This window comes from Elephas maximus, chromosome 17 (genome assembly GCF_024166365.1).
Source record: "Elephas maximus indicus isolate mEleMax1 chromosome 17, mEleMax1 primary haplotype, whole genome shotgun sequence".
NCBI lineage: Eukaryota > Metazoa > Chordata > Mammalia > Proboscidea > Elephantidae > Elephas > Elephas maximus.
The window spans coordinates 75,765,273-76,905,067 of NC_064835.1; the positions used below are offsets into that span (position 1 = coordinate 75,765,273).

At 43.7% G+C, this 1,139,795-nt stretch overlaps 6 protein-coding genes, 2 long non-coding RNA genes and 1 other non-coding gene across 22 annotated transcripts; 4 read left to right on the forward strand and 5 right to left on the reverse strand.

Moving 5' to 3' along the window:
• The first annotated feature begins 9,597 nt into the window (after positions 1-9,597).
• On the forward strand, positions 9,598-98,941 carry CHAMP1 (chromosome alignment maintaining phosphoprotein 1). 6 transcript variants are annotated; one of them, XR_007513593.1, is made up of 8 exons: positions 9,598-9,780; positions 13,698-13,815; positions 18,956-23,469; positions 31,526-31,641; positions 32,607-32,750; positions 44,045-44,165; positions 56,083-56,242; positions 61,051-67,132. XR_007513593.1 is itself a non-coding variant. In XM_049856616.1 (3 exons), the coding sequence occupies exon 3, from the start codon at positions 19,008-19,010 to the stop codon at positions 21,471-21,473; it is 2,466 nt and encodes an 821-aa protein (XP_049712573.1). In that variant the 5' UTR covers positions 9,598-9,780; positions 13,698-13,815; positions 18,956-19,007; the 3' UTR covers positions 21,474-30,947. The 6 variants fall into 6 exon arrangements, 1 of the variants encoding a protein (XP_049712573.1); XR_007513590.1 differs by lacking the exons at positions 44,045-44,165; positions 56,083-56,242; positions 61,051-67,132 and adding exons at positions 92,151-92,226; positions 98,689-98,941; XR_007513591.1 differs by lacking the exon at positions 61,051-67,132 and having other exon boundaries at positions 56,083-58,839.
• A 23,807-nt stretch (positions 98,942-122,748) lies between these two features.
• On the forward strand, positions 122,749-123,196 carry LOC126060472 (reactive oxygen species modulator 1-like). Its single transcript, XM_049856620.1, has one exon. It carries the CDS (start codon positions 122,852-122,854, stop codon positions 123,089-123,091), a length of 240 nt encoding a protein of 79 aa, XP_049712577.1. The 5' UTR covers positions 122,749-122,851; the 3' UTR covers positions 123,092-123,196.
• A 22,042-nt stretch (positions 123,197-145,238) lies between these two features.
• LOC126060473 (uncharacterized) lies at positions 145,239-165,334 on the reverse strand. Of its 3 annotated transcripts, none has more exons than XR_007513597.1 (6): positions 165,144-165,334; positions 161,295-161,396; positions 158,428-158,598; positions 158,195-158,237; positions 157,733-157,854; positions 145,239-145,730 (listed from the first exon to the last, which is right to left on the reverse strand). It is a non-coding gene; the product is annotated as an uncharacterized LOC126060473 (long non-coding RNA). The 3 variants fall into 3 exon arrangements; XR_007513595.1 differs by lacking the exon at positions 145,239-145,730 and adding an exon at positions 154,375-154,858; XR_007513596.1 differs by lacking the exons at positions 145,239-145,730; positions 158,195-158,237; positions 158,428-158,598 and adding an exon at positions 154,375-154,858.
• A 41,627-nt stretch (positions 165,335-206,961) lies between these two features.
• Positions 206,962-211,800, reverse strand: SOWAHC (sosondowah ankyrin repeat domain family member C). The gene has a single exon (XM_049856617.1). It carries the CDS (start codon positions 211,646-211,648, stop codon positions 209,927-209,929), a length of 1,722 nt encoding a protein of 573 aa, XP_049712574.1. The 5' UTR covers positions 211,649-211,800; the 3' UTR covers positions 206,962-209,926.
• A 577-nt stretch (positions 211,801-212,377) lies between these two features.
• On the forward strand, positions 212,378-276,538 carry SEPTIN10 (septin 10). 2 transcript variants are annotated; one of them, XM_049856619.1, is made up of 11 exons: positions 212,378-212,583; positions 242,218-242,283; positions 245,747-245,864; positions 246,270-246,465; positions 251,124-251,310; positions 257,661-257,822; positions 260,327-260,423; positions 262,757-262,925; positions 264,904-265,036; positions 273,519-273,700; positions 275,487-276,538. In XM_049856619.1, exons 1-11 carry the CDS (start codon positions 212,554-212,556, stop codon positions 275,500-275,502), a joined length of 1,356 nt encoding a protein of 451 aa, XP_049712576.1. In that variant the 5' UTR covers positions 212,378-212,553; the 3' UTR covers positions 275,503-276,538. The 2 variants fall into 2 exon arrangements, with proteins under 2 accessions (XP_049712576.1, XP_049712575.1); XM_049856618.1 differs by having other exon boundaries at positions 245,744-245,864; positions 275,487-276,537.
• Positions 215,893-215,977, reverse strand: LOC126061241 (U4 spliceosomal RNA). Its single transcript, XR_007513720.1, has one exon. It is a non-coding gene; the product is annotated as a U4 spliceosomal RNA (small nuclear RNA).
• Positions 276,539-347,240: 70,702 nt separating the features above from the next.
• Positions 347,241-840,477, reverse strand: SH3RF3 (SH3 domain containing ring finger 3). Of its 4 annotated transcripts, none has more exons than XM_049856613.1 (10): positions 839,859-840,477; positions 553,602-553,877; positions 535,288-535,383; positions 479,347-479,700; positions 449,673-449,776; positions 432,932-433,102; positions 427,550-427,803; positions 412,213-412,547; positions 361,492-361,766; positions 347,241-347,546 (listed from the first exon to the last, which is right to left on the reverse strand). In XM_049856613.1, exons 1-10 carry the CDS (start codon positions 840,474-840,476, stop codon positions 347,378-347,380), a joined length of 2,652 nt encoding a protein of 883 aa, XP_049712570.1. In that variant the 5' UTR covers position 840,477; the 3' UTR covers positions 347,241-347,377. The 4 variants fall into 4 exon arrangements, with proteins under 4 accessions (XP_049712570.1, XP_049712569.1, XP_049712571.1 ...); XM_049856612.1 differs by having other exon boundaries at positions 361,432-361,766; XM_049856614.1 differs by lacking the exon at positions 535,288-535,383 and having other exon boundaries at positions 361,432-361,766.
• Positions 840,478-995,264: 154,787 nt separating this feature from the next.
• Positions 995,265-1,122,294, forward strand: EDAR (ectodysplasin A receptor). 3 transcript variants are annotated; one of them, XM_049857053.1, is made up of 12 exons: positions 995,265-995,579; positions 1,079,525-1,079,584; positions 1,081,113-1,081,235; positions 1,082,235-1,082,416; positions 1,090,910-1,090,995; positions 1,106,130-1,106,216; positions 1,107,943-1,108,068; positions 1,108,190-1,108,264; positions 1,108,758-1,108,830; positions 1,112,279-1,112,438; positions 1,113,911-1,113,971; positions 1,119,395-1,122,294. In XM_049857053.1, the coding sequence occupies exons 2-12, from the start codon at positions 1,079,543-1,079,545 to the stop codon at positions 1,119,715-1,119,717; spliced, it is 1,338 nt and encodes a 445-aa protein (XP_049713010.1). In that variant the 5' UTR covers positions 995,265-995,579; positions 1,079,525-1,079,542; the 3' UTR covers positions 1,119,718-1,122,294. The 3 variants fall into 3 exon arrangements, with proteins under 3 accessions (XP_049713010.1, XP_049713012.1, XP_049713011.1); XM_049857055.1 differs by having other exon boundaries at positions 1,107,946-1,108,068; XM_049857054.1 differs by lacking the exon at positions 995,265-995,579 and adding an exon at positions 1,077,873-1,077,932.
• LOC126060778 (uncharacterized) lies at positions 1,097,580-1,108,737 on the reverse strand. Its single transcript, XR_007513644.1, has 3 exons — positions 1,108,142-1,108,737; positions 1,106,094-1,106,275; positions 1,097,580-1,097,686 (listed from the first exon to the last, which is right to left on the reverse strand). It is a non-coding gene; the product is annotated as an uncharacterized LOC126060778 (long non-coding RNA).
• Positions 1,122,295-1,139,795: the final 17,501 nt, after the last annotated feature.

The following is a 1,139,795-nucleotide window of genomic DNA, read 5'->3' on the forward strand; positions in this document are numbered from 1 at the left end:
GCACTGTACCATGTACTAGAGAGTGAACAGATATTATCAGTTCCTGCCTACCCTCACCCTGGCCAGCAGCAAAGACAGCACTGCCTGGCAAAAGAAAGAGTTCCCGCCCCACGAGGAGAGGATTCTGGGATCAGTCTACTACCCTAAGTCAAGTTTCTGGTGGGCCTGGGCACCCTCTTTTCCTCTCTTCACTAAGGTGAAGAAGCTTGTGAATGGCCTCAGGTCATGACATGTCATCTGGTTCTTTCCTGCTGAACCTCTGCCTGATCCACTAGAGTACTGACATTTTTCTAGCCCAGGAGGGTTGAATCCTGCTCCTTCTATTGTTGGTGTAGCCTGGAGTCCTGCTTCGATAACACTGATGCCCTCCTGATAGACTTCCAGGTGCCAGACTTCAACATGCTCATCACCTCAGCACCATGTACTGACCTGGTCCCTGGGTTCTAAAATCACCTTGAACCAGACTCAAGTTAGTCAGATCACCCTGGACAGGATGGTTCAGACCTGGCCACCTCCTTGGGGAACGGTCCTGCAAGGATAAGTCAACATCCTTACATTTGGCCCTAGCAACCTCTTGCTTTTTTCTCTCTTAACCAGTCAGTGAGGCCCCTTCCAAGGTCAAGCTTACTCACGTTTTGGTAATGACTTCAGGGGTTCCAGGTGACATCCATCAATCAGATAATGACCATCAACAGTCAAAACAGATGGTCTACTTTTCCCTTCTAAATGGGCTTTCTCCATTTTGTTTGCTGGGTTTAGGAAAGTGATAAATAGGATAGATGTGATTCCTCCTCAGAACTACCTTGAAGGATGCTAATCAGGTTTTGTTAAGTTTCTAAGAGATAGATAGCTGCCAAGGAGTCAATCTGACTCATGGTGACCTTTAGTACAGCGAAACAAAATATTGCCCATTGTCTTAGCTATCTAGTGCTGCTATAACACAAATACCATAAGTGAATGGCTTTTAACAAAGGGAAATTTATTCTCTCACAGTCTAGGAGGTTACAAGTCCAAATTCAGGGCATCAGCTCCAGGGGAAGGCCCTCTGTCTTTGTCAGATCTGGGGAAAGTGCTTGTCATCAATCTTCACCAGTGGAGAAGCTTCTCAGCTCAGGGACTCTGGGTCCAAAGTGTGTGCTATTCTCCTGGGTATTGTTTCTTGGTGGTATGAGGTCCCCATGTCTCTCTGCTCACTTCTCTTTTGTATCTCTAAAGCGATTGACTTAAGACAAAATCTAATCTTGTAGTTGAGTCCTGCCTCATTAACATAACTGCCACTAATCCCACCTCACTAACATCATAGAGGTAGGATTTACAACACATAGGAAAATCATATCAGATGACAAAATGGTGGATAATCCCGCAATACTGGGAATCATGGCCTAGCCAAGTTGATACATATTTTGGGGGGACACAGTTCAATCCACGACACCTATCTTGCATTATCCTCATGATAGCTGGCATGTGTGAGTCCAGCATTGTGGCTGTTGTGCCAATCCATCTCACTGAGGGTCTCCCTTTCCCTTGCTGGCCCCCTACTTCAACGAACGTAACGTCTCCTCCAGCGATTGATCCCTATTGATGACATGTCCAAAGCAATCAAGTTAGACGATGTTCTGTTGTGATCCATAAGGTTTTCATTGGCTATTTTTTGCAAGTAGCTCACCAGGTCTTTCTTCCTAGTCTGTCTTAATTTGGATACTCCATTGAAACCTCTCCACCATGGATGACCTGAATGGTATTTGAAATGCCAGTGGCATAGATTCCAGCATCACAGCAACACTGAAGCCACCACGGTAGACACACTGATAGATGGGTGGTAGAAGTTTCTAATAGGAGCAGTAAGTATATTGAGAACCAAAAAAATACCAAGTTTAATCTACTAATTTTTATAATAAGTAAGGGTCAGCAGGTGGGATTAGGAGCCGAACACAAGCGGGTTCTGCTCCTAACTCTGGCCCTTTAGTATTTGTGTGGATTTGGATATGTTTTCTCATCTTTAGCATGGGCTAATGCCTCAGAGGGTTTTTTTTTTTTCTTTTACTTTTTGTACTTTGGATGAAGGTTTACAGAACACACTAGCTTCTCATTAAACTGTTAGTACACTTATTCTTTTATGACATAGGTTAACAACCCCTCAACATGCCAACACTTACCCTTCTCGACCTTGGGTTCCCTATTACCAGCTTTCCTGTCCCCTCCTGCCTTCTAGTTCTCGCCCTTGGGCTGGTATGCCCCTTCAGCCTCATTTTGTTTTACGGGCCTGTCTAATCTTTGGGTAAAGGGTGAACTCAGGAATGACTTCTTTACTGAGCTAAAAGGGCATCTGGGGACCATACTCTCAGGGTTTCTCCAGTCTCTGTCAGGCCAGTAAGTCTGGTCTTTTTTTGTGAGTTAAAATTTTGTTCTACATTTTTCTCCAGCTCTGTTGGGGACCCTCTATTGTGATCCCTGTCAGAGCAGTCAGTGGAGGTAGCCAGGCACCATCTAGTTGTACTGGACTCAGTCTGGTGGAGGCCATGGTAGTTGCAGTCCATTAGTCCCTTGTGTCTTTAGTTTTCTTAATTTTCCCTTGCTCCGAAGGGGTGAGACCAGTGGAGTATCTTAGATGGCTGCTCACAAGCTTGTAAGACCTACTCACCAAAGTAGAACATAGAGCATTTTCTTTATAAACTGTGTTATGCTAACTGAGCTAGATGTTTCCCAAGACCATGGTCCCCACAGCCCTCAGCCCAGCAATTGGGTCTCTCAGGGAGTTTGGATGTATCTATGAAGCTTCCATGACCTTGCCTTGTACAAGCTGTGCTGGCTTCCCCAGTATTGTACACTGTCTCACCTTTCACCAAAGTTACCACTTTTCAGTTGTCTATTTAGTGTTTTTCCATCCTCATCCCTCCCCTCCCTTGTAACTATCAAAGATTGTTTCTTTTTTGCGTGTAAACTTTTCATGAGTTTTTAAAGTCATGGTCTCAAACAATATTTGTCCTTTTGTGATTATTTCACTCAGCATAATGCCCTTCAGAGCTCTTTGAGAAGCAAGGATGGCGAGACTATGTCTTACCTACTTTGGACATGTTGTCAGGAGGCATCAGTTCCTGGAGAAGGACATCATGCCTAGTAAAGGAGAGTGTCAGCAAAAAAGAGGAAGACCCTCAATGAGATGGAATGACACAGTGGCTGCAACAATGGGCTCAAGCATAGTAATAATTGTGAGGAATATGCAGGACCGGGCAGTGTTTCGTTCTGCTGGGCATAGGGTTACTATGAGTCAGAACTGACTCTATGGCACCTAACAACAACAACAATGCCTTTCAGATTCCTCCAAGTTGTGAGATGCTTTGCAGATTCATCATTGTTCTTTATCATTGCATAGTACTCCATTGTGTGTATGTACTATAGTTTGTTTATCCATTCATCTGTTGATGCGCATCTAGGTTGTTTCCATCTTTTTGCTATTGTGAACAATGCTGTAATGAACATGGGTATGCATATGTCTATTAATGGGTTAGCTCTTATTTCTCTAGGATACATACCTAGGAGTGGGATTGCTGGACCGTGTGGTATTTCTATTTCTAGCTTTCTAAACACCATATTGTTTTCCCAAACAGTTGTACCATTTTGCATTACCACCAGCGTGCATAAGAGTTCCAATCTCCCTGCAGCCTCTCCAACATTTTTTTTAATTGTATTTTAGGTGAAGGTTTACAGAATAAACTAGTTTCTCATTAAACAGTTACTACACATATTGTTTTATGACACTGGTTAACAACCCCAAGACATGTCAACACTCTCCCTTCTCAACCTTGGGTTCCCTATTACCAGCTTTCCTGTCCCCTTCTGCCTTCTAGTCCTTGTCCCTCAGCTGGTATGTCCCTTTAGTCTCATTTTGTTTTATGGGCCTGTCTTATATTTGGCTGAAGGGTAAACCTCAGGAGTGACCTCATTACTGAGCTGAAAGGGTATCCAGGGGCCACACTCTCAGGGTTTTGCCAGTCTCTATCAGGCCAGCAAGTCTGGTCTTTCTTTTTGAGTTAGAATTTTGTTCTACATTTTTCTCCAGCTCTGTCCAGGATCCTCTACTGTGATCCCTGCCAGAGCAGTCAGTGGTGGTAGCCAGGCACCATCTAGTTGTCCTGGACTTAGTCTGGTGGAGGCTGTGGTAGTTGTGGTCCATTAGTCATTTGGACTAATCTTTTCCTTGTATCTTTGGTTTTCTTCATTCTTCCTTGGTCCTGAAGGGGCGAGACCAGTGCAGTATCCTAGATGGCCACCCACAGGCTTTTAAGACCCTAGACGCTACTCACCAAAGTAGAATGTACAACATTTTCTTTGTAAACTATGTTATGCCAATTGAGCTAGATGTTCCCCAAGACCATGGCCCTACAGCCCTCAGAGGGTTATTTTAATGAATAGCATCACAGTAACACTGGTTGAAGACATGCTGTAAGCCAGGATTTTCAAACCAAGTACACAAGGGCATGTAAAGACCTTCCAAGGACACGAGCATGGTGAGTTAAGGGAATTGATTTTGGTTTTCTAGCATCATATACTGTTATTTCCATTAATTTTTTTGGAAAGCACTTGATAACACATCAAAAATATTAATGGAGTTGATCCTCATTTTTATACTTGATTCTTATTTAATCAACTCTAGTAGGAAAAAGGAAACCCTGGTAGTGTAGTGGTTAAGTGCTATGGCTGCTAACCAAAAGGTTGGCATTTTGAATCTACAAGGCGCTCCTTAGAAACTGTATGGGGCAGTTCTACTCTGTTCTGTAGGGTCACTATGAGTTGAAATCGACTCCACAGCAAAGGGTTATTTTGGTTTTTGGTAGGAAAAATTGTCCAAAGCATGGAAATAAGGCAAATGAATGATTGCATGGCCTTTTTATGTCATGCCCAACAGGCTCACCTAAGGATTGATTGGGAGTTTGACTTATTATTTCTTAACGATGTGGGCTTTCACACCATGAAGTTACATGTCTTGTAGATTTTTGTCCAGCAGAGATGCGAATGACTTCTATCAGATAGAAAAGATTACCCTAAAGGTTACAGTTTTATTTCACTGTAGAATGTTAACCACTTTTTTTATCTAACCTAGCAATCTGATTCCAGTGTTCCTTCTTCTAGTGATTAGATATACTCCGTCTTAGGAATTCTCTTTGACCTAGCTTTAGCTTCCTCTTGATTCCCTTATTAATGAGATAAATAAATCTTTGATAACTGTTCACTTTATATTTGTGTGACAGTCATGTTCTTAACTTTCTGAAAATTATACTTTGACATTATTGGAAACCCAACGGAAACCCTGGTGTTGTAGAGGCTAAGAGCTATGGCTGCTAGCCAAAAGATAGGCAGTTCAAATCCACCAGGTGCTCCTTGGAAACCCTATGGGGCAGTTCTACTCTGTCCTATAGGGTCGCTGTGAGTTGGAATCGACTCAACAGCAACTTTTTTTTTTTTGGGAAACCCAATACTAGAGCTTGATACACTCACACATGGAAAGAATACCCTTTTCCTTATACTCATTTAATAACTAACTTACCATTTTAGCTACACATTATTCTGCGTTATTATAAATTAGAGAGAAATAGAAACTAATTTGGAGTCCCTGGGTGTTATAAACGGTTAAGCACTGGATTAGTAGCCAAAAGACTAGAGGTTCAAACCTTCTCAGGGGCACCTCAGAAGACAGGCTTCAGAAAGGTCACAGCCTTGAAAACTGTATAGAGCAGTTCTACTCTGCACACATGGGGTCACAATGAGTCAGAATGCACTCGTCGGCAACTAGCAACAGCAGAGTAATTTGTTTTGTTTTTAGTATTTATAAAATAGATATGTTAATTATGTTGTTGTTAGGTGCCCTGGAGTCAGTTCCAACTCAAAGCAACCCTGTGTACACTGCCCGGTCCTGTGTCATCCTCACAATCATTGCTATGCTTGAGCGCATTGTTGCAGCCACTCTGTCAATCCATCTTGTTGAGGGTCTTTCTCTTCTTTGCTGACCCTCTACTGTCCCAAGCATGATGTCCTTCTCTAGGGATGGTCCCTCCTCATAACATATCCAAAATACATGAGTTGAAGTCTCGCCATCCTTGCTTCTAAGGAGCATTCTGACCGCACTTCTAAGATAGATTGGTTTGTTCTTCTGGCAGTCCATGGTACATTCAATATTCTTTGTCAACACCATAATTCAAAGGCATCAATTCTTCTTTTTCTTCCTTATTCATTGTCCAATATTCACATGCATATAAGGCAACTGAAAATACCATGGCTTAGGTCAGATACACCTTACTTCTCAAAGTGACATCTTTGCTTTTTAATACGTTCAAGAAGTCTTTTGTAGCAGATTTGCCCAGTGCAATACATCATTTGATTTCTTGACTGCTGCTTCCATAGGCGTTAATTCTGGATCCAAGTAAAGTGAAATCCTTGACAGCTTCAATATTTTCTCCATTTATCATGATACTGCTTATTCGTCCGGATATGAGGATTTATGTTTTAAGTTGAAGTGTAATCCATACTGAAGGCTGTAGTCTTTGATCTTCATCAGTTAGTGCTTCGAGTCCCCTTCACTTTCAGCAAGCATTTTAAAACCTATTTTACAGGAAATCTTTCTTAATTTATTTCTCAGTTTTTATGATATTCCTTGAAACATATACTAATAACGCTACAATCTATATTGAAAAACTAAGTCTGGCTCTTCTCCACAGAAAGTAAGTGTGATTTTGGCTGATTCATTTGACAATGGGGACTGACTTTGGCCATTTCATTCTATGTAGGCTTCAAGTATGCGCAGAGGTGTGGCATTGTTTTTCTTTAACATGCTAAGAAAATGACAAAATTTGACCTGTGTTTATATTTTGGGCTCCTCCTCCCAAAAGAGTATCAGGCTGTCACTTCTGGTGGCAGTATAGTTCACCTGCCTTCACACACTCCCTGAGTTGGGCCCTTAGAATCTTAAGGTAGGTTGCTGTAACATTCAACTAGGTTGTTAATTATATGCTAAACAAGAGCCTTAAATACAGGTTTGTTTGAAAATCTATAAAGGCCTAGTTTTAGTACATGATTTTGAGAGCATTGTCTCTTTCTTTGATTACTTTCAAGTTTAAGGTAATATTCTGATTGTAAAAAAGACAAAGAGTTCAATAATTGTGAGCCTATTTGCATTGTTCATCTTGAACTATTTATGTATTCTGTAACTGCTGCTTTGCTTATATAATTTCAGTTCTAAATAACAGCGGAGAATTTTTTTTGTCTTTTGTTGTTATTGTTTAACTGGCAGAGAAAACATCAATAAAAATGATGCGAAGTTTTTGCCCTGTCACAATCTAAGTTTTGGCTTCCAGGAGTTGTCTTATGGTAGAGGTTGGCTTAGATAGGTCTTTGGGATAATCAACACATTCAAACGCTTCAGGAAAGAACCAAGTAAAGCAACTCTTCCAATTTAGGCCTGCAGGTGCAATGAACCTTGTTTCTGAAAGTAATATTCATAGCAGCATCTTCAAAGGCTCCAAAGAAGCTTCTCGAAGAAAGGGAACCCAGCGCTCCTTGGGCTCAGGTGATTGAGAGACCCTGCTCTGCTCTGCTGAAGAGGTACCTACTGAGGTGGTCACACACTCTGCAACCACGTACTGACCTAAGAGGACTTCCTTTTGCAGGGAAAAAGCATGAAACACCAAAAAGACAGTGCTCTTGTACAAATTGACATTTCATTGAAAAGTCATCCTAGAGACAGCTGATCTTTGCCAGCTGAATAAATAATAAACTGGTATCTTGTTTACCAGTTTTTGGTCTCTAACCAGTTATTTAAATAGAAATTATGTGATGTGAGTGTCAAAGGAAAATACCTTCCAGGAAATGGCTTTAGGAGTAACAGCAACAACAATAATAGAGGGTTGCAAGTTATTTAAGTAATGCTGATCTAACGGCAACATTCATATTATAATCATTAGGAACTTTCTTAATACAGACTTAAGAGAAGACGAACAGCACACCATCTTTGCACATACTGAATTTCACAAAAGAACTTCACATTAAAGACCACAATCTCACTAATTCTTAACAGGTAAAAAACTTGATGTTCAGAGAAAAGAACCTCTCATGTCTACATTTAACATTTAGTTTGCAAAGCTTTTTTTAAAAATTGCATTTTTATTAACAAGGCTGAAGACTTTTGTTTTACTTGCTTATTGGACATTCATGTTTCTTTTTTTGTAAATTATCTGTGTCTTTGGGCCACATTTCTAGTAGAACGTTCAACTTTTTCTTTTTTACAAAGAGCTTTTTCATGAGAGGGGTTTATTACAGAAGTGAGCCTAGGAGAACGGGGTTTGACATCCACTTATTAGTTGATCATCCCAAAAATGTTGAGCATCTACTTATCTGTGCCAGGAAATGAGAAAGTAAGCAAAACTAGCGACACGCAATCCCTCCCGCAAAAAGCTTATAGTGTCCTTGGGCAAGTTCGCTCCATGTCGCCCCATGGAGGCGGCCTTCATTTGGGCAGTCTGAGTCCGGAGGGACAAAATGAGTTACAATTTTAAAAACTTTATGGAGAAAGCTGGAAACCCTGGCGGCTTAGAGGTTAAGTGCTATAGCTGTTAACAGAAGGGTCGCAGTTCAAATCCACCAGGCGCTCCTTGGAAACTCTATGGGGCGGTTCTACCCTGTCCCTTAGGGTCACTATGAGTCAGAATCAACTCGACAGCACTGGGTTTGGTTTGGTTTACGTGGAAAGTTTTTCTTTTTTCCTTTCTTTTTTTTAAACAAAGTTATCATATCAGATCAGATTTAATGAATCATTTTGCTAAAAAAAAAAAAACCGAAAGTCAGAAAATTCCCTAAAACACTTCCAGTGATTTGATTATTCGAAATAAAAAATCACCGTAAAATTGAAGACTGTAGGATCTTAAGACTGGAGATACCGACACAGAGATTAAATAAATCCTTGTTTATTCAAAGGTAAACTTGGCTTAGACAAAGTAGGGCAAGAAGGCTGGCCTAAGGATTTTTGTCTTCTTGTAATTAACAGGATCCACCCAAGCATATGCAAAGAACTTAAAACACGGAGTTTCCTATTGCAACCCCATTGCCTTGGTACGAAGGCACTTCAGGGTCAATGGGCCTATTAATTTTAAAGATCAGACAAAAGACAGAAACAAAACAAAGAAACAAAGGCTCGCGGGAGCGGTCTGTGGCTGCACCCAAGACCAGGCTCGGGTCCCTCGAATCCGGGTGGGGGACGCCGAGGCGAACGGCCGCCGCCAGCACCCCGGCCCAGCCCTGCCAACCCCGCAACCCGCTCCGCACAGCCGCCCAGGCCCCGCCCCCCTCATCCTGCGCGCGCCCGGCCCTCTCCCGGAGATGGGGCCCCGCGCGCGGAAGGCGGGGGCGGGGCGAGCGGACGCGCAGGCACTTCCGGTTGCGCGGCGGCAGATGCTGCACACGCCGGCTCTCTCTCGGCATTGGGGCGCCACGCGATCCGCCAGCTGATTGGCCCGCGCGGGGCGGCGGTAAACTCGCTTCCCCCTCACCCGCCAGCCCCGCCCCGCCCCCGGCTCCGCCCCTACACCCGCGGCCGCGCGCACGCTCGTGCGCCCGAAGCCCGGCTCTCTGCGTCTCGCGTCGCCATTCGGGAAAGCAGCCGCGCGCCGCAGGGGCCCCGCGGAGGAGCCTGGGCCGCCGCGAGACCCCGGCCCGGAGAAGCCGGCCCTCCCCGCCGTCCATCCCCCCTTGTCTCCCTTCGCCCTACGTGGTCGCCGCCCGCGGGCCCGACCGGTGAGAAACGTGAGCGGGACCGCTGAGGAGAGGCGGGAGGCGGGGGAGGGGCGGCCCTGGGGGCGGGGACGCGCGGCTGGAGGCGTCGTTCCGGCGGGCCCGCGCTAGGCCCGAGGGTCCCGGCCGCCGCCGCCGCCCCGGGCCGAGTCTGCCAGGGGAGGCTGTCGGCTTTTCCTGAGGAGAGGGCCCGGGGGAGGGTCAGCTCGCGCGGTCGTGCCCCCGCCCGTCCGGAGCCCAGCCAGGGGCCCGTCTGGGAGAAGCCGGTGATGCCGACCCAGCTTTGGGGCCCGGGGACCGGCCTGTCTTCGGTCCGAGCAGGCACTGCTTAGGGACGTCACCGAGGAGTGCAGGGACCTGGCCTTGGGTTCTGGCAAGGTCGAGCTTCTGGAAAGCCGGGCGTTTTGCAGAGCACTTCTGGAATGCTGGGGGTGTCAGTTGCATCGGAGACTGGAAACATTTTCTTAAAACCCGTTGGGAAGTTGGGGCCTGGCACAGGACGCAAGGCATTCTTTCTGTTTTAGCTCTCGGTGCCATCTTCTCTGCCTCTAGTCTGTCTCAGCTTCTGTTATTGTTTAAAAATCGGCTAGGGATGAAGAACAATACTGCAGGTAGTCCCCACTTCCGACGTCTTCGGGTTACCACAACCGCACTTAGGACCGCCTGTTTTGCTTTTTGCACATCTTATTGTTAGTAATGGAAACCCCGGTGGCGTAGTGGTTAAGTGCTACGGCTGCTGACCACAAGGTTGGCAGTTCAGATCCACCAGGCACTCCTTGGAAACCCTGTGGGGCAGTTCTACTCTGTCCTGTAGGGTCGCTAAGAGTCGGAATCCACTCTACAGCAACGGGCTTTTGTTGTTGTTAGTAATGTGTGCTATATGCAGTATCAGAGCATGTAATTTGCTGATATTCTCAGATATTCACTCCACTTGCAGATGTTCAAAGATAGGATTTATAAAGATACTGATAATAAAAGACAATAATAACACTATCTGTAGTGTGTATAGAGATTCATAGTACCCAATTAGCTCGAGATATACTCCATATATTGAAATTTCATTTTAAAAAGATGTATGTTAAAATGCATTTTAAAAGATGATTGATGATGATAGATTTCAAGAAGGAAATTGGATGAGAAAAGAGAAATAGGTGTGATACCACATGGCATAGTACTGCGTTGAAAAATACTGGATGACGAAATGACAAAGCGCCACTGATTTCAAATTTGTGTTTTTTAGAGACAAATTGTTCTGTAGAGGAGAAAAGTAGAATGGAGAAATTAAAAAAATTTTTTTTTAATCAGTCTGAACAATGTAGAGTTTTTTTTTTTTTTAATAGTTTCTGTCAAGTTTTAAGAGCTCTGAGATTTAGGGGGAAAAATTGCTAGAATCTTTAAACTGGGAGGAACTGTAGATATCTAACCTATGCCTGAACTCACTGAACAGCATCCCTGTGGGTGATCAGCTGCTGTGAAAAGATAGTGTGGTGTGTTAATATAGAACCAATAAGGAAACCAGGATCTCCTGTTGCTTCCTCTGACCTAATTGTGTGATCTTTGACCAGTTGCTTCTTTCCCTCAGCTTCGATTTTCTCAATTGTAAAATGAAGAGGTTGGACTCAGGTCCTCTGAGGATCCTTTCAGTCCTATAGTGATCATCGACTTCCAGTTAAGGGGAGCTTCTACCTGATAAGGCAACTTCTTCTAGTCCATGATGGAGTAATTTGTAAAACTCTTTTATGTTTGAGCTGAAATCGCTTTTTCTGCTGGCTTCCACTTGCTGTTTCTAGGACAGCTTACGTATTCTCAATAATTCTTACCCCTTTGAAGGTAAATATGTCTAGTTCTCATAAATGACATAAGACTACCTGGCATCCTGGTTGCTTTCTTTGAGTATTCCCCAGTTTGTTAGAGGCTCTTTTAAAGTGTTCTTCCTACCCAGAGCTGGACGCAATGATCCAGTGGGATACCCTGTCCAGTGCAGAATATGGGGTGCTGTTCTCTGTGGTCCTGTATTTCTGCAGTTGATATTTGGACTTTAAATGCTTGATACTTTTCACCTTGTTGGTTTTGGTCCATCTACTGGCTTTTTAAGATCTTGCCAAATTCCACAGTATTAGTTTGATCGTGATATAACTAGACAGAATGGGGGTAGATGGCAAAACTTTATTCTAGTCCTTCATCAGATGCTGGTTATTTACCTTTCTTTGGGTAAGTCTGGAGCCCTGGTGGCACAGTGGTTAAATGCTACAGCTGCTAACCAAAACGTCAGCAGTTTGAATCTACCAGCTGCTCCTTGGAAATCCTACTCTGTGCTGTAGGGCTGCTATGAGTTGGAATCAACTCGACAGCATTGGGGTTTTTTTGGGTAAGTTATTTAATGTTTAGACTTGCATTTCAGTAGATCATCCCTGAGGCTTTCTCCTGCCCTAAAGCCCCATGATTCCAAGGCTAGATGGTAGCTTAAGCCGCTTCCAGTTTTAAAATCCCGTCAATCTCTGATTGGGTTCCCAGTCTTAGAGTGAACAGATATTTCCTGAACACCTACTGTGTGCCAGGGATGTGCAGCGGTTACAGAGGTGAATAAATAGGTAGTCCCTGCCCTCCCAAGAGCTCACCACCTAACGTGGATCAGGTTATAGTGCCATAGGATAGTTGCTGTAATGGAGGTGTGTATACAGAAGGGGGATCCAAGGATGACTGAGAGGCAGTGGGAAACTGGGAAATACTTGAGGAGAAATACTGCCTGAAGGATGAGTACAGATTTGTCTAGTGGTTGAGTGGCACGATGGGGAACGTAAAGGAGAAGAAATAGCTTATGCAGAAGTATGGAAGCTTGAACAGTCAGGGAATTACATTAGGGAAGATGCAAGGCTGAAAACTGGTAATAAGGCAGGAGGTCAGCTTATGGAGTGCTTGTCTGCCATGTTTAAATTTTATACTGTAGCTGTTGATGAGCCTCTGAGGAACTGTGAGCAGGCAAGCAACACTAGATTTCTGTGTTTGGAAGATGACTTTGGTGGCAGTATGATGAACGGATTGGAAGGGAGTCTAGAGGCAGGGTGATCAGGTACCAGAATTAAAATAGTGGCAAGGTATAGGGAAGAGAGGGATAGATAGATGATGTACTAGAGTTTATCAGACGCACATTGTGTGCTGTTATCTAGCTTGTTTGCCCGCTGTATTCAGGGGAAGTTTATCCCAGTCCATTCAAGTCAACAAACTAACACAGACCGTGAAGCTTTCTCTTTGAAATTCATCCTGGAAGAGAAAAGGCCAGAGGAGTCACTGAAATGGATCTGTCCATAGTTTCTAGGTGTCAAAGTACTACCATCCTGTCTTGCCCAGAATCCTCTTCCTTTTTTGCCCTATATGGTCTTGTAAACTGTGTATTATTGTCCCTTTCTCTACTGCCTGTTAGCTTGGCACTGTGTAGTATTGATAATTGACAAAACGTCAGGTGGTCCTGTAGTCTGTGGTCACAGCAGCAGAGTTTTCTGAGTGCATGTCAGGGAAGTAAAAATTTGTATCAGTACCCTCTGAGGCTACATAAGCTAAAGTTGAATGGGTGAGTTTGAGAATGGTTTGGTTATACACATGGGCATTCCTTCCATAACCAAACTAAACCTGTTGTCATCAAGTCCATTCTGACTTACAGCGGCCCTATAGGACAGAACAGAACTGCCCCATAGGGTTTCCACCAGCCCTTAGGTCCGCAGATGAACAGTCAGGGAATTACATGTATTGCAGCTTCCCACAAATCTTCCCATCTTTGGTTTTGTTTCATTATTGATCAGACTTGTTTGATTTGATTGCTCTTACTGGTAAAGGAGGTGAGAGGGATAAGTAGAATTCCGTTACGGGGGTACAAGTTATTAAAGAGATGTCATTTTAATTACCCCCTTTTTTTTTCCCCCCAGGCTCAGCTTCTCATCTTTCTTCGTCATGTACTATGGCATTTTCTGTGGTTTAGTCAAAAAGCCATGTAAGTTGCCTGTCCTTTGAAGACCGCTTTTAAGGCCTCTGATAAGACAGCTGGTAAGTCTACTAGGAAAAAAAATGTTTGTCTTTGTTTCTTCTTCACTCTAGAAGCTCTTGCTGTGGATTTATAAAGTGGTATTCAACCAGTATTAGTTTGCATGTATTTTTTCGTTTGCTTTTAATATTTCTCATTTTTTAATGTTTAGGAGAATATTATAATGAGAAATTCTTTGAAAAGTGCTTGGAGTTCTTTGGAGGAAAAACTTCATATAAAAACATATACACCAAAACTTTCTATATAAAAGTATACATATCATACCACAATAGTTAATATATGAAAGTATGTATATAACTGTATATACATATCTGTGATACAATTTTGGGTCCTTGAACAGTGCAGATGGTTTGTGATCTTCTACTAGCCTAAAGGTGGCAGTTTGAACGCACCCAGGGATGCCTCAGAAGAAAGGCATAGCGATCTTCTTTCATAAAGATGCCAGCCAGGAAAACCCTATGAAGCAGTTATACTCAGTAATGCATGAGGTCTCCGTGAGTCGGAGTCGACTCATTGGCAATGAGTTATGATAGAATATGGGGTTTGAGAAGCAAATTCTGTAGTATTCTTTTAAGAATTTTTGTAAAGGTTATTAGAGTGCAGTAATGAGGAGTGGTAATACTAGCAGGCATGGGTATTAGAAACTTTTGAGATTGGCTAAAAGAGTTGGTGGTAAGAAGGAAGAAAAAGGGGGGGCAGTTGGAAGAGTTAGAGAATGATATAGAAGTCTTGAGGAATAGTTGGGATTTAATAAATCTGAAAAGGATGGGAATGAATGGTGTACCTTATTAAGCGGCTATAAATGAAAGGTGGGGGAGTTGGAGAATGGACAGATTTGACAGGCAGGAAGGAAATAGGGCGCAATTAAGGACAGGTGGATGCTGTCCAGGCAGAGAAGATGAGCTGGCTGGAGGTATTAGGCATCGGAGAAGCAGGAATTAGCCCAAGTGTTAATTCATTAGAAACGGGGACTAGTATAGCTGTGTGATGTAGCATTAGTATAATATTTCCAAAGGGAGAAATATAGTTAATGAAAACTACAAATACAGAGAAAAAGTAGGTAACGCTTTGCATACAGAAAGGGACCACAAGAGTTGGCTAGCAGTTGGGAAAGAGAAGGGGGGACCTCTAGAGGAAATTGGTTCTCAGCTCTTACAGTGCCCGTTTATGAGATGTGGATTTGTCAATGTGTTCAGTCATTCCTATGGGAATAGAAAAGGCTTTATCCTTACGGTTTATAAAATCTCCGTATTATACACTTAACTAAGTTCTTTGATGACCTATGTCTTATGAGGTAGTGTTAGTAAAAGTTGCTGAGTTAGTATATATGAAAAAATTATTTCATTAATGGGAACATACATTATGCAGGAAGAGGATGGTTGCAGCTCAGTAACCCTTAAATTGAAATAAGAAAACAAAAATATTTTATACCGAATTTCTGAGATGATAGGAAGTTTCTCTAGTTAATAGTTTGCTTAAGTGAGCTTAAGAAATCATGAAAATAATATCTTTCTGCCTGTCACAAACAGAACTTGGATGAAAGAGTGTCTTTTTTGGATGAGCTTCTGTGGAGTAGCCTAGGTGTTGGTCAGCCACAACTTTACCAAGGTGGTTTGGGATTATTTAATTATCAGAAGCTGAAGGTATATTTTTTTAGAGTCTACTTTATAGTTTCTAATATAATAATAATGACTAACATCGAATACTTATTATGTATCAGATATTGTTCTAAATATGTTACAAAGTATTTGTGTCTATAACAGAAGTGATATTATACCCATTTTACAGACGAGGAAACTTAAGCATGGAAAGGCTTAACTTGCCAAAACCACATACTAAGTTGTAGAGCTGGGATGCACACCTGGAAAGCCTGAACTCTTTACCTCTGTGCTGTACCAAAAAAACCCCAACCCGTTGCTGTCGGTTCGATTCCGACTCAGAGAGACCCTATAGGACAGAGTTGCCAAGACTGTCAGTCTTCTCAGAAGCAGACTGCCACATATTTTCCCATGCGGTGGCTGGTGGGTTTGAACTGCTGACCTTTTGGTTAGCATCCGAGCTGTTAACCAGTGCGTCTTTAATCTGATTGTCCCCCGGCTGCTCATCATTGCCACTTAGGGGCTGATGGGGTTGTTGAGACACGTCTTTCGTTTCCGCTGAAGTCTTCTGGTTTTAGAGATTTTTGTATTCAGTATTAAGTGATTATGTTTCTTTTGTTGTAGCCCTCCTTTCCACCACCACCACAAATTATAGAGAACAAGAAAGTCTGACAAGCAATTTTCCAAAAGGCAGTGTAATTGAAAGGTAATTCAGAAGGAGCTAATCCTTTCTGAAGAAAAACATTAGTTTTCCCAACTATCTATTGCCTTTTCTACCTTAGACTAAAAAAAAAGGGCAAGTGATAAGCCACTCATACAGATGATGTAAAACAATAGTTAATTAAAAGCAGATAGTATCAAAATTAGAAATGTTATTTTTTTTTTTTAATTAATGAAGGGAGACCCTGTGATTAGAAGTGCTTCTAATCTATCCTGTTCTTTGAGGAACAGTACAATGGAACGAGTATGTGTTTACACTGTTGTTACCATTAGTGCACAGCATATCTGATGCTCTGTAGTGGTTGGTGCTTTTGGTAAACAATGTGGCATAATTTATTGTGAAAAGATTTTGTAACCCACTTGGCGAATAAAATTTACTGTATATCAGCCACAATCTGTTTTAGCTGTTGTTGGATACCATGAGGAGAAGAGCCATACCAGATGAAACTGATAGAGAAATAAACAATAGAACGAAGTCCACAATAGGATCAGCCACACGAAATTTATGAAACATTACCAATCGGTGAGAAAAAAGATAATGTTGTTGAGAAACTGAATTAGCTGTTTGGGATGGAAAAATAGGCTGGATTCCTACCTCACTTGTACCAGATGGATTAAAGATACAAATGTAAAAAGTGAATGAAATTATCAAAATCATAAGAAAAAATAGTAACTTTAAAAAAGTGACGTTGGTCATCCATCCATGATAACTATAAAGGTTAGTAAGTGCAAGAGAAAAATGGTTACAATACGATGATACATGGAAAAAACCGAATCTCAGCATTGTATATTATGATTGCAGTACACTAAATTGTAGCTACCTCGAGACATTGATAAGAGCTGAAGGAGAAAATGTAAAAGTGACATGATAATCCGGTCATACTATGGATAACGTGTTTACATCCTAAAAAATCCTTCAACCTTGTTTCTACAATAAATTTTATCAAATTTGGTACTTACAGGTTGGTGATAGGGATTGTCTTTGGTGCTAATAAATTAAGTTAAAAAAAATAATGTTGACGTGGAAAGGCTTTTTACATATAGTTTAAAGCCCACAGTAAAAAAAGAAAACATTTTAAAGTTTTAAATCTTTATGTAAACCAATTATGTATGGTAAAAAATACTGCAAATGAAGTTAAAAAAAAAAACCATGATAAAGAGGAAAAAATATTCTCAGTAACATGCCTGACCTATTGTTCATACAAAGGCAGCTTATGAATTATTAAGAGGACAAAGGAAATGATCCTGTACTTCATAGAAAAAGAAATACAAATGGCTAATAAATGGAAAAAAAAGTTTACTCTTACACGTTAAAGAAAAGTAAATTAAGACAATAGTGAGATTCCAGTTTTAGCCTAACAAATAATGAGGGTTAAGAAGTTTAATAATAGTGTTTATGAAGGAGTGGGTAATTGTCCCCCATATTTGCACATTGATCAGTATGTAATAGTACTACAGGTTTTTGAGAATTTGATAAAACATCAATTTTAAATGCACATAGTCTTTGAACGAGATGATCTCTTAATAGAATTTTCCCTTCAGAAATATCCTCACATTCAAAGACATGTACAAGGGAATTGAACCCACCCACTGCCATCGAGTCGATTTCGACTCATAGCGACAATAAGGGAATTGAGTCCTTACTATATATGTGAAACTGTCCTAGATAAATTCTTAAATGAAAGTAAGTTTCAGAACAATATGTTTAATTTCTGTAAAATGTATGTGTGGATTTGTACATGCCCAATAAAATTCTACAATGATACATAAGTACAGTGGCTGTCTTTAGGGGGTGATACGTGTGAGTATGTTGGTACTGTGTAAGTAAGTTTGTTTTTCACTATGAGCTTAGATTAGTTTTTGAGCCCTGGTGTCATAGTGGTTAAGAGCTCGGCTGCTAACCAGAAGAGTGATGGTTGACTCTTTATCAGCTGCTCCTTGGAAACCCTACGGGGCGGTTCTCCTTTGTCCCGTAGGGTTGTGAAATCGACTAAATGGCAGTGAGTTTTAGGTTAACTTTACCACCTAAAAAAGACTGGCTTAAAAATTTAAAAAAAGAAATCTTTCCTGACCACCTTATCTACATTGCTTTCCACACTATCTCCCTAAAAATGTCTGCTCCATCTTGCAGGACAGCTGCTGAAAACCCAAGTACCTAGAATGGCATGGGATATACAAATAATTCATTTATTAAGTAAATGAATACAGTGTTTTGTATTAGAATAGATAAAACATTATATGTTGACATTAAATAAGCCAACAAGTAAAAAAAAAAAACAAAATAACCATCTTTTCATAGATAGTTTAGTAATTGCTTTCCGAAAAGTTTAAAAACTGCTTTATCTGAAAGTATAAAGCATATTATACTAGTGCTCAGCCTTAAGTAACCTAGATGTAATTGTGATTTGTCCTAAGGTTTGTATGCTTGTCGATTCAGGTTTCTGAGAGTCAAAATCAGGCACATACCGTAGATAATCCTGGAATCAGGCTTGGGTGTGAACCTCAGCTCTGTCATTTGTATTCTTGCAGCATCGGTCACTTCTCTCAACTTCAGTTTCTTCATCTGTAAATGAAAGCAATATGTCATAGTGTTAGAAGGGTTAAATGAGATAATGTATGTAAAACTCCTGGCAGAGTGTGTAGACCCAGTTAAAAATGAGTTCTGTTTTTCCTATCTCATCCCCAAAATCTTCATAGAGTTGTATTATCTAATAAATGCAGATGCCATTCTAGACTTAAAATCACACAGTCATAGAATGGATTAGAGCAGCCTTTTATTCAAAGTTATGTTCCATGAAAATAATTTATTTCTACTTTGTTGCAGCCATATTGAAAGTTTTAAAGAATATAACGTGTGTATTATAACAGAAGGAAAAATGGAAGTATTCCAGGAGCTTCGTAAGCCATCAGCACGTTTGGAGTGTGACCACTGCAATTTCAGGGGCTCAGATTATGAAAATGTACAAATCCATATGGGTACCATCCATCCCGAATTTTGTGATGAAATGGATGCTGGTGGCTTAGGTAAAATGATTTTTTACCAGAAAAGTGCAAAGCTGTTTCACTGCCATAAGTGCTTCTTCACCAGCAAGATGTACTCCAATGTGTATTATCATATCACGTCCAAACACGCAGCCCCTGAGAAATGGAATGATAAACCAAAACATCAGCTGAACAAAGAAATAGATCTTGGAAAAAGCCCTCCTCTTCCTGAGCAACAGAAAATACCCTCTAATTCAGCAGAACTGAAACCTGTACCCGTCCTTTCTGTAGAAACTCAGAAACTTGGCCCAGAATCCCCAAAGCCTACTCCTGTTACTCCCCTGGAGCCTCAGAAACCTGACCCTGTTGTTTCTTCTGAGCCACAGACACCTTCCCTTACTTCTTCTGAGCCTCCAAAACCCGCTTCTGTTTCTTCACCTGAACTTCCAAACCCAGTTCCTGTTGTTTCTGAATCTCAGAAACCTGTCCCCGTTCCTTCTCCAGAACCACAGAAACTTGCCCCTGTGTCTACTGAAGCAGTAAAGACTGCTCTTATTAATACCAAGTCCCAGAAACATTCTCATTTCCCAGAAACACTGGGGCCACCTTCAGCTTCATCTCCAGAGTCACCAGTTCTAGCTGCTTCCCCTGAACCTTGGGGTCCATCCCCTACTGCATCTCCAGAATCTCGGAAATCAGCCCAGACTGTCTCCCCTGAGCCCAGGAAGCCATCCCCATCTGAGTCTCCTGAATCTTGGAAGTCATTTCCTGCTGTCTCCTCGGAACCTAGGAGACCAGCCCCAGCTGTGTCACCTGGTTCTTGGAAGGCAGGGCCACCCGGGTCTCCTAGACCTTGGAAATCTAGTCCGTCAGCATCATCAGGACCTTGGAAACCAGCTAAGCCTGCTCCATCTGTGTCGCCTGGACCTTGGAAACCAATTCCTTCTGTATCTGGACCTTGGAAACCAACTCCGTCTGTGTCCCCTTCATCCTGGAAATCTTCATCGGTGTCTCCTAGTTCCTGGAAATCTCCTCCTGCATCCCCTGAATCATGGAAGTCTGGCCCACCAGAACTCCGAAAGACAACTCCCACCTTGTCACCTGAACATTGGAAGGCAGTTCCCCCAGTGTCTTCTGAGCTCCGTAAAACAGGACCTCCCTTGTCTCCTGAGATTCGCAAACCAGGCCCACCACTATCTCCAGAGATCCGTAGCCCGGCAGGATCTCCAGAGCTCAGAAAACCCTCAGGGTCACCCGAGCTTTGGAAGATTTCTCCTGATCAACGGAAAACTTCTCCTGCCTCTCTTGATTTCCCTGACTCCCAGAAAAGCTCCCGTGGTAGTTCTCCTGATCTCTGGAAGTCTTCCTTTTTTATTGAGCCTCAAAAACCTCCTGTCTTCCCTGAAACCCGGAAAGCAGGTCCTTCAGGGCCATCTGAATCCCCTAAAGCAGCCTCCGAGATCTGGAAACCTGTCCTTTCTATGGATGCCGAGACTAGGAAACCTGCCCTTTTTTCTGAGCCTGCCAAAACAGCCCCGGCTGCTTCCCCTGAACCAAGGAAGCGTGCTCTTTTCCCCGAGCCCAGGAAACATGCCCTTTTCCCCGAGCTTCCTAAATCTGCTATATTCTCAGAATCTCAGAAGGCACTTGAACTTGGTGATGAACTGCAGGTAGATGCCATAGATGATCAAAAATGTGATATTTTGGCTCACGAAGAACTTCTAGCTACACCCAAGAGACTTTTAGAAGATGCCTTATTTCCTTGCTCAAAGAAGCTTAAGAAAGACAACCAAGAGAACTCAGATGCCGAGCTTAGTAGTAGTGAGTATCTCAAGACAGATTTGGATGCGATAGATATTAAGGGCCAGGAATCAAGCAGTGATCAAGAGCAGGTTGATGTGGAATCTCTTGATTTTAGTAAAGAGAACAAAATGGATATAACTAGTCCAGAGCAGTCTAAAAATGTGCTTCAGTTTACTGAAGAAAAAGAAGCTTTTATCTCTGAAGAGGAGATAGCAAAGTACATGAAGCGTGGAAAAGGAAAGTATTATTGTAAAATTTGTTGCTGTCGTGCTATGAAAAAAGGTGCTGTTTTGCATCATTTGGTTAATAAGCATAATGTTCACAGCCCTTACAAATGCACAATTTGTGGAAAGGCTTTTCTTTTGGAATCTCTCCTTAAGAATCATGTTGCCGCCCATGGGCAAAGTTTACTTAAATGTCCGCGTTGTAATTTTGAGTCAAATTTCCCAAGAGGCTTTAAGAAACATTTAACTCATTGTCAAAGCCGGCACAATGAAGAGGCAAATAAAAAGCTAATGGAGGCTGTCGAACCACCCCTGGAGGAGCAGCAAATTTAACTTTTGAACACGGTGTGCATATATGCTCTACAAAGGTGTTTGTTAAAACCATTCTTTGAAAATACAGCTAATTAAGTAGCCTGCTCGGGTCAGTTAGATGTTGATGTGTACAGTCGTATTGTGTTCCGTTGTCTTGGTAGTGTTACAGAGAATAAGCGTTTGGCTATTTTTTTTATCATTTGTTTATGTGGCTGTCTTGCAAATCAAATTCTTATATATTCCAGATGGATGGAAAGTTCTCATTTCTTTTAAGTATGTTTGAATAATAATATGAAGAGGCAGGCATTCCATTTTAACAATCATGAGCAAGTTGTACTCAGTTTAAAACATCTAGTGTATCTTCTTGTGAAACTAACTTTGGTCAATAGAAGTTATTTGGATGTTTACAAATTAGGCTTGAAAAGTAAATTTCAGAGAAATTTTGTTCCCTTTTGTTGAATGTGTTTTCGGATCCTAAAAGTTATTTCGATCAAAGTTTCTATTTGATCATATAAAATTATTTATAAGTCTTGAACAGTTCTAGATGTTTATTAGCTTTTATGTCATGGAAAATTGGAGTCTCAGGGTTGCTGATTTTCTGCTAAAAGGGGGAAAATTGAATAAGTTTTATAAATAGTTTGCAGCCTTCTTTTGGAGGAGAGTACTTAGAAAAAGAGAGTGACTGCAGGAAGCTAAGAGAAAGGTTAATCTGATACTGAGTTTTTCTTGCCCTCAGTTGTAAAATAGACTTTCCATTGGAGTCTTCCATTCTGTATTTTATCCTAAGATCTGGCTCTTTACTTCCTTGCCAGCTCACGCCAATAAATGGTCCTTAATTGCCAAATGTGTTAGAGCTTGTACTTCCTACTGCTGGGTCTTGCATGTCACCTTTTGGGGCTTAAGATTGGAGGAATGAGTAGGAACTGAAAGTCTTCCAGATTCACAGTAGACAATTTTATAAATAGATGTTTCTGTTTGAAAAACATTACTTTTATGTTTTTTACAGTTCTGTTACTTGTGCCTGTTCATGGATAATTTTATTCTAAAATATTTTGTCAAATGTGTATCTATCAAATTAAAAGCAAAGTTTTTGTTTCAGCAAAGTCCGTGTCTTAAGTACTTTTCATTGCACGATATTGAGCTTCCATTATTCTTTCCTATTTCCACTTGTTTTCAGCATATTAGTTTTCACTCCTGGGAACAGCATTTTCTAAGCTGTGTCTTCTCTGAGGGGGAGAAAACAGTCATGTAAACTAAGGAAGCACTGTATGTTAGGCACCCCTTTGTGGAAAATCTCATCCACACACATTAGGATATTAAAGGTTCTGAGAAATTTAGCTTGTGGTTCTCAACCCTGGCTGTAATTAAAGACCTTTACAGACTGTAGGGGTACTTGGCGAGTGCTATAAGGGATTCCACTGTGTAGCCATGATTGAGATAACTGGGTTTAATTTAATTAATAAAGAATAGTTTCTCTTTTCATGGCATCCCTGTTAACATGCCAGTTTGAAAGACAATAGACAATGCTGGGTGAAGTCTTAGAAGTTTCAGGTCTAGCTCTTACTTTGGTGAGTATAGTCAAGGGCAAGGAAAGCACTACAAGTGGCCTGCTGCTATAATTGTTGTCTGTTTACGTGGGCACTTTGAGAATGAGCTCCTTCCAGTTCTGAAGTTTCTTCCTAGGCAATGATGCCATCAAGTAGAATGGGTAAGAAAACTTGGATATACAGTTGTCTTTTTTTTTTTTTTTTTCCTCCATTTACACTGACTTGACTAAGACAGATGGAGAAACAAGGGTCTCCGGCATCTAGAAACCCTCTTGAAGCCTGCATTCTCAAATCACTGTTAACACCTAATTCTTTTCCTTAGGACTTCACCCTTTTGGTGTTTGAGCCTCTCACAGAATCCTTCCTAAACCTTTGCTCAAAGTGGAGCCAGCTAGATCTCAGGACTTGCCATCTGATTTTTGCTGTATGTGGATTTTCTCATGCCCTAAAATGGGGAATCCTTTGCCAGAGTAAGTGGTGATAGCGCATGTGTAGTTTTGGCCTGTTGTCTTCTTTCACCTTGCTTTTGTGGTTTCCTTTTTTTTTGTCCTGTTTCTAGAGATCAGAGTGAGCCGTACCATTTCTTTAGAACTTAATGACTTCATTTAACCTTGATGACTTTCCCTCCTAAATGATAGCATCCCCTTCTTATCATTTTGACTGACTCAGTACATTTTTGTTTTTCAACAATTTTATATAATATGAAAGAAAATAAAATTATTGTACTGTTTTACTCCACATGGAATTTACCCTGATGCTTTGGGTGACCAATTTAATTTTCATTACTTTTACTATAAGTAGAAATGCTGGTGGCATAGTGGTTAAGTGCTATGGCTGCTAACCGAAGAGTAGGCAGTTCAAATCCACCAGGCACTCTTTGGAAGCTCTATGGGGCAGTTCTACTCTGTCCTATAGGGTCACTATGAGTCGGAATTGACTTGACGGCACTGGGTTTGTTTTTTTTTTTTTTTACTATAAGTACATGAATTATCATATGCCTGTAGCAGGTTTTGCTTTCATTTTTAATATTGGTGTGGATTCCATACATTTGTCTTGGATGAAGTTACTGAGGGATGCTTATTCAATCTACAAGCATCGCAAAACTGGTAGGGATACCTTTTAGGGTTAAAGTACGCCCCCAGATCTAAAAATCCTTGAAATTTTTCCCCTTTCCCAACTTTACAAATTCTGTTCATGTGTAATTCTGACTACATGGCATATTATTTTTGTATAGCTACTGTAATTATCACAGATTTTAATGGTTTAAACAAATTTTTTAGCAGTTCTGTAAGTCATTTGGGCCAGATTCCTCTTATCTGACACTGATCTTGAGGCTGCTCTTAGAATCAGTGAGACAATTTTTCAACTTTGATGAAGTTGTCGGGCAGCCGAGCCTAATTCATGAAAAGAAGTACAAGATTATAACGTAATATAGATTATTCAGACATTTTAAAGATGTCTCTTTATGCATTTCTTGGATTCTTAAATATGAAATGTTTTGGAAAAGTTAGGAATAAATCCTGTTTTGTTCAATGTTTATAGGTGGTTTTGAGGAATATAGAATAAAATGTATAAGGTGGTGCAGTGGTTAAGAGCTCAGCTGCTAACCAAAAGATCAGCAGTTCGAATCCACTAGTGGCTCCTTGGAAACTCTGTGAGGCAGTTCTCCTCTGTCTTACAGGGTCACTATGAGTTGGAATCCACTTGATGACAATGGGTGATGGTGAATGGTGTAAAATAAAACTTCTAGGGAGACCGCTAATTTGCATATACCCTTAAGAAAGCCTGAGTTTTAAGCAAAATTAGGATTGGGCAAGAATTTTAAAAAAGCACTATCATTGTGGGCTAAGCATCGTTCTAAGTGCTTTACATGAATCTCTTAATCTTCGCTGCAACCCTGTTAGCTTGATGCTAACACTATGTCCTTTTCAAAGTTTGAAGTTACACAAAAAATGCAAATTCAGTCAGCCTGATGTCAAAGCAGACAGCTCATAATTACCATGTTCTATAGCGACTTTTTTTTTTTTTTAATAACGACTAATGGGTTACTGGAGTGGATGAGAGTGGCTTAAGGAATCTAAAAGCCCCCCTCCTCCTGGGGGCCTCAGCATCACTTTCATATACCGCATTCACTCTTTGCACAGTGGTTAAGTGTGGCTGCTAACTGAAAAGTCAGGGCTCTGAACCCAACAGCCACTCTGCAAAAGAAAGATGTGGCAGCCTGCTTCTGTAAAGGTTACAGCCTTGGAAACCCTATGGGGCAGTTCTGCTCTGTCCTTTAGGGTCTCTGTGAGTGGAAATCAACTCCCATGGCAATGGGTTATTCACTCTTAACCTAAATCCTCTTTCTCCCTCTTGGGAATGATAACATTCTCCCACTCTGTAGAGATTTTCATTATTCCCCACCAGCCTTTAAGTTCATAGACAGTAATAAGGGCAACATTTACTTTCTGATATTTGTTTCTGCCGAGTTAATACCGACTCACGTTGACACCATGAGTCAACTGCTCCGTAGGGTTTTTATGGCTGTGACCTTTTGGAAGTAGATCGCCAGGCCTTACTTTTGAGGTGCCTCTGGGTGGGTTTGAACCACCAACCCTTTGGCTACTAGTCCAGTTCTTAACCATTTGTGCCACCCAGGAACTCCTGATATTTAGCAGTACTCTTTGTAGGTATAGATGCACTGTTTTCATCTATTACCATCTAAAAAAAAAAACCTGTTGCACTTGATTCCAACTCATAGCAACCGTATAGCCCCATGTAAATCTGATAACTTTCCATCATAACAGGATGGAGAGAGCCACATTGTGCTCTTTAATGTGGAAGTGGAAGTCCTGGATCCTGGTGAGGAATTATGGCAACCAAGATTCTGGGGCAAACGTGGGATGCCTACCTGTCTAGGTTGCAGGTGTGATGACTCCAGGCCATCGTCACAGAGATCTATGTAGTTTGTATTGAATCTATGTACTTCTCTCCACTTCTGTTGCTGCCAAGCAATGTCAGACCTCCTAAACTGGTATCCCTGATTTCATTTTTGCCTCTTTCCAACTAATATAATACACTAGGATAAAATATATCTCTTGAAACACTTATTAGTCTGTAAATTTCCTTCTTGAAATAGTCATTTCCCATTGCACTTAGGCTAAAATACAAACTTCTTAAAATGACCCTCAAGGCTGTGCACAATGCAGTGTCTCCTTATTTCTCCAGCCTTGTTTTGTCCCTCTTTGGGTCCTCTTCTGAGGCAGCCTTGTTTTCAGTTACCTACTCTGTCCTGTTTACTGTGGTGCTAGAATCTACGTCACTGGTATTTCAAATACCGGCAGGAGCACCCATGTAGAGCAAGTTTCAGTGGAGTTTTCAGACTAAGGCAGGCTAGAAGGACCTGGTGATCAACTTCTAAAAAAACTGGCAGTGAAAACCTTATAAATAGCAGCGGAACATTGTCTGATATAGTGCTGGAGGATGAGCCCCTCAGGTTGAGAGGCACTCAAAATACAACTGAGAAAGAGCTGCCTCCTCAAAGTAGAATCGACCTTAATGACATAGATGGAGTCAAACATTGAACACTAATGACCAAAGACCAGAAGAGTTACAGAATGACATTAAGGACATCATAGATGAAGAAAGCAAAAGGTCATTGAAAAGACAGAAAAGACCAAAATGGATGTTGGAAGAGTAGAGTAGCTAAAGCAAAAGGAAGAAATTGTGAAGTAAAAGAACAAGATTTCAAAGGTGGCTCAATAAGACTAAGTAAAGTATTATAACGAAATGTGCCAAGACCCGGAATTAGAAAACCAAAAGGGAAGAATGTGCTTTGCATTTTCCAAGCTGAAAGAACTAAAGAAAAAATTCAAGCCTTGAGTTGCAATATTGAAGGATTCTATGGGCAAAATGTTGAATGATGCAGGAAGCATCAAAAGAAGATGGAAGGAATACACAGGGCAACTGTACCAAAAAGAATTGGTCAATATTCAACCATTTCAGAAGTAACATATGGCCAAGAACCAATGGTACTGACGGAAGAAGTCCAGGCTCCTTTGAAGGCATCGGTGAAAAACAAGACTCTAGGAATTGACGGAATACCAATTGAGATGTTTCTACAAACGGATGCAATGCTGGAAGCACTCACTCATCTATGCCAAAAATTTGGAAGACTGCTACTTGGCCATCTGACTGAAAGAGATCCATATTTGTGCCCATTCCAAAGAAAGGTGATCCAACAGAATGCAGAAATGATCAAACAATATCATTAATATAACACACAAGTAAAATTTGGTGAAGGTAATTCAAAAATGGTTGCAGCAGTACATTGACAGGGAACTGCCAGAAATTCAAGCCAGATTCAAAGAGGATGTGGAACAAGAGATGTTACTACTGATGTCAGATGGATCTTGGCTGAAACTAGAGAATACCAGAAAGATGTTTACCTGTGTTTTATGACTGTGCAAAGGCATTCAACTGTGTGGATCGTAACAAATCATGGATAACATTGTGAAAAATGGAAATTCCAGAACAATCATGCTTATGCAGAACTTTGTACATAGATCGAGGGTCAGTCGTTCGAACAGAAAAGGGGAAGCTGTGCATCAGGTTTGTATCCTTTTACTATATTTATTCAGTGTGTATGCTGAGCACATACTCTGAGAAGCTGAACTACATGAAGAAGAACGAGGCATCAAGTTTGGAGGAAAACTCACTAACAACCTGTGACATGCAGATGATACAGCCTGCCTTGCTGAAAGTGAAGAGGACTTGAAGCACTTACTGATGAAGATCAGAGACTACAGCCTTCAGTATGGATTACACCTCCACATAAAACAAAAATCCTCACTACTGGACCAATAAGCGATGTCATGATAAACGGAGAAAAGATTTAAGTTGTCAAGGATTTCATTTTTACACAATCAGTGCCCCTAAAAGCAGCAGTCAAGAAATCAAGCAACTTACTGCATTGGGCAAATCTGCTGCAAAAGACCTCTTGTAAGTGTTGGAAAGCAAAGATGTCACTTTGAGGACTAAGTTGTACCTGACCCAAGCCATGGTATTTTCAGCTGCCTCATATCCATGTGAAAACTGGACAATGAATAATGAAGATTTGAATTATGATTTTGGGGACGAATATTGAATATACCATGGACTGTCAGAAGAACAAACAAATCCATCTTGAACAAAGTACAACCAGAATGCCTCTTAGAAGCGAGGGTGGCGAGACTTTGTCTCGTGTACTTCAGACATGTTATCAGGAGGGACCAGTCCCTAGAGAAGGACATCATGCTTGGTAAAGTAGAGGGTCAGTGAAAAAGAGAAATACCCTCAAGATGGATTGACATAGCAGCTGCAACAGTGGGCTCAAACATAGCAACGATTTTCAGGATGGCACAGGACTGGGCACTGTTTTGTTCTGTTGTACATAGGGTCGCTATAAGTCAGAACCGACTCAGAGACACACCAACAGCAACAACAGTGCTACTTCTAGGAATCCCTGGTGGCCCAATGGTTAAGCGCTCAGTTGTTGAAAGGTCATTGGTTCTAACCCACCAGTCTCTCTGCAGAAGAAAAGACCTGGTGATCTGCTCCCGCAAAGATTACAGCTTTGGTTATCCTATGGAGCAGTTCTACTCTGTCATATAGGGCCACTATGAATCAGAATTGACTCACCTGCACACACTACCAACAACAGCACGCTACTGCCTTCATACCAACCATTCCACCAGATGTTGACTGGAGAGGCCCGTCGTACCTTTTCTCTTCATGTTTCTTGACAGGCTATTTTATCATAAGTAAGATAGTTTCTTGTATGCTTTCAAATAGAATTTAAAATTAAGTAAGCCACAAATAATAAGGTAACTGTTACTTTGAGAGATGTTGATGTCTCATCTTTCTCATGATAAAAATAAAATTTTGTGAAGAAATTTACTGCGATCTTACTTGAAATATAGGTGCCAAAGTTACCATGGTCAGTGTAGACCATCAAAGAAGGAACATCTCTCTTACCAACAGGAATGCGGGGGGTGTGTCACCTGAAAAGTGAAGGGTTCTTGATCATGAGGCTTTGCCCTAGAGAAGGGGTCAGCAAAGCTAAGACCTGCCGGTGAAATCTAACCGTTGCCTGTTTTTGTAAAGTTTTATTGGAAGACTGCCATGCCCATTCATTTACATAGGGTCTATGCAGTAGAGTTGAGTAGTTGGGACAGTTTAGGCCCACAAAGCCTAAAATATTTACTGTTTGGTTCTTTGCAGAAAAAGTTTGCTTGTGTTTTATGACTATGCAAAGGCATTCAACTGTGTGGATCTGCCCTAGAGAATTAGCCACATTCCAAAGGGCTGGACCTTGGCCCTTGTCAATTTTGGTTCCTGGGGAAGCTGACTCAGAGATGGAGATGAGCATGTAGGATATTTATTAAGGAGAGCTCTTGAATCAACACCTGTGGAAGGGAAGAGAAGGAAGCAGGATTGGGCATAGGTAGGGACTGAGCTGTGATACAGTCCCATTGGAGGGTCCTTAGCTGACTCTATGGGGAGACCTGGAGCCAGGATAGCCCTTCAGTGATGATCAGAGTGGAAGCAAGAGTGCTGGGCTTTTATACCATGGCATCGATAAATGTGGTTATAGGCTAACTCTGGAAGGAAGCGAGTTCATGGGTGAGACAGATTTTTTTCAGCCGAGGCAATTCCCAAAGAGGGCTAACAATTGAGGGCCATCTTCAGCAGCTGGGGAACTAAGACCTTATTTCTGACAGGGAACCTGGTGGAGTATCACAGCACTCACCACAGTTCTGTAAGTTCAGAAACCTTGTTTGCTCAACACCCTAAGACTGGATCAATCTCTTGTGCAGATTCCTGTTAACCGAGTGCACAAGGCAGATATATAAAGTCAGAATGCCAATTTGTAATCTTACAATCAAAACCACAAATGTCAATGGGATTGGAACTATGAATTCCCTGGTGCATTTTCTTCTTGTGCCACATGGGAAGCCAAATTGTAATCAGAAGGTGTTTTAGAAAGCATTAGATTAGAATGAGGTGAGGTAGTTAATAGGATTTGAATGGGAGCTTACAACAAGGTTATAGCTGCCACCAGGAGTGACTAGTGGAGGCACTGAGCCTTGAAAAGGGCACTGGATAAGTAAGTCCCCAAATCTGGTTTCACACAGGATGCCATTATGTACCTTGAGCTGTGCTTGGATAGGTAGCAGGGACATTCTTGCCCAACTCTTCTTTCTCTCTGCCTGTCCTTGACTGGAAGCAGATCTTAGATAGGCCAATAATCCGCTCAGATTGGTGTCAACTGTTGTCAACCTGGGAGTCTTTCCTTTTCTCTTTTTTATTTTTAGTCCTCTACTCTGAATCACTGTGATGTTGAAGTTTAACTCTCAGAAGACAGTCTTACATTGATAGTCTTTTTATGCCCCCCAAGTACAGAAAACAAATAGCTATAAATTCAATTGTATAATAAGTAGAATGAAAAAAGGGCAAAGATCCAGTAGTATTTTGAAGGTCAACATTTCTATTCCTGATTCAAATTAAAGTGAAAACTACAAAATGTATGTTCTTACTAGGAATTTATGAGTGGACAGACAAACCTGTATCAGGATACCTTGGACATGCTTAGCTGCAAGATTTTAGTGTACAATAAAGCCTTTCTGCTCTAAACAGAACCGAAAGCTTTATTATAGTGCCAGCAAGACAACTTAAACTCAGGCCTTGGTTGCAGATAGAACATTCTCTTGGTAATACAGCCCCGAACATTCCTGAAATATTCAACTTCACCTCCAGGTCAGAGATAATTTCACTTGAAAAGTCTCAAAAACTTGAAGGCTTGCTGCAGATCCACTGAAGCAGATAGAGTGACATGAACCCAGGAGACCCAGAGTCTACTCTTAAATCTTATAACTCTCCCCCAGCCCCATCTTTCTACCTTGACTTTTTTTTTTTTTTTAAAGAACTAAGACTGTATATGGATACATTCTTATAAAAAATCAAACAGTACAGGCACGCAGAACAAAATGTGGAACTCCTCCTTCACCAGGAGTAATGAAAGGAAACCTGGATTTCAGTTTTGTGGTGGATCAAATAGAGATCGCACCTCGCAAAAGAAATGAAAGGGACTGATCTTTGGAAATAGGAGAGAGGGTATTTTGTCGTGGAGAGCACAGAACTAGCAGGAAGACTGGATGCTAGTTGTCTCTACTTCTTACTGGCTGGGTGACCCTGGGCAAGCTCCTCCGCCTCTGTGAGTCATTGCTGTGAGGAAAGCATTAATACCTTTACTGTCTGTGTCTTTCAGTGTTAGTATGAGAATTAAAATAGGTAAAGAGTAGGCAAGTGATTTGTGTTCTTCCATTCATGAGAAATTATTATGGCTGGAGGAAGAAACATTAGCAGGTCTTTGATCACAAACTTGAAGGCTTAGATGGTCTTCCATTCCAAAGTGCTACACCTTCTTGTAGCCTAGTAAATAGCGAAATTGAATATAAGAAGATCAGCCACTTTTTTGTTAACTCTTCCTTGGTTTTCTGACAGAAACTGGTTGGCAATATCTACTAAGTGATATGTTCCCATCTGTAGCAAAATGTGGAAAGAATGAGTACAACTCTCATTCATCTGGCTCCAAGGATAGCCTGAAGACAACTAGTCAAGTGAGTTTCTGGGTTCACTTTCTACTTCTTGCTTTATTCTTTGTACTGAGATCCCCATAATAAATGTTGCTCAAATGTCACAGTGCTGTGCACATTTCAAAGCCTTAGAGAAGAAACCAAACATTTCCAGAAACCTTGATAAGACAAGTGATCTAGCTCCATTTTGCTGTCAGAACCCCTCAGTGGAACTATCTTCAGTTATTTCCTCCATCATCCTTCTTCCAGCTCATAACCCTCCCACAGTTAATTAAAAATGATAGTTTCCTCCTGCTGCCTTGCAAATTTAGTGCCAGAAAATAGAAGTTGGCCTCCTTCACCTTCCCCTTTCCTTTCCCCTAGCCTCCCCCAAATGCTTTGGTGCCTTTAGAATCAGTTACATTTCTCAAGTTCATTTAACATAATTGATTTATTTTTGGTAAGTATAAAAATATGGGCTAGGAGGGAGATGGAAAATGACAAAAATAGCTTCATCTGCAAAGTTAAAATTAAATCTGACATTTCCCTCTACTATTCCATTTTTTTTTTTAAAGAATGCTTCATGACAGATTTCTCATATCTTTTCAAATTCCACATTGCCCTAGAGTTAGAATTAATTTTCCAAACTGTCAGCTAAACAGACAGCCCAGCAGCTTTATTACCATGAAGCTTTTCTGTGCCTGTGACAGCTCTGGAGACAGGTGATATATTACAAAGATAGTCAGAATTTAGAAAGGTTCACAAATGGTCTGACTTTTTTCTGAATTCAGTAACCCAAAGGTCTTAAATCCTCAATTATACCTGTTTGGACCTCAGCTGGCAATTAAATCAATACACAGGTTGGTTTGGGACAGAGACGAATTTTACGTGCTATCAAATCAGGACACCATTTCGAATTCCATTCTTATTATATCACGTACAGTAAAAAAGGACTAGGTCAGACATCAGCACAAAAGTGGCAAAGTTCTATTTTTGTTTTCCTCAACAAGGTATTTGTTCCAGTAACAACCCATGAAAATGTCAGCCTTCGAAAAGAGTCAAGTATTGGCATACCTGAATTAGGAAAGGTATCTCACTAAAGGGAGCTGTGAATGTTCTGGAGCAGGGGACTTGAAGCTGCTAGCAATGTCTGTGTAAGTAAAGTTCATGATTAATTATCTTTGACCATGGCCGAGGCATCAGTACTGGGCATAACTATATAGAAATGCCTTTACGTTTTGGGAACTAGTGGCAATGCCTCTCTGAAAGCAGAATTTAGGAAGTGGAAAACTGGCATCTTTATAAAGTGTTTTCATGTCCATGCTGTCATTCACCTCTGAAGAGCTTTGGGAGATGAGTCTAGTGGAATTGTTCCCAACTTACAAGTGAACCAAAGAGATTCAGAGGTGGTATCACTTGCCCAAATTCACGCTTGGTTTTACTGACTCAAGGCCTGGTCTTCCTTTATTACACCGTCCCTCCTTTTCCTGTGCTAGAGCCTCCCTTTCTATGACTAAAGTGAGTCACTACCCCCTTTTAACAGCTTTTGCTTGACAGTCCTTTACAGATACCAAGTCTTAGATGTCACAGTTACAGAAACCTTAAAAAAAAAAAAAAAAATTTTGTGGGGACAATCAGAAGCTTTTTCTGAAAAGAAGTGACAAAAGAGAGACTTGGGGCTCTGGAAAACCAGAAAAGAACAGCTCCAGAAAGGAGTTACTCCTAGTGTTGACTATAAATTTGTCTGCTCGTAATTTTGCTCAGCATGACTGGAAAAAAGGATTTGAAAATTTATCTTTATCTGAGTTGATCTGCCTTATTTTCCACATTTAATCAAAATATGGAACCAAAGTTTCCAGAGCAAGAAGGAACTATCTAAGTGTTTTAATTCAAACAGCCTTTTCTGGAAGCAGAATCTCTCATCAGCCTTCCAGACTTTGATGAACTATAGGATATAGTTGGAGTGGAACAGATAATTAATGATAAATCAGCATGATTGTTACATAAATGCCATTCAAGAATGTCAACAAAGGAGTGAGAAATACCTCCATCCTATTCTTACTCATGAATGCTTAGGCCCTCCTTTTCATGAGTTGATTGTCTTCTGTATCCCCTCGTCATCAGAATGTATGGCCTAGGTGACAGTCATGTTTCAGAACTTTATTATGTATGTGTGGTTGTGGTGACCATGAAAATGTGCCTCTCAGATCTCCTGCTGAGGGGAACAAAATTGATTGACAGCCTCAGTTGCTGTACTATGAATCCCTCACACAGTTTGTGCCAAGGCCACACTTCTCATGTCCGTCTCCCAGCCAGTGACTGAATGTGGCAGGGATACTAAGGCAGCCCCCTCCTGTTAGGCGGGAGGGGAGGGACCTCTCTGAGGGGCGACTGGCTTGAGACTTGGTATTGGTTTTGTTGAAACATCCTAGCACTGCACTGCAATCTAAAATCAACCTTCCTCCCTCCCTCCCTTTTTTACCTCTGCATCTCTTCATGACTGTGATCTGATGGTTCTCCTAGCCTCCTCTGGCTCCCTCTCCATTTTCCTTAATTAGCATTTTCTCCAATAAATCTCTTGCACTTTTGTCATGGATTGAATTGTCACCCCACAAAATACCTGTCAATTTGGCTAAGCCATTATTCCCAGTATTGTGCGATTGTCCACCATTTTGTCATCTGATGTGATTTTCCCATGTGTTGTAAATCCATGTTAAGTGGCAGTTTAGTTAATGAGTCAATGTTAATGAGTTAGTGGCAGTTATGTTAATGAGTCAGGACTCAGTCTACAGGATTAGGTTGTGTCTTAAGTCAATATCTTTTGAGACACAAAGGAGAGGAGGGAGCAGAGAGATGTGGGGACCTCATACCACAAAGAAACAAGAGCTGGGAGAATAGTGCATCTTTTGGACCCGGGGTTCCTGTGCTGAGAAGCTCCTCAAACAGGAAAGATTGATGACAAGAACTTTCCCCCAGAGCTGACAGAGAGAAAGCCCTCCTCTGGATCTGGCACCCTGAATTTGGACTTCTAGGCTCCTAAACTGTGAAAGAAAAAGTTTCTCTTTGTTAAATCCATCCACTTGTGGTATTTCTGTTATAGCAGCACTGGATGACTAAGATATACTTCTAATCCTGTCTTGGTATCCATTTCTTGGGAAACCTGGACTAACACAGTAGCTAATCAACACATCAAAATCTTGCCTTTTGTAAATATACCTTGTGAAAACTAATCCAAAAAGATGAAGATAACAAAGGTTTAAACCAATTAACAAAGTAACCTTTAAACATAACCTAGATTTTCACAAAGTATTTTTGTTGTTGAAAAGCTTATTCCTTCTCTGGTGAAATATGGTAATTTTCTCAGTGTGATAGGTTAAACTGAGTGTGGAGTAAAAACCACCAATATTAATACCCACCTTTGTGGATTGAATTGTGTCCCCCAAAAAGATCTGTTGAAGTCCTAACCTCTGGTACCTGTGAACTTACCATTGCTTGGAAATGGGGTCTTTGAAGATGTTATCAGTTAGCATGAGGTCATACTGGAATAGGGAGTGTCCTAATCCCTGCTGGTGATTGGTGTCCTTATAAAAGTAGAAGACACACAGAGAGAGACACAACAGGGAGATAGTCATGCGGAGAAGTGTTTACAAGCCAGGGAACTCCTGGGGCTACCAGAAGCTGGGAGAGACAAGAAAGGATCTCCCCCGAGAGTACACAGGGTATGGCTCTCCTGAAGCCCTGCGTTTGGACTTAATAGCCTCCAGAGCTGTCAGACAGTAAATCTCTGTTGTTTAAAGCCACCCACTTTGTGGTGCTTTGTTATGACAGCTTTAGGAGACTAGGACACCCACTATTGGTAAAGGTGCAGAGAAAAGAACACCGTAACACATTACCAGTGGGACCATAAGTTGGTGTGTAAGTTTTCTGAAAGGCATTGTGACACTACGTATCAAAAGCTTTAAAAACACACATAGCCTTTAATTCAGCAATTATAGGAAATTATTATAGGAAATAAGCTAAAGAAAGAGTTTGGAAGATGTACAAAGATATTTGTACAAAAATGTTTCACTATTCTAATAGTGAAAGTTTTTATAAAATGGTAAACATTCCATTATTTAAGACCTAGTATAACCGTACAATGGAATACCATCCAACTATTAAAAATATTGTAGATGAATACTTACTGACACGAAAAGATGTTCACGGCATGTTGTTAGCTTAAAGTGTAGGTTTTAGAATTTTTCATATAGTGCAATCCCATAAGCCTGGGTAGATATATATCAAAGTATTAAGAGCAGTGCTTTTCAGTGTTTTTCCCTTTTTTTATATTTGCGTTTTCTAACATTTTTGCCATAAACGTGTAGCCTTTGTAATAAAATGTAATTTTTAATTAAAAACATCCATTAATTGAATCTGGAGTAATTAAAGGATACAGGCTAATATCTCACGCAAAGACCTGTCTGAGGTGTGGCTGAAGCTGGACAGCAAATGCCTCAAATGGTGGCTTCCAAACCCAGGGAACTGGGGACTTGGGTTGGTTGTTGGGGGAGTGGAGTTGTGAAAAGGCTCAAAGAGGAAATGAAAGGAGAAAATGATAAAAAGTGGTGAAGGAAGGAGGGAAGGGTATTCAAGACAGAGGGAACAGAAGGAATGCGGAGCAGAATTGCTCAGAAAAGAGGACATATCATTCATGGAATTCGGTGTTCAGGGCACCTCCAGTGTGGAGCTTTCAAACTCACCAGGGGCTCACCCAGAAATGACCCTCATTCCATAGGGCCTGAGGGGAATGAAAGAAATAGCTCTCAGCTTGGGCTGAAGTGCAGAAATAGGGTGTACTGGGATGGAAGAAGTCACTATGAGTTGGAATCGACTCCATGGCACAAGACAACAACAAGAGGAATAGAAGGGCAGAGTGTCCCAAAGGATTTTGCCACCACAGGGGTTGGCTCACCTGAGTGTGAGACTGGACAGATCTGAGAGCCTGAGAAGTGCTAGAAGCCAAGTGAAACAAGAATCAAATGCCACTGGGTTCCTGAAACTGCCCTTATCTGTAGAGCTTGTCCCTGTGAATTCCATTCCACTCACTGTAACAAAGCTGGGGCACTTTAATCAACTTTAATCAGCAGAGAGTGTTGAACTGATAAGAACAGGTCAGAAAAGTCTACTGCAGGACCAGAGCCAAGAATGAAGTGCTCAGATTCTGGAAACTGCCTTTGAATGAGAGAAAAACCCTGGTTACCCAGGAGGTGGCAGTAGATAGTCACTTTAGCCTTGGTGGATTTATCTGGGAAGCTTTCTCTTTGGGTTTTTCCTGGTCAATACTGCCAGAGTGACATAAAGGGATAAAATTTCGTTCTGTTACCAACTCCTTGTTTGTGTCTATCCAGCAGCTGTTTCCTCCCTTCTTTTCTGGTAACAGCACCCTTTCATTTGGGCAACTGCTTCCTTCTCTCTGTAGTCACATTTTCCCAGAGAGGCTTTGAATCTCAGACTGCACCCACTAGCCTCAGGGGTGAGCACATGACACAGCCTGGCCAATCACAGTACACGGTCTCATAGTTGTTCCAGGGATGGGCATGTGACCTTAGTTGGGCCAAACAAAATCCTTCCCCAGCTGGTGGGGAAAAAGAAGCCCTTTGGAGAAACTTGATACCTCACCCACAGATATCCGGAGGCCCTTTTTTGACCTGAGATGAGACATGGACAGAAGGACTCCTGGGAACAGTGAGTCTTTTGACTCCTACCAAGGTTCCAGGGGCTGGTGCCCTGGTTCCTGCCTTTTTCCCGTTCTGTGGGCCACCTCAGTATCCTTACCTTAAACCTCTCTTTTGCCTAAAGCTACTTCCAGTTGTGTTCGTCATATGCAACTTAGAGAGTTCAGACTAAATCACTCTCCACGCTTGACTTTTTTTCCCATGATGGCTAAATTCCTTGCCTTCAAAAACAGGTTATAAACTTTTAAATGCGAATTTCCTCTTAAATAAATTGTAAACAAGCAAATATCACTTCATCAGACGTTCCCTTAATCACTAAGCCTGGTCAAAGCCTCTGTTTTCCACATCCATAGGAGGACTTTGGTTTGAATCCTGGCACCCTCCAGGACCCCTGTGTTACCGAACCCGGGAAGGTAGGTCCTTGTCTGGCATGCTCAGACTTGCCAATTATCTGGACACGGATCTTTGAGAAAGAAAGTTAACTTTATTGCAATGTGCAGAGCAAGGAGCTGGGAGAAATTCTCAGATCTGGCTCCTCAAGCAATGGGGAAGCGGGCCTTATATGTGATTTCGGCAGCAAGATGGTGGCAGTGCAGGTGTACTAAAAAACTAGGGAGGGAAAATTCTAGAAGGTGGCCAGGAAACAGGAGGTGACGTGGTTCTTGTTGGACCTCTTGCTTTGGAACAGGGCCCTGGTGATGAATTTTCCTTCTGATTTGTTTCTCCTATTGCTGCATCCTCTGTTGTGGTCAATTAGTGGTCACAGCTGGCCCTTCTATGCATGCAGGACAGGCCAAATCTGGCTTGGGCTAGTTTAAGGACTAATGGAAATTTACTGGCAAGTTTTATATCCAGAACGGCCTCTGCTGATGGCTCTCCCAGGTAAAGTACTGGGGGTGAGTTACTCCTGGCAGAACCCCAGGTGATGTACAAGGAGGCTGTGGACCTGAGTCTGCAGAGAGATACTAGGAGAGTGAAATGCTGTTTAAAGAAATAAATGGTGACAAATGCAACCAAAAGAACCTGCTCCCTCCAGAGACCCTCCACAGAGGCACACTTCTGAAGACAACTTGGTGGGCTAGAGATCAACCCCAGGGCAAACTTGGGGATGATCTGTGCTGAAGATGGCAGGGGTATGTGATGGAGGGAGCCTGGGTAACAGGCCCACCACCCCAGGAGAGTCTCCCCTCCATGAACGTTTGAACTGGTGCGAACTGGCTCCACAGGAAATCCATGAAATGTTGATATTGCCAGTTCTGATGGATTTCTCCTGAGTTCTTACGACTGATCTCTTAGCTAATGCCTTTGCTGGGGCCTGCAGTTCTCTGGCCCTGCCTGCCTGCACTGACCAAACACAACACAGAGAGAGCGTTCTCTGTGAGCTTTGTGGATTTTGTAGGATCTAGGTTCCATGCTGCAGAAGGAAACCTTGGATTGGGAGGGTGAGCTTCACCCAGGTGTACTCACGTCCCACTATTATGCCCTGACATGCTTTTGTGCAGAGAATGGGTTATGGCGTGATACTGCTTTGATCCCCTAAATTTGCTATAGGGCCAGGTGGGACCTGGAGTGGGCAGAGCTCACAGGCTGGTCTCCTCCAGCTGCAATCAGCCTTTTCAACTTCCTGCAACTCACTGTGCAATTAGTATCACTTTCTGTTTGTGCAATGAGTAGAGCAAAGTTAAAGAGCACTGTGTTATAGAACCTGGTCTCCCCTCATGCATCCCCTCTCATGGTCTCTCCTGTTTACTAGGAACTGCCAGGAATCATTTGGTCAGTTGTGGCCCGCAGATCACCGGCTACCAGAGGCAGAGCCGCGGTATCCTCTGGAGCCATGGAGGGCCTGCTCACTGCCACAAAAATGTTTCTTCAACTGGTCATGGAACAGCTGTGTGGTAGTCTGGCAGTGTTGTCTGAAGGCTTGAGACAAGGCCCAAGTCTCTTACGGTTTCCCTGGGAGATTCTAGTATGTGCTACTATGATTGTTTTTAGAGCAAAGAGCCAGCATACTTTAAGGAAGGAAAAAGAACTAGCTAAAAGATTTTCTGCCCTGGTTAAAGAATATTGAAAAGTCAGTGAGAACATCAGAGTGGTAACACAAGTTGATGGAGCCCTCGAGTCACTTGAGGGGAGCCAGTCCTCTGAAGTTACAAACTGTGTTTAACAGCAGCACTCAATAAAAATCTAAATAGGCCCATCCGTCACTTAAGGGTACAGTAGACCTCAACAGAACAGAAAAGCGAGCTCCTTAAACTTTCATTTCATGAAGTGATAATGCCTTGTCTTTAAGGACAGACATGGTTACCCGAAGATGCATCAAAATCCCTCCAAACACAAGTGACTGATGGCAAAAGCTTCTTACAAGTGTTACAGAAGAATAGATAGCAACTTCAGAGGAAAAGGTGGGTGGCTTGTAAGAAAATGCTCACCTCCAGGAATGCCTGAAACTGCTTTCCTGAGAAGCTGTGTGCTGGGAGGAAAGAGTGCAGGAGTGGAAGGAGCAGGAAAAGCATGCTTGAAAACTCCATCAGAAAAATGCAAAAGTTGTAAATGATGAAGACAGCCAGCGACCATCTCTGCCTGAAACCATGCTGAAGATTCTCTTTAGAGCAGATTACATGCATGATGGCAACTTAGAATTGGACAGAAAGTGTGGATCAGAAGACGGGGTCCACTGAGACTATATGTCAGAAGTAACAAACTTTTCCTTAAGAAGACTTGAAGGAGGAAAACAAGGAATATTTTTTAAATCGTGTGAATAAAATCAAATGAATGAAGAACTACAGGTCAAATGAAAAGCCTCCAAACTAGGAAGCGTCTTGGAAGTCTGAAAATTCAGGGTACCTAAGTGAGATCCAGAAGCTTCCACTGAAACTTGAAGTACTGCCTGAACCTCGTCAAGGACGTGCAATGCAACTTCACAGAATAGAGAAGTTGGCTTTCAATAGTATGTTGGCTCTTGGCATTACAAATAATCATAGCAGCACACACTGGAATCTCCCAGGGAAACCCAAAGAAACTTGAAATAGAGAAGAAACTTCCCAAAGTGTAGGAAACCATCAGCTGTACATATCACAAGTGCGACTCCTACAGGAAAATGGCTGAAGACGGGAAAGACCTGGAAAGAACCACTCAATTCCTTCCATCAAACTATTGCCCATGAAGAAAAAGATCAAGTAAGTTTGTTGGTAGCTCTGTTTGACTGAGAGAGAGTTCAACCAGGTAAGGAAAAAAAGTGGTCACAGCGGACAAAAACTGGCTGGAGCAGAGTCTAAATCCCAGCTTTTCCCAAGTACCCCTTTTGTGCATGCTCTGGGCAGAAACCAGAGAGGATGAGGGCATTCCCAGGGTCATCAAGTCCCAGGAAAGAAGGAGGGCTAAACTAAGGGTCCAGTGATCCAGGGCCAGGCACAGGTTTGATACCATAGCGGCTGGCCCCTGAAGAGCCACAACCAAGCAAAGCATTTGCCTGTGTTTTCTCTCCGTAAAAGTAATTTTGATTTTTCTCTTTGTAGTTTAACTGCTCTTATTTAACGGATGCCACCTTTACTCTTATTGAAGTTGGATAGAATTATAATTCCTAAGATAGTGTTTTTTGAATATAGATGATTGTAATATAATCCTTATGAATACATTTGGGTTTGGATATGTGCTAGTATTGGGCTAGGAAGCGTTGGGTGGTTGAGGTGGAAGGGTGGAGTTTTCAGTACTATGGCAAGGAAGGCCTCAAAGAGAAAGTGGTATTTGAACAGGGACTGAGGAGGTGAGGAAGACAGCATGTGTGCATATTTTGGAATAAAGAAAGCAACGAGTGCAAAGGACTGAGTGCAAAGGACCGAAGGTGGGAGCAAAGGGCGGGTATAGTGGGAGATGAAGTCAGAGAGGTGAGGAGGAGGAGGTGTCAGCCCTTGTTGCCTTGCTACATTGTTAACTTTGTCTTTGGTGAGTCCTTGTAAGGTTTTGACCTGATCTAATATGATTGCTGTCACTTCAGTGATGAAAACAGACTGTAGTGGGGACAAGGGTGAGAGCAAGACCATGATGGAAGCCACTCGGAAAAAACTTTCAGAGGCACCACAACAGCTTCTCACTCAGCCCCAAAAAGAAGATGAAGGCCTCTGGGTTCCTTTCTACTTCTCTGCACTTGCTTCCCTCAACCCCACTTTCCCACAGGGAGAAACCCCTGAGTAGCTGGGTTCTACTTCCCTTCCAGGTGACCCCTTCAATGGCCCAGCCTTCTTGTGCAGAACTCCTTTCTAGCTTCACCCCAGTATCCTCTAGAATCTGGGTTTCACTGCCAGGAACCTTCTGTAACTTTCACAGAATATATGCTCCTTCTCCTTCCTTTGACTGAAACTGGCTTTCCTTTGAAGAAACTTTGTCCTTCACAGTGTTTTTAAGTGAAGGCTGCTCATTCACCCACATCATCCTTAAAGTTGAGGGTCCAACCTTGAAACACCTCTTTTTCTTGCTTCCTGTTTTATCTTATTTCCTATCGTGGCTTCAGTTTATTTACAGATTATTCTCAAATGTATGCTGACTATCCCACCCTCTTACCTGAGATGCGGTACCATCATTCTAATTGCCTCCTGGAAACTCTCCCATTTTCCCCAACCATTTCTATTAGAATGTGCAGAGTTCGGTCATGGGCTTAATCTCTTTCGGTGAGTCTTGGGTCATAATTGTTAACACTAATTGATTTTTTTCCTGTGGTGCTAAAATTAGCTGTAGGTGTAGGACATTAGGATAAATTTGGGCTGACTCTAAACAGTTTTTTTTTTTTCTAAACATACTTTTTATATTGGAAATGGACTTGTGGGCTTTATGGGTTTTTGTTTTCATGTAAATCATCTCTTTCTCTGAAATACAAAAAGTATAGAAAGGCATGACCCGACAGTGAGATTTGGTTATATACTTTGTTGTTGTTAGGTGCCGTCAGGTCGGTTCCGACTCATAGCGACCCTATGCCCAACAGTACGAAATACTTAGTAGTCAATATTTTAATTGAAAAAGAGCGGTGCACAAGTGATTTGCTGATTTCCACAGACCATTGGTCTCTGGTAGTTTTATTTCAAAAGATTGCTTATAATAGTGGACAAGACCACTATTATAAGAACTCAAGAAAAGGTTTAAACACAAAAGAAAACATTCTTTGATCACAAGGATGGGGAGGGAGGGAGAGGGGATTCACTAACTAGATAGTAGACAAGCATTATCTTAGGTGCAGGGAAGGACAACACAATACAGGGGAAGTCAGCACAACTGGATTAAACCAAAAGCTAAGAAGTTTCCTGAACACAACCAAACACTTCGAGGGCCGTAGTAGCAGGGGCAGGGGTCTGGGGACCATGGTTTCAGATGACATTTAGGTAAATTGGCATAAAAAAGTTTATTAAGAAAATGTTCTGCATCCCACTTTGGTGAATGACGTCTGGGGTCTTAAAAACTTTCGAGTGGCCATCTAAGATGCATCAATTGGTCCCAACCTATCTGGAGCAAAGGAGAATGAAGAACACGAAAGGCACAAGGAAAATACTAGTCCAAGAACAAAAGGGCCACGTAAACCAGAGACTCCCTCAGCCTGAGACCAGAATAATAGATGGTGCCTGGCTACCAGCAATGACTGCTCTGACAGGGAATGCGACAGAGAGTCCCTGATGGAACAGGAGAAAAGTGTGGTGCAGAACTCAAACTCACGTAGAAAGACCAGACTTAATGGTCTGACTGAGACTAGAGGAACCCCAGAAGACATGGCCCCTGACTCTCTGTTAACCCAGAACTAAAACCGTTCCCAAAGCCAACTCTTCAGACAAAGATTAGACTGGACTATAAAACATAAAATAATATTTGTAAAGAGTGTACTTCTTATTCTTAGTTCAAGTAGATATACAAGAGACTAAATGGGCAGCTCCTGTCCGGAGGTGGGATGAGAATGCAGAAAGGGATAGGAGCTAGTTGAATGGACACATGAAACACCCGTGGAAAAGGGGGAGTGTGCTGTCACATTATGGGGGTTGCAACTAGGGTCATATAACAATATGTATATAAAGTTTAGTATGAGAAATTGAGCTGTAAACTTTCACCTAAAGCACAATTAAAAAAAAAATTAAAAAAGCCAAAAAGATTCCTTGGAAGGAAAAATGCAAGAAAACAAGTAAATGCTTTAGGAAACCATTTTCAAACTGCATCCTGCCATCCAAGAGGTTATCTAAAATAGCGATTTTTATTTATAGGTGACTTAAAGATCTGTTGAATCTTCATTTTTCTGAATAAATAAGAAAGATGCAACTCTGTGTCCATCTCATTAAGCTGCCATACCTGTGTTTGGCAATTGGAGCTCATTTTCCTAGTAACATAGGAACCCAGTGCCTGTCCTGGGCTTGAAGGAGCACAAAGGAAGTATTCACAGGAAACTGGCTGGACGATGGGGAGGTCCTGGTTGAGTGTAACTCTTCGGAAAGGCCCCCGGCTGGACACAAAAGGCAAAGAAGAAAATCTACAAACAGTGCTTAGGACAGTTCTCTGTCACAACAGAGGGGCCAGGCTAGTGAATCCACACTGGTAACTGAAGTGTTCACAATGTTAAAAGACATGCCAGGAAACTGTTTACAAACCCTTGCTAGTAGGGGGCATAATAACAAACAGCCTTGGAGCGAATGCTGTTGTTTGTGACTTCAGTTCCCAGTGAAGTTCATCAGCAATTTTTTTTTTTTAATACCCTCTTCTCACATAAGTGTTCCTGTGTCAACTTATTTAAGTGGAACGAGACCACATGCTGATACGAGTAAGAGAGGAGAGAGCACGTGGAACAGCAAGGGGTGAGCAGAGGCATTTCACAGTTTCTCCAAGATTCAGGTAAAACATCTCATTTTAAAAATAAGAAGAAAAAAGGTTCTAGCGATACGATTGACAGTTTTCATAGATAAAATTATTTGACAGTTAAAATTTTTCTCCCTCAACTTCAGTCCATTCTTCTTTTTTTCTTTTAAGCACTATCTCTCTCAAATTAAAACAAAAACAAAGCCTGTCACTTTAGCTGACAAGATCAGTACTGCCCGTGGTCAGTAGGATTGTGCAGGCTGAGGGTCTCTTTAGGAAGTGCCGATTCAAGGTCCCTGATCAAGCAGGCGGCAGTCTCTGCCCCAGGCAGAGTAGGGAACTGGTACTCTAGGAGGTCAGTAGAGGGGCCATAAACTGTAAAAACGGCCCCTTCCCACAGCCCTTCTCTATACCAGAAGAAACATGAAGACAAAGTCAATCACATTTGCTAAACTTATGAACAGAAAATGGAGCCTACATCTTGTTTGGCTTGGGGGTTGTTGCTAACTATGGCTCTACATGAGCTTCTAATATTGCTTGGCCCCCTAAACATGTTTTTAAATAGCTTTTTTTTTTTTCCTGATTATACAGGTAGTATGTGTTGTTTGGAAACCCTGGTGGTGTAGTGATTAAGAGCTACGTCTACTAACCAAAAGGTTGGCAGTCTGAATCCACCAGGCGCTCCTTCGAAACTCTTTGGGGCAGTTCTGCTGTGTCCTATAGGGTCGCTATGAGTCGGAATTGACTCAGCAGCAACGGGTTTATGTGTTGTCTGCAGTGGATTTAGAAAATAGAAGCCTGAAGAAAATAAACATTACTCTTCAGTTCCAATATCCACAGAAAACTAGTGATAACATTTTGTTATATTTCCTTTAAGTCTTTATATACATTTGTGTGTGTAGGTATGTGTGAGTATATGTGAGTTTGTGTGTGTGTGTTCTTAACTATTGAAACCATACTACATATATAAATTTTATATCTTGAGTTTTCTAACTTGTCACTTTAATAAAATTAATCACTACAAAGATTTTTAAAAAATTCAGTCTCCCCACCATCCATTCATCCAATAATGATTAAAAGCTTACCATGTTGGATGGAAAAATTGGGAAAAAGATAAGGGTGATGGTTGAACAACATGGTACACACAGTGTCACTGAACTGTCCATGCAAAGATTGTTGAAATGACAAACGTTTTGGTACATACATATTTACTACAATTAAAAAAAAAATTTAAACTCTACTATGTGGTGAAAGGAAACCCTGGTGGCATAGTGGTTAAAAGCTACGGCTGCTAACCAAAAGGTCGATAGTTCAAGTCCACAGGCACTCCTTGGAAACCCTGTGGAGCAGTTCTATACTGTCCTATAGGGTCGGTATAAGTGGGAATCAACTTGATGGCAACAGGTTTGGTTTGGATGTGGTGAAAAAACCCAACTATATCTATTGTTTTTCATTGGGTGTTATGGAGGAAACAGATTATAAGAGATTGATACATGGGTCCATTCAGCCAATATACATTGGTCACTTATTTTGTGCCGGACACTGTCTTGGCATGGGGGTGCCTGGTTCTTGCTCTCATGGAGCATACATTCTGGTGTGGGAAACAGACCTGAGGCAAGTAAATGAATCAATAGAAAAATTTCAGATGTGAAAAGGTATATTAAGAAGTCAAAACAGAGCTACATGACAGAGAAATATGCATTGGGGGGAAGTGACATAATGTTAGACAGGGTGGCTAGGACGTTCCTCTGGAGAGGAGCTGAGCTGAGACAGAAATCTCTAGAAGGAGGCACCGAGGGAAGATCAGGTGAGCAGAAGAATGTCATTCCAGCAGAGGGCACTGCAAGTGCCGAGCACAGCTGAGGCAGGAATGGGTTTTGGTGCTGGAGAGACAGAAAGAAGGATAGGGTAACTGAAGTACAGTGAGTAGGGAGAAAGCGAAGGGCCAAGATCAGGCTTATAGGCCACAAGAGAAGTTGTATTTAATTCAAAGTGCAATGGGAGGCCGAGAAGAGAGGTGATCAGATTCATTGCTTAAAATTATCATTTAGGCTACTGCGGAGAAAATGGATTATAGATGGCAAGGAGGAGTCGACAGATGAGAGGGTAACCTATTGCAGAAATCCAGGTGAGAAATGGTAGTGGGGCTGGTGGGGATAAAAGTGGGCAGGTTAGGGACATGCTCAGGAGGTAGAACTGGTAGGCTAGTGTTATGGATTGAATTATGTCCCCTCAAGATGTGTATCAATTTGGCTAGGCCATGATTCCCAGTATTGTGTGATTGTCCACCATTTTGTCATCTGATGTGATTTTCCCAAGTATTGTAAATCCTACCTCTAGGGTTGGTATGAGTACCAGGTATATATATTTTTTCTTTACATGGAGAGTGTATTCCTGTATAAAAACCAGTAAAGTGTAATGCAGCCTCTATTTCTAGGGCCTGTTACTCTAGAGGTGGAAACAAGTTATGAACACAGCCCAAATAATTATAAAGCAGTTGTATATCTAAAAGCAAAAGACTGAAAACAATCCAGTGTCCATCACTCCAAACCAAAAAGAAACTCACTGCCCTCGAGTCAATTCCAACTCATTGCGACCCTACAGGACAGAGTAGAACCGCTCCATAGGGTTTCCAGGTCTATAATCCTTATGAAAGCAAACTGCTACATCTTTCTTCTGTGGAGCTGCTGGAAGGTTTCAATCACTGACCTTTTGGTTAGCCACCGAGCACTTAATCACTGTGCCACCAGGACTCCCTAGAGATAAATAAAGCAAGGTGCAAAACGTTTTTATCATTCGTGTAGTATATATGCTTATATATGCATAGGCTATTTCAGGAAGCATGCACAAGAAATGAATGACAATGTTTGCTCCTAAGGAGGAGAATGGTGGGCTTGACGGCAGGGATGCTAAAGGGAAAGAGAGGCAGAGCCATATTTTTCACTGCAATACCTTTTGTATCTTTCAAATTTTTATCACACATGTATTACCTTTGTTGTTGTTAGGTGCGGTCGAGTCAGTTCCGACTCATAGCGACCCTATGCACAACAGAACGAAACACTGCCGGGTCCTATGCCATCCTTACAGTCGTTGTTATGCTTGAGCTCATTGTTGCAGCCACTGTGTCAGTCCACCTCGTTGAAGGTCTTCCTCTTTTCCACTGACCCTGTACTCTGCCAAGCATGATATCTTTCTCCGGGGACTGATCCCTCCTGACAACATGTCCAAAGTATGTAAAACGCAGTCTCGTCATCCTTGCCTCTAAGGAGCATTCTGGCCACACTTCTTCCAAGACAGATTTGTTCATTCTTTTGGCATATTCAATATTCTTTGCCAACACCACAATTCAAAGGCGTCAACTCTTATTCGGTCTTCCTTATTCATTGTCCAGCTTTCACATGCATATGATGTGATTGAAAATACCATGGCTTGGGTCAGGCGCACCTTAGTCTTCAGGGTGACATCTTTGCTCTTCAACACTTTGAAGAGGTCCTTTGCAGCAGATTTGCGCAGTGCAATGCGTCTTTTGATTTCTTGACTGCTGCTTCCATGGCTGTTGATTGTGGATCCAAGTAAAATGAAATCCTTGACAACTTCAATCTTTTCTCCATTTATCATGATGTTGCTCATTGGTCCAGTTGCGAGGATTTTTGTTTTCTTTATGTTGAGGTGTAATCCATACTGAAGGCTGTGGTCTTTCTTTGATCTTCATTAGTAAGTGCTTCAAGTCCTCTTCACTTTCAGCAAGCAAGGTTGTGTCATTTGCATAATGCAGGTTGTTAATAAGTCTTCCTCCAATCCTGATGCCCTGTTCTTCATATAGTCCAGTTTCTCAGATTATTTTTTCAGCATACAGATTGAATAGGTATGGTGAAAGAACACAACCCTGACGCACACGTTTCCTGACTTTAAACCAATCAGTATCCCCTTGTTCTGTCCGAACAACTGCCTCTTGATCTATGTAAAGGTTCCTCATGAGCACAATTAAGTGTTCTGGAATTCCCATTCTTCGCAGTGTTATCCATAGTTTGTTATGATCCACACAGTCAAATACCTTTGCATAATCAATAAAACACAGGTAAACATCCTCCACAATGTTATCCATAATTTGTTATGATCCACACAGTTGAATGTCTTTGCATAGTCAATGAAACACAGGTAAACATCTTTCTGGTATTCTCTGCTTTCAGCCAGGATCCATCTGACATCAGCAACGATATCCCTGGCTCCACGTCCTCTTCTGAAACTGGCCTGAATTTCTGGCAGTTCCCTGTCGATATACTGCTGGAGCCGCTTTTGAATGATCTTCAGCAGAATTTTGCTTGCGTGTGATATTAATGATATTGTTATATAATTTCCACATTTGGTTGGATCACCTTTCTTGGGAATAGGCATAATTATGGATCTCTTCCAGTCAGTTGGCCAGGAAGCTGTCTTCCATATTTCTTGGCAGAGAAGAGTGAGCACCTCCAGCGCTGGCTGCATCTGTTCATTGAAATATCTCAATTGATATTCTATCAATTCCTGGAGCCTTGTTTTTCTCCAATGCCTTCAGAGCAGCTTGGACTTCTTCCTTCAGTACCATCGGTTCCTGATCATATGCCATCCCTTGAAATGGTTGAATATCGACTAATTCTTTTTGGTATAATGACTCTGTGTATTCCTTCTATCTTCTTTTGATGCTTCCTGCATCATTTAATATTTTCCCCATAGAATCCTTCACTATTGCAACTTGAGGCTTGAATTTTTTCCTCAGTTCTTTCAGCTTGAGAAACGCCGAGTGTGTTCTTCCCTTTTGGTTTTCCCTCTCTAGCTCTTTGCACATGTCATTATAATACTTTACTTTGTCTTCTCGAGAGGCCCTTTGAAATCTTCTGTTCAGTTCTTTTACTTCATCAATTCTTCCTTTTGCTTTAGCTGCTCGATGCTCAAGAACAAGTTTCAGAGTCTCCTCTGACATCCATCTTGGTCTTTTCTTTCTTTCCTGTCTTTTCAGTGACCTTGCTTTCTTCAGGGATAATGTCCTTGATGTCATTCCACAACTCGTCTGCGGTCACTAGTGTTCAATGCGTCAAATCTATTCTTCAGATGGTCTCTAAATTCAGGTGGGATATACTCAAGGTCATATTTTGGCTCTCATGGACTTGCTCTGATTTTCTTCAGTTTCAGTTTGAACTTGCATATGAGCAATTGACGGCCTGTTCCACAGTCAGCCCCTGGCCTTGTTCTGACTGAAGATATTAAGCTTTTCCATCGCCTCTTTCCACAGAGGTAGTCAATTTGATTTCTGTGTGTTCCATCTGGTGAGGTCCGTGTGTATAGTCACCGTTTATGTTGGTGAAAGAAGGTACTTGCAATGAAGAAGTCGTTGGTCTTGCAAAATTCTGTCATTTGATCTCCGGCATTGTTTCTATCACCAAGGCCATATTTTCCAGCTACTGGTCCTTCTTTGTTTCCAACTTTCGCATTCCAGTCACCAGAATTTATCAATGCATCTTGTCTGCACGTTCGATCAATTTCAGACCTCGTCAAATAAAAAAATTAAAAGGCAAAACAACACAGTTATAATAAAGACTCAATGAATTCTGAGCATGGGGAGATCTGAGAAAGGGGACTCCAGTGTAGGTATGTGTCTTCAGCAAGGTTTTCATAAACAGTATGTCAGTCAAAACACTCCTCAACCCTCAATTATATGAATCTCTCTCATTTGGAGGAAGGAAAAAACGTTTTCTAGGTGTGGCTTGCAAAGTTTCCCTCTACCTTTTTTTTTTTTTTTCAATTAACCCAAGACCAGACCAGTGAGTTTCTTAGTGTCCCCCGCCTTCCTTTCTCCCTCCTCGTCCTTTCTCTCTCTCTCTCTCTTCTCTGAGCCCAAAGACTCCTGACTTAGAACTACCAATGCTTTCCTAAGTACACAGGAATCTAAGTATAGCGCTATTCTTTGAAAACAAATTTTGGCCCAAAATAGGTCTGATTTTGATTACTGAAGAAGGTGCCAGGGGAGAGATGGCATCCTCTCACTTACTCAAAAGTTCTCTTCAGTGTCCCCCCGTCACATAAAGAATAAAGTGCAAACCCATTTCATGGCCTTCGAGGCTCTTCACAGTGACTCTCGTCTCTTGATCTTTAACACCATCCTGTCTCCAGTCTTGCTCCCTTGTTTTCTCAAACACAGCTTCATGCTCATCTTCTTTCTTTCATTTATCAAAATTCTGTTCCTCTCTAATCCCAGTTCACAGGCCAGGTCTGCCCTGGTTTATCCCTCATCCTTCCTCTCTGAGGAGTGGGCAACCTGAAGAATTTTTAGTTAGTTCGTGTGTGTAAGTATTTCTCTACTAAATTTTAAGCTCTTTGAACTCAGAGACCAGATCCAGGAAGCCATTTAAAAAGAACATCGTGTCTGAATTCTTTGTTCATAGACATCAAAGTGAGATTTCTAGTTGATCTAATTGCTTCTTGACATTGTAGATGAAGCAAAAAACGTCCTGAGGGTCTTCAGAAACAACTGACTTCTAACTCAAAACTTACTGCTTCCAACATCCCTCTGTTGGGGACTTGTATGAAATCCTTGGGGGCTTCTTAAGCTTTCATATATGGTGCATGCCTTGGATGGCCTCAAGAGTGAAACCATAAAATATTACATAAAACCAGTAGTTTTACAAAAAATTACCAGATTGAGGACTTTCTTTTAAAGCAAAAAACAAAACCCAGAAAGACATATAGGGAAACTTTTATTTTGACTGCACGAAATTTAGAAACATTTCAACAGCAAAGAATATGTAAACAACATAAAAAAAAAAAATCACAAAACAAGAAAAAAAATGGTTGTCAAATGTCCAACCTCCTTAACTATAAATTTAGGACTAAACTAATAAAAAATAATACAAATTTTAGCTGGGGAGTCTTGTTGTTTTTAAGTATTTTGTTTATGTTCTTACTTCAGTTTAAAACCCATCAAAATTTCTTGGGGTAAATATTAAGTTACTTTTACAGAATTATAATAAAAGGTCAGAGCACATAGAAATGGTGTTGTATTTCAGAAGTCACAGCCAGGTCATGTCAAACTTCAGTGATGACTGTGGGCCTTTCATTTCAGTCAAAATACAGTACTTAAGTGATCTAATTCTAGGTTCGAACAGCCAAACTTTTGGTCAACAGCCGAGGGCTTTAACCACTTTGCCACCAGGGCTTCTAGCACATACCTGTTATACCCGTTGCCATCGAGTTGATTCTAACTCATAGCGACCCTATAGGACAGAGTAGAACTGCCCCATAGAGTTTCCAAGGAGTGCCTGGTGAATTCAAACTGCCAAATTTTTGGCTAACAGCCGTAGCACGTAACCACTAAGCCACCAGGGTTTCCTTCTAGCACATACTACCTTCTAAAATACTATCTTCTGAATTATTGTGTTGTTATCTGTCTGCCCTCATTAGGAGGGAAGCTCTGTGAGGCCAGGACTTTTGGTCTGTCCTGGGTATTGCTTTATCCCCATTGCCCAGCATAGCGCCTGACACATAGTAGATGCTCACTAGATGTTTGTGGATTGGATGAATTGCGGCAGGCAGACCTGGCAGTGCTAGTGGTGATGGCTGTACGCTAGATGCCCCCATGTTCTGTGGCTTTGTGTGGGTAGCTGGTGTGGGCGTGTGTGCTTTGCTTAGCTTCTGACTCTAGAAAAACGCTAAGGGGGCAGGCAGTGGGTGAAAGGGCAGGACAGATGCAGCAGCTGTTAAGGAGGAAATTGCGCTGCCTCCAGCCCAAGCAGAAGAGGCTGCCTAGACAGCCATGATTTGAGCTGCAAGGCCCCATTTCACCAAAGCTGATTGGGCCAGAGCGACTGGCTCACAAGGGCTGCCAATCCATAGGCTGACAACCTATGTGTGGTCTGGCTCACACAGATGAATGGCCAGGTTCCTTCATTCGGGAATTTGAACTGGAAAATAATGAACCAGTTTACCAGCTACGTTCCATGGAAAGTGGGAGTCACAAGCTAAAAAGTTGTGACTTCAGAGGCCATGCAGGGCTGTGTGCAAACTCAAGAGAAGAAGACACTAAAGGCCCTCTGTGGAAGCTGGCTGGTAGAGAGAGTGGGGTAGAGAGGTTTAAAGAGCACAGCAGAAAAGCTGTGAGAGTAGCAGTGCCCCAGGACTGCCTGGTGCTTGGCAGCCTTCAGTTCTAGTTCTGGGCTGCACTTATCTTTATAGTAAACTCTCCTCTTCTTGAAATAACTCCAGTGGGTCTGTGTCTCCTGTAATCAACAGAGCTGATTATAACAAGTAATACCTTACAGCTGTCTTACGAGTGGCCCTTTCTGTGCTAGTGTCAACAGTGATGTGGGAGAACAACTCTGAGAAAGCATGTATTAGATGAAGGCTGCCAGCTGAGTTGTGCGAACGCTTTTCTAGGCAGACACACTTGTTCTGTGGCATTTATATTCTGTGTCACTCTCCCTGGTTCCATGATACAACTGAATTTTATGGGAGAAATGGTATAGGATAGTGGGTACGAACTCCAAAGAGTTTCAGTCCTGGCTCTGCTGCATACTAGCTGTGTTACGTGTTGATGTTGAGTTGATTCTGACTCATCGTGGCCCCATGTGTTACAGGTTAGAACTGCTCTGTAGGGTTTTCCAGGCTGTAATCTTTACAGGAGCAGATCTCCAGGTCTTTCTCCCGTGGAGCCTCTTAGTGGGTTCAAATGGCCAATCTTTAGGTTAGCAGCTGATTGCAAACTGTTTATTATCACCCAGGCACCTCTACTAGCTGTGTAACCCTGGGCAAATTATTTAATCTCTTTGTACCTCAGTTTCCTAATCTGCTAAATGAAAATAGACATTTCCTTTTAGGGTTACGGTGAGAATTAAATAAATTAATACAAGTGTTTTAGACCAGTACTTGGGACATGGAACATAGTAAATGCTCAGTAAATGTCAGGTAAAATTAATAGACAAATCATTTATTTGACCTATCTCTGCAGCTAGACTAAAACCCCTGCATCTGAGGGCTAATCATTGTTCAGGGCCAAGTAGAAATAATACCTACTCAATAAAGCCTTGTGGTTAGATTTAGTGATGTGATTTTAAGAAGTGTGGAGAATGAAACTGATTATTCATGGACATGGGGTGATGGGGCCAGATAAGGTGGGTTCAAGCAGTGACGGAGAGGTTCAAAAACTGCTTTGGGGCGGGGATGCAGACATCCTGAATTGAGTAGGGCTGTCTCACATTAGGAAGAATTGTCTCACCCAAATGCTGATAGTGCCCCCATTTAGATGATTATAATCATTTGAACTAGTGATGTAATGAGACAAAAAGAGCTTTTGGAAAAAGTGCATGGAATGAAACACCAGATTCAGGAATAGCGATCACCTTGGTTGGAGGAAGGGTTCACTAAAGGAATTTACCTTATGTTGGCAGTGTTTTATTATCAGCTGTCAAAAGATGCATTGCATTGGACAAATTGCCTGCAAGAGATCTCTTTAAAGTGTTAAAACGTAAAGATGTCACCTTGAGGACTAAGGTGCGCCTGATACGTACAAAAGCTGGACAATGAATAAGGAAGACCTAAGAAGAATTGATGCCTTTGAGTTGTGGTGTTGACGAAGAATGTTGAATATACCATCGACTGCCAAAAGAACGAACAAATCTATTTCAGAAGTACAACCAGAATGCTCCTTAGAAGCAAGGATGGCGAGACTATGTCTCACATACTTTGGACATGTTGTTGGGAGAGACCAGTCCCTGGAGAAGGACATCGTGCCTACTAAAGTAAAGAGAGGGTCAGCAAAAAAGAGGAATACCCTCAACGAGATAGACTGACACAGTGGCTGCAACCACGGGCTCAAGCATAGCAACAGTTGTGGAGATGGCGCAGGACTGGGCAGCTTTTCTTTCTGTAGTGCATATGTATGTGTATATACGCATACATACATACATACTTTTTTTTTAAATTTGAAAGAATTCTGGGAGGACAGAAAGGTTGCAAGTGCCGGAGTGAATAACTTTTCCTTCTTGAACCATTTGAAAGTAAGTGACCGAAAGTGATGCCAATCATTTCTGAATTCTCTAGTGTGTATTTCTTACAAATAAGGACACTCTCCTATATAACCAGAATACAACCATCAAAATCAGACAGTTTTAAGTCACTTTATGAGTCCACCATAACACCAATACTAGAACCTGACAAAGATTCTATAAAGAAGAAAATTAATGAATATAGACAAAAATATTCTTAACATATTACAAATTCAAATCCAGTAATATAAAAAATGAGTACAGCGTGACCAAGTAGGGTTTCTCGCAGGAATGCAAGGTTGGTTAAACGTTCAAAACTCAGTCAGTGTAATTCACAATATTAACAGAACACAGGAGAAATGCAATATGATCATTTCAATGGATGCACAAAAATATTTGACAAAATCCAACACTTATTTATGATAAAATCTCCTAGTTAAACTAGGAAGTAAGGAATTTCCTCAAACTGATAAAGGATGTCTACAAAGACCTGCAGCTAATATAATGGCAAAAGACTGAATTGTTTCCCTCTGAGACTGAGAAAAAGGCAAGGATGTTCACTTTTACCATGTTATTCATCATGATACTGGAGGTCCTAGCCATTGCATTAAGGCAAGAAAAAGGAATAAAAGGCATAAAATTGGAGAGAAAGAAGTAATGTTTTTAGCAAGGTCACAATGCAGGTTAATATACCAATATTAATTGTATATTTATATATTAGCAGCAACCTAGAAAGAGAAATTAAAAAAAAAAATTCCACTTACACCACTTACAGTAAACCAAAAACCAAACCCAGTGCCGTCGAGTTGATTCTGACTCATAGCCACCCTATACTTACAGTAGCATGAAAAAATACTTAGAAATAAATCTAACAAAATGTATCCAAATCCTCTACACTGGACACTACAAAATATTACCGAGAGAAATTAAGAGAGACCCAAGTGTCACTATGAGCCAGAATTGACTCAATGGCAAAGAGTTTGGTTTTTGATTTAAGTAAATGAAGAGATACACAATGTTCATGGATCTGAAGACTCAAAATTATTAAGGTGACCATTCTCCCTAAATTGATCTATAAATTCAATGCAATCTCAATCAAAATGCCAGTAGACTTTTTTTTTTGGTAGAAATTGACAAGCTGATTCTAAAATCTGTATGGAAATCCAAGAGACCTAGAATAACCAAAACAACTTTAAAAAAGAACCCTGGCAGTAAAGAGAAACACTCTCATCTTCCTTAATATCTGTTACCTTTCCTTCATACCCTTTCACCCATTGCCTACCCCTACCCCTTTTTTTAGAGTCAGAAACTAAGAATATCTTAGGTAAAATTAATACATCAGTATCTTAGTTTCCTAGTGCTACTGCAACAGAAATAGCACAAGTGGGTGGCTTTAAAGAATAGAAATTTATTTTCTCCCAGTTCTGGAGGCTAAAAGTTCAAGTCAGGGTCTTGGCCATGTTGATTCCTTCCTTGATGATAAACCAAAAAACCAAACCTGTTGCCATCGAGTCAATTCTGACTCATAGCGACTCTATAGGACTGAGTAGAACTGCCCCACAGGGTTTCCAAGGAGCACCTGGTGGATTTGAACTGCCAACCTTTTGGTTAGCAGCTGTAGCTCTTAACCACTACACCACCAGGGTTTCCCCATTCCTTATTGATAGTCCCAGGAATTCCTTGGTTCCTTAGCAGTCCTCACATGGCACCTGTTTTCCCCACTTTGTGCTTGTTCTGTATCTAATCTGCTCTTTTTATAACTCAGAAGTAATTAGGTTTAGGACATACCGTATGCTGGTATGGCCTCACTAACGTAACGTTAGATTGCATTATGGAAGATGATTACATTACATTACATCCACAGGTATAGGGATTAGGAGTCTAGCACATATTCTGGGGGACACAATTCAATCCATAACAAAGAATAATTTTTTCTCTAGAATCTCTTTAGTGCTAGACAAGCCCTGGGAGAACCTAGCACTATGCCTGGTAGATTTCAGGTGCTCAACGACAGTTTGTTGAATTGAACTGGACAGTTTAGAAAGAAGGAAACTCTGTTGAATAAACCAAACTCCTCCAATCAGCTCTGGCTGCCAGTAGGTAAGTGTCCATATCACTCTCATAAGGGAAAGAGGACAAAGGTGTGTGTCTGAACAGTCAATGCATTTATATTTGTAGGAAGCAATATATAGATGTGTTGGAACAAGCATAGCATTTGCAATCGAATCAACCTAGTTCGAATCCTGGCTCTGTCTCTTCCTGTATGCGACCTCGGACATGTTTCTTAACATCTTTTGACTCCTGGTTTCCCCCCTAATATGATAGGAATAACTGTGCCTACATGCAGGAATGTTAGAGGGATTAAATGAGATGCTATGTAAGACCATCTGACAAAATAATCACTTGGTAAATGGTAGCTATTATTTTTTTTCTCTGCCTCCCACCTGATTACCTTCCCAGGTTTGTCTGTCTTAGAAAGATGGAGATTGTGGCCTTCTTTTGTTTCATAGCAGAACTAGAAAATAGGGCATGTGGGTTATAGACTATTTAAGGTCTGGCTCAGCTTTTCGAATTCATGAGAGCTTTCTTTCATTTTACTTCTTGTGTTTTATCATTAATGAACACATTAGGACAAATGAAAGCCATGTAACATGCAAGTCACTTTCAGTTTTAATTGCAGTAATAGCTAACATTTATCATTTTCTATGGGCTAGGCAAGGAGCCCTGGTGGTACAGTGGTTAAGTGCTCGGCTGCTAACCGAAAGGTCAGTGGTTTGAATCCACCAGCAATTCCACAGGAGAAAAGACCTAAGGATATCCTCCTAGAAAGATTACAGCCTTGGAAACCCTGTCCTACAGGATGGGTTGCTGTGGGTTGGAGTCGACTCAATGGCACATGACAACAACAGCATGGGGTAGGCATTGAGTGAAGGTCTTTTCAGGAATTCTCTCATTTAATTTTCTCACAACAACCTGTTAGGTTCATTATTTTTATTATTCCTGATTTTACTGATGATGATACTAGGTCAGAGTGGTTAGTTAGCCTGCCCAAGGTCCACAGCTTAGGTCTGGCCCGCTCTGAAAACGGTGTTGATAGTAAGTTACTTCTTACCAGGTTCAGAAAGAACAGTTAAGAGCTTGTGTGCCTTGTTCTCTCTTTTTTGTTTCTTCTTTACCTCCTCCTTCAGTTATCAGTCTAGTTAGTAAAGTGATGAACAGAGGCCACTAATAGCTAAAGTGAAAAGATTTTTTAGAGATTATTACGTGTATCTTTTCACCAGAAGATCTGCTTTTTCGTGTAAATGCATCCATTGTGTGCTGCACAAAATTTAATATCCCCTTGGAGCTCATTTTCGGCATAAATGTGCTTTCATATTATATGACTTCTTTGTCATTCGTCATGACTAAAAACAACCCAGTATTGTTTAGGGTGAGCTTACTGTGATATTAACCAAGAACGAGCACTGGTTTATATGAGGCAAGGTGGTTGTATAGCCTTTGGTTTACCTGGTGACCTGTTTAGTGTTTTAAATGTAAAAGGAAAACCAGTTGCCAAACTGGAAAATAAGCTCTCAGTGTGGGGTTTTCCACATGATGTGTTCTAGGAAGATCATAAAAAACCAAAACCAAACTCACTGCCATCGAGTTGATTCTGATTCATAACAACCCACTAGAGCAGAGTAGAACTGCTCCATGGAGCCGTAAATCTTTATGGAAGCAGATTGCCACATCTTTCTCCCTCAGACTGGCTGATGGGTTTGAGCCACTGACCTTTTGGTTAGCACCGAGCTCTTTAATCACTGCACCACCAGGGCTCCCAGGATTATCATAGGCGATTTAAAACAAACAAAAAAAAAAAGGTTGTATTGATGTTTCTGTAGTTAAATAAATTTGGAAAGTATGGGGTTATACAGAGATAAACCACTTCTCTCTGGGACTTTTCAGACCTTTAATATGTGGGCGCAAAATCTCCAGAAGGGGCCCAGTGTATCCATGTCCTAAACTTTTAGCCCAAAACCGCTTCCTCCTTCTCACCCCTAATACCTTCAGCATCTCCACTCTGGGAAATGGTGCCTTTGTTAATTATTTTTTCTTTTCAGTTACAACACGAGTTACTTGATTCTTTAAACATTTTTATTTGTATCCAAAACCCCAGATCTTTACTAGAGTCTGGTTTTGCAGGTAAGAAGCCACAAGGTCATTGACTATTTGACTTTAAGACACTTTCTACTTAGCATTTCAAGAGACTTCCTTTCCACAACTACCTTAATAGTGATTTATCTTCTATTCATTGTTGTTTTTTCTAAGGTAGTATATGCATAAAAGAATTATGCATGAAAAGCAGGTTTCCTCCTACCTCCAAACCAAAAACCAAACCAGACCCCAGTGCTGTGGAGTTGATTCCAACTCATAGCAACCCTATAGGACAGAGTAGAACTGCCACATAGAGTTTCCAAGGAGTACCTGGTGGATTTCAACTGCTGACCTTTTGGCTAGCAGCCATAGCACTTAACCACTAGACCACCAGGGTTTCCTCCAGCCTCGTAATTCTCCCCAAAGGCAAGCACTGTTATCAGTTTCTTGGGTCTGCTTCCAGATGTATTCTATACGTATAAACGAATGTATATATACATCCCCTTTTAATTTTCTTAAATAAAAAGGTAGTAACATAGTTACACACTGCTCAGCTAACTACATGTTTTTGAGTTAGTTGTTTCTATATCAACATACATTTTTCACATGCTCATTCTTTTCCGTGTATGCATTATAGTCTATATTCTATTGTATGGATGGTCCATAATTCACTTAATTAGACCCTATTGATGGACATTTAAGTCTTTCTCAGGCTTTTCTGACTACAAACAATGTGGTAATGAATAAACAAACAAACAAAACAAACCCATTGCTGTCAAGTCGATTCTGACTCATAGTGACCCTATAGGACAGAGTAGAACTGTCCCATAGGGTTCCCAAAGAGCAGCTGGTGGATTAAAATTGCCAACTTTTTGGTTAGCAGCCATAGTGCTTAACCACAGCACCACATAACTTTTATGTTGAGGCAAGTAGCCCTTTGGCAGTTAGGTACATTTCAAGTATTTTTCCTGCCTTACCTCCTATAGAGACAAATTCACAATGTAAGCACAATGACACAATGTATGCAATAGAAAAAAAAAAAAGTAATAGAGGTAGGATTTAATTACTACCTTTCTTCAAAGGGTAACAAGCCTGTTTTGCCTCTCAGAGTTTGCCTGCATCAGGATGGTCTGATGGGTCATTTGTTTTATTGCCTAGTAACTTAAGGGATAAAAATATTACCCTTAAGATGTAATATTACCCTGTAAGATACCCACACTGATGGAAATACGTCAACGGGGTATAGGAGCCAATGGCCAATGATGGAACAATTTGAGCAGAAAAATAAAGTACTACTGGATTATAACCTGAAGTATAAAATAAATATCCCTCAGTCTATACTGCCATAAATAAATGAGTGAAGCGACAGATCTCTCTTGTAGAAGAATTCCAGATAATTCAGGTAGAAACTACCCTCCTCAAGTAGGTGAAGCATAACTCTCCACTTTTTAGGTGTGGGCTCCATGTAGTGACTTCCTCCCAAAGAGTACAGTATGGAAAGGGGGTAAAAGAGTGACTTTTCAACAGAGAAACCTGACAAACACTATCTCAGCCAGATGACCAAGGTTAACAACAGTGATAAGTTACGTTGATACTAAGTACCATTGATATGATGTGATGAAAATGGCACTCTACCTCTCTGGGCTTCCTCCCCAAAACACAAAACTCCAGTTTAATCATGAGGAAAACTTCAAATTGCAAAAGAGGGACATTCTACAAAATACCTGACCAGTACTCCTCAAAACTGTCAAATTCATCATAAATGAGGAAAGTCTAAGAAACTGCCACAACCAAGAGGAGCTTAAGGAGACCTTATGACTAAATGCAATGCGGTCTCCCAAATGGGATCCTGGCACAGAAAAAGGACATTAGGTAGAAACAAAGGAAATCCTAATATAGTAAGGGCTTTAGTTAATAATAAAGTATCCATATCAGTTCATTAATTGTAACAAATGTACCATGCTAATATGTTGTTGTTGTTAGGTGCTGTCGAGTCACTTCTGACTCATAGCAACCCTGTGCACAACAGAACGAAACACTGCCCAGTATTGCACTTACTCACAATTGTTTTTATGCTTGAGCCCACTGTTGTAACAACTGTGTCAGACCACCGCATTGAGGGTCTTCCTATTTTTTGCTGACCCTCTGCTTTACCAAGCATGATGTCCTTCTCCAAATACTGGTCCCTCCTGATAACATGTCCAAAGTATGTGAGACAAAGTCTTGCCATCCTTGCTTCTAAGGAGCACTCTGGCTGTGCTTTTTCCAAGACATGTATTTGTTCTTCTGGCAGTCCATGGTATATGGACTTCATGAACACTATAATTTAAAGGCATCAATTCTTCTTTGGTCTTCCTTATTCATAGTCCAGCTTCCCCATGGGTATGAGGTGATTGAAAACATCATGGCTTGGGTCAGGTACATCTTAGTCCTCAGAGTAACATCTTTGCTTTTTAACACTTTAAAGAGGTCTTTTGCAGCAGATTGGCCCAGTGCAGTGCTAATGTAAGGTGTTAATAATAGGAGAAACTGAGTGCGGGGTATATGGGAACTCTCTGTACTATCTTCTCAAATTTTCTGTAAAGCTAAAGCTTTTCCAAAAAAAAATTACAGAAGGTTATCTTTCTTCTCAGGCCATTCCAGGTAAGAAGCGCACATTGTAGAGCAACCTGAAAAAAAGGTGCTTCAAAAAAGAAAACCCTTGAGAGTTAGAATATAGAACTGGCATACCAACTCAGGTCAGCTCAGCCGTTTCTGGTGTTCTGTCTCTGCAGGCGACACCAAGATTGGGAGGAGACCTTGGAAGACTCCATCTTATCACACTGAAAACCTGAAAAGGCTCATAATATGCCTGGCTTCCCCAGACAGCCGACTGAGGGCCAGTGGTTCCTCCAGGAATCCAGAATGCTTTGTGAAGAGGCATTTTCATTTCCTGTCAGTGGTATCCCTCTTGGAATACTGAATTTCAGAATTTTAAGAGACTCTGATTACATGTGCTCCTTGAGTAAGTGCCACCAGATGCTCAGGGAACTGAACCTTCTTTCACCAGTCTGATAAAGACCACGTGACTACCATCCCGGTCACAGGGGAGGGGCACCATCTAGGCTGCAGGCCACATATTCACTGTCCAGCTGCTCAGGCCTGAGAATCAAGGCAGCCTGTGCCGGGGCGTCCTGTCTCTCCAAACTCTGGGGGCCCTTCCTCCTTCCTCACTGTCCTAACTTAGACCCTGCATCCTTCCTCCTCTCTCATCCAGTCTCCCCAAAAACTCGGGAAGAACTAGGCTACGAGGGCTACTGGACTGTAATAGGTTTGCCTCACTTTGACCAGTGTGTATGTCCATGAATGCTGTGTATTATCTGCACTTTATAAACAGAATTATTTAAAAATAAGAGAAGTAATTGGTGTTGTAGTCGTGAATTTTTGTTGTGGTTGTTGTTAGTTGATGTCAAGTGGATTCCAACTCATGGCAACCCCATGCATGCAGAGTAGAACTGCTCCATAGGATTTCCAAAGCTGTGACCGTTTGGAAGCAGATCACCAGGCGTGTCTTCTGAGGCACCTGTGGGTGGGTTCACACTGCCAGACTTTCAGCTGGTCGTCAACTCGTGTCACCAGGAATTTCTCCCTGAATTGTACACGTGAAAAATGTTGAATTGGCAAATGTATTGTCTATATTTTTATAACATTAAAAAAAATAAGGGGGTGCAAATAATGAACGTTTCAAAAAATTTGTTGTTTTTGTTAGGTTCTGTCAAGTCGGCTCCAACTCATAGCAACCCTGTGTACAACAGAATGAAACACTGCCCAGTCCTGCACCATCTTCACAGTCATTGTTATGCTGAAGCCCGTTGTTGCAGCCACTGTGTCAGTCCATCTCGTTGAGGGTCTTCCTCTTTTTTGCTGACCCTCTACTTTACCAAGCATGATGTGCTTCTCCAGGGGCTGATCCCTCCTGATAACATTTCCAAAGTATGTGAGATGAAGTCTTGCCATCCTTGCTTCTAAGGAGCATGCTGGCTATACTTCTTCCAAGACAGAGTTATTCGTTCTTCTGGCAGTCCGTGGTATACATTCTATATTCTTCGCTAACACCGTAATTCAGAGGCATCAGTTCTTCGGTCTTCTTTATTCGTTGTTCAGCTTTTGCATGCATTTTTAAAAAAGAGGGTTGAAATAGTGCCTGTTATTGGGTTTTTGTTTATTATCCTTTTATCCCAAAATTTGGGAAAGCTCCTTATAAAACAGGAGCATCCAGGACAGTGACCCGCCATTTAGGTTCAAAGCCCATCTTTTCCTCTTCTCATTTAACACTTCTCTCCTTACCTCTCTACATCTCCTGCCTGCTAGCTACAATGCTGGGGATTAAAATTTGTTTTAGGTTAAGAATTTTGCGACACCCCCTCCATGTGGGTTTGCTAATCTCAGAATTGGAATTTTTGCCAGAAGCCAGGCCTTCGGCCCCTACTTTTCTCCCAGCTCTGTCTGGGCTGCTGAGGCTGTTGCTGGTAAGTGCATGTGAACCCACAGGGGTTTGTTCTGGTTTGAATTCCCAGCTCCTCAGGCCACCTCCTAGGGCCCTCGGGGCGCCTGATTCCTGTGGCGCTGCCCCCTGGGGAGGTGGGTGATAACAGTCACCACTTTGAGGAACGTTAGAAAAGAACAATCACAGTTTTACAGTCGCCGTGTCAGCATCTGGTACAAGTAAACCCTTCATAACTGACCTTTTCTGAGGAGTAAGAAAACAAACAGCCCTCCAAGCAGCTGGCTGGCTTTGGCAGTTCTGGGCTGCAGTCTGGCCTCCCTCAGGGCTGGGTTCCTTTTCTGCCGTTTCTAGTAGCCACAGAAGCCTTGACTCTGCCCTCAGTAAACCTTACACGCCCTAAGCTCTGGTTCAGGAGTGGTGCTAACGCTACCAGAAGTGCTACCTGGGAGTCCCTGAGTGGCACAAATGGTTAAGCACTTGACTACCAACCAAAAGGTTGGCAGTTCAAACCCACCCAGCGACACCTCGGAAGATGGGCCTGCCGATCTGCCTCCTAAAGGTCACGGCTAAAGGTCACGGCCTTGAAAACCCTACGGAGCAGTTCTGTTTTAGGGTCTCCATGAGTCAAAATCAACTCCACTCGAAGGCAATTGGCTTCACTGCTCGCTGTACGGAGCGCTCGCCGTGTGGTGTGGCAGGCACTGTGCGGTGCAGTGTCTGCCGTAGCTCAGTCAGCCTTTTCAGCAACCCTGGGAAGAACTGTCCTGTTGTTTTCACTGTCTTAGAAAAATGGAAAATAAGGCTTCCAGAGGTGAAGTAATTTACCCAAGGTCCCCAAGCAGAAAGGGGCAGAGCTGGAATTCAAACTCTGGGCTGTATATCTCCAAAGCCCTTAGCCATTTGACCCTACATCTTGAATATTTGCAATTGGAACTCAACTTGTGCCCCTACATTCCAGATAAAGAAGCTGAGAGATTTTTATTTTTTTCTAACCATTTACCAACATCATCTCCACCATGTTGCATTTCGTGAATTGCCGATATACAGGGTGCACAGAGGTCCAGCAGTCTCCACGCACGGGCGTCCTTGGGGCTTCTGTGAGGAAGGTGGCTGACTTCCCGTGAGGTTCTTCTGTTACTTTAGTAATGCCCACCCCCTCCCCCGCCCCTGACTCTAGTGAGCTTTTGGGTAAATAACATTCTATTCAAGATCTCAAATTTAGACTGTAAATGAGCAGAATCCAAATGTTCTGGTGTCCTCCCATTTATTCGTTCAACCAAGAAATATATATTAAACTCCTACCCTGTGGAAAGCACTAGGCTAAAAGAGAACATTTAAAATTGGACAATCATGAAGGGCTGGACAGCTGTCAATGGCCCAAACTGAGGAAAGAAAGTACAACAGGAAGAGCCAATCTCAGCAAATCCGTAAATATTTAGACTCACCAAGTACAGGATGAGTGCTGGGGCAGTTAGGTGGAGGGCTGGACCAGAGGGGTCTTGTGTGTGTGGCCATGCTATTCTGTCTCTCTAGGGACCACCCGCTCGCTCTCCGCAGGCCTCTGGCCAGCTTTCCACCCTTCTCAGAATTCCCACGCCTGGCCCTGCATCTTTTTGTGGGTGTGTGGGTTCTTTCCATGACCTGTGTCAAACAAATCGTTATTCGCTCAGCAGATTGGAGAGGAAGAATATTTTTAGGTTTTTCCCAAAAACCAGTCGGGAACAAACGCAAAGAAAACTGGAAGCCAGTCAGATGACAGCAGACAGATTCAGCTTAATGATTTTTTTTTTTTTTTAATTGTGGTATGATATACACAGAGCTGGTGATTGTGAGGTTGATGCAGGACCAGGCAACGTTTTGTTCTCTAGTACATAAAATAAGGTCATTACGAATCAGAGCTGACTTGACGGCAGCTAACAACATAAAAAAAAAAAAAATTTTTTTAACAACATACGTAAAATGTACAAATACTAAATGAGTATATCAATGAGTTTCTACACATGTATATACCCATGTAACCACCCTGTCCAAGTTACAGAATAGTCTTATCATCCCAGAAAGATTTCTTATGCTTCCCTCCAGTCAATACCCCTTTCTTCCTCCCAGAAGTAACTATTCTATCACCACAGACTGATTTTGCCTGTTCTTGAACTTCATATAAATGAAATCACATAGCATCAACTTTTCTGTATGTGGCTTCTTTTGCTCCATATATTGGTGAGGGTCATCCATGTCGTTATGTGTATCAGAACTTTGTCCTTTTTTATTGCTAAGTAGTAGTCCATTGTATGAACATACCTCAGTTTTTCCCCATTTTCCTGTTGATGGGCATTTTTGTTTGTAGTTCTGGGCTAACATGAATAAAGCTGCTATGAACATTTGTGTACAAGTCTTTGTGTGGATGTCTGCACTTATTTCTCTTGAGTGTACACCTAGGAGTGGGATTACTGGGTCGTAAAAAAAAAAAAGAGTTTTTTTTTTTTAAGGTAGACACTAAGCAACATCATGATAAACAGAGAAAAGATTGAAGCTGTCAGGGATTAAATTTTACTTGAATCCACAATCAACGCCCCTGGGAGCAGCAGTCAGGAAATCAAATGACATGTTGCATTGGGCAAATCTGCTGCAAAAGACCTCTTTAAAGTGTTGAAAAGCAAAGATGTCCCTTTGAGGACTAAGGTGCGCCTGACCTAAGCCATGATGTTTTCAATTGCCTCATATGCATGTGAAAGCTGGACAATGAACAAGGAAGACTGAAGAAGAATTGATGCCTTTGAATTATGGTGTTGTGACAAATACTGAATATACCATGGACTGCCAGAAGAAGGAACAAATCTGTCTCGGAAGAAGTACAGCCAGAATGCTCCTTAAAAGCAAGGATGGTGAAACTTTGTGTCACGTAATTTGGACATGTTATCAGGAGGGTAACGTAGAGGGTCAGCAAAAAAGAGGAAGACTCTCGGCGAGATGGATTGACACAGTGGCTGCAACAATGGGCTCAAGCATAACGATTGTGAAGATGACGCAGGAGTGCGCGGTATTTCATTCTGTTGTACATGGGGCTGCTGTGAGTCAGAACAAACTGGACAGCATCTAACAACAACAAGTGGACATTGGTTCCTTTTTAGGAGAAACCTCTAGCTTGATAATTTTATGTTTACCCTAAGCACAGTAGTAATCTCTGTCTCCCCAGTGACCAACCTCTGGTCCGGGACCTCTGTCCCAGCTTAGTGGGCTGGCATCCTGGTTTAGAAAAACCTGTCCTGATGGAAGATTTCGATATCCTGGACAGCCTAGAGTGAATTTATCTCCGTGGGATGTCTTTTCCAGAGTCACTTGCACATAGAGGGCTTTAACTCCCTGTTCAAAGCATCCTTCATATCAATGAGCACTGCAGGAAGACATGATGGGGAGGCGGGAGGCCAGGCAATGAATGTGCGTATTAGAGACCCGGCATACCGGACCAGCTTTGCCTGTAAACCAAAAAGCTGTTGCCATCGAATCAATTCCAGGACAGAGTAGAACTGCCCCGTAGGGCTTCCAAGGCTGGAATCTCTACAGAAGCAGACTGCCACATCTTTCTCGCGTGGGGTGGCTGCTGGGTTTGAACTGCTGACCTTTTCGTTTAGCAGGCTTGAACTTAACCACGGCATCACCAGGGCTACTTGCTTTGCCTATACTAGGCTGAGTTTTGTAAATACATTTGAAAGTTCTGCACAGAAAGAATTCTGTAGTTTACTGAGTTTCCTCAAGCATATGGACCAAATCCCCGAGCTGTATTTTCATGACCATATACCCCGTATTGTCCACTCTAACATGCCCACTGTGCATTTTGAGGGTTGTGGTCACTTTTGGATATTCCTGCCTGCTGTTTCCTTTAGCCTGTCCAGTGAGGTGATGCCACCAGGAAGGAGGAAGCTGTGCTCCCAGGTCCTGCATCTCACGTAAACCCAGATGTTTCTTTGTGACCTGGTGCCGGGGATTGTCCCTCTGGATTTCATTATGCTAGTGTCACTCTCCAGATTGCTCTTTTGTGAGCTATTCCATCCTGTGTTGTTATCCTGTACCTTCCTCTCTGGGAGCCCTTGACCTTTCCCTTTCAGAAGCCAGAAGCTCCTTTGTAGTTCATGTCATGCTCCGAATTCCATTTGTTTTAGCTCACAGGGCAGGCAAGGGAGGAGAGAGAGATGCTAAGGATGGAATTGTCTGCTCAGGGGCAGGGTGACCCAGGCCATCAGTAGTCTCTGTCCTATTGAAGAGACACTGTTGGGTGGAGCTGTCAGTCAGGCAAAGTTGAGTTGGAGGCTGTAGCTCATCCAGGTGGATTCAAGGCATATTTATATCTTTCTCCCTTCATAAATAGAGCTGAGACCTAGCAGGAAGTGAGTCAGAGATAGCTGATGGGAGGGTTTGCTTCTGTTGGTAGATAGGGCAGCCAGGTTTAAAAGAAAAAAAAAAAAATTTTTTTTTTTTTTTTTAATGAATCCCATAGAGCCTTGGGACACAGCTGTATCCTTCAGCTCTTGGTGTGCCATCCAGACAAAGTCAAAATTCTCGAGATTAAGCATTGGAATTTCTGAGATAGTTTTGCAAGCTTTTATGATAAAGATGCTTCAGCCACACTCATCTGCTTGCTTTCGTGATGATCTTTCTTCCTCCTTCCCTCACCTTCCTCCCTCCCTCCTTCCCTCCCTTCTTTCCTTTCTTCCTTCCTTCTATTGAACCATGGTTTACTGGTTGATAACTGGGCGTTTAGCAGCATGGACAAGTCTACCATTGAATCCATTGATTGGTAATATACCAATTCCTAGGCCTCTCCAAACCTGTATTATTTGTAAACAACAAAAAAAAAACAAAACCAAACCCAGTGCCGTCGAGTCGATTCCAATTCATAGCGACCCTATAGGGCAGAGTAGAACTGCCCCATAGAGTTTCCAAGGAGCGCCTGGCGGATTTGAACTGCTGACCTTTTGGTTAGCAGCTGTAGCACTTAACCACCACACCACCAGGGTTTCTGTATTATTTATGGAGTTACATTAATATGATCATATACATTCTTATTTTTTTTAGTATTGTGATAAATGCTGTTGTCGTTAGGTGCCGTCAAGTCAGTTTCAACTCATAGCGGCCCAATGCACAACAGAATGAAACACTGCCCGGTCCTGAGCTATCCTTACAATCGTTGTTATGCTTGAGCTCATTGTTGCAGCCACTGTGTCAGTCCACCTTGTTGAGGGTCTTCCTCTTTTCCACTGACCCTATACTTTGCCAAGCATGATGTCCTTCTTCAGGGACTGATTCCTCCTGACAACATGTCCAAAGTATGTAAGACGCAGTCTCACCATCCTTGCTTCTAAGGAGCATCCTGGTTGTACTTCTTCCAAGACAGATTTGTTCGTTCTTTTGGCAGTCCATGGTATATTCAATATTCTTCGCCAGCACCACAATTCAAAAGTGTCAATTCTTTGGTCTTCCTTATTCATTGTTCAGCTTTCGCATGCATATGATGCAATTGAAAATACCATGGCTTGGGTCATGCACACCTTAGTCTTCAGGGTGACATCTTTGGTCTTCAACACTTTGAAGAGGTCCTTTGCAGCAGATTTGCCCAATGCGATGCGTCTTTTGGTTTCTTGACTGCTCCTTCCATGGCTGTTGATTGTGGATCCAAGTAAAATGAAATCCTTGACAACTTCAATCTTTTCTCCATTTATCATGATGTTGCTCATTGGTCCAGTTGTGAGGATTTTTGTTTTCTTTATGTTGAGGTGCAATCCATACCGAAGGCTGTCGTCTTTGATCTTCATTAATAAGTGCTTCAAGCCCTCTTCACTTTCAGCAAGTAAGGTTGTGTCATCTGCATAACGTAGGTTGTTAATGAGTCTTCCTCCAATCCTGATGCCCCGTTCTTCATATAGTCCAGCTTCTTGTATTATTTGCTCAGCGTACATATTGAATAGGTATGGTGAAAGAGTACAACCCTGACGCACACCTTTCCTGAATTTAAACCAATCAGTATCACTTGTTCTGTCTGAACAACTGCCTCTTGATCTATGTAAAGGTTCCTCATGAGCACAATTAAGTGTTCTGGAATTCTCATTCTTCACAATGTTATCCATAGTTTGTTATGATCCACACAGTCGAATGCCTTTGCATAGTCAATAAAACACAGGTAAACATCCTTCTGGTGTTCTCTGCTTTCAGCCAGGATCCATCTGACATCAGCAATGATATCCCTGGTTCCACATCCTCTTCTGAAACCAGCCTGAATTTCTGGCTGTTCCCTGTCAATATACTGCTGCAGCCGTTTTTGAATGATCTTCAGCAAAATTTTGCTTGCGTGTGATATTAATGATATTGTTCTATAATTTCCACATTTGGTTGGATCACCTCTCTTGTGATAAATATGTAGGTAAAAAGTATTTGCCATTCCAACAGTACAGTGACATTAGGTATGTCATCATGTTCAGCCATCCCCATTAAGCATCCCCGAATTTTTCCACCACCTTAACAGAAGCTCCGTGTCCCGAAACTGTCTTCCTTTCCCCTCCTCTGTCCGCCCCTAGTAAACGCTGATCTCTATACACTTGCGTATTTTAGATATTTCATGTAAGTGGGATCATACAACATCTGTCCTTTGTGACTGATTTATTTCACTCAGCATAATGTCTTCAAGGTTATACATTTTTTTTTTAATATTATCCTTTTCCTTCTTTCCATTTTTGTCTCTTTCTTCCTACTTCTTCCTCCACCACGCCACCTCCTATCCATCTACCCTGCAAGATAATTCACATTCACAACCTAGCGTGTGTCCTTTCCAACCTGTTCTTATCTTTCTCTACGGACATACATAAAATTTATATGCATCGTCTTTGTTGCTGGTTTTACAAAATGTGGATCATACTGTACACACATTTCTGCTTCTGGCTTTTCTCAGTCAACATTAGCTTGTGGGAATCTCTCCAAATCCATTGGTATAACCAGTCTTCTGGTGGTTGCATCACCCTCCGTGGTATGGATGCATCAGTTTACCAGCCATTCCTCTGCTATAGACGTCCACTTTGTTTCCTGTGTGTGTGTATTCGTGTGTGTGTGTCTGTGTGCACACACCCACACACTACAAACGGTCCTTCAGTAAACATCCTGGTACATATGTCCTCACATACGTGTGCACTTATTTCTATGGAATAAACTCTCATGACTGAATTGCTAGGTAGAAATGTATATATATTTTTAATTTTAATAACCATTGCCAGATTGCTTTTCAAAAAGGCTGTTGACACTTTGTCCCTTCAAATTCTTACTAATTTTTACAATTATTTCCTACAAATCTTGGCTCAGCAGTCAGAAACAACTAGCATTAAAGTAAACTTTGGAACAAAGCCAGGAGGAGAAGCTTTAATGTAGTCCCAGGCAACTCAGCTAAGAATATCTTATGCTCAGAATAGGCTTCATCAGCTTCCTGGTGCTGCCCCGGGACATTGCCTGCCTCTAAGGTCTTGCCAAGCCCAGTCCCAAGATGGTGCCACCACTGTCTTCTGGCAACGATGCCGCTGCTGTCTCTCTGCCTTGGGGATAAAGGTTGTGCATGCTCCAGCTGGGGGAATGGTTAGTGTCAGATCTCCACTACTGCTCGTTCAATAGCACGCTCTCCCCAGAGATGCTCTCTCAGGCTTGCTCTGGCATGAGCTGACCTGTTTGCAGTGGTCAGCAATCCATCTTGTCCTTCAACCACTTATGCCCTGATTTGGTGGGATCAGGTTACTAGAAATGGGGACAAAGCAGGGTCAAGTTAGGACACCTGAAAAGAGTAAACAGTACTAGAAAGTGTCTTCAGGAATAGTGGCATGGTTTGACGTGAGCTAAGTCACTTTGGCCATTCACGGGTTAGATATCAGCAGCCTTGGTGCAGCCAGTACCTCCCTGCAATCCAGACTTGGGTTTGGCCACGTACTTAATTTGGCTAATGAATGAGAACACACTTGATGTGAGCAGAGACTTTAAATATGCCTATGTCATTTGGCTTGCCTCTTGTAGGCTGTGATTTACTCTGAAAAGGTAGTCGCTGCCCCTTTAGCTGGGCCCTGAGAATGAGACACCAGGAACAGATCTGAACTCAATTCCAAGCCTGGAGCCCAGCCCAGCCAACTCTCAGAGTTGTGACCAAGAAAAAAAAAGTTTTTTGTTGTAAACCACTGAGTTTCAAGTGATTTGTTATGCAGCATTATTGCAGCAATAGCTGACAAATACACCTCTGCTGGTTAGAGGTAGGTGAAGGCTAAGGCCTTCTCCCCAGCAACCTCATCATCAGAGGTCTTCCAGAGACAAACATTTTTTAACAAGCATACCCGAAAACACTGATACAGCCTGTCTCTGAGCTCAGGAAGGTTTCAACTCTGAGCTTTCAACACTTCAACAAGTACCTTGTATGAAAGATTCAACAGAGGCAGCTGTGACAATGCTCTGGCTGCAGGATTCAAGCTAACCTTTTTCTAGGAGTTGAACGATGAAATTCTCCTTTGATGGCTGGACACAGGGCCTGACTGTCTTTAGGCTTAGAGAACCACTTCAAAGAATATAGGCTTTTGTCTTATCTAGTGCTGCTATAACACGAATACCACAAGTGTATGGCTTTAACAAAGAGAAATTTATTTTCTCAGTCTGGTAGGCTAGAAGTCCAAATTCAGGGCATCAGCTCCAGAGGAAGGCTTTCTCTCTGTCAGCTCTGGAGGAAGGTCCTTGTCATCAGGCTTTCCTTGGTCTGGGAGCATCTCAGCACAGGAACCTCATGTCCAAAGGACACACTCTGCTCCCAGCACTGCTTTCTTGGTGGTATGAGGTCCCCATGTCTCTCTCTTTGCTTCTCTTTTTTATATCTCAAAAGAGATTGGCTTAAGACCAACCTAATCTTGTAGATCTCATCAGTATTAACTGCCACTAATCCGTCTCATTATATCATGGTAATGGGATTTACAACACGTAGGGAAATCACATCAGATGACGAAATGGTAGACAATCGTACAATACTGGGAATCATGACCTAGCCAAGTTGTCAGATATTTTGGGGGGACACAATGTCAATCCATGACAGCTTTGTATAAAGAATATAGGCTTTGTACATAGACTAAGGGGGCCCTGGCGGTGCAGTGGTTAAGCATTTGGCTGCTAACCAAAAGTCAGCAATTCAAACCCACCAGCTGCTCCTTGGAAACCCTATGGGGCAGCTCCACTCTGTCCTATAGAGTTGCTATGAGCTGGAATCAACTTGATGGCAACAGGCTGGTTTGACTGGTTGGTTATACAGACTAAAACTGTTTAAAAGAATTGTAAAGCAATTACAGATGTGCAACAATGGAAAATTCAAGTTGAGCATCCCACGCCAGTCGTGGGCATGATGCTAAAGAAAAAAAAAAAAAAACACCAAATCCATTGCTGTTGAGTTGATTTCAAATTATAGTAAACCTATAGGACAAAGCAGAACTACCCCGTAGGGGTTCCAAGGAGTGGCTGGTGGATTTGAACCGCTGACCTTTTAGTTAGCAGCCAACCCCTTATTCAGAGTGTATTATAGGTCGACACTGTACTGGGTGCTTTATATATGCTTATTCACTGTCACAACACTCATTCATAACTCAACAGATACATAAGTGCTTATTAGGTATCAAGTTTGAGCTTTTAGCCACTATGCCACCAGGGCTCCATTCTAGGCATTAGAATACTAATAAATAAGTAAGTTTGCTATTCTCTTGGAGTTCTCATCCTACACAAGCTTATACTGTATGGGGCTTCAGTTCCTAGGAGTAGATACCAAAAAACTAAAATGAAACCTGTTGCTGTTGAGTGAATTCTGACTCATAGCAACCCTATAGGACAGAGTAGAACTGCCCCAGGAGCAGCGGGTGGATTTGAACTGCTAATCTTTTGTTTGGCAGCCGAGCTCTTAACCACTGCACCAGCAGGGCTCCTGGAGTAGGTATTATCCTTATTTTACAGGTGAGAATCTGAAGTTTGAAGTTAATTTGTCCAAGGCCATCTCAGAACAGAGATTCCTTGAATGTTTGCCTGATTCAAGTCTGTGCATTCCTCTCTACTTTTTATTTTGAAATTATGATAGGTTCATAGGAAGTTGCAAAAAAAAAAAAAAAAGAAAGTACAGGGAGGTCCCATGTACTCTTCCCCCAGTTTCCTCCAATGGTACCATCTTTCGTCACTATAGTACAATATCAAAGCCAGAAAACTGACATTGGTACAACCCACATTCCTTACTCAGATGTCATCAGTTTTACATGCATGCACTTGTGTGTGTTTAGTTCTATGCAGTTTTATCACCTGTGTAGATTTGTGTAAGTACCACCACCACAATCAAGGCATAGAACTATTCCATCACGCCAAGGATCCTTCTTGCTACTCATTTATAGCCACAACCAAGTCTCCCCTATCACTAACCCTTATCTGTTTTTCATCTCTACAATTCTGTCATTTCAAAAATATTATATAAATGGAATCATAGAGTATACAACCTTCTGAGGTTGGGTTTTTTCCATTCAGCATAGTGACATTAAAACCCAGCCAAGTTGTTGAACGTATCAATAGTACATTCCATTTACTGCTGAGTAATATTTCATAATATGAATGTACCAGAGTTTAACCACTCACCCATTGAGGGTTTTCATTTTCTTGGTATTATGAATAAAGCTTCCATGAACACTGTGTACAGGTTTTTGTGTAAACCTAAGTTTTCATTTCTCTGTGATAATGCCCAACAGTGCAATTGCAGGGTTGTAAGGTAAGTGCGTGTGTAACTTTATAAGAAACCACCAAAGTGTTTTCTACAGTGGCTGTACCATTTTATATACCCACCAGCAAAGCATGAGAGTTCTAATTTCTCCATATCTTCACCAACACTTGTTATTGCCCCCCGCCTCCTTTTTTATTATAGCCATCCTAGTAGGTGTGAAGTGGTATCTCACTGTGGTTTTGATTTGCATTTCCCCGATGACTAAAGATGTTGAGCATCTTTTCACGTGCTTCTTGGCCAATTGTGTGTCTTTGGAGAAATGCCTATTCACATGCTTTGCCCATTTTAAAATCGAGTTATTAGCCTTTTATTGTTGAGATTTAAAAGTTCGTTATATATTCTGAAACACTAGTGGTGCAGTGGTTAAGAGCTTGGCTGCTAACCAAAAGGTCAGCAGTTCTAATCTACCAGCTGCTCCTTGCAAACCCTGTGGGGCAGTTCTACTCTGTCCTGTAAAAATAAATAAATAAATAACTTGTCTCTATAATTTGGAATCGACTCAATGGCATCAAGTTTGGTTTATGTATTCTAGATACTAGTCCTTTATCAGGTATATAATTCACAATATTTTCTCACATTCTGGAGGTTGTCACTTTCATGTTAGTGTCCTTTGAAGAACAAAGTTTTAAGTTTTTATGAGATCCAATTTATCTGTTTTTCCTTTTGTTGCTTGTCTTTTTGGTATCATATCTAAGAAACCACTGACTAATCCAAGGCCACAAAGATTTATATCTGTTTTTTTCTAAGGGTTTTATAATTTTAGCTCTTACCTTAAGGTTACTGATCTATTTTGAGTTAATTTTGTATATGGTGTGAGGTAGAGATCCAACTTCCTTCTTTTGAATGTGAATATCTAGCTGTCCCAGCACCATTTGTTGAAAAGACTCTTTCTTCTCCCATTGAATTGTCTTGGTATTCTTGTCAAAAATCAATTGGCCATAAGTGTAAGAGTTTATTTCTAGACTCTCAATTCTATTTCATTGATCTATATGTCTGTCATTGTTCCAGTAACATACTGTCTCGATTGTTATAGCTCTGTAGTAAATTTTGAAATTAGGATGGGTGAACCCTCCAACTTTGTTCTTATATTTCAAGATTGTTTTGACTGTCCTGGGACCCTTGCATTTCCATGTGAATTTTACAACTAGCTTGTCAATTTCTGCAAAAGAAGGAAGCTGGTATTTTGATAGGGATCGCGTTGTATCTGTAGATCAATTTGGGAAGTATTGCCGTCTTAACAACCTTGAGTCTTCTAATCTGCAAACGTGGAATTTCTTCACATTTATTTAGATCTTCTTTAATTTCTTTCAGTGGTATTTTGTAGTTTTCTGTGTACAAGTCTTGAACTCCATTTGTTAAAATTACTCCTAAGTACGCAAGACTGGAACCATTCCCAAAGCCAACTCTTCAGACACGGATTGGACTGGACTAAAAGACAGAAAATGATACTGGTGAGGAGTGAGCTTCTTGGCTTAAGTAGATTCATGAGACTATGTAGGTAGCTTCTGCCTGGAGGTGAGATGAGAAGGCAGAGGGGGACAGGAGCCAGCTGAATAGACACAGGGAATACAGGGTGGAGAGGAGGAGTGTGCTGTCTCATTAGGGGGAGAGCAGCTAGGCGTACATAGCAAGGTGTGTATAAGTTTTTGTATGAGAGACTGACTTGATTTGTAAACTTGCACTTAAAGCACAACAACAAAAAATTACTCCTAAGGGTATATTGCACCATTGCTGGACTTGTTTATTAGCTCTAATAGTTGTGTGTGTGTGTGTGTGTGTGTGTTATGTGTGTATATTCCTTTCTATATGTGATTCAAGTGCCATTCCATCAGGAAGCTTTCTTATCCATTAATCCAGAAGTCATATATGCCTCATCTGGCTTCATTCAACTCTCTATAGCCTTTTCACGTCTACCTTGTTTTATGGAGGAAGAAATATAGTGGTTTGAACCCAAGAAGTCCGGAGCCAGATTGCTGGGGTTAAAATCTCAGTTCTACTACTTACTGGCAGTGTGACTATAGGCACGTTATCTAATTTCCTTGTGCCTCCCTTTCCTCATCTGTAAAATGGGCAAAAAGAATAGCACTTACCCAGGGCAGCTCCAGTTTTACAAGGCCTGAGCCTTATATAGTTTTGGTATCCCTCTAATAAAATGAGTACAAAAGTACCACCACAAAATAAAGTACAAATGTGACTGTCAAGAATAAGAAAATATATAACAACTACAAATTATTAAAAGCTGAAAAATATCACAGATATAAAAAATATGGAAAAATAACATTTGTATAAATGTTACCTATCTGCTGCACCGCTGTAATACTTTTTTCTTTACATTATTTAAATATATGCTTTTGAATAGACTCTTCATGTGCATTGATTTTGTAATGGTTTATTCCATAGAGAATAGAAAGATAATTCAGTCTTACCTTTATCATGGTTGATCAAGGTTTGTTTTTCATTATTGATAGTTTGGAAATCATCCCAGTCACAAAGCAATGGCAGGGAGGGGGTGGCAGTGAATATTAACGGGTGAGCTGACTCCTTCAAAAAGGCACTCATCTACTTCCTTCCTCTTGATTTCTTCACTTTAAGATGTACTATAATGTGAGGAAGGAGCCCTGGTGATGCAGTGGTTAAGTGCTGGCTACTAACCGAAAGGTCGGCAGTTCAAACGCACCAGTGGCTCCACAGGAGAAAGATGTGGCAGTCTGCTCCCATAAAGAATACAGCCTTGGAAACCCGTGGAGCAGTTCTCCTCTGTCCTGTAAGACTGCTAGGAGTCAGAATTGACTTGACTGGCAACGGGTTTTGGTTTCTGGCATAGTGGGGGGATGATTCCCTGGACGGTGCAAATGGTTAAGGTGCTCAGTTGGTAACTGAAAGGTTCAAGTTTCAAGTTCACCCAAAAATACCTCAGAAGAAAGGCCTAGCAATCTACTTTTGAAAAATCAGCCACTGAAAACGCTGTGGAGCACAGTTCTAATCTGACATACATGGTGTCTCCACGAGTTGGAGTTGACCTGATACCAGCTGGTGGTGTAGTGGAGGAGAAAAGCACCATCAGGCCTTCACCATGCGGAAATGTGTCTGGGGCCTTGGTAGGGGAAGTTATTGTTAAAGCCATCGAGTAAAACTGTTTTATGGGAAAGTTAGCCAATTACTGGTTTGGAAAGATGAAGGTGCCCTTTCTACCACACAGCCATCTACTGCATACCTCAGTGCTGTATGTCCCGCAGTGTTCCTTGTAAACTGTGGTTAATTGCATATGGTAGGTGAGCTCTGGTCTTCCCTGGGCTGTTGCAAGGACACTGGTGTTGCAGGACAACAAGCATGAGCCTCCCACGTGGAACCAGGGGAACTTCCCCAGGGCTCATTGGTTACAGGCACCCTCCCCCAGGCGCATTCTCTGCTATCACTGACCCAAAGAGAAGAGTTCATGAACTCCTACCCATAATTACATTCCTGACCCAATTGACTTCCATCTCCCTCTCCCCACCCCAGCCTTTTTTTGAAAGGTATAAATTGAACTTAAAAGAACTTACCCAGCCCTGACAGAGGATAAGTAATTAACCCAGGAATCTATTTAACCCAGTCTTGTACTCTTGACTTAGCTGTAGGGAAATTTACAACCAAATTTTGAGAGTGCCAACTCTCAAAGAGAGGCAGAGAGTAAATGTAGAAGGAGGTCTACATACTACAAGGAAGAGAAACCTGCTGTTCAGTGGATTCCAACTCACAGCGACCCTGTAGGACAGAGTAGAGCTGCCCCACCGGGTTTCCAAGACTGCCACATCCTTCTCCCACGAAGCAGCTAGTGGGAGACCTTTCTGTTAGCAACTGAGCATGTAACCATTGCCCCATTAGGGCACCTCATGTTACACGGCAAGAAGAGGATTAATCTCCTTATTTTGAGGTCAGCTGATTAGAAATCTTAATTCCATCTGCAACTTTAGCCTCCCTACCCCCCTGCCGCCATGTTATATGGTAACCGGGGGATTAAGGTTGCTGGTGGAATTAAGGTTGCTAATCAGCTGACTTCAAGACCAAGGATGACGTAAATATATTTTTTGGCAAAGAAGAACTGAAAGAATTTCCTATCAAAAAAGGAATCTTGGGATTACCACAATAATAAGGCAGTAGTTTAGAGGCTTATAGGACATCTTTATGAAAATGCAGACTCAGAACTTCCGGGGTAATAAACAAACAACATGCCCAGCAACCTAGCCCCAATCACTAGCTGTGGGGTGCCGAGCAAGTTGCTAACTCTGTAGAGCCTTACCCACTGCCGTCAGCTCACTTCTGACTCATAGCGATCCATTAGGACAGAGGAGAACTGCCCCATAGGGTTTCCAAAGGGTGGCTGATGGATTTGGGCTGCCAACTTTTTGGTTAGCAGCCGAGCTCTTAACCACTGCACCACCAGGGCTCCCTGTAGAGCCTTCATGCCTGTATTGTAAATGAACATAATAATCCCTACTTCACAGAGCTGTTCTGAGCATTGGATAAGAGCAGGTATAATACACACAGCAGGCTCATCACACATGTACACGGAACCCGAAAAATGTGACTTGGAAGCCAAAGCGCCAGACTCTCAGCTGTGTAAAAGCCCCAGGTTCCCACACATCTGGCTTTGCTTCTTCCTGTCACCAGACCTGTCATCATTTTCTGGAAACACTGAGATAATGCTTAGTGCTTGGAGTCAAGGGGGAAGCCCAACTGACATTTTACTAATTGTTCTGCCTTGGAAAGTCCAGTGAGGTTAAAGATTCAAACTGCAGTTAGTGCCAGGACAGAGAATATAAGGTCTCGTCCTTGCCTCTGGTTCAGTCAGAGCCCCTGGGAGATCTCAAAGCTTTCCCAAGTTATCTGGAAACCCAGGGTTACAGCCACATTCCCCTTTCAGAGGTGTGCTCTCCAGGATGGAGAAGGGGCAACTGGCTCCCACCATCAAGAGCAGCTTGCACATTCATCCCGCTTTCTGACCTTCTTTTGGAAAATTAAAATAATGATAATAATATGTTAAGACTGTTTGTCTAGTAGGATCAGTGAAGTTAAATAGTCTTTGCATAGTCGTATAGCTTGTCAGGAGCCTAGTAACCAAGCAGCTAGGATCACATGACTACCTCAGAAAGGGTCAACTGTGTCATGGATTCTGTCTCTCTAACTTCCACAATTCACAAGGGTCCTGAAGGTGGCTGTCGTCACTGCCATTTTGCAGAAGACAAAAATAGCCTCAGAAAGATGAGGTTACCTGCCCAGGGTCATTAGGTTACTCTGCCCGCCCCTCCTTTTTTTTTAAAGGTCCAAACAACAAATCAAGTCATCTTGTGACATTGCTGCGGGCACCAAGAGGGTTTCCATGTGCGAATCACTGGCTAGCTAACTATCGGCAAGGCCAACCCAGAGGACAGCAAGTGGCGTGACCTCTACTCCAACTGAACTTTTATAAGCTATATTGAATATGGAAACATCAGGGACAAGAACGCTGGCATTTCTGAATAGGCAAGTCCGATCAGCTATATTTATTACCATCATATCAGACAGGCCTTTTGTTTTTAAAATCAGGCATTTAGTGGTTCAGTGATAGAATTCTCGCCTTCTGAATGGGAGACCCAGGTTTGACTCCCAGTCAGTGCACATCATGTCAGCGCAGCCTAGTGTATGGCTATGATGCTGAATAGGTTCGGAAGCGCTTCCGGACTGAGATGGACTAGGAAGAAAGGTCTAGTGATTTGCCTCCAAAAGTCAGCCAATGAGAACCCTCTGGGTCACAGCTGGCTGAGCCACACAGAACCCGACAGCCTTTAATTCCATCGTGCTTGGAGTCGTCCTGAGTCGGGGGCCAACTCAAGGGCCGCTTACAACAACAACGAAATGAGATGCAGACTCTATAAGACTGCTTTGTAAACTGCTGTGTGTCACAGAAATGGAAGCTTTACTGTGTTACAACTACCGATCTAACTACTATCACTGGTATGTTTCTTCTCCAGCTGGGCCACAACATAAGGTCAGATTTCTTTTAATGATCAGACTGTAACTACTGAGAGGCCACACCTTTCTGCAGGAAGTCCTGGCTTTCCCAGGGGTCTCTCCTCCAGGTAATGTCTGGCTTTGCCAAGGAAAGCATGTCTGGAGGTTCTACAGACCTATCCCCATGGTCATTTTTCCTCACCACCTCCCTTCAGGCTCCAAACCTTTGCTGCTTTGTGGCTTTTCACGTCACCCTGTGAAGTTCAAAGCCTATTTCTTCAGGCTGCTTGCCCTCTACATAGTACCTAGTTGCTCCAAGCTTGGACACAGGGCTCTCCTTTCACGCAACCCAGCCAGGGCCAAGGCCCAGCTGACTGACAAGCACAGAGCTGAGAATAACTTCCCCTGCTGCTGGCAGTGTTGACTCTTGGGCTCACAGACCATAAATGAAACCTCAGAGTCCCTGCCACATTTAGGCCACCTCCAAAGCCAGGAGGCCAGCTTCCACCAGGCTTGGCTCTCTCAGAGTCCAGAAGTCCCCAATCCTCACCCAGAGTAGGTCCCTCCCTGCAGGCCAGGACCTGTTTGTTCTCTTCCCAACACAGTTGAGAGCAGGGACATTTGTGCTTTTATGGGATACCCAGCAGGTGTAGCTAGAGGTGGGATACCAACAATCAGCAATACATTTCCCAAAGTCTGCTTTGTAGTCTGCTGTAATCTTAGTGTGTATGTGTGGTGCTTATGTATTCCACTGTAATCTCAGTGCCAGTGTGTTTGTGTGTGTTGTGCACACACTAAGAGTCCCATAGAAATGTATATTTGGGAAGAACATTTGCTAACTCCTCACTGGTGTGTTCTAGTTAATAAAGAGACGCCCAGTTCAGCAGTGTTTGTGTTAATGGTGTAATGGTTGTGACATAATTTGGAAAAGAATAGCCAGGATGGTTAACCAACTTGAAGAAGGTAATCAATGTCGCTGAATTGTACATGCAGAAATTGTTGAATCGGTATATGTTTTTCTGTGCTTATTTTTGAAGTAGTGAAAATGTTTTTTCTTTAGTGTTTTAATATTAGGGAGAATATATTTTCTCATTTGTTTTAGTACAGCTGTATAAGCTGTGATTAATCTCTAGTCCTTGGAAAATGGTGCAGGCTCTGTTCAAAATATAGCTGAGCAGCCCGTACCTCTCTTAAACATAACAAACACCCTAATACCTTACAACATATTTTCCCTTATTCGAAATAGGCGATTGAGAGCTTGACACGGCTAATGCCATAATGATGCTCTAAGTAATCTCTAAACGTTTTTTAATTGCACCAGCTGCACTGGTCTCCTCCAAAGGGGTGTGGAGCTATCTCCGCTCCTGTGGCCTTGATGCCTCCTTTCTTTGTTCTCTTGAGAAATGGCCTTCAGCCTGCAAAACGACAAGAAGGTTTGCTTTCTTGCTCCCTATCTCAGCCACAGTGGACTTGGCAAAACAGCTCCACTAGCCGAGAGACTTGGCTCTAATCAATATATTTATAACAAGGCTGAAAAACTCTCTTCTTATGAGAGTTTTTCAGCCTTGTTATAAATATACTGATTAGAGTCCAAGGTGCCTGACATGTTTACCTTTAGTTTAATAAAGAGTTTTTGTAGTTGTTTTGTGATGTATAAGACCGTCTGTGGACTACGTGCTCAAAACATTAGGTAATCCTGATCTTTCCCATATAAAACCCTCCCATCAACCCTTTAGGGCAGACAGAATTTGGGAGAAATTTAACCCCCTCTGACTCTTGAATACGGGTATTCAATAAAGCCTTCTTAAAAAAAAAATTTTTTTTTTTTTAAATTTACTGCTTGCCTCCTTACCTCCTCCTGTCTCAGTATTGGCTTTGCGGCAGGCAGCTCGAACCCGCAATTTGCGGTAGCATTTTCACTAGGAAAAAAAAAAAGACATCCAATTTACATAACTAAGTAAATCGCTTCTGTCTGCAGCAACTGTATTTTCATTTATGGTAGCTTGCTTTCCTCCAAAAGCAGTAGACTGATAATCTCTATCCCCTTCCCTCTTTTAGCTTGGGAACCATAAAGACCATCCTAGTGAATCCCCCCCAAACAAAGTCAGTCCATTGCAAATGTAATCAGTGTCTCTATAGCCAGAATCTAGTCACTGCCAGCAGTCAGAAACGGCAGTTCTCTCACTGGAAGTGGGATAATTCATGGTCTCTCCTCTCGAAGCCTCAAAAATAACACGAACCCCTGTGTGATTCTGACCCCTGCACAACGCTGGTTTCTTCTCAGTTGGTCTCAGAAGGTCAGCCCCAAGGACGGCACAGAGGTGGCAGGAAATGCCAGCTCATGTGGCTTATGCTGGTCAGTACAGAGGGCAGCTGTGTTAGCACAAAGTGCAAACGAGGCACGACTGAAATCCGAAAAGAGAGGTTGAGAAGCACCAATAGTTTCCGGCTAAGCATGAATGCCGTCACGGCCGCCGTGGCAGGCTGCATTTCACCACCAGGGGGCAGTGGACACAAGCCTCAGGCTGCCGCAGGGTCCTGTCCTGGGCAAGCTGGGTGACTGCCTATCACAGGCTCAAAGCGCATAAACAAGGTAAGGCACAGCCCCTCGTTACCTTTCACGCTTGGCACCTTCCAGCTGCCCCTCACCCCCGAAAGCTGGAAGAGCCCCCAGAATGGCAATTTCCAATCCCTGATCTTGTCTTGACTTGACAAAAACAAGTTATTTTTATTTATTAGTTTTTGTGTTCGTCTGTGTGCCTGGCACACTTAGTGAGGGAGTCAGGCAGGGCTCTTAGTGTTTTGCTGGGAGAAAACAAAGTATTTAACTGCTAGTGTCTGGCCTGAGGCAGGCCTCAGGGAATGGCACTCGAATCTGTGGTGGGGTCACAAGTCGAGCTGTCTTCTTCTTAGACACTTCCCTCACACTGGACTCCCCTCCCTGTCCCTTCTGCCTAATGGCCTAAAAAAAAACCATTGCCGTCGAGTCGATTCCAACTTATAGAGACCCTATAGGACAGAGTAGAACTGCCCGGTAGGGTTCCCAAGGAGCACCTGGTAGATTAGAACTATTCACCTTTTGGTTAGCAGCCGAGCTCTTGACCACTATGCCACCAGGGTTTCCAATGGCCTGTAGGGCTTGCCATTTCAGACTGAGAAACTGTAATCAACTTTATTCCTCTGGCCATTTCACACTTAGACAGTTATACACCTTGTACTTCACCCTCCTAAACGTCACCTTCAGAAACACCCAGTTCAACATCATTTTCTCAAGTTTATGCCGTTTACTATTTGCAGTCTTCTGCTGGATCTCCCGTAGCGGGTCGGTGAAAAGGACCTTCAGCGAGATGGACTGACACAGCGACTGCAACAATGGGCTCAAGCAGAGCAACAATTTTGAGGATTGCGCAGGACCGGGCAGAGTTTCGTTCGGTTGTGCGTGGGGTTGCTATGAGTTGGAACAGACTCGACGGCACCTAACAACAGCAACAACTGGTTCTCCCGGAGTCCCTGGGCGGTTATGGCACTTGGATGCCAACTGAAAGTTTGGAAGTTTAAGCCCACCCACAAGTGCCTCAGAAGAAAGGCCTGGGGATCTGCTTCCCAAAAATCTGCCCTAGAAAACCCGACGGAGCACTGTTCTACTCTGACACTTGCGGGGTCACCAGTGGTCAGAACTGACTCGGCAGCAACTAATTTACTGGTTCTCCCAGGGCCGGTGATTCAGACACCAGCCTCTGATATTGGTTTTTCAAGAGTCCTGTCCCTTTCATCAGAGCTCTGGTGGCGCAGTGGTTAAAAGCTCGGCTGCTAACCAAAAGGCTGGTGTTCCAAATCCCCTAGCCGCTCCTTGGAGCTCTGCTCTATCCTGTAGGGTCCCTGTGAGTCAGAATCAGCTGGACAGCAATGGGTTGGGTTTGGTTTTTGGTCCCTTTCATCTCGCCTCCCCAGCTCATGCGTGGGAATTCCCCTCTACATTGCTAGCTCTACTTACTTCACAGTGAATCCCCATGTGGTCTCCCTCAGGGTTCTGAACTTCTGCTTAAGATATCTTTCTGTGTGTTACCAGTAGGAGATGGTCCATAAATATTGGTCTGAAACAGCCTGCCTCTCCCCACTTCTTGTCCAGCCACAACCCAAGGTATACCTTTCAACAACTTTCCCTAACCTCAGTTTCTGCATCTGTAAAATGGGGGCACCGCTAAATGGGGAATGTTATGTAAGTCAAGTGAGAGAACACGTCAGGTAATTAGCACAGGGTTGGCAAGTAATCAATTTTAGCTGTAATTAATGAGCTCCAGCTGCTGGTACAGCACCTGAGCCCCTCCTTCCTCTCCACGCACCTGTCTCCCTCGTCCCTGTGAGTGCTTGTAACAACTACACTTAAGTGTGAAGTACACATCGGGAGGGATGACTTCTTTGTCGTATCTTCACCAGTCAGGGGGAAGCGCGTTCATCCACACATTCATCCGACACATTTCTGGGGCCAGGATCTGCTGCTGGATGTGGCTGCAGATGGGGGTCCACGCAGCTGCTCTTCCAAGGAGCTGACCCTCTGTTCGGGAAGGCTTTGTACAGGGCTCTCTAGGGATCCCAAGCAGGGAGAAGTCAGTTCTACAGGGGACAGAAGAGTCAGAAAAGGCTTCTTAGAGAAGATAACGCTCGAGCTGAGTCCGGCAGAGGTCTTTATTTGGGTCTTTACTTGGCAGATAAACCAAAAAACCAAACCCATTGCCATCGAGTCGATTCTGACTCATAGCAACCCTACAGGACAGAGTAGAACTGCCTGTAGGGTTTCCAAGGAGCGGCTGGTGGATTCCAACTGCTGATCCTTTTGGTTAGCAGCCATAGCTCTCAACCACTGTGCCACCAGGGCCCCACTGTGCAGTTAGCTGACAGGAAATAATAAATGTGCTTGGGCTTTTCCCCCCTAGGATCAAGAGAGCCTCAAATGCTTTCAGTCCCAAGGCATTTCCTAGAGAGGAGCTGGGATTGAAATCTACCTTCCTTGCCTTGTGTAGAATCCACCCTCACTGGTATTGCTGTTTCATCCTGTGTCCGGGAACATACGGATAGAATGTCCACTATAGGTGAGACCCTCTACGAATCTTAACCCTTTCCATCCTCTCCACAGCTCTGTGGAATTCTCGTTTAATAGGTATAGAGGCTAAGACTCAGAGAGGATGATTTATACACCGTCACCAGGATAGCAGTGGCAGAAGGCTACTGAGCCCACCAAAGTTTGTTCTTTGTCCACCCTTGAGCCCTGCACGCAGCTCTGGGAAACTGGGGCTGCTCTGTTTTATACTGTGTGCCTCCAGGATGCAATACAGCACTCTGTCCACAAAGACAGACGGTATTTATGTTTTCTTGCTAATTCAATCGAATACTATAAACTAAAGTTAAAAAATGGGTGGATGAGGAAAACTGGACCAAAAAAAAATAAAAAGAGATAAGATGAGCTGGCAGGATGCCTGCTGGGCATCCTGTGCCCTTGCTGGAGGCTGCAGAGCTGGCTCAGGGCTTGCTAGCACCCAGCATAAAGCTTGGACCTCACTTTTGTGACGCACATTGTCCATACCCAAAGCAGGGCTCAGAAGAAGCTCAGCCATTCCTGGCACTGTGAACAGCGACATTTCTTTTGAGAGTCCTCAAGCAGAGGACTTACATAATGAGGTGATCAAGGTCCTTGACTTTGTCCCTACTAAAAATACTAGAGTGCTTTTCACAGAGGCCCAGGCACAGCACAGAAGCTGCAGGAAGTGCCAGCCCATGGGACAGTATTCTTCTCCCTGAATAAAGTTGATGGCATAACACCAAAGTGGTTTAGATAAAATAGTTCTTGGGGGTGGGCAAGGGGAAAAGGGACAAATCATAGTCAAGGACAATGGGTTTCTGTTCTGTCCACACCTTGCCAAGACTGGGAGCTGGCGCTTTCTCTTCCACCCCAGCCCCACTTTCTGGGCATGGAGCCTTCACCTATGTTTGAAGTAGTGGGGTAGAGGTGGGGCTCACAGGTAACCTGGGCAGGGACAAGAGGGCACACATGGGCCCAGTGTGGTCTCTGGGCTCAGGTGGGAGGACTTCCTTCAGGTAGATGGGAAGCAGGAACCCTCTCATGGAAGGCTTTCCACCAATGAAGGAGATGGGGAACGGCTTAATTGTGTCTGTGTTTATTGTCAGTTCTTTCCATTAGAATGTAAGCCCCACGAGAACAGGGAATTTTTTCTGTTTTGTTCACTGCTGAATCCCCAGTGCCTAGAACAGTGCCAGGCACACCTATCCGGTAGTAGTTCGCTAAGGTTTGACTGAGTGAGTGGTTGGTCTCCGGAGCTGCTTGGCTCCCTAGCACTGGTCGCCAAGATGTTCTCGGCATCATCTCATCCTTTCTCCTCTTCCCTACCTGGCTCCCAACACCTCCTCACCTCCTCCAAGGTCATGCCGCACCCTCTTTCCTCCTGCCCCACTCTTTGGGGGTGGGGTCACCAGAGCCATCTGCCTCTGGTATGACATGGCTCAATGCTCTGCTTCCTTTTGGAATCTTGGAAGTAAAAAGCAACACACGCACACACAACAGAAACTTCCTTCACTTCATAATCTTGCTACAGTAGCCCTGATTCTGGCTGCCTCAGAGGTTCTAGAAGGGTCAGTGAGTGCTGGGGAGCAAAACAGGTGACTAATGTTTCAAGACCTTATCTTGTGCCAGGTGCACTGCAGGCTCAATCTGGGGCAAGGTTTAGATCAGTGATGGGGGACAGGACTCACCCCTGGGGCATGGCCTTTATAGAAGCACACAGGGCTCACCCCAGATTCCAACAGTGTCCTCAGGAAGAAGCAAATCCATAGGAATATACTGCACTTGGGCACAGTGTGGACATGGGTAGTTAGCGGGATGGATAGATCATACACCCTTCAGCCCGCCACCCCAGAAGGTAATCTCTCCATTCAAACTTTTAGGAAATATTGAGCTGGGCAGGAGTTCCAGGCTCTAGCCCAGCAGTGTCTGGCTATTTAACCAGAAGGTTAGCCCTCTTCTGAAAGGTGAGGCATCCAGCAAGCAGAACCAAGGTTCTCTTCTTGAAGTACATGGGGCATGGTCCAGGATACAGATGAAAGAGCTCCTAGCTCTCAGCTCAGCTCACACCATTTTAAAATCAGGTTTAACCAGGTGGCTTCTTTGACATCCTCTTCTCTATCTCATTTCAAACACCCTGCCAAAGAAATAAAAACTCACTAAAGCAGCCATGGAAGGATCCCTGGGTGGTGCAAACAGTTAAGCACTCGACTACTAGCTAGACAGGTTAGCATTTCGAACCCACCCAGAGGTGCCTTGGAAGACAGGCCTGGCGATCTGCTTTGGAAAGGTCACAGCCCTGAAAACTCTATGGAGCAGTTCCACACTGCACACACGGGGCCACCATGAGTCAGAATCGATTGGATGGGAACTAACAAGAAGAAAGCAAGCGTAGAGCAGTTAACCTTGGGCGGCAGACTTCTTTGCATTCCCTCTAAGGTAAATGTGTTGCAAAACAGAAGCCTAGCTCATTAAATGAGTGAACGGGCTGTACAGAATTCTTGAGTTGATTATATGGTGGGAGATGAAGCCTCATTGAGTTTGGATGAGCTGGTTTTCTGCCGTCTTTGGCCAGGATCGGGGGCGGGTCCGGTTGCTTTTTGCTAAAGGTAAACCACGTTTTCTGCATATACCCAAACAACCAAACCGAACCCAACCCATTGCCACCGACTCATAGTGACCCTATAGACAGAGGAGAACTGCTCCGTAGGGTTTCTAAGGAGCGGCCGGTGGATTCGAACTGCCGACCTTTTGGTTGGCAGCCGTAGCACTACAAGACTGTTAAATTCTCTATGACTGGGGGATGGCGATGAGCATTCAGCACATGTTACTGCCTGGTATCTATTTAATAGACGAAATGAAGTTCATGGTGAAAAAATTGAAATTAAAGGAAAGGTGGGTTGAGTTTTGGAAGGAAAACACTGAATGGGGAGACCAAAACAGCACCCACCAGCACCCCCACGTCTTCGTCCTGGTCCTGCCGCTAGCTAGCCGTGGGGCCTTGGCAATCCTGTTTGTCGTCTGTGGGACTTAAATGGACAAGAAGACGGTGCCCTCTGAGCAAATTCCACTGCTATCATTCTGATGCTATCTTTGCCCTAATACCTGCCTGCTGAGGTAGCCCTAATCTTATTAATTATTACCAACACACAGCATGTTCCTGCACAATCTTGTGCTTTTATGAGTTTGCTGCTTTGGTAACAAATCACACGTTTCATGTTCCATAAGCCCTACCAGTGTGGAATTTCTGGTATGACAGCTTTTAGCTGCTGAACAAACTTGTTCAGCTTTGCCTCTTTTAATGGGGGCATCAAGTCAAAAAAAGCTGGAGCAGGAAAAAATAAGTTTAAGTTCCAGCCACAGGGTATGAACACTCCTTTTTAATGATATCCGAGATCTACTCAAAAGGCTTGATTAAGAAGCCTCCAGAAATGAAATGAATTAATATTTTCATGTATCTATTCTAGCATTTAGATCACCCCCTTTTGTTTTCTGGCAGCTGACTTTTTTCTCTTTTTTTAACATTTTAGTGTGTTTTTGGTGAAAGTTTACATAGGAAATTATGTTCTCATTTGACAATTTCTGTACACATTGTTCAGTGACGTTGGTTACATTCTTTGCAAGAAATCAGCATTCTTGTTACTTCCATTTTGGCTGTTCTGTTTTCATTAATCTAGCTTCCCTGTCCCCCTAGCCTTCTCATGTTTGGTCTAGGGTAAATGTTAACCATTTGGTTCCATCTAGATGATTATTTTTGAGGAGGACAGTACTCACAGGGATATTACTTATTTTATGGGCCAATCTGTCATTTGACTGAAAGGTGACCTCTGGGACTGGTTTGAGTTCCAAGTTTAAAGAGTATCTCAGTACCATAGTCTTGGGGGTTCATCTAGTCTCTACCAGTCCAGTAAGTCCGGCCTTTTTTAAAGGAATTTGAGTTTTGTTCTACATTTTTCTCCTATTCTATCTGGGACCATCTACTGAGTCCCTAGTTGGAACAGTCCGTAGGGGTAGCTGAGCAGCTGACATTTTGATCAATTGTGGCAAATATTGTGCAATCTTAGCGCAGCTGTATCAGCCTCAAGGGCCACTGTCTGTAATCTGGGTGTTCATCACTGTAAACAAGGTCTCTCTGGTAGATGCGAAGAGGCATAGCTAGAAAGGAAGCCACATTCCCAAATCCTTCTGCAATGGCCACCTTCCTGTGGGGCTGGCTAGGGACAAGCAAGGAGGGGGAGGGCTGTTGGCAGCAGCACAGAGCCCTGTTTCAGCTTCCCAGGCTGGGGAAACTCCCGAGTCTTCTGGGGACAAGGGCAAAACCATGTAAGCTTGGGCAAGAACTCACATCCGTGGGGTCATTTACATACCTGAACACTAAGGAGACTGGATTAGATGGTGGATTAGGTCCCCTCAGTACTGTAAACAGCGGTGGCATTATTTGGTACCTGGATCCCTGGCTTGAGAATTTGCATTTGGGGTGCCAAATTTTTACAGACTTTCCATTTGGAGGAGGGGATGCATTCTCTCACTGCCTAGCTATGGTGATTCTCCACCCTCACACTGCATTAGAGTCACTTTAGTGCTTTTTAAAGGGGCCCTGGTGGTGCAGTGATTAAGTGCTCGGTTGCTAATCGAAAGATCGGCGTTTCAAACCTACCAGCCAGCCCACAAGAGAAAGATGTGGCAGTCTGTTTCCGTAAAGATGACAGCCTTGGAAACCCTGTCGGTCAGTTCTACTTTGTTCTGCAGGGTCGCTGTGGGTCGGAATCAACTTGATGGCAGTGGATTTTTTCGAGTGGGACTTTGAAAAGCTGCTGATCCCAAAACTTACCTCCGTAAGAGGTTTGGTTTGAATTTGTCTGGGCTGGGGTCCAGTCAGGCACTGCAGTTTTTATAAGCTCCTCAGGTGATTCGCAGGTGCAGCCAGGGCTCAGTACCCCTGGTAAGTGTCCAGAGCTCCTATGGTGATGATCACAGTGGAGTCAGCCTGGCTTAATGACGCACTGCTGCAGGGGTTTTTTAGAAATAAAGATCAGAATACCAAACAGGTCTTGGAAGGAGCCGGGGAGGATGTTTAGTATTTTATATTGGTCTCTCCAGGGCTTGTTGTACTGCTAAAAGCTGCTGAAGCCAGTGGAAACATCAAAGGAAATTTTATGTCAACCACAAATAGCTGCTGATGGAACAGAGCTGGCTGGCGAGCAAGCACAGTGACGGCTAAAGTCCGCCGGGAGTAAGGACTCATTCCTCGGGTACAGCAGCAGTTTCTAGTGGCCCATTTCCTCCCGTCCCTCCCAGCTTCAGGCTTGACGTCATCACGTTTTGAGCGATATAGATGCCTGTTTGGTGAGAAGAAACAAATGCACTTTTGCTTAAAGAATGATCTCATCTTTCTGGCCAGGGCTTGAGATTTATGATGCCCCAGGTGAGGTCCACCTGCCTCAGTGGTTCTGGAATGGTCTTTTTTAGGTAGCAGACACCTGGGGGAGTCTGATGTAGCTACGAACACCTCCCACCAGTACCCCTGTCCAACAGTGTCTAGGATCTCAGGACTCTGTTAAGAACCCCAAGACCAGGGTCACTGCTGCAGAGCTTGTCCTTGACATTCTCTTTATAGTTCACAAAACACAAATTCATGATCTCTGTTGATCCTCAGCCCAGTGAGGTAAGTGCAATTGTTAGTCCTGGTTTATAGTGGATACATGACCTGCCTTGTCACACAGTTTATAGTGACCTGTCAGAGCTGACACTCCAGCTCTCATCCCATGCTGCCACCCTGGTCAGCCTGACTGCTTGGTGGTTTTGAAGGAGTTGTCAATGCCTAAGTGATATTTGCAATTAGATCAGAGCAGAACTGCCCCATAGGCTTTCCTAGGCTGTAATCTTTACAGGAGCAGATTGCCAAGTTTTTTCTCTCATGGAGCCACTGATGGGTTCGGACCACTGACCTTTACGGTTAGCAACAGAGTGCTTAACCACCGTGCCACCAGGGTTCCTTATCCATCCATATAGGGTCAAGGAAATAGACAGGGGCAGGTAAACGGGGCCGACTTCCCCATTAGGCAGAGTTGGCACAGTGCCTGACACCAAATCACACCAAGTTGCTGTTGAGTTGATTCTGACTCATGGTGACCCGATAGGGTTTTCAATGGGTGATTTTTTGGAAGCTGATCACCAGGCCTTTCTTCCAAGGCCCCTCTGGGTGAGTTTGAACTGCTAACCGTTTCAGGGGGTAGTTGAGTGCTTCACTGTTTGTATCACCCAGGGACTGGCACAGTACCTAGGACCCATGATACTTGTTTTAGGGACCCATGAAAATGTTCTAATTTTAATTTCTTTAAAAATCAAAAGGAAAAAAAAAATCAACATAATAACATTGAGTATATAATAATGAATCCAGCCTGGATTCTATTTGTGTTTATACCAATGCAGTTGGAATATATAATTTTTTATATTTTGATATGAAGGAAGGGGCCCAGGAAGGCAGAAATGCCCAGGACACACAAAAGTCATATATGACCCTGAGGGTAAAAGTGCAGTTCAAGGGCTTAGGTGTCAGCCTGGAAAAGTGTAGCCCCAGAGCAGGAAGGACCAACAGGGGCCAATGTGGCCCCTGAACCCTGTTTTCCCCATTCCAGGCGTGTTCCTCGACACAGCCCAGCCAGGGCAGCCCTCAGTCAGCCAGGAAGAGATATCTAGGAGAGTTATTTTAGCAGTTTGGAACCTCCTGTTTGAGAAGGAAAGAAAAATCCAGCAGTCAGTGGGGATTTGTTCAAAGCTAAGACAGAACATAGTGTTGTGCGTTGTCCCCTTCATGATGTCCAAACCAGTTGATTGTATCAGCCACTGAGCTGAGAGGGAAGGTGCAGGCAAGGAAGGCTGTTGGACGACTTGCCACATGGATCCTGGCTCGAAAGCGGAAGGCACCCCCACCCTAACCCTAACCCTAACCGTAACCCTCAAGCCCGCCCAGGGTAGACGGGCGCAGCTCGAGCAGCTTAGCTCCAGCCTCGGAGCAAGTGAGTCAACGCAGGCCTGCGTCCGGCCTCAGCTCCCAGCCTGCCCTGCCTCCTCATTTCCTGTGTGCTCCCTGTCTGGAAAGCCATTCCCGCAGCTCAACTTACGGACACCTCTAAAAACTCTTGGGTTTAATTTTCTTTTCCAATCCTGCCAATGGCTTTTATCTTTTCTTTTTTGGTGTGGAGGATAAAGAGCTTACTTTTATATAACTTAGCATTGTATTTTACTCCAAAAAAGGAAAGGAAGGTGGACCAGAACCAATCTGTCCTCTAGAGAAGACGATCAGTTGAGGGTAAAGGACACATTTGTATTTTGAAACTGAGCAGTCCTTCGGAGGTGTGACTCAAGGACAGTTACTATCTCAGAATCAGCCTCAGAAGTAAATGTAGCTAGATGTAAGATTTTTGCTCGGCGTTAAAGTTAACTTTTTCAAATTGTTTTTTTCAGCTCCCAAGACTAGACAGGAAGGGATTTCAATTTAGCCAGCATTTACTGAATATATACTGTATGTGAAACTTTGTTCTAGGTGCTGGGGTCCCCAAAATGAAGGCAACATGGTTCCTGCCCCCCAGAACCCCACAGTCCAGGGGAAAAGCAGAAAGGTAGGTGCTATGGAAAGGGACGTGAGGGTGCTGGAGCTGGCCCACGCACAGTGGAATCAGAACGTTGTGACCCCCTGGGTTTTCAGTGGCTGATTTTTGGAGGTAGATCACCAGGCCTTTCCTCCTAGTCTGTCTTAGTCCGGAAGCTCTGCTGAGACCACAGCACCATAGCAACACACAGCCTCCACTGAAAGACGGGTGGTGAGTGCGCATGAGGCCCACTGGCCAGACATCGAGGCTGGGGCTCCTGGTATGGACGGCAGGAATCCTACCACTAAACCACGCTGCTTCCAGCACACCTCTACTTACCGTGGAGTTCCTAATGGAGTGCTCGCGTTCCGTTGGTGAAAACCAGTCACATGTCCACCCCCCCCACCCCCGGCCGGGTGCAAGGTGCCTGGGAAACCGGGTCCCTGGCTGGGTGGCCACTTCCCAGACAACTCTGCTGGGCTGGCTCTGCCACATGAATGTGGTTTTGGGCATTTTTTATAACAAACTCCTTACAGAAGTGCTTATTTAAGTTATTATTACATTAAAATTATTTCCCTTAAGGTGCCTGGGTAACCTCAGGGTTCGTAGGCTTCCCTCAGACATCCAAATTTTAGCCCTCGAAGTTTAATTACTCAGGTAATTGGAAATTGATTACCCAAGATGAGACCTCGTACATTTTAAGGATAGCATTTTAGGACAATTGCCATTTCATACAGTGGCCATATAAAGTAGGTTCCCTCCATGCCCAGGTCATAAGGGAGGAGACCATGACTCAAAGAGGTTGGCCAGCACAACCAACCACATGACAGTGTAAAGGTGGAGGCCCATTCCTACCTTCTGCGACAGGGCAGCATAACAAATGCATTGGGCATAGCGTCCCTCCTCAAGAGGAACGAAAACAAGCTTGAGTGCCTGAGGTAAGTGCACACTGACTAGGTGGTTAAGGTGGCCACGTAGTGTGGTGGGAGGAGCTCTGAGCTGGGGTTATTAGGCATTGTGAGTCAAGCCCAGTGCCAAGTCCTTCATACTGCACTGTGTCCTTTCATCCTGATCACGTTCCTTTGAAGTAGGGACAGTTGTAGCCCTAATTACAGCTGAGGAAACTGAGAAGCAGATAAAGAATGGACCAAGGTTTCACAGCCAGTAAATGACAGGGCTGTTAAGCCCTTCCCATCCCAGACTCCTTGCTGAGAGTTGGGAGAAGTCAGATCAGGTCCACATGCTCACAGAGGGCAGTTTATGACTGCTGATTGCTGGGCCTTGCTTTGGCTTTTCATCTGTGAACCAGTGGGCTGGGGGAAATCACCCATGCCAGCTCTTAGAATTTTCCTAAAAAGCTCTTTTCTTTCTGCATAGGCCAGGGATTCTTAACCTGGAAACTGTGGTGGTGGTGGTGTTAGGTGCCGTCAAGTCAGTTCCGACGCATAGCGACCCTATGCACAACAGAAAAAATACTGCCTGGTCCTGCGCCATCCTTAGAATCGTTGTTATGCTTGAGCTCATTGTTGCAGCCACTGTGTCAGTCCACCTCGTTGAGGGTCTTCCTCTTTTCCGCTGACCCTATACTCTGCCAAGCATGATGTCCTTCCCCAGGGACTGATCCCTCCTGACAACATGTCCAGAGTATGTAAAACACAGTCTCGTCATCCTTGCCTCTAAGGAGCATTCTGGCCACACTTCTTCCAAGACAGATTTGTTCATTCTTTTGGCAGTCCATGGTATATTCAATATTCTTCGCCAACACCACAATTCAAAGCCATCAATTCTTCTTCAGTCTTCCTTATGCATTGTCCAGCTTTCACATGCATATGATGTGATTGAAAATACCATGGCTTGGGTCAGGCGCACCTTAGTCTTCAGGGTGACATCTTTGCTCTTCAACACTTTGAAGAGGTCCTTTGCAGCAGATTTGCCCAATGCAATGCGTCTTTTGATTTCTTGACTGCTGCTTCCATGGCTGTTGATTGTGGATCCAGGTAAAATGAAATCCATGACAACTTCAATCGCTTCTCCGTTTATCATGATGTTGCGCATTGGTCCAGTTGTGAGGATTTTTGTTTTCTTTATGTTGAAGTGCAATCCATGCTGAAGGCTGTGGTCTTTGATCTTCATCAGTAAGTGCTTCAAGTCCTCTTCACTTTCAGCAAGCAAGGTTGTGTCATCTGCATAACACAGGTTGTTAATGAGTCTTCCTCCAATCCTGATGCCCCATTCTTCTTCGTATAGTCCAGCTTCTCGGGTTATTTGCTCAGCATACAGATTGAATAGGTATGGTGAAAGAATACAGCTCTGATGCACACGTTTCCTGACTTTAAACCGATCAGTATCCCCTTGTTCTGCCTCTTGATCTATGTAAAGGTTTCTCACGAGCACAATTAAGTGTTCTGGAATTCCCATTCTTCGCAGTGTTATCCATAGTTTGTTATGATCCACACAGTCGAATGCCTTTGCATAGTCAATAAAACACAGATAAACATCCTTCTGGTATTCTCTGCTTTCAGCCAGGATCCATCTGACATCAGCAATGATATCCCTGGTTCCACGTCCTCTTCTGAAACTGGCCTGAATTTCTGGCAGTTTCCCGTCGATATACTGCTGCAGCCGTTTTTGAATGATCTTCAGCAGAATTTTGCTTGCGTGTGACATTAATTATATTGTTGTATAATTTCCACATTCAGTTGGATCACCTTTCTTGGGAATAGGCATAAATATGGATCTCTTCCAGTCAGTTTTCCAGGAAGCTGTCTTCCATATTTCTTGGCATAGAAGAGTGAGCACCTCCAGTGCTGCATCTGTTTGTTGAAACATCTCAATTGATATTCCAGCGATTCCTGGAGCCTTGTTTTTCTCCAATGCCTTCAGAGCAGCTTGGACTTCTTCCTTCAGTACCATCGGTTCCTGATCATATGGCACCTCTTGAAATGGTTGAACATCAACTAATTCTTTTTGGTATAATGACTCTCTGTATTCCTTTCCATCTTCTTTTGATGCTTTCTGCGTCGTTTAATATTTTCCCCATAGAATCCTTCACTATTGTAACTTGAGGCTTGAATTTTTTCTTCAGTTCTTTCAGCTTGAGAAATGCCGAGCGTGTTCTTCCCTTTTGGTTTTCCATCTCCAGCTCTTTGCACTTTGAAACTGTGGTAGGCTTTGGATATTGTGTGCACCATCTTATATGGATATGGGCTTGTACTTGGGGTGAATGGGGGCAAGAAGGCAGTAGGGGGTTCTGGCCCCTAACTTTTATGAGAGTCTCAAAGAGTTTAAGGCCCCAAATCTGTTGAGAACCACCTACAGTGGTTACAGCCTCAAGTGCTTTAGTGACTCATCTTCCTGTAATAACAGAAAGAATGTAAAGAGAAAGCAAATGGGAGGGCTCGTACACATCCAGTATAAGATAAGTAGCCTTGTGGTACAGTGGTTAAATGCTCGGCTGCTAACCAAATGGTCAGTTGCTCTGCAGAAGAAAGGTGTGGCGGTCTGCTTCTGGAAAGATTCTAAAAAATAAACCCAACCTGTTGCTGTTGAGTCAATTCTGACTTACAGTGACCTTATAGGACAAGTACAACCCCCTGTAGGGTTTCCAAGGCTGTGATGGTTATGGGTGCAGAGTACCAAAGGCACCAAGACATTATTTATTTTTTGTGCTTCTTAGTGGCATCATTAACTTTGGCTGAGCTGTGCTCATTACACCCACATTCAGTGCTACTTTGCTCAACACCAAAAATAACAAGTATCTGCCATCCAGAGAGTGAGTCCCCCTCCCCTCCTGCCCATCCCTGGTAATCATCAATGAACATTGGTCTCTCTGTTTATATCTATGCTTGTCTTCTTATAAAAGCGGGCTCATACAATATTTGTCCTTATGTGATTGGCTTATTTCACTTAGCATTATGTCTTCCAGATCCATCCATGTTATGTTTTTTGAACTCATCATTGTTCTTCATGGTTTCGTAGCATTCCGTCGTATGTATGTACCATACTTTGCTTATCCATTCATCTTTTGAAGGGCACTTAGGCTGTTTCCACTTTCTGTTTTTTTTTTTTTTGCTATCATGAATAATGCTGCAATGAACAAAGGTGTACATACGTCTGTCCATGTCTCTTTTATTAGATCTCTAGGGTATACACCTAGGAGTGGGATTGCTGGATCATAAGGTATTTCTATTTCTAGTTTTTTTCAGGAAGTGCCATACTGTTTTCCATAGTGGTTATACCATTTACAGTCCCACCAGCAATGGATAAGAGTTCCAATCTCCCCACGTCCCCGCCAACATTTTTTGTTTTCTGTGTTTTTTTTTGAATCAGTGCCATTTTAGCAAGGTGAGATGGTATGTCATTATAATTTTGGTTTTCATCTCTCTAATGGCTAATGATTGTGAGCATCTTTTCATGTGTTTGTTAGCTGCTTGAATGTCTGGCACTGTGACATTTAAATGCACCTCAATCAGAGAAGTTATTCCCAATAAATTGCGCTATTTAAAAAAAAATTTACTGTTGTGAAGGCATCTTCGTATCTCAGTGATCACCAAATGTCTCAGTTTTTATGCCAACGCTGTTACTTCAACACAGCTAAAATGTCTGGGGTAGTCTGCCCATCTTTTCCCCAGTGTTCTTCTGGCTCTTGCTTTTTCCCTTCTACTTCTGACCTTTCTCCCTGACTGAATGCTTTTTGCCGATGGTGGTTGACTTTGAGATTCATCAGAATCACCTGAGAGACTTATCAAAAATATAATAACCAGGAACCCAGGAGTTCAGTCCCCTGTGGTGGGGTCTGCACAGCTTCTGTATCTTACCCTACCTCCAGGTGATTCTGATGAACATCAAAGCTTGAGGACCACCAGTAACCCACTGTTGTTGAGTGAATTGACTCTTGGTGACTCCATGTGTGTCAGAGTAGATCTGTGCTCCATAGGGTTTTTGATGGCTGACTTCTCAGAAGTAGACAGCCGAGGTGCCTCTCGGTGGACTCGAACTGCCAATCTTTTGGTTAGCAGCCAAGCATGTTACTATTTGCACCACCCACCGACCCCTTGAGAACCAGAGGTGTAGGCTTTTGGAGTGCTTGCTGGGCTCTTCTTCCCCTCAGGGAGCGCAGAAGCACCCCACTTGCAGAAACAGCCCTTTCTCCCCTTGCCTTTTGCTGACTCCAGGTTTGGCCCAGGTCTACTTTTAGACTCCTGCAAAGTTTGTCACTCATTCTTAAAAGTATTTTATGGTTAAGGGTAAGACAGTACACAATACTGGGGAAGCCAGTACAGCTTGCACAAGGCAAGGTCATGAAAGCTCCACAGACACATCCAAACTCCCTGAGGGACTGAATTGCTGGGCTGAGGGCTGTGGGGACCATGGTCTCAGGGAACATCTATCTCAATTGGCATAACATAGTTTATAAAGAGAATGTTCTACATTCTACTTTGGTGAGTAGTGTCTGGAGTCTTAAAAGCCTGTGAGCAGCCGTCTAAGGTACTCCACTCGTCTCATGCCTTTGGGATTAAGGGAGAATGAAGGAAAGTAAAGATACAAGGGAAAGATTAGTCCAAAGGACTAATGGACTACAACCACCACGGCCTCCATGCCAGACTGAGTCCAGTACAACTATATGGTTCCCGGCTACCACCACTGACTGCTCTGACGGGGATCACAATAGAGGGTCCTGGACAGAGCTGGAGAAAAATACAGAACAAAATTCTAACTCACAAAAAAGACCAGACTTACTGGTCTGACAGAGACTGGAGAAACCCTGAGAGTCTGGCTCCCGGAGACCCTTTCAGCTCAGTGATGAAGTTGCTCCTGAGGTTCACCCTTCAGCCAGAGATTGGACAGGCCCATAAAACAAAACAAAACTGAAGGGGCACACCAGCCTAAGGACAAGGACTAGAAGGCAGGAAGGATCAGGAAAGCTGGTAATAGGAAACCCAATGTTGAGAAGGGAGAGTGTTGACATGCTGTTTAATGAGAAACTAGTTTGTTTTGTAAACCTTCATCTAAAGTACAATTAAAAAAAAGAAGTATTTTGCTTCATCAATTTGACCATTGCTTATTATAACTTTTTGTTTGTTTAAATGTGATCAAAGACATTACTTCCATCTGTAAAGAATAATGTGTTAGCATGTGGCTGATAATTTTTACTGAGTGCGTCCTATGTGCTGGGCATGTTGCCAAGGATGCATTGTCTTGTTTAATCTTTACAATAACCTGATAGTGTAGACACTGTCAATACCTCCACATTATAAACAAGGAATCTGAAGCTCAGACAGGTTAAATAACTTGTCTAAGATGATAGAGTGAATAAGTGGTAAAGCTGGGTTATGCAGCCCAGGCTGCCTGGCTCCAATGCCCAGGCTCTTATTCACACATTCTGACTTCAGATTCTTTGCATTTCACACTAGACAGCAACGTTCCAACAATTCCACCCCCTCACAGATTCACTTAAACAAATACCTAGTAGCACTGTGTTGTCGTTGTTAGGTGCTGTCAAGTCGGTTCTGACTCATGGATGCCCCATGTACAATAGAAGGAAACCCTGCCCAGTCCTGCGGCGTCCCCACCATTGTTGCTATGCCTGCGCCCATCGTTGCAGCCACTGCGTCAATCCATCTCGTCCTGTGGTAGTGTAATTTTATGAGTAACCCGTGATCTGTTTTCTATTTGGAAACGCTACTCAACAATTAACCTTTGGACTCAAAAGTCAAAAATGTAAAAAATGAAAAATTAGAATTCTACAATTATAATTACTAAGCAGAATTAAAATTTTAAAATCCCTGTATGTCAAATAATCTTTTCTGTTTATAAGGTCCTGATATGTTAAATTGTCTCATTTCTTCCTCTTCCTTTTTGAAATTGCTTAAATATAGGGGTTTAAATTTTTTTTATTTTGTTTGCAGTGGTTCTTTTTTTCTGTTCTAAGATTGGGTTTTAAGAATTTTTAAATTGTTATCTTGTTAGGATAGAGGAAAATCTTTTGTATACACACGCATACAAAATACATATGAAATCTAGACTGCAGTATGTGATAGCTGATGTTATGTGTCAGCTTGGCTAGGCCATGATTCTCAGTGTTAGGTAATTATCCTTCATTTTTTAAAGTTAGGTTATTTCCTTCTGGCAGGTCCATTTGTGTCCAATGCTGAGGCTGCCCAGAAGGTGGCCTAGTTTTGTTCCATCTACACCCAAAAAGGTTATAAGAATAGATAGAAAAATCAAAGTCTCCAAAAAGTTGGCTAGTGTGAGGACTAGTGTGGTTATTCCGGGAGAACATTAAATTTGATGCTGAGGTTCTGGGTAGACATGGTGGGTTAAGTTCATGTTGCAGCATTGATAGGAAGAAGATGCCTGTCCATTTTTCAGTGAGAACTAGTATTTCCCTGGTTAACACATTTAAGAGAGACCAAGTCTATGCCAGGAGCACTGAATGTGGCATTAACCTATGCCTTCCACTATGATGTGACAGCAAACACACAACCAGTTGTCCCGTGGCTATTTCCTCTGCTGACACTTGATTAACTGACCGAGGGCATAACAGTCAACTCTGTATCAAGGAAGGCAATTCTGCTGTGAACTTGAGAAAAGGCTCCTGCTACTAGCATGTAGTAAGATATTTTGTGAAGTATAAACTATACACAGATTAAGAAACCATTCTAAATGTGGTCAAAGACTTATGTAAAGTTGTTCATAACAGTGCGCCAACAGTGGAGACCCTCTAAATCAGAAAATGATTAAATAGATTATCATAGTCACATGGTACCATTAGGCATCACTAATAGTTATGTTTCCTATGAATACTTAATGACAGAAAATACTCAGAATATAGAGTCAGAAAAGGAGGTGTCAAAACTGTGTATGTTACTCGGTTTTAGTTTTTTTAAATAAAAAATGTTATTTTAAAATAAAACATGTATATATTGTTAAAAAGAGGTTACAAAATTATGTATACATATAAACCAATTTATTTAAAACATATATTTATGATGTACATAAAAATACTGGTAATGGTGGCTACCTTTCAGTAAAATGATTATGGGTTGATTTACCCCCTTTTTATTTTTAAAATTTGTAAACACAAAAGGTTAAAAGAACACCAATATAGCCTTTAACCAGATTTGCCACTTATTTGCTTTATTTGTTTGTGTGTGTGTGTGTATATGTATGTGTATACACACATACTTTTTTCTCTTTCATTTCATATCTAAGAAAATTAACAATAATTCCATAATATCAGCTATTGATCCATGTTCAGATTGCCCCAACTGTCCCCAAAAATTACTTTTCTGGCTTTTTTTTTTTTAAATCCATGATCCAATCAGGGCTTATACATTACATTTGGTTGCAATGTTATCTTTACCTTTTTTAAATCTAGAACATTCACTCCACTTTTTCCCCCATGACACTGACTTTCTGAAGATTCCAGGCCAGGTGTCTTGTAGAACATGAACTATGGGTAACTTTTAATGTATTTTATCTTTTTTTCTAATTTATTGTCACAAGGACATTCTTTTCCCCAGAAAATAACAAAAGGTTAAAAAATAACGCATATTTCATTTCATTTCTTGGTGGCTTTGAGGGACCATTTCATGTAGTGCAGGGCAAGGAAATGGCTGGCGATTTTGGAAGTTGGCTAAAATGGTGAGCGTGGATCACCACAGACTTTTAGCCCCCAACTGTTTGACATTTTCTATGATTCTGAAGGAAGCTAGACAGAACACCGCCTGAAGACATCGTATACATTCTCAGTGTTAGTGTGCTGAGACGGGGGTTTGTAATAAAACATTTCTTCATCCTCAGAGGCTTGACTGTGTCGGCAATGGTAGCCTTTCTCCACATTTCCAGAGGTAGGATCTTCCACCTTCTTTCCAGTGAGGAATAAGTAGGGTGACCATAAAATTTCCAACTTAACAGGATACTTTTGAGAATAGGAAGACAGCGTAAACCGAGTGCCCCAGGTAAACGGAATGTCTACTCACTCAAAGAACAAGGGAGGTTGGGGTCTTGCCTTGGAGACACAAAGAAAGGATTTCTCAGAACTGACTCTAAGACACTAAGTAGATTTGTCTAAGCCCAAAACAATGTTCACTTAGTGCAGGATTGCGTTCACGTTGCTAAAGTGCCTGGGTATCAGAAGCCCATTGTAGACCCTCTGTCACCCTTTGCAGCGGATTCTATAGCCAGTTTCTGCAAGGGTAAACTAGTGTGGCTCTGGCCTCTATAATGGAGCTAAGTTGGGGTCTGGCTGGACTGAGAAGCTCAAACCAAGGAGTTTTAATTGCTCTATGCACATCTGAGCATTTAGATACCTATTCAACACTTTAAAGTCATGTGGTTGACAGAAAAAAGTATGAGACAGAAGAGGTTTGAGTTTTAAAAGTGCAGGGGGGCTATTCAAAATATTTAACACCCAGCGCAGCACAGGCACTGACCAATCAGAATGGACGCTGGCCTTAAGGTTAGGTTTTAAAATTAGCACCTGCCTGCTGGGCCAGACAAGCCCCCTTTAGTGGGGAGGGGGTGCCCCAGAAGAAGGGCTAGGGAATATCTGGAGGATTGAGGAGCCTCAATAAGTTACCTACTAAGCTGGAAAACCTAGTGCCGTCGAGTTGATTCCGACTCATAGCGACCCTATAGGACTGAATAGAACTGCCCCACAGAGTTTCCAAGGAGCACCTGGCGAATTAACAGCTGTGGCACTTAACCACTACGCCACCAGGGTAGCACGGAGTTATTTCGGCATTTTACAACCTGTTTGGCTGCGTGGATATTTAAGGGTTTTTTTTTTTTTTTAAGGGGTATATTCAGAAACCCTGGTGGCGTAGTGGTTAAGTGCTACGGCTGCTAACCAAGAGGTCAGCAGTTTGAATCCGCCAGGCGCACCTTGGGAACTCTATCGGGCAGTTCTACTCTGTCCTATAGGGTCGACTATGAGTTCGGAATCGACTCGATGGCAGTGGGTTTTTGGTTAAGGGGTATATTCAGAGCTCTGGTGGCATAGTGGATAAGCACTCACCAGCTAACTGAAAGGTTGGCTGTTTGAACCCATCAGCCACTCCGCAGGAGAAAGATGTGGTAGTCTACTTCCATAAAGATGACAGCCTTGGAAACCCTATAGGGCAGTTCTGCTCTGTCCTATAGGGTTGCTATGAGTTGGCATTGACTCCACGGCAATGAGCTTTTTTGGTTAAGGTGTATATCAGAGTCCCTGGGTGGTGCAAATGATTGAGGCATCTCAGAAGAACGACCTGGCAATCTACATCTAAAAAAATCAGATATTGAAACCTCTGTGGAGCACAGTTCTACTCTGACACACGTGAGGATGCCATGAGTCAGAATCAACTTAACGGTCACTGCTTTGGTTTGTGGTTTAAGGAATATATTTTGGGGCGGATTGATATCAAGCAGGTCCATAATCTTAGCACTGCTTTCCCTTGGGTTTACTTAGGAAGTGTAGGGAGAAGGAACGGTGCTGTGCCAAATCTAAGTGAAAGCAGACGTAAGTCATGGAGGATAGAGAGGCAAAGAACTAGTTGGGCTCCTTTTGTAGAAATTGTGCTACAACCTCTAAGTGGCTTTAAAACATGATCTTAGCTTTAGGAAAGCCCTCTAGAACATGTCATTGGCTAGGAAAATTTCCTGCAAGGGGTTAATAGGCAGTAGATCTAAAGTTAAAAATGTGTTTATGTAAGCACAGTTGTGGATTACCCCAGCAGACGTGTATGACTGCACCCTGATGGGCGGGAGAGAGACTCGGGTACACAGGGGAGCCCTAAGGAGACAAGCCTAGGTACAAGAATGAGACTATGGCCCTTCCTCACCTAGTCTGCACTGGAGTTGGAGGAACCACCCCCTGCATCTCCCTGTCCTTCACCGGCCGCATCCAACCTGTAAACAGCTCTTTCTCTTGGGATCCATTCTTCAAAACTCAACTCAGGATCCTCCTTTCAGGTACCCTTTCCTGAACACCTTCCTACTCCATTTGGGTGAGGGGACCTTACTCTGTGCTCCCAGATGACCCTGGGCCCCCTTCTACTACAGAGCTTAGGATGCTGAATTGAATACACCTATTCACATGCGTGTCACCCACCCCACCACCTCCAGGCTTCCAACTCCTAGTGATAAGGTCCTGACAAGGTGTGTGTGTGGTGAGGGGATGACACAGCAAATGTAGAGTGGACCTGAATTGAACTAAAGTGAGGTCCTGGGGCCAGTCAGGGGAGATAGTCTGGAAAGGTGGGGTTGAGGAAAGAGCAGAAGGCTGGACTCTGAAAAAAAAAAAATTTTTTTTTTTTTTTACTCTGAAGGAAGATAGAAATAAGAAGGTAAGGAGCTGAGGGCAGGGAAACTCCATCAGAAGAAGTGATGTGAAGCAAAGCTCAGAAATAGGGATGCTCAGGACCTGACTGGGAACAATTAGTAGACAGGCCAGTTTGGCTGGAACATAGGAGGATCCTGAGGCCAGCTGGGGCAGGGAGAGGGGGAGAAGGTGTGTAACGTAGGCAGGGGCCAGGCTGCCTAGGGCCTTCACCTCCCATTTGGTACTTGGGGGGCCAAAGAACTGAACAAGGATCTGCCTAAGGGGCCAACAATGCACTTTTTGTCCTTCCACCCATATCCCCTTCCTTTCTCTTCTCCTCTACCCCTCCCTTCTCTTCCTGATAACTCCTAGATAACTCCTTCTCTGGTCTTGTCATTCTCTTTCATCCCTAAGCTAAAGCCATCCTGCTCCTGGCTCTGGAGCACCGCCTTCTCTCCCCCACCTCCTTCCCACCCTGGATCCAGCACTTCCTCCTCACACCACAACTCCTGGGGAAGCCCCGCCGCAGGGGTGAATCACCTGTCACATATCCCTCCACACCCCTGGAGATGGTGTATTCCATTAGCAAGTTACAAAATGAGTCCAAAGGACCGTACCATCATAGAAGCACATTTTTCTTAAAAGATTAACTCCCCAACAGATCACCCAAAACACATGTCACTTTCAAACAGGGATTGTTTGATTTTAATGACCGAAACCTGTTTGTCACTGACCTTCTGCTGGTTCTTTTGGCAGCCTAGGCTATGAACCCCCTTTTTTGTTTGGCAAGTCCCCCACTATATGAGCTTTCCTTCCATTATGGGAGCTGAAAAAAATCAGGTACTCACTTTCCCAGCTTCCCTTGCAGCTAGAGGACAGGCAGTTAGGACAGGTCAATCAGATGTGCCCACCCCAGATTTTGAATCGAGAGCCAGTGATGCAAAGAAGCAGGGATGGGAGAACTCCTTGGTGATGGCAGTAACAGCAACAACATCCAGGTTCCAGAGTTGTAGCAGCAGCCAGGGAGTTCCTGGGTGGTGTACACAGTTAACATTTGGCTGCTAACCCAAAGTTTGGTGGTTGGAATCCACCCAGAAGCACCTCAGAAGAAGGGCTTGGTGATCTACTTCTGAAAAAATCAGCCATTGAAAACCCTACAGAGCACAGTTCTACTCCGACACAAGTTGGGTCACCATGAGTCGGAGTCAACTCAAAGCCAACTGGTAGCAGTAGCCAGAGGCAGCACCCTGCACCCCACGCTAGGCGTGCTTGGTCCACCTAGCAGCTCTGTGGTAGTGTTTCTGCTGAGGCTCTGGCCAAATTAGCTTCTGTTTGTTCCTGCTCGTTTTCCAAGCCTGAATCTGCGAACATCTTTGTGATAAGTTCCTTATCTACTTAATCAGCCGGAGTCAGCTTCTGTTGCTTGCATCTAAGAATATTCCCTGGAGTAGTTCATTAACTCAGGCAGGAAGTGCTGCCTGACCTCACAGGGCCTGGAACCAGGGGCTGGGGAACTACCGGGTCAAAGTAAACCCTCTGCCACTCTCTTCCTCTCTCTGGAGTCCTCATGCTCTCTGACTCCGCTTCTCTCTGCGCATTGACATTAAAAACAAAAGTCATCTAATTATAAAAGTAATATTTATAGTATGTGTAAAAATTTTTCAATAATTCAGAACCCTATAAAATAAGTAAAATTCCCCTCTTTGTCCTTCCAGCGCACCCTCTCCCCAGAAGTTATACTCTTGGTAGTTTGGTGTTATCTTTCTAGATCTTGTTTAATACATTTAAGAGCAGCCATATATACGCATCCCTGTTATGGCAGCTGGGGGATTAGCTCAAGGGGTAGAGTGCTCGCTTAGCATGTGAGAGGTAGCGGGATTGATGCCCACATCCTTCGTTCAGTTTTGGAGCCCTGGTGGTGAAGTGGTTAAGAGCTCAGGCTGCTAACCAAAAGGTCAGCAGTTTGAATCCACCAGCTGCTTCTTGGAAACCCTAAGGGGCAGTTCTACTCTGCCCTTTAGGGTTGCTATGAGTCAGAAATGACTCGATGGCATACAACAACAACCTTATGGCAGAGATTAAACTGGGTATCCTTTGAGGGAGTTACATCAAATGCAGTGTCCGGCTCTCCTTCTGGGAGGGAAGATGACGGATAGCCTCCTTGGAGCAAAGCGTCTTTGTTTGTGAAGAAACCTTGGGTGGTCCATCTTAGCTACTCATGTCAAAGGCAACTTGACTATCCCTTCGCCAGAAATTAAAGATGTAACAGATCGGATTTGATTAGAATTGCCATTATTTTTTCCTTTATTTGCTCATTCAACAAATATTTGTTGAGTGCCTACTATGTGCCAAGCATTGTGCCAAATACTTGTGAACAGAAAAAGATGTCTGGGGGAAGAAGGGATCGAACATACATGTAATAAATAACAGATAATAAGTACTATGGCAGGGGGACAGAGCAGGGTGAAGGGCATTAGGGATATTGGGGGAGGGTGGGTAGTCAAGGAGGGCCCTCCATGAGAAGGCGAGATTTGAGGGAAGGACTTAGCCATGTGGATTTCTGAGGGAAGGGCATTCCAGACAGAGGAAACAGCCAGTATGAAAGCCCTGAGGCAAGACCTGTGCCTGGTGAGTTCAAGGACCAGGAAGGGGCAGTGCAGCTGGAGTGGAGGGGAGGTCACAGAAGCAATGGGGAGCCAAGTCACCAGGGCCTTGTCCTCCGTGGACAGACTGGCTCTTACTCTGAGGGAAATAGAGCACCAATGCAGGGTTGAACAGAAGGCTGCAGTGATCTAATTTATGTCCTATAAAGGAACTCTTTGTCTGCTGTCCCTAGAACAGACTCCACGGGGTGGGGCAGAAGCAGGGGGAGCAGTTAAGAGGCCACTACCCAGCCCAGGTGAGAGATGACAGTGGTTCTCACCAGGGTGTTAGTTATGAGAAGGGGTTGGGTTTTTGACATATTTTGAAGAATTTCCTAGTAGCCTGGGTATGAGTTTGAGAAGCAGAATGTGGGATGACCCAAGAGCTTTTGTTTGTTTGGATGAGCAGCTGGAATCATTCCTTTTAAGCTGGGGCAGGCAGCCAGTGGCCAGGGTTATTTTTTACAGGGGGCTGACATTAGGAATTCCATTCTAGAACATTGAATTTGAGATGTTTATTAGACAATGATTCCCCTAAAACCTCAGTAGGCAGAGCTGGCTTCATTAGTATGAAAGCCTAACACCTCCTTGGGGACCAAGGCCTTGATTCCTGCCACAAACTTCAAATTTAGGAGTGTCTGCTGGCCTGAACCGAGGTTGCTCAGACTAAGGCCCAGAGGGAGCACAGGGCACAGAAGTGGCTCAGGATATTGCCCAGAGGGCCGGCGGGCAGCCTGGCTCGGGCCCAGCTTGAGGCTGAGGCCAGGACCCAGCTACCCCATCCAGGGCTGCTATGCTTGGAGAAAAATGGCTGAGCCAGGACCGTGAACTACAGGAGCTTTAACTCAGGGTTTGATTCTGGAATAGCACAGCAATCTCTGCCTAGCTGACAAGTACAATGGGGGACTCAGCTTTACCAGCAACCCCATGTGGCAACAAGAAAGCCCTCCAGCAGTGAGCTGATTGGGCATCCGTGCTCGCTTATCTTCCACCTCTCCGTCCATCCTCTCTACATATATTCAATTCTGTTTTAATTTGCAAATCTGATCGAAGGGGAAAAAAAAGAAGAAAAATACATCTCATTGTTCCATTTGTGGCGCAAACCCACCCAGTGGCTTCACGGAAGTAAGACCTGGCGATCTGCTCCTGTAAAGATTACAGCGTAGAAAACCCTGTGGGGCAGTTCTGCTCTGTCACATGGGGTCGCTGTGAGTCGGAATTCACTGACAGCACCCAGCAACAACAGTACAGGTCCTAGAGGGATTTGAACATCCTCTATGAGTATTGACTTATAGGAACTTTTGATACTTCTCATTGATTTTTGATGCTCTTGATGATGTAGGTTTTATTTCCATCTCCCCGGAGGACAGTTGCCTCTGCTGGAGAAGACTGTGGCCCTAGCAGCTCCATTCAAGGCTCAACATAAACTAGCTGGGATTTCTAAGTTCCGCTTCCAAGTTGGAAGAGAAGGTCTAAGTAACCTGATGAATCATGTTTCAACCCCTCAGCCAATAAGCTCTGGCAAGAGCAGTCAGTTAAGTTGACCCACTGCCCTTAGCCTGGATAGATTCTTTGATAAGGGAGTATGGAAGTAGTGAGAAAATGGTGGGTGGAAGAAATGCTTGGCAACTCTAGTACATTTCAGAGCAACGATATATCATTCGATATCGCCAGTGATGGAAATGTATCTTGTTATTTGTGGTCTTCACCGGTGCTAACCCAAAAGTGCCCAGTTATATGGTTTGGACTTTGTTGTTGTTGTTAGATGCCATCCAGTTGGTTCCAACTCATAGTGACCCTATATACAACAGAATGAAACACTCAGTCCTGTGCCAGCCTCACAATCGTTATGAGCCCATTGTTGCAATCCATCTCATTGAGGATCTTCCTCTTTTTTGCTGACCCTCTACTTTACCTATCAGGATGTCGTTCTCTAGGGACTGTCCCTCCTATAATATGTCCAAAGTATGTGAGATGAAGTCTCACCATCCTTACTTCTAAGGAGCACTCTGGCTGTACTTCTTCCAAGACAGAATTGTTTGTTCTTCTGGCAGTCCGTGGTATGTTCAATATTCTTCACCAACATTACAATTCAAATGCACCAATTCTTCTTTGGTCTTCCTTATTCATCGCCCAGCTTTTGCACGCATACCAGGTGACTAAAAATACCATGGTTTGGGTCGGGTGCACCCTTGTCCTCAAAGTGACATCTTTGCTTTTCAACACTGTGAAGAAGTCTTTTGCAGCAAATTTGCCAGAAGAGGTATGCATGGGAGCTGTATCCTTTCACCATATTTTTTTAATCTATATGCTGAACAAATAATCCGAGAAACTGGACTATAGGAAGAAGAATGCAGCATCAGGATTGTAGGATGACTCATTAACAGTCTGAGATATACAGATGACACAACCTTGCTTGCTGAAAGCAAAGAGAACTTGAAGCACTTGCTGATGAAGATCAAAGACTACAGCCTTCAGTATGGATTATACCTCAACATAAAACAAAAATTCTCACATCTGGACCAATAAGCAACATCATGATAAACAGAGAAAATATTGTAGTTGTCAAGGATTTCATTTTACTTGGATCCACGAACAACGCCCTTAGAAGCAGCAGCCAAGAAATCAAACAATGCATTGCATTGGGTTTGGACTTTAACCAACAGTAATTAGAAACCTTTACACGTTTTTGAGAAGAGGGAAGACAGGACGTTTGGGGAAGATTATTAACAGTGTGTGTTAGATGGAAAGAGGAAAGGAAAAAATAAAGGAGGAAGACTCAGCTGGAAAAATACTATCACAACCAAATGCAAGGCAACCCAGTTAAACTGTAGAAAATAGAAACAAATCACCATCACGTAATATTTATTTGGTGTCTGAGTGAATGTGAACATATTATGCTAGGTGCCAAGCATGACTCAAAAGACACAGTATTCTTTTATTAGAGTTTACACACCAGCTCAGTGGCAGAATGTAATATAAAGCAGCTAAAAACTCAAACCTCAGCAATTATCAAGATTAGCTGGCTAATCTCGACACTAGGTAAATGTCCAGGAATTTAGCAGTTTTGTCTGGCCGACTAGTATAAATATTTGGAATTTAATTATTTGGTTGATATGTAGCTCTTTCCCTCTCATTTTTGCTCTCAAGTGGTTATTTCTGCTCATTTTCACAGTAATCATCCACACTCCTCCCCCCGAAAAGCCCTCTACTCAGACAAATCTTTTTGTACATTCTATTTCTAGCCCCACTCCCAAATCCAGTGCAGATTGTTTGCTAGTTTTGTGGTGTGTTATGCTACTGTGTCTGAGGTTAGGGGCGTGGGTGGAAATGTGGAGAGACACATTCACACAGGGGAGAAGTCCTCTTGAAAGAACAGGACTTTAGAAGTCTTGAGGAAATGAAGAGGTTTCTAGAGCTCGAGGTCATCCCCTAAGTGGCCACACCCTTGTTGTCACACAACATAACACAGGAACAGCTACTGTATCTGTAACATGCCCATAATAAAGGAATGACTGATTCAGGACTCAAAGAATGTGGTTGAGAGGAAGAAAGATCTAGGGAACTGAGCTGGGCGTGTACCACCGAGCAGTATCAATCCTCTGACTTATTACTGATAAGACCACCAAACCTGTTGCCATCAAGTCGATTCTGACCCATAGCAACCCTATAGGACAGAGTAGAACTGCCCCATATGGTTTCCAAGGAGTGCCTGGCAGATTGGAACTGCCCACCTTTTGGTTAGCAGCCATAGATCTTAACCACTACACCACTGGGGTCTCCTATTACTGATAAAATAGGAACTCTAATAAGATTACATAAAGTTACAAGCTTAAGGAAAGTCAAGGTCAGAACAAGAAGGAAGGACTGTTCAGAATGACTCCTTTCTTGGGATAAGTTCCAGGCTCACTGTGCGGTTGGCAGTGTGTTATCTTTTTATGGGGTGTAGGAAAGGGGCAGGGCCTGGAAGAGGCATCTGAGATACACCCAGACAATGTTTGCACAGCCAGGTGGTGTGGGACATGCTCTGGCTTATTGCAGGTGGCCAAAGGGAGGATACTTTTGGCTTGGGTACCAGGTGGGTCATGGGCAAGTCAGTCCTTGAGCTGTAGTTGGACCGAAGATCAGTGAATGCAAACTGGTGATTAAGAATGAGGTCACTGCCCCAGGGCCTGCCCCAAGCAAGCTTACAGGTGGAGTTTTGTTTTTGCTGTCTCTTTGCCTCTTCTTTTTGATCTCCTGTTTTAATACTCTTTAACCCCGAGTTTTCTAACCCTCCAAGCCTATCCTCTCAAGAAAATTTTTCACATCCCAAGTCATACTCCTTTCTTTATCCTCCACTCAATAGCTATTTTCTCTGTGTCCTGGTCTTAGTCTTTTGTCACGAGGAAAGGGAGCTAATACATTATGTCACACAAAAGTGGGACTACCGGGCAGTCAGCTTGTGAGGTCTTCCTTCTTGGAGGCATTTACGTGGTGGGACTTCAAGCATTGTGGCAGATGTATGGAAGTACCATTTCAGGCAAGTAACCCTTTCTGGAGTCCCTCAGGTCACACTGTTTGGTGGTTGTTTACCGTAACTCCACAGGAGACTGTTCAAAGCTATGTTGTGAAATTGTACTCAATTATAGTCATTAATGAAACAAAAGGATCAGATTGATGCTCGGGGATTAATTGGCTTTTGTGATTTCGTAAGAAGAAAAAATCAACATATTTTTGATCAATTCAAGTAAAGGTTCAGATTTAAACTACTGATTTTCCAAAATAAGTATTTTGCATTAGTAGTTTCTTAGGGCTGCTGTAAAGTAACAAAATACCATAAGCTGAGTGGCTTTAAGCAATAGAAACGTATTCTCTCATGGTTCTGGAGGTCAGTCTGAAATCCAGGTGTCAGAGGCTCCAAGCTTCCTCAGAAGGCTCTAGGGAAGAATTCTTCATTGCCTCTTCCAGCCTGTGGTGGCTCCCAGCAATCCTTGGTGTCCCTGGCAGCTTCCTCATTCCAGTCTCTGCCTCCATCATCACACATTCCTTTCTGCTGTATCTCCTCTTGAGTCTCTGCATCCAAATCCCTCTCCTTTTTCTTACAAAGACACCAGCCATTGGATTTAGGGCCCATCTTAATTCCGTGTGACCTCATCGTAACTTGATTGTACCTGCAAAGATCCCATTTCCAAGTAAGATCATGTTCAAAGGTTCTGGGTGGACATGAATTTTGGGGGGACACTATTTAACTTAATGGAGCGCTAGTGGCACTAGTTTTTTTTTTTTTTTTTTAGTGGCACAGTGGTAAGGGCTTGGCTGCTAACCAAAAGGTCAGCAGTTCAAGTCCACCAGCCACTCTTTGGAAACCCCATGGAGCAGTTCTTCTCTGTCCTATAGGGTCGCTATGAGTCAGAATCAACTTGATGACAACAGATCTGGTTTGGTTATTCAACTAACTGTAGAAACCAAACACAAATTTCCCAGGAGATAAAGTAATCTTTTTTTTTTAACTTGCCTTGTGTAAAGAAACTACCCCCATGTAGAGATCATCGTGGGGTTTGGGCTAATTTGGTATTATTCTGGCACTGCAGCAGGTGAGTGATCACGGTGGCAATGCTGAGCCCAGGACCCAGTCTCCTGAGAACTTCTCTCCTGCACTTTGGGTCCCATGGCTTCACCTCAGCCACAAAGGTGTGTGGGGCAGAACCTATCTCCTTTGTTGTTTTTGAGGTTTCTGAGACCCTGGTGGTGCCAACTGTTAACACACTCGGCTGCTAACTGGAAGGTTGGAGGTTCATGTCCACCCCGAGGTGCCTCAGAAAAAAGGCCTGGCCGTCTGCTTCCAGCACTGAGAACCCTACGGGGCACGGTGCTACTCTGACACACACGGGGTTGCCGTGAGTTGAGGCTGACTTGACAGCAGCTGGTTTGGTTCTTCATAAATTCTCTTTTGCCCTGGCCTTTCCCTAGACTCCCAGCCTTCCTCCTGTGTCTTCTGATTTGCTCCTTAAGGTCTTGCTCCACATAACTGCCATTGCACTGGGCTGCTCTGAGCCAGAGTACACCTCGCCGTTCCTATGTCCTTAAAGGAAAGGAGTCAGCAAGCACCCGGTGCCCTCTAATTATGCCTACTCCCTCTGGCTCTGCTAATTTTTTCCTTATCTTTTCTGCTCACCGTATCCTTATTAGCCATACCAAAATTTCAGTACAGAAGTGCTTTATTGTCACAGGATGTACAAACAATAATTAATCTGTCCAACATCCTTATAGATTGTCAGGTATTCACACTAGGTTATGATTATGATAATTATTATTTTTATTTTGACATTGCATCTGTTACAGTGAAATATCACACACCATCATTAAACAATGGTTATGTTGAACTATATGTAACGACATGAATGGAAATAAGTTCATGTTATACTGTTAAATTTAAAAAGCAAGTCACAAAGCAGTATGAGGAACATGTCCCTATCTCTGGGATTGAAGAAATGAAAAAGTCTGTGTATATGTGCAGAGAAAAAGCCTGAAAAGCTATGGTGGGGTAATAGGTGATTTTTTTTTTTTTTCCTTTATTTGCTGAAGGACCAATAAAAGGGTCATTTTGTAACTGGGTTGGGGAATAATTCTCCCCCTCCTTCCTTGGCTTCATCACTCACCAGCAATGCATCAGTGATCCTAAGAACAGAGGCTGCCCTGACCTTCTCTGCAGTCTTCATCTGCCTCAGGCCAACACTTAATTTGCTTCTGTGCTCTGGGATCTGGTATCCTGTTCCCTCTTGGGATTTGCTGGGTGTAACTAATTATTCCACTTCCCAACCAGAACAATCGCAAGTGGAGGAGGAATTTCCTAAATGAAATGCTGTCAGAATCTTTGCTCTCCTGCTTTTGCCCATTATTCCTCTACCCCGCTACATCCCGTCCATTTTCCTCTGGAAAAAGTGAGTATCAAAGGCAGAAGGATGCCTTTGCCGTCCCTGAGAGTCAGTGGGCTTGTGGCTTAGGGAGAACCCTCATCAGCTTCCTTGGTGGGGTGTGTCTAGGAATTCAGACAATGTGTTCTCTGGCTGGTAAGACTGGGACAGGACAAGATACTGATTTCCAGTGTCTGGGCAGCCTCTTGCTGTCTAACCTTTGCAGCATCTACCCAGGGAAAGCCCCACTCCCAGCTCCTAACCCTAACGCCAGCCTGCCCCAGCCCCAGCCCCTAGCAGAGGACTATGGCTCTACCCAGTGCTTTAGGAGAAAGGGACTGCCCTTTTGCCACCTCCATCCCCAGCCATCCCATCTCTCCAAGGTCTTTCCTTATGTAAGATGGAATGATAGGAGTAAAACAAGGTATGCTTGAACAGGCAAAAATTCCAATTTATCCAAAGATAAATATTGCTGAGTGCTCAGCGCTATAGTAGAACTCAAAGGTTAAGATCCATGTGTGCCGAGATGAACTACACCTACTCCAGACTGGGGGTGGCTTGGGGGATGTCAAGGCAAGTTTCCTGGAGGATATTATGCCTGAGCTGAGTCCTGAAAAACAGAAGGGAGTGGGGAGAATAGGGGGTGGGGAAAAGGAACATTCCAGGCAGAGGCAGTGAGCTAAAGAAGTGTGGACACATATTCAGAGAATTGTAAATAATTCAGGTTAGTTGAAGCGGCAGGCATGAAGAAGAGGGAAGCCAGGCTGGGTTTGTAAGACTTTAAACACCATGCTAGGGACCCAGACTATTAGCAATGGGGAGCATAAAAGGGTTTTTAAGAAAGGGAGGGTCTGGTTATTCCCTTTCAAGTTTCCTACCCACTAATTATTGACATAGATTTTATTGATATATATGGGTTAAGAGGCCCATTTTCTGTCAAACACCATTGATCCAGAGGAGTGAAAGACAAAAACAAAACAAAAAATCTCAAAACACACAAAAGCAAAATAAGAGCAACTCAATGTGTGTTATCTTATTTTTTGAAACAAGAATTTCTAAATATTTTACTCTTAAAATTAGCATTTCTGTTAAAAAAATGCAGAAGATAGTAAAAGACACTGATACCCAGCTCAAATTTTGCTACCCATTCTAGCCATCATATTCTAGGGTCTGCCAAAATTAAGGAAGCCCTCTTCTCTAGATTAGACTACTTTGAATGCAGAGAGATCAAAGCTTCAGGACACCTAGGGCCAGGTGGCTTCACACCGTCCTTATTCCCCACAAGTCCTCTGCCTGAGGGGGAATCTGAATCATCGTAAGGTTCTCACTCCCATAGCTAGTGTTGAAAACACTTTCCAAATGGGAGGCAGATGATGGAGGGGCCTTGCCTGAAGTCTGCAGCCAAACCCTGGCAGGTGTTCTGTATCTTCTTATAACCTAACCCAAGGTACCAATTGTCATCCAATTATAAATGACTTCCTTTTTCCTAAAATCTGGCTTTCTTACTAGTCTACCTATGGAGATATACATATCAAAAAAGCAAGCCAACCACATCGACCTGGATCACCGTAGAGGGTCCTGAACGGAGCAGGAGAAAAATGTAGAACAAAAATCAAATTCATAAAAGAAGACTAGACTTACTGGCCTGATAGAGACTGGAAGAACCCCTGAGCCTATGGCCCTAAGACACCCCTCTGACTTAGAACTGCAGCCATTCCTAGAAACCACCTTCCAGCCAAGCAAGAGACAGGCCTATAAAGTAAACAATAACACCCGAAAAGAATGTGCTCCATAGAACAAGCAATTATGTGAAACCAAAATGGCAACATTGCCCAAAAGTAAAGAAAAGAATGCAGGAAAGGGTAAGAAAACCAGAGGAAATGGAACAGGGAACCCGGGGCAGAAATGGGGAGAGTGTTGACACAGCTGGGGATGATAACCAATGTCATGCAACACTTTGTGTACAATTTGTTGAATGGGAAACTAATTTGCTCTGTAAACTTTCACCTAAAACACAATAAAATATTTAAAAAAAAAAAAGGTAAAGCAAGCTGGATTTCTTAATAATAGGATTGTATGTTTTACTCATTCTCCCTCAGCCTATCTTTCTGGAAAGGGTGCACCAATTTTGGCATGCCTTATCTATCACTGATCACTTATCACTTAGGATGGACTTGCAGCTTTCTCAGTTGTAACAAAAAGCTGAACTTAAACTGACTTTAAAACAATAAGGTAATGTATTCGCTCACATATCAGGAAGTTCCAGCATAGGGCAGCTTCAAGCATGGCATGATCAAGGTTTCCTCTCCATTTCTCTGCAATTCCCTCAGCTCTGCCCTTATTCGTGTGCTGGCTTGGTACTCAGGCTTTATCATCATGAGATGGGCACCAACAACAACTAAGACAACCTGCTGCCTTGTTGACAGCCTCTCCTCCAACTGTTGGAGTAACAGTCTTTCCCTTCTGTCTTATTGGGCCAACTTAGGTCACTTGCCCATCCTTAGACCAATAATGGTTGCCCAAAAGATGCCATGCTCTGATTGGCTTTAGCCTGGATCCCTGGACCAATCACTGGCAAGGGGAGGTGGGTTTAGCAAGAGTGGTTTCTTTGGACTAATCAGGACCTACTCATAGAGCAGCATGAGCCAGCTCCCCCTGAGTCACGTGGTCTGCAAATCTGAGTTCTAATAAGAGGAAGGAAGGACAGATAAAGTGCTTGGCAGACAGCTAAGGGTATCTACAACTCCTTGCTTAAGCACAAAATTCACAGTCTGTTAATCCCCTTAGTTCTCAATTCCTGGCGGTGTCAGGGGTCTCTCGCCCCACTGGGGAGTTTCCTGACAGTTTCGCTAGCAGCTCCGTGACTTCCCTGTTCTAGTATTCCTCTAGGACTACTAGTCTCAGCTGAGCGCCGTCTTGTTTACTGTTATTTCATGTGTTCTAGTCTTACCTCCCGAGCAAAATGTAAGCTACCTAAAGATAGAGCTTGTGACATATAAAAATAAATCCCCTGGGAGCAAGGATGCTTTCCAGAGGTGGTCTATAATAACATGTAAGTCAACAACTTCATCCATCAGTTGGAAACAATACGAGGCATAGGGATGTACTCTAGAACAAAAATGCTACCCTTTTTGAGTCCGTGGGTGGTACAAAAAGTTAAAACACTCAATTACTAACTGAAAGGTTGGAGGTTCAAGCCCAACCAGAGGTGCTTAGGAAGGAAGGGCTGGCGATATACTTCTGAAAAAATCAGCCTTTGAAAAATCCTCTGGAGAGAGATGCAGACAAATCAAAACCACGATAATATATCGCTTTACCTCCACTAGGATGGCTAGGATCAAAGAAGTGGAAAACAACAAATGTCAGCAAGGATGTAGAGAAACTGGAACTTTTATCCATTGCTGGTGAGAATGCAAAATGGTGTAGCTGCTGTGGAAAACAGTTTGGTGGCTCCTCAAAAAGTTAAACATAGAGCTACCATATGATCCAGCAACTCCACTCCTAGGCAAGAGACTTGAAAGCAGAGACACAAACAGAAACCTGTACACCCATGTTCATTGCAGCATTTCTCACAATTGCCTAAAGGCGGAAACAACCTAAATATCCATCAAAAGTGAATGGATTAAAAAAATGTGATGTATACATATAATGGAGTATTATTCAGCCGTAAAGAGAAATAAAGTCCTCATACTAGCTACGATATGGATGGACCTTGAAAACATTATGCTGAATGAAGTAAGTCAATCACAAAAGGACAAATATTGTATGATCTCACTCATGTGAAATATCGAGAATAGGCAAATGTATAGAGACTGAAGTTTATTTGTGGTTACCAGGGGCGGAAGGGAGAGGGAGAAAGGGAGCCATTATTTAGGAAACTTTGAGTTTCTGTTTATGGTGAAGAAAAACTTGGCAACAGATTTTGATGATGGGCGCTCAACATGATTAATGTAATTGATGCCACTAAATTGTACACATAAAAAAAAAAAGTTAAATTGGCAAAGGTGCTAAACATATTTTTACAGCTAAAAAAGAAGAAAACTTTATGGAGCACAGATCTACTCTGACATACATGGGGTCGCCATGAGTCAGAATCAACTCAATGGCAACTGGCGACTTGTTAGGATACCCTCAAGAATGCAATCTTCTGGGTATATTTATGCCAGAGTAATCCTCTAATGTTCAGCTCTGACCATGGAATCCTCCAATGTTCAGAGTAATCCTCTAATGTTCAGCTCTGACCATGGAATCCTCCAATGTTCAGTAATCCTCTAATGTTCAGCTCTGACCATTGGAATCCTCCAATCGTTGAGCAGCCCTGAGCCTGGCACTAGGGACTTTCCGATCTGGTCCTCACTCATCATTCGAACCACTTCCATACGTAGATCCTACTGGGCCAAGCAGCGCTACTTACCGTTTTGCCTCTGAGCCCTCCCCAACACTATCCCCACTCTGGAATGCCTTCCTTTTCCATCACCGCTTCTTGACATTTTCAAAGCTTGGCTCACACGTCGCTTCTTCCTCACAGAACTGGACTGAGGCCTGAGTACGCCTTGGAAAAAATGTCCTGTAAATATTTATTCTATGCTTATTTTGTGGCGTCAGAAAGTGATTTTATGTAAATAAACATGAAAACGTTTCTTTTATATTTAATGTAAAGGATTTATCTCATGCATTGAACGTAAGATAATAACTCATTGGGAATGGCTTCCATTTTATAGTTTCCCTTACTCATAACTGGATAGCATTAGTCACAAGGGATAATTCAGGCACTTACCTGACAAGTCACAAAGAACCTTCGGACGTGAATTTGACGTGGATAATCACAAATACTTTTTAATGAGTTTATGTCTACTGAAACCACAAACCAAGTTTGTAAATAGGATTTCTCCTTAACTGACACTTTCTTTTTATAACGTCTTGAGTTAGAGAAACAGCTGTTGCTGAAGTCTCAGAGAAGTGATCTCAAAGTCTTATTGTACATTTATCTTGTGATATATTCTGATCGCAGTTCATCACATTAAGTGCAATGGGCTACCCAGCCACATCACTGGAGTAAATTTCCACAGCATTAATTCAGTGTAATTTAGCCACATGCTGGAGTTTTCATAAATGCAAAAATAGGTCTGCTCATAATTGACTTGCAGTAAATGAATCTTGAAATTAAGTTCACAACACAGCAGAAGTAAAAAAAAAAAATCCCATTTTATATTCCGTTTCGAACTCAGATAGTTAATCAACATTGTCACATGAAATGTCTTTTTCAAAAAACAGATAAACTTACTAATCAACCTGACTGGCTAAAGCAGAGTCAACATTCTGGGGCAAAAGAAATAGAAAAAGATTTCTCATGTTCCTGAAATTCTTCAGTCTTTAGTTATCTTTTCCCAGTTAGACACTGGGTTTTGGTTTTGGTTTAAAAAGGAGTTCCCAGGCGGTACAAGTGGTTAAGTGCTTGACAGCTAACTGAAAGGTCAGTGGTTTGAACCCACGCAGTGGTGCCTCAGAAGCAAGGCCTGGCACTCTCCTTCTGTAAGATCACAGCCATTGAAAACCTGTGGAGCACAGTTCTCCTCTGAAACACACGGGGTCGCCATGAGCAGGAACAAGACTTGACAACTGTTTTTTTGTTTTTTTTTTAATAATATTTTATTGTGCTTTTGGTGAAAGTTTGCACAGCAAATTAGGTTCCCATTTAATAATTTTTATACAAACTGTTCAGTGACATTGGTTACATTTTTCACAATGTGTCAACATTCTCATTATCTCTGTCTCGCTGTTGCATTTCCAACAATCTAGTTTCCCTGTCCCCCCTTACCGTGTCATCTTTGCTTTAGAGTAAATGTTGACCATTTGGTCTCATATGGATTTTTTTTTTTTTAATAATTTTTATTGTGCTTTAAGTGCAAGTTTACAAATCAAGTCAGTCTGTCACATATAAGCTTATATACACCTTACTCCATACACCCACTTACTCTCCCCCTAATGAGTCAGCCCGCTCCCTCCTTCCAGTCTCTCCTTTCGTGACAGTTTTGCCAGTTTCTAACCCTCTCTATCCTCCCATCTCCCCTCCAGACAGGAGATGCCAACACAGTCTCAAGTGTCCACCTGATACAAGTAGCTCACTCTTCATCAGCATTTCTCTCCAACCCACTGTCCAGTCCCTTCCATGTCTGATGAGTTGTCTTCGGGAATGGTTCCTGTCCTGAGCCAACAGAAGGTTTGGGGACCATGACCGCCAGGATCCCTCTAGTCTCAGTCAGACCATTAAGTGTGGTCTTTTTATGAGAATTTGGGGTCTGCATCCCACTGTTCTCCTGCTCCCTCAGGGGTTCTCTGTTGTGCTCCCTGTCAGGGCAGTCATTGGTTGTGGCCAGGCACCATCTAGTTCTTCTGGTCTCAGGATGATGTAGGTCTCTGTTTCATATGGATGTTTTTTAAAGGGGCATGGTACTCATGAGTGATAATCTTTATTTTATGAGCCAATCTGTTATTTAGCTGAAAGGTGACTCTGGCAGTAGTTTTGGTTCAAAGCTTAAAGGGTAGCTCTCAAGGCGATAGTCTGGAGGGGGAGGGAGGTACAACTGTTTTGTTTTATTTTAAATTAAATCACTCATTCTAGTAAAGAGCCATACTCTATGCACTACTTGGGCTTAGAACTTCAGCTGGCTGTGCTGTTGACTTGCAGCAACTGTGTCAGCTGCTGGTTCAGGGTCTGTGGTTACGCCACCAAACCTAATGTTCACTATGCAAAAAGCACCCAACCAAAAAACCTTGATATGGCCAAGAAATCTCTTTTCTACCCTGGATGCTTTCTACTTTAATGGGAGCAGGGTTGATACATTTCTCCAGTCATGAAGGGAGTCACATGAGAAAACTTAGGTTAACCTGTATTACATTTCCTATTTATTCCAGAATTATTTTACTGTGCACCAAATAGAGGGGAACTGGGACTTCTGCTTGGCTGGTCACCCCTTAACCAGCACTGTCTCCCTGAAGCTTTGTGAACCGTTGAGCTGGAGATGAGCGTCTCCATCCTCTGCACTTCCATCCAGCTTATACCTGTCACCAAGTGCTCTCCTGCGGTGGGCCTGCTGTGTCCCCTGTGTGAAGGCATAACCCTTGAAATCAGGGACCCTGTACTACTAACCTTACCAGAAGGACTCAGACTCCTTCCGTTTTCTTCACTCAGTTGCTCAAACCAAAATCCCAGGAGTAATCATGGTCCCTCTCTTTTCCTTACCCACCCCATCAATTTGCCAGCAAATCCCATGCACCAGTTCCCCCCAAATTACCCCCAAATTGTCCCTTCCCTCCCTATCACCTCAATCCAGGTCACCCTCTTCTCTGCCTGGATTCCCATAGAAATCTACTGCTCTTGGCCTGCTGTAGGATCTTCACTCACGTGCCACAGTGATGAATTTAAAATAATTTTTTTTTAATTAACTTAATTGAGGTAAAATGTATGCAATAAAATATATATGCTTTCAATGGATGTGACTTTGCTCATGAATCCCCCCTTCACAGTGCTTCTTAGTCTCCGGTGCTGGTCTTGTCTTCTTACTGATCTCTTAATGTTGGGGTCCCCAGGACTTCATCTTGGGAGCTCTTCTCTTCTCCATGGATGATCTTACCTGGCCTCATGGCTTTAAATACCCTCCTCTCCCATCTGCTGGCCACTCATATTATCTCCAGCCCAGTTCTCCCTCCACACTCCAAACTTGTATGTCCGATAGTTTATCAGACATCCCACTTGTTGGGTGCCTTCAAATTGATTCCGACTATAGCAACCCTGTGTGACGGAGTAGAACTGCCCCATAGGGTTTTCTTGGCTATAATCATTACGGGAACAGACCACCAGGTTTTTCTCCCTTGGAGCCACTATGTGGGTTTGAACCACCAACCTTTGGGTTAGCAGTCGAGCACTTAACTGTTGCACCACCAGGGCTCATCTAATAGACATCTCCAACTCAACACATCCAGAGCTAAAATCCTAATCATGTCTCCTCCCCCAAAACCTGCTCCCCACCACAGCCTTCTCCGTCTAACCTGATGCCAATGCCCGTTCTCCTTTGCTCAGGACAAAATTCAAGTAGTCATCTCGACTACTCTTCCTTTTATGCCACGTGTCTAATTGGTCAGATTCCACATTCATAATGTATCTAAAATGCATTTCTCGCCACCTCCATAGCTACTAGCCTGGTCCCAATGGTCACCCTCGTCTGTTACCAGGATGATGGCGGTAGCCTCCCAGCTGCTCTCCTGGATTTCATCTTTGTCCTGTAGTCTATTCTCAACACAGTAACCAGAGAAGTCCTTAGAAACAACTCAGGACATGTCCTGCCTCTGCTCGAAATGCTCCAGCGGTTCCCCACCTCGCTCAGAACAGAAGCCAAAGCCCTAGGGGTGCCTCCTGGAGCTGCAGCCCCGCCCCTGCGCCTTTCCTGTTCTCCCCTCTCTCCCTCTACTCAGCCAGCCAGGCATGCTTCTGCCTCAGGACCAGGGCCCGGGACCTTCCCCCAGATAACTTGGGGCTTACTCCCTCACCCCTTCAAGTTGTTGCTCAGGTGACCCCTTCTCAGTGAGGTCTGCTCTGCTCACCTTATTTTAAACTTGCAGTCTGTCCCACCCCCGTCCCACCGCACTGTGTTCCCAAGCCCCCCTAAACCAAAACGGGCTGCCGTCAAGTCGGTTCTCACTCACGGTGACCCCGCGTGTGCACAGTAGACCTGCACTCCATAGGGCTTTCAAGGTTGTGACCTCTCGGAAGGAGACAGCTAGGCCTTTCTTCCGAGGCAGTTCTGGGTGAGTTCCAACTTCCAGCGTATTGGTTAGTAGTTGAGTGCTTCACCATTTGCACCACCCAGGAGCTCCTCCCTGCCCCTCTCCCCTGCTTTGATTTTTCTTTCTTCCTTAGCATTTATTACCTCCTCATAGACACATAATTTACATACTTATTATGTTTACTGCTTTTCTGTCTTCCTTTACTAAAATGTAAGCTCCATGAATGGAAGAGCTGATGTATCCCAACTGCCTAAAACAGTGTCTGGCACATAGCTGGCACTCAATAAATATGTGTTAAATGCTAGCACAATCTCCGCCAGACTAAGCCCGGAATAACTAGATGGTGCCCAGTTACCATCACTGACTGCTCTGACAGGGATCACAATAGAGGGTCCCGGACAGATCAGGAGAAAAATGTAGAACAAAATTCAAATTCACAAAAGAAAAAGACCAGACTTGCTGGTCTGACAAGAAACTGGAGAAATTCTGCGAGTATGGCTCCTGGACACCGTTTTAACTCAGTACTGAAGTCACTCCCAAGGTTTAACCTTCAACCAAAGATTAGACAAATCTGTAAGACAAACAATAACACACGTGAGGGACATGCGTCATAGTTCAGTCATGTACACGAGACTAATGGGCACACCAGCCCAAAAGCAAAGACGAGAAGGCAGGAAGGGACGGGAAAACTGGACGAATGGAAACAGGGAACCCGGGGTGGAGAAGGGGAGAGTGTTGACACATATCGCAGGGTTGGCAACCAATGTCGCGAAACAATTTGTGTATTCAGTGTTTAATGAGAAACTAATTTCCTCTGTAAACTTTCACGTAAAGCACAATAAAAAAAATAAACACGATAAATGGATGAAATTAGATAAAGGACACTGAATGGGGTATATATGGACTCATTGCTAGGCAACTTTGGAGGTGAATTAATTCTGGCAGCATTTTAATTGCTTGTTAGCAGCCAAAAATTCTCACTTAGAGAAAGAAGAAATTGCAAAGAGGTAACACACCGTGTAAGGGAGATGCCAGTGCCCATGGGTCCCTATGGGCAGTCCCAGCCAAGCTGCTTCGGCCACTTGAAGATGGGCTTCGTGATGGATTGTACCGTGGGCATGGTGGCCGGGGCACTCTTTGGCACCTTTTCCTGTTTCAGGATGGGAATGTGGGGTCAGGAGCTGATGGGCGGCATTGAGAAAACCATGTCACAGCGTGGCAGCACCTTTGGCACGTTCACAGCCATGGGAATGGGCATCTGGTGCTGACCAGTGCAGTCATCCACCCCCTCCCATCAGTGCCAGCCCGTGTACTATAATAGAATGAGGTCTTTGACTAAAAACAAGGAACGGCAAAGGGCCAGTGCAGGGAGAGGGGAGAGGCCATATGTTTTAGGTTTTTCTCTGGTATGGCCGATAGCCTCTAGCCGAGCTTAAAAAAAACGTAAAAAATAAAATCCAGGGATGTTCTCAATGAGGAGAGATGCAAGAGGCCTCTTGGCTTTGATTTTGTGTGTCTCAATTCTACTGTGACATTTATTTTTTATTGAGACGATCCACTTACTGTAAAGCTCACCCTTTTAAAGTATGTAATTCAGCGGTTGTAATACAGTCACAAATTTATGTTCCCATCACCACTGTATAATTCAGACCATTCCATCACCCCAAAAAGAAGCCCGTACCCCTTAGCAGTCAGTCCTCATTCCCTCCTCTTCCCAGCCCCCAGCAACCACCAATCTACTTTCTGTCTTGATGGATTTCCCTGTTCTGGACATTTCACCCTAAATGGAGTATTATAATATGTGGCTTTTTGTGACTGGCTTCTGCCATATTTGATTAGCACCTGATCCAGAACATGAATGCCAGTTTACGCAGTGAGTGAGCTTGCAAGAGAAAGATTTCAGTTCAAGAAGCAAAAATTGCAAATTGATCACCAACATGTGACCGGAAAATACCAAACCCGTTGAGTTGATTCCAACTCATAGCGACTTTATAGGACAGAGTAGAACTGCCCCATAGGGTTTCACTAGGCTGTAATCCTTACAGAAGCAGACTGCCACATCTTTCTTCCTCGTTGCCACTGGTGCTTTTGAATCTCTGACCTTTTGGTTAGCAGCTGAGTGCTTAACCACTGCACCACAGTGCTTAAGGTTGGAAGTGGAAATAGGGCTGTGTGCAACTAGGACCCCCACAAAGCTTCCACTCTGACTACTTGTCTGTTCCCATGTCCACCCTTATCCCCCACTGAGGGGCACAGGAAGGAGCCAGAGACCACCTGAAGTCTAAGCAGGAGCACAGATTCTGGTCCCTGGGCAGCACAGTTTGTACCCGACTGCTAACCAAAAGGTTGGTGATTAGAACCTACTTAGTAGTGCTGTGGAGGAAAGGCCTGGCAATCTGCTCCTATAAAGAATATAGCCAAGAAAAGCTTATGGAGCAGTTCTGCTCTATAACGCATGGGGTTACCATGAGTTAGAGTTCCACAGCAATGGTCTTTTAAAAAAATTTTTTATTTGGGAGAACTTGCAAAATATTCTCTGCAGTGTGTGCTGGACTTAGATTGGCCCCTGAGGCTAGAGAGCCTAGCCAAATGTCAGGTCATTCTGGATGTTTCTGCTTTGATCCAGCCCAGAGCAGAGCCCTGGAAACAGGCCTGGGTGAGCCAGGAGCCCAGCCCCCAACAGGCCCCAGCCCTCCGGAAAAACAGCTCAGCAGTGGAGGAGCTAGTGATTGACCATTGGACTGTGGCTTTTGATGGCACTCCGCCAAGTCACCATTGATAGGCGGTGTCCACCAAAAACCTGTTATTTAAGGGAAATTTCTCTCCCGATAAGTAACAACCGGCTGTGACTGGTTCTGTTACTTGAAAGCCAGTTCTGTTTTTCTTTAAACAGGTCTGCTGGGCTTCTGGCGAGGGCTATTGTAAACACTTCCCATCATTCCTAAGTATTTTTAGCCCTAACTTTTGCAGTGCTGGGGAGAGACCCAAGGTCTTTGCTCCCTGTTTGTAAAGAAAGCCACCTGCTTTCCAGCAGGACCGAGCTGGTTGCTCTGGTGTTTATGACTGGATGTTGTAAAACCTGCAGAACTGGATGTGGCCTGACCTGCTGTGGTGCTCCCTCGTGGGTATGAGAAGCAGAGGACAAAGCTGTGCCTGGCCCAACAGGGAAAATCAGAGGGATGGTGTTCAGAATCCTCTTGTTATTGAGCTGGCAAGAAGGAAGAAGGTGGGGCAAAGGAAAAACCAAAATCAGGGAGGGGTGGGTCTGGCAAAGTTCTTCCCACCCCCACCCCCACCCCCACCCAAAGGGCTCTCATCCTCATGTGTTGATTTATCTTATTTTTTATTTTATTGTGGTGAAAACTTACACCATCTCACCAATTTCTACATGTACAATTAACCGCCGTTGGTTATATCCTTCAAGTTGTTTAACCATTCTGGCTATCCTTTTCCATGCATTGATTTATTGATGATAAAGCAGTAGATTGGTTCAAGGGCAGACCTGGCTTCAAATGATGGCTCCATCACTTACTCACCGTGTGACCTGGAGCAAGTTACTCTCAAAGGATGCTGCAAGTTCCTCTGTGTCTCGGTGGTCTCCTTTGCCACCTGTGCCTGCAACAGGCTAAGAATTTAATTAATAGTAGTATCATCATCAGCCCATTTCTACTTTTCTCTTTAGACTCCAGGAGACGAGGACCCAGACATCCTTTATCTTTGTACCCCTAGTTCCAGGCACATATTAGGGATATGTTGCCTTCGAGTCGATTCCGACTCATAGTAACCCTATAGGACAGAGTAGAACTGCCCCATAGGATTTCCAAGGCTGTAAATCTTTACAGAAGCAGACTGCCTCATCTTTGTCCCAAGGAGCTGGTGGGTTCCAACTGCCGACCCTTCGGTTAGCAGCCAGGCACTTTAAACCCTTCTCCACTAGGGCTTCTTTCCACATATTAGGAAATCTCCTAAATGCTCACTGCATTGAATAAAATTTTAAGTAAGGGGGAGAGAGTAGAAGGCAGATACTAATTTCTGGTGTTTAGATGTCACATTTTCTTGGAAAAGACTTTATGTTTGTTCAGAGACTCTTGGCAATGGACTAACTCTTACAAAATAGCCGTTTTTATGAGCTAAGTGTAACCAATCCAAACCATACGGATCAAATTTCCTTTTAAGTGTTTGACTTTGCTTTTAGAAATGGAAGCCGGGAGGAGGCTTGTGAGGAAGAGAGGGCTTGGCAGGAGGAATTCTAGAGTTTACTGACCCAGAATGGAGGAGGGGGGAAAGGCTGAGTCCAAGACCTGGCTGGGTTGTGTCATTCCTAATAGGAAGCAGGTACTGAAAGTATGCTGTAGCTCGTTAAAATCCCTCCACAAATTGTTTCCTGCTGACGTTCCTCCCCTTCTACCTGATGACCCCAAACGTTTGCAAGATAAAGATGTGCGCCTGAAATTTCAGTTCTACCCTGTCGTTTTGTGCTAAATGGACTTGAAAAGAGAACGCTGGAGCCACTTACACTGCTGGAGGGTCATCCCACGGCTGGGGCTTATGATACGTGGAATGTTCTCCAACCTGCCGGCCACCTATCTGGCAAGCTTGCCCTCCCTCTGTTCCCAAAGCATTACGTTCTGGGCCTTTCTGAAAGGCTGCCCCTAGGTCTAAAGGCGTTCCTAATGGTGCCGATGGGATTTTGGAGAGAGAGGTAACAGGTTCCTACAAAATATCCGTTAAGGAAAGGACGATAGGGACACAGTGTTGAGTAAGCGAAAAATATTTTGTATTCATTCTAAGAGGGAAAATGAGATCCAACCGGATGTCCACTTAAAGGAGGCTGACCCAGCCAGGGTGCTGCAAAGGTCACACTCCTGAGAGAAACTCAGCCAGTGGGGAGCCAGGGGCCCACTGGTGCCTGTGAGAAGAACTAGTGTTCAGCGCAAAAGAATCCTCACGTAGCCCTGAAGCTGCCGCAGGGCCTGCGGCTTCCTCAGCCGCCAGTCCACTGTGTGGCCAGAACAAGGCAAAAAACACACGTGCAGTTTAAATCGCAGCTCATTCAAGGAACTAGGTTACCAAGGGCTCCCTGTAGCCCGGCCAAGAATTGGAGCTGTGCCCCTAGATCGCCTGACCCACAGGAAACTGAGGGCTTTGGGGAGATCTTTTGCTCTGCTCTTGCCACCGTAAAAGCTCATGCGCCTCTACTTGAGGCTGAAAGCCAAAGAGAAAGCTATGGATCCGGTAAGGCCAAGAAGATGGTGTAACCACTACCGTTTAGGAACAGTTTCCCGGCATGGCATTTGTAATCAGAAAAGCTCTGTGGCTTTATTTGTCTTCTGCATCCTCTCCAGAAATCTGGATTCTGTGAGAATTAAAAATTCCATTCGTTCAGAATTTCAAATTCTCGTGGAATCCAGACTTTCTGGAGCCATGGAGCGAGGCTGGATGAACTTCTGAAACTACTGCCCTGAGATAATCTTTAAACTTTAAACCAAAATACCCTCTGAAGTTGTCTTAAAACCAAATATCAGTTTAGCTTAACTAGTAAAGAATGTCTATCTTGAGCACTGTGCTCTTTTAAGATCTATCTATATGGGATCAAACTGACAACAACAACTTGAAAGATTAGATAAGAAACTTAAGAGGCAGTGTGTTTATGTTAATGGAGAAGGAAAAACTCAGAAAAAGAGCGTGAGAATGGTTGCACAATTAAAAAATGTAATCGATGTCACTGAATTGTACGTGTAGAAATTGTTGCATTGGTGTAAGTTCTGCTGTATGTATTCTGAACAACAAAAGTTCTGCTGTGTATATTCTGAACAACAACAAAACAAAAATTCCATTCCTCAAACATGTATTTACTAGTTCTGTCCACTGAGAATGAAACAGGCTGCTTAGCCATGACACGAACAGGACCTACCCCATTTTTCTTTCTTCTAATCTTATTCTTGACTGCTCAGTTCCTTTTTCCTTGTTGAATTTTTAGTAATGACTAGTGTCTTTTTCAGACGGTAAAAACAAATGATATGATCTAAGAAAGTCTTATGACCGCCGAAATCACCCCAGAAGTCTAGTCACCCCCTGAACAGATGAGATGATAGCTTGGGACCCTGATCACTGGAACCACCCCAAGAGAGAGGGAGGTTCCACAAGTTCTTGAAACGGTGATTTTGCCCTATAAATCTTTGAGCCAGTGTCCATTTGGGGTAGATAGGCTTTGGAAGGGATCATTCCCCTCTGTCTCCTGTGTATGGATACACATTAAAGCTCTTGCTACTCACCTCACCCCTGTCTCAGGAATTGGCTATCTGTGGCAGGTGCCTCTGACCTGAGAAATTGCGGTAACAAATTTTGACGCCCAACGTGGGGCTCTAGCCGCCTGACGCATGGTGGCCCCGGGGCGGGGCTTGGGATCAGCAGCTCTTCCATCTAGCGGCCACTGGGTACTTCGTTCGTCCCCGTCCCCGAAGGAGCTGTTGGTCTGGCTCAGGCTCCCCCCGGCACCACCGCGTTCCCGGAAGTGAGTAAAAGGCAAGACCGGTTTAGGATCCTAAAATGGGTCTGCGACTCTCTCCCTGTTGCGCTCAGGGCCGGAGTGGACAGGGCAGACCCGTGTGGCTTCCGGAACTGGATCCTAGCCCTTGGTTTCTGGGGGTGAGTGGCGCCCTGGATGACCAACTCCGTGAGTAGGGCCCCAGAGGGGGACTCCGGGGAACATTAGAGTTGGAAGGTTGGCGTGGCGGCCATTGGAACAGGGGAGTCTGGGAGGTTGAGGCCCTCGAGATCACCTCCGTCACATCATTGGCTCGCCTGGGGGGTTGAGGCTTCCGGGATTACCTCTGTCGCCCTTGTCTGTTAGTCTTGTGTCAGTTTAAAGGTTCTTTGTGTGTCTATTTATGTGTACCTGTACCCTCGAATCCTTGTAACGTTGTCATAGCAATCTTTACTTGTATGAAACCCCCCACCAGATTCAGAAACTATTTTGGTCTAAGGAAGTTTACTATGCACAGGCTAGCTTGGAGTGGCATCTCCGGGGAGGTTGGGGCCCTAGGATAGGAATTCTGGGAATCCTAATAGAATTGAGTCACTCTTACCAAAAATTGCTATAAACACTTTAACATAGAATTCTCATATCCTCGTTTTGTGTGGTATTGTTCAGTGAGTTTATGTGAGCTTTCTGTTCTAAGAGCTTGCTTTGGTCTAGAGCATTGTATCTGAGTTTCTGTCTGGTATCAGGTTAGAGGCAATGGCTGACAACTGCTGGTTTTTTTAAGGCTGTCTTAGAACGTCAATTCTTTCCTCCTCCAGAAAAGCTGTGTCTTGTGTCTGTCTTAAGATTCAGATTTTTAGTAACAACTTAGAGAAACTTTTATATAAATTGGTCTATTTGAAAAATACACCAAGATTTTTATGTCAGTATGTCAATCTTAGAAGCAAAACCTTTCTAAGTAACTTAAGCTAGATATTACATGAAATTTAAAGAAAAAGGTAATTTTTTCTTAAAGTAAAAGTAACAGTTCCAGAGCAGTGAAAGGAAAAGAAATTAGTTATCTTTTGCCTTTCAAAAACGTTTAGATCAACTTAAACATATATAAATGAATTAGAATAACCTGATCTTGTCTTCTACCATGAGTTAAAAGGTAGGTAGGGCTGGGCAAGATCAGGCCTTCTCAGCCCCCAGCCCTGCTCTCCAAGGTTGTATAGCTCCAGGGAAGCTTTTGAAAGACTGTTTCCAACTAGGTGAAAACCCTTTAAGACAAGAGATAAGGAAAATAGCTGTTTTACTGTAGTTATCAGAAACTGGGTGGATCCCAGTCTTAAAAGAACTGTAAACAAGTTCTTTCTATTGTAGGAGAAGTTTAAGAAGCCAAAAAGAAAAAAATATATATATATGTGTGTATTTGGGTCTGCTAATGAGTGAGTTCATTTTTGCCATTTAAAGGGATGTACTCTATGAACATTTAAGAGGTTTATTGAGAAAAAAAGCAATTGATTTGATAATGGTCAAAAGTTTTATCTGTCTGACTAAAGTTTAATGGTTTAATTTATGAGATTTTTAAGAGCTTTACTGTTAAATAACATAGATAAAAAATTGAGTTTCTCGCTGTTAAAATAACAAAATTTTCTTTGATTACTGAGTTAAAGAGTTAATCTATTCTTTGTGTAATCTGCCTCAAAGACAAAGGTTTGATCTTTCCTTAGAATAAGATTCCTATATTGAAAACCAAGCCATATAAGTTTAGGACAAAAAAAAAAAACGAGCTAAGGTTTTTTTTTTTTTTACTTAAAGATCTTTGGTTAAGTAACTTAAGTATTGTTTCATGGTAACTTATGATAAACTCCTGATGAGTTTGAAAGCCATGAAAAATTTTTTATGAGGAAAAAGTGCTAAAAAGGTTTATTTAACATGTTATAAGTTACATGGAACATGTCGTTAAAATCAAGAGACGTGCCTGGTTCTTGACTGGGTTAAAATTCACATGTTAGTATTTCCTCTTATGTTTTTGCCTAATATTATACAGCAAATGCATAATATTATGTTGTAATTAAAACTTTAATTTTTTGACTCGAGCATCATAGAAGCCAATGGTTTAATTGAGGAATTCACATTATTTACCTGTGAAGTTTTTTTTTTTTTTTAATTACTATTCAGATATTTAGAGACTTGGTAATCTTCGTATATTCTTCGTAAAGACTATTATGCTTTATATCCGAAGCCCTTTAAAATAGTTAATAGCTATATTTAGAAATATTTTTATCTACAGTTTTTTTAACTGATTTTATTTGGCCTTTATGCTTGTAATTAATTTCTATCAGGTCTTTCACTATTAAGAGTTACGTTTATAAATTAATTATGGCCATATTAAGTTTTGTCATCTGCAGATAAGTTTTTACTTTGCTGATTTTCTGAAAACATTTGTCCAGAATATCTTAACAAAAAAGACGGACTATATTGGACTTAGGAACAGGAGTGTAACTAGACTCAGTGGAGGGTTCCAGAACGCTTGTGCAGATGCTGATACTTTCACAGACTGCGGTCAATCCAGAATCATTTTCACCTTTGCTTGCACTGTTCCTCTTTCTAGACAAGCTTATGTGTCTTTGTGTATGCCGTAATGAGTTGGTGCCTTCTCCCCGAAGGGTAGAGTCATTTCAAGTGGTTCGAAAGTTCTTGCTCCAGATGATGGTTGATCAGGGATTTCAACCCATCCCCCATCCAGAGAAGAGACAATAGCCCAACCAAGGGCCAATATAGATACAAGAGAGATATAACAGTTTAGCTCAGACAACACGAGGGTTCCACTCCTCTAACCTTTAGGGCTCTATACCTCCATCCAGAAGGAAACAGCTAGAGAGTCTCAACGCCCTGTTTCCCAAGATTGAGAAACTCACAACAAAAAGTGTGGATTGGAACAGGCTGCTCGGCCATGACATGAGCAGGACCTATGCCATTTTTCTTTCTTCTAAACTTACTCTTAACTGCTCAGCTCCTTTCTCCTTGTTGAATTTTTACTAATGACTAATGTCCTTTTCAGACCATAAAAACAAATTATATGACCTAAGAAAGTCTTATGACCACCGAAATCACCCCAGGAGACCAGTCACCCACTAGGCAGATGAAAAATGATACCTTGGGAGCATGATCACTGGAACCAACCCAGGAGAGAATGACATTCCACAAGTTCCTGAAATCTGTGATTTCGCCCTATAAATCTTTGAGCCAGCCTCCCTTTGGGAGAGACAGGCTTTGGAAGAGATCATTCCCCTCTGTCTCCTGTGTATCGATACACATTAAAGCTCTTGCTACTTACCTCACCCCTGTCTCAGGAATTGGCTGTCTGTGGCAGGCGGCTCTGATAACACTTAACCTTTTGCACCATCCAAGGACTCTAATGAAGGCCTATAAGTGCATGATTAACTATACAAGTAGCATAATTCTGATTAAAAAAAAGAATCAAATGATCCCTATGCGGAAAAGGAGGCTTCTTTTAAAGGACAAACATCTTTTATAAAACATTTATGGAGAGACCAGAAGAACTAGATGGTACTCAGCTACCACTACTGACTGCTCTGACTGGGACCACAATAGTAGGTAATGGACAGAGTGGGAGAGAAATGTAGAACAAAATTCAAACTCATAAATAAGACCAGGCTTACTGGTCTGATAGACTGGTGGAACTCCTGAGACTTGGAGCTGAAATCACTCCTGGAGATCACATTATAGCCATATAATAGACAGGCCTATAAAATGAGCAATAACACCAGTGAGGAATGTACACCTCAGAACAATCAATTATATGAGACCCAAAGGGCAGCATTTGCTCCAAAGCAAAGTTCAGAAGGAAGGTAGGGGCAGGAAACCTGGGTGAATGAACCCAGGGAACCAGGGAGGAAGGGGAGAGAATGCTGACACATTCAGGGGTTTGCAACCAATGTCATGAAACAAGCTGTTCATAAATTGTTGATTGAGAAACGAATTTTCTATGTTAACTTTTACCTAAACCACAAAAAAATATTCAAAAAAGTTTATGCGAATGCGCCCAAGTTTCTAATTGCATAGGCATATTTAAGATATAAACTCTTAAGCATTCAAACCAGCAAGTTTAGGATTAAAAATGTAAACCCATTTATCACATCTGCAGTGTATTTAAATTTAGGTGCTGAAATCACTTTGCTTAAATTAAAATTTGAGCTTGATGTGCAAATCTTACAGATAGTTAAGAATGTAGATGTGTGTGTATGTATGGATTTCACCTAAAATAATGACCAGCCTTCCTCCTTGACACTTCAAGTGGTCATTGGATCAGGGCTTGACTTGCTTCAGTGTAAACCCACGAGGCCCTCTCAAACCCTTCTCAGAGGTTACCCAAAACACTGCCAACGGATCCCCAAAATGCTTATATCCGACCTCTACAAGACTGAGCAGAAATGGTGAACCTAGTGCTGTGGAGTCAATTCCGACTCTTAGCGACCCTTATAATAAGAATAGAGTGCCCCATAGTTTCCAAGGAGTGACGGGTGGATTCCAACTGCCGACTTTTTGGTTAGCAGCCAATGCACCAATTTCGTCTCATGGTTTAGTCTGGACATTTTTTCCCCCCAAAAAGCCTTTATCTCTTCTCCTGGAGTTCCCTGCTCATCCAGCACCTCATAACCCTAGACATCATTTACTCCTTCTCCCATCTTCCTCACTCTTACTCTCTGAACCATTTCCGCCCAATCGTCTCTATTCTGAGTGAAAGTGAACAAGGAACTGTTGGCAAACTATACAAGGAGGGAAGCAGTGAAATTCCAAAATGTGATCCCCAAGCAGTAGGTATCAAGTATCAGGGAAGGCTTCAGGGCAGAACAGGGCTTTGGAGGATGAGCAGAATGTGCCGGGTCAGAGGGCAGCCGGCTCTTGGGAGTGCTCTGGACAGTGTTAGAGGGAGGCCAGCCAGAGCAAACCATGCATTCTGCCCCCGGGAGACCAGGCGTTTATTGCTCAATGGACAAGCATTTTTGTGAGAATGGTCATTCATTGACTGAATGATTCAATGCCAACAGCCTAACAGGAACACAAGGAGTGACTTGGTCTATGTCCTGGAAGGAATATTTATTCTGTGTCAGGTCACATTGTGCCAGTTGTTCACTCATGATGCACTTGTCGTAGTTGGGTGGAGGGATGCAAGTGCCGGGGGAACGTCATAAATTATAGAACCCTGCCCTTGTGACTCAGGACACATGAGTCAGTTTTTGAATGTTTCTATTTCTCCCTGATGTTCTGGATTTTCAGTGTCTTCCATATTCTGGCCACTGTCCCACAGCCAACTCATTCCTACTGCTTCCTTCACTCAGGCTGTCTTCCCCGCCCTCTGCCCTGCTAGGCTGGGTTCTCTGTGTCAACTTGCTCCGACTCTTCCTCCCCATCCATGTATGCTCCTCCACCTGGCCAAATCCTATGCACTTCTCAACAGCCAACTCAAGTCTTACCTTCTCCTTCTTTGTTGTTGTGTGCCATCGAGTAGATTCCGACTCATTGCAACCCTATATGACAGAGTAGAACTGCCCCATAGGGTTTCTAAGGCTGTAATCTTTACAGAATCAGATTGCCAGGCCTTTTTTCCTTTGGAACCACTGATGGGTTTGAACCACGAACCTTTCATTTAGCAGCTGAGCACTTAATCACTGCGCTACTAGGGCTCCTTTTCCCCTTCTTTAGATCTCCCAATTTCTATTCAGTGGTATTTATTATTAGCATTTTACAGTTTAACCCTTAATTATTTTTTAGTCCTGTTATGCAATTTAGTTTCCCTTCCCAAACAAGTTATAGGAACCCTGGTGGCTCAGCGGTTAAGAACTCGGCTGCTAACCAAAAGTCTGCCTATTCTAATGCACCAGCCGCTACTTGAAAACCCCGTGGAGCAGTTCTTCTCTGTCCTATAGGGGCGCTGTGAGTCGGAATCGACTTGACAGCAACGGGTTTAACAAGTTATAAGCTCTTTGAGGACTGGGCTAAGTATTATCCTACACTGATATCTTCTCCAGCACTTATTAGTTTCTCACTAAGTACTTTTTGAGTAAATGAATGAATGGTTTCTTCATCACCACCCAAAAGATAGGGTCAGCTGTCTCACTGAAACCACTGGGATTTTTAGGCACGTGAATCTGAAGAACCAAAACCCACTGCTGTCAAGTCGATTTTGACTCACAGCAAACCTATAGGACAGAGTACTACTGCCCCCATAGGGCTTCCAAGGCTGTAAATCTTTATGGATGCCGACCGCCACATCTTTTTCCCCCGGAGTGGCTGGTGGGTTTGAACTGAGGACCTTTTGGTTAGCACCGCTTTAGCCACTGTGCCATCAGAGCTCTTCACATGAATCTTAGGTAATCCTTAAAGGGAAGTTTAAAGAGAAAGAGTTATTTGCTTCTTATTTATGTAGGGAAAATAAAGAAGAAGGAGGGCCTGTCCCTAGTTACAATCCTTGTAGGCAAGTCTTCTATGAATTGGCACTTTTTCCCAATGAGGAGTGGCACGTAGGAATTTGCAGAGGAGTTTTATGGGTTAGTATCATCACCACCAACAGTAAGAGCTGTTGTCTTGGCTGACAGGGTAAATTCTATTGGCATCACACAGGGACCAGGATCTCCCCCCACAAGCTGTGTTTCTGTCTGTGATCTCGGTTTTGCCAGCTGCTCTGTTCTCGCTTTGTGTCCCCTTCCTTCCTCCTGAGGAATTGAGTTTTAAGTTCTCATCAAATCCATACTTCTAGATTTCATGGAGGTTGAATTAACCCACTTAGGCTATCATCCTGAGATAACCTTTGAACCTTAAGCCTTGAGAAGACTGGTTTCCTGAGGGCCATCTTTAGGTTGAACAATGGCTTAGCTTAATTGGTGAAGAATGTTCACCTTGGGCATTGTGCTCTTTTAAAAGAAATACCTCTGTGCAGTTTCAGTAACAGAAACTCCAAAGGTCAGACTTGGAGCTATGTTTTAGGGTAAATCAGTAATTACCTGACTTGGTCTTCCAGAAAAAAGTTGCATATCCACAAGTTATTGTGTAAACACTCTTCTGGTCCTGCCTTCATGGTAATATGTTATTACTAGTGTTACCCACTGCCACTGAGTCGATTCTGCCTCGTAGTGACCCTATACCGCCTCAAAATAGCCACTTGTGCTGAGCCTCTTGTCAGCGAACTGAAACCTAAATTTCTATTTCAAGTGAATGCCTAGCTTTCCCAGGAGACAAAATCAAAGGAAATCAGTTGACTCCCAGAAACAGAAGCCTAAGCTAGCCAAACAGTACTTGATCTATCAGTTTAACCTGGTTCAAAATTTCCCCTTAATCCCAAATAAGGAAAGAAAATACCCGCCAGCCAATCTGAAAATTGCCTGGTATGTCTGCCTTGTCCTTGTTTGTCTGCCATTACAAAAGCCTTCCCACTTGTACCAAACTTCAGAACTGTTGTCTGACATTTCAGACCAGGCGTTCCCGGGCTCATGACCTGAAAAGTAGAGCTGAAGAGTTAATACACAAATTTAATAATTTCACAATTTTCAGCACTGTCGATGAGCTGGAGTATAAGAATCTGTAAAAGATTTTTCTTCTTTGGAACAACTTTTACTTTCTAGTTGGAAATGTTACCCTGATTTGCAAATCGTATATTAAATAAACTTCAACCAAGTTCTGTTACTGGTGTAATATGATTTTTGTTTTAACGTTCCCCAGGCTGGCACACCACATCACAGTCTTTTTGTGCCTAAAGTTTAGGGAGCGAAGTTCACTTTATTATCATTTGGGGAGACCTCAGAGCACAAGCCACACACATAGTCACAAACTGGTCTCGCTGTGGAATCAGGCTCGGGACAGGTTCTCCCCTCAGTCAGGCTTTCAGTCACCAGTGGCGTTTCTTCCTGGAAAACCCTTCCTTCCGCCCACATCTAAGCTACTGTGCAAACTTCCATCTCCGCACCCCTACACCTCGCCACGCACTAGCTCTGATTGGTGAGATCATTTTTCTGTAAGGAAACGAGGTGACTGCTCTCTGGATCCCAGGTCCGCGGCTGGTCCTAGGTAGAAAGTGATTTCCTTCCAGCTCTAGCAGGCTCGTGTGAACTGCCACACTAATCCTCTGCAGACAGAAAACCCAGGACGAGAGGCATCTCGTCCGCTTGCTATTTTATACACTTTTTGGCTGAAGAGGCTTTGAAGCAGCTTCCAAATTCCCTTTCTTATCAGTCTTCTAGCATTACAGCACTCATTCTCAACTCTGACCTATAAAAAAAAAAACCCACTGCCCTCGAGTCAATTCTGACTCATAGTCAACCTTATAGGTCAGCGTAGAACTGCCCCATAAAATTTCCAAGGAGCCCCTGGTAGATTTGAATTGCCATCCTTTTAGTTAGCAGTAACCACTACACCACCAGGGTTCCCGACTCTGGCTGACGTTAAAATCACCTGGGAAGCTGTAAAAATTCCTGGTGCCTTCCCTTTACCCTGGACCAGTGAAATCAGAATATTTGGATAGTGGATCCAGAAATCAGTGTTTTGTTTTATTTTTTTAAGTTCCCTGAGTGGTTTCAATTTGTAGCCAGGGTTGAGAACCATTGCCTTGGAATATCTATCAGGTTTGGTTGCTTTTGGCTGTAAGGAACAGAAAACCCCAGATCAACCATTTAAACAGAAGGGAATGTATTACCTCATATAACAAGAAGTACAAAGCTAGAGCAGTTCCAGGGGTTGGTTAACTCCGTGAGGTAATGACATCATCGAGGATCCAGGTTCTCCCCATCTCTGCACCGAGATGTCCTCAGCTCATCAGCCACATTCTCAAGCTAGTTCCCAGGGTCAGCTTCTGACATCACAGCCTCACACAGCAAGCCCCAGAGGCAGAAAAGGCACCTTCCCTCGTTTGTGACTCTTTCAATTGGTGGAGAAAAAGCTTTCCTGGAAACCCTCCGTAAACCTCTCTCACAAGTCATTTATCAGATTACTTCTCATGGTCACCCATAAGCCAACCGCTGCAGGGCAATCAGACTTCAGGACTGGCCAGAGTGAACCAGGATCCATCCCTGGGCTGAGGACAGAAAGCTGCATCCCCAGATGAACAAAAGAGGGCTCTGACAGCCAAAGGAAGCGAGGGAACTCACTGGAGATGCAGCCAGCAGTGCCAGCCCCTTATCCCAGGCCACTCCTTCTGGGAGTCACCTTTCCATACTTGTCACCTTGCCTAGCCTCTTTTCAGTGATATCATTATCTTATCTGAAACTCATTTACATTTTGATCACTCTGGATTTAGGGAACTAAATCTGGTTATTCTAGGATTTGGTGCAGTTAATAGGCACCACTGCTAACGTAAAGGTTGGAGGCCCTTGGAAGAAAGGCCTGGTGATGTACTTCTGAAAAACCAGTCATTGAAAACTCTGTGGAGTACTGTTCTGCTCTGACACACCTAAGGTTGCCAAGAATCAGAATCAACTCAAAAGCAACCAGTTTTTACTCTCAAATTAAGAATAAAATTGATCCCCAAACCCATTGCTGTCGAGTCAATTCTGACTCATAGCGACCCTATAGGACAAAGTAGAACTGCCCCATAGGGTTTCCAAGGAGCGCCTGGTGGATTCGAACTGCCAACCTTTTGGTTAGCAGCTGTAGCTTTTAACCACTGTGCCACCAGGGTTTCCAAAACTGACCACAGTGGTCCTCAAAGATTGAACACCCAAAGTGGGAGGAGATAAAAAAATGGAATGAGTGAAGTGGTAGTCTTTGGGACATTGCTAGCCACTTTTAGTTAAAAAATCATATTAAAATAGCAACATCGGCACCAACTGTATGCAGCCATGCAGGTTATGAAGTGTGGTAGCCTGCCCTTTTCTACTTCCTCATTACCCTATCAACTGGCCTTTCTCAGCCCCTGGATGCATGTTATCTGGAGTGCTTTAAAAAAATATTTATGCTAGGCTCCACCTCCAGAGCTTCTGATTTAATGGAACTTGGGCATATATATAGATAAGACAGAGAGAGCCCTGATGGTGCAGTGGTTATGTATTTGGCTGCTAACCAAAAGGTCAGCAGTTTGAATCCCCCAGCTGCTCCCTGGAAACCCTATGGGGCAGTTCTACCCTGTCTCATAGGGTTGCTATGAGTCGGAACAGCAACGGGTTTTTTGGGGGGTTATATACATTTTTTTTTTTTTTATATACATATATATCGGAATCGACTCGACAGCAATGGGTTTGGTTTTTTTTTAATATACATTATATGCTTTTTTTTTTTAATCTCCCCAAGTGATTCTAATGTGCGGCTGGGTTGGGAACCATTACTCTTGATCTCGTTTGAGAATCAAGCTTTCAAAACACTGATGCCTGGGCTCCACTCCCAGTTACTCTGATTTACTTTATCTGGTGTGGTAACAGGTCATCCATACTTGTAAAGCTCCCCAGGTAATTCACACCCACAGCCAGGGTTGGGAATAGCTGATCTAGACCTTGCTCAGCTTCCAGGCACAGACACCAGGAAGGGAGGAGAGATGGCCTCACATTCCTGGAATACTTCACTTCTCTTTGTTATAAGCCCAAAGCCCATGAATGACAGTTTAACTGGTTAAAATGAACGCTGTTTAAAATGTAAAAACCTGGGGTGGGGGCTGGTGATGTACAGTTTAGCTTGTATTCCTTAGATTCCTTCCATTAGAATATCTTTCTGCCCAATACTTAGCCAAGGTCAATTACCCTCAAAAAGGAGAGTTCTGGATGAAGGAGAAGGGAGTTGTGAAGAAGTATAAAACAAAAAGTAAAAATATGCCTCTCTTTTTTTTTTTTTCTACCCTACTGAAACCACAAACTCATTGCCATCCAGTTGATTGAAAGTAGAACCGCCCCACTGAGTTTCCAAGGAGTAGCTGGTGGATTCAAACTGCCACCCGACAGTCTGGTTAGCACTGATAGCTCTTAACCACTGTGCCACCAAGGTTCCCCCACCTGACTACGTCTTCTCAAATGAACCACTATCATTAATTTCTTGTGTGTCTTTCCAGAAAAAAAGTTTTATGTCTATACCAACATGTGAATGGCCTTTAAAATTTTACACCAATGGAATTACAGCACACACACGTTTCTGCATGTATATATTTTTTTAATTTTAAAATACATTACAATTGAATTCCTCCCATTGGCTTTTACATAATTGAGTCTATTTCATTAAAAAAAAAATAAATCTCACTCGACCTTCATCCCCTTCTCACTACCACCTTATTTCTCTCTGTTTTAATTAGCTACTGCTGCTGTTTTTGCTGTAACAGAAACACCACGAGGGGGTGGCTTGAAAGAACAGAATTTTATTTTCTAGCAGTCAGGAGGCTAGAAGTTTTATTTCAGGGCTTCAGCTCTAGTGGAAAAACTCTCTCAGCTCTGGAGGGAGGTCCTAGTCTCTTAAAAAAAAAAAACCAAAACCAAACCCATTGCTGTCGAGTCAATTCCGGCTCATAGCGACCTTAGAGGACAGAGTCACAGAGTAGAACTGCCCCAGAGTTTCCAAGGAGCGCCTGGTGGGTTTGAACTGCCGATCTTTTTGTTAGCAGCTGTAGCTCTTAACCACTATGCCACCAGGGTTTCCTTTATAGCCACAGTGCTCCTCAATGCCCAGTGGTCCTCAGTCCCTGCAAGATCTTTACCTGCTGTCTATATCCACCCACTATCACTGTTGGTGCTTGCATTTGTATCTCATTTGCTTTTTTTATAACTCAGAAGTGATTAGGTTTAGAACACCCTACATGGATATGGCTGCTATGCCATCATTAACATAACAAAGAAAACCCTATTCCCAAATAAGATTACATCCACCGGTGTAAGGGTTAGGGTTCCAACACATATTTTTGGGAGACGCAATTCAATCCGTGATATCCTCCTTATGTTCATAGACATATTTTTCAAGTTATCCATGTTCAGAGTCTCTATTTTCTCACCTCATTTTTTACTCAGCCCCCTCCAGCCTGGCTTCTGTTCCCACTGACACAGCCATTCCTCAGTTGAGCCCACAGTGCTGTATTCTTTACCTGGCTTCCTCCCTCCCCTACAGTGTTGTGTTGCAAAAGTGTTTCCTTTGCTGGGCTCCTTCCCCTCAGCTTTGCATTTGAATCCTGCTGTTGCTTGGAGGTTATATGTAAACCCCATTGCTGACCTAACTTGTATGAACTCCAGACCTGTAAATCCTTTTAAAGTAACTTACCTGCCTCTGCTTAGTGAGCAGTCTTGGTAGGAGTAAGCTCTGACTGGCTCCATTTCCTTGTAAAATGAAATTAATGTGCCTTTTCTGTTCTCCCACCTCGGTCTCTCGTTTATTGGCCAATACAAGTCATGCTGAGTAAGAACCTGAGGTTTCCACCTGGTAACACAGCGACATTGAGGCGCTAAATGCAAAGAGTGTTTTCCAGTCCTCATCTAACAACTTGAGCATCATTTGACCCCCATGGCCACTCCTCCTTCCTCAATTCTCTACCCTTTCACACTCTCCTCTTTCCCTCACCTCTCCCGCTGTTTCTTTCCCTTCCTAAGGTATATCCTCTTCTCCTTAGCCATTTGTATTTAAGGTTCCTATTTTCAATTGCCTCATATGCATGCGAGAGCTGGACAATGAATAAGGAAGACCAAAGAATTGATGCCTTTGAATTATGGTGTTGGTGAAGAATGTTGAATATACCATGGACTATCAGAAGAATGAACAATCTGTATTGGAAAAAGCACAGCCAGATTGCTCCTTGGAAGCGAGGATGGTGAGACTTTGCCTCACGTACTTTGGCCGTGTTATTAGGGGGGATCAGTCCCTGGAGAAGGACATCATGCTTGGTAGAGGTCAGTGAAAAAGAAGGAGACCCTCAATGAGATGGATTGACACAGTGGCTGCAGCAGTGGGTTCAATCATAGCAATGATTGTGAGGATGGTGCAGGACCGGGCAGTGTTTCATCCTGTTGAGCCTAAGTTTGCTATGAGTCAAAACCGACTCAGCAGCACCTAAAACAACAAGAGGCTCTGAGCAAGGCTCTCTTTCCTTCTCCTGCTTGGTGACATAGTAATTACGGTAACTGTTTATTGAATGAATTATTCAAGAACAGATGAAGACGTGTATTTTGGAGACCTTTCCATGTCAGTATGTACAATTCTAGCTTATTTTTTAATGGTTACTTGATATTCAATTTAAAAAAAAATTCATAATTTATTTAACCATCCCCCTATTGAGAGCATTTAGGTTTGTTCTTTCCAACTTTTTTATTTACTGTTACACCCAGTACTGCAGTAAATACTTTGGGTAATATTGCAGGGTTCATTCCTACAGTGGAATGGCTGGGCCAAAGGGTGTGTGTATTTTTTCATTTTTATGGATATTACCGATTTGCACTCTAAAAACTGTGCTCTAATTTATTCTCTCACAACAGCATATCAAGATATCTGTTTTCCCACACCTCCAACACTGCAGATTATCACTCTTTAAAATGCCTCTCAATCTGATCTCATGGCATTGGTTTGAATTTCTTTAATTACGATCCTGGTAGTAATAATATTTACATGTCATGCTAAAAAACAAAAACAAGCAGCCTTAAATTGCTGCCTCGGGTCAAGGCAAAGTGAAGGCAGATGAAGAATGAAATGTTTTCCCTGTGTACCCTTTTAATTCAGTACTGAAGTCACACCTGAGGTTCGCCCTTCAGCCAAAGATTAGACAGGCCCATAAAACAAAAGGAGATTAAGTGGGCACACCAGCCCAGGGGCAAGGACGAGAAGGCAGGAGGGGACAGAAAAGCTGGTAATGGGAAACCCAAGGTTGAGAAGGGGAGGGTGTTGACATGTTGTGGGGTTGGCAACCAATGTCATAAAACAATAAGCATATTGTTTAATGAGAAACTAATTTGCTCTGTAAACCTTCATCTAAAGTACAATTAAAAAAGAGAAAAAAGAATGAAATGTTTTCCATGTCAGTTCTGTGAAGGCAAGGAGGAACAGCAGGCTGCCTGCTTGTGCTACCAGAATCCTTTCCCATGCAGCCTTCAGATGGGACTGAGAGAAGAAGAGCTCTTCACCAGGAAGGCCTGGCTTAGCCTGGAATGCATGTCTCAGGTAATCAGAAAAGGTGGGAAAAACCGCACTCACCCAAGACCAGGTTCTCCCAGACACGTCACACTTCTCTTCCTGCCTCTGTCCTGGACTGATGCCTGCTTTGCGGTCTTAGGCAGATTCCATCAGAACTGCTCCTCCCCTGACCTCCACTCTGAGAACTCCGCCCAGGGAATGCGCCGACCCAATGCCTCTTGCTTCACTGGACAAAGTTCAGTGACTTTAACAGTGTCATGAAACAGCAATGCAAGGCACAGGTGACAGGTGGGCCGGAACTGGGCAAAACAGCTATATGTTTGAGGAAGAGCCTGAGGGAGAAAGGAACCAGGCTGGTGGTTCTTATCTTTTAGGGAGGTGGGGAGAGGAATAAGGGCATAGTTGAGTCTCTAATGTGCAGTCCTATCTGAAGTTCTAGAAACCATTTCCTCCAGTAGGCTAATAGTGCATAAACTATATCTATTTTATTCACTATTATATCCCACAAGTCCTGGAACAGTGCCTGGCACATAATAGGTGCCCAGAAAACATTGGTTGAATAAATTAGTGAACTGTAGGGAGGGAAAGGGGCCCTGGTGGCGCAGAAGTTAAAATTCTTGGTTGCTAACTGAAAGGTCAGTGGTTTGAACTTACTGTCTGCTCCGTGGGAGAAAGATGTGGCAGTCTGCGTCCTAGGAAACCCTATGAGGCAGTTCTACTCTGTCCGACAGGGTTGCTATGAGTCAGAATCAACTTGACAACAGTGGGTTTTTTTTTTTTTTGTTTTTTTTGGTGTGTGCAATGGTTAAGAGCTCAGCTGCTAACCAAATAGTCAGCAGTTCAAATCCACTAGCCCCCCCTGGAAACCCTATGAGGCAGTTCTACTCTGTCCTGTAAGGTCGCTGTGAGTTGGAATGGACTTGACAGGTTTGGTTTGGTTTGTGATTATATATATGTGTATATAAAATATCTACCCAAGATTTTATATATACATGTTTATATACATATATATTATAAGAAAGACCGAAGAAGAATTGACACCTTTGAATTGTGGTGTTGGCGAAGAATATTGAATGTACTACGGCCTGCCAAAAGAACAAACACATTTATGTCTTGAAAGAAGTACAACCAGAATGCTCCTTAGAAGCAAAGATGGTGAGACTACATCTCACATATTTGGACATGTTATTAGGAGGGATCAATCCCTGGAGAAGGACACCGTGCTTGGTAGAGGGTCAGTGAAAAAGAGGAAGACCCTCAACGAGATGGATTGACACAATGGCTGAAACAATGGTCTCAAGCATAACAACGATTGTGAGGTTGATGCAGGACTGGGTAGTGTTTCGTTCTGTTGTACATAGGGCCACTATGAGTTGGAGCCGACTTGAGGGAACCTAAAAACAACGATATGTGTTGATATTTTTCCCAAATACTGATGAGCACCAGCTGTCCTTATGTGGATGTTTATGGTGGTTCTAACTGGCAAAGACCCTGAAGATGCTCAGATTTAATTCTCGGCCCTTCCCATGCCCCGCACACTAGTGCCAAACAGGCTCCCTGGGGCAGGGAGGGGTGCGTCAAAATGGAGGGACAGTGCCAGCTGGAAAAGCTGCCAAGGATAGGGAAGAGGGCTGCACCCACTTCAGATTCAAAGCACTACTGGTCCATAGAGCCTCGGGCTCGCCTCTGTAGGGCTTCAGCATAAGAGTTAAAAGTAGTGGTGGGGATTATCTCCCATTATCCGGTGTTAACTACGTGCCAGGCACAGGGCCATATGCCCTTTGCGTTTTTTTTTTTTTTTTAATCTCTAATCCCAATAGCCTTGAAAGGAATATTGTTAAACACATGTGTCTCCGTCTTGAAGTTCATAGACCATGGAGGAGATGAGGTTAATCAAGAAATCATGCAATTGCACCTATGACTGTTACGTAAAGGGAAATTATGGGGCACTCCAAGAGTTTCTAAGAAAGAGTTTATCACTGGGAAGTGATCATCAAGTAGCAAGTGAAATTTGAACTAGGTGAAGGAGTGCGGCGGGGGAACGAACAGCGTGGGGAAGCCCTTGAGGCCACAAGAGGTGGGCTCACCTGCATCTTCCCAGCCAATCTGCAAGCTCTGAGTTTGGACCACGCCTCGTCTCTGCCTTTGCAGCTCTGGTATCTTACACGGTGCCTGACACATGGCAGGTCCTTAAAAAGTATTTGCTGAATAAACGAACAGCTCTAGATATATTCTTTGATTTCACCCCTGCTAAAAAAATTTTTTTTTTATGTGCTGCGTGGAGCCCTGGTGGCACAGTGGTTAAGAGCTTGGCTGCTAACCAAAAAGTCAGCAGTTTGAATCCACCAGCTACTCTTTGGAAACCGTATAGGGCAGTTCTGCTTTGTCCTATAGGGTCACTATGGGTCAGAATCAACTCAATGGCAACGGGTTTGGGTTTTTTTTTCGGATATGTGCTGAGTGGCTTCCCAGGTGGTACAAACGGTTTACACACTCAACTACTAGCTGAAAGGTTGATGGTTGGAATCCACCCAGAGGCACCTCATATGAAAAGCCTGGCAATCTACTTCAAATCAGCAATCAAAAACCCTATGGAACATAGTTGTACTCAGACACATATGGGGTTGCCATGAGTTGCAATCTATTTGATGGCAACTGGCCTTTTTATGTGCTGAATACAGCATAGGTGATGACTGTTTTCAGGGAGCCCCCATTTCAGAGAGCACCATAAATGTACAGCAGTGGGTCCCCTCCTGCACCCACAGAGACATGTGGGGTGTCCTCCTCCTGATATCCTGGACTCACTAGTGTATCCTCTTGTTTGTCCAGGAGAGTGAGAAGTGGAGGGGAAGGAAAAACAGTCACAGAACGTATAATGTGTATTCTCTGGCACAAACTGAGGAAAACCTGGCCAACTAGCTATGATTATTTGACTCAAATGAGGCTTTCTCGGTGCAAATATTTCTAGGAACTTAAGTTCATACAAAGGTTTTCTAGCTTACAGATGGACAATAAATCCAAGGGTTCTTCTTTCTGGGCCAAGCTAGGAAGGGAAATGTCAACCACATCCAGAAGACATTTTTGTCCTTGGGGAGAAGACATGCTTTGTGATCCCTTGCTGTGACAAATGAGTGAATTATCTCTCTAAGTCTGTAGGAAAGAAAAATGTACCTCAGACCCAGAAACGTTAGCATCCAAAGCTAACTGAACTTGTCCCTTCAGGGAATAGGAGGCAGGCTGCGGTCTCTTTGAAATCCTTCCAATGTCCGTCAGTTAACCTTCTGCCGAAGTGGATTTCGAGGTGTGACTATTTGGGATCTTCAATATGTTTCTCTGTCATAGTCCTTTAAAAACAAAACAAAACAAAAAACTATGTATCCTGAGCGGAGACAAAAGGAAAGATCTTACCTATTTTTAGGTGAGATAGTTCAAAAGACCCAGTCTTACTCTAAGGATTTTTTGGTCCTGTCCATTCTGAGTGATAGGGCAGTGGTGAAATGTTGCTAAGCAACACTTCACATCTCTCCTCAAAACCCAGCACCTAGCAACACCACTGCCTGGTTCTCACTCTCACACAGAGAAGCAGAGCCAATGCAGACAGTGTTGTCCGATAGGCCTGTCATAGTAACCTAGTGCTGCTGTAACGGAAATACCTCAAGCGAGTGTCTTTAAAGAGCAGAAATTCATTTTCTCACAGTTTAGGAGGCTAGAAGTCCAAATTCAGGGAGTTGCTCTGGAAGGAGGTCCTTCTTTGTCTATTTCAGCTTCTAGTAGCTAGCAGTCCTTGGGGCTCCTGGGCTTGTAGATTCATTTGCCTTCCTCATTGCCAGATAGACTCTGTTTTCCCCCTGTATGTGCTTGCTTCTGGGTCTAATCTGCTCTTTTTATAACTCAGAAGTGAGTAGATTTAGGACACCCCCTACACTGATACAGCCTCATTAACATAACAAAGGAAATCCTGTTCCCAAATGGAATTCCATCCACATGTACAGGGGATTAGGATTCCAACACTTATTTTAGGGGACACAATTCAACCCATGGAGCCCTGGTGGCACAGTGGTTAAGAGCTTGCTGCAAACCAAAAGGTCATTGGTTCTAATCTACCAGGTGCTCCTCAGAAGCCGTATGGGGCAGTTCTCCTCTGTCCTATAAGGTCACTATGAGTCAGACTTAATTCGATGGCATCGGGTTAATTCAACCCATAACAAGGCCTATGTCGCTTTTCTCCTCTCTTCCCAGTGATTCACTGTTGTAACAGGAAGGGTTATGGCACCTACTAGACCCCTTACCAGAAACTCCAGTGGTATAGTGGTTAAGACTTCAGCTGCTAACCAAAAGGTCGACAGTTCGGATCCACCAGGTGCTCCTTGGAAACCCTACGGGAAAGTTCTGTTCTGTCCTAGAGGGTCTCTATGAGTTGGAACCGACTCAATGGCAGTGGTTTTTTTTGTTTGGTTTAGACCCCTTGCCAGGTGCTGGGGATGCACAGGAAAAGATGAGGCCCCTGCCTTCAGTGAGAGTACAGTCTAGTTTTAGGGAGAGAGATGGAAATAGGTTATTATACTACAACGTGGTCATTGCTAGTGTGAGGAAATGGAAAAATGTATCATCTAAGCAGTTGGTGGAGCCCTGGTGGCACAGTGGTTAAGCATTTGGCTGCTAATCAAAAAGCTGGCAGTTGAAATCCACCAGCCGCTCCTTGGAAACCCTATGGGGCAGTTCTACTCTGTCCACATAGGGTCGCTATGAGGTGGAATCAACTTGACGGCGATGGGTTTGATTTATTTTTAAGCAGTTGGCACCACATTTCCTCACAGGAAGGGAACTTTCTCTATTTGATAAATTTCTGGGGCAGGGTGGTATGCCCCTGAGGGGTATGGATATTGTTGTCAAGGGGAAAAGTTGGGCTGTGGAGTGAATGTTTCTAAAAAAGAAGGGAAGGTAAGGAAGGGTGGGCCAGCTATGAGAAATCCTAGCTGGAGGACGGTTTAAAGAGTAATGTGGATTTTCAGTACTTTGCTTTAATGACCCACTTCCCATGACCCATAAACCTTCAGCAAACATTCTGCTGCCCCAGTAGCTTCCTGTTCGCTGTTACTGTGAAGGGGGTGATCAAAGAGAAGGGGCTGCAACTCTTGTTTGAGTTGATGCCAAGGACTAGTCATAAATTACAAAGCAAGAACAATGTGGCCAAGGCTGGAAGTTGGTGCACAAGTGTCCTTGAGAATCTAAACCCCTTCCCCTGAAAATCCAGAGAAATCCTGGGGAGGATGCTGGCTTACACAGTCTGAGAAACTATGTGATAGGATCTGAGTCAGTCCTTGCCAAACTTGCAGGGGAGGTGAGACCCCAGCCACCACCGGGGCTGTCCTCTAATGGAGGTGAGAGGAAGGGGTGTTGATTCTCCTGGGGAACTAGGCCAGGGACACAGAGGAGGTGACTCCCAGAGAAGGAGGAGCTCAGAGGATGCTGATAAGAAGGGGCAGGAGTGAAATGGAAGGGATCAGGGACCTGGACCACCTGCAAATGAGGATATCAACCCTTGGAAAATAGGGGCTTTGCTATAAGACGATAGGGGGGAAGGAGAGGGCAAAAGTGGACAAGTAAGAGATGACATCCTATCTTCTGAAGAGACAACTACATTTTTCCTCTCAAATTTCAAATCTCACCATTAGTATAGCCCTATCTTTACGTTGACACCATGTCTAGAAATAGATGATAGATTGATGATAGCCAGATAGCTAGCCAGATAGATACCAAAGTAAAACCCATTACAGTCTGTCTAGAAGGAAGCCTCAATAAGAATGTAATCACAGATCTCGGGGGAGATCAGACTCAGATTACATGCACCAGTGCTTATAGTGTGATTAAACTACACAAAATGAACACACTGTGGCACCTCTCTTTCGGAAGTCAGGTTTTGGAAAGTATTTGTGTTGCGACTATCTTACTTGCCTCTTTACTTCGGGGAGGAAAAAAAATACCCACTTTTCTTTACATAGAAAGTTTAATGATCCCTCCTTTAGCTGGAATTTCCTGAGCCTGTGGTAACATGTTGGTTTTACTGCTTTTGCTTCGGACTAAGGTAAGCTCAGAGGAAAAGGACCTTTCTTACCTGGCAGTGCTGAATCTGTAGAAACTTTGCTTGATGGTATTAACAGCCCAGACCCTGGCGACTGGGTGTGTGACCTATGTCTGCACAGGCCTGACTGTGGGCTCCCTGCTTCTGTGCTCATCAAATTGCACTTAGCAAAGGTACTTATTTAGGTGAACACTTCACAGAGGGGTATGGGAGAATTCCTGAGGGGTGCGGGGAGTTAGAGACAGAGAGAGAGAGAGAGCTTGAACATTCAGTATGGCAGTGGGTGATGGTGCTGGGAGAGGTTGCACTTTTACCTGGTGGTGAAGATGATAACCAGGAGCCCGACTCTCCTTTCTACCCATGACTTCCAGAGTCTCCTGGGTGCAAGTGGGAAGGCAGAGAGTGCAAGGCGTGTTACCACATGTAGCGCATCCAAGTGGGCTGAGGTGAGGAGGAGGCCAGAGGAGAAGAAGCCAGGAAGGGAGTGTAGGGCTATTTGACTCTGGTCCTTTCGGCTTGTTGGAAAAGACTTCTCTTGAGTATTTCAGACATAAAGCAAGACTGTGATGAATATTAAACCAGAAGACCTGCCTTGTATGTGAATATTTGTGGAAGGAATAAATGCATGGGTGCACTGGCTAATTAAATCCAATCTTCCTCATTGGCCATGGCAGTCTCACTAATCCACACATACCCCATCTGGTCTTGTGTGAACCAAGCAGTTCATTCTTCAGAGAAACCTCAACAACAATTCTACTTAGTCTTTATAGATCATGGGCCGGGAAATAGGAGTGCCTGCCTGTAATTTTTTTTACTCCAGAGCGTTCGAACAGATCCCACCCTTGGCAAAGAGAGACAGGTGCAGGAAGGAAGGAGGCCCGGGATTAAAATGGGGCCATTAGGTTGCTACGGTGTTATCTCTGCTTTCTGGCCTCTGCTGATTCTGAACTCAGTGTTATCAGTTCACCAAGAGGGATGTGTCAACGGGAAATTAGTTCACACTCGCTGAACTTGTAGATGAGAACCTGGGTTACTCTATCAGCCAAGGTCCCTGTCCAAGCATTTTATACCTTGCCAAGTTGTCCTTCAAGTAGAAAGGTAGCAGACAGACATTCTCCAGCATCAGAGGAAAACAGCATCCCAGGATCCTTAAAAAGTGTAGTTCAAAATGAAGCCTAGCCAAGAGATGAATCAAAATAGAAAATGAAGGAAGGGAGAAGCTGTGGTAAAAAGACTGGTAAAGAAGGATGACTCCATTTAAACCAGGAGTTGAGACTATGAAGACCCATTGCCGTCAAGTTGATTCGGACTCACCGAGACCCTGTAGGATAGAGTAGAACTTCTCCATACAGTTACAAGGAGCGGCTGGTGGATTTGAACTGCTGACCTTTTGGTTAGCAGCCTGTACTACTGCAGAAATCATGGTTTTAGAATGAAATGTAAATAATAAATCTTAACAGTATAAACCCAGTAAATTTGGGAGGCTGAAAGGGAGGAGGGTGGAGGAAATATAAGAAGGTTAATTTCTTCTCTTTTATAACAAGGAATTAATAGACAATGTCTAAAGTTAAAACATGCTTTAAAATAAATAGTGGTTGTCATCAAGTCAATTCTGACTCATGGCAACCCTGTTCTCCACAGGGTTTTCAATGGCTGATTTTTTTCAGAAATAGATCGCTGGGCCTTTCTTCTCAGGTGCCTCTGGGTGGACTCAAACCTCCAGCCCTTCAGTTAGCAGCGAGCGCATTGACCATTTGTACCACCAGGGACTTCCTTAAGATAACAACTACTCATTAATACTTTTCATAAGCCCTTTCCTTAATTTTTGTGGGTTATTTTAGAAATTAGTATTTTTTTATGATGAGGAAACATTTATCTGAAATTCAGCAATTCCTTCAGTTTTACTTCTGTTAATCCAAGAACAATTACACTCAATATTTGTTATTTAAAATAGGATCTTTACACTAACCACAAAGTAACCACTGGTAAAATAAAAAAAATTGTCTATCACAAGACAGAATTAAGAGAGTGAAGGGCATACCACAGAGCATGAGAAGGTATTTGTAACATATAGTTAACAAAAGGCTCATGTCTAGAATATGTAAATAACCCCAGGAAATCAGAAGTAAAATAACAGATAACTCAGTAGAAAAACTGGGCAAAAGATTTGAACAGGCATAAAAGAGATGTCCCAAATGGCCAATAAATACGTGCAAAAGTACTCAACCTCATTAGTTTTCAGCGAAATGCAAATTTAAACCCCAATGAGCTACGACTTTGTACCCAGGATAGTAAAAAGAAAAATAAATGGACAAGTGCAGAAAAGGTTGGGGACTCCTGGAACTCTCAAACACTTCTAATAGCAGTGTAAACTGATAAAATTACCATGGAAAACTGGTCTTTTCTACTTAAAGTTGGCCACGTGCATGCTGTATGCCCCAACAATTCTAGTCCTGGGCAGTGTCTACAGAAATGTGTACATATGTGGCTCAAACAGATACAGGAGTGTTGATAGCAACATTATTTATAAATATCCCCAAACTGGAAATAACCCAAATGTCTGGTGACAGCTGAATGCATAAATAAACTGTGGAATACTATACAGCAATACTACAGGTGTGTGCAATAATGTTAATGAATCTTTCAAACATATTTTTGACCCAAAGAAGCTAGACATAAAATAATTCCTAATATAAGAAAAGAAAAGGCAAAACGAATCTATGGTATTAGAAGTCAGGATAATGTCATATTTAGGGAAGAAGGAGAGAATAATAATTGGAAGGTGTGATGGCTACGGTTATGTGTCAATTTGGCTGGGCCATGATTCTCAGTGGTTTAGCAGTTATGCAATGATGTAATCGTCTTCCATCTTGTGATCTGATATAATCACCTAAATGATGTGATATGATGTGATCAGCCAATCAGTTGTAAGGGGAGTTTCGTCAGGGGTGTGGCCTGCATCCAATATATATGGATGCTCCGGCAAAGCTTGCTGGCTTTTGCTCTGAATCCTGCATCTGGCTTGTCATCATCTAACCTCTGGTTCTTAGAATTTGAGCTAGCGGCCTGCCTTCTTGCCTGCCAGTCTTGGGATTTGTCGACCTCCTCAACCTGTGAGCCAGCAGTCTGCTGTCTTACTTGCTGATCTTGGATTCGTCAGCCCCTGCAACTACATGAGTGAAGAGAAGCCTCCAGCCTCATGCCTGACCCATGGTCTTGGGATTTGCCAGACTCTAATTGTGTGAGCCATTTCCTTGAGATAAATCTCTCTCTCTCTCTATGTGCTTCACTGGTTTTTCTTCTCTGGAGAACACAGCCTAAGCCAGAAAGACTCATGGAGGAGGGTGAGTGGGCTTCTAGAATGCTGGAAATGTTCTACTTCTTGACCTGAATAGACGTTACACAGATGTGTTTACTTTGTGATAACTCATCGAATTTACAATTTTGATTTGTTTCTTTTTCTGTGTATATGTTATACTTCGATTAAAAGCTTATTAATACTAGAATTCAAATTAAGAAATTTATAATAATTTTTATTTATGTTTATATTTCCATCAGAATATCTCTTTTATAAAGATGGTCTCTAAATATTAACGAAGGTTATTCTGGATGGAGGGATTTAGGGTGATTTAAATTTTTCTTTGTACCTTTCAATATTGTTTGAATTTCTATAATGCATACATCATTTCTTTAGAAATACAGTGAAGGCATTTTGCTACAAAACAAAAAGATCTGGCTTAATGGGAAACCCGTTGCCATCAAGTTGATTCCAACTCATACCGACCCTATAGGACAGAGTAGAACAGCCCCATAGGGTTTCCTAGACTATAATCTTTATGGCAGCAGACTGCCACATCTTTCTTTCACGAAGAGGCAGGTGGGTTCGAACCACTGATCTTTCAGTTAGCAATGGAGCACTTAACCTCTGCACCACCACGCCTCCTTGCTTCATGGGAACGATGGGCTAAAACCAAGATGTGTTAGAAGAGTAATAAATGTAATTAGGACTGCCCAGCAACAGAACAGTCTACTTTACAAAATAGTAGTCCCCTCGCTTCAGAAGTGCTCAAGCAAAAGAGGATGAAGCGTTGTCTTTGGTGATTTCTTCACTGCTGAATGACTTCTCGCTTTCAGAATTGTTGAGTCCATGGCTGTGCTTTCATTGGCCGCTGCCCAACGGCACTTGGGAGGCACCTCATTCTCAGCAGAGCATTTCCCAAAGCCAATTGGAGGTGGGGCTATTTCTGGAAATGATTCCTAGACACATCTGGTCCCTCTGCTGACTTGTGGATTCTTGTTAGTTTCAAGTACAGAGATCGTTCCCTTTAGTTTGGGCGTTCTATCAGCCTTCCTACCTTTTGCCTCAAGTGATTCTGGCCTAAATTTGGGGCTCATCTCACTTTGATTTGTGTAGATCTTCTCCAATTTCTGCAGACTTTCCAAGCTTATAATTTCATTTTCCCCTCCTAATGTAGTTGTTCCTTTCGGAACCACCATGTCTATTAGCTACATATTTGGTCAATGTTATTGTTTAAGGAGACCTGGTGGCACAGTGGTTAAGAGCTATGACTGCTAAACAAAAGGTCAGCAGTTTGAATCTACCAGTGGCTCTTTGGAAACCGTATGGGGCAGTTCTACTCTGTCCTTTAGTGTCGCTATGAATCAGAATCGACTCAACAGCAATGGGTTTGGTTTTGTTTCTTGGTTGTTGTTAGGTGCCATCAGTTAATTCCGACTCATAGTGACTCCATGTGATAGAGTAGAACTGCCCCACAGAGTTTTCTAGGCTGTAATCTTTACAGAAGCAGATCGCCAAGTCTTTTCTCTCACCGAGCCATTGGGTGGGTTTGAACTGCCAACCTTTCAGTTTGCAGCCAACCACTTAACCCTGGGCTCCTTCATTTGGTCAGTAGGAGATTTAAAATAAGAAGATCTCCTTTTTAGTTATTTAACAAACATTTAGGCACTTGCTACAAGCAAAAAAAAAAAAAAAAAAAAAGGAGAAAAAACTCTTTTACACACAAGCAAGGGTACCACTTAACACAGGGTAAATTTTTTTTTATATGCTAAAGAGAAAATCCATGGGAGCAGGGATTTTTATCTGTTTTGTTCTTTGATTATCCCCAGCATCCAGAGCAGGAATTGGCACATGGAAGGGCCTCAATAACTATTTGTTGAGTGAATCTCTGGCTAGTCGAAGAGATAGACATGCACTTAAAGAAAGATATGCAAGGTAGAAGATATGTGCAAAGTGTTGTGAAAACCTAGAAGAGGAAATAAAATAGGTCTTTGAGGATCAGGGAAGATCTTGAGCTGGCCTTTGATAAATCAATAGGGTATTGATAGAATGAGAAATGAGTGGAAGCCATTTCGGGTAGAAGGAAGAACCCAGGCAAAGGCGAATATTGTATATTCAAGGAAAGGCAAGTAGTCTGGATGTGGGAGAGGGGAGGATGGTGGTAAAAGGCAAGGCAGGAGAATGAAGGTTTTTGAATGACGTTCTAAGAAATTTAGGTAGATTCCATAAATGACAGGTAGGAACCATTAAAGGTTTTTGATCGGGGAATGACAAGTTAATATCTATATTTTGGAAAATTAGCTCAGGTGGCAGTATAGATGCTATGTTTGGGAACTAGACTAGAAGCAGGGAGATCATTAGGAAGGTATTACAATAGTACAGGAAGGCATATAATCACCCAAACTAGGGCAGTGGCAGTGGGAACAGAAAAAAGAGGACAAATTATTTTAGTTAGGGTTTTCTAAGAAGCAGGAAGGAAACATGGTGGTGCAGTGGTTAAATGCTTGGCTACTAACCAAAAGGTTGGTGGTATGAACCCATGGGAGAAAGATGTGGCAGTCTGCTTCCCTAAGGATTACAGTAGTCTTGGAAACCCTATGGGGCAATTCTACTGTGTTCTGTAGCGTCAGTATGAGTTGGAATCTACTCAACGGCAGTGCGTGGGTTAAGAAGCAGATGTCAACATTGGATTAGATGTGCAAGAGATTTATTTGGGGGAACATGTGGAAGGATAAAGTGGGAGGAACCAGAGAAGTTGGGGGTGAGCCTTCAGACCACAAAGGGGGTCTGACCCCTGTAAAAGAGAGAAGGAAGGAGGACTAGGGAGGAAATTCTCAGACTTAGCACAGGTCTAAGAAGTTTCTGCCTGAGGGGGAGTCCTGGTGCCGAAGTCACCCTTTAAAGCAGTCCTGAGCTCATACAGGTAGACTTGCGTATGGGCTTAGTCACAGGTGGGGTGCAGCTCGTGGGAAGCAAAGTCTTAGTGGAAACACAGTGATGGATCCAGAAGGGCAGCAGATGGGAACTTCAGTCAATTCGGCTCCCCGAAGCAGGAGATATGAACTGCACATTTTCGTGGGCATCAAAACTTCCTGAAAGTTCGATGTGGGGAAGAGGGAAGAGCTGAATTTACTCAGAGGTTTGTAGCTAGGCATCTGACCCGATGCTAATACCATTAACGGAAGAAGGGAATGTGGTAGAAGGAACAAGTTTTATTGGGGACATTAATGAGTTTGACTTTGGATATGTTTAGTTTGAGGTTCCAATGAGGTATCCAAGGGATATATCCTGAAGACAGTTGGAAATTCAAGAATGAACGTGACAGAGACTACAAGCTGCTCACCAAACCTTGCTTCTGCTACTTTCTGGGCACCCTGTCTACATTTACCAGCCTTCCTTGCAGTGAGGTGTGTAACCGTGTGACTGAGTCCTAGCCAGTGAAATATGAGCAAAGGTGTGTTTCACTCCCAGACGTGGAGCTTAAACCTCTTACTTATACTCCCGCATGCCCCTTCCCCTTCCGCTAATTGGCACTGACAGGGAAACCATGAAGCTGCATGCTGAAGGTGGCAGAGCCTCCATCAGCTTGGATCCCTGAATGACTATGTGGAATAGAGCCCTTCTGCCCACCTGTAGAGTCCCCTGATGGTGCAAACAGTTAACATGCTCTGCTGCTAACCAAAAGGTTGGTGGTTTGAGTCCACCCAGAGACTCCTCGGAAGAAAGGCCTAGTGATCTACTTCTGAAAAATCAGCCATGGGAACCCTGTGGAGCACAGTGCTACTCTGACACACGTGGAGGTGCCATGAGTCAGTATTGACTTGATGGTGACTGGTACTGGTTTGCCCACTGTCTTAGTTATCTAGTGCTGCTGTAACAGAAATTCCACAAGTGGGTGGCTTTAGCCAACAGAAATTTATTTTCTCACAGTTCAGCAGCCTACAAGTCCAAATTCAGGGTGCTGGCTCTAGGGAAAGGCTTTCTCTCTCTGTCAGCTCTAGGGGAAGGTCCCTGTCTCTTTTCAGCTTCTGTTTCTCTGCATGTCATCTATCTTCCCCCATCTCTGCTTGCTTGCGTGCTTAATCTGCTCTTTTATATCTCAGAAGAGATTGGCTTAAGACACACCATACAATAATACTGCCTCATTAACACAACAAAGAAAACCCTTCACCCAATGGGATTATAACCATAGGTATAACCAAACCAAACCTGTTGCCCTTGATTCTGACTCATAGTGGACATATAGCACAGAGTAGAACTTCCCTTTAGGGTTTCCAAGGCTATAATCTTTACTGAAGTAGACTGCCACATCTTTCTCCCCTGGCGTGGCTGGTGGATTTGAACCACCCACCTTTTGGTTAGCAGCCAAGTGCTCAACCACTGTGCAACCAGGACTCCTCAAGCCACTGGTTTGAGGGTTAGAATCTACAACACATGTTTTGGGGGATACAATTCAATCCATAACACCCACCTAGCATGGCCTTGGGCTGTTCAACTGAGCAAGAAATTCATTTCTATTATCTTTAGGCTGATCATCAACCCTAACAAACCCTAACTAGTACACGGAGGTTCAAGAGGCCATGGCTAGAGATGCAGCTGTGGGAGTGTTGTTGTTGTTGCTAGGTGCTGTCAAGTTGGTTCTGACTCATAGCAACCCTGTGTACAACAGAAGGAAACATTGCCTGGTCCTGAGCCATCCTCACAATTGTTATACTTGAGCCCGTTGTTGCTGTGTTAATCTATCTCGTTGAGGGTCTTCCTCTTTTTTACTGACCCTCTACTTTATCAAGCATGATGTCCTTCTCCAGGGACTGGTCCCTCCTGTGGAATAGACAAGGGAATCAAGGGAGGGAATATAGAACAAGAGAAGAGAGCTGAAGACAGACTCTAGGGTAATACCTTCCCTGCACCCAAAGGCCAGGTGGTTGACAAAGAGCCAGGGAAGGAAACCAAGACCATGACCCAGACTGTCAGGAGGGACTGGTGTTATTACTGCTCTTTTCAGAAGAGGAAAGTAAAATGTGGAGAGATTTACCTAAGGTAATTTGGTGGCAAAACCAGAACCAGAATTCTGTAGCTGAGGCCCCCAACAGCCTCCCTCAGCCCATAAACCGGGTTTTTATTCTCAGTAGCACCAAGTGACCTGACCTGGCTGCTCCTTGATCCCTCCCTCCTCCTTCTGGCTATGGGGACTAGCTGATCCCTCACTGCAGGCTCAGCTCTTCCTCCGTTTCCCAGAACCAATCCTGAGCTGAGACAAGAGGCCAGTTCCCACTGCTCGTTCTGCGACTCAGCCTCAGGTGACCATTGTCACTACTCTGTTTAGCCAACTGGGCCTCTGCCTTGTTCCTGAGACTCAGTCCCCAGCTCGTGTCCCAATTCTCATAGCTTGACTGTGGTCTGGTTCCTGGTCTGGTCCCGAGTGTCCTGTTCAACGAATCTGCCTAGAATATCGGCCATCTTCAAACTGGAATGTTGCTTCGTTGTTGTTCGCGCCTTAGTACAGAGCCCTGGCCCGAGGACTGGGGTCCCACAGACAGACTCCTTGTTCAGGTTTCCTGGCTCCTGTGTCTCCCTTATGCTTGAGCCCCATCACCTCATCTGGAGCCCCTCACCAGCTCATTTTCTAACCGGGGATCTGTGTTTGCTCTCACCCTGCCTAAGCTTTCGTGCTTTGTCTGCCTGACAAAACCTTCTTTCCATTCAGCACCTGCTGCAGGGGCTGTGCCCTCCCCCCCCACCAGGACTTGCCATCTGTCCCAGCCCACAGCCCCTCCCACCGGGTCCATCCAGCTGCCAGCCGCTGACCACACTCACAGCAAGCAGTCCCGGGTAAATCGCAGCGCCCCCCCCCCCCCCGCCCCCAGCCGAAGACAGGGCTCTGATTGCCATTCGCCAACATTCACGTTTGGAATGGCGCCAAGGCCTCGGGCTGCTGTTACCTGAGCCTGCTTGGATTTTCTTACCTAATTTTCTTCTTGGGGTATCATTGATGCCTTCTGTGAATCTTTGAATAGCCTTCATAAGATCTTTTCAACATGACTCAGGCTTGTTCTGAAAGGATCTTGTTACTAGATATCACAGTGGTCTGTATACATAAGGAGAGAACGTTCACTGTCTTATTTATGTTTGTTATGAACGAAATGGTTTTATTCAGAAAAAAATAATAATAATAATAATGAGGATCAGCTTATATACCATACCCTGATTTGGGCTCATTTCAAAGTTGTGAACTTGAAGTGAGCCCTCCACCTCAAGTCACTAATGACAAATTCAACGAATTTATGCTTCTGGAACTTTCAGCGGACTCGGATTCCCTCCTGAGACTGTACTACCCCTTCCTCTCCCTTTAATAAAAATACTCTTCTTAATAATTATTAATGGTGAGGTGTAACCGACATAAGTGTGTAACAAATTTAAATATTTACTTCAAGTTGGACTTCACTCAGCATACTTGGAAGGTTTTCTTCTCTGTGGGAATACAAAGAACATGGTTGGGAGTGTCCTGGGTCTGTTACAAACAGCTGCTTGGCTGGGTGAAACGCAGGGATGAGTGTGAGCTCCCTCCTCCCCCAGCATGATCTTTTATCATTTAGCAGTTAGGTAATGTCTAGGCTTGGGCCATTCGTGAAGGCAGGGATTCTAGAAATTTCTCACTAACCTGAAATGACTTCATCTTTCAAATCATAGTCAAGATTTTCTTGATCCAGTTGCTGAAATAATAGGTTAGCCCATCATCTTCACTCTCTACCATCAGCACTTTTTCTTCTCTTTTGGGGGACCTTGATTGTGCCTGTGAAGCTTTCCACTGTTTCTAAATTCTTTCTGTTACCTTAGCAAAATCATAGAAGACCTTGCTTTATTTCTTTCTATATCCTTGAGGCCTTCTTCTGCATTCGCTAAAATTTTAGCTGAAGAGAACTTGGAAGACTCACATTTATTAACTCCAAATAGCAAATTGATTTTATTATTGCCAACCACTGAATTCTCATAGGATGTACTTCAGAAATGATTACAGATGATAAGCACCTGAACCAATGAAAGCTGGGTTTCCTTTGGAATTCCATTTTTAAGGAAAACCAAACTCCTGCCTTAGAGTTGATTCTGACTCATAGCAACTCTACAGGACAGAGTAGAACTGCCCTATAGGGTTTCCAAGGAGCAGCCGGTGGATTTGAACTGCTGACCTTTTGGTAGGTGGCCAAGCTCTAGACCACTGGACCACCGGGAAGCTGCAACTTAAAAGAAAAAGAATGTGGGTTGTATGGACAGTACATGCCTCACTCATTCAGGAACCGTTTACACACTACCTCCTCTTTAGAGGCTCTCTGAGTGTAAGGGATTTAGGTGATTGGACACGGCCCCTGGCTGTAGGAGACTTACAGCCTGGTAGTAGAGATGAGGCAGGTATCCCTGGGTGGTGCAAATGCGTAAGCCCTGGACTACTAACCAAAAGCTCAGCAGTTCAAACCCGGCCAGAGTCACCTTGGAAGTAAGGCCTGGCCATCTGCCTTTGAAAGGTCACAGCCTAGAAAACTTTATGGGGCAGTTCTACACATGGGGTTGCCATGAATTGCAATCGACTTGACAGCAACTAACAACAACAACATCATACAACTTGCTGAAGGAGAGAAGGGAGGTAACTTGTCTCAGGGCCTTGAAGAAGCATTTGTGGAGATGTCATCTGAGCTAGGCTTTGAAGAATGGGTAGGAGTTCCTCAAGTTGGCAGCTCTGAAAAGGCATTTCGAATGGAATTACTATCTTCATTTCACAGTTGAGGGAACTGAGGCTCACTGAGGTTAAGCCGCCCAAGGCCATAGCTAATAATAAGTGATAGATCTAGAAATTGAACCCTGAGCCCAGCTGGCTTTGAGTACAAGTCTTTTTCTAGTACACACAGGTTTTAACACAAATCACCTCATTTAATGTTCACAACAATTCGTGAGGTAGATGTTACTGTTGTTCCCAGGTCAGGGTCTTTTGGTTTTAAAGAAGAGAGTACTCAGACAGTTCAAGTGAAGGGAGGTTTTTGTTTTGCATTTCTATTTTGGAAATAAAGATATAAGGGCATCTCAGGGAACTCAACAGAGGAAATGGAGCAGAACCTTATGCAAACTGAATTATTTGTTGCTCTTGTGTGTCTCTTTTGTTTGTTCCTTCTCTTGTTGTGAATTAGCCACCATCGTTCTACCTCAGCTTGTACACGGCCCCCAAACTTCCCCAAGCCCAGGCACTTAAGGCCTTACTCATGTTAATTCTCAAATGAGAGACTTGATTACATCCATTCTTGCCCTGGGCAGAGCCCCTCGCTGCCCGTCATTGATAGACTGCTGGTCTGGTGTCCTCCTCACCTCCACAGAACTGTGGCTGGAGTGGTAGGAGTAGAGACGGATGGTTCCTGGCCATGCAGCAGAGTGTGGTAGGACCGAGAAATAATAATCACCTCCGTTATGCAAATGAGAAAACTCCCAGAAAGATCACGTAACGTTCCAAAGGTCACACGGCTACTAAGCCATCAAGAACAAACTATTGTTGTTACCTGCTGTCAAGTCAGGCCCCCAAATCATGGGGACCCCGTGTGCAACAGAGCAAAACACTGCGTGGTCCTGCCCCATCCCTGTGATCAGTTTCCAGTGGGATTGTGTGACCCATAGGGTTTTCACTGACTGATTTTTGGAAGTAGGTCACCAGGCCTTTCTTCCTAGTCTGTCTCTGAAACTGGTTCAGTATCATAAGCGACACCAGTTCTTGTAGACGTAAACCGACTAGACCTAGAATTTGCCAATGATTTTGGTGCCAGAATCAGTGCACCCACAACCTTGCACGATGCTGTCTCCAAGCTGGTTCCAAAACGGCTGCTTTGAGCCAGGTAGCCATATGTGGTACCGTTTCTTCCATAGTGAGAATGCACAGATCAAGGAGTGGAAATGGTGGTGAACCCTTTCACTATTACCTAATAACCCACTTTCCTTCTCAAAAACTGGGTCTCTGGGGTTTAGGGGGCATGGTTCCCAAGGGGGACATGCTTTCATGTCACAATATTCCCGTTGAATTTCATCCTGTGGACTGGCTATTTGGGGGCTCTTTATACATTAAACCTGTGACAGCCAGAACTCGACGGGACTGCCTTGTTTTTCCAGGTCTCACACAGGTTCCAGCTTTCACAAGCTTTACTGTACCACTTAACCAACAGGCAGATAGAGAAGGGGAAGTTACTGAATGGGCTGGGTAATACAAGGGGACATTGGGATGCTATACAGTGAGGATAGAGAGGACCAGGTCTGGCACTCAGGGGATTCAGCGGACTCTTAGTAATTCCACGCCCAAAAGTAAAACTTAATGGAAAACTATAGCTACCCGTTAAGTGTAGGACCACTAAGAATTCAGAACTCAGAAATAAAGGTCTCTGTCACCTCAACAGATAAAGAACCCCCAGTCAGTTCATGGAAAAAAGAATCAGGAACGGGCGGTATTATGGATTGAATTGTGTCCCCTAAAAAGATATGTTGAAGTTCTAACGCTGGTACCTGTGAATAAGCCGTTGTTTGGAAATAGGGTCTGTGAAGATGTTACTAGTTAACAAGGTCACACTGGGGTGGGGTGGGTCCTGAAGCAATCCGAGTGGTGTCCTGGCAAAAGGGAAGAAAAGACAAGTGAGTCAGACAGGAAGATGAGTGTGTGGTGATAGAGTACTGCTGTGGCCGCAAGCCAGGGCACAGCTGGGGCTACCAGACAGAAGCTGAGAGACAAGGAACGGTCTTCCCCGGAGTCTCTGGAGGGAGCATGGTCCTGTCCACATCTGAATTCATTCTAGCCTCCAGAACCACAAGACAATAAGTTTCTGTTCTTGTAAGTCACCCGATTTGTGGTATTTTGTTATGGCAGCTCCAGGTGGTGGAAAAAGAAGTGGTAAGTATCAACCTCAGGACAGTTACAGAAATGAGAACTGTGGTTTTAGTAGTTTTAAATAGTAAAATATTATAAATATTTTTTATTTTAAATATAGAATTATATATATGTATGTACCTACAGCCATCGAGTTGATTCCAACTCTTAGCGACCCTATAGGACAGAGTAGCGACTGGTGGATTTGAACTGCCAGCCTTTTGGTTACCAGCCAAACTCTTACCACGGTTTCCATATATGTATGTATGTGTATATATGTAGTACTTAACTTTACAGTTTAGTTCATATAAAAAGGAGTGGATCATGCCAGTTATTTGTCCGTTGCTGTCAGATACACTCCCGCATTTCCAGCTGCTCTGCTCTGTGTCACAGGAGACTGAGCCCTGCAGACCACATTTCCCAGGCTCACTTGCCAGCTGACTTCCACTTAGGTTTGGCCAGTGGGAGGCCCTGGCAAGAGACAGTCAGAAAAGGAAAAGGAGAGAAGCCAGGATAGGCTCCCCTTTAGGCAGCATCCCTGGCTGTGTGCCTTCTCTGCAGTTCAGCCCTGGCAGGGCAGTTGCTCCCCTCAGAGCCCCAGCTCCAGCCCGGCAGCTTTTGTGGGTCCAGCTCACACTGGCATTCCTGGTGTTTGGACCGCCTTCGTCTTCTTTGTCCTTTCTTCCCTGGGGGATGTAGCACCTTCCTGCCATTACTAATCTCTGGTGTGCCTCACCTTCCCCTGCATGCTCTATCAGTTTCTCTAACACAGTACTTCTTAATTCCCCAGAATAAATCCCTGCTGTTGATCTACATGGGTTAAACTCTATTTTCTGAGCCTGACTAATACTATATATTATGGATTGAATTGTGTCTCCTCCTCCCCCCACCCAAATATGTCCTGATCCCTGTACCTGGGAATGTAATCCTGTTTGGGAATACAGTGTTCTTTCTTATGTAGGGTGTGTCCTAAATCTAATCATTTCTGAGTGATATAAAGAGCACCACAGACGGAGAAATACGCAAGAACAAAGAGGTGAAGTCGGGGGTGGTGGGGAATAGATGCCACATGAAGATGGCCAAGGAGCTGGGACCGCTAGGGCTACAGAAGCTGAGACAAGGATCTTCTCCCAGAGCCAACAGAGAGAAAAACTTCCCCTAGAGCCAGTGTCCTGAATTTGGGCTTCCAGCCTCCTAAACCATGCAAACATAAATATCTGTTCTTTAAAGTCACCCACTTGTGGTATTTCTGTTACAGCAGCGTTAGGAACCTAAGACACCGTGTCTCTGTGCCATTACCCCACTAGAATGCGTTGTTATTAGCCTATACATTTCCATCATCGCAATGACTTCTGCATCCCACAGAATCGATATGAGCACAAATGTATGTGACTGAGTTGAAAAAACAAAGTCGCACTCATCAGTGCCTTGCAAGGAACATCAAGAACTAAGACTGTTCTGGGAATTTTAGGATCACAGCAGCCTTGCCCTGAGACAAGGTCACAACTGTTTTCCAAGAAGTGGTTGCATCCCAGAATTATCATTTTAATCATGTCAAGTATGACATGGCGATGAGGGAGGCGTCATGGCTTCCAAAGGCTAACATGGCATGGTGACAGCTTTCCCAAGCCAACTCTTGTTTAACTAGCCACTTAAACCCATAGGGGGAGAACTTTCTTAAAGACATTCTGAAACAAATGTTGTATTCCTTGTGATCCTGGAAATCAGGTCTTAAGACAGTGGAATGTAAAAAACTTGGAACTTTCAAGAGCAGATAGATGAGAGGGTAATCAGACGCTTTCCACAAAGGACTCTTCACTTTAAGAAAGGGCACAGCTCATAAGGCCTTTAAATACTAAATCCCTGTAATACGTTTAAAGCCCCACCTCACATTTGAAAGCTTCAGCTTTAGCTTCATTCTTTTGGCCTGGAGCCAGGTGGATTTCTCTTGCATTCTCACCAGCTTCTAAGTGTTGCAGTCATCAGTTTATACAAGCTTGCTCTTCATTTTTTTCCTCTTTCTATTTCAATGATAAGATAGTTAGGTGTTTGCCTCCTAAATTTTGAATTCTAGGAAGCGTTTTTTTTTCTTACCCTGTTATTTTTTGTGTGGGGTCAAGGTGATAGTTAACTAGCACCGTGTTTAGGTGAAATAGCAAAAGCCGACTAGCTCTGACCAGTATACAGGTGGTCACAGTCTGAAGTCAGCATGGCCTTGTTACTCAGTTTGTGGTTTGTGGTCCCCCATTGCTTGGGAGCTTGTTGGAAGTACAAGGTCTCTAGCCCCACCTCAAATCCAACTAATCAGAACTTGCATTTCCCCAGCTTCCTGGTGCTCTGCGTTCTCATAAAAGTGTCAGAAGCTCTGCTCTGTGGTGTTCAGGTTTTTACTAAAGCAACAGGAAAAGTCCGAAGAGTTGTGGCCAAGAGCACAGACTGTCAGCTCTGAATGTCAGCCTCAGCACTGCCTTGGGGAAGTCTCTTAAGGACAAGCAGAGAAGGAGGCTGTGGTCCCTGAGGGCCATCACTTAGGTGGTGAATTGGAAGAGAGAGCGAATGTGAATGCTTTGAGTCAAAGGCATCGCCTCCTATCTCCCCCACCTGTGGCCCTTCAGGAAACCCTAGTGGCGTAGTAGTTAAGTGCTCAGGCTGCTAACCAAAAGGCTGGCAGTTTGAATTCACCAGGCGCTCCTTGGAAACTCTAGGGGCAGTTCTACTCTGTCCTATAGGGTCACTGTGAGTTGGAATCGACTCAACAGCAAAAGTTTTGGTTTGGTGGCCCTTCAGAAGGTGGCTGTGTCTGCAACAGACTTTGCTGGTATCTTCCTGACATCCATTCTCTCCTTCTTCTTTCTTAACAAGGCGTCCCCTTAGGCAGGTGACCCTATTCCCAGCTCTGGGATAACTACTGGTGTGCACCTTTATTTAAGAGTGAGGGACTCTATCCAGAAGCCGTCCATAGACTCTCCCACAAGTCTCATCAGCCAGGATCGAGTTACTTGCCCTGTAATGGGCTAAGGATTTATCTCTATGCAGGGGAAAGGGCCACCTTCCTAAAGGGTGGACTCTGAGCAAAACTTGTTAACAAGAAGAGAAGGGATACTTGGGCTGGGAAGGCAGCCAATGGTATCTGCCACAGAGACAGACGACCTCAGGTGTCTGAGGGCAGAGGTGATCTCCTGGGCCAGCCTGAAGTGGAGGGAATTGGGGAGGAAGCAGGAGCATGTTATAGGAGGTCCTGATCCGGCCTTCCCCCAGCATGCCCCTGTTTGGATCCACTGCTTCCTTGTCTGCTTTTTCTGGGGCAAGGATGGAAGCCAGCAGTTTGGGAAGCTGCCATCTCTGAGGCTGAACATTTCCTGCTGGGCCGGAGCCCGGAAGAAGCTGTTTTCATCTTTCTGGTTAAGTGAGTGGTATTCCCCAAGTCCATGGGGTCAGAAACTGTGGCGGCTGCAGCAGAGGAGGGGGTCGGGCATCAGGAATGTTCTTACCTCCTCTTCAGTTCTGTCTCCTCACCTCACCCCTGCCGGGCCATCCCAGGTGCACAGGTCCAGGAAGGCCAGCAGTGGAGTCCAAACTGTTTGGTTCCCCAGCACACCAGATAAGCACCTTCCCCTCTGGTGCTTATCACCCAGGCCACTGGCCCTAATAGGAAGAACGACAAGCAGGAAAACAGATCAGCCTGAAGTACCTTCCTGAGATGGCTGAGTACAGGCCCTCCCATTTAAGCAGCCAGTCTCAGGCCCTGAGAAGAGGAGGGCCCTGGAATGACAGACAGACACCCAGTCCCTGGTTTATTTAGGGACTGGGTTCCTAAAGCCATTGCCCTGCGCCCCGCATCACAAAGGACTTCAGGGAACCACTGAACACAGCCACCTCATGAGGAAATAACCAGGACCTGGATGGCAGTCCCCGCATTCTGCTGTCTGTGCCACGGAGCTGCTTTTGTTTCATTTCCATCTGCACATTTTTCTCTGTCTTTGCAGACCAGCTTTCTCTATTCTGTTTACACGGCCAGCTATAGCCGTCCCCTCGTTTCTAGATTACCATGTCCCCTGGTCAGTGACCAGCAGAGGCTGGCATCTCTCCTTCCCTATTCTCAAGGAAGATATATTCTGACTGATCTAGCTTGGGTCAAGTGAGGGTCATATGGTATAAATATCACCTCTAGGGACCACTGCTGTGGGCGCAGGAACAGTGTTTAAATAGGAGAGTCATTGGTGACAATGACACATGTGTGAGCAGTGGTTCAGTGGTAGAACTCTTGTCTTCAGTGCAGAGATCCAGGTTGATTCCCAGCCACTGCACCTCAGGCTTCCATGTTGCTATGACCCTGAATAGTTTTCAGCAAAGTTCCCAGAGTAGAAAGAAAGGCCTGGTGATCTACGTCTGGAAGTCAGCCAGTGAAAATCCTGTGGATTGCAACGGTCAGGTTCACAACTGATCATGGGCTTGGTGCAGAGGCAGGCCGTGTTTTGCTCCATTGTGCACGGGGTCACCATGAGTGGGGCACTGACTTCGTGGCAGATAACAACAACACACATATGTGTACCTGACTGGGTCCCTGCAGAGCTATATTGAAGCCGGAGGCAAAAGGAGAAATGTGTTTGTCCCATCTACATATTTTATGTATTTTTTTTAGTGATTACTTTTTTCTCAAAACTTTAAGGTAATAAAAAATGTTGAAAAATAGGTTTATTAAAACTCACAGGATTATTTTAAGTTTAAATACAGGCTGTCCTTGGGTTACAAACATCTGACTTATGGACAACCCATACTTGCCCTAAAACCAAAAAAACACAAACCCATCGCCATGGAGTCGATTTCAATTCATAGTTGGCCCTGTAGGACAGAGTAGAACTGCCCCATAGAGTTTCCAAGGAGCGCCTGGTGGGTTCGAACTGCTGACCTCTTGGTTGGCAGCCGTGGCATTTAACCGGTACACCACCAGCGTTTCCTTGAATCCTTCATCACAGTCACCTTCGCTTGCTGCACGTGCAGGTTTTAAATCATCAAAAGGCCTTCCATCTATTGCCATGGAGTCGATTCCCAGTCATAGTGACCCTACAGGGCAGAGTAGAAGTGCCCCACAGGGTTTCTAAGGAGCGGCTGGTGGGTTCCCACCAGGGCTCCATTCTTGTAGTAACACCGAAAACCACACCCACTGCCACTGAGTTGATCCCGACTCATCGCGACCCATAGGGTTTCCAAGGCTGTAAATCTCTACGAAAGCAGACGGCCACATCTTCCTCGAGGGAGGGGTCGCTGGTAGTTTCAAACCACTGACCTTTTGGTTAGAAGTCGATGGCTTTAACCACCGCGCCACCAAGGCTTCCTTCTTATAGTAAAGTAAGGCTGAGTAAGAACCACGTGTACCCATTACCGACTTACAAATTTGGCTTAAAGGCACTGTTAGGAACGGATCTCGTTCGTAAGTCGGGGACTGCTTGTATTTTACTTATACCAAAAGCAGAACTTATTATATTTATACTTTCCCAGCTTTTATGAAGGCAAACCCTTCAATCGATTTTTATAAAAATCACTAACCATTAAAAAATTACACAAAACCATGTGTACAGGTAAGCACATTATTCTCTTTGTCTCAGGCTCCAAGATGACTTGGCTGTTGGATCTTGTCTTCATTTAACATTGTAATATTTTATTTATCATGTTTTTTTTTTTTTCTTTTTGCATTCACTTGATTTTTTAAAATAGTGTATCAAAATATTATTTATCTTGATTGCTGAGCTGTGGGTACCCTTTACAGTTGTTCCTGAGGTCAGGGCCTCACTTGCCTCACCCTTATTCCTGCCCAAAGCCAACTCCTGGGGAAAAGTAGTCAGTCAGGTCTCACCTAAAGGTTGAGAGTCAGTCACCTGGATGAAAACCAGGAATATAACCAACAGGACAAAACCTGGGGAGAATGTGTCCAGGAAGCTGAAGATGTCCTAGGAGAAAAGAATGGAAGTCAGGAAGCAGGCTAGGTACCTGGGATGATAAGCCAGCCCTTTGGGGCAAGTGGAAATGTATGCCAGGTGCTGGAAACTCCACTGGTCTCCCGCTTCAGGTTTTCTTTGAGCTTATTTCCCTTTGGTTCTTCCTTGTGTCTTAGTGAAGTTTTAGTGAACGTTGCAGCCTTTCTTGGCTGTACCGAGAGGGAATAGTTGTGTCTGTACCTGGACCAACCAAACACCATGCACGTTGTTGTCGAGTTGATTCCGGCTCACTTGGACCAGAGAGTTTAAAATGGGAACAGTGTACCCCTAGGAGCCAGCGTGGAGGTGACAATCAAAATAAAATGGTTATGACTAACAAGCTATGTTTACTCTGTGTAGACACAGTTCTAAGGGTTTTACCCATGTTAATGAATTTTAGACTCAAAACAGCTCTACCAGGTAGGCACTATTATTATCCCTCTTTGATGAGGAAACAAAGGATAATTTGCTCAGTACTAATCCACACAGAGGGGGCAGTGGTGGTTCAGTGGTAGACTTCTTTTCATGCAGGAGACCTGGGTTCAACTTCTGAAAACCAGTCAATAAAAACCCTATGGATCACACAGTGGTGCAATCCCATTGTGAATGGGGTCACCGTGGGGGGGTGGAGGGGGGTGAAGTGGCTGCAGTTAACAACAACAATCCACACTGTTACGTGGTGGATCTGGGATTCAAATCCAGGCAGTCTGTTTGACTGCAGAGTTCAGGAAAAAACACACTTCTCAGTGAGCTACCTCTGAGAACAAGCTGCAGCTTGAAGGCACATTTCTCACCTGGAAATTCTCCTTTCAGATAGAAACTTCAGAGGGCCCGGGTTGATTTTAACGAGGCATGACTAATGACAGCAGTAGTTGGCTCTACACAGAGAACAAACTCTCAGGTGGAAACGGTGAATGTCAGACATCGTCCATCAAGGATTTGCCCAGTAGGCATTGGGTACCTGGTCTACGCCAATTCGCAGACTCTGCTTGCTTGCTTGCTTGCTTGCTTGCTTGCTTGCTTGCTGGCTCTAGCTCTAAGTAGCTTGATTTACTTACTGAATCAGTGGCAATTTGCAATGAACATCCCCACTCTCACCTCCTCTTCCAATCTATCTTTAAATTCATTTGCAACATACAATTAAGCCTCAACTGTATTGGCAATCAAACTCAAGGAAAGCAGTCAAAGACTGAAGTTTGCAGGGCATAGACAGGCTTGCATTAGAAATATAAATACCATCTGCTGGTGGGAGAATTTTGGCAATGTATTGAAGGGTAACTTTGGTGCTGGCATTAGCACTGACATTTAGGATCCCACTGGCTTGTGAATTGTGGCATTGTTGTTTGGGGCCACACAGTCTGGGAGCCAAACAAAAGCGGCTCAGAGTTAGTGCTGCATTGCTATTCTGGGGGGGGGGGGAGGGGGGTGGGAACCAGCAGGAACAAACCAATGAGGGAAAAGTCCCTGAAAGTACACAATTTCACAAGAGAGCTTATTGTTGACTTCCTTTCTGTTTGTTTTAAGTGAGGGGCCTTGGGGCTTGGTAACGGATGGGGTCCTGTGATCTGTAAATCAAATATCGACAAGCCGCCTGGGGGAAGCAGGGACAGAAAATAAGGTCCAGGTTTAGATGACAGCTCCGCTTCTTTAGAAAATGGAGTGCGGGCTGCAAGCTTAAATTCCGGTCCAAGGCTGCATCCAGGCAACATTGCTGCAATTTCCTGTGGGAAGAACTGAGCAACAGTTTTATAAATGCCCTGGGGTGTAAAAAGACAGCAGGATCCAACTCACAGATCTTGCAGTTTGAATTTAGTTACTGTAAAGACTGTTTTTTTTTTTTTGTGCCTTAGAGAAATTTTTACAGATGGTTTCTTCAATTTCTAACTCTAACTCAATACTTTTCTTTAACTACACTCTCTCCCCGAGTGATCTGATACAGTCCCATGGCTGTAAATACCATCTATTCCTAACCAAAAGGTCGGCAGTTTAAATCCACCAGGTGCTCCTCGGAAACTCTATGGGGCAGCTCTACTGTCCTGTGGGGTCGCTATGAGTCGGAATCGACTCGAAGGCAACGGGTTTGACTTTTTATTAGCTGATGGGCGTCTCTGGGTGGTAAATTTGTTTAACAGGCTGGGCTGCTAACTGAAAAGTTGGAAGTTCAAGTTCACCCAGAGATGCCTTTGGAAGGAAGGCCCAGTGATTTACTTCTTAAAAAAATCAGCCATTGAAAACCCTATGGAGCACAGTTCTACTCTGACACGTAGGGGGTCACTACGAGTTGGAATTTACTTGATGGCAACTGGTTATTGGCTGCTGACTGCTAAATGTATGTCCCTCGCTCTGACATCTCTCCTGAGCTCCAGAGCTGAATGCCCAACTGTAGACTTGACATTTTTACTTGGCTTTCTAATAGCCATTTCAAGCTTAATATGATCAGGACTGAATTTCTGAGTTCTGTCTATCTCTCCCCAGTTTCTGCCCACCCTCCCTTCCCCCGGTTTCTTCTCAGTAAGTTCATGACTATCCTTGTTGTCACTCAAAGTCAAAATTTTAGAAACCATAATTTGTTTATCCTTTTCCTAACTCGGAAACCCTGGTGGCGTAGTGGTTAAGTGCTGTGTCTGCTAACCTAAAGGACAGCAGTTCAAATCCACCAGGCGCTCCTTGGAAACTCTATGGGGCAGTTCTACTCTGTCCTATAGGGTCGCTATGAGTCGGAATCGACTCGGTGGCAATGGGTTTTTTTTTTGGTGGTTTTCCTAACTCTACTAGTAAACTTCTCTACTGCCCAAACACATCCTGAATTCATCCAATTCTCACCATCTCACTGATAAAACTGGGGTACGAGACAACTTCCCTCACCTAGATTATTGCAAAAGCCTCTCTCCCTCCCTCCCACTTTTCTCCCTCATTTATTTATTTTTACTTTTTTATGCTTTAAGAATTTTTTATTATGGAAAATTCCAAATGTATAAAAAGTAGATAGAATAATATAATAAGCCTACATGTACCTACCGCCTAGCTCCAACTATTATTAACATTTCCTCCATGTTATTTTATCTGTTCTCCCACATACACTGGTATTTTGTTTTGGAATATTTAAAAAATGTCATGTCAGTTTTACCTGTAAATGCTGTGCTATGTACCTCTAACTGATAAGGAATTTTAAAGAAACAAAACAACCATACTGTTTTCCTATCTAACAAAATTCATAATAATTATTTCATATTATATGTTTTGTCTCAAAATGGATTTTTACAATTGCTTTGTTGGAATTGGGATCCAAATAAGTTTCACATATTGCGTTTGGTTAATGGGTCCTTTAAGTCTCTTTTATTCTATAATCATACCCCTTTTTTATGCCATTGATTTGTTGTAGACCTGGTTATTTGTCCTATAGAGTTTTCTACATCTGGATTTGGTTGATGACATCTTCATGGTGTCATTTAAATTGTTTTGCTATCCCCTGAATTTTCTAAAAGCTGGTAGCTAGTTCTACAGAGCTGATTAGATTTAGGTCCCATTTTTATGGCAAGATACCCCATAGGTGGTATTGAGAACTTCCTATTTATCATACCGTCTTCGTGATCGCTGGTGTGTTTGAGTCTATCGTTGTGGCTATGGTGTCAATCCGTCTAATTCAGGGTTTCCCTTGTTTTCACTGACCTCTGCTTTACCAAACATAATGTCCTTTTCTAGCAGTTGACCTTTCCTGATGATGTGTCCAAAGTAAGAGAGCAGAAGTCTCTCCATCCTTGCTTCTAAGTAGCATCCTGGTTGTATTTCCCCCAAGAATGATTTGTTCATTCTTTTGATAGTCCATGGTATAACCAATATTCTTCACCAACACTACAATTCAAATGGATCAATTCTTCTGTCTTTCTTTTTCATTGTCCAGCTTCCACATGCATATGAGGCAATTGAAAGACCGTGGCTTGAGTGGGCCGCACCTTAGTCATCAAAGTGACATCTTTGCTTTTTAAAACTTTAAAGAGGTCTTTTGCAGTAGATTTGCCCAACACAATACTTCATTTGATTTCTTGACTGCTGCTTCCATGTACATTGATTATTAATCCAAGTAGAATAAAATTGTTGACAATTTCAATTGTTTCTCCATTTATCATGATGTTGTTTATCGGGTTCAGTTATTTTCATTTTCTTTACATTCAGGTGTAATTCATACTGAAGTCTAGTTTTTGACCTTCATCAGTAAGTGCTTCAAGTAGTCTTCATTTTCAGCAAGGAAGTTTCTGTCATCTGCATATCGCAGGTTGTTAATGAGTCTTCCTCCATTCCTGATGCCATGTTCTTTTTCTTCTCAGATTATGTGTTCATCATACAGATTGAATAAGTGAGGTGAAAAGATAAACCCTGCCGCATACCTTTCCTACACGGTATCCCCTTGATCTGTTCAAATGACTGCCTCTTAATCCATGAGCACAATTAAGTGTTCTAAAATTCCCATTCTTCATAATATTATTCATGATTTTTTTATGATCCACGCAGTCGAATGCCTTCATGTAGTTGATAAAACACAGGTAGACATCTTTCAGGTATTCTCTGCTTTCAGCCAAGATCCATCTGATGTCAGCAATGATATCCCTTGCTCCATGTCCTCTTATGAATCCAATTTGAACTTCTGGCAATTACCGGTTGATGTATGGCTGCAGCCGTTTTTGAATTATCTTCAGCAAAATTTTGCTAGAATGTGATATTAATGATATTGTTCGATATTTTTTGCATCCCATTTGATCACCTTTCTTTGGAATGGGCACAAATATGGCTCTCTTTCAGATGGCTGTCCAGGTAGCTGTCTTCCAGTGTTACATCCGTTTGTTGAAGCATCATAATTTTTTTCAACAATACAACCAATGACTATTCACATGGACCTGGCTAGATGGATTACACAAGAATCAAATCTGTGAAAAGAGATGATAAAGAAGTTCAATATCATCAGTCAAGACAAAGCCAGGGGTTGACTGAGGAATAGACTATCAATTGCTCATGTGTAAGTTCAAGTTGAAGCTGAAGAGGGTCAAAGCAAATTCATGAGGGCCAAAGTAGGACCTTGAGGGCCAAAGTAGGACCTTGAATACAATAGATTTGCCACACTGAACACCAGTGACCAGAGACCAGAAGAATTATGGCAAGACATCCAAGATATCACACATGAAAAAAGTGAAAGATCATTAAAAAGACAGGAAAGAAGGAAAAGACCAAAACAGATGTCAGAAAAAACTCTGAAACTTGCTTTTAAACGCAGAATGCAAAAGCTAATGGAAGAAATGATTAAGTAAAAAAGCTGAATAGAAGATTTCAAAAGGTGGCTGCAGAAGACAAGGTGAACCTGCAATGACCTGGGGTTAGAAAATTCAAGCCTTGAGTTGTGTTGCTGAAGGACTGTATGGGCAAAAAATTCAATGGCACAGGAAGCATCAAAAGAAGATGGAAGGAATACACTGAGTTACTGCACCGAAAAGAATTGGTCGACATTCAACCACTTCAGGAGGTAACATATGATCAAGAACTGCTGGTACCTAAGGAAGAAGTTCAAGCTGCACTTAAGGCACTGGCACAAAATAAGGCTCCAGGAATTGACAGAATATAAACTGTACCTCAGGGTAACCAAATAGTTGATGAGAAGGTTCTCTTTAAAGAAGTATTCTGGCTAATAATTGAAGAATGGTAGAATTACAATATTACCATTTTGTAGCCCCTAATGAAATAATGGGAACCCTAGTGGCGCAGTGGTTAAGAGCTTGGCTGCTAACCAAAAGGTCACCAGTTTGAATCCACCAGCTGTTACTAGGAAACTCTATGGGGCAGTTCTACTCTGTCCTGTAGGGTCGCTGAGTCGGAATCACATCGATGGCCACGGAAATGAAATGAGTGGTGCAAACGGTTAAGCACTTGACTACTAACTGAAAGGTTGGTGGTTCAAACCCATCCAGTGGTGCTTCAGAAGAAAGGCCTGGCAATCTGTTCCTGCAGGCTCACAGCCTTGAACACCCCGTGGAGCACAGCTCTGCTCTGACACATGCTGGATCCCCACGAGCTGGGATCAACCGGATGGCATCAGGTTTTAACAAGCAGATAAAATAAAGGATCTGGGCAGTGGTCTTCAGTACCTGACAATACCACACACACAAACACAAACAACTACAGATACTATATGTCTCCTGGTAAAAATATACAAAACCACTTTTGGAATATTCTTACCAAAAATGGGACCCTGATGAAGAACACCAAAGACACAAGGAAAATATTTGCGAGAGAGACAAAAGGAGCCACATAAACCAGAGACTTCATCAGCCTGAGACCAGAAAAACTAGATAGTGCGTGGCTACTGCCAACGACTGCCCTAGCAGGGAACACAACAGAGAGCCCCTGACAGAGCAGGTGAAAAGTGGGGTGCAGAACTCAAACTCTAGTAAAACGACCAGATTTAAAGGTCTGACTGAGGCTAGAGGAATCCCAGAAGACATGGCCCCAGACTCTATATTAACCCAGAACTAAAACCATTCCCAAAGCCAGCTCTTCAGACAAAGAATAGACTGGTCTATAAGACGTAAAATGATACTCTTGAAGCGTGTACTTCTTAATTCAAGTAGATAACATGAGACTAAATGAGAAACTACTGTTGGGAGGCAAGATGAGAATGCAGAAAAGGATAGGGGCTGGTTGAATGGACATGGGAAATCCAGGGTGGAAAGGAGGAAATGTGCAGTCCCATTACAGGGATAGCAACTAGGGTCACATAATAATGTGTGTATAAATTTTTGTATGAGAAATTAGCTTGAGCTGTAAACTTCCACCTAAAGCATAATTAAAAAAAAAAAAAAAAGATTACAGCCTAGGAAACCCTATGGGACAGTTAGTTCTACTGCTTCCCATGGGGTCACTATGAGTCGAAATCGACTTGGTGGCACCTGACAATAACAAGGTACTGTTACTGGAGAATAGCCTCAGTTCTTGTCTTCGGTGTAGGAAAGAATTCAAATACTGAGACAAATAGTGTCAAGTGAGTAGAGGTTTATTAGCTAGCAGAGGGTTAGTAGCAAAAGTAGGGACTAGGGAGCATCAAGTGGGCTACTCAGAGAAAGAGTCTAAGTGCCTCAATACAGTCCTGTCTTGGGGCTTTATACCCCTTTTCTCTTACCTCTCCCTGTTAACGTTTAACTGCCAAGTCAGGGACCCCTGTAGAGACTATTTCTTTGGCCTATCAGTTAATTATCAAGTTAGGGATCTTATTAAGTTAGGGACCTCTGTAGGGACCACTTCCTTGGCTTAACATTTGACTACTAAGTCAGGGACCCCTGTAGGGACTATCTTATTGAGGAATGTCACCACCCCCGTCTCTTCCTCTTCTCGAGTGTGAGCTTTCCCCCTCCCCCTTACAGTACCAGTGTCAGCTTCTTAATTGTGACAAAGGTACCACAGTAATATAAGATGTTAACAAAAAGGGAACTCAGTGTGAGGTGTATGGGAACTCTCTGTGCTATCTTTGCAAGTTTTCTGTAAGTCTAAAATTATTACAAAATAAAAAGTTTATTAAAAAAAATGGGACCTGAATTGATCAAGACTCTAGATATGAATACCAAATTACAGGACATACAGGACACAGAAGAATATGTTAAATGACGCCAAGGGGAAGCAGTCAGCAAAATCTAGACTGTGGGAAACTACTGCAAAAATGACCCAGTTTTTTCAACAAATAAATGGAATTAAAAAAAAAAAAAAAAAAAGGGTGGTTGGGTGGGGAGATGGAGCCATCAATTAAGAGAGACGTAAGAGCATTCAACATTTATAGTGCACGAACCTGGTTTGTATTCTACTTTGAAAACTACTTATTTTAAAATAGGGAAAATTGGGGAAATCTGAACCCTCTGAACATTTGATGATGTTAAGGAATTACTCTAATTTTTTAAGTGTGATACTAACATTGTGGTTATGTGTATGTGTGTTTTTTAAAACATGCTTATCCTTTAGAGAGGTTTTTTTATCCTTTAGAGACACAAACAAATATTTACAGATGAAATTATTTGATGTCTGCAATTTGCTTCAGAATACCATGGAATAGGGGAAAGTGGGTGGGGAAATAGGTGAAAAAAGATTTGATCAAAGTGGTGATCATTGTGGCTACACTGGAGTTCATATGCTGTTCTAAACAACTTTCTATGCTTTTGAAAATTTCTATGATGAAAAGTCGACAATAACAACACTAAAACCATGAAGAACTAACCATATCCTAAAAAGCAAGACCTTTAGTTGTCAAGGCCCACACTCCTGTGACAACCTCTATTTCCGTCCTTATCTTCTACTCCTCTGCAGTCTACACCTTTTGTTCTAGCAAACTTGTCTGTTCTTGGTCTCCCAATATGAGATGCATATTCCAGACTTGGAGTATATGCACTTTACTGTCCTGTTGCTCAGCCATCTGATTCCAGTCCTTCTGTCATCATTCCAAGCATACAGTTTCCACAAATCACAAATAATTTAGCCTAAATCTCATCTACTTTAATCCTTCCCATTTTAGGATAATATCTTCACCAAACATCAGTAACACAGTATGAGGTGTCTCACCTTCAGCTAGCTGTACCTTTTTGTGTACCTATGACTTTACCCACCTTATGAACACCTGAGACCAAGGGCCTTATCTTGTGCTTTTTAGTACACACAGAGGTGCACCGTGGTAAGTGGTCAAAAAATATGGTTGAATCGAATGGCCACAATTAAATGCCCTGAAAGCGTGGGAGAAAAAAAATACTGGCATCTGAAAGTAAAGTTAGGACAAAGAGAAGTTGGAAGTGAGGCAACCCGCCCAAAAGAGAGGAAAATTACCTGGTGTTGTTGTTGTCGTTAGCTGCTATCGAGTCAACTCTGACTCACGGTGCCCCCACATGGGCAAACTAGAATGGCTCTGTAGGGTTTTTAAGGCTGTGACCTTTCGGAAGCAGATTGCCAGGCGTGTCTTCCATCTGGTGATAGTTTTCTGAATATTCTGGGCCTAGTGTGGGAAAATTTTGTCTTATCGACCTAAGCAGATGATATTAGCAGATTTCCCCCTGGACTCTACGTAAAGTGTTATTTTGTGCACACTCAAAAAAAAAAAAGCTTTTATTTCCTCCTTGCAGCATAACGCTTCTGTCTGTCCCAAATGTTCAGCAGCACACCATCTGGCCCAAATATCCTGAACTACTCATTAAATGGCCATTACTCAGCTCTCTTCTCATGCATTTCAAAGGGCCAGAGGAAGAAAACGAAAGATTATTAGAGAAGCAAAAAGCTCATCTCTGCCACTTCCATGACTGGCCAGGATATGGTCCCTTTGTTTTCCAAATCGTCTATTTGGAAGCCATTGTTTGCAGTTATACTTCTTAGGCATCCCAAATTTTCCTTTCCCCACCTTATTTTTCTCTAAGTAATTCTAGGAGATGTGCCCTCAATTTCCAATCATTGGCAAGCCCCACCATCAAAGCAACAGCCTCTGAGTGGCAGGAGCTCTCGGGAGGCGGGGCAATGAGTGTGGATGGGCACTCAGCCATCTGATTCACTCCTTCCTGTTACACCTGGGCTTGGTTTAGAACAATAATTGCTTTGGTCTCCAGGCTGGGGATTTGGAATGACTGTTCAGTAAACAAGAATCAGACAGGATGAAAACAGAGCCCAAGAATCTGAACCTCCGTTTTAGAAAGGCTGACTATGACAGTGATTCATACAGGGCCAGTTGAAACCCGGGCAATCCTGAGTGGGTATCACAGTAACACACTGAGGGATGCAGTGTTGTGGTGGCCCTTGGTAAGTAACGTACTCTGCTCCTGCTTGAGTTTAGCTGTTTTTAGAAAAGCTATCCTGTGATGCATGCTCGCTGTTCAGAGCTATTGTGAGGAAAAAATGAAGTATTAAATGAGATTCAGAACTTTGAAAACATAATTTCTAAGCATTCAATGAATGTTCCATTCTGCTTAGTGCATTCTTTTAGGAAAAAAAAAAAAAGAGATGGCAGAAGAAGGAAAGAGAAATCCCTAACCCTTTCTGAGAAAGTAGTTCCTTTGATTCTCTTTTACTTTTAATCTGTTGTTGTTGGGTGCCATCGAGTTGGTTCCAACTCATAGCGACCCTGTATACCACAGAACGAAACACTGCTCGATCCTGCGCCACCCTTGTTACGCTTGAGCCCACTGTTGCAGCCACTGTGTCAATCCACCTCATTGAGGGTCTTCCTCTTTTTTGCTCACCCTCTACTTTTTTTTTTTTCCTACTTTACCAAGCATGATGTTCTTCTCCAGGGACTGGTCTCTTCTGTACTGTTAAGAACATGAATGACCAGTAGTAACCTTTTGTAAAAGGCAGGTCAGAGTCTCAATATTGAGACCCCTAACATGATTTCCACAGCCAAATAACTATGTAATTGACACCTGTGGGAGATTCTAGAAGCATTCTATCTATCACAATGTCCAGTGTGTCTGAAGGAAACAGCTGCTTTATTCTGAACATAGATTCGGCCTAATGCTTAAATCCATCACTGACTGCTATTAATTTCTCATTTCTGAAAATAGTGGAGAATGAAAGAACTTGAAAAAATTTGATTCTCAGCAAACGAGTGGCTGCTTCTGATCAAACTACCTTGACATATGAAACCTAAAAGAAATCCAAGTATTAGGCAACTAACCTCATCTTTCAAATAACATTCAATGGGAAATCCAGGCAACATTTCTTTTAGATTGCCCTCATATCCACTGGAATGGAATTTGGCCAGTAGCAACATCTCCTGGGTGTAGGCTTTATTTTGGAGCATAGCCAGGCCACTACTAGAGGCTGGAAAAGGTTCCAATCTCCATTGAATTTCTCCATGAAACATCTCGGGGGCTTGGCAGAAGAACCAGGGAATGTTGCAAGATCAGCTCAGAAATACAATTTTCTAGCCATTTAAACAGTTTTTCTTTCCTCCACCCTAATCGTGGAGATCAAGCCCTCATGAATGAGCCATTAAGAGAATCAAAAAGATAATTGGGTAAAGGGAGCACTATTGCTGATGTTCCATTGAAAAAAAAAATATATTTTTTTGAACTGCTGTTTTTTGGGTTGGGTTTATACAAACCATCTTTGAAAATATCTTGCATGGTATGATGGCCAAACGCTAGTCTAGTTGAGTTCCGTAGTGTAAATTGTAATATAATTTCCTTAAAACAATGTAACCTAATGCAATGCTATCAATCAATCAGTTAAAAAGGACGTTCCTCTAGGGTGTGTTGTGCCTCCAAAATATAAATAGATATTTTGGCAGAACTTTACTCTGCACCCTTCTCATTGCTTGATCTAGAGATTTTGGAATGAAAGCCTATAGGAGTCTCCACTTGGGCTACCTGTGAGCCAATTCCCTGAGGTAAATCTCTGTCTGTCTGTCTCAGTATCCAACCATCCTTCTATCCATCCATCTATCTATGAAGGTCCCTGGGTGGCCCAAGTGGTTTATGATTGGCTACTAGCCTAAAGGTTGGCAGTCTGAACGCACCCAGTGGTCCTGGAGAAGAAAGGCCTGGTAATTTGCTTCCATGAAGATTACAACCAAGAAAACCCTGTGGAACAGTTCTACTCTGTAATGTAGACGATCGCCGTGAGTCGGTACTGACTCAATAGCAACAGAATATATACACACACATCTGTCACTGGTTCTGTTTCTCTAGAGAACACTGACTAAGACATATGGGCAGTCAGGAATTGATTCTATTGACATATGTTTGAAAGCTAAATCTAACTGGATTGATTTTTAAACTAGTCACTTAAATGAGGTCACAGACAGCTGGTAATGACATCGCTGTTATCCTCTGATGGCTCAGTCACACTCAGGAGGTCACCTTTAAAACCAGGTTCGGGACGGGGGACAAAACAAAACAGAAAACAGCCCAAATACATACAGTCGCACACCTGGTGGGAAACCTGGGAGTTGACCTTGCTTTTATGGGAGAGAATCAAAATGAAAGTTTCAAGAGAAAGCTAAACCTCATCTGGAAACTTTTCAAAGAGCCATCCTAGTGCTTACCCTTTTCTTTAAATGACCATAACTTGCTCTTAGTAAGTGCCGGGAGTCGTATTGAAAAGCCTGTATCTTAACTGTTGCTTTTGTTTTTTTACCCTTTTATTTTTATGTAAATTGCAATAATAGTGTTAAGGATTCTCTTACATCTTTCATCCAGATTCCTCAAATGTTAACGCTTTACCACCTTTGCTTTATCCTTTTCTATTCTTTTTTTTCTGGATCATTTGAGAGTCAATTGCAGAGACCCTGCCCCTTAGCCTAAATAGTTTAGTGCGTATTTCCTAAAAGCAAGGACATTCTCTTACATAACCACAGAACAATGGTCAAGATCAGGAAATTAGCTTTGACACAATACTGTTATAATCTACAGAGCTTATTCAGACCAATTGTCTCAATAATGTCAAGCAAAAGAAAAATCTGAATGTGTGTATATTCAGTTGTCTTGATTCTTGAGTCTCCTTTAATCTGGAGTACTTCCTCAGTCTTTGCCTTTATGATATTGACACTTGAAGGCAACATACCAGTTTGTAGAACCCACTGCTGTTGAGTTGATCTCGACTCACAGCAACCCTATAGGACAGAGCAGAACTGCCCCATAGGGTTTCCAAGGAGCTGCTGGCAGATTCGAACTGCTGACCTTTTTAGTTCTCAGCCAGACTGTGAACCCCGCTGCGCTACCATGGCTCCATATGTGATAGAATGCTGCTCAGTTTAGGCTTGTCAAATCTCTCCTCATCGTCCAGCTCAGGTTATGCACTTTTGGCAGAGAGGTCTTAGAAGTAATTTGTTCTTTTCGGTGCATTGTATCAGGATATATGATATATATGTTGATGTACAATATTTTTTAAAAGGAAAAATATATATATCTTGACATCTCTTCTCAGTGGAAAAAAAAAATCTAAGCCATCATCAGGCTCTCAGTAATACTGTACCAAATTCTGTGTTTTCTTACTACATCCCAGGGCCAGCCTGTAAGTATCTTGGAATGAGGAGCATATCTTATTCGGGTTTATAACTTGGCACTGAGCAAAGTGCATGACATCTAATTGGCACTCAATGAGTACTGATTGAATGAATTATTATTTTAAAGAAGAGCACTTTCACTTCATCTTCACAAGTCATCTTTACTGATTTCCAGCTGCTTCTCCTTCGTCTTGGCTTCTTTCAACCCAGCTTAGGGAGGGTTGGACAACTCAGTTTGGCTTTGACCTCAGCACCCTTTTAGGGTGTGACATCTGATTCGACTTTTGAACAATGGGTAAAATATCCTTAAGATGTGGCTCTGCCAGTCACTCGAGCACTCCGCGAATGTTTGATGATTGAATGAATGGATGATGAAATACAGCATGCCAGTATTTCTCCCACTTCTGATAAACACTGGACTTCCATAAAGTGGGTAGAGACGTAGATCACTAACATTCAAAAACTGTTCTTTTTGCCACTTATTGTTAGGTGCCCTGGAGTCGATTCCGACTCATAGTGCCCCTATAGGACAGAGTAGGGTCTCCAAAGTTTCCAAGGAGCAGCTGGTGGAATTGAACTGCTGGCTGATTTGTTAGCACTGAGCTCTTAACCGCTATGCTACCAGGACTCCAACATATAATACTACTAATTATTATAGTAAACATTGATCATTTTTTAATGATCATCTTAGTTTAATGTCTTAGCTTCCGAGTGCTGCAGAAACAAAAATACCACAAGTGAGTGGCTTTAAAGAACAGAAATTTATTTTCTCACAGTTTAGGAGGCTAGAAGTCCAATTCTGGGCACCGGTTCCAGGTGGAGGCTCTCTCTGTCAGCTCTGTTGGAAAGATCCTGTCTCAGCTTCTGTAGCCCATGTCCTCAGCTCCTTGACGACCCTCACATGGCATCGATCTTCTCCCCACTTTTGCTTGCTTCCTGTGCCTAACCTGCTCTTTTCACAACTTAGAAGTGATTAGGTTTAGAACAAGTCCGACACTAGTATGGCCTCATTAACATAACAAAGAAAACCTTATTTCAAAACAGGATTGTATCCACAGGTATGTTGTTGTTATGTGCTGTTGAGTCAAGTCCTACTCATGCAAGCAACCCTATATGACAGGGTAGAATTGCCCCATAGGGTTTCCTAGGCTGTAATCTTTATGGGGCACCCTGGTGGGACAGTGGTTAAGAGCTCGGCTGCTAACCAAAAAGGTCAGCAGTTCCAATCCACCAGCTGCTCCCTGGAAACCCTATAGGGCAGTTCTACTCTGTTCTATAGACTAACTAGGAGTCCGAATCAACTCGATGGCAACAGATTCGATTTGGTTTTTGTAAACTTTATGGCAGCAGATCTCCAGGTCTTTTTTCGTGACAAGTCTCTGGTGTGTTCAGACTGCCAACCTTCTAGCTATCAGCTGAGTGCTTAACCATTGCGCCACCAGGGCTCCTTTCCACAAGTATAGGAATTAAGATTCCATACCAGTCTCCTTCCTATGTTAGTTCTCTTAATTTTTAACGTCACAAGTCATTGTTATTATTGTATTACGCAGTCAAAATACAGTATTCTTTTGACTTGCCCAAATATACACACCAACATACACATCACCACTTGCATCTCAGACCTTCTCCTACTTGGAATTCCTTTAGTTCTTCCTGAATACTAGTATTTTCCTTAAGGCGCAACTGTGTTGGAGGCAAACCCTCAGTTTTTATTTGTCTGAAAGTGTCTTTATTTTGCCCTTATTCCTGAAAGACATCTTAGTTTCATTTATAATTTTAGCTGACAGTTATTTTTGTGAGCACATTGAAGCTATCATCCCACTGCCTTCTAGTTCTTATCAAGAGATCAGCTGTCAGCCTGATGGTCCTTTTTTTTTTTTTTAAGAAATAATGTGTCTTTTCTCTATGGCTTATTTTACTATCTCCTCTTTGTATTTGATGTTCTGCAGTTTTACTATGATGCATGTGGGCCTGGGTTTCTTTTTTTTTTTTTTTTATGTGGGCATGGGTTTCAATTTATTTTTCCTGCTTGTTTTTCATCAGTTCAGGTAAATTCCCAGCCATTATTTCTTTGAATATTGTCTTTTACCCTTTTCTCTATTTTCTCCTACTAGAACTCCAAACAGATGTATGTTTGATCTCATTCTAGCCTTCATATTTCTTAACCTCATATATATATAAAAATATGATTTTATTAATTTTTAAAAATATTATTTTATTATGTTTTCAGTGAAGGTTTACACAGCAATTTAAGTTCCCATTCAACAATTTCTATACAAATTGTTCAGTGACATTGGTTACATACTTCACAATGTATGAACATTCATATTATTTCCATTCTGGTTGTTGTGTTTCCATTAATCTAGTTTCCCTGCCTCCTTACCTTCTCATCCTTGTTTTAAAGTAATTGTTGACTCATATTTGGTCTCATATAGATGATTGTTTAAAGGAGCACAATACTTATGGGTGATATTTTTTATTTTGTGAGCCAACCTGCTATTTAGTTACAAGGTGACCTCAGGGATTAGTTTCAGTTCAAGGTTTAAAGAGTATCTCCAAACAACAGTCTCAGGGAGTCCTCCAGTCTCAACTGACTCATTAAATCTGGATTTTTTAAAGAATTTGAGACTCTGTTCCACATTTTTTCTCCATGCTGTGAGGACCCATCTATCGTGGCGCTGATCAGAATGGTTGTTAGTGGTAGCCAGGCACCATCTAGTTCTCCTGGTCGCAGGGTAGATGAGGCCATGGTTTGTGTAGAATGTAGTCCTGTAAACTAGTTTCTTGAGTCTTTGGTTTCCTTCTTCTCTTTTGTTCCAAATGAGTTGTATCTTAGATGGCTGCTCACAACCTTTCAAAACCCCAGACACTACTCACCAAACTAGGATGCAGAACATAAATTTTATGACCTATATTGATAGAATTGTCCCACAAGACTATGGTCCTAAGCCTTCAAACACAGAAAAGTTAATTCTGTGAGGAGGTTGGCTATGTCTAAGAAGTAGCCGTAACTGTGTCCCCTATGTGCTTTATTATATATATGAATTAATGTACATACAGTAGCATACATGCATATACATATGCATATACATAATACATATACACACATGTATTTTTTGGTTGTTGTTGCAAAATTATATATACCATGGCAATGACCAAGAGGCCCTTTTTTCTTGTGTACCTCTTTGTGACATAGTTTACCTTTGTCAAGATGTGCACACTGCACCCTCTTTTGGTGTCCCCTTCTCTTAACCTCTTTTAACGTTAAAAGATCTTTGTATTTCTGAGCTGCATTCTAGGTAATTTCTTCAAATGTATCTTCCTGTTCATTTTTCCCTTCTTCTGGTTAAGCTAGTTTTTTAAAGTTTCAGTTATCATACAGGTCGTTTATAAAAGTTTTGTTCAATTCTTTTTCAAAACAGCTTAGTCAGCTTATGTTTCTTGTTCTTTGTTCATATTTTTAATTCCTAAAACTATTAAATGTATTTTTTAATATTCTATGTCAGATAATTTCAGTATCTGAATTTGGGGTCTGATTGTACTCTCTGTAATTTCTGCAGGCTCTTATACTTGGTGTCTTGTTTTCTTGTGTTTTGTCAAAAGACTGTGAGCTCAGTTACCTGGATATGGGGTGAAGACGAGTTCCTTCTGAAATGATTTCCATCTGGTCCTTCAAGCACGTAGGGTCATTATTACCCAGATCCATTTTAAACTCAATTTTTGGCTTAAGGTTTTTGGACCAAAAAGATAGTAGGAATTTGGGCTGCAAACTGCTGGGAGGCCTGGCTTATGAGTCACGGTCACAGGAGTAGATGTCCTTCCCCTGAACCCAGTGTCAAGATTTGAGAAAAACAATATTCCTTGTTGTCCTTTGGGCAGCAGGTGTATTTCTAGTTGACTTTCCCTAAAAGGAAACCCCATTGGCTTTCCCACTTATGAGAAGGGCCTCCTATTTGACTTCCCACCTAAAATGTGCCTGAAGCTTTGTCTTCTGTCCCCTCTGTCCTGCTAGGCCATGCAAATTGTAGCTAAAGGTTACCTGGGTTCAGCAATAGCCCTCAGGGTGAAAGCTGGGTTCAGTGTTCTACTTGTCTCTCAAGATTTCTTCTTTCATATATTTTAGCCATGTTTTTAATGGACATTTGACCAGCACATTTCCAGAAATTTAAGTATACCTGCATTTCAAAATTACTGTGAAATATTATGTGCTTTAAAAGTATGTATTCAGCATGTATGTAGAGTATAGAGTATTTTTGAAGTTTAAACCTGTCTAACCACCACCTATGAGACTAAAAACCCATTGCTGTCAAGTTGATTCCAACTTATAGCCACGCTATAGGACAGAGTAGAACTGTCCCATAGAGTTCCCAGGGAGCACCTAGTGGATTTGAACTGCCTACTTTTTGGTTAGCAGCCAACCTCTTAATCTAGGTAGTTAGAACACTACCAATATTCCAGAAGACCTATGTTTGCCCCAGCTTGGTTATCATCCCTCCTTCCTTCTGGGAGGTAACAAATACCCTGACTTTTATTTTAAACTTTACTACATACGTATGTGGAAACCGTAGTGGCATAGTAGTTAAGTGCTATGGCAGATAACCAAAGGGTTGGTAATTCAAATCCAACAGCCGCTCCTTGGAAACTCAATGAGGCAGTTCTCCTCTGTCCTATAGGGTCACTATGAGTTGGAATTGACTTGACAATGGGTTTGGTTTTTTTTGGGACCTACGTCTGTGTCCTCAAGCAGTATAAGTTAGTTTTACCAGGTTGTAAACTTTATAAAAATTGAATTATACTGTATGTATTCTTTTTTGTCTGTCCTTTTGATCAATATTATGCCTTTTAAGATTTATCCATATTATGTGTTAGTTTAGTTTGTTAATTTTCATTGCTTAATAATATTTCATTGTATGAATACCCTCAAATTTATTTACCCATTCTACTATTTGGCAAGTTAGATTGTTTCTAGCTTCTTTTTATTTTTATTGTGCTTTAGATGAAGGTTTACAGAGCAAACTAGTTTCTTATTAAACAATTAATACACATATTGTTTTGTGACATTAGTTGCCAACCCCACGACATGTCAATACTCTCCCTTCTCGATCTTGGGTTCCCCATTACCAGCTTTCCAGTCCGCTACTGCCTCCTCGTCCTTGACCCTGGGCTGGTGTGTCCACTTAGTCTCGTTTTGTTTTATGGGCCTGTCCAATCTTTGGCTGAAGGGTGAACCTCAGGAGTGACTTCATTACTGAGCTATAACGGTGTGTTTCTAGCTTCTGATGATTGTAAACAAGGCTGCTGTGAATATCCCTCCCCGCACAAGTTTCCTGGTTCGTATACGTAGTGGTTCTCAAAATTTTTGGCTTCAGGATCCTTTTAGCATTCTTAAAAATTACTGAGGACCTCAAAGAGCTTTTGTTTATGTGGATAATATTTACCATATGATAAATTAAAACAGAAACTTTTAAATATTTATTTAATTTATTAAAAATAACAACTGTAAACTCATTTTATATTAAAATGCACAAGATATATTTATGAAAAATAAGTACAGTTTCCAAAACAAAACAAAATAATGAGAAGCATTGTGTTGTTTTCCTTTTTTTGTATTTTAATGAAGATAGGTGGGTTCTTATATCTGTTTCTGCATTTAATCTATTTGCAATACTTTGTTTTGACTGGAGTTTGTGAAGAAAACTCAGCCTCGTTCAGATGTGTAGCTGGAAAAAGGAGCCCAGTGGCACAGTGGTAAAGAAGTATTTTAATAGCCTTTTCAGTTAATTACGGATACTCTTCTTGATACTGCACCAGAGCTCGCTTAGAGGTGGTTTCTTAAAGGTTTGTTGCAATGCGTAAGCCAAAATCACATCAGTGAGCTTTTTTGTACTTTGCTGTATTAATATCCATTTGTCTCTCACTTTAAGTGGATCTTCCACTCATGCATGATTTTGTACCATCATGCCTTGGTCATTTGTAAACTATTGGTTCACTGAGTTATGCAGATCTTCCAAATGTTGGCCATTTCATTATATAATATTTTTAAAAATCATAGTTATCAAAATCACTACTGAGTTCATCAGAAAAGTCTAAGCATTGGGAAACTCCCACGCTCATAGTGGCTGATACAAGTTTCCCAAAATTCTAATTTTCACTTGCAAGATTGAATATTATCAAATACTGTCAGACAAATACTGTCAACAAATACGGTCAGATGTTTTTCTTGGCAAGCTCACATCATTCCTTTTCAAGAAAATGTCTGCCAGAAGGCCAAGCCTGATTAACCATAACTTGACTGTTGGTCATTCAAGTAAAAATGGCGTTCCATGGAAAACAGTGACAGTTGAGGTGGCGACTCAGGCTCACACGTGCTTTTCTCTGAGACAGCCACCATTCTTCAGGGTGCAGCAGACGCGCTTTATGTGTACTTTCCACTGTGTCACACAGACTATTAAGAAGGCACGTACTCAAGGATAAAGATTTAATAAAATTAATATTGACTATTTTATCAAGGACATTTTAAAACAAAGCTAGCTTTTTGTTTTAACTTTACTGTGAGTGCTTATCATGGACTGAATTGTGTCCCCCCAAAATATGTATATCAATTTGGCTAATCCATGATCCCCAGTATTGTGTAATTGCCCACCATTTTGTCATCTGAGGTGATTTTCCTGTGTGTTGTAAAGCCTATCCCTATGACAATAGAAATCCTGGTGGCGTAGTGGCTAAGAGCCAAGGCTGCTAACCAAAAGGTCGGTAGCTCGAATCCACTGGGCACTCTTTGGAAACCCTATGGGGCAGTTCTACTCTGTCCTATAGGGCTGCTATGAGTCAGAATTGATGTGCTGGCAATGGGTTTTTTGGGTTATGATGTTGATGAGATGGGATTAGCAGCAGTTATTTTAATGAGGCAGAACTCAGTCTACAAGATTAGGTTGGGTCTTAGGCCAACCTCTTTTGAGATATAAAAGAGAGAAGTGAGCGAAGAGACATGGGGATCTCATACTATCAAGAAGGTAGCACTGGGAGCATAGCGTGTCCTTTGAACCCGGGGTTCCTGCGTGGAGAAACTCCTAGATTAAGGGAAGGTTGATGGCAAGGACCTCCTCCATAACCGACAGAGAGAGAAAGACTTCCCCTGGAGCTGATGGCCTGAATTTGGACTTCTAGCCTACTAGACTGTGAAAGAATAAACTTCCGTTTGTTGAAGCCATCCACTTGTGGTATTTCTGTTACAGCAATCCTAGATAACTAAGACAGTGCTGGACAGTGAAGAATACAATAGCCTCTGTTGTTAGTTGCCCTCAAGTCAATCCCGACTCATGGAGACCCATGTGTGCAGAGTAGAACTGTTCCATAGGGTCTTCTGAGATGCCCCTGGGTGGGTTCCAACAACTAACCTTTCAGTTAGTAGTTGAACTCTTAATCGTTTGCAAACCCAGAAACTTCTCAATGGCCTCTATTACAGTTTAACTCATGCTAAGTACCATTTTCTCCACCACTGCGTTTGCACCAAATCAATGCAAATGTCTGCATGGAGAAAAAGGCAAACATCATCTTAATATAGTTAAGAAAATAGTTTTCACCTTGCAGACCTCTTAAAAAGGTCTTAGAGCTGCCCAGAAGTATGGAGACCTCGCTTTTTAAGAACCCCTGCTGTATCATTCATGTTATACCTACATTCAACTTTATTAACCATTGCTAAATGGTTTTCCAAAGAGGTTGACTCAATTTACCCTCCCACAAACCAGAGTATTAGAATTCATCCCTTTACATCCTCGTCAGCACTTGGTTTTATCTTAGTTTCCTAGGTCTGCCATAACAAAATACCACAGGGTGGGTGGCTTTAAAGAACAGCAATTTATTTTCTCACAGTTCTGGAGGCTAAAAGTCCAAATGAGGGACTTGGCTGTGTCAGATCCTTCTGCAGGCCTCTTTCCTGGTTTCTGGTGTCTGCTGGCGATCCTTTACTTTGGACAGGTCCTCACTTGGCATCTTTCTTCTCCCTGTGTGTGTCTCTATGTCTATTCTGCTCTTTTTATAAGGTACCACTTAGAAGTGATTAGTTTTAGGGCCCACAGTGTTCTGGTATGACCTTAACATAACAAAAGAAAATCCCTATTTCCATATAGGGTCATATTTATAGGTTAGGACTTCGACACGTATTTTGGGGGAATATAATTCAATCAATAACAGTATTATCAGTTTTTTAAAATTTTGCTAATCTGTTGGGTGTGTAATGATTTATCATTGGGGTTTTAATTTGCATTTTCATGAATACTAACGATATTGTACACCTTTTCATATGCTTATTGTCCATTTGGAGCCCTGGTGGCACAGTGGTTGAGCTACGGCTGCTATCAAAAGGTCAGCAGTTACAATCCACCAACCTCTCCTTGGAAACCCCGTGGGGCAGTTGTACTCTGTCCTGTAGGGTTGCTATGAGTTGGAATCAACTCGACGGCAATGGGTGTTTCAGTTATTGTACATTTGGATTCCATCTATTGTGAAATTCCTTACAAAGTCCTTTCCCCATTTTTCTATAATGTTATTTGTCTTTTTCGTATTGTTTCTTGACAGCTCTTTATGTATTCAGTATACTAATCCTTTGTTAATTACATGTATTGCAGATATCCTCTCCATTCTCTCTAAAAAATAAAGTCTTTTTATTCTCTTTGTTATCTTTCAGCAAACATAATTTTAGAAACAGAATATTAATTTTAATATAGTCAAAAGTATTAGCCTTTTCTTTTATAAATGGTGCTTTCTGGGGAGATCTTACTTAAAAAATATTTCCCTACCCAAGGTCATGAAGTTAGTAATCTTCTAAAAAGCTTCAGTTTTGCTTTATATATTTAAGTCTTCAATTTAGTTGGAATTGATTTTTATGAACAGCATGAGGTAAAGATTCAATTAAAATTTTTTTTCATTATGACTCTCCGATCGTTAAGCACAATTCATTAAAAGTTTGTTCACTGATTATTTCCTTACTGCTCTGCTTTCTCCCTTTGTCATATGTTAAATGTATACATATGAATAAGTCGGTTAGTGGGCTATCTAATGTATCCCATTCATCTGTTTGTGTTTGCCTGACTCAGTGCAACGTAGTCTCAATTACTACAGCTTTCAGTTTTGATCTAGCAAGGGAAGTCCCTCATTTTTTTTTTTTTTCTACTTTAAGAATCTTGGCTTTTCTTAGACTTTCACACTTCAGTATAAATTTTGGAATCATATTGTCAAGCTTCACACCAAAAAAAAAAAAATCCAATTTCATTACATTGAATCCATAGATGAATTTGATGTGAGTTTGAGACTATTTATAACACTTTCAATTCATGAACATGATGTATATATAATTTATTATTTATAACATTTTATAATTTCTCCAAAAAGTTCTCATACATTTTTTATTAGATTTATTCTTATTTAATTTATAATTTCATGATTTTATATATACTATCATCCTTTTAAATACTATTTTCTAAGTGATTATTTCTGGTATGTAAAATACAATTGATATTTTAATATTGATTCTGTGTCCAACAAACTTGCTAAATTCCCATATTAATTCAAATAATTTATTTGTGCATTCTTTTATACTTTCTGGAAACCTTGGTAGCATAGTGGTTAAGAGCTATGGCTGCTAACCAAAAGGTCAGCAGTTCAAATCCACCAGGCGCTCCTTGGAAACTCTATGGGGAGTTCTACTCTGTCCTTTTGGGTCGCTATGAGTCAGAATCAACTCGATGGCAATGGGTTTGGTTTTATACTTTCTACATACATAATTGTATCATTTATGAGTAATAACAATTTGACTTCCTCTTTATTAAGCTTTATGTATTTCTGTTTCTTACATGTCTAGGACCTTTGGTTTATCGTTATTTACCATGCTTTATTTCAATATTTAATCCCCTAATATTTATATTGGTCAAAATGTTTACTTAACTGATATCATACCTTTCACATAATAGCAAAAATAAAAAATCCTGTATGAAGATAATACTTGAGTGATTTTTATTTGTCCATTGATAAATTATAAATGAATATATTTATTTATAAAATATGACACCAGAAATATTGGGAGCAAAATGTAATGGAAATTCAAAAAATCTGATGTATTTATATTATCGATGATATCTCTGGTAATATTGGGCATATTTTAGTTAAATGTTATATAACTTATAGTCCGATGCATACTTATCAGTTGGCTCTCTGTTCTAGTTGCTGGACTTTCAGAAAAGAAGAAAAAGTCCATGCCCCAGAGAGCTCATAGTACAGTAAATAGGTTGGTGGAAAAACTAAATAATAATGTCATGGAGAAAATGCATCAGAGAACATAGACTGCTTGAATGTAGCCTAGAAAAAAAAAAAATTTTTTTTTTTTTTTTTGTAAATCATTCCCAGAGAACATGACTAGCTACAGATTATACATGAGATCACCAGTTAATCCAGACCCCTCTTGTGCAATAGTATTTATGTGATACCAGCTGTTCTACACACTAGATTTTTGATGGAAGTAAATGGAATTTATGCTACATGAAACTACAAAGGCGAATGGGCTTTTTAAAAATCAACACATCTGTGACACTCCTGGAATCCACTAGTCTCTTATTTTGAGCCCTAGGCTGATTTCCTATGCTAAATGTTATCCATGCACCCCCAGGATTTTTCTCAACCTGGAAGGATGACTTCTATGGACTGAATGATCTGGGCTCCCTTTTCATTTTTCTGTCAGTTCCATTCACCTGCAGAGAGGCACAGGCCAGAGATGGGAGGATGGGAGGACAGAAACATCAACAATCACACCTGTTGCCGTCAAGTCGATTGATTCTGACTCATAAAGACCCTATAGGAGGGTTTCCAAGAAATGGCTGGTGGATTCGAACTGCCAACCTTTTGGTTAGCAGCCAAGCTCTTAATCGTTGCGCCACCAGGGCTCTAGAGAGAAGGTTTACTGCTTGACTTTGGTTCTGCAGTGGCCGTACACTTCTGTGACTATAGATCTTGTCAGGCAGCCCCTTTCTACAACTCTCTATCAACCAGGCAGGCTCTGGTAACGCCTCAGCTTAAGGGTGGTAACAGTTTCCTTCTGTCACTAACCCTTAAGTGCCTCAACATTCTCTGTTGGTTCCCTCAATGCTCCCTATTCTTTTAAAAATAGCTCCTTCATTCAGAAGTCTTTTTTTTTAAAATGCCAGTTGAGTGTCTGTATTTCCTGTCAGGGCCCTACCTGATACAGTTCCCCAAAGCATGCTGTTTTCCAAAGAGCATGACTAATAATAAAAAAGGGAGTGACAACATGTAAGATAACTCATAGAAGTTTGGAGCTGAAAGGAATTCGATAATCTTGTACTCCGTCTTGGACATCCAGAATTGAACAGATAATATGATTATGAGATGCCTGAATGAATACGTAGCTTCTCGCAGGAGAATTTGATTTTCAAACCTTGTATTAGTGGGGGGTGGGGGGGTGCTTAGGTCACACATCAGTATATAACTTAGCATTGGACGTTACTTGCAATTAAGGTTGCAGAAGTTAAGAACTTGACAAGTTATGACGGATGTCATTGTGAGAACTATGAACTGATATCTGTATATTTAACTCACTTTCTAGATAATTTGGGATTATGAATAACAAATTCTTTTCAAAATATTCCATTATTAAAAAGTAAAATTGGTCCAAGTCACAGAGAATAGTGCATGTGGAGGAAATAGGGTTGGGCTGAGAGTCTGCAGATTTAATCCAAGTCCTGGATCTGCCACAATGTGACCTCAGATTCATCCCTTATCTCTGTCATTTCATCTGTAACACCAGGGGTTGAACTAGATGACATCTATAATCCTATGACTGTCACAAGTCAACGTTCAGTTGATACAACAATGACATAATGTCTATTTAAGTATCAAATAACTAGGACTCTTTTGTAATGGAAATTATCTTCAATATTTACTTTTCAAATTTTCGTCTTGGAAGCCTTCTATCCTTCATCTGTATGTCCTTTAATGTTTCCTCCACAAAGAACTCCAGCTGGAAGTTTTCTGTCATGTCCTACACCTTAATATTACCTTGTCTGTATAACCCCCATGGATTTTTTCTTTCTTTTTTATTATTTTATTTTTATTGTTGTGGTTGAGAATATACACAGCAGAACATACACAATTCAACAATTTCTGCGAGTACCATTTAGTGACACTGATTATATTCATCAAGTTGTGCAACCATTCTCACCCTCCTTTTCCAAATTGTTCCTCCCCTATTAACATAAATTCACTGCCCCCTAAGGTTCCTGTCTAATCTTTTGAGTTGTTATTATCAATTTGATCTGATATAGATAGCGCTTAAAAGAGCACAATGCTCAAGGCAGATGTTCTTTACTAGTTAAGGCTATTTTTTTTATTGTTTTGGTTTTAAGAAGACTTAAGGGGATATTTTTGGTTTAAATTTTAAAGATTATCTCAGGGTAATAGTTTAGGGGATTCATCCAGCCTCCATGGCTCCAGAAAGTCTGAATTCCATGAGAATATGAAATTCTGTTCTGCATTTTCCCCTTTTTGATCAGGATTCTTCCATAAAATCCTTGATCAAAACATTCAGTAATGGTAGTCGGGTGCCATCAAGTTCTTCTGGTCTCTGGGCAAGGGAGGCAGTAGTTCAGGGAGACAGTTATCCACACATTCCATTTCCTCCTCCTATTCCTGACTCTCCTCTGTTACTCCAGGTGAATAGAGACAAATTGTACCTTGGATGGCCACTTACAAGGTTTTAAGACCCCAGGCACTACACAACGATGTAGGTGGTAGAACAGAAGCGCCAAACACAATATTAGGCCAATTAAGTGGATGTCAGGCCATTAAACTATGACTCTAAACCTCCAAACCAAGCCACATGGATTTTTTCTTATTCTTTCTTGCACTGCAGCTATTTGTGGGCATGTTCTGTTTTGCTCTTGACTAGAAGCTCCTTGAGGGGAGAACCTGGCACATCTAGACCATTGTTTTCTCTACATGGTGAAGCATACTGCTCTTCTCCTTGTCTGGGCTCTAGAGTTACTTTTTAGTGAATAACCATTAACCATTAGGTACTGTAAAATGCATGTATATATATAAAAGTATACTCATACACATATTTTGATATTTACCATTCATATTAGTGCAGAATGGTACTGAGATTTAAAAACAAATTCTCAATTTAGTAAGCATATGTCAAGCTATCATTTTTATATTCAGGTGGATAGTTATCATTTTTTCAAGCTTGTGGTCATAAGGTCTAGAAAAATGAAACTTCAATATTATTTATTAAAAAAAAAACTTTAGGCCAAGTAATGTTCGTACTTGCATGATTATCCATCCAAGAAGTATTTTATGTTAGTCAGACACTTACAATTAAATGATTGCCAGACTGCTTGCCAAGGCTTGAGCTTCCTCTATAAAGAGAAAGGAATAACCACCAGAATTCACTTAAACACCATTTTTTGGTAAGGCTAAAAAAAAAAAAATCCACTGTTTAAAAGCAGATTGGATTTGTTACTTGAGTTGTGCTGCTTTGAAAATGTAGCATGCTGCCATATTGGTAAAAGGCCTTGAAACAAAATAGGATAGATTGAAACAGACATAAAACCAGCAGGCAGCTTTGGAGAAAAGAGGAGCTTAGCAGAAAAATGCGTCCACCTAGAATGACAATCTAGAACAGGAACCCATGAGACTATAATGATGGGCACTTCAACTAGCAAACTGAAGGTGGCCACACTGGAAAAAATGGCAAATATCTTTTTTAATGGTTTGTGATCAGTTGCATATAACAAAAACCAGGAGAAACAGATTTACTAAAGTCCCTTAGGTGCTTAGAGCACCTTTACAAGTTTTGGAGAAGCAGGCTTTAGGCTGAGTTTTTAGGAATGACTTCTGGAACAACTCCATGGAAGTGGGCCACTGGAACTGCCATGTCTGTAACCATCTGGAAATGGAGAATCAAGAAGTCACTGCCCTCGTATCTACCATGCATGCACGACCATCCAGCAATATCATACCTGTACTCACCAAAAGCCATCCGCTAAAATGTTCTTAGCAGCACTATGTGTAAAAGCCCAAAATAGATCTACTCAGATTCCCAGAGCAGTAAAACCCACTGCTGTTCAGTCGACTCCGACTCATAGCGACGCCATAGGACAGAGTAGAACTGCCCCATAGAGTTTCCAAGGAGCGCCTGGCAGATTCGAACTGCTGACCTCTTGGTTAGCAGCTCTAGTATTTAACCACTACACCACCAGGGTTTCCCCATGAGCAGTGGGAGAGGTAAATAACCTATGGTATCATGGAGTCCTGGGGTGGTGCAAATATTTAATGTGCTAGGCTGCTAACGGAAAGTTTGGAAGTTCGAGACTACCCAGAAGCACCATGGAAGAAAGGCCTAGTGATCTACTTCCAAAAAGTCAGCCACTGAAGACTTTGTGGGGTGAAGTTCTGCTCTGACACACGGGAGTCTGGACTCCACAGCAGCTGGTTCGTGGTCTGGTTGTCATGCAGCTCTCGCAATAACAATAAACAATCTATAACGATAAGCAACGACATGGATGAATCTTACAAATAATGTTGAGCAAAAGAGCCAGACATAAGGAATACATATTAGATGGTTTCACTCAAATAATGTACAAAACCAGCCAAAATTAATCTATGATATTACAAGTCAGGACAGTGTTACCCTCATGGGGAGTTACCCTTGACTGGAAGGGGGCACGAGAGGGACTTCTGGGGTGCTGGAAATGTTGTTTCTTGTTCTGGGTGCTAGAACGTAGGTGTGCTCAGCTCCTGAAAATATATCATTATATACTTGTAATAAGTGTACTTTTCTACATGTATATTATGTACTTCCATAAACGGATTTTTTTTTTTGGTCACTACTTAAAAAAAAAAAAACTTCAACTACTGAACCACACTGCCCCAGCTGCAGTCCACACAGCAAATCAGATGCCTGCACACTGGCTCTATGCATCAGTGAAGCTAAGGGCTAAACTAAGGCCGCTACTGCCAAGGAAAACCCCGCCCCCCCGTCATCTTTTTGCTGGCAGAAACACAGAAGCAGCAGCAAAACCGCCTGCTCCTTGCTTCCACGGTCTGCTCTGGCAAGGCAGCACGTTGGCGGAAGCTAGCCTATGTAACAAAGCTCACGTGTAAAGGTCTGAGAAACGTAGTGTGAGCTTTCCAGGTTCTGCACTATGGCAAGGGCCAGGAGGGTTGGCATGGAGTTGAGTGACCAGTCTACAATCTGCCAGGCATTCACCTTTTTGGTTTAATTCCATCTAGGCTGTTAATAGCTTAAAGATAGCCCTATCAGGGGCATTACATTTTATCATTTAGAGGTTTCGTGAATGAGTTCAGATACTTTCCACAGGAGAGAATTTGATAGAGGGGAGCATACTAGGAACCCAGAGATGTAGGAGAAAGACCATTAAACAGCAAATTGGAGAAGAGTGGAGAAGCCGTGACAAGGAAGACACAGTTCTGTCTGTCTTTTCATATTCTTTTTTCCTTGTGAACTCTTTCAAACATATAGAAAAATATAGGGAATAACATAGTAAATAAATGTCTGCCCATCTCCCAAATTTATCGTATCTTAACATACTGCTATGTTTGATTCTGAAATTTTTAAAGCAACAAAACATCATAGCTATCTTTGTTTTTCAAAATTCTTTCTCTGCTTAATTCCCCTCCTCTCCAGAGATAACCCAGGCCTTGAATGTGGTGTGTATCCTCACATGCCTATGGCTACGTAGGTATGGATTCCCAAATGAAACAACGTATTGTTTTGTTTTTAATCTTCAAATAAAGTGTGTTGTACTCTACCTTTCAGTCTGCAATTTGCTGTTTTTCATTTAACATTATGCTTTGGAGTTTAATCCATGTTGATATATGACTCTTTTTAATTTTTGATAATATGTTATTGTATGATAGTACCAAAATTTACCTGCTTTCCTGATGCTGGTATTTGGGTTGTTTTCATTTTTTTATTAGACATAATGCTGCAATAAACACACATGCATACAACATGTCCTCATATGCACCAGGGCTTGTGTCCTCCAGGACCAGGGCTCGCAAGTTCCTGGGGGATCTTGTTAAAACACAGATTCGGCAGACCTGGGATATGGTCTTAGATCCTGCATTCTAACAAGCTCCCCAGTGAAGCCGATGGTCCAAAGGCCACATTGCCAATAGAGTATATAGCTAGAAGTGGAGTTGTTGGGTTAAAGGGTCTGTGTATCTTCAACTTTATTATATTATATTTTTCTAAATTACCCTCACCAGGGGTACTAATTCACAGCCTCAATGCTATGAGCATTCCTTTTGCTTCATATCTTCACCAATCCTTGATTACATACTTTTTCTCCATACCTACGTGTGTCATGTATTATGCTAAACCTCCTTCCTGATTTTGAACCAGCTTTCCATTGCTGGAGGAAGGACGTCACTTGAATTTACTGAATTTGATATGCTATTTTAAAGGATTTTTACATCTAGGTTCTTAGGTGAGACTGGTCTACAATTTTCTTTTCTTTTGCTGTCCTAGTCTGATTTTGGTATCAAGATTACACTAACTCACTGTTTACAATAGCAAAAACATGGAAGCAACCAAGGTGTCCATCAATGGATGAATGGATAAATAAATTACAGTATATTCACACAATGGAATACTACGGATCAATAAAGAACAGTGAGGAATCTGTGAAACATTTCATAACGTGGAGGAACCTGGAAGGCATTATGCTGAGTGAAATTAGTCAGTTGCAAAAGGACAAATATTGTATAAGACCACTATTACAAGAACTTAAAAATAGTTTAAACTGTGAAAACATTCTTTTGTGGTTACGAGGCGGGGAGGGAGGGTGGGAGAGGAGTATTCACTAATTAGATAGTAGACAAGAACTACTTTAGGTGAAGGGAAAGACAGCACACATACAGGGGAGGTCAGCACAATTGGACTAAACCAAAAGCAAAGCAGTTTCCTGAATAAACTGATTGCTTTGAAGGCTGGCATAGCAGGGGCAGGGGTCTGGGACCATGGTTTCAGGGGACATCTAAGCCAATTGGCATAATAAAGTCTATTAACAAAACATTCTGCATCCCACTTTGAAGGGTGGAGTCTGGGGTCTTAAATGCTAGCAAGCAGCCATCTAAGATGCATCACTGATCTCAACCCACCTGGATCAAAGGAAAAGGAAGAACACCAAGGACACAAGGCAATTACGAGCCCAAGAGACAGAAAGGGCCACATGAACCAGAGACTACATAATCCTGAGACCAGAAGAGCTAGATGGTGCCCGGCTACAACCAGTGACTGCCCTGACAGGGAACACAACAGAGAACCCCTGAGAGAGCAGGAGAACAGTGGGATGCAGACCCCAAATTCTCATAAGACCAGACTTAATGGTCTGACTGAGACCGGAAGGACCCCGGTGGTCATGGCCCCCAGACCTTCTGCTGGGCCAGGACAGGAACCATTCCGAAAGCCAACTCTTCAGACATGGATTGGACTGGACAATGGGTTGGAGAGGGATGCTGGTGAGGAGTGAGCTTCTTGGATCAGGTGGACACTTGAGACTATGTTGGCATCTCCTGCCTGGAGTGGAGATGAGAGGGTGGAGGGGGTTCGAAGCTGATGAAAAGGACACGAAAAGAGAGAGTGGAGGGAGAGAGCAGGCTGTCTCATTAGGGGGAGAGTAATTGGGAGTGTGTAGCAAGGTGTATATGGGTTTTTGTGTGAGAGACTGACTTGATTTGTAAACTTTCACTTAAAGCACAACAAAAATTATTTAAGAAAAAAAAGATTACACTAACTCATAAAGTCAGTATCTCTTTTTATATTCTCTGAAACTATTCTTATCGAAAGGAAGTGTCTGCTCCTGGTGTTTTTTGTTTGTTTCGATGGGTACAGAGTTGGAGAGAGAAGATAACTTTTAATTGTCAGTTAATTCAATGGTTAGTTGGTTGTAAAAGGCTTTCTGTTTGTTTTTCAGTAATTTTTTTCTAAAACATTGGCTACATTTAATATTAGTTTTCAAATTGTTAGTATAAAGTTATTCATTGCTATGTTATTTGTTTCTTACTACCATTTTTAAGTTTACAGTTTTTTAATTCTAGTTTGAGGTGAATGTTGAACTTACTTATTTTCAAATTATTTTGGTAAAGAATTTCTTTAAAGCTATAAATTTGATTCAAATACCACTTTAGATCCATTCCACAAGTTTTGACATATACCACTTTCAACGTAATTCACTTCTAGGCCCTGGATGTTGTCATTCCCAATGTGATTTTTTAAAAATCTCTTAGCTTGAAACACCAAAGACACAAGGTAATTTTGAGCCCAAGAGACAGAAAGGGCCCCATAATCCAGAGACTGCATTGGCCTGAGACCAGAAGAGCTAGATGGTGCCCGGCTACAACCAATGACTGCCCTGACAGGGAACACAACAGAGAACCCCTGAGGGAGCAGGAGAGCGGTGGGATGCAGACCCCAAATTCTCATAAAGAAACCAGACTTAATGGTCTGACTGAGACTAGAAGGACCCCAGAGGTTATGGGCCTCATACCTTCTGTCAGCCCAGGACAGGAGCCATTCCCAAAGCCAGCTCTTCAGACAGGGATTGGACTGGACTGCGGGATAAAAAATGATACTGGTGAAGAATGAGCTTCTTGGATCAAGTAGACACGTAAGACTATGTTGGCATCTCCTCTCTGGAGGGGAGATGAGAGAGCAGAGGGGGTCAGAAGCTGGCTGAATGGACATGAAAATAGAGGCGAGGGAAGGAGTGTGCTGTCTCATTAGCAGGAGAGCAATTAGGAGTATATAGAAGGTGTGTATACATTTTTATATGAGAGACTGACTTAATTTGTAAACTTTCACTTAAAGCACAAAAAAATTTTTTTTTAAATCCATTAGCTTTTAGGAATACAATTTTAGAGTTTCAAAGAAATGATTGTTTAAAAACTATTACTGTTGATCTAATTTAATTGCCTCATATGCATGCAAAAGCTGGATGATGAATAAGGAAAACCAAGGCAGAATTGATGCCTTTGGATTGTGGTGTTGGCAAAGAATATTGAATATACAATGGACTGCCCAAAGAATGAACAAATCTGTCTTGGAAGAAGTACAGCCAGAATGCTCCTTAGAAGCAAGGATGGCGAGACTACATCTCACATACTTTGGACTTGTTAGGAGGGATCAGTGCCTGGAGAAAGACATCATGCTTGGTAGAGGATCAGGGAAAAAGAGGAAGGCTCTCAAAGAGATGGATCGACACAGTGGCTGCAACAACAGACTCAAGCATAACAACAATTGTTAGGACGGCTCAGGACCAGGCAGTGTTTCTTTCTGTCATACATAGGTTTTCTTTGAGTCAGAACCGACTTGATGGCACCAAACAACAACAATTTAATTGTGCTGCAGTAAGAGGACTGGGTCTATACGGTATTCTTTGAAATTTGTTGATCCTGCCTTTGTGACCTATAAAATGCAGTGTATAATGGAAAATAATACACATTCTCAATTTGTTAGGTGCAGGGGTCATTTAAAATCAAATATTAAGTAGTTAGTTTGGTTATTCAGCTATCCAGTAGCATTTTCAATGTTTGGAATGCATGATCAACTTCTGAAAGACATATTAGAATCTTCTAACCACGAATTTATTAATTTCACTTTGAAATCTGTATGCTTTTAATTTTACCGACGGACAGCTAGGGATATATAATGGCAGTTTTAGAAGAGAAAACAGCCAGATTTTGTGAGCGAGGAGAGAAAATAAACTCTGACACTAAACCTCATTCCATTCTTTATGCGCTTAGAGTTTGTTATTTTTAACCATCCACATGGTGTCTCATTTGAATCTCAAAACAACTGTGAGTGATGGGCTGTCCAGGATAGATCATTTCCAATTTATAGAGAAATTACTGAAACTCAAAGTACATAAAATAGTTTGCCTATGTTTAGATGGCAAGTAAATGGTAGATCAAGATATAGATAGTGATCACTTTCAGGGAGAAAATGAAGACTCTGCTTTTTGCATGAGGTCATTATATCTAAGCAAATTTTTAAAAATATCATAATCAGTACTGATTGGGAGTCAGGTCACCTGAATTGGTGAAAAACATGAATTATAAGATATTATAAACACAGCCCATTTCTGAAAGGTAAACTCCAACCAGGTTAACAAATCTTGGCTTCAGCGTGGGCCCCAACATGAATGAATGCCAAGAGTGACCTGAGCGAGGGTTCTGGGGCGGGAGAATAAGCATCTGTATCATGGAATGCTCTAGTTAAAAGAACCTGAAAGGTCATCCTATCCAACTTTTCACTCAGTTCCGGAATTCTCTCTTGCATACTCTACACTAATGACAATCTTAGGCTCTGTTTACATGTCAGTGAAAGGCTTGTGGTTGTGGTTTAAAGTCCTCAAAAAGAATTTATTTACCTTGTAAACATTTCCCTTGAATACTTCTTTATTCTGTACTTCTGCCTACCAAAATCTCTATATGATGGGTTAAGACATTTATTTCAATTTAGCCCAAAACCTAAAGAATAGGTTTTCTGTTTTAAACTAAGAGCCTGTAAGAGATGAGGGAAAGGACACAGGAGAGAGAATCTGCAGCAGTCAGATAGAATTCACATATGCCTAGGCTATACCCAGAAACCCTGGTGGAGTAGTGGTTAAGAGCTTGGCTGCTAACCAAAAAGTCGGCAGTTTGAATCCACCAGCTGCCCCTTGGAAGCCCTGTGGGGCAGCTCTACTCTGTCCTATAGGGTGGCAATGAGTTGGAATCGACTCGATGGCAACGGGTAGACTATACCCACTATCTCCTCGTGAGGGAAGAAAAAGAAGAGCAGACTTCAAGTAAAGTTCTAAAGGCAATTTGAAGAAGCCTTCAAAGTGAAAACTCGACAAAAACAATGAGATAACGTTTGTGAGATAGGACAAGATGGGTTGAAAGTATATGAATATATCATGGTCCAGAACAAAAGCAAGTTATTTGCCAGTTTCTTAAAATACGTGTCATGTTGCTTTCCTGCTCAAAAAACTTTCCAGAATCTCTTTATGGACAAACGTCCCAGTCTGGCATTCAAAGGGTTCTACCAGATGACTCCCTATCTGTTCCTGTATGCTGATCTCCTATTAGTCATCCCAGGAGCATCCCCAGTGTTGAGGTTATCTCAAAGCCCTTATCTATGATGGGCTGAACCAGGGCATTCATTATCATCTTAGTCTCAGACTACCATCCCATGCATGCTCTGAACACACGTTAAGAAGCACCTACCATGTGCAAAGCACTGGGTGTAGAGTGGCGAACGAGACAGACCCAGCCCCTACCCTTACGTAGCCTAGACACTAACAGGCGGCCATGCCTAAAAGCACACAGAAAGGAAACCATCACGTTCTTGTAGAATTCAGTTGGCACAAAGATGAAATAGGTGAGGGCCTGTGTCCAGCACCCCCCTTGGCGGTTTCGCCCAGGACTCTTGTGAACATCCCATCTGGTCCTGACCCCGCCTCAGGCTAGCCTCCTGTTCAGAGCTCTTCTCTCTTCTGCTTCCCTTCCTCCACCCCAAATTCACCAACCTTGTTTTTGTAGTTCTTTTAGGAGATAGATTTGTGGCTTTTGATAAAGGAATTCATGATTTTTCAGTGGTTGATAATGGGTTAAAACTTTACCTCCCCAGGAAGGACTTTTGCTACAGTGCCCCTACACAGGCTACCTTAATCCATGCACATGTTCCCTTTAGGGTAAGACACTGGGAAAGATAATTAAGGTGGGATAATTTCTAAATGAATAACATCATACCATACAGATACATCCTCTCGAGGTTTACCTGGCTGGCCGACTCACCTGCCAAAAGCCATCCACTGGGGGTGCTACTCTAGGTTTTGGTTTAAAAAAAAAAAAGCTCCAGGTATCCAGATATCTTCCTCTTAGAGATTCAGAAGTTGCCAGACAAATTATAAACTGTGGGAAGATGGTTGGCAAGATTTGTTCATTCCTTTGTGCCATAGACAACCACTGAGTGCAAGCATGTGTCAGGAATGGCTGGGTACTGGGTACAGAGATGACTGAGACATGGCATCTGCTCTGAAGGACAGTCTAAACCCGGGCAAAGAAAACAGTGGTTCATGCGAGAGGGCTGGGCAGGGTGCGTAGGAGCACAAAGGAGAGCACCCTCAACTGTTCAGCCTTAGTAGGGGGTGGGCTGTCAGAGAGGAGGGGACCAGGAGTTTCCAGGCAGCCAAGAGAAAGAGAGTTCCAGCCATTGGAACAGTTTGAAAAAGGGCACAGAGGCTTCCAAGAGCACTGTGTGTGCTGAAAACTTCAAGTAGTTGGGCATGTGCGAAGTATAAGGTGTGTGAGGGCAAGTGGCAAGAAATGAGGTCAAAAAAAGGCAGGGGCTCCAAAAATATGGCCCCTGGACACCCTTTTAACTCTGTACTGAAGTCACGCCTGAGGGTCACCCTTCAGCCAAAGATTAGACAGGCCCATAAAACAAAATGAGACTAAATGGGCACACCAGCCCAGGGGCAAGGACGAGAAGGCAGGAGGAGACAGGAAAGCTGGTAATGGGGAACCCTAGGTTGAGGAAGCTAGAGTGTTGACATGTCATGGGGTTGGTAACCAATGTCACAAAACAATATGTGTTATTGTTTAATGAGAAACTAATTTGCTCTGTAAACCTTCATCTAATGTACAATTAAAAAAACTATTAAAAGAAAAAAGGCAGGGGATGGATCAGGGAAAGTCTTTTCTGTGAGTTCAAGGAATCTGGATGGTATGATCAGATTTTCATTTTGGAAACCTCCCTCTGGGAATGGCATATATACCGGTTCAGAGGCTGTTGCAATGAACACCTTCAGATGGAATGAGGACCTGAACTAAGCTTCCAGAGGAATCTAACCTGTAACAAATTACACTCTTATCTCAAAGTTTTAGATTTAAGTGTCCTTTAGATAAGAATCTAAATACTGGCTTTTTTTTTATTGAATATTTACATTAGCTATAATCCAGTATACACTGAATAAATTAGTTTAACTGAAAGAAAGAAGCCAGCCTAAATTAGAGGAAAGTGTAATGAGGAAAAGGGTGGAAGTTATACTGGTGAATGAAGATAGGGGGAGAAATGAGTAACTTACTTTTCACCCTCTCTGCTTCTACATTGTCATTTGTTTAAAACCATGAGCCTATATTAATTTTTTAATACAAAGTATTCTTCATAAAAAACAAGGCACTTTTATTCATTTGAAGTACACACATAGTTAACTGGGCATCAAAGTTGTGCCAAGTGACTCATTTTAAGAGCAGTTGGTAAACAATGAGCTAATATTCGTAATGATTCAGTATTTTAAAACATTCAAAGAGCACCCTTTAAAACAAAGGAAAGCTTCTGCCTATTCTGACATGAATTATCAAAATTCTGATTCAGTGGGTTATACATTTTTTAATTTGACGGGATGGAAAATGGATGTGGTGTTGATGCTTCTCTTCCTGGTCTGCCTTTAATCTCAGGATCATGTGGAAGCCGGCCTGGACCCTTCCATCAACGTATAAGTGCTCAGACAAGGGCTGGGGAGAGGGTAGGTGAGCCTAAAAAAGAAACATAAACACCCCACAAATTTTAGCAGCTCCTCCACAGGTACATATTCTTTTCCAAACCAAATGCATTTTATCCTCAGTAAGACTAAAAGAACAAACACTTCAAAATCCAGATCTAATCCTATTCAAACTCAGCAGTGATATTAGCGTGCTAAATCCATTATTTGTTGTAGCCATCAGGTTTGCTTTACCCATTAGTGGTCTTTAGTTTGATCTCTTTTCCAGGTACTGTGGTCAACAATTTTCTGCATCATTAGGTGGTAGCTCTGTAAGCTGAGGGCCAGTTGACTGTCTTAAGAGACATTCCCAGAGAAGTGGCATAGCACAGTGGTCAAGTGCACAAACCCTAGAGCCAGGCTCTGCTATGAACTAGCAACATGAACTTGTAAGCAAGTAGCTCAGTGAATTCAGCAAATAGCTGAGTCGCTGTACCTCAATGTGCTATCGATACAATGCATACCAAAATCGAATGAGTAGATGAGGGTCATATTAAAAGGCTTACTTTTTGTAAAGTGTGCTTTCCTAATGCCAAAGAAAATCCTTAGCCAGATTTAGAATCTCACATAGCATTGAACTGTTGACTAGAGCCAGACTGATTTCCTCTTAAACGCTACCAACTTGAGGATCACATTGATCACTATCCGAAACTTCTGGACGAATCTCAGGGATGTTCGATTATATTTCTAGACTATTAAATTCAAAGCTTCTTAGAGACCTAGGAGAGTATTCTAACAGGGGCTTCCAGGTTTTTTGTTTGGGACAGCATAATGTTGGGTTAAAAAAAAAAAGTACATGATCCTACTTTACTCCAGTAATGAAGGGCTGATTAAATCACGTCATTCTGTGGTTGTGTTAGCGCCATTTTTGGTTAAACCTTTGGTCAGAACGGATATGGCCTAGAGCAGTGGTTCCCAAGACAGAGCTGGTCACAAGGGTGCTTTAAAATGATCTCTTTTAATCTTTTATGTGCTCATGTAACCTCTGACATTATTTTCAAAGGTTGACTGTTCTAGATCTAAGGAGGCAATCATGCCATGTTAAAATGATTATTAGAAAATTCAGTAGGCTAAGCTAAACTTCATCTCCCTACTCTTTTTGATTTTTAGGATTTCACATAATAGACATTTATATACGTGACAGTACGTAGAATATTTAAAGCCAGTTAGAATCTCCTAGGGGTTTTATACTTGAGTCAGCTTCTAGGTAAAATTTAGTCTAATTTACTTCTGAAAATTTCTTAAAATCATTTACAAACTAAAATCTCATTAAAAGCAATTTTACTTCCAGAATTGGAATCAACTGCTGTTCTTTTGTTTGAGCTGTAGATGAAGTGGCTGACTGGCAGTTAGGAGGTATGTTGTATGAAAAACACCTTTACTCACTTGGCATGAGTGCAAGCTATTGAATTTATCCATGTTAAGTATATGATGTATTGCTACTAAATATTTCTTCAGTATTTTCCATAAAACAACACCACTTATTGAGTACCTTCAATGTGCCAGGCATCGTGCCAAGAGGCTTTTGTCACACATTCCTCATCAATACATCAAATAGGTAATTACTAACGGAATGGGGAAGCCACTTCCTAGTTGAAACTGACATTTAAAGAGAGAGTTAAGGGGAAAGCGTATGATAACGTGAAGGTTATTTCTTTATAATGTTAGGGGAAAAAAAGCAAATAGGAACATAACCAACTCTACTGCTGTATCTAGAGAAGCAAGTTCCATCTTCCAGCTCTCTACTATTTAGTATTTTCTGAAAATTTATGACTCATCGCTGAAGGAACACGGGTTTGCAGCAAATTCCCATTTACTTTTAGAGTTAACCTTAGGAGGAATCCCAAATAATGTCATTTCTTTAACAAAATAAAAACCTTTCACTAGGAAAAATGTGAAAGAGATCACCAATGAGTCCTTTTAAGATACATACTTCTAGGGAAAGAAGCCATTCTAGAAATAAACTAGGTTTCCCTAGATATTCAGTTATACTAAAAAATGTTGTATGGGTTGTCATAAAATGACCAAAAGCCAGCAGCAATCACAATGCACTCTCCCTAAGAGAGCACAATGGTGGGAAGCTACACCAAGGATTGCCACATTCCTGTGCCCTCTTATACAGGTGAATTTTGTTAAAATATAGATCAAAGGAAGGCTTGATGAGATGAATTTGTTGATGTCTAAAGCTGGACGGATGCTGAAGAAAACGGAAAAATCTATTCCTATACCTATCTAAGATCAAGTTTGGGTAGGGAGGATTTATGGCAGATGGTGTGTGCATTTTTTTTTTTTTTTTAAGGTAGTGGCTACCCTCTCTGCAAGCTGAGTCCTCTATCATTGAGACCAAACTACAGAAGTTTTGCCAAAACTTGGCAATCCGCAGTGTAGAAAACATAATACGGAAAAGCACTGAATCAAAAGACCTTACTAACAGCCATTTACTTCTGACCCTGAACAACCATCGATCTTCAGCTTCATTTCCTCATCTGTAAATTAGGGATATATGGCCAGGAACCCTAAAGGATAGCGAAAGGATCAGATAAGTTGGAACTGCAAAAAGCATTTTGTAAAATGTAAAGCACTGTACAAAAAAGTGAAAAGTATAAAGAATTACAAAGGAAAAATGAACTACAGACAGAAAAACTCTAGTGGGCTTCTTTTATTTTGATAAAACTAACTTTATAAACAAAGTTTACATTCTCAAACTCTCAAAGCTTCACTTATTTAAAAAATAAGACAAGACATCCTGGACTCCAAGTTTTCAGGCATGACAATGAAATAGTACCAAATTTTCAAGTTATGTAAGCTAGCTGCATTTTACATACCATAAAATCTTAACAAAACTGTGACATTTACGAGTTTCAAGTGCACCTGTAAGAAACACATATGATCACACAGTTTTATATTGATAAACACCTAAATATCTGATGTACACATTTCCATTAATGGTAGGCACAACTCTATAAATATCAAATTACACAAATTATTTGCTTTTTATAATCTCTTGCTTTTGAAATGGAAAAAATAAGAGGAATGTAGAGCTGCGTAGCTGAAAATGCTACACTTTACGGCACACAACCACAAGGTAAAAATGAAGGTTACAAGTAGTTTCCCTCAGGAATGATTTTTTCTGTAAAATTTAAAATATATTTTAATAGAAAAGTCAAAGCTTTTCAGGTGAAAAACAAGTAAATGAAGTATTGATTCAATTGGTAAAGATCTAGGAAGTTATACATGTTGTGCAGTTAGTTACTAACACACAGTTCAGAGATTAATACTGACTGTTCAGTAGAACATCTAGGTGGTTCTGAAGCGTCCACTCTTTATAGTTCACCTTAGCGTTACACGTCGGTGTAATTGAAGAGTCTTCCCCTGGAAGTCATAGCTCGTCTGCACTAGATGCATGTGATGGTAATATAATTTCAGGACAAACGACCACTTTCACCTTCAAGGAACCTATCTTTATACAAAATTAGACTGGTTCTTCACCCACCTGTGTGGATGAAAGTGCTTCCCAGGTGTTCATGCCCTATTTCCATAATCCTAAGACAAATGTAAAGGCACAAATGTATAATGCTTCATATATTTTATGTGATTTTTTTCATTCATTTTTAAACAAATCCAATTGCTACCTAGAGAAAGGCATGATGATAAACTTGTCACAGATTTCCGACCTGGGAAATAAAAAATCTAAGAATTCTAGATGCTGCTGCCCTGTGCAGTTCACAGCTCAGTTCATTCCTTCTGCAGGCTGTTACTGCACCTACTTTACCTCTATAAACCCACTGCCGTCTAGTCAATTCTGACTCGTAGGGACCCTATAGGGCAGAGTAGGACTGCACCATAGTTTCCAAGGAGTACCTGGCGGAACCGAACTGCCGACCTCTTGGTTAGCAGCTATAGCACTTAACCAGTACGCCCGCCACCAGGGTTTCCTTACCTCTCTCGGCTGTAGGTAATTATGTTTCAGCAACAATGAGACCAAGAAGGCTCAGGGATAAAGACTGTTCAAATTAGTCCCCCACAAAAGTTGTTTATAACCTCCTTACAAGCAGATTTGTTTGTGAGTTAGATATTAAAGCAATTACAAAGCCATTTACCCTAACATATTTGAATGAAATGTAATTATGAGCCACTTAAACAAGTCTTTAATTAATGGGTAGTACTTTCCACTTAAATACAAAGAGTCAATAGTCAGCAGCATGTAAGTATAGAAATAGTCCCATCTCTTTTTCTTTCCTTGTTTATAAAGTGCTATCTTTAACTGGGTGGGTTTACTACCCAGCTTTTCAGTAACTTTACCATAGGTCTCTAATAAATTCAAAGAAACATTGGAAAATTCAAAGGATTTATAATTTTAAACATTTGCAAACATTGCTACAAAGTATAGAGGCTATGAATGTTATTTTATTAGTAAAATAAAAAGTGTACCTTAAGTGAAAGTCATTGAGTTAATCATTACTTCACAGAAGTGTAGGCCTACTAACATTTACGCCAATTTTGCTAATCGTCTAAATGAGAAATGGTTTCTCGGTGCAATTTCAACTCTAACCCACTGCCATCAATTCTCACTCATGGTGACCCTACAGGGCAGAGTAGAGCTGCGCCATAGGGTTTCCAAGGCTGTAATCTAACTTTATGGCAGTAGACTACCACATCTTTCTCCCTCAGAGTGGCTGGTGGGTTCGAACCACTGACCTTTTCGTTAGCAGCCAAGTGCTTAACCACTGTGCCACCAGGGCTCCTTAAGTCAATCTAAGCACCACCAAATAGGGTCATGCCAAATAAAACCAATGGTTATATGGCCGCCAGAATAAAACCCCGGCAAATTTAGACTTTTACAACAGCAAAATAAGTAATGCGAATCAGGAGAGGCAATGTTTTATTTACACGGATTGCAGGATGCTGAGTATTCTTAACTTTTAATAAAAAACTGTGTATTTATTAATAATGTACCTTAATACCGAGGGTAGTGGTGTGAGAGATAAACAGAAACCAGACTACAGATTAACTCCAAGTGAATGTTGCCTTTTTTCACATCAGTGATTAAAACTGAAATTGCTTTTTTCAAAAAGTTGCACTGTTACTTGTAATACAAACAGGATTCCCATTTTTATTCACATTATTCTACTGAGAACTTCTGCATTTCAATTTGACCTGACCTTCAGTCGTACCTTAGTAATCAACTGCAATTAGTAAATCAACAGGGCTGCAGGCAGTTTTGTTCACTCTTAATAAAGACTACCGGTCACAATCTGCATTTCTTGTTGCTTTTGGAAGAGTCACCAACTTTTAAAAACAGAGAAAATTCCTTCCTTCTCATGGCATCAGGCAATGGTTACAGCAAAGAATGCTCGATGGTCCCGCCAATTCAGCCACATTTCTAGTCCACAGAAAGAGGGACTCCAGGGCAGAAGGAAGAGTGGGCAAAGAGGCACAGGTCAGGGTATGATGAACCAGTTTAAAAAGAAAGCCACTTCCCCAGGAAGGCTAGCCTGCAGACGGCACGGGCACACGCACAGAAAGCCAGGTGTTTTTACCTGTTACTTCTTCCATCCCACCTGCTCCATTACAGAATTTAGCCTCGGTCTTTTCTGGTTTCACTTCCTGGCCCACGCCCCGTATTCTATTCCCGAAGGCAAACGAACCTTACAATTGTCTAGAAGAAATTACTTTTACCCAAATACGTTGGACTTCGGTCTCAGTTTGAATGAGGAGGATGTGTGGCCTTTCAGGGGCCGTTCGTCTTCCTCCTCCTCCTCTAGTGGTTGCTCCAGGTCCCTGAAGGAGGGTGTGGTGTGGATGATCTGGGTTCGAAAACGGATTTTGTTGAGTCTGGGTTTTAACCGCCCGCTAGAGCCGACTGAGGCCTTGCGACCTGAATCCTTTGCTTTGCCTCCTCCAGCCCACGCCTCGGCCAAGAGGTGGTGGTGGTGATGATGGTGGTGATCCCCTCCGTCCTCTAGGGTGTGCGACAGTTTGTGGGTGATGATATGCGAGGGGAGCACCTTCGAAAAGCTCCAGCGCCCACCTCCACTGCCGGCTGCGCTCTCCGCGTCGGTCTCGTCCAAGGCTCCCACCAGGTTCCTGATCTCCTCGGCGACGCTCTGATTCAGATACTGCGACGCCTTTTTCCCACTGTAGTCCCTGACGTCCACGTCGGCGTCGTAGGCCCCCACCAGCAGCTTCACCACCTCCCCGTGCCCGTGCATGGCCGCCAAGTGCAGGGCCGTGTAGCCCCCGCTCGTCCTGGCGTTGATGTTCACCGGGAGCTGGTGTTTGTTGGCGAAGTTGACCAGCCTGGCCAGGATCTCCGGCCTGCCGTGCTTGGCGGCCCAGTGCATGCAGGTGAAGCCGGTGATGAAGTCCCGCTTGGCCAGCAGGCCGGGGTCGCAGGTCAGCAGCCCTTCCAGGCTGTCCCACTTGCCGTCCGAGGCCGAGAGCATCCAGGCGTGCTCCAGGGGGTCCAGCGTCACCGAGCCCCCGCCGCTGCCCTCCTCCTCCGCCGACGACGAAGCCAGGGAGGCGCTGTCCGAGTCCCCTCCGCCCTTGCCGCGGCCTCCCCCGGAGGAGCTCCCCGGGCTACTGCCCCCCGGAAAGAAGCTCCTTTTCAGTTGCGGGGAGCTGCCCATCACCAGGTCTCGGAAGTTCTTGCGGGTAGACCGCGGGGTGGTGGCTCCCCCAGAGGAGCTGCTCCCATCCGCGTCCTCCCAGCTGTGAGGCGGGGGCTCCAGCTCCTCGCAGAGCCCTGGGGGCGGTGCCCGGGGCAGGGGCTGCAGGTTGCGCCCCGAGTTTCTCCTCCGGACCCCGACGCTCAGGGCCGGCACCTGCCCGGACCTGGGCGGCTCACTCCGGCTCTCCCCGGCCGGGCCCTCCGCCGGGGGGTGCTCGGCCGCCTCTGCGGGGAGCGGGTCGCTCTCCCCAGGCTGGGCCAGGTCCTCTGGGGTCCCCGGATCGTCATCGCAGGGCTCCGCGGTCACTGAGATGCGCGGCAGATCTCGGGGGGGTAGAGGAGGGGCGGCGACGGCGTCGTCGGGGGGCGGCGGCGGGGGCTGCTCGGGCCTGGCCCGGGGCTCCCCGGCGCGGCGGGCCTCCCGGGGGCTGGGAGGGCGCGCCGGGCCGGCGCCGGGGACCGGGACCTCCTCGGGCGGCGGGAGCCCCGCGCTGAACTTCTTCTTGAGGTGCACGTACTTGGCGCCGTCGGCCGGGTCGGTGCGGACCGTGGCTACGGCGTTGACCAGCTGCTTGAAGTGCTCGCGGGCGCGGGCCCGCTGCTCGGGCTCTCCGCCCAGGGCGCCCCTGAAGTGCTCCACCAGCTCGGCGTTGCGGACTCGGCCCCCGTGCTGGCCGAGGAAGCGCAGCACCGCCTCCTGGCTGAGCTCCGCCGTGCCCTCCATCCCGGCTCCTACTTGTCCGGCCGGCGGGCGGCTCAGCCCGGCCCCATGGCGGGCGCCGAGAGCGGCCCCGCTCGGAGATGCTGGGCTTGGGCCGGCGGAGTCTCCTCGCGGGCTCTCCTGCGCCGGCCCCGCTCGCCCGGGCGTCTGAGGCGGGAGGATGCCGCCACCACCTCACCGAGGAGCCGCCGCGGCGGACACGCCCCCGCCCGCAGCCCGCGTCGCCAGGCCCCGCCCCCGCCCCGCCCCACTTCCGGTCTCCGCGGCCGGCCCGCAATCTGTGCTCGGCTCGTCAGGGGCGGGGGCTGAGGAGGCCGGGTCGTCCCTCCTTGCGCTTCTTCCTCACAGCCCAAGTGTCCTCCACTCACGCTCCCCGTGTACTTATGTCTCATTCTTTAGAACACAGAGGTCCCACCTACACTCCCCGAGGGGCTCGCTCCACACGCGCGCTAAAGGACTTGGCGCGGCTCATGGCTCGCGACCCCGACTGGCGGAGCCTGGCCCCTCCGGGGCCCGCACCGCTTAGTCACCGAGGTCGCTAGGTTTGACCCCTCCCATGTTCCGTACCGGAGCGACGGGCCCGACCCCACACCCCTGCCCCGCTCCGGTCCTCGGGCGGAGGTTCCGAATCCAGGCCTCGGCTCCTCGGGCGCCCCCTCCCGGGCCGCATGGCTCCACTGGCCGCGTCCCGCCGCGTCCGGGCCAGCCTCCGCGCGCTCGGTGGCCGCCCTCGCGCCGCCGGTTACATCCCTTCCCTCAGTCCTCCCAGGCCCCGCCCTCTCCCCTCCTTCGGACTCCCCCGGCGGCTCCACCTCTCCCGCCCGGACCGGCCGCTCGGGGTGCGGGCCCTGTGACCGCGGCTCCGGCTGGCCCCCGCCCCGCCCTTCGCTGCCTTCCCGCTCGGGGCCATGGCCTCCTCCGAAGTGTCACGGCACCTGGTGAGTCCCGGACCCTCTCTAGCACCCACTCCCCCTCCAGAATCCCTGTCGCCCCGACCTTGGGGCCCTCGGACGCCGTTCCCCAGCGCCGCCCCCCCCGGGGAGCCCACGCCCGCGGACCCCCTCCTGGGGTGCGCTTCCCGGGCTTCCGACCGTAACTTCCTTATCTCGGGGCGCCGCGGCCCTTCCCCCCGCCCCTCGAGCTGCCCCCGGCGACCCTCCCCTTCTCCCTCGGCCCCGTTTGTTTCGGGCTCGCACTGTGACGCGCGCCCTCCGCGCCGCGCCCCTCCCGGTCTGGGCCCCCCTCAGCCCCGTCCCCCGGGCGGGCGAAGCCTGGTTCCCGGACCCGGGGTCCTCGATCCCCAGCCGGGAAGCGGGGGCGGTTGTCTCCCGCTCTAGCGGGAAGGGCGGCCTGAGTCAGTCCCGCTCCCGCGCGGGAAGCGCGCGGCTCCCTCCGCACGGGTTGCCCCCACTTCGCCCCTCACCCCCAAACTCGGAGCGCGAAGGCGGACCCCTCGCAGCTTGCAGAGCGAGCCGTGGAGGAGGAGGCTGGAAGGCCGGGACTTCGGGGAGGTTTCCTTTTGCCTGATTTTCTGGTCGTTGCCAAAAGTTAGATTTAAAAGCGATGTGTGTTCCTTATTTTTTATAACGGTTTTGAACACCTAGTGCAGGCTTAGTACAGTAGTAGTGATTTTACGGCTTGATTACACTTCCGTGACTCTGGATTCTCTGGGTGAAGTCCCGCTCCCTTGGCCTTTCAGAAGCTCTCCCGTTGTTACCCAGCTGTGGTGTTGGTTGTCCAGGCTGCTCCCTCCTCTTTTTTTTTTTTTTTTTTGCCGTGGCACCGGTACATTAAAAGAAAACACATGATTGATTTGTCTGGTGTTTTTTATACCTTTCGAATCGTTCTCATATACACATTCCATATACATATAAATATGCATTCTTTTGAGAGCCAGGGGTTTTCAAAGTGTGGTCCTAACTATTTGCGTAACAATGAAACCAAACCAAACCGGTTGCTGTTGAGTAGATTCTGCCTTCCAGTGACTCCATGTGTTTCCGTGCAGACCTGTGCTCCACAGTTTTCAGTAGCTGTGACTTCCAGAAGTAGACCGCCAGGCCTCTCTTCTGAGGCACCTCTGTGGATTTGAACCACCACCTTCAGTTAGTAGCTGAGCAGTTAACCAGAGGCTACATAACATGTAATGACATCGTGCTGAATGCTAATGGAATATGTTCTTATATTCTTGTGTTGTAAAAATGTGTTTTAATTCCTGATACGGTAGTTATAAATGGTTATAATCCATGTGGAAACTCTGTTGGCCTAGTGGTTAAGAGCTACCGCTGCTAACCAAAAGGTCGGCAGTTCAAATCCACCAGGTGCTCCCTGGAAACTATGGTGCAGCTCTACTCTGTCCTATAGGGTCTCTATGAGTCGGAATCAACTCGATGGCAACGGGTTTGGTTTTTTTGGTATCCATATAAACAAAATCTTTTGCCTGAAACCAAAAGGTTTGAGAACTGCTAGTCTAAGCAGCCTTCTAAATTCAGATTGTGAGAACAGGCTGAGAGGTAAGGTGATCTGTCCAAACCTACACAGCTCATTTGTTTTGTACAAGCATTTTCCTTCTCTGATTCTGATAGTATGTAGAAGTATGTATCAGGTACTTGGAAACCCTGGTTGCATAGTGGTTAAGTACTACGGCTGCTAACCAAAGGGTCGGCAGTTTGAATCTGCCAGGCGCTCCTTGGAAACTCTGTGGGGCAGTTCTGCTCTGTCCTATGGGGTTGCTAGTCAGAATCGACTCGACGGCACTGGGTTTGGTTTTTGGTTTTTATCAGGTACTTAGTAAAGTCTCACTTGTCTTGTCAGAACTGCCTCCTTAAACTTGCCGTGTTTGAGTGTATGTATGGGAGAGGAAGAGTATGTCTTATACAGTTGTCGATTCTCAGAGTAATCTTTAGTATTATACCAGACTTTGGCAGACGAGGACACTTCATTTATTCACTATTAGATTTCTTCATTTGTTTTGACGCCACTTTCGTTCTTAAAACTTTTTATTTTGAGATAATTGTTGTAAGAAATAATAAAGAGACCCGCTATACTCTTTACCCAGCGTCCCCCTTGGAAACATCTAGCAAAACTATAGTGTGATAGCACAACCAGGGTATTGACAATGATACGGTCAAGTTACAGAATGTTTCCATGACCATGAGGATCCCTCATGTTGCTCTTTCATAGCCATACCCACTTCCCTCCTGCCCCCACCTCCTCCTTAACTGCTGACAGCCACTAACCTGTTCTCCATCTAATTTTTTCATTTCAAGAACGTTACATAATGGAATCGTATAGTATGTAACCTTTTGGGATTGGGTTTTTTCACTCAGCATCGTTTTCTGGGTGCCTGGTCAATGCACATCAAGTGCAGCCACCATTTGTCTGTCCATGGAGGCTTGCGTGTTGCTATGATGCCGAACAGATTTCAGTGGAACTTCCAGACTAAGACTAGGAAGAAAGGCCTGGCAGTTCCGAAAAACCAGCCGGTGAAAACTATGGATCACAATGGTCTGGTCGTGTGTATGGGGTTACCATGAGTGGGGTGCTGACTTAACAGCAGCTAACAATAACAACAATCATTTTCTGGAGATTCATCCATGTTGTTGTTTGTTGCTTTTAATTGCTAAGTAGTATTTCATGGTATGGATGTACCACAGTTTGTTTGAAGGACACCTGGGTTGTTTCCAGTTTTGGGCTATTAGGAATGAAGGAGCTCTAAACATTCACGCAGAGGTTTTTGTGTGAGCGTAAATCTTCATTTCTCTGGCTAAATGCCCAGGCATGCAATTGCTGGGTTGTGTGGTAGCTGCATGTTTAGTTTTATAAACCAAAACAAACCGGTTGCCATTGAGTTGGTGACGACCCATAGCGACCCTATAGGACAGAGTGTAACTGTCCCATAGGGTTTCCAAGTTACAGCTGGTGGGTTTGAACTGCTGACCTTTTGGCGACCAGCCGATCTCTTAACTACTACAATACCGGAGCTCCTAGTTTTATAAGAAACTGCCGAACTGTTTTCCAGAGTTACTGTACCATTTTACATAGCCACCAGCGATGTATGAGTGACCCAGTTTCCCCGCATCCTTACTGGCATTTGGTGGTGTCACTATTTTTTGTTTTAGCCATTCTGATAGGCGTGGAGTGGTATATCATTGAGGCCTTAATTTGCATTTCCCTAATGGCTATTGATGTTGAACATCTTTTCGTGTGCTTAACATCTGTATGTTGTCTTCATGTCTTTTCCTTGTTTTCTAATTGGATTTTTTTTTTTTCAAGTAACAATAATCACGTCTTGGATAAATCTCACTGGCTACGATATTGCCATTGCACAAAGCTGGTTTTTTTTTTTTAAGTGTTGAGTGTAGAGTTTCTTTATAATTTCAAGATAATAGTCTTTGTTAGATGTATGTCTTTTCAGGGTCATTACAGGGTCTTTTGCAGAGCAAAAGCTTTTAATTTCGATGAAGTCCATTTTATTAGTTTTTATCGTTCATGCTTTTGGTGATGTGTTAAGAACGCTTTGCTTAACTCTAGATTTCAAAGATTTTCTCATGTTTTCTTTTTCTAAAGGTTTTGTAGTTTTACACTTTACATTTAAGTCTGATTCATTTTGAGTTAATTTTGTGTAAGACCTGAGGCTTCGGTTCATTTTTGGCCTGTAGGTGACCACCTGCTTTGGCACCATTTTTTGAAAAGGCTGTCCGTTGAATTGCTTTTTCATTTCTTCTAAAATCAGTTGAGCATATTTGTGTGAGTCTATCTCTGGTTTCTGTATTCTGTTTTATTGATCTGCATGTCTGTGTTATTCCTCTAATACCACACTGTCTTAATTACTACAACTGTGTAATAAACCTTGAAGTGGAAAAAAAACCCAAACAAATCAACCAACCAACCAGCAAACAAACAAAAGTTGCCATCAGTCAGCTCCGACTCCTGGCGATGCTGTGTGTGCCAGAGTAGAACTGCTCCATAGGGTTTTCGTGGCCGTGACCTTTCAGGAGCGGATCGCCAGGCCTCTCTTCCAAGGCCGCTCTGGGTGGGCTCGTACTGCCAGCCTTTCAGTTAGCAGTCCAGTGCTTAACCGTTGGTGCCTGCCAGGCTCTTCTTTCTCAGATGGGCTTAGCTGTTTTAGTTCCTCCGCCTTATAACTTTGAGAACAATCTTGTCTATAGCTACAAAACGTCTTGCTAGGATTTTGATAGGAATTATGTTAAACCAGTGTATCCGTTTGTGGAGAACTGACATCTTTACTGTATTGAACCTTCCGGTATTTGACCACAACGTGGCTCCCGTTTCTTTAGGTCTTCTTTGGCTGATTTCATAAGTCTTTTGTAATTTTGAGACTGCAGACCATATGTGCGCATGATCCATACCTAAGCATTTCATTCCTTGGTGGAGAAGTTGCACGTGGTATTGTGTTTTTTTGTTTTTGTTTTTTTTTATTGTGTTTTTAATTTTGGTTTTCACATGCTTATCGTGAATGCCTAGAAATGTGATCAGTTTTTGCGTGCTCATCTGGTGGTGTTGCAGCTTTGCTGAACTCACTTATTCTAGGAGTTTTTCTACAGATTTCTTGAGACTTTTTATGTAAATAATCATGTCTTCTGCAAATAAGGACAGTTTTATTCATTCCTTTCTAATTTGTATGCTCCCCCCCACCCCCACACACACTTCTTGCCTTATTGAACTGGTTACAAACTTCTAGTACTATGTTGAATCCAAACTTGTCACCGTCCAACTCACAGCAACCCTATAAAAAAAAAACCCTATAGGACAGAGTAAAACCAGATCACAGCCTAGGGTTTTCTAGGCTGTGATCTTCATGGAAGCAGGCTGCGGTGTCTTTCTCCTGCAGAGTGGCTGGTGGGTTTGAACCAGGGGGACCTTTTGGTTAGCAGCTGAGCGCTTAACCACTGTACCTCCGGGGCTTCTTTATTCTACTGAGTAAAAGGAGTCAAAGCGGACGTCCTTGCCTACTTCTGATCTTAGGGGGAAAGCATTCAGTGTTTCACCAGTAAGCGTTATGTTAGCTGTAAGTTTTTTGTAGATGCTCTTCAAGCTGAGGAAGTTCCCCTTGACCCTTATGTTTCTGCGAGTTTTGTCACGAATGGCTGTTGAGTTTTGCCAGATGCTTTTTCTGCATCTGTTGATATGATAATATGGTTTTTTTTCTTTAGCGTATTGATACGGTAGAATATATTGATTGATTTTTGAATATTGAACCAACCTTTTATCCCTGGAATAAGGCTTACTTGTCGTGGTGTATGGAAACCCTGGTTGCATAGTGATTAAGAGCTATGGCTTCTGACCAAAAGGTAGGCAGTTCAAATCCACCAGGCGCTCATTGAAAACTGTGGGGCAGTTCTACTCTGTCCTATAGGGTCGCTATGAGTTGGAATCGACTCGACGGCAACAGGTTTGGTTTTGGTATGGTCATGGCGTATAATTCTTTTTATATATTGCTGAGTTGTATTTTGCTAATATTTTGTTAAGGATTCTTGTGTATGTATTCTTAAGGAATATTAGTCTGTTCTGGTGAAACCATCTGGGACTGGATGTTTCTTTATGGGAGTTTTAAAATTACAAATTCAATTTCCTTAATAAATTACGAGGCTATTCATAATGTTTGATACTGGGTGAGTTGTGGTAGTTTTTGAGTAATTGATCCATCCTTTTCAGTTTGTCAGATTTATGTGTGTAGAGTTGCTTGTAGTATTCCCTTATCCTTTTGATGTTTTCAGGGCCTGTTTATCCCCCGTTTCATCCCTGGTATTGGTAATTCTGTTTTCTATCTTTTTCTCTTTGTCAGTTCTGCTAAAGACTGTCAATTATATTGATTTCAAAGATCCAGCTCTTTGTTTCATCGATTTTCTGTTTCCCACTTCACTGATACTTGTTCTGATCTTTGTTATTTCCTTCCTTTTGCTTTTCTTTTTCTTGGTTCTTGAGGTGTAAGCTTAGATTTGAGACTTTTCCTTTTTTTGTAATGTATGCATTTAGGGCTATGAATTTCCCCTTCAGCATTGCTTTAGCTGTCCCATAAATTCTGATATGTTGTATATTTTCATTTTCATTCTACCTTTATTTTTTTCAAAGTTCTTACGTTAAATGTCATTTGATACTCTTAACAGATTTTTAAACTTTTTTTTCTTTTTCAATAGAAGAGCAAATTAAGGCTTAGGGGGTTTAGTGTCTTGCTCGAGGAAGCACAGCTACTAGTGGTGAGACTTGCTATACTATATTGTCTCATCCATTGTCTCCAGTATGTCCCTTACTAGTAGTTACAACAGTTTCATGCCTCAGGAGATCTTGACATATAATTACTTATTGCTGACTGCAATAGTGGTTTGTAATGTTGAGTACATTCCACCAACTCCCTTTTCCTGTGCCCTGAGAAGCACACCCATAATTTTCCACTTGTTCAGGTTACCCTTACCAAACACTTTGTAAATGGTATCTAAATCTTTTCAATTCCTAGCCATGTTTATCATTTCCTGTTTCAGCTGTGATGCTTCTGAACTCTTTTTAGTTACCCTTAAGTGAAGATCTGAAAATCTTAGAGGCTTCCATCATTTGTTTTGCTTTCTTTCCCAAAGGTGTGATTCTTAATTTTTTCCTTTCGTGTCCTGGAGTTAACACCTCAGTGCCTTTGGATATTCCCATCTCTCCATCTGGAGAGACATCTTTTTTCCCCCACTGATCCAGATTCCGTAATCATTATAGCATAATGAAAGACCCAACTCCCCGTCCCACCTGCATTGAAGCTTTCCCAGAGAATCCCAACCCTCAGTAGTCTCTCCTGCTGTCCTTTTGGCACTTAGTTCCATGCTACCTTGCAAGACCTCTTAATTTATGCTTTGTAATTTTTTTTTTTATTGTTTTTTACTTAAGGTTTTGAATCAATTAGCTTTTAATGAGGCTTCCATTTTTTTTCGCCTCAAATGATCTTTCTTCAGAAAGAGGTAACTCGTGTTATTCCTTGTATCCTTCATAGCCCTGACCTTGTATCTTTGAGGACAGGTATTGATTTTTTTTTTTTTTAAGTATGGAAAATATTCACCTTGAATGGTTTTATTCTTGTTGAATGTTACATGAATAAATTGTAAACTGTTCTAGGCAGCCAGGAGCTGTTTTTCAGTGTATGTTTATGTTCTCGTGAAGCTCCACCATCCCCAGACTATAACTATTTGTATCTGTATTTATTTATTTATAATTTTGGTGTGTTTGGGAGAAGAGGAGAAGGGTCTTCTTATTATATTCCACTAAAGACAGGATAGATTTCCTTTCTTCAAGAATACGTATTGGCCCCTCATTTTCAATCATATTCTATCTGATTTTCTTTGCTTAAGATTTTGAGTATTCCTGATTTAAAAAACCTGGTTCTGAAAGCTTTTTCACACTGAATTTTAATTCTTACTCCTTCTTCTGATTATGTTTGGGAGAACGTTTGATTTAGATGATGCTTTATTTTAAAAATTTATTTAACACTTTGTAGGATTTCTATCTAAGGCCGACAAGATCACGGAAGTAGAAATCACAGCTCTCATGGTCACAAAACATAATTAAAAGGTGAAAAACTCAGTTAAGTATATTTAAAACAAATGTCATGATTTACTAGGCTAGAATGTTAGTGCTACTTTTTATAAATATACATATTTTTCTCTAATAGTTTTCCTGACTTTGAAATTTTGCACCTGGCAGTTGTTGTGTGTTGCTGAGTCGATTCTGACTCATAGTGACCCTATAGGACAGAGCAGAACTGCCCCCATAGGATTTCCACGGCTGTAATTTTTTTTTTTTTTTAATCTTTCTGGAAGCAGACTGCCATTTCTTTGTCCCACAGAGCAGCTGGTGGGTTAGAACTGCGGACCTTTTGGTTAGCAGTAGAGGCCGTAACCACTATACCACCAGGGCTCCTATACCTGGCAGTTACACTTATTTAAAATTAACTGTTTTCTATTGTTCAAAAAGTCCAGTGACTTTTAAATGTAGCAGTTTAGATATAATGGAACTCAAAGTTCATTTATGTCATGTGATTAATTCCAGAACATCTTCTAGGTGAATTTTTGTTTGCTACTCTTAAAGTTGTTCAGAATTACATGGGCATCCAGTATTTGCTGATTTGTTTGTTGTGGTTTATTTGAACAATGCCACATCAAATGTATGGGTTTCCCTTGTGGCTACCTGAAGCCCTTACTTCACAAATAAATGAAGGTACATGGTTGGATTTTCACCTAGTTAGTGCAGTCCTGAGTCCTGGGTTTTCTGGAACAGCTAGTTGTCTTTCCAAGTACCACGATTCTTTTAGACCATGTATCTGGAGCTTCTGTTTTGGGGTACATGGTCACAGTAATCTGTCAGTAACCATGAGTCGACAATACTCAAACTCTGGAATTTGTAGATTTCCTTCAGGCTACTTTTTCAGACGCTTGTTGTTAGTTGCTGTCCTGTTGATTCCAACTCATGGTGACCCCGGAGTAGAACTGCTCCACAGGGTTTTCAAGACTGACCTTTCAGAAGCAGATCGCCGGGCCTGTCTTTTCAGGCACCTCTGGGTGGATTCGAACCACCAGTCTTTTAGCTAGTAGTCAAATGTGTAACAGCTTGCATCACCCAGACAATCCTTTTCAGACACGAGAAGATTTTAAATTGTGGAATAAATGGTTTGTTGGGGAGAATTTTAAAAAGTGAACTGGGTGTTGAAACAAGAAAAGGAAGGTAAAATCAGAGCAGGGGACAGATTTTTAAGTACAGCCTTAGAAAGGAAGCTGAGCTTCACTCTTGCTTCTGTTTGAAGGAAAGGTGCTTAGAGACCCAAGTAAGGAGAATGAATAGCGTGTAGCTTGTCTAACAGGAATGTCCTCGGGAGCTGAGACTACAGAACATTTACTAAGGGGGAGGGAGCGAGGTACACCCTCTCAGCCATAGTCTGTAAAGTTGCCCAAATCTCTTTCCATTTAAAGAATCCTAATTACTCTGATACGTAGGCCGGAGACAACGGACAGATGTAAGAGTAAGTATATGGCAGATTAGTAGAGATTGTATAGCAATCGTTGAGCTAACAAAGGATGTATTCTAGAAATGTTTATTACCAGAAGGAGAAATTATATAGGAGGTAATTTTCTGAGATGTCAGATCTGAGTAATACAATTGAAATATGAATTTGAATTATGCCATATGTTGAAAAAATAAAATACACATCTTGAGGAGTAAGAAGGGGTATTTGTTAGGGGGATGGGAAAAGAGACTTAATTTTTGTTTGATGCTGGAGGTGGGGAGAAGGGAGGGACCAGGCGGACAGGTAAACTAGCTGGCCCGGCAGGTCTGTACCAGGTATGTGCCCAGTTCCTCCACACTAGTTTCAGGCAGCTTAGCGTAGATGACCAAGGGGCTTACCAAAGATGAGGTGGGAGAACTGCGGGGGAGGAGAACATCTTGTCTGATCTCTTTTACCTTCTTCTCTTAAGAACCAGGTCAAGTTTATTCTCTCCTCTCTGGGACATATTTATGGGAACAATGGGAAGTCCTATTGTTCTAATATGAGAGCATGGTATGTGTAGGAAGAGGTCATAAGCAGTGAAACATAGGTACAGAGTATACTGGCGGATACCTTAAGTGTTTTGTGAGTGGTCTGTGCTCCAGTTTCTTCATGGACAGTAGAAGTTGTGTACAGTGATATTTTTGCTTAGCTGAGTATTATCCACCCACTTCCAGTATCATTCCCAGCATTTTCCCCACTTACACTCATGAAATCCTTTTACTAGAAAGTCTTTTCCCTCTTGTAAAAGTAGAGAGGAGCCCTGGTGGCACAGCAGTTAAGAGCTCGGCTTCTAACCAGAAGGTCAGCAGTTAGAATTCACCAGGGGCTCCTTGGAAATCCTATGGGGCAGTTCGCTCTGTCGTATGGGGTCACTAGGAGTTGGAATCGACGTGATGGCAAAAAGTAGAGATTCTCCATGGGGAGGTTAGTCAGTGGGTCACTTTCTTAGCACCTAGTGAGATCTTGGTAACCAAGAAAGTAGAAGTTTTGTAAGGGACAAACAGGGTGGGTAGATTGGATTTAGTGCAAGACTGGGTGAGGTGGCGGGTGGGGGTTATTAGGGCAGCATGGGAAAGGACTTCAAAAAGGGAGGTAGGAAAATGCTAAATATAAACTCTGACCGTTTCAGGGTTTATCTAGAACAGTGTTTCTCAATCTTTTCTTCATTACGGTCCCAGGAGAAAAAGTTAGTTTAAATAAAATTTGATTAATAACAAACTTAATGAAAAAAAAATTTAATGCATAAAAAATGAATACATATGGTTAAGTAAGTTAATTTATGGTTAAGTAAGTTAAATTAATTAACCCAATTTCACTTCCGGTTCTCCCTAATGAGAGAAATACAATAAGAGGAATAAGATTTTATCTGACAGAGCTGAGCTTTGAAGGCCACAGACCATTGTAATATCTGATTTCTTTTGTCCCCCAAGAATTCGTTTTTGCCCTCTTGAGGGATTATACTGTCCCACTGAGCTTGCATGGTCTAGAGTTAGCCTTTCTAGGACGAGAGCAATAAATGTGCTTTCTTCTTATTGTTCTTCCAGACTTGAAAACTTAGTCCAAGTTTGTAAATACGGATTTTCCCCAGTATCTGGGAAAAGAGAGTGTTCCTCTAAAGCCTTTTGCAAGCTGAAATGACATAAGTGAAGAAGCAGTTACCATTAATTTACACGGGAAATTTTTTTGAGTATTCCTGTACCCGAAAAGTAACCTACCAAAGCATACAAATACCACATATAACCCTCAGGAGCTGCCTTAGGCTTTTCTGACACCTCAGGACACGTCTTGCTAACGGATGCACAGAATAAATCCAGATCAAAGCACAGATGCTCACAGACACAGCTCACAGCTTTGGAGACTTGATGGTGAGACTGAGTGTGGTCCTGGGGAAGGAGCTTGGTGACGCCACTCTTCGCTGCTCGGGGCATGTGCTGCCTCTTTACCGGCTTGCTGCAGATACAAACGCTGAACGTTATTTCCACTTTTTGCCCTTTTTTTGGTAAAAGCAAATATGGTCTTCTGATTTATTTAGTTAGTGAAAACAGGTACTAACATGGGTCTTTTATGAAAGCGTAGGGGTGTAAAGTGAACTTTCCAAAAGTGGGGGATACCTGTACTCAATAAATTATGGGTTAAATAAGTAAGGTGTTTGTGAACCTACTTAGTACCTTAATTTCATTTATAGCGTTGCTTCTGTGAAGAATGCATTCTTACTCTAAGCAGCCTACAAAATGAGCTTTTGGGGTAAAACCTATTTGAGAGGGTACGGTTAATACTAGCTTTAAATATGTAAAGAAAGAAGGCTTTTTGCAAAAGCTCAATGTTAACCTAATATTGAAGAGGTGAACCTGGGTTAGCAGAGAAGAGCTGGCTGAATGTTTTAGGCAGGAAGAGGATTCATCATCCTAGACTCTGTCTATACACTCAGTCTTAAAATAACATCAGAAGCCTTTTATTTACCAATCGTGAAAAAACAGCTTAAAATTTGTCTTTAATGCATATTTTAAAGACAGTGAGCTTTAGCTGTTACATTAAACTCCTTTGGACATATTTTTACTTTTTTAGTGGTCTAGTAATCTCTAAAGATCTTTGCAAATGTTAAAATATTCAAGGTATATTTTTGTATGGATTTTTCCTTTGAAGCTTTAAAAATATCCACTGCTCTAATGGAATGCTAGTAGATTTACAGGCTTGGAGACCCTGTGGGGCGGTTCTGCCTTGTTCTGTGGTGTTGCTGTGAGCTGGAATAGACCGGACAGAAATGGGTTTGGTTTTTGGTTTAGATGCCAAGTGCACACACTGTGGCAAGTGCTTTACCTGCTTTATCACATTTGTTCTCCTGACCCCATGAGCTGATGGGTACTGTCATCTCCATTTTGTTGGATGAGGGTCAACTTTCCCAAATTTCGTTGAACAAAATAGCTCTTGTTCTTGTTGTCATTGTACCTCCTTGCCCCAGGTCCTTATACATGGCTTTGGCAGTTATTTAGTGTGACAGCAGTTTGCATCTGTTGCTGCCCCCAAGCAGTTAATTCTAATAGCCTTTTTAAGCCATACATTTATACTGATGTCATGTTCATTCTCCATTGTGACATGGGTCATTGAGATAATTTCTAGGGCCTCTCTGTTTTGAGAGAAGATAGGCTGCTTGTCATATAGTAACAGAGATCCTGTTGTATAGAAAAGAATTATAATTTACAGTTTTCACATAACAGGCCTTAGAGAACTGAATACTGCAGTGCAGTTTGAACAGTTGGAGAAAATAACTTCATCTTGTTTTGTATTTAATACATGTATTAATCACTTGGAAACCCTTGTGGCGTAGTGGTTAAGTGCTATGGCTGCTAACCAAAGGGTCAGCAGTTCGAATCCACCAGGCACTCCTTGGAAACTATGGGGTAATTCTACCCTGTCCTATAGGGTAGCTATGAGTTGGAATGGACTCGTCGGCACTGGGTTTGGTTTTGGTTTTTTATTAATCAATTAGTTAGTCCTCAGATGTCCTATTAAGTTTTTGTTAGCTACTGCTTTCTCATATATTGATTAATTATCTTTAGTCAGAAAATCTTACATCTTTATGGGTTAACTTTTTAAAAATGATACATATAGTAAAGTTTACTTTATAATATAAAGTTCTGTGGGTTTTGATGAACACATATAGTTGTGTAACCCCAAACACAATCAAGATAAAGAACTGTTCGATCACCCTCCACCCCAATTCCCTTTTGTTTCTTGGTGGTTAACCCCTCCTCTCACCCTCAGTCTCTCCCAGCCACTGATAAATTTTCTGTCCGTATTGTTTTGCCTTTTCCAGAGAGCCGTGTAAATGCAATTATATACAGCCTTTGAGCTTACTTCTTTGATTAAGTGTAATACTTTTGAGATTCATTCATGTTGTATGTGCTTCTTTTTATTGCTGTGTACTATTCCCTTGCATGGATGTACCACAATTTAGTTTATCCTTTTTCTTGTTGAAGGACTTTTGGATTTCCAGTTTTTTGATGATGGTGAATAAAGCTGCTATACACATTCATGTACAGGTTTTTGCATGATTATATGTTTTCATTTCACTTGGGTAGATATGTAGGAGTGGCATTACTGGGTGGTATGACAAGTGTGAGAGTCCCTGAGTTGGCGTAAACAAATAACAGCTTGGCTGCTAACTGACAGATTGGATGTTCAGATCCACTGATAGGTGCTTTGGAAGAAAGGTTTGGTGATCTATTTCTGAAAAAGCAGTTATTGAAAACCCAATGGAGCACAGTTCTTCTCTGACACATACTGGGTTGTCGAGAGTCAGAATCAACTTGATGGCAACTGCTTTGGTTTTTTTGTTGGATTTACCTCGAGGGCAACTAACAACAACAAATTACCTTTTTAGTGAGGCCATCCCTAACCACCCTGTTCAAAATGGCAACTCCCCCATGCCACCTTCACATTTCCTGTTCCCCTTTCCCTGCCTTATTCTTTTTTTACGGTAATTGTATTTATTATTCTCTGACATAGCATAGGCTTCACTTAGATTTTTATCTCACCCCCCTTCCCCAATTAGAATGTATGCTCCATAAGGACAGGAATTTTTTTCTATTTTATTAAATTATGTATCCCCAGTGCTTAGGACAATCCCTGGAATACAGTAGTTACTCAATAAATATTTGTTGAATACATGCCTTTTTGTAGAAATTTCAGGAAGACTCATATTCTTTTTTCCACTGTAGTTTTTGTTAAATTCACATAGGTGATAACTGGAAAAAAAAAAAAAAAAAGAAAGCCAAACCCGTTACTGCCGAGTCGATCCTGACTCATAGCCACCCTATGGGACAGAATAGAACTGCCCCATGGGATTTCCAAGGAGCGCCTGGTGGATTTGAACTGCCAGCCTTTTGGTTAGCAGCCAGACTTTTAACCACTACTCCACCAAGGTTTCTTATAATATTAATGGATATCAAAAAGAAAGGCGAATATTTATTTATTCTCTCCCTCCGATGAATGAGACTCTGAGTTTTCTATATTAGCTTCTAGGGCTTGCACATACACATAAATATTTTTACCTATAACCGTGGTGTTGAAAAGATCTTGAATCCTCCTTTTTGCCACTTAACAGCATGTCGTACCTATTTGTCTTAATTTTAATAATAATTGCTTCTCAGCTTTGTAATTATATTCCCCGTTCCCAGTATTTCAGTATAGACTCTTCATATATGCAACTTTTTTCTTTTAAAGATTTTTTTCTGAGTAATAAAAGTGACATAATAACTTTTTTTGAATTGTGCTTCAAGTGAAAGTTTACAATTCAAGTCAGTTTCTCATACAAAAACTTATACACGCATTGCTATATGATCCTAGTTGATCTCCCTACAATGTGACAGCACACACCCTCTCTCCACCCTGTGTTTCCCCATGTCCATTCAACCAGCTCCTATACCCCTCTGCCTTCTCATCTCGCCTCGGGACAGGAGCTGCCCCACATAGTCTCATGTGTCTGCTTGAACTAAGAAGCGTACTCCTCACCAGTATCGTTTTATGTCTTGTAGTCCAGTCTAAGCTTTGTCTGAAGAGTTGGCTTCGGGAATGGTTTCAGTCCTGGACTAAGAGTCCGGGGGCCGTCACCTCTGGGGTCCCTCCAGTCTCAGTCAGATCATTAAATCTGATCTTTTTACTAGAATTTGAGGTCTGCATCCCACTGTTCTGCTGCTCCTTCAGGGATTCTCTGTTGTGTTCCCTGTCAGGACAGTCATTGGTCGTAGCCGGGCACCATGTAGCTCTTCCAGTTTCAGGCTGTTGGAGTCTGTGGTTTATGTGGCCCTTTCTTTCTCTTGGGCTCATATTTTTGTTGTGTCTTTGGTGTTCTTTAGTCTCCTTTGCTCCAAGTGGGTTGCAACCAATTGACACATCTTAGATGGCCACTTGCTAGCATTTAAGACCCCAGATGGCACTCACCAAAGTGAGATGCAGAACATTTTCCTAATACACTTTGTTATGCCAGTTGACCTAAATGTCCCCTGAAACCATGGACCCAAACTCATGCCCCTGCTGCTCTGTCCCTTGAAATGCGTGGTTGTATTCAGGAAACTTCTTAGCTTTTGGATTAGTCCAGTTATGCTGACTTCCCCTGTATTGTGTGTTGTCCTTCCCTTCACCTAAAGTAATTCTTGCCCATTATCTAGTTAGTGAATTCCCCTCTCCCTTCCTTGCTACCCTCGTAACCATCAAAGAATGTTCTTCTGTGTTTAAACCTTTTCTTGCGTTCTTATAATAGTGGTCTCGTACAAATATTTGACTTTTTATGGCTGACTAATTTCACTTAGTGTAATGCCTTCCAGGTTCCTCCAAGTTATGAGAGGTTTCACAGATTCATCATTGTTCTTTATCATTGCGTAGTATTCCATTGTTTATCCATTCATCCGTTGATGGGCACCTTAGTTGATTCCCTCTTTTTGCTATTGTAAACAGTGTTGCAGTGAACATGCGTGTGCGTATATCTATTCGTGTGAAGGCTGTTGTTTCCCTAGGATATATTGCAAGGAGTGGGATTGCTGGATCGTATGGTAGTTTTAAGGAAGTGCTAGATTGATTTCCAAAGTGGTTGTACCATTTGACATTCCCATCAGCAGTGTATAAGTGTTCCAGTCTCTCCACACCTCTCCAACATTTATTATTTTGTGTTTTTTGGATTAATGCCAGCCTTGTTGGGGTCAGGTGGTATCTCATCGTAGTTTTGATTTGCACTTCTCTAATGGCTAATGATCATGAGCATTTCCTCATGTATCTGTTAGCTGCCTGAATGCCTTCTTTGATGAAGTGCCTGTTCACATCCTTTGCCCATTTTTTAATTGGGTTATTTCTCTTTTTTCTTGTTGAGGTTTTGCAGTATCTTGTAGATTTTAGAGATGATGCTGATCGAATTTGTTGTAGCCAATTTTTTTTTTTTCCCAGTCTGTAGGTTATATTTTTACTTTCTTGGTGAAGTCTTTGGATGAGCATAGGTGTTTGATTTTTAGGAGATCCCAGTTATCTAGTTTTTCTTCTGGTGTTGGTACATTGTTAGCAATGTTTTATATACTGTTTATGCCATGTATAAGGACTCCCTATTTTTTCTTCCATGATCTTTATTGTTTTAGATTTTATATTTAGGTCTTTGATCCATTTTGAATTAGTTTTTGTGCATGGCGTGAGGTATGGGTCTTGTTTCATTTTTTTGCAGATGGATATCCAGTTATGCCAGCACCATTTGTTAAAGAGACTGTCTTTTCCCCGTTTAATGGACTTTGGGTCTTTGTCAAATATGAGCTGCTCATAGGTGGATGAATTTATGTCTGGATTCTCATTCTGTTCTGTTGGTCTGTGTATCTGTTGCTGTACCAGTACCAGTCTGTTTTGACTACTGTGGCAGTATAATAGGTTCTAAAATCAGGTAATGTGAAGCCTCCTACTTTGTGCTTCTTTTTCGGTAATGCTTTATTTATCCGGGGTCTCTTCCCTTTCCATATGAAGTTGGTGTTTTGTTTCTCCATCTCATTAAAAAATGCCATTTGGATATGAATTGGGATTGCATGAAATAATAACTTTTAAACTGCAACCTGGTACTAGTAAAGTATAGTAGAACTGCGTTCAGTTTATAAAGTAAGCCTGCCTGGGTCAAGTGAGTTGGGCTGGGCCTTTAGTGCTCTTATTGATTTGGAAGAATTCAAGTCTTAGGGAATCAGTAGAAGCTTCAAGAAAAATGGGAATCACCACTGGGGTATATATATTTATGTTTGATAATCATGAAAAATTATTCTAGATTAACTATACACTTGACTAAACTTTTAGAGGGTTAGGAGTCTCCTTGAGGTATCCAAGGTGTCCACAGGAAACTTAAACTCAGTGTTTCCAAAATTGAACCATACCTGTGCCGACTTATCTGATATTTTCTCTCTTGTTTCATAGTACCATCTCAGTTTAAGATATCCTTCAGTTTAAGACTTTAGAAGTCTCTCGTGACATCGCACTAAAGCATGATGTGTGTTCAGCCTCTCCTGCTGTCCTTGTTCCTTTAGGCTTAAGTATTAGTGAGTTTACTGCAGTTTTCTAACCACAGAAAGCATACATGCATGCTTTTGTACACATTGATTCCTCTCTCTTTCTTTTTCTGCTAGGATAATTGCTGTTACTCTTTCAAGTCTCAGCTCAAGCCTTTCCTTGGCAAAGCCTTCTCTGGCTTCCTAGCAGAGTTCATTATACCCTGAGCTTCTACTGTGTCTTGTACATATTTTGAGTTGTGTGCATATCCCCCACCTGTACTAAAATTTAAACTGTAAGGAAATGGACTTACTCATCTCTGATCCTCAGTGCCTGCAGTCTGTTTTTCTGTCCTTAAAATGTAATGTCTTTTAGTAAATAGAGAGTATATTTGTGGAATAAATGAAAACCAATGTTTATTGTTAGACTTCATACTGGTTCCTTAATATTCTTCTTTCCCAAATGCTCATTGTCAATTTTAAGTCTTTTTAATGAGTGCTCATCTCTTCTGCCTTCCCTTTTTCTTCAGTTCCTGTTATATTTGCTTTTCCTGTGTTCAATAAATGACCTTGCATTTAATTGGCCTTTCTACCCTCTAGTGCTCTTGGAGTTTGCTTCCTCTTCCAGGATTTTAAGCCATCTACTACTTTTCATATAACCAGGACTTGAAATTTCAATTCCCTGAAGTCTTCCCATAAAAACTAGGTACACAAAAGAAGTAGATGGTACCTGGCTACCATCAGTGATCACCCTGACAGAGAACACACTAGAGAGTTCATGATGGACAGGAGAAAAGTGGGGTGCAGAACTCAAATTTTAGTAAGAAAGACTAGATTTAATGGTCTGACTGAGACTGGAGAAACTTCAGAAGACTTGGTCCCCGGACTCTCTCTTAACCCAGAACTAAAACCATTCCCGAAGCCAACTCTTCAGACGAAGAATAGACTGGGCTGTAAGACATAAAATGATAATTGTGAAAAGTGTGCATCTTGCTTAGTTCAAGTAGATACATGAGACTAAATGGGCAGCCCCTGTCCAGAGTTGAGATGAGAAGGCAGAAAGGGATAGAAGCTGGTTGAATGGACATGAGAAATTAGGGGTGGACAGGAGGAATGTGCAGTCACATTATAGGGATAGCAACTAGGGTCACATAACAATGTGTATGTAGATTTTTGTATGAGAAACTAACGTGAGCTGCAAACTTTCACCTGAAGCACAATAAAAAGAAAAACTGGGTACAATTTTGTTGTGTCTTTCCTTAATCCAGCCTGTCAGTACATGCAGTTTCCATTACTCATTCTTTATCCTCTGCCACATCACATACTTTTTCCTCTTTGCTTGCTCAGAGGTATACAGTCATAAAGTCTGACTTGAAAGGGGCTTTAGAAGATCATTATTCTAGCTTCCCGCTCAGTGCAGGAATCAGCACTATAGCATGCCACCTGACAGTTACTGGGCTTCTCTGCTTGAGTATTTCCAGTGATGGGACTCTCACCTCTTCAAAAGGCTGGATTCAGTTTTTGTTAGATAGCTCTAATCCTGAAATAAAATATCTTAATTCTGTCAAAATATGCCTCTCTGTTACATTCACTGGTCCTCATTTTTCTCTGGAGATTTATATCCTTATGACAGACTACAGATATTTGAATATGCTTTGCTGTCCCTTGACCCTCTGATCATGCAATAGGCTAACAGTGTTGGGGAAAAAGTCAGATTTCTTTAACTCACAGAGTATTGGAAAATAACTTCCAGAAGGATTGGAGACATAAATATAAGACATGAAACCATAAAAAAAACTTGGAAAAAAATTAGATGCTTTTTTTTTTTTCTTAACCTCAGGGTGTGGAAAGATTTTCTAAGCTTTAAAATTAAGAAAGAGGCCGTAAAGGAAAAGATCGATGGGGCTATGTAAAACTTGAAAAGATGAGTGGCAAATTAGGAGAACGTTTGCAGTACTAGGAAAATACATTTGCAGTACACATGACAATCAGCGTATATCCAGCAGCTCTTGTTAATAAAGAGACTGCAACAGCAACAAAAATACCCTGACACACAAATGGGAGAGAATCATGAGTTAGTGGTTTGTGCAAACGTCTTAGAAATGGCCAGTAACCTGAAAAAATTGTTCAAAATACCAGAAGTCAAATTAAGATGTTAGTTTTGCCCATCTAATTGACAAAAACTTAAAAGCTGTTAACACCCTGTGTTGATGACTGTGTAATGAAATGGGCACTTTCATAGACTAATATTGGAAATGTAAGCAGGTACAGTTTTATTGGACAGCAGTGATGGTTCAGTGGTAGAATTTGCGTCTTCCGTGTGGGAGAGCCAGGTTTGATTTCCAGCCAATACACCTTATGCCCAGCCACCACCTGTTTGTCAGTGAAAGCATGTGTGTTGTTATGATGCCAAACGGGTTTCAGTGGCACTTCCAGACTAAGGCAGACTAGGAAGAAAAGCCTGGCGATCTTTTCCTGAAAATCAGCCAGTGAGAACCCTGTGGGTCCCAACAGTCTGATCCGCAACCAGTCACGGGGCTGTCATAGGACCAGGCAGTGTTCTGTTCTGTTGTGCCTGGGGTTACCATGAGTTGCAGGCCAACTCATTGGCAGCTAACAACAGTTTTTTTGAGGGACAGTTTGGCAATATGCTTATAGCTTTGACAGGTTATTACACTTCTAGGAATTGGTCATAAGGAGATTATCGGATGTACAAAATGATTTATGCCTATACAGCTGTGTCAGTTTCGGAAGCAGATGCTGAAAAGGATTTATTAGGACAAGAGATTTATTGACGGACAGGGAAGGAGACCTAACACCTGTGAAGAAGGAAAGATGAAGGGAATGGAAGCAGGATTGGGCATGATGCAGGTACTTAAATCTGTGAAAAGCAGCAGGAGTGTCATGAATTGAATTATGTCCCCCCAAAAATGTGTGTATCAATTTGGCTGGGCCATGATTCCCAGTATTGTGTGGTTGTCCTCCATTTTGTGATGGTAGTTTTATGTTAAAGAGCATTAGAGTGGGATGGGAAACCCTGCTGGCTTAGTGGTGAAGAGCTACAGCTGCTCATCAAGGGGTCAGCAGTGTGAGTCTGCCAGGCGCTCCTTGGAAACTCTGTGGGGCAGTTCTACTCTGTCTGATAGGGTCGCTATGAGTCAGAATCAACTTGACAGCAATGGTTTGGTTTGTTTTTTTTTTGGTGTAACACCCTTACTAAGGTCACATCCCTGATCTACTGTAAAGGGAGTTTCCCTGGGGTGTGGCCTGTACAACCTTTTATCTTAGAAGAGGTAAAAGGAAAGGGAAGCAAGCAGAGAGTTGGGGACCTCATGACACCAAGAAAGCAGCGCCAGGAGCAGAGGGTGTCGTTTGGACCTGAGGTCCTTGCGCTGAGATGTTCGCAGACCAAGGGAAGACTGATGACAAAGACCTTCCTCCAAAGCAGACAGAGAGAGAGAGCCTTCCCCTGGAGCCAGCTTCCTGAACTCAGACTTCTAGTCTACTGAACTGTGAGAGAATAAACTTCTTTGTTAAAGCCATCCACTTGTGGTATTTCTGTTACAGCAGCCCTGGATGACCAAGAGAAGGAGTAAGCAGAACTGCACAGAGAGAGCCTCAGATAGCAATGTGGATCTGATAGTCTTATCCAACCCTGTGGAGAGCTCTGGGGCAAAGATTGCCAGTTAGAAGAATCCTGTGTTGGGCAGAAAGGCCAGGCTTTATCTAATACCTGCATTGTGCTTAGTTGTTGATTAGGGCTTCGGATTTCTGACAAGTTCCCAGGAAGTTATACATAAGAATCACCTGGGAATCTAGTTAAACTGTAGATTCTGATTCAGTATATCTGGGGTGGAAATGCAAATTTTTGGCAGGGAGCTTATTAAAAATGCAAATTCTCAGCAGGGTTCAAAACAGAATGAACTCATTCTAAGTCCTGCTTTATATAAAGGTAAAAACTGTGGAAAGTGAAGTTAAATTGAAGCCAAGTCAGGATTCTGTTCCTCTGAAGCTCATTGTTATATCATCTAGGGAGAGGATATGAGACAGTTTCAGGAATGTCTGTGCCCATGCCCCCAATGCTGAAATTTCAAAGACAGTGGAGAACTTGATATTCCTCCAGCTCTATCCCAGGGTGCTCGCAGAATTTTTTCTGTTGTTGTTTGCTGTGGCCTAGTAGGTTCTGACTCATGGTGACCCTGTGTACAACAGAATGAAACACTGCCTGGTCCTGCACCATCCCCACAATCGCTGCTCTGTTTGAGCCTACTGTTGCAGCCGTTGTGTCAGTCCATCTTGTTGAGGGTCTTCCTCTTTTTACAGACCCTCTGCCAAGCATAGCATCCTTCTCCAGGGACTGGTCCCTCCTGATAACATGTCCAAAGTAGGTGAGACAAAGTCTCGCCATCCTCTCTTCTAAGGATCATTCTTCTTCCAGGACAGACTTGTTCATTCTTCTGGCAGTCCATGGTATATTCAGTATCCTTTGCCAGCACTGTAATTCAAAGCCATCAAATCTTCTTTGGTCTTCCTTATTCATTGTTCAGTTTTTGAATGCATATCAGGTGATTGAAAATACCATGGCTTGGGTCAGAGGCACCTTGGTCCTCAAGGTGACATCTTTGCTTTTTAACATCTTAAAGAAGTCTTTTCAGCAGATTCGCCCAGTGTAATATGTGGTTTGATTTCTTGACTGCTGTTTCCATGGGCACTGATTGTGAATCCAGGTAAATTGAAATCCTCAACAACTTCAGTATTTTCTCTGTTTATCATAATGTTGCTTATTGGTCCAGTTGTGAAGATTTTTTTGTTCTCTTTATGTTAAGATGTAATCCATACTGAAGGCTGTGGTCTTTGATTTTCTTCAGTAAGTGCCTCAAGTCCTCTTCATTTTCAGGAAGCAAGGTTGTGTCATCTGCATATTGCAGGTTGTTAATGAGTCTTCCTCCAGTACTAATGCCCTGTTCTTCATGTAGTCCAACTTCCTTGGATTATTTACTCAGCATACAGATTGAATAAGTATGGTGAAAGGATATAACCCAGATGCACGCCTTTCCTGTTTTAAACCATGCATGCTATACCCTTGTTCTGTTTGAACGACTGCCTCCTGGTCTATGTACATGTTCTGCATGAGCACAGTCAGGTTGTCACTGATTGAATTGTGTCCCACCAAAATATCTGTCAACTTGGCAAGGTCATGATTCCCAGTATTGTATGATTGTCTACTGTTTTGTCATCTGATGTGGTTTCTCTGTGTGTTGTAAATCCTATCACTATGATGTAATGAGATGGATTAGTGGCAGTTATATTGATGAGATCTGCAAGATTAGATAGTATCTTAAGCCAATCTCTTTTGAGAGAGTAAAGAGAGAAGCAAGCCAAAAGACACAAGGGGACCTCATACCACCAAGAAAGCAGTGTCGAGAGCAGAGTGCGTCCTTTGGACTTGATGTTCCTGTGCTGAGATGCTCCCAGACCAAGAAAGACTGATGACAAGGCCCTTCCTCTAGAGCTGACAGAGAGAGAAAGCCTTCCTCTGGAGCTGGCTTCCTGAACTCGGACTTCCAGCCTACTGAACTATGAGAGAATAAACTTCTCTTTGTTAAAGCCATCCACTTGTGGTATTTCTGTTACAGCAGCCTTAGATAACCAAGACTCGAGTGTTCTGGAATTCCCATTCTTTTCAATGTTATCCATAATTGTTGTGATCTGCATAGTCGAATGCCTTTGCATAGTCAATAAAGCACAGGTAAACGTCTTTCTGGCACTCTTCTGCTTTCAGCCAAGATCCATCTGTTCTCTTCTGAGTCTGGCTTGAATTTCTGGCAGTTCCCTGCTGTATCTGTTTTTGAGTTATCTTCAGCAAAGTTTTACTTGGATGTGATATTAATGATATTGTTCAATAGTTTCTGCATTCTGTTGGATCACCTTCCTTTGAAATGGGCACAGATATGGATCTCTTCTAGTCGATTGGCCAGATTTCTTGGCATAGACCAGTGAGTGCTTCCAGAGTTGTATCCATTGAAACATTTCAGTTGGCATTCTGTCAGTTCCTGGAGCCTTATTTTTTGCCAGTGTCTTCAGTGCATCTTGGACTTTTTCCTTCAGTACCGTCGGTTCTTGATTATATGTTACCTGCTGAATGGTTGAATGTTGACCAGTTCTTTTCGGTACAGTGGCTCTGTGTATTCCGTCCATGTTCTTTTGATGCTTCTTGTGTCATTCAATATTTTGCCCGTAGAATGCTTCTCAACTCAAGTTTTAGAAATTTTTCCTTCAATTCTTTCAGCTTGAGAAATGCCAAGCGTGTTCTTCCTTTTTGGTCTTCTAACTCCAGTCTTTGTACGTTTCTTTATAATATTTTATACTTTGTCTTCTCCAATGAATGACCTGTTTTGCAAGACCAGTGACCTATTTCCAATGAATAGGTCATTGGTCTTGCAAAATTTTATGATGCTATCTCCGTTGTCATTTCTATCACCAAGGGCATATTTTCCAACTACTTATCCTTCTTTGTTTCCAACTTTCACATTTCAATTGCCAGGGATTATTAATGCATTTTCATCGCATGCTTGATCAAGCTCAGGCTGCAGAAGTTGGTTAAAATCTTCAGTTTCTTCATCTTTGGCCTTAGTGGTTGGTGCGTAAATTTAAATAATAGTTGTATTAACTGGTCTTCTTTGTAGACATATGGATATTATTTTTCCCTATGATTTTTCTATTTTTCAGATATTCTCTGTGATTCATTAAATACTACAACTCTTGTTTTTCAAAATTCGTAAGCATGTGTTAGGCTTTGTTAGGAGTTAAAGGCATTGTATTAGTTTTTCCCTTCTGCATAGTAGGTATGTAGGTGTAAATACATATCTGTTTTGCATATGTATGATGTATATATGTATTTAATAACTACATAAAAAGAAAATTGACTAATTTTGGATGTTGATTTTCTCAGTCGCCTTTTCCTTTGAAATGAGATTGTGAGTGCCTGGTATGAATTAGTGCTTCTCTTTGGATAGGCCTTAAGGTCAAGGGTCATGTCTTACTGCTCTTGAGATCCCAGTGCCCCAAAATAGTCATTTGCTCGTAGGTAGTCAGCGATGGAGTGAACCTGAATTCCCCTTGTAGATTGTTTTTTTTTTTCGTTTTAAATGTAGAGTTTCTTAACTCTACACCGAGCTCTTTTGGCTGCTAGAGGGACTCTGTCCACTCTTATCTTTGTGTTATTTTACCTTAAACACCGTCCTGTTAATTAACTGAAAACTGTTTTTGTTCTAAAACTTGTTTTGAAATTTTGACCAGTCATGTAGTACTAGTAGGAAATATTAAAAACATCTATTTATATTACTTTTGTATGACTCATTCAAGCTTCCTAATCAAAACATTTATCCACAGAGTTTTTAAGTAGGCTTTTTGGCAGGTATTCAGAAACATCGGAAGTAAATAAACAAAAGCCATGTTCGATATGAACTTACACAATTGACAGAAACTTAGCCTACACTTGATTAGTGAAACTTTGATGGCAAATAAGCACAAAACCTATATTTTTTTCTAAGCAAATTTTCGTTATCAACCAAACTGTTTATTAAGCAGCATTTCAGAAAATTTAATGAAATTCTATCCATTATAGTAAAACCAAATACTACTTCTTACAAGTAATTTTTAAAAAGTTTAGTTTTCATTAAAGTTCTATAGTTGATTGGTCCAAATAAAATAAAAACCAGTTGGTGTCAAGTTGACTCCAATTCATGGCAGCTTCACGTGTGTCAGAGTAGAGCTGTGCTCCGTAGGGTTTTCAGTGGCCGATTTTTCGGAAGCACGTGACAGGCCTTTCTTCCTAGGCACGGCTGGGTGGACACGGACCTTCAAACTTTCAGTTAGCGGCAGAGTGTGTTAAATGTGTGTGCTACCCATACAAGCCTTCGTTAGCCTTCAGTTAATTAGATGTGTGGCGTATCACAGTAGACTCAGATACCCTGACGTGAGTAAATATACCTACTTGTCACTTATTGGCTATCTCGTTATCTGACATTTTGCATTTATGACAATAGTAAAAAATATGCTATCTGTTTTGCTCATTAACTACATACGCCTGGTAGTAATAAACGCTGAGGTGTGCGGCACAAGTAACCCTGGCTGTGATGGTTAAGGTTATGTGTCAACTTGGCTGGACCAGGCTTCTCAGTGGTTTGGCAGTTATGTAATTATGTAGCCCTTTTTCATTTTGTGATCTGATGTGGTCATCTTCCATTTTTTCATAATACCGATTTTTGTATAATGACCTGGTCTTTGGAACCTACCCATGTCTGTGAGGACTGCATGTAAATGTTACATGGGGAAATAACACTGCTAGGCCAGGTCTCTGGGAAGGATAAATGGTGACTTGAGCATGGAATGCTCTATTGTCTTGTTTAGTTGAGCATTTCTCAGCTAACAAGCATCATGTTAGAAAAATGTGTTGGTAACTCCTCAGTGTTTGGAAATGATGTTACCTGTAGTGATTAAGCATAAGACCAGCCGGCAAAAGCTTATTTTACCCATAATGTACCTGAGGAAGAATGTTCTTACATTCTGGAAAAACCAGTCGTGATGCACACTAGGCTGTTTGTGTGGGATTGTATTCATAATTCTAATGGGGTGGGGGTGGGGTTTCCAGGAACATCACACCCCGTGCTCCTCTCGTGGACAAAACTGTTAATTGCTGCATAGTTCATTGATTGTAATTAAAAACTAGGGGAGCGCTTAAATATTATTTTTGTTTTGTGCTATTGAGTTGATTCCAACTCATAGCAACCCTATAGGACAGAGTAGAACTGCCCCATTGGCTTTCCAAGGCTATAATCTTTATGGTAGCAGATTGCTAGGACTTTTCTCATGTGGAGCTGCTGGTGGGTTTGAACCGCTGACCTTTAGTTACCAGCTGAGTGCACCCATATATATATATACTATAAAGCATAGCTTAGCTGCTAACCAAAAGGTTGGCAGTTTGAATCCACCAGCCGCTCCTTGGAAACCCTATTGGGGTAGTTTTAGTCTGTCTTCTAGGGTTACTATGAGTCAGAATCTATTCGACAGCACAGGGTTTGGTTTTTGTTTTTTTACTGTGGTACAGTAAAGACTGCAAAATCCGGAACCTCTGTAAGGCGGAAACCTGTCAGAGAAGGAAAACTCAAATATTTTCTTTTAATAGAGAGTTATAGAAAAGTGTTGACAGCACCCTGACAAAGGCGGAAAACTTGCAAGACCTGTAACAACAAGGCAGTCTTGTCAAATTCTGAATCTCACAGGTTTCACTGTATACGTTGAATATTACGTATTATTTATTTATGCAGATACCTATCCAGCAAGGAAACTACAATTTTAGACTTGAGTGAGTAGTGTAGACTTTAAGTCAAAACTTGATGATAATGACAGTATTTGAATATTTTATTAATGTAAATATATTATTTAGATTTAGACTTTTTCGAGGTAGTGCTTGTACAGGCAAACCTTGAAGATATTGTGGGTTTGGTTCCAGACCACGGCAGTAAAACAAATATCACAATAAAGTGAGTCACACAGATTTTTTAATTTTTCCAGTGCATGTAAAGTTATCTTTATACTGTAGCCTATTAAATGCGTAATAGCATTATGTCTAAAACAATGTACATACCTTAATTAAAAAATACTTTATTGCTAAAAAAATGCTAACCATCATCTGAGTCTTCCACAAATAGTGATTTTTTTGTTAGTGGAGGGTCTTGCCTTGATGTTGATGGCTGCTGACCGATCAGGGTGGTGGTTGCTGAAGATTGGGGTGGCTGTGGCAATTTCTTAGAGTAAGACACCATTGAAGTTTGCTGCATCGATTGACTTTTCCTTTCATGAGAGATTTCTCTGTAACATGCGATGTTGTTTCATAGCATTTTCCCCACAGCAGAATGTCTTTCAAAATTGGAGTCAGTCCTCTCAAACCCTGCTTTATCAACTAAGTTCATGTAATGTTCTAAATCCATTGTTGTCATTTCAACAATGTTCGCAGCATCTTCACCAGAAGTAGATTCCACCTCAAGAAACCCACTTTCTTTGCTCATCCGCATGAAGTGAGTCCTTATCCTTTAAGATTTTATCATGAGATTGCAGCAATTCAGTCACATGTTCAGGCTCCACTTCTAATTTCCAGTTCTCTTGCTTTTTCTACCACATCTGCAGTCACCTCCTTCACCGAAGGCTTGAGCCCCTCAAAGTCATCCGTGAGGGTTGGAATCAACTTCTTCCAAACTCCCATTTATGTTGCTGTTTTGACCTCCCTTGAATCATTAATGTTCTTAATGGCATCTAGAATGGTGAATCCTTTCCAGAAGATTTTCAATTTACTTTTTTGCCCAGATCCATCAGAGGAATCATTACTGTGGCAGCTATAGCCTTATGAAATATATATTTCTTAGATAATAAGACTTGAAAGTTGAAATTACTCCTTGATCCTTGGGCTACAGAATGGATGTTGTGTTAGCAGGCATGAAAACAACATCAATCTTGTACCTCTCCATCAGAGCTCTTGGGTGACCAGACGCATTGTCAATGAGCAGTAATATTTTGAAAGGAACCTTTTTTTCTGAGCAGTAGGTCTCAACAGCGGGGTTAAAATATTCAGTAAACTCTTTTGTAAACAAATGTGTTGTCATCCAGGCTTTGTTGTTCCATTTGTAGAGCACAGGAAGAGTAGATTTAGCATAATTCTCAAGGGCCCTAGGATTTTCAGAATGGTAAATGAGCATTGACTTCAACTTAACCTTCTGGAGATTTGTGAGACATACTTCCCAGTCAGTTTTTATGCCTCTGGAGTTTAATGCATTTAGCCTTAAGGCTGGAGCCTTTTGAAATCCCTGAAACTCAAAAATCCTGAGTGGGAGCCTCATTTTTGTGTAGTTTGAGCATTGTCATAGGTGCTATGTCCTGAATATGTGAATTTTCTAAACTTTTGACAGGTTTGCCATTATTTCTGTAAGATAAGCTTCCTCACTGTTTCCCAGTCACTGTGTTCTGGAGAGAATGTGCTTACTGTGAGAATGAACTTCGTTCAGTCATAGTGGCCATTTTCTCCTTTATGCCATTCATTGTTTCCAGGTGTTACTGGCTCCCTTCTTTTCTAGCTTCTGAACAGTAAATAATGCCTTTCTAATGAGGACTAACACATTGCAGTGGTCCTTTTCAAAAGACTTGACCTTGTATAAGTTATTCTTACCATGCTTTCGTTGACTTATATTGGTAGGATTTACTACATCCATAATGTAATCCCAGATAATGGATATCAAAATCCATAACTCATAGCAAAAATTCTGAGTTGGTCCCTTAATCGGCATGCCTTCCATTAGTGAAAATACATGGTATGGACAAAAAAATTCAAAGGCGAAAATAATTGGGTTACCAAAGGGTTAAAGTCACAAGCTGCATTAGCCACTAACAAAAGTCAGCCTGTCCTTTGACACTTTGAAGCCAGGCATTGACTTCTCCTCTCTAGCTATGACAATCCTAGATGGGCGTCTTCTTCCCGTATGAGGCTGTTTCAAGTACATTGAGAACCTGTTGTTGAGTGTAGCCGCCTTCATCAATTATCTCAGCTAGATCTTCTGCATAACTTGCTGCAGCTTCTACATCAGCACTTGCAACTTCATGTTGAACTTTTATGATATGGAGACGTCTTTCCTTAAATCTCATGAAACAACCTCTGCTAGCTTCAAACCCTTCTTCTGCAGCTTCCTCACCTCTCTCAGCCTTGATAGGATTGAAGAGAGTTAGGGTCTTGCCCTGGAGTAGGCTTTGGCTTAAGGGAATATTGTGGCTGATCGTCTATCCAGACCACTAAAACTTTGTCATATCCGTGATAAACCTGTTTTGCTTTCTTATCATTTGCGTGTTTGCTGGAGTAGCACTTTTCATTTCCTTCAAGGACTTTTCCTTTGCATTCACATCTTGGCTAACTGTTTGGTGCAAGAGCTTTCGGCCTATCTCAGCTTTTGCTGCGACTTTCTCACTAAGCTTAATCATTTCTAGCTTTTGATTTAAAGTAGAGACATGCGACTCTTCTTTCACTTGAACACTTGAAGGCCACAGTAGGGTTAATAATTGGCCTAATTTCAATATTGTCATGTCTCAGGGAATAGGGGGCCCCAAGAAGAGGGAGAGAGGGGAGCAGCTGGTTGGTGGAGCACTCAGAGAACACACATGTTTATTAAGTTCATTGTTTTATATGGGTGTAGATAGTGGCACCCCAAAACAATTACAATAGTAACATCAAAGATCACTGATCACAGATCACCATAACGGATACAGTAATAATGAAAACAATTTGAAATATTGTGAGAATCAACAAAATGTGACACAGAGACATGAAGTCAGCACATGCTGTTGGAAAAATGGTGCTGATAGACTTCTGGGACACAGGGTTGCCACAAACCTTAAATTTGTGAAAAATGCAGTATGTGTGAAGTACAATAAAGTGAAGTGCAATAAAACCAGGTATGCCCGTATTTTAAGTTTTTATTTTTTTCTTTTTTCAGCTTTTTCAAACTCACATGGCAGCGAAAACTTGTATATCCTCTCCAGTATCTGATGATGAACAGGGAGTAAGTATATATTTAGATAGAAGACTGCATATTGTACTCTAAATGCTTCTGTGATTTCAAAATAGCTACTCAGAGAACGAACTGACAGAAACTTCTGTGATAGAGGCTTATGTGTGTACTTAGCTTGAATGTGAATCAGCTTTTATATCGATTGAATTTATAACAAACCAGTGGTGGTTAATTGTGGAGTATCCACATGTCTCTGTCCTACTTGACATTAAAGGAAAATAAGTGAAAACTCCAAGAACGTCAACAACATGTGGTGGGAAGATGACCACTGCTTTTGATGGACATACTTGTAGAAGTTTGTGGATTGTAGAAAACTCTTATTGACAGAGTTTAAGGAAGGAGCTGGATGGGCACCTGTTAGGTGTTGCTGAGTGGGAGGTTTTTATGTTTTTAAGATTCCTTCTGAAACGTTTCTGTATGTGAGGGAAAGTTTTTTGTAATTCACATTAAAATTTATATTTAAAATGAAGTAGCAAACTTTGAAAGAGGTGAGTTGTATATTTTTTAAAAAAGAAAATTCAAATACAAACATAGGTAATTTAATAAGATTAAATAATGTCTCTTAGTTCTGTGTTCGGTTAATTATAGTCTCTTGTTTTTTCCTCTACCTCCGTACATGCAAGGATTCCTGCAGTTTCGATAAGACTTAATTTTACCACCAAACTACCATCTTTTTTGTTTCTTTCTCAGACTGGCAATTCTTTTAAGTCAACAGTCTATTGCATCTTTATTTTATCACTGTCCAGACTTTTTGAGTTACTCTAAATCTGCTTCCTAACGCATTGCGTTGCAGAAACTACTGGCGAGATCACAGGAATCTCTCAGTGACTAAGCTATTGAGTGGCTGTTGCTCGTTCCGCGTTTTCTCTGGCCTCTCTTCTGCATTAAGTCATGGTGACCACACCTTTTTAAAAATGCTTTCTTTATTCCCATGACGTTAAAATCTTACATCTTTAGAACCAGAAGGGATCCTAGAGGCTATTTAATTCAGCTTTCATCTGATAAGCGGTGCTTTCCATGGAAACTCTTAATGAATATTTTTCTCATCCTTTCTTGAAACTTTCATAACTTGAAAACACAGTTTTCTTCCCACGCCTCTGAACTGGTTCATTCCAGTTCGCACCCCTGCTGAGAATTTGCACTTCCATCCCAGATATACTAAATCAGAATCTACATTTTAACTAGATCCCCACGTGATTTTTATGTATAATACGTTTTGAGAACCACTGCTCTACTAATGATTGTCAGGATTGGTCCCTGACTGGCAGTGTTAGCATTGACTGGGAAATTGTTAGAAATGCAAATTCTCAGCAGGCAGAAGGAACTGGTTCAAAGCTCTAGTTTCTTCACAATCTTTTTTCCGTTAACCATAAAAAATAACACGCTTACATGAATAAAAGGGACTCAAGGGCACAGAAGAGAATACAGTGTACTAGTTTTCTATTGCCGCATAAGCCATTGCCACAAATTTAGCAGCTTAAAACAACACCTGTTTTTCTTCCTGTAGGCCAGGAAGCGAGGCACAGTGTAGCTGGCTCTTTCTGCTCAGAGTCTTATACTCAAGTATCAGCTGGGCTGGGTTCTTATCTGGAGGCTGTGGGGAAGAATCTGCTTTCAGACTCCTTCATGTTGTTGGCAGAATTAAGTTTCTTGCTGGGAGTTGACTGGGGAGTTACTGTCAACTCCTAGAGGCAGTTCTCAGGTCCTTGCCATGTGGCCCCCTCTTTCTTCAAAGCCCAGCAAGGAAAACTTCTTGTATTTGAATCCCTCTTATACTTTGAAACTCATTCTTAAGCGCAGAGTAGCTAAAGTGAATAGAAGAGATGATGATGGTTAGAAAATGGGAACATTTTCAGTTTTACTACTTAGATATATTTTCTGTCCTACTCTCTTTTCCTCCTAGGATTCCAATTATAGGGATGTTAGACCATTTGATATTGCCCTACAGGTCATTGCGGCTCTCCCTATGCTTTCACTTAGTAATTACTATTGGACAAATCTTTCTTCCATTATTTGACCTGCTGTTAATTTAATCCAATGTATTTTTTATTCCACTGTGGAATTCCATTTGTTGCTTTTTAAAAAGAGCTTTATGTATCTCTTATAATTCCTTGTCATCTCATCGCATTATATCCTTCTTTATCCTATAGATTTTTTTAGCATATTTGTCATAATTATTTTAAAGTCTTTTTCAGCTAATTCAACATCTGCTTTTCATTTGTGGATCTCTTTGTGTTGACCCTTTTTTTTTTTTTTTTTGATTATGAGTCACATTTTTTGCTTCTTCCTATCTAGTAAGTTTTGATTATACAGTAGATATTGTGGATGGTACATTGGAGAAATTCTGGATTATGTTTTCTTCTTTGGAAGTGTGTTGAATTTTATTCTAGCAGGCAGTTAAATTGTCTTTTGTTCATGTTGTGCTTTGGTTTTAGGCTTTGTTTTGCAGGTCTCTTTCAGCTTGCCTTCAATGCTAGAGAGCATTCCTAATTCCTGGGATGTGGTCCTTTCTCCTAATATGTGGCTTATACAGGTTTTCAGTAGAAAGCCTATGGTGTTTACCAAGCCCTTTTTACTTAGAAAACTTGCAATTCAAACTCTGTCTCCCCAGGATGACACTCTTGACAGCTCTGGTTGGCACCTTCCACTTCTCATTTCCCTCCTGCTGGGCTCTTTGTATTCCTTCTGTACATGTGCAGTTCAGCAGTCAGTCAAATATTTAAGGGGAGCGTGTCTGCAGACTTCAGATTTCCTGCTTTCTGGAATTTTCCCTGTCAATTTCTAGCGGGAATGCCTGCACCAATCTCTAACTGACTTCCCAGCCCAGTAAGACTCCACCACTTTCTTCTTGAGCATCATTTTTCTTGTGCTGCTCTGACAGTGAAGTGCCCTCAGGGAAAAAGTGAGATAAATGTGCATCCCACTTCTTTCCAAAGTCCTGTTCTGTCCAGTGTCTACCTGCCTTTGGTGACTTGAAGGCGTTGCTTATAATTGTTAGTTAGGAAGGTTAGTTTGACATAAATTACTGTTTCTGGGAGTTGGAACTGTATATGTAATTTTGTAGTACATTTTTTTTCACTTGACATTTTAATGTAAAAGTTTTCCAAGTTATTAAAAATGTATCATAATAAACATCGGTAATGATTTTACATGCTCCATTTTGTGAATGAGTTTACCATAGTTTACTTGGATATTTTTTTACTTTTGGAAATCAAATGTTTTGATGCTATAAATCATACTGCACTGTTAGAAATAAGAAATATGTGTTTGGAGTGTCTGGACACAGAATTCTTTTATTACAGATTTACTTCTATCTTGGGTGAAGATAATTGTAAAATCTTTAGTTTCTTTGATAAATTATATTTGTCCTTTCAAATGTGCCTATTTCCTACTTTAATAAGAGTTTTTTTTTTTTTTTTTTTCTTTCACTGTTGTTTTTGTTTTCCTTCAGCAGAAGAAAGAAAATATTCGTTCTTTAACTATGTCTGGCCATGTTGGTTTTGAGAGTTTGCCTGATCAGCTGGTCAATAGATCCATTCAGCAAGGCTTCTGTTTTAATATTCTCTGTGTCGGTAAGTGCCACACTTTTCCTCTATATCATTCCTTCTTGTTTCTTGTGCTCACTTCCCACTTGTCATAAGCAGTTTGATGCTGATGTTACCAGTTTGAGGTCATGACCCCAAGTTTTTTTCAGTTATTTAAATTCTGTCCGTTTTGGCTTTCTTGGCCAGACCGCATTAAACTTTTTTTTTCCCCAAACTTTTCAGTGCTTTCTTCAGAGTGCTGAGTAACTTATCATACGTACCCATTTAAACGCTCTGCTCATGACTCAGTGGACCAGCCTTACCATCTGTACTTTCAGAGACAACCCGGCCTTTGAAATATTTGTGATCCTTGAAATGACCATGAGAATTTAGAGTTACGTTTCTTCTTAGCCATAAAACGCACCTGTGAAGATGTGTCTTTGTTTATTTCAGGGGAAACTGGGATTGGAAAATCAACACTGATTGACACATTGTTTAACACTAATTTCGAAGACCATGAATCCTCACATTTTTACCCACACGTTAGACTTAAGGCTCAGACCTATGAACTCCAGGAAAGTAACGTTCGATTGAAGTTGACCATTGTGAATACAGTGGGCTTTGGGGACCAAATAAACAAAGAAGAGAGGTTTGTGTTTTCTTTTTTTAATAAAACAAGCTTTTGTTATATTGAGAAATTTCCTTTCTTGTTCCAAGGGCTGTGATTTAATTTTCTACTACAGTAATCCATGGTTTTCCTCCCAGACTTTATTACTTTTTTAAATAATTAAGTAATGTTCCATTCTTATTAGAAAATTGACATTTTTTTCTATCCGGTTGTCTAATTTCTTTAGAATAATTTGAATCACATTACTAAAATACATATTTCAGCAAAAATAGTTTTAATTATTTCCCAGTATGCGTGTCAGTCTGTATTAAGTGATGTGTACTGATTTTCAGACAGGATCTTGTCTTGCTGAGGAAAGAACAAAAGACATATGAGGGTAATCATAAGCAGCGACCAAATACATGGTGTGTGCATTTTTTTTGTGTGTGTGAAATTCTAACCAAAACAGCCAGATACATTACTCAGCATTGCAGGGGAGGTTTGATAATGAAATTTTTATTTATATTCTATCTTATGTCATTGTTTCTCCTATTATAAAGGATTGTAAAGACTGGTTATAGACTATCAAATGTAAGCTATGAGAGGGGGAAATAGATTGGGACAAAGCAGTAATGTAGTTTTTTCCTTACCAAAATGTATATATTTTTATCATAAGTAATTTTTCTAGATTCTTAAAGTATTCTTTAGAAGGAAAATATTTTGCAAAAATGACTCTCCGTGACTTATGTTGGCATAGTCTTTTCAGTGCATTTGTGTTCTACATTAAATATGAAGAAATGATTTGTGTAGGCCTTATGAAAGAAGTCAATGATGAGTGGCAGAGGCAAAGCCTGCAACACATTGATTTAAATGTTATTAATACTTACAAGATAGGTACCAACTTATAACTAATTAGTGTATAATAATGAAAGTAATTTTAAATGAACTTAAACATAGGGTGAATATGCTTGACCTGCTGAATAAATTTCATTATATTGTGGAGTAAGACTCACAATAGGTATAACTTTCTATGTAACTTCGTCCCGGAAATAAATTATAACTTAATTTTTCCCGTTTGTGTGTTGAATTGTTTGTTTTCTATCAATTACCAAAATAATACCTATGTTTTATTATATATTTCTGTGAAAATATCAAATAATACAGAGAAATTGCAAACCCACTTTAGCCATCCCCTAGGATGAGTTTGGGTAGTTTTTTTTTTTACTGTCTTCCTAGTCTCTAGAAAAATTTGTGTAAAATTATACCTGTTACAGATATTTTTCCCTGGAATGTTTGGTGGAACTCAGCAATAAAACCATTTGGGCCTGGAGTTTTCTTTCTGAACAGATTTTGGATTATTAATTCATTTTCTTTAATGGTTTTAGGATGGTTCAGAAGGTTTTTTTTGAGACAATTTTCATAAGTTATAATTTTCTAGGAATGTGTCCATTTCATTCATATTTTTGAATTTATTGCCTTAACCGTTGTCTTAGTTATCTAGTGCCGCTATAAGAGAAATAACCGCAAGTGGATGGCTTTAACAAAGAGAAATTCATTCTCTCACAGCCTAGGATATTAGAAGTTCAAATTCAGGGTGCCAGGTCCAGGAGAAGGCTTCTCTTTCTGTTGGTGCTGAGGGAAGGTCCTTGTCATCAATCTTCCTCTGGTCTAGGAGCTTCTCAATGCAGGAACCCCAGGTCCAAAGGATGCTCTCCCCTCCTGGTTCTGCATTCTTGGTGGTAGGAGGCCCCCCTGTCTCTCTGCTTGCTTCTCTCTTTTATATCTCAAAAGAGGTTGATTTAAGACCCAACCTAATCTTGTAGATTGAGTCTTGCCTCATTAACGCAACTCTAATCCTGGTTCATTAACATCACAGAGCCAAGGTTTATAACACATAGGAAAATCGAATCAGATGACAAAATGGAGGGCAGTCACACAATACTGAGAATCATGGCATAGCTACGTTGACACACATTTTGGGGGGGGGGGATACAGTTCAATCCATAACATGATGTGAACAGCATCAATGAATAACATAATTTGCTTATGCTAGGCCCTTCTGCACATTAATAGCCTAGAGGTCCCTAAACCTATTTCATGGATTGAGGGTCCCAGAATCAAAGAGGCAATGTGAACCTGGGCTATAGATATGTGCAGGGGCTAGCTCTGTGGCCACGGGTTGTCAAGAATGATCCACCACCCCGTTTTATTGTCTCTATTTAGTGTCAAGAAAACCTTCCCTGCAGGTCCTTAGAGGGTAGGGAGGAGTTGTAGATTTCCTTCTGGTTCACCCTTACCCTGGACGGTGATCAGGGTATCCGCTTCAGGATATCAGCTCAGTATAGGGAGGGTCTCATTAGATTCCCCGACTTTGTGTGGGTACTGGGTTTAGATTTTTTCATATTTACCTTGTGTGTCCTTCAGAAGCAAAGCCCATGAACTGTATTGTCAGATGCCATCAGGGTGAAAGCAGCCTTGATGCTTTAATGCAGGTGTTGGCAAACTTTTTCTACAAAGGGGTAGATAGTAAATATAGTAAACTTTGTGGGACATGTGGTCTCTGTTCCAACTGTAGGCAGTCCCGGGGTTACAAATGTCCAACTTAAGTACAACTTGTAGTTACAAACCTATCCCTGTAAAGCCTATGATATTAAAAATTCAAGGTACATACAATGGTTTATAATAACAAATGGTACTACTTTGTGAACGTGCATCAAAATAATATTATTACTATATTGTTAAAGATGTTTTAGTGTATCTGGAATTTTTTTTTATGCATAGAAAGGTACACTATATACTATAAACCGTACCCGTTTCAATTTACATACAAATTTGACTTAAAGGTGGACTTAGGAACTGAACTCGTTCGTAATTGGGGGACTGCCTGTACTCAACTTTGCCATTGTGGCACGAAAGCAGCCATATACAATACATAAATGAATGAAGTCGCCGTGTAGCAGCAAAACTTTATATTTACAAAAGTAGGCTGTGATTTGGATTTGGCCTGTGGTTCATAGTTTACTGACCCCTGCTCTAGTGCTCTGCTTACAGTTATCAGTTCCTCTTCTCCAATTTTGGCCTGGTTAATTCCATGTCACCTTCTGAGGTCTTTGATGATTTTAAGGAGGTGATTTTTATATTTTAAGCCAGTGTCCTTGTTTTTGCTGGAAAGGAGAGTCTCTTATTTACTAGAAATGGAAAACTTGGGCAAATTCCTATGGAAGAATTCCTATGGTACATAATGTATTTTACAGAAGATGTTTATGGCTTTTACTTTTGAAAAGCATGAAACAAAGCATTCAGATAAACATTTATGGCTTTTTATTTTTAGATGATTTGTTTATATTTAATATCTTGGTAAGCCTGAGTGACTAGTAGCATTTTAAAATTTCTTACTAGGATTCTGCTTCACTTTCTGGGAAAAGAGAATCATATTAGTAACCTGTCTTAAGTCATAAGTAAGAACCTTCATTGGCGTTTTTGTGTTAAATTTGTTCTTACAAATTAACTTTTACTATTTTATAGTTTTGGGGAGGGAATCATGTTATCTCACGTTTAGACCAGTTTCCCAAGGGTCATTTACTGGTACTCCTAATAATAGCCACCGTATAATCAATTGAGTTCTTATAGTGTTGAAGGTATTAGGGTAGTTCTTTTGAAAAAAAAAAAAAAAAAATTCCAAGATCCTGTCTCTGTCCTCAAATTGCATGCCATCTGGGTAGGGAGACAGTGATTTGTATGAGTTTAAAAGAATTGATGCTACTCAAGGACCAGAAGGGTCAGACAACTTTATGTAAGAATTCACTTCTGCACACATTAATTGAGTGCCTCATAAGCACAAAGTGCTGCTCCATTTTGGGGGCTCAAGGATAATTAGGAAGGTGTTCATGAAATTTGACATCAGCACTATTTGCTGTTATTTTCACTTGGCAACCCATAGTTAAGTAATGAGAATAGTTATGAGTGGAAAGGCAAGTTGCGTAGGTAGTAATTTAGCATATCAAAATGAGGTGATATGTTTAGAAACAATGTTAGCAAAGGGCTCTTCATATAGACTGAGATGTGATTTGGATCTTGAAGGATGAATAGGATTAGAAAGCCAGAGGGAAGAAGATATTCCAGGGAGGCGAAACAACACAGAGCACAGGATGTGATGCTCCTTTCCTTATAGTTAAACAAAAATAAAATTGTGGCAGCATTACTAGTTAGATACTTCCACTTGATGTGTGCCTTTCCTCTTTATTGTGTTAAGCCTTTTCATGCCTATGAATCTGACTTAAGAGGCAAGGAGTCATGGAATGTGTCTTAAATATCTTTTTAAATTATTCATGCCCATGCCTTTTTTCAATTAGTTGAGAAATATGCCATACACTAATTAGGTTACAAATTAGACGCCTATCAGTCTGCCAAATGGGAACCTTTGTCAGAAAGGGACTCAGGATGTACATGAATGCAGGAATGAGTCAATGCCAAGTCAGTATCATTTCTATAAAACAATTTAAAGTACAGGTGGTTCTGATCACTTTGAAGTAATATCTTTGTATGCGCAGGTTCTGAATGTTAATGTTTTATCACTCAGGTTATCTGTTGAGTATAGCTATTTACTGTTTGTTAGTGAAAATGCAGACCGCAGACTTTATAAAGTTGCACAGATATCTTAAGGTAGCATGTTGTATTAAATATTTGAATTACTTTTTCAGCTATCAACCAATAGTCGACTACATAGATGCTCAGTTTGAGGCCTACCTCCAAGAAGAGCTGAAGATTAAACGGTGTCTCTTTAACTACCATGATTCTCGCATCCATGTGTGCCTTTACTTCATTTCGCCTACTGGCCACTCTCTGAAGACACTTGATCTTTTGACAATGAAAAATCTTGACAGTAAGGTACTTTGGGGAAAGAAATCGACTCATCATGCTTGAGTATTTATTTTGAACTCTTAGCACACCTTTAAGGTATTCGTATATACAGGCAGTCCCCGGGTTACAAACATCTGACTTACACACAACTAGTAGTTATGAATCAATTCCTGTAAAGCCTATTATTATACATTTGAGATACCTACAATGGTTCATAATAACAGATGGGTGCTACCTTGTGACGCACATGAAAACATTGTTATGACTGTATTATTATGGTAAAGATGTTTCAGTGTATCTGTTTAATTTTTTTATGCATAGAAAGGTACACTATATACTATGTACTAAGATAAACATTTGACTACCTGATGTTAGATATGAACCGTACCTAACTGTTCTGATTTACGTACAAATTTGACTTGAACACAGGCTTAGGAACGGAACTCGTTTGTAATCCAGGGCCAGTTTGTATCATATTATTTTTTTTCCTGTGCATCTTAAAACGCTGGATATTTCAGTCTCAGCTTATTTTCCGGAGAAATTCAGTCTGGAAGATCAGATGTAAAGTAGGAACACTAAAATAAAATCGTAGTTCCCTTTTTAGTGATTAAATTGCATGCCAGAACATGGGACTTCATCTATATTTTTTATATAGACTTTAGTTGACACCGATTTCACTTTATGGCACTATTAGGTAAGAGGTGCTTCATGGAAAAATGTTTCATATTATAATAACAGTATTTTAATGTAGACCATACCAAGAAAACCGACTTCTGAATTTTTAAGCCAAGAAACTGTATATAAATTCAAAGAGCTATTAAAAAAAATACAGAATAACTGATTTCAGAAGTTTTTATTTGTTTATTTTTTTAAAGATGGTTAAGAACTACTTACGCTAAATAAATAAACTCTGGGGTTTTCCTGTAACCTTCTGGCTATTAATTATGTAACGTAGGATTCAGAATGGAAGGGTGTTCTGGCTGCTACTGCTGTCAATAGAAATAGGTATGGAAAGCATGAAAGCCTTCTAGTGAAGGCTTGGTGCATACATAGGTTGACTTCTGACTAGCTGCACAGCCCCCTGGATTTAGCAAAATCATGATGGGGCTTATATGATAGTCTATTCATTTGATTGATGCTCAAACCATCTAGCCAGTTATTTCCATAGTTTAATCTGATTATATGGAAATTTAGATTTATTAAAGGAATATAAAAATGAAAGTAGTGTTAGACAGAAGTAACATGATACAGTATGTCTAAAGATGATAGAATTTGATATCAGGAGAGGCTGGTTTTAAATGTTGGCTCTATCACTTATTAGCTCTGGATCTTGGGCAAGTTTGTTTAGCCTTCTGAGCCTCAGTCTCCTTACCTCTAGAGTGAAAACTTGGGAGATTACCTTCCTAAGCGGTAGATGTGAGGAGTAGTTAAATTGATGCATGTAAAGGGTTTAGTAAAGTGCATGACAAACAGACGTGCCCAGTCAAAGATAGCTATTATCATTGTCTTGTGAGGACTAAATGAGATAATGTATTTAAAGCCTTTATCACATATATGTGAAATTCAAAACATGTAAACATGCACAGTCACCCTTCTGAGTAGCCAGAATATAACTACAGGTAGCCACCGACTTACGACAAGGTTCTGTTCTGATGACTCCGTTGTAAGTTCTGACGTAAGTCAAATACCTCTTTGTTTTTTTTTTAGTTTTCATTATTATTGCCCTTTATTATCAGTGTCTTTATAAATCCACTCTTTGTCTTTGAAATCTGCTAGTGAACATCTGAAAATGATAACATTGGAAAATTACACGCTACAACATTGTATATAGTACATAGTACTAATGATAAGATGTACAAAAAAAAATCCTGGACAGTTGTAAGTGCAGTTTATCATAAGTCAGGGACTACCTGTAGTTATATTAACAGGGACCACCTGTATATGGCATAGAGCAAAAGTTTGGTTTAGTACAACGTGTAAACATACACTCTGTAGGCTTCTCTAGAATTGGTGATTTAAAGATACTTTTTATTTTTTATGATAAAATGTAAACTACCTGGTAAAAAGCATTCTGCCTCTTATGTCGTGCAAGAATGTTTCAGAGTTAGGTGAGGCCTACCCAGCTCAGTTCTCTAGGGTGGAATAAAATAAGCAGAACTGAGGGTAAAAGCATGGCTGTGTGTCAACCTGCCTGGATTCAATGTCTTACCCTGCCACCCGCTAGCTGTCGTGACTGTGGGCAAATTACCTGAACCGCACTTTCTTCATCTGTAAAATGGGGACAGTGAGCGAACTTTAAGACGTCAGTGAAGGTTAACTGAGGTGAATTACAGAGCACTTAGTACAATGCTCAGCACCTAGGAAGTACCCAGCAAGTAACTTATTCTGTTATTTTAAAACTGTTTTGTAATTAATAGGCACAGTCTTATTCCAAATGTTTAAATATTGATATTTTAGTTATTGGTTTATGTTAGCCAGCTTTTGAGTCGTCAGTCTTTGAGCAGAGCTAGCTAGGAGTAATTTATATTGATAAAAGTAGATTTTTCAGGAAATTAATGGAAGAGATATTGAGCACTTGGTTAGTGCTCATCTTTGGAGGAGCAATAAACCATATATGCTACCAACCCTACCAACAACTAGAGTTACAGGGCAGGGCTTCCCAGCTTGGGACTAAGCCCTGCTTCGGTTCTTACCTTCTTCTGACCAAGAATGACCAGGAGAGACCCAGAGGTTCCACACGAACAAAGGTTTATTAGGAAAAGGCTCACGAGGAAGAAATGGAGAGGGGTTTTCATCTACGCTAGCCTCCAGTCTCTGAACGAAGGATTTCTTAGGGCTTATAAAAAGACATTGGAAACCCTGGTGGCATAGTGGTTAAGTGCTACGGCTGCTAACCAAAGGGTCGGCAGTTCGAATCCGCCAGGCGCTCCTTGGAAACTCTATGGGGCAGTTCTACTCTGTCCTATAGGGTCACTGTGAGTCGGAATCAACTTGATGGCACTGGGTTGGTGGGGTATAAAAAGACATTATCTTTATTCATTGGAAGGGTGGAGATTTCTTAGGAGAAGGGGAGGGATTATGAAAATCAAATGCCCACAGTTAGAATTCAGGATGGATTTCCTCACAGAGGTTGCTGGAACTAAGATGGAGTCTGTCACAAAGGCAGCTGGGATGTCAAACAGGACTTATTCTGGGATGTTGCGCAAGGATCCTGGTCCAAGTCTTGGCAAGGGATCTTTGCTCATAATTATCTCATGTGGAAAGTCATTCATAGGCCACCTTGATTTTTACTGCGTATGCTCTACATCTGGTGGGGGACTTGAAAAACAACTCAGGAGGGTTATCAGTAACTTCTAGCTAGTCAAGCATGTAGGGATAGGGAATGTGGCCCCTTATCTTGTCTAAGCACCTAGTTTGTTAGTCACAAGTAGTCTTCAAGTGCCAGCAATAAAAGTTATGTGGTGGTCTGCACTTAGGTTTAGATTCCAAGAATACTGAATTAGAGGTTATTTAACTATAGCTGGTCAAGCACACAGGGCCTTGGAATGTAGCCCCTTATCTTGTCTGAGCACCTAGTTTGTTAATCACAAGTAGTTCTTGGGTGCTGTCAGTAAAAGTTAATGTGGTGGTCTGCACTGAGGTTCAGATTCCAAGAATACTGAGTCAAAGGCCTTTTAATTATAGCCAGCCTGATCTCTTGCCTGTCTCACTAGCTTGAGATGGAGATTATACATTACCACAAGACTTTGAATAGTATCACAATATTTTGTTACTTCACTCAAACTCTAATGTTTCATGGTAACAGTAAAAGATCATGAGTATTGTACACTTATTTAAAGACTGTCACCACCCTCTTCTGCTTTATTCAGTTGATGGGATACCATTATCAAAGATGCCTTGTCTTCAGCTTTCAGTTTTACAAACCAGAAAGGAATGTTACAGCTAAGCTTCATTACTTGTTTAATGAGATTTAGATTTCTAGGTAAAATGAAGGTATTCTTCAGTTGCTTGATGAGATGTATATAAGGATACACAGCCTTTCTTGTGGAGACAGCTGTTAACCCACAGCGAACTGGAAGATAGAAAAACAAACCAGGGCCATTGCCGTTGAGTTGATTCCGACTCACAGTGACCCTATAGGACAGAGTAGAACTGCCCCATATGGTTTCCAGAGAGTGCCTGGTGGAATCGAACTGCCGACCTTTTGGTTAGCAGCCATAGCTCTTAACCACTACAGCACCAGGGTTTCCTGGCAGGTACAGGAAGATCCTAATTTACACCACTCGCTGACAAGTTGGCAGTTTGAACTCCCCCAGAAATACCTCGGAAGAAAGGCCTAGTCATCTGCTTCTGAAAGGTGACAGCCTTGAAAACCCTATGGAGCGCAGTTCTACTCCGCACACTTGGGGTCTCTGGGAATTAGAATCCACTGGTCAGCAACTGGTTTGTTTTGTTTTGTTTTTAATTACATAAAGATGGGAGATGTCCTGCTGGCTTCTCCTCCTAGTTTCCTCAGCCGCCTTGGGGATGGTTATCTTTTGTTTCTAAAAGCAGAACACTTGAGAAGTTATTGACATGGAAAGTTATGGAAATAGTGACAAGTTACCTTCATTGAGAAACCTTTAACTTTACCTCTCCCTGCCACAGAAACATTTTTTTAACATTCAGTCGACTTGTAGTTACTGTAGAGGCAATTATAAGTTATTCACTTGGCATAATTTATGGGATAGCTAAGTGTGATATTGAACATGTGAACTTGGCATCAGATTTTTTAGGTACTTTAATTTATCATGAAAATTGTTTACCCATAATCATTGGGAAATTTTCTAGCATTAATTTCATGAATAGTTGGAAAAATTTTTTATCTTTTTGAAGCATATGGGAGACTAATAAATTTAAATGCACACAGTCAATCAGTGGGGCCCTGGAGAAGAGAAGAAACGGAACAGGGATTATGATTTGTACTTTTCACTTTTGTCTGAAAATTACATTGTGAGCTCACTCCCTTCACACATGTCACTGGTTAGCCTGAAATATATGACTAAAGACAAATAAGGAAATGGGGAAAAAGAATACCAAAAAAACCAGCCCCCAAATTGTGCAGACATCAGTCTCTCGTGGAGATGTTAGTCTTTTACAGGACTAGACTTAGGAATCAGTTGGTCTTCATGGCCCCAGATCTCCTCCTTCTGGCCACTAACAGACCTTAAATAGTGCTGAGAAAGTTACTGCTTTGCATCATGAATACTTTCAGTTGGTATTTGTAAAATTTCCTTCCTGCGACATCTAGGTAAGAGTCTGACAGTGAGTCACAGAGACGGATTCATTGGGGGTGAGGAAAGGGACCTGCTGAAATGAGAGAAGGACAGACCATCTGTTTCTTAGTTCTGCTGAGAGGTCAGTCACCCTGATGATTTAGCGCTCAGGTTATTGAACAGGTCGCCGCTGAGGTGATTTGATTCGTGACAGCCTCATACGCGTCAGAGTAGAAATGTGTCTATGGCGCTTTCAGGGGCTGGTTTTTCAGAACCAGATTGCCAGGCCTTTCTTCTGAGGCACTTCTGGATGGACTCCAACCTCCAACCTTTGAGTTAGCAGCCAAGTGTGTTTACTGCTTGTACCAACCAGGGACTCCTACTTAGATTTTTAAGAAATAAAAATTCTTAGTGAATTAAGCAGGCTATTTCAGTTTACTGCTTACATTTTAGTTATTTTGTGTGTGATGGAACTGTAAGAGACTTTGAGGGAGACAGAAGAAAAAGTGAGATTTCTAAGCCTAAATCAGGTAGAAGAGTAATCTTATGCAAACTCTGCTTTTTAAAAGTAATCATTATAAAGCCAGCATTTGTAGGAATGATTGTATATAGCACGTGTAAGAATGATTATCTAGGTCAGGGACTGGCCAGCTTTCCTGTAAAGGGCCAGGTACTAACTACTTTAGGCTTTGCAGGCACATGGTCTCTGTTATAACACTCATCTCTGCTGTCGTAGCATGAAAGCAGCCATAAATAATATGTAAATGAATGGACAAGACTGTATTCCAATAAAACTTTATTAAAAATAGACAGGGAAATGAACCTCTCCTGACCTCCTGATCTAGGTTGAGGAAATTGTCAGAGACTGATAGCTCTAAGGAAACCCTGGTGGCATAGCGGTTAAGAGCTACAGCTGCTAACCAGAAGGTCTGCAGGTCAAATCCACTAGGTGCTCCTTGGAAACCCTATGGGGCAGTTGTACTGTGTCCTTTAGTGTTGCTATGAGTCAGAATCGACTCAACGGCGCTGGGTTGGTTGGTTGGGTAGCTTTAAATGTGAAAGCTTATAGGATTAAAAACAAATCCTCAGTTATGAGATTTCGTTTTTCTTTATTCTTAATAGGTGAACATCATACCCGTGATTGCCAAAGCAGATGCAATTTCTAAAACTGAATTACAGAAGTTTAAGATCAAGCTCATGAGTGAATTGGTTAGCAATGGCGTCCAGATATACCAGTTCCCAACAGATGATGAAACTATTGCTAAAATCAATTCTTCAATGAATGTAAGCTCCTGCTGACTATTAATTCTGTTTTACATGTGAAAATAAAAAGATTATTTGTAAGTAACACTGCTACAATATATTTTCACTTGTATCTTCCAAAAAGACTTCAAACAAGGTGAATTTTCAAAAATGTTTAATTTTCTTGAGTTGGAAAAAGTATAATAATATATTTTTAAGCATGTTTTCCTTCCTCCCTTCTGTCACCCAAATAAAGCAGTACATTTATGTGAATGGGATAGACCTTTTGTGGAAATAAATTGCCTCAGAAAGATGACTTTCTATTCTGTCTTTCCAGCCTCGTTTAGAATGCTTCAGAAACTTAAAATCTTTAGTTCAAGTGGATTTTTCTAATCTGGAATTTAAGCTCATTCTTATAGTGTCTCATATACCTATTAAATATTCACATAACTTTTAATTTATTGGAGCCCTGATGGCACAGTGGTTAAGAGCTCATCTGCTAACCAAAAGATCAGCAGTTTGAATCTATCAGCCGTTCGCTGAAAACCTATGGGACAGTTCTACTCTGTCCTACAGGGGTCGCTATGAGTCAGAATTGACTTCATGGCAACAAGTTTCATTTTTTTTTTTAGTTTATTAATACAATTGAAAATTGAAAATGACAAAGTTCTTTGTTTTACTTTCTTCAGGCTAACAAATTTCTTAAACGTCTGATTATGTTTTGAACAATCAGGAATTCTGGAGCTGGACTTAACCGTCTATTGTGGGCATTATTCTCTGATACTGTGAACTTGTCTACACCTGGGGTTAACAATACTCATCTCAGGTGTTTTGAGGATTAAGTGATACAGCCTTTGTTAAGTGCCTGACAGTGCCATTCAAAAAATGTTAATTCCATTTCTTCTTTTTTTCTTTTATGATTTTTTCATACTTTGTTTATATTAAGTTACCTAAACTAAATATATAAAAAGCTGACTAATCTAAACAAAATGATTTTAATTCCTTTGTGTTAAATTGTCTTTACATCTAAGTTTATTCCTTGTACTCACCTGGAAGAATTTTTCAGAAAGAAGCAATTAAGAGACTAAACAATGTTAATTATTAAATATTAAACATAGTCCTTAAAACTTTGTACGTTAGGCTTTTCCCCTGTATTAATCCTCAACTTCAGACAGGGAATCTGCTCACTGCCCCTGAATCTGCCTTTTGCATGTTCCTGTTTCTGTATGGTTGTTCTGTATGGTTGTTCTGTATGGTTGTTACCTAAGTTGGTCCTTCCTGCTCTTCTCGATCGATCTCAATCTAATTCTTTTTGATGTAGCTTGGGTTGTACTTTCTTTTCTTTTTTAAAAATTTTATCATGTTTTAGTGAACGTTTACAATGCAAATTAGTTTCTCATTAAAAAATTCATACACAAATTGTTTTGTGACATTGGTTGCAGTCCCCACCTTGTGTCAGCATTCTCCCCCTTTCCCTTTCTACCCTGGGTTCCCAGTGTCCATTTGTCCAGTTTTCCTGTCTCCTCCTACCTTCTTGTCTTTGCTTTTGGGCAGGTGTTGCCCATCTGGTCTCATATACTTGATTGAACTAAGAATCACGTTCCTCACATGTGTTTTTGTTTTATAGGCCTGTCTAATCTTTGGCTGAAAGGTAGACTTCAAGAGTGGCTTCAGTTCTGAGTTAGCAGGGTGTCCGGGAGCCATAGTCTTGGGGGATCCTCCAGTTTCTCTCAGACTAGTAGGTCTGGTCTTTATGAATTTGAATTTTGTACTACGTTTTCTCCTGCTCTGTCCGTAACCCTTTACTGTGATCCCTGTCAGAGTGGTCGGTGGTGGTAGCGGGGCACCATCTAGTTCTTCTGGGCTCAGGCTGGTGGAGGCTGTGGTTCATGTGGTCCCTTAGTCCTTTGGACTAATATTTTCCTTGTGTCTTTGGTTTTCTTCATTTTCCTTTGCTCCGGATGAGGTGGAAACAAGAGATGTATTTTACAGGACTGCTTGAGTTGCACTGCCTTCTTCAACCTTTCCCTCATTCTTCCTGCTCATAGTGATCAGTCCTCTAAATTTTTGTAGCATTTACTATCTTTAGCATTACTTCGGGGCTTGTATATTACTTTGTATAAGTATCACATAGCTGTATGCATACACTTCAGCTCTGTATACTATATGGGTATGCGTGCCTGTGTCTGCATGCGTGTGTGGGTAATTTCCTCAACAGTATCTTTTAGGGCAGTGATAATATTAAGGGAAATGATATGGATACTAGAATTCTTTGCTTTTTTACATTCCCAATAGCATGGTGCCTTGCATTAGGTGATGCTCAGTAAATAATTTTTTAATTTTTTATAGGGTCTGAAAATAACTTTTGTTTTAAAAAAAATTTTATTGTGCCTTATGAAAATGACTCTTGTAGAAAAATGAGCACATGTTCACTGCCAAGTTTTAAAACCTGAGAATGAATTATTCTCTGTTGGTTTCATAAAACTTTCTTAGTTGATGATCCCATTGGTATGAGAAGATTGATTGATACTATGGTTCCTTTCCAGGCACATTTACCATTTGCTGTTGTGGGAAGTATGGATGAGGTGAAAGTCGGAAATAAGATGGTCAAAGCTCGTCAGTATCCTTGGGGTGTTGTACAAGGTAAATAAGATAAATGTGAACTGTTGGGAATGATTATTAGAAACGCGCGTCACCTAATAGTCTCAAAGTTGCATTTAATGCCTTCCTTGAGGTGACACTTATTTTGGATTATGATTGGTTGTCACAAGAGTTTGCCGTGTACTGTTTTAGGCCAAAGCCTGTAAAGGCCAGACAGAGCTGCCTCATTTTCTGCACTGTGCCACACACCTAATCACCTCCCTGGGTGTGCCAGGACACTCAGCAGGTGGGAAGCACTGGTGGGGCACTTGGAACAAAAGGAGCCCTGTAGAGAGGAGGAGTGTGCTGTCTCATTGGGGGGAGAGCGACTAGGAGTGCATAGCAAGATGTATATAAGTTTTTGTGTGAGAGACTGACTTGATTTGTAAACTTTCACTTAAAGCACAATTAAAAAAAAAAAGATTAAAAGGAACCTTGGTGGCGCAATGGTTAAGTGCTCAGATGCTAACCGAAAGGTTGGTGGTTCAAACCAGCTAGCTGCTCCATGGGAGAAAAGACCTGGTGAGCTGCTCCCATAAAGGTTACACACACAGCCTTGGAAACACTGTGGGGCATTTCAGCTCTTTCCTAAGGGTTGCTGTGAGTCAGAATCGACTGCAGCACACAATAAGAACAAAGTAGTATTTAAACATGATACACAAACTACTTAATGTGGGGCACAGTAAGCCATCTTGTAAATTTATATATTTTCACTGATCAACAGGACAAAGTATTGCTGCCTATTTCCAGTACAAACCAGTCAACTAAAAAACTAAATCCACTTGACAGTTAGGTTATTTATCTATCATTATAATGACAAAGTAGTTAGTACTTCTTTAGTACTAACTACTTTGTCATTAGTACTTCTTTATTTACTTGAGGCCAACTAATGGGGAATGGAGTACCCCCACCAGTACTGGTTTCCAGATGCTCCTGTTTAAAAATTGACAAATTTGGTAAATAATGAAAAATATTGAGAAAACTTCACATTTTTAATGTGTAAAGAATATAAAAGTACTAATTGTACTTAAAACCATTGGCCACAGAAACACATACTGTATTTACAGACTTCTGGTCACCATAAGGGGCCCTGGTGGCGCAGTGATTAAGAACTATGGTGAGCTACAGCTGCTAACCAAAAGGCCGGCAGTTCGAATCTACCAGCCACTCCTTGGAAACCTTGTGGTGCAGTTCTACTCTGTCCTGTGGGGTTGCTATTCATTGGAATCGACTTGACGGTAACAGGTTCGGTTTTTTTTTTTTGGGGGGGGTCACCATAAACATGGAAGAAGGATCATATATGTTTACTCAGTAATTTTGAATAATTTCTGTCTTAAGTCATCTAGTACTGCTATAACAGAAATACCACAAGTGGATGGCTTTAACAAAGAGAAATTTATTCTCTCACAGCCTAGTACGTTACAAGTCCAAATTCAGGTTGTTGGCTCCAGGCGAAGGCTTTCTCTCTCTGTAGGCTCTGGAGGGAGGTCCTTGTTCTCAGTCTTCTCCTGGTTAAGGAGCTTCTCAGGCGCAGGGACCCCATGTCCAAAGGGTGCGCTCTGCTCCCAGCACTTTCTTGGTAGTATGAGGTCCCCAACTCTCTGCTTGCTTCCGTTTCCTTTTATCTCTTGAGAGATAAAAGGCGGTGCAGGCCACACCCAGGGAAACTCCCTTTACCTTGAATCAGGGAGGTGACCTGAGTAAGAGTGGTGTTACAGTCCCACCCTAATCCTCTCAACATAAAATTACAATCACAAAATGGAGGACAACCACAGAATACTGGGAATCATGACCTAACCAAGTTGACACATATTTTTGGAGGGACACAATTCAATCCATTACAGTGTCTAACACAGAATCATAAATGTGGTATTGTATTAAAAAAATTTGGTAATTGTAGCATGCACAGACGGTACTCTTTGAGTCCGCAAAATTTACAACATTGAAGCTTTAGTGAAATGCTATTAGATACTCTTTTTAAGCACTATGTGAAATATCCGGAGGCTGGATTGTAAGCTGCTAACAAAATATTAGTCAATAACTAGAGCGTTCGGTAATATAATGTATTTCTTTGCTATGTCCTCTTTATCCATTGGCTACTAAATTTAAAACAAACTTCCTGGTCTATTTATTAACCTGGTTTATAATGTGGTGTGTATAACACAAGAGTTTCTTCCTTGGTTACTTGCGTGAAATAATCATAGCTGTCAATCAGACTGATCATCTGGCTGTTTGTTATTTTAAATGTGTTTTCATTTATTCATCCATTCAACAAATACCAATTGTGTGTCAGAACTTAAAAACTAGTGTTGCTGTTTCATTTGTTTTCTGGGTAGTGGAAAATGAAAACCATTGTGACTTTGTAAAGCTCCGGGAAATGCTGATTTGTACAAATATGGAAGACCTGCGAGAACAGACGCACAGTCGACACTATGAACTTTACAGGCGTTGCAAGCTGGAGGAATTGGGCTTCAAAGATGTCGGCCCAGAGAACAAGCCAGTCAGGTAAGTGGGGATTGCTCTTGGACAAGCTGCTGCTGAGAGGAAGCCAGCAAAGTGGAAGTCAGAAGGAGTTGTAGCCTTTTATATATCCAGGATGATGGAGAATAAGTTTATGAGAAGTTGCTCAAAATCATGAAATAGAATCACTGAATAATGATTAGTTATTGTGCTTCTTGACTATTTAAAGAGCCTACCTTCGGAGGCTCTTTAATAGCCTTCTCACTTAGATGGAGTTAGATACAAGGAACAGCATACGGAAGGGCTTACCTTATTTCAGTAAATGCTGAAATGAATATCTGAAGGAATAAAAACCCTGTTGTTTGGTTTATTTTTATAGTTCTATAAAGAAAATGAAAGTACATTTAATTATTACCAAAGAAAGTTGGAACATGAGCCGTTACCGGTTGCTGTCTGGTCGATTCTAAGTCACGGTGACCTCGTGAGTGCTTCAGAGTAGGGCTTCCCTAGGGCTTTCGTAGCTGCACCCTTTTGGAAGCAAATAGCCAGGCCTTTCTTCCGAGACACCTCTGGATGGATTTTAACCATACTAAGTGAGCTTAAAACATTTTTTGTTGGTTTTCACCCTGCGGAAAGTTTTAGAGTGACTGAAACTTAGCAAAATATATTGTAAAGAAAGAAGGTACTTGTAAACCAAACCTGCTGCCATCAAGTCAATTCTGACTCATGGCAACCGTGTAGGACAGAGTAGAACTGCCCCGTAGGATTTCCAACGCTGTAATCTTTACGGAAGTATCTTTCTCTCTCCCAAGGAGTAGCTGTTGAGTTTGAACTACCGACCTTTTGGTTAGCAGCTGAATGCTTAACCACTGCACCACCGTGGCTCCAGAGTACTTGTAGGGAGTCAGAAATTGGATTGTTTCTTATAATAGTTTAATTTTAAGGATTTTAGGACCTGATGACCTTGCTCATCAATTAGAGCATTTAATGATGTTGTATTATAAACTTACTTGGTAACTTCATATGGCGCTACATTTCTGACTTTTTTTGAAAAATTAAAACACATTACACCTGAAACTCTCTAATCCTTAACATAGTAAATCAAATTTGATTTGATGTAGCATTCCAGAACAAATTTGCATGGAAGAAAACGTGAAATCCTTAGGACAGACACTGTCTTAAACTCTGTCACGGAGACTGAAGATGCTTATTCTGTTTTGTTACTTGCATTGCCGTCCTTTCTGGTTATTAGTCCTTCTCAGAAAAGACACAAAGGGACGAAGGTGAGGAGAACGTCAGATCAGTGCTGCTATGGCAGGAAGTCCTTTTGCAAGATTTAACAACAGATGAGGTTAAATTTTTATATTTCCTCAACCTGTGTATCTAACTTCTTCGTGTTTCTTAAACGTCTGGTAGCATAATAAACTAAGAATTGCATGTATTAACCCCTTCCGGAGGACTCCTGGTGGTGCAGTAGTTAAAGTGCTTGGCTGCTAACGGAAAGGTTGGCAGTTCGAACCCACCAGCTGCTCTGGAGAAGAAAGATGTGGCAGTCAGCTTCCGTAAAGATTGTTGTTGTTGGGTGCCGCTGAGTTGATCGTGACTCAGAGTGATCCTGTGTACGACAGAATCAAACGTTGCCCGATCCTGTGACATCCTCAAAATTGTTGCTATGCTCGAGCCCGTTTTTGCAGCCACTGTGTCAGTCTATCTTGTTGAGGGTTTTCCTCTTTCTTGTTGACTTCTACATTACCAAGTATGATGTCCTTCTCCGGGGACTGGTCCCTCCTGATAACATGTCCAAAGTATGTGAGGTGGAAACTCACCATCCTTGCTTCTAAAGAGCATTCTGGCTGTACTACTTCCAAGACAGATTTATCACTTTAATCCATGGTCTATTTAATATTCTTCACCAACGCCAACAGGTTTCACTTATATACGAGGCCTAACATGAAATGTATGAGTTTCTGCCAGTTTGTTATGTCATCTTTTTAACATGAGAGTACCACAAATAACTTTTTAGTCTTCAAGAGACTTACGAAGCCAAAAGACACGAATTCTATGGCGAACGTCAGAGGAAGGAAGAAGAAATGAAGCAGACGTTTGTGCAGCGAGTAAAGGAGAAAGAAGCCATATTGAAAGAAGCTGAAAGAGAGGCAAGTACTGTTGGTTTGATGTGATTTGCATGTATTTTTCAGGTGTCCTCTTAATTTGGAAGCTTTATCTCAAGAATTTAGTTGAGATGGTAATTGTTCTTTAAAAGTTAGCTATTTTAACACATAGTTCTTGAATATAGATTAAAAAAAATCATAGTCCAAAATCAAAATTAAAATTTGAAGTGGTTTACCAAGGACTTGTGATGGACTGGTTTACTAAGCAGTGTTTTAAATATCTTAAAGATGAACATAGCGTCCATTTAAAATACCTTGCTAGTTTTATAGCATCTTCAGTCGGATGGCACACGTCAGCTTGGGCCCGCCCTTTCTGTTTTAGTTTTTGAACCAGGGTTCAATGCCGGATCACATGTTGCATTTGGATGTTACGCTTCTCTAGTTTCTCTTACTCAAGGACGTCCCAGTTTGAAGTTATTTTTATTTATTTATTTATTTTAAATTAATTTTTATTGTGCTTTAAGTGAAAGTTTACAGATCAAGTCAGTCTGTCACATATAAGCTTATATACACCTTACTCCATACTCCCACTTACCCTCCCCCTAAAGAGTCAGCCTACTCCCTCCTTCCAGTCTCTCCTTTCGTGACAATTTTGTCAGTTTCTAACCCTCTCTACGCCTCCTATCTCCCCTCCAGACAGGAGATGCCAACACAGTCTCAAGTGTCCACCTGATACAAGTAGCTCACTCTTCATCAGCATCTCTCTCCAACCTATTGTCCAGTCCCTTCCATGTCTGATGAGTTGTCTTCGGGAATGGTTCCTGTCCTGGGCCAACAGAAGGTTTGGGGACCATGACCACTGGGATTCCTCTAGTCTCAGTCAGACCATTAAGTCGGGTCTTTTTATGAGAATTTGGGGTCTGCATCTGCTACTCCCTCAGGGGTTCTCTGTTATGCTCCCTGTCAGGGCAGTCATCGGTTGTGGCTGGGCACCATCTAGTTCTTCTGGTCTCATGATAATGTAAGTCTCTGGTTCATGTGGCCCTTTCTGTCTCTTGGGCTCATAGTTATCGTGTGACCTTGGTGTTCTTCATTCTCCTTTGATCCAGGTGGGTTGAGACAAATTGATGCATCTTAGTTGGCCACTTGTTAGCTTTTAAGACCCCAGACACCACATTTCAAAGTGGGATGCAGAATGTTTTCATAATAGAATTATTTTGCCAGTTGACTTAGAAGTCCCCTTAAACCATGGTCCCCAAACCCCAGCCCTTGCTCCGCTGACCTTTGAAGCATTCAGTTTATCCCGGAAACTTCTTTGCTTTTGGTCCAGTCCAGTTGAGCTGACCTTCCGTGTATTGAGTATTGTCCTTCCCTTCACCTAAAGTAGTTCTTATCTACTAACAAATCAGTAAATAACCCTCTCCCACCCTCCCTCCCTCCCCCCGCCTCGTAACCACAAAAGTATGTGTTCTTCTCAGTTTATACTATTTCTCAAGATCTTATAATAGTGGTCGTATACAATATTTGTCCTTTTGCCTCTGACTAATTTCACTCAGCATAATGCCTTCCAGGTTCCTGCATGTTATGAAATGTTTCACAGATTCGTCACTGTTCTTTATCGATGCGTAGTATTCCATTGTGTGAATATACCACAATTTATTTAACCATTCATCTGTTGATGGACACCTCGGTTGCTTCCAGCTTTTTGCTGTTGTAAACAGAGCTGCAATAAACATGGGTGTGCATATATCTGTTCATGTAAAGGCTCTTATTTCTCTAGGGTATATTCTGAGGAGTGGGATTTCTGGGTTGTATGGTAGTTCTATTTCTAACTTTTTAAGAAAACGCCAGATAGATTTCCAAAGTGGTTGTACCATTTTACATTCCCATCTCTCCGCAGCCTCCTCAACATTTATTATGTTGTGTTTTTTGGATTAATGCCAGCCTTGTTGGAGTGGGATGGAATCTCATCGTAGTTTTAATTTGCATTTCTCTAATGGCTAATGATCGAGAGCATTTTCTCATGTATCTGTTAGCTGCCTGAATATCTTCTTTAGTGAAGTGTATGTTCATATCCTTTGCCCACTTCTTGATTGGGTTGTTTGTCTTGTTGTGGTTGAGTTTTAACAGAATCATATAGATTTTAGAGATCAGGCGCTGCTCAGAGATGTCATAGCTGAAAATTCTTTCCCAGTCTGTAGGTGGTCTTTTTACTCTTTTGGTGAAGTCTTTAGATGAGCATAGGTGTTTGATTTTTAGGAGCTCCCAGTTATCTGGTTTCTCTTCGTCATTTTTGGTAATGTTTTGTATTCTGTTTATGCCTTGTATTAGGGCTCCTTACGTTGTCCCTACTTTTTCTTCCATGATCTTTATCGTTTTAGTCTTCATGTTTAGGTCTTTGATCCACTTGGAATTAGTTTTTGTGCATGGTGTGAGGTATGGGTCCTCTTTCATTTTTTTGCAAATGGATATCCAGTTATGCCAGCACCGTTTGTTAAAAGGACTATCTTTTCCCCAATTAACTGACACTGAGCCTTTGTCAAATATCAGCTGCTCATATGTGGATGGATCTATGTCTGGATTCTCAATTCTGTTCCATTAGTCTATGTGTCTGTTGTTGTACCAGTACCAGGCTGTTTTGACTACTGTGGCTGTGTAATAGGTTCTGAAATCAGGTAGAGTGAGGCCTCCCACTTTCTTCTTCTTTTTCAGTAATGCTTTACTTATCTGGGGCTTCTTTCCCTTCCATATGAAGTTGGTGATTTGTTTTTCTATCACATTAAAAAATGTCATTGGAATTTGGATCAGAAGTGCATTGTCTGTATAGACGGCTTTTGGTAGAATAGACATTTTTACTATGTTAAATCGAAGTTATTTTTAAATGTGAATGTTGGAAAGGGAGTTGTAATGGAAGTAAGGGTGGTGATTTTTTTTTCTTCTTAAATTAGCAGATTCATCTTAGGGTGATATTAGGGTAAAACTTTTAAGAGTTTACTGTATTTTACATAAGTAACATGAGCCTTCTGCATTTGTTTGCCGACTACGCCCTCCCTTTGTGAGGTATTTTCATAAGCACCATTAAGCCAATTTTTCTTACTTGTTACTGTAAAAAAATTAGCCTAGTGCGCTTACAAAAAAAAAACTTCACCAGGGGGAGGGTGCAGTTGGCAAACAAACAGAGAAGGCGGCCATTATTTGCGTTAAAATTTAGTGCTGTCGCATATATCATGATCCTTAATTCACCAGTGAGAAGTGAGAGATTTAAAAGTGGTCTATAGTCCATTTTCAACTTTTAAAATCGTATAGACGCGTCAGAATTGACTTGATGGCAATGCTTTTTTTTTTTTTTTTAATAGAAGAATATTGTATTTAGTTGTGATGTGTTATTTAAAAGGAAAATTGAAAATTCAGTGAGACCAAATTATCGAAAGGAAAAATTTGTCATTAGATGGTTTGTGAATTTTTGTTTGTTGTTTTGGGTTTTTGGTTCAAGTGCCCTTTTTAAACCTAAAGTACCAAAGTCAAAAGTTATTCAAAGCATTCTAAGCTTTTAACTTTATAGCTTTAGAGACATCGATTTCAGTGATCCGTTTTGTTAATATGAAGGGGCACTTCGTGACCAGTTTCCATAGTTTATAGCCAGCATTAGTAATACCTACAACCAGGGCCCGTCTGTGTAGAAGGGCATCGAGTCAGTGATCATCCCTCCTGTGAGACCAAGAATTATTGATGCAAGGACTCAGGGGGACTGTATAATTTACTGTCTTAATTAGGACAGTTTTAGAGGGAAAGGAGGTGTTATGGATTGAATTGTGTCCCCCTAAATTATGTATCGTAAATCCTAACCTCTGCGCCTGTGGTTATCATCACATTTGGGAATGGGTTGTCTTTGTTATGTTAATGAGGCAGGATTAGTGTAGGGTATACCTTGAGCCAGTCTCTTTTGAGATATAAAGGAGATTAAACAAGTGAGCAGAGCAGAGATGGGGGGAGAGAGAAGCCAAGATTGCCCAGTACCAGAAGCTCAGAAGAGACAAGCACCGTCTTCCAGAGCTGACAGAGAGAAAGCCTTTCCCTAGAGCTGGCACCTGAATTCAGACATCTAGCCTCCTAAACTGTGAGAAAATAAATTTCTGTCTGTTAAGAACCATCCACTTGTGGTATTTCTGTCATAGCAGTGCTGGATAACTAAGACGGGGCTTAATAATTATACTGGAACAATAAACCAAACCCAGTGCCGTCGAGTTGATTTCGACTCATAGCAACCCAGTAGGGAAGAATAGAACTGCCCCATAGAGTTTCCAAGGAGCTCCTGGCGGATTCAAACTGCCGACCCTTTGGTTAGCAGCCGTAGCACTTAACCACTACGCCACCAGGGTTTCCAACTGGGACAGTAAAAGGTAGGTGTAAACCAGGTCTCTTGTGGGCATACAGGGACATTTCGTTACCTGATACTGGGCTCTTAGCATTTTAAAGCTATTTATATCAGTAAAAAACTCGCAGCAGCTAATAAAATAATTTTTGGTAATCCAAAACATTGTTAAAGTGTGTATTAGAGGACCCTGTTATTTATGCTACAAATATCCCTTATTTATGTTTTGTATAAATCTAGATTTTCATAGATCATTTGCTTAAAGTAACGTGCACTTAGATGGCAGTATGTGAATGCTGGATAACCACAGTAATGAGAAGCACTGGACAACTGGTATCTTAACTGGAAATACTGCTTAAATGTTACCTTTTCTGCTTCTTTATTACCATCATTCTAAATGAACTAATGAGGAGGCATCTTATCTATGACAGATTTCCCTCAGCCCCTCCCCACTACAAGAAAAAGGACAGTGTATATCCCTCAAGTAAAGCACGTAGCCATCATCGAAATATTAAAACTTCCCCATTTTATATGTAAGTCTGTTTCTTAGTATAATGTTAACTTAATATTTATGCCCCCATACTTCCAAAAAATATGCTAGACGATTTACAGTTTAAAAAAACAAGAAACCTTCAGATGTATTATAACCATGGGAACGGAAGAGAGCAGGAGCCATATAATACAGGGCCAGGAGAGCGGGCTGCACAGAAGTGCAGCTGAGGGGCCTGGTCAGGTGACTTCTTAAAGGACACATAGCCTTTTGCTCTGACTTTTAGGTGGTCAGGGCAAAAGGGGCCACAGGGAGCTACAGCTCAGATTAAAGACGCCTGTGCGTTCAACAGGAGAGAAGTGTTTTCTTTGGCGTTCATTTCTCATTTCTAAGAAAGGGTGTTTTTAGAAGGATCATTGAACAATAGTCTCATAAGTAGTGTGTACTAAAGACCCAGCGGGGGCGCCCTGTCAGTGATCCAAGCATAAGAGCATTGACGACTAGTCATGAACAGCACAAAAGATCCCTTGGTTTTTAATTTTTTGAGTATTTGGAAATGTGTTTGAATTTACGCCTGTTGTAGGAACCACGTTGTTACTCTTGTGTGCCTCTTGTGTTACTCTTGTGTGCCGTCCAGGTGATTCTGACTCATAGCACCCTGTAGGACAGAGTGGAACTGTCCCATACCGTTTCCTACACTGTAATCTTTACGGGAGCAGCTCGCCAGGTCTTTTCTCTCAGGGAGCAGCTGACGGGTTTGAACTGCTGTTCTTTTGGTTAGCAGCTGAACGCTTAACCAGTGTGCCACTAGGGCTTCTGAACGGAACCACGAGTGAGTGGTAGTATGCTTCATGTATGTGGAACGGGCTGCTGTTGTCAAAGCTATGAACTCCACATGATGGAGTTATAGTCACATCTGAACCCTCTTCCTCCTTTTTTTCTTTAGTTTTTGTCTTCACAGTGTTCCTGGAATTTATAGTCAACTTCATGAATGATATATGAAGTACTCTGTATCTTTTTAAGATACTCAAGCATGAGCCTCCATTTAAGCAGTCGGAGGTATATATATATCTGCCCCCGTGTCCTCCCTTTGCAAAATTCACCCTTCTCTCTGCCCCTCTCCCACATGTACAGGGGTGCACACGTGCTCGGAGTGCGCACATGCTCCCCTCTTTTTATTTACACCCCTGGTATGCGTGAGAGCTAGGTGAGACCACCCTCTAAACACACAAATACATTCAGTATCTATTTTTGTTAAAAGCAGGAACCGAACAGAACTAAGGAAGTGGTATTTCTCTGGAAGGGCAGCCTCTGGGATAAAAGAGTCTTAGGTTGGAAGGAGCTACCTTTGTCATCTGTTTCAACTCTGTTTGGTTTCCATCTGAATACATGTCCTATCGGGGGCTCACTGGCTCCCGTGACAACTAGTCCATATTTTGCACATGTAGTTTTTATTAGGCTGCATTTTAGCTCTCTGCTATCCACCCTCAGCCTCTTAGTGGAATACTTCCCCCACTATTATGTGCCGTCTGTTCTAGACTCCGAACCCCGCTTTCTGCATCAACGCTAGGTTTCTGCCCAGAACTGAAATTACTCATCTTACGTGTATCTGACCCTGCCAGAGGACCAAGAGAAAAAAAAAATAACTTTCTTCATCTAGTTTCTAGACACTGTGCTTGTGTTCTTGGCAGGCTGTCACTCAGCTGATGAGTAGTGAGTCAGCTGAAGCCCCTGGTTCTTATTAGGTAAACCATAATTAAACCAGGTAACATTCTTTCTTGTAGAATTGATTCTTTGGATTTAAATGCAGGACTTCACATACATTTCGTTTACATTTCATCTTGTTACCAGTCCTTCAACATCTTTCAGAATCTTTTCCTGAGCATTTGTGCCTGTTGTAGTGAATAACGGACTGCTAGGTGCCGGGGGTATGTAGAGGGAAAAGGCATAGCTCCTGTGCTGAGGCAGCGGTGGTCATGTGAACAGTTACCCAGCACTTGCTGTTCTTAGGGCTTCTTTTATGGTCCTAATGGAGCACAGGGGAGGGAGCCCTTATCCCAGGGCAGGGGTTGGAGAAAGGTGAGCTTTTTTTTTCTTAATTTAAAAATAATGACTAATATTTATTGGGTGCTTACTATATGCAAAAAAAAAAAAAAATTTTTTTTTTTTTTACTATATGCCAGGCATCATGGTAAAAATGTAAAATAGCTTTTCTTTTTTCTTATAAGCCATTTTTTTTAACTTCCTTTGTATCTATTAAGGAGCCCTGGTGGCACAGTGGTTAGAGTGACCAACTGCTAACCAAAAGGTCGGCAGTTTGAAACCACCAGCGGCTCCTTGGGAGAAAGATGTGGCAGTCTGCTTCCATGGAGATTTACAGCCTGTAGACCAGGTGAGTCAGAATTGACTCAACGCCAGTGGCTTTAGGAGTTTTATCTATTAGTAATTTCTGAGCTTTATGCCATTCATAACCGAAACCAAAACCAAACGCGTTGCTGTGCAGTTGATTCCGACTCATAGTGATCTTATAGGACAGAGTAGAACTGCCCCATGGAGTTATGCCATTCATAGCTTTGATAAACATGATTTCCATGATACATACAAGATGTTCTTTAACATGTGGAAAAAAATAAAGTCAAACACAGGCCTGTCACTGCTGGCATCCAAGGTGACTTTGTTCCCTTCTTATGGTTTATCAAGATGATTTCGAGCCCCAGGTACATGAAAATATGCTGAATGATGTCTTTTAACTATTTTTTCTTCTGCATTTCTGCTGTTTTTACTTACAGGGGAAATCTCATGTAATGTTATCAACTTCTGTAGAACTCGTTTTAGTGGCTTCATTGAGTATTTCGCATAATTTTTTTTTTTTACTTTATCTTTTGGACACTTAGTTTTTTTTCATTATGGTGTAAATTCTCCTACAGTGAGTTCTTATGTATAAAGCTTTCTCTGAATTTAGGGTTTCCTTATTTAGTTTAAATTTCAAGAAGTAGAATGACTGTAGAAAAATGTAATAGATTTTTAAGGTTCTCGACATTAACAGTTGCTTTCTAGAGGATTTTGGAACCCTAGTGGCACAGCGGTTAAGAGCCTGGCTGTTAACCAGAAGGTCAGCAGTTCGAATCTGCTAGCTGCTCCTTGGAAACCTTATGGGGCAGTTCTACTCTGTCCTATAGGGTCGCTATGAGTTGGACGTGACTTGACGGCAGTAGACTTTTTTATTGTTGTTGTTCTAGAGGACTTCAGCGGAATAACTCTCAACACCTGTCTGGCTACACATAGTATCTTTTAATGAATGTATTTTTATTGAGCATGGATTTGAGAAACTTTATTTGAAAAAGCTATGTGGGGAAAATGTAGAGCTAGGAAAAAAAACTCAGTAGGAAAAGGTCAAACGTTTGAAAAATCGAGTTTTGCTCATGGCTGTAATTTTTGTTACATTTGGTTCAAGCATTCTTGGCATGGGGAGTCATTTAAAATTAAAGTTACCAAGGCAATTCCACGTCTAAACTTTTACCCTGAGGATCAACTTTTGAGACCTTGTGAGGATGGAGACCTTGTGAAAATGAAGGCGATCCCTTGTTTTCTTGAGACAGAGCACATTCTTGTGGATATGCTGCCACTCTGTGTCATTAGTGAGAATTGCACCTTTGTTTCCCCAGCTCCAGGCCAAATTTGAGCACCTTAAAAGAGTTCACCACGAAGAGAGAGTGAAGCTTGAAGAAAAGAGAAGACTTTTGGAAGAAGAAATGGCTGCTTTTTCTAAAAAGAAGGCTACCTGTGAAATATTCCAGAACCAGTCCTTTCTTGCAACTGGTAGCAAGAAAGACAAGGATCGGAAGAAGTAAGTAGTCCTTGACCAGCCTATCTGTTGTGGCCCTGTCCCGCTCTCCACCTGTGACTTTGTCTCGTTGCCCTGTTTGATTTTCTTCATAGCACTTCTTCACTGTCTGTTTCCTTATTCCTTATCTGCCTCTTGCAACTAAAGTGTCAGCTCCTCAGGTCAGAGACTTTGTCCATCTTGTTCACTGAGGTTTCTCCAGCATTTAGAACAGTGCCTGGCACACAGTAGGTGCCCAGTAAGTATTTTCCAAAGTGAATGAAGAAAACCAAAACACATCACACTGTAGAAAAGGTCAGTTAGCTGGGGGAAAACAAACAAACAGAACTGGCTGCTCTTCTTTTGTAGCCCGACCTGTGCCTCTAATACACAGCTAGCGACTGCTGACCTACCAATATAAATGGAAGCTGTGCGCTTCGCTGGGGACTCATATAAGATACAACTAATTCTTAGGCTCACTTTTTTTTATTTTTAACAAATATTACTGATATCGATTCTGTGAGAATTTTTATTTTGATAAGGGAACAAGGCTATCGATTGGAACTCCTGTGCTTTGATGTCAGAGCTTGTGAACCGATTGGTGGACGTAAAGGTGCAGAGGAAGGTAGAGGGGCTCCAGTACAGTGGGGCGGCCATGAGTAGCGTTTGGACGATAATCTCAAGGCTGATAGGTTTGGGGTATGTGTTAAATCAATGTTACCAAAGTTTTAGAAAATAAGTATTTTTTTCACCCCTTTTTGTTAATTCCTTTCTGTACTTTGTGTCCCTCATTTTATTTCTCCCACTTAAAATGTCCTATTTGACTGTTGTTGAAATTCATTGTGGCTCACTTTACTTAGCATGCTCCCTTTTTGAGTCTTTGCCTCCATCTACTCCAACTACCGCTGCTTTAGTAGCCTCAAGTTCTCCTTAGGTTCCTCACAGAGCAACACTTCTTCTGTTTTAATTTTACCACCATGTCTAGTATTTCCAGAATATTGCAACTCCATTTCAAAATAGTTAGGAAAACATAATCTTGGCTCACAGTGGCTTTTCCAATTTTGAAATGAGGAGAAGAAAAGTAAATCCATAAGATTTTGGTGAATTTACTCAGCCTGTGGATTTTATAGTTTTTTGGGGAAGAGAAAAGGAGTTCTCGTATATGGTCCTCTAATGACCACTCTGCAAGGGTGTGTATCTTTGTTTATTGATGTATCCATCCCTGGAGCCTAGACCAGTGCCTGGCACATAGGAGGTATGCGGTTGTTTGTTGAAAGAATGAATACGATAGTATAATAGCTATGTTTTACTCATGTATTATTTAGCTAAAGAATTGCATTTCCAGAAGATGAACTATAAATATGATTTATTGCCTCCCTTTTTTTTTTTTTTATCATGCTTTGAATTAAAAAGCTAAGGGACCTTTTACCTTCTTATCCTTTTATCTTAATTCACTGTTACTAAAATTGGATTCCCCGATTTTATTTCATGTGTGAAAGATGATACATTTCCCTTGTAAGAATTATCACTCTGCTCCACTTGAGAACCATTAGTGTGTGCTTTTTTTTTTTTTTAAACTAAATAATGGCCAAACTTACACTGTTGGAGAGCTCAGAAGGCATTTATCCTCAAGAAAATATGGTTTGGTGTCCTCCCCCCCAAATCTTACAGCTAAATATTCTGCAGTATATTAGGTGTGTATTTGTTCTTTCTATGAAAGCTTTATAAAACTAATGATTCTGGTAATTTTCATTTCCTCTATGTTTTTTGTAATTGTACTAATCAAAAGGATTTTTTTTTCTCTTTTCAGCTCCAATTTTATATAAGACAGTCATTCTAGAACTACCTATCACAGAAGATCATTACAAGTAAAAGTTATTAAAAAGTTCGAAGTATGCTTTGATTTTCTTTGCTGTTTTTACATTTGCTGTATTTCTTATTCTGTATCTGGTGGATGGACACAAGAACTGCCATTTATGGAAAAATATTTTCAAATATAAGCTCAATTACATATGTGAGGGTGGATGGTATTACTTACATATTTGCTGTTGGTAGAAATGTTTAAGTTGCTGGTTTGAGAGGAATCTAGATGGTTTCTCCCTGTTGCCAACTTCATCGTAACTTCGCAGGGAATGCATCATACCAAAGTGCTAATTTTCAGTGCCATTTAAAATACAGAACTGCATATTATGGCTGCCTGATTGCATTTATGTTCCAAGACAAACCTTTTTTTTTTTGTACACACTAACGTAAAATTTTGGAAATGTTTTGAAATGTATTATATGCCTAAACCTGTCTAACTTTTGACTAGTTTTATAGAAATTCTTAATTTTTGGTGTGTTTACCTAGTTGGTAACATGATACTAAGCTTTTGTATCAAATTATGTAACATGATGACCTTCTGGGCTTCAGTATGACTTACAGCAGTTTATGTATTGAAAGAAAATATGTTTAAAGGTAAAAACATCCAGGTATATAAATTTTTTTCTAGTATAAATACCTTTTGAAACTGGGCGTATCACATGATTTTCATTAGGATGTGTTTTATACTTGTTTAAAATGCTTATCTTCTAGGGAAAAATAATGAAGTTGAATTATCCTATTAAAAACCATTTTTTAAAGCAAATAAGCGAACATCTGAATATTAAAGATGTTAAAAAATCCAGGTAATTCACATCTCAAGGGATATTTGAATTCAAAGTGCCTTAGTAGTATTTGCCAAACAATTTGATTATTTCTAGCTTTTTCTTAACAGTCTATACAATACATACATATATATATGTATACTTAACAGGTATATCATTTCTCATTTTTTGTACTTGAATACTTTGAAGTAAAACTGACATTTTACTCTTGAAAAATAAAATATGCCTACATATTGATTGAAATGTGTTTAGCTTTTCTTTTTGCAAACCGTCATCTTAAAACATTTTATCAAAATTAGTTCATTTAATTATAGGTTTGAGCTATTTTAAAAAGCAGAGATATTTTACTAACAAAATATTTTACTTAGTTTTATGTCAGATTCTGAACGTGTACTTTTTCCTGAAGGTTGTGTAAGTCACAAACAACACCTTTCATTTTATACCACAGTTTATCTTTACAAACACTTTAATCCCATTTTTGTATTTGAAACTCACAAATACCTCTTAGTATCTTAAGACTTCAGTAAATTATGAGTGTCAGAGAAAAAGCTGTGAACTCTCTTCTCAGGATAACTGACTTCTGATAGGTGAGGTCCCTGCAGACAAGTAGTCTGCTTTACAAGGGGTTCAGCACCACGATGCTTGGCTTTAGTAGAGAAAAGTGTTCCTCATAAGAATTTAGTAACATTCAATGAATGACTGTTGTTTTGTAGCCATATTATACAAGCTGTAGAAACAGCTATCCTAAGCTTTAATAAATTTACCTTTAAATGCCCTGTTGGTTGTTGGCATGGCAAAGCAGTTAGTAAAGTTTCTAGTTGAAAAGAACTTAATGGAAGCCTGCCTAAGACTCTGGACTTAACAAGAGGGTAATCGTTTTTCAGTGCTTTGCTATGAGAAACCCTCACTCCTGCGTCAACCACGATGTGATTCTTTAATTTATTCCATGTATTTAGGATTCCATATTAGATTTCATTTTAAAAGGGTTGCACTGGCTAAGAAAAAAAAATTCTAAGTGATTGCACTGTGAAGTCCAAGCTCTCCTTCATACATTAGAAAGGTAATTTATTCTCAACCATTCAGGCACAGGGTTACAAAGTGAGTCATTCTCTGCTGATGCTCAAAGTAATAAATCTCCTAGGAACAAAATAGGAGCTCTGGTGGCACAGTGGTTAAAGCGCTTGGCTGCAAACCGAAAAGGTCACTGGTCCAGAACCCACCAGCCGCTCCTTGGGAGAAAGATGTGGTAGTCTGCTTCCGTAAAGATTAGAGCCTTGGAAATCCTATGGGGCAGCTCTACTCTGTCCTACAGGGCGCCTATGAGTTGGAATCGATTCAACAGCAACGGGTTTGGTTTGGGTTAGGAATAAAATAAAGCTAACTGTGTTTAGTTTACAAATTCTTTTTAATAAAGTATGTGAAACAGAATTGCCCCAACCCCAAACCATTAATCTTTGTATATACTCCTTTAATTTTTAAAGCTTTTTTACATAGACTCTCATTTGAGATTGAAAATAGCACAAAAGAAAAACATTACAGGAATTGTTACTATTGTCCCATTTTTATAGATGAACCACATTTAGGCCCAGAATTTCTCATTCTCCCTCTCCTGCTGGACTAGGAAATTGGGGCACAAACATGATTAAGGCTATCCATGCCCTTCTGGAGCAACTAGACCAGTAGGGACAACATTCCTGCAGATTTCTGCATTCTGTATAGGATGCTCTAAAAAGGGTGCCCAGCTCTATCACAAAGCACAAGAAGACTGCCCAGGGGAAGTGCCTGGATCTTAGAGGACTAGGAGCAATTTGTCAGATATATAAAAGGGCAGTTCAGGTACGAGGAATAGCATGTTTTCCATAAAATCTTGTGTACTCTGGGTAATGTAGCTAAATACCACTGGAGAGTATTAGGGGACAAATGGAGCATGAGGGGGGTAAGGTTTTAGAGTTAGGTAGGGGGCACGTTAAGAAAGTTTATACATTGTGTTAAAGAGTATTTTGCTCAATCCAGCAGTGAGCCATTGAAAGATTTGGGGGAAGTCACATGGACTGGTGTTCCTCCAGCATTCATGGGAAAGATGTGTTGGAGGGGAACTAGACAAGGGGCAGGCAGACATTTTAGGGAGACTATTGGCCTACCAGTGGTTCTTAACACTGGGTACACAATAGAATCACCCAAGGAATATTTTAAAAACACTGATGTAGGGGAGAGTATGTATCAGTGAACATGGTAGCTAAATGAATAATGACTGTGTAAAACAATTATAATGTCTTATGAGGTTGAAAATATATAGAGAATTAAAAGATAAGACAATAGTGGCACGTAAGTTGGGAGGATGGAGTAAATCAAATGATCTAAGGTTCTGGCATTACTTGGAATGAGTGTAAAGGTACCAGTCAACCAGTTAACATTAGACTTTGTTAGCTGAAGGTGCATGTTGTAATCTGTAGGTTAACCCGAAAAGTATGGTAAAATATGTAACTTCCAAGCTAGTAGAGGGAAAAATGGATTAATAAATGATAATCCAAAAGAGAGAAAAAATGAGAGGCATGACAAACAGAAAGCACTTAGCAATATGGTAGATTTGTACCCGAGGATATCAGCAGTTACACAGATTACATACATGCTGTAATTAAAAGATAAACATTTTTTAAAAATCAGCTATATGCAGCTTACAAGAGAAAGGTTAAAAGAAGATAGGAAATGTTACATCACGTAGACACTAACCAAAGGAAAGCTAATGTGTAGCTGTATTTCCTATAAATGAAGAAAACTCTAAGACAAAAAGCATTGCCCAAGACGAGGAGGGACACGTTAAATAAGATTCTACTCACCAGGAAGATAAAACAGTTCTATGTTCCTATGTACCTAGTAATATGTACCTAGTAGTAGTTTTTTTTTCGGGGGGTGGGTTATGTACCTAGTAATAGCTTCAATGTATTTAAAGTGAAAACTGGCAGGAATACCTGGAGAAATATGCAAAATCACATTCAGTGGGAGATTTTAACATGCCTTGTAAATAGTAGAACAAGGGGAACAAACATGAGTACAGATATGGAAGGCCTGAAGAAACATTTAACAACCTATACTTTGTGAACAGATAAAGAACAGTGCACCCAAGAACTGCAGAGTACACGTTTGTTTTCGAGTACACGTAGAACATTTACAAAAATTGACCATATGTTTGTTCGACTAGAAAGCAATCTCAATGTTGTAAAGGAATTAAATCCTCCAGATTATGCTCTCCGACCGTAATACAATTAAGATGGAAATCAATAATAAAAAGATAACTAAAAAACTCTCGTGTATCTGGAAATTACAAAATACATTTCTAAATAACCCCTGGGTCAAAGAAGAAAGAAAAAAGAAAATTAGAAAATATTTTGGACTGTGCATTAGTGAAAATATCACGCATCATAATTTGTGGGAGGCGTACCAGGGCCATTTTTAGAGTTTAAATTAAATGCATATATTAGAACAGAAAAGGCTGAAAACCATTGTTCCATACATCCATTTGAAGAAGTTAGGAAAAGAACAAACTAAACCCAAAGAAAGAAAACTGATAAAGATGAGCGCAGGAGTTAATGAGATGGAAAAAAGACAGTTTTTGTATCTATAAAATATAAAGGTTGATAAACCCATGGGAAGAAAGACCAAAAAAAGACGTAGAATGGCTGAATTAAAAAACCAAAGCCAACAAACTGGCAGTACCAAATGCTGGAAAGGATGTGGAGCGACTAGACCACTACATCGCTGGGGGGAAGGCAAAATCATGCACCTACTTTGGAAAACAGCTTGGCAGTGTCTTGTACCCCATCTATTAATTTTCTATGGCTGTTGTAACCAGTTACTACAAACGTAAGGGCATGGTGGCCTACTTCTGAAAATCAGCCAGTGAAAACTCTGTGGACCCCAGTGGTCAGATCTGCAACCTGTCATGGGGATGGCGCAGGACTGGGCAGCATTGTGTTTGATTGTGTGTGGGGCCACTGTGAGTCAGGGCTGATTTCAATGGCAGCTGACGACAACAAGTGACTCAAAACAACACAGTTATCCTACAGTTTTGAAAGTCAGAAGTCAGACATGGGTTTCCCTGGGCTAAAATCAAAGTGTTGGCAGGTCTGCATTCTTTTCTGGAGCTGAGGGAGAATCATTTTCTTGGCTTTTCCAGCTTCCTGCAGCCTGGAGGCTGCCCGCATTCCTTGGTTTGTGGCCGTTTTTAATCTTCAAAGCCAGCAATGGTGGGTCGAATCCTCTCACACCATGTTCTAACTCCTCTCTATCTCTTCCTCCCACTTTTAAAGGACCCTAGTAATAACACTGGAGTCACCTGGATAACCTAGAATAATTTCCCTATTTGCTGATTACTTGTTGCCGTTGAGTGTTGTGACTCATAGCGACCCTGTAGAACAGAGTAGTACTACCCCATAGGGTTTCCAAGGCTGTAATCTTTGTGGAAGCAGACCACCACATCTTTCTCCTGCGGAGCAGCTGGTGGGTTCTAACCGATGACCTTTCAGTTAGCAGCCTATCACTTAACCACTGTGCCACCAGGGCTCCTTGTTTGCTGATTAGAACTTTAATTCCATCTGCAATCTCAATTCTACTTTGCCATGTAACCTAATATATTCATGGTTCTGGAGACTAGGATGTAGGCATCTTTAGGGGCCTATTACTCTGCCTGACATACCATAAAAAATACAACCCAACAATCCCATTCCTAGAAATCTATTCAAGAGAAAGGACTTATGAAAGAAACTGAAAAATGTGTCAGCTGGAGGCCAAAATATATTACTGATAAAGGCTGAGCTTTAGAGCGTAACCTAGTGTGAGAGCCAAATGAGTTTGTTAAATGAAGCCCAGCATTAGGCCGAATCACCCTTCCACTCAGAGGCAATGCTAGTTGGGTACAGGCTTCTCCATCGGGACAACCCCTACCCCAGTAAAAAGGGGGCAGTGCCCTGCCCCAAGAGCAGACAGCTGGTCCTTACAGGTGACTCACGTCCAAGACAAAGCAGTATCTTGCTTAGCTGACCATGTCCAAATCCTTCTCAAAGTTGCCACGTTACTGTCTTAGTTATCTAGTGCTGCTATAACAGAAATGCCTCAAGTGGATGGCTTTAACAGATTTATTTTCTCACAATTTAGGAAGCTAGAAGTCTGAATTCAGAGCACCGGCTCTAGGGAAAGGCTTTCCCTTTCTTGTCAGCTTTGGAGGAAGGCCCTTGTCTCTTCAGCTTTCGTTTCCTTGTTCCTTGGAGATCTCCACTTGGCTTGGTATCTCTCTTCCCCAATTTCTGCTCTGCTCCCTTGTTTAATCTCTTTTATATTTCAAATTGACTCGAGATACACCCTACACTAATCTTGCCTCAACATAACAAAGACAACCCCTTTCCAAATGGGATTATAACTATAGGCATAGAGGTTAGAGTTTATAACACATATTTGGGGGTGGGGGGGGACAATCCATAACACCTCCCCTGGGAAATATTAAGGAAAGGGAAAGAGAGACTCTAGGAGGTATACAACTTAACTCTGACGTCATAAAAGAAACATCAGAAGTGGAGGAGAAGTAACCCCCCAACAATACCTTATTTGCACATGACCTAATTTCATGGTGAGCGCGTGGCAGAATTTACATTTATGTGCTCAAAGGATGTTGCCTGTTCATATCACAAAAGTTTAAAGGAATGGGAAAGCACAGAGAAAACAAGAAGTATATGCATTTGACTAATCCAGAGGCCCTGGTGGTGCAGTGTTTAAGCACTTGGCTGCTAACCAAAAGGTCAGCAGTTGAAATCCACCAGCCACTCCTTGGAAACCCTATGCGGCAGTTCTACTCTGTCCTGTAGGGTCACTATGAGCCGGATTTGACTTGATGGCAACAGGTTTGGTTTTAACCCTAATTCATTGGCACTACCAGAAAAACTAGTTAATCTTTAGCTCTTCCCTGATTGTATCCAGTGCTGACTCACCTAAATTAACCAGCTTCAATCAGTTCAGAAACAAGTAGCTTCTGGTCCTAACCATTTCAATAGCATTGGCCTAAATATAGTTCTTTATTCTGGTACACCACATTTTCCAGTTGCTTTTAGAGCATTGTGTTATTTTCCAACTACAACCTGTGTTCTTATTTGAGCCCAAAGAAGTAGGTGGGCAGGCATCATCCCTGTTGCACAGGTCAGGAAGTGGAGGCCAAGAGAAGTGAATGAACAGAAGTGAGAGTGGCAGGGCTGGAATTGGAATCTGGACTTGCCTGTCTCCTACTGTAACGCCATCCATACGAGGCCAAGGAGACCAGGCAGTTCAGCTGCATGTCTGGACTCTAAGTATTTCCAAGTAGACAGTGTAGGTGATTGTACACAAAACTTGGCTTTACCGGTTTTACATACCAACATAGACCTGGTCACCAAATGTTTCAGGGAAGAAGTGAACTGAAGGGAACTCCTCCTTGTTGTAGGTAGCTGCTGTAGAGTTGGCCCCCTGCTCATGGCAACCCCATGTACAATGGAACAAAATGCTACCTTGTCCCGTGCCATCCTCATGACTTGTTGTGGTTGGACCATTGGGATCCATACGGTTTTTGTTGGCTGGTATTCAGAAGCACATCATCACAACTTTCTTCCTGGTCTGTCTTAGTCTGGAAGCTCCGCTGAAACCTGTTCAGTATCATAGCAACACGCAAGACTCCACTCACGCGAGCGGTGGCTGAACGTGAGATGCGTCGGCCAGGAATCGAACCCTTGTCTTCCGCATAAAAAAGGCAAGAATTCTGCCATTGAACCACCACTGCCCTCCGCCCACTGCTTTGGACATCTGGCAAGAGAGCTTATAATGTCCTTTGAGTTGGACAAAATAAGAGATAGAAGGCAACCTGTCTTCCCTTTACTCACCCAGTGCCCCAGAGCCGTCGAGTCGATTCCAACTCATAGCGACCCTCTACCAGTTCTGTGTATTTTCCCCCAGGGCTTGCCCCTGTAACACCTCATTTATTTCCAATTTCTCATTGAGGAGTTGTTAATTTCAGGTAAGGTATTACCTCACATAGGAAAAGATATTAGCTTTAAAAGGAGATGCTTAACACTCTCACTAGGATGGCTAAGAAAAAAAAAGAAAACAATGAATATTGGCGAGGATGTGGGGAAATTGGAACACTTACCCATTGCTGGTGGGAATGCAAAATGGTACAGCTGTTGTGGAAAATAGTGTGGCAGCTCCTCAAAAAACTAAAAATAGAAATAGCATACGACCCAGCAGTTCCACTCCTAGGTATATATATACTCAAAAGGCTTGAAAGCAGAGACTCAAAATGAGACTTGTACACCAATGTTCATTGCAGCACTATTGATAATATTCAAAAGGTGAAAACAACCTAAATGCCCATCAACAGAAGAATGGATAAACAAAATGTGATACATACATACATTGTAATACTACTAAGCTAGTAGGAGAAGTGAAGTCTTGATACATGTTACAGTATGGATGGAGCTGGAAGACGAGCTTAGTAAGTCAATCACAGAAGGTCAAATATTGTATGACCTCGCTTACATAAAACAGTAAGAAAAGGAAAATGTACAGAGCACAAAGTTTATTAGCGGTTACCAGGGGCAGGAAAGATGGGGAAAAAGCGGGTTAATGGTGATGAAAAATTGCATTAAGTGTAGGATTTGCACAGCCGATTATTCTAATTGATGTCAATAAGTTGTAAACCTGTAAAAAGTTGAATTGATAGATATATTTACAAAAATGACCAAAAAAGAAAAAAAAAAAAAGAGTAGCTGCTGAGACTGATTTTGTACAACCGAAAACCTCATGGGATTTGGTTTCTTGGTTTGGAGGTTTAGGGTCATGGCTTCATGGGACATCCTAGTTAATTGGCCTGATAACATGTTTAGTGCTTCTATTCTACCTCCTAGTTAACTGCATAAGGCCTGGGGCCTTAAAAGCTCACAAGTGGCTATCCAAGACACAACAGTTGGTCTGTACTTGCTTGGAGCAACAGAGGAAAAAGGTGAGTCAGGAATAGAAGGAGGATACGGAATGTGTGGCTAATTGCCTCCATGAATAACTGCCTCCTTTGCCAAGAGACCAGAAGAACTGGATGGTGCCCAGCTACTGTTACTGAACATTTTGATCAAAGATTCTATAGAAGAATCCTGATCAAAAGGGGGAGAATGCAGAACAGAATTGCACATTATCATGGCTCTAGACTTCCTGGAGCATGGAGGCTGGATGAACCCCTGAAACTATTGCTCTGAGATAGTCTTTAAACCTTAAACCAGAAATATCCCCTGAAATCTTCTTAAAACCAAACAATAGTTTAGCTTAACTAGTGAAAAAGGTCTGCCTTGAGCATTATGCTTATTTAAGAACTGTCTATATGGGATCAAATTGACGACAGCAACTCAGGTTAGGTAGGAACCTTATTGGGCAGTGAATTTATGTTAATGGGGGAGAAAAAACTCAGAAAAGGAGGGTGAGAATGGTTGCACAACTCGAAGAATGTCATCAGTGTTACTAAATTGTCCATGTAGAAACTGCTGAACTGGTATATGTTTTGCTGTGTATATTCTCAAAAACAACAAAATAAAGAAGATACTTAAAGAATGGAAAATCTTCAAGACTCAAATGAGTTTGAACGGTGGGCTTTCCGGAATATCAGAAAATGGCGGAAATGTTGCGGGCACCTCCCAGAGCCTGGCAAATCATCTAATTTGATCATAAACTGTTTTTCTTTACAGGTTAGGCACACGTTAAGTGAAGTCACAGTTCATCTGACGCTGTGCCATCTAATTCCCATTTGTCGATATTTGCTAAGGGGTCATTTTATTTTTATGTTTTAAAAAATTATTCTGTGAAAAAAAATTTATGAATGGGACATTGAGTGGAGAATATTATGGGAATGCAGACATTACCTCACACCTGTGTTATCACGTCGATTGTCTTTCTCCATTGACAGCCTCCTTGGGCTCATGTTTTTTTTTTTTTTTTAATTTTTATTGTGCTTTACATGAAAGTTTACAAATCAAGTCAGCCTCTTACACAAAAACTTATGTACACCTTGCTACATACTCCCAATTTCGGGCTTATGTTTTATTGTTGTGTCCCATGGAGCACCAAGTACACATTTCTTCCCTAGAACAGAGATGGCTAGCAGTTCTTGACCAAAAGATGCAAATAAAACTTAACTATCTTTTCTAACGGAAAGAAAAAAGAGTCTGTAATATTTATTGTAAAAATACAAAGTAACAAAAAAGGATAAGTCAATGTCTTGATATTAATTTTAACAGTTTTAAATTAATACGTATGTGTGTGCATTTTAGGCTTACATCCCACAGCAGCATATATCAACATGTTCTTCAACTTCTGGGATGTTTACAGAAGTGTATATGTCGGTGTAAACTGGTACATTGCTTTTAAAAATGCTTCCCTCTTCAGTGTTCATTTAAATGTGAACCATTTTAATATTTTTTCTTCCTATTTAATGAAATAAAACAAAGAAATAAAACCTTTCTGTGGAGCTAGATTTTCCTGATGACAATATATAGTTTGCCACAACCAAAATGATTTCAAATCCAGGGTGTTTGTGATTCCCGCCAGCAGATGCTGCTAAGTAATCACATTAAGTCGTGCATGGCTGTACATCATAGTCATGTTGTTAAGACAGCTGTTTCCTTGATGAGCATCGATGCTTTTGTGCAAATTTATGAACAAACGTAGGGCTTACCCAGCATCAAAGAAGGTAATGTCGGTTTAAGGAAGGGGAGAATCATTTCAAACTGCCGAGAAAATTCTTGAAGAGTGTTATATAGCATAGTCGAGTATTCCCAGAGTTGACTGACGTAAGGAAAACCTTTCGGTCTCGTTCATAAATCTATCGTTTAGATAAGGATTAGATGCTTGATTACTTTCTTTTTACCTTAGTACCACATAGGACCTTAAGTGGTGCCTCATTTTCATCAGCAAAAATAATGACATGTTAGTTGCTGTTGAGTTGGCTTCAAGTCATGGCGACCCCACGTACAACAGAACTAAAACTGCCAGGTCCTGCGCCATCTTCACAATCATTGGTATGCTTGAGTCCATTGTTGCTGCCACTGTATTTGAGTGCCTTCTGACCTAGGGGGCTCATCTTCGACCACTGTATTGGGCAATAGTCTGTTGTGGTCCACAGGGTTTTCACTGGCTAATTTTCAGAAGTAGATCACTAGGCCCATCTTCCTAGTGTAGCCCTGGTGGTGCAGTGGTTAAGAGCTATGGCCACTAACCAAAAGATTAGCAGTTCGAATCGACCAGCCACTCCTTGGAAACCCTATGCGACAGTTCTACTCTGTCCTGTAGGATTGCTATGAGTCAGAATTGACTCGACAGCAGTGGGTTTAGTTTTTTTTTTTCCTAGTCTGTCTTGGTCTGGAAGCTGGGCTGAAACCTGTCCACCATGGATGTCCCTGCTGGTGTGTGAAACACTGGTGGCATAGCCTCCAGCACCATAGCGCCATGCAAGCCACCACAGTATGATAAACTGACAGATGGGCGATAGAGTAATGACATACTAACGATAAAAATAGAGCCCTCGTGGTGCAGTGGTTAAGCAGTCAGCTGCTAACCAAAAGGTCAGTGGTTCAAACCCACTAGCTGCTCCACAAGAGAAAGATGTGGCAGTACGCTTCTGTAAAGTTCCACTCTGCCCTGTAGGATTACTATGAGTCAGAATCAACTTGACAGCAATGGGTAATTATAAAAATAATCTCTACCTTTAGATAAGTTACTGAGCTGGATAGTTTTCTCTGTTGCATTAAGATGGTCAGATTATTGGACACAAGGTAATTATGAGCCCAAGAGACAGAAAGGGCCACATAAATCAGAGACTACATCAGCCTGAGACCAGAAGAACTAGATGGTGCCCGGCTACAACTGATGACTGCCCTGACAGGGAACACAACAGAGAACCCCTGAGGGAGCAGGAGAGCAGTGAGATGCAGATCCCAAATTCTCGTAAAAAGACCAGACTTAATGATCTGACCGAGACTAGAAGGTCCCCAGTGGTCGTGGCCCCCAGACCTTCTGTTGGCCCAGGACAGGAACCATTCCCAAAGCCAACTCTCCAGACAGGGATTGGGCTGGGCAATGGGATGGAGAGGGATGCTGGTGAGGAGTGAGCTTCTTGGGTCAGGTGGGCACTTGAGACTATGTTGGCATCTCCTGTCTGGAGGGGAGATGAGAGGGTAGAAGGGTGTTAGAAACTGGTAAAATGGACACAAAAAGTGAGAGTGGAGGGAAGGAGTGGGCTGTCTCATTATGGGGAGAGTAACTGGCAGTATGTAGCAAGCTGTATATAAGCTTTTGTGTGAAAGACTGACTTGATTTGTAAACTTTCACTTAAAGCACAATTAAAAAAAAAAAGATGGTCAGATTATTGCCTATTCCTTTTGTCCTTTAAATTAGATGAGCAAATGAGAACTCCTCACCCAGTGGAGAGAGTACGGCTGGAAGTCACCCAGAACAGGGCCCTATAGAGCGTAGTACCTAGGGCTGGAGTCTAACTATGGTACTGCTGAGAATGTGGCAGATTGAAGAGGGAGGGTAGGGAAGGAAGAGAGGAGAGCAGTATAGAAGAGCCAGGCTAGCAGGGTAAAAGGCCTGTGATGCTTTCAGGATCCCCTTCATGTAGCTCCCGTATAATATATTCCTACATTAGAATGCTCAGATGTCTTATTGTCAGTTTATGTGCTTAATTTTCCCACTAAACCACAAACCCTTATGGTCAGGGTCCACATCTTATTCATCTCTGTAGTTCCAGAGTCTAGCACACAGTCCTTATTTACCTAAGACTTCTGAATGAATGGAATACAGTCTACTGGTATCTAAAATTTATGCTCATGTGCTCTACACAAACTTATTTTTAATCACTGGAGAAAAATAGTGTTTCTAGCAGATGTTATATGCATCAGTTAGGGCCCAGTCGGGAGAAAGAAACCACACAGTAATGTAAACAGGGAAAATTCAATATATAAAATTATTGGCTACAGTCGGATTGAAGTAAAGAAGGTCAACGGGTAAGAAGTAAAGAGAACCCTAAAGAATAAAGGAACAGCAGATGTAAGGAGCAGACGCTACTCTTTGGGCTGAGATAGAGCCCCACCCCCAAGCCCACCTCAAAGCTGAGATCCAAACCTGGTTGGAGAGAGCATGGCCACACTCACGGGATGGCAGAGAAGTTGCTGTCATGCTGTGCTAGTGGAACTTGTTGGAAATCCGCCTTCTGGAACTTGCTAGAAATCTACCTTCTAGGATTCTGAGGGAAGCTTTTCACAGGCAGGTGTCTCACAAAAGGCGCTCCGCTATAAAAACACCTGAGGAGAGTACCTGAGGGAGATGCTGGCTGTTGGATGCTGCTGACCACCACGCAGTGCAGGAGCTGGGAAAGCTGTGCATGAGAAGCCTGCTGAGAGGACACTGGAACCTGGAAAGAAAACCCCTTTCTCCAGCCCTCTTTACTGATGAAACATGTGCCAGCTGGCAAAGGAAAAACATTTAAAGGGCCCAGCTCCATTTTCTCAGAGCAGGCAATGAAGATGAATTTGAAGTTGAGGGGCAATAAATTGATAACTAGACCAATATAACTATTATTTAGCAACAAGTACACAACATATGACATAGCCAGGGCATTAGATTGTTTTTCAGTTATTTTACATAGTCTTCAGCTATAAGGTGGCCAAAGTGAACTCTTTCCATTAGGAGGCATGGTCTTCAAGGAGTCGGGTCATTGCACCTTGGTCTTCCTCAGCCTGCTTGCTCCCCGAGCTAATCAGGTTACACCCTATTGGGTGAGGCAAGGGAGGGCATGCTACCTGCTGCTGCTTGGAGGAAGGTGACAGCCGCTCAAAACTCCACCTGGCCTGGCCAGGTTCTGGATCCACTGTTAGTGGACAACCCAAAAGTCAGTACTGGCTCTTGTGAATGGACGCACAAATCACTTCTCTCCCAGGGGACTCCAAACCTCCATTTTAAAGTGAGGATTACCCACCAAGACCTCTCTCCAGGCCCCTGTGAAAAAAAGATAAGCACTGTATTTCCTGTGTTTAAGTCTCTCTCTCTGTTTCTCTCAAAAGAAACATAAGATGTTATTTGTGAGAAAGTGGAGTCACTCTCTCTGACTTTAATGACTTTTGGTTATTTTCCTTAAAATCTCTCCTTGTATAGTTGCTGCTGATTTTAGTATATTAGCTAAGTTCTGCATGATTAAGCTGGCTCTGACCAGTCACAGCCATGAAGCTCAAACCATCTTATGTATGGTGAGAAGTCAGTCAAATTTACAGATTATTGACAAGCATAGATTTGTAGGTAATATTACTTTCCAGGAAGTTCATAATTGTTCACGTGGCAATCATGTTCCTGAGTAATCTTGTTCCTGTCTTTTTGATCTCTGTAAGCTGCTTCTGCTAATAATCAGGTTATTCCTTCTTATCAGCCAATGAGAATTTTATAGCTTCCCCTCTCCCACTATTTTCATTTTTTGCTTTGGCTACTAGGGAGCTCAGAGTTAAATTTAATGCCCAACAACAGTAATTAGCTCATCCTTAATTCCTAGTACCTTTATCTCTCCACTTCCACTGTGTAGTTTCTGATAGCATAGAAATTTAACTACCATGTTTACATGTGTGTGTAATGTGTTTGTTCTATAAAGCTTATCACACTTCTTTTTTTTTTAGGATCTGGCACACATAGGAATATGTGTCTTGTAATTATTGTTCCTTCTCCATGAGGCTTTGAGGAATGTTTTGTAAAGCTTATCCTACTAATTCATTTATCCATGCAATAAGCTGTGGTATGCTGTATGAGCACACAGTCCTGTAAGCAACCAGAGTTCATCTTGATTAGGGCTGGGTAGGGGAGTTTAGGATGCTACTGAAGCATAAATGGCATGACCAGTCTGGAGTTGTGGGAGTCACAGGAGTCTCCAGAGGAGCTGACATCTGTGTTGGGACCTTAAGGATGCTGGATTAGCCAGAAGAGAGTAGGGGGGTGTGGTGCAGGTACAGGCAAGAGTGGATGCAGAGGATGAGCCAAAGGGAGAATAAGGCCTCATTCCTCCCTCTGGAGGAGGCAGGGATGTAAGCAGGAGCTGGGTCAGAAAAGACCTTTCAGGTCATGTTAAGGGTTTGGACTTTATCCTAAGGGCAATGGGAAACCATTGAAGCGTTTTCGAAGGGAATGACTTAACCAGATGTGCATTTTAGGGTGAAGTCTCCTGGCTGCATTGTGAAGAGTAGATTGGGAAGCAGTAAGACCAGAGATGGCGAACCATCAGGGGCTGCTGACATGCTCCTGTGGTGACACTGATGATGGCCTAGCCTAGGCCCAGAGGCGGGAGAGAGAGGCAGACATATTAGAGAGGATTGAAAGATGGACTTGCAGGACTCGTTTGGTGGGATGTGAGGGTGAGGGATAGAAGGGCACCCAGGACAACTCCCCAGATTTCTGGCATGGTCACCTGGGCAGAGAGTGGTGCCGTGAGCTGAGACAAGGAAGCCAGGAGAAGGAGCAGATTCAGGGAATGAGGTGGAGATGTATGGACAATCACATAGACACCTAGAAGGCAGCCAGCTTTCTGGGCCTGAACCTCAGCAGAGAGGTCTGCATTGGAGACAGAGATAGGGGTACAGGTGGGACTTGAGGCCCAGGAGTATTTGAGGTCCCCCAGGGGAGACATGTAGAGAGAAGAAAAATGCCTCACACAGAACCCGGAGGAGCAGCAGCATTTAAGGGACAGGCCAGGGTAGAAGAGCCTGCAAAGGAAACAGAGAAAGGATGGCCAGAGAGGTGGCAGGAAGTCAAGAGAGTGTGGCATACTGGAGGTAAGGGCAGGATCAGAGAAGTGAAGGGAGTGTTTCCAAGTTTTCAGTTCGCTCTTGTTAGCTGCCCTCGAATTGGCCCTGACTCATGGCAAGCCCGTATATAACAGAACAAAAAGGAGTCTGGTCCTGCACCATCTCCATGATCTGATATGTCTGAGCCCAGCGTTGCAGCCACCATGTCAATCCATCTCATTGAGAGTTTCACTTGTTTTCACTGATCCTTTATCAAACATGCTAATCTTTTTTTTAAAATGATTTTTATTGTGCTTTAAGGGAAAGTTTACAAATCAAGTCTGTCTCTCACGTAAAAACATATACACCTTGCTACATATTCCCAATTACTCTCCCACCCCCCATGAGACAGCCCGCTCCCTCCTTCCACTCTCTCTTTTTGTGTCCATTTTGCCAACTTCTAAGACCTTCTACCCTCCCATCTCCCCTCCAGGCAGGAGATGCCAACATGGTCTCAAGTGTCCACCTGATCCAAGCCAACGCCTCACCAGCATCCCTCTCCAACCCATTGTCCAGTCCAATCCATGTCTGAGGAGTTGGCTTCAGGAATGGTTCCTGTTGTGGGCCAACAGAAGGTCTGGGGGCCATGACTAACAGGGTCCTTCTAGTCTCAGTCCTTCAGTCTCAGTCATTAAGTCTGGTCTTTTTATAGAATTTGGGTTCTGCATCCCACTGTTCTCCTGATCCCTCAGGGGTTCTCTGTTGTATTCCCTGTCAGGGCACTCATCGTTTGTGGCCGGGCACCATCTAGTTCTTCTGGTCTCAGGATGATGTAGTCTCTGGTTCATGTAGCCCTTTCTGTCTCTTGGGCTCATTATTACCTTGTGTCCTTCTTGTTCTTCCTTCTCCTTTGATCCAGGTAGGTTGAGACTCATTGATGCCTCCTAGATGGCTGCTTGCTAGCATTTAAGACCCCAGATGCCATTCTTTAAAGTGGGATGCAGAATGTTTTCTTAATAGATTTTATTATGCCAATTGATGTCCCCTGAAACCATGGTCCCCAAACCCCGTCCCTGCTTCGCTGACCTTTGAAGCATTCAGTTTATTCAGGAAGCTTCTTTGCTTCGGTTTAGTCTAGTTGTGCTGACCTCCACCGTGTTGAGTGTTGTCCTTCCCTTCACATAAAGTAGTTCTTGTCTACTATCTATTTAGTAAATACCCCTCTCCCACTCCCCCTCCGTCCCCCCTCTCATAACCACAAAAGTGTGTTCTTCTCACTTTAAACTATTTCTCAAGTTCTTATAATAGTGGTCTTATACAATATTTGTCCTTTTGCAACTAATTTCACTCAGCATAATGCCTTCCAGGTTCCTCCATGTTATGAAATGTTTCATAGATTCATCACTGTTCTTTATCAATGTGTAGTATTCCATTGTGTGAAAATACCATAATTTATCCATCCATTGATGGGCACCTTGGTTGGTTCCATCTTTTTGCTATTATAAACAGTGCTGCAATATACATGGGCGTGCATATATCTGTTCGTGTAAAGGCTCTTATTTCTGTAGGATAGATTCTGAGGAATGGGATTGCTGGGTCGTATAGTAGTTCTATTTCTAGCTTTTTAAGGAAGCACCAAATCGATTTCCAAAGTGGTTGTACCATTTGACATTCCCACCAGCAGTGTATAAGTATTCCAATCTCTCCACAGCCTCTCTAACATTTGTTATTTTGTGTTTTTTGGATTAATGCCAGCCTCGTTGGAGTGAGATGGAATCTCATTGTAGTTTTGATTTGCATTTCTCTAATGGCTAATGATCGAGAGCATTTCCTCATGTATCTGTTAGCCTCCTGAATGTCTTCTTTAGTGAAGTGCCTGTTCATATCTATTGCCTATTTTTTAATTGGGTTATTTGTCTTTATGTGGTTGAGTTTTAGCAGAGTAATGTAGATTTTAGAAATCAGGTGCTGGCTAGAGAAGTCATAGCTGAAAATTTTTTCCCAGTCTGTAGGTGTTTTTTTTTTTTTACTCTTTTGGTGAAGTCTTTAGATGAGCATAGGTGTTTGATTTTTAGGAGGTCCCAGTTATCTGTTTTCTCTTCGGTATTATTAGTAATGTTTTGTATTCTGTTTATGCCATGTATTAGGGCTCCTAACGTTGTCCCTATTTTTTCTTCCATGATCTTTATCGTTTTAGATTTTATGTTTAGGTCTTTGATCCATTTGGAGTTAGTTTTTGTGCATGGTGTGAGGTATGGGCCCTGTTTCATTTTTTTGCAGATGGATATCCAGTTATGCCAGCACCATTTGTTAAAAGGACTATCTTTTCCCCAATTAACTGACACTGGGCCTTTGTCAAATATCAGCTGTTTATATGTGGGTGGATATATATCTGGATTCTCAATTCTATTCCATTGGTCTATGAGTCTGTTGTTGTACCAGTACCAGGCTGTTTTGACTACTGTGGCAGTATAATAGGTTCTAAAATCAGGTAGAGTGAGTCCCCCCACTTTGTTCTTCTTTTTCAGTAATGCTTTACTTATCCAGGGCTTCTTTCCCTTCCATATGAAGTTGGTGATTTGTTTCTCCATCTCATTAAAAAAGGTCGTTGGAATTTGGATCCGAAGTGCATTGTAAATGTAGATGGCTTTTGGTAGAATAGACATTTTTACAATGTTAAGTCTTCCTATCCATGAGCAAGGTATGTTTTTCCACTTACGTAGGCCCCTTTTGGTTTCTTGCAGTACTACCTTGTAGTTTTCTTTGTACAGGTCTTTTACATCTTTGGTAAGATTTATTCCTAAGTATTTTATCTTCTTGGGGGCTACTGTGAATGGTATTGATTTGATGATTTCCTCTTCAATGTTCTTTTTGTTGATGTAGAGGAATCCAACTGATTTTTGTATGTTTATCTTATAACCTGATGCTCTGCTGAACTCTTCTATTGGTTTCAGTAGTTTTCTGGAGGATTCCTTAGGATTTTCTGTGTATAAGATCATGTTATCTGTAAGTAGAGATAATGTTACTTCTTCTTTGCCAGCCTGGATGCCCTTTGTTTCTTTGTCTAGCCTAATTGCTCTGGCTAGGACCTCCAGCACAATGTTGAATAAGAGTGGTGATAAAGAGCATTCTTGTCTGGTTCCCGTTCTCAAGGGAAATGCTTTCAGGCTCTCTCCATTTAGGATGATGTTGGCTGTTGGCTTTGTATAAATGCCTTTTATTAAAACATGCTAATCTTTTGTAGAGATTGGTCTTTCCTGATGACGTGTTCAAAGTAAGCGAATCGAAGTCTCACCATCCTCGATTCTAAGGAGCATCCCTGTTGTAGTTTGCAATTACTGAATAACAACAAATCACTCCAAAATGTAGTAGCTTAAAATAACAAGCTTTTATTACTTCTCACTAGATTGCAGGTTGGCTATGCAGTTCTGCTGATCTAGGCCTGGCTTGCTGGAGCTTGGCTGGGTTCACTTATGTTGCAGTCAGGTGGTGGTCAGTCCTTAGCTGGGGGCTAGCTAATTTATGAGTCTTGGCTGGATGGCTGATCTCTGCCCCGTGTGGTCTCATCCTGTGCCAGGTTAGCCTGAGCTCCTTCTCTTGGTAGAGAGCAAACGGACCTGTGCATGGCTTCTCTGGGCACAGGCTGGGAATGGCACACTGTCACTTCGGCTGCATTCTGTGCATTCTGCAAAGTAAGTCACAGGATTGCAGTGGGAAATAGACCCCACCTCTTGATGGGAGGAGCTGGAAAGTCACATTGCAAAGGACACAGACACAGGCAGGGAGTGGCCATTCTGTAATCAGTCTACCTCAGGCAATGGCTGAAAGAACAGAATGAGATTGAGGGAGGGTTCTTTTTTTTCCTTTTTAAGATGGTAATGGGATGGACTTGGAGGTAAGGAGAAGAGGAAAGGGTAAACACAGAGAAGAGAGAGGGGGTGAAGGAGAAGTCAAAGTCCCTGAGAAGAAAGGCAGGGTGAGTCCAGGATCAGGAGGTAGGATGGGTGCAAACAGGGAAAGGGACATGTCTCCCATGTCATTGGCTTCTCATCCACTTCTGTCCTCCTGTAACCCATTCTCCACACAGCAGCCAGAGTGACCTTTTAAGCACACAATTCGGATCACAACATACCGCTGCTTAAAAGCTCCCTGCACAATGCGACCCCCCTTCCTCTATGACCTCGGTCCCCTCTCCCTCCCTTCAGCTACCTTGCTGCTCCCTCTGCCTGGCTCCTTCCCCCATTCTCCTGTGAGTGTGACAGGCTCCTTTGTGTCATTCTGGCCTCAGCTGGAGTGCCAGCTCCTTCTGCAGTGAGGCCTTTCTGGGACACTCAGTTGGAAGTGTCCACCCCCTCACTCAGGCGTCTGTCACCTGTTTCCGTGTGCTTCATGGCAGGTACCACTCTCGGAAGTTACCTTGTGTGTCTTCGTTGTTGTCCTTCTAGAACATAAGCTCCATGAGGAAAGGGGCCTGGTCTGTCTTGTTCACTGCTGTATCCCCAGGGTCCAGCTCAGGGCCAGTGAATGTTTGTTGAGTAAGCAGACAGGAAAATGGGCGAACGGGAAGGAACCAGGAGACTGGGAGTTTGAAGTGAGTTCCCAGGTAAGGCTCTCACTTTCCCTGTGAAGTGGAGATGGAGTGGCAGCAGGGTTGGAGGTTTCTGAAAAAGACCTTTGATGAGAGATAATTGCTGTCATTACTTTAAGAGCATATAGTTTCAGGTTTTTGTCCTTTTACTTAGCTTCATTTTTAAAAGGAACAAAATGTCTTCCAGGGAGGGCAGGACTCCCTCACCCTTCCTCTCCCTCACATACCCCTATAATGAGTGTCTTGGGTCTCAGCTTGGTGGCTGAGGCCCCTACAGCTGCTGGACAAGCTGTGCTTGTAAAGGGCCTCCTGCCACAGGGACCCTGTGGCTCCCAGTCTTTATTCAGCTCTGCACCTGCTTGGGGGTGATCTCATTGCCTTTTCTTCTCCTCCGACTCCTGGTACGCCACATACCTCCTGTCCTGGTGAGACATATTACAAAGGCCACTCCGAGAGAAGAAGAGGCTGTTGTGATGAGGGGAGGATTTGACCTTGGTGCCATCGCAAAAGATGGTACCAGAAGCAGATAGGCCTGAATTAAAAAGAGGTTGGGGTACGTTTATAAAGGACGCAGCTGCAAACAATGACAAAGAGATTCTGGAATTTCTTAATGTCGTGGGCTTGGTATGTACTGGTCCTCATGCCAAGAGCTCCACATGTGTTCTCTCTTTTAGTCTTCCAACATGGCTGTGAGGTCAATGTTATTATTATTACCATGATTTAGTTGAGGAAACTGAAGCTGGAGAAGTTGAATAATTTGCCCAAGGTCATACAGCTAGAAGGTGATAGAGCCCGGCTTTGAGTCCAGGTAGCTACCTCTGAGCCCAAACTCTTGACCACTCTGCTGTGCCACTCCCGTGTTCCTGTACAAATTTTATATTCAGAAGACCCCCCCCTTTTTCAGCTTTATTAAAGTATAATTTATATATAATAAAATTTCCCAATTTTTGCATACAATTTGGTGAGTTTTGACAAATGTAAAAAGTGATGTAGTCACCACCACACTCTCCAGGTAGACTATTTCCAAGGCTGAAAGTTCCCCTACGCTCCTCTGCAGATGACCCTCTTCTCCCACCCCAGGCCCCAGGCAACCGCTGGTCACTATAGTTTTGCCATTTCTGGAGTTTCATATAAATGGAATAATACCACATGTACTCTTATGTGTGGAGCCTTTGAACTGACATCATGCTTTTGAGATCCATTCATGTTGTGTGTCACTAGTCTGTTCCTTTTTATTGCTCAGAAGTATCCCATTGCATACATGTACCACAGTTTATCCACTCACCAGCTGAAAGATACTTCGTCAGTTTTTAGCTCTGTTCTGAATGCACAACGGGTCAGCACTGCATCCTCCCAATCACCCCTTTACCTTTCTTCCCAGTATTTCTGGCCCTGCCTATTGCAAGAGCTTCTTAAGAGGTCTCCCTGGCCCTATTCTCTTCTCCTTCTTATCCAACCTCCTCAGAGTTGCCAGAATTAACTTCCTAAACCACAAACGTAATCCAGTCCCTTCCAGGTTGAAAACCTCTTGGTTGGCTGTAGGATCAAGTCTTAACTTGGCTAACCAGGCCTTCCCAATCTGGTTCCTGTCTTCCCAGGAGGACACCAGATATACTAGTTGGGCTCTTAACACAACCTCTTTGACCTACGGCCATTTCGACATAGCCTAAAAAAGTCAAACTTTTAAACACTCAGCGGTCATGTTTATTAACCTCTCTGGCTTCATTTTTTTTTTTTTAATATATATAATTTTAATTGTGCTTCAATCGAAAGTTCACAAATCAAGTCAGTCTCTCACACAAAAACCCATATACACCTTGCTACACACTCCCACTTACACTCCCCCTAATGAGACAGCCTGCTCTCTCCCTCCACTCTCTCTTTTCATGTCCATTTCGCCAGCTTCTAACCCCCTCCACCCTCTCATCTCCCCTCCAGGCAGGAGATGCCAACATAGTCTCAAGTGTCCACCTGATCCAAGAAGCTCACTCCTCATCAGCATCCCTCTCCAACCCATTGTCCAGTCCAATCCATGTCTGAAGAGTTGGCTTTGGGAATGGTTCCTGTCCCGGGGCAACAAAAGGTCTGGGGGCCATGACCACCGGGGTCCTTCCAGTCTCAGTCAGACCATTAAGTCTGGTCTTTTTATGAGAATTTGGGTCTGCATTCCACTGTTCTCCTGCTCCCTCAGGGGTTCTCTGTTGTGTTCCCTGTCAGGGCACTCATCAGTTGTGGCTGGGCACCATCTAGTTCTTCTGGTCTCAGGATGATGTAGTCTCTGGTTCATGTAGCCCTTTCTGTCTCTTGGGCTCGTAATTGCCTTGTGTCCTTGGTATTCTTCCTTTTCCTTTGATCCAGGTGGGTTGAGACCAATTGATGCATCTTAGATGGCTGCTTGCTAGCATTTAAGACCCCAGACGCCATTCTTCAAAGTGGGATGCAGAATGTTTTGTTAATAGATTTTATTATGCCAATTGACTTAGGTGTCCCCTGAAACCATGGTCCCCAGACCCCTGCCCCTGCTACACTGGCCTTGGAAGCATTGTTTATTCAGGAAACTTCTTTGCTTTTGGCTTAGTCCAATTGTGCTGACCTCCCCCGTATTGTGTGCTGTCTTTCCCTTCACCTAAAGTAGTTCTTATCTACTATCTAATTAGTGAATGCCCCTCTCCCACCCTCTCGTAACCTCAAAATAATGTGTTCTTTTCAGTTTAAACTATTTCTCAAGTTCTTATAATAGTGGTCTTATACAATATTCCTCTTTTTGCAACTGACTAATTTCACTCAGCATAATGCCTTCCAGGTTCCTCCATGTTATGAAATGTTTCACAGATTCCTCACTGTTCTTTATCAATGTGTAGTATTCCATTGTGTGAATATACCATAGTTTATTTATGCATTCGTCCATTGATGGGCAACTTGGTTGGTTCCATCTTTTTGCTATTGTAAACAATGCTGCAGTAAACATAGGTGTGCATATATCTGTTCGTGTAAAGGCTCTTATTTCTCTAGGATATATTCCAAGGAGTGGGATTGCTGGGTTGTATGGTAGTTCTATTTCTAGCTTTTTAAGGAAGCACCAAATCGATTTCCAAAGTGGTTGTACCACTTGACATTCCCACCAGCAGTGTATAAGTGTTCCAATCTCTCCACAGCCTCTCCAACATTTGTTATTTTGTGTTTTTTGGATTAATGCCAGCCTTGTTGGAGTGAGATGAAATCTGATTGTAGTTTTGATCTGCATTTCTCTAATGGCTAATGATCGTGAACATTTCCTCATATATCTGTTAGCTACCTGAATGTCTTCTTTAGTGAAGTGTCTATTCATATCTTTTGCCCATTTTTTAATTGGGTTATTTGTCTTTTTGCAGTTGAGTTTTTGCAGTATCATGTAGATTTTAGAGATCAGGCGCTGATCAGAAATGTCATAGCTAAAAACTTTTTCCCAGTCTGTGTTGTTGTTGTTGTTAGGTGCCATCGAGTTGATTCCAACTCATAGCGACCCTATGCACAACAGAACGGAACACTGCCTGGTCCTGCGCCATCTTTACAATCATTGTTATGCTTGAGCTCATTGTTGCAGCCACTGTGTCAATCCACCTCATTGAGGGTCTTCCTCTTTTCTGCTGACCTTGTACTCTGCCAAGCATGATGTCCTTCTCCAGGGACTGATCCCTCCTGACAATATGTCCAAAGTTTGTAAGATGCATTCTCACCATCCTTGCCTCTAAGGAGCATTCTGGTCGCAGTTCTTTCAAGACAGATTTGTTCATTCTTTTGGCAGTCCACGGTATATTCAGTATTCTTCACGAACACCACAATTCAAAGGCGTCAACTCTTCTTCGGTCTTCCTTATTCACAGTCCAGTTTTCACATGCATATGATGTAATTGAAAATACCATGTCTTGGGTCAGGAGCACCTTAGTCTTCAGGGTTACATCTTTGGTCTTCAACACTTTGAAGAGGCCCTTTGCAGCAGATTTGCCCAATGCAATGTGTCTTTTGATTTCTCGACTGCTGCTTCCATGGCTGTTGATTGTGGATCCAGGTAAAATGAAATCCTTGACAACTTCATTCTGTAGGTAGTCTTTTTACTTTTTTGGTGAAGTCTTTGGATGAGCATAGGTGTTTAATTTTCAGGAGCTCCCAGTTACCTAGTTTTTCTTCTACATTCTTTATAATGTTTTGTATATTGTTTATGCCATGTATTAGGGCTCCTAACGTTGTCCCTGTTTTTTTTTTTTTTTCCCATGATCTTTATTGTTTTAGATTTTATATTTAGGCCTTTAATCCATTTTGAGTTAGTTTTTTGCATGGAGTGAGGTATGGATCTTGTTTCATTTTTTTGCTGATGGATATCCAGTTATGCCAGCACCATTTGTTAAAAAGACTGTCTTTTCCCCATTTAACTGTTTTGGGGCCTTTGTCAAATATCAACTGCTCATATGTGGATGGATTTATGTCTGGATTCTCAATTCTGTTCCATTGGTCCACGTATCTGTTGTTGTACCAGTACCAGGCTGTTTTGACTACTGAGGAGGTATAATAGGTTCTAAAATCAGGTAAAGTAAGGCCTCCCACTTTGTTCTTCTTTTTCAGTAATGCCTTATTTATCCAGGGCCTCTTTCCCTTCCATATGAAGTTGGTGATTTGTTTCTCCATCTCATTAAGAAATGTCACTGGGATTTGGATCAGAATTGCATTAAATGTATAGATCGCTTTTGGTAGAATAGACATTTTTATAATGTTAAGTCTTCCTGTCCATGAGCAAGGTATGTTCTTCCACTTATGTAAGTCTCTTTTAGTTTCTTGCAGAAGTGTACTGTAGTTTTCTTTGTATAAGTCTTCTACATCTCTGGTAAGATTTATTCCTAAGTATTTTATCTTCTTGGGGGTACTGTAAATGACATTGATTTGGTGATTTCCTCTTTGATGTTCTTTTTGTTGGTGTAGAGGAATCCAACTGATTTTTATATGTTTATCTTTTATCCTGATACTCTGCTGAGCTCTTTTATTAGTTTTGGTAGTTTTCTGGAGGATTCCTTAGGATTTTCTGTGTATAAGATCATGTCATCTGCAAATAGAGATACTTTTACTTCTTCCTTGCCAATCTGGATGCTCTTTATTTCTTTATCTAGCCTAATTGCTCTGGCTAGGACTTCCAGCACAATGTTGAATAAGAGTGGTGATAAAGGGCATCCTTGTCTGGTTCCCGACCTCAGTGGGAATGTTTTCAGGCTCTCTCCATTTAGGGTGGTATTGGCTGTTGGCTTTGTATAAATGCCCTTTATTATGTTGAGGAATTTTCCTTCTATTCCTATTTTGCTGAGAGTTTTTATCACGGTTGAGTGTTGAACTCTGTCAAATGCGTTTTCTGCATCAATTGATAAAATCATGTGATTCTTGTCTTTTGTTTTATTTACGTGGTGGATTACATTAATTGTTTTTCTAATGTTGAACCATCCCTGCATACCTGGTATGAATCCCACTTGGTCATGGTGAATTATTTTTTTGATATGTTGTTGAATTCTATTGGCTAGAATTTTGTTGAGGATTTTTGCATCTACATTCATGAGGGATATAGGTCTATAATTTTCTTTTCTTGTGGTGTCTTCACCTGGTTTTGGTATCAGGGAGATGGTGGCTTCATAGAATGAGTTTGGTAGTATTCTGTCCTTTTCTATGCTCTGAAATACCTTCAGTAGTAGTGGTGTTAACTCTTCTCTGAAATTTTTGTAGAACTCTGCAGTGAAGCTGTCTGGACCAGGGCTTTTTTTTGTTGGGAGTTTTTTGATTAGCTTTCCAATCTCTTCTTTTGTTATGGATCTGTTTAGTTCTACCTCCGTTTGTGTTAGTTTAGTTAGGTAGTTTGTTTCTAGGAATTCATCCATTTCTTCTAGGTTTTCAAATTTGTTTGAGTATAGTTTTTCATAGTAATCTGATATGATTCTTTTAATTTCAGTTGGGTCTGTTGTAATATCGCCCCTCTCATTTCTTATTCGGGTTATTTGCTTCCTCTCCGGTGTTTCTTTTGTCAGTTTGCCCAGTGGTTTATCAATTTTGTTGAGTTTTTAAAAAAATCAGCTTTTGGTCTTGTTAATTCTTTCAATTGTTTTTCTGTTTTCTATTTCATTTAGTTCAGCTCTAATTTTTATTATTTGTTTTCTTCTGGTGTCTGTGGGTTTCTTTTGTTGCTCTCTTTCTATTTGTTCAAGTTGTAGGGATAATTCTTTGGTTTTGGCCCTTCTTTTTGGATGTGTGCATTTATTGATATAAATTGGCCTCTGAGCACCGCTTTTACTGTGTCCCAAAGGTTCTGATAGGAAGTGTTTTCATTCTCATTGGATTCTCTGAATTTCTTTATTCCATCCTTAATGTCTTCTCTAATCCAGTCTTTTTTGAGGAGGGTATTGTTCAGTTTCCAAGTGTTTGATTTCTTTTCCCTGCTTTTCCTATTATTGATTTCCACTTTTATGGCCTTATGGTCAGAGAAGATGCTTTGTAATATTTCAATGTTTGGATTCTGCTAAGGCTTGCTTTATTACCTAATATGTGGTCTATTCTAGAGAAAGTTCCATGTGCACTAGAAAAGAAAGTGTACTTGGTTGCTGTTGGGTGGAGTGTTCTGTATATGTCTATGAGGTCAAGTTGGTTGATTGTGGCATTTAGATCTTCCGTGTCTTTATTGAGCTTCTTTCTAGATGTCCTGTTGAAGTCTTCTACTATTATTGTGGAGCTATCTCGCTTTTCAATGCTGATAGAGTTTGTTTTATGTATCTTGCAGCCCTGTCATTGGGTGTATAAATATTTAATATGGTTATATCTTCTTTGTATATTGTCCCTTTAATCATTATATAATGTCCTTCTTTATCCTTTCTGATGGATTTAAATTTAGAGTCTATTTTGTCAGAAATTAGTATTGCCACTCCTGCTCTTTTTTGGTTGTTTGCTTGATAATTTTTTTTCTATCCCTTGAGTTTTAGTTTGTTTGTGTCTCTAAGTCTAAGGTGTGTCTCTTGTAGGCAGCTTATAGACGGATCTTGTTTTTTAACCCATTCTGCCACTCTCTGTCTCTTTATTGGTGCATTTAGTCCATTTACATTCGGGGTAATTATGGATAGGTATGAATTTAGTGCTATCATTTTGATGTCTTTTTTTGTGTGTTGACAGTTTCTTTTCCCCACTTGATTTTATGTGCTGAGTAGATTTTCTTTATATATTGTCCTTTCCTCATATTTGTTGTTGTTGTATGTATTTTTCCCCTCTATTTTATTTTGATGAGTAAGATAGTTTGTCTCCTTTGTGGTTACCTTATTATTTACCCCTATTTTTCTAAATTTAAAACTAACTTTTATTTCTTTGTATCGCCGTATCTTCCTCTCCATATGGAAGGTGTATGATTACATTTCTTAGTCCCTCTGTATTATTTTAATGTTGTCTTCTTTTATATAATAACATCGTTGTTACCCTGTTTTGGGCTTTTTTTTTTTTTTTTAAATAATCTTGCTTTTTTTTTTTTTGGATTTCCCTGTCTGGGTTGACTCCTGGTTGCTCTACCCAGTGTTCTAGTCTTGGCTTGATACCTGATATGATTGGTTTTCTAACCAAAGAACCCCCTTTAGTATTTCTTGTAGTTTTGGTTTGGTTTTCATGAATTCCATAAACTTGTGTTTATCTGGAAATGTCTTAATTTCATCTTCATATTTAAGAGACAGTTTTGCTGGATATATGATTCTTGGCAGGCAATTTTTTTTCCTTCAATTTTTTAAATATGTGTATACGTAATGGAAGGAGGGGTGGAGGGAGGGGCAGGACATCTGTGTGACACACCACTTAACAAAAAATATTAGCTGATGACACAGTGTCATCAAAGTTGACAATTCCAGATGCCCTGTGGAGGCCCAGCCCCAAGTCTGACCACAGACATTCTGCTCCGATCACAGCTGCATCCTCCCCTCTGAGACTGAAGAACTTTCCTGGGCGGTGATCAAGCTACTCCTCTGTTTAAATATATTCTATGGCTTCTCCAGGATGGAGTGGTCCTGGTGGCATTCAGAGCCCCCTGATCCCAGCCCTGTTGGCCTTTCCTGAACTCCCCCCTGTGCCTCCTCTAGAACACATCTGGACCTCCAGCTAACTGGATGACTTCCTCCTCCTCTAAGGCGCCGTTGATTTCTCACCTCTGTGCTTGGCTCATGTCACTCCCTCTACCCTTCCCCCTCCACCTACTAACTCCTTTTCTTACATCTCAAGTGTGGCCTCCTCTACAAAGCCTCTCTTGACACCCCCTAACCTCACAGTTCCCAACTTTGTTCCATCCCTGCTCCCCTCATCTGTCTTTGAACTTTTGCAGTGTGCCTAGCCATTCACTGGCCGGAGGTGCATGCAGATGGTGCTGCTTACACTTGAGCCCAGAGGGGGCCCAAATGCATCTTCGCTCTTCTCATCAAGCTTCCCTTCAGTGCAGCCCGAGCTGTGTTGGGTGGGCTTCAGAGTGGGTGCCCTCTCTGCTCTCCCTCCCTCGTTCTCACTCCCACTGTCTCCTTGGCCTCTCTCCCCTCTGCTCTCCCCACAGGAGCCATTCCCATCTGGTTGTTCCTCATGGAGCTAGGAAGGTAGGTGTTATGGATCATGTCCCACCAAAATATGTGTTGGAGTCCTACCCAATACACACTGTGGATCGGAAGAATGACAAAAATCCTATCTGGACATAGGGTTTTCTGTTAATGAGGCCATATAAGTGTAGGATGTGTCCTAAACCTAGATCACTTCTGAGTGATCGAGCAGCACAGACACAGCAGCAAACAGCATAGATGCCACCTGGGAATCGCCAAGGACCAAGGAGCACCAGGGCCACAGAAGCTGAAAGAGACAAGGATCTTCCCCCAGAACTGACAGAGAGTGCCTTCCCCTAGAACCGGTGCCCTAAATTCAGAATTTTAGCCTCCTGAACTGTGAGAAAATAAATTTCTGTTCTTTAAAGCCACCTACTTGTGGTATTTCTGTTACAGCAGCACAAAGAAACTAAGACAGTGGGATTCAGTCCTGGGTGACTGTGAAGTCAACATAACAAAGGACACATTACTTATCTGAGGTCCTTCAAAGGGAATCCACCATGAAGCAAACTCAATAAGTTGATGTATTTTTTTTTAATTTTATACCAATTTTTTTTGAGATAATTTTAGACTTATGAAAAAGTCACAAAAATAGTACAGTTATTACACCCAGTCCTCACCATTGACATGGTTAGGTTCCAAAACTCAGGTCATTATGTGAAAATGAAAATGAAAATCAGTGTTACGCAAAAATGGAGCATGATCACCTCATATCACTAACTGGAGGATGAGTACATCATTACATAACTGCCATATTGCATCATTACATAACTGCCGGATTACATCACTATGTAACTACCAAACCGCTGAGAATCACGGCCCAGCCAAGATGACACACAACCTTAAGCATTTCAGCCAGTGTTACTCTTACCTTGCACCTCAGTGTTTGTTACTGCCAGATGTACATTGTTAACGTGCAAAATAGCCAGATAGTAGATTTTTTACTATTGTCATAAATGCGAAATGTCAGATAACAAGGTAGTTGATGAGTGGGGAGTAGGTGTATATACCATTCACCCAGCTTCCCTAATGTTACCATCTTATGTAATCATGGTACAATGATCTAAACCAGAAAACTAACATTGGTACGATACCATTGACCAATTTACAGACTTTATTCGAATACTCCCAATCATCTCACTAATGCCCTTTGTCTTGGCTAGGATCCAACTGAGGGTACCATATTGCACTTAGTTGTCGTGTCTCTTCAGTCTCCTCCAATCTGTGACAGTTCCTCTGTCTTTTTCTCATGATCTTGTCACAGTATATCTGTAATATGCTGAAATGTAATATGTCATTTCATAGGCATGTCAACATGCCTGTCTCTTTATCTTACCCAAACTCTTGCGCCATGTCCAGGAGAGGGCAACCCACCCTATCCTGCCACGGAGTGAATGAGTTCTGCCTAGCATTAGCCTTACTTTTGCACGTGTCTGATTTTCCGTGTTTGTAAGCGTGGTGGAGGAACGTGTCCTCTTCATCTTTTCATCTCCAGGACTCGGCACAGCGCCTGGGGCTGATCAATAAATGTCAATGAGTTGGATTAAGTAACTCATGTGAGTCTCATGTATGTGAGATTGTGTGTGGTGTTGCATAGGTATGTAAACATGTGTGTGTGTGTTGGGGGCCCTCTATGGATAGTTTTTATAAAAGTTGATAATTTCCATAAGTCAGATTAAGCCATTTAATTGTTCAACCAGAATTTATTGAGTGCCAACCTCGTGCCGGCCACTGTACTAATTAGACACTGTCTTAGCTTTCTGGTGTTGCTGTAACACAAATACCACAAGTGGGTGGCTCTAAAGAACAGACAGTTCAGGAGGCTAGAAGTCCAACTTCAGGGTCTCAGCCTTGTCGATTGCTTCCTTGTCAGTACCCCCGGGCATTCCTTGGTTCTTGGCGATCCTCACATGGAGTCTGTCTTCCCTAGTATGGGCCCTTCTGTGTATCTGATTTGCTTTTTATGACTCAGACATGGTTACCGATAGGACGTCATTAACATAACAAAGATCACCTTATTTCCAGATAGGATCACAGTCACAGGTATGGGGCTCACACAAGTCAGTCCATAATGGTAACTACTAATGAACAATAAGGCACAGCTGCTGTCTTCATGTAGCATCCGATCACCCCTGGAAAGCAAACAGGCAGACCACGTGCTGCTTGCTCAGGTGGAGCAGACAGATGTGATTCTGGGCCACACTGGCCCTTAGGGGCGGCTTCCCGAAGAAGTGATATCCTAGGGGAGGCCAGAGGTTCAGTGGGAACTCACCAGGCTAAGAAGTGAGAGAGTGTTGAGGGCCAAGAGGTGGGTTCCAGGCAGAGATGAGAGAGAAGGGCGCCTTTGGGGAGCTGCAGGCAGAAAAGGTTTACAATTAGACTCCCATCTGTTGAGTCCCTTGGTGCTGGGTCTCATGTCAGATGCATTCCTTACATTTTCTGTAATCCTCAGAACAACTCCAGAAGTCGGGGCTATTATCATCATTTGAAGATGAGGGAGAGGCAGCTTGGGTAGCCTGCCCAAGGCCACAAAGCCAGTAGGAGGCAGCCCTGGGATTTAAGCACAAGAAAAAGAAAGGCTGTACCTTGAATTTGGAATCCCTGGGTGATCTAAACAATTAGGAGCTCGGCTGCTAACCAAAAGATTGGGGGTCTGAGTCCACCCCAGATGCGCCTCAGAAGAAAGGCCTGGCGAGCTACTTCCGGAAAAGCAGCCACTGAAAACCCTGTGGAGTGCAGTTCTACTTTGACACACATGAGGGTGCCATGCATCAGAATCCACTTGCTGGCAACCAGATTGTCAGTGAATTTGAATCTCCGGATGACAGATGAAGTCCTTGTGAGAAACGAAAGAAGGGAAATCTAATCTGTAAAGAGATGTAACAAAACTTAATCTCGTACTAACTGTGCTGAGTTAGTACATGCCAGAGGCTCAGATCTTGATTGGCAATGATGGCTCCTGGGTGCTGGGGCTCAGGGGGCCGCTCCTCATGGCTGGCTTCTCCTGTGCCCGACCTATCTGTGAGCGGGGCCTCGAGACAGCTGCAGGCCCAAGGCCTGAGAGACTCAGGGAGCAGCCCGGGCTGTGGCGTGTTCCTCCCCCACATACTCTGCTGCCGAGTGTGGCTCATTTTAGAGGCTATTAAAGCTGAGGCTTCTGAGTAAGCTGGAAAAATGCCCTGAAGCAGGAGAATTAGCAATAGCAGCAAAAAAGGAAATCATCCCTCCATCTGCTTCAGATGACAAGTGGTAGGAAACGTGAGACCCCAAGTAACTGAACAGAAAAGGGAAGTTGGAGCCAGCAATCAGGACACCCAAATTGTCATCTATGGCACCAGCAGGGGCACCAAACAGGTAAGATGGGTGAGTAGGGAAAGCTTTTATGTTTCAGAAATGGAGCTTGTTCTTCATAGTAATATAAGAGTAATGGCCAGTAAATCACCATAACCTTTCTCGCTGGTATGTGCGACTAATGGGCTCTAAGCAAGTTGTCCTGATACCTTGACAAGTGACCAGGGAGTCATCGTGGGGTGTTTTCAACCTCTGGAATGCTGAAGACAAGGTGCCCACCAAATCCAAAGACTCTACTCCTTTAGGAATCTTGACAGGTTCTGGGGCTCCGGCTTCTTCTCCATCCGGATACACTTGTTGCTTTTCCAGGCCCAGCTTGTTAAGAATTGAATTGTGGCCCCTCCCGAAAAGATACGTTCAAGTTCTAACCCTTGATACCTGCGAATGTGGCCTTGTTTGGAAACGGCGTCTTTGAAAATGTTCTCACTCAGATTAACATGAGGTTCTAGTGAGTAGGGTGGGTCCTAATGTATGTATGACTGGTGTCTTATAAAAAAGAGGGGACACTGAGACAGACAGACAGATGGAGGATGCCGTGTGATGCTGCGGCTGCAAGCTCAGGATTGCCAGGAGCCACCAGAAGAGGCTGGGCGAGTGGTAGGGAATAGTTTCTCTCTCAGAGCCCTCAGAAGGAATCAACACAGTTGATACCCTAATTTAGACTTCCAGCCTCTGGAATCTGCGGCCACGCATTTCTTTACTGTCGTCCAGTTTGTGGCATTTTATTATAGCTGTCCTAGAAAGTGAATACGCAGTTCAGAAGCGCTGCCTTCAGAAAAGAAAATTGGGCTTTGAAAATACTTAGTTTTGAAAGTGGAGGGCTGGGCTGGGTGAAGTGGGCTGAGGGAGAGTGGGAGGGTGGAGGCAAGTAGCATTTTTGGCTGCTGGAAGGCCTTGACTTCTTCTGGGAGTCTGACACACTTCTTTATTTTCCTGGTGAGGTCTATTATGGGGGTTGTCAGAGCAGACATGTGGAAGGCTAACTCCCACAGAAACCCTAGCGTTGAGGGACTTCTGTGGTTCTCCATGGGCTGCCTCCCACTCCGGTATCATTGGTACCATTTCTCATTGTGTGAATATCATGGCAGGATGGGGTAGGGTCCAATGACTTCACTTTGCAGTCATAAGAAGGCCTTTCTTTGGATAGTCCAAGACAACACAGAGCTGGGGATGGGAGAGATGCCAAATCCAGTAAGAAAAGGAGGCCATCATCTAGGTGGACGGTGATAAATTAGTAGAGAAGGACATTTAGTCTCCTAGTAATTGGTCACTGGAAGACCCTGGGAGAATTGTCCCAGCTGGAAGACTCAAAATGGCTGTGGTGTGCCTGGCAAGCCTGCTTGATGAAGACCTGGAATTTATACTGTTGGCACAAGATGTTGGGAGCAACTGCAAAGGAAAGTGCCTTCCAATGGTGAGTGTTTGGATCACAGTATTCCTGACATAGGACGTACAAAGAGTACCAGGGCCCTGAGGAGGAGGAGGTGGCGAGGGCTGGCAGGGACTTGGCCCATCTATGCCATTGTTGTACACTTCTATAGAGTTGGGGGTTCCTCAATATCCTGGTAGAAAAGGTCTCCCGGGAGGTGGCAGGAAGAACAGTGGACAAGTGGGGTGGCACCATAGGAGAACTTGAAGGTAAAATGCACAGAATGGGATCTCCAGCTAGAAGAGCCTGCTCATCAAAGAGAATGTGGACAGAGGTGAGGGGCAGCCCCAGCCTGTCTGCGTGGGCCCCTCTGCATAGCTTAATGGTCTTGTGGGACTACAAGGCGGGGTCGGAGGGGGGGCTTGGCTCAGGAGGGCACCTGGTCCACAGAACTGCCTGTTGCCTCTGGGCAGACATAGCACCCTCTATTCTCAGTTCTGCAGGGACACAGATGAGGGCCCACACACAGATGGTTCTCCTCCTGTGGATGTGCTATGCACATACAAGCTGTTCCATGTACTTCATTGATTCAGCAATTATGTATATACTAGAGCCCTGGTGGCAGAGTGGTTAAAGAGCTTGGCTGCTAACCAAAAGATTGGCAGTTGAATCCACCAGCCACTCCTTGGAAACTCTCTGGGGCAGCTCTACTCTGTCCTGTGGGGTCACTATGAGTTGGAATTGACTTGACAGCAACAAGTTTAATTGTTTTGTTTTGTTTTTTGGTTACGTATTGTTTACTATGTGCCAGGCACCTTAGAGCTGTTGACTCATTAAATCTTTGGAATGATCCTATGAGGTTTGTTGTTCTGAGCTGCCATTGAACTGGCCCCTGACTCATGTTGACCCCACTACAGAACAAAATGCTGCCTGGTCCTGTGCCATCCCCGTGGTCAGATGGTTGTGATTCATAGGGGGACAAGTGGGGAGACACCATACATAGCACTGGCTGATTTTTGGAAGTAGATCAATAGGCCTTCCTAGTCTGTCTTAGCCTGGGAGCTCCACTGAAACCTATTCAGTGTCACAGCAACACACAAGCCTCCAGTGACAGATGGATGGTAGCTATGGATGGGCCACGTTGGCCAGGAATTGAGCCTGGGCCTCCTGCATGGAGCCCTGGTAGCACAGTGGTTAAGAGCTATGGCCGCTAAACCAAAGGTCCGCAGTTAGAGTCCGCCCAGTGCTCCTTGGAAACCCTGTGGGGCAGCTCTACTCCATTCTATAGGGTTGCCACGAGTCGGAATCGACTTGACAGCAATGGGTTTGGTTTGTTTCTTCTCGTGTGGAAAGTGAGACTTCTACCACGGAACCACCACTGCCTGCCCTATGAGGTAGAAACCACAAGTGCCCATTCTAGACGTGAGAAACAGTGGAAATGAGCTGCTAAGCACTTGCCCAGCTCGCACAGGTAGCAAGTGGCAGCACCAGGATTTACCGGGGACAGTCTGGCCCAGACTCCTCATTGGTAAGCACCCACTGCCTCTCCTGGCAAACTTGCTTCTTTGTTTCTGGCCCAACCTTCCAGTGGCACATTTAGGGTATTGCTGGTCACGTGGCTCCACTGAGTACAGCCTGAACCCACAGATTGACTCCCCTACTCAACTGTCTGTGTGTCCTTGGATTCCTATTTCCCCTGTGCTGTAAGGGTTAAATGAGGTAATTTGTGTCAAAACATTAGCACAATGGCTGGAACATATAAGCACTCTATAAATATTAGTTCTTGTTATTGATTTTATGTGTATATAGCAGAGTGCTATAATTTTGGGAAACCAACCAGAACGTCTCTAAGTTCATAGATTCAAAGGAAGCAATACAAATATTCCAGTGGTGCAGCCACGGCTTAAAACATTTCTAGGACTTTTCTCAGGGAATTCACTTCAAAGAGTAGAACACAAAGTAGATCTCATTAATTTATGTTTCTACCTTGTTTATGAGCAACTGTATTCAGATTTACCAGTCGTCTTTCTCCCAAGGCTTCGTTCTTGCTGACATTTGGCCATTTCCAAAAATAAATCCAACCTCAAAGGACAAAGGTTAGTTAACGTTGAAGAGATTCCAAAGACGACGCTAGAGGCAGTGAAGGCAAGTCAAAGAGGAGTTCCACAAACGAGGGCAGCATTGCTGGAAGAAGTGTCTGGAAAGGAGAAGCTCTCATTTGGCTGAGAATAATGATAAACCAACACCTCGAGTCACTGTTTACTGCTTTTTATCACACAAGATATTTTCACATACATCATGTCCCCATCCTGTGAAGTGTTTTCCCCACCATATGGTCAAGGAAAATGTGACTCAGTGAAGTTAAGCCTCATATCCACACTAATAAGTGGCAAAATTTGGGGCCAAACCAAGCTCTCCAACTTGGTTATCTACTACAGTAAAAACCAGAACCTGTGTAAGGTGGAAACCTGTCAGAGAAGGAAAACTCAAGTATTTTCCACTAAAATAAGCAGTAGAAAAGTTGTAAGACTGAACCCTGTCAAAGGTGGAAAACTTGCGAGATCTGGAAAAACAAGGTGGTCCAGTCCAGTTCTGGCTGTCGCTGGTTTCAGTGTAGTTCACAGCAAACCACCTCAAAACTCAGCGGCTTAAACCAGCCATTTATTTTGGCTTGGATGATTCTGGAGTATGGGCTAGACTCAGCTAGGCAGTTCTGCTGATTCCACCTGGGGTCACTCATGTGGTTGTTGTCCTCTGGCATCTGCACTGAGGACAGAGGCCTAAGACGGCCTCGCTCATGTGTCTGGCAGTCGTTCTGTGTCATGTGTCCCCAGCAGGCTAGCCAGGCTTACTCACAAGGTGGCAGAAGAATTCCCAACAGCAAGAGAGGCCAAAGGCCAAAGTGCAAATGCTTTTCAAACTATTTGCCAATGTCCTATTAGTCGAAGCAAGTTATATGACCAAACTCAGAGTCAAGGTGGGAGGGGCCACAAAAGGGCATGGATCCAGGGAGGTGTGGCTCATTGGGAGCCGTTTATTGTAATGATTTACCACGCTCCTTTGCACCACAGCTGGTTTATATCAACAAATAAAATCACAACGCGATGTTGCTGTGGATACCAAAAGGGTTTCCATGTGCGAATTACTGGCTAGCTATCAGCAAGTCCAATCCAGAGGAGCGCAAGTGGCGTGACCTCTACTCCAATTGCATTTCTGTATGCTGTATTGAATATGTGAACATCAGGGACTAGAATGCTGGGATTTCTGAAAAGGCAAGTCTAAACCCACTGCTGTCGAGTCACAGCAACCCCTACAGGACAAAGGAGAACTGCCCTATAGGGTTTCCAGGGCTGTAATCTTTACGGAGGCAGATGGCCACATCTTTGTCCTGTGGAGTGGCCAGTGGGTTTGAACTACCAACTCTCTGGGTAGCAGTTGAGCGCTTTAACCACTGTGCCACCAGGGCTCCTAGGCAAGTCTAGCCAGCCCCCATATTTATTATCTAGATAAAGAAGACTTCTTTTTAAAATTACTAAGAGTTTTTAAATTATAGAAGTATGCATTGTAGAAAATTTGGCAAAGAAAACAATCAAGAAGAAATTGAAAATCACCCGTAGTCCTCTAATTCAGAGTAAATCTTTTCAGGTGTCTTCCAGTCGTTTTTCCTCTAAGCATGAGTTTTCTGTAAGCGTAGAGTTTACACTTTTACATCCTTCGTGTTCAATTAATTTTATATCTTGAGTGTAGTCCCAGCTGCTGCCTGATATTCCAGCATATCGTAGATGAATTAAACAATTTCCCACGGTTGCCCATTTATTTCCTCATCAATTTTTCGTTATTTTGAATAATGCTTCAGCAAATATCCTTTGACATAACGTTTTGTTCCCATCACTGATTAATATTTCCTTGGTTAGATTCCCCAAACGACCGAAGGATATGAAATCTTAAGTCTCTTGGTACATTTTGCCACACTCTAAAGCCATTCCTTAACAGGCCACACTGCCGAGTTTCACTGGCAGACCCTGTCAGCAGCTCCCCTGTGTGATGTGGCAGCCATCCTGGCTGGCTTGAACTTTGCGTGTGTATTATTTCCAGGGCTGCTGTATCAAAATACCACAAACTGGGTATAAGAACAAAGATTTATTGTTTCACAGTTCTGAAGTCTGAAAGTCCAAATTCAGGGTGTCAGCCAGGCCATACTTTCTCTATTGGCTCTAGGGGAAGATTCTTTCTCATGTGTTGCAGCTTCTGGTAGGCCCAGCCAGGTGTTCCTTGGCTTCAGCTGCAGCATAACTTCATCATCACCTGGCTATCTTCCCTCTGTCTCTGTGGTCTTTTTCCTCTTTTATGAGGGTACCAGTAATATAGGATTAGTGCCCACTATACTCCAGTATGACCTCATGTTAACTGGTAAAATCTTCAAGACTCCATTTCCAAACAAGGTCACATTGACAGATACTAGGCGTTAGGAGTTGAACATATCTTTTGGGGGGACACACTTCAACTCGTAACAGCCTGTCACCACCCTGAGCCACCCTGTCTCAGATCTCTGCTGAGAAACCCCACCTAGTGCTTGGGGAACCTAGCCCGTATTGCCACCTGTACACTAAGTCTTTCAAAAGGCAGGTCACAAGAATCTGGGTGGTTTGCTGCCCTGGGTGCCTTCAGAAGGGTCAGGATATGCAATATACAATATACAAGTGTCTGTCCCCTTTCAGGTGGGCCGCTTGGAGGAGGAGCTGGGTTTGAAGCTCCAGGTGGCAGAAAGACCTGCCCAAGGGCCACTTAGCAGACAGTTAGTGCTCAGAGATTGAGAGGCACTGGATTCTAAGTGCTTTAAGGGCGCTCTTATGGATTGAACTGTGACCCCCGAAAATGTGTGTCAAGTTGGCCAGGCCATGGTTCCCAGTATTGTATGATTGTTCGCCATTTTGTCATCTGATGTGATTTTCCTATGTGTTGTAAATCCTACCTCTGTGATATTAATGAGGCAGGATTAAAGGCAGTTATGCTAATGCTAAAGAGGCAGGACTCAATCTACAAGACTAGGTTTTATCTTAAGTCAGTCTCTTTTGAGATATAAAAAAGAGAAGTGAGCAGAGAGACAGGGGGACCTCCTACCACCAAGAATGAAGAACCAGGAGGGGAGCATGCCATTTGGACCCACGGTTCCTGCACTGAGAATCTCCTCGACAAGGGGAAGATTGATGACAAGGTTCTCCCTCCAGAACCAATAGACAGAGAAAGTCTTCCCTGGAGCTGGTGCCCTGAATTCTGACTTCTAGCCTCCTGGACTGTGAGAGAATAAATTCCTGTTGTTCAAGCCATCTGCCTGTGGTATTTCTGTTACAGCAGCACCAGATGACTAAGACAGGCACAGGTGGCATCTTCTATATCATTGTGTCCCCAGTGCTTCGCGATAAAGGAGGTGCCCAATAAAGGTGCCCAATAAAGCTTTGTTAAAAATAGAAGCTGAAGATGGAACCAGAAGTCATGGAAATGACCCAGGGAAGCTTGTAGGTGTGAGAATGTTAAAGGAGCAAATGTTTTTTGAGGCACAGGCCAATTAGCACAGTAAACTCAGTGGCAGGCTACTTAAACATACGTGTGTGTTTTTCCTTTTAGCGCTTACTGTAAATTGGACAATCTACAATTTATAACTGGAACTTGGATTTATACGGCTCTGTCTAAATGAACATTTATTTTTAAGGTATTGCTTCTCTCAGTTATTCTCTTTCAGTGGAAGCCTGACTGCTGTACTTTCACTGTCCTGGCATAGGTGCCGCCGATGGCTGAATTACCGTTTCCTGAAATGAAGATACGGAGGAATGGTTTTGAATCCCTTTTTTAGCTGCATTAGAGTAAAAAAGGAGCCCTTGTGGTGCAGTGGTTAAGCGCTTGGCTGTCAAATGAAAGGTCAGCTGTTTGAACCCACCAGCTGCTCAGTGGGAGAAAGATGTGGCAGCCTGGGCTCCCATACAGCTTTGGAAACCCTATGGGGCAGCTCTGCTCTGTCCTATAGGGCTGCTCTGAGCGGAATCGTCTTGACAGCACACAGTAACAACATTAGAGTCCCTGGGGAAGCTTTTAGAAAATACTGATGCCTGGGCCTGATCCCAGGCCAGTTAGTTGGGGTCAGAATCTTTGGCATGAGGCTGGACACTGGTCTTTTTTCCCTCAGGGATGCTGACGTGTAACTGCGGTTGAGAACCACAGATACAGATCACTGGTGAAACAAAATACCCGCCTCAAAACTTCCTTTGCTAACTTTTTACTGATCTCAACTGTTAGGAGATTCCACCTCAATTTGCATATGTTCATTCAGCAGTTTCTTCTTTTAAATTATGGTTTGAAGAAAATTTCCTTCAAAACTTTAAATGTTGCACAGTGAAATGCTGCCATTCCAGAGTGACAGCTCTCTCCTCACTAAGCAGTTGCTAAGTCAATGGCTGTCGTTAGATGTGTGTATCTTGAGGCCAGGCTAATCACGACTAAGGCAGGCACAGATGGCATCTTCCATATCATTGTGTCCCCAGTGCTGTGCAATAAAGGAGGTGCCCAATAAAGGTGCCCAATAAAGCTTTGTTAAAAATAGAAGCCGAAGACGGAATCAGGAGTCATGGAAATGACCCTGGGAAGCACGAGTGGCAGCTCCAGGGATATCTCATTCTCCTGTCCCTGCAGAAATGTAAGCTTCAAAGACCCCAGCTTCAATTAACACCTACTTATAACAGGCACTAATAAGAGGTACTTAGCTAATGAGTTGATTAAATCTGTAATTAAAGCGTCAACAGTAGGAGCCCCCAAGGAGATAAGACTGTTTGGGTCTTTTAAGCGGACACCACCATATTTCCTGTGGATGCAAGTCCGCTTTCAGTTTGAAAGGATGTTTCCAGGTGACTCTTCCAGCTGGGGACTTCTTTTGATTACCAAACACATGAAGTCCCAAATAAAAGGAACGGAAAGACATAGAATAAAGTAGACTATATTGTTGTTAGTGGCCTTCGAGTCAGTTCCGATTCACGGCAGCCCCATGTGTGCAGAGCAGAACTGCTCCATGGGGTTTTCGAGGCTATGACATTGTGGAAGCAGATCTTCAGACCTGCCTTCTGAGGTGCCTCTGGGTGGGTTTGAACCACCAACCTTTCACTGGTCCCTCCTGATAATATGTCCGGAGTATGTGAGACGAATTCTCACCATCCTTGCTTTTAAGAAGCTTTCTGATCGTACTTCTTCCAAGACAGATTTGTTCATTGTTTTGGCAGTCCGTGGTATATTCAATATTCTTTGCCAACACCATAATTCAAAGGCATCAATTCTTCTTGGGTCTTCCTTATTCATTGCCCAGCTTTCGCATGCATATGATGCGATTGAAAATACCATGGCTTGGGTCAGGCGCACCTTAGTCTTCAAGGTGACATCCTTGTTTTAACACTTTAAAGAGGTCATTTGCAGCAGATTTGTCCAACACGATATGTCATCTGACTTCTTGACTGCTGCTCCCATAAATGTTGATGTAGAATAGATTAGACTTACGTAAAAGAGTTAAATCATTAGAGCAGTGCCTGACATACAATAAGCATGCAACAAATGCTGACTCAGCACAACAGGTGCTGACTCATTACTGTTATCTGTTTCTGGTGGGCAGCAACCTTACAAGGCAGCTCATTTTCCTTGCTAGACTGCTTCTAATAAAGTGGCTAAAGAAATCTTATACTTTCCAGGCCATGTTCTCAGTTGTACTGGGGAAGCTGAGACTGTGTAACCAGCCCATAAGAAAGCAGATGAGTGTGGTGTGACTTGACCATCATCGCGTCTCCAGAACGGTACTTGACGTATGGAAGGTGCTTCATAAATGATGCTTTCTCCATGTCCAGCATTGTGATGATGAATAGAAAAGCCTGTCTGTTAGGGGCTGAGTCTAATGGATAAGATAGGTGTGAAAAACAAAACCAAACAATAATAAACACGGTACAGTAATTTATGGGGCATCAGGGACAAAGAGGAGGGAACCTCAAACTCTGCCAGGTAGAAGTGTGGAGGTCATCAGAAAAGGTTTTCCAGGAGTTGACTTTCGAGCTTGAAGGGAGGGTTAACCAAAGGGAAGTGCAAAGAATGTGATTATTATAACTAAGAGACCTTAAACTTATTGAGTGATTTGCATCAGATATGAAGAAAAACAGAGATGCAGGAACAGGCATTTACGGTAAGCACAGCGACAGGTGTTATACATGCACCAACTTAAAGCCTTCACAGTGGCATTCACAGGCATTATTATCTTCATTTTCCTGAGCAGGAAACTGAGGCTCAGAGGGCTCATGTAACTCGTCAAAGGAAGTGTACGGTGCTCCTCAAACTTTAGCGGATGTCAGAACCACCGGGAGGGCTTGTTGAAACAAATGGCTGGGGCCCACTCACAGAGTTCCTGACGTTTGGTCTGGGGTGGGACCTGAGATTTTGTATTTCCTAACATGACCCTGGGTGATGCTGCTGCTGCTGTTCTGGGGCCACTTTGAGAACAGAACCACTGGCGTAGTGATGACAAGGGTGTGAAGTCAGACTGCCTCCTAATTGGGTGACCCCATGCCTCTCCGTCCTCATGTATAAAATGAGGGTACTATCTGGACCTACTCCTGATGGTCATTGTGAGGATTAAGAATTAATATACATAAAGCACCCTCAACAGTGCCCAGCATCGGAGGACGACTTATGTGTTAACTAGTGTGATTATTACATGGGTGTAAGTCTTCTTGGCTCCTAAGTCTGGTTTCGTTCCACCACGTCAGTGTTTCCTGACTTTGTATGATCATAAGTATTCCCTGGGAGTGCTAATTAAGAATATAGACTCCTGGGCCCCAGAGATAGGGATCAGACTCCCTGAGGGAGGGGCCTGGGAATCTCAGTTTTTTAGGGACACCTCCAGGGGACTGCCTCTCTGGGAGGGTCAGCAGGGAGCACAGAATGTCGAGCAGTGAGCAGTTGAGCAGAGAGCCCTGGCCCAGCTGATTGAGCTCCTTGCCTGTGGTGGAGAGGGAAGTCTTGAGAGCATTAGCCAGAAGGTCATCCACTAACGCTGGATGCTCTAATCTGCTTTCCAAGGAAACTTACGTTTTATATTTTTACTTCCCTTGCAGCTTTTCGACTGGGGAGAGAAGAAGTCACTCGATAAATGTTTGAATGTTGAATGACTGAATGAGAAGCCTTGTCCCCTTGGATGTTACAGCTCTCGTGATAAATTAATAGATTGGGACATCCTGAATTCAGGACCCTGGAGCTCTAAGTCCTCTGCATGTGGTGTTATAATTGAGTTTCTAGCCCTGCCCAGCTGAGGAGCAGACCGTGGTCTGTGTTGACCCACTGACAAGGGGAGCTCTGGTCTGGGGTCACATCCCAGGGGTCACAAGTCTCCATGGGCAGCATCTCTCTCCCTTGGCCCTCTCTGATCATCCCCTCTCATCTGAAGATCATTCTCCTTGATGGAGAAGACAACACAAACTTGGGATGAGTTGCTAAGAACATCTACCTACTTCCTGTCATCTTTAACATCATTCATAATTCTTAAGCAGGACTCTTATCCCCAATTTTTTCATCACTTTGTCCTAACCCATCCCCTGCCATTTTAAAGTTTTTAGAGATAATTATAGATTCATATGCAGTTGTAAGAAATAATAGAGAAAGATATTTCATCCAATTTTCCTCAATGGCAACATCCTCCAGTATCTCAACCAGGAAATTGATGTTGATACAATCCATTGACTTCATTCAGATTTCTCTGGTTTACATGCATTTATTTATGAGTGTGTATGCGTGCAGGTAGTTTTTTGCAATTTTATCACAAATGTAGATTTGTGTGACTATAAAATGGTGTGGGGGTGGTACCTGACCTCTAACTTCACAAGGGGGAAGGAGAATCAAGATCAGCAGCCTGAGGCTGATTCCTGTGAGGTGAAGACCACACACATCTCCTCTCTCTGCCATCTTTACCAATTCTGACACCAACTGTCCATCTCCTAGCATTCTCTATCTCTTGCTGAGTTTGATAATTCGTTGCAATGGCCACACAGAACTCACAGACAATACTCACAATTATGGGGTTCATTAGGGAAGTAACAGGTTGCGGAATGCTCAGGGTACAGTTCTTCCATCAGGATAGCCTCTTCCCAGTGGTGCTTGCGGGCAAGGCTTTCTCTGGCCCTTAGCCTCTGCCCTGCTCTTTTAGCTTGGCTGATGAATGCCTGGAGGCACCCCACAATACCAATAAGCCTCGGCCTGAAGGTGTTCAGCTCTATCTCCATGGGTTGGCAAACCTAGCTCCACCAAGTGCCTGGAGGTACCCTACTCCACCAGCAAGCCTCCTGCTCAAAGGCACTCAGCTTTCTTTGCTCCATGGGCTGGGAAGCCTACCTTGCCATCTCCTGCTGGTTTCTGCTGCTGGTCTCTCCTTTCTTGCCTCTTGGATGGCTCATTTCAAGCCCAGCAGGATGGCAAAACTGACCAATCCCCTTGGTGGGCCACCATTACCCTATTTGCATACTTGGGTGAGAGTGCCAAGAAAGGCCACATGAAGGCAATCCATCACACTGCAGTGACCACCACTACAGTCAAGATGCAGAACAGTTCATCACAGGGACCCCTTATGCTGTGCTTTTGAACCACAACCAACTCCCTACTTTCCCCATTCTCCCAGCCAACTACTGATCTGTACTCCATCTCTATAATTTGATCATCTCAAGAATATTATATAACAGAATCATACCACATGTAACTTATTGGGATTGGCTTTTTTCACTCAGCATCATTGTCTGGAGATTCATTCAGGTTGTGTGTACCAACAGTTTGTTCCTTCTTATTACCGAGTGGTATTCCACGGTCAGGACATATCACCGTTCGCTTAACCATTTACCCTTTGGAGGAAGTATAGGTAGTTTCCAGTTTTTGGCTATTATGAATGAAGCTGCTATGAACTCAGTGTACTACTGGTTTCTGTATGAACATAAGTTTTCATTTCTCTGGGATAAATGTCCGAGAGTGCAGCCACTGGGCCACGTAGCGTGTGTTTAGTTTTGTAAGAAATTGTCATACTCTTTTCCAGAGTTGATGCGCCACATTACATTCCCATCAGCAAAGCATGAGTGGTCCAGTTTCTCTGCAGCCTCACCAGCATTTGGTGTTACCACTATTTTTTATTCTAGCTGTTCTGGTAATTATGTAGTAACTAATTACAATTTCTCTGATGGGTGATGATGTTGGACATTTCATGTGTTTATTAGCCATCTCTTTGTCCTGTTTAGTGAAATGTCTCTTTGCATCTTTTGCTCATTTTCTAATTGGATTGTTTAGGGATTTTTTTTGCTGTTGAATTTTGAGAATTCTTCATATAGTCTAGATAAAAGTCCATTTACCCCCCCCCCTTGAAAATTGTACTTAGTGTATTTTTTTGCATAGCTTTTAGTCTTCCCCTATTTCCACTGTTTCCTGGTCCCCTTTTGTGGTGGCTCTTGGCCGTAGGCTGCCCACTATGTCTGCTCCATCCACCACTGTACATAGAGCTGAATCAGCAGGATCAGACCCTCTCTCTTCCCAGCTTCCTTAGCCTGCTCTGCTCTGCCCTGTGTTCCCAATCCAGATTGAAGGCAGGAGTGATGTATGTGTTCTGGCCTGGCCTGGGCCTGCGTCTTGCAGCCTTGTTGAGGGGACTGAGCAGGTGGCAGGGGTTCAATGAACAGTGCCTCTTGCCGTCACCAGTCATGCAGCAAGCAATTCTTTGCCTTGTTTCTAAGACTTGTGCCCCATTTGGCACTTTCAATGGGATCCATGTCAGGTTTCCTGGGTCTCAAGCCCTACCCATTAATCCCTAGGACTGGGACATGCCCTGGATCTCCCCAGGACTGGAGGCCCTCCCTGAGCTCTGGAGCATACCTCCTGCCTGACACCTGTGAGCTGTGCTTCACCAGCCTGGGGAGTTTCCACTTGCTGTCCCCTCCTCTAGAAAACCATGCGTTGTATCTGAATGGGTTTCTCCCAGCCACAGCTGCCCTGGCCCCAGTGGATGGGTCTGATTCCAGTGCTTTCTCCTCTCCAGCTTCCTGCCACTCTGGCCCTCAGTTAGCTGGCCACATCAGGCCTTTCCCAGGGCATGTAAGTTCATTGATACCTTCCCTGTGTCAGGCAGAGGGAGAAAGGCAGTGCCAAGAAAGGGAGATGAATAAATGCACCCCTGCTCTTAGAGACTTCTCAGGCCATGGAGATACAGACCCAGAAATGATAAAGGTGTGGGGAGAAACACTAGGTGAATAAAATGACAGCTGGCAGCCTTTCAGAATGATGGGAACACCAAGCAAGGAGCTGGCCCTGGCCCCACCCCACTTCAGATCCTTATCCGCCTGCCCTGGAGACCACTGCTGCCTCCTCGTTTGTCTCTGCCTCCTTCATTCTGTCCTGCGCTTGCCTCCAGAGTATGTTCTGTAGAACCCAGACGGGATCATGTCCCTCCTCAGCCAAAAAGCCTTCAGTGGTTCATCGCTGCTTGTATCCTACTTGGTCCTCAGTACATGATCACTGGAGATTACACGAATGGCAATATTTGTTGCCATATCCCTGGTATGAGGCAGGTTACACACATTCTTTCTGAGCATCTTCACAAGGGACGTGGTAAGTTTTGCTTCCCCTATTTTACAGATGAGAAAATAAGACTCAGATTACTTAACTGTCCAAGGTAGAAGGCATGTTGTTGTTAGTTGCTGTCTAGTTGGTTCTGAGTCATAGCGACCCTACGTACAACAGAATGAAACTGCTCACCCCTGCACCATCCTCATAATCATTGTTATGCTTAAGCCCATTGTTGCAGCCACTGTGTCAATCCGTCTCATTGAGGGTCTTCCTCTTTTTCTTTTAACCCTCTATTCTCCCAAGTATGATGCCCTTCTCCAGGGACTGGTCCCTCCCGATAATATGTCCAAAGTATGTGAGATGAAGTCTCGCCATCTAATGAACATTCTGGCTGTACTTCTTACAAGACATATTTGTTCATTCTTCTGGCAGTCCATGGTATATTCAATCTTCTTTGCCAATACCATAATTCAAAGGCATCAATTTTTCTTAGGTCTTCCTTATTCATTGTCCAGCTTTCACGTGCATATGAGGTGACTGAAAATACCGTGGCTTGGGTCAAGTGCACCTTAGTCCTTAAAGTGACATCTTTGCTTTTTAACACTTTAAAGAGGTCTTTTGCAGCAGATTTGCCCAACTGAATGTGTTGTTTGATTTCTTGACTGCTGTTTCCATGGACATTGATTGTGGATCCAAGTAAAACTAAATCCTTTACAACTTCACTATTTACTCCATTTATCATGATGTTGCTTATTGGTCCAGTCGTGAGGATTTTTTGTTTTCTTTATGTCAAGGTACAATCCATACTGAAGGTGTAGAGGCAGGGTTTGCACCTAGGATGGTCTGATTTCAAATCTGCTCATTTTCAAGTATGCTGTGTTGAATTCATAATGAATCACATCCAAGTCTTTGCTGCTCTCCCTCTCAAAATTCAACTTTAAGCTTCTTGATTGGGTCAGGCTGCCAAGCATGTTCTTCCTCCCCTGGATGAGTTGCAGTATTTTCCTTGCAGGGACTATCATTATCCTGGTCCAGAAAAGCAAACTCTACTCTTTGGCCTTCCACGTGGCCCACTGCTCACTTTCCATGACTCTTTTTCTTCTTACATAGTCCCCATCTCCCCTGAAGATGGGAAGACAAATCACACGGGCCCTTCATCTTCCACAGTTACCTCCTGCACATGACTCAAAAGACTTTCACGATAGGTTCCAGGTTTCTCCATCACAGTGCTCTGCTCGACTCAGCCCATGTGAGCCCAGGGGGTAGTTTGATGGGTCCTGACAGGTCCTGCCTCCCCTCAGAGCTGCATCCAGGGTGGTCAGAGTTGGGTAGCAGAATGAACTAGGCAGATGTCGAGCAGACATCTGATGGACAAGACAGCTCCTTCTTCATTGCTGGGAAACAGGCTGGGCTAAGCCAGGACCTCATCAGCAGCAAACAGGAACTCAACTCACCTGCCTCACTTCCTGGAATCTGCAGCAAAAGAGAGCACCTGCCACATCAGCTATCTGATGTCAAGAGCTGGGTTTCACACACCTGCTGGTGTCCAAGCACTCTAAGTCATTGGTGGCTGTGCTTGCCCTGACTCAGAAGGCCGGGTTCTCAGGGCAGTGGTTGTATATCAAAAACAAAACAAAACAAAACAACAAAACCCAAACCTATTGCCGTTGAGTCGATTCTGACTCATAGAGACCGTATAGGACAGAGTAGAACTACTCCATATGGTTTCCAAGGCGACCTTTTGGTTAGCAGCTGAGCTCTTATCTACTATGCCACCAGGGCTCCAATGGCTGTATAATTTCATCACATTTCCAGGGTGGAAGCATGTGTTTTTCCTGGCCCATGTTTTTCCATTTGATACAGATTTCAATTAATCCCATCCCTTCAGAAGGTATTTCTTTTCTGACTTTTTTCCACCTTGTTTAGAAATATTTCATCCTCCACAAGAAGTAAAAAACCAGAGATATGTTTCCTTGACTATCTTGACTATATAAAAAAAAATAGCAGGGGTAATTTGTGACTATCTTAGGCAAGAAGATAAACATAGCCCATACTTAATTCAAGAAGTAAATGAGTACCAGCTCTCCCTCACCTAGCTCCCCCCTCCTCTCCTGTGTGAGCAATTCAGCTCTGTCCCAAACATGCAAATCCCACTCATCCTGCTCTCAGTGAAGCCAGCGCTCTGCAGTTGACAGGAAGGCAGATCAGCAACTGACTACTGTTACATGATGATATCCTTTGGGGTTTCTGTGCATCATTGCTCCCCATTCCAAGAAACTTATCAAAGAACTTTTTCTAAACTTGTATGGAATTCTTCCGGAGAAGAGTGGGTCTGGAAATTAAATGTCCTGTTACGTTACAGAAGTATTATTATATATTAAAAGCCCCAGACACATGGGAGGAACTCTATACCTGCCAGTTATCATTCTTTGTCCCTTCAGGTCATTGGAAACTGGTTTTTAAAAAGGGACCTTAGCCATTACTCAGTTATCGAGTAGATTCTGACTGATAAGGACCCTATAGGACAGAGTAGAACTGCCCCATAGGGTTTCCAAGGCTGTAAATCTTTACGGAAGCAGACTGCCACATCTTTCTCCCAAGTGGAATGGCTGGTAGGTTAGAACTGCTGATCTTTCAGTTGGCATCTGAGTGCTTTAATCACTGTGCCACCAGGGCTCCTCCTTAAGCCATTAAGAAAAAACCAAACCCACCATCGTCTAGTCAATTCCGACTCTTAGCAACCCTACAGTGCAGAGGAGAACTATAGGGTTTCCTAGGCTGTAAGTTTTCCCAGAACAGATCACTAGGTCTTTACTTCCATGAAGCTGCAGTTGTGTTTGAATGGCCAACATTTTGGTTAGCAGCTGAGCATTTAACCACTGCGCCACCAGGCTTCTTTAGAACTACCATATAATCCAGCAACTCTACTCTTAGGTATATACCCAAGGGACTTGAAAGCAGAAACGCATAGACACATGTACACCAATGTTCATTGCAGTACTTTTCACAATAGCCAAAAAGTAGAGAAAAGCTAAATGTCCATCACAAATGCACGGATAAACAAAGTGTGATATATACATACAATGGACTGTTTTACTCAGCCATAAGAGAAATGAGTTCCTGATACATGCTGCAACATGGATGAACCATGAAGACATCATACCGAGTGAAGTAAGTCAATCACAAAAAGGACAAATATTGTTGATCTCAATTAAATGAAATATCTAGATAGGTAAATGTATACAGACCAAAATTTATTAATGGTTACAGGAGCGGGGGTGGGGGGGCGTGGGTAGAGGGAGTTATTGTTTAGGAACCATTGAGTGTGTTTATGGCGATGGAAAATTTGGCAATGGATGCTGGTGATGGTTATACAACATGATTAATGAAACTGGTGTCACTAAATTGTACACACGAAAAACATTGAACTGGAAAATGTTGTGTTATACATATATATTTTAAAACAATTTAAAAAGTGGGGGGCTCAAGATCTAGAACAGTGGTTCTGGAGACCCCCTATCTTCAGCTTATTTTCTACACCTGGTCCTGCTGGGCTTGGCCACACATGCCCACCCTGGGAAGCCCACCTCTTTCTGGAATCTGCAAGACTTTGATCATCTATTAGGATATAAGTAATTGGTATAATTAGCACCAGCTTGGTACTAGTCTAACCTTCTTCAGAAGAGATAATAGAAACAAGAGCAGGTTGAGGGAAGCTGGTATACAGAAATGAACACCCTAACACATTCTTGATATAAACATGTTAAACACCTCACTGGTTTCTGCTTACCTAGGGTTCTGGAAGAACTTTCAATGAAATGGTAACTAACAGAATGACATTCATGCATAGGTGATTATATGTTTCATAAACTCACCATCTCAAATCTCTACATTTTACAGACAAGTATCTAAAGCCCAGACAACTGGACGGACCACGTTAGTGGCAGAACTAGGGCTGAACTCAGCTTTGCCCACTCCTGTACTCTCTATGCCTATATTGTCCTTTTAACTAATTTCTTGAGGGTTCAAGATACGTAGATAGATTGCTGCTGTTGAGTCCACTCCAAGGGGTCTAGTAGAGAATAATATATGGTGAACTTAGGTACAACACACCGAAATGTTGCTCAGTCCTGCATCATCCTCATGATCACCACCATGTTCTAGTCTATTGTGGCTATTGGTGCCAATCCATCTCACCAAGGCTTTCCCTTGCCCTCACTGGCCCTTTCTTCATCAAATATGATGTCCTTCTCCAGTGACTGATCCCTCCTGATGACATCTTTCAAGCAAGTGAGTCAGACAATGTTCTGTTGTGGTCTGTAAGGTTTTCATTGGTTAATTTCTGGAAGAAGGTTGTCTTAAGATCTAGTCTTCCTAGCCTGTCTTAGTCTGGAAGCTCCTCTTAAATCTGTCCCCTATGGGTGACCCTTCTGGTATTTGAAATGCAAGTGGCATAGCTTCCATCTTTATAGCAACACATAGGCTACCACAGTGTGACAAACAGACAGGCAGGTAGTGGTCTTGAGGGGTCTAGAAGAGAATAATATATGGGAGAATACTCCTGGAAGTAAAAGTTTGGATGACCCATGCAGTAATAAATATGTATGGAACCCAAAACATTTTCTGTGAGAATGCATTTTTGAAATTCCAGCAAAGTTCAGTTGAAAAATTTGATTCAATGAAGGCTTATTTGCTTTGCATACAGTTTTATTAGCTAATGTTAATCATAAGGAGCCCTGGTGGTGTAACGGTTAAGCGTTCAGCTTCTAACTGAAAGGTTGGTAGATGGAACCCACCCAGCAACTCCAAGGGAGAAAGACCTGGTGATCTGCTTTTATAGAGATTGTTGTTGTTGTTGTTAGGTGCCAGTGAATTGGTTCTGACTCATAGCGACCCTATGTACAATAGAATGAAACTCAACTGTTGCTATGTGTGAGCCCATTGTTGCAGCCACTGTGTCAATCCATCTTGTTCAGAGTCTTCCTCTTTTTCGCTGACCCTCTACTTTACCAAGCGAGATGTTCTTCTCCAGGGACTTGTCCCTCCTGATAATATGTCCAAAGTATGTGAGACAAAGATTCACCATCCTTGCTTCTAAGGACCATTCTGGCTGTACTTCTTCCAAGACAGATTTGCTCGTTTTTCTGGCAGTTCATGGTATATTCAATATTCTTCACCAACACCATAATTCAAAAGTCTTCCTTATTCATTGTTAAGCTTTTGCGTGCATTTGAGGTGATTGAAAATACCATGCTTGGGTCAGGTTCACCTTAGTACTCAAAGTGACAACTTTGCTTTTTAATACTTTAAAGAGGTCTTATTGCAGCAGATGTGTCCAGTGCAATGTATTGTTTGATTTCTTGACTGCTGCTTCTATGGGCATTGATTGTGAATCCAAGTAAAATGAAATCCTTGACAACTTCAGTCTTTTCTCTGTTTATCATGATATTGCTTACTGGTCCATTTGTGAGAATTTTTGTTTTCTTTATGATGAGGTGTAATCCATACTCACTGATGAAGTTAGTGCTTCAAGTGAAGAGGACTTAAAGAGGACACATAATGATTACCACCTAGAAAACCCTATACTCTGTCACATGGAGTCATTCTGAGTCGAAATTGACTTGATGGCACCTAACATCAAGAATGTTAATCAAGAGAATTTCCATCAGAAATTATAAGGCAATAATTCTTACAGCAATGACTTCTCTGCTAGGATTAGCAGGTTATCAGTTCCAGGTGTATTTCTGAGAATTTAGGGTATGCAAGTTGTGTGTGCGTGTGTGACCTAATAGCAAAAGCTCTGGAGAAGGTGGGGCATGTTTGGCTCACAGTTCAGTCACTCATTGGCTCTGAGACCTTGGGAAAGTTTCCTAACCTCCATAAACTCTGCTTTTCCATTGGTAAAATGGTGTGATAATAGTACTTAAGTGCAGGGAACTTGTAAAATTAAATGAGATAATCATGTTAAGTGCTTAGCACAATGCTTAGTCAATGGCAGCTAACATCCTGTGTAAAGCTGTGAATGAAAGCATAGCTAATGCTCCATTCCCTCAAGAGGCTTGCTGTTTAGTAGAAGAAACAAGACATATGCAAACAGCTCTTCCATAAGGGTTCTAAACAGATTCATGCTATATTGATCTATATTGATCAAAACTAGAAAAGTAATACAAATGTCCTTATATTTATTCATTTATTTCATTTTGAAGATTATTTGTTAGGTATATCATTTAAGGCTTCTAATGAGGTCAATTAAAGAAAAACAAACAAACCATTCAGCTGAGAATATAGTTGTAGACCAAGTGTAGTGGAATTTGCAGGTTAAGTGGAATTTGCAGGTCAATAAAGGACATTAATTGGTAGGAAGACCTTAGCATATTGATCTGTACCCACACCACCTGCTGACATCCCATTTTTATTCAAGTTTGCCTTTCTGATTTTCTAAAATGAGACTCAATTCCAGAGCCCTCAGCTCCCACGACCTCTTGTGCAGTCTTCCCAGAATTCCCCTAGGAGACTTAGCCCAGCTAGCTGTAACCCTTACAAACCTCAGCAGATGGTGGAAACAGCTCTTCTTGTGAGCTGCAGCCATGCGTCGACTCTAAAGGATACAAGATCCACCCCATAAATTTCCAGAGGAACCTGAGATCATGCCAGAAATGGCACAGCCTAACACATTTCTTGTGAAACACCTGAGCCCACACTTCTGAGTTTGCTCAAAGGGCCAGTTGAACATGCTCTCTGTATTCTTGAGAACAGTGATTCTCACCCTTCGCTGCACCTCAGAATCACCTGGGGAGATTTCTACCCCAGACCTGTTGGATCAGCATCTCTGCGGCAGGGACCTAGGCATTGGGACTTTTTTTTAAACTTCCCAAGTGATTCTGGAATGTGGCCAAGCTGGAGAATCAATGGGAGTGGAGAAGTGAGGCCCAGGCAGACCAAGCGACAGGACCCTAGGTGACATCTTTGCTTTTCAACACTTTGAAGAGGTCTTTTGCAGCACATTTGCCCAATGCAATGCATCTTTTGATTTCTTGACTGCTGCTTTTATGGGTGTTGATTGTGGATCCAAGTGAAATGAAATCCTTGACAACTTTAGTCTTTTCTCCGTTTATCATGATGTTGCTTATTGGTCCAGTTGTGAGGACTTTTGTTTTCTTTATGTTAAGGTGTAATCCATACTGAAGTCTTTGATCTTCATCCGTGAGTGCTTCAAGTTCTCTTCACATTCAGCAAGCAAAGTTGTGTCATCTGCATATTACAGGTTATTAATGAGTCTTCCTCCTATCCTGATGCCCCATTCTTCTTCATATAGTCCAGCTTCTTGAATTATTTGTTCAGCATACAGATTGAATAAGATTGATGAAATGATAGATACAACCCTGACACACACCTTTCCTGACTTTAAACCGCACAGTACCCCCTTGTTCCATTCAAATGACTGCCTCTTGATCTGTGTAGAGGTTCCTCCTGAGCACAAATAAGTGTTCTGGAATTCCCGTTCTTTGCAATGTTATCCATGATTTGTTATGATCCACATAGTTGAATGCTTCTGCATACCTCAATAAAACACAGGTAAACCTATGATATCCCTCTTCGTTTAATATCAGCTTCCATAGTCCCAGCCTTATTTGGTTCCTTGGTGATCTTCACATGGCATCTGTCTTCTGCAGTTTGTGAGTGCCCTTTCTCTGTGCCTAGTCTGCCCTTTTTTTTTTAATTTATTTTGTTGTTGTAGTTGAGAATATACTATACACAGTAACACATACACCAACTCAATAGTTTCTACATATACAATTCAGTGACATTGATTACATTCTTCGAGTTGTGCAAGCACTCTCACCCTCCTTTTCTGAGTTGTTCCTCCCGCATGAACATAAACTCACTGCCTCCTAAGGTTCCTATCTAATCATTTGAGTTGCTGCTTTCAGTTTGATCCTATATAGATAGATCTTGAAAGAGCATAAAGTTCAAGGGAGACATTCTTTACAAGTTAAGCTAAACTATTGTTTGGTGTTAAGGAGACTCTAGAGAATATTTTTAGCTTAAGGTTTAAAGATTATCCCAGGGCAATAGCTTCAGGGGTTCATCCAGCCTCCATGGCTCCAAAAAGTCTGGATTCCATGAGAATTTGAAATTTTGTTCTGCATCTTTTTTTTTAAAAAAACTATTTTATTGTGTTTCAGTTAGGTGAAAGTTTACACAGTAAATTAGGTTCCCATTTAACAATTTTTATACAAATTGTGCTGTGACATTAGGGTCACTATGAGTCGAAATCGACTGGATGGCAATGGGTTTGGTTTTGGTTTTGGCCAGCGTTCTCATCATTTCCATTCTGTTTGTTCTGTTTCCATTGATCTAGCTTCCCTGCCGCCCCTTGCCTTTTCATCTTTGTTTTTGGTAAGTGTTGACCGTTTGGTCTCATATAGTTTATTGCTTAAGGGAGCACATTACTCATGGGTGACATTGCTTATTTTATAAGCCAATCTATTATCTGGCTGAAAAGGGACCTCCAGGAATAGCTTCAATTCCCAGCTCAAAGGGTATCTTAGGGTGATTGTCTCAGGGGTTCCCCTAGTCTCTATTGGACCAGTAAGTCTGGCCTTTTTCAGAAATTTGCATTTTGTTCTATATTTTTCTACCATTCTATCCAGGACCTTCTATTGTATCCCTGGTCAGAGCTGTTGGTAGTGGTAGCTGGACTCCATCTAGTTCTTCTGGTCTCAGGCTGGAAGACGTTGTAGTTCGTGTGGGCCATTAGTCCTATGGACTAGTTTCTTCATTGAATCTTTGGTTTCCTTCTTTCTCTTTCACTCCAGATAAGTAGAGAAAAATAGTTGTATCTTAGATGTCTGCTCACAAGCTTTTAAGATCCCAGATACTTTTCACCATACTAAGATGTAGAACATTATTTTTATGAACTATGTCATGCCAATTGACTGAACTGTCTCACGTATCTAAGACAAGTTTTGAGGACTCCTTCCTCCCCATCACCACAGAGGTTGGGGTGGAGGAAGGGGAGAGGGCAAAGGACTGCAGTGGGAGAAGCAGGCTCCAGAGGGAGGGCAGGGTAGAGGACTTCTGTGTTTCTTTCTGAAATCTGCAGATTCCAGGTTGCCTGTTCCTAGGCTCCATCCGAGTCACACCAGCCTCTCAGATCACAATGGTTCTGGCCAAGTCATTGGGCCTGTGGTGCAAGGGGTGGGGCTGATAGTCTTGTAAGGTGGTTTGATGAGGTAAGGTTAGCAGTGTGGGAGACCCCGGATGAGGTAAACACTTAACACACTCAGCTGCTATCTGAAATGTTGGAGGTTTTGGTTTACCCAGCCATGCCTAGGAAGAAAGGCTTGGTGATCTACTTCCAAAAAATCAGCCATTGAAGACAGTTCTACTCTGAAACACGTGGGGTGACCGTGAGTCACAGCTGACTCAGCAGCAGCCGGTTTCCCACAGTAAGTACCTCTGTAATCCGTGTTTATTGAATTGAGCAGGTCAAGGGTCTGGCTGAGATCATAAAGCCAAGGCCAGAGACTCTGGGTGGAATGCTGCCCACCTTGTGCCCTTGCCCTCCTCAGCAACCAGGATCCATTTGACACTGAGGAAGAGTCGTGATGAACTATTTTTCATTTTTAAAAGTTATTGTGGTAAAATAATTATGCTGTCTCTCCTGGAAAATTAAACTGTTGTTCACGAGATCTTCATCTGAGGCAAAAGACAAGAATATGTACATTAGTTCTAACCATTTGGTGAGCTGAGCAGTCAGCTCACGTTAGCTATGCTTTGCACTCCCTGGAGCTATAGCAAAGCTCGGAGGGTTCCTGTAAAAAACCAAGTATGATTTTTACCCACAGGTGACCTTCACCTCCTTTCCCCCTTCTCAATAAACCTGTTGCTGTTGAGTCAATTCCAACTCGGGGAGACCCTATAGGGCAGAATAGAACTGCTCCATAGGGTTTCCAAAGAGCAGCTGGTGGCTTTGAATTGCTGACTTTTTGGTTAGCAGCCAAATGCTTAACCACTGTGCTACCAGGGCCCCACTTGCTGAATAGATCCACTCAGTTTTTGAGTTATACCACGGGCAGGCCCTGGCAGGGACCTGGGTCGTAGCTGCAAGCCAGGGCCCACTTCATACCAGCTGAGCGTACCAGGCTTCCCCTGCCTTGTACCCTAAGAAGGGAACTCCACAAGGGCAGGGGCTGGACAGACTCTCTGCATCCACAGTGCCCAGTAGCCCACGGACCTAGTTAACCATATGTAAGGGCAGTCCCAAAGGAGCCCTGATGGAGCAATGGTTAAGTGCTTGGCTGCTAACTAAAAGGCTGACAGTTTGAATCCAGCAGCTGCTCCGGGGGAGAAAGATGTGGCAGTCTGCTCCGTAAAGATGTCAGCCTAGGAAATCCTATGGGGCAGTTCTACTCTGTCCTATAGGGTTGCTATGATCTGGAATCGATTCAACAGCATCCAAAAACAACAACAGAGGCAGTCCTGAGTTTCCATGGGGCTGAGTTTATGCTGGAAGCCTCCCTTGCACCAAGCATTTTACAAACATTATGCCTCTTATTCCTTAAACCTGAGAGTAGGTATTATTATTCCCACATTTAACTGGCTGAGGAAATCTTGGTCTTGAGATCACGTGGTGAGGATCCGGCACTGGAGCTTGGGTTTTTCTAATGCAGCAAACACTCAAGAAATAAGCCCAAGGAGCTGGATCACCCTACATGCAGTAGGGTGCTGGGGGCCAGGCTTTATCTGCAGCCTCCCTTTTTGATGGCCGGGAGCCTGCAGGGCCTGTGAGGTGTCAGCTGCTGCAGCCGCAACACTGGCCCTTCTCGAGGGACAGCAGGTTGGGCTGCAGGGGAGCGCTGCCCCTGGAAACCCTGGGAAGGGGTGACATCCCTTCTGGAGCCAGGCCTCACTGCTGGGGTTGATTTGTCATGATGGCAGCATATGGCTGGGAGGGTTGTTTCCACTCCCCTGGGCCCAGGGAGGCTCTGGAATCAGTAACTGCTCCATTCAGCTCCAGGTCTTGGAGCTGAGTGAAAGGATGAAGTGCTGAACGGGTCATTAGGCCAAATTGCACCTCTCTCCTGAAGTAGAAGCTTCTCTGTAGCTGATGCAAAGTTTGGGGGTGCTGCAAATGGTGAATTGAAAAGTGGGCCTTGCTCTTTCCACCATGGGGCGACAGCTTTGCACAGGCAGGCGCCAGGTCAGGCGTCCAGGAGAGGAAGGGGAGGAGGTGGCCACACTACAAATGGCTCCTATCATCTGGGACCCCCTCAGCTCCTTGGTGGTCTGCATTCTGGGGGCCTGGAAGTTTACAAGATGAAGTGAATTCATAATGGGCAGGGTGTTCCCCCATCTCCAATGAAGCTGCTTAGCTAACCCCCCAGGGAGGGTGTGCCAGCTTCCCAAATTCTCTCTTTCCCTTTATAGAAGACGGATGCTCCAGTCACTGCCTCTACCCATTGCAAGCAAGCTGTTCCTGAATCATGGTCACCACATGTTATAGAGTAGAACTGAGCTCCAGAAGGTTTTCTTGGCTGTAATCTTTACGAAAGCAGATCGCCAAGCCTTTCTTCTGCAGCATGGCTGGGTGGATTCAAACTGCCAACCTTTTGGTTAGTAGTCGAGTACAAACTGCTCGCTCCACCCCGGGACCTTAGTGGCTGCCTCTAAACCTCTGTAGTTTACGTATAGATTGTCTGATACACAAGGTTGCGCATGACAGTTTGTACTAAGCCATCACTGGGAGTTGCAGGGTGTGTTTGTCTAGTTTCCATGAAGGCTGGTTCTGGATAATGAGAAACCATTTCCTTGCACTGAACTGGACATCAGCAGAGCCAGGCTCGGCTGCTGAGCTCGGGAGCAGCGGGCGAACCCTGAGCTCAGGGGCAGGGGCACCTGATTCAGGATGGCTACCACCCATCCAAGGGGGCACGCTATCCCTAGACTCACATTCAGACCAGAAGGCAAAATGCTGGGTATGGGAACCACCAAGAAGGGGGTTGAATCTACATTCCAGGAGTTTCTGGCTAATATAAGACAAGGATTTGGGGAGTGTGTGAGAGAAGAAGTGGGTGTGGGAGACGGGGAAATTCTGGGTAAGAAAGGGGGGAGTATTATGAAACGGAGAGAGAAGAGAGAGGCCGGCCTAAGGAAGTGACTTGGACCGCATCTGCTATGAATGAAATTGGTTCAGGTTGCCAGATTCTGGATGGGAAGAGGAAATTCTCCTCGCTACACTCCCCCAGCCCCTCAAGGGGAATCAAGCTGTCGACTCCACGCAATGTAATAAAACTGCAAGAAGAGTTCCAGAAACCAGTCACTCGGTGACAGAAAGTGGGAAGTGGGGGAAATAACACTCCAGTCCCAGCAGTGACCACGCACAAGGCCACTGTGGGTGTTGGTGGCTTGTCCGATTCCATGGGGGAAAGTGGAGGTGCCCAGGCACTTGACCTGGACAACTGATACTACTGGGGTGAAGGCGGGGCTGTAGTGTGGCTGGGAGGTGGTCCATCTTAAAGGAGCAGCTTCTGTGATCAGCACCCTCCCAACTGCTTGCTGTCTGATGCGGGTCAGCACTTAGACACAGCGAACTTGGGAGACAGCAAAATTCCTCAGATTTAATTTAATTATGACAGTGCCTGAGTATACGCAATGCCTTCTATCTGAGCCGGTCAGAGCTGTTTACAAGTTTTAATTCACTAAGATTGGGGTCTGGTAGGGGGCTGGACAGGACAGAGAGGTTGGGTAGCCTGCCTGAGGCTGCACTACCCAGGCGGCGTTTTCCTAACAACCCTGGTCTGGGTTTTATAACGTGGTTTTCTGAGTCTAAAGCAGATACTCCGTATTTAACAGCACAGAGCTCCACCAAGGCTTCACGTCCATAACCAAGTTATGAATCATATCCTAGGAACAGCCAGCCCAACACATGGGAATTCCCAGGGAGTTACATAAGCTCAGAATCTGGCCCATGGAGCTCTGATGCAGAGTTTAGGTTTCAAACAAATATCAAAGCCGCGAGGGCCCTTGCATGCCAGAGACAGAAACTGGGCTTGCTGCCCTCCGGAGGGACGTGGGAAAACGTACACTTGTGAGGCTCTGCGCTCCGCTTCAGGCGGGAGAGGAAGGCGCGGACTGCCATGGGCTGCAGACCTGCTGTTGGAGAGGAGACCAGGCAGGCCCAGCAGGTTGCTCTGGGCTTCCACATGAGCTGTTTGCTTTTCTCGGGTTTCTCATCAGCCAGGATCACAAGCGCTGCAGCCCTACCGTGATGCTCTGGGGGACTTCGTTGCCCTGTCTTGGATGTGGAGGTCACTGGGGTGAAGAGGGAATGACCCCAGGAAAGACTGTGAGTGAGGGCTTGGTCTACTAGTGACACTCACCGTTTCCCTGCACCCCTCACCATGTCCTTTGCACCCCCAGGCTGGCCTTAGAGGGTGGGGGCCACAGACTACAATCAATTGTCCTCTCCCTTCTATCCTGGCAGTTCTTCTCCTTTTAAACCTTATCCAGCACCAGGGTGCAAGAAGGTGGAAGAAAGTGTGTGTATGTGTGTGCGTTTGTGTGTTGGGGGGCTCTGAAAAAAAAAGGGTCCTGGTTTCTGAAACAAGGGCTATTGTCTAGGTATTTTATTTGGGGAAGTGATTCCAGGGAACAGGGATGTAAATCAGGGAAAGTAGAAAAAGGAAGGAGGAAGCGTCAATGTAAGGTGCTCCCACTGGTGTAGCACCTGTCTCAGATACGTCCCACAAGAAGGGAGGGGCATTTCTCCACCAGCTGCATCTCTCCCTGGTCTGGCCCAGGCTTCCCCGCAATGCTAACTCCCACACTCAGTTTGGCCCATCACAAGTGCCGAGCAGTTGCCTGCAGGCTCCCTTCACTGAGGTGACAGAAAAGCCCCAGAACAAAAAGGTGCAGCCAAGGGGTGTGATGTCAGTCTACGCTTGCATTAAGCTGGTTACCATGGCAATGGCTGAAGTAAAGGTGGGCCTGGTGGGATTTGGGACACAGGAGATACACAATATGCTTGTTGTTTCTAGCTGCCATTGAGTCAACTCTGATCCATGATGACCTTATGTACAACAGAAGGAAATGTCGCCGGTCCTGCAGCATCCTCACAATCGCCAGTATGTCCAAGTCCATTATTGCAGCCATTGTGCCAATCCATCTCACCAAGAGTCTCCCATGCCCGTGCCGGCCCTCTGCTTAACCAAGCACGATGTCTTCCTCCAGCAGTTGATCCCTCTGATGACCTGTCTGAAACAAGTGAATCAGACAATGTTTTGTTGTGATCCATAGGGTTTTCGTTGGCAGATTTTAGGAAGTTGATCTTTAAGAAGAAGTAAGAAGTAAATGGCCTTTCTTCCTAGTCTGTCTTAGTCTGGAAGCTCCACTGAAACCTGTCCACCATGGGTGACCCTGCTGGTATTTGAAATACTGGTGGCATAGCTTCCAGCATCACAACGACACACAAGCCACCACAGTGTGACAAACTGACAGACGGGTAGTAGTGGATATATGCACTCAGGGTTATTTTGTTAGCTCAGGAAAAGAGGCAGGAGCAGTGAACAGGGGTGAGGTATCACAGGAGGTGTAGATCCCAGGGGCATTCAAGGTTGAAAGTCCTCAAAGAGGTGGAACCAACAGGGGGCTGGAAAGTCAGAAACGAGCTGCCTGGAAGGCAATCAAGCTCTGCCCAGTGACGTCTGTCGCAGCTCTTGATGATGGCTTCTTACTCTTTTTCTTAACTATCCTTTTCGGCTAGCGCATCTCACACGTGCCCCAGTGTGCCAGCTCCTGCCTTAACACAGTGTGGCCTCTCAAGTCCAGGGGTCTCAGTAAACACTCAGTATGGAGATAAAGTGATGCAAGGCAAATGATAAGGTGACCAGTTAGGAGGCTGTTGCAGTGGACTAGGAGAGAGGGCAAACAGGGATGATTTAACAATATGAAACAACCAGTACCGGACAGTCTCCAGGCAATCAGAATGGACACCTGACCAATCAGATGCCAGCCATATACATCTGGTAAGGCTGTACTTGCCTATACCTGGGAGGAGCCTAAACTGGGATGGAGACAGAAAGGATGGAGGGGAGACGGGGGATTCAAAGATGAAACCAGCAGCAGAAGCAGGAGAGTCCTTGGATGCTAAGAAGAGGATGAAGAATGAGTAGAGGGTGACTCCTGGATTCTGGCCTGGGTCCCATTAGCTGAGACTGGGAGGAGCAGGGGACATCGGGGGAAGGGAACGGGGAGGAATGCCATCATATTGGGACATGCTGAAATGCCTGTGGTATGTCCACATGGACGTGTTCAGTCAGCAGTTAGACACACTAAGATAGGGCTGAGGGGCGAGACTGAGGCTGAGGCAGATGTTTGAGAATCCTCCAATCATAAGAAGGAGCCCTGCTAACAAAATTGTTCAGCACTTGGCTGCTAACTGAAAGGTTGGCAGTTTGAACCCATCCAGTGACTCCACGGGAGAAAGATCTAGTAATCTGCTCCCATAAAGATTAAAAAAAAATGGGGCAGTTCTACTCTGTCACGTGGGGTTGCTGTGGGTTGAAAATTGACTCGACTGCACCTACCAATCACAGGAGGCATTTCTGACCACAGGGGTATGAGGTCATGGGTGTGCATAGAGAAAGAGGAGCAAGGAACCCCAGGAAATCCAGGGAGAGACCCAGCTGGAGGAGGAGAATCAGGAGAGCATTGCACTGAGAAGTCAAGAGTGTCCAGGAAGAGGGAGTGCTTAACCCCGCCAAACGAGACAGAGAAGTTCTGTGCCATTAGGACTAAAGGCTGGTGTTTTGTGGTCGACTTATGGAGGGCAGTATCAACCCCCAGCCAAAGTTGGTTCGGAAATTGAGACCGATGATGCCATTGCTTACCAATGAGCCACACAAAGAGAGCATATTACTCACCAGGATGGGACTTTCCAGGGAGGAATAGGGAGGGCACAAGGCAGTCTGAAGGGTAAGAGGGAAGCAGACAGTGGTTTGGGCTTTTGTTGTGGTCAGGAGGAGGAGGTCCCTGTGCTCAGCTAGGGATTGGTGGGTTGAAATTCCCATCTGGACGAAGAGGTGGGGCTTGCCTGTGGGCATTCTTATTGGCTGAGTGGTGGGCAAAGCAGGGACAGGAACTTGGCTGTGGTCAAACATCAAATGTGGAGTCTTCTTCTTTGTCATGGCTGGATTTGGCAGTAGTCAGCTCATCGTGAACAGGGGACAATGGTTAGTGAATCTGACCCTTGGACTCCAAAATCCCTGCACTTTCATAGGCTGTGCTGCCTAGAATGTGTCGAATTCTTTCCCTCTGCTCCTTTGTCCCTGAAGACCCAGCTCCTGTCCTATGTCCTCAGTGAGAACTTTTCTGGCCAACCCAGCTCAGTACTGCATCTCCTCCAGGCTCCTGCAGCACCCTCTGGGAGCCTGGGACGCTGCCTCCCATCTAGTAGAGTGCTCTTGGGACCTGAGCATGGTGGCAGCCCCTGAGAGCCAAGACAGAGAAGACGACAGTAGTTCAGCTTCTGCTTCTCTCTCCCACCTCATCCCGTCAGCTGGGACTAGCAGATCCAGGGGTCTGGCCTTACCCTTGAGACACTTAGAGTGACCCACAGACATGTAGATGGAAAGACAGCTGTCTACAGAGTGCTGGCTTAGCCTTACAGAGCCAGAAGGACCCTTAACGGATGTATACTCTGAAGGGTCTTTGGGTGTGCAGCTGGACCCCAAGGCTTCCGTTAGCCATCTGATAGGGGTGACTGGGAAGACATGTGAAGTAGGAGCCAACATGGATTTTCAAGTCCTTTGATTAGGAAGCAGTGCCGGCTCCTTAGAGGTGAGTGGAGGAGCTGGGCTGACTTCCACAGACCTCTGTGGAGAAGGGGTTCAGGAGGTCCAGGGCTGCCACTGCTAGAAAGGAGTCTACTTCCCCAGGGCCTGGACAGTGGGTGGTTTCCTGTCCTTGGGAGCCCACACTATCTAGTCCCCTAAGCTGTGATGAGACAGAGTCTGTGTCTTGCATGTTTTTGATTGGTTTTACCAGGAACACCTCCTCCCCTCCCTTCACCTTTCTAATTTCTTCTGCAGAGGGCCAGATAAGACAGGAGAGCTCCCTTATAATGACCCTCCACTCCTGCCCTCCCAAAATAGAGAGGATTCTCCTTTTGATCTCCTGGCACTTTGCGCTGTAGTAATTATTTGCCTGATTATTGTAGCTATTGTTTAATTCTTTTTAATTACTTGGACTTTTGTCTTCTTCGTGAGGACATACGCTCCACGAGGACCAGTACCAGGAGGGTTTTGTTGTTTCTGTAGCTTCAACACTGACTGACTGACTGGAGCCCACTCACCAGGTTAGAGGACCTGAAGCTCCAGCCCTCACTGCAAAGCTAGAGGGGAAGTAGCCCTGAAGCTCCCTCCTGGAGGGACAGAGGAAAGGGCTTTGACCTGGGGCCTTCCGGCCCCCTGCTGGGGCATCACAGTTCCAGCCTGGAAGGTACCACCTGCTCCCTGGGAAGCTCCAGCATAGCAGGTACACCTCAGGCAGGATCACCTGACCCGAATTCGTCCCTGAAATGCTCTTGCCTGGTACAGAGGAGCTTTCGGAAGTGTTTGTTGAAAGAATGACTAGAAGTGGGAGGAATGGAGAGGTGCACAGACATAGAGCAAATGTCCTTAGATGACCTTGATAGAATGGGTAGCAACCTTGGATCTCTCGTGGCAGAGACATGCTCATCCATTTCCCAGTAGCATTAGCTCCAAAGCAAGCTCCTTGCCTCTTGCTAACATTGTCCACTTTTTCCAAGAATCTCCTGAACGCTTTGGACGCGTGCTTCCAGAGCCCTTTCATCCACAGTGTTCTTCATGTTTGTAAGCACTGGTTCAGGGCCAGCCTCCTTCTCACGACTGTACACTCTGTGGGTGGGGGTGGGGGGGGCGGGCGGGGGCGGGTGGGGGTCGGGGGGGAGAGATTGTATATGTCCTTTCCCACCCTGTCTCTGGGGTTGGGCTCAGTGCCTGGTGTAGAGTGAGTGTTCTGTAAATGTCTATTCAATGATGAATGAACGGGTGAATACGGGGGCCATAAATAGAGCATGAACCCTTCAGTTCCTCCCATGGCATCCCCTTGCCTTATCCAGCCTTTCATCTGGTCCTGGTTTTAGGACATCATTGAACTTGACCTCTTCCAAACTAGGACTTCTTTGTCCACATTCGTAATTGTGTCCAAATCTGCCTATATTCCCAGTGGCACTTTTTTTAGATGCAGTTTTTCTACCTCATTTTCATAATTATGGTACGATGAACCTCTAATGATCCATTCTCTCAAAAGGAATCACCAGTGTGGGTGTTTCTGGGGCTAGTGTCTTGGAGGGAAAATCCCCGTGGAGTGGGTATCTGTTGTTTCTTCCTGCCCAGTAACAGTTTCCTCTTTTTTTGGTTAACAACACTTTGGGGATGCTCTCTCACCCCCACTCCCAATTCATGTAGTTTGGGTGGGGCTGAGATCTCCATACCCACCACAGGGGTAGGTCTTTATCTCAGACATCGTCGTATCTGTTGTCTGTCCTTAATGACTAAGTCAGGGAGGGCGGCATGTGGCCAAATTGAATGACTGAGAATCAACCCCAGGATTTTGGCTGGGACTGTTGAGAAAGAGAAGCTCTTTCTACAAGGATGGCTAAGGTGTGGGGATGTCATCCTAAACCTGCTGGTGATCATATTGCTGTGATGTGGCGGGAGTTTGCTGAGAAGGGAGCCAACATAGAGCGATGCAAACAGATGGAGAGAGTCATATCCAAGAATATTATATGAGCCCCTGGATCTAGCTGTGCTGAGGGAATTATACCTAAACCAATGTTTCTTAATGGAGACACTTGGTATTTTGGGCAAGGCAGTCTTCACTGTATGGGACTATCGCACACATTGCAAGATGTTCAACATCCTAACTCTTAACAACAAAATGCTGATAGTGACCCCAGTCATTGTCATTACCAAAACCACATGCATCATTTTCAAGTGTCCCAGTTGGGTGCCCTTGGCTTTTCAGCTACTTGTGTCAAAACATCCCCATTTTACTTATTCAAGTTGGTTTTCTGACATTTTCAAATGCAAGGCTCCTGACTAATGACAACCTAGCACAACTTTATGGAGGATCTGGGATTTTATCCTTACCACATTGGGTGATCTTGTGGGTAGCACATCACAGCACAGGGCTTTAATTCAAAAAGAAGTCAATGAAGTGGCGCAATAATGTGGTAAACACAGGATCTTATTTACTACGGACAAACGAAAATTTGTCCAATTCTGATCCTGGAAAACAGCATAGAGAGAGAGGACAGGGAGCAGCATGCTGGGACTAGCCTTGGACGTTGAGGTGAAAACAGCTAAACCTGAATCAGGGCCCCCACAGCTCACAGGACTAAGATGTGCTCTTTACTTGGTGAGTAGAACGTGGCATTCTTTGAGATATTAAGTGAATCACTTGGATGGGTAACATGAAATAGAAATTAGAAGAGAATCCCTACAATATGGTCAAATCAATAAGGATCCTGACAAGATCCACAGAAATGGTGACTGGCTCTTGTAAGGAAAGGCTAAGGTGGCTGGAGCTAACTTGGGAAGGGAGAGACCCAAGGTGATTCAGCTGCTTTCTCTATCAGACAAAGGATTTTATGAGGGGGGTGCTGTGCAGTTGTTCTACCTTTGCTTCTATGGTCTAAGCAAGAAGGGAGAAATTTATTTTAGAGAAAGTTCAGCGTAAGAAGAGATCTTAAAAATGACAGAGTCCTTCTTTCCCTCTTCAATTCATTCTCTTATATAGGTGCCAGATTATTCTCCCTTACGTATAGCTCACAGCATGCTACTCCCCAGGTAATAATTGTCCAGGGCTCCCCGTCGTCCATGGAACTGAGCCCAGACTTTTCCTGGCATTCAAGGCCTGCGCTGTCCCGAGCAGCCCTGGCACTCACTGTTCCTTTTATACCCAAATTCTCTGAGGTGTAGTGGTTAAACGCTGTGTTATGAATGTAGATTTCTGGGATTGAACCACTGTGTGTGGCCTTACACCAGTTACTTGAACTTGTGGTGCCTCAGTTTACCTATAAAATGAAGATACCAGTACCTGCCTTGTAAGGTTGTTATTGCTTACAACTGAGTGTTAGCTGTTACAATCATTATTTTTACTTTGTGTTTCTGCTGCATTTAAGAAATTGTCAGACACTTGAAGTCAGCAGTCCTGGCTCTGTTACTTACTAGTCATTTAATTCAGAACTAATAATATAGCTTCTCGGAGACTCAAATTTTTTAATCTGTAAAATGAGGATGATAATAACCTCACCTGAGAGGGATTGCCTAAGGGTTAGATGAGATAATATATGTGAAAACAATATGTACCTGAAAGATTTTAAATACTCTTCCCTTCCCTCTATTTGAAATGCCCCAATCCTTAACCTGCTCCGTAACTCTCTGAAAAATACAGCTCAAGCACCATGTATTTCTCAAGTGAGCATGGCTTTCTCTTCTGCGGACCCTCATAAGACTGTTTAGGAGGGTCCCCTGAGATTCACACATCTTATACCTCAGTCAGGTGTGTGGTCTTAGCAGCGGCTGTCAGCTGTCACTCATCTTTGGTCACCCTGGGGCACCTGGTGTGGCTCTTTGTGAGGGAGCCTCAAGTGAAGGGTGGGGCTGTGGAGCCTTTCTCCTGAAGACCAAATGGCCCCCTGAGTCAGACATGCCACCTTGTCAGTGTCCATTAGAGGCAGGGATACTGACTCCTGGTCACAAAATCTACAGGGAGTGAGATCTCATCCAGTGGCCCAGTTCATTGATGGATGATGAGAAATGTGTCTGCTAGGCAGGCCAAACTGTTGAGCTACCCTTACTAGTACACTTTTTCCCCATGGTTGTTAAACAAGCAAAGGCAAATTAATCATGTTTGTTTAGTTAACACAGCTTCAGAACATGAGAAGTGAGTGGGTTATGTGATCTGAATGTAAAATGGCACCAGGCCCCAAAGGGTTGCTGAGTTTCTCTCTATAAGTAGGGTCTAGACCTGCCCAGGAGACTTGCTGTGTTGGCCTACCGGGGTACTCTTTTCTGACTGAGTTGGGATGGACAGAGCCTACATTTCATCTGGGCTTCCTTTTCCTGTGCTGTCAGGCTTGACATATTATTTCTATAGAGGAGTATACCTTTAGCATCCAGCTACTGGAGTTGGAAGGGTAGAATTGGAGTTGCATAAGTAGACTTGAGTTCAAGTCATGGTGTGCCATTGAGCTGAGTCATTATGTGACCTTGGACACCTCTGCTAACCTTGATTGCTCATGAAGCAAATAAGGACAAGAGTACCTTTCATGCAGGCTTGTTGTGAGGGTTAAACGAGCCTGTAACATGCTTGCTTACTACAGTGCTGAGCACCTCACTGTCTTCCCTACATACTAGCCATGCTTTGTTATTTAATTTTTACAGAATGGTAAAATGGCTCTTTTCTAAGCTTCCTACCAATTCAACAACAACATGTCAAAGAATACAGGCATGCTTCTTGACTGTGAAGACAACGAAAGCCTATTTCAGGAAATATGAAGTGTCTCTTTAAGGCAGGCAGGGGAGCCCTCTGTCAGGCTGTCCTCGGTGACTGGGGACAGACCCACCTTCATAGAGGCTGGCATCCCTCCTGAGGCCCCTCCTATTGGTGGGACTCCATGCACCCACCATTTGTGCTTCAGAGTACAGACTTCCCATGACTCCTGCACCCCAAGAGCCAGAGAGACAGTGTGGTCTTAAAGAGGGGCAGATGCCATGAATATGCTCACTTGGAGATCAAGACTGGCACTCCTGGTTTACCTTGCATGGGGACTTGACATGAAACCTTCTCCCAGGCAAATGAGCCTCAGATCCTGGGCCGGCCTCTCATTTCTGCGGTTCCATTCTCCCAGGCCCAGCCAGTGGATCTTCCACATGTTCTCCATATGGCCATAGGATGTCACCTGCTGGCCAAAATCCCCCAGATCTTCTAGACAGCCTGCCTGCTGTGATAGAAATGTGGGTGTTCTCCCACAGGGGAAACGCACTGAGGCAGAAGGTATGTAAGCACGCCACCAATCCAACTCACGGAGTTGGCCAAAGTGAACGAGTGTGGTGCCTGCCCCAGTTGGGGGCCTTTTTTACTGCTATTCCTCATTAGGGCTGGGGTCTTTCTCTTCAGGCCCTTATAGCCTCTGCTCTGTACCACACTGCTTCCACATCCCAGAAAAGAAGTTATTTGACATGAGATGTCTCCATGTTCATTTTTATTTAAAGACTCAGAAACACAGGCATCATAGTTTTGTCATCACTGTCAATTCTTCCAAAATCACACGCTGACATTTGTGTTTGACAAAAACATTTTTGTGTGTGTGTGAACTGTGCAAAGTACAAAGAATTTCTCAGTTCAGTCAGCTGAGCTTGGGGCACACAAGACTAGCTAGCATTCGCATCACAAGGCGGCCAAGAGAATGCCTTTTGCCCAGGGGAAGCGCTCACATGCCATCCCCCCGCCTACCTTCCTTCCCTTGGCTCTACTCATGCCATCTAATGGCCGCCAGTCCTCTGGTGGCCTGCACTGTTTTCGGTAACATCAGTTTCCGCGGGCTATAGTGGCTGCAGACGCTGTACTGTGCTCTCAAAGCAAAGTGCCTGGGCCACCAAGATGCTGCTCCACAACTAACGTGTATAAATTGCTGCCCCCGGTTGGAACATCAGGGTTTCAAGCCAGATATTGGTTTCATCTTAATAGCCAAATAGCCCTTCAAGGCAAGATGGCCCAAAGAAAAGGACTCATTCTACTCCTGCTCTTCTCTGAGTTTAAATCTTCAAGGTTGGCAGATTGAATGTGTTTTCAAACACTCATCACGAGACATTCTGCCTGATTGTGCCTTTCTCCTGCTTTCTGGCAGCCGGGCATTGGATCCCAGAGAACCCAGTATGAAAATGGCCTTGTGTGCTGGCTGGATCAGGACGCCAAGGGATCGTGCTGCTGCGAGTTCTCCTTCTCCCTCCCCAGGTGTAACAATGTCCACCCACTGGCTCTGCCACGAGAGGGGACCAAGTGATGTCTTCCAAAGAGATCTGGCTCCTTGACCCAACTTTCAGCTAGGAAGGGTATGGGGTGTTTAGGCCCCTACGGGCTGTTGCCTCTCTCCACAGTGATTATGCTTTTGACCACATTTCCCGGTAAGCCCCAGTTAAGCGATCGGCTGCTAACTGAAAGGTTGGCGGTTTGAACCTACCCAGTGGCTCTTTGGGAGAAAGACCCGGCGATTTGCTCCCGTAAGGATTACAGCCTAGGAAACCCTGTGGGGCAGTTGTACTCTGTCACATGGGTCACTATGAGTAAAAAATGGACTTGACACACCTAACACCACCACTGTGTGGGCAGTGGCTGCGAGAGAAATTAAAGTCCAGATTGGTCTGCTCTGTTACTTGGTAGCTGCCTTAGTTCTTTTTTAAAAAGATTTTCCTTATTATCCGGAGACTTGAGTTAATTCCGGTTTTACTGGAGAACAAGCGCCTCAATCACTGTGTTAATTCATGCCCGTTCTTGACTGCAATATGATTTTGAACACGTACATGATTTCTGTGTGTGTTAGGCAACTAATTTGGCAACCGATGGCGAATAGATACTTTGTGGGTTTGATGAACTCAGCACACAAGGCTCTCTATGTTTAAAGCACATTTTTCTTCTTCGTTTCAGAACAAATTTCTTAAAATCTATTTTCATCTGGAATGAGAAAAAGAGCCTTGCTCGAAGTATGATCTTGTGAGTATGGTAGCCACCTGGCAGTAACAAATAGCCAAGTCACATCCCAAAATAGGAACTCCGAAAATAAGCGTTCAGTATTTCAAAGGCTTCATGCCAGGCAAGAGACTGTGTTTCTAGAATTTGTTATAGCCTTGAAAACCAGGGAGACTCTGTGCTACCAAAGGCTAACTTTTTCAGCCTAATTTAAGTCTGAGTAATTTTTGTAAAAATATATGAAGAGAGAGGGGTTACCAATTGTGACTCTGAACTGATTAAACTGTATTCCCAAGGTGTGAATCTCTTGAGAATAAAACTGTCTTGCACCAGGGCTCCACTCGTCAGTGTCTGCAGGAAGAGAGCTGTTGTAGTAATGAGTTACGTTTCCTTCAACTCCTCTTAGTTGAAGAACTCAACAGTCAAAGCTGCCCTTTCCTCCTCTCTCCCCTTGGAGCTCAGCTATTGAACTTGATCCTCGAAGTCTGCATCCATGCATCGAATCTCCTTGCTTCTCTTCCTTGTACTTAAGTCTCTAGCAGATGAAGGTCTGCACTGCCCTGATATGGGAGCATCTATTCATTAAAGAAAAAAGGAAGAGGGAGAAACCTTCACAAGGCAGTGAGTCTGAGCTGGGGTAAAAACTGCACATTTCTATAGCAAGAAATCACATTTGGGTAATGCTAATTGCAGCCATTCTCTCTGCAGCCATTAACAAAGGAAAATCCTGCCTTCCTGGGCTGGGGCAGACCTGCAGTGTCCTCTTTACTGCTACATAAAAGGCAATTACAAGGACCCTTCCGAGCAATGTTCCCACTTCTTGGGTAACACTGATCACCGTCTAGACAGAGCACGGGGTTTTGGCAAGGGTTTCAAGAAACTGGCTTTTCCCAAACTTCCCCCCGCCCCAACACACACCTAAATGGATTCTCTCTTACCCCGTGGAGCACCAGCCAACGTTTTGATGTCCAGGACATGGGCTTTTCGGCCTTCTCCAAAATTCATACGGTAAATATAAAAATTCTGCCTGTTTGATGTCGCCTCAGGCATTGTTTTCTTTCAAGCTCAACCAAGTGTTACAAAAAGGCAGCACCAGATGTATGAAAAAATAGGCAATGTACAACCTATTAGAAATATATAAAGTCTAATAGCTTTACATTAAAAAGATATGTCATAAGAAAGAAGCAATGGAAAGGGACAGTGGTGGCCAACCCAAAAAATGTGACGTATAATATCGGCAGGAGACAAAGCCAAATAGGATCGTATTTCCCATCCCCAATAAGAGGCCTGCGGTCGGCTTCTTGAGGGATCCCCGGGGCCCATCAGTCAGCACCCTTCTGGCAAAGCACCTCTTGTTCACGAACACCCTTGCCCAATGGCCAGGTGGAAGGATATCGAGGTATATAGAGAGGGTGAGAGGGTGATACAGCGACTTGGACTTCCCACTTGAACCCCAGGGCAGGCCTGTGAAGACATTCTCCAAACTCTCTTGGTGCCCACCTCCACCCTCCCAGCCCCAGGCCAAAAGTGTCAATGCTCCCAGCAGCCCTCCTGCCACTGTCAACCTCATCTTGCATAGACAGCGAATAAGAACACTGCAGATCGGCAATAAGTTACAGCAATAAATCAACTCTCAGCGTCATCTGCTTTTTAAAAGAGATTTTCTTTACAATTTACACAGAGGGAGCTGGCATTTCGTTGCAGAACCACCCCAGAGTGTATGTGCTCACTGTTGGGGGTTGCAGGCGGAAGGCACTACCTCAAAACCCCTTCCCCCCAGCCACCCACCCTGGTTGAGGCCACCCCCCCTCTCCAGGAACATGGCGCCCATCTGCCCACAAGGCCTCTCAGGAGACCTGCGACCTCGGAGCGGGCCTCTCTCCCCTCTCCGGTGCCATGGCGAGCAGGGGGGTCCTCAAAGAGCGGGTCCTCAGAAGCTCTCGACGAAGCTGCCCGGGAAGAGCCCGGTGCGGCCGTTCCTCTGCAGGGTCCCCTTGTACCAGCCATCCTCACGCTTCTTGTGCACAAAGACAATGTCGCCTTCCTTCAGCTCAATCTCCGCCTCGCTCTGAGGGGGGTACGAGACCACCACGCGGTACCTGGGGGAGACACCAGAAACCAGTAGGTGAGCCTGAGATTCACAAGAGGTGCGCTGCATCCCTTCCGGGTCAGCGGTGTTAGGCGGTGGAAGGAAGGACGCAGGGCCTGCTCCCTGTCTTTCGTTTTTCCCTTTTTAGTGTAAATTGGCAGGATTTGGAGCTACTTTTCCCACTTTTTGGAGCCCTGGTGGCGCAGTGGTTAAGAGCTAGGGCTGCTAACCGAAAAGTTGGCAGTTCGAATCCACCAGCCGATCCTTGGAAACCCTATGGGGGCGTTTCTACTCTTCCTTTAGGATCGCTATGAATTGGAATTGACCTGACAGGAACGGGTTTTTTCCCACTTTAAATATTTTAAATTTATTTTAATGTTTTCCCTGTTTTTAATGTTTAAATTTTCCTCTCTCTCTCTTTTTTTTTCCCCTCCCATTTCATTCCCTTACTCTTCAGAATTACTGCGGACAGCCAGCTGTCCAGCTGGAATGTTCTGTGCTCAGTGCGCATCTTGTTAAGGCCTCCCTCTGCCCTCCATCAGCCCACCCAACACAGCCACCATTTCAGATTTCAGCCATTCCCTCTTCCTGCCGGTGCTGACCTTCCTACCAGACTGTGGTCTCCCCAGCAGTGGGGATGCCCCTGTAATCCTCAGGTGGAGGGCCAGGAAGGACAGGCTCTGCGCTAGCTGTTTCTACCTCTTTGAGCACTGGCATCTTGGTCTACCTCACCAGGTGGCTGAGAACCCACGCCATGTGTGAAGGTGCTTTGAAAAAAAAAGATTTTTTTTTTTTTTGTAAAATGGTCGTATTTTGTAAACATCCTCCCCAAATGATAAAATATTGTAGCATTAGCACCTGAGCTGGCCTAAGGCCACATCACAAATGAGGTTCGGCTTTTCATGCATCTCATTTGCATACGTTTTCCTGCTTGCATTCTCACAGAACCTTGGCCCCCTCCCTGCAGCTTCAAGGCCTCTGCCAGGTCCCCGGTTTCAGACCAACATTTACATAAAAATCTGACCATCTGATGAGAAATACGAGTGTAAAGGTGTCCTCCGTGCCATAGCCTGTGCCTACCAGGGGCTTCAGGAGGTGTTCCAGCACCCAGCAATAACTGTAGGGCCTCCCGGAGGATGCTGGAGAGTTCCCCCCTCCATAGCTCCCAGGATCTGAGATGTGGGTTGGTCCTCTCTGGGTGACACCCTGCCAAGCACCCAGAACATCACAGTCAGCACAGGGGCGGCTTGACCAGCACTTGGCAATGGCAGCAACCGGGCATGAAATGCTGGCAGACACTGACTAGCAGCCTACCTGCCGGGCTCTGAACTTGAACTACACACTCCCCTCCGGCCCCCAGCCCCATGCTGGTCCTGCAGGGCTCAGGTGAGGAGGGGCTGTGTTCTCCTTGAGACTCAGCCTTCTTCCAAAACACCACCCTAGGGGGCAAACCAAGGTCCCTGGGTGGTGCAAATGGTTTGCGCTCGACTACCAACCTAAAGGTTGGCAGTTGGAACACACCCAGCAGTGCTGTGGAAGAAAGACCTGGCGATCTGCTTCTGTAAAGATTACAGCCAGGAAAACCCTATGGAGCAGTTCTACTCTGTAAGACACGGGATTGCCGTCAGAATCAACTCCACAGCAATGGGTTTGGAGTTTTTTTTTTTTTTTTTTTTTAAGGGGCAGACCAGTGAGTATTCTTGTGCCTCTCATCACTGCCAGCCCCTGACAGGAAATGTCCCCTCATCCCCGCACCTCACCCTTTCAGCCTACCTCCTTACCTCATTCTGGTCCTCTAGGGAGCTCGGAGGGGCATTTTGGACTGGGCCCCTGAACCCTCAGTCCTAATGGGAATGACTGCCTGTATTTCTAGACTGTTGTGCAGGAAGGGCTTAGTGGAGGCCCACACTGTCTCCGCACAGTGTGTTGGGAGTCTCCAGTACAACGTCCAAGCCCTAAGTGTGTACGATTGCAACAAGCAGGGCAGCTGGTGGGCATTCTTAGTTGATGGATAGCTGGTCTCAGTCCCTGAAAATCTCCAGCTGAAAGTCACTGAAGATTAACCTCCTTTTGCAACGTTTTGCTGAGTCAGCGCTGAAGGGAGACAGCCCAGCCCAGAGCCTGGCACAGCGGAGATGCCCAGTGGCGGCTTGCTGGGTTGTGCCCACAGGCTCTGGGCGCTGCACTCAGGCTGCTAGGAAAGCCTTCTAGGAGTTGCCTGAAATAAGTATCTGCCTGGATCTCTACTGACCAGCCTTCCCCAGGGGAATCTCACCCAGCCTCACGGCTTTAAATACTACGAATATCGACGACTTCCAAAAGTGTATCTATAGCCCAGAGCCCTCCTAGGTTACGGCAGCTGCCTCCTAACAGGACGTCCTGCTTTACTTTTGCTCCACTCCAGTCTGTCCACAACTCAGCAGCCAGAGGGGTTCTTTGAAAACAAGCCAGGTCACATCCATTCTCTGCCCAAAAGTCCCCAGTGGTTTCCCATCTCTCAGAGCAAAAGCCAAAGTCAGGAACTGGCTTCTGAGGTCCCCATGGCCTCTCTGACCATCAGTCTTGCTATGCTTGCCCTACTCACTCCAGCCCATGGGCTCCTTGCTCTGCCTTGGGCGCCCCAGGCCACTCCACCCCAGGGCCGTGCACTGGCTGTCCCTGTGCCTGGAAGGCACTCCCCTGTCATGGCTATGGGGTGCACCTCGCCATCGGCTCCAATGTCCATGGCCTTCCCTGCCTCTCCTTCTGGGGGCCAACGGCCAGCATGTGATGTCATTTATCTGTTAGTCTTACTTATTGTCTGTCCCCACACTGGCATGCAAGTTACAGAATGGCAAGAATTGCTGTATGTTTTGCTTATTGCTGTATCTCCAGTGCCTAGAACAGTGCCTGGCATGTAGTAGTTGCTCAGTAAATACCTGTTGGGTTACTTCATTGTTGAATAAATGAAGGAGGGAAGGCTGGAGGCCCTTAAGTGGAACTGTGACAGGGGAGCTGCAGGGTAGGGGCTGGCAGCAGAGGCGGCAGCAGCTGAATAAGTGCCAGCCAGGGACAGGAGCTTCTGCTTTGGGGGGGGGGTGGTGGCAGGGGATGAGGAAGGTCCTGAGGCTTGGCAGTTGGTTCAGCTAAATCTGCAGCTCCACCATCACCCTCCTAATAAATAGCTCCTCCCCCTGGCCCAGCTGTCCTGGCTGGTCTCCTGTCACTGATGTACCCAGTCTACAACAGTCCATCAGTCATCTCCCTCCTCGGCTAATAAATCTGGCTGTCACCCCCCTCCTGTGGGCAAAGGGAAATAAGAGCTGAAATGTGCGCAGCCGGTTGAGCGGGAGAAAGCAGTTCATCAAGCTGTCATCTGTCCTGCGGCTCCCTGAGCTTAGGGGCCAAGGGCGCGGGGATCCCGGTGGGTGGGGGCGAAGGCCACCAGCTGAGACCTGCCCTGAGACTCACCAGGGCACCCAGAAATGCCCCCTGCAGCTGCGCCCCGGCTCTCAGGCCTGCAGGCAATGGCTTCTATACAATGGGACAGGTGGCTCTGGGTCCTCTTTTTTTTTTTAAGTTATAAATTTTTTTTTTTAATTGTGCTTTAGTGAAGGTTTACAGAGCACATTAGTTTCTCGTTAAACAATTAGTACACATATTCTTTTGTGACATTGGTCACCACCTCCATGATGTGTCAACACTCTCCCCTTCTTGACCTTGGGTTCCCCATTTCCATTCATCTGGCTTTTCTGTCCCCTCCTGCTTTCTTGTCCTTGCCCCTGGGCTGGTGTGCCCACTTAGTCTTGTATACATGGTTGAGCTACGTGTAATACTGTTTGTTTTATGGCCCTCTCTGATCCATGGATGAGGGGTGACCCTCAGGAGTGCCTTCAGTACTGGGTTAAAAGGGTGTCTGGGGGCCATACTCTCATGGTTTCTCCAGTCTCTGTCAGACCAGTAAGTCTGGTCTTTTTTTGTGACTCTGAATTTTGTTCTACATTTTTCTCTAGCTCTGTCTGGGACCCTGGGTTGTAATCCCTGTCAGAGTAGTCGTGGTGGTAGCTGGGCACCATCTAGTTGTGTTGGACTTGATGTGGTGGAGGCTGTGGTAGTTGTGGTCCCTTAGTCCTTTGGACGAATCTTTCCCTTGTGTCTTTGGTTTTCTTCATTCTCCCTTTCTTCAGATGGGTGGGACCAGTGGAGCATCTTGGATGCTCACAAGGTTTTAAGATCCTAGACATTACTCACCAAAGTAGGACGTAGAACATTTTCTTTATAAACTATGTTATGCCGATTGAGCTAAATGTCCCCTGAGACCATGGTCCCCAGCCCTTAGTCCTCTTTTGATTCACTGATCCAGGTACTCTTATGAACCTCAAGGTGGGGAAACATCTGAATCTTCATGTTATAGAGATCTGTTTATTGCCCTGGTGGCGTGAATGATGAAGCGCACAGCTGCTAAATGAAAGGTCAGCAGTTTGAACCCACCCAGTGGCTCTGTGGGAGAGAGATGGGGCAATCTACTTCCTTAAAGATCCCAAACCCAAATCCCACTGCCATTGATAGTGACCCCATGGGGTTTCCAAGGCTGTAAATCTTTATGGAAGCAAACTGCCACATCTTTCCCCTGCAGAGCCATTGGTGGCACCTTAGCCATTGTGCCACCAGGGCTCCTTCCTTAAATATTACAGCCTAGAAAACCTTATGGGGCAGTTCTACTCTGTCATGGGGGCTGCTAAGAGCTGGAATGAACTCCGTGGCACCCAACAACAACAGCCTCCACTTGGCCCTTCCCAACTCTCTCTTCACTCAATGGCTCCCTCCATCTTTCCTCCTCTTTTCCACCTCGTTCCAAAGAGAGCTGAAGAAACACTTCGAGGAAGTCAAGCCTTCCTAAGAATTTGCACCTGTGGTGGGAGCAGACCTCAGAGGCTCAGGACCTGATGTGAAAGCCTCATTCCCTGAGACTGAAGCCTGGACTAGACCTGGGTGCCACGAGGAGGCAATGGATGGGAGTCCTGTTCTCACCCTCCTCCCTTTGCCTGGCCATTCCACAGCTGAGGTGCTGGCCTCCTGGCTGGGGGAAGGTGGGAAATTCCTTTCTCCTGAGTCTTCCACAGGCTGCTGGGGGCATTCTGTCTCCCCGCCCCAGTCTGCCACAGCCCCACAAATGGCCCCTGACGTCAATTATCTGGGTGTCACAGGCAGCGGCTGCTCTGTGGGGTCTACAACAGGTTCTGTATATGGAACCTCTGACCTCATGTATTTTGGTCTTTGAGAAACCAGGAAATTATAAAACTAATTAAAATGAAAGAGACTCTAAGTCAGTATTTCTCAAAGTGTGGCCCACAGACCTCAGGACCCCTGAGTTGGATTCCTAGGGTCTATTCTAAACCTTCTTGAGACAAGACTCTCGGGGTGTGGGGATGAGGGTGGGTATTTTCAACGAGTTCTATGGTGAGGGCTGTGTACATCCATGTTTGAGAATCAAGGCGCCAAGTGAAAACACTCTAGGGAAGAAGACTTTATACCCTCCTCAGTCTGCCCACCACACAGGGCCTGGGGTACCTGTACCTCCCACCCCTGTCTGGGTCGGGACAGAGAAGTCGGGGTAGCTGGGATTTGTGCTGGAGGTCCGGAAGATGCACAGATGGAGAAGACCTAGGTCCAGCCCTCGGAGAGCTGACAGTCAATGAGGCACACAGACCCCCACTTGCTCCAGGCAGGTAAGAGCAGGCAGACAGAGAGGACGGTGGCTCCAGACCTAAGGTTGTGGGTGTGGCCGCCCGCACTGCAGGGCTCCTCTTCCTGAGGGAGTCGGGCTAGCCCAGGTCCCAGGTCTCAACACAGAGGGTCCATCAACTCTAAGTGCCTTGGAATGCCTGCAGGGTGTGACAGACTTGGGCCAGTTCCCGCGGAGCACGCCAGACCCCGGCAAGAGCGTGCTGCCACCCTGGCTTCGAGGAGATGTTGAGGAGGAGGGGAAATAGAGAGTGACTCCCGCCTCCTCCCAGCCCAGTGTCTCTGCAGAAGGAGACACTGTCCTCATGAAGGACGACAGATGACCGCTGGGATGTAGCAAATGGTCTGATGAAGCCAGACAGCATGGCGCACAAATGCACAGTTCCCTACCTGAATCGTTCTCACATCTCTGGCTATTTCCTTCGGAATCTGAAACTGCGTGCATGTGTGTGTGCGTGTGTGTGTGTGTGCGTGCGTGTGTGTGTGTGTGCGTGTGTGTGTGTGTGCACAAAAATCAGTGCCCGTTCTGCCTGTGAGCCTCTGGGGGAGTGAGAGGGAGAGGTCCCTTCTGTGGCTCTGCAGTGCTTCTCTAAACACCTGCCTCCTCTCTTCTCCAAGACAAAAAAAAAAAAAAAAGGCAAAGGGTGAGATTTCTCAGACTCTGAACAGAAGTTTTGGCTTTTGCCTCAACTGCCAGATGCGAAACAAACAAGCAGCTTTAAAAAATGTAATTTGTTAGAGGAAAAAAAAGTAATTTGGTGCTTCATAGCAATTCAGTGATTTAATGAGCCCAGATGGATGTGGGCTGAATTTATACGAGACAAGTGTTTAACGTTTGGGTCCAGATTATTCTAAGACTCTGCATTATTCTTCCTGCTGTATGAAAGTAATTAATATTCCCCATTGTAGACATAAAGGGCCATATGAGGAGTTGAGGACTGATGCTACTCCAGTGTTGTGATTGTGGCATCATAAATCAAGTGGAGACTCTGTCCTGCTGAGTATAATTACAGCAATGTCAATTATAACTAGTTTTCAGATGTAAGGCTCTGTGAATCAAAATGCTTAAAATGGGAATGGCTTCTTATCACAGCTTATCACAATTAGCTTTATGTGTGAGGTTTGGCATGCCCTATCCTCCTCCTGTGTCATCTCTCCCCCTTCCGGACAGCGGGAATCACAAGGTTGTCCTCCACATGGTAGACTTTCCAAAGTTCTCGTTTCAACGTTGTTCAGGAAGCATGGTCCTCTGAGTTGGTGGAATGTGGTCATTACAGAGCAGTGTCCCCCTAATGGAGTCCTGGTGGCACAGTGGTTAAGAGCTGGGCTGCTAACCAAAAGGCCAGCAGTTCAAATCCACCAGGTGCTCCTTGGAAACCCTATGGAACAGTTTTGCTCTGTCCTATAGGGTCACTATGAGTTGGGATTGACTCAATGGCAATGGATTTTGATTTACAGTCCCCCTAATATCTCGGAAATGATAAAAATAAGTCTATACCCTAAACTACAGTATCAACACATGTATTAGTTTCCTATCGCTGCTATAACAAATTACTGCAAACTTAATGGCTTAATGTCGTCCCTGGGTGGCACAAACGGTTTGCACTCATTTACTAACCTAAAGGTTGGCGGTTTGAACTCACCCAGCTGCGCCATGGGAGAAAGGCCTGGAAATCGGCTTCTGTTAAGATTACAGCCCAGAAAACCCTATGAGCAGTTCTACACTGAACATACAGGGTTGCCATAAGTTGGAATCAACTCAATGGCAGCAGGTTTGGTTTTTTGGGTGGTTAATGGCATAATAGAACACACATTTATTATTTCACAGTTCTCTGTGTTAGAAGCCTGACATGGGTCTCACTGGGTTAAAATCAAGGTGTAAGCCTCCTCTCTTTGAGGCTCTAGGGGAGAATCTGTTGTTTTGTATTTTTCAACTTCTAGAGGCTGCCTGCATTTCTTCACTCGAAGACCCTTCCACTGTCTTCAAAGCAATGGCAGGTCAAGTCCCTCTTACGTCACATCAAGCATTCTGGCCTCCTCTCCTGCCTCCCTTTCTCACTTTTAAGGGCCCTTGTGATTACACTGGGCAAACTCAGATAATCCAGCATAATCTCTCCATTTTAAGGTTGACTAATTAATAACCTGGATTCCATCTGCAACCTAAATTCCCCTTTGCCATGTAACATAACATATTCAGAGGCTTTGGGGGTTATTCTGCCTACCATAACATATAATGGACCAAAGTAAAAAATGTGTAACTCCTCACAAAGCTGAACAACTCGCGGGCCAGTAAGAGCTGAGGGTGAACTGACTGAACGTGTGAACACATGGAAGAAAAGACTGTCACTCAAAAGGGGGTGGAGGGCTGCCAGGCAGTAGTGAGGAATAATAATAAGACTAGTTACTGTGGACTCATAATTTTCCAGGAATTAATTTAAGTGTTTTACAAATATTATACCTGTCAGGTAGGTATTGTTGTCGTTAAGTGCCGTCGAGTCAGCATAGCGACTCATAGTGACCCTATGTACAACAGAGCGAAACACTGCCCTGTCCTGCGCCATCCTCACAATCCTTGCTATGCTTGAGCTCACTGTCACAGCCACTGCATCAATCCACCTCGTCAAGGGTCTTCCTTTTTTTCACCGACCCTACCTTACTAAGCATGATGCCTTTCTTCAGGAGGACTGGTCCCTCCTGATAACATGTCCAAAGTACATGAGACAAAGTGTTGTCATCCTTGCTTTCAAGGAGCACTGCCTATTTTATACGTGTGGTACTCAAAGGGCACCCTGGTGGCCCAGTGGTTAAGAGCTGGGCTGCTAACCAATAGGCTGGCAGTTTGAATCCACCAGCTGCTCCTTGGATACCCCATGGGGCAGTTCTACTCTGTTCTACAGGGTTGCTATGAGTCAGAATTAACTCGATGGCAATGGGTTTATGGGTTTTAACAAGTACTCAAAGAAATTAAGAAACTTGTTGGAAGTGAGATGGCTGATAAGTAGCAGTTGTCTGCTCAAAGCTACTTTGCAATATTGCCAAGATATAGATTAGACAGAAGGCAGGAGTCCAGAGGATGGGAGTGGTGAGGAGCTGATCCAGCACTAGATTTGTCCAGCGTTGGCATATACCTGCTGGAAAGATGGGGGTATTAGATGCCATGTGGAATTTGCATCCCATAACTAAGGTCCCTTGGTGGTGCACACAGTTTGTGCTTGACTACTAATCTAAAGGTTGGCGGTTCGAATTCCTGCCCAGTGGTGCTGTGAACGAAACAGCTAGTGATCTGCTTCTAAAAGATTACAACCAAGAAAATCCTATGGAGCAGTTCTACTTTGTAACACGTGGTGTTGCCATGAGTTAGAATCGAACTGATGGCAGCTTTTTTTTTTTGTTATTAAATTAACTATGCCCCCTATTATGAGCTCTACTTTATAAAGTTTGCCTTCCCATGCATATTGTCCACAGGGCAAGAATGTGCTCAGGTGACCCAATAGTTAAGCCCTACTGGAAGGGATTACTAATGGTTTTATACATCAGGCTTGTGAACTTGGTCCATACAGGTGTACTTCTGTGAGATGGACCTACTTCTAGCGTGCTGACAGGGCAGGGACTCCAAACTTGCAGGCAGAGGGTCAGGCCCTGCTGATGGGAATTCCCCAAGGTCCACTCCCATGAGCACCCTTCCCCGTGGCATGCCTCTGCAAACAAAAAAAAAAAACCAAACCCACTGCCATTGAGTCGATTCTGACTCATAGCAACCCTATAGGACAGGGTAGAACTGCCCCATAGAGTTTCCAAGGAGCGCTTGGCAGATTTGAACTGCTGACCTTTTGGTTAGCAGCCATAGCACTTAACCACTACGCCACCGGGGTTTCCTCTGCAGCACCCTTCAAACTAAACTTCCCTCCTTGGAGCGCAGTTAATACAGCAGTTCACTGTGGTCTCCACAAATCCTCAAGAGAGACGCTCAGATTGAGACCTGTGGGAGTCTATACACAGGAGACACCCAAGAAATGCAGGCATCAACATGGCTGTATCCGAACCTAGTCCATCATTCCAAGGGGAGAGAGGGCTCCTTCTTAAGAGTCTGGTGGTGAAAACCTTGAGTTTGGCAGTCCCGATTCTGCCCTTCCATTGCTTTTCCCGCTTCCCTAAAGTGGGCCTCAACAGGCGCTCCATAAATATATGGCAAATGAGTGAATGTGCAAGGTCTTCATCAGCAGGGATTCTCGCCTCTTTGAGGCGGCAGGATCACAGCTATTCCCCCTCCTCCAGCTTTGAAGTGAGTTTTATTCACAAGCCTCTAGGGCCCTAGTTCAATGGCTTTCTGGAGTTGTCCCAGAGTTGTCTGAAGGGTGACAACTTGTGTTCCATTGTGACATCCTCAGCTCCACCCTTCCCGGGGCTAACTGGGATACCAAGCAGTCTTTTGGGCTGTGAAGGTTGAGGGCAAATCAAGTGTCTGTGGCTCATTGGGAAGCGGTTTGGTTTAAGGCAGTTTTTTAAAAAACTCTTCTCATGTTTGAGGCTCTGTGGACAAGGAAGGCGTCAAGAGGCTCTGGGTAGCTTTAGGCTTTTCTGGTACAATAACACCCTAATTAGGTGGAATAGTCAGAGAATGGGAGTAAACCTCTGAATTTTCCCGTTATTCATAGACTTCCACAATTTTTATTCATAGACTTCCACAATTTTTTAGCACTGGGACTTTTAAGGTACTCTTTTTTACTGGGGAGTCCAGAAATCATGTCTTTGAAGATAAAGTTGAAAGATCTGGAGAGATGGAAACTTAGGGGAGATATGAGAGCAGCTTTCGAATATCTAGAAATCTACCATTCTCATGAGCCAGCTGACCAACTCTGTGTGACCTGGGAGGGAAGGACCGTGACCCACATTCAGAAATCCAGGCAGCTGGATGTTGGCCTCATGGAAGGAAGAAGGTTCCAATATTTACTAGCTGCTGGAAACTGGAAGAACCTCCCTGGGGAAAAGAAGTGGAGGGGAGAGAGAGCGGTGATGTGCAAGGGGCATGTATGTGTTTCTTTGTGTGTGTGTGTGTGTGTAAATCCAGTTATTTGAGGGTCCTGGGGAACTTGTTCTGGTGCAGGCGCTTTACTGTAGTTAGTTATGTCATGTTTGGTCAACAATGTGGCTGCACATTGGACAAATGGTCGACTAATAATCGACTATGGAGGATCTGGATGCAGAGACAATGATATCCCAGTGGGGAGGGGACATTTTCTATACCATTCACTAATTAAAGATACCTAGATCCTTTTGTGGGCCCCCTGCAAGTATACTGGGGTGGCTGCTGATCATGTGGCTCCCATAAAATGGAGTGGTTAGGAGCTTGGGCTTTGTGGCCAAACTGCCCTCGGTTCCAATCCTGGCTCTGCTACTGTCTGATCTTGAGTAAGCTACTTAACCTTTTACTAACCTTAGTTTCCTTGTCTATAAAATGAAGGTAACAATATTACTGAACTCACAGGGCCCTTGGGAGGATTAAAAGATATAATATACAGAAGAAGATTTAAAAAATGTTGGGCACCTAGCAAGGGCAGATGTTAAGCTGTACGTAGGGTATGGCCATCCCGTGGGTTTGTAGCTGGAACTCATACCAGTTGTTCAATGTTCTGAGTATCACTACTGCACAGAGCATGCAATAAATGATGGCTATTATTATCCTAAAAAAGGTATAAATACAGGCATACATTTTAACTGTCTATCACAAGGTGGTAAGTGCTGGCCCCATGTCATCCAGTAGGCTCAGCTCAGAAACGGTGAGTCTTTTAGATCCAAACCTGTTGCCATCAAGTCGATTCCTACTCACAGTGACCCTATAGGACAGAGCAGAACTGCCCCATAGGGTTTCCAAGGAGTGGCTGGTGGATTTGAACTGCTGACCTTTTGCTTAGCAGCTCCATCACCTAGATCAGGGGTTGGCAAATTACAGCCTGTGGGCTACTTGGAGTTAAGAATGTTTTTACATTTTTTAAATTGAAAATAAAATCAAAAGAAAAATAGTATTTCAAGACACAAGCAAATTACATGAAATTAAAATTTCCGTGTCCATAAATAAAGCTTTATTGGAACAGCTATGCCCATTCATTTACACACTGTTTATGTCTGCCTTCATGCTAAAAAGGCAAAGTTGAGTAGTTGCGACAGAGATGGTAAGGCCCTCAGGCTCTAAAATATTTACTGTCTGAAATATTTACTATCAGTCCCTTGACAGAAAAGGTGTGCCGACCTTGATCTAAGGCAGTGGGAGGGGCTGGTCTCTGAGCTTAGCAGATGCTAAGGACGGTAGACGGCCTTCTCAAGCTGCAGGGGCCACTTGCAGAGGCCACGGTACAGAGTTGAGACACGTGGAAGAACTTACCATTAGTAAATATGGCTGAGAAGTGGGAGAGGATTACTGACAGAGATGACAGAATTGCTTACTCAGGAGATTGTTAATATTTTTATTATTTAAACAGTGTTTCAACATTAAAGAGCTTAGAAAGGAAAATATTTACCCACTATCTAACTTGACAACCATTTTCTCTCTCCATAATGCCTTCTAGCATTCATTTAAGAGCTTTTTAGGACTGATCACTCAAACCAAAACCTATAGCAATCCTATAGGACAGAGTAGAACTGCCCCATAAGGTTTCTAAGAAGCAGCTAGTGGATTTGAACTGACAACCTTTTTGGTTAGCAGCAGTAGCACGCCATAGCTCTTAATTACCACTTCGCCACCAGGGCTCCAACAGGTCAGCCCATAGAGAAAGAAACGAGCCCTGTGACCCCTTATAAAATCAAGCCTGAAGCTCCTGCTGCCTGGGGGCTAGTCCAGGCTCCACAGCTGTGTGACCACGGCAGGTGACTTCAGCCCTCTCTTGGGCTCAGTCTTCTCATCTGTAAATCCCTAGGCTGAACCATATGAAATTGCTGTTTTTGGTAAAAAATGGATGAATATCAGCAATTTCATATGGTTCAGCCTAATGGACTAAACACTCTTGACAACTATTTTGGGTTTGCTGTTGTTGTGTGCCATTCAGCAGATTCCAACTCCTAATGACCCTGTAGGACAGGACAGAACTGCCCCGTAGGGTTTCTTTGGCTTTACAGGAGCAGATACCCAGGTCTTTTCTCCCGCAGAGCCGCTGGTAGATTCAAACCCCTGACTTTTTGGTTAGTAGCCCAGCACTTAACCATTGCACCATCAGGTTCCTTTATTGTCGGTAATGTTGTATAATTCTAAGTTATCACAGTGGGCTGAGAGGTTCAGGAGAAGCTGCTTTCTGAGTGGAGTACGTACCCCCTGGGGACACAGCCTGTGGGCTTCACTTGAGGGTTGCCACAGGGAATCCACAGATTCCCTTATTACCTCATCTTCCAATGTTTGGACTTAGAGCCTCATAAACCAAAAATCTGTTGCTGTCGAGTAGATTCTGACTCATAGCAACCCTACAGGACAGAATAGAACTGCGCCACAGAGTTTCCAAGGAGGGCTGGTGGATTCAAACTGCCAGCCTTTTGGTCGGCTGCCATAGCACTTAACCACTACACCACTCTGATACATTTTTTGATGAATCCCTTGCAAACCCAAACTCAGAAACCAGATGGATTCAGAAAATGGAATATGACAACGGCGTACCTAGGGTATTGCACCCGCCGTGGGAGCGTGGTGTCACTGAGCAGTTTCTATTAACCTGCTCAGTGTACGGCCCAGTGTCCGTCCTCGAGCACAGTAACATGTTAATAAAAGGTTAATGAGCTTGACTTGAATTTCTGAGCTGATATTACGGCAAAGTGATCTAAAAGAGGGGTGTCAGATGCTCGGACAGGAGGCGCAATTTCAGTGTTCGCCATAGGCGCCAGTTTCCCTGGATATGCTGCTGGCCTTACTGGGTTAATAGAAACTGCTCAGTGGCTCCACGCGCCCAGGGCTGGTGCAATACCTGCCATACCCCAGTTATGCCTCTGTACGACTCATTTTACCCAGATGCTTACTAACCAGACTCAGGAACTGAATCGATTTGGATAGTGAGGGATATTTGGTAAACGTGATCCTCTAACAGCTCCACAGCTGTAAGCCCTGTTGTCCCTGTTCTTCAAAGGTGGCCTCCAGGTCTGCAGAGAACAACTCCCTCACCACCATGACACGCCTGCTCCTCTCCCCACCTTACCTCTCTCTGGGCAACGGCTTGGGCTCGGGGCGGATAGCAGCCATGGAAAGAGGCACTTGCCTCGAAGGGGACAAGGAGAAGTTGAGATCCAAGGAGCCCGTCTTTCTGTGCAGTGGCTCCATTCCCATGGCGCCCTGCATCTCGCTCTCTATGGGGCAGGAGCCTGCCCTCCCGTGGCTGGACAGCGAGGACACTTCGGGCCCCATGGCGCCCTGGAGTGAGGTGTCCACCGCCACCTGGGGGTCGTGGGTTGGCGAGATAGACGGTGGGGAGCGTGACTTCTTTTTGGTAGATGCTCCTGCCAGAAGTTTCAGCAGCCCACTCTTCTTCTCCTTCTGGAAAGACACACAGAATGGAAACCAAATGGGTTAACATTTCTAAATTCCCTTGCTGTTAGTGTAGAGGGGGTAAGTATAAGCCTATTTGAAAGCTGTAAAGAATAATTGTGTAGAGCCAGTTTGAGGAATAAAACAAAGTTCAGATCCAAAGCTATTTCCAATTCTTGCTTTTCTTCCTTTCCCCGGACCTGGCAGAAGTGTCCACAGCAGATCCATGAGGCCCCTGGCCAGGAGAAGTGGGTCACTGCCGGGAATGAATGCTGCAGAACTGCCATTCTCAACAACCCAGCATCCCACTCTCCACCTCGGGACCTTGCTCTAGTCTGGCAACTTTATTTTGCTGGGCCAGAGAAACCAAGAATCAACAGAATTTGGTTTCTCCTTGCCCAGCCTTTTTAAGTGGATTTTGCCGGACAGATGACGTGGCCTCCTTCTCGTTGTTCCTGACTGGATTTCCCATGAGGTCAGAGACCATGGGTGGAGCCCTTGTTCTTCTTAGGAGTGTATGTCTCTCTTTTGAAGACGTTGGCCATGGCCCACTTTCCCTGTTACTGTTGGGTGTGAAGGTAACATTTTGTTCTTTACTGGACACTCCAATTACCCGTTTATTCCCAGAGGGTCCCTGTATCATTCCCTGTTAACTTCAAACATTTTTCTTTTTTTACTTCAGACATTTTTAACAGGAAATTTCAGAGCTATGCAGCTTGGCTGGGGGTTAATTAATCTACAGTAGGCTTCCTGAGATATGCTCCTCTCAACCTCTGGGTTAGCAGAGCCAAATCTTGTGGATCCCCAGACCCAAGTTTCATTTGGAAATCCTGGGCCACATTTTTTTTTTTTTAATTTTTATTGTGCTTTAAGTGAAAGTTTACAAATCCAGTCAGTCTCTCGTACAAAAATTTATATACACCTTGCTATGTACTCCTAGTTGCTCTCCCCCTAATGAGACAGCACACTCCTTCGCTCCACCCTCTATTTCCATGTCCATTCAGCCAGCTTCTGTCCGCCTCTGCCTTCTCATCTCCCCCTCCAGACAGGAGCTGCCCACATAGTCTCATGTGTCTACTTGAGCCAAGAAGCTCACTCCTCACCAGTATCATTTTCTATCTTATAGTCCAGTCAATCCCTGTCTGAAGAGTTGGCTTTGGGAATGGTTCCTGTCTTGGGCTAACAGAAGGTCTGGGGACCATGACCTCTAGGGTCCTTGTAGTCTCAGACAGACTATTAAGTCTGTTCTTTTTAAAAGAATTTGAGGTCTGCATCCCACTGCTCTCCTGCTCCGTCAGGGGTTCTCTGTTGTGTTCCCTGTTACGGCAGTCAAGGGTTGTAGCCGGGCAGCATCTAGTTCTTCTGGTCTCAGGCTGATGTAGTCTCTGATTTATGTGGCCCTTTCTGTCCCTTGGGCTCATAATTACTTTGTGTCTTTGGTGTTCTCCATTCTCCTTTGATCCAGGTGGGCTGAGACCCATTGATGCATCTTAGATGGCCACTTGCTAGTGTTTAAGACTGGGCCACATTTTATGATAACTTTTCTCTGTACAAAATGACTTGCACAATACAGAAAATTTCGCAGTGTGTGTGTTTGCCTGTGTATATGGAGCCCTGGTGACACAATGGTTAAGCGGTTGGCTGCTAACCTAAAGGTTGGCGGTTCAAACCTACGCAGTGGGAGAAAGACCTGGAGATCTACTTCTGAAAAGTCAGCCATTGAAAACCCCATGAAGCACACAGTCCTATTCTGCTCCTGTAAAGACTGAAGCCTAGAAAACCCTAGGGGTGATTCTGCTCTGTCACATGGGGTCACTATGAGTGGAAAACCAGCACCTGACAACAACAATGTGTGTGTGTGTGTGTCTGTATGCTTCTTATATAAATCCCAGGAGAGACATCTGTAGGGAAGGGAGGCATGCTTGTCCTAGAGAAGAGCGCAGCACTTGACGAAGAGGCCACAGGCTCCTCTTAGCAGCCCTTTGAGGCTTCTCTTTCTTCTTGGCTGTGCTAATTCTCCTCACACCAACCACGGACAGCAGATGGAGGACTTGGAGTCTGCTGCACCTTGGTGCACTTTGCCCTGAGTTCCCTCAGTGGGACATAACCTCTTCACCCTGGCAAGTGGCTTCCCCCCATTAAGGGAAAAGGTTATTATGAGATGTGTCAGTACGTGATCAAGGTTACTTACACACAAAACCAACCGAATAGTTGGAAGGAATCTGCCCTTACAATCAGGAGACCCTACCTCAACACCTCCCTTCTAGGATGCCCAATCCCCTCTCAAAGATGATGACTTATTCCCATTTCTCGTAGATGATTCCCCTTCCACCCACCCTCAAAGTGACCCCCTGCAGGTGAGACAACCAGCTACAGAATCTTCGTCTCCGAGTCACAGACTCAGCACTCCACTGGCTCAGAGGAGCCTTCTCTCATTAAGTCTTACCCCATGTTGAAACAGAGTAGAGCCTTGATAAATAACAACAGGTGAGGCTGAGGCAGCAGGCTGGGGCAGTGAGACCAAACCAAGAAAAGTGACATGGGAGGTGTCCTCGGTTACCTGGACCAACTAGCATGTCTGCCATTTCTATCTGCTCTGAACTCTGTCCATCATTATGAGTGAACGGAGGTCTCTTCCTTTTGCCGCTCTCAGCAGTGGCCTGTGGTGATCGACATGGGAGGCACTTAAAATACTGTCCACTGACAGTCTAAGTAAAGTCCATGTGTGAGATAAAAATAACCATACTTACTGGAGGCTGGGCCATGTGTACGTCCATATGTATGTGTGAGTACGTGTGTGTGTGAGTGTAAAAGGGACAGAGTTTGTACACACGCAAAGAGGTGGTTTTATAACAATGTGCTTACCCCAGAATGGGGACATATTTAATGAATTTACTGGAATTTTTTTTTGTCGTTAAGTGAAAGTTACGTGGCAGGGGCCCAACCAGGGGCATATGGTATAACATGGTGGCAGTGGACAGAAGTCTGACACCGTAGCCACTAGGTCACTGATGGCTGCTGAGGAGTCCGCTGTGGGCACAGGACAGGTCGATAGATTTCTTTTTCCTGCCTTTTCCAGTCGTAACGATTCTCTCTCCAACCAGTCATGGCTGCCTAGCATTCGTGATTAGAGCACTCGTGGGAGGAGCCAGCGGCCATGTAACTGCCTTAAAACGCAAATATCTTGGGATATGCATAAATCATTAACACTTTAGTACGAATAAACCCGTATGTTTTTCTCTACCTCCGGCACAGATATTAATAGAAAGGATAGAAGCAGATGTTCTAAATATGACACACGATGAAGACAGGCTGGCTGGGGAAAGCCCTACATCTGGTGGAGGAGATGGATGTGAGGGTAGGGTAGTACCACGGGCAGCCCTGTCTGTTTCATTTTGCTTGGCTCAGCCCTGTTCTGACACTTGCTTGGGGCACACTTAAAAGTGGCTTCTGTAATTCTGCCACCAGGGGGCGCTACATAGCTGCCTTGGGGAGTCTCAGTTCCTCCAAGCAGCTGGGACTCCTGAGGCCTCCTTAACTGCAGAGCCGCTAATGGCTGGTGGTGTGTGTCCAGCTCTTTATGACAACAATCTCCAAACATATGACTGTCAGGGGGAGGGTGTTAAAGGTTGGAGGATAAATTTAGAGTGGGCATGAGTGATGGAGTCTGAATGGTCCATGGCCCTTCCGGTAATATGGAAGAGTGCGCCTGCTCGATAAATCGAGAGATCCCATGATGACAATTAAACACCCAAAGCACTGCTAGATTGCAGATCAAAAAGCCAGAAGCTATCAAATGTTAAACATTCCAGTTACTAGTAAAACAGAAATGAGAAGCTGATTGCCCCCAAACTGAAAATAATTGCATATGTACCTGTGGGTATAAACATACATATTTAACTAAAAATATGAACAGTATGCAATGGATCTTCAATCCTGCCAGACGGCCCTGAGCGGAGATGAGACTGTGGCTTCCAGACAACACGAAACCTAACTCTCGTTCAGCCTGCGATCCCTGATCCTAGGACCTGACACAGGTTTCCCGGCCGCTCTTGCAGGCTGTGTGTAGTTCTGCGTGTAGTAGGTTGACCTCAGCGCTGTGTGCTTTTTAGGGGGAGCTTCCAAGACTAGAGGGTGTAGAATAGACAGTCTCTCCTTGGCTGGCAGACGCCTCCTGGAGGGAGTACTAGAGCCGTGAGGCACCAGGCTAGCCCACAGCTCCTCTAGGGTATGTAACTGAATTGTTTGTGGCCACATTGCCAGAGAAATCTTGTTCCAGATGAGTGAATCTAGATATGTGTGCCCAGTGAAGTGGTGGTTCCCACCCCCCACCCCACCTCCATGAGAGACTCTGGCAAGCGTCCAGGTTAAAGATCTACATCTGGGTTAAGTATTTTTAAAGCATCGATCACCATCACCCTTGGCTATAAGAGTTGGCTCCACCACATTCGTTAATTCTCAGCTACATGCAAAGTCCAGGGCCTTCAGACCTCTAGCTACATATAAAATATTAATGGAAGGAGAGAGAATTAACACATACCCAGAGTAGGTGGGGATCTACCTACCTCTTAGAGATTTCTGAGGTGAAAACATGGTACTTCCTACGAGGGTCCAGCAGCTTAAAAAGGGAAGGCAAGTCCCCACGGTGCCCGTGTCAGAGACAGCCCACTACCTGCCTGAGGGTGGGCTTCTATTCAGATGCAGGTCTGATTGTTTCTCCACATGTATTTTCTCCAGCAGGTGAACGCATTTTGGGGGCCAGCCATTCCTACTCTTAGACTCCCTACTGATGCCAATAAGGGAGTTTTGGGGTGATTGTGGGGCGTGAAGAAGAGGCAGGCACAGCCCTGCGCATGAACCCATGAGCACTGGGTTAATGGGCTGGCACCTTGCCTTTCCCTACTGTGCTTGCGGTTTCCATGCCTTTTCCCTCCTCCAATCTCCCTCCAAGAGCTTTTACTGGACGTCTTTCTCCTGTGTACTATGCTAGGCCCAGAGCAGGGACGGAGTACTCAATAAGCAATGTATGCACGGACTTAATTGTGCTTACTTACTAATCTGTGGTGCACAGTTTTACCACGATGGCTGAAAAGGGGCTTCCAGGCAGGCCTCAGCCCTAGTTCTAAGAATTCTGAAGAAAGTGGGAGGGCAAACACAGGCCTTCAACACCAGGTTCCTAAGGAACATGGCCCATATACCTTCAAGGGCAGCAGGAACCAAGCAGGATCTTGTCACTCTGGTCTGAACAAAGCTTCATGAGCTGGGTTGGGTGGGGGGCGGGGGGGGGGAATCTGGTCACATACCACCTGGACACATATCACCAGTCATCAAGGATGTGGTGAAACTCATGTGAAATTGGGCACTACAGATTAGTAAGTAAACACAATTAAGCCGGTGTGTACCTTGCTTACTGTAAGCTGGTAGGACCATGTTCACTGGTTAATATGTGCCTGCTGGAGAAGCCCTGGTGACATAGCGGTTAAAAGCTTGGCAGCTAACCAAAAGGTCATCAGTTCAAATCCACCAGCCTCCCCTTGGGAGCCCTATGCAGTTCTATTCTGTCCTATAGGGTGACTATGAGTCAGAATGGACTCCATAGCAATGGGTTTTTTGGGGTTTTTTTTTTTGGATATTGTGCAGGGAAATAAAACCGAGAATATTCCATCGGAAAGCATGTTAAATCAGAGCCTTTCATATGGTGTTGGTATAAAATGTGGCATTTTTCAAAGTTCATTTCCTAACAGGACCCTTTTTGGCAGAGCACCCGAGGGACCAGACTTTGGGCGATGCTAGAGTAGAGGCTAGAAATGAGGAGACAATGGCAGAGGGGGAAACCTGGGGAGCTGCCTGCAACAACTGGGTGGGAAGTGACGAGGCTGGGTTAGGCTGGTGACTGGGAAGAATGAAGCAGGGCTGACTGTTGTGGACATTCACAAAAAGCAAACCACAAGGCCTGGTGCCTGGATGAATCTGGAGAAGATTTCCTGGGGAACGTGGTGGCTGAGAACCACCTGTTCAAGATGCTCAGCCTGTTTGCAGGGCTGCTTCTGTTTCTAGCAGGCCAGGAAGGATATAAGAATTGCAGTATCCAAGGTGGGGACTGGCTTCCCCAGCAGGTCTGGCTCTGCAACAGTGGTTCTAGATGGGGTAGAGGAAAGACAATTTTCCCTCCAGGAGATATTTGGCAATATCCTAAGACATTTCTGGATGTCACAACTGGGATAGGGAATGCTACTGGTATTTAGTGGGTAGAGGCCAGGGATGCTGCTGAACACCTTACAATGCAAAGGACAGGCCCCCATATCCAAAAATTATCCGGCCCGAAATGTCAATATTGCCAAAGCTAAGATCCCTGGTCTACACGGGAGAGGACAGCTGGCCAGATGTACAAAGGAGCATCCAGGTGCAGCCCCACTCAGCATGCTTCCATGGGTGCTGGGCCTCCACCTGTCTCAATGGAGACAAGAGACAGCCTGGCACCATGAGATGCTTCCTGCCAAGCACACTCTCCAGCCAACCTTTCCCTGCCCAGCTGGTCTTCCTCCTTCACCCTAGATGGGTCAGGTCCCTTGTCATCCCCGTGTGGTCTTCTCCTCTAGAATATAAGCCTTGGGAGGGCAGGGACCATGTTGATTTAATTCAGTATCCCCAGTGCTTAGTACAGTGCCCAGGACACAGCAGGTGCTCATCAGTACACAGTTGTTGAATGAAATAAGTTCCATATGGAAGCTCTCATGTCCCCTACAGACATGCTCTGCCTGCCTGATGAGCAGAGAACAGAATCAGCCAACACTTGTCTGCAGGGCAACTGTAATAGAAAGCCCCGACGGCATGGACTGTCCCTTGAGAGACTGCACAGTTGAGCAGAGAGAAGACAAACCCCCGGTCTATCTTTTAGTTTCAACGATCTTACCACTGGATGACTTAGAATTTGGAGTAAAGTTCTCACCTTAGCTGTATATTTTGGAAAGGGCTGGGGTGGGGTGGGCGACGGATGATTTTCCTGTCTCCGTTCTCCGTGATTAAATAAGACCCGTCATTTTCTTGATTTGACTTTGGCTAAACACTGATTATCATGGCCGAAAATCCTGCCTTCCAGGACAGAATTCTGCAAATGCCTTAAGCATTCAATTATTACAAATGCCTGGGGAATTCGGTGTACTAGCCATCATCACGCACATGGAATTCACGGAATATTTACTTTGACCCTCCACGCCCTTCCTCTCATAGTCCCATGTAATGCGGGTAAGAATTAGTTAATGGACACTTTGAATGTTGTGGAGAAAGGCTCACTGATGGATTATGGGGCAACACTGAGGGAGGATAGAAGGTTTTAGAGAACACAATTTGTGATTGATCTGGGCTAAAAGTTTACGTTAAGGGGAGATGATTTTTTGGGGGTTTCTCTTGGGACTTGAGCTTAATCAGCAACTTTCATAAGCCCAGTGAGATGCAGAGAACAGCTTCACTGTTACATTTTAGGGGTGGTCATTCTTTCCCCACAGAAGTGTTCCAGCCAGCATACTGTTCTTTCCATCTGCAGCTTAAATTCCCTTCTCTTGGGGGAGGATCGCTCCCATCCCAATGATTCCTCTGAATGGCCAAGGTCCAATCATTTCAGCCTTAGTGGGTGGACCCAATCCAAGCTATTTGACCTTGGAACAAAATTCCTCCCTCGCTCTCAGAAGTCCTGACTTGGGAGGGATGGCACATCTGTAGAGAAAAGTCCACACCTGCCCCCAAAGAGAGCTACCGCCACACAGCTGGGATGTCCCCTTCTTTGTGAAGCCTTCCCCAACCTCGCCCATGCAGTTAATCCCACCCAAGTGGTTAAGAACTCAGCTGCTAATCAGAAGGTCGGCAGTTCAAATTCACCAGCTGATCCTTGGAAACTCTATGGGGGCAGTTCTACTCTGTCCTATAGGGTTGCTATGAGTCTTGACTCAATGGCAAGAGGTTTTTGGTTTGGTGCTTGCCTATCCCCCCTCCTCTGTCATGGCACCCATCATGTCCCACTGCTGTGCTCTGAGAATGTGGCCATGTAGCACAGGAGAAACACTGGGCTGGTGCCGGGAAGGCCTGGCTTTGGGTCCCAGCTCTTTTACTCACTGGGTGATCTTAGGCTGCTCCTACCACAAGCTTGTCTCCTGTGCGACTGGAAGAACACTGTCTCCCTTACAGGTGGCGAAGATGTGATGGTGTGTCTTCCCTACTCACCTTTGAAATGAAATGTTTTGCAAAATATCTGGGACCTGGTTAGCTCCCAATAAAGTTTTCTTAAATGAATAAAATGAGATTCACGTCCAAGATGCGGTGTCTCACCACTAACCATACCCTCTACCTTGGGGGAGCCAGAGGATGAATGTGGGGGTTCAGAACCATTTATGTACAAAGAACCAACCAGGAAGTCTGATAAAATGCAAGCTTTTGGGTCCCACCCTCAAAGATTCTGCTTCAGCACTTCTGAAAATGGGGACAAAAAAGTGATTTGGATACAGAGTGTAGGAAGTGATACATTAGAGGCCAATGGTCATCTGTGCAACCTGAAAAGGGATTTAAGAAGACTACAAAAAGTGATGGCAAGGCACAGAGAAGGGACTGGTTTCTTGGGAAAGCAGAAAAGGAAAGAAAATAAGGTTTTCTGAGCACTTACTACGTGATGTGGGGGCAGTGGTGGCCCAGCGGTAGAATTCTTGCCTCCCATCAGGAGTGCTCAGAAGACCTTGGCAGGGGCTCCTGAGCAGGGCTTTCAACCTTGCTATGTGTTGTCGCAGAAGGAATGAATAGATCCTGGTGCTTTACTTTTGGCTGAAAGGTGATGCTTTCTTTTCTAACACAGTAAACAGCAAATGGGGCAAAGGTGGTTCAGTGGTAGACTTCTCGCCTTCCACACTGGAGACCTGGGTTCAACTCCCGGCCAGTGCACCTGACGCACAGTCACCACCCGTCTTTCAGAGGAGGCTCGTGTGTTGCTGTGATGCTGAACAGGTTTCAGTGGAGTTTCCAGACTAAGATGGACTAGGAAGAACGGCCTGGAGATCCACTTCAAAAAAATCAGCCAGTGAAAATCCTACGGATCACAAAGATCCCATCCCGTTGTGCATGGGGTCACCACGAGTAAAGGTAAAGGGATGACCCCCTGGCAGCCAACAACACCACCACTAAGGGCCCCAGCACAGAGGACGCCATGGGTTTTAAAGTGTCATCTTTCAAGCATGAACACGCGTGTGAATCCGCTGGGGATCTTGTTGCAATGCAGACTCTGATTAGGTAGGTATGGGTGGGGCTGAGATTCTACATGTCTAATAAGCCCTGGTGGCGAAGTGGTTAAGAGCTCAGCTGCTAACCAAAAGGTCAACAGTTCGAACCCACCAGCCACTCTGTGGGAGAAAGATGTGGTGGCCTGCTTCTGTCAAGATTTACAGCCTTGGAAACCCTATGGGGCAGTTCTACTCTGTCCTATAGGGCCACTACGAGTCAGAATCAACTCCATATCAACGGGTTTGGTTTGGTTTTTAATAAGCCCCCAGGTGATGCTGCTCCGCCGTAGACCAAGGTGCTAGTGGTTGAATGGGAGCTCACAGGTAGGAAAGGGCATCCCAGGCAGGGGGCACAGCATGAACAAAGGACTGGAGGCATGAAATTAGGCTATTGCAGAAGCTGCAGCTCTTAGATACACATCTAGATCTGAAAGGCCATCTCAGCATGTAAGTGCAGTACTATCAATGTCAGAGGAGCCTGAGCTGTGGCTTATATTACGAAAACATTATACATGCACACATACAGGCACACACGCACGCACTCACACTCACACAAATACATACACACACACACACACACACACACACACACCCTTAAATAAATTTATATAGTTAGCGGCCCTTGAATCCGTTCCAACTCATGGCGACCCCACACGTGCAGAGCAGAACGGCCAGGTAGGGTTTTCATGGCTGTGACTTTTCGGAAGATCGCCATGACTTTTTTCTGAGGGATCTCTGGGTGGGTGTGAGCTGGAAACCTTACAATTAGTAGTTCAGCACATAACCATTTGCGCCACCCATTTATACTTTAAAGGGATCACCATCTGGAAATCTAATATTAAAAAAAGAGATGTTTGAGGGTGTTCATACTGTACTCAGCTCAGAACAGCTGTAAAGCACTATACAGATGGTAATAGCCTTTTTGCTATGATTGAGACAAGGGCTCCTCTAGGGGCCTTAATTGGTTCATAGTACATTAATATCAAAACTTGGCAAAGGGAAAAAGAAATTTAAAGCTGAACTTAAGGAACCTTGCCAGTTAAAGGTCCACCGGAAATTATGGAAAATTGTCTGAAATGATCAGAAGCCAAAGGTAACAATTTGATTTATAAAAAGTGACATTAAACTTTTCAGCGATACAATTCATTTTGTTAACGTAAACTTGTAAATGTGGCCTATGAATGTCGCATTTGAACAAGTTGGCTCCTTTTTTGACGCATGTGAAAGGAAGTGGCCATTGGGTAATTTTTCTCAAACAGACTTACCATCCTAATTCTTTTTTGCTTGGGGCAAGGTTTAAAATTCACTTGCATTGGTAGGACACTCACTGAATGCTGGTCAGATATGGTGGGAAGCATGTAGACACAGACTTGATTGGAAAAGTTTACCCCTGATAGCCCAGCCAAACCTAAGTCTGGAGAACACAAGACTGACTGCACACATCACGGGGAACATACTTTTTATTAGCACCAGAAAGGAGGAAGACCAATAATTAACTTTGGTAATAAAGGATTAAACACAATCAAACATTTTCACTTTGCCAGGCTCACAAAAGACATTTGCGTGAGCTAAGACCCGGGACTGAAATGAGAAGAAACAGCTACAAACATTCATTAATAATCTGAACCTGGAATGTATGAAGTATGAATCTAGGAAAAGTGGAAGTCACCAAAGACAAAATAGAACACACAAAGATCGATACCCTAGGCTGAAATGGACTGGTGTTGGCCATTTTGAATAGGACAATCATATGGTCTACTACTCTGGGAATGACAAATTGAAGAGGAATGATGTTGCATTCATGGTCAAAAAGAACATTTGGAGATCTATCCTGAAGTATAGCGCTGTCAGTGATAGGATAATATCCATATGCCTACAAGAAAGACCAGTTAATATGACTACTATTCAAATTTACACACCAACCACTAAAGCCAAAGATGAAGAAATTGAAGATTTTTACCAACTTCTGTGCTCTGAAATTGATCAAACATGCAATCAAGATCCATCGATAATTACTGGTCCATTCGAAAGTTGGAAACAAGAAGAAGGATCAGAAATTGGAAAATATGACCTTGGTGATAGAAATGATGCCGGAGATTGCATGATAGAATTTGGCAAGACCAACGACTTCTTCATTGCAAATACCTTTTTTTTTCAATAACGTAACAGCAACTATACACGTGGAACTGACCGGATGGAAAACACAGAAAACAAATCGACTACATCTGTGGAAAGAGATGATGGAAAAGTTCCATATCATCAGTCAGAACAAAGCCCAGGTGTCTGCTGCAGAACAAACCATCAATTGCTCATGTGCAAGTTTAAGTGGAAGAGAATTAGAGCACGAGAGCCAAAATACAACCTTAAGTATATTCCATCTGAATTTGGAGACCATCTCAAGAATAGATTTGAAGCATTGAACACTAATGACAGAAGATCAGAAGAATTGTGGGATGACATCAAGGACATCATACATGAGGAAAGCAAAAGATCATTAAAAAGATGGGAAAGAAAGAAAAGACCAAAATGGATGTCAGAAGAAACTCTGAAACTTGATCTTGAACGTAGAGTAGCTAAAGTGAATGGAAGAAATGATAAAATAAAAGAGCTAAACAGAAGATTTCAAAGGGCAGCTCGAGAAGACAAAGTAAAGTATTGTAATGAAATGTGCAAAGACCTGGAGTTAGAAAACCGAAAAGAAAATGCTCAGCATTTCTCAAGCTGAAAGAACTGAAGAACAAATTCAAGCTTCGAGCGGCAATATTGAAGGATTCTACAGAGAAAATATTAAATGACTCAGGAAGCATCAAAAGAAGATGGAAGAATACACAGAGTCACTGTACCAAAAAGAATTGGTCGATGTTCAAGCATTTCAGGAGGTAGCATATGATTAAGAACCGATGGTACTGAAGGAAGAAGTCCAAGCTGCACTGAAGCCATTGGCAAAAAACAAGGCTCTAGAAATTGACAAAATATCAATTGAGATGTTTCAACAAACACATGCAGCGCTGGAGATGTTCACTTGTCTATGCCAAAAAATTTGGAAGACAGCCACTTGGCTAACCTACTGGAAGAGATCCGTATTTGTGCTCATTCCAAAGAAAGGTGATCTGACAGGATGTGGAAATTATTGAACAATATCATTAATATCACACGCAAGTAAAATTTTGCTGAAGATCATTCAAAAGTGGTTGCAGCAGAACATCGGGAGGGAACTGCCAGAAATTCAAGCCAGATTCAGAATAGAGTGTGGAATGAGGGATATCATTGCTGATGTCAGATGGATCTTGGATGAAAATAGAGAGTACTGGGAAGATGTTTACCTGTGTTTTATTGACTATGCAAAGGCATTCGACTGTGAGGATCATGATAAATTATGGATAATATTGTGAGGAATGGGAATTCAAGAGGCAGTTACTTGAACAAAATAAGGGGATAGTACATCATTCAAAATCAGCAAAGTTGTGCATCAGGGTTGTATCCTTTAACCATACCTATTCAATCTGTACGCTGAGCAAATAATCCAAGAAGCTGGACTATATGAAGAACATGCATCAGGACTGAAGGAAGACTCATTAACACCCTGTGATATGCAGATGGCGCAACCTTGCTTGCTGAAAGCGAAGTGGATTTGAAGCACTTACTGATGAAGATCAAAGACCACAGCCTTCAGTATGGATTACATCTCAACATAAAGAGAGCAAAAATCCTCACAAGTGGACCAATAAGCAACATCATGATAAAGAGAAAATATTGAGGTTGTCAAGGATTTCATTTTACTTGGATCCACAAATGATGCCATGGAAGTAGCAGAACACCCATGGAAGCAGCAGTCAAGATATCAAATGAGGTATTGTATAGGGCAAATCTGCTGCAAAAGACTCTTTAAAGTGTTGACAAGGAATGATGTTACTTTGAAGACTAAGGGGCAGCTGACCCAAGCTATGGTATTTTTGATTGTCTCATATGCATGCAAAAGCTGGACAATGAATAAGGAAGGCTGAAGAAAAATTTATGCCTTTGAATTATGGTGTTGGCAAAGAATATTGAATCCAACAAGGACTGCCAAAAGAATGAACAAGTCTATCCTGGAATAAGTACAGTCACTGTGCTCCTTGGAAGCGAGGCTGGTGAGACTTGGTCTCACATACTTTGGACATGTTATCAGGAGGGACCACCAGTTCCTGGAGAAGGACGTCATGATTGGTAAAATACAGTGTTAGTGAAAAAGTGGAAGACCCTCGATGGGATGGATTGACACAGTGGTTGCAACAATGGGCTCAGACACAGCAACGATTGTGAAGATGGTGCAGGACAGGGCGCTGTTCAGTTATGCTATACAGAGGGCCGTTATGAGTTGGAACTGATTCAAGGGCACCTAACAACAGCAACACAGAAGCAGTGCTTAGCTCTCATCATGTGCTTTTGTATTATTTGACTTACTATATTAAACATGTTTCTTTCTAACTTAAGAGGAGAAACATAAAAAAGGAAAAAAAATTTGTAACCTATTGATTTGGTAGCTAATTGCCTGGCTGCTAACGGAAAGGTTGGAGGTTTGAATCTACCTAGAAGCTCCTGGGAAGAAACACTTGGTGATCTACTTCTACAAAGTCAGCGATTGAAAACCCAGTGAAGCACAGGTCTGCTCTTACACACATGGGCCACCACGAGTTTGAGTTGGCTTTATGGCAACTGGCTTGGTTTTTGGTTTGATATGGCATAATGGTAGTAGGAGCCCTGGTGGTACAGGGGTTAAAGCCATCAACTGCTAACTGAAAGGTCAGCAGTTCGAAACTACCAGCGGCTCCATGGGAGAAAGATGTGGAAGTTTGCTTCTGTAGAGATTTACAGCCTCGGAAACCCTATGGGGTCACTGTGAGTTAGAATCAATTTGATGGCAGTGGGTTTGGTTTTGGTTTGATTTGACATAATGGCAGTGGCTATGATTCTCTGGCTATATAGGTGAACCAGACAGAATTTTTGCTATTAATTAGCTTATAGGGAAGGAAGTGTTCTCATATGAGGTGGTAGTTGAGGTGGCCCTTTTGATTTGGGTATAATGAAAGGGGTGTATTGGTGGGTAATACGTTCCAGGTGAGGTGATGACCAGAGAGCATGGAATGGGTGTCTGTCCTTGCTCAGGGGGCACTGAGTTTCTGTTAATGGTGGTGGAATGGTGGCGTAGTGGTGATGCTCGCACAGTATGACGAAGGTAATCAATGTTACTTCTGAATTGTACATGTAAAAATGGTTGAATTGGTGAATATTTTGTTATCTATATTTCTACCATAATTTTTAAAAAAGAAAAAAAGAAGGGTCTGGCCAGAGTGTGGTATGTGCTTAGGGAAGTGATGGCAGAGGAGATTAGAACCGTAGGCTGACAGAAGATCTTGGCAGGCCCTGAGGGCCCACCTGCAGAGCTTGGTGTTCATTCGGCAGACCCTGGGGAGCCGCGCTGTATGAGCAGAGGAGTGCCGTTAGAAGGATGGGGACGATAGGAGGGTGTGAGAGATTCCGCAGTGGCGCATCTACAGGACGCAGCCATGAGTTGTGGCAGTACTTCTGAGGACCTAGGCCAGCCTGAGTGGGCAGGTCTCAAAGAGCGAGGAGGAGTTTAGAGAGGAGGTAAGCTGGAAAGGAAAGGGCCGTGGACATAGCAGGCTGGGCCTCCCGTTATTTTGTGACTTCAAACTGCTGTGTTGAGCGTCGGCTGAAAAGAACTTGCTTCTTGTCCAAGTGACCGTGGCAGACTCTTCTCACCTCCCCCGCCTTGAGTCTCTGCCAAGTCCTATGCCAATTCTTACCCTTTAATGATCTGTGGAGTAACATCAATAGTTTGGCTGACACAGCAGATGGAATGTCAAAGGAGGCAAAATGAATTCAGAAGGATGGTCAAATAATTCTGGTGCCATATAAATCTACAGGCAGCCAGGAAAAACAGGTGACAGATATCAAAGGCCTACAGGAAGGTTGGAGCCCAGGGAAGGGAGGATTTTTAACTCCTCACACACCTATTAGAATGACATCCAGGGGCGGACTAACAGTAAACAAGGTACTCACGGGCTTACAGTAAGCAAGGTACACATGGGCTTACAGTGTGCAAGGTACACACGGGCTTAATTGTGTTTACTTACTAATCTATAGTGCACAATTTCACAGGGGGGTCACTACATCACAGAAGAACAGGTGAAACTGTGCACTACAGATTAGTAAGTAAGCACGAGTAAGCCTGTGCGTACCTTGCTTATTGGGTAATCTATCCCTGCATCCAAATAAACAGTCAGAAAGGGGCTGGTGAGATTCAAGCAAGGTCCGAGCCTGATCCACATGAGTCTGACATCACAAATAACGCTGGGGAATTTAATGAGCTTTCATTTATTAAAAAAAAAAAAAAAACCCAAAACAAAAAAAACAGGGGGCGGGGAGGGGAGGGGGGAAACACTCCATCCTTATCTTTATTGAGTCTGGCTCCCAGGCAGCAAGCTACACTTGGAAGCTTTTTGATTGGAATTTTATGTTGGGAAATGTTTCCTCTGGAGCTGAGGAAAGGGTAATTAAAAGCTCTGCCCTGTTAAAATTTTGATGGGGAAAGGGCACATTTTTGGTTATGACTGAAAACACAGTAGCTGGAAGAACGAAGAAGGTTTTCTAACAGCATAAATATGCAAGGCATTTTCGGAACAGGAAGAGGGATAGAATATCTATAATGAATAAAGAGGAGGAAGTTAACAAGCTAATTAAAAGAGACAGACTACTTTGAGCTATCGGGTATTTTAAACATTAAAACACGTCTTCAAAAATACTGCCCTTGCAAAAGACAGAAGAAAAAGAAAAATTGATACAGGAAACTATGGGGGAATGGGACGCAGCCGAGAAAGAAGCGCCAATCTGATTTTACCTTCTCCGGCTTTTGTTTTTGATGAAGAAGTAGAGGAAGAAGAAACGCCTGTTACATCTCGCTGCTTTTCTTGCTTTTCCTGAAGAGTGAAACCATCAGCAGTAAAAAGCCTTTGTTCAGTGCCTGACAGCCTGCAGCACTGGGCTGGGCACTTTGAAAAGGGAGCTCAAAGGACAGAAGGAAAGGCAGGAGTTGATGGGTATCCTAGTACTTGAAAGCAGAGCCATGGGCATTGTGATCTTAGAAGTTCGCCAGACTCAGAAATGGAGCAAAGAACAAAATTAACACTCTTCTCTTCTTTCATCAGCCAAGCTAGGCTTGGCAATGAGGTCTGGCTGACCAGTGAAATTCAACACAGCGTGCGAGAACTCCTGCAGCTGAAGATACTGTCTCCCTGAAGAACTTAGAGAGGATAACAGCCCGCATCATGGGTGGTTGTGAGAAGTACCTGACAACCGTGGAAAATACAAGTCTTGGAGACAGAGAGAGCTGGGTTTTAAATTCATTTATTAGTTGGCTGATGTTAAGCGAGTGACTTAACTGTTCTTAGCCTCGGTTTCCTCATGTAAAATGCAGATCATGGACTATGGAGATGCCCTAATAATATAGTGGCAACTGCTTCCTGAGAGCTCGCTATGAACCCAGCACTGTTCTAAGCCTCGTACGTACATTAAACCAAACCCAAACCCACTGTCGTTGAGTAGATTCTGATTAATAGTGGCCCTACAGGACAGAGTAGAACTGCCCCATAGGGTTTGAAGGCTATAAATCTTTATGGAAATAGACAGATACATCTCAGAGGACATGGCTCCTGGACTCTCTGTTAGCCCCAAATTAAAGCCATTCCTGAAGCCAACTCTTCAGACAAAGATTAGACTGGACTGTAAGACAGAAAATGATACTGGTGAGGAGTGTGCTTCTTAGCTCAAGTAGACACATGAGACTATGTAGATAGCTCCTGTCTGGAGGCGAGATGAGAAGGCAGAGAGGGACAGGAGCTGGTTGAATGGACACAGGAAATACAGGGTGGAGAAAAGAGTGTGTTGTCACATTGTAGGGAGAGCAACTAGGGTCACATAACAATGTGTGTTTAAGTTTTTGTATGAGAAACTCACTTGAACTGTAAACTTTCACTTAAAGCACAATAAAAAAAAAAGAAAAAAAATACATATGGGGACAGCTGTGGGAGAGCAGCGGTAAGGATGGATGAACCTTTGTGAATCTGAAGACCAGAGGGCAAATACTTTGTCCTCAAATAGGAGAAAAGTCTGACCTGTCCATCTTAGGCTTGAGCCAAGAACTTTGATTAGCATGTGAAAGTACTTGGTTAGCACCAAAGGCAGCGAAAGTAGAGAAGGGAGTGTTAGTGGTGGTGATAGGTGACACAAAGGTAGTATGTGCAAGCCTTTAATGTGCCTTCAATATATATTTGTTGGCACTATCACTCAGGACTTTGAAAATAAACAGGTCTCCAGGAGAAAGAGAAAAAAGAAATTGCATTCTAGAGCTACATGCCTAGAACCCCCCCACACATGTATGTGTGCATATGTGTGTGTGTGTACACACATATACGTATACATATGTATGTATATATACACACTCATACACACACTGTTTAGCATGTATCCATCCATGTTTTTTCCATGTACACTACACAGGCAACACTATTAGATGCCCAAGAAGCAGGCAGAAGAAAGTAAACACAGACTTCCTCTGAACAAGTCAGAGCACGCACGGAGACAATATTCCTGGGAATTCGAAGGGGCAGCAGGCGAGATCTCCCACCCCAAGGAAGAGCTGCTTCCTCTATCCTTATCCTTACAAAAGGAAATCCAAGAAGTAAAATAATGCTATCTATCTCACAGGGTATCATAAAAGTGTGGATAGAAAACGTCTTCAGTGAAAGTAACATGTAAACCATTTCTCTCTCTAAAAAAAAAGACTGCTATGTCTTTCTCCCACATACATTAAACAACAACGACAACAAAAAAAAACCACTGCTGTCAAGTCAATTCTGACTCATAGTGACCCTATAGGACAGAGTAGAACTGTCCCATAGAGTTTCCAAGGAGTGCCTTGTGAATTCAAACTGCTGACCTTTTGGGTTAGCAGTGGTAGCTCTTAACCACTACACCACCAGGGTTAGCTCATTTAATTCTTAAAACATCCCTTGAGAGAAAATGGAGGATCTGCGATATTAAACAATGGACACAGGACAATATGCCAACTAGAAAGTTATACAACTTGGATTTGAACCTGGATTGGTTGATTCCAAATTTCAACCACTGGTCTACACTCTGTCATGAGAATTCAGTAGGACAGTGCAAATAATACACTGAAGTGCTGTGTGGGACATACCCACCCGCTGCTGTTGAGTTGATTCCAACTCACAGCAACCCTGTGTGACAGAGTAGAGCTGCCCATAGGGTTTCCGAGGCTTTCAGTCTTTACGGAAGCAGACTGCCACATACACCTCCTGTGGAGTGGCTGGCAAGTTCAAAACCACTGACCCTTTGGTTAGCAGCCAAGTGCTTTAACTGCTGCACCACCAGGGCTCCTTTGTATGGGACGCAGTAGGTATTCGTAAATGGTAGCTACTCCTATATAAGGAGCCCTGGTGGCACAAATGATTGGCTGCTTATCGAAATGTTGGCAGTTGGAACCCATCCCTCTACGGGAGAAAAGACCTGGTGATCTGTTTCCATAAAGGTTACAGCCAAGAAAACCTCATGAGGCATTTCTACTCTGTCACATGGGATTACTATGAGTTAGAATCGACTTAACGGCACCCCAAAACAACAACACTCCTATAACACACTGTTTAGGTTTTCATCTGTTTAAACAATTTCATGAATGGTCACTGAGGGATTTATATGGAAGGATGACTACAGAACTAACAGCGATTATATGATGAAACAGTGGGCTGCCCAATTACTTATCAACTTTGTCACTTGGGCAAGTACTTTACTTCTCTAGGCTGCAGCTTCTTTACAGTTGGGGTATTAATAGTAGCCATCTCATAGTACTGTTGGGAGGATTGGCACATAGTAAGCTCTCAGTAAATATTAGCTGTTATTATTCTTAGTTATTGCGGTGATACATGCCAGTGCTAGTCATCCATTCATACGTCTCTCCGCCATATTCATTTCCTGCTAGCACAGGGGTAGATTAGAGGAATTACAGTTTGTTTTGTTTATTCACTCATAAAAGAAGATGCAATAGAGACTTAAAAAGCCAGATACTTGTCTACATATCCTCTGCAAATATCTTGTGCGATAACAGGCTGAGACTATTCCTCAAGTTCGTGGAACAGGCCAGCCTAACCAATTGCTGGGCACAGCCATGTCTAAGAAGCTCCAAACTCGAAAAAACACATTGGTCTCTGGCCTAAGGGCAGGAACATTTTAAGAAACACAGCCACAATAAATATGTTGTTTTCCCATGTTTTGTTCAAACTCATTTTGCTGGGTGGTAAGCAACAGCTGGACTTTGCCACTTCCAGCAATCGTACTAAATATGGCGACAGTACAGTGACTAGAACTTGAGTGCAAAAAATGTCACTGGGGTGGGCCCATTCAGCAGCTTGCCTGTTACCCTGAACTTGGCAGAGCCTCATTGTCACTGATACCTCCAGGACGTTGGCATCCCCTTTCTCCTTCCCAGTGAAATGTTTTCCTCTCTTGGGCTTCTTGAGGCTGTATTGTGTTGTTTCTTCTCCCACCTTTCTGAACCACTGTGATTATTTTTCCCAGCCCCATTCCTCCTTTCTCCCAGCCCCTGGAAGTAAACACTCCTCAGATGCCTCGTCCCTCTCTTCTCCTGTTAATGTTCTCTTGCCTGAAGCTATAAGACTGGCGCTTGCTGCAATTCTTAATTCTACGGGAGAAGGATCTTTAGCCTCAATGTCTCATATGAGCTCTCAATCTTTTGTTTGCAACTTTATCTAGATGATTTGAAAGGGCAAAAATCAAACATGTAAAATACCACCGAAAGATACCAAAGCTCAGCGCTGGAAGACCTGTCCCCCACCCCCTGCAGTCCGTGGTGTGAGATGCCAAGAGGTGATTGTGTCACTGGTTCCTGTGCCCCTGCAGGATGCTGCCAGGTGAGCCCAGGGGACTAAGCAGAAAAGAAGGAAAGGAGTGAGGCTGAAACAGAGTTCTAAGGACAGGGACGTTCTCACCATAATTTATACTTAGTTCTGCACTGGCCACTTGTCTCTATCCTCTCCACCAACAGAGAGGAGCAGCCTGAAGACACCCCCTTCCTGCTCGGGAATGTGAATCCACACCTGGATGGATGAAGGCTCCATTTTCCCCACCTTGTAGACTGGTAGGGGCCAGTCTCAGCCTCTCCCGGGCTTCTTCATTTCCTTCTCTCTTAGAGTTCTGCAGGTCTCTCCCCTTTACATCAGCCGTACTCCATCTCCTGTTTCTTTCTCAGTCAGGTAGGTGGTAGCATCATTACCATCACTTTTGTTTTACAGAGGAGGAAGCAAAGCCCAGCAATGAACCAGGAGGAGCATTAGCCATTCTTGGCCATCTACCATATGCCTGGCATTTTTTTTTTTTTCTATTTTAATTGACCCTACAGAACAGTTGTGTAAGGGACAGGGTAACCTCACTTAACAGCTGAGGAAACATAAGCTGAGAGAGGTTTTGTGATCTTGCCCACGGCCATGCATTGAGGCCAGGGTGGAATGGGGGCCTGAACCCAGGTCTCTGAAAGCTGAACCCCCTGTTGACCCTGCCCTGACACACTGCCTGCCATTTCCAATGCCAGCTAGTGAAGTGCTGGATGAACGCACGGAGGAACGGAGGGGGGATTATTCTTTCCTCACAACTGGAGTCACCAGGAGTCCTCTGGCTTGGGTCTCTCTTGTCTCTATCTGCCCTGCTCCCCATGGCCTGAGTACAGTTCTGAGGATGTTGCTCTGTGTTTCCTGGCTCTAACTAGTCTTCACTTGCTGCCCCCTTAACACCATCACCGACTCCAAGCCTGAACTGGCGTGAACTCTCCCATGAATCCTACACCTCCTTAGACCAAGCCTTGTGATCTCTCCAAAACACTCCCTTGCAAGCCCATGGGGACTCTCCCTCCTAAAGGACTGGAGGTGACTGCCCATGACTCACTGGCACTGACCATGGAGCCCGTGTGCTGCCTATTATCACGCCCACGCGTGGTTATCCCCTTTTCCTGCTTGCCAACAGATGGCATCTCACATCTCTCTCATTAATCCCGTGGTTACTAGATATTTGACGAATGTCATGATAAAGGCTGAGACCAGTAACCATGCCTCCATCCCCTTTGAAACGTTCTGAGTGACAGCTGTTGGATGCCACCCCTGAGATTCTAATTCAGCAGGTTTAGGTAGGCGTCGGAGCCCTGGTGGTGCAGTGGTTAAGAGCTCAGCTGTTAACCAAAGGGTCGGCAGTTTGAATCCACCAGCTGCTCCTTGGAAACTGTATGGGCAGTTCTACTCTGTCTTGTAGGGTCGCTATGAGTCAGAATAGACTTGATGGCAGCAGGTTTGGTTGGGTTTGGGGTGGGCATCTGACATATGCCTCCCTGGTGACCCTTGACCCATTAAGAAAACCAGGAGGATGGCATCTCCTACTCCTCTCCCTCAGCTTCACAAGACTGTACGGGCAGTGACTGGGCTACATTTACCACGGAGTCCCCAAGTCCAGCCCAGGGCCAGCACTCGGCCAGACAAGCGGGATCAGAGACCTAGTGGGCCCGTCACAGACGCATGTCTGGCTTCTCCCAGTGTGGGCCACACACCATTCTCTAGTTCAAATGGCAGGACAAGGTCAGCATCACCACAGAGCTGCAAATGTCAGCAGCTGAGCACCTGTGATCCCCCTAGACTGCACAGGCGTCACCACAGATGACAGCAGGAGCAGCCCACGATATGTGAATGGTGAGTGAAAGGAGGGACAAGCAGGCTGCAGAAGAAAGGCTCGAGAGGTCTAGCGGACTGCATACCAGGAAGTGGCCCGTCACATGCTGTCAGAGGGGATGGTCAAACCAAGAGACCAAATGAAGACTCTAAAAAGTGAAGGCTAAGAGAGGCAATGTAGTGCTGCGGTGAAGAGCAAGAAGCAGAAGGCCTGGATTCTCATCTGGCTTCTATCACTTGCCAGCTCTGTGACCTTGAACTCAAATGATCTGCACCTCAGTTTGCTCATTTGTAAGTGAGGATAATAATAGTATCGCCCACGTAGGGTTCCTGTGGGGATCAAGTGCTTAAAACTGTGCCTGGCACCTGGGTGCCATCTGAAAATGGAGCATCACCCCACATTTCCTTTTGGTTGTTGTTGTTAGCTGCTGTCAAGTTGGCCGTGACTCACGGGGACCCCATGTGCAGCGGAACAGAACACTGCTCAGTCCTGCGCCATCCCCATGATCAGTTGTGGGTTGGATTTTCACTGGCAGAGTTTTACAAGTAGATTGCCAGGCTTTTCTTCCTCATCTGTCTTAGTCTGGATGCTTCTCTGAAACCTGCTCAGCATCATGGCAACACACAAACCTCCTCTGAAGATGGGCGGTGGCTGTGCTTGAGGTGCCCTGGCCGTGAACTGAACCCAGGCTTCCAGCACCGAAGTGGAGAACCCTTCAGCCAAAAGTAAAGCACCAGGATCTGTTCTTTCCTTTTGAAACCATGTGTAGCAAGTTTGAAACCATTGGTCAAAAGCCCCTGCCTTTGCCTCTCCCATAGGCTGTGACTAAGTTATTTGGCACTAAGGTAGACATCACCTGTGTACACGGGGCTACGGAGGGGGTAACAGCAAACCAGGGGCAGAAACTAGAGTCCTAGGAATATCTCTGTTCCTCACTATCACAGGTTTATTAAGTGCTAGGCTGCAAAGCTGGAGCCCTGGAGGTGCAGTGGTTAAAGTGCTCAACTGCTAACCTAAAGATCGGCAGTTCAAACCCACCAACTGCTCCACATGAGAAAGATGTGGCAGTTTGCTTCTGCAAAGGTTACAGCCTTGGAAACCCTATGGGGCAGTTCTACTCTGCCCTATAGGGTCACCATGAGTTGGGATCAACTCGATGGCAGTGGGTTTGGTTTTATTTTTAGACTGTAAAGAACCTAAAATATCTTGTGCCGGATTCATTAGTGGTCCATGAATGGCTTTGGGGGACTTTGAAACACCAGAAATCACCCGCCAGCTTGGGAGTAGGTGTGCAAATATGGCTTCCTGCAGGTTCTCAAAGGGGTCCATGCCTGCTTCCTTAATATTAAGCAACTGACTGTTGAATTCATTTGAAAAATGAGGAAATGAACGTCCTGAGGATTTGCCTGGCATCCGTCTACAGAACTACCTCTGGCTGACCTTGGGCTGGAACCGGGGCTACGGAGTCCTGTACAAACATGCCTGGTACTGCCCCCAGCTGCTTCTTCCTCTGCCTAATTACATCAGGGAGAATTTGAAAGCAAGACTCCTTAGGGATAACAGATAAAGTAGACTTCATTTTTGCACTTAATTAAAAAGTTCTGAGCTGGAGGGAGCTGTAGCTGATGAATGTTCTGACTAAACTCAAAGATAGAGGGACAGGTCACTGAGCTTAAAGAAGACCTCAGATAATGTGGCAAATGGCGTTTTCTAAATACAGCCTCAACAATGTCTCCCATCCCACTTACCCTGCTTACAACGTGACTTTGACCTTCCTCCCATTGATAGAATTTATGTCCCCTCCCGTTACAGCTAGGAGACCTTTATGAAGGCCTCGTCTGATAGAACATAGTAGAAATGCTTCCGCTTGACTTCTGTGAGTAGATCATAAAGATGCCACCCATTTCTGTCTTGCTCTGTAGGGCACTTGCTCTTGGAACCCAGCCGCCATTCTGTGAGGAAGCCCAAATTAGTCCACTTGGAGGAACCACATGGAACAGCCACAGGCAGGTGTTCTGACCAACAGCCCAGCTGAGGTTCCAGCCAACAGTCAGCACCAACTGTCAAACATGTGTGAAGTCGCCTCCAGATGATTCCAGCCCCAGCCAGCAAGTCATCCTAAGCCTTCAAGTTTTCTCAGCTGAGGCCCCAGACATAGTGGGGTAGAGACAAGCGTTTTCTGTTGTGCCTCATCCAAATTCCTGACCCATGGAATCATCAGCATAATAAAATAATTGTGGCTTTAAATCACTGAGTTTGGGGTGATGTGTTTTATAGCAATAGTAAGTGAAACAAGTTTCACTTTGTCCTCTCATCAGATTTCCTAGTCACAGGCCGCTTGTACAATAAGACTGTTGGCCTGGCCATCTTTGAGTATAAAGATGTTACATTGGAGCTACACGCGCACGTGCGTGCGTGCGCACACACACAGTATTTTCGATAAACAAATGTGGGATGGAAAAATGAAAGCACATCCCAACAGGCTTCTTTGGAAAACTTGAGAGAAATATTGGAAACATGTACAGCTGAAGGCACCAGGCAACCAAATAATAGATGAGAAGAATTCTGTAAGGAAGGACGCCAAGAACTGAATGTCAATATATTTTTACTGGAAACGTGAAGACTTCTAGATAACCTAATACAATCAAACCAAACAGCAGGGTCATAAAAACCAACAAGATCACATTTCACATTGATGGGGTGCAGAAACTAGAAGGCCCCATCTTGACTATAAGGCATAACTGGGAATTGAGGTAGAAGGATTTCACCCAAAGGACACATTTTTCAAAGAGCCCATGCAATCCAAACCATGCAAGTTTGAATGTGTCAAAGGGGCAGCTAGATGGCTTTATGGGAGCTGACACAGAAAGAAGGAACGAAAATACAGCGAGAGCCACAGAGATGGGAGTGAGAAACTTAACAAGGCCATTAGGTCATAAAAAGCATTTAAATTGCTTGCCCAGGACACTGCTTCCCATCAGGCAGCTGGTCTACCTCTCTGCCGAGCGGATGCTGCTCAACTCCCTTGAAGCCCTTCGTGGGCCTTTTCATTCCTGTCCGTCAATAGGGCACTGGAAGGACCTTCTCCCCAGGGGGCTCGCTCAGTCTTATGACCATTCAAGTCATATTTCATTACCAGGGGCAGAGGAGTGAGGAGATGGAGTGTGCAGGGAACCCCAGCAGCCAAAGAAGAGAATGTCCCCTGTGTAAATCTATACTGGAGTCCCTGGGTGATGCAAATGGTTAAGTGCTCAGTTGCCAACTGAAAAGCTGGAGGTTTGACTCCATCCAGAGGCGCCTTGGAAAAGAGGCCTGGAGATCTCCTTCAGAAAAATCACCCACTGAATACCCTATGAAGCCCGGTTCTACTCTGACACACATAGGGTTGCCAAGAATCAGAGTTAACTCCATGGCAACTGGTTGAAATCTATACAAAGGGGATTTAAATCCAGTAAAGCTTTGACGCCAGTTACTTCAATTCTTCTCTTCCTGCTGGGGAATGTGTTCTTCAACCAGGAGGGGAAGATACTCTCCTGCCCCAAGTTCTCTGCTCTCCTTTTAGGTATTTAGGGATGGGGAGAGAAGGATGGGGGAACCTGTGAAGACCATGGCTGCAGGAGAATGAGTGACATACTGCTAAGTATGGCCTGCCATTTCGTCTTTGGAGGGCAGAGGGGGAAGTGGTCATTGGACACAAAGGCTGTGCTTTTTTGGAGAAGCAGGAAGTAATTTTCTCCCTCTGGGTCAGTTTCTAACAGTCACCAATGGGAGGTGCGTGCTTATGGGGCAGGGGGTGTAAGCTTCAAGAATTTCAAGTTCTCCCCAAAGCTCACTGTCACTCAGGGTGAAGTTCTTTGTAATCATCGAGACCCTCAGAGATCCTAGAGGAAACTTTAGAGAAGACCAATATCTAGTAGTCCTAGATATGGTAGGACCCAGGCTCACATAAAGGCTCAAATATTGTGTGTATTAGATCTCATTTCATAAACTGTCTGAAGAGTCTGATATGATCTTAGCAATCATATCTTACCCTTTAGGTTATGCCACAATTTTCAAAGAGCTCATGCTTACATTATTGCAACTGATCTTCACCAAAACTCACAAGGCATGATACCAACATCTCCCCCCCACCCCATATTGCTCCCTGAGAATGCAGTGCTGCAGGATGTTAACAGGCATGATGTGAGAAAAGCCATATCGTCAGCTTAGGGGAGTTTGGGGGAAGGAAGGTAAACAGGCTTCTCTACAACAGAACTTTCTCAGAGCCTTCACTATACTAATATGCTAAACTTTACCACAGGGTTTTTTCCAGTAGGACTAGAGCACTTTTGAAAATGAGGATTCTGAAGGCTTGCAAAGATGAGTGAGTTGCCCAAGACCACATATCAACATAACTTAGCAGCAGAACCAGGCCTAGGACCAGGGGTCCTAACAATTAATGCATGGTTGCAGAAACACAGTTGGTTTATACCAATGGTTCTCAACTGGGGCTGATTTTAACCCATAGGAGACATTTGGCAAAGTCCGAAGATATTTTTGGTTGTCACAACTGGGGTAGGGAATGCTTCTGATATTTAGCGGGTAGAGGTGGGATGGTTCCATGTATCCTATAACACTGGACAGCCCCCCACAACAAAGAACTATCTCGCCCGAAAGGTTGATAGTGTCAAGGTTGAGAAACCCTGGTTCATATGACGGATATCAGGTTCTCCTGGAGTGTCTGTCCTTGGCCCTTTCCCTACAGCCATTCCGGGGTAGAGTCAATTACGGAATGCAGCCGTTGGCTGGCTGGGCCTTTTGCACCCTGGGCTGCCCTTCAGCATCCCACTCCCCCTCGGCTTTTTCTTTAGGGTCAGAGAGAGCTGGATATGCTGAGCTCTGAACAGCTCTTGGGAGGCATTCAGTTGGTTTGCTTCGGAGGGGCATGGAGGTGGAGGAGTGATGCAGAGTCAGTCTGGCCAACAGGGTCATCCAGAAACCCTTGTAGGTTTACAGGCCACATTGCAAGTTACTATTTTTAACTTCTGTGAGCTGGGAAGAGAGGTTCTGCCTTTCCTGGGGCTGAACAGGGCAGGTTTGGCCTTGCTGTTAGCAAGTTGCTGAGCTTTCAGGCAAGAGTGAGTGCGAAGAACCTGTACAGCACTGAAAGAGCTCACCAGGCACGCGCTATCAGTCCATGTTTATGCCCCCCTCCAGGGGGTACGGAAACGCCATCACCGAAGCCATCTCCATCTACCCCACTGTTCCCTGTGACAACAGCAGTACCTGTGGACACCCTGGATAAACAAAGGGGACTGGCATCTGCATGCTGCTCCAGGCAAGGCCTCAGGGTCCAGCCTCTAGCCTTCTGGGCAGTCCCAGCTAGGCCTCCTCCACAGCAGGCGGGGTGTTGCTGTTTAGGGCGGGCATGGTACCCTGTGCCAGGCCAGGTTGGAATCGTTGACAGCCCACACATTTGCAGCCTGGGAGCCCCAGTACTGCTGTGACTGCCGCCCAGCTCCCAGGCCAAGCAGAGGCCTCGCACATCACTGCCACACTTCCCCCAGAGGAACACATCCTCTGCTCGTGATTGCAGCCATGTTTTCAATCAACAGCGAACTGCATCTGAGAGTGGAAACAGCCCCGCCCTCTCCCAGAACTCTATTAGGACTTTGGCAGGCAAACATCAGTGATTAGCTTGCATTTGGAGCCCAAATGACTCACAGAAACCCGAGAGTTTTCTGATACATAACTATCACATGCCTAACTCAATCCCTTCCTCCTTCCCCAAAAGCAGCCAGAGAAGGAAACGGCCCCACTTCCACCCCACCTAGGGAACAGCTAGGACTCACGGGGCGGGGGATGGCACTGAGGAGCCAGCTTCTGCTGCATGCGTGTGTGCTATCATAGGAGCGTGCTTTCACAGGCATGCACCCTCGCAGGAGTGTGCTTTCATAGGTGTGTGCTCTCACAGGCGTGTGCTCTCACAGGCATGTGCTCTCACAGGCGTGTGCTCTCACAGGCGTGTGCTCTCACAGGTGTGTGCTCTCATAGGAGTATGCTCTCACACATGTGTGTTCTTGTACAGACACCCAGCTCCCCTGGCACCTGTGTCTCCCGAACACCTGCCAGTTCTGAAAACTCTGCCACCTCTCCCAGCCCCTTATTACAGATTTCAAATGGAAGCTACAAACTCCCAAGAAATCATGGGTGATGAGACCAAACAGAGGCATGGAAAGTCTCTCAGGGCCAGAGCCCCATTTCGTGGACATGATGACCTAAAGCACCCTAGAGGAAAATGACGATGTCTGAGTATACTTTCTGACTTGTAAGGGAGGAGTGGTATCCCAAGGAGGAACCACAGGTCTACTGATGAGATCGAGGGGCATAAGCAGAGAGACTAGAGGACCCCCCAGGAAAGAAAACCCACCAGGCTAAGGTGGGTAGATGAGCTCAGGAAGCTCAGAAGCCCCACTAGGGAGCCTGGGTGCCCACGGGCCTCTCAGATAGGCTTACATCAGCCACATTGTGGTCGATGGGGTTAGAAGTGAGAAGGGGTCTTCCAGGAAGGGATGAGGTGGCAGAAAGGCAATGGGGTATGTGGACAAGACTCCCTCTGCCTTCTAGAAGTTGCAGGACACAGTGGCATATTATCTCTTATTTCTACCTAGAACCCTCGGTCCCTGTTTGTTTCTCCTGCAAACCCCTATTCAAGGTTTTAAGCCCCATTTGGAAATCATCTCCTCTCTGAAATCTTGGTGGAGCATTTTGGGATGAATTTATTTTTCTTTCCTACATATCAGTCTGTGCCCTCACACTCTACACTGCTTAGGCCCTCTTTGTTGTCTGTTTTTGTTACTTTTACCTCCCCATGGCGATGGACCATGAGGGCAGGGGCCACATCCTATTAGTCCTTGTAACCAGTGCCAGGAACTGATGGTGGCCATCACAGAGTTGAGTCTGAGCTTCAAGTTCTCAGAGGTGCGTAGGCATGAAATGGAGAAAAGACCAGACCTCCCTGCTGGCACTCATATTTTCAGGCAAGAAGCCATCCTTCCTAGGAAAACTGTAACAGAGCTTAGAGTTAACTGGGTTTAAACTCATTGCCATCGAGTCGATTCCGACTCATAGCGACCCTACAGGACAGAGTAGAACTGCCCAATAGGGTTTGCAAGGAGCCGCTGGGGGATGTGAACTGCCGACCTTTTGGGTAGCAGCCATAGCTCTTAACCACTGCGCCACCAGGGCTCCTTTAACAGGTTGAACACTGCTAAAGGAGGAAGGATTAAATGCTGAGGTTTCAATTTTGCACAGATTCTTCTGCACTCAGCATCTGAGAAACTGCAGCAATGTGTGACCCGTGTCCCCTTGCCACATTGTCCCGACACCATTATCTTTTCAATAAGGTCAGAAAGGCCCTTGCTAACCCAGTAGGATTTATAGCATAACATTAATTTCTTTAAAATGGCTACAAAGGAGATTAGGGGAAAAGGCAGGATGGACGGAGATAAGAACTCTTGCTTGCTTTATGATGTGTCTGAGGTGTGTTACAGCTTTGTCCCATTAGGATAACTCTGCCTTGCATTTGGATTTCACACGGGCCTCTGGCTTGTTTTCTGTAGAACAAACACAATACTGCTATAAAGTATTAGATTAAATGAAATGCATTCAAATGAAATCCCTGTAAAATCTGGCATCGTTCTGATGGATTTCTGGAATGGGACCAGAAAGATTAAATACATTATTATTTAGTCAGGTATGCCAAGCTCACGTACTTTCTGATTTTTTTTTTTTAAACAAAACAGATGGATGTAAATAACTTCACCCAACCAGAAAGGCAACAACAGACAGGTTGTGTTAAATACGGGAGCGCCACGCTGCATCAATGAGGTGCAGAATTTCTGAGGCGGCAGTTATGAATCAATGCGATGACTTCCATTACTACTTCCTGGGGCATGCCAAGCACTGACATTTAACTCCACAAACTCTGAGATATGATTTGGATTTTCTTACTATCTTTGCTTGCTTTTTCAGACAGACAGACTGCTTCCAGGAAACGCAGGATGCACACTGAACGTGGGGGACCACCTCAGAGATGAAGGTGGAGGAAGGGATCAGGAAGCCTGGCTGGTTGGGAGCCTCTCCTTTTACCACCCACTTGGGAAGCCCCCATGATTACTGGCTGGGAAGTACCTCCTTGAATAAACAAACAAAAACCCCAGTTGGCATCCAGTTATTGTTGATTCCAACTCACAGCAACCTCGTGTGTTACAGAGTAGAAATTCTCCATAGGGTTTTCTTGGCTACAGTCTTTACTGAAGAGGGTTGTCAGGTCTTTCTTCAAGGAGCTGCTGGTTAGGTTCTAACCACCAATCTTTAGGTGAGCGGTTGATGGCAAACCACTTGCGCCACCCAGATTCCTTCTTCCTTGAGTAAGGTCCCCTTCTGGGGCCTTTGTCCTTGTCCAATCTTAAACTGACAACTGTTCCTAAGCACAATTTGTTTTAAGAGGTCACAGTCATGAGGTCACGTACTTGTTGTTACTAGAACATTCGAATGATTAGAAAAGGATGGAAATTCAAATGTACCTGAGATGTCAGAATCTAGGTCTACAGATTGACAACGGTTTAGGGGCTCAAGATTCTGCTCTTCCTGAATTACCAAGGTAATCTTGGAGGAAAATGTCATATTTTTTAGATCAAATTATATGGGCTGGCTGTCCACAGAACCCGTACCTTCGGGATAGTAACTAAGCATCTACTTTCCCTGTGTGGCTGTGTCATCTTGCTGTTGTTGTTGGGTGCCATTGAGTCGATTCCGACTCACAGTGACCCAGTGTGACACAGTAGAACTGCCCCATAGGGTTTCCTAAGCTTTAATCTTTATGGGAGCAGATCACCATGTATTTTCTCCCCTGGAGCTGCTGGGTGGGTTCGAACCGCCAATCTTTCAGTTAGTAGCTGAGCACTTAACTACTGGTGCTACCAGTGAAAGGGAATTTGGGAAAAGTTTAACAAGAAGTGCTCTGTCCAAAAGAGCTGTGAGCTATGAGTTACCGTCTATGACTAAACTTTTAGGACATTGTTCTACTGGGGACGTGGAAGTTGGGCGGGTTAGTGGAAAAGGATGGGCCTTAGACCACATCCCAGCTGTGTGTCCTGGAGCAAGCTACTCACAGCGCCGCTTCTTCACGCATGAAGTATAGTAGTGCTGGCCTCCGAGGACTGCTGTGCTGGCAAAATGAAGTAATGCATGCGAAGTACCTGGCATGGTGCTGGCTGTTACTATTACTGATTTTATTACCAATCCTGCCTCAGACAACAGAAGTGATTTCTCGTAATCAGCAAAGAGGAATGAAATGTCATTATCTTTAGCTGGCTGTACACTTCTCTCTGTTTAGAGTGAAGATTTCTCCCCAAAGGGTCACTCTGAGCTGCAGCTTTATGAAGCAGGGTGTTATGGATTGGATTGTGTCCTCCCAAAACATGTGTTGGAATACTAACCCCTATACTTGTGGAATGGAGCCCCGGTGGTGCTGTGGTTAAGAGCTTAGTTGCTAACCAAAAGGTCCGCAGTTCGAACCCACCAGCCACTCCTTGGAAATCCTATGGGGCAGTTCTACTCCATCTGATAGGGTCATTATGAGTCTGAATAGACTTGACTGCAACGAGTTTGATTTTTTTTTTTTTTTTGGTATGGGTATTTTCAAGGAGCCTGGCGGGGCAGTGGTTAAAGGGCTTGGCAGCTAATCAAAAGGTTGGCGGTTTGAACTCACCAGCAGCTCTGTGGGAGAAAGATGTAGCAGTCGGCTTCCGTAAAGATTATAGCCTTGGAGGCCCTATGCAGTTCTGCTCTGTCCTACAGGGTCGCTATGAGTTGGAATCCACTCAAGGAAAGCAATAAGTCTACCTGTGGATGTAATGCCACTTGGAAATGGGGTTCTCTTTGTTATGTTAATGAGCCCTATCCAGGTACGGTGTCTTCAACCTAATCACATCTGAGTTATAAAAAGAACAGATTAAACACAGAAGCGAGCCCAAACGGGTAGAGAGGTTGATGCCACATGAAAATCACCAAGGAACCCAGGGACGCTGGGGGTACAGATGCTAGAAGAGACAACAATCTTCCCCAGAGCCCACAGAGAGTCTCTCCCTAAAGCCGGTGCCCCGAGTTAGGGCTTCCAGACTCCTAAACTGTGAGAAAATACATGTCTGTTCTTGAAAGCCACCTACTTGTGGTATTTCAGACACAGCAGCACTAGGAGACTAAGACAAAAGGGGTGACATAGCTCTGGGCTGTCTGCTTCTGGGGATTTTTCCCACACATCTCTGCACTCTGGCAAATGCCCCGTGGTATCCTGCCCCCCACTAGCATGGGCCCACCTGCATGCCCTGAGCCCCATGGCGCACATGCCTTCCTGCTTTAACCTGGAAATGCCCTCCCGGGCTTCCAACAGTCAGCCTCCCTGGATGCTCTGGCAACATTAGGGGTTCTTCTTCTAAGTTCCCACAGCAGCCCCGATGGGTCACCACTAGAGCAGTCCCACACTGTTCTGTGTAACTCACTGTGCGTAGTAATGTCCCTCCTACAGACCGCCTTGCTCAGCTCTGGGTGCACAACGGTTAGGCAGGGCTTGCCACACATAGGAGCTCCACAAATGCTTTGTTAACTTAATGGATGAAAAAGAAATGAATTACCAAAGGGCAACCATACCAAAGTTTTGCGAATAAGGGAAAGGGTGCAGAATAAGGAAAAGGATGAATTGCCAATAAGGAAAAGGGTAAATTCTGGAAACCACAGATTGATAAGATGCTTCCAGGGACCTCTCGTTGAGATCCAGCAAAGTTCTAGAAAAGCTGATCTTACAGACGGTGCATGAATCAGTGGGAATCTACTAAAAACACAAACAGGGACTCACGGATTGCTAGAGCTGGGGAGGGCTCTGCAGGTCATGGTGTCAATTCCCATCATTTATTGATGAGGAAAGTGGGTATCCCAGAGTAACAAAGGGAACGCCATCGGCCTGTAAGACATGGCCCTTCCACCCCATAGTAGACAGTAAGAATCCCAGTGGTTGGGAATGTGGATTGGCCTTCACTAACCAGAAGAGTTCTGGTGCTTGCCCATTCCCTAAAAGGACTTAACTACAACCACACAGAATAGGATTCTCCAATATTGAAATGGTCAACATTGAATGACTCCACCCTGCAGGATAATTTACAGCTCAAATATCCTGGCAAATGCTTTAAGGAACTCTTGTTGTCCAGCTTAGACACCCCACAGAACATTCCTGAGGTTGTCTATGGTCACAGCGGAGCAACACCTGGTCCTCAACTTCTCTGTGGCCCAAACTTCGCACATAACCAACTGCTGGAGGAGATCCAGACCTGTTTCCTGAGTAAAATCACAGATTTCTGGTTTTTCTTCATGAGAGCTCGGGTGGGAGGGGGAGGGGATGCTTTGATCTGGCAAAAATATTAGGTTTCCAGCATTTGTAAGAGAATAACCAACCATACTACTGGCTTTTTGTGTTTCCTGAGCTTGGTGGATTTCTCCTTTATCCAAGTACGCAAGTCCAGCTCTGCAATGTATCTCTGAACAATCTGAGCCCAGTTCTTACTAAACATATATAAAGAACACACTATTATTTTCTAGATGGACTAAGTTTTTTTTGTGTGCTTTAGGTGAAAGTTTACAGCTCAAGTTAATTTCTCATACAAAAATTTATACACATATTGTTATGTGACACTAGTTACAATCCTTATAATGTGACATCACACTCCTCCTTTCCACCCCGGGCTTCCCATATCCATCCAATCTGCTCCTGTCCATTCCTACCTTCTCATCCTGCCTCCGGACAGGAGCTGCCCATTTGGTCTCATGTATCTGCTTAAACTAAGAAGCACACTCTTCAAGAGTATTATTTTATGTTTTATAGTCCAGTCTAATCTTTGCCTGAAGAGTTGGCTTCGGGAATGGTTTTAGTTCTGTGTTAACAGAGCGTATGGGGGCCATGGCTTCGAGGGTTCCTCCAGTCTCAGTCAGACCATCAGGTTTGGTCTCTTTACATGAATTTGAGTTCTGCTCTACACTTTTCTCCTGCTCCGTCAGTAACTCTTTGTTGTGTTCCTTGTCAAGGCATTCATTGGTGGTAGCCAGGTACCATCTAGTTCTTCTGGTCTCAGGCTTATGGATTCTCTGGTTTATGTAGCCCTTTGGTCTCTTGGGCTAATATTTTCCTTGTGTCTTTAGTGTTCTTTATTCTCCTTTGCTGCAAGTGATTTGGGACCAAGTGATGTATTTTAGATGGCCGCTTGCAAGCTTTTAAGACCCTAGACATCACTCGCCAAAGTAGGATGCAGAACATTTTCTTAATGGTCATGCTAATTGACCTAGATGTCCCCCAAAACCATGGTCCCCCGACCCCAACCCCTCCTACTCTGTCCCTCCAAGTATTTGGTTGTGTTCAGGAAACTTCTTAGCTTTTGGTTTAGTCTAGTTTTCCTGACTTACCCTGTTTTGTGTGCTGTCCTTTCCTTCACCTAAGACGATTCTTGCCTACTATCTAGTTAGTGAATTCCCCACTCCCTTGCTCCCCTCCCTCATAACCATCAAAGAATGTTTTCTTCTGTGTTTAAACCTTTTCTTGAATTCTTATTATAACGGTCTCATACAATATTTGCCCTTTTGCGTAGATGGACTAAGTTTTGTGCTTCATTTAAATTAGTCCACGGAAAGTTGTTAATCCCTGCAATACCTTAGCTTGGTTCCTGACAACCTCCTTCACTGGGTCACATTTCACTGTTAAGCCCTCTGTCGACAGAGGTGTAGATCTGTACACAGAAAAGGATGAGAGGCGGCACTACCAGTCAAGGTGCTCTAATTTCAAAGCAAAGGAATCAAGCCTGGTAAGTCTTGGTGAGGACCCAGCACATCCCAGGCAGAAGCTAGCCATGAAGGAACTCCAAGGTTCAGAGTGGAGGACACTGTCAAGTTGTGTATTTACATATTAGTAGTTAGATCCAGGTGTATTCTCTCCTAGTCAATTCCCATCCCTCCAGGAATATCCTGTGATAATTTAAAGGCACAGAAAGACTATGCTGTGTAAGCACATATTATGGGATGCGGCTGGCGTTTGGCTCTCAGGATGGGAGTGAGGGAAGTGTGGTGTGGGATGGAAGGTGGAAAGCTGCTAAGTATGTTAGTTCCTACATAGCCTATGAAGCAGGGCGTCACACTTGACTCCCTTAGTCTTTCTGGGCTAAGAGGCAAACAGACCGCTAATACCACTTTAAAATGCCTTAAACTTCACATGCAGCTGGTAACCCAGGGAGGCCACCACTAACGGGAAGGAAGTTCCAGTATTAAAGCCTTTGAGGGTTAGCAAACCTCACCATGAGTCACAGGTCTGAACTCTACTTCTTTATAACTATATGTGGTAGTTGTTTGTGCTGTGGATGGAATACTGCCAGCTCTCTGCTTTCCAGGTAGACAGTAATATTTTGCTTCCCGGTCCCTCTGGGGTTGAGTGGGGCCATGTATCTAGTTTTGACCAATTAAGTTGTGAACAAATGTAATATGTATCACTTTGGGGCTGAAAAATGTCACTGTTAGTGGGCACCTTCCAGAGGTCTCTTTCCCTCTGCTATGACAACCAATAATGTTCAAGATGGTGGCAGATCCATCGGCCTATGTTCTGGAATGAGGTGACATGAATTAGAGACTTCAGCCAAATGGCAAAGGACACGGGGTTTGTGAGAGAAATAAGCCTTTACTTAAGATGCTAACGATTTGGGTGTATTTGTTACGGCGGCATAGCCTATCCTATTCTGACTGATGTGTGGTTTGCATAATGGTCACATCAGGAATGTAAACGGTCAACTCTTATCAAATCAATGTAGATACACTGTTTTAAATACTGACCCTGAAATAGATATGCAAATCCACGCTTACTCTTTTTTCTTGTTCTAAAATATATATTTTCACAAAAATACATTAAGTTCTTTTTAATTAAAGCACTCTTACTTTTTTTTTAATTAAGTCTTCTCATATATAATTGATAATGAACTATTATATATATGAAGTGTATACTTGGATAAGATTTGATCATAATCAAAACACACATTTTTATTACCCTTAAAAGTTTGCTCGTACCTCTGTAATCCTTCTCTTAATTATTCCCTGTCCCAGGCAACTAAAGACCTGCTTTCAGTCTCTAGAGATATAAAAGGCTATATATAAATGGAATCGTCCAGAATGTACTATTACTTTCTGTCTGGCTTCTTTGATAACGTTGTGATTCATCTATGATGATGCATGTATCATTAGCAAATTCCTTTTTATTGCTGAGTAGTACTCCATTGTATGGACGTACCACAATTTATTTATTTATTCACCTGTTGATGGACATTTGGGTTGCTTCCAATTTTTGGCTATTACAAATAAAGCTATTATTCATGTACACATCTTTGTATAGGCAGGTGTTTTCAGTTTTCTTGGGTAAATACCTAAGAATGGAATGGCCAGATCCCTATGGTAGGTGTATGGTCAATTTTTTAAGAAACTGCTAAATTGTCTCCAAAATAGTTGCACCATTTTATATTTTTACCAGCAGCAGTTGAGAGCTCCCTGTCTAATCCTTTAAATTTCAGTCTCTTTCTTACTCACGGAATATGGACACACACACACAAACATGCATACACATGGATATGCACACGCCTAAACCGATATAGGAAACCCAGTGGCTTTGTGGTTAAGCACTACAGCTGCTAACCAAAATGTTGGCAGTTCAAATCCACCATGCGTTCCTTGGAATCCCTATGGGGCAGTTCTACTCTGTCCTATAGGGTGGCTATGAGAAGGAATCGACTTGATGGCAATGGGTTTGATTTGTTTTTTTTAAACCTATGTAAATCTTAAGGAGTAAGTTTTTACATAAAAATAAACACAAGTCTTACAGAGAAAATTCTCGTCTTGTTTTCATGATAAAATAGCTTTCTTGTTTCTGTGATTAAGTCAGTTATTCCCTTTTGACTTCCCTTTGCCCATCTTTAAAATTTATGTAATTGTGTTTATTATTCACATACTTTTTGAGAATGGAAAGGGTCCACTCTACTCCAAGCCACCACCATCTCTTAATGAGACCTTTACGCACCTCCCATGGGGCTGTCCTGCTTCCATTCCTGCCCCTCCCTGCTTCAACCAGAGGACTCACTGGTATTTCTAGAAGGTCAAATGTGATCATATCACTCTAGTTCAAAACGCTCCAAAGACTCTCCGTTGTATTTCAGTTACAATCCAAACTCCCCACCACGGTCCACGACGAGGCCCTCCCTGGTGACCTCTTAGCCATCTGTTACCACTGATCCTTTCAACCACTTTAATCTGACCACACTGGTCTTCCTGGTCTTTTTCAAACATGCCATACTGGCTGCTTGGCTACTCCAGGGACGAGGCTCTTGTTCCTCCTCCATCTAGAAGGCACTTTTCCCCTCTGGTAAGCTCTCTCCTTTCTTCATGTAGGCCTTTGTCTAAAATAGCACCCTCCTCCCCTATCTCCTCTACCTTGCTTCTTTGTCTTTATTCGGCTTGTAAGTACCTGAAACCACACTTGTTAATTCTTTGTTTATGTATCTGTGTAGCTCCTCACAGTTGTTTCATCAGCACTAGGAGCAGGGACCCTGCTATCTTGCTCGCCACTGGGTCCCAGTGCACAGCCCACACCTAAGACAGAAAAGGCGCTCAGTAAGTTGTTGTGGAGGAAGTGAGTGTCTAGGGTGGTGGATGCAGTGCTGTGTGAGGACTGTTGGGTGATCGACGTTTGTTTAACCCAGATTTTAAACAGACTTTGAGAGGACAACTTCTAACACCAGAAAGGCCGTTTTTAGAAGTGGGAATGGATGGTGAGGTGGCAGAAAAGGCATGTGGATTGACTCTGCAGGATGGTAGATTTTGACTCAACGAGAGGGTGGATTTTTTAAATAGATCAGTCCAACAATAGAATAGGCTCCTTCATTACGTAGTGATCTCCTTGTCCCTGGAATCCACCAGCCACTCCTTGAAAACCCTGTGGGGCAGTTCTACTCTGTCCTACAGGGTCACTATGAGTTGGAATTGACTCGATGGCAATGGGTTTGGGTTTCAGTTTTGTCCCTGGAGGTGTTTTAGCAGAATCCAAATGACTCTCTAGAAATGTTGCAGACGGGACTGCTGGGTTGGCGGGGGGCCGGTGAGTCTGCTCAGTGCACATGACTTCTACAATCCCTGCCAGTGCTAAAACCAGTTGACCACTTGCCATTGACTTGATTCTGACTCATGGCAGCCCCATCTGTGTCAGAGTAGAACTGCACTCCGTAGGGTTTTCAATGGCTGATTGTTTGGAAGTAGATTGCAAGGCCTTTCTTCTGAGGTACCTCTGGGTAGACTGAACCTCCAACCTTTCAGTTAGTAACTGAGCTGGTTAACTGTGTGCACCTCCCAGGGGCTCCCTGCCAGTACTAAGCTCTCATGAACTCGGGGCTACTTATGAGTGAGAGTGTCTGTAGTCTCTTTCAGTGTCTTCTTGCCTGGGGCACTTTATACAGGTGTCTTTTCCCGAGAGGACTGTGAATGTTCACCGTCTGCCCCTATCTATGTTCATCTGCAGCATCCATTACCCTGAAACCCAGCTCAGGAATCAGACAGCTTTGACAGAACAGAAAGGGGCCCCAACAGAGGAACAAAAAACCATTCCTGCCGAGAAATGGACAATTTCCTTGCATCACTCAAGTATAGCTTTGGGCACTCTTCTTAAAGATCTTAGTATCTTCCTAATACAAATATTTGAAGCTGTGCCTATGTAAGGTATTAGGTTGGTTTGGACAACTTCATTGCAGAGGAAAGAAATGGTAATATCCCTCCTTTTCTCTAAGCCCTGGCAAATTTATAGATTCTTTCTCATTGCTTCCAAAGTGCTGATTTGTTAAAAGTTGCTCAATAATCACATATCTGAAGTGATTCATTTTTCCCCTCACAGGACAGATCTTACTTTACCTGTAACTACATGTAACAAGCTGAAACCCCAACCCACAAATCACCCCAGTGATGACTCTGCATAGCACCATGAGAAAGAGACTGCTGATAAGAGCGTATTCATCACGAAGCCTTGGAAAATAAAACATCAGCATGGCACTATCGCTCAGACTTTTATTTAAATAATATTGCCCTTGGAAATTTTCAGTTATGTTTCGCTTAAGCACTGCAGATTTTTCTACTGATATTAAGCAATCATTAATTTCTATAATATCTTCATGAGTAGTTGGTAAATTTTAATATTAAACAAAGTGAAATCTAAGTAATTTGTCTAAGGTGATAGAAAGTGATGAAAAGGACCAACCAGAGACAGAAGCCGGGTAACGGCGGCCGGCAATCCAGCATTCCTGCTAGTCTCACAAAGTGATCCTAAAGCAGTGATAGTTTCATTCAATTGACCCATTAGTTCTACTCGAGGTATGCATAGAGAGAGGGCAGCAGCCGCTGAAAAGATGAATCAGCTTCATTCTCCAACTACATGCAAATGTGTCTTGGAATTTATTAAGATATGGCCTGGAAGGAATTACTAAGCCCATAACACAACGGGCAAACAAAAAGTAAGTCTATCCCAAGAGTGACTTCATCACAGAGTGAAATGATAATATGGAGCTGTCTTATCCCACTGAAGTTTCAGGGTATATCCCACCCCGCACCACCTCCAAACCAAATCCGCTGCCATTGCGTCAATTCTGACTCATAACGACCCCATAGGGTTTCCAAGGCCATAAATCTCTATGGAAGCAGACTGCCACATCTTTTTCCCGCAGAGCCTCTGGTGGTTTTGAACCACTGACCTTTTGGTTAACAGTTGATTGCTTTAACCACTGTACCACCAGGGCTCCTTCCCCACCACCTAGCCCTCAACAAAATAAAATCACAAAAAACAAAATGATTACGCCAGCATTCTCTTTCTGCTCTTTTTTGGCATTACCCTCAGTTATATGACTAAAATGGAAAAACGCCCACGAGTTCTCTAGAATATTTAGAGAAGCCCCATCGTGCTGACGTTGGCCTGCCTTCTGAGGAGACCAACTGTCGGGTCCCATCTGTAGGTATTACCTTCTGATGTGGCTTATGAGGGGTGTGTGTCTGCTTTTCTTTTGAACCTATTCCATAAGCTGAGTTTCTTGGGCATGGAAGACTGGAAAAAAATATCCCACGTCCTTGTGAGCAAAGTGAGGACACGTCAATTGACAAGGAAGGCGTTAACAACAGCAGAATTTCACTAGTGAGCAGAACTTGAACCTGACATGGGAAATCAAACACGTCCAGCAGCTCATGGCACCCCAAATGTCTATGTTCTATGTCACCAGCCATGTTGTTACCTTGACCTCTTGGTTGCCCAGGAGGGTCCGGTCATGTGTCCCCTAACAATCCCCATTAGTTAGGGCAAACTTTGCCCATGTGGGATGGTGACAGAAACCCCATGGCTATTACAGATTATTCACAGATCCTCTTCCATGTCTAGAGTTTGTTATTGTTTAAAAAAGAAATGCGGTTTTAATGCTTTGCAGTTGAAATCTTGCTTCTTACTAAAATAGTTTTCTTGGGCTCCATCCATTGTTTGGGCTAAATGTCAGGGCTGAACTTGGCACCTTTTAAAAAATCCCTCTCTATTTGTGCTTTTTGGTGGGCAGAGGAAAAATGAACCAGGAAGTGGAATGTGGCTGAAGAGATGTATAAACACCATAGATCGCATCAACCAGTTGGGGTTCACTTTTGTAGCAGCCTACTACTCTTCATTTAATGGTGATATGGTCTTTCATGGAGCCGTGGTGGCGCAGTAGTTAAGAGCTCAGTTGCTAACCAAAACGTTGGCAGTTTGAAACTATCAGCCGCTCCTTGGAAACCCTATGGGGCAGTTCTACCCTGTCCTATAGGGTTGCTAGGAGTTGGAATTGACTCCACAGCAACGAGTTCGGTATTTTTTTTTTCTAGGGTCTTTCACATGCTTTTCTAAAACAGCAAAATCAAATCTCTTTCAATCTTTTATGGAAGCCTCAGGGATATAACATTTTCTTCAAATATTTTATATACCTTCTAGCTTTACACCTGTATCTATCTCATAATTCTTATGGGATAGGGCCTTCAATTAGCCATAAAATAATAATAATTTCTAGTATTTTTGCTCCGAATACTCTATTAAGTACTTAAGTGACTAGCTAGTTTATTCCTCCTGACAACTCAGACAGGGAAACTGAGGCATAGGAAGGCAAAGGAACTTGCTCAAAATCATAGTTAGTGAACAGAAGAGCCCAGATTCCGACCAGGCAGCAGGGCTCCAGATCTACCCTCTAGGCTAATTATTTGTGTCTTCTTCCTCCAAATTCAAGCTTTACTCATTGTTGAACTAATTTTGGCTCTTGTTTCCCTCCCTCATCCCAGACCATAGGCTGAGCACTCAATGTCCTAAGACCTTGGGTACCCAACAGAAGAAGCGGGCTAATAAGAGAGGAGGAGAAAGACTGGGGCACTCAGCTGGGCACCAAGAGGCCTGATGTTGTTCCCAGTGATTTACTAGCTGGGTGACTTGGGCAGGTCACCTTGGCTCCCTGGACCTCCAAATCTACATTTACACACTGAAAGGGTCATCCATACTCACAACCCAGCTGAGAACTGTGCTTTGCTCCAAAGTGCATCCCAATACAAATGGTTTCTATGGGAGAATTAGGGGGATGACTGGCCTGCATCTCCTTCCTGGGAGAGGGTAAAAGTCAGAAGGTCTCCAGGCCCCTGGGAGCAAGGGCCTTCTGATGTCTCTCCAGGCCAGGGTGACGTGGCTGCTACTCTGTCCAACTCCTGGAGCATCTGTGCTCTGAGTAGGGGGGATTCACAAACTCTTCCCAGTCTGTGATGGCAAACTAAATGGGAACTGTGAGGAAGGGGTGCTGCCCCTTGTCACCAGGGAGGTGACACTCAGCAGCCCGTCCCCTTCGGGGGAAAAAAAATTGCCTGTAAAATTTCAGAATGCTCTTGTTTTGACAGCTGGAATTTGTGCTTTCAGAATGGGTTCATTTTCAGCTTGGAAATTATTCATCAGCCATATGCCAGCTTTCTTCATCCTGCAGAAAGCAGGCAGAATTAAGGAAAAAGGTGACGAAAAGGTCTGAAGTCACCTGGTCTCCACGACACACAGGGGCTCGCTCCGTGGCTACGGCCCACACAGAGGTCAGGAAGGAGGTTCCCTAGGCCCAGGTCAGTCCTGGTGAATCACCAACCAGTCAGAGTCAATGTCAGTGGCCTCTGGTGGGCAGAGCTGCCCAGCATGAGTGTCCTGGGGAGGAAGTAGGCCACAACTGACTGTCTGACTCCTCAGCGGCTCATTTGTGGGGGCAGAGACCCTGGGTGTTCACCGTCACCAGTACAGCTCACCCATTGAGGCCTCCAGCCATTGCCCTTCTTGTACTGAAGACCCAAGCTGCACTTTACCAACACAGCGCTGGGTGGAGGGTCTCCAAATGCTTGGACCGGACCCTCAAGGAAACATTAGGTTAAAGTCCCGTTCCTCGCCCTCACCTCCTGCCATGAAGAGATGATTCCGTCTGAGATGAAATTCAGTTCTGGGTTATGTCAACCCCAGTTCCTTCCTACCTCTGATTTTAATATCTGTGAATCAATAAATGGGAGCATGGCATTTTCCCCACCGCTGGTTTAATAGCTTACGCAGCCAGCGTGTGATCACAGGAACGCATTTGCCTGCTTTAAAATTGGAGACCCGTTGGCAGCAACTGAGAAGCTGAGTTCCAGGGCTTGCAGCAGCCCCGTCCCCAGTCTGCAGTTTAGAAACAGCAAAAATGGGATCACACAAGCAAAGGCTGGCTCATCGCGCTGAGCCCCAACCTGAGAGAAAATAAACTTATAAGCCAGTGATGATTCACCTTAGATAAAAGCTCCTGGGTTGTTCAAAAGAGCTTCACCCTGAAGGTTTCTTTAGATGGCACATTCCTGGGTTCATTAAAAATATAATAGTAATCCTACATGTGCCTTTCATTACTGGGGAGGCAGTTCAGCGGTAGGATTTTTGCCTTCCATGTGGGAGATCCGGGCTCCATTCCTGGGCAATGCACCGCACGCAGAGCCCCTACCCGTCCTCAGTGGAGGCTTGTGTGTCGTTATGATTCTGAACGGGTTACAGCCGAGCTTCCAAGCTAAGACAGGCTAGGAAGAAGGGCCTGATGATCTACCGACGAAAAGCAGCCAATGAAAACTATGGTCACAGTGGTCCGATCTGCAACTGAACATGGAGATGGCACGGCACTGGGCAGGGTTTTGTTCCCTGGTGCATGGAGTTGCCATGAATTGGGGACCAGTCTGATGGCAACTAACAACATGACTTATCAATCAATCAATAAATGCTTTAGGTACTGATACATAATAATAAATAAATAAATAATAATAATAAACTGATAAGCAAACACATTTTCCCCTGACAGGCCCCCTCTAGAGGCCAGGTCTACTTGCCATTGGTTACGGGTTATTCTGCCAGGTCTCCTGCCTCTTTCTTAAAACCAAACAAATTTCCCAAAGGGAAACCATCCAAATAGGTCATGCCATCCAAATGGATTTGGTCAAGTAATACACTATCATGTGGGTTCTGGCTACATTGGTCCAGAAGGTGGGAGGCTCAGACTCATCCTCCCTGATCAGAGGCTGACTTCATGGCCTCTTGCCAGCAGCAACCCTGGACATTTCACCAGGGGACTCCTGGGCATGTCAAACACACCTGAGGCTACAAGCTCCGTGGGGACTGGACTGGGGAGGCCACCAAGAATCAGCACATAAGCGTGGAAACAGCAGTGAAGTGGGAGCTAGGAGACACGAGTTCTTGTGCTGGTTCCACTACCGATGCTGTGCGATCTTGGGCAAGTCTCTCAACATTTCTGAGCCTCAGCATTGTCATAAAAAATGAGGAGTTTAATGAAAAGATCTTTAGCTGCTCTGCCCAGTTACACGTTGTATCTTTCTATGAAACTTAAACTATCTCAGTTATAAGCAGAAAGTTAATTTTCTTTTGGCTTATAACATAAAGGATTTTCCACAAGCCATGGGAGTGAAAACTTACTGGCAGCAGTTTTTCCAACTCACTTTTGTCTGCAAATATCACCAGAGGCCCTCTATGATCAAGGCACTCTTAAAAAAAAAAAAAAAAGTTGTCGTCGAGTTGATTCCGACTCATAACAACCCTATAGGACAGAGTAGAACTGCCCCATAGGGTTTCCAAGGAGCAGTTGTTGGATTCAAACTGCTGACCTTTTGGTTAGCAGCTGAGCTCTTAACTCACCCCCAGCATCATGACAAAATTCAAACTACTGAAAATGAGGCCACCTGCTCACAAGCTCTTCACCTTCTAGTCACTTCCACTGGCCTTAGCTCATGCAGTTCCCCATTTGTCCTTCAAGACACTAGTTAGGCAGAACCTCTCCCAGAAGCCTCCGCTGGCCCCAGGCTGGATCAGATAGCCTTCTCTGTGTCCCTTTGCTCCTTGCACTCAGGTCTGTCACACTGTGTTGTAATTACCTGTCTACCTGTCTAAGTTCCTTATATTAGACTCTGAGCTCCTTGAGGTTAAGGCTGCCCCTTTTATCTCCATAACCTCACAGTGCCCAGTACTATGCTCATTGCAGTAAGTAGGCAAGTGAGGGTGCGAATGTACAAATGAATAAGTGACTTCTAGCTAGGAGGCCAGGGAGACTTTAAGGATAAGCTAGATCTTGAAGAAGAGATTAGATGCTCACGGGTGGTGGAGGGCTTATGAACGTCTTTGTCCTCTTTGAGAATGTCTATGGCCCTTAGTCATTGACTGTGGCCCCTGATGACTTTTGCCCTGGAACTAAACAGATGATAATTGGCCCTTATCATCTGGTGCTGATGTGCTTATAAGGCCACAGAAATATAAAATGGTCACTGGTGGACATAATAGGTAGTGTTTGATGGTGGTTTCAAGCACAAAATTAAAAATTTTAAGTGCAAAACGATTAACTTAAGGCTTACAGATCTTCTTAAAAGTCTTACCAGACTTGGTTTCTTCTCTGTGATTGGTGGGTACCACAAAGATTACTTCAGAGCTGTATCCAGCTCCTTCTTCAAATGCATCCAAGGATACCAAGACTGTAATAATGCTCATCTGCTGTACCTTCTAATGACCAGGACCCCCAAGTGACAGGCCAGTGGATGTACTCCATGCCCTGGGGGGCCTCCAATCTTTCCAGCATCTCCATGGATCCCCTTGCAATTGGGCCAGCTTCAAAGAAGTGGTCGCTTTGGGATCTCCTTGGAAGAGATGGTCCTCTCTAACCCAAGTATCACCCAAGGAAGATCCATTCCCAAGCAGAATAGAACCTCTGGTCAACCTCTCAAAATCCAGATGCTGGAAGGGTCCGTAGTCCTGTCCAGATCTCAGAAGGAACCATTCAATCAGAATTTTCCCTTCATCCCAGGACTGTCTTTATCCCACAATCTGTCCTGCCAAGGAGCCCAAATATTTCATTTCCAGATTTAATCTCTGGTGGGAAGTTGGGGCCGCAGCACACAGGGACAAGGCTGGACCTATAATGGGCCGGGTGAAGCATGCAGCCTTCCAGGAGGGTGGCTGCTGTGTCATGGAGGCCTGGCTGCAAGGGTAGCCCCTGAAGGGGGCCAATGTGACCAGGGCCCACGGGTGGGGACTGTATCAGGGTGAGAGGCCCCTGCACCAGAGGCCCAGAATCTGGCAGGGCCTCTGGGCCCAAAGCGGAGGCTCTGGTTCAAGATTCAGTCTATAGAGAGAATCCCCACCCTATCAGCGCTTGAGTCTTCCCCAAAGGCTCCCAGGCCATACTCGGCCCAAACCAAACCAAACCTATTGCCGTCGAGTCGATTCCAACTCATGGACCCCATGTGTTACAGATTAGAACTGCGCCACCAGGACTCCAATCTTTATGGATCACCTGGCCTTTCTTCTAAGGTAACGCTACATAGGTTTGAACCGCCAACCTTAAGGTTAGCAGTTGAGCGCAAACTGTTTGCACTGCCAAAGAATCTTATACTCAGCCAAGCAGGGCTGATTTGCGAGGCATGCCTGGAGCAGGGCTGAAAGCACCCAATCACCACGGGGGTATACTAAGCCGAGCGCCAGCCTCCCAGCAGTTCTACACGACAGATACCATACGAGCTAGGCTTGTGGCCTCTTCCATCTCCACACCCAGGGGATGCCTGAGCATCAATCTCCTGTGCTCCCGGAAGGAAATGACGCCCACCTACCCCTACTTTGGGGTGCCTAGGAGCCCTATTAATCACTGCTTGCTCTCTCGCACATGTTTGGAAGTGCCCAGATCTAATTTCAACAGAGCTTGGCACTCTGAAAACACACAGCATGCTGAGGGCTGGGTCTCAGAGGACAGTAGAGCTGGAGAGCTCGTTGTCTTTTCCTGAGAAAAACTCAGTAACAGACACAGCCTGAGAGTACTGCCAACTATGTTTTAAAAATCCTTTTGCCATAATTAGCCATGTGCACATCTAAGGTGGGGTTACCCAGAAATAGAATCGAAGCAGACAGCTGTGTTTTTAAAGTTAGTAAAATCTGTTCCATTATGGTCACGGTGGGGAGCTGGGAGAGGGCATGTCTGAGAGCGTGCAAAGGCCTTCCCCAGCCTCTGCCAACACAGCAACAGGCTCAGCTCTGGCCGTGTTGCTGGCTCTGAACAGACCCATCCGTTTGCTTACGAGAAACAGGATTTCAACAACGATTGTCTTGGCTCTCGTGCTAAAGATGGCAACTGTGGACACTTTACACTTTTCTGCAAATTAGGAAAAATTCAGCTGGGGATAGAGAAGATAAAAACTTTAACAGGCGGTTTCTCAGACTAGGGTTTTTTTTGTTCAAGAGGTGAGAAATGAAAACGACCACACCACAGGTGTACTTCTCTGCTGAGGGTCTGGGCATTGTTATGTCTGTTAACACACGCTCACCTCATCTCAGGGCATCCGCTTCTATTTCCTACTTGGAAGAGCATGAACTTCACCCCTCTGCTGGTGCATGGTGCTTGTCCAACCCAGAGCCTGTTCGGGTACCAGACTGCTGCTGGCCCTGTGTACTTCCATTGCTAGGGGCCAGCTCGGGGACTTCCAGAGGAAGCATTTCTACCAGATGAGAAGGATGCTAAGTTGTCAAATCTGCAACTTTTTAACTAAGAGTTAGGGCTTCCTTCCAAGTTTCATTTAATCAAGAAGGACTCTTTGGGAGTTGTGATGATTAAGGTTATGTGTCAACTTGGCTGGGCCATGATTTCAATGGTTTGGCAGTTAGACAATGATGTAATTTGGTAGTTATATAATGATATAGTTTGACAGTTATGTAATTATGTAATCTGGCAGTTATGTAATGACGTAGTTATCCTCCAGGATGTGATCTGATGTGATCAGCCAATGAGCTGTAAGGGGTGTATCCTTGGGGGTATGGTCTGCATTCAATATATATATGGACGTTCTGGCAAAGCTTGCTTGCTTGCTCGGGATCCGGGATCTGGCTCATCATCATCTGACCTCCGGTTCTTGGGACTTGAGCCAGAGGCCTGTCATATTGCCTGCTGATCTTGGGTTTGTCAGCCTCCACAGCCTGTGAGCCAGCAACCTACCGTATCACCTGCCAGTCTTGGGTTCGTCAGCCCCTGCAGCTATGTTGAGTCAGGAGAAACCTCTAGCCTGATGCCTGACCAAGAGACTTGGGTCTTGCCAGCCTCTACAACCGCATGAGCCATTTTCTTGAGATGAATCTCTCTCTCTCTCTCTATGTATAAAAAAAAATACATATAACCAAAAAACCCACTGCTGCCGACTTAATTCTGACTCATAGCAACCCTATAGGACAGAGTAGAATTGCCCCATAGGACTTCCAAAGGGTCAGCTGGTGGATTTGAATTGCGGACCTTTTGATTAGTAGCCGAGTTCTTAACACTGCACCACCAGGGCTCCATATATATATATATATATGTGGTAGGTGGTTTTATATATATATATATACACACACACACATATACACACTTTTTGGTTTTGCTTCTCTAGAGAACCCAGCAAGACAGGCATTCATTGGACTCAATTGTTCTTTGCTGATGCCTGAGAGTCGTTAGCAGAGTGTTGACCTTGGGTGAAAGCAAAATAGTTGCTAAGTGTCTAACAGCCTGGGAATGCTGAAAGCAGACCCCTAGCCTGGTATTCATTAGTTACACACTTAGGAGGGCAACGATGGCGAACAATATCACTCCTGATAAAGATTCCTAAAAGCCTGAATCTATGTCACAGAAATCCCACTCAGTAATGAATCATATTAAAGCCAGACCTATTGTTTCACAAACTAAAGAGTTTTTTTTTTTTTTTTGAAAGACCCAGAAATGTTTATATAACTACTGACGGCCCCCACCATTTCCAAGTCTGTTTCCCTGCTTTGTTTTGTTTTTCTCAGTGTGGAAGGCACATGAAAGCTTGTCTTCCAGGAAGAAATGTCCAAGTCAGAGGATAGGGCCATAACCTCCACCTCTGCCTTCTGAGAACACTGAGCTACATCTCAGAGCAAGAACAGAGAGGTAGAAAGGGACAGATTCAAGACCTAAGTGTTTTCAAGTAGACGTGGACACAGCACACAGAACAACCCTTCCACTTCATGCCCAAGCGCCCTGTTGGCCTTGAGGAGCTGGAATCATCATAAGCCTCCCAAGTGTTGATGGCTGAGATGTAGCAGTAGCCACCACAATGGAGTCCTCTCCCCACCCAGTGAACAGAACGAACAAGAGGTCCTCTGGACCAGATGGGACAGGAGGTGATGAGGCCTAAGAGTCAAGCCAAACCAAAGACAAAGGCCCTGGGTAGTCTGAGTTGAGCACATCTCTGGAGCATACTTGGGCTCTTGCTGAGGAAGGGGGCAGGAACCAGGTAGGCCTACCTCCAACAATCCCTGGGAAGATGCTCTGAGGGGTCAATGCTGGTTTTGCTATTATACCCAAGGTAGACAGAGAGGGAGAAGCGGTGCGCTGTCCTTGCCCCAAATACACTGTCTATCATTGAACATGCTCATCTCTATCCTGGATAATACACCCTAATCAAAAGATTGATTTTTATATGAAAATGTTTTAAAAGATCCACAGAATATAGTAAAGATAAGGATAAACACACCAACAGGTGCCACCAAGTCAGTTCTGCCTCATGGGGACCCTATGTGCATCGGAGAACTCTACTCTGTAGGGTTTTCAACAGCTGATGTCTCAGAAGCAGATCACTAGGACTTTCTTCTGAGGTAACTCTGGGGGGACTGGAGCCTCCAACCCACCAGTTAGCAGTCTAGGGCGTTAACGGTTTGTGCCACCCAGTGACAAAGACGAGGACAGTAGTAGCTAAACTGGACTGCTCATGCAGCAAGGCCAATAAATAGAGTGGTTCCAGGCTGAAAATCGAGACCCATGCTGTTCAGTATGGCAGCCACAGCCAGCACCTGACATGAGTCTGGTCTGATTTGATATGTGCGTAAGTGTAAAATACACACTGGATTTCAAAGACTTTATCAGAAAACAAAGGTAAAATAGCTCATAAATAATTTTTTGAATAGATTACATATTAAAACAATAATATCTTGGATATATTTGGAATGTTACTAAAATTAATTTTACCTTTTAATTTTATTTTAAAATTACTTTAAAAAAATGTGGTTACAAGAAAATTTAGAATTACATATGTGGCTTGCATATATTGCTATAGGACTGCACTGATTTAGAAATATGGATTCTAATCCTGGCTAATCCAATGTCTAGTTAGGGCAATTACAGCAAACTCACTGAACTCAGATTTTCTTCTGCAAAATAAGCCCAACTTCCTTTACAGCTAAAAGAACAGCTGGAAATACTGTCCAAACCAACTATCAGGTTGGCAACCTCTTCCTGCTTCTTCTCAGGGAACAGGGCCATTCCATACAGTTCAACAGGCTGTGGACTGCACAAACATGTTACATCTAAGTTGGGGGAAAGGGATGTGCCATTCACAGTATGCACACATATATTTGTATATTTATCATAACAGTGTCCTGGTCCATGGAAATAAGTGTCTTATTCTAACGAACTGAATATATCACAATAGTTTTCCAAAAGATGGAAATACACTGTCAAGACACCAAGTCCTCCCTGAATTTCACTCCAAGGATGAGCTGCTTTGCTGGTTTGGCCTCCATCTCTGTCACACACCTGGTGTATCTGCAGACAGGAGCTCTGTGAGCACGTTCAAGCCTCAGTTGTACAATATCTAAAGTGCCATTGGCATCTGGCTCCAGTTACAATACCCAGCTGGACCAGGGTACAGGGCTGGCCCAGGAGGGGGTCACTTACCTTTTCATTTTTCTTCTCATCTGGTTTACATCCTGTGTTGGTGGGGCTGGATGTCAACAGACCACCAATGGGCCCCCCTCCAACCTCCCCGTTGAGGTTGGCGGCACTGACATTGGGAGGTGTGATGGCTGAAGCTGCTGATGTGAGAGGGATGACCGGCCGGGGGCACTGGGCTCCGATGACCATCTGGATCGGGGGTTGGTGAACGTGCTGTGGGGACACCACAGAGTGGGGCCTGAGGCCGGCAGCAGGCAGGCGCGATGGAGAGTTCTGGGTCCGCAGGGGTGACACGGTAGCAGTTGGTCGGTCCTGGGCCTGAGCTGAGGAGTGGGCCGCTGGAGCACAGAGGAGGAGAAAAAACAGGATTCAGAGGTTAGTTAGTAAGCAACAATTTAATTGCAATGCAGTCTCTTTCCTCAACTCATCCTCCAAGTGGTCATGGACTCTCTCTTTTAAGAAGTGTCTCCTGACCCGGCCGCAGTCATGAATCCCCCACTTCACAGACTGAGAAACTGAGGCTGAGCAACGCTGAAAATGCATTCCCATCTTTCCAAAGCCTGAGTGATCAAGGGGACCCTGCTGTTATTCAAAACATCCCTTCCCTCGGGGAAAGCTAACATGTCTTTTCCAAGGTTGTACAGTGAGCACGGACATGTTGTAGGAAGTCTCCAATTTAGTTTTTTCTGCTGATGAACCAATGCACCCAGAAGACTTTTTAAAACACCCTTGGTAAGGTGCCCACCAAAGAAAATCTGTCAAAGAATCCTGTAGGAGCTTCAAGATGCCCCCAAATTATTAGGCACTACTGCAAGTCAATGACATGGATTGACACAAAAGCCACACAAGGGACTCAAACGATCCTAAAGATGGCTGGGTAATGTTTCATTCTGTTACATAGATGGTTGCCGTGAGCTGGAGCCAGCTGGATGGCAACTAATGACAATAACAATAAGCAGATAAGCTTCCTGTTTGACTTTGGTTAGCCTTGACCCCAGAACCACAGCTACCAGTTCTTTCGTTTCTCATACGTGATGCACCCAAGGGTATTACTGATCCTTCCCGAGCTAGGGCCACGTGAGTGTGAAACTGCCTTCACCCGTGACAACCACATGAGAAAGGCTGTGTACATTTCTCTTCCCTGCCTCCTTGAGGCTAAGCAGCCCTCCATTTCCATTGCAATTTGTTTGCCGTTGTTGCCTTACCTACAAGTTTAAGCATTGAAGTTTCTGGATGTGTAAAACAGGAACCTCACAACTATGAATCCACTGCCTTGCTGCCAGCTGAAACGCTCCTTAAAGATGCTAGGGATCTAAAGGCACTCCCCAAAACAAAAAGGCACTCAGCTTATAAAAATCTCCCATTTGAGAAGAGAAAACTCCCTCTAAACGCAGCACTCTGTAAAGACTAATCCTGTTCCTTTGTATGCTGGTCCCTGGGCAATGCAAAAGGTTAAGCACTGGGCTATGAACCAAAAGGTTGGCGGTTTGAATCCAACCAGAGGAGCCTCGAAAGAAAGGCATGGTGATCTACTTCTGAAAGATCACAGCCATTTAAAACCCTTTGGAGCACAGTTCTACTCTGCAACACATGGGGTTGCCATGAATCTGAACTGACTTGATGACAACTGTTTTTCTCTTTTTGCTATTTGTGTTAGTAATTTTGAAGAGTCACATTCTTACTAATTACGGATGAGGCAACTGAATGGGAGGAATAAATGACACCATGGAAATTGTAACTTGTAACGTGGGCTTGGCTTATAAGGTGGAGAGATATAGGTCTTGACATTAGCCATGACTTCATGCTAAGTGTTCCATCTAAGATTATGCAACTCAGAGTCAGTCAGTTTTGCATTGTTATGCCAGAGAGAAAATTATATATCACTCTGTAATTATTTCTACCACCAGAATTTGTGGCATTCATGGCTTCAGAAACATGAAAAAAAAAAATACGCACAATAAAAACAATATTCTCAACCCCCAAATATGCCTTGAATATATAATGCACTCATAAATCTTAACAGCGTTTCCTGGGTATGTTAAATAACTTCACAAAACAAACAAAACCCACTCCATCTGTGAGGCATGCCTTCTTCCCTCTAACAGAGCTGTGTGGGAATAGCTTGGGTGATCTAATGATGTGATCAGGAATTCTCCAGGACTTCACGTGGCATCCACTGCTTCCAAGAGGTGAAATATATAAAGGCTGATTTATGTTTTGTAAAAAAATAATTCAGGGTTTTGGATGGGTTGAAAACCTACAGCATCTGAGTCCTCACAAAATGGGGCTCCACATTTTAAAAGGGAGAACAGGTTGGGCAATTATGCAGATCAATTAAGCCACTGGGGTCATTTAATCACCCGTGAGGTAACCCTGTGACTCGGAAGGGGTGCCCCTCGGGGAGCAATTTATTTCCCTTTCCCCTGTTGTCTGAACTCTCCTTCACCCCGGCCAGTCACCCCCTAGAATAGGGAAATTACTGCTCACTCAGGGAAGGGCAATTACACTTTGGCCCTCAGAAATTCAATCTCCAAGGGCTGTAGGAGGTTTTCCTGTCAGAGGGCTTTGCATAACTCACCTCTCCCTTCTGGCTAGCTTCCTTGTGACTGCCACATCGCTTGGCTAAACTGGATTCAAAATACTATTAAACTCAGAAGCTGAAGAAGAAAGGGATGTTCCAGAAAGCTCTGAGCCCACCCACCATGCAACCTCTCTAACCTTACTTCCTAGTAGTCTCGCCCTTGTTCCTTCTGGAGTCCCTGGGGAGGTGAAAGGAGTTAATACACTCGGCTGCTGACCTGAGGTTTGGAGGTATGAGTCCACCCAGAGGCACCTCAGCAGAAAAGGCCTAGCGATCTACAATTTTTTTTTTGCTATATTTTATGTTGTTGTTGTTGAGAATATACACAGCTAAACACACACAGTTTCAACAGTTTCTACATGTACAACTTAGAGACATTGATTACATTCTTCAAGTTGCAGAACCATTCTCACCCTCTTTTTCTGAGTTGTTCCTTCCTCATTAACATAAACTCGATGCTGCCTAATATTTCGTCAACTTGGTCACATATAGACTGTTGTTAAAGAGTATAATGCTCAAGGTAGACATTTTCACAAGTTAAGCTGAAGTATTACTTGGTTTTAAGAAGACTTCAGGGGATAGTTGTTTTAAGGTTTAAATATAATCTCAGGGCAATAGTTTCAGGGGTTCATCCACCCTCCGTGGCTTCAGAAAGTCTGGAGTTCTTGAGAATTTGCAATTCTATTTTGTATTTTCCCCTTTTTGATCAGGATTCTTCTATGGAAACTGATCAAAATGTTTAGAAGTGGTTGCCAGGCACCATCCAGTTCTTTTGATCTCATGGCAGAGTAGGCAGTTGTTCATGGAGGCAATTAGCTACACTTTCCATATCCTCCTATTTTTCTTGACTCTCCTTCTTTCTCTGATGCTTCAGGTGAATAGAGACCAATTGTTGTGCCTTGGATGGCTGTTTGCAAGCTTTTAAGACCCCAGGCACTCCACAACAAACTAGGAAGTACAGCAGAAGCAATGAACATGTTATTAGGCCAATTAACTGGGATGTCCCATGAAATCATGGCCCTAAACATCCAAACCGAGAAACCAAATCTCAGGAGGTGTTTGTTGTACATAAGCAGCCTCAGCAGCTACTCTTTTTCTTGTTATTGTTGTAAATATATCTATTACACAACTTTTGCCAATTCAACTTCTTACAGATGTACAACATATTGACAGCAATTACAAAAATCTGCTGCATAACCCTACCCTGAATCAATTCAACTTTTCTGTCACCATTGACCTTCTTTTCCCCCTCCTACCTGCCCCTGGTAACCACTAATAAAACTTGTTCACTATACATTTGTCTTTTCTTGTCTTTTTATATAAGTGAGGTCATACAATATTTGTCCTTTTGTGATTGACTTATTTCACTCAGCATAATGTCTTCCAGCCCCATCCACACTGTAGCATGTATCAAGACTTCATTTCTCCTGCTGGCAGTGTAGTATTCCATTGTATGTATGTACCACATTTTGTTTATCCATTCATCTGTTGATGGGCATGTAGGTTGCTCCCACCTTCCAGCTACTATGAATAGTGCTACAGTGAACACTGGTGTACAAGTCTCTGCTTTGAAGCTTTTTGGGTATATACCTAGGAGGGGAGTTGCTGAATCATATGGTAGTTTTATTTTTAATTTCTTGAGTAACTGCCACAGTGTTTTCCACAATAGCTATACCATTTTGCATTTCCACCAGCAATGGGTAAGCATTCCAATTTCCCCACATTCTTGCCCACATTTGTTATTTTCTGTGTTTTTTCTTTTTTATCTTAGCCATCCTAGTGGGAGTGAAATGGTATCTCATCGTGGTTTTGATTTGCAGCTGTCTGATGGCTCATGACGATGAGCATCTCCTCATGCGTTTGGTGGCCATTTGAATGTCTTCTTTGGTGAAATGGCTGTTCATGTCCTTCTTTCCCTCCTCTGATTTTTATTTTCTTCCAACGCATTTATCTCTTGTTAATAGACTGTATAATTTCCTTTTTTGTTATATACTGATTATTGTCTGTCTTCACCACTAAAATGTCAGTTCCGTGGGGATGGGCACATTTGACTGTTTAATCACTGATATATCCCAAATACCTGGAATGGCACCTGGCATGAAGTAGGTGCTCAATAACTTTTTTGAATGAATGAATGAATCTTTGAGAAAATAGAACCCAAGCTATAATTTCACATAACTGTACCACTGGGGAAGAACAAATGCTCTATGGGAAAGAGAGAGGCATGACTCATTACACTGGCTTATATAAGAATTCTGGAATCTGTTGATCTTCACACATATAACATGATGGTCAAATAGGATCAGATGGGATTTATCCTCTGATTTCTCCCATACTGTGTCCCTCAACCTTGTGCTGACCTAGACAACTATCCTACTAGTTAACCACGGCATGGCAGCCTTTACTTCCTTTGAAGAGTCAAACCAACAGATGTAGGGTGTTTGAAAAAATGCTATTCCAAGGCCCTATTTCATAGACTATGGTTTCCCTTTTCCTTTCCTCCTCTTTAAACTTCTGGTATGCTTTAAAGCCTCAGCAACTAGAGTTCCCTGAATCCCATTACTCCTCACTTAGTTCACGCTATGTCCTCAGCACCTAGAATTGTGCCTGTTTCATTCAGCAGACACTTAATAATTAGTAGTTGTATGAATAAATAACCTACTTTATCTCAACTTTGCCCTTCCCTTATTTTCAGGGTCATCACTTCCCATTTCATGAATAAAATGGAACACTGGTTACAACTGTCTCCATCTCAATTCGTCCACATCCAGACCCACCCCTCCCTCTAGTCTTGGAGGATACAAGGTCACCACAATGCAAATTCCTTCACCTTCATTCTTGATCCCTCAACCTTCCCATCTGCTCAGGGATAATGTTAAGCCCATCGCTCATTCTCTCCTCTACTTTACCTCCTCTATTAGCTTTTCCTCCTTAATTTATTAATCAACTCAAGTCTCTCCCATTTAAAAAATAACCCTCCTTCTACACTTTGTCCTCCTTAGCTAGTATGTCCTTTTCCCACTTTTCTCGATACCTAATAATAGTCTCAAAATAGTAGTGTACACCGACTCTTGCTTTTCATTCATTTCTTTGTAAGTAATCTGCACTTTCTTTCTGCTAGTTTTCATACTGTCTTCTCTGTCCTTAATGTCTAAGGCTTAAGTACAGAATGTTGAGGTTTGGATTTATGATTATTTTTCCTTCTCAGCACTGTTTGTGCTTTCAGTGTAAAGACTTGAGCCTTTCTTCAATTTTGGAGAATTCTCAGTGATTATACCATTCCCTCTATTTTCTATTGCTAAAAGTCTGTTAGAAGTATTTTGGAGCTCCACATTTATACTTTTCTTTCATATTTTTCATCTCTCTTCAGTGTATGGCTTTCCAATTTCACTAATTATATCTCCAACTCCGTCCAACAGGGTTTATCTCACTATCTATAGATGTATTTCAATAAATATATTTTTCCTTTCCCAAATTCAAAGCTGTTTCTGATTCACAGCCATTCACCTACTTTTGTTTCATATCACCCTGCTTTTTGTTTGTTTTGTTGAATGTTATTCCTTCTTTTGTTCTCTTTGTTGTGTGCTGTCAAGTCACCTCTGATTCATAGAGGCCCTGTAGGACACAGTAGAACTACCCCATAGCATTTCCTAGGCTACAATCTTTATAAAAGGAGACCACCAGGTCTTTTCTCCTGTGGAGATACTGGATGGGTTCAAACCACCAACCTTTTGGTTAGTAACTGAGTGCTTAACCATTGTGTCACCAGGGCTGCTTTTTTTTTTCTCTCAAAGGATATTAAACATACTGATTTCAGAGACTTTTCCAGATTGCTCTTTTATTTCCCTCCCATTTCTTGAGTTTATTGTCTATCTTTTATGCATTAGTTTTCCAACTGTGTTTTGAAATTTCAGTGTCTAAGCTCATCTTGAGTTGGAGTGTCCTATTGCTGTTGTTTCCTCTCCTAATTTACCCTTCAGGTTCTGGCTGTTTTGTGGTTGCTTCTGCTTGGTCCTCTGGTATTTCCACTCAGAACCAGTTGTAATTGGGTGGTTTGGAGCTCTGGCCCTGTAGGGCTATAATGCACCAAAAAAACCAAACCCACTACCGTCGAGTCGATTCCGACTCATAGCGGCCCTATACAACAGAGTAGAACTGCCCCACAGAGTTTCCAAGGAGCGCCTGGCAGATTCGAACTGCCGACCTTTTGGTTAGTAGCCATAGCACTCAACCACTACACCACCAGGGTAGGGCTATAGTACAGATCTAGTCTTCCAGCCAGAGCTTAGCCTAGCTCAGCTCGGTGCCCAGAGTTGGGACTCTTGTCTATTCTTTCCCACACCCCAGGTAGTAGCTCAGAATTGACACTCCCTGGAAGAGGCTGCAGCGGTGACAACGGGTGAGCCTGGCCCTGTTTTCCTCACACTCATGAGGGGCTTTCTGCCCCTGCTCTTCCATGGGAGTTAAAAGTCAGACAACACTGGTTTTTTTTATCCTGGAGCCCAGTGGGCTGGTGCTTCAACCCTCACTTGTTATTGTGTGTTCCATTTTGCTTAGATCCATAGAGTTTTTATTTGTTATCTTAAAAACAACAATAACAACAACAAAGCTTTGCTCTGCTACACAATAGGGTGTTTCCACATGAACTCAGTCTTCCGTCCTGTCCAGGAGTCCTTCATTCATTCTCAGACTACTGAAATATGATTTCTCACCCCATCATTCCACCAAATTTGATTTTGAAAATATCAATTATGAGTCTGTATGTTACCAAATTAAATGGGCACTTTTCTACCTTCATTTCAATTGATTTCTCTAAATCAGTTCATGCTATCAATTACTCCTTTATTCCAGAAATTCTCTCTGTTCTTAATTTCCGAGCCACCTTTCTCTTGATTTTCTTGCTACCCCTCCCCCCAATCATTTCTTCTCTTTTAACTTTACATGATATCATTCCTCCACTTGCTATTAAAATATTGATGTCACCCAAGTTCTATCCATCTTCAGTCTTTTTTTTTTCTTCACGCTTTATGTTCTCTCTCCTTCTCTGGGTGATCACATCCATCCCCAACCTAAATGCTACTGATGCTCAAATCCTAACCACCATCCAAAATCTCTTCCTTGAGCCCCAGACACATAATTCCAATTTCCATCTGGGCATATCCACCTGTCTCTAAGGCACACGAAAAATGAATATGTTCAAATCTGAACTCATTACGTTCCCCTCTCTTCCATCATCATCATCAGCACATTTAGAATCATCTATATTGTTTAGTATCATGATTCTATATTCAGCCACAGAAGCAAAAATCATGGGAGACAAGCTTGAGTCTTCCATCTTATTTCCTTCTTTCTTCCAATGTTCAATCTGTCACCAAGCCCTTGACCTTTTTTCTCCATTCCTGCCATCACTTTCTTAGACTTGTCCCTTATCATCTCTTACTTGGACTATCAAAAAGGTCTTCCTATATCTAGGCTCCACCTTCTACAATACAACCAGAAATACATTTTTAAAAGCTAAGACTGATCTCGTGTCTCCCTACTGACTTCCAGACATAGTTCAAATGTCTTAGTGTGACATTCCACTTTTCTCCACTGCCATGACTCTATTCTAAGCTACCAGCATTTTTCACCTGAATTCCTCTTACCTGACCTCCCACATTCACTCCTACCCTCTTCAATCCATTCTTTACCTGTGGTTACCATAATATTTATATATTTTTATTTTATAATAGCTTTATTGACATATAACTGACATACAATAAACTACACATACTTAAAGCATACAAATTTAAAATGTACCTATTTTGATGTAGGTGTATATACGCATGAAACTATCACTACAATCAAGATAATATACCCATCCATCATCCTCAAAAGTTTCTTCATGCCACTTTGTAATCCTTCTGTCCCAACCTTCCCTGCTCCCTCCCAGGGAACCAGTGGTTGGCTTTCCGTCATTATACATCAGTTTACATAGAATTTCGTATAAATGGAATCACACAGAATGTACTAGTTCCTTTGGAGGGGGGTTATGGTTTCTTTCACTTAGCAAAATTATTTTGAGATGCATCCATGCTTCAGCATGTATCAATAGTTCATTCCTTTTTATTGCTGAGTAGTTCCATACTGTGAGTATACCACACTTTGTATATCCAAATGGACACGTGAGTTGCTTCCAGTTTGGGCTATTACAAATAAAGCTGCTATGAACACTAATGTGCAAGTTTTTGCATGAGTATATACTTCATTTTCTCTTGGGTAAGTACCTAGGAGTTGCCCTCTTTGTTCCTTCACACCGACCTTATTTAGGTTTTCAAATGTACCAGGTTTCTGCTAGCCTCACAGCTTTTTACATGCTTTCAGTCTGTCTGAAAGCATGCTCAGTTCTAGCCAACCTTAGGCCTTAAATTTTGCTTCCTCAGGGAAATTGTCATCTACACACTAGGCTTCTCCTTCCACATCTTTTGTTCCAATCACACCAACCTAAATAAAAAAAAAAAAAAAAAAAATTTTTTTTTTTTTTAATGGAGTTACCCAAAATACAAAACATGGTCGTTCTTCATCATGCCTTTGCACTGGCTAGTCCCGCTGCCTACAACTCCCTTCCTGCTTTATCTGCTCAGGTTTGCCCTTCAAGACTCAAGGTCTTACCACAACCTGTTGGGACTTTCTATAAGCCTCTTTCCTTATAGCTTCTCCTACTTCCCCCTCCTCCCTAGTCTGAATAAGATATCTCTACTCCATGCTTAATTAGCACCCTAGTTCTGGGTTTTACATGCTTCTACCACAGCACTTTTCAAACTCTATTGGAGAAGTTTTTTTCCTTTTCCTGGGGCAGAAATGAGGTCAATCTGGTTCTTCTCTCTATTTCCAGACCCTAGCACAGCGTCTGGCACGCATTTAGCTCTCTTTCAGTGCTTTTTCTTTTTTTCTCCTTCTGATGAACAAATGGCTGTGCTGGATCTTGGCCCTGCTAAGCCACTGATATGAGGATGTGTGGAACACCGAACACACTTTACAGGAAGGGCTCTGACCTTGGAGAAAGGAGTCACATTAATCAAGTAGAACAAATTATACTGGATGCTATGGCCAATGCAATTAAGTCTTTGTCAAACTCTCTGACTTTGGCTCGAGATGAGAATGTTGATGAAACGCCTCCCAACTGCCTGGGTTGGGGTCTGCTGAAATGGGCAATTACTGCAGTGAACAATCCATTACTCGTACTGTCAACAGTGCTTTTTCTCTCTCTAAATGCAGAATGAAGTGCAAAATGCTGTGGGAACTCAGTGGCATTTAATTTACTGATATGACTCAGCAGGAGCCATTTTTTAACCTGGTCGTGACAGCAGGGGTGTGGGGACTGAGCTTTATGTTGGAATGCACCGGGGAAGCCATTTTAATCATCCTGTACCTCTTTTCCCATATGTAAAATTAAACTGATGGAAGAAAATGCTTGTTAAACCATAGTGGTTACTATGGTGATTGATGACTGAGATACAATGTTATAGATTCATAGCCATGCCAATTCTTTCTGATGCTGCTTGTTATTCCATAGAGGGAGGAATGGCTGTCAGGGTTCAATTTTCTTCTTTGAATTAGGGAAGTTTCTAGTAAGGCATGGCATAAAAGGGCTATTATCCTGGTGATTTTGCCCAGAAAGCCAAGGCTGCTGTACTGCAATGTTTGTTCACAATGAAGGGTGGTACTTCCCAACCTTTCTCATGTCATGGAACACGCAGGAAATGTTTGTATGACACACTGGGGTGAATGGATGAGAGGGTTCATAACCAGAACATTGGCTTGGGACTTTAGCTGTGCCAGTTCCTTCCTGGTTTAAGGAGACCAGTGTCTTGAGAAACTTCTGACCCAGTCATGGCATATCAGTATGAAGGCTCTGCTGTAGAATCACTTGATCACTTACTACTACAATGGCTGTATCCCTAGCTTTCCTTTCTTTCCTGTTGCTGTCAATTCCGACTCATAGCAACTTATGTGTGCACTCCTTAGGGTTTTCTTGGATGTAGTCTTTACAGAAGCAGGTCACAAGGCATTTCTTCCATGGCATTGCTGGGTGGGTTTGAACATCAACCTTTCAATTAGTAGCTGAGTAAAAACAGTTTGTGCCCCCAAGGGACCCTATCCCTCACTGAAGGGTACTAATGATGAACCACCAGATGAACTTCAACCATGCATAAGTATGGCTGACTGGCAGGCAAAGGGCTAGAGGTGAGGGTTTGGCACCAGATAATATTAGTCTAGTATACAGACAATTTTTCCTATAGAAACAACTAGCTCTTCCTCAGGGTTCCATAGGCTAGGGTTGCAAAACAAAACAAAACAGAAACCTTACAACTCACTCTTGGCTAATTCAAGCAAAAAGGAAATACATTTAAGAGTATCAGGCACTTTGTAGAAGCTCTGGGAGTCAGTCTTGGAGGGTCCGCAGCCAGGAATAATGCCCAGAGCACCGTAAAGCTTTCCACTGAAGATCTCATCACTGCTGCTGGACATGGACATCGAACCTAATGATGGTGCTGGGGACTGGGAGCCAGAAGCTCCACACTGCTGTCCCTGAAATTCTGGGTGTTTCTCTACTACCTTCACCCTAAAAATGGATCCACACGGCATCTATTTCCCCATGCTTTTGTCTTCAGAATTGAACCTTTGTGCAAGAGGATCCATTTCCCAGAGTTTAGGTCATGTGCCTGCACATTAACTGGAGAAACAGGGTTTGCCTCCCCTCATGGCAAGGCAGAATTCACAATGTGGGGGGACTCAGACATTGGGACTTGTTCAAAGTCAGCAGGTGGCCACAATCCTGACAAATGTCCACTTCACTTCTCAGTGCAACAGGTCTAAACCCACTTCATCATCTTCTCTAATAAACTAGTTCCTTTCTGGTATTTTTTAGGTCAGGGAATGCCATTGTTATTCTCCCTGTCAACCAATCCAGAAACACGGAAAATGTACTTGATTCCTTGCACTCCCTGAACATGTACATCCGGTCCATCTTCAAGTCATAACCATTCTACGTCCTAACTATCTCTTTAATCTGTCCTCAATTCTACAAGACAACTCACTTAATTCCAGCCCATCATCATCTTTCACCTGGACAAATCAACAGCTTTCTAACTGGCTCCCTCCCTTGGGCCCAGTTGGCCCCACACCACCTCTTCCTCCATACTGTACCATGGGGAGATATTGTCAAGTGTTATCCCCTTGCTTTAAGAAATAATGGGTCCCCATTGTCCCTGTGAGAGAATTCAACCCCCTTGGAGCATTTGGAAGGCCTATAGTGGTGCAGACAGTTAAAAGAAAGGTTGGTGGTTTGAACCTACCCAGTGGCACTGTGGAAGAAAAAGCCTGTTGGTCTGCTTCTGTAAAGATTATAGCCAGAAAAAAAAAAAAAAAACAACGCTATGGAGAAGTTCTACTCTGTAACACAAGGGTCACTGTGGAACTGACTCGTTGACACAAGATGACAACAACTACAGATCCTTTGGTAACTATTTACTTTTTTTACTCTCACGCATTGAGTGCTTCAATAATATTTTCATTTTTGAACAGAATTACAAAAATAGATATGATTTATTGAACTTGCACAAAGTGCTATACTCTATTCTAGGCACATTAGATAATCCTCACACCCAATACTAGGAGGCAAGGGTCATTTATATTCCCATTTTACAGAGGAGGAGACAGCAGTAACAGCAGCCCCAGAATTTGAACATAGGTCAGTCTGTCTCCCAAGCCCAGGCCTTCAACCAGGCCTCTGTCTGCTCTGTCTTTACTGAGTTACTTGCAACCAGTTGAATAAAAACGTGCTTTCTCATGCTCCTGTTAGTTTGAATGTTCCTTTCCTTCTGCTTCAATTGACTCCCTTACCTTTGTTTACCTGCCTGAGCGTTAACCAGTTGCTGCTCATTCTGGTAATGAATTCTTCCGTGGAGCCTCTCCCCACTCTCCCACCCTCCATCCCAACCTGCCCCAGATTTAGATCTTCCCTCCACCAGTGCCCACAGCCCTCATAGCTGGATTAGCACTGTTTCCTTGATTATCAATGAGCAACCTGAGAGCAGGGATGTTGTCGTGTTTTGTTGTACTCTGAGGACCAGGGAGAGATAGTAGGAGGAGTATAGTAGGTAGGCACCTTGACTGAAATAGACCATACTATAAAAGTCTCTTAAAATAATGCCTTAGATTCCTAGGCCTGAGGTAACAAAATACCACAAAGTGGGTGGCTATAAAGAGCAGAAACTCATCGTCTCACAGTTCTGGAGGTTCAAAGTCCAAATCAGGGTATCTGCCGTGTTGATTCCTCCTGAGAGCTCTGAGGAAACTCCATGCCTCTCTGCTAGCTTCTAGTGGTCACCAGAAATGCTTGGCGTTCCTTTGCTGCTTATAGAACTATCTTCACATGACACCTTTTTCCTGTGTATAGCTGTGTCTCTGTGTCTGTCTTCTTTTATAAGACACCAGTCACACAAGATTAAGAACTAGCCTATTTGGGTACGACCGCATTATCTTAACTGATCTTCAAAGAAAGACCCTATTTCCCCAACAAGGTCACATTCAGAGGTACTGGGGTTAAGACTAATGTAATTTTTTGGGGACACAATACGTTGTTGTTAGGTGCTGTCAAGTTGGTTCCAACTCATAGCAACCCTGTGTACAACAGAACGAAACACTGCCTGGTCCTGCACCATCCTCATGATCATTGTTATGCTTGAGCCCATTGTTGCAGCCACTGTGTCAATCCATCTCATTAAGGGTCTTCCTCCTTTTTGCTGACCCTCTACTTTACCAAGCATGATGTCCTTCTCCTGGGACTGATCCTTCCTGATAACATGTCCAAAGTACGTCAGGGGAAGTCTTGCCATTTCACTTCTAAGGAGCATTCTGGCTGTACTTTTTCCAAGACAGATTTGTTCATTCTTTTGGCAGTCCATGGTATAGTCACTATTCTTTGCCAACACCATAATTTGAAGGCATCAATTCTTCTTCAGTCTTCCTTATTCATTGCCCAGCTTTTGCATGCATATGAGGCTAGCGAAAACACCATGGCTTGGGTCAGTCGCATCTTAGTCCTTAAAGTGACATCTTTGCTTTTTTAACACTCCAAAGAGGTCTTTTGCAGAAGATTTGCCCGGTGCAAGGTGTCATTTGATTTCTCGACTGTTGCTTCCATGGGCATTGATTGTGGAACCAAGTAAAATGAAATCCTCGACAACTTCAATCTTTTCCTCATTTATCATGATGTTGGTTATCAGTACAATTGTGAGGGTTTTTGTTTTCTTTATGTTGAGGTGTAATCCATACTGAAGGCTGTAGTCTTTGATCTTCATCAGTAAGTGCTTCAAGTCCTCTTCACTTTCAGCAAGCAAGGTTTATATTACAGTTAGGTTTTCCTGCAAGGGAAAAGTAATTCTTTCTATCCCATGTAAGTCTGAATTGGCTGTCAGCATGGTGGTGTAGTGGTTAAGAGCTAAAGCTGCCAACCAAAAGGTCAGTAGTTCGAATACATCAGGTGCTCCTTGGAAACCATATGAGGCAGTTCTACTCCGTCCTATAAGTTTGCTGTGAGTTGGAATCGGCTCAATGGCAACGGATTTAGTTTTTTTTTTTTTTTAAATGGGTATTTACAGGCCAGCTTCTCTGAAGAGTAAACGGTGGTGATTAGCTTTGATAGGCAGACATTCACCCCTCTCTCTCTTGTCCCATAAGCCATGACTCCGGAGAAAATATAGACTCTGCTAAGTATTGTCTTGACTTTTTACACTCGAGATGCTGCTTTCTGAAGCACTTTTAATGGGTCATCTCCTGGTTGGCTAGACTTTAAACTACAGTGTGTTTTATGGCTCCAAAGAATCTACATGCTTTTTTTTCCTTTAAGTCTTACTTTTAGAAGAAAAGAGAGGATTTCTGAGATGATAGGGCTGGGATGGGAAGGGAAACTCTGTAGCATTTAATAGAAATTAAGAGTTGCACCCTTCTATCTTGGGTTACTGTTATGCACGGGGATAGGTCGCTCAGCTCTATGGTTTCTGAAGGTCACTTGGTGTAGGCACCTGAAAGCATCATGTAAGTCAAGCTTCAACAGTTCCTATTAGCTCACTGCTAAGCTTTCAAACAAGATGCATTCACATTCTTTATGCTTCTGAAGATTCACCTCATGATTTCTTTTCATCTCACACCATCCTGGGGCAAACTGGTCCTTCCTTAAGTTGTGGCAGCCTGTCTATTGATAATGCAGGCATGAAGATGAAGGATCAGTGATAATCATTTCCTTCTAGTCTCAGAGCTCTTTAGAAAGGGAATACTCTACTCCGTATTTGTGTCTCATTACCAGCCCTCTGTCCTGTGAAATGCTGACTAATTGGGAAACTCTGAAGGGCCTGGCAATTGGAAGGTCTATGTGGCCGATCAACAATTGCCTCACCAGGGGAGTCATCCAAAGGCACCAATGTTGATCTTATTAGTCCATGCAGTCCTCTTGCTACAGGGAAATGTATAAATATTTGTAAACTCCCTAATCCATTTCAGCTGCCAGGATAGGGTAATATGATAAGTCAAGCAAACTTCCCAGCGATCAGCATAAGTTTATGATTATGATAAGCAAATACAACTTGCCCAACCATGGATTGCTTGAGGTCCGGGCCAAAAATGTTTCTCACAACATGTGTCCCAATGGGCACCCCCTCACCACCACTTGTCAAATTCTCTGGCAGGGGAGAGGCTCCTGAGAGTCAAGGTATATACCTGTTGGGATGGTACTCCGGGCTTGGCTGGCTGCCGGCTGGGCTGAGTGTCGCAGACAACTGCCCACTGGGGGAGAGCCTGCCTGGTGCTGGGCATGGGCCTGAGGTGTGGTGAGTGGAAGGGCAGGTCTGGTGGCAGTGGCTGGGCTGCTCAGACTTCCACCACCTGGGTGGATGGTTGTCGTCATTCCTTTGGCCAGTGGAGACCCTCCAACTACATTGTTCCGGGGTGGTCCAGCCCCTCCTACAGGAACCCTAAGGAAATAAAGCAGAATTAAGTCAGGCGAGAGGGCTCAGATGAAATCATATAACACAGGCCACTGACAAAGGCCCACAATCACCTACTGACATTAGGAAATTAAAAAAAAAAGTTGAGAGGATAGTGTTCTAAAAACAATGTCAAAATAATTCTTATAGTTGAACCGCCTCCAGAGCTCAAGCTGAGAAGGGCACTCTTGATAAAACCTTCATGGATGCCAACTTCCAATGTGAATATGAGAAATAGCAAAATAACCATATGAAACAGAGGAATGATCTCAAGTTAATGAAATATTTTCTACTAGAGCGTCTGCCTTAACTCATTCTAACAAACATCTGTGTGTCCCCAAACACATCCATAAAAAATGGATGACCCAGTCATGTCCCACCAGGCTTTAAAACATTTGACAGTGTGGCAGGGGAAAAACAACGGAAAAAACAACTGACTCCCTATGGACATGGCCGCCATTTTGTTTCTGCCGGCCTCTGACCAAGGCTTCTGGGAAAAGGCACAGAAAACATAACATCCTTCTCAGGGATTTCAAAGAACTTGTAGTTTCATACCAGAAATAGATGCCCTTTCACCCCAAAGTTTCCAGATGAAACGAGTTTAGAGTGTTTAAGTAATACAAAAGCAATACAGAAGCTTTGGAAACGGGGCTTTAACCCTTTTCCCCTATTTATACTAAAGCCATGTACTGGCTATGGAGGTATAAGCTATTGCAGAGTTTAGGGGCTTGAAAGCTTTCGTGGGTTCAGTTTCAGGGGGTTCAGGGGAATCAGAGTGTTTGGCATTTGTCCAAGAGGCCCCTGAAATCAACGGCTGAGGAAACCTCCCCTTCCTGTCCCTTTAGGATAGCAATAATGATGAAATGGATGGGAAAAAACAGGGACCGTCAAGCTCTTGCCTCTCCTGGGTCAGGCCCCAGGACACCATTTCCGGGTGTGGGTTGGTACCACACCAAGACACCATCTCCAGGTGTGGGTTACTGTTCAGAAGCTAGAAAAGAAGATAGCCGTAATATCTGGAAACAACGAATGGCATAAAGGAGAAAATGGCCAGTATGACTGAATGAAGACTGGCAATGGTTTCCTCTTGCTGAAAGTACATTATCACGAGAATATAGTAACTGAGAAACATAGCTCAGGAGGCTTATCTCACACAAATAAAGGCAAACCTGTTAAAAGTTTGGAAAATTCACACATCCAGGAGGTATCACCTAAAACAATGCTCAATCTACACAAAAATGAGGCTCCCACTCAGGATTTTTGAATTTCACACATTTCCAAAGGCTCCCACCTTGAGGCTAAATGCCTTCAAATGGGGCTAGCCAGTTTCCAAAGAACTCCAGAGACGTAGAAGTGGGTGGAATACTATCTGTCCCATGGGTCTTGAGAGGGTTTTAACCTTTACTCTGGCAAGTTACTCTGTCAGCAGAATTGCCCAAGATTTTTTTTTTTTTTTTTTAAATCACATTTGTCACCTGTTGAATTCATTTTTACCCTAGGAAATGATTTTTTTTTAGATTAAATAAAGTGGACTTTATGGGTCATTAATCTGCAAGATTACATGGACAAGCCTGAACACAGCAAATGCAGACACCCATCTGCTTCTAGTTTGGCAGTGGTAAATCCCTTTACGTCTTCTCTAAGAGCGGTTTGGCAAAGGCGTCCACAAGCTTTCCTTTATTTCCTGAGTGCATGCTATCACTTCCAGTAGCCAGGCACCATGATCCTCTTCGCCGTAGTTTTAAATGAACTCTGAAGCCCTCAAAGTTTGTACAGCTACCAGTTAACTCTAACCACTAAACTACAAGCCCATTAAGAGTCCGCCAATGCCGCAGAGCATTTCAGGATGGCTGGCAGTGAGGGCAGTTGCACAAATACAGGTCTGTGAATAACGGACTAAGCTTTCCACCCACCCACTTGGCCACTGTGCTGGAAAGGCATCACTTTTTAGCTGGGTAACTTTGGCAATTTTCCTTAAGAACAGCAAGAAGCTTGGATCAGTGAGGTTATAAATCTGCAGAGCCACAGGGAAGATGACAGTTCCCCTTCAGATCTGTGACTAAAGACTGTGAAGACTTTTTTTTCATGGTGAGGTATGGAGCTGGGTGGGGAAATCTGAGTCTCTGAGATACTAAGGGGGCACCTGACCACTCCTTTTCCTAGTGGTTAGACAGTGGCCAACCAGTGACCATCACAATACTGCAGTTACCAGGATGGACTCCTAACTGCAGAATCAGACTAGCACAAACTGGAAAACCTTGGTGGCGTAGTGGTTAAGTGCTATAGCTGCTAATCAAAAAGTCGGCAGTTTGAATTCACCAGGTGCTCCTTGGAAACTCTATGGGGCAGTTCTACTCTGTCTTATACGGTTGCTATGAGTTGGAATCGACTTGACTGCAATGGTTTGGTTTCGGTTAGAGCAAACTGGTTTTCTCGTGTTCTAAATATCTTCAGAGGTTGAAGATCCAGAGGGCCTGAGTTCAACAAATGATGGAGCTCACAAGCAGTGATGGAGGGAGTTGACCCAGGTCACCCAAAGTGGTTCAAATTTCATCAATTCGAGAATTTTCTCATTAAAAAAGTCCCAGGTGGTATGGGAAGACCATTCTTGAAGCTAAATTCTCATCAAAATGACCAGATTTCATTTATTTACTCAACCTGCTTTTGTTGAGCACCTAGTATGGGCAAATGGTAGGCAAAAGCTATGGGATGCCAAGCTAGAGATGGCTACTGTGGTCAGGGAGCTTACAGGCCAGTGGGGTTGCTGCTCACCTACATGGTCACCCTGTTACAAGCAGTACTGCTGAGAGGACGCTCAAGACAGCATGGATGAAGAGTATCCAATCGGAGTGGTGCAGGGAGGCGGGTAATCAGAGAAGGTTTTATAGAGTGAGTGACCCTAGAATTGAAGTCTTGAAGGCTGTGTAGCATTTAATTTTGTAGTTGGAAGAAGTGGGAAGGTGTATTAGATTTGGGGGGAGGGGGAGGGCAGCCTAAAGAAAAGCTCAAGTGATGAAACTGCACGATGTAAGCAGGGATGGTAAAGAGTCCAGTATGGCTGGATTAAAGGGGCAGAGCATTCGGGTGGCAAAAACGGCTGGAAAGACAGTCATGAGTCAGACGACAGAGGATCCTGAATGTCAAATAAAACAAGAAATCCTAGGGTAAATGTAAAAGAAGAATTGGAGGAGAGAAAGTGGGGAAACTGGGAATTTGGGGAACCAGTTTGTAGCCTAAAAGCCAATCAACTCCCCCCGAAGACTGACTACTCTGACATTACACTTATGGGTGGAGAGATGCGCTTTTCCTATAAAGGTGAAGAGTAAGCAGCAGGGTGAAATTTACCCAGGCAGGACTGGGTAAGGCTGCTGGGATCCAGGACAACCTGCCATCTCAGGCTTCGGTTTTCCTTGATGGTGCAAGCTTGGCAGGGTAGATCCCATAATCTTGGGGAGTGACCCACATTTTCCAGGAAGGGCTGTTTGAGGACAGGCTGAGTGTGCTTGTTTCCAGGCCAGCATCACTCCTGTGTGTGCTGATGTTCCCTCCTTCCACAGCTGGGAGTACAGCCAGGTGATTTGGTCTTCCTTGGACGAAGAGTCACAGGTTAATGAGCAGTTTAAACATGAGGAGGCTCTGGAGCTAATCCGCACTGACAGAAACCCAAGCCTGGGCTCAGCTGAGGCGATTTTTACTGGTTCGAGTGACTGCCTAGAGAGAAAGAGGACGCCACTAGCTTTAAAGTGCTCATCCCCTGCCTTGGTTGGGGCTCAGCTGCACTGAACTACCTTGGTGTTTTCTTCAAGGACAAGATGACTTGGAAAGGCTTTAAAAATCTAGGACTATAGGGTCTCTGCGAGTCGGAATGGACTCGATGGCAACAGGTTAATGGAAAGTACGAAGCTGGGGAAGTCATTCCGCACCTGTAAGCAAGCACCAAGAGAGCTGTAGGGGAGACCACCCAAAGGAGGGGCCCCTTGGCTTCATGCTACTGGAATTTGAGGCATGGGGCATTTCTCAAAGTGCCTCTGCAGGTCGGTTAAGCTTTTCCCTGCTGAGAGTCACATGAATAAGCTCAACCACTTCTTATCCCTTGTCCTTGTACAACTTCCTGAGCTCCGGCCAGACTCCATTCTCTCCCAAGGCCCCAACTGGACACCACCTGGGCAGCACTGGCTAAAGAATGGGTTGGCTAAATAAAGTCAGTTAAAACAAATACAAAGTATATGCTGCCATCTACCTTCTTACACAACTTTGAAAAGTTCGAATCAGTCTAACAATCAATGGAAGGTTTTAGGCATTATTTTTCTTCATGGCAGCCTTGTTCTGAAAGAGAGTAGAATGCCAAGGGCCATGTCTTTAATTTCTGTGTATGTCCTGGAGTGTTAACACAGGGAAGTGTCCATAAGGGGCTTCGATGAGTATGACTGACTGACATGAAATCAAGCCATGGTGCCCCTCATCTCCGTGGAAAATTCTCAGACAACTCTGGATTACCTCTTTGGTGAATTTTTAAAATAATTTAAAAAACAATTTATAAAATAACAGAAAATTTGTAAAGTATAGGAAAGCACAAGGAAGAAAATTAAAAAAAAATTACACATAAAGTTACCATTCTGTAATAATTGTTAATGTTTGTTATCCTTCGTCCTTTGCATGCATATATATATATACACATACGTGTTTTATGTGTAACAGGTCTAGATGTGATAACACGCACATACACATACACCCCTCTCTGTCTCTCTCACATACACACACACACTTGAGATCTTATTCTCTTTGGTGGCTTTCCTGGTTAGGTAATGCTGCTGCTCTAATTTCAACTCATTCTCTTCCCATTCTTCTCCCCTAAGGTAGCCAGTGTCTACTGAGCTACCAAGCAAACCCATTTCCCTATGTTTTCTGAACCTTCTCAGGCCCACAGAGTCGTTGCCGCAAGGAGACCTCAGAGCTCACGTGAGCTGACCTCCACAGGCAGTAGCGTGCTTTGTCGCCTTCTGGATTGTCTGTGTTTTGGGTCGTCCTGACCACAGCATCACTTCTACGCAATAACAATCACATTAAGGGAACCATGGAGAAAGCTTGCTACCTTCCAGGTCTGCTTGGCCCTCACCTGGAGACAGGTGTCACGTAGTTTCCGGGGAACACACCCGAGACCCCAGTCCTCAGGGACGTCCCCTTGAACCAGCCGTCCTGACACTTCTCAGTGACTCGGTACATCTCGCCCTTGCGCAACTCCAGCTCATCGTTCTTCTGGGGCTTGTAGGCGTAAAGTGCCAGGTACCTGTGGGTACAAGATTCAGGGTCAAGGGTAATTGGATTCAGTTCATGGGGTGGACGAGGGTGGCAGAGTGGGCATAGAGCTGTCTATATCACCTGGAGCACATTTGAGAGCTCATCTTTGGATGAACTCAACCTAAAAATAGTAGCTAATGTCTTTGGGGGCTCTGCAGTTTACAAAGAACTGGCATACACCTTAGCTGACCTAATCTTCACAATAAATCAATGCAGTACATAAGAAGGAAGGGGGAAAGGAGTGTTCACTGGGTACCTGTGAGAGGCGGGGCTTTCACACACCATAGTCTGCGTGGTAGCTACAGTTATTGCCATTTCACTCCTGAAGCACCAGGTCCAGGACATAAACGATGTGCCCACAGATACATAGCAGGGAAGGGACAGACCTGGGACCTTTGCAGCCCAATCACTTTGAGCCTAGAGCCCATGGTCACTCCAAACCCTGTGCTGGTTCTGGGAAGGCAGGGTAGTCATCGTCACCTCCCCATTTTATGGATGGGAAACCAGGCTCAGTGAGGTTAAGCAATTTGCCCAAGGCCCTGTAAAACCCAACAATACCTAGGTGACCTTGAGTTGATTCTGACTCATGGAGACCACACGTGTGCAGTGTAGAACTGCGTTCCATAGAATTTTCATGGATGGACCTTTTTGAAGCAGATTGTCAGGTCTTTCTTCCTAGGTTCCTCTTGGGTGGGTTTGAATGGCCAACCTTTTGCTTAGTAGCTGTCTTAGTTATGTAGTGCTGCTCTAAAGGAAATACCATAAGTGGATGGCTTTAGCAAAAAGAAATTTATTCTCTCACAGTCTAGTAGGCTACAAGTCCAAATTCAGGGTGTCAGCTCCAGGGGAAGGCTTTCTCTTTCTTTTGGCTCTAGAGGAAGGTCCTTGTCATCAATCTTCCCCTGGTCAAGAAGCGTCTCAGGTGCAGGTCCAAATGACACACTCTGTTCCTGGTACTGCTTTCTTCGTGATATGAGGTCCTCACTCTCTGCTGGCTTCCCTTTCCTTTTATCTCTTGTAAGGTAAAAGGTGGTGCAGGCCATACCCCAGGGAAACTCCCTTTACATTATATCAGGGATGTGACCTAAGTCAAGGTGTTACATCCAACCTAATCCTTTTTAACATAATCTAATCTTGCCTCATTAACCACAGGCAGAGATTAGGATTTACAACACACAGGAAAATCACAATCTCAAAATGGAGGACAACCACACAGTTCTGAGAATCATGGCCTAACCAAGTTGACACATACTTTGGGGGGACACAGTTCAGTAGCTGTCTTAGTTATCTAGGGCGGTTATAACAGAAATACCACAAGTGGATGGCTTTAACAAACAGAAAGTTAGTTTCTCACAGTTTAGGAGGCTAGAAATCCAAATTCAGAGCACTGGCTTGCAGGGAAGGCTTTCTCTCTCTGTTAACTCTGGGGGAAGATCTGTGTCGATAAGGACAGCCTCTTCTCAGCCATGTCTACAGTCAGGGCTCTCTCTTCTCCTGGCCCCTGGGTCTAGTCTCTACCCTGCTCTGGCAGGTGTTACAAAGCTCTTTAGCTCCACTGATAAGTGCCCAGAGGCACCCCCTTCTGCTGGGAAGCCTTCTGCCGGGAAGCCTTCTGCCAGAAGGCACTCAGCTCTCTCACTCCATGGGTTGGCTCCCATGCTGTGTCCCGCCGGTGTCCTGGTTCTGCTGCTGCTGTCTGGCACCATCTCTGGTTATTACAGTGCTCTCTCTGTGTCTCCTGGTTCTGGGGGGTTTCAGCACAGGGACTCTGGGTTGAAAGGATGTGCTCTGCTTCCATCTCTTCTTCTTGGTGGTATTGAAGTCCCTATCTCTGCTCACTTCTCTCTCCTTTTATCTTTTGTAAGATAAATGGTGTGACTCAAGTAAGAACATGACTTGGATAAGGGTGGTAACTGGGGTAAGGGTGGTGACTTGAGTCATACCCTCTAGGAAGGCAGTGCTTTGAGATACATCCCACCCTAATCCTGCCTCATTAACATAATGGACAACTCACTTCCAGATGGGACCATAACGACAGGCATATAGGCTAGGATTTACAACACATCACAAAATGGAGGATAATTACAACAGATTCCAAAATGGAGGACAACTACACAATACTGGGAATCATGGCCCAGCCAAGCTGACAAATTTTGAGGGGACACAATTCAATCCATAACAGTAGCTGGGCAGTTAACTGTGCCACCTGTGGACAAGGCCCTATAATATGTATCAGAACTGGATTCCTAGGGACCGCGTCTTCGACCCCACAATTTTTCCTATTCTTCCATACTATCTAGGCAAAAGAAACCAAGTATGAACTAAGTAAGCATTTTTAGACTGGTTTTTCCTCATTTAAACTAATGTGGGCTTGGCTTACCTGCCTCATGTAAATTCAATAAAATCTGAATTGGAAGAGATCTCAGAAGCCTTTTTAAAAGAGATCATCTAGATAGGGAATTCCTGGTCATATTCTTCCTTGCAATATGTGTGCTATGACTATTTTGTTCGAATTCTACTTTTCTTTTAAATCTTATTTGCAGACAAGGAAAGACCAAAGTATGAAATGTAGTGGTGAAAATGCTGGCCTAGGGTTTTGAAATTGTGCTACTAACTCAGCTCATGGCCCCAAATAAGCCACCTTACCTCCTAGGTTTCCCTCTTGTAAAATACCTAGTAATACCTGGATCACAACATCACAGGTACTTAAGAGGACTGAATAATACTTGTAAATGTGCTTTGCTGCTTTTGGGGCTGGGGAATGGTTGATTTTGAACTGATGGAGAGAATTCCATCGGACAACTATATTTGTTCAGAAGATTCAGCCAGGAAAGTTGGTGGAGAATTAAGTTCAATATCATGAATTTTAAAGAAGTGTCATCTACTGGGGTTACTTGGTGGGTATATTTGAGGTCTTTCCAGAAGCCATAGACTCTCAAGGGCTCATGTGGGCACCAGGTCTCTGGGGGTCTGAGAAAGTTCAGAGACTTCCCAGAGCTCCCTTCTGACCCTGGGAGGGGCCTTCGTATTAGGGGAACACAGAAAGAGGATATGGCTCACTAGAGTTCAACTGAGAAGAAACGAGGCCTCCTGGGTCTGAGGGAGTCACTGGATGGTATAAACGATTCACACGCCCGGTTGTTAACCAAAAGGTTGGTGGTTTGAGTTCACCCACAGGTGCCTGAGAAAAAAGCCCTGTCGATTTATTTCCAAAAAAATCAGCCACTGAAAACCTGATGGAGCACAGTTCTGCTGTGACACACATGAGGTTGTCATGAGTCGGAACTGACTTGATGGTAACTGGTTTCTAGGTCTGAGAGTCCTAGTAAGGAATATTCTAGAACAGAATTAGAGTCCTGTGGAGACTAGAGATTTCTTGGTCTTAAAATAAAAAAAAATCTGCCATTCCTTTCCGACTTCCTAATGCTACACAGCCCAAGTACATTCTGCTTTTATTCAATTACAGTCTTGTTTACCTCCTTTGTTTACAGTTTCCCTCCCCTCCCCCTTCCCTCAGAGACAAGCTGGAAAATAAAAGTGTGACTTAAACCTTTATTTCTTTACCTCTTTGAAAAGATAAATACTGAAAATTAGGAATGACTCCTGGACTTGTAGGAAGATAAACAAAGCCATCACCAGAGAGGACGCCTTGCTCTGCCTGGGCATAAATATTCACATTTTGGACACCACTCCCAGGTGACAAATAAAGTGGAACCCAGGGGTAATCATCCTGTTTTCACATTTGCCGATTCTTAGGGAGCTCTTTGATGGTGACAGAGGAATTACTATAAATGGAAAAGTCACATGAAACCTGCATTAACACCACAAAGGCCCTCATGCAGGGACAGCCTCACGCAGGGAGAAGGAGGGGGGCTCAGACACACCTCAGAGCTAAGGCAAAGAAAAAAGAAAAAGAAAAAAGATGGCTGTGATGGGGGGAGGCTTGTGAACCAATAAAAATGATGCACGGCTGTTCAAGCCCACTCTCAAGGAAATATAATTGAAGCATAAATCCTGTTTAAGTTTGCCTCATTCTGTCTCTTTATGATGTCAGAGCCATCTTTCTGATTCTGTAGCCAGTAAATAAACAGAGGTAATGAGCAGAATACCAAGCAGGGGTAATGGTTCCTCAGGGCGTGCTTAGGTCGATGGGCAAGTGCGCGTGGCACCAGACCTAATCAAATAATGATACTTCGTCAGTCAGCAGATGGGAGACACCAGTGTGCACTGTGTTTGTTCTGTGTACATAATCAGGGAGCAACAACTCAGAGGTGTCCTCAGCTGCCTGATGGGAAACAGGAGGCCCAGAACAGGCCCATGTACGCGAAACAAAAACCCATTGCTGTCAAGTCGATTCCAACTCATGGCAACCCCATGTGCTACAGAGCAAAGCTGTTCCATTGGGTTTTCTTGGCCGTGATATTTACAGAAACAGATCACCAAGGCTTTCTTCTGCAGGGCTTCTGGGTGGGTTTGAACTGCCAACATTTAGGTTAGTAGTCAAGTGCAAACCGTTTCTGCCACCTAGGGACCTTATGTTAAACAAAGCTGGCCTGTTCCATGCACCACTGGGGCCTGTCTAGAGGCTGCTGGACACAGAGAGGCAGTGTTGGCTCTAAAGCTGTGCACAGGCCCACCACCAGGCCTATGCAAATGATGAGCCCATCTGTGCCAGCCAAGGCAGACCCCAGAAGTATTCTGCCAGGTTTCTAGGGAGTTCTACTCATGGAACTCCAGAAGCAGACAGAGATTCTGTGGGCCTTGTCCTGGGCTGGGTCTCCCCTGACTCAGGGCCTGTGTCGTCTTGGCCCACTTCTCTTCCCGCCTTTTCCATCCGGGGCTGATGCTACTTCCCGTGATTAAACATCTTCACAGGAAAGACTGGGCCACTGGGGCCATATTCCTGCGTGTCCCAGAGAGACTCTGGGGGTTCCTCTGTTTGATCCCAGCCTGACGAAAGTGCTAAGCCCCCTTCACATCTTGCCAGCACAGTGTTGTGCACATGTGGGCTACAGATCTTAAAACACTTTAATGAGGAAAGCATTATATTTCGTTGAAGTCATATGCAGAATGTTTCCTCCCCTCTCAGCCTCTCTGTTTTTGTTTTGCTGTGAGCCTTGCTTTATTGAAGACGCCTTTTCCAAATGGTGCCTTTCATACATAGAGGTTCCAAGAAGGAGAGGCTGATAGCCTCAAGGAGAGTCTGGCTATGGGGTTGAGCACCACGGGGAGAGTTTACCTTCCCTTCTCTGCCGCACTCTTCTCCCCAGTTCTTATCACAGGGCTGTAAGAGCTGTGGGATTCTGAGCAGCTGTGTCGCCTTGTGACAGCAGGAATCCTAGAAAAAGACGCCTACCTGTGAACCTGTAGGGAAGCCTCCCTCCTGCGTGCTGAGTGGAGGAGAAGACATGGCTCCCCTCTGCTGGAAACCAGAGTTCTGGGGGACATTTTGCCTCAGGGTTGAAGAAGCCCAGAGGACGGGAACCCCATGGAGGTCTTCTGGCTGAGATGACCCAGCAAACCCTGGCTCAGGGAAGCTCTTCTCCAAGGTGTTGTCTGAATATACCAAACATGCTCCTGCCTCAGGACCTTTGCACTTACTCTCTTTGGAGCTCTCATCTCTCATCCCTCCTCTGTCCCCCTAGACTGTACCCTCCATGCGAGCAGGGGTTTTTGTGTTTTGTTCTGTACCTATAATAGAGGCTGACACTGAGTAGGTTCTTAACAAATACTTGTTAAAGGAAGAATAAAACAGGAGTTCTGGTTTTGAGACTAAGGTTAAGACTGCTGAGGGAAAAGGTGGGTGTGTGTGTGTGCAGATGAGCACATACATACCACGCGTGTGCATGGGAAACCCTTTCTTATGGCCCCCTGCTCTGCCAGCAGGGGTGGTGAGACTTTGTCTCACATACCTCATACAGGTCATCAGGAGGGACTAGTCCCTGGAGAATGACATCATGCTTGGCAAAGTAGAGGGTCAGTGGAAAATGAGGAAGACCCTCGACAGGATGGACTGACAGTGGCTGTAACAATGGGCTCCAGCATAACAACAGTTATGAGGATGGCACAGGATGGGGCAGTGTTCGTTCTGTTGTACATAGGGTAGTTATGAGTTGGAACCGACTCGACGGCACCTAACAACAACAACAATTGCCAGCTGACCCAGATTATAAAAATAATAGCAGAGAAGGAGTTTTGGTTTCCCTCATTTAGGAGTCAGAATCAAGAGTTGGGGCAATGAAAGGAGATGGTGGGGCGGGGCATGGGGAATGCTCACAGGAAGGATAAAAGAAAAGGAAGAGAGAACAGGATGTGAAGGGGGGAACTGCAGGATATGGATCTCCAAACGGGAAAGGGAGGAAATCGGAAGGAGCGGCAGAGTCTGAAAGACAGGGCAAGGACGGCAGAGAAAGATGGGTGTCCAACCTGATTGGCTTGGAGGAACACAGACAGAAAGAATGAAGCAGAGAGGGTGGCAAGGTGGGGAGGAAGGAAGTAAAACAATCAAAGGCATGAGGGAGGGATGAGAGATATCACAGAGGAGAGCAGAACCTAGAAGTGACAACGGCTTCTTTTCACAATGATGCCAGACTGAGTTGTTCTAGCCACTGAAAATGTCAATGAGCACTCTAACCAGGGCAGAATGGGTGGCCTGCAAGTCTTCCTTCTCTGCTCCCTCCTCCAACTCTTCCAGCCTCCAGGGGCTGGAGCGATCTGGCCTAGGGCCACTTTCAATGGGTCACTCACATTGCCCATCAGCTGGGGTGGGACTGGGAATGGTGCCACAGCTATGAATAAAGGGACCTCTGCTCTGAATCAAGAGCCCTGGTGGTGCTAGACAGTTAACCAAAAGGTTGTCAGTTTGAAGCCACCAGGTGCTCCACAGGAGAAAGACGTGGCAGTCTGCTTCTGTAAAGATTACAGCCTAGAAAACCCTGTGGGGCAGTTCTACTCTGTCCTATAGGGTCGCTATGAGTTGGAATTGACTGGACAGCAATGGATTTGGTTTGGGTTTTGTTCTGAATTACATGCTCCTCCCGGGTGGGGTGCAAGAGGGCTTGTTCTCCAAGTCACCTGGCCAGATAATGAGCTGTTCCTCCCAAAGAGAGGACAGACCCTCAGGGGATGAATGTGTGCGTAAGGCACATGTCGGCTTAAAAAAACAAACCAAACCTACTGCCATCGAGTTTATTCTGATTCATAGCGACCTTATAGGACAGAGTAGAACTGCCCCATAGACTTTCCAAGGAGCGCCTGGTGGATTCTAACTCCCGACCTTTTGGTTAGCAGCCCTAGCTCTTAACCACCACTCCACCAGGGTTTAGGACGGATTCACATCTGCCCACACCTGGGCTTAGTGACAGCTGTCAATTAACATCTAACTTACACAGCTGCCAAATTCACACTCCAGGTTTTAAAAATAAAGGCAAATGTTAGCAACTTTGATAAATGCCCAGCAAACCATTTGAATGGTTTGATCATCATGTTTGTGAGCCTAAAGGAGTAGCCATTAAATAACTGAAAGTTAATTACATTTGGGAAAGAGTTTATTATCTTTTAAGCAACGCTGTAGGAATCCTATGCCATTCAATGGAACAAGGGTTTTGCGTTTACTTCTTAATATATAAGGGGACTTTCAATCCTTCTTCATCAAAATAGACCTGAAGATTCTTTATATAGTGGGCCTTAAGTCATCTTGATTAAGTTTTTTAAGTCGAAAAGAATTCTTCTTTTGAAATCCCATTTTTATTTAAAAATAAACACAGATATGATTCCCAATGAAATAATAAAGGCAGAATAATGGAAAAGCAAGAAGTGAACTTAGCCATACATCCACTGCCCTACTTGTTTAACTTGACTAAGTGTACCCCACCCACATTGCCAAAGACCAGGGACAAACATTGACTCTCACTTTCCTCCCATCCGTTTAGAACAGGGTGGGCTGAGAGAACAGTGTAACTTAGGTTAGTTTGCAAAGAAAAAAAAAAGGGATAGATTTGACTTTTATACTACCTTATGCCTCTTCACACAAAGTCTAGATTCTTAACAGTATGAAGTCAATAGTTCTTTCACATTTGAATGTACTTTATTTATCTAAAAGCCCAGTGATACACGACACCCCTCTGGTGCTAACAGCAACAGCAGTCAGGTATCATTTCCAAGGAACAGCATCATCACCAGAGGGGTGACATAGTCTTCTTTTATAAAGCATTGTCATCAGCTCTCCGATTTTATTTGAGGCCTTATTTATAAGTTGTTGCAGCTTGGGGTGGCTCTAAGGATAAAAAAAAAAAAAAAAAACCCATTGCCATCGAGTTGATTCCAACTCAAAGTGATCCTATGGGACAGAGTAGAACTGCCCTGTAGGGTTTCCAAGGAATGGTGGTGGGTTTGAACTGCTGACCTTTTGGTTAGCAGCCAAGTCCTTAATCGCTGCGCCATCAGGGCACCAGAGACTTTGATAAGGCATCATGAAATGCTATGTAAGGAGAGTGGGGCAAGGCCCAGCTGGGATGTAGCATGGGCTCTCCTGTAGGGGGCGCTGGTAAGATAGGATTTATGGGACAGGGAGGGACAGCCCCTTCCTCCCCTTACTTAGCGTGCAGGTCTAATGTGGTCCACCATTCAGGCAAAGTGCTGTGCTGATTTTCACCAGGCCGTTAATGTGCGTGGTATTTTCATCTTTATTTTAAATTTATTCTGTCATATGACTAATCCTTCCTCTGGTTTAAATATTTCAAGTTCAGCCTCTAGGTGTACGTTGCTGGGGGAACTGGAATGTAAATAAGCCTGACTTCACCTTGAAAAATCTCTTCCCCTCCTACTTTTTTCCCCCTGGAGGCCTCAGATGGGAAACCAAAATCAGATGGGATTGCTGGCTCGTTCCGTTTCCTTGCACGACACTCTTGAGTGCACGGTATCTGCGCGTCTGGCATGTGACTCGCGGCGGGGTAAGGCACTGGCCCCGTGTGGGTGAAGATGTCATTTTGCATCTGTTTTCCTTTCAGAATGATTCCAGAGAACGCACCAGATGGACCTCACTTGAAGAGTGATTTGTACCATGCAGAATGGATCAGCCAACTCTCTACCTGATGGCTCCAGCTCCTCCTGGTCTCCAAAGCCCACTTCATGCACCTTGTTGATTCTAGATTCCAGGTAACTCTTAACTGCCCTTTCCTTCCTGTCACCCCTCAGTCCACCTCCTGCCAGAACTGTGTATAGAGACAGTCTCTTGGCTGAGCTGGTGGCCATTGCCAGTGCTCAGAAGTGCAAGCTAGTCCTCATACAGAGCCTTCAGGTGTCACAGCTGGGCACAGGTGCAGGCACAAAGGCTGCTGTGACCCAGTTAACATCTTTGGTACGAAATCAAATAAGTCAAGGTGGTATTTATGGGCCGGGCCCAACTGTCACATTTACATAAAAAGGCCTTGGCAGCTTACCAGCATTCCTACATAGCAGTATTCCGGGAAGGTTCTATAATACATGTAAACCGTAAGGGTGCCAGCCTCTTCCATGTTCAGATATCACCCATGTGAACTCCCACACAAAGTTTTTATGTACAGCCTACTGAAAGGATCTGAGCACAGCCTTCACTTGCCCTTATTATTTGCTTATTTCTGTAGCAAGATCAAGATCTTTAAAAACCGTTTGTCCTAGAGTCAACTCTGACTCCCGGTGATCCTGTGTGTGTCAGAGAAGAACTGTGCTCCATAGGGTTTTCAATGGCTGATTTTCTGCAAATAGATCATGAGGCCTTTCTACTGGAACCTCCAACCTTTTGGTTGGTAGCTGAGTGAATTAACTGCACCAGCAGGAACTCCAGTAAGATCTTTACTCCCTGGTGACTGTCTACATATTCCCCTTCCACACTAATCAAGAAGCAAATGAAAGTATTTTAAATCCTCCATCAATTTTACACTCTTTCTCCCCTACATGATAGCTTGCTCACGGCTCTCTTAAAATAAGCCAAAGATTATTTTCTATTCCTCCTACAAGAAGTTCTGCTTCTGCTCTTGTTGCCAGGACTACAGCAGTAAGGCTAACTAGACACGTGCCCATTCATTGATTTCTCAACTCCGTAAGTACCTACTGAATGACGGCCAGGTGGTAGAGTTGTGCACACACACAGCCTGCCCTTAAGAAGCACCCATTCAGGGGCAGGGAGGGGGGCAAAGAGCTGTAAGTACAAACTCAGCCTCCTATGCTGGATGCCACAGGAACCCAAGGAGGAGGCCCTGCCCAGTCACCGGAGACAGGTAAATCCTCCGCACACAGGTGACAGCTGAGCTGGGGAGTGAAGCATACACAGGGGCTGTGAGGTATTCCAGACAGGGCTACCTGTGGGTGCAGAAGCCCAGAAGAGAGAGAGAATGGGGTGCATTTGGGAAACTCTCAGGGTGGCTGCATAGTGGTCTGCTCCCCCCAAGCGCTCCTGCCTTTCATCTCCTCCCTGAGCGTCTGGCATCATGGTTTGTACCTGACCAAGCTTGTGTATGCCACTCAATCCCCCGGTGTTCCTTTCGATTTCACAGTTCTCCCAAGTGGTGCCCAGGCAACTCCCCCCAGTGCTGGGAAGCCTGGAAGAAGGGAGCTGGGGCAGTGGGACTGCACAGCCAGTGTGGGGCTGCACAGCCAGTGTGGGGCTAGCATCGCCTTCACACTGAGTCCGTGTGATGTTGCCCTGGTTGGCAATAGTGCAGTGAGTCCCAAGTGCAGTCCCTGGGCCAGTAGCATCAGCATCACCCGGAAACTTGTCAGAAATGCAAATTCTTGGTCCCCACTCTTGATCTATTGGGGTTAAAAACCAGTTGCCATCTAGCTGACACTGACTCATGGCCACTCCATGTGTGTCAGAGTAGAACTATGTTTTCAATGGCTGCTTTTTTGGAAATAGATAACCAGACCTTTCTTCCAAGGTGCCATTGGGTAGACTTGAACCTCCAGCCTTGTGGTTAACCATTTGCACCCCCCAGGACTCCTCTACTGGGGCTAGGACCCAGCAGTCTGTCTGTCAACAAGTCCTCCAGGTATTTCTGGTGCACTGTAAAGTTTAAGAACCACTGCTGTAGTGGGTACAGAGGTGCACTGCCCAGGTTCCCTCTTCAGGGCCAAGACACCCATCCTACAGCTGCTAAGACTATGGGCTGCTGACAGCTCACGGCCGGGCCCTTACTGGGTATTACCCTGCAGGCTACTGCTTTGTCCAAGATTATGCCTCCCTCCCAAGGGCAGCCTCAATTTGGGGAACTCTGAAGGGCTATCTCGGCTACAGAGCTCCCCCCTTTAGGATCAGCTGAGGCTTCTGTTGCAGCTACAACTGGGCTTCTCCCTCCATGCAGTTCTGCCACCCTCATTCCTTTACAGGTGTCTCTCTTGAGAGTATGCTCCAATGAACCTTCTGATGCCCCTCTCATTCTGAGAGTCTGCTTCCAAAAGCCCCACCTAAGACAAAGGCTGTACTGCTAGGGAGACCCTGCTGCCATGTGCCCTGCAGCCTCCTGGCCCTCAGGGCTCAAGGGAGCATCTCCTTTGTCCCAGATGCAGTCAGCCCTGCCAGCAGCTCTAGAGGTCTTCCAAACACCAGAATGGAAACTACCCACCAGGCTCTATGCTCCGCTCTAGAGAATTCTTTTAAGGTAATTCTTGTGTTCTACCTATGTGCCTTTCTCCCTATTCCCGTACATGGCTGGGACCCTAATTCTGCCCTCTCCATATATACGTAGGATCAGCATAACAGGCTTGTGTGGGGTAGGGGACAGGGACAACCATCACTGAGGGTTCTCGCACACACTGTCACATCTATCCTCTCAAGAACCCCAAGGTCAGATGCTGTGAAAGCCTGAAAGGACTGACCAGGAAGTTAGGGTGTTGCCAGAGAAGACTGAATGGCTGCTGACCATGACATTTCTGGGTGGCCATAACTTGGTGGCCACCAGTCCAGGTCTTGGTCCTCAGTCTTCTCAGGGAATTATTTTACCAGATTCTGTTGTACTAAATTCATACTAGTCAAACCCATCACAGATTAAAGTGTAGAATCAGAGTCTGCTTTATTAACTTATAATGAAATATATTCCTTTCTCGTCTGGGGAATGCTTTGTCAACAAACCCCTTTCCTGATGTCAAAACCTTGGAGACTGTATAGTTTATTAGAAGGTGGTGTGGTGACCTTCTAATCATCAGAACAAATGGAGGTGGTGTTCTTGAGGGCTGCCTCCCACCACAGCAAGGCCTGCTAGAGTGTCCTTGCTCACCACAGAGTACAGGTCTCAGGTGACCAGATTCAGTGACCTCTGCCTTCACCCCAAGTACCATCAGAGAAATTCTGCCCATTTCTTTCTTCTGTTCCCCTTGGCGTTCCCTTTTCTGGTCTCCAGGCCAACCACACTCCACCTGTTCTCTCAGTCTTGCTCTGGCCACCTTGATAGGACTCCTAGATTCCCCATGGAATTCTAGGTGCTCCCAAACTCTCCAGTCACACTGTCAGACAAGCTCTTGGTTTCCTCCCACAAGTGGTAGGTAGATCCTCCCCGCTGACTGGAAATCTCACCCTCAGAGGGTAATCTCATAGCCAGTTCCTTGGAGTGGAGGTGCTAACGGCCAACAGCGATGACTGCCCTCAGCTCACAGGCCTGTAAACTGAAGCTGGGAGAAGGGAGGCATCTAACCTGAAGGTCAGTCAGGCCTCAGATGCAGATCTTCCTGACTCTGACACCTGAGCCTTCTCTACTACTCCACACCTGTGATTGTCCAGCAGACTTGGTTGAAACCACTGAAGGTGCCAGATGAGGTATTTTAGGTGGGCTCAGTCCTTCTTTCTCAGCCTAAATCACCCATCAGTTGCCGATTCAGCCCTGTAGGTTCCCCGTCCACCCTCTTCCTGGCTCCTCTGCTCCTTCACTATCCTGCTTCTGGCTCTAAGATGTTTCTGGAGAAGTGAAAGCAAGGATTAAGCACCGCAGTGTCAGTGACATCTTATTCACAAAGGTTCTTTATCAACCTTTAGATCTTTTGACTGGCTCATTTCTGACCTACAGCGTGACCTTCAGGACTGGACACTCAAAATTCTGCACCTGCAAGTCTCCCAGGATGGAAGGCAGACAAGCCCTAGAGTCAGGAAGTGAAATTCAGGTGGCTTCCAAATGCAGCAGAAGTGGGGAAGGGAGGGTGTGGAACGCAGTGGGTCTGAGTGAGTAGGTGTCTCTGAAGATGAGGAGCTGCCTCTAATGCACTGGCTGGGCAAACTGAGACCCCTTCTTGTGGTTCAAGGCAGTTGAACCTTAAAGAAATGACTGCCTGTGGAAGCCTCTCATATGCAGAATGGATTACCCGATAAGCAAGGTACACTCATTTGTGCTTACTTACTAATCTGTAGTGTACAATTTTACTGTTTTTCATCATGTTTTTTGAAATCGTGCACTACAGATTAGTAAGTAAACACAAGTAAGCCTGTGCGTACCTTGCTTAATGTAAGCCTGTGTGTACCTTGCTTACTGGTTAATCTGTCCCTGTTTATGTCCTAGGAGAAGGGGAACAACATTCTGCCACTAACAGGCTGGAGCCCTGGTGGCGCTCAGCTGCTAACCAAAGGTCAGCAGTTCGAATCCACCAGCCATTCCTTGGAAAACCTATGGGGCAGTTCCGAATTGACTCAACGGCAATAGGTTTTGAACTAACAGGCTGACCGTGACAGATCAGGCCTTTTAATCATGCAGAGTCATGTTTTAAGGGACGTGCTTTGACCTGCAGAGGTCAAATCCATGTGATAATGAGGATTATGAGATGAGATTCTATTAAAGTTATTCAATCACCGATCCCCAGGTTAGCCTCATTGGGGCGCTGGCATGCAGTCCAAGGCCATGATGATTTGTAGCCTCTCTGGCACACAGCAACATACTTGTTGCTGTGGTTGTTTCTTTAAGGGTAGCACTTCTCCATCTCGATTTCAGAGCTAGAGGCTTTTTCGAACACGACTTACAGTTACTGATTTGGGCAGGGCAGTCAGATAAAAAGCAATCAGAGCCCTGCCTTCTGCACATGTCACCGAGTAAGTGTGGGCTGCTAGATTCTTGGAGATAAAGAGAATGGTTGAGGGAGTGGTCAGGCTAATCCTCCGTGTGATAAATTGGTGAGGCCAATCTTATCTTTTTCTCCCTAGGAATACATTAAAAAGTCTGATTACAAAGACTATGTTTTTAAGATGGATAACGAATACTGCTCTAACTTATTTTATAGTACCTACGCTATTGCCTGGTGCTTAGCACAAACAGCTACAGAATACACATATTTAACTTACTCATGACAGCTGATCAAGAAAGTAATGCAGATCACAGTTCATTTGCAGCCAAGATGGTTACCATGTCACCAGTGGACACATCTCTGTCACAATAGTTGTCCTTGGAAGGACATCCTCTGACATGTCAGTTTCCCTTCCCATGGCCCCGATGAAAATCTAAACCTGGACAGTCATGCTGTGTGGGAGCAGGGTAAAGATGCCAGGAGCAGAGGGCTAGGAGATCCCTTGTCTTGGATGCTTGGACTATATTTGACTTGAGAGGGTTCCCCCCATGATGGAAGAAAGAGATTTCCCCTACAGTTTGGGTTCAATGAAAAAGACCTCCAGGACTTGGAAGATCTGTATAGGATTGAAGCCTCCAGAATGTCTCGCAGCTCTTTGGGGAATGGTACCTGTGGAATTGTATTACCTTTTGGGCCTCAAAGACAGAAAGACCTCCCTAGGTGACTGACCAGAGGCAACATCCCTGGTGACGCCAACATACATGAGCTTCAGGCTCTGGGGAAGAAATGAGGAACCTCAGCAACACAGGACAGAGGATAATCTCTTATCGTTTGTCTACCGTGGTGCCCGCCATGGGAAGGCTTTGGTTCTCATTTAACAAGTAAACATTTATTGACAGCCTGTGTGACACGTATTCAGCTAGTTTCTGGAGACCCCACAATGAGTAAACCAATTTCTTGTCATTGAAGAGCTCCTGGTCTCTTTTGACCTTGTCCTGCCACTCCGCAATAAGGCCCAACTGTCTCTGGTGGACGGAGGCCTATTGCCTCAGAGATAAGTAACGGGTTGTGTGTCCAAATTGTTTCAAGAAGAGCAAAAACCAGTAGAACTCATCTTTTCCCATGTGCCTTCTTGCTCTCATGGTTTTGAGCAGAAGCCTCTGGAGGTTAAGCAGAGAGACATAAATCAGAAGAGATTATTTTCTGTCCATTGCTGGTGAAAACTTGAATTTCAGCCTAAAGACATGTGGAATGTAGCTTCCCAATCTATGTGCCCTTCAGGAAGCTAAAAAAAAAAAAGGTAAATTTCAATTTCCTTTCAGTTAAATTGGTTGTGGTAATAAACCTAACCACAACAGAGGGGGCAGATAAAGGGAAGATGTTCAGAGCTTTCCTATCTGTCATCAGATAAAGGCAAATATTTCAACTTGGCTTCAAGAGGTGCGTGACTGTGTCTGGGTATGTTTCAGCAACTTCTAGGAAACCTTCTGAAGCTTAGTAAATTGGTTTTTCACAAGGCATTTTTTGCTGAAAATACAGCTAGTTCTTCAACAACACAGGTTCAACGCGTCCCCTTTGACCGGCCCTGGATCTATTTAACTTTCTGTCTTCTCCATATCGTTTGCCAAATTCAAATTCTCCAGCTTGAGGCATTCATTCAAGCAACTGGTTCATGGCCGAATGAAAGGCAGCCTAATGCCTCAGAACACGTTTTCAATGGGGAGTTTTTAAACTGCACGTATCTTTTAAGAGTTAGAGCCGAATGGAGCCAATTTTCGGAACAAGATAAGCATCTCACTTCCTTAGCAATGATTCATCTGGTTATTTTGGGGGATGCTGTGCAGCTGGTCTGCACTGGTGGCAGTTAGAGTCGTTCAAATAGTGAACTACTTCTGAGCAGCTGCTAACTAGCTACTGTCCCCAACCCCTCAAGACTACCCACTGTTCCAGCCACACTGTTCCCTCCACAGGGACCACCCCAGATCTTCTTGGGGTCTCTGGGTCCTTTCCTGATTGACCAGTACCTGTTCTGTCAACTGTTTGAAATGTCATCTCTGTTTATATGCTATATATATTGCCCTAGGAACAATCATATTAAAAAAAAAAAAACCAGTAGATTTTTCTTTGCTACTCTCTCCTTTCAGCACATGATCATGTATTATTGATGGACACAGCTTAATTGAACAGCTAGTAGTAAGTTTAAAAACCTTACAGGAACTGTGGGGTCCCTGAGTGGAGCCAACAGTTAAGCACTCAACTACTAACCAAAAGGTTTGGAAGTTTGAGTCCACCCAGAGGTACCTTGGAAGAAAGACCTGGCAATCTGCTTCTATAAAAGCAGCCATTGACAGCCCTATAGAGCACAGTTCTACACACAGGGTCGCTTGAGTCAGAGCTGACTCGAGGGCTGCTGGTTTCGTTTTTGAGTTTTGGTATAGAAACCACAGGTTCATGTGCACGCATAGAGTGGGGAGAGAGAGATGGAAGGTGTAGGAGACAGAGAAGGGAACGCGCGACCACAACAGTCATAAATGACAGCTCACACGTTGAGGGGTAGCTGGACTTTGGGAGATGTTCCCTGCTCGCCAGCCGCTGCACCAGCTCGCGGGACAGCCATGGTGGCGGATCCGGCCGAAGAGGAGGAGTCCTGGAAACAGACAAGAGGAGACATAAGTGAGGGTTCCCAGGGGCTTCTCCCCAAGGGAGAGAGAAATGTGAAGTCAAGTTGGACTTGACTGGCAGCTGCGCTTCCCTCAGCTTCCCCATGCCGCAGCCCAACCTTGTGGCCTCCAAAATGCTTAGGTTCTGATGGTCTGGCTTGTTAACAGTGTTTTTTCAGCCCATTGGAGTGACCTTGGAGCCCTGGTGGTGCAGTGGTTAAGGGCTCAGCTGCTACCAAAAGGTGGCAGTTTGAATCCACCAGCTGCTCTTTGGGAATCCTATGGGACAGTTGTACTAGGTCCTACAGGGATGCTATGACTAGGAATGGACTCCACAGCAACAGGCTTTTGGTGGGAGGTACCTTGGAAGAAATTACACCTGTGCCCAAACCAGTTTCAAGAGCCCCTTTCTGACCAGCTTAGAACATCATTCTTTGGTTTGTGCCTGGGTGGCTCAGCAATTCACTATTTTCAACATGGAAAAGGCAGTATTGGGAGTCATGTTTTATTCTTAGAACTTGAATGAACTATTCTGCATTTGTTAAAGAAAATCTGGACAAAACATTTTATGCTACAAAATCTGAACTTATTTAAAACTTGCATTCCTAGGAAGTGAAGACTAATCTTTACAGAAAATTGGTCCTTTGGTGGCCAACAAAGGGAGAGGCTGTAAGGGTGCCAGGATTTACAAAGCACAGCATTTTTCATCTAAGACCCTGAGGTACTTGAAGCTTCAAGAGTTTATTATGCCAGGAGATTACTTGCCGACGAGCTAAAGAGGACAGCTGCCTCAAGGCCATGCCTTGTAAACCTTGGGTGTGGGAAGCTAAGCTCTTCAAGGGCAGTGGTTAAGGGCTGGCTGGCTCTGTGGTGAAACCAGCAGAGTACAGGAAACTGAGTCACATGATGATCTTGCAAAGGCAATTCCTACTTGGAGAACTCTGTGGACCCAGCCCACAAGGGGCCAACGTTGTCCCTGAACCCCCTCATCACCCAGCTGGTTCGTCCTGCCCTATGATTCCCAGACAGCTATCCTGTCTTCCTGTTCAGAGGTATTAGATGCTGTTGTGTGTTGACATACGTCCCCCTAAAAGATACGTGGGGGCAATGGTGGTTCAGTGGTGGAACAATTACCTTTCACGTGGGAGACCTAGGTTCAATTCCAGGCCAGCGCACTTCATGTGCCGCCACGACCTGTCTGTCGGCGGAGGCTTGGGTGTTGCTATGATGCTGGACGGGTTTCGGAGGGGTCTGCGCACTAAGATGGACCAGAAAGATCTACTGGTGGCCTACTTTTGAAAATCAGCCAATAAAAACCCTCCGGATCACAACAGTCTTATCGCAACTGATCATGAGGATGGCACAGGACCTCGAAGCATTTTGTTCCATTGTGCGTGGCATCGTCATGAGTCAGGGGCCGGCTTGACTGCAGCTAACAACAACAACAACAAAAGCTATGTGGGATTCCTAACCCCTGGTATTTGTGAGGAACCCTGGCGGTGAAGTAGTTAAAGCACCCGGATGCTAACCAAAAGGTTGGCGGTTCGAACTCATTAGCCATTGCACTAATGTGGAGAAAGATGTGGCAGTCTGCTTCCATAAAGATTTACAGCCTTGGGAACCCTAGGGGGCAGTTCTACTCTGTCCTTTAGGGTCACTATGAGGTGGAATCGACTCTACAGCAGTAGGTTTTCTCTTGGGTACTTGTGAATGTTACTTTATTCGGATTAAGGGTCTTTGCAGATACAATTAAGGTAAGGATCTTGAGATGAGATCATCCTGGATTAGGGTGGGCCCTAAATCCACTGATGAGTGTCCTTGTAAGAGACAGAAAAAGAGAACAGAGACACACAGAGGTGAAGGCCAGGTAATGACGGAGGCAGAGATTGGAGTTAGGCAGCTACAAACTAAGGAACACCAAGGATTTCTGGCAGCTACCAGAAGCTAGGAAAACCCTGGGGGCGTAGTGGTTAAGTGCTATGGCTGCCAAGAGGTCGGCAGTTCAAATCTGCCAGGTGCTCCTTGGAAACCCTATGGGGCAGTTCTACTCCGTCCTATAGGGTCGCTATGAGTTGGAATCGACTCGATGGCAGTGGGTTTGGTTTTGGTTTGGACCAGAAGCTAGTTGAGAGGCACGGAACGGGTTCTCCCTCAGCCTCCAGAGGGAATCAACCCTGCTGACACCTTGCTTTTGAATTTCTGGCCTCCAGGACTGTGAGAGAATAACTTTCTGTTGCTTTAAGCCAAAAAGTTTGTGCTAATTTGTTACAACAGCCATGGGAGACTGACAGAGGTGGAGATATCTAGGGGTGTCCTGAGGAAAGTGGAGTCCACTTCCACACAGTACAGGGAGCCAGGAGTCTCCTTCCTCCCTCAAGGACCCTCGTAGGCTCCCCCGTAAGATAGGAAACCCAGGTGAAAGGGGAGCAGGGCAGGCTTGAGCAGAACCCTTCAGGGCTACAGTAATGGGATGGGATCACCTTGGCAGAAGGCAAGGGAGGAGGGGAGAGAGGGCTGTGTGGGTGCTGCCAAGGCTCTGGTTGAGGAAGGTGAACATGTCGCCACGTTTGGATTCTCACGTGAGCAAAGATCACTAGAAGAAATTACAAAGATGGGCTGAGAAGTCTACTCGGAACCTGCCCCAGGCAGGCAGAACCACCTCTAAAACTCAACTGACCATCACACCACTTCCCTGAGCTTTTGTGAAGGGCGAAGGGGATATTTTCTCATCAGCTTGCTGCCAAGTTCTGACCTTGCTTAGCTGAGGAGCCGCACAAGGCAGTGCTACAGGCAGCTTATTGCTCCTCCCTGGGTAGTTCACGTCCCTCCAAGACTAGGGAGTACTGAAAGGTGCTAGAAACTAATGTGGCCCAGCACAGCACATCTGCAACCTGTAAGAAATCAGAAATTGTATTTCTTCTTTTTTTAAAAATGGAGAGCCTGGCAGATCGAGAATGTGCAACAGAGAAATGGAGCTTCACTCATGTCTCCAAGGTAACTCGAAACCTCAAAGGACTTCCCATTTCAAGTTCTGACACTTGTGAGAGAAACCTCTGCTGTTCAAAGGCTGCGGAGATCCAGTTTTCATGATGCAGCCCCTTCAGCAGATTGCATTCCATCGGCAGACACACAGAAGCCTCGTCTCCACACAGGGAAAGGCCTGGAGTGTTCTGTGGGAACTGGGGTGAAAGGTGGGAGGGAATATTCCTCTTGGCTACGGATTCTGACATCAGCTGAAGTCAGATGGATCCTGGCTGAAAGCAGAGAATACCAGAAAAATGTTTACCTGTGTTTTACTGACTATGCAAAGGCATTCGACTGTGTGGATCATAACAAATTATGGATAACGTTGCGAAGAATGGGAATTCCAGAACATTTGATTGTGCTCATGAGGAACCTGTACATAGATCAAGAGGCAGTTGTTCGGGCAGAACAGGGGGTTTAAGGTAAGGAGAGGTGTGTGTGGGGTTGTATTCTTTCACCATACCCATTCAATCTGTATGCTCAGCAAATAATCTGAGAAGCTGCACTATATGAAGAAGAATGGGGCATCAGGATTGGTGGAAGACTCATTAACAACCTGTGTTATGTAGAGGACACAACCTTGCTTGCTGAAAGTGAAGAGGACTTGACGCACTTACTGATGAAGACCAAAGACCACAGCCTTCAGTATGGATTGCAACTCAATATAAAGAAAATAAAAATCCTCACAACTGGACCAATAAGCAACATCATGATAAATGGAGAAAGATTGAAGTTGTCAAGGATTTCATCTTACTTGGATCCACAATCAACAACCAAGAAATCAAAAAACACATAGCACTGGGCAAATCTGCTGCAAAAGACCTCTTTAAAGTGCTGAAGGGCAAAGTAGAGGGCAAAAGACCTCTTTAAAGTGCTGAAGACCAAGGTGCGCCTGACCCAAGCCATGGTATTTTCAATCACATCATATGCATGTGAAAGCTGCACAATGAATAAGGAAGACAGAACAAGAATTGATACCTTTGAATTGTGGTGCTGGGAAGAATATTGAATATACCATGGACTGCCAAAAGAACGAACAAATCTGTCTTGGAAGAAGTACAATCAGAATGCTCCTTAGAAGCAAGGATGGCGAGACTGCGTCTTACATACTTTGGACATGTTGTCAGGAGAGATCAGTCCTTGTAGAAGGACATCATACTTGGTAGAGTACAGGGTCAACCAAAAAGAGGACGACCCTAAACGAAATGGATTTACACAGTGGCTACAACAACGGGCTCAAGCATAAGAACGATTGTGGGCATGGTGCAGGATGGGGCAGTGTTTCGTTCTGTTGTACATAGGGTCGCTATGAGTCGGAACCGACTCGATGGCACCTAACAACAACAACAGATTCTGAGGTCTTCTGTCTGTCATTGTGTTTGTTCCTCCCCGTTGCTTGCCTCTGAAGCAAGACTGAGGCTAGAAGGTGTTTCCCAACAATGCTGTTATCACTCTGCTTTATGAGAGTCAACAGATGAGTCCACTACAGCCAGCCATGGATTATTCTCCACAGAGCTTCAGGCAGGAGCAGGAGGGCAAGTCAGGCCAATTTGGATGAGGCCTTGTGGGCCCCCGTGAGGGTTTTGGTCTTTGCCTTGAAAGCAAAGAGATGCCCTGGAAAGCCAGCATGAAATGAACAGCAATAGAATGAGATCCACATCTTTAAGGGCAGCTCTGGCTGCCCTGTGGGGAGTGGATGTGGTAGACCAGTTAGGAAGCTCTGAGTAGTTCAGGCTTGGATGACGGGCATGGCAATGGAGAGGGAGAGGGGTGGAGAGGTCTAGATGTGTTTAAGAGACTATTGATAATAACAATAACCCTAACAACAATACTACCTACTCACCCTCATATAGAGTTTAGCATAGGCAAGCCTCTGTTAGAAGCATTTCACCTGTAATAATGCATTTAATCCTCAAAACAACCCTATAAGGTGGGCGTTGTTTTTATCACCATTTTACAAAAACGAGGAAACTGAGGCACAGAGAAGTTAGGTAAATGGCTCACAATCATATAATTAGTAAGTGGTAGAGGCTGGACTTGAAGTCAGAGGGTCTGGTTCAGGAAGTCATGTACTTATCAACCACACCGTCTATATTAGTTTCCTGTTGCTGCTATAAAAATTTGCCACACACTTAAAAAAAAAAAACAAAAACCTGTTGCTCTTGAGTCAATTCCGACTCATAGCAACCCCACAGGACAGAGCAGAACTGCCCCATAGAGTTTCCAAGGAGTGCCCGGTGGATTTGAGCTGCTGACCACTTGGTTAGCAGCTATAGCTCTTAACCGCTACACCACCAGGGTTTCCGCCATACACTTAGTGGTTTAAAACAACACAAATTTATTATCTTATAGTTCTGGAGGCCAGAAGTCCAGAATCAAGGTGTCAGCAGGGGATAATTTGTTTCCTTGGCTTTGCATTCCTTAGCTACGGCCCCTTCCTCCATCCTCAAAGTCATAGCACAGCTTCTTTAAATCTCTCTGACCACTGCTTCCATCGTCATATCTCCTGTATAACTTTGACCCTCTTGCCTTCCTCTTTTTGATTACGTGGATGATATGGGATAATCTTCCTATCTTAAGCTTCTTAATTTAATCACATCTGCAAAGTGCCTTTTGCAATGTAAAGTCATATATTTGCAGGTTTTGGAGATTAGGATGAGGACATCTTTGGGGGCCATTATTCTCTCCTCTACCAATAGGACTAGTTGGTTCATGGTCTGTAGGACATGAGGGAGGAGAATGAGCCAAGTTTCTGGCTTTATCAACTGAACAGATGGAGATACCATTGAAAGAGATGGGAAGGATGAGGCCTGAAAGGGAGCATGAGTTCAGTGCCGGATATGTTGAGTTTGAGGTGCCTGAAGACACCCAAAGGTTGAAGATGAGGACAGTCGGTGACACCAACCAGGAGCGCCAAAGAGGAGACTGGCCTGGAGACGTAGATTTGGGGTCATCAGCACACAGGTGACAGTTGATCTACGAGCCAGTCCATCCTCACAGTTAAGTACTTAGCTCTCAAGGGTGTGGGGTAGTGTTGGAATCCTGCCTTTACCACATAATACTGGGGCCCTGGTAGTGAGTGGTTAAGAGCTTGGCTGCTAACCAAATGGCCAGCAGCTCAAATCCACCTGCCACTCCTTGGAAACTCTATGGGGTAGTTTTACTCTGTACTCCAGGGTCGCTCTACAATAGGGTCACCATGAGTCGGAATAAACATGATGGCAATGGGCTTTAAAAAAAAAACCTGTGTGACCTTAGACAAATTAATGTCATTTCAGTGTGCCTCAGTTTCCCATCTTCAAGATGGGTGTCATTAACTTCTGCTCCTGACCGAGATGGAGCAACAAGGACTGAATTGACCCTCCCACCTGAAACTAAGAAACTGAACAAAATATGTGAAACAATAGTTTCCAAGTCTTTGAAAATCAGGCATTGAAGTCAGAGATCCCTGAGAGATGAGAAAGTGGGGGCTGTAATGGCTGCCACCTTCTAGGTTGATTGGGAATATTAAATGAGCTGATTTAAAGCTCACGCTAAGTCTTCAACAAGTATTAGCTAGAATCATTTTTATTGAGGCCAGGGTGGGAGGTGGATGAGTAAGCCTGGGAGAAAGTGTAGAGTAAGGAGAGAAGGCTCCCTGAGACAGTCTCTGGAACACCAGCATGGCAGAGGGAACAGCAAAGGAGCCAGAGATGGGGCTGCCAGAGGAACAGAAGGAAAACCAGAAGCACTCCTGTCTTAGGATCCAAGGGAAGAAGATGTTTCAAAGAAGCAGCAGTCATCGATCATACTGTATGCTGCAGAGAGGTCAAGTTAGGTGAGGACCAACGAGGATCCATGTGAATTAGTGATGCTGACAGATGCTGGCATCAACAGTGTGCTCAACTGGAGCTGGCGACTATCATTGGTAGATGATCAGGTTGGCTCACACACTGGACCCAGCCTCCCAGAACACACAAACAATATTCATCTGTACTGGATTCACTCATTCCTGCATGGAAAGCCCTCCATCCTATGTCCTCAGCCTCTGTGGCTTTGCCAGTCTATCCACAGCCACTTCTGCACTGTTATGCCATGAGCCAGTAACAGAGAATGCCACAGCTCAAGTCCTGCCACAGCTATGACTCACATGACATCTCTGTGAGGTCAGGAGGGGCAGGTGGTGGTATCCCACACTACAGATTAAAGAAATGAACTGGATAAGGAACTTGTGGGCTACAGCTAGTCACCACACAGTCATCAAAACATGCTAATTACTTGGGCTCACAGACAAAGCTTTTCTCTGTTCTGGAGAGAGAAAGAAAGAAGAAACAAAGAGAGAGAGAGTAGATCCAGTAGTTTCCTTTTAAGAATGAATCCTAAAACAATCAGATAAGTCAGAATGGAGGCACATACAAGGATTTCACTGCAGCAATATTTCCGACATGAGAACCCTAACTCCTGTAAAGGCAGTGGTAGTTCAGGGGTTGAATTCTCCCCTCCCATCAGGTAACCCTGGGTTCCATTCCCAACCAATGCGCCTCAAGCACGGTCACCATTTTTCTGTCAGTGAAGGCTTGTGTGTTGCTACAATGTTGAACAGGTTGCAGCAGAGCTTCCAGACTAAGACCAACTAGGAAGACAGGGCTGACGATCTATTTCTGAAAATCAGCCAATGAAAAAAATCTATGGATCACACTGGTCCAATTCTGTTATGCATGGAGCCATCATGAGTCAGGTGACTCAATGGCAGCTACCAACAACAAGCTACTGAAGCAACCCAAATGTCCCCGGGTAGAGGATTAGCTTGTTGATGACACTGCAGAATAACACACAGTCATTATAAGCTGCAGATCTGCACTAACTGACATGGAGGACTATTTAGAGAATACTAAATGGAAAGGAGGTTACAGAAATGAGTGTGTAAGATTATTTAACTTTTGGTAAAAGATATATGCATTTTCATGGGAAAAAATTCTAGAAATTTACATATCAAATGATAATACAGGTACTTTTGGGAGTTGGGATTTGGGATGATTTTAACTTTCTTTTTATCTGTAAGTTAAATGTCTTCATCATTTTAGGATTAACAAAGAACAATTGCTTTCCAATCAATTTTCAAAGTAATAGGAAAAGAATAACAGGGTTAAATTATTTGAGCTATGTTTTCAAATCAAGCTCTGGTTGATGGTGGTTCCATATTTTTCTTGACTCTGGGCATACCATCTTTGTGAGAGGGTGCTAGGCACTGACAAGGAGAGGACATGTTGTGTGGGGATCCTTCAGCATCAGCAGAAGGCTGAGCTGATCATCCTACGCAGTGAGGTCAAGGTGGCTCCTTGTGATGCTGTAGCATGCAGTTACCAGGCAGTTAGTTGGGGGTAGTGGAACTGGTGTACGCACAAGGGAAAGCTCACAATGACTGGCTCAGACTGAGCCCAAATCTATGATTCTGCTTTTGTTAACATTGCCTCTTATTCAGATAAACTCTTCTGAAACAATCAAACCAGTCAACACAACCACAGCAAACACATAGGACCAGTGTGATGGTTAAGGTTGTGTGTCAGCTTGGCTGGGTCATGATTCTCAGTGGTTTGGCAGTTATGTAATGATGTAATTTGACAGATACACAATGATGTAGTCATTTTCCATGATGCGATATAATGTGATCAGCCAATCAGTTGTAAGGGAAATATCCTCGGGGCTGTGGCCTATATCCAACATATACATGGATGTTCTGGCAAAGCTCGCTTGCTTGCTCTGGATCCTGCATCTGGCTCATCATCATCTGACCTTGGTTCTTGGAACGTGAACCAGTGGCTTGCTGTATTGCCTGCCTATCTTGGGGTTCGTCAGCCTCTGTAGTCTGTGAGCCAGTGGCCTGCCATCTGACCTGTCAGTTCTGGGTTTGTTAACCCCTGCAGCTATGTGAGTCAGGAGAAGTCTCCAGCCTGACACCTGACCTACAGACTTGGGACTTGTCAGCCTCTACAACAGCATGAGCCATTTCCTTGAGATAAATCTCTCTCTCTCTATACACTTCACTGGGTTTGCTTCCCTAGAGAACCCAGCCTAGGACAACCAGTGAGACCCAGGGTGCGTGACTACATGAGCTGCACTGTGTTTGGAGGGCAGGCTGTCTGCTAGAATTTGCAGTTGCACGTGAATTTCAACCCATCCCCACCTCCTTGAGCCCTTTGTGCCATAATTCAACAGAAGGTAATCATGGATTTGACCAGGAGAAATGGAGAAGATTGATTTCCATCTGCTGGGAAGAAGGAGAGGCTTGGCTGTGAATGTGGACTTTACGAGATCACCAAGTTGTGTATCACAGCATTAAAGGCTCAAGACCCCACCTTTGTCTGCATCCACCAACTCCCCTGGGTGAGCTGAACACAAAACACTCTATATGGTAGGGTGTTATGAAGCTTAGGGAGGATTGAGCCAAGTATACATGTCAGCCTGGGGTCCCAGGGACTTGAATGATGACAGCAGCTGAAGGGCCCCATTTAGAGGATCTGGGAGATTGTCTGCCCTGAGACACACTGGCTATACAGAAACGAAGCTATATGGAAGAGACGTTCTTGTGACTTTGCTAGAAACTGGCGTTCAGTTGAAACCTGATATAACAAACGTTACAAAGCAAATGTGTGGTATTTCACAGCAAACTACTGTTTAGAGCTGGGATGGATAAAGCAGCAAAGAGAAAGGTCATACTTTTGAAAAATTTTTCTTTTGAAGGTCAAGATGCAAAATATCTAAAACTGATACTCAACTGAGTCAGTGGTTCCTATTTTGCCCTCACCCTTAGCTCCACTTTGTAGTGAGTGCAGTACCCTAGATGAAATGAAGCCTTTTCCCAAAATAAAAGACATCTGAGCTAGATAGCTGCTGTAAAAGGAGCCCTGATGGCGCAATGGTTAAGTGCTTGGCTGCTAATCGAAAGGTCTGTGGTTGGAACCCACCAGCTGCTCCTTGGGAGAAAGATATGTCAGTCTGTTTGCATAAAGATTACAGCCTTGGAAACCCCATGGGACAGTTCTACTATGTCCTATAGGGTTGTTATGCGTCAGAATCGACTCGACAGCAACAAGTACAGGTTGGCTGCAAATTCGCCAGCACCTGGTTTTATGATGTCCGTACAGAGGGTGTCAGTCAAGGGACATTTCAGGGTGTCCTGGTGAGCAGGTGGCAACACCAGGCTAGCCTCTGTCCTCCAAAAAGAAACCAAACCCATTGCTGTCGAGTCGATTTCGACTCATAGTAGCTCTACTACTCCACAGGGTTTCCAAGGCTGTATTTTTTTGGAAGCAGACTGCCACACCTTTCTCTCACAAAGTGGCTGGTGGGTTGAAACTGCCAAACTTTTGGTTAGCAGCTGAGTGCTTAACCATCTCTGCCTTCAGGGATATAAAAGCTCTAAGCACAAAGAATTATGTGACATGCCCTTTGTGACTTCCTGATGTAGACAATCCTCCACCAAATTACGACTTCGTTTTCAGTTTCTACTGATACTAGGTCATGAGGTGAGGGCTGCTGTGCGATTTAGATATGGGTCTGAAAGGTTGGCAGTTGGAATCTACCCGGCTGTTCCACAGGAGAAAGATCTGGCTGTCTGCTCGTCTTAAGATTACAACCTAAAAAACCCTATGTGGCAGCTCAACTCTGTCACATAGGGCTGCTAAGAGTTGGAATTGACTCAACAACATCTAACAACCACAATGCCGAGCTTTAGGAAATTAAACAGCCTCCGAACATGACACAACACGGGCATCTGTGTTCATATAATGAATAGGGTACTACATAATTTACTGTTCAGTTCAGACCACTTTTGAGAGAAAGTGGTACCGTTAGTAATTACGTGGAGATGACAGGTACACTCTGTGACTATGATCGTTCTATAATATATGGCAATAAACCTACACCACGAAAAACAACAAAGACTCAGAAGGAATGGAAACTTGTAAGGACAAAGGTGGGTTCTCTCACTTCTTAATACTATAATCAAGTGTTTTGGGGCTCATTCTTCTAAGTTAATAAGTCTTTGTAATTTTAGTAAGTATGGCACTATACCAGGAAAATACCAATAAAACCGACATACCATTTTTCTCCCTTCAGACTGGGAGTAATATGTACGGGTGAGGGTGTTGCTGGGGAGAGGGTAAATTGGTACAGTCTCTTTGGAGGGCAGTTGTATCATATCTACTAAGATTAAAAACGTGTACACTTTGATCCAACACTTCCACTTTTTAGTATCTAACTGAGAGAAGACAGGCGTGAGGGCTGGCATCAGAGCTCAAATTGTAATAGGAAGAGTTGGAAGCAGCCTAATTGCCCTTCATCAAAGAATGGCTCAATAAAGTATACAGAAGTCATACAATAGATGCTGCTGCTATAGTTAGAAAGAAGCAGTAGCTCCATAGATGAACATATGGAAATCTCCCGAGGTATAAAGTTAAAAGAGAAAAGGAACAAACTGCAGAATATGTGTAGTATGATACCATTTATATAAAAAAGAAAAAAGAAACTGTACAGGAAGTATTTTTGCTATGGCAGATATGTGCCTGTTGTTGTTGGTGGGTGCTGTTGCATTGATTCTAACTCATGACAATTCCATGTGATACAGTAGAACTGCCCCAGAGGGTTTTCTTGGCTGAAATCTTTAAGGAAGCAGACGCTAAGTCTTTCTCCCATAGAGCCATTGGGTGGGTTCGAACTGCCAACCTTTTGGTTAGCAGCTGGGTGCTTAACATTTGTGCCACCAGAGCTCCTTACGTACGTACTTAAATGTATAGAAAAATGCCTAGAGATATATGTGCATTCGATAGAGACCACCTCTCAGGTCAGTACCAGAGGGAAGGTGTCTATCGAGAAAGACTTTTGGCTTATCTATTTTGTTTTAATCTGTTAAAATAATATAAACATACTAAAAATGCTATGTTATCATCATGTGCCAATCAACCTTCTTGAATGTCTCTAGTTTGACACGTTCGTATTTCCCAGGGTTGCCCCCTCACCTCCGCTCTGATCGCTCTACCTTTCGCAATAGCCTTCCTGCTGGACCTGCTCCTCTCTCCCGCTCTCTGCTTCTGTATTCTACAGAGATGTTCTCTAGCGTCGCACTTGCCCTAATTATTTCTAATTAACAGTCCTGGACTATCTCTGAGTGAATGGACGCAACAATCCACATGCTTTTTTTGGATAATGGTTTTTAGAAAACATAACAGCATTCCCAGGCACATTATCTAGAGCAGAGGGTAAGCCTTTCTTCCCCTGCTTAGCTCAGAACAGATGGCAGCTGTGCATTGATAGGGACAATGTCTATAATGCTGTTGGACTCCTCTGGCAGCTAGTGGCAGGGACGCACGTGGGGACGCAGCATTTGCACACCGCCTGCCCTGCCCCACATAGGTGCCTGCATGTGGGAATGTGCATGTGCCTGCAGCGGGGGCTGGGAAGGACGGGACCCACCACAGGGGTTGCTGGAATGGCTATAGTCGGGGGAAGCGGGAAAGCACCCACACAGAGTTGCGGATGCACACACACCCTACAAACCAGCAAGGCTACTCCTAAGTACAGTCTCTCAGAAACATTTCCCCACCTGTGACAGGAGGTGTGCACCAGAATGTTCAGGGCAACCTGGTTTGCAACAGCCACTGATAACTCTGTTTTTGTTGTTCGGTGCCATCGAGTCGATTTCGACTCATAGTGACCCTGCAGGACAGGGTAGAAATGCCCCATAACATTTCCTAAGCTGTAATTTTTACAGGGAGCCCTGGTAGCACAGCAGTTAATAATCACTCAACTGCTAACCATAAGGTCGGCGGTTCGAATCCACCAACCGTTCCACAGGAGAAAGATGTGACAGCCTGCTTCCATAAAGATTACAGCCTTGGAAACCCTATGGGGCAGTTATACCCTAGTCCTATAGGATCGCTACAAGTCAGAATTGACTTGACGGCAACAGGTTGGGGTTTTTTTTTTGAATCTTTACAGGAGCAGATCACTAAGTCTTTCTCCCGTGGAGTTGCCAGGTGGGTTCAAACTGCCAACTTTTCAGTTAGCGGCTGATCTCTTAACTGTTGTGCCACCAGGGCTCCTTCCAACAACCAACAATAGTGGAGTGAATAAATAGTAGAGTGAATAAATACACTGTGGTCTGTATATGCAACGGAATACCATGCAGCCATGCAAAGAAATCAGTGTAGCCTCACCCATTAACACAGATGAATCTTACAAACAAGAAGCTAGACACAAGAGAACACATTGACTCATATGATCCTATCTGTATGACGCTCAAAAGAGGAAAGATGATATTGTTTGTGGAAACATCCATCCCTGGTAAGACTATGCAAAAGCAAAACATGAAACCAACAATGAAGGGAAAGGTTGTCACAAAAGGCAGGCTGGTGACTACCTCCAGGGGCAGGGAGGGGGCGGAAGTGGGAAGGGTCACAGGAAGATGGCAGGGCTTGCTCTAGTTCCCCATGGGTGTGTGGCCGTGCGGTGAAGGGAGGCCTGGCAGTCTGGGCAAAGTGTACTGGTAACACTTGGGGTTGTTACAAGCACCCTTTGAATAGTCAAAGGACCACCTGGGAGGGCCCGAAGACCCTGCCGACTGGGGCCTGTATCCTCCGTGCTGCCTGGCTTAGCTGGGAGCCACTCACTCCAGAGCTGGGAACCGCAGACAGTGACCTCCTGGGTCTGGCTGAGCAGCACAGAGAACAGTGGGGTGTCTTGAGAAATTCTGATAGCAGCTGGGCCACTGTCGACTCCCAGCAGGTATTGAAAAAAAAAAAGCCTCTCCTAGAAACTTACAAGTACAATGCACTGCACAGCCTTCCAAATACTCAATCTACGCTGAGCCTTTGAAATCCTGCACTCTGTCGACACGCTTCCACACACTTAACGAATCACTCCTCACTCCGGGACATTTGCTGAAGCCAAACAGAACACAGAGGATAAGAAAAGGAAAAAGAAAACGAAGACAATGGTTTGAGATCTATCGACTGCAGCAGCATTAGAGCACCTGCTGCCCTGTGCCCTCCTGTTCTGACTACACGTGAAATGGCTTCCTGGGCCCCCAGCCTGGACTCGGCCTGGTTTCTGCTCCTCACTTGGAGCCAGATCTCTGATACTGCTTTGATTTTTAACAGCTTAATTTTCATTGATTCTGGGCCTTAAGGGATTAGTGAAGGCCTGGCAGGAGTGAGAGAGTCAGACAGTGATAAAAATAAGGCAGAGGAAGGGGCAGGGGGCTTCAAGCTCCAGCTGCTCTTGAATAAAATAATTGCAAATGCAGCCTTCGGACAAACGTTCTTCCTATCAGAGCCATCACGGGTTGAAATCTCTGCCCCAGCTTCAAAGCCAAATCCAGCCCTGTTTTATCACAGAGCTTTGCACACTGGTCCATTCACAGACAAGGCCTTGACTGTAATAAAGTCAGGTTTACATCGCATTCTCCTGCTATGTTTTTAAAGGACTGCAAAATGGACAAACGCCAGGGTACTGCTCAGGCAGGTGAATGTGCCATGATTTGGAAAAGCCCACCAATGACCATGGGGATGCAGGTGGCTCGGGCTTTCGGATTCACTGACTCCATAAAACAAAGACTCCAGCTGTGACTTTGGGCATAATGTTTAACTTAACAAAACAGAAAGCTGCAAGCATTGAATGAGAGCCACGAGCATGTAGGACTGACTGGCAGGGTTACAGGTAAGATAGTATGGCCTCAAATGGAATGTGCCCAAGTGCGAGCTGATCCAGGATGCTGCAGGATGCTGTCATGGTGGACACATGACATTAGTTGTCAAACGCATAGGACTGTACCACACAAGGAGTGAATGCTAATGGGCTTTCGTTAACAATAACGCATCGGTATTGGCTCATCAATTATAATAAAGGTATCATGGGAATGTAAGATGTCAATAAGACAGAAATCGTGGGCAGGGGGAGAGTCTGCGGGAACTCTGTACTTTCTGTGTGATTTCTGTGTACACCTAAAACTGCTGTAAAAATTTAGTTACAAAAAAATTATTACCCAGTTCACGACATCCTCATCTCTTTTTCTAAACATTTGTGACATAAAACAGACAGTAATTAAAACTGAGCTCTTCCTTCAGCAAAGAGTAGAGAACACACATGCCGAGGAGCACATGATATCGCCACTCCCTGGGTGCCACAGCAGTGGCAGGACCCCTCCCTGTACCATCGCGGACATAATGCCCTTCAGGTACTCTGGAAGGGAGGGAGGAGGGCGAGCGCTCAGTATTGATTGGCTTTACAACCAGATTTGCTGTGGAACCTGGGGCAAGTTCCTCACCCTTTCCAGACCTTCTTTTCCTACTATGGAAAGGGCAGAACCACTCAGACTGAACGGGTGAGGGGTGCACAATCCCTTTGGAGCTATTGATATTGTTGCTTTTAATTGCCTCGGAGTCAATTCTGACTCGTGGACTCCATGTGGGCACAGTAGAACTGTTCCCATAGGGTTTTCAAGACTGTGACCTTTTGGAAGATGATTGCTAGGTCTGTTTTTTGAGGTACCTCTGGGTGGGTTCGAACCACCATCCTTTCGGCTGGTAGTTGAGTGCTTAACTGTTTGCGCCACCCAGGGAGTCCCCTGGAGCTATCATTCTGTAAGATTTAGGCGATCATTTATTACAGTGATCTGCATGCCCACTCTGTACTGTTCTGGCCTTGGCTGGTTAGAAGCCCTGCGTCAGCTTCCGGCTAAGGTGCCGCCCGCCACAGGCCCCCTGATTCTAAATTAACAGATTGCTACTAGACACCAGAGGCCCCTTCGCTGCATTTGAAGGGGGCCCCTAAACGGTAGCTGGGAATCAGGCCATATCACTGTTGGGATTAATATCACAGTTGGGATTAGTAAGAGGAAAAAAAAGGGGGGTCTGTGGGCTGGCAGGCTATACAGGGACTCCAAGTCGCCTTCCTTGACACAGTGGAATAGGCTAAGACCCTGAAAAGAATCTCCTCATTTTAACTTTTAATATGAATCCAGAAAACACTGTCATCACCCCAAGGAGCAGTGAAATAAGAATGTTTTATTCACCACAAGCTACTACCCTATTACACAACAGTGTAAATCAGACTCTTACGAACTTGCTTCCCAAAGAAAACTTTAGAATAAAGCATTCATACAGCCTGATTCTTCTGCTTGGTTCTACTAACAACAAACCTGCCTGCAGAGTCAGAGGGCCAAGGGACCTCCCTTTGCGCACTCCCCTTGCCCATTGGCGGGTTTGGTCACGTGGCTCAAGGAGCACGGCTGTACCACTGCTAACTCTGAGGTGCTCTGAGGTGGGTGAGGACGCCGAGGAGCACAGCTCGGTGGAAGCAGGGCCGGGCAGGTGGGGAGCTGGTCCTCCTGGACCCAGCCTCTCTCAGGGCAGGGCACGACTTCAGGGCCTCAGCTTCCTCATCGGGTGTTGGATGAGATCGCCCCGGCTCCTAAGGCTCAGAAGTGAAGGAGCTCTGAGCAGATAGATGGTTCTGTTCCTGGGAGAGGAACCTGAGAGGAATGCTTTTGTCACCATCAACTGTCACGGCAGTCTTGTTCAGCCCTTAGCGAAGCTTGCTCACCACCTAAGATGGAGCTGCAAGGGGGCCTCCAATTCACCTTGACTGCTGCTCACTTTCCTTTCTTCAGGCCCTCTAGATTTGCTTTTGGGCTGTTTAACTCTCTAGCCACTGAGCTGCGGACTCAATGACTGTTGAATAGGCCCCTTGCTCTGCTTTTAGACCAAATTTGTCTTTGCAAATTCTGAGGCACGGCAACCCTGTAGGACAGAGTAGAACTGCCCTGTAAGGTTTCCAAGGCTGTAATCTCTATGGAAGCAGACTGCCACATCTTTCTCCCGTGGAGCAGCAGCTGGTTCGAACCACTGGCCTTCTGGTTAGCAGCCGAGCGCTTAGCCAGTGCACCACCAGGACTCCTTGGACTTTAAATAGGAAATTTAAATGTTGAGAAAAGTGCAGCTCTTTCAGCTCTCTCAGGGACTAGTTCAGCAAGAGGTAGGGACGTCCAGCACCAAGGACAGATCCTGGAGCCCTGGACTCCCAGACCCCAGGGGCACTGTGCACGTGCTGTCCACTCTAAGGAGCCACCTGAGGGTTTTATTGGATCACAGCCATACCCATTTATTATTGTCTGTGACAGCTCCAAGGAAGCCCTGGTGCGTAGTGGTTAAAGTAATGGGCTGCCAACCAAAAGGTCGGCAGTTTGAAACCACCAGCACTTCTGTGGGAGAAAGATGTGGCAGTCTGCTTCCATAGAGATTTACAGCCTTGCAAACCTATGGGGTTGCTATGAGTTGGAACTGACTTGACGGCAGTGAGTTTGGGTTTTGGTATGACGGTTCCACGGGAGAAAGACCTGGCAATCTGCTTCCATAAAGATTACAGTCAAGAAAACCCCGTGGAGCAGTTCTACTCTGTCACACATAGAGTTGTTATGAGTTGGAATCAATTCGATGGCACCTAACAACAACAACGGTTACACTCAAAGGCAGAGTTGAGTAGTTGCAACAGAGACCATATGGCCTGCAAAGCCTATAATATTTACTATCTGGCCCTTTACAGCAAAAAAGAAAAAGATTGCCAGCCTCTTCACTAGGTGGCCTATAACGAAAGGGTGAAGCTTCAGTTTCTGCTCTCATTTACTGGGCCAACTGCTGGGACCAAAAACCTTAAAAAGGCATCACGATGACCTTACTGTGGAGAATTACAAAAAAGGGGGTGATATGGGAGAACACCACAGACAAAAATGTTCCAGTTTGGGGAATGACAATCTCCAAACAACAAAGAGGAAAGGAGGGGTTTGTAAAAGTAGTTACAGGATCTATTTCTTACCGATTTGTGACCTGAAAAGTTTTAACTTTGAACCAATAGACTTAGCCCTTAAACTTTTCTTTAGCCAAGAGAAGTCATAGATAGGTCTCTATTCATTATTTTCTTCTCTTAGTTTTTTACTCCCGTACAAAAATCAGTTTGCTCAGTAGCCTTTGATTGTAGGAAGTGGTCAATAGCTATTGTGGAGCCCAACTCTCCGTGCGACTCCATAAGACCAAGTGGCACCGTCATCTGGTTTTGCAGCAAAGAGCATAATATTCATATCCCAATGACTTGTCTCTTCTGCTTTAACCCTGAACGTGCCTCCTATACAGCCAGAAGCTGCAGGAGAAATGGGCTCCAAAAATCCTACTTTTGACTCTAATTCAGTGTGTCTGTCCATCTAGCCATACATCTGTCTGAGAGTCTACTGTGTAACTGAAGTTACAAAGAGGAGTAAGGCACACTCTCTGCTTTTAAAAAGCACAGGGGCTGGTGGAATAGACAGATGATGAAGGAGCAAGGCTATAAGAGCCATGCCTATAACCAGCACGGGGTGTGGGAGCTCACGGTGAGATGGCTGAGTCCTGGAAGGCTGCTGGGAGTCCTCCCCACCTGCACATAGTCCAGAATGATGCCTGGGGGTGGAAGCAGGAGGTCCAGAGCCCAGCACAGAGAGAGGGCAGGGCAGGGTGTGCTCTGAGTGTATAGCAGCAGCTGGGGGTGGGGGAGGAGGGCAGTAAGGGATGTGGTAGACAGGAATCCAGGGTGAGATGAGGAAGGTTCTTTTTTTATTTTGTTTTAAATATTATTGTGGTGAAAGATATATAACATAATTGCTTATCATCTTAACCACTTGTAAGAGCGCAATTCAGTGTCATTAATTATACCCACCAGGTCATGCTACCATTATCACTGTCCATTTCCAGAAGTTTTACATTACCCCAAGCAGAAACTTAGTTCCCCTTCACCAGTAACTCCCATTCCCTCCTCCCACCAGCCACTGGTAACCACTAATAAACTGATCTCTATGCATTTGCCTGATCTAGAGTTTTCATCTAAGAGGAATCATACAATATCTGTCCTACTGTGTCTGACTTATTTCACAGCATAATTGTTTTCAAGGGTCATCTATGTCGTAGTATGTATCAGAACTTTCATTTCTCTTTAGAGCTGAATAATATTGCATTGTATGTATGTACCACATCTTATTTATCCATTCATCTGCTGATGGACACTTAGGTTGTTCCCACCTTTTGGCTGTTGTGCCTACTGCTGCAATAAACATTGGTGTACAGGTATCTGAGTCCCTGCTTTCAAGCCTCTTGGGCATATACCCAGGAGTGGAATTACTAGGTCATCTGGTAATTCTATCTTTAACTTCCAGAGCAACTGCCAAACCGTTTTCCACAGAGGCTTCACCATTTCACATTCCCACTAGTAATGCACAAAGGTTCCAACTTCTCCACGTGCTGGCCAATACTTGCTAGTTTCCATTTTCTGATAATAGCCATCCTGGTGGGTGTGAGGTGGTTTCTCATTGTAGTTTTGATTTGCACTTCCCTAATGACTAAGACTGTTGAGCACCCTTTCATGTGGGCCATGTGTTTATCTTCTTTAGAGAAATGTCTACTCAAGCCCTTTGCCCATTTTTTAATTGGGTCGTCTTTTTGATGTTGAGTTGTAGGAGTTCTTTATATATTTTGGATCTTAAACCATTATCAGATATGTGGTTCCCAAATATTTCCTCCCATTCTATAAGGTGTCTCTTCACTTTCTTGATAAAGTCTTTTGATGCGCAGAAATTTGTTTCAGTGAAGTCCAATTTATCTGTTTTGTCTTTTGCTGCTCATGTTTTTGGTGCCACATCTAAGAATCATTGTCAAAGATAAGGTCTTGAAGTTTTACCCCTGTTTTCTCTGAAGAATTTTATAGTTTTAGTTCCTATATTTAGGTCATTGTTCAATTTTGAGTTAATTTTTGTATATGGTATGAAGTATGGATCCAACTTCATTCTTTTACAGGTGGGTCTCCAGCTACTCCAGCATCATTTATTGAAGAGATTATTCTTTTCCCATGGAACGGCCTTGGCACCCTTGTCAAAAATCAATTGGCCATAGATGTATGGGTTTATTTCTAAACTCTTAATTCTATTCCTTTGGTCTACATGTCTGTAAAAACAGCTCGAGGGGGAATGTCTCACCTCCTCTAGCTTCAGAATGGAAAAGGACAATCAAGATAAACAGCCCAAGGCTGATTCCTATGAGGTGGCACTCAGATATGCCTCCTCTCTCCGCCATCTTTACCAGTTCCGACACCAACCATCCTTCCCCCGACACTCTCTACTTCTCTGCTGGGTTTGATAATTCATTGCAATGGCCACACAGAACTCACAGACCATAGTCACGATTATGAGGTTTATTAGAGAGGTTGTTGTTGTTGGGTGGTGTTGAGTTTGTTTCAACTCACAGCGACCCTATAGGACAGAGTAGAACTGCCTCATAGGAAGCAACAGGTTACAATTCAGGCTCAGGAACACCCAGGACACAGTTCTTCCATCAGGACAGCCTCTTCCCAGCCTTGCTCCTAGGCACACCGCTCCCTGGCCCTAGGCCATCTGTCCAAAGGCAATCAGCTTTCTCTCTTTGTTGGCTGGGAAACCCATCGCGCCATATCCTGCTGCTGGGTCTCTGCTGCCAGGTCTCTGCCACCGATTTTTGCCACTTTCAGGGTTACAGTTCACTCTCTGTCTCCTGGATCCAGGAGTTTCTGAGCTCAGGAATCCTGGGTCCAAAGGACATGATGGCTTCTAGCTGTTCTTCCTTGGTGGTAGTGGAATCTTCTCTTTCCCGCCTCTGGGATGGCTCATTTCAAACCCAACAGGATGGCAAAATTGACCAATCCCTGATGGGCTACAATTTCTTATCACAGTCCTGCCCAATCACTTCAGTAGGAGTTACAAGACCATGGCTAGAAAGGCCACACAAAAGTGATCCATCACACCATAATGTCTATCCTTACGCCAGGACATTGCTGTTTTGATTACTGTAGCTTTATAGTATGTTTTGAAATCAGGAATTGTGAGTCCTCCTACTTTGTTCTTTGTCAAGATTGTTTTGGCTCTTAGAGTCCTTTGATTTCTATATAAACTTGAGGATTAGCTTTTCCATTTCTGCAAAAAAGGCCCTTAGAATTTTGATAGGGATTGGGTTCAATCTGTACATCGCTCTGGGTAATGTTGACTTCTTAAGAATACTAAGTCTTCCAATTCTGAACATGGGATGTCTTTCCATTTATTTAGGTCTTCTTAATTTCTTTCATCAATATTTTATAGTCAAGAACAGGAAGGTTCTTAACTTTGTTAACATCCTTCTGTCCAGAAACAAGTGCCTTTGCACCAAGGCCCTGAGGAGACATGGAAGATACTGGAGGAACCCACTTCAGTGACTCTTAACATCAATTCTTGCCTTACTTCTTCTTGATTCCTTCTAGATGTAAATCCACCCTCCCCCCCCCCCAGAGCTTCCATGGCCTTTTCTTTGTGCTGTTTCTATGGCACTCCCTAATTTCTAGCCTCTATGGCATGGATTTATGTTCACATCCTGGTGATCCATGAGTTCTAGAGATTAGTATCCATTATTAATGCCTTCTTGCATCCACCAAGGATGTATCTTTAACACTAATGACCTTAAAAAACATGAGAGGAAGGAATGAGGGAACCACCAGCTCATCTGGCATCTCTGGTGCCAGCATATGCCCCCGCAGAGTACCAGGGAGCTTACCAAGTGCCAAGGAAATGTCAGAGACCTTCCTTGACTTATGCCTCCCTTGCTCGACCAGCAAACAGCTCAGCGGCACAGACAGAAACCTGTAGATAGGGTTCCTCTGTCATCATAGTAGCAAAGGAAAGGCGGTCGGCACCTGATGCTATTGATGAAAAGCTTGATGGTCAATGGAAGCAGAGATGTCAGGTCACAGGCAACCAAGGTGCTCTCAGTTCACACCTTAAAGGCAAGGGATGGTGAGTCACAGAGATACAGCTATTTCCAGATTTGTGGAAGGAAGTTTTTCTTGTGCCAGATCCTCACTCACAATGAGATTTTTGCTTTTTAACCATCTCAGGCTCATTTGGGGAGCCCTAGTGGCACAGTGGTCAAGAGCTCAGCTGCTAAAGAAAAGGCTGGCAGTTCGAATCCACCAGCCGCTCCTTGGAAGCCCTGTGGGGCAGTTCTACTCCATCGTATAGGGTCGCTACAAGTTGGAACTGACTTGATAGCAACGTGTTCGGTTTTTGGTTTAGGCTCAGTTGGTATATATATCTATATATCAACTGCCAACTATATATATTTGGCTCTTTATAAGGCATGTAATTAAATTTATGATTTTTTGAAAATGCTAAAAATAAGCCCAGGTGCTCCACCATCCGCACAGCCTGCCCTTTGCAGGTGAGTGCGGTCCTTGGCAGAGCCCCGGGCTTTGCACTGGACCCAGGGAGCCACAGAGCTGATAAGCAGCTGACTAAATAAGTCTCTAAACTGCCAGGGCCCTGAGAAATGAAGTCATATTTCAGTTTCTTCAGCTTTTCTCCCTGCGCTTTCTCCAGCTCACCGCATCTTTCCTGTAGCAGAGATAAGACACTGCAAACAAAAAGAGCCGCACTTAAAAAGACAAATGCGGGCCACCTCCTACGCTGGATGGTGATGAATTTTAAAGATGCCCTGAGAGCTTCTGAGCGGACTTCTTCTAATTTACTTCTTAGACACAGGGAAGACATTTGAGAAATTTTCTCTTTTGATGTTCTCCCCACTGAATATCAAACACTGCCCCTTTCATCGATTTTAAAAGGCATTTTCCCAATCTCAAGGGCTTTTGTTTGTTTATTGGAAGTTGATTTGTAAACCATTGTGCTCTTTGAAGCTGAGACCAACACTGATGTCTTGGTGAAAGAGCAGGCTTGTTCTCAGCTGGACAGGGAGCATAGCTGTGTCAGAGCCCGGCCACTTCATAGCCACAGCTCTAGAGCCCTGCCTGAGGGAGTCCCCTTCCTAAATGTGGTGTTGTTAGCTGCTGACTCATGGTGACCCCAGGCACAATGAAACAAAACTCTGCCCAGTCCTGTGCCATCCCACTGATCAGCTGCAGACCAGACCATTGTGATTCATATGATTTTCACTGGCTGATTTTTGGAAGTAGATTACCAGGCCTTCCTAGGCCATCTCCGTCTGGAAGCTCCGCTGACACTTGTTCAGCATCATGGCAACACACAAGCCTTCACTGACAGATGGGTGGTGGCTGCACATGAGGTGCACTGGCCTGGAATCGAACCTGGGTCTTCAGCCTCAGCAGGCAAGGATTCCACACTTATTCCTAAAAGCCAATGTGTTTTATACAAGTAGTTCAAGAACAAATATTACGTAAATGACACACTCTTTCTTGACCGGTTTCATTTTTTAAAGGTGTCAGTCCTTCCGTGGCAGTCATCTTCAGCAGACAGCCACTTCCAACACTGCAAAGTTTTCCCAATCTCTGTGGTAAGCAGGTTAAGCCTTATAATACAATGGGAAAGGTGGAGTGATTGGGTTTCCTCCTCCGTATTGGACCTCACTTCCCCACCTTGCTTCAAGTTAGGTGGAGCCACGACTCGTTTCGGCCAATGAAACATGAGCAGAAGTGACACCTGTCACCGCCATGTGGACACCTTTTAGGGCCACTGCACTAGTTACCAGATTCCCTACCCCTGCCACTGAGACTGGGAATGTTCTAGATCAGGGGTCGGCAAACGTTTTCTATAAAGGTCCAGATAATACATACTTTAGGCTTTGTGGGTAATATGACCTCCTGACTCCATTCTTTCTATTGACTCTGACATCCAAATGGTGTCCGTGTTCTAATTCTAAAACGCTTCTCTCATGGTATTAGTCAGGCTGGGATAGGTCATCTACTGTAAGAATCCCAGTGTGGTTCAACACAGTGAAGGTTTATTATGTACTAATGCAAAGTCCAGGGTGGGTCTGGGCAGCTTTCCTTAGTGACTTGCCCACGCAGTGACCTGGGGACCAGGCTGCTTCATCTTATAATTACTTGGAACATATAGCCTCCAACAGGAAGAGAGGGATGGAAGAGGCACTATAGCATTTAACTAGAAATGACACTAGTCATGTTTCCTCTCGTCATTAACCAGACCACCACCTGGTCCCAACATAACTGCTGGGAAATGTAGAGGAGTACATGGATGTTAGGCAGACACTAAGAGGCCAGCCACATCCACATGTCCCTCTTCTCCATCACCCTTACACTAGTTTGGTTCAGGCTTCCCTCGCCCCTCACCAAGACTGCAGCAAGTGATTTCTAACTCTGTACCTCTGGGGTCTCTCCTTGAATCCATCTGTAGTAAGTCTGGTCTTTCTACAAATGCTTATGAAGTTTCCTTCATTGCCTTAGGATAGACTCTAAGCTTCTTACCTTGGCCTGCAAAGTCCTTCATAACTTGGCCCCAGGTGCCTTTCTGGCTTCACCACCAGTCACTGTCCACTCCAGCTCTGTCTACACAGATCTGATGGCTGCATCCCCCGTACTGGTTTGGTTCAGGTTTCTCCCTCTCCAAGACTGCCTGTGTCAACTGACTCCTTTGCCCAGGCTGTTTCTTCTTTCTTGTCAACCCTCTTCCCTTCTCACCATTGTGCTTTCCACTCAACACCCAAACACAAACCCATATGGAAAAGTCCTGCTTACTTTTCATGACCTACCTAATGCTTACCTCTCTCTGCGGCATCCATGACTATGTCACTTTTTCAGCAACCAAATTAATTTCTCCTCTGTCTTTGTGCCTGCAGGACTTTTTACATATCTGTTTTTACAGAGCTTATTGTCTTAGTATTTTTACGGCTGTCTCTCACACTGGACTTTGAGGTTCTTGAGGGCAGAAACTAGGTCTCAATTGCTTCTGTATCCTGCTGCCTGGCACATAGGCAGGGTTCAATATACATGAGTTTTCTTCTTTGGTGGTCAACGTGACCCATTTCAGCAGCCTCATGTACCGAATAGTCTCACAAGTAAAACAACATGGCACCTGAAAGGTCATGTGGATTCCACACCAGGACGGCTTTAGCCATTTATTGACTCCCCATAGGCCCCAGGTCTCCACAGACAGCTGCAGAGGAGGGCACAGCTGGTTCACGTCCAGTTAAGGGACTCCCAGTGGTGTGTGGTCAGGCTGAGCCTCAGATGGCCCATCCTGCTCACATTTGCACCCTCATGAATTATTTCTCCTGCTATTTGGAGAGGTCACACGGTCAGCTCAGTTGCTTGTGAATAATGAAATAGCACTCACATGTCAACTTTCTGATGAGGGAGGAAAGGTTATCAGAGGAGAGGAGGAAGAATATTCAGGCATCCTTCAATTTTAAAAATCCAGATATTTCTTTACAGAGATCACTTCACTTAGGGAATTTGAGGATGGTGTGCCATTCATTGAGATACGAATGGAATAAAGAAGAGGATATAGGTTTGAAGAAGAAGGAAAAGAATTATTCTCTTTTGGCATGTTTTAGGAAATCCTGGTGGGGTAGTGGTTAAGAGCTACAGCTGCTAACCAAAAGATCGGCAGTTCGAATCTACCAGGCACTCCTTGTAAACTCTATGGGGCAGTTCTACTCTGTCCTATAGGGTTGCTATGAGTTGGAATCAACTTGACGGCAACGGGGTGGTAATGCGGGTGGCATGTTTTGAAACTGAGGCACTTTTCCAGGTAAAGACATGAAGAGGTGGAAAGAATCTAATAGTTCGGAAAAGGTATCAGAGGCCAGAATTTAGACACTTGAGAGTTTAGCTGTGGTTGGAATTATGGGAATGGACAAAAGTGTGTACAAGATAGAAAAAGAAAGGGGCCAAGGAACTAACCCAGGGAGCATCAATATTTATGTGAGGGGTAGAGAAAGTGGATCCACTATAAGAGGCAAGAAAAAGTGCTCAGAACCAGAAGAGTACATCACAGAAGCAAAGGGAGGAGAAAAATTTAGGAAGGGGTCTTTTGCCAAATGCTACGAACGATTATCAAGAAGGAGGAGGATGGAGCAAAGGATTCTGGACCTGGACATTAGTGACCTTGGCCCGGACAGTTTCAGCAGCAGGGGTGGAGGCAGAGGTTTGATGCAGAGCTGAGGGCATCTGATATAAGAAAGTGGAAGCATTTCAGTGGTAAAGGGAAGAGCGAGACAGAGTCTTTTGCACCAGCACTGGGACCGGATAAACCAGGGAAAACAAACCAAACCAAACCTGTGGCCATTGAGTCCATCCTGACTCATAGGGATCCCATAGGACAGAGTAGAACGGCCCCATAGGGTTCTCAAGGAGTGGCTGGTGGATTTCAACTGCTGACCTTTTGGTTAGCAGCTGAGCTCTTAAGGTGTGAAAAGAAGGTAGAGGAGGGTAAATTCCCCTTCCGCCTTCTCCTGCACTGTGGGTAGTCTGGGGCTGCATCTTCACAGTCTCCTTGTGGGCCCCAAGGTGCTGCCAGCGAGGAACAGCAATGCCCCAGGCAGAGGCAATTCCTCTTCCACCTTGACTGAGCTGGCGCCCCCCACCCTCAGCATCAGCAAACCTTCCTGCTAGTTCCCTGCTTTACACACACACACACCCCTGTGCTTACTGTCAAGTCGATTCCAACTCATGGTGACCCAATGTGTGTCAGAGTACAACTGTGCTCCATAGGATTTTCAACGACTATGATCTTTCAAAGGAGCCCTGGCAGTGCAGTGGTTAAGTGCTTGGCTGCTAACCAAAAGATTGGTGGTTTGAACCGACCAGGCACTCCACGGGAGAAAGGTGTGACGGTCTGCTTCTGCAAAGATTTACAGCCTTGGAAACCCTATGGGGCAGTTCTACTCTGTCTCATAGGGTCGCTATGAGTTGGAATTGACTCGAAGATAAGGGGTTTGGTTTGGTTTTGGTGATCTTTCAGAAGCAGACCTCCAGGTCTTTCTTCCAAAAGTGCCTCTGGGTGGACTTGAACCTCCAACTTTTTGATTAGTAACCGAGAGCATGAACTGTACCATCCAAGGGTAGTATTCTCTGCTACAACACCTTCTTTCCTATGCTCTTGTCTCTCTAGAACAAATCATTGAAATTCTATGTCTAGAACCTGTCGAATTTTCTGAAATGGTTATTTGATGCACAAGAACCTCCATGAGACGCAGGGTGCTGTTCCACGGGATACTCCAAAGGAAGAAAAAAAAAAAATAGTTCTGGAATCTCCTCAAATTTCCGATCTACCCCATCACCACATACATACAAGATTCTGGGCTCTGGAAGAACATGAAATCAGTGTCTTTAAATTTCAGGTCTGAAAGTCAAAGCAACCTCCCCTTTTGTGTTTTAAGACTCCCTCCTCCCTGGTGACACAGTGGTTAAGCATTTGGCTGCTAACCAAAAGGTCGGTGGTTCAAACCCAAATCTTTGGAAACCCTGTGGGGCAGATCTACTGTGTCCTACACGGTCACTATGAGTCGGAATTGACTCAATGTCAATGGTTTCTTTTTTCCCAATTCTGTCTTTTTTTTTCCCCTTTCCCAAACTGAGACCTTCAGCTAACCTTACATAATTACTATTTTTCTTCCTTTACTTTTTTTTATAACCTTTTCTGTGTCAACATCAACAAAGCTTTAATCTAAAGCACCGGTCAGAAAACTTTTTCTGTCAAGAGCCAGATAGTAAATATTTTCGGCTTTGAGAGCTGTGTATGGTCTCTTTTGTTTCCTCTTCTTCCTTTTTCTTCCTTTTTGTACAACCCTTTAAAAATGTAAGAATTATACCTAGCACAAGAGTTGTGTAAAATCAGCCTCCCCTACCCCTTCCCCACTCCCCATGCCCCGCCATTGTTCGCTAATCCCTGGCCTAAAGCAGGGGTTCTGCAACCTAAAGGGCAGTAGATCACCTGGGGGGTGGTAAGAACTCCAGTGGGTTCATCAGGTTGTTTCCCAGCAAACGTTTACACCTCCCCCACCTCCACAAGAGGAGTACGTTTCTCTTCCCATCCATATGGGGCTTTTCCATGTTACCTGCTTTCATCAATGGCAAGTGGGCACAGGTAGCAGCCTGGCACACCTCAACACGAGAAGCGGATACCCCGGGGAGGCACTGCCCCTTTGCCTGGGCCCCAAAGGAGATACATGGTGCAGAGCTGAACCTGCCCTGGAACCTGGAGCCCAGCGCAGCTGGCCCAGAGTCCCCGAGTGAGGAATATAGTTGCCGGTTCTGTGCACACGGAGGCTGTTTGTTACACGGCATTGCTGCAGCGAAGCCTGGCTGATACATCACGCTCACCCCTCTCTCTCCGCAGAGATTCTGATTGCATTGATCTGGGATGGGCCCTGGGATTGGAATGTTTTAAAGGCCTCCCTGGATGACGCTAGCAGCTGGGATGGACAGCACCAGCCCTGAAGGAACACTGAACGGCCCTTTGTTTACATATCCCCCACCAGGGTCTGGGTCTCTCAGGAATGGAGACCAAGGCTGAGTGTCTTTGCTTCTTTGGCACCCAGCACATGGCCTGGCACAAAGATGACAAAGAAGACATTTTTTCCAAAAGCCTCCAAACATCTCCCTGTGGAGCCTAGTGGATGGGAAGAAAAATGTTCTAGGGTGACCAACTGTCCCCGTTTTAGCAGTAAAAGTCTTGTGTCCTGGGAAAACCCCTAGTCCTAGGCACCCGAAGAGAGCCGGTCACCCTCTATGTGACACAGGGCTTGGTTCAAGCACGCACTGTGGCAAAGCCTGGGACCTGAAAGAAGGGCTGCTAGTCTCTGTGAGATGGCCCAGTGGTTCTGAACCCTGGCCACACATTAGAATTCCCCGGGGGAGGGGGTGGCGGTGGTTTAAAATTCTCACGGCCAGGCCACAGCCCAGGCTGATTATCAGGGGGACCCGGGCATCAGACTTTGCTCCGTGCTCCAGATGACAGGGAAGTATGGTCAAGGTTGGGAACCACTGCTGTGGATGATAGACAAGGTCCTCAAACGCCTCTGATGGGAAACTAGCAAGGCTGGCGACGTGTGGGACCACAGAGAGCCGGGCAGTGGTGGGTGCTGGAGCCCGGAGCCCAGTGAGCTGCTGGAAGCCTGGGTAGGGAGCGTCAGCTCATGAGACTTGCTCCTTCTAACCAAACCCAGGCTTTAGTGACCGAACGTTCAACGGCAGGTGGAGCCCTAAAGCCAAACCAGTTGCCATCAAGCCCGATCCCAACTCACGGCGACCCCATGTATGCAGAGTGGAACTGCTTCATAGGGTTTTCAAGGCTGGGAGCTTTCAGAAGCAGATCACCAGGACTGTCTTCCGAGGCGCCTCTGGGTGGGTTTGAACTACCAACCTCTTGGCTAGTAGCCAAGTGCTTAACTGTTTTTCCCACCCAGGGACTCCTTACCGCTAAGAATACTGGTTGCATATTTACTTTGGGTAGTAACAGGGAGACATTTTTACCAAGGCCTAGGGGAAATCCCTAATGTCAGGTGGCAAGAAGGAAATTGCATTTAAAGGGCATTAGAAAGGGCAGTTCTGCTGTAGTTTCCTTTACACTAGCTCAGGAAATGTGGGTGCCTGGAGTCCCAAAGAACCCATGGGGAGCTGAGCCGCAAGGCCTAGACCTGGGGCCCAGAGAAGGGGCGGGCGCCTACCCCTGCCACACCCATGGCCGGCATCACAAAGTGACTGTTACCTGGGTTGGAGCACTGGACGACAGTTGAGCCAACTCTCCGATTCTGGCTGCAGCCCGAGGATCACTGGAGCTGATGAGAACCGGAGCACTAATTTCCATGGAATGCCTATTGCTCACGGCCTGGGAGGATTTGTGCGTCACACTGAGTGCAGTGAAGGAGTGGCGTTTCTTGGCATTCTTCTTGCCATCAATACGCCGCTGAAAGGCACTGACCGCTCCCGTGCTGCTTAAAGTGGAACTTGGGGCCAGAGTGGCTGCTGCGCTGGGGTCAGAGGGCAAGGAGGCATCACAGCCAGACGCTGCCGCTAAGCACGTCTTGTCCATCTCAATAAGCTGCTTGGCAGAGTCGTTGAGCTATGTAAAAAAGGGGAAGAAGGGAGGGAGGGAGGATTCATTAAATACTCATCACATTCTATTTCCAGCTCTCTGTTCTCCCTCCCGGCCTGTGCTGGCATTTAAAAACTGACATTAGCAACATCTTCAAATTGGTCACATCTTCCTAACAGCCGCGTCCAGCACGAGCACTGCATTAAAAGAAATAACAAAGGCTGGGATGACATCTGTAGATTTTATTGAGTTTTCTGGAGCAGCTGTGCAAAGGCTGGCAGAGTTGTGACAGAGAGCAGGGGACGCAGGACACAGATGGGGAGAGTTTTCTGAAGGCTGTCCACCATGTCTCACCCAAATCTTTTACCAGGCTTTGGGTGTACAGGGGGTGAGGTGCAAACCCTGCGTGGAGAGAGAGGAATGAGGGAGAAGCTACGCTAGGGAGGAAAGCACAGCTATCACCCAGACCTGAAGATGGTCCAGAGGAAGGACCACATCGCTCCGCTTTGCCACCTCCATTCACCATGACAAGAGAGTCCCAGCCTTCCCTTTGCCATCCTGGCCACTCTGGTAGAAAATTAAAGGCATGTGACCAGTATGCTCTGTTCTCACCACTAGATGACTGCTGGTGACTGGAGAGTCTGGTCTGGTGACTGGGAGAAAACCAGAAATGGGTATGTCGTGTGTGATCCGTGGATGTCATCTTTCTAGGAATAGTCTCTGCTCAGGTTATCGAGACTGAGAAGCTGATCTGACCGCCCCTGGCCCCTGGTTCCCCCAGCTATCCTCGTCTCATGAGCAGTAAATAATTTCTTATTTTGAGCAATTCAGCAAGAACTCAGGACATTACTCCTTCCCATATCTCCCAACCTGTTTGTTATAGATTGAATTGTGTCCCTCAAGAGGGTATGGTGAAGTCCCAATCCCCAGTACCTGTGAATGTGACTTTGTCAGGAAACAGAATCTCTGCAGATGTAAGTAGTTACATTAGTATGAAGTCATACTGGAGTAAGATGGGCTCAAATATGACTGGTGTCCTTATAAAAAGAGAAGAGACATGGAGGCACACAGACGCAGAGGGAAGATGGACATGAGACTGAAGCAGAGATTGGAGGGATGCGTTACAAGCCAAGGATTATGGAAAACCACCAGAAGCTAGGAGAGGCATGGAACGGACTCTCTTTCAGACCCTCCAGAAGGAACCAACCTTGTAGATAACCTTGATTTTGAACCTCTAGCTTCCATAAAACGTGAAAGAATAAAGTTCTGTTATTTTAAGCCACTTGGTTTGTGGTACTTTCGTTATGGCAGCTCTAGGAAACCAGTAGCAGGTGCCTGGGTGGTACAAGTGGCTAAGCGCTCAACTACTAGCCAAAGGGTTGGTGGTTTAAACCTACCAAGAAGTGCCTTGGAAGACAGGACTGGTGATCTGTTTCTGAAAGGTCACAACCATGAAAACCCTATGGAACACAGTTCTACACTGCCACGCATGGAGTTACCATGAGTTGGAATTAACTTGACAGCAGCTAACAACAACAAAGGAAATCAATATACACTGTTCTACAAAATAATAGATGGTTTTTAAAGGCAGAGTTTGCCTTTGACAAAAAATTGATCCTAGGTGGTACTTGTCAGTAAAGGTGGGATAAGGGGCTCGGTTCTATGAATAATTTGTATTAATTTGGAATACTCCACACCAGCTAAAACCACATCTTCGTTTGTAGGGTTGTACTGTCACAATGGGTCACACCTGGAGGTAGGAAGGGGCTGGGCATGGTTAGCCTCATCATGCCCTGGGCAGATCTATGAGCTGACCAGCTCCGGGCAGGAGGTTGGGGGAGGAAGAGGCTGCTTGTGCTTGTGTACGGGGGTGTCAGTGTGACCTCAAGGTGGGTGAAGAATCAAGCAATAGTGCCCCCCTGGGCCAGGGCTTTGAACCAGTTCATTTTGGTTCAAACTGTCACTGAGAATTTGCATTTCTACCCAAGATATACCGAATCAGAATCTCTATTTTAACAAGATCCCCAGTTGATTCTTGTGTATAAGAAAATTTGAGAACCACTGCTCTACTGGCCATTCTCAGAATTGGCCCCTAACCAGCAGCATTAGCATCACCTGGGAACTTGTTAAAAATGCAAATTCTCAGCAGGGGCTCTAACCTGAATGAACCAGTTAGGAGCTCTGCCCAGACTCCTGCTGGATTTGATGCAACCTAAGTTCACACCTAAAGGGGCTATTTGCAGGGATTGAAGGAATGGAGCAGAGAGAACTATTTACTGCTAAACCTGAGTTGTATGTACAGGGGTGGCCAGGAAGGAAATGTGATGTTAGAATCAGCTTGGAATCATCTTCACAAGACGGGTTAAATAAATGCTATTATGCTAGGTAAATTTCTGTAACATTCCATTATGTCTGCTCATATTCTGAAAAAGTAACAGAAGAAACTGAGTAAATGCCAGCTAGCCCACTGGGCAGACCTACCTAGAAAAGTACACAGTTAAACACGAGGGAACTAAAGCAATTTCTTTTCTTATTTTTCTCCTCCTACAAAAAAAAAAAAAACAATACAAATAGTTGTGGGTGTTATAGGCTACAGTATAGGGATAGGTAAATGTTTTCTATAAAAGGTCAATAGTAAATATTTTAGATTTTGCAGCCCATATAGTCTCTGTTGCAACTTTCCAACTCTATTGTTGGAGCGCAGAAGCAGCCACGGATGACACATAAGTGAATGGGCATGACTGTATTCCAACAAAAATTTATTTACAAAAACAAGAGGTGGAACTATTTTGGCATGCAGGCTGTAGTCTGCTGACCCCTCAGCTAGAGAAAAGTTCCCCAGGCAATGACTGCCCCAGCTGGCTTCTTAAGCCTGAGCCTTAGGCTTCATATTTGTGTTCTCCTTTTTTCTTTCCAGACACCATGCTCTTAAATTTGGAGCCTATAGACATGAGCTCTATGTCAGCTCTGACAGGATAAATGTCCTGAGGACAGTCACTGTCTGGGTCGATGCCAGGTACAGGAGGACCCCCTTGCAGTACACAATTTGGCCTTTGGTCCTGGTTCCTGAGAGCCTGAGCACAACCAACGAATGAGGGCAACCAGACCAAGAGGGATCACCAAGGGGCCTGATGCTGACCAAGCCTCAAGAGGCATGATGTCTTCTATCACAGCCATATGGTAAGGTCAATAAAAGACCTCAGTGGAGCTCCCTGAGTAAGCATTTGCTCTTAGGAGGGTAAGCATGTCCCCTGGGAATATGGAAACTTTTTGCCCTTTGCGTTTGTATTCTGTTCATTGTCAGATTAAAGCTAGCACTTTGCCTTGTATTTTGTGAGTCATTTCGATGAATTGTCAGACCTAAGAAACAGGAGAGGAGCCGGTACTCACTGATCTAGCCTTGGGTGAATGGCAATGAGAGAGAGAAGGGGCTGTTACCTGCTGACCTAGCCCCAGGTGAGTGGGGAGGAGAGAGAAAGGGTTGTGTGGAGCAGCTGGGGCCTGGACTGACCAGGAAAGGGAAGCTGAGATTTCCCTGGACTGATCTGATACAACTGGCGCAACGAGCAGGGTTAGCTAGTAAGAACCCTGGCTGCTTAGTCAAACTCTGCTTTCTAAATGAAACATGGACACTCTGGAATGAAATAGTAACTTAAGCTCTGATAGGTTATAGGGCCAGAGAATGCCTCTCTGACCTGACTCTGAACACTAACAAAAAGAACCAGGGACCAGTCGCGTTCTTGCAAGTGGACAAGAAATTTGCAGAGCTCCAGTCCATCTCTTCTCAATGGATTCAAAAGTAGAACGATCCTTCAACTTCAAAGAAGCACTTCTTTTCCTAAAACTTACTTCAAGATCTGGGTGTCAGCCCAATCCCAACCATTGTTTTCCTCTGGGACAAATGAGGCAAATGTAGGCACATATCCCCCGACTCTGTTCTGAGAGGCTTACCAAAGTGAGGTCTGTGTTTGCTTGTGGAACCTGGATAGCGAGTGAGATGCCAATGTTGTCTGTGGTGAGGGAAGGATGCCGATGAGCTACTCACTGGGAAGGCTGGGTGCCAATGAATGGCAGAGGTACGTAATGCATTCTGAGAAGTTGCCCTTGCAACTGTGATAATAAAATTAAGAAAAAAAAATTTTTTTTAAAGAAGACTAGAAAGAGAAATGCTCCATCTCCAGTAGTCCAGAAGGCTGAATGGACAAAGGGCTGTTACCAAGATTCAGTCATCGGGGACACCCCCTTGCCCCTATAGCCTTAAAACAAGGTAGGGGGCCAGCCTTCGGATGATGACTATGCACAGGAGATAGAAGATAACATTCCTGTCACAGAAAGTCAGGAGGTTTTATGGATTTGTAGCCTTCAAATATATGGGTTGGTATAATAAAGGGCATTTATACAAAGCCAACAGCCAACATCATTCTAAATGGAGAGAGTCTGAAAGCATTCCCCTTGAGAACAGAAACCAGACAAGGATGCCCTTTATCACCACTCCTATTCAACATTGTGCTGGAGGTACTAGGTAGAGCAATTAGGTTAGAAAAAGAAATAAAGGGCATCCAGATTGGTAAGGAAGAAGTAAAATAATCTCTATTTGCAGATGATATGATCTTATACGCAGAAAATCCCAAAGAATCCACAAGAAAACTACTGGAACTAATAGAAGGTTTCAGCAAAGTATCAGGTTACAAGATAAACATACAAAAATCAGTTGGATGCCTCTACACCAATGAAGAGAACTTCAAAGTGGAAATCACCAGATCAGTACCGTTTACAATAGGCCCCAAGAAGAGAAAATACTCAGGAATAAATCTAACCAGAGATGTAAAAGACGTATGCAAAGAAAACTACAACACTACTGCAAGAAGCCTACGTAAGTGGAAAGACATACCTTGCTCATGGATCGGAAGACTCAATGTTGTAAGAATGCCTATTCTACCCAAAGTGATTTACAGGTACAACACAATCCCGATCCAAATTCCAAAGGCATTTTTAATGACATGGAAAAACAAATCACTAACTTCATATGGAAAGGGAAGAGGTCTCTAATAAGTAGAGCATTACTAAAGAAGAACAAAGCGGGAAGCCTCACATTACCCGATTTTAGTAGCTATTATACTGCCGCTGTAGTCAAAACAGCCTGGTACTGGTACAACACCCAGATACATAGACCAATGGAATAGAATTGAGAATCCAGATGTAAATTCATCCACCTGTGAGCAGCTGATATTTGACAAAGGCCCAAAGTCCATTAATTGGGAAAAGGCAGCCTCTTTAACAAAAGGTGCTGGTATAACTAGATGACAATCTGCAAAAAAAAAAAAAAAAAAAGAAACAAGACCCATACCTTACACCATGCACAAAAACTAACTCAAAATGGATCAAAGACCTAAATACAAAATCTAAAATGATAAAGGTCATGGAAGGAAAAATATGTACAATGCTAGGGGCCCTAATACATGGCATAAACAGAATACAGAACATTACTAACAATACGCAAACACCAGAAGAGAAACTAGGTAACTGGGAGCGCCTAAAAATCAAACACGCTCATTCAAAGATTTCACCAAAAGAGTAAAAAGACAACCTACAGACTGGGAAAAGATTTTTGGCTACAACAAATCTGATCAGCGTCTAATCTCTAAAATCTACCTGATACTGCAAAACCTCAACAATAAAAAGACACATAACCCATTAAAAAATGGGCAAAGGATATGAACAGGCACTTATCCAAAGAAGACATTCAGTTGGCTACCAGATACATGAGGAAATGCTCACAATCATTAGCCATTAGAGAAGTGCAAATCAAAACTACAATGAGATACTGTCTCACCTCAACAAGGCTAGCATTATTCCAAAAAACACAAAATAATAAATGCTGGAGAGGTTGTGGAGAGACTGGAACACTTTTACACTGCTGATGGGAATGTAAAATGGTACAACCACTTTGGAAATTAATTTCGCACTTCCTTAAAAAGCTAGAAATAGAAATACCATCATCTAGCAGCCCCACTCCTTGGAATATATCCTAGAGAAATAAGAACCGTCACACAAATAGATAGATGCACACTCTTGTTTACTGCAGCACTGTTCACAACAGCAAAAAGATGGAAGCAACCTAGGTGCCAATCAGTGGACGAATGGATAAACAAATTATGGTATTTTCACACAACGTATATATGTAGTGTATTGTATACGCTATACAATGATAAAGTTCAACGATGAATCTGCAAAACATAACATGGATGCATCTGGAAGGCATTATGCTGAATGAAATTAGTCAGTCGCAAAAGGATAAATATTACATGAGACCACTGTTACAAGAACTCATGAAAAGGTTTAAACCCAGGAGAATATATTCTTTGATGGTTATGAGAGTGGGGAGGGAGGGAGAGAGGCATTCACGATAGTACATAAGAATTATTTTAGGTGAGGGAAGAAGAACACACTATACAGGGGAAGTCAGCACAAAGGGACTAAACCAAAAGCTAACAAGTTTCCTGAATACAGCCAAACACTTTGAGGGACAGAGTAGCAGGGGCAGAGGTCTGGGGACCATGGTTTCAGAGACATCTAGGTCAATTGGCATAACAAAGTTTATTAAGAAAATGTTCTGCATACCATTTTGGTTACTGGCGACTGGGATCTTAAAAGCTAGCGAGCTGCCATCTAAGACACATCAATTGGTCCCAACCTACCTGGAACAAAGAAGAATGAAGAACACCAAAGACACAAGGAAGATTTGAGCCCAAGGGACAGAAAGGGCCACAGAAACCAGAGGCTCCATCAGCCTGAGGCCAGAAGAACTAGATGGTGCCCGGCTACCACCAATGACCACCCTGATAGGGAATGGAACAGAGTCCCTCATGGAGCAGGAGAAAAGTGGGGTGCAGAAGTCAAATTCTAGTAAAAAGACCAGACTTAATGGTCTGAGACTGGAGGGACCCCTGTATTCTCTGTTAGCCCAGAACTGAAACCATTCCTGAAGCTAACTCTTCAGACAAAGATTAGACTGGACTATAAGACATAAAATGATACTGGTGAAGAGAGTGCTTCTTAGCTTGAGTAGGTACAAGACACTAAATGGGCAGCTCCTGTCCAGAGGTGAGATGAGAAGGCAAAAAGGGACGGTAGCTGGTTGAATGGACATCGGAAATCTGGGAGGGAAAGAAGGGGTATGCTGTCAAATTATAGGGAAAGCAACTAGGGTCACACAACAGTGTGTGTATAAAACTTTGTATGAGACAATAATTTGAACTGTAAACTTTCACTTAAAGCACAACAACAACAAAATATCGGTTGGAACCTTAACCCCTATATCTGTGGATACAATACTGTTTGCGAATAGGGTTTTCTTTGTTACATTAATGGGGCAATATCAGTGCAGGGTGTCCTAAACCTAATCGGTGTCCTAACCCTAATGAGCAGCATTGGCACAACAATGAACAAGCCCAAATGGGGGGAAGATCGATGTCGCATGAAGATCTCCAAGAAACCAAGGAATACTGGGTCTACAGAAGCTGAGAGAGACAAAGATCTTTCCTCAGAGCCAGGGAAAGCCTTCCCCTGCAGCCGGTGCCCTGAATTCAGACGTCTAGCCTCCTAACTGTGAGAAAATAAATTTCTTTAAAGCTACCTGCCTGTACTTCTTTCATAGCAGCACTAGAAAACCAAGACTGGGTTAGAAAGGCTCAGCTGAGCCAAGGGGCTTTAACCCAGAAACCCAGATCTCAGAGTTGTCCAGTCAGAGAGCCAGCCACCCAGAGGCTGAGCAGGCCCAACCTACACAGGATGCTGCTACCCTCCCCGCCCCCCGCCTCCAAACAAGTCTCCACACAAAAGACCCATTGCCATCAAGTCGATTCTGACTCATGGCAACTCAACAGGACAAAGTAGAACTGCTCCACAGCGTTTCCAAGGCTGTAATCTTTATAGAAACATACTGCCACATCTTTCTCCTGAGGAGCAGCTGGTGGGTTTGAACCTCCGACTTTTCGGTTAGTAGGTTAGTGGCCTAGCACTAAACTATTGCACCACCAAGGCTAAGGCACCTGAAATCCCTGGCACTGGAATTGGAGGTGACTGGGGGTTAGTCCCCTGGCCATGCTCCAGAGAGCGGGACTCAGCTTAGTCAGGACAGTTCACCCACAGTCTACTGCCAGGGCCAGCCTATGGCATGGGGTGTCCAGGGGAGGTGGCCCATCAACAGCAGGGGCAAAGGATGGTGAAAGGGCAGGAGGAGAACACGAGGGTAATCTGTTTCCTTCGCGCCTTAGCCAAGCTACGCTCTAGGGGACAGTGCTCAGCGAGGGTGCGTGCTAAGTGTAGAAGGTCAGCTCGAGATGCTCTACTTTCTCCTGAAACAGCTTTCCCACGAGAAGCCTGGCTGTAACCTCACAGGAAACAGTGTACAGCGAGGTGGCCTGCTCGGATTGGGGGCTGCTGACAGCTGCAAACTGGGTCAGCTATTTATTTCCAGAGCAGCTTATGACTACCTGCCCTCCCTAAGTACTGGAAGGCCATGTGGCTTCCCGTGCTCCTTGGCTTGCTCTGCTGTGCAGGCCCGCTGCCCAGGCTTCCCAGGCTGAATGCATTTTCAGATGGAAGAGAAACAGGTAACGTGGGGGTTTTCAGAGAAGTCTCCCCCAGCTCCCTCCCTGAGGGCTCTCAACTCAGCACTCAGAGCCTTGAAGATCTACCATCTGCCTGACGCTCCATTGGTCTGTGTCTGGGAAGTTAGACAAGGATGTATGAGACAGAGCCCTGTTCCAACAGTCTGCAAACTAGGTGGGAACAGTGCTGGCAAGACTGAAATAAAAGACAATAAAATAGCACAGAATTTAGTATTGAGGGTTTGGTTATTATCCACAGGAGTCCCTGGGTGGTACAAATTGTTAACTTGCTCAGCTGCTAATCAAAAGGTTGACGGTTCGAGAACACCCAGAGGTGCCTTGGAAGAAAGCCCTAGTGATCTACTTCTGAGAGATCACCCACTGAAAACCCTATGGAACACAGTTCTACTCTGACACACATGGGGCTGCCGTAAGTCAGAGTCAACTGGCGAGCAACTGGCATTATATGTACGGGGTAGTTTAGAGAAGGAGTAAACCAACTGAGGCTTTGGGGAGGCAGTTGGAAGCCTTTGTGGAGAAAACGGGACTCCGTGGGGTCTGACAGGATGCACAGGATTTAGACGGGGGAGTGAGGTGAGGAAGTGCTGTCGAGGAAGGTAGGAAGGGTCATAGCAGACAAGGAAGAGATAAACGTGGAGCCAGTTAGCATTTGCGCATCACCTGGCTCAGGGAGTCATGCCCATTTCCTCTGTGCCTGCCTGACATTAGCATAGAGGCGGCCTGCTGTCATTTCCTTGCTGCTAAGCCCTTTCAGGAAACTCTGGTGGTGTAGTGGTTAAGAGCTACGGCTGCTAACCAAAAGGTCGGCAATTTGAATCCACCAGATGCTCTTTGGAAACTCTACGGGGGCAGTTCTACTCTGTCCTATAGGGTTGCTATGACTTGGAATCGACTTGATGGCAATGGGTTTGTTTTTTGGTTTGGTAAGCCCTTTCATGTGGCTGAAGGCAAGGTGGTACCACGGCTGACGAGGCCCAGGCTCACCACACCTACTCCTTAAGTTCCTCTTACACCCAAGCAGTGGATTCTAACACCAGCTTGGGTTAGGAAATTCCCAGCCTTCCAGTTAAGTGGTGAAGGGAAAAATACCTGTTTCTCACACTGCATATATCACTAGCATCTGCAGCTGGTAGCCACCTTGAAGAGTTAAAAAAACCAAACACACACACAAAAAAACAAAAAGCCTGCTGAATTTAAGCAGCATGAGAGCAGCTTGGATCCATCACAGGGCACACTCCTTGTACAGCCACGTAGACTACACATGCCGTGGGTGTTACAGCCCCTTCAGCCACACAGCCGAGTGGTGGGCGGTCAGCCCTTCCATTACAAACACCTGTCTTTCAGAGGGAGATTATGAAAAACTCACTCCAGGTTCCAAAATGTGTGGTCTAAATCCAGGATTATTTCCTCTGAAATGTGGCCTCCAACCATGCTCAATCTGTTTTGCTCTATTTTATGGCTTTATTCACTTGCTTCCTCAAAAGTGGGAGCTCAAAGAACAAACCAGGGCCTTGCTTCCCACCACAGCCCTTCAAAAGGCACACTCAGAATACCTGAGGGTTGGCCTCCTGAACACCTGTGTTCAGCACCAGGCCCTGCAGTGCCAAGAGGAACACAGAGAAGCAGGAAGCGGCATGCATAATGCCCTTCATTAAACGGCCTCAAAACACACTTGGAACACTACCCGCCATGTGTCTCCATTTGGAACATTATTATATAGAAATAGTGGCGGCAATAATGCCCACAGCTGGGCTAAAATAATTCTGCTCTTCCCCAAAGCAACGGACCTGTGGGGCCTCACTTAGTTCCCCCATGACTCTGTTGAGTTGGTATTAGAAACTCCATTTTCAAAACAAGAAAATCCAGGCACCCAAAGATTGACTGTGAATGCATTCAGACTATGTTGTTGTTAGCTGCTGGCCATCCTGTGCACAATGGAATGAAACACTGGCTGGTCCTGCGCCATCCCCACGATTGGTCACAGATTGGGCTGTTATGATCCATAGCGTTTCCATCGGCTGTTTTTCAGAAGTAGATCACCAGGCCATTCTTCTTAAACCATCTTAGTGTGGAAGCTCCACTGAAACCTGTTGAGCCTCACGGCAACACGTGAGCCTCTGCTGCCAGACGGGTATTAGCTCTGCATGAGGTGCACTGTCTGGGAATTGAACCTGGGTCTCCCGCAGAATTCTTTCTGAGTATATGGTACCATAATTTCAGCTGATGTCATGGATTTCCAGTCTCTCTATTATAATCCTGTGGCCACAGAAGCCAAGAACACTATATTGCTCTGTACCTAGGCGATGCCAAATCCATAATGATTACGAAGCATTTCATTACTAGTACTTGTCAGTCATCAATATGTCTTCTCAAGAGGCTGTTTACAAATAACAATATACCCTCCGCCCGTTTTGATGGAGAGCTAGGATGCAGAGAGGCAGCATGCCTTTCTCATTCAAGCCCTCATTCAAGGCTCAACAATTCAAAGCCCTTGATGGATGTCAAAAGCAAGAGCAAATAAACTTCAGTTAAAGATAAGTGGCTTCAACAAACTGCAAGAAAATAAGAATTTCTGCTTCAAGGTGGTGAAGTCTCAACATTTCATCAATAGCTTTATAGTCCCTGAAATCCTTGCAACAGGCTAGGGAGCTGCCTGTGAAAGACCCCTCCTGAGGAAGGCAAACAGGTTTTATCTTGTTGAGTGCTACTGTGACAAACAGCTACACGCTGGAGCCAAATTTCTTCTCAATGGGCTTCTTTCCTCCTGCCCTGTGATGTCTTTGTTCTGGAAGTCTGGAACTGACTAACTCAGAGGTTCTCAATATACGTACATACATACATATTCACTTATTTATTTATTCAATAATTTATCACCCAGGATGGGAGACCCTGGCTGGCTAGACTCAGGCAAGCAAAGTGGAAAACAAACAAGCCATGGATGTAGCAGAATCTGAGATGACTGCCAGCACCTTTGTGACTCAGTCCTTGGTGGCAAATCTTATTGTATTGGGAAACTTCCATCGTCTTCCCAACAAGCTCTAATTACTCATGCAGTACAATGCTCAGAGCTGGGACTGGCTGCTGGGCGCCACCGATGCCATCCCAATTAGAAGGCCGTCTCGTCAGCTGCAAATGTCCACATGGGCCCATTAGCACAAAACGCCCTGCACCTGCTGGCATTTGCCTGGAACAGCAGAGCCTGTTTCAGACCCGTTAGGAGTGGACATGATTTCCCACTTCATCATTCTCCAAATTGGTGCAGGCTCCTATTGCTCACAGGCCCCACACTGCACACAGACCAGATGGCTCTGCTTCCTTTAAGTAGGTGCTACAGCTCTGCCTCACCAGGCATGGGGGAATCCTGGCTGAATTAGCCCGAGTATCCTGGGGGAGGGCAGAGGAAGTCATGGACGTCTGAGGCTTTTGCCTTCTCCCGCACAACCAAGACTTTGAGAATGTTCTGTGAGTGACTGCTGGCTGCCAGCTGTGAGGGGGTGGTAGGTGGTAAGTCGAAGGAGCATTTCCTGGGATTCTGTTTTAGGACGTTCCCCTCTCCCCTGCCAAGATGCTCATCCGGAGATGAAAGGCTCAAACTGCTCAGCCACATAGGATTACTCTCACAAGACATAGGACACATGGATGGTTACTTCATTTGTTTCTCAAAAGGATACTTCCAAACCACACAAACACACCTGCATGTGCACGCACGCGCACACACACACACACACACACACTGTGCTTTCTTCTTCCATACAGCAAAAATAGTGATTAACCAATCCATCCAGTGACTCCAATTTTGATAGTCTTTTGATGAAAACAGAAGACGTTTTCAACTTCCATACATACTGCAAACAAAACATTAGCACCAAAATTAAAAAAAAAAAAAAATCTTGAGTATTCATTTATAATGAGGACCATAATTGCCACATGGAAAGGAGCGCCCCCATCAGCAGGACCAGAGCCCCCTGGCTCTGCTGGCACCCCTATTGTTGTCAGTATGTGCTGTCGAGTCAATTTCTACTCATAGGGACCCCAGGTGACACAGTAGAACAGTCCCTTAGGGTTTTCTAGGCTATAATCTTTACAAGAGCAGATTGCCAGGTCTTTTTTCCCTCAGAGCTGCTGGGGGAGTTCGAACTGTCAACCTTTTGGTTAGCAGCCGAGCACTTAGCCATTGCACCACCAGGGCTCCTTGGCACCCCTATCCAAAACCTGCTGTTGTGTAGTCGATTCTAACTCATAGTGAGCCTACAGGACAGAGTAGAACTGCCCCATCGGGATTCCAAGGAGTGGCTGGTGGATTCAAACTGCCGATCTTTTGGTTAGCAGCCGAGCTCTCAACCACTGGACCACCAGGGCTCCATGGCACCCCTAAGCCAAATCATAATCCGGATGCTACTGGGGACGTGGAATTCGTAGGGGAGGTAAGCTAAAGCAGTGAGATGTATCCTCCGCCACAGTCCAATGGGACTACAATAGTCAAGGCCAAGACCTGTTTTCCCCTGGTCAGCGGCTGTCTGCCATTTCCTGTGACCCTTTTTGCCTCTGCGCCTTTGCATTCTTCTTCCTAGACCTCTGTCTCACCAACTTTATTAGCTTAGTTTTAATAGTCTCTTCATTGCTTCAGTAGTTTCATGGGATGGCTTCTCAGAATTGTAGTGGTCCCCCTGTATCTGAATTTGGAGACCAGGTTAAAACAAGAAGGCTGCCCCATGTGTCAGGTTTAAGTGAGTCATGAGACTCCCCAGGGTGAGCCCAAGGTCTGCACTGGATTTTGGTGCTTGGTCAGGGACAGCACCCCTGTATTCATTTAGGGGTCCTGGACAGAGCAGAGTTACCCAGGGCCCACTGATTTCTGATCAAGAGGACTTTAAGATGAATGTATATAAGAGAAATTAAAAAAAAAAATTGGAAAATCAGACATAAGAGAGGACATCAGATATAACATGAGAAGAAGAACAATGAGGTGGGAGGTGTCCAATAGTTCACAGGCAAAATAATTGGGAATTAGGTTGGAGGAAGAACATAAGGGCTTAAATGTGTACACCCTCTATGTAGCCCATGGGTTACAGCCCAGAGCATAGGAAGTACAGCCTACACACAGTCACTACACGGAGTGATGAGACCTGTGACCAGGATCTGACTACGTAATCCCCAGAAAGTCCCATTAAGAGTGGAGAGAAAAGAGTCAAAAAAGCCCACATCTTCAAGGAAACTCAGGAACCAGAAAGCGAAAACATGTAGGAGGACAGGTGCATACAATTTTAAAAGAAGGCAGCAATATGAATCTTTTCATGGATGCACCATTCAAACAACAAATATTTACTGAGCACCTACCACGTCCCAGGCTCTATTTTAGGTGCTGGGGATATTGCAGTAAACAAAAGACCCTGCTCTAAGGGAATTTCTATTTCAATGTGCATCAATTACCTGGGGATCTTTTTTTTTTTTTTAAATGCAGATTCTGATTCAATAGCTTTGGGCTGAAGTCTGAGTTTCTGCATTTCTACAAGCTCCCAGGAGACCACATTTGAGTAGCAAGCTTCTGGAACACTGTCTTACAACCTTGGCTTCATACTGGATTCTCCTGGGAATTAAAAACAAAAAAACAAAAAAACTCATGCTTCGGTCCTACTCCCAGTGACTGATTTAATTGGTATGGGATGCCTAGGTCTCAGGATAGTTCAAAACCTCCCAGGTGATTCTAATAGGCAATAAGTTTGAGAGCCACTATGGCGGAGGGGAAGGGGGGAAATAGTAAACAAATAATGTCAGGTGGTGATCATCACTATGATGGAAAATCAAGCAGGACACGGAGCAGGCCAGAAGTGGGTTCCCATAGACTGCCTGACCCTGAGCAATATTTATATAGCGCCTATCGTGGCCAACCACCTGCCTGTCAGTGGCTTTCATGTTGCTGTGACACTGGAAGCTATACCACCAGTATTTCAAATACCAGCAAGGTCACCCATGGTGAACAGGTTTCAGCGGGACTTCCAGATTCATATAGACTAGGAAGAAAGGTCTAGTGCTGTACCTCTGAGAATTAGTCAGTGAAAACCCTATGGATCACAACAGGATACTGTCGGATATACAGGGGTGGATTAACCAGTAAGCATGGTATGCACCAGTTTACAGTAAGCTACACAGGCTTAATTGTGCTTACTTACTAATCCATAGTGCACAAAGCACGAGTAAGCCTGTGCGTACCTTGCTTATCAGGTAATCTGTGCCTGCCGATATAGTGCTGGAAGATGAGCCCCCTAGGGTGGAAGGGTCTCAAAATACACAATGGCCACAACAGTGAACTTGAACACACCAACGATGGTGCAGGACTGGGCAACGCTAAGTTCTGTTACACGTGGGGTTAACCATGAGTTGGAGTCGACTTGCCAGTAACTAACAACAACCGTGTGGCAGGTAGCAGGTGTGCCAGGAATCCAACAGTAAACAACACAGATCCAGCTTAGTGTGTTGAGAAAATGACAGAGTGGGGGGGTGTGTCTGCTGAGGAAGGCCAGGTAGGTAGAGGCAAGGTATGGTACAGATTTGTGGGCTTTGATCCCTGGAGCTAAAAGCTAAGGGTTCTATAAGTCAGAGGAAGTCAAGGAACTGAATGAGGACTAGCCAGCCACTCTACCTTGGGTTCTGTTGAACAAGAATGAACGAGTTGGCACAATGGACGTGGTCAAAGGCTTGCAGGAAGCCTTCCCATTCTCTCTCAGTTTGGAGCAGCCTGGGCAGAGCCAGGTGTGAATCCCATACTCTTCCGCCAGAGAGGTTGAGAGGCATGGGCCAATAGCATGGAACCCTAAAAGGCAGCAGAGCTGGGCTCTCAACGGCTTGGGTTGAAGCGCTACTCACAGTTGTTAAACCCTTTGTTTCCTGTCTCTAATATGGGGAATAAACAGTTCCCACTTCCTAGCGTGTCATGAAGATGAACTGAGATGATGCCTGCAAAGCACTGAGCATAGTTCTGGCACATCCTAAGTGCTTCGTAAATACTAGCTTTTTATTTTTATTTTTTTAAGGAAACACATCTCCAAGGATGTCTTAAAAGGCTCTCAAAATGCAATTCTGGCTATGTAATCACTGATTAATTTACGCAGAAAGAAAGGTGATGATTCAGAGAAAACAGTATGGTTATTCCCAGAGATATCTCAAAATGAATTTCTGGTTTTCAAACAACCCATGCACGTAATGAGGGGCAAAAAAAAAAAAAAAAAAAAAACAAGAAAAGGGAGATACTGTAAAAGCCAGACTTATAAAACCTGTCAGAAAAAGTAAGGCCAAAAGTAATTCAAGGCTTAAAGAAATGGTAAAGACGCCAATAAAGCTTTTTCTAGTGATGTTTACAAGAAAGCTAATGAATGGCAAAAGTGAAAATATTCAACTTCTGCCTTGCAGCTGCTGCTTTCTCTGTCAAAGAGAGAACCCTCAGGACCAAAAACCAATAAAGGGGTCTGGTCAGAATGGCTGAATAGAGTGTGGGAGACCTCCCCCGCCCTCCCCCCTCAAAAAACCCCAAAAAACCCACTGCTGTTGTGTCGATTCCGACTCATAGTGACCCTGTAGGACAGAGTAGAACTGCCCCCATAGGGTTTCCAAGGCGCGCCTGCTGAATTCCAATTGCTGACCTTTTGGTTAGCAGCCCAGCTGCATGATCAGGGATCCAAGGGTGTTCTAAATGAGTAGGAGCCTCTCGACTTAGGGGCAGTGTCAGGCAAGAATCTGCGCAGTATGGAGCAAGGGAACTGCAAGAGCAAGGCTGGAGAAAGGAACAGAAGAAGTGGAGTCTACAGACTAACGGCCTGGGAACCTGTCTCCAATGCTGAGCCAAATGCTAGGACAAGTTCTCCAACAGCTGATCTACCACCCCTTGAAAACAGTAATGATTCCTTTCCTTCACATTGTACTTGACCTTGATGGTTCCTAGGGAGGAGACTGGGCTTACTAAGAGGAATCCGGTGCACACAATTCCCACTTCCTATATGGACAGAACAAGTGGGCAGCAGATGAAGAAACTGTGCCTGCAATGGTAACAACTGGATCCCAGAAAGATCTGTAAGAAGGTTGTGTTCCTGGCAGACGAGAGGCAGAAATACAAGCTAGAAGAGAGATCATGAACTCAAATGCCTGCAGAAGCTGTGCAGCTCATGCAGAAGAGCAGTGTGAACCAGGTTTAACTCTACAAGAGAAAAGCAACACTGACTTGGTGACAAACAGCACCAGACACTCAGCCTCGGTGTTCAGGAGACCACATGGAGTGGAGGACAGTAAAGCAAACTGGTGCATGGGAGGCGGCCACTATTGGGTTGTAGTCGGTTGTTGCCAATGTGGGCCTGTCACCAGAGTTTCCAAATTTTCACAAAAAGGTAAATTTAATGTGAAATCTTCTGATTTTTAAATGTTGGCAACTAATTTGAAATTAAAAAAGGAAACACTGTGTAGGGCAAACAGAACATGCCTGCAGACCACACCAGCCTGAGAGCCACCAGTTTGCAAGCTCTGAGCTAGGTACCAGGATCACTGGTGGAGAGAGGAAGTGTGCTCAGAGACTGCTGGCCCAAGCTGTTCCTGGGGACAACTCATAGCCTGTTTGCTGCAGGGTCTGCCATTGACCCTGTTGGATTTAATAATTTTAGCCACGAATAGGTGAAAAGAGGAGGTCCATTCAATTTGCAGCTAGACCCAACATAGGGAGATAATGAGGTCAGCATTCTGCAGAAGGAGGCAGGTAAAGGGTCAGCCTTCCCTAAAACAGATAGGCTGTCATTCACCACGCCAGGACAGTGGTATCAAGACAACCTCATAGATGCTGAGGTCTGGGCTTGTTTTGGAATCTACTCTAGAGGGCCTCTAGGGCCTTGCTACTCTCTGCATGATCCATGGACCTTGTAGCAGCAACATCACCTGGGTGTTTGTTAGAAATGAAGAATCTCAGGCCCTATCCTCCACCAATGGCATCAGAATCTGCCTTTCAACATGATGCCCAGTTGCTGCACATAAACGTTCACATTTGAGAAGCACTGGTTGACCATGGTACTTCTCAAACCGTCTATGTCAAATAACCTTTTTTTAAATTTAATTTTTAAAAATTTGAAAAATATTCCCAATTCATAGCAGACTGATACGTAAAATATGATAAAGACGAATTGCTTTTAAAAAAGAATTAAAAATAGAGAAAAAATGCAAACCAAAAACTTTACTATTAGATTTGTTGTTGTTGTTAGGAGCCGTGGAGTTGATTTTCTACTCCTAAGTAACCCATGTCACAGAACAGAACTGCCCCATAGGGTTTCCAAAGAGCGGCTGGTGGATTTGAACTGCCGACCTTTTGGTTAACAGCCTGAGCTCTTAACCACTGTGCCACCAGCAAGCTCCTTGCTCTTCATAATGCTATGGAAGTTTTCCAATGCTTACTGTTGATTTCCATACGTATCCTGCTGTGACAGCACGGATCCCAGATCACACTGGTCGCAGAGCATTGAGTCTGCCCTGGGAGGCCTAAGCTATGCCAGGCTGGTTATGGAGAGCCAGGCTATTGTCAACAAAAAGCAAGCAGGGTCATCAAGTGATAGCTCGGCTAGTCTCACTCTCTCCTGGACATAGTAACATACACAGAAGCACCACTGAACATAGAGATTGGCTTCATTCTGGGGAGCAGTACTGTTAAAAAATGTCTTTGAGCCCTCACTGTGAAATATCCACATGACACAAAGATCACGGTGTCTGCCTGAGACCCTTGCTTGGCATTTGCCTTTCATCTATTACTCCTTCCCCTGGTGGGCTGACTATGGTATAGGTCACCAGTGTGACAGTTGGCCTATTATCCCTTAGAGCTTCACAAGCTCAGGAGCCGATGAAGAACACCTTTACCTGCCTGAAGCTTTTGTCATGAGAAGTCTCAGGCGTCTCCTGCCTTGCTGACATAGGTAGGTGAAGATAGCTGAGCTGCACTCTGATCAGAACTTCTTAGCTGTAAAATGCCACTAAGTCATCAGTAGGGGAAGGGTGGAGAATTGAGTGATTTCCTTCCAACTCTGGCTCTTATCACTAAAGGTTTGAGCTACAGCACAGCTGGAGCCTGTGACGAGAAAGGCCATCAAAACGGGCTCTCAACTCTTGATGGAGCTGGTCAAAAGTAAATGGCCCGGTGATGACCATTGGCCAATACATCCAAGATCTCCCTTAATCACTACAAATGCCAATAGCATGGCCTTTCAGATTCTCATTAGACCCTTATATCAACCATTTGAGGTGATGTTAACATGTCCACTTTCCAGACGAGGAAACCGAGGCTCTGAGAGACTGAGTGACTTGTCCCCAAATCACGCAGCCAACAAGTGGCATAATCGTCATTGCTTATGCCTTTTCTACTATATCTCACAGGCCCGCCCTTCACTTCTGCAGAGCATGGGAAGGCTTTTTCAATCTTGCTACATCTTTAGGATAAAAAATTAGTTAAAAAATTAATATGTTTATTGAGGTATATTTATGCCATTGGCAATAGGAGAATTGGGTTCATTTGAGAGATTTAAATGTAGATCTTTAAAAATCAGACTTTTTTTTGGTTAAGCATGGTATGCAAATTAGTCAAATTCTCACAAGGAGAAGATGCCAGTTACAGTTACCAAGGCTGGAGGCCATTTCTCTTCCTTTCCATTTCTTACAAGAAGTGGTAGTGACCTCACAGGCCTGTTTTCAGCACTGCCCTTTTGTTAATGGAGATATTGTCATGTCTTATGCCATTATTCTAGACTGACACTCACCCATTCATTCAACAAACGTGTTCTGTGCGTCTAACACATGAGAAGTTTTTACCCTTGAGGATGAAAAGCTGAAAAAATGGTAAGCAGTATCCGAAGCACTACAATAGTGTTATGGAGACCCAGAGGAGGGGCGAATAATTCCTCCTGAATACAACCCAGACCCAGAGCCTTGGGTGCCCTGGCTACCACTGAAAAGTCCAGCATGTGACCCACACCCCACTCAGCCCACTGCAGCCTCCACTTTTTCCATTTTGTCTTCTCTGTATTAGAATCCAAGCACTGCTCACTCTCTCAAGGGAACTAGAGTACAGATGGGGTCATGGTTAGATTTCCAAAGTCAGTTGACAAATAGAGGCAATTATTCAGATAATTGAGATTAAAACAAGAACTATCCTGGCACGTAAGACAAAAGCGTGTGTAGACCTGAACCACACGGACAATTGCCTAATTTTGCTTGTAAAGATCAGCATACCATACCTGTTGCCAGCGAATCGATTCTGACTCGTGGTAACCCCACAGGACAAAGGACAACAGCCCCATATGGTTTTCCAAGGCTGTAATCTTTACAGAAGCAGACTGCCACATCTTTCTTCCACAGAGCAGCTGGTGGGTTCAAACTGCCAACCTTTCGGTTAGCAGCTGAGCGCTTTAACCACTGTGCCACCAGGGATCCTTACATATCAAGCATAGGCAAGGATTTCAGAAGAAATGATGCTTAAAAATTGAAGCAGAGGGAGGTAGAAAATGTTATTCATTTCAGCACTGTGGTATTCAGGTTGGACTAAATAGACGCCAGGAGCCAGTTCCCACGAGAAGCAGATCATACCGTCCCATCGGGCCCTGGCAAAGCAGAAAGAGCAGGGGTTACCTCACCTGCCTCTAAAGTGTTGGCGGCTTTCAGGAGCAGTCTGGCCGAGCTTACGCTTCGTTATGGATTGCTCTGACAAACCTCCCCCACCCCTTACCATCACTCAGGCTAGAACGGCATTCACATTTGTTATGGATTCAATCGTGTATCAACTTGACCAGGCCATGATTCCTAGTATTGTGTGGTTATCCTCCGTTTTGTGATCTGACCTAATTATCCCATGTGTTGTAAATCCTAACCTTTATGATGGTGGAGTGGTTAAGAGCTCAGCTGCTAACCAAAAGGTCAAGCAGTTCGAATCCACCAGCCACTCCTTGGAAACCCTATGGTGCAGTTCTACTCTGTCCTATAGTGTTGCTATGAGTTGGAATCAACTCAGTGGCAATGGGTTTTTTTGGTTTTGGATGTTGTTAATGAGGCAGGGCATAATCTACAGGATTAGGTTGTATCTTGAGTCAGTCTCTTTTGAGATATGAAAGACAGAAGTGAGCAGAGAGGTGGGGGGCCTCCTACCACCAAGAAAAGAGCCAGGAGCAGAGTGCATCCTTTGGACTCAGGGTCCCTGAACTGAGAGGCTCCTAGACCAGGGGAAGATTGAGAACAAGGACCTTCCCCCAGAGCCAACAGAGACAGAAAGCCTTCCCTTGGAGCCAGCGCCCTGAGTTCAGACTTCTAGTCTCCTAAACTGTGAGAGAATAAATTTCTGATTGTTAAAGCCTTCCACCTGTGGTAGTTCTGTTGTAGAAGCACTGGATGACTAAGACAACATTGATCACTTTGCTGCTAGTCCATACAGCCCCTTCCTGAAGGTTAGAGAGAGGCACCCTCCCCGTTAAGCACCTCTTGCGGTGAACAAGCTGCATAGTCAGCCATGGTGGCCTGGGACGTCGACGAATGAGTTTGCAAAGCGCTGGGCCTAATTCCCCTCACCGTGGTTGAGCCCAGGAAATAATCGAGTCATCAGAATTGCGCCCATGCCAGGGATTCCCCAGGCAAGTTCTCTTAGTTGCTGTTGTTAGCTGCCACGGTGTTGGCCCCCAACTCATGGTGGCCCCATGCCCAACAGGATGCAAAGCTGCCTGGTCCTGCACCATCCTCATGATCAGCTGGAGACGGCACTGTTGTCATCCATCATTTTTTAACTGGTTGAGTTTCAGAAGTAGAACACCAGGCCTTTCTTCCTAGTCTGTCTTAGTCCAGAAGCTCCACTGAAACCTGTTCAGCATCATAGCAACGTGCAAGCCTCCACTGACGGATGTCAGTTTCAATTTCCATCTTTCAGACACCTATCTTATTTCTCAGCTGGATCAAAGAACAGGGTATGAAGAACTGCTCTGACAAAAACGCCAACAAATAACCCAATCAGTTCTCCCGAAAGGTAAGTGTTTATGAGCAGGTTAACACATGAAGGGTGTTGCAAACTTAGCAGTGAGAAGTAAGAAAAAGAGCAAAGTTCAACTACGTTCACCCCCATTTAAATAGGAAAAGGGTTACAGAACTCAAAATTTGGGCTCCTGAGCTTATTTTTCCATCCATGGTTTCAGGCCTGGGCCCAGTCACATCTGTCAGAGTTCTCCTTCCTGCTGACTCTTGACGGTAAAGTTTAATCTGCAACCTTAACACATACGTGGCTCAAACGTGGAGAGAGATGTGTCTCCACCGGCACCTCCTGGGTTGGGAGTTCTGTAGAAATGCAGCCATCTCAGGCCCTGCCTCACCCCTCTGAGTCAGAATCCGCCTTTCCAGGAGACCGCAGGAGGCCTGTACACCTGGAAGCCTGAGAACGTGCGTGCGGGCCACAGTCCTCCTGCTTCTGCCCACGCTGCGCTCCGTCCTCAGGCTCTTCTTGGCTGCATGTAGCAGGGTGCCGGTGACCCGTTTTCTGAAGTCTCAGATTATTTCAGACAAGGCTCCCTTGCCCTACACGGTTCATGGATACTCATCTTTCAAATGGTTATTTTTCCTCTTTCCAAATGAAATGGAAGGATATTCCAATTTTTTTTTTTTTTTTAAGGGTTCACGTTCTTTTTTTCTTATTCATACCATAGCCTTAAAAACAATACTCTAGCACTAAAATACAATTTTGCAGCCAGGCTTGGGGACTTCTTTGACTGCTCTCTGTTGAGTGGCACTGGGTGATGGCTTAGGGGCCCCAGAGTTTCAGTAGGACCTAAAAATAATGTTAAAGTTCATGATGGTACCGTTCTCCGCACGTTGCTCACATTACTCATTCAATCCTCATAAGAAGCCTAGGAAGCAGATAAGATCATTCTCCCCATTATACAGATGAGGAAACTGAGGCACAAGGAGGTTAAATGATTTGCCCAAAGTCACCCAGATGGTAAGTGATGGAGCTGGAATTAGAACCTTGGTGGATTGGTTCCAGAAGGCTTGCTCCTAACCACTATGCTGTACGACATCTATGCCAAGGCAGGAGGGAGCCCGGCCTGTCAGAGGGACAGAAGGAAGGTCAGTGTGGCTGGGTACAGTGAGAAGGAGACATGGGGACATGTGAAGAGGGGGTGGTGGGGAGTCTGAAGTTTATTCTCAGAGCAATGGGACACACTGGATGGCTTTCAACGGGAGTGAAGTGGCCTGAGTTATCTTTTGTACAGATGACTCCGGTTGCTCTGTGAGAATGGATTGTGGGCAGGCAGGAGGGAAGGGAGGAAGGTCTGCTAGGAGCTGCCGTGAGGCCTTCTGACCCATCCCTGGGGAGCCCAAGGACCCCACTGGGTCTCTGGTGGCCATAGATTAGAAATATTTAGTCTAGAAGGGTCTCTCTATGTTCAGTGATTATTTTCCTATTTGTCACTACCAAAGCTCACCTACGCAAAGGCAGGAGATGGGCTTGAGAGAAGACAAGGATGTGGTCAGGGAAGAGTCAGCGGGATATAGGGACAAAGGTGCATGCACTGAGCAGGGAAGCTGTCTGAAAGGGAGACAGCCCCAAACCAGAGTCACCCACTCAGAGCAAATGCCAGAGTCTTCAGAGTGACCAGAAAGGCCCTTTAAAATCTGCCTCCCTGGTGCCTCTCCGAGCTCACCTCTTACTGTCTCTTTCTTGCTCAGCCTGCTTCAGTCACCCTGACCTCCTGCTGTTCCTTGACCCTTCCCCCGGCCCCCCACCGCCACAGCCCACCTCAGGGCCTAGCCGTGAGCCATGCCCACTGCCTGGAGTCAGCTGAGCTCACACCTTCCCTTTCACACTCCAGTGTTGCTTCCTCAATACGGCCTTTCCTTATTGTAACCCCCCTCTACCCCTAACATTTCTTATCCCCTCTTTCCAGCTTTGTTTTCTCCTTGGAGAATATAACGGAGTCCCTAGGTCGTACAAACAGTTAATGGACTCGGCTGCTAACCCAAAGGTTGGTGGTTTGAATTCACCCAAAAGTGCCTTGGAAGAAGGGCCTGGTGATCCACTGACGAAAAACCAGTCACTGAAAAGCCTATGGAACACAGTTCCACTCTGACACACACGGGGTCCCTGTGAGGCAGAGTCGGCTCGCTGGCAACCGGTTTGCGTGAGAAAAGTGCACCGTGCCCTGGATAGATAGGAATTTCTATTTCAAGCTTGGCCTTTTACTAGACTCGTAGCCTTGGGAAATTACTTAACGACTTTAAGCTTCTGGTTTATCATTTATTTCCTGTCTTGAGTGTTTGTCTCCTCCCACAGAAGACAGGCTTCAGGATGGTTCGTATCTGTTTGTTCCCGGCTATATCCCTGTTGCTAGCAGAGTGTCTGGCTCATCCTGGATGCTCAATACACCTCTGCTGAATGAGTGAAGGGATGAATGAATGAATGTACAGCGGCTCACTTGTGGCCTGAAAGGAACCACTTGGAGAACTAATTTGTGTTAGTGGGAACTTGTTCTTTCCTTCAAGGGCTAACACGTGCCAACCAAATACTGACAGCGAAAGGTACAGGCACATCTCCAAGCGGACTGAAACTGTTTTGGCACCAGCAAGTTTATTTATTTTACAGTTGAAATCAGGAAGATTGACTGTGGCTGTCACTGTGTGCTGTCCCTGCGGATGCTGGGGTACTCCACTTCTTCCACCAGGGCTGTGACTTAAGGAATGGCCTGCCTTTGTTTATTAGGGGCCAGCCCCAGAGTATAAGAATTTGTGGCAACTACGAACCGTCTAAACCCTCATTAAAATGGCTTCCAGCACAAGCTCTGCAATGCGCTAAGGGGATTCCGTGAGCCTGGGAACTGGGATAGAAAAAGGTACTGAAAACAAAGACACCCGGAAAAGTATTGTTGATGAACCAAGGCTTTGTCTTTGCTTCCCAACAATAAGAAAATCCTCAGTGGCTTCAAACTATTGTTCTTAATCGCTCTCACTTTGAAAGAGTTTGAAAGAAGTAAAAGCCACAGATAGTAGTTTAGAGGTTCTCTGAGGAAGTCGAGAAGGAAGAAGATGAAGGCAGAATTAGCTGTGCTTCCTCACTTCACAGATGGTAGGGGGAACTGAGGTGTCTATCGACAGTCTCCCGATACTACGTACAAGAACAGTTTGAGCATTTTACCTGAGTCTTAAAAATGTCCTGGCCACCACCAACTTACCCTTCCTCCTTTTCCAAACAGGAAGTAGTAATAAAAGGTAGTAGGGGGGAGAAACATAATGACAACCAAAGCATTTTCCCAGCTGGCCCAGCATGTTAACCTTGGTGACAATTCACTGTCAAGCTTTAGAATTAATGGTGAGGCCGCAGCTCCAAACTGCAGGACAGATCTTCCCACAAATCCTTTATGTGCTATGGAAGAAGGATGCCCAGAGCCTCCCTAGGGATTCTGGATGAGTTTGTTTGGTTCCAGCTACAAATTCAGACATGCTGTTTCTCCTACACTGAACACAGCCTCTGAACCTCGGCGAAGAAATACGTTATAAACGTTACAAACACCCAAAGCCAGATCTTCAGATGGCTAGGTACACTTTCACCTTCACACCTGAAAGACAGCTGACGCTGAAAAGGTCTTCTCAAGGGAGAAAGGTAAACATAAGCAGGTTTCTCTCCCCCGGGCAGCTCCATGTCAATGGCTAAAGCCTCTCCTTGGGGGGTTATGTGGAAAATTACAGAACAATTTCCCCCTCCAAGTTCTTGAAAGTGTGGGGGAGGCTTCATGCAGCCCATCTCCAGGTTAACAGAGTCATCTTTCAATCAGGCTGTCAGGTTCTAAAGACTCAGAAACTGAGAGAAAACAGAACGGAACGTAGCCTCGATCCTCATCACGTTCAGAAAGAAATGACGTGGCGTGAGATTGCAGTTCAGAGCGCTGTTGGGTTTATGACCCAACAACAAGATGTTTCCTCATTATCATTCATGAAGGTAAAGAACATTTTGTATGCTTAATTTCAGAGTCTGGCGTGGAACACTGTCAGCTGTGGGATACTGGATGAGGGCCGACCCTCAGGTTCTCCTCAGGAGAACGGGAGAGCACTGTCTTCCTCCCAGAGTTATTCTGAGGTTTTATGGGCACATGGATGTAAGAAAGGCCTGAAGGTGTTTGAGGATGTGGAAGGGATCTGGTGTTCCAATGGAAGGGCCAAGAGAGGAGAGCCAGGCTCAGGACTGTGATGCCCTTCAGGGATGAGATAGGAAGAGCCAGAGAAGAGGCAACCAAGTAGGGGTTAGAGAAGGGGAATATTTCAAGGCCATTGTGGCCAAGGAGCCCTGGTGACACATTGGTTGAGAGCCCATAGAACTCTGGGAATTCTAAATTAGGACCTGGCTTTCCAGCCTCCACATCGTTTGGTGGCGCAGTGGTTAAAAGCTTTGCTGCTAACCAAAACATGTGCAGTTCGAATCTTCTAGCCACTCCTTAGAAGCCCTATGGGACAGTTCTCTTCTGTCCTATAGGGTCCGACTCTGAGCTGGAATCGACTCGATGGCAACAGGTTCGGTTTTTTTTTTCTTTGAAAGGCGCGATGCCTATGCATGTAGGAGGTTGGGGGCGTCTTGTGGGCAGAGATTTCCTGGCTAAGACTGAGTGGGCTAAAATCAAAAACCCCAAAACCAAACCAAACCCACTGCCGTGGAGTCGATTCTGACTTCTGGCAATCCCATGTGTTACAGAGTGGAACTGCTCCATAGGGTGTTCAGTGGCTGTAATCTTATGCTCTTGTAAAGATTACAGCCCAAGAAACCTTATGGAGCAGTTCCCCTCTGTCATACAGGGCTGCTGTGAGTTGGAATTGACTCGACTACACACAGATACATAATCTACTACATTATTTAGATCTAAAGGCCTTTCTTCCAAGGTGCCTCTCGGTGGATTCAAACTGCCAACCTTTCAGTGAATAGCCGAGTAAAACCATTTGTGCCGCCCAGGGACCTTTGGGATAAATCTGGTGAATATGGTATGTGTTTTCCAAGCGCACCTTTGTCCAGGCCCCAAAACGTTTAGCGTGAGCCTGTGTCCCACCACCCCCCGCTCCCCCGCATCCGAGCTTCTCAGGCAGTGGGCAAGGCCACTCACCGACCAGTACAGAAGCTCCAGTGAGACTGGTGGGCAAGCACCAACGGCTTCTCAAGCACTAACTCAGTCTTACCGTGAGTCTCCAGGAAGAACACGCTGAAAGCTTGCAAGCTAAGACCTGTTCAGAAATAGTCAACGAGTAATTCCTCTTATTTTGCTTAGTTCTGAGAAATATTGACCCACAACCCAAGGATACTGCAAAAATGTACAAACTTCCTGCCTACTATGTGCCAAGCACTGTGTCAGGAACAAGAAGGAAAATAATTGTGTTACAGGCTTGGCTTTAAAAGGGCTTACGTACGTAGTCAGGGGGTCAAGAAAAACACAGCAAAGCATTACAGAATTTATGACATTATACTACAAGATGCCAATCTCAAAGACTAGTTCAAAAAGAGTTAAAGATGGGAGAAATCAGGGGGAATGGGTACCTATGTATCTACTTATTTTTGTTGGAGAAAAAACAAATCTTACACCATGCGAGCTTGGATTATGCCTTGGGGATCAGCTTCCTGCAGGAAAACGTACATACCCAGGCCATGGTTTGGCTAAATCAATGCGCCTAAAGTCTTTTATGGAATTTTGTCTGATTTCTTTACATTTATTCATCCCTGTATGAAAATTCTATTGTAGGTTAAGGAAAAGAATGGAGTGTTGGTGAAGGCTAGGTGTGTGGCTTGTTCTCCCCCATAGAGCACTTTGCTCCTAGATGGCACCTGTCAAGCTCCCCTTTTCCCACTCCTCTCTTTGTTCTGATGAGTGTCCCCTCTGCCCTCCTCACCAAGCACGTCTTTGGTAACTGGGATGTCACCGGTGTATCAGTGCACTATGTTTGCTTGAAGGCACGGTTCACACCTGGGCACAGAAACACCAGCAGGGGTACACAAGGCAGGGCCAGGGGAAATCCTACCACAAGCTGTCTGCTGCAGGAGAGGACTTGAAGAAAAAAGGATGTGCAAAAAAAAAAAAAGAAAATTAAAAAAAAAAAAACCTCTCATTTCCCATAACATTCTATACGAGAAACCCGAGTGGTCCTCTTCTGTTTCCTCCCAGAGACTTTTTTCATGTTACGTCTAACGTGGTAAAAGCCTAAGTGTCCTGAGAGTTAGGCTCTGGGTGAGGTGAGGAAGGAGGGATCACATCTGATCAGAAGAAATGGGGGAAATGCCACCAGTGTAACGAACAGGACTACCGGTTTCATGTTGGAGGTTGGACTACAGTACCAAGGTTGTGGGACTAGGTTGTAGCCAATCTCTATCATTACCTCAAACACTTTTTACCAGTTCCTCACCTCGCTAATAAGAAGTCCTTGAATATTTACTCTTTGGCACTGAAGTTGCAAATACAACAGCTCACATTCACGAGCCATCTATAACTTCTGTTCAGCCAAAAAAAACCCCCTTCTGATTATAGTTCCTTACCTCTACTTCAAAATTCTTAAATCATCCAGCCCTGGTGGTACAGTGGTTAAGAGTTCGGCTGCTAACCAAAAGACCAGCAGTTCAAATCCACCAGCTACTCCTTGGAAACCCTATGAGGCAGTTCTACCCTGTCCTGTAGAGTCACTATGAGTCGGAATCGAGTTCACAGCAATGTTTGGTTTTACCTCCACCTGGCCAAGATGGAGTAACATGGACCAGATTTACTCTCCTGCCTAAAACACAGAAAAAAAAAGTATATGACACAGTGGTTCTAAGACATTGGACACCAGGCAGCACAGGACAGTGATTGCTGAGAGAGACGAAGCAAATATGGTGAGCTCCATCATTGTGCTGGGGCTCCTCAGCTTTCTCCCTGAGTTAGGGACATAGAGTTTGGAGTCTGAGGAGACTCTGGTGGCTGTAGTTTACAGGGCAGAGTAACAGAGAGGAGAGCGCTATGCAGAGAGAGAGAGACTAAGGGAGACAGAGAGTTCTGGAGATCTGCAGAGGTTCCCCCTTGAGTCTTCAGCTGAGTATTGATCAGGACATTGACATGAGGCAAGTACCCAAGATTTGCAACAGAGACACCCAAAAATCCCAAAAAGAATAGGTGGAATAATTTGAGCAGGAATATTCGTGGTTCCCACCCCCAGAGAGAAAACGTCTTGATACATGGGGCGTGTGGTAGAGTACCCAGAAGGTTACAGCCTGAGCAGTGGGGAAAAAGAGCCCAAATTAAAGGTTGCCTGATCCTGCCTCATGAACCCTAAAAACACGCCTCAAAAGGATCAAACTGTTCATAAGTAACCTAGTGGCACCCCAGAGCAAAGCTCAAGAATATTTATAGGAATACAAAAATATGCAGCAATCAAAAAGATAAAATTCATGAAGTCCGTATTCCATTAAAAATTACCAGGCATGCGAAGAAGCAGGAAAATACAACCTTTAACGAGGAAAAAGTCAATCAGTAGAAAAAGAACCAGAAATGGCATAAATGATAGAATTTTGCAGGAAAGGACATGGAAATACTTATTATTCTTATATTTCATATATCAAAAGAGGTAGAGCAAGCATGAGTGTGTAAAGGAGAAATATAGAAGACAAAAAAAAAAAAAAAAAAGACCTGAATCAAACTTCTAGAGAAGAAAAAAGACAATGTCTGAGATCAACTCCACCTAGGCACCCAGACCACTTTCCAAACTACGCCACAAAAAGACAGATATACTCTGCTCCCCTCTATCTAGCAGGACCCTTGTACTTCTAACCTGCCAATTCCCTTCATTCAGAGTGCTTTTCATTTCCTTCCACAGAAAACAGAAATTCGGCAATGTGCTCAAAACAAAATCCCCCTATCAGAGAATGGGTGCAGTCTGGTAAAATATGCTCTGTAGTGCTGACGAAGGTCTCTGTAGAAGGGCACCAGGGTCAGGCTCGCTCACCAGCCTCCAGCCTCCACCAGCCTCCACCAGCCTCCACACTCCATTAGCCTCCACCCTCCATCAGCCTGCAGCCCTGGTGCTGAGCAGGACACAAGTCAACTGGTTCAGTGACTATGAGAGAGGGATCATCACCGGGAACAATTAAAGCCACATAACATTCACCTCATTACTGTGCAGTAAAATGTCGAGACATGGTTTCATGTCGGTAGTTTTAAAACTGTACCAGGGTGAAATGTTATTAAAGCCAGGTCAGGCCGCTAACCTGTCGTTTAGGGGTTTTCGTGGCTCCCCAATGAGTATCCAGTGTCAATGCTGCCATTTCCAGACCCCTGTCTGTCTCCACACACTCTCTAAACTCCTAACAGCCTGAACAGTAACTGGTGTGGAGAAGAGTGTGTCAGGAAAACGCAGAAGCCCTCAAACACGGCTTCAGTCCATCCTCATGTTAACACCAGAGCAAGTTTCTGCCAATACTTTATACAGGTTAACAGAACTGGTTCTTGGTAGGCAGTAAAGAACGTTAAGAGAAAAATAAAATAAAATAAAGGATTTCCTTTATTGAAGAGAGCCCCATTTTGCTGGGAGCCACTGCCCCCACACTGGCTCAGCTGGTGAGTGAATGGGAAATGCCTGGCTCTTGTTTCCTTAGCAGTTGTCAGGAATCTTCCTGCCTGGTACACAGAGCTGCTCCATCATCCAGAGAAGAGCTTGTACCCAGAAGCCAGTGCCACAAAATCACTGCTTTCTGCTTATATGACTGGACAACTTACACGGGCCTTTTACTTGTTATCTCATTGCATCGATCCTCACGACACAACTTCTGATGTGGCATTCTCCATGTTGTATGGAGGGAGAAATTTGCTTCAGAGGCATCAGACAGCTCAGCCAAGGCCATATAGTCATCTGATCCCGGAGTCAAGACAGAACCAAGAGGTCTTCCAAGTCTTGCATTTTCAGATGATGGGGCAGAAGGTGAACCGGAAGCAGAAAATCAGAACCTCTCCTGTTCTTTCCTCTCCCGTCACCCATGTTGTTTCCTTACATGCTGAGTTTCCTCTTTGAGAGGCTAAGGGAGTACTTGGAAGGAGGAGGGAAAAAGCAGAGAACAGGACTAGTGACTACGAATGAGCTCCCCTTTAACCAGGAACTCAGGACCGCTAACCTGTCCCTCATTTATCACAATTATAGGGTCTGTGGTAGGCTCTGAAGAGAAGAAAGGTGGTCTGTGACTTCTGGTGCTGTGCTAACCCTCACCAGGGGCATTCCCTCAGGACTCCTCGTCTTCCTCCCTGAAAACACGCTGCCTGCCCAGAGTTAAGGGGTGTAAAAATGAAGAGTACAAAGTTGGATAAATAACAAGTCATCTCCCGCTGGCTTCTCTGCAATGAAAGCATAATAACTTTAGAGTTATCTGGTTTCCAACAAAAGCTGTCAGTTATGCCTATATAAACTATCACCAAATGCTTTAACCCACATTTAAAGGCAAAAGTTCAAAATAATATTCTCTCTTTATAAAAAATAAAGAGATGACGAGACAACTGCGCTACATGAGCAAAATGAACCGAGTTCAACGTTGCAGCCAACTGAGACGTAGAACAAAACCATCTGACAACATACGTAATAATTACTGTGCTGAAGATAATGAATCTCAAATGGAAATCAGTTGTCATTAGTAACTACTATTACTTTTTTTGTTTTGGGCTATTACTTAAGTTGGGGTAACTCAAGATTTTAGTTTTTGTCTCCATTATTTTTCCAGGATCTGTAGGTATCATCACATCAACTCTTTCCCATAATAAAACCTTGGTGGTGTAGTGGTTAAGAGCTACGGCTGCTAATCAAAAGGTCAGCAGTTCAAATCCACTAGCCCCTCCTTGGAAACTCTATGGGGCAGTTCTACTCTGTCTTAAAGGGTCGCTATAAGTTGGAATAGACTCGACGGCAACTTATCTGTCTGTCATATCTATATATCTATTTGTTCAACATCAAAACTGAAACATACATATACTGACTCTAAGAGACAAAGGCCTTGAATCCGGTTCCACAAGTCAGAATTCTCTGGATCCTCTCCCACATGCTCCCGTTAGCTCTGGGATGAGAATGGCCGGCACTTTCTGGAGCTGTCCCTTCTCCCCCATCTCTCCCACAACCCAGAATATGATTATTCTTGAGAAGTGTCTGCAGTTGTCCCTGGCTGCCAGCCCCTTGAAGGAGATGTAGTCCCTAAGCTCTCTGGGTGCCAGAGAGTTACTTCACTTCCGGGGCACATGACGGAGAGCAGCCCTCAGTCAAGGATGCAGGCACCATTGCGAGAGAATGAGATGAATTCCGGATCTCTGGCATCTGGAAGCAGTAGAAGCAGGAGGAAAAAAAAAAAAAAAAGACAGTGGAAAGAGGAGTCAGGCAGTGGGTGGAGCTGTCCTCAGGCAACAAGAAGCTAGATGAACCTCTGCCCACGGTTCTGCTCCTAGGCTTTGGAAAGAGGCTTTCTGCGACTAAGTGCTGGGAGGCATTCCAGCTAAGTGTGGAGTGATGAATGTCAGAGCTGTCTTTGATCCAATTTGGGGTGACAGAGGGAGGGAAGACAAAACTCCTGACTTCAGCACACAGAGCACCTCAGCAGGCTGCTCTGAGATATCACGCACCACAAGCTTTTACCTTCCGTCCTGCCACCTCATCACATCTGTTTCAACCTGGCCTTTCTCCTCCTCGGAACCTTTTTCAGCTCCCGGGGCCTCATTTCTTTGTTCACTGTCCTTCCAATCAACCTCACTGATCACCATGCCTACTCTGCAGCCTATGGCTGGGTGTTTCAACCACACACCAGTGCCCTGGAGTGATGCATGCACGCGCGCGCGCACACACACACACACACATCCTTCTAGCATTTCCACACTGCAGGCCCCACACCCAGGAATCCTTTACCTGCCCTTCATTCCTCAGCTCTCTGCAATCTCTCACAAGTCTCTTTCAAAGCCCCTATCATAGTCCCTTTGGTGAATTCCTCAAATCTCCTCTATTTTCAAGTCCTGAACCTTGTCATTTTCAACACATAATCTTTTCTGTAAAGTAGGTGAGATCAAGACAACCTGACATAAACTCTCATCATCCCTCCAACCCTCAGTACATCTCAGTATCTTCACCTGTTCTCTCCCCTTTCTTCTGAAGGGCTTGTTCTTCTTCTCATCAAGGAAGGAGCCTCCATCTAAGTTCTTCATTCCATCTCCTTCCATCTCTTTTTGAACTGCAGTTCATCAATGATCACATCTATTTCTAACATTTTTATCTGTCTCCTCTTATAATATTCTTCCTCCAGGGTGCCCCATCCAATATAAACTCAATCAAAACATCACCTCAACTCTGATAGCCTACCAAGATATGTCCCTTTCCTTGTCCTTCAGGAACGAGGTCCACTTCCTCTCTACTCACCCATCACTGGCCCTTTATCTTTGTTCCCATATGCAACTGCAATGGCCTTTTAAGATTGGTAGGAAGGGGAAGCTGTGACAGAGGAGAGATTTTCTTTAGGCTTCCTCTGAAAGAGACTTGTATTTAAAGTCATTCCCTTCTCAACTCTAATGAAACACACCCTGAATAAAGTAAACCAAAGGCCCTCGATTAGGATGGTCCCTTCTGTTCTGAGGATCCACACATTCCAAGCTCATTGGAGCAGAGATTGGCAACACTGTTCCTCTTCCTTTGAGCAGACAGCTTGACTACATTTCCCAGTCCCCCTACTGAGTTTTAGCCAATGGCTTGCAGGTGGTGGTGCTGATCTCCACTTTCAAAGCTGGCCCATAAAACCTCCCACTTCATCCTCTATTCTCTCTCTCTCTCCTGTCCCTCTTTTCTACTAGGTGTTATTGAAGCACATGACCTTGGAAATCATGTGTTAAGGATAGTAGGGCCTCCATCAACCTGGTTTCCTAAGGATTGTGTGAAGCAGAGCTCTACCCACCAAGCCCTCAGCCTAGGCAATCATGGACAGTGTCTGGGTTTCACACAAGCAAGATACAAACCTCTACTGTGCTTAGGCCAATAGGATTTCAGGGTTTATCTGTCATAAAGAAAACAAAACCAATTGCTGTTGAGTCGATTCCAACTCATGGTGACCCCATGTAGTTCAAAGTAGAACAGTGCACCGTAGGGTTTTCAATGGCTGTGATCTTTTGGAAGTAGATCGCCAGGGCTTTCTCCCAAGGTGCCTCTGGGTGGATTCAAATAGCCAAACTCTTGGCTATTAGCCGAGCACATTAACCATTTGCATCACCTAAACAAAAAACCCACCTAGGGACTCCTTTATAGCAGGCAGTGTTCCCTGAACTAATATAATCCCTATTCAGAGCTTTATCCTTCCCTCCTCCACACCCCTGCTGACCTGGATTTCCAACATGCACCTTCTGCAGACCCAGTCTCCCTGGGTATCAGCTTCCTTTCACTCACGTGAAGGGATCCCTGGGAAAAGTACCTAGGATCCCAAGAGTCAACCTTACCCCTTTCTACACTGTGGCTGGAGGCAGCTCATTGCTCTTCCATTGTGCACAAACAGAAGCTCATCAAGAGCACCGGTGCAACTCCACTTCAATTGTCTCATTTGCCCAAGTCTCAGAGAAATACGAAGGGCCATTTCCTTAGCTCCATGTTTAAGTGCAAGAGCACAAAACAAGGAAACACATATAAGCTGCACTGCATGTTTAAGTTAAATAAAGGTTGAGATATGGCCTCCAAAAGAGGTCAGAATACACCATCACCTTCAATCCAGAAGTCCTGCAACCTGCAGAAGAACAGAACAGAGCTTCCTCAGCATCTGCACGTAATCACTCCCTCTGGGCCCAAGTGCATGCTCAATGTTAAAAGCCCAGCCCCGTTTTCCATGTATCAGGGCATCATGATCTATGCTCAATGGGTAGACAGTGTTCGTCTGTGAATGTTTATTGGTGTGACATAAAATATTATGAAAGCAAGTTTCCAGTGGTGTATTGCTCATCAATCCACTCATGAATGAAACATTTAACTGAGTTCTCTCTGGGTACCAGGCATTGATCCACACACTGGAGATATAAAGGCAGACAAGACCAAGCTCAGTCTGCAGGGAGCTCAGGGTCTAAGTGGACAAGGCAGTGAACTGGTCACTATAATTTGGTGAGCTAAGTACTGTGACCAAGGTTAAGTACAGAGAGTTATGGGAACCCAAAGAAAGCCTTTAAACCAGTAGGGATGGAGGTCACACTGCAGGGGCTCCTCACCGAAGGGATACGGGAGCTGGCTTCTCAGAGACCAGTGGCTATAATCCAGGTTAGATGGGGTCGGGGGGCACCTGGGTGTCCCTGGGTGGTGCAAACGGTTAACATGCTCGACTGCTAACCAAAAGGTTGGAGGTTCAAGTCTACCCAGAGGTACCTTGAAGAAGGGCCTAATGATCTGCTTCTAAAAACTCAGCCACTGAAAACCCTGTGGGGCACAGATCTACTCTGACACACACGGGGTTGCCATGAGTCAGAGTAGACCCAACGGCAACTGTTTTGGGGGGTACCCCCTATAGGCAGCAGCACAAATGAAGGCCCAGAATTGAGATAAAAGAGAGGTTTCCCATCCATTCCTAAAATACAGTGTCCCCCCTTGGCTGCCAGCTCAGACTCTGGAGGAACTCGGCCCCATGGAGACATGTTCTCCCATCCCAGCTCACCACATAAAGGTGATATCTCTATGTTATGAACATCAAGAGGAAATAAAACACACAGAGGCAGCACATGGCCTGTGAGGAAGTACACAGAGGTCTTCAGGGAGAATGCTGCTAGTCGAAGATCTGCGTAAACACTAAAATTCTGAAACAAGGAATGTTATACTATTTCTGCTGTATCTAGACACCCAGCCCCAGCCTTGCATTCTATACGAATGTTCTGGATTCAACAGTGTGAGGCAAAAAGATATGTACAAGTTCTAAGCCCTGGAACAAGCAAATGTGACCTTATTTGGAAAAATGGGGTCTTTGCAGCTGTAATTAAGTTAAGGATCTAGAGATGAGATCATTCTAGACTGCAGTGAGCCCTGAATTCAATGACCAGTGTCTCCATAACAGACCAAGACAGAGGGAGTTGAGAACACAGGCCACAGACCCAATAGAAGGCCATGCGAAGACAGAAGCAGTGACTGGAGGGATGTGCCTACAAGCCAAGGAACGCCAAGCATTGCTCCCAATCACCAGCTAGGAGGGGCAGATAGAACAGGTTTTCCCTCAGAGACCCCAGCAGGAACCAACCTTACTGACACCTTGATTTCTGACTTTTAGTCCCCAGTACTGTGAGAGAATAAAGTTCTGTTGTTTTAAGCCATCAAGTTTGTGGTAATTTGTTATGATAGTCCTAGGACACTTATAATGAGCATCATACATACTTTTTCTTTAAATTAATAACTAGTTTAATGACAATTTCTCCCTCATGCCCTGCTTCCCCTCAGGATATGCCACCAAGTCCCCCAAATAGTGACTGGCCTTGGGTAATTGCTGAATTTTTTTTTTTTTTTATTAACTTTTACTGAGCTTCAAGTGAACGTTTACAAATCAAGTCAGTCTGTCACATATAAGTTAATATACATCTTACTCCTTACTCCCACTTGCTCTCCCCCTAATGAGTCAGCCCTTCCAGTCAGTCTCTCTTTTTGTGAAAACTTTGGCAGCCTCCAACTCTCTCTATCCTCCCATCCCCCCTCCAGACAGGAGATGCCAACACAGTCTCAAGTGTCCACCTGATATTATTAGCTCACTCTTCATCAGCATCTCTCTCCCACCCACTGTCCAGTCCCTTTCATGTCTGATGAATTGTCTTCGGGGATGGTTCCCATCCTGTGCCAACAGAAGGTTTGGGGACCATGACCGCTGGGATTCCTCTAATCTCAGTCAGACCATTAAGTATGGTCTTTTTATGAGAATTTGGGGTCTGCGTCCCACTGATCTCCTGCTCCCTCAGGGGTTCTCTATTGTGCTCCCTGTCAGGGCAGTCATCGATTGTGGCCGGGCACCAACTAGTTCTTCTGTTCTCAGGATAATGTAGGTCTCTGGTTCATGTGGCCCTCTCTGTCTCTTGGGCTCTTAGTTGTCGTGTGACCTTGGTGTTCTTCATTCTCCTTTGCTCCAGGTGGGTTGAGACCAGTTGATGCATCTTAGATGGCCGCTTGTTAGCTTTTAAGACCCCAGACGCCACATTTCAAAGTGGGATGCAGAATGTTTTCATAATAGAATTATTTTGCCAATTGACTTAGAAGTCCCCTTAAACCACGGTTCCCAAACCCCTGCCCTTGCTCCGCTAACCTTTGAAGTATTCAGTTTATCCCGGAAGCTTCTTGCTTTTGGTCCAGTCCAGTCCAGTTGAGCTGACCTTCCATGTATTGAGTTTTGTCCTTCCCTTCACCAAAGCAGTTCTTTTCAGCTAATTAATCAGTAAAAAAACCCCTCTCCCTCCCTCCCCCACTCGTAACCACAAAAGTATGTGTTCTTCTCAGTTTATACTATTTCTCAAGATCTTATAATAGTGCTCTTATACAATATTTGTCCTTTTGCCTCTGACTGATTTCGCTCAGCATAATGCCTTCCAGGATCCTCCATGTTATGAAATGTTTGACAGATCCGTCACTGTTCTTTATCGATGCGTAGTATTCCATTGTGTGAATATACCACGATTTATTTACCCATTCATCCGTAGATGGACACCTTGGTTGCTTCCAGCTTTTTGCTATTGTAAACAGAGCTGCAATAAACATGGGTGTGCATATATCTGTTTGTGTGAAGGCTCTTGTTTCTCTAGGGTATATTCCGAGGAGTGGGATTTCTGGGTTGTATGGTAGTTCTGTTTCTAACTGTTTAAGATAACGCCAGATAGATTTCCGAAGTGGTCGTACCATTTTACATTCCCACCAGCAGTGTATAAGAGTTCCAATCTCTCCGCAGCCTCTCCAACATTTATTATTTTGTGTTTTTTGGATTAATGCCAGCCTTGTTGGAGTGAGATGGAATCTCATCGTAGTTTTAATTTGCATTTCTCTAATGGCTAATGATTGAGAGCATTTTCTCATGTATCTGTTAGCTGCCTGAATATCTTCTTCAGTGAAATGTGTGTTCATATCCTTTGCCCACTTCTTGATTGGGTTGTTTGTCTTTTTGTGGTTGAGTTTTGACAGAATCATGTAGATTTTAGAGATCAGGCGCTGGTCGGAGATGTCATAGCTGAAAATTCTTTCCCAGTCTGCAGGTGGTCTTTTTACTCTTTTGGTGAAGTCTTTAGATGAGCATAGGTGTTTGATTTTTAGGAGCTCCCAGTTATCGGGTTTCTCTTCGTCATTTTTGGTAATGTTTTGTATTCTGTTTATGCCTTGTATTAGGGCTCCTAGGGTTGTCCCTATTTTTTCTTCCATGATCTTTATCGTTTTAGTCTTTATGTTTAGGTCTTTGATCCACTTGGAGTTAGTTTTTGTGCATGGTGTGAGGTATGGGCCCTGTTTCATTTTTTTGCAAATGGATATCCAGTTATGCCAGCACCATTTGTTAAAAAGACTATCTTTTCCCCAATTAACTGACACTGGGCCTTTGTCAAATATCAGCTGCTCATACGTGGATGGATTTATATCTGGGTTCTCAATTCTGTTCCATTGGTCTATGTGCCTGTTGTTGTACCAGTACCAGGCTGTTTTGACTACTGTGGTTGTATAATAGCTTCTGAAATCAGGTAGAGTGAGGCCTCCCACTTTCTTCTTCTTTTTCAGTAATGCTTTGCTTATCCGAGGCTTCTTTCCCTTCCATATGAAATTGGTGATTTGTTTCTCTATCACCTTAAAAAATGACATTGGAATTTGGATCGGAAGTGCGTTGTATGTATAGATGGCTTTTGGTAGAATAGACATTTTTACTATGTTAAGTCTTCCTATCCATGAGCAAGATATGTTTTTCCACTTAAGTAAGTCCTTTTGAATTTCTTGTAGTAGAGCTTTGTAGTTTTCTTTGTATAGGTCTTTTACATCCTTGGTAAGATTTATTCCTAAGTATTTTATCTTCTTGGGGGCTACTGTGAATGGTATTGATTTGGTTATTTCCTCTTCGATGTTCTTTTTGTTGATGTAGAGGAATCCAAGTGATTTTTGTATGTTTATTTTATAACCTGAGACTCTGCCAAACTCTTCTATTAGTTTCAGTAGTTTTCTGGAGGATTCCTTAGGATTTTCTGTGTATAAGATCATGTCATCTGCAAACAGAGATAATTTTACTTCCTCCTTGCCAATCTGGATGCCTTTTATTTCTTTGTCCAGCCTAATTTCCCCGGCTAGGACTTCTAGCACGATGTTGAATAAGAGCGGTGGTAAAGGGCATCCTTGTCTGGTTCCCGTTCTCAAGGGAAATGCTTTCAGGTTCTCTCCATTTAGGGTGATGTTGGCTGTTGGCTTTGCATAGATGCCCTTTATTATGTTGAGGAATTTTCCTTCAATTCCTATTTTGGTGAGAGTTTTTATCATAAATGGGTGTTGGACTTTGTCAAATGCCTTTTCTACATCAATTGATAAGATCATGTGGTTTTTGTTTTTTGTTTTATTTATGTGGTGGATTACATTAATGGTTTTTCTGATATTAAACCAGCCTTGCATACCTGGTATAAATCCCACTTGATCGTGGTGAATTATTTTTTTGATATGTTGTGGAATTCTATTGGCTAGAATTTTGTTGAGGATTTTTGCATCTATGTTCATGAGGGATATAGGTCTGTAATTTTCTTTTTTTGTAATGTCTTTACCTGGTTTTGGTATCAGGGAGATGGTAGCTTCATAGAATGAGTTGGGTAGTATTCCGTCATTTTCTATGCTTTGAAATACCTTTAGTAGTAGTGGTGTTAACTCTTCTCTGAAAGTTTGGTAGAACTCTGCAGTGAAGCCGTCCGGGCCAGGGCTTTTTTTTGTTGCGAGTTTTTTGATTACCGTTTCAATCTCTTTTTTTGTTATGGGTCTATTTAGTTGTCTACTTCTGAATGTGTTAGTTTAGGTAGGTAGTGTTTTTCCAGTAATTCATCCATTTCTTCTAGGTTTGCAAATTTCTTAGAGTACAATTTTTTGTAATAATCTGATATGATTCTTTTAATTTCAGATGGTTCTGTTGTGATGTGGTCCTTCTCGTTTCTTATTCGGGTTATTTGTTTCCTTTCCTGTATTTCTTTAGTCAGTCTAGCCAATGGTTTATCAATTTTGTTAATTTTTTCAAAGAACCAGCTTCTGGCTTTGTTAATTCTTTCGATTGTTTTTCTGTTCTCTAATTCATTTAGTTCAGCTCTAATTTTTATTATTTGTTTTCTTCTGGTGCCTGATGGATTCTTTTGTTGCTCACTTTCTATTTGTTCAAGTTGTCGGGACAGTTCTCTGATTTTGGCTCTTTCTTCTTTTTGTATGTGTGCATTTATCGATATAAATTGGCCTCTGAACACTGCTTTTGCTGTGTCCCAGAGGTTTTGATAGGAAGTATTTTCATTCTCGTTGCATTCTATGAATTTCCTTATTCCCTCCTTGATGTCTTCTATAACCCAGTCTTTTTTCAGGAGGGTATTGTTCAGTTTCCAAGTATTTGATTTCTTGTCTCTAGTTTTTCTGTTATTGATTTCTAGTTTTATTGCCTTGTGATCTGAGAAGATGCTTTGTAATATTTCGATGTTTTGGATTCTGCAAAGGTTTGTTTTATGACCTAATATGTGCTCTATTCTAGAGAATGTTCCATGTGCGCTAGAAAAAAAAGTATACTTTGCAGCAGTTGGGTGGAGAGTTCTGTATAAGTCAATGAGGTCAAGTTGGTTGATTGTTGTAATTAGGTCTTCTGTGTCTCTATTGAGCTTCTTACTGGATGTCCTGTCCTTCTCCGAAAGTGGTGTGTTGAAGTCTCCTACTATAATTGTGGAGGTGTCTATCTCACTTTTCAGTTCTGTTAAAATTTGATTTATGTATCTTGCAGCCCTGTCATTGGGTCCATAGATATTTAATATGGTTATGTCTTCCTGATCAATTGTCCCTTTTATCATTATGTAGTGTCCTTCTTTATCCTTTGTGGCGGATTTAAGTCTGAAGTCTATTTTGTCAAAAATTAATATTGCTACTCCTCTTCTTTTTTGCTTATTGTTTGCTTGACATATTTTTTTCCATCCTTGGAGTTTTAGTTTGTTTGTGTCTCTAAGTCTAAGGTGTGTCTCTTGTAGGCAGCATATAGACAGATCGTGTTTCTTTATCCAGTCCAAGGCTCTCTGTCTCTTTATTGGTGCATTTAGGCCATTTACATTCAGCGTAATTATAGATAAATAAGTGTTTAGTGTTGTCATTTTGATGCCTTTTTATCTGTGTTGTTGACAATTTCATTTTTCCACATACTTTTTTGTGCTGAGACGTTTTTCTTAGTAAATTGTGAGATCCCCATTTTCGTAGTGTTTGACTTTATGTTTGTTGAGTCGTTACGTTTTTCTTGGCTTTCATCTTGAGTTATGGAGTTGTTACACCTCTTTGTGGTTACCTTATTATTTACCCCTATTTTTCTAAGTAAAAACCTAACTTGTATTGTTCTATGTCGCCTTGTATCACTCTCCATATGGCAGTTCTATGCCTCCTGTATTTAGTCCCTCTTTTTCATTATTGTGATCTTTTACATATTGACTTCAGTGATTCCCTGTTATGAGCATTTTTTTTTTAATTAATCTTAATTTGTTTTTGTGATTTCCCTATTTGAGTTGATATCAGGATGTTCTGTTCTGTGACCTTGTGTTGTGCTGGTATCTGATGTTATTGGTTTTCTGACCAAACAATATCCTTTAGTATTTCTTGTAGCTTTGGTTTGGTTTTTGCAAATGCTCTAAACTTGTGTTTATCTGTAAATATCTTAATTTCTCCTTCATATTTCAGAGAGAGTTTTGCTGGATATATGATCCTTGGCTGGCAGTTTTTCTCCTTCAGTGCTCTGTATATGTCGTCTCATTCCCTTCTTGCCTGCGTGGTTTCTGCTGAGTGGTCTGAACTTATTCTTATTGATTCTCCCTTAAAGGAAACCTTTCTTTTCTCCCTGGCTGCTTTTAAAATTTTCTCTTTATCTTTGGTTTTGGCGAGTTTGATGATAATATGTCTTGGTGTTTTTCTTTTTGGATCAATCTTAAGTGGGGTTCGATGAGCATCTTGGATAGATATCCTTTCGTCTTTCATGATGTCAGGGAAGTTTTCTGTCAGGAGATCTTCAACTATTTTCTCTGTGTTTTCTGTCCTCCCTCCCTGTTCTGGGACTCCAATCACACGCAAGTTATCCTTCTTGATAGAGTCCCACATGATTCTTAGGGTTTCTTCATTTTTTTAAATTCTTTTATCTGATTTTTTTTCAGCTATGTTGGTGTTAATTCCCTGGTCCTCCAGATGTCCCAGTCTGCATTCTAATTGCTCGAGTCTGCTCCTCTGACTTCCTAGTGCGTTGTCTAATTCTGTAATTTTATTGTTAATCTTTTGGATTTCTACATGCTGTCTCTCTATGGATTCTTGCAACTTATTAATTTTTCCACTATGTTCTTGAATAATCTTTTTGAGTTCTTCAACTGTTTTATCAGTGTGTTCCTTGGCTTTTTCTGCAGTTTGCCTTATTTTGTTTCTGATGTCTTGAAGCATTCTGTAAATTAGTTTTTTATATTCTGTATCTGATAATTCCAGAATTGTATCTTCATTTGGGAAAGATTTTGATTCTTTTGTTTGGGGGTTGTAGAAGCTGTCACGGTCTGCTTCTTTATGTGGTTTGATATGGACTGCTGTCTCCGAGCCATCACTGGGAAACTAGTTTTTCCAGAAAATCCGCTAAAAAAAAAATGCAGTCAGATCCCTATCAGAACTACCTTTGGATTATAACCACCACCTTGTTCCCTGTAAGGATGAAAGTCTGAGATTTGGATCATATATGCTTGGCTGTAGCTGGTTCTGTGTTTTTAGTCCAATTAAGGGTGGATTTTTGGTCCCTGGGTTTTTTGTATTTCCTTCTCTCAGGCCAGAAGAGTGGGTTAGGAAAAGACCAAAAAAAAAAGGGGGGGGGGGAAGCAAAGCCGCCGTGGGGCCGGAGCCGTTCTCCCTCTGGCTCAGGAAATTCCAATGTTAATGAAGCTGCCTGGGGAGGGTGGGGGAGGGATCAGAGAGATACGAGAGTAGCACCTCTGAATATAGCCAGAGTTGCTTGTCTTGCTTGGAATGACTATTTTATCTGAGATTCCCGAGGGGCGTGTCACCTACGTGTGCTGGCTGTGTGGAGATTGTCCCCGGGGATCTGGCCCACCGAAGCCGCGGTCAGATCCTCCGCTGCCAGTCCCACGCCCAACATCAAGGTTCCCCTGCTGGGACGGTGCTCTCCCGACTCCAAAATCAGTCGCTGCCTCCCCAGGACTTCTCGTTCCGCCAGCCGTGTAGCCGCGCCGCCTCCGCGAACTGGCTGGGCCCCCTCCCGGGGTTAGTTCAGGGGAATGGAGCAGCTCTCTGTGCTTGCGCCGCAACGGCACCCAAATGCCCGGCGGCAAGATTCCCCGGCTGGGACGCTGCCCTTCCGGCTCCAAAATCAGTCACTGCCTCCCGGAGGCTTCTCGTCCAGCCTGCGGTGTCGTCGTGCCACTCTCGCGGACCGGCTGGGCCCCCTCCCGGGGTTAGTTCAGGGGAATGGAGCAGCTCCCCGTGCTTGTGCCGTGACAGCGCCGAGTCAAAAGCCTGGCGGCAAGATTCCCCAGCTGGGACGCTGCTCTCCCAACTCCAAGACCAGTCACTTCCTCCCGGGGACTTCTCTCACCGGCTGTGTCGCCACGCCACCGCACGGACCGGCTGGGCCCCCTCCCGGGGTGAGTTCAGGGGGGTAGGGCTGTGCCCCTTGTTTGAGCCGTCAGCTCCCCTGCGCCCTGCCCTAACTCAGGCGCCAAAGGTTACCTGACTGGGACGCTGGCTCCAGGCTCTGAAAACAATCGCTGCTTCCCTGTATTTGTTCGTTTTCCATCTCTAAATCTGTGTTTGTTGTTCAGGGTTCGTAGATTGTTATGTATGTGATCGATTCACTTGTTTTTCCGAGTCTTTGTTGCAAGAGGGATCCGAGGTAGTGTCTACCTAGTCCGCCATCTTGGCCCCACCTCTCTGAATTTTTGCTCTATCCAAGAATTGGCTCTTCGCTAATTCTTTTTTTTAAATCGTACTTTAGATGAAGGTTTACAGAACAAACTAGCTTCTCATGAAACAGTTAGTACACATATTGTTTTATGACACTGGTTAACAACCCCATGACATGTCAACAGTCTCCCTTCTTTACCTTGGGTTCCCTATAACCAGCTTTCCTCTTCCCTCCTGCCTTCTAGTCCTTGTCTTGGCTAATTCTTGGGCTGCTAATCTCCTGACAAGCTGTCTCTCAGGCAGTTAAACATTTATTAAGCACCTGTTGTGTGCCCATCACTTTTCTAAGCACTAGAGATATTAAAAACGAACAAAAAAATGTTCCTGACTTGAAGGACTACAGCCTAAGTAAACAAGAAACAAACAAAAAACCAGTTGCTGTCGAGCCAATTCCGAGTCACGGTGACCTCATGTGTGCAGAGTAGCTGTGACCTTTTGAAAGTAGATCGCCAGACCTTTCCTCCGAAGTGCCTTTGGGTGAGTCCTAACCACCAACCCTTTGGCTGGTAGCCAAGTGCTTAACCATTTGCACCACCCAGGGAGCCTTGCAGTTTAAGTGGGAAGGAGTAAAGAGATTAAAAAAAAAAAAATACTATAAGTTTTGTGTCCCCAAATGAAGAAAGTGTCACAGCAGATGGAGTTTGAACTCTAGGAAAGGCTTCATGGAGGGAGGGGACATTTGAGTTATGTTCTGTAAAGCGAAGAGAACCTTAACAGGGCTGTATAGAAGCTTCGAGTTTGCAAAGAGAATGGTAAAAACCTTTGGGTGGCCAGAATATAAGGAGCATGTGGGTGTGGTAAAGGGGAGGTGTGCTGGGAGATGAGGCTGGAAATTCTGAAGTCAGAACTGTGTCGTTCTTGTATAGCATTGGCAGGCTTTGGCATTATCCTGGAGGCAGCAGGAGTCCAGGTTGGGAAGGAAGAAAGAGGGTTGTGGATTAGAGGAGAAGGGTGGGATGAGACACTTTCTAGAGTGACCACTTTGGCTACAGGGAGGAGGGGGGGCTTAGTGTGGAAGAAGGCTAGTGTCGGAGTCTAAGAAGTTTTTTAAAGAGACACCAGGACACAGATGATGAAGACCTGAACGAAGGGAGGACTCAGCCTACACTCACTTACTTAGTGATCTGATCTAGGCTCTTGTGTTTAACTCTGTCTATATGCCAAGACTCCCTGTCTTGAACTTCAGACTCATATATCCACTTGCCTATCTGACTTCACCACGTGGCTCTTTAATAGACATCCCAATCTCCCCAGATCTGAGCTCCTGACCTGCATGCCTGCCTCTCCCCGTCACCCACTTCACCCTCACGTCTCTCCACCTCAGTCAGGGGGTAATTCCATTCCTCTGTCTGCTCAGGTCAAAAACACTGGGAACATCTATGACTCCTTTTGATGTCTTACATCTCACAACCAACCCATCAGGACATCCTGTTGGCCATACTCTTATAAGAGCCCAGCATCGAATCATTGTTACCACTTCTGTGGCTACCATCCAGGCCTGAGCCAGCTCATCTCTTACCCAGATGAGTGCAATAGCCTCCTAACTTGGCTGCGACTTCCATTCTTGCCACTCCTACCAGTCTCTGCTTAACACAAGAGTCAGAGTGATCCACTTAAAATAAACGGTTCAAAAACTCTTCAATGGTTCCCCATTTCACCCAAAACAAAAGTCAATGTTTTTAAAAAGGCCTACATGCTCTGACTCCTTTTACCTTACAAACTTCACCTCCTACTACCCTTCCCCTTGCTCACTTGATTCCAGCCATCCTGCCCTTCCTGTTGTTCCCCAGCATGCCTGGCACATTTCTGCCCCAGGCCCTTTGCACTGGCTGTTCCCTCTTCCTGGACCACTTGCCCAACATTCTTTCTGTCCCTTCTGTTTTATTTTTTCTCCATTGCCAATATCACTTTTTAACATGCTTACATTACATAATATGCTTATAATTTGTTGTCTGTCCCCTACACTAGAAAACATGTTCCTTGAGGAAAGGAATTTTTTCTGTTTTTTTTTTTTTTACCAATGTATTAATGGCAAGGCCGGTTCCTCATGCATAGTAGCTGCGCGTTAAATAATGTTCAAATTCACTAAGATTTACAGAGACAAGACTGATGGGAACTGATGACAGAGTAGATTTGGGAAGCGAGAAGAAAGGGGAAATGACAAGAACCAGGTTTTTGGCTTTGGAAACTCTACTGTGATGGGTAATAAAGGAGATGTGAAGAGCAAGAAGGTCCTGGTGACTTCAGAGTGGAACATGAAGAACTGTGGTGCCGCTAAGAACACCTGGCAAGCTTCATCAGCTGCAGATATGAGTTTGTAGCTCAGGGTAGTTGTAATGGCTGGAGATTCAGCTCTGGGGGCAAAGGAGTATGGGTGATACTTTGGTTTGTTCCTGTTGTTCCTGGGCAAATCATCTCTGAGCCACACCTGAGGAATACTTTACTTATGTGGGTGCACAGCTCCAGGAGGACAGAACGGCAGGCCTGGCTCCTCCTCCGCCTGCTGCCATGGCCCGTACACGACACAGCTTTCCAAATGTGGAATATGGCGGTCAGCAAAGTGCCTCCTGCTGCTGCTACTGCAGACACATTTGAAAATGCCTGTTCAGGCCTCAGGACTTTTCTCACTGGGGTTACCACCAGGTAGGAGGCCACCAGAGAATTTCTACTCAAGCTTCCACCTCTACCCTGGACCTGACCTGTTGCAGCATCCAAGACCCAGATGTCCCCTCAAAGCCCATCTCCTTCCCATTCACCATGGGCCAGGTGGATGAATAAAGTATAACTTGTCACCACTAAAATTCTGCCTATTTTGCCTCTATTCCCAAAGCAATGGAGTTGACAAGTCACAGAAAAGAAACCTAGGAATTCTTGGATCTCTACACAGGGTAGCTGAGGGAGAGTGGGGAGAGTTACAGATGTCTGCAGCAAGTCTGGGAGCAACCAGCCAGGGCATCATGATATCGTCTCTTCACATAGACATGCTTGCAGAAAATCTAAGAAAATTGTACTGCCCTTTCTCTTCTCTAGATCCTGGGATTGTCTTATTAAATCCAGTAGTGCTATGGTGCTTTCTTTGAAGTATCAGCCCCTCAGCACATTACCAGAAGGCTCCTTCAATTCATCTGTGCCCCTCCACTTCCACTCCCCATGTCTGAGTCAAGCCAAGGTCGTCACTGACCCATGGTTCACTACATGCTGCAACCTTTTCCATCTTAGACCAACTCTATCCATATGTGTATATACACTGAAGAAAACAAGGCCTTTCCAGGTTACCTGGAAAGAGAAGTTAAATGTTTTATTTCCAGAAGAGCACCAAGGCATTACATCGTTCCAATAGAACCGAGCCATTCCTCCTTTGCAAGTCAAGAAACTGCCCCTTCCCCATTTTCAATGTTTGCCTGCCCATATGCTGTTCAAAGAGCCCAGGACTGGGGTCAGGCCAGCAGAGCCCCTGTGGCTCTGTCATTACTTCCCTGGGAAGTCCAATGCCTGATGCCATCACCCTTCTGGCTTCACATTTCTTATCAGCCAAACAGGGATAATCATCTCTTACCCATAACCCTCAAAGAAAAGTTGTTCAAATAAACACAGACAATTAATGTAAAATGCCTGGAATAGCTACAGCTCCAATCAAATACATGATGGTAATGAAACCTTCCCTTAGGGAACAGCTAGTGATCTTTTCTCCCACAGCCGAATTGAAATGCAGCAAAATACTTACGGGCCCTGTGTGACTCTTCTCTCCTCTGAGTCATGCATACATAGGTCTATATAGGTATCCATTCACTTACATAAACCAAAAACCAAACCCACTGCCATGGAGTTGATTCTGACTCATAGGGACCCTATAGGACAACGTAGAACTGCCCCATAGGGTTTCCAAGGCTGTAAATTTTTATGGAAGCAGATTGCCACATCTTTCTTCTACAGAGCAGCTGGGAGGTTCGTTCTGCCAACCTTTCGGTTAGCAGCTAAGCACTTAACCACTGTGCCACCAGGGTTCCTCTTCACATACATACACATTTTAAAATATTTTACTCCATATAAATATGTTGTTTTGTGCTGTCGAGTTGATATCAACTCACAGCACCATTATATTATTGAGCAACTTCGGAGTTTTTTTTTTTTTCCATTTATTTTGTTGTTGAGAATATATACAGCAAAATAGCAAAACAAACAGTTTCTACTTGTACCATTTAGTAGCTCTGATTACATATTTTGAGTTGTGCAACCATTCTCACCCTCCTTCTCTGAGTTGTTCTTTCACCATTAACATAAATTCACGTCCCCCTAAGGTTCCTATCTAATCTTTCAAGTTGCTGTTGTCATTTTGATCCCATGTACGTAGTTCTTAAAAGAGCATAGTACTCAAGGCAGACATTTTTTACTGGTTAAGTAAACTACTGTTTGGTTTAAGAAGACTTCTGGGAAATTTTCGGTTTGAAGTTTAAAGATTATCTCAGGGCAGCAGTTTTCAGGGGTTGGAGGTCTTTCCTTTATCAACTGTTGGTGACTTAGGTCTCCCCATTACTCTATTTGAACAACAGATTTTTGAATGTAAAGGCAGAACTTGACATTTGTACTCATTACATTTCATCATTGGTTTCGATCATGTGTTCAGCCTAGTAAGGTCTTCAGGATCTTGATTCTGGCCAGCGTGCAGTGGTTCTTCTCACTAAGTCAAGCATCATTTGCAAACTTGTTAACATGCCTCCCATGTTCCCAGGCAAGTCATCAATCAAGACACAGCACAGAAAAGGCAGAACACAGCCCTGCGTCCTGTCTCTGGCTCTCCCTTCAGACTGAGGCCGATTCCCTCAACCAACCTTTGTAGCAGCTTTCAAGCAAACTACCTCTCTGCCTTAGTTATCTAGTGCTGCTCTATCTAACAGAAACACCACAAGTGGATGGCTTCAGGGAATGGAAGCTTATTCTCTCACAGTTTAGGAAGCTAGAAGTCTGAATTCAGGGCACCAGCTCCAAGGGAAGGCTTTCTCTCTCTGTCAACACTTGGGGAAGGTCCTTGTCATCAATATTCCCCTGATCTAGGAGCTTCTCAGTGCAGGGACCTCAGGTCCAAAGGAAGTGCTCCACTCCTGGCTCCTTTTTTCTGTTAGTATGAGGTCCCTTTCTTCTTTGCTCAATTCTCTCTTTTATATCTCAAAAGAGATTGACTCAAGATACAATCTAATCCTGTAGATTGAGTCCTATCTCATTAACATAACTGTCTCTGATCCTGCCTCATTAATATCATAGAGGTTAGGATTTACAAGATGTAGGATAATCACATCAGATCACAAAATAGTAGACAACTACACAATACTGAGAATCTGGCCTAGCTAAGTTGATATACATTTTTGGGGGACACAATTAAATCCATAACACTCTCCTGTCACCTATGCTTCGAATGTCTACACTTCGAATACCCATACAATTATTCAACAGCAAACATTACTCTGTGCAGTAAACCAAGGCAGGTACTGTGGTGTCTGCATAGAAATAGCCCTGCCTTCAAAAAGCTTACACCCGAGCTTAGGAGGTAAAATGAATACTTGTGAAAAAATATTCAGCCATGCAAGGTCAAATATGTTAAATGCTAAGGGCTGACACAAAAATTTTTACTAAATACATGAATGAACAAACGAGCAGTTATTCATTTAACAAACACAGAAACTACAGGAAATAGCACTGTCAAGCCCACCTTGTGCCAAGCTTTGTCTGTATGCTTGGTTATTTTCTTTAGCCCTCACAACTACCAAAAAAAGCAAACAAAAAAACACCAAATCCATTGCCATCGAGTTGGTTCTGACTCATAGCTACCCTATTGGATAGAGTAGAACTGCCCCATATTGTTTCTAAAGAGTGTCTGATGGATTCAAACTGCTGACCTTTTGGTTAGCAGCCAAGCTCTTAACCACTGCACCACCAGAGCTCCCATAACTACCTCATGAAGTACATATTAATGAGGAATGGGCCTTGTGCTCCTGGGATTATCTCTGAAGGCCATGTTAATGGCAGACCCTAAGCATGCCCGTCTTGGCGACAAGGTTCAAGGAGAATCAAAAGGGAGAATGAGCTCAGCTTGGCAGGTCCTTTTTATACATGTTCATGTGTTGCTTTCAAAGTCAGGGTGGTCACTGTTGAAAGGCAGAGGCAGGGCCCAGGACTCAGTCAAATGAATAGAGCGGTTTCACATGTCTTCTTCAATGGCTCATTTTAAATACTGCAATCAGCACTGACAGCCTTCACATGATTAGGGGGACGTGCTCTCCTGCCCCTCCTGTGTCCAAGTAATTTCTTTCAGATTGAATCAATCTCATTTCCATTAGAACGAGTGCATGCTGAAAAATCAAAATGATGACAAATTATCCTGCTCCTCAAAGGGCTAAAGAAATAGAAGGAAGGTTAAGTCTGTGTATTTTGGTTAGATTCTTCTCCTAGCCAATAGTCTGAAAGTTCCTCAAGGGCAAGAGCCATGTTTTACAAGTCCTCTGTGCTTCCCCCACCTTTGCTCTTTGTGCGTTGAGTAGACGTCAGTGCAAGCTCAGCCCTAGCTCCCTGCCAGTGGACACTGTACAGGTAGTTAGCTGAATGAATGAACAGGTGTTAATGAGACTTGCCATGAGTCCAGCTTTGATGGTGGCAACTGGAGTATGACAGTTTCATCACTACTCATGGGAAGAAAAGGACAAGGGGTTATAGGTAGGAGAAACAGGAACAGGAGCTGGAAAAGAAATAAGGAATGTCAAAGGATTTGGGGGAAGAAAAGCCACACATGAGTGGTGAGGAGGATTCTTCGGATGAGCAAGATTTAGGCAGATTTAGTGCCGGCCTGGTGGTCACTGATGTGGACTGATGTTCACTGACCCATTTACTAGGTGGACATTTGGTGGGGAGGTGTGGACAGCAAGGGTGAAAGGATTATTTCTAAAGTATATCAGGAAATATATTTCTGGAGACAGGTTTCTAGAAGAAGAAAGTCCAAGCCAGCTCCCTAAGGATGTTTATACCATTTTGTCTCACCATCCCCACTAGGCTAAACCCAGAGCAAAGAAATAATCAGTGTTTGTATAGGGCTGTTTAGTTCACAGGCACTTTCTCATTTATTTCTTAAGGATTCAATGTTGGTCACCCATCATGATCGGCCTTGAAACAATGGGGAAACTGGGGCTAGGAGAGGAGTGAGCACATGGTAGAGCTGGAATTCACAGCCAGGACTTTTGCCCACAAACATCTTTTCATCTCTTGTGGAATGGTCCCATTGGTTAAAAATTCTGAGAGCCTGGATTTCCCTGTACCATTGCTTCAAGTCATGCCTGGAACTGAAGGCTCTGTGAACAAATTGTTCTCTAATGGATATGCTTCCTCCTGGAGGAGGAAACCTCTTCGTAATTTAGTTTTATGAGAAGTATTAGTTAAGGTATGCCACCAATTAAAGGTCAACGTATTTGGCTGCATTTCTTCACAAGCACCATGCTCTTCTTCCAGGGATATAAGCAATGCTCCAGATGTACTGCCATTTCTAATACTGAGCTCTCTGATTGAACAGCAGCGGAAAACGGAAATCCAACATGTCTCCCCTGGAATACCAGTCTGCATCTAATACAAATCCTGTGAAAATTCTTACCCCTTGACTGAGTCTCATCTCAAACGGTTGGTTGGCCTCCCACAGGGAAGACCAAACCCAACCCAAACCTACTGCTGTCAAGTCGATTCTGATGCATAGTGCCGCTGCAGGACACAGTAGAACTCCCCCATAGGGTTTTCAAGACTGTACGTCTTTACTGACCCACCGAGTGGCTGGTGGGCTCAAACTGCTGACCTTTTGGTTAGCAGCTGAGCTCTTTAACCACTGTACCACCGGGGCTCCTTATTGGGAAGACAGGCTGGGCTAAATTGTAAAGTTCACGATCCACCAGGATCTGCCTCTTAAGAGTATGTATGGGGTGAGAGGAATGGACTTTGTCATGTACCTCAAGCTCTTCAACAGAGAATTAATATATAAATAGCAGAACACAGACTCAGAAAACAGCCTTCTTGGGCTTCTTCACCTTCAGTGTTGCAGAAACCAAGGTGCCTAGCAGTTTATTCAACAATATCTCAGACAGCAAGTGGTTTTGGGCAGCAAGTCTCCAAGAGCAATTACGTAGTATCTTGCGCTCTATGAGGCTGCTACAGGCTTTACCAGATGCCAGGAAATTGGATGGAGAGAAAAGAAGGTGAGGCCCTTGCTGTAAGTTTGCTTTGGGCCAAGCGCTGCCATTGCTACTGAAGACAAGAGAAGGTCCCTGACCCTGCAGCGCCCTCCTGTTGCAGGGGAAATGGAGAAGGGCAGGAGGAGTTTGCATCCAGGAGCAGAGGCAGGGCCTGTGAGCGGAGGTGTGGGTCATGAAGGGCCGCTGGAGAGGCAAAATGAAGGAGGCTTCCTCACATTCCTTGAACGGGGAGAATTTCAACCAACCTTCTCCAGTAATTAGGCAATCAAGCCATAGAAGGCCACAGATGTGGCCAAACTCATCAGTCTGAATATGTCTGTGGGCTCAGCAAATACAAAATGCTCTGTTGATTAGTTTTCAAACCCCGTTCCAAACTCTTGGCCTCCTTGATGAAGCTTAAGCGTTCATACTGGTGAAAGGCCTTTAAGCAGAAAACCCCACTGCCATTGAGTCGTTTCCAACTCACATACGACCCTATAGGGCAGAACAGAACTGCCCATAGGGTTTCCAAGGAGGGGCTGGTGGATTTGAACTGCTGACCTTCTGGTCATGGCAGCCAAACACTTAACCACTACCCCACGTTTAAAGCACAGAGGAGCTAATTTTACCTGCATCAGGGTTCCTTGTAAGATTGTCTTAACTTTTTAAACTGTAGCTTTCAAAAAGAAAGCACACAAATCTTAAGTGTACAGCATTCTACAACTGCATACTACCATGGATTGAATTGTGTCCCCCAAAAATATGTGTCAGCTTGGCTAGGCCATGATTTCCAGTATTGTGTGATTGTCCACCATGTTGTCATTTGATGAGATTTTCCTATGTGTTGTAAATCCTATCACTATCACGTAAAAAAAAAAAAAAAAAAAAATGAGACCGATTAGAGGCAGCTATATTGAGATCTACAAGATGAGATAGTGTCTTAAGCCAATCTCTTTTGAGATATAAATGAGAGAAGCAAGCAGAGAGACAGGGGGACCTCATACCCCAAGAAAGCAGCACAGGCAGCAGAGTGTGTCCTTTGGACCTGAGCTTCCTGCACTGAGATGCTCCCAGGCCAAGGGAAGACTGATGACAAGGACCTTCCTCCAGAGCAGACAGAGAGAGAAAGCTTTTCCCTGGAGCTGGCACCCTGAATCAGGACTTCTAGCCCACTGGACTGTGAAAGAATGAACTTCTCTTTGTTAAAGCCATCCACTTGTGGTCCTTCTGTTACAGCAGCACTAGATGACTAAGACACATACATAGGTGTAACCATCCCCATGATCAAGATATAAAACATTTCCAGCAACCCAGAAGCCTCCCCTTTCCAGCCAATATTGCCCAAAGTAAGTACTGCTTTGATTCTATCACCACAGAGTAGTTTTGTTTTTGAACTTCTTAAAAAAAAAAAAAAATCATACAGAGTGTACTCCTTTGTATCTGGCTTCTTTCACTCAAAAATGTGTGAGATTCACCCTTGCTTTTACATGTAGTAGTATTTCGTTATTGCCATTGCTGGAAGTATTCCATTATATGCATGTACCAGAATTTATCTAACCATTCCATTATTGATATAAATTTGAGTTTTTCCAATTTGGACTATCATAATAAAGGTTCTAGGAACATTCTTGTACATTTCTTTGGAGATTCCTTTAGGATTCTTCCTGGGGAGAAAAGTTCCTAAAAAAGCCTGTGAGCTCAGATTTTTGACTTCTGGACTAACACAGCAAGTGGAATGCATGCATTAAGTTCTTTGATCTTAAGGGGCAGTCTCCACATGGACTGATAAGAACACTCCCCTGGGACCTGAAGAAAATGCCCAAATAGATGGGAACTTACAAGGTGTTTAGTGGAATTGTGACGAGTACAAATGTAACAGAGAGAGGGTACTCTGCACGTGCTGTTGTCACCTTGTGCTGTTAGGGGAAGATATCAGTCTGGGCAACTTATCCAGAATAAATGTGAGAGAACCACTGGCCCAGAATCTTCGGGGGAAGGGAGAAGAAATGACAAGAAATGAGGCTGGAACAACAGATTAGAGTCAAATTGCGAGAAGCATTGAATGCCACGCATTTTATACTCTGTTAAAATGGGTTTTATACTCTAGGCAACAGAGAATCATCAGGCGTTTTTAACAAACATCTACTGGCACCTAATCACTGCTTGGGTAGGTGGGTAACAGGGCAAAGCTAGTCATGTCACCTACTGGCTCCTTCTCTCGTACGACTCTTAAGATTTTAAGATGTACTGCCAGGTAGGAGGAGCCCCGGTGGTGTAGTGGTTAAGAGCTTGGCTGCTAATCAAAGGTCGGCAGTTTGAATCTACCAGCCACTCTTTGTAAATCCTATGAGGCAGCTCTACCCTGTCCTATATGGTCGCTATGACTGGGAATTGACCCGATGGCAACAGGTTTGGGTTTGGATCAAGCAGGAGGTAAGGAGGCAGGCAGGCAGGCAGGCTCTGTGGAGCTTTACCCTAAGCTGATGTAAACTGCAGTTTGTTAGTGGGAGATGATGTGGGGGCAGGAGAGTGAAGGGCTAAGAGAGTGAACTCTAGTCTAGAGCCAAATGCCTGTGTTCAAATCCCCACTCTGCCACTTATCCGCTGTGTGACCTTGGGAAAGCTACATAACCTTTCTGTGCCTCTCTTACCCTATCTGTAAAGTGGAGATATTAATAGTTTTTATATCCTAGGATTGTCGAGAAGATTAAATGAGTAAGTACTTAGAAGCCTTTGGCACACAACAAGCACTCAGTACACATTAGCTCAAACTATTATTATGGGATACCTCTGGTGGTTATAGGACAAAAGCATGTGACCTAGAATGGTGCAGCTCATGAACGTGCAGGCGTGGACTTGCACTGTCAAAGAGTGAACGCACACTGTCAGAAGGTGAACACTCTTACATACAGGCAAAGAGGCCAGGGTAAACAGGTATTTAAAACTTAAAAGTTCTAAGATGTATCCCATTTGGCAATTGTCTAAAATTACCACCTAGAAACCTAGTGCTTCTTAGGTACAGAAAGGAGACAGGAAATTAATAGGTCCTAAATTAACCCCAACCATTAGCCTCACATCATCTTCCCTTTAACGACTCTCAGCTGGATCAGTTGCCCAACAATCCAGGTTCCTAGGAGGACTTTGCAAATGGCCCAAAAGCTTTTTCCTCTAGGGGACACAGCAGGCTTTGGATTCAGATCTCTTTGCAGTGTCAGAGGAAAAGGCTGCCTTTGGGTTTGAACTTGTTCCTCTGGTTTTGGGGGTGTGGAGAGTAGCAGTACTTGGGAAAGCCCTGGAAAAAGGGATGCCACTGTCGCCGGGCCCTCTAGTTTCTTGGGAGAAAATGGAGAAGGCTCGGCACAGGCCCCTTGCCTACATTTCCACATGTCGAGATAAGGTGTAGCCGGGCCCATGACAGGTCCACGCAAAACTCTGGCCACCGCAACGTTCATAGCGTTAACATGGTGGTCTGAGTCAAAACTCTTATGCAACAGCTATATGACTTTAGATTATTGTGGGATTGCCTCTTTCTCTCTTAGAGATGGAGCTCCAAGATCAGGCCTCCCCTCCTCTGGTAAAACAAACGGTAATGGCAAAATGGAAGTGAGTTCCGAAGGCTATGACCTTACCTCCACATACAGGAGAGGAAAAATTCCAATCTTGTCTCCCAGCATTCCTTCTGCCCAGTTATCATCGACTCTTCTGATCACAGTCAAAATTTCATCCTGAAAGTTTTGGAGCCCACCATGTACACAAGCACACGGACATACATACACAACAAAAAAAGAAAAAGAAAAGAAGGAGGCTGGTCAGTATTGTTGAGGCAAAGAAAGGATTTTACGTTACCACTTTTGGTTTATTATCCACTCAGGTATGTGACATACAAAAAATAGTCAACCCTTACATCTTCACCCATGGGTCTCCTTCACTCTCTTGGATTATGGCTGCGAAGATTCTCAAATGGAAAAGTGTGTCAATTCACAACACAGTTGGTGTTTGAAAATTTGTGTTCTTGTTATTTGTTGAGTGAAATAAAAATACATCGTATGAAAATAAAGTCACCAAAGTATAAAACGTTTTAATGCTCTGGTTGCGTCAAAGAACAAAACAATAATCCAGCTCAGCTCTATTTACTTAGAGGTGTGGGTGCATAAAGCTTTGAATAACCCTCTTAAATTCTTTGGTATATCAGACAATACCAGGCATAAATGCACAAAGTGGAAGGAGACGGAAGGAGAAAAGAAGAGGTGTAAAGCAACGAGGAAAGAAAATACCCAGGATATCTGTCACAAATGCCCAGAGCCTCAGAGACAAGCTATAGGATCATGTGGAAAGGAGGGGTGGGTGAGAGAGAGAAAGACTGAGAAGAGATGGAGGACAAAAGGGTGAATGACCAGAGAGGAACCAGGGAAAAAAGAGACAACCAAGCTGCAACAGTATAAAGAGGGGCAGAGGTCTCTACCAGAGACAGCCATGGGAAAAATCAGTGCCTACCCCAAAGGTATCTTTGGCTCGTCTCCATTCCCTTTCCTATAACCATCCTTCCTTCAGCACCCAGGGCAGATAGTGGTACTCCTCCAAGGTCTCTCTGCTTAAACCTACCTGTCCTTTGTCCCTCAACAATCTGTTAGGAGATCAGCTGGCCAACCTGGGAATCTAGTGTGCTAAAGAGTTGACGATCAAGAGCAGCCAAATGTGGTAACTCCTATTAGACCTGAATGTAGCATCTGCCTTTCCAGCCAACCTTTAGTACTTTAGTGTAAAGTAATACTATGGGACTTTGAAGCTTCTTTTTAGCGTCAGAGAGAAGGACTTTTTCAGTCAGGGTAGTATTGCTTTTAGGTGCTGTTGAGTGGGTTCCAACTCATAGCAACCCTATGTATAGCAGAACCTAACAATGCCCAGACCTGCACCATTCTCATAATTGTTACTATGTTTGAGCCCATTGTTGTGGTCACTGTGCCAATCCAATCCTCTTTTTTGCTGATCCTCTACTTTACCAAGCATGATGTCCTTCTCAAGGGACTCGTCCCTCCTGGTAAAAACATGTCCAAAGTACATGAGATGAAGTCTTGCCATCCTTGCTTCTAAGGAGCATTGTGGCTATACTTCTTCTGAGGTAGACTTGTTTGCTTTTTCTGGCAGTCCATGGCATATTAAATATTCTTCGCCAACAACATAACTCAAAGGCATCAATTCTTCTTCAGTCTTCCAGTCAGGGTAGACTTAATAAAATTATCAGAAAATCTTCTTCACTGTGACCTGAGTGGCCTAACAGTTTGGGGTGTTCATCTAGGGCAAAGTAAGATGATCTAATGGGAACTACATACACCTTTCAGAAAACACAAGAGAGGGAAAGGCAAGGGTGGGAATCTGTACTGGGAATGCCCACAAGGTTTGTTCCAAACCCCTTCTCCCTCTTATTGTCTCCTGAGTATAGGGTAGAGTTTGAGGGTCATCATAGCGTTTGTTTTCTCTGTCCTCACTCCCAGTTTCCCAGCTTTTTTAAAAACAAAGAAACAGCAAAATGATTTGCAACTTTGGAATATTTCTTTTTCCAACTGATATCCAAGGTCAGAGAAACACGATAGGCTTTGTAAGGTAATCATACCTTTTCACATGTTACATACAGGCAATTGATTATCGGGCTAGAGAATAATACTTAGAAGGGTTTCCTTCTAGCAAATGCTCCATCATTAGAGTGTTTGGGCTTTTCTGATACACGCTAGGACCAAAGTGGCAGATTGGCTTTAGAGAGATGAACAGACAACGCCACTTTAATCTCTTGTCTTGCTCACCTCACAAGCTCACAAGCAGAGGAGTCGTGAGCACACTCATTAACTCAAGATTCAGCCAAAGAGAGGACCATAAGACTTGGCCAATTATGCACTCAGAAAGGTAACCGACTGTCTCAGTCATCTAGCGCTGCTGTAACAGAAATACCGCAAGTAGATGGCTTTAACAAAGAGAAATTTATTTCCTCACGGTAAAGCAGGCTAAAAGTCCAAATTCAGGGCGTCATCTCCAGGGGAAGGCTTTCTCTCTCTGTTGGCTCTGGAGGAAGGAAGGTCCTTGTCCTCAATCTTCCCCCGGTTGAGGAGCTTCTCAGGTGCAGGGACCCCGGGTCCAAAGGACGCACCCTGCTCACAGTGCTGCTTTCTTGGTGGTATGAGGTCCCCAGCTCTCTGCTTGCCTCCCTTTCTTTTTATCTCTTGTAAGATAAATAAAAGGCAGTGCAGGCCACACCCAAGGGAAACTCCCTTAACATTGGATCAGGGATGCGACCTGGGCAAGAGTGTTACATCCCACCCTAATTCTTTTAGCCACAGGTAGAGATTATAATTTATAACACATAGAAAAATCACAAAATGGAAGACAACCACACATGGCCTAACCAAGCTAACACATATTTTTTGGGGACACAATTCAATCCATTACACTGACATCTTCCTATCAGCCAGAGTTTTCACAACAGTAAAATATCAAAAATAGGTTTTAAATTTGGCAAATGGCCAGGCAGCATCTCGTTCTATTGTACATGGGGTCGCTATGAGTCAAAGTCGACTTGATGGCACCTGACGACAACAACAACATAAAAAAATAAAAAGAAAATACCAGTTTAGATTTCATAAATGAGGAAAATACTAGAATATTCGCATGATTATTTAACACTGGTCTGGAAATTACAGCCAAGAAATAACAAAATAAAAAGAAACAAGAGGTATAAATACTGGAAAGAAAGGTAATCAATTTTCTACCTAGAAAAACAGTGTGGCAACTAAAAATTAGGATAAATAAGAGTTTGGATAAGATTGCCAATTTTTAAATAAATACATATTAGTCATTGGCTTTTCCACATACCAGGAAAAATCTATTAGAAAACGCAATTAAAATTGGCTAACCATTAGAAGAAAAACAAAGTTAGTGATCTAACTCACTATGTCAAAATTAATTCAATAAGGATTAAGGATTTAATTTTTTTTTAAACACTTGAATATAGAAGAAGAAAATATAAATAATGTTTAATCTTGGGCTGGGGAAGTTCTTTCACAATACGATAACAAAGATCTGACTATAGAAAAACTAAATTCTTCATGTGAAAAACAACAGAAATAAAACAAAATGGCAAATAAACTAGAAAAATAATTGCAGGGTATATGAGAGAGAATAGCATAATATCTTTACTATATAAAACTCTTTAAAAAATTGAAAGAAGAAATACCTGAAGAGAAAAACAGGTAAAAATCAGCAACTCACAAAAGAAAAAGAGCAAATTGTCATTAAATATATTTTAAAATTTCGACCCGACTAGTAATCATAGAAATACAATTTTCAACAAGAAAATACTTTTTTTTTTTTTTACCCTTTTATTCCCTCCTATCTTTCAAATTAGCAAAGATGAAAATAAAGCCAACTCATGGTGTTGACCAGCATGCAGGGAACTAGGTACTTTCTCATTTTTGGTGGGGACATAAATTTATAGCTTGCCAATTCCTATCAAATAGCAAAAGCTTTGAATCTTGCATGCCCGAGGCCTAACAATGCCTCCTCTAGGAGTCTATTCTAGGAAAGTCAAAGATGTACACAAATATTGAGCTCTGAGGATGTTCGTCACTGCTTTATCAAGTAGAGAAAAACTAGAAACAACTGTACGACAGATGAAGATTTGTTAAATGATGGCATTGTCTGCTCAATGGAATATACTCATCTTTAAAAATGATATGTTGTTGCTGTTAGGTCCCATCGAGTCAATTTTGACTCATAGAGACCCCATGTGACGGAGCAGAATTGCCTCAGAGGGTTTTCTAGGCTGTAATCTTTATGGGAGCAGACTGCTTGCAGAGCTGCTGGGTGGGTTCAAACTGTCAACCTTCCGGTTAGCAGTCGAGCATTTAAGTGTTGTGCCACCATAATGAGAATTATAATGGAAATGTTCAAATTAAATTTAAAAAACAAATTCCAGCCTTGGCCTCCAGTGTCCTAGTTCTCCAAGCAACCATTTCTTATTCAGCCTGCCAGAAATACAAAAATATTCCACATATGTATGTGACTACACATGGTGGTGCAGTGGTTAAAGTGAGCGAATGCGAACTGAAACGTTGGTGGTTTGAAACCACCAGCAGCTCATTGGGAGAAAGATGTGACAGTCGGCTTCCACAGAGACTTACAGTCTTGGAAACCCTATGGGGTCGCTATGAGCAGGCATCGGCTCGACGGCAGAGGGTATACACATGCACACACATACAGATCTGTGCACACACCTACATCATTTTTAAAAATACGCAAATGGCAGCACGCTCCTCACACTGTGCTGCAGCTTGCTTTTTCCACTTACTTTAGCTTGGAGATCGCTCAGCGACCAACACACAGGTCTCCCTCGCGCCTTTAACAGCTGCGTCAGGGCATTCCATTGCATGAATGTACCGTAATTTATTTAATGGACTTGATAATTATTTTCAAATGAAAAAAAGTAGGATATAAAACCGTAGTTATCGCATCGATTATGTGGACATGTCATGATTTATTTTACTACCATGACCCTATTTTTTGCTAAGAACTAAATACATACACCTAGGAGAAAGTCTGAAAATATATATGCCAACATTATAAGCGTGGGTAATTGTAAAAGAGAGCTAAAATCGCCTGGGTAGTGTTTTACAAAGACATATTTTTTGTGTGATAATCATCACACAAAAAAGGGCATCTTTATTTTACTGTTTGCGCTTTTCTATTTTCCAAATATTCCATAATGAATATTGGTTTTGTAGTAAGAGAACTGTTGTGTTATAGACCAGACCAAAAAAAAAAAAAAAAAAAAACATGAAGAAAACAAGAGGCCAGACATTTTCTTATGCTTCTTGATGACCCCCTCTGTTTTCACTTAATTTTGAAATTGTTAACAAAATTGAAAAATCAAAAATGATTTATTTTTCTTTTGTACAGAAAAAAACTGATTTGCAGACAATGTGACAGTGCAAGGGACAGATAACATGTTAGATGGCAGGCCCTGATGGCATGCTTGTTAAGAGCTACGGCTGCTAACCGAAAGGTCAGCAGTTCAAATACACCAGCCGGCATCAACTCAATGGCAACAGGCTTGTTTTTATTTTTTAAATATATAATATTATATGTAATATTATAATTCAATTTCATTTTATATATATAGGTATATACATTTGAGATATATATATATATATATATATATATATATATATATATATATATATATATATATATATATATATATAACAAACCCATTGCTGTTGATTCAATTTCAACTCCTAGTGACCCTCTAGGACAGAGTAGAACTGCCCCATAGTGTTTCCAAGGCTTTAAGAAAGCAGGCTGCCACATCTTTCTCCCTAGAAGGGGCTGGTGGGTTTGAACTGCTAACCTTTTGGTTAGCAGCCAAATGCTTTATATATATGTAAATATATACAACATACATATTTATACATATTTTATATATATTGGAAACCCTGGTGGTGTAGTGGTTAAGTCCTACGGCTGCTAACCATAAGGTCAGCAGTTTGAATCCACCAGACGCTCCTTGGAAACCCTATGGGGCAGTTCTACTCTGTCCTATAGGGTTGCTATGAGTCGGAATTGACTCGATGGCAATGGGTTTTTTGGGTATATATACAGATAACATATATATATGTATGTATATTTTATATATAAAACAGAAAATTGCCACTTCAATACTTTTTTACATGCACAATTCAGTGATATTACTTTCGACATGAATTTTAAGTTGCTGCTTTATAGGTAGAGAATGGCTTCCCCTGATACACCTACTCACTCACTCCTAATAGGCACACACACTCAATATGGCAGGCTATTCATGGCTTTAGAATAACCCTGTGAGTGGAACGTGCAGGGATAATGCCTGTGTGCTTGGCCTCCATAGTGCTGAGTTCTGTGTTACAGGTCAGAAAACTGTTTTCTGTAAAGGCCAGATAGTAAACATTTTAGGCTTTGCAGGCTATACAGTCTCTACCACAACCACTCCACTTTGTTGTTGCCATACAAAAGCAGCCATAGGCAATGCATAAATCAATGAGCCTGGCTGTGTTTTTATAAAACTTTATTTACAAAATCAAGCAGTAGGCAAAATTTGTCCCATGAGCTGGAATTTACCAGTCCCTGCTCCATGTAGATGAGTAAACCAAACCCAACTAGACACCACACACATTACCGATAGTCAGCTGGGGTAGGAAAATTTCTGGGCCAATATGGCAGTATTCGAGGATTTTATGAATGAAAGTTGTTTCCCCGGCGTCATTGCACTTTCAGACACACAATTCCATTTCATTTACAGGTTTCGTGTAAAGCACTCATTGTTCATGGTGGGTCAGTAGACTTCCATACCCTGTTTCCCCTATTCCCTGATATCTAAGCTTTGAAAAATACACCGAATGCCAATGCCGCATGGCAGTGGTTCTCCCCTGCATTCAGGGCTCTCCTCTGCATTCAGAGCTCTCAGGGTGATCCTAAAGGACTGTAATGCAGGGGCGTGCACATTAAGTGGGTATTAAAAAATACTTTGCCTTCCCTACGATCCAGCAATCCCACTCCTAGGAATATATACTAGAGAAATAAGAGCCGTCACACGAACAGACATATGCAGACTCATATTCATTGCAGCATCATTCACAATAGCAAAAAAATGGAAACAACCTAAGTGTTCATCAACAGATGAATGGATAAACAAACTGTGGTACATACACACAGTGGAATACCACGCAACTATAAAGAGCAATGATGAATCTTTGAAATATCTCACAACATGTATAAATCTGGAGGGGATCATGCTGAGTGAAATAAGTCAATCATAAAAAGGACAAATACTGTGTAAGACCACTATTAAAAAAAAAAGGCGCTGCCTTTGCTTCCCAAGGCTCAGTGGTTCACGCATTTGCAAAGGATACAGGTAACATGGTAGGCCCCACCATCTGAAAGGGGCCTTTAAACTGCTTTTCTTTCTTTTAATTTTTATTGTGTCTTAAGTGAAAGATTACAAATCTAGTCAGTCTCTCATACAAAAATTTATATACACCTTGCTGTATACTCCTAATTGCTCTCCCCCTAATGAGACAGCACACTCCTTCTCTCCACTCTCTATTTTCATGTCCATTTCGCCAGCTTCTGACCCCGCTGCCCTCCCATCTCCCCTCCAGACAGAAGATACCAACATAGTCTCATGTGTCTACTTGATCTAAGAAGCTCACTCTTCACCAGTATCATTTGCTATCCCACAGTCCAGTCCAATCCCTGTCTGAAGAGTTGGCTTTGGGAATGGTTCCTGTCTTGGGCTAACAGAAGGTCTGGGGATCATGACCTCCGGGGTCCTTCTAGTCTCAGTCAGACCATCAAGTCTGGTCTTTTTATGAGAATTTGAGGTCTGCATCCCACTGCTCTCCTGCTCCCTCAGGGGTTCTCTGTTGTGTTGCCTGTCAGGGAAGTCATCAGTCGTAGCCAGACACCATCTAGTTCTTCTGGTCTCAGGCTGATGTAGTCTCTGGGTTTATGTGGTCCTTTGTGTCTCTTGGGCTCATGATTACTTGTGTCTTTGGTGTTCTTCATTCTCCCTTGCTCCAGGTGGGTTGAGACCCATTGATGCATCTTAGATGGCTGCTTGCTAGCATTTAAGACCTAAAAGGGGCCTTTAAACTGCATTTCTAATTTATTTACCTAACTCTGCAAAAGTCTGTGCACTTACGTCTACCTGGGGAAGAATAAAACTGCCAACCCAGATGGGCCTCCATTAGGAACAAAAGCTATAGAGACAGAGCCCCGACAAGCCAGCCCCCTGTCCCCACGTCAAGTTCAGGTATGTCCATGTCCTCATAGAAACCCCCTGGATGCCATTAAAGGTGGCTCACAGAACACGCTGTCCTTTGATACCTCTTAAAAAGGTACAGCTTGATAAATGTCACAGCTTGCATATCAATCGTTTGAGGGTTCAGCCTGAAATGCCACGATCACTGAAGCCGTGGAAAATTCCCTCAGCAGCTGCAATCACCTACCACTCTGGATAAACCATCACTTAAGTGTCTAATATTTTACTCTCTTAAATGAGCTGTATGGCAATATTAGGTATAAAACACCTAGAAACGGTCCCTGAAGGGCCATGAATAGTAAACAGTCCGTGGCTCTCCTGGAGTGCCACTTCAACTTTCTCTCACATACAGTCAACTGGTTTCTAAGAAGCAGAAATGAATCAGGGACCAGAAACGGTTCCTTTAGAAACTGCCCATGCCGACTTCTGGTTTGCCACAGCGTCTTGGGTTCTTCTGCTGAGTGGTGGTGAACTCCCTCGCCCTTCGCCACCACCCACAGCCTCCTCCAGGATGCAGCGGGGCGCCGGACCCCCACCCTGCTAAAGACGGGCGCCCCACTGTCAGACACAAGTCAGTCAAAGACAGATCATTCTTAACTACTCTGTTTCACAGAAAGAAGGGAAAATTAAAAAAAGGAAAAGCTCAAAAACTCCCTCAGCCTTTTGTTGCAGAAATAACACAAAATTGTGCCTCTGATAACTATCTGCCATTCACAGCCAGGTTCCTAATGGAATCATTAGCTGCCATTAATCCACCAACACAAAGCAGGCTCGCTCTGTAGCTGGGTTTCCTGCTGAGCCTTCAGGTGGGAGTGACTTTCCAGACAGCCTGGGGGCATTCTCCCATTTTTCCACCTCTCTTACCCCATCTCATAGGGTTGCTAAGAGTTGGAATCGACTCCACGGCAATGGCAAAGGGTTCCCCCCACCCCGACCCTGTCTGAACTCCAGAGGCTGCCAAAGGCCTGGGGCCACTTAAAGGTGAGGCAACATTCCAGAGCCCACCTTTCCGGGAGTCTCAGCGCTGAGGGAAGCCTAGAGCCAAAGATGGGCCTGGTTTCCCCACGTGGAGGTAGAGGCATCAGATGTCAGAACCCCCTTGGCCTCTGGCGCTCCCTTGTGTACATACACAGGCAGGTGTGTGTGCACACACACTCATTCTCACACAACATACACTCACACACACACACTCATGCACATTCACACCCACAAGCCCTCACACAATCACACACACACACACACACACACGCCAGCAGAGTGCAGTCCCCGTGTGGCCTGATAATCCGTAAGTGTTTGTCACTGGATTGTGAGTGATTGAGAGTTGGGACTCTGTGGCACTCATCTAACTCTCCCAGCATCTAGCCCAGTATCTGGAACAAAATCAATGGTTGATGAGCATCTGAAGAGTGAATGAATGAACAAGTGACCAAGCAGGTTGGAAAGGAATAAACTTATACTTTCAAGATACAAGTTGCCGTCAAGTTGATCCCAATTTCTTGCAACTTAATGTGTGTCAGAGTAGAATGGCGCTCCATAAGGTTTCAATGGCTGAGCTTTTCTTCCGATGCACCTCTTGGTGGACTCGGCCCATCAACCTTCTGCTTAACAGCCAAGCACATTACCCATTTGCACCACTCATACTTTCAACAGTAAGATTCTTTCAATAGCTGACCCTTTACCCCCGTCCAAGGCAGAACACTCTCTCTCTCTCTCTCAACTTCTTTGATTCCTTAAAAAGGAGGACTATCCTCATACTCACTGTCAAATATTTATTAAACACCCCAGGTGCCCTGCACTGTTGGACATGCAGGGGATTCTGTAATAAAGAGGTAACGACCCCAACCTCATGGAGCTTGCACTGCAGTGAGAAGAGACGATTTTCACATGAAAACAAATATACCAGATGTCAAGAGAGGAATGTGAGGGGATATGGAGTGCTGAGTGTACGTTTTGGGGGGTGCTCTATTTTACAGGGTGGTCAGGGTGTGCTGCTTTGAGAAGGAAACAGCCAAGCAGGGATCTGATAAAGGTGAGGCGAGAGCTAGGTGGATTTTGAGGAAGTGGTCCAGGCTGTGGGGAGCCCAATGGAAAGGCCTTGTAGGAGCCAGCTGGCTTGGCCATGAGACAAACAGCAAGGAATCTTGTGTGGCTGGAAGCGGAGGGAGCGAGTGGCAAGAAATAAGGTGGGAGAGGTAGCCAGGGGCTGGATCACATGGGGTCTTTGGGGCAATAATGACTTTAACTTCTAAAGGAGATGAGAAACCATTGGAAGGCTCTGAGCAGAGGTGTGATATGGTTCTTACGTACATTAAAGGCATCTGGACTTTCAGAAAGGCCTGGTGATCTACTTGGGGAAACTCAGCCATGGAAACTCTGTGGAACACAGGCCTACTCTGACACACACGGGGTGGCCATGAGTCAGAACCTACTTGACGGCAACAGGTTTGGTTTGTAGTTTCATTGAGTGGAGAACAGGCTGTATTGGGATGGAAGCAGGGAGGCTGGCTAAGAGGTGCTACAATAATCCAGGTGACAAATGAGATTTGTCAGGTCCAGGGTGGGAGCTGTGTCTGTGAGCAGAAGAGCTCAGATTCTGGATATTTTTTGAAATTATTTTCTGACAAGTTTTCAGGTATCTCCCAGCCTTTGCCTGCAAACCAAAATGATTCTCTATACAATTTCTCAGAACCCTATATGATGTCAAAAGGAAAGGTGAGGGCGAGGACATTCTCTAGACAAATGCATTGCCTGAGTTCCCATTGGCTCCCCATTTCCGTCTTTTCCTGTGCGCCTGCGACGGTAACCCTCTATTAAAGGGGCCTTCCTCACAGAATGACCTCTTGGCATGGAGAGGATGCTGCAGGGCTGCTACCTGAGCCCAGAGGGAGAAAATTACAATAAAAGGAGCTACAAAAAGGTCAGCTGGGTCCCTCTTAGTTTTTCTGATAACCTTTTCAAGGTGGATGTACCTAAACTGAACACATAGTGAGGAAGGAGGATAGAATTATCATGAGCCCAGCTCTCCTGGAGCTCATTCCAAACACTCTCGTACTCTTCCCAACCCTGAAAGCATCGTCCTAGGTTCCCACTCTGGAAGAAGCTCAGATGCAGCAATGTGGATGTACATGCCCGGCCCTCGTGCCTAGTTCAGCTGGGCTGCGAGGTTTGCTAGCTCTCAGGGAGAGAACTGTGGCCGCAAGGCAGGGTCTGGGTGTGACTTCAGATTCCCTGGACTAACCCGCTAAAATTTAGCCACCAGGAAAATAAGGGTATAGCGGACTAGTCCTCAAAATTCTCCGCCCTCCATCAGTATACGGCTTAAGAAGAATATTTAATGTGTGCATTTTGGGCTAACGTAAAAACTAACATATATTATCTGACAGAATCACAGCTTTTCCTGAAATCAGAAGAAAGGAGAGGGCAAAAAGTATTTATCGAATAGCTATTTTGTGCTCAGTTCTTTAAATGGCTTGGCTCATTTAATCCTAATATCAGCCTCTATTTTATACTTTAAAAAGAGACTCAAAGACTAAGTAAATTTTCCAAAGTCATCATATAGTATAGAAAAGGGTAGTGGTTTGAATCCACGTCTACCTGACTCTAGAGCCCAAACTCTGTCTACCGTATTTGATTTTTATCCATCTAAGTCTGTGCCCCAGATCAGAAGAACATGGTTTGGGATTAATGCTGGGTTCATTCACAATGGAGAGAATTTTCACACATATGAGAAATGATGATTAACTATTCAATAGCATAAGAAGATTATATGGCAGAATTTTATGGTGAAACCAACAGAACAAAAGACTAAGTCAGGACAAAATGCTAGGTGGTATTATTTCTAAAAGGGTTTTTGCCAACTCAAAGCATCCCTTGGACCTTGCAGGGTTGGGAGTGGAGAAGGGAGGGTCCAAGATGAGGATTAGAATGGAGCAGTAGCTTCATACACAAAGTCCTGGGCCTTCTCCCCCTGGCAATAGGATAGATTATGGGCCAGTGTGCTGACTCTGGTGTTCCCACTGTAGGTTGGGTGGAAAAGTGATTTGAAGATGGGCCAGGCACTGCCTGAGGCAATCTAGTTGAGTCAATTCCGACTCACAGCAATCCTATAGGACAGAGTAGAACTGCACCGTATGGTTTCCAAGAAGCAGCTGGTGGACTCCAACTGCCAACCTTTTGGTTAGCTGCCGATCTCTTAATCACCACGCCAGCAGAGTTCCTTGGAAACCCTACGGGGTTGCAATGAGTTAGAATCGACTCAATGGCAGTGGGTACGGTTGGTTTGGTACCTGAATGAAAATAAGATAAATAAGTCACCCCCAAAAGACTGCAACTCATATTTCCCTCTTGTATGCCAAGACTTACACTCAGCTCTTTGCTTATAGTATATCATTTAACCCTTGAAACTGCATAGGGTAAGTATTAGTCCCCAGGTAGTGCAAATGGTTAAGCACTCAACTACTCAGTGAAAGGTTGGCAGTTCAAACCCATCCAGAAGTGCCTCAGAAGACAGCCCTGGCAATCTGTTTCTGAAAGGTCACAGCCTTGAAAACCCTATGAAGCAGTTCTGCTTTGCACACACGGGTTTCCCATAAGTTGGAGTCAACTTGACGGTAACTAATAACAAAAACCCTGAAGATTAGGAACTTGTGGCTCAATGAGGTTGCGTTGCCCTAAGGTCACAGAGGTAATCACTGGGGCATAACTTCAGTAAGGTCATCGTACCAAATTGCCTACGCGCCAAATGCAATCCCTCCCTGAGAATTTAGAGGGCAGCCTGCCCCAAGTCATCTCATGAGCCTTTCAAGACACAGCTAACAGAGCTTGGCGACCACTATACTTCTTGCCTTTCATCTTTTTATTTACATATGTCTGGTTTTTGGAGGAGCCCTGGTGGTGCAGTGGTTAAGAGCTCGTCTGCCAAGCAAAGGTTGGCCGTTTGAATCTACCAGCCACTCCTTGGAAACCCCGTGGGGCAGTTCTACTCGGTCCTATAGGTTAGCTGTGAGTCGGAATCGATTCCACACAATGGGTTTGGTTGTTTGTTTTTTTTTTTTAGTTTTTTGGAGTAGGGCTAAGATTTTATAACTAAGAAGTTATAAAATATGCTTTTGATAGCTGCTTTACAAAAAGTAATTATTAATTCCCTTTTTAAATTAAAAAAAAAAAGACTTTGGTTTTAGAATGACTTTAGTTAATGTCATTTTAACAGCCAACACTAAAGGTAAAAATTTTCCTTTGATTTCACCTGCTTCATGTCTTTTTAAAGTTCATTAACACCACCACGATGATTTTTTTTTTTTTAAGGGAAGTTAGTACCATCAGTGGTTTTTAGTGACTCCATCTTTCTTTGCTGGCTCCAGAATGGAACATATTAAAAAAAAAAAATCCCCTGGAACCAAAGCCAAGCTGGCACAAACCAAATGATGCTAAAGAACCATTTGGTCACTTGAGGTGTGACATAAATGAAAGTCGTTAAACTGAACTAGCCTTGTGCACTTCAACTGTATTCCAGGCATGGAGGAAATGAGCTGGGTCCAATACAGAGTGAAAGAAAAATATCAAGCAAAACAGAGCTGGCAACAGAAAATAGAAATTGAGCAGAAAAGGGTCATGCCCATGGTCCTCTGGAGCCTATATTTAGAGAAGTTTAGAAAGGAGAGATGCAGCTAGAACAGGGCAGCTACTAGAGGTGGGAGTGATATCAAGGCACGGTTCAAAGCTTTGTTCTACAGTCTTGTTATTAAATGAATTGTGTCCCACCAAAAATTTATGTTGAAGTCCTCACCCCAGTACTTGCAAACATGGCCTTGTTTGGAAATAGAGTCTTTGAAGATGTTACCAGTTAACATGAGGTCTCACAGAAGTAGGATGAGTCCTTATGAAGGGTGTCCTTATAAAAGAGATGGAGCCACACAGAGGGAAGATGGCCATGTGAAGATGAAAGTAGACTGGAGTGATGCTTCTACAGGCCAAGGTATGACAAGGATTGCCAAGAGTCACCAGAAGCTAGAATGAGTCAAGAAAGAATCTGTCTTTATAGCCTTCAGAGAGAGCATGGTCTGGCTGACACACCTTGATTTTGGACTTCTACCCTCCTGGGCTGCCAGATGTATGGACAAATCTGTCTTCAAAGAAGTACAGCCAGAATGCTCCTTAGAAGCAAGGATGGCAAGACTTCATTTCACATCCTTTGGAGATGTTATCAGGAAGAACCAGTCCTGGAGAAGGTCATCATGGTTGGTAAAGTAGAGGGTCAGCAAAACGGAGGAAGACCCTCAACAAGATGGACTGACATGGTGGCTGCAATAATGGGCTCAAGCATAATAACAATGATCATGAGGATGGTGCAGAACGAGGCAGTGTTCGTTCTGTTGTACACAGGGTCACTATGAGCTGGAATTAACTTGATGGCAGCTAATGACAACAACATCCTCCGGAACTGGGAGACAATAAATTTCTGTAACTGAGTTTGCAGTACTTTGTCATGGCAGCCCTGGGAAACCAATGCAGTAGGTAAGAGGACAAAGTGGGTATTGTTGAAAAGGTTATGTTGAATATGGTGTGGGGTGGGGGTGGTCACAGTATGATTTTCTTTCAGAATCACACCCATGGACCTCTAACTCTCCACATGAATCTACAGGACTCAAGAAAATAAAGCCCTTGAAAAAACGTACTGTGCTGACACTTCCCACGCAGCCTCCTATGAGTACAGCCACTGTGTCAGTTAACACTGCTGGCTCCTTTGCTACACTGAATTTTAACTGAAATAGCTCCTTTTCAGCGAGGCTTTCCGTGACCACCCCAGCCTCACAGCATTAATGCCCACTCACTTCACGGAGATAGATGAAGACTTTTATGAGCCCTAAGCACTAAAAGGAGCCTTGGTGGTGTGGTGGTTTGGTGAGCTACGGCTGCTAATCAAAAGGTTGGCAGTTTGAATCCACCAGCCACTCCTTGGAAACCCTCAGCGGTAGTTCTGCCTTGTTCTATACGTTCTCTATGAGCTGGAATCCACTCAACCGCAAGGGATAAAAAGATCATGCTACTCACCTAACAAAATTAAAAATAAAAACAATACCCATCACAAAATGGATCCAAGAAGCCTAACAAAGTTCTAATTTCTCCCATGAGGATCACTTTAATATTTCTTTTGAAATATTAAACATTAAATTTAATCACTAAATATTTTAGAACCCTTTGTCTACCTATTGGGTGGTTCAATATAGTTCATTACTCTCTGGAATTATCCTTTTTGCATTTATTTCTTGACTTGCTCATTGCCTGTTTCTCCCACTAGACTACAAGCTCCAGGAGGGCAGGGAGTTAGTGTGCCTCTTTATCACTGTATCCCCTGTAAACAGCATGGTGCCCAACACAGAGTTGGGGCCCAATCATTTTTTGTTGGATAAATGGACCGAACGCCCTTTTGTCCTCTTGCCCAATGAGTTCTGGTCTTCACCCACAGAATGAAGAGTGTTCCCAGCACAGGCTGGTAGATCAGGGTAGGGTTATGGTGGCGGTAGGATCAACAGGAGTTTGCTTACACCAGGAGAAGTTGTGCCTGCCTGTTGTTGTCATTGTTAGGTGCCGATTCATAGTGACCCTATAGGATGGAGTAGAACTGCCTCATAGGGTTTTCAAGGAGCAGCTGGTGGATTTGAACTGCCAACCTTTTGGTTAGCAGCCAAGCTCTTAATCACTACGCCACGAGGGCTCCTTGTGCCTGCCTAGGAGGCTCCAAACATCAGGAACCTTTCAGCAAAAAAATGAGTTTACCTGAGGCCCAGAAGGCTTCTTACTATAAAACTATCTTGATAAGGATGACCTTGTCTGTGTCACAGGAGCCAAACGAGCTAGGAAGAGCCTGGGGGTATAATAGGAAGGTGAAGAACATGGCCTCTATTCTTAGTAAGAGCCTAACCAGAGACCAAAAAGGGCAGCTGGAGTCAGGACTCTTGGTCACAAGTCATAGCACAGAGCATCACGGGTCCCCGGGAGGCTCTTCTCTCTAAGGAGGGCTCCATTCCGCAGAGAACTGAGCAAGGCCGGTGTTCCCTCTACCTGCTAAATCACGTCCCTGGCAGCCTGCCATGCTGGCCCTCGGACAAAGAGAGGGGCCTAGGAGCTGGCTTCCTAGGAAGCTTCATCAGCCAGATGACAATTGAAATTAGCATCACAACACCTTGATGAAAGGAAGTAAGAAAGAGCTGAATCTCTGAATGGAAAATAGATTATTCACTGTCAGGCTGAACAATGGAACAAGACATAAATAGCAGACGTGAGCACAGCTCAGCACTGGCAGTACCGCAGGGGGCCCGGGCTGCAGAGTTAGCACCAGGGACCTGGAAACCAGCACAGAGGATGCACACATGAGGAAAAGCCAAGAGAACAAAGTAAACATTCTGGGATTCTCTAACCTTATGGAGGTCCCATTCCTTTCCACCTGAAAATGACCCTGTCTATTTTCACTTTCAAAGTCACATAATAGCCTGGTTTGATCCTAATAAGGTTGCAGTTAAAAACCCTGTGGACATGCCAATTTTGCTCAAAAATGGTGTACGTGGTACTTCCCCAGCCCTGTGGATGGTCCAAAGATCTCTGTATACAGCCAAATTCTGCACAGAGCAGATGACTGTTCAATGCTTGACTGCAAAAGAGAGAAAATAGCAATGACCTCTTGGCACCTGAGGCACTTGAGGGCCTGATTTAAAGGAATAGTTCCCTGTGTAGGAAGTAAAAGAATGTGGGTTTTAAGGTCAGAGATTTGAGTTAGAATTCTAGCTCTGCTATTTACAACTCTGTGTGCACGTGTGCACACGCGTGCGCAAGAGCAGATAGGCAGCACTAAGGATGGAAAGAGGAGAAATAGGAGACAGAAGAAAAGACAAAGGAGAGAGGGGACCAATCACCCTTGGATAACCTCACCTCTTTGAGCTTTGGTTCCATCATCGGGAACACAAGTCTGCACCTACTTCCCTTGGAACCTCGGACAGTTGTGAAGATAAAGTCAGAGTATGTATAGCACATGATACAGCCGGGCATTTAATAGATGATTAATGAACGGTAGCTCCTGTTATCGCCATAAGGGAATGAGACCATCAGGGCTTAAGCACTGTCACCTCTATTTCCCTTAAGACTTCACAACCTCAGAGGGCCAGGACAGCCAGAAACCAGGCTCCTCGGCATTCCACTCAGATCTCCCAGGACAACTCACATTTGATAAGTAACATTTAGTTTGTTACCAACCATTGGTCCTTCTTGGCAAGTCTATACAGAGACAGTTTAAAGGGCTCTAAACCACGTTGCTCCCTCCTGCCTCTGGTGCTCTTAGAAGATTGGAGCATGCTGATTTCTGGGTCACACTAGTCACCTCCCTGTGAGCCAGACGAGCTCTTGGCAGCAGTTTCCTCTGCCCCTTCTCATGGGCCCAGGTGATTCTTTATTCTGTTGCTCCTGAGTTACCACTTAAAAACCAGAAGGTAATATCCATTATTCAGGTCAACGGAAGGTCCTGCTATTAATGCTAACAGTGGTTCCCATTTTTCAAGCCCTTACTGTGTGTCAGTTTTCGGGCGGCTGTGTTAGGCTGGGTGCCATCTCATTTCATTCACTTATAAAGTGGGTAATACCTATCATCCTCCTATCATCTCCATTTATTGAGGTGCCAAACCAAAATCAAACTCTCTGCCATCGAGTCTATTCTGACTCATAGCAACCCTATAGGACAGAGTAGAACTGCTCCATAGGGTTTCCAAGGCTGTAAATCTTTATGGAAGCAGACTGCTGCATCTTTCTCCTGTGGAGCGGCTGGTGGGTGTAAACCACCAGCCTTTTGATTAGCAGCCAAGCGGTTTAACCACAGCGCCACCAGGGCTCTTTTATTGAGGCACAGGGAGGTTAAGAAATTTGTCCAAAGTCTCCAAGAGGAGCCAGAATTCAAACTCTGAATGTCTGGCCCCAGAACCCATGCTTTTAACTTGTAGACCCTCTCTCTGGCTGGGCAAGATGTGAGTGGACCACAGGATGTGCTCACAGAGGCGGTAAATGGCCCGGAAGAACCAAAGTTTGGGGGTGTGTGTGCTGAGGGTGGTTTCACTTTACCTTGGTGAAGGTCAGGCAGTCCTTGTCTTGGTCTTTGTCTTTGATCTCAAAATCATAAAGTGCTTTGCCCTGAGGCGGGGTCTGTGGCAAGGGCCGGAGGCACTGGATGTAGCTGGCGGGGAGGAAGCCATGGTTGCCATTGAGCTGTCCGTGGTACCAGTTCTCGTCCACTTTGCGTCGCAGGATGATGATGTCCCCCTTGTTAAATTTGAGGTCACCGGGCTCTTTCCCTTCATAACTGTAGAGAGCTTTTCCATAGGGAAGTTGGGGAATATTCTGAAAGCAAAATAAAATGCCTGGTTACTAAGCATTATCCTTCCCGCTGCCTGAGGTTGAATTTGCTCTGAAGAGCATAGGATTTCCGAGGGGATTTCTATTGCTTGAAGTTCCCGGATGGTGCAGATAGTTAATGCGCTCAGATGCTAACCAAAAAGTTGGAAGTTCAAGTCCACCTAGAGGCACCTCAGAAGAAAGGCCTGGTGTTCTATGTCTAAAAAGTCAGTCAATGAAAACCCTGTGGAGCACAGTTCTACTCTGACATGCATAGGGTGGCCATGAGTCGGAACTAACTCGACAGCAACTGGTGATGAGGTTAAGCTCTGTTGCTGTGGGCGTGTACAGAATGCCCTGGCAGTGGAAACCATGTAAAAGGAATTCTTGTCCCGGAATCCACAAGCTCCTCAAGCAGAGACAAGAGGGTCTACACAACCACTTAGATAAATAATCTACCAGTAGATAGCTCATGTTAGGTGCCAGACACTGTCTTAAGCCTTTCACATATAGGGTCGCTATAAGTCACAATCAACTTGGCGGCAATGGGTTTGGCTTTTTTTTTTTTGAAACTCACTTTATATCATAGTGACCCTATAAGACTGAGCAGAACTCTCCCATAGGGTTTCCAAGGAGTGGCTGGTGGATTTGAACTGCCAACCTTTTGGTTAGCAGTCGAACATGTAAGCACTGTGCCACCAGGGCTCCATACTCTGTGTCCAAAAGGTGCTAATGGTAGCTTCATTTACAGATGAGGCAAATGAGGCACAGAGAAATAAAGTAAGTTGCCCAAATCCCCACACCTATAAGTGACAGGGCAGTGTTATGGATTGAATTGCATCTCTTGAAAAGGTGTCTTGAAGTCCTGACCCTTGTGCCTGTGAATGTGGCCCTGTGTGGAAACAGGGTTCTCTTTTGTTATGTTAATGAGGTCACACTGGAGTAGGTTGGTCTTAAACCTAATCCTTCCTGAGTGATGTTTTATAAAAAGAGAACAGACACGGAGAGTAACATATGCAGGGGAAGTCAGATGCCATGTGATAATGGAAGCAGGTGCATCTACAAGCCCAGTAATGCCAAGAATTGCCAGCAGCTACTAGGAGCTGGGAAACTCTGGTGGCGTCGTGGTTAAGTGCTATGGCTGCTAACCAAAGGGTCGGCAGTTCAAATCCACCAGGTGCTCCTTGGAAACTCTATGGGGCAGTTCTACCCTGTCCTATAGGGTTGCTATGAGTTGGAATCAACTCAACGGCAAGGTTTTTTTTTTTTAACCAGGAGCTGAAAGAGACAAAGAAGGACTTTCCCCCAGAACCAACACCCTGAATTCAGACTTGTAACCTCCTGAACTGTTAGAAAATAAATTTCTTTTCTTTAAAGCCACCCACTATGTGGTATTTTTGTTATGGTAGCATTACATAATTTAGACAGGCAGAATCCGAGTCCAGGCTGTCCGGCTCTGGAATGTTCTTACCCACTACTCTGTTGAATTGACTTCCACTGGGTGGTGTTTTTCAGTGAATTTAGTCTAAAAACCAGAGGATCTCCAACAATGAAAATTATCCTCTTTTAATCTATAAACTCTCACAGCATACGATTTAAAGAGTTTTTCAAGTCGTGATGACAGATCTGCTTTGATTGTGATGAGCCTGTCCCACTCAGTAGCTCTCAGGCCTAACGGCACACATTTATGATGACCAGGATGAGACAAACAACTTGGCCACGGAATGAGGTGCAGTCAAGTGTCCACCAAAAGGTATCTCCTAGGACCTTGGTCCCCAATGGCCTGAAAGTTCTAAAAGGTTGTTCCCAGCTGTTGCAGACCCTATGCTCAAAACACATAGTTTTTTCTTGCCTGCTGAAGTCTGGTCCAGAGCTTCAATTCAAGAACGCAAAACACTATCCTTTTACCACCACAGAATGCTCCTGTCATGCCCCCAAAGTCAGTCAGCCCATCCGAAAGCCATCTGCCAACTTTGGCCTCAAACAGAGACTAGCTCTGAAACCCAAACAAAATTCTTGACAATCTTCTACTTTCCAGCAAAAAGGAGTCTGTTGAACAACTCTAAAACTTCACTTGATGCTCTCATCCACCTTGTGGGTTTCTCTAATGGGCACCATTCCATAAAGACCAATGGCCACAGGGATTTCTCTTCCTTTTCTTTAAGGGTGGCCAACACCCACTCGGCTTAGGAAGCTTTGCCAAAGTCCACTTCTGTGCCAGAAGAAAACCAAACACAAATCTTACCCATTGTCCCTGTGTCAGTACGCAACAATTTTCCTACTAGAAGCCACATTTTCTCACCAGGGCCGCCTATGCCAGAGACTGCTTTAGTATTTGAATCAATCAATAAAGGCACAAAAGCCCGAAGCACTAGTACATCGAAAAACTCTTTGTAGAGGACTTAATAATATGTTGGCAACTCAATCACTCTACATTTATGTTCCAGCAACAGAGAGAACCTGCTGGCAAATTGACAAACGGCCACCACTAACCAATTAAATAGTAACACCAGAGGATTTTTCATTGCAGAACTCGAAGAGGAAAAAAAATCCATTTGCGTCCAATAACACTCATCCTGGATGGCTTCGTACTGTAAGTACAATACACTGTAAGTACAATACATTGTAATAGGCTCCAATTTTAGAGAGCTAAGGAAAAGGGGCATTTTACAATACCAGTACTGCGATCAGAAAAGAATGAAAGAGGGTGTCAGCTGTGTGCCACCAGAAGAATTCCACTAACCACAAGGGCCAGTCAATCCCTAAACAAGGGCAATTTTGCCCCTACTCCCAGGGGACATTTAGGAATCTCAAGACATCTTTGATTGTCACGACTAGCATGTAAAGAGTAGGGGTTGTGGAGGCTGCTAAACATCTTCAGATCTGTGGTTCTTACTGCTTTTTTGAGCAATCTAACTGCTTGCCAGCCATCTCTGCCTGGACATCCCACAAGCACACTGAAGCCATGACCTGTCCCTCAAGTCCCATCTCTTGTATATCTCATCTTGGCCATGGACTCACTACCAAGTTGCTAAGCAAGGACCCCTAGTTATCCCTGTGCCCACCCTTTCCATCAGTCTCATCATCTGTCATCACATCCTGTTGATTCCACGTCTGAAATCTAACCAACTGATCCCCCGTCCACACTTCCACTACAACGATCTTATCTGTCTTCAAATCTTGCATAAACCAACGCAAACCTCTTCTACTGAATTTCCAGGTTCCGTTAGCCCACTCTGATGCTGGATGCCAAAACAGAGAGGTGACCCTATCATCTTACTGCTTGTAAATTTTCAAGGCCCCCAGAGTGGAATCCCAGCTCCTTAGCATGGTATTCAAGGCTCCTCCAGGCTGGTCTCAGTACACCTTTCCAACCATACCCTTCAACACTTTTCCCCACTCCTCATACCGTAGCCAAGTGGGCAGCAGCCTCTTTCACAAAGAGGTTGTGCTTTGGACCTCTGGGTTGTTGCCCAAATGGCTTCCACTGCAGACTGATCCCCAGTGCTACCTCCTCTGTCCTCTCTCCCTCCCCAGGCTGTGCTCTTGTAACTCTTCATGGGCAGCTCAAGTCTATTATTCGTTCCACTGCATTAGCCCCTATAAACCAAAGCCCTCAGAACAGGGACCCCAGAACCAGAGGAGTTTCTGGCACATAGTAAGTGCCCTACATATGCTCACGAGTTGAAATAAACTAAAGCTATTTCTCAGACAGGAAAAGGCAGAGAGGAGGAGTAGGGAAGTTAGAAAAGTAAGACAAGTCTGATATGGCAATCTTTTGCCAACCAACGCACCCTACACAGATCCAGGACAAAGAGTACCAATCAGTGCTCCTCATGGAGAAGCAAAGAGCCATTCTTCTAGCAATTAAGCCAGGGGCAGAGAAGGCGCCAAGCACCCCCTGAAGAAGCGGAGGCTGGAACAACGTGTGGACTTCGCTCATGCCTGAGTCACCTTGCCATAGGCAGTGGCTGCACATCTGGGCAAACTCCCTCTGCTGACTGGCTGGGGGTACAAGCAACAGAGACCTTGGCTGGCTTCAGTTACAGTGTGGTCACGTGGTCACATATTGTCAGTGTCGGTCGATGGGCAAGGAGGAGAAGGTTAAGAAGTGAGAGAAAGAAAATGGAAAAGGGAAGAGGAAGAGAGGAGAAAGGGACGGAGAAAGAGTCAGATGCCCGCTGCTCTGACCCCTTTCCCCAAACCGCCTAGGAATCAGCATCTTACAGAACAAGAACTGAGAGAAGTAGCAAACCATTTTAAGATGAAGGGCCCATTTCTGAGGGCAAAAAGAAAATTAAGGATGAAGCTGAGAGGTGGTTTATTCAGGGGGGTATATGCAGTAGAAACTGGTTATCAGAAAATGTTAAATAATGGTGACACCGAGAACCTCCACAGAGTCCTTGATTTTCAAACATTTATAAGTATATGAACTAATTAGTCCATAAAAAAGGTCTAGAGGCAGATGAATGCCATTAGGGTAAGGGGAACCCCTCAAAAAACCAAACCCGTTGCCATCAAGTTGATTCCCACTCATAGCAACCCTATAGGACACAGTAGAACTGCCCCAAAGGGTTTCCAAGGGGTAGCTGGTAGGTTCGAAACTGCTGACCTTTTGGTTAGCAGCTGAGTTCTTAACCATTGTGCCACCAGGGCTGCATGGTGAGGGAAGACTTCTGCAAATTGAACAACAGCAACCTAAGGGACAGCTGAAATTCAACCCCTCTACCTCCAAGTCCAAGAAAACCGAGCAGGTTTCTCTAGAACCCATTTCCTTTCTGACCACAGCAAGGTTTACTGATAACCTTTCTCACATTGTAGTTTCCCTCTGGAGGAATTATACCCAAACACTGCCACTAAGCTGCCATTATATGGGCTCAAGATATTAGGAAAAAAAGTAAAAGGAAAAGGGGAAAATACATCTGGGATGCCTATAGCATAATTAACACCAACCACCACTGCAAAGCATTAATAATAATTAAAACTTATAATGTCAATTTCATGGCTCATTACTCAGCTGTCTCACACAAATCTTCCTCTGGGCTTAATGTCCTACCCCGTGGAGAGATGGGTGCTCAAGCATGCACAGCGCACCATTTCCATCTTCTGTTGGGATCAAACAAGGCAGTGGGCTTTGACAAATGTGCTTCCATTACGCCAAATTGCCGACAGGGGTCTAAATCACGACTGCTGTGTTTAGAGTGAGGGCAGGCACCACGCTGACATGGAGCGCTGGGAAGGCAGAGGGCCAGAACCCAGGGGGAATGGGAGAATGGCCTGGGATCAGGTCTTCCCACTCCAGCAAGGTAGGGTGGAAGAGGCAGACACAAGCAATTATTTAAAGAACCTTAGAAAGAAACAACTTTCAGACCTTAAAGCTAAGTCAAAACCAAAACCAAACCCACTGCCCTCGAGCTGATTCTGACTCATAGCGACCCTACAGGACAGGGTAGAACTGCCCCACAGGGTTTCCAAGGAGTGCCTGGTGGATCTGAACTGCCAACCTTTTGGTTAGCAGCCGTAGCTCTTAACTACTATACTACCAGGGTTTCCTTAAATCAGGTCTCCCTTATCCAGTCCCTTTGCACCAGCACCTTTCTTTCCTAAGACTTGTCACAGCTGTAGTCACGTTATTTGTGTGACTATGTTATCCATGGATGTCTTCCCCATAGACTATAAGCTCCACGAGGACTGATACTGTGTTTTTGTTCGCTATTGCACCCTCAATTCCTGGTCCAGATCTGACACAGATTACAGTGCTCGAATACATCAATTGAATAAAGGAATATATGGATTAACAAATCTGGGATTCGGGCCGGGGTAAGAATTCCTGGCTGGAAGAACCTTCCCTGCCCATTATTTTTCCCAAGGTCTGGGACTCAGGGTCCATGTCACCAAAAGTCCTGTTGCTAACAGTGGCTGGGTGTCAATAAACGGAAGAATCCCAGTGGTTGCTCAATGAGGAGGAGGGCAATACGGCTGGAGGAATCAGTCTGGGCAAAGGCATGGCGTTAGAGATGGATAAGTGTCTTACTCATTTTCATGTCTCCAGGGCCTACCTAGCACACAGTGTCTGACAAAGAGTTGACAACTGTTAGAGAAACATGCATGGCATGTTCTAGAAATGGTGAGGAGGCTACAAGAGGGGGATATTATCTAATTGGAACTAAATTAAGCATTGCAGGGTGGATGAATGTGGCAAAAACGAAAACAAAAAATCTGTTGCCTTCATGCTGACTCTGATTCATGGGGTTTTCTTGGCTGTAATCTTTACGGAAGCAGATCTCCCGATCTTCTTCCTCTGAGCCACTGGGTGGGTTTGAACCAGCAACCTTTAGCTTAGTTGTTGAACACAAACCATTTGTGCCACCCAGGGAACTGATGAATGTGGTATCAAAACCAAAAACCAAACCCACTGCTGTTGAGTCAATTCGGACTCATAGCGACCCTATAGGACAGAGTAGACCTGCCCCAGAGAGTTTCCAAGGAGCGCCTGGTAGATTCGAACTGACGAGCTTTTGGTTAGCCACTGTAGCATTTAACCACTACACCACCAGGGTTTCTGATGAATGTGATAAAAAAGGCTGCTAATTGTCCCCCAATATCCATCTCCCCTGCTTCTAGTGATAATATCCCACATTTCAATGGAGTGAAGGTCATCCAGCTAAAGACTTCATGTTCCAGCCTCACGTGCAGTTAGGCATAGCTCTGCCAAAATTTCCATCACTGGATGTAAGCAAAAGTGATACCTGTGAATGCCGGGCCTTGTTTTACAATGGAATTTATAAGGTAATTCCACTTCCTCTTTTTTCCTTCCCACAAGCTGAAATGGCAGATACGATGGTGGCTCTTTCCATACAAGGATTATGCCTGCAGTAACAAGAAGGACAGGCAAGAGGAACAAGGGAAGCTAGAAAAGAAAGTCAAATCTGATATGGCCATTCTCTGTAAACAACTCACCTTGCAAAGATCAAGGGGGAAAGTGTCAATCGGAGCTCCACTTTGAGGAGCAAAGAGAAGGGGCTTTTTACTGGACTCTCAGACGGGAAAGAAGGAAACCTTATTTCATGTGGGCAGCTATGCTGTGTCTTTTTATTATAGCAGTTTAGTTTGTATTCTGACTAATTCAGGGAACTTGAGATCTGAGATCTATTTATGATTTTTTTTGATCAAAAACATTTTTCAGGCCAAAACATTTACTTTAATATTGCTGTTAAAGGCTATCACTTTCATTTTAAAGCAATACTTTTTAATATGACACTCTCAGATGTCGAATAAGTTGAAACGACGTGGTATTTTGGCATTATCGTGTTTTAAATAACATGTTTAACTAGAGTGTCCCCATCTCCTAAATTCACAAATTCGGTGAAGAAGCTGTTACTGCATCATACTCCAACTAGGAGGTCCCTGAGTTTGAGTTTCACAGCTAGTTACATTTCAAGCTCCTTCTTCTCGTTAAAATCAACCCATAGGGTCCCAGCTTTTGTTTCTTTCCCTCTGTTACTCTGATGGCTTTTCCATTCCCCACATTTGTGCACTCATTCTTCCAAGAATTTAGGGAACACCTGTAACATGCCAGACATTGCCCTAGACTCTAGACTACGAAAGTGAGTAAGACACTAAGAAGCCCTGCTGGCACGAACGGTTAAGTGCTCGGCTGCTAACTGCAAAGTTGGTGGTTCAAACCTACTAGCAGCTCCGTGGGAGAAAGACCCAGCCACCTGCTCCTGTAAAGATCACAGCCTAGGAAACACTATAGGGCAGTTCTACTCCATCGCATGGGGTCGCTGTGAGTAGAAATTGACCCGATGGCACCTAACAACAACAATAGGTACCAATATATTTCTCTGAAGTACATGGTGCTTTGTAGCCAAAAAAAAGAATAAGACACAATTTCTTTACTCGTGTCACCAACTTATGGGCCCGGTAGCCATTAAAATCACAATAGAATGACAAAAACAATAAAAGACAAATGCACAGCTTGTTACCCCAAACAGATAGGATGAGGACATGCCTAAGCTGCTGTGGTGGGATGCAACTGTGACGATAGGAACTGACGATAAGCAAGAGCCATCATTAGCAGAATTTTATGTTTCAGTTTCGTGTTTCACTAAGAAAGCTTAGTGGAGATTTCAACGCAACTTGACTTTTTTTCGTTTTTATTTTTATTTTTAAACTTTTCCCAGACTTTGTCAAAAGCTCTCATCTCAAGTCTCCCTGCTGCTCCGCGCACAATTTGGCAGTCAGTTCTCTGAAGTTAATGGTATTTTGCTAGACGACGATTGGGCTTAACTTCCCATTCCTAACTGTTTAGGAGGCGTGGGATTTAATGAAGGCTACATTTCGCCTTAGAGACATCTGGTGACTTAGGGCTGGATGGAGTCATTTGTATGTAGAACATGTAAAGCACTTTGGATTCCTCCAGATAAAAGGTGCCACACAAAGCAATGTCATTATTATGCCATATAAGGAATGCAGCACTTCAAACCACCTCTCAAATTAGCCTATACAACTTTATAATAAAATCATCATGACACGAAAAATAAACCTTTTTCAAAACAACACTCCTTCTTCTCTTCAAAGAATTCAGGCTTAAAAAAAAAAACAACAGAAACTTGATTCACTCATCTAAAGATGCGAAGCCAACTGCTGAGCCACTCACATCTGTTACCTTGTAAAGAGGGAGGACACTAGGATCACGCTTAGTCTAGCAAAGAGAAAAGCAAGATCCAAATTAAGGTCATTGGAAAGCAGACTGAGAAGCCATTAGAAAATACTTGTACACGGCAAGGAAATAGCTCAGTTGGGAATTTTTTTTTTCTATTTGGGGAGATTTTTATGGCCAACATTAATGGAAATATCAATAGTGAAGATAATCCTGTTGGAGAACAGATGCGGTCTTGCACACATGTGCACACACAGACACACTCACCGGCTGACCCTTGGCTCCACATCGGCTCTGAGGAGACTCCAAAGGCAGTTAATTTGCTCCTATAAAGTGAAGAGTTCCCCTCACTTACGATGACCAGACCTCTGGAACTCTACTCCCCATTCTCCAGGGACACACCCAACAGTGCTCGATTGACGGCAAGAGTGCGTTCTGGCTGCTGCTCTCTTGTTTCAGGCAAAGCTAGAGGCCCACCTCTTGCTACCTGGCCTGAAGAGGAAGATGGGAACGCATGGCTCCACCAAACAACAGAAACCCCTATTTGATCCTGAACCACAAGCTGGCCCTCAGTTTTGACTCAGTTCTGAGTTCACATCAGAACCTTAACCTCAGTGGGTTTGCGTCCGGTGCCCGCAGGGAGTTTGTACTGCCTATTAGTTTTTTTTTATTAGTGAAGACTGTAGGACCTGAAGGATAATTATTTATATATTCCCTTTGAGACACAAGCATTTTTTTCAAAGCCTGAGCAGCTTCAGACGAGACGCAATTGCATTTCTTGGCACCAGGCTTTTCAAGGCCAGGTTAGCTTTGTAAGGACAAACATCCCAGCTGTGTGCTTATAGAGTTTCTGTACAACTGCTACAATCCACTGTTGGCATTCTAATCAAACAACAGCCTCACCAGGGGCTCTGTTTCATTAGCAACCTCTCTATTTCTGGCTTGCAAAGGTAACGATGCCCTAGTAGAACTTCTCTGGAATTCCTGTGTTGCCCAAATCTTAATTATACATGGTTAGGGTAAGGTTGGGGGGTCAGGAGGCAAAACTATGAAATTGTCAGCATTTAGTTTTGTTTAAATTGCATTGTAGTATGATATATATAACAAAATACTTGCCATTTCAACCATATTTTATGTGTACAGTTCAGTGTCATTACATTCATCACGTTGTACAACCATCACCGCTATCCATTCCGAGACTATTTTCATCACTATTAACAGAAACTCAGTTTCCCTTAAGCAGTAACTCCCAGCATTTAGTTTTAACATGAGTTTCAGACTTCTTAATCAAACTTCTTCGTAACTACATCCAGAGTGCCTTGGAAGGGCCTTCCTCACACACGGTGTACTGAAGAGAATAACAGAGCTGTTACCACACAGGAGCCCTAATCAGTGTGAGTTCCCATCTTCTTCTCTCCTCCTTATAATAGAAGGAAAAATGAGCAGTGAAACATCCCAAAGTCAGGAATGAAATGAGAAGCTTCCATGAAAGGGAAAGGGTTGGAATTAATCACAGGAAAGGAGCTAAAACCAAGGCTCCGTGATATATATTTGGCAGGTGTCTTCATTCAGAGTGCCATTTGGCTGAGCAGAGAGTGAAGGCAAGAAGAACCATAGGGACTGCAAAGGAGGCAAACTATCACACAAAAGGTGTGCCCTGAAAGGCATGACAGAAGACTCTAACAAAGCATGAAATGGGGTCCTTTCACTGAAATTAAAATGTAGACGTCTGGAGTCCCCCTGGGTTAAAGAAGAGTGACCTGCCCTTCTACTCCCTATTGGTAGACAGGCAGAACTTAACTGTACAAATGGCAGGCTTAAAGGTGTGGGGCCAGATGTTTAAGAGAAGCCAGACTTTAATGAGGCCACCTCAGCTTCCAAACTGTGCTTCAGGAGGCTCTAGAACCAGGGCGGTCCAGGCTTGACTCCCCATAGCCAGGGGCCTTCACTTCCTGGCACTCCTACCTTCAACTTCAGTGATTGTACTCTCCTTTATTTTCAGAGTGGGTTTCCACTCAGGAGTTGAAAGAAGCTAACAAAATGAGGTTTCCAACCCCCCAGAGCATCTTCTGTTCTACATGTGTGTACCTTGTGTTCTGTCAGACATGGTCACAATGCCCCGCAGATATCACTTTACCCCACCGGCTTGCTCAGGCCCCTGGGCCCGGAACAGATCCTGCTCTGCCATATGAAATGGGGGCACAGCCTTCCCTCTCTTCTCTCACCATCTGTCTCTGCGACCGCGAAGTACTCATGGGGCTGCCTTTAGGCCAGAGATCCTCCCGCTCTGGTAATTGTGATATCCCATTTCTCTGTGCTGTATTTCATGAACCTCCCCTAAAGCGTGAAGAAAGCTCTATGACATCTCGTTCACAAAGGAAATTAAAATAAAGTTTGTCCTGATAATTATGAAGACATGAGATAATTAGAATTGCCTGGAGAAGTTTTAACCCCAGGGTTGGTAGTCATATATTTAGGTCACTAATAAGTATTCATTTAGGGTTCAGAATGCCTAGTTCAGGCTCCTGAACCCATCTTTCATACACTGTACAGAAACTGGCACGTATAGGTACAAATGAGTACATATGTGTGTGTGCGCATGCACACACACACACACACACACTATTACCACTACTACTAGTTGTTGACAAGTGGACCCTGGCTCATGGTGACCCCATGTGTGTCAGAGTAGAACTGTGCTCTGTAGGGTCATCCGTGGCTAATTTTCCAGAAGTAGATTTCCAGGCCTTTCTACAGAGGGACCTCTGGGTGGACTGGAACCTCCAACCTTTTGGTTAGCAGCTGAGTGCATTACACACATACACTCAAATACTATTTCTCAAACATAGTTCACCCACCCACATAATTGAATTTATCTTTCTGTAGTCAGTAAAGAGAGGAGAAAGGGAAAAATACCTACTGTATTTTGATGCAAATAGTGCACGCCTTCTATGTTTGTTTGTCAATGGTGCCCTCCCCCCACATGGTATTTTCATAAGTGCTGCTATGCCAAATTTTTTTACATGTTGCTGTTAAAAAAATCAGCATAGTGCATTATGAAAATACTTCATGGGGGAAGGCACAGTCGGCAAACAAACCTAGAAGGTACCAGTTATTTGCATAAAATATGGTAATATTAGCATAGATCAGGAGTCTGCAAACCGCGGCCCTCGGGCCACATCCAGTCTACCACCTGGTTTTGTGAATAAAGTTTTATTGGAACATACCATGCCCATTTGTTTACAGATTGCCAATGGCTGCTTTTGAGCTACAACAGCAGAGCTGAGAAGCTGATAAAAAGGCTGTGTGGGCAGCAAAGCCAAAAATATTTACTGTCTAGTCCTTTACAGAAAAGTTTGCTGAGCCTTAGTATAGACTGTCAAGGTTAATAATGGTCCAAGGTCAGCTGCTTGCACTGTTTCCCCCTCAATACTGGGGAAAGGGGAGAGGACAGCAGGGACCACCTGTGTACATTTAGTGTGTGTTACATTTAAGAGCACACTGCTGGTGGCTTGGGAATCGGAGACAGCCCTGACTCTGTGGCAGCCTTGCAAAGTGGCTTGTGACGAAGTACCTTAATTCTCGGAGGCTTAGCTCTCCCATAAACTGGAGATAATCAAATCCGTCCTTCTACATTTCCTAGTAATGTCAAGAGAATAAAACGGATGATATGTAAAGAGCTTTTCGTCTCTTAATGAAGAAGGTGCTATAAAAACAATTATCATACAGTGTTTGCTGAGGCAACAAATGTCGCAGGAACCTGGATGCCAGTGCTAGAAGAGGCAGAATGTTCTGAGCACAGACACGGCCAGTAATCGCCTAGTAACTCTGTACTGGGAGCAAATGCAACATAGATGAGGGCCAGGAATACGCCCTCCTGGTCTGTTACTGTGTTTTGGGTGCCTAGCGTAGCATTCAGCTCACATTGGCTCAATATGTTTAATGAAAGTAAAGCGAGCAAAAGACTGACTGGTTGTCCCTGAGTGTAAAGACCCTTTCCCTACCCTCTCATGGGTTCCTGTAGGCTTTTGTCCAGAGTTCAAGTGACACTAGTTCTCTTTCAAAAGGAAGCTCTTCGTCGTGATTTTCATAGTCACCATCACCTCTTCATAAAGAGGGCCAACCAATTTTTAATGAGTACCTCATATATGCCATGTACTACTTCATACACTTCACATACGTTAGCCCATTTAATCCCCACAACAATCCTACAAGGTAGTTATCACGACCTGATATCATCAACAATTTAGAGACAGGAAGCTGAGGCACAGCGAAGCTCAGTAACTTGTCCAAGGTCAGGGAAGTGGTAGAAAATGGTAGAGCCCAATTTGAACCCAGGCAGTCTGACTTCTGAGCCTGTGTGCCAACCCTAAAGTAACAACATGATCATGTTTTTAGCTGCTATTCCACCTCAGATACTGTAGATAATTGAATTATCGCTCACAGGAACCCTGTGAAGTAGGAATTATTGTTGACATTTCACGAGTAAGAAAAATTCTGAGAGGCAAATAAGGTACTCAGTGTCACAGAGCTAGGAAGAGGGGCACCAGGCTTCAAGTTCAGGGCCGTCCAGTTGTGAAGTCTGTGTTCTTCACCTCCACCCTGACTGACTCGGTCTCACAAAGGGGTAGGGGAGCCCCTCATAGAGCTCTGATAATGATGTGTTTGATTTGGAAGGAAAAGGAAAGGTGTGGATTGTTTATCTCTTAGGCCAGCAGGGTCTAGACCTCAGCTTACATTTATCCAATTCAGAGAAGAATTGCTCATTTTTCCACTCCTGGGGAAGACGATCCCCAAATTATGAAGTAACATCTGAGACATTTCCAGACAAATTCTCGACAGTGTGTACCTATCAGAGCAGGTAATGGAGTCATGGGGCATGCCTGGTATGGGACCATCACTTTTACATTGAGAAGGGAGTCTCTGTCCAGTGGCCACCGGCCTTACGCGCTCCTGGTGATTCCTCCCAGGGGACAAAGGGCTTCCCAACTGCAGTCCACACCGCTCTCTCCACCCCAGGGACTGTTGGAGCCTGAACCGGCTGACTGGGCAGGCTGGCCTCTCCACCTCCTGTGGGAAGAACACTCATCAGGCCCACCTGTGATGCATGGCCTTGGATCAAAGAGCCTCCTCTCACTGTGGACTGGGATCTGCAACTGCCTCAAAGTGCCAAGAGGTCAAGGAGGTAAATTAAAAGCCTTCTGTCAGCCTCTTTCCTTTGTCAGGAGGGGAACTGGGAGCAGAAGATTCTTTCTAGATCCTTATTATGTCAACCCAAACTAACCACATTGTCTTTAAATGATTTTTTCCTACATCATTGTTTTGATGCTACAAAGAAATAATTCAAGGAGGTAAGTGAAAAAATGAGATATTTGCAAATGTCCATGTAAATAATTACTTTTCCCTAGGAATCTGGCTCTAGGGACAAAGAAAGGTGACTTGCTTTAGAACTGGATCCTCAGCCTTGGAGGACTTCTGAGAGTGGCAGGGCATGACCGTGTTTAAGAGTTTGACCCTGGCACCAGACTGTAGTTCAAATCCTGCCTCTGCTGCACACTAGACTCTTTGTGCCTAAGTTTCCTCAACTGCAAAATGGGCATAATAAAGTATCTCTCTCACAGGATCTTGTGAAATTAAATGGGTTAATATATGTCAATTGCTTATAACAATGTCTAACCAAACCCATTGCCTTCAACAGGTTCTGACTCATAGCGACCCTACAGGACAGAGTAGAACTGCCTCACAGGGTTTCCAAAGAGCACCTGGTGGATCTTTTGGTTGGCAGCCAGGGCTTCCATAACAGTGCCCGGCACATCATAAATACTATAAAACGGTTTCCTGTGATTATTAAATTCCTTCACCATTGGTAAACCATGAGCAAATGGCATCAACAACAACAACAACAACAACATGTTTTTATGTGTTTACTAAAGTCGGCCTGATGTCAGATGGATCCTGGCTGAAAGCACAGAATACCACAAAGATGTTTACCTGTGTTTTACTGACTATGCAAAGGCATTTGACTGTGTGGATCATAACAAACTATGGATAACACTGCAAAGAATGGGAATTCCAGAACACTTGATTGTGCTCCTGAGGAACCTATACGGAGATCAACAGGCAGCTGTTCGGACAGAACAAGGGCATACTGAGTGGTATAAAGTTAGGAAAGATGTGCGTCAGGGTTGTATTGTTTCACCATACCTATTCAATCTGTATGCTGAGCAAATAATCCAAGAAGCTGGACTATATGAAGAAGAACATGGCATCAGGATTGGAGGAAGACTCATTAACAACCTGCATTATGCAGATGACACAACCTTGCTTGCTGAAAGTGAAGAGGACTTGAAGCACTTACTAATGAAGATCAAAGACCACAGCCTTCAGTACAGGTTGCATCTCAACATAAAGAAAACAAAAATCCTCACAACTGGACCAATGAGCAACATCGTGATAAACAGAGAAAAGATTGAAGTTGTCAAGGATTTCATTTTACTTGGATCCACAATCAACAGCCATGGAAGCAGCAGTCAAGAAATCAAAAGATGCATTGCATTGGGTAAATCTGCTGCAAAGGACCTCTTCAAAGTGTTGAAGAGCAAAGATGTCACCCTGAAGACTAAGGTGCACCTGACCCAAGCCATGGTATTTTCAATCACATCATATGCATGTGAAAGCTGGACAATGAATAAGGAAGACCGAAGAAGAGTTGATGCCTTTGAATTGTGGTGTTGGTGAAAAATATTGAATATACCATACCATGGACTGCCAAAAGAACGAACAAATATGTCTTGGAAGAAGTACAAGCAGAATGCTCCTTAGAAGCAAGGATGGTGAGACTGTGTATTACATACTTTGGACATGTTATCAGGAGGGATCAGTCCCTGGAGAAGGACATGATGCTTGGTAAAGTACAGGGTCAGCAGAAAAGAGGGAGACCCTCAACGACATGAATTGACATGGTGGCTGCAACAACGGGCTCAAGCACAGGAATTGCAAGGATGGCACAGGACTGGGCAATGTTTCCTTCTGTGGTACACAGGGTTGCTATGAGTCGGAACCAACTCGCTGGCACCTAACAACAACAGCAAAGTTGGCCACATCACACTGCTATGTACCCAACACATAAATCTGCAAGCCACGTTAAAAAAAAAAAAAAAAAAAGACCTTAGCAAAAGCCACTCGATCATGAAGATAATCCAACTAATATGGCAGAGTCAGTTATAAAACAAAAAGTCCTTTCATCACCAGAATGATAGATCTCTTAGAAGGAGTGTTTGAAAGCCCTGTAAAGGTTCACAAATTCCTTCCGCAGTGCTTATAAACTCTGGAAAATGGTCATGTGAGCAGAGTAACGGCTTAAGGACCACTCGCTTTTGCTTCTTCCTGAGTTTCCTTATTGTCCAAAAAAACCAAACCAAACCCACTGCCATCAGGTCGATTCTGACTCATAGCAACCCTATAGGACAGAGTAGAACTGCCCCATAGAGTTTCCAAGGAGCACCTGGTGGGTTCGAACTGATGACCTCTTGGTTAGCAGCTGTAGCACTTAACCACTACACCACCAGGGTTTCCTCCTTATTGTTACATAGATGAAATTGTTGGCCATGTGTCCTCTTTCCTCCTTCCTGTGAGGTGGCAACACTGTGGAAAGCACTGGGGACACCACAGACAGGACTAGCCCCTGAGTGACATAACAGACAGGCACGGGACCACAGAAGGAACAGCCACCACAGCGTGTCTGACGGGTTCTGAGCCAAGGAGCCCAGGCCAGGAGCTCCTGGGTCCCTTCTTGAAGAGAAAAGGCAGAGGGGCAACGAGACCAAGGAAGCCAAGCCCTTCTCTCAATACAGATGGGGACAGACTTTATTTTGACAGGCCTAGACTTTAGTTCTTTAATCTTTATATTACGTGGCCAATCTCAAAATAAAAAAAAAAAAATTTTTAAAGAAGAGAAAAAGTCACCCAGTGAATCCCTTTTTGTATCTCTCCTCTCTCTGTAAGGGCTTCAGGTACTTCAGAGACATAGTAGAAAGGCATGACAATCTCAAGCCCTGATTTAAGATTTTGTTGTTGTTGGGAGCCATTGAGCTGGTTCCAATGCATAGTGGCCCACTGTGACAGTGGAGACTTGCCCCTTAGAGGTTTTTAGGCTGTAATCTTTACAGGAGCAGATCACTAGATCTTTCTCCCATGGAGCCACTGGTGGATTCGAACCACGCCAACCTTTTTGGTTAGCAGCTGAGCACTTAATTGTTTGCACCACCAGGGCTCCTAGGGTTTGCTTATTAAGTTAAAATATTTAAAACCTGAATCAAATTATAGGTACTGGTTTGGGTTTAATTCATGCATATATCGGAGCCCTGGTGGCGTAGCGGTTAAGAGTTTCACCGCTAACCAAAATGTCGGCAGTTTGAATTCACCAGCCACTCCTTGGAAGCTCTATGAGGCAGTTCTACTCTGTCCTATGGGGTCACTGTGAGTCAGGATCGACTTGACAGCAATGGGTTTGGTTTTTTTGGTTAGCTTTCATTACATCTGCAATTTGCTATCCACCTAGGATGATGGTCTGCCCCTATGGGACTCAGACGACCCTCTGGGCTGCAATGTATGGGCACTGAGGCAGAATTCTTCACTTCACTGGGTGTTTGTGGACATGGTTTGAGTTGGAGAATGTTCCTTGGTATTCTATATCCGTGCTGATTTACAGAAATCCTTAACTCCGGACATTCATTTACAAAACACTTTGCTATCTTTGATAATGGAATCAGCACAAAATTGGATGTCACAGTCACTGTCATAGACTTCAGGTGAACTTCATAAACAAGCTATTAATGGGAATAACTCTCATTACAGAGAAACAAATGCTCGCCTGAGTCGCTGCAAATACTATGTGTCTCAGCGACTGAGGAAATGCTGCCCCTGAATTTTGCGTTAATTTGGGCTCTAGCCGCTCTTACATCACACCATCGCTCAAAGATTGGTTTACTCAACAGCGGCTTGAAGGCTGGAAGGGGTGGTCACAGGGAACCCTCAGCATTTATTAGCCACGGGCACGCCAGTAAACTTCTTTGTGCTGACGGGAGAAATTTACTGGTGGCAGCTTTGCTTCAAAATGTATTTTGTATGCTACTGAGTCAATCCAATTATTTTCTATTATAGCTATGAGAAATTCCTTCTCAAAACCTTCATGCTTTAATGCAACTATGTAAACCCATTTTAAAGTGAAAATGAGGTCTTCAGTTGTCCGTTCACCCAGTCCAGAAAACTAGCCTGCCTTTGTACCTTGGAATCACGTCCCCTGGGGCTAAAGGAGAATCTTTTTTCTACCTGCTGACTTCATGGCCAAGTGATGATTTCTGAAATTCCTAAAACATAAGGATTTTTAAATTTCCTAATATATTAAAAATAGGTCCCTGGGTGGTGCAAACGGTTTGCACTTGTCTACTCACCGAAAGGTTGGCAGTTTGAGCCCAAACAGTGGCACTGCGAAAGAGAGGCCTGGCAATCTGCTTCTGAAAGGTTACGGCCACTGAAAACCCTATCAAGCTTAGTTCTACTCTGTAGCACATGGCGTCTCCAGTAACCAGAATCAGCTCAATGGCAACAGGTTTGGTTTTATTAACATATCAAAGAGCTTAGTAGGATTTTCAAAAATGAGGGAGAGGAACACGTTCTGCTGTGTAACTTTTCCTGAAAGGTCTTATCGTGCCAGTCAGTGTAAATCAACCTTATGGTTTCAGTAACTTTGTGCTAGAAATCTCGTCTATATAATTTCCCTCCAAAAAGATTTTGTTTTCTTGCTGTTACGGTTGCTTCATTAAGAATTACACCTTTCAAATGCATCTGGCATTTTGAATTGTTCTAAAGATTTTCACAGGCTTTATTTAATTTTCATTTTTATCCTCCCAATAAGTATATAAGGAGTTTTAGTAAATGTTATACATTTATTCAACAAATCAGTACAAGTGCCCACTATATGTGGGGTACTGTTCTAGGCAGTGGGGATATGGTAGTGAACAAAACCCTCAATAATCCCTGCCCTCATGGAACTCACAAAGAGCCCTGGTGGTGCAGTGGTTGAAGTGCTCAGCTGCTAACTGAAAGGTTGGTGATTTGAACCCCCCAGCTAGTCCGTGGGAAAAAGATGTGGCAGTCAGCTTCCATAAAGATTTACAGCCTTGGAAACTCTATGGGGCAGTTTTACCCTGTCCTACAGGGTCACTATGAGTTGAAATCTATTCGAAGGCAATGGGTTTGGATTTCTTTTGGTTATGGAGCTTACTACATTCCAGTGGGGGAGATAGCAAATAAACACAAAAATAAGTAAAATCTAGAGTATGTTAGAAAGCGATAAGTGCTGGGGGAAAAATAAACCAAGGAACCAGTTTCCACTGAGTTGAAGCCAACTCATGGCCATGTGTCAGAGCAGAACTGTGCTCCACAGGGTTATCAATGGCTGAGCTTTCAGAAGTAGATCACCAGGCTTTCTTCCAAGGTGCCTCTGGGCGGACTCAAACAACCCTTTTGGTTAGTAGCCGAGCGTGTTAACCGTTTGTGCCATCCAGGAAACCAGGGGAGGAGATGTGAAATGTTGGGAGGGGGATAGGTTGAAGATTTTGATACAGCGGCCCAGGAAGTCCTCACTGAGAAGGTAACTTTTGAATAGTTACCTGCATAAAGATAGGGGGTGAGCTTTGGGGGTACCTGGGGAAAGGGCATTCCAAGCAGAAGGAACCAATGCAAATGCCCCGAGCTGTGCATGTGCCCACCAAGTACACTGGAGGACCCGGGACGGACCAGTGCAGGGAAGAGGTGATGAAGCTACAGGGCTACAAGGGGACCATGGTGTAGGGCCTTGAACATCCTAGTAGGGACGCTGAGTGAGATGGGTGCAAGTGGGGGTTTTCGATGTGGAAACCCAGGCACAGGAGCGAGAGAAAAAAAAGATGTTGAGAAAATGTCTTTCTTGGAAATTATTTTGGGAAGACAAATTCTCCATGTTTGGGATGGGTAAAGAGCTGTGCAGCCTCAGGTTCCTCCAGCTCTTCCTCTGAAGTTGTGGTGTCTTCTCTGTGAGTCTCAGGATTCTATATCAGTAGGAGGAATGGGATACTGAAGGCCAGCAGAGGCAGCATTCCCACTCGCAGGATGAGGGAGAACAGCCTGATGGGTCTGCACTGAGAATATAAAAATTTTAGTTTTGATGCAGGCAGTGACGTAATAATTATTGCCCTCTGGAGAAATGAAACTGTTATTTGAATGATCAGGAAGTATGTGTGAACAATCAATGCTGTGATATAAAGTGTATTCTCAGAGTCCCCAAATCAGTTGGAGAATGCATAAAAATAATAAAAACCAGGAATCCAGAAAACCTAGCCTATAAAATAGAGAACAGGAATGGGATCCAGAGACTCCTCAATAAAAATCTGGGGTTCTCCAAACATATGGTCTACCTGCTTTCCCAGCACTATGCCTGTCTTATTGGAAGTGCTACCTACGGGAGCGAGGAGCCCTGTGGCACAATGGTTAAGCACCTGGCTGCTAACTGAAAGGCTAGCAGTTCAAACCCACCCAGTGGCTCTACAGGTGAAAGACCTGGCAACTTGCTTCTGTAAAGTTGACAGCCAAGAAAACCCTGTGGGGCACTTCCACTCTGTCACATGGGGTCTCTATGAGTCTAAAATCAATTCAACAGCAACTAAGAACAACACCACCATCTAGGGGAGCAGGTAACAGTGGAATGTTCTAGCCCAAGAAAGCAAGGGGAAGCAGAGGTATGAATAAATTCATCAGTGATGTCAGGTAACCCCTCACGTACTGTTCTAACGAGTTAAAGGAAATATTCTGTAGCTTATTTTCAGCTTTCCTCAACATATCTATTTTTCTGTTGCCTGTGTCTCATTGTCTCCAATAAGAAGCGTGCCTTCTTGTTGCTATGCCACCCTCACCTGCCAGACTTCTCTTCTATTTCACTGGAATCCAAGTGCAATGGAAACCATGGCTACTGCGCTTCAGCCCTTGCAGTCACGCAGAAGTAGGCGGTAGGAGTCTCTGTTCTCGTGCCACACCAGCCTCCATTCTTCCTCCAGTCAATCAAGTCTTTGTCCTTATTTTCAGGGAAAAGTCACACAGGCGCAACATCAGACAGGAAACAATTAGACCCACAAAGCAACGTTCTTTAAAATGAGGAGCCATCACGAGGTGGGGAAGGTAAGGAGGAAAGTTATCTTACATTGAGGTTGTTTTCAAATTTCACTGCCAAAATGAAGGGCTGACTGAGATTTGAATAGGTAGTTGGATGTTTCCACAGTCTTAGATGCTTCCCCTATTCTTAAAAAATTTACAATTTATCAGAAATTATTCTAAACATGTTCCAATTATTAATTCATTTAAATGTTCGTAACAACCTTATGATTTAAGTATTATTTTTATCTCCATTTTATGAGGAAACTGAATCACAAAGAGGTTATGCAACTTGCCTAAGGTCACACAGCTAGTAAGTGGCAGAACTGGGATTTGAAACCAGGAAGTTTGGTCCCAGAGTCAGTGCCCTTATCTTCTATGCCAGGGGCCAGCAAACATTTTTTCTGTAAAGGGAAAGACAGTATTTTAGGCACTGAAGGCCGTATGATCTCTGTCATACCTAGTCAGCTCTGCCACTGTCGCACAAAAGTAGTTATCGATTATGGGTAAATGATGGAGCTGTGCTCCAGTAAAACTTTATTTATAAAAAACTGATCTTGGGGTGGATTTGGCCCATGGCTTGTAGTTTGCTAATCCCTACTCTGTGTTCCTTTACTATTGCAACTCAAGGCTTGAATTTTTTCTTCAGTTCTTTCAGCTTGAGAAACGCTAAGCGTGTTCTTCCCTTTTGGTTTTCCATCTTCAGCTCTTTGCACATGTCATTATAATACTTTACTTTGTCTTCTCGAGAGGCCCTTTGAAATCTTCTGTTCAGTTCTTTTACTTCACAATTCTTCCTTTTGCTTTAGCTGCTCAATGCTCAAGAGCAACTTTCAGAGTATCCTCTGACATCCATCTTGGTCTTTTCTTTCTTTCCTGTCTTTTCAGTGACCTCTTGCCTCGAGTTACAATAGTGAAGGATTCCATGGGGAAAATATTAAACGACGCAGGAAGCATTATACCAAAAAGAATTAGTCGATATTCAACCATTTCAAGAGGTGGCATATGATCAGGAACCGATGGTACTGAAGGAAGAAGTCCAAGCTGCTCTGAAGGCATTGGCGAAAAACAAGGCTCCAGGAATTGATGGAATATCAATTGAGATGTTTCAACAAACAGATGCAGCGCTGGAGGTGCTCACTCGTCTATGCCAAGAAATATGGAAGACAGCTTCCTGGCCAACTGACTGGAAGAGATCCGTATTTATGCCTCTTCCCAAGAAAGGTGATCCAACCGAATGTGGAAATGATAGAACAATATCATTAACATCACACGCAAGCAAAATTTTGCTGAAGATCATTCAAAAACGGCTGCAGCAGTATATTGACAGGGAACTGCCAGAAATTCAGGCTGGTTTCAGAAGAGGGTGTGGAGCCAGGGATAATCACTGCTGATGTCAGATGGATCCTGGCTGAAAGCAGAGAATACCAGAAGGATGTTTACCTGTGTTTTATTGACTACACAAAGGCATTCGACCGTGTGGATCATAACAAATTATGGATAACACTGCGAAGGATGGCAATTCCAGAACACTTAATTGTGCTCATGAGGAACCTGTACATAGATCAAGAGGCAGTTGTTCGGACAGAACAAGAGGATACTGATTGGTTTAAAGTCAGGAAAGGTATGCGTCAGGGTTGTATTCTTCCACCATACCTTTTTAAACTGTATGCTGAACAAATAATCTGAGAAGCTGGACTATATGAAGAAGAATGGGGCATCAGGATTGGAGGAAGACTCATTAACAACCTGCGTTATGCAGATGACACAACCTTGCTTGCTGAAAGTGAAGAGGACTTGAAGCACTTACTGATGAAGATCAAAGACCACAGCCTTCCATATGGATTGCACCTCAACATAAAGAAAACAAAAATCCTCACAACTGGACCAATGAGCAACATCATGATAAATGGAGAAAAGACTGAAGTTGTCAAGGATTTCATTTTACTTGGATCCACAATCAACAGCCATGGAAGCAGCACTCAAGAAATCAAAAGACGCGTTGCATTGGGCAAATCTGCTGCAAAGGACCTCTTCAAAGTGTTGAAGAGCAAAAATGTCACCCTGAAGACTAAAGTGCGCCTGACCCAAGCCATGGTATTTTCAATTGCATCATATGTATGTGAAAGCTGGACAATGAATAAGGAAGACCGAAGAAGAGTTGAAGCCTTCGAATTGTGGTGTTGGCAAAGAATATTTAATATACCGTGGACTGCCAAAAGAACGAACAAATCTGTCTTGGAAGAAGTGAGGCCAGAATGCTCCTTAGAGGCAAGGATGGTGAGACTGTGTCTTATATACTTTGGTCATGTTAGGAGGGATCAGTCCCTGAAAAAGGACATCATGCTTGGCAGAGTACAGGGTCAGCAGAAAAGAGGAAGACCCTCAACAAGGTGGATTGACAGAGTGGCTGCAACAATGAGCTCAAGCATAACAACAATTGTAAGGATGGTGCAGGACTGGGCAGTGTTTCGTTCTGTTGTGCGTAGGGTCGCTATGAGTCGGAACCGACTCGATAGCACCTAACAAAAACAACACCACTCTGTGTTTTGTACGTTGCCTTGCTTTGTGTCTTACAAAATGTAATAACGGACAATCAGACGAGGCTTGTTTTATTTTGCATCTTTAAAAGCAAGAAGCCAATGAATTGACCTTTTAAAAAGCTGATGATCAAACTGATGCAATAAAATGGCTACATACAGTTTCTTATGAATTTCCAGGCAGTACGAATATGTCCAACAAGGATAGACTGGGTTTCTTTTTAAGGTAAAACTGATCACATAGCTTGAATTCTCAACCACTGGCAGGGGAGGGCCTGCACTAGACAAATATAGACAAGTTCGTTTTTCTCTGAGGTTCTGGGACCGTCACTGGCTGAGCCCTGAGCAGTGTCAGAGGGGAGATGACTGCACGACTCAGAACTAAGGTCTTTCCTGAAAAATCCTTTAGGGGCAGCACCGAAGCTTCACCACTGCCTATCCAGGCAGAGCTGCCTCTATAGCGTGTGTGTATGTGTGTGTGTGTGTGAGAGAGTGTGAGTGTGTGTGTGTAAATCCTGCCTGCTCCAGCCCAGCCAGGCTCTGGTTACATTCACATTCAACAGGACCCCCAGCCTGTGGGCACAGCCTGACATCCAGTCCATTAATACAAATAAATTACCCACCAGGCTGCAAATGCCTTCTGTATCCTGCTGACGTCAGGAACTGCCAAGGTTCTGCTTTCACAGTTTATTACCACCCCATCCGAATAGCTCAAAGGAATCCATCGTTTTCTGATCATTTATTCTGCATGGCAAGAACTAACTCAATACATTTGTAAGGATACAATTAATATACCATGTAAATTCAAGAGAATGAGCCCAAGTACTATTTTTTGGAGCTTACACTAGCGGCTGAACCACTGCATACCAACCTCCAAGACCCTCGCTTTGGAATAGGCATTCTAAGAACCACTCCAAAGAGACAGTCTAACATTCCCGCTTCCTGCCCGGCAAATTAGAGCATGTTCAGCCCACTAGTCAGGCCCAGCCTCCTTTGCAGTGCACAGTAAACCTAAACTGAGAAACACGCCCTAACGAAACAACAGTGCAGACCAATCCCAGCCCAGGAAAGGCCGAGCAGCGGAGTGATCTGGGATTCTGGTGTGCAGCAGGGGACAGAAGAAGGCTGTCCCCATACACATTCTTGGGAATGGGCGTGGGGTTAGAGGCAGCAGAGGGCCTTCTTACCCCACACCTGCTTTGCTCAACACTTGCAGGTGCCAAGCTCTTTCAAGAAGAATCCACACGGACTGTCAGGTCAACCAGTGCAGTCAGAGACGAGCTGGCTGAGAGGGAAGAGGAAATTTCAGTTAAGAGCCTCTGGGTGCTGTTCTCCGAGCAATAACCTTGTCTAAAAATAGGATCAGGTGAATGAGCTCTCAGAGGATAGAGATGGGGGAATAGAGCGAAACGGGTAAATAATCCAGTCCCTCTACCCTGCACCATGCAAGGCCACTGAGGGTCTGCCTGATCCATTTCAGATACAGGTGGGATGAGGGGCAGGTTCAAGGCAGCAGCTGCTTCCCTCTGGTGGATAAAGAGCCTCTTTTTCTGCTGTTTACATCAGCCATGGCCGACATATATTTTAAACAATAGTACTTGAAAGATTGGCAAAAATCATTAAGACTTCTCATAGCTAAAGGTGAAAGCCAAAGATTCCCGGTATGTACTTCTGTTGGGCTCAGATGGCATCAGATGAGTTAAGTGCTGACAGACTCACAGCATCAGATAGATTTGCAAGAGGCTCTACACCAGCTCTTCTTGTGGAGACAAACTCCTTTAGGTCAGTTACATTAAGAATCACCTGCATGGGAGGATAGGAGAAGCTGGGCCTCTCTGTTGCAAAAAGGACAAGGTCATCTGAAAACTATCACGAGGGTATTGGTAATTACATTGTGCCATTGGGCCAAAGAGCTTAACAAGACTTTTCAGAGCTGTTATTAATATTGTCCTTCATTTACTAAGTATTTATTGACCACCCAATATGTGCCAGACATTCTTCTAGGAACTGGGAATACATTGAAAACAAAATAGACTAAACACCTTATCCTAAGAGAGTGTATATTTTAGAAGAGGAAAGACACATACAAAGTAAAAAAGTAAAAATCCATAGTATAGTAAAGACAATAAGTGCTACGAAAAATATATATATATCTGGGAAGAGGATAGTGAGAACAACTTGAAGTAGGAGTGGAAGTAAGCCATGCGGTTTCTGGGGGAAGAGTGCTCCAGGCCTGCAGGACAGGCCGGGTCATGTTTCTGGGCTGAGGGGACCATGATGGGTCTGCCCAAAGACAGCGGAAGGTCAATAGGGCAGGAGGGGAGAAAGTGAGGATGGCAGTAAAGGAGAGGCAGTTAGGTAGTGTGAGGATTTTTAACTGTAAGGGCTTTGGCCTTTAAAAAAAGGCTTTTACACTGGGCAAAATGAGAAGCTTCTGGAAAGCTCTGGGCGGAGGAATGACACGTTCGACATACACTCTAACCACACCCCTCTGGCTGATACCTTGAAAACAGACCGTAGGGAGGGTAACACACACATACACATACGTGGGACTCAGAGAAAGTAAAAGACTTTCCGAGAACACACAGTGCATCCATGGGCAGTCCGCAAGTGGAAGTGACAGCAAGGTGCCACCTCCTTCCTCCTGATCTTGGAGAGGGAGTTTAAGGGAAAGTCAGACTGTCATGGATGAAATAGGTACCTGAAGAAATTCCTTCTGAAGTCTGTTTGAACATACATCCATGTTCAAGCAACTTGACTCCAGTGCAGTCCAGGCAGATAGATGTACCTCAACGTGGAGATGATAATTTACAATGATGAAACTAGACATTTAGATCACCCCACTCTCCAAGCTCAGAGTCTGTGCTCATGAAGCTGATTTCCTAACACTGAGAGTATTTGAGTTCCCTTGGAAAATTCTTTTATCTTACTGAAAAATAATCAACTGGCATTCTGGTTTATACATCAGTCTCTTGTAGAGCTGGCATGATGCTGTGTAGGTATCTCAGATCTACTATTAACGGCTGTGCCTATGGAAGGTGTTCAGTAATTGATTGGTGAGGTCTGCCATGAGCACCGAAATGAAGGGCAGTAGCAGGAGAGCCACATGCTGTGAGCTTACCCTGTCCTGTATTAATGTCACCAAAGAATGGCCATCCTGGGTGGCTTGGGCTGAACAGCCAGTTGGCCTCCTTTGCTAATAAAAATAACAAGAGTAATAAAATAACTACTACTACTAATAAACATTTATTGAATATTTATGTGTCAGGCACTAAACTAAGCACTTTATATAAATCATCTCCTTGATTTCTCAGTACAACTTTATAGAGTACTCTGTTGGCGCAGTAGTTAAGTGCTACGGCTGCTAACCAAGAGGCTGGCAGTTCAAATCTGCCAGGCGCCCCTTGGAAACTCCATCGGGCAGTTCTACTCTGTCCTATAGGGTCGCTAGGAGTCGGAATCGACTCGACGGCAGTGGGTTTGGTTTGGTTTGGTTTTGGACGCAGTTGAGTCTATTCCGACTCATAGTCACCTTACAGGACAGAGTAGAATTGCCCCACAGGGTTTCTGAGACAGTAAATCTGCCACATCTTTCTCCCATGGAGTGGCTGGTAGGTTCAAATTGCTGATCTTTGGGTGGCAGCCAAGTGCTTTAAGCACTGCACCACCAGGGCTCCTTTATAAGGTAAGTACTATTTATTATAACCATTTTACAGATGAGTACCTTGAGGCCTAAAGGAGACAAGTTCACATTGTCAGTATGCACCAAAGCTGGAGCTTGGAGCCAGGCTCACACCCAAGCTCATGCACCTAACTCCTGTGCTATACTGAGGTCTTTCGTCTAAGTCCCAATGCATATGGTGGGGGAAACTCTTTGGCCTGTTCTGTTAGTATATGGCTCATATCCAGTAGGCCTTGGCTTGATATTAGCAAGTGTCTGAGCTAGAGGTAAGGACCCATGAACTTCAGAGATGCTGGTCACTTCACTCAACAGACTTCCTGAGCCACCACGGCCTCTTCCTCCTACTGCTTCTTCCTCATCAATTCTCTAGTTGCTAAATCACAGCTTCTTCCTGTTGCCTGACAAGAGACTATCATAAAATAAACCAGGGCTTCTAAAGGTGGTTACCTGGGAGCTGAAGTAGTCAAAATACTCTGTGCTGTAACATAAACTTTCTCTTATTTCTGAGTAATATTTTTGAGCTCGCCAATTTTGGTTCATAGGAGATAATATTAAGTTCTAACTATTATGTACTGAATTGTGTCCCCTCAAAAGATATTTTGAAGTCCTAATCCCTCTATCTGTTGACTGTGACCTTATTTGGAAACAGGATCTTCCTCTGAAAGTCGGCAGTTCAAACCCACCAGTCGCTCCTTGGAAACTGTGTGGGGGCAGTTCTACACTGTCCTACAGGTCACTATGAGTCAGAATTTTACTCAAGGCCAACGGGTTTGGTTTTTGGTTTTTGAAGATGTTATCAATTCATGAGGTCATACCAGAGTAGGGTGGGTCTTACTCCCTTTTGAGTGGTGTCTTATAAAAGGGGAGAACAAAGAGATGAGGTCACATGGGGGAAGATGCCAAAGGGCCAGAAGCTGGAAAAGGAAAGATCTTCCCCTAAAGGAGAGGGACCATGTCCCTGCCAATGCCCTGAATTCAGACTTGTAGCTCTCAGAACTGTGAGACAGTAAGTTCCTGTTCTTTAAAGTCACCCACTTTGGGTATTTTGTTATGGCAATCCTAGGAAACTAAAAAAAAAATTGCTATTGAGGTCATAAGGCTCATGTTCACACAGTAACCTTTTTTTTGGTGGGGGTGGAGGGAGGTCTTGGGACCAGAGCAAGAAGCTTTGAGCAGGGTTGGGGTCTAAGAAACCTGGTGAGCTCAGAAGGAGCTGTGTAGGTCCAGTGGTGACTGGTGTTGTGGATCTAGGAGGCCAATGAAATCTCAACCAGGACAGCCAGCACTTACTTTTCTGAGCCACAGCTAGCAATAATGGTGAAGTTTCATATTTGCAACACACACACACACACACACACACACACACATTCCACAGGTACCTTTTCTACAGGTTTTTTTCTCAGGATTAAGGACACTGGCCAGATGTCCTAAATAGAGATGATGCACACACACAAGTGCAATGCCTTGTTAAGGCCCCTGGCCTGTGAGAGATCCTGTTCTCATGCTCAAATCAATTTCTTTATGACATGAAAGGAGGGGAGAGAAAAAGGAGGCGGGGGATGGAGGAGGAAAGAAGGCTGGCTGGCTGCTAATTGATTACAAATGAGGAAATCATTTGAGGGCCAATTCCTATAACTTGCTTTAACACAGAGCCCTGCTGGGCTGGGGGCAGGCATCTATGAGAGCTGTGCAAACTGTCTGGGGATTTCGGTTTCATGAAACAAACACCCAGCATTCCTGATGCTCGAGAAAACAGAGACGCAGACAGAGAGCATGGAAAGAAGTGAGAAACAACCGTACATTCATCTTTTGGTCATCTTGGACAGAGCATTTTCATGTGCTCAAAGGGAAAGACTGGGAGTCTTTTTTGGCTCGACGTTCAGAACAGATCCTACAAATACTCCAAATGCCTGGCTTTTCATAGGGAGCTTGGACCACTAACGAATGATTTAACCTTTATTGAACATATATTTTGGGGAACTTCCATTCCACACACTGTGCAAGGTGATGGAGACACAGAGGTGAGTAACTCATAGACCCTTTTCATAGGAATTCAGTCTCGTAACACAAAACCTGCTTATTGGTGGGAGCCAGGGTGAGGATACACATACCTCTTTAGGGGTGTGAAGGAACTGATGGTGTCCAACTGTGTATCTAGATACATATTTGAAATATTTTTCTTCATCCAACCATCTATTCATCTGTTCATCCATCAATCTACCCCTCCACCATCCATCCATCCCTCTATCCATCCATTCCTCCATCCATCATCCCTCCCTCCCTCCCTCCCTCCCTCCCTCCCTCCCTCCCTCCCTCCCTCCCTCCATCCATTCATGCCAACACTGACCACTTTCCCTGTGCCAGGTAATGTGTAAGGCACTACATTTATAACGGTATAAGGACTGACACACCCTACCATTCTCACAAAGTTTATGAAGAAGATGGAATGTTCATTTAGGTACAAATATATAGAACATACATGACTTTTTAGGAATCAACACAATAAAAGTCATAGATACTTCCGAGATGTGCCAAAATGAGGAAGGAAGGAAGAAAAAAGAAGGAAGGAAGATAAGACACACTGAAAGATGGGTACAAGCAGAAGTTTGCCATTTTTCTTCAGTTTGGGAGTAACATTTGCAATGTAGACTAAAATTAAGGAAAAGGTAACATTCTTCTTTCTTTAGGTCACAAAACTGAGCACATTTACTACACACATTCCAGTATGACAGAAACTGGGCAGAAGCCATTCTTTCCAGCATTTTCCCCTCAGAGCACCTCCACAGCCACCCTAGAGTGAGAGAGGATAGCATGCACATGCTACATATATTTCAGTACACACATAGGCTTTTTTTTTTTTTTTTTTAGCACTTGCTCCTTCTAGACTAAATTAAACATTATTAAGGGCCAGGAATGTTGCCTTCTTACGTCATTCCCTTCTCAATGCCTAGTTCAATGTCATTCAAACTGTCACCGTGACTGGGGAATACAGAACCCACTGAGAATGTTGTGGCTTATCTGGACCTAAAGTGAAATGATTCCCAGAGACTTCTGGAAACGATTCAGTTTAATACAACTTTTCTTCTCTTGTTGAGCTCCAAAAATTGCAAAGCTGCCTGACAATGGAAGAATAGATGGTGTGAAGGCGGAAGCTGGGGGCTACGATAAGAAAAACCATCTATTGCCTAGTTTATGTCAGGCTCCTGCAATTTATTTTACCTTCCTTTCTGCTTTCTTACTTCTTAGCCCTAAATCAAGTGGAGTGCTGCCCTCATGCAGCCCTTGGAAATGTATAAACCTATCTGTTGAAGCATTCTTCTGCTGGAGGAGGCTTGACAGTTCCAGACAGATCGCAATCTGCCATCAATCTCAGAAGCATGCCAGAAGGAAGGCTGAACAGCCTGGAGAGGCTGTCGTCCGTTGTTCTCCAGTCAACCACAGAGAGAATGGGTAACGGCTATGGCCATGGCCTCTGGAATCTTTTTTTTTTTTTCTCTTAAGGCAAGAAATCCAATGATTTATATCCATTTGAAAAAGCCTTAGTAAATAACACTTCCTGAAGATCAACTTGATTCTCTGGGCCCAGAAATATTTGTAATGGGGTTTGTTCTCCATGTAAAAGCCCTTTCTTCCCATGCGCTGTTTTCTCTCAGGACTTTCCAGTAAGGTTCTTGGAAGGACAGGTTTAGAAACCATCCATCCAAGAGGCGGGTTCTGTTCCGTGACTGGGCCTGGGAATGAGGGAAACTGGAAGAGGACTGAATGGGGAGTAAAACCAAAAAAATATACAGAAATATCCACACGAAAGAACATCAAACAGAAGAGATAATAAACGGTTTTTGGAGATGAGAGGACGTATGAAGTAAAACAGGAAATAAACCTTAGCAGGAGAAATGTTAGGAAGATACTAGGTCATGATATTCATAAGATTGCCTCTGAGGACACATGATCAATCACCCAAGAAGACAACAGGACACAGGAAGAAGAAAGTGGCACAAACTCATTATAACTTTATACCTTTATATGAACGGTAATTGTTCTCCAGAGGGGGACTGTACAAGTGTCAAATATGTCTCTTGACATCCAGTTAACTTATCAAGCACAATCACTGTTCATGTGAGATACTGTCACATCCCTCCCACTAATGTGATCACGGATAGGGCATAGTCTCTCTGGTCCGTATGCACAAAGGTTTGGCTCTGAGAAGTTCAATGCTGTCACATTACATGATGACATGACAAACAGGAACCTAAACGGAGAACAATCTCATCACGAAAAACTATCTCTGGACTTCCATTTTTATCAGTATCACACTCTAGGCACCTTGGATAACCCTCCTAATGGAAACAACAAAAAATGCTAGATAAAAAAGCACTCAGACAATTTTTAAAATGCACTGCTATACCTGGAGGTTCACAGAACCACCTATGAAGTGGCCTTGGAAAAGACAAACATAAACAAACAAATATATTCAAGCCACTAGATGTAACTACCAGCTTACAGGGAATACAGGGGATAGAGGAACATGATAAATAACACCACAAGGATACATTCAGCAAAATCAAGAATGTGGGAAATTCTACAGGGCAAATGACTAGGCTTTTTCAACCAATGGAGTCCCTGCACGGTGCAAATGGTTAATGCACTTGGTTGCCAACCAAAAAGTTGGAGGTTTGAGTCCACCCAGAGGCACCTCAGAAGAAAGTTCTGGCAATCTACTTCTAAAAAACCAGCCACTGAAAACACTATGGGAAAATGAATCAAAGACTAAATGTTGAAGATAAAACCATAAAGTTCTTAGACGATAACACAGGGACAAAACCAGGGACCCTAATTTTTGGCGTAAAAAGTGTGATGGTTAAGATTATGTGTCAACTTGGCTGGGCCATGATTCCCAGTGTTTTAGCAGTTGTATAATGTTGTGATCACTTCCCTGTTGAAATCTGATACATGATCAACCCCACGATGGAACCCGATGAGTGGTACTGGAGGGGGTGGGGCCTGTGGCAGCTCACTGCCCCTCAGCCTTCATCCCTCCACCTTCCGCCACCAACTTCCTTCCTGCTTGCCTTGCCAAGGTTGTTGGCTTGTTCTGGATCCAGCAGCTGTCTCTTGTCTGACCTCTGATTCTTGGGACTTGAGCTAGCAGCATACCTGTCCCTCTTGGGATTTGTTGATCTTCATGGCCTGCGAGCAAGAGTCCTGCTCCCAGACCAGCTGATCTTGGGTTCACCAGCCCCTGCAGCCACGTGAATCAGGAGAAACCTTGTAATCTTGCCTGCCAACCTTGGGGATTCCTTGACTTCCATGGCCTGTGAGCAGAAGCCTGCTCTCTGACCTGCTCATCTTGGGTTCACCAGCTTCTGCAGTTCCGTGAATTGGGAAAGGACTCTATCCTGATCCAAGGACTTGAGACATTCCGACCCCCACAATCGAGTGAGCTGTTTTCCATTTTTATATATTTATACACTTTACTGGTTTTACTCCTTTAGAGAACCCAGCCTAAAAAAACAGCTTATCAAACATAACCAAAAACATATGAATGACAGAAGATAAATTAGATAACTGGGACCTCCTAAAAATTAAATACTCACGCTCCTCTGCAGACTTTTTACCAAGAAAGTAAAAAAAGGAAACTACATACTGGAAAAAATCTTTGGCAACAGCATATCTGCTAAGGGTCTAATCTCTAAAATATATAGCAAACTTCGACAACTCAACAAAAAAAGAAAAACAATCTAATTGAAACATGGAGAAAGGACATGAACAGACACTTCATCAAAGAGGACATTCAGGTGGCCAACAAATACATGAAAAGATGCTTGCTATCGTGGGCCATTAAAAAAACAAAACAAAACATTGCTATCAATTTCGATTCATAGCAACCCTATAGGACAGAATAGAACCGCCCATGGGGTTTCCAAGGAGTGGCTGGTGGATTCAAACTGCCAACATTTTGATTAGTAGCCTAACACTTAACCACTGTGCAACCAGGGCACCCATTGGCCATTAAAACCCACTGCTGTCCGAGTCGATTCCGACTCATAGTGACACTACGGGACAGAGTAGAACTGCCCCATACAGTTTTCAAGGAGCACCTGGTGGATTCAAACTGCTGACCTTTTGGTTAGCAGCCATAGCTCTTAATCACTACACCACCAGGGTTTCTCACTGGCCATTAGAGGGATGCAGATCAAAATTACAAATGAGATACCATCTCACCCCTGCAAAAAATGCTAGTGAGGTAGTGGGGAGATTGGTACTCTTATGCAATGCTGGTGGGATTGTAAGATGGTACAACCACCGTGGAAAATTGTATGGCACTTTCTCAAAAAACTACAAATAGAAATACCTTATGATCTAGCAATTCCACTCCTAGGTACATAACCAAGAGATACAAAAGCAGTGGCATGAATAGACATATGCACACCTATGTTCATTACAGCATTATTCACAATAGCAAAAAGATGCAAACAATCTATGTGCCCATCAACGGAAGAAGGAATAAACAAACTGTGGTACATAATACAACGGAATACCATGCAACTGTGAAGAATGATGGAGAGTCCATGAGACATCTTACAACATGGATGAATCTGGAGGACATTAAAAAACAACCAAGTGCCGTCGAGTTGATGACATTATGCTGAGTGAAATAAGTCAATCACAAAAGGACAAATACTGTATGGTCCCACTATTATAAAAAGTTAAGAATAGATATACACATGGAAAGTGACATTCTTTGATGGTTACCAGGGATGGGAGGGAACGTGAGGGGGAATCACTTTCTAGACAGTAGGTACTTGTTATTTTTGGCGATGGGAAATGCAATACCAAATATGGGTGAAGTTAGCACAACCTTCACCTAAGATGCAATAAAATATTATTAAAAATTTTTATCGAAGGTAAATATACTAAGAAGTACACAAGAAGAAGGGGTAATTTTGATAAATGCTGTAACACATGCAATTTTGCAACAACAGTAACAACAACCAAAAAATAGCTGTGTGGTTACATGTACAGGAAGTTATATTTGAGTAAATGCACATCCATGTATAGGTATATCTGTAGGCATATGTATATACACGTTTGTGTGTGCTGCATACAGATCCATACATATAACAAAGCACATAGGGAGCACAGTTATGGAGGCTTCCTAGACATGTCCAAAAAACTTGTGAGATTGGTTTCCTGGGTTAAAAAGCTTGGAACCATTGTCTTGGGGGACAACTTAGTCAACTGGCATAACATAGTTCTTAAAGACAGTGTTCTACGTCTTAGTTTGGTGAGTAGCATCTGGGGTCTTAAAAGCTTGTGAGCAGCCATCTAAGATACAACTACTGATCTCTCCTCACCTGGAGCAAAAGGAAATCAAAGATTCAAAGAAGAAACTAGTCCACAGGAACCATGGCCTCCTCTTACCTCAGACCAGAAGAACTAGATGGTGCCTGACTACCACTGCAGACCATCCAGCCACCACTACTGACCATTCTGACCGGGGACAAAATAGTCCTGGATAGAATGGGAGAAAAGTGTAGAACAAAATGCAAATTCTAAAAAGGCCAGTCCTACTGGACCGATAGAGACTAGAGGAACCCTTGAGACTATCACCCTAAGATACTCTTTGAACTTGGAACTGAAGCCACTCCCAGAGGTCACCTTTCAACCAAATAATAGTTTGGCTTATAAAATAAACAATATCACCCATGAATAACGTGCTCCCTTAAACAATCAACTATATGAGATCAAATAGTCAACATTTATCCAAAAGCAAAGATGAGAAGGCAAGGAGGGGAAGAAAAGCTAGATCAATGGAAACAGAACACACAGAAAGGAAATAATGAGAATGCTGACACACTGTGAAAACTGTAACCAATGTCACGGAATAATCTGTATAAAAATTGTTAAACGGGAACCTAATTTGCTGTGTAAACTTTCACCTAAAACACAATCAAATATTATTAAAAAATCTTTAAAAACCCTATCGAGCACAGTTCTACTCTGATAAGCATGAGATCGCTATGAGTGGAAATCATAGCAACTGGGTTTTCAACTAATAAATAGCATGGGGAAAAATAGGGCAGTGGGAACTGTTAGAGATTAAAGGAAAAATAAAAAATATGATCAAATGCCATGTGTAGACCTTATTTTAATCTGGATTCAAAGAAAACAACTGGAAAAAAATATTTTAGAGACTGCCAGGGAAATATGTTCATAGACAGGTATTAGATGATATTAAGGAATTACTGACAGGTGTGATCATGATATTGCAGTTTTTTTTAAAGACTACCTGTTGGAGATACATACTGCAATATTTACAGGTAAAATATGACATCTGGGATTTGCTTTAAAACATTCCAACAACAAAAAAGTAAAGGGAGACATGAAATAAGATTGGCAAAATGGTGGTAACTGTTAGTGCTGGATGCTAGGTATGTTGGTGGCTCATTACACTAGACTCTCCACTACCGCGTATATGTGAGAGTATCCATCATAACAAGTGAAAGAAATATATTTCTGAGCAGACATGAAAGGAAGGATTACGCAAAAGTCAAAAGTGAAGCAGAAGCCCTGGGAAGGGGGCGCCAAAGCCAACTTTTACTGGGAGGCTTCTGCTGAACCGTGGGGCTCTGGAGCACATTTTGATGTTGGCATAGGCCATTCGTGATGGGGAGTCTACTAGGAGATCCCTAGTAAAACTGTGGCCTAAAGGGCTACGCCCTCAGTGTCAGCACGGATGAGAAATACACCTGGTGCACCACTATGCATGTGAAAACTGGATGATGAATAAAGAAGGCTGAAGAAGAATTGACGCCCTCGAATTGTAGTGTTAGAGAAGAATATTGAATATACTGTGGACTGCCAAAAGAACGAACAAATCTGTCTTGGAAGAAGTACAGCCAGAATGCTCCTTAGAAGTAAGGATGGTAAGACTATATCTCACATACTTTGGACATGTTGTCAGGAGGGATCCGTCTCTGGAGAAGGACATCATGCTTGGTAAAATAGAGGGTTAGCGAAAAAAAAGAAGACCCTCAATGAGACAGATTGACACAGTGGCTGCAACAATGGGCTCAAGCATAACAACAATTGTGAGGATGGCACAAGACAGGGCAGTGTTTCATTCTGTTGTGCACAGGGTCCCTATGAGTCGGAGCTGACTCCACGGGACCTAACAACTACCACCACCATGATCCAGTCTCCAAAACAAAACACTGGCCAACTGACTCAGCCAAGGTGCAAACAGAGATGATACATCACGTCTAATTTGGGTATTTAAGGAATGGAAGGTAACTTTAATACCAGAAAAATTAATGTCATTTGTCACATGGCAGATTGAAAGAGAAAAACTGTATCATTGTAAAAGTTAAAAATATTTGATAAAATTCAAAACTGATCTGTAATCTAGAAATAACCTCTTAGACTGAAACAAAATAGAATTTCCTTAACCCAATAAGGAATATTAACAAAACACCTACAGAAATATCATCATTACTAGAGAAATCTTGAGCACATCACCTTAAAGATCAGGAATAAGGCAAGGACGTCTTTTATCATCACTCCTATTTGATATTGTATTAGAGATGCAGTTAGACAAAATGAAAGAAGGAAGGAAGGAAAGAAGGGAGGGAGAGGGGAAGGAAAGGTAGACCGATTGCAAAGGAAGAAACAAAACTATAATTATTTGCAGATGATATGATTGTCTATGTAAAAACTCAAAATACTTCATTTATGAATGATTGCCATTAATAATAATTTAGTAAGGTTACTTACTGTACAGAAAAACCAATATACAAAAGTCAACTGCTTTTCTCTACACCATCAACAAACAGAATGTATAATTTTTAAAAAGATACTTTCTATTTTGTTGCTACTGTAAATGGCACTAGGAATAAATTTTTAAAAACTGTGTATTCCCTTTATAGAGAATATTATGCAAGTTTACTGAAAGATATTAAAGATGGCCTAAATAAATTGAAAGAAATATTATGTTCTTGAGTAGGAACACTTAGAAAAGCTGTTAATTTTCTCCCAAATTGATGTATAGTTGAAATTCATTTCCAATGTAAATCGCAACAGGATTTTGAAGTACTTGATAAACTGATAAAAAATTTATTCGGAAGAGCAAAGGGCCTTGTCCTACTAGATGTGAAGGCTTTACAATAAGTTATGGTAATTACAAAACTATAGTTGAATCAGGAATAGACAAATAGACCAACAACTGAACAGAGAATCCCAAAACAAAACCATACATAGCTAAAACTTGACTGATGAGAGTGGGCGCTGCAGATCGGTAGGGAAAGGCTCTAGACTAGTTAATAAATGATATTTGATATTGGCAAATTTGGGTTTTCTATATGGAAGTACACAATCCCCTATATCGCACTATATACAAGATTATTTTTAAAGGAGTAAATGTGAAAAGCAAAACTATAAAACTTTTACAAGCTCATATCAAGCTTCAGGGTAAGAACTGGTTTTGGAAACAAAAGACACATAGCACTCACCGTAAAAGAAAAATTGTTCAGTTCAATCATATTAAAATTAAAAAGTTTTATTCATCAAAAAGTACTAAAAAGAAAGGAAAAGGAAAATCTAGAAACTGGTAGAAGATCTTTACAACACATATCAGAATCAAGGTATCGGCATCCAGGACATATAAACAACTCCGAGGTAAGCTTGTGCAGTGGTTAAGAGTGTATGCCCAGGAAGCAGACTGCCCAGGTGTTAATCCCTGCTCTGCCCTTTCGGGCTGTGGGATCCTGAGCAAGTTGCTTCATCTGCGCCTAAGTTTCCTTACCTATAAGACCGGCATCATCATAATAAAATCTACTTTATTGGATTATTATAATATGTCCAAAGCTACTAAAGATCACAGTCTAGAAAACCCTCTGGGGAAGTTCTATGCTGTCCCATAGAGTCTCTATGGGTTAGAACAGACTCGAAGGCAACCAACAACTTAGAACAGTGGGGATAGAGTAATTGCTAGATAAGTACTCTCTCCCTTCAAGAAAAAGAGGAGGAACTCAAACAGGCATAATACCAAAGATAAACACAATGATCCATAAACACAAGAAAAGATACTCAATAACATTGTTAATCGGGCCACTCCAAATTAAACCACAATGAGATGCCACTTCACACTCACCAGATTGGCAAAAATGACAAAGTCTGACAACTGCAAATGTTGGCAAGGGTATAGAAAAGTTTCCCTCATTTGCTGCTGGTGGGAGTATAAATGGGTACTTTATGACCCAGCTATTCAAGTCCAAAGAATATACCCTCGCATTCTTTATGGTAAAATTACTGTTTTCTGTGTGCATCGAAACACACACACGCACAAAACAGAAGCAACCAAAATGTCTACCTATTACAAACTGGAGCATGTGTGATATGCTCAAATCGTGGGATACTACTACAGAGTAGAAAAAAATGAATGAATGACATCTACATGGGTCAACATGGATGATTCTGGGTGAAAGAAGCAAGTCATGAAAAAACACAATGATTCTAACTATAAAATATTGAGCACTCTTGTTAGGTGCCATTGAGTTGGTTCCAACTCAGAGTGACCCTATGCACAACAGAACAAAACACTGCCTGGTCCTGTGTCATCTTCACGGTCGTTGCTATGTTTGAGCCCACTGTTGCAGCTACTGTGTCAAACCATCTCACTGAGGGTCTTCCTCTCTTTCACTGACCCTTTACTTTACCAGCATGATGTCCTTCTCCAGGAACAGGTCCCTCCTGATAACATGCCAACCTTGTACTCATCATCTACCCTGGAAGTCAGTGACTGCCATTGTTAGATACCTGACTCTGGATCCTGGCTCCCTCCCTGCTCTCTGGATATCAGGATCCCTGGAATTCTCACTCTCCTTTCTGTGTTTTCCTTCATTAGATCTGGATCATGATTCACTCAGCTTGCTTCTTTCTGGCTGTATGTATATGGTTTCTCTGTCTCTTAAGGGCATGCCATGAAGTTGCCTTTCTGTGCTCCTCACCCGGGGTCGCTGCTGGCTTTGTCTCAAGATGGCCACGTTGAGCTGGGACGGCTGACAGGGCCCCTCTGCTCAGTTTCGCTCCTCTTACACGGCCTTTGTTCAGTTTTTTTTTTCCAGTCGGGGTTCAATTCAATTCTTTATTCTTCCTTTTTGGTGTTCAGGGCTCCGAGATTGTTATCTGCACCTGTTTTACTTGGTTTCTTGAGTCTTTGCTACAGAGGGATGGTATGGTGCGTCTGACTAGTCCACCATCTTGTGATCCTGATGTTTTGACGCTGCATAGTAGATACGCTGGTTATTGTTTTATTATTATTGCTTAAACACATTGTATAAACTTTTTATATATAATTAAAAAAAAAAAAAAAAACCAAACCAAACCCGTTGCTGTTGAGTCGATTCTGACTGATAGCAACCCTATAGGACAGAGTAGAACTGCCCACCGGCTTTCCAAGGGGCAGTTAGTAGATTTGAACCACTGACTTTTTGGTTAGTAGCTGAGCTCTTAACCACTATGCCACTAGGACTCCTTTATATATATAATACGTTCACAATAAAAATATTGTGAAAAATAAGGTATAAAGACTATTATTTATAATTAGACACCATGACTCTTTTAACCCTCTACTAGCTTTTTACCAGGAGAGAAAGGAATGAAGGGGTAGGAGGTGCATCTTAAATCATTGTTATCAGTGTACAGCAGTAATTAGGAGAGAAAGCAGTAGGAACCTGCAGTCCCTACAAAGTGCTCTAGGCCTGGCATAGTATGTAAGATATTCAGAGTGGGTGCTAGGAGGAGCAGATGGGACACCTGGCCTGGCAACCAGGAGATTAGTAGGGATGCGGTAATGGCTGCTTTTTAATACTTTAATTAAAGGGCCACCATGTAAAAGATTGGGACAAACATGTGCTGAGTGACCCACAGGTTGGAACCCAGATCACTGGGTGAATGTTACTGGGCAGCTGCCTCAGGAGGTGGTGAGTTCTGTGTAGCTGTCTGGGACCCAAGCAGACAGGGGCCAATCACTTTGAGGGATGTTGTAATGGCAGGTCAATCAATGGGGATAGGGGTAAGGGGAAACCAAGAACATAAATGGAGTAGGCAGTATCTAAAACTCCACTTTCATACTGAGATTTAATGCTTTCTTTCCCTGCTCTATGTAAAATGACCCACTCTGACTCCAACAAGTCCAGCGGGAGGGTTGGAGTGAAGTATTGATTTTTAGAGAAAATTAAAGACTAGTGAATTTGTTTCCAAGCACCACAAAAGAAATCTGACCAAGGAACCCCACACTGACCTCTAGGACCCAGCAAGAGCCATTACATCCTCCCTTCTAGCCTCTAGGAAAAACAAGACACAAAACCACACACACATTTAAAAAATGTTTCTTACACAAGCCAAAGGCCTGTCCCAGAATAGACTTTTCCTTGCCAGAATCTTCTGATTGCCTTTTTCTGTTTTAGTCATTACCAATTAGAAATGGGAAGAGGAGAGGGTTTGGGGAAACAACACCTAAACTGTTCCTTCCAGGAGATGATATGTTAACACACACACTCAAACATTCACACTTGTAGTCATGCAGGTTGCATTGGGAGGGGAGAAAAATGCTGCTCCTTGAAATCAGAAGCAGATTTATGGTCGCTTTTTGCATCCATACATTCACCCTCTCGTCAGCGTCACTCAGTGTTTACAGAGTGACGCTAGTTTTCATTTACTTTTTTTTTTTTTTTTTACTACTGGAAAGTATTGACAGCTTCTGAGCAAAGGATTGCAGACACAAAGGATCAGCTTGGTCCTGCTGATATACTATCTTCAAAGAACTTCTTAGTACTTTACAAATACAGTTGATAGGTTGTGAACTTGGTTTTCCTTCCCAAGGTGGGTGGTGACTGTACCTTTCATGATTATTTTAAAATCTAAAAGATTAATCAAAACCACAATGAGATACCACTTCACATCCACTAGGGTAGCTATAACCGTAAAGACAGATGACAACAAACGTTGGTAAGGATGTACAGAAATTGGAACCCTCCTACACTTCTGGTGGGAATGTAAAATGGTGCAGCCAGTTTGGAACTAGACTGGCAGTTCCTCAAAAGGTTAAAATCAGAGTTACCATATGACCCCGCCGTTCCACTCTGAGGTATATAATATCCAAGATCTACACAAATATATGTTCACACAAAAACTTACATATGAATATTCATAGTAGCACTATTCATAGTTGTCAAAAAGCTGAAACAACCCAAATGTCAATCAATGGATGAACTGATAAACAAAACGCAGTATATCCATACAGTGGAATATTACTCAGTCATGAAAAGGAATGAAGTGCTGGTGCATGCTATGACACGGGTGAACCTTGAAAACATTATGCTGAGTGAAGTCAGTCACAAAAAGCCAAATATTATATGTTTCCATTTCTGTGAAAGGTCCAGAACCGGCAAATTCCCAGAGACGGAAAGGAGATTTGTTGTTGCCAAGAGCTTGGGGGAGAGGGGGGCAGGGAGTGACTGCGTTGGGTACAGGATTCCTTTTGGTGGTTATGAAAACCTTCTGGAATTAGATTGTGGTGATGGTTGCACAACTTTGTGAACGTACTAAAAACCATTTTAAAAAGACAGGATATAAACTAAAAAAAAAAAAGTCTAAAAAACTAGCTCTCTGAGATATTATTAACCTCCATAAAATATCTTAACAGATTAGAAAGAAGTCTTCATGCCCACTCTATCTTTTGAACTTTACAACCCCTTGGAGGAGGAAGAGAGGGAGGGAGGGCAGGCATTGCCATGATCCTCATTTCCACAGAGTTGATGGTTTCAGGGAGCTGCCTGAAGGGCACACAGCTAGATATAAAAGTAAACCTCACATGCTCTCCATGAGGCCACCAACCCTGGGCAACAGAAGTAGATTCACTTCACGTTTTGGACTGATACCCTGGGGGAGCTTTAAGTTCGCTCTCCGCCCACCACCACCAGGGCTATTCTTCTTGGAAAGAGAGAGAGAAAGAGAGGGAGGACACACTACAAAAGACTAGAAGAAAATGCACTTGGGTTGTTTATTTTTTTAAATCTCATGCAGCATTCTTTGGGATAGTATGTATAGTCTGTGTGTGTGTCCGTATGCGTGTGTGTACATGTATGCATGAATGTTCTTTTTTTTTTTTCACTCAAACAATTCCCCATTCATGGAGAAAGTGCAAAGCCTACAGCCAGAATCACACAGGTTTCTTCTTCATTCTGTCTTTCTCTGTGTCACCCACTCGGCAGACACCTGCCCCTGTGCCAACCCTTGCTAAACATCTGACGACACCCAGACTTGATGAGCCAGAGGATCCCAATGGCCCTCTGGCCCCTTCTTCCCACTTCAGAAGTGCACACGTCCCCTTTCCATCCATTGCATTGTCAATGGAAGCCGGATGCCTCTCTTTGGGGTACATGCCGGAAGCCTGAGCAAAACTAGTAGGGAAGTCAGAAGCAGAAGCCACAAAATATCTGCAAGTTCCCTCCTGTCTCTGCTATAACATTTTAATGAAACACCTCGGGGGTAAAATGATAAAGACACTGACGTTGTGCAAGAAAATCCCTCTGCAACACAGCTTAACAACCGTGCCCACATCCCATATTTATCTTTTTTTATGACGTCTGCCTCCTCTCATTAAATTCCAATCCAGCCAGTGAAAAGCTACCTCTTAGCCTCATCTTAACATTACAAGATTTGTACGTGGAATTTTAATTGATGGCAATAAAGCTGTCTACTTGTATCCTAATGTGGGGGACACACTGACAGTAGAAGCCTAGTTTCCCAGTTGGAGAAAGGTCCTCATTTCAATTCTGAACTGCGGGAAAAACAAAAGAATGAGCTGATAGTCTATCCCTTAATGAATTAGAAATCACTTATGTGGGTACCCTTTGTGCTCAGTTAATGCATTCTTTTTAAAAGGTTATTTCTGCATCGGACCGTCCTTTCACATTCAACTGGCAGCTACAGCAGATTTATTCATTCAGCAAATTTATTCTTGCAGTAGCTCTCGAAAATCAGCACACACTATTATACAGCACAGGCCCCATTTGTGAAATTATTTATAGCCTTATTTAGAAATCCAAGCTTCCTTAAGACTGACAATTTTATCGGCTTATTTAAGCTCAACTCTAAGGCTAGTAGAGCTTAGATGTCTTAGGTCAACATTCTGGGTTTCTGCCATACCTTTCCACCGCCAAGGTGGTCATGGTGCATGCATTTCTGCAGGTTTGGCTTTACCTTGGCCTGGCTGCTCTCAGATCTGGTGGGTTTACAGAGCAGGATCCGGATTTATGACTTCAACAGAAAATGCGAAGTACAGAAAGTTCAGCTAGGAAGGGAGAAGGAGTGGGGATTATTTGGGGATTTCAGGCTCTTAGAAGCCATGCCAGGTATTTCATCTGTCTATGTCTCTGCTTTTCTCTTTTCTCCCTGTCTCTGTCTCTCTCTTTCATCCTCCCCTCAACCCTTCTCTTTCCTTCTCCTACACTCTCTCTCCCTCCTCCTTCCTCTCTCTTACCCTTTCCCTTTCCCTGCTGTACTTTCTCAGTTGTCAAGGTGATTTTAAAAAAAAGTCATCCACTTCTTGAAATGTGGTATTTGTCTTGGTGCTGAATAACCAGAATTGATAATCTTCACAGCTAGAAAATTTGCCAGAAAATAGCCCCTCACCACTTCATGCTGAGTTCTGAGGTTCTGACCACACCAGGACTTTGGATGAGCAGTGGTCATCCATCGAATTGGCCAGAACTTTGGGATTTTCATGGCCAAATCTTTTTTTTTTTTTTAATTTTTATTGTGCTTTAAGTGAAAGTTTACAAATCAAGTCAGTCTGTCACATGTAAGCTCATATACACCTTATTCCATACTCCCACTTATTCTCCCCCTAATGAGTCAGCCTGCTCCTTCCTTCCAGTCTCTCCTTTCCTGACAATTTTGCCAGTTTCTAACCCTCTCTACCCTCCCATCTCCCCTCCAGACAGGAGATGCCAGTACAGTCTCAAGAGTCCACCTGATACAAGTAGCTCACTCTTCGTCAGCATCTTTCTCCAACTCATTGTCCAGTCCCTTCCATGTCTGATGAGTTGTCTTCGGGAATGGTTCCTGTCCTGGGCCAACAGAAGGTTTGGGGACCATGACCGCCGGGATTCCTCTAGTCTCAGTCAGACCATTAAGTCTGGTCTTTTTATGAGAATTTGGGGTCTGTATCCCACTGTTCTCCTGCTCCCTCAGGGGTTCTCTGTTGTGCTCCCTGTCAGGGCAGTCATCGGTTGCGGCCAGGCACCATCTAGTTCTTCTGGTCTCAGGATGATGTAAGTCTCTGGTTCATGTGGCCCTTTCTGTCTCTTGGGCTCATAGTTATTGTGTGACCTTGGTGTTCTTCATTCTCCTTTGATCCAGGTGAGCTGAGACCAATTGATGCATCTTAGATGGCCGCTTGTTAGCATTTAAGACCCCAGACGATGGCCAAATCTTTGATGTCCACATGTGACCAATCCCTTACTTACCCATCTCTTACAGAAGACATGTTAGTTGAATTAGATCCTCCCCCCTCCAGAAATCTATCTTACCTGGAGCTGCGTGACAGGGAACAAGGACTTTGTAGACACTTATTCATATTCACCAGATCTTTTCTGACAGTGTGATCCCTGCATGGTGCAAACCGTTTGCTCTCAACTATGGTTCAAACTCACCCAGAGATACCATGGAAAAAAGGTCTGGCAATATGCTTCCATAAAGATTACAGCCCAAGCAAACCCGATGGAGCCGTTCTACTCTGAAACACATGTGGTCACCATGAGTCAGGATCAACCTGGCAACAACAGGTTTGGTTTCTTTGTTGTTTATTAGGGTTTCTGTCTTGACAAGGCTCCTAAATTGGCTTGGTAAAAGTCAATCCTGCTATTGACCGGTCTGATCTCGGGTGATCCCGGTCACTGAAGACTGTTTATTAGATTTCAATTTTCATAAAAACACTACCAACAGCACTTTTCTCCCTGTTCAAAAGGGAAACAAAGCACAATCTCATTTTTAAAATACCATAAGCAGATCATCAAAATTAGCCAACCGTATGCCCTGACTCAACTAATTTCCACTTCAAATGCTTCGAATCCATGCCGTCTTTGGCAATGGGTGATGTTCTGGAGTGACAAAGGCAATTTACATGCCACACTTACTCTACCAATTTACTAAATTAAGTGGCAAGATAGTAAAGGAACGGGGTTTTGATGAGAGCATTCTAATAAAAAGTGAATCCTAAGATGGAGGGGCTGAGTTCTATTACTGGCCGTATACCTCAAAGACTGAGAAGAACGATGAAGAAGCGTTTAAGAGATGCATTCACACATCTTGGCATCTTGTGTGTCTATGATTTCCTCTTTCATGAATGCTAATACTTATATCAATACTTACCAGTTATCACTGGAAACCCTGGTGGAGTAGTGATTGAGAGCTATGGGTGCTAACCAAAAGGCAGGCGGTTTGAATCCACCAGACGCTCCTTGGAAATTTTATGGGGCAGTTCTACTCTGTCCTGTAGGATCGTGATGAGTCGAAATCGACTCGATGGCAACAGGTTAACAGGTTTCAGTTATCATTACTTACAATACTAAAATTTACCACTAATAGCAACCATTTTTGAGCTCCTGTGGGGCAATCTTTAGATGCTTTACACATATCCTAATACACATTTTAAAATGCTGCTGAAAGGTAGGCAATACTATCCTCATTTTACAGATAAAAGCATTTGTTGTTCAGAGAGGTTAAATAAATTGTATAAGGTCACACAGACAACAAGTAGTAAGATAGGGATTTGAACCCAGGTCTGCCACCAAATTGAGTGAGTATTCCATTATGCCACTCTGCCTTTCTAATATACTCTTATAAAGCACCATGGCTGGAGAGTTTTATTTTCTTCCAGAAATAAGTTGATTTGCATGACACTGCTTATTCACCTGTTGCTTTGACCACCCCATTTACCTATGGGTTGACATCTTACAGGAGAGTTATGGATTGAATTGTGTCCCCCAAAAATATGTATCAACTTGGCTAGGCCATGATTTGCGGTATCGTGTGACTGTACACCATTCTGCCACCTGATGTGATTTTCCTATGTGTTGTAAATCATACCTCTATGATGTTAATGAGGTGGGATTAGTGGTAGTTATGTTAATGAGGCAGGACTCAAGCTACAAGATGAGGTTTTGTTTTAAGTCAATCTCTTTTGATATATAAAACAGAGAAGTGAGCAGAGAGACAAGGGGATCTCATACCACCAAGAAAGTAGTGCCAGGGGCAGAGCACAGCCTTTGAATCTGGGGTCCCTGCACTGAGAAGCTCCTAGTCCAGGAGAAGATTGATGACAAAGACCTCCCTCCAGAGCCAACAGAGGGAGAAAGCCTTCCCCTGGAGCTGACACCCTGAATTTGGGCTTCTAGCCTACTAGACTGTGAGAGAATAAACTTCTGTTTGTTGAAGCCATCTACTTGTGATATTTCTGTTATAGCAACACTAGGTAACTAAGTCAGAGAGGGACATCAATAATTTTATAATAACAATAGTTCTGCATATTGTGTATCAATGCTCCAGAATCCATAACCAATTTTGGTAACCTAGCAAGCAGAGAGTTTAAACATTCTAATTAGCATGGGATAGACCTCAGCTGCTTTCTGGATAACAACTGTAGCTCAGACAGGTAAAATAACTTCCCTTTTAGCATAGAAAGGGTGTAACTGACCTTGGATTAGAAAATGCAAAGAGGAAGCTGTGACTCACTGCCCAGGATGTGAGTAATATGGTACTGGACCTGAGGTTGTTCTGCTAATAGGAAAGAAGCTTTTGTGATCATTGCGGTTAAAATCGGTATTTCGTGTGCTGCCCCAGATGGGCTTAGGAGAGTGAGAGCCCCTAGCTTCCTCTTCTTTCCTGTTCTCTGCACACTTACCCAGAGAATAGGAAAGAAACCTCTCACCTTGGTTCTCATGTGGCACCTCCACCACCCAGAACCAACCCTCCAAAATTGAATTACTGATAATGACTGGAGCAGGGAAGAGTGCAAAACTGATACTGATCACCAAAGCGGGGCTGAGAGAACAGTCACCTTCATTCCACAAACATTAAACGAGTGCCTGCTATGCTTTGGGGAGCTCACAGTTACATACATTCTGTTGCTGTTCTTAGCTGCTGTCGAGTTGGCCCCCTGACTTGTGGTGACCCTAGATGGAACCGTTGAGCTCCGTAGGGTTTTCACTGGCTGATTTTCAGAAGTATATCACCAAGCCTTTCTTCCTAGTCTGGAAGATCCACTGAAACCTATTTGGTATCACAGCAACATGTAGGCCTCCACCGACAGATAGGTAGTGGCTGAGTTTGAGGCGCACTGGCCGGGAATCAAACACAGGTCTCCCGTATGGAACGTGAGATTTCTATCACAGAATCACCACTGCCCTAATCATCACAAAAAAGCCATGTACGATAGACAATGGAACATGACCAGTGTCTTTATGGAGACATAATCATAGTGAAGGGTGAAACAGAAGGGACAGATAACAGCTATATAGCTGGAGGGGTCAAAGGTGGCTTCAAGAAGAAGTGACATTCCAGGTTTTGAAAGAGGAGTAGACGTTTTCCAGGTAGAATTGTTACTGTCGTTGTGGTACGCTGTTGACTCAGTTCTGGCTCATAACAACCCTATGGGACAGAGCAGAGCTGCCCCACAGAGTTTCCAAGATGTAATCTTTATGGGAACAGGTTGCCAGGTCTTTTCTCCCATGGAGAGGCTGGTGGGTTTGAATCACTGACCTTTTGTTTAGCAACTGAATGCTTAGCCATTGCTCCACCGGGGCTCCTTCCAGGTCAGGTGGGGAGTGGAATGGATGCAGAAGAAACAGCGTAACAAAGATGGAATTAAGGGTAAGGAGGCAACGAGAGGTGGAGCTAACAGGCAGGGATGGGCAGAGGATTGAAGGAGCTGCTCCTTAGATCTTTAAGAACTGACAGATGGTCCAGTTGTGGCCACAGCCAATCAGATACTGCAGGACAAGTCATTTGTAAATCACGCAACCCAGTGGCTATTTATTTCATTGTTTGGGGTGCAGAGGCTGTCTTTAGCCTTCGGAGCCTGCCTTGAAACCCTAGGTTGGTGGCCAGGGTTCTCCCTTTCTCCTCCTCACAGCTTGGCTAGGAGGTGGCTGGCCAAGAAAAATTCAAGTTAGCACAAAAATATTTTCCCCATCCCAGACCCAAGGAAAGGGACCATGAAAGGCCACTTCCTTGGCTCAAGGCAGAAAAGAAGCTCCCTGAAGATTTCAAAGGAAAGTTGCTTACATTGGGAATGGAAGCTGCTTACATTGGGCCCTTCACCCCGCCATCACCCACTCTAGTCCTCTCTGCTTCTATCAGCTCTCCTTCATCTCCCTCCTGCCAGGAGGAATCCCAAATACAACAACAGAGGAGATTTCTAAGTCCGAAATGTAGGAAAAACGGACTGATGTGAATAATGGCCCTCTCCTTTCCAAGGGGCAGAAGAGTCTTTCTCTGGGTGGAAAAGACTCTAGTTTGGGCCAAGGGGAGGAGGGACATTGCCAGAAATGGCCCCACCCAGAATGCAGGCAGAGCCTGGAGAGGGAGCCAGGCCTGCACCTGCCCACAGCATCTGGCTCTGGCCAGACATTCTGCAAGTTAGCATATTTTAAAAAACTGGAGAGAGGGAGGGTGGGGAGATAAAGCTAATATTTAAAAACAGCAGAGATGATAAGGGAGGATCAGCCGGTGCGGGGGGAACGTTCTGCTTTGGAACAAACCCCATGAAGTTATTTTCTGTCGTGTGGACTCGCTTTCCTTTGGGCACTAAAACTGTACCTTGGGCATGGGAAACACTGATTCTGGCTAACTTGTATTTCCCTTGGCTAGTCACTACCCCAGCGAAGCTGCAAGAGTGAGAAAGGCAAAGGGCTTCTAAGTCCAACTGCTCCACCCAGGACATTTAAAGGAAAAATGCTGGGGTTTTCTGTGATTTCTCCACTGAGCCTACAGGCAAGACACAGCTGAGGACCACTTGCCTCTTTCTAGCCAATTGCCCTTCACTAGTTCACAAGAAGGCGGAAATAAATGCAGAGTTTCTATCAAAATGCTCTAGGGACCAATTCCCTCTCAGCACAAATAAGGTAACAAGCTTAACCCTTGGTCCTGGAAAATTGTTCTCCTGTCACTAGCTAACATTTATAGAGTGACAACCAAGGAGAAAGTACTGGAGAAAACCAACGGCAAAGATGGCAAGTTACTCTGCTGTAGATCCCTACAGGTAATCACTGTTCCTAAAGCCTTCTGCACCAGACAAGATGCACGCAGCAGGCGCAGGCCCTGCCCTGGGACGTGAATATTTAATTCACTTTCCTCTCTTTAATCCTAGGCAGGTGAGTGCTTTTGATCTGTTCTGGAACAGAGGCTTTAAATAAGGATGTCTCAGAGAGTTTTCGAAGTAAAGTTTCATTGCATATTTAATGTTCTTGGCTCTATCTTCAGGAGGCAAGCAGTTCCAGTTGGGTTTGGTTCCTGAAGTGCGTCCCTCTTTCTCTTCAAAGCCAACCTCTGCCTTTGAGTGGAGGAGTGGCCTCAGGCCAGGGCTAATTGGGGCTTATCCTTTCTACTTTGCCTTTAGATCTGGATGTTAACCCCCAGAAGGGTCAGCACCTGTGCCTGTTGCTAACAGCTAGCCTGCGCTGGACCAGCTTCTGGCCAGAGCAGAATCCAAAGAACCATTCTGGCTTCACGAAGTCCCCATTCTCACCAACCAAGCTACAGAAACAAACACTGCCACCTGAATGCTGACACTCCTATGATTGCCATTAGAATCTGGCTATGTTCGCCCTGACTTTGGACAAAGGCTCTCCACACCAGCAAACCACACTTCTCTGATATCATCTATCCCCTAAATCCCAAAATTTAGAGTTCAAATGTGCTGCAATTCAATCACTTTGATAAACGAGTGTTTTGAGAGCAGTCCCGACTTGCTTCCTCTTACACCATTCTCTCGTAATTAACTGGAGCTTAGTGGCATTCCTTCCTCCTACAGCAGGCATGAGCAGTAAACTAGCGAAGAGCCAACACTCGCGGATGGGGTTTTAGTGTCTGGGAGGTATGCAACCAGTCACGCTACGAGGAACAGCCGAATGGAAATACTCCCAAACATCTGGGGCTATGCTTCAAATTTCAAAGTGATTCTTTTGCTTGCACAACTTTACAATCTTGGTATTTGCCAAATGCTTATGTTTTATCTGAAATTAGGCAAGGATTTCAACTCTCACTCTCAATATCACTAGAATGGCTTTTTGGCTTAAAGGGAGCTTTTTTTTTTTTTTGGAACATGGAAATTCAGTCTTCTCATGGTTTAGTGAAACAGAAAGAGAGCAAGGGTCATAACTGGCCTTCTTCCCTTCCACTTTGTGGTGACTGACCTTCTGTTCTATTATAGGTCTTCTTTCATCTTCATTGCAGCTTTGTTTAGGACAAGTGGCAGCTTCGACCAAGTTCTCAAGCTGAGTAAAATCGCAACTGACTTCCCAAGTCTTTCCCCTTGACTAAGACACCAGTCATTTGTCTTCTTGAGGAGTCTAAACTGGAGGTGGGTAGTTCTTCAAGTCCCTGGGACATATCCACCAGTCACTATCAGGCCACCATGAAGGCATTCATAAGCAGAGTTACATTCAGGTAAAACTTTTCTTTTCAAAAGGGAAGAATCCCTCTTATTCTGCCCTTAACTTATTTTCATACCGTGATATAAAAATAAAGGTAACTAATATTTATGGGAAACCCTGGTGGCGTAGTGGTTAAGTGCTACGGCTGCTAACCAAAGGGTCGGCAGTTCGAATCTGCCAGGCGCTCCTTGGAAACTCTGTGGGGCAGTTTCACTCTGTCCTATAGGGTCGCTATGAGTCAGAATTGACTCGATGGCCCTGGGTTTGTTTTTTTTTTTTTTTGGTTTAATATTTATGCACCTGAACTTATTTAAACAAGTGTCCATTCTCTGTCTGGCTACCACTACTGACCATTCTGACCATGGACACGATAGAAGGTGCCAGATAGAATGGAAGAAAAATGTAGAATAAAATACAAATTCCTAAAAAAGTGAGATCTATTGGACTGATAGAGACTAGAGGAACCCCTGAGACTATCACCCTAAGATACCCTATGAACTTTGAACTGAAGTCACTCTAAGAGGTCACCTTTCAGCCAAATAACAGATTGGCTTACAAAATAAACATTATCACCCGTAAGCAAGGTGCCCCCTTAAACAAACAACTATATGAGGCCAAATGGTCAACATTTACCCAAAAGCAAAGATGAGAAGTCAAGGAGGGGCAGGGAAGCTAGACCAAGGGAAACAGAATAAACAGAACAGAAATGATGAGAATGCTGGCACGCTGTGAAAAGTGTAACCAGTGCCACAGAACAATTTCTATAAAAGGTGTTCAATGGGAACCTAATTGTTGTATAAACTTTCACCTAAAACACAATAAAATATTTTTTAAAAAGAGTCAATTCTCTTTTTCCAGTGACAGCGACGTACAGAAACCAGGCTTTCTGATCATGCTGTACCTTAGAAAGAGCAGCACGGCAGAGGAGGCGAAGCCTGGCCAAAGTGGACCTCAGGCTTGAGCTTCTTACTATGAGCCTGAAGCCACTTAGCAACATCAAGCCTCCCTCTGAAAATGCTAATCTATTACCAGATGGAAATGGGCTGGAGGTGGAATGGGTGGCTGGGACTCCCTGTCTATCACTGAGGGAGACAGAATTTTCTCACTGAGTTCTAACAACCAGAGAGAGAGAGAGAGAGCCTGTGCCCTTTCCCTCCTTCAACTCATTCAGAGGAGAGCAGCACATGTCCACTTGCCCACAAAATAACTCCTCTGAGATCCAAGACTCACCATCGACATGTTAAACGCGAGTTTACCATGGCAAGGACCTGACAACAAGGCTGTGTGCACTGGAGCTAACTTTAGCTAATGAACAAGAAAAGCTATGCCAGAAGTTCACTTTGTTAGGAAAAAAAAAAAAAAAAAAAAATCCATCCAAGTGGTAGGTATAGCTGTGATCCCACAAACACCTTAAAATGAAGGAATGTCTAAGGTGAGGAAAAGTATCTGTAAAGTATCAGTTGCCTTTAGGTTGATTCCAACTCATGGTGACCTCATGTATGTCAAAATAGAGCTGTGCTCCATTGGGTTTTCCACGGCTGACTTTTCAGAAGTAGATCGCCCTGCCTTTCTTCCGAGGCACGTCTGAGTGGGCTCAAGTCTCCAAACTTTCTGTAAGCAGCTGACACGTTAATCATTAGCACCACTCTCTTCAATGTTATGGGCCATGTTTTTAAAGGCTGCCTGCATAGCGATGAACACTCTGATATGCATACAGGCTGGGCAGCGCTGTGCAAGTTTTGATCATCTCTTCTGGACGGAAGGGCAGTGTCTGCACGAGAAACAGCATGAATGTCAGAGCCCTCCCTTGTTCAGCTGGGCCAAGCAGAGCTGGCCACAGTCGCTAGTGACCTCATCAGCACTGACTCCCACATCCTGAAAGGAAGATGTGAACTTCACCCTCCTTCAGTCATCCATCCTGGAGTCCACGAAGCATGCCAGGCAAAGCCCCCGCAGGCCAACTTAGAGCTGTGCAGACCTGCTGTAAGAGATGAAACTTAGGAACCAGGGCTTCAGTGGAACCTTCTCCAAGCACTAAAGCTCGACGAACCAGTTCTGAACACCTGTCTCCAGACCCCTCTTATACTCTCTCTCCCTTGAGAGCTTGATCTTTTTTTCTGCTTTGGAACTGCATGCTAGAAAAGCATCTTCTACCGCCACATCAAATCCCTACTACTAGAACCCTGCAATTCAAGTGAAAATGGCTCTGATACACTGGCATAAAATCTCACACAGTTAAACCAAAAAAGCTCCAAAAAAAAAAAAAAAAAAATCGAAAAAGGCTCACGTCCTCCACATTCTCTAGCACAATATAGCATACAAGGAGCCCTGGTGGTGCAGTAGTTAAAATGCTCAGCTGCTAACCGAAAGGCTGGTGGTTCACACCCACCAGCAGCTCCACTGAGGAGGGATGTGGTGGTCTGCTTCCATAAAGATCACAGCCTCGGAAACCCTATGGGGCAGTTCTACCCTGTCCTAGAGGGTCGCTATGAGACAGAATCGACCCGGTGGCATACAACAACACATAGTATACTATATACACTACAGAGTACAGAGACTTGCTCTGATACCTGGTAATTGTTCTGGTAACTGCTGGCTTTGTTACTTAAATCAAGTATTGACACATAAAAATGAAGGGCCTTCCAAGATGAAAACGCTACACTCTGCATCTTATAGAGCAGCCAAGGTTACATCTGCGCCAAGTCAGCACAAAAAATTTCTTGACCTCAGTTAATGTCAGAAGAGCCAGACAAGACGAAAATGAAAGAGAACAGAAAACAAGCTGCGGATGGAGAAGCCTCAACAAGAGAAGGAGGCCTCCCTCTTTTACCAGCTAGGTTAGGATGACTCATGGATACCTTTACTTGAATATTTATGTCCCCATACATTACGGACATTTAAGGCAGGCATGCTCATTGTCCCCTTTGCTTACACCAAAAACTGATCATTATTCTATAAAAAAAAATATATATATATTTATGCTTTGTTCTAAGATACTGTCTTGCTGCCTCTTAGTATAAGCCAGTGTATTCTATGAATATAAACTATTATTTTCCTCAAAATAGTTCTACTGAGATGGAACAGAGGCTGATTTTCCTTTGTTTTTAATCACTAGCAAAGCTGTAAGACTCAAGGAACAAGGCAAGTTACCTTGCTTAGCAGTTATTGTTCAGTTAATGGCCCCAAGTTGAGGCTGAACCTAGGGACCTTTTAAAAACATTGGGCTTTTTTCACTGGCAAATTCTGTTTTGTTATGGAAAGACCGATGGCACTCTGACATGGTGTTGGGATTCACATTTGATAGATGGGACCCCGGGGAATAAATCATAAAGCAAGACCGTGTGCCAATAACACTCAGTCTAGTAAAACTTGCTGCCTTTTTCTTCATCATTCTAGAGCCGTGCTGACGGAAATGCTCTGTGTTTGCACTATCCAATATGGCGGCCACTCGGCAAATGTGAGGAGTGGCTTCCATTTTGGACGGTACAGCTCTAGAATCAGTGTTGGAAGTCGTTCCAAAACTAGCAGTTTAATTGAGAATAACAGTCATGCAGGGTGTCTCTGTGAGTCCCCGAAGTCACCAGTGGCATTTTACCCATGATTCACTTCCTTCTGACACGGGTCTATGACAGAGTTCATCTAATACTCTGGTGATCTTATTCTTCTATTCCCTGGCAGAAATTCTGTGCCAGTGAAGTTATACCTTCACTTAAAAAAAAAAAAAAAAAAAAAAACCAAAATGGGATAAGATACAGAATAAGAAAATTGGCTGGTGAAGATTACGGGCTTTTAAAAGAGATTCATCAAAGGGTTCATTAAAGAGCAAGTCTGCCCCATGCATGTAAAGGAGGACTAATTGACAAATTTATACACAACCTTTAAAGACCATGGAAAGTGACAGGCATTACTCTGAGGTGGCAGGAATAATAAAAATGAATTCGTTCAGTTTTATTCATATGACAGAGAAGTTCATGCCTGCAGGGAGGTGAAGTCAAAGGTCATGTTGTTTAGAACTGACCCACTCTCCCAGTGGGACTTGGCACATGCTTTGGTCCTTGCCTCCAACTCTGATGCCCAGGCTGCACCAAAGTTTCATTACTGTTGCTCCTACCAGACCCAGGGGATTTAGCCCTTCAAAATACTAATTCTCTGGAATCCTGAGCTTTCGAGATAATTGAAGACTTATCAATTTTGCCTTTTTTTTGGGGGGGGGGGGAACTCCCTAAAATGTATTCCAAGTCTCTGCTTTCTTTGTTATTGACTTTGTTTTTGTTGTTGGGTTGTGACTTTGGAGAGGCCTCATCTGTTAGAGTGGAACTTACCCCATAGGGTTTTCTTGGCTGAAGTCTTTATGGAACCCAATCACCAGCCTGTATATTCCACGGTTCCACTGGGTGGGTTAGAACTGCCAAGCTCTTGGCTACCAGTTAAGTGCAAACTGTTTGTGACACCCAGGGACCTTCAAGTCCCTACTTTCTTAAAGCAGACCACATTAAATACATGTCAAATTCTTCTTAATAACCCAGTCCCAGTGTTACTGAAAACCTAAGCCAAGGTATTTTCAGTCACCTCATATGCATATGAAAGCCGGATGATGAATAAGGAAGATCAAAGAAGAATCGATGCCTTTAAATTGTGGTGCTGGAGAAGAATACTGAATATACCACGGACTGCCAGGAGAATGAAGAACTCTGTCTTGGAAGAAGTATAGCTAGAATCCTCCTTAGAAGCAAGGATGGTGAGACTTTGCTTCACATACTTTGGACATGTTACCAGGAGGGATCGGTCCCTGGAGAAGGACATCCTGCTTGGTAAAATAAAGGGTCAGTAAAAGAAAGGAAGACCCTCAATGAGATGTACTCACACAGTCGCTGCAACAATGGGCTCAAGCATAACAACAGTTGTGAGGATGGTGCAGGACTGGGCAGTGTTTCATTCTATTGTACACAGGGTTGCTATGAGTCGGAATTGGCTCAATGGCACCTAACAACGACAACAACCGTGTTGTTTTTAAATGCAAGGCTCTGCTGTTGCTGTTTATGACGCCCACCACCTCGTGTCTCCGCGTTTCCCCCACCCCCACCACTACAAAGTACAGCATCTCCTCTGCCTCCTCCCTCTGTCTAGCTGCCCACATTTAGATAGCAGCTCAGGTTTGCTGCTTTCCACCACTGTGGCACCTCCCAAATGCACACTGGTTTAGATCCTGATAACCTCTCTCCAGCCTCTCTCGCTATCCAGTGCCCCATGGCTCCAGTGTCCTGTGGTCTCAGTAGTCTTTCTAACCACCTTCCTCCCCTGCTTCAAAACCACCAACTGTCTCTCTTACTTCCTATGAAACAAAAGCCAAGCTCCTCAGTCTTACATGCAAGGCCCCAAAACATCTTTACAAATACTTTCTGCACTACTACTCTCCAAGACGCCTTTGCACTAGCTAAGCCCACTGTCTCAGTCATCTAGTGCTGCTATAAAAGAAATACCACAAGTGGATGGCTTTAACAAACAGAAATTTATTCTCTCACAGTCTAGTAGGCTAGAAGTCTGAATTCAGGATTCCCGCTCCAGGGGAAGGCTTTCTCTCTCTGTCAGCCCTGGGAGAAAGCCCTTGTCATCAATCTTCCCCTGGTCTACGAGTTTCCCAGCACAGGGACCCCCAGACCAAAGAACATGCTATTCTCCCGGCTCTTGTTTCCTGGTGGTATGAGGTCCCCCATCTCTCTGCTCACGTCTCTCTTTAATATCTCAAAAGAGATTGGCTTAAGACCCAACCTAATCTTGTAGATTTAGTCCTGCCTTATTAACATCACTGTCTCTAATCCTGCCTCATCAACATCATAGAGGTAGGATTTACAATACACAGAAAAATCACATCAGATGACAAAATGGTAGACAATCACAAAATACTGGGAATCATGGCCTAGCCAGGTTGACGCCCATTTTGGGGAGACACAGTTCAATCCATGACAGCCACCTTCACTCATTATTCCCCACGTATACCCAGAACTCCCAAGCCCCTTTCCTTTGCTCATGCTGCCACCGTGCACAGAGTGGCTGACCCTTCATCTTGACAAATAAACGCTAAGCATCCTCCAGGTCCTAAGGAAAACACAACCTCCTGGACAAAGCCTTCCCTTCTTTCTGCTGAGGAAATTCATCTAAACTCCGAAGTACTTCATTCTCACCTCTCCTGTGGATGTCAGACGTGAGAGGCAGTCAGAGCTGCCTGCAGTGAGCCTTATGGCTGGTACTGGAACCCTGGTTCTGCCACTCAGCTGTGTGATGTTGGACAAAGTACAAAGCCTCTCTGGGCTTCAGTTTCGTCTTCTGTATCTCATAAGGTGAGTGTGAAGATGAACTGATAAATACGCAGAAAGATGGAGAACAGTGCTGGGCACCTGGTAAACTCACGTGTGAGCCACTGCTAGCTTTGCCCTTTATCACCACTGTCTCTAAGAAGCCCTGGTAGCACTCATCTGCCAACTCCCAAAAGGTTGGCGGTTCAAACTCATCTAGTGGCTTCGCAGGATGAGTGAAGCCTGGCAATCGGCTCTCCTAAAGGTAAGAGCCTAGAAACCCCTACAGGGCAGCTCTACTCCATCACATGGAGTCTCTATGAGTCAAAATCGACTCCACAGCACCTAATAACAACTATTGCCTCTAAAAAAAAAGTTGTCTGGTCTCACACTTTAACCGAAGTTCTCATCTCTAGCTATGCATTAAGATGACGGCATTAAGAACAAACAAAGCAAGAAAAATAGATAACAAGCCCCCACTCCCCAGGATATACGTTCAGTGGGTGTGGTATAAGACCTGGGCATCCGTGTCCTCACCATAAAGCCAGGGTTGAGGACGTTGATACAGAACAAGTTCCCTAACCCATACCCAGGTCACCCATGGCCCCTCAGAGCCCAGCCCACGCCCACAGGTGAGGCTGGATGAATAAAGGACAAAGGCAACTACTGTGCCTGGCAATAGCAACAGAACTTCCTACCTCCAGAGGCCTGTGGGCTTGGGTGGGGTTCTGTGTCTTCTGACTCCTTTAATGCTACAAATTTGCTTACCTGTAAGTCAGTCTCTTTTCTTCTACTCCTTTACTTTAGGTAAAAAAATCAAGAGTCACCGTGTGAAACAGTTTGGTGGTTCCTCAATAAGTTAAATATGGAATTATCATATGATCTAGCAATTCCACTCCTAGGTATACCCCCAAAGACTTAAAAAGAGGTGTTCAACAAAAACTAGTAAATGTTATAGCCACAGCAACACCATTCGTAAGAGTCAAAAGGTGGAAACAACCCAAATGTCCATTAACAGATGAAATGGATAAACAACCGGTGGTACATACATAGGATGGAATATTATGCAGCTGTAAAAAGGAATGGAGTACTGATACACACTCCAACATGAACGAAGCGTGGAAACATTATGCTAAGTGAAAGAAGCCAGGCACAAAAGGCCACATAGTATATGACTCCATTTCTGTGAAATGTCCAGAATAGGCCAATCTAGAGAAACAGAAAGCAGATTAGTGGTTACCAAAGGCTATTGGGGAGGAGAATGGGGAGAGAGCACTACTGGGCCCAGGGTTTCCTTATGGGGTGATGAGAATGTTCTAGAACTAGACAGTGGTGGTGGTTGCACAACACTGTGCATGTACTAAATGCCACCAAATTATGCACTTTAAAATAGCTAAAATGGTGGATTTTATGGTATTGCATTTTATCACAATGACAAAAATGATAAAATAAAATCCAAGAATCAAACTTGTTAGAATTACCATAAAGAATAAGAAACTGACTTTGAGGGAAGGCCTTGTCCATAGAGAAGTCAGCCAGCTTTAGAACGTGAGTTCTGAGGGATTGTTGACCCTGAGGGCTTTTATGTTTTGTTTTCTAAACTGGGTGTTTTTTTTTTAGAATCTTGAATTTTGAAATAACTGAATAGAGCACGTTCTAGATAACTGAGGTATTTTTGAACTGGCCACACTAAAAGAAACCAAGAACAAACAGATACACGTGTTTCCAAGGTGCCGTGTCTGACTGCTGGCTGTCCGCTGTGACGCCCCAGTCAGTTCAGGAGAACAAACAGCGCTTTCAAGCTGAATGCCTCTTCCCTGGACTCATCCGTGTAACGGTCATTTTGGAGAAAAGCACATTTGCAGTTTATAGAAAACAAGTGCTCGACAGTCAGACGGACTCCATGAGATCCACTGGAAGAGCGTGTAGCTGTGGGAGGAGGGACATGAAAGAACAACTTCAAAGCTTTAATGAAAACAATACTAATAATAAAGAAAGGGATAAGCCACTGTTTTAATAAAGTCCATTGACCAAGCCACATGATTAGTTTTGATACGACTTGTTCATCACTTAAAATTAGTGCCGTTTTCAAAGTGAAGTCAGACAAGCAAAAAGAAAAATCAATGACTTGAGTATATCAATCAAAAAGATATTTCCATAGACTTGGTCTCTAATCAAGTACTACCTCAATCCTTCGGTTTGGCTATCAAGGACCATTACTTTTAGGACGTGTGTAAGCCAAAATAAAAATGCATCTGTTCAAAACTTTAGCACAAAATATGGAAGGGGAGCTGAACAGAGAAGGAGAACCACATTTGCCCTCAAAATTCTACCTTTCTTAACACCTCCTGGCAGAGTGCTCCCATAACGATCTTAACAGAATGTTTTCAATAAGCTATATTAAAACATAGATTTAAGAATTAAATCAATTTGGCTACATAAAAGTTCAGTTTGTGAAAAGGTACTTATGTATATTCAATTTCCAAATATGTATCTCCCAGCATTCCAGCAACAGAAACTCAATGTGGGTATTACTTGATGAATAGTACGACAGGCTCAGATATTTTTCCATAAGAAAAATATAAGGGAGAAATAAAGAACTTCTGCTGATTACACAGAGGACCGACAAGCACACATAAAAGTCTTACATTCATAAACTAAAAATGTACTGCAATACTCACGTATACCCTCAATTATGTTAAGTCATACATACTAAACAGCAAATAACTGAGAAAAGAATTTCTCTCTGATTCAAGTCACAAAACCATTTGGGGGTATGAAGTGTCAAAATCTCTTTGTATGCTGCGCACACATCCGTGAGCCAAGCTACAGCTCCCTAGCTATTTATTCAAAATCCACATCAACCGTGGAAATCCAGGGGAATATGTGGTCAACTACTCTATCAAATGCCCTGAGCTGCTTCTGCGACCATCCCCTGATGGACTCACCAAACAACAGGAAAAGTGATCCTGCCATTTCAGGCTGGGTTTGTCTCGTATAACGTCCTAAATGACTGGGGGCCTTTGGAATCCACTGACTGTTAACCCCACTGAAATCATTCCAGGTACTTATATTACAGTGGGTCGTATTCATAGCATGTACCTTCCTGCTCAGAAAAAGCCACCAACCACCACACAAAGTCAGAAAAATAGCAGGAACAAGGGCAGACCAAAGGTGCACAGACAGAGGGGACTTGCCCTCCCTACCTCTAAAGGTCACGGGTGACAGAGGCATCTGATGGCTCTGCTGCCACCTCTATGTGGATGGATCCTAAAAACGCAGTGCAGCCATTGTGATGGGCTTGCTCCCATCACAAAGGTTTGGGCCCTGGCGGGGGAACAGGGCTTGGGCACCAGTTGGAAAAATGTGCCTCCGCTCACACTCATGTCTGCTTCATTACTGATGTGCCATTTTATCAGCATGCTAAATTAAGGGGAGCAGGGGTGGTTCAGTGGTAGAATTCTCGCCTTCTATGTGGGAGACCGGAGTTCAATTACTGTCCAATGCACTTCATGGGCAGCTACCACCCGTCTGTCAGTAGAGACTTGCATGTTGCTAAGATGCTGAACAGGTTTCAGGGGAGCTTCCAGCCTGAAACAGGCTAGGAAGAAAGGCCTGGTGATCACTTGCAAAAGTCAGCCAATGAAAACCCACGGATCACATGGCCCGATTCACAACTGATCATGGGGACAGCACAGGACCAGGCAGTGTCCATTGTGCATGGGATCTCCATGAGTCAGGTGGGTGACTCAGTGGCAACTAACTACAAATAAAGGAAGTCTGAGCAACAAGAGTGGACCTTGAGTCTTAGGGCACTTGATCAGAATGAGAGAAAGTACAATGAAAACAGTTTCCTGCCTGCCTCTCCCTGAGAACTCTTCTCTGAAACCACCTTAATTTGCTGCTACGCTCTCATGTCTTCATACTCACAAAACCCGTCTGCAAGCGCGGTAGAAAGAATGGGACAGGGTGCCATTAAATTAAGGGGTACGGGGACAAGTAAAATATCCGTAACAAATCCTACTGTTGCCAGTTGTTTACTGAGGTACTAAGCCCCTAAGAATGCAGTCAACCACTCCTGCATTGTTAACTCTTGAAATGCCAGGATCCTATTAAAAGTTCCTTAATTGTGCTGAATGAATGAAGCAATGAGCAGCTGGAGGAACAGCTCAAAAGGGACCAAGTTCAGAGGTTTGCCAGGCATGCGGAAGGACTCAGAGTGGATTTCTTTTCTGTCACCTGTATTGTCTCAATTAGAGCTACCGAGTGTCCCCGAGCCTCTGAGGCCACCTCCAGCAAGCTTCATGGCTTCTCAGGAGGTGGGGAAGAGTACCCCCTCTAATCAGCTGCTACATGCTCCCGCTGCAGGAGATTTTCCTGCCGAAATCCAAGAGCAGGAAGGAATGTCAGTGATGGGGCCCGCTGGAATTGAGTAAACCCCCTGCATACAGATGAAGCCCATCAGCAAGAGGGCCTGCCCACGCTTGAAGCTCTCATCTACCTTTAGATTAACTTTAATAGCAAGTGTAACTGGGAAGTGCCATAAAACGTATATTTGGACAATCCAAAGCACCTTCTTAGGGGTCATTATCCCTTCTATTCTTGTAGTCGCCAGCCTAATCTGGCTTATGGGGCATCGGTGGCTCAGAGGTAGAAATCTGGCTTTCCACGCAGGAGACCCGGGTTTGATTCCAGGTCGATACACCTCATGGTCAGCCACCACCATCTGTCATTGGAGGCTTGTGTGTTGTTATGAACAGGTTTCAGTGGAGCTTCCACACTAAGACGGACTAGGAAGGAAGGCCTAGATATCTACTTCCAAAAATCAGCCAGTGAAAACCCTAAGAATCACAATGGTCCAAACTGCAACCAATCATGGGATGGCAGCATTCTGTTCCATCGTGCACCGGGTCTCCACGCGTCAAGGGCCAACTCAACTGTAGCTAACAATAACAGCTCACTGGCCATCAGCAATAATTTCCTTACTGGTCTCCCTGTCCTGCTCCCAGCTCTGTGCAAAGAAATGCTATAGAGAAAGGATACCTGTTGCCATCGAGTCGATTCTGACTCATAAGGACCATATAGGTCAGGGTAGAATTGCCCCATACGGTTTCCAAGAAGTGGCTGGTGGATTTGAACTGCCAACCTCTTGATTAGCAACTGAGCTCTTAACCACTGTGCCACCAGAGCTCCTTAGAGAAAGGATACACTCTGGAATTACATGGCAAGTAATGCTTAATTTCAATATCTGATGTAATGCATTTTCTTGTGTAGTATTTCCGTGGTACTGCCACCGGAACACCAAACTGGAAGTGCTGGAGACTGGAGCATGTGCTGCTGCCTCCCTGGGCTTAAACCAAAGGCTTCGTCGAGAATGCCAGCACATACAGCCACATGGAAAGGAAACAGCAGGCAGAGAGAGGACAGGACTCCAATGCCAAGCAACTGACAAGGACTGTTCTATTTTGCATTCCCTCTCCGGTTCCAAGTTTGAGGTAAGTACAACAGAAAAAGAAGTTGTGGAAAGACTTGCATTCAGCCCCAGCCACCTGCTTGGTGGTGGCAGATGGGTGAGACCTAGAAGGACCAAATATTTCCCTGGGGTGGTCCTGGTTGACATCTCTTGTACTGGTGTAATTATAATACCCAAACCAGTCAGCTGCTGTTGAGTCGGTTCCCACTCATGGTGACTCAATGAATGTCAGAGTAGAACTGTGCTCCATAGGGTTTTCAATGGCTGATTTTTTGAAAGTAGATTGGCAGGCCTTTCTTCTGACATGTCTCTGGGCACTTTCAGTTAGTAGCTGAGCGTGTTAGCCATTTGCACAATCCAGGGATTCCATAATTATTAATAGCACCCCCTGTTCACTTTCGAAAGTACCCTGGTCACTTAGTGCCCAGCCAGCATCAGACCCTGCTGTGGGCCCAGTAGTCAGCCCAGTGGAGGGGGACGAGGAGAGGAGGGCTCAGGCGATGTGATCAGAACAGCGAGGTCCCACAAGCTCTCCGTTCCAGGTCCCAGTCAATGGCAACAGCCTGCCATGGCTTGCCACTCCTTTAATTTGACACTGTTCTGGAGAAAGTGCTTTTATTCAAAGGAGTGCCTAATGGAAGAATCCTCTGTAAGGCTGACTGATACTCTTTAAGCCTCACAAGGACTCTTTGCTGGCAGCTGTGTCTGCTGCACCAAAAGAGGGGGAAATGTCGGGAACAAGAATTCATGCAGGGAAAAAACTCTCCGCTTCAGAGGTGGAAAGATGTGTTGGCATGGGAAAAATATTTTGAACCTCAATATTTTAAAGGAACAAAACTTATTTTTTCCAACTAAAACATAATAAAGTCTTTTTGGAGATTTCTGTTGGCCTGAAAGCACCATGGAAAGAGGAAAGGGGTTTGAGTGGTTTAAATCTTAATTAAACACAACTCTGTTTTAGCAATCTATTTTATAGACTCTTTTCCTTCTAGCGACAATGATTGCTCAATTTTCTGACTTCCATTATAGCAAGACAAGGTTTTTTTTTTTTTCTTTCCTTTTTTTCCTTTTAATACCGAGAAGGATAAAGTTAAGGAACACCCTGCTGTAATGCTCATTTTCTTGCCTTTACCACCACCACCACCAGGTCTTAAGGCAAACACTCAAAGACAGGTCATAACAAAAACCAGCTGCCGTTGAATCAATTCCATCCCATGGCTACCCCATGTGTGTCAAAGTAGAACTGTGCAGCGTTTTCAATAGCTGATTTTTTGGACGTAGGTCATCAGGCCTTTCTTCTGAGGCACTTCTTGGTGGACCCAAACCTCCACCTGAGTGTGTTAACCATTCACCCACCTAGGAACCCTGGGACCAACAGAGTGGAAAGTTAAAGCTTATCTGCCTTTCGTCCTCTGTACTCACGTGTGCTTGCTTGATGGCTAGATCTTGGCACAGCTATTGTTGTGTGCCATCGAGTCAATTCCAACTCATAGTGACCCTACAGGATAGAGTAGAACTGCCTCATAGAGTTTCCTAGGCTGTAATCTTTACTGAAGCAGGTTGCCACATCTTTCTCCTGTGGAGCAGCTGGTGGGTTTGAATGGTCAACCTCCTGTTTGGCAGTGAGTGCTTAACCACTGTGCCACCAGGCCCCCTTCTTGGCACAACAGTTCCCCTCATTCATTTCCCACACCTCAGAGAGCATCACCTTCCCCTCTCACCTTGTCCAGACTACGCTCTTTCTCACACCTGGCCTTCTCTTCTCCACTCCATTTCAGCCTAAACTCCAACTCTTCTTTGGGACCCTCTAGACATGGCTTTGATGACATCACTCCTCTCCAAGGGCTCCTGTCTGGTCCCACTCCCAGAATGCTCTGCTTTCCCCCCATCTGGGCTGACCAAGTGGTCCCTCTTCTAGACCTCCATGAAACCATACAGTCTGTCATGCTTAACTTATCCTTGATGACTCTGCCCTAATTTTTATCTGGAGCATTTCAGGGCAGGAAACTTTGTGGTGTATAGGTTATAAAAGGAAATCTATGTTTCTGTGGTCCCTAACTAATAAAAACATTTGTTGGTTTATGAACGTTTTCCGACCCCCCGGAAAGAGATAGATGGGGAAACGCAATATCACCTTATTAGGCAGATTGTATACAGAAATGGCGCTTTATTGGCTCATTTATGAGAAGCCTCAGTAAAAATGCTTACGCTTTAGCATAAATCCTCAAATTTAGAAGGAAAAAGCAGTACACAGGTTAAGACCAAGAGAAGAACAGATATATTAAAGCCTCACAACCCTGGGAAATAATCCAGGAAAAAATCAGTATACCCCCAATGGTGGACGCCTTCCTAGGAGACTAAGGACCCCTGGTGGCGCTGTGGAGGGCTTGGCTGCTAATCAAAAAAAGGTCAGCGGCTCAAATTGTGAGAGAAAGGTGTGGCAGCCTGCTTCCCTAAAGATTACAGCCTTGGAAACCCTATGGGGCACTTCTACTTTGTCCTATAGAGGTAGCTATGAGTTGGGATCGACTAGAGGGCAGTGGGTTTAGTTTTTGGGGGGCTTTTTGGTCCTAGGAGATTAACATCATCAAAATAATTAAAAGTAGCTTATGAGGCACTCTCACTGCATGAGCTGGTAACCGTCAGATGGAGAATTACACCAAGCGCAAGACCCTGCGAAGCGCTCAGGTAACCAGATATCTTGCCTAAATGGCTAAACTCGTATTAAAAACTCATACTTACAAGTTGATGCCGATTTTACAGATATGGCTGAAATCAGCCAGGTGATTTTTAGCTGACTCGTCATCTCAGCAGCTTCACTCCGTTCTTCTCAAGGTGAGTCTCTGAGCTGCTTATTTCCTCCAGCTGCCATTTGTTCTCTCGACTACGATTATTATTTTCCTCCCATCTACCGAGTCACAGCTGCACTCGGGAGTGAGCCCAGGTCTCTGCCCATTTCTTCCGTCTGCCACACCCACGGCAGTTCCACTCTAGCTCAACCACCCATTCCCCCTCCACTGCCTCTCACCCACCTGGATGTTAACACTGCACAAACCGGCAGCGTGGTTATTCTTCGGTGCTGTCAGAGTCGGTAGGTCTATTTACAACTGAAGGCTAGGAGGGAGCTGAGAGGGCCAGGATGAAGCATCTCAGAAGTGAGAGTTTAAAAACTCTAAAGCATCTCACAAAATAACACTGAGAATTTAGGGTGGAGCTTGCTTCAAATTTATTTAAGGGACCCATCTATCAGCCATGGAAACCCTGGTGGCGTAGTGGTTAAGAGCTACAGTTGCTAACCGAAAGGCCGGCAGTTTGAATCCACAAGGCACTCCTTGGAAACCCTATGGGGCAGTTCTACTCTGTCCTGTAGGGTCGCCATGAATTGGAATTAACTCGACAGCAACAGGTTTTAATGGGATCCACCAGCCACTCCTTGGAAACCCTATGGAACAGTTCTACTCTGTCCTACAGGGTCAGTATGAGTTGGAATCGACTAGACAGTAACGTGTTTTTTTTTTTGTTGTTGTTGTTTTTTTTAAATCTTTGCCAAATGACTTGGATTTTAAATATTTTGTTAGTCCTGGTATCCTAAGGGTACTAGCCCCAGGGCAGAATTTGCACAAGGTGAGGAAGGATTTTCTGGTTCTTATTGATTCAAAGGATTTGAACAAATATACTTTAATACTAGCTTTCTGCAGGGCTTCAAACCAGTTCTAATCGGCTCAGTTATGGCTGATGAAGCAAAACCAGAACAGACCCGAATTCTTGCAATTTGGGTGCTCTGGAATGGAAAAAATTATGGGTCGAAGGCCTGGAATGGAAGTCTCGGAAGAGGCGTAGTGAGCCCTTTCAGGAGCCTGATGCGTGAGACTCGATTACAAGGACTGTGGAGAGTGATGCACATTCAAAACAGCCTGGTTGGCCACCATCTTTGAGCGGGGCGCCGCTGTTTCTCTGACTCTGTTCAAAATCCTAGGCCCAGAGATTTGATTGCTATACAATGTGTATGTTACCCTTGTTTCTAAGAGGGAGATGAGGTTTTTAGAAGGCTTCACGTCATTATTTTTCCCATTCTAATTACCATTCCAGTTCACTCAATTTTTTATTAATTTCACTTCCTCGGCCATGACTAAACAGGGAAGAAATGATTCAAAGCCCTGGTTTTCTGGTCTGATTGATCTAAAGCTTATTCAAAGAGTAAATTTCTGTTCCATTTACAAAACCCTGCCACTGTGTTGGGGACTGAGGATGGCGGGAAACTACTACCTAGCATGACGACAATAGGATTATGAAGTAAATTTTAAGTTTTGGTGAAGTACAGTCCATATGTTGTCGTTGGATGCCATCAAGTCAATTTGACAACTCATAGTGATCCCACGTGACAGAGTAGAACTGCCCCATAGGGTTTTCTTGGCTGTAATCTTTACAGAAGCAGATAGCCTGGTCTTTCTCCTAAGGAACCTCTGGGTAGGTTCAAACTGCCAATCTTCCAGTTATCAGCTTAACCATTGCACAACTAGGGCTCCTTGTACTAGAATATATTCTAGGGCAATTCTTCCATTCATGCTTTTCTTCTCTAAGAAGCATGCCCCACCAATAACCTCATTGATTACCCTCAGCCAGAGCTGAGTGGAAAAGGAGAAGACATCCCAGGATGGTCCGTCCATTGACTGGCCAGACCCTCTATCTTATGTGGCCAGATTCAAAAGATGAGCTGGACCAAAGTGTCTCTCACTCTAGAGCAGTGCTGTTCGATAGGCCTTTCTATGATGATGGACATGTTCTCAATCTTTGCTGTTCACTGAGGTTACTAAGCACTTGAAAAGTGGGTTTCGCGATGGAAAACTGAATGTTTACTTTTATCTAATTTCAATCAATTTAAACTTGAATAGCTTTAAACTCTATTGATCAGTGTGGCTTTAAAGGCTGAGTAAAGAGATGGAGGGACGTTACAATGAGGGGTGAGAACTTTAGTTAACTGTCTTATGAAGCTTAGGTGGTGTTATGGGTTGAATCATGTCCCCCCAAAATATGTGTTGGAATCCTAACCCTTATGCCTATGGGTGGGATCCTATTTTGAAACAGGATTTTCTTTGTTGTGTTAATGAGGCCATATGGGCGTAGAGTGTATCTTAAGCCTAATTGCTTTCGAGATATAAAAAGAGAAATTAGGCACAGAGATAAGCAAGCACAAATGGGAGGAAGATAGATGTCATGTGAAGATTGCCAAGGAACTGAGAAATGCTGAGGCTACAGAGGCTGAAAGAGATCTCCCAGAGACAACAAAGAGAGAGCTTTCCCTAGACCTGAGACCCCAATTTGGACTTACAGCCTCCTGAAGAGTGACAAAGTGAATCTCTGTTCCTTAAAACCCACCCAGTTGTGGTATTTCTGTTACAGCAGCACTAAGAAACTAAGACAGTTAGATATACTGGAGTTATCAGAGGAGACTCAGGAAGCCACCCGAAGAGAAGTGGACAAAGAATATTTGTCAGAGAACATGGGGAGTCTCAGAAGTGTCTCCTGGAGCCTGACTATTTAGCTCAGCTTATCTTTGAGAGACTTCACTAGGCCTGTATAGCAACCCTCTTCCCTGCCACACGTATCAGACTGAGTAAGCTTCTGCTCCTTGATGTCCTAAAGGGAACGGAAAGCATCTCAGAGTCGCTGAACTTACTAGCTACCACACCTTAGGTGTGAAAATATTTTTTCAACTTAAAAAAAAGAAAAAAGCAACGTTTGATCATTTTTAGTGCTCAGCAGTACATGAGTCTACACAAAGATAATCTAAATAAAAATGTGGTTTGAGCTAGCAGAGAAAAGGCTTGCCCTAAAATAGAACAGCATTCGCCCTCAATCAAACTGAACATGAGTTTTCTCTTAATCCTGCCTGAGATAGGAGCTTTCCTTCACATGAAAATGCTCCAAATTCACTCACAAGTATACACACAGGGAAGGTGTTTTATCAGGGACTTAGGTACTACTTTGCCAAAGCTTGGTAAAGCTGCTCCCAGTGTCCTGGGCTACCCTGGAGTTTAAAAATTAAAGGAACACGACAATTTGGTTCCAAATTCAGTTGTAGGGATCACCAGAATTTTTCCACCCACTCTAGAATGTTCCCGTTTAATTGATTTCAGCCTCCAAGGGGCTAGTGGAATCTCACGTTTAGGGAAAAGAAAGAATTTAAGAGTACTTTTTTTTTTTTTGATAATGTGTCTCCCAGGATTAACTTCCTGAGGACCAGGGCTGTGTGGTCTCAGTCCCAGAAAACCCAAGAGATCACACTCCGCTGAGCCAGCTGTTGCTGCTGACCAAGGTGTGCCAAGCCACGTAAACCACAAGGCAGTAAAATTTAGCAATGTGAGTGTTCACACCACAGTTTGCTGCCATTTCTACAAGCTCCCAGAGGGCACTAGAGGATCTTCATTGCAGCTAGATGGCCTGCAACAGGTGACTGTGATGGCTAATTTTGTGTGTCACCTTGGCTAGGCTATGGTTTCCAGCGGTTTGGCCAAACCTAGTCTAGCTACCGTTCCATAAGGTAATCTAATGGAATGGAATCACCTTTCACAATGTAATCGAATATAATGTAATCAATCAATCTGTTGAAAAGGGAGCTTCCTTAGGGTGTGTTCTGCCTCCAGACTATAGATAGATAAACAGATATTTTGACAGAACTAACTTTCTTTATTTTGCACTCTTTCTGCAAGCCTGCAAAAGTCTCCAGCCTGTTGCCTAACCTATGGATTTTGGACTTGCCAGCTCTCTACAATCACGTGAATCAATTCCTTGAAGTAAATCTCTCTTTCTCTCTCTGTGTCTGTCTGTCCACCTGTCTGTCTACCTACCTACCTACCTACCTATCTATATCCATCCATCCATCCATCCATCCATCCATCCATCCATCCATCCATCCATCCATCCATCCATCCATCCATCCATCCATCCATCCATCCATCTCTACCTCTCTCTCTCTCTAGCCATTCATCTCACTGGTGCTGCTTTTCTAGAGCCCCTGACTAAGGCAGTGGTCATAAATGCTGCTCACAATTATTTTTGGCTCTTTGCCTTTCCACAACATGGCAGGATGACACTTCTTGCTCCCCAGCACCATGGCTGGGTGTGGTCCAGTGAAGAGTTCAGTCCAATATGCTGTGTGCAGAAGTGATGTACGTTGCTCTCTAGCCAAGCATTTAACTGCCAAGGCAAAACCTTCCAGATCTCCCCGCTTCCTCTCTACCACGCCGACCACCAATGTTGCAGATTACGGACAACAAAGATGTTAAACAAAGCCCTTAGGTGGCCCAAAATGGACAGGAAGGGTGAGTGAGAAATAAATGTACTATTTTAAACCACTGAGATTTCAGGGTTGTTACTGCAGCATAATCTTTCTTATCCTGACTGATGCATTAGATACATATTTTTTATTGTTTTTTTTTTTTTTTTTTTTGGTCACAAACACAGAAGAAAACCCTAAGAAGCAGTGACCATTAGAGTAAAGACACTCCTCCAAGCTTTGGAGACATATAAAATCCTAAAAGCTTCACATGCTACAGCCTGTACATGTCTCAGCACAGGGTCCATTAGCACCAAGGAGAGCTTTGCATATCCATGTACAAGGAAAAGTCTAAAAAATAAAATAAATAACCTCTCTACCGCCTTCTCTGCTCTGTTGATAGGTATGGAGAGGGGAGAGCAAAGAGCAGACAGAATCTTCGGGCACTAAAAACCTCAGAAAAGAAAAGCCGACTATGGTACTTCTGTGACTGCTGGCTTCCTGATGGGAATGGAATCTCACGATCAAGGCCTAAAAAGGACCCAGCTCAGTGAAGAAGTGGTGGAGAGCCTGAGGGACATAAGAACCAGCATGTTTGGCCCTCTAAAGGTTTAGAAGCTATTTGGAAAAACACCCCTGAGAACATACTTTTCTCAGTTTGGTCCAAACTTGTCAAACATCTTGAAGAGGCAAGACGGGACTAGAACCATGATAAGAACGGTGTTTCTTCTGGGGAACCCCCCTCAGAGGAAGGAGGAAGGCCAGGAATGTGCAAGATCAGCTTCAAAAACACATTCCAATCAAGGGCTGTTGCTGAATAGCTCTCCTCCTCCCTAAACACACCCACTTCTATTTACCTATCCTCATTCAGTTAGTGTGTTGAGCTGAATTTCTAACCAAATGTACATATTGGTCCTTGCTTGGTCTAAGTGAAAATCCTCTAGTCCACAGGAGCACTTGGGAATGAGAGCAGTGCAGATTACAAGTGGCTGGAAGCTGGTTGTTTGCGTGCTTTGGACAAGCCAGCTGTCCAAACGTGCGCTTGTGCTGTCGTTCTGAGGCACAGCCTTCTTCCCAAGTGGGCTGTCCCAGAACACCTGTGCTGAAAGAGAAGGTAGACATCGGGGCATGCCTAGAGAAGAGAGTAATACAAGCGGGAAAAACTGCACACAAAAAACACACAAGGCACGTGTGGTAAACCAGAGGGACCACGAGCGCACAGTCAGTTTCTCACCTGTATAAGGATACAAATCTCAATTTTGATAAACTAATACAAGGTCTACACAGACTTACCTGGCAATTCTCCTCTGAACTGTCTGCTGTCTTTGGACAAATATAAGTCCTCAAGCAAAGTACGCTGGCGTGTTCATAAGAATTGAAATAATAATTGTGATTTATTGAGACTTGACTGTACTGGGCACCTTATACTCAATTGTATTTAATTCTCACAACTCTAAAGTAGTCATTACTATGCCCTCTGACAGACAAGGAAGCTGAGACTTGAACAGGTTTAGGAAGCTGCCCATAATCACAAAGCTGAAAGGCGACACAGTTGAGGATTTGAACCAGGCCTGCTGCACTCCAAAGCTCGAACTCTTTACCCCAGCTCTAGGCTGCCTCCAAGGCAGACACAAGAGGACACGAGAGCTCAGGAGCATCTGGCCTCATTCTTGAGTTATTCTGCTTTAATAAGAACCAAGCCTCGATGACTCTGGGTTCCTAGATCACAAGACTCATTTCTGAGAAATGAGCTACAGGCAATCCCATGTTGAAAGAAATGTCAGACTTGTGGATGCCAAAGGCTATATTTACTTTGAAAGCAAAAGAGGAAGAGGAAGATGGGGAGAGGAAGTATGAGTTCTTGCCACCAAGAAGAACTCAAAGTCCCAATTCATGCTCACCGATGGTACCTTCGGAGTCCCTGGGCAAGTGCAAACAGTTAACATGCTCGGTCACTAACCAGAAGATTGGAGGATTGGGTTTACCTGCAAGCACCTTGGAAGAAAGGTCTGGCGACCCAGTTGTGAAAAATCAGCCATTGAAAACCCTATAGGATACAGTTCTGCTTCAGTACACAAGGGGTTCCCGTAAGTCAGAACTGACTCGGCAGCAACTGGCTTGCCTTTGGCCAGTCACCGTGGAAATGGATATACAACACCTTTGGAGCATGGATTCTTATCTTTTCCTCACTCAGGACGTGCACAAAGGCATGGCAGCATCTCAAGAGTGTACTACAGGGTCACTATTCTCCCTGCATCTGTACATGTGCACAGAAACGTGCACCTGTGTGCCCCACGGGTCAAGATTTCCATCCTTTATCTTATGTTTGCTCCATGGAATATCTACTCATAACATGATGCAAGCTTGCATTCATTCATTCACTCACCCATTCATTCATTCACTCGCTCAACTACCAAGCACTATGGACTGCAGTGCCTTCCAGGGCAAAGTAAATAAATCAAACAAATCCTTGCCTGCTTTAAGCTTTATCATTTTATTTCCTTTGCTTAGCTGGCTCTGCACATCCTACTTGTCATTCAGTAGCTCTGAATTTTCATTTCAGGCTTTTTAATTGAATGTTCTGCCTGGCTGTATATGCGAGGATTTGTAAGCATTTTAATCAATAAATAAATTAGCCTGCACCACAGCCACGTCCTCCATCTGGTGCTGACAACGGAGAGCGGAGAGTGAGCAATGAAAAGGCTTGCTGGAGGACTCTCATTTTTTTCTTCCTTTTTTTTAATCCACCTGATTATTTAGAATATTCCAGCCAGGACCGGCGTTTGGATTCATCAAGTGTAGGGCAAGAGAGATGCCTCACAATTCAAGTTTCCCACGTGCCCACACGAGAAAATTAAAAAAAATCGAAGGTAATGTAACTCCATTATGATTCTCAGCACCTCACCTTTGGAAGCAGTCCTCCTATCCTGGGGGTACAAAGGCAAAGGCCCGGGGGTATAAATCATAGTGTTGTCTTCCTGTTTCAAAAGGCCCCAAAGGCTGGCAGACTTTCCTAAGCATTGCCTTAAGGTCAATCACTCAAGTATTTACTGAGTTGTCTACGCGCAAGCAGCACTGTTCTAGAATATGTAATTGCAGCAGTGAACAAAATGGAAAAAAATATTCCTGCTCTCATAGGCCTGAAATTTTATTTAACAAAGTGTGCGTGTGTGTATACACACACACATATATATACATATATATGTATATATGCATATAAATGTATGCATATACACACATACAGAGAAGGCTAAATGGTAAGAAGTACTGGAGTAATGAAGGCAAAGGGGACAGAAAGCATTCTTGGAGGGCAGGGCTGCAGTTTTAAATAGAGTGGTTGGGGAAAGCTTTGCTGAGAAGGGGACACTGGAAGCAAGACCAGGAGGAGAGGGGTGAGCTTTGCAGCTGTTTGGAGAAGGGTACTGCAGGCAGCAGAAATAGCAAGTGCAAATGTCCTGAGGTGGGAGCCTGACTGGTGTGTGTTGTGGGAAAAGCCAGTGTGGTTGAAGTAGATAAGCAAAGAGGAGAGGAGTAGAAGTGATCGTATAGGCACAGGCAACGGTGGGGCAGATGGTACAGACCCTGGTAGACAATTCCATGGACGCTGGCTGTGATGAGGAAGCACTGGAGGGGTTTGAGTTGAGAAGTGGCATGATCTGACTACTGTTTTTACCAGGATCACTCTGGCTGCTGTGTGAGAATAGATATAGAGGGCAAAGGCAGAAGTAGGAGAGAGTCAGGAGGCTACTGCCCTCATCCAGGGAAGAGGTGATGGTGGCCCAGACCAGAGAGCCAGGAGTGGAGGTGAGAGAAGTGGTGGGGTCATGGATATTTTGAGGCAGAGCTGACAGGGCATGCCGAGGTGGGGTATAAGAGACAGAGAGGAGCCTAGGAAGCCTCCATGTTTGTTGGTCTCAGCATTGGCCAAACACACCTGTCCCATGGGAGAAGAGCCCTGGCACCAGAATTGAGGAGAGGATCGTACAAGGAGTATCCTTACTAATAATATCCCTTCTCAGCGAGGAGCTCCCTGCCTGAGGTGGGGGCTTCCTCTCTGCCAGGTGTGGCAGAGTGTAACTGGCCAATGTCAGAGTAAGGTTCACCTTCCTGGAGAACTGCTACTTTTGTTGATGGGCTAGACACAGGATGGGGTGGTGAGAAAGTTCCTGGGAGAATGAAGGCTTTATTCAGGGCTACCTTCAGAACCTCCCAGTTAACCCTCCCACAGACACACTAGGGTCCTGCCTTGGGGCTCATTAATATCACGTGTCTTTGAATCAAGTGTACAAGTGAACAAGCAGTTTCCTTTTCATGTTCAATGAAAAGAACATTGTCAGGGAAGGCAGGAGTGTGGCTTCTGTCACTCACTCTGCTGCTAAGTATCTCTGTGACTTAAACTAGCAATACTGTCCAGCTTCAAAATATACAGAGATGCCTGCTAATCACTCAAAGCCTTATCCCTGGATGAGGAGTGGCCCCACCTCAGGGGCTGCCTGTACCATGGGGTCCCTTCTGCACATGATCCCATATGAGAAGGGCTCGCCATCTTTAAACCACATAACAAGGGGATCTAAGGAACATTCTCCCCGTTCCTAAAGGGCACATTTTTATTTTGGCCAGGACAAAAGCTGTGAGTGAACGTTAGCTCTGCCCTCTTCAGGAGCCTCCCCGGCTTGCACACCAACAGAGGGAGACTTCACAGCAAACAGCTGAGGGACTCACACTCATGACAGTAAAACGTGCTCAGAGCCCATCTCGATATTTACTGAAAAGATTGCGTGGAGACTGAAGATCCAATTAACCTTCCCCAGGAGGGGCCTACCTATCTTCATGTTTGAAAAAATCCTCCCTCCCCAAAACCAACAATACAGCAGACTAATGTCACCATTAGAGTGTGGACAATGGCCACTACTAGACTGACAGCTTCACAAGGACCTATGTTGTTAGGTGCCGTTGAGTCGGTTGTGATTCAAGGCAACCCTATATATGACAGAACGAAACACTGCCTGGCCCTGCACAATCCTCGCAAGCATTGTTAGGCTTGAGCTCACTGTTGCAGCCACTGTGTCAATCCATCTCATTGAGGGTCTTCCCTCTTTTTCACTGACCCTCTACTTTACCAAGCATGATGTCCTTCTCTAGGGACTGATCCTTCCTGATAACCTGTCCAAAGTATGTGAGACGTAGTCTCACCCAACTTTATTTAAAAAAGCACCTGGGACAACTGGGGGTTTGTCATCAGTTACATGGCCATGATTAATGTCACTGTGATTGTTGGTGTTATGTATCAACTTGTCTAAGCCATGATTCTCAGTGGTTTGGCAGACATCGGACTGGTTGCTGTTTCGTCACGTAATGTAATGTGATCTGATGTGATCAACCAATCAGTGGGGACTTTCCTTGGAGATGTGGCCTGTCTCCAGTATATAAATGTATATTTTGGCAGAGCTTGCATTCTCTTGACCCTGCATCACCTGACCTGCAGAAGTCTCCAGCCTGCCACCTGACCTGCAGATTTTGATTTACCAGCCCCACAATCCCGTGAGCCAGCAGAGGTCTCCAACCTGCCACTTGACCTATGGATTTGGGGCTTACCAGCCCCCCCCCCTCAATTGCGTGAGCTGTTTCCTTGAATTAAATCTCTCTCTGTATATGTATATACCAAAAACCGAACCCGCTGCCTTCCAGTCAATTACGACTCACAGTGACCCTACATGACAGAGTAGAACTTCCCCATAGGGCTTCCAAGGCTGTAATCTTTATGGAAGCAGACTGATACATCTTTCTTCTGAGGAGTGGCTGGTGGGAGTGACCTCTTGGTTAGCAACCAAACACTATAACCACTGTACCATCAGGGCTCCTATATATGTATCTACACACATCTCACTGGCTTTGCTCCTCTAGAGAACCCAAACTAAGACAGTCACAATTGGGCCCTTTCGTGTTGATATGTGATTCAGTGGCTCACCATTTCTCTCAATACGAAGCCCAACTTCTTCCCAAGAATTAGGAATCAAAGATGCCTGTCCCCACCAGGTAATGGAGGGTAGGGGGCAGCTGTGTGAGTGAAGAGAGGGGAATACCCTCTTCGGCCCCTTCCTCCTTTCTCCGGTTGTCAGCCCTGTTATCTTTCTCTGGTCCTGGATTGTCGGTGACCAGCAATAAACTGAGTGCCCAGATTGGTCAAGAAGTGTAGGGCCAGGGTGAGGAATTTGGGGACAGTAGCCCCCTTTCCCAGATTTTGATGGCTAAAGCATGAATGGACACTTGAGAGTCCTACAAGTTACCATCCAAAACTAAAAGAAAAAAATGAGACTTTCAGTTAGCTGTGTGGACTTGCTTATTTGCATTACAGTGTTTAACATTTTTAGAAAGAGCATTTTCCTCAACCTTCCTGTCTGTCCTTCCCTAATGTAAACACCCTGAAGCAGCACAAATCACACGTGACTCTCATGGCATGTGATAATCCAAGAGGCAAAGAGATATTTATTTCTGAAATTCTACCATAAAGCATAAAGCATGGACCACCTGGGCACGTCTGTTTTTGCATTCTCTCCATTCGTTTCCCTTTGTTTGTGTGGCAGTGAAAGCCCACCCTTTTTACCCACTTACAGGGTCATCCTTTAAACTGTGGGTCTGATAAATCCCATTTAAATGCCAGGTAGTTGTTAAATGACCCGGGCAGGGGCCTCCTACCTCTGCATGTCATCTCCACAGAACAGATATTTCCAAGGCAAAATATACAGATAGAAAATTGGCAAAAGAGAAAATAAAAATGGGTACATGTGAAAAATGTCCAAAATAGAAATTAAGAATACAACTCAAGACAACAGGAGAGCATTATTTAAAACAGAGAAAAACTAGAACAAACCTAAATGTCTAATAGGTGAAAATGGTTATATTAATTATGGGCAAGATCTACAATGAGATATTTCACAGCTATTAAATACTCCATTTTAAAAACATTTTAATACAGTGAAAATACCCTGATTAAATACAGCATTGAGTAAAAAGACCAGGCTACAAAACTTCATATTGAATGTGATCCCAATTAACGTTTGGAAAACAAACACATACACGGAATACCAAGATATTAACAGTGGTTTACTCTGGATTACAAAAAGGCCAAGTTTTATTTCCTTCTTGGAAATTTTATTTTCGTATATTTATACATCACAACTTTTCTGTAATGAGCATATATATGCTTTTAATTGGAAGGAAACATTTTAAAATCTATATTATCTTCAGACCAAAAAGATGTCAAATATGGTTCTGCTTTTAGCATCTCCTCAACAGAGCCAGATACAGTGGTCAGTTGAGGTTGGCAGTCTTATCACGTTAAGATGTCCCACTTTGAAATCTTCGAATTAACACAGAAGCCTGGGGGCAACTTCGTAGCAAAGAAGAACTAGTGGAACTCATGATCCATTGGAAAGTGACCCAAAACAAAAATCAAAAAACAAACAAACCAGCTGCCATTGCGTAGACCCTGACTTATGGTGACCCCCCATGTGTCTCCGAGTGGAACTGTGCTCCACAGGGTCTTCAATGGTGGATTGTTTGGAAGTATATCACTAACCCTTTCTATCGAGGAGCCTCTGGGTGGACTGGAAACTCCAACCTTTTGGTGAGCAGCCGAGCACGTTAACCATTGGCACCACCCAGAGACTACAAGACCAGTTGCCGTCAAGTCGATTTCGACCCCCTGGTGACCCTGTGTGTGTGTCAGAGGAGAACTACGCTCCACAGAGCTTTCAATGGCTGATGTTTTGGAAGTAGATCACCAAGCCTTTCTTCCAAGGTGCCTCTGGGTAGACTCAAACCTCCAACATTTTGGTTAGCAGCCAAGTGCATTAACCATTTCCACCTAGCCAGGGACTCCCAGAAAGTGATCCAGCCTTCCATAATTCCTCAGAGAGTCTCCCTAACATGAAAGCATTGCCCATACTCAGAAGAAGATAGGCGCAGCCGCACAAGGCAACCCCCAGAGCATTCCCGTGAATGGAAATGGCTTCGCAGCATCTCAGCGAGCACTCCTTCCACACACGCTGCCCTAAAGCCCACCTGGAGCTGAGCCTGGTCCTCATACCCCACCATCTGACCTGCCTGCATGGCAGCAGGGTGCTCCTAGCAATTGTGGGCACTGAAAAGCTGCATTCCCACTCTGCTTTTTGGACAGATGGGTCTTGTCCAACCGAAAGCAAAAGAGGCAGCTGCACGTGGAACATAAAATCAAAACAATCCCCATCCCCCTCAAGCATGATGCAAAAAAATAAAAACTTCTGCTTCTTTTTCTCCTGACAACCTTCTGTTATTGCTTTTCTGGCACCTTCCATAGAATCCTAGCAATATTTTCAAAGAAATTATGTTACATGGTGCCCTCCCTTCTACCCCAGACTCACGAGAACAAATGCTTCAAATTATGTTCCTTTCGACACACTGAGTGACAGTTCTGGACACCTCATGGATCAAAGGAATTATGGGTTGTGTCAGGGGTTAGGGGTCACCAACTCACTGAGCCTGTGAGAATGTACAGCCCAGAGCTGCTTCAGACAATTAAGTCGTCGGTTACTGTGCACCTACTACGTGCCCGGCACTCTTTCAGGCACAGCAGGGAAAGAGCAACAAAAGAAAAGTGGTAATAACACACAGTCCCCTTTCGCAATGAGATAACTATCTAGCTAATAAATAAAAAAAAAAAAAGCTAATGGGGCAGGAAATACATACACAAAGAATAAAGATAATATTTAAGCCTTAAACCTGGGATGAAAAATACAATTCAAGCAATTGTTAGTGGCTGTCAAGAGCACCATGTTGTGAGGAACTCTGAAGCCCCATCCTGAGCGCAGCAAAGGAGTGTGGGCCAATCAGCAGTATCTTCCATGAGTATACAGACAGTCCTCGGGTTACAAACAAGATCTGTTCCTGAGTGTCTCTTTAAGAATTTGCAGGTAAGTCGGAACAGGTGCATACGGTTCTTATTTAGCCTTACTTTAGTGCAAGAAAGGAGCCCTGGTGGCACAGCGGTTAAAGGGATTGAAAGGTCAGCAGTTCAAAACCACCAGTGGCTGTGTGGGAGAAAGGTGTGGCAATCTGCTTCTGTAGAGATTTACCTGTGGGGTCACTATGAGTCACAGTCAACTCAACAGCCGTGGGTTTGGGTTTAATTCGAAAAAAGGCTCGAAGTCTTTTCAAGGATTTAAAAGTTGCACGGGGAGCAAGTGAAGGTGACTATGATGGAGAACTGCTGCGAGTACGCGGTGGTCCAACCCAGGGCTTTGAACAGGTTCAAACTGGTTCAGTCATGGCCAACGAGGTGACACGAGAACAGACCTGAATTTTTAAAATTTGGGTGATCGAGAGCCATAATCAGAATGCGAACAATTATGGGTCAAAGCCCTGGTACGGGAGACGCAGAAGAGGTGTAGTGAGCCCTTTTAGGAGCCTGATGCAGGAGACTGATTACCAGAACTGAGGAGAGTGTCACACGTTCAGGGTGGTGTGGTTGGCCGTCATCTTTGAGCAGGACACTGTTTTTCCCACTGTGTGCAAAATCCAACAGGCAAGAGAATTTGGTTGCTATGCAATCAGTATGCTGCCCTTGTTTTCCAAGATGGAGATTAGCTTTCTGGAAGGGCTTCAACCCATAATTTTTTCCCATTGCAGTTCTGGTTCCGGTTCTGGAGTCACTTCCTCAGCCATGACTGAACCAGGAGAACTGGTTTGAAGCCCTGGTTCAATCATTTCAAAACCAAAAAACCAAACCCATTGCCATCAAGTTGATTCCAACTCACAGTGACCCAATAGGACAGAGTAGAACCCCCCTTAGGTTTTCCAAGGAGTGACCTTCTGGTTAGCAGTGGAATGCTTAACCACTATACCACGTGAGGGTAAATTTACAAAACATTAAAGGGCAAGTACAAGTTATCCGTAAGTTGGACATTCGTAACCCGGGGACTGCCTGTAGCCAAGAAGCAGGGGCAGCGTTTGTGCCAAGTGTTTGCATCCTTGCTCTCAAAAACCAGGAATGAAACAAATGGAAGAAATTTGCATTGGAGGAGTCAGGAAGGCTTTAAGGAGGTTAGAACTTGAGCTGACCTGGAAAATGGATAGGCTATAGATAGGGGGAAAGACATTGAAATAAGAAGAAATCTTATACATAGGCATAGTATGTACAGCAGACAGTGAGGAAAATGGAAATTGAATATTGAAGAATAAGGTCAAGAAGTTGGATAGGTAATGGAGGGCTCCAGGTAATGGAATTTAGTGTGCGTATGTGTGTGTGGCGAGTGGGGTAAAAGTTGAGTATTTTATACACGTATATGCCCAAATACATTCATTTAGGAGTCTTTGAGTAGTGCAAGTGGTTTGCACTCAGCTGCTAACCTAAAGGTTGGTGGTTTGAACTTTCAAACCTACCCAGCGGTGCTGTGGAACAAAGATCTGGTGATTCGCTTCTGTAAAGATCACAGCCAAGAAAACCCCTGGAGTAGCTCTGCTCTGTAACCCGGTGTAACTCACGGGGTCACCCTGAGTCAGAATAGAATCGACGGGGATGGTTTGGTTTTTTTGTTTGGGTGGGTGGGTGGTACAAATGGGTAACGTACTCAGCTGCTAACCAAAAGGCTGGAGGATTGAGTTCACCCAGAGGCACCTCAGAAGAAAGGCCTGGCAAACGACTTCCAAACAATTAGCCTACGAGAACCCTATGGAACACAGTTCTACTCTGACACACTTGGGGTCAGCCTGAGTCAGAATCGTCTCCATAGCAACTGGTATATTCATTTATTCGCAGACTAATTTAATTTAATAAATATGTATTGTGTAGTTAGGTGTAACGCACTGAATTACTAGAAACAGAAGATCTTGCTTTGCCCTCCCTGTCTCTCTTTACGGCCAAAGCTCTGAATGTCTTATCAAGACAAAGTGAGGTTTTGGCTCACTCTGGACAGGTCACCTACGTCCGTAAGACTCCAAGCATGGTCCATGGACCAGGACTTCTGACACCACCTGGGGGTTAGGGCCACTCTACGTCAGCGTCTGCTGGATGGCAACAGGTTTGGTTTTTCGGTTTGGGGGCTTCTTTGGCTCTTGTCAAATCTCAGGTGCGACACGGCCCTGAAGAATCAGAATCTGCATTTTAACAAGGTGACCCCAGTGATCTGTCTACACCTCGAAGTGTAAGAAGCAATGATCTAGCTCAAAGGAATCCAAAGGCTTAGAATCAGAGGACGACACGCAGAGCTAGAACGAGCCTCGGAGATCACCCAGTCCACCCCTTCCACGTGCTAGATGAGGAAACCGAGTCTGAAAACGTTCATGGATTTTTCCATTTTCCCAGTTTTTAAGATTTCCCTGTCATTCTGTTTCAGGCTTCTTTTATTTATTTTTTAAAGGTTTTTTTTTTTTTTTCATGACCACACTTCCTCAGAAGGCATTACTGGAGTCAACCTGAAAGTGCTTCACCATGCTTCATTTCCCGGGTTGTAAACTGAAGTCAGAATATCTGTGCCATGTAGAACAAGAGATGCATAAAAGTTGATAAAGATAAATGTAGCTTTCCATATGCTTCTAAAACACCCAAGTGCCAGGTACAACATCGCCGTGCTACATTGTAGCTACTATAATTACTGAGATTCTTAACACAACTTTCCACTACCCTCTGTGTCTAGCAAAGGTATTTTAAGAGCAGTGCCACCTAGATACATTCCTTGTCAAACTGTGACATATGTCATCGAGAGAACCCAAATGCACATACAAAGCACGGTTTCTTTGCAGAACAGTACATGAAACTCTGAGTGAAGTAACTATCTGAAATTTTTTTTTTAAGACTCTTTTGTGTGGAAGCAAAGATTGTGAAATCCTATACCAGTTGGAAGTAAATAATGAGGAGCATTATCTCCAGGCAGTTGATGATAACAATGTGGCATTCGTGACGATACTGCCTGCACATAGAGAGTAGATCTCAAGGCACATGCCAGCAGAAAGAGGGGCCTTTTTTTTTTTTTTTTTTTTTTTTTTTGCAGGAGGAGAAAGCGGGGTGAGGGAGGAAGAGATAGTTAATAATTTTCTTTTCATTTGACAGCTTGGAAAATCCCGTTTCTGCTTTACAATGCCAGCTCCTCGGTTATAATTTAACACCCATTCCAAGAACAGTTGACGAACGAATGTTAGTGAACAACACAATGCCACTTTCATTTGCCAGCCAGAATGATTTTTTTATGTCCTTGATAAGCCCACAAATAAATTTGTCAATTTATTCATAGCTATGGTTTGGAGTCAAGATGTAATCTCTTATAGTCTGTATACCCTGGTATCGCTTTCTTTACGGGACACCCATCTGTTTTTCTACCACATGGGTATAAAGATTTCCAGAAGCTACTAAATAAGAAAGTGACTTCATTCTACCCATAGTGTATCTAGCCATCTGCCGCCTTACCCTGTGTACCCTCCATGACAACTACATTTTAACCCTGCTCTGCAGGCAAGGATTAGGGACAGGCATCTCCCAGGCTTCCGGCAGCATTCTGTCATGCCAGGAGGAAAAAAAATGGTAGAAAAGAATGAAAATAAGTCGGCCTTCTTTGGTGACAATACAGTGCCTTGCAAAAATCCCAATGAGCTGTCAGAAAACCGAACAACCCTCAACAGAAAGGCAACAGGGCTGACTTCATGACTTCAGACAGACCTACATGCCCAGAAATCTGTTCTGGGAGGCAACCTGGGTGCATAATAATGCAGAGATGCAGAAAACCATCTTTAATTACATCTCTAAGGAGAACTGGTGGTGCAGTGGTTAAGTACTCAGGTGCTAATCGAAAAGGTTGGCAGACTGAAGTCACCAGCTGCTCCATGGGGAAAAGATCCGGCAGGCTGCGCCCAAGAGTTACAGCCTTGGAAAACCCTACAGGGCTACTCTGTCCTATAGGGTCTCTTTAAGTTGGAATCAACTTGACAGCAACAGATATGGGGTTCTTAATTACATCTCTGTAGGTTAACACACTTTTTGACTTCATTCAGTTTTAAGAGCTGGCATATTCACATTGACATTCCTCCTTTGTGAACTGGTCTTTAGATGAGAATACTTTTGGGTGTTCGTGTGTCCTAATACATGAAGAACTATGCGTAACTACCCCCGACTCCAGGCCTCTCATAACTCCAGCTGGAGTTATGCAAAAGCAATTAAATTTCATGACAGTTATCTTGATTTTTAACTTCCTTTTCTCATTCATCCATAACAAGGTCCTCGGAGTTGGATTCTTTTGCTATTTCTGAATGGTTTCAGGCATGGTGCATCCAGGTTTCCTGAAGTCTTCTTGGAGGTAAAAGGTCAAATGGAAAGGGTTTTCTTGACAGCCTCACCTTCCGGGCAAACATGACGGCTTAGGGGGAAAGGAAGAGAGAGGCAAAGGGCTTAGGGGGAAAGGAAGAGAGAGGCAAATGGAGCTCAGAGAAAACAGCTCCATGCAAATGGCCTCAGGATGGGAGCTGGAGCCTCTGCGGAGGGAGCTAGCAAGCCAGGGAAGTAAATATCCTGATCTGTTGCTAGCTCAGATGCCTAGGGGTGTCGCCCAGACAGGTCAGCCTCCCAGAGCACAGAATAGAGTGGAGAGTGACTCTGGAGGGGCAAGTGGAAAATACCTGGCATAACAGCAACACCACCTGAGTGTGGTCCCCAAGCCTGGCGTCCCTGGGTGGTGCAAATGATTAAGTACTTGACTTCTAACCAAAAAGACTGGCAGTTTGAAGTTTCCCAGAGGCGCCTCTGAAGAAAGGCCTAGCAATCTGCTTCTAAAAGGTCACAGCCTTGAAAACCCTATGGAGCACAGTTTTACTCTGCCACATATGGGGGCGCCATGAGTTGGAATCGACTCAACGCCAACTGCTTTGTTCACTGTTGTTGTTTTTCTTTCTTTTTTTGGTTTCCGGCAGCACGGAGATGCCTAGCACCAAGCTCAGGGTGAAGCCAGGGAATCTGGGACAGGGCGGTGATTACAATCATCAGACAGGTTCCGGACGCCCACCCTAGCAGGAATCAGTCCCCTGGAGATATTTAAAATGCAAATTTGGGACGTAAAATGCTGTGTCATGTGACCAGCATCTCTTTGAATCTCACAGCCATGCCTTCTCCCCCCAGGCTGATACCATTGTTACCAACTAACTGAGTTTTACAGAAGAAAGAACCGAAACCCACAGAGAGCAAATCCGAATGCAATCGGTAGTTTCTGACTGGAGTAAAATCAGTTTAGGAGGTCTGAACTCCGGAAAATCAGGAAGCACCTTATTTCCCAGTTTTCCATGACAGTGGAGGCTGACGCATGACTTGCAGACATGGGCAGGCATCCGGAAACTGCTCACTCATTCTTTCAAACACAGGTCCATGTCACTTAACTAAAACTCTCGGGGACAGATGGGTTTATGAATTCAGAAATTTTTAGATTCTAGAAAGGTAAAATTCTGTCTATTACCTAAATCGTATGTTGTTCAACATATACCTACAGTGAAATACATGTGAAAGAAGAAACCAAACCCGTTGCCATCAGGTCAATTCTGATTTATGGCGACCCCATGTGTTACAGGAGAAATGCTCCATAGGGTTTTCTTGGCTGTAATCTTTACGGAAACAGATCGCCAGGACTTTCTCCTGCAGGGCCTCTTGGTGAGTTCTAACCACCAACCTGTAGGTTAGTAATCTAGCTCAAATTGTTGCACTATCCAACCAAAAAAGCCAAACCTATTGCTATCGAGTCGATTCTGACTCACACCGACCCTATAGGACTGAGTAGAACTGCTGCATAGGGTTTCCAAGACTGTAATTGTCATAGAAGCAGTCTGTTACATCTTTCTCCTTTGGAGTGGCTGATAGGTTTGGACCACTAGCCTTTTGGTTAGCAGGTAAGTGCTTAACAACTGCACTCCAGGGTTCCTTCAGAGGCTCCTTTCACACCCTAATTAAGAATGGTTCCACTGGTCAGGAGTGGCAGGAATGAGCTAGTCAGCCTTCAGTGTGAGATGCAGAAAGAAGAGCCTGCTTGAGTCTCAGTTCCAGCTCTACCATTCAAAAGCTTGAGCAAATCACTGACTGCCTCTGGGTTTCAGTTAGCTCTTCTGAAACACTCAGGAGATAGCAATGTGTCAACTTCATGAGGGGTTAGTGTGAGATTAGAAGAGATGGGGCTTAGTGATCACACAGCACAAGATAGCACCCTGCAAATGAGAAGGCTCATCCCTTTCATCTGTCTGCCTCTAGTCTCTCACTTATCTTCATAATTGCAGGGAACAATGAGGGCCTGGACAATACCATGAGGCTGAATGTCATCCTTGATTCTCTCCAGGACGATCTAAAATGTCCCTCGACCACATTTTTTTAGTCATCATAACTAAATCTGTGTTTGACTCACAATTTCCTCCATCAGAGTAATACAGAAATCTATCCCATTTCTTTTGCTTCTCCTTTACTTTAAGGAGCCTGTGGTGCAGTGGTTAAGAGCTCAGCTGCTAACCAAAAGGGTGACAGTTCGAATGCCCCAGCTGCTCCTTGGAAACCCTATGGGGCAGTTCTAGTCTGTCATATAGGGTCACTATAAGAAGTTAGAATTGACTCAATGAGTTTTTTTTTTTTTTGAGTTTACAGTTGTGCAACAGTTAAGCACTCAACTACTAACTTAAGGGTTGGTGGTTTGAACCCATCCAGCAGCTCTGCGGGAGAAAGATCTGGCCAAGAAAACCCCATGGGGCAGTTCTACTTTGTCGTGCAGCGTCACTATGAGTCGGAATCGGCTCAATGGCACCCAACAACAACAATATCCCTTACTGTGAGAACTCAAAGTGAAATAAAATCCTTGGATAAAGTTACTTTCAAAATACCCAGATACAAGGCACCTTGCGTTCACGTGTCCAATCACCACATAATTTTCCCTGCCACCACTTAATGACATTGATTGGGCTACATGTCCGCATCTCACCATCAGAAACATTTTATGGTTAAGCATGAGATCAGGTTTTTACCAGGATCTTACTAAAACACCATGGCTTATCCTAGGCAAACTATCTAGCAGGCCACAGAACCTTAGGGCCCAGAGCAGAAAAGAGAAAAGCTGGGTCCATCAGGCTACAACTCCTGTGAGTAAAAACAGTAGAATTAATGCAATGGAAGAAGACACAGAAATGTACAAGAAGGGGGGCCTCTGATCATGACCCTCACCCCTGCAAAGACACTGTTTCCAATGTCAGATGCGAGGCCACCAAAGCAGAACAAAAAAGAAGGAAAGGTGTCTATAACCTTCAGACTCACACATTGGTGGATCCCAGATGCTAAGTTCCCTCACACTGGAACACGCATGATTCCTTGACAGATGCAAACAAAAAGATTTCATAAGCCACGAGTGGAACTTTGGTCCTGCAGAAGTCTCAGAGAAGACAGAGGGAGACAACACATCGAGCTCACTCATAGCACAAACATGCTCCAGACCATGACTAGATCAAGGTTTCCCATCCCATCCCCCCTTCCAGCATGTACTGTTAATATGATACTTCCAAATACATAAAAAAAAAAAAAAAAGCTACCACATAAAAAAAAAAAATTTTTTTTTTTTACATAGAGAGCAAAAAACCACGGGAGACTTGAGACTTCATGCGTTAAGTCTAATGAGCACAGAACAAGTTGGAGGATCGCTTTGGAAGGGCATGCTACAGATTCACAGAGCGGCTTAATCCAGGTATTAACACTTGCTATTTCAACAATCCTTCCTGAAAATTCCTAGGTTGCTCAGCAGGTAGGTGTGAAATGGGGAAAGCTGTCTTGTGCTTCCCCAAACTGGAATGCCCAGGCTAGGGATCAATTTGTTCCCTTCTTTCAAAGAGCTTCCCATGGAAAACTCCAGCCTCAGACACAACCCTCCCCCTCCCTCTGGGATTCTTTCACAGTTGGAAGATGAACTGCTTCTGTGTCTTGCTTTTATCTCTCGGCAATGATGAGATAAGTGCAGTCTGGCTGCAGAATGGAGGCACCTGTTGCAGAGCACATGGATGACATTATTGAAAGGGGCAGCTGTTTCCTACATTGAGTTAGTTTTTACTTTTGATACTGCAAGGCCAGAATATCTTTCATTAGTTTCCCAAACCCTGTCATTAGGAAAGCAGAAGATGAGCCCAGTATTTTTTTTCTTTTTTAACTCAGTATGTTCAAGTGCAAAATCCTACATTGGGCCACAGACTGTTTTTAAACACACATACACACGCACACACCATGGAGACAGGTTTGATGACCCAGTGGAACTTTCACTGGATTTGCCTAGCCTGGTCTTGGGAAGAGCTTCAAAAAATCACCAAAGCCTCAAAAATACCATTTGGAACAGAAAATTGGCGAGGGTACCGCACACACTTCCAGATGCCAATTCATACTCTTCTTCCCTGCCAAAACAATCCACGTTGAACTGCTCCTCATGGCATCTAAACACAAAGTCTCCCGGCAGCAAATATGTCTCAAGTGATTTTCCCTAAGCTGGGTGACATGAAGATCACACTGTGAGAGAGCGAGCGGTAAGGAGAACGGGATGTGCACCATTTTTTCCTAGGCCCACCTCCCAGTTGCTATGAGTTGGAATTGACTCGACAGCAATGTGTTTGTTTGTTTTTTTTCTTACCTCCCAGCCAGCACTCAGTAGACTAGTTTCCTTAGAGAATAAAGTCTTAAGCATGGAGGCTGTTGCTCAGTGCATTTCCTGGCCTATCCTGACAATCATCAAATTTCACTTATGTCATCTGTTACAAACTGTCTCATAATTTTGTTCATGATCTGTCCCAAAATGTGTTAAGAATAAAAATATCATTCAGTACTCAATGCCTGTGGGACACTGAGGTTAAGGATGACGGTAAAATTTATGGATAAGGTTGATGGTGGAACAACACAAACATAATTAATGTCACTGAACTGTACATGTGAAGATTGTTGAAATGGCAAATGTATTTATCACAATAAAAAAATTACCCTTTAGTAATATTCATTGTCATCAATAGAATGCAAGTGCTCAAGAAAACCAATGACACCTACATAATAAAAATGCAGCCTCCAAAAATGAAATCCCAGAGGGCATATCAGAGATGAAAAACTGAAGTCCTCCCAACTCATTCTCTCTCCAGAGCTGCTCCTTCTAGGAGACCCATGAGCTTAGATTCCTTCAAGATCCTTCATTATGACTAAAAAATGAGATCGCCACTTAACCAGTGACAAAGGAATATTAGTGACAAAATTAATAGAGGGTGTTGAAAGTACACATGTGACATTACCAATGGCCACACCCCTCCCCAGATTTGTAATATGCCAGACTCAAGCTTTTATATAATAGCACCTCCAAACAGAATTATGAGGGACAGGGAGGGACAGAAACACAGAATCCCAGCAATGGAACCGAATCCAAGGGTCATTTTACATGTATTTCAACTGACAATACATATAAAAGAATCTTCAACTACCCTGGCTGCTTAGCACAAAAACCAAAACCCAAACCAGTCACTGCGGAGTCGATTCCAACTCATGGCGACCCCTCGTGTGTCAGAGTAGAACTGTGCTCCCTAGGGTTTTCAATGGCTGATTTTTCAGAAATAAATCACCAGGACTTTTTTCCAGCTTAGCACCCAGCCTTGGCTAAGCCTCCCAGAATCTCACAACTCCATAAGGGAGTTGCAGAAAGAGAATGAACACAAGTTTTGGAGCCAGGCAGAGCCAAGTTTTTTATTCATCAAGAATTTTCCAGAGCCCTTCTCTGTCTACAACAGATACAACAAACAGGGCAGGACAGCTCTTGCTCTCTGGGAGAGCTCATTGCTGAGAAGAAGAGACACCTGAACACTCAGTCTCAATCCAATGAGATAAGAACTATATACTAGTTGTAACCAAGTCGATTCTAACTCGTGGCGACCGATGTGTATTACAGTAGAACTGTGCTCCACGGGGTTTTGAATGGCTGATTTTTCAGAAGCAGGTCACCAAACCTTTCTTCTGAGAGTTTCTAGATGGACTTGAACCTCCAATCTTTCAGTTGGTACAATCCTGTTAACTGTACTACCCAAGGACTCCATGAAATAAGACAGACAGCCATTATTGCTCTGGGGCACCAGGTATATCTGTGGTTCACATTAGCATCCACGGTGTGTCTTTCAGAATTTATCATTCTACCACCATCATTACTGTCGACCATGAACCAGGTCCTGAGCTAAGCTTTTGACTTCCTTTATGGCGTTTAATACTATTCCATTTAACCACTGTATATATGAGGAAATTAAGGCTCAGGGAGATTAACTAAAGTGCCCCAACATGCATCCAAGTGTCTCTCCACACCTTCCCAGCAATGGAATGGAATCCAAGGGTCATTTTACATGTACTTCAACTGACTCGATGGCAATGGGTTTGGTTTTTTGGTTTAATACATACATACATACGTACATACGTACATACAAACATACACACACGCTTCACTGGTTTTGCTTCTCTAGAGACCCCAGCGTAAAGCACTGACCCAGTCTACTCTACACCAGGCTTTAGCACCTCAGCAAATCCCTGAGGTCTCATAATGGACACTGGAGTTCACAGTGGGGCCTCCAGACTCCCCATGCAGTGCTCCTTCCATCAAGCTGGCAACCTCAACCTCCCCCTGCCACAGACTCACTATCCTGCCCAGAGGAAAGGAGCACGCCTCCTCCAGCGCCACCCTTTCTGGTCATGGAATGCTACACACACTTCACCTCCCTGATGCACTGACCCTGTAGGAAGCGAGAATTGATTTCTACCATTTGATGTAGCTCTACATTTTTCACCTTTGGCCTTTCTGGCTACTAAACATGAAACAAATACAAGAAGTTGAAAAGTAAAAGAAAATGACTATCTAGGCCCACATTAAGGAAATTAATTCAAGCAAATGGGTATATACAAACATCTCCCATCATAAAGATAAGAACTTGAATGAGTTAAAATGTTACCCACACTATTTGATAGAGTGTTCCCAAGCCCTGAAGTAGTTTCAGGTCCAAATGGCAGTCTTAAATCACCCCCTTGACCTCTCACTGCAAGGTCAGACTCTGGAGGTCAGGGTGATGCCTGTTTCAGGGACCCACGTAGGGGTTCTCTAACGTGCTCATGAAACTGGGGGCCAGGAAGACTCATCAAGCTCACTGTGATGGTTAAGGTTGTGTGTCAACTTGGCTGGGTCACGATTCCCATTGGTTTGACAGTTATGATGTAGCTTGGCAGTTGCAAAATGATGCAATCACCTCCATGATGAGATCGATATAATATGATCACCTCCCTGATAGGATCTGCTGTGAGTAGCCAATCAGTTGGAAGGGAGTTTCCTTGGCGGTATGGCTGGAATCCAACAGAGGTGGACTTGCTGGCAAGGCTCGCTGGCTTTTGCTCACTCTGGATCCTGCAGCTAGCTGCAGTTCATCTGACCTCTCGTTCTTGGGACCTGAGTAGTAACTTATGGGGCAATCTTGAGATTCCTCAACCTCCACAGTCTGACTCTTGGGTTTGCCAGCCTCTGCAGCTACATGAGTCAGGAGAAGCCTCTAGCCTGACCCACGGACTTGGGACTTTCCAGCCTGTACAACAGCGTGGGTCATTTCCTTGATATCTCTCTCTATATATACATATATACATACATCCATACATATATACCTATAAAAAAGCCCAGTGCCGTCGAGTCTATTCCGACTCATAGCGACCCTATATAGGAAACCCTAGCGGTGTAGTGGTTAAGAGCTACAGCTGCTAACCAAAAGGTTGGCAGTTCAAATCCACCAGGCACTGCTTGGAAACCCGTTGTGGCAGTTCTACTCTGTCCTATAGGGTCATTATGAGTCAGAATTGACTCAATGGCAATGGGTTTGGTTTTTTGGTTTAATACATACATACAAACATACACACTCGCTTCACTGGTTTTGCTTCTCTAGAGACCCCAGCCGAAGGCACTGACCCAGTCTACTCTACACCAGGCTTTAGCAACTCAGCAAATCCTAAGCTCATTGTTTCCCTGAGTTGCATTTTTTGGTTAAGAAAAAACAGATAACTTGCACCAATTATCAACATGTTAGCCTCAATAATGCCATCCGATATAAGCACCTTCTCAAAAAGTCTTTCTCACTACAGTAATGTGCAAAGGAATGATGAGGATTTAGCCCCAGTGCACACAGGCAGCAATAAGAAAAAGCAAAAATAGTTGCTATTCATCACCGACCAGAAATTGCTCCTTTGGAAAGGTAGAAATAAACAAACAGGGAAGTAAACAAACAAAAGCACCTTCCCTGGGTTGTAACACAATTAGAGACAGAGACTCAAGCCAGCTAAGCGCCAACTCAGATCTTTTCAATGTTCTTGACATTGACCAGAGACTCATCTTGAACCTGAGCACGGGATCTTTTCAAAGGCCTGGCAACACACCATTTAGCTCAGTCACGAGGACTTCTCAGAGGTTCCTGCTCTCCAAGTTCCCAGCGTGGGTCAACGCCCTTTAACGTCAGACACACGGCTGTCTCTAGGTTTTGCCTCTCTCTAGTTGGGAAAATGTCTGCTCTAGCCCACTCCCCACAATGTGGTTGGTGGGTTGCTCTGTTATAAAATCTCCATGCAGGTTTGCGTTTTTTGGCCCCTCCAAAGGAGATAGACTTCTGCTTTAACTCAACACCGATCTGAGAGCACTGTGGAAAATTGGGCAGCTGCTCACTCAAAAACATCACGTTCAAATTAAGTACAGCACTTTTCCAATGAGCAGACCTACAGCTTGATTAGAAAGGTTCCATCCTTAATTACCCAGCAGTAAAATACCCACCATCATTCCCTCACACACACTCTGATGCTGCCAAACAGATGAGAAATACTCCTACAGAGTCAAAACCCAAAAGCTCGCACTTGACTCATGTGGTGCGTGCTTGAGACCAGACTAGAGGGAGATCATGTTTGGTGAATGTACATCAGCAGAACTGGTCTGAACCCCTCACATACTTTGATAGAGCCGTTCCATCTTCCCACTTTCTAACTTCCGGTAGTGGAATTCAGGCTGGAGGAGGTAGACGGTATGAGCAGGCATGAGGCAGAAGTATAACTGAAAGTGCTCCCACCCAAATAAAACTCTCTCTAGCCATCTATTGGCAGCCATGCTTTTACAGAAAAATGTTCTCCTTCAACAGTGTGGCAGAAGTTGGGGTCATACATAGATTAGAGACAACTGCTCAACTTCTTTTATCTGTGACTCTCACTGTGTCACAGAGGTGGGGACTCCATTTCTTACTGCAATGGTGACAATTTATACCCATACCTGTCTCTCAGGCGTGTGCAATAATCAGTGTTCTTACTCTTTGTCTCAGACCCTGTCTTGATGTGTGAGGAAGGTGTTGAGGCCGGCATGGTGTAATTGTCAGGAAAGTGAGGTTTTGAGTTTAAACAGATCTTTGTTGGCATTCTGTAACACCATTTCTACCTATGTGGCCTACTTCCTTAACGGCCCAGAGCTTTACTGTCCACATTTGTAATGAGGATAACGTACCTACCTCAAAAGGGTTATCATAAAGAGTATGCAATAATGGACGCTGGACAAAATACAGGTGACCACACAGTAGGTGCTCAGTAAATGGAGGGAGAAATGGGATCCTTGTCAAAACGAAATTCACAACACTCTCAAGTCATGGACTCACAACCCACTTGGCTAGATACCCTCAAAACAAAGTAAAGCAGACAGTTGCTAAGTGAGTAGGTATTCAACTTAATCAGATACATTACGTAAGCACCTTTTGGTGTTATGTTAAATAACAGAAGAGTTGTTTACATTACTCAAAATGTTTCAAGACCATCTTTTTCAGGCTGGTCTATTGTGTACATTTTTTGAGCTTGGAAATCCCTTACACAGAATTTCCAAGGATGGGAAATTGAATCACTGTATTTCTATTACCAAGAGGGCAATGGTGGTTCGGTAGCAGAGGTTTCACCTTCCATGCAGGAGACCCAGGTTTGATTTCCAGCCAATGCACCTGAAGTGCAGCCACTACCCACCTGTTGGTGGAGGCTTGTGTGTTGCTAAGCTGAATAGCTTTCAGTGGAGCTTCCAGACTAAGAAGGACTAGGAAGAGAAGACTGAGGATCTAGTTCCAAAAACCAACCACTGAAAACCCTATGGATCACAACAGTCCAATCTGTAACCAATCATAGAGATGGTGTAGGACTGGGCAGTGTTTCATTTCATTATGTGTGGAGTTGCTATGAGTCCAGAGTTGCCATGAGTTGGGGGCAGACTCAATGGCAGATAAAAACAATATAACTACTAGGGCTACTGTTGAATCATTACCCTAGTCAACCCCCAATCTGGTCATCACTCCATCGTTTAGGAAGGGTCTATCCCCCATTGTTGATTGTCCAGCAGGCCGGGCCCTTGATGACTCTGCCCAGCCAAGGGCGCACAGAGGTAGAGCCCAAAGCAGAGGCAGTGTGTGAATGCTGCATGTCCAAAGCATGCCAAAACCAACAGCCACCGACTGGCTGTGTACCCTGGGGAAGTCCTTCCGCCCTCTGCGTCTGTTTCCTTGTATTTAAAACAAGAGGGCTAAACTAGCAGCCTCTAAGTTCTCTTTCCGTGCTAACATTCTAGGATTCTACTGCCAAGTTCTCAATTACCAGTTATTTTGTATTTTACATGTCTTTTCTTCCCTCCACTAGTGCAGATAATGAAAGTTAATTATAGATGTCAGCTGTTTATGATTTTTACTGAGCACTGCAACAAGAAAGGACTGCCTGAAAAGCAGACAGAAAAGAAGAACTATGTTGGATTCTGGGATGAAGCAAAAAAAGAAGAAGGAGAAGAAGGAAGCCTGTATAGCATTCTATAATCCCAAATCCGTGAGGTCGGGGGTATTTGTTTTTTGGCATCCTCTCATCTCCTGCCCCCCACCCTCACTCCTCAGCTTCCCAATGCCGCCCAGTGGCCTACAGCCTAAGTCTCACTGCATTAGGGACTCCTAATACATCCCTAACCTTTCTTCTGAAAGCAGCCCTCCCCTTGTCCCCTTCTCACTAGGCCTGATTTTAAGAAAAGTTGGAAACAAGATCAATGTTTATAATGGTTTGGCGTCATTGCTCCCAAGGGTACTGCTTTTCAAAGGAAACACAAGCCGACAAGAGCGGCAAAAGTGGGAAATTCCAGTGATAAGATTCCAAAAGGGAAGGGTGGTCAGGGCATTTCTGGGAAAAGGTGAGGGGATGGGAAAGGAATGTATCCTATTTCCTTGAAATCCCACTGAATAGACAAATGTGTACACTCCTCATTCCAGCCCTGGACCTTCAGGATGTCAGTGAGGGGAGGGGATTCGTGATGATTTCTCCAGCCCAAGACTGAGCGATCTCACCAGCATCAATGTGAAGTGGGGGAAAGGCCTCATGGACAGGATGAACTCTTGAAAAGACACACTGCACTATTCTCACGAGGCCAAGAGACAGAGACTCAGCAAAATAGAGGGGGAGGGGGCTGTCTAGCATTCTCTAGTCAAAAATCTCTATTTCTCCTACACCAAGAAAACTCCACAGCCTAAGAAAAGCTGTGGCCTCACATACAGATCCCGTAAACTGCAGATTTAGCCTAACTGGCAGTGTCCTCAAATCTTCATTCATTAGCTCTGTAAAAACTATACCTGACCCTCGAAATCCTTTCAAGACTGTCAGCTTTGTAAAAGTAATAAAGATGGTGCAAATGGCTGGAGTTGAAGTCATCTCTTATAGGAAGTGAACAAACCTCTCAGCAAGCTAATTAGTATACATCGAAGCCTCTTCCCAAAATGTACGCACATCTGGACCAAAGTTCTTCATCTGCCACTCAATGCCACATGGATGACTTTCCAGGCAGTAGATGGATTAGCCATAAAATTAACGGCCATCACAGTCTCCAAGACCCTCTTCCTTTCTCTCATGCTTCACAATCAAGCAGAAAAATCACCTTAAAAGTCAAACACATGCAGACTGACTTCTGGGTGCGGAAACTTACAAGCCTAAAAGTTGTGGTCTTTTCTTGATTGCTGGATGTACACGTATACGTTGAGTGCCTGGAGTAGATTAATAGGCAGTGAATACTCATTCGTTTTTCCTCCCCCAAATCCATATCCCTTGACCTTGGGCTTGGCATGACTTGCTTTGGCCAATGGGACAATGGAAGACAAGGCACAGGAAGGGCTTGAAATGTATTTTTGTTGGGCATAGTTGTGCTTGCTTTGTTGTGGTCTTGCCTTTCACCATGAGAATATGGCTCAGGTGGCAGGTGATCCAAAGAGAATGAAAATCAAATGCAGCAGGCCTGGACCCAACCCACAGCTTAAAGTCAAGTCCAGCCTACACTAGCCAAGCCTCAGCCTACCTGCAAAAGTATGAGTGAGGAGCAAATGCTTATTTTTATATGCCACTGACTTTTGGGGTGGATTGTTACACAGCGCTACTGGGGCATTAGAGTGCACAATATACCTGTAACCACATGGTTGGTCTACTGCACTATCAGTCTTATGTGCCTCATTGTTGACCATAAGGCAGTGTTCATCAGGCACATGTATTTTAGTTAAGCAGAGAGCACGTGTCTTAGTTATTTAGTGCTGCTCTAACAGATATCGCACAAGCATATGGCTTTAACAGAAAGTTATTCTCTTATAGTTTAGGAGGCTAGAAGTCCAAATTCAGGGCACCAGCTCCTAGGGAAGGCTCTCTCTCTCTGTTGGCTCTGGGGGAAGGTCCTTATTGTCAATCTTCCCTTGGGTCTATGAGTTTCTCAGTGCAGGGACCCTGGGTCCAAAGGATGCACTCTTCTCTTGGCTCTTCTTTCTTAGTGGTATGAGGTCCTTTTCCTCTCTGCTCACTTCTCTCTTTTATATCTCAAGCTACAACCTAATCCTGTAGATTGTGTCCTGCCTTGTTAACATAACTGCCTCTAATCCTGCCTCTTTAACATCACAGAGGTTAGGATTTATAACACATCAGATCACAATTTGGAGGACAGCCACACGATACTGGGAATCAAGGCCTAGCCAAATTGATATACGTTTTAGAGGAAGTAATTCAATCCATAACAGCAGTGAACACCAGGTTAGAAGAAGACATGCCCCTGTTCCCTCAAAACTGATCATCACTGCAAACTGAAAAGCCCCAACCTGATGCTCCGTGGGCCCACACCTACCGCAGGTACCAATCTGTTACATACACGTGTGCCAGTGCGGCTGAATCGGCAATCCCTGCCAATAAAGTATCTGTCATGAGCTCAAGGAAAACACCCTCCACAAATGAATGCAGAGAAAATAGTCTGAGTGAATTGCTGAAATGGCTTTCAGCAAGAGAAATGCCCTTGTAATTCGTTTTCACGAGGAAAGAGTCTGAGTTACTTTGCCACTGTTTCTCCACTTTCAAGATGTAAGGCTGTCAAGCAGAAGAACGTAATTTTCCAAGTAATCATTTCCCCAAGCCCACACATCCATCCACAGCTACGCTTGGGGTAAATGACCCTGGTGCTGATGACTGAATGCATGCCTCCAAACACTTCTGGGACTCCTCGTGAATGGGAGTCACCCTGAGTGGGAGAAATGGAGTCCCAACCCAAGTCTTGCCTGAGTAGGAGAAATGGAGTCCCAACCCAAGTCTTGCCTGTTTAACTCAAAGTTAATTCTGAGCTACGCTGAAGACGAGTACGGGGTAATAAATAACAACACTGCACACAATAAGTTTCAGGGAGGCACTTCCAACTGAATAAACGCCTGTTACTTGGTATTCCATGGATGGCTCAGAGATGCAGGCAGCTGCTAAATGCCCTAACAGAAGTAGGACTCTTCATAGAAGATACTAAATCTTATGAAATTATACAGCCATCGTAATTGAGAGCATAAAGTAGATTTCTGTAGCAAGTCCTGGGTCACACATACAGCCCTAAATGAAATAACACCAGGGAAATAAACAGTTCAAAATCTAATGAAACTGTTACCTACAAACCTCAGTAATATCTATCCCGGCTAGAGTCACATTTAGGTTACTGCACAAACGGAGATAGAGGACAGCTGTGAAAAATCCAAAATGGTGGATAAAATTTGCAAAGATCTAGCTGAAATTCTGAGAATTCCTTTTTAATTAAATAGTGAAGACACACTAAAGGCCTGACCTACCATGCCATCTCCACCACCGCCTGTCCCTACTCAACTCCTATGGACTCTAAGCAGCTGGTCAACAGCCAACACGGAGTTTACTTCACTGTTATTCCCAGCACCTAGCACAATGCTTGGCACTTAAGAGAGACTCAAAACAAGTCTGCTGGATTACATCAATTTGTTCACTACTCCTTTCAGGGAAAAGACTGTTCTCAATCTAAGTTCTCGACCATAAAACTCTTCCCCAAACATGAAGCTTAATTAAATGTTTGATTTTCTTAATTGTATGTATTTCTATACCAATATCAGTTGCCATCATGTCAATTGACTCATGGCGACCCCATGTATGTCAGAGTAGAACTGTGCTCCATAGGGTTTTCAACAGTTGATTTTTTGGAAACATGTTGCCAGGACTTTCTTCCAAGGTGCCTCTGGGTGAACTCAAACCTCCATCCTTTTGATTAGCAGCCAAGCACATTAACCATTTGCATCATCCAGGAACTCTGTGTCTTTCTATAAGGCATCTTAATCATTTCAGGAACAAGGTAGCGTACATATAAATAAATAAAAATTGGCTTCTCCAGCTGCAAAACAATAGAGGAAGCTGAGATACTCAAAATGCTAGGAGTAAAGGTTTTTTAAAGGGGTTCTCTTTCTGATTTATTTACCTGTTAACAGTTCAGATCTGTCCAGTACCTTAGCCCAAAACACTCACAGCATAATGAGTGATCATAAAATTTAGTTAGACAACATACACGTGAAATACAGGTTTTCTTCAGTTGCTACATCCACTTTGGAGATGGAGAAAATGAGGCACAAATTCATGAAGTCGCTAAGCAGTATAAACAAGGCCCTATATGTCTCAACCAATAACTGGACATATATGTATCAATCAAGTCCTCCCTAGGTCCACAGATGATCCTCCATAATCTTCAAATGAGCCTGGACCTTGATATTCATTCTCAGGCTGTAACCGCCAGGTTTGCCCTAATACAACTGCTATTTTTATTAAGAGATACACGTTTGCCATCAGTGCCATTCATATCCCAAACATCTAATCCCATATAGGCAAATGATTTTTTCTTTTTCTAAGGTGTGAGCAAATAATCCGAGAAGCTGGACTATATGAAGAAGAACAGGGCATCAGGATTGGAGGAAGACTCATTAACAACCTGCATTATGCAGATGACACAACCTTGCTTGCTGAAAGTGAAGAGGACTTGAAGCACTTACTAATGAAGATCAAAGACCACAGCCTTCAGTATGGATTGCATCTCAACATAAAGAAAACAAAAATCCTCACAACTGAACCAATGAGCAACATCATGATAAACGGAGAAAAGATTGAAGTTGTCAAGGATTTCATTTTACTTGGATCCACAATCAACAGCCGTGGAAGCAGCAGTCAAGAAATCAAAAGACGCATTGCATTGGGTAAATATGCTGCAAAGGACCTCTTCAAAGTGTTGAAGAGCAAAGATATCACCTTGAGGACTAAGGCGCGCCTGACCCAAGCCATGGTATTTCCAATCACATCATATGCATGTGAAAGCTGGACAATGAATAAGGAAGACCGAAGAAGAATTGACGCCTGTGAATTGTGGTGTTGGTGAAGAATATTGAATATACCATGGACTGCCAAAAGAATGAACAAATCTGCCTTAGAAGAAGTATAGCCAGAACGCTCCTTAGAAGCAAGGATGGCCAGACGGCGTCTTACATACTTTGGACATGTTGTCAGGAGGGATCAGTCTCTGGAGAAGGACATCATGCTTGGCAAAGTACAGGGTCAGCGGAAAAGAGGAAGACCCTCAACAAGGTGGATTGACACAGTGGCTGCAACAATGAGCTCAGGCATAACAACGACTGCAAGGATGGTGCAGGACTGGGCAGTGTTTCGTTCTGTTGTGGATAGGGTCACTGTGAGTTGGAACCGACTCAATGGCACCTAACAACAACAACAATGACAAGGTGTGAGAGTTAAAAGAGAAGACTCTCAATGAGAAAGATTGACATGGTGGCCAAAACAATGGGCTCAGGTATACCAACGATTATGAGGATGGCGTAGGACCAGGCAATGTTTCATTCTGTTGTGCACAGGGTTGCTATGAGTCAGAACCAACTCAATGGGGCCTAACAACAACAACAACAGGGATGTTCATATTACCATGAAAAGTAATGTGGGAAAGTATTAGTATTTTCTCTAGTTTTAAGCTGAACGGCTGCTTCTTTAGAGTGAGAACAACAATCGCGGAGAACCAAGGGCTTCCTAACTCTAATCTTTGTCAGGTTCTGCCAAAGGATGTCTTCAACCATCTCCAGCTCAGAGTCACTACACCCCTTGGGAGGGGAGACGCCATCTCGAATGAAGAGCTGTTGAGTTACTCTCTGACAACCAAACCACGAAATTCTCCACAGAATGAAAACACCGGGCCGGCCATGAATGTCAAATAGAATGGAAGTTTTGTCTTCCCACACCTAGTCATACTTGACTTGGGCTATAAATCCGCTCCATAACAGCAGCCAAATAATGTCAGACTATAATGAATTTTGCTCTTCATAAACCTAGAGTGAACTTAAAAAGCCAACTGACCTTGAAGGGAAAAGCCTAGATCATATTACCAGTTCCCCCCTGAACCCTTCACCTCCCTCTAACTCATGCCTCGCTCCATTAACTATTATTGGTGAGGCGAAGCATTAAGTGGTTATATTAGAGGAGAAGGGGAGGTTGGCAAACAGCTAAATGGAGAATTGACTCTTTTTATAAGACTAAGCTAATCAAGCACCCGGACAACCTTGGCTAATTCATGAATTTAGAAATAGCAACCATCTTTGCCTCATAGACAGGCAAAGGGTGGGATAGGATAGAAACAGGTTACAGTTTGAGTGCTTACCAATGAATTACATGTTTACTTTTAAGATGTCTAGTTGCCTTGGTCATCTGAACCAAGAATAAGCAAATAATGTCCAAAATCAGTGAGAAACAAAATAGTTTCCACACAGCCCATAGAAACCCAAGAGGGTAGGGGCCATCATCTGTTCTTTATAGATGCAGCCCCACTTGCCAACTCTGGCCAACAGTAGACCTTCTGTGTCTGTTGAAGTAAACAGGAACCATGGAGCCCTCTTCAGATCATGTTAACAAACATAGAGATCTCACTCGCTATAGGCAGGTACAGTTCTAAGAGATTTACCAATATTGTCACCCAAAACAAAACAAAACCCATTGCCGTCGAGTCAATGCTGACTCATAGCAACCCTATACGATAGAGTAGAACTGCCCCATAGAGTTTCCAAGGAGCACCTGGTAGATTCAAACTGACGATCTTTCGGTTAGCAGCTGTAGCTCTTAACCACTACGTCACCATGGTTCCCAATATTATCGCAGCTAAACCCAGACCAAACCTGTTGCCATCGAGTCAATTCTGACTCATAGCGACCCTAAAGGACAGAGTAGAATTGCCCCATAGAGTTTCCAAGGAGCGCCTGGTGGATTCGAACTGCCGACCTTTAGGTTAGCAGCTGTAGCAGTTAACCACTACGCCACCAGGGTTTCCATTATTGCAGATACATACAATTAAATTTCATTATCTGATTTCTCCTGGAATGTCCCAAATCTTTTCCACTTTTCAGGAGAAGAATAGAGTAGGGTAAATGTTCGTCTAACTTGGCAGCACCTGAGGGCACACTGTATTTCAGCAAGGAGCAACGACCATGTTCTTGAGGATTATCCAAAGCGCTTTCCCTACTGGTGGTGTATATAGCTATCTTTTACTTTCCATACCTCCGGGATTCATTGAGAAGCAGGCAGGCAGGACCCTACACAACAGTATAAAACAGAAAAAACAGGCACGTGCTGCAAATCACTGTTGTTTTTTTTTTTTTTTACAGGGTATTGTATGAGGTGGTGCTGAATCACTGGATTTTTGGCAGGAAAAATACAAATTTTGAAAATTTTATTTGGTACACATATGTACCTCTGGACTCTGGGAGTAGAATTTGTGTTTACAACGGGTATATATATGTACCTCTAGACTCTGAGGGTATGATTTGAGGAAGGAGGCAGAAAGCAAAAACCCTATTAAAAAAAAAATTATTACCTGCCAAAAATTCAGACACACTCAAAGATTCAGCATGCCTCCTCCGGGTAGACATGAAGCTGGATGTCCCTTTTATGATCTTGCTCTTCTTCATCCATGATTCAGAGCTTTCCTGCCTCGGTGACACCTGCAGCTGCCCCATGGACACACTCCTTCCAGATAAGCCCAGGAAACACTCTGTCTAAGGGTCCTGTGCCCACCTGCTCCTATCATACTCAGCAGGTGTTGGCCTTCCCCTGCGCTGACAGGTGGCACTAAATGAAAACAAAACCCACTACTGTCAAGTCGATTCCGACTCATAGCGACCCTATAGGACAGTGTAGAAATATTCCCTAGAGTTTCCAAGGAGCACCTGATGGATTCAAACCGGTGACGTTTTTGGTTGGCAACCCTAGCACTTAACCACTATGCCACCAGGGTTTCCAAAGGATAACAAGCATGTAATAATCTTTAAGGCAGGACTATAATCTTGCTAGTTAATGGGCCATGCCTTCACATCACATATAGAAGATTAAACAATTTGTCCTATGTCATCCATATGGTCATCAAGAACTAATATTTCTTCAACCCTAAACACTCGGTAAACAACTTCTATTTGACATTGTATTGGTCTCTAACACATTGGAGAAATTAAAACCAATTTTTAAAAAGTAGCCATTTTCTTTTTCTCATTTAATTTCTTCTAGTAGCTTAACCCCACCAACCAACCAGTTTCCGGAGAGTCGATTCCAACTCGTAGCAACCAAGTGGAAAAAATGGGCCTTTTGTGACTCCTAACTGAGGATGCTGGGAAGTTGTCTTGGCATAATACTGAAATTGCACTCTGAAGGTGAGCAAGCCCTGGTTCTGGGAATATTAAAGAAAGGTAACCAATGGAAAGCAAGAGTGGAGACCCATGAGCACAAACCTGATGTTATGCCAGGTGCCATAGCATTCGGAGTCACTCTTCTTGAGATGCATTTATTCTGAGTCATGGTCCTCTCAAACACCCATCCTCCCCCACAAGTTCTACAACTGCCTCAAGATCTTGGGGTACCCCCCCTGCCCCGCTGCCAACAGGGTGTCACCGTGGCCCTTTCATCCCTTCACAGACCACAGACAGGTCAGCCTGAATCATTTCCATGAATACTAAAGACTGATGGTCAAGGAGAGCTGTCAGGAACTATATTTATGCCTAAAAGCGTGCCTTTTATTCACTTGCAGCAGGATTCCCAAGGGTACAAAAGTTCCTTTCAGCCTAAGTACACATCATCATTAAAAGAAAAGAAAAGAAAAGAAAAAAGAATAACTAGCTATTGTGTATAACATGTTTATCCTGGAGAGGTGGTATCGGCTTCTGAAAGCAGAGATGGCATCTTTACCCCTAACTGCACCACACACACAGGCAGTGAGAGCTAACTGCAGTGGAGAGCCAAGCTGGGCGATTAGGCTCTAGTGAGTCTGCTCAGACAGGTTTCTTCATCTGGATCTTTCACAGGATAGCCCAGCACAATTTCGCTGTTGTTATAATTCTTCTTGGAAACCCCGGTGGCATAGTGGTGGCTACTAACCAAAAGGTTGGCAGTACGAATCCACCAAGTGCTCCTTGGAAACTCTATGGGGCAGTTCTATTCTGTCCTACAGAGTCACTATGAGTCGGAATCGACTTGACAGCAACAGGGTTTTTTTTTTTAATAGTTCTTCTGGGTTCCATTCTCCAGAAGCTCTTACATTTCAGAGGCAGCATTTCTCACAAAATGTGTAGCTACCAACTCCAAGAAGCTGCTTTTGGTTCAAAAATTACTAGAAATTTTGCTGGACAGAAAAAAACTGTCAGACAATCAATCAGCTGGAGGTCGGTTCTATGGTTCTGATCCACGTGAGTCTTATTCTTCAGACCAGGGATGGCCCCCTCTATCAGTCCAAACAGGCTGGCCAGAGGAAGCTAAACATATGGGACTGCCACATGGAGCAAAATCCATGACACGAGGGGCTGGGCCAGGATAGCACCACTGCACCACACAGTCAGTAGTGTTGAGTTAACTCATCCACACCAGATACACCTGAGATACTACAATCTGAAAATTACCAATCGCCACCATGACAAAGAGAATACAGAGATGAGAATATGTGTGAGTAACGATGATTATAACTATAGGTCAAGCTAGGACTTCAGTTTCCTTTGGCTTGTCCCAGCCATTTTCAATAATCAAGCTACAGAATAAACATATTCAGTTCAGATTTGCACAGCATTTTAGGGATAGTAACCTAACATGGAGCCTTGGTGGTGCAGTGGTTAAGGGCTCACGCTGCTACCCAAAAGGTCAGCAGTTCAAATCCACCAGCCGCTCCTTAGAAGCCCTCTGGGGCAGTTCTCCTCTGTCCTATAGGGTTGCTATGAGTCAGAATCTACTGAACGGCAACAGGTTTGGTTTTTCTTTTTTCAAGCTAAATGTTGGATTTCAATATTGATGCCAAAGAAATCCAATGAAGTAAAAGGTCACAGGTCACACATGATTTGCTGTCCAGACAAAGAAATTAGCATTGAGGAAGGGCCTCAGTACTAAAATGACATAGCAGCGCTTCCATCATGTTTTTTGATGATAGTGACTCCAACGAATTCTAGGAATCTCTGTCCCACCCCATTTTTTGAATTACGCCCTCCCTCCTGGGAGTCCTGGTGGGATGCCATAGTTATGATTTGAACTATCAATTTGTGATCTCGTTTGAGGGTATCCAGAGAACTCTCTCTCCCTGAATGATTTAGTGTTGGCTGATATAAAACATTTAAGTTGATTTAACAGAAAGGATAGAGCAATATAGTCTGAATGCTTTTTTTGGAGTGGGGGAGGCTCTTATTCCAAAAAGCTAAATGCTGAAAGTTTTCACTCCATGCTTTTGAGCTTTTTGTTTTAAGTTTGCTCAGCACATCTACTGCAGTTCCTCATGAGATAGGTTAAGTGTCTCTGAAGATAGGATCTAAAAAACAGAAGTCTACAAATATCACACCAAATAGGGAAGGACGACTCGGTGTTGGAGACAGAGTTTCTGGAAGAGTTCATTCTTGGTTTATTGCCACTTTTCCATTTCAAGTTGACAAAACTTGATGATGACAGTGATTACTATTATTATTATTATCAAACAATCTCGGGAGACAAGAGACACCACTTGGTATTTCTTAGCTCAGGCTTTCTGGCTTCTCCAAGCTCCCGAATTGGATATTTGAGGTGGACAGGAAGAAAGTGGAGATTAACTTACAGTTTCATTAACTTATAATTAAGACAGTATATGCCCAATAAGCAGTGGCCAAAACGCTGAATAAAAATTTTAAAAGTAATTGTGATTCCAAGACCGGATAAAGTAAGCCATAAGCAGGCCAGCGCCGGTCTTCTCTCCCCTCCTACACTCCCCTCTGAGGCTGGCGCACAGGGACAGGTGCCACGGGATAAGTCTCAGTACACAGCTTCCTTCATCACAAGATTCTAGCAAAGTTCTTTTGATGTAACTTTTGTTTGTTCTGGAGTTTGTCTGTCCTGGGTGCCCAGGGCCTGGCACAGCACCCTCAACTAGAGAAAGGTAACACTGAGTAAGAGCAGGAACAAAGTCAGAAAATTGGGAATGATCCCCGAAGTACACTCCAGACACCAGTCTACATAGCCTGGAGAGAGCGCTGAGACTCTTATGTTTGTTTAGCATACCATGCTTTTCCCGTGAATTGCCACATCCCCGCTTTCATTGACTTGCTGTTATACCACCCTGGGCTATGGCTACCGGTCACAGAGAAGGGATGGAGTCTTCCTCAACAGTTTGGCCAGGTAAGTCACATGCCTCTTCGTCCTGGGTCAAGCAGTAGAAGAAAGACGAAAGCCCCCCTTCTCTTGTGGCAGCCTTGGCCATTCTCAGGGCCCATTCGTCCTATAGCAGGGATTCATGACCACCCAGGGCAGGACTGTTGAAGGGCTCCAGCTACCCTTCCACGGGGGTGAGCATGGACAGAAGGCACTGCAGAGGTGACTGCTTTCTGAAGAGTGACGTTTCCATTCCTGGAAACACGCTCCCAGCTTTCCAAGAGGGCTGTTTTCCATATGTAATGGGTGACCACGGACTCCCCTTACAAAGGACACACAGCAGTTTCACCCATGCTTCGTCATCAACAGTCTCCCTCCACAGGTCTTCCTTTTGTCTAGCTGTAAATGGCCTCAATCTGCTGATCTTTAATTCAAACCAGACTAAGCTCGGGGATTTCAGGTGGGGCCGAGACTGTGGAGTGAGCAGGGAGGAAGGGGCCAGAAGAAAGGCTTGGCTCCCTAGCCCAGGGCTCAGCTGCTCTGGGCAAGAAACTGACTCACTGGGAAAATATGTCTGCTGGGCTCACAGCAGTTGACTTCATTCAGTGCCTGACAGATCTGGGTCCTTCAACAGTTTCAATCCATAATCTATTAAGCATTTCATCACATCCCCTTTTCTAATGCTTCATTAATTTTCTGTGCAGCCAGGAATTCTCCACACAACCAGCTTATTAGTGCTAGTTACATTTTCCTTTTTTTTTTTTTTGCAGCGGGACCGTGGGACTGAAGACTGATGTAATTAATAAATGCTGGAACAAGTGAGTTTTCTTGAGGCTTAGTCTCAATGCCTCAAATGGACAAGTATTCTGGCAACTACTTTTCTCTAGTGCTTAAAATCGGAAGAAAGAGGGAACTAGATTTTTGAAGGGGTTAAGAAGAGGAAATAGTTATACTTAAAACAAAAACAAAAACCAGTTGCCCTCAAGTCAATTCCGACTCACAGTGACCCTACAGAACAGAGTAGAACTGCCCCATAAGATTTTCAAGGAGCGGCTGGTGGATTTGAACTGCCTCCCTTTTGGTTAGCAGCTATAGCTTTTAACCACTGTGCTACCAGGGCTCCAGTTGTACTTGGCAACCTGAAAAAGAAAACCCCAGAATGACACTTTCAGCAGAGCAGTGTTTTCTAGAAATAGCAATATTTTGTTGGAGGCCTTCCCTCTGTATTCCCCAAGGGAGCGGCAAGGTTATCCGATCTCCACGCCATTATTCTTGATTTGGTGACAGTCATTCTCTATCATTGTCAAAAAATTATGAACAAGAACTTAGGAATCTGATTCCTTCCACATTAACCTCTCCCAGGACCACAGTTAAAGAGAAAACCACTCCCTTTAAGTCCTCCACCCTCCACGTAGACCTGACCCCATGTACTCATTCTTCCTCACCCACTTATTGCAAAGATTCCAAAGGCAGCCCTTGCACCATGTGCAAATGTAAGGTAATAAGATCCTGCAGGTTGAAAAAAAAATATCTGTAACCTGGAGACTGAGCTTTCTATGAGCATCTCCAATATGATTGCACGTTTTATGGCTTAAGAAGTCATCAGCGGACATTCTTCTGAAAAGAAAAGAGAAGAGACTTCAAGGATCAGGACTCAGGGTTTTCAATTCCATCTCAAAATCACTTGGGGAAGATGAATCTATCCCAGCTGACTACTTTCCCTCCATCCTTTCTAACATCATAAAAATCAGCAGACATTAGTAGCAGAGGAAGTTTGATTCTCTGAAGCTGTCCCTCCAAGCTCTTGTCATCCATCACACCTTGACTCTGGATTGAAGACAGAGAGTCTAGATCTCTACGAGCCCATAGGCAGCCCAGCCCAGAAGGGCAGCTTCCTCGCTGGTGTCCAAACAGGGGACCGAAGAGAAGAACACGGCACCAGGGATGTCTGCTCACCAGGAAAAGCTCACAGGGAAGGTTGACCCTGTCGCGCAGGCCTAGTAGAGCTCACTTGAGCTAGTTACAGCCAAGCCTGGAAACCAGGGGAGGAGAGGGGCCCCAGAGTGCAGGATAGGCACCAAGGGAGGCTCCATACTGTACTAAGTCATAGAACACACACCTGAACCAGAGCTCAGGTAAGTTTCACAAGAGCCTTGAACAATGGCCACGCTGGTGTGAGAACATCTAGGATAGTGATTCCCAACCTGCTGATATGGAACCACCTGGGAAGCTTCAAAACCTACTCTGCCTGGGTCCTACCCTCACAGGTCCCAATTTAACCTGCCTGAGGTACAGCTTAGGTGTCAGGAACCTAAGAGGCTCCTCAGATGATTCTAACATGCAGCCAGGGCTGGCTGCTGCACCAAGAGGAGGGACAGCTGGAGAAGTTCCATTTGCCAGTCTTTGTGCTCCCCTCAGAGGATTCTACACAGTTGAGGGCATGCCCTTAGCTCAGTGGTTCTCAAACTTGGTGGCATATTAGGATTCAGAGTGGGAACCTCTGCTCTAGCTAGAAGCTGAGAAAGAAATTGAGAATTTGCCGGTTGCAACCAATCCACTCTCACAGCCCAGTAGCCAGAGTTCAAGGTTTATGTGAACTGGCCCCACCAATTGACCCCAAGTCAGGGGCAGACACAGAAACCACGAAGACTGGAAACAAATGGACCCTGCCATCCCCTTGGCAGCTGCTGACAGGGGCTGAGGTGAAGGAGCTTCTGGTTTTCCCAGACACTTACAGAGCATAAGGAGACAGGAGAACGTTGTCTCATCAGAGGCAGTTAGGAGGGAGCAGCTGGCCTACAACGGTAGGTCACCAGGACCACATACACCCATGAAGACTCAGTTAGAGTGTGACAGGCCCCTTAGGGAGGACACCAGCGTGACCACACAACTGTGGCAAGGACTGAAGGTTTGAGGAGCTCAATAAGTCTTCTCTCTGGGAAGCAAGGAAGCATGGTTCCAGCCGCTCCATCCTCCCAACCCCACCGCAGCCTCCTTAGAGGAAGCCCTTCAGGACATGAAGTCTGAGGAGACCATCTCAGCTGGTCCTGGCTTGCCCAGGAATTCAACTCAGAGCCTCCTTGGAAAGAAACATGGCTGGATGTTCTACTTGGCTCTCTCCTAAACACAGTGATGATGCTTTTTAAAAAAATTAAGTATGGAAGCAAGTCCAGGAAGAAAAGAGACCTATAAATGGGCTTCCTGCCTCCCAGATTTGGGAGTCACGGCCATTACAACGTGGGTGCTAAGAAGCCCTGGACAAAACCGGTGTCCTCATTCTGAGGCCCCTCACTGGGTCCATCAAATCCACAGCAGCTCCCTCATTAGACAAAGAACTTTCTAAGATTCTGCTGAAAGGGAATGAAGCTAATAAAACCAGGTAAGCACAAAAGCCAGATGCTTTTTCATCTTTATCTTAGAAATATCGATTTTTGTTTTTATAAAAAGGAGTCCAGGAACAAGATTTTCTCTGAGTGAGGGCAGTGGAAATTTCTTTTTTGTCATCTGTTTCTTTCTTCTGGCATGATCAGCACTTTTACAAACTGAACAGTTATTATCTTTGAGGTTTGTTTGGGTTTGCTGTAAGCTAGTTATGCCTGTATTTGGATACCGCCCTTTTCCCTGACTGGTGACTCCCGACTGCAAATCTAACAGGAAGCTCTTTCTGGTTTCATTGTTTGCCTTGACATGTATTTCCTATTGGAGGGAGGTAGATTGCTTTAAAAAAAAAAAAAGTTTCTCAGCACGTACAGGGAAAATAACTAATGGGAGGGAGGGGACCCCAGTTTTTCCAACTCCCTTGCTGATTAGTCAACCAGTGCGAGAGACCACCATCAGAGAGCTGATGAATACGGGGCATTTTTCTGCATGATATACTTCATTATCGATAAATGCTTATACCAATGTCTATCTATAGCTAGGGGTTTTTTTTTTTTTTTAATTTTTAAGTCTCAAAGATTTCGTAGTTTTGCAAACTAAAAGCTGCTGCTTACAAACAGTTTTAAGCAAATCAGCTTACAGATAATATCTTTTACTGCTTAAATCTGTTGCCATCGAGTTGATTCCAACTCATAGTGACCCTAGAGGACAGAGGAGAACTGCCCCACAGGGTTTCCAAAGAGCGGCGGGGGGATTCGAACTGCTGACCTTTTGGTTAGCAACCTGAGCTCTTAACCACTGTGCCATCAGGTTTCCCCTTTACTGCTTAGTGGGCATCAATCACCCCTGTCCTTAACAGAGAGGTTGTTTGTATCATTGGTCTGAATATCTGGAGGATGCTTAAATAATTTGGGATAAATCTCTCTCTGGTTCATTTTCTCTCTCTCACATGCACACGTACATGCACACACACGAACACACACGCAAGTATACACACATTCTTTTCTTAGCACAGTGCTAACGAAGTAAGAAAGCTTGGGGCCATTTAACCTCGGGAAGGGAAAGCATGAAACAGACAATCTTCTGACTTCGTTGCTTAGCATTAGCACTGAAGCTAGCTGTTTTAGCGTGAAGGCCTGACCTGGGCTTTGGGGGCACACCAGCTCTGGCTCATTCAGGGCTCACCCAGAGCACTGCGCTTTGTGCTGAGCACTGGGCACAGTGTCAACAGTAGTTAAAGGATTTCATTCTATTTCGGAGAGCGATGAGAGCCAGAGGCAATGAGAAAGGACAAATTAAGGAGGCCTCAATGGAGACATTTCCAAATGTAGGTGTCCCTTGACATTTCCTCTAGACAGGAATAAGTCTCATCATGTCAGAAGGACACTCCAGCTTCGGGCAAGCCTCTAATCAGATGTTCGGAATGGATTTCCTGTCTCACACACACACACACACACACAAGCAAAACTTCCGTCCTCCTACAAATTTCTCCGGGGGTCAGTGGGTCATTTCAACTTTCTTTCCACCCCCTAAATGCTTCAGACTTCAACACCCTTCAAGCTGGAAGAAGTCTTCGTGATCTGGGTCAGTGATTCTGTACTCCTCATCCACCACGGACCTCTTAGTATTCCCACAGCCTTCCAAGGATCCCACACATTAAAAGATTCTCTACGAAAAATCTCTTTTATTAAATATTTTTCATTTTATTGATAAAAAACCCTGCAGCTGCTAATCAGAGCTCTGACAATAATCAGATAACTGCAGTTATTACCCTGAGTGGCTATACATTCATCCCAAAGCACAGACGCATGCTGGTTTCTCGTAGGCAACCTCACCGAAGGTAAACACAGAGATTGCCTTGATCTCTCTGAAACAGGGGTCTCTTCCTGCCTGTAACAAGCCCTGGGTTTTCAGGGACCCAGTCTGAGCCTACTGGCCTAAAAGAGCCTGCTCGCTTCATAGCTGAAGAAAACCAAGTGCTTGTGGGTAGAATCCAGACTATCTCAGCGCTGTGTTATTTCTGCCAGCACAAGGCAGTATTTTCCTACGCTCAATGTTAGTATCTGGCTTATTTTTAGAATTATAATAATTGTTTCCACAATCTGATTTTCAGAGATTTTAATTATACAAAGAGAAAGGGGACTAGGCAAGGTCAATTTTATGGTATTTTGTTTGTTTTTCAAATCTCATGACTTTTCAGCAGTTGGTGAGCACATCCCACAAGCTACCATAGATAGTTTTGTTGTTCTTGTTAGCTGCTATGGAGTCAGTCCCTGACTCGTGTCAATCCCATGCACAGCAATATGAAACACTGCATAGTCCTGTGGCATCCCCACGATCAGTTACGGATAACACCCTTGTGATCCACAGGGACGGATTTTCAGAATAGCTCATCAGGCCTTTCTTCGCCACAGATCGTTACCTCAGCCTCTTTCCTCCTTCGGCTTTTTAAATTCTAATGCATAGCTGTTCTCTGTGTCTCCATTTCCACTAAATGGCCTCATGGCTTTATTAAATGTTCTTTTTTAATAATAATTGTCTTAGTTACCTAGTGCTGCTATAATGGAAATACCGTAAGTTGATGGCTTTAACAAACAAATTTATTCTCTCACAGTCTAGGAAGTTAGAAGTCCAAATTCAGGGTGCCAGCTCCAGGGAAAGGCTTTCTCTCTGTGTCAGCTCTGGGGGAAGGTCCTTGTCATCAATCTTCCCTCAGGTCTAGGAGTTTCTCAGTGCAAGGACTCCAGGCCCAAATGACACACTCTACTCCTGGCTCTTCTTTCTTGGTGGTTTGAGGTCCCTCTCATCTCTGCTCACTTCTCTCTTTCATATCTCAAAAGACAGTAACTCAAGATACAACCTAATCCTGTAGATTGAGTCCTACATTGTTAATATAACTGCCTGTAATCCTGCCTCATTAACATCACAGAAGGTAGGATTTACAACACATAGGACAATCACATCAGATCACAAAATGGAGGACAACCACACAATATTGGGAATCATGGCCTAGCCAAGTTGACACACTTTCTTTTTTGGGGGGGGGTACAATTCAATCCATAGCAACAATAAAGAAAAACAAGCCATTTTAGAAAGCAAAAGAGCGAGAGTACAAATTGCCTAGTCCCTGGAATACGCACTAAACCAGCCCTGGAAGCAGGCTTTCTTTCTGTGTGTCAGCCTAATGGGTCACAGTTCCTCAAACTGAGTGGTGTCTCAAAAGCAAAACATGAGACTATCCGTGATGTAAGGAGCCCTGGTGGGCAATGGTTAAGTGTTCAGCTGCTAACTGAAAGGTCAGAGGTTCAAACCTACCAGCCGCTCCATGGAAGAGAATTCCTGGTTATCTGCTTCCATAGATTAAAAAAAAAATAAGAAACCCTACAGGGTAGTTCTACTCTGTCCTATAGAGTCACAATGAGTCAGAACTAATTCAAAGGCACATAACAACAACAATCCATGATGTACCTACCCTTCCCCTCAAAAAAAAAAAAAAAAACTCTAGATTTTTTACAAGAAGAATTTTCCCAGGAAGTTTGACATGTGTCTTAGTTACCTAGTGCTGCTATAACAGAAACACCACAAGTGGAGAGCTTTAACAAATAGAAATTTATTTTCTTGCAGTCTAGGAGGCTAGAAGTCTGAATTCAGGGCGACAGCTCCAGGGGAAGGCTTTCTCTATCTGTCAGCTCTGGGGGAAGGTCCTTGTCATCAACCTTCCCCTGGTCTAGGAGCTTCTCCACACAGGGACACCCGGTCCAAAGAACGCTCTCCACTCCCAGTGCTTCTTTTTTGGTGGTAGGAGGTCCCTCTCTGTTCGCTTCTCTCTTTTGTATCTCAAAAGAGATTGACTCAAGATACAATCTAATGCTATATAGACTGAGTCCTGCCTCATTAGCTGCCTCTAATCCTGTTTCACTAACATCACAGAGATAGGATTTACAACACATAGGAAAATCACATCAGATCACAGAATGGTGAGCAATCACAATACTGGCAATCATGGCCTAGCCAATTTGACATACATTTTTGGGGGATACAATTCAATCTATAATATGTTTAGGAAATATCCTGCCATGTACTGACAAACCAAATATGGAGAAACACTGCATTTCAGAAAAGCCTATAGAGAATAAGGAGTCTCTGGGTGGTGCAAATGGTTAACATGCTTGGGGGCTAACTGAAAGGTTGGAGGCTTAAGTTTGCCCCAGGCACCTGGGGTGAAAGGCCCGGGGATCTACTTCCAAAAAATCAGCCACTGAAAACCGTATGGAGCACAGTTCTACTCTGACATACATAGGGTCTCCGTGAGTCGGAACTGACTCGGCAGGAATTGGACTGGTAAAGAGATTAAGCATGGCAGTTAGAGCCCAGGCTCTGGGTCACACTTGGATTTTTTTTTTTTTAATTTTTATTAAGCTTCAAGTGAACATTTACGATTCCAATCAGTCTGTCACATGTAGGTTCACACTTGGATTTGAGTACCAGCTTTGTGACACCCAACAAGTTCCTCAACCTCTCTGATAGCAGTGAGAGTGCTAACCTCATGGGGCTTATGAGGGGATGAAATGAGTAATACACAGAAAGCCCTTAGGAAAACATCTGGTACTTACAAGGGCTTAATGTGAGTAGCTGTTATCCTTTCCATTTTAAACTCCACTACAACCCAGAGTCCTGATTTCCAACTTGCAGCCCACATGCCCTGGTTTTTAAATTGTGCCTTGAGATCTTATTAATAAAGCGTGGCACTGGTCTTGAGACTCCATTTATTCAACAAATTTAGTAAACTTTTTATTTACCGAGTACCTACTAGGAGTGAGGCACTGGGGAGGGGCATAGGCTCCCTGGTCTCCTCCCTCGGGGAAGTTTCGGGCTGACTAAAGCCACTGGTAGAAAAACTCAGTTTGAAATGAGTTTGTTGTTCCTGTTAGGTGCCGTCAAGTTGTTTTTTGACTCATAGTGACCCCACAGGATAGAGTAGAACTGCCCCATAGGGTTTCCAAGGAATGGCTGGTGGATTTGAACTGCAGACCTTCTGGTTAGCAGCCAAGCTATTAACCGCTGTGCCACCGGGGCATCCACTAAAACAAAGGATTTCACTACAGAGTCAAGGAGAATTTACAGGTATCTATAAATGTCTCCCATGGTTCTGCCAATGGCCATCGAGGCTGATGGACACAGTTTGTAGCACCTCCTCAGCTTCTACAGATGAGGCCTTAGTGGACAGTCAGAGAAATTCATCAAGTCCATGTTGACTGGTGAGTGGAAAAACGTTTAGAAGCAAAACTGGGAAATAACTGGGGCTGGGCTGGCCCATGATCACTTTGACCTGGGCCCTGTCTAGGAATTCTATTTGGACCCCAAAGTCCACAGTAAAAGGTTCCTATGGATAGACTGGCCATGACATCTGCCCTCAGGCTAATCAATCCTTCTTCCATTTCATCCCCATTCCCCACGTGGGGGCCTAGAGGTCTAGCCTGGAAGTCTAGTCAGCTGAACTCATAGTCTGGTGTCCCAGGACAAGGGCCATGTTCAACAGTAAATACTGCCTGCATGGATGGAGCTGAAGCTGCAGTCATGAGAAATGGAGTCGCAACTCTAACAGTAAAAGCTTGAGGATTCTGAGGGCAACTTAGGCATCTGTGCTCCAGAAAGCGTAACGTGGCGAGAGGGGCTTATGCCGAGCGTTGCAGCATAAGCCCAAGGGTAGTTAATACAGAGCGCTGGAGAAAGGCAAGATGAACGCAATCGGCAATGACGCCACTCCAAATCCAAGGATGTGACCAGAACACTCTGGGAACCCAAGGCCCCAGGCAAGCCTGGCCAAACCTCTCCCTAACCCAGGGCCACCTCTCTCTTCTCCCTTCGGGGGGCCACACAGATATTTAACTTTTTTCCTTGCTATTTCCCCTGAAACACACCCAGTCATATAACCAAACCAGACTACATACTAGTATTTAAAATAAAAATAAAGCTGACCTCACCACAGTACCAAGAAGGAACAGACCTCTCTCTCTCTTAACCCGGTTGTTGTTAGGTGCCATGGAGTCTATTCCGACTCATAGCGACCCCGTGTGACAGAGTAGAACTGCCCCACAGGGTTTTCTAGGCTGTAATCTTTTTGAGTGCAGTTCGTCAGGCCTTTCTCCTGTGGAATGGAACTGCTAGGTGGGTTTAAACGCAGCTGAGTGCTTAATCCCTGGAGGGCTCCTCAGCCTTAGGGCCTGGGATTTTTCTGTTTTGAGCAAAATTAACTTTTAATTTCTTTGGGGCATGAGATGAGGTGGGTAGAAGCTGGGGACCTGCTCCCTCCTATAATGACCCAGGAGGGGAGAAGGAAGCGCAGTTAAGCAACCACACTGTACTGGGCTCTTTAATATAACCATTGACTATTCTTTCCCTCGCTGTAATGAATCCTCTGCAAACTCTGAAGGGTGGTGGGCAACACGGAGCCCACAGCCGTACTGGTCCAGCACATGACCAATCCCATCTCTCGTTTGATCTTGGAACAAGCCCATGTGAGGGACAAGGCTGGCGTCAGCATCTGTGTTTTATGGCTCACGGCAAGCAGGTGTTGGAAGAAGGGCACCTCTTGACCACCACCCCGGGGGTCCCTGCTGAGGCTCAGTATGAATTCAGGAATCCCTGCAGCAGGTTTCCAGAGCAGGAGTGGGGGCCCTCCTGACTAGAAAAGGGAATCAAAAGCTGTGCATGAGACACCCATATCCTGACTCTCTAGAGCACATGCAGGCCCTTGAGAGGGACCTCGATTTGAATCTCAGCTCCATCACCTCCCAGCCAGATGCCGCTGGGCAAGTTATCCCTTTCAAGACCCAATTATTTTCTCCATTGATATTTTTGTTTATACTATGTGTTTTCACTAACGAAGACATGCTGATTAAAGGACCAACTCAAAATTTTTCTTATGAGTTATGGATTGTGATACCCATTATCTGGCATCCCATATGTCCCAGCAGACCCTGGATGACATAAATCCTGCTGATATGAGTCAATGATAAGATTGTTTTTTGTTTTTTTATTTCTTCGGATTTTGAAAAACGAGGTAAAACATGAAGGCACCTGGCAATGACTGCACATACATTTTATTCTGTTCTCTTTCTTCTTAGCCTTTTTTTTTTAAATAATTTTTATTGTGCTTTAAGTGAAAGTTTACAAATCAAGTCAGTCTGTCACATATAAGCTTATATACACCTTACTACATACTCCCATTTACTCTCCCCCTAATGAGTCAGCCCGCTCCCTTCTTCCAGTCTCTCCTTTCATGACCGTTTTGCCAGTTTCTAACCCTCTCTACCCTCCCATCTCCCCTCCAGACAGGAGATGCCAACACAGTCTCAAGTGTCCACCTGATACAAGTAGCTCACTCTTCATCAGCATCTCTCTCCAACCCATTGTCCAGTCCCTTCCATGTCTGATGAGTTGTCTTCGGGAATGGTTCCTGTCCCGGGCCAACAGAAGGTTTGGGGACCATGACCGCCAGGATTCTTCTAGTCTCAGTCAGACCATTAAGTATGGTCTTTTTATGAGAATTTGGGGTCTGTATCCTACTGTTCTTCTGCTCCCTCAGGGGTTCTCTGTTGTGCTCCCTGTCAGGGCAGTCATCAGTTGTGGCCGGGCACCATCCAGTTCCTCTAGTCTCAGGATGATGTAAGTCTCTGGTTCATGTGGCCCTTTCTGTCTCGGGCTCATAGTTGTCATGTGACCTTGTTGTTCTTCATCTCCTTTGATCCAGGTGGGTTGAGACCAACTGATGCATCTTAGATGGCCGCTTGTTAGCGCCACAGTTCAAAGTGGGATGCAGAATGTTTTCATAATAGAGTTTATTATGCCAATTGACTTAGAAGTCCCCTTAAGCCATAGCCCCCAAACCTCCCCCCGCCCCACCCCTTGCTCTGCTGACCAGAAACTTCTTTGCTTTTGGTCCAGTCCAGTTGAGCTGACCTTCTCTGTATTGAGTATTGTCCTTCCCTTCACCTAAAGTAGTTCTTATCTACTAACTAATCCGTAAATAACCCTCTCCCACCCTCCCTCCCTGCCCCCTCTCATAACCACAAAAGAATGTGTTCTTCTCAGTTTATACTATTTCTCAAGAACTTATAATAGTGGTCTTATACAGTATTTGTCCTCTTGCATTTGACTAATTTCACTCAGCATAATACCTTCCAGGTTCCTCCATGTTATGAAATGTTTCACAGATTTGTCACTGTTCTTTATCGGTGCATAGTATTCCATTGTGTGAATGTACCACAATTTATTTAACCATTCATCTATTGATGGACACCTTGGTTGCTTCCAGCTTTTTGCTATTGTAAACAGTGCTGCAATAAACATGGGTGTGCATATATCTGTTCGTGTAAAGGCTCTTATTTCTCTAGGGTATATTCCGAGGAGTGGGATTTCTGGGTTGGTATGGTAGTTCTATTTCTACCTTTTTAAGAAAACGCCAGATAGATTTCCAAAGTGGTTGTACCATTTTACATTCCCACCAGCAATGTATAAGAGTTTCAATCTCTCCGCAGCCCCTCCAACATTTATTATTTTGTGTTTTTTGGATTAATGCCAGCCTTGTTGGAGATGGAATCTCATCGCAGTCTTAATTTGCATTTCTCTAATGGCTAATGATCGAGAGCATTTTCTCATGTATCTGTTAGCTGCCTGAATATCTTCTTTAGTGAAATGCATGTTCATATCCTTTGCCCACTTTTTGATTGGGTTGTTTGTCTTTTTGTGGTTGAGTTTTAACAGAATCATATAGATTTTAGAGATCAGGCACTGGTCAGAGATGTCATAGCTGAAAATTTTTTCCCAATCTTTAGGTGGTCTTTTTACTCTTTTGGTGAAGTCTTTAGATGAGCATAGGTGTTTGATTTTTAGGAGCTCCCAGTTATCTGGTTTCTCTTCGTCATTTTTAGCAATGTTTTGTGTATTAGGGCTCCTAACGTTGTCCCTATTTTTTCTTCCATGATCTTCATCGTTTTAGTCTTTATGTTTAGGTCTTTGATCCACTTGGTATGAGGTATGGGTCCTGTTTCATTTTTTTGCAAATTCCAGTTATGCCAGCACCATTTGTTAAAAAGACTATCTTTTCCCCAATTAACTGACACTGGGCCTTTGTCAAATATCAGCTGCTCATATGTGGATGGATTTATATCTGGGTTCTCAATTCTGTCCCATTGGTCTATGTGCCTGTTGTTGTACCAATACCAGGCTGTTTTGACTACTGTGCTTCTTAGCCTTTTTATTATTTTTCATGAAGCTTTTCAAAACATGGTACAATGTTTCTTCCTTACTGCAAAAGTAGTACTTACAGCCCAAGTAAATAAAGCCAAGGGATTTTTTTTTTTTTGTACTTTAGATGAAGGTTTACAGAACAAACTAGTTTGTCATTAAACAGCTAATAAACACATTGTTTAATACCATTGGTTACCCACCTACGACAGGTCAACGCTCTCCCTTCTCAGCTTTAGGTTTCCCATTACCAGCTTTTCTGTCCCCTCCAGCCCTCTAGTCCTTGCCCCAGAGTTGGTGTGCCCCTTTAGTCTTGTTTTGTTTTTTAGGCCTGTCCAATCTTTGGCTGAGGGGAACCTCAGGAGTGACTTCATTACTGGGCTAAAAAGGTGTCCGGGGGCCATATTCTCAGGGTTTCTCCAGTCTGTTAGGCCCACAAGTCTGGTGCTTCTTTTTGAGTTAGAGTTTCATTTTACATTTTTCTCCAGCTTGTTTGAGGACCCTCTATTGTGATCCCTGTCAGAGCAGTCAGCGGTGGTAGCTGGGCACCATCTAGTTGTACTGGACTCAGTCTGGTGGAGGCTATGGTAGATGTGGTCCATTAGTCCTCTGGACTAATCTTTCCCTTGTGTCTTTCGTTTTCTTCATTCTTCCTTGCTCCCAAAGTGGTGAGACCAGTGGTGTATCCTAGGTGGCTGCTCACAAGGTTTTAAGACCCCAGACTCTACTCACCACGTTAGAATGTAGAACTTTTTCTTTATGAACTGTTACGCCAATTGAGCTAGATGTTCCCTGAGATCACAGTCCCCATAGCCCTCAGCCCAGACATTTAGTCCCTCAGGGGGTTTGGATGTACCTATGGAGCTTCTATGACCTTGCCTTGTAGAAGTTGTGCTGGCTTCCCCATTATTGTGTACTGTCTTACACTTCATCAAAGTTACCACTTATCTATTGTCTATTTAGTGTTTTTTCATCCCCACACCTCCCCACCCTTGTAATCATCAAAAATTGTTTCTTTTTATGTGTAAACCTTTACATGAGTTTTACAGTAGTGGTCTCATACAATATTTGTCCTTTTGTGATTGAATTCCTTTTGTTTGTGGATTTCTTTTTCATTTCTTTTGTTTTTATAGAGACTTTATTTTTTCTTCTTTATTTTTATGAGTAGGTTTGTTAACTTTTTTTTTGTGGTTACCTCGATATTTACGCTTATCTTCCTAGGTTTGAGCCAGTCTATTATCAGTTGGTATCACCTTGCCTTCCTCTCAAAGGTGTAAAAAGTTCCATATCTACACCATTTATTCCCTCTATTATTGTTCTGACGTTGTTGTCATTTACAAATTAACCTCTCTGGTTCCCTGTTGTATTTCTTTTGGTTTTGGATAGTCCTTGGATAGTCCTAGGTTGGTATCTGGCTGGTACAATCTCACATCCTAGATTCAGGCTGTGGTCTGATGTTGTTTGCTCTCAGACCGAAAAAAAAAAAAAAAGACCGAAGGACTACCTTTAATAATTCTTGTAAGTTTGGTTTGTTTTTTACATATTCCCTTAATTTCTGTTTATCTGGAAATGTCCTAATTAAACCATCATATTTGAATGAAAGTTTTGCAGGATATATTATTCTTCATTGGCAATGTTTTCCTTTCAAGATTTTTTATATGTCATCCCATTGTCTTCTTGCCCGCATGGTTTCTGCTGAAAAATCAGAGCTTAGTCTTATTGTTTCTCCTCTGTATGTGACTTTTTGTTTTTCTCAAGCTGCTTTCAGGATTTTTTCTTTGTCTTTGGTTTTGGCGAGTGTGATTATGATATGTCTTGGTGATTTTCTTGTAGGGTTTATCTTATACGGGGTTCATTGAGCTTCCTGGATTGTCAGCTTTTCATCTTTCATGATATTAGGGAATTTTTCTGTCAGCAATTCTTCAATGATTCTATGTTTTCCATTTTCTCCCCCTATTCTGGAACTCCAATCACTCAAAAATTTTTGGTTTTAATTGTATCCCACATAATTCTCAGGGTTTCGTCATCTGCAATCTGTTTTCGGATTTTTTCCTCAAACAGTGTTGTATCCAAATGTTTGTCTTCAATTTCGCTGATCTTGTCTTCTATCATTTCAAACCTGCTCCTCAGCCCTTCTATGACGTTGTCCATTGATGAAATCTTGTTGTTTATCTTTTGAATTTCTGATTGCTGTCTCTGTATGATTTCTAGTTGTGAATTTATTTTGGCATTTTGTTCCTGTATTATTTTCTTGAATTCTTCCATGTTTTTGTCTGTGTTTTCCACGAATTTTTCTGCTCTTTCCATGAATTTGCCTATTTTTTTCCTCATTTTTGTCTGTTTTTTGCTTTAACTCTTGGGTAGCTCTGAATATTAGAGATTTGAATTCCTTTTCAGGTAGTCCTAGTGCCTCTTCTTCTACTGGAAAGTCATCCAGTGTTTTATTTTGGACGCCTACTGGAACCATCCTGTCCTGATTTTTAATGTTTTGATATTGTCTGCTGTCTTCAGGACATTCAGTAGTTATTTTCTTTGTTTACTGGATGCAGATCTGTTTGTTTTGTCCTGCTTTTTGTTTTATTTGGTTATGTCTGAGCAGGCAGGCTGTGTGTTCTTTATCGTTTGTTCATCTGTGGTCACGATACTCTTCACCCCCCGTCCAATGGGTAGGTCCAGTTGCTCAGCTATGGTGCAACAGGGTAGATCCAGCTGAAGGGGGGGGGACTGAGATAGGTTGTTTGTGGCACGTACTAGGGCTGACAGGGTGGGCCAAGAATCAGTGCTGGGCAGGTTCCAGTAGGCTGTGCCTGTGCTGCTCAGGGGTGTGATGTTCAGCACATGGTGCAGGTAGGCAGGAAGGAGGTGGGTGGGTGTGATGTATGGACCTAATATGTGTATGGGAAAGACGAGAGAGCGGAGAGAAAAGCAGGCACCAAAAGCAAACAAACAACAAAAGAGTGCTAAGGGAGCTTGCCATTGGAGTGGAGAGATGAGAAACAAAGAAATGGAGCAAAACAAAAAGGAGAAAAATGAGAAAAAGAAGAAAAAGTAGCTAGATAAAAATTTGAAAAGAAAGAAAGGAAAGCTGAGTGGCTCCCAGGCTGTGCAGTATAGCCTGACTAGGAAAAAAAAAAAAAAAAAAAAGAGGGGGTATAAATGTCACACAGTGGCAGGTATACAAGAGACAGGAAAAGAATGTAAGTACAAAGAGGCAAGAAACTGAGAAATAAAGAAAGACAGAAGGGAAAAAAGAGAACGAGGAAAAAGAAAGAAAAAAGAACTGTCCCCCAGAGATCCCACCGACTGCAGAAGTGGCTCCAAAGCCATGCAGTACAGCCTGGCTAGAAGGTGCTCCCAAGCTGTGAAAAGAAAAAACAAACAAATGAACAGAACAGAACAAGGCAAAAAAAAAAAAAGAAAAAAGAAAGAAAGAAAAGCACCCTGGGGATCCCACCAGTATGGTGTTTCAGGCCAGGCGGATGGTTCCCCAGTCGAGCAGCGCTTCACAGCCTTTTAAGAAGAAGCAAAGATGGCACACGGAGCCAGGTGTTCGAGAGAAGGTGGGCGGGGAGGTGGTGGGAGGCATGGATGAAACCAAAAGAAATAGCAACAAATGGCACTCAGGTCTGGCCAGTGTGGACGAGGTGAATCCAGGAGGCCTCAGGCAGAAGCAGCTGCCTCCCAGCAAAAAGACTGGGGCTGGCAGGAAGCAGAGGAGGCTGCGGGGGGCAGGCGGGGGTGGGGAAGAAGGATGGGGTTAGGAACATGTATATCCCTGGTTACTGGGTGCTCCGTCTCCTGCTGGGAACTTCACGAAGCTGCTGTCCTGTACTCCCATCCGCAGATCTCCGATGTAGGCAGGGTGAATTCAAGTGGCACGGACGATGCACTTCTCAGCCAGCTGAGCCACCACTGCCAGCCAGGAAGCTCACAGGTAGAGCAGCAGGGAGAGGATGAGGGGCGGGAAAGTGTATATCACTGGTTACTGGAAGCTCTGTCTCCTGCTAGGAGCTCCGTGAAGCTGCTTTCCTATGCTCCCTGTCCTCTGATCTCCAAAAGGAGTCCAAGATGGCAGATCCGTGCTGCTAGCTGATAGAGAACCTCTGGACGTAGCTCTCCTCACTCTCTGTTCCTGTGAGTTTCTTATCCCATTCAGTGCTTGGCTGAGTTCTTTATTTCTTCATTTGACACTTCGGGTTCCAGAAGTGATGTTTGTCTGTGTTTTACTTAGTTTTTCAGGTCTTTGCTGTGGAGGGACGGTGTGGTGCTTCTGTCTATGGTGTCATGTTGGCTAGAAGTCTGCCAAGGGATTTTTTAATCTCAGGAAAATTATCACAATACATTCTTTATCACTGCAAAAGCAGTACTTAGAGGCAAAATAAACAAAACTAAAAGAATTTGAATCTCAGAAAAATTACCACCACTATGTGTATTCTTCATTGTAACAAAAGCAGTACTAACAGCTAAGAAGCAGAAACAGCTGCCCTAGAGTACTGCAGAACTGTTCACAGCGGAACACTCCACCTGCTACACGTGGAAGCAATGCTTGGGCCCTAAAATTGAATGCAGGGTAAGAATAATTTATAGGAGTTCTAATCTTTTGAAAAGTACTAGTGCAAAGCATTATTTCTTACTGGAAAGGCATTATTTACTGTTCAGAAGCTAGAAAAAAAGGGAGACGGTAACACCTGGAAGCACTGGACCGCATAGAGGAGAAAATGGCCACTATGACTGAATGAAGTCTGGCAATAGCTTATTCTCACTGTAAGTACATTCTCGGAAGAACGTAGTAACTGGGAAACATAGTGAGGAAGCTTACCTCACAGAAAGAAAGGCAAACCTGTCAAAAGTTTAGAAAATTCACACATCTGGGAGGCATCACCTAAAACAATGCTCAATCTATATAAAAATGAGGCTACCACTCAGGGTTTTTGAGTTTCCACACTTCAGAAGGCTCCCACCTTGAGGCTAAATGCATTAAAATTGGGCTAATCCCTTTCCAAAGAACTCTAGAGGCATAAAAAGTGGGTGGGATACTGTGTGTTCCATGAGTCTTGAAAGGGTTATTTCACTTCTCTGGGCCTCAGTCTTGTCTGTAAAACATCTGAGCTGCTTTAAAAAGATCACAAACAATGCACGGGCAGTGCATTGCATAGTACAATACTTCAGGGCATATGGAGTCCTTGCGTGTTATGAGTGGTTAATGATTAATGCTCGGCTGCTAACCAAAAAGTTGGCAGTTCAAGTCCACCCAGAGGTGCCTTGAGAGAAAGGCCTGATAATCTACTTCCAAAAAATCAGTCATTGAAAAACTTATGACCTGGATCAGATTCGACTCGATAGCAACTGTTTTTTTATACAGTGTACAGTACCTGTCATCAAGCAGTAACTCCACAAATGCCAACTCTCATCGTCAGCATTTTTACTGCAGCTCTTCCTAGAGTGATCCCATGCATGCTAACATCGTCCTCACGTCAGGGTTATAGATTATTGCTCTTATTTGTCTGCTTTTTGGTGGGAACGGATGTACAGGCAAACTTCAGGATATGGGTAAGAATGACCACCCCATAGTCATTGGTGCCTGGATACCAATGTCAATTAACAAAGGAGAAACAGCTTACCAAGAGCAGAGAAGTCTATGGACTACCAATGAGCTACTATTACACAAAATCTTTGCCTGTCAACTCTTCTTAGGCACAAAACACACAGGTCACACAGAAAAAAATCCTTCTGAACTAGTGAGACTGGAGAGAAAGAGAAACGGGTTTGATAATCCATTCCAAACTGTATCACATCCTTTGAGTAAGACCCAAGGTTTTGTGCATGGTAAGTTCCCTCCTGTCAACATGACCATATACTATGTAGAAACAAGCCAAGATTTATATACCTTCGAGCTTCTTGTTGGGCTGGGGAAATATTGTTTGATCTGAATAGACCTAAGTTGCTAGAGTTCTCGTTACTGCCAAAATATCTATAAAGACAATCCACTAGGCCACCTGCTCAAAGTGCTGGTTTAGGGTAACACTGAACTTCTCTCTCCTGGAGAATCTGCTCTCTGCTTTTAGGTGGGAGCTCACCTGAGTTACCTGGGGAGAAGCAGGAACAGCAGTTGACTTATCAGGAATGGAGGCCTCTGGTAAGATGGTGTTGCCATTGGGTTGAAAGGAAACTCCCTAGTATTTCGAAGTCTTGCTGAGCCAAAGAGCTCTTTACCCTGGCTCCTGGAGTCTTTCGTGGGCTTTTTCCTTGATGCTCCCCTGCCAGCAAGTTAACTTTTAAAGAAACACTGATTCATGTATAGAAATTGAGTCTAACAAAAGCATCTCAGTCTCCTGACACTTCTGACGGCCCACACTCACGACACAGGCACCGCACCACTTAGGAGCTTAGCACACATGGAAAACTAGTTGTACTGAACAGGCAAAAAGCCACAGGCAGGAGAACTCACAGACTCCACTCTGCCAGTTTAAAGACTACAGAAGAAGGGGGAGCTTCTGTTTGGGGGCACTGAGTTTATGTTAATGGTGGTGATATATTTTGGAAAAGGATAGCAAGAATGGTGGCACAACATGGAAAGTGCAATCAGCATCACTGAATTTTCAGTGAGGATGTTTTTTGTAGACAGCAGAAGAAAGACATCGGGAAGACCCAGCATTGATGCTCAGAAGGCTCATTCTCCCACCCCACAGCCTAAGGGAGCAGGACAGAGTACCCAGTCTTGTTTTGTTGGGGACTGACACGCCCCAGCTCATAGGCCTTTCTAGTGCTGTCTCTCATGGAGAGATTTTCTGAGGAAATGCACTGAGTTTACTATTGGCTTTGCTCAGGCCATGGAAATCCACCTCCCAAAAAGCTAACTCCCTGCCTGGCTCCTCCTGACGGGGGGGAAAAAGTTAGGGAATCAGTCCCTCCATGTTTAAGCCCCCCAACCCACGAGAGGATTTCTGTGTCCTTGTTGCTATTGTTGTTGTTGGCTACCATCAAGTCAATTCAGACTCAGAGCAACCCTATGTGACACAGTAGAACTGACCCACAGGGTGTTCTAGGCTGTAATCCTTACAGGAGCAGATCACCAGGTCATTCTCCCACGGAGCTGCTGGACGGGGTCGAATCACTAGCCGTGTTTCGGTTAGCAGCCAAGTGCTTAACCATGATGCCACCAGGGCTCCTTATGTATCTTAGCTTTTTTTTTTTTTTCCTTTGAAAACTTTTGAAGTGATGAGGCACTGATCTGGCTGGGTCGGCTTATCTGTCTGCAGAGAGGTGGAGTAGCCCAAACCCTGCACTCTGGGTCCCTCAAATCCCGCCACAGGCTCCAAGAAAGGCCACTGTGGCTTCAAAGGCAGCAACCTCCAGGCTTCCCAAGGCAGTTGCAGGCTACCCCCTACATGGTATGAGAAGCTCCTTGCTGTTACTATACTATCTTTCTGGTGCTTCTGAAATATGGTCGCCGGAGACATTGATCTCTACTATTACAAAACCAATTAGCAAGTGATTCCTCTCTAAGCTTTCAAGCCTCAGTTATCTACATGCAGAATCTTAATAATGATCTTCTTTAAATAAGACTTCCTTAGAAAAATTCAACTGGCAACCTTCATGGGAAAGGTCCCAGCACTGTAATAATGTTTCCCAGGCATTTTCCGGCAGTGCCAAGGGGAGCCCTGAGGCTTGCTAGTTTCTTTTTTAACCCTCAGTCCGTCTCCCATTAAGGTGGATGGTCTGCTGGGCTCCTTCTGTTTTCTCCGCAATTTGTCCTGCTGGAGCACCTTGTTTTCTAGAGTCCTGTGGCCTCTCCCCCTGATCTGATGAAATAAATACTACATATTCATTCAAGTATTTTAATACGTGTCATATTGAAGTGCATCAAAATGTCTCATGTCAAGAGAATGGAGAGCTTATGTAACAAGGAAAGGGCAAGCCACTTGCCCTTTCTCAACCTCGGTTTCCCCCGGTAAGATGAAGGGGTTGAATTCGATGGTCTCCAAAGGCGCCTTCAGCTTCCAAACATTTTATGAGTCTATGACTAATGTCTGGAAATGCCTTCCATTCACGCTAAGGCTTGAAAAGCCAAATTTTAAATACATGTCCCATTCAAAGACTAATAAATAAATGCACAAAAACAGCACACATTTTCTTAACAGGAAGGGTTTCCAGTCTTCTCTAGGCACTCTCCAGGCAGGGCAGTGATGGAAGCAAGCAGAGTTTTGGGGATGTGGACACACAGAAAGTTAACAGACTCTCTGCATTCAAGGCAACTAAAATATATGAGAGACAGGCCATAAACACTTGACAAGTTCCACAATATCAAAGTCAGTGTTCATGACAGCAAAAAAATGGTACAAGGCAATATTGTTTTACTGGCAAGTGAATTATCCCAATAGTAAGCGCTACAGGTACTCAACAGAGGAGGAGATGGTTACAAATTAGTTTAGCTAATGGGAGACAGTTTACAAAAGAGATGGAATTTGCGTAGTTTGGCATTCTGTCTCGGTTTATTTTTCCTTTACTTATTTCTTGTCCTGCAGTCCTCTAAATGGAACAACACAGAATCCAAGCACTGTTCAGAGTCTCGGTCCCACCACTGACTTAATCCTGGATCTTTGGGCAAAATGTTGCCCTTGCTGGGCTTCTTCTGCCTCTTCTATAAAACAGGGGTAGCCCCTGGGTAGTGCAAATAGTTAATGTTCTCAACTGCTAACTGAAAGGTTGGAGGTTTGAGTTCACCCAGAGGTACCTCGGAAGAAAGGCCTGGCAATCTACTTCCAAAAAGTCAGCCATTGAAAACCCTATGGAGCTCAGTTCTACTCTGACACACATGGGGTTGCCATGAGTCCGAGTCAACTTGCCAACAACGAGGATCATTTGTCTGCCTTCCACGGAATTGTCTAAAGATGAAACGGAACAATATTTACGAAAACACTCAGAAAACTGTGAAACGCTCTGTAAAAAAAGTGCGCTATTAATGATCTGTCCTTCATTCTCCCACAGCCCTGTTCGCTAGTTCTCACATCGAGATGTGAATTTCAGCAGCTTGACTGCTGTTCCCACGAGAGGGTCCATATATGGACTCGAAACATCGGCCACCACCCACGCCTTAACTATTATTTAACTTAGCACTGCACCTGGCTCTGCTCAGAAAGCTCAGGAAGAAACATGCCAAATACCCATTACAAATACAGAGAACCACGAAACCCACAGCCACACTCAAGGGTGTCTAGATTAGGCATCTTAAACGTCAGGCTGGGCTATTCCAGAAGACATTTGCTCGGGGTCTTGGGTAGGGAGGTGCAGACCTGTAGCAATGAGTGGCCTGGGTCTGCCCTCTTCCCAAATCCATCCCTCAGACGGATCCCAAAGGATATCATTCATCACCCAGGCCCCGCTCCTGCACCACCCTTTTTCTGGGGTCTGGGCTTCTGGGTGGAAGGGGTCCCACCCCATCCAAATGGTATGTTTTTCCCTTGCTTCATCATCAAGCAATTCAAAGCGGGGTTGCCCTCTTCCTCATACAGCCCTCGCCTCTGTGGTTTCCTGGGCAGGTTTTCCTGAACAACAAGGGTCTGTATGATATGGCATGAGTTTGGGTCAACAGGCATAAGGCCAAACGAAACAGACATGACTTTCTCAATTCCAGGCTAAACGGACCTAAGCCAACGTCTCTCCATCTGTGACAGACACGCACACACCCACATAACCAGTCGGGCTGACCTGCGCCTCTGAACAAAACAGCCAGAGGAAGGAAGCATTCTGGGTCCCCCGTGTGTGTGATAGGCAGCAGCAGGGTGCCGCGGTGGGCTGTCTTCCCACTGCCCAGCATCATCAGAGCCCTAATCCTTACCCCCATCATCAAGGTGTCTCACCAGGAGACATACTGTCACAGCCACCAGAGTAAAAAATGATCAAACACCCAATAAATACCTCCTGCTGTCCCGTACCGCTTTGGAATATCCCCTTTCCTTTTCAATGCATCTGTTTAAGATTTGTGGATTTCCAATTGCTCATGGAGCTAACAGGCATTTGGCTAAGGCACACCCAGGGCAGGGGGATATGCGTTTTCATTGACTGAAGATCATTCACCAGCGCCACACTTATAAGGTCTGATATTTTCAATGACTCTAAACATCCCTTCCATGACATCTCTTAATCACCGTGACTCACGCGCTGTCTCCGCACTCTGCCAGTTTAATGGCTCAGGCAGAGCGTTTTACTACATTACAATGCAAACAAGCAAAATGCAATCTTGGTGATTAATTAGCACCCCTGCTGTGGGTGGCTCAGCACAGTTTGAGGGATGGTGGCTTCCCAGAGCCCTGGATACAGGATGGTCGCCTTCTCATCATGGCTTTGTTTTACAGGACAGGAGAAGCCATCGGCCAAGAGCTGCTCCTTATACCTACACAACTACAAATGGAAGGCCGTTATCTGGGTTTAATTAACCATACCTGTATCATGGAGCAGAAAATTTCTGCAAACCTGCGACAGTAGAGATACCGGCCTAATATACAAGGCTACTGAAGCATAGCTGAGCCTCCTTGGCAAAAAGCGTTACACCTCTAAGACGTCTCAGGCAAAGTTGTCATGCTACTGAACTTCCTGCCTACAGACACAACCACCTCTAAAGGGAGAGAAAGGCCCTAAAATCCAGACCAGGGGCCTGCCTACAGCTGAGACTGGCCCTTAGACAAACCAGCCACACAAGCTTATTCACAGAATGGACTTCCTATCACAGAATTAAACAGGAAGGGGCTCAGAAGCCATCCTGCCTATCCGTTCTAGTCTATTTACTTTCAGTTATTCTCTGAAAAGAAGGAAAAAGAAGCTCCCTCTTCTTAGACCAAGCTCTTGGGAACTTTGTTTAGACACAATATAAGGGCACCTGAAGCTTAAATTCACTCTTTCATTGGGCTTGTCTATGGACAGTTTTAGGTTACGTGATTGCAAGTCCATCCTTTACCCCATCTACGGCGACAGGCAACTTCTTCCCCATTCTTCATTTGACCTGGGATAACCTAAGCAAGTACACTTAAAGAGTATCTGTTCTCATCCACACATCACCTGCTGTGGGCCAGGCACTAGGCCAGGCCCTTCACGTGTAGCATCTGGAAACTTCCAGATAATAAACAGTATTACCATGCCCACTTTATAGATGAAAACACTGAGCTCAAAGGAGTTTAGGTGACTTGCCCATAACCGCTATGGAGCTGGGATTAAAACCCAGATACATCAGGTCCTAAGGCCATCAAGCCCCCCCACCCCAGCCCACCACCATGGCTGACTCTGTCCTGAGCTTCCACCATTCCGGTCTGTGCCCATCTCTCCCTGTTTCTGCGGGGGCGTGGCCTAAGGGAGACAGTCCTATACTTGGAAGTGGAGGTCACGGGTTAGAGCATGGCTGGCCAGTTGAACGCTGGAAGCACACGCCAGGGCTCTGAGCCCAGATAGACTCAGAGAGGTTAAATGGTTCACCCGAGGTTTCACAATCAGTAAATTCCCCCACGCGGTGGCTGCGAAGAGCAAACGAGCTTCTCTGAAAGTGCTTTCTAAACTTCAAAGCATTAAGCAAACGTAAGGTCACAGAAGTAGAATTGGTGGAGGCAGTGGTAGTACTGCTAGCCCTGAGAAGGAAGGGCAGTGGCAGTTCAGTGGCAGAATTCTCACCCTCTCTGCAGAAGAGCCGGGTTCGATTCCCGGCCAATGTGACTCATGCGCAGCCGCCACCCATCTTGTCAGTGGAGGCTTGCCTGTTGCTATGATGCTGAACAGGTTTCAGACTTAGCTTCCAGACTAAGATAGACTAAGAAGAAAGGTCTGGCAATCTACATCCAAAAATCAGCCAATGAGAAGTCTATGGATCACAATGGTCAGATCTGCAACCACTTATGGGGATGGCACAGGAGCAGGGAGCCTTTCATCCCATTGTGCTGTAGCTAACTGCAGGATTTCATCTCACTGCTAAAAACAAAAAGACAGCTTTGTTATTTTGGAAGCCCTGGTGGTGTAGTGGTTAAGAGTTTGGTGGCTAACCAAAAGGTCGGCAGTTCGAATCCGCCAGACGCTCACTGGAAATCCTATGGGGCAGTTCTACTCTGTCTTCTAGGGTTGCTATGAGTCGGAATCAACTCAACAACAATGGGTTTTTTGTTGTTGTTGTTATTTTCAAGGCTGTAGCTTAACGTTTAGGACGTGGTGGTAACTTAGTGGTAGAATTCTCACCTTCCACGTGGGAGTCCCAGGTTCGATTCCTGGCTGATGCACCTCAAGTGTAGCCACCACCTGTCTGAGTGGAGGCTTGTGTGTTGCTGTGATGCTGAACAAGTGTTAGCGGAACTTCCAGACTAAGACAGACTTGGAAGAAAAGCCTGGAGATCTACTTCTGAAAATCATCCAGCGAAAACCCTATGGATGACAACAATCTGACCCGCAATCAGTCATGGGGCTGGCACAGAACAGGGCAGCATTTCACTCCACTGTGCAGAGGGTCACCATGGGTCCAGGGCCAACCCCACAACAGCAAACAACAAGAATAATGGCCTGACTCACCACGTGTATGAATGTGATCACCACCCAGCCATTCATTGCTGAATCCCACTGGTTTCCCTGAGAGCTTTGACTCCCCACCTCTGTCTACCAATAAGGTGCATGCCACTCCCTGTCCCCAAGGTCACGTGTCCCTTCAGTGACCACACGTGGCACCAGAGCCAAGGCCACCGCACTCAGCCTTTGCAGTCCGCAGAGACGCCAAGCGAGCCTTTGAGATGAGGTGTCAGTCTGCAAGGTTTTTGCACCACAGAGAGGAAAGCTAAATTGCAGGGTTGCCAATCCTAGTTAGAGAACTGCACGTTTATAAATAGCCACCGGGAGGCTCTCAGGAATTTTACTCCCAAGATGCATTGAGAATTCAGAAAATGAAAAGATCCCAAAGAACCTCCCCGCTATTCCCAGGGCTGAGATAAACATCATAAGCCAGGGGGGCAGGGGGAAGACAACTGAAGCAGAGAGAGCTCCTGGGTATCTGAGAACACAGGTGCCATGAGCCAGAGGGCTGTTGCACACAGCCCATCGCAAACATGAGGTCTGACAGCAATCAGAACTCACTCCCTCTGCCCCCCCAGCCCAGAGACCAGGCTAGCACCCAAAACTCCCCGTGCTGGGGGTGGGGGGAGGCAGCCCTGCCTTGCCACAAAGCTCCTTTCACATCACCTGCTTGAAGCCTCCACCCAGCAAAAGGGAATCAAATCAAGAGTAAGAGGGAGAAAAAAAACCTTCTTCTGTAGGCAGTGAGAACAAGTATAGAAATCATTGTATTTTAATTTAAATCAGATTCTCCTCACTGCCATCAACCTCTCTCTAAATAAGTTGTCTCTGAAACATGGTAACTCCAGGGAATCGTGAGGGGGGAGAAAAAGATTAATAAGCTCCTTAAGATGCTAAGGAGTCCCTGAGTGGCACAAAACAGTTAACACATTCGGCTGCTAGCCAAAAGGGGAGGTTTAAGCCCACTTGGAGGCACCTCAGAAGAAAGACCTGGCACCCCACTTTTGAAAAATCAGCCCTTGAAAACCCTATGGAGCACAGTTGTACTCTGACACATGGTGGGGTGGGGGGGGGGGTTGCCATGACTCTGAGTCAACTCGATGGCAGCTGGTTTTAGGATGCTAAAGTTCAAAGGACCCTAGAGAGAAACCTTCTTCACAGAAGGAAATAGAGGTGGTGCAGAGGCTCGGCCAGTGATACAGCAGTGTGTAGACTTCAGGCCAGGCCGGGAGCTGTCTGTCTCCTAAAACCCACGGCTGTAGCTGTAAAGGGCCCCAAACCATTCACAACCGCACAGCAGTCAATGTGTCGCTTTATCACAGTGCTCAGAAGAAATAAGAACTGAGAAGCCAGCAGGAATCCCAACCTTTCAGGTTTTCGAGACACCTGGAGCCCTGACGATGCAGTGGTTAAGAGCCTGGCTGCTAACCAAAAGATGAGCAGTTCGAATCCACTAGCCACTGCCTGGAAACCCTACTGGGCAGTTCAATTCTGTCCTATGCGGTCCCTATGAGTCGGTCAATGCAACGGGTTTTAAAACAGTTTTGAATGGCTGCCTCAGAGGCACCAGCAGACAACCACCTCACAATTAGCCAGGCTCAGACAGGTGTCAGGAGCCAGGCCTTACTGGACAAGCCTTCAGTTTGTACAGTGGGAGCCAGATGTTTGCACATCAATGGTAGCTTCATCTCAGGAACTGTTGGGCCTGGGGTGCTTCCCATAGCTTGGCAGCACGGCTTCATCAGACCCATGGAGGTCAGAAAAACCCAAGCACATAGACACATCCCTGTTTGAGAGCCAGGCCTTACGGCTTCTCTGACCCAGCTTATGTAAATAATTTAACCCTGGAGCCACATGACTATGTCGTAGCTATTATTTATGATTTGGCAGTAGGTGTGTTTCAGATATCCTTTGATGAAGTTAAATGAAAAACTAGATCCCCTACTTTTCTGGGATGCCATCTTTCCTTTGCAAAGGCAGCCTTCAACTGCAGGTTGATTCAGAGCGATCTTCCTTTGGTCCCCCAGGCAGAGGGGGCATGGTGGCGCCCATGGACAGAAGGGCTTTTCTGAGCAAAGGTAAAACTGTCAGAGAGGGTCTCTTTGAAATTTCTGCTAACAGGCAAAATCCCTGATCACAGAATGCTCTGGTTGCCTAAATCACAGCCAATTAATTTTCTCAGGGCAGCCCCCCAGTAGGCAGCCAAAGGGCTCAAACACCTTTCCACACCAGCTCAGCCCAGGTGGCCATGTCTAGATGTATGCTTGCTTGGACCCGGAGGGAAGCCATGCCCCTTTGTTGAGAGGAGCAAAGAGTAGATCAGGTTACTGGTTTTAAAGCAGTGTTTCAAATCTGCACATTTTAGCAACAATCCAGATCCCCAGAGCTTTCTGACTGTCACCCTCAGCCAGCGGCTGCCACAGTTAGGCTCTCAGAGGCGTGAGGTGAGCAGCAGCATCCATAGGGGAACAAACACCAGGACGGGGCACCACGGCACTCAGCACCATATTTCTAATGTTGGAGAAACAGGCAGTAGGAAGAGCCATAATCAGGGGCCCACTGACTGACTGATTGGCTGAATCACTGGTAAGGATAAGAGTTGGTAATAACATCCCCATCACCATCCTCACAGTCTACGTATTTGGCAAAGCCGTGGTGGGAGTGATTTGAGCAGTCCCAAGGAAGGCTCTTCCCCACATTTCAAGGGATAACAGAAAGATGATAGACTTTGACCTTGGAAAGACCTTCATGCAAATCCCGCCTTCACTACATTTAGTATCCCTTTTTATTCCTCAGTTCCTTGCTCTTTCAAATTGCAGAAGACTCAGGTTTGATTCCCGGCCAATGCACTTCAAGGATAGTCACCATTTACCTGTCAGTGGAGGCTTCCTTGTTGCTATGATGCCGAACAGGTGTCAGTGGAGCTTCTAGGCTAAAAGAGACTAGGAATAAGGGCCTGGTGATCTACTTCCAAAAATCAGCTAATGAAAACCCGACAGATCACAGTGGTTCAATCCCGTCGTGCACAGAGTCAACATGAGTCGGGAGCCGACTCTACTGCAGCTAACATCAAGAACAAAATGGCAATACCACCTTTCCCTCATTGTCATATTGGCCAGTTGCATTAATAGACCCTAAATAAATGTTAATCGCCTTTCCTACAAATAGCTCGGCGCAATGGTTAACCACTAGACTGCTAACTGAATGTTGGCAGTTCAAATCCATCCAGCAGCTGGCTCCGCGGGAAAAGGACCTGGCAGTCTGCTCCCATGAAGATTATAGCCTAGGAAACCCTATGGGGCAGTTCTACTCTGTCTCATGGGTTGCTATGAGTCAAAGTTCGACTAGATGGTCCTAACATCGACAACACAATTAGCTCTAGCTTGTCCCGACTCTTGGAAATCTTTCCCGTGGGAATTTATTTTTAGGGATTATTAAGGTGGGTTTATTTGTATTTAAGTGTAGATTTATGGGGTAAAGTTTGATCAGCCTCCAGCACCTTTGTGTTTCTAATACATGGGCCAGATGAGCTCCAGGTTCTTCCCAGTTGGGCCAGAATCAGCAAGTAAGTCTTGACAGGCAGTCTGCTTCTCAAGGGCAGGTGGGTTCCCAGGTAGCCAGGGGATGGCAGGGCTACCTCAGTCAACAAATAAAAGAAAGTGCAGGCGCGTACATGTGGATGTGCGGGCGTGCGCAGTGGCAACCAGAGGTGGAACACCAAAAAAACCAGTTGCCATCGAGTTGACTCTAACTCCTGGTGACCCCATGTGTGTCAGAGGAGAACAGCATTCCATAGGGTTTTTAGTGGCTGGTTTTTCTGAAGTAGATCACCAGGTCTTTCTTCCAAGGTGCCTCTGGGTGGATTTGAATCTCCAACCTTTTGGTTAGCAGCCAAGCATGTTAACCGTTTGAACTACCCAGGGGAAAAGACCACTGAAATGGAGGGTACAAATGCTAAACGTGGTCTAGTTCTAAAGATGGCCTAACCCTGGTGACGTGGTCTGTGTTCACAGTGACTCTTGTTGGAAAAGAAGTTTCCAACAAGGCCTCCAGTTAAAAATGTGTCTCTGTCTCCTTTACATAAAACATACATTTTTAGCCTTGTTTCTGCACTCTGAGTCCCTTGCTTGTTTTGGAGACTGAGACAGGGAAGCGTTCTAGCCGCCTAATTAAGGAAATGGGTAACGCGCCAGTGGGTTTCATAAAATACACACCAGGGCATCAAGGAGAGAGAATGTCCTGTATGTGGCTGGAGGCAGGCAGAGTCTGGCCTGGTCCAGAGCAGCCAAGGGAAGGAAACAATGCCAGCTTTGCGCCTCAAGATCCTTCCCACCCCCTCGGCCACCACAGACTCAGGCACAGCTTCTTGGCTTAAACTCGCCCCATTCAGACTTGGGCTGATTCAATTCCTCACTGTGGACATTTCAAACAGACACGAAGGTCAGCTGATATTTACAGTAAAGCCACAAGGCTGTTTTCTTTCTTTTTTCTTAAGCCCACATAGTTTAAAAGCAGAAACAGTTGATTTATTATTTCCTTGTCACATAATGACTGAATGAGTTGATTGAGTCTTCCTAAATAAACACTTATCTTGGTGCCCACACGAAGCATGAGAAGCTCCTGCTTCCATGGATACTGTTCTAGGATGCTGAGTGCATGGAGGCTGTGAAGTAGGTAACAGCGGGTCTGGTGGCTTTCGGGCTGTCTAGACTGAGAAGCTCACAGCCACTAGAACATACAGGGCTCATTCTGAGTGACATTCAACTGCAATAAAATGAGAACCGCTGAGCAGTACTGATGTGTTAGCACCATGCCCGCTAAGGTCCGTTTGGAGAGAGAGGGTGGTGTAACGCCTTCCCAGCCAGGAAGAGCTATAGGTCTCTCCACAAGGCTCCATCCATCTTCCTTGATGAAGAACACATAAAAATACCATTTGATGGGATTGGGAGGTGATGGCTAGTCTCCAGGGCAATGAAATACAAGAGATACCACCGTCTGTTCTCTGGTACTGACACTTTAAAAAAAAAAAAAAAGACACTTAAGATACCATGAAATAAAATCCTCCTTTGCTGTTTTCTCCAGTGATTCATTCATCAATAGCTTGGCATTTTCCCTTTCACTGAGTAAAACTTAACTCCACACAGAGAAAATGAGAAAAGAAAGATTTAGAAAATGAAATAGAGGCAATAAAGGCTAGAAACAGAGTAACAATGAAAAATACGGCACAATCCCAGATGCAAACCCTCCTGAAGCTCGGGAACTCCCAACACACCCGGGGCGAATCACAGCACCTCCACGCTGCACCCCCTAAACATACACCCCCGCCCCGCCATGCCCAAGGAACCTTTGCAACCTTAGACCTGAGAAGTACTTGCGAGCTATCTTGAATCTCCCTTGTTTAAATAAGTGAGCGCTTGCCTCTGTGTTAAAATAAATCATAGGTTTGAAACAACTTCCTTCCAGAGACAATATTGAATTGTTGACTGTATCGCTGAGATGAAAATCAGTTGAAATTGACAAATCAAGAATACATTCTGGGTTTACCTCAGGATTCGTGTTAGCACTATCAACCTCCTTAATTCCCAGAACTCCACTGACTAGGTGGGACAGTTGGCTACATATAACTTTCAATCTCTTTTAAAATGGTGGTATCACCCTAGTTCATTCAACTCAAGAAAAAAGTATTCTTGAAGCCAAGGCTAGAGAAATGATTAATACAGGTTTGGCCTCTCCCACATGGAGTTTACAGTCTGATGGTAAAGACAGGTATTGAACAAATAAATGTAAATATTTGTGAAAAGGAAAAAGAGGATGGTAAGAGAATATGTATAAGCACTGGACTACTAACTGAGAAGTTGGTGGTTCGAAACCACCCTAAGGTATTTTAGAAGTAAGGCCTGCCAATCTACTTCCACAAGGTCACAGCCTTGAAAACCCTGTGCAGTGTGGTTCTACTTTGCACACCTGAGGTCACCATGAGTCAGAATCAACTCGACGGCAACTAACAACAATCCGCACACACACTACCATCACCACCTGTCTGGCAGTTTGTTTTCCTTGGTGGCTTGCACATTGCTAGGCCACCAGTAGCATTTCAAATACAACTGGGTCACCATGGTGGACAGGTTTCAGTGGAGCTCCCAGACTAAGACTGACTGGGATGAAAGGCTTGCATTCTACTTCCGCAACTTAGCCAGTGAAAACATTATGGATCAAAAAGGACACTGTCCGACGTAGTGCTGGGAGAAGAGTCCCCTAGGTCGGCAGGCCTACGCCACAGCTGCAACACTGGACTCGGACACAACAACAAAGGCCGTGAGGTGGCGCAGGACCAGGCAATGCTTCATCCTGCTATACGTGGGCTCACCATGATTCAGAGCTGACTCAAGGGCAACTAACAACCTCAGCACACACAGAAGAACTCGTCAGGGGTAAAGTGTGTACTACTGGGCGGAGCAAGAAAATAAAGATGGTTCTCCTTCCTCTCGCTCTGCTGAACCGAAGGAGGGATACTTACAGGGGCAAAAAGAAAAAGTAATTCGGCAGTCTTTACTTATTTTTCTGAAAACTTCTGCGTCGGAAAGGTACAAACGATAGACAGGTGGATCTCTCAGATTGCTTTGTTTCATTTTGTTGTCTTCATTAAATCAGGAAGACAGATTCAGCAAGTGTCATGGCTACACAATGAACTAGTACTCACCAGACACTACCATGAGATCTTCCGATGTAGTTTATCTTCTGATAAACAGCTTCTTAAAACGACACAGAAAGTTGTTCCTTTTACAGTTGTCCACATTCTTAGGCCTACCTCATTTAAAATTTGCATAATTATAGGGGTTATGGAATCTCTGGTAAGAGAAACCGTCAAAATCATTTTGATGGGGTTATTTACTAATTTTGCATCTTTCGTGAAAAAAGATACCCAGTTAATTGACTGATACAAACTCAAATCCAACTCTAGAAGTGTCCATAACTTTTTATATCTTTATACCGATCATTAAAATAAAAAGATCAGAAGTTTTTTATTGCTGTAAAAATATATATAACGCAACATTTGCCAATTCTATGTTTTTCACGTGTACAATTCAGTCACACCAATTACATTAATCATGTTGTACAATTATTGCCAATATCATCACCAAATTTCCACCACTATAAACAGAAACTCAATGCTTCCTAAACAAAGACTCCCTCCAACCACTAATAAACTTTGATACCTATACATTCGCCTATTCTAGATATTTCACGGAAATGAGACCACACACTATTTGTCCTTTGGTGACCAATTTACTTCATTCAGCATAATGTTTTCAAGGTTCATCCAAGTCGTGGCATTTATCAGGACTTCATTTTTCCTTGTAGCTGAGTAATAGTGCATCATAAATACATATATGTGTGCCACATTTGGTTTATCCATTCGTCTGTTGATGGACATTGAGATTTTTTCCACCTCTTGGATATTGTAAATAGTGCTGCATTGAACATCGGTGTACATGTGCCAGGAATTTATTTTTAATGGCAAAGTTGACAAAACACAGTATGTACAATGTTATGTGTTCTTAGCATATCTTTTAAAACAAACAAACAGCAACAACAACAACAACAAAACCAAAGCAATTGCTCCTAAGTTGACTCTGGCCCATGGTGACCCCACGCGTGCGGGGTAGAGTCACGTTCCATAGGGTCTTCAATGGCTGTGGACTTTCAGAAGTAGGTCACCAAGCCTTTCCTCTAAGGTACCTCTGGGTGGACTTGAACCTCCAACCTTTTGGTTAGGATCTGAGCATTAGTTTGTGTCACGTGGACTATTTAGTTAAGTTTAATTCAACGGACAAATATGGTGTCTCCTTGAAACCTTATATGATGAGGTCACTGAGAGAAATATCAAATCTGAATGTGTCCTATGTGGCCCCCAGGAGTTACCTGCATTTCATTAGGAAAGGTGAATCCCATACACGTATGAAGAAAGAGTCTCACACACATATACTCACACACACAACTTTAAAATCCTGTGCTGTGACACACCACCACAAAGTCTCTTTTAGGTCTTACGAGGATTATAGGCTTGCACAACTCAGAAAGACTCCCTCTTGCTTCCTTTGTTTAGGTCTCAACTGTGATTCCGGCTCAACACTGTGCTTTCAGCTCTGGTGGAAATGACAATCACTTCCTGATCCAACTGGAACCACATACAGAATCAAAGTCCTTCCAGAGCAATTTTATAGATTTTTGAGAAGAGAATGTGGTGAGCTCTGCCCAGCTAGGTCTGTGGGAGGTTTTGACAACTCTACTAGCCTGCCCTCGAGAATAATAGCATCCAAAGGAGAGAGCACTGTCCTGAAAGAGCCTCCCAACCACTGGAGCAGTGCCGGTCCATCCACTTCAATACCCCTGGAGCATTTTCCATGAGCCTTGTTAAGTCTAGAAATTAAAGTTTCCTCTAAAGAAGAAGCTCAGTCTCCTGGGAGAGGCCAACAGACAAATAAACAAGTACACACTGAAGTGGGGGGACTGCCGGGATAAACAAATTGCTGATAAGTTGACTCTGGCTCACGGCACCCCCGCCACCCAAGGCTATGGCCCCAAGGCACCCCTCTGGAACTGCAGCCAATTCCCAGAAACCACCTTCCAGCCAAGCAATAGACAGGTCTATAAAGTAAACAATAACATCCGAAAAGAATGTGCTCCGTCCTGCAGAGTACAGCTGTGCTTCATAGGGTTTTCAGTGGCTGATTTTTCGGAAGCAGACTGCCAGGCCTTCTGAGGTGCATCAGGGTTCCAACCTCCAAGCTTTTGGTTAGCAACCAAGCACATTAAACTTTTGTACCATACAAGGACTCCATTGCTGAGATATGTAGAAGCAAAACCCAGTAGTAAACAGACCATCTATGTCAATTGGTGTAACACAGTGCATAAAAACAATGTTCTACATCCTACATTGGTAAGTAGCGTCTAGGGTCTTAAAAACTTGCAAACGGCCGTCTAAGATACAACTAGTGGTCTCTTCCAATCTGGAGTAAAGGACAGTGAAGAAAACCAAAGACTCAAGGGAGCAATGAGTCCAAAGGGCTAATGTACCACATGTACCACAGCCTCCACCATCCCAAGACCAAAAGAACTAGATGGTACCCGGCTACCACTACCTACCGCACTGACCAGCATCACAATAGACGGCCCTAGACCGAGTGGGAGAAAAATGCAGAATAGAACAAAAAATCAAATTCACAAAAAAGATGATCTGACTTAGTGGCCTGACAGAGACTGGAGGAACCCTCAAGACCATATTGCCCTAACACACCCCTCTGACTTAGAACTGCAGCCATTCTCGGAAACCACCTTCCAGCCAAGCCATAGACAGGTCCATAAAATAAACAATAACACTGAAAAAGAATGTGGTCCATAGAACAAATAATTACATGAAATCAAAAGGGCAACATCTGCCCAAATGTAAAGATGAGAAAGCAGGAAGGAGTAGGAAAACCAGACGAAAGAAAACAGGAACCCCAGGATGGAAATGGGGAGAGTGCTGACACAGTGTGGGGACTGAAATCAATGTCATAGAATGCTTTGTGTACAATGTGCTGAATGAGAAACAAATTTGCTGTCAACGTTCACCTAAAATATTAAAAAAAAAAAAAAAAAGTACATAGACCAAGAAACTGGTTATTTATCTGGACATCTTCTCACGTGATCACGGGAATAGATCTTTGAGGGTACCTGTGTGTCCTCAAATTTTACTCAGTGTTTAAAATGTGATCTTGTGACATCTGGGTGTACGCTGGAGCAATGCCAGGTAGAAAGCTGATCAAAGCTAGTGGCAGTTACACACAACGCGTCAGGTACCGTTCTAAGCACTTCACAGCATTGACTCATTTAATCCTCCCAATAAGCCAGTGAAGAACGGTACTATTCCCACCTTCATTTTACAGATGAGGAAACTGGGGCATAAAGGGGTAAGTTACTTGCCCTGAATAATGCAGGTAGAAAAAAAAAAAAAACGGGTGCTAATCCAGGGTCTGTGCTCGAAGTTACTATTCTGCATGTTAAAAACTAGAAAAATGAATCAGTTGTCTCAGGTCTGGAATGAGGGTGAGGGAGGCTGGGAAATGTTAGCAGAATAAAAATTTGATTTTCTTCATGTTTTCTTCTAAGTACAGTTGCTGGGAGAATGAGGAAGGCAGCCAGGCTAGCTGCCACTACCCCAGGGATATTCTTGTACAAATCACACACACACACAAATCCCTTTCTCAAGGCAATCTAGGATAAATGTGATGTGAATTGTGCCTCCCCCCACCTTGTGCAGTACACAGCCTGTGCAACCTAGCTTGGCAGCCCTAGATGCTGTGGGAGCAGCAGTTAAAAGAGTATAATGATTTGGGAGTATAATGAAGACAGTGAAGAAAAAGTTAAGGCAAAATGCTCCTGTAATACTTCCTGGTCTTCACTCCCTGAATAATTATTTTCTTAAATCACGTATTATAAATCTTTATATGTCAACCTATATAGCAATCTTTGCATCTAAATCAAACAGAAATCCTGATCTCAACTTGGCCTCATCGTTTAATAACTACCTGTTCTATGTTCTAGTTTCCAGATAAGCAAATTCCTTTCCAAGTGACCCAGATACAATCAATTTTTATCAAAACTCTAAATCAGCCCTGCCCGGAAGCCTAAAGTAAGGGGCTGTTAAATAAATGAGAAGGATCAGAATGTGTTGCTTCAAAATCTTAGGTCTAATATGCAAATCATAAACGTCAGTGGTGCTACCACATTGCCTGAATTAGCAAACAAGTAGCACATTTGGGAAATGTTAGCACTGAGCAACAAAGACGGTCCTTGTGGGCCTGCCCCAGCACCCACTCCTCCTGAAGCTACCTCAACACAACTAACCACTTCCGCCTCTCACAGAAACTGTTTGTGTCAGGAAACAAACCAATCAAACTAATCTAAATTAACCAAACCAAACCCACTGCCGTCGAGTCGATTCCAACTCAAAGCAACCCTATAGGACAGAGTAGAACTGGCCCAGAGAGTATCCAAGGAGCACCTGGTGGGTTCAAACTGCCGACCTTTTGGTTAGCAGCCATAGCGCTTAACCACTATGCCACCAGGGTTTCCAATCTAAATTAAGGAGTCCCTTAATATTTTTTTGAGGGAGTCCTGGTGGCACAGTGGTTAGGAGCTCACTGGAATCAACTCCACGGCAATGGGTTAGGATTTTGGTCTAATCTGGGTATAGGTTTGGATAGTGGTTTGCACTCACCTACTAACCTACATAGGGAAACCATGGCAGCATAGTGGTTAAGAGCTACAGCTGCTACCCAAAAGGTCAGAAGTTCAAATCCACCAGGTGCTCCTTGGAAACCCTATGGGGCAGTTCTATCCTGTCCTCTAGGGTCGCCACTATGAATCAGACTCAACTCAACGGCAACGGGTTTGGTTTGGTCATTCACCTAAAGACGGGTGGTTCAAACCCACCCAGCAGCACCACAGACGAAAGGGCTAGGGATCTGCTTCCATAAAGATTAAAAAAAAAAAAAAAAAAAACGGCCAAGTAAACCTTATGGAGCCATGAGTTGGAATGAACTCTTCACAGCAAGACGTTTCATTTTGGTTTGGCTGGTGCAAATGATTAATGAACTCAGCTGCTAACTGAAAGGTTGAAGGTTCGAGTCTACCCAGAGGCATCTCAGAAGAAAAGCCTGGAGATCTAGTCTTGAAAAATCAGCCACTGAAAACTCTAGTGAGAACATTTCTACTCTGACACACATAGGGTCCTCCACGAGGGGTACTGGTGACCTAAATTAAAGGCTAGAGATGTGGGCACAAATCTGACCCAAAACTTGTTTTTTGAAGGTCATGAAGACTAGAGTGGTTTGCCTGGGACATTCCCAGTTTTAGCATCTAAAGTACTGCATCACAGGAACCCCCTCAGTCGCAGGCAAACTGGGACAGCTGATGATGCCAAGAAAAAGATAAAAATGGCGGCTTGCCAAAAGATAAAGTACACATAGTGACAGCTCAGAAACTAAACCTGAATCTAAAAAGACAACGTCAGGTACAGGCATCAAATTCAGTAAATTCAGCTTGTCCTCAGGTAAAAACCAAAAAAACCATCCCACTGCCATCAAGTCTATTTCAACTCATAGTGACCCTACAGGACAGAGTAGAGCTGCCGCATAGAGTTTCCAAGGAGCTCCTGGAAGATTCAAACTGCCGACCTTTTGGTTAGCAGCCATAGGTCTTAACCACTACGCCACCAGGATTTCCTTTTCTTGGGTACTCCTCTTAAAAACATCTGTAGTAGTTATAATGTTAAAAGTTTTATCTTGTTTTGTTTTGGGGTATTTTTGCCTACTGAAGAACCTAAGAAAAAGAACTCAATGTGTAGAACTTTAATACCCACTCTCTTAGAACCCAATTCATTTTTTAAAAAAATTTAGAAACTTGGTATTTTTCTGAGTATAGTATGTCAAATTTTGTAGTAAAAGATAATTTCATAAAGAAAACTAAGAATACAACTTATGTTCCTAAGTTAAAAAAAAAAAAGCTGATTTTTAAAAGTGATTTTAAGAAAGAGTTGCGCTTATTTGAATTTACTCCAAGTAACTGATTTGACTTTTTGTCCTATCCAATCAATAATGGCTGTAATCTTTCCCTAGGGCTTCAAAATTCCTCAAAATCCTAAATCTCTATCTAAGCACTTTTCCTAAAATCGCTAATTAATAAATTACAACAAATGTTGAAGTTAAATTCGGCAAGTTTGGGTAGTTTGTTCTCAGTTCCTCCTTGGAGAAATATACATTTTCTATATCCATTTTATACTGTGACGTTTTCTAATTGTAGCCCAGAAAACACAGAGTTAAATGATAACATTATTATTCCGTTAAAGGTATTTTTGTTTTTCTATATTTTATCCTCTGTAACAGTAGAAAAAAAGGTAAAATCCAGTCCATTATCACTCTATTTATTTAAATAATAATAAGTACTTGAATAATAAGTACTTTATTACATGATAATTTCACGAACTAAATCATACACCACATAACTTATGTTGATAAAATGTTAATTTAGAGCTGAAAGGAAATGTTGTCACATACATTTAAATTTCCCTCATGGCTGGTCTTTCGCGGTTCACTCTATCCAGCCAGTACTGGGTGAGAGGTTTGCCCCAGGGTTTCACATTTTCTGAAAAATGTTAAACCTCTGCTCAGGTACCTTTCCTAAAATAGCTAATTACCGAATTATCAAAACTTTAGGGGACAAGCTACTCTAGAAGGTTATAATTCCCAGGGATGGAGAAGAAAAACCTCAAGGGCAGAAAAAACAAGAGTTAGAATTAGAAAACAATGTCGTGCGTATTGTCTTGCCATGAAAAATACTGATGCCAGTCATAGTAAAAATAACGAGGTTTTCATCTGTGTTTCCCTTGATTAAAAATTTTATGGGAAGAACGGTGATGGAGGAGAGAGGGGGATTCCCCTTCTCATGACCCTCCAAAGATCCTGGGTAACAGGCAGTCACGACAGAAAAGGCAGCGGCTTTGCAGTCAGACAGGCCCAGGTGGACCCATGGTCAGGTGAGTCTCAACCAGCCTCTTTGGGCTTTGGCTTCCTCATATGTAACATGGTGTTAATACCAACTTGCTCAAAGATTTTTGTGAAGATTATATGTTAGGCTTCCTTCTCTCCATCTTAAAAATTAATGCTCAGGCCCTTTTTCTTACCAAATAACTTTTCAACCGAATCCTGAAGGAAATCACTGGGCAGGGTGTAAACCCGTGGCCGTCGAGTCTATTTCCAACTCACAGCAACCCTATAGGACAGAGTAGAACTGCCCCACAGGGTTTCCAAGGAGCGCCTGGTGGATTCGAACTGCCAAACTTTTGGTTAGCAGCCGTAGCACGTAACCAATACGCCACCAGGGTTTCCGGCCAGGGTGTGGGGGGGTGGATTTCTTAGTTGAAGTTAAAAAAATCAGTTTCTTCTCTAGTTTTCTCTTTGCTCACCAAATACAATCATTATTTGCACTTAACTGAAATCCCAAACTTACTTTAACACACGTTTGGTCAACGTATGTCCTTGTTATCTCTGCAGTTTTTAGGTTGAAATTTTCCTCAGGATAGGAACACTCATAACGCTATGTAGGAAACACCATCCCCAGAGCATGCCAGTATAAATCCCTTTGATGAGAAGCAATGCTGTCAACAGTAAAGTGAATGCAGAAATTGTGTTATATTCATACAATGGACTTCTAAGCAGCAGTGAATATGAACACTCAGCTGCAACATATATCAAACCACATTGCCTAAAGGAAGCAAGCGGCAGAATAGGTACTGTATGAACCTATTTATTCAAAATTCAACAATAGGTAAGGTTAAACTACACATAGTTCAGGAATAGAAAGACACATAACAACGTGATTGACAGAAAACATAGGGCAGTGACTACCTACGGGAGGAGACAGGGGTTGAAGCAGAGGCTTCTGGGTAATAGTAACGTCCTATTTTGTCCTGGTTGGTGGGCACACAGTGTTCATTTTATTATTGTCCTTTAAACTGTATATATGGTTTAACACAATCTTTTGCTACACGCTATATTTCACAATTTGAAATGTAAAAACTCCTGTGAGGAATCGTTAAAACTCAGTTGGCTAATGTGAAACATACTACAATGCCAACAAGAGGAGCTTTGACAGAACTAAATTACTTAACCAGCCTGTCAAACCTGAGGAGTAAGGGACGCTCAAACGCAGGCCTGAGAAGGAAACGGTTAGAGGAAGACACCACTGAGTATAACTGGGCGAGAATTTCTGCAGAAGAAGAACCACTACAGATAAGGCTGAAGAATGGATAAAGGGGAAGAAGGCTATTTTGCATAAACACAATCCAGAGCCGGAACTCCACAGGACTGCCTTGTCTTTCCGGGGTTCGAAAGTTTTCCGCCTTTGACAGGGTACAGTCTTACCACTTTTCTATCACTCGTTTTAATAGAAAATACTTGCGTCTTCCCTCTGACAGGCTTTGACTAATATGGGTTCTGGCTTTCGCAGGTCTTACTGCGTTAGCAACAATTCCTCACGATTCCAGGATTCCTCATGGGAGGATGTAGGGGCAGTGATGTGGCGGTGATGTGAGCTAGAGGACTTCTCGTCAAGCTCAGCGTGTTCTGCACTGTGCTGGCTCTGTTTAAGTGCACACTCATGAGAGACCAACAGAGAATGCAGGGAGAGGGGCCGCAGGAGCTTCTGAGGAGGGGGTAAAGCTTCCCAAAGTCATTCTCGGCACTTCCGCCGGCTACTGGAAATTAAAGATATAATTGCGACACATAACATGTATGCACCTGGGTGTGGGTGGGGCTAATTCTGTTCTCCATTCCCTCACTGATCCACCTGTCCCTTGAAAACTCAAACTCCAAGTTTTGTATCTCTGGGTTACATTCATACAACCATGGGATTTTAGCCTGTGGTGTGAAGGCTCACTTTTGTGTGGCCTATCTTGCAGACAGGGTAATTGTGGCCTAACAAAGGAATTGGTCAGCTCTGCCTCCCGCTGACCTTGAAATGAGCCACCTCAAAGGCAGGAAAGAGAAGATCCCACCAGTTGCACCAAGGAAGAATAGCCAGGGGCCAGCATGTCCTTTTGACCTGGGATCCCTGTGCTAAGAAGCAGCTGGAAGCAGGAGGCCAAGAGAGAAAGCAAGCTGTAACCCTGAAGACGGTGAGATGTGGCGGCAGGAGAGACCTGGCAAGAGAGGCCCAGCAGCAGAGGCTCAGCGGCAAGAGATGGCACCTTGTGCTTCCTGGCCCATGGAGAGAGAAAGCCGAGGGCCTTTGGGCAGAGGCCTTGGGCCAGGGAGAGGCATGCCTGTGTGCACAGCTGGGAAGAGGCTGTTCTGATGGGACGACTGTATCCTGATGTTCCTGAGCCTGAATTATAACTCTTACTTCCCTTACAAACCCCATAATCGTGAGTATGGTCTGTGAGGTCTGTGTGGCCATTGCAATGAATTATCGAATCCAGCAGAAAAACAGAGAGTGCTGTGAGAGAGACGGTTGCTGTGAGAATTAGAAAGATGGCAGAGAGAGGAGGCATGTCTGACTTTCACCTCACAGGAACCAGCCTTGGGCTGTTGATCTTGATTCTCCTTCCCCCTTGCGAAGTTAGAGGAGGTCAGACGCTGCCCCCACACCATTTTTTCATAGCCCCACCCCAAAGAGGGGAAAATGAAAAAATAAAATGTTTTACAGTTCAATGTAGTTATGATTCCATATAACATGTCACATCATTTTACCCAGCAGTAAGTTTGATTAGAAAGAAATTAACAGACTTCCTAGTGTGTGTGTCCTCTTCATCTACTGAAAATCCTTGCTCATAATTTTGCTGCAGCATTTTTCTGGATCCAAAGTCAGGGAGAACCTAAGAGCTTTGCCTACATCAGTGCTTCCTGTCTTCTTCCTCAGCCTTGTGTCAAACACCCTTACTACATGGAATAATGACATTCCCACAGTACCACTCACTATCAGAACTGAAACATGTAGACCAGGGTCCAGGGTTCATGTCCACAGTTCAACACGCAACAAATGAGTTTCCAGGTTTACCACCTTGAACACATCATCTCCACTCCTGCATCCCTACTGCTTCCCAGTTCATATAAACGGAGGCATCTGTCTTTAGGGTAAATCAAAGCAATTCTACCAGTAGAGTTAATTCTACAAGACATCAAATGAAATACTTACAGGCCAATGTTTTAGCAGCTCATGGGGAAAGGAAGGGAGTAGGGGACTCCAGCTGTTGGGTATCTACTATTATCAGTCATCCTCTTAGGCATTTTATTCCATAAACCAGTCCAGTTGCCATTGAGTCAACTCTGACTCATGGTGACCCCATTGTGTCAGAGTAGAACTGTGCTCCACAGTGTTTTCAATGGCTGATTTTTTGGAAGTAGATTGCCAAGCCTTTCTTCCAAGGTGCCTCTGGGTGGACTTGAACCTCCAACCGTTTAGCTAGCAGCTGAGCCTGTTAACTGTTTACATCACCCAAGGACTCCATTTTATTTCATAGGCCTACTTTAATCTTACAACTCCCCTGAAAGGCAGGTATCAGCCCATTTCACAAATAATGAAACAGGCGCTCAAAGAAGTAACTTACTCATTTTTATCATAGTCCTAAGTGTAAAACTGAGATTTAAAACCAGGGGTCTGGACGTCCCCCCCATGCATCTGCCAGTTTGTGGTACTGTAGGGTCTTGCGTTTTGCTGTGATGCTGGAAGCTATGCTGCCGGTATTCAAATACCAGCAGGGTCACCCACGGTGGACAGGTTTCAGCTGGGCCTCCAGACTCAGATTTCAAAAATCCATGCTCTGTTTTGCTTCCCCACACTGCTTTCTATGGATGAGGTAGTTTGGCAAGTTTCATTAGAGAGGCATAATTTTTCATTTTCCTCAAAAGGGTTACAGAGTCTAGTAAATAGTGCCCAGTATTGTGTTCAGTGCTCTGGATTTCAAGGCTAAGAGTCCTCAACCTTGCACGGTCTACAAGCTCCATAAGAGATCCTCAACCTTAGAGCATCTACAAGCTCCATAAGAGATCCTCAGCCTTAGGGGGTCTACCAACTCCACAAAAGATCAATCTGAGAGTCCCAAGAGGCAACTTTGACTAAAAAATCTGAACAGCGAGGAATCATAGTGAAAACAATGATATACCATGAGTTTCACGAACAGGTTAGCATGTTTATTGTGACCAAGTTTGGGAGAAAACAGTAAAGCCTCTGGTCTCAGTACGAGGGATAAGAAACAAACATGAAAAATCATGAAGATATTTTATAGCCTTAAATGTGTCTCCCTCAAAGTCCGAGTATCCATAATAACGAATCAGTTGAGAGGCACAGCTTGGCCAAGAAAAAGAAAAATCAATTGGCTTTTGATCGCTAGTTGACACTTGGAAAGGAAAATTATGAACTCACGTAGGAAGGATTAATGTGCAAATTATTTTGCCAGATTCTGAGGGCTTGAATATTTAGACTGAAATGACCACAAGGAAATAAAAATCACATCTGAGCAGCAAGAGTGAAGTCCAGTTACACCAGAGGCTGACGCTGGCCTCGAGTAGCACAAAGAACAAAGTGACCACAGTTACGGTCTACACTCTGATCATGGCAATAGGCAGTTCAGCTCTCCAGAGGGTCTTTGTGTCTGAAAATCTCAGAGCAGCTGAAGAGCCGACCCATCAGACAGACAGCCTGTCCATCAAACAAGAGCATGGATGTCATCCATAAAGAAGCAAATCGTGCCTGGCAGGGGGAGCTTTTGACTAGATGAGCCAGAGACCCCTCTCTCCCATCTGCTGAGAGCTGGGCAGACGTGTACCTTGGCAACGGGTCTCTCAGCAGAAGGCTGCCCAGAACAACAGGACTGAAATTTCAAGCGGACGCCATCCAAACAGCAAAAGACAAGCAAGAACTATGTTTACCTCCCCAGGGACATCAAGAGCTTCCTTGGGTTGCTGAAACACAAGGGCAAGCCCAAGGCAGACTATGTCTTGCTTTTAACTTTGTGTCTACACCATAAAGAATGGGGCCCCACTCATGATGGTGGTGCAGGCTGCAGTAGGGAAGGTCTATGGAGTCTGACTCAGCTTCAGCAGGAAGGACTATGCTCATGAAGCCCCTCCCCTCTGCTTCACAAATGAGCCTTCCAGAGCTGAGGCCAAGGGCGTGGAGGAACTTGGCCGAGGCCACAGGCTGGTTTAAGGAACTGCACATCACGGATCTGGGTGCCTTTGACTTCTGTTTCTCAAGGCTGTGGTTTTCAGGGCTGCCAATAAAACACACAGAGTTCCTCTCTCTGTTTGCCTAACAGAAATTCCGGCAACATCTTCTCTTACTAACTGGCGCTCCTAGGCTTCCCTCATTCTGCCAGCTTATTCCTTCACCAACTATTAGGTGGAATAGCTCTAATCTTAAAGCCATAGTTCCACACAGCCTAGGGGCCTATAAATTTAATTCTCAGTCTCACTTTTGGCATTTGTTTCAGGGTATTTCCAACGCATCAGGAAGACAGAATTGCATTCACGGGTGAACACCGGTACTGATGGCTCTGCCTAAAGACCTAATATAGTATTTATCTTCTCAATATTAGCAGGGGTTTCTGTACTAGGACAAATCAGCTACACACCGCTTTGCTGAGTGGCTTCTAAATCCAAGATGTGAGCATTTTCCCGGGAAAGCTTTTGATATGCTTTGTTGTGATTCCTGCTTGCTTCTTAAATGTTTTACGCGCCCGCCCCCCCCCCCATTTTATCTCTAGCTCAGATTAGAATGTATTGTTTTCCAGTCCACAAATAGTGTATCCTTCAAACAGTACAAGGAAAACAGAAAAATAGCTATGGAAGATCCGCTGAATGTTCAGTTCAAGGAAACTACTGTTTCCATCAGAATTACAGGCAGCCTGGGACCAGCAGAAAAGAAAATATCCTCCTTACATTTATTTGCTATAATGTTTGATGATCATCAGGTACCACTGCCTCTGAACCAACGAGTTGGGAGAGGAGAGACAACAAAAATAAAAACTCCCTGTGGCTGCTACGCTGCATATGTATTTAGTACCAACTCAACTGGGGTGTTAATAACTCATTCATTCACTCAGCCATTCAACTCCTCTCAAATGTCTGGTGGTAGGAGCATGGAGTCCTGGTAACACAATGGTCAAAGCACTCAGCTGCTAACCAAAAGGTCAAAGGTTTGAACCCACCAGCTTCTTCAAGGGAGAAAGATGTGGCAGTCTGCTTCCATAAAGATTACAGCCTTGGAAACTCTATGGGGCAGTTCTACTCTGTCCTATACAGTTGTTATGAGGTGGAATTGACTCAATAGCAATGGGTTTTTGTTTGTTTGTTTTAAAATGGTCCAAAAGGATGATAAAGATGGATAAAAAATAGTCCCTACCCTTAAGCTACTGATCGGTAGTTTGAAAATATGGCCTTGGTGATAGAAACGATCCCGGAGATTGAATGACAGAATTTTGTAAGACCTATGACTTCTTCATTGCAAATACCGTTTTTCATCAACATAAACAGCAACTATACACACAGACCTCACCAGATGGAATACACAGGAATCAAATCGACTACATCTGTGGAAAGAGATGATGGAAAAGCTCAATATCATCAGTCAGAACAAGGCCAAGGGCTGACGGCAGAACAGACCATCAATTGCTCATATGCAAGTTCAAGCTGAAACTGAAGAAAATTAGAACAAGTCCATGAGAGTCAAAGTACAGCCTTGAGTATATCCCACCTGAATTTAGAGACCATCTCAAGAACAGATTTGATGTACTGAACAATGATGATGGAAGACCAGATGAATTGTTTAATGACATCATCCATCAAGAAAGCAAGAGGTCATTAAAAAGGCAAAAAAGAAAGAAAAGACCAAAATGGATGTCAGACGAGACTCTGAAACTTGCTCTTGAATGGCAAGTAGCTAAAGCTAAAGGAAGAAATGATGAAATAAAAGAATTGAATAGAAGATTTCAAAGGGTGGCTAGAGAAGACAAAGTAAAGTATTATAATGACATGTGCAGAGAGCTGGAGATAGAAAACCAAAAAGGAAGAACACGCTTGGCATTTCTCAAGCTGAAAGAACTGAAGAAAAAATTCAAGCCTCAAGTTGCAATAGTGAAGGATTCCATGGGGAAAATACTAAATGATGCAGAAAGCATCAAAAGAAGATGGAAGGAATACAGAGTCATTATACCAAAAAGAATTGGTTGGCATTCAACCATTTCAAGAGATAGCATATGATTAGGAACCGATGGTACTGAAGGAAGAAGTCCAAGCTGCACCTATGGCATTGGCTCCAGTAATTGATGGAATATCAATTGAGATGTTTCAACAAATGGATGAAGTGCTCACTCCTCTATGCCAGGAGATTCGGAAGACAGCTTCCTGGCCAACTGACTGGAAGAGATCCATATTTATGCCTATTCCCAAGAAAGGTGATCCAACCGAATGTGGAAATTATTGAATAATATCATTAATATCACACGCAAGTAAAATTTTGCTGAAGATCATTCAAAAGCGGCTGCAGCAGTATATCGACAGGGAACTGCCAGAAATTCAGGCCAGATTCAGAAGAGGACGTGGAACCAGGGATATCATTGCTGATGTCAGATGGATTCTGGCTGAAAGCAGAGAATACCAGAAGGATGTTTACCTGTGTTTTATTGACTATGCAAAGGCATTCGACTGTGTGGATCATAACAAACTATGGATAACATTGCAAAGAATGGGAATTCAGAACACTTAACTGTGCTCATTAGGAACCTGTACATAGACCAAGAGGCAGGTGTGCAAACAGAACAAGGGGATACTGCATGGTTTAAAGTCAGGAACGGTGTGTGTCAGGGTTGTACCGTTTCATCATACGTATTCAATCTGCATGCTGAGCAAATAATCTGAGAAGCTGTACTATATAAAGAATGGGGCATCGGGATTGGACGAATGCTCATTAACTACCTGTGTTATGCAGATGACATGTCCCTGCTTGCTGAAAATAAAGAAGACTTGAAGCACTTACTGATGAAGATCAAAGACCACAGCCTTCAATAAGGATTATACCTCAACATAAACAAAAATCCTCACAACTGGATCAATAAGAACATCATGATAAATGGGGAAAAGATTGAAGTTCTCAAGTATTTCATTTTACTTGGATCCACAATCAACACCTGTGGAAGCAGCAGTCAAGAAATCAAGAGATTCATTGTATTGGGCAAATCTGCTGTGAAAGACCTCCTTAAATTGTTGAAAAGCAAAGATGTCACCTTGAAGACTAAGGTGCGCCTGACCCAAGCCATGGTATTTTCGATTACATCAATATGCATGTGAAAGCTGGATGACAAATAAGGAAGACCAAAGAAAAATTCAGGCTTTTGAATTATGGTGTTGGAGGAGAATATTGAATATACCATGAACTGCCAAAAGAACGAGCAAATCTGTCTTGGAAGAAGTACAACCAGAATGCTCCTTAGAAGCAAGGATGGTGAGACTACGTCTTACATACATAGGATATGTTATCAGGAGGGATCAGTCCCTGGAGAAGGACATCATCCTTGGTAAAGTACAGGGTCAGCAAAAAAAGGGAAAGACCCTCAATGAGTTGAACTGACACACTGACTACAACAATGGGCTCAAGCATAACAATGATTGTGAGCAAGGCACAGGACCAGGCAGTGTTTAGTCCTGTGGTACAAAGGATGGCTGTGAGTTGGAACTGACTTGATGGCACCTAATAACAAGAACAACAACTCTCAAGCAGTCTGCAGTCTAGTGAGGAGATGCTGATACGCACACACGGCTATAACACAATGAACAATAAAGAGACTGTTATGTGCAAAGTCATAAACAATGTGCTATGAGAAAACAGAATAGCAATTATTCCAACCAGTTAGTTGTTGGAAACTTAGGTAAATTTCACTGGAAGAGGTCACATTTAAATTAGTCATGAAGGATATAAGTAAGAATTTTTTCCAAAAGGTGTAGGCACAGAGAGTGTGACAAGCTCGTCTTACAGTCTCTCCTCAGCTCCTTCCATTTGGGCTTCCACCTTCAAGCTGTCCACTGCAACTGTCCTTATCAAATTGCTAAATCCAATGGTCCCTTGTGTGTTCTCATCTTACTCTGTCACACTTGACCACTCCTTCCTTCTCAGACACTTTCTTCTCTTGGCTTCCACGACTTTACCTTCTCCTGGCTTTTCTCTTACTTCAGTAGCTACTTCTTCTCAGTCTCCTCCAAAATCTAAACATTGGAGAGCTCCAGGGATCTGTCATTATTTGCATCCCCTCACTTGATGACCTTGTCCAGTCCCATAGCTTTAAATGCCACCTATGTAAAGTGATCATATAAATTACAGTACAAACTGGTACACCTTTGAGAGTAAAAAAGGGATCCTCTTAATAATTATGTCAAGACAACAGGTGCAAGCCAGGACTGTCCTGAAAAAACAGAAACATGTAGTCATCCTTTCTAAATGTCATTACCGTATTTTTACTCAAAGAACGTGCATGTTATACGTCTTTTGGCAACTATGAAACACCCCCAGCGCATTATTTTCTCAGGTGTTATATGTGTGAGTTATTTACACATGCACGCTTTTTGAGAAAAATAAGGTTAACTCCAAGAACCTATGCCTCTAACCTGTATAACCAATTGACTATTTGACATCTCTACTTTGATGTGTAACAGACATTGTAACCATAATATGCTCCCATTAGAACTTTTTATATTCCCTTTGAATATTTACCTATGTTCGTAACTTTTGCAAATAGTACTAATATCCATCCAGTTGCAGAAGCCAAAACTCTAGGAGTTATCCTTCATTTATCTCTCCCTCATGTCGAACATCCGATGCATCAGCAAGACCTGTTGATCCTTTTTCCAAAAACATCCTGCCTCTGTCCACTTCTTTCCATCTCTTACTACTACAACCAAGTCTAAGTCTTTGCCATTTCTTTCTTATGTTGTAACCACTTCCTAACTGGTCACCTGCTTCCCAAACTTGATTCCTTTCAATCTCTTCCCTGCACAGTAGCCAACACAATCTTTTAAAAGCAAACTGTTGTTGTTGTTGTTGTTGTTGTTAGTTGCCATTGAATGGATTCTGACTCATGGCGGCCTCAGGTATTACAGACTATAGCTGCTCCATAGGTTTTCCTTGGCTGTGATCTCAAACCAGATCATGTCATTCCCTGATTAAAATCTTTCAGTGACTTCCCAGTGCACTGAGAACATGATCCAAACTCGTTATACTGGATTGCAAAATGATTTTGGCCCCCTTGTGGTCCTTGGAAGATGCTAAGCTCATTCGTACCTTAGCACCTTTGGACCAGGTGTTCCCTCCCCAATCTCTGCCTCGCTGGCTCCCTCTTATCATATAGATCACTCATATCTTCTGGTCTCAGCTTAGACATCATCTCTTCAGAGACATTCCTTGGCCGCCAAACATAAAAATAGACATTTTTGTTATTTTCCATTAGATTTTCCTGGAATGTTGATTATCTGCATATTGCTTAACCCCATCTGATTTTCTGTTTTCATTAATATCTCATGTTTGTCAGTGCCCCCATTGGAATATCAGTTTTGTGAGAAAAGGGACACTGTATTTCTTATTCACCACTGTATACTCAGTGCATGGAACAATGGCAGGCACCCAGAAAACATTCCATAAGCAGCTAATAAGTCAATGAATATAAGAGAACAGAACGCATGAATGCTCAGACGTATAGCAATGCATAGCAGGTCTAAGGAACTGTGAAGAGTATGGAGTGATGTGGTCTCTAGCCCACTGACTGTCAATCACTGGGTGGGAGTCATGTCAGCCACTGCTGCCACTGAGCCTTATTCCAAGGGTGGTCTTCTGTTCCCTTGGCCTGCAGTCCTTGATGGTCACTGCTGTTCAAATATCCCCAAAAACCGTTTTTTCAGCCCTCACTAGGCACTTGTGAAAGGTAATAATCTTCTTCCAAATTGCTTGCTTAAAATACAATATTTTACATCTTACCCACTATTGTTCCACGGCTCTGACAGGAGTGTGAACAGCCCATATTTTCCTTTCCATAAATCATGACACTCTGAACTCAATTTCTCCAATAGTCTCATAAATTCAGAATCACAGAACCATGAGTCATTAAAGTCCAATCTAGTCTCACATAAAGAACATAATTCCCTTTGGCTGCAATTCCTCATTTCCTACTGCTGTTCTCTAAAATCTTCTGATGCTTGTTCCCTTTTTGAGAGCAGATAATGTGAGCAGGAGGGAAGGCCCTGTCAATCTATTTGCGCCACAGAGTCAGGGTCACTATTCCCTCAGAGTCACTGCATCCCTGTCTGAGGAGATGAATGGTAAAGAAGGTCAGCCACTGATTCTGGCCTCAACGACTCTGAGGAAGCACTGTACAGAGCAGAGGCTTAAGAAATAGTCCTTAACTATCTGACGAAGCAGCCCACTGGTATTGATTTTACTGGGTTTCCTCTTCCTTACAAGATAGGCACAACCCGAGTAGGGTAAAGTCAAGGCCAACCAAATACCCCAGCTAGACCAGCCCCAGGGCATGGAAGTCAGGGCAAAAACACAGACTTCTCCTCTTGAACTCATTTCCACTCAACTGATGCTTCTCTAGTGACCACCAAATGCCTAAAACCTGTGATCTATAGACCAGTGGGAATGCCAGAAGAATGAAAAAATCCGTCTTAGAAGAAGTACAACCAGAAAGCTCCTTAGAAGTGAGGATGGCAAGACTTCATCTCATGTACTTTGGACATGTTATCAGGAGGGGCTGGTCCCTGGAGAAGAACATCATGCTTGGTAAAGTACAGAGTCAGCAAAAAAGAGGGAGACCCTCAATAAGATGGATTGACACAGTAGCTGCAACAGTGGGCTCAAACATAGCAACGATTGTGAGGATGGTACAGGACCAGGCAGCATTTCATTCTGTTGTGCATAGGGTCACTGAGTTGAAATCAACTTAAGGGCACCTAAAAACAACAACAGCTTGCCAGAGGAAATATTGAGAAATGGAAGCCTCTAGTCAGCGTCTGATTGCTCATGATTATCACACACCGTGAAACAAGCTGTGAAGACCATACCCTGGGGAACAAGCAGAATGAAAAGATTCTTGAAGAGACGAGATAAAAAAAGAAAAAACAGAAGAAAGCAAGCTGGAAGGTACTGAAGCCAAGAGACAGGGATTTCAGGTAATGGGGGAGAGAGCTGACAAATGCTATAGGTAGGAAGAAGGCCAAAGACAGGCCAGCAGGGTCTTCACCGGGGCATGATGTATGAGAGGGGTGAAAACCTGCACGCTGAGGTGTACATGTCAGAGGAGCAGGAAGAGAGCAACAGTTTCCTAAATCTGATTTTCTGCTCAAAACTGTTATACAAGATCATCGTAGAAAATTTCAAAAGATAGAAAGAAAAAAAATAGGCACTCTCAAAGTCTCCCATACTTTGGACATGTTGTCAGGAGGGATCAGTCCCTGGAGAAGGACATCATGCTTGGTAAAGTGCCAGCAAAAAAGAGGGAGACCCTCAACGAGATGGACTGACACAGTGCCTGCAACAATGAGCTCAAGCACCTAACAACAACAATTCAAAGCATTCCTTCCAGTATTTGTGTGTGTGTGTGCATGTGAGAGAGTTTTTTGGTTTATTTCTTTGTTTTTCCCTAATGCATACACATATGGCATTGGAAAAAAGAGGAGAACACAGCATATAAAGAATTGTATATACTTGTTTTACTTGAAATGTTCCCATATCCTTATATCCTTTATAATGGCTTTCTAATATTCCATTATTATGATTTAATTATGATTTAGTTCCTCTATATTATGACTTAGAGCCCTGGTGGCACAGTGGTTAAGAGCTCAGTTGCTAACCAAAAGGTCAGCGGTTCAAATCCACCAGCCGATCCTTTGAAACCCTATGGGGCAGTTCTACTCCATCTTAGAGGGTCACCAGGAGTTGGAATCAACTAGAGGGCAATGGGTTTAGATAGACAGACAGAAACACAGACAGACAGATAGACAATGATTTAATTCCTCTATTATTAAACATTTGGTTTGGTTCATTTGGTCATTGTGATGAAATTCTTTACAAATGAATCATTGCCTAATTTTTTTTTAGGCTGGAATTGCTAGGCCAAAGATGATACAGACCTTTTCTAGGTTTAGACCCAATGCTTTTCCGAGAGATTGCTTTTCAACCTGCGGAAATGCAAACTTGTCTCGTTCTCTTCTTGTCATCACTGAATGTTAACTCATTCTAATTAATTTATTAGACAATAAGGCCTCTTGGTCTTAGAGTTTCTTACTAAGGTTATTTATTTTAAGCATACATTTTTGGTAACCACTAATTCTTCTTCTGGTGCTTTATAGAGTTTCAGTGTTTTGTTTTTTGGTCAACAGGAAGATTTGAGATTTGTTTGAGGAGACTTGGGCTTGACTGGATGCTGATTGTAAGGAGCCGGTGGAGAAGGAAGATTGAACACCCACGAGAGAGGCTAAGCGATAAGATCAAGTTCTCAAGGAGGCAGGGAATGGACTTAATAGCATGAAAGGAGGAAGCAGACTTAGAAAAGATAAACCTCTCAGTTTCACAGAGGAGAAGGAGCCCCGGAGGAAATATGAACAAGCTCAGAGGTTGGAGGGAGGCCATCTAATGGCCTCTTGTATCTGTGTGAAATAAGAAGTTAGGTCAGTGGTAGAGGAGGCTAGGGTGTTTGAAGACACTCCAAAGATCTGAAACAGCCACAGTGAAAACCCTGTTTATCAGTAAGTACAAGTATTGTAGGTCTCTATCAGAGGACTCTCCAAATGATAGAACTAAAACAGACCATCAAAACTCCAACCCTAGGTTTGCACATGAAGAAAACTGAAGCCCAGAGGTGTTAAGTGAGTTGCCCACAGTACCGCAGGAAGAAATGAGAGAATCAGGTCTGGAATCCTCAGACAGGGCTCATTCCACTGAGCAATACAACATTCTTAACTCACATAAGCAAATCAAGGGCAAGAATCTGGGTCAGAGGCCTGGCAGCCCCTGACAGACTAAATGATTTATCCATTCTTGGTAGCTAGCGAGCCATCTGAAAACCACTTAGGCATCCTTCTTTGCAACCCCATTGCTAACCAGAAAACGTTTTGTAGAATAAGTAATCATGGCCACGTGCCCAGCGATGGGATCAATCCTCACCTTTCAGTGCACATTTTTCTAAGCCTCAAAGAAAAACCATCAGAAGTTCTGGAAGAAGCTGTGAGAGGCAGCCTTTCAGTTACAGTGATGAAAGGCAGGTGGCCACGGAAATGTTCTCTCCCAAAGATTTGTAAAATAAATAGTCATCTCCCTCCTTCTAAGATCTCTAACTTCCATAGCTGAGCCACTGGTTCTTCTCCACGGGTGGTTCTGTTTAAGTTGGAGTGTTTGCCAGAAAATTCTCTTTCCCTAAGATCTATTATTCAGCTAAGAATATTCTTAAAATCATCGCCCTTCACTCACCTCCACTTCTTCCCTGTTTTCCTGGATAATCTCTCTGGGCAGTTACCAGTCTCATATTTACACATTAACCCCCTTTCCTTGGTCAGATTGTGAAACCAAATAAAGATTTAAATTCAAAATCTCCTAAGACCACTGCGGTTCATTTGATCTAGAAAAATTTTACTTGATGGGGGAAAAAAGATCCAGCTTTGCACTTGCAAAACGTAACCTTATTCAGTTTATTTTTGCGCAGGAGAAAGAAATGGCTACTCTGGAAGCAACCCACTGAAAACTTAACAAAAGCAGTTCTCTTAAGCCACTGGGAATGTGTAAAAGCTTCCCTAGAGGCCCTCAAGAACACAAAAATCCACGTAAAAACAAAGCTAATACTTCACCAACCATTTCCCCTTTTATTCAAAGTTGTGTTACTGATTACTAACTCTGTTCAAAGCATGCTAGGTACCACGTAAGATGAAAAGAAAGAGGTCTTGGTTGTGAATCTTAAAAGTGTTCACAAAGATCCTGAGTTTTGAAATACTTGGAAGAAATATGTTTTCCAAGTCTTTACAAGTGCAGAACCATCTTGACACTGTTCTTGCATAAACCCAGGGAATTGGTTGATTTTATTATCCTGATCATTGTTCTATATATCATGTAGCTTTTTGTTTTCTACCAACAGGAAGAACAGGAGGCAGAAAAACCAACTGGAGTCATCCTCTCTCCAACTGTTGCTTCAATTTACCTCCTCTGGTCTACTGCCATTCATAGACCAGTAAACCAGGTAGGCCAACCACAGGCAAAGTCAGTGTCATCCCTTCAGAAAAGGAAGGCATTACAGAACAGCTCTGAAGTTGAAGCCATCTGTGGGGATCACTGCTGACTGGTTGGTTCTGTTTCATCCAGAGCTTTTCCTTATGTGCGGTCAGAGCAACCAGTGGAAACAACGAATAAATCTTCCAGAAAAAGGACATGCTTGAACAACAAGGTGTGTTACTCACTTACTGCTGAGTGCAATTGTCCTTTCAGCTCTCTCCTTTTTCTGTAATCATACTCTGCGTTTAAGAAGCTCTGAAGCAAAGGCATCAATAAAGCTGAAAATAGTTCTTGAAGAAAATGTCCCTTCCAAATTTTCTAATGATGCAAAGTAAGGATGTCGCCAACAATCTGCTGACCTACTTCACAAAAAGTGGAGCATTCCTCTTTCTTCTAGGCCGCAGGATCACCTTTCATGAAGCAACGTCAGGAAAACTGGTCTTCATTTTGTCACCCCTTCACTGGTCTCCCCACCCTCGGGTTAGCAGTTGTGAGTGGGAACCAAGCTTAACACTCTGCCATCAGAAAGAGCTCTCTACACCTTCCTATGTTCTTCTCCTCCCTACCAGCTAACAGAGCCCTGGTGGTACAGTGGTTAAGAGCTCAGGCTGCTAACCAAAAGGTTGGCAGTTCAAATCCACCAGCCACTCCTTGGAAACCCTCTGGAGCAAGTTCTACCCTGTCCTATGGGGTTGCTCTGAATCAATTCGAAGGCAACAAGTTTGGTTTTTTTTTTTTTTTTTTTAACTTTTATTGAGCTTCAAGTGAACATTTACAAATCAAGTCAGACTGTCACATATAAGTTTATATACACCTTACTCCATACTCCCACTTGCTCTCCCCCAATGAGTCAGCCCTTCCAGTCTCTCCTTTTCGTGACAATTTTGCCAGCTTCCCTCTCTCTCTATCCTCCCATCCCCCCTCCAGACAGGAGATGCCAACACAGTCTCAAGTGTCCACCTGATACAAATAGCTCACTCTTCATCAGCATCTCTCTCCTACCCACTGTCCAGTCCCTTCCATGTCTGATGAGTTGTCTTCAGGAATAGTTCCTGTCCTGGGCCAATAGAAGGTTTGGGGACCATGACCGCCGGGATTCCTCTAGTCTCAGTCAGACCATTAAGTATGGTCTTTTTGTGAGAATTTGGGGTCTGCATTCCACTGATCTCCTGCTCCCTCAGGGGTTCTCTGTTGTGCTCCCTGTCAGGGCAGTCATCGGTTGTGGCCGGGCACCAACTAGTTCTTCTGGTCTCAGGATGATGTAAGTCACCGGTTCATGTGGCCCTTTCTGTCTCTTGGGCTCATAGTTATCGTGTGACCTTGGTGTTCTTCTTTCTCCTTTGATCCAGGTGGGTTGAGACCAATTGATGCATCTTAGATGGCCGCTTGTGAGCATTTAAGACCCCAGACGCCACATTTCAAAGTGGGATGCAGAATGTTTTCAAAATGGAATTATTTTGCCAATTGACTTAGAAGTCCCCTTAAACCACGGTCCCCAAACCCCTGCCCTTGCTCCGCTGACCTTTGAAGCATTCAGTTTATCCCGGAAACTTCGTTGCTTTTGGCCCAGTCCAGTTGAGCTCCCCTTCCGTGTATTGAGTATTGCCCTTCCCTTCACCTAAAGTAGTTCTTATCTACTAACTAATCAGTAAAAAACCCTCTCCCACCCTCCCTTTACCAGCTAATACGACCTTGATGGACACAAGACATCCTGGCAGATGTGCAGCTTGGCGATGAAGGCCTCCCATGGAACCTCCTCTTCAGCTACTTTTCCTCCCAAATCCTGTTGTATGGGTTAGGGCTGCCTTGAATGGGAGAAGTAAAAACTGTACACAGTACTGTTCCATGACCATCACACAAAATTACTAATTTCAAGCAACTTTAAAGGCCTCCTTAAAGTGTTGAAAAGCAAAGATGTCACCTTGAAGACCAAGGTGCGCCTGACCCAAGCCATGGTGTTTTCAATCAGCTCATACACATGTGAAAGCTGGACAACGAATGAGGAAGACTGAAGAAGAATTGATGCCTTTGAATTATGGTGTTGGAGAAGTAATACGTAATATACCATGGACTGCCAAAAGAACGAACAAATCTGTCTTGTAAGAAGTACAGCCAGAACGCTGCTTAGAAGTGAAGATGGCAAGACTTCATCTCACATACTTTGAACACGTTATCAGGAGGGACCAGTTCCTAGAGAAGGAAATCATGCTTGCGAAGTAGAGGGTCGGTGAATGACAGGAAGACCCTCAAGGAGATGGACTGACACACTGGCTGCAAGAATGGGTTCAAGCATGACAACGATGGTGAGGAGGCAAAGGACCGGGTAGTATTTTGTTCTGTTGTACACAGGGTTGCTATGAGTCAGAACTGACTTGATGGCACCTGACAACTACAGCTGCTGTATAGGGAAGCCCCATATAGAAATTGCCATTAAGCCAGAACTCTCAGATCAAGATTTTACACCAGGAACTACACTGCCTGGGTGGCTGTCAAGAGCATCAAGATGAAGTTTTATTTTCACCATTATAAAAAGAATGCATACTAATTAATAAAACTTTAAAATATAGAAGATGAGAGATTTATTTTAAAGCTCCCTTTTTATTTTAAAAATCCACCTATGAGTGCTTTCATCAGTGGTCTTCCAGCCTTTTTTCTAAGCATACGTTTACACAACGTTTACATTTTTTTGGTAATGCCAGTGTGTGTATATGTGTGTATGTGTATCCAGGTGCCTGGGTGGCACAAATGGTTTGTGGTCAACTACTAAGCTAAAGGTTGGTGGTTGGAACCCACCCAGCTGCCCTGCAGAAGGAAGGCCTGGCAATCTGCTTCCACAAAACATTATGGACAAGAAAACCCTATGGAGCAGTTCTGCTCTGTGACACGCAATATCACCATGAATCAGAATCGACACAATAGCAACAAGTTTGGTTACCATTTGGTAATTACTTGGTATCTTGCTTCTTTTTAAGTGCCAACACTCTGCTACTGTATCAGCCTTCATGAAAATCATTTTAAACTGGATGGGTGACAATGAATTAACTGGGTACACAATTGTTTATCTAGCAATTCCCTTGTTATTAATAATATTCAAATTGTTCTCCATTTTTTTTGCTATGATTTATAATATTAAAATGAAAACTTTGGGTAAAAAGTGGTTGGTGTGTATATGTGTGTGTTTGAGGATTATTTTCTTATGATAGATCCCCGAATATAATCACTGGGCCAAAGACAAGGACATTTTAAAATGATTCACAATAATACATCGTGCTGTTTTACAGAAGGATGCTCTCAGTGACCTTTTCACCACGGCCTTATCAAGACTGCAAACTTTTTTTTTTTTTAATAATTTTTATTGTGCTTTAAGTGAAAGTTTACAAATCAAGTCAGTCTGTCACATGTAAGCTTATATACACCTTACTCCATACTCCCACTTACTCTCCCCCTAATGAGTCAGCCTGCTCCTTCCTTCCAGTCTCTCCTTTCGTGACAATTTTGCCAGTTTCTAACCCTCTCTACCCTCCCATCTCCCCTCCAGACAGGTGATGCCAGTACAGTCTCAAGTGTCCACCTGATACAAGTAGCTCACTCTTCATCAGCATCTTTCTCCAGCCCATTGTCCAGTCCCTTCCATGTCTGATGAGTAAGGACTGCAAACTTTTTAAAAAATTCTTTGTTAATTTGAACAGTTAAGAAATGGCATTTTATTGCTTTTTAAAATGTTTATCTTTTTTATTATTAAGATCAGACATTTTCCATGTTTTCAGATAACAAAGATCAGATGTTTTCCAACATTAATTATTGTCATTTCCGCTATTACAAATTATTTGTACATAGTCTTTGCTGCATTGTATGACCAGATTTTCACAGTTTTAAGCAACCACATTTAACATATTCTTCATACATTAAAAATATTAACTCTTTGAAATATATTCTGGAAGAATCTTTCCCCCCCTGTATATTTTGCCTTTTAGTTTGATGAGTTTGTTTTAAAAACTTGTGTTAACCAGGGCTTTGAACCAGCTCATTCCTGCTGAGAATATGCGTTTCTACCAAGTTCTCAGGCGATGTTAGTACTGCTGGTTAGGGATCAACTCTGAGAAGCACTGGTAGAGCAGTGGTTCTCAAAATTCATTACACATAAGAATCACCTGGGGATCTTGTTAATATGTAGATTCCAATTCAGTATATCTGGGGTGGAAATGTAAACGCTCAACAGGGATTCAAACCAGCTAAGCCCTGGTTTTAACATTGTGTGTGGTCAAGACAACAACACAATTTTCACTTGTGTTGTCTTCTCTCTCTTCTCAGTTTGGATAGTTATCTTGTTCTAGGTGTTGGTTCTTCTGGTCTTTCTGTGGTCTGGGTTTTGAATATTTAACTCTTTGGGCCACTTGAAATGTACTTGGGGGACGCTTATCCTTCATCCCTTAGCCGTACTCTGGCCTTGTCACCTGAGTCTGTGAGCACAGGACACCCACAGACTTCCACAACCTACCATATTAGCCGACCATCAGGACACCCACAGATTTCCATGACCTGCCACATTAGCCGACCATCAGGACACCCACAGACTTCCACGACCTGCCACATTAGTCGACCATCAGGACACCCACAGACTTCCACGACCTGCCACATTAGCCGACCATCAGGACACCCACAGACTTCCATGACCTGCCACATTAGCCGACCATGTTTTTGACCTTGGATTAAAACCAGTTGCTGCGTGGATTCCAACTCATGGAGACCCTTGTGTGTCAGAGTAGAACTGTATTCCACAGGGTTTTCAATGGCTGATTTGTCTGAAGTATCACCAGGCCTTTATTCCTACGTACCTCTGGGTGGTCTCGAGCCTCCAACCTTTTGGTTAGCAACCAAGTGAGTTAACTGTTTGCACCACCCAGGGACTCGGACCTTGGGTTAGAGTCCCTGTGACTGTATGGGCTGTGTTCCCAGGCTAGTGAGTCTGACCTGTATCATATTTCAGCTGCAGCATCAGTTTGCAAACAGGAAACAGTCCCGCGGGTTTCAGGAGGTAAAAATAAAGCAAGAGGGCAGGGCAAGGTCGGTCAGGATTTCCTTTCCTCAACCTTGACCTTTAGTTTTCCTTAAATTCCTCCATTTGGGCAGCTTCTTCAGGTGGTACTATGGAAGAGTAGTGTCCCTGTTCCTAAACAAAATAGAACCCTCATCGATTGTAATCTTTAACTAAACGTATGTGAACAAATAAGCATAGAAAATACACAATCTATTTCCTAAAATTCACCGAACCAAGAATTTCTTCTCTCCTTCCTCATAAACACAGCTCACAATCAGCAACATAAATGCCCATGTATATTTTAGGGAGGAGGAGAGAGGGATTTACACCAACTGTGTGGGTAATGCTTTTTTTCTATGATGGCGCTTCTCACTATGGAGGAAAGGGAAAGAATGTCAGAGAGCAACCTCTGGAGGGCTTTCCTGGGAGAATCGCGGACTCTACAGGTACCGTTTGGAGCATGGCATCCAGCACCTGCAAAAATGTCCTGGTTCTCTGCGCCCTGGGGAGTCTGACCATCAACAAAAACCAAAGCCCCACTGCTGTCAAGTCGATTTTGACTCACAGTGACTCTACAGGACAAAGCAGAACTGCTGCACAGGGTTTCCAGGGCTGTGACCCTCACGGAAGGAGGCTGACACAACTTTCTCCCACGGAGCAGCTGGTGGGTTCAAACATCTGACCTTTTGGTTAGCAGCTGAGCACTTTAACCACTGCACCACCAGGGCTTCTTGATCATTAATACAAGGTCCAAGTAACACTGTCATCATGAGCCAGCTTTCACTTCCAGAAAGAGTTTCGTTTCTTTTTGGCAAAGTGATTAACAGCTCTAAAACTGTTCCCCAGAAACAAACCATTAATCTTTGAGATTTTTTTAAGCTTGAATAGTTTTAATGCATGTTACAGCAGGTCACAGTGAAGCCCCACAGCTTCCCAAAGTAAGGGCAGTATTATTATCTCCTCTTTACAGAGAAGAAAACTAGTGTTCAGAGAAATTAAGCAACTTGTCCAGGTTACACAGGTAGTAAGTAGTAAGTGACCAAGTACTAACTTGAACCCTTATCTATACTTCTAGCTACTCAGACCAAAAAACCAAACCCAGTGCCATCGAGTCGATTCCGACTCATAGCAACCCTATAGGACAGAGTAGAACTGCCCCATAGAGTTTCCAAGAAGCACCTGGCACATTCGAACTACCAACCCTTTGGTTAGCAGCCGTAGCACTTAACCGCTACACCACCAGGGTTTCCTTCTAGCCACTATTCTATATTATTTCCCAGCTCTAAAATAATATACCGCTAGAATGGTTATGGAGTCCTGGTGGCACAGTGGTTAAGAGCTCGGCTGCTAACCAAAAGGTCAGCAGTTCGAATCTACCAGCTGTTCCTTGGAAACCCTATGGGGCAGTTCTACTCTGTCGTATAGTCGGAATCGACCCAATGGCAATGGGTTTAGAATGGTTATAATCAAAAGAACAGATAATAACGAGTGTTAGCAAAGATGTGGAGAAACTGGGACTTCCATACACTGCTGGTGGGACTGTAAAATGGTAAAATGAAAAACTGCTACATTACTAAAAATGAGTAAGAAGGAGACAGGGAATGGAAGCTTCAGCATAACAAACAAATCCCAAATGCTCTATAGTTTTCTTCAGAATACATGGCATGATTTAATTTGGAAGCAGACTAAAAATACTAATTACATTTTTACTTAGGCTAATGTTAAAATTAGTCTGTCGTCCTCAGCCACAATGTCAGCCAAGAGTGGAGGCAAGCAACCTAGTTAACTAGGAGGTGGAAAGAGGGAGCCTGTCATAGAATAAAGGAATATAACAGGAACCCCCAGTGGAAAAATCCGTGAACAGATGATTATATTTATTCTTCGTAGATGTTTCTGGGAGAAAGGAAAAAATTCACACACTACGTGTTGGAATATGGGTGGAGTTGAGTCTGCACAGGAAGAGAAAACCATCCTACCCCAACAAGGTACAAATCCAGGAATCCAGAGTTAACATAGCTGAGAACTGCATTAACCTCCGATGGGAGTTATTTTATTGTAACACACTTGTCAAAATCTCATAGCATTAGCTTGCCCCTCCCACATCCGCCCACCAATTCCTCTCAGCTGTAGAAGAAAGAGCAGTAATTAGACCAGGTAAACAGCTCCTGGATGAATAACTGCTCAAGTCTGACATTTCAATGGAGAGTTCCCACAAAGACACTGAACGGGCCACTCCTGGGACAGAAGCAGGTGGAATCATGTGCACGCAGGTTAGGCCAGCCACTGAAAGCCTCTTTGCAGTCAGGGCCAGCGAACAATAACTGCGTCCCAGAAACCAACGCCACTGCTCGGTCTGAAAGCTGACATGCAGGAACCGGGAGGATTAATTACACATAATGAGGGCCTTTTTGTCTTGCACAGTTAAACCCAACTCCTTTCCACAAATGAGTGTGACCTTTCCTGCCTTCCTCCTTGTTCCTTAGCCTAGATGGGAGAAGCCCCCAAAGGGAGGCTTACAGGCCAGTGAATTCCCAGGATGCTTAGAAATGAAAATGGCATTTTTGGTCTGCTTTAAAAAAGAAAGATAAGAAAAAAAGGGAAGACAGCTTGTACCCTTGATATGACGTGATGTAATGACATGGTACCTTCCCTCTGTGCACTTCCTTCCAAGAACCCACAACCCCAGTCTAATCAGGAAAAAAAGAAAACAAAACAAAACAGAAAAACCCCAAATGAGGGGCAGACTACAAAATATCTGGCCAGTATGTCTCAAAACTGTCAAGATCATCAAAATAAGGAAACCTGAGAAATTGTCACAGCTCAGAAGAGCCTAAGGAGACGTGACAACTAACTGTAATGTGGTCTCCGGGATGGGATCTCAGGACAGAAAAAGGACGTTTGGTAAAAGCTAAAAACATCTGAATAAAGTAAGGACTTCAGTTAATAACGACGTATCAAAAGTGCCACACATGCTAATGTACTGTGTTAGCATGGGAAACTTGGGGTAGGGTACATGGGAACGCTCTCTGCTGTATTCACGACTATTCCACAATAAACAGTCTACCCAAAGTGGTGAGGGGGAGGGAGAGGGTGACGTGCGGGGACAGAACACATCTCTCCAAACATATGCAGACTAACAGAAATCCTGTCGATGAGACAATTTATTGCACCTGCTCATTAATGAGACAATAAAAGCCCTCGGGGAACAGACACGCACAGTGTAACACCTGCCACCTGAGCACCTTCCTGGGGGCTATGGAGGCCGCTGATTGAATTTCTGACAGTATTATAAGCAAGTGGCAGTGTGTTTGCCAAACATTACAAAGTACATAATTTGCTGCATGAAAATTCAACCATTAGAGACTGTGTATACATCAAGCAAGAGCCCAAGTATCCAGTATACACACCAGGATCTGGGTATCACTTTCCTACAAGAAAAGAAAATACTGAGGTGCTCCTCACTCTCATACCCACAACAAACTTAAATTCCATACCCCTCGGAGCCAGGGAAACACTGATATCTGTTTAATGTCTACCGTGCTGCATGCTAAGAGGGAAACGGAGAAGCATCAGAAATGACAAACGTGACCCCATGGAAGCTTAGAGATGAAGTGGGAAGAGGAGACAGATCAAAGGAAGTGACACCGGAAGGGCCAAGCATGAACACCGAATGTTGGCGGGAATTCAGAGAAGGGAGCATGAACTTAGCTGGCACGGGAGGGATGAACTTCCCAGAAGAAGGGGGATTCGAGCCGGACCTTGAGGGGCTGAGTTGAATTCTCATATCTCTAGAGAACTGGACAGGCAGACGGGGAGCGCTAGAAGAGAGAGGACGCTGAAGCTTACCACCAGGAGCCACTGGGCAGGGCCAGGCCAGCTCGAGGGCAGATCTTCCACACAAAGTTGACTTGGAAAAGTCAGTGGTTTCCCAAGGAAGATCAGGGGCCCAGAGAGACCCAAAAAACTCCCGCGTGAAGTACCAGTGCCAGGTGCCGTGGAGTCTCCTCTAATGCATGACAATCTCACGTGTGTCAGAGTAAAACTGTACTCCATAGGGTTTTCAATGGCTGATTTTTCAGAAGTCAATCACCAGGCCTTTTTTTCCAAGGCACCTGTGGGTGGACTTGACCTCAAATGTTTTGGTTAGCGGCCAAATAGGTTAACCATTTTCATCTCCCAAGGATTCCCCAACATGAAATAGTCCTGATTTCTCTCTCTCTCTCCATCCTCAGCACTACCTTCCCATTTGATTCTTCATTTATTTGCGACTCATGAAATACCTTCTTCTAGTAATTTCCTGGCATGGACATGCATTGTTTACCTTCCTAGCGGTCAATCCCCTTCTTCTGGCAGCAGCCACTCTCCCCTAACTCTCAGGCCTTGTGCTCTGGGTGGAGTCCACCCAGTTTCAAGATGGAGCACATGACCTAAGTCTGAGCGAGTCACGGTGTTATATTCCTCTGGCCACAGTAACTGGTCACACAACCAGTCAGTGAATGTATGTTCTGTAAAGGCTAACAAAAAAAAGACTCCAGAAAAAGGATGGCTACATTAACACCATCATGCTCCCATGAAGAGACCCCAGAGCTGCCAGGCCCCCACAAAGAGCCTTGCACAAGGCACAAAGCTAGAAAGAAACCAAACCCTGATGACATCATCTGTGCATGTATTTGGTCACAACGGAAGCCAACTAAGGACTTTGTTACAGAAGTCACTAAATTATTTCTGTTTTTTTGGCTGGTTTGAGTTAGATTTTCTCTTTCTTGCAATGGTCAGAATCCTGGTTCCTTTCTATAACTGGCTCTTTCTCTTACTAGACTACAAGCTACTTAACGGTGTAAAGCATATTGTATACATCTGAATGGAGTCCCTGAGCGGTACCAATGGTTAACGCGATCGGCCCTAACCAAAAGGCTGAAGATTTGAGTCCATTCAGAGGTGCCATGAAAACAAAGCCTGGCAATCTACTTTTGAAAAATTAGCCACTGAAAACCTCATGGTGCAAAGTTCTACTTGGGCACACACGAGGTCACCGTGAATCGGAGTCGACTCAAGGGCAACTGCTTTATGCATCTGAGTATCCCCAAAGAACGATATAATGCCTTCCACATGATAAACCCTACAAAGACCTTGGGCTGAATTGACTTACTGAATGAGTAGAAGCATCACACATGAATAATTAAGATGAGAGACGGATAAAGACACAGGAACAAGCAGTGATTCAAGAAGAAATGAAAACAGTTAAGAGACTGAACCACAGTCAACATACCAAAAAAAAAAAAAAAAAACTACCCAAACCCACTGCTGTCCAGTTGAGTCCAACTCATAGCAACCCTAAAGGACAGAGTAGAACTACCCCATAGGGTTTCCAAGGCTGTAATCTTTATGGAAGCAGACTGACACATCTTTCTCCTGCAGAGCAGTTGGAGGGTTCAAACCACCAACGTTTTAGTCAGCAGTCAAGTGCTTTAACCAAGGCAGCAGCAGAGCTCCTGACAGTCAGCACAAAGAACTACAAACTACTAAACCTTAAAAAGGCTTAGTCTGTTACTACAGTTTATTTTTCACTCAAGTCTTAAAAGGTCAGTGGGGTACACTTAAACACAGAAGCTGCAAATGAGCCTGTAGGCATCTAAGCATCTGACCTACACTGCTCCGCCTTGTCCATGGACCATAAACAGCACAGATAAAACGGCAGATTTTCATCACTAAATTAGGACCTTAGCTTTGAAAGAGTTGGCAAGGTCACACTTAAAATGAGTTTAATGATCTGTTTACACGGCTGTTGTTACATTAACTATTATAATAAAAAATTTTAAAGGAGGTAATCTTTCTCCAAGTTCCTTCTGACAAGCAGAACTTGGAGTTGGCTTTAGTTCTTTAGGAACCTGGGAGACAGATAACAGCTTCTATTTTGGGACAACCACCTCCTACGTCTCCTCCTAGAAATGAAAAAGTCGTTTGCCCTGAGTCAAAATGACAAGATGAGAGTTATGCAGAAAAACAGTTCAGGTTTAGGTTTATTTTTTCATGACCAACTAAGGCTTTAATATTAAAATCATCACATTTTGGTAATTCGTTATAGCTAGCTCCGATAATAGGAATTAGAACACGTTGCCTTAGAAAGCAAACTGGAAACTAACTTATTAAAATAAACATTAAAATAACTTCTGCTCTTATCTCTATTTGTAATATTTATAGAAAAACTAAATAAATAAAACAATCATTGGAGTACGTTAGCATACAGCTCAACTTTCTGAATTTAAAACACGATGGTAATTGAAACCATCCAAACTGGCTAGATATGGAGTACGGGCTCTAAGTATACCACATTGGAAATAATTCTGGGGCTCAGGTTTCAAGGAAAAAAAAAAAATTCCACTTTGCTGGACACCCACGTTGACCAGGCTTGGAGGTTCTCTCTGTCCCAAAGTCAAGTCTATCTGGCTTGTGTTTTTTAAAGGCCACTTTAAGTAGAACCATTTGTATAAGAATCACCTGGGAACTAGTTAAAATGCTGATATCCTGCCTCTTAACTGCCCCTCCCCCAGTGCAATGGGTCTGGGATGGAGCCCAGAAATCTGCATTTTGAAATGGTCTTCAGGTTATTTTTCATGTCCCAGGAGCCCTGGAAGTGCAGTGGCTAAGAGCTCGGCTGCTAACTAAGAGGCAGGAAGTTCAAATTCACCAGCTGCTCCTTGGAAACCCTTTTTTTTTTTTTTATAGGTCGGAATAGACTTGACAGCAACGGGTTTGGTTTGTTTTGGTTTCTCTACTCTAGCTGAAGAAAAGCTGGTGGCGTAGTGGTTAAGTGCTACGGCTGCCAACCAAAAAGTTGGCAGTTCGAATCCACCAGGCGCTCCTTGGAAACTCTGTGGGCCAGTTCTACCCTGTCCTGTAGGGTCAGTATGAGTCAAAATTGACTGGACGGCAACGGGTTTGGTTTTTTTGGTTCCCCTAGCTCAGACTACATTGACTCGAAGAACACCCGGCCCCGAAGTATTTAATAAGTGACTAACAAATATTCTTATTTTTTTAATTAAAATAGTTCTCTTTCAATCCCCAGTAACCAAGAATGGGAAGAGATGGGATCCCAGAACCAGAGGAAGCCTTGAGGCCCCGAGAAGTTAAATAATTATTCTGACATCACCCAGCTTAGTGGGTTGCTAGAAGACTAGCAGGAAGGAAAAAAACTCTACACCAGGAGTCAAAACAACCCTAGCTCAGACACAGCCTTCCTGCAGACCTAATCCTTCCTTCACATCCACAAATTCCTTTAATGTTAGATTTGAAAAATAAGACAAGATTAGATTACAATTCCCTAACTTCACTGCCCATTACAGTAGCCTCTAGCCACATGTGGTTATTTAAATTCAATTAAAGAAAATTAAAAATTCAGTTCCTAAATCACACTAGCCACAGTTCAATTGTTCAACAGCCACTGTAGGACAGGGTCGATATAGAACTGTCATCATCACTGATATGTCCAGGCTTGTAAGAGTTGCTTTCGGCAACCTTTCACATCAGAAGAAAATGGAAATTAAAGGGATTAAATCCAACATGGCGTCAAGAAACAACAAGCATGTTTGCATACTTTTTGTTTGCCCAACATATGATAGTTTTGTTGTTGTTAGGTGCTGTTGAGTCAGTTCCGACTAATAGCTACCCTAGTACCACAGAACGAAACACCGTCCAGTCCTGCGCACCATCATTACAATCGTTATGCTTGAGCCCATTGTTGCGGTCACTGTGTCAATCCATCTCATTGAGGGTCTTCCTCTTTTCCACTGACTCTGTACTTTACCAAGCATGATGTCCTGCTCCAGTGACTGATCCCTCCTGACAACATGTCCAAAGTATGTAAGATGCAGTCTCGCCATCCTTGCTTCTAAGGAGCGTTCTGGACGTACTTCTTCCAAGACAGATTTGTTCATTCTTTTGGCAGTCCATGGTATTTTCAATATTCTTCACCAACACCACAATTCAAAGGCATTAATTCTTCTTTGGTCTTCCTTATTCATTGTCCAGCTTTTGTATGCATATGATGCGAGTGAAAATACTATGGCTTGGGTCAGGCGCACCTTAGTCTTCAAGGTGTCAATTTTGCTTTTCAACACTTTAAAGAAGTCCTTTGCAGATTTGCCCAACGCAATGCGTCTTTTGATTTCTTGACTGCTGCTTCCATGGGTATTGATTATGGATCCAAGTAAACTGAAATCCTTGACAACTTCAATCTTTTCTCTGTTTATCATGATGTTGCTTATTGGTCCAGTTGTGAGGATTTTTGTTTTCTTTATGTTGAGGTGTAATCCATATTGAAGGCTGTGGTCTTTGGTCTTCATCAGTAAGAACTCCAAGTCCTCTTTACTTTCAGCAAACAAGTTCGTGTCATCTGCATAATGCAGGTTGTTAATGAGTCTTCTTCCAATCCTGATGCCCCGTTCTTCTTTATACAGGCCAGCTTCTCTGGTTATTTGCTCAGCATGCACTGATAGTTTTAGTACTACTAATGAGACCAAGGGGCTGGTGGCACAGTGGTTAAGAGCTTGGCTGCTAACCAAAAGGTCAGCAATTTGAATCCACCAGCTGCTCCCTGGAAACCCTTTGGGGCAGTTCTATTCCGTACTATAGGGTCGCTATAAGTGGGAATCAACTTGATGGCAACGGGTTTGGTTTTTTAATAATACCAAACAAGTCTTGTTTTACTATGTTAAGTAAAAATCTAATTTTGATACTATTTGCTTAGTCCTATAGGCAAAGCAGGAAACCCTGATGGCATAGTGGTTAAGTGCTATAGCTGCTAACCAAAAGGTTGGCCGTTCAAATCCACTAGGTGCTGCTTGGAAACTCTATGGAGCAGTTCTGCTCTGTCCTATAGGATCGCTATGAGTTGGAGGCGACTTGACAGCAGTGTGTTTGGTTTTTGGTTTTGTAGGCAAAGGTTAAAATCTCACTAATCATAACTCCCTACATACACACACACACACACACAATTTACTAGACCAGCTGACCAGAAGTCAGAAGTTAAGTGACTTGGACTAGTTACCTGTCACCTTTCTGGGTCTCAGTTTCTTTATGAGTAAAATGAGGAACCTGGGCTAGATAAACCCTGAGGTCTGTTCAACTCTTACATTCTATAAATGTATGTGTCAAACTGACAAATTTTAATTTCAACAAACAAGAATTGAGCATTCTCATGTGCAGAAAATGCTGAAGTTGTCAAGGATTTCCTTTTACTTGGATCCACTATCAATGCCCATGGGAGCAGCAGTCAAGAAGTCAAGCGACGTATTGCATTTGGGCAAATGTGCTGCAAAAGACCTCTTGAAAGTGTTAGAAAGCAAAGTTGTCATCTTAATGACTAAGGTGCACCTGATCCAAGGCATGGTCTTTTCAGTCATGTCTTATGCAAAAACTGGACAATGAAAAAGGAAGACAAAAGAAGAGTTGATGCATTTAAATTATGGTGTTGGCAAGGAATATCGAGTATACACTGGACTACTAGAAGAATGATGAGGTCCCTAGATGGCGCAAATGGTTTGTGCTCCACTACCTAGTGATGCAGAGGAAGAAAGGCCTGGCTGTCTGCTTCTGTAAAGATCATAGCCAAGAAAACCCTATGCAGCTCAGTTCTTCTCTGTAGCACGTGGGGTCACCATGAGTCAGAGTCAACTCAATGGCAATGGGTTTGAGAACGCTTCTTAGAAGCGAGGATGGGGAGACTTCAGCTCTCCTACTTTGGGCATGTCAGCAGGAAAGACCAATCCCTAGAAAAGGACATGATGTTTGGTAGAGCAGAGGGTCAGCGAAAACAAGGGATTGACACAATACCCAAAACAATGGACTTGAACATACCAATGATCATGAAGATAGCACAGGACCAGGTTGCAACTCACGATAACAACAACAAATGTTCCAGCAGCAGAGACCAGCAGGGGCAGCACAGAGTCCCATCCTTCAGGGCTCACTTCTGCTGAAAGATACAACTACATAAACTTGAACTACCGCAAATGGGAACACCGCTATATAAGGACAAACACCGTGGCAAGAAGAAATGAAGTTCAGAGCCACAATCTGTTCCCCTTGCCCTTTGGCAAAGGTGCTAACGAGGCGGTCAATGGATAAAAGGGAGAGAGAGGCCCCAAGGAGGGCAATCAGTCAGGCCCTTGAAAAGCTGTTCCCGGAAAAACGAAAATTGTCTCCACGTTGGCTCTTTGCTCTTCACGGACTACTAAACTGTCCCCACAGCTGAGGCACACACTCAGGTTCCTGATGCCCTTCATTCTGACCTCCCTCTAAGCAGTTGAGAGGTAAGCTTCCTGACAGCGTATTTCCAGCTGCTGACCCAGAGGCTGACCTTGGGCGGGCCAGCTCCCCTCCCTAAGGGGCTGCTGTAAAAATGCAGGAATCACAAAGCGCTTCCGCAATTCAGTCTAAGGCCAGGCTACCGCCGCTCACACAAGCCTTCTGATACTTAGTGAGTTCTGGAAAACAAAAACGAAGGATCCTCACCACAGCTGCTGGTGGGTGACCAGGACCATTCAGGTGGCTTTGAAATCATGGTGATTAACTAGCTGTTAATTACAAGTGTGTGTGTGCGTGTGTGTATGCGCGCACACGTGTGTGAGTGACAGAGGAAGGAAAGGAAATGAAGATATTAATGGTCCTTAGCAGCAATGCCCATGCCTGGGCTTAGCTAGAAGATGACAACCACACCCTTTGGCCGGCCACTCTCCTCGGCCACTTCCTATCCACCTGTCAGGGACAGAGGAGCACCAGGGTGGGGACACCAGCCTCTGCCGAGAAACAGGATGATGACGTTTGGGGTCTGGAGGTATGGATAGTGTTCACAGAGCCAAAAGCCACTGTCTCTCCTGGGCACCGCGCAGGAGCCCACCCTTCACACCGAGGGACACATCACCACTCGGACACCTCATGATGGGAAACGCAGTCACGGGGGACGCCGGTGCCAGACAGGCTCCGAACCCCATCACTTCCACACTTGCCTGAGCCTCAGCGCGGGACCCAGACACAGAAGCCAAGAGTGCCTTTGGGGAACACCGTGTAGTCGGCAGGAAAACAGAGTTCCTGGCTGAGAATTGAAGCGAGCTTTATTCAGTGTTTTTTTTTTTTTTTTTTTTGAAGCAGACTAAAAACACCTTCAGCGAATCACCTAATTTCAGATGTTGGAGCCCAAAGAGATTAGCCAATCTAATCCTGGTGTTTGACAGAAGAGAAAGCCGAGGCCAGGAGAGGAGAGGCTTACCCAGCTGTCTCCCAGGCTCTGAAGAAGGTGGGTCTGGCACCCAGAGCTCCATCCCTCTGCTCTGCAGCTGCTAGTCCAACACACCTGTTCCCCCAAATTCCCTGAGAAGTGTGCACACACATTAAAAAGCAGGGGAATGTCACAGGTTTGGGGATGTTGGCAGCTGAAAGAAACGCCCTGGTTTCCCAGCCTCACCACACCCCGCCTGCTTCCGTCTACAGTTGCTATTGTAAACTGCTATCAAATCAGTTCCCACTCCTGGTGTCCTCACGCATAACGCAGTGAAATGCTGCCTGGTCCTGCGCCACCTTCGTGGTCATTGTTCACTGGGCGGTATTCTGTTGTGATCCATGGGGTTTTCATTGGCCGATTTTCAGAAGTAAATTGCCAAGCCTTTCTTTCTAGTCTGTCTTAGTCTGGAAGCTCCACTGAAACCTGTCCACCAGGGGTGACCCTGCTGGTATTTAAACACCAGTGACAGAGCTTCCAGCCTCACAGCAACGTGCAAGCCACTACAGTACGACAAACTGACAGACAGGTGACGGCACCTAAAGTTACGGCTGTGCTAAGTTAGGGCTTCCCACACTCTCTGTGGTGAAAGACCAAGCCTTCTTATTTCTGAGCTGCTGCAGACCAGTCTGTGGCCCTACTGTGCACAACATGTATGCAGCCGGTGCACACAGACTCATCGCCAGGTGAAAGGAGTCCACAAACCACACTCATGGACACCACAGAAGTGACTAACTGCTTGAAAAGTTTCTAAGCTCTTACTCTCAATTTCTTACGTCTGTCATCATAAGAACGTCAAGTTAAAGTGCAGTTCCCTAACTCTGGTCAGTGGCCAAGGGGCCTCTTGACTAAGTCTTCTCCCAGAATAATTCTGTGTCATGTTGGGGGAGCAGGGCTTGAGGCACTGGCTCAAGTCAGGTGATCAACCACTGTGTGAGCAACCACCCAGACAGTGATGAAAGAACTGTGTCTATTTTCAACAGCACACTTATCTTAAAGTGGATTAGGGACATGACTGATAAAAACTGAATTTTTAAATCAAGCTCCACTTAAATTTGCACTGTACGATTTAAAAACAAACAAACAAACCCATTGCCATCAATTCTGGCTCATAGCGACCCTGTAGGGCAGAGTAGAACTGCCCCATAGGGTTTCCAAGGAGGCTGGTGGATTTGAACTGCCGACCTTTTGATTAGCAGCCACAGCTCTTAAGCACTGCCCCACCAGGGCTCCATGCACCGGCCAATATAGACTCCCAAATTGAAAAGCTCATATCAAGAAAGCAATTGCACATATTAACATTATAAAATTTTAGCTTGTAATTTTTCTCCATTCGATGTTAACACATCCCTTTTTTTCTCACTAGTATATTTGCATAACATTGCTCGGTGGCCCTTCTGAGGAACATGTGTCTTACTCTGATTCTGTCCTTTCTATTTTTGTGATTGAAATGTTCATTATTTTATGAAATGATGGTGAAATTTTTAATGTTTTTCTTGGCAAAATAAGGAGGTGGGAACTCTAGGTAGGCACACAAAGCGTTCTGGAAATGACACCGGGCCAAGAAAACAAAAGCCTGGGAACAACTCTACTAGATGTCCCCGAAGATCCTCCACATGCAAGATTCTCCGATTGTCCAGTGATAGGACCTTCCCCTTCCTGCCATCATAGGCGAGATGTGGCACCAGGGAGGCTGGGAGCCCTACGGTCACGCAGGTGGGAGTGAGAAGCCAGGTGAGGGTAAGTTGGAAATCACCCAGATCAAGGCCAGTCCTGGGCTTTGTGAGGGCTGGAGCCCCAAATAGTACTCTAATCAAGAAGGAGGAGTCACTTCCCATAAAGGGCGTCATCCCAGAAAAGAAGAGATGAGGAAAGTCTACAAACCTACATCAGTCTACACGCCTGAAGCTGGCAGAGAAGGCAATGCCCTCACCTAGTGGGCTGCGGGGCAGGTGGGAGACTGGGGGGGGTTGTGGGGCAAAGGTGGCTTTGGGTAATGAGTGTCTTACTGGCTACACTAGCACACACATACTCTCATTCTCTCAGGTACTGGTTCTATTTTACAGGTGTGGAAACAAAACTTGATGGCATCCAGCACTATAGCCTCAGGGTTAAAAGCATTAGTCTGGAGTCACAAATACCTGGGATCAAATCTCTGCTCTGTTGTTTCAGGCTGTGATTTCATGGTGGGTCACTTCGTTTCTCTGAACCAAACATAGCACAGGGACAAAAACGCACCCACCTCTTCAGACTGTTGTGAAGATTAAGCGGTGATGCCTATGAAGGGCTTAGCACGGCACCTTGCACAGAGTTGGCCTTTAAGAACGGTCAGCCATAGTTACTACCCACTCTCTTCTGTTTTAGTTTCCTTGGTTGTAAATAGGGACAGCACTCCTCTGTCCTGCCAACTTCATGGGTCATCGTAAGGATCAAAACATAAACCGTTCTTTATACCCTGAGAGCTTCGATAAATTACCCTGTCATTGTCAACTGGCACTGGAGATGGTATGACTAAGCCCTGCTATACACTCGATTTCTTGGAAATTTTCCCTTTTTCTTTGGCCACTAGGAAGCTCTCAACTCTATGGGTCTACTATTAGAAAATGCACTGAATCTTTACCTAATTTTTCTCTGGCTCCACTTGGTTATTCTAGCCTTACTTTCCCCTTTTGATCTAATCTTCTCAATCTATTTTTTTCTTACTGTATTGTTAGTTTATATATAATATATATATGGAGCCCTGATGGCATAGTTGGAAACCCTGGTGGCGTAGTAGTTAAGAGCTACAGCTGCTAACCGAAAGGCTGGCAGTTTGAATCCACCAGGCGCTCCTTGGAAACTCTATGGGGGCAGTTCTACTCTGTCTTATAGGGTTGCTATGAGCTGGGATTGACTAGACGGTAACGAGTTTATACATATATGTGTGTATATATATATTTATAAATCACCTCAGACTTACTTTTAGCAAAGCAGTGCATTAAATAAACAACAAATACGGTCAGAGCCCTAGTAAGTAGCCATGGCTTGTTTTCACTTGGAGAACAAAATCCCAAAGCATTACCCCGAGGAAAGGGTAAGAAAACAACGCCCACCCTCCCCTCACTCCCCTGTGGGCACCTGCTCCCAAATTGAGCAGCTTGGTGTTGTCTTTTGGCTAAGGAGGGGAGGTGATGAGGTTGTATTCTGAGCAGGAGATGAAAAGCTTCATTGTGGGGTTCTGTGGTCAGAAGGCGCTGGTAACACACATCCTTTCATCTGCTCTTACGTTTCTGTCTCATGAGCAGCACCACGGAGGGTCACAGAGCAGAAAGGAAGTGGAAATTGAAGCTCACTTTTGTTAAGCATAACATTTTCACTCAAAGACTGTCTAGAGTGTTTCATCCAGCAACTTAGAAGCCCATATATCAAATCAAAAGAAGGGCGACTTCTGGGGAAGTAGAAGAAATCAACACCTTCCTTTAAGCAACAGAATCGAGGGCAGAAGAGCCAAGAAAGTTTCAAATACTGAAATTTCCCTTTTTGTGTCAGTGCCATATAAATGATCCCTGATTAAAATGAGGTTTTGTCACGTTTATCAGAAAGCTGGTAAAGACAGGCAGGCTTTTTCTTTCTTTATTTCTTTTTGAGGGGGGGGGGGGGCAGAAAAAGAGATTCAAACTGGGTTTTCCGTCTCAGCTCAGTTTCCAAAAACTGCTACCCTGACTCACGTCCCTCACACCCTCCCACTCTCACCCTGTAACTCATTCTCTGGCCGCACAGGGTTCCATCAGCGCAGGCCCAGGCTGCAAATCCCCACACTTGAGTGAAGACAGGTGAAAGGAGTGACAGCAGAAACCCTCCAGGAAAAAGGCCTCTGCATATTTTCCTGGCTGTGAGCTTTCCTTCTGGAAGGTCTCCTGGGTTCCACTCCCACCTATGCAAGCCATGGAACGTCATGTGGCAGGCCTGGGAGACCTCCAGGAACCAAGTCAGCACACCCCTCGTGCCAGGCCACAACAGAGAGATCCGCTCCTGTGTGTGGGACGGTGTGGGATGTGAGGGGCAACCCTTTCCCCCTGCCCTGAGGGAAAGTACAAACTCCCACGGAGACCACTGGGAAAATGGTAGAGTCCTTCTAGAATTGTCTGGCCTGCTCTGGGTTTCTTATGAATTAGGCTTAAGAAGGAGTCCCTGGGTGTCACAAACAAGCGTTCAACTACTAGCCAAAAGGTTGGTGGTTCAAACCCACGGAGAGGTGCCTCAGAAGACAGGCCTGGCAATCTACTTGCTCCACAGGCCTTGAAAACCCTGTGGACCACAGTTCTACTCTGAAACACATGGAGTCCCCATAAGTCAGAACAGACTCGACAGCAACTAACAAGAACAACAAAGGCTTGGGGAAAATACATCCAGGGTTGCCTTCCACACAGTCCAGCACAACCTCCCTCAAGGCTCACCCTGATGTTCCCTTTCCAGCGTTCCTGCCTTTCCTTTCCTTTTCTACTGTATTTTTCCCTCCTCATCGGGAGCTTTGAAGTTGGAAATTAGGTAAGCCATAAAGGAACAAGCCAAAGAAAGAAGCTCCCTCTAAACAATGATGTCTGTGAGACAGCTCAGCCTATGTGAAGCATGCCAGCGAGAGACTCAGAAAAGCCCAAAAGGAACACCAGTCCAAAGGCACAGTGTCCCAAGAGCCCCGTCCCCCAGCCACCCTCAGCCCCTGGCACCCACACTCTACCGTCATTAATCATCTGTGTAACAGGCAGGACTTTTGTGCGGCCCCTCTTCAGAGGGCTCCATTCATGTGTGTCATGTAGAATCCGCGCTTAGATGCGGTGATAAAAGCTCAATAGGAATGAAGTAGCACTAGCCTGCCAAGAACCACACAGACTTGGCCAGGCCACAGGGCCAGGAGCCAAGGCTGTGGAAAAGAAAACAAGCGAGGAAGAGACGGGAAAACCAACATCTCTCTTTCATTTGAGGACAGACAGGAAAAGAGAGAAGTGTGTGTAGGGATGGGGGGAGGAATAAAAAAGTTGAGGGGGAGGGAAGGGGCAGGGGGCTCTAAGAAGGCTGCTTTTCAGCAGCTGATTACCAGCATAAGATAGTTAAACTTTATTTTTTGTGGCTCACCCAGTTGTTTTGGACACCTCTCTGTTGAGGCCTTTAACTTCCAGAGAGAAGAATTTTTTAAAGGCAGCTGCTGTGTGGAGGAACAGTGAGAGGCGTTAGAATAGGGGAAGCCTGTGAGGTGATAGTATGGGGTTCCAACCCCATCAGAAAGGTGGCCCAAACCCAAGGGGTGCTTGTAGCGCACTGGCTGAGGATGCACCTGTCAGAGTGTCCGAGGTGCCCTAGTCCCTCACAATACATGAGCCCCCTCTGTGGAGGCCCTCAGTGGGGAGGAAGGGGTCCAATGAGAGGGCTGAACATGCTTGTTGGAAACGGGAAGCATATGCCCCAATCAACAAGGGGTCCCTGATAGCTCCCTTGTGGCCTCCTGGAACTTAATGCCATTTACAGAATGCCTAGAACTGCAACTTCAAAGGAACTGGGAAGAAAAGGCCAGATTTCTCGTCTAAATTGCTATATAAGCACAGCCACAGTGCGCCCTGGTCAGACCGAATGCCACTGCTGACTTTCCTCCAAAAAAAGAAGGCTTTGCTCTTAAAGCCACAGCTGCATTTGTAGCCAAGAGCCTTCAAGAGTGACCTAAATGGCACTGTCTGGGCAAGTTTCTTGTCACTCACAGGTACAAGGTCCAATTCCGTGGGCCCAGAGGCACTGAGGGCTCACAGAAGGGCTCAGAGATTCAGGAGCCTGGGACACCCAGGCCCTCAGTGATAAACAGGCCCAGTGTGTCCCACTGCTGCCTCCAGGCTGGCATTAATTAAACATAGTGGGGGGGGGGGTAATCTTATTAATTGCTGTGCTATAGCTAATTAACCAGTTGCCTTCCAGTCGACTCCAACTCATGGTGGCCCCACTATGTGTCAGAGTAGAACTGTGCTCCACGGAATTTTCAGTGGTTGATCTTTCAGAAGTAGATTGGCAGGCCTTTCTTCCAAAACAGCTCTGAGTGGATGAGGATCTCCAGCCTTTTGATTAGGAGCCAAGCATGTTAACCATCTGCACCATCCAGGGACTCCGTGCCATGGTCGTCTGGTGTTAAATAATAACCCCAAAAGGTCTTGGAATATCCAATCCCCTTCCTGGTGAGATCATTTCCTCCTGGCTTTAACATCCATTCCATTCCCCTCTCAGGCATTTTGTTCCCTTTCTGATGGACTTATTTTACCCATCAAATATGCATAATGTGGTTGGTCATGGTAGAGAGAAATCTGCTCTGAGGCCTTTCTAAAGATACTCAAGGTTTGGGGATGGCAACAATGACTTCCTCCCATCAGTCAAGGAGGAATGTGCCTACTTCTCGATCCTGGTGATAAACCTTGAGTCTGGAGAAAGCAACTGACTGAGTAGACTAAAAGTCAAGCAGGGATATGACTAACATGTAGCCAGGCCCAGGGGACAGTGGGATAGTGATCCCAGAACAGAAAATTACATACATCAACAGGTAATGATCATGTGGGAGTTTGGGTCAATTATAAGTTAGCTGCTACCTCACTCATGTTATAGGAATTGCAGACCCAAGTACATACCTACAAATAGGGCCACCAAGGTTCTCCAACGATACTCCATATGCTAAAAGTAATGATAAATATACTTTAAAGCTTCAAAGAAAGATAGAATTGTATACAAAGTGTTATTGCTTCCAGGATATGCTCTATACAAATATTGATCACACCTATTAATATCAGGTTCTAACAGACAACCAGGTAAGTGTGTGACCCAACAGCTTTGACCCAACCTGGCCACCATCAAAGCACCTGACTACAGTGGGGAGGGAAAAGTCCTCACACCTGCACATGACCGGCTTTGGGTTGGAAACCATGAAAGCCCCCAGAGCATCTGATCAAACATTCCAAGTTTAACAAACATTTGGTTCCACTCTTCGGCGTTTGGGTTTTGTTTTCTTCTGTGAGTAACGCTCTGTGTCACTATAACCATGGAGGTAAGAACAAGAGATTTACAGTCATGCTGAGTACGAGTCGCAGCTTCACCGTTTACACACTGCCCGGCCATCCCCAAGTTGTTTAGTCTCCTATGACTCAATTTCCTCATCTGCAAAATGGATCTAATTATTTTAACGTAAAGAGTTTCTTTGAGGATTAAATTAAATGAGATAGCATGCATGTAAACACTGCCCCCAGTTGGGTTTGTTAAGCTGTGAACTATGTTTCCTAGAATCCCCTTTTCTCTATGTTTCAAGGTTGTTGTCAGTTGTCATCGCGTCGATACCAACTCAGGCAACCGCATGTGTGCAAAGTAGAACTGTGCTCCGTAGGGTTTTCAAGACTGTGACCTTTCGGAATCAGATTGCTGGGCCTTTCTTCTGAGGCATCTCCTGATGGGTTGGACCCTCCAATCTTTCAGCTAGTAGTCAAGCACTTAAGCCTTTGTGCCAGCCAGGGACTCCCGTTTCAGGGTTAAAGGTGACCAAAAGAGAAGTTAGTTCAGGATTTGGAGGAAGGAAGTGAAGCCTCAGCCATTAACCTTGTCATGGTCGGATATAATAAAGGACAGATGTGGAGACTGGGGGAATCCACCTCATTCTCTTTCTTCTCCACTCTGTGTCCAGCCCTTCATCCCAACTGCTGGCCCTGCTGACCAGCAGCAGCCCCATGCCCACCACCTGACACTTGGCTGAGGACAACAGAGGCCACGAATTCCCCCCGTGTGGCCCCATTCTGGCAGCTGGGTTAGCTGGTTGGCATCTCTTTCTAATACTACATCTCCCCTTTGCTTCCCCAGTAACTCCACAATTGTGTAAGACTGTGAAGTGTCAGACATGAAAGCAAACAGTCTCTGGGAAATCGGCACTTGGCCACTAGCTCAGACCCTCATGCAGACCTTCCTTGGTCCCAGCAAGTAGAAGCCTGATGACACATTCATAGCCACACTGTCCTGTGAAAAAGAGCAATTCCATTTCTCCCCTTCCATGGGGAAGACCCAGGTTGAACCCTGGTCAGCGCACCTCATACACAGCCACCGGCCATCTGTCAGTGTTGCTATGATGCTGAACAGGTTTCAGCGGAGCTTCCAGACTAAGACGGACTAGGAAGAAAGGCCTGGTGATCGGCTTCTGAAAATCAGCCAGTGAAAACCCTATGGATCACAGCGGTCTGATCTGCAACCAATCACGGCGACGGCGCAGGACCGGGCAGCGTTCAGTTCTATCATGCCTGAAGTCACCACGAGTCAGGGGCTGACTCAATGGCAGCTAACAGTGGCAGATTCTTAACATCCCACTTCTCCATCAGGAGAAAATAAAAATGGAACAGACTGGTATAATATGCACAGTGGACGAATACTACTAGCTCGACACTCCGTCTTTAGAAATAACTGCCTAGTGATGTTGATTTGTGAGGTTAAAGCAGCAAGTGGGGTGGGTCACGAACTGCTGACGGCAGCGATCCTGGTAGCAGCATCCCGATAAACTGCGTCGCCAGGCAAGAACGCCTTTCTCTTGCTGGGACCCAGGAAGCAGTGAGGAAGAACTGCACAGAACAAGGTACTCACCCAGAGGCAAAGAAGAACCACTACGGAAAACAGCAGGCTCTTCCCGGAGGAGGCGTACATTGAACTCCTCAATGCGAGGCAAGTAAATACACTCTTTAAATTGGAACTCATTTTCCTTCTGCTCTTGTTCCGAAGGTTTGAAGTGGTTTGGGGAGGAGTTGGCTAAACTGTGTATTTCACAGATCATCTAGTTTCATTGATCTTTGTCAAAACATCTTTTTCTTGACATAGCAAACTCCCTTCCCCTGTGTTAAATTGACTCTCCTGGTTTTAACGACGAAAACCACTGTCAGATGACGAAGCACTCATTCTCTCTTCGCCCATTGCCCAAAGCCACCTTCTGCCCACCTCCCTTCCCTCCCCTTCTGACATTAGCAAGAGGGGCAGGCGCCCTGATAGGATGCACTACTGATTTCCTTATTCCAGGTGAGAAGAGTCCCACGGGGGGTGGGAGGACACGTAGGAGTGTTTAGATGGCAAATGGTGATACACATAGACTTTAATAATCCCAGCTGAAATCTTACTGCTGTTCATTTTTTCAAAGGGCAGTATTGCTCCATTTAGAAGTACAAAAGCTGTTTTCCCAAATTATTTGATATCTTGCTCTGCCCTTGACGAGATGTAGGACCCTGGGTGACTCCCTCACTCTCACCAAGCATCAGCTTCCTGCTCTTGGAGGAGGAGAGCTCCGGTGGCTTGGGTGCCAGGTCCCCACAATGCTAGCTGAGAGCACTTCTACTGCCTTCTGTGTCTCCCCTACTGGGCTTTACACTTTCCAACCCATCTTTACTCCACTACCTCCCAGCAGCCCTCCGATCTCATCCCTCTGATGTACACAGATGTGGCTCGCCTTTACAGAGGAGGAAGCAAGCCAAGAGGGGTTAAGTGACTGGCTCAAGGTCACACAGCTAATGAGTAACAAAGCCACAACTGGATCCCAGCTAGTCTGAGTGTTGAGTTCACTACCACACCCTGCAGATGTCAGCAAGAACATTAGGCTGATAAATTCTCCAGGGAAATTCAATAGTCAGATTTCTTTTTGCAAAATGGGTTCCTAATCAATCGTCTATTAATATTCTTCCTTTAGTTTCATGTCCCAGAATTCTTTGGTCCTTGTCTCACTAATCTTCTCTGCTGCATCTGGCAGTAGAGAACAAGCACTCCTTTCTAGGCATCTCTACTCTCTTGGCACCCATTGCCCTGGCCTTCGGCTCCCCTCCAACCTCTCGGCTGTCCTCCTCTGGCCAGCCATCCGAAGTGGATGCTCCCTGGAGGATTAGACAGAGTCCATTTGCCCGAGTTCCACTAATCACTCCCTTTCGGTGGTTTTATCTCCTCTTGTGGTGTGAACTATAAACCATATGTTAATAGCTATATTTCCAGTCTTACATTTTAGATGTTTATGTCCAACACCCTGCTGGTTGTTATCTTCTTAGATGTCACAGAAGTACAAATTCAGCACACTGAAAACAATTAAGAGAAATCCTCGTTTTCCTCTGCTGCTCTCCAAATTTCATCACTTTCCTGTTTTCCCTAATTCATTAACAGAAACCAGAGACATGGGACTCATCTCAGACTTCTCTCCTTCCCCTATTCTCCATGTTCTACCCCATCATCAAGTCTTGCCTCAGGGGTAAGCTTCAAGTCTCTTTAAGGCGCCATGGGAGTCCCTTGGGTAGTGTAAATGGCTAATGTGCTCAGCTGCTAAGAGAAAGGTTAGAAGTTCAAGCAAGCCCAGAGGTGCCTTGGGAGAAAGCCCCGGTGATCTATTTCCAAAAACTTAGCCATCGATAATCCTATGAAGCACTGTTTACCCTGACATACACGGGGTCACCATGAACCTGAACTGACTCTACAGCCACCGGTTTGGGTAAGGTGTCACTAAGTCAGCCTCCTTCACATTCTATTACTGTTACCCACATGTAGAAAATCATCTCTCACCTGGATTACTAAAATAAACTCATAACTAGATACATGGTCTCTACTTTTGGCCCTTTTAAATTCACCTACCATACTGTGACCAGAGTCTTTTCCCTACTCGAAACCTTCCTGTGGTTTGCCACTCAAGGAAAAAGATAAAGACCAGGCTCCTTAACTTGGTACCTAAGGCCATCATTGACCTGGCCCCAACCTACTTCTGCAGATCCACAGTTTGCAGTCCTGACAGTGGCAGACACAGCAGGAGGCCTACCTGACAGCCACTGCCCTCCCTCATCTTCCTTGCTTTGACAGCCCAGCACCCATGATAACCAAACACCAAACCCACTGCTGCTGAGCCGGTTCTGACTCATAGCAACCCTATAGGGCAGAGGAGAACTGCCCCACAGGATTTCCAAGGCTGTAAGTCTTTATGGAAGCAGACTGCCACATCCTTCTCCTGAAGAGCAGCTGGTGAATTCGAACCACTGACCTTTCAGTTAGCAGCCAAGCACTTTAACCACTGCACCACCAGGAGTCCGCTACCCACGATAAAACAAAAAAACTGAACCTGTTGCCTTCAATTTTCAACATCTTCCCGGAATTTTGAAGCTAGCCCAGTTCCTGCACCAAAGTAGGTACTTAATAAATTATTTATTGATTCAATGGAGTTCATGTTCAGGTTTCCAGGAAAATTAACAGGTGTGAAGACGAGAAAGAATATCAGTTGTCTGTCTCTTGAATGCTGCTCACTATCTTGGTGTTCTCAGCTCGTCTCTCTGTTATCAGCGATGGCCTCACAGCTTTCCTAGAATCTGTTCTCATAATAAGTAACTGCTTCAGCTCGTTTCTCCCCTCCATCCTAGCTGTACCTTTTGTATTTTTCTTAGACAAAGCTATGCTATTTCTTCTCCATATTTCTAACCTCCAAGGGCTGTGCTCTGCCTCCACTGTTGTTTATAACACATCCCGATTTAGCATCATCTGTGAATTTCATTAAAGCGCTGTTTACTGTTGCCTCCAGCATCATATATAAAGACGTTAAACAAAACTCAGGCTTGTAACCAATCCTTGCTGCAAATTGCCAGACACCCCTCTCCACTTAACATATTGCCATTTGTCATGGTTGCTTCCTTGCCTTTTATCCCTGCCACGGAACCGTCCTTCCATCAGCTTTCAATCCACAAGGCTAGGCTCACCTTTCCGTTAATTGAGTTTAATTCTACAAGTAATGCTTCTTCCAGAGGCCCCATAGACATGCATAAATGGGTGTATTAACCAAGACAGATGTGCGTTTCACAGAAGACCAGAGTGAAAGCAAACAGTCAAGAGCAGTCGGCACCCACCACCAACCGAGCGAGAAGAAAGAGTTGAGCGGAAAGTGCACACGCCCCTCCCTGGCCTCGAATCTAGCTGAGCCCTCCGTGACCGCTCCCAAAAGGAAGCCCCTTGGTCATAATCAACAGCAGTAATTCTACCAGCTGTAAAGTGCTGGGGTTTTTTGTTTGTTTTGCTTGTTTTCAATGAAGTAAAAGAAGGTGTCTCACGTAGGGTTCATTAATTGATTTCTAAACTTAAAAAGTTATGCTTCGCATTGATTTATGCTTAAGAAATGGGTACATCTTACTGGAGGAACAGCCAATGGAGTCACACATTTCTCCCTGCCTGAACACCCAGGAGGAATTATCACAGGAAAACAGAGGTTCCTCACTGTGACTCCCACCCACGAAGCCCACCAGACTCCACCGACACACCCTTCTCCGGGCCTTGGGGATGCACAATGATCATCATGGATGATGCCGCCCCCTCCTGCCCACGTCTGCAGATGTCACGGAAAACCTGCAAACCCACACGCTCAGGCTATTGGCTCCAAATTCTTCATAACCTTGGATGTCCCGTGCCAGTTGTCCAGTTCGGGTCCTCCAGATCAGTCTGCCCCCAGGAACTTGGGCTCCAGTACCTGCCATGTCACTCATTAGCTGGGCTACTTTGAAAACAGCACGTTGTCTCTCTGGGCTCAACTTCCATACAGAAAATGAGGGGTTTAGACAAGATTACTGGTTCCCTGGCTTATTCAACTTTCGTTTTACCATGTTTATCTGGTTGAGTGCCTAGCACAGGCATTCAATAAATAGTTACTGAATTGTTAAATGTAAAGAGTCCTATGCTTAAGTGTTTTGTTTGTTTTAAATCATATCAGAATTCTAAAACTGGGAAAAAATTCTCAACTGCATATGGAAAAAAGGAGTCATTCCAAATTGCAACAAAACTAAACCAAAATGTTTGGGGAAATGAGGATAAAGGGAAAACAGCCAGTTAAAAAAAAAAAAAAAGATATATTTTAATAGAAAAAGAAAGACAATAATGGCATCGTTTAAGCTGATCAAAATCAGTCATCGGCAAGAATAAGGCTGATTTTAGCTACTTACAAAATTGAATACTCAATTTAGTCTCAGGTAAGTCTTACGTATAGAAATATTTTACTTTCAAGAGAAAAAACAGCCTCCCAAATTCTATAGGTAGTATATCACATTGTATATCAATTACATCAATGAAAACAACGGTAGGGCTCTGTTGTATCTTTATTACTCCTCACGACCTCAACAACCTAATAACACAAACAGTATTTTGTTCCTAATAGAAACATTGTCTTATCATAAAATTCCGTGACACACATCTTTCCAAAGGCAGATGGCTCTGCTGCGTAACATTATTGCATATATAATTACCTACATCACAAATATTTTCAAAATCAAAACTGCTAAGCTTTCTTGCCTGTCACTTTTTCTAATACTGTCTCCATAGCAACCTGCCTCCCTCCCCCTGGAGACAAAGAAAACACAAAAGACATCTTTAAATTGGCATAAATTAGAGACAAATTATTTATTTAATCAGATACACAGCTTACTCTAATGATTACCATATACCAAAATTATCCGGATATAATCATTGTAACTCATAAAAATGAACCGCTGTAAACAGACCTCTCTGTTTACACTCTTTGACAGCATAATTAGAAAATACCAAACTCAGGCTTCTATCATCATTGAATCCTCATCACCCCGTTTATCACCCTCTATAACCACATACAGGCATATATCGTCCTTCTCAAACGCATACAGGTCCCCATGCCCTTGCCTCCAAATTATCCAAGACAGGTGCTGCCTGAGAATTCCCATGCAAATTTTACCTCCTGCAAATGCAGAGTTAAGCCAAATATAGGCGTGCCTACGTTGACTTCAGTCGACCATAATAAACCAAACATGAAACAGACTTACCAACCTAAACTCAATCTTCTGGCCCAGAGTTGGGCAGAAAATGTGTGAGGAATTATGAACTCATTACCTTTGATAATCGGTGCAGGGATAACAAATCCACGTCTTAAGTAACTCTTGGTCACTATTACGACAAATCCTACAGTTCTTGATGATGGTTAAAAATACCCTGTCAATTCTCTATTTAAAAAAAAAAAAAAAAAAAAAAACCACTGCCATTGAGTTGATGCAGACTCATAGCAAACCTATAGGACAGAGCATAACTGCTCCATAGGGTTTCCAAGGAGTGGCTGGTGAATTTGAACTGCAGACCTTTTGGTTAGCAGCTGAATGCTTAACCACTGCACCACCAGGGCTCCCGAAATCCCTATAATAATATTTAGTACAGAGCAGAATTCCCAAGGCTGGAGATCTATCTGCCTAGGATCTCACATGCAAGTACTTCCAGTTCAAAGAACACCCCAAAAGTCACAGCAGAGGCCTGAAGAGCAACTCAGAGTGTAAGTAAGGGTTTACCAAGTGAGCCTTTGGAGCCCTGGTGGCGCAGTGGTTAAGAGCTCAGGCTGCTAACCAAAAGGTAAGCAGTTCGAATCTACCAGCTGCTCCTTGGAAACCCTATGGGGCAGGTCTACTCTGTCCTGTAGGGTCACTATGAGTTGGAATCGACTCGACAGCACACAACCAGCGAGTCTTCAGCAACCGTTTGGTCTTTAACCACCTTTCAAAAAGTTAACGTGATAAACCCTTAGTATTACATGAAGCTGAGAGAAAAAAATGCCTACTTTTTTCTTTTAATTAAGCAAATAATACATAACCCCATAGTTGGTATCTATGAAACAACAGGAAGTAGTGAGGAGAAAAACTATGAATTAAGGTTCAAGAGTTTCATTCCCACACATACACAGTGTTTCATTTGTCTTGGATTTCCCTCCTGCCTATTTCAGGTGAATCAGGACAACAGAATCAGAGTAACTTGGACACTGACAAGAAAGGGTCTCCAGAGGGGCTGTCTTACTTCCCTGACAGCAAGGGGTCCTCTCTCTGGCATCATTGCTGGAAGAGTGCACCCTCAAACAATTGTAAGGGTGCACTCTTCCAGCAATATTGCTCCAAAGAACTCACACACGGTTGCCTTCTCCCATGTGTGATAAACACGCCCTTTCTCCGCCCCATCATTCATACTCAGTGTGATGGTCCTGCACCTGGGCCCAGAGCCCTGCAGAGCTGGTCTACCTTAAAACGTTGGTGGTGGTGGTAGCTGCTATCAAGTTGGCGCCAACTCAGGGCAACTCTACGTACAAAAAACAAAATGCTGCCTGAATTTGCGTCATCTTCATGATCGTTGCTGTGCTCAAGTCCATCGTTACAGTCACTATGTATCCTGAGTGACTTCCAACCTAGGGGCCTCATCTTCTAGCACAATAATGAATAATATTCTGTTGTGATCCACAGGGTTTTCATTGGTTTACTTTTGGAAGTATACTGCCAGGCCTTTCTTCCCAGGAGCCTCTGGGTGGACTCAAACTTCCAATCTGTCATTAGCAGCAAAGCACATTCGTTAACTACTTGCATCACCCAGGGACTCCTAGATAGATAGATGATTGATAGATAGATCGACAGACAGGTGATAGATAGATAGGCAGACAGACAGACAGGTAGATAAAAAGAAGAAGCAAATTTGGCAAAATTAATTGTTGAATCTCAGTAATGAAAATATAGATGTTCACTGTATTTTTCTTTCATCTATTCTTCTTTGAAAATGTTCATGACAACAATTTGGGGTATGTGTGGAAATTCAGGCTTTTCACGGAAGGCCCTCTGACATTTTCACAAATATGCGATATTCAAAACCTCTTTAGATACATAAACATTTGCACATTTGAGTATGAAGCAGGCACTCCGCTGGGAGGCTTTGGAGGCCACTACAATGCATAGATCAACTCTCCTGCCCTCAAGATACTTAGAGTCTAAAAGGAATAAGACATGACAAGGCAGAAACTGAGACACACCACACGTAAGAGAAAATGCTGTAAGAGTCCAGGTATGCGCGTATAGAAAAAATGACGAGAAAGACTTCGTGGAAGACATGACATGGATGCCGTTTTTTCTGGGATGGGCACGTGCAGACAACAGAGGGAAATTCTAGGCCAAAGTAGTGGGAAAGTACAGGGGAACAGAGACAGAATGCAAGTAATTATGTTCATTTCACCAAAACTAGACTTGGAGCCCTGGTGGCACATTGGCTCAGCTGTTAACCAAAAGGCCAGCAGTTCCAATCCCCAGGCACTCCTTGGAAACCCTATGGGGGCAGTTCTACTCTGTCCTACAGGGTCGCTATGAGTCAAAATCGACTTGACAACAACAGGTTTTGTTTGTTTTTGGTTTAACTCATACTCATGGTGATCTCACGTGTTTCAGAGAAGAACTGCACTCCATAGGGTTTTCAAGGCTGTGACCTTTTAGAAAGGAGCCCTGGTGGTGCAGTGGTTAAGGCCTCAACTGCTAATCAAAAGGTTGGCGGTTCGGACCCACCAGCTGCTGTGTGGGAGAAAGCTCTGGCAGTTTGCTTCCAAAAAGATTTACAGCCTTGGAAACCCTATGGGGCTGTTCTACTCGGTCCTATAGGGTTGATGATGAGTCAGAATTGACTCAACAGCTATGGGTTTGGTTGTTTTGTTTTGGACCTTCGGGAAACAAATCACCAGGCTCTTCTTCCGAGGCATCTCTAGGGGGGTTCAAACTGCCAACCTTCCAGTTGGCATTTAAATGCCTCACTGACTGTTCATTGCACCAGAAAGTAAGTGAAAAGTAACAGTGTCGTATAAAGCTGGATGGATAGGGTGGGGCAGTCATGGAGGCCCCCAGTGCAGACCAGGAAATTTGGAGAAAGTTTATTCAGGAGGCCACAGGGAGCCACTGGACTTTCGAGTAGAGAAGCAATTTAAGGAACATTACTCTGGCAGATAGAATGGACTCAGCAAATGGTTGCCTGGTCACAGGTTACAGGCTCCCAGGGACCAGGAAACACTAGCTGGGCAATCCACTTCACAGCGGGACGACAGTAATTACTAGAAAGCTCTTCTGCATTGGAGCCATGGTTTGTGACTTCCATTCAAGGAACCCACTGCCAACCCCTTGATTACAGCGGTACAGACTGCCCCCTTCATAGGACTGTCCTTCAGCTCTCTGAAGAGGCTCACGCGTCTCTCTAAATGTCCCCGTCCTCCTGGTAAAGCAGTTCCATTCCAGTCAACAGTTCTCCGTGACTGAACCGAGGCGATCAAGACATGGGACCTGGGTGACTGCGAGCTAGGCCCAGCGCAGAGGCGATGAACCTAGAGGATGTTTCAAACCAGTGATCCTTCTTCAGTTTTCATCATGGCAATACTACGACTGGAGCACATGTCCCCTGAGACAGCAGTGCTAAGACGAAGTGGAGCTGCTGTTACAAACCCACGGTGAAGTCGTATTTCCATTTAGTCCACGTAAGCTACACTCTAAAACACTACCACCAGGACCGAGAAACGTGCTGATGCACCAAGCAGTTGTTTGTTCTCTGAATTCTGCAGCAGACTTCAAACTAAGGGAGGCTCTGGTTCCGTCTTTATTAAAACGTGTGGGAGGGTGCTGTGGTATTTAGAAAGGGCTTTCACACAGCACACCTGTCAGCAGCCCCGGCAGGCCAGGGCTAGGTGGATTTCCCAGACGGGGACATGGAGGCTCAGAAAAGCAGTGCTCACCCAAGGCTGTTGCCCGTTGGTTCAGACACAGCCAGGGTCCCACAGACCAGGCCTGGTGCTCCATCTCCTAAGCTCTGAGCAGGAATGCTTCAGTTATCTACAACAATCTCTGCTGTGGCGTGGGGAGGGAGGGAGGAAGAGGAAGCCATGGAAGGCAGAGGGAATATAAATGGCACAGGCTAACTGCCCACCAGCGACCCAGACACGAAAGGAATGTACCACAGCACAAGCAACACTGAGATTTAGAAAAAAAAAAGAAAACAGAAATCCAGCCAACTATGGCTTCACTTCAGGAAATCTTAAACAGACAGTGGAAAGCCCCTGGAGCGCCTGAAACACAATCAGGGGAGAACTGCATTATCAACATCTTCTTTTAAAGGGGCTCAGACCCTGTCTTAACTGGACCTGAAAAATAGATGAAGCTCAAGTTTCTGGGGGAAAATGATGGGCCTGAGACACAGAAAGCAGTCTTGGGGATCCTCGGGGCAGGCTGGAGGCTGCATCAACCCCTTGCAAGCCTAGGAAGGGCTCCAGGAAGAAGGGAGAAAGGGGGGCACGCAAAGAAGATGGCAGTTTTGCATGGGCTGCGGTCTTCTCCTTGTTTTGTCTACAAACTATAATGTTGTTGTTAGCTGCCGTCAAGTCGCCCCCTAAATCAGGGTGACCCCATGCACAGTGGAACGGAACGCTGCCGGGGTCTTGTCCCATCTGATGATCAGTTGCGGATATGACCGCTGTGATCCGTAGGGTTTTCATTGGCTGATTTTCAGAAGTAGAACGCCAGGCCTTTCCTTCTAGTCCATCTTAGTCTAGAAGCGCTGCTGAAACCTGTTTAGCATCATAGCAACAACAAGCCCCCACTGACGGATGGGTGGTGGCTGCGCATGAGATGCACTGCCCAGAAATCAAACCCAGGCCACCTGCATGGAGGTGAGAACTCTACCACTCAACCGCCAATGTCCTCCCACAAGCTGTAAATATGTTCATTTACAGTGTTGCCCTGTAAGTGTGAGTGAAATGAGGAAACGGCCACACTCTCCAACAGAATGCACGCTGAGGACAGAGATCATCTCCCAGGGGGCATACGCACATACCTGTTCTGAGCCACACAGTTCCAAAACCCAGCCAAGCTTCAAGGACTTTCAAGTGCGGCCTGAGTTCATTACGTGCATCCTCAATTTTCTTTGGATATATTACCAAATGGTTTTCATTAAAACATTTGCTTCTCAATTCATTTTTTTTTTTTTTAAACGCATGGACCCTAGTATTGATTTCAAATGTGTTAGATGAATTGGTGGAATGCTGGCTGGCTTGGCAACACAGGATGTAATTCTCTTAAGAGCATTATTTTCCCATTTAAAGAACATAAAGAGATCTGTTGAACAGCATTTATACTAGTTTCCCAAAGTAGTATTTTATACCATTTATTCGACCTTTCATCACTATGGCTGGGCCTCTCTGGGCAGTCTGTGAATCTCCTTTATAATGTGGAGCAAGCTGCTTCCGATGCTTTTTGGACTGAGCTGGGGAATAAGTAAATAGATAAATTTCACTCGAGGATCATTTAATTGAGGCCATAGTGTAAAAGACACTGTATGGACACTCAGACTGTGCCCTCAAAGACCTTGAAACTTAAAGGGGAGGAGACAGGACAGGTACACAAATAACTTTCAAAACCTTTGAGAGAATACTTTAGTTCTCAGACAGCCGAGTGTGGCTTCAGGGAAGAGGTGGGATTTGAGCTGGGCCTCAGCGTGGGTGAGATGCCAGGACCTGAACAAAAGAAACAGAGGGAAATGGCTCGTGCAGAGACAGGAAGGTGGAAAGGTCCAGAGCACAGGGCTGTGCCTACGGTTTACAGGAAGCACTGCAGGGAGGTACCTAAGAGGCGATGCTACAGCAGTGGGTGGGAGTTTGTTTGTGGAAGGTTTCAAATGTGGTCCAAGAATTTTTACTTCATGCAATGAGTTTTTAAATGTCCCCCCCCACCCCAAAAAAGAAAACATTGCCATCGGGTTGATTCCGACTCATAGCGAACCTATAGGACAGAGTAGAACTGCCCCATAGAGTTTCCAAGGAGCGCCTGGTGGATTTGAACTGCCGACCTTTTGGTTAGCAGCTGTAGCTCTTCACCACTATGCCACCAGGGTTTCCTTTTTAAATTCAAGGGTGATGAAATTAAAACATTGTTTGAGGAACATGAATCTTGTAGCCATGTGAAAGATGAATTAGAGATGAACAAGAGTTCCAAAATCGAGGTGTTTGAAGTAAAATAGCTGGCCTAGGTCTGAGTTCTGACTTCATTTTAAGTTTCTGCTTTCCTCCTAGCAACTGTTAACCTTGAGCAGATTCAATCTTGCAGCTAAGACAATGTTTTTTGGGTTAAGCTAAGGATGTGGAAACGAAGTTTTTAAAGGAAGAGTCTGGACTCAAGCCCCTCATGAGAAATCTGCACAAGCCGCTCTTACAGAGGGTTTGCTAAGGAGGCTGTTTTAACCCAGTGTTCTGAGAAAGGAATGTTACCACCCTGTAAGCCCCCCCTGTAGTCACAAACTTCTGCAATTACCTAAGGTAGCCAATCTAAGAAGCTCACATACACACTTTGAACCAATCCCTATCGATTCCCCGCTTCAAGTTATCCCGCCCCGTCTTCTTACATCACTGAGGACCAATCAGAAATCGTGTATTGTTAGCTCCTGATTTAAGCATATAAATATGTCTTTGTAACCTTACCACCTCAGAGTGTTCTAGTTTCACTTTGTGAGCTGAACGTTCTTCTCCGGCTTGAGCTGTACTGAACCTTCAATAAATCTCTTTGCTTTTATTTTAACAGAGTAAGAGTTTTTATTCTTGGACAGTTTTTACTCCTGGGGGTTGATTATTGACTTATAGGATAATCTGGGAGTCCCTCAATGGCATGAATGGTTAAGTGCTCAACTACTAGCCTAAAGGTTAGCAGTTCAAACCCACCCAAAAACACCTCAACAGAAAGACATTGCAACCTACTTCTGAAAGGTCACAGCCTCGAAAATCCTATGGAGCAGTTCCAATCTGCACACCTGGGGGTGCCATGAGTTAGAATCAACTCAGTGGCAACTGTCAACAGCAACAGGACAATCTGAGTATAAAATAAAGGCAGGAGCTAAGGGAATGGTGAAAATAATGGAAAGGATGTTGAGGACCAGTGCAGAGAGGGTCCAACCAGTGAGTTGCACAGGGCCCCACACCCAGAAGGGGGCCCCTCACTTGGGGTTTATGTCCCTGTTGTCGCTGTCTTGAAAGTCTAAATACCCTTATCTTTGAGTTTGTGTTTTGTGAGTGAAGTCAGATGGGACAAGGAGTATACACCAGGGACTTGGAGCTTGGTTCACACGTGGTGCCATCTCACAACATTTCCCTGGGACAAATTATCAGCCACCCATCCCCACTGTCCCCAGAGACCACTATTACCGTCTGTCCCCAAGAAAGGCCTGGGCACAAGTGCAGGAAGGGATGGGTCAGGCATGCATGCCCCAGGTACCAAGTTGCAGGGTGCAGCCCTGGGCACGTTTGAGGGTGTCTGCACTTACCATGTGAGTACGCCTGTGCACAAGGGCGGGCAACGTTAAAAGCAAATAAAAAATACCAGGACAGGTTGAGAGAGAGACCTTGGAAGAAAGGAAAAAGCCTTTTTCCTGCTTTTTGAACAAAGTGTTCTGTATTTTCATTTTGGCCCTGCATATTTGTAACCAGCCCTAATGACAGGACCTGGTTACCAAGTGCATGTGTTGGGGGAAGAAGAGGCACCAAAGAAGACAGAATTTGGGCCAGGTGAATAGGAAAAGGAGGCATCACCAACAGAATCAATAAGACAAGAAAGGAGGATCTCACTTTTTTGTTAGGGAGGTTCATTGTAAGCAAATTCACTTCAGATATTGTCAGAATCTCCAGGCAAAAATGGCCAGCAGGCAACTGGCAAAGCAGAGCTCTTAGAGTTCAGGAGCCCTGTCAGCACTGTGGACACAGGCCTGGGAGGAGGACACAGAGGCCCCTGAACCAAAACCAAGAGACCAATGAGTTGTCAGCCAAAATCATCAAGGAACAGGCCATCCAGGGAAGTAGGGAGGCAAAGCTGAACCCCGACAACCATGTGGGATGCAAGGAGTAGTCAGAGAGGCAAGAAAAGAACCAAGAAAGAAGAGAAAATTAAAGAAAAACCTAAGGAAACCAAAAAGAGGACAGTCTATGAGACAGGAAGGCTGTTGGTATAAAATTCTGCTGGCACGTCAAGGAGGCTGACAGGGATCTCTGTGAAGGTCTCTGAGAAAACAGACTCCATATGCGAGTAGTCTTTCTGAAAAAATAATAATGACACACACAGAGGCACAATCCTTCCTCTCAGAGATAATCTCTGGTGACAGGCTGTGCTGTAGCATTCCAGTATTTTTTCTTAGCCTCTCGGAGTCTTTGTGTTTGTATTTTGTTTTCTCATAAACTGGAAATGGTCCATGTCTTACAGGGTTGTCTTAAAAAGGAAGTGGAACAATCTCACCCTCATAATAGGATGGCTATTATCAGAAACACGGAAGCTAACAGGGTTCGAGACGGTGTGGAGGAATCAGAACCCTCGTGCATTGCTGGTGGGAATGCAAAATAGTGCAGCCATTGTGGAAAACAGTTTGGCGGTTCCTCAAAAAGTTAAACGTAAAATTACCATATAAGCCAGCAATTCCACTCCTAGGTATATACCCAAGAGACTTCTAAGACTCAAACAGATACTTGTACACCAATGTTCATTACAGCATTACTCACAACAGCCAAAAGGCGGAAACTAACCCAGGTACCCACCAACAGATGAATGGATAAACAAAATGTGATAGATCCATATGGTGGAGCATTATTCAGCCATAAAGAGGTCCTGATGCGTGCTGTGACATGGATGACCCTGGAAAACACGATGCTGAGTGGAGTAAATCAGGCACCAAAGGACAAAAACTGTATGACCCCATTTACATGAAATATCTAGATTAGGCAAATGCATACAGAGAAAAATTTATCAGTGGTTGCCAGGGCCTGGGTGAGGAGGGAGTGAGTTACTGCTGAAGGGGGACTGAGTTTCTGTTTGGGGTGATGAAAACTTTTGGAAACGGATAGTGGTGTTGGTAGTACAACATGACAAATGTAAGTAGTGTGTCACTGACCTATGCTTAAAAACTGTTAAAATGGCAAAGTTTTTGTTTTACCACAATGAATTTTTTTCTCTAATTTTTAATGAAAGAAAAAAATTAAGAATAAGTGGACACCGCATGGAATATTCCCCTCCACAGAAAATGCCCTTCAAAGCCCTTCCCTCTCTCCAAGTCAATTGCTCCACAGTTACTTTAAAGACACATGTTGATTTCTCCACTTCAGCAGTATTGACATTTGGGGCCAGATAATTCTTCGTTGTGGGGACTGTCCTGTGCATTATAGGGTGTTTAGCAGTATCCCTGTCCTCTGCCCACTAGATGCCAGTACCAGCCCCCCTTCTCCAAGTTTTTACAACCGAAACTGTCTCCATTCATTGCCAAATGTCCGCTGGGGGCGGGGGGCAAAATTGCCTCCAGTTGGGAACCACTCTGTCTGGTATCTCCAAAGATGGTGATCAGGGTCCTGGAGAGGCCCGCCAGACCGCCTCCTCCTCCCCAAACACACCCAGCTCACCTACTACTGGGTTTTATTTTTAGATTATTTGTCATTTGGATGTTTGAAGTAATTTCTGTCTTGCACTGTTGAGAATTTACACATTGGAGTTGTAAATTTTACGGCTGCGTAGGCTATCCTGCAGCTTTAATCTCATAGGGTTTAGACTGTGTTTGTTGGTTTTATTGTGTTTTGTTTTTTTTTTCACTTACAACACATGCAGTGAGTATCATTTACAACCCCTAGGACTCCCTGAGGTAAGCTGTCCCTGGCGTACAGACTAAACCCCTAGGCATGCTGTCCAGGGCACTGAGAGACTACTAGTTACAGCTGCAAGGCTCGACGCTATCAGCCAAGTCCTGAGAAGGGAACTTACCCACAAAGGGCCTGACTGCCCGACGAAGCCAAGCATGGGGCTGCTGAATCCAGGAACAGAGGAGCTTTACGCGGCAGCGACCACACTGAAAAACCCAACCCTTACTCATTATAGGTCTAATTTAATGAAAACCCCCAACTGCTCCTACTTTCCCAGCCTTAACTGCCGGTGACCTCACCCAGATTCTGAATAGCTGAGGCTGCCAACCAGGGCTGGGTACATAATTTGTGGGATGCAATGCAAAATGCAAATGAGGGGCCCTTTGTTCAGAATGAATCCCTGGGTGATGCAAATGGTTAACACACTTGGATGCCAGCTGAAAGGTTGGAGGCTCAAGGCAACCAAGGGGTACCTCAGAAGAAAGGCCTGGCGGCTTCCGAAAAATCAGCCATTGAAAATCCTATGGAGCATAGTTCTATTCTGACACACATGAGGTCACCATGAGTCGGAGCCATCTCAAGGCAAATGATTTTTTGTTTAAAAGCAGGAAAAAAAGCTTTTCCTTTCTTTTGTGGTTTCTCTCTCAAACTGTCATGGTGTTTTTTATTTGCTATCTAATGCGGTGCTTCCTGGAGTATAGGATACTTGCAGGGACAGTGCTGAGTCTCCCAGGCACCCGGGGCCATACCTTCAACTCAGGGCACAGGGTGCACAAACACCCAACTTCCCCTGCACCTAGGCCCCTGCTGGGATGGTGAGCAGTAGCAGAGGCTGGGCAGGAGTTGGGCAGCAGGCAATGGAGACCTGATCCTGGGAACAGCTGATGGGAGGCAGGACCTCACGTGACCCAAGGCTCCACAGGTCATGCTCATTGTCTCATCAAACTTCACTTACCCAGAAACCAAACCCAGTGCCGTCAAGTCGATTCCGACTCATAGCGACCCTACAGGAAAGAGTAGAACTGCCCCATAGAGCTTCCAAGGAGCGCCTGGCAGATTCGAACTGCTGATCCTTGGGTTAGCAGCCATAGCACTTAACCACTATGCCACCAGGGTTTCCCAAACTTCACTTACAAATCAAAAATTCAAAGATAAAATTATTAATTACTAAGAGTGCTTCTTTCTGGTGGTATGAGGTTCCTCTCTCTCTCTGCTGGCTTCTTCTTTTATCTCTTGTAAAATAAAAAGTGATATGGGCCACGCCCCAGGGAAACTCCCCTTACACTGGATCAGGCCTGTGACCTGGGTAAGGAGGTTGCATCCCACCCTAATCCTCTTTAACATAACCTAATCTTGCCTGGAAACCCTGGTGGCGTAGTGGTTAAGTGCTACAGCTGCTAACCAGTTCGAATCCACCAGGCACTCCTTGAAAACTCTATGGGACAGTTCTACTCTGTCCAACAGGGTCACTATGAGTTGGGATCAACTTGAAGGCAAAGGGTTTTAATCCTGCCTCATTAACCACAGGCAGAGATTAGGATTTACAACACATAGGACAATTCCATCAGGTCACAAAATGGAGGACAACCACACAACACCGGGAATCATGGCCTAGCCAAGTAGACACATATTTTGGGGGGGCCCACAATTCAATCCATAAGAGAGTCCTACCACCAGCTTCTCTCCTTTGCTCCGCTGCTAAGACATCAACCACCGAAAACCTCTATCAAGAAACATCTGTTTGTGGACGTCTGAGTCCAAAACGCACACAGTTCATATGTCACTTTCACAAACAGTGTCCCATTGGGTCCTGGGAGGTGGAGCTCCTCACCTTCTCCAGCTTAGTGATGAAGAAACACAGGGCCAAGAGGTGAAATCACTTGCCTGAGGACAAAAGTTTGTAAGAGCCAAAACAGAGCCAAGAAGGAACTCCAGATTGGTCTGACCTTGCATCCTAACTTGTTTCTACTCCACTCTCCTTCTGAGCGAGCGGCCGGACTTTGCCTGTCGCCCACCTACGTCAGGCAGAGGAGCCAGCCACACAGGGGATGAGGCTGAGGGCATTCACGCACCCTTGGAAGCCCCTTCCACAACCACGCCAGGATTCAACAGTGAATGAGTGGAATATGAACAGAGACCAACGCCTTCCCGCACCTGTAGTGACCAGCAGCTGGCTTGCTGGTTGAGAGCTGGAACTTAGGCGTCACCTGCATGGGTTCAAATCCTACCTCTACTACTTACTAGCTGTGTGACCTTGGGGAATGTACTTAATCTCTTTGCCTAGGTTTAAAAAAAAAAAAGTTGCTGTTTTGTCAACTCTGACTCACATTACCCCCATATGTGTCAGAATACAATTGTGCTCCATAGGGTTTTCAACCACTAATTTTTCAGAACTAGATCACCAGGCTTTTCTTCTGAGGCACCTGTCAGTGAACTCAAATTTCCAACCTTTTGGTTAACAGTCAAGAGTGTTAACCATTTGCACTACCCAGGGACCTGCCTTAGTTTACTCATCTGCAAAAAGGGACAATAATGGTACTCAGTCATACAGCTATGGTGAGGACTACACACATTAATACATAAAGCGCTTAAACTAGTGCTTAGCACACAGCAAGTGCTGCATAAGCGGAAGCCATTACTATTATGCGGCAGATAAAACCAGGCTGCACACACCTGGCTGCCCAGCATCTCCAAAGGACTTTAACCTGCACCTCTGTCCAGGAATCCCCCTGTGGGAGCTGTACCTGAAACAGTCGGGGGTCAGACTGTAAGTGGTGGTACAACCTGGCCCCACTGAGGCCTGGCAAGCTAGCGGTCCCGAATGCTCCAGGCTTTCTCCGCCCTGGCAGGGTTCCCAGGCGACTGCCAGGGCCAACGATCACAGACACTCAGCCGCAGCACGGGGTGGTGTTATCATTCACACATCTCCCCCCAGTCTCCGTGACCAGCCCTAAACCAGCTGGTTCAGGGTACAGGCTGTCAGCACAAAACAGCCACTCTTCCAAAGCTGGGGAGGCTGATTCCAGTGAGCACTAAGTCCACTTCCACTACGTAGGGCAACCCGTCAGAGGAGGGGCAAATTCACGGTCTTATTAGCATATGTTCCAAAACAGCTCCAGACACACTCCAAACAGATCTGGAGTCCTCTGCATTCCTCTCCGCAGCCAGGCTGCCCCAGGGTAGAGCAGAACTGCAGGAATTGCTGGCCACAGGGCTGAAGGCACCACGCCAGGGGATTAAATAACAGTAACTACCAGAGGCAGGACTGAGTCAAGCCAGGAAGGCAAGCCACAGCCAAAATGCCATGCCAAAGGGTTAAGGCAGAAACACACCAGTCCAGGATAGCGGAGCCATGAGCTAGGCCAGGCAGAGGCAGGGAGTGGCCTGGGGCAGAGGAAACGGTGTCATCGGCCCCTCCAGCAGCCCTGAGACAATCTCTAGGATCACCTCATCTCTCGAAGGTGGCCCTGTGATCATCACAGGAACTGCACTCAAAACTGCCATCTGATCCTGCCTAGTAGGGTGGACAGAGATTCCAGCAGACAGCCAGCTCTACCGTAATGAACACCTTCAGCTTAGTCCCTGTCTTAGTCATCTAGTGCTGCTATAACAGAAGTACCACAAGTGGATGGCTTTAAAAAACAGAAATTTATTCTCTCGCAGTTTAGAGGGCTAGAAGTCTGAATTCAGGGGCACCAGCTCCAGGGGAAGGGTTTCTCTCTCCGTCGGCTCTGGGAGAAGGTCCCTATCATCAATCTTCCCCTGGGTCTATAAGTTTCTCAGTGCAGGAACCCTGGGTCCAAAGGACATGCTCCACTCCCAGAACTTCTCTCTTGGTGGCATAAGGTCCCTCTCCTCTCTGCTCAATTCTCTTATATCTCAGAAAAGACTGACTGAAGATACAACCTAATCCTATAGATTGAGTTCTGCCTCATTAACATAACTGCCTCTAATCCTGCCTCATTAACATCATACAAAAAAAAAAAACAAACCTGTTTCTGTCCAGTGGATTCCAACTCACAGCGACCCTATAGGACATGGCCCCATACGGTTTCCAAGGAGTACCTAGTGGATTCAAACTGCTGACCTTTTGGTTGCAGCTGTAGCTCTTAACCACTACGCCACCAGGTTTTCATCAACTTCATAGAGGTTAGGATTTACAACACATAGGATAAACACATCAGGTGACAAAATGGTAGACTGCTTAAGCACGCAATACTGGGAATCGTGGCCTAGCCAAGTTGACACCCATTTTGGGGGGACACAGTTCAATCCATAACAGTTCCTTTGCCCACAAAAGATGGCTTTGAACAAGACAATCGGAAGACATCTCTCGTGGCCTTAACGTAACATGGATTCCCACTATGAAAAAACATGTGTGCCTACAGATTAGCAACTACAACGTGTCTGCTGAAGCTTTTAGCGTCAGTTTCCAGACGGCCCACGAGATGAACACGCTACCTGATTCTTTTCATTGCACAGGTAGCTAAGCAACAAAGCAACTTAACACCTAGAAGGTAGAAGGGAAATTAGAGAAAGCCCCCAAATGCCTAGAGTTATGCCATTCCAGAATCAAGCTATGACCAAAAGCAGGTATTTAAAGGTAGAAGGGTAACTTTAAAAGGTCAATAGCCCACAGGAGGCCCAAAGGCTTTTTTAAAAAAACCTTATTAGAAGTCCAGGTCAAATAAGTACTACAAGATCAAAAATAGCAAGTGCTCAGAGAAACAAAACAAAAACTGAGCTATCTGGCACACAGTCAGGGAAGCTGCCTGAGGGGCAAGAGAGAGGCATCTTTCCAGAAAACGACATAAAAATAGCTCCAACAAGGGAAACCCACCAAGTAAGCCAGGGTTAGGTACAAACTGGAACTTAGTAAAACAGGTCTCAAAAGAACTTAGGTTTCCAAAATAAAACAGATAGCTCTTCAAACAGCCAGGCCACAAATGGGTGGGGACACCCTGAACACTAGGCATGAATCGGAAATGAAAAGGAGACAGTGCTGTCTGCAGAGGACAGGGTCTTCCTGCGTGAGGAGGGCAGGGAGGCTTTTGCCAGCTCCTCAGTCTCTCTCTCTCCCTGGCCAACAGCTCTCCTCAGTCTCTCTCTCTACGTGGCCAACACCTCTCCTCAGTCTCTCTCTCTCTCCGCCTGGCCGACGCCTCTCCTTCACTACCTGGGCCAAGAAGGGCTTAGCCCAGCCCCACCACCTTGCACATGATCCCAGCCCTGAGAAGCAGTCCTCATCTTCCTGCTTCCTAAGCACTGGAGTGACTGGGCAGAGGAAGACACCTATTATTTACCTATCCTCTGTCTCCCATGAGCATCCCTCATTTTAGGGAGAACCAAACGTGTCCTTTTTTTTTTTTTTAAAGTATTTTAACCATCTGCCAATGACAAATACACGTGTAAAATGCTTTTCTTTTCATTCAAAGAGCCAAAATATTAGGTCCTTTTTAAAAACCTTATTTTCACATTTCCATTTTCCCCTGCCTCTAAAAGGCTCTGTGTCTTCGAAATCTCTGAACAAGTCCCCTGCCTTCTAACTCTGCAGTGTTTCCCTTCTTTCTTTCTCCCTTGGAGTTGTTCTCCTTTTCTTTTCCAACTAGTACATAAAAAAAAAAGTACATATTTTTCAAAAAAAGAGTTTGTTGTAAGCTAAACAAACAAAAAAACAAACCCATTGCCGTCGAGTTAATTCCAACCCATAGCAATCCCAAAGGACAGAGTAGAAGTGCCTCATGGGGTTCCCAAGGATGTAACCTTTAAGGTGACTCCATAATGGGAGCAGACTGCCACATCTTGCTCCCACAGAACGGCTGGTGGGTTCCAACCACTGAACTTTCAGTTAGCAGGTTCTGTATTGAGCATCGAGCACTGGGAGTTTGTAAATCTTTTCATTGTGTAAACTCTCACAGCTGTGACTACCATAATCTGGGGAGAGCCATTTATTGAAATATGAGGAAGCATCTCTGCATGCCAGGCAGCCTTCAGGATGTAAAGAGTGAAGCCCATCACCTGCCCTGATGATGCTTAAAATCTAACCCATTGCCATCATGTCGATTCCGGCTCACAGCGACCCTATAGGACAGAGTAGAACTACCCCATAGGGTTTCCAAGGAGCACCTGGTAGATTTGAATTGTGGACCTTTTGGTTAGCAGCTGTAGCACTTAACCACTACGCCACCAGGGTTTCCCCTTAAAATCTGGTCGTTGCCAAACCCGTATCTATTCCTGTACACACAGAAGACATAGAACATATGTTTGCGTGTATGCAGCTCCCTCACCCCTCGCATCCTCTCCGCTGGGTGGACGTCTCACACCATTAAATTGGGTGTCCTTTGCTGGCTGCTGAAGCAAACGCCACTTTTCCTCAGACTCACACAAACCCAGAAGTATCAGGGGACTTTTCTATCACAAGCAGCTGTGACATGGCTGCTATCAGCCAGCTGGACAGCTCGGCCAAGGGCTGTGGCTTGCAGGGAGGTGAGGTGGCATCAGAGAGCACCTCTGAAAAGATGGGAAAGAGAGAGAAAAAAGTGGTGATCAAGGAAATAGGTGTCCCTGCCCTCACAAAACAGAGTAAGCAATGGCAGGTTGCTGTTCTGGCAGCTTCAGAGGCAGGCGGCAAGCCAGCATACGGCTAGAGGTGGTCACCAAGGACCAGCGCAACTTGTGGTCCCAGGGGCACGGGAAGGGGCACAGCCAAGGGAGACGACAGCTGAACTTCAGAAGGTCTTCAGGGAAGTGAGAATAGCAAGACACCACCGTCTATGACATAAGAAGGAAGATGGAAGACACTGATAAGACCTGCAATTCATGCCACAGGGGAGAGACAGTTGGCCAGTTTTATGTATCAACATATGTTTTCAAGTTAATTTGTGCTGAGTTCATTAATGTACTCTGTGATAACAGTGCTCGGGCCATATTTTAGGCATTCCTAAGAGTGCTGGGGAAATCCCTGGGTGGTACCAGTGGTTAACACGCTCACCTGCTAACTGAAAGTTGAGACTTTTGAGTCCACCCAGAGGCACCTCAGAAAAAAGGCCTGGTAATCTACTTCTGAAGAATTGGCCACCGAGAACCCTGTGGAGCCAGTTCTACTCTGACACACATGGGGTTGCCATGAGTTGGAATCACTAGTGTTTAAAAGTTACGGGAAGAGTCTTGGGGGGTTCGAGGGTAGTCCACCCATAGCAATTGCCCATGAGTCTAATTTCTTGGGGGAATTCATAGTAGAATGTCCTAATATGGAGATTTGGGGTAATGTATACACACAGGCAGAATAAACAATGTTCTAAGACGCTCAAGTTTATTTCTGTTTATCAATCACGAAATTTGGTGTGCCAAAAGAAACATGGCATTTGGAATTCACTAGTCACGAGCTCCACTGAGGCAAGTCTCATAATCTTCCAAATCCTTAGTTTCTTCCTCTGTAAAATGGAGGTAATCAGAAAACCTACTATCCTGGGTTATTGTGAGGACTGAATGAAATTCTGTCAAGGAAAAGTCCTTTAAGGCCCTGTCTTAGTCACCTAGTGCAGCTATAACAGAAATACCACAAGTAGATGGATTTAACAAGAAGTTTACTCTCTCACAGTCCAGTAGGCTACAAAGTAGGCTTTCTCTCTCTGTTGGCTCTGAAGGAAGGTCCTTGTGAGGCAACAGTCTTCCCGTGGTCTGGGAGCATCTCAGCACAGGAACCTCAGGTCCAAAGGACGCACTCTGCTCCCGGTGCCGCTTTCTTAGTGGTGTGAGGTTCCCATGTCCCTCTGCTCACTTCTCTCTTTTATATCTCAAAAGAGATTGGCTTAAGACACTACCTAATCTTGTAGACTCATCCGCATAATTGCCATTAATCCATCTTATTACATCATAGTGACAGGATTTACAACACAGAGAGAAAGCACATCAGAAAATAAAACGGTAGACAATCATACAATCATATAAGGGAATCATGAACCAGCCAAGTTGACAGATATTTTGGGGGGGCACAGTTCAAACCATGACAGACACTAAGCACTGTACAAATATTATTTTCCCTTTAATTGCCAGCTAGTTCTCGTGAGAGGTCACTAGGTGGTGCAAACACTTTGTGCTCAGCTACTAACCTAAAGGTTGGTGGTTCAAACACACCCAGTGGGCGGCAAAAGACAGGCCTGGCATTATGCTTGCATAAAAATTCCAGCCAAGAAAACCCTATATAGCAGTTCTACTCTGTAACACAGGGGGTCACCATGAGTTGGAATCAATTTGACAGCAACGAGTCGTTCTCATGAAATAAGTTACCAGGTTTTAAAAGAATGATTTGGGTCTCAGAATGTATAGTATATATTTATCTTTCTATATTATGATTAAAAGTAGACATCAGCTGATGAGTGTACAAACAAAATGGGACAGATTCATACAATGGAATATTATTCAGCCATAAAAAGGAATGGAGTACGGATGCATCCTACAATGTTGAAAACACATTAAATGAAAGAAACCAGTCACGAAATACCACACATTGCATGACTCCATATATGTGACATGTCCAGAATAGAGAATGCTATAGAGACAGAAAGTAGATTAGTGTTTGTTTATGGCTGGGGGTAGGGCAGCAAGGGATGACAGTTTAAGGGTATAGGGTTTCTTTTAGAGGTGATGAAAATGTTCTAAAATTGACTATGTGATCGTTACACATATCTGTGAATATACTAAATATCACTGAATTGTACATTTTGAATGAGTGAGTTGCGTGCTATGTGAATTATATCTCAATAAGTTTTTTGTTTTTTCCTAAATAAATATAAAGCAAATGTAGGTTAAATGGCCAGAAACTTTTTACTCTCCTATTTCTATCTTCCTGGAGAGAGCAAATTGTTTAATTTGATTCCAGTTCTCTGGCATTTCCTTTTGGGATCCAAAATCCAATTGTTACAAATGTTAAGAAATTTTTCTTCATAATTTTAATCCATTATTCCCATTTATTCACCTTTGCACTACACTATGGAATTTCTTTTCAGACTGACATTTTAGATGTCAAAAGATCTATGTTATAACTTCCCAAGCCACTCATTTCCAAGTCATAGGGGCATTCATCACAATTTCTCTCTTTTTGTCTATCACCCTTAATTTAACTATGGCTACTTTTTTTTTACCTCTATAGTATCTGGCATCTCACCAGAAGACTGTCACAAATTGAAAATTCATAAAATCAGGGCACATAAGCACGTGTTCAATAACTGTATGGTGAATTGAAGTAATTCCACTGTCCATTCCTATTTGTCAAAGCCTGAACTCTTCTGTCATGCTGTGACCTTCACCGTGGAGGCAGCATTGGAGCCCACACCAGCAGCCAGAGGCCCCAGAAATAGAAATAAGTCTCCTAATTTGAAAACTTGAAAAATATAGCTCATTATAAAAAGTTTTGCTCTGGAGCTAGAATGCACGCTTGGATAATTTCTCCTGTATTTAGTTGTGGATTTCATCCTCATCTCATAGCCTATCCCATGTCCTGTTTCAAGAAGAAAATGGAACTCAGAGACAATGTTGGGACAGTGACACAAATTAGCAAAACTCAACACAAATGACTTAATCCCACCCAAAACAAATGTGTGACTGCCTACTACATGCACCCAGCTAATGAAAACGAAATGCCCAATACTGAAAGTGTATTTCCTCTTAATAACTGGGAAACTGTTTCCCATGGGTAACATAGGAGTCTCTGGGAGGTGGAAATGGTTAATCCACCCAGAGGCTCCTCGGAAGAAAGGCCTGGTGATCTACTAAAAAAAACAGTCACCGAAAACCCTGTGGAGCACAGTTCTACTCTGACACACACGGAGTGGCCACGAGTCAGAACAGACGCAACGGCAACCGGTTGTGGATAATATATCCTACAAATACTCTGTGCTTTGAAAACGGTGCCTGATCAAAAGAAGATTTTAAAAAACAAACAAAAAAAAACCTCATCCTGCTGCTTTTTGTTTCCAAGTACCTAAAATCACGTTCTAGTTGTGATTGCCCCAAACATTCCCATGAGACTGAGTGCTAGTGTTAGGCTCCCTTTTTAGGTATAGGCACAAACGTAAAGAAGTAGCCTGCTGAACAAACGGGTCAACGCCATGTGCCAAAGTGGTCTCAAAGAGCCAACACGGCATGATATACAAGCAAACGCTGAGTCTAAAAATCAGCCAGCTTTGACTTTTGTTGCTGAGTTTCCCCGTTTCTAAAATGACGGCATAGGTAGACAAATTCACTGTTTTTGAAACTGTGCCCCCCAGAATGACCACAAGGGTTAGGGTGGAATGATGGTAGCTGAAGAGGTCTGAGTCTGAGTCACATCCATCATCAACCAGAAAAGTACCACTTTCAACTATTTTTGTTAAGCAGAGGGATCTTCTGTTGAAAAAAATAGTAAGGGTTTCAAAAACACTGGTCTAATAATCATAAAAGGTCATTCTTTTTCTAACTACAGGGAAGAAGGATTCTCAGTCCCAGCCTGTTAGCCTCACCCACCAAATAACTGATTTTCCGTATAATGAAGACACGGTAGATGAGTTTCCTTTAAAGTCAAAAAAAATATAGAGCTCACATTAAAAAAAAAAGTTGCCATCAAGTTGATTCTAACTCATGGCAACCCCATCTGTGTCAGAGTAGAACTGTGCTCCATAGGATTTTTAAGGGCTGATTTTTCTGAAGTAATTGCCAGGACTTTCTTCCAGAGTGCCTCTGGGTAGACTAGGGCCACCACATTCAGTAAGCAACCAAGCATGCCAGTTGTTTGCACCACCCAGGGACTCTGAGCTCATTAAAAAAATTAGTACCTATTAAGACTCATTGAGCACCAACTATGAATTTGAGATCTGGAGAGTAAGTTTATTTTATGGAACTGCTAGGTCAAAAGATGTGACTCTTTAACCTGAATCTTCTATCCTTCCATCTCTTACATCCCTGAATGGGACATAAAATGTGCTCATGTGTTTGTGGATACCAGGAGCTGTTGAAAGAATGAACAAACAGGCTTTCTATCCTCATCGTAACTTCCAGGCTTTACGTTTTTTTCTTGCCTCTGGGAAATTCATACACAGCCCAGACCCCAGAGTTAACCGCAACAACTCTGGGCTCCCAAAGATCCTACCACGTACGTTATGCATGATGGCATGATGGAGACATAGGATTTACTATGTGGTCTTTACAGAAAAGGTAGGCTGACTCCTGTATTAGAGGAATTACTAAATTTTTTTTCAATCACCCCCATAAAAATGTTTGCTTCTACTGAGCAAAAAAAATCACAATCCTCATAGTTATATTTTGAATATAAATACTGGGAGTGTTTAATTAAATGTTTTCCAAATTGAACACTTCCCGGAAAAAAAACATTACTCAGAGCCCCCGCTCTTGTGTGTTACACCTTTTGGCTATACCATCACACAGACGTGTGGCCATTTGATTGGAAAGGGAAAAGAGATACCAGACACCTAATGAATATATGTTCCAACACGCTGCAGTTGATTTTAAATGCACATAGGCTGTGAAAATAAAACAATGAGAAAATTTGCACCAAGTCGGCGCAACGTAATTAGGTGCAATGGAAGCAGTGGCTTGGTAATTTAATCAACTCCATTAACAATCTGTTCACTCAGGTGCCGTACAGTCTCCCACGAAAACAATCAAAATTTTGGCAGTTTACAACCCATCAGCAACAGCCTTTAAAAATAAGACACACTGATTTTGACCATAAAAAAGGGAAAGATTTCATCATGAATTTTGTTAAAGTTCACATCCAGGAAATCACCCAACCTGATTATGTGGAAATTTAAAACAATGACAGTTATTATATCAAAGAGTACTCACAAGTTTTCCCTCTCCTGTTCAGTTCTGCCAACTTCCTCAATCATAAGCATATTTGTTAAAGAAATTGCACGGGACCATTTTACACAGCCACAATTTGCATCCAACTTCATGGGAGCATCAGTTATGGAATGAAGTGCAAAGAGCATAATTTCCACCCTAATACCAACCACCGAGTGGGTCTAAGACCATGACCTTTTGTCACTGTCAGCTTGAGAACAATGGCAAGTGTTGAGAAGTGGGTGTTACTTGCAGGACATTCAAAAAAGACAGGCAGAGCTGCTAGAAGCCCCAGACAATTAGCAGATACGGATACAAACATAAAAGCTATTTTACTGGGCTATTAATTGCAATTTTAATTATTAACAACATATCAGGTTAATATGATAAATGGAGAAAACACCGAAATTGTGAAGGGTTTCATTTTGGATCCACAATCAACGCCCATAGAAGCGGCAGTCAAGAAATCAAACGATGCATTGCATCAGGTAAATCTGCTGCAGGAGACCTCTTTAAAGTGTTAAAAAGCACATCAAAGATATCACTTTGAGGACTAAGGTGTGCCTGACCCAAGCCATGATATTTTCAATCACTTCATATTCATGCAAAAGCCAGACAAGGAATAAGGAGGACTGAAGAAGAATTGATGCCTTTGAATTATGGTGTTGGAGAAGAATATATCACGGACTGCCAGAAGAACGAACAGGTCTGTCTTGGAAGACCTATAGCCAGAGCACTCCTTAGAAGCAAGGATGGTCAGACTTCATCTCATGTACTTTGGACATGCTATCAGGAGGGACCAGTCTCTGGAGAAGGACATCATGCTTGGTGAGGCAGAGGGTCAGCAAAAATGAGGACGAGCCTCAATGAAATGAATTGACATAGTGGCTGCAACAATAGACTCAAATATAGCAGCGATTATGAGGCTGGCACAGCGCTGGGCAATGTTTCATTCTGTTGTACACAGGGCTGCTATTAGTCAAAACCGACTCAATGGCACCTAACAACAATTTATAATAATCTAGAAAGTCATTCGTGGGGAGGGAAGATATTTAAAAAATTGGAGAACACCGATATAAATAAATCATGGTTCTTTTATTTTACTAAATAAAACTCCTTGGGAAGAAATTCAGAATACAATAGACGTGAGTTTTTTTCTCCAAAAGGTACGATAGAGAAAGTCAAAATAAACTCACCTGAAAAAAATTCACCTAATATATGCTGTTGAGTGATGAGGTATTGACGGAGCCTGATATTTAAAAGCATACAGTTACTGCCAGAAAACCCCCACACCCAGGTAACTCCAGACTGCACTTGGACACACCTCACACCATCTCCTTCTTAGACACAGGGGTCTTCTCTATCGCTGTAGGGTATTGTAGGCAATGTTTTCCACCCCAAAAGAAATTCAACACTCTGTCACGAGGTCACAGAACCTAGCAGAAGCCTCTGCTAGAAGGAACACGAAAGCATCTACCCCGACAAATTCTGTGAGTCCCTCAACCTATGATTCAAGACCTTCAGTTTGAGCAATCAGGTTTTGATTAGAGCACACCAACTTCTCATTTACCGACATGGTTAGGTTCCAAAGACAGGTCATTATGTGAAAATCAGTGTCATGTGAAAATGAGGGATGAATACATCAGATCACAAAAACGGAGGATGACCACATCATTACATAACCACCAAATTACACCATTACATAATTGCCAAATTACATCAATACATAACTGCCAAATTACATCACTACATAACTGCCAAACCACTGAGAATCATGACCCCCCCAAGCTGACACACAACCTCAATCATCATAGGCAGCGTTACTCTCACCTCACACCCCTCACACCTCAGCCTTCATTACTGCCAGACATATGTCATTAATCCACAAAACAGTTAGATAGTAGGCTTTTCGCTATGGTTGTAAATGGGAAATATCAGATAATAAGAGTCGGTAAGTGAAGAGTAGGTGTAATTACCTAAATTCTCCCTTCGTTTTCAGCCCTGATGGGAAATTAGAAGGTGCTGCCTCCTTCCCTCAGAAGAAGCTTCTATTTTTCAGATTAAAAGGAGCACTTTAAAAATATTTTCAGACTCTTTTATTAAATAAAGAAAAGGGTGCTAGAATAAATGCCAGCTGCTGCACAGTGCCCCAGAAAAGCAAACACTTTCCCCCTTTCAATTGCACTTGAAGAAGCAGCTTAGAAAGTGAGAACCATTCTTATTCTATCCATGGATGTCAATAAACAATCCGATTGTAATACTTTGCTTTTGTGATGGCACCTTTCAACAAGCCTCAGGAGTCACACTGACAACAAGCGCCATTTGATGTGATCATACAGAAATAAAAGCAAACCCCAAACACTCGCCACTTAAACCTTCTATAGGCAGCCCTGGATTAGAATAACTTCCCTGTCACCACAAAGCAAACTGTAGGAAGATTTTGTTGTTCGAGAGAGAGGAAAGGACCAGCTAAATCTCCCTTATGGATGTCATCATGATGACTGGGGACGCTATTTCTCCAGAAATGGTCTATCATCTGGATGATAAAACAAAACTAGGGATAGCACAAACCCCAGAGGGAAAAGCGTGTACCCTGTGTCTAAGTCTGATCTGCAAACAGTGTGGCCCCCATGGTAGTCTAGCCTGTAGAAAACAGTAGCCTCCCTTGGAACCATGGAGGTGGTGATCATGGCCGGTGAGGAAGAGAGGAAAGAGAAAACCAAGCTCCAGACCAGATGGCTATTCTTTTCTGCTTCCCATGATCTTACAGAAAGAAATGCATAGAAATCTGGTGGCAAGTGGAGGGGTATTTGGGAAGAGCCTCCCCTACTTTGCCATCCTGATTGAATATGCTTCCAGGGTTAAAGAGCTGGCAACAGGCAAGCGCTCCTGGGCTCAGAGAATGGGGTCTGTTTCTCAGAAAGTCTGTAAGTAGAAATTACTAGGCTCCCTCCCAGGGTGTCACCATGAGGAGGAATCACCATCCAAGGAAGTGAAAGGGCTGGAGGGCAGTACCCTCCCCTCATACCCTTTATACTTCAAGGCAATGGGCCTATGGCCTTCAAAGAGAGGCTTCTCTGACAGTGGTCACGCAAGTTCCAAAGGCCACGACACACAAAGCTTTAACATTTCCTGAAGTTCTGTGGAAACTGTACAGTACATAGAAAGCACACAAGTATGTGCTGAATAAGCCGAGAACAATCCTTTTATTACAAGGATGACCGGAAAAATAAGTCTGAAGCGTGCCTAATGTGAATGTGTGTCCAGACTATATGCATGTATAACATACATGTGTGCATGTGTGTGAAGGTATCTGTATATACGTGTGTGTGTATGTGTGTGTGTGTGTGTGTGTGTGTGTGTATATTCAACCACCCATCTATCAGTTTGCCATACTGTGGTGCCTTGCATGATGCTATGAGGCTGGAAGCTATGCCACCAGTATTTCAAATACTAGCAGGGTCACCCCTAGGTTTCAGTGAAGCTCCCAGGCTAAGACAGAGTAGGAAGACAGGCCTGGTGATCTACTTCTGAAATCAGTCAGTGAAAATCCTACGCATCACAGCAGAATATTGTCTGATATAGGGCTGCAGATGAGTCCCTAGGTTGGAAGGATCTCAAAATACAGAGTGGTTGCAACCCTTGATTCAAGCACACCAACGATTGTGAAGGTGGCGCAGGCCTAGGCAATAGTTCTTTCCACTTCAGCTGGGGTCACCATGTTTCAGAGCTAACTCAACAGCAGCTGCCAACAACATACATATACCAAAAAATAAAAATAAAAAACCAAACCCATTGCCTCGAGTTCATTGATTCCAACTCATAGCAACCCTATAGCACAGATTAGAACTGCCCCATAGGGTTTCCAAGGAGCGATTAGTGGATTTGAACTGCTGACCTTTTGGTTAGTAGCCAAGCTCTTAACCACTCTGCCACCAGGGCTCCTTATATATATATATATATATACATACATACATACATACATACATATATACCCCCAAAAAACCAAACCCATTGCCATCAAGTCCATTCTGACTCCTAGCAAGCCTACAGGACAGAGTAGAACTGCTCCACAGGGTTTTCAAGGAGCGGTTGGTGATTGGAACTGCCGACCTTCTGATTAGGTGCCAAAAGTTTAAGCACTGTGCCACCAGGGCTCCACACACACACACACGTGTGGCCTTAAGCACCAGCCATGCTCATCTTGAGTTTTCCCACACAATGCCAATTTTAAGAGTCTATGGTTGTCTTCTATACTCTGAAACAAAAACACTTCACTAATCGATGATATTTTTAATTGGGCAATCATAAGGATCTCCAGTAGATTTTAAAACCCAAGCTAACAAAAGGTATATGATGGATATATAACAGATACCTTTGGGAATAACTGGTTGCAATGACAAAGTAGTGATAAGCACTGTAGGACAGGGGTCCTATCCATCTGCTGGAGCTCATGATAGAGTGTGGCGAGTGAAATAGTGCAATAGTGCTTACGTGAACTGATCTGTGATTGGCTTGGCAAATGCTACCGGGCAAGTACCCACACTCTACCTGTGTGTGTCGTTCAGAACTTCTTAGGTCCACAAGTGGAGAAGGCAACAAACGACCTCTTAAGTTTTCGCCCAGCTCTACTGTTCTTTTATCTTGTAAACTGGGCAAATAAATAGACCCACAGAAATTAAACTCTGGTCTAATAGCTGGCGAGGTAAGATAAATGCTAAATCAGTACATTGAATACAATGCAACTACTATTTGCTGGGTGCCTTCTCTTTCCCATCTGCTACTGGACCCTCCAAATACGGTGCAAAGAAAGTATTTCCCTCAATGCCTTATGTGGGGTTCATTTATTAGGAGACAAACAAATAAGATAAATTTCCTGCAATGATATAAGAATCTCATTCTGAAATCCCATTCAAAGAATGAACTGTCTTTTGATTCATTTTTAGCTTGGGGGTTGTTGTTATTGTAAGCCATCAAGTTGATTCTGACTCAAACAGACCCTACAGGACAGAGTAGAACTGGCTTATAGGGTTTCCTAGCTGGAAATTTTTACAGGAGCAGATCACCAGGTCTTTTCTCTTGCTGAGCGGCTTGTGGGTTTGAACTGCCAACGTTTTGGTTAGCAACCAAGCGCTTGACCATTGCGCCACCAGGGCTCCTTGTAACTTGAAGGTAGGGGAGGTATTTGTTTCTAAATTAAAGTAGGGATAACTGGCCCAACAAATTTTTATTTTATACATAACCTGAACTCACAGAGAAAGGTCCAACCTGATGGTTAGGGTATGTCCTGTAAAGCCACACTTTCTGGAGTCAAATCCGGGCTCTAGCCCATAATAGCTGTGTGACCTCACGCAAGTTACTCAACCTCTCTGTGCCTCAGTGTCCTCATCCATAGAATGGGGATGATGGCAGTATCTATTTCATAGGGTTGTTCTGAAAAAAATATGAATTCACACACGCAAAATGGTCAGAGAAGGGCCTAGTACATAGTAAGGATTCAAGTTATCACATCTTTGTTTCTGCGAGGCAAACATAGAATTTTCATGTACAAAACTGTCAAACACCCAGGACAATTGTGGAAACAAGCTTTTCAAAGACACGGACACAACCTGCCCTCTTTTGGAGTTCAGATCACCCTGAGGATGTAAAACGCAGGCGACAACACTGGGTTAAGTGCACAAAATAACCATCCCAGTGACTAAGAGAATAAAAACCGCACAGAGAATGGTATGAAACATGCTGGTGACAGCCAAGGTCAGGCCACTGCTGGTCGACCACGGGGGCTCAGAGCCAGCATTAACAGGAGCCGGGGCGGGGCGGGGGGGCGGGGGGGCGGAGATGACTAATGGCAGAGTAACAGACCGTGTCTACTTTAACGAGTGACTTGGCCGCTTCAAGGGGCTCAAGAATGCCTTTAAATTACAAGACACTGCAGCACATTTCATCTACCACACTAAAAAAAAAAATACTAAAAACTTAATTTGCCGATTCTGCCACAGCAAATCAGTGTAAACTCCTGGATGACTTTTGTGTGCCTAATATTTATTAAGTCCCCCCACTTCCTCTCCAGAAGACGTCTTTTCTGCCTAGACCTGAGCGCCGCGCCGAATAAACTCAGGTGAACTAGGAGTGTCCTCGGCTGTCATGTTCAGGGGCCCCGGCTCTGGCTCATTTGCCATCCACGGGGGCAGGAAAAATAACTCCTGCCCAGAGGCACTGGGCATTCCACGCCCAACAGTGTCTGTGGGATCTGCCAAATGTCTGTGCCTCCTGACATCTGCATTTCTCAACATTTTCTGTTTTGCAAGTAAACGTAACGTCCTGAGTTTATTTTGTTAAATTAATTGGCCTCTTCAGATCAAGCCTGTAAAACAAGGCTTTTTATTTAGGTTCCCAAAGAAAACAAACACAGCTGTCTTCACGCGTCTCTAATGCTCTAACAATCCAATCTTCTTACTATTTCAAACAAAAAAAAATGTACCTCGTTCTCCTACATGGGATTTTACTCACATTCATTCATAAAGAACCATTTATGTGACAATATGTCCCTGTCAAATTATTATTCCACCTGGTCAGTACATGGAAAAAAAGCTGCCCTTCAAACCCCAACAGAAGAGAAATTCTAATAATCCAGAAAAATATGCCAGAGGCAATGCAAACTGTCTGTCAACAGATATATTCTACTCTGATCATATTTTATTATCTCAGTGGTATAACTCAGCCCTGAACAGAGGAATCTGTAGTGCACAAACAAGATTTAACTGGGTCCCATATTTTAATAACAGATTGGTACAGCTACAATATGGGTATAACATATGATTCACAGGCACCTACAATTATTTTTATGTTTTACAGGTGGCAATGAATGGTAAATGCAAATATTTTCTTAAACTACCTGTTGCTTGGGGAGGTCACTGTTTTCTGGGGACATGCCTCAATGATAAACATTAACTTTTCCCCAGTTTTCTAGACAACCACCCAACTGCCACATTGGGCTTGGCAAACACCTTCTTGGATGTGGCACAACTCCCAAGCTCTACAAACCCAAAACAGAAAGTCCTGCCAGGGCAGGAACCCACACACCCACGGTGAGAAGAACTCAGACGAAGGAAGTGCTTCTCAGGGAGGCAGGGAGGGGCAGACCCAGCTCAGCCAGAGGGAGTTGAGGGGACAGGCTGCCTCTCTCTAGGGAAGTGGAGGCTCAGGAGTGCCCCGAGATTGGGGTGAGGTGACCAAATAACTTGGAAATAATTTGTGAAGCTGAGTAGTGTGTTTAAGAGCACTCCCTCCCCGCCACCACCCCACCCTTCCACCCCCAAGGCAGGTGTCTGGGAGGAAGCCCTGTGGACTGTGAGCAGGCAGGCAGGGGGCTGGGCAGCTGAACCTTCCAGTCTCTGCTGTGCTTTCCCAGGCTGGTAGCCCAGGCAACACCTGCTCTATCTGCATCACTTGAAAACTGCGTTTACATGTTTTATTTTGCTAGGAAACTCCAGGCCTTTGTGCAGTAAATATTTATCTATATGAGCAGAGAGCTGAACCTGCTAATTTGGAGTTGGAAGGACAGGGAGTGTAATACTAGTTTGACCTGGAGGCAATCGAAGCTCCCAGAACCCTGAAGAGAGTGGAAATGCAGACCAGCTTGGAAGGACAGATAGATTTGTCCAAACACCACAGTCAGACACCAGCCAAGGCAGGCCGACAGTAAGCAGGTGAAGCGTGTGAAACCACCTTGTAACCTCAACTCCCCCGCCCCAGGGTAAAGCTCTATTGTGCTACACCAGGAACAACACCCAGGGCTCAGCATACACTGTTCCTTAATCTTACAAGGACTATCATGTCTCCATTTCAGAGATGAGAAAAACTGAGTCTTCGAGGAGTTAAGGGACTTATCTACAGCTAGTTAAGTGCAGGAAGTGAAATTCAAACTCAGGTGGATGGGATCCCCAAGCCCACACTCCTCACCGCTTTGCCACGGTGGGACAACAACGCTGACCCGGTTTGGGACCTTGGCTCCACTTCTCATTAACTACGTGATCTCAGAAGGTAATTTAACCTCTCGAGGCCTTATCGTCTCATCTGTAAAGTGGATAAATAATTCCTGACTTGACAGAAGTGCTGTGAGAATTCAATACTCCCTGTAAGAAAATGAAGGGAGATTGAATAGGTTTTGTTTTTGTTTTAAGGGATGACCTGTCCATTTTCAGAATCGAATAGTGAGCAGAGAGGTAGGAGAGAAAGAAGTTAGTTTCCAGATTTTTTTATTTAAAAATAAATTTTAAAAAGGACATCGAATTGTGAAGAGGCTGATCTATGACTCAAATGTTCTAGTCCTGGTTTAAATACAAAAGTCATGGCCTACAGAAGACGATTTAAAACTCCCCAGGCTTTAATTTCCTGATGTTTAAAATTTGGGACCGGAGCCACTGTATGTGCCTAAAAAGAGGGTAAAGCTTTTATCCAAAGTCATCATACAGAAAAGGAGGAAGTCCCTCCTAGCAGATTCCCTGTGTGGATCTTCATCTTGCCAAGAACTCTACCAATTACTGTATTAAATACACCAAAGTTGTGTTTAGAGAAGACCCACAAGCCTAAAAGGAACTTCCAGTAGTGGTTTTAGGATGTGCTTTTGGGGAATCAGTATACAACGGACAAAGGAAGTTAACACAGACTCAGTAATTAACCCCAAAGAAATGACCTGGGATGATACTCTGGACAGCCCTTAAAGATCACTTACCAAAAAAAAAAAAAAAAGAGCAATTCAGGATGACTTTTTTAAAAAGTAAACTGTTTCAGTGTTGGGTGGATCAGTAACTGTGGCTAGGGATAAAAATGATTAGAAAACAAGCCACACAACATAGTCCTGTGTAAGGATGATGTGCTCTGAAGCCCGTTACCAAAAAAGACCAAAGCCATTGCCGTGGATTCCGACTCATAGTGACCCTGAAGGACAGAGTAGAACTTCCCCATAGGGTTTCCAAGGAAAGTTTGGTGGATTCAAACCGACAGCCTTTTGGTTACCAGTTGAGCTCTTAACCACTGCACCAAAAGGCCTGTTAAAGCCAAAAAACCAAACCCAGTGCCGTCGAGTCGATTCCGACTGATAGCAACCCTACAGGACAGAGCAGAACTGCCCCATAGAGTTTCCAAGGAGCGCCTGGCGGATTCGAACTGCCGACCCCTTGGTTAGCAGCCATAGCACTTAACCGCTACGCCCCCAGGGTTTCCCCAGGGCTGTTAGGAGACTCAAAAAGTGGTTCTGGGATAATAAAGGCACCAGTGTCAAAAGTGCATAGCAAATTCTTGAATCAAATTAATTTATGAAGTGAGAGAGTAGAAAAAGGGTTTTAAATTAATATAATTGTACGTGACTTTAATATACATAATTAAGTACACTAAATATGAGAAGTAGATATTTGAAGACTCCATCTATATTCCTAGAAATTCACATGTTCAGGTTGGCCTGACACTTTTTTTTTTTTTTTTTAATCTTCACATCAGAAAAATGGAAAAATCACTTATTTAGACAAACATGGTGGATGACATAAAGGGTATGATGCCACCAGGTCATCCTCAACATATTAGAATTTGACTGGAGCCATCATTATCCATTCATTCAACTCCTTCTTCATTTATTCACTCAACAAATATTTATTGTGCAACGTCATAGGCCTTCCATGTCCCAAGCACAACTATGAATAAATACTCAACTACGCTAACCAAAAGGTCCACAGTTCGAATCCACCAGGTGCTCCCTGAAAACCCTATAGAGCAGTTCTACTCTGTCCGATAGGGTCACTATGAGTCAGAATCAGCCTGACAGCAACAGGTTTCATTTGGTTTTGGTATGTGAGATAAGACTTAGACAACTTTCTGGGATCTCTTTATGCTCCAATAAGGTGGGTTTTTAATCCATTTTTAAAAAATCATTCAGATTTGCAGCATATCTATGTTTATGGCATGGAGAATTAAAAAAAGAAAATCTAAAATTGGGCTTCCCCTCTTCCTCTGGGCAGAGAGTGACCATCACTGACCTGTACGTGGCAAGCATGAAGGTCTGGGGAGGCCCTGTCCCTTGCAGATGTAACAATACACTTGTAGTGAGACCTAACAGGAAAAGCTACAGAATAACTGGCATACAGGTAACACTGTAAACATAATCCCTGCAGGGATCTAGAAAAAGGGGCATAGATGGTGCAGAAATTGCTTTCAGAAAGCAGCACAGAGGAAGTGTGCTCAGAAATGCAAACAAACAAACAATGACAACAAAGGCAGGAGTGTGTGTGGGTGGAACCCAGCACCCATTATCCTGAAGAAGAAAGGGAAAGTGGAGGAGAGAACGGACTACAAAGGTAGAAGGGTCCAAGGGGCCAAGCGAGGGTTTGGGATTTGATGTGTTCAGCCACAGGAATCTACTTGAACCAGAGTAGGGTAACAAGAGCAGCCTTTAAGGAAGATCAATCTGGTAGAAATGTTTAGTATGGTATAGGTTGGACTGCAGCCTTTCAGGTTGGTTTGTGTTGGTGATGGTGGTAGTGTGTGTATGAGTGTGTGTTTTACAGTAAAATCCTTTCTTCACGCAAAATCTCACACAGCTGAATGCAATGTGGTATTTTGGGTTGGATCCTGGAACGGAAAAAGGACATGAGTAGAAGGACTAGGAAAATCTGAATAAAGTCTGTAACCTAGTCAATAGTAATGCATCAGTGTAAATTCCTTAGTTTAGATAAATGTACCATGGCGATGTAATACGTCAACATTAGGGAAAACTGGGTGATGGATATATGAGAATTCTGTGTACTATCTGTTTCAACTTTTTGTAAATCTAAAATCACTCCAAAATAAAAAGTTCATTTGAAAACAACTGACAAGTCAATCCAACATTTAAAACAGTTGAGATGGGAGCAGCTCTGCTGAAGGGCCTGCCCACTCAATTCCTTCCTCCTCATTACCTGTGCCTATGAAGCAGCCCTGGTGGTTCAGTGGTTAAGCACTCAGCTGATAATTGAAAGGTTGGTGATTCGAACCCACCAGCCAATTAGCAGGAGAAAGATGTGGCAGTCTGTGTTTCCATAAAGATTAACAGCCTCGCTGTGGGGACCATGGTCTCGGGGAACATCTAGCTCAACTGGCATAACACAGTTCATAATGAAATGTTCTACATTCTGCTTTGGTGAGTAGCGTCTCGGGTCTTAAATGCCTGTGAGTGGCCATCTAAGACACACCACTGGTCTCACCGTTTCGGGAGCAAGGGAGAAGGAAGAAAACTAAAGACACAAGGAAAAGATTAGTCCAAAGGACTAACTGGACCACAACTACCATGGCCTCCGCCAGACTGAGTCCAGTAAAACTAGATGGTGCCCAGCTACCACCAATGACTGCTCTGACAGGGATCGCAATAGGGGGTCCTGGACAGAGCTGGAGAAAAATGTAGAACAAAATTCTAACTCACAAAAAAAGACCAGACTCACTGGCCTGACAGAGACAGGAGATAACCTGAGAGTATTGCCCCTGGACACACTTTTAGTTCAGTAATGAAGTCACTCCTGAGGTTCACCCTTTAGCCAAAGATTAGACAGGCCCATAAAACAAAAACAAGACTAAAGGGGCACACCAGCCCAGGGGCAAGGACTAGAAGGCAGGAGGGGACAGGAAAGCTGGTAACAGGGAATCCAAGGTTAAGAAGGGAGAGTGTTGACATATCATGGGGTTGTTAACCAATGTCATAAAACAATATATGAAGTGTTTAATGAAAAGCCAGTTTGTTCTGTAAACCTTCATCTAAAGTACAATAAAATAAATAAATAAATAAGATTTACAGCCTCGAAAACTCTACAGGGCAGCTCTGTTCTGTCCTACAGAGTTGCTATGAGTCGGAATCAACTCAACAGCATTGGGTTTGGTTTTTGGTTTTGACCTATGCCTATGAAGGGTCGCACTGAGCACAGTATGGACACTACCAGGCTAGACCACCAGAAAGGTAACCTTGTCAGGAAGAGATGGTGAGATAAGTGGAATTAGAAATTAATCAATCTAAATAACCATCTTCAAATAAGAGAAATCACATTGTATGGAGGAATCTGGTAATATGTTTCACTATAAAGGGCTATCACCAGGTGCCTTGCAGTCCTTCTAAGTGAAATTGCCCTGGACTTAGCCCCTGGTTTAAGGAAAGTCCCTTGAGGCCCATGTAACTGCAGCCTCAGCTGACTGGACTAGAGAAAGGCACCTGACCCAGAAAGAGCCAGTTCATTGGCTGACTAATGACCTGGGTACAGCCTGTTGTGAAATGATTCCCTGGGCCAGTCAAACTACTCTTTTTGAGAATTGGAAACAGGAAGCAGGAAGAGGAAAAGCCATTAACAATACCCGCAGAATCAGTAAAGGTGTCTTAAGCAGGAGTCAGAGACTCCTTCTTCCTGGCAGACCAGAGAAAATCCCACAACCCAGTTGGACAGCTGCCCCCATGGCCTGGCTGTCCTGTGATTTCTGACCCTTCTAAGACCCTGTTCAGCTGTGCCTGGGTCCCCATGCAGGGAAAACCATATAATAAGCTCCCACCACTTGAATTTGAGTTTTTATTCTTGAGAATGTATTGTCTCAGAATAAGACTCTAACAACCAAAAGAGTCTTAAAAAAATACTTTTGGGCCAAAATGATCTAGCCTCCCACTTGTTTAATAGCCCCAGCTCTTTCTTTAGTCATTGTTTTCATCCTCCTATTTTCCTCGCAGAGTTCCTGGGTGGTGCAAACAGTTAATGTGCTCTACTGCTAACCGAAAAGTTGGAGGTTCGATTCCACCCAGAAATGCCAAAGAAGAAAGACCTGGCTATCTACTTCCGAAAAGTCGGCCATTGAAAATCCAACGGAACACAGTTCTACCCTGACACACATGGAGTCGCCATGAGTTGGAGTCAACTCAACGGCAACTGGTTTGGTCTTATTTGGTTTATTTTCCTCCTACAATGAACAGTTCCAGCAGTAAAAGACATCATGATTCAACCAAAAAGCCTGTTAAAAGCCCTCGGGGGTCTCCCCATATCAGGCACGAGCTATGTGACTCTGGACAAGTCATGGCCTCGAGGATTCTGCTTCTTTATCTAATACAGGAGGAGTTTGGACTCATTCCCAGCAGCTCCAAAAGTTGACGCACCGCCTTTCTTTACATCATCCTCTCACTCCTCGGCCATTACCTCCAGAATCAGGGAATGAAACGACTGCTTGTCAGAACAGGAAGTAGGACCAATTTTGATTGTCTCAATTTCCATACAGCTGCCAGATATATATTTCTCTGTTCAGAAACACTGTATACCCTACCCACTTTCTTTCAGCTGCCACAGCATTTTACAGACTCTTCTAAGGCTCAGGTAAAGGATCTGAATCCTGTTTTACTTACAGACTCACATTCTGACTAAAAAAATACGCACCCACGATATGATTACAATCTAAAATAAAAAACACGCTCCTTTCGTTAAAACCTCCATACACACACACAAAGTCAATTTCAATATCTTATACTGAGAATATTAAGATAGTCCATAACCACATTTCTCAGGAGGTTTCCATGCAGTGATCATTTAATTCATTTATTAATTCAGTGAATATGCACATATTCATTTCACTGTAACACAATTATTTTGCTCATTAAACATTTTGCGCTCCCAGGGACACCTATGAAATCTAATAAGCAGTTTCCAGAACTACACAACACGCCAATTAAAAATGTTAATTAGATCTAAGTGAAGAGCATAAGAAATTTAACAAAGTGAATTCCAGGGAAGGGATATGAAAGAAGAGCTTAATATATAAGTAAACCAAGAACCATGCCATCAATTCTACCCTGCTCTTCCACCATGGACTTGATTTTGAAAATCAGCACACTTAAATCCAAAGATCTTTGATAAGATAGAAAAGTTGGCATCAATAATACATAGCAATGCTGGAAAAAATCCCTAATATTCAGGGGATATAAACTACGGGCAGTCCCCAGGTTACAAACATCCAACTTACGTACAACCTGTAGTTAGGAAACAACCCCCATAAAGACTCCTATGTTAAAAATTTGAGGTATACACAATGTATAATAACAAATGGGCGGTACTTCGCAATGTGCATCGAAACATTATAATTATTGCTTATTCTTATGTTAAAGATGTTTTAGTGTATCTGGAAGTGTTTCTTTAATGTTTTTTGTGCATAGAAAGGTACACTATATACTATAAAAAGCAAAACCAAACCTGTTGTTGTCAAGTCGATTCCGCCTCATAGCAACCCTATAGGGACAGAGTAGAACTGCCCCACAGAGTTTCCAAGGAGCGCCCAGTGGATTCGAACAGCCCACCTTTTAGTTAGCAACCATAGCACTTAACCACTACACCACCAGGATTTCCACTATATACTATATACCAAGACAAGCATTTGACTAACTGACGTGAAATACAAACCATATCTGTTTCGACTTATGCACAAATTTGATTTATACACATTTAGCAATGGGACTCATTCGTAATCCAGGATTACCTGTGTACAAATATGATGTCTCCAGAGTACCTGCTAAAGAGGTGATTCCAGGCTCCCACCAAGCCACCAGTGCCCTGCAAAGGACAAAGCTGAAGGAAATTAAAGAGTCACTTGAGTTGGATCCACAAATACTCCTCCATCACATTCAGGTCCGTCAGGTCTAGTGGAGGCACTCTATGGTCATTGAGCGCTGCAAACTGGAATACAAAACATTCATAAAACAGTTCTAAAAATCAAAACAACAAAGAGAATGAAAAAATGAGACACCTGTCTTCTTGAAGAAGTTACAGAAGATGACTTGGTAATGTCTGAAATATATACGAAAGTATTAAGCTAGTAAGTGTGGCTGCCTTATTTCTCACCCAAAGAAGGGCTAGATATAACAGTGTAGCAGACCTACTTTGGTTTACATATAAGAAGGAAAAGTGATTTTCGACTTTAGAGTGTGTTTGGTTAGTTGTTTGTCTTTTTACACCTTAACATAAAAACATACTCAAACAACTAGAAGGGAGAATACAGAATATTCTTCAAGACTTCTGGTTTTACTAATTATGTTAGAAGCATTGGGAAATATACAGACAAACGAAATGAGATTCTCACTCCCTAGAAGCTTCTAACGTAGTAGGGAAATCCTACCTTAAGGGAGAAGGGTGGATTAGGCAAACAAGTTTACTTGCTCTTGACCTACAAGTCATGAAGTAGTCAGCCAAAATAAACTGCCTCGTCTAAGAAGCTTTGATATTCCTTCCATCTGAAATCTACTGGAAAATCAAGTGGAAAAGAGATTCCTATCATTTTGCTCTGAAGTATGCCTGTTCTAAGTTATTAGAAGAATGTTCAGATTTCTTACTACAAAGGCTAGGCTCAAGTATAACAAAGATCATGAGGATGGTGCAGGACCAGGCAGTGTCTCGTCCTGTTGTATATACGGCCGCTACGAGTCAGAATTGCTCGACTGCACCTAATAACTACCAGAGCAGGACCTCAGAGTCTTCTCTAGATAAGGCAGTCATGGCTCTTCTCTCTTCCCGCCCCCACCCCACACATGCCTTGTAGTCCTTATTCTTTCTCTAGATCATTCATTCTAATCTTTTGGGATTATGTGCCCTCAAAAGAATCTGGCGGCCACACTCCCCAGAAAAATGAAAGCTCCACGAGCCTGCGAGCACAAAATCAATTTCACATACAGTCCCATGGGGATCGTGAAGCTTCCAAAGCCCATTCGTGGACCCTCGATGGAGCCCTGGGCCCCAAGTTTAAAAATTCCTTCCCCAAACTATTTCATGTCTAATTAATTTATGCCTGGGTGCCACCTGGTTGGTTATGTTCGTGGGATCCACCACAGTGACCTTTGTAAATATGAAAGAAAATCACCATTCACTGGGCACCGCCTATGTATCATATCAGGCCCTATGCTAGGCACTTAATCCTTGTGTTTAATAATCCTACAAAAGGGGTATTATCCCCCCTGTTTTTAACAAAAGAGAAAATAGTCCCCCTTCTAGGGTGGGATATATGTGTAAGGGAAAGACATTTCTTTGAGACTGAGGCAGATGGTTAACCTCAGCATCACCGAGGAGTAGGTCACCACATGAATGATCTTTCCAGAGAAGCAGAGCTCACTGTCTCAGATTTCAAAGCATTTAAAAGTAATTTCCCCAGGACCCACAGCAAGCAGACTACAAAGCTGGATGGGGGCCTGATCACCTGACACCCAGTGCAGGGCTTCCTCCACTACACATGGGCCTCACCCTCACTTCTCTTCCCACCTCCACAGCAGTACCTGCGTCCCTCACGTCTCATCCAGAATACAAATTCTCCTACGTGATCTCCTCACCACCAACCTCACTCCCTGCAAATCCATCCTCACACTTCAGCCACAGTGATCTTTCTCCCTCAAACACACATCGTCTCTGCTGAAAACCATTCAATGACACCTCGTCACCTATAAAATAAGGTTTGCGGCTGTGCCTGACTCCTGCCTTGATAACAGCCTCCTTTCTTGCTTCTATGCCCTTATGCCTTTTGGTCTGGAAACTCTGAACAATTATTTGTCTCCTAAAAACATAACAAGCCTTTACAGATGTTGTTTCTACTTGGAGTCATTCTTTCATTGTTATTCATCTGTCTTCTTCCAGAACACCACCGTCCAGCCCTTTGTAAAACAATCATTTTAATTGACTTCCTCCTCTGTGTTCTTATATATTTTAAGGACCTCTTTACTACTTAACTCAAGCATTACAAAATAATTATAGTACAAGTCAGTTTTTTCCCCACTAATCTGTATATTGATTACTAACCAAAGACCAAACCTAGCCAGTTGCCGTCCAGTCAGTTCCAACTCATAGTAACCCTACAGGACAGAGCAGAACTGCCTCAGAGTTTCCAAGGAGTGGCTGATGGATTCGAACAGCTGACCTTTTGGTTAGCAGCCAAGCTCTTAATCACTGTACCACCAGGGATCCATTGAATGCCCCCAGGAAATGCCAGTTGATTGAATGGATTTTCCGAGTATGCCAACCAAAAGCAAAAAAAGACAGACCCTAAGTAAGACAAATGGTCTCTCATGGATATAAAATACAGACTATCATTTGGACCATGTAGATCTTTTCCACTCTGATTTGCTTAAATGAAGATAAATCAAGTATCACTATAAATGTTCAAAGAACTCCCACGGGAAAAAATCAGTGCTCATCCAATAAATAATTAAAATGTAAAACTAAAAGGCATTTTAACATCTAGTTTATTAGAATGACAGCTTAAGCCCGGTAAAGACTGAATTATCCCCTACTGCAAGGTTGTCTTTCTATTAAGCTTATAGACCTATTCAAGATTAGACCTGTTCACACAACGGAATACTACACAACGATAAAGAACAACGATGAATCCGAGAAACATCTCACTACATGGATGAATCTGGAAGGCATTATGTTGAGTGAAATTAGTTGCAAAATGACAAATATTGTATGAGACCACTATTTTAAAAGCTCAAGAAAATGTTTAAACACAGAAGAAAGCATTATTTGATGGCTACAAGGGTGGGGAGGGAGAGAGAGGGGAATTCACTAACTAGACAGTAGACAAGAATTATCTCAGGTGAATTGAAGGACAGCACACAATACAGTGGAAGTCAGCACAACTGGACTAACCCAAAAGCTAAGAATTTTCCTGAATACGACCAAACACTTCGAGGAACAGAGTAGCAGGGGTGGGGGTCTGGAGATCATGGTTTCAGGGGACATCTAGGTCAACTGGCATAACAAAGTTTATTAAGAAAACGTTCTTCATCCCACTTTGGTGAGTGGCTTCTGAGGTCTTAAAAGCTAGAGAGCAACCATCTAAGATGCATCAATTGGTCTCAACCCACCTGGTGCAAAGGAGAATGAAGAACACCAAAGATACAAGGAAAATATTAGCCCAAGAGACAAAAGAGCCACATAAACCAGAGAATCCATCAGTCTGAGACTAGAAGAGCTAGATGGTGCCCAGCTACGACCAATGACCACTCTGACAGGGAACACAACAGAGAGTCCCCGACGGAGCAGGAGAAAAGTGGGGTGCAGAATTCAAATTCACATAAAAAGACCAGACTTAATGGTCAGACTGAGACTAGAGAAACCCCAGAAGACATGGCTCCCGAACTCTCTGCTAACTCAGAACTAAAATCTTTCCCGAACCCAACTCTTCAGATAAACATTAGGCTGGACTATAAAACATAAAATAATACTCATGAAGAATGTGCTTCCTAGTTCAAGCAGATACAGGAAACTAAATGGGCAGCTCCTGTCCAGGGGCGGGATAAGAAGACAGAAAGGGATAGTAACTAGTTGAATGGACACAGGAAACGAGAGGTGGAAAGGGGGAGTGTGCTGTCACATTACAGGCATTGCAACTAGGGTCACATAACAATGTGTGTATAAATTTTTGTATGAGACATTAACTTGAGCTGTAAACTTTCATCTAAAGCACAATTCTAAAAAATTTCTAGTTAAAAATAAACAATTAATTACAAAAAAAAAAAAAAGATTAGACCCTTTCAAAATTACCTCAGTTTTGTCACTCTAACTAGAAAATCCCTTTATTCAACAGATATCCTTGAAAGCAAGGTTTCTGTTCAGATCTCACTTTTAAGCCAAAGCAATAACATAAGATTTTAGATTTGCTACTCACACATTTGAGTATGGTCATAGGGTTAGTCTTATTAAAGGGAGTTATGCTCTTGCCCTAATTCGCTCTCAGCAAATAATTGTAGAGTAAATTAACAAACAAACATGCAAACCACCTGTCAATTCATGATGCCTCCATGTTAAGTGGATAGCTGCCAAGAAATCGTATTTATTTTCAAGGATGCTTAATTTCATTAGCATTTACTTTTTGGTAAATTAACCTTCTTCTTTGGTTCAAGAAGAGATTATCAGATTTCAGCAACATAAAGCTATTCAAAGACTGGAGTGCCCAATGGGGCAATAATGAAATGCAAGCTCCAGGCTCATGAATAGGGAGCTCCACAGTCTATGGCACAAGACTAACTTCACCAGCGACTCTGAAAATGATGGATTCAGATTTCCAATCTTGGATTGTGAGTATGTCTCAGGGCTTCAGTAAGATCGAAGCTCTATGACCAGGACTACAAGGAGACATTAATGCATTTCTTAGCTGTATCTTAAAACACTTTAAGTATGGATTTTTGTTGCCAGAGTCAAAGAAGAGGTACTCAAGGAAGCCTAAAGATAACTAAACAATGAATTATTTTGGGTAAGAGTAGAAACTACTCTCTAAATATACCCTCTTCTTGGCAATTAGAAGGAATCTCTTCATTAGATGACATCAGCGTTGGACAAGCCCAAAAGGCAATCCAAAATACGCTGTGAGAGAGAGATTGTCCGAACTCCTGCTTCTCCTGAAAAATGTTCTGTAGTACCCTGCCCTCACGAGGTTTCCCCAACATGTCTCCAGGGAATTATTTACACAATAGAGCAAAGTTCTTAACTTTTGTTCCAAAGATATCATTAAAATCTCCCACCTCAACTGATGAATCCCGTCTTTGAAAGATTTTATCTTCCAAATAAATTGTATTTAGTAACCATTCACCTTCCCATTCCTTATCCAACACATACAATTGCCAGTTAAGACTTCTGCCCATCAAGCTATGAACATACTTGCTATGCTGAGGGGATTCCAGAAGCCACATGATGTAGTAGAAAGACCACAGACTTCAATTCAAATATGGAACTTTAATCCTGGTTCCGCCACTTACCAGTTATGTGAATGGGACCCCGTTGCTTAAATTCTGAACTTCAGGTCCCTGCTCTGCCTCTACCCACACCCTCCACTAAAAAATTGAAATACTAGCTACTCATTGCAAAGAGGTATTATGATGGAAAAAGCGAAGTAAAATAAAAAGTATCCAACAGCATGACTGGTACCCAGTCAAACTCGTTGCCGTTGAGTCGATTTCAGACTCATACTGACTCCATAGGATAGGGTAGAACTGACCCATAAGGTTTCCAAAACTAATCTTTACAGAAGTAGACTGCCACTTCTTTGTCCCACAGAGTGGCTGGTGGGTTGAAACCGCTGACCTTTCGGTTAGCAGGTGCGTGCTTAACCACTGTACCACCAGGGCTCCCTTAGTACACAGTGTGTCCCTAAATGTTTGTTCCTTTTCCCTTTTTGCCAAAACAAAGCAACTTTGATCTCTCTGTCTGTGCTACCCTGTCATAGATAACTATACAATTTCCACCTCCCTCTTTGAAATATTAAAAATGGCTAGGGGACTTCCATTACAACCTTCATGGACTGCAAGGCTTCCAGAAGCCTCAGGTTGGGAACCCCTGCCAGGTGGCATGGTCCTGCTGTCAGGAGGTTACCTGGAACCCTGCAGCATCATGAGGAAGGCATGGACACAGGGCAGGAGCAGACTACCAGACTGCACTGCTTCACCACCTTCTGATATGTGCTATGAACTGAGCCCCAACAGTATTTTCCACTGCCGATGCCAGCCTCAAACACTCAGTACCCATAGCCTGAACCAGACATCTGTTTTAAAGGGCATAAGAATTGGCCCACACTGAACTCCACATTCCTAACGAGAACACTCCAGATGAAGCAACAGAGCAGAGTAGCTGATTTTTAATATCTACTTCCAAGGACTACAGTAGCTTTCCATTCCCATCTCAAGCCTTTGGTCAAAGGGTGGCCTAAACTAAGATGATTGCAAACAGCACGTCAAGCTAGTATCTCTGTTTTCTTCTCAACATTTTCACTCCAGAGAGATTTCCCACTTGTTTCACGATTCTTGTTAACCTTCTATCATCTTACATGTCTTAAACAAAGGTCAGAAAACATTTTCTTAAAGAGCAAGATAGTAAATATTTTAGGATTTGCACACCATAAGGTCTCTATAGCAACTACTCAGTTCAGCTGTTGTGGGGCAAAAGCAGCCGCAGGAAATACGTAAATGAGTGAGTATGGTTATGTTCCAATAAAACTCTATTTATAAAAACAGGTGGTTGGCCCATGGGCCCTACTTTGCTATAGTTTGTGAGTATGGCCTCAATTATAAAAGAAGTGAAGAACTATGTCATTTATCCAAATTATCCCAAACTAGAATAAACCACTTCTACCTGAAATAGTCAGATATTGGCCACCCAAGTCAGGGACAGCTTGACTGATGGTTGAAATCGCACAGGAGGTAGAATCAAAAGGAGAGAGCCGAAGTGTAAGCTCTGCCACCTCTTCTCATCTGAATTATGAATTTTTGAATTAGGCGACCTTTAAGATTCTTTCAGCTCCAAAATTCTGTGATTCTAAAAATTGTGACTGACTCTGTATTTGATTACCATGAAAAGAAATCCTAATACTCTAAAAATTGTACCCTTTAAAAAATATGAGCAAAAAAAATAACATATGCTTATTGTAAAAACCTAAAAGACCCCAAAAAAAAAAAAAAAATGAAGAAAGTTAGAATTCACCTGTATTCCTCCCGCCCAAGATAGCCAACTCGGATGGACATTTTGGTGAATAACGTTGGCAGTATCTGCGTAAAGAGGTGCACACAACTTTAAATACTCTACCTGCTGCTGTCATGGAAGTATCAGTCATGCATAGCTTTCCACAGCAATAATTATCTGCACATCCAAGTAATTATTTTGAACTTGCATATTCTTTCCTTTGGAAAAACATTAGACTCAAGTAGCACAATACTCTTCTGTAATATACTCTAAAAACCCATTGCCATTGAGTCGATTCCAACTCATAGTGACCCTATAGGAACGGGTAGAACTGCCCTCTAGGGTTTCCAAGGAGCAGCTGATGGATTCAAACTGCAAACCTTTGACCAAAGAGCTCTTAACCACTGTGCCACCACAGGGCTCTGAAATATACACTCAATGAGGTTAAATGCTGGGACTAAAAACTAAAGAGACCACGTCTGTAAATCCACTCTTGGTTTTATTTCTTAGTCACTACAAAAAGTCCAGCACCCATTCCAGAGCTTTACATGGATGAATGTGCCCCACTGTTCCAAGTAAAAGGGTGGAAAATGAGCAGCCCTAGCCCAGAGGAAGGCCACCTGAGACTGCCAAGCGACTGCTCCCGTCATGGGTGCAGGTGACTTTAAAGCATCAATATGGGTGATAAGGCAAAGCCATGAACCTGTTGACATTATTTGGAAAAACATGAAAGAAAGAGGCAGGATGGGGGGAGGGAGGAGGAAAGGAAAGAAGGAAGGAAGGAAGGAAGTGAGGGAGGGAGAGGAAGGAAGGAAAGAAGAGAGGGAGGGAGGAAAGAAAGAAGGGACAGAGGGAGGAAGGAAGGGAGTGAGGAAGGAAAGAAGGAAGGGACGGAAGGAGGAAGGAAGGGAGTGAGGAAGGGAGGGAGAGAGGAAAAGTAGAGAAGAAAGGAAAAACAATTACACAATTGAAAGGTATTTTTTATTCATAACACCAAAAGAGTTAAAATATATCTCAATAAGCATTTATTAAAAAAATTTAAGTTACAAACACAGTCACAAAAAAAGGAAGCCCACGCGGTTAGGATAAGTGCATGATAAACGGCACGTTTTGACCCACTGGTTTGCTTTTTTCCCATCTGATAGAGGCTTGAGGGGTGCTTTTCAGGAATGTGCAGGCCCAAAGCTGAAGAAAGTGGTACACAGGGCTCTTTCCTGCAGAGGACAAGTTGGGTGGCCCAGTGCATCAAAAACAGCGCTCAAGACCCCTGGATGCCTGCAGATCCTGACACTTGGAGCTAACCAACAGCTTACTCACCGCACTCCAGATGGCCCTGGGAGAGAGACAAACTCTCCATCCAGCTTTGCCTTCGGGTCATTTCTTAGAATCTGAGAATGACGCGTATATCAAGTTTTTCCTTACGCTCCAAACCAAGCAACCCAACAGGCAATAATGCAGCCCACAGCCCTGGATGCTGCCTTTTATTGGGAAACAGGGGCAATTCAGCTAAAAATCATGCTGGAAGTGAAGTTTACCACAACCCAAGGAAGGAGTTATGATTCAGTTCTCTGCACATTCGTGTATTTTATGGGAACACGAAATGAGGTTTTCAAAAACGGAGCCATATAAAACATGAAATAATATCTTCACTCCACAAAAGAGATGCCAGCTTGGTGTAAGCAATCCACTCCTTTTCCTCCCAATTTGGAGTGTGTTCAGGACACTGGCGTGCCCTCAAAGGCCATCAGAGGAGCAGGGGCCTGAATCTGGACGGGAACCCTATGGGGTGTGTCGCAGCCCCACCGGGCAACAGCCCAGGCAGGGGAGACGGGTGGTCAGGCTTCTGGAAGGCATTAACAGTACCAAACTCCCAGAGGCCCAGACTAAACAAGCCTGTAGAACCCTTGATTTTCTTCCCCAACAGGAAATGTTTCAGATGCAGTTTTGCACGGATAATAGATGGTGAGAAGGAAATGACGCCCATGTGTTCTGTGTTCTAATGCCTTTTACTGGCCAACAAGAGGGCAAAAGAGTTATAACTGTGCCTGCGAGCCCAAGTACCAGTTCTTAAAGTGTCCTTATAAAAGAGAAAGCAAGCAAAAACATGGAGGATGAGGAAATCATCTTAGAAAGGGAGGAGTATTTCAATTCTTATATATACGATTTTCTCTGAATGTGCATATTAATAGCAAGTCGACATGATTTTGTTTGAGGATGACAAAAACTTTGCATTCTTAACAGGCTATAAAAGCAGTTACCGTCTAGTTGACTCTGACTCATAGTGACCCCATGCGTGTCACAGTAGACCCTGTAAGGTTTTTAATGGCTGATTTTTTGGAAGTAGATCTCTAGATCTTTCTTCCAAGACACCTCTGGGTGGACTCAAACTTCCATCCTCTTGGTTAGTAGCTAAGATAATTGTTTGTGCCACCCAGGGACGCCTAACAGACTATAGACAAAGTATGTTGTTATTGTTGTTGTTGTTAGATGCCATCGAGCCAGTTCCAACGCACAGCAACCCTGTGTACAACAGAACAAAAGACTACCCGGTCCTGTGTCATCTTCGCAATCATTGTTATGCTTAAACCCATTGTTGCAGCCACTGTGTCAATCCATCTCATTGAGGGTCTTTCTCTTTTTCGCTGACGCTCTACTTTACCAAGCATGATGTCCTCCTCCAGGGACCGATCCCTTCTGAGAACATGTCCAAAGTATGTGAGACGTAGTCTCACCATCCCTGCTTCTAAGGAGCATCCTGGTTGTACTTCTTCCAAGACAGATTTGTTCGTTCTTTTGGCAGTCCATGGTATATTCAATATTCTTTGCCAACACCACAATTCAAAGGTGTCAATTCTTCGGTCTTCTTTATTCATCATCCAGCTTTCATATGCATAGGAGGTGACTGAAAACACCATGGCTTGGGTCAGGTGCACCTTAGTCTTCAAGGTGACATCTTTGCTTTTCAACACAGACAAGGCATAAGATACGGCAAATAGATAAAAAGACATTCAACCAGACAAATATACGCAACTAAAAAAAAAAAAAATCTAATGAACTATTAAAAAAAAAAAAAAAAACTATTACACTCTGTAAATTACTCAAGAAAAGTGGAATAGCAAGTGGGTTACATAAAATCAGGGCTTAAATGAACCAAACCAGGATATATGCTCCTTCCTCCCTGATGCTTTGACCACACTTCTGTTGCAGAACTCACCACACAGGGTCAGAATGATCTATTAGCCAGTCAGTGACTCCCACCAGGCTAAATGCATTTCGAAAACACATCCTATTTATCTTTGTGCCTCTAGGCGTCTAGCCCGGTGTGCGGTACCAGTAGGGCTGTGTCGCTGTTCGATGAGTGCATTTGACATTCCTGTTTGAACTTGGGAAGGTGACCCCTCTTCTGAGGGGAAGAATGTGCCATTGATCTGTCCATTTGGAATGTCCGTGCCAGGCAAGGGAATGTACACCTCATGAGAGCAGCAGGCTGGGCTTATCCGCTGTTTTATTCCCGTGCCTGCCCCATAGGTGTATTACAGTTGGCACTCAGTAGGTATGTGTTTAATGATGGAATAACTATCTCAGCTTTGAAGCAGGATCAATCCTTAGAAAATATCACCCCACTCAACTACAGATATGGAAATAAGACTCACTGATGATAAAAAAGCATCATGCAAAATTATAACGCTTGATAATGGCAAACCCAGACCTAGAGCCCAGGTAGTCTGAGTTTAACCCTTTCTGCTTTACCATACTGCCATCCCTGAACGACACTCTAAAGCACCTTATATCCTCCGGAAATTTTTAGAGATACGTAAATTGTAGTTTTCTCGTAAGGTGTTTTGGCCAAAATTTCTTGGTGATTACTACTGTAACAGGCTCCTGAAACATAACTATGGGCTATATGAAGAGGAGTCCCTGGGTGGTGTAGTTCATGGGCTTGGCTACTAACAGGAAGGTTGGAGGTCTGAGCCCATCCACAGGCATTTCAGAGGAAGGGTCTGGTGGGATCCACCTCCAAAAACTGCGCTACTGAAAACCCTGTGGAGCAGTTTCACTCTGACACACGTGGGGTTCCCGTGAGTCACAGTCAACTGGTGGGCAACTGGTTTTACATGAACATGAGGTTGTAAGTGCATTATGGATCAGGGAACCACGAGGTGATGTTTCTTTCATTACCAGACACTACCTTAAGGTCTCTTCGTTCAAACAAGACTAGTTAAAGAAATTCACATACTTTGGCCACCTAAAAGTCATGCAATTAAATAGCTACTGTGTCCAAATGCATTGCCCAACTCTATTATGTTTATAGAGAACTATTCTGATTGCTAAAGATTGGTCGGTTTGTTCAGCATAAAATAATTTTATGCCTAGTCTAGACCCCTTAGAAAAGAGGAAGCATAAAATAAAATGGAATGGTGAGCAAGATAGCACAAAGACAAGAAACCACCTACGGCTTCCTTTCCCTATGATTTTAACACCCCTCTTCCACCCTCAGGAACTTGGGTTGTGTTTCTCTTTATCATGACCATCATCCACATCATCACAGCACAGAGCAAGGGAACGCTTCCTGACGTTTTTGTGTACCTGAAATCAATTACCGTTAATGGGAGATACTATGAATTTAATGGAAAAAAAATAGACCCAGTAAATACTAACACTCCAAAGGATTTCCAACTGAATGTGGATAAAGTGCACACAGCTTGACCAAGGCAAATGATGTCACTAAGAAGGGCACAAGAAAAAAGGTAAAGGATATGACAAGTATGAATTTGCAATGACACCAACAACAACTAAAAAAATGCGTGTGTGGTTACACAAATATGTATATAGGCATATACGTGAGTACATACGTATGCAGGGATAGATGTATCTATGGATACACGTAGAGAAACTACAGTACTGGAAATGGTACAGCCAGAATGAAATGATTAAGAATGATGACACATTGTGAAAAATGTAACCAGTATCAGCGAATAAGCTGCATAGAAATTGTTACACAGGAACTTAATTCACTGTGTAAACGTTTGCCTCAAACACAATACAATACTATTAAAAAAAAAAAAAAAAGGTTGCAAACAATTGACTCCAATTCACAGTGACCCCATGTGTGTCAGAGTAGAGCTGTGCTCCACATCATTCTCAAAGGCTGAATTTTCAGAAGTAGATCACCAGACCTTTGTTCTAAGGTACCTCTGCGTGGATTTAAACTTCCAACCTTTCAGTTAGCAGCCAAGAGCATTAACTGTTTACGCCACCCAGGGACCTCAAGCAAAATAAAAGGCCTATCTTATTTGAGTTCGTAGGATCATTTTAGCAATTCAAAGTCTCACAGAGGCCTTTCATAGAACAAGCTTCTTTCCAGAAATCACATTTAGGAGGGATTGCTCTGTATTACGTACTTATTTAATAAATGTTCTTCAGCACCTATTATGTGATACATTTGAGAGACATAATAATAGACAAAACACAGCTCCGTGTCTTACGAAGCTCACGGCCAAGCAGGGAATTTAGACACGAACAACTGTTGTGTGATAAAGGTACAATGGGGGGTTCAGGGTATAATAGGAGGGAAAAAAATGAATAAGGAGAACTCTCCTAGTCTCAGGGTCCCCCACAACACACACACACTGATCATCACCTCTTACCAGGTAATAAACTATCAAGTGTCCCCAGCACTCTTAAATCAAATATAGTCCAAGTATTAGAGAAAGCTAATCATTCAACTCATGTTGTTTGGCTGCAAGTGGTGAGAAGCGACCTTGTTTTAATGGCTCAATTTTTTTTCATCGCTCTACCACATCCTCCTATCCCCATGATTTCTCTTAAGTATCTAAGTAAATGGGCAGCCATGCTTTGGTCTAAAAGTGCCACCTCCCTCCCGTTTTTTAGTATAGGCTACATATTCTGGGAAAAGGTGGAAGCATAATATTCCATATGCCAGAAACCATACCATAAAAGAGTACTTACTAGAACTACTACTGAGCTAATCATGCTATTAATTCAACTTCTAAATTCCATTGGCCTCCATGTGATGATCACAGGAATCCAACGAGTTGTCTGGACAATACTTTTAGAGCCATGTAAATGAGCCCCGGTGGTGCACTAGTTAAGAGTTCAACTGCTAACCAAAAAGGCCGATTGAAATCTACCAGCCGATCCTTGGAAACACTTTGGGGCAGTTCTACTGTATCCTATAGGGTTGCTCTGAGCTGGAATCGACTCAACAGCAATGGGTTTTTTTAAAATACGATATATTGCATTGGACATATCTGCTGAAAAAGACATCTTTAAAGTGCTAAAAAAGCAAAGATGTCACTTGAAGGACTAAGATGAGCCTGACCCAAGCCAGGGTATTTTCAGTTGCCTCATACACATGTGAAAGCTGGACAATGAATAAGGAAGGTTGAAGAAGAACTGATGCCTTTGAATTACAGTATTGGCAAAGAATACTGAATATACTGAATGTCATGGATTGAATTGTACCCCCCCAAAATATCTGACAACTTAGCTAGGTCACGATTCCCAGTATTGTACGACTGTCTACCATTTTGTCATCTGATGGGATTTCCCTATGTGTTGTAAATCCTATCATTATGATGTAATGAGATGGATTAGCAGCAGTTATATTGATGAGACCTACAAGATTAGGTTGTGCCTTAAGCCAATCTCTTCTGAGATATAAAAGAGAGAAATGAGCGGAGAAACACAGGGACCTCATGCCACCAAGAAAGCAGTGCTATGAGCAGTGTGTCCTTTGGACCTGAGGTTCCTGTGCTGAGATGCTCCTAGGCCAAGGGAAGATGATGCCGTGGATCTTCCTCCAGAGCTAACAGGGAGAGAAAGCCTTCTCCTGGAGCTGATGCCCTGAACTTGGACTTCTAGCCTACTAGACTGTGAGAGAATAAACTTCTCTTTGTTAAAGCCATCCACTTGTGGTATTTCTATCACAGCAGCACTAGATGACTAAGCGAGTGGACTTCTAGAAGAATGAACAAATTTGTCTTGGTAAAAGTATAGCCAGAATGCTCCTTGGAAGGCAGGATGGTGAGACTTTGTCTTACATACTTTGGACATGTTATTAGCAAGGGCCAGTCTCTGGAGAGGGACATAATGCTTGGTAGAGAGTCAACGAAAAAGAGGAAGACCCTCAATGAGAAGGACTGACACAGTGGCTGCAACAATGGGCTCAAACATAGCAACGATTGTAAGGATGCACAGGACTGGGCACTGTTTCGTTCTGCTGTGCACAGAGTCGCTATGAGTCAGAATCGACTCAACAGCACCTAATAACAACAGCAACACGATATTTAGCTTGCTGGAGGCTAGAGAATGGGCATTTTAACAAGAAGGCATATTTATGGATACATCATGTTGAACGTATAAACACAGTTTTTTTTTTTTTTAAAGTAGGAACTCCCAAGCAAAACTTAGAGCTAAAAAAGAATCTTTAAAAAATCATGTATTGGGGGGCTGTTAAAAATTGAAGCTAGAGTCTTAGACAGTGCCAGAACCTACTGCAACTGTCAGTAGGGTTAAGGAAAAAAAAAAAAAAAAACTGACATTCCATATCTCTTTGCAGAAGAATTTAAGGTCTTTTCTTCATTTCCTGTGTCCTAGATTCTTTCTGCTCAGGACTTTTCCCCTTCACTCCCCCAGTGGAATTTCTTCAAAAAAACTCACTATGAATAATGTTTTCCTGAATAATCTTTTCTTACCGACTGCTATGACTCAGCACAGGTGATAGCATCTCAGTAGAAAGAGATGTAACACTACAAACGAACATGATGTACTACTAGGTAAAGGCTATATTTTGCTTCAGTGCTGAGAACTTAGGGCAGAGACAATCATATGAAGGAGCCTGTGCCATTGCTTTGTACCTGGCCATTCCTCATCTCTGCCCCTGCCAGAAAAGTGGACAGGCTCTCAGTCTTAGCTCGCAAAGGACGCTGTACCTCACCTATGCAGCTTGCAAGTGAATTTATCTACAGAGTTAGCAGGAAAATGGGAAAAGTGAACCCAAGAGTAGAAAATAACTGAGCCAAAGTCAAGTACCTAAAATATAAAATTTAATGACTGTCTGTTTCTGAAACAACAGGGTCTTGAGCAGGCACCCAGCCCAGGGCACAAGTGAGAGCATTTAACACTTAAGCTGAGTCACAGATAGACAAATGTGCTAAAATAAACTTTGATTATCTCGCTCGTGCCAAATGAGGATTCTTGTGTTCCTAAAAAGAAGGGAAAATAAATTCTAAGGGAGAGGGTTAGGGCGGTGTCTTAGTTTCCCAGGGCTGCCATGACAAAATACCACAAAGTGGGTGGCTTTATTGTCTCACAATTCTGGAGCCTAGAAGTTCAAATCAGGGTATCAGCCATGATTATTCCTTCTGAGATCTCTGAGAGAAGAACTTTTCTGTGCCTCTCTCCTAGCTTCTAGTGGTTACCAGCAATCCTTGGCTTCCCTTTGCTGTGTTGGGATATTCTTTCATATGGTGCTTTCTCCCTGCTGACTCTGTCTCTCTGTCTGTTCTCTCCTTTTATAAGATGCCACTCAAAAGGGGCTAGGACCCATCCTACCCTGGTAGGACCATGTTAACTGATAGCAAAAGAAAAACTCTAATTGCAAACAAGGTCACATTCACAGGTACAGGGATTAGGACTTCAACATATCTTTTGACGGGGACACAATTCAATCCATAACAAGCAGTAAAAAAGGATACCATTTCCTGGAACGTGTGGCTAATTGTCTCCACGAACAACTTCCTCCTTTGCCATGAGACCAGAAGAACTGGATGATGTCTGGCTACCATTAGTGAATGTTTTGGTGAGTTCTACAGGAGAATCCTGATCAAAAGGGAGAAAATGCAGAAAAGAAGTTCAAATCCAGACTTTCTGGAGCCATGGAGGCTAGATGAACTCCTGAAACTATTGCCTAAGATAATCTGTAAACCTTAAGCCAAAAGTATCTCCTGAAGTCTTCTCTAAAACAACAATTTAGCTTAACTAGTAAAGAATTTTTTTTTTCTTTAGTAAAGAATGCCTGCCTTGAGCGTTGTGCTCGTTTAAGGACTATCCATATGGGCTCAAACTGACAACAGCAACTCGAAAGACTAGATGAGAAACTTAGGAGGCAGTGAGTTTATATTAATGGCGAAGGAACAATTTGGAAAAGAAGGGTGAGGATGGTTGCACAGTTTGAAGAGTGTAATCAATGTCGCTGAACTGTACATATGGAAATTGTTGAATTGGTGTAAGTTCTGCTGTGTATATTCTCAACAACAAATAAAATAAAGTACTTAAAAAAAAAAAAAGATATTTCCCAACCTGAGTTGTCACTAAGCCATATGAGACCTATGGGCTCCCAGATGGGCTTTAAAAGTAAAATATTTCATCCTGGTGTTCAGCATACTCTGCAGAATAAATCCATTAAGTCAGGGGTCTGCAAATATTTTCTGTAAGGGACCAGGTAGTAAATAGTTTAGGTCTTGGGGGGGTCATAAGATCTCTGTCACAACTACTCAACTCTGCCTGTGGGAAGGTAGCCACAGACAATATGTAAATGAGTGGGTGTGGCTGTGTTCCAACCACCATTGGCCACAGTTTACCAATCCCCGCTTTCAAGTTTTTCTTATGCCCCTTCCACCCACACCTTGTTTTTCTTCTAGTAATGGAGATGGGATACACTGAGCCAACCATACTCATTTCTCCAACTGCCTTGTCAGGCAGTAACTTCTGCCAATGTTTCCTAACTGAGGCAGGAAGGAAGAGCGAGGGTGTGTGGGAATGGCTGGTGTTGGCCCAAGACAGGCAGTCCCCACTCACAGCCACTCTTTCCTCCAAGACGAAAATAAACCTTAATACACGCAGTAACCATCTGTTTGCACGTTTGGCACCTGCCTTCCCTCCGTTTTTGTGGGAGATGGTTTTATTCTATGTTGGCAGGGAGTTGAGGACCTAAAGTCAGCTTGTCCTTATCAAAGGTGAGGTGAAGAATCCAGAAGAAACTAGCCCTGGGAATGAGAACACACAATTCTGTCAAGTTCTACTGCCAACAGGAATGGAAAATGATTCTGTGAAGGGAACCCGACCTTCCTTGATTTATATTGCAATGAAGACTAGGACAAAGAGGCTTTAAAAAGAAAAACAATTACAACCTCCCTCCCCCATTGTTTGTTATTTTTATTCACAATGGTCTAGTTCCTTGTAGGGACCACTAGTAAACCCCTTTGAAAACATTAAAGAAATTTGTAGGATTGGTTAGAAACACCAGGAGGAGAAATTTGGAACCTATATCCTGGAGACCTGGACTCACTCACTTTGGACACATCATCAGGGAAGACCAATTGTTAGAAAAGTAAAGTAGAGGGTCAGCAAAAAAGGAGAGAAACCCTCATTGAGACGGACTGTCACAACAGCTGCAACAGGGGGCTCAAACATACCAATAATTACGAAGGTGGCACAAGACTGGGCAGTGTTTCTTTCTATTATAAGGCTACCATGAGTTGGAGTCAACCCGAAAGCAACCACAGTGGTGTGCTGGACCGGCTTGGACCAATTTATGAGGGCTCATAGTTAATTTCCAGGCATCTTGCAAATCATTCAATGTCACATTGGTATTTAGAAATTAGTTATAGTGGGAGTATTTACACCTCTGAAATTGGTAAATGCTACAAGCCAGGGTTCTTTTTTCCCCAGAGGTCAAGTTGCTAACATTTACCACCACACCAATGCCTGGCAGAGTCCTAGAAAAGGAACCTGGATAGGTGGGAGAGTGAATACGAGCAGTAAACTGGGAAATAGGCAGGCCTGGCCATAAGGTCTACAAATAATATTAATAATAAATACAGAGGGCATGAGAGTTGGCCTAGACCCAGAAGAATTCCTTGAGGATTTAACACCTGTGGGAAAAGAGTGGGACCTTCATCCCCCCACAGCCAGTGTGGTTCACCTTTGAGGTAAAGATTCATGAACACAACGATCATGTCAGATCTCACTGTACCAAATGAACTGAAGTCCTAGGGAAAGTGCAGGGGAAGAGAAAAAACAGTCCAAATAATGAAATTGAAATCAGCCTTAGCCCACTTACCAACCTATCAAACTTTAGGTGCATTTTTTCATTCCAACTTGGTCCAATCTCAAATGGTAAGTAACAGAGCTGAGAGATCATGGAAAACCCATTATTTGAGGGGCAAGGAGCAGGAACAGGACAATACACTGTTTCATTCTGAGACCGAGCTGCTGACTGTATCTGTGACGAACTATGGAGTCATAAAATTTCCAACCTTAAGAACGTCCGGTCTTGGAGGATCTGATTTCTATTTTTAAAACCAAACTTAAGAACTCCATTTTGCCCTTTGATGACCCTTGAAAGTTCACCTGGTTTTCTCCAAATGCTGTAATCACCTATTTTATTAGGCTAGAAAATCAAAGACAGGGCACCATAGTCAACAACTCACTGCACACCAAAAAACAAAATTGTGTTTGAGTCTAAGCTGTCCACACAAGTTCTCATTCTTGTTTCCAGGGCAAGCTCAGCTTTCAGACTCTTGGGGACCTCTCTGCCTGTGTCCTGAAATACCACTGTCAAAGAAATGGCAAACCTGGCTCAGCTGAGGCTGCCAAGTTAAATAAAGGCCTTGCTGCTATTAATCCACTCAACCTCAGCCTCCTGTTTGGCTGAGCCTGTGTGTCAAGCCTTTGCTATCACTATAAATACTCAGGGCTTTTTTTCCTCCAAATCCAAGTAGCCTCCAAGTCAGAGAAAGGCTGTAAATCTCTAAGACAGGTGACAATTTCAGCCATCTTAAAAGGTGGCCACCAAGAGCTCTTAGAATCAAGGAACATTAAGGAAGAGGCTACTTATTCTAGTCATCGTCCGCAGTCTCTGACCCTGTGGTGTCCTGATTAAAGAAAGGAATATGATGGAGGAACTAAACAATTCTCTCATATTCAAAGGTCAAGGCAGCCATAAGGAGGGAGGGAGGGAAATGACAGAGGCCATGGCTTTGTGATTGCTTACTTGTCAGGGTAGTTTTATTTACGCTAGCTAGCACCTTGCAGGAATTTTAATAGCCAAGTTGAGATTTTCCATGTTCACAAAAGACAGGCTGGTCTTTAGTGAGACTTCACACCCAAGGCATCCACAGGCACACACATACACACACACAACGTGAGTTCCATGAATTTCTCATTGAGGTCTTTCCATAGTCCACCATGGGGCCAAAGACATGTGTAGAAGGAAACAAGTAGATGGCCTTCTTCAGCTCCTACCTCTGCCCCCCAGCAGAATTCCTCAGTGAGCACGAACGCACTCCCTCTGAACCTTGAGGATGCTTCCTGAGGAGGAGGCTGGGACCAGGGCAGCAGTGCTTCCTGAGTCCCTTCTACACATTAAGGACCTGTGATGCCCAATACCAAACCCAACCAGTTGCTGTCAGTTCCAACTCACGGCAACCCCACGTGTGTCAGAGTGGAACTGTGCTCCGAAAGGCTTTCAGTGGCTGCTTTTTGGGGGAGCGGACTGCCAGGCCTTTCCTCAGAGGCACTTCTGGGTGGACTTGAAACTCCAACCATTTGGTTAGCAGCTGAGCACATAAACTGTTCACACCACGCAGGGCTTCTGTGACACTCGTTACTGAAAAATCATTGGCACCCTGTGAAGCCTCATGTTCCCACTGTACTAAAAAGTAATGGATGCTCAGAGAGATTACATATCACTCACAAGATCACGACAGCTAGCAGGTGGAAGAGATGAGCTGGAAGTAGGGTGTGACTCCGAATGCCAGGCTCAGCCCTCGCCAGCACATCCCTCCCACTCCCTTACCTCCTGCTGTGGCAAGACAGTCTGCTGAGGGGCCAAAAACCTGCTGCTGCCCAGCCAATTCCTACTCATGGCAAAGCCGTGTGTTACAGGGTAGAGCTGTCCCATAGAGTTTTCTTGGCTGTGATTTTTATGGCAGATCACCAGGCCATTCTTCCGTGGCACCACTGGGTAGGTTCAAACTTGCAACCTTCAGTTTAGCACAAACCATCTGCATCCCCCAAGGTCCTGCTGAGAGGCCAAGACTCACTGAAACTATGCACTGCAGATTCATGCTTTACGTAAAAAAACATAAATCAAAAGATGAGGATTTCACACGCATTCAAATTGCCCCCATGATTTAACTGCCTGTTGCATGCCCAGAACCACCAGCTTTACTGTTACTGACAACAATTTTATGCATAAAAAACAAAGAACACATCAGGAAACCTCAAACATCTTTTCTTCTAAGCAAATAAGTTTGTTGCTTAGAAGAACCAGTTCTCCTTCATCCTCTCTCCCAGTTCTCCTTCATCCTCTCTCCCAGTTCTCCTTCATCCTCTCTCCCAGTTCTCCTTCATCCTCTCTCCCAGTTCTCCTTCATCCTCTCTCCCAGTTCTCCTTCATCCTCTCTCCCAGTTCTCCTTCATCCTCTCTCCCAGTTCTCCTTCATCCTCTCTCCCAGTTCTCCTTCATCCTCTCTCCCAGTTCTCCTTCATCCTCTCTCCCAGTTCTCCTTCATCCTCTCTCCCAGTTCTCCTTCATCCTCTCTCCCAGTTCATGGACCGTCCATGGCATTATCCATGCCAGATCCTCGGGGATCCATTCTCTCAGCTATCCCCCACATCCCAGCTGACAGACATCACCCCCTTAAATCTCTCTGGACTCACTTTCTCTCCTTCCCCTCTGCTGCCCCCACCTTGGTGGAAGCTCTCATCATCTTTCACTTAGATTGCGCCCCCCACCACCACCTTCCGCCCTGCCTGCCTCCTTCTCAGTCCCTCCCACAACTCACAGGACCATTCCAAAACCACATCTCACATGTAAGCTCTTCAGTGACTCCTCCTGGCCTAATGGGGAAGTTCAACCTTCTCTACCAACCCTCAACGCCCTTCCAGATCTGGTTTCCAGGGGTGGGGGGCAGGGCCAGTGGAGGCAAGCACAGCCTCTGGGGCCAGAGGAATTTGAGTTTGACCACTAGCCTCACCATTTTTGAGTCGTAGGACCTAAAATGAGGGTGCACGACTATGCTTACATCATGGAGTTATTGTGAGAATTAAATGAGACGGTGTCCACGAAACACTCACCTGAGCGCCCAGCCCATACAAGTACCCAGCAAATACTCCTGGGATGAGGGTCTTTTTAGTCTCGCCCTCTCCAAGCTGAGTGTCCAGCCCCGGCTACACTGGCCAATTGTTCTTCCCTGAAGGCACAATACTGCTTCAAGGCCCTGTTCCTTTCCATTTTTAACTGTAGTGAAAAGCCCTCCTACCCACCACCACTCCTTCTCGGGAGTACACAGACAAGTCTGCTGAACTTTTATTCATCCAGCTAAGCTCAAACGTCACCTTCTTCAGAAAGCCTTCTCTCCCCGCCAGTCAAACTTAGAAGCTTCTCCTCTGTGCTTCGGTGGCAACCCCCAGATGTTTCTTGCATCACACTTACCACTCCGTTTAGCAGCTACTGATTAACCTGGCATTCAGACCATAAAACTGTCAACTCCTCAAGAGCAGAGACCATGATTTTCAGGTGATGCCCCAGAGGCCAGCCCTGCCCCTAGCACAGGGTAGGTGCTGAATACATGTTTGACAAGCTGGGTCTATAAATCAATTGATAACTTTATAAATAACAGAAGCTCTCAATAATATTAAACACATGGGCTGTAATCGATGCCTTTGCATTGTGGTGTTTGTGAAGAACATTACATATATCGTGGACTGCCAGAAGAACGAACAGATCAGTCTTAGAAAAAATCCAACCAGAAGGCTTCTTAGAAGCAAGGACGGCAAGACTTCGGCTCACCGACTTTGGACATGTCATCAGGAAAGATCAATCCCTAGAAAAGGACATCATGTTTGGTAGAGGGTCAGCGAAAACAAAGAAACCCTCAGTGAGATGGACGGACACGATAGCTGCAACGTGGACTCAAACATACCAGTGATGACAAAGAGGGCATAGGACCAGGCAACATTTCATTCTGTTGTACACAGATCGGCATGAGCTGGAGCTGGCTCGACAGCAACAACCACCACCACCACATGGGTTACAAATCACCATTAGGATTCCACGTTAACCAGGAAAAACGATATAAAGCATGTTAGTTCTTTATCACTAAAATCCACAGTAACATAAAAAAAAAAAAAAAAAAAAAACCATTGCCATTGAGTCAATTCCAACTCGCTGCAACTCTATAGGACAGAGGAGAGCTACCCCAGAGGGTTTCCAAGGAGCAGCTGATGGATTCAAGCTGCCAACCTTTTGGTTAGCAGCCAAGCTCTTTAGCCACTGCACCACCAGGGCCCCACAGTAACACAGGAAGGGTGCATTTCAGAATGCTATCACCTTGCATAGTAACACTCTATAATAGCATCACCTTTCCTGGCCTCCAAAGCCCTTTTGTATGCATTTCTCTCTGGACCCTTCCAGCGAGCCTGTGTGTTAGGCAGGGCAGGGAGCACACCTCCTCTGGAGGATGAGGAAACCGAGGCTCCAAGAGGCTGAGGGACTCTACAGGAAGGATCATGAGGGGAGTGAGAGCTGGTGCCAGGATCAGAGTCCTATCTAGTAAGGAAAGCCACAGGGCATGGTGATAACACAGAGCAGAGTCAGAGAGACCTGCCTCAAATCCTTGCTCTACATCTGAGTACCTGTGTGACCTGCCTGGGGCAAATTCCTTCACCACCTTAATCCACAGCTGCTTCAATTGTAAAAAATGAGTCCGATAAGATTACCTATCATATCTAGCTAATTAGTAAGGACTAACGGAGCTAATGGAAACCCTGGTGGCATAGTGGTTAAGTGCTACGGCTGCTAACCAAAGGGTCGGCAGTTCAAATCTGCCAGATGCTCCTTGGAAACTCTGTGGGGCAGTTCTACCCTGTCCTATAGGGTTGCTATGAGTCGGAATCGACTCGATGGCACTGGGTTTGGTTTTTGGTTTAACTGAGCTAATACATGTAAAGTACCTAGAATCCCTGGGTAGTATAAATTTTTAATGCACTCAGCTGCAAATGGAAAGGTTGAAGGTTTGAGTCCACCCAGAAGTGCCTTGGAAGAAGGACCTCGCAATCAACTTCTGAAAAAAAAGCAGCCATTGAAAACCCTATGGAGCACAGTTTTACTTTGACATACATGAAGTCACCCTGAATTGGAATCTACTTGACAGCAGCTGGTTTGGTTTTTGGTTTGTGAAACAGAAAGAATACTAGACTGGGATTTGAGAAACTGGGGTTCCATCCTCCCTCTTCTAATAACCAGACAAGACCAAGGAAGTCCTAGCATCTTCCTCATTTGTTAATGAATTCCAGGCGAGATAATCTCCAAGGCCCATTTCAGATCTACAGGGTGTCCACAAAGTCAGGAAATATAGACTTTGTTTCATTTTTACAGATGGGAACTATCCCCGGCAATATTATGCATATTGCCCTGTTTTTATAATTTTATGTCTGGGATATAGAATATGAGTCTATACAATAAAATGAGTCTTATAATGAAATATGTAAAGGTCCCTAGTCAATAATAACAATGGGCTCAAACATAGCAACGATTGTGAGGATGGCACAGGACCGGGCAGTGTTTCATTCTGTTGTGCATGGGGTCACTGTGAGTTGAAGCCAACTTGACAGCTCCTGACAACATCAACAAAACATTATAACGATCTGGGAAATCAGATTCAAGGGCTCTCATTCCAACTCATAGGGAGTCCTCATAGGAAGTCCTCAGGGACGTTGTCTTCACGGACGGGGTCAGAAGATACAAGTCCTTCCGTTTAAAAAAAAAAAAAAAAAAACAGGCTGAAGTAATATGCAATTTACGTGTGATTTCAGAGCAAAGTAAAATCTTTATTTGGCAGTCTTTAAATCAGAGATAGCATTTGAACTATAAAGAAAGTATTAACTGCCTCCATTAGCCATTAGAGATAAATCAAAAACGATCTAGCCTACTTCCTTGGCTCTGCATTAAGACCAGCTTTAAACACATAATCAGGTAAGCATACAGCCTGCATTTCGATCTCCTACATCAGCCTTCACATCATTTAAAAAGAAAACAACTTTAAATTCATACCTTAGCATTTCCCTCTCCCTCTGAATCATTAAAAGGTCCAAATACAAATGCCTCTAGCGGACATTTCATTTCCTTGCCCTACAAGATCAAGGAGTCTCAACAATCCCAGGCATGAAGAAGATACCAACAAGTGAAAAACACACAGAGAACATATACATGATTGTGGTAAACTTATTATGGGCAAAAACAATAACTTCAGCCCTTCCATTAAAAAGTTGTTGTTACTGTTGTTGTTGGGTGCCTTTGAGTCAATTCCAACTCACAGAGATCCCATGTGACAGAGTAGAAATGCCCCATAGGGTTTTCTTGGCTATAATCTTTACAGAAACAAATCACCAGGTCTTTCTCCCGAGGAATGGCTGGTGGGTTCCAGCCACCAACAACCTTTTGGTTAGCAGCCAAGCACTTAATCATTGCACTACCAGGGCTCCTTTCATTAATAAGTCATTAATTTCATGCCCAATGCTAAGTCCACTGATTTAACAAGCTTAGTTTCCCTCTAGAATTATGAGATAATAAATTGCTGTTCTTATAGATATTAAAAAAAAAAAAAAAAGCTGAGTTTCAACCTGCTAAAGCAAGGTGGAGTGGCAACGGCAGTGGGTTTTAGTGGGTAAGGTGGAGTGGGAGCCCTGGTGGCACAGTGGTTAAGAGCTCTGCCACTAACCAAAATGTCAGCAGTTCCAACCCACCAGCCACTCCTTGGAAACCGTCTGGGGCAGTTCCACTCTGTCCTACAGGGTTATTGTGAGTCGGAATCAACATGAGGACAATGGGTTTTGGGGCTTTAAGGTGGAATGCAAATTAGCAAGTTGGAATGTGCAGGAATTGAGAGGATGACTACAGCTCAACGTTTTGAAAAGTGACAGCAAAGAAGGAAGAATCCGTGGCATTAAACAATCTGGGGCTATTTCGTGTAGGGGCAAAACAGCCCAGCAGGCAGCTCAGCAGTTCCTGAGGGCATTACTGAATTACACAACGCACAATGAGCCCGTGTCACTGAAAAAACCTTAAATCCTACTCAATACACTTGTTACAATAAATACAATCATTTTAGAAATATTTCCAACAAAACATTTAAAAATAAAGTTTTGGCCCTTGGCAGAAGCAGCACCTAGTTTTCGCAGAGCCATCCATTTTATATTTATACACACAGACACGTGTGCTTTTATACATATTGGCAGTACTCGCTACTTGTTATAATGTATTGCTGGAAGCCATATCAAAGTTCCCATGGGAACAATGTTATAATTTGGGATTGAATTACAAGCCAGATACTCTGCTTAAAATAAATCATAAATAACTAAAAATGTGCCACAAAAGCAAAGATACAACTTCAAAACTCTATAATCATTTAAAACAGTAAAAACACACCATAAGACAGGCATAAATGCAAGATACACATGGATTATGAGACCACCTAACATCACTATTAGTAATTTCCAAGTTATAAAACACCTTTGCCTAAGCTCCTCCAGCCACCATCCTAATCCGCTGTGGGAGGCGGGGGTCTCAGTGTTCCCTAAGTGTCCGTGGAAAAAACTCTGCTCTATTTTATGAATCCAGCAGAAAAACAAACTACTATGAAAGTTAACTATCTGTCCTTACTTGTCTTGGAATTTAGAAAGGCTTCTTTTCCTAACTCGTGATTTGGAGAGCCAGCACTATTGCAAAGGCTACCTTAGGAAATTGGAGCTGATTTTTCTCCAGAAGAATTTCCCTAAAGCAGCTCGGGGCAGTGATGGGAAGTGAGGATCCAAAAGTCATTCTCCCCTCAAGACCCTGCTTTTAAAATAGCTCAAGGTTATTCCTGTTGGGATAACGCAGCAGGTTTGAGTCATTAAAGGTGTCAAAGTGAATGGCGACTTCCAAGTCATCTTCATGGACCAGACAGAGAACTCCAGGAAACCCAAGAGACGAACAGCCTCCAAAAACATACACATTGGAAGCCTTCTAAATAAGAGTCAAACTCCCCTTTGCCCACAATGAAAACCAATTGCTGTTGAGCTGATGCCAACTCATGGTGACCCTATGTGTGTCAGACAGTATTTTGAACTGGTTTGTTCTGGTGGAATCCAAATCTATACTTTTTTAAAAAAAGATCCCCAGGTGATTCTTCTGTATAATAAATTTTGAGAACCCTTGCTCTATGAGTGGTTCTCAGAACTGGTCCCTAACCACCAATATTAGCATAGCCTTGGAACTTGTTAGAAACGCAAATTCTCAGCAGAGATTCAAACCTGAATGAACTAGTCCAAAGCCCTGGTGTCAGAGTAGAACTGTGCTTCTTAGAGCTTTCAATGGCTGATTTTTTGTAAGTAGATCTCCAGACCTCTCTTCCAAGGCACCTCTGGGTGGACTTGAACCTTTACCCTTTCAGTTAGCAACTGAGTGCGTTAACCATTTGCTCCACCCAGGGACTCTGTCCCTACAGTGGCCCTGTCCAAACACTGGCTACTCAACCAACCAGATCAGAAATATTAATTTGAAAGCAAGAGGAACTAGGACAAAGAGAGAAATGTGGCCCCTGAACACTACCACCTTTAGCTCAGCTGTCTGGCCATGACTTTGGGCCAATCCCAATTTAAAGAGTCCTGGCTTTCCACAGGAAACCCTGGTGGTGTAGGGGTTAAGTGCTACGGCTGCTAACCAAAAGGTTGGCAGTTTAAATCCACCAGGTGCTTCTTGGAAACTCTACGGGGCAGTACTACTCTGTCCTATAGGGTCGCTATGAGTCAGAATCAACTGGATGGCAACAGGTTTGGTTTTGGTTTTGGGCTTTCCACAGCAATAAGGGAGGGATTCAAGCCAGCTGAGGGAGCTGTCAAGACCTTCCTCCTCAAGAAGGTCTCATCTCAGGAGCCCTGTCCAGCAATGTCTTGCTTCTTCATTACTGGCACACAAAGGCAGCAGTGCTGGGTGAAGGGGACACACACAGGACAGTACTTTGTACCACATCTATACCACCTACCCTGAATTCTCCCCCAAATCTTCCTCTACCAGAACATCCAATTACCTCCTTCTCTTCTCTCCATTTCCCTACTTTTGTCCAATCTGATCACTCAGGTACCAACAGCAAGAACAAAAACCACAAATGGGTCCCTCCATGACTCCCATCAATATGTTCCTCATTCTCAGGTAGATCAAACGGCTCCACGCAGGGAAGACATTTTGAATTCCAAACGAGACAAAACAGAAGCTCTGGAAACCACTTTTAAACAAGGGAAATCAAAATTTGGGAATCTCAACATATTGACAGTATCCACACTATATTGGTTCCCTAGGGCTGCCAAAACAAAGTACCACAAATTGGGTGGCTTATAAAAGCAGACCTCTATCATCTCACAGTTGTGGAGGTTAGGAATCCAAATTCAGAGTGTCGGCAAAGCCATGTTCTCTCCAAAGCCTCTAGGGGAAGATCTTTTCTTGTCTCTCTCAGATTCTGGTAACCCCAAATAATGGATAGCAAATTATGTTGTCACTGTTATCGCTTACCATCAAGTCCGCTCTGACTCATGGTGATGTACAACAAACAAAACATTGCCCGGTCCTGCACCAGTTTATCAGACAATATTCTATTTTCATTGGCTAATTTTTGGAAGTGGATCACCAGGCCTCTCTTCCTAGTCTGCCTTAGTCTCGAAGGTCCACTGAAACCTGCCCACCATGGGTGACTATCCGGGTATCCGAAAATACCAGTGGCATCATTTCCAGAATCACAGCAACACAAAAACCAGCCCAGATGAAAAACTGACACAGTTGCACACTACATTTAAAAAAAAAAACCAAACCCGTTTCCGTGGAGTCAATTCCAACTCATAGCGACCCCACAGGACAGAGTAGAACTGCCCCATAGAGTTTCCAAGGAGCGTTTGGTAGATTCAAACTGCTGACCTTTTGGTTTGTAGCCATAGCACTTAACCACTACACCACCAGGGTTTCGGGCAAATTACACAGCCAGTCCTAATCACGAATGCCCCAGAGGCACTTGGAGATGGGTGGACCGGATTGAAGAGGCAGGTCTGCAGGGACATTCCAGCTTCAGTCAGGGTCTGTTACATGCCAAGTCATGTGAGTCTGAATCAAAATGCATGAGAGCCAGACTGAGAACAAAATACACACCAGAAAAGTCTATCCTCTGCAGGGCTGAGTCAAGGTTCCTGCCAATGTGTCAGAAATAAAGCAATTTGGGTAATTTTTTTTTTTTTTTATGACATCTAGTTTAGCAGCTTCCATGCACACGGAAATACAATCTGTTGGTCCAGTCGCACGGAACAGAAGGTTCTTCAGGTAATTAAGCATATCAGGATCGGACTGAGTCTAGGGTTTCATATAGTCATCACGAGGGAGGAGGGTGTGACCCCATACTGCTACCATAAAATCATATAAATTTTTTGCCCTTGTAATGCCTTCATTATTTCCTTCTCAACTGAGCCAGTCCATGCAAATTTCTGACAAAATCAGCATAACTGCCTTTCCAAGACTCAACAAAAATGCAAATAAGAAAAAAAATCACTAAAAGCCTAGAGAAAAAAACACCCAATTCCAGCTTTTTCCCCAGTAATAGGTTCTCTTATTTCTTAAATGCCCACATTATCACTGAGGATCAATTTCATTTGTTTGATTAGACGCAAATGTGTCCGTCCCTGCCTCACTCACAAATGGGTTTAGGGACGACAGCGTAGTACATATATTCAGATGTTTGTGCTGGTCTGCTGAAATATCAACAACCTTTGCTCTGCTGGGAACAGGCTTTCAAACAAAAGTTTTACAATTAATTGTCAATGGACTAAGTCAATTTCTGCCCAGGAAACTTTGTTCCCAAGAAAGGCTCGTTCAGTCACATCATAGCATCAATGACTTTTAGCTTTCAGTACTACCTTTACCAATTGTTTTCCAACCCAGAGATTAAAGCTTTAAACTGAAGGCGCCCCAAGTATCTATTTGTCTGATTTTGAGGGCAGGGAAGTGAGTATATGCTAAGATTTACTCTACAAGTTTGAAAGACAAGGAGATATTTGCTATAAGTAATGTAACACTGGAGAGGCAACCATTCAGATGGCTGGGATGAAACACCACAACCCCCAGACAGAGGGAAGAACAACAGATTACCACCCAGGCCCTCCCTCCCCCTTGACCCATGCCCGCTCCAGCTAGAGCCAGTTAATGGAATTTCCAATGATGAGCTGGGTCCCCCGCTCTGAAAACCATGAAATGCCAACTCTTTATTAAATAACGTCATTTAAAGAAAATGATAATCCCCAAAGCCTTAAATATAAATCTGATAATACACAATGTAAATAATAAAAGGCAAAAATCCAATTTTCATGCAGTGAACTTTCAAACGCTCTGCTGTTTCCATTAAATTAGCTTTCATTCTGCACACTGTAAAGTCACTGTAGGCACACCAGGCCCTCTGTAACAGGGTTATCACACACGTTCTTGAGACACGAGCCCAGAATTATTTACTCAATTCACTTTGCATGTCAGCTAACAAAAAGCACTGTACAAAGGATTTGCCAAACGCATTAGGGAAAGTGCTACCTCCCTGCCCCCCGACACACAGTCCCAAAACCTATCAAGACGTAACACAATGACAAAGGGAAAATGTCCACCTCCCATTATGGCACTGCCTGTCACCTCTGAAAATGGACAACTAGACAGAGGATAGTTTTGTAATCATTTAATACTCAGACGCTGAGTATTTTTTTCTATGTAGGATTGTAAATCTAGACACTGAAATTCACTTCCTCCAAAATGGGACCAGGAGAAAAAAAATAAAATCAGACTCCATGTCCATCAAGACCACTGAAAAGAGATTGCTGATGAGGAGACATGTTGAAGGAGTAATAGTTTCCTCTCGCAAGATTTAAATAATCAGCTGGGTAGGAAAGATAGGCTCGTTCTGGGTTTCAGACTGATTTCTCAGCATGCCTTTTATAAACCCTTCAGGTTTCTATCACATTAAGTTCAAAACAAAAAAATTTCTCCTGTCGTTTGCAGATTCTATCATGATGACAATTCAGAATCAGTGGAAACTTCATGTTTTTGCCCATTAACCTTCTGAAAGTACCTTATTTAGGTACGTGTCTGTTAGAACATCATGAAAAACGGAGAAAAGACTGAAGTTGTCAAGAATTTCATTTTATTTGGATCCACAATCAACAGCCATGGAAGCAGCAGTCGAGAAATCAAAAGACGCATTGCATCGGGCAAATCTGCTGCAAAGGACCTCTTCAAAGTGTTGAAGAGCAAAGATGTCACCCTGAAGACTAAGGTGCGCCTGACCCAAGCCATGGTGTTTTCAATCCCATCATATGCATGTGAAAGCTGGACAGTGAATAAGGAAAGACTGAAGAAAAGTTGACGCCTTTGAATTGTGGTGTTGGCGAAGAATATTGAATATACCATGCATTGCCAAAAGAACGAACAAGTCTGTCTTAGAAAAAGTACAACCAGAATGCTCCTTAGAAGCAAGGATGGCGAGACTGCATCTTACATACTTTGGACATGTTGTCAGGAGGGATCAGTCCCTGGAGAAGGACATCATGCTTGGCAGAGTACAGGGTCAGCGGAAAAGAGGAAGACCCTCAATGAGATGGACTGACACAGTTGCTGCAACAACGAGCTCAAGCATAACCATGATTGCAAGGATGGCTCAGGACCGGGCAGTGTTTCGTTCTGTTGTGCACAGGGTCATTACGAGTCGGAACCGACTTGACGGCACCTAACAACAACAACTATTAGAACCATTAAAAGTGTGTCAGCACTGGAACTTCAATGCACTACAGATACAAAAGTAGTCTAATCCGTTAGGTCTGTGCTGCCCAGTAGGATAACCACTGGCCACACATGGCTACTAATACATTAATATGCTCTTGACGTGGGGCCGGTCCAAAATGTCCTGGGAGGGTTAAAATACACACCAAACTTCAGGCTTAGTACGGAAAAAAGTTTACCAACTATCTCATTAATGTTTTCATGGTGATTACATGTTGACATGACACTATTTGAGACAGAGTGAGTTACCTAAAATATATTATTAATTTCTTTTTCCTTTTTTAATGTGGCTGTGAGACATTTAAAACTGTATATATGGCTTTAGAGTATAAAATTCAGAATTCAAATGATCCAAAAAAAAAAAGACTTTATTTGAAAACTAGCTTTTATAAAACAATCCATTAGCTTCTTGTAAATGTTTTTGAAACACATAGGCACAGCTTTCCAGCAAGAAAAATAAAAGTCTGTATCAAGTCCGCCTCCATGGCTACAAGTGTGGAGCCCCACAAACATCTTGGGCTGATTTTAACATCTAATCCAGAGGGAAGGAGACCAGATGGCAGGGAAGAGACCAACTATTTAAGAAAGTCTTGAACAAAAAGACATCTTCGACATTCGAGGGTACCCTGGGATGCTGTGACCACATTTTCTATAATGTTATTACATGGTGTGATTCTAGAACTCCTCAAATATAAGCAAGAACCCAAGGGCCCCCAAATACAGGGCAAGTGTACCTTGTGTTCTATTAGCGTCCATCTATCTGATGGGAGATTGTCTTTAAGTCTTTCCTCCTGCATTGTATCCATAAGCGGGGCTAACCTCCTGTTCTTCACCAAGATTTCAGCAATGGAAGGGGTAGAACCTTTCCATCGCATCCTTTCTCCATCATCTTCAAATACATAAAAAGCCAGCTGCCACTGAGTTGACTCCAACTCATGGTGACTTCATGTGTGTCAGAGTAAAACTGTGCTCCACAGGGTTTTCAAAGGCTGACTTTTCAGAAGCAGATCGCCAGGCCTTTCTTCCAAGTCCTCTGAATGGATCTGAGCCTGCAGCCTTTTAGTTAGCCGCGAGGCACATTAACGGTTTGCACCACCCAGGGACTCCCTAAAACACATCGCCTCTTAATACGCTCCTTACATTCAGCTATAAAACTCGCTCACTGACTCACATATTTATACACTCATTCTTTTTGTTTTTTTAACAGTTACAACAGAGTAAAATAAAGTACAAAATAATTTCCCCCCGTTTGGGTGGCCTGGTAAGGAAAAACAACTTGAGTTCTGAGGTAGTCAGAACTGAATTCTAACACCAACTCGCATCTCAGTTTCCCTCTCTGTAAAATGAGCCCCAACCCTATAAAAATGCAGAGCAGGATCACCAGCGCAGATGCAGGCACTTACCTGGGCCCCAATCCCAGCTCCACCACCCACTAGCCTCATGACAAGCAACTAACTTCTCTGGGCCTTGTTTCCTTCATCCGCAAAATAGGGATAATCATAGAACCTATTCCATTGAGTTGTTACAAGGACTAAGTGAATTAATGAGTTGAATTAATTTTTTTTAATGGATTAAGTGAATGGATGAACAGAACAGTGCCTGGCTCATAAATAAAAGGGCTCTAATTGCCGTCAGGTTACAGACCAAAATCCCCACCATGGTTTGCTCCGCCTACCTCCACCTTCCCCTCCAGCCTCATCCCAAGCTGGTCTCATTGTACCTCACTGGCCCCCATTTACTTCCCTTCAGTTCCTCATTTGCTCCAAGCACCTCTGGACTTCAGGCCTCTATACCTGATGTTTTCTCTGCCTGGAACATTCTCATCCTCCCTCTTCACTGGCCACATCCCCCTAATCCTTCCAGTTTCGTATTTGGCAAGATTCTCCAGGTGTTTGCTCTCACAAACCCTCACCCTTCTTTGCAAGTTGGCAATGAGCAATCAGGAAAACTTGTCTCTACTCCATCAACTCTTCCCCGCCTTACGTGACTGAGACCAGTGCTGCTCAACGCTGGTGTTAGCGTCATCCGGGGAATTCCGAAAATCCTCTAATTCCAAGCAGTACAGAGACCATTCACATCAGGACCTCTGAGGGCGGGACGAGAAACCACTATTCCCCCAAGTGATTTCAACATGCAGCCAAAGTTGAGAGCCACTGGTTTCGTAAAGGAACAAAACTGTAATATTTAAAAAAAACGACTTCGAATTTACAATAGGATTTAAAAAAAGTCATCTATAGATTGCAAAGAGGACTTGCTGGGTTTTTTAAATCTAAATTAAGTCCACTTACCAAAAAACCCAATGCTTTCGAGTCGATTCTGACTCATAGCGACTCTATAGGACAGAGTAGAACTGCCTGATAGTTTCCAAGGAGCACCTGGTAGATTCAAACTGCCGACCTTTTGGTTAGCAGCCGTAGCTCTTAACCACTACGCTACCAGGGTTTCCAAGTCCACTTAGAGTACAAAAAACACATGCGACAAAGCATCTCCTTATGCCTGCAACTTTCATCAATTGCCATTTTACTCATAGTCTCTGAAGAGAGCCCCCTTAGCACTAACTAGAATGTAAGCTCCGCAAGGTCAGCGACTTTATCTTCTTCTCTGCCACATCACCAGTGCCTAGAGCAGTGCCTGGCACACAGTAGGTGTTGAAGAAATAGGCGCTGAATGAACAGCTTCTGATGTGAGACTTGTCATCCCCCTGCTGGACTGTACGTGGCTGGAGGCCAGGGCCAGAAGTCCTTTGTTTCTTATCTAGCACAGACCCGGGCACAAGCTATCTTAATTTCACTTACTAAATTAAACAAAAGAATTCTCTCCTTGGCGTTTCTGGGCTTCCATCTCTTTCCAGGCCTGGCTGCCTTCTCGCTCCAGGAGAGAACCCGCACCTTCATTTGAAACTATTAACATGTAGTTTCTCAAATGCTGTGGTAATCTTTGAGATGGAAAGAGGTTTAGAAGTGCAAATGACTGCCAATATGAATATTAACAGCAACCCTATTAATAACTTGAAGTTCTCTCTGCCAGACACTTGACTCTTGATTAAAAGAAGTGAAGTGGTGCAGCAACTTGAGGGGCTTAATCCAAACCAGAGACTTTTCAGCTCTGAGCCAATGCATCTACCGGAGAACAGGTCACAGCAGGGCAGAGAATATCCTAAACATCTAACTAGAGGAATCTGAGTAAAGTCAAGTGAGTGACATCAGCCAGGGGCAAGGACACCATGCTCCGTGTCCCCTCCAAGTTCACCATTTCACAACTCATTTTCTGTTCACTAAAGCGTAAGCTCCTTGAGGGCAGGGGATTTGAGCGGTTTGCTGCTCTTTTCCCAGAGCCTAGAACTGTCTGGTCTGCACAACGCACTCGATCAAAGTTTCCTGAATGAATGAAGGAATAAATGAATAAACGAGAGAAGCGTTCTAAGAAGGGAGTCAGCGGGGAAAGAAAGAATTGGGAGTTGAAAGCTAGAAAGTGCAAACAGGGAAACTGAGACTCCTAAAGTTTGCCTGGGCTCCGCCTACTCCACAAAGAATAAAAAATAGTACTTCTGTTTTGGTCAAACCGCCATTCAGAAATGTTCACGAGCTGTGAACTCACCTAAAATTCTCTTTTAAAAATCAGTATGATTGCTGTCACCACAAATATTTGAGACTTAAAGGACACCAGCTGTCCTACCAAACAAGCAGTCCGTCAATAAACCAAGTCTTAGCAACTTCCTGAATCAAATACACAGTAAGATTTTCTGCTTCTTAAGCCATGAGTGTACTTTTCAGCATCAGATATTATCCTTTTCACATTTTTAAATGCTGTGGTTTCCGCCTGACTAATGCCATCTTTAATTATACATAATCGAGTGATCTAATGGCATATATTACTCATCAAAATGGCACCAGTCAGCAATAATATTCCCCAGCATCAATTACTCAGCCCGTCTTTCATTCTTCAAAAGTACTAGCTTGCACGTGAGGGGATTTGTACACAGTTTAAGGTATAACATCTTACCCATTTGTCCAAAAAGGAAAAAAAATACGTATCTTTAAGAAATCATCATTATAATGGCTTTCTAATGAGTTCTTGAATAGTGACAATGGCAACTATTGATGGTACTCTGATCATATGCCAGGTGCTGTTCATATGTCCCTGTTGGTCCCCACCACATGTACTCTGCACAGTTGTCATTATTAGGGAACATCACAGAAGAGAAAGTGGGTAAAGTGGGTAAAGTGGGTAGTCTGAAAAATAAGCTATTTGTTCAAGTTGTACAGCTAGCAGGTGGTAGAGCTGGGATTCCACCTTCAGTTCCCTGGAAGTCTGTACTCTTACCACGACAACACACTGCTTCCCTGATTACATGAAACCCAAAGACACACATAAAAGGAGTTAGCTAGGATGTGACAGATGACTCAGCCTGTACCTTATCACCACATATCAATCCATCTACAGGACCTTTCTCATTATACAATGTATTTTGAAGAGCTGAGTGATCTTAAGCAAATTTAAAGGTCAGCAGGAATCAGCTAATCCTCAAATTTTCCATTCAGAGGGATGAACTGCCAATTCAATTAATAATTATAAATGTCTTCGTATCTGAGTACAAAATGTAGCAGTTATTGAGCAAAAGATGAATGTGTTAGGTGGGTGGTTCCAGGCTAAAATTTTGAACATTTTATCTGAACAACTGATTGTTAACTTCTTCTTACTAAACCAAGTGACCTAAGACCTAGAAGCAGAAAAATATAACTGTAAAGGTCACTTGATGGAGAACTAAGAAGTAAATCACTTTTAGAAGAACTGGGAATCAACAACGAGCTATGAGACCTTGATATGTCCCTCTTGAATAATTTACAAGGCGTCTTTTTTTGGACCATTAATACAGTACTATGTTTAGTATTCCATTTAGTGCTTGCTGCAAGATAATTCACTCAAATGTTGGCTTGTTATCAGATCCGTTGACCAAGCAACAGATGGGCAATAATATTATATATATACACACAGATACAGTGTGTCTTTATTGTACAAACAGAGCACTAAAGTTACTGTTCCACAACCAAGTGCATTTGACCCTAGTGATAGTAAGGCCCTTTGTCAACACACAGATCCAATACATGTACATCAAAGCTTTTTGGGGTGCTGTTGATGCACTCTCTGATACAGAATAGCAGCGTCTCACCTACATTTATTTCCATCTAGCAAACCACTCATTATCAATTTAACAACTATAATTTAAAGAAACAAACATTTTGGACATTTCTTCCAGGTACTTCTGGCAAGGTGACAGCCAAGAAGAGCTCTCCCATTGGGATAAAACAGAAAACCTATTCACCAAGAGGGAAAAAATAAATACAGATGAAACAGGAAGGAAAAAGAACTTATTTGAACAGTTGGAACCAGAGTAGCTTTAGGAAGGCAAGAGCCTTTGCTTAGGAAAAAACCTTGAGAGGCCACTTGAGTTGGGCGATGACGCCCCAGGGAAAGTTCTAGGAGGAAAGATCAAAACAAAGAGCTAACTTGGGGAAGAGTTTACTAACTGGACATTGAGATTGGGACAGAATAGTAAGAAAGGAGAGGAGAGACAGCTAGAGGAGACAGTTCTTGAGAGCATCATGGCAGGAGGAACCACGGAGATACTGGCTAGCAAAGGACTTCCAAACACAAGGCTGTTGGCATATATGACATGGCTGGCTGTGCTGCACAAGAACCCCTCTGTGATGGTTAATATTACGTGTCAACTTGGCTGGGTCATGATTCCCAGTATTGTGTAATTATCTTCGATTTTGTGATCTGATGTAATTTTCCTCCATTTTGTGCCATTATGTAATTACCCTCCATTTTATGTGTTGTAAATCCTAAACCCCTATATGTCAATGAGGCAGAATTAGTGCGGGGTGTATCTTGAGTGGCACCCTTACAAAAGGGGGTGACTCAAGTCACAGCGGTGCTCAAGTCACAGCCGTACTCAAGCCACGCCCCTACTCAAGTCACTACAAGTATCTGATGTAAGGGGAGTTTCCCTGAGGGTTGTGACCTACAGCCAATATATATGGATGCTCTGGCAAAGCTCACTCTTATTAGTCTGGATCCAGCTCGTCATAATCTGACCTCTGGTTCTCGGGACTTGAGCCAGTAACCTGCCATTTGACCTGTTGATTCTGGGATTCATCAGGTCCTGAAACCACGTGAATCAGAAGCCTGACATCTGACCCATGGATTTGGGACTTGCCAGCCTCTACAACTATGTGAGCCACTGGCTTGAGATAAATCTTTACACACACACAGACACATACACACACACACACACACACACACACTTCATTGGTTTTACTTCTCTAGAGAACCCAGACTAAGACAACTTCATTGCCTATAACCCTCAGTGAACTTTGGGTCAATTCCTTGTTTTTTAACGGGCTTTATTTTTTAGAACAGCTTTAGGTTTACAGAAGAATTATGCAAAAAGTGCAGAGATTCATATACCTCCTCTCCCCACTGCACGTTGTTTCTCCTGTTATTAACATCTTGCCTTTATGCGGTACATTTGCTGCAACTGATAAACCAAATTATTAACTAAAGTCCATAGGGTACTTTGGGGTTCACTCTTTGTGTTGATCAATGGTTTTTTAAATAACCAAGTTAGCATCCAGCAGGATCACGAGAAGTGAACTACTTCTGTGGGACAAAAGACTTTCAGCCATGGCTGAAGAAAGCATGGAGCTCCTCCAGAATCCCCTAAGAGACTGGGAGAAAGAAACATGGTCTCTCACTGCACTTAGAAAGGCTACCAGCCAATTTCATTTGAATCTCAAAAAGACAGAGATCCCAGCTGAAACTTGGCCTACACAACAAAGCTCCTGCCAAGATTCACAAAGCCTCTCTAGGTGCTCAGGACAGAGATTACTGGCTTAAGTACAAAAGCAGGTGGGCACCCACGGAGAACACGGCCTCCTCTGATCTTGCCTCCGGACCCACCTCCTTGCTGGCACCTCTATCACTGAGAATGACTGATGCAAAAATGATGCAGGCTTGCTTAAATGGCCTACTCCTCTGAGTGAGTGTAACCTCTTCCTGTCACCCTCTTTTCCTGGGGCTGGTGAATACAGGTGTGTTGGGAGGGTGGTGGTGGTGGAATGTGAAAGGTGAAAGAGAAAAAGGAACAACCAGAATATACTCACAGCCCTTACCAGACATAACTTTATTTTACCTTGACCAACTTAAAAAGGTAGGGCACCAGCAGATAATATGGTACTAGATAAAAAGTATACCCACACTTTCGGGAAGGAAGAATTTCAAAAAAGATATCCAGTGTAGACCCTACTGGATCCCCTGATCCATGCCCCCAACTTTCCTTTTTGTGGTTCCAGCCCTGACTTTGTTGAGAGGTCACCCCTTCCCAGCATCCATGTGCTCAGGGAGTCTGCTGATGGAGATGCTGTGATTCCCCTTCCTGATGAAAGAATGGTCGTGGGACCCAATAGTGGCCATTGAGGTATGAAGAGCAGAAGTCTGCTTGGAATCATGGGGAGTTGGGGGGAGGGGATTATCTTCAGAGATAGATTTCTTGACTCCTACAAAGAAACAAGAAAGTGACAGATCCTTTCTACTGCCACTGGACATTGATATGAATGGATGGGAATGCCCACCATACTGGAGACCTCCTGGCACAGGATCAATGAAAAAGAGATCAGTGCAAAAATATTTAACAGAGACAGGTCAGCAGTACTGAGTCATTTTGTGTTTTTTTTTTCCACTTGGGGGCACAACCTCCTTTTGGGGAGCTGAAATAATTTCTTTTGGCAGTTTATTCCAGTGATGCTTCAGGCCCCATTAATTGATGCTCTCTGACCTAACCCTTAACCTGGCTCCAAAAGCAGCCAGCACTAAGTGCCCAATAAATGTTATTTAGCCCTAATAATAAGGGCTATTATTATTATTATTTTCATTCTAATTACCATTATTGAAAAACGAAACTCAAGACTAATAACAGTAATAAAAAAAAAATAGCACACGCTTATTACATGCTTACTAAATATCCAGTGCTTTTCTAAGCCTTTTTTTATGCATTAACTCATTCAATCCTCACAATCCTTTGAAGTGGATATTCTTCTTAATTCCCATTTCATGGATGAGAAAACTGAAACACAGAGATTAAACAGCCGTGCCCCATGGCTTACCCACCGTCACACACTAAGATGTGTGGTACACAGGATGCGAACCCAGGCATTCTGGCTCCAGGGTCTTCACCCTGGTCCACTACACTATGCAGCCCTCCATAACTGGTCAGCTCATTCCTGGCCTTCTGGCCTACGAAAGCTTCACACCAATCTACTCTTCAGTCCACCATGAACCAACTAACCAACACTGTTCTTGAATCTTTGCTCTACTGGGGGAGGAGTGTGCAAATTAAATGGAAGGTATGGTCCTGATACACACAAATAAAATTTCGGTCAACCATGAACCCACAAACCAATAATTGTTCTTGAATCTTTCTTCTATTGGGGGAGGAGTGTGTTAAATAAATGGAAGGTACGGTCCTGATACACACAAGTAAAATTTTGCTGAAGATAATTCAAAAATGGTTACAGCATACATCAACAGAGAACTTCCAGGAACTCAAGCCGGATTCAGAAGAGGATGTGGAACGAGGGATATCATTGCTGATGTCACATGGATCTTGGCTGAAAGCAGAGAATACCAGAAAGATGTTTAGCTGTGTTTTGTTGACTATGTAAAGGCATTCTGACTGTGTTATTCACAACAGATTACAAATAACATTGTGAAGAATGGGAACTCCAGAACACTTAATTGTGTTCATGTGGCACCTGTAAAAGAGACCAGGAGGCAGTCATTAGAACAGAACAAGGGGATACTACATGGCTTAAAATCAGGACAGGTATGCATCAGGGTTGTATCCTTTCATCATACCTATTCCATCTGTATGCTGAGCAACTAATTTGAGAAGCTGGACTATATGAAGAAGAACATGCATCAGGATTAGAGGAAGATTCATTAACAATCCGTGGTACGCAGATGACACAACCTTGCTTGCTCAAAGTGAAGAGGGCTCAAAGCACTTACTGATGAAGATCAAAGACCACAGCCTTCAGTATGGACTACATTCCAACATAAAGAAAACAAATGTCCTCACAACTGGACCAAAAAGCAACATCATGATAAGCAGAGAAAATACCAAAGTTGTCAAGGATTTCATTTTACTTGGATCCACAATCAATACCCACGGAAGCAGCAGTCAAGATATTAAATGACATATTGCTTTGGGCAAGTCTGCTACAAAAGACCTCTTTAAAGTATTAAAAAGCAAAGATGTCACCTTGAGGACTAAGGTGAGACTGACCCAAGCATGGCATTTTCAATCACCTCATATGCATGCAAAAGCTAGACAATGAATAAGGAAGACCAAAGAAGTGATGCCATTGAATTACAGTGTTGGCAACAAGTACTGAACATACCACGGACTGCCAGAGGAATGAACAAATCTGTCCTGGGATAAGTACAGCCAGAATGTTCCTTAGAAGCACGGATGGCGAGACTTTGTCTCATGTACTTTGGGCATGTTATCAGGAGGGACCAGTCCTTGGAGAAGGACATCATGCTTGGTAGAGAATCAGTGAAAAAGTGGAAGACCCTCAATGAGATAGATTAATACAGTGGCTACCACAATGGACTCAAGCATAGCAATGATTATGAGGATAGCGCAGGACTGGGCAATGTTTCTTTCTGTTGAACATGAGGTCGCTGTGAGTTGGAGACAACTCGATGGCACCTAACAATAACAACAATGGTCTTGACCTCAAAGAGCCTGCAATCCCGCGTGGGTGAAAAAAGCCTAAGCCAGGGAAAACAATTGGAGCATAAATACTAGGCCAGAAGTGCTCCACACAGTCGATGAGACTAGGGGCTACTGTGGCTTGTCATAGTTTAAAGAATCATTCAACAATGCACGGTTGGTACCAGGTGGGGTAGGATGTGTAAGTAATTACAACAAAGACCAATAAGTAATCATTATGATGGACATCTATACAGAATTCTGGGGGGCAGTCCTTCAGGCGGGGTCAGTCCCTCAGGGATGGACAGAATTCCAATCAGTGCAGAAGAAGGTAATGGGCACTATATAAGCAAAGACACATTGCGTAGGAATGAAAGAGGAGGCATAGTTTAAAAGACCCTAGGTTTGTAGGTAAGGTGGGAGCAGGTCTGTGGAGCTTAAAATCTGACCTGAAGTTTGGCCTACAGGGAGGGTAAAGAGGAAGACATTACAACAAAATAGTGTTTTAGGATGACAACCTGGGTCATGGCACACAAGGCAGACTGGAGGAGACAGGTCCCCCACGGCATGGAGAACGGTTAGGAAGTATTATAGAAACCCACCTGTGACATAAGGAGAGCTGGGCTTTGGAGGTATCTCAGAGGATACAGAAAGGAAGGAATTAACTTTGCCTTTCAAGACAAAGAAACAATAATACTTGGTGACACAGAGGGAAAAGCCCCTTAAAATGCCAGTACTAGGGAAAGCCCCGAAAGCTCAGTATTCCATTATGATCTTATCCAGGCAGCCCCACTCATGACCCTGATGCTATCCCTTGGTTTCTTACACTACACTGGTTAAGATGGGAAACCAGAGTGTGGAACCACGCCCTGCTCCTGAGATCAGTGCTAGCCACCTGCCCTCCCCTCCCCCCACCAAGGTCACTTGTCTCGGCCTCCCCTGGAGATGTGGAGCTGCATGGAAAGCTCTAATGATAAAAGGTGGTGGAAGAGACCTGCTTTGGCCATTTTCTTCTTGCCTTTTGCCTGTCTTAATTCCTGAACCCTACACTACTATTCTGCTACAGTCGTATCTTGGTCAAATTCTGTGAAGACAACTCCATGTGAGGCATGGTACTAAGAGCAAGAGATGGACATGCAAATGTCCCTGTCTGGAGCCCCAGGGGCTCAGGAGATGTCAGGATTTCCCCTGGATTTCTCCAGAAGGAGATCTGGCCTGAGAGGGTGGCCTGTAGGAACCTGACAGGCACTGAGAAGCCTCTGTGAACCTACCTCTAAAGTTCAGGAAGCCTGTCTGGACCTCTGGTAATATATCACTCTTAAGCTTTCTTGCCCTATTTATATTTTCAATCCAAAATAAATCCCCAAAGCTAAAATTCTCACACTTGCTTCTTGGATCGAAAAAAAAAAAAAAAGCAATTTTTCCAAAAGCTGGTTTTTGAGCATAAAATTCTATCCTTATTTGTAACATTTACTTTCTCCATACCTCTCCCGATCTTACACATCCTAAGCACGTCCCACAGTCTGGGCTCTATCATCTAAGATACAGAAGGAAACAAGGGGTTTAAAAGGTGAACTTTGATATGCTATAGGAGCCCTGGTACTGCAGTGGTTAAGAGCTGGGCTGCTAACCAAAAGGTCGCCAGTTCAAATCCACCAGCCGCTGCTTGGAAAACCTATTAGACAGTTCTACTCTATCCTACAGGGCCGCTATGAGTTGGAATCAACTCACTGGCAATGGGTTTTTGTTTTTGTTTTTCGATTTACAGGGAAATTAATTTTGCCTACTCTGTGACTTAAGGCAGTGTTCATAACCTATAGTAGTTATCTATATCTCATCTTCATAAAATTTACTTAACCACTTCTTTAAATTGACTCACTTTTTGTTTAAATGTGTTTCCAAGTGAAATTTCATATAACTGCCATCAATTATCTAAAAAGTATCACTTGACATAAATAGAAAACCCACTGCTGTTAAGTCGATTCCAACTCACAGCAATCCCACGTGAGAGACTGGAACTGCCCTGTAGGGTTTCCAAGGAGCAGCTGGTGGATTTGAACTGCTGATCTTTTGGTTAGCAGCCGAGCTCTTAACCACTGCGCCACCAGGGCTCCCATAAATAGAAACCAAAACCCACTGCCATCGAGTCCATTCCAACTCATAGTGACCCTATTGGACAGTGTAGAACTGCCCCATAGAGTTTCCAAGGAGCATCTGGTGGATTCAAACTGCCGACCTCTTGATTAGCAGCGGTAGCACTTAACCACTATGCCACCAGGGTTTCCATAAATAGAAAAAGGGACCATTAAAATAATCACAAACATTAACATGAAACATGTTCACCCAGGTGCAGCTGGAACCACCTTAACCATCCACAACGTTTTCTGGGTCCCCACCAGGAATACCAGCACCCATCTGGCATTTTGCCTTTCTCTATTTTACAGGCCAGGTCCTGCTCCGGCAGCCAGGGTGCCACCTGTCGTGTCCCTGACACTTTCCTTGTAACAGCCCCACACTGTGTCTGTCAACACTGCAACTGTCACTTTGAAAACTGACATCCTTGAAAATTTCTCAACCTGATAGAGTTTTTCCTGCTTGAGTTTATAGAGTGAAAGCATTCCCAAAAGACTGCAACCTTTTCCCATATCTACCGACAACCCTGCAAAGTTTCCTCCACTCAAACAACAATCCCCGATTACACCCCAGGTCAGGCCAAACGCCAACGATCAGAAGATAAACCTCACGGTGGCACGCGCTCCACTAGGCTGATTTCACCAGGGCAATTCCAAAATAAAGAGCCGCTCAAGAGTAATCAAGGCAGGAGCAGCTCCCAATCCTGCCAACAGTGATGCTTCCGGTAACGGGACAAGTCTGCGGATGAAAGTCAAGGCTGGAAATCTTCCTTCGGTGAACTTCACTATTCGGCTTCAGGACAGATTGCTAAATTTATCTTCAAAGAAGCGAGCCGTGTGCGCCATCCTTTCTTACTGCTGGCTGGAACCCGATAAGTGTGATTACTACCAAATCCACACTTTGAAAAATGGCAGCTCAGCCCTCTGCAATCGCGCCTGCCGGGCTGAGCACACATGAGGGGTGCCCGCGGATGGGGTGTCGCGAGACAAACACTTTCCCGAGTTTTGGAGATAACCCTCCAGTTTTTACATTACAATCAGAGTAGGCAGATCCTTGAGTAGAATATAAGCATTCATGTGAATTTTTAAGAAAAAAAAAAATATATATATATATATACAGTAAAACCTGAACCTGTGTAAGGTAAAAACCTGTCAGAGAAGGAAAACTCAAATATTTTCCACTAAGACAAGTGACATAAAAATTTTCCACCCTGTGAAAGGTGAAAAACTTCCGAGACTCGGAAAAATGAGGCAGTCCTGTCAAGTTCCAGCTCTCACAGGTCTCACTATACACAGCAACACCTCACACAAGCACTTGTTCCTTAGAGGAGCATCCGTGGAGAGGGTGTGGCGGGGAAAGGGGACAGCTGAGAAAATGTGATGGACATGAAGAGTCAGTGAGGGGCTGTCATCCCCCAACCTGGTCAGTGATGACCAGGATATCTCCACAGTCTTGCCTCCTCGGAGACAGGCTGCTGTAAACCATATTAGAAGACACCACACCTAGCAGGGCATCTGGTGGTGCACCTGGTTTGGGCTTGGCTGCTAACCAAAAGATTGGCAGTTCAAACCCACTCAGTAGCTCTGAGGGAAAAAAGACCTGGCCATCTGACCCCATAAAGGTTACAGCCTAGAAAACTCTATGGGGAAGTTCTAGTCTGTCACATGGAATTTCCATAAGTTGGGATAGACTTGATGGCACCTATTAGCAACAATAAGCAGGCACAAGCTTTCCCACTGAGGATAGCCGGGGCAGCTGGGGGCACTCTCCAAGTGGCAGAAGATGAGGTTCAGGGTCAGAGACAAGAGGTGAGAGGATGGACCCTGTTCAGGAACACACCTGAGACATCACAGCAGACTCCAAGGAACTCTTGAGAGACACTTGGCCGGGGGTGAGTAGGTGGAGGTGGCAAACCAGAAGAAGATGAGTTATTTGTGCGAATTCTCCTGGTGAGTCCAGACAAACCCTGCACTACGTGAGGAACACTGTGTGAGGGGAGGCAGTCGCTGGCAGTGGCCAAGTGGCCTCTCAGGTGGTACAACCCCATGGTTGCTCCTCATGGGCCAGGAACCGTTCCCGGCCATGCTAACTAGACACTAGGGCTTGTCTGTTCAACCTAAAGGTGAAAACCATCACTAGTGAAAACAGTATGTGACCAGCAGGGAAGTCAAGAAGACCATGTACTAAGTTAGAGAGGGGAACAGCCCTCAGTACTAACACCTGGAAAGCCCACTGTTGGTGGCACGCTTGCCTGGTGGGCATGGGCCGAGATCTGTGCCGTAACCAACCTCGATGAATGCCTAACGCAGGCTTCACGGAGGCTGAATTAACCAGCCCGAACACCTTTCCTCACACCCCAGGTGGCTGCTCTAAGCTCTTCTCTCCCATGCTGGTCCTACCTTCGGTGGATACCTGGTCTGAGCTACTAAGCTACTGACCCGTTCCCCTGAGCCTAGGAAATGAAGAGTTTGCTTTCTCCCATGAGATGCTGACTTAGAAGCTTAACTCTTCTCTCAAGATACACTGTTATCCTTAACTGTTGCCCGCCTTTCGTGGGGCATGCTCCTATAATTTACTACAGATTTCTTGAAATAGAAAAGTTACATTCCGATTTGAGCCAAGGCTGCATCTATAAAGAGCTGGTCAGAGGGTTACGGTGGATCTTTGTAGCCCAGGGCTTGGCTCCACACCTGGTACCTGGGCCTCAGACGCGGGGAATGTGCAGGAGGGCCATGTAGCTCTCGTACCCCATCTCTGGGCATGCTTTCATTCCGTTTATCAGGGGAGGGGGTGAACGGTATGTGCAGAGCTGAACATTAATCACTAAAAAAGCGAGAGCACGAAGAAGAGGAACTGAGGCAAGATGACTAACTGTTGCCTCCAGGAAGCCAGCTGATCCAAACTTGAAAGGGCCAACAAAGCAGTAATTGTCAGGAAAACACACAGCCCACAGAAGGGAATAGCGAAGAAAGAGCACTGAAAACAGCTTGAGGAAATAAAAATGGACTCAGAAACTGCACAGGAGAGAGACAAAAGAAAGGGCTGGGCGAAGATGCAGGTGTACTGAGTGAAACAATCAATCACAAAAGGATAAATATTGTATGATCCCACTTCCATGAGACAGGCACATGTATAGAGACCAAAGTTTATTAGCGGTTACCAGGTGTGGGAGGGAGGGGGTAAGGGGAAGTCGCTGCTATGGGGCACTGAGTCTCTGCTAACGGTGGTCGAACAATCTGGAAAAGGAGAGTGATGATGGCTAAACAACATGATGAACATAATCAATGTCTCTGAACTGAACATGTAAAAATTGTTGAATTGGCAGATGTTTATTATATATATTTTACCACACACACACATAAAGATGCAGGTGTAGGTAACCTGGGTTGTTTACTGGCATCTTTTCCTCTTGAAGAAGTCAACTGGGACTTGGATTGCAAAGCTTGCATTTTGATACAGCGTTAGTCCCTTCAATATGGGAGATGCACACTACCACACACCAAATCAGAAGCCACCCAACTCCCAGGTGCCCATCTCAAGGGGCGATGCATCCGAAGTGTCCTTGCTCCCAGGACCACCTACAGATGGCCTGGTTGTCAGTGGTATTTTAGGGGATGTTCGGTTTATGTTCGACTACTAACCTAAAGGTTGATGGTTTGAACCCACCCCCGGCACCATGAAAGAAAGGTCCAACAATCCGCTTCCGTAAAGATTACAGCCAATGCTTATGTTCAACCAAACACCTCATGGGATTTGGCTCCTTGGTTTGGAGGTTTAGGGTCATCGTTTCCTGGCACTTCCCATTTAGTTGGTCTAATAATGTGTGCTTGCTTCTATTCTACCTCCTAGTTTGTTGCATAGTGCCCAGGGTCTTGAAAGCTTGCAAGCAGCCATCCAAGGCACAAAAATTGGCTCTATTCACCTGGAACAAGAGAGGAAAAAGGAGAGTCAGGAATAGGAGGAGGATGTGGGATGTGTGGCTAATTGCCTCCATGAGCAACTGCCTCCTTTGCCATGAGACCAGAAGAACTGGATGGTGCCCACCTACCATTACTGAACATTTTGATCAAAGATTCCATAGAATAATCCTGATTAAAAAGGGGAAAATGTAGAACAGAATGTCAAATTCTCATGGACTCTAGACTTTCTGGAGCCATGGAGGGTAAATGAACCCCTGAAACTATTGTCCTGAAATAATCTTTAAACCTTAAACCAAAACTATCCTCTGAATTCATCTTAAAACTGAACAATAGTTTAACTAGTAAAAAAAGGTCTGCCTTGAGCATTATGCTGTTTTAAGAACCATCTATATGGGATCAAATTAACAACAGCAACTCAAAGATTAGATAGGAGCTTTAGGGGGCAGTGAGTTTTTATTAATGAGGGAAGAAAAACTCAGAAAAGGAGGGTGAGAATGGTTGCACAACTCAAAGAATGTAGTCAATGTCACTAAATTGTACCTGGAGAGACGCTGAATTGATGTATGTCTTGCTGTGTATATGCTCAACAACAAAATACATAAAATTCAGAAGGAAAAAAAATATTACAGCCAAGTTAAAGCCTATGGAGCACGGTTCTACTCTGTAATATATGGGGTCACACTGAATTGGAATCGACTCGACAGCAACCAATTTTCTTTTGTTCGTTTCCATTCATAAAACCCACAGATGGACAGACTGCGTTGTAGAAGAAATTGTTTCAAAACCCATGAGGTTGTTTATGGCACTTAAAGCAGTAAATGGCAAACTGGTATACTAGGGGCCAGATCGCCCATGTGGGGGCTAGATGGTTAAAGTTGATGAATTGATTAGTTTAGGGCCACAGAGAAAATGTTACAATTACTATCAGCCACAATTCACAAAGGCTGTCTATTAACCCTGTGTGGAGTATACATGCCTTTTGCTGAAAGGAATAAAATTCTGTTTTAGGTAGCACCTAAATAAAAAGGGAAGAACTTGCTGAAGTTTGGGGTAAACAGAAAATGAGTATCAGTGTGTAAAGGCATCATACGCAGAATTACGGTTCACGAAGGAAAATGAAATATGGGGGAAGAGGCAGGATGCTGCTGATATCAACGACAGAGGGGAGCTGGGCCATACACGTCACCTGGCAGCCTTTAGAAAAGGCGCACCAGTAGTTAGGCTGGAAGGGACGGCAGCGGGAAGGACGTCTGCTCCGGGCTTCCATGGAAACCCTTCTGTTGGCTGTGCCCTCTTCACCCAAGCCTTGCCGTTTGAGTTATGGCGGCACAGTTTCAGTATTTTCTGAGTCACTATCTCCGGTCAATAAACCACTCAGTTTCCTTAGAGCAGCTGTATTTGAGATAAACAGACCACATCTGCCTATGAACGCAAATATTAAACCAAACCAGTTGGCTGTCAAGTCCATCCTGACTCGTGGCAACCCCGGTCAGTCAGAGTAGAACTGTGTGTTCCATAGGGTTTTCAGTGGCTGATCTTTCAAAAGTAGATTGAAGGTCTTTCTTCTGAGGAGCCTCTAGGTGGACTCAAACCTCCAACCTTTTGTTTAGTAGCTGAGTACATTAACCATTGGCACCACCGAAGAATGGGAATGCCAGAACACTTAACTGTTCTCATAAGTAACCTACACATACCCCAAGAGGCACTAGTTCAAACAGAACAAGGGGGTACTGTGTGGTTTAAAATCAGGAAAGGTGTGTGTTAGGGCTGTATCCTTTCACCATACTTATTCAATACGTATGCTGAGCAACTAATCTGAGAAGCTGGACCATATGAAGGATTGAAGGAAGACTTATCAACCACCTTCGATATGCAGACAACATAGCTTTGCTTGCTGAAAGCAAAGAGGACTTGAAGCACTTACCGATGAAGATCAAAGACCACAGCCTTCAGTATGGACTACACCTCAACATAAAGAAAACAAAAATCCTCACAACTGGACCAATAAGCAATATCATGATAAACGGAGTAAATGCTGAAGTTGTCAAGGATTTCATTTTACTTGGATCTACTATCAATGCCCATGGAAGCAGCAGTCAAGAAATCAAACAATATATTACAATGGGCAAATCTGCTGAAAAAAACCTCTTCAAAGTGTTAAAAAGCAAAGTTGTCACCTTGAGGACTAAGATGCACCTGGTCCAAGCCATGGTATTTTCAGTCACTTCATATGCATGCAAAAGCTGGACACTGGAAAAGGAAGACCAAAGAAGAATTGATGTCTTTGAATTATGGTGTTGGTAAAGAATACTGAATATACTATGGACTGCCAGACGAACTAACAAATCTGTCTTGCAAGAAGTACAGCCAGAACGCTCCTTAGAAGTGAGGATGGTGTCTCATGTACTTTGGGCACGTTATCAGGAGGTACCAGTCCCTGGAGAAGGACATCACGCTTGGTAAAGTAGAGGGTCAGCGAAAAAGGGGAAGATCCTCAATGAGATGGATTGACGCCGTGGCTGCAACGATGGGCTCAAGCATAATGGCGACTGTGAGGATGGTGCAGTGTTTCTGTTGCACAGGGGGTCACTATGAGTCCGAACCGACTTGACAGCACCTAACAAAAATGAAGGACTCTGAATGCAAAGACACGACTCTGAATGCAAAGACACACCCATTAAACACTGAGGCTGCTGCCCCTTTGGATCGTGGCACCCATCCACGCAACTCTAAGCATCTCAAACTGCAGTAGAATTCACACACTGGTCTTCAATGAATGGACGACTGGAAAGATTTAAGACCTGTAATCTATTGTGCAATAATTTACCTTGATATTTACCAAAAAGTGCCATTCTCCACCGTCAGGTTCAATTTGAGAATCCATGACTGGTCACCTTATTTGGTACGCTGGGGGCAACAACTTTAATTCCAGTAAGACTGTTATTACAGTGCACATGTCAATGTTTATGCACCAGGTAAACTTTGGGGATGAGGTGGGACCCAAAAGAGGTCACTAGTCATTCCCAAATCCATGAAAACCATGTTTTTAAAATCAAGAAAGCAGATTTTAACACAGGAAATCCTCCCTCCCCCCTCAGTCATGAACGGCACACGAGAACTGCTAGCCAAGATTTAGGAGACTCGTCTCTTCTGCAGGAGTGTGATTATTCATCAATGTCTACCTTTCATTCCACACATGTTTAAACTACAAACTTGGCCCAGACCATCACTGCTAGTGACAAAAGTAACCCATGGGCACCATGTACTTTGTGGATAGAGGTTAGACTTATTGGTTATCTGTTTTAAGGTGACGTTAATTTCCCACAAGCTGTGTGCTCGGCCCCATCCCCATGCTCTGCACGCATTATCTCCTGCTAACGCATCTGGCTTCAATTACTCGAGCAATCTCTTTAGCTGTGCTTGTGAAGGGAACAAAGGTGTAATTTTTAAGTTATGTAGAATTTGGAGTATTATTATACAGAGTTAAGGAATCCAGTGTGTATCCATAAACAGTAATTATGTGAATAAATTTAGGTAAATAAAATAAGCTGAGTAACTGAGTCCAGAATAACCCCATGACTGTGCGGTAAGCCAAGAGTGTGACTCAGTATCACTTGGCTCTGGCTTACTGTTTTCACATCTCCTATTACAATGTGTAATGATATATTTATTGGTTATTTATTTATATCAAACCCAAACCAAACCTTCTGCCATCAAGTCGATTCCGACTCCTAGCGACCCTATAGGACTGAGTAGAGCTGCCCTATGGGGCTTCCAAGGCTGTCAGTCTTTATGGGAGCAGACTGCCCCATCTTTCTCCTGTGAGCAGCTGGTGGGTTCGAATCACCGACCTTTCGGTTAGTAGCTGAGTGCTTAACGCACTTGACCCCCATTGTTTCCAGCTACAACAGCAAAATCCTTCTGTTTCAGATAAAGTGATGCCTAGGGACCCTTCACTCAAGAACCAAGAAAGGACAGACACCTTCTCTGAAAGACACTGCCCTGCATGACCAAGCCCCCAGGATCTAGAGCAACAGAGGAAACTGAGAAATTAGCCACACGTTTTCATCGAAAGCATCCCACTACTGAAGAGACATTCCCCGCCTGTTTTCATTCCCCACCACTAAGTGAGAAAGACCTAAAGAGCAGAAATGAGAAGTCCTCCTTTGACAAATGGTAAGGATGGGAGAGGTAACTGTAAGACGGGGGCCCTCAGTGGAAAAAAAAAAAAAACCCACTAAGCCCCAAATCATGATGGTGACACTGTTCCTTGTTAGAAATTCCTAAAAGATAAATAGAAACGAAAAGACTGCAGGGTGATGGACCACTTTCTTGTGGCCTTTCTAGCCATGATCTTGTAACTCCCACCCAAGTGACTGGCCAGGACTGTGCCGACAGGGTAATTGTGGCCCACCAAAGGACTGGTCAGTTTTGCCATCCTGCTGGGTTTGATATGAGCCACTTCAGAGGCAGGAAAGGAAAAAATCCCACCACCACCAAGGAAGAACAGCCAGGAGCCAGCACATCTTTTAGACCCAGGATCCCTGCACTGAGAAGCTCCTGGAAGCAGGACGCAGAGAGAGAGAGAGAGTTGTAATCCTGAAGGCGGTGAGAAGTGGTGGCAGGAGAGACCCGACAGCAGAGACCTGGCAACAGAAGACAGCGTGGTGAGCTTCGAAGAGAGAAAGCTAAGTACCTTTGGGCAGAGGCCTAGAGCCAGGGAGAGGCATGCCTGCAAGCACAGCTGAGAAGAGGCTGTCCTGATAGAAGAACGATATCCTTGAGTGTTCCTGACCCTGAATCCTAACCTGTTACTTCCCTAATAAACCCCATAATCGTAGGTATGGCCTGTGAGTTCTGTGTGGCCACTGCCATGAATTATCAAAACCAGCAGAGAAGTAGAGAGTGCTGTGGGAGGGACCGTTGGTGTCAGAATTGGTGGAGAGAAGAGGCATGTCTGACCTCCGCCTCAGAAAAGTCAGCTTTGGGCTATTGATCTTGACTCTCCTTCCCCCTTTTGAAGTTAGAGGAAGTTGGACATTGCCCTCACACCATTTTAACAAAGATATATCCACATATACCTATGTTTTTCTCTATAGTCTGCCTGATCACTTAACAAAAGGAAAAAAATTATATTTTATTACATATAAAGACTAATACCATTTTTATCCCAAGTATCCCCAGTGCCTTTTATATGTCTGGTACATAGTAGGCACTCAAATATTCATTCAATGAAGTAGAAGCCAGAAATGCATATACACCCTCTCCCTGAACCACCGTATTAAAAAAAAAAAAAAAAATTCACTGTGAACTCCTGGGCTTTTCCCGGATGCATCTTTGCCACGTGAAAGCCGTTTGAGCATTCCCCCGCATTTCTACTGTCAAGGCCCTCGGCTCCCATACATTTACATCTTGGTCCTTGAGCTAGCATGTTTTCAAGTCCTCTCACCACTTCTATTTACCTGACTCCTATGGCTAGTCCTAAGTCATCTAAACTCACATAAATTCACGTAATCATCACACGCACATCCCATTAAGAAGCAAGGCAAATATCAGAATATCTTTATGTTTGCAGACAGCGTATCAGTTTAACAATGTAAACGCATGTGGCAGAAGAGAGAAAGAGCCAACCAAAGCAACCCCTCGCAGACGCTTCCAGGACTCCCAGAGGACTGTTACATCTCTAAATATTCATAAGCCATGGAGAGCTAACCCCTAGCTTAAAGAACAAGGCAACAACTGGTGGGGGAGAATTCAAATTGCGCTGCTCCTTCATACACTGTTTAATTTCACTGGATGTGAAAAGGGAGGCCCACGTTCTGACGTGGTGGTACGATTTTTAAACCGTTCACCACTACCAATACCTCATCCTGACACCCTATTCTTTTAAGGTTAATTAAAATTCCATTAGGATCCACATCAAGCGTGCATTTATTTCTAACTCATCAAATCTGAACATCTCCCAAGCAACACAAATCTGATCAAGAGTGACCTTGGCCTCTTCAAATGGCACCGTAAAGAGTCTTTGCCCCCTAACCAAATCCTTGCTGACGTTTTCTTTCAAAGATCTACTAAAAGGATCGTGTTAACTGAAAAATAAGATAAAGCAGATTAAATACAGATTGAATTAATATACACACTCGAAATAACTGCATAATTAAGACCCCATTTTGTCATGCTCCAGCAAGCATTTGAGCCCTCAAAAGCCGGAACTAAGAAACCAGTGGATTTAATTCTGCTCAGCTCAATCACATCACTAGGAGCCTGACTCCCGGCAGTTGTCGACAAGCTATTGTGTCGTTCAGATGAAGGTGGTGTGTGTAGTTTTCAGGAAAGCCTGCCAACTTGCCATATCAGTAACTAAGCAAGATTATTCTCCCCTTCCGCCTTTAAGCAGATTATAGTTCAGACTTTTTTTTTTTTTTTTTTTACCTTAATGAGCCTTGTAAGGATTAGGAATCTTGCCTCTGACAGCAATGATAACTCTTGGAAATGATTTAAAAGGTCAAACAAACAGATAGGATCAGCCACTCAGTTGAGATGTCCACTAGTGTTCACCAATCCAGTCACTATATCAGAGCCCTAGGAAGAAAGGCCTGGAGATCTACTTCTGAAAATCAACCAAGCACACCCTATGCATCACAAGGGTCTGATCCATAGCCAATCACGTGGATGAGGCAGGACTGGGCAGTGTTTCGTTCCATTGTGCATGGGGGGGGGTCAGCATGAGTTGGGGGCTGACACTACAGCAGCAATAATTTTATAGGCCCACTTTGCATCTAAAGGCAAAGCATGGTATCAAGACCCATAACACACACACACGTCTCTACATACACACACCCTTAACTTTTAAATGGTATATGCCATGAATTCATGACCATTAAAGTGGACCCACTGGAGCCCTGGTGGCACAGTGGTTAAGAGCTTGGCTGCTAACCAAAATGTCAGCAGTTTGAACCCACCAGCTGCTCTTTAGAAACTCCATGGGGCAGTTTTGCTCTGTCCTATCAGGTCGCTATGAGTTGAAATCAGCTCTAGGACAATGGGTTTAGTTGTTTTATTTTGGTTTTTGTTTGGTTGGTTTTTTTTTTTTTTTTTTTTTTTGGAAAGTGCACTCTGTCAGGGATGCCTCATCAATAAGAAAAGACTTCCAGATTTCATATTAGTAACATGCATTGAAACGATGGCCAGTCATGTGTATCACTCACTGTATGTCCATTATCCCATCTATCCAATAAAGGAGGTATGATCCCTAACTCACTGATATGAGGGTTCAGAAACCCTAAACCATTTGCCCAAGGGCACATGGTCAAGACGTAAAAAAGCCAAGGTTAAAATCTATGTGAACCTGTGTACTGACACCATAGCCATCCACTGAGTCCTCGCCCCCTTCCCTCTTTCCTCACAGGACACTACTTTGACTGAGGAATCCACCCTGTCTACAGGCAATGTGCTTCAAGGGGGTGGGTGGGACCTCTGCCCAGGAGGGGAAGCCAGCCCCGCATCCCTTGACCCTTGCCGAGTTCCTACTGGTTCAAGAATGTGCTGCAACGCAGGCCAGTGGGATGTGAGGGGAGGCATGCTAGACCGTGACCAGATAGGTTTTTCACTGACTTGGAGAAAGAAAGCAATGGGAAGGAACCCTCCTTTCTCTGCTTTGGGGTGTTGTCGTGGAAGGTATGCCTGAAGCCACTGCATCGAACTTGAAACCAAGCAGGTAAAACTGAGGATAAGACCAATACAATGGCAAGCAGAAAGGTAGAACAAACTTGGCTCCCTGATGACAAAATGGAGCCCCTGGGGAGTACAAATGGTTAATGTCCTTGGCTGCTAACTGAAAGGTTGGAGGTTTGAGTCCACCCAGAGGTGTCTTGGAAGGAAGGTCTGGTGATCTGTTTCTGAAAGGTCACAGCCGTGAAAACACCATGGAGCAGCTACCCTGCATACATGGGCAGCTGGTGGGTAACAAAATGGAGCTACTGAATTAGCCATCCCGGAGTGACTCTAAGCCCAAACTGCATATCCTGCATTCTTTCTGTGAGGTATTCCAATCCTTACTGCTTATGTCATCTCCACTGAACTTGCTGTTACTTGCTACCAGAGCCATAGAAGATATCAATGCTCTTTCTTCTAGACTACACTGCCCTTCACAGTTCCTGCCACTTGCCTGTAGGATCAACAGCCTTGATTTACAAGGTGGCAGCCTCGAATTCAAAGAGCGATTTGTGGCTATGGGACATTGTGAATCCAAGGGGTCTGTGCCCCTTGGGTTTGTGACCTTGGTTTCTGGTTAACGGAGCTTGTTGCCCCTGGCCACAAAATCAGTTAGCCAGTCAGTCCAAAGTTCATCTTATTAACTGTGTGCCCTTGGGCAAGGAAGGCTAGGAGCCTCAGCTTCTACCCATGTAGCTACCTACCTCACTAAACTGTAGTAAGGAATAAATAAGATCTAGTCAAATCACTTGACTCAACACTTGGGACACAGAACCCAAACCCATTGCTATCAAGCTGGATTCAGACTCCTAGCAACCCTATAGGACAGAACAGAACTGCCTCGTAGGGTTTCCAAGGCTGTGATCTTTACAGGAGCAAACTGCTCTATCTTTTTACCGCATGGGATACAGTAAGCACTCAATGAATGCTAAGTTTAGATTATTCACTAACTAGCTACAAGCTGAAACACAATATTGTTGTAAATCACAAAGGTCCTGTTTCCACATCCAGGAGGTCTTCTGTAAACAGGTCCATTGAAAAGGACTTCACTGTGGCTCATCGGTCACTCAAAGGCTGGTATTTGGCCCCTATTGATATGGTTACCACAAATCAACCAGTTGTCTGCCATTTGATAAGCTGTCTCTTTTCTGGTAAGACCTTCCAGGCTCTAAGCATCTTCCTTTGGGGTCCTTATTACATCCAAGATCAAACAACAACAAAATCCCAAAGACAGAGTTGAGCAGAATAGAAAGGGCAGAGGAATGGAGTCTGAGGACATATCCTGACTCAATTGCTTCCAGCTCTCCGATTCTGCCCATATATCAATCTCTCTGGGTCTCAAAAAAGCAATTATACCAACCACTTCCCAGACTGATTGTGAACTTTCCAGAGGCAATATATGTCGAAGTGACCATGGCAGGCACTCAGTATTTATTAAATATTAGGTAAATCTTGGGCATAAGCTGCCCAGCTGTCAACAACTAAAGAACACATAAATTTGTTTCCAGATACTGTGGACACTTTCTAAACCGGTCTCCACATAACCGACGTGTCCTCTGTAAAATGGCGAGACGCACCCACACACCCGAAGGCTTGAGGCTGGCAAGCTGCTGTCTAGTACATCCACTCCTGCCAGGTAAGCTCTACACTTATCAGGAACTAGTTGTCTTTATTCCCAACCTTGTTTATGCAAGTTGTACTTATAATTTAATTAAATAGTATTTAAGCCAAAGAAGTCTGAGTGCAAAAAAAAAAAAAAAAATGCTACTCATTTCCTATTTAGGGAAGACTCAATAAAGGCAAGTTGCTTTAAAAATGTCAAATTAGGTGCGAACAAAAATATAAAACAATGGGGCGAAATTACTGGAAGTCTATGATGCTTCACTCAGAATTCTTTGGAAGAGTCTTAGTTCTCACTCTGCTTGAAAGAAACAAATAGAAAATCATAAATTATGGCTGCGGTTGAAGCTAGAAAGACAATTCAGAACTCCCACTGGCCAGACATCTACTCAAAGAAAAGCCCTTAACTCTACATAAAAAAGGCAAAAAGGCAAATGAATACATATACGTGTGCCTGTATAAGATAAAATATTTGATACAGGCATTTTTATAATTCTCCAATTTATTTAACTTTTTCTATTACCGGGTCCCAGTCACATTGGCTGAGAGACGCAGAAGAGATTTCAAATCCGTCCAATTTCAACATATCCTGCAGTCCTTCGAGATATACAATAAAGACAAACTAATTAGGCTATAATGCCTAAGTTTTATATCAACAAAGGCATTACCCAAGCTTCCTACAGTTCTTTAACTTGTGAAAATGTCTTTCCTGTTAAACTTCATAGAGTCCTGGATTTATACCAAGCCCTCCTGAAAGCAGGAATCAGGGGACTTCCACCCCATAATGTCAGACAAGAGCCCCTGTCCATCTCTTTCGCCTGGATGGTGCCTGGCCCAGTGTAGGTACATAATAAATATTATACTTGCCCAAATGTACGAGTCCCTGGGAGGCACAAACGGCTGAACGCGCGACTACCAACCAAAAGACTGGTGGTTCAAACTCACCCAGAGGCACCTCGGGAGAAAGCCCTGGTAATCTGCATCCAAAGGGTCACAGCCTTGCAAACTCCAAATATAAGGCAAACAATTAAAAAAAAAAAAAATCCAAGAAAAAAATTGGGATTCTCTTTTATTTGAGTCCTTATTTAATCTCTCATCCTAAAAAGCACTTTTTTAAAAATTACTCAATTTGGAACCACAAAACCCTTTTAGAAAGATATCTTGCCCTGAAACGCCTTGGTCACTGCTTGTTTGGGGTACTACAGGGGTCACCTTGTAAAACTGTAAAAACAAAACACAAACAAGTTAGGATAGGAAATTTAGTGCCCGTTTTGCATCCCTGAAGTATGGCTTCACAATCGCAACTGTGAGATGTGACTTTTAAAATAGGATTTCTTAAAGACCACTTTAAGAATTGACACAATGACAAGTATTTGCCAACAGGAAAAAATGAAAAGACCAACAGTTCTAAAGTTAGGCAGTGGGGCCTGTAACTTAGTATAAAATTTCCAGGAGCAACATCATTAATTGATGCCAAAAAAAAAAAACCTCTTATCTGAAATGGCTCAGGTGAAAGGAAAGCTGAGAGGCTCTGCCAACCAGGTTGGGTGGCTCCAACTGACTCTGGTAATAATCAAAAACCTGATGAAAAAAAGATGCGAATGAAGAGTTTGGAAAACAATTGTTTCATGAAGGTCAAGTGGAAACAAAGACAAAATAATTCATTTTATACAAGATGCATTCCAAATGTTTAAGTGTAACTAGATGAATTAAGTAAGCAATCTAAAAAAAGTATGTCTTTATCTACATCCCTAAAAAGTTTATTTACAATCTCGTTTGCTGAAAGTGAAGAGGGTTTGAAGCACTTACTGATGAAGATTAAAGATCACAGCCTTCTGCATGGATTGCACCTCAACATAAAGGAAACAAAAATCCTCACAACTGGACCAATAAGCAACATTATGATAAACGGAGAAAAGATTGAAGTTGTCAACAATTTCATTTTACTTGGATCCACAATCAACAGCCATGGAAGCAGCAGTCAAGAAATCAAAAGACGCATTGCATCGGGTAAATCTGCTGCAAAAGACCTCTTCAAAGTGTTGAAGAGCAAAGATGTCACCCTGAAGACTAAAGCGCGCCTGGCCGAATCCATGGTATTTTGAATCCCCTCATACACATGTGAAAGCTGGACAATGAATAAGGAAGACAAAGAACAACTGATGCCTTTGAATTGTGGTGTTGGTGAAGAATACTGAATATACCACGGACTGCCAAAAAAATGAACAAATCTGTTCCAGAAGAAGTGCAACCAGAATGCTCCTTAGAAGCAAAGATGACAAGACTTCATCTCACATACTTCGGACATGTTATCAGGAGGGATTAGTCCCTGGAGAAGGACATCACGTTTGGTAAAGTAGAGGGTCAGCAAAAGAGAGGAACACCCTCAATGAGTTGAACTGACACGGTGACTACAACAATGGGCTCAAGCATAACAAGGATTGTAAGGATGGCACAGGACCAGGCGGTGTTTTGTTATGTTGTGCACAGGGTCGCTAGTAGTCAGAACCGACTCGAGCACCTAACAACAGCAACAACAAAAAAAGTTTACACATCCAAACCGGCAAGAGAAGGTTTGAGGAGTTTCTCATTGGGAAGACAGGGGACTATATTATACTTAAGGGAGACTGATTTTCAAGCATAGATGGTATTTGCTAAATAATGAAATGAATGCCCATCTATTAAACAACATGCAGCAACACTGAGCTGTGTGATAGGAGTCAAAGCAATTCCAGTGGGTAGTAAAGGACTGAAAGCCTGCCTGGAAGTACTTTCACATTGAAATAGCAATACTGTATTGCAACCCTCCACCCTACTCCATGAAATAAGGATGCACTCAAAACCTAAATGCTACTACCCCAGAGTGGCATTGTGAATACAACGTGCAACACTTCTGGTTGACCAAGAAGACTTCCATTGGCCATTATTCAAAACCAGTAGGTGAGACTCTAGATGGTATTCCAGTCCCCACCTCTACCACTCTTCCTCTCAGCAAACCATCATATATAAGATTAGATTTAATTCAGCCTCTTTCTGGAACCCAAATCTAGTCTCTTTAAGGTAGATCTGTAGAAAGAACTAAGGGTTACACATAGTCAACGCAGGAAAAAAAAAAAGAAAGGAAGGAAAAAAAAATGTGTTCTGAAAGTCTCCTACAGCATAGGAAGTCAAGAACATAGTCCAATAATTTCATGTGACCATACAGAAAGTCAATCAACAGTCCCAAAATCTAGTCAACAAAAAACTAATTCACTGCTACTAAGCGTCATGACTACAGGGTACAAGCTTCAACACCTTTGACAAGTCCTAAAGAATGATGGAAATGCCACAGAAATCCCAGATCTGCCTCAAGGCTGCGACCTTTCACACTGCAGGGGTTACCTTCTAACATTCTGGTCAAACACAATTCTCATCAGTTGAACTGGGATAACATCTGCAAACACCTGGTCAGCACCAAAATCATGTAATTCTCTAAGGAGGAGCAGGCAACCTGTTTGTTTTGCAAACAATAACTATAAAACCTTAGAGAAAAACAGCAAGGACTGGAAGGACAAGTTTGAAAATCTGTGATAAGAGCATACAACTATATTTAACCACAATGAAAACTAAAGAAAAACTGCTTCATCCAATGATTTGAAGAATGAATATTCCCCAAGTGGGCCCACTGTCAATTCTTCCTGCACCATGTGAAAAATGGTGTTGGGCAAAATACAAAGCTCAACGTCCAAGACCTTAGAGGTGTTGTGTTACTAAGTAATTCAGGTGCTAGAATTTTCCCAGTATTTCAGAATTACACATATTAGAAGAATTATCCAAAGTTTTATGCACCATCCAGTCTTTAAATGGTCAAGAGGGGAATAAGATTGTAGTTCAAAAAAAGCGAGTGCCAACTCATTAAACAATGTAATTTTTTTAGCCTTTAAATGGGCTTTTCTGCATTTAAAGAAAATACAAAACATGAGTAACTTGTTTCTCCTGTAAACCAGCATCCCATGGGCTAACCCCTAACCCCCCCACCCCATAATGGTCCCCAAGGCAGCTGAGGGTGAGTAATGGCAAGTTCTAAGAAGGTTTTGAAACCAAATCACTGAAGCCCTCAAGAGAAGGTCTTCTGACTAAAATAGAAGCAGCGGACACTGTGCACTGCAGTTGCACAAAAGCAAAGTCCAAACTAACTACCCACAAGGGAATCCAACTCTTGCCCCGCTAAGAGCCGAGGAGAGGACCAATGCTTCCAGACACACACTGCCAAGTCCAGGAGAAGGGCATGGCCAAAACTCTCCTGGGGCTTCTGGATTAACTCCTTCCCTTCCGCTAAGATGGAGTTTCCAAACCCCGGCACACCACTTTGCTCTCTCCTCCCTCCCCCAACACGCAGGGAGGAGTCCCACTGTCTTTTTTGCGATCAAAAGGCAGAAAACAAGAACTAACTTTACCCTGAGGCGGGCCAAAGACCCACCCTGAGGGTGTGTATTCAGAGGGCAAGTCTGGACGTCCAGGACAAGAAGGCAGTTTCTCGGAAGACGGGAAAGCAGGAGCAAAGTTTAAGAGCCCAGGCATTAGGGGAGAGCAATGGGGCCGGAAGAGTGTCCATGCCCGCGGGAGGACGCGGAGCTGGCACACTGAATCTGTGGGCTAGGAACAGGTGGCAAGGTTCATCGGGACCAGATGCCGCTGCAAAGAGAGTGCAGGTGGTGGGAGAAGGAATTCCAGAGGGGGAGGATGAATGGCACGTGCTTAGAAGCAGAAGTTCATAAGTACCAGTGAGGGGGCGCGGGGGTGTGGGCGAGGGTCACAATGTCCAAGAGTTGAAAAATGGTAATTAAATACGAGCACTCACCGAGTCACTAGAGAGGAAGGAAGTTGGGAAAAGAGCAAGGTAAGGGGGTGGGTCAACGTGGAGGGCACGCTCCGGCCTCCCTTGCCCCTCACCACTGCCCCCCGCACCTACGCGCACTCACAAACACCCACATACACTCACACCCTCCGTGGCGCGGCGCGGCGCCGCGGGGCAAACACTCACCTTTGCCAAAGGCGCGCTTCTGCTGGCAGCCGCCAACTCCCGCAGGCTGGAGGTGGCACTGCCCGCTGCCGCGCTGGTGCCCGCCGCCGCCGCGGGGAGAAAGACTGGGGAACCGGGGGCACTGCCTGCCGCGCCACCGCCACCGCCCCCTAGCGCGGGGGCTGCGCCCGAATAGGGGCGCGCAGTGGGGCTGCCGCCGTTACTGCTGCTGCCGCTGCCGCTGCCCGTGCCGCTGCCGCCCGCGCGGGGCCTCTGGCGGATGCCGTCCAGCAGGCGCACCAGCAAGATGTTGGCGGGCAGCTCGTCCACGCCGCAGCCCACCAGGATGCGGCACTCGGGGCAGCGCAGCTCGTGGCGGGAGCACACGATGCTCTCCAGGCAGCGGCGGCAAAAGGTGTGCTGGCAAGGCAGCACCTTGGCCGTGGTGTCCAGGCGCTCCAGGCACACGGAGCACTCCAGCAGGTCCAGCAGCGAAGACTCGTCCATTTCCTCGCCCGCCGCGGCCGTGGCCGCCGCCCGCCGCCGCCGCCGCTCGCCGGGCCTCTCGTCGTCGCCCTCGCTCTGCGCAGCAGCGGCGGCCGCCTTGGACGCGCACAGCCAGGAGGCTCCGAGAAGCATGGAGAAGGCGCCGCCGCCGGCGGCCGCGCGCGCAGCTGCCCTAGGTCCTGGGGCCGGAGCAAGGCCTGCCGCGGGCAGCAGGCATCAGGACAGCGGCCCGGGCAGCCGCCGAGAGGCCGGGCTCCGCTGCAACTTCATTCGCCCCCGGCGGAGGCCGGGGGGCGGGGAGAGGAGGGCGCGAGAGGGCCGGCGGCCGCAGGGAAGCGGGGGAGTTGGCTTGCTCCTTCCCGGAGTCCCCCGGCGAGATCTCCCCACCCGGCCTGGGGGCCCAAGGCTCCAGCAGCGGCGGTGAAAAAGTGGCGCACCGAATGGCCTGCTTCGCGAGGACCCGGAGTTCGGCTCTGCTGCCAGCCAACTCGCGCCCAGCCCTTAGCCCACAGCGGTCCTTCGGAGCCGGGCGCCCCCCGGGGCTGCCAGCTACACCTGTCCCGCCCCGCGCGTCTGTCCCGCGTTGGTGGCCGCGGAGTCTGCCGGGCACGACTCTCAGCGGGCTCTGGACTGAGAGCTGATGCCCGCTGCCAGGAGCCCCGAGGCAGGAAGTGCGGACAGCCGCCGGCCGGGTCCCAGGGGAACCTTGGTAGCGTCGTGTGCGCTCCTCCGCGGCGCTGGCGAACCGCACCGCCCCCGCGATGCCTCCATGCGCCCCCGGCCCCTGCCCGCGAGTGGCTGTCCCCACGCTACGTTCAGCCGGACCCCTTCCTCTTCCTACGCCGAAAGCAAGTGCGCGGAGAGCGCGCGACACATCAGGGCGCCACGGGGGTCACGGCCACTGCGGGAGGCCCGGGACACGCGGTGGGGGGGAGGACGGGGGACGGGAAGGGGCTCAGGAAAAGGAGCCGCCGCGCCCCGCTGGAACTCCCTTCTCCTTGGCTGGACACCAGCGATTGGCCTTGTCCCTTAGATAATCCTCCAGAGGTCTTCGGAAAGGAAGGACCCCAACTCCGATCGTTCCCTTCCTCCCCTCTTCTCTCTGGGCGCCCCTGGTCTTCTCTACAGTTTTCACCCAGCCTCGGTAAGAGGCTCCCGATGTTGCCACGAGAGAAAGTGCGGGCTGCTTTATTTCTATTCCCTTCCTCGCCGACGTCGCAGAGTAGTATAGGGTCCCAACCCACGCCCGGGCATCCTTCCCCGACGACTCTCCGAAGCTCTCCAAATCCTCTCCCCTTTCCACCCGGCGTGTAGAAATCACAGCCTGGAGATGCGGGTATTTCGCGGAGCCGCCGCCAGGCGAGGCAGGAAGGGAAAAGCGTCTCAAGTTCGCGGGGGCGGCGCGGCCGTTGGCGCCCCAGGGGCCAGCCCTCGGCTCCTCTGGGCGGCAGCCCGCCGTCCCCGAGGAAGAGCGGATACGAGGCTGGCGCCCGCTGCCAACCAAATAAGACACCCTTTCCCGGGGCACCTGGCTCCACGCTGCGCCTTTCCTGGCGCTGCGGCGACGATCTCCAGCGCCCACTCCGTGCTCTCCAGCACAGTCTCTTTAACCCTCTCCAATTTTTCTTCAGGAAACGCAGAGGAGGGGAAATTTGCGCTCTCCTTTCCGACCCCCAGGCTTCTGAGAGCGTCAGAGCAACGGAAATACGTACGGGAGGAACTCGAGAAGCCAGGGAAGTTTGGGCGGTTTGCTGGGATCGGCGGCGAAGAGATTCCCTGCAGTGCGCTGCCCCCTCGTGGTCGTTTTCGTATTCCCAACGCGCCACAGCTGTTAGCATCCTGGGCCCAGCTGAAACCCTGGTCCAAAGCAACTGGACACTAGACAGTCAGTTCTTTCCAGGGTTAATGTCAAAAACAGGTATTCATGACCTGCCTATTGGTCAAGCTGTCCCGTGGTTTGTGAGGTTAGGTGTAATTCTTTGGCTTTTTCAGGGAGAAAGTAGTATTTGTTGAGACTTAAATACCAAGAACATGCTTATGCATTAATTTATTTAATCCTTTAAACAACCCGGTGGGATTATTCTTAACCTCATTTTACAAATGAGGAAGGTGACGGTCAAAGTTATGAAATAATCGGGGCTGAAATTTGTTAATGTTTGCACCCCCAGAGCCTAAAATTTAGAAAATATCACATTCTGTTAGAATATAAGCTCCGTATCAGTGACATGTCTTTTACACTTTAATATCCCCAGTGCTTAAAACGGAGCCCTGGTGGCACAATGAGTAAGACCTCGGCTGCTTAACCAAAAAGTTAGCAGTTCAAATCCACCAGGAGCTCCTTGGAAACCCTACAGGGCAGTTCTACTCTGTCCTATGGGGTCTCTATAAATCAAATTGACTCAACGGCAATGGGTTTAACGGGCGCTTAAAACAGTGTCTGGCCCATAGTAATAGTAGGTGCTCAATAAACACGTGTTGAATAAATGAAAGAATGTCTCAACCTCAGCACCTAGTGGTCATACGAACCCAGATCTTAGTACCTCAATTTCAGGTATCCTGAGCTCGTGTCAGGTTACCAGTCCCTGGAAACTGCTCCTAATGGAAGCAATTGGCTTTCCAAAACCTGTTTTATGGACATCACCCCCCGCCAAAAAAAAAAAAAAACCTGTTGCCTTCAAGTCAATTCCAACTCTTCGCAACCATAGAACTGCCCCATACATTTTCCAAGGAGCACCTGATGGATTCTAACTGCTGACCTTTTGGTTAGCAGCCATAGCTCTTAACCACGACGCCACCAGGGTTTGCAGACCTGCTCAGTGGCACGGATTTTCGTATGTGTTATTCAGTCGGCACTGGCAAAAGTGCTGACTGAAAAAAGTGCCAGATGGAAGGCGTGCCTCAACTGCCTGGCATCCTGGAACCTGGGAGCAAACTTCCGGGAGGTCCAGAGGAAGTGGAGTTTTAGTCTTTGAACTTCACTTGGGCATAATCAAGGGCAATTTTCTAGAGGACCCAAATACTTGTCCTCAAAGCGGGTTGTAAGGAAGCAGGACCCAATAGGGAGGGTGAAGACGGAACCCCCCTCAGGCACAGGGAGGACCCCCAGAGAGCAGGGATTGCCTGTGATGAAATGTTCTGGGTGCTTTCAGCTGCACGCAGCAGAAACTAACTCTAGCTGGGCCAGGTTAATACGGTGGGATCCCCAGGGTACCTTGTTCCCCAGTCTTCTCTGCGTGACGACTTTAGCCTTAGCTCTCTTGCACCAGCTGTTCTACTTGTCTAACCCGCACAGCAGGAAACATAGTCAAAAGCTCCTTTGGCATGTCATCCAACAGCTCCAGTCACTGACAAGGGACTCACCTGGTGTTGTCACTTGCTCAAAGTTTTAACACCCTATCACCCGACTTGGGTCAGATGGCCACTCTCTGAACCAATATGCATTGATCATTGGAGTGGGATCACCTGAAACCTACCAGCACTCTCAGGAATCACAGAGAACCAAAGAAAAAACAAACCTGCTGCCATCAAGTCAGTTCCGGCTCATAGCACCCTATAGCACAGAGCAGAACTGCCTAGGCTATAATCTTTATGGAAGCAGTCTGCTACATCTTGCTCCTGTGATGTGGCTGGTGGGTTCAAATGACCAACCTTTTGGCTAGCCATCGAGTCCTTAGCCACTGCACCACCAGAGCCCTTCACATGGAAGGAGACGTGAGAATTTCCAGAAGTGGCTTGCTAGGCAGACAGGACAATTGACGTCCATGTCGGGGACCCAGACCAAATCTTTTCTCACAAATTCCGTCTCTGTTAGAACCCCTGAGGGAGCAGGAGAACAGTGGGATGCAGACCCCAAATTCTCAGAAAAAGACCAGACTTAATGGTCTGACTGAGACTAGAAGGACCCCGGCAGTCATGGCTCCCAGACCTATTGGCCAACGACAGGAACCTTCCCCAAAGCCAAATCGTCAGACAGGGATTGGACTGGACAATGGGTTGGAGAGGGATGTTAGTGAGGCATGAGCTACTTGGATCAGGTGGACACTTGAGACTATGTTGGCATCTTCTGCCTGCAGGGGAGAGGGGAGGGTAGAGGGGCTTAGAAACTGGCAAAATGGACACAAGAAGAGAGTGGAAGGAGGGAGCAGGCTGTCTCATGGGGGGAGAGAGTAATTGGGAATATGTAGCAAGGTGTATATAAGTTTCTATGTGAGAGACTGACTTGATTTGTAAACTTTCACTTAAAGCACAATAAAAATTATTATTAAAAATAAAAATTCCCTCTCTGTTATGCACAACCCTGGCAAAATGACAGGATGCTCTTTGGAGCAAACACGGGGCCACTGAACCCCACCTTTCTCAGGCTTCTTCCATTTTCATTCTAACTCCCACAGTGCAGACAGGCTGCAAACCCAAATGCGTACAGAGACTGGGCAGATGAGGTCCGTTAATGGAGCAGAGCGAGCCTAAATAATATACCATGCTGGGGGCTGTGCTGAGCTGTGGTGTGCCTACACCTTCTAAAGGGGATAGCTAGCTGCCGGTCAGCTCCAGCCAGGCATTCATTGAGGAAATGGGGGCCCAGTATTGCCAGGTCTTCCTATTCTTCAGGAGAAGTTGAAAGTCCTGCTTTTCACGCAAGATCTCCTAATATTCAACAGCAGGCAGCCAATTCAATTCTAAAAAAAAAAAAAAAAAGTGCCATATTAGCCAAACAAAATAAATGTGTGGCCAAATTGGCCTACAGATCACCAGTTTTCGATTTCTGGTTGAAGTCGCCAAGTAAAATTTACTACAGTCTAAGAGAATTTAAGGGTGTAAACTAAATAGTTGAAGTATTACAAATACCGTTTTATATTACTGGGTTAAATTCGCACATGTTCAATAAGTCAATTATGTAAGTAAAAGACTGAGGAGACCTGGCCCAACAGCCGTGCATAGGAAAAAGATCTGGGGAATTTAGTTGACCACAAATATATTATGAGCCAATATGAGTCATCAGTGTAGCATGGCTGCCTAGAAAAGTAGTGAAATCTTAAGATGTATTAATGGAAGTGGAGGGGTCTTGATATGGAAAAAATAATCCCATTGTACCTCAGGCTTATCAGACCTCATTTGGAGATTACTTTCCATTCTGAGTACCAAAAATGAATGGCAGGGTGGTGAGGGATCTGAAGGCCTCCTCCCTAAATTTGGAATGAAGGAACAGAGGCCGTTAGTAGAGGGAAGAGAGACCTCGGAGGAAGCAGAATAGGCTGGCTGTATGTCAGGTTTTTGGCTGCCCAAAATCTGAACTCCTTCTTAGCTTTGGGGAACTCTCCACTTCGTGACAGTCAAATATTTCTTTTTCCACCTAGGGTGTGAGGATATGATCCTGGCTCAGCCAGTCACCAGCTGTCATCCATACAGCGAGAGATGGAATGAGAGTGGCACATAGAGCACCACTGTGTTTCTAGCAACAGCAGGACCAGGTGGGGGAGGTGTCAGGACCAGTAGCAGCACCTTGAGTCTGATGTCAGCCAGGTTGGCAGAGTGGCCTGTGGCATCTTGAGGGGATGTTAGGAAGAAGACAGACAGCCATCGCCAGACCAGTTCTAGGCATGATTTGAGGTGTTGAGCCTGGGCTGTGACCTCCACTGCTTTACCTGCTTTTCTGGCTATTCTCTGGGTTTCTTAATAGTATTTAATTAGATCCTTTCTTGTTAAGCCAGCCAGAGTCAGTTTCTGTTTTTTGGAACTAGGAACCCATTAATGCCAATTATTTATTACAGGTTAGAGACTAATGAAGGCCCTCAATATGAGACAATTGTCACTGCACTGAACAGCAGCTACCCCTAGCCTTCATGCTGGAGGCGTCAAAGTGAACCACTTGAAGCACCATTCATTGATTCAGCAGACAGTTACTGAGTGCATTGTACATGTCAGGCTCTGGATATGAACCGCGCCTGGGTAGAAAGATAGGCAGTGTGGTCTGGTAGTAGAGATTGACACTGGAAGTACAGGGACCCAGCTGGGATGACTCAGGCAAATGACATAACCTCTATGAAACTCAGGTACATCTTCTGTAAAATGGAAGCCAAAAATATAACCTCCTTAAAGGCTACAGGCTCTTGAAATTTCTAAGATCAAATAAAATATTTTAAGAGTATATTTGTTTTGCCCTATTATTGGGGGGAGGGGAGACTAAAATGAATGAAGGTTATAGGGATCCATGTCTCAGAGATAGGGATAGATAAATAGAGAGAGCTATGGTCAAGTCAATTCAGATTCATGGCAACTATGTATAACAGAACAAAACATAGCCCATTCCTTCGTCATCCTCACAGTCGCTGGAGTTCATGTCCATCCTTGCAGCTACTGTGACAATCTATCCCTTTAGGGTCTCCCTTGCCATTGCTGACCCTCTGCTTCACCAAACATGATGTCCTTCTCCAGCAATTGATCCCTCCTGATGACATGTTCAAAGCCAGCAAGTTGGACAACATTCCGTTGTGATCCACAGGCTTAATTGGCTAATTTTCTGGAGGAAGTCACCAGGCCTTTCTTCCTGTCTTAGCCTGTCCTAGTCTAGAAGCTCCTTTGGAACCTGCCCACCATAGTGACCCTGCTGGCAGCTGAAATACTGGTGGCATAGCTTTCAGCACCATAGCAACATGCAAGCCACCACAGTATGACAAACTGGCAGATGGGTGGTGGTAGCTAAACACAAGTAAGAGCTTTTTAATAGGCTGAGTTGTCCAACAATGAAATTCGAAGCCTTGTAAAGTAGTGAACTCCACATCATTGAAAGAATTCAAACACAAATTATGTCTGTAAGGAGTTTGGTAAAACAGGTCAATTTTGATCTCTTCTACACTTCCCAAAAAAACAGCTTTGTAGAGATGTATGGTATTTATCTGACCATCATCCCTTCCTTTGGGGAGTCTCCCCTTCGTCAGTCCATGTGGTTCTCACAGGACTGTCAATCACAGTGCCTGTACCTTCACCCCCAACAGAGATAGTCATGTGACCTAAGCTGACCAATCACAGTAGTTCACCCCCTTGAGATGATTAGTTCAGGGATGGATATATAACAAAGCAGCATCAATATGTTTCGTCCCTAAGATTTTACATATAGATGCTGGGGTGTGGGTGGGGGTTGTTATGAATTGAATTGTGTCTCCCCAAAATATGTATCAACTTGGCTGGGCCATGGTTCCCAGTGTTGTATGATTGTCCACCATTTTGTCATCTGATGTGATTTCCCTATGTGTTGCTGTAAATTCTGCCTCTCTGATGTTAACGAGGCAGGATTAGAGGCAGTTATGTTAATGAGGCAGGACTCCATCTACAAGATTAGGCTGTGTTTTAAGCCAATCTTTTTTGAGATGTAAAAGAGAGAAGTGAGCAGGGAGACATGGGGACCTCATACCACCAGGAAAGCACCAGAAGCAGAGCGTGTACTTTGGACCTGAGGTTCCTGCATGGAGAGGCTTCTAGACCAAGAGAAGGTTGATGACAAGGACTTCCTCCAGAACCGACAGAGAGAGAAAGGCTTCCCCTAGGGCTGGCACTCTGAATGTGGACTTCTAGCCTCCTAGAGTGTGGAAGAATAAATTTCTCTTTGTTAAAGCCACCCACTTCTAGTATTTCTGTTGTAGCAGTGCTGGAAGACTCAGACAGGAGTTCTCGCTTCCTTTTGAATTCTGAGCCTTCAGATGTAGGCTCAGGACTTTTAGTGGCCATCTTTCCAACCATGCGAAAAAGACCTGGTAGAGTATATAGGTGAGAGGAGAGAGGAAGACGAGGTAAGGAGAAGGAATAAGAGGAGAGAGAGGTAGAAGAGAGACCTGGTGACATCATTTGACCATTTATATTCCATACATGAAACTGAGCCCATTCTAATTCTTTTTCTGCTTAAGCTAGTTTGAGATGGGTTTCTGTCACTTGTAGCCAAAAGAACTTCAACTAAAACCCACCTTCCTGGGGCTGCCCTAACCCTGTCACTTACCTAGGTACCCAAGTTTAACATAGAAATTCAGCTTCAAAGCTTTCTCCTCCCTCAGTCCCTCACATATACCTAGTTGTCAATTCTTGTAGCTTCTAATATCACAATAGGATCGTGCCCCTCAACTGTCTCCCATTTCCATTTCCACGGCCACCAATTCCGTCTTTTGTTATCTCCAAGCTGGCTCATCATCCACCCTACACTGAGGAGCCAGCTTTGCTCCCTAAATCACAGTGCTGCTACCTTCTCATGCTGTCTCCCCTTGGGAGTGACTCCTCTCCCTCTGCCATGCTCTTTCCCAAACCCACCCACACTTTCCCACTCTGTATAAACTCACACTGCATCTTTCTACTTGTTTCTGCCTCTTGAAACCCCATCAATTTCACCAGCTCCTCCACGATGCCTTTCCTGATGTTCTGTCTTTTGAATCCACACAGCTCTTTTTTCTTAAAAAAAAAAAAAAAAAAAAAAACTTGGACCTTTAATATTCTGCCTTATTTTATTTTTTTTTTGCAGTGGTCTTGTAGCCATAAACTCTCCAAGGGCAAAGGCTGTGTTTTATTAGTCTTTCAAACTTCTCAAGACGTGCCCTGAGCATAATCAGTTGCCGTCAAGCCAATTCCAACTCATGGAGATTCTATGTGTGTCAGAGTAGAATCAGAGTAGTTCAGTGGCTGATTTTTTTGAAACAGATCTCCAGGCCTTTCTTCCAAGGCACCTCTGGGTGAACTAAAACCTTCAACCTTTCAATGAATAGCTGATCATGTTAACCATTTGTGCTACCCAGGGACTCCTGCCCTGAGTATTAAAAAAAAAAAAAAAGCACATTGCCATCCAGTTGATTCCGACTCATAGTGACCCTGAGTATAGTAGGCATTTAATAAACATCTTCAGAACTGGACTAAATTTAATTAACCTCTGAATTCCCTTTAACACCAAGACTGTATGAGATCATAATAAATGCTTCTAAGCATGTCAGATGTGGACTGTCTATTGTGCTTTCTTTTTATAAAAAGGAATGAAGCACTCAGAATTAATTTTACGTAGTATGCATCGTGTAGGCCTGCCAGAGGTAATAATAGCACGACTCCCAGCTGTGGATGTGACTATTTCCAGTCCTTACCACGCTGCGTCTACAACGCATGTAGAGAAGCTGGGCAGGAGCCGCACCCTACCACACAGTCCACAGGGCTTGGGAAACCTCTCAGCAATCATCTGACTGTTGAAATTTCCTTTACATGAGCACATGGGCCTCTTGCCCACTCAGCATCTGATCCCACCACATCTTTATCTATTGTTCAGCTCTGATGAGCAAGACCTTCTGATAATTAGCCCTTCAAATCTATTAACCACATTCGTGAGCCTAGGCTCTGGTGGCGTAGTGCTTAAAAGCTTGGCTGCTAACAAAAAGGTCAGTAGTTCGAATCCACCAGCTGCTCCTTGGAAACCGTATGGAGTAGTTCTGCTGTGTCCTATACGGTCGCTATGAGTCAGGATTGACTCGACAGCAAGGGATTTGTTTTTTGTTTTTGTTTTTTGGTCCTACAGTATCAGGAGGCAGAAGGCACAAAACCCATCTTCAGAAAGTTTCTGTCTATTTGGGGATTCAAGACAGCTACTGCTTTCATTTACTGCTACCATGAAGGGCAGCATGTCCGAAGGGCGAAATGAGTGGTTCAGTTGGGAGTGTGTTGGGAGCAGGCTCTGGAGCCTGCTGGGATGGACTAGACTTCCCTGGGCAGAAAGAAGGGGAAGGAACCCTTAGGGCAGGAACATCCAGCAGAAGGAAGGCGAGCGGTCCAGTGTGAGGACCAAGGAAGGTCACCTTGGCAGAAGAATTAAGAGCTATGAGTTTGGAGAGTAAGTCAAAGGCAGGTCGTGGAAGCCCTGCAAACTCAAGCCAAGTGGTTTGGCTGTGTCCTCGATGCCGTACAGAACCACTGAGGGCTTCTAATGGGGCACTGCATGGGCCATGTTTTAGGGTTAGTCCAGCAGCCCTTCATGGAGTCATTTGGAGCAAGAAGAAACTTGCTGCAGGAGACACACCATTGAAACTTATTAGTTTAAGAAATAACACAAGAGTAGGGAGTAGGTGCTAAAGACCTTGGTTTGAGTAATGCCTGTGGGAATTCACTCAACAACCTGTATATTAAGTATCAAGTGTATACCAGCAGGGTCCCTGAGTGGTGCAAATGGTTTGCTGTCGACTACTAACCTAAAGATTGGCAGTTTAAACCCACCCAGCAGTGCCATGGAAGAAAGGCCAGTGACCAGCTTCTGTAAAGATTATAGCCAAAAAAACACTATGGAGCAGTAACACACAAGGTCACCATGAGTCGAAATTGACTCTATGCAGCTAGTTTCGTTTTGGTTTTAATATGCCAGCAAAGGCCATAGCCCCTTCCTTTGAAATGCTGACATTCTAGAAGGGGAGGGAAGGGGCTGTTTAGAAAGAGACCAAAGTGTTTTGTTTCAGACGCATTAAGTGGAGAAGGGAGGTTTGAAGGAGGCTGTGCAACAAACAGTCAGAAATGCAGTAATAAAAATAGTATAATCATTGAGTGAGTAGACATGCCAGGCACGGTCCTACAGTCTCTATACATATAAACTCATCTAATCCTCAAAACTACCCTATCCGGTAGGTCTTCTTATATTGCCTCATTTTATGTTGTTGTTGTTGTTGTCGTTACCTGCCGTTGTTGAGTCAGTCCCCAACTTCAGGCGACCCTATGCACAATGGAACAAAATGCTGCCTGGTCCTGCACCATCCCATAATTAGTTACAGATCAGACCACTGTGACCCATAGGGGTTTCGCTGGCTGATTTTCGGAAGTAGATTGCCAGGCCTTTCCTTATAGTTCATCTTAGTCTGGGAGCTCCGCTGAAACCTGGTCAGTAATCAGCAATTGAGGTGCACTGGCCGGGAATCGAACCTGGGGCTCCTGCATGGAAATCAAGAAGTCTACCAGTGAACTGCCACTACCCCCATGCCTCATTTTATAGGTGAGAAAACTGAAGCAGGGAGAGGCTAAGTAACTTGCCCAAAGCCCCACAGCTATTAAGTGATACAGTCAGGATTTGCACTCAGAGAATGGGGGCTCCAGAGCCTACTTTATATCCACTCAACTCCTGGAGCTCACGAATAAGGCAAGAGCTAAAAATACAGACTTGAAAAATCATCATCTTATAGGTAGTAGGAAGACCCAAGGGCATAGATGCTTTCATCCATGGAGAACGAGTAGTGTGAGAAGAGAGGAAAGCTTACTTAGGGCAGAGCCCTAGGGAACACAGCTTCAGAGATGAGAAAAAGAAACAATGAACGAGACTGAAATGGAATGATCACGAAGGCAGACAATGAACTAAAGAGTGAGGTGAGAAGCTGAGGATTGTGTAACTAGTTAGCACCCAAAGGAAAGGCGGATTACTAATTCTGAGCCACTGCCAACACCAGGTATTTTGACCTGCAAGCCTCCCACTCATCCCTAATGCCTCCTTCTCCTGAAAGCCTACTATGATTTCCCAGCTGTGTGATGCAGAGGCAAGACCATGAACTACAGAGTAAACATGGCACGAGTTCATACCTGTTGCTACCATTTATTAGTTCACTGTAAATGTGCAAGTTACCCAGGCTTAGCTCATTATTAAAATAAGAATAATTAAACTTACCTTACAGAGTTGGCATGGGGCTTAAACGAGATAACGTATTGTAGCAGATGCTGTCAAAGCCCCGCTCTCAGCCCAAACTACCTCCATGCCCACTGACCCAACTTCCCACTCCCAGCAATGGGTGTCTCTTTGCTTCAGAGCATTCTCAGGCCACCTGGATCCTGTTATACTCACATGCACGCCCAAAACCAAACCCAAACCTGTTGCCATCAAGTGGATAGCGACACATAGAGACCCCATAGGACCAAGTAGAACTGCCTAATAGGGTTTCCAAGGAGTGGCTGGTGGATTCAAACTGCTGACCTTTTAGTTAGCAGCCTGAGCTCTTAACCACTGCACCACCAGGGCGTCCACAGCATGCAGCAGGCTACAAATGCCAGGCGTAACCCTCCACAATGACAAACAACAGCTCTCTTGCTCTTTGGGTGGGATCACTCTAAGGCACGTGTCCTACACAGATTCCCAGAGTCCTCCACAGGGATACCCACAGGCAAACTCTTTCTTGGTTCACCTCCTCTCTGTCTCACATCCCTCCTCCCCTGGTGATATTTCCTAGAATCCCCTCCCAAATAAGCTAACCAGTTACCATCAAGTTGATTCCAGTGCTTGGCGGCCCCATGTGTGTCAGAATAGAACCGTGTGCTCCATTGGGTTTTTAACAGCTAATTTTTTGGAAGTCGATTGCCACGCCTTTCTGTGTGAACTTGAACCTCCAACCTTTCGGTTGGCAGCTGGCTGTGTTAACGGCTTGCACCACTTAAGGACTCCCCCTAATCAACAACTTGCCCTCAAATCATTCTCTTAGGACTTGCTTCAGGAAACCCAAACTAACGCAATGAGCAAAGAGTAGGCACTCAATAAATGTAAGTTTACTTCCATGAAAGTATGTTGCCCTTCATGTTTCCCCTTCAAAACTATATCTTTCTCTGTTCTTTTCATATTGACTTTAGCCCTCTTTCCCATGCCACTATAGTTATATTATCTCCCTTCTATGAGCCTACAAGAGTTCGGCTGCTAATCAAAAGGTTGGCCGTTTGAGTCCACCTGCCGCTCCTTGGAAACACTATGGGGCAGTTCTACTCTGTCCTATAGGATCATTAGGAGTCAGAATCTACTCAATGGCAATGGGTTTGGTTTTTCCATGAACCTAAATACTTTGTGGAAACCCTGGTGGCGCAGTGGCTGCTAACCAAAGGGTCAGCAGTTCGAATCCGCCAGGTGCTCCTTGGAAACTCTATGGGGCAGTTCTACTCTGTACTATAGGGTCACTATGAGTCGGAATCGACTCAACGGCACTGGGTTTGGTTTTTTTTTTTTTTTAAGTACTTTGGGTATCTGACTCTAGTCTATATTCTCCCAACTAGCAAGTACAGTGCTGTACCCACAGCAGGCACTCGATAAATGCTTGCTGAATACACACATAAAAAAAAAAGAAAGAAAGAAATGCCTCAGTCACTGACTAGATCTAAGAGGAAAGAGAGAGAGACAAATCATGGATGTTGTTGTTAGTTGCTATCAAGTCAATTCCATCTCATGGCGACCCCATGTGTTTCAAAGTAAAACTGCCCACTTGCTAGATCTGAGAAGAATGAGAGAGGGAAGGGTCATGGAGACCTTAACAGAAAGAGGAGTTCAGAGGGGCTGATAATAAGTTTCATTTTAGACACATGAGTCTGAGATGCTGGCAGGCCATCGAGGTACAGATGTCTGGCAGTAAAGGATGTGATTCAAACAAACTCTGGAGGGAGGTTGGGATTGGGGATGTGAATCTGGGAGTCATTTTCCTGGAGCTGGTGGATGAAGCCATGAATGAGAAGAGGAAGCAGTGTTTTCCACTTGGAACTGAGGGGAAAATGTAGGGTCGCTATGAGTCAGAATCGACACAATGGCAATACGTTTGGCTTTGGATTTGGTTGATGGAGAAGATGGGAGGTGTGTGCAGCAGGGGAGCTGATCAGTCACTCTCAGTCATTTATAACACTTTCCATCTGCAGGTTCCAAAATGCCTTACAGATGTGATTTAACGCTACACAAATGTTACCATCCACATTACGGAGGTGGTGGTAGAGGAAAGTTCTCAACCTTGCAAAATATATGCCATGCACTTATTTCACTCTTCAAGCAGTTGTTCCAGTAATTGCCATGTAAATATCATCAGTAGAAGTTCAGGATGTTTTATTACTTTACAGATGCCCACCTTTGCTTCTTAATGTTGAGATACCTGGATTTCTGGTTAGAACTTTATTTTTTAACCAGAGTGAGCTGCCCTGTGTGCCACTTTTTTTACGTACAGATGAGACCGCAAGGCACCTTGGAGCCAGGCTTACCTGTGCCATTCGGAAAGCATAGAGTGTTTCCCTTGGTTATGGACATTAGGCGGGTAGGCACCTGCTGCTCTGGGGAAAGTTAATAGAACCATTTTTGTGATGTGACAAAAGCCACCCCTCCCTGCACCTCTTGCTACACAAGTCTGAAAGGCTTATGAGTCAGTTTCCAGCCTCTCTCCTCACTCCTTTCCTGTAATGTTTTTGACTGAGGTCTGCTGAAAGAGAAGGTCACCCAGAGCACAAAGGGTAACTCATCAAAAAAGAAGTGAGGTCCAGCCTCCACCAGACTGAGTCCAGCACAAGATGGTGCCTGGCTACCACCACCGACTGCTCTGACAGGGATCACGATAGAGGGTCCCAGACAGAGCAGGAGAAAAATGTAGAACAAAACTTAACTCACAAAAAATAAAGACCAGGCTTACTGGTCTGAGAGACACTGGAGAAACCCGGAGAATATGCTCCCTGGATACTATTTTAGATCAGTAATGAAGTCACTCCTGAGGTTCACCCTTCAGCCAAAGATTAGACAGGCCCATAAAACAAAACGAGACTAAATGGGCACACCAACTCAGGGGCAAGGACGAGAAGGCAGGAGGGGACAGGAAAGCTAGTGAAGAAGGGGAGAGAGTTGACAGGTCGTGGGGCTGGCAGCCAACGTCACAAAACAATATGTGTATTAATTGTTTGATGAGAAACTAATGTGCTCTGTAAACTTCATCTAAAGTACAGCAAAAAAAAAAAAAAAAAAATTGGTAAATAAGTAAAAATCAATGAGTTTATTCTGGTTAAAAAAAAGAAGTGAGGTTGGTCTGATGACCCTGGTTGGGTAACAGGATTTTGGTGTTCATGGTATAGCTGATTAAGCCTGTGTGTGAGACAGACTGGAAGGCCTTCCTTACTCAACCTCCTTGGAGACAATGGCTGAGTGTGCAAGGGTAATTTCAAGAGCTGCCACCTGGAGAGCTTCATTGGCTGAAGACGGCCTGAAGAGAGGGATTGGCTCCTGAAAGAGCCCTGTGGCCGCCCACCATGGCCCTGTTTGTTAAAGAGAGTGAGCCCAGACCCCTGGCAGAATGGGTCACGCCAGGTGAACATGCAGTGGTTGACAAATTTCCCTCCCCCCAGCCCTACACTCTAAGCAGGTATATGCAGATGAGCTGTGAACAGAGTGGCAGCTGACTCTGTAGGAGGCCTGTCCTCAATAGTGACAGGACACCGCAGCAATGACAGGAGGTACTGGGGCCCTCTGGTGGATAGTCCCATCCTCCAGGTCTCCCACTACACAGAATTTGGATGGAAACAGCAGCAGCCCCTTCAGACCAAGTGATTCCCCAGAATTCTTGAAAAATTCGGAGGGAGGTACAAATCTCTGGACAAATATCTGGATTTCTGTTCATCTGATCAGGTGAGGGCTTGAGTGATTGCTTCAAACGTTAAAAACATTATTAAACATTAATTTGTTCAAACTGATGGAACAGTAGTGTCGATTGTATTTCTTTTAGGCCATAAATGTCTTAATAAACAATTTCAATTTATTCAACTCTGAAGCAGCGAGCATTTTACTCCGATGAGGTAGCTCCTCATTACTGACTACAGTTTCCACAGCACTGGAACAAAAATATTTCAAATTCTTCTTTGGTATTAAAAATAATCCTGCAGTTGTCTATGTTTTCTTTCACAGCCTTCAAAAGAATTATAATAAATTCCCTCCTCCAATTCAGAGACATAACACACTTTATTTTAGTTTGGCTCCAGATCTTGGAAAATACCTAAACTTGTATGCATGGTACAGTTATTAAGCCAAAGCACTGCATTGATAATACATTTAACACAATAAAAAAATCCTTTATTTAAATTACAGTCATAAGCAGAACGAATGAATATTGAACCTAAGAAAGACTTCCAGTATCATCACAGTATAATTGACATTGAATAATATTTAATATCTGAATTCACATCTTGGCAGAAGTGCATCCTAGATCATCCAAGGGGAGATTGTCAATTATAAATAATACTGATGTGTTTTCTAGAAAAATGCAAAATATTTTATGAAAGATATAAAGCTACAGTAGAATAATCAATCTCGTGAGAAAGAGTAATGGAATCTTTTCTGGGTTAAGATAACATCCCCCTCCTTATGAGGAAAGGGTAGAACTGTGAATCTGCCAAGGGTTGTTTTTATTCTGAGCTGTGGTTAAACAGACTTTTCTGGAATAAAATACATTCAGAAGGTTCAAATGCACATTGATGTACCTTAGATCAGTGATGCTGGGGCTGGTAAGCCATTCTTAACATTTCTCCACAGCTACCATCGAAAGAAGGATCTAAGACATTTCCTGAAAAGCCAAATCAGAGTCTCATCTGTACCTAGGATGACGCTTTCCAAGAAAAGCTTCATGAAGGCAGCAAAGGTATTTTATTACAAAATCATAGACTCAAATTTAGAAAGTCACCTCCTTCAACCTTCATGCTTCAAGCTGGTACTCCAGCAGGACAGTTGCCTGCAAATCTCTGCTTGAACATGGCAGGTGACAAATAGTTGCCAGCCTCACCCTCTCAAACAACAGTCTGGTTTATTACTGAATGCCACAAATGATGGGTCCCTGGTGGTGCAAATAGTTTGAGCTCAGCTATTAGCTGACAGGCTGGAGATTCTAATTCACTCAGCTGTGCTGTGGAAGAAAGGCCTAGTGATCTACTTCCTTAAGATTACAGCAAATGAAAATTCTATGGACCAGGGAAGTGAATAACTTATGCAATGAAAACTATAAAACACTGCCGAAAGAGACTAAAAACCAAAAAACCTATTGCCGTTGAGTTGATTCCAACTCATGGCGACCCTATGGGACAGAGTAGACCTGCCCCGTACGGTTTCCGAGGAGAGGCTGGTGGATTCAAACTGCCGACCTTTTGATTAGCAGCCAAATGCTTAACCACTCACCACCACAGCTCAAAAAGAGACTAAAGAAGAGCTAAATAGATGCAAAGTCGGTCCATGCTCATAGATTGTAAGACCTAATGCAGTCAAGATGTCAATATTATCCAAAACTATCCCAAACAAAATTCCAACAGCACTCTACAGAAGTGGAAAAACTAATCCTCAGTTTTGTATGGAAAGACAAGAAATCCCAAATAAGGAAAACAGTTTTGAAGAACAAAGTAGGCCCCATGCTTCCTGCCTTCAAAACATATTACACAGCTACAGTAATCGAAACTCCCTGGTACTGGTTTAACGATAGACACATAGACTGAGGGAACAGAACTGAAAATCCAGAAAAAAATCCAAACATCTGTGGTCAGTTGATTTTTGACAAAAGTGCCAAATCCATCCAATGGTGAAGGAACCATCTCTTCAACAAACGGTGCTGGCAAAACTGGATTTCCACAGGCAGAAAAATGAAATAAGATTTATACGTCACACCATACACAAAAACTAATTCAAAATAGATCAATGAACTACATGTTAAATCTAAAACCATAAAGTTCTTGGAAGAAATATAGGAGCAAAGCTTTGGGACCTATTTTTTTTTTCAATGATATATTATCGAATACAATACAGGAACAACAGAAAAAAAAACATAACTGGGACTTCATGAAAGTTAAATACTCGTGCTCATCAAAAGACTTTACCAAAAGAGCAAAAGACAACCTACAGACTGGGAAAAAATCTTTGGGAATAATATAACTAATAAGGGTCTAATACCTAAGATAGATAGAAAACTTCTACAACTTAACAACAAAAAAGACAAACGACCCAATCAAAAACTGGGCAAAGGACATAAACAGACACTTCACCAAAGAGGATATTCAAATGGTCAACAAACACATGAAAAGATGCTCGATATCATTAATCATCAGAGAAATGCAAAGCAAAACCACAATGAGATACCATTTCACTCTCACTAGGATGGCCAAGATAAAAAAGGAAAATAACAAGTGCTGGAGAGGATGTGGAGAAACTGGAACCCTCAACCATTGCTAGTGGGAATGCAAAATGGTACAGCCATTGTGGAAAACAGTCTGGAAATTCCTCAAAAAACTAGAGGTAGAGCTGATATTAAAAAAAAAAAAAACCAAACCCGTTGCCATCAAGTCAATTCCGACTCATAGCGACCCTATAGGACGGAGTAGAACTGCCCCATAGAGTTTCCAATGAGCTCCTAGTGAATTCGAACTGCCGACCTTTTGATTAGCTTGACAGAGGTAAACAATGTCACTGAAGAGTACACAAGAAAAAAGGACCAGTAATTGCTATGATATATATATAATTTTGAAACAACAGCGAAAACAACCAAAAAATATAAGTGCAAGTATATACATATGTATGTAGGCATATATGTGTATAGGTATGTACATGTGATTAATATGTGTGCATGGTGGATTTGAACTGCTGACCTTTTGGTTAGCAGCTGTAGAACTTAACCAGTACGCCACCAGGGTTTCCATGTGTGTATAGGCATATGCATACGTATATGCATATATGCGATTGTATGCACATATATTCATATATATAACAAAGCACATAGGAGACACAGCTAAGGGTACTTATTAGACATAACCAAATACCTCGAAGGATTGGATTTCTGACTTTAAAGGATTAGGACCATAGTCTCATGGGACATCTTGGTCAATTGTCATAATATAGTTCATAAAGTTATGTTCTACATCCTATTTGGGTGAGTAGTGTCTGGTGTCTTAAAAGCTTGCAAGTGGCCATCTAAGATACAGCTATGGATCTCTACTCGTCCACAGCAAAAGAGAAAGAAGGAAACCAAAGACTCAAAGAAGAAACTAGTCTACAGGATAAATAGCCTACACAATTCATGGCCTCATCTACCCTGAGACCAGAAAATCTAGACGGTGCCCAGCTACCACTACCAACTGTTCTAAGCAGGGCCACAGTAGATGGACTCTAATACAAGGGGAGAGAAACGTGGAACAGAATCTCAAATTCCTAACAACAACAACAAAAACTAGACCTACTGAACTAGTTGAGACTGGAGGACTCCCTGAGACTATTGTCCTGAGATACTCTTCAGACCTTGAACTGAAACTAACCCCTAAAGTCATCTTATAGCTAAATAACAAATTGGCTCAAAAAGTGATGAATATCACCCTTAAGTATTATACTCCTTTAGAAAACACTGATATGAAACAACTTGTGTAAAAATTGTTGAATGGGAACATAAACTGCTATATAAACCTTTGCCAAAAACACAAAGAAGTATTATTTAAAAAACAAAAACCCTACAGAGCACAATTCTACTCTGAAATACATGGGATTGCCATGAGTCAGAATCGACTTGACAGCAATGGGTTTGTTTTTCTGACTACAAATATTAGAAAATCCATTCGTATATTGAGCCTTTGTCTACCTTCCTGTAACTTTTACCTACTTGCTCTTCTCTAAGTAACCTGGACCCCCACATGTCTATCAGTTTGTCGTACTGTGGGGGCTTACATATTGCTGTGATGCTGGAAGCTATCCCACTGGTATTCAGATACCAGCAGGGTCACCCATGGAGGACAGGTTTCAGCTGAGCTTCCAGACTAAGACAGACTAGAAAGAAGGAACCGGGAGTCTACTCCTGAAAAGTATTAGCCAGTGAAAACCTTATAAATAGCAGCGGAACATTGTCTGATATAGTGCTGGAAGATGAGCCCCCCAGGTTGGAAGGCACTCAAAAGATGACTGGGGAAGAGCTGCATCCTCAAAGTAGAGTCGACCTTAATGATGTGGATGGAGTAAAGCTTTCAGGACCCTCATTTGCTGATATGACACGACTCAAAATGAGAAGAAACAGCTGCAAACATCTGTTAATAATCGGAACCTGGAATGTACGAAGTTTGAATCTAGGAAAATTAGAAATTGTCAAAAATGAAATGGAACACATAAACATCAGTATCCTAGGCTTTAGTGAGCTGAAATGGACTGGTATCGGCCATTTTGAATCAGACAATCATATGGTCTACCATGCTGGGAATGACAACTCGAAGAGGAATGGCGTTGCATTCATTGTCAAAAAGAACATTTCAAAGTCTAACCTGAAGTACAGTGCTGTCAGTGATACGATAATATCCATATGCTTACAAGGAAGACCAGTTAATACGACTGTTATTCAAATATATGCACCAGCCACTAGGGCCAAAGATGAAGAAATAGAAGATTTTTATCAGCTGCTGCAGTCTGAAATTGATTGAACATGCAATCAAGATGCATTGATAATTACCGGTGATTGGAACGAGAAAGTTGGAAACAAAGAAGGATCAGTAGTTGAAAATATGGCCTTGGTGATAGAAACAATGCCAGCGATCGAATGATAGAATTTTGCAAGACCAACGACTTCTTCATTGCAAATACCTTCTTTCGCCAACATAAACGGCGACTATACACATGGGCCTCGCCAGATGGAACACACAGAAATCAAATAGTCTACATCTATGGAAAGAGACGATGGAAAAGCTCATTATCATCAGTCAGAACAAGGCCAGGGGCTGACTGTGGAACAGACCATCAATTGCTCATTTGCAAGTTCAAGCTGAAACTGAAGAAAATCAGAGCAAGTCCACGAGAGCCAAAATATGACCTTGAGTATATCCCACCTGAATTTAGAGACCATCTGAAGAATGGATTTGATGCATTGAACACTGGTGACCGACGACCAGATGAGTTGTGGAATGACATCAAGGACATCACACATGAAGAAAGCAAGAGGTCATTGAAAAGACAGGAAAGAAAGAAAAGACCAAGATGGATGTTGGAGGAGACTCTGAAACTTGCTCTCGAACGATGAGCAGCTAAAGCAAAAGGAAGAATTGATGAAGTCAAAGAACTGAACAGAAGATTTCAAAGGGCAGCTCGAGAAGACAAAGTAAAGTATTGTAATGACATGTGCAAAGAGCTGGAGATGGAAAACCAAAAGAGAAGAATACGCTCGGCATTTCTCAAGCTGAAAGAACTGAAGGAAAAATTCAAGCCTCGAGTTCCAATAGTGAAGGATTCTATGGGGAAAATATTAAACAACGCAGGAAGCATCAAAAGAAGATGGAAGGAATACACAGAGTCATTATACCAAAAACAATTAGTTGATGTTTAACCATTTCAAGAAATACCGTATGATTAGGAACCGATGGTACTGAAGGAAGAAGTCCAAGCTGCTCTGAAGGCATTAGCAAAAAACAAGGCTCCAGGAATTGATGGAATATCAATTGAGATGTTTCAACAAACGGATGCAGTGCTGGAGGTGCTCTCTCATCTATGCCAAGAAATATGGAAGACAGCTTCCTGCCCAACAGACTGGAAGAGATCCATATTTATGCCTCTTCCCAAGAAAGGTGATCCAACCGAATGTGGAAATGATAGAACAATATCATTAATATCACATGCAAGCAAAATTTTGCTGAAGATGGTTCAAAAACGGCTGCAGCAGTATATCGGAAGAGAACTGCCAGAAATTCAGGCTGGTTTCAGAAGAGGACGTGGAACCAGGGATATCATTGCTGATGTCAGATGGATCCTGGCTGAAAGCAGAGAACACCAGAAGGATGTTTACCTGTGTTTTATTGATTATGCAAAGGCATTCGACTGTGTGGATCATAACAAATTATGGATAACATTGTGAAGAATGGAAATTCCAGAATACTTAATTGTGCTCACGAGGAACCTTTACATAGATCAAGAGGCAGTTGTTCGGACAGAAGAGGGGGATACTGATTGGTTTAAAGTCAGGAAAGGTGTGCGTTAGGGTTGTATTCTTTCACCATACCTATTTAATCTGTATGCTGAGTAAATAATACAAGAAGCTGGACTATATGAAGAAGAATGGGGCATCAGGATTGGAGGAAGACTCATTAACAACCTGCGTTACGCAGATGACACAACCTTGCTTGCTGAAAGTGAAGAGGACTTGAAGCACTTACTAACGAAGATCAAAGACCGCAGCCTTCAGTATGGATTGCACCTCAACATAAAGAAAACAAAAATCCTCACAACTGGACCAGTGAGCAACATCATGGTAAACAGAGAAAAGATTGAAGTTGTCAAAGATTTCGTTTTACTTGGATCCACAATCAACAGCCATGGAAGCAACAGTCAAGAAATCAAAAGACGCATTGCGTTGGGTAAATCTGCTGCAAAGGACCTCTTTAAAGTGATGAAGAGCGAAGATGTCGCCTTGAAGACTAAAGTGCGCCTGACCCAAGCCATGGTATTTTCAATCGCATCACAAGCATGTGAAAGCTGGACAAGGAATAAGGAAGACCAAAGAAGAATTAATGCCTTTGAATTGTGGTGTTGGCAAAGAATATTGAATATACCATGGACTGCCAGAAGAACGAACAAATCTGTCTGAGAAGAAGTACAACCAGAATGCTCCTTAGAAGCAAGGATGGCGAGACTGCGTCTTACATAATTTGGACATGTTGTTAGGAGGGACCAGTCTCTGGAGAAGGACATCATGCTTGGCAGAGTACAGCGTCAGCCGAAAAGAGGCAGACCCTCAATGAGGTGGATTGACACAGTGGCTGCAACAATGGGCTCAAGCATAACAACAATTGTGAGGATGGCACAGGACCAGGCAATGTTTTGTTCTGTTGTGCATAGGGTCGCTATGAGTCGGAGCTGACTCGACAGCACCTAACAACAACAACAAGTAACCTGGAAAGAATCTGGTCCCTTTGCCACATGATTCCAAATTTTTGAAATCAGGACTTTTGTAAGTTAAAATTCCAAAATCCTTCCTGCTCCTTTAATTAAGGAATTCCCTTTAAATAATAATAATAAAAAAATCCTATTGCCATTGAGTAGATTCCAACTTGTAGTAACTGTATAAGACAGAGGAGAATGCCCCGTAGAGTTTCTAAGGAGCAACTGGTGGATTTGAACTGTCAACCTTTTGGTTGGCAGCCAAGCTCTTAACCCCTGTGCCACCATAAAGTCCCAACTTCTCCAATGCCTTCTGCAATGTACCCTCTGCTTTTTCTGGGCATTTTACCCACCAGTCAACCTGTCCACGCATGCTGTCTTCCCTCTGAGCAGAACTCTTCCGTTTAAACACACAGTTGCTATTGAGTCAATTCTGACTCATGGCAACCCCATTCATATAGGGTAGGACTGCACTCCATAGGGTTTTCAAAGGCTGATTTTTTGGAAGTAGACCACCAGGCCTTTCTTTCATAGCACTTCTGGGGAGACACAAACCTCCAACCTTTCTGTTAGCAGCTGAGTGCTTAAGCATTTGCACCACCCAGAGACTCCCTCTTCCGTATAAGTTCATCAAAATCCCATTGCTAAGGAGGCACTAGCCCAAATAAGAATTCAGAGTGAAACTCTCTGAGATTTCCTCAACCCAAGGTTGTCTCTTTTTTCCCGTAGCATTTTATAGTACCTTAATGAGTTATAATATACATTCAGTAAAACATCAGAAATCTTAGGTGTATCCCTTGATGTGTTTTCGTATAAGTCTCAATGCATTTTGCTTGGGCTTTTTCAATAGCTTTTATGTCTGCGAATTTATATCTATGAACATCTTATATCTCCTCTGAGATCCTAAGTTTCTTGTAGGACCTAATTTCCCCCTTGGAAAACCAAACTCAGTGCCTTGCACAAAACTGGTGCTATACTATCAGACTAAACCAAAAGCAAAGAAGTTTCCTGAATACAACAAAACACTTCAAAGGTCAGAGTAGCAGGGATGGGGGTTTGGGGATGATGGTTTCAGGGGACATTTAGGTCAATTGGCATAACAAAATGTATTAAGAAAACCTTCTGCATCCCACTTTGGTGAGAGGCATCTGGGGTCTTAAATGCTAGCAAGCAGCCATCTATGATACATCAATTGGTCTCAATCTACCTGGAGCAAAGGAGAATGAAGAACACCAAAGACATATGGTAAAGATGAGCCCAAGAGACAGAAAGGGCCACATAAACCAGAGACTCCATCAGCCTGAGACTGGAAGAACTAGATGGTGCCCAGCTACCATCAATGACCACCCTGACAGGGAACACAACAGAGAGTCCCTGATGGAGGAGGACAAAAGTGGGGTGCAGATCTTCAAATTCTTGTAAAAAGACCAGACTTAATGGTCTGACTGAGACTGGAGGGACCCTGACGGCCATGGTCCCCGGGCTCTTTGTTAGCCCAAGATGGGAACCATTCCTGAAGTCAACTCTCCAGACAGGGATTGGACTAGACTATACTGGTGAGGAGTGAGCTTCTTGGCTCAAGTAGACACATGAGACTATGTGGGCAACTTCTGCCTGGAGGTAAGATGAGATAGGAGAAGGGGACAGCAGCTATTTGAATAGATGGGGGAATACAGGGTTGAGAGGAGGAGTGTGCTGTCTCATTAAGAAGAAGGCAGCTAGGAGTACATAGCAAGGTGTGTATAACTTTTTGTATGAGAGACTGACTTGATTTGTAAACTTTCACCTAAAGCACAATAAATAAATAAATTTAAACAAAAAACTGGTGCTATATATAAACAAACAACAAAAAAATCAAATCCAGTGCCACCGAGTCAATTCTGACTCATAGCAACCCTATAGGACAGAGCAGGACTGCCCCATAGAGTTTCCAAGGAGCAGCTGGTGGATTCTAACAGTCCACCTTTTAGTTAGCAGCTGAGTTCTTAATCACTGCGTGTGAGTCGGAATCGGTTCCACAGCAACAGAGGGTGCTATATGTATGTTTGTTAAATGAATAAATTGTTCTCCAGACTTTATCATTTTGTCTGCGCTTTTAAACACACACTAAATTGTTGCTATTCCTCGTCCACTGCAGTGGCCATAACCGAGCACAGTCTCCAGGCGTCGACCGCTCCCCTCCCAAGGCATCTGCTCACTTCTCTAGGCTAATTGTTTCCCAAACCAGGCTTTGCAACTCCTCAGAAAGTGTCTCTCTTCAGTAACCTCAAGGAATTCTGTAAAAGTTACCAAACATTCTTAAAATTACACTCACATTAATCATTTTTTATTTAGAAATATGTAATCTGGGATTTTCGCAAAGAAATTTTTTTTTTTAAACTTTGTATGTTTAACATCAGACAGAAAAGGTCTAGGCCTGGGAAGGACATGTTATTGTTGTAGGTGGCACCCAGTCCATTTTCGACTCGTAGCAACCCTATGTGACAGAGTAGAACCACCCCATAGCGTTGTCTAGGCTGCAATCTTTACGGCGGCAGATCGCCAGGCCTTTCTCCCATGGAGTCACTGGGTGGGTTCAAACCACCAACCTTTGGGCTAGCAGCGAAGTGCTTAACCATTGCCCCACCAGGACTCCTAGAATCATGCAATTTTATAATGAAAAGGATGTTAGTCCTGCTATCTCCAACATACTAAGTTTATAGATAATGTTGCTTTTATTATTTGGTTAAAATTTTAATGAACTTTTACATGTATTCAAATTGTATCTGTGATGTTGAGTTTATTTTTTTCCTATATATATTTTTATAATGTTTCCTTGCTTGTTTCTCATCTAGGGTCTTTTCATATGTAAAGGTCTGTAAATCTGTCAGGAGTGCACTGTTTCTAGAAAAAGCACCACGATGGTCATCCCTATAAAATTTCAAGTTTAAGTTCAACCTTATTGATTGATGGTGGGTTTACTGGGGAGAAATGGTATTTGTAAAATATTGCTTCACTGGTGAACTTTCAAGGGTATAGTTATCTTGGGTGTTAGGGGCCACATTCTTGTGTTCTATATCAGTTACTTAGCCAAAACTATACTGAGGACCCACTGTGTACTAGGCATCATGAAGTTCAATGGGTAGAATACTGCTGGTAGCCCAGAGAAATTTGACTAAGTTCCCTATACCAAAAACCAAACCAAACCCTTTGCCACCTAGTTGATTCCAACTCATAGTGACCTTGTTGGACAGAGCAGAACTGCTCCATAGGGTTTCCAAGGTCTGATGGATTCGAACTGCCTACCTCTTGGTTAGCACCCGTAGTTCTTAACCACTGCACCACCAGAACTCTAGTTCCCTACAGGCTGCGAGTTATTCATAAGAATGCACCTAACAGAGTTTATGAAAAGAGGCCCATCAAGTTGTGTGGCAACCCAGCTGATATTAAGTACTACACAGGACAAAATAGGCCAAACCCACGGTCTGCTCTCACAGGAATCTGAATCTTCAATGCCAGCTCATTTCTGCTGAAGGTAACGGCCTATTGGAGAAGCCCTTCCTTTTGTTTGCTAGAAAATCACCTTGTGGGCCTGGTGGGAGCTTAGTCACTGCACTCGCTTTTGTGCACCCAGAATCCACTGCTGCAGGAGCAATATGTTGAGGCTTTGTCATAGAACATCAGTGGTGAAGTATTCCAGTTATCTATTGCTGTGTAAAATGACAATCCCAAACTTATTGGCTTCACACAATGGCAATATTTACTTTTCCCATGAATCTGTAACTTGGGCAGGGCTCAGTGGGAAAAGCTTGTCTCTATCCCACTCAGTCTCAAGTGTGGAAGCGCCAAGGCTGGGAACTGGAATCAGTGGAAGGCTGGCTCACTCACATGTCTAGCAGTCCATGCTGGCTGGCAGCCAAGATCTTAGCTGGGGTTGTCAGCTAGAGAACTAACCTTTGGTCTCTCCAAGTGGCCTTAGCTTCCTTACAACACTGTGGCTGGATTCCAAGGGTGAGTGTCCAGAGAGAGTGAGCCATGTGGAAGCCATTTCACCTTCTATGACCTAGCCTCAGGAGTCCCATAGCTTCACTCCCTCTGCATCCTGCTCACTGAGGCAGCCGCAAGAGCCCACCCAGTTTACAGAGCTGAGAAATAGATTCCACCTCTTCATGGGGGAGTCCTAAGTTTGAGAAGAACATATGGTATATGAAACATTGCTGTACCCCTTTTTGGAAAATACCATCTCCTAAAAACAGTGAGTTTCTAACCTCATTGCAGAGGTGAACGCAGCATGGGCTGACTCTGCAATGCTGAAGAAGAGAATGAGATCCATTGTGAACGTGGCAGGCGACCAGTAGTTCATATTTGGACCTATGTATTTCCTTCTTCTGGACTACGATTACTTTTCCCTTCAGTTTCAACCATAAGCTTGCTCTGGTCACATCCTAACAGTCAAATACTCAGTGGTGTAATGGGTGGTTAATATTATTCCCAGTTCTTTACTATTCCCATAATAACATTGTATCTAATCTATAAATAAATATTAAACTATGAAAAATAGAGACCTGTGTGTAAACAACAGGATTTGAATTACTATATGTGGCAGCTGAGGCCAGAATGTGGAAGGCAGAAGGAGGGGAATTTTGATTCATGATAAAGCACAGTGGTCCATTAATTCAGAAATAGAGTAGACTACCTTGTAAAGCAGTAAGTTTCTCATCATGAAAATATTCAAGCAGTGACTGGGCATTAGTTAGGGTAATACTAGTTGCAATAATAAACAAGCCCTGAATTATCAGTGCTTTAATACAATTAAGAATACCCTGGGTGGGACAAGTGCTTAATGAACTTGGCTGCTAACCAAAAGGATAGAAGTTTGAGTACCTTCATCTGCACCCTGGAAGAAAGGTCTGGCAATCTACTTTGGAAAAATCAGCCACTGAAAACCCTATAGAGCATAGTTCTACTCTGACACAAGCGAGGTTGCCATGAGTCTGAGTCAACAACAGCAACTAGTTTTTAAAACAATAAAAGTTTATTTATGGATCATGTAACTGTCTAGTGCGGGTATCCTGGTTAGCAGGTGGTGTGAATCAGGGACCCCAAACATCTTCCAGCTCGTTGCTCTGCCATCTTGTAGGGCCGTGGAGTCCACTGCAGCTAGCCAGATGACTGTGCACATGGACCACTTGTTTCTTAGAAAGTCAGGCCTGAGTGGCACACTTCACTTCCACTCTCATTTCACTAATGTGAACCAGTCACTTGATCTCAGCTGAGTGTAAGAAGGAATGGATAGCTGCCTCCCAAGACAACTCCACACCATGAAGAAGCAGCATGAATTTTTTAGTGACCAGCTGGCTGGCTCTCAGACAGATTGTGGATGGAATTCTTGCACTGGCCAAGAGATTGGGTCAATTTTCTGTAAGGTCCCTACAATTCCAAGATTCTATGATTTCATAATTCTATCAATAATGAAAAAAAAAAAAAACCTGTTGCCGTCGAGTCAATTCCAACTCATAGTGACCCTATAGAACTGCCCCGCTGGTATTTCAAGGAGTGCCTGGTGGATTCAAACTGTTGACTTTTGGTTAGCAGCTGTAGCTCTTAACCACTACGCCACCAGGGTTTCCAAATTCTATCAATAACCTATTTGAATTGTAGACATTGCAGGATAGGAGGTTGGGAGGATGTCTCTCTTGGTTCCAAACTCATCTCTGGCTACTATGATGGGTGATGATATTGATCTGCCTTGTGTCCCTAGGAGTGTGGCTTAGAAGAGGACCTCCAAATTTCCAGACCATCTCTAAAAACCAAAAGTAAGTGATCACGAGATTAAAGACGTGGGTAGCTTTGAAATCTGCCAAGTTCCAGTGATGGAAAATGCCATTTGCCTATGTTAGTGGCTTAGAGTTGATAAAGCCTCATTGTAATTTCCAAATATCCTGACTCCTTTGCCTCTAGAGCTCGCCTACCCACTCACAGCACTGTGGCTACTTGCCAGGACAGCAAGCAATGGATCCTGTTTACAAAGTGCCATGGGAGCATGGATACTCCAGCATTACTGGGCAACTAGGATTTCATTTATAATCCACTTTATTCCCAGTGTACACAACTGCCTGTGTGTTTCAGATTCCAGCATGTCTTAATTGTATCTTCCAGCACTTCATCGCAAAGAAGACTCCAAACCAAAACTGAACTCATTGTGGATTCTGATTCACAGCCACCCTATAGGACAGAGTAGAACTGCCCCTGTAGGGTTTCCAAGGAACAGCTGGTGGATTTGAACCATCGACCTTTTGGTTAGCTGTCAAGCTCTTAACCACTGCACCATCAGAGCCCCCAAATAAGGCTAAGGGAGAGAAAAAGGGCAAGTGAGGGGATCCTCCTCAAATCTTCAGTCTCTGAGAAGAGAGATGCCACGTGGCTTATCAGAAATTGTTGCTTTGTTTTCAAGGGTCTGTTCTTAACAACATTTGGCATAAAGTCATGATGAAAAGGAAAGCTATGGGATTTGTGTGCTCAATAGCCCATATTGGAGGCGGCAGGATTTAAGATCAAAGGTTCTTTTTATAATAAGGACATAAGGACTACGGATAAAAATTAAGAATCATTCCAAGACTATTATCTTCAGGAAAAGAAAACTGATTCAATGTCCTTTTAAATTCACCTAATTGCAACAGGATTAGTGCAGCTGAATCTCTAATCTATTCATATAAATTAAATATAATTTGCACCCACATTTATGAAGTCTTACTTTGCCAGTAAAGTATGATTGTATAATAAGTATTCATATCACATAAACAGAAAACATATTTTTATTAATCAGCAATGAACTGTATTTGAAGGAAGCAATTTAATTAAACTTGCAATATAATAAATAACTGGTCATTAAAAACCTATTAGTGTTTTTGGATTTCCTGTGTCTGCCTGCCTTCAAGTAATCGCTTGCCTATACTTACCTATGTTATCTATAATTAAATATAAAAGCCATTTTAAAATGCCATTAAGGTCCTGAATTAAATTCACATTAGCAATAAAATTCAGAGTTAGAGCTTCCACTTCCTCCATACTCCTTTAGGTTTGCCTGTGCTCTGCGCTGCATGTGATGGTGGGGCAGAAGTGGCTTAGCTGAAGTTCTGTGCCCTTAAGGAAAAGGTTCAGCACAGTTCTTCTCACTTTTCATTGCTAAAGCAAAGACTCTCCTTGGAAAGGTGTCCCCACTTTTCAGGAGCTCACCATTATGTTTATTTGCTTGAGCATTAATTCCTTCCTTCAATATACATATTAAGCACCCTTCTGTAAAGCACTGTGCTAAGGACACAAATACGAATGAGGCAGGATCCCTCCCTTCAAGCAGCCTAACTTTCAGAACAGGAAGCCTACATGTTAGTAAATTATTGTGATTCAGCACCTAGGACAGCGCTCAGCACAGAGTAGGCACTAAGTAAAACAAAAAAACAAACCAAACCCATTTCAGTCAACCGACTCTGACTCATAGTGACCCTATAAAGAGTAAACATTTATTAAATAAGTGGATCAAGTTATAAAGTGATAGAACTTTCAACAGTAACAGTATATAATAAGAGTGTGGCAACACTTAACGCCCCCCACGATATCCTGAATTGTCCAGTTATATCCTGATATGAGGAAACCCTGGTGGCGTAGTGGTTAAGTGCTACGGCTGCTAACCAAAGGCTTGGCAGTTCAAATCCACCAGGCGCTCCTTGGAAACTCTATGGGGCAGTTCTACTCTGTCCTAGAGGGTCGCTATGAGTCGGAATTGACTCAATGGCACTGGGGTTTTGGGATCTTGATATGAAAGGACTAAAATCCCTAATGCATGACCCTTCTCAGACTTTTCTCTGTCCCCGACTGCTGGAGAATTCTGGCTCTGTACTTCTGTCCCCTCTTAAACTTCCAGGCTAGTTCTTTGGGTTCTGTAATGCAGAAATGAGAGAAAAGGGGGGTAGTACAAGGGAAGGACCAGAGTAGGCAGGCAAAGAAAGAATCAGAGAGAACTCTCTGAGGAGTTGAGCAGAGGACCAAAGGAACTGTGATGTGTACGTAAGGTACTCACACATCCTGGTTTCTCTGCGGCACTCTTTTTTTTTTAATTGTGCCTTAGGTGAAAGTTTACTGCTCAAGTTAATTTCTCACACAAAAACTTATACACATATTGTTATGTGACACTAGTTGCAATCCCTGTAATGTGACAGCACACCCTCCCTTTCCACCGCGGGTTTCCCATGTCCGTTCAACTAGCTCCTGTCCCTTTCTGTTTCTGGACAAGAGCCTCCCATTTGGTCTCGTGTACCTGCTTGAGCTAAGAAGCATTCTTCATGAGTATTATTTTGCTTTGCAGTCTAGTCTAATCTTTGTCTGAAGAGTAGGCTTCAGGAATGGTTTTAGTTCTGGGTTACCAGAGCATCCAGAGGCCATGGCTTCAAGGGTTCCTCCAGTCTCAGTCAGACTATTAAGTCTGTTTTTTTTTTTTTTTTTTTAATGTGAATTTGAGTTCTGCTCCACGCTTTTCTCCTGCTCCATCAGGGACTCTCGGTTGTGTTCTCTGGGACACTCCTGACTTAAGTATGTTGCTCCGGTGGCTTTGCACTGTGTCATCTTAGCTAAGCCAGAGTACGTTTCCCAGAGTTCCCTTTCCTGTATGTTTCAAGGTTGGTACAAGAAAAATATGTGCGAGAGTTGGGAGGCAGAAGTCAAACAGCAGACTTCTTTTTTTACACTCAGAAGGTTGGCAAAGAGCCAGGAGCCCCTCAACATTGACCTTGATCTGAGGGGTCATCTTGCTGGTATGACCAGCAGCCTAGCCTTAGCTGCTCCAACTCCTTTGAATCCTGTGCCAGTTGCACATGAAGTGCTGTGGCAAAGGGCACCAGCTTCTCCTGCAGGTCAGCTCTGTGGTTCAGGCTGCAGGTGATGAGAAAGGTGCAGGTTCTAATTAGTCCTTGGTCTCCCTCACTTGATGTTCCACTTTCCTTCCCAACTGCCAGTCCTGCCAACGTCAGGCCCAACACTGGTTGTTGAGGCAATAGCTTTGCATAGACTTCTTAATCAACTCCCATAATTAAATAAGGGCTAGTTCCTGTAAGAAGGACCCTAGGTGATGAAAACAGTTTGCTCTTGGCTATTAACTAAAAGGTAGGCAGTTCAAACCCCCGCAGCAGTGCCACAGAAGAAAGTCTCGGTCGTCTGCTGCTGTAAAGGGTACAGCCAAGAAAACCCTATGGAGCTCTGCTCTACTCTGTAACACACAGGGTGGTCATGTGTCAGAATCGACTCGATGACAACAAGTTCCTATCACAACCCCTTAGTCTATGTCACGGATAGTGGTTCTGCTTCTCTAATGGAACCTTGGCTGATACAGTTGTTTCAGCACAACTATTATTAGTGCTCCCTTTTACTCTCAGAATTGTCCTGGTTTAAATGATAAATTATATGCTCATATAAGTTGACAGGAAAGGGGGTGGATTTTAAAAACGGTTGCTGTGGATTAAATATCCTGTTCACGGATCTAAAGATACAGAAAAGTGCTTATTTTGAAATTTCTTTTTTGTTGCTGGGGCCGAGTTTCTTAGATCTGGCCTTCCTGAGTAGCAAATCAGCATACGTTTCCTGAGAAGCTGTAGGCAGGACCTGTGTGGGGTTAGAAGCATGGTAAGTAATATTCAAATGAAGGTGAAAGACAGAAACAGAATTGACAAGTTCTGGCTGAAGATAACCACGTGGCAGAGATGCTTGCCGAAAAGGCACAGTAAGGCTGGAGCTCAGAGGACTGGAGACTGGGCGCTAGTCCTGGTTCCCTTCAGAAATACAGCAGGCAGTGCACAGGCTAGAGCACGGTGCTCCCTCTGTTCTGCTTTCCTTCCACCCGGTGTGCTACCCTCCCCAGTTTCAGACTCTAGGTCTAGACCTAGTATTTACACTGAGGGTGTGGATCTACCCTGCCATCTCCTCTCATTGTTCTCTTCCCTCCATGGGCCCTGAAGTCTTTCTGAATTTTAGAAGTTTCTGGCAGCTACAGGAAGTGGAGGCCGACAGAACATCAACTATAAACAGGAGCAGTGGGCTGGGGGGAGGGGCAGGAAAAATCATGATTACTTTTCCTGAAAAAGTGGGAAATTTTAGGGGCTATTAAAGTTGGCACAAGACTGTGCAATGTTTCATTCTGTAACACATAAGGTCACTATGAGTTGGAGCCAATTTGATGGTACCTAGTTTTTTTTTTTTTTTTTAGTTAACAGATAAAGAAGAATCTCCCCAGTTAGTTATGAATTCCCTGGTGGGCCACTTCATTTAAGAATCATTTGGGAGGTGTGGTTAGACACATGATCCACAGTGGCAATCGCATACAAGATATGATCTTGTACAAAGGCACAGTACATTTACTGAACTAAATTAAGTGGCTGGTGAGCATGCCTAGTTAGTTGACAAGTACTTCATCTGTGAAATGTGGTAATCACAGTATTCCTCATGCAGTTGCTGCAAGGACTGTTGTTGTCATTGTGTGCCATGGAGTCAGTCCCAACTCACAGTGACCCTAGATGACAGAGTAGAACTGCCCCATAGAGTTTCCAAGGCTGTAATTTTTATGGAAGTAGATCACCAGGTCTTTTCTTCCACGGAGATGACTGATGGATTAGAACCACCAAACTTTCGCTCCACCAGGGCTTCTCTGCAAGGACTAGATGAGTTAATTCATGTAAAGAACTTTGAACAGTATTTGGCAAGTAGCAAGTATTCAATTCATGTAACCATCATATTACACGCCCATGGAAACAAGAGTCAAGAACTCAAACAACATATCGCATTGGACAAACCTACTGCAAAAGACCTCTTTAAAGTGGTAAAAAGCAAAGATGTCACTTTGAGGACTAAAGCACACCTGACCTAAGCTGTGATATTTTCAATTGCCTCATAAGCATAAAAAAAGCTGGACAGTGAATAAGGAAGACTGAAGAAGAATCGATGTCCTTAAATTAGGGTGTGGGTGAAGAATATCGAAAATACCATGGGCTGCCAGAAGAACGAACAAATCTGTCTTGGAAGAAGTACAATCAGAATGCTCTTTAGAAGCGAGGGTGACAAGATTTCATCTCACTTACTTTGGACATGTTGTCAGGAGGGACCAATCCCTGGAAAAGGACATTATGCTTGGTAAAGCAGAGAGTCAACAAAAAAGAGGAAGACCCTCAACGACATGAACCGACGCAGTGGATGTAACGATGGGCTCGAACATAGCAATGATTGTGAGGATGATGCAGGGCTGGGCAGTATTTCTTTCCGTTGTACATAGGGTCGCTATGAGTCAGAATCAACTCAATGGCACCTAACAACAACAACCATTATATTTATCATTATCATCATGATCATTACTATTTTAGGGCCTGAGCTGAGGCTAGGACCCAAGGCGCCCAACTTTCCCTTCAAGGTTATTGCCTCCATGGCAGCCTCAAGGGCAGGCAGTTGAGCTGCTCTGTGTAAACCACCAGCACAGTGCCCCAACATATCTGGTGCTCAGTAAATATTGGTTTCTTTATTTCTTTAGTCATACAATTTTATGCACTGCTGTTTCTCAAAGCAGAAACCCTGGTGGCATAGTGGTTAAGTGCTATGGCTGCTGACTAAGAGGTCAGCAGTTCAGATCCACCAGGCACTCCTTGGAAACTCTATCGGGCAGTTCTACTCTGTCCTATAGGGTCGCTATGAGTCGGAATCGACTCAACAGCAGTGGATTCTTTTTTTTTTTTTTTTTAACTTTTATTGAGCTTCAAGTGAACGTTTACAAATCAAGCCAGACTGTTACAAATAAGTTTGTATACACCTTACTCCGTTCTCCCACTTGCTCTCCCCCAATGAGTCAGCCCTTCCAGTTTCTCCTTTTCGTGACAATTTTGCCAGCTTCCAACTCTCTCCATCCTCCCATCCCCCCTCCAGACAGGAGATGCCAACACAGTCTCAAGTGTCCACCTGATATCATTAGCTCACTCTTCATCAGCATCTCTCTCCCACCCACTGTCCAGTTCTTTTCATGTCTGATGAGTTGTCTTCGGGAATGGTTCCTGTCCTGGGCCAACAGAAGGTTTGGGGACCATGACCGCCGGGATTCCTCTAGTCTCAGTCAGACCATTAAGTATGGTCTTTTTATGAGAATTTGGGGTCTGCATCCCACTGATCACCTGCTCCCTCAGGGGTTCTTTGTTGTGCTCCCTGCCAGGGCAGTCTTCGGTTGTAGCCGGGCACCATCTAGTTCTTCTGGTCTCAGGATGATGTAAGTCTCTAGTTCATGTGGCCCTTTCTGTCTCTTGGGCTCTTAGTTATCGTGTGGCCTTGGTGTTCTTCATTCTCCTTTGATCCAGGTGGGTTGAGACCAATTGATGCATCTTAGATGGCCGCTTGTTAGCATTTAAGACCCCAGACGCCACATTTCAAAGTGGGATGCAGAATGTTTTCATAATAGAATTATTTTGCCAATTGACTTAGAAGTCCCCTTAAGCCATAGTCCCCAAACCCCCGCCCTTACTCCACTGACCTTTGAAGCATTCAGTTTATCCTGGAAACTTCTTTGCTTTTGGTCCAGTCCAGTCCAGTTGAGCTGACCTTCCATGTATTGAGTATTGTCCTTCCCTTCATCTAAAGCAGTTCTTATCTACTAATTAATCAGTAAAAAACCCTCTCCCACCCTCCCTCCCCCCCTCGTAACCACAAAGGTATGTGTTCTTCTCAGTTTATACTATTTCTCAAAATCTTATAATACTGGTCTTATACAATATTTGTCCTTTTGCCTCTGACTAATTTCGCTCAGCATAATGCCTTCCAGGTTCCTCCATGTTATGAAATGTTTCACAGATTCGTCACTGTTGTTTATCGATGTGTAGTATTCCATTGTGTGAATATACCACAATTTGTTTAACCATTCATCCGTTGATGGACACCTTGGTTGCTTCCAGCTTTTTGCTATTGTAAACAGAGCTGCAATAAACATGGGTGTGCATATATCTTTTTGTGTGAAGGCTCTTATTTCTCTAGGGTATATTCCGAGGAGTGGGATTTCTGGGTTGTATGGTAGTACTATTTCCAACTGTTTAAGATAATGCCAAATAGATTTCCAAAGTGGTTGTACCATTTTACATTCCCACCAGCAGTGTATAAGAGTTCCAATCTCTCCGCAGCCTCTCCAACATTTATTATTTTGTGTTTTTTGGATTAATGCCAGCCTTGTTGGAGTGAGATGGAATCTCATCGTAGTTTTAATTTGCATTTCTCTAATGGCTAATGATCGAGAGCATTTTCTCATGTATCTGTTAGCTGCCTGAATATCTTCTTTAGTGAAGTGTGCGTTCATATCCTTTGCCCACTTCTTGATTGGTTTGTTTGTCTTTTTGTGGTTGAGTTTTGACAGAATCATATAGATTTTAGAGATCAGGCGCTGGTCTGAGATGTCATAGCTGAAAATTCTTTCCCAGTTTGTAGGTGGTCTTTTTACTCTTTTGGTGAAGTCTTTAGATGAGCATAAGTGTTTGATTTTATCTGGTTTCTTGCTCCCAGTTATTTGGTTTCTCTTCGTCATTTTTGGTAATGTTTTGTATTCTGTTTATGTCTTGTATTAGGGCTTCTAACGTTGTCCCTATTTTTTCTTCCATGATCTTTATCGTTTTAGTCTTTATGTTTAGGTCTTTGATCCACTTGGAGTTAGTTTTTGTGCATGGTGTGAGGTATGGGTCCTGTTTTATTTTTTTGCAAATGGATATCCAGTTATGCCAGCACCATTTGTTAAAAAGACTATCTTTTCCCCAATTAACTGACACTGGGCCTTTGTCAAATATCAGCTGCTCATATGTGGATGGATTTATATCTGGATTCTCAATTCTGTTCCACTGGTCTATGTGTCTGTTGTTGTACCAGTACCAGGCTGTTTTGACTACTGTGGCTGTATAATAGGTTCTGAAATCAGGTAGAGTGAGGCCTCCCACTTTCTTCTTCTTTTTCAGCAATGCTTTGCTTATCCGAGGCTTCTTTCCCTTCCATATGAAGTTGGTGATTTGTTTCTCTATCACATTAAAAAATGACATTGGAATTTGGATCTGAAGTGCATTGTATGTATAGATGGCTTTTGGTAGAATAGACATTTTTAATATGTTAAGTCTTCCTATCCGTGAGCAAGGTATGTTTTTCCACTTAAGTATGTCCTTTTTAATTTCTTGTAGTAGAGCTTTGTAGTTTTCTTTGTATAGGTCTTTTACATCTTTGGTGAGATTTATTCCTAAGTACTTTATCTTCTTGGGGGCTACTGTGAATGGTATTGATTTGGTTATTTCCTCTTCGATGTTCTTTTTGTTGATGTAGAAGAATCCAAGTGATTTTTTATGTTTATCTTATAACCTGAGACTCTGCCAAACTCTTCTATTAGTTTCAGTAGTTTTCTGGAGGATTCCTTAGGGTTTTCTGTGTATAAGATCATGTCATCTGCAAATAGAGATAATTTTACTTCCTCCTTGCCAATCTGGATGCCCTTTATTTCTTTGTCTAGCCTAATTGCTCTGGCTAGGACTTCTAGCACGATGTTGAATAAGAGCGGTGATAAAGGGCATCCTTGTCTGGTTCCCGTTCTCAAGGGAAATGCTTTCAGGCTCTCTCCATTTAGATTGATGCTGGCTGTTGGCTTTGTATAGATGCCCTTTAGTATGTTGAGGAATTTTCCTTCAATTCCCATTTTGCTGAGAGTTTTTATCATAAATGGGTGTTGGACTTTATCAAATGCCTTTTCTGCATCAATTGATAAGATCATGTGGTTTTTATCTTTTGTTTTATTTATATGGTGGATTACATTAATGGTTTTTCTAATATTAAACCAGCCTTGCATACCTGGTATAAATCCCACTTGGTCGTGGTGAATTATTTTTTTGATTATGTTGTTGAATTCTATTGGCTAGAATTTTGTTGAGGATTTTTGCATCTATGTTCATGAGGGATATAGGTCTGTAATTTTCTTTTTTTGTAATGTCTTTACCTGGTTTTGGTATCAGGGAGATGGTGGCTTCATAGAATGAGTTAGGTAGTATTCCGTCATTTTCTATGCTTTGAAATACCTTTAGTAGTAGTGGTGTTAACTCTTCTCTGAAAGTTTGGTAGAACTCTGCAGTATAGCCATCCGGACCAGGGCTTTTTTTGGTTGGGAGTTTTTTGATTACCGTTTCAATCTCTTTTTTTGTTATTGGTCTATTTAGTTGTTCTACTTCTGATTGTGTTAGTTTAGGTAGGTAGTGTTTTTCCAGGAATTCATCCATTTCTTCTAGGTTTTCAAATTTGTTAGAATACAATTTTTCGTAATAATCTGATATGATTCTTTTAATTTCAGTTGGGTCTGTTGTGATGTGGCCCATCTCGTTTCTTATTCAGGTTATTTGTTTCCTTTCCTGTATTTCTTTAGTCAGTCTAGCCAATGGTTTATCAATTTTGTTAATTTTTTCAAAGAACCAGCTTTTGGCTTTGTTAATTCTTTCAATTGTTTTTCTGTTCTCTAATTCATTTAGTTCAGCTCTAATTTTTATTATTTATTTTCTTCTGGTGCCTGATGGATTCTTTTGTTGCTCAGTTTCTATTTGTTCAAGTTGTAGGGACAGTTCTCTGATTTTGGCTCTTTCTTCTTTTTGTATGTGTGCATTTATCGATATAAATTGGCCTCTGAGCACTGCTTTTGCACAGCAGTGGATTCTTGGGTTGGTTTCTCAAAGCTGTTTCCTGCCACATGGATCACTCCTTTCCCTTAATAAGAACTGAGCACTTCATGAGACTCTTCGCAGCTTTTCCGTCTCCCTCCCCTCACCCCAAATTCCTTTTCTTAGAACAAAGCAATTCATTGAATAATTTACTGGAATACTTTTGTTCTCTCAGCAAGTACTGAGCAGCTCCCATTATTCTTTGTTACTTACCACATCTTCTGAAATTTAAAGTTCTTCAACAGCCAAGCGAGAAGGAACACCTTGTACTTACTTAGCTGACAGACGAAGAGACTCTTTATTTCCTCATCCTCACTCCCCTGCACAGCTCCACCAGATGCATTCCGACAGGTGATAAGCTTCTGAGAAAATAGCTCTAGCTCCTTAAGATGGTTATTTCTAACCACCGAAGAGTTATGTCAAGGGAGAAAAAATTTTAAGTGCTGTTCTCTCCTCATTAAATTATCTGAGTACTTAGGGATTAAAGGTTAAGGAGAACTTGGCAGAGTTTGTTTTTTGTTTTTTTTTTTTTAAGACACATTCTGAGATGCTTTTATTTTAGGTTTTTTTTTTTTTTTTAAGGGGGTCGTTTTTCACAAACACGTACTGTGTCGTTCTTGATTCTTTTTTTTTTTTTCTACCTGATACATACTTCAGATTTTTGTTGCAATTTTAGGAATTTAGTATGGAGAGTTCATCCTGGTCACTTCAGAGCAGTCACCTGAGGTTTGCCAGGCCTCCAGCTTGAGGCTACAGTACTAGACGTCCAGAGAGTTCAGTTACTTAGTCCCTGAGAGGAATTTTTCAGTCATCTTGTTGCAGGGCAAGGCTTCCCAGCTTGGGACCAAGTCCTGCCTAGGTTCTTGCCTTCTACTGACCAATAATGGCCAGGAGAGGCTCAGAGATTCCACACAAACAAAGGTTTATTAGTAACAGAACAAAGGTTTATTAGCAATAGAAAGCAGAGGCTCACGAGGGAGGGATGGAGAGGGGCTTCTGCCTATGCTAGCCTCCAGTCTCTCCCTGAACAGAGGTTTTCCTGGAGTTTATAAGGGATTTTAGGTGGGAGGGATCCCATGTTTTATTCATTGCTTTTTGGGAAAAAGGTGGGGCTTTCTGAGAAATAGGTTAAGAAATTAGGTGTGTGCACATCTGGAATCCCAGGTGGAGTCAGTTTGGACAATGTCACGTCACTACTGTGCAGTCTCAGTGGTCTCTTGACAAGACCGTGAGGTGGCACCCATTCTCACTGTGCATGCCCTGGGGGTCGGCCGATTCTGTTCATCTTTGGAAAACAGCTTGTAGGGAAGGTATGCAGAACTTCATGCGTCAGAGTCCAGGATGTGGGTTATCTTGTAACACCAACCCCCTATGGTAGAGTTCTGAAAAACAACTTACAAGAGAGATATGCTGGATGCCACTCCTATGGTGGGGTTCTGAAAAACAACTTGAGAGAGACATGGAAGATGCCACTCCTATAGAGGGGTCTTGAAAAACGACTTGAGAGAGATATGTAAGACTTTGTGCATCACGGGCTGCATGTGTGGGTTGTCTTGTAACATCACCCATGGGATAGAGTCCCAGATCAATGCGCCTGTTATTCCAGTCTTGAGGCTCTCCAGCCTTCTGTCCCTGTCTCAATCTTTGGATATAAAACTGGGCTCAGTAGAGTCAAAAACAGTCTAGAGTGACAAATTCCACCCCTAAATTTGTGATGGAGCCCTAGTGGCACAGTGGTTAAGCATCCAGCTGCTAACCAAAAGGTCAGTATTTCAAACTCGTCAGCTGCTCTGAGGGAGGAAGATGTGGCAGTCTGCTTCTGTAGAGGTTACAGCCTTGGAAACCCTATGGGGCAGTTCTACTCTGTCCTATATAGAGAGTTGCTGTGAGTCGAAACCAACTCGACAGTAACAGGGTTAAATGTGTGACAATTTCATGCTCCAGCACAACCATTCTCACCCCTCCTTTTTCTGCTCTAAGATGTCTGTAGGATGCACTTCTAGGCTAGCTTGATCTGGTCTCTTTTATCACTTTGATCATATTACCTAACAAATCTCTCCTTTGTTCTCTGATTTTCACAATTTCTGCTTCTGTTTCCTTGTTTCTATCTTCCTAACGTCGTGTCACGCACAGTAACAAAATAATATTGATGTATTACCCAGTATGGGGTTCTTTGAACTTTTATTTTTATCAAAATGATATATGTACATGGGAATGAATTAAATAGTACAGGAGTACATCATACTGAAAGCACCAGTCCCCAGTACTTCCCCTCCTCACTTTCGTTCCCATCTCCAACAGAGAGCACTGTAACTGCTTCCATTTTTAGTGCTTGTGGTCATTTCTCCGTAAGTCTAGCTCACACGTTGTTTTTATTAGGTGCCATTGAGTCAATTCCAACACATAACAACCCTATATACCATATAATGAAACACTGCCTGGTCTTGCACCATCCTCACAATCATTGCTATGTTTGAGCTCATTGTTGCAGCCACTGTGTCGGTCCATGTCATTGAGCGTCTTCCTCTTTTTCGTTGACCCTTTACTTTCTCCAGGGACTGGTCCCTCCTGAAAACATGTCCAAAGTATATGAGATGAAGTCTCACCATCCTCGCTCCTAAGGAGCATTCTGGCTGTACTTCTTCCAGGACACATACTTACCTCTATTTCTTCTCTTACCTCTATACTTACCTCCAGCTCACAACTTACCTCTATTTCTGATTACAAACTGTAAGCAGTTATCTGAAATAACAATCAGGATTTAGCCACCCCTCCACTGTTCCTCACAACTCTTTTCTCCTGTTGTTTGATATCTTGTTGTTATTATTATACTTCAACTCTTCTGGAGTTTTTGGGTGGTACAAACACAACACACTTAGCTACTAACTGAGTTAGAGGTTTGAGTCTACCAGATGTACCTCAGAAGAAAGGCCTGGTGATCCACTTCTGAAAAATCAGTCATTGAGAAAAGCTTCTGGAGCACAGTTCTTCTCCCACACACATGGGGTCCCTGTGAGTCAGAATTGACTCCATGGCAATGATTTTTTTTTTTTTTTAGTTCTTCTATTGATTAGCTGGATAACGATATGTAATTTACTTAAATCTCTGTTTGCATTCCCCACAATGTCAACGACATGCCCAAACTCTCTGCTTTGTGAGCTGAGGATGTCAGCGGCTTAGTCTTACTCTTTTCTTACCTTTCATTTAAACCATGAGTTTCTGGTTCTGGTCTCCCACCCACCCACCGTGGAATTTCTTATTGTCTCACTTTTTCTTGAATTATTTGTCTTTAGCATACCTGCAATTCTTTTCAAACACTGTATCATAAAATTCATTCTTTCGATTCTTCACTTTTCCCTGGAGTCCTCCCACATGGTGCCCTCCCATCTCTAGTCAATTCCACTGCCACTATCTTTGAACTTAAATGTTCATCTGGATTAGAGCCATGGTATCCTTCCTCTTTCTTGCTTTATTTCCTCATTTGGTTCAAGTACGTCTTCAAAAATTCCTAGGAAAGAATGCATGAGATATAATCTTTCTAAGATCTTGAAAGCATAATTAATCATCTCTCACACTTGATAGATCTAAAATTGTTTTCTGAGGCTTCAGATTCTATAATACAATCATTCATTTTACCTGCAAATCCTTCTCCTATAAATTCCAAAAAAATCTGGATAAGATATAGTGAACATTCTCAGATTCAAGAAATAAAATAGAAACTGAAAACCAAAGTACTGAGTATGTGGCCTGACTCTGGAGCTACTGGGGGAGGAACTGTCAGTCTCCAAAACTCAGGCACCAAGAGTTTTAATAATCACATGAAGCCAATAGAATTAGAGCCATTAATAACTAAGACTACAGAATGATAAACTGAAGAGAATATAAAATAGCTGTGATCAAAGACATACAAATGGGAATCAAAGCCCTAAGAAAGACAAAGACTATGTAAAAAGGATATGGACTGCCTATCCCTATCGGCTTCCACTTGGGATGTGGAAAGCTGGAAAGAGACAAGTTCTCACCCTTAAACCACCAACAAGAAGAAATAAATGTTGGGCAATCTACAAATTCACAACTTTTCTTGAACCCACAAGAGATGTGAGATGGCAGGGCAGCCGCCTAACCTAAAATCTAAGGAAAGATAGGCACTTCACAAGAGAGATGGGCATGAGTGCTCGCTTGTCTGGGACAGATACCACCAGACATTGCTAAGAATAATTCGGCTAAGATATTGAATGAATTGTCAAAGGCTAAGTGTGGGCTTTTCAGAGAATACAGAATGCCTACGGACCACAGATTTAGGGGGAATTTGCACCTTCCCAAAGGCTCTTCTCCTCTGACCTCACCGAGTGCTCACACAATGACTGCAAGAATCCTGAGAAAGACATCCTCCTGATGCACGCCTGGGAGATGGGAACAGCAGCTGTGGCAGAAAAGGCACAACACCTGCCCAGATCCTTCTCCCCTGCACCCTCTACCTAACAAAAGCTTTAAGCTTCTTGGGGAAGGGCAATAACGCTATTGTCCTTAGGGCGCTGGTGAAACTGCATTGCAACCAGTACCAAGAACAGAAAAAAATCCTCTTCCCCTGCTGGAGGACAGGAATATGTGCTGGGCCAGAACTACAGCTGGGAGCAGGGCAGGTCCCTGAGAAGGCCACTCCACTGAGACCCATGGACACGGTGCATGCCTAAGTCTGAGACTTAATTGGAGAACAACAAAGAACATCTTCCGCCCTCATTCACCGCTAGGCTAACAAGCATTGAGTAACAAGTAACAGAGATACTGCAGGGACAGGGCTAAAGTGTGGAGAGAGACTTTCTCTGAGGCAAAGAACAAAGGGAAGACCTAAAGCTGAGGTGTGCATCAGGGTTGTATCCTTTCGCCATACCTATTCAATCTGTATGCCAAGCAAATAATCTGAGAAGCCGGACTATAGGAGGAAGACTGGGGCATCAGGATTGGGGGAAGATTCATTAACAACTTGCTTTATGCAGATGACACAACCTTGCTTGCTGAAAGTGAAGAGGATTTGAAGCGTTTACTGATGAAGATCAAAGACCACAGCCTTCGGTATGTATTATACCTCAACCTAAAGAAAACAAAAGTCTCATAACTGAACCAATAAGCAACATCATGATAAAAGGAGAAAAGGTTGAAGTTGTGTAGGATTTCATTTTGCTTGGATCCACAATCAATGCCCATGGAAGTAACAGTCAAGAAATCAAAACATGCATTGCATTGGGAAAGTCTACTGCAAAAAACCTCTTTAAAGTGTTGAAAAGCAAAGATGTCACCTTGAAGACTAAGGTGCACCTGACCCAAGCCATGGTGTTTTCAATCACCTCATACGCATGGGAAAGCTGGGCGATGAATAAAGAAGACCAAAGAAGAATCAATGCCTTTGAATTATGGTGTTGGCAAAGAATATTGAATATATCATGGACTTCCAGGAGAACGAACAAATCTGTCTTGGAATAAGTGTAGTCAGAATGCTCTTCAGAAGCAAGGATGGCAAGACTACATCTTCCATACTTTGAACATGTTATCAGGAGGGACCAGTTCCTGGAGAAGGACATCATGCTTAGTAACATAGAGGGTCATCGAAAAAAAAGGAAGACACTCAATGAGATGGATTGACACAGTGGCTGCACCAATGGGCTCAAGCATAACAACGGCTGTGAGGATGATGCAGGACTGGGCAGTGTTTTGTTCTGTTGTAAATGGGTCGCTATGAGTTGAAACCAACTTGAAGGTACCTAACAACAACAAATTGAGTTGAAACTGACTTGAAGGCACCTAAGAACAACAAAAGCTGAGGGCGGAGCAGACATTGAGAAAAACCCTTTAGCAAATCAGGCCCCACCTAAAAACAAGATAACACTAGAGGAATTTGAAGCCCTTGGTGCACTGAAGGTAACCAGAGGCAAAATAAATTCCAAGCCCAGCTCAACTCCTGACTAAAAACAACAAAACTGTTGCCTTGGAGTCTATTCCAACTCATAGGAACCCTAGAGTAGAACTGCCCCATAGGGTTTCCAAGGAACAGCTGGTGGAGTCAAACTGCCAACCTTTTGGTTAGCAGCTGAGCTCTTAACCACAGTGCCACCAGGGCTCCCAATTCCTGACTAGTTTGCCTCAAACCCCCACACTGAAGGCTTAGCAGAAGGAAGGGTGTGTCCATTTCCAAGCATAATACCCATTTATCCCAGTCTCTACTGTCTCACACAAGATGCCAGGCTTTCAACAAAATTTTACAAGGCATGCAAAAAGCTAGGGAAAAAAATCTACACTGTCAATAGACAAAACAATCAACAGATCTGACATAGATTTTTGAACTATGAGATAAATAATTATAATAACTATGATTAAGATGTTGAAGGGGCCCTGGTGCCGCAGTGGTAAAGAGCTGGGCAGCTAACCAAAAGGTCAGGAGTTCAGATCCACCAGCTGCTCCTTGGAAACCCTTATGAGGTGGTTCTACTCTGTCCTATAGGGTCACTATGAATTGGAATTGACTCAACAGCGATGGGTTTCATTTGTTTTTTTAGTTAATACTTTGAAAGAGCTAAAGAAAATGTTGGAACATGCAATATCCGGTGAATAATTTCAGCAGAAAGATGGAAACTGTAAGAATCAAATGAAAATGCTAAAAATGAAAAACGCAGTAACAGAGATGAAAAATACCTTCAGCAGGTTCATCAGTAGACTTGAAATAGCCAAGTAAAAAGACAGTAAACTTGGAAACAGGTCAATAGAAATTACCCAAACGGAAGCACAAAGAGAAAAAAAAAAAAAAAGGCGGGAAAAGCAACAGAACAGAGTACCTAATTGCTATGGGACACTATCAAATGGCCTAGCATACATGTAATTGGAATCACAGGAGGAGAGGAAAAAGAGAGAGAATGGGACAGAAGAAAACAAACAAAAAAAGGTTGGGAGGGATTGAGAATTATCCAAAACGAATGACAGACACCAAACCACAGATTTAAGAAGTTCAGAGACACCAAGTAGGATAAACACCAACACACACATGTTCTCATTGTTGCCATGATTATTAGGTGCTCTGCTGAGTTGATTTTTGACTGTCGAATAGAGTTTTCTGGACTGTAATCTTAATGAGAACAGGTCACCAGAATTTTCTCCTGCTGAGCTGCTGGGTGGGTTTGAACGGTCAACTTTCGATTAGGAGCCCGGCACTTAACCATTGTGCCACCAGGGCTCCTTTATAGACAAACTAAACATCAAAGACAAAGAGAAAACCTTGAAAGCAACCAAAGAGAAAAGGTACATCACACACAGAAGAATGAAGCTACACAAGCCAAAAGATAACATCTTTAAAGATGACATCTTTAAAGCACTGAAAGAAAATAAACAATAAGGCTTCTGAAAGAAAAACATGGTAGAATATTTTCTTGATCTTGGGATAAGCAAATATTTCTTAAACACTTTCTTAAAATGTTAACTACAAAGGAAAAAATGTATAAAATCCATTAATTGGGAGCTTCTATTCAGTGCCAAGACTAGGATATTCAGTAGCCAAGACTAGAATAACAAGAGTGAGGCACTTACCTCAAGCACAATATTTAAGGGGGGGTGCCAAAATATTCAGTAATCAAGGTAAATAATATTTTAATACAATATTTCTCAAGCTCAAAATTGATGCAAAAAATCCATGATGAACAAAACATCAAAATTTTAAATAAAGATCTGTGGAGACTTTTGCATAAAGATCTCACTGGAAGGTTTTTATAACTTTTCTTCATCCTTAATGTCCTGGAATATGATGTCTGTGTGCACGTGTGTGTGTCTCTATGTGTGACCTACAACTGAAAATTCCATTCTAGGCATCAACCCTGGAAACGGCCACACAAGTACACCAAGACATGCATAATGATAGAGTCTATGTGTAATAGCTAGACACTCTGTTGGCCTTCCAAGATGAAGACTCATGGTCTGGAAAATTTTCATCTATCATTTCTTTGTTCTCTCCTGCAGTTACTGTTCTGTTTTGGGGACACCCACTAGTCAAACATCAAACCTCTTACCCTGGTCCTTACAGCCTCTTATATCAAGAGAGTAACAATTTGGAGAAGGCATAAGCAGATTCTCTTAGAAACTCGGTCCTGTCACTGGTTAATGGATTTTTCAAATGTAAAAGGTAACAATGCAGTTTTGAATATAAGAGGCCTCTTTGTATCTGGTGGAATGAGGTATGTGTCTATAACCATTATACAGGTTGAATAATCATGTCTCCTATGTTCTTCCACATTGATTATAGCTTGTTGAGTATTGACTGGCACTTCTCCTTGATTTGCCCTGGAGTGTTCCATCCTTCTCACTTCCAATCATCTTCTTTTTTCCATCTCTCTCTCTCTCTGTTCATCATTATACAGTTTCATTTTGAACTCACAGACTATTAGATTTCTCCTCCAATGTTTCATTACCATGTCTTTATGGCTCCTAAGAGTTCACCCATTTTTACACATCATAAAATTTTTAAACCTTCAACAATCAAATGCATAAAATAATTCGGTCAAGTTAAATACTCAGAAACACACACAATATCTTGACACAATTTTTTACGTGATAGGTGACAGGCGTTTAACCTTACAATCTATAAGAATTCTACCAATTATTCACATTTATTCAAATTATTAATGTGAAAAAGATTTAGTAAATAAATGTTCAAAATGAATCCATCCCTACAAGCACCTGTAAGTTGCCTGTTAGAGTCAACATTTATAAATTAGAAAACACAATTTTCACATGATACCTGGATGCCTGCCTGTTTGTTGGCTGGAATAAGCAGGTGAAAAGCATGGCAGCTGAAGCTTAGAACACGTACCTTGGTGTTTTTAATATATAGGTATTTTAATGCATCCCCCCCCCCCAACCGCTGCTAGGAAAAAACCAAGCTTCTCTTATAACGAACATATCTCTTGTTTTTTCTTTCCTCCTATTCTAACTGGGGTCTCCTGGGTGGCACAAACAGTTAAGAGGTCAGCTACTAACCGAAAGGTTGGCAGTCTGAGCCCACCCAGTGGCACTTTGGAAGAAAGGCCTGATAATCTACTTCCGAAAGATCACAGCCATTGGAAACCCTACAGCGTGCAGCTGTTCTCTGACACACATGGGGTAACCATGAGTCAGAATCAACTTGATGCCAACTGGTTTGTTGATTTGGTTTTGAATTCTGACTAGAATTGTTCATTACCATTCCCACCCCCAATCTAACACTCCTGAAATGAGTACACTTACACTCCTTTCCTCGATTATTTTCCTGATGAACTTTTTGCTCATCCTTAGTTACTTCATCTATTTCTCTTCATTTATCTCCACTATGCCCTGAAATAAACCTTGTTCATTTTGCCCCCACCCCCTTGCTCCCGCTTGCTAACCTCTTTTGCGTTCCCAGAATTCCTTCACTAATCTTGGTGGTATGCTACTAACTCAGTTATCTCTTTTCATCTTTTATTTCAGACCCAACTGTCTCCCTTTTGGAAACCCTGGTTGTGCAGTGGTTAAGTGCTACAGCTGGTAACCAAAAGGTTGGCAGTTCTAATTCACCAGCACCTCCCTGGAAACTCTATGGGGCAGTTCTACTCTGTCCTATAGGGTCACTATGAATCCGAATCAACTATATGGCAACGGGCTTTTATGGGTCTCCTTTTTGGAGCTCAGGTGATGTAGTGGTTAAGACCTCAGGCTGCTAACCAAAGGTCAACAGTTCGAATTCACCAGCAGCTCCTTGGAAACCCTATGGGGCAGTTCTACTCAGTCCCATAGGGTCGCTATGAGTCAGAATCAACTTGACAGCAAAGGGTTTTTGATTTGGTCTTCCTTTTATTATAACATCCTCTTGGAAGCTGGTATAAATATATTCCTTTCCTTTTTTTTTTTAATAGAAGACAGCATTGTGTCCTGGTTCTCCACACTAGAACATTTATTCCTAGATGGTTTATTTAACTACTTTGACACCAGGTTTTAGCGGTCCCTGGGTAGTGCAAATGGTTTATGCCCAACGGCTAACCTAAAGGTTGGCAGTTTGAACTCACCCAGCAGCACCATGGAAGAAAGAGTCAGCAATCTGCTTCTGTAAAGATTACAGTCAGGAAAGTCCCATGGAGCAGTTCTACTCTGTGGCACATGGGATCATCATCAGTCAGGATCAACTTAGAGGCTATAGGTTTGTTTGTTTTTTTTTTTTAAATACCACATTTTGGTCTTTTATGCTACTCATTTTGGGACCTTAACCTAGAATTCGCTAATTCTGTCCTTTCCATGACACAGTTCTAATTCATCTTTTTATTCTCTAGCATATACCCTAAACCTATAACTTCAATTTAATTCTTCACAGTAATTTTAAAATGGAGATCAATAGGCTTCCTAATTCCACCACTGCACTCCAATGAAAAATTTTTAAAGTCTTTATTCTTGATCTTTTTTGGGGGGTTGGGACATTTATTCCCCATTCCTCTGGTTTCCATGTGGAAGGCTTCGCCTCAAACACTTTTGGCATCTTGTTCTATCCTTATTTCTCCCACAGAGAAATGCATTACCTGGTTGGTGGGTACAGTTACTGGTCTAGTTTCTCTACCTCTGTCAACAGTCCCAAAGAGGGGGCTCCAATCCCTCTTCCCACTGTACCATTAGTGGGTAGCAATGCTGGGTCTTCCCATGTTCTACAGACCCAACCTTACTCCACATGGATTTTCCCGGGACTAGATCACCAAAAGGAACCCTGGTGGCACAGTGGTTAAGAGTTTAGTCTACTAACCGAAAGGTCGGCAGTTCAAATCCACCAGCTGCTCCTTGGAAACCCTATGAGACAGTTCTACTCTGTCCTATAGGGCCACTATGAGTCAGAATCGACTCGACGGCAATGGGTTTGGTTTGGTTTAGACCACCAAAAAAGGTCAGCAGTTTGAATCCACCAGCCACTCCTTGGCAACACTATGGAGCAGTTCTACTCTGTCTTATAGGGTCGCCATGAGTCAGAATCAACTCAGTGAAGATGTTTTTTGTTTATATGTTTGTTGTTTTTTCAGGCCATCAGGAAGACAGGAAGGGTGTTCACAAGCCGTTCAGCCAGATGTAAGCCGTGCCCATCAACACGATTTATCGGATGGATATTTTGATCTCGACCTGCCTACTTGTATAAACTGTATCTCAATTGGTTCTGAACTTGGATTCCAAAACCCCAGGATCTGCTGAGTTCTTCCCTCATCCCTGACTTATTTCCTCCTAACATAATTTCCAGAATAAATCCATTCCCTTTGTTCTTCCTAAGGCTACATCGAACTCCTTAATTCAAGGCATATTACGCTCTCGGGGGTTATCCCAATGAATAATCAAGGTCTCCACCTTTCCCAGAAATTTCTCTCATTCTTTATTGCTTTTGATTATGATGACAATGAAAGATAGATAGATAATGCTTATTGAATACTCCCAGCAACCCAGTGCCGTGGAGTCGATTCCGACCCATAGGGACCATATAGGACAGAGTAGAATACTAGCAATGCCATATAATGTGCTTCACATGTATTATCCCAGTTATCCTCAAAACCTCAACAAACAATATCTATCTTAAGTATCTTCATTCACCCACAAGGAAACAGATGTTAAGGGCATCCTCACTTAAGGCCACACAATGGAGGAGTCAGAATTCAGGCTCTGGTCTGCCTGGCACCGAAGCCTGTGCTCTGAGTCATTATGCTCTGACTCTTCCCTTAAGACATTGAACCATAAAATATATCCTCCCACTCTCCCCGTGGGGGCTACAGAGATTGTCTTCTCTCTTTATTCCACCTCTCTCCTCTAAAATCCCAGACAGAAGGAACCATGACACATCCATAGTGCTTGCTTCCTTCATTTCCTGGCCACATCCTTCAAAGTTCCCAGTTGTAATAATACACGTAACTCAGCCATGCATGCGAGACTAAATGGGCACACCAGTCCAGAGACAAGAAGGCAGGAGGAGACAGGAAAGCTGGGCGAGTAGAAATGGGGAACCCAAGGTGGAGAAGGGAAGAGGGTCGACACGTTGCAGGGTTGGCAACCAATGTCACAAAACAATATGTGTATTAATTGTTTAATGAGAAACTAATTTGCTCTGTAAGGCTTCATCAAAAGAACAATTAAAAAAAAAAATTTTTTTTGGAAAAAATAGCTCCCAATTGTACTTCAAAGCTCTCACTCATCCACTCACTGTCCACCAAACCACATGTAGTCCCCATTTTAAAGATAAAGAAACTGAGGCCCAGGAGAGGTTAAATAACCTGCCTTAGGTAACACAGTTAGCAAATGGTTGTGCTAGGACTTGAACCCATAACTATCTTGTACCAAGTTACATGGCCTTAACCATTATGTCATGTGCCTGACAATTATGATTAACTTGACCCTCCTAAAAACTTTGGTATGTAGAGGAGAGAACAACGGGCTTAGTGTTAGGAAACCTGTGCCCAGGTCTGCTCTCAGTTTTGCCAATAACTTTCTACAGCCTGAGATAAATAATCTCCCCTCTCTGTGCTTCAGTTTTTTTCTTCTGTGAAAGGGAGAGAATGGACTGGAGATCTCTAAAGACGCTTCTTTGTGCAAACATTCTGTAAGGCCCTAGAGGGAAAAGTTGAAAAGCTGAGGTAGAGAGAGGTGACCTACCTTACCAGAAGTCCTGTGAGGTGTTTTGCCACAGGCAGCATGGACCAGTGCTCAGCCCTGGAGTGTCAGCTCCTGAGTGACCAAAAAAAAAAAAAAGTTGCTGTCAAGTCAATTCCAACTCATGCTCATGGCGACCCCATGTGTGCAGAGTAAAATTTCTCCACAGGGTTTTCATGGTGTGAACTTTTTCCCAAGGCACCACTGGGTGGGCTCGGACCACCAACTTTTGTGTGTGCCACCAGGGCTGGGTGCCCCAGGCAGTATAAATGAGGATGAAACCTGAGTGTCCTCAGATGACTGTCCTGAGGGAACACAGCTCCCTGCGGCGACAAGCCTCCAGCTTGACTGCTGACAAGTCCCAGGTCATCACGAGAGTCTACCATGAGCATTTCCAAAGGCCCCAGAAGGAATGGAGGGGATCCCACAAACTCAAAGAGATTATGCATTTTTCTTGTCTTCAGGAAGTCAGATGTCCCAACTGGCTACCTCAAAATGCAGGTTTTTCAAAGGACTTCTTAAAAATCTTTCAACCAAGCAAATGCTAATTCATCCTTTATGTGATGGCAAATGGCGGTGCTCTAGGCTGAGAGCCCAGGCACCACCACTTTCAAAAAGCCGATTTGCAGGAACAAGGGCAAGCTTCCCCACTGGCCTTGGCAGTAGCAGGGGTAAAGGTAGGTGTCAGGCCAGCGAGCTTACACACTCATCATTCTGTGCCCAGTTACACAAATAACCCCTTTCCCAAAACTCTCTGACACTTGGCAAAGATGTGATTCATACCCAAGCAAGTTAGCCATTTGAGTGTATAAGGAAGGCTTTTCTGAGAGCGGTGGTTATAATACCTGCCACTTAAATCCTTCTTACTCTTATTGCCCCTGACCAGCAGCATCAGCATCACCCAGGAGCTTGTATAAAATGGCAGGGTCTCAGGCCCAGAAACTGCTGAAACAGAACCTGCATTTTAACAAGCCAACTGGGAGATTTCTATGAATATCACAGTCTGAGAAGCAGCGCTTGAGGCTCTGAGACTGGGCTTTGGCTCAGCCAGATAGCAGTTGACATCACAGTTCTATCACTTTCCACCACAGGGCCTTTGGCAGATTTCCAACCTGAGCCTTATCTGCAAAACAGGGGTAATACATCCTACCTCTTAGGGTTGTTTTGAGAAGTAAATGAGATCACGTATGTAAAAGGACTTAACTGCATTTGGCATCTGATGATCAAGAAACATTGCGGAGCCCTGGTGGTGCAGTGGTTAAGAGCTTGGCTGCTAACCAAAATGTCGGCAGTTTGAATCCACCAGCCACCCCTTGGAAACCCTATGGGGCAGTTCTACTCTTCCCTGTAGGGACACTGTGGGTTGGAATTGACTCAATGGCAATGGGTTTGTTTTTTTATTGTTGTTGTTGTTTGTTTGTTTGATCAAGGAATACTAAGTCCCTGTATTTTCCCTGCTCTCAGGAACTCCAGGAATTCTATCAAACAGTAGGAATGAATGAATGCCATTAATACTATGCCTTGCCACATCCTGACTGCCACTTGCCCAATACTCTGGAGTGACAAAGCCTAAAGGAGAGGAGACTCAGCCTCCAGAACAACAACGGTGGCTTGGCCCCTTTACAACTGAACGAGAACTGCCTTGAACCAACAAGGTCCACCCTGGCTGCAAACTTCCAAACCCTTCCACACTCATGCCTAAGTTCAAGTTCACTGGGTCTGGGTCTCCAATGCATCCACAGGACCATCTTAACCTAGGAAACTGCTACCACAGTTCTGAGGATAGAGAGAGGGTTTCTGTCGGTGGGAAATATCTGAAAATTTCCTGAATCCACTTTTTTCCCTCTTGTTAAAATTTAGGACATTTTCTTGTCTCAGCTCTGCGGATTCTCTTATTCTTTTGAATGTCTTTACCTAACGGGCAAGAGATAGATGTGTGTAGTTCGACAAGACTCCAGTGATCGTTATATGCCCTCTAAGAGAGAACAACTGCTGTACCATTTCCTAAGGCTTACCGGAACTGCTTCAGGTATCATCACCACAAAATTCTCTCAGGATACTGGACTGTAATTTGTCAAGGCCTGAAGAGGTAAATTCCCTCTGCAGCTATCCTCTCCTACCTTGGGCTCCAATTTTCTCTTTACCAGTGTCCCTTCTGCCCTTCATCATTTGAAGATCACTCTCCTTGAGAGAGAAAGGAGACAAAATATGGAGAGTCCTATTTCCACACTGCCATCATCAGATGACATTCCACCCTCTGCCCCAAACAGTGGGCCGTACCCTTTTCTCCTCTTTGTTCTGAAGATTAGAAAAGACCTCTTCTGTGTTTTCTTCAGAGTTTCAGAGGCCTCAGCTAATTCCATCTTTAACCTTCTTGGCACACTCTAACTAACAAAGTCTGGGTCACTCCGTTGTCCCTTACCTCTGAAGAGGGCAGAGATGAAGCCATGTTCTTTTTAGATTCCTATAGAGAAAGCAATAGTCACAGCCAACTTCCACTTGGTCAAGGACCAGTTCTTACTGTAGAAAGCTCTGAGGATCTGAAGAACTATCAACTAGAAACTCAGTCTGATTTCTCATACCAATAACATCCCTTGCATAAGGCAGCAACATTTGTCGCTTATTTTCTTGGAAGATTCACAGCTGCTGTTGGTACACAGAGTCAGTGTCGCTGGTTTTGCAATGACATTTTCATTTGAAACTAAATCTCCTTGATTCTTCAGAGGAGCCTTGGTGGCACAATGGTAAAAGCACTCAGCTACTAACTGAAACGTCATTGTTTTGAACCTACCAGCCGCTCCACAGGAGAAAGATGTGGCAGTCTGCTTCTGAAAGGATTTACAGCCTTAGAAACCCTATGGGCCAGTTATATCCTAACCTTACCAAAAAAAAAAAAAAAACAGTTGCCATTGAGTCACTTTCAACTCATAGTGACCCTACAGGACAGATTAGAAGTACCCGTAGTATTTCCAAGGAGCAGCTGGTGAATTCCAACTAACAACATTCCGGTTAGCAGCTTTAGCACTTAACCACTGTACCACCAGGGCTCAGGGTTGCTATGAGTCGGAATCAACTTGATGGCAATGGGTTTTTCATTTAGTTCTTCAGTCTCCCAATTTTTACCACCCTCCTCATCAATGTGAAGATTTTGCTAAATGCTTTTAAGTATCAACATCCAAGATGAGTTTGGTTGACATCAACCTGAAGTCAGAATTTTGGAGAAATAAGGATATTCTGGAACCAGCCAATTCATTTTCTATTTGGAATACATGAATTATAGGTTTTCAGCCAGTGGATGGTGGAAGGAGGGTCTTTGGGGAAAGAAACAAAAGAAGCTATAGGTTGGGATGTACTTGGAGAGTGAAGCTGGAGAGGAAGGAAGGTACAGGCATTAAGATCAGTGCAGAAGAGGCAGAACATAACATTGCTCAAAACTACTAATGCTGGGGCCCTATGAAACAGGAGGCTCAATTGTCTGCTGGGCAAGAGTGGGACTTTGCAGGAGTAGGTTACTATGCAGGGAAGAGAGGAGCTTGAGGAAATTGAAAAACGTTTTGGAAAAGCTGCTGAGGAAAGGGAAAAGAGAAGCAATGAAGACTAGGTAAAAAGGAATGCCACAGGACATTGATTGAGACCTGCTACCTGAGGGTAGCTCTCACGTCAGCAAGGAGGAATACTTATCATTAAAAGACTCAGAAGATTTTATTGTTTTTTTTTTTTTTTTCAGCTATAAAAATCTGGTGAGTACATGTAGGAATGGATTCTGGAAATGCTCAAACAAGGATGGAAGAATCTAGTTGTAGGTTGAGCTGAATTCATCGCATGAGAGATTCTGGAACAGCGTGCCAGTTCAAACAGCTGGGCTGGTTTTAATTGTTTGCACTACAGTATTTCTTGATTTAAACTTAGACTTAATGGTAGTATATGAGAAATGAAGCTGAGAAGCTAGAAATTCATGTGTATAATGTGGGGAAAAATACAAAGACTTGAAAAACTGAGAATGTTGGAGTGAAATTATCTTATGAAATCTGCTCACCTATCCTCCAGTTATGAACCTCCAAGAGGGCCTGGGGACACTTTCTTCATCAAGGCACAAGAAGTTCATTGGTGAGAAGAACACCAATATCTGAAAAGCACTGTGGTGCTTCTTCCATGCAGGCTAGGGATGCTGGTGGAAGGCACTGCAGTGGAAATGGGCTCTTGAAGTCAGTAGGTGTGTGAGGGCCCTGTGATGACAGAGGCAAAGTCATAGCACTTAAATGCCAGAGCAAGCGGAACATGGTTACCATAATACGTAGTAAGGTAGGCCTGGTTAACAGAATGCTCTGACTGATAAATGTGATATATGATGGTAGAACTGGTCATGAGGTTCTCTAGGATCAAAAGAGATGGGCAGCCCACTAAGGTCCTACTTGATTTGTATAACAAAAGACTCTATACATGACTGAAGCTTGGCCTGAACCATCAAGCTGGAGAATCACATACCCTCATCAAATCCCCAGTACTCAGTACAAAGATGCAAGGCCCCTTGAAGAAAGCAGAGAGCAGATACTCACAGACGTTTTCCAGGTTGGCCACCAACAATTCCTCCCATTCCTTTCTGTGCACGCCACCCCTCCCATCAAGAGCTAAAGTCTGTTTTTTTTCCTCTTGAATATCTGAATTGACTTTGTGATCTGCTTTGATCATTACAAAGCAGAGGAAGTTTGCCAGTTTTCCATTTGTAATTTAAATTTTTCTAGTTACTAAGTTAAAAAGTTAAAAAAAAAAAAGCTGAAGTTGATTTTAATATATTTTATTTAGCCCAATCTATCCAAATATTAAAATTTCAACATTTAATCAACATTAAGCATTTATTTTTTTTAATCTTTATTGAGCTTTAAGTGAAAGTTTACAAACCAAATCAGTCTCTCATACAAAAACTTATATACACCTTGCTATATATTCCTAGTTGTTCTCCCTGTAATGAGACAGTACACTCCTCCCCTCCACTCTCTATTTTCGTGTCCATTTGGCCAGCTTCTGACCTCCTCTGCCCTCTCATCTCTTCTCCAGACAAGAGCTGCCCACATAGTCTCATGTGTCTACTTGACCCAAGAAGCTGATTCTTCACCAGTATCATATTCTATCCTATAGTCCAGTCCAATCCCTGTCTGAAGAGTTGGCTTTGGCAATGGTTCCTGTCTTGGGCTAACAGAAAGCCTGGGAACCATGACCTCTGGGGTCCTTCTAGTCTCAGTCAGACCATTAAGTCTGGTCTTTTCACCAGAATTTGGGGTCTGCATCCCACTGCTTTCCTGCTCCCTCAGGGGTTCTCTGTTGTGTTCCCTGTCAGGGCAGTCATCGATTGTGGCCAGGCATCACCTAATTCTTCTGATCTCAGGCTGATGGAGTCTCTGGTTTATGTGGCCCTTTCAGTCTCTCCGGCTCATAATTACCTTGTGTCTTTGGTGTTCTTCATTCTCCTTTGCTCCAAGTGGATTGAGACCAACTGATGCATCTTAGAGGGCCACTTGCTAGCATTTTAGACCCCAGATGCCACTCTCCAAAGTGGATGCAGAATGTTTTCTTAATAGATTTTATTATGCCAATTGACTTAGATGTCCCCTGAAACCATGGTCCCTGAACCCCCACCCCTGCTACCCTGGCCTTTGAAGCTTTCAGTTTATTCAGGAAACTTCTTTGCTTTTAGTTTAATCCAATTGTGCTGACGTCTCCTGTAGGTGTCTTTCCCTTCACCTAAAATAGTTCTTATCTACTATCTAATTGGTGAAAACCCCTCTCCCTCCTTCCCTCCCCACTCTGGTAACCATCAAAGAATATTTTCTTCTCTGTTTAAACTATTTTTTGAGTTTTTATAATGCTGGTCTCGTACAATATTTGTCCTTTTGCAACTGACTAATTTCACTCAGCATAATGCCTTCCAGATTCCTCCATGTTCTGAAATTAATCAACATTAAACATTTATTAATGAGATACATTACTTTCTTTTTTTTATATGAAGTCTTTGAAATCCAATGTGTATTTTAAGCTCACAGCACATCTCCATTAGGACCAGCCACAGGTCAAGTGCTCAGTAGCCACGTGTAGCTAGGAGCTATCCTATTGGACACAGCGGCAGTGGAATCCATTGGTTTTGAATATTGTTCCTGGTGACATGGAATCCAATCTGGTTCTCCAGTCCTCTTGCAGATTTTGTGAGCTGCTCAATATCCTTTTAATACATTTCTGTTCTGTTTAAATCATCCAGAGTGGATTTCTGTTGCTTGCAATTGAGAATCCCAACTAATACACTCCCCTCCTGCTATTTTAATAATTTTCTGGATATAGGCACAAGATTACAACAAACTTACTTGCCAGATCGGAGGGTTTGCCAGTGTTAAATGAAAAATGAATCATTCATCGTAAAGGCTTCCATAATGTTCCCTTCTTAGATACTAAAAGAAAGAAACAACAGAACATACTCTAAAATAGTTCTTGAAAGTCTGGTCACTGTTGCCCAAAAAATGTACCATATGATTAACACACACACACACGTATAGATGTCCTGTCCAATATTGGGCAAAAGTAAGATAAATGATAGCTATTAGTAAAGAGGCTTTGGGGCTCTGCTCTATCAATCATTCCCTCTCCTTGTCTCTTCAACTACTCCCACTCTACCGCCTCCTTCTTCTTGGGCTTAAGTTTCTTCCATCCTAAAATCACTCTTTCTAGGTTCAGTGTTCCCCTCTAGCAATCATCTTTCTCTATTCATTCTCATGTAAAATTATTGAAAGACTGCTGTCCCCCACCCCTTCCTAACCTCAACCTTTCAAACCTTCATTCCTTATCCTGAAGATTTCTGCCCCAACCACTCCGCTGAAACCATTCACCAATAACCTGAATTGTCAAATCCAGCGTTGGGTGTTGTCTTAGTCATCTAGTGCTGCTATAACAGAAATACCACACATAGATGACTTTAACAAAGAGAAGTTTATTCTCTCACAGTCTAGTAGGTTCCAAGTCCAAATTCAGGGTGTCAGTTCCAGAGGAAGGCTTTCTCCGTCAGCTATAGAGGAAGATTCCTTGTCCTCAATCTTCCCGTGGTGGAGGAGCTTCCCAGGCGCAGGGACCCCAGGTCCAAAGGACGCACTCCGCTCCTGGTGCTGCTTTCTTGGAGGTATGAGTTCCCCAACTCTCTGCTTGCTTCCCTTTCAGTTTACCTCTTGAGAGATAAAAGGTGGTGCCGGCCACACCTCAGGGAAACTCCCTTTACAGTGGATCAGGGAGGTGACCTGAGTAAGGGTGGTGTTACAATCCCACCCTAATCCTCTTAACATAAAATCACAATCACAAAATGGAGGACAACCATACAATACTGGGAACCATGGCCTAATCAAGTTGACACATATTTTGGGGGGGACACAACTCAATTCTTGACAGTTGTGCTTCTTTTCTGCTTCTAACTTACCTGGCACCTCATGGAGCCCTGGTAGCACAGTTGTTAAGTGTTCATCTGCTAACCCTGTTGCTTAAGCCAAAAACCCAGGAGACATCCTTGATATTCCCTTTCCATTAATGTTTGTGTTTATTCCATTCAAAAGGTCTGTTTTTCTGCCTCAAAGTATATTTCAAATTCATGTACTGCTCCCATCTCCTCTGCCACTGCCCTACTCCAAGCCACCTCTATCTCTTGCTACAACAGCCCCCAGCTGGTCTCTCTGCCTCTCCTCTCCCATCCACAACCTCTTCTCTACAGAGCAGCCAGAGAGGTCTTTTCATAATGTAAATCAGATCATCTCACTCCTCTGTGTAAAGTACTTCAACAACTTCCCATTGTCCTAAACAGCCACGAGTTCAACCCACAGCATGGCCTTCGACGCTCTGCATGACCTGGCCCCTTTGCTTCCTCTTCTTCCCTCGCTCACTGCTCCAGACACGTGGCTTGCTTTCTGCTAACTTGTTCCTACTACTGGCTCTTTGAATGTACAATCTCCTCTCCCCAACACTTCTTCCCCAGCACGTTGCCCTGCTGGGTCCCTTCCTCACTTAAGCCTCAGCTCTTCAAGAAGGTCTTCACTCACTGCCCCTTCCTGATGTTGTCCTCCTGTGCAATGCAAATACATTCTATCACACTGCCCGGTTTCTTCACAGCACTTAATCTATTCTAAATTATATGGTTTATTTATTTGTTTATTAGCTTATTTTCTCAGATTATAAGCTCCACAAGGTCAGGTTACTTATCTGTCTTGTTTACTGCAAAATTCTTGGGACTTAGAACACTGCCCAGCACGAATAACGAATTCAGTAAATAGTTGTTGAATGAATAAATGAAGAAACTGACAACTAAAGGAAAGAACAACAACTACGTGAAGGAGCCAAAAATTTAAAAGAAAAAGAAAAACGCTGAACTATGTTGCTAGGTGAATAATATTTACATTCATTTGATATCAGCTTCTCCAAAGGCTCTTTCAGGTTTAATCCCCACTCAGCCAGTAAGGTGAAACTGTGAGACATGCTTCTGGAACAAAGTACCTTGTCCCAGGTGGTTGGCCAGGCCACACCACTCACTCTTTGATGTTCTAGATTTTTAGCCAAAGGCCTTTTGGTGATCTGTTAGGAGCGGCTATTCATTGCCAACCAGGCGCAATACACTCCCTTCAGCTTTGCTTCTAACAGCTCCATGAACGATGAAGAAAGCTGTTCGTTGGCTATTTCTGTTCTCCGAGGCATACATTCGCCAACATTATTGCACACTGGCATCTATGGCCATGTGTCTTTTGATGTTTCATTCATAAGGAGAATGCAGTCATATTGCAAGAACGCATATGTCCCAACCAAACATATGGGATCCTTGCACTCAAAGGCAGCCTTGATCATGGCTAAGAGTCGAGGCCCTTGATTTACAATCCAACCCCTCCTTTTTGTTACAATCTCTGTCTTATTACTTTTTCTTTAATTATTTTTTCTCAGTATACGTCTGAGAGGTGTTACTTAAGATAGAAAATTTATTAGGATAATGTTGAGCATATTGTCTGAATTTTTAAATGCAAAAGCTGTTCAGTGAAATATATGTGATATGTGCAATGTATTTTAAAAAGATGTCTCCTGCTCCTTTTCCTCTCTCAAGATACCTGTCTAAGGCCAGAGTGCCATATGGGCAGAAATGGAAACCTCTCAAATTATGAAAAATAGGCCCTGGATAATAGGATCTTTATAACCAATCTAAGATTGTCAATCAAGGTAAAGTCAATTGGTTTTCCATTTAAGAGGCACATAATGGCAATAACTTAAATGTATCTAGTGCGTTTATAAGCACTTTTATACATCATCATATTTGCTCATTTCAACAGCTTGCCAGATAAAAAGGAAAGCATTTTATCCCAACCCAACTGATGAAAAAACTAAATTTCAGAGAAGTTATGTGACTTGCCGAGAGACACACAGCTAATATGCCAAAAGTGAGACTCAGACACAGGTCTTTTAATGCAAATCCAATACTCCTTGCACTTTATTACACTATCTCAGGAGAAGGGCAAAAATTTTCCTGAAAATCTTACTTGTGGAAACTAAGAAATAATAATAACATAACAAGTAATATTTACTGAGTGTTGACTATGTGCTAAACACTGTTCAACAACATTTATGGAGCAGCTATTATTATACTATATTATTACTGATACTTAATTATATTATGGAGCCCTGGTGATGCAGTGGTTAAGAGCTTTGCTGCTAACTAAAAGGTCGGCAGTTCGAATCCACTAGCTGCTCCTTGGAAGCCTTGTGGGGCAGTTCTACTCTGTCCTATAGGGTCACTATGAGTCGAATCAACTGGAAGGCAATGGGTTTGTTTTTTTTTTAATTATATATTATTTAATATATATTATTTTGTGATACCCACTGCCATTGAGTCAATTCCGACTCATAGTGACCCTGTAGGACAGAGTAGAACTGCCCCATAGAGTTTCCAAGGAGCGCCTGGCGGATTCGAACTGCTGACCTTTTGGTTAGCAGCCATAGCACTTAACCACTACGCCACCAGGGTTTCCATATTTTGTGATATGTTATATAAACAAATGTGTGTGTGCATCTGTGTGTGTGTGCATGTGTGTATCCTGTTCTAGGTGCTGGAGATAAAGAAATAAATAAAACAGGGGACAACAATCCTTGCCCTCATGGATCTTACATTCTAGATCAGGGTTTCTCGGCCTTGGCTCTATGGACATCTTTGTTGTAGAGGAATGTCCTTTGTGTATACAGGATGTAGCACAGCATCCCTGGCCTCTACCCACTGAGTGTCAGTACAACTCCTCCCCCTAGTTACAACAACCAAAAGTGTCTCCATATGTTGCCAAATGTCCTCTGGTTGAGAATCACCATTTTAGAGAGAACAGAAGGTCAATGAAAAATTGAAAAAGTATATTATATAGTGTGTTAGCAGTTAACGCACCAGCTCCTAGAGGGGAGACAGATGTGACAATTTGCTCCTGCAAGATTACAGCCTTGGAAACTCTATGGGCTGGTTCTACTCTATCCTATAGGGTCACTATGAGTCAGAATCGACTTGATGGAAATCAGTTTGGTTTTGGTTTTTTACAGGTTAATAAATATTGTGGATAAAAATAAAACAGGGAACAGGCTATCCAATGAGTAGGTGATGTGGGTGGCAGTGGTCAAGGAGGTCCTTACTGAGAAGATGACATTGGAACAAGACTTTAAGGAGTTGAGAGTACCAGTTGTGCAGGTATCTGGGGAAACGGCATTGCAGGCAGAAGGAAGAGCAAGGGCAAAGACCCTAAAGTAAGAGCAAACCCACCTTTTCAAGAAACAGCAAGGAGACCATGTAACTGAAGTGAAGTGAAGGAGGAAGACCATAGCAGATGACAAGTCAAAGAGGCACAGGGATCCTGAGGACCATTGTAAGGATGCCACCGTTTACCGTTAGTGACTTGGAAAGACACCACAGGATGTGGCCAAAGAGTGACATAATCTACTAGTTTTTAAAAGACTACTCTGGCTGTCTTGCTTAGGAAAAACTGTAGGGGAACAAGGATGGAAGCAGGGAGACTGTTGGGAGACTACAGCAATAATCTGGGCAAGAGGGATGGTGGGTTAAACCAGAGTGGTAGCAATGGTGGTGTTGAGAAGTGGTGGATTCTGGGTATATTCTGAACCTAGAGCTAACAGAGTTTACTGAAAGATTGGATATGAGAGGAGATGAAGCAAAGATGCCTCTAAGAATTTTGGCCTGAGCAGATAAAGGATTGAGATGAAGAAGACCAGAGGAAGAGGGGAAGAACAGATTGTTATATATTGTTATATATTCTTAGTGAGATATATATATATACACACACATACGCATACATATATATACACATATACACATGGATGGATGGATGGATGGATGGATGGATGGATGGATGGATGGATGGATGGATGGATGGATGGATGGATGGATGGATGGATGGATGGATGGATGGATGGGTGGATGAAGAACAGATTGTTATATACTCTTAGTGAGATATATATATACACACACACGCATACATATATATACACATATACACATGGATGGATGGATGGATGGATGGATGGATGGATGGATGGATGGATGGATGGATGGATGGATGGATGGATGGATGGATGGGATGGATGGATGGATAGGGGAACAACAGATTGTTATATATTCTTAGTGAGATATATATATACACACACACGCATACATATATACACATATACACATGGATGGATGGATGGATGGATGGATGGATGGATGGATGGATGGATGGATGGATGGATGGATGGATGGATGGATGGATGGATGGATGGATGGATGGATGGATGGATGGATGGATGGATGGATGGATGGATGGATGGATGGATGGATGATGGATGGATGGATGGATGGATGGATGGATGGATGGATGGATGGATGGATGGATGGATGGATGGATGATGGGTGGGTGGGTGGATGGATGGACAGATAGACACACAGATAGACAGACAGACTCATTTAACCCTCTGAACAGCCCTATGAGATAGATACTATTACTATCCCCACTTTACAGATGAAGGAACGAAAGCACAGAGAGGTTAAGTGATTTGCCCAGAGTCACGATGAGCTGGGAGACTCGTGACTTGGTGGTCTGGCTCTTAATTGTGATGACTGCAGTTGCCCCTGTGCCATTGCTGCCTCCCCTGTGAAAATCTCTCTCAGAAAAACGGGGCTGGGAAAGAGCTGCTAAAATGTTATGCATTTACTGATCTTTACACATTGAATTAGAAGAGGGAACAGCTAAAATTGGAGGTGTTGCTGCCCATAGTGTTTTTAGGATGAATAATTGCTTTAATTCCTCAAGGGTAAATAGATGGAAAGGTAATTATATACAGCAGGATAAAATTGGCTGGCTTTTTCTAATTCCTTATCGCAGTGGCCTTCCCCTGAGGAAAGCACAACCAGGACCTAATCAAGTCAAGAGAGCCTGCGTCCTCTTTGTTGTTGACCCTTCGCTGAGTAAGTTCACCAAGGCCGGTCTCTCCTGCTATGCTGGCATTCTTTCTTTTCAACTTTTTTTTTCTTTCTATAGTCTATATTATTTTACCTTTCTGCTATACATTGTTATTTTCTGATGAGGAAACATTTCAAGTCTATGCACCAGGATGACATAAGGTTTTCTGTTCCTCATCTTGAATTCATTGGAGAAGATGGAACATAAATACATTAAAATGAAATATTGTAAAAGCAACTCCACATAGCATGCTGTAAACCGTCAGAGAGCCCTGGTCATCTCTCTGATTCAGAGAAGTGTGACCCGTCAGGGTGATCTTGGTGCCTTTGGGGCTGCCCTTTCTCCCCTTGTCACCTGGTGAATTCTCCTTCAAGGCACAATAATAATGTCATCTCCTCATGACACTCATGTAGTCCTGGCCATAGTGTCCCATTCCCCATGCTTCCTGAATCCTGCAACTGAGACATTCATTATACTCCATCATGATTATCCCCTGACTAAGCTGAGCTGTAAAAGGGGGAGGGTGGGACATGCAAAACCTGGGTCTGGAAAGGCAGTTTAGGGCCTGGTTGTAAAAGGCCTAGTGTTCCACTGCAGGAATTGGATTTTGGTCCCATGGGCAGCAGGAACCATCTGCATTTTTTAGGAAAGAGAGAGATTGATCATATTTGCGCAGTAGAGAGCCAGCTCTTATAATACTTAACAAGACGGAGGGTGATAGAGAGACAGGAGGCAGTGGGAACAGTTATGGCACCGTTTTAGGGGTCCATATAGGAGTTAATGAGGGTCTGCCTGATGCAGTGGGGATGTAATGGAGGGGTTGAACAGAATAGGCCTTTATAAAGAAGAACCAGCAAAAACTAGTGACAGAAGCTGAAGGCTATAGAATGGACATCGATGACAGCACCTTAGAGATGGAAAGGATCTTAAATCATCTCACCTTTCCTGCCCTGAGTGCAGAATCCCCTCGGCAACATTTTAAAGAGATGTCAGCAGGCCTCTGCTCAAATTTTCCAGAGATGGAGAGGCCACCACCACACATGATAGACTCTCTTTCTGCACAAAATTGCCTAGCACTGAACACAAATCAGTGTCTTTTCAACTTCTCCCATGGTCCTTACTTTTACCTTTGGAACTAGACAGGTGTCAGACCATTGCAGTTTTTCAGCAGCTGTCACAGCTTCACTGTTTCCAGGTCAAGTACCACCAGTTTCTGATCCTTCACCATCTTTCTCAAGTTATCCCCCAGTGTGGGGAGTCGCACATGATAAAACATGTATGGCCTAGCTGGAGATGAATACAAGGCTGACATCCATATTCTAAATAAAATGTGGCAAGTATGGGAGTGATCTTAGTGGAAAGAGCAGAGTAGAAAGCTCCAACGACTCATCTCTCCACAGAAACACCAGAAACACCAACAAAAATGGTCAGATGCAAATTTGTTGGAACTCTGGAAAACAGTCAAAGGTTTATAGCAACCAAGCAAATGTTGAATCAAGAAAAAGGCATTTAAGGAAATCCCTGTCAAACCACTAGCTGACCACAAGCTAAAGGAACAGGGACAGAGACTACACACAACAAAGAATATTATCTTTATATAATGCTGCTTAATACTGGCTTTGAGTTTGATTTGTGGTCAGTGATGTCCTTTTCATATGACTTAATGATGAGCCAGGACCCTAGAACCTACACATCTGAAGTTCTTGGGCTGAATCTAACACCAGACATTATATGAATCTCTACTATATTCCATTTCATTTATTTAAGCCCCAGGCTGTCTGTCAAACTCTTCTGAAATTTTTATTTTATTATCATAGGTTATTCCTCCAGGATTTTGTGTTTTCTATAATTTTTAAAGCACCCTTTCTATATCTTCCTCAAAATTATTGATTAATAAGTGTCAAGCAAGGCTGGATCAATATGAAGCCTCAGGCACATCACTAGAGGCCTACATTCCAATAACTCTGGTTCTCTTGTACATTTGTCCACCAATGACAACTCACAAAAACATCTAACAGCCCATGCGGTTGTACTCTGAAAAGAAAATTAGTTAATTGGGCTTGATTTATCTGTTTAAAAATCTACTGTAAAATTTTCCTGAAAATTGGCCGTTTGATGAGGTTTTTAGTATCCTTAATTTCTTCCTTTTCATTTTGAGAAAGGGGCTAACATTTGTTTCTCTCCTGTACTCCAAGCCCTTTGTCCTCTGTGGTTTCTCAACCATTAGGGCAGAGCTTCCACAGTCACAGCCGCAGCTCTTTTAATACCCCAAGGTACAATTTGCTTCAGCCTGAAGACATGACCTCTTTAGAGCTTGTAGGATGCTCTCTTAGCATCTCTTCTATGAGGCTTCAAGTCGTTCCCCTGAATAGAAAAAGGAGGAAGTCAGATGGGGGTGGAATGCCCATCTCTCCTGCTCATGCCCCAGTCACGCGTGTGCTTTGAGACTCAGCTGTCTCACCACCTCCTCACTCATTTCTGCAGCCTGAAGGAATCTCTCGCTGTTTTTTTTAGAAACTCCACAGCATGTTTGCTGTATTTACATAATATTTTAACTCTCTACAATGTAATGGAGTCTGAAGGCTTGATTAACATTTAAAGGTGAAGACTTTGCATAGAGAGAACTGAGTTCGAGTCCGAGTTCCATCACTTACCATCTATGTGATGTGGGAAAGTTCTTATCCTCTCTAAGCTTCAGTTTCTTCATATATAAAATGGAAATAACATTAGTACCTACCTCAGAGAGTTACCGTAAGGATTAAACAGGATAACACTGCTTGGCACTTAAAGCTCATGTTATCGCTTCTAAGCCCGGTGTGGTATACCCAGCACCCAACCCAACCATCTTAGGTGGATATGATGGCTGGAGCTGGGAGAGCCATTTTGTACCCATGCAGCAACAAGCATGGGGATAAGACCAAAAGAATTACAGTCAAAAGTTATTGCTGAATCTCTGAACCGAAGCTATAGCTTAGTATTACATAAGGAGAAAAAAAAAAATCTATTTTTCTATTACTTGCAGTTACCCCTTTTGGCCAGTCTTCCCTTATTCAAGCCACTAGCTAGATATTATTTGTCAAAAATTATCCCTCCATTGAAGGAAAAAAATCAGTTTGTAGTGTAGGTGTGTCAGTATGTGTGTGTGTATGTGTATGTACTCAGGTGCCTACAGGAAAGTTGAAACTGTTTGTTCATAAGCCAATTCTATAACTAATTACTGGGCAAGCCAACTCGGGAGTTTTCTCCCTTGCACATATGAAGAGAAGCAGTAGCAGGTGTTTCTGGCATGGTATCTGTGATTGAGGGCCTCCTTCACTTCTGCCTTCCATGCACCCATTTCCTTAGCTGAAGTGAGCTCCTTGCAAGCAGGAGGAGAGGCCACAGCAATGACAGAGATTGCTGGTGCAGGCCTCACAGTGCCAAGATTCCAGAGGCACCTAAAATAGGGAAAGGAAAACCCAGAGACAGGGCAGTTGGTGAGGGAGAGAGCCAGAAACAGTCAAAAGGTTTGACCTGTAATTTGAAGCAAGATCAAAAGCTGGGGTGGTGGGTGGCTCACTCTTGCCTTCCCCAGGCCCTGGGGATATACAAGCATAGTTGGAAAACCTCCAGGTCTAACTCAGAGCCCCAGTGACCAAACAAGCATGAGGCAGGAGGGAGGGATGTGGCTGCCAGGTTCCTGGGAGACAGCACCGTTGAATCTCAGGTTGGGAGGTAGGCGTGGGAGCTGCGCACTCCGGCAAGTGGCAGGTAAAGAAGAGGGAGAGTGGAAAGTTAGGGAGGCAGCTCCTGTCCTGAGACCCCAGAACTTGGGTCTCCAGAACTGAAGGAGCTAGACCCATCTGCATGCCCTCCCTCCACCCCGTGTGCAGCCTGGCACTGGGTGGCCGTGGGTGTGCTGGCCCAGGGCTGGCAGAGGCTCTGTCTGCACAGGTGGTCGCCCTGAGGCGGACAAGTGCACGAGGCTGCCAAAATCCTCCCCCGCACCGTCCCAGCACCCGCGGGGTCCAGAAGTTTCTGCAATTTTTTTTTTTGGGATCCCAGAAGAGTCTTGCACGGTGCTGAGTTACACGAGAGAGGGCAGTGTAAGTAAGGATTTGATCATGAGGGGAGTTGGAGGAGGGTGTGAAATTAGACAGAGCGCTGGCCTAGAGCCAGAACACCCAGGTCTAGTAACAGGGAGCTTTGAGCAGGTAAGATCTGAAGCAAGGTATCTTGTCCTCTCTGTGTCTTAGGTACATGATTGGTAAATGGCTAAAATATTTCCACATGAATAGGAGTTTTGGGGCAGCAATGGAGGGTATTGACCAGGCTGCTGGGAGGCATTTGTTTTGACCTGGGTGCACGCATACACAAAAATTCATCCACTTAAGATCGTGCACTTTACTAAGTGTGCAGATAAATCTGTGAGAGAGCAGCCTCCAGTGTGGCCTGGTTTAAGGGTCCCAGAGCACAAGTCCTCCAAAAAACACGTTCACCCCACACCTGCCCCTTCGGTCCTTGATGTCTGAAATTCTACAGTAACAAACGTATGTTGCTGGCTTAAAGCTCCTCTGGAAGAGGGAAAGGAAGGATTGAGAAGGCACAAGCCTGGCTCTGTCCGGCCCTAACCGGCCCCACTGCCTCCCAGACAAGCCAGGAACCCAGACGTTGGACAGTTGTGGGGCTATGAGGATTAAAGTACAGGCCGGGATGTTCCAGGGCCCTCAGATGGGAGAGGGCAGGCTCAGGGACAGCAGACATCCTACCTGCCAGCCACAGGGCCAGCCCTGCTTCCGGTGCCGGGAATGTGGGTGTGGCTTCAGTCTGTGCCTGCGCTGAATGGACAGGTCCTCCGACCATCCACCAAAGGGAGACAAGTATGTGAGCTCACCAAACCTTAAACTGCAGGGCGCAGAGGCGAAGTCAGTCGCCCACATTTAAAACAAACAAAAAAAATTCATAGACTTTGTATTCTGGAGCAATTTTAGGTTTACAGACAAATTACACATAATGTACAGAAGTTCCCATATAGCCCCTCTCGCCTCTGCACACAGTCTCTCCTATTAGCATAGGAGTGGTGCAAACGGTTAACGTGCTCCGCTGCTAAGGGAAAGGTTGAAGGTTCAAGTCCACCCAAAGAAAGGCCTGGAGTTCTACTTCCCAAAAAATCAGCCATTGAAAACCCTGGAGAGCACAGTTCTCTGACATACGTGGGGGTGCCAGGAGGGCTTGCAGGGCACCCAGCCTGGCCTTCACACTCTGGCTGCACACAGACCCACCAAGCAAGTGAAAATTGGACAGAGATGAAAAAGAAAACTTAAAGTGAGGGAAAACCAGCAATGAGAAATGATGTCAAGCAAACCTTCCGTATGTTGAACGAGCATACCTAGAATTTCCTGGAGATGCTGAAAAAAGATATCATGGAAAAATGCAGCCTAACCCGGGGATTCTGTGTACATGGTGTGTGCACATGTACTTAAACACACTGTCTCTCTCACCAAGAATCATCTCCATTACACACTCTCCAGGACTCTCCAGAGCCCTGGACAACACCACATGGCCCAGGAGGACAGCCTTCTATGATTTAAGTAACTTCCATCCTACAGACCTCCTCTTAGTAGGGAGCACAGGGGGGTACCATCTGGGAACTCAGAGGAAAACACCCAGGATCCTGGACAGCCAGAATCAAAACCAGGCCTTGATGTTGGCCGAGTGGAGCAGCAGCATTATGCACCCCCACGGAGGGCCAACCACAGTCAGAGAAGCTGGGGTTGGATTCTTCTGACTGGGGGCCTGGGCCACCACCTTGGCCTGCCTCAGTTTCTTCATCCGTAACAGGAACCGTAGAACTGGTGATCTCTAAGATCACTAAGGTTCTCGACTTGGCTGTTTTAAAGCAGATAAGAAGAATCTTCAGCGATATTCCTAGAACTTCAGAAACCACAACGAAGTACGACCAAAAATCAGGCAGAAGGTGTGATAGCAACTGACAGTACTGTCTTTCCTCCCTGCTCCTTTTAATTTAGGTTCCAAGGCAACAGCATGGAGGCCTGCTGAGAAAAAAAAAAAAGAAGGCAAGGGGCTCCTGAGTAAAGCTAACCGGAGTGTGCAGGCTTCAGAATGTCTATGGGGGCTTGATGATCAATGCCACAGCTGAAAAGAAAGCCTGCCCTGAAAAAAAAAGTATATTTATCGCAAAAGTAACTGTTATTTAAGCAAAGTTTTGTTATACTTAGTTCTTCATGGAAATGGGCGAGTTTGAAGAGCTGTATTAGTGGAAGGAAATCCAGTAACTCAAAAATAACAATATTGACTCTCTGAATGCTGGGACTTTAATTTTTTTTTTTCCTACTTTTTTGGCATTTTCTAAATTTTCTGTAATTAGCATAACAATTAACTACAGAAGCATATATTATATTTATAATGGAATTTTCAAATTCAAAGAAATTCATAAAATACAAGAAGGTTGTCCAGTAGGAAAGCCATCAGGTAGTGATACGTGGGTAAACTGAGGCCCAGGGCCTGGTGGTGTCTTATGTTTGTGTACTCAGTGAAGTCCCCACAGGAAAAGTAGCTTTCGTTCAGGAGGTCAATCTAACTTTACCATTTTCTGGCCTGAATCTAACTTTACCACGTCTTTATAATTTAGAGAATTGAGGCTGGTCTATTCACAAGGCTCCTAAGAAGCTCAGGAGAGATGCAAGCAGAGGTGAAGAAAAGTGGGGCTAGAACAAGCGTGAGCTGAGGGGTGGGAGGAGAAAGGTGGCGACACGTGTCCTAATTCTGTCCCCTAGGGGGCTTCCCCTGTTTAGTAAAATGAGGAAACTGTGGCACCGGTGACTTGGTCAAGCTGAAGTTCAGTTTTTTGCTTTGCCAAAGGTATATGCATGGAATATGTGGCCTAAAGCAAATTACTCAGTAAACACACACTGTAAATCCTTTACTGTTCGATAGGGAACTAGATAAATGGCCCCAGGAAACAGGCTGAGGGAGACATGTGTATTCAGTTACTAACAACTCAGTTCCTTATGTTTCCACATTTTTCAGCTTCTAAATAGATGTATTAAATTCTCCGTTTTTAATCAGCTGTAACTGTGAAATATTCTAAGGATTTACTCAGCATGCTTCAAAAAAGACATGTTATCAAAATGTTTAACTCCAGGATGGAAGTCTGGTTCTCATTAGCCAAGATGGCTCAAGAGGCCACAGCGGGCTGGGCTGGGAAGGCATGATCTGGTAGCAGGCAGGACCCCAGCCCAGGCCTAAGAGCCAGGAGCCTGGAGGACACCATGAAGGGACACAGAGCAGCAGAATGCCACCATTTCACCAGATCCTCTGTGGCATGTTGGCTCTTCTCACTGCATTCCCCCACCCCTTTCTATGCTCCTCTTTCCCTCCACTGCAGGGGCTTGAAGGCCATAAGCTACATCTCCCAGACTCTACTGCATCTGGGTTCTGGGTGCAGCTTAGGCTCTGCCAACAGGATGCACTCACCCCGTCAGGTCTGCATTGCACAGTTGGGCAAAGGTCATCTCCCTGCAGCTGTGGCGGCTGTCAAGCAAGTCCCAGCAGCTGTGGTATTTATGATGGCTGAATTTCACATTCCAGTGGGAAATTTCACAAGCCCCCTGGGTGCCAAGGGACAGATGTGATGGTGTAGCAGGAGCAGGCGCAGCAGCAGCTTCCTGATCTCTGAATGACAGCCACGTGGTTTGGCCTTGGCATTAACAGTTCAGGGTTTGTTCCAAACTGTGCCTACTCTCGGCCGTCCAGTGATTTGTGGACTCTTAATTCCTTGGAATTGCTAGAGAGGTTTCTGTGTCCTGAACTGTACCTTGACTGAAACCCTCTCAAAGGTCAATGCTGTGAATGAGGATAGTCTAACTCCTCTCTCCTTCCCCACCCATTCTTTGAAACGATTTAGGCTGGGTAGTTTGGCAGCATAAAGAAAACAAAAATCCTCACAACTGGACCAATAAGCAACATCATGATAAATGGAGAAAAGATTGAAGTTGTCAAGGATTTCATTTTACTTGGATCCACAGTCAATGCCCATGGAACAGCGGTCAAGAAATCAAAAGACTCATTGTATTGGGCAAATCTGCTGCAAAAGACCTTTATAATGTGTTGAAAAGCAAAGATGTCACTTTGAGGACTAACAATGTGCGCCTGACCCAATCCGTGGTATTTTCAGTCACCTCAAATGCATGTGAAAGCTGGACAATGAATAAGGAAGACTGAGAAAGAATTGATGCCTTTGAATTATGGTGTTGGCAAGGAATACTGAATATACCGTGGCCTGCCAGAAGAATGAACAAATCTGTCTTGGAAGAAGTACAGCCAGAATGCTCCTTAGAAGGGAGGATGGCAAGACTTCGTGTTGCATACTTTGGACACGTTATCAAAAGGGATTCGTCCCTGGAGAAGGACATTGTGCTTGGCAAAGTAGAGGGTCAACAAAAAAGAGGAAGACCCTCAATGAGATGTATTGATGAAGTGGCTGCAACAATGGGCTCAAGCATAACAACGATCGAGAGGATGGTGCAGGACCGGCCAGTGTTTGGTTCTGTTGTACACAGGGTTTCTATGAATGGGAACCAACTCAACAGCACCTAACAACAGTAATAACAGTTTGGCAGCAGGTCCCTGGGTTACACTAACAGTTAAGTGCTCATACTAACTGAAAGGTTGGTGGTTTGAGTCTACCCAGAGACACCTCAGAAGAAAGGCCTGGTGATCTGCTTCCAAAAGGTCACAGCCATGAACACCCTGTGGAACACAGTTCTACTCTGACACTCATGGGGTCACTGAGAGTGGGAATTGACTTGAATGCGACTGGTAACTAGTAGTTTGGCAGCATAAAGAAAACAAAAATCCTCACAACTGGACCAATAAGCAACATCGTGACAAATGGGGAAAAGACTGAAGTTGTCAAGGATTTCTTTTTACTTGGATCCACAGTTATGTGTTGTCTATTTCCTCACTGTCTTCTCTTCCTTCGCCTGCTGCCACGTGTCCCCCACCCTCTAGTTTCTTGCAGTCTTCTTGTGTTGCGTCCATCCTGCTTCTCCACCTTCCATCTGTGTGAACGGCATTTGGTCTCCCCATCGCAATCTTGATGGAGGGGAGAGTGACCCCGAATGAGATTGTTCTTTCTGGGAGTCCCTGTCCCAACTTGTTCCCCTCCCAGTTGGCTTCCCGTGATGTCACCCCTTCCACCCTCACAGAGGACATTGCCCTTTACAGATCCTCTCTGCTCTCTCTTTCCCTCTTTCTTCTCCTCACTCCACCCAATCAATCCCACCCTCTGACTCTTCAGAGGCCCAAAGTATTTATCATAATTACTCGGTCCATAAAAAGGATCTTCCCAAACCCTCACAGAAGGGTCTCTGTTCTGACAGGTCAGGTGCTGTGGCGGCCTCCTGGCACAGCCCCCCGAGTGAGAGTGGTCGTCGTTTAATGAACCACATCACAATTGTGAGATAGGTGCGGAATCATGGGGGCCTTCTGTGACAGCAGGGCAAAGGTGACTGGCCGGGGATGAAATAATTAAATAAGCTCCACATTGATGCAAATACCTCAGGCCAGCTGCACAGTATCATCTTTGCATTCAAAGTGCCTATAAACACCTCAGGGAATGAGAGCTGAGGCACTGACTCGGCGCCTCCAGATGATGCCTTTCCTGTGGGCTGCAGAGCGTTAAGAAGAGCTACACTGGCACTGTGGAGGCTCGGGGGCAAGGGACGGGACGGGAAGCTGGGTGGCTTGGCAGAAATGACAGAGAAGTATATGAACTTTGTTTTAAAACGCTGGTTCACATCTGATACCACCAGCCTAGCTGCAGCTCTTTAAGCCACCAACCTCTTCAGACCACGACTAAATGACTCTAAGGATAAAGAGGGTGCTGCTCAGAGAGTGAAAAGGGGCTGACGCTGAAAAGCAGCTCAACCTCCCAAATGTGGATGGGGGCTTTTTGTGGCCAAGTCCCCAGAGCCTATCCCAAAGCTCCTCCCACTGCCAGGAACCATATGAGCCCACAGCATGGCTGTGGGCAGGAGTGGGGCCTCGCTGGCCGCCATCACTGAACACAGTGAGCCACAGCTTCCCTGCCACCTGGCTGGCCTAGGGACACCCAAAGACCATTAAGCAGGGATGGATAACCCAGTCAGCAAGGTAAGCATGGGCTTACTTGTGCTTACCTACTAATCTATAGTGAACAATTTCACTTGGGTTTCATGTGTGGTGAAATTGTTCACTACGGATTAGTAGGTAAGCACAAGTAAGCCCGTGTTTACCTTGCTTACTGGGTCATCTGCCCACCAGGGCTTGTAAAGTTGAAAAGAGCTTTTGATTCTGTAGAAAAGTGCTGTGTGGTTGGGAGAGAGATAGGTGCCAGCCATACCTAGAGGCAGAATCTTTGATGTGGTGGAAGAAATGTGAAATTGTTCACTACAGATGATCTGGTAAGCAAGGAAAGCACCATGCTTACCTTGCCTACTGGATAATTTGCCCTGCTCTCCAGCCTGTTTGGCCCTGAAGCATCTCCACTTTAAGGTTAGGTAGACAGACTCTCTTGTTGGCATGACACGCTACCCTCCACAGCTGCAAAGGCCCCTCCTTGCCATATAAACATTTAATAAACCTAATGAGTAACTACTGAAGTAGATGATTATCATCTTCCTTGAAAAGCCAGTAAGGGCCTAGTTAGAAGTGCAGTGATGCTAGGGCCGTACCGAGAATGACAGAGACGGCAGTTCCTGCTCCCTGAGGCAGCCAGCCAGACTCACACCAGAAAAGTACATACGGAGAGACTGACATAATCAAAAAAGGCCAACACTTAGGTGATCAAATGTTTATTTGCAAATACATGTCTGGGCCGAGGTGGAATTGCGGGTGCACTGTACTCATCAAAGAGCCATCCACCAAGTCCTGCGGCCAACACCTCAGCCCCCACTATCAGATACATTCTACTTCGAAAGTTAAAGCAAGCTAATAAGTGACTCTGAAAGGACAGGTCTGATTTAATCTTACTGTTCACGGTTGACTAGCCGCTGAACAGCCCAAGTTTCACCACTGAAAGTGACTTTACCACAAAGTTCAAGTGAAAGAGAAACCCTGTAGGCATCTGAAGATGGCTTTACCCTTCAACTCCGCATCTGCTCACTGCTCTCATGTACATAATATTTATTAAAAGGCAATTATCCTATCATAAATGTCAAGCAGAGTCAAGGACAGAACTGTCATCTGTCACTAAGACCCCTTAGAAATAATTTGAAGTATCATCTTGCCATTTAAGTTACTGGAAATATGGAAATCCAGTTTCCCTTTACATAATTCATACAATGCCATAGATCAAATTAATAAACATGCTGACCTCTTTCTTGAAAAATTAATGGCTCTAGTTCAAAATATTAAAGTAGCTGGATTTATGGGGGACGCTGAAGATTTATTTAAAAGGCCTAATTAGATCTTAATTTGCATAATGATAATCTCTCAAATGAACATTGTAGGAACAGAAATGGACATCTTCAAATCTCTTGCCTAAAACCCTAGGAACCCTAGGTATTCAAACACTCATTTCAAAAGATACATAGGTGATATCAAAGACACATGAGGAGATGCTTAATTTCTAATCAAGGATGAGAAATAGATTAAACCCCAGAGACTGACAGACAGGAACACAGCAATTTTCTCTCCATCTCTCAGACTTCTTCCTCCTACAAGAGAATTTCTGGGAGAATATTTAACTCAGTTAACCATTTTATAACCTGGTTATGAGTCTTTCCTTTGAACCTGGGACAGCAACATCCATGAGCTTCTTGGACACATTCATTCACTTCATCCAAGGGATATTTATTAAGCACCTGCTGTGTGCCAGGCACTGGGCTAAGCACGGTAGAGGGGTGCATGAGACAGGTGTTGAGCAAGATCCTTGCTTTCATGGAGCTTAGGGACAAAAAGAACACACATAAATTTTTGAGAACCAATTACTTTTAGAATCCTGCACTTAGCAATGGGGAATCCTAAACCCACACAAAGCAGATTATCATTGAACAGGAAACAGAACAAAGGTCCCTGGACTGGCTACAGAGTTGATATAGAAGTTAGCCCATCAATCAGCAAATACTGTCAATCAGGAGAATGTTTTAGGCTCTGCCCATGGGGTGAGAAGAAGAAACATAAACAGTAGAAGCCAAACCCCCACTCAAGGAGACTACAGCTGAGTAAATTTTGGCAACTCTATAAAAATGAAATAATCATAGCAAAGAATACTAGAGCTGCCACGGGCTTACTGAAAAGGCACAAAGAAAGATATTAGCAAGACACTGTTAAGAAAATGAGAAAGCAAGACACCATCTGGAAGAAAGTATTGGTTATACATATGTCTGACAGAGAACTGCCCTCATTCAACAATAATCAACTAAGCAACCCAATGGGTGAGACATTTGAATAGACACTTCACTAAAGAAAATATACAAACGGCTAATACGCACATAAGAAGATACTCAACCTCATTAGTCATCATGGAAATGCAAGTTAAAACTGCTATACCACCATTTACCCACTAAAATGGCTAATATTTATAAAACTGACTATACCAAGTGTCAGCAAGGGTGTGGAGCAACTGGAAGTATGATGCATTGCTGGTAAAGATACAAAATGGTACAATCACTTGAATAAGTGCTCAGCGGTTTCTTATTCAACATGCATCTACTCTATGAACCAGAAATTCCACTCCTATTTAGCCAATAGAAATAAAGACATATGTCCATTCAAAGATGTTCATATCAGCTGGTATGACTAGATAAACAAATTGGGGTATGTACATATAATACAATATTACTTAGCTATAAAAAGAGCCACTGAAACACAAAACAACATGGATGAATCTCAAGAGTACATATAGTATGATTCCATGTGTATCATATTCTAGAACAGACAAAACTAAGCTACGGTGATAGAAACAGAACAGTGGTTGCCTGCAGAGACTGGGGGAAAATGACTGGAAGTGGGCTCAGGGAACACAGTGAGGTGATGGAAATATTCTATATCTTAATTGCAGCTATGGTTACACAGCTTTATATATTTGTCAAAACTCATCTAACTAAACCCTTGAGACCTGTGTTTTATTTTATGCAAATAATACTCCAATTAAAATAAAAAGACCTTAGGCAGGGAGTCACCAAATCTGCATAGGAGCCCAGGATCCCCTGGGGAGAGAAAAAGGAGGGCTCTTCCATCCCTTTTGAAGTTCCACTTGAATAGAGCCTTTCTGATAATTGAGATAGTCTCAGTTAAGAGGAGTGAGCAGGAAAAGATGCAAAGGGGCTCCCAAGGAGATCTTATCACAGGGAAGGTGCTATTTGGACTGGTGATCCTGGCACAACCCCAGACTCAGATGGGAGGAGGGCTGATTTGGGGCACAGCAGGGTTGATGTCCTAGCCCAAGAATAAAATGAAGACCTGTGAGACTGGGTATGCTGAGCCCCAGCCACACAAACACACCTTCAAAGGCTGCCCAGGGAGCAGCCGTGACCTCCATTTCATCCCTGCAGCCACAAGAGATACTGCACCTGATGTCTCCTGATGACAGATTCTGTTTCTCACCTTCAACAGACCCTTGGAACTCAGAATGGTCCCACGGACAATGTCATAGGGTCAGGCGCCCTCTGGTCTGCAGTGGCAATAAGGCTAAGGACCTATGAGAGAACACCAGAAAGGTGATCCAGGGTGGGAGGGGAGAAGGAGAAGATAGACACGTTCACAGTGAGGGATGTGGGCTCTTCTGACTTCAAACTGGTGAAATGGCTCATGCCTTCTATGAATGCAATCCTCAACCCTTCAAATGCCTTAGAGAACAACACTCCTCCCTTGGCAAGATGAAGTTTTCAGTCCTTTTGCTCCCTGTCTCTTCCCCTCATTCCTTTTCTTGGGAAGGGAGTCTTTTAGCATAATAATGTGTCAATGTTACTGGAATTTTTGTGGCTTCAGAGGTGAACCACTCTGAAGAATCTGATTGGGTGTGTGCCTGTGGAGGATTCTTGGGATCTTCTGAGAGCACTGATGGAACACGCCCTCCCAGGACGGAAGTCCTAACCCTAATGGAACTCTATCAGGGCGAAACTTGGAAACAGGAAGAAGTGAGGGCAATGGGGAGACCCAACAAGTGTAAGAACTCCCAAATGCCCATTTGCAGTTGAAATAAAATGATGATTGACTCAAGGAGAAAAGTAAAAAAATGTTCTGTACAATCTAGGCATTAACATGATAGTTTTCTTCTGGTAATACACTTGGTCTATACAACCCTCCCTTCCAAATGGATTCAATAATTATTTACTGAGGACCTACTATCTTTCAGGCATTGTGCTGGGCATGGGGATTATTAAATATAATAGATAAAATCCTTGTACTCATGGATCTTATATCTAGCAATAGGAGATAAATACCTAAATTGTCAGGGACATGGGAGAAAATAAAACAGGGTGAAAATAAGGAACAATGATAGATTACTGGGCTTATGGAGGGAGAATCTAAACTTCTCTAATAAGGTGACATTTGAACTGACACCTGAAGAAAGTGAAGGAGAGCCATGGGGAGATCTGGGGGAAGAACATTCCAAGTAGAGAGAAAATAAACACATAAATCCTAAGGTGAGCAGGTACTTCCTACATTGCAGGAAGAGCAAGATGACTGACACAACAGAGCATAATGAGAAAAATGGGGTAGGTGGGAGCAGATTATTTAGAATTTGTGAACAAAGTTAAGGACTTTAGAATTTATTCTGAGGGCAATGGGAAGCCACTGGAAGGTTTGGGGTTAAGGAATGGTTAAATCTAATACTTTTCAGAGCTTCACACCAGTTCATCCTGGTTCAAACCCCTGCTGAGAATGTGCATTTCCACCCCAGAATCAAAATCTACATTTTAACAAGATCCCCAGGTGATTCTTACCTATAATAAATTTTGAGAAGCACTGCTCTTACCAGTGGTTCTCATAATTGGTCTCTAACCATTATCATTAGCATAGCCTGGGAACTTGTTAGAAATGCAAATTTCTAACCTGAACGAACCAATTCAAAGTCCTAGAGAAAAGACCTGGTGATCTGCTCCCACGAAGATTTCAGCCTAGGAAACCCTATGGGGCAGTTCTACCTTGTTCTACAGGGTTGTTATGAGTCAAAATGGACTCCACTTACACACAACAACAATAACATGTCTGTGGGTATAATTCCATTTGGGAATAGTGTTTTGTTATGTTAATGAGGCCGTATCAGTGTAGGGTGTATCTTAAATCTAACCACTTTTGAAATATAAAAAAAAGCAGTTTAGGCACAGAGACAAGCAAGCACAAATGGCAGAAAGATAGATGCCACTTGGAGGTCACCAAGGAAAGGAGGAACAGTGGGCTAAAGAAGCCAAAACAAGGATTTTCTCCCACAGCAGACAGAGAGAGAATGCCCTAGAAATAGATGGTGCTCTGAATTCAAACCTCCAGCTTCCTAAACTGTGAGAAAACACATTTCTGTTCTTTAAATCCATCCACTTCAGTATTTCTGTTACTGCAGCACAAAGAAACTAAGGCAGACACTATATAGAAATAATATGGCAATATCTTCCCTTTCTATAAGTCAAGCAATCTGTGTTGATTAAAGTGAATTAAACTTAAATTTGACACTTGGAGCAAAGGAGAATAAAGAAAACCAAAGACACAAGGAAAGTATTAGCCCAAGAGACTAAAGGACCACGAAAAAAAAAAACAAAACCAAACTCAGTGCCGTAGAGTCTATTCCAACTCATAGGACCTCATGAACCAGATATTCCACCGGCCCGAGACCAGAAGAACTAGATGGTGTCCAGCTACCACCAAGGACCACCCTGACAGGGAACGCGACAGAATCCCAGATGAACCAGGAGAAAAGTCTGGAGCAGAACTCAAATTCATGTAAAAAGACTAGACTTAATGGTCTGACAGAGACTGGAAGAACTCCCGAAACCATGGCCCCTGGTGGCTCTGTTAGCCCAGAACTGATATCATTCCGGAAGCCCACTCTTCAGACAAAGATTAGACAGGACTATAATACAAAAAATAATACACGAGGAATATGCTTCTTAGTTCAAGACACGGGACCAAATGGACAACTCCTGTCCAGAGGCAGGATGAGAAGGCAGGAAAGGACAGGAACTGGTCGAATGGACACAGGGAACTGGGAATGAAAAGGGGGAGTGTACAGTCACATTGTGGGGATTGCAACTAATGTCACACAACAATATGTGTATATATTTTTGTATGAGAAATAAACTTGAAGTATAAACTTTCACCTAAATCACAACAAAAAAATTAAATTTAAAGAATGTTCTGGCATTTCTTAGGAAATCCTGGAATCAAATAACCAATGTTGGGTTTATACCCAACATAGGAAAAGTAAAAATCAGAAACAATAAGAAGTGAATAAATACTCCTTTCATTCAATTATTCACTTTCTCCATAACCATTTATTAAGCATCTATTCCTCCCGACAACATGGCCAAAGTATGTAAGACACAGTCTTGCCATCCTTGCTTCTAAGGAGCATTCTGGTCGCACTTCCTCCGAGACAGATTTGTTCATTCTTTTGGCAGTCCATGGTATATTGAATGTTCTTTGCCAACACCACAGTTCAAAGGTGTCAGTTCTTCTTCAGTCTTTATTCATTGTCCAGCTATCACATGCATATGATGTGATTGAAAATACCATGGCTTGGGTCAGGCGCAATGTGTCTTTTGATTTCTTGACTGCTGCTTCCATGGCTGTTGATTGTGGATCCAAGTAAAATGAAATCCTTGACAACTTCAATCTTTTCTCTGTTTATCATGATGTTGCTCATTGGTCCAGTTGTGAGGATTTTTGTTTTCTTTATGTTGAGGTGTAATCCATACTGAAGGCTGTGGTTCTTGATCTTCATTAGTAAGTACTTCAAGTCTTTTTCACTTTCAGCAATCAAGGTTGTGTCGTCTGCATAACGCAGGTTGTTAATGAGTCTTCCTCCAATCCTGATGGCCCATTCTTCTTCATACAGTCCAGCTTCCTGGATTATTTGCTCAGCATACAGATTGAATAGGTATTGTGAAAGGATATAACTCTGATGCAAACCTTTCCTGACTTTAAACCAATCAGTATCTCCTTGTTCCGTCCGAACAACTGCCTCTTGATCTATGTAAAGGTTCCCCGTGAGCACAATTAAGTGTTCTGGAATTCCCATTCTTCACAAGGGTATCCATAATTTGTTATGATCCACACAGTCGAAATGCCTTTGCATAATCAATAAAACACAAGTAACATCCTTCTGGTATTCTCTGCTTTCAGCCAGGATCCATCTGACATCAGCAATGATATCCCTGGCTCTAAGTCCTCTTCTGAAACCAGTCTGAATTTCTGGCAGTTCCCTGTCGATATACCGTTGCAATCGTTTTTAAATGATCTTCCGGAAAACTTTGCTTGCGTGTGATATTAATGATATTGTTCTATGATTTCACCCATGGAGGACAGATTTCAGCTAAGCCTCCAGACTAAGACAGACCAGGAAGAAGGACCCGGCAGTCTACTTCTGAAAAGCATTAGCCACTGAAAACCTTAGGAAGAGCAGAACATCCCCCACATGTCTGTCGGTTTGTCATACTGTGGGGGCTTGCATGTTGCTTGATGCTGAAAGCTATACCACCGGTATTCAGATATCAGCAGGGTCATCTGATCACACAGTGCTGGTTAAATTAAGAAAGGAGAAGAGCGGAGTCACATATCTGTTCTCAGATGCCAAGAGACATATCCATCTAAAATGAACCAGGCCCACCCATGTCCCTATGTACAATTAAATCCAAGTGAAGTTTCTTCAGAGGGACAAGGGGGGCATCTCTTTGAAAGGTTTTCCTGGGCAGGACAGGCAAAGAAATGCTCACTAGGAAAGTTCTCTGAACTCAACTAACACAATTGGCCGCTATATGAAAAACATGCGCTAAAAATGCACCTAAGCATACCTCTCAAAGGCATTGTCAGCAAAACGGGACTATGGAGAGGGGAGCAAGGAAAGGAAGGCAAGACGAGAAGAAAGGAGGCTAGATCTCAACCTAAAGAAACATGTTATCCTGCCTTCTCTTAATGAAAAGGTTTCACATCTAAGGCCTGGACCAGTAGGAGCCAGTACTAAGGCTAAAATGTAAGCTCCTTTGTTCTATTAACTCCAGGGCAATCCTGTAATTAGCTCAGCTAGAAAAGGTTTTTTGCCCCCCTATGGTTTCCTAAAATATCTTAGCTAAAAATACCTTTGTTTGAAATTCTTGCCTTCGGGGTACCTTGGGAATAACTGTTTTCTTCCTTACCCATTTTACATTCACAAAGATAACATTTAACGCTGTAAACAAAGATTCTGACTCACAGTAACCCCAAAAGATAGAGTAAAACTGCCCCATAGGGTTTCCAAGGAGCGCCTGGTAGATTCAAACTGCTGACCTTTTGGTTAGCAGCCATAGTTCTAAACCACTACACCACCAGGATTTTCTTAAAAAGAAAACAGAGAAAATTGTGAATAGTCCAAAAGTGACCAACACCGTACCAATCTGGTGATGGGATTTTTTCTAAGATTAAGGGGAAAAAAATGCTCGTTTTTCAGGTTCATTAACTCTCTCCAGCTATGTTTTCATAGTCAAGCTACATGAATATATAACTTATGAGATAGACCTCTTTGCTCCTGTTCTAAAAACGTCAATTTCTTTAGTCCATCTGCAGCCTCCATGAAAAGCTAAGGGGTGGGATTATCTCAGGAGGAGGCTGGCAGGGGCCACACGGATGCCTACAGAATATACAACAGCAGCCCCTCAAGGTTCATGTTTCAGAAAGATTGATTTTGCTTTTTACAATAATTAAAAGGGAAAATGGAGAAAGGAATCTGAATGGTCTGAAAACAGCCGACACTGAAGAATAGATTCCGGAGCCTTCACATGACTGAATTAGCGTGGGGCAGAGCCGGTAGGGGAAGTATAGTTAGTAGATCCTAGAGAAGTTCGAAAAGCTGGCTAAAAGGGGCTCGGCTAGTGTATTATCACACATACAATGGAGATAAAGGCTCAGAGCTCCTTATGTCTGCAGTTGCTCTAAGGTAATTTTCCAGGATAACCCACGGCCCTCAAGTTGATCCCAACTCCTAGCGACCCTATAGGACAGAGTAGAACTGCTCCATAGGGTTTCCAAGGCTCTGCGTCTTTACGGAAGCAGGCTGCCACATCTTTTTCGAGTAAAGAGGCTGGTGGGTTTGAATGGTCAGTCTTTCAGTTAGCAGCCAAGGGCTTTAGCCACTGCACCACCATGGCTCCATATAATTACCAGAGATGATTAAATCCCCCCGATAGTATAGTTTATGTCTTTTGGGAGAAAGCTTAAGTCTAACATTTAATGCCAAAGATAGGATTGAACCCTGAAAAGTAAATAAATAAATCATGCCTCCCAAGAAAGACCAACAATACTCAGCTGTAGCTATTACATCTGATGGACAAAATCAATGGCTCAAATGCTTAGAAAGACTAGATCACATGGAATTTCTAGGTATTTTTTCAAATTCATTTTTCTCCATGCAAGTTATCAAGCATTCAGACAGCTATGACATTCTGCTGCCCTTCTGTGGTCATTAGCTGCTGATTGGGATGATGGTGTCACCTCAAAAAATGGCAAGATGGGGGTGGCATATTTCATTGTGGCACTCATGTCATGGGTTGTCACCCATCCGCCCCAGGACTAATTGAACAGTTAGCAGAGCGGACTGTGGCCGGTCTGGCTGGTTTTCAAGGGAGCAGGTGAAAGGTTTCTCTAACCATGGTAGAAAAGGACTTAGAGGAATTGAATCCAGTCCCAGCCCTGCCACCTACTAGCTGTGTGATTTGGGCTCAGGGGTTTTGTTTGTGCCTGTTTTGTTTTTGCTATAAGGCCTGTAAGCCTCAGTTTCTTTATTTGTAACATGGGGACCATCATGCCCATCCTACAAGGTTACTGTGGCAGATCGCCACCTGGGGAAATGGAATAGCAGAGCACACGTTTACATGTTCAGAATGGGTTGGCTCCTTTGACCTCCCTGAGTCAACAGAAATCCTCTACCAAAACGTTAAAAAAAAAAAAAAAAAAAAAGCCACTAAGACCTCTAGGAAGGTTGGGGGGGTGTGTGCATTAAGTAATCACCAGCTGTTGGCTCTAAGCGTCAATTAATTCCTCAGGATGATGGGTCCCCAGCACAGTGGGGAGGCACTAGGTCTCCGTCCAGACTTGGTGGGAGCCATGGGAGAAGAGCTATGTTTGGAGCAGGGTGTGCTACTGGGAAGGGGGTGGTGGCTGCTGGTCAGAGCAGCAGAAGGAGGTTATGAGGGTGGGCCTGGGCAGGGAGCAGGGATTATCCTGCCAGAAAAGGACCAGGGAGAGCTAAAGAAGGAGAGCATGGAGGGTTCTCTGGAGGACGCATCAGTTTGCTTTCATCACCAGTCCACAGCAGGGTGGGTGCATCTGGGAGAGTGTCATGGAACTGCTAACAGAGGCATACAGACGACAGGCAAGAGAGCTTTGAAGACTGGTTTACTTCTTCCCAGGCCAGCAAAGTGACTCTGCCCTCCGTCTCCTGCCTCCTATCTCATCCTTCAACTTCTCAGTTCTCTTCTGGCTGCTGTTCCAAGACACTAGCTCCTAACAACTTGGGCAAGGCATGACCACTGGGGCTGGGGCCCAGAAAAGGCATACTCAGTGTGGGAGGGATGAAGCGGGGACTCTTTTTCTCTCTTTTATTTAAGTGGAAATTGGCTTAGTATTGTTTTTGTTTTTTGGTTAATAAAAGCTATACACCCTCATTGTAAAAATTTCACATAATTCAAAAACAAAGAAGTTAAAAAAAAATTGCCGATGACTCTACCACCGAAAGCAAAACCCGTTTTGGATTATCTTATATACAAATTAATACACATACATTTACAGACTGAGGCCTGCAAGACATTTAGATCCTCTCATTCCCCACAACGGTTCCCCTCTTGTCTGGAATCTCCTAATCGTGTTGATGAGAATGGGGAGGGAATACTTAAAAGTTCCCATTAGAGATAACATACTCAATTTTGGTTGAAAACAGTCTCTTTCAAGTTGTTGTTGTTGTCATTAGGAGCCATCGAGTCGGTTCCGACTCACAGCGACCCTACCCACAACAGAATGAATGAAACACTGCCCAGTCCTGAACCATCATTACAATCGTTGTTATGCTTGAGCCCATTGTTGCAGCCACTGTCAGTCCACCTCGTTGAGGGTCTTTCTCTTTTCCTCTGACCCTGTACTTTGCCAAGCATGGTGTCCTTCTCCAGAGACTGATCCCTCCTAACAACATGTCCAAAGTATGTAAGACGCAGTCTCGCCATCCTTGCTTCTAAGCAGCATTCTGGTTGTACTTCTTCCAAGACAGATTTATTCGTTCTTCTGGCAGTCCATGGTATATTTAATATTCTTTGCCAACGCCACAATTCAAAGGCATCAATTCTTCTTTGGTCTTCCTTATTCATTGTCCAGCTTTCACATGCATATGATGCAATTGAAAATACCATGGCTTGGGTCAGGCGCACCTTAGTCTTCAAGGTGACATCTTTGCTCTTCAATACTTTCAACAGGTCCTTTGCAGCAGATTTACCCAATGCAACGCGTCTTTTGATTTCTTGACTGCTGCTTCCATGGCTGTTGATTGTGGATCCAAGTAAAATGAAATCCTTGACAACTTCAATCTTTTGTCCATTTATTATGATGTTGCTCATTGGTCCAGTTGTGAGGATTTTTGTCTTCCTTATGTTGAGGTGCAATCCATACTGAAGGCTTTCTTTCAAGTTAATGCCATCTTTTTCCGTGTTCAGACTTTCAGGGCTTCTCCCTCCTCCCCCTCACCCAGGCCAAACAGAAAGTTAAAAAATATAAACAAAGCCCTATTCTGATATGTTGCAGTTCTTAGCTTTCTGTCATGTCGCATAACCCTAAGAGATAGATGAAGGGAAGGGAAGGACCAGCCCACATCATCTTAGGTTCTCCTTCAGACTTCCTGGGTTCCTATCAGGGTCCCTGTTTCTTCAACCTCTTTTCTCTCTGATTGTTTTTATACCCTCTTCCTGATGAGGGAGCCATTATACTCACACCTGACCTCAGTCCCCTTCAGCTTTCATATTTCACTTCCCATTGGGTGGACCTCCCCATGTCATAATCTTCAAGATCTCTTCACTATGGCTTGCTGGAAAACTCTTTGTTTGGCACACCCCAAACTTTGATTCTTGTACACAAAGGCCCATCCTAATGTGGGGTGATAATCCTCCAGGCTTAGCCCTAATGCTACAAAGGTCATAGAGGAAAAATGAAAAATATACAGGCAGTCCCCAGATTATGAACCTCCAACTTGCGGACAACTTGCACTTAAGAATGGACTGCCATCAAGCCTGTTATGTTAAAAATCTGAGTTAAATACAATGGTTTGTAATAATGAACATACGTACTGCTTTGTGAACGATCATGAAAACATTGTGCAATTTGGAAGTGTTAAGTGTTTTATATGCATAGGAAGATAAAATATATACTATATACTAAGACAAACATTTGACTAACTGATGCTAAATAAGAACTGTATGTACCTGTTCTGACTTACCTACAAATTTGACTTAAAGACAGATTTAAGAACGGATTTCATTCTAACCCAGGATCTGCCTGTATTGACTTAATTTTTTTTTAACTATCATTCCTGTTAAATATTGTTATGGATTAAGCATGGCCCCCCAAAATATATATCAACTTGGCTAGGCCACAATTCCCAGTATTGTGTGGTTGTCCACCATTTTGTGATCTGCTATGATTTTCCATGTATCATATTATGTTAATGAGACAGGATTATGTTAATGAGGTAGGACTCAATCTACAGGATTAGGCTGTACCTTGAGACAATCTCCTTTGAGATAAAAACAGAAGAGAGCAGAGAGGAAAGGAATCTCATGCCACCAAGAAAACAGCATTGGGAGCAAAGTGCATCCTTTGGACGCAGGGTTCCTGCTCTGAGAAGCTCCTAGACTGGGTAAAGATTGATGACAAGGACCTTCTGCCAGAACCAACAGAGAGAGAAAGCCTTCCCCTAGACCTGGCGCTCTGAATTTAGACTTCTAGCCTCCTAGGCTGTGAGAGAACACATTTCTGTTTCTTTAAGCCATCCACTTGCGGTATTATTGTTATAACAGCACTAAATAACTAAGACAAATATGAAGCATATTGTTTGGTTACCTTTCTTTATTTTAACGATATGCTTTGAACATCACAAAGGGACAACTCTCCCCCTAATTTTTCCAGACTACCCCTTCCTCTTCAAAACCTGACTACTCCCTCCCTTATTCCTTCTTCAACACCTAAAGCACTTTTCCAGATATTTTTCAATCTGCTCTCCTCCTTACCCTTTCCCCCAGCCTCCCCAGGTATTCCTGAACTTACAACAAGGCTATAAATTAGAGCTTCATTCAAGTGTACTTCTCCAACTCACCCCTGCCCCTCACACCTTCTGCTGACCTCCTCCCTCAAGGAATGCTGCTCCAAACAGTATTAAGTTGGTCGTAGACCAGAGAAATTTGTGGAATAAAGACTTCAGTTATAACTATTCCTTGGCTTACCCATACAGTAAACCCTCTTCATATGAAGACCTTAGCGGAGTCATTTATTTGTGCAAGAGAAATCACCCCCCTTATATGACAGAAAATATTTGGGGGTTGATTTTTATTAAAACATTGAAGACTTGCTTTCCAGATAAAGAATGGGTCTTAACCGCACTAAACGTTCACAAACACAGTTAAGCAGACATTGAATAAAATATACTTCTTATTTTTTTTTTTTTATCTCCAGGTTCCCTGCCCTCTCTTTCTATTGCCTATGACACACAGATATATTTAAAAACAAGACTGAGAATGGTAAAGAACTGTGCAATAAACCCTCATTAATTTAGATTCTATCACTTTATATTTTTTTTAATTCGTGAAATTTCCTTTTGACTGAATGAGCTGGAATAAAGATTATTCCATAAATACTGGTTTTATTGAAATTGCAATTTGTCTTATCAATTTTTTTTTAAGAATTCTATTCTAATTAAACAATAATGAGAGATAACATTATGGTTTTTATGCCCTTAATTTTTGATTTAGGAATAAAAGACTTCTATTTTTAAAATTATATTAAGGTCCTTTAAGCTTAATTCAAATTTTCCTTACTAAAGCTGAAAAGCATTTTTTATTTCTCCCTCTTGATTATTCTCCCCGGTAATTAGTTGTCAAACTCTGTGGGACTCTACCTGTAAAACCCCTCTCCAGTCTCCACTTCAGGCTTGCCCCTCCGTCCCCACCACCCCTTCTCATGCCACCGCTAGAGTCCATAATTGTAATGGCTTCCTAGCCAGGTGTCCAAAACATTTTTATCTTCTCAATTTCCTTTCTAAAACATTTCTTAGTTTAAACAAAGTTAATCATTAATTATAAGATAGAATCCAACTTCTTTAGCATGATGTTCCAGTCCCTTGGTAGTCTTCTGACTGTATCAAGGGCTCATTCATTTTAGTTTTCTAATGTCTGTTCCAATGCCTGGCTTTAGGTGACATTCAAATAACTGTGCTTGTGGTTGCTTATAAAATACTTTCAAGTCATAAAACCACCATCTCTACTAAAGTGCTCTTATGCAAACATGGGATTTTTCTGTAATTCAAAGGTAATCTGTAGTGAAGTTTACTCTTGTATTAACTATTATTAAAAAAAAAAGTTGGCAAAGCAAATTAACACTGTAAATACAATTCCAAGAAATACTCAATCTCTTGAATGAATTTATAAAGTAATTTAGAGACTAAAATTTACATACAAATGACTCACTAATTGTAAGTCATTGTTGACTATTCATTAATTCAGGAAGCCTACTGAATATACCATGGACCGCCAAAAGAACGAACAAGTCCGTCTTGGAAAAAGTACAGCCGGAGTGCTCCTTGGGGGCAAGAATGGCGAGACTTCGACTTGCGTACTTTGGATATGATGTCAGGAGGGGCCAGTCCCTGATGAAGGACATCATGCTTGGTAACATGGACGTCAGTAAAAGAGAGGAAGGCCCTTGATGAGGTGGATTGACACCACGGCTGCAAAAATGAGTTCAAGCATAGCAATGATGGTGGGGATGGCACAGGACTGGGCAGTGTTTCCTTCTGTTGTGCGCGAGGTTGCTATGAGTCGGAACTGACTCAAGGGCACCTAAAACCAACAACTATCCCCATCATGTTAGGCAATCCATTTCCAACCTTCTGCTGATTTTGTGGGCAAAACTTTATTTATTTTTGTAATAGCAGTTCTTAGCCAGGGCTACTATTAGCATTCATATACAGTAGAAAAAGGTGACCTCCCCACACCAGGTGGATAAAGCCCTGTGGATGCAGTTTGGCTAGCCGAGCAAGGGCTGGACTTCAGTCTTCACTTACTTCCTTGGCAAGGAGCCCTCGTAGAGTGAACAATGTACACAACTGCTGTCAGTATAGGATTATAGGTGCTTAAATGTTGGTTGGACTGTAATAAAATGGTGTCCCTTGAATTCCTTTACTCAGCAATATTTACCTAGTATGTAAACCAAAGAATCTGAGTCAATTACTGTGAACAGTTTCTGATTCTAAGTGTGTACCATGTACTTTCACACATATGCACTACTATTTTTTAAATATACAACATAGAAATAATCACATAGAAATTCATTTTTAAAGTTCATTAAATTCATAGTTGAATTTGGTACTTTCACAATCAATGAATTCTAAAAGTAATGTAAAGGTATTAACTTTGAAATTAGTCATTAGGATTCCCAGTTATGGTGGACCAGACCAAACTTCCCTTCTGGGACATTGGAATAAAGCTAAATAAACCATTTTTTAAAATCTGCTTGAAGACATTGGAGAACTAACAACACAAGCAGAATTAGAAGGCTAAGATCCAAAGAATGCCGAAATCCAGATGGGTGAGTCCAGCCTTTAGAGCTGTTCTTGCTCTGGACTCACTGGATAATCTAAAAAAGATGAATGACAAGCTGATGGCATCCTTGACAACCTTATGGGGTTAAGAGAGATAAGCATTGAGGTTCAGTACCTTCCAAGGGCTGGAACCTGGAAAATACCCTGAGTTTTGGGATGGGACCTAGCAATAAGGGAAACAGAAATAAACCAGCTTTCACACAGACTGTAACACAGCTGTAAGTCATGTGGGTGGCTCAGAAACACAACCCCTAAAGTTTGATTATGGGGATTCTGGATTGCTAGTGTCCCCAAGAACTTGGCAGAAAGGAAAGAAAGCGGCGGGGGGAGTCCTCTGGAGGGAGATAACTTCATCCAGAGCCTCAAATTATTTCTACAAAAACAACGTCAGTCAAAAATCAAAACTAACTAGGCACCATTAGGAGACACTAAACAATAGAAGTAAATCCACAGAGGGGCCAAGTATTGGAATACTAAAACAATTTTAAAATAAACATGAGATAGAAACTTCAGTACTGAAAAACAAAGTAACTTCATGTAAGTTAACAGAAATAGTTTAAATATAAAACTAAAACTCAACGGATGAGTTTGACAACAGACTAGATACCACTGAAGAAGGAATTGATGAACTAGAAGATGTTAGAAGAAATTATCCAGAAAGAGCCATGGAAATGCAGAAAACCCTATAAAACAAACAAGATAGTGAAAGGCATAGAGGATGTGGGAAGAACGTCAAGAAAAAAGACAGAGATTGGCTGAGAACTTTTCAAAACTAGTACAAGATGAAACTCACGTATTCAAGAAGCCCACCAAACTTGAAGCTAGGATAAATACAAATACATGCATAATAATAAAACTTCAGACCACAAAATCAAAGAGAAAAATCTAAAAACAGCCAGAGAAACGAGATAGACTGTATTCAATTACTTAAAAGAAGACTTCTGTATAGGAACTATGGAATCCAGAATATAATAAAATGATATCGTCAGTGTACTGGAATAAAGTAACTGTCTTCCCAGAGCTCTATACTCAGAGATTAAAAAAAGAAGTAACTTCTTTATGAAGAGAACATAAACTTGATACTCAAACCAGATAAAGACATTACAAAAAAGTAAATAGCTCATTTCCCTCATAAACATAGATGTAGAAACTCTAAACAAAATATGACCGAATACAGCTTACACATAAAAAGATATCACAACCAATTTGCGTTTGTTCCAACAATACAAGATTTGTTTAACATGGGAAAATCAGTGTAATTCACCACCTTTACAGAATACAAGAGAACAAATAATATGAACAGCTCAATACATGTAGAAAAAGCATTTGATAAAATTCATATTCATTAATGATTTAAAAAGAAAAACTCTTAGCAAGCTAGAAATAGAAAGAACTACTTAATCAAACAAAGGATAACTGCAAGAAACTACAGTGAAGTGTGGAAAGTTTTCGTTTGGAAATGGGGATCGAGACAAGGATGTTGTCTTTCACTGTTTGCATTCAACATTGTCCTGGAGATCCTAGTCCGTGCAGTAAGGCAGGCAGGCAGGAATAAATGAATGAATGAATAAAAACTCATTGAAAAACTACCACTATTCATGGATGATATAATTGTCTAAGTAGAAAGTGCAAAAGAATGTATAGATCAACTACTAGGGTCAAGAGGTGAGTGTAGCAAATTTTCTGGATATACAGAAGTCAGTATTTAAAAAATCAGTTGTTTTCTATACACCAATAAACAAGTAAAATCGAATTTGAGATAAAAAAAAATATAAGCTACAATAGCAAAAGCTTTGAGTTATAATAGCATCAAAATAGCTAGAAATGTTTAAGACCTCCAGACAGAAAATTAGAAGTCATTAATATGAAAGAAATTTAAAAAGACCTAAACGAATGGAAAGCAATACTGTGTCTATGGCTTGGGAGAATCGGTATCATAAAGATGTCAATTTCTCCCAAATTAATCTAGATTCAGTGCGAGCCCAATAAAAATTCCAGCAGGTTTTGAGTGTACTTTTACAAGCTGATTCTGTGATGTATATAAAAGACAAACAGCCGAGAAGAGTCAAGACATTCTTTAAAAAAGAAACAAGAAAGAACAAACAAGGTTGGAGAGTTTACTGGATATTAAGACTCACCATAAGATGAAAGTAATTAAGAGAGTGGGATATTAGTTCAAGGACAGAAAAATGGGGCCAAGGGAACAGCATTGAGAGCGAGAAACACATCCATGCATATATGGAAACTTCATCTGTGACAATAACATAGAGTCAGGGGAAAAAGAAGGGTCTTTTCAATAAATTATGCTGGGATTCATACGGGAAAAAAACGAAATTTGGCCCCTACTTCATGCCACATATAAAAATCGACTCCAGGTGTATTACAGATCTAAATGTGAAAGAGAAAATACTGAAGGCTTAAGATTATAATACAGAAAATCATTTGGGGTCAGCGAAAACTGAGTTAGGGCCACACAAAGGATGAACATAGAAGAAAACACTGAAATTGGACATTATAACTATTGATTCCTATTTATCCAATGAGATCATTAGGAGAGTGAAAAGCAAGTCACATTATATTCGTAACCTCTATAACTGCATTGGGATCATACACAGAATATATTTTTAAGTGCCGACAAATTATTAAGAAAAAGATAAATATACCAGTAGGAAAAAAACAAACAGAAAAAGGCACTTAAAAGAGGAAATCCAAATGGCCAGTAAACCTATGCAAAAATGCTCAACCTCCTTAATAATGGAAAAATGCAAGGTAAAATTTGGAGATACCATATGCTGCTGGTTGAGACAAAGTATAACCGTTTTGGAACCCAGTTAAAGATAGTCTTACCCCGTTACCCAGTAACTTCGTTCCTAGATAGTCACTCAAAAGAAATGCATGTGTATGTTCATGAGAAGACATGCGCAAGAATCTTCAGAGCAGCTTTATTCAAAGAAGCCAAAAATGGTAAGCAATCCAATCGTCCATCAAAAGAATAATTGTGGTATGTTTATTCAATGACATAATACACTGTAAATAAAAATGAGAGAATTATATAGATGCATGCAGCATCGTGGATGCAATCTTGTAAACATACTGAATTAAGTAAACAAAGTCAAACATGATAGATTTTATATGATTCCAGTTACCTAAAGTTAAAAAACTCTGTTTAAAGACACACACTTAAATGGTAAGAGAAGAAAAGCAACAAAGTGATTACCATACAAGTTAACAGATATTAATAAAAATGGACGGAGGGTGTAACTTTTGTCATTTGAAAAACGTCATGTAAATGGAATAGTACAGCATGTAACATTTTGGGGTTGGATATTTTTACTCAGCGTAATTCTCTGAAGATTCATCCAACTCGTTGCACGTATCAACAGTTTATTCCTTTTTCTTGCTAAGAGCATTCTCCAGTGTGGATGCACCACAGTTTAACCATTCACCGTTGGAAGGACGTTTGGGTTGTTTCCAGTTATTGGTTTACAAGTAAAACTGCTATGAGCATTTATGTACAGGTTTTGTGTTCATATAAGTCTTCACTTTTTCTAGGATAAATGTTCAAGAGTCTAATTGTTGGGTCATATGGAAATTGCATGTTTAGCTTTACAAGAATCTGCCAAACTGCTTTCCAGAGTGGTCGTATCATGTTAATTTTCCACCAGCAATTTATGAGCGATCCCGTTTCTCCACATCCTTGCCAGCATTTAGTGTCATCACTATTTTTTTATTTTAGCCAGTCTGATAGTTGTGTAGTGATGTTTCATCGTGGTTTTAATTTGCATTTCCCTAATGACTAGTGATGTTAAACATATTTTCATGTGTTTATATTCCACCTGTATATCCTCGTCAGGGAAATGCCTGTTCATGTCTTTTGCTTATTTTCTAACTGGACTGTTTATTTTTTACCGTTGAGGTTTGAGAGTTCTTTATATATTCTAGATTCTAGTTTTTTGTCAGGTATGTGGTTTTAAAATATTTAGTGGATAGCTTGCCTTTCATCCTCTTCACAAGGTCTTTTGCAGGGCAAAAGTTTTTTGTTTGTTTGTTTTTTTAATTTTGATGAGGTCCAATTTGTCTTTCTTATAGATTGTGCTTTTGGTGTCAAACCTCTTTGCCTAGCTCCAGAGCCCAAATATTTTCTCTTATGTATTTTCTAAAAGTTTTGTGTTACATCTAAGTGTGTGACTCATTTTAAGCTACTTTTTGTATAAGGTGTGAGACTTCGCCAAGGTTCATTTTTTACCTATGGATGTCCAATTTCTCTAGCTCCATATGCTAAAAGGGCTATCTTTCCTCTACTGAATTGCTTTTGCATCTTCGTCAAAAATCAGTTGAGCATGTTTGTGCAGGTCTATTTCAAGGTTCTCTATTCTGTTCCATTGATCTGTGCATATAGCTCTCTGCCAATACCACACTGTCTTGATTGTTATTGTTGTTTGGTGCCATCAAGTCAATTTCAACTCAGAGCAACAGTACGTGACAGAGTAGAACCGCCCCCATAGGGTTTTCTGGGCTTTTAATCTTTACAGGAGCGTATCATCAGGTCTTTCTCCCATGGGGCCACTGGGCAGGTATGAATTGCCAGCCTTTCAACTAGCAGCCAAGCACTTAACCATTGTGTCACAGGGGCTCCTTACTGTCTTGATTACTACAGCTATATAATAAGACTTAATGTGAGATAGTGTGATTCCTCCATGTATTTTGTATGTCTACAAAAAACCTTGCTGGGATTTTGATAGGAAGTGTGTTAAACTTATAGATCAGTTTGGGGAGAACTGATATCTTCACAATGTTGAGTTGTCCAATCCATGAACAGAGTACATCTCTCCACTGATTTCTTTCATCAGCATTTTATAAATTTTTTGTTATACACTTAAAAATGATTAAAATAGCAAAATTTTCATACATATTTTACTACAATAATTTTTTTTCAATAGCCAAAAAAATTTTGATTTGATCCCATTTTCTCTTTTGGTTACTATCTTATTTCTACAACCTTATCCTTTGTGTGTGTGTGTATGTGATTTAGGTGAAAGTTTACAGAGCAAATTAATTCCTCATTAATATACAAATTGTTTTGTGACACTGGTTGACAACCTCACAATGTGTCAACACTCTCCCCTTTTCCACCCCAGGTTCCCTCTTTCCATTCATACAGTTTTCCTGTTCCTCCCTGCCTTCTTGTCTTTGCTTTTGGGCTGGTGTGCCCATTAGTCTCGTATACATGATTGAACTACGAAGCATGTCCCTCATGTGTATTATTGTTGGCCCGATAGACCTATCTCATCTTTGGCTGAAGGGTGAATCTCAGAAGTGACTTCAGTACTTAGTTAAAAGGGTGTCTGGAGGCCATACTCTTGGGGTTTCTCTAGTCTCTGTCAGACCAGTAAGTCTGGTCTTTTTTTTTTTTTAATTTGAATTTTGTTCTACATTTTTCTTCTGCTCTGTCCAGGACCCTCTATTGTGATCCCTGCCAGAGCACTTGGTGGTGGTAACCAGGAACCATCTAGTTGTTCTGGGCTCAGTCTGGTGAAGGTTGTGGTAATTGTGATTCATTAGTCCTTTGGACTAATCTTTCCCTTACGCCTTTGGTCTTCATTTTCCTTTGCTCCCACCAGAATGGGACCAGATTATCTTAGATGGCCGCTCGCAGGCTTTTAAGATCTCAGTCACTACTCACCACTGTCAGATGTAGAGCATTTTCTTTATAGACCACCCAGTAGACTACGGTATGCCAATTAAGCCAGATGTCCCTCAAGACTGTGGTCCCTAGCCCTTAGCCCAGTAGCTTGGTCTCTCAGGGTATTTGGATGTGTCTATGAAGCTTCTAGGACTTTGCCCTGGTCAAGTTGTGCTGACTCAGCATTTTATAATTTTCAGCACACAGTTTATATACGCATTTTGTTGGACTTAAACCTAAACATGTCATTTTCTTTTAAGTTATTGTAAATGATATTGTGTTACTTTGGTTTCCAAATGTTCATTGTTAGTACGTACACATGCATCTGCTTTTTGTGTGTTGATCTTGTGTCTTGCAACCTCACTGAACTTCTTTATTAGTTCTAGGAGGTTTTTTGTTTCTTCATTTGCAGTAGGTTTCTTTGGATTTTCTATGTAGAAAAGCATGTCATTAGCAAATAGGGACAGTTTTGTTTCTTCCTTTCCAATCCACATGCCTTTTATTTCTTTTTCTTGCCTTATTGCATTGGCTAGAACTTCAGTACTATGTTGAATAAGGATGGCGATAACAGACACCCTTCTTTTCCAGATACTAAGCAGAAAGCATTCAGTTTTCACCATTAAGTATGATGTTATCTGTAGGTTTTTTGTAGATGCTCTTTATCAAGTTAAGGACGTTCTCTATTCCTAATTTCCTGAGACTTTTTAATCATCAGTGGGTGAAGGATTGTGCCAAAGGCTTTTTTCTGCAACAATTGTTATAATCATATGATTTTTCTTCTTTAGCGTGTTGACATGATAAATTACCTTCATTGATTTTCAAATATTGAACCAATCTTGCATAATTGGAATAAATTCCATTTGCTCATGAATGTACAGTTCTTTTTGTATATTGCTGGATTTGATTTGCTGCTATTTGTGGATTTTTGTGTTTAAGTTTATAGGGATATTGCTGTCATGTGCCATCTAGTCAATTCCAACTCATAACAACCCTATAAGACAGAGTAGAACTGTCCCCTAGGGTTTCCTAGGCTGTAATTTTTACAGGCCCCCACGTGTCTGTCAGTTTGTCGTACTGTGGGGGCTTCCGTGTTGCTGTGATGCTGGAAGCTATGTCACTGGTATTCAGATACCAGCAGGGTCACCCATGGAGGACAGGTTTCAGCTGAGCTATCAGACTAAGACAGACGAGGAAGAAGGACCCGGCAGTCTACTTCTGAAAAGCATTAGCCAGTGAAAACCTTATGAATAGCAGCGGAACATTGTCTGATATAATGCTGGAAGATGAGCCCCCAGGTTGGAAGGCACTCAAAAGATGACTGGGGAAGAGCTGCCTCCTCAAAGTAGAGTCGACCTTAATGATGTGGATGGAGTAAAGCTTTTGGGCCCTTCATCTGCTGATGTGGCATAACTCAAAATGAGAAGAAACAGCTGCAAACATCCATTAATAATCGGAGCCTGGAATGTATGAAGTATGAATCTAGGAAAATTGGAAATCATCAAAAATGAAATGGAACGCATAAACATCAATATCCTAGGCATTAGTGAGCTGAAATGGACTGGTAGCAGCCATTTCGAATTGGACAATCATATAGTCTACTATGCTGAGAATGACAACTCGAAGAGGAATGGTGTCGTATTCATTGTCAAAAAGAACGTTTCAAGATCTATCCTGAAGTACAACACTGTCAGTGATAGGATAATATCCACATGCTTACAAAGAAGCCCAGTCAATATGACTATTATTCAAATTTATGCACCAACCACTAGGGCCAAATATGAAGAAATAGAAGATTTTTATCAGCTGCTGCAGTCTGAAGTTGATCAAACACGCAATCAAGACGCATTGATAATTACTAGTGATTGGAATATGGAAGTTGGAAACAAAGACAAAGGATCAGTAGTTGGAAAATATGGCCTTGGTGATAGAAACAATGCCAGAGATCGAATGATAGAATTTTGCAAGACCAATGACTTCTTCATTGCAAATACCTTCTTTCGCCAACATAAACGGCGACTATGCACATGGACCTCGCCAGAGGGAACACACAGAAATCAAATTGATTACATCTGTGGAAAGAGACGATGGAAAAGGTCAATATCATCTGTCAGAACAAGGCCAGGGGCCGACTGTGGAACAGACCATCAATTGCTCACATGCAAGTTCAAGCTGACACTGAAGAAAATCAGAGCAAGCCTACGAGAGCCAAAATATGACCTTGTATATATCCCAGCTGAATTTAGAGACCATCTCAAAAATAGACTTGACTCACTGAACACTAGTGACTGAAGGCCAGACGAGTTGTGGAATGACATCAAGGACCTCATCCATGAAGAAAGCAAGAGGTCATTGAAAAGACAGGAAAGAAAGAAAAGACCAAGATAGATGTCAGAGGAGACTCTGAAGCTTGCTCTTGAGCGCCAAGCAGCTAAAGCAAAAGGAAGAACTGATGAAGTAAAAGAACTGAACAAAAGACTTCAAAGGGCCTCTCGAGAAGACAAAGAGCTGGAGATGGAAAACCAAAAGGGAAGGACACGCTCGGCATTTCTCAAGCTGAAAGAACTGAAGAAAAAAATTCAAGCCTCGAGTTGCAATACTGAAGGATTCCATGGGGAAAATATTAAACGATGCAGGAAGCATCAAAAGAAGATGGAAGGAATATACAGAGTCATTATACCAAAAAGAATTAGTCGATATTCAACCATTTCAAGAGGTGGCATATGATCAGGAATCGGTGGTACTGAAGGAAGAAGTCCAAGCTGCTCTGAAGGCATTGGCGAAAAACAAGGCTCCAGGAATTGATGGAATATCAGTTGAGATGTTTCAACAAACAGATGCAGTGCTGGAGATGCTCACTCGTCGATGCCAAGAAATATGGAAGACAGCTTCCTGGCCAACTGACTGGAAGAGATCCATATTTATGCCTATTCCCAAGAAAGGTGATCAACTGAATGTGGAAATGATAGAACAATATCATTAATATCACACGCAAGCAAAATTCTGCTGAAGATCATTCAAAAACAGATGCAGCAGTATATCAACAGGGAACTGCCAGAAATTCAGGCCGGTTTCAGAAGAGGATGTGGAACCAGGGATATCATTGCTGATGTCAGATGGATCCTGGCTGAAAGCAGAGAATACCAGAAGGACTGTGTTTTATTGATTATGCAAAGGAATTTGACTGTGTGGATCATAACAAACTGTGGATAACACTGCGAAGAATGGGAATTCCAGAACACTTAATTGTGTTCTTGAGGAACCTTTACGTAGATCAAGAGGCAGTTACTCAGATAGAACAAGGGGATACTGATTGGTTTAAAGTCAGGAAAGGTGTGCATCAGGATTGTATTCTTTCACCATACCTATTTCATCTGTATGCTGAACAAATAATACGAGAAGCTGGACTATATGAAGAACGGGGCATCAGGATTGGAGGAAGACTCATTAACAACCTACGTTATGCAGATGGCACAACCTTGCTTGCTGAAAGTGAAGAGGACTTGAAGCACTTACTAATGAAGATCAAAGACCACAGCCTTCAGTATGGATTACACCTCAACATAAAGAAAACAAAAATCCTCACAACTGGATCAATTAACAACGTCATGGTAACAGACTAAAGACGGAAGTTGTCAAGGACTTCATTTTACTTGGATCCACAATCAACACCCATGAAAGTGGCACTCAAGAAATCAAATTATGCATTGTGATGGGCAAATCTGATGCAAAAGACCTCTTTAAAGTGCTAAAAAGCAAAGATTCAAGCGACAGCGGATTTTTCAGCTGAAACCAGCTGATCCCTTTACCCTCCATGCTTTTTCAGTATAATTGCCTTAAGGACTAAGGTGTGCCTGACCTAAGCCGTGGTGTTTTCCGTTGCCTCATATGCATGCGAAAAGTGGACAATGAATAGGGAAGATGGAAGAAGAACTGACACCTTTGAATTGTGGTGCTGGCAAAGAATATCGAATACACCATGGACTGCCAAATATAAAAAAATATATGTAGTAATTAATCCTGTTGGTTGTTCGTGTGGTTCAATTTTTCTTCTATACCCTTGATCATTTCGGTCTAGTAGTTCTATCAGTTGCTGAAAATGGGGTACTGAAGTTCCAAATTATAATTGTGGATTTGTCTCTTTCTTCTTTCACCTCTGTCAGTTTTTGTTGCATGTATTTGAGGCTGTGTTGTTTGTTGCATACACATTTATATTTGTTCCTCTTTGTCTCTAGTGATTTTCTTTCCTTAAAAAAAAATAAAGCCAATCTTGCATTTTTTTAAATTAATGCTTTCATTGTCTATCTTTCTCCAGCCTTATGCTTTCAACCTATTACTGTCATTGTATTTGGGGTAAATTATTGCAGACAGCATATTGTTGGATTGTGTTTTTTAATCCACTATACCAATCTCTGTCTTTTAATTGATATTTTTAGACCATTTGCATTTAAAGTGGTTATTGATATGTTAATACTTAAGTCTGCCTTCATATTTTTCGTTCCTATTTGTTTCCACTGTTTCTCATTCCTCTGTTTCTCTCTTTTATTTAAACTTCTTGTGGGTTACTTGAACATTTTCTAGGATTCCATCTTGATTAGTTTATGGAGCTTTTGAGTTTATCATTTTGTGTAGTTTTCTTGGTGGTTGCTTTTGGTATCACAATATTCATTTGTAACTTATCATAGTACTTATATCAGCGTTTTATCACTTTGAGTGTAGAAACCTTCCTTTCACTTAGATCCCTTTACCCTCCATGCTTTTTCAGTATAATTGCCTTATGCATTTCTCTATATACGTTGAATAACATATCAGATGGTGTTATAATTTTGTTCCAATCTTCAAATTTTATCCATGCTGATGTTTGTCTTTCTTTTATGAAATTCCAAGCCTTCTTCTATCATTTCCTTTCTCTTTAGAGAACTCCCTGTAGCCATTCTTTTAAGGTAGCTGTATTGGTGACAAGGTCTTTAAGTTTTCCTTCACCTGAGAATGTCTAACTCCTTTATTCTTGAAGGATACGTTCACCATATCTATGAAACACAGTTGACAGATTTTTTTTTTTTTTTCTTTCAGTACTTGAAAAATATTGTACCTCTTCCTTCTGGTCTCCATGGTTTCAGCTGAAAAATCCGCTGTCCCTTGAATCAGTGTTTCCTATAGGTAATGTGTCATTTCTCTCTGGCTGCTTTCAAGATTATTTCTTTGTTTTTAGTTTTCAGAAGTTTAATTATGATGTTTCTTGGTGTGGATATGTGGATATTTTTGCATTTCTTCTATTTGGGACTCACTCTGCCAGAGGGTGTGAGGATTAGCTCCCAGCTCAGCCCTGCCTACACCACTCTGCAGGGGAATCAAAGTGCCTCAGCCTGCAGGGCGAGAGGTGAGGGAGGTGAGGAAATGGAGTGGAAGATTAACTTCACATCCCACCCCATTGAAACCTTACAAAGCAGAGGAGGGGCTCCATTGTGTTTGGCTAGGGTAGGTCATTGCCATCGAGTCAATTCCAACTCACAGCAACCCTACAGGACACAGTAGAACTGCCCCATACGATTTCCAAGGGTGGCTGGTGGATTCAAGCTGCCAACCTTCTGGTTAGCAGCCAAGCTCTTAACCTACTGTACCAACAAGGCCCCAAAATGGCTTTCTACCATTAGGCTACACTTTTCCCAGTCCATTGACCAGGACAGTCAGGCTTTTCTTAGAGGATTTTTTTTTTCCCCTGTGCTTGTTGGTATTTCTGGGTTGGAGGCTTCTGGAGTGCCCCATCCAGGAAATATGGGAGGCAGTAAGAAAATCCAGGGAACTCACCTCCATGTCACTCAAGTCCCCAGGTCCTAGGCAGGCTGCCTTCTTCTTTCCACCTTTCAGAGTCTTCGTAAGTTTGTTGTTGTGTTACGTCCAGGATGTTTTAGTTGTAGGAGTAAGGATCTAGGAGGAATAGGGCTACTCCATATTCACCAGAACCAGGGGTCTACATTTATGCTCTAACACTTTCTCCTGTGTTCTAGTTTTACTTCACTGTTAAAAATGTTAAAATAAAGCAAGGAAATGGCCATTGTATTTGAAAAGGCTGAGGAACAATGACAGGTAGTCTGATTTAGGGAAGGTTGAAGTAACTCCTCATAAACTCAGGAGAGCTCTCCGCTAGTGGGCCATTTATCTGACAGCCTTTGCCAAGTTTCAGACCAATGTATATTACGTTCTTGTTCATTCTCTTCTTTCTTTAAATGTGAAGGGGCACTCGCTTTTCTGTAATTCTTCCTGTGCCCTCTTCAAAGCCTTGCCTCCTGGGTGAGCTTTTGAGAAATCCTTAACCATTACTGTTTATGGTTAGTATAAGCCTCTGCTGCTTTTTGAGGAAGTCTCCTCAGCTGCTTAAGAGGGGCAAAGAATGAGTTCATCTAACCACCTCTATCAGTACATCGCAGAAGCCCTAAAACTTTGAACAAGCTATTTACAGTGTATCCGGGAATATAGCATGATGGAGGTAGGGAGCATATGACCCAGCTCAATGTCTTTAAGAGCTTGGCCCTAGCTCAATAAAATGTACTGAACCAGGCTTAAAAGGAACGCTGAAGGTTTCCTAATTTTACTCCAGAACCAACATTTTTGCTCCAGTTGTACCTTGCCCTGTCTACTGTTTTGCTGCTTTGATCCTCCCTCTTTCTCCAGACCCTCCGTTTTTGTTTTAACACTTTATTGTGGTTTAGGTGAAAGTTTACAGAACAAATTTGTTTCCCATTCAACAATTTATACACAGCTTGTTTCATGACATTGGTTGCAAACCCCTGAATGTGTCAGCACTCTTCCCCTTCCTCCCTGGGTTCCCCATATCCAGTCATCCAGCTTTCTTGCACCTACCTCCCTTCCGAACTTTGCTTTTGGGCAAATGCTGCCCTTTAGGTCTTATATATTTGATAGTTCTGAGGTATACATTCCTCACTGGTGTTATCGTTCATTTTATAGGCCTGTCTATTGCATACCTATAATGTGACCTCCAGGAATGATTTCAGTTCCAAGTCTGAAGGGTGTCTAAGGGCCATAGTCTCGGAGGTTCCACCAGACTCTACCAGACTAGTAAGTCTGGTCTTATTTAGGAGTTTGAATTTTGTTCTACGTTTCCCTCCTACTCTTCCATGACCTACTACAGGCGTACCTCTTTTTATGGTGCTTTGCTTTATTGTACTCCACAGATCTTGTGTTTCTTACAAACTGAAAGTTTGTGGCAACCCTGTGTCAAACAAGTCTGTTGGCACCATTTTTCCAACAGCACATGCTTACTTTGTGTCTCTGTGTCATATTTTGGTAATTCTCACATTTCAAACTTTTTCATTATAATTATATCTGTTATGGTGATCTGTGATCAAGTGATCATTGATGTTACTATTGCAATTGTTTTGAGGCACCACAAACCATGCCCACATAAGATGCCACAATTAATTGATAAATGTTGTATGTTTTCTGACTGCTCCAACAACTGGCCTTTCTCCTGTCTCTCTCTCTCCTCTGACCTCCCTATTCCCTGAGACACAACAGTATTGAAATTAGGCCCATTAATAACCCTATAATGGCCTACAAGTGTCCAAGTGAAAGGAAGAGTCGCATATGTCTCACTTTAAAAAGAAAGTTAGAAATGATTAAGCTTAGTGAAGAAGGCATATTGAAAGCCAAGAAAGGCTGAAAGCTAGGCCTCTTACATCAAACAGCCAAGATGTGAATGCAAAGGAAAAGTTCTTGAAGGAAATAAAAAGTGCTACTTCAGTGAACACACGAATGGTAAGAAACCGAAACAGCCTTATTGCTGGTAGATAGAAAGTTTTAGTGGTCTGGATAGAAGATCAAAACAGCCACAACATTCCCTTAGGCCAAAGCCTAATACAGAGCAAGGTCCTGCCTCTCTTCAATTCCCTGAAGGCTGAGAGAGGTGAGGAACCTGCAGAAGAAAAGTTTGAAGCTAGTTTTTTTTTTAGTACAGGTTGGTTCATGAGGTTTAAGGAAAGAAGCCGTCCCCATAACATAAAGGTGCAAGGTGAAGCGGCAAGTGCCGAGGTAGCGCTGCCAAGTTGGTCCCAACTCATAGCGACCCCGTGCACAACAGAGCAAAACACTGCGTGGCCCTGCGCCATCCTCACAATCGCTGTTCTGCTTGAGCCCATTGTTGCAGCCACTGTGTCAATCTATCTCATTACGGGTTTCCTTTTTTCCCTGACGCTCTACTTTACCAAGCAAGATGTCCTTCTCCAGGGACTGAGCCCTCCTGATAACATGTCTGAAGTATGTGAGATGTAGTCTCATCATTTTGCTTCTAAGGAGCTTTATGGCTTTACGTCTTCCAAAACAGATTTTTTGGTTCTTTTGGTTGTCCACGGTATATTCAATATTCTTTGCCAACTCCATAATTCAAAGGCGTCAATTCTTAAGTCTTCCTTATTCATTGTCCGGCTTTCACATGTATATGAGGCAACTGCAAACGCCATGGCTTAGGGCCAGGCACACCTCAGTCTTCAAGATGATGTCTTTGCTTTTTAACACTTTAAAGAGGTCTTTTGCAGCAGATTTGCCCAATGCAATACGTCGTTTAATTTCTTGACTGCTGCTTGCATGGGTGTTCCAGATCTAGCTAAGATAACTGATGAAGGTGGCCACACTAACCAACAGATTTTCAATGTAGATGAAACAGCCTTATATAGGAAGAAGATGCCATCTAGGACTTTCATAGCTGGAGAGGAGAAGTCAACGCCTGGCTTCAAAGCTTCAAAGAACAGGCTGACTCTCTTGTTAGGGGCTGAAGTAGTGACTTTAGGTTGAAGCCAATGCTTATTTACCATTCTGAAAAACCTAGGGGCCTTAAGAATTATGCTAAATACTCTGCCTGTGCTCCATAAATGGAAAAAACAAAGCCTGGATGACGGCACAACTGTTTACAACATGGTTTACTGAACATTTTAAGCCCACTGTTGACTCTTACTGCTCAGGAAAAAAAAAAAGATTCCTTTCAAAATATTACTGCTCATTGACAATGCACCTGGTCACTGAAGAGCTCTGATGGAGAGGTACTAGGAGATTTATGTTGTTTTCATACCTGCTAACACAACATTCATTCTGCAGCCCATGAACCAAGGAGTAATTTTGACTTTCAGGCCTTATTATTTAAGAAATACATTTTGTAAGGCTATAGCTGCCATAGATAATGATTCCACTGATGGATGTGGGCAAAGTAAATTGAAAAGTATTGTGTATATGTACCACAGTTTGTTCATCCATTCTTCCAATGATGGGCACTTGAGCTGTTTCCATCTTTTTGCTATTGTAAATAATGTTGCAGTGAATATGGGTGTGCATATGCCTATTCGTGTCACAGCTCTTATTTCTCTAGGATAGAAACCTAAGATTGAGATTGCTGAATCATATGGTATTTCTATTTCTAGCCTTTTGAAGAAACCTCATATTGTTTTCCATAGTGGTTGTACCATTTTACATCCCCACCAGCAATGTATGAGAGTTCCAATCTCTCCACAGCCTCTTCAGCACTTGTCGTTTCCTGTTTTTTTGATCGGAAACCCTGGCGGTGTAGTGGTTACGTTCTACAGCTGCTAACCAAACAGTCAGCAGTTTGAATCTGCCAGGTGCTCCTTGGAAACTCTGTGGGGCAGTTCTACTCTGTCCTATAGGGTCGCTATGAGTTGGAATCGGCTCAACAGCACTGGGTTTGGTTTTTTGGTTTTTGATCAGTGCCATTACTACAGGTGTGAGGTGGTATCTCATTGTAGTTTCGATTTGTATCTCTCTAATGGCTAATGATCGCAAGTATTCCTTCATGTGTTCATTGCCTGCCTGGGTGTCTTCTTTGGTGAAGTGTCTGTTTATGTACTTTGCTCATTTTTTAATTGGGTTTTCTTTTTGTTGTTGAGTTTTGGGGGTTTTCTATAAATTTTAGAGATTAGACCCTTGTCAGATTTGTCATAGCCAAATTTTTTTTCCCCAGTCTGTGAGTCTCCTTTTACTCTTTTGGAGAAGTCTTTTGATGAACTTAAGTATTTGATTTTCAGGAGGTCCCAATTGCCTAGTTTATCTTCTGCTGTTTGTGCTTTTTCAGTTATGTTTGATAGTCTCTTTATGCCATAAATTAGGGCTCCTAGGTTTGCCTCTATTTTTTCTGCTATGATCTTTATGGTTTTAGGTTTTACATTTAGGTCTTTGATCCATCTTGAGTTAGTTTTTGTATATGGTGTGCTGGTATGGATCCTGTTTCTTTTTTTTTTTTCTTTTTTGCAAATGGATATCCAGTTTTGCCAGCAACATTTGTTAAAGAGACTAATCTCTTCCTCGTTTAATTGATTTTGATCCTTTGTCGAAGATTAACTCTCCATAGGTGGATGAATTTATTTCTGGGTTCTCAGTTCTGTTCCATTGGTCTATGTGTCTATTGTTGTACCAGTACCAGGCTGTTTCAACTACCATGCCTGTATAGTGGGTTATGAGATTGGGGACAGACCATCTTTTCATAATCTATCTTAGCATACCTATTTCCATGTTCCTAATTTTACTTGTGCCTTTGTTATTTGGACTCCGTTCTCTTTCTCCTTCTGGTTCTCTATCTCCAGAAACAGGTGAACAGGAAACAACTCCCCACGTGGCAAAGGCCTGGGGACTCTCACACCTACATCTGCCTTCAAGAGGTAGCTGGGTCACAGTGGGGAATTCAGCCTAATGGCTCCATTTTGTAAAGAGAGTCTCAGAAAACAGAATAACCAAAATCCCAGCTCACAGAAATGAGACAGCTAAGGTAAAAATTAAAATGGACAGGTTCCATCCACAGCCTGAAACGGGCTACATTATTCCATTCTAGGGAAACCATCCTCATCTCAAGGAAGTGCCTGTCTGATGAATGACTAAACATGGGAAATCACTGTTCCACTCAAGGCACAGAACAAACTGAAATGTAACAGCCAATCTAAAGGAAATTGTATTTCCCACGGCCAATACCACAACTCTCAGCTTCTAGTAGCTCAGAAGGGATTTATATTTGATCCTTCGGAGACATGAGTTAAATATGAAGCCTTTTCTCAAATGCAGGGAAAATTAGCTTCTGGTCACAATTGTTGGTTCCTAATGGCTGCGTGGAGTTCCCCTTTAAGTTTACACAATTAGCAAGAGCTCTATCATGGAATTAAGGAGCCTAGGTGGTGCAGTGGTTAAAGTGCTCAGCTGTCAAACGAAAGGTCGGCAGTTCGAACCCACCAGCCACTCTGTGGGAGAAAGATGTGGCAGTCTGCTTCCATAAAGATTTAAAGCCTTGGAAACCCTAGGCGGAAGTTCTACTCTGTCCTATAGAGAGTCACAGTGAGTCAGAATCGACTCCACGGCAGTGGGTTTGGTTTTTGTTCTGTGGAATTAAGCGATTGCTCATTAGCAGCTGCGCCTGCAACCCAAGGCAAATTAATTTTCCATGTTGACTTGTGAGTTCCAATCAACATTAGCTTTAATCAAATGCTCTGTGAACCACAAATAGAGTTTCGTTTAAATCACCTGCCTGAGCCAAAGGTGAGAGGTGGTCCAAGTGTGACAGCCAAAAGACAAGCCCAGTCTGCCAAGGCTTCTGGTCTCAGCTGGAGGAAACAGGCATCTCGTAGGGGAGGGAAAGCTCATTAATGGCGTAATGTAGTACACTAGTGGAATGAAGAAAGGAGAGTACACTTTCATGGCACAAATGTCATGGCATTTATGGAAGCCTTACATATATGCAATTGAGTTCGTCACCAATAACAGTTTCACAAGACTGGGGAGCAGCAGGCACATTACGATACTTGAAGGGACTATGGTTCAGTCTTTGAGTTAAGCCTTTCCCTCTGTCCTATTGCACCTTCCTGCAAAAGATAAAGAAGTGTGTGTGTGTGTGTGTGTGTGCGCGCGCGCGCGCGCGCGCTGCTGGGAGGGAACTAGCTATACAGGAGAAGTGCGCTCTGGAAAATGCCTTGAAATAGAATCAACAAGATTGATGTGCAGGCAGACAGGTAATAACTTTAAAGGTGAATGAAATCTCAGAAGATCTATAACATTTTTAACAAAATAGGGGAAGGTGGGCAGCATTCAAAACGAAACCGTGGTAATTACACCCAGAGGAAGTCCCTAATGAACCTGAACACAAAGCTCTAAAGAAAGAAAAAAGAAGATAAATTCAAAGTAGTGTTTATCTAACCTTAGGGGATTTGAACACTAAGAACTTAACAGTGCCTGAAACGTAGTGAGGAAATGAGATGGCACAGCGGCTGAGCGTTAAGAAATAGCATTTTTGGCAGAAGGTCAAAGAGAATGAACGGATGTGGTGGGGGGACAGGGGAAAGAAGGAGATACACGGGGGTGGGCACGGCTTTCATGTTAAAAGAAATTTAGCAAAAATAAAAGCTTTGGAGCTGAAGAAACACATAGAGGGGAGGAGAGCTCTTTCGACTGGGTGGTGAAGAAGGGCTGTTTTATCCAACAGGTAGAGCAGGCCCCTGAGACACGCATAAGTCTCTTCAGGGTTGCCTGCAGCCAATCCAGATTGCTAAAGCCAAGTGCTAAGGCCCAGCCCACAATGCTAGCAATACTGAAACAATGTTTCTTTTTCAACCACCTGGTACCATTCAGCTGAGCAGAATATGAGTCTATAGTGGAAAATATCAGGGAAGAAATACAATCAGAACGCTCCCTAGAAGTGAGGATAGTGAAACTTTGGTTCACTTACTTTGGACACATCGTCAGGAAAGACCAATCACTAGAAAAGGACATCCAGATTGGTAAAGCGAGGGTCGGCAAAAACAAGAGAAACCCTCAATGAGATGGAATAACACAAGAGCTGTGACAATGGACTGGGACATGGAGACGGCATGGGACCAGGCAATATTTTGTTCCGTTATACATAGGTTGTCATGAGTTGGAGTCTACTCAGCAGCAGCTAACAACAACCACGACAAAAGAAAACGATGGCATGGGAGATTGTGCATTCTTTCCTCCATATTTATCGATACGACAAACACTGGAGATATACAAGGAAGTAAAATTGATAAGACATTTGCCCTCATAGAATTCAGAGGCAGAAGGAAGTAGTCGCAGGGAACCTACAGCTTTTATTATTGAGTAATAACAATAATTATTTATTACTCAATAATAAAAACTGTAAGTTTGCTGAAAGTGAAAATGACTTGAAGCACTTACTAATGAAGATCAAAGACCACAACCTTCAGTGTGGATTGCACCTCGACATAAAGAAAACAAAAATCCTCACAACTGGACCAATGAGCAACATCATGATAAACGGAGAAAAGATTGAAGTTGTCAAGGATTTCGTTTTACTTGGATCCGCAATCAACAGCCATAGAAGCTGCAGTCAAGAAATCAAACGACACATTTCATTGGGTAAATCTGCTGCAAAGGACCTCTTTAAAATGTTGAAAAGCAAAGATGTCACCTTGAAGACTAAGGTGCACCTGACCCAAGCCATTTTCAATCGCATCATATGCATGTGAAAGCTGGACAATGAATTAGGAAGACCGAAAAAGAACTGACGCCTTTGAATTGTGCTGTTGGCGAAAAATATTGAATACACCATGGACTGCCAGAAGAACGAACAAATCTGTCTTGGAAGAAGTACAACCAGAATGCTCCTTAGAAGCAAGAATGGCAAGACTGCGTCTTACATACTTTGGCCATGTTTTCAGGAGGGATTGGTCCCTGGAGAAGAACATCCTACTTGGCAGAGTACAGGGTCAGCAGAAAAGAAGAAGACCCTCAACAAGGTGGATTGACTCAGTGGCTGCAACAATGAGCTCATGCATAACAATGACTGTAAGGATGGCGCAGGACAGGGCAGTGTTTCGTTCTGTTGTGCATAGGGTTGCTATGAGTTGGAACTGACTCAACGGCACCTAACAACAAACAACAACAATAATTATTTAGACTTATAGCTCTTCACAAATGACTTTCCCAAACATGGGCCTCACAATGACCACGTGAGACAAAGGATACAGACATTACTATAATAACCATTTTACAAAGCAGACAATCAAGTCTTGGGTAGGCTTTATGTCAAGAGGCAATATCTGGATAGCAGATTGGTTGTATAAACAAAAATGGTGCAGAAAATTTGGGCAGGAGCATGGTCCTGCTCGCTCATGGAGAATGCAACTCCAGTGAGATATTCCTGCTTCATACGTGCTCTAAGTTCTGAGCCTTGTTCTGCTTACTCTGGGCCCCTACCTTCCTCTCCTCCTCAGGAAGCCCCTCCTTAACAGAAAGTAGAGCTATTTCATTCATTCATTCATTTTTTCAGTTAATATTTATTGCATCTTACTATGCACCAGTGGAAACCCTGGTGGTGTAGTGGTTAAGTGCTATGGCTGCTAACCAAAAGGTCAGCAGTTCAAATCCACCAGGTGCTCCTTGAAAACTCTATAGGGCAGTTCTACGCTGTCCTATAAGGTCACTATGAGTCAGAATTGACTCAACAGCAATGGGTTTGGTTTTGGGTTTGGCTTACTATGCACCAGGCACTGTTAGGGACATTTACATATATCACCACATTTGACAGGTTTCTGGCACACCTCTTAATAATTAAAAATGAATCTTCCAATATTATTAACAGCCTTGCTTTACTTATGTGATAGCCACTTAAAACTGACATTTCAGGCATTTTATGTAGTGTACTGTAATAGGTTTAGAGAAGGGGGTAGGGCCTTCTGGGAAAGAATGGTAAAAGGAAAAGCACTAAATATGTGACCTGCTTACCGGGCAGCACTGAACCAGGCTGCTGTGGAGGAGTGGCTTGAGATTAAGGTCGGACATGTAGGCTGAAGACCAACTTCATAAACTCTTGAATCCAGGTGGATTTGAAACTTTATGGTATTTGCACAGACAGAGCACTCCAAGGTGCCAAACAAAACTCAGAGGCAGAATACTTCTTTTTGAAGAAAGAAGTCAAAAAACAAAAACAAAAACAAAAAAACCAAACCCAGTGCTGTCAAGTCGATTCTGACTCATAGCGACCCTATAGGACAGAGTAGAACGCCCCATAGAGTTTCCAAGGAGCACCTGGTGGATTTGAACTGCCAACTCTCATGGTTAGCAGGTGTAGCACTTAACCACTACGCCACCAGGGTTTCCGAAAGAAGTCAAGCAGGCAGTAATTCTAAGACACACACAGGCACTTCACAAATAATGAATGAATGAGTGAATGAATACAGAGATAGCAACCACAATCCTTGTCAAGTCAAGAGAGATGTTAGTATGTCTTTATAGGGACAGCTGTACCTGTGAGCAAAATAAGAGGCTGCCCGTGAAGCCTGGGGCTAAGGATGTCACTGCTCCAGGGTGTCTCAAATACATTTGAGAGAGCACAGCCTTTCAGTTTATAATGGTTAGCTTAACCTACTAACACTACTGGACACAAGAACATAGATGAACCACTGACAGCGGTGATCACGGCTGCTATCAAGCTCTTCCCCGCAAGCAGCTTCAGTAGGGAAAAGAGAGAACACAAAGAGAAAAAAAATGTGGAGCATCCTGAGGGGAGGTTTGAGATAAGTTGCTCTAAAGTGTCTGCTTCACAGTTTCTCCTTGGGGCCCCTGCCTCTGCTTTTGGAGACTGGTGCTATTAAGTTAGATACACTGATGTAGACTTGCTGAAAATCTCATCTTTGGACTATTCAGGAGGGCCAGTTTTTGAGCTGGAAAAGGAGGGTCACACACTCTACTACATTTTTCATGGGAGTACTAAAAGTTTCACTTTAATAATCTTTTGAGAAAGAAGCTGCATAACTATGAAATTACATCCAGGTCATTCAAGTGCAAGTTTCCCTCCCTGTAGATAAAGCATCTCCTGTGTCTTTCTTACTCAGCTAGTTTCAACCACTTACAGAATGTTGACCCTTCACTGTCCCTCTGCTGCATGCTTTGCTCATCTTCTAAAGCCAGAATGACAGAAAGGAGCCTGGAGGAATGGAGAGGGGTGGTGAGGATGTAGGGGTCTCCTACAGCACGAAGCTCTAACCTGGCGACTTCTAATCCTTTTGATAATGTACCTCTCTCAGAAATTATTCAGAGCTCCCCAAAGTAGGTATAACAATTTATAAATTATATGTATACTACTCAGCTACCATATTATATAAATATAAAACAGAAACGAAGATATTTTTAAAGATAAAAAAGAATAAAAACCAAACCCATTGCCATCAAGTTGATTCCAACTCACAGCGACCCCTACAGGACAGAGTAGAACTGCCCCATGCAGTTTTCAGGGAGCACCTAGTGGATTCGAACTGCTGACCTTTTGGTTAGCAGCCATAGCTCTTAACCACTACACCACCGGGGTTTCCTAAATAAATACATTGAAAATATTTTAAGGAAAAAAATGAATATATATTGAAGTTCTAATATTTTCTTTCCATACTCCAGTGGCTGTGCAGTGCAATGGGCTTCTCTTATGTATGGCTTTTCTGGCCCTGAGTTTGTCATTCTGTCAAAAAATGATTGGCTGTGCTGCAATCGGAAACCCTGGTGGAGTAGTGGTTAGTGCTACAACTGCTAACCAAGAGGCCTACAGTTCAAATCTGCCAGGCACTCCCTGGAAACTCTATCGGGCAGTTCTCCTCTGTCCTATAGGGTCGCTATGAGTCGGAATCAACTCAGTGGCAGTGGGTGGGTGCTGCAATCTGCCCTGGGGCTGGTCTATTTTACTCACCTTGAGAAAGGTGGTGTGTAAAACCACCCAATAAGACTGAGTGACTTGCAGTCCATCAAGGGGATTCGTCAGTTCGTGGTCCTGCTGTGAGCATCATGCCTTGAAACTGAGAAGGAGTTTGTGTACATAAGCCACTAAATCCACAGAGATTTTTAGAGAGGGGAGGAGGGAAACTCAAGAAGACCTGGAGCGGAGCAGTTTGGACCTGAGGTTCCTGGGAGGGGAACTTCTAAAAGAGCTGAAATAGGGTCAAGGGCTGTAACACCAAAGATGGGGAGAAGCCTGGAAGGGGCCCCGTGACAGAGAGCCGAAGGCAAGAGGTCTGGAAGCACCTGGCAGCAAAGAGCCAGAAGCGAGATGCTGGTAAGGGGCCCAGTGGCAGAGCCAGCGGCAACAACAGAAAGCTGCTGCTAAGAAAACAGTAGCTGAGCAGGTGGCTACACTAGCCATGAGCTGGGCCAGTTAGTGACGGAGAGGCCTGACAGCAGAGAGGTCTGCCTGGATGGCAGAGAGGCCCGCTAGCAGCAGAGAGCAGCTGAGAGAGTCGTCCTGGTTGAAGGCCATCCTGATTGACAAACTGCATCCTGTATTCCGAGTTGTATTCTGTTACTTCCAGGCTGATTCTGGTCCTGAGTTGTCTCCTGAGTTGTACCCCCAATAAACCACATAACTGTGAGTATGATTTGTGAGTTCTATGTGGCCACTGCAATGAATTATCAAAGCCAGCAGAGAAGTAGAGGGTGCCATGGGGGGAAACAGCTGGTATCAGAAATGGTGAAGAAGTTGGAGAGTGGAGGTATGTCTGAACTCCTCCTCATGGGAACCACATCTGTGCTGACCCTGGTTCTCATTCCTCACGAGTTCAGACAATTCCTTATGCCGCCACACAGGGTATGTACCCTCCAGATACACACACTCGAGACTGGAGCCCACTGTCTATCACCAGTCAGTTCTGCCTTATGGCGACCCCATGTGTATCAGGGTGGAACTGTGCTCCACAGGGTTTTTAACAGTTGATTTTTAAGGAGTAGATTGCCACACCTTTCTTCTGTGGCACCTCTGGTAGACTTGAATCTCCAACCTTCCATTTAGCAGCCAATCACGTTAACTGTTTGTACCACCCAGCGTCTCCTTGGAAGGACATAGAATGAGCTAAATACTCAAGGCCAAGAGGGCGATTTCTCTCAGTGGGTTAGGGAAGCTTGTCACCAGCCTTTGCAAATGCCTCCTTCCTGGTAGATGTATATCAGTTTCTGACTGGCTTTCACGTTCAGATTCGTACATCAGTCTTCCTATCTGAAGATAAGTACCGTCGGCAGGAGCCAGAGGGTGGAACAATGTGTTCCTCAGGTTTGGCTATTGAAAATATGTCCTGGGTGTTTGAGCTACAACTGCCTGCATCTTTCTTTTCCTTTGGCTTAACTTGGTAAACTTAGGCCACTTCTCAGACCACTAGCTGCAACCGTGTCTGACATGGGTGTGGCTAAATTTCCAGGCTGGATTGCACAGGTGCTTTTTTGCCTTACCTTTCTCCTCTAGTTGGACAGAACTTCCCCTCTCCCAAACCTGACGTGAGACACTATTTGGCATGTGTACCAGCACCATGACCATGAAGACTACAGCCCCTTCTCTTAGAGCCTGTGTTAAAGGAAGGAACAGTGAAAAGGACAGATTTCTATAGTCTGAAGTGAGTTAGCTCTGGGATTTGTTTCTGAGGTAACCCTGACACCTTCTAATTCTAGAATCTACCTGCAACATTTTGAAAGAGTAACTATTAAAAGATTCAAAGAGACTATGGACTGTTTGCAAACTTTTGCCAACTTCCTGTAGATTTAAACTGATACTATTTGTAAGATAGTGTTTATACATTGACCCAGCTTTATCTTTAAGGGGATAAAGGAAGATTTTGAACATTCACGATAACATTTATCTTCTCTTCTTGAAACCAGCAACACCATTTTACCCAGAGATAAAAGCGATTGTCACAAAGCGGGGCCCTTTACTTTGAAGGAGAAATGAGAACCATTAGATAGAAGCTAAGAAGAGTGTATTTTCAGTAGTAACAACACAGATAGAGGCAAAACACTGACAGGAATAGCTGGCAGCAAGGAAAAAAAAAACTATTTTAAATCTCATTTCAGTCATTTTCATTTCTCTTTTGTTATTTTGCACATACCAGCTTAGCACAGTGAACACCTAATTCTTTTGTCATTAGAAAAAGTGCAATTTTTAAAAACCGTCTAGTTCTGTTTTCTAGTTTCTTTCTTTTTTTTTGGCACTGAGGTTTGGGAGCCTTCATTGTGGGGGACGACTGTTTTATAAATGCTGTAAGTCCTCAGGGCACTACTGTAGGTTAGCAGAGCGCCATAACTGACACTCATAATCACATCCTGGGTCATCAAGAGAAAGCGAATTATGCTGTGTGTATTCTGCTTAGGAAAGCACACGAGCATGTGGACACATTATAAAGATTTTCATCAGAAATTATGACATTTTAAAAGTTTTTACACTTCAAGAGGAAAACGTCAATGATCTGGAAAATTCGCCTTTGCTAGAAGAGGACGCTGGACGCAGTTAAACGGGACTCATAATGCTTAGGACGCCTGAACGGAGTAACTTTCTTTCCCTGGAGAACGCCGATGGGCAAAGCGGTGTATCAGCACATACGTATGTTTGAAACAGTTGATTCATTACAAACAAACAAACAAACAAAAATCACTCGGTAAAGGGGCAGCGCGGGGGGATAGGGAAGGAATGAAACTTGTTTTTTAAGTTGTTTAGTGTTAGAAAACACCTGCTGACTAAAAGTTTCGCTTTCTGACCGACTGCAGTGTTGGTGTCCCCGAGCAACAGTCTCTACCTCCAACTCCACCCTCTGACTGGTGTTCTGGTACTTTTCCTTGTCTTCATGTGACTCCCCCACCCTCTCAGTCGAGGGTGAAGAGCAGTGGGCACGAAGGTGTAACAGGAGCCCCTGGCTGGAGTGCGGTCCTGTGAGAAGGTCATGAAGGCGAGCTCCAGGACCTGAAACACTGTGCCCCTGTCAAATCCATGCACACTTACTGCACCCATGACAAACCTGCATATGTTTATCGTGCCCCTGACAAACCCATGCACACTTACTGTGCCCCTGACAAACCTGCACACACTGGCCTGATGACTTGGACAGCACCGCAGCTCAGCGCCCTCTGTGTGCCAGACATAACAAACAAGCCGGGGCAGATGGCTCTGTGGGCACATTTTCGAGAAAGTTTTCAAAATATGTGAGCCTTCTGTGCAGGCCAAAGGGACGTAGGCTGTGTGTAAGAGCCATGTGTCCTGGTCAACTGTAAAATTTAAACTCCTGCTTGGCTCCCAGATGCATTTCAACACCCCCTAGAGCCACTTCAGAATCCCTGGCAGAAGGTGAAAAGCATGTTGTTGCAGATTCCTTCTGGTCAGAAAAGAGAGATACTCTTTAAAGCAACTTGTTTGGATTTCCAAACACCCGCTTGTCTGCTTCTGCAATCTACTTTTTAATGGACCTCAGTGTGATGCCAACAGTGAGCTAAAGGCTCCGAAGTCCTTTGCTGACCTGTTTGCAAATCCTTGTCACCCTGGGTAATTGATAATTAATGAGATGCCGCCTGAAAGGCCAGTTCTCCTTACCTCTGCTTTCTTTACCTTAATCTCTTTGAACATTCTTCCTCTGCTTCTCCTGTCATTTATCTGCTCCTAAGTCCTCAGTTCTTGTAAAGACATTTCTCAAGCCAGGACTCATTCAATAGGTAAAGTCCTTCTTTGCCATTATTTTTCATACAAACACACCTCAATGATTGATGCTCCTTACTACTTGGTTAGCACTAACCAAATTGCCACAATCCATAACCACCCACTAGCAACCCTCTAGGTCCCCAGGTGGAGTGAACAGTTCAGTACTGGGCTAATAACTGAAAGGTTGGTGGTTCGAATCCACCAGAGGTACCTCAGAAGAAAGGCCTGGCAATCTGCTTCCAAAAGATCACAACCATGAAAACTCTATGGAGCTCAGTTCTACTCTGCAACACATGGGTTCACCATGAGTTGAAATCAACTCGATGCCAACTGATTTGGTTTTTTTATTCAACAACCCTCTAGGAGTCCCTGGTGGTGCAATGGTTGGTGCTTTGAGTCTAACCAAAGGCACCTCAGAAGAAAGGCCTGGTGATCCTCTTCTGAAAAATCAGCCACTGAAAACCCTACAGAGCACAGTTCTGCTCCGAAGCACATGGGGCAGCCGTGAGTCAGGATCAACTTGGCCACGACTGGTACTGGTGGCAACGCCGGGTTCAGCTTCTCCGGGAGCCTCCAGGCCTTTCAGGCCCCTGTCATATCTCCATGTCAAAGAAAGTTTCTGCCAGTCCCCGTTTTTCCCCTTTTGCTGGACAGTGTGTTTGAAATGGTTTCTGCTCTCAGAGACCATTCATGTTGCCCCTGCTTGGCTTTACAGACACCGTCAGAGACCGGAGACTCAAGCCTGGGCTGTTACTGTCTGTGCCGAAGCCCATCGACCTGGGCAGACGACCATGGTCTTCCAGCCTGGGTTTGAACACGTCCACCACCGTGTTCTCTCCTGCAAGCAATCCACCCGTTTCATGCCTGCATTTCCCCCTTTGTGAAATGACTCCTACTGACTATAGTTTTTGTTTTTGTTTTACTAATATGTTAAGTCCTAAAACTAAAAATGCTTACTGTTGTGGCTATTGTTATCCATCAGTCATTCTCTTACACAAAACCTGTGTTTGCTATGTGCTCAGTGAGGCTCCCTACCAGCCTGTTTCTGTGACCTCCCGGTTTATCAATTCCTTGCAGTTAGATCACAGCTAATATCATTACGGGGTTTCTTTTTCCCATCTGGGTCCAATAAAGTCGTTAAATTGTGGCATTCTCTTTCTGCCATTTGTAGGAGAGGCCATCTAATGCCTGTATCATTCACATTGGAATCGACAACTCTGAAGGGTTTTCTTCTTTGCTTCCACTAAAAATAGCCCTAATCCCTTTAACCATCACTTGATTTCCTCTACTGGAATCCAAGTGTAGCCACTGTTGTAGGTAATTCTAACCCTGACCTCCTTTGTTTGATCTCTGCCTGCTTTATAAACCAGGGGAAGGTTTATCAGAAGGTTCCTGTGGCGGCTTGTTTTCGATATTCCCTTTAATGGCCAATCTTTTAACAGTGCTGGCATCTGTCTCTGCTGTTTACCTCCCTGCGTGCTCTGCTCATGGCCTTCTTTGTTGTTTTTGCAAATGGTACTGTATGTGTCTCACATCTGTCTCACAGGGCATGCCTCCCTCAGAATCTCCCTTCCCAGTATTTACAGTGAAGGAGTTATGAAAGAAAATGAGCAAATCAGAAGAAAAGGAGTGCAACGACATGCCCAAAGGGCTCCCTGTTCAAACACAGTCATTCCACTGAACACAGTGCCCCGAAACCGGACCCCGCTTCTGTTTTTTTACTGCTGGTTTTTCCCCTGTGCTCTGTGACGCTTCACAGTTAGAGCAGGTCAACCTCTGAGCTAGGCTGCAGGGGACACAGGTATTGTCTGCGCTGATTTAGATTATTTCAGAAGTCTATTAATTATAGAGAAAAATGTGGGCTGAATATTCAGGCAGCAAACTCAGTGTTACGGATTGAATTGTGTCCCCCCAAAGATATGGGTTGTAAATCCTAACCCCAATACCTGTGGTTTAAGGAACCCTGGTGGTGGGTGCAGTACATAAGATTTGGCTGCTAACCAAAGTTGGGTGGTATGAACCTACCAGCCACTCTTCGGGAGAAGGGGTGGCAGTCTGCTTCCGTAAAGATTACAGCCTCGGAAACCCTGTGGGGCAGTTCTACTCTGTCCTATAGTGTCATGATGAGTTGGAATTGACTCAACAGTAACAGGTTTGGTTTTGGTTTTATACCTGTGGTTATAATCCCATTTGGGGATGGGCTTTTTTTTTATGTTAATGTCACAATATTAATGTAGGGTGTGTTTTAAGTCAATCTCTTTTGAGATATAAAAGACCAGATTAAGCAAGCGAGCAGAAATGGGAAGACAGATGCCATGCTACATGAGATCTCCCAGGAATCGGGAAACAGAAGCTGAAAAGCGACAAGGACATTCCCCCAGAGCCAACAGCAACAGAAAACCTTCCCCTAGAGCTGGCGCCCTGAATTTGGACTTCTAGTCTCCTAAACTGTGAGAAAATAAATTTCTATTTGTTAAAGCCATCCATGTGTGGTATTTCTGTCACGGCAGCACTAGGGAACTAAGATGCTCAGTGGCAAAACACAGGACCCAAGAGTGGACTAATCCCTCGTGTTAGTGTCCGTTTATCATAATGTGGACAAAATTTTAAAAAGGCAGATTAATGGATGGAGAGAGAGAGATAGGCAGACAGATAGACATGTAAATAGAGATAGATTTATTTTCTATAAATCGGTATGAACCAGGATAGGAATTGCCTATTGGCAAAAACCACTGAGTCAAAAATCAAACCAGCACATCAAATTGCTCTACAAACTGAGCTAAACCAGGAGGTATTTGGCTTGAGCCTGACGACAGAAAAAGCTCTCCCAAGATTACCTGGGTGATGTGTTCTTTCCCTGAGAAAGGAGGCAAAAGCAGTGGCTCCTGGAGAAGCTGCTTGGTGATTTACTGGGTGGATGGGGCAGCCTGAATTAGCACCTTTCTAAGACCAATAACGTCAGAAAGCTCAAAGATGCTTTACTTATATCAAGGGTACAAGCACAGGCCCTGGTCAAAAGCAGCTCCCCAATCTTTGTTCCTTTGTGACAACAAATCTGATCTATTCCACTCAAAACTGAGTTGTTGGAACTTAGTATACCACAGTTTAGAAACGCAACCACAACAGCAAATAGCACTTACTATGAGCACTGAGCTAAGGGATTTCCATGTGTATCTAATTCAAACCTCAAACCTGAATTAGGCACTACTTTTTGGAAAGCCTGGTGGCATATTGCTTAAAGAGCTATGGCTACTAACCAAAAGGTCAGCAGTTCGAATCTACCAGGCACTTCTTGGAAACTCTATGGAGCTGTTCTACTCTGTTCTACAGGGTCACTATGAGTCGGCATCAACTCGATGGCAACGGGATTTTTTTTCTCATTTTTAATAGGAGCTCTGGTGGCACAGTGGTTAAGATCTTGGCTGCTAACCAAAAAAGGCTGGCAGTTTGAATCGACCAGCTTCTCCTTGGAAACCCTATGAGGTAGTTCTGCTCCGTCCTATAAGGTTGCTATGAGTCAGAATCCACTCAACGACAATGGGTTTTTTGGTTTTTCATTCTCATTTTTGGAGTCCCTAGGTGGTGCCAACTATTAACCAGCTTGGCTGCTAACTATGAAGTTGGAGGTTTTAGGCCACCCAGAGGTGCCCAGAAGAAAGACCTGGTGATCTGCTTCCAAAAAATTAGCCACTGAAAACCCTATGGAGCACAGTCCTACTCTGCCACACACTGGATGGCCACGAGTCGGAATCAGCTTGACGGCAACTGGTTATCCCCATTTTCAGATAGGGAAACCAAGACATGTGCAGCCAGGAAGTTTGCAAGTTACAGACAATGATCTGAACCCAGGTAGTTCAACTTCGTAGATCGTGCCTTTAACTGGCACACCACACTGCCTCCCTTCAAAAACAATAGATCTGATCTCATCTAATTTAGAACATGGGCTTCTCTAATGACAATTACACGTTCTAAGTGCATTTTTGGCTAAACTCCCTTTTCCATTGATTCAACAAATGTTTACTGAGGACTTGGGATGTGCCAGCAGTGTGTTGGTGTTGGGAACATAATCGATGGTGAGCAAAAACCTACATGATCTCTGTCTTCACAGAGCTTAGTTAGAGTTTACCGGGAAAGAACTTTGACCAGACAATCATGCAAAAGTGTAACTACATGTATGATAAGCAGTGCCGCATGTGCTTATAACCTGGGAACCTGATGGAGGATCTGTGGTAGCTCCTTCACAGAAATGACATCAGAACTGAGCCAGTGCCTGAAGGATGAGTTAGTTAGTAGTTGAAAGGCAGTGGAGTCGTGCGTTCCAGACAGAGGGAAGAGAAGGCACTGAGGCCCTGTGGTAGTGGGGAGCTCAGCTGCAGGTATGGTCAGAGTGGGGGACTGGAGCAGTGAGGCTGAACCGTGGGTGGGGACCAGATCACGCTGGACTTCACAGGCAGAGGGAAGGAAGTGGTTCCAAGGGCAACAGAGAACCTTTGAAGGAATTTAATCAGGAGGCTGGTTAGGAAGTAGAAGGATGGCATGATCCTGTTTGTGTTGGAGAAAGATGACTCCAGCTACAGGATAAAGTATGTACTGGGGCCACAGCTCATGGGGAGGCTGCTAGGAGGGGGAGCAGCAGCCCAGGCTGGCCGTTGTGAGAGGGTAACTTTTCACTTAAGTGACTTTGCAGACAGTTTTCCTCCCCATGCCTTCCATACTGCTTTGAAAATTTCAGGTCCTGGGTCATTTCCCAGTTGAAGTTACTTTCTATCTTTTGAGAAATGCTAACTTCTTATCATCTGTAATATAAAGCTACACACTGAGCTTATACGAAGCAACGCATCACTTTAAGTTCTTATTGGTAGGATGGTCTAATTCTGTTTTAAGAAAACAGTGAGTGGTGCAAAACCTCACTTCCAAACAACAAGCATCAAGACCTTGGCTTAACTAATGAGGTGTCTGTGAGACAAGGGAGCCAGCCATGTATCTCACTACCATTTTAACTAGAATTATTCCCACTTCAACTACCACTTCCATCACCTCAGGCAAAATTCCAGTGTGATTATTTTAAACGGAAAAATAAGTACAAATCCCAATAACATGAAATACCATGTTCAGTTCTAACAAAGGATGAATTTAGATGGATGTCTTGACCTCCTCCCAGCCTGCGTGTTTCTGCTCCTAAAAAATTATTAATGCCGGTGTGGGTTTGCCTACCACACCACACAGATGGGTTGAATACATTATCCATCCTGGGGGTCAATACATCCATTAGAGATGACACGATGATTTACTAAAATATTCACCCGTTTCACAAGCTAGCTTTGTCCAATAAAAAAAAAAAAAAAAAAATTACCACAAAAAGGGGATGGAAAAGGAGCCACTTTAAAGGAAGAGTTCCAACCCAACTGGGAAAGGTAACATTTCAAAGGCCTTCCTTCATTTAAAACAGGCTTTCCCTAAATCTGCCCAAGAGTGGCTGAGGAAAGGGGCAGGAAGTTGAAGAGATCACAACCAGCCACCCGCAGGGTGAAGATCTCTGCTCAGCACCATCTCGTGGTTTCCAAGGTCTCTTGCTTCCACTGCTCACTTGCGCACTCAAGCCCGTGCTCTCTCTCCCTCTCCCTTTCTCTCTCTCTCTCTCCCCCTCAGAAGCTGAGAGCACAGAGCAAGCCTGCCAACGTGCCAAGCCCGTGCTCCCATGGAGCTTCAGGATTACACCAGAGATGTTTAAATCACTCAGCTGCCTCCACAGCTTTAGAAAAGTAGTGACACATACCGACCGTGAATGAAGAAACCAGCACTTTCAGGACCTGAATTCTGATCTGTTTGTAGTAAGAGCCTTGGGCAGCCAGAGCAAGGCAGGGTTTCCATTGGGTGTGAATCAAAGGGAGGACAATTTTTATTCTGACATGAGAAAATACGGTCAAGATAGTTATATGTTGAGGAAACTGAGCACCTTTCTTAAAATACAGTAAAATAAAGTTAAACTCTTGGCAGATTCATAGATATTCATGGCACTGGGCTTCGCAGCAGGAGTCGAGGAATAGATTTCCTTCTCAGGCCTGCCTTCAGACCACAGGCCTTGCACAGGTCTTTCAACCCTTTCATACTTCAGTTTCTGCATGAATCCAGTAGGAATTGTATCCCATTCTTTACATGTCCCCTCCATAACACACTTAATGAACTTTCTTATTGTATCCATCAGCGATTAGCACGATTATGCTGTGTAAAAACTACCCCAAATTCATTGGTTTAAAATAAACACTTAATCAAACATGTGAGGGTTATCTGAGAGTCAACTGTTGAGCTGGGCTTGGCCAAAGAAGTGGGTTGGGTCCAGCTCTGTTCCACATGCCCCTTATCCTCCTTGGACCAGCGGGCTTGCCAGGGCATGTTCTTCTCAAGAATGATGGTAGAAGCTTAAGGGCTCAAGTGGAAACACGCAATACGTCGTAAGACCTAGGCTCAAGATTGGTACATTGTTATTTCTAACCATACACCACTAGCCAAAGCAAGTCACATGGCCAAACCTAAAGTCAAAAGGTGAAGAACGTATTCTACCTCTAGTGGGAGGAACTTCAAAGTCACATGGGAAGGGAGGGATAAAAAAATGGCAATAATAATGTCACCTACAATACCTGTAAAGAAAATAACAACGATGATAATAATGCTAATACTTTTTGAGCAGGCTCCATGTGCTGTTACACCCACTTTATGTATATTAACATGTTTGCTCCCCACAGCTTTATAAGGTAGGTTCTATTACTACCCATTTCGTAGATGAGAAAACTGAGGAGCAAAAAGACTAAGCAACTTGTCAAGTCACACAACACTCCTTCTTGGAGCTGTGATTCAGACCCCTGGGGTCTAGCTCTACATCTTGCACTCAGTACACCTCTGCTGTACTGAGACCAAGCTGTTTACAGACCAATTTTTGTCCTTAAGATATTCAAATTCTAGCTATCTTATTGCATTGTATAACAAGCTCAGAGCTGGAATATCTCGATTGTTGCTCAAGTAGCAAAAAGGCCAAAAGTGTGTGTGTGAGAGTGTGTGTGTATGTGTGTGTGAGTGCTTGTGTCAGTGTGTGTGTGTGTGTGTGTGTGTAGGGAGAGCTCTTACAGGCTTTGGGTGTTGGATTAATCTTGTCAGACACTGTGTTGCTTCTGATTCTGGTTTCAGAGAACTAGGAATTTGCCAGAAGAATAAAGGTTACTGCTTTTTTGTCCAAGGGCTATGTCTAGAATAAAAATTGGCTCAGGGATATGTTTCTCTGTTTTTGAGCATCATCCACTTATTTGTGAGACCACGAATATGTTTTCTCTTTTTTAATGGACATGAACTGTGGGGACTGAGAAGACCCAAACTGTAGGGAAGAAGAGTCCAAACCACATGGGGGCTTTGGCCCAGGGGCACAGACATGTTAACATCAGGCTTTTCAAGCTGGAGTACGACTACATGGTTTTTAACAGAGCACTACCTTCTCACCCTGTTTCCATTCAAAACCCTGATACCCCTCAACCTATATTTTTTCTAAAACGAAGGCCACTTGGGCAGCCATATTGAAAGAAAAGGCATCTTTTCACAATGTGGAAGTCCTCCATTGTTTGGAAGAAGAGAATCCGGTTGATTCCAAGGGCTTAATAAAAAAGTGAATTTATTGCCGAGCTGAAAGACCTGCTGGACCATAAACAATACATATCAATTTTTATCCTTAAGGTATTCAAATTCTAGCTGTCTTATGGCATTGTCTAATAAGCTCAGAACTGGAATACCTTCATTGTTGTTCAAGAGTGGGGAACAAAATAAACGTAACTTACTTCTGAACTTCAAATTTTATCTAGTAACAAGCCAGAAATAGGAGTAAGCATAAGCCATTAAGAGCGATTGGAAAGAGATTACCTTGCACTTTGAAATATAAATGTGTTTAAAGTGACATCTGTATACGTCAAAGGATGGCTTACCACTAGGTTGCTAGAGAGCACGTACCCGTTTTTGTAATGATGTGTTTGTACTTTATGAAATCATCTGTAACCCAACTCCCCTGCTATGTACTATGAACTTTCCACAGTGGCCAGGTGTGCCTTTAAAGTGAACCAGCCATTTTATGTTTAAAAAAAAAGTTTCCTATGCTGATGATAAAAATGCATTTTTATAAAAATCTGTTATAAACTTGACTTCGCTTTTTAAACTATTAACTTGATGACTGATAGGACATCTCTGCAGAAGTTAATCCCCTAGCTGATAGCAAGTAGAGGAGGAAACAGGAGTCCTTATTGAGTGGCTTGCCCAAGAAAGGAGCCAGAAATTAATGGCAACATAGTTTAAAGAAATTATGTAAATCAGCCAGCGGCCTGAAAAAGTGTCGCCGGTGATGGGCTACCTTGGCTGGAATGATGCAAATGATGCCTAAAAAAAGTTAGGCAGACACACTGAAACCCAAGCCTGAGGGATTGAAAATTAGATTTTTTTTTACACCTATTGCAAACAGGGAGTTTCTCCCCAATAATCCTTCTTTAAAGAGCCCTGGCGGTTTATAAAGACTCCCCCCGGCAAACATACAAAGTTCCTGTCTTTGAATGAAGTTGAAGAGATTAGAAAAGATATAGGCAGGTGGTCGCCTCCATGTATTTTAGGGAGAAGAACAGCAGTCAAAGGACACATCTATTAACACTGCAGCAGCAGAGATGCCTTTTGGGAGTTCCTGGGTGGTGCAAATGATTAACACGCTTGACCACGAACTGAAAGGTTGGAGGTTTAAGTCCACTCACCCAAAGGTGCCTCGGAAGAAAGGCGTGGTGATCTCCTTCTGAAAAATCACCCATTAAAAACCCTGTGGAGCACATTTCTACTCTGACACACATACGGTCACCATGAGTCAGAATCAACTCCATGGCAATCGGCTAGAGATGATTTTTAGAGCCAAGCCAGCACCTTAGATGAATCATGTTTGTGGCCACCTGTGAATGAAGACTGGTTTAATTCTAGTAAAAGGCCTATGGTACCTGTTAAAGACACTGACTTGAATACATACTCTTGCTCCTTCCCAAATCTCAATAAAATGGACAGAAAAGGCATAAGCCCATGAGGACAAAGCGAATGGGAGAATAGATGACAGTAACAAAATGAGGAAACTGTAAAGCAGGCGGACAAGTGTTTAAGTCACTTAGCCCACCCACAAAAGCTGAATCCTAAATTAACAGTGGGGAAAGCCAAGAAGCAGCTTGATCTGTATTGCAGAACTCACAAATGCTTTAGAAAATGGCAGCTCCAGGATACTGTGAAAGAGAGGATGAAGGCGAGGCTAAGAACAGGATGTTTATGTGATATTTGCGTGTGTGTGTGTGTATGCACGCATGTGCATACATATTTGAGAGAACACTGAAGAATCAGTTAGATCCTTCTCCCTCACTCTCATTGCCTTGAACCACCGTTCCCCCAGGTGGGGTGGCAGATGACTCAGGATTTATTGTATGGAAGCTCTCTGGACTAAGGGACACCAGGCACAGCTGAGGGCAGGGGTACTGTAAGGAAACAGGGGAACTGTAGAATGTTTATATACTGAGTGTGGAGCCCTCCAGCCCTTTTCTTCTGGTCAGTCCTCAGAACCCTAGCAGTCAAGCTCGTACTTTCCTGGAAGGAGACTGGGTGATCCCTGGGGAGAAAGAGGGACCCCAGCCACCGCAGGAGGAAAATCCTAAAGATATGAATGATAAGCGTTCCCATTATTTATCACCATAAATAATGCCTGCAGTCGGCAAACCTCAGAGCTTCCTATCAGATTTTTAATCTCTCGCTCCTAAACATGAGCGGATGATCAAAGATTACCAGATACCTGAGTAAAGGCTCAAATGTGAAATACAGAGACCAAATCAGAGAAGCAGCTTTAAAAGGTACTAGCATTAGTATCCTCAGAAACACAAGAGAAAATATTGCATCTACAAGAACAGAGTAATACACAAATACAAACACACACAATATTTTTAAGGAACAATTAAAGAACATGGATTTTTTAGAAATTAAGAAATGACAGAAATTAAAAACTCAACAGATGAGTGTGGTGGTTAAGGTGAGGGAGTTTCAAAGAAAGTAGAGGGAAAAAAAGACAAACAGAAAATAGCACAGGAAAGAGGAGAAAATGAGAAGACCAGTTCTAGAACACCAAAATTCACATCGTAAAACCAAACCCATTGCTGTGGAGTTGATTCCGACTCATAGCAACCCTACAGGACAGAGTAGAACTGCCCCATAGGGTCTCCAAGGAGAAGCTGGCAGATTCAAACTGCCAAGCTTGTGTCTAGCAGCTGAGCTCTTAACCACTGCACCACCAGGGTTCCAAAAAGAGAGGATAGAGAAAACGAAGGTAAGGAAATTATTAATAAAATTAGGGTTCGCTGAGTATCCAACGCAATGGATGAAAGAATTCCCTTCCCTGTATGGTTCCAGATTAGAGTTGGCCAAAGAGAGCAGCTCTAATTTTGCAGGTGATTGGGAGGAGAAAATGGAGCAGCAGGCAAATTCTTTTATGTTGGGAAGGTGGGTGCAGGGTACTGGCTCACCTCGTGGTGGGTGGGCAACTCCAGCCCTACTGGGCTTCCTCCTTCAGCTTCTCCGAATCCTGGGCAATTTTGAACTCCAGGGAAACAAAAAGACATCCAAGAAGAGAAAAGTAATCATAACATGCGCCTTGTCAGTGAGCAGAGCATACATGTGAACAATAATCTAAATGCTGGTCTCCTCAGAATTACAAAACAGCTGAATGAGAAGGAAGTCAATAGTGCCTAAAACTACAGTAGGAGTATAAATGTGTTATTTTTTTTTTTTTTTTGAAAGATATGGAGGTAAATTCCAAAATAATCAACTAAAAGAGAAGAAATGCGTGGGGTGAGAAGGACAGGGGATTGCTATTTTCACATAAAGCCTTAAAAAGCCATCTGACTCTGTGAACTATGTAAATGCATATATTAAAGTTTTTGAACGGAAGTGTCCATCTACAATGTCCAAATATAGACCCAACGCACAACCCAGAGCCGTAGAGTCGATTCCAACTCATAGCGACCCTATAGGACAAAGTAGAACTGCCCCATAGGGTTTCCAAGGACTGCCTGGTGGATTTGAACTGCCGACCTTTTGGTTAGCAGCCATAGCACTTAACCATTATACCACCAGGGTTTCCTCCAAATACAGAAAAAAAAAAAAAAAACTGTTAAATAAATTATAGCGTATCCAGTGATAGAACATTAGGTAGCCATTAAAATTATGATTTTAAGGAATATACTATGGCACGTGAGGGCTCAAAATATAAAATTAGGTGAAGAGGGTAGAACATGACAGTGTGTACAATGCAATCCCAATTATGAAACCAAGTAATACAGAGAAAAAGGATGAAATAATTCTTACCAAGATGTTAACAGAAGTTATCTTAGGTGGTGAGATTATGAACTTTGATTTTTTTTTAGTGTTATTCCATATTGTCCAAATACAAGCCGATATTGTTCTTATATGTGAAAGAAAAAAATGTTATTAATTTTAAGTTCTCACATACAAGTATTCCCCCACTGAAATTAAGCAGGCTATCATAAGGTCTCTCTGGGTGGCACTCAGCTACTAATCAAAAGGTTGGCAGTTCAAACCCACCCAGCAGCTCTGCCAAAGAAAACCCTGGCAATCTACTTCTGTGAAGAGCTCGGTTCTTCTCTGTAACACATGGGGTTACCATGAGTCAAAACTGACCTAACGACAATGGGTTGGGTTTCCGGGGTGGTGTTTGGTTTTGTTTGTTTGTTTGTTTTTGGTATCTTTTTACCTAACTATATAAAATGTAAACAGTGCTGCATACAAAAGATGGGTGATTACACACGGAATTTTTTCTCTTATTTGTTTCTCAGCAGCTGCTCCGACATTCTTGAGCACTACATCTGACAGGAGGGAAAGGAGTGAGGACAAGGAGCCCAGGGCCTGGTCCTAGCCCTGGTGCCTGGTAGGAAGCTAAACAAAATATTTTGTTAAAATATCTTTTCATTAAAATATTGAATTTTTTCTTTTTTTCATTTCAGTGTTTGGTGGGCGCAACCTGGAAACTGATTAAAGTTCTTGTTATCTTCTTACCTCAGCATCATTCATGCATGCGCTCATCCCACAAACATACTTGGAAACCCTGGTGGCATAGTGGTTAAGTGCTAAGGCTTCTAACCAAAAGATCAGCAGTTTGAATCCACCAAGCGCTCCTTGAAAACTCTACGGGGCAGTTCTACTCTGTCCTATAGGGTCGCTATGAGTCAGAATCGACTCGATAGCGATGGGTTTAGTTTTTTTTTTGTTACCATGTACTTAGATACACCACCACACACTGTGTTGGGACTCAGAGGTGGATCCTGACTTCCAGAAGCTTACTCTCTAGCAGTGGAAATGTATGGGCGTGTAAATGGCTATAAGGCAGGATCAAATCTGGTCAAAGTGTTCAAGTGTTGCCCATTGTCTGCATAATTTATCAGAAAAAACAACTCTTTAAAAGCATAAAGTGTAAACAAAGAGAAGGCAGTCACCGCGGTATGGTCAGCTCACCCAGGAATGGTCAGCTCTTGTCCCTCAGCCACTCTCCCGTCAGTCAAGCTGCTGACAGGTTTAGATTTCTTCTCTTAGTCTCTTGCTGATATGAGCCTGCAGGAAGGCTTTTTTTTTTAACCTCTTCTAGTAGATAAGAGGACTGGCCTTTTTTTCCTAAGACAACATAGAAGATATGTGTGTTTCTACCTGCCCTCATTGCCATAAAAAAAATAAATAAATAATGGGACTTTCCCTTTCACCCCCAAGAAATGGGTGAAGGGTACGTGCTTCTAAAGATTCATCTCCTTCCCTATTTCAGCTGAGCACCTACGCTGTGGTCGTGTGAGAGGGAGTCAGAGGGACGCCCAGCCCAGATGCCTGCTGAACAGCCCTAGGTAGGCTGCTCTGGGGCCTCAGCTTCCCCTGGCAGCAGTGTGACCTCTCTAGATTAGGTGGAGTCACAGCAAATATGGGATGAGTACTCACAGGCCGTGCTCCGGAGGTACTAAAAGCTATAGGTACCATTGTTTAGCCAGGGGAAGTGTTCCTGGAAATTAGAGCGTGAAGCCCCTGAGTGGAACAAATGGTTAGTGCACTCAGCTGCTAAACAAAAGATCGGAGGTTCAAGTCCATTTAGAGGCACCTCAGAAGAAAGGCCTGGCAATCCACATCCAAAAAATCAGTCATTTAAAACCCTATGGAGCACAGTTCTACTCTCACGCACGTGGGGTTAGCATGCATCGGAGCTGACTTGGCAGCAACCGGTTCCTCATGTTAATCAGCCTTCTGTAGGGTAATTTTAGCATCTTCCCTATGGAGCTGTGTTCACAACGTGGTATGCACGGGTTTTGCCTGATATACATAGACCACTAGTTGGATTTTTGATCCAAAAAAGTCAGTTAAAGTAGGGAATCATTAAAAAAAAAAAAAATGCATAACCATAATAACTTAAAACGCTTAAGTGTACATTTTTTGCCAATCTTTTGAATTGGGTCCAAGGTCCTTTCCTGAGTATGTGCCCAATGACTGAAGTACTCAGTCCGTGCAAAAATCACATATGTAATGCATCAAATACAATGTCCACTGTGGGCTTTTCTTTAAAGTGCACTTAGAACTTAGAGACACCTTGAAGCAATCAAAGCGCAGAATTCTCTAGTATTTATAATTCCTCCCACATTCACCCCCCACAGTTCTATCAATGACATCTAATTCAAAGTCATATTTTAATCACCTCACCTTCACCAAGTTTTCTAAAATAGTCAAATAGTTTTTTTAATACTTTTTCACTCATATTTTTATTTTACGCATCTCTTTGTATAATACTAATGTATTTTAATAAAGTAGCATGCACAACTGGTCTAAAAAGGTTTGGCAATAAATCCAACTAACGCTTGATAAACATACAACTTACCTAGGGAGCAGAAGTGCCTGGAGCATTCTAGAAAGAATCTGCCAGATAGAAGAGATCCCTGTCTCAGCTTCCGTGGAGTGGATTCTGACTCATGGCCACCCCGCATGTGTCAGAGGAGAGCTGTGCTCCATAGCGTTTCCATGGCTGATGTCTCAGAAGTAGACTGCCAGGCCTTTCTTCCCAGGCACCTCTAAGTGGACTCGAACCTCCAACCTCTCAGTTAGCAGCTGTACTTTAGCTGTTTGCACCACCCACGACTCCGTACCCTATGCACCCATCTGTGTATCTTATAGACAAAACAGAGAGTACTAGTCTGAGTTGGTAGAGTGGAGGTCGGCTAGGGAAGCTTCTGCTCTCGTGGACTGCGTATGTTCATCATGTTTTATGTTTTAGGCTTTCTTTGGAATTGTTTGAAGGGTAGAAATGGCTAAGCCAGAAGTATGATGCCACATTCAACTGTGATTGGCCCCTCAGGCTTCCATGACCCACACCCATACATGTATTTTAACCAGTAAAATTATCTCATATTTGGTCTTCTGAAAATTATTAATTAAACAAACAAACAAAAAAAATGCTGAGTGTGTCAAAGACTGTGCTCACCAAAATCCGAGTTTGTTGTCCTTTTCCTAAGCACACCGATGCATACACTGTACCTGTAAGCAGACCATTGACTTGAGGGCTGGTCAATGGAATCAGGGCAGAAGCAATGCCTCCCACTTCCGGCCTGCCTGCGGCAACCTCTCACATGATCTCCCACCTGCTCTGTTCGCTCAGCCAGCCTGATGCAGTGATCCTACAGCTTGGAAATCGAGAAGTGAGACCAGCAGCTGGAAGGAGCCTGGGTCCCAGAATGACTGTGAACAGGAGGGCAACATCCTCCCTGTCTGAACTGGGCTGTGACTTGGGCAAGAAAAAACTGCTGTTGTTAAGTACCGCCGAATATGAGGCTTTGCAGGCAGAGTAAAATGATAATGATAGAAGAGTAAGCAGCAGCACTCGGGAGGGTGGGCCAGTGCTAGCCGCCGAATCCAGCCATAAGGAGCTTGTGTTCCATGAGGTGGAACTAAAGGAGTCATGCTGGTAGGAGAGCTCTCAGCGCTCGTAATTTTGAGGATGTGAAATACCTATAAAACGGTAATGAATGCAGAGGGCCAATATGTGTTACGGGTCAACCAAGGAGGAAGAGAGTGTGAGGGCTGAGTGCCTGGGAAGGCTTCACACAGGTGACAAAACGCAAACTGCTTCTGAAGGCTAGGTAGGAGAGAAGACGGCACACCAGACAGAAGGAGGGGGACGTCAGAGGCCTGGACATGAGAGTTTGGAAGGCAGTTGGAGGAGTACTGGAAAGCAGGCTTGGAGAGGAGGTCGCTGGAGTTGGGCTGTAGAGGTTTGTATATCAAATTAATGAATGTGGGCTTGATCCTCTTTGAGGGTGCACTATCAGGGGTTGGTGGCCAGTCACTCAGCTTGGGAAACTGGGTTTATAAAGTGACTCCCACGAACTGCATTAGAAAACCAAGTCTCTTAAGTTTGCAGCCTTCTTACCTTCTTAGTTTCTTCAGTATCACACTCTGATAGCTATCTTCCAATATCCTTTGCTGCTGTTGTTGTTAGGTGCCATTGGGTCAGTTCCAACTCATAGCAACCCTATGTACAACGGAACCAACACTGCCCGGTCTTGCGTCATCTACACAATTGTTGCTGTGCTTGAGCCCATTCTTGCAGCTACTGTGTCAATCCATCTCGTTGAGGGTCTTCTTCTTTTTCACTGACCCTCTACTTTACCAAGCATGGTGTCCTTCCCCAGGGACTGATCCCTCCTGATAACATGTCTAAAGTCTGTGAGGTGTAGTCTTGCCATCCTTCTAAGGAACACTCTGATTGCACTTCTTCTAAGACAGATTTGTACGTTCTTTTGGCAGTCCATGGTATATTCAATATTCTTTGTCTACACCACAATTCAAGGGCATCAGTTCCTCATAGGTCTTCCTTGTTCATTGTCCAGCTTTCACATGCATATGACGCGATTGAACACACCATGACTTGGGTCAGGCGCACCTTAGTCCTCAAGGTGACATCTTTGCTTTTTAACACTTTGAAGAGATCTCTTGCATCCGATTTGCCCAATGCAGTGCCTCTTTTGATTTCTTGACTGCTGTTTCCATGAGTGTTGATTGTGAATTCAAGTAAAATGAAATCCTTGACAACATCAGTCTTTTCTCCGTTTATCATGACATTGTTTATTGTGAGGATTTTTGTTTTCTTTATATAGAGGTGTAATCCATACTGAAGGCTGTGGTCTTTGATCTTCATCAGTAAGTGCTTCAAGTCCTCTTCACTTTCAGCAGGCAAGGTTGTGTCATCTGCATAACGCAAGTCCTTAATGAGTCTTCCTCCAATCCTGATGCCCCATTCTTCTTCATATAGTCCAGCTTCTTGGATTATTTGCTCAGCATATAGATCGAATAGGTGTGGTGAAAGGATACAAGCCTGATGCACACGTTTCCTAACTTTAAACCATCCACTATTCCCTTGTTCTGTTCAAATAACTGCCTCTTGATCCAAGTATAGATTCCTCGTGAACACAATTAAGCATTTCGGAATTTCCATTCTCCACAGTGTCATCCATAATTCGTTTTGATTCACGCAGTTGAATGCCTTAGCATAGTTAATAAAACACAGGTAAACATCTTTCCGGGATTCTCTGCTTTCAGCCAGGATCCATCTGACATCAGCAATGATATCCCTGGTTCCACATCGTCTTCTAAATCCAGCTTAAATTTCTGGCAGTTCCCTGTAGATATACTGCTGCAGCTGCGTTTGGATGATGTTCAGTAAAATTTTGCTTGCATGTGATATTAATGATAATATCCGCATTCAGTTGGATCACCTTTCTTGGGAATAGGCATAAATATGGGTCTATTTTTTTTTTTTTTTTCCAGTTGATCGGCCAGGTAGCTGTCTTCCAAATTATTTGGCATAGACAAGTGAGCACTTCCAGTGCTGCAATTCATTTGCTGAAACATCTCAATTGGTATTCTGTCAATTCCCGGAGCCTTGTTTTTCACCAATGTCTTCAGTGCAGTGTGGCCTTCTTCGTTCAGTACCATTGGGTTCCTGATCATATGTTACTTCCTGAAATGGTTGAACATCGACCAATTCTTTTTGTTATAGTGATTCTGTGTATTCCTTCCATCTTCTTTTGATGCTTCCTGCATCGTTTAATATATTCCCCATAGAAATCCTTCACTATTGCAACTCGAGGCTTGAATTTTTTCTTCAGTTCTTTCAGCTGAGAAACGCTGAGCATGTTTTTCCTGTTTTGTTTTCTTTGCACATGTCATTATAATATTTAACTTTGTCTTCTCGAGCTGTCCTTTGAAATCTTCTGTTCAGTTCTTTTAATTCATCATTTTTTCCTTTTGCTTTAGCTACTCGATGTTCCAGAGCAAGTTTCAGAGTCTCTTCTGACATCCATTTAGGTCTTTTTTTTTTTTCTTTCTTTCTTTCTTTCTTGTCTTTTTAATAACTTCTTGTTTCCTTCATGTATGATGTCCTTGATGTCATTCCACGACTTGTCTGGTCTTAGGTCATTAGTGTTCAACGCACTAAATCTATTCTTGAGATGGTTTTTAAATTCAGGTGGGATATACTCAATATGGTATTTTGGCTCTCATGAACTTGTTCTAATTTTCTTCAATTTCAACTTGAATTTGCATATGAGTAATTGATGGTCTGATCCGAAGTCAGCCCCTGGCCTTGTTCTGACCGATGATATTGAGCTTTTCCATTGTTTCTTTCCACAGAAGTAGTCGATTTGATTCCTGTGTATTCCATCTGGTGAGGTCCACACGTTTATGTTGGTGAAAAAAGTTATTTGCAATGAAGAAGTCATTGGTCTTGCAAAATTTTATCATGTGATCTCCGGCATTGTTTCTGTCACCAAGGCCATATTTTACAATTACCTATCCTTCTTCTTTGTTTCCAACTTTCACATTCCAACCACCAGGAATTATCAGTGCATGTTTGATCTATTAAATTATAATTTAATTTAAATTGTAATTAATTTATATAATTATATAATCATAATTAATTGATCAATTAAATTACAATTTAAAAAAATCCTTTGCTAGAACATTTTTATTCCCATACACAGAACTGAGCTGCTTAATTCCATACCGAAGGAGACACATGTGGTTGTATAAGCCCTTGCTCAAAATGAAAGCATTAAAGGAGGTGGCCACACCATCTGTCACTCACTTATTTATCTTTTCAGCTCTTTATTGAGGACTACTATGTCCCAGGGACTATGTTAAGCTTAAAATGACTCCAGCTGGCAGCTGGTGAGGAAGACAGGCAAGTAAACAAACATTTTTCTGGCATCTGGACCACCTTCAATAAAAGAATAGCTCTTCCAGGGTGATTTGAAGTATGAGCTTCATAGGTAGAAGGGGTGAGGGTTCATATGAAACATCTAGACTGGCAAATGTTTAGAGACCGAAGTTTATTAGTGGTTACCAGGAGTGGGCAGGAGAGAGGAGAAAAGAGGGACTCAGTGCTTAGGGCATACTGAGGGTCTGTTAAAGGTGATGGGAAGATTTGGAAACAGATACGGATGATGACTGAGCAACATGATAAACCTAATTAATGTTACTGAATTATACACATAAAGAATGTTGAAATTGCAAATAAATGTTTTGTTACATATATTTTTACCACAATAAAAAAAAAAAAAGGATCTTCCAGCTAACACGCACCATAGACAGAAGCACCACACCATCTCTCCACACCAAACACCAGAAAAACTGAGCAAAACAAAGACAAACGTCAGTCCTGGAACCCAAGGTGTCAAATGAAGAGAATAAGAACTCAGCTAAGCACCAAATTGAATAAGAAACTGACAAAGAATACAGAGCAAAGAGAGATATGTGTGGAGGTCCCCTATCAGCTAATGCAGCACAGATTTGCCATCTCAAACTCCTGTCGGAGATCTGCAGACACAGAGCTCTCAGCAGGAGACAGAGCACCCAGTAACCAGCAATACACACTTTCCTACCCCCATTCTCTCCCAGCTACTCTACCTCCATGCTTCCTGGCTGGCAGAGGTGGCTCAGCTGGCCAGGAACTGCAGCATCTGTGCCGCTTAGATTCACCCCACCCACATCAGAGATCAGCGGACGGGGAGTACGGGAAAGCAGCTTCACGAAGTTCCCAGCAGGAGACAGAGCAGCCGGTAACCAGCAATATATGCTTTCCTAACCCCCACCCTACATGCCCCCCCTTTGGCTTCCTTTGCTTTCCACCAGCCACAGTCTCTTGGCCGGAAGGCAGCTGCTTTGGCCCCAGGCTGCTTGGATTCACCCCACCCACATTGAGTGCCATTTGTCTGTTGCTGATGTTGCTTTCCTCCATTTCGTTTGGTTTCTTCCATGCCTCCCATAACCTCCCCTACCTTTCTCTCAAACACTTGGCTCCATGTGCCATCTTTGTTTCCTCTTGAAAGGTTGTGAAGCACTACTCTTCTGGGGAACCACTCCGCCAACCTGTGACACCATGCTGGTGGGATCTCTAAAGATTTTTTTTTTTTTTTTTTGCTTTGTTTTGTTTTGTTCTGTTTTCTTTATTCACGTGTTTTCTTTTTCTCTTTGAAGCTTGGGAGAGCCTTCTAGCCAGGCTGCACTGCATGGCTTAGGACCATCCTCCCAATCTGTACAGCCACATAGGTGGGATCCTTGGGGCATTTCTTTCTACATTTTTTTTTCTCTTTTTTTCCTTTCTGTCTTTCTTCATTTCTCAGTTCTCATCTCTCTATACTTATATTCTTTCCCTGGCTCCTGAATACTTGGTGCTTTGTGACATCTATACCCCCTCTAACTAGGTTATATCATGCAGCCTGGGAGCCTTCCCTGGTTTCTGCAGCTGCACTGGTGGGACTCTTGGGGGCTTTTCTTTTTCAAATTTTTATCTATCTATTTTTTTTTCTTTTTCCCTTTTTTTTCATTTTGTTTTTCTCAATTTCTTGGTTTCTCATTTCTGCACTCCAACAGCAAGCTCCCTTAGCACTCTTTTTTTTTAACTCCTGTTTCACTCTCTCTCTCCTCTTTCCCATGCCCATATTAGCTCCACACATCACACCCTCCCCCCTCCTTCCTGCCTACCTTCACTGTGTGCTAAACATCACAACCCCAAGCAGCACAGGCACAGCCTACCAGAACCTGCCCAGGACAGATTCCTGGCCCACCCTGTTAGCCCTAGTATGTGCCACAAACTACCAATCCCAGCCTCCCCTTCAGCTGGACCTGCCCTGCTGCACAATAGCTGAGTGACAGGCCTTGCCCACCGGACATGGAGGTGAAAATATCATGACCACAGATGAGTAAACAACAAAGAACAAACAGCCCATCCACTGAGACATAACCAAACAAAACAAAACATCAGGAAAAAACAAACAGATCTCAATCAAGAAATGTAGGAAATAACTACTGAATGTCCCCAAAACAGCAGACAGTATCAAAACATTTTTTAAAAAAACAGGACAGGATGGTTCCAGTAGGCATCCAAAATAAAACACCAAATAACTTTCCAGTGGAAGAAAAGGCACTAGAACTATCTGATAGGGAATTCAAATCTCTAATATTCAGAGCTATCCAACAGATGAAGCAAAAAGCAGATAAAAAAAAGAGGAACAAACAGACAAATTAATGGAAAAGGCAGAAAAGTTCATGGAAAATACAGACAAAAACATGGAAGAATTCAGGAAAATAATACAGGAACAAAATGCCAAAATAAATTCACAACTAGAAGTCATACAAAAATGATAATTAGAAATCCAAAAGGTAAACAACAAGATTTCAGAAATGGACAGTGTCATAGAAGAGCTGAGGAGCAGGTATGAAATGATGGAAGACAGGTCCAGCAAAATTGAAGACAAACACTTGGATACAACTCTGTTTCAGGAAAAATCAGAAAAAAGAACAAAGAAAAATGAAGGAACCCTGAGAATTATGTGGGGTACGATTGAAAGCAAAAAATTGCAAGTGATTGGAGTTCCAGGATGGGGGGCGGGGAGGACAGAAAACACAGAGAGGATTATTGAAGAATTGCTCACAGAAAACTTCCCTAATATAATGAAAGATAAAAAGCTGACCATCCAAGAAGCTCAACAAACCTCATATGGGAGAGACCCCAAAAGAAAATCACCAAGGCATATCATAATCACACTCGCTAAAACCAAAGACAAAGAAAAAATCCTGAGAGCAGCTTGAGAAAAACAAAAAGCCACATACAGAGGAGAAACAATAAGACTAAGTTCTGATTATTTGGCAGAAACCATGCAGGCAATTAGACAATGAGATGACATACATAAAAGAAAAAAAAAATGCCATCTGAGAATAATATCTCCTGCAAAACTCTCATTCAAATATAATGGTGAAATTAGGACATTTCCAGATAAACAGATATTAAGGGAATATGTAAAAACCAAACCAAACTTATAAGAATTATTAAAGGGAGTCCTCTGGTCTGAGAACAAACAACATCAGACCACAGCCTGAATCTAGTACACAAGATTGTACCAGCCAGGTACCAACCTAAGAAATGAACTCTCAAGAACTATGCAAAACCAAAAGTATTACAACAGGAAACCAGAGAGGTTGATCTGTAGATGACGACAACGTCAGAACAATAAAAGAGGGAATAAACAGTGTAGGTATAGAACTTTCTAATGGAGAGGAAGGTAAGGCAATACCAAGTATTAATAGACTGGTTCAAACCTAGGAAGGTAAGGGTAAATTTCAAAGTAACCACGAAGAAAGTTAACAGACCTACTCATCAAAATATAGAAGAAAAACATAAAGTCTCAAAAAAAAGAAAAACCTACAAAAACAAAAAAAAAATGAAAAAGAAATCCACAAACAAAAGGAAGTAAGAGGAACATAGAAAATGTCAGGACCATTAAAAAAAAAAAAAAGCACTACAAAATGACAGCAATAAACTCATAAAAAAAAAAATTACACTGACTGTAAATGGCCTAAATGCACCCATAAAAAGACAGAGGGTGACAGAATAGATTAAAAAACAGGATCCATCAATATACTGTCTACAAGAAACACACCTTAGAAACAAAGACACAAATTTATTAAAAATCAAAGGATGGAAAAAAAATATATCAAGCAAATAACTACCAAAAAAGAGCAGGAGTGGCAAAACTAATCTCAGATAAAATAGATTTTAACCAAAATCCACCATACAAGACAAAGAAGGGCACTATATAATGATTAAAGGGACAATCCATCAAGAAGACTTAACCATAATAAACATCTATGCACCCAATGGCAGGGCTCCAAAATACATAAACTCTAACAGCACTGAAAAGAGGAATTGACAGTTCCACAATAATAGCAGGAAACTTCAACACACTGCTCTTGGTAACGGACAGAGCATATAGAAAGAAACTGAACAAGGATACAGAAGAGCTAAAGGGCACAATCAGCCAACTTGACCTCATAGACATATATAGAACACTCCACCCAACAGCTGCAAAGTACACATTCTTTTCCAATGCACATGGAACATTCTCCAGAATAGATCACATCTTAGGCCACAGAGCAACTCTCAACAAAACCCAAAACACTGAAATAATACAAAGAATCTTCTCTGACCACAATGCCATCAAAGTAGAAATTAACAAACAGGAAGAGCAAGGAAAAAAACCAATTACATGGAAACTGAATAACACCCTGCTTAAAAACCACTGGGTAATAGAAGAAATCATAGGTGGAATCAGAAAATTCGTAGAATCAAATGAGAATGAAAACATTTCATACCAAAACCTTTGAGATACAGCCAAGGCAGTGCTCAGAGGTCAATTTATAGCAATAGATGCACACATCAAAAAAGAAGGAAGGGACAAAATCAAACAGTAGCTACACAACTTGAACAAATAGAAAGAGAACAGCAAAAGAAGCCCCCAGCCACCAGAAGAAAGGAGATAATAAAGATCAGAGCAGAAATAAATGGAATAGAGAACAGAAAAATGACAGAAAGAATCAACAAAACCAAAAGTTGGTTCTTTGAAAGGATCAACAAAATTGACAAAACACTGGTCAAACTGGCAAAAGGAAAACATGCGAGGATGCAAATAGCCCAAATAAGAAATGAAATGGGGGCCATTACAACAGACCCAACTGAAATAAAAAGGATAACACAGTGTTATGAAAAACCATACTCCAACAAATTTCTAAAACACACTACCTACCCTAACTAACACAAAATGATGTTGAAAATCTGAACAGACCCATAACAAGAGAAGAGATTGGAAAGGTAATTTAAAAAACTTCCCCCCCCACCAAAAAAAAAAAGCCCTGGCCCAGATGGCTTCACAGGACCATTCTACCAAACATTCAGAAAAGAGCTTATGCCAGTACTACTCAAATTATTTCAGAACATAGAAAAGGAAGCGATACTGTCAAATTCATTCTATGAAGCTAGCATAACCCTGATACCAAAACCAGGCAGACAGCACAAAAAGAGAAAATTACAGACCAATATCTCTCATGAATATAGATGTAAAAATTCTCAACAAAGTTCTGGCCAATAGAATTCAGCATCATATCAAAAAATAATACACCACGACCAAGTAGGATTCATACCAGGTATGCAAGGATGGTTCAACATTAGAAAATCAATCAACATAATCCACTACATAAATAAAAGGAAAGAAAAGAATCACATGATCATCTCAACTGATGCAGAAAAGGCATTCAACAAAGTCCAACACCCATTCCTGATAAAAATGCAATAAAATAGGTATAGAAGGGAAATTTCTTAACATAATAAAGGGCATCTATGCAAAACCAACAGCCAACATCATTCTTAATGGAGAGAGGCTGAAATCATTCCCCAGGAGAACAGGAACAAGACAAGGATGCCCTTTATCACCACTTTTATTTAACACTGTGCTGGAAGTTCTAGCTAGAGCAATAAGGTTCTAGCAAGGATAGCTAGAGCAATAAGGTTCTAGCAAGGAAGAATGAAGAAAACTAAAGATACAAGGGAAAGATTAGTCCAAAGGACTAACAGACCACATCTACCATGGCCTCCAACAGACTGAGTCCAGTACAAATAGGTGGTGCCTGGCTACCACCACTGACTTCTCTGGCAGGGATCCTAATACAGGGTCCCGGGCAGAGCTGGAGAAAGACGTAGAACAAATTCTAACTCAAAAAGGAAGGCCAAACTTGCTGGCCTGACAGACACTGGAGAAACCCTGAGAGTATGGCCCCTGGACATCATTTCAGCTCAGTAATGAAGTTACTCCTGAGGTTCACCCTTCAGCCAAAGATTGGACAGGCCCATGGAACAAAACAAGACTAAAGGGGCCCACCAGCCCAGGGGCAGGTACTGGAAGGTAGGAGGGGACAGGAAAGTTGGTAATAGGGAACCCAAGGTTCAGAAGCGAGAGTGTTGACATGTTGTGGGATTGCTGACCAATGTCATAAAACAATATGTGTACTAACTGTTTAATGAGAGTAGTTTGTTCTGTAAGCCTTCATCTAAAGTACAGCAACAACAAAAAAAAAAAAAGAAGAAGAAGGGGTGAGGGCCAACATCCACAGGCCCAGGAGTAGGGAACAGCATGACAGAATTCAGCAAACTGGGAGTGAGTTGGAATGACCAGAATAAAGAATACATATTTAATCCACCAAAAAAAGAAAATTAAAAAAAAAAACTTAAGTATCAGGCCCTAGATTTAGAGATATGATCAGTGTTGGGTCCTTCAGCTCAGGGGGCTCCCAGCCTGGTGCAGCGTTCGGGGCAGTGGTGGGGGGAATGGCTCCCTGTGAGTCTGTGAAGGCTTGGTGTACTAAAGCTTAATAACCAAGCCAATGACCTAGGACTTCATGCTGAAGGCAGTATAGAGCCACCAAAGGAAAGGACATGATCTGAAGACTGCTGTCTGGGCTCTGTTAAGAACTTCTCCAGCAAAGCATTATAAAAGATTGGCCCTCTCTCCTGGTGGCAATAGGATAAAGATGTTAGGGCCAATTCACTGTGTCTGCCTTTCCAAAAGAGCCCAGGAAACATGAGGGCTGTTGATGTGGCAGGGGCCATGAGTGGTAGTCAATAGCTGCCACAGCAACCAACACGGCTGACACGTTCACTTTGACAGCCACAGTGGGAGAGCTCCTCTTTCTCCCTCCTTTCCCTGTCCCTCTCTCTTGCCCATCCCTTCACCACCAGCCCTGGCAGAAGTGGGGCCTGTGCAGGACAGCCAGGTGGCTGGACCAGCTCCTACAGCTGCTCACTTTCAGCCCTCCTGAGAGTCAGGCCTGGACTTGCCTCTCCCTGCATCAAAGCTGCCATGTCCCTTCTGTGACCCCAGCTGTGCCCCAGACCCTCTTCTCAGCCTTAGTAGTCACCACACAGCCAGGTAGAAGGAATGTTGTCAGCCGAGGGGCCTGGTTCTTTCTGTGATTGTCACGTGATGCCAAAGAGCTCAGTGCCCTGGAAGCCAAGTCAAGTGGGCAAATGGCCCCTGGGCTTGCTATAAATGTCTTTGCTTTTATGCTCACAGCACCATTAGCTCTTCTATGGTATGTCTCCCACAAACCACTTATGTAGCATTGAAACTGCTAAGCACATTTGCTGATAATGAAAGAGTCATCAAAACCGAACAGAAAACCAATAGCAGTGAAGGTTCTCCTGATCTGCAATTTACTCTCCTACTGGGAAAAGGATGTCCTCAGACTCACAGCAAACAGAACACACAGCCCCTCTCCTGGGCCTGGTGACAACACAGTAAAGGTGTTCAGAGCTCTGATCTAAGGGTGTGGTTGTCCAGATTTGATTCCTGACTCTGCTACTTACTGAGTGACTTTGGGCAAGTTACTCTAGTATTCTCTCCCTCAGTTTTCTCATCTGTAAAGTGGGGGTAATAGGTAGAGCTACCTCCTAGCGCTGTTATGAGGATTATTTGAGCTAAGTCATGCAAAGCAGTTAGAATAGTGCCTGGCGCTAGTAAGCTGGTCACTCTTCTTATTATTGCCTCTCCTCTAAGGCCTAACTCCTATGCCCTTCTCCATGAAGCCATCCTCTATGAAAGGACTTCCTTTGCATCTCTCCTTTGGCTGGTCTACATTATCAGGACTTATTTGCCTGTTCAGCTCCTCTTCTCACCTGCTCTCCTGCCTGGCTCCCTGCCTTTTCTGCCCTGACTCTAAGAATTCCCAGTGGGTCAGAATTTCTCCCAGGAAACACTCTGGATTCAGTTCATAGGCCTGCTGACACTCTGCTTAACTTCTGCACCTTAGCGTCATGCTTCCAACAGTTGCTCACATTGCCAATTTTGATAAAGGAAGCACAAAAAAACCAAACCAAAAGCATTGTCATCAAGTTGATCCAGACTCACAGCACCCCTACAGGAGAGAGTAGAACTCCCCCCATAGGGTTTCCAAGGAGCAGCTGGTAGATTCAAACTGCTGACCTTTTTGGTTACAGCTGAGCTCTTAACCACTGCGCCACCAGGGCACACACACACAGAGATTTGTCTAAAACCTACAGATTGCCTTTGAGAACAGGGAGATGTTTACTAGGCCGTGTGTAAAGAAGAGGCCTGGGCAAAGGGGCATCAAATGGGACTGAACTCGGCAGGGTGAGAATCATTCCTCTGATGGAACCCAAAGCTTTCACCTCCTACAACCCTGAATTTCGAACTCTTAGCCTCTCCCACTGATGAAAAGTCACAAATTCAAAGTAACACCATTTTTCCCCATACCTGTCATCAAGTTTTTTTAAGAATAAAATGGGAAATTTTGTGATTAAAAAAATTACTTAATCTTTACCTTCTAGAAGGTCTAAAACCGTTAATTACAGGATTTCACAAATCTTTATGAAACACAAGGACCACAAAGGGTACATGACACAGCATGTGTTTTTTGTCATCAACCTACCCAAGAATCTCCATGTGCCACTGCCATATCAAAGACTGACAATCTTTTATACGAAAAGATTAAGGTCACATTTAGTGGCCTAATGGAGCAATAAAGCAAGTACTTAATGTCAGATCAGGACCAGGGTCACTTTACTCAGTTAGATGTGTAGAAAATGATGTCCTTGATAATTCACTGAAATGGATTGGTTCCTTTAGTTTTCAGCTGCCATGTAAGTGTAATGCAGAACTCATAAGTCACCTTATTTGTAAGCAAGAGTAGTTTTATGAATGAAGTGGGTGGTTTGAAAGAGATGGTGTAATTTCTGATTAATAGGCATAGTAGCTTACATTATACTTAACACTTACGGCAGGCTCCCAGCTAAGCCCTGTGTATATTTTATCTGATTTAATCCTCACAACAATCCTATGGAGTAGGTATAATTATTAACCCCATTTTACTGGTGAAGAAACCAAGGTTTAGAGAGGTGTAATAAGCTAAGGAGAAGCTATGGTGGGAAAGCACAATTCTGTCTGACACCAAGATCTCTCCAAGCAAGTACGTTTCTATATTAACAACCACTTAGAACTCTGTAATCATTTGGACTATGGAACATAAAAATGGATAAGTTTATTTCCAGAAACTGATTTCAGAAAAACAAAATGGCTTCAGACCATAAATTATTGGTTGCCCTTGCAGTCTGAGCTTCAAAGCTGGCCTGGAGAATTGTGGGGCTAAAGGGGAACGAAGGCCTATAAATGGGGGAAATAGGCTCAGCCTTCAATCTTTAGTCTAGAGGGCACCACCTGGCTCCCTAAGGCCAAGACCCAGTCCAGAGACTTTTTTTGGGGTGGTGGGCCACAAAGATTACAGCCAGCGGCTGCGGAGTAGATTCCAGCTCACGACGACTGCACGCGCTTGTCAGAGGAGGACTGTGCCGCGGACGGTTTCCAAGGGCTGGTTTTCCAAAACAGATGACCAGGACTTTCTTCTAAGGTGCCTCTGGGTAGACTTGAACCTCCAAACTTTTGGTTACCAGTCGAGCACAATAATAATTTATACCACTGAGAGACTTAGTCAGATTAATTACCAATATTTAAAAATGAGAAGATTTTACATTTTTTAAAAAATCCAGATTTTTTTAACATCTCTTAAAACTCTGTAGGCTTGCATTTCAGCAACAATTAGCTGGGTGATGACTGGATGCCTCCAACCCCACTCAGCCCTCTCCACTCAGTTACCAAATACATAGCGTGGTCCTCAAGATTTGAGTTTTAGATATATCATTATAGAGACTGATTGAGAAGATAAATTCAGAGGCAGAAAAAAAGAAGACCTTTATAATCCAGATAAGACATAACAAGAATCTGATCTAGGGCGAAAGCAATCGGCATGGAATGATGGGAGTAGATTTGAAAAACATCTAGGAGGTAAAATTGGCAAGATGTGGGGGCTAAGAAAGGAAGACTCTAAAGATGACTCCAATAACTGGATGTCCATCTGTAAAAAAAATGAAACAGGACCCATACCTCACACCACACAAAAAAGCTAACTCCAGATGGATCAAAGACCTAAATATAAAACCTAAAACAATAAAGATCATGGAAGGAAAAATCGGGACAATGCTAGGGGCATAATACATGGCATAAATACAACACACACCATAACTAACAATGCAAAAACACCAGAAGATAAACTTGATGACTGGCAGTGCCTAAAAAGTAAACACTGATGCTCACCAAAAGACTTCAGGAAAAGAGTAAAAAAAGAACCTACAGAGTGGAAAAAATTTTTTGGCTACGACTTATCCAACAAGGGTCTAATCTCTAAAATCTACAAAATACTTCAATACCTCAACAACAAAAGGACAAATAATCCAATTTAAAAATGGGCAAAGGATATGAACAGACATTTCACCAAAGAAGACATTCAGGCAGCTAACAGACACGTGAGGAGATGCTCGAGATCATTAGCCATTAGAGACGTGCAATCAGAACTACAGTGAGATACCATCTCACTCTGACAATGCTCGTACTAATCAAAAAAAAAAAAAACAGAAAATAACAAATATTGGAGAAGTTGCAGGGAGATTGGAACTCTTATGCACTGCTGGTGGGAATGAAAATGGTACAATCACTATGGAAAATGATATGGTGCCTCCTTAAAAATCTAGAAATTAAAATACCATATGATCCAGCAATCTCACTCTTAGTAATATAGCCTAGAGAAATAAGAGCCGTCACATGAATAGACATGTGTACACCTATGTTCGTTGCAGCATTATTCACCATAGCAAAAAGATGGAAACAACCTAACTGTTCATCAATAGATGAATGAATAAACAAATTATGGTGCATACACACAAAGGAACACTACACAATGATAAAGAACAATGATGAATCCATGAAACGTCTCACAACATGGATAAATGTGGAGGGCATTATGCTGAGTGAAATAAGTCAATCATAAAAGGACATATATTGCATGAGACCACTATTATAAAAATTCAAGAAAAGCTTTACACACAGAAGAAAACAATCTTTGATGGCTTTGAGGGAGGGGAGGGATGGCGAGGGAAATCACTAACTAGATAGTAGATAAGTGTCAACTCTGGTGAAGGGAAAGACTACACACAATATAGGGGAAGTCAGTGCAACTTGACTAAGGCAAAGTCATAGAAGCTTCCTATACACATCTAAACACCTTGAGGGACCAAGCTGCTGGGGCTGAGGGCTGGGACCATGGTCTCAGGAGACATCTAGGTCAATTGATATAATTTAGTTCATAAAGAAAATATTCTAGATCCTACTTTGGTGAGTAGCATCTGGGGTCTTAAAAGCTTACGAGTCGCTATCTAAGAAATATCTATTGGTCCTATCCCATCTGGAGCAAAGGAGAATAAAGAAAACCAAAGACACAAGGAAAATATTAGCCCCAAGGACTAAAGACCACACGAACCACAGCCTCCACCAGCCCGAGCCCAGAAGACCTAGATGGTGACCGGCTACCACAACTGACCACTCTGACAAGGATCACAGTAGAGAGTCCCAGACAAAGCAGGAGAAAAATGTAGAACAAAATTCAAATTCACAAAAGGCTCCAAGTTTACTGGTTTGACAGAGACTGGAGGGACCCGTGAGACTATAGCCCCCGGACACCCTGCCAGCTTAGAACTGAAGCCACTCCTGAGGCTCACTTTTCAGCCAAAGATTATACAGGCCTATAAAACAAACAATAGCACTCATGAGGAAGGTGCTTCTTAGTGCAATCAAGTACACAAGACCAAATGGGCAACCCCCATCCAAAAGCAAAACGAGAAAGCAGAAAGGGACAAGAAAACTGGACAAGTGGACACGGGGAACCCAGGGTGAAAAGGGAGAGAGTGCTGACACTTTGCTTGGATTGCAAACAATGTCACAAAACAATTTGTATATAAATTTTTGAATGAGAAACTAATCTGTGCTGTAAAATTTCACCTAAGCACAATAAAATTTAAAAAATAAACAAATAAAGATGAATGCATGATCTCCGCCCGAGCAGCTTGTTGGTGGTCCCAGCTGACCTATGGAATAAGGAGGAGTAGTGGGTTTCAGCAAGTGACGATGAGTGTGGATTGGATGTGCTTAGTTTCCAGTATCTACAAGACTTCCTGATGAGACGTTTTGCGCTCAGTTGTATGTAAAAGTCAAAACTCAAAGGCTGAGGCCTGGGCTGAAAATGTAAATTCAGGGATCATCTGTATACGTGTGGCTGCCAAGACTGTGAGACTCGGTGAATTTCCCAGGAAGAAAGCAGAGGCCAAGATTGGGACCTGGAGAATACCACCATCTAAGGGGCAGGTGGAAGATGAATTGCCCATGAGAGATCAAGAATAAGCCATCAGAGAAAGAAATGGAAAGCCAATGGGGTCACAGAATGAAAAGGAGTCAGGCTTCACACAAGAAGAGATTGATGGTATCAGGTGTGTTGCAGTAAAAAGCTCTAGGAAGATAAAGATTAAAAGGCATCTATTGGCTTTGGCAGTTCGGAGGTCCCTGGTGACCTAGGGAAGAACAATTTCAGAATGTAGGGAGAGCAACAGCCAAGTTCTTACCGAGTGATGACTGTATACAACCATTTCATTGTGAAATTCAGTACAATCCTGTGAGGGACAGTAGTTGGCTATTATCATCCCTGTACTCAGATGTGGATGTTGAGACTTACTGAGCATAAATGACTTAGCCAATGTACGCATTTAAGGAAGTTCAGAGCAGAGTCTTAAAACCAGGTCTCCAGACTTCATGCCAAAGCTTCCAGTCAACTACCTGCCTCCTCATATCTTTGTTAGACAAACACACTTGTTGAAAATGCAATATGTCCTCTGACCATTTCTAAACCATTGGCAAACATAATTTTTTATACTCATATTAGGCCACCTGACTTATCAGATCAGCTAACTAGAAGCAGGATCTGGAAGAATGAATGGATAAGAAGTTGAATAAGTTGGATAAGTTTTAACGAAACAGGAAGAATAGTTTCAGAAAGTACATTGTGATAGACACCAGTTAATCCTATTGCCATCGAGTCAATTCTGACTCACAGAGACTCTAGCTAGATACTCACAATTCCATCTTCTCTTCCTGGACACACAAGAACATTACATTTCCCAGTCTTGGTTGTAGTTAGGTTGGGGACATGTGAGTAGGTTTGAGCAATAGAAGTGATATACACTACTGCCAGGCCTACAGCATAAAGCATCCTCCCTGATCATCCATGCATTCTCTCCCCTATCTGCCTTGGAAAGAAGGATGTCAAGATGGAAGGAGCTTGGATATCTGCACCACTACTTACAGAGAACCACCCAGAAGAGCCACCTGACCCACATCAGAAAGTGACATGAACAAGAAATAAGCTATTGTATTACACCTCTGAGATTTCAGGGCTTATATGTTACTGCAACTTAGATTAGCCTACACAGACTAATATGACCTAGGAAGATTACTAAGTAGGAGGACCAGGACAACAGAAGGAAAGGAAGAGAGCAAATGACGGTCATTAACAATAATAGAAGTAAATATATATTTCAAAAACTCTTCTTGAAACTTAAAAAAAAAATTAGTAGACTTCTTGTATAGTCTGATTAGACTTGTTTTTACCTTGTAAAAGAACTCATAGTGAAAGACGCAAATCCCTAGATTAAATATGAGTAATAAGTTGTTTATTATATTTTAGATATCAGAAAGAGAAATGAAAGTTTTCATATTTCTCTCCCTCACCCAGTGAATCACTTTGATCATCTTTGGGGAGCATACTCCCCACTTTTGGAGGCCACTGGACCATGAACTTAATGGACCTGGTCAATAAGACCAGTGTCCTAATAGATTCTCCCCCCATCTGTAGCCTCTCATATTTTGAGCTGCTCCAAGGAGTGTGGTTACAATTACTGGTCCCTTTGAAAAGGGTGGGTAGAGAAGAGCCTTGTACCATCTCTCTATTGTCCACCCCAATTTGGGTTTCTGAGACAATGTTGAGACACTTGGGGACAGCCTCTTGAGTCACTGGAGCTGAGTTCCTTTGTCTGCTCCATTGGCTGGATTCGCCTACCATTGAGAGCCGCGCTTAGTCAGCGGAAGACTCTCACTCTTCACTACCCATTCCCCAAAGGATAAGTATAAATCGGAACCTTTTAAATTAACGAACATTTCAATATGTTGGGGAGCTCACTTTTGAAATTCTCAGAATCCATTCATACTATGAGTGATGCCCCCAATAAAACTGATATGAAAGCTAAGCTCATCATAAAATAGACTTGCTTAAACCTCACCTGTCCAGAAGAAATAAATTGCATATCCCAATTTTCCATAATGGGGGACTGTGCAAAACAATTAGTCTTCTGGTAGCAGAGACCTGACTGCAGTGGCTAAAAGACATTAGGCTTCATCCTTTCTCATAAATGATGGAAATAATTCAGGGCTGGCATGACAGCTTCACGAAGGGACCAATACTCCTTCTATCCTTCCACTCTACCATTTTCACACCAGTCATCACATTCATACTCTGTTCAACAGGAAAGAGTAAGTGGAGGAGAACATAGCAACCCTCCTCCCAGATGAGTCAGCCCCTTCAAGCAGCCTTTTTGGAAGTCCCACACACTTCTGCGTATGGCTCCTCGGCCGGTTCTAAATCATGTGGCAATACCTAGCTGCAAGGGAAGCTGAGAAACGTAGACTTTTAGTCAGGTGCCCTGGCTCCACTGAATAGAACTGGGGAAGTTACTGCTGAAGATGGGAGACTGGATAGTGGGTGGCAAGTAGCAGTCTCTGCCAGTCCAGGTTAAATTTCCACTAAAATACTTTTTTGTCTCCATTCTGGTTTTCCTTTTCTGACTCTAACTCTTAGGATCTTTGGATGATGAGTTCACATCCATGGTAGATGAAGAGTAAAGGAATATTAATGTAGAATCAAATGTCCTTCAAGAACACATTGTTGTTGTTTGCTGATAAGTTGATTCCAACTCATAAAGACCCTATTGGACAGAGTAGAACTGCCCCATAGTAGAACTACCCCCTAGGCAGTATCCTTTATGGGAGCAGATCACCAGGTCTTTTCTCCCACGGAGTCACTGGCAGGTTTGAACCACTGACCTTTCCATTAGCAGCCGAGCACTTAACCGTTGTACCACCATGACTCCTTCAAGAACACATTCCTCCAAAATAACCAACCCATTGCCATTGATTCCAACTCCTATAGACCCTATAGGACAGAGTAGAACTGCCCCATACCATACATACCATACCATATCCACTGTCGTTAACTCAATTCCGACTCATAGCGACCCTACAGGACAGAGTAAACTGCCCCATAGAGTTTCTAAGGAGTGCCTGGTAGATCCGAACTGCTGACTTGTTGGTTAGCACCCATAGCACTTAACAGTGCACTACGCCACCAGGGTTTCCAACTGCCACACAGGGTTTCCAAAACTGTAAATATTTGCAGAAGCAGACTGTCACATCTTTCTCCCCCAGGCAGCTCCTGGGTTCAAACCACTGATCTCTTGGTTAGCAGTCGAGCACTTTAACCTCTGTGCCACCAGGGCTCTTCAAGAACACATTAGCCTTTGTTGCAAACTGATGATTCTTCTGCCTTACAGATACCTGCAAAATATTCTAATATACATAATAAAAATTTGTTAATCAACAAGTTTTATCGAATATAACTCAATGAACGGATATGTGTTTTTACTACAGACTCATGTTTCCCTGCTGTAAGTAATCACGGAGAAGAAAGTGATAATCCCAGGAAACACTAACCCAATACTCTGAAGCCATGAATTGTGGTGGAATTATGAACTCACCTACGGGGAGAATGAACTTGTTGATTTTTAAATGAAGACATCAATATTCCGCATTTCTAAACTCAGTCCTCCCCTCCTTAATTTTTTTGGTGCAGTGCAAATGGGTTTTGTAATATTCTTGTGGTTTCTTTTATTAGAAAAACATAGTGATCTGTAATATTGAGCTAAATGACAATATTACAGGTCATAAAAAAGATTTAGTATTTGAACCTTTGCGCTCTTGAAGCTCCCAAAGCCATTCTCGGCCAGGATCAATTTCAATTATACTTTTACTGCTTACATAATGGAGGGAGGTGGGGGGTCACCACAGGAATGGGGGTGCAAAAGAGGGCTAGGGCACTGAGGGGAAGGTGCCCCTTTGCCCTTGACTCAGCTCCTGACCTGTAGCTTTTCCCGTCCACCTGGGTCTCTTTCTCCCTCCATGGAAGAGAGTTAAACGTGGTATTTTTTGTGACCAGAATCATTACCGACAGCTGAGAATTCCAAATCCAGGCAGCATTTTAATACACGGTGCTTCTGGTAGGAATCTTGGACAACCAGGTAGCTAAAACAAATTCTGGCGTTTATGTCTTTATCTAACAGCAGGGTTGGTGTGGCAAACCAATCAGTGCAGAATATCATTCTCCAATGGGGTAACATCAGTTGTAACCCCACCTGGCTTAGTCTGCCTTTGACCTGGAGTTGGCCCATTTCGTTTGATGCTGGCAGAGGACAGTTCACCCAAGTATGTCAAAGTTTCACGTATTATTTCATCACTCAGGTCTAGTTTAACCAAAAACAAACCAAACCCACTGCCATGGTCGATTCCGAGTCGTAGCAACTCTATAGGACAGAGTAGAACTGCCCCATAGAGTTTCCAAGGAGCACCTGGTGGATTTGAACTGCTGACCTCTTGGTTAGCAGCCGTAGCACTTAACCACTATGCCACCAGGCTTTCCTAGAAGACTAAAGGCCCAACCAATATAAATACTCCCAGGCTCAGTCTCTCCCCTTCCATATATTGGTGGTGATAGAGTTCTGTTCTACTTCTAAAGTAATTTTCTGTCATCTTTAAATTGTGATTTTGTTTTGTTTTGTTTTTTGGGTTTTTATACTTAGAGTAACATCCAAGCCTCTTTAGATGGCCCTCAGAACACTATGGTATCAGGTCTCCAGCCCCTCCCCAATCCTGTCTCAGACCACTCTCCAGCCCACCTCCCTACTTTCAAGCCCCATGGTTTCTTTCAGTTTCACCAACACTCCTGGCTCTTTTCTACCTCAGGGCCTTTGCATATCACTATGTTCTCCCTGAAACCCTCTTCTCCTCCTACCATGCAAGACTCACTCTTTCTTCTCAGGTCTCAGTTTAAAAGTCAATCTTTCCCTTCAGAGTAACCAGTCCTGACCCTTCTCAACCAACATAGCAGCCCCTCATGCACCATCTCAGTGGTTGTTTGTTTCCTTCATGCCACTAACTCAAGTCTGATATTTTAGGTATCTGTAAGCCAGGCCCCTCCTCATGATCCACACTCTTTTGATAGCATCAGGGACTTTAAATCATAAGTTATTATTTTCCTGTTGTTCCTGCCTATAGTATTGTGATAAGCGTGAGCTGGAGGGAGTTTGAGGTCATGCTTTAAAAACTAGCTCGCCCATGCTCTGAGGGGGCAGATCCTGTGCATTCGCCATTAGCTAGAGGTGAGATCAAATCGCACGTTTTTAGGGAAAGCACAGGAGCCGGGCCCAGACGGGCCTGAGGAGCCTGCTCTTCTCAGCCCACGAGGCTGAAGGAGCACCCACCAGCAGGGCCAGGGTTGTCCCGGAAAACAATTCCAGGTCTGCACTAGCCCCGAGACAGGTCTGCAGCTGCAAATTCCATACCAGACAGAGCTAAGATCGTTTGATCTGAAGAACTCAGTGGTTGTTAGAAAGCACCCGCCATAGGCGTAAAAACATTTCATCAAATACTCTTATGCCTTGAACAACATGATTTCCTGCAGAACTCTGAGATAAACTTCGTCTGTAGGTAACCAGAAGTTCACTTGCTGTGATGAGTTGTTAGGGTGAAGTCAGTTAAATGTCAGGGGTCAGCTGCCAGAAAGAGCATCCTCATTTTGGTGTATGTGATCTGATACCACTTTTCCTGATAGTAATCAGGTAGCAGGAAACTGTCATCAGCCGGCTGTAATAACCCCCACCTACATAACCCGTGTGTCCTACCAGAAAGTATATTTTAAGTTTACTTGATAATTTGATTATTCGCTACCTCCCCAGCTAGAGTATAAACTTTCTGAGACCAGAGGTCTTGGCTGTCCCTTTCATTATTGTATTCCAGCAACCCAAACAGTACCTGGTTCTTGTTAGTATTATTAGGTGCCGTCAAGTTGATTTCAACTCATAGCGATCCCATGTGACAGAGTAGAACTCCCCCGTAGAGTTTTCTTGGCTGTAATCTTTACAGAAGTTGATTGCCAGGTCTTTCTCCCATGGAGCCGCTGGGTGGGTTCAAACTGCCAACCTTTTGGTCAGCAGCCTAGCTCTTAGCCGTTTGTACCCTTCATAGAGGTACCCATACCCATTTACCCATTTCCTTAGAGGTACTGGGTATGAAGTTGCTGAATGAATGATGCATGAGTACATTAACATAAAAGACAGGCTAATTTGATGGATTGAGAGGTGTCATGGATTGAATTATGTCCCCCAAAAAATGTGTGTATCAACTTGGTTAGGCCATGATTCCCAGTATTCTGTGGTTGTCCTCAATTTTGGGATTGTAATTTTATGTTAAGAAGATTAGGGTGGGATTTTAACACCACCTTCGCTCAGATCACCTCCCTGATCCAATGTAAAGGGAGTTTCTCTGGGGTGGGGCTTGCATCACCTTTTATCTCTCAAGAGATAAAAGGAAAGGGAAGAAAGCAGAGAGTGAGGGACCTCATACCACCAAGAAAGCAGCACAAGGAGCAGAGCGCATCCTTTGAATCTGGGGTACCTGTGCCCGAGAAGCTCCTGACCAAAGAAAGGTTGAGGACAAGGACCTTTCTTCAGGGCCGACGAAGAGAAATAGCCTTCCCTTGGAGCTGACGTCCTGAATTTGGACTTGTAACCTACTAGACTGTGAGAGAGTAAATTTCCCTCTGTTAAAGCCATCCGCTTGTGGTATTTCTGTTACAGCAGCACTAGATGACTAAGACAAGAGGGTATCAAGGTTTTTCTTGCTGCTCACCCAACACGAAGTCAGCTGCTAAGACACAGAATATGGCTCAGTTTACTCCTTGGCAATTGTCTGATCTGCTGGGAGGTCATTCGCACCAGCCCATGCCTATTCTGTACTGAATCCCTAAAAGCCCTCGGAAAACTGTGGCTGAAAAGAGCTACAGATGGTGCCTTCCGCAGCGTGCCACGGCCCCTCTGCTCTATTCCTGGTCACGCATTTGTGCAATCTAGATGAAAGCGTAGGCCAGGGCACTGCAGAGTGAGTTACTGGGTGTGTGTGTCTACCATGTGTTCTAAATTACACCCGATTCTCCACAGCCCCCAAAGACCCCACTGGCCCGACAATGGTTTGTAGTCTTGATTCATGTTCTTATTTCAAAAATGCTATCGATAACCTTTTGCTATTTCTGCCTCAGCCTTTTACGAAATGTGCAAAACAGAAATTCACATATCTTCAAAGCTCTGGAGCCTTAAATTATGAAGATAAACAATAGTCTCACTTGCTTCATTCTTTCTCTTAATCTACTGGATTAATTTGTGTGCTCATTTTCATTCGGATATGATGACTATGAAAACCTCAAGTGTAGCCATCTGTAACCTTTCTTAATGGCATCATGTTTTAGATTTTTCAGAGAGAGAGAAAGGGGAAAATTCCTTTGGCTTATATGACACCATCCATATTCAAATCCTTTAACTGTCTTTTTCTTATCTTTTGGCAGCATCCCTGTTATCTCTGGCAAATTTAAAGTCACCATTTAATTTCCAATACAGAAAAAAAAAAAAGTTACCCTAAGATCATCTCCGTCCTCAAACATATTGATCAAAATGAAAATGTCAAAAAGTCAAAATTATATGCAATAGAAAAGATTAGCCCAGTACCCTTACTTCCTATTTGTTTCCTGGGTTCCTAATTTAATCGTTTTAATTTACCACAAACCCTCAGTTTGGGGTCAGCATGGGCAGTGTCAACAACCAAGTCTGAAAGTTCAACTTAACACTCTCACATGGGGAACCTACACTGTCCAGATTAATTGTTCACACTGGTCAAGGAAGTCAAGCAAATATGGTTCTACTCACCCTCTCTGGCGGCAGAATTAGTCTTCGAGGTCAGCATCCTCACCCTAGACCCACACAGTTTTGCCTCTTTTTCTGTCTTGAACTATTCACTTCTCATATGTGAATTATGTTGTATGTTATGTGCCAGAGCCAATGGAAAAGGGGGACATAGCAATGTGTCCTAGAGGAGCCATTCCATTCTTGTGTTTGTGGATGGAGTGGGGTCAGCTGGAAAAATGACATTCTTTTCAAGGTTGAGGGTCCCCCTCCCCAATCGTTTAGTTTTGGAGAAAAAATGGACTACTACTGAAATGCAATGCCCTTTCGAAATGTTTGTGTTTCAGACATCTTCCAGATTATCTAGAATTACATGAGGTACAGTGTTGGTGGGGTAAGGTGTCAGGGTAGAGGAGCAGAAGAGCAGTTAAAGCTTCCTGGTAACTCAAAGCCTAGATGTGCCAGGTGAAGGGGGTGCTGGGGAACCTGTGGCACACGTGTTTCAAAGTTGACTCCAGCAGCAGCACCCAAGCCTGTAGCCATCTCAGTGGTGGGTCCTTCGTGAACAAGTCTTGATTAATTATGTTTTTATGCTAATTATCTTTTTTAACACCCCATTGCCCAAAGGCTTTGGTTGTTCTAACAGAAGCAAGACTCTCTCTGTCCCGTTCCCCCGCCAGAAAAAAAAAAAATCAATGATTTTCACACATTCCAATTGGTCTCTTGAGGGGCAGGAAGTCAGGCACAGGCTGGAACGGGCTGAAGTGCCGAGGCTCTCGAATCTCCAGCGCCGGAAGAGGCCTCTAGGTGGTGCAGGTGAGTTTGCAGCGAGGGAAAGCCCCTCTGCAAGGACGAAGTCTCCTAGCTCGCAGACAGGACGCTCAGTAGTCAAGGAAAAGTTCCCGGAAAGCCCTTGGAGACAAAAAGAAGTGGGGCTGACAGCCGTGGAGGGGTGCCTGGCCCCCAGGGAGCTCTGCCAGCCTACAGGGACCTTGAGCATCTGCTGGGACGACCCACCTGGGAAACCTGGTGTCCCCCAGACTGGATCGTGGTAGGGTTTTCCTCACAGATCCATCTTCTGCTTGGGCTGGAAACTGAACCTCCACCGAGTACCAGGTAAGCCTTAGTCTTTTTCTTTTGGTTTTCTAAGCTCATGTGCTCTTTTGCATGGAGAGACAGAGGTGACATAGGCTAGGAAACAGCCTGAGTGCATTTTTGAAATGCATGTCATTTTTGGGTTGCGTTTGAACAAGCTTCACCAATTACCGTATGTCTGCGCCACCAGTTCTAAGATCCAAGATTGTGCCTTTGTTTTCAGGAAAACATCAGAAACTCAGTTTTGTTATCGGTTGCACATTTGGTTAGCAAGCTAAACTTTGGGTATGCTTAGCAGGCTTTAAGATTTTGGCTACTGTAACAACGGGTGTCTCCAGAGAGCATGGAAAATCTGTCTCTCAGGTTTGCACTGGGGTTCGGCTTGCCTGAGAAGGCAGGCAAGGGCTGGGGCTGCCTCTGGGTTCTGTACCTGCAACCAACCCACAAATAGCCACAGTGCCTTAAGAGCCCTTCTAGATGGGGTTTTGAATCAAGTCTGAGGCCCGATTTCATGGCCTCTGTGTGGCTGTGTGTGTGTGTGTGTGTGTGTGTGTGTGTGTGTGTGTGTGTGTGTATAACTTGGGTAACTATTTCTGATGATTAAGGATTTCCCTTCCATTCAAGAGGTTTCTCCCAGTGCCTCCAACAGGTCACAGAGTAGTTTGGGCTCCGTGCGAAAGAGCCGGCTGTAACTGCCCAACAGCCTGCGCGTTGCTCCAGCGTGCAGAGGTGTGAGATCTGGGAAAGGGTGAGGCTGGGCAGAAAGCACAGCAGGTGAACTGCTTACTGATAAGCCTCTATGTACCCTGGATTAACAACAAGAGGAACAGCTTAAAAAAATAAAGGGCCAGGAGTGAGGTGATAAACTCACAGAGCAGAAGACCTGGTCAGTCTGAGGATACAGACACAGTTGGTGGGACACAAGGATGTGAAATGAATGAAATGAAAAACGGAGAGAGAGGAAGAGAGCAAACACCAAGCCAGGCTCCCTCCTTCCCCAACTCTGCAGCTAGCCACTGCTCTGGGGTTCTGAAGTTGCCTTTTTAAGACTCTAAGAGTGAAACCATAGCTATTTCAAAATACTAAAGAAGTTAAAAAAAAAAAAAAAAAAGACGAAGGAGAAAAGGAATCAATTAAAATAACACTTTAAGAGAGAGAATAATTCTCGCCTGACTCAAGTGCCTGAGATTTCAAAGTCACAGGCACTCGGGGCCTTTCAATGTACATTTTGACAGAGTCCACCAAGAAGCTCACTCATCAGAGTTAGGAAATTATGGTTTGTCGTAATGACTGCCCATGTTTACCCTTCATTTCGGGAAGAGAAGATTGGGGGCATCTGAGGGTCCTGGTACAACCATTTGGGGTCTCAGATATGCCCGAAATTGGGCCTCTTTGCCCTCTCCCCATCCTTAAGTGAGCCAGGCTGCGCTGTGGGAATATTAATTTGTGACAGCACATTTGGGGGGCAATCTTGGAGGGACATGTCTTAGGGAGGAAAAAAATAAATAAAATTTCCCTGAAATGCCTGATTTTCACTCTCCAACCACTTCCTGGTTTATAAAAGTAAACAGGGTTTTCATTTTATCGAAGATAGATATTCGCAAAGCTTAGAAGTGTCAGGGACTCACCCTTCTCTTTTGAGCATCACTGTGTCCCCATATGGCAGTGTTTGCCGGAGGTGTGAAGACAGACCAGACCTCAACCCTATTTCACAGGGAGCGAAACCAAATTGACTCCTAGAGATTAACGCAACTGCCCGAGCCCTGTTGATTTTAAAAAATATCCTGTGGAGCTTCTTCTAGCCAAAACCCCTTGGTGTCTCAATGGAGACGCACAGATAGAAAGCCCGGCTCCCTGTCTCTTTTTTCAAGGCCCAGATGAGTGAGTTTTGTGGTTTCCAAAGAATGGAATTCATTCTCAAGGAAATGCACAGGATCTTAGCTTCAAAAAAGGAAAAAACGATTGACGTTGAGTTGATGCCGACTCACAGTGACCCTATAGGACAGAGTAGAACTGCAACATAGGGTTTCCAAGGAGCAGCTGGTGGATTCAAACTGCCAACCTTCCGGTTAGTGGCTTAGCTCTTAACCACTGCACCACCAGGTTCCTCAAAGACTCAAGCAGGTCTGAAGTTCAAACACAGTAGCTATAAACAGGATGGCTTTTTGGAAGCCAGCCTCGCTGTTTAAACCGTCAGGTGCCCTCTTGGTTGGCTTCCCCTCACTTTCCTCCTGGCCTGCTGAAGCTCCCTGTCTGTACACCTCTCAGCCGCCTGACTCCTGGCCTCTGTTTCCTCCAGTGTCCCAGGGGACACCTGCCTGCCCTCTCCCTTTGATGCTGTTTTAGGCTCTGCCTAAGTAATGCCGCCCACCAACAGCATCATTAATTAACTTACATTAAGCTCACTTAGCACATTACATCAATTAGGAAACAAAACACCAACCCCTGCCTTTTAAGAGTGCAGCCGCCTGCGACTTCAGCTGCCCATCAGTAAGGCAGGTTCTTGAACTTGCATATTACAGGCAAGACTTTTGTTTAATCCTTGCTTATTATTTTCCAAAAAAAATAAAATAAAATACAACCAGAAGAGATAAACTGATGTCCACTTACTTCACCTCTGCCCTGTGTTGCTTGACAAGGTGTTTCCATGTTTGTCTTCCCCAATAAGGAAATTGACGCTTAAAACCTGTTGCTGTCAAGTTGTTTCTGACTCATAGAGACCCTAGATGACAGAGTAGAACTGCTCTTAGCCACTGTACCACAGCCTGTAACCAAAAGGTCAGCAGTTCAAATCTACCAGCCTCTCCTTGGAGACCCTAGGGGGTTTTGTTTTTTTATTTTCCCAATAAGGAAATTGATGCTTAGAGAGGTGAAATGACTTGCCCAAAGCCGTACAGCTAACAATAATAATAGCAATAATAATGACATTGTTGAGTACTTAAAATGCCCAGGCCTGGTGCCGAACATTTAACTTGCAAGTAGGAGAAGTGGGACTAGAACCTACGTCTCCTACCCCTTAGGCTAGCACATTTTGCCACTTGTAAGGACAAGTAGTGCAAACAGGTAAAGCGCTCAATTGCTAACTAGAGGGTTGGAGATTCGAGTCTACCCAGAGGCGCCTCTGAAGAAAAGCCTGGTGATCTACTGCTGAAAAATCGGCCGTTGAAAATCTTATGCAGCACAGCTTTCCCCTGACACACCTGGGGTCACCACGGATCGGAACTGACCGCAGCACAGCTTTCCCCTGACACACCTGGGGTCACCACGCATCGGAACTGACCGCAGCACAGCTTTCCCCTGACACACCTGGGGTCACCACGCATCGGAACTGACCGCAGCACAGCTTTCCCCTGACACACCTGGGGTCACCACGCATCGGAACTGACCGCAGCACAGCTTTCCCCTGACACACCTGGGGTCACCACGCATCGGAACTGACCGCAGCACAGCTTTCCTCTGACACACCTGGGGTCACCATGAATCAGAACTGACTCAAAGGCAAGCAGCCGTGACGGTCGTGAAAGGACAAGCAGACCAGCAGAGAAGGGAAAGTGAGAACCACCAGTTCAAAGTAAATGTGTGGTTAACAAATGCTCCCCCTTCATAGATAACTTAGCTTCCCAGTGTCGGGGTTTTCCAAGCACCTTTCAGTCCTAGGCGCTACACTGCTGTCTAGCCTCCTGTCCTCACGAGAAGCAAGGGCCTCTAGAGGACACAATCTAAGCTTTGTTCTTTGTGAGACATCGATAAAAGATTTGATAATAAAGGAAATACTGCAGTGAGCATGTGGAATGGCTGCTTTATAGTTCACGAACAGTTGAATATAGGCAATTCATATGGTCCAAGCTAACGTATTCTAGTAATTAACAAATTTTCGAGTGCCTTTTAGCCCCTTTGAAACAACTCTTTGGTCCCTGTTAGTACAAACAAATGAGGGTTGAGTGTATTTTATTTTTCATCACTGTCCTAAGAGAATCAGAAAGTATTACCCAAGGATGGTGGTTGTTGTTGGGTGCCCTCAAACGGATTCCAACTCATAGTGACCCCATGTGACAGAGTAGAACTGCCCCACAGGGTTTTCTTGGCTGTATTCTTTTACAGAAACAGGTCACCAGGCCTTTCGCCTGTGAAATGCTTAACTGTTGTGCCTCCAAAGCTCCTCCAAGGATGGCTAACCCTATGCAATCAAACCTAAGAAAAAAGCTTTGCTGTGGGTCTTGATAGGAGGGTGGGCCATTCATTAGGTGGCGTGTTAGAGGATCCTGGAATCTGAGGTGTCCTCAGTCTTAGTGTCCTCCCAAGCACATAGAGGGTACTCAATGAAAATACGTCCAATGAATGAATGAATGAGATTGTTTGTGTCAGAGGAAGGTCACCAGTTGTTCTAATCACACAGCTGGGGGCAAGGGGCCGCCCAAACACTAAAGCACCCTAAGTCAACAGACAAATTCCAGTTGGCAAAGCTCCCTTCTCAAAAAGGCTCAGAGACACCTATTATTTCTCAAAGATTGGGTGCCCAAGGGTGTAAAACACACTGTTTGGCTACAAGGGTGGAACAGACACATGGTAGTAAACCCAGAGAGCCCTGCCTCCTCTGCCCAGACCGACTGCAGAGGGACCCCTGGAAATGCCCATAGATTGTACACATATTTACACACATAACTAATCAGGGGGCCTTTGTTTTCCATTTCCAGCAAATCAGCTCACCGTGGAAAATGGATGGATGGTAATGAGGTTCACACAGGAAGATGCACTTGCGTTGATAGGCTGCACCTGTGCCACCCAGCAAGCTCACTCCATCTCAATTCACTCTGCAAGCCAGTAAATCCGGGGTCTGTCTTACATGTGGCAGGAAGGCCTGGGGAGGTTATTTCACTTGTGAGTCACAGTGAAATCAGCAATAAGAGCAACAGCAGCCCCAATCCCATTATTATTACTAATAGCAGCAAGGCTCAGGGTGCATGAAAGCCAAGCTTAGTTGTGATATTTCTGGATCCTTTAAGATTGAAACTGTTCAATGACAGTATTCAGTGGCTAGACATAAGCACTGAAAGGTGAGCACAAAGACTGAAATAAGATATTAGTCTCTTGAGAAGAAGAGAGACATAATTCTGCCAACAATGCTTTAATCCTGCTATAAAGCACTTTCTTAAGATACGAAGAAAGACACACAAAACTAGACTGCAAATGAAAATATGAGAGGTCACGGTTTTGATAACTATCAGACCATTGCCAAATATTTTCTTTTAAAAATTCCATGTTTCCATATCCCAATTCTACGGTTCTTAAACTGCATACACAGGAGAGAGAAAAAGGGACGTTTACAACAAGGCTTTCTATCAGTGGAGTAACTAGGGTCTGGCAGGTATGGCAGGCATTGCACCCGCCCTGGGCACATGGTGCCACTGGGCACTTTCTATTCACCTGGTCAGGCCAGCAGCGTATCTACAGAAAATGGTGCCTATGGCAAGCACTGAAATTGTGCCCCTGCCCAACCATCTGGAACCCCGGTAGCATAGTGATTAAGAGTTATGGCTGCTAACCAAAGGCCCGCAGTTTGAATCCACCGGGCACTCCTTGGGAACTCTATGGGGCAGTTCTACCCTGTCCTACAGGGTCACTACGGAATCGACTCGACGGCAATGGGTTTGGTTTTTTTGTCCAATCTAACACCCCTCTTTTAGATAACTTTACCATAATATCAGCTCGAAAATACAAGTCAAGCTCATTAATCATTTTTTAAAATTTTTATTGTGCTTTAAGTGAAACTTTACAAATCAAGTCAGTCTCTCATACAAAAACTTATATACACCTTGCTATATACTCCTAGCTGCTCTCCCCCTAATGAGACAGCACACTCCTTCTCTCCACCCTGTATTTCCCGTGTCCATTCAGCCTGCTTCTGTCCCCCTCTGCCTTCTCATCTCCCCTCCAGACAGGAGCTTCCCACATAGTCTCATGTGTCTACTTGACCCAAGAAGCTCACTCCTCACCAGTACCATTTTCTATCTCATAGTCCAGTCCAATCCCTGTCTGAATGGTTCCAGTCATGCTAGCAGAAGGTCTGGGGACCATGACTCTGGGTGCTTCTAGTCTCAGACCATTAAGTCTTGTCATTTTATGAGAATTTGAGGTCTACATCCCACTGCTTTCCCGCTCCATCAGGGATTCTCTGTTGTGTTCCCTGTCAGGGCAGTCATCAGTTGTAGCCAGGCACCATGTAGTTCTTCTGGTCTCAGGCTGATTCAGTCTCTGATTTATGTGGCCCTTTCTGTCTCTCGGGCTCATAATTACCTTGTGTCTTTGGTGTTCTTCATTCTCCTTTGCTCCAGGTGGTTTGAGACCAACATATTAATCTTTTAATTAACACATTACTGTGCTTGAGGAAGGATGTTGGGCCATGCAAGGTTAATAGAAACTGCTCAGTGGTGCCACGCACCCAGGGACAGTGCAGTACCCTAGATATGCCAGTGCTTTCTATTTAAAGTTGGTTTTAACATTCATTCACTCGGTAAGTCTTCACTGAGCATCCACTACAGGCCGGGCACTGCTGTTAGGTGTCGTGGAGTCAGCCCAGAACCATGGCGATCCCGTGCACAGCGGAGTGAAATGCTGCCCAGTTCCGTACCAGCCCCATGATTGTTCTGCAGTGGTCAGTGCCATGCGGCACTGATGGTTATATTTTGAATATCACTCCCAAATGAGTTTGATCTCTAGGCATAGCAGAAAAGGGGCAGGCAGCGGAAGAACTTGGCAGGAAGTGAAATGACCCCGTTTAACCCAACATCTGCTCTCTTGACAACTAAAAAATGACAAATGGGACTTCCTGAGAAAATTTTTAAGGACTCGACTTGAAACATATGCTTACATTTTAAAGTCTCAAGCTAGATGCTCAAGACTCAAGAAGTTGGGCAAAGAAAGAAAATGCGTAACATTCTTGAGAAACAAACACTGCCTTCTACCCCTTCCAGCCCTACCCAATACTCCCACAGTCACCCAAGAGATACTAGCCAGCTTCGTTCACTCCCCATTTCTCACTGGCTGAACTTGGAGAGATGGAATGCCTCAGAAGCACGTTTCAGCGCTCAGAAAGAGATATAATTTGGTGGGCAAAGAGGTGTTGATCAAAGCACAGCCCATGGGCTTCCCTGACTCTTTTATGTAAAAAGCCTCCTGTCTTAGTTATCCAGTGCTGCTGTAACAGAAATACCACAATGGTGGTGGCTCTAACAAACAGAAATTTATTTTCTCACAGTTTAGGAGACTAGAAGTCTGACTTCAGGGTGTTGGCTCTAGGGGAAGGCTTTCTTTCTCTTTTGGCTCTGGAGGAAGGTGCTTGTCTCTTTGAGCTTCTGCTCCCTGGTGGTCTTCATGTGGCTTGGCATCTCTCTCCCTCCATCTCTGCTTCTCTGATTTGCTTGTTTAATCTTTTTTATTTCTTAAAAGATGCCCTCTACACTAAACATGTCTCATTAACATAATGGAGACAACCCATTCCCAAATGGAATTATAACCACAGGCATGTTGTTGTTGTTGTTAGGTGCCATGGAGTCAGTTCCGACTCATAGCGACCTTGTACACAACAGAACGAAACACTGCCCAGTCCTGAGCCATCCTTACAATCATTGTTATGCTTGAGCTCATTGTTGTTGCCACTGTGTCAATCCACATCGTTGAGGGTCTTGCTCTTTTCCACTGACCCTGTACTCTGCCAAGCATGATGTCCTTCTCCAGAGACTGATCCCTCCTGACAACATGTCCAAAGTATGTCCAAAGCAAGCCATCCTTGCTTCTAAGGGGCATTCTGGTTGTACTTCTTCCAAGACAGATTTGTTTCTTCTTCTGGCAGTCCATGGTATATTCAATATTCTTCGCCAGCACCACAATTCCACAGGCATAGAGGTGAAGATTTACAACGCATAATTTTGGGGGACACAATTCAATCCATAATACCTCCTTTTCCAGGTGTTCTGTTGTGGAGCTAATTTAGAGATCAATTTAGCACCCAGTTTGGCCTGCCAGAACTGCTACTGCCAATTGCCCACAGTTTCTTATGGAGTACTCGGAGAATCCCTGGATGTTGGGCCCTGGCCAGCATGCAGCCCGCCAGCACTTGGCAAGTTTGATTTCCTTCATGTAATGGGATCATAAAGATTGATAAGTCAACCTAGAGAAAGACGTACTGTCCATGGGAAGCCCAGGGACGTTGAAAGCCTATGGATGGATCACTGGGAAAGAGCTGAAAAGTTGGACTCATTGGTTTGGAGCCCAGTCAGCGTTCTGATGTTGTATAGGAAGACCTGAGTCAGTGGAGCCTTGAGGACAATCGTATGTGTTGAAAACGTCTATTGGGTTGGCTGATTTTATTTACCCAGGCAGAAGTGGTATTATGGTTTAATATTTTGATTGTAGCTTGGTGTCCTTGCATAACAAACATCACCTCTGGCCCAGAAAAAAAAAAAAAAAAATCCTAATTCTTAAAAATATTGAAATGCACCAAGATTTCTTAAAAGCACCTTAGGGAACTCTCAAGGTTCATTTTCTTTAAAATTTAGTCCTTAATAATGGCTTGGGTTGCACTCAAAATGGCTGCTCCTAAAACTTCCTGCCCATAATGAAAAAAATAAATCAGAAGGTACACTTTGAGGCTGTGGCTATTTAGACACTCCATACTCTGCAGAAAGCTTGCATCTCCAGGAAGTGTAACCATGAGAACCATGGTTTCCAGCTTGACAAAGAATGGAATTTGTAAACAGCACAAATTAACTGTGCATCATTAGATTTGCAGAGTGTGGTTTTCTTTATGGGTGCTAAAAATTCCAACAAGTATTTAAATTCAGGAGAACCCCTATTAAAGTTTATTTTTAAAGAGATTTGGAGGGACTCTGGAGAGAGATTGATCCCTTGAAATATCCATCATACAACAGACACCTGGAGGCCAGCCCTTTTGCAACAACCAGGAAGCTCCGCTGCAGATGTCTCAGCTCTCCCTTAAAATTGAAAGCAACCCAGCTGCCGTGGAGGGGGTTCTGACTCACGAGGACCCTGTGTGCGTCCGAGGAGAACTGTGCTCCGTGGAGTTTTCAATCGCTGATTTTTTGGAAGTAGATCACCAGGCCTTTCTTCTGAGGCCCCTCTGGATGGACTTAAACCACCGACCTTTATGGTTAGCGGCCAAGCGCATTAACTGTGTGCACCACTCAGGGACTAGTTCTCTTTAGCGCTCACTTAAGTAAATTTCGCTCCTTATTTTATGAAGGGAGGGACATTTCAGCAACTTGGGAAATGTCCCTCCCTCCATAAAATGAGGAGCGAAATTTTGAGTCAACTCTAAAAACCAGGAGACCGAAACTTTCTCCTAAATTACTGCCAGGTGGTTTTCAACTCGAGGTTTCCACATGAAAATCATTATCCAAACAGACCACACACAGCTCTTTGACACGACTTCTGCAATTGGAGTGTGTGAGGGAAACAGCGCTTGCGAATTGTACCCTGATGATTATCGCAGCTGTAGCTTTTGAAGGCAAATATTTATTTTGTGAAGATTGCAAAAGTAAGAACAGTAGAATGTTGAACTCCTCCTTACATTTACAGAATAGAGGCACTTACAAATGCCATGCCTCTTGTTCTCTAAGGACAGGCTCTCCACCTCCTTTGGGCGTCGGTTAAATAAAAGCAAGGGGCCTCAGGAGATATAGGCATCAATCTGGTTAAACATCCCTCCACCTGTGGCAGTGGTCTGGGGACCCCGCCTGCCTTCCCTGGATTCTAACCAGGAGGGCTGAGGATGCAGGCTCCCCAAGTGTGGGTTGGACGGCGGGTGTGGTGTGGCCATCTTTCCTGTTTACCATGGTGTCTGAAGAAGAAAAACACTTCTCCGAGGGCCTCCCTGGAGGTGGGTTTTCTTCATTAAAGAGGCTACCACATTCTCAGGAGGATCATGGGCTCCAAATTTTATTCAAGGTTTTGTTAAAAGATCGAAAAGAAAGAAAGACTCATTGTTACGGCCCATACTAGCGAAGAAAAAAATAGGTCTAATAACCGCATATCCACACGCAAACAAAGAGCAAAGCTGTATAGGAAGAAATGAAAATAAATAGCAGTTGTTACATTGCATTGCATTGTAATTAATCTGTTCAATGTCCGTCTCCTCCACTGCACTGACTAGCAATACCTCTGTATCAGAGGATAAGGAGCATGTCTTGTCCATCCTTATGTTCTCTAGCACCTAGCACAGTGCCTGGCACACAGAAGGTACTCAATAAATGTTTATACGAACCAACCTTTATTGGACTTTTTTACCTTCACAATGTTTTCACTTTATTTAATCTGCATCACAATGATGAGAAATGGATATTACCATCATTGTTCCATAAACATGCAAATGAAGGCTCAGAGAGGTGAGAGGTGACTTGCCCATGAGCTTCCTCCTGATAAGTGGCAGGATTTCAACTCAGGTTCATGAACTTCAACTCTGTGTCTTCTCCTTGGGCTCCTTCAGAGATCAGATCTGAAATGAGGTGGGCAAATAAGATCGAAGCTTAATTTTATATCATAACCATTTCAAGAGGGGGCGGCGATTTATATCTAGTCATTTTCCTAGACAGAAAACTCTGTCCAGAACCCTGGACATCTCTGAGTTCCCCAGAGACACTCTGCTGGGCCCCGGAACCTACACAGGTGTTGGGTGGGGCAGTAGGAAGCTGGAGCTAGAGCAGCATTTGGAACCATTAGACGACCCTTTTCATTCTCTCAAGGCCAAGAGCCTAACTAGGCTTATCCACGACAATGGCAATGAGTCAGTTGCATGAAACCTGAGACAAGCTAAATCTATTTCAACCTCAGAAGTCATTCTTCTCTTCCAAACCTGGATTTGACATGTCATGTTAGGGTTGGACTATAGTGAGCTGGCCATAGTAGAAGAGGATGGCTCAGAAAAGGATGCTGGAGCAGCTGGCAGTGTAGAAGAATGGGTAAGAGCACAGCCTAGCATCCAAAGGACACAGGTTCAGATGCTAGCCCCTCTACATACTGATGGTGGGACAAATCATTTTGAGCGAATTCTCTCAGTCGTCTGAGCTGTAGAAAGGATAATAGTACTTACTGCATGAGATTGGTTTGAGGATTTAAATGAGAAGAAGCAGGCAAAGCACTTAGAACAGGACATGGGCACACAATAAGTCCAGTAAAGTCTTCCCCATACACTCATGGACTGAATAGAAAGTATGTGGCTATGCCTTTGGTTATAAATCGTTCGTTCAGTTTCAGGAATGTCAAGTCCATCTGAGGTGTCTGTCATTCTTTGGAACAACCCATTAACTTGGCCAGCAGATCCAGAGTTCCACTGGGACCTCACAGTTAAGGGGCAGCTACACTGATGGGGACAAAGCAGGGTCTGCAAGCCCCGTGGAGCATGGTGTCCAGTTGCCACCTTCCCCCCAGTGACACTCTCTTCCTCACTGTAGTCCAGCCAAACTGACCTTGCTGCTCCTTACACAAGTCATCTTCTGTTCCTTCTGCCTAAAATGCTTCTTCCCAAGATCTCTGTATGGGTCTCTCCTTCATTCCCTTCAGGTCTCTACTAATATGTCATCTTATCAGACAAAGGCTCCCTGAGCACTCTGAATAAAATCACAGTTCCCACCCCAGAACTTCCTGTTTTATTTTTATCCATAGCATTGATTATTAGATGACTTTTTTTTTGTATTTATATGTATACACACACACACTATATAGGTGTACATATATATATTTTTATATATATCATAAATGTCATCATACGTATGGGAACCTAAAACTTAGGGGGTAATCAGTAAATACTTGTTGACAAATATGGGTATCTGCCGAGACCAGAGGCAAGACATGCCTGCCAGAACGGAGAAGGCAATTTCCCCCTCTGCTCCTGAGAGCCTGGTAAGGGAGGTGTCACTCTTCTCTCCCCTGCAGAGGTTTCAGGATGTGACAGTCACCCAGACAGGATGGGGATTCTCTCACCGCAATAGTGTCTGGAATTAGTGAAGCAACTGGGGAAGAGGACGAAATGAGGTGAGGTTAAAGAACAGCTGGGGGACGTCGAAACACTTGTATATCAGAAATTAGTGTGTGACTGTGGTCACCCACCTTCGCCCCATCTCATGGAACGTAATGATCGCTGATAGTATAAAATGAAAGTGCAGTTGTGCGTCTGTGAAATACGACGTTATGTGATTTGGACCTTGTGCAAACACCATATTATATACTTGGCAAAGCTGTGTAGGATGCCTTTTGTTTCCCTTCCAGACTGATACTTCTCCTCTGCCTGTTGCTGCCGCTAATGCCAGCACTGGTCCTGCTGTGTCTGGGGGCCATGATGCACTTCACGGTAATATTTTCGAAAGAAAACTAATCAGAGAGATTACGCTACAACACTCAAGACATGAGTGATACCCCAGATTAGATGCTGCTGCAGAGTGGAAGCATGTACCATTACACAATAAACTTTTTATTTGTAAGGAGGGCAAGTTTGCAATAAGATAACAACAGAAAGCACAGTACAGTACATACGTAAGCCACTAACGTAGGTGTTTGCTATGACTATCACGACATGAGTTATAGGTTATACATGTACCATACCATTATACCCCTGGCAACGCAATCAATTTATATACAAGAAACATGAGATACAGGTGTTGCCTGGGGAAGCTGTGGCATTTGCTACATCTGGTTACCTCCTCTGTGTCTCATTCTCTTATCAGGATTTCTGAACTCTACCATGACCTACCTTATAGGACGAAGGACACATATGTGGTTGGACATTGTCCCAGCAGATATTATGCGGCATATGACTATATATTCATTAACACTAATACTTATAACAACCTTGGGAGGCTAGTATTGTTGTTGGGTGCCGTTGCATTGTTTTCGACTTATAGTAACCCTGTGTGACAGAGTAGAACTGCCCCGTGGGTTTTTGTTTTGTTTTGTTTTTACTTTAGATGAAGGTTAACAGAGCAAATTATTTTCTCATTAAACAATTGATACACATATTGTTTTGTGACACTGGTTGCCAACCCCAAGACATGTCAACACTCTCCCCTTCTCTACTTTGGATTCCCCATTACCAGCTTTCCTGTCCCTTCCTGCCTTCTCGTCCTTGACTCTAGGCTGGTGTGCCCATTTAGTCCCGTTTTGTTTTATGGGCCTAATCTTTGGCTGAAGGGTAAACCTCAGGAGTGACTTCATTACTGAGCTATAAGTATGTCCAGGGGCCATGCTCTTGGAGTTTCTCAAGTCTCTGTCAGACTATTAAGACTTGTTTTGTGTGGGTGTGGGTGTGGGTGTGGGTGTGGGTGTGGGTGTGTGTGTGGGTATGTGGGTGTGTGGGTGTGGGTGTGGGTGTGGGTGTGTGTGTGGGTGTGTGGGTGTGGGTGTGGGTGTGGGTGTGGGTGTGGGTGTGGGTGTGGGTGTGAGTTAGAATTTTGTTCTACTTTTTTCTCCAGCCCAGTCCAGGACCCTTTATTGTGATCCCTGTCAGACTAGTTGGTGGTGGTAGCCAGGCACCATCTAGTTGTGCTGGACTCAGTCTGGTGGAGGCTGCAGTAGTTGTGGCCCATCCCATGGGGTTTTCTTGGCTGTAATCTTTACAGGAGCAGATTGCCAGATATTTCCCCCAAGGAGTCGCTGGGTGAGTTTGAACTACCAACCTTTTGGTTTGCAACCGAATGCTTAACTGTTGTGCCACCAGAGCTCCTTGGAGGCAAGTATTATTATACTGATTTTCAGATAAGGAAACTGAGGCCAGGAAAGCTCAAGTCACTTGCCCAAGTCCACTCAGCTGGGGAGGTGGAGCTGGAGTCACCTTCTCTCTGCCTCTGTAGCCCCTGCTCTCCCCATGGAGCCACACTGCCCAAGCAGATGGTGCTTTCTCCTTCCCTCCTCTCATGTTGTCCCAACCGTACTCTGTGCTTGGTCACCGAAGAGAGAGAAGTGGTAGTGAGTCAGGAAACCCAATGCATTTCAGATGGTGGAAATGAAGAATCTTTATGAAAGGAGCCAGTTACAGAGGTATGAGTGGGGTTAAGGGAACCACAGATTAGCATGTTCCTAAACATTCCTTAATGGCTTTTCCCTTGTTAATGACTGCTGCCTAAAATCTGCTTGAGTGCTCCTCTTGGTCTTCATTCTGTCTTTCTGTGTCCTCTCCTATATAATCTAACTGTGGGGCAGGACGGAGCTGGGGGCAGCTTTTCTTTCCCATAGCCTGTACATCTACAGCCTTGCTCAGTATCCTAGAACCCCGCTCCCTCTGACACTTTCCCAACGTCATTGGCTTTCTCTCCCTGCCCTTCCCTTCAGCCATCTCCACGTTTTGAGTAAACAGTTCTCTCAAGCAGCTGAATTGTGCTGTCCCTGCCCCAGAATTCCGCTGGGGGATGCCTTATAATCGCAGCTCCCCTGTCCCCATGGTTGGTTCTGGTCTTAGGGCATGGTGCTGACTATGGTGCCTGGTGTGTGTGCATCTCTTCGTGTGTGCGTGTGTGCGTGCGTGCGTGCGTGCGTGCATCTGTGTGTGTGTGTGTTAAAACTCAAGAACCAAAATAGCTTGGGATGAGACTTGAAGCAGGATGCGGAAGTGGGAGAAGCGAGGGGTAGAGGGCAGCCTAGTGGGGGTCCTAGCAAACAAGGACGTTGGGTGAGATGGTGGCTGACTAACACGGAGGTGATAAATCTGGCTCCTGAACTTCCACGACTGAGTGACGCCTTTACCTCTCGCACGTCTGGGGTCTAACCTGAAGACTCTCTCTTTAGCCAGCAGCATGAAAGATCTGTTCCTTAGACACTTGTTAAAGAACCCAGAGGCAAGCTGAAGAAATTCAGTAAGAGGGAAAGAGGAAGGATGGGAGGGAGGGAAGGAGAGAAGGAAGGAGGGAGAATGCTTGGCACCGTTGGGTAGTTCAGCATTTATGAGTTTTAGATGAATCTCGTTTTCTACAACACTGAACATTTTTGAAGCTGGAACTCCTCAGCTTACTAAGTACACACCTGAGTCCTCATTTAAAATGGAATGTCTAGTCCTTATGCTCCCCCTGCTGAAAACTCTTGCAGTTTAATAGTTTCTTTTTGGAAAGCTTTCAAATGGTGTTCATTCGAGTTTACGTTGTCTGATTCCCCCTGCTCTGTCTACGGATTATTCTCCTGTTGGGTTTAATTTAACCTAATTTGCAGCTGTGCTAACAAATTCATTGATGCCCTCCTGCCTTCAGAATGGATTTTCTACAGCCTTTTCCCTGACTTTACTGATAGACTGTCTCCATACTGACACACTTTCAGTGTGTTTGGGGGTCCTGTTGCTTTAGAACTATTTCCTCTGCCCGAAATTCACTGGATCTCAGATTCTAACAGGTTTGTTGTTTCTGTTGGCAGTTGCCATTTAGTCGATTCAGACTCATAATGACCCCATGTGTGCACAGTAGAACTGTGCTCCACAGGGTTTTCAGGGTTATGACCTTTTGGAAGATCACCAGCCCTGTCTTCCAAGGAGCCTCTGGGTGGTTTTGAACTGCCAACCTTTCGGCTAGTAGTCAAGCGCTTAACCCTTTGTGCCGCTCAGGGACTCCAGCAGGTTAGTGGCTATATTTTATTAGTTAGAAGTAATGATTTTTTTTAAATCACTGTTAAACAAAAATTTAGAAAAAATATTTCGCCTTTCTGCTCTCAGCCTCAGTGCTTACGAGGAGGATCTGTGTGCTCCATAAATATGAAGATCCCTTGGCACCCTGCTGTTTAGAAATACATTGTGAAACTCCATGTCTCTTTTAAGATATCACAAACATGCCTATTAGCAGACACCCAGAACCTGCCAAGTTCAATTTTTCTGCAATTATTTCCTATAGTTTTTTTTTATTTTCTTGTTGTTGTTGAGAATATACACAGCAAAACGTACACAAATTCAGCAGTTCCTACATGTGCCACTCAGTGACATTGATTACATACTTCTAGTTGTGTAACCGTTCTATCCCTCCTTTTCTGAGTTATTCCTCCCCCATTAACATAAATTCACTGTCCCCTAAGGTTCCTATGTAATCTTTTGAGTGGCTGTTGTCAATCTGATCCTATATAGATAGTTCTTAAAAGAGCATAATGCTCAAAGCAGACATTTTTCACTAGTTAAGCTAAATTACTGTTTGGTTTAAGAAGACTTTGAGGATATTTTTGGTTAAAGGTTTAAAGATTAGCTCAGGGCAATAATTTCAGGGGTTCATCCACCTTCCATGGCTCTAGGAAGTCTGGAGTCAATGATAATTTTAAATTCTGTTCTACATTCTCCTCCTTTTGATCAAGATTCCTCTGTAGAATCTTTGCTCAAGATGTTCAGTAATGGTAGCCAGGCACCATCCAGTTCTTCTGGTCTCATGGCAAAGGAGGCAGCTGTTCATGGAGGCAATTAGCCACACATTGCATATCCTCCTTCTATTCCTGACTATCCTTCTTCCACAGGTGAATACAGACCAATTGTCGTGTCTTGGATGGCCTCAAGCTTTTAAGAGCCCAGGCACTACACAATGAACTAGGAGATAGAACAGTAGCACTGAACATGTTATTAGGCCAATTAACTGGGATGTTCCATGAAATCATGACCCTAAACCTCCAAACCAAGGAATCAAATCCCACGAGGTGTTTGATTGCACATAATTTCTGTGATTTTTAATGAGCTTTTTGTATTTAATTAGACTTAATGGGAAACATGGACGCCTAATAAGACAGTGATTATTGGGAACCACAGGGATCTAATTGGGTGTTCTAGACCTTGTCTTCACCCACATTTGAGCCTGGATAGTGTATCTCACCCCTTATAACTTATTAGCTCCTGAATTTTTTCAGTGCTCGTATGCCCTGCGTAGATGCTTTGGGCTTCAAAGACCAGTGATGGGTTTCTAGAAGATACTTAAGACTCTTCTCAATGAAGGCAGCCTAGCAGGCTATGTACTGAGCATTACAGAGGCATGACATCTGCTAGCCTATGCCATCCAGGTGCTCCTTTAACTTGCCTTCTTGCCTTTTATACTTCCCTATGTAGATGCCCTTTATCAGGAGAAGGACATACTTTGAACTACTGCAGCCCAGCTCTATTTGATGAAATTGCTTAATGTTGCTGTATTAGAATATAGGCTTCTAGAAGGGTCTTATCCATAACCATAGACGCCATAAACCCTGCCAAAAACAAAGAACAAACAAATGCCATTTGCCTCTGTCCATCACTTAGTATGATATGTTTCATTTAATAGGGGCTTAGAAAGTGATTTATTTGTGTGAATGAGAGATTGAAAGGAGAAAGGAAAGAACTAGTGATGTATTTGTCCCCCTCAACAGAAGGAGCTATATACTAAGGCCACAGAAAAGCCTTGCTGGCCCTTCAAAAACATTAAAACACATTGCTACTCTCCACTCTGAAGTCTTGTATTAATGGATGAGGGTTTTCTGGGCTTTTTCAGCAACTGGAACAAAGATTTTACCAATGAGAAAGTAAATGTGTGTCTTTAAGTTGAGGGAACAAGTATTAGAAGACTTTCAGATGTTCTAAGTCTTTCATGATACCTGGAATCATTTTCCTATTTAAAGAACACTCAGGAAGAAGAACTTATTCAAAGAGCCAAAGATGAAAGGTCAAAAGTGAAAGGCCACCAGATCTCTGAGACAGGCCACTGATGACCCAATAAGCCAGACTTCCTGGCCAGGAACCTAGGATACTTTTGGTTCACTTTTGCTTGATCTATTTTGGAAAATTTTAAGGGCGAGCCGGTGGTGGGCCACCACCATTGTCAATGCAGCCTTGTTGACTTACTGATCACAGCACAGGTACCCTCACAAAGGTGAGCTGCTTCTTTCCCGTAGGTATTTCAGAGCATCCTGAAGATCTTAGCATTTGTTTCCTCACCCAACACCCAGATCTTGGTTTCTAATCCCATTTTTCAATAAAAGGAACTAAGGCTCCTGGAGAAATGGCAGATTCTAGGGCTGGGTCAGGGAATGTATAAGATGAACCTGAAGTATCGTATGGTGCCATAAAGTAAGGAAATGATAAAAACAAACAAAAACACAATGTGAGCATGTCAAAGGGACATGGACGTCAACTGAATGGGCTCCCAATGGCCAAAGGTGGAACAACTTGAGCAACAAAATAAATAACGTGGCGTTGAGTTACAACCCAAAGCATAAAATAAAATCCATGCACCCATACCAATATAAATAAACGATTGAATAAATAAGTGCAAGAGAAGAGACAAATCTTCCATTCAGAGAATTCCAAGTAATATATGTAGACACTAGTCCCTGCCCCCTGTCAAAGAGGGGAAACTTACCTCCCACCCTTAAGTATGGGCTGTGCACAGTGACTTCTTTCCAAAGAGTACGCGTGAAAGGGGTGGGGGGTGGGGAGAGTAACTTTATGGTGGAGAAACCTGACAAAGACTGCCTCAGCCAGGTGCTCAAGGTCAACATCAACAGTGATAAATCATGTTCATAGCATGCATCCTTGATATGATGTGATGAGAATGGCACTTCACCTCCGTGATCTTCTTATCACAAATGCATAATCCCAGTCGAATCATGAGAAAAACATCAGAGAAATCCCAAGTAACGGACAGTCTACAGGAATCGGAATCGACTCGACAGCACTGGGTGGGTTTTGCTACAACATCTGACCAGAACCCCTCAAAAGTCTCAAGGTCATCAATAACAAGGGAATTCTGAAAAACTGTCAGAGCCAAGAGGAAACGATGACTAAATGCAATGCAGTATCCTGGGTGGGATCCTGGGACAGAAGAAGGACATTAGGTAAAAACTAAGGAAATCTGAATAGATTATCAACTTTAGTTAATAATAATGTACCAATATTTTTCATTGTTATTGTTGTTGTTGTTGTTGTTGTGTGCCATCAAGTTGATTCCAACTAATAGTGACCCTGTATGACAGAGTAGGACTGCCCCATAGGGTTTCTTAGGCTGAATCTTTTTGGGAGCAGATTGCCAGGTCTTTTCTCCAGAAGCCGCTGGTGTATACATAACAGTTGCTGTTGATTCGATTCTGATTCATGAAGATCCTGTGTGTGTCAGAGTAGGGCTGTGCACCATAGGGTTTTCAATGCCTGATTTTTCCGGAAGTAGATTGCCAGGCCTTTTTTTTTTTTTAATAATTTTTATCATGCTTTAAACAAAAGTTTACAAATCAAGTCAGTCTCTCACACAAAAACCCATATACACCTTGCTACACACTCCCAATTACTCTCCCCCTAATGAGACAGCCTGCTCTTTGCCTCCACTCTCTCTTTTCATGTCCATTTTACCAGCTTCTAACCCTCTCCACCCTCTCATCTCCCCTCCAGGCAGGAGATGCCAACGTAGTCTCAAATGTCCACCTGATCCAAGAAGGTCACTCCTCACCAGCATCCCTCTCCAACCCATTGTCCAGTCCAATCCATGTCTGAAGAGTTGGCTTCAGGAATGGTTCCTGTCCTGGGCCAACAGAAGGTCTGGGGGCCATGACCACTGGGGTCCTTCTAGTCTCAGTCACACCATTAAGTCTGGTCTTATGAGAATTTGGTGTCTGCATCCCACTGCTCTCCTGCTCCCTCGGGGGTTCTCTGTTGTGTTCCCTGTCAGGGCAGTCATTGATTGTAGCCAGGCACCATCTAGTTCTTCTGGTCTCAGGGTGACGTAGTCGCTGGTTTATGTGGCCCTTTCTGTCTCTCGGGCTCATGATCGCCTTGTGTCCTTGGTGTTCTTCATTCTCCTTTGATCCAGGTGGGTTGAGACCAATTGATGCATCTTATATGGCTGCTCCAGGCCTTTCTTTTGAGGCATCTCTAGGTGGACTCAAATCTCCAGCCTTTCAGTTAGCAGGTGAGCACAGATAGCTAGATGATAGACGATAGCTAGATAGACAGACAGAGAGACAGGCCAGCAGACAGACAGATAGGTAGAAAGAGATAGAGACGAAACACATAACACACGGTTCCTTATCGACTCCTAGTGGCTGGCTGCTCTTTGTCTTCCAGATTAGGAATAGGGTGGCTGCCCTGTCATTGCACTATGGGCCCCTGGCTTAACCTAACATTCTGGGCACTCCTGGCAAACCAGGCAGGGCCCTCTTACTCACAATATGAATAGCTCCTTGGTAATGAAAACCCCAATCTTCCGTGTCTTTCGACCCTTCCTCTGTAGGACAGATTGGGAGGGATATATGACCTAGGGTCATTCCTTGCAGGACAGTGAAATAGCCACTGAAAGTCAAAGGCCTCGTCACTATGCCTCCTTGGCCTTAGACCCTGCTCTATTCCACTATGAGCAGGTAATGGTGACCCTGATTTTGCTAACATGTTCAGAAATGACTTCATAAGAAATCTTGATATTGTCTGGTCTTTCTCTTAGTGATCAGCCAGCTGTCTCTTCCCTCCCCATGCACTCCCAGTCCCACTCTTCTCTGACATCACCTGCCAAGGGTAGTGGTGGTCAGTGGGCCAGAGAGGACAATGCCACCCCTTCTCTTGCTGGACCAATCAGCTCAGGTTCCCTGTGCCACTCCCACCCCATCACTAGGCTGGGCTCTGACTAAGGGTTTTTCTACCTGGGGCTTTTTCAAGCTTCTTAGCTCCCCGAGTTCAACCCCAGACTGCCCAGCTCTCTCCCAGGCCTGTTCGTGTTGGCCACCCACTGTCTGCCTTTGAAATTGCCCTCGCTGCTTCTGGTGTTCAGGTGGGAAGGGGGGTGATATGTGCTTACATGTCCTTCCCCCTCCCTGAGTCCTGCACTGATTCAGCCACCACGGTCAGAGCAGCATGGTTCGGCGGTAGAATTCTCGCCTTCCATGAGGGAGACCTGGGTCCAATTTCCGGTCAAGGCACCTCGTGTGCAGCCACCACTTGTCTGTCAGTGAGGCCTTGCGTGTTGCTGTGACACTGAACAGGTTTCAGTGGTGCTTCCGGATTGAGAGAGACTGGGAAGAAAGGCCTGGCGAGAAACGTCAGGAAATCAGCCAGTGAAAAGTTTATGAATTACAACCATCTGATCCCGCTGTGCATGGCGTCACCCTGGTTGGGGACCGACTCAACGGCAGCTAACATATATGGAGCCCCAGGCTGGGGCCAGCAGGATAAAGAAGACGCGTTCTTGTACTCGGTCACCTCCCAGCTTAGTGAAGGACGCTGTGCTGATGATTTTCCGTTTTTCCCGTCTGATCTACTCACTCCCCCTCTCCTTCCCACTCTGTGCCCAGGAGTCTGACCTGCATGGACTGCACCAACAAACTTCTTTACCCTCTGGCTTCCAACTGGGCCTGGCCAATAGAAGTCATGAATGGAAGGCCAGGGGCAGTGGGAGAATGGTGTCAGGGTATTTATTCCCCAGCCTCCCCCGTGCATCTCTCCACCTGAGGCCGTAGTTCCTATTAGGTAGCCCTCTACACCACTTTCTATCTCTGGGTCAGGTCCACTCTCTCCCCTTGCCCCTTCCTGCTTAGGGGTGTAACAATTCCTGGGCTACTGCACCCTTTCTTGCTGTTTTTCCTAAACTCTCACAGGCAGTGTCCCTTGCACACTCAGCAGGGTTGGCCCTTGAGGCTGGGCTCAGAAAAAAAAAAAAGAAATTTTTAGAGGAAAGGCAAAATTGGGTCACTTGGGCTTTGGTTCTCCAGGCCAAGTGTAAAGCCGATGCTTATTAAAGGAGGCTGCAGAATGGATGCCTGAAAGGGCCAGAAGCTGACCAAGCTATTGCCCTGAGTCATTCTGAATCTTCCCACTGGAGGCTTGCAAGCTTCAGAGAGGAGGTTAAAGCCCACTGTGCAAATTGCAAGCATTCAGTGGGTGCCTGGTGAAGCAGCTCTGGGTGGTGGCAAGAGAGAAAATTCCTGCCTTGCCACTTATTACTATGTCAGGTCTCTTCTCCCCTCTGAATCTCAGTTTCTTTATCTGTAAAATGGGAATAATACCTACTTTTCACAATACAAGGATAAAATAATATTTGTAAAGAGTCTAATGAAAAGTCTAACCTGTAATCCACAGTGTGTGTCAGCATTTATTATTATTATTATTTGGAGAATCAATGAATGGGACAGCCTCATGTCTCCTAGCGGTGGAATATGGCACCTATGGTGAACAAAGATGACACCTAGAGCTTTCGTTGTTAGCTGCCGTCGAGCCAGCTCTGACTCATGGCAACCTTACGTACAACAAAGTGAAACAACGCCCAGTCCTGTGCCATCTTCACGATTGTCGGTAGGTTGGGGTCCATTGTTGTGGCTATCGTGTCAACCCATCTGATTGAGGGTTTTCTTAGTTTTTGTTGGCCCTCTGTTTTACCAAACATGATGTCATTTTCAAGAGCTCCACATTTAATTGATAATGGATAAGAACTTTGTCCTTAAAATGCCCTGTGAACCTGAACTTGAATCCCAGGAAAAGTGGTTGAGTTATTTACATAAAACCAAAGACCAGTAAAGCGTTCAAAAGAATCCAATGTTAAAAGGCCTTTGAGAATTCTGATTTATTTTTTTTAACTATGCAATGGAAGCAAAGTTCGAGCTCTCGCCAAACAATCTCCTGTTTTTGGAGTCAGTGTGGAGCTCGGAACAAGCTATTGTTACCATGTGCGCAGTGGACTCCCAAACACCGCTCCACCCGGAAAGTACATTCCTCACCTCATTGCCCCAGAGACAGCTAGCAGCTTGGCCGGCAGGGGTAAGAAAGGCAAGGTCCAAGTTCTAGGGCCCACTGCTTTCCGGCTGGGACTGGTCTAGCACAAAGCAGAGAGGCGGGAATATCTGCTGAACACCAGGGTTCTGGCTTAAGTTGTCCTCAGGCACCAACAACACTAGGAAATGAAACCTTGAGGTAGCCATGGCTGTAGCCCAGCTCAGCCCTCTGGATCTCCCATAGAAGGGCAACTGCTGCCAGAGAAGGAGCCCTCGTGGCACAGTAGTTAAGCACTCGGCTGCTAACCAAAAGGCCAACCGTCCAAATCCACCAGACACTCCGTGGGAGAAAGATGCGGCCGTCTGCTTCTGTAAAGATTTACAGCCTTAGAAACCCTATGGGGCAGTTCTGCTCTCTCCTAGAAGGTCGCTATGAGTTGGAATTTGACTTGAGGGCAATGGGTGTTTTGGGTGCTGCCAGAGAGAAGGAGGAGACTGTGGGATGGCCGCAGTTCTCTCAGCTCCCCCTCCTGCCCCAGCCAGCTTCTGGGAGCAACAGGTCAGCTTTTAATGGCCTGTTTGCACAGAATGAAGGGAGGTGGCATTATAAACACCAAGTAACAGCACCATCACAGGAAATATGTTGGACTAGGGGCATAGGTTGCCTTGTTTGGAGCCTCCCCACTCAGAAAATTCTAGAAGAAACTGAGAAAGGCAAAGCGGAGAATTGAGCTAACCAGCCAGAGTAGGGGAGGAAGGGACAACCAGGGTGCCTTCCCAAATGGAGGAAGAAGCAGAGAAGAGAGAGCATCCCAACAGGAGACCGCCTTGCCTGACACCCATCTTTTCTCATCCCCCTCTCAATCTCAGCGTCAATTTTCTGGACCATAGCCCACCTTTGATAATTAACAAATCAGCTGGGGGTTGTCCTTTAAATCAGTCAGACAAGTTTTCATTCCAGTGCAATCACAGCTACAGAATCAGAATGGTGGGGGAGAGGGAGGAGTGGAAATCAGCTCATTCAGACGCTGGTTTTGCCACAGGGCCCGACATTCTGTTACTGAACCAGGGTCACACTTTTTTTTAGATGCCTTAGCCCAGTTCAGCTTGACCCAGCCCTGACCCCAACACTCCCACAGCCAAGTCTGCGTTGGAAAGGACAGTGGTTGGAATGTTGGAACGGAAGCCAACGAGAACGCCAGGGTGGATGACTGAGGGGTCGAGAGAAAGGAGCAGGGACCGTAGCGTGACTGTGTACGTGGGGCTGCGCGATCAAGCGGCCTAGTGCCCCGCCTCTATGCTTTGATTTCATTGTTATTGTCTGCTCTAAATCCTACGGCGCTCAAGAACTGGAGTCACAGTGTCCAAAGTTCTGTGGAACATAATTTGGTGCCACGTGGATGTCTCGCTAGGGTGCGACTGAAGTAGCAAAGAACTTGAAGGCAAAAGACCTGGGGTATTAGTCATGCCCCAAAGCATAGCCGCTTAAAACAACAAACCTTTATTATCTTATACAGTTTTGAGGGTCAGGAATTAGAGAACCATTCAGTTGGGTGGTTCTGGCTCAGGGTCTTTCATGAGGTTGCAGTTGGCTGGAGCTGCAGCCATTTTAAGACTTGATTGGGACTTGTCATGAATTGAATTGGGTCCCCCCAAAAATGTGTCAACTTGGTTAGGCCATGATTCCCAGTATTGTGTGGTCGTCTTCCATTTTGTGATGGTAATTTTATGTTCAGAGGATTAGGGTAGGATCGTACCAGCACCCTTACTCAGATCACCTCCCCGATCCAATGTAAGGAGAATTTCCCTGGGGTGTGGCCTGCACCACCTTCTATCTCTCAAGAAATAAAAGGAAAGAGAAGCAAGCAGAGAGTTGGGGACCTCATACCACCAAGAAAGGAGCACCATGAGTAGAGCGTGTCCTTTGGACCTGGGGTCCCTGAGCCTGAGAAGCTCCTCAACCAGGGGAAGATTGAGGACAAGGACCTTCCTCCAGAGCCAACAGAGAGAGAAAGCCTTCCCTGGAACTGACGCCTTGAATTTGGACTTTTAGCCTGCTTTTACTATGAGGAAATAAATTTCTCTTTGTTAAAGCCATCCACTTGTGGTATTTCTGTTATGGTGGCACCAGATGACTAAGACAGGACTGAAGCATCCACATAATTGGCTGGAAGGCTCAGTTCTTCATCATGTGGGCCTCTTCGTGGGCTGCTTGAGGGTCCTCACAACATGGTGACTGAGCGATCCAACAGAACGAACAGGCAAGGGCCGCAGCACCTCACACGATGTAGTCTCTGAAGTTACGCACAGTCACTTCTGCCTTTTTTCTGCTTGTTAGAAGTGAGTTACTAAAATCCAGCCCACACTCAGTGGGGGAGGGGGGTGGAATTAGGCTCTACCTTTTGAAGGGAATGTCAAAGAATGTGTGTACATATTTTAAACCACCACCCCTGGTTTCTAATGTTAGCTCATCTTTAACTTCCGTGTGGCTTTAGGCAAATCATTTCAAATCTTATAATCATAAAAAATTTCCCCAGGAGAACCATTCTAGAGCCATAATCTCAAACTTTGATGTGCATACAAATCACACAAGGATCTTGTTATAATGCAGGTTTTGATACAGTGGGTCTGTGGTGGGGCCTGAGAGTGTGCATTTCTTTTTTTTATTGTATTTTAGATGAAGGTTTACAGAGAAAATTAGTTTCTCATTAACCAATTAATGCACATATTGCTTTGTGACATTGGTTGCCAACCACCTGACACGTCAACACTCCCCTTCTTGACCTTGGGTTCCCCATTACCAGCTTCTCTGTCCCCTCCTGCCTCCTCATCCTTGCCCCTGGGCTGGTGTGCCCATTTAATGTCATTTTGTTTTATGGACCTGTTTAATCTTTTGCTAAAGGGTGCATTTCAGGAATGACTTCAGTACTGAGTTAAAAGGGTATCCGGGGACTATACTCTGTTAGACCAGTAAGTCTGGTCTTTTTTTGTGAGTTAGAATTTTGTTCTCTGTTTTCCTCCAGCCCTGTCTGGGACCCTCTATTGTGGTCCCTGTCAGAGCAGTCAGTGGTGGTAGCCGGACACCATCTAGTTGTGCTGGACTCAGTCTGGTGGAGGCTGTGGTAGTTGTGGTCCATTAGTCCTTCGGACTAATCTTTCCATTGTGTCTTTGGTTTTCTTCATTCTCCCTTGTTCCAGATGGGGTAGGACCAGTGGAGTATCGTAGATGGCCACTCACAAGCTTTTAAGACCCCAGATGCTACTCACCAAAGTAGAACGTAGGCAGAACATTTTCTTTATAAACTATGTTATGCCAGTTGAGCTAGAAGTCCCCTGAGAAGAGAGATTCTGTGTTTGTAACAAACTCCCAGGTAACATTATACATTCCAAGGATCACACTTTGAATAGCAAGCTTCTAGATGCTGGGAGAAAAGTGCGGAAGTACAAATATAACTCCAGCCTTCAGAGAACAAAGAATCTACTTGAAGGGGGAAGATGTACACATGAAAATGTAGTGGCAACCCAAGACCATAAGGGTCTGGCTGATTTCTCAATGTGGTCCAGACAATGTTGTTGTTGTTGTTGTTAGGTGCCATCGAGTGGATAATTTAATACCAATTCGCAACAACCTTATGTACAACAGAACAAAACACTGCCCAGTCCTGTGCCATCCTCACGATCGTTGCTATGTCTGAGCACAAACAATACACACTGTAAGTTTGAGTTTGAGGATGTGAAGACGATCTGAAGTAAACCACCGAGTCCGGCTGGTCTGTTATTTCACCAAGACAAGCCTCATTTTCTGCCTTCCTTTATCATCACCACAGCAGAAAGGAGCATAAAGTTCAGATCTTCCATGATCTTTGGAAGTCATTCACCAGTTATGCTGATTTACTGAACAGTAGCTCTTTCCGCAGGGAAAAAAAACAAGCAAATCTGTTATTTGTGTCTGTTTAGTCTTGTAGTCTGTTACCAAGACTAAACTTTTATTGTTTGGAGAACCTGCTTTTATTGGCACCGCTAACCAATAAAGTGTATTTTCTGAACTGATTTTAATAGTGTGAATTTCTAGGCTTATGGAAATTCTAATAAAATTCCTTTTAACGAGAGCTGCAAGTAAACATTATCCCATTTTTCTTCTTTCTCCTTTATGGATTTTCTGTTTTCTCTTCTGGGTCCTCTTTCTGTCATGTAAAAGTGCTCCCCAGACTTCACTTTCTGACCCCCTGATCCTTCCTGGCTATGCATTTCCCTTAGAACGAATCCTGTCTCTTGGGCTCGTTGGTATCTCAGGGCTGCGCATGCTCACATCAGCCTCCGCCTCCAGCCTGGCTCCTCAGGGCCCGTCCTGGATGCCTGGCACCTTCCAGATCACCTCCACGTGGATGTCCTGCCCTCCCCCTTACTTCAGTGTATCCAAAACCGTGTCAGAACCCCTGTCGTTTTATGACTCAGCTGCTGGAACACACTCTTAATTGAGTTTCTGCTTCTGGGTCCTCTTTACTCCAACTTGTACACGCCGTGAGCCGATTTATATTCCTGAAATAGTTCCGTCATCGTGTCACTGTTTGCAAACACCTTGTGGCTCCTAGTGTTCTAAAGAAGTACTTCTCAAACTTTAATGTGCGTGCACATCACCTGGGATCTTGTTAAAATGCAGATTCTGATCCTGGAGGTCTAGGGTGAGGCTTGAGATGCTCTGTCTCTAACTAGTCCCCAGGGGACGCTGGCGATCCTGGCACAAGATCTGAGTAGTAACGTTCTATAGGAGGAATGCCAATGGCCGACCATTTAAGGTTCAACATAATCAGGCCACATGTTGCCTGTCATGCTTGTCACCTTCCACACAGAAGCACAAGTCTTCTGAGCCCAACTCTAAATGTCACCCACGTATCTAATGCTCAACTTTGACTCAAGCCTTTGCCAGACTCCATTAAGAATTTCCCTACTTTTACTTATGTTTAAATCCTATCTAAATATTTTTATGGCCCAGATCAAATGCTAGTTTCCCCTCAGAGGCTGCTCTGACTTCCAAGTCATTCTTTGCCCCTTTTTAGAGCCCTCCAAGATTTTCTTGGCACTGTTCATTTTTGCTTTTATCACACACTGCCCTGCGTTGTTACTTCAGTTTGTTACATGTGTCTTACCACCTTTCCAAGCAGGTGGTGAGGCCCCAGGGACTATGGCTTCCTCATCTTTGTCTTCTTTTACATTTCTTTCAGCACTGAAATGGTGCTGTGCATTTGTGAGGCACTTAGTAAGTACTTTTTCTTTAAATGACTCAAGGTAAAATTCCCATACTTAATCAAAAAATTAGTTTGAGAAATAAAGAGCTAAATTGAGACAGAAGCACTCCCATTTTACAACCCTCATTGGATTGCATTCTAAGTGTCTGCTTCTACACCAACACTCCCACTGGCCTATGAGATGCTCAAGGGCCAAGACCTAGATGTCTTTGGAGGCCTAGCACAGTGTCTGACACCATGAACATTTGGCAAATGAATGATTCATGAGTTGGCTAACTGTTCTTATTGGAAAGGTAAGCTATCTGCCTTTAGCCATCACATCCATGGGTTGTACAAATCAATGGCAGCAGAACCAAGACCAAGGGGGAAAATGTGCAATTTCAAATGAGTCCTTAGAAAGAACAAAACTGCATATCTGAAAATAGGTGCTGGGTTGCGATGAGGGCTGAGGACAGAGAGAAGGGCAGAATTAAAAGAAGAGAGTACTTCAGAATAACTTGGGTCTTGTCCGTTTTCTTTGATGCATCGAAACAGAGGTGGTCCTTTTCCTGTGGGCTTTTTATCACAAAGCCGATGCCCAGTCACACTTAAACCTGTAGATAAGGAGGAGCCACAAAGAGCAGAGGTGCTGTTCTTCATCAGGGCCATGTCAAATCTAATTTTCAAAGAACTAAAAAGATGACTCTCATACAAATATAAAATGAAAATGTCAGGAGTTTATTTAACTCCTTAATGGGGGAACCAATGAGATGGGAAAGCTACTTCCAAGAGCATGTGAGGAACCGGATCTTACAGGCATTGAAAAAAGAATGTTAGGATAACAAACGTGTTTAAGGTCCTACAGAGCAATAAAACTATAAACTTTGGGGTTATCTTCTTACCAGGCAAAACTCTACAAGCTAACATGTAACTTCTCAATGACTAGGATTTAACCAACTAGTACATAAAAACCCAAAACTCAATCCCGTTGCCCTCAAGTTGATTCTGACTCGTAGCAACCCCATAGGACACAGTAGAATTCCCCCATAGGGTTTCCAAGGATAGGCTGCTGGATTCAGGCTGTCGCTCTTTTTTTTTTTTTTTTTTTGGTTAGCATCCAAGTTTTTAACCACCATGCCACCAGGGCTCCAACTAGTACATAAAAAAAAAGTCAAAACCAGGTACATTCTTTTGGAGAATTAAATAATCCTTGGTTAATTAGACCTGGAAACCCTGGTGGCATAGTGGTTAAGTGCTATGGCTGCTAACCAAAAGGTCAGCAGTTCAAATCTGCCAGGCTCTCCTTGGAAACTCTATGGGCAGTTCTACTCTGTCCTACAGGGTCGCTATGAGTCAGAATCAACTCGATGGCAGTGGGTTTGGTTTTGGTTTTTGGTAGTTAGACCTATGGCAATGAAAAGGATGTCCTGTCATTCCAAGTTGCCTGAATTCCAAGGTTTTGTTTGTTTGTTTGTTTGTTTTGTTTTTATTATGCTTTAGGTGAAAGTTTACAGCATAAATTAGTTTCCCATTCAAAAATTTCTACAAGAATTGTTTTGTAACATTGGCCACAATCCCCACAATGTGTCCGCACTCTTCCCTTTTGCACCCCAGGTTCCCCGTGTCCATTCGTTCAGTTTTCCTATCCCTTCCTGCCTTCGCTTTTGGGCAGATGTTTCCCATTTGGTCTCATATACTTTACTGAACTAAGAAGCACATTCCTCATGTATGTTATTGTGTCTTTTATAGGTCTGCCTAATCTTTGGCTGAAAGGTGGACTTTGGGAGTGGTTTCAGTTCTGAGTTAGCAGAGTGTCCTGGGGCCATAGTCTTGGGGTCCAATGTTTTGTGTTTGTTTTCTTTAGCAACTAGTTGGATCAGGATCTAACTGTAGCCCAGAGCAACACCCAGGGGGCAGAGGAAACTAGACCCTCTCTGCACAGCAGTGTGGAAGAAGATGCCCGCTAGCTTTTTCCCCTGTAGCTAGAAAGAGAACACCACGCTTGCTAATAAAACCATTGCCATCAAGTCAATTCTGACTCATAGTGACCCTGTAAGGCAGAGTAGAACAGCCCCATAGAGTTTTCAAGGAGTGCTTGGTAGGATTTGAACTGCTGACCTTTTGGTTAGCAGCCATAGCACTTAACCACTACACCACCAGGGTTTCCTGTTAAGAGGAGATGCTATAGAGAGGCCCTCGTTGAGGACCTCAAGCTCCATTGTACCTTGGCAGGCTTTGCTGCAGAAAACCTCCCACTCACCAGATTTCTGCCTGGTGGGACAGGACCAAGACAGGCAGCAGAAAGGCCTCTCATTAGCTCCCTTAGGCATCAATGAACAAGCCACATGTGGTTCTACCTGATTCATGTTCCCTCGAAGCTCCTAACAGTCATGACTGTGAGGAGAAAGCTTCCCATCACAAACACAAAATGCTACACCCAGGTTTCCAAAACTTACACAATCCGGAGGTTTCTTAAACCATTCGTCAGTAAATATTGCTTATTTCGTCTTAGCCTCATGCTTTTTTGTTTCTATATTTATGTATGTTTGTCATGTACATAAAACACAATAGGGTGCATGTATATTATGTATATATGATGCTTATTCAATTTTTTCTTAAATAATAGGGATGTGCAACCAATCAAAAAAAAAGGAAAAGGGCCTGGGTTATAATCGTTACATCGCAAATTTTAACGTGCGTGTGGATCACCTCCCAGGTGTAATTATTAAAATGTAGATTCCAATTGTAATTCTAGGGTGGGGTCCAAGATTCTGCACTTCTAACAAGTTTCCAGATGACATTGATGTGGCTGGTCTGTGGACCACACTTTGAGGCGAGAACAGCCTCAGATTCCTTATCTACAGAACACTGCTGAGACAAGGGCTAGGAGAATTCAGTGCTGTGGTGTAAATGAAGTGCTTACCACCCTGCCTGGTCAGCTACTGCTGCTGCTGCTTTTAAAAATGAAATTTTGGGATATTTATTTGGATAAGTACCAAATGTATCATACTTGAGGGTTAGCCAGCTTGGGATACAATTCCTTGCCTGTCACTTATTAGCTTATTGTGAACCTATGTGTGTTATTTAACTGTTCTGAGCTTCAGTTTCCCCATCTGTACGGTGAGATTAGTAATAGTAAACCTACCTCATGGTGTTGCTGTGAAAATCAAATGAAAGAAGCAGTGTAGAGCACTTAGGACAATGCCTGGCCCTAGCGTGACCAACAGTCTTGATTTGCCCAGAGCTGAGGGAAAGCTCCAGGATGAAAGACTTCCAGTTAGAACCAGGATTTCCTGGGCAAATGGAAATATTTGGTCATATCATCAGTGCTCAAAAACACATATTTTGCTGTTGTTAGCTGCCATTGAAATAGCCCTGTCTCAAACCCGAGAGTATGGCCCCTGAACACTTTTTTAACTCAGTACAGAAGTCCCTCCTGAGGGTTCACCCTTCAGCCAAGGGTTAGGCCCGTAAAACAAAATGAGACTAAATGAGCACAGCAGCCTAGGGGCAAGGAAGAGAACACAGGAGGGACAGGAAAGCTGGTAATGGGGAACCCCCCAAGATCGAGAAGGGAAGAGTGCTGATATGTCCCAGGGTTGGCAACCAATGTCATAAAACAATATACGTATTGTTTAGTGAGAAACTAATTTGCTCTGTAAACCTTCATCTAACATACAATAAAAAAATAAGTGTTGAATGAAAAAAAAAAAAAAGAAATAGCCCTGTCTCATGGCAGCCCCCTGCACAATGGAATAAAATGCTGCCTGGTCGTACACCATCCCCATGATCAATTACGTGTTGGACTGTTGTGATCCATAGGGTTTTCATCGGCTGATTTTCAGTAGACAACCAGGCCTTTCTTCCCAGCCCATCTCTGGAAGCTCCTCTGAAACCTGGTCAACATCATAGCAACACGCAAGCCTCCACTGACAGACAGGTGGTAGCTGTATATGAAGTGCCTTGGTCAGGAATCGAACCCGGGTCTCTCACACAGAAGGCGTGAGAACCACTGAACCACGATGCACGCATATGACCATACTTTAAGTCTCTCTCTACACAGATATAAGGGGAACACATACGCTTTATTCTTCTTGTAGGCTACTTTCTATTCCTGTGGCTCCTGGGAGGGTGCATTCTGCTTCTACAACGCTGTCTTTGACAGGTCTGAGACTTTCTAATCTCTAGGGTTTTCCACCTTTTGTCTCTGTAAAGTCACTGCACTCATAACACTGTTCCACAAACAGACTCTTATCTGGGTAGGTTTTTACTTTCCTTTTAAAAAATATCCATATATGAGGTCTTCAATCCAACAGAAATCCAAGGTCTAGTTTTACCCCCAGATGGTGTTATCACAAACTTTGAAGGAAAGTGGGCACAAATTTGGTTTATGAATTGAAGTTCAAGCAATTAAAGGATCAAACTCACATTAAATTTTTGCTACAAAAATACGTTTTTCCAGGCATGGACAGCACCCAGATCTTTTCAAATTTTACAGCTATCTTGTTCTGGCAGAAAAATCAGGAAGTCGATTGTTTCACACAGGACCGTTGTAAACCTCTTTGCTAATAGTAGCATAATTTTTAGAAAGGATTAAAGAGAATCAAGAAGACCTGTAAACACCAACGTTAAAGGCCTGAAGGGCAGCAGGCCTCTACTTCCCTCTGCTGTTTCTCAGCCTGCAAACCCGGGAGTCATGTTTTCTACCGTACATTCACTGCAGCCTCAGGGAGAACACGAACTATTTTTTTTTTCTGATGTCCTCTGTGAAATATGAACTCACAGCTGATCACCCCCAAGGACTTGCTCTCAAAAAATACAAGATGCGCCCATATTCGGGGGCAAAACTTGGTAAAGGGAGTCCGATTCTCTGCCTCCCTGCATTTCCACCTTCTTTTTCCTTGATTACAGTGTCTGTGGGACTGTTTTTCCTATATGGAGTCCCTGTTTGGTGCCAATGGTTATGCATTTGGCTGTTAAAGGCAAGTTGGAGGTTCAGGTCCACACAGAGATGCCTCAGAAGAAAGGCCTGGCTGTCTACTTCCCGAAATTCAGCTGTCGAAAACCCTATGGAGCACAGTTCTGCTGTGACACACGTGGGGCCACCATGAGTCAAAATCGATTCAATGGCAAGTGGTTTTTCGGTTGTTGTTGTTTTTACCATTTGACTGTTTAGTCAAAGACACTGATTCACCAAAAAAAAAATCATTTCTGTCGAATCGATTTCGACTCATAGCGACCCTACAAGACAGAGTAGAACTGCCCTGTAGGGTTTCCAAGGAGTCCCTGGCGGGGCCAAACTGCTGACCACTATGCCACCAGGGTTTCCAGTGATCCACACTACCCCGGAAATAAATGCCGTCTGTTTCGAGGAGGCCAGCTCTCTCTCCACTGTGTTACCTGTTTCAGGGTCTGCAGTTGGCTCCCTGTAGATAAACAAGGCTCCTGTATTTCTACCCCATGGAACCTTACACACAGATCAAAAAAATGGCAAACATGAAACTTTGTGCTGCTTTGCACAGACACAGTCAAGACCGCTGAAACTTGTTTTCAAGTTGAATTAACTAGGACACAATCCAATTCCATTAAACCTGTGTCAGGAAAAAAGATAACCTGTTCTTATAGGCCCTCGGCTTTGCCAGGAGAAAAGAGCACAAGACATCACCTAAGACCCCAGGCAACAGGCTCTCACCCCTGTATTACACATCCACACCCCAGTGAGACATCGCATAACAGGATTCTCAGTGCCCCTGAGGAATGTCATCACAAAAGGGGCTCCACCTGGGACAGGCCCTTAATGCCATTGACTACCTAAAGTTTTGGAGTGGCCTAATACCAGTTAGCATGTCTGTTAGGTGCTGTGGAGTTGGTTCTCAGCGACACTATGTACCACAGAACAAAACACTGCCTAGTCCTGCACCATCCTCGCAATCGTTGTTATACTTGAGCCCATTGTTGCAGCCACTGTGTCAACTCATTTTATCTAGGGTCTTCCTCTTTTTCACTGACCCTCTACTTTACCAGGCATGATGTCTTTCTCCAGGGACTGGTCCCCCGATAACATGTGCAAAGTATGTGAGACATAGCCTCACCATCCTTGCTTCCAAGGAGCACTCCGGCTGCATTTCTTCCAAGACAGATTTGTTCGTTCTTCTGGCAGTCCATGGTATATTCAAGATTCTTCACCAACACCGTGATTCAAAGGCATCAATTTTTCTTCAATCTTCCTTATTCATTGTCCAACTTTCCCATCCAAGTCTTAGCATAAAACCAGACCAAACCCATTGCTGTCGAGTTGATTCCAACTCATAGCAACCCTATAGGACAGAGTAGAACTGCCCCCTAGGATTTCCAAGGATCGGCTGGTGGATTGGAGCTGCCAACCTTTCGGTTAGCAGCTGAGCTCCTAACCACTGTGCCACCAGGGCTGCAATCTTAGCATAAACCAAAAAACCAAAATCATTGCCATCGAGTCGATTCCGACTCATAGCCACCCTATACGACAGAGTAGAACTGCCCCATAGGGTTTCCAAGGAGCACCTGGTGGATTCAAACTGCTGACCTTTTGATTAAAATGCTAAATCCTTCACCCAAAGCCCATATATTCATTGTAAAGATCATGTGATAAAAAAAAATTAGCAATAAAAATAATACAGAATGTGAATAGCTAGTAATGCTACACTGATATGCATGTTTGAGTTTTTGAAATTTAATACATGAAATAGGGCAGAGAGCAGTTTATGATGAGCCAACTCCACCTCAGGGCAAACCCCATGTGTGTCAGAGTAGACGGTGCTCCGTGTGGTTTTTAATGGCTGATTTTTCAGCCATAGATGGCCAGGTCTTTCCTCCGAGGGACCTGTGAGTAGACTCACAACTCTAACCTTTCTATTAGCAGCTGAACGCATTAACCATTTGCACACTCAAAGACTTGGCGTGCTATCTTTTTACCTGAAGTTCAGAGCCACAAACTGCATTAGATCCAAGTATATGGTGATATCAAACGTTTAAATTGTGCATATTAAGAGACCAAGTTGGAAAGTGGAAAGTGTCACTCACAGATAAGGGGACTGGAACTGAATCTCATAACTTAATCTTATTAGCACTGATCTGAGGTTGATGGTACCTGGTTTTTCCAGTTTCCAGGAAATCTATTTTTGCCGGTGGGGTTGGGGTGGGAGGCTTAGAAGGAAAAGGTGGAGGGGGAGTGAATTCAAAGGGGGCTTGAGGGAGGTGGGCGATGAGACATGAAAGGGCCCAATATTGAATTTCATCTGTGATGTGCTGTGATAAAACCTCAGCCTCGCTCTCTTCACCTGCCAATGCACAGATCAGCCACACCTCTCCTACATCAAACAGTCAGTTACCATAAATCCAGGGAAGGGAGAAGGAAACTTTCAACTGTAGCAGTCACTAAAAAAAGAATGGAGGAAGTACACAGACACCCAAAGGTAAGATAAAGATACCCAGATCCCTCTAAGCTGCCAGAGCATGAGAGAAGAAAATGGGTGCTGGGTGAAAAGCTTCCAAGGATCTTCTTGTGTTTCTACTATCTTTCCAGAAGACCTGTGTCTGGGGACAATTTGGGACATTTGTCATCATTAAAAGATATTATAATCATGATACTTTGGGGACATAGAAAGCATGTGGGTACCACCACTCCCCTATACACACAAACACAATTTTCTGATTTGGCGGGACAATTAAAAAAACGCTTGGGGGAATATTGAATGAAACTGGTTAAGTGTTTAGGAAGTTAGTGTGAAGGGAGCAGGTTATGTTATTGAAGATAAAGAGCTTTAGTTTTTTTTTTTTTAATCTGTTTTTAATGTTCTGTTGATCTTCATAGGATTAGATTGAATGAATTGTTCCTTATTCTTTACCACACTGTTGTTATTGTTTGTCAGGATATATTTTCATAGCATTTTTTCCAAACATCGTGTGACTGCAGTTCTCTGTCGGCTCCTCTGATTAAGAAGCACTAGGTCTTTCTGGGAGCCCTGGTGGTGCAGTGGTTAAGCATTTGGCTGCTAACCAAAAAGTCAGCAGTTCAAGTCCACCAGCCGCTCCTTGGAAACCCTATGGGGCAGTTCTGCTCTGGCCTATAGGGTCTCTGTGAGTCAGAATCAACGGCAACAGGTTTGATTTTGGTTTAGGTCTTTCAGTAGAGCAAAACTAAGGGTTGATGCCATCATTTAACGATCAGTAAGCTTGGCCTAGCAGGAAAAAAATGCCTAGTATTTTGTAAGCTCTCATATGGATTTACTTTCAATATTTTTTCTTCCTGGAATTGATTTACTATTTACCGTTCTATTTTGCGGAAACCCTGGTAGCATGGTGGTTAAGAGCTACCAAAAGGTTGGCAGTTGGAATCCACCAGGCGCTCCTTGGAAACCATATAGGGCAGTTCTACTCTGTCCTATAGGGTCGCTATGAGTCGGAGTCGACTCAACGGCAATGGGTTTGGTTTTTGGTTTGGTTCTATTTTGCTTACAGAAACGTGGCTCTTGAACTAGTAGGCTCTTAGTTGTCAAAAAATTCTCCTCATTTCACTCACTAGTTGCCATAAATTTTTTTCAAAGGTGGCTGATTTTCTCTTAGTTGAAACATGAGGTTTTATTTCACGTATTTTGGATTGATCTTGAACATATTCAGTTCAGAGAAGGATAAACAGTTCTGTGACTTGAATCCTTTTTGTCAAAGCTGATGTTAGTGGGATTGTTTTTGAGATGTGGCATACAGCAAGAGGAAACCCTGGTGGCGCAGTGGTTAAGTGCTACAGCTGCTAACCAAAAGGTCAGCTGTTCAAATCCACCAGGCACTCCTTGGAAACCCTATGAGGCAGTTCTGCTCTGTCCTATAGGGTTGCTGTGAGTCAGAATTGACTCAATAGCAATGATTTTTGTTGTTGTTGCTCTTGTTATACAGCAAAAAGAGAAGCCCTGGTGGCCCAGTAGTTAAATGCTCTGCTGCTAACCAAAAGGTTGGCAGTTCAAACCCAGTAGCTGTTCCATGGGAGAAAGATGTGGCAGTCTGCTTCCATAAAGATTTACAGCCTCGGAAACTCTAGAGGGCAGTTCAACTCTGTCCTGTAAGGTCGCTGAGTTGGAATCAACTGAACGACAATGGATTTTATACTGTAAAAAGGAAGGTGGCTTGGTCTACAAGTCAGATGGCCCGGGTGTGCTTTGGTTTCACCACAGAATTGCCCACAGGACCTTAAAAAAGTCCCTTCATCTCTCAGAGCCTCAGTTCCCTCAGAGTCAAGTTCACCGCCTATCTCACAAGTGGTTAGAAAAAAAAAAAACAAGAACACGGTAAACCTAGAGAAGCCTAAATATTTTTTCAATTAGAATATTTGAGAAGTGGGTCACCACTAACCACATGTGCCGGTTTACATTAAATTAATTAATATTAAGCACTCACCGCCTCCGTCTCACTTGCCACATTTCAAGTGCTCAGCAGCCACGTGTCGCTAGCGGTTATCTTACTGGACAGCTCTGGGATCAACCATCTCAGTTTATAGCTGAGGAAAATGATGGCTAGAAGTGAATCTGGATTGGCCAGTGTTGGAGAGGGAGCAGGACTTTGGTCACCTCTTTGACTCTGACTCACAGCCACCCCATGTGTGTCAGAATAGAACAGTGCTCCACGGGGTTTTCAATGGCTGATTTTTCAGAAGTAGATTGCCAGGCCTTTCTTCCGAGGTGCTTCTGGGTGAACTAGAACTTCCAACCTTCAGCCAGGCACATAAACTGTTTGCACCATGCAGGGACTTACTCCCCTGCTCACCTCAAAGTCCACTGTGATTCTGCTCCTGAGTATTTTGACACTTTTACAGCCACCTCTTCCTTTCCTCTTTCTGCCCACAAGCTTTCGGGGGAAGGATAGAATTTACAGAAAGAAGGGCTCATCATTTTGGGGGCTGCAGCACCCCTGGCAGTTGCTCCCTCAGCTTGCGACTGGCCCCAGAATTAGTCACATCTTGAACAGCCCCCAGGATCATCTTCTGCTGAAGTGGCTTATCGCTTGCAGATTACAGAGCATCCTGTGAATTGTGTAAAACCGAGTCTTCAAAATGTCTTCTTGTAACTATTCTGTTTCCTGGCTGTACCCCTGTTAGTATCTTGGTCGTAACATTTATTATGATTTTGCAAGATGAGACCGTTGAGAGCAAGACAGTAAAGGGGTCATGGGACTCCTCTGTATTACTTTGTACAACTGCATATGAAGTGACAACTGTCTCCATCTAAAAAGTTTACTGTTGAATAAAAAAAGTCCTCCTGCAGTTTTTACAATTCACATTATTTTTAATTTAAGAATGTCTGTTGTGGGCATCCTAGACACAGACTCTGAATGGCATGTCAAAATAAAACTGAACTTCAATTTTACTAAATTTGGGGTTTATGCTTATCTTTTTGTGAATCGACTCAACGGCAGTGAGTTGTGAGTGGGTTTTTTGTTTACAGTAGCCATTTTACATTTGTCACAGACCCTCAAATAAAAGTACATAGTGTAAGACTGCGTATAATGTAGTTTTCCAAAACCCTAAATTTTGAATGCATCTCTATACTGTTGGAATCAAGGGTACAGCTGGACTGATTTCAGTCAGGAAGCGCACGGGGACTTCATAGAGACTGACGTGCCTAGAGTTGAGATTTACAAATGACAGCGATTCATCTTGACTGACATGTAGAGCCACAGGGTATTGTTCAGGTTTGATTGATTGTGGCTGCAGCAATTACTGGCACCAGGGAGATACAGCAACCACCGTGGGCAAACCCTGCCCTCAGCATCTCTGAGTAACTGTCTTTAGTTATCCTATGGCAATGCTGGGATCATTTGTAGCTCTCTTGTTTTAGATCATGGCATAGCTGTGAAAAGCGAACACTGGATTTATGTTTTTAATTCAGCGTCACTCAGCTCGGACTCTTGAACAAAATGGTAATACATTTGGCCTTGGGAAGTGCACACACTAACATCGTGCTGGGAAGTTGGGAAGCGGCGCAGGCGGACCACTGGGGAGAATGCTGGCCTTGTGTGGGAAGCCCTCGGTCTGAGTCCCCTTCTCAACACGACTAGTTGTGTGCCCTAATCTCCTTAATCCTCAAGGCTTTATCTGTAAAGTAGGCACAACAAAACTCACCTATTGCATACGATTTCCATGAGAAGTAACTTGTTAATACGTGGTAAGTGCTATGAGGGAATAAAAAACTACCCACCAACAATATTTAATGCTCTCTTACCATGTTCAAAGGAGACCTGGTGGCGCAGTGGTTAAAGCACTCGGCTGCTAACCAGAAGGTCGGTGGTTCAAACCTACCAGCCGCTCCACAGGAGAAAAGATGCCGCAGCCTGCTTCCACAAAGAATTCCAGCCTTGGAAACCCTAGGGGGCAGTTCTACTTTGTCCTATAAGGTTGTTATAGGTCAGAATCGAATCAACAGCAGGGGGTTTGGGTTTTCTGCTGTGTTCATGAGGAACCTAAGGACAGGCCAGGGTAGAAATGCTTTGAAAAGTTCTCACACACCAGCCCCTGATAAAGTATATATTCCCACTTAGACACCTTTGTAGATTTCACTTCTATGATTGACAGACAAAGCATACACAAGGAAGAATGCCTCTCTAGAATTTTATCCAAACTGTTACATTTTGGGAGAGATGTTGGGGGCTTGACTCATGACTCATCTCACAGCTGCATTTCCCCTTTTCAGTTTCCCTGGACACAGCTGGAGTCTTTCTTACAAAGATCAAGCTGGGAAAAACGAGAGTGGGGTTGGCCACACTGTACATGGGTTACACTGCTCCTGATCGTTTCCAGCGTGGGTCTATTCATGTGACACACGGGGCCCCACCCACTCAGGCCATAAGAGGTTCAGTAGCAGATTAGACGACTCTATTCATGTGGCCTGATCACTTCTTACCTCCTCCGTGAAGCCTCCCCTGACTTCTCCCCACTCATCCAACGCTCAGTTTGGCTGACAACGCCTTGCCCAAGGACAAACCCGGGGTCAGGCCTCTTCCTCAATCACTTCTGTGGGGCCTAGGTCCCATCATGAGCGCCCCACTGGGCCCAGCAGTAATTCACTGGACACCCAGAACTAAGCTCTCAGGGTGCACCCCACATTCAGGTGTGGAAAGACTCCAGTGTGTGGCCCAAGCCTAAGAATGATTTCATTTTGACTACAGAGTCCCAGAAAGGAAAATACAATTATAATACCTTCTGTCAATGAATGCTCATTCAATGTAAGACTCTGGACTTTTCTGAATTTCCATAGCCAAAACCTCAGTTCTATCTTTGATATGTAAATCTGACGTTGGTTCCTCAAACTACAGGTTAAATAATAGGCAGGGGTCACTTTGTGAAGAATTTGGCTTGCTCTTCTTTGTGCTCCCCTGCTCCAGGCCTCTCTGTTGAATATCCATCCCAACCACAAAAGCGATTCTGGAGAAAAATCCACGTTAGTGCTCCCTGGTTTCCAGAAAGAGGACAGAGACCAGCTGTCTCAAGCAGACCCCCAGAGCAGCTGATTTATGGGGTCTATGGAAATGAGTCCCTGGGTGCTCCGGCTTACAGTAAACAAGGCACACACAGGCTTACTTGTGTTTACTTACTAACCTGTAGTGCACAATTTCACAAAAGAAAGAAAAAAAAAAAAAACAGGTGAAATTGTGCACTACAGGTTAGTAAGTAAGCACAAGTAAGCCCATGCATACTTTGCTTATTGGATAATTGTCCCTGCCTAAGCGGTACAAACAGTTAACGCACTCAGCCGCTAACCAAAAGGCTGGCAATGGCAGTCTATCCAGAGGTGCCTCAGAGGAAGGATCTGGGGATCTACTTCCGAAAATGCAGCCTGTGAGAAACCTGTGGAGCGCAGTTCTACTCCGACACACATAGGGTCGCCATGAAGCAGAGTTGACTCAATAGCCGCTGGCTTTTTATAGAAATTCCTGGCGTTACCTGAGGGGAACTCTGCTTCCTTCTGAAGAGAAGCCCCTTCCGGGTTTCCACTGGGAGGATCCCCTTCAGCTCCAAGAAAGCAGCCTGGGGCCTGAGGCCTGGGCCCAGGCTGGGAGGCGGGTAGGATCGGGCATGAAGAGTGGCTGGACTCCAGGGAAGTATGGCCTCAGACCTGACTCCTCCTCCACCATCTGATGGTGGAGGCACTGAGTGCTCCAGGGAATTCCTGGGAAGCAGTGAGGTCATGCCCAGAGCTGGTGGCTCCTGCTGACAGAGCAGCCAACCTTGTATTGGGGTTACGTCACTCCTTTTAATGAGGATTTCCCTGACCTGTTTAATTGTTCAAGAGGGAATGGGCTGGGAGTGTTCCTTTCTTGGAACTTATTTCTTTGTTCTTTCATTACAAGTGGTGCTCAGTTTTATTCTCCTCCCTGTACTTTCAAAATCTAGTCAGGGACTGAACGGACCCTGTAGCTGTGGCTATTATACAGTACCTTCCCCAGTGCTGGCTGGGCGAAGGGCTGAGGGAGGGGGCTGAACAGGTGGCAGAGCTCTTGTACATCTGTGCACACTCTCATACACTGCTCATAAACTACCCAACAATGCTACTAGTGGTATTTTATTGCAAGGAAATAGAGTTACTTACTCTATATGGTTTATGTGTGTGGTAACATTGATTATGCCAGTGAAACATAGTGAAATGAACTTGAATGTCCAACCCCAGGGGATGGATTAAATACTCACAGTACATCCACATGGTAGAACGCTATGCAGCCATGGTTCTGAAGAATACGCAATGATGAAGGGGGATGTTCATTAAATTATTAAGCAAAAAAGATAAAAACTATATGTACAACATGATTCTAAATTTTGTATATATATATAGAAATGATGCCGGGGATTGCATGATAGAATTTTGCAAGACCAACAATTTATTATTCATTGCAAATGAATATCTGTAAAACAGGCACAACAAAACCCACATATTGCATATGATTTCCATGAGAAGTAACTTGTTAATATGTGTTAAATGCTATGAGGGAATAAAAAAACTACCCACCAACAATATTTAAGGTTCTCTTACTGTGTTCACCAACATAAATGGTGACTATACACGTGGACCTCTCCAGAAAGAATAAACAGGAATGAAATCAAATACATCTGTGGAAAGAGAGGTTGGAGAAGCTCAACGTCATCGGTCAGAACGAGGTCAGAGGCTGACTGCAGAACAGACCATCAATTGCTCATATGCACGTTCAAGCTGAAGCTGAAGAAAAGTAGAAGAGGTCCATGAGAGTCAAAGCACAACCATGAATATATTCCACCTGAATTTAGAGACCATTTCAAGAAGAGATTTGAGGCATTGAACACAAATAACTGAAGACCAGACGAGTTGTGGGATGACCTCAAGAACATCATACACGAAGAAAGCAAGAGATCATTAAAAAGACAGGAAAGAAAGAAAAGACCAAAATGGATGTCAGAAGAGACTCTGAAACTTGTTCTTGAATGTAGAGTAGCTAAAGCAAATGGAAGAAATGATGAAGTAAAAGAGCTGAACAGATGATTTAAAGGGCAGCTCAAGAAGACAAAGTAAAGTATTATAATGAAGTAAGCAAATGCCTGGAGTTAGAAAACCAAAAGGGAAGGAGATGCATGGCATTTCTCCAGCCGGAAGAATTGAAGAGAAAATTCAAGCCTCGAGTTGCAATATGGAAAGACTCTATGAGGAAAATATTTAACAATGTAAAAAGCATCAAAAGAAGATGAAAGAAATACACAAAGTCACTGTACCAAAAAGAGTTGGTCGACATCCAACCATTACAGGCGGTAGCATATGGTCAAGAACTGACGGTACTGAAGAAAAAAGTCCAAGCTGCACTGAAGGCATTGTCGAAAAACAAGGCTCCAGGAATTGACAGAATACCAATTGAGATGTTTCAAGAAATAGGTGCAACATTGCAGGAGCTCACTCACTCATCTATGCCAAGAAATCTGGAAGACAGCTACCTGACCACCCAACTGGATGAGATCCTTATTTGTGCCCATTCCAAAGAAAAGCGATCCATTGGAATGTGGAAATTATTGAACAATGTCATTAATATTACACACAAGTTTTGCTGAACATCATTCAAAAACGGTTGCAGTAGCACATTGATAGGGAACTGCCAGAAATTCGAGTCAGATTCAGAAGAGGATGTAGAATGAAGGATATCATTGCTGATGTCAGATGGATCTTGGCTGAAAGCAAAGAATATCTGAAAGAGGTTTGCCTGTGTTTTATTGTCTATACAAGGGCATTCAACTATGTGGATCATGACAAATTATGAATAACATTGCAAAGAGTGGGAATTCCAGAACAATTGTGTTCATGAGGAGCCTGTATATAAACCAAAAGGCAGTTGTTTGAACAGAATGAGAGGATAATCTGTAGTTTAAAATCAGGAAAGTTATGCATCAGTGTTGTATCCTTTCACCATATTTATTCAATCTGTATGTTGAGCAAATAATCCAAGAAGCTGGACTATATGAAGAAGAATGTGGCATCAGGATTGGAAGAAGACTTATTAACAGCCTGCATTATGCAGATGACACAACCTTGCTTCCTGAAAGGAAAGGGGACTTGAAGCACTTACTGATGAAGATCAAAGACTACAGCCTTCAGTATGGATTATGCTTCAACAAAAAGAAAACAAAAATCCTCACAACTGGACCAATAAGCAACATCACGATAAATGGAGAAAAGACTGAAGTTGTCAAGGATTTCACTTTACTTGGATCCACAATCAACGCCCATGGAAGCATTTGATTTCTTGACTGTTTATTGGTCCAGTTGTGAGGATGGCAAGACTTCATCTCACGTACTTTGGACATGTTATCAGGAGGGACCAGTCCCTGAAGAAGGACATCATGTTTGGTAAAGTAGCAGGTCAGCGAAAAAGAGGAAGACCTCAGGAGATGGATTGACACAGTGGCCTCAACAATGGGCTCAAGTATAGCAATGACTGTGAGGATGGCATAGGACTGGGCACTGTTTTGTTCCATTGTATGGAGTTTGGCTATGAGTCAGAACCAATTTGATAGTGCCTAATAATAACAAAAATAACATACAAAAACTGAGAATCATATTATACATATAGTCCCATTGGGCCTAGCAACTAACAATAACAACAACTACAAATAGATATATATATATACACATTTGTTGTTGTTGTTAGGTGCCATTGAGTTGACTCCAACTCATAGTGACCATGTATGTAACGGAAGGAAAAGTTGCCCAGTCCTGTGCCATCCTCACAATCGTTGCTATGTTTTAGCCCATTGTTGTAGCCACTGTGTCAATCCATCTCCTTGAGGGTCTTCCTAGTTTTTGCTGACCCTCTACTTTACCAGGCATGATGTCCCTCCTGATAACATGTCCAAAGTATGTGAGACGAAGTGTCACCATCCTCACTTCTAAGGATATTCAGGCTGTACTTCTTCCAAGACCGATTTGTTCACATATATAAAATACAACCCCCACGTGTCTGTCAGTTTGTCGTACTGTGGGGGCTTGTGTGTTGCTGTGATTTTGGAAGCTATGCCACCGGTATTTAGATACCAGCACAGTCATCCATGGAGGACAGGTTTCAGCTGAGCTTCCAGACTGAGACAGACTAGGAAGAAAGACCCAGCAGTCTACTCCTGAAAAGCATTAGCTAGTGAAAACCTTATGAATAACAGTGGGACATTGTCTGATATAGTGCTGGAAGATGAGCCCCCCAGGTTGGAAGGCACTCAAAAGATGACTGGGGAAGAGCTGCGTCCTCAAAGTAGAGTCGACCTTAATGACGTGGATGGAGTAAAGGTTTCAGGGCCTTCATTTGCTGATGTGGCACGACTCAAAATGAGAAGAAACAGCTGCATATATCCATTAATAATCAGAACCTGGAATGTATGAAGTATGAATCTAGGAAAATTGGAAATCGTCAAAAATGAAATGGAACGCATAAACTTCAATATCCTAGGCATTAGTGAACTGAAATGGACTGCTATTGGCCATTTTGAATTGGAAAATCACATAGTCTACTATGCTGGGAATGACAACTCAAAGAGGAATGGTGTTGCATTCATTATCAAAAAGAAAGTTTCAAGATCTATCCTGAAGTACAATGCTGTCAGTTATAGGATAATATCCATACACCTACAAGGAAGACCAGTTAATATGACTATTATTCAAATTTAGGCACCAACCACTAGGGCCAAAGATGAAAAAATGGAAGATTTTTATCAGCTGCTGCAGTCTGAAATTGATCTAATAAGCAATCAAGATGCATTGATAATTACTGTCGATTGGAAAGCGCAAGTTGGAAAGAAGAAGGATCAGTAACTGGAAAATATGGCCTTGGTAATAGAAACAATGCCGGAGATCAAATGACAGAATTTTGCAAGACCAACGACTTCTTCATTGCAAATACCTTCTTTCACCAACATAAACGGTGACTATACACATGGACCTCGCCAGATGGAACACACAGAAATCAAATTGACTACATCTGTGGAAAGAGACGATGGAAAAGCTCAATATCATCAGTCAGAACAAGGCCAGGGGCCGACTGTGGAACAGACCATCAATTGCTCATATGCAAGTTCAAGCTGAAACTGAAGGAAATCAGAGCAAGTCCACGAGAGCCAAAATATGACCTTGAGTATATCCCATCTGAATTTAGAGACCACCTCAAGAATAGATTTGACTCATTAAACACTAGTGACCAAAGACCAGACAAGTTGTGGAATGACATCAAGGACATCACACGTGAAGAAAGCAAGAGGTCATTGAAAAGACAGGAAAGAAAGAAAAGACCAAGATGGATGTCGGAGGAGACTCTGAAACTTGCTCTTGAGCGACGAGCAGCTAAAGCAAAAGGAAGAATTGATGAAGTAAAAGAAATGAACAGAAGATTTCAAAGGGCCTCTCAAGAAGACAAAATAAAGTATTATCATGCCATGTGCAAAGAGCTGGAGATGGAAAATCAAAAGGGAAGAACACGCTCGGCGTTTCTCAAGCTGAAAGACCTGAAGAAAAAATTCAAGCCTCGAGTTGCAATAGTGAAGGATTCTATGGGGAAAATATTAAATGATGTAGGAAGCATCAAAAGAAGATGGAAGGAATACACAGAGTCATTATACCAAAAAGAATTAGTCAATATTCAACCATTTCAAGAGGTGGCATATGATCAGGAACCGATGGTACTGAAGGAAGAAGTCCAAGCTGCTCTGAAGGCATTAGCAAAAAACAAGGCTCCAGGAATTGATGGAATATCAATTGAGATGTTTCAACAAACAGATGCAGCGCTGGAGGTGCTCACTCGTCTATGCCAAGAAATATGGAAGACAACTTCCTGCCCAACTGACTGGAAGAGATCCATATTTATGCCTATTCCCAAGAAAGGTGATCCAACTGAATGTGGAAATGATAGAACAATATCATTAATATCACACACAAGCAAAATTCTGCTGAAGGTCATTCAAAAGCAGCTGCAGCTGTATATCGACAGGGAACTGCCAGAAATTCAGGCCGGTTTCAGAAGAGGACGTGGAACCAGGGATATCATTGCTGATGTCAGATGGATCCTGGCTGAAAGCAGAGAACACCAGAAGGATGTTTACCTGTGTTTTATTGATTATGCAAAGGCATTCGACTGTGTGGATCATAACAAACTATGGATAACACTGCGAAGAATGGGAATTCCAGAGCACTTAGTTGTGCTCATGAGGAACCTTTACATAGATCAAGAGGCAGTTGTTCAGACAGAACAAGGGGATACTGATTGGTTTAAAGTCAGGAGAGGTGTGCGTCAGGGTTGTATTCTTTCACCATACCTATTTAATCTGTATGCTGAACAAATAATACGAGAAGCTGGACTATATGAAGAAGAACGGGGCATCAGGATTGGAGGAAGACTCATTAACAACCTGCGTTATGCAGATGACACAACCTTGCTTGCTGAAAGTGAAGAGGACTTGAAGCACTTACTAATGAAGATCAAAGACCGCAGCCTTTAGTATGGATTACGCCTCAACATAAAGAAAACAAAAATCCTCACAACTGAACCAATGAGCAACATCATGATAAATGGACAAAAGATTGAAGTTGTCAAGGATTTCATTTTACTTGGATCCACAAGCAACAGCCATGGAAGCAGCAGTCAAGAAATCAAAAGACGCATTGCATTGGGCAAATCTGCTGCAAAGGACCTCTTCAAAGTGTTGAAGAGTAAAGATGTCACTCTGAAGACTAAGGTGCACCTGACCCAAGCCATGGTATTTTCAATCGCATCATATGCATGTGAAAGCTGGACAATGAATAAGGAAGACCAAAGAAGAGTTGACGCCTTTGAATTATGGTGTTGGCGAAGAATATTGAATATACCATGGACTGCCAAAAGAACGAACAAATCTGTCTTAGAAGAAGTACAACCAGAATGCTCCTTAGAAGCAAGGATGGCGAGACTGTGTCTTACATACTTTGGACATGTTGTCAGGAGGGATCAGTCTCTGGAGAAGGACATCATGCTTGGCGGAGTACAGGGTCAGCAGAAAAGAGGAAGACCCTCAACAAGGTGGATTGACACAGTGGCTGCAACAATGAGCTCAAGCATAACAATGATTGTAAGGATGGCACAGGACCGGGCAGTGTTTCATTCTGTTGTGCATAGGGTCGCTATGAGTCGGAACCGACTGGGCAGCACCTAACAACGACAACATAAAATACAAGAAAATATATAAAATCCTAATAATGTTTCTGGATGGTAGGACTACAAGTGGTTTATAGATTTCTTCTTTTATACATTTTGAAAACTTTCTACAATTAGTATATACTGTTTGTATCATTAGTAAGATATAAAAAAGGGGGATATCAATGAGTGAGCCAATGCAATGAGGTTGATGTCCATTTTTCTGCTTACTTATTTGGAATCCTGAGTTCCCCAAGTCTCAGCGGAATGAGAGGCAGTGGAGACAGGAGTGTGGGACCCACCCCGGTACACCCTGGCCCATTCCCCACCCTTCCAATATTCCAGATAATACGTGATGGTCTGGTTTTGAGAAACTCTGATATCTAATATTTTGGAGGAGCACAACAGTTGATCCTTAAAGGCACTTACCGTCAAGATTGAGTTGTGAACTCAATCCATTCCACAATAAAAATTGTAAGGTACTAATCACCTTTTTCTTCAGCCTCCTTGGGACATGTCAAATTAGCACATAGAAACAGACAGAACATTGGGGAATCACCGATTGCAATGTTCTTTTACAAATAGAGAATCTGCTGCCCAGGGAAACTAGGTGACTGCCAGAGATGCCCAGGCTGAACCAGGACTAGAGTCCACCCTCCTGATTCCTAGGCTACTTGACAGTATATCATATTAAGTCCCTCCTTTATGAGCTGCCTTGGAAACCCCGGTGGCATAATGGTAAGAGCTATGGCTGCTAACCAATAGGTCGGCAATTCGGATCCGCCAGAGGCTCCTTGGAAACTCTATGGGGCAGTTCTACCGTGTCCTATAGGGTGGCTATGAGTCAGAATCGATTGGACGGCAACGGGTTTGGTTTGGGTTGGGTTTATGAGCTTCCTTGTGGATCACAAAGGGCCCATCTGCGGTCAGTCTTGGGGATGGTACAGGACTGGGCATTTTGTTCTGTTGCGTACGGGATCAGCTAAGAACAACGATGAGCTGCCTTAAATCCTACTTGTTAATTCAAGAACTAGGGAGGACACAGAGTAGTGGCTATGGTGGGCTGGCATCCCAAATCCATTTCTCCCTTTGTATTACCTGTTGCCATCCGTTATTGCATCATGAAATGAATCTGATGGACCAAGACTAACACTTTTGTAATGGAATAGAAGAGTATCGCGTAGCATAGGATAGAAATAGCACAGAATTAAAGGGCAGGTGTCATTTTTTATGTGTATGTATGTGTATTTTCAAAGGTGGCTGAAGTTTCTGTGGTGCTAGACCTGTGGCAAGGTTAATGTTTCAGAAGACAGGTCTTCCTAATTCCCATACAGTGATTTGTGCCAAGCTGCTGAGTAACATCCAAACATTTGGCTCTCATCACGTGGACATACCCTGCGAACAGGCCTCTTCCTCAATCGTTTCTGTGGAGCTGATTTCCCATCATGAATGTCCTTCTGGGACCAGCAGCCATTCACTGGGCATTCAGAACTAAGTTTCCAGGGTGCACCCTGATTCCGGTGTTGGAAGTCTGAGGGCCCAAGGATCCTCCCCAGCCCAGTGACTGCTGTGGGAGCCAGGGTTCCTTGGAAATCTGAAATCTGAGTCATTTTGGCACAGATGGCCAAGATTTCACAAAAATAAAGCATTCAGAAAAGGCATTATTTTGTTCATGAAGAATCCAGAAGGACCCCAAGTTGGACCAGAGTATGGCGGCCATTGTGGCCCAATGTTTAAGAGCTCAGCTGCTAACCAAGATGTCGATAGTTCAAATCCAACAGCTGCTCCTTGGAAACGCTATATGGTACAGTTCTACTCTGTCCTATAGGGATGCTATCAGTCGGAGTCGACTCAATGGCAACAGGTGTGGAGAACTCCATGTTAGGATTTCCCCTCGCCTAGGAAAATGACAATTTAGCCGTTTGTGGCTCACTCCACCCTACCAACCTTCATGGAATTCTTTCTCCACGTTAGCTAAACAACAGTTTGGTTTTCCGTGTTTTAGAATCACTTCAAGGCATCTGGCCCACTACATCCTCTGCATCACAAACACTAGGAAACTCTGGTTTCCTTTACATATGTCTTCATCTCTGGGAAAGCAAATTGCCAACTCCAGGTCATCTGCGTAATCCCCAGAACCATAGAGCTACCATGGGGTTGCTCCTCTGCCCCAGCTTAGCCTCAGGATGGCCTTGTTAGCCTCACCGAAACCTTTATTCCCCCAGCTCTCCACCCTCACTCTACATACACACCCCATTAGGCATTTTTCCAAAATGTTCTCAGAGTCAGGAATTCATGGGAAGCCACAGAGAATTAGGCGTTGACGCAAACCTTTCTCTGACTCTAGCTCATTTATAAGCATGACCTTGAGAGCACATGGTCCCATTTTCTGTGGGGACTTGACAACTTCATTTGTCTTAGCCACCAACCACAGAGGCTGTGTGATGTGGACTTGCCAGCCAAAGGCGGGTGGTATTTTATTGTGTGGCTCTAGCTCCCTGGTTATCTCATGAACTGTATTATCATCCTGCCCAAAAGCTGGAGCCTTTTCCCAGCCAGTCATGAGCTAGTGTTTTCTGATTGGCCTTAAGATCACAGCACCCCCAAACAATCAGGGTCTCCCTCTCAGGCTTTTAAATCTCACAGGCCACCAACAGAAGCCGACTTGTAAAGACCTATTAGCTTGACTTTGGCCCCTTAAATAGAGGGGTAGGTAGTGGGAGAAACAGAATACCCCGACTCTTGGTTTTGCCATCTCTAAGGGCAATGGCCTGGCACAATAGCGTGACTGTGCCGTTCCCTCCAGCTGCTCATTCTGCCTGCTGTGCTACCCCGGGCGCTCCATTGAGAAATTGTCCTGAGCACCTTGCTCTGCCCTGTGTCCTCTGAAGCCCCTCCCCGCAAGCACCTCCAACTCACCCCTCAGCCTCCACAGACTACATTGGCTCGTTTTTATTTTATTTTTTTACCTGCTGAAGGAAGGAATATTTCATGGTTATTAATGAAAGTGATAGCAATCCCTTGTGTATTTATCTTAGATTATGTGGTCGTTACAAGATGAAGTACCTCAAGCAGCCCAGTCTGTGGTTGATGTAAAAACAGACGAGTCTCAACAATGAGCTTAAGGAAAGGTGTCAAGTATAAATCTGGTCTTCAAACAGCCAGGGTACATTCCAGACTTCAGAGACACTTTTTTGTATAAAGGCTTTTTTTTTTTTTTATCTTGCCTTTCTTTTCCTTGGGCCTGGAGGAGGATGAAAGTGTAGGGGTGTGTGCGTTCATTTAGTCTGATCATGAGGATGAGGCTTACGGGCATGGTAATTTGGCAGCTTCGGCACTTCCTGTAACAGTTTTAATTTTTTTTTTTTTCAATCCAAAAGCTGCTTAAAGACAAATATTTTTTGTTAAACTGCTGGTAGTTCACTTTCGGCAGGAACCGTGCAATTAATCTTGTTTATATTAAAGAGGCAGGTTATCTCTGTCAGCTTTCCCAAGCTATAATTAATGAAGATCAAAAACATTACAAATACATAATATTTAGCATAACGCAGATGAGGCCGGCCTGCAGCTGCATCAATTAGAGAAGTAAAAGGGAAAACAAATATCCTTTCCTTTGGAATCGCTTGGATACATGAAAAAGCAAGGATCATGGGGCTTCTCCCCTCCACCAGCCTCCCCTTGCAGGCCTGGTGAAAGATGGGGTTTGGACATCAAATGGTTTGTAACACCCCACCAATTATCTGTCAAATGCAGCTGGAGGCACCAAATGTCTCTTCACACACAGGCAGCCAAAGTTTATCCAGGTGTGTGGCTGTGGGTCAGAGAGGCAAGTCTGAAGGTCCATTACTGAGGAGGGGGGTCTTGAAGAAATCACGTGTGCCATGCAGAACTTGATAGACCCGAGTAGCCCACTCAGGGGGAGCTAAACAAGCCCTTGGTTTGTTTAAAAGACTATCATTAGGAAAATCATAACAGGGTTGGTCAGATGTACTCAAACGGGCAGCATCACCTGCCCTTCCTGTGACTTCCTGACCTCAGTGACTAAGACCTTTGGCTCCCAAGTGAAAGTTTAAAAGGGATCACCTTGGTGGCACAGTGGTTAAGAGCTCAGCTGCTAACCAAAAGGCTGGCAGTTCAAATCCACCAGCTGCTCCTTGGAAACCGTGTGGGGCAGCTGTCACCTGCAACGGGTTTGGTTTTTGCTTTTCTACTTATACACAAAAGAACAATGGTTTTCATCTGTTTCATGAACCCAACTGTAAACAGCCCCATTGTTCTAAGCACTTTACAGACATCATCTTATTTAATTCTCACACCTCTGAGGTAGATGCTATTAATATCGTAATTTTACTGATGAGACAACCCAAACACAGATAATTAAATACCTTGCCCAAAGGCACATAGTAAAAGATCAAGCTAGAATTTGAACTCTGAAAATCTGACTTGGGGACTCTGTGCTTATAATCACTACCCTATAACGTTATTTTTAAAATTAATTGTGTGTGCCTCCCTGGAGGAGATATGTCAATCACTCACAACCTAGTATGAATTTCTATATAAAATTATTATCTTCTCGGTGACAACTGACTAGATAAAGGTCATGGATATGATGGAGTGGAGGAAAGCAGATAAAGAGAGAATTCAAGGGCCTGGTAAATCACCACATGATCTGCGTGGCCTGGGGCACAGAGGACCAGCTGGGATGGGCACCGACTAAGGCAAAAGGGCAAAGCATGTATTTCACATTTTTTCCGGGGGAACTGGTAGGGATTATAGTTTCTGGGCTGGTGGCTGCACGGATGGGGTAGAGGCCACACCTACCCAAAGTTAGCAGGGTCCCCAAATGTGAGAGAGAATCAGAACCTGGCTTGGCTTCAGAATATCTGTGAAATTCCTTTAAGTAATGAACCATTCAAACGATACGCACTTTAAGAGGGGGAAAATTATAGCCATGTACCATAGGTCTTGATATATAACCATCTGCCTGGCACAATACCAGCCTCCTGCTTGTCTGTGGAACAGGATCCCTTGTTCTAAAGAGAAAAGGGTCCAGAATTCTTGCACAGAAATGCCTCCTGTGCTATCTGGACTGCCGTAACCAAAGAATTTTATAAGGAGGTGATGAAAGAGTAAGGAGCCCTGGTGGCGCAGTGGTTAAAGCACTTGGCTGCTAACCAAAAAGTTCAATCTCACCAGCCGCTCCACAGGAAAGAGACGTGGCAGTCTGCTTCCATAAAGGTTACAGGCTTGGAAACCCAATGAGGCAGTTCTACTCTGTCCTATAGGGTCGCTATGAATTAGAATCAGCTTGATGACAGTGGGTTTGGTGAAGGAGTGGGCTGATGACAAGTGTTACTTTTCTTGTTGAGTTATGTGAGAAATACTAGAGAGATCAGGTAGGGGAGATAGTCTAGTACCAAGAGAGGGATCCTTTAATTCTCTTTGTCTGACCCTGGAAGACTTGTTACACTTTTCAGAAGAAACCTGAGGAGTTTTAGGGTCTTGGCAGTCTTTTATGCTGCATTTATAGTTTGTAGAAAAGCATTCTTTGAAAAAGGATCTTTATTCTCAATCCCTGGTTCAACTTCCATTGATTTGTGGACATACAAATGGTGGTAATAAAGCAGCAGAGAAAAGATTCAAAACCTCAGAACCATTCTTTTCTCTAATGTGCCACCCTCCCACCAGCTTTCTAGATGCTTCCTTTTTGTTTCCACTGTCACCACCGCATCTTAGGCCCTTATTTGCACAGATCTGCCTCCAGTGTCTCATCCCTCCAAGCCATCCCACAGCATACCACTAGTTTACTCTTCCTAAAAAAATCATTCCATCACGTCCGGGCCCACCAACGACACTTATAGAATGGACAGACTGTATACAATAAGCTACAACCATTTTCATAACCGTGATCCTGAAGAGAAGGGAAATACACCCATTCATCCCAGCTTTCTACCCAGAGGCACTTTCCAGATTTCGAAGAGGCAGGCCAAGAAGGCTTCCTACTGAGATGAGGAGGCAGAGGTTGGAATTTGGGGCTGCTAAATATCTAGAATTTGAGGGGCACTGGGTTTGGGGGTTTTTTATATCAGAGATGAGAGAACTACACAGAAGGAGGCTCTGGAAATCCGCATGGGGATTCTCCATAGGTTTCTTGGCTGAGTCTCTGCAAGACCTAGCAAAGGGCAGCTGTTGTGAGACTAAGCACTGAAGAGAGCTCAGAGGTCTCACGGGGCCAGGAGATGTTGAAGTGCTGACATACGCAAAGTAGAGAAAGCTCACTGAGGACTTCATGCATTCAGTTGAGACCCAGAAAGGCCGTGCCTGAGGCATAAGGATCATGCCTTACAACTAAGAACAAAAACCTAAATAGATCAGCCCTAATAAAGAGTAGAGCCAAGCCTGACAGGTGTAAGAGGACCTGCCAGTAACTTAACTGCCTGCCAGAATAAAACTCGACACTGTTTAAAGTATATTCCCTAGAACAGATCATACTGTAACACAGTGTGCTGTTCAGCATACAATAAAACATTACGAGGCATGTACAGAAGTGGGGAAATGTGACCCACAATCCAGAAAATAGTAGAAACAGTCCCCGAGAAAGCCAGATGTTGGAATTAGCAGACAAGGACTTGAAAACAACTAATAAAAACCTGTGCAAGGATTTAAAGAAAAAGTCGTATGTCACGAGGGAAAAGATAGAGAATCTCAGCAGAGAAAGTAAAAGTATTTTTTTAACAGAAATTTTAAAACAGAGAAGTACAATATCTGAAATGAAAAATTCACCAAAAGGCCTTAACAACATGTTGGAGACTGTAGAAGAGTCAGTGACTTAAAGTAAAATCTCTTGAAACCATCCGATCTGAAGAAAAGAGATTTTTTTTTAACGTATTTTACTGCATCCTCCCGATGTTCAGGAACCCCCTCTTTCTTACCTTGTCTACTTAATGAAGAGCCCTGGTGACGACGCAGTGGTTAAAGCATTCAGCTGCTAACTGAAGGGTAGGCAGTTTGAACCCAGTAGTGGATCCACGGAAGCAAAGACCTGTCCATCTGCTCCAGTAAAGATTAAAAAAAAAAACTAGGAAACCTTATGGGGTAGTGCTACTCTGGCCTGTAGAGTCGCTGTGAGTCCGAATTGACTCGAGAGCATACAACAACAACAAAAAAAATGCAGCTACTATAAAAAAAAAAACAAAACACTGTTGCACATCAGCTCTGATTCATGGTGACCTCATGTGTGTCAGAGTAGAACTGTGCTCCATAGGGTTTTCAATAGCCGATTTTTTGGAAATAGGTTGCCAAAACTTTCTTCCAAGGTGCCTCTAGATGGACTCAACCTTCAAACCTTTTAGTTAGCAGCTGAGCGCATTAACCATTTGCCCCACCCAAGTACCCCACAGCTACTGGGGTGACTGAACTAGTATAATCTGGAGAATGGGAAAGAAGGGTCTCCCCTACTGTAAAGACCCTCTGAGAAAGAGCTTCAAGCTACATAAAATCATTCCAGGATGCTGAGAGGCCCAGGGTAGATAGTTATCAGCCTAGTGGGCAAGCACAAGCAATGGGGATGTAGCAAACCCTATGGGATGTCCTTCAGATCCTCCCTTTCAAGACAGAAGCATTCATTCTCCCAGATGCTGAGAGTATGGATGGCAGATAAATTGCAGTTGAGTCCCCCGACCTGGCAACTGCTCTTAGATGATGAGGTCAGCCTCACTCAAGATCACAGCGCCTTCCTGGAGGCAGCTCACACACAATGCCTGGTTGATGAAGAGTATAAAGACCCAGTCCCTTTGCTCCAAGGCGGGACAACTCTCTAGATCCATCCAGCTTCTTTGAGACCTTTGTGGTGACTACATCACAGCCCAACTTCTCTCTCTCCCCAATCTTGCTTCATTCACCCCCAACAAGTGTTAGTCCCAACAGCTCTCTCTGATAAGCTTCCTGTCCTTAAATCTCCATTTCAGAACCTGTCTCCTGGGGAACTTGACCTGGGGAAAGGGTGAGGACAAAAACTTGGGGGGTTGAGAGTGGCTACAACAGAGCAAAGGTGATCGCAAGTGGTAAGTAGTCCATCAAGTCAGAACCACAGTCTCTTACAGACCTTGTGATGAACAGTGTGAAAGTCACACACTATCTATACATTTTAGTCATGTTATGTCGGAACATGAAAGAATAAACAGAAACATTCACCCTTCCACGATTAATCTGTCCCTGGCTGGACTCTCCTCTTCTTTTTTTTTAATTGTGGCAAAAATAAAATTTTTGCCAGTTCAACAATTTTTTACATGCACAGTTCAGTGACATTATGTTCGTCATGTTGTTCAGTCATCACCACTGTTTCTAGATTGTTCCACCACCATTAACAGAAGTTCAAGGACTTCCCCCTTCCTCTCTCCCTCCAGTCCATGGCAATCACTAAGAAGCTTTGAACTTTATACATTTGTCTGTTTCATATAAGTGGGATCATACAATATTTGTCCTTTTTTTGACTGCTTTATTTCACTCACCATAATGTTTTCAAGGTTCATCCATTTTGTGACATGTATCAGGACTTTATTTCCCTTTATGGCTAAATAATATCCCGTTGTATATACATACTACATTTTGCTTATCCATTCCTCTATTGATGGACATTTAGGTTGTTTCCGCCTTTTGGCTATTGTGAATAGCGCTGCAATGAATATTGGTGCTCAGGTTTCTCTTTGTGTTCCTGCTTTCAATTCTTTGGGGGTTTATACCTAGGATGAGGTTTGCTGGGTCATACGGTAGTTCTACTTTTTGAGGAACCACCAAACTGTTTTCCACGGCAGCTGCACCATTTTACATTCCCACCAGCAATGCGTGAGGAAGCTCACCTGTTGTTAATGTCTTCAGCCTTATAAAAAGACATACACAGCTCAGAGGCCTAGTCTGCCTTGAAGGGCTGGAATTTTTCTACGTGTGTTCCATTTATCTCCTCAGCTAGGAAGCTCCTTTCTGTAGTGCACCCTGGCCCTATATGAACTCAATGAATATGCACCATTTGATTAATTGGTTTGTCCTGTTCGCTGCACCCTATCTTCATAATTCCAGAGAGATGAGTTCCTCCACTCCCAGGCACACTGGTTTCTTCAAAAACCTCAGGAAATGAGGGCATTGAACTGGCTGAGCTCATAAAGTCTTTGGTTTGGAAGGGCCATACTATTCTGAGATCATTTTTCAGTCACATCTGCTTTTAAGACATCATGAGGACCTAGCCTATGATAAATTATAGGCTGTATACTTTATTATTTCAACTGAGTCACTCTTTGGAGTTTGGAAGGAAAAAATGAGAACATCCATTTTCCATATGAAATATATGGTGGGGGTAGGATGTGACTCAAATGGATTCTCTGGTTTGTGTAATTATTTCCTGCAGCCCCCAACCAGCCCTCTCACCTCAAATGGTTCTTTTTTTATGGTCAAGACTGGGAAGCTCATCACAATTGTTAGAAGAAAAAAAAATGTTTTCATGATGAAGTTAGTCACAATTCTTGCCCTGGTTCTGAGGCCGGTGTCTGAGGAAAGATGGCAGCAGGAAGATAATGTTAGCGGAGAGTGATTGGATGCCCCAGGTAACAGCATTCTGCACTGGAGGGTTACAGGCCTGGGCCAAAAACAGCTCTTTGTAGGAAGGAAATTACCAGGCAGAATGCAGCCACCTCCGCCACATTAACGGAAAAGCAAAATCATCAGGTATTTTGTGTGTGTGGTGTGTGCACACACGTGTGTGTGTGCGTGTGAATGTGAACACCATTGCTTTGTTCTCTACAATAACCATTTTATTGTTTTTAATTTTAAAAAATAGCCTATACTCATAGTGAAAAAAAAAATCAGGCAATATAGAAAAGTATGAAGAAGAAAGAAAAAAAAATCCTAATTCCTCCACCCAGAAATAACCATTATTAACATTTTTACATGAAGTGGGCATTCTGGAATTATCAGTGTGTGTCGGGTGTGTGTTTGATGTCCCTTGAGTATCTTCAATAAAGAGTTCTTACACTGGTTAAAATAAACCATGAGCTCTACTTAAAAAATAATGTCTTCGGAGAGTCATTTACTCCAAAACAATTTTACTTTTTAGTGTATAAAATATATCTTCGGCCAAAGAGCCAGTTTTTTAAAAAGCAGTTGGTGCTAGGGGGCTCCCAGGAGGCATCTTTATGTTAAGTTCACAGCAGATTAATAGCGAGCCCCTACTCAGCAGGCACTCTGTGATGCTGAACAGGCGCGTGTCCTCCCGGGCTCTGCCTCTGGTCACCACCACACAGAGCTGCCCTGCAGGTACTGAAATTAGTTTGCAGCTTATCTGAGAAGTCTAAAGTGATGGGAGAAAGACAGAGGGGGTTTCAAGGCAGCCTCAGAATTTTAAGACCAAGAATACAAGCGGTGCCCGGCTTCATTTTGTACCACGATTGCTCCTCACAACTAGAACACACTCCAAGGACATTTTCCCAGGGCCGTTGGGGACTTCCAGGAGGAGGGGGCTGGTGTGTCCTTAAAGACATGAATCTTTGGACTTCCCCCCAAATGGCTGATTCTGTTGGGCCTCGAGGATTAATACTTCCAGTTTACAGTAAAAAGTAATGGAGCGAGAAAAAGCAACCTAGCCTGAAAATAATTAGTTGGGTTGAGTTGACTTAGAGAAAGGGTCAGACAGAAGAATAGGATAGAATAGACCTCTTCATTATCAAGTCGTTGTTGTCAATTGCCCTCAAGTAGGCCCTTGACTCATGGTGATCCCATGCACGACAGAATGAAACGCTGTCTTGTCCTACACTATCCCCATGATCCGTTGTGGATCAGACTGTTGTGATCCACTGGGCTTTCACTGGCTGATTTTCAGAAGGAGATTGCTAAGCCTTTCTTCCTGGTCTGCCTTAGTCTAGAAGCTCCGCTGAAGCTTATTCAGCATCACAGTAACACGAAAGCTTCACCAACACGGGTGGTGGCTATGTATGAGGTGCATTGGTTGGGAATCAAACTTGAGTCTCCCTCATGAAAGGCACAAATTCTACCACAGAACCACGACTGGCTCCTCATTATCAAGAACTATTAAACCTGCAGCCCTCCAAGCCTTACTGTCACCTTCCTCCAGGACCTCTCCTCTAATCTACTTCAGCTCCTGCTACAGCCTTGCTCCTCACTTCTTCTCCAACCCATGGACTTCTCCTCTGTCTACATTTGGCCTCTGGGCATTTGGTCTCTACTCTCTTCCCCCAAGTCTACTGTGTGTGGGTGAGAAACATGATGGTTATTTTTCAGTGTAACCAACAGGAAACTTGGCCTTCTCCCCCAGCTGGGAACTGCTTTTGCCTGTTCAATCTCCCTGATATTCCCAACACCCTCCCCCTGGAGCCAGAAAATGCAAGCGCTTACAGGGAGCTGAGAGATCATCCTTGTTCATTTTACGCATGGGGAAACTGAGGCTCTGAGAGCTGAGGTGACCTGTTAGCAGCAGAGGTGGGGCTTGAACCCAGTTAAGCCCAGGATCTGTCTGATAATAGGTAATCATTTGTTTTACTTATGTCAAATTGATGCTCTCCACTCCTTCCAGAAAATCTTCCCTGCTAGGTGTATCCACATGGCCACACTCTTCGAATTTTTATCCCCATTTCTCACCCCACTCCTCTTCAAAACCTTGCTCACATCAGACCTACCTCATGAAGGAGGACAGGCAAGACCTTAGACTGAAGTCTCTCCTCTCCTCCTCCCCTCTCCTTGCTCTGTGCGTACCCTTCCCAGAATGCTTAGCATTAAATGCTCCTGTCTCTACAGATGTAGTTACACCTACCATGTTTCTGCTCTTTTAATTAAATCTACATGGGCTTGGCCAGGGGTCCCCTCAGAGGGGCCACTGAGGACCAAGCAGGAGAGTAACTAACCCAGCAAACTTTCATAAATATACAGATTTCCAGGCCCACACACCAGGCTTACTGAGTCAGAATCTCCCATCTACTTTACAAAACCCCAGCCATGGCGGAGCACCTGGCGCCATGGACCCCTAATGCCTCACCTCAATGTGATCTCTGATCCCAGAGACCACACACTCTTCTCATTTTATATTTCCTTAGTTTTCTCTGCCCTTAACAAATGTCACTTTCTATTTGCTGAGGCTTTTTAAAAATTTCTGGAGAGACAGTCCATTTTCACAGAGGAGCATCCAACAAAAACAAGGGTCAAAGCCTTGAGTAAGAATTGGAGGTTTATGAGCCATGAGAGAAAATAAGGATTGAGGGTCTGACGGTTCAATTCAATTAAGGAGACAGTAGAAGTTAGAAGCACTAGCCCACTCTTCCTTAGAGAATGGGTCATCTGGGTAAATGCTTGCTGCTTTTGCCGTTAGTTTAAACCCATATTTGAATATGGACAGATACTTTGAAGTTTTATTTATGTTATGTTGCCTTAAAAACAAGGCGGAGTCAAGGAGCTACTTGTCCGATAATACATATTGGAAAATCTGCTGCCCATCCCTCTCCTAGCAGTTAAAGATTTTGGCTTTCTTCCGTTTTGAATCTTAAAGGCTGTTTATTGCCAACAACAGAAGCCTCCAACTTAAATTACACAACTCTTGAGTTAAGGAACACTATCTAAAATGTGCTTTTTATACCTGTCAAATGCCCAGGCTGAAAAACTTCCAGTTCTGATCGGTTTTCTGAAAGAAAGTTTTGTAGAGTAGGAAGCTTTCAGTCCCGTAACGAACATACTATGTGGGCTGAAAAGCAGGAGCTGTGTTTTTCGGATTGAGGCTGAAGAGTCCCAGAGGAATTCCCAACACTAGGGTGAAAAAAAATTCATGGAAAGAATGTGGCACCAAATCATCATAATCCAAACCCACTGCTCTCCAGTCCAGGCCGGCTCCTATCGACCTGGAGGACAGAGTAGAGCTGCCCCACAGGGTTTCCAACGCTGAAAATCTTTACAGAAGCAGATTGCCAGATCTTTCTCCTGTGGAGTGACTGGCGGGTTGGAACTACCGACCTTTCAGTTAGCAGCCGAGTGCTTAACCACTGTGCCACCAGGGCTCCTGGAATATGGCACTAGAAGACATTAATACAAGAAATTAATAAATTCCCAGCTAAGATCATGGTCTTGGGGAACATCTAGCTCAATTGGCATAACATAGTTTATAAAGAAAATATTCTACTTTGGTGAGTAGCGTCTAGGGTCTTAAAAGCCTGTGAGCGACCATCTAAGATACTCCACAGGTCTCACCCCTTCGGAAGCAAGGGAGAATGAAGAAAATTAAAGGTACGAGGGAAAGATTAGTCCAAAGGACTAATGGACCACAACTACCACGCCTCCACCGGACTGAGTCCAGTACAACTAGATGGTGCCCGGCTACCATCACTGACTGCTGTGACAGAGATCACGATAGATGGTTCCGGACAAAGCTGGAGAAAAATGTGGAACAAAATTCTAACTCAAAAAGAAAGATCAGACTTGCTGCCCTGACAAAGACTGGAGAAACCCCGAGAGTATGGCCCCCAGACATTCTTTCAGCTCAGCAGTGAAGTCACTTCCTAGGTTCACCCTTCAGCCAAAGATTAGACAGGCCCCTAAAACAAAATGAGACAACAGGGGCACGCCATCCCAGAAGCAAGAACTAGAAGGCAGGAGGGGACAGGAAAGCTGGTAATAGGGATCCTAAGTTCAAGAAGAGAGAGTGTTGACATGTCATGGGGTTGTTAACCAATGTCATAAAACAATATGTGTACTAACTGTTTAAAGAGAAGCTAGTTTGTTCTGTCAACCTTCATCTAAAGTACAATAAAAAAAAAATTCCCAGCTAAAATTAATTATTCCCATTCAGTCAGGAATTAACATCAAAATCATATAGAGATCACACAGTGTAATATCATTCAGCCATAAAAAGAAATGAAGCACTGACATGTGCTACAATATGGATGAACCTTGAAATCATCATGCTAAGTGAAAGAAGCCTGTCACCACACGACCACATAGTGCATGATTCAATTTACGTGAAATGTCTAAAATGGGCAAAGCTATGGAGACAAAGCAGACGAGCAGTTGCCAGGGGCTGCAGGGATAGGAGGCCAGGGGATGATAGCTAAAGGGTACAGGGCTTCTTTTGGGGTGATGAAAATGCTTTAGATGGTGGTGATGGTTGCACAGCGTTGTGACTGTACTCAATGTCACTAATGGTAAATTTTATGCTATGTGTATTTCACCCCAATAAAAAAAGAAATCACATAGAGAAGCAGTGTCCTCTGCTCAGAACCTGTAACAGTTCGTCAGCTTTTACCGAGTAGTCTTCACTGTGTACCCTACACTGAGCTGGCCCCCCCCTCAAAAAAAACAAACCTGTCACCATTGCGTCGATTCCAACTCATAACGACCCTGTAGGACAGAGTAGAACTGCCCCATAGGGTTTCCAAGGAGCAGCTGGTGGATTTGAACTGCTGACATTTTTGGTTAGTAGCCTGAGCTTTTAATCACTGCACCACCAGGGCTCTACAAGAGACACATAAAGCATGGTCCCTATTCTCAGGCCATGACAGTGGTTGACAGCCAGTACACTGGACGTAACAACTATTGTTCCTTGATATCTTCAATATATACATGCCCATGTCTTCCATCCTATTCAGCTTTGGGTACAAACCAACTCAGATTTAAGGAATATAATGACCACGTATTAATAAAGTTAAATTAGTTTATGTTCCTTTGGAATCCATGGCATTTTGAAATAAGTATATCTCAATTTAAAAAAATAAATAAATAAAGCTGTATTTTTATTTTTCAGATCATTTCCAATCCTTGATCCTGGCATTGTTGATGGTTGATATTTAAGATAACTAGAGAGCCAAATAAGCCACATCATATATATTCTATCCAGACCTGTAATTAGCTTCCCTTAAGACCCAAAGACATTTTCCTCTTTTAAGAATTTAATATTTCTTTCTAATTAAGAGGTTTCAAGGCTTCAAATGTTTGTTTTTTGTTTTTAAATTTTAGCAACAGCGTACTCTAGTTCCAAATACTTTGGCATCACTTTATGGTTCTTGGCATGGGTATAAGTGGCATTTGAACTGCTGGAGTAGTAAACTTCATAAGGAAACACCTAATGAACGGTGTCCTTAAATGTTATGTACTTGGATTCATTGGCATAGAATTCAGTACAGGCTCCTTCTACAAGGGCAGAAGGACTTTGAGGAAGAACACAGCCATACACGCTGGGCTTGGTTTGACTTATCGCCGCACAGCCATTTGTCTCTGTCTTAGTTATCTAGTGCTGCCATAACAGAAATACCACAGGTGGATGGTTTTAACAAAGAGAAATTTATTTTCTCACAGCCTAGTAGGTTACAAGTCCAAATTCAGGCTGTTGGCTCCAGGGGAAGGCTTTCTCTTTTTTGTTGGCTCCGGAGAAAGGTCCTTGTCCTCAATCTTCCCCTGGTCAAGGAGCTTCTCAGGCACAGGGACCCTGGGTCCAAAGGACGCACTTTGCTCCTGGTGCTGCTTTCTTGGTGGTATGAGGTCCCCAACTCTCTGCTTCCTTCCCTTTCCTTTTATCTCTTGAGAGATAAAAGGTGGTGCAGGCCACGCCCCAGGGAAACTCCCTTTACCTTGGATCAGGGGGGTGACCTGAGTAAGGGTGCCGTTACAATCCCATCCTAATCCTTTTTAACATAAAATTACAATCACAAAACGAAGGACAACCACAGAAAACTGGGAATCATGGCCCAGCCAAATTGATATGTATTTTGGGTGAACACAATTCAATCCATTACAGTCCCCAAGCAAGTCCAGAGTCCCCCAAGCACGGAGAGTGTGAGAACTGCCTCGTGGCCAGACAGCATTGTGGGTCTGGCAATGCTCTAAATTGCACTGATGCAAAACAGAAAGCATGCTACAAAAAAAATTTTTTGTTTGTTTTAATCATCAATCTGGTGTAATATAGTGATCATGAAAACTCTTGACCTTTCTACCACCTGAAGCAGCAAAGTCCTGAATAAGGAAGACTAATATAGGAGTCTTGTTCACATTAAAGGACTTGCAGCTCTTCTGGCCTGGTGGTGGAGAGCATGGACTCTGCAGTCAGAATGCCTAGGCTCGAATCCTGGCTCAATCACTCCTCCTGACTCTGTGACCTCAGGAAGGCCAGGTATCTGCTCTGTGCCACAGTTTCCTCATCTGTAAAATGGGGATATGAATAGCACCTACCTCACTGAATGTTAACTTGGATTAACACCTAGCACATGGAAGTGCTATATGAGAGTGAGCTTGCTATGGTAGCTCTCTGGACCCCAGCACTTAGCCCAAGAGGCATTTATTAGAAATCACACAGAGAAGCAATGAAGGCCCAGGTCCCTGGGTGATGCAAGTGCTTTGCCCTTGACTACTAACCTAGAGGTTGGCAGTTCAGACACTCAGTGACACTGTTGAAGAAAGGTCTGGCAATCTGGTTCCGTAAAGGTCACAGCCAAGAAAACCCTATGGAGCAGTTCTACTCTGTAACACATGGGGTCAACATGAGTTGAAATCAACTCGACCCCAGTGAGTTTTGTTTTGGTATGGAGTGCGTGAGTGTTCCAAAGCCTTTCCGACATAGGAACAAGTTGGCCATCTATGTAAAGGGGGGAGGAGCCCCTCCCTCAATATAGAAGATTCTACTTCACCGTGGCAATGACCCCATTAGGTTAAAGGCAATAATGTTGTTGGCTACTTGGCTCTATGGCCATCATTATTGCAGTCACAGACAGACTATTTTAGTTTTCTGAAAGAAAATACCTTATCCCTGCCAAACAGAAGAGCATTTTCTCTGCCGCAACTGGACAGTAACCGAATGTACATATTCCTGAGGAACCACGGTCTGTATAGAGCTTTTACATTCAAAACGCTTCCACATAAAGTCATTTTAATCTCAGAGGAGTGGGCAGGCAGGGAGACCTCTTCCCCCATCTTACGGTCAAGGTGACTGAGCGATGTCCTTGTCCCATTTACACATGGGGAAACTGAGGCACAGTGAGCTCAAATGACTTATGCAAGGTCACCAAGCTCGGGATAGTTACTAGTTTATATACAGAGCCTTGGTGCAGATTAGAAAAGGGCATTCCTGTGGGTGGATGGTGGAGGCTTGGGCTGGGACAGGGATGTGAACTGGATTTCAGCCTTTCAACCCCGCTCAGCCTACTGGTGAGGTGCAACCATGCCCAGGGACCCTGTAACTGAGAGAGAGGAGTGCTCTGCTCACCAGCTCCTTTCTCCCGCAAAAAGCAGACACCAGCACCCAAGAAAGGCAAAGCCCAGTAAGGACACTTGCTGTTATTCCACCAGGCCAATGGAAATATGCCACCATCTCTTTGCAGAGTTCATTCAGAAATTGGGGTGAGCTCAGAAGCCAGAACTCCCAAGCTTATGGTGGCTCTCTTCACTTGGAATCTAATCACACAGACAACTTGCCACCTGTCTCAGCTAGGGCAATGCCACGACTTTCAATTTCTTAAAAAAAAAAAAGACTTCAGCAGTGACTTCATCTCCTTTACCTTCTGAAGAAAGGCGCCAGATAGGAAAATGCATAGGGCATAATTGCAATATGATCTATATCACATAAATGGATACTGCAATTATATGAAGAATGAATTAAGCTGCTAATAGGAGGTTTAATCTCAAGCCCAATAGTCCCCAAGCTCTGAGAGACATAAACACTCTCCTCGTTTCTCTGACTCTTCATTAGAGCCCCGGTGGACCCCGCTAACGAATAGCAAAACCAGAGCGGATTCATCTCGGTGTTCTTGCTAAACCTACAAGCTGTCTTTGCTCAGTTTTCCCTCCTCAGGCTTTCCTATTACTGTACTTGGAAAGAGAACGATGAAAAACAAACCTCTTTCAAACCGGTAAAACAAGACCTTGACTTTGGCAGGAAGGATCTAAATTTATGGATTACTTGCTTCTTGCTGGAACTCGAATTTAAGGGTGGGGGTGGCGCTCCAAAAGGGACATTTAATGGCTATTTATAACCTTGCACCATACCAGTCACCTGCCTGATCAAACACCATCTGTGGCTGTGTTATTTCCACATCAGTGAGGGCTGAGGCACGGGAAGGGACGGTCTAATCCAAGGATTAGGAGCCGGGAGAACATCCATCTACTTGTGACCAAACATACATGCAAAAATCCTACCTGCTCAAACTTAAAGGACCGGTTGCATTGAGACCGCTGTTGTTGAGCCTTCTTAGTAAACAGCATCCTGATGTTTTTAGGGCATGAACTCTTCCTGGAAGTCCAGACTGCCACAGCTGTGTCTGCGAGTTAAATATCTGGGTAACTTATTCTCTATACCTGTGGCTTGATGTTGAAATGCGGAGAGGAGATAACGTGAGCCTGCTGGAACAAAATCTCTCCAGACATCTTCAAAGGTCATTGATGTGGGGGGCGCCCCACGTGGGATGGAGAGACGTCTCTGCCTCCTCAACCTCCTTCATGACAACCAACTACTAAGTGCGGCTGCCATTTATGTTTTCTGGGGAAGGGAGGGAGACAAGGGGATCACTGGCTCCTGCCAAGGCCCATCATTCATGTGATTCATCACAAGCCCACAGAAGTTAAATTAAACTTAGTCCATGTTGTCCTGAACCTGCATTCTTTCAATGACCTTACCCTCTTACCTTCTCCACTTCCAGCCTTTCCATGCAGCTCCCAGGACTTATATTCCCCCAGAGACTGTGTAGAATGGCAGGAAGTGAAACATATCTGCGTTTGTTTGTACCCTAGCTCCACCACTCTCTCAGGCAAGTTGTTTAACCTCTATGAGCCTCCATTTACTCAATGAGTTCAACTGGGAGTTGTTAGTTGCCATTGAGTCAGCTCTGACGCATGGCAACCTGTGTATAACAGAATGAAACGTTCCCTGATCCAGCACCATCTTCATGATCATTGGTATGCTCAAGTTCATTGTTGCTGCCACTGTGTATTTTGAGGGCCTTCAAAAAAAAATTTTTTTTAATTTTTTTTTTTCCAACCTAGGGGGCTCATCTTCCAGTGCTATGTCAGACAATATTCTGTTGTGATCCATAGGGTTTTCATTGGCTGATCTTCAGAAATAGGTTATCAGGCCTTTCTTCCTCATCTGTCTTAGGCTAGAAGCTCCACTGAAACCTGTCCACCTTGGGTGACCCTGCTAGTATTTGAAATATCGGTGGCATAGCTTCTAGCATCACAGCAACATGCAAGCCACCACAGTATGACAAACTGACAGACAGGTAGGTGGTAGAAATTGAGAATAAACCAAAAGCCATACGCATTGCTCTAAAGTCGATTCCGACTCATAGCGACCCTATAGGACAGAGTAGAATTGCCCCACAGGGTTTCCAAGGCTACAAATCTTTATGGAATCACACCGCCACATCTTTCTCTGTAGGAGTGGCTGGCAGATTCAAACAGCTGATCTTCTAGTTAGCAGCCCAGTGCTCTAACTACTGCACCACCAGGGCTCCTAAGTGTTAAAAGGATTAAAAGAGGTTGTGTATGCATGAACAATGTCTGACTGTGGGTCAAACCAAACAGAGCCCATTGCCATCGAGTCAAGTCATGACCCTATAGGACAGAGTAGAACTGCCCCATGGGGTTTCCAAGGCCGTAATCTTTACAGGAGCAGACTGCCATATCTTTCTCCCTCTGATTGGCTGGTGGGTTGGAAGCACATTTCAGTTAGCAGCCAAGCACTTTAACCACTGCAACACCTGGGCTCCTTTGACCCTGGGTAGGCCCTCAATAAATAGTAACCATCAGTAGGCTAAGAGAATGGGGCAGCTGTCTGCAGCAAACACACCTGCCAACTCCACTCTTGAAACATAGATTCCTGAAGAAAGCAAATGACATTTCTTTTAGGCACCCTGCCCGGTTCTCATTAAGTAAAGGGCACATGAAAAGGTGCTGCTTTTCCTACGTGGCAGGGAATCTTTAAATAGAGAGATCACTCCTTGAGGCAGAGTTTTGCCAGTTGGCTTGATGAATGCAACACCCGCTATCTCAACTGCCTGCCTCCTGACCCCCTTGGACTCACACATTCATTCCTCTGCTGGGTGTAGGGCCTGGCCCTCTCAGGTTGCCAAGATGGAGTGACGATTTGGAAATGAGGACCAAACACACCTCAGTGAAGGAAATTTACTTGTGTTTGCTTCTCCTCTGGCCAGCCAGCGAATTCTGCCTGAGAACATGAAAAGAGCTTAGGACAGAGGGGTTTTGTTGCTGGTAGTCATTTACAATGGTGAACAGGTTGTTATTTTCAAAACACTCTAGCAATCTTTCTGAAGTGAGTTTTTGAAAAGCTTTCACTGAGGTGAGTACTGAGAAAATGTCTCGTTTTTCTTCCCTTTCTACTCTTTGTTTTTGGCGGCGCTCAAGACTAGTGTGGGAAGGTGCTCGTGTTTTATTTGTGGACACTCAGAATTCCTGCGTAAGGTCTCCATGGAACAATCAGCTGGGCCCAGAGTGGGATAAGGTCTCAGGGTGCCTTTCGAAGGGAACAAATCAATGGAAGCTGTTTGTCCTTAAGGGGCAGAATAGTGCCTTCCGAATGGCCCTGGTCTTTAGAGATGAAGGTGGCTGGAACCCACATGTATTATGTTCTTGAAGTGTTTAGAACAGACTTAGACAAAAACAAAGGAGCAGAAAGCAGAACCCCCACTCCCCACCCCCCCATGGCACTGTGGGAAAAAATAAACGTTATGCATCAGCCTCTTCCGAAACCTGCCTAAATATTTTACTCATCTACATCAAATACGGATCCTTGGTAACGAAATGGTTAAACTGCTTAACTGCAAAGTTGGCAGCCTGAACCCAACGGCAGCTCCACAGAGAAAAGACCTGGCTCTCTGCTCTCGTAAAGATTACAGCCTAGGAAACCCTGTGAGGCAATTCTACCCTGTCATACAGGGTCGCTATGAGTCAGAATCAACTCAACGGCACACAACACTAACACATCAAATGTAAGGCCTAGACTGACCCAGGTCCAGGACATAACCGAAACCATTTTAAAACGTAGTCTTAGCAAAAAGAAATCAAAATGGGTAAGTGGATAAACGTTGTGGTTTATTAATATGATGGAAAGCTATTCGGCAATGAAAGGAATGAATTACTGATACAACATGGATGAATCACAGTATGTACAGTGAAAGAAGCCAAACACAAAAGAACACATGCTGTATGGTTCCATTTATATGAAGATCTACAACAGGCAAAATTAATCTATAGTGATAAAAAAATGGGCTGGTGTTTGCCCGGGGTAGGGGTAGATGGATGGCAAAGAGCCACAAGAAAACTCTGGAGGGATAGAATTGGTCTGTATCATGACTCGATGGCAGTTACATGGGTGTTTCCATTGTCAAGGTCATTGACCTGTATACCTAAAATGTGTGAATTTTATCATACGTTAATTATGCCTTCATAAAGCTGTTCTTTTAAAAATTCAGTCTTAACAATAAGAATATAAAAAAATATAGCCCATTAACCAGAATAATAAACCCGTAAGGTTCTTTGGAGACATATGGGCTCTGAGAACATTGCTTTAATCATTTCGAACTATTTCCCACTTGAAAGCACCTACCCACATATAGGCCATAATGTGCGTAACCCATTATATATTGTAATATGCAATCAGAGAGCTTACTCTTGGCCTCAGAAGCAGCTTTTCTCTTATTCGCACATAATCCTACGTTCATGGTGTGTAACGATGCTATTAGATTTTTGGTTCAGATGTATGGAGAATTCAACTGCCTTAGTCTCCAGGTAACCGAAGAGACGGGCTGCTTCCAAGTCCAGAGTGCTAAGTACTGGATCCAGGACACACATGGCCTCCTCCCCACACATTGAGAGCCTCTGTTCTGTTCCAGGCTTGCTGTGACTTCAGAGAGGTGCCAAGAGGCAGAGGCAGTTGCAAATGGGCAGATGGGGAGGTAGTTTAGAGAGGGAGGGTGTAGGGTGCAGGGAAGAAGAGAACAAGGAAAAGTGAGAGTCACGTCCCTCAGGTCTAAGGCCTTGAAGAGTTGGGTGACCTATGCCCACCTTCCATATCCTTTCCCTGCTCCCCTCCTTTCAGGCCAAGCCCTGGTGGCATTGACGGCTGTCTAGGGATGCTTACCCTGCAACGCCCTCGGGCCTCAGCCACCCGTGGTGGTAACCATCTCAATTACTGGAGCAAAAACCATCCTCAGAAAGAGTGGGCTGTCTCATTAGGAGGAGAGTAATTGGGAGTACGTAGCAAGGTGTTTTGTTTTTTTTTTAGCAAGGTGTATGTAAGTTTTTGTGTGAGAGACTGACTTGATTTGTAAACTTTCAGTTAAAGCACAATAAAAAATCATTAAAAAAAAAACATCCTCAGAGGTGCATCAAGCCCTCCTAGAGCCCCCGGGGTGAATAATAACAGTAATGATTTCTAGAACCTCATTGCTTGCTGAAGTTTTGTAGCTAATTTAGAATCTGTTGATCCCAGTGCCAATTAATGGTTTATCTCTTTGAAAAACTTCTTTTTCTTTGAGAGATGTCTTCACTCACAAATTCATGTCTTTTATTTGGCTGGCATGCTTCGGGATTCTGGTAGTGTGTCTTACAGTGATTGTTTATTATGTTCTTAGTTTGGCTGTTAAACCAAATCGATGTGATTGAGATCTATTCACACAGGAAGCCTCATCTCCATAATGCAGTGTAAAGGTTTTAAGGGGCCAGTTTACTGTCCTCTGGTGGACTTCAGCTCCAAGAGGAATGGCTGTGTTTGGGGTGACAGGTGGGCTGAAAGTACTGCTTTTCAAGCACCTCAGGATTGAAGAGAGTAAAGAAATGAGAAGAGTGAATTGAGGGAGAAACAAGAACAGTAGCCACTTGGCAGAAAGGGGTCTTGATTTCATCAGAATGCAATTTAGTTCATTAGAATGCATTGCTAAAACAAGAGGATAGAGCAATGATCCCAAAGGGAGTATACTGTACACTTTAGTGGCCCAGATGTGACGTGTCATCCTCTACCTCCAATGACCTTAATCCATGCCGATCCCTCTTCCTTTTTCTTTACCTTTCCAATGTGCTTCCTCCCTTCTCTTTAACTGCCTCCTGGCTGTCCTTCCATCTCTCGGTCTGGAGCAGTTTTCTTGACCTCCCCAAATGGGTTATGTTTTCCCATGTGCTCCCACTATTCCCAGTGCTTACTTCCACCTTATGGTGCTCGTCCCAATTATGTTTGCCTTTCTCATGGTCTTCCACAAATTGTGGGGTCGCACCAGGGCAGGGCCTGTGTTGGTTTGTTTGTTTTCCAATGTGATCCAGAATAGGTGCACAGTAAACAGTACAAGCATGGAAGGATGGAAGGATGGATGGATGGATGGATGGATGGATGGATGGATGGATGGATGGATGGATGGATGGATGGATGGATGGATGGATGGATGGATGGATGGATGGATGGATGGATGGATGGATGGATGGATGGATGGATGGATGGATGGATGGATGGATGGATGGATGGATGGATGGATGGATGGATGGATGGATGGACAAAAGGATGAATGGGCAGAGAAATGGAAGGAAATTGAATAGCATACACATTAGAGTCCTGGAGGGTGGCTCCTATCATATCTCAACAAAACACCCACAAATTATCTCATGTTTATGTATTTATGTAAGAGTTCTAGAAAAACGTGTGTTTTGTCATTTAAAGCAATGTATTTGGGTTATAATCACTTGCCTAATTTTACCATGAAAATGTTTTCCTTCAATTTTGATAAGGCAATGAAACAGGGATTTTTTTCAAAGTTTCTCCAGGCTCATCACTGCCACAAGACAGTTTTAGCTCTGAGGCATTACATGAAACAGAAATGGAACTGTGAGCACATATCTTCACAGCAGGAGATTTGATAAGGATAATTGTTCTCCCTCTGAACTTTCTGGATAGATCTTTGCTAACCATGTTATTTTCATGAGCAAGACTTCAAGATAGTAACACATTTGGTTCTAAATGTAGGAGAGAGCTTTCCTCCTTCTTTGGGCTCCAGCCCCAGTTCTAGCATTGCACAAATGCACACGTACCTACTTAATAATGTAATTAATACTCTGAGAAGCCCAGACCTAGTCTGACAAACACTAATAATCATCTGAGACTTCAGGGAATGTCGTTAAGCCATGGCTGTCTACAGCACTTCAGAAACAATTACCATGGTCACCAGTTTACATGTTGGGAAATAAAGACTGATAGGAAAAGTTGAGTTAAATAGAAAGGCGAAGTATGAACTAAATTTCCAAAATACTGGTTTTCTTTACTCGTTATCGCCTGTCTGGATTTTGCCTCTAAAGGGCTAAGGATCCGTATAGAATTCTAAACAGTTGAACCTGCTTATTTGTACTACCAGTGATCCTCCAAAAGAAAACCTAGGAGCAGCCAAAAGTAGATACATGCTTTGTGTGTTATATTATTACATGTGTGCAAGTGTATTATTTTCTGAATGTTATTTTAATTAAAACTGGAAAATGAAACTTGGGACCTTCGTTTTAAACTTTTGATTCAAACCACCAAACTCTTTATCAACATCTTTTTGGAAGGCCCCACCCAAGGGTTCAGACCCAGTGAGCTCAGCCTTATCTATTCTTCTCCAAGTCGGATCCTCTGTCCCTGTGTCCCTGTCTGTAGTTTGTCATCAGAGCCAGAAGGTTCACTCCAACCTCTTTCCACTCAGTGGCTCTACAGCCTCCCCTTCTTGTGTTTCCTCCCCCTGCTTCCTGCTCATCACCCCCACCTGCCCGTGCAACTCTGGGGAAATAAAAGTTGCTATTCCTATTATTTGAGAACTCATCAATCCTCTAGTGTATTAACTCTTTTAGAACACAGCAGGTATCAGATAGGCATCTTACGATGAAAGCTCCCAACTGCCTTTCTCCCAGTCAATGGCACCACCCAACCCGGTGCCGTCGAGTTGATTCCGACTCATAGTGACCCTATAGGACAGGGTAGAACTGCCCCATAGAGTTTCCAAGGGGTGCCTAGTGGATTCGAACTGCTGACCCTTTGGTTAACAGCCGTAGCACTTAACCACTACGCCGCCAGGGTTTCTGAATGGCACCACAGGCAGATGTAAGAACCAAAAGCTGGAGTCCTAGCATTGTCCTGAGAACTAACCGTAGTGGGTGCTTCTGCAGCCAGAGAAAAAAGCCTTCAACTCAGAAGGAAAGATCTTGGTCCTTAAAAAAAAAGTCACACACACGTTACGTATTTTCAGTCAAAAGTATATCCTTGTGAGAACATATGGGCACCACCCTCCGCTCTTGAGGTGTGGATGGAGAGTCAGTTTGTCTATTACGACCCTGAAACCTTCAGCAAGGAGTTTCTGAACAGAAGTTTCTCAGGGCGATTATAAAGAACGGAGGCTGGCCTTTTAAAACTGTTGTGTTATTTACAGTTCTAAAATGCCCCAAATATACTCTATTGTTAGACATTTTTGGAAAATACACCTGGTCTATATTTTCTGTCTTCATTTTCATTTCTCTGTCCTTCTGTGGTTCTGTTCAAGGCTTAGAGGGAGGAAAGGTTGCCTGTCAAGTCTTCACGAGACTTTTGATTCTCGGACTCTTCTCCTCCCCTGGCCACACTGCCTCTGAAGGCCCTGTTCAAGGGCAGGTTCTGCGGAGCAACTGAGCCAAGCAGCCAGCAGTCAGGCCCTTTGTGGCGGCCTCATCTGACCTCGCCTGAGTGACTGAGAACAGGACCAGCTACATAATCTGTGGGGCCCAGTGCAAAATGCAAATGCAGGGCCACTTGTTTAAAAATTATTATGAATCTCAAGATGGCAGCAACAAGGCATTAAACCAAGCGTGAGTCCTTCTAAGTCCCAGCCCTGTATAACTGTACATGTCATACACCCCTGGCCAGGTACACCCCCCACCAGAACTCCGTCTGTGTTCTCGCTAGCTCTCAGATGAAATACATTTAACTGAAACAAAAGTAAAAAGAGAATGAGCTAATCTCGTCACAACCTAGCATTAATTAGTGCTATGCAACTGAGAATAAGGAAGCTTCGCAAGTCATAAATCACATCAAATGGAAGTATTTTCAGCTGCTCTGATAATGAGATCCACAGGCTCCTGGAGGGTGAATGAAAGGTCTGTCTGTTGGTGGGAAGTCAGAGGGCCTTCTGGGGAGTCTGAGGAGTAAAGGAATCTTGTTGATGTGTGGGGAGGAGGCCACCAGCAGCCTTTCCTTGGGGCATCTTTCTGTAGGAGGAAGGAGAGGGTGGGAGAGGCCAGGGGAGGAGAGGGTAGTGCTGGGGGTGGGCAGGGAGCCGGGAGCCAGCTATAGGGCTGCCTCCACCCAGAACACAGGCAGCTGCCAGCTGCCTCACCTTTCTCCACCAAGAGTCAGCCAAGGTGCCAAGTGGACCTACCACAGCCTTCTCCCTGAAAATCAGCAGTCACATTCCTGCCCCTTGTCACTGTCACTGGTGATGCAGGCCACCCCACGGGCAGTACTGTGTGCTCCTGTCACCTGTGGCCACCAGTGGGGCCTCTGTGTCCAGTCACTGCAGCTGGATCTGGATGAAGGAGCATAGGCAGCCAGCACCAGCTTCTGAGCCCCCAGGAGCAGGCCGCACACTGGAGGTTGCAAAGGGGCCAAAGGAAGAGGGGATCTCCGGCAGCCGACTCATCTAAAAAGGTAACTCCAAAGGCTTTTATTCTTACAAAGCCTTCTGGCAGCCAAATTGCTTCGGCCTCTTCCCACAGATTAGGGATAGGCAACATCTAAGGTGTGGCTCTGTAGCTCAGCCCTTGTCTTCCTTGGGGACAGGTTCATGTTCAAGGGTGGTAAAATGGGGTCAAGGGGTGTTCTAAACAGAATGAAGGAACTTGAAGCCACCAGTGGTTCAGCTTTTTGCTATACTACACAGTGGCTATCTGGAATCAAAAGGCTGATAATCAATGACGTCCTGGGACCTGACTAACAAGAAGAATGGTCATCCTCTTCCTGTGAGCCTTCCAAGTGTACTCTGAAGGCAGACAGGATGAGAAGTGTAGGCTGAGGGAAAACCACACTCCAAGGCTGAAGGGTGTTTAAAAACTGGACTCGAGGAAGTGGGACTTGGAAATAGAGGAAATGGCCCTAAGCTGTTTGTTGAATTGTGGTGAAAATACATGTATGTAACATACATTTGCCGTCTCAACATTTTTTACATGTACAATTCAATGGTGTTAATTAATTTCATTATATTGTGCAACCACCACCACTGTGGGCCTAAACTTTTATATAATTGTGTGTTCAATGGCTGTCTCTCCTGCCAGATTAAAGTCCCCTGAGGGCAAGGACTTGCCCATCTTGTCACCATCCCCAGGGTCTGTAAGACTGCTACATAGTAGTCTTCATCATTTATTCAGCAAATCTTTACTGATTTGCTGAATAAATGATGAATGAATGAACAAATGAACAAAATTAAAGGAATCATAGTATCTAGTACAGAATACTAGGTGGGGTAATGCTAAAGATGGCATTTGTTCCTTGGGAGAGGATCAGGACTTAGGGAGGGAGAGACCCAGGCAAAGCCTTCCTCCTGGGTTCCCAGGTGAAACTAAACAAAGCCCCGAGCCCCTAGAAAGCAAGGAGGTGTTGGCGGTACCGGTGGCTTCTCAAACTTTAGTGTACCTATGCATCACCTGAGGACCTCGTTAAAATGCAGATTCTGGTGCCGCCGACCTGGGGGACTTCCCGAGATCCTGCATCTTACAATCTTGGAGGTGCTGCTGATGCCGCTGGTCGGGTTAGCAAGGCTCTACTGATACCTTTCTTGGTGGTTATTTATCTTCTGATCTTTTTGCCTTTATTTCAGCTTCGTCTGAATATACAGGCTAACTTCAGACTCATGAAGAAAAAGAGGTCAAGTGTACTCTAGACTGGTGTTAAAGGGAGGCAGGCTGGCTCCTCTGTCACCCCCACTCCCACCCCTCAGGCCCCCAACCTGCATCACTGCAGGCCTAGCCATCATCAGCCAATGACTGAGCAAGGAGCAGCCTGGAGTTACCTGACACCCCTCTTCCCACCAACAAGTTTGGGGTCCTGGAGTATAATTTCCATAAAAGAGAACAGCATTTCCCTAGATCTCAATTGTTCACTCCCCAAGACAAGCTATTGCCGTTAATTCTCACACACATATGTATGACATGGTTCTGTTACTCACGTGGTCTTATCAGCGGGTTAGAAATGCCACAGACAGCTTCAGAGAAAGCCTTCGGTGAGGCAGGGTACAGTCTCACAGGGAGACAGCTTCGAGGCTGGAGGTGGAAAAGCAGTGAGCTGGGGTCAGACAACGGGGATTCACGCTGCCAAGTCGTAACCTTGAACAAGCCTTCCTGAGCCCGTTTACCTCTTGGAACAGGGATCCTCGTATCTATTTTATCCTCCCACGAATCATTGCAAGTGCTTTGAAACCTGTCAAATGCTCCAAAATAAAGAATATACTATTACTGCCTCTAACACGCTCAGGTGGGTATTTTCACAGTAACTCCAGCACAAAGAAAATCAAGCTCTCTCCCACCGACTGAGCACAATCGGAGTTGCTGCCACATGGCAACCACCTTGACCTCTATTTTCCTGAGAACAGAAACACTTTATATACCTTGACAGTGTTTTCAAGTCTGCAAAGCCCTCGTCATATTCAGGATCGCATTTATTCCTCATAGCGTGATCCCCGTGGAGACACAGGGTAGAAGGGACATTATTTCCCCGTTTTTATAGGGGGGAATGTCAGGCTGCCTCCCAAGCAGGGAAAGTGGGGTTGCCAGAGCAGGGTGAGAAGGCAAAACCTCCAGAAACCAGCCCCCAAATGGCCGCACAGTCAGTCCCAAAGGCTTTTTCTTGCCTTTGAATAAAGTGAAGTTTCCCCAAGCCCTAGGTTGTCTGGAGTTCATTCATTCAACAAATAGAGTGGCTGTGATGAAAAAGGCAGACTCTGGGGCCAAATGCATGAGTTCAAATCCTGGCTCTGCCACCTTGGGCAAGTTACTTACCTCCTCTGTGCCTTGGTTTCATATGGGTAAAGAAGAGTTATAGAAGTCTCTATCTCACATGGTTGTGGTGAGGATCAAACGTGTTAGTAGATACTAAAGTGCTTAAAACAGTGGCTGGGAAACACTAAACATGCAAGAAATGTTAGTGAGGGTGATGATGCGTTGAACAACTGCTCTGCACCAGGTACTGTCAACAAAATGGAGATAAATTGATGAGTAACTGTGGCCCCAGGTCTCAGGGAGCATGAAAAGCCTCAAGGAAGCAGGTTAGCACAACCCATTGTATGTAGTCCGTGTACCTGCCTATCCAAAGGCTGACTCTGTGTCCAGGTGTAGATGGGGACACAGGTGCCAAGTGACCTCAGGCTGTGTGTGCCCCTAAGGGCTTCATGGTAAAAGCTGGGTGGCTTACCGTTTCCAGGAGTGATAGTTGACACAGTTCTCACTCTTCCACACAGTCCTGCTTCACACAGAGCTGAAAGCACAGGTGTTGTTTTAGTCTTCTTTAGAAGACTTGAGGCATTGACAGTTTAGAATTCTCTCCCATGCTGGAGACCCAGGTTCAATTCCTGGCCAATGCGTCTCGTGTACAGCCAGCACCCATCTGTCAGTGGAGGCTTTCATGTTGCTATGGTGTTGGACGGGTTTCAGCAGAGCTTCCAGTCTAAGACAAAGTAAGAAAAGTAGATACTATTATTATATCTAACCTGAAAAAACAGTCATAGTCCAACCTGCAAGTGACCATGGGGATGATGCAAAGCCGGCCAGCATTTTGTTCCGTTGTACATAGGGTCACCGTGAGTCAATGCCAACCAATAACAATAGCAGAAGATTTGGGGGGAGGAACTTATTTCCAAATAAGCAAGAATTTTCATCATCTCTTGGTTAATTGCTTTAGACGCAGTTTAGCTGATTCTTGAAATATGGCGCCTTTTTTTACTTTTTCCCTTAAAATGATTTCAAACTTACAGAAAAGTTGCAAGAGCTTCAGCAATTATTATCATTTGGACAAACGTAGTGTCTTTTGACCCCTGGTTTTCCCTTCCTTATGGGCACAGACGTGATGTGTTTTCATGTCTACTTAAACCAGGGCTTTTTCTTCTGCATTCTGTGAAAGTCTCCACAAGCAGAGCAAGTGATCGCATTGTTAGCCAACCTTTTTTGTAACAGTTTTATTGAGCTATAATTTAGATAGTATAGAATTCACCCTTTCAAAGTATGTGATACAAAAGCTTTCAGTACGTGAACAGAGTTGTGTAAACCTTCTTTTAGAACATTTTCATCCTCTGAGAAGGAAAACTGTCTCCATCAGCAGTCGGCTTCTGTTCTCCCCGCCCTGACACCTGACAATGAATTTCTGTCTCCTTGGTGTTCGTTGCCGTTGAGTCAGCTCCGACTTCGGTGACCTTCTGTGTAACAGAATGGAATATGGCCTGGTCCTGTGCCACCTTCACAGTCACGGGTGTATTCCAGTGCATTGTTGGGGCTATGGTGTCAATCCATCTCATTGAGGATTTCTGTAGATTTGCCTGTTCTAAACAGTTGATATCAATGAAATCATGCAATATTTGATCTTTTGTGACTGCCTTATTTCACTCAGCATAATGCCTTCAAAGTTCTTCCATAGTTTCTGTACTTCATCTCTTTTTATTGCCAAATAATATTCTATCGTATGGATATACCACATTTTATTTTTCATTCTTCCTTTGATAGACATTTCAACCATTAAGCCATTATAAATAATGCTGCAGTGAACATGTGTGTAAATATTTTTAGATGGACATACGTTTTCATTACTCTTGGGTGTCTACTTGGGAGTGGAATTGTTGGGTCATATAATAACACTATGACTAACATGTTGAGGAACTCAATGTGCCTCATTTTTTATCATGAGGACAGGGACTCATCTGTTTCATTCCAAACTGCAAGCTTCCTGAGAACAGCGACTCTATGAGCTACACTGATCTTCTTGCTTTGTGCCAAGCACCATGCTCTACTTAGAAAGAAAAAACAATCAAATCTGTTGCCATCAAGTCGATTCTGACTCATAGCAACCCTACAGGACAGAGTAAAACTGCCCCCATAGGGTTTCCAAGGAGTGGCTAGTGGATTCCAACTTCTGACTTTTGGTTAGCAACTGAGCTCTTAACCACTGCACCACCAGGGTTCAGCTTAGAGTAGATTTTTAATAAGTGCTTGTTGGTTGACTTGAGGCCTTAGGGAGAGGAGATTTCTTGATGGATATACAACTTTATATTTGGACTTAAGGGTGTTTTGAACTTTTATCCTTTGATTGATTCTTAATTTCTATAGCTTGTAAGAAAAGCTCTATGTATTAGCAAGTGGTATGATTCCTAGGTTTTGGAAGACAACTCTCTTTTGCTTTTCTTTCTTGGTTCTTGAGTTAGAGAGGGCTGTGGGAGGAGAAGAAAGGGAGGGTGTGGGACCCACTTCAGTTCAGGCAAATCTGCAGAGCGCCAACAGCTCTCCAAAGAACTGTAAGGCATCGTGTCTCTGATGCCCCATAGCTGCTACCCCGGAGCACGGGCCACGAACACCTCCCAGAGGCCTCTGCTGGTCATTCTCTTGTCTAACCCAGGTTTTAGGAGGTTGGACTGTTTGATGCTGGTTAAAGACTTGCGATAAAGGAATGATGGTTACCAGGGTGATCTCACGTCTAAAATGATAGCTGCCAAAGGACAGCTGGGGCTGAGATGGTGATAACAGGAGGGACCAGGTTCTGGAGCACTTTGGCCTCTCTTCCTCCCTCGACACCTTTCATCAGCCTCAGGGGCTGGCCCTACACCTATTGGCCAGTGTATCATTCTGCTGAGGTCATAGGACAGCTTAGAAACAAAACATCAATAATTCCTGCCACATAAATCTCTCCAAATGAGACCTACTGTTCCATCCTGCTCTTCCCTCTGACTCTTGATTTAGAACTGTTAACCAGATATGAATTAAAAATAAATAAATAAATAAGTGTAGTGATTGCGAGCAAGGGCTAGGTCAAATCTTGGGCAAGTTTTCAGTCAGCCTCTGGGTGCCTCAGTTTGCTTACCTATAAAAGGTGAATAAGAATAGTACCTACCTCATAGGGTGGTGGTAAGGATTAGAAAAGAGTAGTGTCTGGTAAGAAGTCAGAGTTCAATAATTGCAGGCATTTAGCATTATTGTTGTGTTGTTATTATAGTGTTGAAGAAGGCCAAAAGGCAGAAATGTAGAGAGTAGGTGGAAGTGAGAAGAAGCAGTAAACTTGAGCAGGGGCTGGCAAACTTTTTTATAAAAGGTCAGAGGGTAAATATTTTAGGCTTACTGGGCACTACGGTTTCTGTGGCAACAACTCAACTCTGCCATCACATCATGAAAGCTGTCATTGCACCAGTTCCTATCAAGTTGATTCTGACTCATGGCAGCCCCCCGTGTGTGAGAGTAGAGCTGTACTCCACAGAGTGTTCACTTGCTGATTTTTCAGTAGATGGCAAGGTCTTTCTTCCAGGGTGCCCCCGGGCGGACTCTGATCACCAATTTTCTGGTTAGCAGCTGGGCACCTTAACTGTTTGCACCACCCAAGGATTCCAAAAGCAGCCATAGGCAGTAGGAATGGCTGTGTTCCAATAACATTTATTTACAAAAACAGGTGGCAGGTTGGATTCGGCCTGTGGACCCGTAGATTACAGACCCCCGAACTGAATCATTCACAAAGTGGGTAATTCCACAAATTAGCGGCAACGTTTCGGTGCCACTCCCTCCATTTTCCCACCACTGTCGTAATTATGGGGGACAGGGGAGCACTTCCAAAATGTGCCACCGGGCAGGAGAGCACACCCCTCTCAGCTCCTCCGCAACTGCAGCTCTGAGATTGACACTGGGCAGTGAAGGGGGGAGGGGATTTGGGATGATTTCTCAGTAAATCCCCCCCCCCAAAAAACAAGCAGGAGGTCACGACTGAGAGCAAAGCCCACCCCACCAGCTCCTGAGGGGCCTGGACCTATTCTTCAGAAGCTGCCCAGTCCATGAGCTCAGCCTTCTGGGCTCACCTTTTGGGTGCAGAACTGCATTTTGTTAAGGCAAGTCAGGTTTCAGAACCAGAATCCAAACTAGATCACAAGACTCTTCTCCCTTCCCCGACCCCGCTGACCTTCATGGGGAACTGGTAATAACAACAGTAATGATAATAAAAATAAATCCAAAGCCGTGGCCTTTTTGTTTTGCTTTATGTATTTGTTTACTTTTCTGTCTCCTTGGGCTTACCTGGGAACAATTTTAATGAGCCTCTCATCAAATGCTCCTGGGTGACTCTCAGGTGAGGCAGGCCCAGCCCTTTTTAGCACTTACAGAGACGCCCTCCAAGGTTGGGCTATAATTAGAAGTCAATTAAATTAGAAACCATTAATGTTTTCCTTGGAAGGCCTCCAGCCCAGGCTCTCTTCAGGAGAACCTCTGGCCCCATGTACAGACTCAAAGGAAACCCACCACTGCTAACTTCATCATCTTAAAACAAAGGCCAGGGACCGTTGACCCCAAGGGAGTGGGTTCCTAGGTTCCCTTTGGGCCTTTGTTTCCATCTTCCTTTTCCCGTTTAGTGAGGCTTTGGGTTGGGCACCCTCTGCTTCCCTTCATAGCCTGCCCTGGCTTGCCCCATTGCTAGAAGGAAAATACCCAGTGAGTTCACAGCTGGGGTGGCTGGAAGCTTTAATCTTGCCTGAATCTCCTTAGTGTTTCTCAGTGGTAAACTTCTGGGCTCAGTTAATTTAGCACTGAATTGTAAGGCTGTGTGCTAGAAGGTGGGAAAAGGCAGTCAGTGTTTGTATCTCTACAAGAGGTTTGGAAATTTAGCCCTTCGCCAAATGCCACCTGGTGTCATTCACTGAATGAGTGAGAGACATTTCCAAGATAACTGGGCCAAACAGCACCAGCCCACGGAAAGGTCCGAGCCTGCAGGGCCCCAGTATCTTTAAGTGCAATCTCTTTCCCCCCAGGATCATCCCTCAGGATGTTCTACTTCAGTGTCTGGATTCCCCACCCACTCAGTCATCACCCAAACCTGTTCTTAGGGCAATCAGAGAGAGGCATCTTTTTTCCCAAAGTGAAAATTTCTCTATTGTCTTTTTTTTTCTCCTGATTATGAAATTAATATGTACTCATTCTAAATCATCCAGATAGTACAGAACTGTAGAAAATAAAAAGTGAATGCCCCTCGTATTTCTCCTTCAAGTCCTTGGTCACTCCAACCCTACATCACTCATTGCCAGAAAATCTTTGCTGGAAGTTTACTGCATGCCACTCCAGAACAATTTCTATGCAGATACAAACAGAGAACCATTCTTCTGTGTGACTCAGGACACGGCTTTCTTCTTCATCCAGCAATGTATGACAGACGTCTTCCACGTCGAGGAGACAGAGCCCCCTCCACGGTATTCCACCCATCTGATGCTCCATTGGATTTTTTGTTTGGTTGGGTTTTGTTTGTTGCTGTTATAAATAAGCCTGTTATCTTAAGGCTCCTCTTTGAATATATCAAACTTTTTCTTATGGAAAGCATGGGTGCTTGCTGCTCCACAGTCGGAAGTCAGAATAGATGGCTGCTGGAGGAACCAAACTTGTGTGTGCTGAGACATTGAAAACCACTGAGACTTGACATTGAGAGCCATGGAGACTTGACACTGAGAGCCACTGAGACTTGACATCGAGAACCACTGAGGCTTGACATTGAGAACCACTGAGACTTGACATTGAGAGCCACTGAGACTTGAAGCTCTTCAGATGTTACCTCTCACTCCTCTCTCTCTAGGTATTTATATACTACGTGCTTCTCTTAAATATGTATTCTCTCTTCAAAAAATTCACTGAGCAAGACTTAAAGTCCTGAGGGAGTCAGAAAAGAATGAGACCAAGTCTCTACCAACAAGAAGCTTCATTCTCCACCCAGTCCCCTGGGTGCTCCACTCACTGGCATCCCGGGGCTCTTTCCAGGTCAGTTTGAGACAGTTGCCCAACTCCCACCTACTCAGCCCTTACCTCTTCAATTTAACTTCTTTATTTCCAGTAAATAGTCTTTTGGCTGCTTTTCTCCCTAATACCTTTAGGATGTTATAGGGACAAAGTTCAGAACATTTCTCCTAAAAAAAAGAATGGCTATCCTATTCCTGTTGGTCGCCTACTTTGAGCTACCCTACACGGTATTTTGTGTGTGGTATTGGGAATTACTGGTTCTCATGACCAATCGTGGCTCACTAAGGACAAGAGGATTCAAGGGTGAAAGATCTTGGGAGATTTTCCAAGGCCCATTTAGACTTCTGCTCAGCGCCAGTGGTTGATTCTGGAGGGCTCCCCACAAAACCCATCTTTGAACGAAAGCAACAGTGACAGAGTGTGCAATTGGGGAATCTAGGCGCTCACATAAGCACGTCATCTCTCTTTGGACAACTAAGCTAACACCCAGACTACCAGGGTAAGACTGTTTTGAGTTAGAAACACACGTCTCCCATTCTGAAAGTGAAAAAAATAACACCTCCTCCTTCAAAGTAGTACACGAATGTAATAGTTGGTAGAAATCAGCAGAAAACCTAGGCTGTAGTCAACCTTTGTCCATTAGCTAGATGTGTGACCTTGGGCAATCACTTAACCTCTCTGGGCTTCATTTGTCTCAGTTGGAAAATTAACCAGGTGGACTCCCAACATTTTCTTAATTACTTTGATGGATGACCCATTATTAAGATAGAGAGAAGAACCTCCTTATTGAAATACATACATGAGGGCTGGAAGAACAGAGAGGTAAATGGAGGCCTGGACCAGATTCTCTCACTTGGCACTCCCTCCGGGTGTCCTCTTTTTGCCCTTATGCAAGGAACCCACAGATCAGGAGGGAGCCCAAAGCACACCCATACTTAAAGCTTATGTAAGGCCTGGCTTCTTCAAAGCTTTCTGAGCACATTAAACAATTAGTCATAAACCCCAGGGTTTAACAACAGGCCCGTCAATGTGCTCCCCGAGGACCTTCTTCTCTGAGGCTCTTTCCCAGGAATGGGTGTGATGCTGGGTGAGGGCCATGGAGTCAGCACAAGGTGCGTGGAGCCAGGATTCAGCTTAAAATCTGCCTTTTCCTTCAGGGTGTATTTGTTCCCCACCCCCCGCTTTGGGGTGAGAAAAAAACGCAAAATCCAGTAGATCACACCCATGAGGAAGCCACATTTTCCTTGAAGGCAGGTGGGCCCGAGGATTGGGGAGGGGGCATTAATTCATTGCCCACTGCACAGGGTGGAGCTGGGCATGACTTCCAGGGCATGGCGCTGTTCCTGGAAGGCCAGGGCCTACACTGCATGCATTGAGAGAAGAGGCAGCCTCCTGGTGCCCACCTGGTGCTGATGAAGTGTGTCTTTGCAGGTGGACACCCAGGAAAGGATGGCCACGCGGGGGACCGTAAACTGGCTCCCTGTCCTGGTGGTAAGTGTGTCAGAATGCTGAGCTGCTATATGCACCTTACCTGCCGTTTCAGTTAAGTCTTGCAAACTCACTGAGCCATCCATCTTTGGCTGTGGGGAAAGGCTCAGCCCTGCATCTGAGCTGGTGGTAAGCAGCTTGGGTTCCCATGCCCTGCTATGTCCTTATTAGCTATATGACCGTAGACCAGTTCCTTAGTCTTTTGAGCCTCAGTTTCCACCACTGTAAAATGGGAACATGTTATGATAATAGCACCTCTCTCAAAGGGTTCTTGTGAGGATTAAATAAGAAAATGCCTGTAAAGTGCTGAACGCAGTCCCTGGTTCAAATTAAACATATTTTAATGGTAACTGTCTTTGTTATACAGTCATGGAGAGAAACATGGTTAAATGCTCATTTGTGTTCAGATACACACAACTCAATGAATATTGGATGAGCACCAAGCCATATGGGGGACACACAGTTGAAAAAGACCTATTTCTGGCCCTCACTGAGCTTTCTTCCTGATGGAGAGGTTAAGACAGTACCACAAGGCCTAAATGCCAGCAGACATATCTATGGCATTGGAAGGAGCCATGCTGGCTTAGATGCTCCTGGAGGGAGTGGCCAGATCATAACCTGGAGACAATGAAAGAAAGTTCTCATGGGTGGTCTTAGTTATCTAGTGCTGCTATAACAGATATACCACAAGTGTGTGGCTTTCAGAAAAAAACTGTTGCCATCGAGTTGATTCCGACTCATAGCGGCCCTATAGGATAGAGTAGAACTGACCCATAGGGCTTCCAGGGAGTAGCTGGCAGATTTGAACTGCCAACTTTTTGGTTAGCAGCCGATCTCTTAACCACTGTGCCACCAGGGCTCCATGGGTGGTTTCAGCCAACAGAAATTTATTTTCTCTCAGATTAGGGGGCTCAAAGTCCAAATTTAGGGCACCAGCTCTAGGGGAAAGCTCTCTCTCTGTTGGCACTAGGGGAAGGTCCTTGTCTCTTTTCAGCTTCTGTCCCTCAGTTCTCTGGCAATGTTCATGTGCCGTGGCATCTATCTTCCCCAGTCTGTGCTTTTATTATATCTCAAAAGCAATTGGCTTAAAACACACCCTACACTGAGATGGTCTCATTAATATAACAAAGAAAACCCTATTCCCAAATGGCATTACATCCACATGTACAGGGGTTAAGATTTACAGCACATATTTTGGGGGGACACAATGAAATCCATAACATGGGTGAAAAGGAACTGAAGCAGACCTCGAAGGTAGGGTGGGGTTCCTGGATGTCACTCGGGTCAGGGTGGAAGCATGCTGGTGGGAGGCAGAGTGTTGTCATGCTCTGCTTATTAGACAAAAATTACTGGGGATTGATTGAGCATCAAACACTCAACTTACTAAACATGGAATGGGGTTCCCTACCCTCTAGGAGGTGCCTTCTTTCCTATAAGCCATCTCCAAGCTCCTTAGGCCCTGACCCTGAAAAGGTACTTTGTGTTTCCAGTGAGGCATGGAGGCCAAAAGTGACCCTCTTTCTTGTGGCAGGTGTCTCTGATATACTCAGCGAGAGCAGAATACTCAAACTGCGGCGAGAACGAGTACTACAACCAGACCACAGGGCTGTGCCATGAGTGTCCACAGTGTGGGCCAGGGGAGGAGCCCTACATGGTAAGGACCCTGCCTACCCCAGCTGGACTGGCCACGCGCCACTCCTGGGCCTGGGTGAACCTCAATGCCAAGGTCAAGGGAGATGCTTTCTTCTGCATGTAACATCATCCACAGCTTGCCTTGATCTCTGTATGGTCACCCAGGCAAATAAGAGCAGTCTTCTGTAGTCACTAGACATTGCGACTGAAGGATTGCAGCTGCTCTGCACCCAAGGACAGTGCTTACCTCAGCGGGAGACAGCGGGGCATCTGTAAACGGGTTTCTCAGAGTTATTTTTAATATTTTTAGAGGACAGTTACTTTCCTATTCAACCCTGATTAAATGTGTTTCGGATCATCTGAATCAGAAGCATAACGGAAATGTCTTCCAATAATAGCTTATTTATTCCTGAGTTTTGTGTCTCCCTTCTCCTTTGGGGAAGACCGAGCATATATGTTCTGTTAAGAACTAAGCAAAGCTTCCACGATTTCAAGATTTGGGGTTCTTGTAGACAGCTGAGGGAGTCGCTGAAGGGTGCAAACTCTTAACATGTTCAGCTGCTAACCGAAACATTGGAGGTTCGAATTCACCCAGAGGCGCCTCGAAAGAAAGGTCGGGTGATCTAATTCCAAAAAATCAGCTCTTGAAACCCCTGTGAAGCACAGTTCTACACTGATGCACCCGGGGCCTCCATGGTCGGGGGTGACTCAACGGCAACCAGCAGATAGCTGAGAAACGTTAGACACCGGTGTCTGTGATGTACACCGGACATTGTAGAAGCTTGTTTAACTTATTTCAGAGCACTCAGAAGGGCAGTGACTGAAGCTGGAGAGCCCCTGAGAAAAGGAATGCTGCTCAGGATGACAGCTGGTGAATGGAGGATAAGTCAGGAAACCAGGGCTCAGCAAGAGTAGCTTTCGGAAACAGCCAGTGTGTCATTGCCCATGGACCACCTGTCTGAATTACTTAGAAGTAGGTCACTGTAGTCACATGCGTCCCATTTCCTTTTCCCCCTGTCAGTCCTGCGGCTACGGCACCAAAGATGACGACTATGACTGTGTCCCGTGCCCAGCAGAGAAGTTTTCCAAAGGAGGCTACCAGATATGCAGGCGTCACAAAGACTGTGAGGGCTTCTTCCGGGCCACTGTGCTGACGCCGGGGGACGTGGAGAATGATGCTGAGTGTGGGCCTTGTCTCCCCGGGTAAGCATGGGGTGCTGTTGGGCCTCATCAGGACCTTGCTGCAGAAAGCCCTGAATGTCACTTTGTGAGGACTCCTGGGGAACCTGCAGGAGAACTGGGAACTCCTGAGCACCTGCAGGTCTGCCATGTCACATAACTCCAGCCACTCATCCTGTTCCACGAGGGGCAGCTCCGCAGAAAGGGAGCCACACACATGTGGTCCAGGATGCCTTAGTCGTGTCACCAGTGTTCACAGGACAGGCAGCCCATCCAGGTGACCTTGTCTCCAAATAGTAATAATGATATCTCTGACTACCCAAATAAACAAATTCATCAAATACTTACAATGAGATGACACATGTGAATTACTTTGCAAAAAAGAAAACTACAATCCTGTACAAAAACGTTGGAGCCCTGGTGGTGCTGTGGTTAAGCATTCAGCTGCTAGCCAAAAGGTCAGCAGTTTGAATCCACTAGCCACTCCTTGGAAACCCTATGGAGTAGTTCTACTCTGTCCTGTGTGGTCACTGTGAGTCAGAATCAACTTGATGGCAGAGAGTTTGGTTTTTTGGTTATACAAGAGCATTATTTCCTTAGTTCAAATTTGTTACTGAGAAGCATCCATTTCCATGGCTTCTGCATTCTTCGCTCTCTGATGGTCACACCCACCATCAGTCGCCCCAGTTTTCTGTCTCCAGCTCAAGCCTGCCTCAGGAGCTACAGACCCATATATCTAACTATCTATTAGGTAACCCCATGTAAATGTCCCTGACACAGAGTATAATTCAAACATGTTTGTTAATTAATAAAGCAGGGGAACCTTGTTTCAGAACCTTGTTTTTAAATCTGCAAAAAAAAAGCAGAAAGCTATACCAAAAAAACCCAAACCCATTACCATCAAGTCAATTCTGACTCATAGTGACCGTATAGGACAGAGTAGAACTGTCCCATAGGGTTTCCAAGGAGCATCTGGTGGATTTGAACTGCCAACCTTTTGGTTAATAGCCAAGCTCTTAACCACTGTGCCACCAGGGCTCTACAGATAGCTATAACCAGGGAAAATATTAGACTACCCTCCTGGAAAATATAATAAAAACAAGTTTCTATAGTCTGGTAGTCTTTAACTCCATCTGTTGAGATTATTACATTGTGAGGCCTTCACCAAAGGAGCATCAGTGTTGGAAGGACCAGAATCGATGCATTCACACCCAATTGCACACATATTTGTTGAGGGACTGCTCTGTGCAGATACTGTGCTTAGCTCTGAATGTGGGAAACTCAATAGGACCTTGACATGAAATGGCTAGAATCATTCTCTGATAACTTACATGCTCCCTAGGACTTCATCTTGATTGATTTTTATTGGTACAGATACCTGATCTGTGAACGAAATGCAGAGCTTTCTGGGACTACCTATAGATGTGCCAAGACAAAGTAGGCACATCTTCCATGCCCACCTAGGAAAGAAAATACCCCTCTTTGAAAAACTAAACTTCCTTTGGGAGTCTCTCAGTGTGAGTATCTGGTCCAACGTTCCTAACACAACAGCTCCAGTATTTATTTTTGTAAACCCTTGAATTAAGAACCTACCAGGTAGGTGCTAGTGAGCCAAAGAAAAAAGACATGGTTCCTCTCTTTTCAGGAGAGGAGAGAGACAAGAATATCAGTGACCGCAGCACAGTGTGGTAAGGTACACATGTAGTGTTCTCGAAGATGAGGAGGGACCCCCCTCACTTCCTGGTTCAGGGGGTAGAGTTGGAAGGGATCAAAGAAGACTTCTAGGTGATGCTGGAGCCAAGTCTTGGAGGACAAGTAGGAGTTAGGTTAAGAAGTAGCACGGAGAGATGCTCAATCTTAACCTCGAAGGTGTGAAAAAACCCACCCAGTGCCCTCGAGTCAATTCCTACGTGAGCAGCCTGAAATATGAATGGGTCCCAATAGCCAGAGTGAAAGGTGCATAGTTTATACGGGTGTGGAGAAGTTAGAGGTAGACAGGGGCCAGATGGAAAAGGGTTCTTGAGAATAATGCTGAAGACTTGAATCTTTAGCTTGAACTTGATTGTGGGTCAAGCTGTTGTATGACATGGTCAGACATAGATTGTGCATTTGAACAATAATAATCTTGGCAGCAGTGAGGAGAACGGGTTGGGCAGGGAAGACATTGGAGCCAGGGAACCAGGAAGGAGGTTAGCACCATCCCTGTGGGAAGTGGCAAGAACTGGAGCAAAGAAGGAGGCATTGGGAGCTGAGGGAAGAGGAAGAATTTAAGAGCTAGTCAAAAGGTAGCACTGACTGAAGTTGCAGACTGAGTGCATGCTGGCGGGGGCGGTAGAGAAAGGAGATGTCTGCATAGACAGCGACGCCATTTGCTAAGGTGTGGAATGCCGGAGGAAGAGGTGGAGGGAGGATGGAAGATAAGGAGTTCAGATTTGTATGTGTGGAATTTGAGGTGGTTGTGGGACATCCAAGGAGCCCTGGTGGTTAAGCACTCAGCTGCTAACTGAAAGGTTGGCAGCTCGAACCCACCAGCAACTTTGTGGGAGAAAGATGTGGCAGTCTGCTTCCATAAAGATTTCAGCCCTGGAAACCCTATGGGGCAGTTCTACTGTGTCCTACAGGGTTGCTATGAGTCAGAATTGACTCGACAGAAGTAGGTTTATGGATGGAACATCCAGACAAGATAAACACATAGATGGATAAACAAGCATGAAGCTCAGGGTAGAGATCCAGGCTGAGGATAAGGATGTGGAAGTCATCTAGGCATTAATGGTGATGGAAGCCACTGGTCCAGACAGGTTCACCCACTGAGGCAGCTTTGTAGAGTGGGAGGGAAAATGGAGCTCCTTGTCATATTCCTGTCTCTACTCACCCACGGTTCAGACCCATGGATGCATCAGTACTCTGTGAAATTCAGCCACGGTTTTGTTCCAGATGACCAAAACATACAGTGACTATGTGCACTGAGTAGGCTGTTTCATTTTTATTTGGGTCCACAGAGAATTTCTAGCCAGAAAGGACAAGCCACTACCAATTGCCATAGAGTTGATTTCAACTCATGGTGACCTCGTGTGTGTGAGAGAGTAGAACTGTGCTCCAGAGTTTTCAAAGGCTGATTTTTTGAAAGTAGATTGCCAAACCTTTCTTCTGAGGCACCTCTGGGTAAACTCAACCCTCCAACCTTTCAGTTAGCAGCTGAACACGTTAACCGTTTGCACCACTCAGGGACTCAGAGAAAATAAAACCTGGGCTAATTCAGCAAACCATCCTGTACCATAGGCAAGGTATCCACTTGGTCATTAGAAAGACTGATTCTGTGACAATGGAGATAATTTGCTTGGTCCTAATGTGTTTGCCAGAAAGTATCTACTCACTAAAGTTCAGTAATGCAGTTGTGGTGAGCTCCATGCCTCTAGAAGGATCCAAACAAAAATGGATGACCCTGTAAGTGCTTTGAAAAGGTTCTTTCCAGCTCTGAAATACTGAGAAACTCCCTTTCCCTCTGTGAGAACAGCAACCTGCTCACTCGACACTTTATCTTCACCACCTGGGCCAGTCAACCCAAGGACCACACCATCCAATAACTTCATGAAAGATACTGTGCAGGGAGATGCATCTCAACATTGCATCTCAGTGCACCCTCACACTGCTCCACTGATGTGAAAACCATAGAGTCACTTTTCAGTTTGACCGAAGGTGTCAAGGATTTCATTTTATTTGGATTCACAATCAACGCCCATGGAAGCAGCAGTCAAGAAATCAAGCAACGTTGTTGCATTGGGCAAATCTACTGCAAAAGACCTTTTTTTTTAAGTGTTAGAAAGCAAAGATGTCACTTTGAGGACTAAGGTGCACTTGACCCAAGCCATGGTATTTTCAATTGCCTCTCATGTGTGCAAAAGATAGACAATGAATAAGGAAGCCAAAGAAGAATTGATGCCTTTGAATTATGGTGTTGGTGAAGAATACTGAATATACCATGGACTGCCAGAAGAATAAACAAATCTATCTTGGAACAAGTACAGCCAGAATGCTCCTTAGAAACAAGGTTAGCTAGACTTTGGACATGTTATCAGGAGGGACCAATCCCTGGAGAAGGACATCATGCTTGGTAAAGTAGAGGGTCAGTGAAAGAGAGGAGGGCCTTCAAGGAGATGGACTGACACAGTGGCTGCAACAATGGGCTCAAACATAGCAAGGATTCTGAGGATGGCACAGGACTGAGCAGTGTTTTGTTTTGTTGTACATGGGGCCTCTATGAGTTGGAACTGACTCTAAGACAACTAATAACAACAACAAGCCCAAGGCTACCAAAATAGAAGGTACCTTCTTTATCTCCTGTTCCCCAGCCTCCGCTCATTGGCTAATGCCCTCTCTCTAGGGAACTTCCTGTCAGTGCTCTATCAGCGTAGGACTCTGAATGCCTCCAGCTTCCTATTATATTCTCTAGGTTTGGAGAACAAAATGACTCTCTCATCCTATGTCACAGGGGAGGGTTACAAGGAATTTTGGCAAGTTGGCATTTTTACCTCAATGAAAGGGTGTTTTCATTCCTGAATTCATGCAGTTATCTGGCTGCGGATGCAGACTACCTTGTATTTGTCTTTGTAACGCCACAAGTTTGGTTTCTTTGGCCCTCTCTCCACCCTTGTGGTTTGGCAGGAACTCTTTCCTTATTCTTTCAGGCTGCGCTGTGTATCAGTATGTGGCCGAGATACCTCGCTGAACAATGAGCAGCAGTACGTGGGGGCTTTCCTGTTGAGAAAGGTCTGTGTGGGAGGACTAGGGAACAAAAGCATGAGAAGAGGAAGAGCAAGGAGGCTTGATTTCATAACCTCCTCCAGGGCATCGTCTTACCCACTGGAGAAGCTTCTGTTGGCTGGGTGCCATGCCATGCCCACTCCCTTCAAATAAGAGGCTCTAGGAAGGCTAGGGGAGAGAAGAACAACAGTGGTTGGTTTTACCTGTCAACATTTTAGAGGGAAAAGTGAGCATCTGATGATCCATTGGGGCCAATTACAAGCATATTTTCAACAGGTTTAGTGTAGGACCCCAGAGAAAAGAAAAACTTTGGGAAAGATCTATACCTATTGACTTGGAGGAAGTCAATTCCTAACTAGAAGATTCTGAAAACCGCATTTAAAAGTGAATTTTGTCTTGAACTATACACTTTAATCAACCCATGAAGAACAAAAAAAAAAAACCTAAAGAACTAGAGAAAGTCAAAATATGGATCAGAGAGTAGGAAATTAGACCTTTACAGAAAGATGAGGGATCTTAAACTCCTTAGTGGCGCCACAGGGGGCCCTATATGAGCAACCGGCATCAAGTGGATGAAAATCTGTCCTATGAAAGAAGATAAGCAATTATTCTCCCTCCCTGTCTAGCCCAGGATGAGAGGTATGGATATAAGCTATACCATGAAGAGTTTAGGTTAGTCCTAAAGAGAAAAACTTAACAATACAGGCTAAGAAATGGCGCCTTCTCTTTATTGGAGGTACTTATCACTCATGCTCAGTCAAACAGTAAAATTAGGTAACAGCTTCCTGGAGTGAGTATATTTTTAAAAATTGATAGCCTTTCAATTTTGTTTCTTTGCTAAGTTCTTTAGAACATTATATCACTTGGTCCAAGCACCCCGTCTTCGTAGGAGGGTTCAGCCACTAGCTTATTCAGATTTGTGGGACTTTAAAAAATGCACTCTCTGGATGAATGCAGTCTGATACCTTTGTGTGAAGAAAAGGCAGGAAACACACCCCAAGAGAGAACCAAGGCCCCTCTGGGCTCCCTCACCAGGTGCCTGTGTAGACTGCAGAAAATACAGTAGCCCTGGGGACCAGCCAGACATCAAGTACGCTGGTAGGAGCTCTGTTCTAAAGCCAAAACACTTTGCACCTGCCACCAGTGTGGCTTTTGATGTTCATCCAAGACAGTGCTGCCTTGACATGGCCAACTCAGGGCAAGGAAGCAGGATGGTCATGACTGTGGCTCTGCTTTTAAAGGAAGGAAAGATGTACAAAATGCCCCTCAGGGATTCTCAACGTCCACATCGTGGACTTCTGTGGAGAAGACCTTGGTGTCATTCTTGCATTTATCCAACCAATACTGACTAAGAACCTTCCTTCCTCAGTACTGTTGGTGTTGTTTTTGTTGGTTGCCTTCAAGTTGATTGTGACTCTTGGCAGCCCATGTGTGCACACTACATGTAGTCCCAGCTTACGACATATTCAAGTTACGATGAACCGCTCTTATGACTGTACTTTTTTTTTATTTTTTACATCTCATCATTAGTAATGTGTACTACATACAATGTCGCAGCGTGTAATTTGCTGATGTCATTATCTGTAAGTTTCAATGTAACGTTTCCAACCCTCAAAGACAAATAAAGATCAGATTTATAAAGATACCAATAATAATGAAAACCAAAAGAAAAGAGGTATCCAACTTATGTCAGAGCTGACTTACGACGTTGGAACAGAACCTTGTCATAAATCTGGGACTGCCTGTAGACCTGCCCCATAGGGTTTCCTAGGCCGTGACCTTTTGGAAACAGATTGCCAGTACTGTCTTCTGAGGCACCTCTGGGTGGGTTTCAACCCCTAACTTTTTGACTAGTAGTCAAGCACTTAACCATTTGCACTACCCAGGGACTCCTTCCTCAGTACTAGGTACTAGAAACATAACTATGAACAAGTCTTGCCCTCGAGGACCTCACAGTGGAGGGGGGAACAGAAAATTACAATACGGCAGGAGAGAGAATCCAATGGAGGTGAAAGTAAAGAGGAAGAATAACTCATATCTGAAACGCATCCTGGAAGTGGTGACATTTGATCTGGGCATAAAAAGCTGGGAGTGGGGACTGGCACTGACTGACCTGGCTGCCAGGCTCACCCTCCCTTAGGCCCACTCACATATGAGCCCCTGCTGGGAGAGCTGATCTTCCATTTACCCTAGTATTGCTTCCTCTTCCACAGGCAAAGAAATGGCTTATGGATGGTGGCAGAAAACTATGTTTGAGAGAGGCTATTTCTACAAGGCTTAACTGTAAAACTAGCTATTGTGGCTTCTCTGAGGGGTGTTTTGAGATTGGTTAATTAATGTTTACAAGATACACTGGGATCTGAGGACAAGAGGCTTTGAAGAAGGGCAGGCGATTATTATCATAATGTTGCTGGTAACGGTCCAAACTCCTGAAGGCTGAGGTCCAAAGACTCTCCCCCCACATACCCTCCATGAGCGCTGCTGCTCCTCTGAGCTGCTGGTTACCAGTGTGATGAGCAGAGTACCTGGGTTGTACACGACCAATAAAAAAGAGATTAAAAAAACAACCACCAAAAAAAATCCAATAGTAGAGAGGGATTTTTTCATTTCTTGAATTGTAATAAACGGAAAATGTTGGCACCAACTCACTTTATTTAATCGACTTCTCACTATGTGATACATGGCCTCCATGACCATTGCTGAATGTTTGTTTATGGAAAGCTGACATATGCCAAGATAAGCACCAAAGCCTGCAGTTAGAAAGGAGCCAGGTTGTGAAACCAGGAGAGAGGACAGTGATGTCAGCAGGGCCTGCCGTGTTACAGGTGGGTCGTGGTGGGCTGCAGAGAACGCAGACCCAAAGTGGCAAGGCTCTCTGGGAAGTGCGTTCTGAGAGGCAGGACTTAAGCCCTTGGGCTGGTCTTTTGACATCAGGAAACTTGAAAGAGCACAGAGCGTCATTCTGGGGTAAAGGATTTCCATTTTTTTCACTGTGAAGAATGTGCCCCTTTCTTTAAGAGTATAATCCCCAGTCTGAACTCTTGCAATTATCTAGGTGTCTCCGGTCAAGTACTTCCTGAGGAGGAAGCAAACAGAATTGAATCCTGACTCTATTGCATTTCAGGCTGTCTTTAAAGCCATCTCCACTGACCTCTCTGGACACTGCAGCTGTCTGTCTACAGCAGCCCCAGTCCAGGCACTTTCATTCAGCAAACGTGTATGGAGGTTCCGAACATTCCAGAGGCTCATAGACACTTCCCCAATAATCCCAGCACACTACAGCCTCCGAGAAGGGGCTCTTGCTGAGGGAGCCCTCTTCCTCCAAGGGAGTACGGTTCCCTGATGGGCAAGATACCCAGAGAACTAAACAGGGCCTGCACACAGTGGACACTCCCATGTTTCTGGTTGATGATGTCAATGAAGATGACCATGATATGAACACGCTAAACAAATCCACCAGTGAAAGGACCCAAAAGGTGGAGGAGATTAACAGAAAGGCCCAAACTGGCCTAATACTAGAAAAAGAATATTCCATTTCAAGACATGCTGAGAGCCTCCATGGAAACTCCGTGGTCCAAATAGGCTACTGGCTTGGCAGGGCTCCCGGTTTCCACAGTGCCTGTTTCATGCCTGACTAAATGCTTCAATTGTGGAGCATGCCAAATGGTCAGGATATCATCTTGGTCAGTAAATAGGGCCTGTTCAGTTGCCCAACTCACTTGTGCTCTGTTTTGTCTTGTCTTGCCCTCCCTGTAGGTACTACATGTTGGAAAATAGACCCAGGAACATCTACGGCTTGGTCTGCTACTCCTGCCTCCTGGCCCCTCCCAACACCAAGGAATGTGAGTCTCTAAGCCCTTTCATCTGAGCAGTAGTTGTTGATTATTGGTATCTTTCAGTAAGAGTGTTGTAGAATGAAGCCATTCCTAGTACCTGAACAAGATGAATTACACTGAAGGCAAATATCGTCCTGTTCCATAGTCAAAAATGGCCCATCAATCAGACAGCAGATCTATGAAGGAAGACTTGCTATCATTGAACTGTGGCTCAGTGAACAAGTCACTTAACTTCTATGAGTCTCATTTTTCTCGTCTGTAATAAGGGTATACTAAGATGAGACCTAGCCATCTCATGGGATTATTGGAAAAACCAATGAGACCACAGATGCAAAGGTATTTTGCAAAGAGCCACAAAGTGCTAAACAATTTAAGTTTTCCTACACATTTTTTTTAAATCAAATGAGGCCAAGGGAAATATATGAAGAGTGATCACAATTAATAGATTCCACAGACCACGTGTAAAAAAAAAAAAAATCAGTCTCACAAGCTTACAGATCCTACCTTGCGATGTTTCTTTCCTGTTTTCATTATGGTTTGGTTTTCATTGGCATTTATATAAGAGGTAGGACCAGGTGCCTCTGCATCAGAAAATGTACCAAGTGGCCTCTTGGATTTGTGGCCTGGAGAGATACTAAGGGAGGTAGGCTAGATGGAAGCTGGGAGGAAACTGGGTATCCCAGGGGACCTATAAGACCCCTAAACCAAAAAAAACAAACCCATTGCTGTGGAGTCCATTCCAACTCATAGTGACCCTATATAGCGTTTTCAAGGCTATAACCTCTAAGGAAGCAGACTGCCACGTCTTTCTCCCGCTGAGCAACGGGTGGGTTTAAACTGCCAACGATTTGGTTAGCAGCTGAGCGCTTAACCACTGCAGCACCAGGACTCCGTCTTAAGGCCCCTACCAAAACAAAACCAAACCTGTTGCTGTCGAGCCAATTCCCTGTCGGATACAGTAGAAGTGCCCCCATAGGGCTTCCAAGGAACAGCTGGTGGGTTTGAACTGCTGACCTTTTGGTTAGCAGCTCTTACCAACTGTGCCACCAGGGTTTCCCAAAAGCCCCTGCCCAACCCTATGTTCTTACAAAAAATCTGGAGAGTAGAAAAGGGCTTGCATCTGAAGAGCAGCTGAGAAAGGTAGGCAAGCTGAAGAGGAGAGCAGCTTCCCCCCACTGTGCAGTAGGGCAGGGGTGCCCTGGAGGGAGAGCCAGTCCCTCCTTTCCAAATTGCTTAAGTGGATGATTCTGGTAATAATTGATTTGCATGCCTTTAAAGCCAAGCTTTCCTACCCCGCCGCCATATGTTAATTAATTCACAAATTAGAGGAGGCCCAAGGGCTCCAGGCTGACTGCCAGAATGACCTGCGGTGAAGTCGCTGCCATTACTAATGTGTCTTCTGTTGGGGAATTTAAACCAATTCAGTAAGGATCACTCAGGGACAGACTCCTAATATGTGAAGATGTCAAATGCTCACCACCTATTTAGAAATGGCGCTTTGCCTGTGAAACCTGGAAAACAAGTAACTGTTCCCTAGGTGGTTAAGAGCTAAAAAAGTCATCCTGTCTATAGCTACTGGGTTTGAATTTCAGACCTGCTTGAGTCTTTGAGGAGCCCTGGTGACAAAGTGGTTAAGAGCTTGGCTGCTAACCGAAAGGTCAGCAGTTCAAATCCACCAGCTCCTCCTTAGAAACCCTATGGGAGGCAGTTCGACTCTGTCCTGTAGTTGGAATCAACTCAAAGGCAGTGGGTCTAGGGTTTTTTTGTCCTCCAGGTAGTCTGTTTTGTGTGAATTCCTCTCGCACACACTCTGGTTCCACAGTGGTTTTCTGTCACTACCTGGTGGCTCTTCTAATACCTGGCCAGCCTGGAGAGCTCTAAGGCAAAGGAGGAGACATTTTCTCTGGTCCATCAGTGAGGTCACCTACGGAGAGAAAGCAAATTCCCCTGAGTCCTGGAGTCTTAGAAATGAGTGCACACACCTCAACTCACCTCTAGCTCTTAATTGCTTAATTGGAAACCAGCTTGCAGTAAGAAGGCAGAACACAGGCCTGAAAGACGCCCTCAAAGGAACCTGGAGTCAAAAGACCTCCAGTCATGGCTGTGCTACCAATTAGCTGTGTGGCCTTGGGCAAGTCACCAGGCCTCTGTCCATCGGGGAAATAGGCAGATATAACCAGCTGGGCCTTGTGGTGTGGCATGGTGGATGGAGCCCTGCCTGAGGTCCTTGGGTGACTGGACTCTTTAAGTGTGGCCCTGAAACAGGAAGTTACATCCCCCACGTTTGGAGTCTGAGCTTTCCCTCTGCACTGGTCCTCATTCCAAAGATCTTTTTTACCCTGCACCAGTTCAGCAGTCAGCAGATATGTCAGAGCCAGAAAGGCTGATTATGACCGTGGCCTTCATGTAATCACTGAGACCCAAACTCACAGCACTACCATCAGCAGCCCCTACCCAAGAAAGCCATGAACTTGGCAGAAACCTCATTTCATCAGGACCACGAACGTCCCCAGTCGCCTGCCCAGGCCTCTTCCTGAGCCCATGGCCAGTGGCTCAGCACTCCTTTTTCTCCAACCTAAGAAGCTCACTCTGGTTGGGTTTGGTTTTTATTTACCTGGGCCCTTGCCGAGCTTAATACTCAGAGACAATGAAGTGTTGTTTTTAATAGCCACGAAGTTGGCTCCAATTCAGAGCGACCTCATATACAACAGAAAGAAACGTTGCCCTTCCCCATCCCCACGATAGTTGGTGTGCTGGAGTCCATCGTGGCAGGCACTGTGCATTTTGGGTGCCTTCCAACCTAGGGTGCTCATCTCCCAGCACTATATCTGACAGTATTCTGTTGTGACCCACAGGGTTGTCACTGGCTGGCTTTTGGAAGCAGATCACCAGGCCTTTCTTCCTAGTCTGCCTTAGTCTGGAAGCTCCATTGAAACCTGTCCACCATAGTTGACCTACTGATATTTGAAATAGTGGTGGCATAGCTTCTATCGTCATAGCAACACATAAGTCATCACAGTACAACAGACAGATGGGTGGTGGAGTCAATGAATAGTGAATATAAAAACCCACACAGACAACTTGCCAAGAACTCCAGGGAAAGAGTGTGGCACAAAAGCACGTATTTCAGAGCTGGCGCCAGCCAAAAGGGAAGACTTTCTTCCAAAAGGGAACCTCCCTGCCTCAATTTAAAAACAAACAGTTGCTGTCAAGTCAGTTCTGACTCATGGCAACCTCATGTGTGTCACAGTAAAACCGTGTTCCATAGGGTTTTCAATGGCTGATTTTTTGGAATTAGATTGCCAGGCTTTTCTTCCGAGGCACCTCAGGGTGGACTCTAACCTTTAACCCTTTGGTTAGCAGCAAAGTTCATTAAGTGTTTGCACAGCGCAAGGACTCCTGCCTGAATGTAAACCCCTATTTTAACTGAGACAAGTTATTTCACCTCTCAAGCCTCAGTTTCCCCACCTGCAAAATGGAGACATCAGTGGTGTCTACCTCACAGGCCACTGTAAGAATTAAACACCTTAACACCCACAGTTCTCAGAACGGAGTCTAGTACATAGCATATTCTCCATGCATGTTAGCCAATATGATGGAGCCCATCCAACCGACCCTCAGGAAAAACGTTTTAAGATGAAATAATTCTGGTTTTGGGGACTGCCAGATACTTTGAGGGAAACCGAAACAGGATACCCATCCAGTTGAGGTACAATCCTTTCTGCCTTTGAAAGAGCTCAACATTCATGTCAGGCCAGCTTTTCATCTTTAAATAAAATATATGTACGGTGGAATTTAGTTCTGCACCTGGTACTTAGTAAATATAAAGTACTATGTAAGCCATGCTTTTTCCCTCTGTTTCTGTTTTCTCTATCGTAAATTTACAAAAATCATATCTGAATGGAGCCCTGGTGGCCCAGTAGTTAAGAGTTCTGCTGCTAACCAAAAGGTCGGCAGTTCGGATCCACCAGGCACTCCTTGGAAACTGTATGGGGCAGTTCCACTCTGTCCTGTAGGGTAGCCATGAGTCAGAATTGACTCGACGGCAATGGGTTTGGGTTTTTTTGGTTTTGTTTGTTTGCTTTTGGTATACCAGTAGAGCTAACACGTGTACAAATTACTTTGAAAACTGAAAAGCACTAAGCAAGTTTAAGGAAGCCTGGTGCTGCAACAGTTAAGCTCTCAGCTGCTAACCAAAAGGTCATAGGTTTGAACCCGCCAGCCGCTCGTCGGGAGGAAAGACTTGGTGATCTGCTCCTATAAAGATTACAGCCTAAGAAACCCTCTGGGGCAGTTCTCTGTTAGATGGGGTCACCACGAGTCAAAAATCCACTCGATGGCAGCCAACAAGACAACAAGCAAGTTCAAATTAGGACTCTTCTCTAAGCCACAGAGTGTGGTAGAGGTAGCACGCATGGACCTAGCCCCTCAGGGGCAACCTGGGCTGAGGCTACAAGCTCTACCCAAACGCTTGAGAATGCTGGAGGGTATTCAAGGGCTTTGAAATGAAAGCCGCCCCACCCTCTACCTCTCCTGTTTGTGGATCCCCATCACAGAGATGCAGTAAGCTTTCATTTCCTAAGATTAGGGGGAAAAAAAAACAGAAAATAACAAATGTTGGCGAGGATGTGGGGAAATTGAAACCATTACTCATTGCTCGTGGGACTGCAAAATGGTACAGCCATTGTAGAGAACAGTGTGGCAGCTCCTCAAAAAACTGAAAATAGAACTACCATTTGACCCAGCAATTCCACTCCAAAAGACTTGAAAGCAGAGGCCCGGAGACTCGTACACCATAGCTCTTTGCAGTACTATTTATCATAGCCCAAAGGTGGAAACAACCTAATTGCCCACCAGCGGATGAATGGATAAACAAAATGTGGTTCATACATACAATGGAATACTATTCAGCCAGTAGGAGAAATGAAGTCTTGATACATAGTACAGTGTGGATGGAGCTGAAAGACATTACCCTGAGTGAAATAAGTCAGTCACAAAAGGACAAATATTGTATGATCTCACCTATATAAAAGGATAAGAAAAGGCAAATGTTTAGGGATCAAGTTTATTAGCAGTTACCAGGGACACGAGGGAGGGGAAAAAGAGGTTTAACAGCGATGGAAATATTTCATTGATTAAAGGTAGGATTGCACAGCTGATTATCGTAATGGCTGTCAATAAGTTGTACACCCGCAAAAAGTTGAATTGGCAAAAGTTGTGTGACGGATATATTTACAATAAAGACAAAAAAGAAAGAGTAGCTGTGGAGGCTGCTTATGTACAACCAAAAACCTCACAGAATTTGATTTCTTGGTTTGGAAGTTTAGGATCATCTTTTCACAGCCTAATAACATGTTTAGGGCTTCTGTTCTATCTCCCAGATCAGTGTGTAGTGCCTAGGGTCTTAAAAAGCTTGCAGGCAGGCCCCCGGACACTGCTATAGCTCAGTAACGAAGTCACTCCTGAGGTCCACCTTTCAGCCAAAGATTAGACAGGCCCATAAAACAAAACAAGACTAAATGGGCACACCAGCCCAGGGGCAAGGATGAGAAGACAGGAGGGGGAAGGAAAGCTGGTAATGGGGAATCCAGGGTCAAGAAGGGGAGAGTGTTGACATGTCATGGGCTTGGCAACCAATGTCACAAAACAATATGTATATTGTTTAATGAGAAACTAGTTTGCTCTGTAAACCTTTACCTAAAAGTACAATAAAAAAAAATTTTTTTTAAAGCTTGAGAGCAGCCATCCAAGGCACAAGAATTGGTCTCTATTTGCCTGGAACAACAGAAGAAGGAGAGCCAGGAATAGGAGAAAAATATGGAATTACCTCCATGAACAACAAATGCCTCCTTTGCCAGGAGAACAGAACTGAATGGTGCCCAGCTATCATTACTAAACATTTTGATCAAAGATTCCATTAAAAAATCTTGATCAAAAGGGGGGGGAAATGAAGAAAAGAATTTCAAATTCTCATAGACTCCAGACTTTCCAGAGCCATGAAGGCTAGATGAACCCCTGAAACTATTGCCCTGAGATAATCTTTAAATCTTAAACCAAAAATATCCCCTAAAGTCTTTTTAAAACCAAGCAACAGTTTATCTTAACTAGTAAAGAATATCTGCTTGAGCATTACCCTCCTTTAAGAATATCTGTATGAAATCAAATTGACAACAGCAAATCAATGTCACTAAATGGTACATGTAGAAAATGTTGAATGGTTTATGCTTTGCTGTGCATATTCTCAACAAAATTAATTTATATATATATATAATTTATATATAAAGAATACCTCCCTCAAAGAGTGGTCAGGAGGGATAAATGAACTAAAGTAAGTAAGGCGCTTGGTTAGCACAGTACCTTGGTTAGCACAGTACCTCAGTTAGCACAGTACCTCGGTTAGCACAGTACCTCAGTTAGCACAGTACCTTGGTTAGCACAGTACCTGGCACTGAGTAAGTACTCAGTGGACATTCGTCTTTATTATCATTCGGCAGTAACTAAGACCCCTCAGTCAAGTCCAAGATGGACTCACCTTTTGGAGCATTCCATTCTGTTATGAAGAGTGCCCAGCGAGTTTTCACCCATACAGTGACATAACTCAGATGTGAATGCCCTTGGGGCTCCCAAACATCAGCTCCCAGCTGTTTCCAATGCAGTGCTTCTCAAACTTCAATGTGCACACACAGCACCAGGAGATCTGTGAAGAAACGGATTCTGATTCAGTAGTTCTGGGATGGGACCAAAGACTGCATTTCTAACAAGCTTCCAGGTGATGCTGACGCAGCTGCTCCAGGGACTACACTTTGAATAGCCTGGCTGTAATGAAATCTCCCCATTGCTCCAGGATCAGCCACTAGGGGGTGCTCAGCTAATGCAAGAGCATTGTCATTGTGTGCCATGGAGTCAATTTCAACTCATACAGACCCTATAGGATAGAGTAGAGCTGCCCCCATAGTGTTTCCAAGGCTGTATGTAATCTTTACAGAAACAGATGACCAGGTCTTCTCTACCAAGGAGTGGCTGGTGGGTTCGAACCAGCGACCTTTTGGTTAGCAGCCAAGCACTTAACCATTGTGCCACCCTTATCGACAACTGTAGAAATAACAAATAAACAAACCATCCTTTAGAATCCAAACTATTTACCCCAGTCTCCAGAATCCAAGCCAGTCTTTAATACATACTGGCTATATTTATAAATTGTATGGATTAACTAAACTCAAAGGCCTCATTATATCCTATCATTGCATTGAATCAAGGTACAACCACATTAACTCATAAGTTTAACAGTTTACGGTATCATCCATCCTTTCGAAGGTAGACGCTGTGAAGCCCTGCTGCGCTTCCCCCGTCCCAGCGGCTCGTTCCCCAAGTCAGTGCTGCCTTGAACTCAGCAGGGAGCTGAGCAAAACCAGACCTAGCTTTCTTTCATTTTAACAGAAAGCTTGGGTAGAGATTCCTACGGATTTCTGAGACTACGCCTTTTACAGATCTTTCCTTTCCCCTGTTATAAAATATCTCTTCCTTAGTTATTAAAAGCTGGTGTCCAAGAGGAAGAATTATGGAAGGTAAAACAGACATTATGTGATCGGTAGTTGACCATCCAGCAGAAACCGATACTGAAAACACGTCCGCTGACCTATCTGTCTTCCTCTCCCAGGGCTGCTGTAACAAGATACCCAAAAAAAGGCAGCTTTAAAGAACAGCAATTTATTTTCCCACAGGTCTGGAGGCTCAAAATACAGATTTGGGGTGTCATCATGTTGATTCCTTCTGAGGGCTCGGAGAGAGAAGCTGCTCCCTGCCTCTCTCCTGGTTTTGGGGCTCCCGACAGTTCTTGGCATCCTTCTGCTCATAGACCTGGCTTCACACAGCATTTTCTCCCTGCACGTGCTACTGTTTCCAAGCCTGTTCTCCTCTTTATAAGGCTTCATTTGTTCTACTCAATACTCATTTAGCTTAACCGATAACCAAAGAAAAACTACTTCCAAGCAAGGTCACGTTCACAGGTACATGGTTGTGTGTGGTCAAGTCAATTCCGTCTCATAGAGATCCTACAGGGCAGAGTAGAACTGCTCCCATAGAGTTTCCTAGGCGGTAATCTTTATGGGTGCAGATTGCCAGGCCTTTTCTTCCACAGAGCAGCTGGTAGGTTCAAATCACTGGCTTTTTGGTTAGCAGCTGAGTGCTTAATCATTGTACCACTAGGGCTCTTTGTACAGGAGTGAGGACTTCAGTATATCTTCTGTGGGGATAAGGTCAATCCATAACACTACCCATTCCAAAGAGACCAAATAAACTGGAAAATACAGGTCACATAATACAAGAGAGAGAAACCTCCCAGACACCAAATACTTGTATTGTGCTAAATTCATCCTCACTAGACCAGAGCAGAACCTGGACCAGGAAAACCCACGGTCCAGGGTCTGGCAGGGGTCCAGGTGGGTGCTGGGAGGCTGTCTTATAGAAACTCATTGACACAGGGCTTAGGTTTAGGTTTGAATTCCTTGTTTAGAATCGCTGCATCCAGGCCCCAGCCTGGGTGCTTTGGCAACATTACCTATGATCCTACTAATTGCTCTGCAAAGGAGACTTATCCTCACGTTCAAGATTAAGAAATAGGCTATTAGGGGTTAAATCATTTGTCTGTTGTCCCATAGGTGGTGAAAGACAGAAGTGGTAGTGGCGGTTGTTAGTCGCTGTTAATTCCGACTCATGGTGACCCCACATGTGCAGAGTAGAACTGCTCCATAGGATTTTCAAGGCTGTGACCTTTTGGATCCGAATCACCACGCCTGTCTTCCAAGACACCTCTGGGTGGGTTCGAACCACCAACCTTTCAGCTAGCAGTCAAGTTCTTAACTGTTTCACCACCCAGGAAGTGCAGTGGTAGTGATAGGAGGGGAAGTCAGAATCGACTCAATGACAGCCAATAACAGCAACAATGAAGAGGCAGAAGCCCATCCCCTCACCCTTATATTATGCTGCCTGCTGCTCAAGACTTCGTTAGACATCCCATTTATTCGACATGATATTGATGTTTCAATAAAATTAAAGTATGTAGTCTTACAATTCTGGGATATATTTTTCAACTATTTAGAGGTGATGGGGAGCAGATGTTTGTTTTCTCTAGGAATTTTCACAATCCCATAAAAATGGCAAAAACTTTCAGGCTTCGTTACCAGACCCCTGGCAGAACTGGCTTGGGGTTCACTCCCCACTGCAGGTGCCTCCCTTGGCTCGCTCTTCAAAACCACCTCCAATGCCCAAAGTTGGTTCTTGTGGACAAGATCTACCCAGTTGTTTTCACTAAGAATAGCGGTGTCAAATGTGTGATAATGCTAGTAATGGCAACAGTAACAAGAGACAAAATACCTGCATGGATGGGGCCAACCTGACACCTTGTAGAGGGATCAACATTGCAATGAAGGAACTAGGAGGCAAGAAAGGGCAGAGCGTGAGGGTCAGGGGACCCTCCTGCTGTTTGTTCCTCCTTGGGGGCTCTACCTTCCTCTTGTCTCTATCACATCCTCACCATCACTCTAGAAGACAAAAAACAGAAGGAAACGAATTGTGGACAAGACAGACCAAATAAGCTATATGTTGTTTTTGCAATTTTATGACCGCTGAGCATACTCCTTTTACCTACTCGTAATGGCGCTATGGCTCTTTTGAAAATTCCAGCCCACAGTTGCATTGGTTTGCAAAAGGCCACTGCGACATTATTTGTCTGTCTCACCTTCTCTCTTCACCCTGTCTGCTGAAAAGATAACTCCTTGTTGTGAGCTCTGGGGAAGAGGGGCCCATGGTGAGGAAATGGCTTGCTGCCCTTTGCTTGGTGGCCTATGGGGGTATCTAAAAAAAAAGTATAGTTGACTGAATCTGCTGTTGGGTGGCCTTGGGAAGCCTCTCACCTCCCTCCCTGCAGGGTTTCTCTAGGGTCCTCTGGGGCCACCACCTGGCAGCAGTGGGGATGAGAACAATCAGGGCCTTCAAGGTGCACGTTGGGGGCTGGTTGTATGGGTGGAGCCAGGACAACAGAAGCAGACACAGGTGTTTCACTCAAGTCCTGACATTCAGAGGCTGCGCTTTGAAGAAATGGTGAGAGATCCCAGCCTGTTGCCTGCCCGTCGGCCCCTCCCACCCTCCCCTCTCACTCAGATCCGCTCAGAACAGAACATTTCTCTGTTCAGCTCAGGGATCAGTGAACAACCAGGAACCTGCAGCCCAGGGCACAGTCCAGGGCTGTTCAGTTGACGCTAGCTGGAGTTTTGAGAAAAAAAAATTCTCATGAACTGGGGTAGAAACAAGCCCCAGCTTGTTACCCACCCTGGGGACAGGCAGGGCTGTACATCCTCAGTGCCTGCTGGGTCCGGTGAGAGGCGCCATTGTTGACTTGTAGTAGCCTGCATGAATTGTTTGGCGACATCATTGTGTAATTAGCCTTTGCCAGTGAATGCGAGGACATCTCCTAAGTCTGCGGGCTCTGGAGGCTGTTTTAATAGCCCTCTCTAGACCACAGCCCTGGGTTACTTTTGTCCCCAACCCCTGTCACCCAGGCTCAATCTGCAAGCCCCGGCAGAGAGGAAAAGAAGAGACAAAGATGACAAACATCCACAAGCAGAGCCTACGGTTGTTTTATTTTATTTTTCCTGATGACATATCTTAAACTCCCTCGAGCTCCTTACCAAACATATAGATTAGCTTCTTTTTTCACTGCCCTATTTACTTTTAAAAGAAAATTGGGTTACGCTAAGTTCATGATATCACTTTTTCTCACTTCACCTGATGAAGTCTGATACGCTGCTTCCTAATGTAAATGCAGGGCAAGAAATCCGAAGCCCACCTTACAGTGCTGGAGTTGTTCAAACGCAATTAAATGGGGTCTTTCAGCAGTAAAAGGCCAAACCTGCATTTCCGAGCCTTTGGGCCGTGTCATGTTGTCTGACCTTGTGAGCACGTGTCTGTGGAGAGACAGGCACCTCTCAGCTGGGCACCCACCTTTCCACCAGCACCTCCCCTAATATTTGCTCTGAGGCCAGGGGAGAAAGCTATGTATAAAAGCAAAATTAATCATGAATTTTGGCCCTGGAGGTGGAGGAACAAAACTAAGCTTCTATTTATCCTCCTGAAAGACAAGGAGACAACTGAAGGCCGGTGGATCCACGGATGGAGAGGAAGCCCAGGAAGACAAAGCGGAAACTGCACATTCTCGCTGTCGTCAGCAAGGCTCCTCCTCCAACCCTTTTATCATGCTGTTACATCCACTCAGGTCCTACATCCTGCTTTACTGCTTCCTGTCCCACAGACTTCGTCCCTTCACTAGGCCAGTCATTGCAGAGAGAAGGGATGAGGCCCCAGGACGTGGGCTCAGGGAGCCTGGGTGTACCAGGTAGCAGAGCCTGGATCTGAGTAGGTCAGTTCTAGGGTCCTCATCTATTCAAAGGGCAGCCCGTGCTAATAAGCACATAGTGAACGACGCCGCAGTTTGCCTCAGTGCCCTGATGTCCCCCAACTTTTAGAGGAAGAGTTAATAAGCAACTGCAATGACCAAACATTGAAAAAAAAAGAGGAAAGAAACTACACAGGAAGCCATGATGATGCAGTTGTCTAGGCGGTACACACTCCAATTTGTAAGGCAACTTCGGATGGCAGAACCAAAAACACCAAACCAGTTGCCATGGAGTCCGACTCAGGGTGACCTCGTGTGTCATGATTTTTCAGAACTGGATTGCCAGGCCTTTCTTCCAAGGCACCTCTGGGTAGACTCGATTTTTTATTAGCAGCCGAGCACAATAACCGTTTGCAGCACCCTAGGATTCCTTGGATGGCAGTAACCAGGCAAAGGGACAAAGGCCAGGAGTTCATGATATGTCTTTGGGCTCCAGATGAGGTCCAGGACATTCTGCAAAACCAAAAAAACCAAACCCATTGCCATCGAGTCGATTCTGACTCCTAGTGACTCTATAGGACACAGTAGAACTGCCCCATAGGGTTTCCAAGGAGTGACTGGTGGATTCGAACTGCCGGCCTTTTGGTTAGCAGCTGGAGCTCTTACCTACGGCATTAAAAAATGGGTGGGTTAAAGAGCACGCATCTCTTGCCTCTCAGCAGGCAGATGACGTTTCTCATGCACCAGCCAGCGGTTTCATTTCCTGTTCAACTTGAGCAACAGGCAACCTCCAAGAGACCACAGACAGAAGAGCAGAATTACACCCAGCCGGTCGTTGCTCCCTCACAAGGCCTCCACTCTCTTTTATGAGTGTTGTTGTTGATGTTGGGTGCTGTGGAGTTGATTCTGACACATTAAAAAAAAAAAAAAAAGCCATTTCTGTCTAGCTGGTTCCAACTCATAGCGACCCTCTAGGAGAGAGTAGAAATGCCCCCATAGGGTTTCCAAGGAGCACCTGGTGGATTTGAACTGCCAACCTTTTGGTTAGCAGCCGCGCAACACTTAACCACTATGCCACCTGGGTTTCCTCTGACTCAAAGTGACCCTATTTTATAGGGTAGAACAGTCCCACAGGGTTTTTTAGGCAGTCATCTTTATGAAAGCCAATCGCCAGGCCTTTCTCCTGTGGTGCCACTAGGTGGGCTAAAACCTTCAGCCTTTCAGTTAACAGCCAAGAGCTTAACCGCTGTGCCACCAGGGCTCCTCTTTCACGAATAGTTCTCTATTTATTTTAAAGGCTGTAAAGATTCCAAAGTTTCTGACCCTGCCCTCCTGTGACCATTCTCTACCTCCTGAGCAAAACGTGTGAATAATTCCTCAGGTATTTCTTTTCCCAGGCAGCCGAGGTCACTGCCCATTCCAGAAGGTCTAAAAGTTTATGTGCTAGATAGCCCCAAACTAGTTGTGTAGACGGCTTTAGAAATACTCACAGAACAGGCATTTGTGTTTCTCCCCAGAATGTTCTTTTAAAGAAAATTTTCCTGTTACAGAAGCTTGTTGCTCAAGAAAGCACGGCAGACATTGGGGAGCTGTACGGTACAAGCCTCTATGCCTGTACCCCGTGCCTTGGCTGGGCTTGGGAGGACCTGGGTGGACTGACGTTAGGCAGGGCAGTTCTCTAGTCCTCGACTCACAAGCTTCTTTTGTATAATGCAAACCCACTTCCCAAATCACTGTCAAACTGGTAGAGATGAAAGGGAGAGAGAGGGAAACTCATTTATTAACTGTATTTATTAAAGGCCGGCTTAAAAGAAGGTTAGCGGTGAGGATGTTGTCTTTTCTGTAACCAGTTGTCATTGAGTCGATTCCGATTCATGGTGACTCCCTGTGTGTCAGAGTACAACTGCTCCCTAGGGTTTTCAGCAGCTGATTTTTCAGAAGTAGCTTGCCAGGCCTTTCTTCTGCGGTACCTCTGGGTGGACTGGAAGCGCCAACCTTCCAGACAGCCACTGAGCATGTTAACCATGGCACCACCCAGGGACTCCTGTCTTTTCTTTGACAGAATATTTTTGTTTGTTTAAGAGAAGAGTTTCTTAGCAGTTTAACCGATGGCCAAATCAGCTTCCATTTTATCCCTGCTAAGGGAAACCCTGGTGGCGTAGTGGTTAAGTGCTACGGCTGCTAACCAAAGGGTTGGCAGTTTGAATCCACCAGGCGCTCCTTGGAAACTCTATGGGGCAATTCTACTCTGTCCTATACGGCACTGGGTTTGGTTTTAAGTGCTACTTTTTACATAAGCAAGGAGGTTTATGAATCATAGTTTTGAGGAAAGACGAAGGTCATCCCTGCTCTTAAACAATTTGGCCACGATTGTTTTTAAAAGATATCATAGAAAAAAAACCCAGAAGAAAATACATCAAACTATGAACTTTATGCAGTGAGGCTAGGGCTGATTGTGGTCCTTCTTTCTCATATTCTCATTTTTTTCCAAATTTTTAATAATAAGCATATATTATTTTTATAATTGCAACAAAAATATTTAAAATACTACACTGCTCTATGTAGTTGAAATAGTCAATTATTACTTCTTCCTAATAATACTTTTATATACATATACTATCCTCATTTTTGGAGCCCAGTGGCTCAGTGGTTAAGAGCTCAGCCGGTAACCAAAAGGTCGACAGTTCCAATCCACCAGCCGCCCCCTGGAAACCCTATGGGGCAGTTCTACTCTGTCCTCCAGGGTTGCTATGAGTCGGAAACCACTCAACAGCAACAGGTTTGGTTTGTTTGTATTCTTGTTTTCATAGATTAAAACAAAAAACAACAAAAAAGTCCCACTGCTGTCAAGTCAATTCCAACTCGTAGCAACCCTGGAGGACAGAGTAGAACTGCCCTACGGCATTTCCGAGGCTGTAAATCTTTATGGAAGCAGACTGCCACGTCTTGCTTCCTGCAAAATGGCTGGTAGGTTCAATCTACAGACCTTTTGTTAGCAGCTCAGCACTTTAACCACTGTACCACCAGGGCTCCTTTCTATAGATTACATATATTTTATCTCAGCTCATAGGAAAACTGTATTGGTGAGGCTTGCAAACCCCCATCACCAACAAGAACAATGCCTGTTGTTTGGTGTTACCAGAGTTATTATGTGTCCTTTTGCTTAAAAAGCAATAAATAACCCTTGAAAGGTAAGAATATCCTAAAAAAAAAACAAAAACCCATTGTCATCGAGTCGATTCCAACTCATAACAACCCAATAGGACAGAGTAGAACTGCCCCATAGGTTTTCCAAGGAGCGACTGGTGGATTCTAGCTGCCGATGTTTTGGTTAGCAGCCAAGCTCTTAAGCTTTGTGCCACCAGAGCTCCCAGAATACTCTAAAAAACCCAAAACCCATTGCCGTCGAGTAAATTCTGACTCATAGGGACCCTATAGGACAGAGTAGAACTGTTCCATAGAGTTTCCAAGGAACACCTGGTAGATTTAAACTGCTGACCCTTTGGTTAGCAGCTGTAGCACTTAGCCACTATGCCACCAGGGTAGTGGTTTCCCAGAATACTCTAGGGATTACTAAACACTCTAGGAAATAAAAACGTCTTCCCTCCCCACCCCCATTCTCTCCAGCACATTTGTAACCTGGAATTCTAGCTCCATTAGCTCAATTGTCACACCTTATTTTCCAGCCTTTAAAACTGGAGCTTCTCCAGCTCACCTTGAGGAATGGAGGGTAAATTTGTTCTCTTTGCAGGTGTGGGAGCCACGTCGGGAGTTTCTGCCAACTTCCCCAGCACCTCTGGCAGTAGCACTCTGTCCCCTTTCCAGCATGCCCATAAAGGTAAGGAAGGTGCTCAGGTATTGATCTTCTGGAGTTAACCGCCAAGAGAAAAGGGGTGGCTGGGTGAAAGCGAACAGGAAGAAAGGAGATAATTTGTAGTAATAATTTTGAAGCTCTTCCCCACCTCAGATCATTTCTCTAATGTGATTTAATGACCTGAGCTGACCCCAGTTGGCTGGAAGTTCATCATTATCTCAGACAGGGGTGGAATTGATCGTTCCATGGGTATCCTCATTTCATTAGAATTAGGGAAGCAGGAGCACTGAGTGGTGCTCATTCAGTGAAGGTAAGAAGAGAGAGCCCTTGGCTGCTGACCACAGCAGAATAATCCCCACTGAGTGGGTATAGATGCTCTCAGGGCTTCGCTTTGGCCAGAAATCAACAGCAGTTTACTGCTGGCTTTCCTATCAACCTGCTGACCCTAACACTTTAATGTTCATTTTCAATAACTACATTTAGGGATGGAAATGATAGAGGATAACAGTTTCTCAAATACTCCCCAAATCTAATATTTCCCTCACAGAAGACCTTGAACTAGATCCTCCTTTCCCTTTCGACTGTTTGAGTGGCATTCCATTATTTAAACACCCTTCAGACCTGCGTGCGACAGAGGCTCTGAGCACCTCCTCATGGCCCTCAAAACCTGACCCGGCCTTGTATTCAACAGGGAACATTAAGGCAGGAAACCCTGCTAGGATATATGAATCTCATTTCCACCAGGCCCTGGGGGAAGTAACACACAACACAGAGAATATTAAAGCATCTATATCACCCACACCTGGCATCCACGCTAGGTTACAGATACTCCCCAAATGCGGCCCTCAGGCGGGAGGGTGGGCAGGTGCCAAAACAGTGCCTGCCTTGGCTATCAGCTCTGGGCCTTCTGTTCAGAACTGGGCTGTAGCCTTGGGCAGATGATTCCAGAGAAACTTTAAGTACTTTCACACTTCACTTTCCTGTTTGAGTAATGGGAAGCCTGGATCCGGCTTCCTGAGACTGGGAATCTTGATTGGCTAGTTAACAGAATTGGAACAAGCCTCAGTGCATTTTACACATCAAAGGCAGTTATGAATCAGGGAAATAAGCACACTCCCCTAGGGGTAAGGGACTGTCGTGGTGGGGGTTACAAGCTGAATAGGACAAAACAGGAGGAATAGGTATATGGGCTTTTACACTAACCTTGCCCTGGGATTCTTACTATTCTTATGTTGACATAGGTCCAATCAAAAAATAAAAATCTCTGGTCCTAGGAGTTGATCTTTGTACCCTGACTATCACTTGGAAATGCCCAAACTTAGACTGAACTGCCTGCAGGACACCGTTTTTTGTGGGTCTCTTTCTTTCTCCATAGGCCACCTTGTCCCCAGCTCCCCGAGTCAATTGAATTACAGTGTTCCCAGACAAGTCTGTACAAGCCACATTGGAGAAAAGCAAGAGAAGCTAATTGGTACAACTGATCTGGTGGCCAAAATGAAATTAGGAAGCAAACCAGTTTAATTAAGAGCTTCCAGTTTTTTAATTTAGCCAAATTTTGGGGCTCAATTCTCAGACTAAGTCAACATTTCAGATTCCAAGAGTCTCTTGGAAGCATCCTGACAGCAGGGTCATTGCCTGCAGGGGACCATGGTCTTCAAGGAGAGAGCACATTGCCCAGTTGGGGGATACTCACAGCCTGCAGAGACTGTTGAGCCCTAGGTCATTGCCTTCTTCTCTCTCCTGACTCCAGCAGACCTCTCAGGCCAAGGACACCTGGCCACAGCCCTGATCATTGCCATGTCCACCATCTTCATCATGGCCATCGCCATTGTCCTCATTATCATGTTCTACATCATGAAGACGAAGCCTGCCCAAGGTGACTGCCCCTTCTTTCCAAAGCTCCTGTGCCCACCCCTACCTCTCCCTCTTGGAAAGCTTCATCAACTTACCCCAGCAGGTAAACTTTGCTAATCACATTCTTCTATTTCTCCCACCAGCCTGCTGTACCAGCCACTCAGTGAAAAGCGTAGAAGCCCAAGTGAGCAAGGAAGAGGAGAAAAAAGAGACACAAGGTCAGCAAACCCTGCCTTGTGCCGTTGCTTCCACAAAAGGACACGAGGGAGATTACACATTCCTCTTATCACTACCCCCAACAGCCTGACCTCCTAATTGCTCCTGTCACTTAGTACAGAGGCCACAGGAAGAGGTGTTCGTAGCACCCACATTTTACTTAATCCCTGTTGTTTTTGTTGTTGTTAGGTGCCATCGAGTCAGTTCTGACTTATAGTGACCATATGGTGCAGAGTAGAACTGCCCCATAGGGTTTCCAAGGAGTGGCTGGTGGATTTGAACTGCCAACGTTTTGGTTAGTGGCCGAGCTGTAAACCACTGCACCACTAGGGCTTCACTTAATCCTTAGCATGTAATTAAAAGGGTGGTGTCATTTAAGGGGATTTAGTCATCAGACAAAAGTAAAAGAGGAGCTAAGCCAGGGGAGGTCAAGCTCAGAGACATAGAACTAATTTAACTCATTGTTTCCCCCAAAATCTTCCCATTTACCTGCAGACAATGTAGTGATTTTCTCTGAGAAGGATGAGTTTGAGAAGCTGACACCAACTCCAGCAAAGACTACCAAGAGGTAAGGTCAAGCAAGTAGCAGTCCTGGGCACAATAGGGCTGTGGATGGGTGTGCCAGGTTATTGAGCAGTAGAGCGACTGGCTTGCTGGGATAGTGCTAGAGAAGGACATGGTGACCAGGGCCACGCTGGTGGCTGGAGGGCTGTTCAATGACAGCTGATCCATCTGGGCCTGGTCAATGCTGGTCTTCATGTCATCCATCAACCAGCAGGCACCAGGCTGGTGTTGAGAGCAGGTGGCTAACATATGCCTGCTACTCCGGGGTCAGGGCCTCATCCTCTGTTTTGCTGGTGCCATATGTTCTCAGCCCTTCTTCTTAACATCTTCCTTCCATGTGCAGATCCCAAAGCTTACCATATGCCCTGTTCTTCTCTAGATTGTGAAAGAAAGCCGACGACATGTGCCACCTGAGGTTAATAATGCTGCTGTTAACCCTAAATACTCATATATATCAGCACTATTAACATCACTATTAACATAGTAACATCACTATTGCTAGTAGTGATGTTACTATGACAACAGTAATAATAATGAGAAGGATGCCTGACACGTAAAAAACTAAAACCAAATCCATTGCCATCGAGTCCCTTCCGACTCATAGCAACCCTATTGGACACAGTAGAACTGCCCCATGGGGTTTCCAAGGAGTGGCTGGTGGATTTGAACTACCAGCCTTCTGGTTAGCAGCCCAAGCTCTTAACCACTGCACCCAACACATACTAGGTGCTTATTACATGGTTGGCACTGTGCTAAATGTGTAAATGCATTGTCTCACCGCAGCCCCGTGAGTCAGGTATCGTTATCATTCCCATTCATAGATGAGAAAACCGAGGTTTAGAAGTTAAGTTACTTCTCTAAAGCCACACAGCTGGTGAGTGGCAGGCTGGGGTCCAAATCCAGGTAGTCTGCCTCCAGAGCTGCGTTCCACAGGCTCCTGATGAACAACCAACACTAGGTATAATAAGGCCTCTTAAGGCAAAAGTTTCACATATAAAATTGGGGGTGGGGGGAGTGAATCACACCCCAGATAAATCTGGGATGAAGGGAATTAACATTTTATTCTCCTCCTTGGATATTCACTTGGACTTCACACTATTAAGGAGCCCTGGTGGTGCAGTGGTTAAAGCAATTGACTGCAAACCGAAAGGTCCACAGTTCGAAACCACCAGTGACTCCATGGGAGAGAAATGTGGCAGTCTGCTGCCATAGAGATTTACAGCCTTGGAAACCTTATGGGATTGCTATGAGTTGGAATTGACTCGATAGCAGTGGGTAATGGGTAGGTTCCATAAACCAATCCCCTGGTTATCTATTCCAAGCAAGGCAGTGTGTGCAGCCCTCCCTGCCAGGCCTCCTCCCCTGACCCCTGGCCCCATGATCTTCCTGCTCTACCGTGAGTAAACTTCTACAAAGCCTTTCATATTTAGGAACAATAACAGCTCCAGACTTGGGCGTTTATAAAGCACATCCGATCATATTATTTCACTTGGAAAACCCCAGCATCTCGCAAGAGTCCTCACACAAGAAAGCAAACTTAAGTCATGAAACCTTTGCATACTAGGAAAGAAAAGCAGAATGTGTCTGTGAAATTGGTCATCCCTTAGAGAGAGGTTATTTAAAAGGTATTCCAATTGATCATTTCTCAAAACCTCCAGGAATTTGTGGTCCAAGTAACTCTGGCAGGTGTGTGCCAAGTTTGAGGTGCTATTCCTGGGGCTGAGTCCAGGCCCTGGGGCTGTAATGTGTGGATTTGGCTCTTATGCACTGCCTCATTGGAAATAGAATTGGCCCTCCAGCTTCCAATCCATCCATAATCCCATTTGTTTCAGACTCTTTCCCTGTCTTCTTCTGGTCTTTCTTATTCCCAATAGTAGAAAAAGAAGAACAGTCAGGCAGGGAACATGTCCTGTGGATTGAGTTTCACCTAATGACTGAGGAAAATTTTTGTTGGTGGTGTTGGGTGCCATCAAGTTGATTCCGACTCGTTGTGACCCCACATGACAGAGTAGAACTGCCACGGAGGGTTTCTTAGGCCCTAAATCTATTACTGAAATAGATCATCAGATCTTTTCTCCCACAGAGTGGATGGAAGGTTCCAACTGCTGACCTTTCAGTGAGCGGCTGAGCTCTTAACCATTGTGCCACCAGGGCTCCTGGAGGAAAAATTGGGGGACCTTAATTGGAAAAAAAAAGAAAACGTATTTAATACACAACTTCTAAGCAAAAATTAAAACTTGAAAATTGTACTTTAAAAACAACAAGGCACTGCGATCCATCCCCTAATGAGTGATTTCCAATCTTGGGAGAAAGGATCCGGGGACGGGAGACAGCCAACTGTGTGCCGTGGTGGCTTCATTACTTGCCTCTTTGGTGTGCAGACAGTGGACAGGCAAGCTGACTCCCTTTGAGGCTCTGAGATCACATCAGGACATGGGTTTCACCAGTGGGGCATCATCCATTGTTTCTCTTCTTTTTATCATCCTGTCTGTAGAGTTGTATTTGAGTACTTATTACTGTAACCCAGTGACTACTAACAAATATAATCATTCAAAAAGAGTCTTCAGCCAAACCACAGGAAACAAGCGGGATGCTTATAAAAAGAATGTTGTTTTTAATATATTTGGAATGATTTTAATGAGCTGTGGAAAACATTTTCTTAACTTTTTTTTATTTCTTGAGAGTTTAAGGTCCAATTCGCTTGTGCTTAAGGCTGTCTTGCTAACTAGTGTGGAGCTCAGCAGTCGGCCCTCATACGAAGGGAGCCCTTAGTTTTGGCACATTGGACTGCCCTTCCCGCTTTTGAGGAATTCCCTGAAGCCCTGGGCCTGAGCCCCTGTTCCCATGATGTGCACATTTCAGCCAGATCACCCCCACTAGCCAAGAGAGAAGGCTTCCCATGCTCACAGCTCTCAACTCCCTGGTTCCTCAGTTCCATTCAGCTTTGTTTTCCATTATGTCTTAGAGCTTGCAGGAATTCAGAGCCATTCACATAAACACGAAGACACAAAGTAGAATGTGGTGCTTATTCGGATTAAATATAGAAATCTGTAGCATATTCAAGAAGCATTTACGGGGCATCCACCCTGGGTTAGGCTTTGCTGAAGAGATGGAAAGACGACAAGATGCAGTCCCTGCCCCATGGGCAGCCCCAAGCCCCTGAAGGACTGCTGACCCTCTCCCCCGACCCCCACAGCAGCCTTTACCATTCCTTTGGCTACATGCGTAGGCATCACTGTATTGTAGTTGCTGGTTTGGAAGAAAGCAAAGAGCAGGCATGAGTCTTTCTCATCTTGTGTCCCCAGCACCAGCTGACGAGGTGCTCAGTAAAAGGTTGATGAACAAGTGATTGTGTCCCTCTTAGCTACACCTTGGCCATAAAGGTAATCATGGAAAGAACTTTACAGGGCTGCCCTTCCCAGACACCACTAACGTCGCTCTCATCTCTCCAGTGAGAACGATGCATCATCTGAGAACGAGCAGCTGCTGAGCCGGAGCATGGACAGTGATGAGGAACCCGCCACTGACAAGCAGGGCTCCCCCGAGCTGTGCCTGTTATCATTAGTTCACCTGACGAGAGAGAAGTCTTCCACCAACAACAAATCAACTGGGGTGAGGATCTGGCACGCACACACCATTTTTCTACTAATACTCACGATTTATTGGCGTGGGAAAATAACACACTGCCTTGCCAGGAGAGATTTGCCTGATTTATGGCCAAAGGACGAGACATTTCTTATTTAATAAGCTTATCTGTGAAACAATATGTTTCTCCAACAAGTCTGTGATATGAAACCTGCATAGAGTGACAGGTTTAAAGCATGATGTTAAAAATAGGAAAATTTTTATTTTCTTATCATATAGCTTTATTGGAGAAAATGAGAAATAATAATAAACAAAGAGAAGAAAATCAAAATCACTTGGAATGCCACAGGACAGAAAGAACCTTTGTAAATATACGGGCAAATATCCAACCAGATAATTTCCTACACAACACACACATATATATATATTCCCATTGCTGTCAAGTTGATTCTGACTTATAGCAACCCTATAGGACAGAGTAGAACTTCCCCACAGGGTTTCCAAGGATCAGCTGGTGGATTCGAACTGCCCGTCTTTTGGTTAGCAGCCTGAGCTCTTAACCACTGCACCACTGGAGTGCTCTCTCTCTCTCTCTATATATATATATATACATTTACACATATATATAGTTTGTGTGTGTACATTTTTAATATAAAAATAGGATCACATATAAAAATTGTCCACATTGTTTTATTACCTAAGATAGGCCATCTTGAAATGTTGTGGCATGAGTGCTGTGGACAAAATGTTAACAAAGCCCTTTTCCAGGCTACATTTGGTTGACTTTGTCACTCTGGTAACCTAATAAAAGTTAGCTTGTCAACTATGTTGCTAGGCAACCTTGCTCACGGTAAAAATGGCCCCCGATTGGTAGACTAGATCTAGCCTGGAATCTTGTTGAAGATGCCAATAGCTTGGGCATCCCTGAGAACGGTGACTCTGTAACTGTGCTGTCACTTGTAGGGACCTTGGAGCCTATGCAGGTGTTATGAGAGATACTGGCCCCTGTCCTGCATGGGACTTTTAAGCCAGGGCCACTTCTGTGCCTGTACACCATGGCCTCACCTCCTTGCACCGACCTGTATCACCTGGGAAGAAGCTTCTGCACAGCTATCGGGGCTACTGCATGAGCTGCTGCAAGGATTCTCTGCTCCCCTGCTGGAAAACTCCCAACAGACACCCTTCTAAATAGACGGGTGCCTAGAGTGGTCTCTCATTGTCTGGAGAGTCTGAATGTCCAGTTGAGCCTAAGGAGACCCCCCTGGTGGGCGTTGAAGGTGCTTCGTTAGGTAATCTGAAGAAAAGGCTCTCTCCCTCTGAATTATGGATGAGGTTTCCATACCAGGACTTGGTATGTTTCTGGTTGAACATCTCCTAGGCATCAGGGAAAAGCACCTATTTGCCAGTACTCAGATGGGCTGTTTGGTTTTTTGTTACCTTTTTTTTTTTTCCCCCTTTCTGAAGATTAACATTCTTTTAACATTTCTTTTTTTCCACAGATACAAAGTCGAAGGAAAAAGATATTGGATGTGTATGCCAATGTGTGTGGAGTAGTAGAAGGTAAGCATGAAGGAACCATCAAGGGAGACACTTCACTTAACATAAGGTTATTACCCAATATTAAGTTATGGGCAGGAATATTCTAAAGAACCTTCACCTGGCTGTCAACAGTGAAATGAGAGTTTGACAGAAAGATCCTGAAGTTTCTGTGAAGGGAACTGAGTGAAATCTCCCACAGACTTTTTACATCCCTTATCAGGAATGGCTGGTTGCTACAACTCCAGGTGTGGAAAAGAGCTGAAGTAGCCAAGCTATTTTAACACATTTCCCCCAGCATTTCCCACAACACTTCCCTCACAGGGTCAACAGACAAAGTACTGCCCCAATGTAGGACCCAACTGGAGTGACCCATGGAGTCAGGACTCACAGGTACACTAGAGAATGAGACGTGAATGGAGCCACGTGTACCTTGCATGCCCTCCCAGATTTCCAGCTCTACATCAGTATTACCATCTTTGAAAATAGTTGTTAACCAGTAAATTACCAAATAAGTAGCAGTCGTGCCCCCTTCCGTCTAGCAGTTTATAATATGTAATGGCCTTGTAGAACCTCTCGGCTCCCTCCCAAAGATGCCATCCTAAGCAAACAAAGCTGAGCTTTGTTTCATGATGACTAGAGTTTTGGAATGGGCAGTCAAGGGGCATCAGGACTAGGAGAAGTCCAAATTTCAACCTGAAATCATAATCCACACTTTCAATTTCTTCCACATCTAGTCTCTAAATTTTCTTCTTATTCACCCAGAAAACTAAAAACAAAAAACTTCAAAGAGCAAGCATCGGTCCCTGTATGGAAGGCAACCAGCCAATGGCAGCACCTCTACAAGGCCTTGCTTTTGTTTATAAATGCCTTCCGTGGCTCTAGACACTTCGCCTGTGTTTTCTCATCTTCATCTCTACACGTGGAACACATTTAGAGTTTATTAAAAAAAACAAACAAACTTTCCAGCCTAAAAGTAAATGAAAACTGAGAGTTAAACGCTGAGCTGGCCAAGCAGCACGGGTAATTTTGTAACTGGTCAGAGGTGCAAAAAAGCCCCCACAGGGCTGCTCAAGGTGCAGTTGTTCAGTGTAGCTGACAGGCCATTCACGGGACTCGGCCCCACACAGTCCTGTGGGCGTGCTCAGTGCCGTCAGCCACAGGCAGTACGGTCAGCACTTCTTCAGACATCGCTCTGGTACCAGTGAGAAGTCTTCTAAGATTACAGAACTTTTCAGAAAGTTTGAAACAAAAAATGCAATTCTCTGAAAATAAAGTCCCCATTTTTTTGTAATAAATCATTTTTTTATGTTTGATTTTTTTTTTTTTTTTTAATGAATGACTTCTGTGGTGACAAAGTAAAGCTGCCTCCTAGTAGAGCTGGGAGAGAAATAAGTGGTCAGAATCAGGTCCCCATCAGAACTCAGGCTCCCTGCAGCAGTGGGTGTAGGGTAGAGCCAGCAGGAGCCCCTCTGGGAACAGCCATGACCAGACCAACCCACAGCCCAGGGAGGCAGAATTTAAGTTCTGTCTAGGCTTCAATAGCGCAGTCCCAAAAGACCTCTCACTTGAAAATGGCACAGTATGGAACCACGGTGCCTCCTGTCCTTTTCAGATGGTTTAGAAAGAAATGTGTTGGCAGGATCTTCAAGCTCTGGGATGAGCTGGGCTACGTCATTCATCCTGAGAGCTCAAAGACCTTGACGATTGTGGTCAAGGGAGGCTTTTCCATACTGGGCGGTTCCTCATCCATAATGACGATCCAGCAAAGAACAGACGGTGAAAAATGAACAAACAAAAACCAGAATGTGGGTTTCGGAGTCAAACTAATCTGGGTTTAAACCCCAGATGGCGCTACCACTTGTGTGACCATGATATTTTCTCAGCTTCTACCTCAGTTGATTATGAAGGTTCTGGTAAAGAACCAAGTCAGACGCCTCTGAGTTGCTCAGCAGAATACCCAGCACCTCTATGTCCATAGTCAGCGATAGCAGTGGCGACAGTACTGCAGAGAGTAGTAGCCACAGCAGAGGCAGGCCAAACTTTCCACTCCAGGCAAAACCGCGTTAGACGTGGAAGAGGGGGAAGAAGCCAAATAGACCAAGAATTGATATTGCTGTCTGCCCCTTGCTAGCTGTGTGACCTTAAATCATTTAACTGCACTGAGCCTCAGTTTCTTCATCTGAAAAAACAAATGCTGCTGCTTACCATCATCTATCACGCTATGAAAACTGAGTAAGAAGATGGACGTAAGCGCTTGGCGCCTAATAGGTGGCCAGCTCTCCAGGTGTCCATTCCTTTCTCGATGGCTTCTCCCAGTGATTCTCCTCTGGTTGTGCCAGGGTTGGATCATGCCAGAGTCAGTGGGCAGGAACTCCTGCCAACCCTGTGTACAGATATAAGCACATTAGGGCTGTGGTCAGGTCAGGGTCAGAGCTGCCAGGGAGGCACCATGGGAGCATGACAGGTTTGGCAGGCATTGGTGGGGGGGCCTGGCTCCAGCTGCTCCAGGCCATGTCCCTGCTGGTACCCCCTGCACTGGCACCCACTGCTGAGCTGAGGGTTTGTTTGCAGAAAGCTCCACACTCATCACTGAGCATGGAGGACTTTCCCCTCCAGGCTGGGCTGGGCTGGTCTCCCTGGCACTCCTCCTGGGGACTCTCCCATGTTTAGATTGGGCAACAGGAGTGAAGCCACTTCACCGAGTGAGCTGAGTGCCAACACATGGAGCCTCAGGGCAATCTTGCTGGTTGGGTGCTCCGTGGGCCAAAACCAACTATGACTACAGAGTTCTGGGGTCCCAAAACTCCTTGTGACTACCTGTAGAGATGTGGCATCTCTCCAGAGATATACCTGGCCCCGGGGCAGCCTGTCTGGTCCAGCCTGGCATGACCAGAGGCTGTCAGCTGCCCAGTGAAGAATGGCCTGAGGCTTGCATTCTGTCACCCAGAGAACCCTTCTCTGTTCTCAAGGATGTCTTGGCTTGAAGAGCCCACACACCTGGGATGGTGCTTTTCAATTTAATTGTAGGAACCCCACAGGAAAGTGAGCGTGGAGAATCTGAAGCTTTGTCCATTCAGCCACCCTCTTGCATCCCCAGGGGCGTGGGTCTTACAGTTCCACGGCGATGCTGACACACAGCTGAGAATGTTAGACCAGCAATTTCCAGCACTGGATGAACTTTAGAATCACCTGGGGAGTCTCAAAAGTATCTCTGCCTGCCCAGGGCACCTGACCTGCCCCAGGACACTGATTTAACAGTCTGGGGTGAAGTCTAGGTTTCCATGTATTTTCTAATTAATCTTTTTATCTTAAGACAATTGTAGATTCACATGCAATGGTAAGAGATACTGCAGAGAGAGCCTGTACAACCTTTACCTAGCTTCCCCAAAGGTAACATCCTACAAACTCTAGTACAATATCACTACCAGATATTGACATGGATACAGTCAAGATACAGGACGTTCCATCACCACGTGGACCCCTCAGGTTGCCCTTTTATATTCGTACGTGCCAACCCATTCTCCATTTCTGTCAACTACTAATCTGTTCTCTATTTCTATAATTTTGTTATTTCAAGAATGTTATTTAAATGGAAGTGTATGATATGTAACCTTTGGGGATTGACTTTTTTTCACTTGGCATAATTCTCTGGAGATTCAGCCAGAGAATTCTTGGGTGTACCAATAGTTTGTTCCTTTTCATTGCTGAGTAGTATTCCACAGTATAGTTTGTTTAACTGTTTGCCTATTAAAGGACACTGGGGTTGTTTCCAGTTTGGGGCTATCATGAATAAAGCCGCACTGAATATTCTTGGACAGCACGACATAGTTGTGCTTTTCAGTTCTAAAATTTCCATTTGGTTCTTTCTTTGCTGGGGCTAGTTTTTCATTTGTGTCAACACACAGTAATTGCTCATTGAAGCTTTTCTATGATGCTGCTTTAAAATCTGTGTCATATGATTGTGACTTCTCTGTCATCTCAGTGTTGGCATCTATTGATGGCCTTTGCTCAGTTTGAGGTCCTCCTGGTTCCATGATTTTTTACTAAAACATAGACATTTTCATATTGCCTCATGAGACTCTGAATCTTATTTAAGATTTTAACTGGCTTTCTTTCACACTGCTCTGATAAAGGAAGGAGGGGTATCACCTTTTTACTGCCAGGTAGAGGTAGAAACCCAGGTTCCCAATCAGCTCCATTGACACCTGAGGCAGTGGTTCCTTGTTACTTCTGGGGAGGGGTGGGAGTTTGGGTTCCCCATGTGGTCACCACTGACACCACAGTGGGGTAGTATCATTGCTGCTGGGTCTGGTGAAAGTCTTTACTCTCCACTCGGCCCAGGGTAGGGGAGGTGTAGCATGTTACCGCTGGGCATGGCTGGAAGTCAGGCTGTCCACGTGGTCTCCATGACACTTCAGGTCCTATTACTGGCTGTGGGGGATGAAAGCCCCGGCTTTCTACATGGCCACTTGTCAGAGCCCTTTACTACAACTTCATGCAGTTCAAAGTCTAGGCTCCCTACTCAGCCTTTGCTGGCGGGGCTGGGGTGAGGCCATGGTTTTTTTTCTGTGGTATTTGTCTGAAATAGATTATTTATTGTCTAAAAGTTTTTGTCTTACCAGGCTGCCCCTTTTCTGGTTGTTTGGCTGGAAAGAGCAAGCTTTTGTTGGGGCTCTTTTGTCTCTGCTAATTGGTGTTTCTGAGTTGCTGGCTCCTTCAGCTCCAAGTCTGGGATACACGAGGCAAAAGAAAGCCCAGGGAACGCACCACCATGGCCTTCCTTGGGTCCCAAGGTTCCTAGCAGGCGTGCTTTCTCTCCACCTTTGAAGATCTTATGTTTATCTCATGCGTGTCCTGGATTTTTAATTGTACTTAGTGGAAGAAATAGGGAAAAGTACATCTACTCCAAGTTCCTAGTGGCAGAATTGCATCAGCGTTACTTTAAATGCTCCAGAAGTGAGTGTAACGTACAGTGAGGGTTGAGAACCGATAGACCATTAAGTTGGCAGTTACTTGGCTCAGATGACCCAAACTTCGGGCTGTCATTCAGAACACCCTCCGTAAAGGTGACTACTCTCTCCTAAAATTCCTCCTCAGCCCCAGCCTCATGTGAAGCAGGGGTTATCCAACCAAGGGTAGCCTGAATTAAAGAATTTGGAGACTGCTAAAATGGTCTTTAGGTGATTACTATCACAGTCAAGCTCATGCTTATTTTTGGAGGGAGGGCATGTTAGTATTGGGATTGGGGCACATGGGGAGGCTTCTCGTGTGGCTGGCACCGTTCTGGGCACTGTTCGCCGTAAGCTATGCATTTGTTGCATTTAGTTCTCTGAATCTGTATTTTATTTTATAATATAAAAATTTTTTTTTAACTATTTTTAATGGTGCTGAGCTTCTGTTAGCTGTCACTGGTGACGTCTGACCGTGGCCCTTGCTCTCCATAGGTCTCAGCCCCACAGAACTGCCATTTGATTGCCTCGAGAAGACCAGCCGAATGCTCAGCTCCACATACAACTCCGAGAAGGCCGTGGTGAAGACATGGCGCCACCTCGCCGAGAGCTTTGGACTGAAGCGGGATGAGATCGGGGGCATGACGGATGGCATGCAGCTCTTTGACCGCATCAGCACAGCAGGTTACAGCATCCCAGAGCTGCTCACAAAACTCGTGCAAATCGAGCGGCTGGATGCAGTGGAGTCCCTGTGTGCAGACATACTGGAGTGGGCTGGGGTCATGTCCCCTGCCCCCCAGCCATCCCCTACATCCTGAGGGGTGTGACTGTGAACTGTCCTTCCTTGGGATGAGCCAAGAGACCTAACCGAGGGCTCTGGAGCTGTGAGTGGTGCCAGCAAACTGCCAAGAATCCAGGCTTTTTCCAATATGTCACCAGGGTCTACCTTAGGCTGTTCCAAGGAGCAAAAGGAAAGGAGGCCTATTTTCCCATCCCACTGAAGATAAAGGGTTCAAGCTGGGATACTCCCAGCTACTCACCAGACAGGATGAGTATTTATTCATCTAGCCAGCCACTGATTCGTTCTACAGACAGTGCTTAGTGGTACCCAAATGAACCAAACAGTGTGAGGGTGACAAAGGTGAAGAATCTGGCCCCTGCCATTGGGGAGTTTACAATCTCGTGAGCGACATAAGACATGTCTACAAACTGTATGAGCGGATGCTAAGAAAACATAATAGAAGGTTTAAGAGAAGGAGATGGCTTCCTCACTGGGACAATGAAGGAGGGCTTCCACGTGGAGAAAGAAGAGTAGCTGGAAAGTTTTGGCAAATGGCTACAAAATGCAGACTCCCCCCAGCTCCTCCCACCCCGAGTGTTGTTTCACATTCAGTACAAGTCTGTTGAGATCCTACATGGTTTCACTGGGATAACTTTACCTGTCCTTGAGGTCATTCGTATTTCCCATGGCCCTCATAGCCAGTAATGGAAGAGCTCACCCTGTGGCCTGTTTTTTGTCATAGGTCTGCAAGGCACATGTTTGTCCATCAAGTAGATCTGTGTGGTAGTTGATTTCATTTACCCTGTGAGTCCTAGACCTGGTGGCTGAATGAATTGCTTTCCCTACTCCTTATTAGTCAAGATTTGACTTTTGAGGGGGCAGCAATACTCAAAGACATGAGCAGTTTAAATTACAATGTGCCAGGCTATCTTTTTGCTTCAAGCAAAAATAAGTGTTAAACTTTGCTTAGGAAGGGAAAGGACAACTTCCTAGGGGTCCAGCCACGCATCATTCTAGATTTCCAAACTCACGGCTGAGCCTCATGTCATGTGAGTATCTGACTCCAGATCTGTCGAGCCAGTTGTGGAAAGTGGAGCCTGCAGTGAAGTGAAGAGAGCCCTGGGCTTGGAGTCCAGAGACCCAGGTTCTCAGTGTGCCAGCTTGGATATCGGTTTTTCTTCTCCAAACAAGACGTTTGGATTGACCAGGCTCTAGGGTCCTCCCACCTGTGCCTCAGTTGTGATTTTATAATCAGAGAGAAGTAAGGGTCAGGTGAGCAAAAAGGAAGTGGCATGCAGAAAATGCAAGGTTTTTGAAGCACTCCATGGAGGTGAAAGTAGCGTGAGCTGTCAAGTAAAATGGGAAGAAAAGCAGGAAAGCTCAGATTCGGAGTTTTCACAGTAATGGTGATTATGTGACATAACATTTAGAGATAAAGTGAACAAACTGACATCGTTCTTGGCAGATTCTTTATTTCACCAGTAATTGCCAAGAGCTGGGGAGTAAGAGCAGGGATCACACCAGTGGGTGAATTTAGAGTTCACTGCTGAGGTCTTCCAGTGACAGGTTTGACTGCCGTTATTCTTAAATTAAAACAAATTCTTTGACTTATAAAGTGATATTTTTAAATTACAAGTCACACAACTGAGTACATGCTGGGGTGGGGGGAGAAATCAGTCATGTGTTTAAAGCCAACAAGCAATTTTCCACCAACATATGTGGAACACGCTGTGATAGGATCATAAGAAGGCTCTGAGGAGCCCTGGTGGAACAGTGGTAGAAGCACTTGGCTACTAACCAAAAGATGGCAGTTCAAACCCACGAGCCGCTTCACAGGAGAAAGATGTGGCAGTCTGCTTCCATAAAGATTTACAGCCCTGGAAACCCTACGGGGTTGCTATAAGTCAGAACCAACTCGACAGTGGTGGGTATGTAGAACATTCTGTGATAGGATCATAATTAGGTTCTGAATATTTAGTATCATCGTTGACTGTGTCTGTTTGCTGCTGTTTTTCAGAACCTATCTGGTAGATTCTAAAAGCTAACCACTCCACAGCAAAACTTAACCATCCTTTTAACTCCTCTTTGAAGTCCTTTTCCCCCTGCTTTGAGTTAATGTTGAATGTCTCTCCCTTAATAAGACCACAAATGTCATGTGTGGTGAGCCTACCATTCTGGGATAACAGCTAGCACCTGCCTTAGAGCAATGTTTTCAGTGAAGGAGGAGGAGAGCTGTTCTCCAGACCGGGTGGTTTGCCTACTTTCACTCTATTAGTATTCTGGGGCCAGGGGCCAGCAGGCAGCAGACCATGTTTCATTAACTCACAAACTGCCATTTAGGGAGCCAGTCATATTGTTACACATTCCTTTGCCCTTTACTTATTTAGAAATAAATCCAGGAAGGGTTTGCTCTGATGGAGCTGTAACCTACATTACGGAATTCAGAATTGGTGTGGCCATCAAAATGATGAGCCTGACCAAGGCTGGGACTCTACCTGCCGTTGTGTGGGGACAGCCATTGTTTTGCTATATTTAAACATATTTAGAAAACACCTCCAGGCTAGGTCTGTGGCCCTTAACCAGTGAAGTCTTAATTGTCAATATTTTTGCCGAATTCTGTATATATAACTTATTATATTTTACAATCTCAATAAACAAACTAATTAAAAGAATATTTAAAGATTGCTGTAATGTGAGCTCTTTTGGAAACTGGAATGGGTGAGTGGGGACAATCTGATTGCTCTATTTCGTCGTTATTACACTGTGTACTCTGAGACTATAGGATTGGGGCCAGCCAGGTAAGAATTCCCTAAAAGGTCACGTCCTGGGCCATTCATTCAGCAGAGGCAAGTATTCCAACAAGATCATATAAAGACCACCTGGAACATTGCTTTCTGAGTTGCCATCATTAGTTTATAACGCATTGCATTACTTAGCTACTGCCATGTAACAAACCATCCCAAAATGCATCGGCTTAAAAGAACAATCACTTATTATCATAGCTCAGGGTCAGTAGGGGTCAGCTGAGCTAGACCGGGCTCAGTTGATCTCAACTGAGCTTGGTCATGCATTGTGTCTCAGCTGCTGGAACACCTTCCCTGGGGCAGCTCCACTCCATCGCCGGTCATTCTCCTAAAGCTAGTGATCTAGCCCAGCCACGTCCTCATTACGGCCATGGCAGAAGCACAAAAGAGAGTTGAAACACAAAGTTTCTTAAGACTTAGGCTCAGAACTGGCACACCCACACTTCTAGCTCTTTCTATTGGCCAAAGCAAATCCATCACACGGTTGAATCCAGAATCAAGCAAAGGAAAACAGACTTCACCTGTTTGTGTGAGCCAAATGGCCAAGGGCACGGCATGGGTGTAGAAAAGGGTAAAACCCAGGTTAGATCATGCAAACTTCCACAGGCATATCAGTTTCCTATTGCTACTGTAACAAATTACCATGAAATTAATGGCTTACAACAACGTAAATGTATTAATTTACAGCTCTGAAGTTCAGAAATCTAAAATGGACGGCATGGCTGCATTCCAGAAAAGAATCTATTTGTTTGCTTTTTCCAGCTTCTAGAGGTTGCCCACGTTGCTTGGTTCATGGCCCTCTTGTGTCTTCCAAGCCAGCAGTCACATCACTCCCACCTCGCTTCCATCATCACATTCCCTTCTCAGAGCCTCCTGCTTCCGTCTTTCCTTTCATCAGACCCTTGTAATTACACTGGCCCACCCAGGTAAAAGGATAATCTTCCCATCTCAAGGTCCTTAACTTAATCACATCTGCAAAGTCCCTTTCGCCTTGTGAAGTAATGTATTTTGAGGATCTAGGGATTAAGACATGGACACCTTTGGGGAGGGGGGCATTAGTATACCTACCACAACAGGTGTAAATGGTTGTGAAATATAACACAGTAACAACTTCAGGAGCAACACTGTCAAATTGCACTTTCCAGCTGGGTCTACTTTATTAAAGTAAGCAACGTCAGACTTGCTGTTGGGAATTCTGAGAGAATGATCAGGGAGTTTCCAAGAAGAAAAGTAGGGCTGGCCTGGAGGGGCTCAGTTCTAATGTGCTTATGGTGGGACTGCCTCAGTGCCCAGCGTGGTGGTTCAGTGGTAGAATTCTTGTCTACCATGCATGAGACCTGGGTTTGATTCCAGCCAATGCACCTCAAATACAGCTACCATTTATCTATCAGCGGAGGCTTAAGTGTTGCTGTGATGCTGACTAGGTTTCAGGGCAGCTTCCAAACTAAGATGGACTAGGAAGAAAAGCCTGGCAATCTACTTCTGAAAATCATCTAGTGAAAAACCCTATGGATCACAACAGTCTGATATGGTTGTTCATGGGGTCACCATGAGTTGGAGACGGACTCGGCAGCAGCTAAGCACAACAGAAGCCTGGTCTACACCTCTCTGATGGGGTAGCCGACCTAGGACACTGGTCTGTGTGGGCACGTGAGCTCTGCTCTTCTCAGGAGTCCCAATGGGCTGTGCCAGAGCAGTCTGTGATTCCCCCAACTTCGAATTGGAAGGCATCTCTTTATACAGGGCTTCGCTCAGATTTTTTTTTTTTTTTTTTAAACATTTCCTAGAGAATCATTCACTTTGGCAACAGAGATGGCTTCTTGTTACTAAACCTAAAATTTATCTGGTGGTCCAAGTTATTTTTCATGTTCTTCTCTTTCTTATTTTCATAACGCTGGTTCGCATCAGTTACGCAGGATTACTACCTCACTTAGGGCCAATATTCCAACGGACTCAAGTCTCCTACCTGGGACTCTTTTAAGGAGAGTTTCAAGTCACTTCTCTATGTTTCATTTTCCTTATCTTACAGATTTCCATTTCACTAATGAGGATAATATATGTTACATTATACTAACCCACTGCCGTCGAGTCGATTCTGACTAATTATACTAGACTTGTGAAAATTAAGTGATAAATAAAAAGCAGTTGTACACCATTTGGCACATAATAATGTCCAAGAAATGTTAGTTATTATGGCCATTATTGTTAGTTAATCCTGCAGGGTACGAAAACTAATAAAGCTGTTTAAAGTTATGTTTTTAAGTGCAAAGAATTTCTAAATGGAATTCGGGTAGAAGAGACAGTTATAAGTCTTATAATAATTACTACTAGGAGAATTATTAAAGTTTCAGCGTGAAAGAGAAGAGGAATTCAGTCCGACTGGAGAAAATACTGGTGGCAGATTATTGCTGTCAATGGCCGTGGGCAGCAAGACTCCCAGAGAGGAAACCAAGCAACGCTAAACTTGGAAAAATGCTTCCAGTCCTAAACCCTGTGCCTCCAGGCCCCTGGAGATGATCTACCCTACCTATGAACGTTCACATACAAGTATTGGACTGAATACCTGTTTTCAGTTCTTTGGGGTATATACCTAGGAGTGGAATCTTTGGATCATATGGCAATTCCATATTTAACGTTTTGAGGAACTGCTAAACTATTTTCCAAAGTGGTTGCACCATTTTATATTCCCACTAGCAATGTAAAGAGTTCCGATTTCTCCAAATCCTTGACAATATTTATTTTCCTTTTAATTATAGCCATCCTGGTAGGTGTGAGGTGGTATGTCATTGTGGTTTTGATTTATGTTTCCCTAATGACTAATTGGAGCCCTGGTGGTGCAGTGGTTAACAGTTCAGGCTGCTAACCAAAAGGTCGGCAGTTCAACTCCCTGAAAACCCTATGGGGCAGTTCTACTGTGTCCTATAGGGTCGCTATGAGTTGGAATCAACTCGACAGCAACGAGTTTGCGTTTTTTTTGTTTGTTTGGAATGACTAATTTTAGATATTGAGCATCTTTTCACAGGTTTATTAGCCATTCGAGTATCTTCTTTAAAGAATTGCTCATTCAAGTCATTTGCCCATTTTTTTAGTTGGGTTTTTTTTTTTAACTGTTAAGTTTTACAGATTCTTTACATATTATGTATACTAGACCCTTGTCAGATATATGATTTGGAAATATTTTCTTCCACTGGCCTAAATGTCTATCGTTATGCCAGTCCCAAACTGTTTTGATTAACATAGTTGTGGCATATGTTTTGAAATGGGGAACTGTGAGTCCTCCAACTTTCTTCTTTTTCAAGATTTGCCTAATATGGGTTTTGTCTATAGGTGTTGCCTTACAATTCCATATGAATTTTACAATTGGCTTTTCCATTTCTGCAAAAAAGGCTGTTGGAATTTTGATAAGGATAGCATTGAATCTACAGATCACTTTGAATAATACTGACATCTTAACAATATTAAATCTACCAATCCATGAACATGGGATGTCTTCCTATTTGTTTAGGTCTTCTGTAATTTCTTTCAACAATGTTTTTTAGTTTTCAGTAGACAAATCTTGCACCTTCTTGGTTAAATTTATTCTTAAGTATTTTTTTCTATGCTATTGTAAATGGAATTGTTTTCTTAATTTCATTTTCAGATTGGTCATCGCAAACGAGGAGAAATACAACTGCTTTTGGGGTGTTGATCTTATATCCCGCAACTGTGCTGAATTTGTTTATTAGTGCTAATAGTTATTTTGTGGATTCTTTAGGATTTTCTATAAACAAGATTGTTTCATGTGCATATGTAGTTTCACTTCTTCCTTTGCAATCTGAATGCCTTTCTTTTTCTTGGCTAGTTGCTCTGGCTAGAACTTCCAGTACGATGTTGAATAGAAGTGGCAAAAGTCGGCATCCTCGTCTTGCTCCTGATCTTAAAAAAAAACCCAGTGCCGTCGAGTTGATTCTGGCTCCTGATCTTAGGGGGAAAGATTTTAGTCTTTCATCATTAAATATAAGGCTAGATGTGGGTTTTTCATAAATGTCCTTTATCAGGTTAAGGACACTCCATTCTATTCCTAGTGTTGAGTGTTTGTTTTGCTGGGTTTTTTGTTTGTTTTATCATGATAGAGTATATTTGATTTTGTCAAATGCATTTTTTTACACCAATTGAGATGATCATGTGTGGGTCCCCCCCCCCCCCCCTTGGTTCTATCACTGTGATGTATTACATCAATTGATTTTCTACCTTTGCATTTCTGGGATAAATCCCACTTGGTCATGGTGTATAATCCTTCTAATATGTGGTTGGATTATCAATTTGCTAGTATCTTGTTGAGGATATTTGCACCTATATTCATAGGTGACATTGTTCTGGAGTTCAGTCCAGTTACATTTAAATTAATTACTGATAAGGACTTCTACCATTTTGTTATTTGTTTTCTACGTATCTTTTTTTGTTCCTCATTTCCTCCATACTGCCTTCCTGTGTGTTTAACTGATTTTCTGTAGTGTACCATTTTTTATTTCTTTCACATTTCCATTTCTGTGTATTTTTTTTTATTTTCTTAGTAGTTATCCAGGGAATTACAATTAATATCTTCAACTTGTAACAGTCCACTTTGAATTAACACCTACTTCGAAAGTATACAAAATCTGTTCCTATACAGCTCCATACCTCCCTCATTATGTTGTTATTGTCACAGCTTTATCTTTACAGATTGTGTACCAGTTAACATAGATCTATAATTATTGTTTTATGCATTTATCTTTTAAATAATACAGGGGAAAGAAAAGAGGACTTACAAACCAAAAAACAACAATATTAGCTTTTATGTTTACCTATGTAGTTTCCTTTTCCAGTATTCTTTATTTCTTTGTATGGCTTTGAGTTACTTTCTAGTATTCATTTCAGCCTAAAAGACTCCCTTCAGCTTTTCTTGTAGGGCAGATCTACTAGTGACAAACTTCCTCAGCTTTTGTTTATCTGGGAATGTCTTAATTTCTCTCATTTTGAAGGACAGTTTTGTTGTACGTAGAATTCATGGGTGACTTTTTTTTTTTCTTTCTGTACTTCAAATTTCTCATCCCACTGCCTTCTGGGCTTCATGGCATCTGTTGAGAAATAAGCTGTTAATCTTACTGATGATCCTTGTACATGATGAGTCACTTCTCTTGCTACTTTCAAGGTTTTCTCTTTGTCTTTAAACAGTTTAATTATAATGTGTCTCAATGTGGCTCTCTTTGTGTTTATCCTACTTGAGTTTGTTGAGATTCTTGGATGTGTAGATTAATGTCTTTCATCAAATTTGGCAAGTTTTTAGCCATTATTTCTTCCAATATTCTTTCTGCCCCTTTCTCTCTTCTTCTTCTTGGACTGTCATTATTCTTATGTTGGTACTCCTGAAGATGTCCCACAGGTCTCTTAGGCTCTGATTATTTTCCTTCATTTTTTTTTCTTTCTGCTTCTCAGCCTGGATAATTTCAATGGACTATCTTCAAGTTTGCGGATTCTTTTGTCTGTTCAAATTTACTATTTCAAACCTCTAGTGAATTTTTCATTTGTTATTGCTCCTTATAGCTCCAGAATCTCTATTTGGTTTCTTTTTATAATTTTCTATAACTTTATTGATACTCTATTTGTTGAGACATCACTCTCCTAATTTTCTTCAGTTCTCTGCTCGTGGTTTCCTTAGCTCTTTGAGCACATTTAAGACAATTGATCTAAAGTCTTTGTCTAGTAAATCCAATGTCTGGACTTCTTCCAGGACAGTTTCTGTTCATTTCATTTTTTCCTGTAATGGGACATACTTTATTTGTATATGTCATAATTTTTGTTGAAAACTGGATGCTTTGAATATTATGATGTGATAAATCTGGTAATCAGATTCTTCCTCATCCTCAGGGCTGTTGCTTGTAGTTTCTTGTTTTTTTAGTGACTTCTAAACTATTTCTTAGAAACTATTTTTTGTTGTATATGGTTTCTTAAATCTCTGTTCTTTTAGTTTGTGGTCAGCTACTGGTTTGACAGAGATTTCCTTAAGTGTCATGTTTAAGCGGCCTTTTTTCTTGATTCAATGTTCACTTGGTGGCTGTAAATTTTTTACTATTTTGCAGATGTCAGACAAAGTTGATTCTGCCATTTTTATTCATTTTTTCAGTGTGTCTGTGGAAGAATGGACACCTGAAGCTCTCCACTGTCACTGACATCACTTTGCAAAGAATCTCTTATATAATGCAGAGACTGGATTTGTTTTTAAAATCCTCTACCTTCTCATCTACATATAACTCAATTTCAAGTGATAGTAATAGCTTAGAAAAAAGAAAGCATATCTAAACTCATCTGCAATTCAAAGTTTAGCACATACACAGACAAAAAGCAATACTCAAAACTGCATTACATCAAAGAAACATAGAAAAACTCCATTACATCTTCTAGGGCCAGGGTAAAGATGCCTGTAGGCCTTTACACAGTAAACACTTTAGGACTGGTGTAAGAAAATTACCAATATTCCTCCTTGATGCTAGTAGGGGCTTTTAAAATATAACCTCTTACAAGTTGTGTGTCATCTCAGATGCAGTTATGGAAACATGACTTCCAGTGGATTTTACTATGTGTAAAGCATTTTTTTTTAATTCAGTCAACAACTTATGTGGGCCTTCTTATTTAATAATGTCAAATAAAACAGGAAAAGACACAATTACACAATCATGTATGTGTATACAAAATAAAAGCAGCTCTTTGGAAAGGGATGATTTCAACAAACCCTACTCTTTAGATATCATGTAAAGTCATAAATAATCCACATTCAGATTTGACAGTGCCCAAATGAGAGAACATACACTGAGGGCAAAAGAAAGCTGGGTGCCCCCTCCACACCCAACCCTACCACCAGAAAGTACAATCACATAACTGCTATTTGGGTTTTAATTAGAACATTGGCCAATGGTTGCTAGAGTATCATTTTGATGAAGTGAAAAGATATATAAGAGACTGGAAAAAGTAATTCCCCCAGTCTTTGTTTATGGGGTTTCAGGCTCCGGTCATTACTTACCCAACACTGTCTTCTTTTGAATCATAGATATTAGACTTGCCAACATCCTCTGAGTCTCTGAGGACTGGACAGCCCAACTGCCACTCCTTATGTATGTTTTAATCTAATTCACGTTCTTTCAAACAACACTGTCCCAGACCTCCTCTTCAATGAGAATTGTCTATATTCTAGGAAGATCTTGTTACTGACTTAAAACCTTTGATTTTCTGTATTAGTCCAAGGTTATGACCCTCTTTTAAGGAGTACACTTTTAGAGATGTGCAGATCTGCAACTTAGCCAAAGTAAACTCACTTAATTTTCACTAAGTCTTTCCTCATAAATCCAAGCTCCCAGACGTATAATTAGATTTGCAGCTCTGCTCTGAACCTTCTCCAGCTGGGAGTATCTTCCAGATAACTCATCTTCTAAGGGCATGGCTCCCAGGAACACCCTCAATGCCTGCCCCATCCCAGGTGCCTGCCACTTCTTATGTGAAGGTGCTTATTAATCAAGTAATTATATCAAGAAGTTTCCACCCTCTTCTCTTGAAGGTAACAATTTATATATAGTTGGATTAAGAGTGAATATACAACTTTTTTTTTTTATTTAACACTATTTCCTTTAGTTTTTTTTCCATATGTCTAGACGGCCATTAGATTTACTCTGTAAATGGTTGTATAATACTTCCTCAAATAAACCATCAAACCTTATTGCTCTGTTACCCTTAGATAATGACCTGTTTCTGGGACTTTTTCTCTATTATAAATTACATTGCTGTATTTTTTACCATATAGTCCTTCTTCTATGTTATTTATTTCAGCTAAATCTCCAAGAGGACTGGCTTAGTCTAATATATTGCATTAATATATTTCCAGATTATAATAGAGCTGACAGAACCTTATTTTGAGGTAAATTATAAAAGTATTTAAGTCATCCGGCTGACAGGTTAAAAATTATACTGCCAAAGTGTTTAGAACCATTAATTACAAAATTCAAAATTGGAAAGTCAAGCAAGATACAGTTTGCACAAAAACTAGATATATCAAAAACATAATCTAAACCAAATGAGATGGACAAAATTGAGCTTAAAAGAATCAAATAATTTTGTTTGATTTGAATCAAATCAAATAAGTAGGACCACCAATTCAAAAGGATAACAAATCCTTGGAGAATGTTATATAAGAAGAAGTTGATAGATTATGGGGAATTCTAAAAGTGGAGACAAAAATGTTCCCTATATTCTGAAATTTAAATAAGCAAATATTATAAGTCTTTGATTGTCACTGAAGTTAGCCTAGAAAATTGAGTCCAGATTAGGGAAGAAGCAGACAGAATGGATGTGCACCTCTTTAGAAAGGCATTCAACAAGCTCCCAGCAGTTTCCTGGGAAACACTAAAGGTGCATAGCCCAGGAAGAGATGGCCAGAGGTGATAGCCCAGGAAGAGATGGCCAGGAGGCTACAAGCTTGGGGAAAAGTCTGTGAGAGGGAAATAGAAAAAGTAACTTACTTGCTATAAATAGAGGCGGAAAAGAAAAAGCCCAAGTGAGCTTAGAGTAAAACAATTGTGATAATATCTAGTTCATAACAAAATAGATGTAAAACAATGGTGAAGGAGTACATAAAAAAAAAAAAATTTTTTTTTTGTACATAGCACTGATTAAAACCCAGCTGAACCCATTGCCACTGAGTCAATTCCAACTCGTAGTGACCCTGAAGGACAGAATAAAACTGCCCCATAAGGTTTCCAAAGAGTGTCTGGTGGGTTTGAACCACCAACCTTTCAGTTAGCAGCTGAGCAGTTAACCACTGCACCATCTAAATCATCATATAAAGAAGGCCTCTTCCATCTAAGATGTTAAGTAAAATGTTAGCAGACTGATGTGAACAGATAGATCCTGTGGAATGAGTTGTGTGACCTTGGGCACATCCTTGACCTCCCTGAGCTTCAGTCTATGTATCTGTCAAGAGTCCCAGTGAGACTAAGGTGCAACATTTGAATTCGGACAAGTTAAAGAGGATTTAAGGAGCCTGTGGTGTAGTGGTTAAGAGCTCAGCTGCTAACCAAAAGGTCAGCAGTTCGAATTCACCAGGCGCTCCTTGGAAACTCTATGGAACAGTTCTACTCTGTCCTACAGAGTCGATGACTCGAAACCAACCTGATGGCAGTGGGTTTGGTTTTGGTCTGGTGGTGCATGGATTAAATACTTGGCTGCTGTCATGGATTGAATTGTGTCCCCCCAAAATATCTGTCAGCTTGGCTAGGCCGTGATTCCTGGTATTGTGTGATTGTCTGCTATTTTGTTATCTGATGTGATTTTCCTGTGTGTTGTAAATCCTACCTCTAGGATGTTAATGAAGTGAGATTAATGACAGTTCTGTTAATGAGGTGGGACTCAACCTACAAGATTAGGTTGTGTCTTAAGCCAATCTCTTTTGAGATATAAAAGACAGATGCGAGCAGAGAGACACGGGGACCACCACCATCAAGAAAGAAGCTCTGGAAACAGAGTATGTCCTTTGGACCCTGGGCCCCTGAGCTGAGAAGCTCCTAGACTAGGGGAAGATTGATGACAGTACCGTTCTCCAGAGCCGACAGAGAGAGAAAGCCTTCCCCCAGAGCTGGTACCGTGAATTCGGACTTCTAGCCTCCTAGATTGTGAAAGAATAAATTTCTCTTTGTTAAAGCCATCCACTTGTGGTATTTCTGTCATAGCAGCACTAGATAACTAAGACAGCTGCTAACCATAAGGTTGGTGGTTCAAACCTACCCAGCCACTCCACAGGAGAAAGACCTGCCAGCCAGCTCCCATAAGGATTACAGCCTAGAAACAGAGACCGATATTCATTAGTGGTTACCAGTGGTAGGGGTAGGGGACTCACTTTCTGAATAGTAATCTGCTGATGTAGAGTCGATTCTCACTCATATAGACCCTATAGGACAGAGTAGAACTGCCCCATAGTATTTTCAAGGCTGTAAATCTTTACAGAAGCAAACTGCTACATTCTTCTCCCACAGAGCAGTTGGTGGGTTGGAACCACCGACCTTTCTGTTAGCAGCCAAGCACTTAACCACTGCACCACCAGGTCTCCCCTCTTGATAGTAGACACTTCTTATTTTTCTGGGCTTTTTTTTCCCACTTTTTTGGGGGGGGAGGATTGGGAAAGGTAGCACTGAATGTGGGTGATGAGCTCACAGCTTGACCAATTTACATGATGTCACTAAGAAGTACACAAAAGAAAAAGGTATTTTTGATAAAGGATATGACACATATAATCTTGCAACAACATCAACAACAGACATGTGTGTTGTATACATGCATATATGAGTATGGGTATGTATGGGTGTGTGTACATATGTGTTGTTGGCTGCTGTCGAGTCGATTTCGACTCATAGTGACCCCATGTGACAGAGTAGAACAGCCCCATAGGGTTTCCTAGGCTATGATCTTTTTTTTTAAATAATATTTTATTATGTTTCAGGTGAAAGTTTACACAGCAAATTAGGTGTGTGCACATATAGATGCAGCTATATGTATATATACATGTTTGTGTGTGCACGCATGTATATTTATATATATAATAAACCACATAGAGCCACAGTCATGGATACTTCCTAGACCTAACAAAACACCTTGTGTGACTGGGTTTAAGGCTCAGAACCACCATCTTGTGGGGCAACTTGGTCAACTGGCATAATATAATTCATAAGGTTATGTTCCACAACCTAATTTGGTAAGTACCATCTAGGGTCTTAAAAGCTTTCAAGCAGCCATCTAGGCTACAACTATTGGTCTCTTCTCGTCCGGAGCAAAACAGAAATAGAGAAGGAAACCAAAGACTGAGAGAAGAAACTAGTCTACAAGACTAATAGTCTACATCAACACGGCTTCACCTACCCTGAGACCAGAAGAGCTAGATGGTACCCGGCTACCACCATCAACCACTCTGATCAGGGCCACAATAGACAGACCCTGATAGAATGGAAGAAAAATGTGGAACAGAATTTAATTTCTTAAAAAGTCCAGACTTACCAGACTGGTTGAAACTAAAGGACTCCCTGAGGCGATCGCCCTGAGATACTCCTTAAACATTGAACCAAAACTACCCTCTGAGGTCACCTTTTAGTTAAATAACAGATAGGCTCATAAAGAACAGTACCTGTGAGTACTGTGCACCTTTAAAGGATCATCTGTATGAGACAATTACTCTAAAGTATAGATGAAAGGGTAAGGGGACAGGGAAACCAGATTACCGGAAACAAAAAATCTGGCAGAGAATTAATGAGACTGTTGACACATTGTGAAAAATGTAACCAATGTCACTGAACATGTGTAGAAATTGTCAAATGGGAACCTTATTTGCTGTGTAAACTTTCGCCTAAAACACAATAAAATATTATTTAAAAAAAAAGATCATAACCTAGGAAACCCTATGAGGCAGTTTTACTCTGTCACATGGGGTCACTATGAGTCGAAATCAACTCAACAGCTGTCAACGACAACAGAAACAAGGGTCTAATAAGAGGATTAGTTGCCAATATGTGGCCAGGGTATAGACCCATCCATAGGGTGCAATTCCCCAGGGTTTGGATGAGCCAAGCTGTTCCTACCCCTGGACCCAAAGCAGTAAGAGCAGGGAGCATTTTCCAGAGCCTGGGGAGAGAGTTGTGACTCTCAGGCCATTTTGAGAGGCCCGTTACCTGTGGCTGACGGATACAACCAGCTGAGGTGACCTCACAGGGAGGAAGCTGTGGGAATATACAACCTGACCTCATTCTTCCACCTCTGATCTCCTGCGAGGGCTTTCCATTGGCTGAACCCAGTGGTCCCAGGGCCCTGCTGATGCAGTCCGTTCAGGTCAGCCTTAGAGACGGAGAAGGGGGTTGGTGAAGCTGAAGGCGTGAAGGGCAGAAGACCAAAACATTTACAAGCACCACCTGGTGCTGCTAAACATTGTTTATCTCCTCCAGACCTAGGGGTAGATCAATGGTCATTGAATTTGCTTCCAAGATCAATGTTGAAAGGCCTGGCATTCTGGGAATCAGGGTTGTTTCTGGCTGCCTTAATATTAATGCAAGCACAGTGACATAACTAAAGAGAAGGTTATTTTTCCTAGGAAAGTCTGGAGGTGGGCAGTCTCACCTCTGGGTGTAACATCCATGATCCACACAGGAAGAAGGGGCAGGGGTGAGTAGGTAAAGTGTAAAAGGCATCTACAAACTGTCAGTTCCTTTCTGTCCAGTAAACAGTAGCTCTCCTGGAAGTCCCACTAGCCACCTCCCACTTAAATTTCATTAGCTAGAACTGAGTCACTTGGCCACTCTAACAGCAAGGCAGTCTGGGAAACTGAACACTTTGGGTAAATTGCTGCTTCAAACAAATTTAGAATTTTGTTAGGGAGGAAAAAGGGTAGGCTGGGTATGGGAAAATAGCAGTGTCTGCCATGTTCACTAGGCATTGGAGGCTCAGTGGTAGAATTCTCCGACTTCCATGAGGAAGACCTGGGTTTAATTCCCAGCCAATGTACCTCACGTGCGGTCACCACTCATCTCTCAGTGGGGGGTTGGATGTTGTTATGACGCTCAACAGGTCCCAGTAGAGCTTCCAGACTGTGGAGGCTAGAAATCTATGTGGAGACTAAAATAAAACATGGAAACTGAGGACATTTCTGCCAAGTCCAGAGACCATGCCCAAAACCTAGTCTCATGGGGCAAATGTTTAAGATATTAAGTAACCTAAATTTTAGAGATAGTAACTAGCCTGTTTCTTTATGTTTCTGTGTAACTAATACTCTTAGAATAGCACTACATTCCAGACAAGCTGGCATCGGCAGGCACCGACCCCTCAGACCTGCATCGTTTGTCTTCTTAGCCAAACACAATCCTGAGGAAGAAAGAATTTCAAGAGGCATTTTGATGAATATCTGAAAGACTCATTGAAACCATTTGTACTTCCCTGACTTTCTTTGGTCCTTGGACTATAAACACCCCATACTGCCTCATCTCAGGTGCAACACCCACTCTCATACTGTGTGTTGTTCAACTCATGAATTGTATGATCCACTAATAAATCTCCGGCATTGTTTTAACTTTGTTTCCACTCTTAGAAATTGTTCAACAAGACTAAGACAGGCTCGGAAGAAATGCCTAGAGATCTGCTTCCAAATGTCAGTCAGAGAAAACCCTATAGATCACAGCGGTCCAACCCACAACCAATCATGGAGATGGCGCAGGACTGGCCAGCGTTTTGTTCTATTGTGCGTGCGGTTACCATGACTTGGAGGCTGACTTGACTGCAGCTAACAAGTTAACCCATATTATGTTCACTAAAACACCCCTCGGTAAAGCTGGTTCCTGATCAGAAATCCATCTCTACTTACCCTTTCAAGTAACCAATAGAAATGGGGGGGGGGGGGAAACAACCCTATATCTGACAGAAACTAATCATTCTCTCCTAGAGCATTTTCCACCCCAGGAAAACAGGACAATCGTACACAGAAATGCAGTTAGACAGTTCAAACTTTCTCAGTTGTTCAAATCTTCTGATGTCCAGAAACCAACTTTATCAAATTGGTACCTAAAACACACCCAAGTAAAGAAAAACTCTGCTTGAGGAGTTACAAAGTTTTGGTCTTTAATATTTATACAATGCTTATATTAAGATTTAAAGCCCATTTGTTTAAAATACATGGAACACTTTAAAAAATAGCATTTTCTTGGGCTTTCAGTGAAAATTTACACAGCAAATTAGGTTCCCATTTAACAATTTCTACACAAATTGTTCAGTGACATTGGTTACATTTTTCACAAAGTGTCAGCATTCTCATTATTTCTGTTCAGGTGGTTCTGTATCCAATAATCTAGTTGCCCTGCCCCATTACCTTCTCACCTTTGCTTTAGTATAACTGTTGACCATTTGGCCTCATACAGATGATTTTTTAAAAAAAGCACAGAGCTCATGGGTACTATTCCTTATTTTATGAGCCAGTCTGTTACTTAGCTAAAAGGTGACCTCAGGCGATAGTTTTGGTTCAAGGTTTAAAGGGTATCATAGGGTGATTTTTTTTTTTTAGGGTGATAGTCTTGGGGAGTCCTCTAGTCTCAACCAGTCCAGTAAGTCTGGACTTTCAAAAATTTGAGTTCTGTTCCACATTCTTCTCCCATTCCGTCAGGGTCCATCTATTGTGGCCCTGATGAGAACAATTGGTGGTGGTAGCAGAGCGCCACCTAGTTCTTCTGGTCTCAGGATAGACGAGGTCATGGTTCTTGTAGACTACTGGTAGTCTTGTAGGCTAGTTTCTTCTCTGAGTCTTTGTTTCCTTCTTTCTTTCTGTTTTGCTCTGGACCAGAAGAGACAGAGAGTTGTACCTTAGATGGCTCCTCACAAGCTTTTTAAGACCCCAGACACTACTCACCAAACTAGGATGTAGAACATAAACTTTATAAACTATATTATGCCAATTGACCAAATTGTCCCACAAGACTATGGTCCTAAGCCTTCAAAACCAATTGCACGAGGTGTTTGGTTGTATCTAAGAAGTATCTGTAACTATGCCCTCTATATGCTTTATTATATATATATGAATTTATATGTATGCACACCCATGTGCAAATACATTTGTATATGCACATGTGCACACACACGGATACATACCTATACACATATATGTGGAAACCCTGGTGGCATAGTGGTTAAAAGCTACATCCGCTCACCAAAAGGTTGGTGGTTCAAATCCACCAGGTGCTCCTTGGAAACTCTATGGGGCAGTTCTACTCTGTTCTGAACGGTCACTATGAGTTGGAATTGACTCGACGGCAATGGGTAACGGGTTACACATATATGTATATGTACATATGTAACCAGACGTATGTGTTTTGGTTCTTGAGTATTTCTTAGTGAACATCATTCACCTTGGTCAAGCTGTAAGCACGTTACCCACATTCGGTTTTACCTTTCCCATCACCAAAAATAACAAGTGTCTACACTACTATCTAGAGAGTGATTCCTCCTCTCCCCTACACCACCCATCCCTGGTAACCGCCAGTGAACGTTGGTTTGTTTGTATACCTCTTTTTGTCTTTTTATAAAGATGAGATCATACAGTATTTGTCCTTTTGTGATTGACTTATTTCACTCAGTGTATCCTCCAGATTCATCTCCCTTACATTTCAAGAACTCATCATTACTCTTGAGGTATAGATCCCATCGTACCTATGTACCACATTTTGTTTAGCCATTCATCCTTCGATGGGCACTTAGGTTGTTTCTTCCATCTTTTGGCTATTGTGAATGGTGCTGCAATGAACATAGTTGTGCGTGTGTCTGTTTATATCATTTCTATTAGATCTCTAGGGTATATATACCTAGGAGTGAGATTGCTGGATCATTAGGTAGTTCCATTTCTAGTTTATTGAAGAAGCACCATACTGTTTTCCATTGTGGCTGTACCATTTTACAACCCCACCAGCAGTGGATAAGGGCTCCCATCTCCCCACATTCTCGCCAGCCATTTGTTGTTTTCTGTTTTTTTTTAAATCAGTGCCGTTTTAGCAGAGCTGATACCTCACTGTAGTTTTGATTTGCATCTCTCCAACGGCTAATGATCTCGAGCATCTTTTCATGGGTTCATTGGCCACTTGAATGTCCTCTTCGGTGAAGTGTCTCTTCATGTCCTTTTAATTGGATTGTCTTGTTGAGCTGAAGTTTTCTATATACTTTAGAAATTAGACCCTTACTGGATGTTGTTCCTGAAGATTTTTTTCCCAGTCTGTAGGCTGTCTTTTTACTCTTGATAAAGTCTTTTGATGAGCCTAAGTATTTAACTTTTATGAGGTCCCAGTTATCTAATTTGTCTTCTGCTGTTCATGCATTTGTAGTTGTGAAGGAACAATTTTGGGGGGGCAATTTTTAAAAATTTTTATTGTGCTTTAGGCGAAAGTTTACAAATCAAGTCAGTTTCTCATACAAAAATTTATATATACTTTGCTATATAATCCTACTTGCTCTTCCCCTAATGAGACAGTACATTCCTCTCCACTCTCTATTTTCATGTCCATCTGGTCAGCTTCTGACCCCCGCTGCCCTCTCATCTCCCCTCCAGATGGGAGCTGCCCACACAGTCTCATGTGTCTACTTGAGCCAGGAAGCTCACTCCTCACCAGTATCATTTTCTATCCCATAGTCCAGTCCAATCCCTGTCTGAAGAGTTGGCTTTAGGGTCCTTCTAGTCTCAGTCAGACATTAAGTCTGGTCTTTTTATCAGAACTTGAGGTCTGCATTCCACTGCTCTCCTGCTCCCTCAGGGGTTCTCCGTTGTATTCCCTGTCAGGGCAGTCATCAGTTGTAGCCAGGCACCATCTAGTTACTCTGGTCTCAGGCTGATGTCGTCTCTGGTTTACGTGGCCCTTTCTGTCTCTTAGGCTCATAATTACCTTGTCTTTGGTTTAGAGCAATTTTTAAATGATAATTTTTTTTAAGTTTATTTTGGCCCAAAACAATAGAAGTCCCTTGATCTGTCATTTGTTCGTGCATAACTTTACTGCTCAGGAGTAAAGCATTGATGCGGGGTATAAGGTAGGAAAGTTGGAGGGTTTCTGCTCCCTTACAGATTTCTGCAAAGATGCTGATTAGCTAAACTAAGTTAGCTAAATTGTAACTTAGCATCTCTCAACATGGATCCTCTGCAAAAAATTTTATTGGCAGTTATTCCTATCAGCTTCTTGGGAAGGAAGGTTGGTACAGCTATTCTTATTCTACAGACAGGGAAATTCCAGAAGCCTCCTGCTGACAGGGAGTGGGGAGGCGCTGCAATACCTGGCCAGGAAGCAAAAGCGTTTCCAATGAAGGGAGTTTGCCTTGGCAGGCACACCTCCACCCCTCTGCCTGCTCCCATGTGTGGCATGCCTTGACTCACGGCTGACTAGCTTTTGAAAGAGGCCAAAAAAAAAAAAGACCAAATGGCCCTTCCTAGTTTGAAGATCTAAGTTGCAGCTGCTCTATTGAGTTCTACCAAAGCACAGCACAATATCCTCTGGCCCACGCTTGCCAAGAGGACTTGCCAAAAACAGCGGCTGCAGTATTTACCTTGCTCCTTGGCCAAGATAATCACCTTGGATGGAACGGGGATGTATTTTTTTCATGTTTTTATTACATGTAGCCTTTATCACAGGTTCCGAAGTGAAGGGGTCTTTTGGATATACCATCACTACCATCAAGAAGCCAAATAAAATTAAGACTTCCTTTCTTTGGATTCTCTTCAGGAGTACTCTTGCCTCTATTTTACTTTCAGGTTTTC

Excerpts from the sequence above, each read along its gene's own strand:
- SEPTIN10 (XM_049856618.1), top strand. The coding sequence starts at position 212,554 with ATGGCCTCCTCCGAAGTGTCACGGCACCTG. Across the intron at positions 246,466-251,123 it reads CAAATAAACAAAGAAGAGAG|CTATCAACCAATAGTCGACT; the intron begins GTTTGTGTTTTC and ends TTACTTTTTCAG. Across the intron at positions 262,926-264,903 it reads CCAGAGAACAAGCCAGTCAG|TCTTCAAGAGACTTACGAAG; the intron begins GTAAGTGGGGAT and ends ATAACTTTTTAG.
- SOWAHC (XM_049856617.1), bottom strand. The coding sequence starts at position 211,648 with ATGGAGGGCACGGCGGAGCTCAGCCAGGAGGCGGTGCTGCGCTTCCTC.
- EDAR (XM_049857053.1), top strand. The coding sequence starts at position 1,079,543 with ATGGCCACGCGGGGGACCGTAAACTGGCTCCCTGTCCTGGTG. Across the intron at positions 1,081,236-1,082,234 it reads CAGGGGAGGAGCCCTACATG|TCCTGCGGCTACGGCACCAA; the intron begins GTAAGGACCCTG and ends TCCCCCTGTCAG. Across the intron at positions 1,090,996-1,106,129 it reads CCCTCCCAACACCAAGGAAT|GTGTGGGAGCCACGTCGGGA; the intron begins GTGAGTCTCTAA and ends TTCTCTTTGCAG.
- SH3RF3 (XM_049856612.1), bottom strand. The coding sequence starts at position 840,476 with ATGCTTCTCGGAGCCTCCTGGCTGTGCGCGTCCAAGGCGGCCGCCGCT. Across the intron at positions 361,767-412,212 it reads ATGAGAAGAAAAATGAAAAG|AAGGAGAAGAAGAGTGGGCT; the intron begins GTAAGTGACCCC and ends GTGTCTTTCCAG. Across the intron at positions 347,547-361,431 it reads AAGCCGTTGCCCAGAGAGAG|GTACCGCGTGGTGGTCTCGT; the intron begins GTAAGGTGGGGA and ends TGTCTCCCCCAG.
- LOC126060472 (XM_049856620.1), top strand. The coding sequence starts at position 122,852 with ATGCCAGTGCCCATGGGTCCCTATGGGCAGTCCCAGCCAAGCTGCTTC.
- CHAMP1 (XM_049856616.1), top strand. The coding sequence starts at position 19,008 with ATGGAAGTATTCCAGGAGCTTCGTAAGCCATCAGCACGTTTGGAGTGT.